The sequence below is a fragment of the Hemiscyllium ocellatum genome, chromosome 15 (genome assembly GCF_020745735.1).
Source record: "Hemiscyllium ocellatum isolate sHemOce1 chromosome 15, sHemOce1.pat.X.cur, whole genome shotgun sequence".
NCBI classification, from domain to species: Eukaryota; Metazoa; Chordata; class Chondrichthyes; order Orectolobiformes; family Hemiscylliidae; genus Hemiscyllium; species Hemiscyllium ocellatum.
Genome location: NC_083415.1, coordinates 29,645,137 through 30,798,569, shown reverse-complemented (window position 1 = coordinate 30,798,569; position 1,153,433 = coordinate 29,645,137). Strand labels below are relative to the sequence as shown.

Genomic DNA, 1,153,433 nt, shown 5'->3' with positions numbered 1-1,153,433 from the left:
GGAGGTTCCTTTGCCATCAATGGATCATTTTCAGAAGATTAGGAAAATAAATACTCACTCACTTTGTAAATGTTTCATCCATTTCAATAGCAAACCGAGTATCTCAACCAGTCAGGGCAATGCAGAACAAGTTGATATTTTATTTTAGTTTTGTGTTATAATGTTGTTTAGCTTAAAAAGTTTAAGTTGAAATACTCAAGAAATAAATTAACATGTATTTTGATTTGACAATGGTCCAAGGTCCTTAGTGCAAGACACCAGGCAAATTGAAATAATAATAATTCATTTTTGTGTATGTCTTTTTTTACTGTAATAAGTTTATAACATGATTACACATTGGTTCCAATGGAAAATTGGTGCCAGACTCTATTGACAGGGTTGGAAGGCTTCCTGGTAGACCAAGCAACTCTAAGAGCATGTATATCACCCTCTTCCTGGATGCCATTTCTTTCCAGCTTTTATCTGTATTGTATGTAGCAGAACTCAGGTGCAAACTCACCACCCAAAACCTGACCCTTCTACTATCCATTTCCCTGATCCAGGAGATGGGTCACTTGTTCATGGAAGTTTATCATATGCAGATTCTAAACTGCCCTCTGAAGTACGCACAATATCTGAACTGATGTCTGTGAGACTGAGTAATACTGTTACTTTTTCATTTTGTTTATCTTGGACCATAGACCAGGTTGTAGCACTTGAATCAGAAAGGTAGAGTTGCCATGAAAAGAGGCTTGAAGGAAAGTAAGAGGCAGAGATTTCTTTTTATGTAGCTTCTAATTCAGAAAAGATAATTAGCTGAGAGGCAAGTAAATCATGAGAAAAAGAAGTATGAACACAGCAGTTGTAGTTTCAGCTGCACAATTGGTCACATTTTCAATTGTGGCTACTCCGAAGATAGCAAGTACTGGAGGTGTTGACATGTAGCAGTGCCTGGCCTCCCTCATTTTTGCTGCTGCTGCCTCTTTGTGTCATCTTGCTTTATCAGATGTTGATTTTAGGGGTTTCATGATCACAGTTACCTGATACAAGCAGACACAATATCACAATATTGAGAAGTAACAGTTTCACTATGGTACATTAGTTAATTAGGTAAAGAAAAGAAATACATGACCATTGACAGGTGAGAGTGCTTTATTGGTCCCAGTGTGTTTTCTCAAATGAAGAAAAAGAGGCAGCACACTTCCACATCCATGTGGTCTTGTTCTGTTTTGTGCTGGTGTCTGGTAGTCTTTGTGGTCTTGGTAACTGCAAGCTTTGCTCTTCCCTCAAGCTGAAGTAGGGGAGCTCCTGGTCTTGCCCCAAGGAGATGATGTGGCTCATTTCCCTGAATTATCTTGCCTCTTCTTCCCTTCTTGTACCTGTTAATATTCCTTATTTTGGGAGTTGACTATTAATGCTATGTCAATCCCCTGACTAACCCTACTTGGCCAACGGTCACAGGACAGATATTCATGAGTCAGATGGCCATTGTCCCGTTGTCCACCTCTATCTGAAGATTAGTTTTAATTACTTTTAAGACCAAAACTTTCTTATTTTTGATACACTACATTAATAATGGAGTACGGCAGTCAATGAGTCAGGACCATGATAATTTTTATAACCTTTCCCTGTTTACATAAAGAGATTTATTTACATTCACAGAAGGCTAGTTACTACAGTGACACAATTAGATGAGGTCTCATGCTACACAGGGTATGCCATAAATGGAATGCTCAGTTAATAGTGGTCGAACGGGGCCCCCAGTTTTCAACACAGAGGGAAGGCAGTTAGTGGGTGAATGGGCATGGAAGTAGATTAGATTACTTACAGAATGGAAACAGGCCCTTCGGCCCAACTAATCCACACCGACCCTCCAAAGAGCAACCTGTCCAGACCCATTCCCCTACATTTACCCCTTCACCTAACACTATGGGCAATTTAGCATGGCCAATTCACCTAACCTGCACATTTTTGGACTATGGGAGGAAACCGGAGCACCTGGAGGAAACCCACGCAGACACATGGAGAATGTGCAAACTCCACACAGACAGTTGCCTGAGGCAGGAATTGAACCTGGGTCTCTGGCGTTGTGAGGTAGCAGTGCTAACCACTGTGTCAACGAAGGACCATGAACATACAAGGAGGATATCATGGTCCATTGGAGGAATGGCTGAGGATCATTGGAGCATGGAAAGGGCATGGTAAAGGAAAGGTAAGACTTCATGAGCTGAAAATGTGTTGCTGGAAAAGCGCAGCAGGTCAGGCAGCATCCAAGGAACAGGAGAGTTGACATTTTGGGCATGAGCCCTTCTTACCTGAAATGTCGACTCTCCTGCTCCTTGGATGCTGCCTGACCTGCTGCGCTTTTCCAGCAACACATTTTCAGCTCTGACCTCCAGCATCTGCAGTCCTCACTTTCTCCTGTAAGACTTCATGCCATAGATCAGGGTCTAGCAAAATCAGTGATTAAACGTAAAGCCAATACCTTGGCCGTGGGGTGCTCGGAAGGTAAACGTGAGCTAAGTGCCTTTATAGCACTTTGTGATTGTCAGACAGGAGGAGCAGGACTCTTTTCCCCAGGTCCAACACATTTACCTCCTTGTGGTCTGATTTTCCTCCACTCTCTTAGGCTATGTAACCTACTGATGTCTGTCCCCCAGCAGCCTGTCAATTTGGCTGGTCTTCAGACAGGAAACCTCTTAATAATGTTTAAAAGTGAACTCTTAAATATACATGAGTGTATGAATTAGGAGATGGAACAGTCATTTTGCCCCTCAAGCCTGCTCTAACATGCGATAAAATTATGTCTGATCTGGTTGTGAGTACAACTCCACTTCCTGTTTACTCCCCATATGCTCTGTCAATCTAGAAAATATTGCTTGGTTTTTTAAAATTTTCAATGATCCAGTTTGCAATGCTCTCTAGGGAAGAGAATTCCACAGATTACTGACCCCCTGAAGGAAAGAAAATTCTCCTTATCTCCATCTAAAATCTTTGAAATGTGAATGCTGATATCCTTCTCTATCGCAATAGGAAATATCCTCTCACCCTTATCTACCTTAAATTCAATAAAGTAACCTCGCAGTTTTCTAAACTCCAACTCATACAGTCCCAGCCTGTTCAATTTTTCCTCATAGGATAATCCCTTCCTCCTAGTTATCGGTTGAATGAATCTCCTGTAAATTACATAGAATGCAATAATATTCTGTCTGAGTAGACCAAAACTGTGTACGAAACTCCAGATGTGTTCTCAGCAATATCCTCTAAACTGAAGCAATACTTCTCTACTTCTATATTCCAATTCCCTTGCAACAAACAATAACAGTCCAGCTGCCTTCCTAAACATTTGCTGCATATCTTTTCTGATTAATACAACATGGACACCCAGATCTCTCTGTGATAGAGTTCTGCAATCTCTGTTCATTTAAGAAGTACACTGCTTTTTTATTCCTCCTGCCAAATTGGACAAATACTCATTTTCTCGCATGATTCTCCACCTTAAACAACCAATATCCCTTTGTGGAATGAATATACCCTTTCCACAAGTTACTCACCTAATTTCGTGTCATCAGCTAATTTAGCAAACATATATTTGGAGCTTTCGCCCAAGTCATTGATATGCAAAGATTGCAAATAGTGGAGGCCCTCATCCTGACCCATGTGTTGTTTCACTAGTTATAGCTTGCTAGCCTGAAAATGACCCATATATCCCTCTAGAGCTGAAAATGTGTTGCTGGAAAAGTGCAGCAGGTCAGGCAGCATCCAAGGAGCAGAAGAATCGACGTTTCGGGCATGAGCCCTTCTTCAGGAGGGCTCCTGAAGAAAGGCTCATGCCCGAAACGTCGATTCTCCTGCTCCTTGGATGCTGCCTAACCTGCTGCGCTTTTCCAGCAACACATTTTCAGCTCTGATCTCCAGCATCTGCAGTCTTAACTTTCTCCTCATACATCCCTCTACTCTGCTTCCCGCTAGCTGACCAGTTATCAGTGACAAGGACTTCCTGCCTGCCAACAACAATGTGATTAGGATGTTGAAAGAAGTCAGAGAGGAAATAGCAGATGTTCTGAGAATTATTTTCAATCTTCGCCAGATACAGATGAAGTGCCGGAGGACTGGAAGAATGCAATGTGGTTCCATCATTTAAAAAGGTTGCAAAGGAAGAGTGAGCAGGAAAGTGACAGGTGGAGTTCCACTCTCATAAGTGTGAGATACTGCATTTAGAAAGGTCAAACAGTAAAAGAGAATACACAATAAATGAGAATATACTGAGAGGGGTTGATGAAGTGAGAGATCTTGGTGGGCAGGTGCACATGTCCCTAAAGTTTGAGTGTGACATGGTAGTACAATGGCTAGCACTGCTGTCTCACATCATCAGATCCTGGATTTGAGCCTTGGGTGACTGTCTGTGTGGAGTTCGTGCATTCTCTCCATGTCTGCATGGGTTTTTTCTGGGTACTCCTGTTTCCTCCTACACTCCAAAGATATGCAGGTAAGGTGGATCTGTCATGCTAAATCACCCGATAGTTTGCAGGCTAGGTGGATTCATCATGGTAAATGTGAGGTTATGGGGATTGGGTCGGGAGCTAGGTCTGGATAGTATATTCTTCAGGGTCAGTGCAGACTCAATTGGCTGAATGGCCTCTTTCTGACTGTGAGTATTCTATGATTCTAAAGGCAGCAGTACAGATAGATAAGGTTGTAAAGAAGACATAGGCAATGCTCTCCTTCAATGGCAAAGGTATAGACTACAATGGTAAGAATATAATGATGAAAATATATAAGACACTGGTGAGGCCACAACTGAAGTATTGTGCTCAGTTTTGGTCACCATATTACAAGGAGGACATCATTGCTCTGGAGAGAGTGCAGAGAGGATTTTTTAGAATTTTGCCAGGGCTGGGGAATTGTAGCTACAAGGAGAGATTAGGGTTGTTGTCCTTGGAACAGACAAGGCTGCAAGGCTGAGCATAATTAAAAACAGATTATCTCATCATTATCATATTGAAGTTTGTGGGAACTTACTCCGCACAATTTAATCCCAGTGTTACCCAAATTAAAACCATTGACTGCAAACAAATTGGGGCATCCAGTGCTCTTGAAAATGTAAATGTACATATATAAATGTAAGTCTTTCTATTCTTTCAAAGGAAGGAATTTAAAAGAGAACTCTCAACTTAATTTGTCTTTAAGTTTGCAAATTGTAAAAAGTCTGCTAAGTACACTAATGGGTCCAGTTGAGGTTTTAATGTATAATTTACATTAAAGAATATAGATGATATTGCCAAGCAATCAGGCAATTGAAATATAAGATTAATATACTATAATATACTGAATGATGGTGCAGGCTTGACAGGTCAGATGGCCTACTCCTGCCCCTAGTTCTTATGTTCTTACAGTTTCAGTTTCATAATGATTGTGCAAGTAACATAACAAAGAAAACTGAGGGGGATGTTTGACCAGTGTGCTGATGATTCATCTTGCTTTGTACAAAATTCATTCAGTGATTGTCATTGTTACATGCCAGGAATTATATTCTGTTTAGAAATTATGTAGAAGCAGCAAAGTCTAGAAAGCAGCTTGACTGCAATTCTGAAAGCAGGACCACAATGGGAAAAGAATCATTGTGTTTTGGTACAGAACTGCCTGTGATACAGACAAAAACTAGGCACATTCCTAAAATCCCAGACATTTCATTATCTGGCACGACCAGTTCTTAACTTGAGAAAAATATTGATGCTTTCTTAGTGCTTGGTCATGATTTCAAAGTTTGTTAGAAAATAACAGTCACTGTCAGGTAATTGCAACAGTTTAGTTTTGCAAACTGAATCCTATAATTTTTGGCTAAGTCTGAAGTGCGTTGAGATAGTTTTTGAGGATTTGTCATTTTGAAGCCTGGCATGTTTTCTCACCTTACCCCATCAAACTCACCTTATTAACCATTTCATCTGCATCCCTTGTGCCTGCGTCAGCTTTAAAAGCTGATTGAACATTTCAACAAGCACTGTCAGTCTAGACCTGACCTGCATTGTTTCTACCATTTGCTCTTGGCACAGCGGACATGGGGAAAATGGGCACCTTGCTTTACGGGCTGGGACCTGAAGGTTCTGCTGGTTGAAGAAGAATGTTCTCTTCCTCAAAATCTCACAGTGGGGGCCACAACATCAGACCGTGCCAATCTCGCTCAAGGTTGCCATTCAGTTTAAAGCAATCTCAACTGTCTGAAAGAATGCTCAGCACTGTAGGAAGTCAGCAGTGTCCTGCTGCACTCGACCAGTGTACATTCTACTCCTCCTCTCTGATAGCTCACACTGACTCTCATCTTTGCTACTGTACCAATCTACCAACAAGTCTCAGGCTATCACTCTCACCATTGCATGCAACATCTTTCAAGCTTGCGCATCCTAACTATTGACACCATTAACATTGCATTCTATTTGTACTGTCTACACACTTGCTCCCCACTTGCATGAAAAATAGTTGTGTTCCCTCTTTCATCTTCTCAATACCTCGTTCTTTCATTCCAGGTCAGAAGCAGTCAAGGCCAGTGGTGGGCTGTCTATTAACCAACTCGCCATCTCTTTGACGAGAGTATCCTAACTCTAACTGACAATTATGATAAACTTTGTAATACTGTGTCTGCGCTAAACAGCAAAGCAAAACAGCAGTGATATGAGCCTGTCTAAGGAGGCAAAGCACAAATAGGCACAGCAATACAAGGCAAGGCATAGATGCTATGAGTATCCTGGTCAGCTCGCAGTGAGTGAGAACTATGACTGCAAGCTAAGAGGCTGGAGATGCAGCATGGTCTCGTCCATAAGATGGTCTGTGCCCCTGAGCACATTGTGTCCTTGCAGCAGCATTTTAATGGCAGTTGCTAGTTTACCTTGCAAAGCAGTGAAGTGTCGAAGCAACCTGTAAGTGAATTGGAGATATACCACGGAAGTTCTTAGAGACTGGTACATGTCCATGGATGAGGATTGCATGTGGCATTGTGCCTGCTCTAAGCAGCAAAGTAAATCAGCAGTGATGTGGCTTGTGAATCACAACCTGAGATGCTGTGTGGTCCTAAGCAATGCAGAGGTCCTTTGGACCAGGGCTGAGCTCAATTCACCCTGTTACCAACTGGGAGTCCATGTCGAGCTTTCTTGATGTTAGGTGTTTGGTAAGATAGGAATTTCAATATGAATGATTTGGGCCACTAACAGGCACTTAACAAGCAATAATTCCCCTTAATTGGCAACTTAATGTTGCCAAATGAAAAATTTACCATGTGCCTATAAAAAGCATAAAAGGTTAATTGAGATGCTCCCGACATCATGGTCAGCCTCACCCGGCTTCATGTCCACAAATGCTGTGGCCCTAGGCATTCTACTAGTTAAGGCGATCTCCCATATGTACCATATGGGTGGAGTTGAAATTAAATAGTAAAACATTCTCCCAGTCATGAAACATTATAAGACTGGGTAAAGAAATTAGAACTCAGAAGACAATGAAATTTACAAAGATTTTTGTTTAAAATATTTGTTTACAATTAATTAGAAGCATATGTTATTTTTAGTAAAATATGCTTTGGTGAATTTGACAGAGAAATTTGGTAAGTAAAATGGCCAATTGCAAGTATCCCATCATTCCTTAAGAAGACTGATGCCATAGAAATTTCTTCAGTAGTGAAGAAATCAATGGGCACTGATGAAGTACTACAGAACTAGATACAAACAGTGTAATAGCTATACTTTAGAGCTAACAAATCTGTTGGACTGTTCTAGTTACATTTGGTATGGTCAATAGCAGAGAAAATAATGGAAACTTTTATTCCATGGCTCATGAGTGATTGTAAAGCAAAATATAAGAAGAAATAATTAGTATTGATTTTGGAACAAATCCTCACAACCCATCTTTATTGATTTATCAGAATTTAAGTAAAGTTCTTTGAGTTACTCACGATGGGAAAAGCTTTGGAATTCTCAGAAAACTTTTTAAAATGTTGCATATCAAAGGATTTTAAAAAGAAAACTATTAAAGCATGGGTGAAATCTGAGACAATTAATAAAGGAAAACAGAGTAATTTTGTTTCATCAAATGGGTGTCAGGGTTAAGAAATTAACAGAATTCAAAAAGTCATATTTAAAGTGCTTTATTTTCTAAGCTACATTTTAATCGATATCTAAATGACTGAAACTAGATGCAAGCATATGAAGTTTACTGGCAAAGTTGAGAAAAATTAGACAGATGAAGATTTGAGAATCATAATGCCATTAGATAGACAAGTGGAAAATTCAATTCATACTGAAAGATCGAAAATTTGAGTGGTGATAATAAAACAAATGGAATTCATTTTGTGTAAAGGGACTGAGCGAAGGACCTTTGTGTGATAGAGGACTTATCGTTTTGATGATTGATACAAAGTTCCAAGACAATTAAAAAAAGCTAATAAAGAGCCAGAATACATATCCAGCAGAAAAGAATGGATGGTGCTCATCGTCTGTTACAATGGTTTGGGCTGAAGTGAAATTGACTCAAGAGAATTATAAGGTGTGTGGATATCTCTCTGGATCATCTCTCATTCAGTCGATATGAACTCAGCAGACGATTAAAAGCCTCTCAGTAAATAGTATGTGTCAGTGCACGTACATTTCTTGTGTTTTTGCCCAAGCAGGAGCTACATGCTGAGTCCATTAGCAGAAAACAGACTATGGGGATATTTTTCTGATAGAAAGCCAAACATCAAAAGGAAAACCTCCCTTGTTTTGAAAGAAATCTACATTTAGTTTGATGTTATTTTCAATAGCAGTTGTTTGTAGGTTACTTCTGAGGTTTATTTTCACGTTTTATCATGACCTATTTTTTACTAGTTGGAAGAAGTGTTTTGAAAATTACAGAACTGCTTTGAGTAATTGATTCTGACCTCTAGTCAACCTTCCACCATGGTAACGTCACTGATTGTGACTGTCAAGGTCATTGAAGCTTCAGTGTCTTGATAATTTCGAGGTACTGCAAGTGAATTTGGCAATTTTTTAAAAAACTGCCATCACAGAAAGTGTCTGATTCATTGTTTATGGGATAAAGAACATCTCAGATGAAAAAGGAATTTTCTGTTAAAATTACATTGCAATTTATTTGAGTGAGAGAGTGGTGATTCTGAAGACATGCTGAATTATGTCAGTGATCCTTTCACCTTCCTTAAGGGATATGTAAAAGACAAATAACAGAGGTGTATTATTGTTAGATCAATTTTAATTATATTAACAGCCACTTCCAAACTCTAATTATGAAATCGTTAGAAATTTGTTGGTTTGTAATGATGTTCATGTTACATTGTTAAGAGCAGAATGAAAGACATTTAACAGGCACAATCAAAATGCTTATTAACAAAAGTAGTTTCTAATGTAAAAATTATTGTATTGAATATGCTTACCTATAATTAACTTGCAGCATAAATAGCAACATGTACGAATGATAAAACATAATCTTTGTCATTAACCTGCACAGAATGATCAGAGTTCCATTTGTCTTAGTGCAGTTTTCTAATGAGGTAAATGTTTCCATAGTGATAGTTTCAAAGATTTCAGGTTTGTATGGAACAATGTACTCTATTTCACAGTCCAGTAAGCACGCAGATTGAATGGTATCGTTCCTTTTCATTGATACACATTATGTATATACACAAAGTTTTTAATAAATCAGTGGTTGATGAGTTGCACCCAGAACATTGGGCTGAATTTGACCAAACATCAGCTGAATGTTAATTTCGTGGAATTTCATGTAGGGTTTCTCTCTGTTAGTTCGAACAAGTGATTTCATTCAATTCCTCACTGCCTCTACAAAGCCATGCTTGCATTATCATGTGCTCATCAGTTGTGGAAATGCTCGCCTCTGCCGAGACCTTCTGAGATTTATGCCATCGGTCCATAGTTAAAGCCCAGCTATGCACCAGTTCAAATATTGTCAACCAGAATTAGCCCTTCATAGTACACATAGCAGGAGAGCATTGAGAAAGAGTATCTTCATAGACATGTATATGGCATGGTTACACTTCATTAAAAATAATAGCCTGAATCTTTCATTTTTTTGGTTATGTGCAAGTTGTATTGACATTTTTGGAAGTTTCTTGTCACAAGGCATAGTGAGATTTATCACCTTGGCTTAGCAAACTCATCTCATTGACTGCATATCCTTCCTTAGCTATCCTTTCCAAAATTTCAGTCTTTCATAGTCACCATTTCTTTGTTCCCAAAACTCACTTAAGACTCAGTTCTTCCCATTCCCTAGTAGAAAATCATTACAAACAGGCAAGCAGTGAGAGAATTCTAAACAAGAACTTTTATTTATTGCCAACAAAAGCAAATACAAATAAAATCAATACATGTTCACCCCATCCAAATGCTAGCACCAGAACCAAAACCTGTTCCAAAGTCTGTTAGTTCTTCTGCGTGTAGCTCTCATCTACTGGAATCAGGTGTCACTCAGTCCTGTCAGACTTCCAGCACCTGATGTAGCTGAGCTCTGTCATCCATCAGAAGAACTTCCTCCAATGGTAAACACCAAAGGTGTTGTGCAAATTGTCTTTCACAGCATTTGAAACCGAAACTCATGTACATTACATACATTGTAAATGTGCAATGAGGCTTCATTCAATGCCTTAGCCTCCAGCAGAAAAAGACGCCAAGCTTTCATCCATCGAATTGACACTGACTCTACTCACTTGGGGCACTCTCTCAACCAAATTGATAGCTAGACACTAGCAAGTGATGGCAGGGAACACAGCTGAATATGAACACTATCAGCGTCAGGGTCTACTGAGTTCCTTGGTACCCCTAGAGAATTTACATCTCCTCTTACCTCACCCTACCAGACTACTCATTTCTCCCACCTACCTACCACATTGAACTTTGTTCCAACTGTCTTCCCTAACCTCGGAATCCCAGACTTAATGGGACACCCTGTTCTTCTTTTGTCTCTGTGTGTAGACCATGGTGATGGTTATTGACAATAAGCTCCCTCCTGTAGCCTAACATGCCCTCCAATACAGTTCCACATACCAAAATATACCTTGAGTTTTCCCATCACCCTTGTTGTTCCCACTTCCACAAAATGCCTCTGCTTTCCCCTCAAACCTTGACTTCCCACGCATTTTTAGAATGCTGTCTCTACTTGCAGTCCCCCAAATGATCAATGCATGGACATCTGGTTCTGTATTCTCACAAACTCAAGTCTTCCTTACCAAGGAGTTCACGACATGTCTGAACGACACTTGGCTACTGTATTTGCAGCTCTACAGCTAACAATATGCAAGTCCTCTGACTGCTGGGATGGGTCCTATAGGACTGAACATTGTCCACTTACAAAAATAGATTTATCATGACACAAACACCCCCACACAGACTGAATAGCAGACCAAGGTAGGGCCCTGTCTCTAGCTGTAAATCCCTGTAAAGACTCTCCTGAGATTACATGAGGTCAAAGAAATCCATGGAGTGCTCAGGACTTCTTTTTGTTCCCACACTATTGCCATACAATAATAGTGCTAATATTCCTGACCATCCATTTTTGTATGTTTGCAAATGAGAATGCCCAGGATTAGGGAAGGGTGGCCAAACTTCCCAGAGTAAGGTGGGTAAGCACGTTGTGGCACTGAGGGATATTAGAGCCAGCTAAACTCTACTGCTTGGATGCTCCCCGCAAGAGTTCAGTAAGTGCAAGGTGCAAGTAACAGTGATTGAAGGAGGATACATGCATATTCCTTTTTACTGGTTTTGTTGCATTGTTGTCTGGGAGATTTTTAATTGCTCACACGAGGCATTGCTCATTTCCTACCTTGAACCATCGAACTTTGTGTAGCATTAAGGATGGCCAGGCTCTGTACTATTGACCTTGTAGTTGTCACTCACACAGCTGATAATGAAAAGTGAACATAGATTAGGTTTTCTAGTGTGCAAACAGGCTCTATAGCCCGACCAGTCCACAATGACCCTCCAACGAGTAATCCACCCAGACCCATTCCCCTCTGACTAATGCACCTAACACTATGGGCAATTTAACATGGTCATGCACATCTTTGGACTGTGGGAAGAAACTGGAGCACCGCAGACACAGGGAGAATGTGCAAACTCCACACAGACAGTCATCAAGGCTGGAATTGAATCAGGGACCCTGATGCTGTGAAGCACCAGTGCTAACCATTGAGCCACCATGCCACCTAAAGCAATTTAAATTCTTTTGAGTATATTGAAAACAACGAAACATTGTGCTGTAGTTTTGATTGTGATTTTTAATGTTTATCTTCAGCTTTAAGTTAGAGAACAATGTAGCTTTTATTATATTATTTCTGTTAAGCATAACTTTAAGAAGAGTTTGAATCTCTTGCCTGAATTGTTTTAGGTCCTGCCTGAATTTTCAAGGGCATTTGTCCAGAGTGTTTTGACATGCTGGCATGAGTGATCCCTTCCAGTTGAATTGAGAAACAACGTTTTGGTACATTTCTGTTAAAATAATGCACACCTTTATAAAATGCTTGATATTTCTCTTTGCATCTTTAGTTCTTACAAGTGCCAAAGCTCAAACTATATACAAATGATAATTAATATTGCCCAGTTAATTGACAAAATTGATTGCTGGTTAGATATTAACAATGTATTTACAATGAACTATCACTGTGCTTCCTATGTCTACAAAAGATTTTTTTTTTACCTTTTCCCCTCACTGTGTCGAGGTGCAGTCACAGGGTTTGCAATTGGGTTGGAATGATGATTCCTTACCGCGGACCCCATTGCCCCTTGTGCTTTGGGCAGGCAACTCCAGAGGAAGGTGCTCACAAATTTGGCAACTCAGGTGGTCTTTTCAGGCCACAATAGCATCAGCTGAAACTTATCATTTTTTTGACTGAGTGTCAAATTCATCAGCTTTCATCAAGCGTTTCTGTCCATTACTCCATTACTTGTGCTATTTTTCCAAAATTGCCTAATTAACTTTCTCCCCTGCCACATGGTGTACATCATGTCTGATGCTAGCCCAATTTGGCCACTCATTGTATCCGAAAGAACTTACCATCAACCGGATATCCCAAAATAGAATCCCTGGCATTTACATTGTCTTGAAAAGGTACTATGCATCTAGACTCTCAGTCTGCAGTTGCCCCTGGATGAGCATGGCAAATAAGTGGAAATCGGTAGCCTGCCTTGTTAACAGGGACCTGGAGATACCAGTGAATGGGGAGTTGCAGGGCAGGGATGCTCTCTTCCTCGTGGACCAGCAGAAGAAGCCACAATAACAGACTATGTCTTGATGAAGGGCTTTTGTCCGAAACTTCGATTCTCTTGCTCCTCGAATGCTGCCTGATCTGCTGTGCTTTTCCAGCACCACTCTAATCTTGTCTCTGGTTTCCAGCATCTGTAGTCCTCACTTTTGCCTAACAGACCATGTCTGCCCAGTCCAAGATTACCACCTAGCTCAGCACAGTCTTAGCCAACTGGGGGAACGCCCAACAGAGTAGGAAGGTTAATCACCATCTCCACCCCACCAGAGTAAGTGCCACCATCTGCTCTCTACTATCTCACACTAGCTGTGTCTCTGGGACAAGAGGATGGTGCTGGAAAAACACAGTAGGTCTGACAGCATCCAAGGAGCAGGGGAACTGTTATTTTGGGCATAAGCCCTTCATTAGGAATGAGGCTTGCAGGCCTGGGGTCTGAGAGATAAATGGGAGCAGCTGGAAATGTGATAGATAGATTAAGTGGAGTGAAAGTGATAGGTCTGTCTTCTCTCCTCCTCTCTTTCCAGCACCACACTCTTGACTCTGATCTCTAGCATCTGCAGTCCTCGCTTTCTCCTCAGTGCATCTCTACCACACTCACCTCCCACCAAGGCTATGCTCTCTCACTGTCACTATTGTATGATTCCCTCATGAGCCCTCTCTTAACCACTGCAACAACTCTCTGTCCTAACCCAGCATGGTCTCTGTGCTGTCTACTTACTTGTTTGTGACACACCATCATTAGCAAAAGCATTAAGACTACTTTTATCTGAGACAATCCTTCCCTTTCTCTCATTAGCCCACAATAGGGCAAATGGAGCTGAAATGCATGGCTGGCTTCTTGACATTCAGCTCCTCACCCCATACAAGGAGAGGGACCTGACCATTCTAAGTGACTGTCTGACTGTGCACAAACCTCTAGACAGATTTTGCAAACTAGCATTGACTCACTATTCCAGGATCTCCTGACTGAGGGGTGTTTCCCTTGACTTGACTGAAAACTATTCCCATTAGACTTTGAGATATGGCCTTTTGTTTGCAGCACTTGCAAAGTATTTGGCATACAAGTGGTTGGCACATGGTACTGGTATGATGCTGATATAGCACAGTGATATATCACATCATTTCCATCCCCTTGCCAGATCACTGCTGTCAAACATAGCAAGCTTTGAGTCTGTACTAAAAGACAAGTCAAGTTAGAAATACTCTCAACCTTTGAGCTCTGGTTGAGGAGGCAAAGCACAAAAGGGCAAGGCAAAGCAAAGCAGGATATTGTGAGTAAGGCGAGTGAGCACTAAGAGGTCAAGGATCTCCACCATGCAGCTTGGTCTGATCCATGAGATGAATCCCTGTTCCTGCTAGCAGAAATCCAATGGAAGGTGATGGCGCACACCAAGGTACAGCATTGAGATGCAGTTAAGTGGATGAGACGTATGCCATGATAATGTTCTGAAGTTGGTGTGGGTTGGGTGCCAAGTTCTGTAGATGGGAGGGGTTCCTGCAGTCACTGTCCATGGACTGTGCCCAGAGATGTTGATGAATAATGTGTAAGATGGGTGGTCAGATGAAGAAATAGTGAACAGGAGTAAGCAGGTAACCACTTTGACTTTCATGTCATGGTTGCTGCCTAATTTAGATTCAGCAGGAGAATAGGAAACTGCTAATTAATAGGGGAGATTAAGTAATAGTGAAATATTAATACATACTGATAACAGGCCTCTTAATACTTACTAGCAAGAATAGTGTCTCTTCATTCATCACTTGGCTGGAAAATCAGACTGTTTGTTCTCAAAGTCAGTCAATCCTCGCTGGCCATTGCCTGTGATTTTCCAATTCTCTCTCTGTGTTCCATATTGTGTGAAAATTCCACCTTATGTTGCTAAATAATAATTTATTGTGAGCCTTCATCATGGTTACTTTATGCACATTAACTGTGTAAATTGACAATTAACTGAAATCCAAAACTTGTGAAATAAGCCCATATTATTGTGAATGAGTCAGGAGAAAAGAATGTTGAAATAATTACAGTATTCACAGTTATTAGAATTTTGTAATATTTTTGTAGTTGGCACTTCATTCGAAAAAGACAAATAATAATATTATTTTGAAGAAGATAATTACACAATACATAATCTAATTGCAGATTTGATGTTGATATACGGAGCACTTTAATGCAATATCTGTATTTGAATGATTATACATACCTGAGGAAATTTATGTTTTACAGTAATTATTTTAATTTTGTTCTCTGGCACATTCACAAGCTTTGTTTGTTTCTTAACTGAAAGCATGGTCTACATCAGTAACTGCAATTTTTATAATCTCACACCTCCTCTTCTATCTTACCAAAATAAAGTTGTTTTAACCTGCATTTCCTATTAATTTGGAATAAAAAGCTAAGCATAACAAAATGTTACAATCATAATTCATTACTTTAAAAGGTGATCCCAATTTCTAATTTTATTTCTAACAATTATTGAATTATTTTTCTTTATTGAATAACTGAATTTCTAGTATAGAAACATTTAAAGCACTCTTCCATCCAACAAGTAAGGAGGGAGACCTTACCAAATCTCACTAGAAAGAGCAGAGACTTAGAGTCATACAGTCATAGATGTACAGCATGTAAACAGACCCTTCGGTCCAACCTGTCCATGCCGACCAGATATCACAACCCAATCTAGTCCCACCTGCCAGAACCCGGCCCATATTCCTCCAAACCCTTCCTATTCATTTACTCATCCAAATTTCTCTTAAATATTGCAATTGTACCAGCCTTCACCACATCCTCTGGCAGCTCATTCCGTACCACCCTCTGCATGAAAATGTTGCCACTTAGGTCTCTTTTATATCTTTCCCCTCTCAGCCAAAACCTATGCCTTCCAGTTCTGGACTCTCCAACCCCAGGGAAAAGACTTTGCCTATTTATCCTATCCATGCCCCTCATAATTTTGTAAACCTCTACAAGGTCACCCCTCAGCCTCCGACGCTCCAGGGAAAACAGCCCCAGCCTGTTCAGCCTCTCCCTGTAGCTCAGACCTTCCAACCCTGGCAACATCCTTGTGAATCTTTTCTGCACCCTTTCAAGTTTCACAACATGGTTCTGATAGGAAGGAGACCAGACTTGCATGCAATATTCCAACAGTGGCCTAACCAATGTCCTGTACAGCTACAACATGACCTCCCAATTTCTGTACTCAATACTCTGACCAATAAAGGAAAGCATACCAAATGCCTTCTTCACTATCCTATCTACCTGCGACTCCACTTTCAAGGAGCTATAAACGTGCACTCCAAGGTCTCTTTGTTCAGCAACACTCCCTAGGACCTTACCATTATGTGTATGAGTCCTGCTAAGATTTGCTTTCCCAAAATGCAGCACCTCCCATTTAGCTGAATTAAACTCCATCTGCCACTTCTCAGTCCATTGGCCCATCTGGTCAAGATCCTGTTGTAATCTGAGGTAACCCTCTTCACTGTCCACTACACCTCCAATTTTGGTGTCATCTGCAAACTTACTAACTGTACCTCTTATGCTCGCATCCAAATCATTTATGTACATGACAAAAAGTAGAGGACCCAGCACCGATCCTTATGGCACTCCACTGGTCACAGGCCTCCAGTCTGAAAAACAACCCTCCACCACCGCCCTCTGTCTTCTACTTTTGAGCCAGTTCTGTATCCAAATGGTTAGTTCTCCCTGTATTCCACGAGATCTAACTTTGCTAATCAGTCTCCCATGGGGAACCTTGTCAAACGCCTTTCTGAAGTCCATATAGATCACATCTAATGTTCTGCCCTCATCAATCTTCTGTGTTACTTCATCAAAAAACTCAATCAAGTTTCTGAGACATGATTTCCCACGCACAAAGTCACGTTGACTATCCCGAATCAGTCCTTGCCTTTTCAGATACATGTACATCCTGTCCCTCAGGATTCCCTCCGACAACTTGCCCACCACTGAAGTCGGGCTCACTGGTTTATAGTTCCCTGGCTTGTCCTTACCACCCTTCTTAAACAGTGGCATCATGTTAGCCCAACCTCCAGTCTTCCGGCACTTCACCTGTGACTATCGATGATACAAATATCTCAGCAAGAGGCCCAGCAATCACTTCTCTAGCTTCCCACAGAGTTCTCGGGTACACCTGATCAGGTCCTGGGGATTTATCTACTTTTAACCTTTTCAAGACATCCAGCACTTCCTCCTCTGTAATCTGGCCATTTTGCAAGATGCCGCCATCTATTTCTCTACAGTCTATATCTTCCATATCCTTTTCCACAGTAAATACTGATGCAAAATATTCATTTAGTATCTCCCCCATTTTCTGTGGCTCCACACAAAGGCCGCCTTGCTGATCTTTGAGGGGCCCTATTCTCTCCCTAGTTACCCTTTTGTCCTTAATATATTTGTAAAAACCCTTTGGATTCTCCTTAATTCTATTGGCCAAAGCTATCTCATGTCCCCGTTTTGTCCTCCTGATTTCCCTCTTAAGTATACTCCTACTTTTAGTAATTCTTTTAGTATGCAGACCAACATTTGTCTCCAAATGAACATGAAAAAAATAATGAGGGAGTGGAAGAAAGCTGGATTGTACCTGTGTTTTGTGTTCAGCAATATCCTTGGTTCAAACCTGGCAGCTGCAGTGTGCATGCAGATTTGCAAAGATATGACAGCAAGTGTAATGATTAGTAAAATGTTTAGTGTACATCAACCTAGAGCATGCATGATGTCACATATTTGCTGCCATTTTGGTGTCCACTGTCCAGCATCTGTCCTCACTCAACCTCGTACATTTAAACATGTCATGAGAAAGGGTTCTATCTGAGTCCCCAAAACTCAGACAACATTGCGGAAACTATCATCTGTTACATTCAGGTTAATTGCAAATTTGTTGCTGTCTGCCTCCCCAATAAACAAAATCATATTGCACATACAGGGAGAATTCAAGAACAGTTTTATAGCTCGTGAACCTGAGTCATCACAAGGGATTAGTAACTTTGTTGTGAGAATGCTAAGCATTATCAAAGACAAGAAACATAAGATTTTTTGGCTGCAGCTTTATAATCACAATACAAAGGCAACTCAAACAACAAATTAATAACTTAGAGAAAAGAAATAATATTCATTTACTAGTTAAGAGCACTTTGTGGTCTACTTGTTGATAACCCTCACTGTCAAATCTCTATTTCCAAGTAAAATGGTCCTGTTCAGTGCAGAACTGTGCAGATATAGATCCTTGGTTCAACTCTGGACCTGTGCTAAGCTACTTGATTTCAAGTGGGCTGCAACTGAATCACTAAAATAGGCTTCAGGTTCCCTAGGAAGAGAAAAGGAAATAAAAAAATTAGCCAGGTTTTATGTATCTTATGAAATTGTTTCATCATTGCATGGTATCCTGCTAGTATGTTTATGAAGACTGGTGAGTCTTAAACTCACATGGATGAGATATCAAATGTTATTTCTATTTGCAAACAGCAGGCGAGCTGAAACTAGAGGGAAACATAACTAAACCATAATCTATGTGATATTTGTTTGCACATTATGCCAGAAGAGATTGTAAAGCTAGGTGAAACTCTTAGGATCACGCTTCCAAATTAAGGAAAAGTATGATCATGAGAATGTCAGTTTAATTATAGATTCCACAATTGATAAAATATTGAATTTGAATGCATAATTAATTTAGTTAGAAACATACAAAGTAGGAGCAATAGTAGGTCATTTTGCCCTTTGAACCTGCTCTGTTATTTAATATGATTGGCTGATCATCCAACTCAGTATTATGTTCCTGCTTTCTCCCCATACCCTAGTTCCAGAAATTGACAAAAGATTATTAGGTTTACAGGAGTATTATTAACATTAAACTCCAGCTGGTAGCATAAAAATATCAAGAGAACTTCTCAGTAATATTAATTGAAAGGCCAGGATTTGGTGCTTGAAGCTGCAGGCTTACATTGACTATGTCTTTTACATTAACTGCAAATTGAAACTTGACATTTGAAACTACATTTCCAAATAGAAAATTCTTAAGCCCACTGCACAACAAATTGAAATGCATGGTACTGAACTGTGATGTGTGATAGGAGAATTTCATGCATTGATATATTCAGTTAGCAAATTCATTGGCGATCTTTGACTGGAATATTAATTTTGTGTAGATGTCACCGATTTCCTCAAGGATTCGATGAACTTCACGCTAAAACTTTATGTTATGTCTCACAGTCAGAGGCCATGCTCATAACATCTTCACTGTATCATAGCATGTGACTCAAGGCTATTGATCAGTTTTTGGAATATGCCTCAGCAAAGGCTATGAGTGAGACTTTTCTGATGAGGAACTATTAGAAAGGCTCATCGTATTAGCAATCTCCTCTGAACCAACTAAAACCTTAAGAAAGGATCTTTTGAGCAGAAGAAAGGGCTATACCATGGACAGGCTATTTGAGGTTGGATGTAAGATTGAAATCAAAATAACAGGTCAACAAAGACCACATGTTTTCAGTGCAGCCAATATGATTGCTACAGTCAGCAAAGTGCACCAAATGAATAAAATGTGTAACAAATGCAGTTTATCACACATACCCCAAAACCTTCCTGCTTTTTGTGATATCATGAATTATGTGGCAGCAAGGGATGGATGTGCAGAAAATATGGAATCCAGAAACTATGCCAGCTCTCAGGCCAAAGCACAGGTGACCAGCAAGATCATACAAAATCACAACACTGGACGCAAGGAGGGGGTTAAGATGGTGCATCAATTCAACATATCAACAAAATTCAAAGTCAACCAAATGCAAGTCACATTTCATATGATTATTACCTTTCCATATTGATAACCCTATGCACCATATCAGCACTATAAGGGGATCAGCAGTTTTTGTGACCATTGATATCATTTTTTATTCATTCACAGAATGATGGTGTAGCTGGCTAGGCAGCATTTATTGCCCACTCCTAAGTGCCCAGAGTGTATTTAAGAGTCAACCACATTATTGTGGGTCTGGAGTCACATGTAGGTCAGACTAGGTAAGGATGGCAGTTTCCTTGCCTAAAGGACATTAGTGAACCAGTTGGGTTTTTCTGACAACCAACAACAGATTCATGGTCTTCATTAATTTCAGTTTTTTTTTGTTGAATTCAAATTCCACCATCTGCTGTGACGCGATTCAAACCTGGGTCCCCAGAACATTACCTGAGTCTCTGGATTAATAGTTCAGCGATGATACCATGAGGTATATTGATGTACACTAAATACTAGATAGAATCCCTACAGTATGGAAGCAGGCCATTCAGCCCACACTGGCCCTCTGAAGAGCATCCCACTCAGCATTTCCTAACCCATCCAGCCTGCACAATGCCGAACACAATCTAGCATGACCAATCTACCTAACCTGTACATTTTTGGACTGTTGGAGGAATCCAGACCACTTGGAGTAAACCCACACAGACCACAGGGAAAACGTGCAAACTCTACACAGACAGTCACCTGACGGTGGAATTGAACCCATATCTCTGGCATGTGAAGCAGCAGTTCTAACCATTGAGCCACCATACTGCGAGTACTGTGGAGCTAGTGCCAATATCTAATCACAATTCATCCTAAAAGATATGTAGACACCATTGAGTAAACTTTCATGGTGCAACCTGAGAGAGGCCATCTCACGGTGTACATTGGCAGAATGATAATGTACTGCACAAGCTCTCATCTTAGCTTCTGAGCATTTCCCACCCAGAAGACAGTATCTGCATGCACAAGTCTCATGATAGTCACAATTCATTCACAAGTCACAAATTATTCCCAATATGATGAAATAGGATGCATACAAAGCAATTGAAGCAGTTAATGATTTGCAAGAATATGACTTTGAAGTGAGATGTAAGCCAACTTCCAAGATGAGCACGTCTGACATATTGCATAGATTACCAAACCCTATAAAATCAAAGCTCAGTTTGGCAATCTACACTTTGGTGCTTTAGGCTATGAAGTTGAAGACATTCTCAAAATTGAGGAGTCAGAGGTGACAATTGTCAGCTGAAGATGAGCAAATATAAGAGTTCTAAATAACTATTGTACAGGGATTACCTGCCAATACTAACGTAGTACCTGAGCAAATTTGTTTGTTGCACACACACACCACCCTCTGTGTGAAAAGGTTGCCCCTTAGGTCCCTTTTAAACTTTCCCTTCTCACTTTAAACCTTGGCTCTTTAGCTTTGGACTGCCCTACCCTGGAGAAACAACTTTGGCTATTCATCTTATCTATGATTTTATGAAGTTCTATAAGGTCACCTCCACTTCAGGGAAAAAGATTCCAGCCTATCCAGCTTCTCCTTAGAACTCAAATATTAATGACAAGTTATTTTGCACTGCTGAAAGCATTGTGCTAATATATTATGTGAATGTTACACCACAGACACACGGACATTAAATGCATGAAACTGTTAGCACATGAAACTACCTACTGGCCAGGGACAAATCAGGATATTCAAAAACTCATAAATGCGTGTGAGGCATGTCAAATGTATCAACCCCAACGGTGAAAGATGTCTTTACACCCACACAAGATTCCATGCAATCTTTGGATGAAAGTAGCAACAACGCTATTCACAATGCATAGGAAAAAATAACTCATTGTGATGAATTACCTGGCCAAATTTCTCATTGTTTGCCAACTTAGCAACATAACAATGGCAGCCATTACTAACACGATAACCACTACTTTCAACTTATTAGGAAAGTGTCGGATGACAGATTGCAGATCATTGGAGAACCATTTCAAGATGTCCACTAAGTGTGGACTGACCCGTGTCACCTTGTCACCCCACTATTCATGCTCAACAGTTTTATCAAGCATTTGCTACATACTACCAAAACACTGACCATTAATTTTTCAGCATCAAAACAAACTTTCTGCACTACACTGATGCAATGTCATGCAATATCAAGGAAAAGTGATCGCCATCTTCTGCACAACTCAAGCTCAGGTGCAAATGTGAGCAAATGTTCCAAGCAACTAACTGTCTGACCATTTCAAGGCAAAGGACATTCTTCTTTAAAGATAGAGAAGAATGAAAGATATATAATGAGCAAGTAGTCAGAGAACTACCAAAACTGTACACTGGGTAGATAGCGTGAGTTAGAAATAGAAGCACAAATTCTTGGATACCAGCAATGATTTCTGGAATATGCAACCTTTAAATCATATGAAGTCATTTCTAATCACATGTTCATTGTGAAAGGATAGAAGCCAGCTCTGACAATGATGGTTTTGCAGTTATATTTAATGAGAACAACCAACAGCAGAGAACAATGAATACTTCTCCAGAGGGACCAACTATCAGATCAGGCTGAGTAGTCAAATCCCCTATTTGTTACATTGAAATTTGAAATTTGAACTGTCTTATCTGTTTGCATAATGATTGAATTGACAACACACATTTATGTACAAATATGTATATCCGTTTGGGGTCATATTTAAGGTTCAGATAAAGATGTTATGTTTCATAGTCAGAATGCAGAGCACCTTTAAGGGGCATGCCTTATATCATTACTAAATCATAACATATGACCAGTCTCATTTGCCATCTTATTTGGGATTACTTGAAGCATGGCATGCTTTGAAAACATGCTTCTCTTTGTATTCAAATAGCTTAATGTGAGTCTAACTACTGATGCATGCACATATGTACTGTTTGAATATAATAGTTAGCTGTAGTAAATATCTTTTGGATTCTTCAATATTATGTTATCCAAATCTAGTTTCTTACATTACAAAGGATAACATAAGCTTTGCTACATTAGGTAAAATATACTCTGACAGCAAAATCTAAATTACCTTGGTCACAGTTTAGTAGAAACTCTACTTCAGTGCTTAAAGAGAGTTTATACTAAAATTATAGGAAAAGAGAGGCCTCACTGAAATTTCTGTTAATAATTTATGTTTTTTTATTCAAGACAAGATTGTGACATTATCCACTGAAATAATTTTCAAGTCTTATTTTGTTTGAGTAATTTGAGGAAATTTAGGTCACCTTGGATGTCAGAGCTGTACTAAACTTTGCTTAATGCAATGAGCTACAGAATTCACAAATTGTCAGTGTGTTTTGTTTCTTCAATGAGTAGTCACGATGAAGAACAAAACAGTTCAATATTAACATTTTGTTTATCAGTTGATTCCACAATGTATTGCGAGCAATCAGAAAGGAATAAAGCTCTAACAGCAGAGAGGAAGGAATTCTGAGAACAATTTGACAGTAATGGTTGGAGGGGGATGTGTGTGTGTGTGTGTGTGAGAGAGAGAGAGACACACACACACATTGGATGTATACCAAGTAAACAAATACTGGCAAATGACCAGAACTTTGTCCATGTTTGGAGTAAGATTAATGCATTTTCCGGGAGTTCTTTCTGTGGGATGGGTTTGGCTGAAAGACCCTATTATCGAATAGAATATGGATATTTCAAAGAACAAAGTCTCATCTTCTGCTTGGAGTCAAGAATTACAAATTAACATACAGCTTTTTATTATGTGGTTATTGTTTTCTTATGCTTAGCTGTCAGCATATACCTTTGAATCTCTTCTAAATGAGAATGTTGTGCAATTGATATGGGACAGATTTTTTTCTGTTCAGAAAACATGGATTTCCGTTCATTTATAAAATAGAACTTTGTTGGAAAAATCAAGATATCACAACTTCACATTTACAAAGTGTTCATTAATGAGAACTTGTTATTTATAGCTTGTTTTTAATTTTAGGTGTTTTGCATTTAAAGTTCAGCTGTCCTTGCCTGATATACAGCAAATGACACTGCATTGCTCAGACTAAAGTCATAATAATAAAAAAAGTTCCATAATAGTAAAAAAATGTTCCACTGCTTGTTGAAGGTCTTACTTGTGTACACAGTTAAATCTCTTTCTCTGTGGTTACTAGTTTATGAATAATGCTATATACATTGATCCTTTCATCTCCCACTTCTTCAAGGCTATGATCCCTTTCAACTCTGGCCCTGCATGACACAACAGTTCTATCTTTTTGATGCTGCTGACTCAATCTTAAGCCCTTCTTCATAAACCTGTTTCAGTTTTTCATGTTCCCATCTACTGTTGAATGTAAAAATGTTTGATGTTGAGTGAAGTCATTAACTTAAAGGTGTTTGCTCCCTACTCCACCTGCTAATTTAACACCAAGATCTGACTCACACAAAACTTCTAGGAGAAGGTGAGGACTGCAGATGCTGGAGATCAGAGTCAAGAGTGTGGTGCTGAAAAAGCACAGCAGGTCAGGCAACATCTGAGGAACAGAAGAATCAATGTTTCAGGCATTAGCCCTTCATCAGAAATGAAAGGCTTATGCCCGAAATGTCAATTCTCCTACTCTTCAGACCTACCTGACCTGCTGCGCTTTTCCAGCACCACATTCTCGACTCATGCAAAACTTCAAGCTGGTATGAATAAAATTGAAGTCATTAGAATGGAAACTACAGGCAGTTCACCCCTGCTTCCAGCAAGAAAGTTCATGGCCATTCAGGTGGCTAGCTAGAAGACTGGCACACATATATAGGAGGAGGTCGTAACCTCTAGAGCTGGTAGCCGATCTCAGTCCTGGAAGTGCCACAGATCAGCATTATGCAGAGCCAAGACTGAACCAAATCAGGATAGAGGACAATAAGTCAAGAAGCTCAGAGGATAGAGGATATGGATTTTGGTACCACAGGATGGGGAGCAAGGATGATTGATTTTGTATTATGGATACTAACTTCTCAAAGAGTGCTTCTGCTGAACAAAAGGCTGCCCTTCAATATCAATCTTCCTACCATATTAATCACATTAAATTAAACCACATTTATGGCTCTTAATACCCTCCCACCTACCAACTTGGGCACACAATACTGGCATCAAGTGAGCTTTTAACAGGTACAATTGATCTATAATTATTTATTTACACACTGTGAACATGGTGCCAATTAGAGCAGCTGTTTTATGGGAGTGAGCTGGAGGTGGGTGAGAAGATGGTCTCTGCACCCTCCCTATATGATATGTTGCCCATCCAAAAATGCACCTGGCAGGGGAACATAATATCATGGCGATTATGTTTTATTCCTATCAGCACTTATATTCCTCTCAACTGGAACCCATCAACCTCGCAACATGTTGTATGAAACAAGAAAACATTATCACAGTGAGCTCCTTAAGCTCTTCTTCTGATATGTTATCCATTATTTATTTGAAACCAATTTGAAACCATGTTATTTCCATATCATGCCGCTCTTCCCCATTGCAAATTATATGCTGTAACTGTGGGTAATATTTTCTGGCCCCACTTAGAGCTTGTGAAGGATGGGCAGGGGATCTTCTTTGGCTAGAAGACAATCAGCTTCCGGATGGTGGGATAAAGTGTTGACCTTAAGTTCTCCAAAGCTTTCAGAGGGATTGCATTTCCTCAGTCATTAACATCCATGCTGAAATTATGTTCACAAGTGTAATTTTCTTTAAAAAAATATGAAATGTATGTTTACACAAACCTGACTATATAACTATTAGATGTGTACTTGGAAGGTGGAACTTTCTCCCAAGCTCCAACAAAAAACAGTGATAGGGACAAGGCAGGTAAGGTACTGTGCAGTTGCATGTTTAAGATGGGAACATAATGTTGTAATTAGGTGTGTTGTAAGAGGGAGGAAGAGCTGGTGTATTGAATAAGGGGCTGTAGAAGACTAAAGCTGGGCATGAAAATCTAGATTGGAATGGGATTAGGGGAAGAGAAGAAATATTGAGGAGTTAGGGAAAAGTTGAATAGTCACAGAAAAAAATGAGAAGGGCAGAGGGACAAGAGATTTATTTAACTCTAAGGATTAGTTAGCCTGATTGGCTTAATTTGCTAAGCGAAGTGACACCAACAACATTCAATTCCTGCACCAACTGAGATTACCATATAGGCCTTGCCTTCTCAGCCTTACCCCTGCTTGAGGTATGGTGACCCCTCAGCTTAAATTTGCCACCTATTGGCTCTTTTCAATGAGAGAGCAGCCTTTGGGACTCTGATGACATTCACTTTTCAAGAAAAAGAGCACCTAAGATTCACCAACAATGGTGCTGTGTTGGGGTCAGAGGGTGGTAGTATTCCATATGCAGCCATGCAGAAGCATTCCCAGGGCTTTGTATCTGAATGTTATGAATATGAGATGAAACTGTTGTGCAGAATGTAGATTCTAAGGTTAGAGGGCTGTATCCCAGGAATGATAAAGACCACTAAAAGTCAGATTGATTTTATTGACATCTACGCGGAAAGCAATGTAAATGTCAAAGCCAAAGGGATCCAGGCTGTGGGGCACGCTTTCACTCAATACCTGATATGGGCTCAAAGAGTGGCTTGCCAATGCCAAAATCTCAAAAGATAACAAACTTCTCATGCCTGTTATTACTTCACAGACCAGATGTTTGATTAACTTAACTTAGCAGTTGTGCTAGCATTGCTGAGACTTAAGAAGGAGGAGGAAAAGAAGAGCAAATGTCCAAATCAGACAGATCTAGAGACGTGACACTAAAGCATGGTATATTTTCCTGGCCTTTGACGTCTCCAGGGATAGGCCTTTTCAAAGTGAGATGCTCACTTGATGCCTTTTGAATTGTACCTCTACAGCCTTCATGTGCTTTTATAATGAAGCACCAATGGATTCCCAAGACTGCCTTTAATCCATAAGGTTTTGCAACTGTTGCATTCAAGTAGATTTCAGATCTGGGGAATATATGTTTCTCTGCATGTGTGGGAGGTGTAATTGGAGGCAACTATATATTCATCGTGTGTTGCTGTGCGTGATTTCTCGATCGCTATTCTTCATGGCTAGAACCTAATGAGAGGTGCCCAGCAGCATCATATTTGGATGGTCTAGCTCAACTAGGTTATTTCCTACTGAGGCTGGTATGTTTTTGTATGCATTTGCTCACACATGTATGTTTCTCAGCTGTTTTATTCTGGTTGAATCCATAAACAACAATGTGATAAATGACAAGGTATTGAATCCATAAACGGCGATGTGTAAATTATAGGGTAGTGTGGATTAAATCAGTTAATTCCCCCACACAGGCAAGGAAATCATGGTATACAATGACCCTGTACACAGAATGTAGGTAGAAAGCCAACTTGATGCTACCTGCTCAGTATTAGTAAGTTTTGAGAAGATTTGTAGCTCAGGTTGAGGTTCTGGATGTAGGTTTGCTCGCTGAGCTGGGAGGTTCATTTCCAGCTGTTTCATCACCCTACTAGGTAACACCTTCAGTGGGCCTCAGGTGAAGCAGTGTACATGATCCCTGCTTTCTATTTATGTGTTTGTGTTTCTTTGGGTTGGTGATGTCATTTCCAGTGGTGATGCCATTTCCTGTGGTAATGCCATTTTCTTTTCTTTTTCTCAGGGGATGGTAGATGGGGTCTAACTCAATGTGTTTGTTGATACAGTTGGAGTTGGAATACAATGTTTCTAGAAATTCTCATGCATGTCTCTGTTTGGCTTGTCCTAAGATGGATGTGTTGTCCCAGTCGAAGTGGTGTCTTTCCTTATCTGTATGTAAGGATACTAGTGAGAGAGCATCATGTCGTTTTGTGGCTAGTTGGTATTCATGTGTCCTGGTGGCTAGTTTTCTGCCTGTTGTCCAAGGCAGTGTTTGTTACAGTTCTTGCACAGTATTTTTGTACATAAGATCCTAGGATAAGTCAAACAGAGACATGCATGAGAATTCCTAGAAGCATGGCATTCCAACTGGAACTCTATCAACAAACACATCGAGTTAGACCCCATCCACCACCCCCGAGAAAAAGACAAGGAAATGACATCACCACAGGAAATGACATTACCAACCCAAAGAAACCCAAACATATAAATAGAAAGCAGGAATTATGTATGCTGCTTTGCCTGAGGCCCACTGAAAATGTTACCGAGTAGAGTGATGAAATGTCTGGAAATAAACTTCCCAGCTCAGCAAACCAACCTACATCTTGTTCAGTATAGTGCCCACTGGATACACTCCCTGCATTCTTCTTTGGTTCTATGCATGGAGAGGACTTCAAAAGTCACTAGCAGCTGACACTACTTACAACTGATCAGCATCTCTTAGAGGAGAGGTGCGTTGTGGCTGGAATACGTGCTCATATTGTTCTGGAAACTGTGATATCCCACAAGCAATGATAGCTGGCCACATGAGAGACACGTCGTTGGCTTTGCAGGCTACACTGGAGTTCTAGTAAACATAAAAGGTATGAGTGATATCCTGTATATCCTGATTTCCTGAGATTTCTGCAGAAATCTTTTCACACACTGGCTCTAAAAGAAGTGTGTGGGGATAGCTCTGAATGTCATTGCTAGAAGAAGCAGTCCCCAGACAGTATGGTTCAGTACAGGGAAAAAGTTTAATGATCTCACACAAGTTGTCAAGGTCAAAAAGTCCCAGCCTCTCCTTGTAACTCAAACCTTCCAGTCCTGGTGACATCCTGATCAATCTTTTCTGTACCCTCTTCAATTTAACAATGTCTGTCCTCTAGAAAGGCGACCATAACTATCCGCAGTAGTCCAAATGTGGCCTCACCAACGTCCTGTACAATTGCAACACGATGTTCCATTCTTATATTCAACATTGAAGGAAATCCAGCATCCTGGCTTACAATACCTGGCCCATGAGTTTAGACCCACAGCAATATGGTTAATACTTAATTGCTGTTCTTGGGCAATTAGGAATGGACAGTCAAGGCTGACAAAGCCACAATTGCTATAACTCATGAACAAATAAAAAAAAATGTCAACAGGGCTGTTGCAAGCTACAATTTTCCTAAAATGAGTTATTTTGTGCAAATTAATCCTACATTACAAACAGGGAGATTGAACAAATTTAGTATTGTCAGAAATCATATTTCCTGTGCCAGCGAAAAATTATAAGGAATGCTGGAGTGAAGATCCACAAAGAGTCAACATCGAAAGTGCTTTCAGAATAAGGATGTCGCTCTCAATGAAAATCTTTTCTATACAAAACACAGATCTTTTAATGATTAAGGTAATCCTCCCACCACTGCTGAGATAAAAGACATCTGTGGGAGAGAACAGAAAAAACCTCATTCAAACATTTTAAGAGTGAAAAACATTATCACAAATGGCCAGAAACATAGCATAAAATATTTAATATTTCATTTGCTGATTTCCTGTAGTGCATTGAAGTAAAAATTGTGGAGTAACAAAAAGCTTTACTTTGTTCTCAAGAATGTGATGACAGAAAATCTCATGACAGTGGGCAGAAGCTGTGATGAAGGTTTACAAAATGGAGATTTTAACCTTACACTAACAAAGATATTGATACTGCATAAAAAGAAAGGTGGATTTTGAGGTGATCAATTGAACAGATTAACTGATCAATGACCCAAGGCAAATGTGAGGACTGCAGATATTGGAAATCAGAGTTTAGAGTTGAAAAATGTGGTGCTGGAAAAACACAGCAGGCCAGGCAGCATCTGAGGAGCAGGAGAATTGACGTTTTGGGCATAAGCCCTTCATCAGGAATGAGGCTGGTGTGCCAAGCAGGCTGAGATAAAGGGTAGGTGGGAGGTAATTTGGGGGAGGGGCACTGGGAATACGATAGGTGGAAGGAGGTGAGGATGAGGGAGATAGACTGGAGAGGGGATGGGAGTGGAGAGGTCAGGAAGAAGATTGCAGGTCAAGAGGGTGGTGCTGAATCCGGGGGTTGGGACTGAGATAAGGTGGTGGGAGGGGAAATGAGGAAGCTGGAGAAATCTACATTCATCTCATGTGGTTGGAGGGTTCCTAGGCGGAAGACGAGGCGCTCTTCCTCCAGGCGTCGCATGGTCAGGGTCTAGCAATGGAGGAGGTCAAGGACCTGCATGTTAAACCAGTTCCACCACAGAACACACCAGATGGCCTCTTTCTTTAGAGATCGCAATTTCCCTTCCGTGATTAAAGATGCCCTCCAACGCAAGTCATCCACATCCCACATCTCTGCCCTCAAATCCCACCTGTCCAACCAGAACAAGGACAGAACCAGCCCACCCCGATCCTCACTTTCCACCCTACCAACCTTTGAGTTAACCACATCATCTGTTGATATTTCTGCCACCTCCAAATGGACCCCACCACCAGAGATATATTTCCCTCCCCACCCCTTTCCGCAAAGACCATTCCCTCTGTGACTACCTAGTCAGGTCCATGCCCCCAACAACCCACCCTCCATTCCTGGCACTCTCCGCTGCCACCATAGGAATTGCAAAACCTGCGCCCACACCTCCTCCCTCACCTCCATCCAAGGCCCCAAAGGAGCCTTCCACATCCATCAAAGTTTCACCTGCACATTTCCCAATGTCATTTATTATATCTGTTGCTCCCGATGCGGTCTCCTTTACACTGGGGAGACTGGACACCTTCTCGCAGAGTGCTTCAGGGAACATCTCCGGGAAACCTGGACCAATCAACTCCACTGCCCTGTGGCCCAACATTTCAACACCCCCTTTCACTCTGCTGAGGACATGCAGGTCCTGGGCCTCCTCTACTGCCGCTCCCTCACCACCCGACACCTGGAGGAAGAACGCCTCATCTTCTGCCTCGGAACACTTCAACCCCAGGGCATCAATGTGGACTTTACCAGTTTCCACATTTATCCTCCCCCCATCTTACCCCAGTTTCAACCTTCCAGCTCAGTACTGTCCTCATGACCTGTCCTACCTGCCAATCTCCCTTCCCACCTATCCGCCCCACCCTTCCCTCTGACCTATCACCATCCCTACCCCCATTCACCTATTGTACTCTTTGCTCCCTTCCCCCATCCTCCTCTCTGACCTATCACCTCCATCCCCACACCCATTCACCGAATGTACTCTTTTCTACCTTCTCCCCAGCTCCCCACCCCATTTATCTCTCCACCCTAAAGGCTCCCTGCCTCCATTCCTGATTTTGCCCGAAATGTTGATTTTCCTGCTCCTTGGATGCTGTTCTTTTTCTGCACTACTCTGATCTAAATTCTGGCCAATGACCCTGCAGAAAACACTGACCATAAAGAACCACAAAGGGCTTTCCCCTTTCCCAAAGGCACTTTCACACTGCTGCCAAATTAGGGGTATTTTAGACGTTCAGCAATACTGTCAGGAATTATGCTGAGTGGCCAATCAGATTGAAATATATTTAACATCCACACAGAGCACAGACTCCCTTTCCTTTTAATGAGAACTTCGGCCAGTAATGTAAATAATAATGTTTGGATTAAGATTTAATTCAAACTATTGTGAATATATTTTAAAGCATTATTTTAAAATCCTGCCAGCTTTTCATTATTTTTGGACAAATTTGGCATGGTATAATAGCAAAATTATCCTTTCAGGATAAATGAACATGTTTAACAGCCATGATGGCTCTTCAAAAGCAAGTTACACCCCATTCAATGAGGACTAATAGTTTTCAAGGGTGCTTTCTCTAAGAAAATAAATGTGGAAATTTTTGTAAATTTATGTTTAGACTCAACAGCTCACCTTTTGGGGTAATCTTGAATCACTGACAGAAACCTCTGTACTATTTTGTTATTTGATAGAGAAACAAATTCAAAAAAATCAATTTGTTTGACACTGTAATGGAATTGTAAACCACTCAAACTGTTTATAACAAAAAACAGAAATTGCTGCAAAAACTCAGCAGGTCTGGCAGCATCTGTGGAGATAAGACAGAGTTAACATTAGGGGTCCAGTGATCCTTCCTCAGAACTGATTATATTTCTTACATTGTGGAAACAGGCCCTTTAGCCCAACCAGTTCACACTGATCCTCTAAAGTTTAACCCATCCAGACCTGTTTCCCTTTGATTAATGCACCTAACACCATGGGCAATTTAGAATGGCCAATTCACCTGACCTGCATATCTTTGGAATGTAGGAAGAAACCCACACAGACACAGGGAGAATCTGCAAACTCCACACAGACAGTCACCCAAGACTGGAATCAAACAGGGGATCATGATGCTGTGAGGCAGCAATGCTAACCACTGAGCCACCGTGCGTCATAGACCTGAAACATTAACTTCGATTACTCTCTAAAGATGCTGTCAGACATGCTGAGCTTTTCCAACAAATTTCTGTTTTGCTTCTGATTTCCAGCATCCACAGTCTCTTCAGTTTTTACAAACTATTATTAAGGTTGACCGTGAGCTTGCAGATAAGCATTGCATCATGCTTACGACTGAATCAATAAATTACTGGGTCAGTGGACAAACCAGCCAATTTATTAACTGTCAAGTTCTGTTTAAAATAAAGCTAACAAATATTAACATTTGAGCCACAAAATCTTTTGTACTATTAGACAAAATGCACTGGGAGAGAGTTCCACTTTGATTTTATCGCAGTGTAAAATGTATCATGGCAAATCAACAGCACATTTTACATTTCTATTGATTTTTATTTCCATTGAGGTCCCTGCATTACAGCCATTTTTTGACACAAAATATGATTGTGGCACAACTGGAGTGTCAAACATTACGAATGCAGCACTGCTGAGCCAAAAGAAAGAAAATCAGTCTTGAATTTATCTCATAATTTTCACAACCTTAGAATATTCCACTATCAGTGAGGTATATAATCAATTAGGAAGCTTGATTGGTCTATAGCTGAGATAATTGTAGATGTAGGTAGAATAGAGGCACTAATGAGTTGATAGGACAGGGAAAAAAATATGTTTAATTATGTTATGTCTTTGCAACCAATGAGTTGCTTTTGAACCATTCAGTGTTGTAACATAAACAAACAAAGTCATCAAATGGCACAAAGCAATGTTCCACAAACGTGATAACATACTGCTTTAGTGATGCTGGTTGAAGGATCAACATTAGCCTGAACACAATGGAAAACTCCCTCAGTCCTCTGTCATTCATTCCTTAATGTCTTTTACATTCACTTAAGACCACATGCAGAATTTCAGTTTAAAGTCTCATTTGAAAGATGATAACTAATGCGATGAAGAATCAAGATATAATTACAAAATCCCTAAATTAAATTAAAACAATTAATTAATTCTTAATGGAATTAAAAAGTCAAAATTATCACGACAGTGTAATTTCAAACAAAATGCTTTGTGAAGCCATGTGGCAGGGACATCTGGTGGCCAGTATACTGCAACACATCAAATAAATGAAAAATTTATATTGTCATAGAGATGAACAGCACGGAGACATGCCGATCAGATATCCTAAACTATTCCAATCCAATTTGCCAGTACCTGACCTATATCCCTTTAAATCCTTCCTATTCATATACCCATCCAGATGCCTTTTTAATGTTGCAATTGTACCAGCCTCCACCACTTCCTCTGGCACCTCATTCCATACACATACCACCCTTTATGTGAAACGGTTATCCCTTAGGTCCCTTTTAAATCTTTCCCCTCTCACCCTAAACTTATGCCCTAGAGCTCTGGACTCTACCAACCCAGGGAAAAGATCTTATCTATTTACCCTATCCATGACCCTCATGATTTTATAAACCTCTGTATGGTCACCCCTCAGCCTCTGACTCTCCAGGTAAAATAGCCCTAGCCTATTCAGCCTCTCCTTATAGCTCAAAGCCTCCAAACCTGGCAACATCCTTGTAAATCTTGTCCTATTAAAAAAAAAGGACAGGCATCACCAGTTGCAGATGTGATTAACATAGAAAATCTCATTAACATTACTGATAACAATTTTGGATACAAAAGACCTGCTGATTTTAGTAATATCTAGAATCATACTGTTTACTAATTCAATGGTGGTTCATCCGCTGTAATGCAAGTAATCATTTAGTAAAATGCTGTCAGGGGAAAAAAAAGAGGTTCCAATAGGGGAGACCAGAACTAGAGGGCATAGGTTTAGGGTGAGAGGGGAAAGATATAAAAGAGACTTAAGGGGCAACTATTTCACACAGAAAGTGGTACAGATATGGAATGAGCTGCCAGAGGAAGTGGTGGAGGCTGGTACAATTGCAACATTTAAGAGGCATTTGGATGGGTATATGAATAGGAAGGGTTTGGAGGAATATGGGCCGGATTCTGGCAGGTGGGACTAGATTGGGTTGGGATATCTGGTTGGCATGGACAGGTTGGACCGAAGGGTCTGTTTCCATGCTGCACATCTCTATGACTCTGTAAGTAGAGAGAATGGGAGTGGGCTTATGGGTTCAAGGATCAGATGGAGAAAAGAGACTGAAGTTTGCTTTGTGGGGACAGTGAGAGAAATAAGATGATCAGAAAGTTAGCAGAGATTTGACAAGGTGGAGTTCTGAAGCCCATAATCAGGCACTAATAAGTGGACTGTATGGTGAGGCACTAAAATGAACAACGGGTCCTAAGTGTCTCATTCATTGGATGGAAAATTCATTTTTGGGCATACAAAAATATGGAAAACAATGCCACAAAACTGCTTGAGGTAAAATAGTAAATGTTTGCAACTGTGTCATAGCAGATTGCCATCTCTATGGCAGATCTGCAACTACACAGCATTAGGAAGTCAGGCTTTTCATCTTTTCAAAATGCTGGTTTTGCCATTATGAAATACTGACATAAAATTTGATATAATAATTAAAGGAAATTAGCTTCTGTAGACTGGAAGAATACACCTTTTGCAGGACTACACAACATACAAATGAATATTGTTAATAGTTTCAGAAACCTTTTGTTTTTCTGAAAGCTATGTACAGTAGTATTATATGCACCATCATACAGTGCAGCTTTTAATTAGTGAGCAAAAAGGAAAGATGATATATCGGTATTACGTACAAAAGAGATGATGAAGTTAAACCATTTTTCTCATTTAATGGTTAGTATTTGGATTGCCTTATCCATGTTTGTGAGCTGTAACTGGCCCAAAACCTCGATGTTATAATTTTTAAATTTAAATATAAAATGCTGCTTCTGTTATGCTGTCTTGTTAATGTTAATAATGGAAAAGATACTCTTCTTGCACATTCTGTGATCCATGAGTATTCAAATTTCAATACAAGGGACAGAATATCCTAGAAATACTTAAATCTACTTTCAAAATGCCATGTTCCTTGAATACAATTAGTCTATGTTCAGGAAACTATGATATTAATGCAAAGGGACATTGATGTAATTTGCTGTTGACAGAATGTGTGTGCTTGCCTCTTTTTTACTCTTTGTGAACCACTTTTCCTTCCTTGCATTATGAATTCCTCTCAATCATGATGTTATATGGAGATGAGTATTATTGGCTGAGATGTATTTGTGACTAGATGGAGAGCATTCAACACAAAGTATCACAGTGAACTGATATCACAGTAGATCCAGAGATCAAAAGCTTTGATTTATTCATAAATAAATAGATAGCGTGAAAAAACTTACTTTGCATTTGAGTAGGTGTTCTTCCGAAAGACCATGACTGGATAATTTTGTGGTTCACTGTAGCAATATTTGTACACTGATAATCACTTACACAATGTAATGCAAAATTTACAGAATAAATGACCTTTCCATAATGCATTAAGAATGGTTTGAATTTAAATGATGTCTCATTATGTCTGTAAAAAAAAGGACTCAGTGCTCTTATATGAAATACATTACATATGAATTACAGTGATTGCTAAAGATAAACACAAAAGCTATGTTGTGCCAGTTAGTTAACGAATTGTACTATGTGATTTGCTTGCTGGACTTTTTTTGCTGATTATGTTTGAAAGAGGAGTATTGGTTAGATGTCAGGATAACACCCTATCCTATTCCAAATAATGTCTGTTTAGTTGGATAGACACATTCTCAATTTAATATTTCATCCAATGAACAGCATGTCCATCAGCACAACAGTTGATCAGTATTGCACTGAAGAGTAAAAAGTAGATTATGTGCTCAACATGCATTGAATTCTCGTCCTTTAAACCACAAAACAGAATATCGCTAATTTAAAAAAGTTGACATAGATTGTCCTCAATTAAATTTTTATGAGAAGCTCATCTACATTGGGCTGATACTGGGAACCTATAACATGCACTGACAACTACCAGCTTTTCAAACCTACCTCTTAGACCAAGCTTTTGGCTATATGTCCTAATCTTGCCTTCTGTGATTAGTAACTTTAGGCAAAGTTTCCTTTGTTTTGCCTTTGTCAAACATCTTGGAATTTATTCTCATGTTGAGGATGCTATTTAATACAAATTGGTGATGTTTTTGAAGGGTATATGGAAAACTGTATGATAGACAATTGTTAGAATTCTATGTAGATGGCAGCTTAAGCATAAGTAGCTATATTCAAATAATTTGCTTTCACTTTTCCAAAGGAGACTGATAAATTTGAAGTCTCAATAGTTCAAAGGTGGATTTATATTAGCAAAGTTATAATTATATTTAGGTATAAATGAAAACAAATATGTTGCCATCTTCTATCTAAGAAATAGTTTACAAAGAAGAATTAAGAATTATGGTAGAACACCCGTATCCATGGATTTGGTTTCCACAGTTTTAGTTATCTGCAGTTTACTGTGGCCCAAAGACATTACATGGAACATTCTAGAAATAATTCCAGGGGTCTGCTGTGGAGGTAGCTTTCCTATTTCAATGATAGGATTCTCTACTATCTGCGGTTTTGGGCATCCACAGTACATCTAATATCACCCGCAAGTACGAGGGTGGGGGGACACCTATACTTTACACTATTGACCATCTACTCACATATACTCACATAACTCTCTGGAGTGCCTTTTCCACCATTCTGAACTGAGAATGACCCAAACTTCCCAGAATATATCACAAAAACTGGAACTTCAGAAAAACAAACCTTTCTAGTCAGATTCAACAAATGAATTCAACATCCAGCCATAGTCCTTTGGTTTCCCTTGAACTGTTTTTAGCTTTATAAAATTTTTTCTATTTGTAGGTGATGGCACAATCCATGATCTTTGATTACAACAGACATTTGAAATATGCTTAAAACTTGCATTTGGATGCTAACTGTTTCCTGATTTTAATAAAAGAGAAATAAAACTAAAATAACTGCATCATAGATTGGCAATCTTAATATTTAAACTGCAATCTAGCAATATTTAATATTGATTTATGGTAAAATATTTTCAAAAAAGGTTTACAGTAGTTTCACTAACAATAGAAATAAGAGACATTTCTTTCTAGTCTCATGATATTTTTTCTCCCCCGGCAATAATAATTAATTTTTGTATTAACAATGATGCTTCTGATACTGCACCAGCCAGTCCAAAAGGAATGTAATTTATGGAATAAATGTTTCAGCAAAATGTTTAGGGACATGTAACTCTTGCAATTCCTAGTCACACTAAATTCCCTTAGGAACCCATATTTTTATAAGCTCTGAACATGCCTACATGTGTGACTGCCATTATGTAAAGGACATATTCACTGACAATGACAGTGCTGCTCTGTTGGGTGAGTCCTGCCTGCCTACAGGGAAGAACATAAAGGATTCCATGGCATGAATCGAGAAAAAACAGATTATTTGGTGATTCATGCCTTTGATGTTCATGGATCCTTGCTGTGCACAAATTAGCTGTAGTGTTTGTCTGCAGAACAACACTGATTGCATTTCAAAAGCCATTCATTAGTTATGAAACTCTTTGAACCACCCTGAGGGTGTGAAATGTGTTGATATAAGTGCAAGTTGTCTCTTTTATTTTTGCTTTGGACATTGAATGATCTCAATGATATCAAATTAATTATGAGAATACATCATGTATTCCCATTTGCAGAACACTTTGTGGAGGAGACATAAAGACCAATTGCATTTTTAATTGTTATATGGTTTTTCAATCATACTCAGGCATTTATCAATGTAAGGCCATTAAAACAAAATAGTGACACTTGTTTAAAAATGTCATTTCCTCCTGGCTCTAAAAAAAAGCTTCATTTTGCACTCAATTTGAGAAATATTAATGTGAGGAAATAGAACCAGCCTTATATCAGGGATATAAGAGTGGTATCAGGAATTCCCAAATTGACTCCAACCACCAATACATCAGATTTTCATGGAACTGAAAAAATTCTATAATGCAGAAAGAGGTCAGTTGACCCATCAAGTCTGCATTAGATCTTTAAAACAGCCACTCAGCTATTGAAATCCCTCCACCATCCCATTTTCACTTAAATTACTAATTTCCTTAAATTTATGCCCTCGTGTTCTCAATGCTTTCATGTGTGGGAACAAATTCTCCCTATTTGTCTAGATCAATTGTGAGCTTGAATACCTCTATCAAATGTCATCTCAGTTTTGCTTTGTTTAAAACCTTCTTAACTCTCCTATCTATCTTCATGACTGACATTCCTCATTCTTTGAACCATTCTTATGAATATTTTCTACACTCTTTCTGATGCCTCCTGAGGTTGAAGTAAGACTTACATCAGCTCAATGAAACCTCCTTACTCTTGTGCTCTGCAGCCTCATTCATAAGCCCAAGGATATTGTATGCGTTGTTGATTCTTTCTGGATCTGTGTTGCTGCTTTCAATTACTCTTGCATGGTCTGTTTGCTCCTATACCTTCTCTAAAATTATAATCTTCATTTTATACCATCTCTTTATATTCTTCCAATCAAAATGAATCACTTCATATTTCTCTGCAATGAAATTCACCTGCCTCCTACCTGGCCATTCTATCAACTTGTGTATGGCCTTTTGAAGTTTTACGTTATCCTCCTCAGTTCATAATGCTGCCACCGATTTGTAGAACTCCCAATGCTTCCAAGTTTTGTGTCATCCAGAACTTGCTTTCTGGGTGTAAATCTTACATTGTGCAACAGTTACACATTATATATACTGACTGATTTCAGTTTCCATTGATTTATATTGTCATGGACCAGACTAAGCCCCTTCAAAATATAGTAAGAAGAGAGCCTAAACCCTAAGTTTTTATTATTTTAATGGTAAGTGTAAAGCGTTGTGTTCCAGATGCCATTCAATTTGTCAAACTACTCGACTTTAAGCAAAACAAACTTTATTTTTACACTACAACTGTAAAACAGACAAAATGAAAATACAAGAAAAAACATTGGCTTGATAGTAACTCTTTGATAGTAACTCAATTGAAACGCTTAACAAAATAATAGATATAGTAACTACTATTACCAATTAATGATTCTAATGTAATAACATCCAATAACCACTCCCTAGCAAAGGCAAATTCAATAAAACAGATCTTTTTCACATGCAAGTCTAGCATCAGGAAGAGAACCCAGCTTTTAGCTGTAACAGAGAGGGAAAAAGAACTTCTACATTCAGCTTCAAGGCCCTAGCAATGTCAGAAAGCTAAAACTGTTAAAAACTAGTTACCCTTCTATTGGGCTGCTTCAATTGTTCCAACTATAAAAAAAACAAGATCTCATGACCTGTTTACTGGCTTTGAACAGACAGATCAATACCTCTGTCTCAACCTTTCTTAATAAAAAAAAGGACAAAATATGCCTTTTAAAGCCATTGTAGTGTCACAATATTTTAAATGAAAATTGAATGTGACCGTAATGGGTGGCTTATTTGCAGTGCCTATGTTCCCCATTGATAATAATTTAAACTGAACCCCACTCCACCATGAATTATGGGCTAACTGCAGAAGAAACAATATCCCAATTTGTGATGACACAAATGTTCCAATTGGACAATCTATCTCTTTGTAAGTTTGCTGTTGATTGTTAAATTAAGACCAGATTTATGATCAAGATTTATGCTTATCAGGAACTACATTCAGAACATCAAAGTCATTTCATAGCCAACAGGCAACATGGAAGCTTTCTACAAGATAGGAGCAGATTTAAAGCCATATTCCAATGATGAAAGGTCAAATCTAATCTGTGGCAGCACCCAGTTCCTCTAAGATCATTTTGAAATTAATGGAAGATAGGCATTAAAGCAAAATGTACACCAACTACTTTAACCAACTCTTAATTTGAGAAAATGAGATTAATAGATAAAGAGAAAGGAAGCACTTAACTGCAAGTTAATATTTTTAAAATAGTTGGTGCTGTTTTGATCTGATACTTGTTACTCACTTGCACTAGGAAAATGATAGTTCTCCACATACCAAAGAATACATGTTCTGTGTCTTCAATTACAAGGAGGATACACTTTCAACTGGCTGCATATGCATGTTGTACAGTTAGATTAGATTAGATTACTTACAGTGTGGAAACAGGCCCTTCAGCCCAACAAGTCCACACCGACCCACCGAAGCACAACCCACCCATACCCCTACATTACCCCTTACCTAACACTACAGGCAATTTAGCATAGCCAATTCACCTGACCCGCACATCTTTGGACTGTGGGAGGAAACCGGAGCACCCGGAGGTTTATGAGCACAAAGCAAGCAATTTCACATCCTTTGCTTTGGAGGTACTGATAATTTTCTGATAGAATTGGTAAGTGTGTCAGAACTAATTTTCAAACATTTACCTTGATTACTGACTTTTGCCACCAATCTGATTCATATTATTTATTTGGTAGATTATGGTAACAAATGGCTATATAAATGATATATAAATGCTGGTTCCCTTTTTTGCTTCATCACCAACCTTGGTTATGTCTTCCCTCTCTGTTTGGATATGTCTGTCACAGATGGCAGTACAATGGTATACAATCAGGAAGAAATTACCATGGAAGACCATTGGCTCTTGACCGCGAGAGGTCTTATGGCATCAGGTCAAACATAAACAAAGACTTATGTTTCTGATTATATCTATTGCTTTCCCTTAGCTGATGAAGGTGAGCTCGGTGGCTCAGTGGTTGCACTGCTGCCTCACAGCACCAGGGAACCAAGTTCAATTCCCCCTCAAGCAACTGTCTGTGTGGAGTTTGCATGTTTGATGAGATTACTTACAGTGTGAAAAAGGCCAGTTGGCCCAACAAGTCCACACCAACCCTCTGAAGAGTAAGTCACCCAGATCCATTCCCTTACCCTACATTTACCTCTGACTAATGCACCTACCACTGTGGGCAATTTAGCACAGCCAATTTACCTAACCTGTACATCTTTGGATTGTGGGAGGAAAGCAGAGCACCCAAAGGAAACCCACACAGACACAGGGAGAATGTGCAAACCTCATAGAGACAGTCACCCGAGGAGGGAGTCAAACCCAGGTCCCTGGTGCTGTGAGGCAACTGTGCTATCCACTGAGTCACTGTGCAACCCTTATGTTCTCCCTGTGTTCTGTGTGGATTTCCACTGGGTGCTCCGGTTTCCTCCCACAGTCCAAAGATGTGTAAGTTAGGTGGATTGGCCATGCTAAATTGTCCATAGTGTCCAGGGATATATAAGTTAGGTGTGTTAGCCATAGGAGTTGTAGGGTTACAGGGAAAAGGCAGGAGAATGTGTCTGGGTGGGATGCCCTTTGGAGGGGCGCTGTGGACTTGTTATGCTGAAATGCCTGTTTTGACACTATATAGATTCTATTCCATGGAATCAGTGCATACAGAATAGAAACTATATGGAAGAAGCACTGAAGACCTGAAGCACACAGAATGTAATCTTGAAGGCGGAGGAGTCAGTATTTAATGACAAGTGTAATAGTGACACTAGTGATCTTGTTTTAAGAGGCTAAAGCTGCCAGGCTGAAGCTGTGGCAGATGGTTAGAGAATTGACATAAGGAAAAGTCCTATTTGACCTGGAGCTCAATATTATATCTGTAGTAGATGAATCTGTCCAAGGCTGTATTGGTAAGTAAAAGCACCACTTAACCCCTATAGAGACAAAGTCCTGTATTCAGATAAAGGACACCATTGTTGTGCACCACGACAACTAGGTTAAATTGGACAGGGTTAGGACAATTTCACCAGATCATATGTAATCTGTAAGCATGTGGCTTCATATACCCATCCCTCAACAATTATCATTGAATCAGTGGATCGAGATAGGTTCACTAGGAAATGTAGAGTAAGAAGCACAGGGCATTCCTGTGAGGTGCCAGTCTAAATAAGCTACAACAGTGAACTGTTAAACAATGGAAGCTGCATGCTATTGGCAAGGGTAACTAATTCCACAGCCAATGGCTCGTATCAAAACTTTGCAGTTTATTGCTTCACATTATAGCGAAAATATATAATTTTAACCAAGTGAAAAGATAAATAAGATTGCTTCATAAACATTTACATCCTCAGTGATGATCTCAGTGTGATGGTGTAAGAAACTGTCTGCAGCATTTCCAATCATCTTCATTAAACACAGAACAGCGATGCTGGTGATCTAAAACAAAATGAAACAAACAAAACAATGGTAAATTGAAACTGGGGCTAAGGAAGGAGTGAAAAATGAGGTCTGCAGATGCTGGAGATCACAGCTGAAAATGTGTTGCTGGTCAAAGCACAGCAGGCCAGGCAGCATCTCAGGAATAGGGAATTCGACGTTTCGAGCATAAGCCCTTCATCAGGAACTAAGGAAGGAGTGGATGAGTGGATAGGTGGAGATGGAGCCCAGAGAGAGAGTTCTGAAAGGAGAATGTAAGCAAAGAGATTATGGATATCAGGCTCGGTTAGATGAAAGGATAAATAAGTGATAATAACTGCTAAGAATAGGAGAAGGCCTGATGCAGTGAGCCTCAGCACAAGTTTGAACATCAATATCTCATTTTCAGCTTGCAAATCCTGCAGCCTCTAATAGTAAACACTGAGTTTGATAAATTTAGAGTCTGATTCCATCCTTCCAGGATTTTTACTCACCCCACACCTGGTCCGGTTATGACATGGGTTGCTTTTAGCACAGTCACCCATTCTCACATACGCCTAGGCCCATTATCACATGTGTGTTGAATTCTATACAGCGCACCCCTTTTCTCCTCTTTTTGTCACTTATTCAGCTGTTCTTCAATTCTAACCTGCTATCCATAGTCCCCTTGTTTACCTACCCTTTCATATTTCTCTCTAACTCTTCAGGCTGCGTCTCCAAATATCTGCTCACCTCTTCCCTTACCCTGCCATTCTCTCCCCCCTCCAACTCAAACTTTGGCTTCAGCATAAATATCACTTTTTCTTAGCTGCTGCAGTTCTGAAATTTGAAACACTAACTTTGCTTTCTTCCTACAGAGGCTGTGTTTCTCCAGCAACTTCTATCTTTGCTGCAATCATTTTCAACTATTGTTCACATAGATCTGCTGTCTTGTCCTGTTAGGTAGCAAAGGTCACAGTTTTTGTGAATGTTGGCAGTGGAGACTTGGTAAGATTCTTCCATACTTTTCAAATATGGAAACAAGTGCTGACACTATGCATCTTTAATGGAGGGACTTCATTTGTAAGGGTGTTTGTGGTCGCTTTTTCATGGATTGTACTGAGCTCCTTGATTGTTGTTGGGGCCATGTTCATCCATGTGAATGGAGAATATTCCATCACACTCCTGACTTGTACATTGTGGATAATGGTTAGGCTTTATGGAGTTAGAGGTAAGTTATTTACTGCAAATTACCAGCCTTTGATCTGCTTTTGTAGATTCAGGTTTATATGGCTTACCAGTTGTCAAAAATAACAACAGTAGCAAATATTTTCACAATTTTTTAAATTCTTATTTTTAAAAATGTCAAACAGTAACTATGTTTAAAGGACTGTGACTCAACATCTATCAATATAAGTTTTCAACATTGATGCGGCTAATTGGCAGATTAAAAGACAATACTCTGATCATGGGATATTTACATTGGACTTTACATAGCACACCTAGTTCATACTTTAGAGTTAAGAAACAGAACTAATATCATTTGATGTATTTTAATGGGCAGCAAGGTAGGTTTATAGAACATCTTTAAGAGGAGCAGGTCATTGTGGCATAAACTTCTGATATTTACTTCCAACAGTGCAAGTTAGATTGCTGAAAGCTGATCTCAGATTTTCACAATAAAGTCTTACCAACTTACATACTTCAACATTTGTGTATTTGTTTCAGTAACAGACTCCTAGATATAAGAGACAAATAGATTAATTTGAAATTCCTGTTATTATCAACAAATCATGAGGGAGGAAAATGGTTCATTGTGTTATTGGCACTTAACAAGTCTGAGCTTCTAAGAATGAACACTGCTGGCTGAGGCAAACTAATAGAAATAGCAGGCTAATAAAATATTCATAGAATGTTATTGAGGTTAAAAGTGGTTACACTGTGTTTGAAAATATTGATATGGCTGAGAGGGGAAGATCTTAAAGAGTATTTGATTTAATTTTTGAACTGAAGAAATACAGACGATATAGCAACACAATGTCCTGATTACCTTTCAGCTCCTTTTAAAATAAGCGTAATAAGTGTGAAAGCTTTTGACGTGTGCATTCATTTTGAAGTGTAATCAAGAAAAAAGTATCAAGTAAATATTCTGTTATTTTAACTGAGCCCTACGTTTTGTATTTATGCAGGATTTTATTAGATTTGCTGCTGTAATTTGATGTGGTCTGCTGACAAGTTACAGCTTGATAGTCCTTATTCTAAAAGATGCTCAAACTGTTCATTACACTTACCTTTCCTGCAAGAGTGATACATCGTGTCTGCAAAATCTTTTGAAGTAACCAATTAAATCAAATAAATCGAGCATTCTGCATTCAGTAATCATGTTATAAGGTGCAAATTTAATTGAGTTCAATCCAAAATGAGTTAGAAAAGAAAGAAAATGCATTTATTTCCTGATTTATTACATGAAAGTTTTCATGACCATTGGATGTCCCAAAGAACTTTACAGCCAATGATGTTTTTGTGAAGCGTAGGTGGTATTTATTCTAGGAGTAATTAATCATGTTAGTCTTTAATACTCTGTACTATATTACAAGAGCCATCTCTGTACCACTGACAGTTACTTTAAGAATATGTTTCCTGTGTTTGTTCCTTCAACTAATTAAACCTTGATTATGCACATAAATGAGAACTCACTTTTGCTTTGGGTAATATCTGCAAAAATTAAGCATAGTTATACTATAACAGAAAGCATGATATACTATGTAGTGGATATGTTAAGGTTAAGCTCCTTGACAAATCTACTATGAAGCTAATACCCATGACAGTGTACTAACTGATAAAATAATATTAATTTGTAATCTATTCGGCAGTACATTTAATGACATCTACTGTTAGTTTGTTTTGCACCCTGAAAGCTCAAATAATGTTTTTGGATGACAAGTCTCTGAAATTACAAGATGGTAATGATGCAGCAAGAGAAACGGGGCATCTGGGACCTGAGTGAAGAGAGCAGCTTCTTAATTGATGATAATTAAGAATGAAGATCTAGACAGCAGAAGAGGGAAGGTGAATTAAAGTAGGATAAATCAAATGTCAAATCAAGTACAAAAAGAGAAAGGAAAGACATCACAATTAACTCTCTCAAATATAATAAATAAGCTTATTTCACTTGATAAAATAAGACAAACATGTTTTGCAATCTACAGGCATTTTCTCAGTTGAAGCCAATTGTGTGACACTTGGAGGAAAGAACTAATCAATTGTTCTTGCTCCTGTCTTCTTGGTAGTTCTGTAGCATTACATAGACCATACAGCACAGCAACATACCATTCAGCCCATATGCTCCATACAAGCCTCTTCCTAAATGATTATACCTAATGCTACCAACATCATATTCTATTCCTACCTCAGAGCCTGCAATTTGTTAAGACTTTGTTTAAGCTAGGCAGAGGCCAAAAAAAAAGCAAGAGACAAAAGTCGCTACGGGAGTAGTGTACAGACCTCAAAATGGTAACCATGAAATGGGAAAGATTATAAATCAACAAATAACAGAAGCATGTGAAGTGATGAGCAATAGTCATGGGTGATTTTAATCTTCATATTGATTGGTAAATCAAATTCAAATTGATAGCTGCGACAAAGAATTCTTAGATGGCATTAGAGATAGTTTTCTCGGGCAATATGTCATGGTATCAACCAGGGTGCAGGTTATCTTGGATCTGGTAATGGGTAATGAAGCAGGTTTAATAAATAACCTCTGAGTAAAAGACTCCCAGGAAGTAGTGATCATAACATGATAGCATTTAATACTCAGTTTGAGAGTGTGAAATTAAGGTCAGAAATGAGAATAGAGCTAATTAAGGTAGACTGGGTAGATTAGCAGGATTGACATTAAGCAAGAAATGGGAGCCATTTAAGGAGGAAATTCATGACTCTTAGCAAAAATACATCCCAGTAATACACCTAAGGAATAAATCAACCACGGCCGACCAAGAAAATTAAGGAGAATATTGAGTTGAAAGGAAAAGTATATAAGGAGGCAAAATTCAGCGATAGCCCTGAAGATTGGGATAAATTCAGAATCTAGCAAAGGAGGACTAAAAAGATAATAAAGAGAGAGAAAATAATTTACAAGGGCAATCTAGGAAGGGATATAAAAACTGACAATAAGAGATTCATTAAATATATAAAAACGAAGAGAGAGGTCAAAGTGAACATAGGCCCCTTTGAATTTGCATCTGGGAGATGGTTTTGGGGAACAAGGCAGAGGAGTTAAACAGATACTTTGAATTAGTCTTTATGGTGGAATATACTTTGAACATACCACTATACTAAAGAATATGGGAGAGGAATTAAGTACCATCACCTTACTTGCTAAAGAAGTAGTATTGGACAAATTAATAGGGCTAAAGGTAAATAAGTCTAGAGGCCCTGATGGCTTGCATCCTAGGCACCCAAAAGAGGTAGCTGCAAAATAGTAGATACATTTGCTATAATTTTCCAAAATTCATTAGATTCTAGAGAAGTATCAGAGGATTTGAAAACACCCCTATTCAAAAAGTGAATGAGGCAAAAGGCAGGTAATTATAGGCTGATTGGTCTAACATCTAGTATTGGAATCAGTTATCATGGTACAGATAATTTGAAAATCATAATCTAAATCAAACAGAGTCAGCATGACTCCATGAAAGGAATTATTTCTGACTAACTTATTAGAATTTTGGCAAAAGTCTCAAAAAGAGTGATGGTGTGGAGGTGCCGGTGTTGGACTGGGGTGGACAAAGTTGAAAGTCACACAACGCCAGGTTATAGTTCAACAGGTTTATTTGGAAGTACAAGCTTTTGGAGCACTGCTCCTTTGTCAGATAGCTAGTGTGTCCTATAATCTTGCCCCATCAGCTACCTGATGTGGGAGCAGTGCTTTGAAAGCTTGAACTTCCAAATAAACCTGTTGGACTACAACCCGATGTAGTGTGAGTTTTAACTTCAATAGGAATGGATGGAGGGGAACCAGTAAATGTGTTATATTTGGACTTCCAGAAGGTGTTCAACAAATTACTTTACAAGAAGTAAAGTCATAAACTAAGAGCCTATGGTGTTGCAAGTAATATATTAGCATGGATAGACAATTGGATCATGGACAGGAAACAATAGTGGAACAAGTGGTCCTTTTTCTTGTTGGCCACCCATGACAGTGGGGCTCCGCAGGGATCATTGCTGGGGCAATAATATATAGAATAATATTTAATATTTTTAATTCATACATTATATATTGTTAAATTTCATTATACATATTAAAGACTGGGAAGAATGAAGTGAATGGACTGTCACTAAATTTGCAGATGACACAAAAATATGTGGAAAGGCAGATTGTGAAAGGGATACAAACAGTTTACAGAAAGATATTATCTGGTTAATTAGGTGGGCAGGAATTTGGCAAATAGGATATAACATGAGAAAATGTGAAGTTGGTCATTTTTTGAGGTGGGGACTAAAGTACAGAATATTATTTAAATGGAGAGCAACTGCAAAAAGCTGCAACACAAAGGGACTTGGAGGTATCTGTACAGGAAACACAAAACTTGTACAGAAGTGCAGCAGATAATTTGGAAAACAAATGAAATTTCAGCCTTTATTTCAAAGCAGTTGGAGTACAAGAATAGGGAATGATTTGGAGGTTCTGGTGTTGGACTTGGGTGTACAAAATTAAAAATCACACAACACCAGGTTATAGTCCAACACATTTATTTGGAAACACTAGTTTTTGGAGCACTGCTCCATCACCACCTGATGAAAGAGCAGCACTCAGAAAGCTAGTGCTTCCAAATAAACCTATTGGACTATAACCTGGTGTTGTGAGATTTTTAAAAGAATAGGCAAGTTTTTACTGTAACTTACATGGTGTTGGCATGACCATATCTGGAGTACTGTGAACAGCTTTGGTCTCTTTATTTAATGAAAGATATTATTTCACTGGAGGCAATTCAGAGAAGGTTTAACGGAATGATCACTGTAATGGATAGAATAACTTACGAGTAAAGGCTAAACAGGTTGGGACTCTATTTATTAGAATTTAGAATAATGAGTGACCTCATTAAAACATATAGGATTCTTAAAGTCCTTGACAAGGTAAGTTCTCAGAGAATGTTTCCCCTCATGGAAGAGTCTAGAGCCAGAGGTCAAAGTCTCAGAGTCAAGGGGTGCCAATTTAAAACTGAGTTGAAACAAAAATTCTGCTGTCAGAGAGTTGAGTGTCTTTGGAGCTCCTTGCCATGGATAGCTGTGTGACAGAGTCCTTGAGGATTTTTAAAGGTGAGGTAGATAGATTCCTGATCTGTAATGGAATCAAGCATTAATGGAAAGGGACAGGAAAGTATATTGGGGAATGTTAGATCCACATGATCCTTTTGAATGATAGAGTAGGCTAAAGGGGCAAAATAGCTTACTCCTGTTCTTATTTTTATTAGTCTTATGGCCTTACTAATCGTTTGAAGATCCATGTTTTTGACCTTGACAACTTGCATGAGATCATAGAAAACATAGAACATAGAAAAATACAGCGCAGTACAGGCCCTTCGGCCCTCAATGTTGCGCCGTCCGAATCCTACCTAACCTACACTAGCCCAATAACTTCCATATGCCTATCCAATGCCCGCTTAAATGACCATAAAGAGGGAGAGTTCACCACTGCTACTGGCAGGGCATTCCATGAACTCACAACCCGCTGTGTAAAGAATCTACCCCTAACATCTGTCCTATACCTTCCACCCCTTAATTTAAAGCTGTGTCCCCTTGTAACAGCTGACTCCATTAGCGGTAAAAGGTTCTCAGTGTCTACCCTATCTAAACCCCTAATCATCTTGTACACCTCTATCAAATCTCCCCAAACCTTCTTTTCTCCAATGAGAACAGCCCCAAGTGCCTCAGTCTTTCCTCATACGATTTTCCTACCATACCAGGCAACATCCTGGTAAACCTCCTCTGCACTCGTTCCAATGCCTCCACATCCTTCCTATAGTATGGCGACCAAAACTGCACACAATACTCCAGATGAGGCCGCACCAGAGTCTTATACAACTGCAACATGACCTCAGGACTCCGGAACTCAATTCCTCTGCCAATAAAGCCCAGTACACCATATGCCTTCCTCACAGCACTATTTACCTGGGTGGCAACTTTCAGAGATCTGTGTACATGGACACCAAGATCCCTCTGCTCATCCACACTACCAAGTAGCCTACCATTAGCCCAGTAATCCATCTTCTTGTTAAATGATCATTAAATGTTTTCCCTGTACTGAATCATACTGTCTGAGGACTGCTTCTTCTGGCATTGACATTCAGAGTTATCCCTTCCCACTTCTATTAGAGCCAGTGTGTGAAGAGATTTCTGCAGGAATCTCAGGATATCAAGATGTACAGGATATCACTCATATTTTTCATGTTTACTAGAACTCCAGTGTAGCCTGCAAAGCCAATGACATGTCTCTCACGTGGCCAGCTATTGTTTTTTTTGGGATAGTAGTTTTCAGAACAGTATGAGCACGTATTCCAGCCACAACACACCTCTCCTGTAAGAGGTGCTAGCCAGCTATAAGTAGTGCCAGCTGTTAGTGATATGAGGATCTTTTTTTCCTGCATACAGCCAAAGAAGAATGCAAGGAGTTTCATCACATGAAAAAGTGCTAGAAGTTCACCCCAGACTTAATTTCCATAGAGTAAAAAAACCCGTTCAAGGTTTTTTCATACTTATAACTGTTCTGGTATCACCCCTGTAAAAGTTTGCCATCTTCTCTACCATTTCAAAATCCTTTTTGCAATAAAGAGGCCTGAACTATACAAAACATACCATGCAGTTTGACCAAGGATTTACACATATTTAGCAAAAGTTCTCAGCTTTCAACTTTATAGCATTAAAAATTAACACCAATGCTTTGCCTTTTCATGACTTTATGGGCCTGCATTCCTGCAGTTCCTCTGTCATATTTAAAATATTAGTTTCAAGAAATATGTGTCCTCCCTTTTCTTCCCACTGTTACAGCCAAGGTTTAAAGGTTGCCGTAATCCCTCCACTTCATAGATCCCAATAGAAAATAGAAATGGTTTTTCCAGTTACCAAGAAGACCAATTAAACACTTTATTTAAAACCTGAAATAGACAAACAATGAGATATATCAACCAGGTTTCTTAACAAACTCAATTATTGGTTTATCATCAAAATAAAACTTAATCAACATACAATAACTGGTTAGCATAAACAGGCAATAATGTTGATGTATAAATGCTTAGTGCTCTAAATATACTTAAAATACGTATACAAAGTTCACAAGTTTCTCGACAAAATTTGGCTTTCTGAAAAGAAAACTTTAGCCAATAGGTTATTTTTGAAGACAAAAGGATAAAATGTAGGATATTTTGGGGTCTCTTGTTTTAATGTTCTGTCACATTCATTAAATCATTAATCATGTATGGTTGTCTTATTAGACTAGCAGACTCAGCTTGGTCAAGAAATATAATCTTGAGAAAACTGAGGTAACAATCACTTCAAACACTCTTTCAAAAGAACAAATAGATGTCACCCTGAACTCATCCAGAAGGAAAAGCAGGTAAAATTTGTAAATGATAAATTTTGATTCACTCTCCTTGTATATTTCAAAATGGAACTGCAGTGTGAGCAATATGTTAATTCCAAGCATGACTTCCTTTGGTTGCAGGTGTTCCCTCTGCACAACAAAAGTGTTTTCTTTTCAGAAATGGGAGAAATCAGCTGGACAGCTTGTTCTTACATATTTCTCTTTGACGAAACCAAACAAAAAGGAGGACCTTTTCCAAACCAGCCACCTCAGCAGTGGTCCACAGCAAGACAAGTAGCTATCATCAGTCATCTGACTTACAGGAAGAACCGTCACAAAAAATCTTTTGTCTGCAGTGAACTTTGAAGAACCTTTTTTTAAAGAAGCCATTCCCAATATTTTTATAAAACTTGAAGTAATTACATTTTCCATGATCAAAATACAAGTCCTCCAAGAAATATTAAATATAAAGGACTTTTGTAACACCAATAAAGTGTTTTTCTTCATTTGTTTTTGTTGAAAATTTTTGGCAAATTCATATCTGTTCTTTATGTTTATTAATAATGGTTTTTTAGTTACTGTTAATTATATACTTTAATGTGGTATCGTCACAAATTCAGAAATTGTATTTCTGATTCCAGTAGATTAATTGATTATACATTTAATATTAGTGGTCCCAGCATTGATTCTTATGGAACATCACTTCCTATGTTTTGTTAGTCTGAGTAACTGCCTGTAACCTCGACTTTTTGTCTCTTTCACAGTCAGCTTCTTTTCCATCCTGCTATTTGTGCCCTGATTCCACATGCACTTAATCAAAGTATGAATCTTTAATGCTATGTCTTATCATGATCTTTTGAAACATCCAGATACATCCATCCCTTGAAAAACCTTTTTGTATTCTTTCTGATACTGCTTCAAAGGATTCATAAGGTTAGTAAAACAAGCCTTCCAATTTGAAATCTGTGCTAACCACTTTTCATGATATTTTTTGTTTCTAGCTTGTTTTACTATGCCCTTATTAAAGGTTCCATTATCCTCTTGACCACCAACGTTAAGCTAATTGTTCAAGACCCTTAGATTTGTCCTTTCTTCCTTTATAAAGATAGAAATTGCATTAGCTATCTGTCACTCATCTAGCTAGCACTGTGATAATTTAAAATCAGTTTTTGTGAGCATTGTGTCACTGTTATTTCTTCTCTAGTTCCTCGTAATATGCACAGTGAACTAGAGAGCATTATCTTTACATAACTAGAGACCATTGTGTCCAGCTATTATGTGTGACTAATCTTCATTTATTTGCGCATTGTTCACACTTTGAGCATTTATACTGTGGGTTTTTCAGTGATAGGTCTAATTTTCTAAAGCTGTTGCTTCAGCATACCAAATATGAAGACTGTTAGTATTCTTGTACACATATAGATGACTGTTATTGTTCAATGATACTTGCAGGGAGTGTGTAGTCATGGCATCAATTATTATTGAAGTGCATGGTCCATATCCCTGAGAGGCAATCTCTCATCTTTTACTCATTTTCAGAAGCTAGGTTCTCACTTCACGATATAAGGAATGTGAGCTCCCCTGGAGGCAATGATTCATTTGTAATCTATAAACATTACACATTATTCCCTTGCCTGTTCATTGTCATCATTGCCTGAGTTGGGCTTTTGGCATTGAGTTGCTTTTTCTCCGGCTTTCTTCAAACCTCCTTCAGTCTGTGACTCAATGTTATCCACCCACCTGATTTCTCTTCATTTTCTTCAACTTGTTCTCAATTGAAACATTGATGGAATAATATCCCTGATTTCTGGATGCCAATATACATTTGCACACAATGGTGGCTATGCACTGTAATTGATTTTAGTCGGGGCAAAATTCAGATTCCTTTGCTGTTGTTCTTTCAGTCGAGCTGAAATGATATAGTTTGCTGAATAATAATAGTGCTTCAATGAAACAATGTTCAGAACAGTGGGTGACTTCTGAGTTGTAGTGTGGGATTGTCTAAAATCAAACTATTGCATAGAAAGTGGGTTTAATTGTAAACATGAACTGCTGATTGTTTCATGAGATCTTCTGCTATCAAATTGCATACAACGATAAAGGTGCCCTGACCAAAAATGTACCAAGACTGTTGACTTTATTACTCTACATGGCATACCCATGGAAAGGCAGTGTCCCTGATGTTGATGATTAGTCTCCTATACCCTCCATGCTCACTGGGCTTCTCTCTGACATTCTCCAGTGCCTATACTGTATTCCATAAACACATACTTCCCCCACAATTCCCATAGTATGAGCAAACAAATAGAGTTCTGCAATTCTGAGGAAATAAATGTAGTTGGTTCTGATACAATGCAATAGTTCCATTCTCATGTGATCTCACATTATAAGAAAATCATGCAATATCCGCACCATTTAAACTAATGGGGCCAGAATCATGTTATTGTCAATACAGGTAAGGAAAGTTTGTCTTTTACAAATAACGGTCTAAATTTTTCAATCATGTTAAAGCCAATTCATGTTGATGAAACACGTGTTATAGCAGAAACCACTTTACTGAAGCTTAAATCTTGTCTTGAGTGACAGGTCTCAACTGCAGGTACACCTCATGTATTGCTTCACTCAAGGTCATATGTATATGTTGACTATATCCTTGTACCTTTAACACTCTAATTTCTATAATAATTAGAGTCTTAGGATCATAGAGATGTACAGAACAGAAACAGACCCCTCGGTCCAAATCGTCAACCAGATATCCAAACTTATTCTAGTCCCATTTGCCAGCACTTGGCCTATATCCCTTGAAACCTTTCCTATTCATATATCCATCTAAGTGCCTCTTGTATGTTGTAATTGTACCAGCCACCATCACATACTCTGGCAGCTCATTCTATATGTGCACCACCCTTTATGTTGCCTCTTAGTCTCTTTTAAATTTTTCCCCTCGCCAACTAAACCTATGCCCTCTAGTCCTGGACTCCCCCAACCCAGGGAAGAGACCTTGTCTATTTACCCTATGCTGCTTACGATTTTATGAACGTTGATAAGGTCACCCCCTCAGCCTCCGATGCTCCAGGGACAAAAGCCCCAGCCTATTCAGTCTATTCCTATAGTTCAAATCCTCCAACCCTGATAACATCCTTGTAAATCTTCTCTTAACCCTTTCAAGTATCACAACATCCTTCCGATAAGAAGGAAATCAGAATTATATCCTGTACAATACACTGTACAGCCGCAACATGACCTCCCAACTCTTATAATCATTGCATTGACCAATAAAGGAAAACATACCAAACACTTTCTTCACTATCCTATCCACCTGCGACTCTACTTTAAAGGAACTATGAACCTGCACTCCAAGGTCTCTTTGTTCAGCAACACATCAAAGGACCTTACCATTAAGTGCTTAAGTCCCGTTTTCTGAAATCCCTTTCCAAAATGCAGCACCTCACATTTATCTAAATTAAACTCCATCTGCCATTCCACAGCCCATTGGCTGATCTGACCAAGGTCCCGTTCTTGAGGAAACCTTCTTAGTTGTCCACTACAACTCAAATTTTGGTATCATTTCCAAACCTACTAACTATACCTTTTATGTTCACATCCAAATCATTTGTATAATGATGAAAATTAGTGGACCCAGCACCAATCCTTGCGGTACTCCACTGGTCACAGACCTCCAGTCTGAAAAACAACCCTTCACCATCACCGTCTGTCTTCTAACTTTGAGCCAGTTCTGTATCCAAATGGCTAGTTCTCCCTGTATTTCATAGGATCTCAATTTGCTAAGCTGTCTCCCAGGGGGAACTTTGTCAAAAGCTTTACAGAAGTCCATATAGATCACCTCCACTGCTCAGCCCTCAATCATTTTTGTTATTTTCACAAAACATTCAATCAAGTTTGTGAGACATGATTTCTCACGCACAAAGCCTGTTGACTATCCCTAATCTGTCTTTACCTATCCAAATACATATACATCCTGTTCCTCAGGATTTCCTCCAACAATTTGTCCACCAGTGACATCAGGCTCACTGGTCTATAGTTCCCTGACTCACCCTTACCACATTTCTTAAATAGTGGCACCACATTAGCCAACCTCCAGTCTTCTGGCACCTCACCTATGACTATCAATGATACAAATATCTCAGCAAGGGGCCCAGCAATCACTTCCTTAGCTTCCCACAGAGTTCTAGGGTGTACCTGATCAGATCCTGGTGAGTTATCCACCTTTATGCATTTTAAGACATCCAGCACCTCCTCCTCTGTAATATGGATATTTTTCAACATCTATTTCCCCACACTCTAGATCTTCCATGTCCTTCTCTACAGTAAACAAAGGTGCAAAATACTTGTTTAGTATCTCCCCCATCATCTGCAGTTCCTCATATAGGCCACCTTGCTGATTTTTGAGAGGTCCTATTCTCTCCTTGGTTACCATTATGTCCTTAACGTATTTATAGAATTCCTTTGGATTATCTTTAACCCTATTTGCCAAAGCTATCTCATGTCCCCTTTATGCCCTCCTGATTTACCTCTTAAGTATATTCCTACTGCCCTTATACTCTTAGGATTCACTTGATCTATCCTGTTTATACCTGACATATGCTTCCTTCTTTTTCTTAACCAAAACCTTAATTTCTTCAGTCATCCAACATTCCCTACACCTACCAGCCTTGCCTTTCACCCTGGATGCTTGTTACCTCGTTGTTGATGGCTTCTCATTTTCTAGCCGTACCTTTAGCTGTGAACATCTGTTCCCAATCAGCTTTGGAAGTTCTTGCCTATTACTGTCAGAATTGACCTTTTTCCAATTTTGAACTTTAGCCTTTATATTTGGTCTATCACTATTCTAAAACTAATTATGGTTACTGGCCCCAAAATGCTCCCCCATTGACACCTCAGTCACTTTCCCTGCCTTAGTTTCCAAGAGTAGGCCAGATTTTGCACCTTCTCTAGTAGGCATCTCCACATACTGAATCAGAAAAGCTTCTTGTACACACTTAACAAATTCCTCTCCGTCTAAACCCTTAACACTATGGCAGTCCCAGTCCATGTTTGGAAAGTTACAATCCCCTACCATAACCACCCTATTATTCTTACAGATAACAGGTCTCCTTACAAATTTGTTTCTCAATTTCTCACTGACTATTGGGGAGTCTATAATACACTCCCAATAAGATGATCATCCCTTTCTTACCACCCAAATAACTTCCCTGGATGTATTCCCAGGAATATCCCCCCAAGTATAGCTGTAATACTATCCCTGATCAAAAATGCCACTCCCACACCACTCTTGCCCTCCTTTCTATCCTTTCCATTGCACTTGCATCCTGTAACATTACGCTGCCAGTCCTATCCATCCCTGAGTCATGTTTCTGTATCTGCTATGAACTCCCAGTCCCATGTTCCTAACCATGCCCTGAGTTCATCTGCCTTCTCTGTTAGGCCCTTTGCATTGAAATAAATGCTGTTTAATTTATCACTCCTACTCGTTCTCTCCTTTGTTCCTGCCTGCCCTGACTGTTTGACTTGCTCCTTTTCCCAACTGTTCAAGTCTTAGATTAATCTCATTCCTCACTATCTCGCTGGGTCCCACTCCCCTCCCTTACTGGTTTAAATCCTCCCAAGCAGCTCTAGCAAATCTCCCTGCCAGTATATTATTTTCCTTCCAATTCAGGTACATTCTGTTCTTCTTGTACAGATCACTTCTACTCCAGAAGAGATTCCAATGATCCGAAAACATGAACCCATCTCCCCTGCACCAGCTCCTCAGCCACACATTCATTTGCTCCATCCTTCTATTTCTATCTTCACTAGCTAATAGTGTTGGGGGTAATCCCAAAATTACTAATCTTGAGGACATCATTTTCAAATTCCTGCCTAAGTTTCCATATTGTCCCTTCAGAACCTCATCCTTTTCCCTTCCTATGCTGTTAGTTCCAATGTGTACAATGACCTCGTGCTGGCCCCTCTCCTCTTTGAGAACATTCTGCACCCTGAGATATCCTTGATCCTGGCACCATGGAGGCAACACTCACAAACTTGATTGAGTTTTTTGAAGAAGTAACAAAGAGGATTGATGAGGGCAGAGCGGTGGATGTGATCTATATGGACTGCAGTAAGCTGAGTTTTGAGAAGTTTGTAGCTCAGGTTGAGGTTCTGGATATAGGCTTGCTTGCTGAGGTGGGAAGTTCGTTTTCAGATGTTTCATCACGATACAAGGTAACACTTTCAGTGAGCCTCCAGATGAAGCACTGGTGGTGTAGCCCACTTTCTATTTCTATGTTTGGGTTTCTTTGGGTTGGTGATGTCATTTCCAGTGGTGACCTTATTTCTTATGGTGATGTCATTTTCTGTTCTTTTTCTCAGGTGCAGTAAATGGGATCCAAGTCAATGTGTTTGTTCATAGAGTTCCAGTTGGAATGCCATGCTTCTAGGAATTCTCATGCATGTCCCTGTTGGCTTGTCCTAGAATAGATGTGTTGTCCCAATTGAAGTGATGTCCTTCCTCATCCGTATATAAAGATACTAGTGAGAGTCTGCCATGTCTTTTTGTAGCTAATTGATGTTCATGTATCCTGGTGGTTAGTTTTCTGCCTGTTTGTCCAAAGTAGTGCTTTTTTTACAGGTCTTGCAAGGTATTTTATAGATGATATTATATTTGATTGTTGTCTGTATAGGGTCTTTCAAGTTCATTAACTGCTGTTTTAGTGTGTTGGTGGGCTTGTTGTCTACCATGATGCCAAGAGGTCTGAGTAGTCTGGCAGTCTTTTCCAAGATGTCTCTGATGTAGGGCAGAGTGACTAGGGTTTCTGGATAATAGACAATAGACAATAGGTGCAGGAGTAGGCCATTCTGCCCTTCGAGCCTGCACCACCACTCAGTATGATCATGGCTGATCATCCTTAATCAGTATCCTGTTCCTGCCTTATCTCCATAACCCTTGATTCCACTATCCTTGAGAGCTCTATCCAACTCTTTCTTAAATGAATCCAGAGACTGGGCTTCCACCGCCCTCTGGGGCAGAGCATTCCACACAGCCACCACTCTCTGGGTGAAGAAGTTTCTCCTCATCTCTGTCCTGAATGGTCTACCCCGTATTTTTAAGCTGTGTCACCCATCAGTTGAAACATGTTTCCTGTCTCCAGAGTGTCCAATCCTTTAATAATCTTATATGTCTCAATCAGATCCCCTCTCAGTGTTCTAAACTCAAGGGTTTACAAGCCCAGTTGCTCCAGTCTTTCAGTGTAAGGCAATCCCACCATTCCAAGAATTGACCTCGTGAACCTACGCTGCACTCCCTCAATAGCCAGAATGTCTTTCCTCAAATTTGGAGACCAGAACTGCACACAGTACCCCAGGTGTGGTCTCACCAGGGCCCTGTACAGCTGCAGAAGAACCTCTTTGCTTTTATACTCAATCCCTCTTGTTATGAAGGCCAGCATACTATTAGCCTTCTTCATGCCTGCTGTACCTGCATGCTTACCTTCATTGACTAGTGTACAAGAACACTCAGATCTCTTTGTACTGCCCATTTACCTAAATTGATTCCCTTTAGGTAGTAATCTGCCTTCCTGTTCTTGCCACCAAAGTGGATAACCATACATTTATCCACATTAAACTGCATCTGCCATGCATCTGACCACTCACCTAACCTGTATATGTCACCCTGTAATCTCCTAATATCCTCCTCACATTTCACCCTGGCACCCAGCTTAGTATCATCAGCAAATTTGCTAATGTCATTACTAATACCATCTTCTATATCATTAACATATATTGTAAAAAGCTGCGGTCCCAGCACTGATCCCTGCGGTACCCCACTGGTCACTGCCTGCCATTCTGAAATGGAGCTGTTTATGACTATTCTTTGTTTCCTATCAGCCAACCATCTTTCAATCCAAGGTAGTACTTTGCCCCCAATACCATGCGCCCGAATTTTGCTCACTAACCTCCTATGTGGAACGTTATCAAAAGCTTTCTGAAAGTCCAGATATACTACATCTACTGATCTCCCTTGCCCATCTTCAGAGTTACATCCTCAAAAAATTCCAGAAGATTAGTCAAACATGATTTCCCCTTCATAAATCCATGCTGACTCTGACCTATCCTGTTACGACTATCCAGATGTGTCGTAATTTCATCCTTTATGATAGACTCCAGCATCTTTCCCACCACTGAGGTCAGACTAACTGGTCTATAATTTCCTGCTTTCTCTCTTCCCATCTTTCTTAAAAAGTGTTCTAACACTAGCCACCCTTGGATGTAGACCATCAGGCCCCAGGGACTTATCAACTTTCAGACCTAACAGTCTCTCCAACACCAATTCCTGGCAAATATAAATTCCCATACGTTCAGGTCCTTCAGCCACTGTTACCTTAGGGAGATTGCTTGTGTCTTCCCCAGTTAACACAAATATGAAGTACCAATTCAATTCTTCTGCCATTTCTTTGTTCCCCATAATATATTCCCCTGTTTCTGTCTTCAAAGGCCCAATTTTAGCCTTAACCATTTTTTTGCCTTTCACGTACCTAAAAAAGCTTTTACTATCCTCCTTTATATTTTTGGCCAGTTTACCTTTGTTCCTCATTTTTTTCTCCGCGTATTTCCTTCATCGTAATCCTCTGTTGTTCTTTAAAAGCTTCCCAGTTCTCCGTTTTCCCACTTATCTTTGCTATGTTGCACTTTTTCTCTTTTAAATTTATATGTTTCTTAACTTCCCTCATCAGCCACAGCTACCCATGCCTCCTCCTTGGATCTTTCTTCCTTTTTGGAATGAACAGATCCTGCATCTTCCGCATTATACACAGAAATATCTGCCATTGTTCCTCCACTGTCATCTCTGCTAAGGTATTGCACCATTGAAATTTGGCCAGCTCCTCCCTCATAGCTCCATAGTTCCCTCTATTCAACAGGAATATTGTCACTTCCGATTGTACCCTCTCCCTCTCAAATTGCAGATTGAAGCTTATTGTATTATGGTCACTACTTCCCAATGGCTCCTTCACTTCGAAGTCCCTGATCGATTCTGGTTCATTGCACAATATCAGATCCAGAATTGCCTTCTCCCTGGTAGGCTCCAGCACCAACTGTTCTAAGAATCCGTCTTGGAGACACTCCACAAAGTCTCTTTCTTGAGGTCCATCCTGATTTTCCCAGTCTACCTGCATGTTGAAATCTCCCATAACAACTGTAGTAACATCCTTGCGACAGGCCAATTTCAGCTCCTGATTCAACTTACATCCGACATCCAAATTACTGTTTGGGGGCCTGTAGATAACTCCCAAGAGGGTCTTTCTACTCTTAGAATTTCTCAGCTCTATCCACAATGTTTCTACATCCCCTGATTCTAGGTCTCCCTGCGCAAGAGACTGAATGTCATCCCTTACTAACATGGCCACCCCACCCCCTCTGCCCATCAGTCTGTTCTTACGACAGCACTTGTAGCCTAGAATATTCATTTCCCAGGTCCTGTCCACTTGAAGCCAAGTCTCAGTTATCCCCACAATATCGTATCTGCCAATTTCCAAAAGAGCCTCAAGCTCATCCATCTTATTTCTAATGCTTTGTGCATTCATGTATAGTATTTTTAATTTGTTACTGCCCTTACCCTTCCCATCAACTCCTATTTCACTCAACCTTACAGCATGATCCCTTTTTGAGTTTTCTAATGTGTTTTATCTGCTGGTTTGGATTTGTTGCTCAGAAATTGGTGAACTGTGTTCATTAGATTCCCATTATTTTTGAATAGAAAGCAAGCTACACCACCAGTGCCTCATTCAGAGACTCACTGAAGATGTTACCTAATATGGTGACGAAACATCAGAAAATGAGCCTTCCAGCTCAGTGAGCAAACCTACATCCAGAACTTTAGTAAGGTGTTCAACAAGGTTCCCCATGGGAGACTGGTTAGCAAGGTTAGATCTCACTGAATACAGGGAGAACTAGCCTTTTGGATACAGAACTGGCTCAAAGATAGAAGACTGAGAGTGTGGTGGAGGGTTGTTTTTCAGACTGGAGGCCTGTGACCAGTGGAGTGCCACAAAGATTGGTGCTGTGTCCACTACTTTTCATCATTTATATAAATGATTTGGATGTGAGGATAAGAGGTATAGTTAGTAAGTTTACCGATAACACCAAAATTGGAGTTATAGTGGACAACAAAGAAGGATACCTCAGATTACAATGGGATATTGATCGGATGAGCCAATGAGCTGAGAAGTGGCCGATGGAGTTTGATTTAGATTAGTGTGAGGTGCTGCATTTTGGGAAAGCAAATCTTAGCAGAACTTATACACTTGATGGTAAGGTCCTGGAGAATGTTGTTGAACAAAGGGACCTTGGAGTGCAGTTTCATAGCTCCTGGAAAGTAGTCGTAGATAGATAGGATGGTGAAGAAGGTGTTTGGTATGCTTTCCTTTATTGGTCAGAGTATTGAGTATAGGAGTTGGGAGGTCATGTTGTGACTGTACAAGTCATTGGTTAAGCCACTGTTGGAATATTGCATGCAATTCTGGTCTCCTCCAGGGTTCAGAAAAGATTTACAAGGACGTTGTCAAGGTTGGCAGATTTAAGCTATAGGAAGAGGTTAAATAGGCTAGGGCTGTTTTCCCTGGAGTGTCGGAGGCTGAGGGGTGGCCTTATAAAGATTTATAAAATCATGAGGGGCATAGCAAGGATAAATAGATGAAGTCTTTTCCCTGGGGTGAGGGGAATGCAGAACTGGAGGACATAGGCTTAGGGTGAGAGGGGAAGAATATAAAAGAGACCTGAGGGGCAACTTTTTCACGCAACGGGTGGTACGTGTATGGAATGTGCTGCCAAAGGAAGTGGTGGAGGCTTGTGCAATTGCAACATTTAAAAGGCATCTGGATGGATATATGAATGGGAAGGGTTTAGAGGGATATGGGCCAGGTGCTGACATGTGGGACTGGATTAGTTTGGGTTATCTGGTCAGCATGAATGAATTGAACTGAAGGGTCTGTTTCCATGCTGTACATCTCTATGACGCCATTCTGATTTTTCGTTGCTGGACACAGAAACGCCTGCCTGCGCCTATGACTCAGTCCGCTATCACAATTGATCACTTGGAACCTGATGTAACCCTCATTATGTTAGAGCCATTCTCAGTGTCAGAAACTTGGCTATTCATTCTACATTCCCTGAGAATCCACCACTCCCTACGTTTTCCAAAACAGCATATTTGTTTGAGACTCCTGCATTACCTGCCTCCCTCTGTTATCTTTCCTGGAGTTAATCCATCTACTTGACTGTATCTGCAGCTTTTCTCCCTTCCTATAACTGCCATCCATCACACCCCCTAGATCTTGTAAATTCCTCATTGCCTCAAAGTGCTGCTCCAACCGATCCATGTGATTTAATAGGATTTGCAACCAAATACACTTCCTGCAGACATAATCATCAGTAACATGGAAACTCTCCCTAAACTCTCACATTCAACAGAAAGAGAACATCATGCTACTAAAGCCCATCTTTACCCCATCACAATCTATGGAGCTAGAAAATAGCACAATCTTTTTGCTCTAAAAACAACTGTCCCAGGCTAACTTAGTACTTACAGTTTATATGTTAAAACGTTAATCAAGAGACAGATCTCAATACAATATATAATCAAAAAAGAACCCATTCTACTCACTATTGTAGATTTACAGCAAGGCTACATGTTAAAAACTATGCACTCTCTGTTATTGTGCTTTGAGCTCACCACACCGATTCCTCCAAGGTCAGCTGTGAATTTAATTGTTTGTTAATTTTTCCCAGACACATGATGAACTCAAACAGCAAAATGCAGTAACTGTGCATAATCACTGCTGTGTCAGACAGCAGTGTAGGTTTCTTTCTCTGACCATGTGTTCGCTGCCTTTGTCTGTCTTCTTTTTTAAAGTGCCGTTGTTTTGATCTTATTTCCCCAAAGTTCCAAAACAACGTAATAGCACATAAAACAGTTATGGCTGCTCGTAGAATTCGAGAAAATCCCTCCAGCACCTAAAATACCTCAAAAAAGAGTAACTCTTACGGCCACAATTTTTCCTGTTCTCCACCCTTGGATATTTCAAAAATATGGAGCAAATCCAGATTCCAGGATTGAGCATTTTTATCCCAGGACTTGCACCTAGATCATTTCATTTTCTGAATTCTGGAATTTTCTATGACAACATGACTCATGACTTATCACAGGGGCAAATAGTTTTTAGCTTTACAGGATGGCAGGTCAAAAAGGCCAGTTGGATTGTATTTCTGTGAAGGCATGGACCTACAATATGTCCCAGATAAACATGTCAACAGGATGTGTTATCGACTGAACAAGCTTGAGTTCCTGAGTTTGGATCTTGAGCCATAGCTGGAGTCAATGTTCTGCATCCACCAGACAAAGAACATCATGTATATCAGGTGTAGGCAGTGGTCACACTACATAGTAGATCCACAGGTTGAGAGGGATTGGGTGGCTACCAGTCAGTCTAAGAAAACTGGGCAGGAAACAGAGGAGGTCCTGTGCTTGCTTATCAGTACTCCATTTGGAAACAGAGAAATACAGCCAAAGACAATGGATGAACAATAATTATAGGTTATTCCACAATCAAAGAACAAATAGACATTTTTGTGGCAGTTTACATGACTCCAGGATGGAATGTTTGCTTCCCTGGTGCAAGGGTAAAGACAGTCATGGAGGAGCTGCAGGACTTCCTGCTGGAGGAGAAGGTCTTCCAGAAGTTTTGATCAAATTGGGACCAATGACATAGTTAAGAAGAGGGTTGAGATTCGAAAGGAAAATTCAGGGAGTAAGGAAGGAAATTTAAAATGCAGGACACCGAGAGCAGTAATCATAGGATTACTCTCAGTGTCACATGATAACAGGTATATAAACAGGAGGATTGATCAATTGAATACATCACTGGAGAACTGGTGCAGAATGTGGGGCACCAAATTTCTGATGAATTGGGAATAGTTCTGGAGCAAGTGGGACTGTACAAGGTGGACAGGTTAGATCTTAATGGGACTGGAACTGATATTCTCCCAGGGAGATTTGTTAGTGCCATTGGGGTGGGTTTAGACTAGCTTGTTAGTAGGGGTTGGGGTGGGGGGGTGTAACCTGAGTGGTATTGCAAAATAAAAGGAAGTAATGTTGGTAACCAGAAGTTAAAAAGGGTAAACAAAGTTGAACATAGAGTATGTTTCAAAGGGTGGATGGACGCCAAAAAGACAAAGTTAAGGGTGCTCTAACTGAATATATGCGGCTTTCTCAACAAGATAGACAATCAAAAGGCTCAAATGAAGATACATGGGCATGATTTAGTTGCCATTGTAGAAAAAGGACTGCATAATGGTCTGGATTGGGAGCTGAATATTCAAGGTTATTCGCCATTTGGGAAGGATGGTCAAGGAGAAAAAAAGAGGTGAAGTTGTGTAGATAAAAACAGATGAGATCAGTATATTTCTAAAGTAGAACTCAGATTGGAAAACAACATGAGGAATCTAAATAAAACAAAGAATTGTGGATGCTGAAGATTTGAAACAAAAGTAGAAATTGTTAGTGAAACTTGGCAGGTCTGACAGTGTCTATGGGAATAGAGCAGGGTTAACATTTCAAGTCTTCAAGCGAACAGAATCTGTTTGTGTCAACGTAAGAAACTACAAAGGACAGAAAACATTGGTTCAATTTATTTGTAGGCCACCAAACAGTATTGCTAATGTGGAGTATGGTATTTAATCAGGAAATGGGAGAAGCTTATAGCATGGCAATATAGTTATCATGGGTGACTTCAATGTGCATATAGATCGAGTAAACTACTGGAGCACTAAAGCTGTGGAGGATAAGTTTTGGAGTATGTTAGGGCTGGTTTTCTAAGGAGATATAATGAGGAGCCACCAGACAATTTTCTATTTTAGATCTGGTATTACGGTAATGTAAAGAGGGCTAATTCACAATCTTGCTGTAAAACTTTCTTCAGGGATGAATGATCGCCAGATGATAAAATTTTTCATACTGTTTAATAGTGAGGCAGTACATACTGAAGTAAAGGTGTTTAATTTGATTAAGGGAAGCTATAAAATTATGAGCCACAAATTGACTGAGGTGGACTGGAAAATTCATTAAAAGGCATTAATACAGAGGCAATGGATAGTTTTAAAATAATGAATACATTACTCACGGCAACAATACATTTATTCAAGGTGTGACAGTTCATAAAAGTCATAGAGTCAAAGAGATGTACAGCATAGAAATTGACCCTTTGGTCTAACCCGTCCATGCCGACCAGATATCCCAACCCAATCTAGTCCCACCTGCTAGCACCCGGCCCATATCCCTCCAAACCCTTCCTATTCATATACCCATCCAAATGCCTCTTAAATGTTGCAATTGTACAAGCCTCCACCACTTCTTCTAGCAACTCATTCCATACACGTACCACTCTCTATGTGGAAAAGTTGCCCCTTTTATATCTTTTATACCTCTTTTATATCTTTCCCCTCTCACCCTAAACCTATGCCCTCTAGTTCTGGACTCCACCATCTCAGGGAAAAGACTTCCTATTTATCCTATTCATGTCCCTCATGATTTTCTAAACCTCTATAAGGTCACCCCTTAGTCTCTGACGCTCCAGGGAAAACAGCCCCAGACTGTTCAGCCTCTCCTTATAGCTCAAATCCTCCAAACCTGGCACCATCCTTGTAAATCTTCTGTGAGCCCTTTCAAGTTTCACAACATCTTTCTGATAGGAAGGAGATCAGATTTGCATGAAGTAGTCCAACAGTGGCCTAACCAATGACTTGTACAGCTGCAACATGACCTCCCAACTCCTGCACTCAATACTCAGACCAATAAAGGAAAGCATACCAAATGCCTTCTTCACTATCCTATCTTCCTGCGACTCCACTTTCCAGGAGCTATGAACCTGCAATCCAAGGTCTCTTTGTTCAGCAACACTCCTGAGAACCTTACCATTAAGTATATAAGTCCGGCTAAGATTTGCTTTCCCAAAATGCAGCACCTCACATTTATCTAAATTAAACTTAATCTGCCACTTCTCAGTCCATTGGCACCTCTAGTCCAGATCCTGTTGTAATCCGAGGTAACCGTCTTTGTTGTCCACTACACCTCCAATTTTACACTTCCAACACGCCAGAGCAACATCGGACACTGATTAACAGTAACTCGTTACTGGTGATAAGAATTGGTTGCAACTTTAATTAGTGGAGTACCCTTTCTGTATGGAATCAATTAAATGACAATTGATTTAATCTGCGGTCTGTAGCGTGTAATTTTTTTTCTAAACTTGATCACTTAAAAACACTGTCCCACAGACAGATGGCCCATCTTGCTGGTCCTGGTTTCCCTGACCTACAATTGCCATTATGTACTTCTGCCTATGGTTCATTTAAAATGCACAATTGATTTGGACTGCTGAGAAATTGTTAAAGCAAGCAATAGGAAGTAGGGTGGACACAAAATCTACCAAGCCAACTTGATGAAGGTATTAGCCCAAGCAGAGAGTCTGGCACATCAGTGTTAAAGAAGCTATTAATTCGGCAACAATTCGCACTGCTTGAAAAATCAACAAATTGCCAAAGAAATCTTTTCTCATTACAGCTTATCTAATATAGGAAGAAGTAATGCATTGGAACCTCCTGTTAATCTCAGTTTTTCCTGAAACTAAAGTAAGATCTCGTCGCCTACTCTCATTTGTAGAGAAATACTTTTAAAATTCATGTCAACTTTTAGAACAGATCTTTCTAAGAATTTAATCCTGGTGGTTTCAGAGCTATCAAGCATAAAGACATTTGAATCAGCATACTTTAGCAGAGTGAAGGTATTTTTCCATTTCTTCATTTTTATAATCAAGAGATTTATTGAGCTGTTTAATAAGTAAGTGAATTGTAATGAAACAAAAAGTATAAACCTATGAACTATTAAACATTGCAACTGCCAACTGATTTGATTGTAATGTTTAATAGTTCATAGATTTATTCTTTCAAACATTTGAACACTTGCAGATAACTTTACTATCCTCCATAATTTCTGCCACCTACAAACAGACCCCACTATATTTCCATCTCCACCCCTTTCAGCATTCTGCAGAGACCAATCCCTCTGTGACTCCCTTGTTAGGTCCATGCCTCCCACCAACCCACCCTCACATCCGAATCCTTCCCTTGCCACTGCAAGAGGTGTAAAACCTGTGCCCATACCTTCCCCTTCACCTCTGTCCAAAACCCAGAAGAATGGTTCAAAACTGGCAGAGATTTTCCTGCACATCTAAACACCTCATGTACTATGTCCATTGCTCTCGGTGTGGTCTCCTTTACATCAGGGAGACAGGACTGCAACCGTGGAACACTTCATGGAACATCTCTGGGAGACACACACCAAACAACCCCACCATCCTGTGACCACCAATTCAACTCTCCCTCCCACTCCACCAATGACATGCAAGTCCTGGGCCTCCTCTACTGCGAAATCCTAGCTACCTGACACCTGGAGGAAGAACGCTTCATGTTCCACCTTTGGACCCTCCAACTACACAGCATCAATTTCGATTTCACCAGCTACCTCATCTCCCCTGCCCCCACCTCATCCCAGATCCAACTCTCCAACTCGGCACTGCCCTCTTGAACTGTCCTACCTGTCCATCGTCATTCCCACCTATCTGGTCCATCCTCCCCTCTGACCTATCACCATCACACCCCAACTGCATCTACCTATTACCTTCCCAGCTACCTCCCGACCCACCATCTCCTATTTATCTCTCAGCCCCTTCCCCCTGCCCACATTCCTGATAAAAACATTATGCTTGAAACTTCAATTCTCCTGCTCCTCAGATGCTGCCTGAACTGCTGTGCTTTTTCAGAGCCATACTGGAGCCATTTTGACTATAGATTTACATAAACAATTGTACTTTGCTAAAACCAGGCCCAGTCATGCTAAGTTGGCAAAACATATGGCCTATCTATTGAGCATCATCAATGTTCTATGTAAAGTTATATGCAAGTGTTTTTGATATGTATTTCAGTAAAGCAATTCACTTCTCATTACTGATTGTATGCAGAAACAATCCAATCACAGCATTTTTTCTTTCAGTTTTGTTGACAGCAAACACTTCATTACTCACACATTTCATGCTTTCTTCACATTGTGCATTATTCATAAATACCTCAATTAAAATTCAAATCTGATTCCTTCACCCATCCTTTAACAGCACAATTTGATTTTATATAGTGTATGGACAATATCAAGAAAAATAAGTTTTAAGGAGAGCCATAGGAAATGAAGAGGATGGTCGAGAAGTGGAAGGGTTTCAGGAGGACATCCATAATGTTGAGCCACAGTGAGTAATTAAATGGCGCGGGGAGTGGGAGGGGAATGTCAAAAAGGCCAAAGCTGGAGCAATGGAAAGTTTTGATGATGGCATAAGGGCAATGTAGACCTGGATGACATTCTAAAGATTCCAAAGAGGAACAAGCACAGAAGATGAGAAATTAAAGTGAGAGATTTTTAAGTTGAGCTTTTCGGGAACTAATTTACAGTTCCTACGTTACATCTAATATTGCTTAATTGGCTGTAAAACCTTCAGAGTGTCTAGAGAATACAGAACATAGAACAGTATAGCACAGTGCAGACCCTTTTTGCCCTTGATATTATGCGAATCTTTTATCCTACTCTAAGATCAAACTAACGTACATACCCTTCATTTTACTTTCATCCACATGCTTATCCAAGAGTGGCTTAAATGACCCTAATGTATCTGATTTTACTACCACTGCTGGCAGTGCATTCCACTCACCTACCACTAAAAAATCTCTGACATCTCCCCTCGTCCTTCCTCCAATCACCTTAAAATTATGCCCCATGTGATAGCCATTTCCACCCTGGGAAAAAGTCTCTACCATCCACTCTACCTATGCCTTTCATCATCTTGTACACTTCTATCAAGTCACCTCTCATCCTTCTTCACTCTAATGAAAAAAGCCCTAGCTCCCTCAATCTTTCTTCAACAGATATGCTCTCCAACTTAGGCAGCATCCTAGTAAACTCCTCTGCATCCTCTCTAAAGCTTCCACATCTTTCCTATAATGAGGCAACCAAAACTGAACACAATATTCAAAGTGTGGTCTAACCAAGGTTTTTATAGAGCTGCAACATAACTTTGTGACTCTTAAATTCAATCCCCCTGCTAATGAAAGCCAACATATCATATGCCTTGTGAATACCCTATCAACTGGGGCGGCAACTTTAAGGTATCTATGGACATGAACCCCAAAATTCTTCTATTCCTCCGCACTGTCAAGAATCCTGCCTTTAATCCTGTAATCTGCATTCAAATTTGACCTTCGACAAATGAATCACTTCACATTTTTCCAGGTTGAACTCCATCTGCCACTTTTCAGCCAGTTCTGCATCCTGCCAATGTCCCATTGCAACCTACAACAGCCCTCCACACTACCCACAACTCCAACAACCTTCGTGCCATTGGCAAATTTACTAACCCACCCTTCTATTTCCTCATCCAAATCATTTACAAAAATCACAAAGAGCAGAGGTCCCAGAACTGATCCCAGCAGAACACCACTGGTCACCATGATCCAGGCTGACTACTTGCCATCTACTACCACCCGATGTCTTTTATGGGCCAGCCAATTCGGTATCCAAATTTCCCTGTATCCCATGCCTCCTTAATTTCTGAATGAGCCTACCATGGGGAACCTTAGCAAATGCCTTGTTAAAATGCATATACATCGCATCCACTGCTCTACCTTCAATGTCGGTGGTGGACAAATTATTGGAAAGGATTCTGACAGACAGAGTTTATGATTATTTGGAAAAGCATAGTTTCATTAGAGATAGTCAGCATGGCCTTGTGAGGGGCAGGTCACCCCTCACAATAATTTGTCCACCACCGACATTGAAGGTAGAGCAGTGAATGCGATGTATCTGCATTTTGCCACATCCTAAAGAATTCAATAAGACTTGTGAGGCATGATCTGCCCCTCACAAAGCCATGCTGACTATCTCTAATGAAACTATTTTATATTCAAATGTACCTTCCTGGCTGAAATTGGGGCTGCTGATTCATGAGGTAAGTATTTCATATTCAAATTTACCTTCCCAGTTGCCCCCTGACTCGCACTCTCTTGACTCCCAGGATGCAGTGAGAAATATTATACAAATGCAAGCCTTATTTTATCAGGTAGGAATCTGTGTGAGTCTGCAAAGAAAAAGGGGCTTTTGATGAGTGGGAGATGGTTCGTGATATAATAATGACAAAGACTTTTTAAAAGAACTGCTGTTTCTAAAGAATCAAAGACGGGCAGTGTAAGGTTTGGAATATTCATGTCCTAAGATGAATAAGGGAGATGGGTGAAGTAGGTAATGAAACTTTCATAGTCAAAATGTGTTCAGAAATCACAGAAATTGGAGACAGATACAGGATCAGGACGAGGATAGAAAGGGATTCTTGTGAAATATTTAGCTTTAAGGGCAAAGGTAGAAGAGGAGACAGCAAAAACAACTGAATAGACAGTGACAAGTAAATGACAAGGAAGCCAATGAAATTCTGATAGACATTTTGGACTCAAAGATGAAGGAGTGAGGATTTAAAAAGTTGTAAGTTAATAGAGAAATTCTGTGAGCTTTTATCATTTATTTACATCTGACACTTGCAACTGTAACCAATCTGATTTAAAAATCCAAGAGGTATATACCTTTCAGAGTATACCTGATTGCTTCAGTTACCTGCCTGCTACTCAAACATGTTCTTAAAAGTTTGCTAGGTATAATCTATAGCCCAAAAAACATTTTGACTAATCTTTCCTGATGCTGTTCTATTCAGATGAACACTGACAGCCGCCTGCTAAATGAATTCATAAATACTAACACATATTTCTGGAAGTCATACTACACATTGGCAGAGGTCACGTAGCTGCTATGTTTGCTTAAAAGACCATTTAGCAAAATTTCATCTAACCTACCATTGATGGTTTAATTTAAAATTGGTGAAAATCTGCCAGGCAAGAATACAGATGATATTGTACCTTCAGAGCAATAATAAATGTTTGCTTTGGAAGTAAAATAATTTTCAAAAGTGCTTCATCATCTAATAAAGCACAATTTTAACCAAAACAATAGAAACATACACTCTACATCGAAAAATGTGTCCATATTTTAACCTTTCAAATTTAACACTGCTGAAACTATGAGGATTTTAGTTTAAAATAAACCAATCTGGTACTTGGCATGTACATTCAGGAGAATGTACAAAATCCCATTATAGAAGAAAGAGCATTTGACAGGGTCTAATTTGCTTTTGAAAGCTGACAGATAACATATTTTTACATCAATCTCTGTATTGATGTGCTTGACAATAAACCCACTCAGTGGTGTGATGCACTTTTCAATCATTCGATCAAGTATCTGCAACAACAATGCATCCAACTGCCACACACATTATTCTAAAAGCCAAAGTTAATGATTTATATAACAGAGCATCAATATTAAACACCCACTCTCTAGAACATCTTTTATAAAAAAGTGAACAAAGCATGTACAACAGCAGTAGCTAAGATTGACTATTTCATTTGTTTAATTGTGGTTACAGGTGAGAGTGCTTTTAAACCATCAAATTCTATGTACTTGTTAGGAGCTCAGAAATTTAAATGGTATTGTCTTATCCAGTGATTTTGTAAATTTTTTTGGAAGTGTGCCATCTATGTTCAGGATACAGGGGAATTTTAACTATCACAAACACCATTCCCTCATCAAACCAATCCCTACCATGATTCTATAATGGAAAGTAGAAATACTCCAATTATCTGATCTATATTAGACTTCAACAGCGAATTTTTGTCAGTAACATAATATTCAATAACAAAATATGTTTAGTTAAAGGACTTAGAAGGCACTTAAGATTCACACTGGAAGATTTTTCACAACATGGTGCTCTCCCAGTAACAGCGTGGTAATGCCTCATTGCCTTTCTTCCACTAAGAGCGTCAAGTCTTTAAAATACATGCGACCAATGGGGTCAGTCAACTGAAGCCCAGTTTAATGTCGCATCCATGTAAGTGTACTTCTGAATACATAACATGCAATCACAATGTGTTGTCTAAATGAATTACCCAAAGATATTGACACTTTGGGGAATGGTTGTACCTGTTAATATAGTAGGTAGTTAAACAGGTGACAGTGAGTGATTGATTGATTAAGCATTTGACTGGGTAAGGACCCTTCTGGTAGAGTAGTAGCATTCCTACTGAAGCGGGAGGCATGGGTTCAAGTCCATCTGCTCCAGAGGTGTGTCACAACATCTTTGAACAGGTTAATTAAAAAAGAATTAACTGGGTAGATATAAAAGGAGAATTAGTGGGACTAAGATATAGATGCAGCTGTAAAACTGTGTAGTTAACAAACTCTATCCACAAACAAAGGTGAATTCATTTCAAATTGATATGGACAACAATGAATTGGTACTTAAAGATGAAGAATGGAAACTAAGGGTTGAATTTGCTCATTGTTTGACAAAGTGTTTTCTTCAAAGATATCCAAGCAGGTGGTCCACCATGTTAAGTGCTCTACGAACTAACAGGTTTCCTGCTCATCCAATTTTCTAAACAACAATGCAAATCAGAAAGATTGGCTATCTGTAACGTATGGTCCAAAAGGCATTGCAAACCAGATAGGCTGCCAGCCTCCAGTACGTGCAAAGTATGTGAGAGCTAGGAAAGTGAGCTAAGAGCTATAAGATGCATTATGTATTGATGCATGAGATGTGTGTCTGTCCCTACAGCCAAAGCATCCTGGAGTAACAAGCAAGGTTTAAGTAGCTTTGAGTTTGCAAGTTTTCCTGAATTAAGAGTGGAGGAGCATGCTGTTCATGGAGCATGCAGACAAATGTCAATGTTCTGAAATCACTAAAAAGACTGGTGATACCCTGTGAAATAGCTGGATAAACTACTTCATCAGCACAGATGTAGATTCAAGGTAAAATACTCTTACTAATGAGCTTGAAAATGACTCAAGTTAAATTAGGCATGGGACAAGACAATTTTTTTTTAGGGAAGTCATTGGAACTATAGTTTCTCAAGGCATAATTGTATACCTTTAACAAGATCTCACATCTCTATTCACAATATTAAGAAGATGTTATTGAAATCAGGAGATAAGAGTTTTAAAGGTAAAAAAAATTAATAATCTTAAAACTACTTCAGTATTTTGCCCATCCATCTTCTCACAGATTAAAAATCCTACTAAAGGGTGGAGGAATAAGGAACAAAGAGTACTCTGAATTAATAGCAGAAGTCTGCGATAACTGTGACATCATCACAGCGTGGTGTGAGTCTTCCATAAATGAGACTTTCATTAAATTGTAGCAATGGAATTGAAGGTATAGAATTAAAAATAAACATTTACTTGCTATACCTTGTAACTAAATTTAGTTGGTTTAAAAACAATAGTCAAAATAAAAGAATGATAATGGGCAAGGTATAATGAGAAATGGGATAGCAATCAAATCAGTGTAAATTGGGTAAGTTCCAAACTGACAAAAGAGGATGGGGGAGGGAGATGTGAGTTTGTGGAATTTATGATTATGTGCGAAAATATGAGCATTGTGGTAATGAGCACAACAGCAGAAGATCCATTTATTAATGGAGTGTGTGAATGAAATTAGGTGGTAATAGATGACATGCTTCATAAAATCCTAACGGCTCACAAAGTTGCTAGTTAATATTTGCTCTGACACGAGCAGTCCAAGTGGAGAACTATTGGCAAATATTTAAAAGCTACAGTTCATATCAATTACCTTTTGGGAGAATTCTGAAAGTTCCTTTGTAGTCACCACCTGGCTTTGGAATGAGCTATAATTAGCTCAATTTTTTGAGTCATGGAATCAAACAGTTTGTAACACAGAAAGAGAAACCCTCAGCCAGTTGTGTCTGCACTGGTTTCAAGCATCACCTACCCTCACCCATTTTCCAGCACTTGGCCTGTAGCTATGACACTTCAAGTGATCATCAAAATACTTCTAAAATATTGTGATGGCTCCTGCTTCTGTCACCCTTTCCACTAGTGAGTTCCCAAAACCCACCACCTTCTGAGTGAAAACACCTTCCTTAAATCTCTTCTGAATGCCTTGCCTTTTACCTTATATTTATGTCCCCTGGTTTTTTATTCTTCTACTAATGTGAGAGGTTTCTTCCTATCTATCGTATCTATGATCCTCCTTTTCTGAGTTCTTGTGTATCCTGCATGCAGGGAAAAGGATATTTGTTAAAGTTGAAAACTCAGTGAGCCTTGTAACATCATAAAACACAACCTGGCTTATCGCATCAGAGAAGGGCAGAAAATGTGGAAATGTCCAGGTTAGGCTATAGGTAGTGACAAAAAAGCACTAATTTTCTAGCATGACTACCAAACTGTTAGGATGCATTTGTCAAGGTTAATTGGAGCTAATTACACATTTACAGAATCTGAACATGTTATGGAAAGGCATGGGGCACTATATCCTTTACATACACTTATGTTGGACAATTTGAGAATCAGACGGTAACAGATGAAGTTCTAATTGAATATGAATAAAATGATACAGAGATGCAGGACAAAGCCATTTGCACCAGAGGACAACATTGGACGCAAAGTAACATATTTGCCAGGTACGGCTGATAATGGAAGAGTGTCACCATGATAGGAAAAGCTGGGAAAACCACCAAAAACAACTTTTCAATCTGTACTCTTCAATCTGTATCTTAATTTTTATTTCCTTTTTCTTACATTAGTCAAAATGGTGCCATTTCATTGAGACAAATAAAAGCTTTTCACCGTATTTTACTGCATTCTTATTGTAAAATACACGTGACAATAAAATCAGAATCAAAAATGAAAAATCAAATATGAGCATTTACTAAATGTGCAAGATGAGGACTAGCAGCTAAGAGCCATGGATTAGTAAAATGAGGTAAGGCCAGAAAATGCAGTTCAAATTCTTAAGGTAGATTTGAAAGTGAACATGGTCTTGGGAAAAGACTGCAAGCATATAAAAGGATTCAGATTACAAGTAGAGCAGATCTTGCAGTAGTAGTCCAGAGTGAGATTGAAAGATGAGTCGAATCAAAGCTTGACAAGAACAACGATGATGGAACAAGGTGAGAATACCACGAGAAATAGAATATTGTGATCAGGAAGTTTTAATGGCTACAAATAATTTAGAAAATAAAATATCTGAAGATGCAAAAGGTAAGATATTGGAGTGCTAGAAAAAATTTGAAGCTTATGTTGAGTAATCAGATAGGGACAGACAGTTTTACCATACAGATACATGTACAGGAAAAAGTGCTCACTGGTGGGACATGTAAGGCTACAGGCAAGCAAATGGCCCTGATGATTTGAAAGGTATGTGGTGATCAAGAAATTAGACTGGAGGAAAGTGATTTTGGGCATCTTCTTAGGTCTTTTAGCAACACAATCCTGGGAATATAAAGCAATTTATTTTAAAGCTGAATTTTACAAGGTGAACATTTTTAAAGGGCAGCACTTTTGAAACCACCTAAAGAGGCAGGTGACATTGAAAAGAAACTATGAAAATTAAGCAAGTGCATCTATGAGGTGAATGATGCAGTGAGGGTATGGTATTTCTCAGTTAGGTCTGTAGCACTGAAAGTAGATGGCATTCAGCTTTAAGCAGGCCCAGCAATGTTCTACTGGTGTCATAAAAGGAAACTGTCTGGAACCTTTATGATGCATATCAAAGGTTTTCTGTGGGGATGTGTTTTGCAATTTGATCAATATGTGATAGATAAAGTAAAAAGGGAGTTTAAGACTAGAAGGTGGGCTTTGGAGCCCATTTAGTATATTGCCTTAGATATTAAGCAGTTTAAGAGTAACTTTGGATCAATAATCTTGTTGAAATGAAGTAATCTGGTTAGGTCCTCATAGAAATATGATTTTGCATCCAGGGAATAAACAGACCAGTTAACGAATTTGATTAGACAATTAAACTGGTTGTCCACTGAGACTAGGCCTGATGTCAGTTGTGACATACTGAAACTAAGTACGAAGATGAAACATGCTATTATTGAATAAAACTTCACAGCAAATAAAACATTAAAGAAATTATGTTCAGAAAGATGTATGCTCAAGTTTCCAGCCTTAGGTAACGCTGAAGATATGAAGCAAGTCCTTAATGATACTTCACAAAAGAATCTTCCAGATGTCTATTCAAATACAGCAGGGTTTATCATATTATTATTGAGAAAGTATAATAAATACTGCCCATTGGCCCAGGAAGTCAGGTAAATTAATAAGGTAGTTAGAAGGACCTTAGATGCTCAAACAGTTGTACACATAGATGCTATAGATATGGGAGCCTATTTATCCCATGATGACCCTAGCTGATGGTAGTATTGGATTAGTCGGGTTCCAGAGTGAGACCTGGATTGATAAACCATAAGTTTATTTCTTTCCCCTGTTTACCATGGAAATCAGTCACTGACTAAATTAACTAGAAACTGTCACTGTACCTTCAGCAAAAGAACATTAAAGATTGGCATGACCCAAATGACAAACCACATGCTACACGAGAACTAGTGCAATGAACTCTTTGCAAATATCATAAGGAAAGATCAAACACTTTTACCTTAACAATAATATCAATCCTCTTTAAAGGACTAGTATAATTTCCATGTTAAAACTTCTTGTTCAGCTGCAATGGTTGTAATCATTTACCTTGTTGACAAATTTTGTGCAATCACTTGATGACATGAAAATTAATTTATGACTAATCAATTCTATTCTGAAAATGTGTTGCTGATTAAAGCGCAGCAGGTCAGGCAGCATCCAAGGAACAGGAAATTCGACATTTCGGGCATAAGCTGATGAAGGGCTTATGCCCAAAATGTCGAATTTCCTGTTCCTTGGATGCTGCCTGACCTGCTGCGCTTTAACCAGGAACACATTTTCAGCTCTGATCTCCAGCGTCTGCAGACCTCACTTTTTACTCTAATCAATTCTATTGTAAAAAAAGGTGTAGAATGTGATAAAAAGACTTAATGTTCATTCAATTTCTTTAAGACTTGTTTGTATATCTTCAAATACTTTTTTTTAAGAGAGGAGGGATTAGGAGAGTCTAGGACCAGTGGGCATAATCTCAGGATAAGGGATCACACATTTAAGACAGAGATTAAGAGGAATTTATTTTCCCAGAGGGTAGTGAATCTGTGGAATTCTTTCACGCAGAGGGCTGTAGAGACTGGGTTGTTAATATATTCAAGTTTGAGATTGGCAACTGTTTTTAATCAATCAGAGAATCAAGGGTTATCAGGGGAAAGGCAGGAAAGTGGAGTTGAGGATTATCAAAGTAGCCATGATCTCATTGAATGGCAGAGCAGACTCAATAGATTGAATGGTCTTCTTCTGCTCCTATGTCTTATGGTCTTAATCGTTGGGCCTTTACCGAAAGGAATTTAGAAGACTGAAAGATGATCTTGCAATGATTCTAAGGAGACTTGTTAAAGTGAATATTGATAATGCCTCTTATCTTTGGAACCATTCTTTCAAATCTGTTCTTCATGGTCTCTAAAATATTCATATCTTTCCTAAATTGCCCAGACTTTAACACAAGGATACAGTTAACTAGCTAAACAAGTATAAAAGGTTCATCAAAACTTAATTGCTTTCATGCTTTATATCTTGACTATAAAGTCTAGGATTCAACACATCTTTTTAACTGCTTTCTCAAATTTTTCTAACATGTCAACATAGGCATACTCTTAAGGTGTCCTGGCTCCTATAGCCCCTTTAGAATTGTTTCCCATACTTTGTACTGCCTGTCCTCCTTTTTCCTTCTCAAAATGCATCAGTTCACACTTCTCTGCATTAAATTTCATGTCACATGTCTACATTTTTCAGCAAATTATGTCCTCTTGAATTTTGTCATATACTCCTCATAATTCACAATACTGCCATGATTAATGATTGACAAATTTCATATTGTGCCCTTTGCACCCAAATCTAGGTCATTACTAAAGATCAAGGAAGACATTGATCTGATCCCGACACCTGGAAATCCCACTGTATAGATTAATTCCCTCGGTCCAGAAACCAATTATTTACCACTGTTTTGTTTCCTGTCTCTCAGCTATCTTTGCACCAAGTTGCCATTATCCCTTTTATTCTATGAGCCTCAACTTAGCAGGCATGACTATTTTAAACACTTTTTAAAATTCAATGAGACCGCAACAACCACATTGCCACAGTTAACCCTTTAACAAATCTGTGCTGGCTTTCTTTTATTATTCCACACTTTTCTGACTGAATGCTAATTTTATCCTGAATTATCATTTCCAAATGCAGTCACAGATTGACTGCCTGGTAGTTGCTGGAGTCATCAGCACACACTTCTTCAAACAATGCTGTAAAGTGAATTTGGAATTGCATTTAGTGATAGCACAATCAGTAGTGTGGCTCATGGTCCACTCAGCCAAAAAAGGGGGTTGTGTTGATGACCATCTCCTTCCATTGCCATCATCTCTTCCTTCTCCTCTTCCCACTTAGCCATGAATATTCTGAGTGTAAGCATTATCCCTTCCACTAAAAGAGCCACATCAGAAATGTAGACACCGCAAGTGCCATTTGGAGCCAAAAACACTTGTAGCAGTAAAATTACAGATGCTTAAGAATTAAAGTGTGCAGTCATAATATCACAGCAGACATCCTCTTCAATTAGCATATGTTCAGAATGCTCCCCATATAATGCAGAAGATTTATACAATGACTCAACATTGTTGTTTTGATGCTCGCCTTCATTTCTTTCCATATTGACTGCAAAGACCATCACTATACATTTGCAAGTGCCAGTCAGCTTCTTTTACATAAAGCTAAATAAACTGCACTTTTTCCAGGCCAACTTCTTTTATATTGTTGACCTATCACCCCTGAAATTTAACAAGATAACTGAACATTCATAATAACTTTAAACTGACTCATTGATTCAGTTTCACAGTCTACAGTCTGCAAGATATTCTTTTGACTTGTAAGTACATGGACCATGCAGATTGGAATTTTTAACAGTCAATTTCTTACAATGTTATGATCTGTGCTAGGGGCACTTTCAGTAATAAAAAGTGAATTAGCTGTGGATGGTTTCTCTTTGTAACAGGCTTTGCCAATGTATAATATTCAGAATGATACATCTCTTTTGTCTGCCAAGTTAAGGAAAGAAAATACATTTTGGTGGGTTACAAAAACATTTAGAGAAAGGTGTTTTTCTTACAGAGGAAAACAGACATACGTATTTTAATATAATGTCAAAACCTGATTCAAGTTGCCAAATTGCAAAGTGAAGTGACAGTCAATCATTTAAAATCAAACCAATTTTCTGCTTTACAAGTTTAAACATTGAGAAAGACATGAGAAGCACTAGCATTGGAACATTACATACAATTTTCTCTGCAAGTCACTGTTAGGATTTCAGCTGTTGGTACTATTGGACAAGGAGGAAATCTGGTTTGATAGATCATTTCATTTTTGAGGTAGTCAACATGGTGCTCAGTCACTTAAATATTGTCATGTGAAGATACAGATTTCCTTGAGCAGCAGAACAGTGGCTTAGTACACAAAAATACACGCTATTTAAATGTAGAAGACAGTTAGAAAAGTCTTGAAATACACTGCAAATTAACATTTCAACTTAATTCCCAACATCAACAATTATTGACATTTAAATCTAGACAATTTATTCACAACCCCTCAACTCCTTAAGTTGTAATTAAATAACTAATGAAAGCGTCCTTGTTGTGGACTGTAGTGATAATTTAATGAATTTTTTTTTATCAGTTTGCCAACAGGAATTTTCCCAATGTTTGGAGAGACTAAGCTTTGTCAATTCTAATAATCTGAGATTTCTAACAAAACTTGCCTGATTTTGGAAGTTTCACAAGTTACCCTTCTGCTGAGGTGACTGTGTTTTCTTTGAACTTTCTTTATATACTGGTTTCAAACAGAAAACTACTTTTGCCTCTGACAGCAGTTAGGTCCCTGCTCAACTGCCCAACATATTGCCCAACTAAAAACAATCTTTGTAAAAATGTTAATCCATTTGTTGTAAACCACCAAAGTATAAACAATTTTCCATGAAAACTACCAGATTGTACAATCACTCGCTTCCTGAGCAATGTTGGATTAGATCATTGCTGTGGAAGTAAAATAACATCATAAGATGTAAATGCAGAAGTAGACCACTTAGCTCATTGTGTTTGCTTTGCCATTCAATGAGATCATGATAATCTGATCTGATAATCCTCAACTCCATTTTCTGGACTTTTTCCCATAACCCTTGAGTCCTGTATTGATTAAAAATCTGTCAATCTCAATATACTTAATGATGCAAACTCAAAATCCTCTGCATTAAAAAAACTCCATGGATACATTACTCTCTGAGAGAGAAAAAAAATACTCCTCATGGCTGCCCTTTGTGGGTGACACCTTACCCTGACCACTGACTCCCCAACAAGGAAAAATAACCATTTCACATTTACTCTGTCAAGTCCTAGAAGGATTTTGTCCTGCTCAACCATTCCTCACCAGAGTTCCTTCATAGCAGGTATCAGCCTCCTCAATCTACTCTGAATTGCCTGTTATTCCAGTATATCTTCCTGTAGATATAGGGTCCAAAACTGTTCACAGTATTCCAGCTGATTAGTGCTTTGTGCAGGTTTAACAAAACCTCTCTACCTTCACAGTCCATTCTCTTTGAAATATTGGCCAACATTCCATTTGCCTTCCCCATTACCTGCTTAACTTATGTGATAGGTTTTTGTGATTCATGAACAGGGATTCCTAAATCTCACTGGCTGATAGCTTTCTGCAGTCTTTCAATTGTTAAATAATATTCAGCTCTTCCATTCTTTGTGCCAAACGACTAAACTTCACATTACATTCCATTTGCCACGTTTTTGACCACTCACATAACTTCTCTACATCCCTATGCAGACTTTGAGTGCCATCTTCACCGCTTGTCTTCTCACCTATTTTTGTGTCATCCACAAACTTGGCAACAACACATTCACTTTCCCTATCTAAATCTGTAATGTATATTGTAAATAATTGTGGCACCGGCATTGATCCCTGTGGCACTTCACTGGTTATAGGTTGCCTCCTGGAAATGCTCCCCTTATCCTAACTCTCTATCTTGTATTCATTAGCCAAGTCTCCTTCCATGCTTCTATACTATCTTCAACACAATGGACTCTTGTCTTATCAAGTAGCACAATGCATGGTACCTTATTAAACAAGTTCTGAAAAGACAAATATCTGAGATCCACTACTTTCCTTTCTTTATCTTGTCTGTTGCCTTCTCAGAGATTTCAATAAATTTGTCAGGTATGATTTCCTTTCCATGAAGCTATGCTGATTCTGTTTGATCATATCATATATTTCAAAATGTTCTGTTTTTACATTCTTTATGATAGACTTTAACATTTTCCCAGTAACACACATTAAGCAACTGGTCTATTGCTGTCTGTTCCTGACTCCTTCCAGTTGTAAGTAGTCATGTTATAATGACTGTTTTCCAATCCTCTGCAACTTTTCCAGAATCTAAGGATTCTTGGATGATTACTATCTGTGCATTCACTATCCCTGGACCTATTCCTTTTAATAGAATCATAAAGTGCAGAAACAGACACCTCCATGCTTAACATAATCACAAAATAAACTAGTTCCACCTGCCTAATCCTGGCCCAACCTTTCCTATTCATGTTCTTATCTAAATGTCTTTTAAACATTGTAATTTTACTCACACCCACCTCAGGAAGTTCATTTGCCAAATGAACCACCATCTGTGTAAAAAAATTGCCCCTTTTTTAAATCTCTCCCCTCTCACCTTAAAAATGTCCACCCTAGTCTTGAAATCCCCATCCTATACATACTCCTCATGATTTTATAAACTCCTGTCAGTCACTTCTCAACCTCCTATGCTCCATTGAAAAAAAGTCCCAGCCCTTTTTTATAACTCAAAACTTCCATACCCAGCAACATCCGAGTAAATTACTTCTAAACCCTCTCCAGCTTGATAATATCTTTCTGGATGACCAGAACTAGACACAGTACTCTAGAAGAGGCCTCACAAACATTCTTGTATAATCTCAACATGATTTCCCAACCAGGACTTATACACTTAATGATAAGGTCCTAGGGAGTGCTGCTGAACAAAGAGACCTTGGAGTGCAGGTTCATAGTTCCTTGAAAGTGGAGCTGCAGGTAGATAGAATATGAAGAAGGCTTTTGATATGCTTTCCTTTATTGGTCAGAGCATTGAGTATAGGAGTTGGGATGCCATGTTGCAGCTTTACAGGACATTGGTTAGACCACTTTTGGAATATTGTGTGCAATTCTCGTATCCCTCCTATTGGAAGGTGGTTATGTAACTTGAAAGGGTTCAGAAGAGATTTACAAGCATGTTGCCAGGGTTGGAGGATTTGAGCTTTAGGGAGAGGCTGAATAGGCTGGAGCTATTTTCCCTGGAGCTTTAGCTGCTGAAGGGTGACATTATAGAGGTTTCCAAAATCATGAGGGACATGGATAGGGTGAAAAGACAAGGTCTTTTCCCTAGGGTTGGAGCAGTCTAGAAGTAGAGAGCATAGCTTTAGTGTGAGAGGCGAAAGATTTAAAATGGACTAAGGGGCAACTTTACAGTATTTAGAAGGTATCTGGATGGGTATATGAATAGGAAGGGTTTAGAGACATATGGGTCAAGTGCTGTCAAATGTGACGAGAATAGTTTAGGCTACCTGGTCGGCATGGATGAATTGGACCAACGGGTCTGTTTCCATGCTGTACATATCTATGACTCTCTCCATGACTCTATGACTGAGCAATTAAGGCAAGCATGCTCAGTGTCTTTTTAAGCACCCTGTCAACATGTGACACAAACCTCAAAGAACTTTGTACCTGAACCCCTGGGTCCTTCTGTTCTACAATGCTATCCAAAGCCCTATCATTAATTGTATAAGTCCTACCCTTATTTGTTGTACCAAAACATAATACCTCTCATTTGTCCAGATTGAACTCCATATGCCATTTTCCAACCCATTGACCCATTTGATCAAGATCCCTCTGTAATCTTAGAAACTTCTTCACTAACAACTGTGGCATCAATTTTGATATCATTTGCAAACTTACTAACTATGATAACTAAGATAAATAGACAAAGTCTCTTCCCTGGGGTGGGGGAGTCCAGAAATAGAGGGCATAGATTTAGGGTGAGACAGGAAAGATATAAAAGAGACCTAAAGGACAACCTTTTCACTCAGAGGGTGGTAAGTGTATGGAATGAGCTGTCAGAGGAAGTGGTGGAGGCTCGTACGATTGCAACATTTAAAAGGCATCTGGATTGCTATATGAATAGGAAAGGCTTAGAGGAATATAGGCCGGGTGCTGGCAGGTGGGACTAGATTGGGTTGGGATATCTGGCCAGCATGGATGAGTTGGACGGTAAGGTCTGTTCCTGTGCTGTACATCTCTGACTCTATATTCTCATCCAAATAATTTATTTAAATGACTGACAGAAGAGGACCCAGAACCGATCCCTGCTGGTGACAGGCCTCCGGTCAGAAAAGCAACCCTTCACCACCACTCTCTGTCTCCTGTGGTTAAGCCAATTATGTATCCAATTGGAAAGCTCACTCTGTGACCTTACTTAACTAATTAGTCTACGAAGCAAAACCTTATTGAAGGCTTCACTAAAATCCAAGTAAAAAATAATTACCACTCTGCCCTCAATCTTTTTAGTAACTTCCTCAAAAACTCAATCAAATTTGTGAGATACGATTATCCTCACAAAACCATGCTGACTATCCCAAATCAATTTTTACCTCTCTAAATGTCCATAATTCTTATCTTTTAAAGCGACCTCCAACAATTTACCCACAAATGAAGTCTCACTCACAGATCGAGAGTTCCCTGATTTCTCCATACAATTCTTCTTAAACAAAGATATAACATTAGTCAGCCTCCAGTCATCAGGCACCACACCTGTAGTTATAGGTCATGCAAATATTTTTGCAAAGGGTCTTTCAATTTCCTCCTTTACTTCCGACAACATTCTGGGACTCATTAGAACAGGTCCTAGAGATTTATCTATCTTCATATTATCTAAGAACTCCAGAACTTTTTCTTCTGTAATATGAACTGTTTTTAAAACATCAACATTTTTCCCTGCATTCCCTAGCTTCCATTTCTTTCTCCACAACAAAAACTGACATCAGTATTTATTTGGTATTGTCCCCATCTCCTGTGGTTCAACACAAAGACAATTAGCTTGGTCTTTAAGGGGGCACACCTTCTCTCTAGTTACCCACTTACTCTGAATGTACTTGTAAAATCTCTTTGGATGATCCTTAACTTTATCTGCCAATTCTATCTCATAACCCCTCTTTGCCTTCCTGACTTCCTTCTTAAGAATGCACCTACATTCTTTATATTGATTAAGAGATTCAATTGAACCAAATCGTCTGTATCTAAAATAAGATTCTCTTCTGCTCTTGACTAGAACCTCAATATCTCTATTCAACCATTATTCCTTGATCTTACCAGCCTTACCCTTCACTCTAACAGGAACATAATGTCTCTGAACACTTGTCATCATACCCTTGAAAGCCTCCCACTTAAAGTCCTTTTACCTGAGAACAATCTACTCCAATCAATCTTTGAAAATTCTTGTTTCATATCATTAAATTTTGCCTTACTCCAATTAAAACCTTTAACTTTATGGAAAACTTACCTTTTTCCATGACCATTTTTAAAGTAATTGAATTATGATTGCTAGATCCAAAGTGTTCCCCCATTTTTACTTCAGCCCCCTTCCCCATCTTATTGTCTAAAAGAAGATCAGGTTTTGTTCCTTCTCTAGTAGGAGTATCCACATATGGATAAAGAAAATTTTCTTGAACACATTTGACAAATTCTTCACCATTCCACCTTTAATGATGACCCCAGTCAATGTTTGGAAAATTAAAATCCCCCATCATTACAACCTTATTATAGTTACACATAGCTCAGATCTCCCTACATATTTGTTTCTCAATTTCCCTCTGACTACTGGGGGACCTTTGCTGCAATCCCATCAAGGTGAATTTGCCTTTCGTATTTCAAATTTCTACCATATATTCTCACTGGATGATTTTTCAGAAATATCTTCTTTAGTCACAGCAGTAATGTATTCTTTCTTCAAAAATGCAATTCCTGCTTAGATGTGTTTCCTCAGAAATGGCGAAGGGTCACAGGACTCGAAATATTAGCTCTGATTTCTCTCCACAGATGTTGCCAGACCTGCTGAGCTTTTCCACTAATTTCTGTTTTTGTTTCTGATTTACAGCATCCACGGTTCTTTCGATTCTCATGAAGAGCCATAATTTTCTGCAGTAACAGTGTCCATTGTTCGACTGATCACTTTGGTGTGCTTACAACTTGAAAGATATCAAAATGTTGCCCCCTTCTTTCTCATCAAATGTAGGGATTAAACTAGTGAACTTGTATACTTTGCCCTTAAGCCTGAGTTAGATATAGTCCTCTAGCTGCCTTCATTGGTATACTCTCTTCTCAGCTCTTCTCAGATGAGCTCTTTTCTTCTTGCCTGGAATTCTCTCTATTCCTTCTTGCTCTGCCCTCACTCTCTTTTTCAAGCTTCTCTAATCTTTTTGGACTGAGTTGGCTGAGGGTTGAGTGGCCAATTTTCTTAAACTTTCTGTGATCATCACAAAGCCCCCCATCATTCAGCACTCGTAGCTTCATAGTGATGGTTAACTGAGGGCCAATCACCAAACATCACTCAAAAACAGACAGCAACAGCCTTGATTAATCAGCACCTAAAAGACATCTGTTCTTTGGTGACTGCTGCCTTTCAAGTTGCTTCTTCTGCCACTAATCTCTTCATGATTAAAACTCTATTTATTATGAAACAGTTACAATTACTGTATTGTTTCCAACTCTGAACCAACATGGTATATCGGTCCGACTGAATAGTACTTCTCTTATAACTTAGTCTTCTCTTAGTAAAACTGTCACTTTATAGTAATGCCTTTTATTAAAAAAAAGTGAAAGACTGACAAATTATTTGATAAGCATGTTCCACTGAGATGGAATTCATCAATAATACTTGTGCTCAGAGTTGAAAGAAATAAATATGGCTCAACATTCATTGAGATAAAGGAATGTGTAATACTAAAAAATATGGTATTGCCATGTGACTGAACTAGTATTTGAATAACATTTCTGATTCCACTCCATTTATAACAACGTATTTTTCAACTCAACTATTTTTATTTCTGAGTAAACAAATAATGCAAAGCTGGAATTTCTGGCAATGCAAGGTCTCTTGCTTTATTTTCATTGATAGTTCATAGGTACGCTTAATTTTTTTTAACAAAGAATTTTGGATAGTTCGTGGGGTTAAAAAGCTTAAATTATGGGAGGATAAGTTATATAAACTTGGCTTGTGTTTCTATGAGTTCATAAAATTGAGGTTGTATAAGGGAATAATCAAATGAAGGCAGTAATGATGATAAAACGATTATGTTCGGGGAGACACAGAGAAGCCATTTCTTCTGGTGGGAAGCCAAGAACCAGAGATTTGTCTTCAAACTAGACCTTGTCACCAGGAGTGAAATTCATGAAGACTTGCTCCATACAAAACGTTCATGAAAGTATGAAACTTGCCATCCCAAAGACTGTGGACGCTAGTTTAGTTAATGTTCTCAAGACTGTGATTGATATATTATGGAAGGACATCAGGGATGTGAGCAAGGCTCCATTGTTTTTATCATGGCAATGCACCTATAATTACCCACATTTTCTTTCTTTTACATTGACAGTTTCTTAGCCTCTGTTCACAAATCTGTTTCCGCACTTCCACCACTTCTTCCTGTGGCTATTCCATCATACATCGCTCAGTATTCACAAAACAAAACATAGAGTTGTGAATACTGGAATTCAGAAACAAAATCAGAAATTGCTGGAAAAAACTTCAGGTCTGGCAGCATCTGTGGAGATAAAGCAGAAATAATGTTTCAGGTTCAGTGACCCTTCTTCAAAAAAATACCCACTATTTATCCAACTAATCAGATCAGAGAGTGACTCTATTTAATCTCAGGTATACAGGAAGGAAGTGAGAGTTGATCTGGACATCTTTCAGTCACGGATGTTATAATTCCAAGGATAGGATCTATTTCTCCTGCTTCAGATTGTTTCAGGTTTTAGTGAAAGTAAAGAGTCAAAAAAAAGGCAATACGTTTCCTGTTATATGTTTCCTTTTCCATTGTTTATTTTACTAACACAAAGTTTGCCTCAGAGTATAAAGGCTAGGAAACCAAAATCTTTTATCTTTGTACGTTAACACTTGTTAAGCTCAAACCTTCTGTAGGTTGTAGGAGCCCCCCCACGAACTCCCTCCTCTATTGCTTTGCTGAATGCAATTGCACTGTCTCTCCTTCCTGCTGGGTTAATACACACATGGCTGCTGTTCCTCCCCCAGTAACATGTAATTCACAGGAATTATGCAATCGTTCCCCCCTAGCACCAGAGAACAAATTGCTTATTTCTTGAAGACAGACTGGTTTATTTGACAGCTACTGGAAGTCCCATAGAGAAAATTATTCTTGCATTGCAGGATTCAGCAGCTGTATCATTTAAATGTTTCACTTGAAAGAAGCTCAACACATCGTTTTGTTCCTGCAACTATACCCTTCTTGTTGTTAGTTCATTTTTAAGGTGAATATCAGCCTGTAGTCTGAAACTTTGTGATAAACAGAAGATGTATGAATTTAAATTGCTGACTCATCTTTACGGGCAATGACTGTGCAAGATACTAATGGTGTCAGTGTTAGGATTCAGGCTTTTTTTTGAAGATTCTTTAATTCAACAAAATATGATATAAATATATTTAATTCTGCACATAAAGCAAAAGGCCACCTGTGCTTTTCCTGGTTTGTAGCATTAAGAGTATGCTGATTGTAAAGGCTCAAAACATTTAACTAGTGCAGAGGCAAGCCTAAGTGACTAAGACAATGCCATTAAGACCCCAGAGGTCAGTCAGTGCTCCAGATTGTTGAAAATCATAATTGTATGTTGTATACTTGTTTGATGAGCATGGAGAATATGCTTTCTAGTTTCAAAATCTAGGATTAGTTAAATCACTGAGCAACAAGCACAAAAACATATGTAGGGTGTGCAAGTGAAACAAATATAATGACACAATTCCAATCAAAGCTCGATTTAGTGGTAGTCTACACAGTGGTGCCATTTAATCCTGTATCAGAAATGATGCATTATTGCCACAATAGTTCCTTGGGCACCAATCATTGAACAGATTTATGAGTATATGAGCTGTTGCACCAGACTCATAATTGTGTAAATACTCTGGACCACAGCCAAGATTAGTTGCAGAAGCTCTATGTGATAACTGTATTTTATTTCACTCAAACCTTCTACTAGTGAATGGAATTCTACAAGATCAAGCAAACACTGAGAGAAAACAATATTCAGTCATGGACCATCCAACTTCATATCCATGTAGAAGACACCATGATCCTTCATGTAACCCTTTCATACTAAGTGCTTCCTTCCAGCCATTATTGTGTGATCAGTCTCCTTCCCATTCTAATCGCCACAGCTACAGTATAACCAAGAGCTCTGACAAGTTATGAGCAACAGAAAACCACATGCCAATATAATATTCATGAGCTGTGTTTTTAACATTATGATGTGGAGTTGCTGGTGTTGGACTGGGGTGGTCAAAATCTGAAGTCTCATGACACCAGCTTACAGTCTAACAGGTTAATTTGAAACCACAAGCTTTCAGAGCACTGCTCCTTCATCACCTGAGGAAGGAGCAGCACTCTGAAAGCTTGCAATTTCAAATAAACCCGTTGGACTATAACCTGGTGTAATGTGACTCTGACTTCTTAAATGATCTAATCTCTTCTGAACTTGCTTCCAAGACATTGGTCTAACTAGTATTAGGAACTTTGACACTTGAGGATTAATTTAGGCACCATTACTGTCATGTTATATTACAAAGAATCCATAGACTGAGAGTAAGATGTATTCCCTTGACTTGCCCCTTTACACAAACTTTGTGGACTGCACTATTTTTAACTCAATGTTGGTTCAGTAGTTTCTGAGCTATTTGAGAAATATTGAAGAAAAATTACTGCGGGGGCATTATTTGTTTGCTTTTTTTTGTTATTCTGCTCATGAAAATATGTTTTGTCAGATTAAATGCTTTAACCTGTAATCCTGAAAGTTTTGCAATAGTTTGCAAGTTCATTTGAAATTGGCCTCCTTTCATGTTTGACTTAAACAGAGGCAAATGTGAGCAGTTTGGATCCCACAAGGGTCACCTCATTGTGATCTCATTACAGCCAGAGTGCAAACATAAACTCAAGTGCTGAATTCCAGAGGTGAGATGAGACTGATCAAATATGACATCAAGGAGTTCTAGCAAAACTGGAATAAATGGGCATCAGCAAAAACTCTCAATAGGTTAGAGGCATACCATGTGCCCCATGGTAGTCTTCAACTACTTCTTCAATGGCATCCCTCCATCATACGGTCAGAGGTGGTGATATTCACTGATGATTATGTTATCTTATTACTAGACAAGTCAGATCCAAGACTGAGGTCTTGCTTGATAGATTATTTTTGATTTTATTTTAGTTTTAACAAGGTAGTATTTCACTGAAACATAAGCATGCAATGCTGCAAGTTCAATTTTAGTAATGAAACAGAGTTTGTTACACAAAATAAATGAAGATAAATTGAATAAACCAAGCTATTTATACATGATACAAATTTCTCCCAAAATGTCTCCCAAAGTAAACAAATTCCCATAAGATTCCAAAACAATTTCTCTCAGCCCTGTTTTTAAAAGAATAAATCACCATGGTGACAGAAATACCTATAAGTTAATCATCAAACCCTTTCATGAATAGTGATAAATCCAAATGCCACAAGCTCAAATCCAAACTCTAAAATAAATGGTATTAGAATATATAAAAATTAGACTCCTTATATATCAATTCACCACTCCTCAGATACTGAACCATATGTACTAAGATCCATACAGCATCAAAGCAGAATCCAATAATTGGCCAATAACTTCATATCACATAAGTGTCAGGTAATTACTATCTCCAACAATGAAAGTTTCTAATAATTTGCTTTTGACATTAATGGTAGTCTATAACTAAATTATATACATTAATATCCTGCATTTATTAGCATCAGAAACTAAATTGGACCAGCTATGGATTTAAAATATATAGTGCTGATAACAGTATGTCTTAGACTGAGAATTTTGTGACAAGCAATTCATCTCTTGTCTCCCCAGGGCCTGTCCACCACAGGTCAGGAGCATGATGGAATACTGTTCACTTGTCTGGCAGTTCCAAAAACACTACCAAGCCTTGATACCATCCAAGACCAAGAATCCCACTCAAATAGCATCTCATCCATCACCCTCAATATTCAGTCCCTTCACCACCAAGGCACAATGGCAACAGTGTGTATATATAACATGCACTGCAATGACTCACCAAGTATCTTCCTACAACACCTTCCAAACCTACAACTTCTACCAACCAGAAAAACAAGGGCAGTGGGTGGATGAATATCACCAATTGCAAATTCCTCTCCAAGCTATGTGCCATTCTGACTTGGAACAAAATCACAGTTCCTTCACTGTCACTGGATCAAAATCCTGCAACTCTCCTCTTGACAGCATTGGTGTCTCTACATCCAATGGACTGTAGCAGCTCAAAAGGTAACTCATGACCATCATTTCATGGGAAGTTGGGGAGGAGCAAATAATAAATCACTTGGTGTTCATGACAGCAAAGATTCAGGGCAAAGGCGGGGGAGTGATCTGAATGATTCCTCTTCGTTTGTCTGTTGCTTTGATTTCTGCTTCTGTTTTTAATCCTGTCTTTTGTATCCTAAGATGTTGCCATTGAATGGCAACTTTGTAAACTTTTCAGTGAACTCCTGTATTCTGGTACCCGAGTACACATGACAGTAAAAAAAATTAAATCTAAATCAAAATCTAATTCCAGGTTAGTCAATAATGATCACATCTATTAACAAATATTTAAAAACCCTCCCAAAAGATCCAGTGAAAATTTCTTATACTTGAATAACATGGATCTCATTCCTCTCCAAGCCACGTGCCATTCTGACTTGGAACAATATCACAGTTGGGAAACTGAGGTTCAAATTAATTTTTCATATATTGCAAATAGGCACAAGCCTATACTCACAAATCTTATGTAAATGTAAACAAATGCATGATAGAATACTGTAAGGATGCCAGTTTGCCTTAGAAACACACAACTGGAGAACATAGCTAATGCAAAAGGGAAATATCTATTCTAATTTCCACGATTCTGAAGGAATTGAAAAAGCAAAGAAATTTTCTAGTTTACATTATTCATCCTGTTGTGTATCACATGTAGTGTTTTTGTGATTTCAAAAGCATTATTACCATTGGTTTTTGTTCATCTTGCTCATTCTCTTGGTGCCATTTTAAACATTTGTCACCCGAAAATACAAGCCATCATAAAAAATGAGCTTTCACAATTATGTCAAAAGCACTACACTCGATTTCTCCTGTCGATAGGTTCCTCCCTCAAAATTTGCTATGCTTCACAACTGTCATTCCAACATTATGACTGGATACAAGGTCATGTTTCTTCCAGGTTAAAATTGGCAAAGGCAAAGCTATTTATATCCAATTTCCACCAGCACCCAATTTCACCAAGTTCTACAAGCGTTAAGTCAGATTAAGTACATACCTTGATGCACAATCAAGATTTGGATCCTTAATTGTTGCATAGCATGCTATGAATTAATTAGCTCAATTTATTTGTAATAATTTTCAATCTACAACAAACCCCTCGTTCTTCCTCTGCTACTGAGGGTGGCACAGTGGTTAGCACTGCTGCCTCACAGCGCCAGAGACCTGGGTTCAATTCCTGCCTCAGGCAACTGTCTGTGTGGAGCTTTCTCCGGGTACTCTGGTTTCCTCCCACATCACAAAGATGTGCAGGTTAGGTGAATTGGCCACACTAAATTGCTTGTAGTGTTAGGTGTAGGAGAATGGGTCTGGATGGGTTGCTCTTCAGAGGGTCGGTGTGGATTAGTTGGGCCGAAGGGCCTGATTCCACACTGTAAGTAGTCTAATCTAAATACTCTCACACAAAGTCATTGGAATAGAAATAAGATAAAATAACGAATGAGTGCTGTAATTGGAGAGGTGTAGTTTTAAACATTAAAGTGATGGAAACAACCTGCCATTCTGTTCATTTCATTCAAGACTGATGCATTTCCTGTTCATAACATTGTTCCTTTGTAAATGAAAGTATTTTAAAATGTTGGCTTATAGTGTTACCTACAGTAGGAACAAAGAGTGAAGTCAAACACAAAATATAAATCTAATTTTGAATCCAGGTTTGTATTATGTTGAATATTCTGTTTTCCTAGTAAATGAAATCACAGAATGCTGCTAATCTTCATTTTATCTCTGCTCTTTGCTACAACTCAACTCCTGTGTTATAAATTGGCAGTGAGATGTATCAGTGAACATATTTTATGTTTTACACTTCACTGCATTATATAAAGGTTAACCTCACTGCTCCTGAGGGAACAGCTTGGGGGCTTAAATCAAATTCTAGATCTTGCGCATATAAACTTGTCTGGCAGTTGTGGAAGTATAGATCTACAGAGACATTAAACATGGGCTTTGATTTGATGGTTCAAGGAGGAATAAACAGTCTATGAAGGTAAAAAAGGGGCTTTTCCAGTATCCCAGTCAACTTTCTTCCTTCATCAATGCTAACAAAAAAGAAAGTAACTGGTCTCATTTAATTTGTGTTTATGGGATAATGCTCTGCTCTAAATGGGTTTTACAATAGTAATACATGAAATTACATGTTTTAGAAGTTCAGAAAACATATATCTTTCAGAGTAAAAGATGTTGCAATTATGTCTTATGCACAATATTGCATAAGACATAATTGGTGGCAATGTATTCAGACTATATATATAAGGTTTTATGTGGGTGAATGTTAATAATAAAACCCAAATGTTAAATTGTATCCATGAGTGAGGCAGCACAACCTGTACAACTCTGCCTGTATTTGCTTGCATCTGAACCATGCTACACAAAACTTGTATCAGTGCTTTTGTTAACTCAAGGTTTGAGTTCTCAAACTTTATCTTTGTTAATTCATTATGTATAAATGACAATTACACAATGAAAGCTATTGGCTTTCTCTTTTTGTTATAAGTGAAATAAGTGAAAATAATATTTTCATATTATTTCTGTTATAGTTCAGATTTGGGGTCCACCTTTTTAACCACAGCAATAATTTACTTCTGTCGTATTCTAAGCCAATCTTAGAATATTGCCAATCAATGTTTTGTAAAGCAATTGTTTTGTTTTGCTGCATTTTTATGTATCTTCTACAACAAAAGCAATTTAATTTATTTTCATGTCATCTGCAGGAATCTTTGCAATCCACTGCTTTATAAAAATATTTCATTGATTTTCTAAGTTCAACACATCTATAGATAACATTAATAAATTAGAAATGTTATCTGGTGTTTAAAATGTTTTCTTCATTTTATTTAATTTGAGACATTTACTTAAAAACAAAAAAAAGGAGGATGAGAGTCCATTCTCCTTTTGACTTCAAGAGAAAAGACAATTGCTATGGATCTTTTCTCATGACATTTCTTCTATTATATTTTGAATTAATAAAATGAAAAATAAAATCTAATATTAAAGATTATTAGTACAGAACAGTTCCTACATGACAAAAATATTCAAAAAGATTTTCCAGCTTTGCAGCTTCCTTAACAACATTGTGCAGAGTGATAATAAGTAGCTTGGTCTTAAAATGAATGAGATTAATGGATATGTAATAGCTATCTGACAATATCTTTGTAGGTTTGGCAATTTGTTGGAGTCAGACAGAAGAGATATAATAGCAATATGCAGCAAATAACATCTTAGTGTGAAGACAATATAACTGGTTCTGTCAGACAAAGTGCACTTGTTTCAGTTGAATAGCAAGAACAGTCATTAGAATCATCTCGAGGAATCAAAAGATTAAAGTATAATGAGCCGAGATAGATTTTGTACAATCACAGAGATGTTTAATGTTCCCTTACCTTTAATAACCAGATATAATTTTAATTTTCTACTCTGATATTCCAGATAAAATAATTTTCATGTTGGAAGCTGTTGAAATTAGGCATTAATATTTTTGTACATCAAATCGGGTCTACAACAGATGGGATTGTTAGAAATATTATGCCAAGCAGAGTAGATATTTGGTGCCAACAGTACAGTTCCCTCTGAGCACAGAACATTGAGCAAAATCAGTAGTATCAACTATTTTCAGCTGAATATGATCAGTATAATGCTTCAATATACAGAGCGTACACAGAACAAAATTGATGAGAATCATGATGTCAAAGATCTGGCTTATAGTTTCTTTTATGGTAGCATATTTAAAAATCAATTCCTAGTAGCCTTTAAACAATGTGAGACAGTTTAGCTTAATTTAATGGTTGAAGTAGAATTCCCTGAAAATACTGCATTCTTCACAGAATCAAGAATTATTATAAAGCAGAAGCTGGCCATTTGTCCCATCATGCACTATCTAATGCCAGTCTCTTGCCTTTTCCCCCAAATCCCTACATATAATATGATCTAAAGAAACATCCTATGTCCTCTTGAGCACGTGTTAGGTGGCAAATTTAACTTTTGTGTTGATTTTTAGTATTGTTTAAAGATTTATTTTAATGACTGCATCACAGTATGGACAAGTCTGAGGTTCTGAAGCTCAAAAAATATGAATAATGTAACTATATCCTTTATGCTTGTTGCCAGTTGCTGCATGTTTCATTAAGTTAAATATACAACAGTTCAAAACCTAAATCCACACTTATAACTTAGTTGGCAGCACTGTGGTAGTTATTCTCCTTTTTTTTAGATTAGATTCCTTAGTGTGGAAACAGGCTATTTGTCCCAACTAACCCTCCGAAGAATAACCCACCCAGACCCATTTCCCTCTGACTAATGCACCTAAAACTATGGGCAATTTAGCATGGCCAATCCACCTGACCAGCACATCTTTGGACTGTGAGAGGATACCAGATCACTCAGAGGAAACCCATGTAGATACAGAGAGAATGTGCAAACTCCACACAGACAATCATCTGAGGCTAGAATTGAAGCCGGGTCCCTGTCACTGTGAGGTAGCAGTGCTAACCACTGAGGCACCGTGTCACCTATATTATAAGTATTATTCTCTTCCTGTCAAGAGTTTGAGATCTGAATAAGTATGTTCAACAATATCATCAAGCATATGCATCCTCAGTGATTAAGATTTTAGAATCCCTACAGTGTGGAAACAGGCCCTTTACCAAACAATTCCACACTGAACCTCCGAAGAGTATACCACCCAGACCCATTCCCCTGCCGAATTACTCTACATTTCCCCACCTAATGCACACAGCCTACACATCCATGAACACTGTGGGCAATTTAGTATGGCCAATTCACCTAATCTGTACATCTTTGGATCATGGGAAGAAGTCAGAGCACCCAGAGGAAACCCACGCAAACATGGGGAGAATATGCAAAATCCACACAGTCACTCAAAGCTGGGATCGAACCAAGGTTCCTCCGCTGTGAGGCAGCAGTACTAACCACTGAGTCACTGTGCCACCCCATCATTACCATTGATGAATTACAGTATGATTACAGGGATATGAGAATTGACATTCCCATGAGTATTTGAAAGGATCACAACATTTTTATCATTTCTTAACAAACTTGAAATGTTGACTGTTTTTCACTCCACAGATGATGCCAGACCAGCTGAGTTTCTCCAACACTTACTTTTTGATTCAGATCTCCAGCATCTGCATTTCTTTGTTTTATATTATTGTGATATTGAGCCTCCTTGGTCTGTGTGGTAAAGATTGTCTCTCAGGAGTTTGAGGATGAAATATCCATGGACATGATCCAACTACAATCATTTCCATAATAGAATGGTGTGAGAGGAGATGATGGAGGTGGTGAGTATCTATCTGCTTTGTTGCCCCAGGGAAAGAGATTAGGGATTTGGAAATTGCTGCTGAAGAGGATTTGGTGAGTTGCAACAATGTTTCATGAACATATTGTGATTGAGTGAGTGAATGTTTATGGTGGGACATGGGGTATTGATCAAGTGTGATGCCTTACTCTAGATTGTGTCAAGCTTATTGAGTGTTGTTGAAGCTGCACTTATCTGGAACCTGATTTGTGTCTTTTAATTGGAGAGTCAGGAGGTCACTTACTGCAGAATATCAGCCTCTGACCTATTCCTGTAGCCACCCACTGGGCATGGCTGGTCCAGTAGTTTACAAACAATGGTACCTGCCCCGATATTGAAGGAGGGAGATGTTATTAAATACCAAGGGGAGAGGGTTAAATCCTCCCCTTGGAGCATGGAAAGAAAAAGGTACAGAAAGACACCATTCAGTCCATCATGCCTGTGATGGTCAGAAAAGAACTATTCTAACCCTTGGCTCCAAAACCCATGAGTTACAGTAACTTGGCACATGGCAAAGTGTTTATTTTTAAATGGGATGAGGATTTCTGCAGCTATCAATCTTTCTGGATACCCACCAACCTCTGGCTGAAAGGATTACTCCTTAATTCTTCCCTAAACCTTGTATTAAGCACTTTAGGCCTATGTCTCCCCCCAGCTTTAATGACCTTTGCGCTAAGAGAATTTGATCCTTCCTTTCCATTTCATTGAGGCCCATCATAATCTTACTGAGCTCAATTATATCATGTCTGAATCTCCTGCATTCCAAAGACAATAACCCTAGCCTTCTATATGTTCTCTATTATGATTACATTCTTCATATCGTGTAGTGACAGGAATTGTATGAAGTACTCTACCTGCTGTCTAATGAATATCTTATATGTTTTTTGCACAACGTTCATGCTCTTCAATGAAGAACACACATCTGTTGAACTACTCACTTTCAAGAACCCTAAACATGTAAATTTTTTCTCCTTGCCCTGCTACATCCAGGGATCTATAAAAGTGTATTGTTATATCACTCTCTTTCTCTACATCATTCAGAATAAAACCATTCACTGTATATTTCAAGTCATAGAGTCATAAAGATGTACAGCATGGAAACAGATCCTTTGGTCCAACTCATCCATGCTGACCAGATATCCTAAATTAATCTAGTCCCATTTGCCAGCATTTGGCGCATATCCCTCTATTCATATACCCATCCAGATGCCTTTTAAATTTTGTCATTTCTTTCCATTGTTTGTCTCAAATGCATTACCTCACATTTCTGCAAGTTGACTTACTTTTGCCACTTTTCTGGCAATCTCTTCAGTCCATTGATATTTGTCTGCAGTCTACAGCTCTTCTTCCTCATTATCATGCATATAGTCAGTTTTATATGATTTGCAAATTTCTCACTCATATCCTCTTCATCTAAGTCTAAAATGTGGATAAATACCACATGCAATAAACCATTGAGAACTCACTTCTGTCAGCAGTCAAATGGAACTGAACTAATCAAATTATCATCAAAGATACCACTTCTGATTTTAGGATGGAGGGAAGGTAACTGACAAACAGCTGAATCTGGTTTGACTTAGAACACTGCTCTAAACCAATTTAGTAATATTGTTTGGGCTGAACTAATTAGCCTGCAACAATCATAACCATTTTGGGCAGCATGCTGGCACAGTGGTTTACACCGCTGCCCCACAGCACCAGAGACCTGGGTTCAATTCCAACCTCTGGTGACTGTGTGGAGTATTCATGTTCTCCTCCAAGTGCTCTGGTTCCCTCCCACAGTCCAAATGCGTGCTAGTTAGATGGAAAGGCCATGCTAAATAACTCCTTAGTGTTTAGTGATGCCCAAGCTAGGTGGCTTAGCCATGGTAAATGTGAGATTATGGGGAAAGGGTAAACGAGGTTCAATATGGGCTTGATGGGCCAAATAGCCTCTTTCCACACTGTAGAGATTCTGTGATTTGCCCTGTGAACTCTTACACTCCCTCAAGATACATATCTGATCTCCTTGGCTGCACCATTACACTGCATGCTTTGTCACCTGATGGGTCTCCAGCATGTCAGTCAGGCAGTCTCTGAGCATTAATCCATCAAAATAAAGGGTCCTTCAATTGAAAATTATCGTTCATTTGGGAGACCAGGTCTTCTCAGTTTCCCACCTGCAACAGAATGCTGCCATATGGACTAACCTGCAGGTTAAAATCTAGGGCACAATTCCTCGTTCATGCCTGAAAAATTGCATTCAGTTTTGGCATGGAAGTCCAGGAAGGATGTATTGGCCCTGGAGAGGATGCAGTGCATACTTACATTTATAGCATGAGACAGGGCTTCAGGAGATTGAATTAAATGTGAATGAACATGGCCTGTATTATCTTGGTTATGATGAAACTGTTCAAAATAATAAAAGATCTTGATCAAGCAGGTGCGGAGAAAATACAAGGGGAAATCAAAAACAAGGGGACATAACACTGCAGTCTCAATTTTTAACTTCACCACTCTGTTATTTAATGTGGAGAAAGTGAGGACTGCAGATGCTGGAGATCAGAGTGGAGAGGGTAGTGCTTAAAAAACACAGAGGGTCAGGCAGCATCCGAGGAGCAAGAAAATCGACCTTTCAGGCATAAGCCCTTCATCAGGGCTGTTATTTAATGCTCATTCCTGATGAAGGGCTTATTCCCGAAATGGTGACAGTCCATCTCTTCAGATGCTGCCTGACCGGCTGTGCTTTTCCAGCACTGCAATCTTTGACTCTGTTATTTAACGTGGTAAATCAAAAATCCCTGGTACTGATTCATGAAAATAAATACATTTCCAGAAACAAACGCTTGGCCTGCTCATGATTCCAAGTGGCTAAAGCTCATATGACATCAAAACTGAAAATTAACAGAAGCAGTTCTTGAAATATTTTCTCAACTTTTTTGAAGAGTCCCCAAACAATTGCAACATAAGGATTATCAATCACCTTTGATGAATTTTACAATATTTTAATAAATAAACCAGGCAGAATGATGGTGAAAATTCTACGAGTTAGCTAAATCTCAGTGTGTGGGGGTGGCTACCAGGGTGGGAGGCCCTGGAGCCTTGGTCCTGACCCCCAGCCAGGTGCCTATCTGTGAGGGCAGGAGGTTAGGTCCTTTCTGAGGAAAGGACACTTGACCCAAAATGTTAACCCTGCTTTCTCTCCACAAATGCTGAAAGACCAAAAATACGAATTTGTCAATAACTATTGCTAGAGAAAGAAATATTAAGAAAACTATTGGGGTAAAAGTCAAATATATCACCTGGGCCTGAATGGTTGTCCTGGGATATTAAGGGAAGTAGCTACAGAGATTTGATTTAATTTATTTGCTTATTGTCACATGTAATTTGTTATAAAATCCAGTGAAGAGAGTGTTGCATAGTGTAATTGCTCTCCAGTGTCATTTTAAATCACAGACAAATGAGCCAAAACATACAATATAAAGGCAGAAAAATAAAGAAAATGTGTCAAACTTTACAGTCCTTTTGTTAAGTGTTCTGCCATAGGCCAGGGGTTTGGTGGCCAGACACAAGTGGGCACAGTAGCTCAGTGGTTAGCCCTGCTGCCTCACAGCACCAAGGATCCAGGTTCCACTCCAACCTTGGGCAACTGTCCGGGTGGAATTTGCATATTTTGCTCATGACTGCATAGATTTCCTTCTGGGTGGTCTGGTTTCTCATACCATCCAAAGGCATGCAGGTTAGGTGGATTAGCCATGGGAAATACCGGGTTACAGGGATAGGGTACTGAGGTGGGGTCTGGGTTGGATGCTGGTTGGGGGATCGTTGTTGACTCAATGGGCCAAAATGTCATAACAGCCAGAATAAACAGGAAGAATGGTGACAGTCACTCTACCCAAATCATTAGCTGGTGCTGGTTTGTTCCACAGCACATACAACAGGGTTTGCAGGAAAAGAGGTGGCTGGCAACTGTATGGAGGGACTTCCACTGAGTAAGGCCTAGGCTGCAACCAAGGGTGAAAAAAAGGGGAAGGGATTGTGAAACCAAAGTGAATGAAGCATTGAGTTGTGGGGAGGTGGCACTGTAGTATTGGAGGACGTTATAGAATTAGCATGAGGGTGACTTCATGGTGAATGTAAACAGCTGATAAGAATTTTAAGTTGAGTTCAGAGATTTGTGCCCTACTATCTTGATACAGTTTGCTTGTAACTTTCATTCTTCCTCCAGCCTCATTTCTCACTTTTTTTTTGAAGGTCAATTCTATCTGTCTTCATAAATTCACCTTTATATCTTGCTTTTAAATTCTGAATTCTGAGTTCCTAACTCTGACTACTTTAAAATATAGCTAAAACCTTCTCCCTTCCCATGGTCTAGGTGCTAATTATATGCAAAAACTAATGATATGTCTTAATCATTGGAAAAGTTTACATAAAAACAAAAAAACTTTGGAGGTGTCTTCGTCTGTTCCAGGTAAACTCAGTAAGACAGAACATGGCAATAAACATGAAGGGCTCATCATTAAAAATAGAGGCATGAAAATGCTTTATCTGAAGGTACAAGATAATGCTACAATGTTTGTAACCAGTTATGATTGAAATCTTTGTACAATGTTGAGGAAATAAGTGCCAGAATTCATGGAAGATTGGCCCATTGCAAAGGAGGCAGTGGATATCACTCTGATTGATGAGCATAACTAAAAGAAGACATTGGTTAATAATTCAGGTTGCATGTCGGTTTAAAATTCAGTTCTCAGCATCATTTGCACACAGCCACCATGATATTCATGCAAAAATATTATTGGCAGGAATTTATGTTGTTAAAAATTGTGTTTTATGATTAGCTGTTTAATGTATGTCACAATGCGAGGAATCAAATCATAAGTACAAAACATCCAACATTTTTACAATCCAGATTCTGATGATGTCTGGTCAATACTTGAACTTTTTAATAGAGCTAAGTCTTCTCATATCCTCCTCTGGAAAACCCAAACTCTTACATATGTATTTATGTATGCATATGTATTTATTATCTCCATCGCATCTTCAATCTCCTTAGCCACACTTTTATTTTCTTTGCAGACTCTAACTTTTGCTATTATTTCATTTTGTACTTGTTTTTGAGAAAACCTATTTCCTTTCATATTACCTTTTCTCCTTACTTCTTTGTTCATCTTTTTATTTCTCTTTATGCTTTGCTGCACTTTCTCTGTTCATTATGCTATTCTTCATACATCACCCTTTTACAATTTTGTCCAGCCTCCAGCCACCATAAATGCCAGGATGTCTGATTTGCTAGTTCTCTTAATCATTACCTGCTGACTTCTCCTTGCCTTACTGAGCTGTTGGCCTTAACGCTCTCCTGCATGAGCCAGAAGATTATAAGTTCAAGCCTCACACCAGAGGTAGCATGGATGAATATTGCACAATCAAAAGAATGCTACGTTGTCAGACACGCAACTTTTCTAAGAACATGTTAAACAATGTCCCATCCAAACCCTCAGGTGCATGTAAAAGATTATATGGTCCAACTAGTCATTGGATTTTCCTACTAATCAAGTGTGTCAACATTATAAAAGTATTTCATTGTTGTGAAGCCCTTTGGAAAATTATGCACCACACTGTATGAATGTAATCTATTTAATTTAAAAAAAGTACCTTACTGTGAGTTATGTTGAGCTTTGCCCCAACGATAATTTGCAAAAAGGATGATTACTGTTATTTTAGGGCCTGGCTAGCAGGTGGTTACAAAATGATACAAGAAGGTGCTAAGTGGTGTGCCTGTCATTATTTTGTCGCCACGAGGAGTTTCCAGCAGAAAGAGTTATGTGTGTGCTTACCACCCCCTCAAACTGCCTGGAACTGAATGAATAAAATAGTCATGCATAGTAAGGGTCTCTTCCTAGCTCTGCTGGCATTTGACAATTGATGGTTGTGTGGGAAGGGGATGGGGCTTGGCACCATATAGAGTGAAAGGTTAATAAACCCAGTCCCTGAAGCCTTTGGATTGCAGACAATCATTGGACCACAGAGGGGACACCAGCAGTAATGGCTTCTCCATTGGCAACAGCACCATATGTCCTTGATAATTCCTCTGCCAGCTTGGTGGGTCCTTACCCAAAGCCTACTCAGATGAGGGCATGCAAGGACATTATTATGCCCTCATCTTCCAGGCACAAGTCTAGCTGAGGCCATCAGCACTGGTGTTGCTGATTGGCTAGCAGCTGTCTCAGACTAAATGCAGGTCCTGAGTCTCTCTGACTGCCAGTGTGTTTCGCCTCAACTCACAGGCCTAACAAGGGACCTTTGCTGCCTCAGGAAAAAAAGGTGAAGGAATTAGTTTTAAAAATCAAAATGTTTTTTCCAAATCCATGTTCTTATCGTTTCACTACAAAACAACCAAATGACTAAAAGCTTTGTATTAAAATTATAAAATATAAAGAGGCTTGTCTTCAAATTTTACTTGCAAGATTGTCTTGGTCATTGTTCTAAAATGTCATTGTTTTAATAATTTTACTGAGACATGCATATGAAAATTTGTTTGTGAGACAATGCATGAAATAGTTGGATAGCATGCTTAATGAAGCCCATTGAAAACAATAGTAACACACAGACTTTGATTGATAATATAATATGTATACTCCATGACCAATGGGTGATGAGTATTGATACTTTGCAGCCGTGATCAAGATAAAGGGCAATAATAGCCTTCCAAAATAGTAAATAGACATAGAACTAAGTGGATGAAAGTGAGGACTGCAGATGCTGGGGATCAGAGTCAAGATTAGAATGGTGCTGGAAATGCACAGCAGCATCTGAGGAGCAGGAAAATTGATGTTTCGGGTAAAAGCCCTTTATCAGCAATAGGACTAAGTGGAGGCATGGGTATTAAATAAGCACAATATCCTTCATTGCAGATAACGGATTAGGCAAACTAAAGGTGGACAAGTTCCCTCAACCTGTTGGATTGCATTCTAGGATATTAAAGGAAATAGCTGCAGCACTGGTGGATTCATTGGTAGGTATCGTCCAAGAATCATTAGATTCTGGAAAAAGCCCCCAGAGGATTTGCAAACTACCATTGTAATGCCTTTACTTAAAGGGGGAAGGAGACAAGAAAATCTATAGGGCAGTTGGATAAACATCTATCATTAAAGATCTTAGAGTCAGTTATGAGAAACGTAATTGCAGAACTTGGAGAAATATATAATATAAACAGAGACAATGCGTCTTAATGCCTGACAAATTTATTATAGTTCCTTGCGGAGGTTATAAACAGATGAAATACAGGGGCAAAAATGGACGTAATTTGTTTGGATTTCAAAAATATGTCCGAGAAGAAATCACACATGAAGCTATTTAGTAAGATAAAAACTCGTGATGTTGAAGGTAATACAATGGCATGGATTTTCAAACTGCAACCTTTAACAAGAGAAATGCCACAGGGACTAGCGCTACAATTATTTACGATATGAATGATTTGGATGAGTAAAGTGAATGCACACGTACTACAGATAAGTTTGCACATGACACAAAAATTGGTGAGAAGACAAGTTGTGAAAATGATACAAAGAGTCTACATAGGGACAGAGGCAGGTTATGTAAGTGGGCAAAACCTGGTCCATGAAATATAATGTGAGAAAATATGAAAGAAGAGTATAATTTTATTTAAATGGAAAGAAACTAGAGAAAGCTGAAGCAATAAAGGATTTGAGGGTCTTGTACACGAATCACAAAAACCCAGCATCCAATATCAGTGGTTAATAGGAAAGGAAAATGGACAACTGATTTTATTTCAATTGGAATGGAGTATTAAAATAGAGAGGTTTTGCTAGAACCATATGGGACACTAGTCACAGTCGGACTACTGTTAACAATTGTGGTCTCCTTATTTCAAAGAAAGATCTACTGCTTTTGGAGGCAGTCCGAAAATAGTTCCCTAAACTGATCCTGGGTCATATGAGGAGAGGTTAATATTGTTCTCACTGGAGTTTAGAAGAATGAAAGGAGAGCTTATTGAAATATTTAAGATGGTGGCACTTATGTTGGACTTATGTAGGTGCAATAACCTCTTCCATCAGGACCAGCAGAACAAGCCACAATACCAGACCATGCCAGACAAGTTAGTCAGGTCTCAGCCATCTGGAGCAATGCACATATGAAAATTAAAGTCCTGCTTCCCTCTGTCAGTGTACGTGCCACCATCTTCTCTTTGATACATCACACTCAATTCTATCTCTGCTACTGTACCCACCTGTCACCAAGGCTTATGCTCTGCCATTCTCATTATTGACTGCAATATCTTCCCTCACTTGTTCTCACCAATCCTGAACCATTAAGCCCACATGTACTTCGCTGTCCTTACTGACTCACTCTGGACACCTCCTCACTTGCACCAATGGAAACTGCTGTGCCACCACTTCCATCTTCTTTTGATATTTGCCTCTTTCTCATTCCAGACATGAAACAACTTCAGTCGGGCAAATAGTCAGGATGGGTGGCGGATTGGCTGTTGTTTTTCTCCTCACCCCTTATTAAGAAAGAATCCTGCCACTCACCACTCCAAGCAGCTAACTGATCGTGTCCAAGTCCTTGCACTCAAATTGATGGCCGCCCTCGAATGTGTCAGGACGTTCCACCTGAATGTCTACTGTTTGACTTGATTGAGGACTGATGACAACCCTGACAAGTTTCCTACCTTTGTGTTTGTACTAAATAGCACAGCAATACTGTAGTAATGTAAACATGGTATCCCTGGCTGAGGGGTCAAAGTGTAAATTGGGAAAGCATGGCAGAGATTCTGAGAGGATCCAGGTAGGCTCAGGGTCAATTAGTTCTATAACAGAGAGCAAAGAGCCTGGAGATGCAGCTTGGTCCAGTCCGTGGGCTGGGAGTGTGTCCCTGAGTGCACAACGTTCTTGTAGTAGTATTACAATGATTGCTGCTAGTGCAGCCTGGGATCTAGCACTGAAGTTCAGAAGCGGACTGTAAGTGGATTGAAGATGTGTCATGAGGGCTATTAGAAGCCAATGCATGTTGGATGATAATGTCTCTGCCCTACAGACCATGGACTGTTGTCTGAAAAGGAGTACTCAAGCCTTTTATCCAGTTATTCATCTCTTATGTGACAGACAAAAGGCAGGGAATCAACTCAGAACTTAATTAAGCAAACCCTTATCTATGTTAACTTCTTAAGTACCAATATTTATTATAAAACATACATTCAATGCAACATTTACTTTTCACTTCAACTAACTTAACTTCAACTTTAACTTACTTCATTTAACTTCACTTTACTTTAACCTAATCTACATTGAACTGTAAGTCTTCCTTTAACAAGTTGGCTTAAATCAAATACTAACCTAATTTGGGTGAAGTGACCAATTTTGTTCTCTGTGCAGGTCTCGCCTGATGGCTCTTTGTCTTCTGTGACAAGGCATGTGCTCATATGTGATCTCGAAGACTTCTTCTCCTTTGAAACAATTCCTTTGTTCTGATAACACTGAAAATGTACTCCTTTTGAGAAAGATCTCTGGCATTCAGCCAAAAAATTGATCAAAGCCTGATCACATCATTTGACCCCAGCCAATGGAGTTTACTGGTAAACAACTCCCAAATGTTTAGATTAAGTGGTAAACAGTGACATTTCATGCTCCACATAAAGTAGTATGGTGCCAGTATGTTGCGAGACAAAATGACACTTGCCTTATATGGTCAACATTGTAAACTGCAGGGCACATCAGTTTTAACCAAAGTCAGATTTTTAAACCAGTTTGACCAAAATTCCCAACATGCTTGATTTTAGCTCATAGCCTTTTATGCTGCTGGCCACCTGACCACGGGACCATACTTTGAGATGCAGGTACCTAGTGTCCAATATTGTGGTCCTTTGAATTAAGTGATGACCTGAAGTCACCAGCTACCCATTCTGACTTTCATGTCATGAATCCCTGAAGTTTATCTTGTTTGGTTCTTTCAGTAAGGTAGGCAGCTGTATATTAATGAGGTGAATTGTGATGTTAATAAAACACTTAACAAGAAATAAAATCACATGAGCTTGCTGCATCATTTAGCAGATCTATTAAAGAGGAAGGGACTTGCTCTTGATGTCAAGATAGACCTCACCAAACACCTTGTACGATTCTGCCACAAATCTTATCATTGCCACGTCATTCAGACCCCAATTAGATTCCATCCTGAGAATTTATACCATCATTGGAAGTATTAAATCCTAATTTGTACATACTTTAATTGCTCTTCTAGTACACAAAAATAATTTAGAGGATTATTTTGATCAAACCTATCACTTAATAATTGATTGGCAATTGATCTCCCAAGACATTACAGAAATTAATATTGTAATTTCACAGCTTATTGAAATAACACAGGAATGTAACTTATTGCCAAATTAATTATTTTACATTTCCAAATTTGCTTAAAAAACTGCTAACTAAAATATAAAGCAACAAATCTCAGAGCAAAACAACTTGCAGAATGAAATAGTCAAGATAAATAGAAGTGCAAGAACCTGGAAATAACAATCCAAATCATACTTCATTAATACTACAGAATACATCTCACATTATATAGTCCCTTTGGCCCAATAAAATAGCAAAGCAATATAGATTCATGCTGGTCACTTGAGACTGTAACCAGGTTCACTGTGGAATGTGGGATAATAGTGATATATTCCAAACATTCTGAACATGGTTCTACAGCTTGCAGCTTATCCTTTCTTTATGATTGGGCCATGAATTGGAGCCTGACATTCTTGTTTCTCAATGTTATTGAAAGAGATATTTAGAAAGAAAATTACTGCATGTTTTTGATGTTGATGAATGCTGTTGCAAATTTCATGAAATGCTATGGTTTTACATCTTCTTGATATAATGGAGTTCAATTACTATTCATACAAAATGCTGAAGGAAGCAAAGTTAATTTTTGTAATAAACAGTGTTTCATTGCTGCCATCTTTTGTTGAAAAGATGTTATTACTCTTTACTACAGGACAAACTTTTAAGCTGTTTTTCTTTTTTTCCAAAGGTCCTTTGCAATTGTTCACCAAACCACAGAGAAGTATGTTGATATATTATTATGGGTGGGCTGGGGAGGCAATTGTTGAAACTGTCCACCTGAAAATGAGAATTTCACATCATGGGGTTAACATTAATCTGATCCACAAGCAAACATTTGAGCTAACTAACCCTTCCTTTCAAGCTGAAGCATTATTTTCCCACTACAAAACTCTAACGTAAATTTGTAATTGGCAATGAAGCAATGACACTCACTGCTGACCTCAAAGAAAGTGGCCTATACAGTCCTAGCAAACACTTTGTATTTCCATGTTTCTGTCATTAATTTGATTTTGTCATCAACAGAGGAGGACTCAGCAGCCTATCATATTGAAGAATTTCCAAAGGCAACAAATCAGGAAGTAAAAGCCACTGAACTTTCTTCATTTTTACAGGCAGCAGAATAATAAGCTGAGACATACACATATCATAATCAAGAATCATATACTTGTGGAACTTTATATAATGATAACAAGATTTGACATTCCTCAAATATAAAATTTGTTTTGTGGAGGGTTTTCAGCAATACTGTGAAATTAATACACTAGAAGCCCAATTATGCCTCACTTTGTAAGGCATAACATTTTAAAGGATTTTACAGCGAATTTAATAGCATAAGTAGAGTTCACGTCAAATCAAACATCCTAAGAATGTATCTATCTCTGGGGATTTCACTACAAAATTCAATAGAAGAGCAGGAAACCAGTGACCACAACCTCCAGATTTATTTGGTGTTTACCAAGGAAGAGAACTTTGATAAAGCTATGTTAAATGCTGTGGTTGCTGGGAGACTGGTTAATATACAACTATATGAAAAGAAAGGACTAGAGAGGTTGGCAATATTTCAATTCACCAAGTGCAGGGTGGATGATCCCAATTTGTTGAAGAAAATGAGAGTAGAAATTGTGGAGTTGCTGGCCACTACCCGCCAAATGTTTAGAACGTGATTGTTGTCATAGGATCAGAAGATTGCAAATGTTGCCACTCTGTTTAAAAAAACCGAGAAGTTTAAACCTGGTATTGACAAATCTATGTTAACATTGGTGATGGTGCAATTTTTACAAATGATACTCAGGAGAAAATTAACAGTGACGGGAAAAAATATAGACTAGTAACGGGAGACAACATATAATTGCTAAGGGCATATCAAGTTTTCTAAATTGATGTAATCTTATGGATGATATAACAAACTGCGTAAATGAGGGCAGTGCAACTTCCATTAACTTTGAAAAGATGTGATAAAGCATCATCCATTGGGCTTGTTAGCATGCTCAAAGCCCGTGAAAAAAAAGAGGCAGTAAAAACATGGAACCAGATAGGCTAAGGCATAGAAAACAGATTTACATGGTAATCAGCCATTTTTCACATGGGAGGGAAGTTTACAATGACATTCCTGAGAGTCAGAACTAGGATCATTATGATTTTGATATAAAATGTAGACTTGGACGTGGAGGCAGAATGTAAAATTTTGAAAAGTAAGACGATACAGGTATAAATTATGAATATGTTATCTCATTGACGTAATGAGACACATCACAGGATTAAAATGCAAAGTATGATACCAAGTGACATAAGGGGATATTAGGTCAGATGACCATCAGTTTAGTTAAAGAGGAAAGGGAGATGAGTACATGGAAAGTGATTTTCAGAACCTGGGGTTTAGACAACGGAACATGTGAATACCATTGGTGGAGTGATAGAATTTGGAATGCAGAAGAGGCCAGAATTAGAATAATGCAGATATCTCAGAATGTTCTGGAGGTGGAGGCAATTACACAGTAGGAAGGGATTTGAAAATAAGATGGAAAACTTTAAAGTCAAAGCATTGCTTCATTCGGAGCCAGTGAAGGTCAACAATGGGAATGGGACTTGAGGTTATTTATACTTGTAGGAGACACTAGGACTGCAAGGGACTAAGTTTAAAAATAAGCGAATTCCTTTTAAAAGGGTGGAAGGTATTTGTGAAGTTAATGAACTGTTCAACCTCCTCGTGGGAGGAGGACACCAACTTGTGGAATGTTTCCGAGAACATCTTTTTAAATATTTCTCTATTTATGCTTTTTTGATCAATTTCCACAAACAATTAACCCAAATTAACCCAGATTGAACCAAACTAAACAGGTGGTAGCTCCTTTAAGGGGATCAGTAATTGTTATCAAATCCCAAATTAAACTTATACAATTTACATCATACTTTGTTATGGGGCCAGATTATAGTCCAACCACTATTGAAATGGCCCTGACCTAATATCCACTACTATATGTGCACCCTTTGTAATTCTTTACAAGAGTTCTAAGTATTTAGTTATACAAGATCCCTCATTTATGTGTCTTAATAATGTTGTTAAGATAAACTTTATGTTTAATTTATATTTTTAGAACAGGAATGTTTTATCTTCATTACTGCAGCACTATTTTGTGAGATTGTGAGTGTGCTGCAGGGGTGCCTGAAGGCTTGTTTTGTTTACATGCATTGATGTGATGCCTAATAAACTTGAAGCAGAACTAAGGGATAACAGTTAAAAGGATGGGGGTGGGGGTGGGATGGGGGAAGGAAGCAAACTGGCTGTTACATAATGGAAGTGCTTCAGGGACAGTCAGAATGTCATTCAGTCAGCTTGCTGTGTGTGAAGGAATGACATCAGTGTCATGATGGAATTAGTCCTAGTCTTCTCCGGTTAGCTTGATGATCATTTTCTCAAAGGAAGTGAAAGGCCTGATGTCTGTCATCCCCTTACCATTCATGGCACATTTACCCCTGTTATGGGTCAGCTTTCCCTGGAGTGGAACAAAGAAGCTTGAGTATGATAGGACTGGCTGCAGGAATAGTCTATGATCATGGGAAATCATGCAAGGTGCTGAGCCACCTCCAATCGGTGACTAGCAAGTACAGTTGGAAGGAAGGATTAATAGTTTGCGAGGGTGAGGAGTTTGTGAACTCCTAAGTTAACATGATGAATTCAACACTTAGACTTGCAATCTATCGGTCTTTTTGAGATGTATTTGCAGTGGCAGGGTTAGACTGAGTGATGGCACTGTCAGTGTGAGGTAGCAGAGAGAAGATAGTGCAATTTACCCTCAACAATTGTAGCAGATCACTGACTTCCTTGCAGTGCTGCTTGCTATGTCTTTATTTAGCACATGTGGTACTCACTAATGCTGTTATCTCTGACCATGGGGACAAGTCTGATGGGATGGCCTTCTGATCTAACCAGCCTGGAAGAGGATCGACTACCACTTTCTTGTCCTATCCAAAAGTATTTGGAAGGCAATTATGCTGAACCTGAGAGGCAATTTTGCCCTCTTAGGACCTAGGTCTTCAGTTGTTGGGGGTGACCGCCACACACTAGTCTCAGTAAGTGAAGTGGTGTCCAGTTGGCCTTTAAGTATGATGCCAGAAGTTTTAACTTCTGAAGGTCCTGCCAGTGGTGAGAAAGTCTGGCTTGCTCATCACATAATTTATTGAGTAACTCCTGCAACATCTTGCCAGTATTGATAATAAGCTGAGAAGCACATGACTGGGTGATAATACACACCACAGGCAATGGCAAATATGATGCGATCCAACATGATCACAGTCATGCTTTAAATTCAAACACAAAAATTCTGTGCATAGTTTTATCAAACATAGAAATCTTAATATGTATCATTCAAAGACAGTACAGCTGAATGTGAAAGTTTGATGTAATTTAGGACACTAGCTGATCAAAATAATTGAATCAAATACCCTTTGAGAAAATTTAGTGGTGTAGGCAAAGATCACTGAGAAAATTATTTTTTGACTTCAGCTGACACCTTAGTTAGCAATGCTTCCTTTAACATAATGAACATTTACTATTCCTTAATATTAATTAGAATGTGTAGTCTTGTGTTATAAAAAAAGAGGCAGAAATCTGATGTGCAAGGCCACCAATTTGTGGTTTTCACTTAAAAGTTAACAAAATCACAGAAAGATAATTGCCAAAAAACATTAATAAAAACATCAAAAATTCTATAATTACGTGCAACTCACATACAATTGACTTATTCAATCACCACAAACTAGTAGCCTGTGGATAAATGCATTTCCAATAATTTCCTTCCCTATAGTGCTTAGTCCCTTTGCTGATTGTCATGGCTTTAATTCTTAATTTTAATTCAGTTAATGGTGATGATCAGCAGCCATGAGTACAGTGTACAATATCTCAGTTTATAATATAATAGCTACATAATGATGGTGCTAGCACTCGAAATGAAAAATAAATGATGCAATCCGCTTAATCAAATGTTACTTTTGTTCTAACCCAGCTGCAAATGTGTTGCTGGTCAAAGCACAGCAGGTTAGGCAGCATCTCAGGAATAGAGAATTCGACGTTTCGAGCATAAGCCCTTCATCAGGAATAAGAGAGAGAGAGCCAAGCCGGCTGAGATAAAAGGTAGGGAGGGACTAGGGGGAGGGGCGATGGAGGTGGGATAGGTGGAAGGAGGTCAAGGTGAGGGTGATAGGCCGGAGTGGGGTGGGGGCGGAGAGGTCAGGAAGAGGATTGCAGGTTAGGAGGGCGCTTCAGAGAACACCTCTGGGCCGCCCGAACCAACCAACCCAATCACCCCGTGGCTCAACACTTTAACTCCCCCTCCCACTCCACCGAGGACATGCAGGTCCTTGGACTCCTCCACCGGCAGAACACAACTACACGACGGCTGGAGGAGGAGCGCCTCATCTTCCGCCTGGGAACCCTCCAACCACAAGGTATGAATTCAGATTTCTCCAGCTTCCTCATTTCCCCTCCCCCCACCTTGTCTCAGTCGGTTCCCTCAACTCAGCACCGCCCTCCTAACCTGCAATCCTCTTCCTGACCTCTCCGCCCCCACCCCACTCCGGCCTATCACCCTCACCTTGACCTCCTTCCACCTATCCCACCTCCATCGCCCCTCCCCCTAGTCCCTCCTCCCTACCTTTTATCTCAGCCGGCTTGGCTCTCTCTCTCTTATTCCTGATGAAGGGCTTATGCTCGAAACGTCGAATTCTCTATTCCTGAGATGCTGCCTAACCTGCTGTGCTTTGACCAGCAACACATTTGCAGCTGTGATCTCCAGCATCTGCAGACCTCATTTTTTACTTTGTTCTAACCCACTACATTTGAAAACAATACAACATATACCTCTCTATTATACTGGCTGCCATTTTATTTTGTTCTGGCTGAGTTCCATGCACTACTCTAATGAACATTTAACACTGCTATCATCAGTATCCAGCCAATACATCCTGTTACCTATATGTGGTATACGTTTTGCAATATGCACACGCTGGTGTGCCTTAATGCTACTAAAATTACAAAGTTAGGGGCTGAGCTGAGAGGCAAGTGGAGGAATGGATGGCAAATAAGGTAAAATGGATGTCAGTGAAGAGAGGAAAGAGGGTAATTATGTGCACATTGTGGAAGCATATATTTGCTATTGCTTTATCTGTCAGTCCAGACTACAGTCTGCATCTAAATGTCAAGGGCACTGCCTCTACATGTCCAGGCAACAGACAGTCTGCCACCTCACAAAGATTAGAATACTTACTATTCTGATTCACAATGGTTACCAAGAGTAGTACTTGGGGGGAAAAAAAGAGAACACAAATGATATAGCAAGAGCTTTAATTGGATAGAAAGCTCTTCAAACTGCATTCAAATAAATTTGTTTAAAAAAAAGAGACACCTGCAGTAAGTTAAATTAATTATGATTTAAAGTATGTTCCCATATGAGGGAAATTATGCAAATTTAATGGAATTGACATTGCACGGTAAGGAGCACATTTTTTATTTTCTAGTCATATCCATCTTTTTACAAACTAGATATTATTAGCTTTAATATTAAGTATTGGTGTACAAATTTGATGGCACAATGATTAAGAACAGATCAGATCCAAAATGAGGAGATTCAAATGTGTTATTTTATCAAGTAAATAAAATTTTAATAAAACTTCATTCTTCTGAGACTCTACTAAACATAAAGTCAAATTCACTGCTGTGGCACCCAAGTCTTCCTGAATTGTCTTATCCCTTATACTGGGATTCTATGCAGTGGAGTCTTTTTCTACATAACTTACAGGAGACATTGCTTACGTTTAGTTTCCGGAATCTACTTTGTTAATTACGATTTTTCTTTCAATTTTATTGCTTCCTTGCCCTTCCCCCAACCTTTTTCACTTTGTGCTATTTCTATCTTCAACTACTTAGTTTTCCTTCCAGAAATGGGTCAATATTGGCTTGTCTTAATTTACAACATTTGTGTGTCACAGCCTTTACAATGGCTCATTACAAACAGAACCCCTAATGTAATACTCAAGGAGTGTTACATGGTCAGAAATGCTATCTTTCCATTTGGGAATTCAAGCTGAGATATTGTTCAACTCTCACATAGATGAAAAAGACCCCATAGCAACATTTAAAGAAGAAAAAAAAATTGTTCTTCTGGTGACCTGACCAAGGTTTGTCCTCAAAAATTGCTACCAGAAACAATTATTGACAATTTCGTTCATTTAATGTTTGTATAACGATACTGACATTCAATACCTATATAGCAGACTGCACTTAAAAAAATTATTTTGATTTTGAAGTACTTTGGAAGATCGTGAGAACATAAGGCATGACATAAATGCAAAAGGTTTCTGTTCTGGTTCCTTCTGGCTGAATTGGGCAGATATCAAATGGTGAACTTCATCAGGATACCAAATTAGCACCCAATTTTGGTAAAGTGATAAGACCTAATAAAACGAGTTTAGGATTATCCTCAGGCCTTTGCATTCTGAAGGGCACTAATGAAATCCGGTCTCAGTATTTTACTTGGGTTCCTCATGTTCTTCAATATGAACACTTGGGTAAAGGAATTATTCAGAATATTAACTTTTTTTTTTTATCCAGCTTTCATTCTTTTCTGCTCATCTCAGTAAATCCATTTTCCTTTCTCCCAGCATGAATTGTATAAATCAGTTTTGTAGTTATACTCTCCTTCTGATTCATTTGCAAATTAATTTAGGGCTAAACTTTTTTAGCTGCTGAAGCTTATTGATCCTAGCAACGTACTTATCGTACTCAGTTTCTAAGGATTCTCTGTTTATTGGCTGTTTAAAGATTCAACTCTCTGCATCTATTCTTTGTTCTATGAGGCCACCATGTCTAAATTACATTACTGTAGCTACTTGTGTCCACTGGCTTGATGCAAATTGGTTAAATTTGCAGGCAAGAGGAAACAGTAATCAGCTGAATTTAGAAAATGGATAGGTAACTGGGCAAGACAATGGCAGATGAAACTCATTATGTATAAGCATAAATTATTGCACATTTGCTAACTAAAAATGGATGACTCACATGGTCTGTGAGTAATGTTGAAACAACGAGAGTGAGAATGAAAGAGATTCATGTATGGCTGTTGATTCTCTACTTAACTCATCATACCGTGATTGCAAAATAGCAGTCAAAAAGACACAGATGGTCAAAGGCTATAAGAAAATTATTGAGGTCTTGCGACACAGTGGTAGTGTTCCTACCTCTCGGTCAGAAGGTGTGGGTTCAAGCCCCCCCTGCTCCAGACATGTGTCATAACTTGAGTGAATAGAGCGATTAGAAATCTCAGCAAGAAAATGAACTGGAGATGGCCTGCATGCTTCCCAAATACAGTTTTTGTTCAAAAGTCCTGCTACAAAGTAAGTATTCATGCAATGAAGACAAAGAAGATGGGAGCATCGAAACTGATTCTCAGTATCAGAAGTGTGAGCTATGAGAGAAGAATAGAGATAGTTAGGCTTTTCAGAGTTGAAAGGAGCTGTTTAAGAGCTGACCTCATGAAACATTATTAAAGCAATATATCGACCAAGGCCATAATAAGGTCAGGAGCTGAATGGCCCTCGCAGAACCAAATCAATCTATTCTCACTCACAAGCAAAGTGAAGGAAGGGGCCATTATAAGTAGCACTTGTTCAGCAGTAACTTGCTCACTGATGCTGGGAATAGGATGGAAATTCACCAGTTTGCATTTTACAGGGCAAAAAGACTGGGTTTACCTTTGTTGACCCTGCTGCTGAGGTCACGACGTAATACACGGCATTACTTTGCTTGCTCTTTGTAACTATTTGACATGACCAAATGGTCATTTGAGAGTCAACCACATTGCTGTGCAATTGCATTTAAAAAAGGATTACTGATTTCATTCCATAAAAATCCTCAGCTAACCAGATAGGTTTTTACAACAACAATGGGTTCATTATTGAATCGAGAGGCTGGTCATGGCCCACATCAACTCCAATCTTCCAGCCTGCCTCGGTCTCCTACAATTTGCCTAGTGACGTAACAGGTCCACAGTGGATGCCATATCCCCAGCTCTGCATTCATCCCTGGAACACCTAGACAACAAGGACACCGATGTCAGACTCCTGTTCATTGACCACAGCTTTGTCTTCAACACCATTATCCCCTCCAGACTAATATCAAAACTCTGTGACCTAGGTCCCTCTGCAAATGGATCCTCAGCTTCCTGACTCACAGACCACAATCAGTGAAGATAGACAATTGCATCTCCTCCACAATAACACACAACACTGGAGCCCCCAAGTCCTCAGCCCCATACTGTACTCCCTGGACATCCATGACTGTGTTGCTAAATCCCAAATGAACGGCATCTACAAGATCACTGATGACACCACCAAAGACGAGTCAAAATACAGAAGGGAGATAGAGGGCTTGGTGACGTGGTGCAGTGAGAACAGCCTCTCTCTCAATCTCGTCAAAAGTATAGAACTGATCATTGACTTCAGAGAGAAAGGAGAAGAACGCGGCCCATCTACATCAATGGAACTGAAGTTGCGAGAGTGGAGAGCATTATGTTCCTCTGTGTGACAAAAACTGACAATCTCTCCTGGACTTCCCATGAGGATACAATAGTCAAGAAATCATGAAAATGCCTCTTCTTCCTCAGACAGCTCAGGAAATTTGTCATGTCCATAAGGACCCTCACCAACTCTTACAAATGCACCATTGAAAGCATACTGTTAGGGTATGGCAACTGTTCTGCCCAGTACCAAAAGGAAAACTACAGAAGGTAGTGTGCACAACCCAGACCATCACAGAAGCCAAATCTTCCATCCATGGACTCACTGCCACAGAAGGGCTGTCAATATCAAAGTTCCTTCACACCCTGGTAATGATATCCTACAACCTCTTCTGTCAGGGAGAAGATATAGATGCCTGAATGTACACACCAGCAGGTTCAGGAACAGCTTTTCCCAGCCATTATTAGATTGATGAATGAACTCTCTCATCTCAAATAACGCTGATGTTGCTAACGTTGATCTCATCAAACGTACATCCTTTGAAATATAACCTGTATGCCTCTAACTCTTTTTGATCTGTACATCCATGCTTTCTACGATCTGCCTGTACTGCTCATAAACAAAGATTTTCCCTGTACTTCGGTACACATGGCAATAAATAAATCAGTCATGGTCACTGACTTCCAGATTTATTAATGGAATTCAACTGGCTCAAAGGTAGAAGACAGAGGGTGGTGGTGGAGGCCTGTGACCAGTGGAGTGCCACAAGGATCAGTGCTTGGTCCTCTACTTTTTGTCATTTACATAAATGATTTGGATGCGAGCATAAGAGGTACAGTTAATAAGTTTGCAGATGACACCAAAATTGGAGGTGTAGTGGACAGCGAAGGGGGTTACCTCAGATTACAATAGGATCTTGACCAAATAGGCCAATGGGCTGAGAAGTGGCAGATGGAATTTAATTCAGATAAATGGGAGGTGCTGCATTTTGGGAAAGCAAATCTAAGGAGAACTTACACATTTAATGGTAAGGTCCGAGGGAGTGTTGCTGAACAAAGAGACCTTGGAGTGCAGGTTCATAGCTTCTTGAAAGTGGAGTCACAGGTAGATAGGATAGTGAAGAAGGCGTTTGGTATGCTTTCCTTTATTGGTCAGAGTATTGAGCACAGAAGTTGAGAGGTCATGTTATGGCTGTACAGGACATTGGTTAGACCGCTATTGGAATATTGCGTGCAATTCTGGTCACCTTCCTATCGGAAAGATGTTGTGAAACTTGACAGAGTACAGAAAGGATTGACAAGGATGTTGCCAGGGTTGGAGGATTTGAGCTACAGGGAGAGGCTGAACAGGCTGGGACCGTTTTACCTGGAGCCTCGGAGGCTGAGGGGTGACCTTATAGAGGTTTACAAAATTATGAGGGCATGGATAGGGTAAATAGGCAAAGTCTTTTCCCTGGGTTCGGGGAGTCCAGAACTAGAGGGCATAGGTTTAGGGTGAGAGGGGAAAGATATAAAAGAGACCTACAGAGCACCATTTTCACGCAGAGGGTGGTACGTGTACGGAATGAGCTGCCAGAGGACGTGGTGGAGGCTGGTACAATTGCAAGATTTAATAGGCATTTGGATGGGTATATGAATAGGAAGGGTTTGGAGGGATATGGGCCGGGCGGGACTAGATTGGGTTGGGATAGCTGGTCAGCATGGATGGGTTGGACCAAAGGGTCTGTTTCCATGCTGTACATCTCTCTGACTCTATGACTCTATCACCTTCTGCGATGGTGGGATTCAAATCTCTACCGTGAGATTATTGGCCAAGGGAGCTTCTGCCATTACTGCTGTGCCACTTATTCGGCCTCACTGTGGTTGTAGGATCATTCATATATTAATAATAAACATTGCTTTTACTGAGATTTTGTCCCTGCTTATCATCTTTTATTGTATACGCTTTGCATTTTAATAAAACCATATCTCATACTTCCAAAGATTTCATTGAATTTGAGATTATGCTATATAATAATTATACATGCTTACAAAATTACAAATTCAAGGAGTAATTTCCCCACACATTCTCTTCAATGAATTAATTATTTCAGTCCTGCATCCTCAAGAGGGAGCTAGAAGCAATCATTCAATTGAAGGACATTGAAGAGCATAATTTGCCACACGTAAAATGTCCCCAGGCATCTCCCGTTCCATATCTAAAGCATTTAATTTTATTACAGACATTTCATTTCAATCTTAGTTCATTCATTTTTCTCAAAAAAAATCAGTTAATCAATTCTGAATTTAACAAATGGTCTTTTACAAAATAACTCAATAGGCAATTAAGAAACCTAGCACCGGTTTTCAAGTAACTTATTTTCAGATTAATAAAACAGAAGAAAGTAGGATAGTACATATATATTTTAAAGTTGAGCACATTCTTGTGTCTTCTATAGCACAAGACAGTCCAACTCCAAAATATCTCACCTGATATGCATGACATTCAGTTTGACATCATTTATCTTGTGGCATCATTGACGAGTTTATTATAGACATGCTAGGACAACTCCGGGAGATACTGTGTCTATCTATTCAATCTTCAAACTCACTAGTGTTAGTGACCAAAAGCATACCAATCACTCAGTTCAAATGATTACAGACACAGCCGATTTCATTGACTAATTGACTTACCAATTTATCTTGCGTGGAGAGATTGCTGCAATCACATTACAAGTTATATGTAATGATTTTGTTCTTCTGAGCAGTAATGATACATCAATAAGTTACACATGCATTCTCCTTGGAAGCTGCAAATTGATTGAACTCATTCTCAACAAAATACAGTAATCTAGTCCTATAAGAGCAGAAGCAAACTCCCAGTAAGAATGGATTCATGGTGAAAAAGACTTTTGTAAGTGAATTGGCACCTCATGTTCTTGATGTGGTCAGTTGGTCGGTCTTGCATGAGGCCCAACATTTTAAATCCATTGAGCCACAGATAATGAACCAAATTCTGAACTCAGCATAGGATGAGTAGAAACCTGCATTTGACAACTGTGTGTCAAAAATATATTAAGATAGGCACTAATAAAACAATAGGAAATTATGGAGAATTCCAAAAGAGTAGATAGAAAGTTGAACTTAGCTGAGGTAAATGTCATAGATTTGTTTAAGGAGATGGTAGAAAAGTACATGAAAGGCAAGGTAATAGTAAGAAGTAACAATAGAGATTGTGTAGGGAAGTTCTCCTCCTCTATCTACAAGAATCTCAGTGAGTCTCTCTCTCTCACTGCAACCCCCAGGTCATCTCCTCTGCCCTGAAGCTCTCACTTCATGCTACTTTCTCCCCACCCCCAACCCCCTTTCACTTATCTGTCCACCCTGAAGTTTCCTGCCTCTATTGCTGATGAAGGGCTTTTGCCCAAAATGTCAATTTTCCTGCTCCTTGAATGCTGCCTGACCTGCTGTGCTTTTCCAGCACCACTCTAATTTAAGCTCGGGTGTCCTTGTTCTTACCTCGTTGATTTTAACCTTACTGCGAATCCTCTTGCAAGGATACCTGCCTGAAGAAGTTCTCCTCCTCTCTCTACAAGAACCTCAGTGAGTTTCTCTCTCACTGCAACCCCCAGGTCACCTCCTCTGCTCTGAAGTGCTTACTCTATGCTACTTTCTCCCCACCCTCACCCCCACCTCATTTATTTCTCCACCCCGCAGGCTTCCTGCCTCTATGAAGGGCTTTTGCCCGAAATGTCGATTTTCCTGCTCCTTGGATGCTGTCTGACCTGCTGTGTTTTTCCAGCACCACTCTTATCCAAACTCTGGTTTCCAGCATCTGCAGTCCTCATTTTTACCCATTGTGTAGGTGATGTTCATTTGGAGTAGAAACATTAGAATAGACCAGTAGGTAGAAGCCTCTGTTTCGGTAATGCAGATTCTGTCTCATCAGTTACTGCACCATTTTCATCTTCAATGCACCGAGAAACATAACATTCCCCAGTAGGGTTGAGTTGGATCTGACTGTTCATATCTTCACTAATAACTCCTCCATTAAGTTACACTGCTAGCATGTATAATTCTAGAATTTGTTATATGCAATACTGATGTTACTCATTATATAATAATGACAAGGAGGAAAGATCGTAAGTTAGAGACACAAACAGCTATTATGGGGATAGCAGAATCATCCCTAGAAGCTTCTGTGCAAAATATTGTGGGTAGCAGTTATAATCTAAAATTGCATGTTGAATTCAATGTTGAGTCTCAAATGCTGCAGTGCTGATCAAAAGAGGAGATGCTGTTCCTTGAGTTGCATTTATTTAGAACTGTATAAGAGCATGAAGTGAGAGGTAAGAAAGAGAGCAGGGCTATGTCTTGAAATTGGCCAACATTCAGCCCTCAAGCCCAAATTCTGGCTCACTAAGCCTCACTGTTCAAAAAACAAATAAGTGGAAGTGGCAAATCTGCAGGGAGCTGCTGCTCCAGTCACAGCACATTTCTCTCTTTTGTTGGCCTCTGAGAGACTTTCCAGTGAGGCAACAATGCCGAATGCAGGAAAGAAACAGACTATACTTGGGCTAGCAGCAGGCAGTGGGATTCTATGGGATGTAGGCTGTGTTCAGCCTTAGCTGCCTACTCTCTTGCTTCACCACCAAAACCACCCCCACCCCAAAAAAATCACCCACTTGACCATTGTCTCTCACTTGACCACTGTCTCTCACTTTCCCATGCAAGCACTGGCAACCTATTGGTGCATAAGGTTCAAACTGACAGAACACATTGCAAAGGCTACAGGACACAGAGCCACAGCAGTAGTGTCAGCCGCTAGGGACAGGTGAAGTCTCAGGCAAGGTGTATTGAGGTAGTGTATCCTGTTGCCTTCATAGCCATCCTGAACCACTCCTCAGCAACAGAATGTCAAAACGCTGTGGCCCTATTTGAGGAGTGAGTGAATCTTTTTGTGCGAGTGTGAGAGTCTGTATGTACTGACTATGTGTATGTAAAAGTGAATAAGTGTTTGGGATGGAGGATGGGAGTCTGTGAGAGTGTGTACCATGAGCACATGTGCATCATTTGAGAACGGCAAAACTGGGAGAAAGCCAGATATACAAACATCCTCTCAGCCACCAACCGGATTCATTCCTGCCCATTGACCAAGCAGGTCGCACCCTCTACTTGTCTTCACCTATTCTCGCTTCACCACCCTGCTCTTGCCACCCCTTTTATCTGCAGCTCCCCCTATACCCAAACCCAGTCCTGAGGAAGGGTTACATCTGAAACATTGACTTCTCCACCTCTTGATGTTGCCTGATTTACTGTGTCCTTCCAGCCTCCTCCCTGTCTACTCTGGTTCCTCTGCCTGGCACATTTTATTGATTACTCTTTTAAAAAATGATCAAATCATTTCCTTTGACACTGATTTTTAAATCAATTCATATTTGACATTGTGCTGAACCTTATCAATCCAAAATCTCCTCAATGGCCCCTTGAATGAGAAAATAAAAGTAATAGGATCCCTCATTCAAAATGGTTGGACAACCCTGTACTAAGAGGACAACCATCTGGGAACTCAGAGTTATGCTGGCAGGCTGAGTGGAGGTGATTCACAATGCAGCAGCTCATTCTGTGTTTCCTGCATTGGAAGAGACTGTGCTATAAGTGGCAAGCAAAATATTCTAAACTAAAAGAAAAACCATTTAATGTCTTTTCACTGGGAAATAGCTTTTCAGTTTCTGGACAGCTGAAAGGGAGAAGCAAAAGGGATATTGCTGCATCCTGTCTCTTTTCAAGAAAAGGTTCTGTGTAAAGGCAAGGGATGTTAAGAGTGGTTGTGGGAGTGCAGCGGGCTCTTGTGGAGGAAATTATTCTTTTAAAAGGCTGAAAAATGTGTTTGGTGGTGGCATCATACTGGAGGTCATGAAAATGGAGAGGATGATTCATCACTAATGGAGGCTCAAGAGGTTAAAAGTAAAAACAAGGGGAACCTTATCATTAAACACCCAAAATGGTTGCAGATGCTGGAAATCAGAAGCAAAATAGAAGTTGCTAGAAAAGCTCAACAGGTTTGACAGCATCTGTGTGGAACCTCATCATCATTCTGTGAGAGAAAGGAAGGGTTGAGAGCAGAGGTGTGGGATATAGAACGTGCATGGTCAAGGGCACTATCAATCACAGAGAGGAGGATGTGAAACTAGGAAGGGGTGGATTCACACACTAACACATATATTTGGACAAATCATCATTGCTGACTGGATCACTGACTATAGTAAATACAAATTGGAACTGCTAGTGAATTGAAATAAATGTTAGGCTGCTGGTTATATTTTCAGTATTTATATTGTTGATATTTTGTCTTACTATTCAGTGATGTAGAAGAACAGACTAATGGCTTTGCACAGCGATCAATCCATGGTGAAGAAAGAGACTGTACGAATTCATGAATGTGGGATCCTTGGAGATGCCTGGAGGAAATACGTAGACAGAAAAAATATAGTTCTGCAGTTTCTTGGAAACAACTTAAACACGGACATCTTGAAGCACTACGAAACAAGACTGGAACTATTGAAAAAATGTTCTTATTATGTAGATATAATGCCAAAGCACTTGACATTAGGAGATCAGAACCTATTTCAACCTAATGTACTATATCAGTTAATTGATCCATGTAAATTTCTAAGGATGAAAAAAATCGGGACAACTCAGGTCAAAATCCAGCTTCTGCTGCTCAGAGAATATCTTAGTGAGCTGAAATATGGACGTGAAGAGTTGAAAGTCATTGCTAAGATATCAGATGTGACATTGTTTCTTTTACATTGGAACACTACTTGTTCGAGACTTGGACAGCTCTTCAATACGTTAAAAAATTTCATATCAGTTCTTGTACCCGGCAAACTTTATGTAAAGCATCACTTAATGAGTGATGCAAAGTCGAACAAAATTCCTCAACTCAGAGTGGTTCTGCGAACCAAGATGCCTGTATTGTTTGATCGGAAAGAATCAACTGTTTATCACAATTCAGTGGAGTTGAAATGGTTGGTTCTTGGGGAAGAGGCAGATCATGAGCAATACGAACTCAAATACAAACTCTTGGAGCCCCATTATTGCACTGAGAAGAATCATTTTGGAGTGATTTCTGTCGAATCGGACAGTGTTGAGATTGGAAATCTGTTGCCTGACAGTTCATATGAATTTACAATCAGCCGAGTGGAGAATTACACACTTGTTTACTCAGCATGGTGTGACATCATGATCCTAAAAACAAAAGCATCAAATCACCTGCAATATGCGTGCAATAAAACACACAGTTTCACGTAGATTTTTCAATAATTACAAAAAGCATTTTTGGTCTACACATATTGAAGTATTTTAACAATTTCAGCTCTGCATGATCTTCCTTTCATGAATATGGTATACAATATTAAATGAAGATATACAAGTTTAGAAATGAAATAGCAAAGGACAGGAGCAACAGTAAGAAAGTGATTCAAACCATCATCAGTATATTTAGTTTTGCAGAAATTTTCCTTGCATTCAACATCTGCACAAAGCACATATAATCACACTGATATCAGAAAAAGATTTTAACGTACCCAGTACTGGAGTTTATCACTTTGAAAATACTAACCATGCCTCAAAATTCGCAAGACAACAGTGATGGCATTCTTCATTTTAGTTACACATATAACAAACTGTTCTCTTCATTAAGAAGCAATTCAAAAACACTGAGCTATATTAAATGCAATTGGCACCAATTTTCATTAAAAAAAAACTTGCTTTATAAATTGTAAGTTTTTACAAGAGAAATGCCTCTGCAAAACTAAAAGTATCATCTTAACTGGTTTACATATTTTGCATTTATTTATTTATTTGCTTCCTTTAAACTAGGCTTCTCTGTATTACAGCTTATTCTCAGACCAAGTGTAATATTTCCATCTGCCCCAAGGCATTTGGCAATTCTGTCCTTGAAAGGATTCTCAGGTGGAGGACAAATGATGCCTGCTCTAACTCACTTGATCACTTTCTGTGAGCCTGCTGTGGAGATCCATTTAAATCCAGTTTACCACCTCCTTTGTAGTGTGTGTCAGAAAGAAATGTTGGCACATAGGGGATTATGGGTGCGACCCGACATCTCACCACCTGTGATAATGTACACTGGAGAACTGCTTCATCACAGTGTGCTTTTAAAACTGGTCAAGAATTCGGTGCCAATTTCAAGCCTTTGAGAACGGAAAGATTAATGTTAATTATGGTTTAATCTCAAAGCTGGATCCCATGTCAGCAACAGTGATGCTTTCACAAGACCAAGTGTATTTCACACATGATCTGTATCAGTAGAATGCTCACTAAAAAATAAACTATACAATTTATTTTCAAAAGCCTCTTCTTGTATAATTTGCTGCACAACTTTCTGTAGATTAGAAGAATAACTTTACTTCCGAGGATTGAGATATTATCTGATGTGTTACACTCCTCCTGAACTTCAGGAAGACTAATCAACTCTTGCTGAGACTCAGCTTGAAGAGCATCAGTTGAACTCTAACACTGTACTTTCCCATGTGGCAGTCCTTCTTGTGACCTATTGCTTTGACATAATTGAGTCATTTAAAAAAAATTATGGTATGCGTGCATTGCCAGCCAAGTGAGCAGTTATTGCACACCTCTAATTGTCCCAAAGAATGTCACTCTTCTATTTTTAAATGCCCACTGGGAGACCAAGGAATTGGGTGGGACAGTCTTGAGGTTTATTGTGATCTCCTTCTGATGGCTTTCAGGAAAGAAGGAAAGCAATAAACATGAGATATCAGGAAAGAAAAAAGCAAAAAGGGGCTTTAATTTATAGAACAGTTTCTTTTTCTTTACGAATTTAACTTATCAAATGCTTATCACAATTCACTGGAGTTGAAGTGGTTGGTTCTTGAGGAAAAGGCACACAATGAGCAATACAAACTCAAATACAAACTCGCGGCACTCTATTATTGCCCCAAGTGCTAGCTGAGACAAAAGATCAAGGGCCGTCATGCTGCATGCTAGTTGTAATCAGATAGTTGTATCTGGTGATTGCATGATACAATGATAATGGAACTGGTAATTAATCTCAATAATTAATCTGACTCAGTCTACAAATAACAAATGGAACAGAACAATATGGGGAACCATAAATGCCAAAGTCACTTCTTTCCTCCCAAGCACATTGCTCTTACAAGCTACATCTCAAATTACATCTCTCTTGTCTCAAATATTTCTGGAAAATAAGTTTATCTAGTATTCATTTGATTGACTTAAAATTAACTGCTCCCACTATCGTCCTGTTCAGTACATATTTCGCAATAGTTTTGAATTTATCTTGCTCAAAGAGTACTTTGTGTCCTCTGATCCAGCACTTCACTGACTAATCACTTCAGTTTTCTAGGCAATCTAGGCAGCCAATCTGCATAATACAAGGTTCCACAATGAAATAAATGACAAAGATTGGTGATGTTGATAGATGAAGGAGAGTTAATTGTCTTGGATACAAAGGGGACTGCGTGTCTTACTGTGAAAAGTAACAGGAACTTTTACATCTACCCAAAAAGACAGGACAAGGGATTTGACATCTTACCTGAAAGGCAGCTGCTTGCTGATACTTTACTTCCTTCATACCATACCGAGGTACCAGCTGAAATTAATGCATTATCGTGTTCCAGGAAGCTTTATTTTACAAGAAAAATCTTTGAAGAATAAGTACTGGTGTGTAAAGGTCTTTTTTAAGAAGAGTGAAAAGTGAGGACTGCAGATGCTAGAGATCAGAGCTGAAAATTTGTTCCTGATGAAGGGCTCTGGCCCGAAACGTCGAATTTCCTGTTCCTTGGATGCTGCCTGACCTGCTGTGCTTTAACCAGCACCACATTTTCAGCTCTTTTTTTAGAAGGCCCTGAATAAAAGTCAGTTAAAATATCGGCTTCTAGGATGTCAGACAAACTGACTTGAGGCTATAGCTTGTGAAGTGCCATTGCTCTTCAAGCATGACTTACTGGGAGGCTCTCCTGACCTTACTAACTACTGGGATGTGTTGGACGGATTGGTTGGTTGATAATTGTAGTATTTAGAACCAGGGCCAGATGGATCTAATTGATTATGAGATCCTTGATTGGTGTTGTCCAGCAATTGATTACTGGACCATTGATACTAACATGACAGGGACAGCCTCTTCAAGATGGTAGAACATAGGAAAATAGAAAAATAGAAACAGGATTAGGCCTTTCAACCCTTCAATTTGAAATGGCTGTTCTTAACTCCACCTAACGCTGTCTGGGTCTGTATCCTTACCTAACAAATCCATTAATCTCAGTTTTGTCATTTTCAGTTGACACAAGTTCAACAGCTTTTGTGAAGGAGAATTAGATTTCTACTGCCCTTGGAAAAAGAAAAAAATAAACAGGAGATTAGAGCCCGGGTGTCCTTGGAGAAGGAGCATGTGGTCTCCACCAACACCCTGGAGTTTTTCAGGGAGAGGTGGGTGCCACAGGGAGTGGAGTGCATTATTTCCCCCTCCAACTCTATTTTGATTTAATCCCTGCCCTCCCCTTCACTGGTTGATCACACAGCATTGCCCTTTTGTGAAGGGCAGTCCTTGTCACTGGCCACTCATGTGTTTTCCTATCTTCCTGGTGGTGGAAATTGAATAATGATTTGTGCACCTTGTGTCTCTCACTGTGTCTCACACCTGCACACACACACACACCATGGGTGCTGGGGAAAAGATAAGCACTACCTCAGTTAGGCGGTAGTGTGGAGAAAAAAAAAAGAAAAAAAGAACATGAAAGAAAATAAAAAAACAGGAGATTAGAGTCCGGGTGTCCTTGGAGAAGGAGCATGCGGTCTCCACCAACACCCTGGAGTTTTTCAGGGCGAGGTGTTTGCCGCAGGGAGTAGAGTGCATTATTTTCCCCTCCAACTCTATTTTGATTTAATCCCTGCCCTCCCCTTCACTGTTTGATCACACAACATTGCCCTTTGATGTGAAGGGCACTGCTTGTCACTGGCCACTCGGGTGTTTCCTTTCTTCCTTATGGTGGAAATTTGAATAAAGATACGTGCATCTTGTGTCTTTCACTGTGTCTCACATGTGCACACACACATGGTACTGGGGAAATAATAAGCACTACCGCAGTTAGGCGGAAGTGTGGGGGTTAAATAATAAAAAAAAGAACAGGAGTGTCAGTTAGACGGTAGTGTGGGAAAAGGAAAAAATGAAAGAAAAAAAAGCAGGAGATTATATAAAAAAAGGAGATTAGACCCTGGGTGTCCTTGGAGAAGGAGCACGTGGTGTCCACTAACACCCTGGAGTTTTTCAGGGAGAGGTGGGCTCCGCAGGGAGTGGAGTGCTTTACTTCCCCCTCCAACTCTATTTTGATTTAGTCCCTGCCCTCCCCTTCACTGTTTGATCACACAACGATGCCCTTTGATGTGAAGGGCACTGCTTGTCACTGGCCACTAAAGTGTTTTCCTTTCTTCCTGGTGGTGGAAATTTGAATAAAGATTCATGCATCTTGTGTCTTTCACTGTGTCTCACACCTGCACACACACAAATTGGGTGCTGGGAAAAAAATAAGCACTACTGCAGTTAGGCGGTAATGTGGGAGTTAAATAATTAAAAAGTATATATAAACAGGAGTGTCAGAGATTCTGCTCACTCTGAGAGCTGGCTCTGAGGGAGCTGGGTCAGTGTGCGAAAAAAAAGAAAAAAATAACCGGAGATTAGAGCCCGGGTGTCCTTGAGAAGGAGCATGTGGTCTCCACCAACACCCTGGAGTTTTTCAGGGGGAGGTGGGTGCCGCAGGGAGTGGAGTGCATTATTTCCCCCTCCAACTCTATTTTGATTTAATCCCTGCCCTCCCCTTCACTGGTTGATCACACAGCATTGCCCTTTTGTGAAGGGCACTGCTTGTCACTGGCCACTCGTGTGTTTTCCTATCTTCCTGGTGGTGGAAATTGAATGAAGATTTCTGCACCTTGTGTCTCTCACTGTGTCTCACACCTGTGCACACACAACATGGGTGCTGGGAAAAATAAAATAAGCACTACCGTAGTTAGGTGGTAGTGTGGGGGGGAAAAGAAAAGAACAGGAGTGTCAGACATCCTGTTCACTCTGAAAGCTGGCTCTTGAGGGAGCTGGACCAGTGTGGGAAGAACTCTCCTCTTGAAAAAAATAAACAGGAGATTCACCTGCAAACACACAACATGGGTGCTGGGGAAAAATAAGCACTACCGCAGTTAGGCGGTTGTGTGGGGGGAATAGAAAAATTTGAAAAAGACAAAAAAGACGAAGAAAAATAAAAGAGAAACTAAACAGGAGATTCAGAGGTCTTCTCAGTTTAGGGGACTGACTCTGTGCTGGCTTGTATTACAGTCAATATGTTACTGTTAGTTTTGTTTTCCTTTTTTTGGAGGGGGAATCTGATTCCTGAACTGGCTGAATTATTTAGCCAGTTTGTTAACTAGCATTCCTTTTAGTGAGCATCCAAGGAGTAGGAGAATTGATGTTTCGGGCATGAGTCCTTCTTCAGGAATGAGGGGAATTCCTGAAGAAGGGCTCATGCCCGAAACGTCGATTCTCCTGCTCCTTGGATGCTGCCTGACCTGCTGGCGCTTTTCCAGCAACACATTTTCAGCTCTGATCTCCAGCATCTGCAGTCCTCACTTTCTCCTAGAAGATTCCTTTTAGTGAGGACTGATTGCTAAACTCCTGATGCACATAATGTGTTTCAGATGTAGCCCAGTTCTCATTAGGAGAGTGTTGTTTCACTGGCTGGTTACAGCCTGCGTGTTACTCTTTTTGAGAAATGGACAATGTGGATTTTATGGTTGGGCTTAGCCCTTGGACTCTAGTTTTCTTTGTTTTTTTGTATGTATTCTCCCTGTTTTTGGTGTTTGGACTGAGCCCTTGTGGAAGACATACATTTTATCAGAGAAGCTGTTCCTGTGGGGAGGCCTTGCCCTGGGACTGGACCTCTGAAGATTGAACACCTGTGTGTGTGTGTGTGTGCTGGGAGATGAGCACTTGCTGTAGCCTGGAGTTTTGGAGAAGATCATGCCTTCAGGAGTGGACTAAACCCCTGTGAGTTAACTGCACTTGTGCTATGTTCCTGGGAGTGGGCCTGGTTTTCCAAGACTGGGCCAGGACTCAATGGAGACTGAATGCCTGTGTTCTGTGGGGTGTGCATTTGCTGCGTTCAGGAGTGGACTCTGCCCTTGGTTGTGGATTCTAATTTTAGCAATGGACTCTGCAGTTTGGAAAGGACTCTATTTCTGACAATGCACGTTGTATACTGGAGTGGACTCTTCCTGGAAATGGATTCTATATCTTGAAGACTGTATAGATTTGGACTGTGTACTAGAAAGGACTGTGGTTTTTTGGTAATTAACTATATTGTGGTGTTTCCTGGGTCTATCACCTGTACTGTCTTGTGTGTCCCTGGGTCTGGGAGGCCTTAATGCGAGCTGGGAGGCTCATGGGTCGTCCTGAAAGCTGTTACCCCGAGACCCGAAGGGTGGGTAGGCTATCCTGTGAACCTGAAGGTTGATAGGCTGTCCCGATGCCATTCACCCTGAGAGCCAGATGGTGGGTAGGTTGTTCTGAATGCTGCTGTCCCGAGAAGGGGTGATCGGGACGGGCTGTCCTAGAGGTGGTCAGAAGATGTGTCAGAGCAGCCAAGAGCCAGAAGGTGCGTAGAGGCAGACTGAGATCTGGAAGGCTTGTGGGCTACCCTGCATGCTGTCGTTCCTGGGGAAGGGGACGGGCTGTTCTAGAGGTGGCTGGAAGGTGTGTCAGGGTAGCCCACTGGCCGGACGGCGCATTGAGGTGGGTGAGAGCTCAATGGTACGTAGGGGCAGACCGAGACCACTGTCCTCAGTGCTGTCACCCCGGGCGGGTGACAACAACTCACTAGAACAAAGGACCCAATAGCCAGCACGAGCCAAACTAACGTAGTTTACAAAATACCATGCAAGGACTGCACAAAACACTATATAGGACAAACAGGAAGACAGCTAACAATCCGCATCCATGAACATCAGCTAGCCACAAAACGACACGACTAGCTATCCCTAGTAGCCATACACTCAGACAACCAGGAACATGAATTTGACTGGGAAAACACTACCATCATAGGACAAGCGAGACAGAGAACAGCCAGGGAATTCCTAGAGGCATGGCATTCATCCACAAACTCCATTAACAGACACGTGGACCTGGACCCCATATACAAACCACTGCAGCTGAAACTGACACCCGGAAGCGGCAAGAACAAACCACTATAAATACCGGGAGAAACATCAAAGCAGCGCTTCACAGGAGGCTCCAATAGCACTGATGATGTTCCCTAGTCAGGGAACGAAACGTTTGCAGCAAAAACTTCCAGCTCGGCGAACAGAACCACATCATTGTTGATGTCTTTTCATGTTTGAAACTGGGATTTGAGGTTTGTCCTCATTTCCCGGTAAACTGGTTGAACGGTAGGGTTTGGGGCCTGGTTTTGCTGCTCCTCTCCCTTGTAAAATTGCTGTTGTATACAGCTGTAAATGTTAACTGTTTTTTGTAATCTGTGTTTTGTAATTGCTTAATAAAATTTTTAAAAATAGGATATTATTTAATCCCTGCCCATTTCTTCACTTTTTTGATCACGCAGAATTGCCCTTTGATGAGAAGGGCACTGCTTGTCATTGACCACTCTGTTGTTTCCTTTCTTCCTGGTGGTGGAAACTGAATAAAGATTTGTACGCCTGTTGTCTTTTACTGTGTCTCACACCTGCACACACACATGGGTAATAAAAAAATAAACAGAAAGTGAGGACTGCAGATGCTGGAGATCAGAGTCAAAAAGTCTGGTGCTGGAAAATCACAGCCTGTCAGGCAGCATCCGAGGAGCAGGAAAGTCGACGTTTCCAGCTTAAGATCTTCATCAGAAATGTGGGGACCAACAAATGAATGCGGGCGGGGGGGGGGGGCGTGGGTCTGGGGGATGAAGGTTGCTGGGAATGCGAACAGTAGATGAAGGTGGGGGATGATGCTGATGGGTCAGAGCAGAGGGTAGAGCAGATAGGTGGGAAGGAAGATGTACAGATAGGACAGTTCAAGAGAGTGGTGCTGAGTTGGAGGGTTGGAACTAGGATAAGATCAGGGGAGGGAAGATGAGGAAACTGGTGAAATCAACATCGATCTTGTTTGGCTGGAAGGTCCCAATGCAGAAGACCTTCCTTCGGGTGTCAGGTGACTAGAATTTGGCAGTGGAGGAGGCCCAGGACCTGCATGCCCTTGGCTAAGTGGGAGGGGGAGTTGAAGTGTTTGGCCACAGGGTGGTGGTGTGTCCCAGAGATGTTCTCGGAAACATTCCACAAGTTGGTGTCCTCCTCCCACGAGGAGGTCGAACAGTTCATTAATTTCACAAACACCTTCCACCCTGACCTCAAGTTCACCTGGACCATGTCAGACATCTCCCTCCCCTTCCAAGACCTCTCCATCACCATTTCCAGCGACCCACTCAACTTCTACTTCAAATCCGACTCCCACAGCTACCTGGACTACATTTCCTCCCACCCTGCCTCCTGTAAAAACGCTATCCCTCTGCCTCAGCTGTATCTGCTCCCAGGAGGACCAATTCCATCATAGAACATCCCAGATGGCCTCCTTCTTCAAGGACTGCAATTTCCCTTACCATGTGGCTAACGATGCCCTCCAGCTATCTCCTCCACTTCCCCCACCTCTGTCTTTGAACCGCACTGCTCTAATTGCAACAAGGGCAGAACCGCTCTGGTCCTCACCTTCTACCCAATCAACCTCCAGATACAACACATCATTCTTCACCATTTCAGCCACCTATAAATATACCTCACCACCAGAGACATATTTCCCATCCCATACCTATCTGTGTTCCACAGAGACTATTCCCTCCGTGACTCCTTAGGTCTGCACTCGCCACCAACACACTTTCCCCTCCTAGTACCTTCTCCTGCCACAGCAAGAGGTGTAAAACCTGTGCCCACACCTTCCTCCACCCCGACCTCCATCCAAGGCCCAAAAGGACCCTTCCACATCCTGCAGAGAATTTCCTGCACCTCCACACACATCATCTACTGTTTCCATTGCTCTCGATGTGGTCTCCTCTACACTGGGGATACAGGATGCCAACTTGTGGAATGTTTCAGAGAACATCTCTGGGACACACACACTAAACAACCCCACTGCCCTGTAGCTGAACACTTCAACTCCCCTCCCATTCCGCCAAGGACATGCAAGTCCTGGGCCTCCTCCACCACCAAACTCTAGTCAGTGAAGCTTGGAGGAAGAAGGTCTCATCTTCTGCCTTGGGACCTTCCAAATGCATGTGATCAAAGTCGATTTCATCAGTTTCCTCAACTCCCCTCTACAGACCTTATCCCAGATCCAATTCTCCAACCCGGCACCGCCCTCTTGAACTGTCCTACTTGTCCATCTCCCTTCCCATCTATACGTTTCACCCTCTGTTCTGACTGATCACCTTCATCCCCCAACTTCATCTACCTATTGCATTCCCAGCTGCCTTCCCCAAGGTTCCCCCCCACCCCACTCCATTCATCTGCCAGACCCCTTAGGACCCCCCCCCCCCACTAACATTCCTTATGCTTGAAACATCGATTCTCCTGCTCCTTGGATGCTGCCTGACTGGCTATGCTTTCCCACTATAAACAAACACATTCCCTGCCTGGACTTTCCTCTTGGGAAAAACTTAGATCTTTTTTTTTGTAGTCGCACTCCACTTTGCAATTGTGCTGTACTGGGGGAAAAGCAATAAACAGGAGGTTCAGAAGGTCTCCTCAGTCTAGGGACTGGCTTTGCGCTTGCTGACCAGATCCCATGTACTATGCACACGTAATAAAGGATGACTTGGTGGATGGGATGTTATCTTCTGTACAGTTATTTCAATGAGTAATCTATTTGACTATTGTATAAATGCTCCTTTTATGGTCATCCAATTCTGCAGTGGGACTTGAAATTGGAGCTCAGATGCGCCCCATGGACAGGATCACTATGTCAAGTTTGTGGTGCTGGAAAATGATGAAGGGCTTATGCCCAAAACATTGATTCTCCTGCTCCTCAGTTGCTGCCTGACCTGCTGTGCTTTCCCAGCACCACACTCTTGATTCTGATCTCCAGCATCTGCCGTCCTCATTTTCTCCCAGTACCACTTTGTCACACAGCCTCTCAAACTCTGTTCACTTGCTGTAAAATAAAGCATTACATTTTACCTGACCTCATGTGCTGACTAAATAATATTTTTTTCTCCTTCAAAGAGATTGAAGGTGCACATACAAAGTATCAGTTTGGTTCTCAGAATGTAGTGAGTTAGGTTAGGGTTCTAACCCTGTGTATCAATACAAAAGTTCTGATTCTCAAATACTATTTCAATAACAGTAACAGTGCATCTTGCAGAAGCTACACATTGCATCCACTGTGCACTGGTCATGGAGGGGTTGTTAAGGTGTGGGTGGGGTGCCATTGCTTCCACTGTGCACTGGTCATGGAGGGGTTGTTAAGGTGTGGGTGGGGTGCCACTTAGGGAAACTGATGGAACTGCATTGTCTTAGATGGTATTAAATATCTTGGTGTCATTTAGACAAGTGGGGAGTATTCCTCATTCTTGTGCCTTCAGATGGATGACAGGCTTCAGAAGTCAGGAAGTGATATATTTGCATTCCCAGCCTCTGAGCTGCACTTGTAGCCACTGCCACTATATTTACTTAGCTGGGACAACTGATATTCTGGTTAAGTTTTCAGATGACATCAAACCACACTAGTTGGGGAAAGGTGATGAGGTTGGGAGGGGTGGGGTGTCAGTCAATGTTGAGGATTATTACAACGAATTACAGGAAAGCATTGATAAATTAGCACAATGGAAAAAGATTTGACAAGTGAAGTTCAACACAGATAAGTATGAGGTTGCACATTTTGGTATAAAGAAGAGGAAGATAACTTGTATCTCAGAGAGTGCAAGTCTGGGTAGGGGAACTAAGCAACTCTGGACTACAAATGCACTAATCATTACAGGTTACAACTAGTAAAAAGGACAAGCTGAGAACTAAACTTTATTTTTAGAGGTATACAACTGAAAATCAAGAATGTTATATGAAACCTGTTTAAAACTTTGTTAAGACCATGTTTCAAGTATTGCATGCATTTCTGGTCACCACATTATATTTTTAAAAAAAGAATCTAGAGGACAGTATGGGCACAGTAGAAAAGATTTACAAGTATTATACCAGAAATAGATATATTGTACCATCATGTGAGGATTTACAGCCTGGGTTCTCTTGCCCTGGAAAAGAATGAAGGATGACCTGTTAGAGGTCTTTAAATTGACAGAATGCATATAGAGAGAATATCTTCAGTTGTGAATAAAGAATAATTAGAGGCTATCAACATAAGACATTGAAATCTAATTGAAAATTCAGAAGAAAGTTCTTTACCCAATGGATGGTGAGAGTATGGAATTTGCTGCCACAGGGAATGTATGAAGTCAATAGTACACATGCATTTAAGGTGAAGCTAAACATACATGAAGGAAAAGGGAATAGAGGATTACATTGTTGGATTGAGGATGATGAAGGACAAGAGTAAGTTTAAATAGAGCATAAACACTGACCTAGATGGGTTCGTTGAAAGGTCTATTTCTGTGTCACACATAATGATAATGTCCAAGCAGTTGATTTTGAGGCATTCAAAGATATGGTTATGATTCAATGTCACGTGGAGATGGTTAGGTTCTCTCTTGCTGGAGATAGCACTTGAGTGGTTTAAATGTTATTACCACTTAGCAGCTCAAAAATGCATATTATCCAAGTTTTGTTGCTTGTAAGCACAGCAGTTTTGGGATCTAAGGAGCTGAGAATAGTACTAAATTTGTGATCATCAGTGAAATCCCCACTTCTGACCTATGATGGGAGAGAGGCCAATGATGAAGAAACTAAAGATGGTTTGACTTGGAACACTACCTTGAGGAACATCTGCAGTGATGTCATACAACTTTGATGGTTGGCTTCCAATAACAACAATAATGATCTTCTTAGTGTCTGGTATAGTGGCTGAACCACCGAATGTATTGAGGTCCTCGGTGTGAAGGTGAGACTTCACCTCCATAAAACTATTCACAAGGTCATCTATCAATACTCTTAACAGACAGATGCATCTGCAACAGGTAGACTGATGAGGACAAAGTCAAGTAGGTGACTGCCTTTTGTTGGTTCTCACATGTAAGAAATGGGATGCATTGCCTGAGAGTATGGTAGAGGCAGATGCAATTAATGTAAGAGGGAAATGGATTATGATCTGAAAAGGTACAAGATACATGACTACAGGGAAATGGCCCTATGTACATTTCTCCTTCAAGGAGTCAATGCATGTACGATAGGCAAAATGATCTCTCTCCATGCACTAGTCATTCTGGAGTACAGACTATAAAATCCACTGGCTTGCTCAACCATTAATATGATCATGGCTAACCTCCAGCTTCAATTTCCCTTTCATGCCCATTCTCCATATCACTCTAATCCCTGAGGAACCAGAAATATGACCATCTTGGTCTTCAATATATTCAACAATAGAACAGCTACAGATAGCAGATGAGAGAATTCCAATGATTCACAACCTTGATGAAAAATAAAAATCTTCTAACAACATTGAGGGAGGAATGTAGATGGCAATCAGCAGGCACCCTCTTTGTCCATATTTTACCTGATGCCATGCAACTTCATGTGGTCCACAGTCAAAGCCTACCCTGAGTGAGTGACATGTTCCTGCCATTAGAACAGGATATCCAGAGATACTGATGGGGAACTGGCTGTAAGGTAGAATGGAACAAGAATGTCTTATCCAAGATATTAGGTAAAAACGATGACTGCAGATGCTGGAAACCAGATTCTGGATTAGTGGTGCTGGAAGAGCACAGCAGTTCAGGCAGCATCCGAGGAGCAGTTAAATCAACGTTTCGGGCATCAGGAATAAAGTCAGAGAGCCTGAAGCATGGACAAACAGGTAGAGGAGGGTGGAGGTGGGGAGAAAGTAGCATAGAGTATAATAGGTGAGTGGGGGAGGGGATGAAGGTGATAGGTCGGGGTGGGGGGAGGGTGGAGTGGATAGGTGGAAAAGAAGATAAGCAGATAGGACAAGTCATGGAGACAGTGCTGAGCTGGAAGCTTGGAACTAGGGTGAGGTGGGGGAAGGGGAAATGAAGAAACTGTTGAAGTCTACATTGATGCCCTGGGGTTGAAGTGTTCTGATGCAGAAGATAAGGCGTTCTTCCTCCAGGCGTTTGGTGATGAGGGAGCAGCGGTGAAGGAGGCCCAGGACCTCCATATCCTCGGCAGAATGGAAGGGGGAGTTGAAATGTTGGGACACAGGGCGGTGTGGTTGATTGGTGTGGGTGTGCCGGAGATGTTCCCTAAAGCGCTCTGCTAGCAGGCATCCAGTCTCCCCAATGTAGAGGAGACCGCATCGGGAGCAACGGATACAATAAATGATATTAGTGGATGTGCAGGTAAAACTTTGATGTATATGGACGGCTCCTTTAGGGCCTTTGATGGAGGTGAGGGAGGAGGTGTGTGCGCAGGTTTTGCAGTTCCTGCGGTGGCAGGAGAAGGCGCCAGGATGGGAGAGTGGGTTGTAGGAGGGCGTGGACCTGACCTTAACCAAGATATTGTTGAGTAGCCATAGCACAGCTCTCCAAACTTTGGCACAATATCCCGAATGATAGTAAGGAAAGCCAGGCTAGGGTTGATTGGGTGAGGTGTGCCCTTGTTATTTCCAGTACTTAGATCAATACCTGGTGAACAATCCAATTTTATTCTTATTTTAATTTTTTTGTAGACTTTTGATATAAGCGAGTGTCTTGCTCCGTAATCTCAGAGGTAACAACATTCCAATGGTCTGGGTAAAGGTGGCAGAGTTCTTATCTGAAGGGCATTGGGGAATTAGATAGGCTTTCCCAACAAAGAGTTCTCAGATTAGTATTAATATGACCACCACTTTATTTTCCACATATTAACTAATTGAATGTAAATTCCTCCATCTCCTCCAATTTAAATGCCCAGATAGCATTTTGATTGATGTCTTTGAAGTCTGGGTATCTGGGCTGTTAGACTTGTAACACTACTGCTACAATACTGTCAATTCTTTTTCCTTTGCATCAGCATACACAAGAAATAAAATCAAACACTGGATTTTTTTTTGTCATTATTTATTTTTACATAATTAACAAATAACCCAGTCTCTAAAATAAATGTTAATAGTGCAATTCCAACAATCAAACATACAAAGTTAAATAATATAACTGGCTGAACTTTTTTTCCTATAATCATTTAAAAATCAGGAATCCAGTTCAGTAATGCTCAATTATGGAATTCTCTTAAAATTGATCATTCTCCAATAGTAGACACTTACTGATATTTAATTAAATATGTGGAAGGATGATTTGTACTATGCTGTGCATGCATTCTCAAAGATGAAGACTTACATTAGTTTTACACAGCAATACACTGGGCGAAGCTGTCAACCTCAGTTAAAGGAATGCAATCAATCAATAACAAAAAAGAAACATGACTGAATCAAGGTCAAATAATAAAATAAGGCATTCTTCGGGCTTTCAGAGTTAATACGGGCTTTTGTAGTGCTTTATGAATTGTGCTGCAACCTGGTGTTCATCACATGCTCATCCTGGAAAAAAGCAGGGACCCAGCTTGTAATATTGCCAATTAATTTTCATAAATAGAAAATCACTTGCTAAATAGTGGTGATTTTCTAAGATGAGCTCTTTGGGAACACTGGATCATGGAATCACACATAAAGTTACTCAGAAAGAAACAGATTTAAGTACAGTTTTGCTTTGGAAAACATGCACAGCATCCAGAACTCTTCTTTGATCTCAAAATTAAAAAAAAGTCAAATGTAAATCTACAAAGGTATTGAAGTTACCCTTAATTGCTCTAATCCCTATACAGTTTTTAACAACATACTTAAAAAACCCACTATCTTTCACCTTCAAGAAAAAATGTTGGAAAGTTTGATTCAAAATAGAATTTCAATTTTCATGTTCTCTTTTAGATAGCAAGGGTGATTTTAATTTTTGAAAATCTACAATTTGACTTAGAGGACCATATTAATGATCTCATCAGCTGTCCTATCCACATTTCTGAGGTTATCAAGCTGAGAAATTATCACGGAAAATAACAATTGGCTATAGCTTAAAGGAAGCTTCCATTCACCATGTGGCAGTTTTAACTGAATTGAAAATGTGTGGCTGGAAAAGCGCAGCATCCAAGGAGCAGGAGAATTGATGTTTCAGGCATGAGCCCTCCTTCAGGAATGAGGAGAGTGTGCCAAGCAGGCTAGGATAAAAGGTAGGGAGCAGGGACTTGGGGCAGGGGCGTTGGAAATGCGATAGGTCGAAGGAGGTTAAGGTGAGGGTGATAGGCCCTGGAGTGGGCGTGGGGGTGGAGAGGTCAGGAAGAAGATTGCAGGTTAGGAAGGTGGTACTGAGTTCGAGGGTTTGACTGAGACAAGGTGGGAGGGAGGGGAAATGAGGAAACTGGAGAAATCTGAGTTCATCCCTTGTGGTTGGAGGGTTCCTAGGCGGAAGATGAGGTGCTCTTCCTCCAACCGTCGTGTTGCTATGGTCTGGCGATGGAGGAGTCCAAGGACCTGCATGTCCTTGGTGAAGTGGGAGGGGGAGTTGAAGTGTTGAGCCACGGGGTGGTTGGGTTAGTTGGTCCGGGTGTCCCAGCGGTGTTCTCTGAAACGTTCTGCAGGTAGGCGGCCTGTCTCCCCAATACAGAGGAGGCCACATTGGGTGCAGCGGATGCAGTAAATGATGTGTGTGGATATCCGCTACAAATTCACCTGCACCTCCACACACATCACTTACTGCATCTGCTACACCCAATGTGGCCTCCTCTATATTGGGGAGACAGGCCGCCTACCTGCAGAACGTTTCAGAGAACACCGCTGGGACACCCGGACCAACTAACCCAACCACCCCGTGGCTCAACACTTCAACTCCCCCTCCCACTTCACCAAGGACATGCAGGTCCTTGGACTCCTCCATCGCCAGACCATAGCAACACGACGGCTGAAGGAAGACCGCCTCATCTTCTGCCTGGGAACCCTCCAACCACAAGGGATGAACTCAGATTTCTCCAGTTTCCTCATTTCCCCTCCCCCCATCTTGTCTCAGTCCCAACCCTCGAACTCAGCACAACCTTCCTAACCTGCAATCTTCTTCCTGACCTCTCCGCCCCCACCCCCACTCCAGCCTATCACCCTCACCTTAACCTCCTTCCACCTATTGCATTTCCAACGCCCCTCCCGCAAGTCCCTCCTCCCTACCTTTTATCTTAGCCTGCTTGGCACACTCTCCTCATTCCTGAAGAAGGGCTCATGCCCGAAACGTCGGTTCTCCTGCTCCTTGGATGCTGCCTGACCTGCTGCGCTTTTCCAGCAACACATTTTCAGCTCTGATCTCCAGCATCTGCAGTCCTCACTTTCTCCTAGAAGTTTTAACTGAATATCTAGTTTCACAAAATAGACTGCTATGGGAAAATTGTATTTAAATTTAATGTAGCTGCAAGATACGTTGTCTATGATCATGATATTGCTCTTCAGCAGAGACCAATGTATAGGGCTGGTACAGAATTTAATCTGGCATGAATAATTTTTTTTGGAAAGCAGCAAATTAAATTTCAAGTATCTCCGCAACAGTTACCAGTGTTGAATATTGTGGAGCTTTCCCATTCTTTGGTGAATAGATACCTCATCCCTCCAAGACACTATATGCTACACATCAATTGCCAGCTAACATTGGACAGGTGATATATTTTGCTCCTTAACTAAATTCTAAGATATGCGTGACATAGTTTCTGACCAGTTTTCTACCAATTATATTCCTTTTCACCCCATTTCCAGTCAAGTCTCCATGTCTCATCTGCCCAGATAACCCAGATGATATAAGCTCACTACATGGAGAATTATTCTGTCACAGTGAATTCGTGTTCCAATACAATAAAGAAAATGGCAACTGAACATTAACTATTCGGGTTAAGCATTCAGCTGTAAATAGCTTACCCCACGATGTAGACTTACAATTTTAAATATCACAGTGAAAGGTTCATTTAAATAACAATTCCATACGTAAAAAGAATGCTCAAAGTGGTGTGGGCCTGTCATTTAAACAAGATGCTATGTTTATGGAAATAGAGTTGAAGTTAGAATTTGTAATCATCTGAACAATAAGAATGGCTTCAGGAGACCTTGGAATTGATTAGGTTTCCTAGTCAATGCTGAACAAATCCATCGACATTAGATGTGAAATATTGTGCAGGATATGCTGATTTTCACTACAATGAGCAAAACAGCAAGAAGACTTTTTTTCTCAGTTTCTCTAAGGTCTACATTTTGGAAGCAAGATTTTTAAGGTCAGGTAATCGTTTAAGCAAAGCATGGTGATCTATCCCAATGGTTGCTACAAGTCCACCAGAATTGGAAGGAGAGTCACTGTAATCAATGTTGTCTCCTTCAATTGTTGTCATATGACCCCCTAGAGCTTTCAGGATGGCATTACCGGCACAAATGTCCCACTTCTTAATGAAGGTGACGTGGATGTACAAATCTGCACTGTCAGGTTGTATGTCTTCTCTAGTATCCAAAAGTGAAAGAACTTTGTATCCTGTTGTGTATTGGAGCAAAACAAAATACAGTGTTAAAATAAGATTTCCAATGTTACAGAAATATACAGATGGCCATTCAGCCTTTAAAACCTGCCTCGCCATTTAATATGATCATGGCTTAATATTTCACCTGATGAATAAATATAAAACAGTTTTAAAACAGTGTAACATTGCTGGTCAGTATCACAAAATGCCAAACAAACTCATGCTTGAACTAGTATCAATGTGGCAAGCAAATAAAAGATTAAAATTCATGAGCATTAGAATTCAAGAGCCTCAATGAAGCCTAATATAAAGTTAATATGTATCCAGAAACTACAGAAGTAAATAAATGTATTAATTTCTGCTGTTGTTCAAGAATCATCCATTGCTCCAACTGGAATAGTGCCGAGTGTGAAATATCAAGTTACTACACAAATGCAGACCCCAGGTAGGCAGCACTTAAACATAAGCTTAGCCTCTTTTGGTGCAGATGCAGCATTACACCAGATGATAACACTGACATTGGAATTAGTCCTGGTAACAGGGAGATGCAGAAGAGGGCATCCTTCATTTGCAGTTGGTCGAAGCGATTTCCAACACATCCTTTGTACAGGTGAGCATTTTCATATCCATGGCAGTATACAGTTCTCACCCCAATCATCACTCCAAGTTGCTGTCCGTGACTTCATTCCAATCAGCTTCAGGGACAAACCATATTAAAATAAGGCCTTGGAGTTTTAATAGCCTAGATCTTAGATCGAGAGTTCACCCATTCTGCCATAAACCCCCTGCAGGTTAAAACTGGGCTTGAATTCCTGTCATAATCAAATTGTCTCAATGCGTAAATAATAACAATCACAGTAGTTATAGAATCATACAGCATAGAAACAGAAACCTTTGGTCTAACTTGTCTATGCTGACCAGATATCCCAACCCAATCTCGTCCCACCTGCCAGCACTCAGCCCATATCCCTCCAAACCCTTCCTATTTAATCTTCCCTTTCTGCAAAAAGAGTTATAAAAGTCATCACTATTCAATTAGAAATTAAGTTAGAAATTCAAAACAATCAAATCAAAGTGACCATCACTTCTTGCCCTGGACAGATTCTGTCCCTCCCTGGGTTCACTTCCTTTCTCTTTCAGTTGCTGCAAATAGATAATTTCACCACAGAACTTTAAAAAGAAGAAATCCGCAGAAAAGGTTGGCTGACAGATGTAGGAGAGAGGAGGAAGTGTCAGTCTGGGTGATATTTTTATTTTAATCTAATCAACTGCAAAATCATGATACATCATTTAACTTGAGTTAAAGGATGTGGGCATTCCACACTAATTCACCATTCCTAAGTGTGTTTAAGAAGACCATGCTGAATTGTTCTCTGTAATTGCCACAGTACGCTTGACATCAATACAGTCTCATAGATATTAAGAATGAAGTTCCAGGATTTTGACCCAGCAGCAGTGAAGGAGTTCGGGGTTGTGAGAGACTTGCAGGAGAGGTTTTAGTTAGCCCCTTTGCAGTAACACTTCTAGGTGAGAGAGATCATGGGTATGGAAGGTAATTTCAGAGAAGTCTTGGTGAGTTTCAGTAGTGCACTTTGATGCTAAATTGACATGGTCAGCCACAGCCAGATAGTACAGTGGCTCAGCAGTTAACATTGCTGCCTCACAACACCAAGGACCTGGGCTCGATTCCATTGGGTGACTGTCTTTGTGAAGTTTGCACGTTCTCCTCACGTTTATGTGGGCTTTCTCCGGCTGTTCCAGTTTCCCACAATTCAAAGATGTGCAGATTGGGTGGGTTAGCTGTGGGATGCTCTTCAGAGGGTCAGTGCAGTCTCGGACTGAATGGCCTCTTTTTGCACTGTAGGGATTCTCTGATTCTAGATATTGCAGTTGTTGAGGTTAAATAGAATCAAAAACAAAACATTATTATAAATACGGCTGACATAAGTGGTGACACAGTGCAGTGAGCAGGTATGACACAGGTGTGGGGCTGTAATTACACAGAGGAGTGCTCAATCCTATATGGGCGATGGAAAGCACAGGCCAAATGTAGCAATTTCCCACAGGGAATGTGTCAAATCAGAATGTCAACCAGCCTGACATGCACAGTTCCAACCAATGATGTCCAGAATCCCTTTGGGAGAATTTTGGAAAAGGACAATCTACTAGATCTTTCTGTTGACAAAGAGCAATGCTGGAAAATCTAGCATCATGAGAATATTTCAATTTCCATGTAGTTGCATTTGTTTATCTGCAACTGCTGTTCTATTTATGATTTTGGTGCAACCTAATACCATAATAATATATAACAATAATTTCCATTGTCCAGTAGATTATACTTCACTTGATTTTCAAATATTTGCAAGGAACTAGCCAAACATTAGTAACTGACCTGTTAATAAGCAACAGTAAAGAAATAATTTCTTATGCCAAGTACTACACTTTATTAATAACTATGCAGCAGGCAGCTCATAATCAAAAAACGATAATTGAACTGGACCAGGCAAGTATATACTGCACACGAATTCTCACCCAGATTTTTGATGAAACGTTAATTGATAGTCTTTTACCCTGCTGTTGGATTCTATCTGGAATTATCAAGGACACAATTACAACTGAGTTACTAATCAAGGCAATATGAACTAATTCAGGTGCTGGGAACAACGTGCTCAAGATGGCAGTATAATAGATCACTCCAGCCAGAGGTCCTCTGCTTTACCACCAGTTCCTTTTCTTTCTACTTTTCTGCAGTTCTTCTTCCTAACTCCACACTCGCTCCTCCCCAAACTTTTAACTTCATAAACTTGCCCAGAGGGAGCGGAGAATTAAAGCGACTCTGCGTGCAGCCCAGCACACAAGCTGAGTTAGCAACCATGCTGCGCAGGTGGTGTGTTGTGGGCCAAAGCCCGGAGTGGGAGGCAGTCCGAGCCCGGTCTGACCTGTGAGTTGATTCCTGGAGGTGAGTCCTGAATGGTGACCAGGGAAGGGGACAGCGAGTCTTTGTGTACTGAGACCCAGCAGGCATGGACTATCTGAAAAGGACTATAATTTGAGTACTTTTTAAAAGATTTTTTTTCTTATTTTGGGCTCTGAGTAAGTTAAGTACTGTTTTGAAACTCTGTATTCTTATGCTAAACTTGCTTTTAGGTACCCAATACCTAAGATGGCACCAAAGCAGCGACATTATTAATTTTTCACTGCACTAATTTGAGTGCACATGACAATAAAGATCATTCTGTTCCATTCAAGAGACCAATGATTGAGGATGCTCAGACTCAGGGAAGAAGTGGCTAACTTATGACATTTAACTGAAAACATTCTACAGGGAAAGTCTACCATCACATCGCAAGTAAATCACGATTACCCTTGACTTTTACACTGCAGGGTTCTTTACGCAGTCTCTCAAGCACTGTCTTGTAGGAGGTCATGGGTATTTTTGCAGAGCCTCGTGTTGCGCTGCGCTGCTGATTCTCAAAATAACACATAGATAAAGAAAATTGGAGGTTGGAGCCTTTTAGCAGAGTGGTCATTACCAGTAATTTCACTTGAGCCACTTACAATCTGACACGCTGGGGTGAGCATCAGAATCAGGGTTGTAACATTGGGAAACAGAGGTCAAAATATATTTATTTTTCATTCCCTCCAGGGCTCTTGAGATATTCTCAAACATTATACTTTAAGTAGTTTCTTCACCATTCTTACTAACTCATTTATTAGATAATGCAATTGTGTAGTAACAATACCTTCAGTATTTATTTTGATAAATGAGTACTTGGACTGGCACAGTCAGATTTAAGAGAATTCAACAATATCCTCAGTAAACATCACATTGCCATTAAACTTAAAGGCAAACACACACAAGCAAAGCATTAACTTCTCACAATACAGGTACGTTAGCAACAAAGATTTTTTTCCCCCAAAATAATTGATACACACTTACGTATAATTAGCCATCAGGCCAATTACAGATTCTACACCTGGGTGAGCTCATAGCTAATCCTTTTCCTGTTCCATAAGCACAAAGGGGAAGATTTTAATAACGCTGTTACTGCACCTTAGATTTCAATCTTAGACTGAAATTTAATTAATGCCATAATGTTCATTCGAACAGTAACCACTGCATTTTCCACTCGCTTCTTCTACAGCCTTAAGTTACTGATTCCACAGACATTTGCAAGAAATTTCTTATCACAGTGGCTTTCAGGTTTTTTAGTTACTTACATAGTTGACTATTCCTTTGATGGGTTTGAAATGGTTCTCACCTTTCCCAGACATTCCCCACCCTACCCCTCCCTCAGGCTGCATCCACCCTGTGGTGGTCCCTCACTTTCTCACTGATCTTCCAATCAGAGGGTGATTCTCTCTTGTGTTTGCTGCTGACAAACTCAGTAGCAAGTGAAGTGTTCTGCTAATTGATTTTAGATGATAAATGGATTATTAAAGATGGTGCTTAAAAATGTGTTGCTGGAAAAGCGCAGCAGGTCTGGCAGCATCAAAGGAGCAAAGGATTCCTGAAGAAGGGCTTATGCCCGAAACGTCGATTCTCCTGCTCCTTCTTGCTGCCTGACCTGCTGCGCTTTTCCAGCAACGCATTTTTAAGCTCTGATCTCCAGCATCTGCAGTCCCCACTTTCTCCTTATTAAAGATGGTGTCCATTTCATTCCATTGAACAGATTTTGCATTGTGCAGTTGGATTTTTAAGGATGCACGAAGCAGCCACTCATACTCACAGGGGCATTAATTTCCTTAGCTCAATGTGTACGTTTTCTTTATACTTTCATAGAATGTAGGTACTGCTGGCAAGGCCAGAATCTGTTGTCCTCTCTCTCTGTCCTTGAACTGAGTGCCTTGCTTGGCCATTTCTTAAGGGAGATAAGTGTCAACCCCATTAGTGTGGAGTCACATGTAACTCTGGCCAAATAAGGCTGACAGAGATATTCACAAATCAGATGACTTTTGCAACAAATTAGTGCTAGCATCACTGTTTTCTATTCATTGATGGAACAGAGGAAAATATAAAAGGAATAACAGAATTTGATAGTGATAGCATATGGAACACAATGAATAACAGAATTCAAGGAGTCCTTAGAGATAAGTAAGTCTGGGACAGGGCTGAAGGATTATAACCAGTAATTTTTGGAATATGAATTAAGAGGATGCATAGAAAGATCTCAAAACCTGGTGATTACAATGTCTGTTAAAACACCATGGGAACCATGATATCATGGGAACCTGGGGCTGTCCATAGGAATGCCCATCATTCATGAGGTGCTTCACAGATTAGGTGCATGGAATAAGGGGAAGGACACTGGGACCATGTTGTATATGATTATTGTAACACAGAAGGTATAAAAATGCTGTACTTTACTGTAAAAATCAGAGTATGTCATTGATATCTCTTCTGATCTGAACTGTAGAACAACTGGGTTCTCATGTCGAGGCCAGATTCAGGGAAGATCTTTAGCCCTCTCTCTGCATTAAGTCATTGTAGTTTCAATAAAAGTCTGCATATGCCCGAAACCTGTCTGCTTCCTGAGTCTTTATCCCCGTGGGGAGGTACACTCCTATAATTGTTTGCAAATTTCAACATCTGCCACGGTGGGATTTGAAACTACATTCCCCAAAGCACTAGCCTGCATCTACAGAATGCCTGCCCATCATCTTTATGCCATGATCTCCCCTCAGCTGCATGTTTATGGAGTAAGACTCACCTGGTGTCACAGCAGTGCCAGGTTCAACTGGTGGCCACTGCTGGGACTAGAGGCAGTCCCCAAGGAAGAGGAGGCTATGGAGGTCCATCCTTAGGTAGCCATCGGGAGTGTCAGCAGATCCTGTTTGGCTGAATGAAATGAGGGAGTGGAAGAGGCTAGACAAGTGGGGGGGAAATATTAAGGCAGGTCAGAGTCCAATAGGGACAGGGACCTCTAGAGGAGAATTCCCTTTGCCCAACAGCACACTGTGCATCTGTTTGTGTGGATCAATCCTTGCAGCGGGTAAAATAACAACAGTCATAGGAAGAGATACTTAGGTGGTCATTAACTAGCCTGACATTTCCACTATCTCCTGTAAGGAGGGAGACAGGTTGATGTTGAATGGAAGACTGGCTGCACACTGCATTTTACAGGCCCCTCTGCCTGCAAACACACTGACAGGGAGATATTAAATCTTATAAATTCAGTCCATGCAGATGATTGTTTTACTTGCATATTTATTGCATAGACTCATATGTTCTTTATTTGTAAGACAACTAATTTTGAGTATTGCTAAGAAGGTTACATTTTGTCAAAGGGCACAAGACATTTCTCAACAATATAAATTCAACAGGAAAACCAGTAATGGCACTACGTGAGAAGAGAATGCTGATTGACTGGTAGGTGGATTCTGTTTGCTGGAAGCATTGTCATTGAGAGTGCACTGACTAATGCTGATTGACTGTTAAAAGCCAGAAATTGTTCACAATATAAACCAAGTTTGGACAGAGAATTGCCCTGTGAAATGAGCCATGAAATGAATGGATGGCTGTCACCTGTTTTGTTGAGTTGAACCAAGCATATTCTGATTGTATATATTATTTTCATCTGCAATTAACCCTTTGTATGAATACATATACTTTCTAGTACAGGCAAATGTGGCAAACAAGGGGTCAAAATGACAATCCTAAATTAGTTGTCTACATATTTCTTTACACATTCAGAATTATCCAGCAAATGTTGTCCAATTGCAGAAATTCATTCAACACTAGACACTGTGTCTCAAGTCTTGTGAGTGTGGGCCAACTGGGTATGGTCAGTAGGTTGCTGTTGCAATAGCTGAAGGGATATACTGTCTGATATAACCTGCTGGTCTTTGGAAAAATGGCCTACATTCCTGACACGACACTGACACTGCAATTCTTATACCATATTACTCATCTGTCAGATATGCAGAATGTCGTTTTGGCTTGACAGCAACATTTTGTTAGTACCACCCAATCAGCACTCTTCTCTCATGCAGTATACAATAAATGGTGGCCTTATCCTTGAATTTGGATTTTTGTGAAAGGTCCTGATGGGTGTAAGATGAAACGCTTCAACAAAACATGTTGTTTATTTAATCAGCAATATTCAAGTTATCTACTTGAGTATTGCTGATAGATATCAAATGTTCATCACTTTTGAGTCATGAAAATAAAAAGAAACTGCCAAATGTAAAAACTATTTCATGTGGCAAACTATATGGTCAACTATATTCTTTTTGAGTTATACAAAAACATAGAAGTTAGGAGCAGGATATGGAGGCCATTTTCAACTCTTCAAGCCTGCTCCACCATTCAATAAGATCATGGCTGATCATCGAGCTAAATACCCTCATCTCCACACCCCACACCCCCATATCCCTTTACGTACAAGAGCTATATCTACCTCCTTCTTGAAAACACTAAGTTTTGGCCTCATCCATTTTCTGTGTTTGTGAATTCCATTGGCTTGCCACTCTCTGGTTGAAGATATTTCTCCTCATGCCAGTCCTAAAAGATTTACCCCTATTTTTAAACTATGAGCCATAGTTCTGGATTTCCCAGCATTGGAGCCATCCTTCCTGCATCTAACTATCTTGTTCCATTAGAATTTTGAGTTTCTATGAGATCTGCCCCATCATTCTTCTAAACTCCAGTGAATACAATCCTAATTGAGTCAATCTCTCCTCATATGTCAATCTTGACAGTCAACTTGATAAACATTCACAGTACTCCCTTTGTAGCAAAAACATCCATCCTCAGATAAAGAGAGTTAATCTGCACACGTTACTCCAGATGTGGCTTTACCAATCCCCTATATCATTGCAGCAAGGCATTCTTGCCCCTGTACTCAAATCCTCTTGCTATGAAGGCCAACTTTAATTACTGCCTAATGCACCTGTGCACTTACTTTCAGTGACTGGTTCATGAGGACAGAGTCGAGAGTGTGGTGCTGGATAAGCACAGCAGGTCAGGCAGCAGAAATCTGATTCCTGATGAAGGGCTTTTGCCCAAAACATCTATTCTCCTGCTCCTCGGATGCTGCCTGACCTGCTGTGCTTTTCCAGCACCACACTCTCGACTCTGATCTTCAGCATCTGCAGTCCTCACTTTTTCCTGGTTCACAAGGACATCCAAGTTTCGCTGAACATTACCTCTCAATTTACAACCATTCAAGTAATAATCTGCCTTCCTAATTTTGCTACCAAATAGCTGAAGGGATATACCGTCTGATATAACCTGCTGGTCTTTGGAAAAATGGCCTACATCCCTGACACGACACTGACACTGCAATTCTTATACCATATTACTCATCTGTCAGATACGCAGAATATCGTTTTGGCTTGACAGCAATATTTTGTTAGTACCACCCAATCAGCACTCTTTTGTTAGTACCACCCAATAACCTCACATTTATCCACTTTATACTACATCTTCTATACATTTGTCCACTCACTCAGCCTGTCCAAATCACATTGCAACCTCATTCTCATTACTTTCAAAAAACACTTGTTAAAACTCTTGTTTTTAGAAAGGAAATAAATGCCATAATTCAACGACTTTACTAAAAAAAAAAGATTGCTAATTCTTTATTATTTGCAGCAATTCAGTGATAAATACATGTTCAGGAAGTATTAAAAGGTTATTGTTACAGATGTCTTCTGGTTGACCTACCATCTTACATGCCTGCCAATTTGACAAACAAAGTAGTACATTCTTAAAATGCTCTTTGACACTGTGTCATTTGCAGATTGGAAAGCACACAACTAAAAGGTATTTAGTCTATTCCTTGACAGAAGATGCAAATATGCCCCCATGTGGCTAGAAATGGATATGTCTTCATGTTTATCACATACTGTGCAGTTATGATATTATGAGCATTCAGTGGCTGCAGCGACACCACTGTTCAACATTTCACAAAGACAGCATCAGGTTTTAGTGTTATATTAACAGGCTTCCAAGCCTGGCTATAACCAAAGAACAGCTTCTTTTACAAACGTGATCGACGATGCCCTCCACCGCATCTCCTCCACTTCCCGCTCCTCCGCCCTTGAGCCCCACCCCTCCAACCGCCAACAGGACAGAACCCCACTGGTTCTCACCTACCATCCCACCAACCTCCATATACAGCGTATCATCCGCCGTCATTTCCGCCACCTCCAAATGGACCCCACCACCAGGGATATATTTCCCTCCCCTCCCCTATCAGCGTTCCGAAAAGACCACTCCCTCCGTGACTCCCTCGTCAGGTCCACACCCCCCCACCAACCCAACCTCCACTCCCGGCACCTTCCACTGCAACCGCAAGAAATGCAAAACTTGCGCCCACACCTCCTCCTTACTTCTCTCCAAGACCCCAAGGGATCCTTCCATATCCGCCACAAATTCACCTGCACCTCCACACACATCATCTATTGCATTCACTGCACTCGATGTGGCCTCCTCTATATTGGGGAGACAGGCCAGCTACTTGTGGAATGTTTCAGAGAACACCTCCTGGGACACCCGGACCAACCAACCCAACCATCCCGTGGCTCAACACTTTAACTCCCCCTCCCACTCCACCAAGGACATGCAGGTCCTTGGACTCCTCCATTGCCAGAACATAACAACACGATGGTGGAGGAAGAGCGCCTCATCTTCCGCCTGGGAACCCTCCAACCACAAGGGATGAACTCAGATTTCTCCAGTTTTCTCATTTCCCCTCCCCCCACCTTGGCTCAGTCGAATCCCTCGAACTCAGCATCGCCTTCCTAACCTGCAATCTTCTTTCTGACTTCTCCGCCCCCACCCCACTCCAGCCCATCACCCTCACCTTGACCTCCTTCCACCTATCACATCTTCATCGCCCCTCCCCGAGGTCCCTCCTCCCTACCTTTTATCTTAGCCTGCTGGACACACTTTCCTCATTCCTGATGAAGGGCTTCTGCCTGAAACGTCGAATTTCCTGTTCCTTGGATGCTGCCTGACCTGCTGCGCTTTTCCAGCAACATATTTTCAGCTTTCTTTTACAAACACCAACCAAACTTAAAAGTATAGTGATGGAAAATCAGGTGCTGACATTTCTATCTGGACTTCACTTCCTCCTAGCCATCATTAACTTTCTCTTTGCCACTCAATACATGTACATGACACTGGTGAAACAAACTCTGTTGATATACCTAATTGCTCATTGCTTTCTCTGTCTTCCCTAGAAACTACCAGAAGGATGGCAAGTAGTGCCTCAGATGATGGAGGAATGTAGCCTATTAATGAAGGCCTATTATTGGGACCACTCCTGAATGCATCCATCAAGCCAAAGGTCTACAGTTAAAGTGGTAATTCAGTCTCTGTGATGTTTCTGTCCATTCCCTTTGTTGTAGTGATTGCTTTGCAGCTCCTCTGCAGTAGGTTTCATTTTGGTCAAAGAGCTCCCAACAGGACCCAATGGTAAAGTGGCCTGGGATCACAGTGACAGATGTTCTACCTTAACCATATGTGGGCATATTTTGGACACCCAACTACAATGCAATCTATCAAATTGTTTGCCTTGTTATCTGGATTAATTTTGTTTTTTAAAAGAGGGTCAGTTCTTGGTTTCACCTACATGAGTGATATTATTATCAATAAGATTACTGAACTGATCCATGAAGGCAAGGATAGAAAATGTATCAAGCTAGACTTGCTAAATGGGATTACTCACCTGCTCCACCAGCAGGGATAACAGTAGTGTTACTTCCAAAAGCTCCTTTGCTGAAATACTGCACTGCTCCTGCATGGGATCTGGAGACAATCACTGTAGGTGTCTTCTCATTGTACATTTTCCGTGGATGAATGTTTGATGCACCATCAACCATAGCCCAAGCTACAAAACCGAAAGTAAAAGAAATGCATCATTTTGGATGCCAGGCAAGGAATACTAAAACACAGCAGCTCTTAACCATACTCTGTTTTTATATATTTTCTAATCAACTTCTTCAGAACTATTAAAGTGGGACTTGAATTTGTGTCTCCTGGTCCAGTGATAGACCATTGCACTACAAGTGCCCCAAAAAGTGTTTTTATTTTGTAACACATATCTGTTCACTTTCAACATTAACTGCCAGTTATTAATCGTTGATTATTTGTGTTAAATTGCATACAAATGGCGGCCGTTAATTTGCATCCTAATGAATACACTCCCTCTCTCCCTCAACCCATGCCCCCTCATTGTGTTTTTTGCTAGCATTGCCCTTCACAGACTTTGCTGGTCAATACACAATTAGTCATATGGGTGTTTTCCTGGTGGTAGAAAAAACATACATAATAAATTCCATTCACAATGGCATCTTTTCTTTGTCTCAATTTTTTTTTAATAACTTTGTAACCATGAATGATTTGGAGGGAAAGAATGAATACACACATGCCTGCCTAAGCACCCTGTCCCATGCCCTCACTTCTTGTTGCTCGTACTTAATAGGCTTTGCTTGTAAATATTCAATGCGGGTGTTTTCCTGCTGGTGGGGGAAAAAAAATATATAAAGTCGATTCACACATACTTTCATTTTTCTTTCTCATTGTAACAAAAAAAAACACGGCTGATTTGGGGGAAAATACAGCCAAACAAAAAAAAAACATGACTGCTGGGCCCTCTTGTGATGTGGTGTCCCTAGCCAAAGTAGAAAAAATGTGAATACAGGCAGGGATGAACTGAATTAGTTATCTAGAATCCTGGTTAATGTTCTGAGGACATGGGTTCAAATCCCACAGTGACAGGTGGTGAAATTTGAATTCAATAAAGACCACATGGTGACCACAGAACCATTGCCATTAAAAAAAAGGCAAAGTGGTAGTACCCCTAACTCTGGATGAAGAAGTAAGGTTCAAGACTTATCCTGTTCCAGAGGTGTGCAAACGTTTCTCTGAATAGGCTCATTAGAAAGTAAGAATGAGGACACTTAAACGGGTCTCTTGTGGTGTTGCTTCCTCTGGACAAGGACGCCTGGGTTCAAGTCCCATCTGTTCCAGGGTTATGACATAATCTGTTATCTCTGAACAGGATGATATAAAATATCTAATGAACGTACAGAAGCTAAAACTGCTTGTTGATTAATTTATCTGGTCGGGACTTGGGACCAAGCCCTTGTGGCCAAGAGGCAGGGACACTACCATAGCACCACAAGAATGTATAAATTATTTTTAATTAATTTGTATTGACATGTTATGGCACAGCTCTTGAGCAGCTAGGACTTGGACCAAGACCTTCTGACCCTAAGATGAGTTCAGAGGTATGTGTATATAATATGTAACGCTAAACAAATGCACAAGTGTGCAATGATTGACTCTAGATCTATAATTCGCCAGTTGGCTTTCTGGAATAGAATACAATGTTAGTATCCATAATGGTTGACCAAACCATTAGAGGTCAAATTTTATGAATACTCTATGAGTATGTGGTTTGGCTGTTAACCATTAAAACTCCCATCCAGAGATTGTTGACAGATTCTGCAAATGTTATATCATTCATGCCATTACTTTTGCCAAAATGTTCTGCATTTCTAATCTGAAAATAGGCTGCAGTGAACATAGATCAAAATCAGAAGTAGCACAAAGATCATTGCCCTTTTTGTTGTTTCAAAGACAATGCCTGGTAATTTCATTTAGGGCTAATACTTTAACAGTAATAGTTTATAATTCCTCATAAGAGTAACTTTAACTTGGTCATTTTTTATTAACTGTGTGCAATTATTTGGGTTCATTCATGCTTTCCCATAGTTATGGATAAAAGATTAAGGCACTACCTAAAAGAAATGGTGACTAAAAAAGTTATTTCATTTATTTCTTAAAAGGAAGAAACTCAGAATTGCTCCCTACTATGCAATGCTTTGAATTTTTTGAACCAAATACTAATAAGTACAAAAAAAATTGCTAAACCAAGTTGCGACAAAGCTCTCCTAACTTAGACTCTTTGTTCAACTCCACCTGCAAAACACCACTGAAGTATCTAATAATTCTGGATTCCTGACTCAGCTATCGAGCCTATTGTAATTACTTCAATAAAATATCTGACATCAATTTATTACTCCTTCCAATTTTTATCAGAAATTACAAAGGGGCAAGATTATTTCTGCTCTTATTGATTCACTCCTGCACTTTAAAATCCATACAATTTTTTTTTTCAATGAGATCCTAACCTTTTCACTTACCCAACAAACTATTTTCTGGATTTTATTTAGTTCAAACCATCCTTGTCTGTGACATTGAAAAATTACGATTCCATCTTTACAGGTGGAGACATCAGATGAATGAAATAACGACAGCAATTTGTCACACATTGTTATTTTCACAATCGATGATTGAGGGAAAACATTTTGAAGTGAAATAGGCTGGAGAGCTATTAGTTCCAGGGCATTTCTAAATTTGAGCAAAAATTAAACAAATTTTATTACATTACCAGATCTTTAAAACAGGCCTTCCATATAGATTCACAACGGGGGCAGATTTTGCAGCAGTCAGACAGTGGATATGTCATTGCAGATTGAAGTTGCACATGGAGCCCCTGTGGAATCTCTACCATAGCACTCTTCGAAGGAACCGTCCAGGAAATTGAACTGTCCACTGAGCAATTCCTTTATGTTGCAATCTCTCTGAACGTTTCCATTTAAATTGGAGACTTTGGATGGTTTTGATGAAATTAAGTAAAATAGTCACTGAGGGACAGTTAAATCCATAGCATAACTCCTGCGTAACTATCAAACAGAGCCCATACTTATCTCACACAGCACCAACTGCACATCTCCCAGAGCCCTTACACACATTTAGAACCTGACCAAGACTCCCTGATAACCCCACCCCTTTCTTTCACTCCCACCAGATCCAACCCAACTATTCACCTCCACAGTTGGACTTGATCCCCCAAATGACCTGACACTCTCTCACTCCTCCCCAGTTAGATATGACCTGATCCAAACCCTGATGCCTCTCTCCCCGCCAACCCAACTTGACCCCTTCACCATCCCTACTCTGCAGCTGTCCAATCCCCGTCCTTGCCGAGCTCGAACTGACCCAACCAGTTTTCCCCTGTCCCTCGCTGAATCCTGACACCATAAGGCTCTCTGTACCCACCTGACCTAACTGAATTAGACCACCCTTACACACAAACTTGCTGCATCTAATTCAGCACTCCTGCCCAAATCCACCTTCCCATTTCCCTCTGCTCATTGGGACTGAGCTGAAAATGTGTTGCTGGTTAAAGCACAGCAGGTTAGGCAGCATCCAGGAACAGGAAATTCGACGTTTCGGGCATAAGCCCTTCATCAGGAAGGGCTTATGCTCAAAATGTCGAATTTCCTGTTCCTTGGATGCTGCCTAACCTGCTATGCTTTAACCAGCAACACATTTTCAGCTGTGATCTCCAGCATCTGCAGACCTCATTTTTTACTCATTGGGACTGAGGCCAAGCACACTCCCTCTGTGACCTACCACTGGATCCAAACCTCCCAAACACCTAACCTCATCATCCCACTCCTCAATGGATCAGATTTCTTCCAACCTACCCTAAACAACACATCATTTATCTGCTCCCCTTGCCACTATGCATCCTGCCATGCTATTCCTTTCCCACTGCTGGCAACCTACCCAGTTGGTCCTCTACTTACCAAACACCTTACCATCTGGCACACTCCCTCTCTCAGTATCCTAATATCACACTTATCGGATGTGCTGAATCCTTTAACAGCAGCAGAACCTTTCAATTTGAGAAAACAGTAGCTAACTGCAGTGAAAAGGGGGCATGGTTTGCCTTCCTCTTACAGTTCTGCGCTTTGAAGGACCTGTCAGAATGGAAGTATGACTCCGCATTTCAGAGGGAATGGGAGAAAATGAGCATTGCAGGTGCTGGAGATCAGAGTCGAAGAGTGTGGTGTGGGGCATTTCCCCTCCCCCACCATATCCCAGATCCAACCTTCCAACTCAGCACTGCCCTCTTGACCTGTCCTACCTGTCCATCTTCCTTCTCACCTATCTGCCTCACCCTCCTCTCCAACCTATCACCTTCACCCCCAACTTCACCTACCTAACACATTCTGAACTATCTCCCCCCCCCCCCCCCCCAGCTGCATCACCCTCCCACTTATCTTGGGCCACCCTGTCATTCCTGATGATTTTCTTATGCTTGAAACATCAATTCTCCTGCTCCTTGGATCCTGCCTGACCGGCTGTGCTTTCCCAGCAATACACTTTGATTTTGGAGGGAATCTTGAGCAGAATCTCCTCTCAGCAATGAAGACTTCCCTCCTTTCATGAAAAAGCACCAGAGTGGCAATCCTCATGAAATCATCACTCCGAGAAAACATGTTTCAAGATTTGAGTCAAAATATGAGGGAAAGGCGAAAGTGCACATCATCTTTAGATCTTTAAGGATAGACTTTGCTTGTAACATATTTTATTACTACTTCCAGTCCAGTTTATTTGCACAATTGTCTCACCCACTGTCCCAACAATGATTCAATTTGCTGGTCTTTCTGTCAGAAAACTACAGGATGACCTTATATAGATCTCCTGGTCCCTATTTTAACAGCAGGCTAGTTTTCTCTAATGATCTTGACCAATGATTTTCTCTTAACCAATTTCATTAAAAAAGTTATCTGGTCATGATCATATTGCTGTTTGTGGAAGCGAGCTGTGTGCAAATTGACAGCCGTGTAACCTCAATTAAAATTAGATTTCTTCAATGACAACCTGAGGCCAGGAAGAGTGATGCATATAAAAATGAAACTATGCACCTTAATGGAATTTATTTACAAACAGAATTGACAGCTTTAAACCAATACAAAGGTGGGGGGGGGGAATGGTAATTTCAGTGTGTGTGTGTGTGTGTGTGTGTGTGTGTGTGTATATAGAGAGAGAGAGAGAGAAAGAGAAACATAGTGGTTCAATAAGACTGTGGTTTATTTTTGGATAACCTTTGAAAGAAATGTGAGGTTCAAAGTTCAGCTCACCATTTCCATCTGTGTTCATTTGAACACTAGGGGTATGGCAATTCAACAACTGCATTTGTTGCCATGGAGACTACTTCCAATCTCTCACCATTACTTCAAGGATCATAACAATCTTGTCTGCAATTATCCAGCAAAAAAGGGTTTCCAACATTCATCAGATAGTTCAGTTAGCTGTTTTACAGCCTACTTTGGCACACAAATATCCTGCATGCTGTGCCTGTCAAGAGTATTTAGAGATGTTCATTTTTTTCCCCATCTATCAGGTAGGTTCGGTCCTCACCATTCATTGCTTTCTGCAACATTATTTACACAAATATCAATATGCATTTGTTGCTTTGACACTTATGGTATTTATTTATTTCCAAAGGATGTTTTAGCCAAACAAACTTGAGAAGTAGCATATTAATAACAACGGTGTTGATGAGTAAACACAGTTGAAAATGAAGGTAACTTATTAATAATTGGTCAGAGCCTGCAGTGGGCAGCAAGTGCACAAGTCATTGAGAGGGCTTGTGTTTGTCCATTGTCTTGAAGAGTAATTATGAACATCACAGGGTCTAAACCAGGAAGTGTTCGTTAGAATTGTGAATTCAATATCAAATCTAGTACAAGAAGTGAAATAATGAGAGGGAAAAAATTGACTGGATCACAACAAGTAAAAATGATAATATAAAAATGTTTAAAAAAGGTTTTCTTAAAATTAACAATTCAATAGTAATTGAGATGAAGGAAGGAATCACTACATGTCTAAATATTAAGTTTCAGTGACAGATAGGTTGTATGGCTTGGATTAACATTGATCATGCTGTTAAAATGATACTTGCATAGCAATTGATCAGCCCTAACCTTCTGCAGTGAGTTTAGTCTACGTCTATGATGTCAGTACAGAAGTCTCACAGTACTCAAGACATTTGGAGGGTGACCTTTGAACGCTGTTTTTCAGAGGATTATGGGGAGGCAAAGCATCTTGGACACTAATTTTAAATTACACATTTACATTCAGGAGAACTTGTTATCTGATCCCCTCATTAATAAGAGAGAGGGTCCTGTAGCTTTTCTGTTATTTTTATAAAATTGTCTTTTTCCTTTAACTTGACTTGAAAACTGAATATTTAAGAGCCTGTCTTTCTTTCTCCAAATCATGATGCATTAACACATCTTTCAAATGCATTCACTGAGTTCATTTCATGTCAGAAAGGATGGAAAAACTAAAGGGCAGAGAGTGAGACTTATGATTCTGACAGAATGGTTCATGGGAGCAGGGGATGACATAGAAAATAAGAGTAGGAGTAAGCCATCTGGCCTCTCAATTCTATCACAGCTAATCATCGAACTCAGTAAACTGTTCCCACTTTCTCCCTGAAAGCTTTGATCCCTTTAGCCCTAAGAACTATGTTTAACTTCCTTCTGGAACACATTCAATGTTCTGACTTCAACCACTTACTGTGGCAAAGATGTCCACAGGCTCACCACTCTCTGGGTCAAGAAACGTCTCTCATTCTCAGTCCTAAATGGCCCATGTATCCTTTACTGTGACCCTTGGTTCTGCGCTCCTCAGTCATTCCTGCATTAACCTTGTCCAATTCTGTTACAATTTGATCAGATATTACCCCTCATTCTTCAAAACACCAGTAAATGTTACAAAAACAGAAACTGCGAGACAGAGTCAGCAGGTCTGTCAGGGCAAACAGAGTTACTGTTTCCAGCCCAGTGATCCTTTTTCAGAACTGACTGTAGCCTGGAAAAGGTTGGCATATATGCTGAAGGTGAGGAGGGGGTGGGGAAAGGAGTAAATGATAGGCGGTGGTAGAGCCTGGAGAGACAGGACAATTGGGCAGAGAAAGGAATGGGTAAAGATTAGCCTGGGAGAATCAATGGGTGCTTAGAGCCTAAAATTATTGAACTCTGCATTGAGTCCTGGAGGCTGTAGGGTTCCCATGTGGAAATGAGGAGCCATTCTTCCAGCTTGCCCTGAGTTTTGCTGCAGCACTGTAGCAAGCCTGAGACAGCGACGTTGTCCAGGGAAAAGGGTGGTGTGTTTCAGTGGCGGGCAACAAGCAGCTCAGGGTCATTTTTGTAGACAGAACGCCGGTGTTCTGTAAAGCAGTCACCCAGTCCGTGCTTCGTCTCCCCGCGGGACCATATTGTGAGCAGCGAATACAGGAGATTAGATCAACTGAAATGCAGGTAAATTGATGCTTCATCTGGTAGGTGTGTCTGGGGCCTTGGATGGTGAAGAGGAAAGAAGTGTTTCACCTTCTGCGATTGCATGGGAAAGTGCCGTTGGGGGGATGGGGGTGTGTGGGAAGGCATTGGGAATGAAGGAGGAATAAACCTATATATCCTGGAGGGAACAGTCCCTGAAGAAGGCTGATGATGGATGGGAGGGGAATATGGGTTTGGTGGCAGCATCCCATCAGAGGTGGCCGAAATGGCAGCTAAAAATCCTTTGGATGTGGAGGCTGACGGAGTGCAAAATGAGGACAAAGGGGGACCCGATCAGTGTTGTAGGAGTGAAGACAAAGGACTGCGAGAGAAGACAGCTTAGGGCCATGTCAACCATGGCGGTGTGAATCCTCCAGTTGAGGAAGAAAGTGGACATTTCTGAGGCTCCCTTGGCAAATATGGCATCATACCGGGGAGATGGAGGTACTGGGAGAATGGAATAGAGTCTTTAAAGGAAACAGGGTGTGAGGACACATAGCCAAGGTAACTGTGGGAGTTGGTAGATTTGTAGTGGATATTGGTGATTAGCTTATTCCCAGAAATGGAAACACAGATGTCAAGGCAGGGAAAGTAGTAGTAATCAGAAATGTACCAGGTGAAGGTGAGAGCAGGATGGAAATTGGAAGCAAAACTGATCAATATTTCCAATTACATTTGAAAGAGGGAAGCAGCACTGATGATATCAATGTACCAGAGAAAGTGTTGTGGGGAGGTACTTAAATAGGACTGGAACAAAGAATATTTCACATATCCTACAAAGAGGCATGAATAACTAGGGCCCATGCAGGTACCCATAGCCCCAACCTTGATCCAAAGAATGTGGGAAGAGTTAAAGGAGAAGTTGTTCATAGTGAGGACTCTGTTCAGCTTGAAGAAGGATCACTGAACCAGAAATGATAACACTGCTTTCTCTCCAAAGATGCTGTCAGACCTGAGTTTCTCCAGCAATTTCTGCTTTTGTTTCTGATCTCTTGCATCCATTGTGCTCTTTGTTTAACTCTGTCACATCTTTTCCAGGTACTCCGACCTTGAAGAAGTCCTGCTCCTCTCTAATGACACGATTTCCGGTCTAATCGGTTTTCTTGTTAACCATCATTACTTTTGTTGCTGTTCCCAGTGTTTGACAAGGTATTTGGCAAAATGTACTTCTACAGTCACAGCTCAGATTCACCCAACATGGATTCTTTAACCTCTGGCATTTTTATCTAGTGAACATAATCCTAACTAATCCAGTCTCTCATCATATATCAGTCCTGCCGTCCCTGGAATCATGCTGGCAAACTTTCAATATACTCCTTCCACGTTCAAAAAAACTTTCCTCAGATAAGGAGACTAGAACTGCACACAATACTCCAGGTGTGCTCTCACTATTGTCCTGTATAATTGCAGCAAGATATCGTTGCTCCTTTACTTGAATCCTCTGGCTATGAAGACCTACATACCATTTGCCTTCTTCACAGCCTCTTCAAATGTAAGTTCCATGTTGGGATGAAAGAAACGGTAACACAATCTTCTTGGTTTGCTGTTTCCCAATATTTTGATTTCCAGGCAGTATGGTGCACACCAGAACTTCTTTAAAATTGCTCAATAATTTTAAATGGCAGAGTTGTTGAATCAGGTACCCTTAATAGAAATCTCTCAATCTTCATTAGTAAGAAGTTAAAAGTGGGTAGATTCTGTGATAGAAACCTAATCCATTATGGCAGAATCAGGCTTAGACAACTGGTTGAAAATTGACTTCTTTCACCTTACAGAGCTCTGGAAATGCACACAGACTGTCATGAAACAGAATCCAGATGGTTTTGTGAAAGATGATTTAGATGTTTAATTTTTTTTAAGCACTTGTTGAATACCTTTAAAGTATCATAAGCATATTTTGAGTCTCTTTGGTGGACTGTTCATTCAAACAAGAGAAGCTACCTCATTAAATCCAAAAAAAAACTATCAAACCAGATTTCACTCTTGGATCTGACTGTCGTCTTAAAATCAGTCTGGATCATAACAATCATCTCCTCCTTCCTGGTCCCACAACAATGTCAACTCAAAATTCTTTTTTAATGTGTTTAATTTGGATTAGATTACTTACAGTGTGGAAACAGGCCCTTTGGCCCAACTAGTGCACACCGACCCTCCAAAGAGTAACCCACCCAGAATCATTCCCCTACACTTAACACTATGGTTGATTTAGCATGGCCAATTCACATAACCTGTACATCTTTGGACTGTGGAAGGAAACTGGAGCACCCGGAGGAAACCCACGCAGACATGGGGAGAATGTGCAAACTCCACATAGACAGTTGCCTGAGGCAGGAATTGAACCCGGGTCTCTGGTGTTGTGAGACAGCAGTGCTAACCACTGTGCCACCGTGCCACCCTGATCATTTTAAAACCTCACCTTTCCCTATCTCTGCAAATTCTTTTAGCCCTACATCTCTCCCACAAAATCTCAAAAGTCCTCAGACATTTTGCATTTCCATTTTGTTTGTTTCAACTCTTAATTCTTCAATGCGAACAAGCAAAATACTATGCATTTGGTAAACAGAAAAATCTCTTCATAAAGTATGAACTTAGCATAGACTGTTAGACTACACAAGGCTGGCATTGATTCAGTGCTGTAATGAATGTCCTCTTTGTTCCCACCTCAGAGAAAAGTGTGGTTCTGTCAGTCTTTCACTCAGGATAAGTAATGCTAAAAGCAAATGGAAAGCCGAAGGAAACAGTTCAATGGAAAGCATTCATTTAAGCTCTAAAATGAATTTCTCCACCCAACACTGAAAACACCTGATAAAAAAAGACCATTTTGTCAATTAAGATAAAATTAATTTCATAGCTAAACATTGATGCTAAAATCATTCTTTGTGTTAAGTAAATCAGGTTTTGTATTCAATGTTGAATTAGATACAATGATGAAAAGAATAGTTTCTCTAATTTAAGCAATATTTTAATAACATTCTCTCCCTAAATGCTAAGCTATGTTCACCTCCTACAAAAGAAAATCTACCATCACCCCTTGACATTCAATGTTGCTAAATCCCCTACTATCACCATCCTGGAATTTACCTCTGACCAGAAATTGAACTAGACTTGTCTTATAAATAGTGTGGTTACAAGAGAAGGGCAGAGGCTAGGAATCCTGTGACAATTAACTCATCTCCTGAATCCCCAAAGCCTGTCCACCATCTACAAGGCAGAGGTCAGGTATGTGATGGAATACACTCCACTTGCCTGGATGAATACAACTCCAACAAAACTGAAAACAAAACCCTGATGCTATACAGGACAAAGGAAAATAGCTGAAAATGTGTTGCTGGAAAAGCGCAGCAGGTCAGGCAGAATCCAAGGAACAGGAGATTCAACGTTTCGGGAATAAGCCCTTAACTTGATTGTTTGAAGATGTAGCAAAAATCATACACATTAGTAGCAATGTTTCATCTATAAGAAATGCTGCAGAAGTTTACCAAGGCTCCTTTAGACAGCACCTTCCAAAACCACAACCTCTACCACGAGAAGGACAAGAGCAGCATATTCGTAGGAATATCACCACCTGCAATTTCTCTTTGAAGCCAATCACCATTTCGCCTCAGAAATATATCACCTTCTATCTACGGTTGCTGGAAAAAAAACTTGGAACTCCTTTCTTAACAGCACAATGGGTGTAATTATAGCAAATGGACAGCGAGGGGGGTGGGGGGGGGGGGGGGGGAAGGACAACTAGGAATGGGCAATAAACGATGGCCCAGCCACCAAAGCTCACATCCCTGATTGAGTAATAAACAAAATTACACTGCATACATCCTGTTCTTCACTTCGACAGAAGGGTGCTCAATAGAAAGTAGTCTGGTGCTTATTGGGAGTCCAGTGGCCCTCAACTGACTAGTCACTCCTTACAATTATTGGCTTTCAGTCACAGCGCAGTAGCCCTGGATCGTGAGGGAAAGAGAAGAAGCGTGTGTTTGGACAAAAACAAGTCTCATGGTCAGCCTTTAAGAATACACCTAAAGTAGATTTCTAGTCAAGATTAAGGCACTTGGGCAAAAATAAAATGGATATTCCTTTAACAGGACTTTTATGTTTTCTTACATGTTCATATACTTTTGATGAAATAATCATTGTTGCTTTCAGGGAGGGTGTAGAGGAATGAACATGGGAGAACTCCCTCTAATTACATCAACTCTTTAACTTTAATTATTCCAAATTCCAGAATTGGCAGGGGTGGGCCCCACTTCCACCATCACTTAAATTCATGGCAAGAATTACTGCGTAGGCAGAAAGACTCTCCACTTCAGTGAAAATTATGCTCTGCTCCCCCACCATCGCCCCTGAAACATTTTTACAATGAGGAAACTGGAAGGTGGTTTCTAATTTCAGATCTGCGGTTGGTGGAGGTAATTGCACATGTTAAAGGTACAGCTGTCTCAGTCAGATATATTTTCATGAGGGGAAGGTCTTAACAAAACCTCTTTACAATAAAAGCGGAGGAGGAGGTTAAAGCCACCAGAGTTGCCTAGAGAGACAATGGTCTGTTCGAAAGATCTGTTCCTTTAGACAGATTAGGTATTCAGTGAGAATATGGCACATTGACCTCTACCTCACCGAAGCCAGCGCCAACTCATTGATACCACCCCCTCGACCACAACCTTACTTCCCATCACCAAACCATCATCTCCCACACCATTCACAACCTCATCACCTCAGGGGATCTCACATCCCCAGGCTTCAACCTCATAGTTCTCCAACCCCACACCGCCCAGTTCTACATCTTACTCAAAATCCATAAACCTAACTGCCCCTGTCGTCCTATTGTCTCCCCCTGCTCTTGCCCCACTGAACGCATCTCCTCACATCTGAACATGCCCCACATACATCCGGGAGACTACCCACGCCCTCCACTGCCTCCATGACTTTCGATTGCTGCTCCCCAATACCTCATCTTCACCATGGACATCCAGTCCCTGCATACGTCCATCCCCCACGGCGAAGACCTACCAGCCCTCCATTTTTACCTCTCCTGCTGATCTAACTAGTCCCCCTCCACCGACATGATCATTCAATTGGTGGAACTGGTTCTCACCCTTAACAACTTCTCCAACTCGCAGACCATTTCAGGGAATATATCTGGGACATACGCACCAAACAACCCCACCCGAAGGAAACCCACACAGACATGGGGAGAATGTGCACACTCCACACAGACAGTTGCCCCGAGGCTGGAATCAAACCCGGGTCCCTGGCACTGTGAGGCTGCAGTGCTAACCACTAAGCCACCGTGCTGCACCTACGGTACTGCTTGACCTGCTGTACTTTCCTAGCGCCACCCTTTTGACTCTGATTCTCCAGCGTCTGCAGTCCTCACTTTCTCCTCAACACTGAATTCTTTGCAGGTGGGCCACCATGACTCCCATAAAACCCAGTCCTGAAAATCTGAAGTTCTAGGTCTTTGGATTTGCAGGGCTGGGTATTGTCCCAAATCTGTGCTCCTGACTCAGGAGAGAACGTTAGACTAATGTGTTTTACGGTGAAATGTACATTGATTTTAATCTCTAGCATCTGTTTTGACTTTAGCAATGGTAAATTCTAGGCTCCATAGTTATACAATATGAGTCTCAGCTTTCCTTGGTTTTCTAATTGAATTCTGAGGAGAAAACCAAGGAAAGCTACTGAAGTGCATAATCACATATATCAGAATAAAAACATAACAATTCAAATGGTATTTTTCTTAGCAACTTTCTTTCTATCACATGAACTAATTTCTTTTATTTCCATAACTTACCTGTGTATTTTGAAAAGGGTTTATGTATAACTCCAATGATTGGCTTTCCGTGTACAGCTATACACACCATAGTGGTTACATAATTTTTCAGATCCTCTGTGAAATACAAAAGACGCAGAGCTGTAAACTGAAAAATCAACAGTACTTTAAAAAAGAAGACAAATGCATTCACTGTTCAATGTGGATTTTATCTTAATGTATCAAAACATTATCAATGGCTAATAAATTGTACAACATCACAGATTTATTTAAAAGTACAATTATTCATGTTTATCAAAGCAACTTGCCGAATTAATTCCTTCATATATTGAAATGACACCCATTAGAGCATCTCTAAAATAAAAGATAATTAGTCAAAGAAAAAAAGAGATGAAGGAGATTTTATAATATTCCACCATGTTTTGCAAATTGATCACGGAACATCTCTGGAACACCAATCAGGGACTATTTTATTATGCATTTTGTTCAATAATTGTGGTGGTGGTGGCTCATAACATATTGTTATTTGGGAACAATATGTGGAGGAGAAATTGGCATTAGTTTTCAGTTCAGAGCACTTTTTTTTTGAAGTTCTGTCTTTTAAAAATAAGGACAGAAAGTCATTTTGAACAGTGAGTTCAAAACTATGTTCACAAAAGGTTATGTGACTTTACCTAAAGTAAAAGCATGTTACATAGGGAGATAATTGTTCAGGTGTTTGCTGAACTGGGTTTTGTGACCCACAGAAAAAGAGAAGAGGCAAGAAACAGATTCATGCAGAGAGCAGAGTTCATTAAAGCAGAGTTGCTGTTGTTAGCAGCCTCCAGGCAGTCAGGGCTGGGGATGAGGTCTTGATAAGGGCAGCATGGTGGCTTAATCGTTAGCAATGCTGCCTCACAGTGCCAGGAGGCTGGTTTGATTCCAGCCTCAGTTGACTATCCGTGTGAAGTTTGCACGGTCTTCTTGTGTCTGCTGGGGTTTCCTCCAGGTGGTCTGGTTTCCTCCCATAGTCCAAAGATGTGCAGAATCTGTGGACTGGCCATGTTCAACTACATAATGTCCACGGATATGCAGGTTAGTTGGATTAGCCAACAAACTGTAGGGTTACAGGGACAGAGTAGGCTGGGCGGGTTTAGGTGGGATGTTTTTTGGCGAAAGTGAGGACTGCAGATGCTGGAGACTAGAGCTGAGTGTGGTGTTGGAAATGCACAGCAAATCAGGCAGCATCCAAGGAGCAGGAAAATCAACATTTCGGGCAAAAGCCCTTAATCAGGAAAGAGGCTGGGAGCCTCGGGAGCGGAGAGATAAATGGGAGGGGAGTTGGGTTAGGGGGAAGGTATTTGAGAGTGCGATAGGTGGATGGAGGTGGGGGTAAAGGTGATAGGTCAGAGGGGAGGGTGGAGTGGAGAGGTGGGAAGGAAGATGGACAGGTGGGGCAGGTCATGAGGGCAGTATTGAGCTGGAAGGTTGGATCTAGAATAAGGTGGGGGGAGGGAAATAACAAAACTGGTGAAATCCACATTGATGCCAGGGAGTTGGAGGGTCCCAAGGTGGAAGATAAGGCGTTCTTCCTCCAGGCATCGGGTGGTGAGGGACTGGTGATGGAGGAGGCCCAAGACCTGCATGCCCGCAGCAAAGTGGGAGGGGGAGTAGAAGTGTTCAGCCATGGGGTTAGTTGGTGCAGTTGTCTCGGAAATGTTCTCTAGAGCGCTCTGCGAGCAGGCATCCTGTCTCCCAGTGTAGAGGAGACCCCATTGGGAGCAACAGATACAGTAAATGACACGTATGGAAGTGCAGGTAAAACTTGGATTAACATGGAAGGCTCCTTTGGGGCCTTTGGATGGAGGTGAGGAGGGAGGTGTGGACGTAGGATTTGCAATTCCTGCAGTGGCAGGGGACAGTGCCGGGAGGGGAGGGTGGATTGTTAGGGGGCGTGGAACGAACGGAGGGAATGTTCTTTACAGAAAGCGGATGGGGTGAGGAGGGAAATATATCTCTGGCGGTGGGGTCCGTTTGTAGGTGGCAGGAATGGTGGAGGATGATGCAATGTACATAGAGGATGGTGGGGTGGAAGGTGAAGGCCGGGGTGGGGGGGGGGGGGTCTATCCATGTTGCAGTTGGAAGGGTGGTATTCGAGGGCGGAGGTGTGGGATGTGAATGAGATGCACTGGGGAGCATCATCAACCACGTGGGAGGGGAAACTGTGGTCTTTAAAGAAGGCAGCCATCTGGTATGTTCTGTAGTGGAACTGGTCCTTCTGGGAGCAGATGTGGCAGAGGCGGAAGAATTGGGAATAAGGGATAGCATTTTTACAAGAGGCAGGGTGGGAGGAGGTGTAATCCAGGTAGCTGTGGGAGTTGGTGGGTTTGTAGAAAATGTCATTGTTGAGTCGGCACTGTTGATGGAGATGGAGAGGGGAGGGAGGTGTCAGAGATGGTCCAAGTGATTTTAAGTCAGGGTGGAATGTGTTGGTAAAGTTGATGAACTGTTCAACCTCCTCATGGGAGCACGAGGTGGCACTGATACAGTCATCAATGTAGCGGAGGAAAAGATGTAACTGTGGAAGATAGACTATTCCGTGTAGCTGACAAAAATACAGGCATAGCTGGGGCCCATGTGGGAGCCCATGGCTACCCCTTTTGTCTGGAGGATATGGGAGGATTTGAAAGAAAAATTATTAAGGGTGAGGACAGTTCAACCAAATGAATGAGAGTGTCAGTGGAAAGGTACTGGTGGGGACGTCGGGAGAGGAGGAGATGGAGGGCTTGGAGGCCCTGGTCGTGGCAGATGGAGGTGTAGAGGGACTGGATTTCCATGGTGAAGATGAGGTGTTGAAGGCCAGGGAAACTGAAGTCTAGGAGGAGGTGGAGGGGGTGGGTGGTATCCCAAACTTATGTGGGGAGTTCCAGGACTGAGGGGGGAATAGGAAAAAAAATCAAGGTATATGGAGATGAATTCGGTGGGGCAGGAGGAGGCTGAGACGATAGGTTTGCCGGGGTAGTCAGGCTTGTGGATCTCGAGTAGGAGTTCTTTGGAAGATCAGTGTGGACTCAATGAGCTGAATGGCCTGCTTCCACAGTGTAGAGATTCTATGAATTTATCAGAAAGTTGTAGAAACAGAAAGCAACATAAGTGTCAGAGAGGAAGACATCCTATAAAGTTGCTGAAGGTATGAGATTAGGGAATTCACGTTAAATAATAAGTGAGCTGGGTTAGCAGTTAAAAGTCTCAGGAGAAACATAACCAAAGAAAACAGCTACAAGTAAATGCGCAGAATCTTGCCTAAAGGAAACTGTTTACACCCGTTAGACAAGTAAGAAGCTTTCACACATATTAGGGGTTACATTTCAATGGAATTTGAGCGTCTGCAGCACACTGCTGAGATAAAAGGGATGGACCTTTCCTTCTGATTTTTGTAATGAGATCATTTCAATAATTCTTGTATGGAGTAATATAGTTTGTGGTTTTCTTTTGTATAATCAACTTTTATGTTCTGTCCTTAACAGTATGTTAATAGTATTTTGAGTGTACGTTCAGAGACTGACCCCATGGTAAACAAGAAAAAGCTTAATATTTATCTAGCAGGTTTCATTCTGGGATTTAATTTGTCCAGTATTACCATCAGCTGGCATCATAACAAAAGGATAGTTTGTGAAACTTTAGGGGAGCAACACCAAAGTAGTTCACCAAAGTAGTTCACCAAAGTACAAGGTCATTCGAGCTAAGCAATGAATGCAGGTGACACTTGTTATGGATTAGGCCAGACCCCCTCACAATATTTCAAGAAAGTAGCCCGGACTCTAGTTTACTAGCTGTTTTAAGCAGGTGTGCAGTGGATATCCCAGGAGAGATGCAGCTGGTCAAAGCACTTAGCTTTAAACAAAACAGAATTTATATACAAGGTTACCGAATGAAACTAAGAAAAGAGAACAGAATACAGAGTAACTGAACCTATCCAACAGATTATCCCAACTTAATGATGCTGTTCTAAATACTTGGAGCAATCCCCATAAACACCCTTTGGCACAAAAAGGTAAAATCAAACACAGGCTGTCACAAGAGAGAGAGAGAGAGATGGCAGCATGGAACACCCTCTTCCACGCAGCTGTTTCTGAGATCAGCAGCCTCAAACTAACAGACTGCTTTCAGTGAAAAGCCAGACAGCCAAAACCTAACCAGAGAAAAGCTGAACTGGGAGAAGTGGCCACTCCTCTTTCATTGTATAAGTGCTTTTTTTAACCTTGAAAGTGTTTTGCCTGAGGCAGTATCTGTTAGCTACAACCAAACTGGCCCTAAAATCCATCCAAACCAGACTTTTCAGAATCACTGTTTTTATGACCTCCCTGAAAAAAGCGACAAGGACAGTATAGCCTTGTTAAAGGAGCAGAATCATCACACACTCAGCCCAAGAATGAATTTAGAAAGAAACAAAGGCACTCAAATAAAGAGGCTATTTTTGATCAGTATAACTTAATACATAGCCATCAATACTGGAATCATTGAGTTTTTTAAGGCATAAAGTAATAAATTGGATCATTCTAATTTAACTTCTACAGATAACTTTCAAGTCTTTTTGATGGGTTTTGCTTTATTTTAAACTCCATTTAAATACACCTGAGTGAATTTCACATGTTGTTTCTGCCACATGACAACATCTAGAGTGTTTATGGAAACAAATCACATTCTACATAAACTTTCTATTCTGTTGGGAACTGGGATATTATGTTTTTAAAGCATAACAGTGAACAGCCCTTTGTCTATGAAAGACTACTGTTGACTCAGGCCACCCTGGTGGTACTTACTGTAACCACAGCATCAGAACTTTACAAAATCAGATCACACAGCAATCAAATAATAGATATATTTAAAGGAAATAATCTCCGTACTGACTAGTTCCATTTGAATTAAACCCCAACAGTGTAGCCACTCTCTTCATTATTTCAATGAGTCATTTCTCTATTTGACTGATTTACAGCACTGTTAATCTGCTGATGAGAGTGCTTGTTTTACATTGAAACCATACGCTGGAGAGAGGCCAAAGAACAAATATTACTAATAAACTACAAGTGAAGAAGCATGTTAGTAAAGTTAGGTCATGTCGGATTCAAGGTGAACATGCCAATTGGATACATAATTGGCATAACAACAGGAGACAGAGTGTGGTGGTGGAGGGTTGCTTTTTGGACTGGAGGCCTATGACTAGCGGTATTCCACAGGGATCGGTTCTGGGTCGGCTTCTGATTGTCATTTATATAAATGACTTGGATGAGAATATAGAAGGCATGGTTAGTAAGTTGCGGACGACACCAAATTTGGTGGCATAGTAGACAGTGAAGAAGGTTTCTAAGACTACAAAGGGAACTTGATCAAATAGGGCAATGGGCTGAAAAATGGCAGATGGAATTCAATCTGGCTAAATGCAAGGTATTGCATTTTGCTACAACAAACAAGGATAGGGCTTACACAATTAATGGTAGGGCTTTGTGTTGTGTTTTAGAACAGAGGGACCTAGGGGCTTGGGTTCATAATTCTTTGAAGTTTGTGACACATATAAACAGGGTGATTGAAAAGGTATTTTGCCTTCATTGCTCAGTCTTTTGAGTATAGGAGTTGGGAAGTCATGTTAAGGTTGTACAGGACATTGGTGAGGCCTCTTCTGGAATACTGTGTCCAGTAGTGGTTGCCCAGTTATAGGAAGGATATTATTCAGCTGGACAGGGTTCAGAAGAGATGTACCAGAATGCTATCAGATATGGAATGTTTGAGTTATAAAGAAAGGTGGAGAGACTGGGATATTTTTCCACAAGAGAAGAAGAGATTAAAAGGCCACCTTATGTAAGTTTCTAAAATAATGAGGGGTACAAATAGAGTTAATGCTAATTGTTTATTCCCCAGAATGGGGGATTTCAAGACTAGGGGGCAACTTTTTAAGGTGAGAGAAGAAAGATTTAAAAAAGACATGACAGCCAGTTTGTTTACACAGAGGGTGGTTCATGTGTGGAATGAATTTCCTGAGGAAGTGACGTATGTGGGCACAATTACAACATTCAAAAGACATTTGGATAAGTACATGGATAGAAAAGGTTTGGAGGGCTATGGGCCAGGAGCAGGCAGATGGGATTAATTTAGTTTGGGATTATATTCAGCATGGACAGGTTAAACTGAAGGGTCTGTCTCCATGCCATTTGAGTCTATAAGTATTATCAATATGTTTGCCTTACATATACACAAAAGGGGCTTTTTTGGAAATATAGTACAGGGAGAAATACAACAATATTCCATTTCACCTATATCATTTGGAAATTGAAATCTGAATAAAACAGAGCCATACCTCTGAGAAAAGAACATCAAAACAGCTTATCCCCCATTTTCCATTCAACTGACATCTATGATGAGTTTAATGAATAAAAAGCTGCATCAAGTAGAAATTAGCATCTTTCAATTTCTATCAGTTTTCAATGCTTTCTTTTTCTGTCTTTTTCGCACTTGTACTCTCCTGGCTTTAAAGCAATGACTACCAGTCATCTTCCAGTCCTGCATCTTCACAACAGGAAACACCCTTTCAGCATCCACCCTGTCAAGTCCTCTCAGGATCTTCCACATTCCAATAAGATCATTCCCTTTTATTTTAAACCACGGTAGATGTATTCCGGCCTGTCAAACCTTTCCTCATGAGAAGACACCCTAGTGGAATAACACCGTGGTGCTAGAGAATGATGAAAAGGCAGGGTTGCATGCCAATTAAAATGGAAAGGGTACGAGAAGGTGTTGGAACAAATTTTGAAATATTCTGAAATAACTCCACAAAGGCTGGTATCCTGTCACCAAATCATCCATTATTTATATGCGTATAGTACATAACACTGACCTAGCTAGCTCAGAAACGGCTCCTAGAGTGAGCAGAACCCCTGACACTCTTGTTTATATCTGTCAGCCAGGGGTCTCTGATTGGCGCTGTTATCCTAGTCCAATCAAGGAACTCATATACTATAAAGGTCCATCTGCCTGACCTCGTTCCAATCACTACATTCCGCCCCATCTAAGCTCTGGGATGTAGACCCGTTTGTTTTCCGATAGCTACTGCTGGTGTGTTTCAGCACCAGGTTCGGTTTCTCCGACCCTGCCTTGGATACTGGCGGGCATGTATCGGACCATTGCCTGCCGTTTGTGCCCAGAGCTCCTGGGAAGAAATTCATCTCCTTCAGGTGGTTAACGGTGTCAAGGCTGCAACATCTGCCATGTCCATCATGTCCTCATGTCCAGGGTTTACCTGCCATTCCCACAAATGTGGGGGAACTGCTGGGAGTCCTTGTTGGCTCTCTGAGCACTGTCCCATCAATGTAGCTATGTTGGCATCCAATCCTGGGCACCAGAATTAACTTCCCACCAACATCTTCATTTGGAAGCTCCTGGATGACTCCTGGTGGAGTTCATCCTAAACCTGCAGGCAACCTTTGCTCAGGACAATCACTCTTGCTCTCCATAATAAAATGTTATCCCCCACGGTGATCTGATCTTGCCAGGTCCAGAAAGGTTTCAATTCTGGTTGTGATGCTCCTTTTGTTTCCACCATCACCACCAACTGTTTTAGTTTCACCATGATGGATATTTGTGTTTCCATTGTCTGATATTGTCAGCAGTGACTGAAGGGTATCGAGAAAGATCAAAACCAGAACAGACTCTTCTCGTGGCGCCACCATTGATGGTGTATCCACCAATAGGAGGTAGCTCAGGGGGCCCATATTTGTCACTTGGCCTCCTAGACAATGTTCCAACTTGTAATTGTATGCATTCAGAATAAAAGCCCACTATCTAATTCGACCAAAAGCTATGGGCAGCAATGCCCTGTCCTCCTTGAGTAGCCCTAGCAGGGGTTTGTGGTCTGTCACAATTACAAATTTGCATCCATGAAGGTATTAGTCAAACGTTCTCACACTAAAGATGGTGACCAAACTTTCCTTCTGTATTTTCGTTTGGTGCAAGCCAAAGACCAGGAAGCATATGATATAGGGTGTTCCTCTCCACCCAGCCACCAGTAAACCAACACTATCTCAATACTGTACAGGGAGGCATTGCGTAACAGTACATCTCACTTGCGATTACAGTGTGCCATCACCATCGACAATGATAGCTGCTTCTTCACTTCCCTAAAGGTTACATCTTGGCCACGAGACCATTTCCAAGGCTGACTCTTTTTCAATAGCAGGTGTAAGGGTGCCAGAATGGAGGCAAGGTTACGTTTGAACTTTCTGTAGTAATTCACCAGCCCAAGGAAAGACTGAAAACTCAGGCACAGACATGGGAACCAGGATACCTTTGATCAACCTCACTTTAACTTGCAACAGGTATAACCTGATTCTGCAGCCCAAGTAGAATACTTAGGGTGCCTCGACTGCATATGTTTCCTTAATAGAACATGCACCTGCCTTAGAGGAATGTATAAGGAATGTGTCCAAATTCTTATTGTATTCTGTATTGGTCTTCCCAGTGAATAGCACGTCATCCAGATAAATAGCGGCCCGGGTAGACCTTGTAAAATGTTTGTCATTGTCTTTTGGGGTATCATCAGCCTGTGCTATTTTCCAGTGGACATTCTCATATATTGGTACAAACCTTTGTGGGTATTAATTGTAACATATCTCTCAGCGTCCTCATCTAATCGCAATTGCAGGTACTAATGGCTCTTGTCCAGTTTTGTGAAGAACAGCGCCCCCTGCTAGTTTTGTGTGTAAGTCCCCATGCAAAGGAATGTGTTTTTATCCAGCTCTGAGAAGCAGTTTATCGTTTGTTCAAAATGCCCATAATGGTTAACCAATCCTTTAGGCTTCACAATCGGTATAACCAGTGCTGCCCATTCCGCAGACTGGACTGGTTTGAGGATGGTGGTAGAATTAGAATCATTGTCACATATACTCAATGAGTACCGTGAAAAGTTTATACATTACCACTTATAGCGTTGACTTCGGGACAAAAGGAACTAGATACAGCTTCTCTAGTTACAAGATCTTAGACAATTGAGCTATAAAATGTCTAGCATCACAGAAATAAAACTTCAGAACAACAGACCATGCTGGCACCTAGCTTCTAGACCGCACTGCAGCCTGGGTCCACACTGCTCCAGGCTTCACCCTGAGGATCAGGACACAGAGATCACGTCAAACTGCCATACCGGACTGAGAAGATGCCGTGCCGGGAAGGCCAGCACGCCAGACTGGTTGGCTACCATGCCATAACAAAAGTTCGCCATGCCATGCCAGCCGATCTTAGTGAGAGGCCAGGAGGCTGTTACAATAGGTGGGGAGGCCGCCACACCAGGACGCTGCTACTGGAGGAGACTGTTGTGCCAGGCCAGGCGTGGAGGTCGCTGCACCACACTAAGAGTCATTGCTGGAGACTGGGAGTGAAGAAGAAAGAAAAGGGCACTAAGAGGAAGAAAAAGAAGAAAAGAAGAATGGGCTGAGCTGATAAGCTCCAGCTAGAGTGTCCTACTCCACTGCCATCTTGGCTTACACCAAAGTTAGTGGTGGTCCTTGTAGAATCACGAAATTGCTTTCTGATCAACATGTAAGGTAGCCTTGGCTCCTTTGATAGCCCCTATACCGTCCTGAAAAACATCTGATATTTAATTAGGACTTCACTCAGGCAGCCATTTACTAAAAGATAAATGTTCAGCCAAACAAGTTGAATCTTTCTCAACCAATTTCACCTCATCAGCCTTGGGCCTGAGCTTTTTACTATAATCAGTGGGAACTGAACCAGCTGCTTTTCTTTATAGACCGGAAATGAAGTTGTACCCTTAATCTGTAAAGATTCTCCAGTATAAGCTCCCAATCTAGCCAAGGTCTTATGCAAACTCAAGGTTTGAGTCCAGAGCGAATTTTGGTAAAGACTGTTTTGCAATCACTGATACAATCGCACCAGTATCAACCTCCATTAGAACTGGGTAACTATTTAACCAGATGTTTATTTTGATTGGTTCTGATTTAGATGTTGTGAAGCAATTTAACTGTTAAAAACCAGTTGTAGGGTGACATTCCAGGGTCTGCACTCTCCTGGCTAACGGCCAATGACGCATTTTACTCAGTTTAGGTCCAGTGGGATTCTTTTGCCTTCTCAAGTTCACATACCATCAGCAACAACAATGGCCTGCTGCTATAGATCCCTACAGCGGGATTGAATGAGTCAAGTGTTGCCACACGTGCCATTGTGTGGGAGGCACGGTGACACAGTGATTAGCATGCTGTCTCACTGCCAGAGACCCGGGTTCAATTCCCGTCTCAGGCAACTGTCTGTGTGGTGCCTGCGCATTCTCCCCGTGTCTGTGTGGGTTTCCTCCAGGTGCTCCGGTTTCCTCCCACAGTCCAAAAATATGCAGGTCAGGTGAATTGGCCATGCTAAATCGCCCATAGTGTTACGTGCATTAATCAGAGGGAGATGGTCCGGGTGGGTTGCTCTTCAGAAGGTCGGTGTGGACTTGTTGGGCCTAAGGGCCTGTTTCCACACTGTAAGTAATCTAAAAAAAGTGTTCCAAATAGTGGCATGATGCCAGAAATGCTTACCCCAACTCAAAGATGATTGTTGCAGGTGAATTTCTTCGGGGTGTGCTATTCTCTCATTATTGCTGAAATAACACCATGAAGGCTGGTATCCCATCTGCAAGTCATCCTTTATTCACACATGCATTGTACACAACACTGGTCCAGCTAGCTCAGAGCTGGTACCTAGAGTGCGCAGAACCCCTGGCAATGCTGTTAATATCCATCAGCTAGGACTTCCTGATTGGATCAGGTTACCAGCCCCAAATAGGGAACTCATCTTCTATAAAGTCCATCTGGCTGACCTCATTCCAATCACTACATACTCCATAAAAAGATTTGCTTATTTGGACATTTGATGCCTATATGCCTGTACACACATTTAACATGCTGTGATTACTGTTGAATGCTCTTGAGAGTTTCCACAAATTTAACAAGCTGAGATCACTTTTGAATGCTTGACTTCTAGAGCATAATCATCTACAATCAGGAATCACTCCAAATTACACCATTTAATGTCCATTGACGTCTGCTAATGTTTTAAGCATTTTACAACGTGATCAAATGCTCAGTTTCTTTCTGAGATTAGGGTAAATCTGATTTTCTTTCTAATAATTATTTTAAAATAAACTTGCAGGTTTAATTCTAACAGCTATTAATAATTTCATATTAAATGTGCAAGTTGACATAATAATACCAATAATAATAATGTATGAGCATTGCATATACCAAACAATGATGACTAATACTCACCTGTATATTCCTGAGTTGCATCCAATGGATCAATCCATATTGTTACTGCTTTTGTCGGTACCATTCTGGCATCGCCAATGCTTTCTTGGATTAAAGTAGGGATTTCATAATTCCATGTAAGGCTTTTGTCTACTTCAGAGTTGTCATGTTCCTCTGAAATCAGCTGACAAAACAGAATTGATAAAATGGAATTAAAACTTAGCTCAAGGAATTTGGAGAAGACTTGTAGCTCAAGTTGTACATTTGTTGGTAAATTTGTTCTCAGATATTACGTCACCATGCTTGGTAACATCATCAGTGAGCCTCTGGTGAAGTGCTGGTGTTCTGTCCCACTTGCTAATTATCTGACTTGGTTTGTTGTGATGGGTGATATCACTTCCGGTTCTTTTTCTGAAAGGTTGGTAAATGGGGTCCAAATCGATATGTTTGTTAATGGAGTTTCAGTTTGAATGCCAGTCCTCTAGGAATTCCTGTGTATGAGACTTTGTTTAGCCTGTGCCAGGATGGATGTATTGTCCCAGTCAAACTGGATGACACCTTTGTCATCACAAAACACAACAAATTAGAAGAAACCCACAAACACATAAACAACATCCTCACCAATATAAAGTTCACCAAAGAGGAAGAGACAACAACAGACCCCCATTCTCAGAACACAAAGCCAATGGAGAGTTATAGACCAATGTCTACAGGAAAGCTACACACATTGACCAGATACTCAACTACAGGAACAATCATCCCAACACCTACAACAGAGCTGCATGAGGATATTATTTAAATGAGCCACAACACACTGCTGCAACCAGGAACTAAGAGATGCCGAGAAAAAACACCTGTACAATGTATTCAGGAGTAATGGGTACCCAATAAACGCAGTCCACCGATTCCTACATCACAAACCTAAATAAGAAGTCATGATTTGGAGATGCCGGTGTTGGAATGGGGTGTACAAAGTTAAAAATCACACAACACCAGGTTATAGTCCAACAGGTTTAATTGGAAGCACACTAGCTTTCGGAACGACGCAAGTGACAATCACCTGATGAAGGAGCATCGCTCCGAAAGCAAGTGTGCTTCCAAGTAAACCTGTTGGACTATAACCTGGTGTTGTGTGATTTTTAACTAAATAAGAAGACACAACATGCCCAGAAACTCTCACCACCCTGCCATACATTAAAGATATCTCGGAAGTGACGATCAGACTACACCGGCCCCTTAGCATCATGGTAGCCCACAAACCTACAACCACATTGAAACATGATGAATTTAAAGGACCCTATACCAACAACCAGCAGAACGAACATCATATACAAAATACCTTGCAAGGACTGCAACAAACATTACACTGGACAGACAGGCAGGAAACTTCTCGCCACCAGGATTCATAAACACCAACTGGCCACCAAAAGACATGACCAGCGATCACTAACATCCATACACTTGATGAAGAGGGACACCAGTTTGCCTGGGACAATACATCCATCCTGGGACAGGCTAAACAAAGACATGCACAGGAATTCCTGGAGGCCTGGCATTCAAACCGAATCTCCATTAACAAACCAAAACTCCATCATCAATTTCGACACCATTTACCAACCTTTCAGAAAAAGAAAGGGAAGTGACATCACCCACCACAACAGATCAAGCTACATAAATAGCAAGTGGGACAGAACACCAGCATTCACCGGAGGCGCACTGAAACATGGTGACAAAATGTCTGAGAACAAATCTTCTAGCTCAGCAAGCAAATTTACAACCTGATCAGCTTAAGGAACAAAATAATTACAGAACTGAAGTTAAGTATTTTAGAGAACATCTTTTCAAAGTCTATTGCAGGATGAATTCCTTTCTGGCAACAGCCGACAACAGTAAACAGAATAAAGATTCAGAATTTGTGGGCGGCACGGTGGCAGTGGGCGGCACGGTGGCACAGTGGTTAGCACTGCTGCCTCACAGCGCCTGAAGACCCGGGTTCAATTCCCGACTCAGGCGACTGACTGTGTGGAGTTTGCACGTTCTCCCCGTGTCTGCGTGGGTTTCCTCCGGGTGCTCCGGTTTCCTCCCACAGTCCAAAGATGTGCGGGTCAGGTGAATTGGCCATGCTAAATTGCCCGTAGTGTTGGGTAGGGGGTAATGTAGGGGTATGGGTGGGTTTCGCTTCGGCGGGTCGGTGTGGACTTGTTGGGCCGAAGGGCCTGTTTCCACACTGTAAGTCTAATCTAATCTAATCAGCTTTCACAGTACCATACAATGACCATCTCCAACCACAAAGAAGCTAACCATTTCCCCCTGATATCCAATGGCATTTATGATCACTTAATTGTCCACTAGCATTATGCCAGAGGTCATTATTGACCAGAAATTTATCCAGAGCAGCCACATCAATGCTTTGTCAACAAGAGGAGGGGGAAGTGGTGACATAGTGGTGATGTCACTGGACTAATAATAGGACTTAGTCTTGCAGTGAGTAACTTAGCTCCTGACTCTTGAAAGTCTGTCCACCATCCGCAAAGCAAAAGTCAGAAGTATGAAGTAGTACTCTCTGGTTGCCTGGACGAGTACAGACATGACAATAGTCAAAAAGCCTAATGCATTCAGGACAATACATGCCATTTAACTGGCACCCTATCCACAATCTTAAACCTTCTTAAGATCTTAAACATACACTCCTTCCTTGACAAGTGTATTGTGTGCCATCTACAAAGTACATTGTGATCTCTGCTACCAAGAAGGAAAAAGACAGCAGATGAGAGAATGGTTGTGGTTGTTGGGTGAGAGAGGGACAAACTGGATGGGAACAGGCTAGGAGCTTGCAATGCAGAATTCCGATTCCTCCTGACTCCTCATTCTTGTAAGTATACTGTTCAAAACACATTTGTCTGATGACTCTACCTTTGAAGACAACCGGTCCAATCACATGTAAACCACAGTACAGCTTTAGTCTCCTCTTTAGCATTTCAATAACACCTGTTCCATACATGATCCCCAAAAGTCTCACTGATGCCTATATCTACAACATTCTCCAAGTTCAAAAGGTGTTCATGCATGCTAACCATCATCTATGGTTTTCATTCACACATTTCATTCGTTTTCTAATAGCATTGTGGGTATACAGAACACCACCAGGAATGCAGCGGTTTAGTAATAAGACAGTTCATCATCACCTTCATAAAGAAAACCAGAAATGGGCAACAAATTCTGGTCCAGTTGATGATGCCCACATCCAAAGAATAATAATTTTTAGAAAGTGGTGCAACAACATCAGGTTTTTGCAGATCAAAGCATCACCAGACGGCACCAAGAAAATACTCAGAAATGCAACATTTGTTCCCACCCCTCTAGTAATGAGAGAGAAGATTCACACTATGTGAAAAAAGCAAACAATGGTCGGAGAAGCAGAACTAATGTCCAATGAATAAAATCCATAGTTACCCTGTCGGGATGGTTTTCTGCAAACCTATTTGATATATAAACTCCTACCCTTTTTATATTATTATGAAGCAGATTTTAAAACCATTCCCACTTTGCAATATTTCATGCCTCTCTTGATTAACTTTCTTTCTTCTAATAAAAAAACTGCCTTGAGGCAAAGACGACTTGAGAATGTCTTGCTGATTAAAATTGCCAGCAGCAGTTTATTGCTGCTAAATTAACAGATTTGAAATTTAGAATGCTCCCACAGTGCCTGATTGGATGGCACACCCAGTGAATGAAATATGAGGCCTTTATGTTAACTGACTACTGACAACATGCTGCCGCAAGCAAGTTCAGTCAATGAGCCTCCTGTTATTACCTTTGTTTCACTCAAGACAGGTTTGTGCTAAAATGTGCCAGGAGCAGCTTGCTTTGCCACTGAGCAGCCAATTAAATAGGTGACTTCACTGCAGTCTACAACATGTTTTCAAATCAAATAAATTTTGAAATTTCCATCACTTTTGGGACTTGCAGTGACTAAGTAACCCAGCTTCCAGTGAGGAAAAGACAATTATCTCGAACTCCATGTGAATCATGAAGGTTGAAGGATTAGATCATAAAGCAGATAATGAAGATGACCACTTATCCAATCCTAATTCATTTGCCCACAACAAACAAAACAGGCTTCTTATCATTTTAGTTGCAAGCTTTTGCTTCCCAGAAACACATTCCATCTATTGAGCAACTGTTTTGAAGACTTTTTGTTATGAATCACAAGAATTGCTTCTATGAGGTTGAACCTTTGTGTCTTGTCCTGCAGTTATTATTTAACACGTTGCAGTGATTTGAATGTACATCTTTTAGATTGTGTTTGCTGACAGCAGCACACATACATTATGCCCTGCTTTATATTGCGCATGTGTATGTAAGCAGGTTGGGGGTTGCAATCTGGGGAAAGGGGGTGACTGGGACCAGTGGAAGAGTGGAGATAGGCAACCAGGAAGGGGGAGAGAGGGAGACTGGGAGGTGGGTAGAGGGAGAGATTGAGACTCAGGAAGATAGGGGAAGATGGGGACCAGGGCACTACATCTGACCTCAGAAAAAACAGGAGGGACGAATGATGGGCAGTTAGAGGGAGCAGGCAAGTGTGAGGGAAGTGTCACAAAAGTGTGAAAGAAGGCAAACAGAGGGCCTTAAAACTCCTAGGCCTCCTTATACCCCCTACTCCACCGCCACCAATCACACCCTCATTAACAGTATATACTATCTGAAACCATTTCTGGTTGCTAGAAAGTCAATTAATTCAGTCTTTCTTCCAAATTTCATGTTAACATTAAGAATCAGCCTTACAGCTCCTCTCTGAGCTATCTCTTGGAGTGCAATCTTTTCTTTATATCTCATAACCAAATAGATCCAAATGTAGTGTGAAAGTTGCACTTTGCACTTCAAACATAATGTCCTTGATTCTGAAGTTTTCTGATACAGCTACATGGTGGCATTTTCAGATTGTCTTATTAGCAGTTGATCTGCACTGTGTGGATATGTTCAGAATTGAATGTACTACCCCAAGGTCTTTGAATTCTCCAAATTTGTCCCACATCATTCAGGGTGAGAATAAATTGGGAATGGAGAATGGTCGAACATGATTATTAGAACAAAATAAACAGCAGTATTATTAGGAAGTGTCCCAGAGAAAACGGATTTTAAAGATAGAAGGATAGGTTAAATTAAAATGAAAAACTGTTTTAGCATCATATTTCAGAGGGTTTGTTCACACAAGAGTAACACTTTATGATGAGGCTTCTCAAATAATTAGACAAAGAAATGGACAGAGAACGCAACAAACTTCATCTAATTAGCAAAATACTCCCAATATTCATTAAATTTCAATGTTGAGGGAATGTGGCATCCTAACTCTGGTATATGAACAATGGTTGTAAACTCTTCTCAGAGGGCTTTCACACATTTGATTGTTTTACGCTGCAACATTAAACTACTTTTTTAAACATATTAACCACTGTAGCAACCTAAATGGAGCCCTTTAATGGCATTTCAAGAAAGCCACCTGTCCCTCTGGAACTCTGAAACATAAAAAGGTCACCAGCAGACAGCCATCATCAAACATGCTCAAAGCACTCTCCTCAGAACCAGTGTGTTCAATAACTAGGCAAAGTAAAAAGGTTTTGCTAGTCCCCAACAGCAAATAGCACCTCCTGGAAATGAAAACACTTGTAAAACAGCCACTTTGTGAGCACTTTCTACATTAATGTTAAGCTAACACAACGTTACAATTTCCCAAATCACAGGAGACTCCAAAGAACTTTGGGACAGAGAATCCATCGCTTACAGTTATAACCTTGTAAAAGAAACATTCCTTACTGCTTTTCTCTGCAAACTAGATCTGAAGAGATGTGACAGTACAAGGGTATTGTATTTAATGACCTACTCCTGCTCCTACTTTCTATGTTACCATTTCCTGACATCCATTAAAACACAAAACAAGGAACAGCAGTGGGCAATTCTGTCCCTTGAGCCTACTCTGCCATTTGATACAATGATGACTGATCTCATCTCAGCCTCAGCTTCACTTTCCTGCCCACTCTCCATAACCTTTCAATCCATGACTAATTAAAATTCTCTTTCACTCCTCCTTAAATTTACTCAATATCTCAGTATTCACTGCACTCTAGGGTAGTAAATTCCAGTTTCACGACCCTTTGACAGAAATGCTTCCGTCTTACCTGTTTTAAATCTGCTACCCCTTATCCTAAAATTATGACCTCAACTGCCCAACAAGGAAATTCTTTGCTAAATTGACCTTTAGCATCTTAAACACTTCAATTAGATTGCCTCTTATTCTTCTAACTCCAGACTGTAAAGACCTAAACTACCCAATCTCTCATCATAAGACAATTCCCTCATCTGTGGAATCCATCTACTGAACCTTGTCTGAACCACCTTCAATAAAACTACATCCCTCCTCAAGTAAGGGAACCAAAATTGTACACAATACCCTAGGTGGGGTCTCACTAATGGCCATAGACAGATGCAACAACACTTCCTTAATTTTATACACTATTCATTTAGCAATAAGCGTTCAAATTCCATTTCTCTTTCTTATTAACTGCTGTACCTGCATACTAGCTTTCTGCTGATTCATGCATATGGTCACCCAGATGCCTCTGCACCAAAGCACTCTGAAATTTCTCTCAATTTAGATAAGAAGTTGCTTTTCTATTCCTCTGATCAAAATGGAAAACCTCACACTTATCCACGTTAAAATTCATCTTACAAATTTTGGCTCACTCACCTAATCTATACATATCCGTTTGTCAATTTCTGGTTTCTTCATTCCAACTTACTCTGCCAACTATTTATTGTCATCAGCTACTATGTTTTCTATCCCAGCATACAAGGCGTTAATATGGATTGTAAATAGCTAGGGCCCAAGGACTGAACCTTATTGCACTAGTTACATCTTGCTAACCAGAAAAAGACCTATTTATCCTGACTTTCTGTTGGTTAGCAAATCTTCTATCCAAGCTAATATATTACCCCAAATCCAGGTGATCTTAGCTTGTGTATTAACCTTTTATGCAACACCTTATAGAACATAGAACAATGCAGCGCAGAACAGGCCCTTCGGCCCTCGATGTTGTGCCGACCTGTGAACTATTCTCATCTCGTCCCCCTACACTATCGCATTATCATCCATGAGCTTATCTCAGGATTGCTTAAGTCTCCCTAATGTGGCTGAGTTGACTACATTAGCAGGTAGGGCATTCCATGCCCATACCACTCTCTGCGTAAAGAACCTGCCTCGGATGTCTGTCTTAAATCTATCACCCCTCAATTTGTAATTATGCCCCCCTCGTACAAGCTGACATCATCATCCTAGGAAAAAGACTTTCACACTCTATCCTATCTATTCCTTTGATCACCTTGTATGGCTCTATCAAATCCCCTTTTAGCCGCCTTGGGTCTGTCCAATGAGGACAGACCCAAGTCTCTCAGCCTTTCCTCATAAGACCTTCAATCTAGACCAGAAAACATCCTGGTAAATCTCCTCTGCCATCCTTCCTGAAATATGGCGACCAGACTGTACACAATATTCCAAGTGTGGCCACATCAGCATTTTTTTTCAGTTGCAGCATGATATTGCGGCTCTAGAACTCAATCGCTCTATGAATGAAACCTAACACACCATATGCCTTCTTAACACCACTATCCACCTGGTGGCAACTTTCAGGGATCAATGTGCATGGACCCCAAGATCCCTCTGTACATCCACACTACCAAGGATCTTTCCATTGACCCAGTACTCTGCCTTCCTGTTATTCTTCCTAAAGTGCATCACCTCACATTTAGCTGCAGTGAACTCCATTTGCCAACTCTCAGCCCAATTCTGCAACTGGACTCCAGACTGAATATTTTCCATCAACCACCACTTGCTGCCTTCTTTCAGAAAGCCTGTTTCTAATCCAAACTACTAAATCACCCTCAATTCCATGCCTCTGCATTTTCTCCAACAGCCTATCATGTGGAACCTTTTCAAAGGCTTTGCTGAAGTCCATGTATCCACGTCAACTGTCCTACCCTCATCTACATGCTTGATCACCTTCTCAAAGAACTCAACGAGGTTTGTGAGATTCAACCTGCCCTTGACAAAAGCATGTTGACTAATTGAAATCAAATTGTTGCTTGTGAGATGATTATAAATCTTATCTCTTATAATCCTTTCCAAAACCTTTCCGACAATAGAAGTAAGGCTCACTGGTCTGTAATTACCTGGGTCATCTCTACTGCCCTTCTTGAACAAGGACACAGCATTTGCAATCCTCCAATCCTCTGGTACTAAACCTGTAGACAATGATGACTCAATATCAAAGGCTCTGCTATCTCCTCCCTAGTTTCCCAGAGAATCCTCGGATAAAACCCATCCAGCCCAGGGGACTTGTCGACTTTCACTCCTTCTGGAATTGATAACACCTGTGCATAACTAACCTCGATCCTTTCTAGTCTAATGTCTCGTACTTCATTCTTCTCCTCTACAATACCCTCCTTTTCCTGAGTGAGCACCAATGAGAAGTGTTCGTTTAGCACCTCTCCGATCTCCACAGGGTCCACACTCAACTTCCCACTTCTGGCCCTATTCCTACCCCAGTCATCCTTTTATTCTTCACACATCTATAGAAAGCTGATCTGCAACTCTCCATTGCCTCAGCCAAACCATCTTGCCTCATCAACACATAAACCTCCTTCTTCTGCTTAACAAGGGATTCAATTTCTGTAGTAGACTATGGTTCCCTTACCTTATCACTTCCTCCTTGCCTGACAGGCACATACCAATCAAGGACACGTGATATCTGTTCCTTAAACCAGCTCCACATTTCCATTGTCTGCATCCCCTGCATTTTGCTATTCATTGTATGCATCCTAATTCTTGTCTAATCGCATTATAATTGCCCTTGCCCCATCGATAACTCTTGATCTGTGGCATGTTCCTATCCCTTTCCATCACTCAACTAAACGTAACTGAATTATGGTCACTCTCTCCAAAGTGCTCACCTACAATTAAACCAAATACCTGGTCTGGATCATTACCAAGCACAAGATCCAGTGTGGCCTCCCCTCTTGTCGGCCCTTCAACATATTGTGTCAGGTACACATTGGACAAAAATTGATCCATCTGACATCCTGGAGTTAGAGCATTTCCAGTCAATGTTGGGGAGGTTAAAGTCCCCCATAATGACCACCTTGTTCCTTTCAATCCTACCCAGAATAATTTTGCCAATCCTCTCCTCCACGTCCCTGGAACTCTGTGGAGGCCTATAAAAAAAACTCCAAGCAGTGTGACCTCTCCTCTCCTGTTTCTAACCTCAGCTCACACTACCTCAGTAGATGAGTCCTCGTCAAAAGTTCTCTCAGCCACCGTTATGGGATCCTTGACTAACAGGGCCACACCTCCCCCTCTTTTACTGCCTTGCCTCTTCTTAATGAAAGATCTAAACCCTGGAACCTGCAACATCCATTCCTCACCCGGCTCTATCCATGTCTCCGAAATGGCCACAACGTCGAAGTTGCAGATACCTATCCATGCTGCAAACTCACCTACCTTATTTTGGATATTTCTGGCGTTGAAGTAGACACACTTCAAACCAGTTTGCTGTCTGCCAGCACATTCCTGTATCCCCGAAATCTTGTCCCTGTTCTCCCTACTCTCATCCTCCTGTGCACTGCAATTATCCCCTGCTAAGCTAGTTAAAACCCACCTGAATAGCACCAGAAAATTCCCACCCAGGATATTGGTACCTCTCTGGTTCAAGTGAAGACCATCCTGTTGTACAGGTCCCATCTTCCCCAGAATGAGCCCCAATTATCCAAAAACCTGAAACCCTCCCGCTTGCACCATCCCTGCAGCCACGTGTTCAGCTGATATCTCTCCCTATTCCTTGCATCGCTATCACATGACACGGATAACAAACCAGAGATAACAACTTTGTTTGTTCTAGCTCTCAGCATCCACCCTAGCTCTCTGAAATCCTGCCTTACATCCCTATGGCTTTGTGAAATGTCTTCTGAAAGTCCAGATATACTACATCAATAAGATCACCATTATCCATACTGCTCGTTGGATCTTCAAAAATCTCCAGCAAATTAGTCAAACATGACTTACCTTGCATAAAACCATGCTGGCTCAAATGGGCTATGTTTTGACTTTGCAAATGCTCTATTATCATTCCCTAATAATGGTTTCCTTTATGCCTAATTACAGCAGTCACATCTCGAGTGAACTGGTGCATACTCATAGCACCTAACTGCAATTCTGAAGTTAAAAATGCATTGTTTTGAAGAGTATGGGCAGGAGCAATCATGCTATCATGTTATGCTAAACAATAAAAACTAAACACTAAAACAAATTGAAGGAGTTAGACAACTTCTTTTTTACACAATAATGAGGCTGCCAGCGCAAATCATCACAAGAGGTTCAACATTCAATTGCCTCACACAGTCAGTGTTCCCAGTCCCCCACATCTTTATTGTTTTATAACTAAAGACAAGAATGTTAAAAAAAAGAACAAAAATGCCTTGCAAGGCTTTTCGCCAAGTAGTCATTGCAGCAACATTCGGGAGATTTAACTCCAACTCTTGGGAGACACCATCATAATAGTGAGGTAGCAAAGAAATTTATGTAGTGCTTTTCACGATCTCAAGAATGTTTCAAAGCACTTTACTGTCAATTGAATCCCTTTTGAAGTACAAAATGTAGATGATACAGCTGCCAATTTTCAGACTCAAGCTTCCACAAACAATGATATGATAATGACCTGACAAACCGTGGGAAATCATGTCTCACAAACTTGATTGAGTTTTTTGAAGAAGTAACAAAGAAGATTGATGACGGCAGAGCAGTAGGTGTAATCCATATGGATTTCAGTAAGGTATTCGACAAGGTTCCCCATGGGAGACTGATTAGCAAGGTTAGATCTCATGGAATAAAGGGAGAACTAGCCATTTGGATACAGAACTGGCTCAAAGGTAGAAGACAGAGGGTGGTGGTGGAGGGTTGTTTTTTAGACTGGAGCCTGTGACCAGTAGAGTGCCATAAGGATCAGTGCTGGGACCTCTACTTTTTATCATTTACATAAATGATTTGGAAGCGAGCATAAGAGGTACAGTTAGGAAATTTGCAGATGACACCAAAATTGGAGGTGTGGTGGACAGCGAAGAGGGTTACCTCAGATTACAACAGGATCTACATCAGATGGGCTAATGGGTTGAGAAGTGACAGTTGGAGTTTAATTCAGATAATTGAGAGGTGCTGCATTTTGGGAAAGCAAATCTTAGCAGGACTTATACACTTAATGGTAAGGTCCTAGGGAGTGTTGCTGAACAAAGAGACCTTGGAGTGCAGATGCACAGCTCCTTGAAAGTGGAGTCACAGGTAGATAGGATAGTGAAGAAGGCATTTGGTCTGCTTTCCTTTATTGGTCAGAGTATTGAGTACAGGATTTGGGAGGTCATGTTGCGGTTGTACAGGCTATTGATTAGGCCACTGTTGGAATATTGTGTGCAATTCTGGTCTCCTTCCCATCAGAAAGATGTTGTGAAACTTGAAAGGGTTCAGAAAAGATTTATAAGGATGTTGCCAGGGTTGGAGGATTTGAGCTATAAGAAGAGGCTGAACAGGCTGGGGCTGTTTTCCCTGGAGTGTTGGAGGCTGAGGGGTGACCTTACAGAGGTTTACAAAATTATGAGGGGCATGGATAGGATAAATAGACAAAGTCTTTCCCTGGGATCAGGGAGTCCATAACTACACGGCATAAGTTTAGGGTGAGAGGTGAAATATATAAAAGAGACCTAAGGGGCAACTTTTTCACGCAGAGAGTGGTCTGTGTGTAGAATGAGCTGCCACAGAATATGGTGGAGACTGGTACATTTCCAACATTTAAGAGGTACTTGGATGGGTATATGATTGGGAAGAGTTTGGAGGGATATGGGCCGGGTGCTGGCAGGTGGGACTAGATTGGTTGGGATATCTGGTAGGCGTGCACAGGGTTCGGACTGAAGGGTCTGTGTCCATGCTGTACATCTCTATGACTCTATGACAATCAATATTGACCAGGATACCAAAGATAATACCCATCGTTCTTACAAGTAGTGCCATGGAATCTTTTATATTCACCTGAGAGATTAGTCAGGGCTTGGTCTAACAACTCATTTATGGGACTGCAATACTGAAAGTTCAGCACTCTGTCACTATTGTCCCTTATTAAATTTACCATGCCCTGAGTACTGGTTATCACACAGTGCAGAATTCCCTCAATGCTGACACTCTGACAGTGCAACACTCCTGCAGTACTGACCCTCCAACTTACAGCCAACATTGCAGCACTTTTCAGTACTGACCTTTCAACAGTGCAGGATTCCCTGACTATTGACCCTTCAACAATGCAGCATTTCCTTAATGGTGACCCTCTGACAGTGCAGTATCCCCTCAGAACTGATTCTCTGACAGAGCTGCATTTCCTCAGTAATGACTCTCTGACAGCAGCATTTCCTCCGTGCAACAATCCCTCGGTACTGTCTGTCCGACACTGCAGCATTTCCTCGTTGCTGACTGTCCAGCAGCGTAGCATTTCCTCAGTACTGACCCAACAGCAGCGTAGCATTTCCTCAGTACTGCCCCAACAGGAGGGCAGCATTTCCTCAGTACTGCCCCAACAGGAGGACAGCATTTCCTCAGTACTGCCCCAACAGGAGGACAGCATTTCCTCAGTACTGACCCAACAGCAGAGCAGTATTTCCTCAGTACTGATCCAACAGCACAGCAGCATTTTCCAGTACTGATCCAACAGCAGAGCAGCAATTCCTCAGTACTGATCCAACAGCAGAGCAGCAATTCCTCAGTACTGACCCAATAGTAGAACAGCATTTCCTCAGTACTGACCCAACAGCAGAGCAGCAATTCGTCAGTACTGACCCTCCAACAGACAGCAATTCCTCAGTACTGATCCAACAGCAGAGCAGCATTTCCTCAGTACTGACCCTCCAACAGAGTGGCGTATCCTCAATACTGAGCCAACAGCAGAGCAGCATATCCTCAGTACTGACCCTCCACTTGAGTAGCATTTCCTTAGTACTGACCCTTCAAGAATTCAGACATTTGTAATGACCTGGGGACTCAATGTCAAATCCTGCCACGGTATGATGTTCAAAGATTAAATTGTACTATCTCTCTGAACATTAATGTAATGTTAAAGGGTTAAACTGTAATGTCTTTCTCCAGAAGCTGAACATTCTGGAAGTGGGTGGAGATGACATTCAGGCAGGAATGTGGATGACTCCCACTTCATTTGGTCAGCCATTTACTACTATTCTCCTGCTCTTATCAAATTAAACTCTCATTCAGTCCCTTCCATTCAGAAATGCTTTCATAGCCATTCCCTGAGTCGAGGACATATCATACCTACGTTGTCTTGGGGAATCATTTTGTTAGGAAATTTTTTGCATAATGATTCCCCAGGATGAGGGCATTTACATTTACATTATCTCTGAGGATGGCCTCATTTTATCATTGTACCTAGAGTAAAATGTGTGTAATGGAAAATTAACATTTATTGTGAAATCTATGAAAGCATGGGTGAAATAAAGAAGTATGAGTTTGACTCTGCAAAGCCTTGCAGAATAAAAATACCGACAGTGAGGAATTACAAGGACAGTAAACTATCATATCAACAGTTAAGGAATGAGAAAAACAACTTCATATGTGAAAAGGAACTCGAATGTACCAGGCTCCTGGCCTTGAGATGTTGATAAGGAAAAGCAAACTATAGTATAAACGGAATATGTGAAAGTCATCAGGCGCCCCTTACATGAGGGTCTTGCCAATGTATCGGGTTGACTCTGCAGAGTCATTGAGTCATAGAGATGTACAGCATGGAAACAGATCCTTTGGTCCAAACCGTCCATGCCAACCAGATATCCCAACCCAATCTAGTCCCACCTGCCAGCACCTGGCCCATATCCCTCTAAACCCTTCCTGTTCATATACCCATCCAAATGCCTCTTAAATGCTACATTGTACCAGCCTCCACTACATCCTCTGGCAGCTCATTCCACACACACACCACCCTCTGTGTGAAAATGTTGCCCCTTAGGTCTCTTTTATATCTTACTCCTCTCGCCCTAAACCCAAGCCCTCTAGTTCTGGACTCCCCCTCTCCAGGGAAAGGACTTTGTCTATTTATCCTATCCATGCCCCTCATAATTTTGTAAACCTCTATAAGGTCATCCCTCAGTCTCCAATGCTCCAGGGGAAACAGCCACAGCCTGTTCAGCCTCTCCCTATAGCTCAAATCCTCCAACCCTGGCAACATCCTTGTAAATCTCTTCTGAACCCTTTCAAGTTTCTCAACATTTTTGCGATAAGAAGGAGATCAGAAGTGTTCGCAATATTCCAACAGTGACCTAACCAATGTCTTGTACAGCCGCAACATGACCTCCCAACTCACGTACTCAATACTCTGGCCAATAAAAGAAAGCATACCAAATGTCTTTTTCACTATCCTATCTGTGACTCCACTTTCAAGGAGATATGGACCTGCACTCCAAGGTCTCTTTGTTCAGCAACATTCCCTAGGACCTTACCACTAAGTGTATAAGTCCTGTTAAGATTTGCTTTCCCAAAATGCAGCGCCTCGCATTTATCTGAATTAAACTCCATGTCCAAAAAAGAAACTTTTTCTTTGCTCTTGCTAGCATTTGAGTCGAGTCGATTTAATTTCCATAACAATGTGGTCATTGGAGGGGGGGGGGGGGGGGGGGCGGGGCAGAGTACCTGTGAGAGTACCAACTGACCTGTACAAAGGGGATGTGTTTTTTTTGTTGGGGGTCTCTTTTGACTGGACTTACATGCCTGTGAGGAGGGTGAAAGAGGGTCACCTAGCTTGTACAGGCTTTAATAAACTTTAATTGCAGAAGTTGGTGTGCGCGAATTGCATCTCATGTATGAAATCCCGGGAAAAGAACCTATCAACAGCAGATGGTGGAATTTGAATTCAATACAAATCTGGAATTAAGACTCTAATGATGGTCATGGATCTCCTGTTGATTGTTGGGAAAAACCCATCTGGTTCACTAATGTGCTCCAGGGAAGGAAACTGCCATCCTTACCTGGTCTGGCCGACATGTGACTCCAGACCCACAGCAATGCGGTTGGGTCTTATCTGCTCAGTGGGGCAATTGGGGATGGGCAATAAATGCTGGCCCATCCAGTGACACCCTCATCCCATAAGTGAATAAATAAACAAAAGCATGGTAACAAGTTGTCCCCCTGATTGTGGAGCGTTCTTGCATTACAGATCTACCACAGTTAGATTTGCCAGGTTCTTAGGATTATATTTGAAACTGTACCTTGAATTTTAAAGTAAAATGAAGGGGTTACGTGGTTTGTTGTGCTTTACCTAACTATTAATCTTTAAGGATCAAAGAAAGGCTATGTTTGGAAACAAAGGCAGCAGCCTGTTTATTCGTAGTGATGATGATGGGCTGTGAGGAGGACAATGCAGAACTCCAGAAGGACATAGACAAGTTGGTGGTGTGGGCAGGTAGGTGGCAGATCAGTTTCAATTCCTTTTACTTAGGAAGCCTACAACGTACTGCATTCATTTGAATCTGATGGGGAAGAACGGGATATATAATATAAACATCTTCGGAGGGTCCGTGTGCACTGGTTGGGCTGAAGGGCCTGTTTCCACACTGTAGGGAATCTAATAAAAGGTGCACTTCTGCCAGCACTCACACAACATGAATTTAATGTGTACATATTCAGGGAGTCGCACAGGAATTGTGAGACACATGCTTCATTTCCTCTGGTTTGTAAGGAGCACAATGTGTGTGGGATTGCAGCAAAGTAGGACAAAGGTAGTCTGAGTTCTGACTGACTACAGCTGGTATATCATTTCCAAGTTTGCTTTGTGGAGGTAAAATCAGCTTAGGTAAGTATGTAAAACAGCCGAGGTATGTAGCTGCCTGATTCCGGCTGTTAGAATTCAAGGACTTGAATTCCTTTGTCTAAACAAGATGTTGATGAGAGTAGCTAAACTGGTTCTCTGAACAGAGCTTCATAAGAAGCAGAGGACACTGACTGTATGGCTCAAAAGGAATCTGGTAGTCTGGGACCTCAGCAGAGCAAGACGATGGCTGAGTGTGTCCTGATCGAATGAAATTTCCAGTAGTAGTTAAAGTAGAAATTCAAACCAAAGTGGAGCGAAAGTGCACTAACGAGGGCTTCCAGAGCAAGAGTTGAGTGAGAGAGGATAATAGGTGTGGATTGAGAGGCTGAACTTCAGTGAGACTAGTGGCTGAGTGACACCTTTTTTTTTAATGACTTGGAGGTGCACAAAGTTAAAAATCACACAACACCAGGTTATAGTCCAACAGGTTTAATTGGAAGCACTAGCTTTCGGAGCACTGCTGTTCCGTCAGGTGGTTGTTGTCTCTCTACCTGATGAAGGAACAACGCTCCAAAAGCTGGTGCTTCCAAATAAACCTATTGAACTCTTTTCTTTAAATAGGGGAAGGAGACAAAACATACATATCTATATTCCAGTTAGCTTAATGTCTGTTTTTGGGAAAATAAAGTCATAGAGACGTACAAGCATGGAAACAGATCCTTCAGTCCCACGCGCCCATGCAAACCAGATATCTGAACCTAATCTAGTCCCAACTGTCAACACTTGGCCCATATCCGTCCAAAGCCATCCTATTCATATACCCATCCAGATGCCTTTTAAATGTAGTAATTATACCAGTTCCCCCCACCCCCCCACTTCCTCTAGTAGCTCATTCCATAAATGCACCACCCTCTGCATGAAAGAAATTTCCCCTTAAGTACCTTTTATATCTTTTCCCTCTCACCCTAAACCTATGTCCTCTAGTTCTGCACTTCTCCGCCACAGGGAAAAACCTTGTCTATTTTTCCTATCCATGACCCTCACGATTTTATAAACCTCTATAAGGTCACCCGTTAGCCTCTGACGCTCCACGGAAATATAAACATCCATTGTAAAAGATTTGGAGGTGCCTGGACTGGTGTTGGACTAGCGTGGACAAAGTTAAAAATAACAACACCAGGTAATAGTCCAACAGGTTTATTTGGAAGCACTAGCCTTCGAGGCACTGCCTCTTCATCTGGCCTCGAAAGCTAGTGCTGACAAATAAACCTGTTGGACTATTACCTGGTGTTGTGTTATTATGAAAGATGTAATAGTGAACCATTTCGAAACGCATGACATGATCAAGTAGAATCAGCATGGTTTCATGAAGAGGAAATCTTGCCTGACAACTTTATTAGAATTCTTTGAGGAAGTAGTAAGCAAGATAGATAAAAGAAAGCAATGGATGTAATATATTTGGATTTTCAGATGGTATTTGATAAGGTGCCACAAATTAGCTGCGTAATAAAATGAGAACCCGTTGTATTGGAGGTAGGTTATTAGCATGGATAGGGGATTGGCTAACTAATAGAACGCAAAGATTTGGAATAACAGGAGCATTTTCAGGATGCCAACCTGTAACTCGTGCAGTGCCATAGAAATCAGTGCTGGGCTAAAATAATTTAAAACATATATTAATGACTTGTATGTTGAAAGTGGATGTACTATAGCTAGATTTGCAGTTGACACAAAAATAAGTAAGAAAGGAAAGCGGTGAGGATGACACAAAGAGTCTGCAGAGCAACAGAGGCAGGTTGGATGAATCAGTAAAACCTTGCTCGATGTAATATAACGTAGGGAATGTGAGGTTTGCACTTTGGCAGAAAGAATGAATATTATTTAATTTGAAAAATATTGCAGAACAGAGAGATTTGTGAGTCTTCATCCAGGAATCACAGGAAACTGGCATCCAAATTCAATGGAAAATAGGGAATGCAAATAGATTTTTGTTCATTTCATCAAAGGGAATACAGAATAAAAGTAGGGAGGTTTTGGTAAAATTATACAAGGCACTAGTCAGACCACAGCTGAAATACTGTGAACAGCTCTGTGCCCTGAACCAAGTAAACACTGTGACTAGTGGAGTGCCTCAGGGATTGGTGCTGGGCCCATTGCTGTTTGGTATCTATATCAATGATTTGGACGAGAATGAATAAGGCATGATTCACAAGTTTGCTGCGGACACTAAAATAGGTGTTATCGTGGACAATGAAGGAGGTTATCAGAAATTGCAGCAGGTCCTTGATCAGCTGGGGAAGTGGGCCGAGAAATGGCAAATGGAGTTTAATATAGATAAGTGTGAGGTCTTTCATTTTGGAAAGTCGAATCAAGGTCAAAGTTTCATGGTGAATGGTAGGGCCTTAAGGAGTGTGGTGGAACAGATGGATCTTGGAGCTCAGGTGCAGGTTGTCTGAAAGTGGAGTCACAGGTAGATAGGGCAGTGAAGAAGGCTTTTGGCACACTAGCCTTTCTCAGCCAGGGCATTGAGTATAAAAGTTGGGAAGTCCTGTTGCAGTTATGCAGGCCGTACTTGGAGTATTGTGTTCAATTTTAGTCAGCTTGCTATAGAAAGGATGTAATTAAACTGGACAGTGTAGAAGAAATTTACAAGGATGTTGCCTGGACTCAATGGTCTAAGTTATAAGGAGAGGTTGGACAAGCTAGGACTTTTTCTTTACAGCGTAGGAGACTGAGGAGGGATCTTAGAGAAGTGTATAAGATCATGAGAGGCATGGATAGGGTGAATACACTCAGTCTTTTTCCCTGGTTTGGGGACTCGAGGGCATCATTTAAGGTTAGAGGGAAAAGAATAAAAGGGAGTCTGAGGGGCAACGTTCTTACATAAATGCTGGTACGCACAAGAGCTGCCAGTGGAAGTGGTTGAAGTGGGTACATTACCAATATTTAAAAGGCATTTGGACAAATACATTGGTAGGAAAAAATGAGTAGAATATGGCCCAGCTGCAGGGAAATGGGGTCAGTGTGGATGGACATTTTGGTTGGCATGGACTTGCTTGGGCCTGTCTCTATGCTTAGAACTCTATGACTCTATATACTGGCATTGGAGGCAGTCCAGAGAATATTCATTAGGCTGATATCATGTATGTAGGTATTGTCTTATGAGGAGAGGTTGATCAGAATGAACATGTACTCAGTGCAATATAGAAGAATGAGGAGCAACCTTATTGAATTATAAAAGATTTTTATAGGACCAGATAAGGTAGATATGAAAAGGGTGATTTCCCTTGTGGGAGTGTTTTGGATCAGACGATATAATTGCAGAATAAGGAGTGCAAATTTAAACAGTGATGAGGAGTAGTTTTTCTTTCTCTCTGAGGGTGGTAAATCTGTGGAAATATTGACCGAGAGGACAGCTGAGGCTGGGTCATTAACTGTATTCAAGGTTGCAGTAGCCAAAGTTTTAATCAGTAAGGAATCAAGGCTATGGAGAAAAGGCAGGAAAGTGGAGCTAAGGATCATCAGATCAGCCATGGTTCCCCTGAATGGTGCAACAGATTTGATTGACGAATGGCCAACTAATGATCCTAAGTCCTATGGTTCTTATAATGCAGAGAAGTGAGATCTGATACATTTAGGTACAAAGAGCATTGAAAACTATATAAAATATGGGTAAAACTCTAAAATGGGCATGGGGCAGAGGCACAAATCATTGAATGCAAGTAAAGTGTACAATGTCCTTGGCTTTATTAATAGAGTATAGAAAACAAGAGCAAGGAAGTGAAGTTGAACTTGTTGGGCCTCAGCTGGAGTACTGTGTACAGCTGTGGGTGCCACATTAGAGGAAGGATGTCAACACATTGGAGAGAGTGCAGAAGTGGTTTACAAGAATGAGAAGCTTCAGTTAGGAGGACTGATTGTAGAATTTGGTACTGTACTCCCTGGTGAGAAGAAAGTTAAGAGGAGATTGAATAGTTTGTCAAAAACACGAGCAGGCTGGAAAGAGGAGATCGTGATAAATTGTTCATGTTCACAGAAAAAAACAAGCACAAGAATGAATAGATTTAAAGTGATCTGAAAGGAAGCACAGGTGAAATGAGGAGAAACTTCTGACTCAGCAAAAAAAAAGTGAGAATATGAGATGTGCAGCCTTAGAAGCGTATTGCAGGCAGTTTCAATTGAATCATTCAAGAGGGCAGTGAATGATTATTTGAACAAAAATAACGTATAAGATATGGGGAAAAAAATAGAAGATTGGCATGAGGTAATGATGCTCGTTTAAGTGCTGGTGCAAGCATAATGGGCGGAGAGGCATTCTTTGGAGCTATTATAGTTCTGTGGTTTTGTGAATGCTCCCTCAGTGCTGACCCCGGACAGTGCGGTGCTCCCTCAGTGCTGACCCCGGACAGTGCAGCATTCCCTCTGTGCTGACCCCGGACAGAGCGGCGCACCCTCAGTGCTGACCCCGGACAGAGCAGTGCTCCCTCAGGGCTGACCTTGGATAGTGCGGCACTCCCTCAGTGCTCACTCTGGACAGAGTGGCACATCCTCGGTGCTGGTCCCTGATTTGTGGTGCTCCCTCGGTACTGACCCAGGGCAGCGCACAGCTGCCCCGTGTGCGGACCCAGGGCAGCGCACAGCTGCCCCGTGTGCGGACCCAGGGCAGCGCACAGCTGCCCCGTGTGCGGACCCAGGGCAGCGCACAGCTGCCCCGTGTGCGGACCCAGGGCAGCGCACAGCTGCCCCGTGTGCGGACCCAGGGCAGCGCACAGCTGCCCCGTGTGCGGACCCAGGGCAGCGCACAGCTGCCCCGTGTGCGGACCCAGGGCAGCGCACAGCTGCCCCGTGTGCGGACCCAGGGCAGCGCACAGCTGCCCCGTGTGCGGACCCAGGGCAGCGCACAGCTGCCCCGTGTGCAGACCCAGGGCAGCGCACAGCTGCCCCGTGTGCGGACCCAGGGCAGCGCACAGCTGCCCCGTGTGCGGACCCAGGGCAGCGCACAGCTGCCCCGTGTGCGGACCCAGGGCAGTGCACAGCTGCCCCGTGTGCGGACCCAGGGCAGTGCACAGCTGCCCCGTGTGCGGACCCAGGACAGTGCACAGCTGCCCCTGTGCGGACCCAGGACAGTGCACAGCTGCCACGCTGCTGACCCAGGACAGTGCACAGCTGCCCCTGTGCGGACCCAGGACAGTGCACAGCTGCCCCGTGTGCGGACCCAGGACAGTGCACAGCTGCCCCGTGTGCGGACCCAGGGCAGCGCACAGCTGCCCCTGTGCGGACCCAGGACAGTGCACAGCTGCCCCTGTGCGGACCCAGGACAGTGCACAGCTGCCCCGCTGCTGACCCAGGACAGTGCACTGCTGCCCCGCTGCTGACCCAGGACAGTGCACTGCTGCCCCGCTGCTGACCCAGGACAGTGCACTGCTGCCCCGCTGCTGACCCAGGACAGTGCACTGCTGCCTCTGTGCGGACCCAGGACAGTGCACAGCTGCCCCGTGTGCGGACCCAGGACAGTGCACAGCTGCCCCGTGTGCGGACCCAGGACAGTGCACAGCTGCCCCTGTGCGGACCCAGGACAGTCCACAGCTGCCCCTGTGCGGACCCAGGACAGTGCACAGCTGCCCCGCTGCTGACCCAGGACAGTGCACTGCTGCCCCGCTGCTGACCCAGGACAGTGCACTGCTGCCCCGCTGCTGACCCAGGACAGTGCACAGCTGCCCCGCTGCTGACCCAGGACAGTGCACAGCTGCCCCGCTGCTGACCCAGGACAGTGCACTGCTGCCCCGCTGCTGACCCAGGACAGTGCACTGCTGCCCGGCTGCTGACCCAGGACAGTGCACTGCTGCCCCGCTGCTGACCCAGGACAGTGCACTGCTGCCTCTGTGCGGACCCAGGACAGTGCACAGCTGCCCCTGTGCGGACCCAGGACAGTGCACAGCTGCCTCTGTGCGGACCCAGGACAGTGCACAGCTGCCCCGCTGCTGACCCAGGACAGTGCACTGCTGCCCCGCTGCTGACCCAGGACAGTGCACTGCTGCCCCGCTGCTGACCCAGGACAGTGCACTGCTGCCTCTGTGCGGACCCAGGACAGTGCACTGCTGCCCTGCTGCTGACCCAGGACAGTGCACAGCTGCCCCTGTGCGGACCCAGGACAGTGCACAGCTGCCACGCTGCTGACCCAGGACAGTGCACTGCTGCCTCTGTGCGGACCCAGGACAGTGCACTGCTGCCCCGCTGCTGACCCAGGACAGTGCACTGCTGCCTCTGTGCGGACCCAGGACAGTGCACTGCTGCCCCTGTGCGGACCCAGGACAGTGCACAGCTGCCCTGCTGCTGACCCAGGACAGTGCACAGCTGCCCCTGTGCGGACCCAGGACAGTGCACAGCTGCCACGCTGCTGACCCAGGACAGTGCACAGCTGCCACGCTGCTGACCCAGGACAGTGCACAGCTGCCTCTGTGCGGACCCAGGACAGTGCACAGCTGCCCCGCTGCTGACCCAGGACAGTGCACTGCTCCCTGAGTGCTGACCCAGGACAGTGCACAGCTGCCCCGTGTGCGGACCCAGGACAGTGCACAGCTGCCCCGTGTGCTGACCCAGGACAGTGCACAGCTGCCCCGTGTGCGGACCCAGGACAGTGCACAGCTGCCCCGTGTGCGGACCCAGGACAGTGCACAGCTGCCCCGTGTGCGGACCCAGGACAGTGCACAGCTGCCCCGTGTGCGGACCCAGGACAGTGCACAGCTGCCCCGCTGCTGACCCAGGACAGTGCACAGCTCCCTGGGTGCTGACCCAGGACAGTGCACAGCTGCCCCGTGTGCGGACCCAGGACAGTGCACAGCTGCCCCGTGTGTGGACCCAGGACAGTGCACAGCTGCCCCGTGTGCGGACCCAGGACAGTGCACAGCTGCCCCGTGTGCGGACCCAGGACAGTGCACAGCTGCCCCGTGTGCGGACCCAGGACAGTGCACAGCTGCCCCGTGTGCGGACCCAGGACAGTGCACAGCTGCCCCGTGTGCGGACCCAGGACAGTGCACAGCTGCCCCGCTGCTGACCCAGGACAGTGCACAGCTCCCTGGGTGCTGACCCAGGACAGTGCACCGCTCCCTGGGTGCTGACCCAGGACAGTGCACCGCTCCCTGGGTGCTGACCCAGGACAGTGCACCGCTCCCTGGGTGCTGACCCAGGACAGTGCACCGCTCCCTGGGTGCTGACCCAGGACAGTGCACCGCTCCCTGGGTGCTGACCCAGGACAGTGCACTGCTCCCCCGGTGCTGACCCAGGACAGTGCACTGCTCCCCCGGTGCTGACCCAGGACAGTGCACCGCTCCCCCGGTAGTGACCCAGGACTGTGTGCAGCACACTGAGTCCAAGCGCCTATTTGCTCACCTTGATGTCTGGGAATGTGTTACTGAACAAACTGGTCATCCTGCGGTGCGAGAGCAAATCGCCGCTGGTCACCATCTCGTCCGCGCCCTCTTTGGTTTTCCCTTTGGACCTCTGGTGGAGGGAGTCGGACTCCTTGACTTCCCGCACGGCTCTGCCTCCTTCCTCGGCCGCCCGGATGGCCACGGACAGGAGCTGGCGGAGATCCACCTTCCTCTGGGCGCTCTCCGGCGCCGTGCTGCCGAACCTGGAGTACAGGTAATAGATCATACCGGTGCACAGCAGGATGCAGAGCAACAGCCGGCCCCGGGACACACTCACCCCCATTGGAGCCATCAAACCTACCCCAGCACTGTCTCCCTGCCCCTCACTGTGAACAAGCCGCTTCAACACACCCGAACAGGCTCACTCCCCTTCCCCAGCCGACAGCGAATCGAACGAGTTTCCTTAGAAAACGTATGCGGAAGTAAAGCAGGAAACAGTGTGTCAAAGCAGTGTGTGTGTATGTGCATCGGAGAGATCCATCCCTCAGTAAAAACACACTCTGCCCTAACCATGTGCATCACTGATGTTTATCCCCTTTATACACTCGGTGTGGTATATTAATGTCGCATTTTGGCTTCCCTGAGTCCATCTAAAGTCAAGAGGACAATAAATCAAAAGAAAAACCCTGTAAAACTTGTGAAAATTGCACTCTGGTTGGACTTGTATTGAGTACCACACAACAGCGCTCCAGTGCGACCAACACGTTACTAGCGACGTATTCCTGTTTTTCAGACGTTCACTACGCTGATTCCAGAGATGGGAGGGTTTGCCTCACACAGAGAGATTGAGAAGTTGAGGTCCATACTGGCTAGAGTTTAGAAAAAAAATGAAATGAGATCGAATCGAGGTATATTAAGATGATAAAGGGGATTGGCAAATGGGATGGAGAAATTACATCTGAAATAACCCCAAAGAATTGCACATGCCGTAAATCGGACACAAAAAAATTGCTGGGTGGGGATAAATCACAACAGGTTTGGCAAGATCTGTGAAGAGAAAGCAGAGTTAATGTTTCGGGTCCTTCTTCAGAACTGATGGTAGCAAGGAAAAGGTTGGTATATATATATGCTGAAGGTGGGGAGGGAGCAGGAGTCACTTATATGTGGAGATGAAGCCCAAAGAAAGGGAACAGTAGTTGTACAGACAAGGGAATGGGTAAAAGGCAGCCTTGGGGAATGAATAGCTGCAGTGTGGACCATTCGGGAGATGATGGACAGATAGGTCTGAGACAGGAAGTCGAGAGGATTTTGTTTTATTATTCATTCATGGGTTGGGCCAGCATTTGTTGCCCATCTTTAATTTGCTCAGAGAATGGTTGAGAGCTGTTTTCTTGAACAGCTCTAGTAGTTGGGGCATAGATACATATAGAAGAAACAGTGATATTATTACACGCCAGGATGATATGTGGCTTGGAGGGAACTTGGAAGTGTTTCCATGTATCTGTTGCCCTTGTCCTACTTGATGGTAGTGGTTGTGGGTTTGGCAGGTGCACTCACAAGAGCCTTTCTGAGTGACTGCGGTGCAGGATCTGACCCATCCAATCACCGATGGTAGGACTGACGGAGAATGGGATTCTGCAAGACAGCAGGACCAAAGAAAATGGTAGTTTGAGCAGTCTAATGGGAGTGAAGGAGTTTGTAGAGGTAGGTAAAATTAAATGTACAAGTTTTAGAAGCAGGGTTGAACCATAGAGCTGCCTGAAGTCTCTGAATCTAGCTCAGAACAATTCCCTCCAACTTTCTCCAATGTGTGAAACTTGCAAGGATCTAAGATGCAAGGGATTTTCACTCTCTGTGTTCAATCTCACACCCAATTTTCTTTGTCTATGCTGACACTTTTGCTTTAATCCAATGAGTATTTGATTTGTTAGCAAAATTATTTTGTGACACTTTATCAAATTGCTTTCAAAAGTTTGCACACACATCAACCACACTAATCTCATTAGCCTTCTGTCTTGCTTCACCAAAGAATTCAATCAAGTTAGTCAGACACAACTTACTTTTAACAATTCTGTTCTGATCTTCAATTATTAATCCACATTTTTCTATTTGAAAATAATTTTATCCTGATGGCTGCTTCTAACTGTCAACATTTGGTTGATTGGTCTGTTGTTGCATGTATCATTCTCCCCCATTGTAAAACGGTATGCAACATTTACAATTCTTCAGTCCTATCCCTTCACTCACATTTCCAAGAGTGATTAGTGAAACGTAGACACATGCTCCACAACCTTCGCACATACTTCCCTCCTATCAGGACTTGATGACTTGTCTACATTTAATAGTGCCATCCTTTAAGTGCCTCATCTTTATCTATTTTATCATATGAAATATTGCTACTGCCTTCTCTATTATTGCTATTGGCAGCACCAACTTCCCTAGTGGAAATATATCCAAACTACTCATTCAGTACCTCAGCCACGCTCTCTGATTTGAAACAAGATCTCATTACGAGTCCCTAATAAGTCTCACTCTTTGGTTATCGTTTTAGCATTTATATATTTGTAACAGACACTTGGGTTCTCTTTTATGTTAATTGCTGATCAATCCACATTATCCATGTTCCTCTTATTCCTTTGAACTTGCAATACATGTCTTGCTTCTTTACTATTTTAAAAAACCTTACATGTGTTATAAGACTCCAATTTCCTACACATTAGATTCCCTACAGTATGGAAACAGACCCTTCAGTCCAACAAGTCCACACTGACCCTCCAAAGAGTAATCCACCTACACCCATTCCCCTACACTGTATTAACCCCTGACTAATGCACCTAATGGGCAATTTTGCATGGCCAATTCACTTAATCTGCACATCTTTGGACTGAGGGAGGAAACTGGAGCACCCAGAGGAAACTCACACAGACACGGGGAGAATGTGCAAACTCCACACAGGCAGTTACCTGAGGCAGGATTTGTACCCGGATCCCTAGCACTGTGAGGCAGCAGGGCTAACCGCTGAGCCACTGTGCCGCCCCATTATAATCTTAAACGTTATAATTTTAGCCTTCCAGGAACCTCCAGCCTTGGATGCCCTTCCTTTACCCTCTCATGGGAACGTGTCTATGTTCTGCCTAAACCATCTTCTTTTTGAAGGCCTTGCATTGTCCATTGGTCATTTTGTCTTTCAAATGTTAACTCCAATCCACTTAAATCGATCCCTACTTAAATTAAAGTTAGCCTTTCTTTAGTTAACTATTTTCATGCTTGAAGATTTGATGTCCTTTTCCAAAAATGTTCTAAACCTGAAAATATCATTGTCATTCTTCCTCAACTGAAACATATTTGTCCAACTTCTTTCCCCAGAGCTATGCTCAATACTGCTTCCTTCCTCATTAGGCAGAACAGGGAAATTTTTTAGTATCTTTGCCTCTTTTCACTTTCAAAGTTAAGCCTATATTAGTATTGTTACAGTCCTGAAGAAGGGCTTATGCCCGAAACGTCGATTCTCCTGCTCCTTGGATGCTGCCTAACCTGCTGCGCTTTTCCAGCAACACATTTTTCAGTCCTGTTCAGCCTATATTAGTATTGTTACAATCCTGTTATCACTGTCCTGCCATTCTGACATTTTTTGTCCTTTGTCTGCAAATATGCTTTATGAACCCCTTCTCCCATTGCCCTACACAATACACCTAGTAACATAACAGCTCCTCAACTGTTTGTTCGTTCAAACCAAACAGATTTTGTCTTCAATTCCCCAATGACAACATCCCTCTCCAAGTGCTATAATTGTTTGTTTTGTCATTATTGCTAACTACCCTGCAAATTTTTTCCTTCACAAAATTTATTGAATACATATAGCACTAATATGAAATTCCTAATCCTCTTCTTTAAAGCAGATCCTTCTATTGCCCTTACACAATATTTCCATGCAGTGATTTGTACCTGAAGCTCACCACCTATATATATCACACTGCATGCATTTACTGCATTGCAAGCATTCTGAAGTCAGCACAGATTGACTCACATTTGGCCCTCGTCTTACTCCACTGATTCTGAATTATCTTTTACCTTAATGATATTTGTTGCTCCCAGATTTCAGTGTACCTTTTCCCTCCTTTTTAATATTTCATCCTGTTCTTCTTCATCATCCGGAGAAGTTTGTTTAAATTTATGATGTTTCAGTTGGTGACAGGCTGAGGTGAAGAGTGGAGGTGATCACTAGTCATATATAGAAGCAGGTGATATTTGTAATGAGAGAAAGAATTGAGGTTGGAAACTCATCAGATCTACCCGCATGCTGAGATTATGTGCTGACGTTCAATTTGAGACACTGACTGAAATGAAGATGGTATTAGTGCTGATTGTGAGAAACTTGTAGCAAAAGAACTTCAGTCGATAGGCCAAATTTTATTTTTATTCTAATCAAGTGTCAGTTTCGTCAGGTTTTAGAAGGAGTTTCTCTCCATCAGGTGCAGCGAGATCACTCACTACGTCTACAAAGCTCATCTCGTTAACTACCTACCCCTTCAATGACCCTGTCACCCAATTCTACATCTTGTCATTCCTGGAGCAATTTGCTACTTGGCAGATATCTGCCAAAAGACCAGCATCCTTGGTGCCCATGCCATCGTTAAAATGTTGCCATGAACTCGCAGAAGCTTTGGCAATCTGCCTTGCCTCTCATTAGCAATATCAGCATCAGGTGCAAAGCTACACTGTCCATGACTCTTAAATGATCCAGCTAACACTCCCTTGCACACACAGTCTAACTCTCATTTTCTCAGCCTAGTCGCAGTTTACAGACAGGATATGCTGTTTAGCCGTCCTTCACTACATCCCATCTAAACAGCCTTTCTAAGTTACTGCTACTTTGCCTCCAAGCTCACTATAGGCCAGCATCTTGTCATTGTGCAGGACAAAATCACAGCCAGGCAAGTGATCAGACAAATACAAACATGAGTTTTTATTTGCTGTCAACTATTGCAGACACAAACAAAATGAATGTGGCTGATGTTTGTCCTGTCAATACAAACCAAATGCTGGCAAGTTGACCAACAGCTAATTAATATCTAGTTTACAGGAGTATAAGTTCAAAGAATTACCCTGGTCAGACCCAATTTGGAGTACTGTGAGCAGATCAGGGCACCACATCCTGGGTTGGATATATTGGTCTTGGAGAGAGTACAACATAGACATAAAAAAATGATACCTGGACTTCAGGGGTTAAGTTATGAGGAGTTATTATATGAACTGGGCCTGTTTTCTCTAGAATTAAGAAGGTTAGTAGGTGATCTGATTGAAGTCTTCAAGATATTTACAGGAAAAGGCAGGATAAATAAAGATAGACTATCACCACTGGTTGGAGACTCAAGAACTGGGCAGCACGGTGGCACAGTGGTTAGCACTGCTGCCTTACAGCGCCAGGGACCTGGGTTCAATTCCCGCCTCAGGCGACTGACTGTGTGGAGTTTGCACATTCTCCCCGTGTCTGCGTGGGTTTCCTCCGGGTGCTCCGGTTTCCTCCCACAGTCCAAAGATGTGCGGGTCAGGTGAATTGGCCATGCTAAATTGCCTGTAGTGTTAGGTAAGGGGTATATGTAGGGGTATGGGTGGGTTGCGCTTCGGCGGGTCGGTGTGGACTTGTTGGGCCGAAGGGCCTGTTTCCACACTGTAAGTCTAATCTAATCTAATCTAAACTAGTGGCCATAATCTAAAAATTAGGGCTAGATCAGGAGAAATTTTAAAAAGCATTTTTATACACAATGGGGTGTAGATGTTTGAAACTTTGATCCACAAATGGCAATGGAAGCTAAATTAGTTGCTAGTTTTAAATCTGAGATAGATACATTTTATTAAGCAAAGGTGTTAAGCAATATGGGCCAAAGGCAGATAATTGGAGTTAGGCCACAGATCACCCATGATCTCATTGAATGGCAGAACAGGCTTGAGGAGCTGAATGGCCTACTCCTGTTCCACATTCCTATGTTCCCATTACATGACTGTCTGTTGCATTGGCCTGTTACTTATTGGAGCTGGATATTATTCAGATCCTGTCTGATTTTCAGCACTTGACACAGCTAAACACTAGCACAGAAAAAGAGTTTCCTCCTCCCTCATATCCTCATCTTTGTCCTCCTTGGAAGACAGCTGCCATTCCCCCCAGTTCCTCAGCATTTATCACATTGCTTTGTCACCTGCTACAATTTTGCAGAGCCACAGCATGCCAGGATGATGCTGCAACGTCTGTCCAGAGAGATTTCCCAGAATAGTCCAAGCCAGGGCCCCTTTCCTCTGCCCCACCATGGCCCTAATTGAAGCATGGCCAGCATTGAACCTGTGCTCTATATTGGTTTGGGACTGTATGCAATAATTTTATGTGTCATGGTTGCAATAGAGAGTGCCTGACCTCCCTTAACCAGCCTTGTAAGGCACCTGGACGGTCAAACACAACATGCATATGAGAGTGCTCCAAGATAAAGGAATTCTGGCACTTACCAGGGTAGCAGGCACACACTTCCAGGAAATGGTAACTCTGATAACAATGCAATGAAATCCCTTCCTACTGATGAATTCTCCAGCATTGTGATATGACCCCCACAATGCCACATGAGTAGAGGAAATGGTACCCTGCAGCTATGAAATGCCAGCGATGGTCTAAACCCTTCTGTCTGGGCTATAGCACCAATCTTGTTATGGGAGATTGAAATGAACCAATGTGATCTTACTCACATGGTATCAGTCACTATCCTGATGTTTTAGTGGGTGTGTGACTAAGAAATCTGATATAGATCACCCATCACTCCCTAAAAGGTTCAATGCAACTGTCACCATCAAAACTACCAAGAGAGGATGACCTCCCACAGCTCTCAGATTCCACTCTAGCACCCAGAATAGTTTTTTAGATTAGATTACTTACATTGTGGAAACAGGCCCTTCAGCCCAACAAGTCCACACTGACCCACCGAAGCGCAATCCACCCATACACGTACATTTACTCCTTACCTAACACTACGGGCAATTTTGCATGGCCAATTCACCTGACCCGCACATCTTTGGACTGTGGGAGGAAACCGGAGCACCCGGAGGAAACCCACGCAGACACGGGGAGAATGTGCAAACTCCACACAGTCGCCTGAGTCGGGAATTGAACCCGGGTCTCTGGCGCTGTGAGGCAGCAGTGCTAACCACTGTGCCACCCATTGTTCTATCACAGTGAAAAGGCCTGGACTTGCACTGCGCCTCCGCAGAAAGTGAAGGTAAAAGGGAAAGATTCTGGTCCTTCCTCAGACCTGACACATCCTGAAGAACCCTGTAGCTGTGGCCTCTCACTGAACTGGGTACTCCTCAGTGTCTGCTGTGGCCTACTGCTGCGCCTGAGCTCAACATCAGCATGGTCCTCCTGCCTTGGCCCTTTAATGAAAGCAGGCACCACGACCAACATCCAAACGTCGGCTGTGCACAAGATTTTTACCCACAATGGTCTATGTTGGAAACACAGGTAGTGAAACAAGTTCTTACCTCTGAGAACAATCAATGGTCATATTACATGCAGATGAGGGCTGCACACACTCCTCCACGCAATGAGAAATGCATGCCACTACTGAGGACCGTGTCTCCAACAGTCACTCAGCTTCAGCCTCAGTGTGTGCACTAATTTAATGAATGTGTCTCATTGGCTGTGTAACATTACATCAAAAGAGAGTGTCTGCTGGTGTCTGATGCCCTTTCCGATATTGCGATATCATCAGACTTTGATCCTTGGTTCACTGTGTCTGGTCTTGTTAGAATCTTATAGGATGCTATGAGAAATTAAATGAATGAACATTTGAAATTTGATCACTTGTTTTTCTTCAAGTAACTTTGAATTGAATAACCAACTGGTTACTGTTAGACTCTGCAGAGAACAATTTTGCCATTCAATCTGGTAAAGCAGTATTGCTGCATCCTGGGAAGTTGTGCATACTGTTTGCTCTCAGATTGCAGAGTCTACACTCAGCTAATCAAGTCATAGCTTTAAGCAGAAACATTAAACCTGAGGCTGAAGTTTTCTGAGAGACTTCATGCACACATATGATTTTAAAGCTGAATAATGTATGTGCAGTTACCACTGTAGCACTGTTATTTAGATGCAAGTCACTCAGAACTTTTAGCAGTGGAGTTTCTGAAATAATCCAGCCTGTTTGATTCCAACATACAACAAATCAGATTCTGGCTAACCTCCTTGTATTCCCAAGAGGATGCAGCAGCAGCTTGAAAACACGGTTTCATAATGCTAACCTGACACGAACTGCCAGCTCATTAGACAGCATGCAAAAGCAGCCTGAAAAAGAAAGTTGGCAGTGAAGCGATACCAGTGTATCACCATTTGTTTGGAATGAGGGGCAATGTACAACATTTTTACGACCATCACAGACTGGATGAACTAACAAAGTGGATTGGATCCAACTCACAATGTGGAGATCCATGATACAGTGTGAAAGTATGTGTAATTGTAGAAGACTTGTTTATTCCATGGCAGGTGTTCAACTGCAATATTCCATTTTCCCTTGCAAGTTTAATAAACAAGAGTTTTCAATAATATCCAGACAATGTTTTGTATGAATAATTTCATTATATTTCAGTGGACAATCAAAAAGAAACACATGATTTTTTTTGTTTGGTCCAGTTTAGTTTGCTATTTCTGAACAATAAAACTCAGAAATGTTTAAGGACCAAGTCACAGGAGGAATTATAAGTCACTGGCCTTTGAAAAGGAAGGAAAGAGCAAAAGCTTGTGCATATATGTACTACCTACTAAAATGCTATCTTAGAAATTGCACAGAATGGAGGTAATTGTTTGATTATTTTCCATCTAGGCCTCAGTGCAGTTTGTGTTGGCTCCTTTTTTTAAAAAAAAAGTGGTTATATAACATCATGGAGTAGTTCTTTTGTGTGAATTGTGTTTCTCAGTGCTTCTGGGCAGTGACGAGTGATGTTGCTAGGTTACAGCTGGCTCTCACAGCTGTAAAACATTTACTATGCTATCTGTTCACAGAAAAATGTTTGATCAGTTTTTATCTGTCATGTACATTGAAGTAGTCACCTGTGTGAGGTACCTGGGATATCAAGCATCTACCACATGTTGCTTTATATCTTCTATGCCACGTAAACCCATTTTAAAATATTCTAATGACACACCATTACTTAGGCAGTGCTGCATCTCGAGGTTCACTCACTTCCTAATATAGAAGTGCGGTCTCCTCTACACTGGGGAGACTAGACACTTTCTCGCAGAGCGCTTTAGGGAACATCTCTGGGGCGCCCGCCCCAATCAACCCCACCACCCCACATTTCAATTCCCCCTCCCACTCTGCTGAGGACATGCAGGTCACGGGCCTCCTCCATCGCCACTCCCTCACCACACGACACCTGGAGGAAGAACGCCTCATCTTCCGCCTCAGAATACTTCAACGCCAGGGCATCAATGTGGACTTCACCAGTTTCTTCATTTCCCCTTCCCCCACCTTATCCCAAATCCAACCTCAGCACCATCCTCATGACCTGTCCCACCTGCCAGTCTTCCTTCCCATCTATCCGCTCCAGCCTCCTCTCTGACCTATCACCTTCATCCCCACCCCCATCCACCTGTTGTACTCTTTGCTACCTTCTCCCCAGCCCCACTCCTCTCCCATTTATCCTTCTACCCTTCATTCCAGCTGAAGGGCTTTTGCCCGAAACGTCAATTTTCCTGCTCCTCGTATGCTGCCTGGCCTGCTGTTCTTTTCCAGCACCACTCTAATCTAGCCTGTACTAGATGCCAATTTCCAATGTTCCTTATGAAACTGACATGTTCATCAGTGCTGTCAGTGGGCCAGCATCCTGATATGGGTAGAGGTGAGGTTAGGCATGATTTATGCTTACATGATGTGGGGGTAAAAGTCTAAACCAAGAAGGAATAGTTATTTTGGACAGCTCCAAGCTAAATATTGTTTGTACACTGTGCCACAGGGTGCCATTCCATTGTGGGGAGAGAAGAGAAATGCTGTTGTAATTTGTTGTGGAGATACTATAGAGGTATAGATACTGTTCTCTGTGACCAGGAATGAGAGTCCCGAAGTTCTGCTACTTGCCTGGTGCTCAGGTTCAGGATATCTCATCTGGGCTGCAGAGGAACTTGGAATGGGAGGGAAAGGATCCAGTGGTGATGGTCCACCTAGGCACCGACAACATAGATAAAACTAGGGCAGAAGTTCGACTAATGGAGTAAAAACAACTAGGAGCTAAATTTCAAAGCAGAACCAAAAAAGTAATAATTTCTGGATTACTACCTGAGTCACAGGCTAATTGACACAGGGTCAATAAGATTAAACAGATAAAGCGTGGCTTAAAAATGGGTGTGAGAGAAATGGGTTTGAATTCATGGGACATTGACACCAGTACTGGGGAAGAAGGTTCCTGTTCCAATGGAATGGTCTTCATTGGAACTGTGCTGGGACCAGAGTCTTAGTGAATCACATAACTAGGGCTGTAGACATGACCTTAAATGAAATGGAGGGGAGGGGGGATTCAGTTACTGTTGGGGTGTGGGGTGTGAGTGGTGCTCAGTTATAGGGGAAATTAGAACACCTGAACTAAAGGAGGAGGTAACACTGTAGAACTCAGGAGAGGTAATTAAACTCTCCAAACAGACACAAGTAGGACAGAATGCATCATTCATACAGGACTGAAGATGTTATGTCTGAATGCATGACTATAAGCAAAAGGTAAATGAGCTTGTGGCACACATCAAAATTGGCAGGTATGATGTGGTGGACATCACGGAGATGTGGCTGCAAGGGAATCAGGATTGGGAGCTGAATATTCAAGGATATGTATCCTATTGAAAAGATAGTCAGGTGGGTAGAGGGAGTAGTAAGAAATGAAATTAAATCAACAGTAAGAAACGCAGTAGGGTCAGATGGTGTAGAATCTGTGTGGATAGAATTGAGGAACCTCAAAGGTAAAAAAAGCCATAGTTGCAGTTATATACAGGCCTCCAAACAATAGTTAGGAGCTGGGGTGCAAAATACACAGGAGACAAAAAAAGATGTGTAGGAAAGGCAAAGTTAGTGATTATGGGGGATTTCAATATGCAGGTGGACTGGAAAAATTAGGTTGATAGTGGAATGTAAGAAAAGGAATTTGTGGAATTTCTACTAGATGGCTTTTGGAGCAGCTTGGGAACAGGCAATACTGGGTTTGGTGTTGTGCAATGATACAGACTTAAGGTGCTTAAGGTGAAGGAACCCTCTGGAAACAGTACTCATAATAGAATTTACTCGGCAGCTTGAGAAGGATAAGATAGAATCAGAGATAATGGTAGTACAGCTGGAATAAAGACAACTACAGAGGCATGAGCTGGGTAGAATTGACTGGGAGAGGAGCAAAGCAGCAAAGATAGTGAAACAACTATGGCAGGAGTTTCTGGGAGTAATTCAGGAGTCACAGCAGAGATTCATCCCAAGGAAAAGGAAGCATGATACAGGGAGGATGAGGCAACCATGGCTGATGAAAGAAGTCAGGGGTAACATAAAAGCAAAAGAGAAGGCATATAATGTGGTAAGTAAGTTTGTAGTTAGTAAGTTTGCAAATGACACTAAAATTGGAGGTATAGTGGACAGCGAAGAAGATTATGTCGGATTACAATGGGATCTTGATCAGATGGGCCAATGGGCTGAGAAGTGGCAGATGGAGTTTAATTCAGATAAATGCGAGGTGCTGCATTTTGGGAAAGCAAATCTTAGCAGGATTTATACACTTAATGGTAAGGTCTGAGGGAGTGTTGTTGAACAAAGAGACCTTGGAGTGCACGTTCATAGCCTCTTGTAAGTAGAGTCACAGGTAGATAGGATAGTGAAGAAGGTGTTTGGTATGCTTTTCTTTATTGGTCAGAGTATTGACTACAGGAGTTGGGAAGTCATGTTGCAGCTGTTCAGGACATTGGTTAGGCCACTGTTGAAATATTGCATGCAATTCTTCCGGTCGGAAGGATGTTGTGAAACTTGAAAGAAAAGATTTACAAGGATGTTGCCAGGGTTGCAGAATTTGAGCTATAGGGAGAGGTTGAATAGGCTAGGGCTGTTTTCCCTGGAGCGTCAGGGGCTGAGGGGTGACCTTATAGAGGTTTATAAAATTATGAGGGGCATGGATAGGGTAAATAGACAAGGTATTTTCGCTGGGGTGGGTGAGTTCAGAACTGGAGGGCATAGGTTTAAGGTGAGAGGGGAAAGATATAGAAGAGATTTAAGGGGAAACTTTTTCACACAGAGGGTGGTGCATGTGTGGAATGAGCTACAACATGAAGTGATGAAGGCTAATAAAATTGCAACATTGAAAAGGCATTTGGATGGGTATGTGAATAGGAAGAATTTGGAGGGTTATGGGCCAGGTGCTGGCAGGTGGGACTAGATTGGGTTGGGATATCTGGTTGGCATGGATGGGTTGGACTGAATGGTCTGTTTCCACGCAGTATATCTCTATGACTCTAATTAATGAGCAAATTAGACCAAAGAAAGCCAACGGATGTTATCTATCTGGACTTCAAGAAGTCATTTGACAAGGTGCTGCACAGGAGTCTACTGAGTAAGATAATGTGCAGAAGAAGTTGGACAGATTAGGAGAGTGGACAAAGAAGTGGCAGATGGAGTACAACGTGGGAAAGTGTGAGGTCATGCACTTTGGTAGGAAGAATAGAGATATGGACTATGTCCTAAATGGGGAGAAAATTCACAAGTCTGAAGTCCAAAAAGACTTGAGAGTTATAGTCCAGGATTCCCTCAAGATAAACATGCAGCTTGAGTCAGTAATTCAAAAGACAAATGCAAAATCGGCATTTATTTTGAGAGGACTTGAATATAAAAGCAAGGATGTACTTCTTAGGCTCTATAATGACCTGGCTAGACCATGTTTGGAATATTGCGTGCAGTTTTGGGTCTCATATATCAGGAAGGATGTTCTAGCCCTCAAGCATATTCAGAGGAGGTTGACAAGAATGGTCCTAGGAATGAAAAGCTTGACATATGTGGATTGTTTGAGGATTCTGGGTCTATACTCAATGGAGTTGAGAAGGACGAGGTGGGATCCAATTGAAACATACAGAATACTGAATGTCCTAGACACAGTAGATGTTGGGAAGGTGTTTGCATGAATAAGAGAGACTAGGACTCGAGGGCATAGCCTTAGAGGAAAGGGAAGACCTTTTAGAACAGAGATAAGAACAAACATCTTCAACCAGAGAGTAGTGAATATTTGGAATTCATTGCCACAGAAAGCTGTGGAGGCGTCATGTAACTGCTGAAATGGTTAAAAGTAGACTTGAATGTCTATAAAAAGCATATAAGCTTATTGAAACTGTCAGAGAGCTGTCTAAAGAAACTGTCAATAGTAACTATCAAGCTGTCAAGGCATTTACAAGCTCTTCCTAGGCAATGGTGAGAGATGAACGCCAGAGGGAAGGGGGAAGAAACCATGACAGTCAAGATAAAAGGGAAGAGACAAATGATAGCAACAAATGGGAGCGTAAAGACAAGAGAGGCTGAGACCAGCCTTTTGGAATTAAGAAAGAAGGGTGTAGTGTAAAATTTCAGCCTGAATTTGGCAGCAGGAGGAAGCAAAGGGATAGAATATTATCTGGGGGGTGATAGGGAGGTGAGGTCAACAGAGAAGGAGCTGGAAGGTCCAAAGAGTAATTTGTTGATTTCATGTGGGAGAAGAAGGTGGACAGGGCTGGGAGCAACACAATTAATAAGTTGAATGTGTTGGAAGACAGGTATTAGCTTTGAACTGGATTCCATGAGTAAGGACAATTTGTGGAAGAGGATGAGAGTGCCTTGATAATTTGAGGAGAAAACGGATTTGGCTGCAATTGAGAATTATCCCCGTGATTTGTGGTGATGGAGTGCAATGTTCTTGTGTAAAGGAAAATTTTAGTTTAGCAATAATCTGGACAATTTTTCTTTTACCTTTCTCTTTGATTAATATCAGACAATTGTGAAGCACAACAGAATTCATCACCTAAAAGTTAAATTTCAAAAAATTCCACAGACCCTCCAAGAAAATCATGACCAATATTGTGCTTTCAACAGTCTCTCCCACCCACGTTAATCGTTCCTCTACTTACAGTATTTATTTTATCTTCAACATAGCTGGCCATACATCTACAATAACAACTTGCATTGATACAGTACCTTTTAGAGAAGTCCCAAGATGCTTTATGACCATGATCAAATAAAAATTTGACACTGAACCACAGAAGGATGTTTTAGGGCCAGATGATAAAAATCCTGATTAGCAACTCAGTTTTAAGAAGTATTTTAAAAGGAGAAAAGGAAGCAGAGGGGGTGGGTGGAGTTTTGGTGTGAATTCTGGAAAAGTGATACTTTTTGATTTTAATCACAAGGCTAGAACTGGTAACCTGCAAAGATCTCAAGGTGCGAGAGGGGTAGGCTTTACGAGGCTGAAGGAGACCATTGAGTCAGGAAACAGGGTTTTGGGCAACAGATAGGATCAGCCAGTTGGCATAGCTGTCGGGCTTATAAGAGACAGCCCAATACAAAAGGCAGGGTACCTGTTGTTTCAACAAAGATAGAAGATCACTCAAATTTTACGCCACTTTCTCAGCAATTTCTAAAACACTGAAATCCAAAAGAAAATAGGCTGTGGCTGCAATTGTGATGAGATGGGGGTCAGCTGAAAATCCTGCCTGAAGCACTGATGCCCCAGTCTGCAAGCTGCTGGTTTGCTCCTGAAGTCACAGGGACCTGCGCATCAACTGGAAATAACAAGTCATCTTGGCTAATTGGTCTTAATTGGCCATTAATTTGCCTGACTTGCATGCCCACCCTTCACCCTGCCTCGGGGAAAATTGTCCAGGGAGCTAGGATAATTCTGGCAAGTTGGCAAAGCAATCTGAAGCACAAATTAATATAATGGCCCTGCTCTGTTAAGAGTGAAAATTCTGCAATGTAAGAGATTAGGATGTTTTGGAAACAAATATCAAAGTTTTAAAAAGAATTCACTGAGAGCCAATGTGTATCAGCGAGTGCAGGGGAGATGCTTGAGGGCTATTGATATGAGTTAGGATATGAAAAGCAGTATTTTGTATGATGTAAAATTTGCAGAGGTAAGAATAAGAGAATCCAGTCACAAGTGTATAGAAACAATGTTCTGGTTCAACCTGAGAGCATTGTCAGTGAGAAGAATCATTGGAGTTAGTGACAAAGCAACAAAGTTTGTGATGGAAACCAAAAACAGTGACTTCTGTCTAACTGATTTTGGTTGGAGGAATTTTTGCTTATTGAATACTGGATGTCAAACAAGTAGTAGAGACAACTGAAGGGTTGAAAGAAGTGCTGATGTGATATTGCTAGGTGTTGTCAGCATATATTTGTGAACTGATACTCTGCTTCTGAATGATATTATAAAGGGGTAGCATCTAGGTAAGAAATAGGAAGGGCCAAGATAGGTCCTGAGGAGAACTTCATCAGGATGAAAAACCATTCAGGTGATTATGACTATGTTTAGATCATTAAGAATGGAACCAGGCAAGTGGAGTCCTATCCAGCTTGATGATGATGAAAGATTTTGTCGGAAAGGGTTATAATTAGCCGTATCAAAGACCACAGAAAAGGAGAAGGAGGATGAGGAAGGATGGTTAAGCTTTGTCGCAGTGATCTAACATCCATTGGACTTTGGTGAAGAGCCGTTTCATGACAAGGGTGCAAACCTGATTGGAGGAAGTCAAGCACAAGGTTCTGAGAAGGATTTGCACAAATGATACATTTGAAGAGTATGTAGAAGAAAGGTGGATTGAAGCAGAGGGTCAAACAGCCCGAGGAGATGGGAGAGACATAGACAAAGTTTACCCTAATGCATTTGGGGAACAGAAGTGATGCAATAGAAGAGAACTAATGAGGAGGTTTTAAAGTATCTTAGCATTATGTTGGAAAAGGAAATAATATCAATGAGAAACACCAAGATGCACAGATATTAGAAGGGATTGATAAAACAAGAATAAGGAATAATAGTTTAATAGGTGAAATCAAAGTAAGGGAGAAAGTTATAAAGTCTAAAGTTAGTGATACTGTCCATGTATATGAATTTATGGAGTATGATGAATAGATTGGCAAGTTATAAACTTAGACTGTATTGTGGAAATGTCATTAAGACCATATATTTTGTTTTTATGTATTTTCAAATGGCATTAGGACTGTTTTAAAACAAAGGATTGTGCAAGGGATTACTGCCTTTTAAAATGAAAGTTACAAACCTCTTTTTAAGTGATGTTTACATCGCTGCTTTGTTCAACCAGTAGGGGAAGCTGATTGGCTGGTAGCATTGTGGGCAGGTTGGGAGGGGGGCAGGTAGTGTGGACAAAGTGAGGTTAGCTGGCAACAAGTTGCTGTTTGGTTTGTGGAGATGTGACCAGCTGTGGATGACAAATGTCACCTGCCTGTTAGCAACTATGTGGTTGGCTCTTGGGTAGTTGAATGGCTTGTGGGTACAAACAATATTGCCAAAAACCTTTGGACTTCTGGAATGGGCGATGGTGTGTCTCTCTGCAATAGAAGATAAATGAAGCCTGAAGAAAGTCAGTTTATCTTCCCTCATCATTGCTGTAAGCCATTGCTTTTAATCAATAAGCCAGATACTTCATAATTTATGAACCAGTTGCTGTGTGTATCCTGCAGGGAAGTAAAAAGAACATGGAAAAGAAATATTAAAAAAACCCAGCAAGTTCTGGTAAGCAAAAGAATCACCTCTGTGAATCTTGAGGACAGGGGTCATTGAACTGTCTTCCCAATTTTATTTTCCCTCCATACATCCACCAATTTTACTTTGTCTGTGTCTGTCTGCACTGTGGGTGTGTGTTAAGGGGGTTTGAGAAGGAGCTTAGAGTTTTAATGAGTAGATATATGTGGTGATGGTTTGTAGTTGTTTATCTTTAATTAGAATTTATTTCTCTGTAAGAAAAAAATTAATAGTTGCATGCACAAATTCAGGTTAATTAAAGAGAATTAGTGTGGATTTATTCAGGGAAAATTTAGTTTAATTAATATGAAGTTGTTTGAAGAGGCAACATAAAGAGTTGATGAAAGCAATGCAGCTAATGTGGTGTACATGTGTAGGCAGCTTTTAGCTGAGGGAATAAAAGATGGTAACAAGCTGAAAGTGGAATCGACATTTCAGGTATAAGTCCTTCATCAGGACATTCCTGATGAAGAGCTTATGCCCGAAACATTAACTCTCCTGCTCCTCGGATGCTGCCTGACCTGATGTGCTTTTCCAGTGCCACACTTTGTGACTCTGATTTCCAGCATCTGCAGACCTCACTTTCTCCTGATCTAGAGAAAGCTTAGAGCAGTGGTTAATAGATGCATTTATGTCTGGAAGAAAATGTGCAGCAGGTTTCCTCAGAGATCAGTGTTGGGTCCCTTGTTTTTCCTGAGACATATTAGTAATCTCAACCTTACTGCACAGAGCTCAGTTTTAAAGTTTGTGGAAGACACAGAGCATTGTGAACTATGAGGAAGGTAGTCTAGAACATCAAATGGACAAAGACAATGGACAGATGTGTGGCAATTGAAGTTCACTGCAGAGAAATGTGAAGTGATTTATTTGGGGAGAAACAGTATGAAACACTCAAGTAATACAGTGGAGGGAACTTGGTGTTAGTGTGCAAAATCATGAAAAGTGACAGGACATGCAACGAGTGCAGTTAATTAAGCATACAGCATCTTCGGCTTTATTAATAGGACATAGCGTACAAGAGCAAGGAAGTTATGTTGAACCTCTACGAAATACAGGTTGCGCCTCGACCAGAATATTTTGTTCAGTTCTGGGCACCACTTCAGGAGAGACATGAAGGCACTGGAGAGAGAAAGTGATGTTTCCAGGGCTGAGAAACACCAGTTATGAAGATGGAAAGGAGAATATAGGATTCTACCTGCAGAAAGGAAAGTCAAGAGGAGATTTAATGGAGGTAATTAAAATCATGAGGGGTCTTTATGGAATAGATAGAGCAAAACTGTTCTCTCTCATGAAGGGATGGACAACTAAAAGTTACAGATTTAAAATAATTGATTAAAGAAGCAAAAGCAACACAAGAAGAAACCTTTCCATGAAATAAATGATTAGTTTGTAGTGACGGAGGCAGGTTTAGTTGAAGCCCTTGAAAGGGTGTTATCAGAAAAAAGAGGGTTCTGTGGGCTGTGGGGAGCATGAGATTACATGAATTGCTTATTTGGAAAGCCAATATAGACACAATGGACCAAAGAGCCTCCTTCTGTAGCCTCCTTCTCTCTATCAGCCCATTTAATGTTCAGCTTGCTACTATCTTTTATTCCTTGAGCTAAAAGCTACCTATAAATGTACACCGCATTAGCTACATTGCTTTCATCAACTCTCTATGCTGCCTCTTCTGTGGCTGTAACAATTCTGTGATTCTGTGAACATGAGAGGGGAAGTTGACATGTCACATACAGTACACAAATCTCCAAATAATGCTCCTACCTGACTCTACAATCACCACCTGCCATTCATGTAACAGAATCTACCAATCATGTATGGCAGTTGTCAGAACCCATTGGACCCAGGTGGTATCAAGCCATCCTCAGAGCCGAGAAGCTGTGTTGAAAAAAGATCTTTGAACAATGAGTTGCATTAACAGTGAAAAACAAAGTTAGATAATGCTTTCTATGATCAAGTACGACCTGACAATGGATAATCAAACCAATTTTCCACCAAAGATGCTCAATCCTTAGACTTGAGGGAAAGCAACTGGGAAGGGGGTATACCAAGGAATAGACTAGAGTGTGAAAGTGAAATTGATTTAATGGGAGTACAACATCAAAAAGGTGGACAGAATTGGATTTAGCAAACCAGTAACTTCAAAAATTTCAAGACAAATCATAGGCCACAGGCTAGATGTTTGAGACGCCCAAAACCTAAGTTGCAAAGCAAGTGTAATTTCATTTTTTAACATGATAAGCTTTTACTCAGGGTAGAGTTTAAGTTGTTAATTTTTTGAAGCAGTTATTTAGCATTTTGTAATATTTTCAGTTAATATAGCTGTTATTAAATTCATCTCAAATCCTGGAGACCCTATGGGAAAAATAATTGTTACCTTTATCTATAACATTTCTTATGGGATTACTCTTTTCCCCAATAGCTGCCATTCTAATAAGGACCATGCAAAATACCTTTTAGACAAACAGAATTTTTCACTTTAAGTAGTTAAACAATTTTTCTAGCAAAAGGAATTATTTATTTTGATGGTGACACCAGGAATTTTCCATCCATTTCTCAGTGCTCTGTTTCCCAACATATCCAAGTTGATGGAAATTCATTCACAGGATCTGGGCATCATTGGTCAGGCCAGCATTCATTGCCCATTCCTAATTGCTCAAATGGCAGCTGAAAGTCAACCATATTGCTGTGGGTCTGGTGTCACATGTAGGCCAGATGAGGTAAGGATGGCAGTGTCCTTTCCTAAAGGACATAAATGAATGATGGGTTTTTCCCAACAATTGACAATGGTTTCATGGTCATCAGCAGACTTTTAATTCCAGTTTTTTATTGCATTCAAATTCTACCATCTGCTGTGATGGGATTCAAACCCAGGTCCCCAGAATATTACCTGGGTCTCCACATGACTAGCCTAGTGATAATACATTCGGCCATTGCTCCTACAAAGACTAAGTTCATTGTCAGGGACAGTTCTAGTAAAAATAATGGAACAACATGAATCATAATACATTTAAAGCACAAAAGGAGACCATTAAGCCTATTGCCTTCATACCCGTTGTCGGTAAGAGCAGTACATCAAAATCTTGCATGCTTTCTCGGTAGCAACACAAATTTCTGTCCAGAAAATTGACATCTCAGACTTGCCAACACCTCATTGGTTCTGTAAATGGCAGATAGAGGAAGAGTGGGTGTAGAGGATTCATGGGGAGCATGAAAGGAGCTGATATGAGGATGGATGGGAGATATAGCATAGAGATGACATGGCGTGCACCGAAGTGGATGGATAGGTGAGGACTTGAGACCCTGACGTTCATGATTACAACTGGACTGATCTCTTAGGAAATTGAGAAACTTTCCAGCCTGACAGCATTGTCATCCATCTGCCTTTGTTGACATGTCATGCCTACCTATGCATTCTCAATTACCTTGCCCCCAGCTTCTCCCCCTCCCATTTATCTCACCACCCCCGAGGCTCCCAGCCTCATTTCTGATGAAAGGCTTCTGCCCAAAACGTCAATTTTCCTGCTCTCAGATGCTGCCTGACCTGCTGCGCTTTTCCAACATTACTCTAATCTTGACTCTACCTATGGTGGTAGTGGAAAAACTTCATCACACCCCCACATTGTCATAACAAAGGTAGGGCAGTCAGAATGAATGTTGGAACTTTTCCCATCTCTCAGTCTCTATCTCCTTTACAAAATTCTAGCCCAGTGACCTATACATTTGTTAAGCAAGATCAAGTCAGGAGGCCTTTAAAAAGGTCAGGCAATATTTCCAGGATTTTGACCTCCATTTGCATTTCTGGTCATTGTACTAGTTAAGGAAAATGATGCAGATAACCAGCCCATCTGCAGTCTTCCTAGCCTTGTTGGCTCCATTTTAATTTCCCACTAATTTTAATGGAGTTGGATCTATTCTGTTCTTCAAAGCCTCTTAACCTCTGAGGGAAGTTAAAAATCACAGGGAATATTCATCTTGAGTCAGCAATGAAAACAAAAAAAAGGTAATTTACCATGCTACTTAAAATATATTGACCCTTCTGATAAAGTTGTTAATCAATCACAGTCGTTCAAAATAGCAAATTCAAAAAAGTTTTAAAGTACTTCAGACCTCATAATCCTTCATAAGTAAACAAGCGGATACATTGATATACCACAAAGAAAGATCTGTTTATTACAACGTCAGAGTAATGTAAATCAAACAAAGCTTGTATACCCTTTCAAGCTGTGCAAACATTACCTGATGAGCTAAGTTGGTTGGTAATTCTTGGAACTAAGCTAGGTATTCACAATGAGGCCCTTTGTTCCAGATCAGGCCTGATACTCATTGTTATAACTAGGTTAATGTCCCAGCAAATGGAGACAAACTTTTTAACCCATACGCCTGGCATCTGCATGCCTTAATTGGCACCTCAGGAGTGACTCTGGTGCTGTTGGGCCAAATCCATCACCCCACACCTCCTCAATATGATAATAGGATGACTGGGTCTCCTTTTGGAGACAGGTTTATAGGGTTTGGATTTTTCCCTTCTCCTGATACCTATTTCCTTGAAAATCCTGCCCAATACCTCAGGCTGAACCAATATTTTATAAAGGTTCATGGTTAATTCTTTGCTTAGAATAATAGAAATACAGGAACAGGAGTAGTTCATTCAGCTTCTTGAGCCTACTCAGTCATTTTAAATTATGGCTGATCATCCACCTCAACTCCATTTTGTACACTTTCCCCATAATCTTTGATGGTATTAGAATCTTGAAACTTATCAATTTTTTTTGGGGGGCATACTTAATGACTGAGCTTCCACATGACTCAGGGTAAAGAATTTTAAAAATTCACTACACCGAATGAAGAAATTCTCTGTCCTAAATGGCTTGCTCCTTATTTTAGTCTTCCCCCAAACAAGGGGAATCATTATTTCTGCATCAGCAATTTTTTGTAATTTTGTTTGTACTCTCTATGCATCCATTCACAAAGTTCAGGATCCCTTTTACCTTTTAAACTAATTTCACAATTTGCCTTCCTATCTTCAATGGTTGCATATACCTATCCCCAGATGTCTCTGTCCTGCAGCCCTTTGTAATTTAAGTCTTGATTTTACATTTTCTCTCCTCATTCTTCACATAAAATGCAACACATTTTACCACATGTCCACCCATTCTACTAGCTACTTTCGGTCTGTTCCTTGACATCACAAGTATCCTCAAAGGTCACAATTTCTCACGGTTTTAGTTAAGGGAGAATTTTGAATCTGTACACAAAACGTGTCACACAAGTCCAACACAACAAAAAATAAATTAGGGAAAGTGGCGATCTAGTATCAAACCCCACTCTATCTTTCTTCTAGTTTGAAAAGCAACCATTCATCAGTATTCTACATTTGTTGTCACTCAGCCACCTTTGCATTCATATTGTAACGATCCTTTTATATAGTGGGGTTAAGGTTTGGTAGCAAGTATATTAAATGGCTCTTTATTGAGGTCCATATAAACCTCATCAGCCGCATTATCCTCATCTGTTCTTTTTGTTATCTCATCCAAGCATTCAATCAGTTAAACGTGATTTATTTTTAAGAAACTCTTGCTGACTCTCCTTTATTAATCCACGTTTATCTAAATGACTTGTCCCGGATTATCATTTCTAAAAGCTTTCCCCATGTCAGAGATCAAACTGATTGGTCTTTAATTGCTGGCTTTATCCTCACACCCTTTTTGAATAGGTTCAACAGTTCTTTAGTCCTTGGGCACCACTAATGTCTCTCAGCAAGTCTGAAAGATTACTCTAGTAATTATGGTTAAGTAATGGCTAATACCTCAGCAGTTCCCATCTTTCAGTCAGTATCTTTAGATGCTGGAGAAAATTTTCAACTTCAAATACAATCAGTGAAATAACTCCACAGAGCCTGGTATCCTGTCACCCTTTATTTACATATGCATAGTGCTTGATACTGGTTCAGCTTCCTTACAGCCAGCTCTCAAAGTAAACAGAACCACTGAGACTCCTGTTTATATCTGTCAGCCAGGACTTCCTGATTGGACCATATTTACAGCCCCAATCAGGCAACTCATATTCTATAAGGTCTGACACCTGGCTGACATTGTTACAATCACTACCTCCCACCTGCTCTATGCCCTAGGACACAGACCTGTTCATTGTTTTGGGGCATTTCTGCACTGGGTCTGGTTCTTCCAGCTCCGACTCAGATATGGATGACATGTACAGGATTGTAGCTCACCTCTTGGACTCAGAGCATCTCATAAGAAAGTCATCCCTTTCTTCAGGCAGTAAAGGTGTCGAGACTGCACATCCACTGTATTCATCTCAGACTCTGAAGATCCTGCAAAGCTAGATTGAAGGGAACAACACAGGGGTTATGACATCCTTTCCAGCCATTCTGAGGGAGAGGGTATGTTTTGCACCTGCCCTGTTTGCAAGGCCACAGCTTGCATGAGGTCCAAGTGCTTGTTCAGGGCTGCCTCGGCTTCCTGAACTTTGTACATCACAGGACCCAACCTTGCATCGACCTCGCCTCAGATTTATGCAGGGACATTTCCGTGGTTTCGACATTGAACATTTCTCCCTGAAGAAAGTTGTCTCATTTAGAGGAGTCTTGTTTCTGGATCGGCTTTCCTGATGTTATTTCACCATACTCCCCTTAGGTTCCGGGAAGATTAGATTGAACCTGATGTGGAGTCCTCTCTGGATTAGCATCTCTGCTGGAGCCAACCTTGTAGTTGCATGAAGGATGATCCGATAATCAAATAGGAACTGGAACATTGAACATCAAGTGAAGTGGTAGGCTATTTATTTAAGCCTGCCTTCAATGTTTGGGCTGCCCTTTCTATCAGACCATTGAATGATGAATGGCATGGAGCTTTCCTTGTATACCAAATGCCATTTCACTTTGGAAAATACTCAAATTCCCTGCTGGTAAATGATGGCCCATTGTCTGTGATCAATACTTCTGTGAGCCCATGAATTGCAAAAGGTGCTCAAAGCTTTTTTATCATCATTCCTGTGTTTGTTGAATGAACTCTATGCATGTCTAACCACTTTAAGTGGGTATCCACAATAACTAAGAACATTGATCCCATGAAAGGGCAACATAGTCAATTTGTAACATTCCCAAAAATGGCCGGGTAAACTTTGTGCTTCTGGCAACAATTTTCATTCCTGTTAGTCCTCTGGACACTGCCCCTATAATGCAGCTATGTTCTCATCTAATCCTGGCCACTCGACATAACGTGTCATTAACATCTTCATTTTGGATACCTCTGGATGACCCTGGTGGATTTCAATCAGTACCTGGCAGTGACCTTTCCTTGGGACAATCACTCTTCCTCCCCATAATAAAATGCCATCCTCTGCAGTGATCTGGTCTTGCCAGTTCCAGAAAGGTTTCAATTCTGGTTATGATGGCTGATTTGTGTTTTAGTATTGCCAGGACAGATCTTTTTTTGTTCACAGTCTGATATTGAAATGTTTTAGTATTTGGTGCCTCAGGAAATATTAAGGACCTAATTACCAACAAAGCTGTGGGTCCACAATCTGTCAGGAGAATTGCTTGTTGCTTTTCGTCTGCCCTAATGTCTTTTGCCCAGAGAAAAAAAAATCTTCTTTCCATATACTGGGCCCAGTTTTCGATGGCAAGATCAAGCATGGCCAGCTTCACAAATGATGCCAGAAATGCTTACCCCAATTCAAAGATGATTGTTGCAAATGAATCTCCTCAGGACCACCATTGAAATAACTATACAGAGCCTGGAATTCTGTCATCAAGACATCCTTTATTTATGTGTGCATGGTGCTCAACACTGGTCCAGCAAACTCAGAGCCAGCACTCAGCATGAGCAGAACCTCTGACACATCGGTTTAGATATGTCAGCCAGGGCTCCCTGAATGGACCAGGTTAACAGCCCCAATCAGGGAACTCATATTCTATGAGGTCCACCTGGCTGAACTCATTGCAGTCACAATAGTCAGCCTTTCCAATCACTCCCTTTCTCAGTGCAGCATTGGTGCTGGTACAGCACTGCTACAGTTACTGCTACAGATGCTATAATCAACAAACAGAGTGATGTACCATGTTAATATTTTTTCTGTGTTTACCAGTGCTGACCCAATCCAGCCCAGCCCAAAAGGTCAGATAAATGTTCATCGATAAAACACAAGGATTTTATATAAAACTAAAAATAACCCAAATGATTCACAGTATTGTTTCTGCAATACTCCTCTATTCAGCAACGTTAGTATAACTATAATTGAACCATAATTCCTTTCAATTTATGGTCTTGCTTGTCTGTTAATTAACAATTTTCTGTTGAACGTAAGTATGAATTTCTTTTGAAATAGTTGCTATAGGAATATTGTTCAAATCTAAATGCATATCCTGGCAATGGAGATCTGTGTAGCAAAAAAAAAACAATATCATGACACATGCTCTTAATGTTTGCTTGACTCAATTTTGATGCACACAGCTGTTAGTAGACTTGAAAGCAACCAATTGTGCAAAATGCTAAATTAGATTATTGCACTAATGTTTTAATTACTTTTCCTAATTTTGCTCCAGCTTGGTTAATCAATTGAACAAAACAAATTGCAAACGTTTTGAATTTCACAGACTTCATTTAATATTTCATGTTCTGTTTTAAGAACAATTTGGTTCCCTTCAGGATGATAGATGTGATACAGTGGAGGAGGTTAACAGTACTATAATGCACTGTGCTAAAGGCAGCTGAAACCATTTACTGTTGCTAGATAACATCCAGAAGTAATTAGATGGTGCTGGAAGCAGCCATAAGACAGACAGTCGATTTAACATAACAATGTTTTAATCACTCAGTTTGTTTCTATCTTTTACCTGGCATATGAATACAAAATTACAGTAAATCCCAAATTACCGATGCAACAGTATATTCAGCTATTTACAGCAACTACTTTAAAGAAAAATTAAATTTCATCCAAAGTGAGGAAGAAAGGCAGAGAAGAGGGATTTGTGGAAGCAAAACGATGACTGGCTGGCGCTTCCTGCAAAATAGTATTGAGGCTTAATCCTGAGAATTTACTGAGGCTGTGCTCAAGGGAGGGCAAGGTTGTAGAAGTAATTAGGGCCATGTAAGGATTTTTGAAGATCTTGAAATCAATGAATCAGAAATGAACAAGTAAGATAAGAGATTGGCAATCTATCAGGAATAGAGTATGTCTACCAGATTTCTGGGAGAAATTCAGGACTGTGGATGCTGGAGAGTCAGAGTCAAAAAGCGTGGCGCTGGAAAAAGCACAACAGGTCAGGCAGAATCTGAGAAGTAGGAGAGTCGATGTTTCAGGCAGAACCCCTTCATCAGGAATGGATTTGTTGGAAGTGTAAATAGTGAAGCTGATTAGGCCTGTGGGGAAAGTATTGAAGAACCTGACATATGCCTGGAAATGATCAAATATAGACATGCACGCAACTTCAAATACATTGCATCTTGTTAATGTTGATCTTGCCTAACTCACATTCTGTCCATGTAAAGTGTATGCCTTACTTTGTCCGAGTTTTCTTTCACCCTATGATCTCTATGTCCTTGGTTACTATGATCTACCTGTACTGCTCACAAATAAAGCTTTTCACTGTACTTAGGTACACATGACAATAAATCAAATCAATAAATCAATCAACATGGGAGAATAGAAGCAGACAAAGGGTAGGTAGTTTTGATGTGGATTGGATATGGGGGTTTGAAGCTCAGCATGGAGTCAAACAGGACACCAAAACAGTAGTACTGCAGTTTGGATTGATTACTTAAACTGGTTGAAATACATATTTCAGTCTGAAACAGTTCATCTAGTTATAATGGGTATATACTGATTGGGAAGTACTTTAAAATAAAATGGTCATTCATTCATTCCTTTAGAATTTATTCATGCTTTGACTTCAGACCTTCTGCACTGCAAGAGTTTGAGTGCATATTGCCATCATACACTCCATCGCACACTCAATCACACAGGACTCTTATTCACCTTCACTCATGCAATTACAATTTTTTAAATTGCATCATTATACAGTGTAAAGCCACAGCTCTTAGACTAGTGAAGCAATATTGATCACATTGTAGATCACAGTAATGTGTAAATCATACCCTGGGTTTGCAGGTCATAAGAACCTTCAGAAAAGAATGACTTGGATATCCAACATATTTTCTGATTGCATTTCATCTTCATTCCCCTGAAATTCCTACAACTAACTTCCTTTGCAACTAATGATTAATATTAGCTTAATAATATGAGATTAACATTTTGAATATCATCGTTAAGCAGGGTGCAGCTACTTGTAAGTAAGTCTATATTTGGAAAGTGGAATTCTTTTAAAAGTAATACAGTAAAAGTTCAGGGCCAGCGTGTTCCTCTAAGAGTGAAAGCAAGGGGCAACAAGTCCAGGGAACTGTGGATGTCAAGGGAAAAGCACAGTAGGTCAGGCAGTATTCAAGGAGCACGAGATTCGACATTTCGGGCACAAGGCCTTCATTAGGAATGTAATACTTCTCCTGCTCCTTGGATGCTATCTGACCCACTGTGCTTTCCCAGCACCACACTTTTCACTTTGATACTCCAACAGTCCTTACTTTCTCCAAGGGATATCAAGAGTTTGATAAAGAAGAAGAAGGAGCCATATGTTAGGTACAGAACATTAAAAACATGGAACGCTCTTCAGAAGTATGGAGAGTATAGGGAAGTGCTTCAAAAAGAAATTAGGTTGACAATGAGGGGCCATGAATTATCTTTGGCAGGTAGATTTAAGGAAAACCCTAAGCCTTTCTATAAGTATATTAGAGCAAGAGGATTACCAGAAAAAGAATGTGGCCTATTACAGACCAAAGGGACGATTTGTATTTCAGCCCAAACATGTGAATGAGGTCTTAAATGAACAATTATTTTCTGTATTCACAAATGAGAAAGACATTGTAGCTGGAAATTTCAGTTTACAGAACGTGTTAAGAATAATAAGGAGGAGGTATAAGATGTTTTTGCAGCCAAAAAGTTGCATAAATCCCCATGGCCTGATGAGATGTATCCCAGGTTAGTATGCAAGGCAAGGGAGGAGATTGCTGGGTCCCTAGCAGAATTATTTAATACTTCACTGGCCGCAGGTGAAGTGCCTGATGACTAGAGGATAGCTAATTATAGGTTCCCTACAGTGTGGAAACAGACCATTTGGCCCAAAAAGTCCACACCAACCCTCTGAAAAGTAACCTCCCCAGACCTATTCCCCACTCTATTACCCTACATTTGCCCCTGACTAATGCACCTAACCTACATATCCCTGAACATCCTGAACACTATGAGCCATTTCGCATGGCCAGTTCTACTAACCTGCACATCTTGGGACTGGGGGGAGGCACCCGGAGGAAACCCTCACAGACAAGGGAGAACATGCAAACTCCACACAGACAGTTGTCCGAAGAATCGAACCTGGGTCCCTCGAGTTGTGAGGCAGTAGTGCTAATCACTGAGTCACTGTGCCATCCAAAGGAATGTGGTTCCTTTGTTCAGGAAAGGTAACAAGGATAGGCCAGGTAATTACAGACTAGTTCGTCTGACATCGGTGATGTGGAAAACTATTGAAAACAAATCCAAGGTATAGAATTAATCAATACTTGAAAAGGCAGGCAATGATCAGAAATAGTCCGCATGGATTTGTTGGAGGGAGATCCTGTTGGACTAATTTAATTGTATTTTTTGAAAAGGTGACCAAACATTTTAATGAGGTTAGTGCTGTTGATATGGTTTACATGGACTTCAATAAAGGTTTTGACAAGATTCCTCATGGAAGGTTGATCCAAAAGGTAAGAGCCCATGGGATCCCAGCAAGTTGGAAAACTGGATTCAAAATTAGCTTGTAGACAGGAGGCAAAAGGTGATAGTGGAGGGTTGTTTTCATAAATGGAAGCTTTTTATTATTCATTCAAGGGGATGAGGGCATCGCTGGCAATGCTGGCATTTATTGTCCATCCCAAGGGCAGTTAAGAGTTAATCACATTGCTGCATGTGAGTCTGGAGTCACATGTAGGTCTGAGAGTTTCCTTTGCCAATGGACATTAGTGAACAAATTGGGTATTTCCAACAATCAGTAATGGGTTCATGGTCATTATCAGACTCTTATTTGCAGATTTTTATTGAATTCAAATTCCGTGATTTCCCATGGCAGGCTTCAATCCCAAGTGCCCCCCCCCCCACCCCCCACCCCCATCATCCACCCCCCAGAACATTACTTGTGTCTCTGGATTAACACTATAATAATACCAGTAGAATCTTGCTTTCCTGATGAGCTTGTGACCAATAGTGTACCACAGGGATCAGTTCTGGGACCCTTGCTGCTTTTTATGTATAGTAACTACTTAAATTTGAATGTAGAAGGTATAATTAATAAGTTTGCAGATGAAATGAAAATAGATGGTATTGTACTTAGTGAGGAGGATGGTCTTAAGCTACATCTGATACTGAACAGCTGGTAAAGTAGGCAGAGCAACGACAGGTGGAATTTAATCTTGATATGTGCAAGGTAGAGTCATAGAGTCTTAGGGATGTACAGCATGGAAACAGACCCCTCGGTCCAACCTGTCCATGCCAACCAGATATCCCAACCCAATCTAGTCCCATCTGCCAGCAGCCAGCCCATCTCCCCCCAAACCGTTCCTATTCATATACCATCCAAATGCCTTTTAAATGTTGCCATTCTACCAGCTTCCACCACTTCCTTTGGCAGCCCATTCCACGTACTACCCTCTGTGTTAAAAATTTGCCCCTTAGGTCTCTTTAATATCTTATCCCTCTCACTCTAAATCTATGCCCTCTAGTTCTGGACTCCCCCACCCCAGGGAAAAGACTTTGTCTATGCATCCTATCCATGCCCCTCATAATTTTGTAAATCTCTATAAGGTCACCCCTCAGCCTCCGAAGCTCCAGGAAAAACAGCCCCAGCCTATTCAGTCTATTTCTATAGCTCAAATCCTCCAACCCTGGCAATATCCTTGTAAATCTTTTTTGAACCCTTTCATGTTTCACAACATCTTTGCGATAGGAAGGAGACAGAATTGCACGCAATATTCCAACACTGGCCTATCCGATGTCCTGTACAGCCGCAACATGACCTCCCAACTCCTGTACTCAATACTCTGACCAATAAAAGAAAGCATACCAAAATCCTTCTGCACTATTGTATCTATCTGCGACTCCACTTTCAAGGAGCTATGAACCTGCACTCCAAGGTCTCTTTGTTCAGCAATACTCCCTATATCATTAAATGTATAAGTCCTGCAAAGATTTGCTTTCCCAAAATGCAGCACCTCGCACTTATCTGAATTAAACTCCATATGCCACTTCTCAGCCCATTGGCCCATCTTATCAAGATCCTGTTGTAATCTGAGGTAACTTTTTTCGCTGTCCGCTATACCTCCAATTTTGGTGTCATCTGCAAACTTACTAACTGTACCTCTTATGCTCGCATCCAAATAATTTTTAATGTGCTTGGGAGGTGTAGTAAGGAAAGCACATACACAATGAATGGAAGGTCCTGAGGGAATACTGAGGAACAAAGAGACCTTGGTGTACAAGTCCATAGATCACTGTAGGTGTCAGTACAGTTAGACAGGATGGTGAAGAAGGCGTGGGGAATACTTGCCTTTATTAGCCAGGTTGTAGAATATAGCAGCAATTTATGTCTTGTTACTTACCTTATAAAACATTAGTTAGGTTATAGATGAAATACTGTGTGCAGTTTTGGTCATCACATTATTGGAAGGACGTCATTGCTCTGGAGAGAGTGCAGAGGAGATTCATCAGAGTGTTGCCTGGGGTGGAAATCCTCAGTTATGAGGAGAGACCGGATAGGCTGGGTTTGTTTTCCTTGGAGAAGAGAAGACTGAGTGGGAATCTGATTGAGGTATACTAAATTATGAGAGGCATAGATAGGGTATGATTTGGAGATGCCGGTGTTGGACTGGGGTGTACAAAGTTAAAAATCACACAACACCAGGTTATAGTCTAACAGGTTTAATTGGAAGCACACTAACTTTCGGAGTGACGCTCCTTCATCAGGTGATAGTGGAGGGCTCGATCGTAACACAGAATTTATAGCAAAAATTTACAGTGTGATGTAACTGAAATTATACTTTGAAAAATTGATTGCTAAGCCTTTCATCTGTTAGAATACAGTGATAGTTTCACTTCTTTCATGTGTAAATCACAAAACCTTTTTTTAAAAAGTTTCATTCTCGGGTTAGCTGTTAACAATGGTGATAGCTAGACAGTATGTTGAAGGTGTTGGCCCCCTGTGTTCTCTGTCTATGCCATGATGTTTAGATTGATTCTAATCTAAAAAGTGAGATAACAGAGTTTTACATAAATCCATGCAGTTTTTGAGCTCAGAGTTCTACATGAATGCATGCAGTTTTTGAGGAAAGTACAATGTACAAATTCACCCCACAAAATATATGTGTGCATGTGAGTCTTTGTCTGTCTGTGTGTGTGTCTGTCTGAGGTGGGGGTTGTGAGTGTGAGAAAGTGTGTGTGTGTGTGTGTGTGTGTGTGTGTGTGTGTGTAGGAATATCTGTGTGTGTGTGTAGTGCAATGGTGATCACCTGTAATGTGACATGAACCCAAGGTCCTGGTTGAGGCCCTCCCTATGGGTACCGAGCTCAGCTATCAGCATCTGCTTGGCCACTTTTCTCTACTGCCTGTCCCGAAGTCCATCTTGGAGGATGGTCACCCAAAGGTCTGAGGCTGAATGTCCTGGACCACTGAAATGTTCCCAAACTGGGAGGGAACCTTCCTGTCTGTTGATTGTTATGCAGTGCCCATTCATCTGTTGTCGTAGCCTTTGCTCGGTTTCCCCAATGTACCATGCCTCTGGGCATCCTTGCCTGCGACGTATAAGACAGACAACGTTGGCTGAGTCACATGAGTACCTGCCATGTACAAGGTGGGAGGTGTTCCCACGCATAATAGTGGTATCTATGTCCACAATCTGACACGTCTTGCAGCGTCCACCGTGACAGGGTTGTATGGAGTTGTCCTGAGAGCCGGGCAGTTTGCTACGAACAATGATCTGTTTGAGATTTTGCGGTTGTTTAAAGATAAGTAGTGGAGGTGTGGGGAAGGGGGAAGGTCTTGGTGAGGTGCTCATCCTCATTGATAATGAGTTGCAGGTCACGAAGAATATGGTGTAATTTTTCAGCTCCTGGGAAGTACTGAACAATGAAGGGTACCCTGTCAGTTGCAGCACGTGTCTGTCTCCTGAGGAGGTCATTATGGTTCCTTGCTGTGGCACTTCGGAACTGGCAGTCGATGAGTTGAGCATCGTACCCCGTTCTTGTGAGGGCATCCTCGAGTACTTCCAGGTGTCCATCACGTTCCTCCTCATCTGAGCAGATCCGGTGTATGCGTAGGGCTTGTCCATAGGGAATGGCTGTTTTAATATGTTTTGGGTGGAAGCTGGAGAAGTGTAGCATTGTAAGGTTATCTGTGGGTTTGCGATAGAATGTGGTGCTGAGGTGTCCATCTTTGATGGAGACGCACGTGTTCAAGAATGAGACAGATAGTCGAGAGAAGTCCATGGTGAGTTTGATGGTGGGATGAAACTTGTTGATGTCACTGTGTAGTTTTATCAGTGACTCCTCGCCATGGGTCCAGAGGAAGAAAATGTTGTCAATGTACCTGGTGTACAATGTTGGTTGGAGATCCTGCATAGAGAAGAAGTCTTGTTTGAACCTGTGCATATTGGGGTGCAAATATTGGGATATAAAAATGTTGGGATATTGGGGTGCAAATTTGGTCCCCATGGCTGTTCCATGTGTCTGGATGAAGAATTGGTTGTCAAAGGTGAAGACGTTGTGATCCAGGATAAAGCGGATGAGTTGTAGGATGGTGTTTGGAGACTGGCAGTTGTTGGTGTTGAGTACTGAGGCTGTTGCCGCGATGCCATCATTGTGGGGGATGCTGGTGTAGAGTGCGGAAAAGTCCATTGTGATGAGGAATGTTCCCGGTTCGACTGGTCCGTGGGTGCTGAATTTCTGTAAGAAATCCGTAGTGTCGCGACAGAAGCTGGGTTCATGTCACATTATAGGTGATCACCATTGCACTACACACACACACAGATATTCCTGCACACACACACTCTCAAATACACACGGATACAGGCACACACAGACGCGCACACAGACACCCACACACACCCTTAAAGACACACACACTCCCACACTCACACATGCACCCCCTCACAGACCTAAGACACCCTGCATTCCTACACACACACACACACACACACTTTCTCACACTCACAATCCTCATCCCAGACAGACACGCACACACAGACAGACAAAGACCCACATGCACACATATATTTTGTGGGGTGAATTTGTACTTGCAGAGTTACATTGTACTTTGCTCAAAAACTGCATGCATTCATGTAGAACTCTGAGCTCAAAAACTGCATGAATTTATGTAAAACTCTGTTATCTCACTTTTTAGATTAGAATCAGTCTAAACATCATGGCATAGACAGAGAACACAGGAGGCTAACACCTTCAACATACTGTCTAGCTATCACCATTGTTAACAGCTAACCCGAGAATGAAACTTTTTAAAAAAAGGTTTTGTGATTTACACATGAAGAAGTGAAACTATCACTATATTCTAACAGATGAAAGGCTTAACAATCAGTTTTTCAAAGTATAATTTCAGTTACATCACACTGTAAATTTTTGCTATAAATTCTGTGTTACGATCGAGCCCTCCACTATCACCTAATGAAGGAGCATCACTCTGAAAGCTAGTGTGCTTCCAATTAAACCTGTTGGACTATAACCTGGTGTTATGTGATTTTTAACATAGATAGGGTAGATCATGACAAACTTTCTCCCCGGCAGACGTGCTTAAGACCAAAGGGCATCAATTTAAAATGAGGAGTATGTGGATTAGAGGAGATCTGAGGAAAGCCTTTTCAACCAGAGGGGGTGGAAACAGAATGTGCTGCCGGAGAGGGTGGTGGAGACAGGGAACATTTAAGGAACATCAGGACAAGCACTTAAAATGTCATGGCCTAGTAGGCTACTGGCTAAGTGCAGGCATATTGGACCACAACACCTGTTTCTATGCTCTATGACTCTGCAACACTTTGACTATTATAGAGACTAGTGATACTGATTTAAGGATACTTTCTTTTGAACAATTCAGCTAGTTTTGTTTTGCTGAAAGTGAAGTAATCTTCAAATCAACTTGAAAACAATCAATCTAACTGTAATGATAGTCATTATGCAAATCACTTCACAGAAATGGAAACGTCTATTGAATATTTCCAAATATTATATCGTTGTCAAAGTTTTGCAGAAAACATCTGTGCATTTGTGGCTGGTAATCTATTGTATAATTTGGTGTTTTCGGTGACAAATAGTTCCAGTTCACTTCGTGTGTCAGGTTATTTGTAAAATTAATTTTGAAGTTTTGCTAGAAAGATTATCCTTTGAAAAAGTTCTGTTCCAATAAAATAAATCAAACAATTTTTGTATATATGCCAATAGTTCTGTTGTTTGGACTTTAAATGGCAAGTTACAACCTTGTCCTTAAACTTCACTCAGAAAGTATAAACTCCACTATTTTTTAGAACAATAAATGTGAATTACAACACCGACCAATATCACATGCTCTTTGGAATTTCTTTTAAAGTAGGATGAATGACATTCTGAACACTTGCAACAACAAATCAATTTAGCTATTGCTCACCAACTTTGATGAATTTTAATTTTCAGTGGACACACAAACAATATTTTGACAGTAGATAAGCTTTATGACCTTCCAGATGTGAGACAAAAAGTAGTCTAAGCTATAATTATCCAGAGCAGTGGAATGCTGGTTTAATTTCCATGCACTACTGATCATTTCACCTCAGGCTATTTGATGTGCATCAGCCCAAAATGGTCAGACTCTACACTACAAGAAACTGTTAGAGATTTACTCTTGAGGCACCTCTGTATGTCATTTAGCAATTAATTCAAAATAGCAGCCTAATCATTATTTCAGTCTTCATTTTTTTTGTGCCTTACGAATGTTAGGGCAATAAATAAAATTGTGTGAGACTTCATTTTCTTCAGGGCAAGCATAAAATAGGCAATGCCTTTTGATACAAATCTAATTCTACATGAGATAGTATGAGCTGAATTATTTTTAGTCCATTCTTTAGTGATTGTGGAAGTTGTAATAACTGTGCTTCCTGGATCTAAGCCCATAATAATGCTACTGATGGGTTGGTCCAGTCATTGTACAGCTAGACTGCATGTTAATATTGAAATGTTTACAACAAATGACATAAAATATTGATGGAATCTAAATTCTTCATATATAATTAATTGAATGTAATCAATGTTAAATAAACAACATTGTAGATCAGTTGTCACAGATGCATAATAGCACAGAAGAAGACCATCTAAACTCATTGAGTCCATGCCAGTTCGCTGTACAGCAATTCTCTCTCCACTCATTCCAAGCAGTTCTGCAAGTTTATTTTCTTCAAGTATCCACCAATGTCCTTTGGAATCATTGATTGTTTTCCTTTCCACCACTCTTCTGGCCGTGAATACCAGGTCATTCCCACTTTCTGCATAAGAAATGTTCTATCTAATATTCCTCTCCCTATCTCTTGGACAAAACTTTAAGTCTGTGGTGACTAGTCACATCTGCTAATGATGAAAGTTTTTCTTTGTTTACCTTACTAACCCTTATTTACCATTCCGATAGTACATCTTTATATCTTATTCCAAATTTTTACATTTTTTTCTAAAGTGCAGTGACTATTGTGTTTTATGCCTCAGAGATGTACAGTGACATCTCTGTCCATGCTCAGTATGTGAACAGGACTTTGCGATGACAAGCTCTTAAAAATGTCTTCAACCAGATGGTTCCAGTTTAATTCATCTACTTCTATCTCTCTGTGTCCACAATCACAGACTTGATTAAAAGCAATCAGAAAACACATACAATGAAACATCAAATAACTGATCAATTCAATACAATATCCTTATCTCCCTTCTAAAACTGAGAATTAATATTCAGTTAAACCATCCTAGATAACAAACTACAAGCATCAACTTTTTTCTCAGAGTCCAGTCTGTCTATTTTCTCCAAATACCAAAGCAGTCTTAGAGATATGAACAACATTGATGACAGCACTGAGATTTATTGACAAGTGGTTACAGTTCTGCATGACCACCTTACTGAGTAACTTTGAGTTAACTTACATAGCAGTTATTCAACAGAAAATTAAATGTTTCCTCAAAATATCCTGGTCTGCTCTTGATCAAGTGTCTTGTGTTCCACTTTGTGTTGTCACCAGTAGATAAGCATTGGTACCAAACTACTACTTATCTGCTTTGATCCAGGTACAGATTCTGTGAACATGTGGTTACAATTTAGCTATTTGATGCAAACCCAGTCACTAACTTCAAATCATGGTTTCCAAATGTGTACTGGCTTAATGAAGCACATTTTTGCTTTACTTCATATCTTTACAATCTCTTCTGCTTTCCGTTTGATAATCTCTCCAGACAGCAGTGATGACTTAAGAATAGTCAATAAAATTAAAAGATATAATTAGTCATAAGCTTGAACAATGACTTCTTGGCAGATTTGGGATGTGGGATGGATTGAAGTATGATATCAATGCATTGTTCAAACAATTTCCCCTTTGCTATGCCAGATCTCAAACTGTCATTTCATCAGCCTGTTGAATTGTTCAATGTCACCATTCAGTTGTGGGTTGTGAAATGATCTTCAATGATAATGAATTCCATATCTAGCCACGGATTCTATGAGTTGTCTGGAAACAAACCATATCCCTTTATCTACCCTTTCCAGTATTTTCTCCCTTTCAATTTACATGGTATCTATTTCTTCCTCTATCTTCTTCTGGACTGATATTTTGTCAGATTCCTCTTCAGGACTAAAAGCAGATACAAATAACTCTATGTATTCTGACCTTGTTCTATGTCTCAAAGCACATATCACCTTTGTTGGTTCTATTGAATCATTCGATTTCCTGACTGCTTGTTTATTCTGTTAAATGACTTTTGAGTTCGATTTATATTGACTACCAATCTGCAACTGATACTCTTTCTTTGGCAGTCTTATTTTCTTCCTCACCTCCCCTTTCAACCATTCTGATAAAGGGTGATTGGACTTGAAACATTACTTTTGTTTTCCTCTCAGTGGACGCTGCCAGACCTGCTGGGTTTCTACAGCACTTTCTCTTCTTGTTCCTCTGTGAGCTTGCAGGTCGTTCCACTACCACGCGCACTTCGTTAAAGCAGATTCGCTATTAAACGATTGACAATTTGGGGACACTGTTTCTGAAGTGCAAACTTTTAAAGCATGTATTGATTATAATGTGATTCTGGCCTCATTTGTTTAAATGGTGCTGCAATTACACAATTTTCTTCTAACAAGGGGTAGCATGAGAATGGAGCTATTGTGTTATAGCAGAACTGACTGTATTGTGTTTGAACTGAATCTTACATAAATAAATCATCTGACATGTATCAAAAATGCTCCTTTTTTATTTATTCATAATCTTTATCTCTCACATCATCCATTCTTTCCTAGATTTTGGGTCCTTTACCTTTTTTCCCTGATTGCAATGTAACTAGGACTGAAGGTCTGTTTCTGTGCTGTGCATCTCTATGACTCTACCTGAAATAATCTCTTCCTCAAAGAATTGGTTCATCAGAATTCTTCCTGTCATTCTCTGGTTTCATGTTACTCTGACTAAATCCCTATTCAACACAATGAAGTTAGTCTTTTTCAAATTCAGATGTTCTATATTAGATTGTTCTTTGCACTTTTCTGTTACTTCCAGTTTATGAGATGATGACCACTCTTACCACATTTTCCCTGGGACAGTTCTGAAGAAGGGTCTCTGGATTCGAAACATTAACTTGATTTGTTTCTCAACATGCTGTAGACTACTGAGTTTGTCCAGTCATATCTGTTTTTAAATGCTTTAAATCTCCAGAATTCACAATTCGTTGCTTTATTTCACTTTTTCCCAATTCAATCCCCTCTCTTTGAATCAACAGAGTGCAGCAGCTATGACTTGATACTTCAGCTTGTCATACTATATATTGTAACAACCATAGGAACAACTTTTGCCTTTTCCTGTAGTAAAATGTTCCAAAATGAATACAAACACTTACATTGAATGTAAAATGGGGAGAATTCATAACATAACATGAGAATGAGGACACTAAATAGTCATTTGGATACAGAGCTGGCTCAAAGATAGAAGACAGAGAGTGGTGGTGGAGGGTTGTTTTCCGAACTGGAGGCCTGTGACCAGTGGAGTGCCACAAGAATTGGTGCTGGCTCCTCTACTTTTCGCCTTTCATAGAAATGATTTGGATGCGAGCATGAGGTACAGTTAGTAAGTTTGCAGATGACACCAAAATTAGAGGTGTAGTGGATAGCGAAGAAGGTTACCTCAGATTACAACTGGATCTTGATCAGATGGGCCAATGGGCTGAGAGGTGGCAGATGGAGATTAATTCAGATAAATGTGAGGTGCTGCATTTTGGGAAAGCAAATCTTTGCTGGACTTATACACTTAATTGTAAGGTACTAGAGAGTATTGCTGAAGAAAGAGACCTTGGAGCAGGTTCATAGCTCCTTGAAAGTGGAGTCACAGGTAGATAGGATAGTGAAGAAGGTGTTTGGTATGACTTTCTTTATTGGTCAGAGTATTGCGTACAGGAGTTGAGAGTCATGTTGTGGTTGTACAGGACATTGGTTAGGCCACTGTTGGAATATTGTGTTCAATTCTGGTCTCCTTCCTATCGCAAAGATGTTGTGAAACTTGAAAGGGTTCAGAAAAGATGTACAAGGATATTGCCAGGGTTGGAGGATTTGAGCTATAGGGAGAGGCTGAACAGGCTGGGGCTTTTTTCTCTGGAGTGTCGGAGGCTGAGGGGTGACCTTACAGAGGTTTACAAAATTAATAGGGACATGGATATTATTAATAGATGAAGTATTTTCCCTGGCACCAGAGAGTCCAGATCTAGAGGCATAGGTTTAGTGTGAGAGGAAAGAGATATAAAAGAGACCCAAGGGGCAGCTTTTTCATGCAGAGGGTGGTACATGTATGGACTGAGCTCCCAGAGGAAGTGGTGGAAGCTGGTACAATTGCAACATTTAAAAGGCATTTGGATGGGTATATGAATAGGAAGGGTTTGGAGGGATATGGGCAGGTGGGACTAGATTGATTTGGGATATCTGGTTGACATGGATGGGTTGGACCGAAGGGTCTGTTTCCATGCTGTACATCTCTATGACTCTATGACTCTAAATAACTATGAACTGGACACAATTTGCAGGTTCATAACTTGATTCAACTTACTTAATCTTTAAAGTACATAAATAGCCAAAGATAAAATCTTCAAGAGAAATTCCATTTTAACTCTCTGATGTAAATGTAAAAACAATTCCATTCTAATAATTAATATTCAACTCTGATCAGTTGACTGCACATAAAATTCCCAGTCCCAGTACAGCTGGAACCATTTTGGACAGAACATTTGCTCACCTCAACAAATGGATTAATTTTAACAATCTGTGCCCTTGACTGTCTGCAAGGGTGGTCTCCTATCACACCACTATTCATACCACTACTGGAATAGTTCACGCAGCAGGAGAAGCCCATTCCAAATATTAATGCTCCTAGTGATTTGGTGGCCGGGTTGAGGCATTATGTCCTGACTGGTTAGCCTAAATGCATCAGAGAAACCAGGCCCCCACTCCTCATTCTTCCACTCTACCCCTGCCTTGCCCACTCCATCTTTCCCCTGTCTTGAGTTCCACTCACCCAACTCTGGTGAGACCCTTGACCCTCCTTGTTTTGAGAACCTAGCTTCTTATTTCCAGGAGACTGATTGTAAACCCAGATGTGGCCACCACTCTCAGTGACCTTGCTTAGGTAAGAGAGCTACCAGCCATTTGAATGGCCAGCAAGACTCAGATTAAATGAAATGGGTGTGGGCGAACACAGTTAGGCCTTTATTCAATATTTATACTGTAGGACAGGGATCAATCCCTCTCTCAGAAAGTTTAGTCCCATGATCCATTCTACCTTGTAAACCTGTCTTTTTTGTGGTAGAAATCAAACCTATGATTAACACTAAACAAGCACAGTTTATATATTTAAAATGCTTGCAGTTCCATCACAGCTCTAGTAGTTGCTGGTATACCTTGTAATTGTGGAGAAGGAAAAGATTTAACCTTGCATGTCTTCAGGCAGTTTGAAAATGTATATCCAGCTGTTCCATGTGGTATCTATTAATCACGAGGCATGCATTGCACAGAAATGCTAGAGTCAGAATTTTTAGTTCTATAAATGGTTTGCTCATATTTTATCCTTTTGGTTATATATAGCTTCTTGTTGATACAGTATAGTACAGTACAATAAATGATACAGTGAAATGAGTAAAGTGCAAACAGATATATTTTCTTAATATTTAAAATTTAACAAAGGTTTATGCAGTTAATAAGTTGATATTTACAATTACTGCATACTGGTAAAGAGCCTCAGATACTCGTCCCAACCATTAAATATCCCTGAGAATCTATTGGGTTCAGAGCTAATTTGTGCACAATAAGAAGACGAATAGGGCAAACATAAGCAAACATAAGAAACCAACAGGGTTTCTCATATAAGTCGCCTTCAAGCCTAATTTGTTTTCCTTCTGGAATTCAGATCAAAGTCTTAACTCATTCAAATATCACTCAGAGATGTTTTCAAAACCTTTTAGTGCCAGATTTTCATCAGAATAATATATATCAATGATCTTGTAAGGCAAATTATTGAAACAAAAACATTTCCACTGATGGACCCATGGTTCCTTCTGCTATCATTGTCATATAACTCTACCACAACATGATATTTCTGTTTTAAGTGAACTGAAAGTTAACTAAAAAAAACTAACAAACTCTCATAACAGAAACGTGTTAGAAAAACTCAGAAATTTCTCCAGCACTTCCAGGTTTTTTGCCAGATCTCTCATAATATTGCTCTTAGTTCTTAGCTTGGATGTTGTTAGTCTTTTGGCAGTGTTCCCTCTAAACTTCATGGCTGCATTCCAAACATCCACGGTTGATGTCAGTACCAGAAATGTTCCAGAAATCACTACCACTCATGGAACCCAGAGGCATGGAGAGTTGGAAAACATTTGGGGCCAATGCTGCCTTTTTGGTTTTAAGAATGGACAGAATCTTTTCTTCCTTTGTCAAATAAAATGTGTCCAACATTAAAATTAAAATAAATAGAAATTATACAAATACATATAAATATGCCTCTTCACTATATTCATTGCATAACTACTTACAGAAAATATAGATTTACCATAGACAATATTATGTTTCTGCGTTTGATTTTGGTTTAACTGGAAATTGTAACTTTGCCCAATTGCCTTGTCTTAGTATCATTTTCTCATGAGATGTTGCTGTGGTGGTCAACTCTTTGATAAAGAGCTCAGGAGCCTAAGTCTGGCATTGCAGCATCTGCAACAATTGGTAAACTGAGAGAGTACAGAATTTGCTGATCTTTCTTTTAGCTGGGCTCATTTTTAGGCCAAGTAGTTTTCTGTTTCTAATCTGCTTGCCGTATATATAATAGAGCACTGAATGAATTTAATTTACTCAGTTAACATACATTTTATCAGGTCAGAAAATACGCGTGATCAGGTCACAATCATGTCACTAAAGTTATTTGACCATTGGTGACATTTTTCTGTTCCACTATTCCATCCTCGTTAGATATTCCCAGTGTGGCTCAGTTGATAATAATGTCACCTGTCAATCATGAAGTTGTAGGTTCAAGTTCTACTCCAGAGAACTGAGTATAAAAATCTAGGCTGACAACTCCAGTGGAGTACTATGGTAATGCTACACTACTGGAAATGCTGGCCTTCAACAAATCTCTGCTTTCTGCAGATCTCACAGTGCTAGTGTGGAAGAAATGGGTTTGAATTCATGGGGCATTGGCACCAGTACTGGGGAAAAGGGGACCTGTTCTCATGGGACAAGCTTCATCTGAGCCATGCTGAGACTAGAGTGATAGTGAATCACATAACTAGGGCTGTAGACAAGGCTTTAAGCTAAATAGCTGAGGGTTTGGGGGCGGGGTGGGGGGGGTGGATGTTCAGTTATATGGGACATTAGAAAACCCAAATTAAAAGAAGAGGTAAGAGTGCAGAACTCAGGAGAGTTTCTTAAAATCTCCAGCATAAACACAAATAGGACAGGGTGTATGGAAAGGGTTAGCAGTCAAACTTCAAGCACACTGGGCAAACAAATGATAATGAGAAGCGGAACGGTTAATACAGGACTGTAGGTATTATATCTGAATGCACACAGTATAAGAAATAAAGTAAATGAGCTTGTGGCGCAGATCAAAATTGGCAGGTATGATGTGGAGGGCACCACGGAGATGTGGCTGCAAGGAGATCAGGATTGGGAGCTGAATATTCAAGAATATACATCCTACCAAAAAGATAGGCAGGTGGGCAGACGGGGTGGGGTTGCCTTATTTGTAAGAAATGAAATTAAATCAACAGTAAAAAACGTAGTAGGGTCAGATGGGGTGGAATCAGTGTGCATAGAATTGAGGAACCGCAAAGGTAAAAAAGCCACAGTTGGAGTTATATACAGGCCTCCAAGCAGTCAGGAACTGGGGTGGAAGATACACCAGGAGATAGAAAAGATATGCAGGAAAGGCAAAGTTACAGTGATTGCTTTTGGGAGATTTACTAGTGCTCTTTCGGGGGGTTTAAACTAACTCTGCAGGGGCATGGGAACCTAGATTGTAGCTTTAGGGTACAGGACCTGGAGTGTAGGGAGGTTAGAAACATGGCATCAATCTCGAAGGAGGGTGCCTGTAAACAAGAAGGTGGCTTCAAGTGTGTATACTTCAATGCGGGAAGTATACGAAATAAGGTAGGTGAACTTGCAGCGTGGGTTGGTACCTGGGATTTCGATGTTGTGGCTATTACGGAGACATGGGTAGAACAGGGACAGGATTGGCTGTTGCAGGTTCCAGGGTTTAAATGTTTTAGTAGGGTCAGAGGTGGGGGTAAAAGAAGGGGAGGTGTGGCATTGCTTGTCAAAGATAGTATTACAGCAGTGGAAAGGACGAAGGGTGAAGACTCGCCATCTGAGGTAGTTTGGGCTGAGCTTAGAAATAGGAAAGGTGAGGTCACCCTGTTAGGAGTTTTCTACAAGCCTCCTAATAGTCCTAGAGATGTAGAAGAAAGGATTGCGAGGATGATTCAGGAGAAGACTGAAAGTAATAGGGTGGGTGTTATGGGGGACTTTAACTTTCCAGATATTGACTGGGAAAGCTATAGCTCGAGTATGTTGGATGGGTCGGTGTTTGTCCAATGTGTGCAGGAGGGTTTCCTGACACAATATGTAGACAGGCCAACAAGAGATGAGGCTATACTGGATTTGGTTCTGGGTAACGAACCAGGCCAGGTGTTAGAATTGGAGGTAAGTGAGCACTTTGGAGACAGTGACCACAATTCGGTGACTTTTACTCTAGTGATGGCGAGGGATAAGTGTGCACTACAGGGCAAGAGTTATAGCTGGGGGCAGGGAAATTATGATGCGGCGAGGCAGGATTAGGATGCATGGCTTGGAAAAGTAGGCTTCAAGGGAAGGGTGCAATCGATATGTGGAGCTTGATCAAGGAGCAACTATTGAGTGTCCTTGATAAGTATGTACCTGTCAGGCAGGGAGGAAAGGGTTGTGTGAGGGAGCCATGGTTTAGTAAGGAATTGGAATCCCTTGTTAAAGGGAAGAGGGCGGCCTATGTAAAGATGAGGCGTGAAGGTTCAATTGGGGCAATTGAGAGTTATAAGGTAGCCAGCTGCAAATGTGTTGCTGGTCAAAGCACAGCAGGTTAGGCAGCATCTCAGGAATAGAGAATTCGACGTTTCGAGCATAAGCCCTTCATCAGGAATAAGAGAGAGAGAGCCAAGCCGGCTGAGATAAAAGGTAGGGAGGAGGGACTAGGGGGAGGGGCGATGGAGGTGGGATAGGTGGAAGGAGGTCAAGGTGAGGGTGATAGGCCGGAGTGGGGTGGGGGCGGAGAGGTCAGGAAGAGGATTGCAGGTTAGGAGGGCGGTGCTGAGTTGAGGGAACCGACTGAGACAAGGTGGGGGGAGGGGAAATGAGGAAGCTGGAGAAATCTGAATTCATACCTTGTGGTTGGAGGGTTCCCAGGCGGAAGATGAGGCGCTCCTCCTCCAGCCGTCGTGTAGTTGTGTTCTGCCGGTGGAGGAGTCCAAGGACCTGCATGTCCTCGCACAGACATCTATTATAAACCGACTGACTCCCACAGCTACCTGGACTACACCTCCTCCCACCCTGCCCCCTGTAAAAACGCCATCCCATATTCCCAATTCCTTCGTCTCCGCCGCATCTGCTCCCAGGAGGACCAATTCCAACACCGCACAACCCAGATGGCCTCCTTCTTCAAGGACCGCAGATTCCCCCCAGACGTGATCGACGATGCCCTCCACCGCATCTCCTCCACTTCCCGCTCCTCCGCCCTTGAGCCCCGCTCCTCCAACCGCCACCAAGACAGAACCCCACTGGTTCTCACCTACCACCCCACCAACCTGCGCATACAACGTATTATCCGCCGCCATTTCCGCCACCTCCAAACGGACCCCACCACCAAGGATATATTTCCCTCCCCTCCCCTATCAGCGTTCCGCAAGGACCACTCCCTTCGTGACTCCCTTGTCAGATCCACACCCCCCACCAACCCAACCTCCACCCCCGGCACCTTCCCCTGCAACCGCAGGAAATGTAAAACTTGCGCCCACACCTCCACACTCACTTCCCTCCAAGGCCCCAAGGGATCCTTCCATATCCGCCACAAGTTCACCTGTACCTCCACACACATCATCTATTGCATCCGCTGCACCCGATGTGGCCTCCTCTATATTGGTGAGACAGGCCGCTTACTTGCGGAACGCTTCAGAGAACACCTCTGGGCCGCCCGAACCAACCAACCCAATCACCCCGTGGCTCAACACTTTAACTCCCCCTCCCACTCCACCGAGGACATGCAGGTCCTTGGACTCCTCCACCGGCAGAACACAACTACACGACGGCTGGAGGAGGAGCGCCTCATCTTCCGCCTGGGAACCCTCCAACCACAAGGTATGAATTCAGATTTCTCCAGCTTCCTCATTTCCCCTCCCCCCACCTTGTCTCAGTCGGTTCCCTCAACTCAGCACCGCCCTCCTAACCTGCAATCCTCTTCCTGACCTCTCCGCCCCCACCCCACTCCGGCCTATCACCCTCACCTTGACTTCCTTCCACCTATCCCACCTCCATCGCCCCTCCCCCTAGTCCCTCCTCCCTACCTTTTATCTCAGCCGGCTTGGCTCTCTCTCTCTTATTCCTGATGAAGGGCTTATGCTCGAAACGTCGAATTCTCTATTCCTGAGATGCTGCCTAACCTGCTGTGCTTTGACCAGCAACACATTTGCAGCTGTGATCTCCAGCATCTGCAGACCTCATTTTTTACTCGAAGATTTTACTTATAAGGTAGCCAGGAAGGATCTGAAGAGAGAGCTAAGAGCAGCAAGGAGGGGACATGAAAAGTCCTTGGTTGGTAGGATTAGGGAAAACCCAAAGGCTTTCTATAGGTATGTCAGGAATAAAAGAATGACTCAGGTAGGAATAGGTCCAGTCAAGGATAGTAGTGGGAAGTTGCGTGTGGAGGCTGAAGAAATTGGGGAGACACTGAATGAATACTTTTCGTCAGTATTCACTCAGGAACAGGACATTGTTGCCGATGTGAATATTGATTCACAATTAATTAGAATGGATGGCTTTGAGGTATGTAGGGAAGAGGTGTTGGAAATTCTGGAAAGGGTGAAAATAGATAAGTCCCTTGGGCCTGATGGCATTTATCTTAGGATTCTCTGGGAAGCAAGGGAAGAGATTGCAGAGCCATTGGCCTTGATTTTTATGTCCTCGTTGTCTACAGGAATAGTGCCAGAAGACTGGAGGATAGCAAATGTGATTCCCCTGTTCAAGAAGGGGAGTAGGGATAACCCTAGTAACTATAGGCCGATGAGTCTTATCTCTGTTGTGGGCAAAGTCTTAGAGAGAATTGTAAGGGATAGGATTTATGAACATCTGGATAGGAATAATGTGATCAAGGATAGTCAGCATGGTTTTGTGAAGGGTAGGTCGTGCCTCACAAACCTTATTGAATTCTTTGAGAAGTTGACTAAGGAGGTGGATGAGGGTAAAGTGGTAGATGAGGTGTATGTGGATTTTAGTAAGGCGGTTGATAAGGTTCCCCATGGTAGGCTACTGCAAAAAATATGGAAGTATGGCATTGAGGGTGAGTTGGAGGTTTGGATTAGGAATTGGCTGGCTGGAAGAAGACAGAGGGTAGTAGTTGATGATAAAGGTTCATCTTGGAGTGCAGTTACCAGTGGTGTTCCACAAGGATCTGTTTTGGGACCATTGCTATTTGTCATTTTTTATAAATGACCTGGAGGAGGGGCTAGAAGGTTGGGTGAGCAAGTTTGCGGATGATACGAAAGTCGGTGGAGTTTTTGACAGTGAGGAAGGATGTGGCAGGTTACAGCAGGATATAAATAAGCTGCAGAGCTCGGCAGAAAGGTGGCAAATGGAGTTCAATGTAGCTAAGTGTGAAGTGATTCACTTTGGTAAGAGTAACAAGAAGATGGAGTACTGGGCTAATGGTCGGATACTTGGTAGTGTGGATGAGCAGAGGGATCTTGGTGTCCATGTACACAGATCTCTGAAAGTTGCCACCCAGGTAAATAGTGCTGTGAAGAAGGCATATGGCATACTGGCTTTTATTGGTAGAGGAACTGAGTTCCGGAGTCCTGAGGTCATGTTGCAGTTGTATAAGACTCTGGTGCGGCTGCATCTGGAGTATTGTGTGCAGTTTTGGTCACCATACTTTAGGAAGGATGTGGAGGCACTGGAACGGGTGCAGAGGAGGTTTACCAGGATGTTGCCTGGTATGGTAGGAAGATCATATGAGGAAAGGCTGAGGCACTTGGGGCTGTTTTCATTGGAGAAAAGAAGGTTTAGGGGTGATGATAGAGGTGTACAAGATGATTAGGGGTTTAGATAGGGTTGACCATGAGAACCTTTTTCCACGTATGGAGTCAGATATTACGAGGGGGCATAGCTTTAAATTAAGGGGTGGTAGGTATAGGACAGATGTTAGGGGTAGATTCTTTACTCAGCGAGTCGTGAGTTCATGGAATGCCCTACCAGTAACAGTGGTGGACTCTCCCTCTTTATGGGCATTTAAACGGGCATTAGATAGGCATATGGAGGATAGTGGGCTAGTGTAGGTTAGGTCGGCTTGGATCGGCGCAATATCGAGAGCCGAAGGGCCTGTACTGCGCTGTATCTTTCTATGTTCTATGTTCTATGATTATGGGGGATTTCAATATGAAGTGGATGGGAAAATCAGGTTGGTAGTGGATTGCAAGAAAAGGAATTCGTGGAATTTCTACAAGATGGCTTTTTGGAGCAGCTTATGGTGGAGCCATTAGGGAACAGGCACTACTGTATTTAGTGTTGAGCAATGAGGCAGACTTGATAAGGGAGCTTAGGATGAAGGAACCCTTAGGAGGCAGTGATCATAATATGATTGAATTTACTCTGCAATTTGAGAGGGAGAAAATAGAATCAAGGGTAACGGTATTACAGCTAAATAAAGGCAATAACAGAGGCATGAGGGAGGAGCTGGGGAGAATTCACTGGGAGAGGTGACAAGCAGGAAAGATAGTGGAACAGCAATGGCAGAAGTTTTTGGGAGTAATTCAGGAGACACAGCAGAGATTCATCCCAAGGTAAAAGAAGCATGGTACAGGGAAGATGAGGCAACTATAGCTGACCAGGGAAGTCAGGGATAGCATAAAAGCAAAACAGAGAATAAAGTGGTGAAAGGCAGTGGGAAACCAGAGGATTGTGAAGTTTACAAAGACCAACAGAGAGCAACAAAAGAAGAAGTAAGAAGATTAAATATGAGGGTAAGCTAGTCAGTAATATAAAGGAAGATTGGAAGAGTTTATTTCTAAAATAAACAGCAAAAGAGAAGCAGAAGTGGACATTGGGCCACTGGAAAATGATGCTGGAGAGATGGTAGTGGGAGACAGTGAAATGGCTGAAGAACTGAATAATTTCTTCATGTCAGTCTTCACGGTGGAAGACATGAGTAATTTCCCAAAACTTCAAGAGAGTGAGGGGGCAAGCTGACTATGGTGACCATTGCAAAGGAGATGCTAGAAAAACAGAATAACCTAATAGTGGATAAATCACCTGAATGAGATGGATTACACCCAAAAGTTTTCAGGGAGATAGCTGAAGAGATAGTGGAGGTGTTAGCAGTGATCTTTCAGGGAATGCTAGAATCAGGGAGGGTCCCAGAGGACTGGAAAATCATTAATGTGACACCCCTGTTTAAAAAGGGTGTCAAGCAAAAGATGGTATATTACAAATTCATTAGCCTAACCTCGGTCGGGGGTACGATCCTGGAATCCAATGTGACGGATAAGATTTTTGAATACCTGGAAGTGTATGGTAAAATAGGACAAAGTCACCATGGTTTTATCAAGGGGAGGCCATGCGTGTCAAATCTGCTAGAATTCTTTGAGGAAGTAATGAGCAGGTTAGACCAGGAGAGCCAATGGATGTTACCTACCTGGACGTAAAGAAAGCCTTTGATGAGGTACTGCACAAGAGGCTACTCTGTAAGATACAGGGCCATGGTGTCAGAGGCGAGGTGCTAGCATGGATGGAAGCTTGGCTGTCTGACAGAAAGCAGAGAGTGGGGTAAAAAAGGTCCTTCTCAGGATGATTTGGAGGAGCTGGTGTTGAACTGAGGTGGTCAAAGTTAAAAAACCACACAACACCAGGTTATAGACCAACAGGTTTATTTGGAGACACTAGCTTTTGGAGCGCAGCTCCTTCATCAGGTTCTTGATGAAAAAGCAGTGCTTCAAAAGCTAGTGCCTATTGGCACTATAACCTGGTGCTGTGTGAATGTTAACCGGTGACCAGCGTTGGGACCACAACTTTTCACTTTTTGCACTAACTAGATGAAGGAACTGAGGGCATTTTGGTTGTGTTTGCTGATGATACAAAGATAGGCAGAGGGACAGGTAGCATTGAGGAGGTAGGGAGGCTGCAGAAGAATTTGAACAGGTTAGGAGAGTGGGCAGAGATGTGGCAGATGGAGTACAATATGAAAAAATGTGCGGGTCATGCACTTTGGTAGGAAGAATGGAGGCGTAGACTATTTTCTAAATGGGGAGAAAATTCAGAAGTCTGAAATGGAAAGAGACCTGTTAGTTCTTGTCCAGGATTCTCTCAAGGTAAACTTGCAGACTGAGTCAGTGGTTAAGGCAAATGCAAAGATGACATTTATTTTGAGAGGACTTGAATATAAAAGCAGGGATTACTTCTGAGGCTTTATAAGGCCCTGGTCGGACTACATTTGGAGTATTGTGTGCAGTTTTGGGCCCATGTCTCAGGAAGGATACACTGGCTCTGAAACATGTTCAAAGGAGGTTCACAAGAATGGTTGAAAATGTGTTGCTGGTTAAAGCACAGCAGGTCAGGCAGCATCCAAGGAATAGGAAATTCGATGTTTCGGGCATATGAAGGGCTTATGCCCGAAACGTCGAATTGCCTATTTCTTGGATGCTGCCTGACCTGCTGTGCTTTAACCAGCAACACATTTTCAACTGTGATCTCCAGCATCTGCAGACCTCATTTTTTTCACAAGAATGGTCCCAAGAATAAAAAGTTTAACATATGAGGAATGTTTGAGGACTCTGGGTCTATACTCAATGGAGTTTAGAAGGATGAGGGGGGATCTAATTGAAACTTACAGAATACTGAATGGCCTGGACAGATTGGATGTTGGGAAGATGTTACAGTTGGTAGGAGAGACTAGGACCCCAGAGCATAGCCTTAGAGTAATGGGAAAGCTTTTCAGAACAGAAATAAAGAGAAACTTCTTCATCCAAAGAATGGTGAACCTATGGAATTCATTGTCACTGAAGGCTGTGTATCCCAGGTCATTAAGTATATTTAATACCGAGATAGAAAGGTTCTTGAGTATCAGGGGGATTAAAGGTTATGGGGAGAAAGCAGGACAACAGGGTTGTGAAATTTATCAGCCATAATAGAATGGCGGAGCAGACTCAATAGGCTGAGTGGCCTAATTTCTGCTCCTATATCTTATATTCTTATGATGCTTCAAAGAAGAGAAGTTATTCTCATGTCCTGATCTATGTCAATCCCTAATTCAACATTACAAAAGCAAGTTTGCTGGTCATTATCACAGTATTTTTATGAGTTTGCAAGGTACAGATTAACTGCCACATATTCTACATTACAAATATGATGCTGCATTGAAAAATATTAAATTGATTGCAAAGCATTTTGAAATATCCTGAGTTTGTAAAATGTACAAAATAAATGGCAGCCATTTTTTTTGACAAATGAAGAACCAACTTAATTTTTTTCATGTATCCTTTGGTGCTGAGCCACTAGAGGGCATATGTGACCTTTATTATACTGCAGAAACCAAAATTAGTCAATTTGACAAATCCCTGTAGTTCTTTAGCCTGGAGTCAAAATAAACTAATATTGTCAGTGACTGAACCAATACTTGCAACTTCAACTTTATGCCAAAACAAAATCTATACATTTACATGTACTTCATTTCATGTTTAAAAATATATTATTGTTAGAAATCACAACTTCAAACTAGAGGGAATAATTGATGAAAATATCCCAAATAGATCATTACATGATAGAAAATTGTTGTTAATGTACAAATTAAATATGACAGAGGGTTTTATAGTGAAATGACAGTGTTCCTACCTCTATATTAGAAGGCCAATGTTCAAATCCTACATCAGAATGTGATGGCCACAATATTTGTCTTAACATGTCCAAATAGGTTGCTAAAAATAACTTTAATAATGAAGGCCTAGTGACGAGTATAGCTGCCTCTAAAGAGTTGACTTAATTTTGATTTTCAGCTATTAAAGATGATCATATGGTACAAAGGTAGTGATCCTTCCAATGAACCAGAGATCCAGACATGTTTTGTAACATTTTCAAGTTGATTGATTGTAATTATATAAATATAAAGTGGTGGAAATATTGTATATATGAAATTAAATTTGTCTAGTAAAGTTACTAAAACTAAAATGTTAAGTGACAATTTCAACATCATTCAATTATTCAATTTTGAGATGGAATTTGAAAAAATGACAAAATTTTAGTTTCTACTGCATTGTATTTTAGCTCTCTCCCACAATTGGGCAGCCCAGATAAAACTATATTTAATGTCAATTTCTAGTTACCTTGAGAAATTAATGCAAAACCTTTGCCTTGAACAGAAGTCCTTACGCTGATAGTTCTCTCACAATTGTATAATATAGAAAATTCCAAAATTTTGCTGCATTGACATTGAAGGAACAATGATATATTTCCAAGTCAGGATAATGTATGATTTGGAGCAGAATGTGAGTGTGACTTTGCTGCTTTTGTCCTTTTGGTTTTAGTGATTGCAAGGCTGAAAGATCTGCAGAAGTAATCTCTTTATTTTGACGTGAGAATAAATTTCATATCATGAGAATTTGTAAATAGAAATATGTGAAGAGCTGGGTCAGGACAAGTGAATTCAACAGTAGTAATGCAATCAAGTGGTTTCTATGATATCATAAATCAGAAGAATGAACTGCACACAATCTGAGAATCATTGTATCTTCCTCACAATGATCCACCATTCTAACATTGCTGGTATGTTACATATTCATATGTGTAAATTACCAAATTCTGGCTGTCCAAAAGCCAGAACTGTGCAAACATTGGACATTTTCCTCGTAGAGGATATTAATGTTTGAACCATTGTGTACTGATTTTTGTCTGCTTGAAAAATTTTTGCCCAGACTTGAACATGAGCAGTCATGCTAATAGGTTGATAATCGACATACTGTCATACATACAGTTATCTGGATGGTGTATTCAACCATGACTGTCCACAATGAAAACAATAAATCAATGTGAATAACCAGACACATTTGAAAAGGCATACTGGGAAGGCACTGTAAAGGTTGGGCTCCTCTCCAGATTGGTTCTTGTGTCAAACATGAAGAGCTTATCATTTATTTACATGCGTTATCTGACTGTGATTGGCAACCTGCCTTCAAAATGTAAACTGTTGGGTAGTATTGAACAGCTAATTGAAGATATTACATGAGAATTGGATGTAAATCTGTCATATGGAACTCTCCATGACTGAACCTATTATATGATAATAAAATGTGTTTAATTTGAATGACATGCCAGCTTCATATTAAAAAATCAAGAAAATCTGAAATTTGGTATAGTCTCATCCTGAGGGCACTGGATTTTGAGCACATGCCTCCACAAATTGACATGTTTAAATAACAAAGGTCCAAAAATTATTTTTCTGTTCTTTTGAGTGAATCAATACCAAGCAGTGCTTTACAGATTGTAAGTTCCTTCAGACAGTGAATCATATGGTAATGATTATCCTTCATATAACATACAATTAATTCTCAATGGAACGTGCTTTGAATTTTAGCATTGCATCCAATCAATTAATTAATCCTACAGAATGCACTTGAGAAGGATTGGAAAACATCAGTAAGTCCCAAAATAAGCTGGATGTGTTTATTGTGTTCATTACAATAAAATCCAAGTTAAATAACTGCTACTTTCACAACACAGCGCAAAAACTATTGCAGAAGTGTTGAAATGTAGAAATCTTTGCCACACTGACAAATGCTTACAAATCAATGGGTTGAATCTTATTGTGTCATTTTTGGTGGGTCTCATGGAGAGGTTCTCTCTGCAAGACTTAGTGGGTTGGTTTGAGCAATCATCCTAAATTTCCCTCATTAACTGTACACCATGACCCAGTGGTGCCCAATCATCATATTCATCGTGTTATGGATTGGAGGAGAAATATCATCATGATGTGATGAGGCTTGTATGTGTCAGATGCCAACATCCAAGGATGAGGGGTGCATGGGACTGATGCCTAAAAAAAACATGTCCTGAGATGGTGGTGTCAGGTGTCCAAGATGACGGCCCAGAGGAACAAGCAGTGTGTTGAAGTCGCCAAGTAACCACCCTGACTTCCATTTTGGGAGTTGTCATCATCCAATTTCCATCTAGCAAGTGGGAGAATAGAAAACTACATATTACTGAGGCAAGATGAACTACCAATAGGATGGAACTGCATGCAAATTGGTATCTCACTACTCACTTGTGAGAATTTCCTCTTGCCATTCATCAGGTGTTTGGAAATCTAGGACTTTCTGTTGTTGATGTTGAGAAGCTCCTAGTTCGGTCATCTCATGTGCTTTTCCTAATGTTTTTGCTACAGCCCACAGTATTTAGGAGCTGTGAAGATTCTGCCTCATAAAATTATTCATGATGTGGCCAGTGGTTCAGCCAATGCACTTTAGAGCCACAGTGATGGGATGGTCCCATCGTCAATCTTCATCCTATAATTAGCTAGAAAATCTCAGGGAGATTGGCAGATCTGTTGTAAATGAGCCTGAGAGAATCCTTGGGTGTGAAGAGGCAAAATGAGGTCTAATTTCCACCAATGGAATATGCAAGTGGGTTGAAGTCAGAAAAGGTATCAAGTCAGGCTTTAGATTCTTGACATTGTAGAAAGTAATGATTCTGAAGAGGTTATGATTCATGTTACATTGAGCACCAGTCAACCTGATGATATCACACCAACTTTGGATGAAGGGGGTTGAGTTCCACAGTATTCTGTAAAGTTTCCAAGATTCTTCAGTAATTTTGGCTCACAAGTTGATATAATCTGTACCTGTTGCTACCATACAATTGACCACCATGTTATGTAAGACAAGTGTCTCTTCTATTTAGATTCAGCAATGTTCTATCCTTTAATAAAAACAGCCCAATACTCAGCATAAGGACTGGTGACAATGAACAATCCAAAAGAGAAAACCACATGTTGTCAATGGTGACACCTGGAAAAAACAACAGCTGAAACAGTGGAACTATTTGTTTCTGGGAGAGGTGGGATCTATACAGGTCTGATCACATACTGATAGAGAATCAGTAGGATTATAGGACAGTTCACTAACAATGTGACAGAGGTTTTAAATTAACTTGACAAGGAGAGGGGAAGTAGGATGTTGCATTAAAAATTAGAAACAAGGTGATAAAAGGATTGGAAGAGATAGATAACTGTCACCCTAAGAAAGGTTACAAAATGTCTGTAGGTATTTGTTTAGGCTTACAGTTATATGTTTTTGAACACAAAGTAGCATTTAAAATAATGAGAAGTAACCTTAATGAAATATCTAACCCTCTGAAGGGACTTGCTTGGGAAAACAGTCTCTGAATATCAACCCCCTGTATGGACTGCAGGAAGGGTGAGCACTGACTCAGGATAAACGACTGATTATTTAGGATTGAGATGATAAGAAAATTCTTTGCAAACAGGGTTTGAATCTTTGGAATTCTCTATTTCAGAGGGCGATGAATGTTCCACAATTGAATGTATTCAAGACTGAGATAGATTTTGGTGTTTAGAGTTGTCAAATATAGTCATTATGGCAAACTCCAGGGTCACTGGGACAGATTTCTAATATGTGGCAGTTATGGTCAGAAAAAATACCTGTGCACTGTCACAGAGTCAAAGAAATGTACAGTGTGGAAACAGACCCTTCAGTCCAACCCATCCATGCCGACCACATATCCCAACCCAATCTAGCCCCACCTGCCAGCACCCGGCCCATATCCCTCCAAACTCTTCCTATTTGTATACCCATCCAAATGCCTTTTAATTGTTGCAATTGTACCAGCCTCCATCAATTCCTCTGGTAGCTCATTCCATACGTGTACCACCCTGTGTGAAAAGGTTGCCCTTTAGGTCTCTTTTATATCTTTCCCCTCTCACCCTAAACCTATGCCCTCTATTTCTGGACTCCCCGACTCCAGGGAAAAGACTTTGTCTATTTATCCTATCCATGCTCCTCATAATTTTGTAAATCTCTACAAATCTCACCCCTCAGCCTCCAACGCACTAGGGAAAACAGCCCCAGCCTGTTTAGCCTCTCCCTATAGCTCAAATCCTCCAACCCTGGCAATATCCTTGTAAATCTTTTCTGAACTCTTTCAAGTTTCACACCATCTTTGCAATAGGAGGGAGACCAGAATTGCATGCAATATTCCAATAGTGGCCTAACTAATGTCCTGTACAGCTGCAACATGACCTCCCAACTCCTGTACTCAATACTCTGACCAATAAAGGAAAGCATACCAAACGCCTTCCTCATTATCCTATCTACCTGTGAGTCCACTTTCAAGGAGCTATGAACCTGTACTCCAAGGTCTCTTTATTCAGCAACACTCCCTAGGACCTTACCATTAAGTGCATAAATCCTACTAAGATTGATGGAAAGAAATACTTTTCCTGTTGATGAAGTCATCCACGATATGATGTGATATACTCAAAGCAACATGTGTATGGTCTATCGCACCCTGCACCCAGGGGAAAGACAGCTATTTGATAGAAACTATAGTCTGGACTACAGCGCTGGCCTTGTCATGGGGAGAAGGAGATGAAACAGTGTGATCTGTCATAACTTGTATCTCCAACCGCCTTATTATGTGTGTGGGTCAAGGATGGAGAGAAACCACGGAGGTCACCAGTGGTTCCTTGGATGCAGCAAGTTGCATTAAAAAACTACTGTTGCTGTTATCTTGATGTCCATCCTCTTTTCTGAAAACTACTGAAAGTTATGAAAAACTGTTTAGCTTTGGATTTGTGCAACACAAAGTAGAAATATTGTGAGCCTGCGCAAATTCTGAATTCGGAAGCAAAATATAAAAAAGGGAAAACAAGGCAAAGCAGAGATACTGTTAACATCCAAGTAATCACTAAGAAAATAAGCAAAGGATTCTGAGATATGTGCATCCAATGCACTGTATTCTAAATAAGTCAGAAGTATGCATGATGATGTGGGGAGGTTGTTGTATGTCCGATGCCAATCTCCCTGAATGAGTTGGAGGCAGTTGTCACCAATGGGATGCGCCCTGAGATAACAAGGTGGGGACTTGGAGAAGCAAGCTGTGAGGCGGTACCATCAGGTACCCGCTTTGACTTTCATGTCAAGCATTGCCATCATTTAGTTTCTGTTTGTTGATTGGCCTCCCATCCACCATCTCAAACTTTCAATCCAACCAAAATCAATGCACAATGACAAAAAAGTATACCATCTACAAGATAAAACATAACAATGTGCCATGACTCCTTTGACAACATCTTCCCAATCCTCAGCCTTTAACCACCATAAGAACAAAAGCAGCAGACACATTGTAATGCCACCAGCTACCAGTTTTGCTTGTAAGTTTCAACATTATCCAGATTGAAATTATATTGTGAGTTTTTCACTGTCACTGGATCAAAATTCTGGAACTTCCCGCCCAGCAGCACTGTTGGTGTACTGCAACAGTCCAAAAAGCTATCTTACCATTATCTGTTCGAGAACAACTAAGACTGGGCAATAAATTTTGACTTTGTCAGCAATTGCCTCCTCTCATAAATAAAGAAACAATGCTTAGTAATGCTAGTGAGAGCCAGGCTGAAAATAGGGAGTTTTGGTTGGGACGTGAGAATGGATGTCAGAAGTATGCATGAAAATGTATGAGAAAAGGCAAGTAACTAAAATATAAGGGAACTGAAAAATCTTCTAGAAGCATATAAATATAAAAATATGATAACAGGACAGATAAGGATGATTAGAAACCAAAAGATAGATTTATGCAGAGGCAGAAGGCAAGGCTCTGGCACTATTGAGTACTTAATATCAATCTCAAAAGAAGAAGATGCTATCAAAATCATAGTGAAGAAGGAGGAACTAAGATACTGGATGTGCTTAATATTGATAAAGAAAAGTTACTACAAAAGCTAGCTGCAATTCAATGTGAGATGTCTCCAGGACCAGGTGACATTCATCCAAGGATACTGAGAGAAGTAAGAATGGAAATTGTGGACATATTGGTCCTAATCTTTAAACACTGCTTAGTTATGGGTTATGCCAGATGACAGGAGAATTGCATGATTGTGCCTTGTTCAATAAAGGGCAAAATGATAAAGCCAGCAATCACAAGTCAAACAGTTTAACTGTGGTAGTGGAGAAGCATTTAAAAATAAAACACTGGAACAAAATTCATATCAACTGTTAACTTTGGGTTCAATGTGGAAAGCCAACTGTGTTCTTTATTAATAGTTAGAGTCATAGAGTCATAGAGATGTACAGCACAGAAACAGACTATTCAGTCCAACTCGTCCATGACGACCAGATATCCCAACACAATCTAGTCCCACCTGCCAGCACCCAGTCCATATTGCCTCCAAATTCTTCCTAATCATATACCTATCCAGATGCCATTTATCTGTTACAATTATACTAGCCTCTACCACTTCCTCTGGCATCTCATTCCATACACGTATCACTCACTGCATGAAAAAGTTAGGTACCTTTTATATCTTTCCCCTCTCACCCTAAATTTATGCTCTCTAATTCTGGAATCCCCCACCCCAGGGAAAAGGCTTTGTCTATTTATACTATCCATGCCCCTCATGATTTTATAAACCTCTATTAGGTCACCCCTCAGCCTCTGACACTCCAGGGAAAACAGCCCCAGTCTATTCAACCTCTCCCTATAGCTCAAATTCTCCAACCCTGGAAACATCCTTGTCAATCTTTTCTGAAACCTTTCAAGTTTCACAACATCCTTCTAATAGGAAGGAGACCAGAATTGCACACAATACTCTAAAAGTGGCCTAACCAATGTCCTATACAGCCGTAACATGATCTCCCAACTCCTGTACTCAATACACTGACCAATAAAGGAAAGCATACCAAACACTTTCTTCATATCATATTCACCTGCATCTCTACTTTCAAGGAGCTATAAACCTGCACTCCACGATCTCTTTGTTCAACAACTCTCCCTAGGACCTTACCATTAAGTGTATACATCCTGCTGAGATTTGTTTTCCCAAAATGCAGCACCTCGCATTTATCTAAATTAAACTTCCATCTGCCACTCCTCAGCCAATTGGCCCATCTGATAGAGATTCCATTGTAATCTTCTCTGCTGTTCACTGCACCTCCAATTTTGGTGTCACCTGCAAATCTATTAACTATACCTCCTATACTCACATACAAATAATTAAATAAAAGACAAAAAGTAGTGGACCCAGCACTGATCCTTGTGGCATCCACTGGTAACAAGACTCCAGTCTGAAAAACAAACCTCCACCACCACCCACTGTCTTCTACCTTTGAGCCAGTTCTGTGTCCAAATGGTTAGTTCTCCCTGTATTCCATGAGATCTATCCTTGCTAACCAGACTCCCATGAGGAACATTGTCGAACGCCATACTGAAGTCTAGATAGATCATGTCTACCACTCTGCCCTCATCAGTCCTCTTTATTTCTTCTTCAAAAAACTCAATCAGGTTTGTGACACATGATTTCCCACACACAAACCCACGTTGACTAACCTTAATCAATCCTTGCTTTTCCAAATAAATGTACATCCTGTCCCTCAGGATTCCCTTCAACAACTTACCCGCCTCCAACATCAGGCTCACTGGTCAATAGTTCCCTGGCTTGTCCTACCATCTTCCTTAAATAGTGGCACCACATTAGCCAATCTCCAGTATTCCGGCACCTCATCTGTGACTATCGATGATACAAATATCTCAGTGAGAGGCCCAGGAATCACTTCTCCAGCTTCCTAAAGAGTTCTAAGGTACACCAGATCAGATCTTGGGGATTTATCCACTTTTTTGTGTATCAGGACATCCAGCACTTCCTCCTCTGTAATATGGACATTTTTCAAGATGTCACCATCTATTTCCCTACTTTCTATATCTTCCATGTCCTTTTGCAAAGTAAACGCTGATGCAAGATATTTGTTTAGTGTCTCCTCCATCTCCTGTGGCTCCACACAAAGGCAGCATTGCTATTCTTTGAGGGGCCCTATTCTCTCCCTAGTTACCCTTTTGTCCTTAATGCATTTGTAAAAACTCTTGGATTCTCTTTAACTCCATTTGCTAAAGCTATCTCATATGTGTGGGCGGCACGGTGGCACAGTAGTTAGCACTGCTGCCTCACAGTGCCAGAGATCCGGGTTCAATTCCTGCCACAGGCAACCGTCTGTGTGGAGTTTGCACATTGTCTGCGAGCGTTTCCTCCAGGTGCTCCAGTTTCCTCCCACAATCCAAAAAGAAATATGGGCAGGTTAGGTGAATTGGCCATGTTAAGCTGCCCATAATGTTGGGTGAATGGGGTAAACGCAGGGGACTGGGTCTAGATGGGTTGCTCTTTGGAGGGTCAGTGTGGACTTGTTGGGTCGAAGGGCCTGTTTCCACACTGTAAGAAAACTAATTCCCTTTTTTTCCATCCTGATTTCCCTCTTAAGTATACTCCTACTGCCTTTATACTCTTCTAAGGATTCACTCGATCTATCCTGTGTATACTGGACAAATGCTTCCTTCTTTTTCTTAACCAAACCCTCAATTTCTTTAGTCATCCAGCATCCTCTGTGCCTTCCAACCTTTCGTTTCACCCTAACAGGAATATACTGTCTCTGCATTCTCGTTATCTCATTTCTGCAGGCCTCCCTTTTTCCAGCTGTCCCTTTATCTGCGAACATCTGCCCCCAATCAGCTTTTGAAAGTTCTTGACTAATACCGTCAAAATTAGCCTTTCTCCAATTTAGAACTACAACTTTTAGATCTGGTCTATCCTTTTCCGTCACAACTTTAAAATTAATAGAATTGTGGTCGCTGGCCCCAAAGTTCTCACCCATTGTCACCTCAGTCACCTGCCCTCTGCCTTATTTCCCAAGAGTAGGTTTTGCACTTTCTCTGATAAGTACAATCCACATACTGAATCAGAAAATTTTCTTGTACACACTTAACATATTCCTCTCCATCTAAACCTTCACAGAATGGCATTTCCAGTCTATGTTTGTATAGTTAAAATCCGCTACCATAACCACCCTATTACTTTCGTGGATAATTGAGATCTCATTACAAATTTGTTTCTCAATTTCCTGCTGACTATTAGGGGGTCTGTAACACAATCACAATAAGGTGATCTTCCCTTTCTTATTTCTCAGTTTCACCCAAATAACCTCCCTTGATGTACTTCCAGGATTATCCTCCCTCAGTACAGATGTAATGTTATCCATTATCAAAAATGCCACTCCTCCTCCTCTCTTGCTTCCTTTTCTATCTTTTCTATAGCATTTGTATTCTGGAAGTTTAAGCTGCCAGTCCTGTCCATCCCTGAGCCACATTTCTGTAATTGCTATGATATCCTAGTCCCACGTTGGACAACGTGATGTGGGCTTTTGCTCCATGAGATCATGCATTTGATGTGGACTTCTGAGTGGCATTTGATGAAGTGCCACATAATGGCCTTGACAGCAAAACTGAAGACCATCAGACAAAAGGGACAATGATAGCATTGATCTGGAGTTGGCTTCGTACCAGGAAACCGGAGTGGTGAAAGATTGTTTTGTCGAGTTCGGATGGGGAGGTCAGGAATAGTACACCTAGGTAGACTAGGTAGGGAACGATTTAAGAATTAGAAGTTGATACAAAACTTGAAAGTATAGTTAACTGTGAGGAGAATAGTGATGAATTTCAACAGTATATAAACAGGCAGACAGAATTGGTGGACAGTTGGTTGATGAAATTTAATGCAGAGATGTTTAACATGATACATTGTGGAAAAGATTAAAGACAGACAATTTTGAAAACAGTGGACTAAAACGTGCTGGGAAGCATATGCAATTTTGACCTGGGCTCCAGTGGTGAAGAGAGAGAGGATACTGGACATGGGGGTGAGGGATATCCCCCAGAGTGAGGAGGGAAGAAGGCTGAGAAGCCAAGACGGTTAGGATGTGACAAGGATAGCCCAGGACCAGAGAGTCCCTCTTCCCTTCTTGTCTCCCTCCACACTTACCTTAATTCTCTTCAAGAGGTCTCCTGATCTCTTATCCCTTCACCCATTCAATTTCATTCTCCTCCCCCCATCACCATCCTGATCTCTTTCCCCTACTCCAGTTGCATGCTCCCCAGAATCTGCATGTGAGATATAAAGCAGCACATAGAGTGCATGCATTGGTGTCATGAAGCACAGCCTTTGTTAAGTACCTGGAAAGATAAAGTTTGCTTAATTCCTGGGAAAAAGTACAGGACTGAGATTGAGTTGCTCTTGCAAGGAGCTGGCATGATCAAGTTAGATCAAATGGACTCCTTCTGTGCTATAACCTTCTATGATTCTATAATTTTGAGTAATTATTTCTGAAACATGCAGCTAGCATTGATTTTCCATTTCATAGCATGGTGCCATATTACAAATAAATTTCAGAATTAAGCTTCTCCTGCATCAGGAGTCTTGTTAAAACCCTGGTTAAGCTGCCAACTACAGAATTTAAACTGTAGTTTTTAATTTAATGCCAACTAAAAACTAATTAGGTTTGTACAAAATAAAAATGTAGAATTTCAGATCCAACAACCGAATGCACTCATTCCTAGCTGTGTTGAATCAAAGTGTCAACTCAAGGTCAAAGAGAAAATGCTTATTATGGAAAATGATAAAAATACCATAGGTGGAAGGGATAGTATAAGTCTGAGAGTCAACCGATAGATGATACCAGAATTTACATGACAGTAAAAGAATAAATCTGAATGTTCATGTAGCATTCAAAACAAGGTAAATGATTTGAGAGTGCCAACAGAAATGAGTAAATGCAATCTGATAGCCATCTTTGAGACATGGCTTCATGATGACATGCTAGATTAGAGTGGTGCTGGAAAAGCACAGCAGGCCAGGCAACATCCAAGGAGCAGAAAAATGAAGGCTTTTGCCTGAAATGTCGATTTTCCTGCTCCTCGGATGCTGCCTGACCGGCTGTGCTTTTCCAGCAACACTTTAATCTAGACTTTGTTTTCCAGCATCTGCAGTCCTCACTTTTGCCTTCATGATGACATGCATCAGGACTTGAAACTTGAAGGATACAGGACATTTAACAATGTCAAGAAGTTGGAAAAGGTGAAGAAGTCACTATTAGTTAATGATCATATTGGCACAATAGCTAGGGATGAACCAAGTTCAAGGAGCCAAGATGTAGAAACAGTTTGGGAAGAGATAAATTATAAATTAAAATAATTGCTTGTGGAAGTGTGCACAAGTTCACTAACAGTTACCACATGGTAAGATGGTACATAGAGGAAGACATAATGGAAGTTTGTCAAGAATGTGTGCCAGTAATCAAGGGAGATTTTAATCTATGTATAGACTAAAAAAGTCAAATCCATTAAGTTGGTTCAGCTAAAATGTTCATAGAATATTGTTGCGATCGTGTCTGAGAATAACATGCTCTTGAGTTAATCAGTGAGCAGGTTATACTAGACCTGTACTGTGCAATGAAACAGGATTAATTAAAGATCTCATAGTGAAGGTGTCCCTAGATAGCAATGATCATAATGAGATGGAATTTTATATTTGGTTTGAGGGAGAGAGGAAAGGGTCTAAAACTTTTATAAAATTTAAATAAGACAAAAGCAGAGTTGGCTCAAATGAAATGTAAGGAGCATGGTTATTGTGGGACTGCTGTAGTGTGGGACCTCAGCAGAATGAAACAAAGTCTGAGTGAGTATTGACTGACTATTATTGGAAATTTGATTCAAAGTGGAAATTAAGCCCAAAGTGGGGCAGTGATACTTTAATTCGGATTTACTTCAAGAAGTAAACTTTCCAGAGCATGATGTGAGTGGGAGAGGATAGAAGTTGTGGATTGAGAGGCTGAACTGCAGTGACGAAATGATATTTCTTTTTAAAAAAAGGAATGAGACAAAACACAGGCAGTTATGGGCCAGTCAGCGTAATGTCTGTTATTGGAAAAATAAGTCGATTAGAAAGGATGTAATAGCAGAGCAATTAGAAATGTATAAAATGATCGAGTAAATTAAGCATATCTTCATGAAGGGGAAATTATGCCTGACATATTCACTTGAATTCTTTTAAGGATGTAGCAAGTAGGACAGACAAAATAAAGCAGTGGTTGTAATGTTTTTAGATTTTCAGAAGGTGTTTGATGAGTTGCCACACATTAGGCTGCTTAAACACCAGTGGTGGTGAAGTTAGTATATTTCATGGCTAGAGAATTGCCTAACTGATAAAAGACTGCGTGTGAGGATAAGGGGGACATTTTCAGAATGGTAAACTGTAACAAGTGGACTATCACAGAAATCAGTGCTGGGGCATCATTATTTAAAACATTTTTAAATTTCAGATCAGGAAAGTGAATATACTGTAGTTTGGCTTGTAGATGACACAGAAGTAGCTGAGAAAGCAAATAATCAGGATGACACAAAGATAATGCAGACAGGTGAAATGAATAGGCAAAACCATGACAGATGGAATATAATGTGGGGAAATATGAGGTGGCAGGAAGCAGGAACTTTGGCAGGAAGCAGAGAGAATCTGAATATTTTTTAAATGGAGGGAAAAATATGCATGAAGTAACAGAACAGAGTCCCTGTCCATGAGTCCCAAAAAGGTAGCATCCAAATTCAATGGATAATAGGGAAGGTAAAAGGACTTTTGTGTCAAAGGGAATGGAATATAAAAGTAGGGAAGTTTTGCTAAAACTATACAAGGCACTAGTCAGACCGCAGCTGGAATGCTATGAACAGTTTTGGTCCCCTTATCTAAGGAAAGGTATACTGGCACTGGAAGCAGTCCAGAGAAGTTTGCATGGTTTGATACCAGGTATTGAGAGAAAATCCAGGGCCAGAGGGCATATACTCAAAACAAGGTGTTGCCTATTTAAATGGAGATGAGGAGTAGTTTTATCTTTGAGTGTAATGTGTCTATGGAATTCTTTACCATAAAGGACTGTTGAGGGTTGGTCATTAAGTAAATCCAAGGCAATGATAAACAGATTTTTAATCAATAAGAGAATGAAGTTATAGGGAAAAGGCGGGAAAGTGGAGTTCAGGATTATCAGATCAGCCATGAACTCATTGAATAGCAAATGGATGGACTGAATGGGCAAATTCTGCACTTATGTCTTATAGTCTTCTGGGAAATTAGGTTAAAGGATAGGTCAATGGAGATGCTGTGGCAGACATTTGAGAAGATATTTTCAAGAAAAGTTGTAAGAGATTGACCTAATATCCATGTTTATCAGATAGCTTCAGGTTTAAAGAAAATGCAAAAAATTGTACAAAGACCAGTGACAGGACAGAAGACTGACAGAATACAAAAAAAGCCAGCTACGAATGACCAAAAATTAATAAGGAGGAAAAAATTAGAACATGAGAAAGAGCTAGCCAGTATAAAAATAAATAATAAGAGCTTCTGTAACTATTTAAAGAAGAAATAAATTAGCAAAGTGAATGCTGACCCTGCAGAAAATGAAACTGGAGGAGTATTAATGGAACAAAAACAGAAGTTGCTGGAGAATCTCAGCAGGTCTGGCAGCATCTGTGGGGGGAAAGCAGAATTAACATTTTGAGTCTGGTGACTCTTCATCAGAATTATAAGCATGAGGAAAATGTGATATTTATGCTGAAACTGAAATTGGGAAGAGGGAAGAGGGAGAGGTAAGTGGATGCATGGAGATGGAGCCCAGACAGAAACAAATATGCAAGGGGTAGGTAAACAAGAAGATGATGGATGGAAGCAAGGATGGAAGAAAAGCTGCATAAGTGATAATAAGAACAAAGCATTCGAGAAAATGGGTGAGCTGTACTGAAAGCAACCCATTTAACGTGATAATGGACCACCGAATAGTGAGGATGGTGACTGTGCTAAAAGCAACCCAAGTCATAACAGGATTGGTGGTGAGTTGGGTAAAAGTCATGGAAGGATGGAATCAGACTGTGAAGTTATTGAACTCAATGCTGAGTTTTAGAGGCTGCAGTGTCCCCAGGTTGAAATTGAGATGTTGTTATTCAAACTCGATAGATGCAATTTTTAATTTTGTAAAACTCCCTTTATTTAGAATGGTGTCACTAGATTGGAATTAATTCAAAAAAGGAGGGAGGACAGAAAGCAGAAAACTATAGGCTTGATAGTTTGACAAAAATCATAGTAAAAAAAGAAAAAACTATTTTTAAAGTAGCAATAGTAGTGTACTTCCATAAGTTCAAAGCAGAGTTATAGAGTCATTGAAATGTACAGCATGGAAACAGACCCTTCGGGTCCAACTTGTCCATGCCAACCAGATATCCCAACCCAATCTAGTCCCATCTGCCAGCATCCAGCCCATATCCCTCCAAACCCTTCCTATTCATATACTCATCCAGATACCTTTTAAATATTGCAATTGTACTTGTCTCCACCACTTCCTCTGGCAGCTCATTCCATAAACATATGACTCTCTGCATGAAAAAGTTGCCCCTCTCACCCTAAATCTATGCCCTCTAGATCTGGACTCCTAAACCCCAGGGAAAAGGCTTTGTTTATTTATCTATCCATACCCCTCATGATTTTATAAACCTCTATAAGGTCACCTTCAGCCTCCGACACTCGAGGGAAAAAAGCCCTAGTCTATTCAACCTCTCCCTGTAGCTCAAATCCTCCAACCCTGGCAACATCATTGTAAATCTTTTTTGAACCCTCTCAAGTTTCACAACATCTTTCCGAATGGAAGGAGACCAGAGTTGCACTCAATATTCCAACAGTGGCCTAACCAATGTCCTGTACAGCCGCAACATGACCTCCCAACTCCTGTACTCAGTACTCTGACCAATAAAGGAAAGCATACCTAACACCTTCTTCACTATCCTATCTACCTGCGACTCCACTTTTAAGGAGCTATAAACGTGCACTCCAAGGTCTCTTTGTTCAGCAACACTCCCTAGGACCTTACCATTAAGTGTCAATGTACTTTGTGAAAGGAAAATCATATTTGAAGTTCTTGTGGAGGGCACAAGAGTTGTAAATGAAGAAATACTAGTGAATGTACTGAAGAAGGGTCACTGGACCCGAAGTGTTAACTCCGATTTCTCTCCACACGTGCTGCTTGACTTGCTGAGTTTTGCCAGCAATTTCCATTTGTGTTTCTGATTTCCAACATCTGTGGTTCTTTACATTTCTATTTAATGAATGTATGTACTGAGATTTCAAGAAGCTATTTGATTGAGTGCCACTTCTAAAGATTATGTTGAAAAGTAAAAGCAAATAGTGAGAAAGTAACACATTGACATGGATAGGAGAATCGCTGGCTAATTGGAAGCAGAGAATAGCAGTAAATAGGTCTTTCCAGATTGGCAAGATGCATTGAGTGGTGTGCCATGGAGATCAGTGCTTTGACCTCAACTGTTTACAATTTATATAAATGACTTAGATGCAGGGATGAAAGATATGATTGTCAGATGTATTGACAACACAAACAAGGGTAGGAAATTAAGTTGTGAGAGGACATAAAGAAGCTACAAAAAGATATGGATATGCTGAGTGAGTTTGCAGAGATGTGGCAAATGCAGTATAATGTGAGGAAATGTGAACTTTCACATTTGGAACGAAACATTAAAAAGAAGCATAATATTTAGATGGTGAAATATTGCAGAACAATGAGGTGCAGAGGGTAAACTTTTGCATGATTTGCAAACATTTGTCTGCAGGTACAGCAAGTATTTAGATAAACCAATAAAATGTTATCATTTTCATAAAGGGAATTGAACATCAAGGTAGGCAGGTTATACCCCACCTCTACAAGGTACTTGTGAGGCGACAACTGGAATATTGTGCGGAGTATTGTTTAAAGAAGAAGGTAAATGTGTTCAAGGCAGTTCAGAGAGGGTTTGTCAGACAAATAGCTGGAATGAGAGAGTTGTCTTTTGAGGAAACATTGGAGGCTAGATTTATTTGGGCTGGTGTTTGGAAATGTAAGTGTCTTGTTTAAAACGTATTAAAATCCTGAAGGGTCTTGATAGGATGTTTCCTTTAGTGTGAGAATTTAGAACAGGAGTTCATTAAAAAACAGGGGGTTGTCCATTTAAATCAAAGGTTAGCTTTTTTTTCCCTCTGACGGTCATGAATCTTTGGAACTCCTTTCTTGAAAAAGTAGTGGAGGTATCATCTTTAAATACGTTTAAGAGAAAGGTAGATGGATTGTTGTTAAGCAAGGGAACAAAAGTGATCAGGAGTAATCAGAAGCAGATCTGAGATCACCATTTGCCCAGACAGAAACCCACTGAATGACAGAGAAATCTGGAAGGGCTGAATGGCCTGCTCCTCCTCATTTGTATGTTTGTAGAGGTGTTCATATTTTAGAGATCTGATGTGGCCTATTTTGCATTAGAATATTTTTGTGATAGGGTGAACATTATCTAAATTTCTATCAGTTTTGTCAAGAATTCTAAAATGTTTTCTCCAATCCAGCATTTAGTATAACATGGTATTCCAACTCCATTTGAGAGCTAGTTTGGTAATTGACTTCTGTGTAAAAGAAAAGTTTCATCTTCTCAAGAGGGGTAGATAAACTATTTTAAACAATGAAACCTGAGAATAAGTGTGGCTGACTGACATCATCAACTGGAAATCTATTTTTATCGTATTTGAACTTTATGACATTCAACTGAAAATCATTTCCCCTCAGGTTGTAGCCTGGTAGGCAGACAGTCATCCTTAGCTGCATGATCTGTGCCTGAATGTTGCTTTTAAATCAATAGACATTTATTAATAATCTTTTGAAGTGACCAATAATGTAGAAAAATTCAACTAAAAATATTTCTGTTTAGTTAATTAGTCATTGAAGTTTATTATAGCATCGTTGCCAGGACAACATTAACATCTTACTATTCACAGGGCAGCGTAATCATCATTACAAAGAATATAATGGTTTCATGTTTCAGAAATAAAAATGTTCTCGGCTACAATGCAGCTATCATATTTTAGATAAAGCAACAAATCTGTATGTCAACGTTATTTTCAAATATCTCCTATTTGCTTCAGAATAACTATTGATAATTTGAATAGACAGCTGCTTAATACTTAATTTTTATAGTACTTCCTGCTGCTACTTTAACACAATGTTCACCAAATTTTATTAAATAAGGAAGCATCTACTTAAAATACAAGCAATCTTGTATCAATGCATTTAGCATTTATCTGAAATCAGCAGGATGGAAATCAGGCAGATTCTACATGGCTGGGCAATCTGCTTTGTCAGATGAGGAAAAATTACATTATTTTGATTTCATTGACTTTACGTTTAACATTTATTCAAGTCAGAATTCTGACAATAGTTTGAGAAAAGCCAATGCTGGGTTTTCAGAAAAGACTCTGCTGAGATTCTGAACTATGTCCTAATGAAAAAAAAATCCATTACTTCCACTCTGCTGTTTCTGCAGAATGCCAGATGCTTAGATATTATTAAATGCTGATCAATGTCTAACTAGTCCACCAGGATATTCTATACTTAGAACAAAGAGGTCAATTTTAACCTTGAGTGGTTTTTACTTGGACGTGGGACTAGAGCATGAGGAACATACTTACTGAAGCTAAGTTTCAGGCCAGAGGTATTTTAACTCCCAGGCCTCATTATTTGTCACAGTTGGACTTTCCACTTGGAACAAGCAGGAAGAGTTTGCAGATTGGCTGCTGGCAGGGAATAATTGGACATAAATTTTAACCACTACTGATACTGAGCAATAAAAGACACATAAATGCAAAGGCGAAAACTTGATTTCATATAACTTTTGGATCAGAAATATAAGACTGTTAAATACTTTCGATTCAGTCACCCACAGGGGAAATATAAAATGTAACATTGTTAAAATGATCCGACCAGCCCATACAGCACACCTGAAAATGATTTTGACGGTGGCAGCAAATCTATTCATTTCTGTTACCCACATGCAATGAAACAAATGACCAAAAAAAAGACAAGATTTCTCTTTGTTACACTACAGTTTTGTGCTGCTACCTAATGAAATATATTATTATAGTTCCCATTTTTTAAGCAACTCAACCCTGTATAAATGCAGCTAAACAGTGTTCAACATGGTTGCTTCTGATCTTGTAACAACACAATTACTGTCCCTCATTATATTGTCAAAACAGATTCAAAAAAGGAAAATCACCCAGAATATGCAAATAGAAGTAAGCCGAAGGTCTAAAAGTACAAGAAACAGACAAATAAACAATAATGTACATACATTTCTTGCCATGCATCATATTTGTTGTTATTTTCAACAATGTCTTGAGTTATTTTTGAGGTCATACTATAAAGTGGGAATTTACCTTTAGCAGACATTTCCACTTAATTTGACTTTGCTGACATAATGTTGCAAAATATAATTTTAACTCAACCTGTCGATGGCAATGGGGTAAGCATGCAGCAAACGTAGGCTGTGAGCATCCCTATTCCAACTGAATTGCCACACAGCATCATGGTCAGTGTGTTAACCAATTCTGGGGAACATCCCAAGGATACAAGTAATTTCAGCCTTCTGAGATCACTCACAACCCTGATGAATATTGAACATCAAAGAGCAGAAGTCCTGTCCATTGTTAAAAATGCTAAGTACCACAAATATAAATTTGATTTGGAGAGATATTGGTCAGTATTTAAAGGGACACTTGAATACAGGCAGTCAATCAGCTCTACTTTTGTTCTTTTTGAATTTCCAAGGATTCTTGAGCTGATCTGTTGCTTGTTCTACTCAATTTTATTTTGTTTTTCTTATTTGAATAGTTACTATTTTTCATTCATTATCCTTCAAGGGTGAGAAGTTTGGATGTGTTGGACCAGGGTGTCCTAGTTCATGAGTCATTGAAGGCTAACATACAGGTGAAGAAAGAAATAGCAAGGCAAATTCAAAGGATATGAATACAGAAGTAAAGAAGACTTTGTTTCATTCATTATCCTTCAAGGGTGAGAAGTTTGGATGTGTTGGACCAGGGTGTCCTGGTTCATGAGTCATTGAAGGCTAACGTACAAGTGAAGAAAGCAATAGCAAGGCAAATTCGAAGGATTTGAATACAGGAGTAAAGAAGACTTTCTGTAATTGCATGCAGTCTTGGTGAGATTGCACCTGGAATATTGTGTATAATGTTGGTCTTTCCACCGAAAGAAGCGTATTCTTGTCTGAGAGAGAATGCACCAAATGATCACCAGACTGATCCCTGGAAAGGCAGCAGTATCCCATGAGGAGAGTTACAGGAAATTGGCTGCAAATGTGTTGCTGGTCAAAGCACAGCAGGCCAGGCAGCATCTCAGGAATAGAGAATTCGACGTTTCGAGCATAAGCCCTTCATCAGGAAAGGGCTTATGCTCGAAACGTCGAATTCTCTATTCCTGAGATGCTGCCTGGCCTGCTGTGCTTTGACCAGCAACACATTTGCAGCTGTGATCTCCAGCATCTGCAGACCTCATTTTTTACTTACAGGAAATTGGACCTATATTCTCTAGTGTTTAGAAGATGAAAGATGATGGTATTGAAGCAATTAAAATTCTCATAAGACATTACAGGTGTAAGATGCCACTTTTCTTTGTTCTGTGACAATAAACTTTGTGAACTGGAAATTGGTCTTCTTTAAAAGTCATCAAAGCCTTACCAGACCACAGGGCAACTCTCCCATTACTGGGATAGATATTACTATTGGTGGTTTAACCTGAGGGCCACCATGTCTTGGGTGAGAAGAGAGATTGAGATGGTGAGGCCTTCATTGTAACCTCAGCCAGTGGAGGTATTGAGCCAACATTGTTGGCGTCACTCTGTATAACAAATCAACATCCAGTTAACTGAGCTAACCAACCTCTAAAAGCATTACAACTTCAAAATCAAGTATTGCATGTCTTGAGCTATACAATACAATGTTGCTTTTTGAAGCAGGAGAGGGGAGAATTCAAGACTAAGCAGCACTGAATTTTTTTTTTGAGTTAAGGAATCTTTGCTTGACAACAGTTCTTTGGTTGACTTGCAGAGTGTGTAAAAGCTGTAAGTGCCAAGATTAGCAAGGGATAAGAAATATTCAGAACTGAAAACAGAAAGTAACCACCTCTCCCTCACTCTTATTCCCACAATGTGAGAAAAAGATGAGAACTTAAAAGAAATTATTCATGTTACAAAAGATCTGCATCCACCTGATCAACCATCGTTGTACAGAGAACAGTTTGTCATCAGTGCAAAGATGAAAACCTGGAAGAAAATAACTTTCCACTTTATGATCCAGGTTTTAGATTGTTGGAAATTTGTTTATATTGTCTACATTCACTTTCCACCCATAGTGTATATGTCTTTTATCTGTCTTATTTGTGGTTGAGTGTGTGAGTATATTCTGATTTTTGAAGAGGATAGTTTAAGTTGCATGAATTAGAAATCCTTTCATTTCACTGTTATTGTTGAAGTTAACTGTGTTACAATAAATTGAGCTTCTTTGCTGTACTGATAAAACCTGGTATCTACTTTTGTTCTGAGCTGCAATGAGTCAGGCAAGTTGGTCATTTTGATGGTCTGATTGGGATTTAAACAGTTATATATTATGGAATGGCCTGTGGAACTGTGGGACATAATGAACAGTACACTCTTCCCTGTCTTAACGTAGGGCAAATGTGGGGAAAATATTTCCCCTGCCTGAGGTAGTGGTGGTGGTGAGGGCACGGGGGTAGTGGGATGGGAGGGCAAGTGGAGTTGCAGTCTAGAAGTAGAGGGCATAGTCTCAGAGTATGAGAGAGGTCATTTAGGACTGAGATGAGGAGTTTATTTTCACTCAGAAGGTGGTGAGTCTTTGGACTTCTCTACCTTCAATGACTGTGTAATTATTTACATTTAAGACAGAGTGAAACAAACTGAAAGATATCAAAGGACATGTGGAGATTTCAGGAAAATGTTGTTGAGATTAGAAAAAAAAATCAACCATTATCTATTTGAATGGCGGAACAAGCTTGAAATGTTGAATGATTACTTCTGCTCCTATTTCCTCTGATCATTCTTTATTGTGAATGTAATTATTGGCTAACATTTAAGATAGAGTACAGGAATGGGGAGAAAACATCAGGCATGTCAACAACAGCAGGAACAGGTTGAACAATCAGGAAATATAGCATATAGGTTGTTAGAAGATAATAACTGTTCTGTCTTGAACCAGCCTGCAAAGTTTATAGGTTAAATTGCTTTGCAAACAAAACTGAAATAACATACATTTTATTAACTAAGATATAGGAACAGAAATAGGCCATTGAGTCTGCTCTGCCATTCGATAAGATGATGGCTGATTTGATAATCCTCAACTCCACTTTCTTGCCTTTTCTTCATAACTTTCGATTCCCTTTCTGGTTAAGAATCAATGTAACTCAGCCATAAATATACTTTAAGACCCAACCTTTTCAGCTGTATACAGTCTGTATTCTATTTAAATAGTTAATTGAAAATGTTAAAAAATGCAGTGCACAAAGTTAAACTGAATATCTTAACTCCACTTTCCTTCTAAGTCCCATCTGACTGAAAACCCAAACCCAAAATCAGGTACTCATCAGTCCGAATGCTATTTTGAAGATTTTTAAAAGGAATTTGATTTCTTGGGTCTACTGTTTCTGTCCGGCAAGGCTATCCTTTGAAATCTCCAGTTAGCACATACACCCCTAACATCTTAGATGTGCTTGCACAGAGTGAGAACACTCTTGATTCTAATATCCTTAATTCCGAAATTTTGTCTCTAAAGCTGTCTCTCTCTCTCTCTGTACTGCTGAGTTTGGCTATGCCAGAAGTTTAACTCACTGTTAGGATTCCTTCAGTTAACAAGTGTTTTAAAGACCTTTAGCCAATGCTCAAAATTTCAACTGAACTTAGAGTGATGTTTTCTCTTCTACAACAGATTTGTATTAAAATATCAAAACGAAACTGTTTGAACAGAATCACACCCTTACTCAACCTTGTAATTAACTTTTGCTAATTTCTCTATTATTTATTGCCCAGGCAACCAGATAATGTGGTCATTTCCTGGATACCAGATGCTCTTAATTCATATATTTCTATGTAAAACAGCCTTTATTCCACATAAAACATACCTTTTCCTTCCTCCTAAAAGCACATGAGACATCACACAATGCCCGATGGGATTTGGAATATTTTTTGGCAAAGAGGCTAGTGCAATTAGAAGGTATGCGATGCATAAATTTATCAAGCATAGAGCCATTTCCCTATTTGTCAGAGCCAACTAATATTCTGTAGACACCGTAAGTCAAATGATGAAGCAATGGTTGGCTTCCTTCAACAGAGGATATTAGACTGCATGCATGTAACAATCCAAGCATCAAAAGACCAACCACTAGTTTTTATCAATAGGAAGAATTCTCACTCCATTAATGTCCAGCTGGTCTGTAATCATTGCACCAGGATCATGCAGATCTGTGCCAGTTTCACAGGCAACTGGCATAATGCTATATTCTATAACAGCCATCTCTCAACATTTCTACCCTTTCTGGGATGTTTGCTGGTGGTTATTTGGGGAAAAAATCATTTACCCCTTCACACATGGCTGATGGCAACCCATTAAAACTCTATCATTCCTGACCAATTCTGGTGAAACCAGAGTTTTGGGATCAGATTGATGCTACAGAATGCTTGAAGCATTAAGTCTAAGGCTCATAAACATTATCCAAAATGCTGTAATTCATTGCAGAGTGCTGCATGTTGCACAATATGGTCATCCAGAGAGGAAACGATTACTGACTATAGCAAAAAATGGATTAATTTAACACCAAAGTACTAATGGCGGGAATGGAAATGAGGATTGGAGCTGATAAACTAAAGGGAACACCAAGCATGGAAAGTAATCTTTGTAGATCTTATGGTTCCCCAAACCTTCCCCACGCCCCCTCAACCCCTTGAGGGATTTAATCTCCTACTCTCGTCTCTCTGAATTTCTTTTTGATTTGTTGACAGGAAGGTGTCCTGAAGTCTCTGTTCTACCTCAGCAGTGCCCACCTCTGCCAAAGGCCCTGCTGATGCCTCCGAGCTGGCTGACTGGTAGAATCAGGAACATAGGCAAAAGTGAGGACTGCAGATGCTGGAAATCAGAGTTTAGATCAGAGTGGTGCTGGAAAAGCACAGCTGATCAGGCAGCATCTGAGGAGCAGGAAAATCGATATTTCGGTCAAAAGCCCTTCATCTGGACTGAAGGCAGGGAGCCTCCAGAGTGGAGAGATTAATGGGAGGGGGGTGGGGCTGGGGAGAAGATAGCAAAGAGTACAATGGGTGGATGGGGGTGGGGGTGAAGGTGATAGGTCAGAGAGGAGGGTGGAATGGATAGGTGGAAAGGAAGATTGGCAGGTAGGACAGGTCATGAGGATGCTGCTGAGCTGGAAGGTTGGAGGGTGAGTGGGCTGGTGGGGGGCGTGGACCTGACCAGGTAGTCACGGAGGGAACAGTCTTTGCAGAAAGCGAAAAGAGGTGGGGAGGGGAATACATTCCTGGTCATAGCGTCTGTTTGGAGGTAGTGGAAATGTCTCCAGATGATACGATTTATGCGAAGGTTGGTGGGGTGGAAGGTGAAGACCAGGGGGTTTATGTCCTTGTTGTGGTTGGAAGGGTAGGGTTTGAGGACGGAGGTGCGGGATGTGGATGAGATACGTTGGACGGCATCTTCAACCACGTGGGAAGGGAAATTGTGATTTCTAAAGAAGGAGGCCATCTGGTGTGTTCTGTGGTGGAACTGGTCCTCCTGGGAGCAGATACGGCAGAGGCGGAGGAATTGGGAACACGGGATAGAATCAGCAACCTGCCTCTCTTCCTATAGGCAGCAAAGTATGAATCTGCCTGTAGTAAAATGGACAAGCCAGTCCTGTTGGCAGCAAGGTCGGCCTTAGAATCTGTTTTCACTCTTTTATGCCAAAGCCCTGAAGCCCAGTCTGTAAAACCAATAATGGCTTCAACTTCTCTTGTCTATTGATCTATGAGTTTTCAGTGCTATTCTTAAAAGATGGTTTCCTAACTCAGCTGCTCAAACTAGGTCTCTGTCCATTACCCCAGTGGTAACATTGTTGTTGCCCATGTTATGATTTCTGAGGTGCCTGAGATGATCGTGATCAAGCTCAGACTTGACAAGATTCCACTCTAGATGACAGCATTTCAACTGCTCTGCAACAACCTGGCCCAGATGATGTTTAATATTGATTAATTGCACTAAAGCTGAAACATAAAAACAAATTGTAGATTCACAGATTTCACTATTACACACCCCCATCCTGCGTGCGCAGATACACACACACGTCAAACACGAGAGGCAATTCTCCTCCAGTTGATTGAATTTAAATTAAACCAGCCACATGGATCTTCATAAGTTGGACATGGACATAATGACTTACAACTTGGCCTTGCCTATCCAGATTAGAGTGGGAAATATGTAAAATGTGTTTATCCATTTCATATGAAAGACTGTGGCAGCAGCTAAAGCAAAACTCTATCCGGTCCTGGACACCGTCAATGACCTTAATGCATAGCTAGAAGACCTGGCAGCTTTGTTGGAAGGCCACATGATATAGCCAAATTCACTCTTCTTAAACATAGGCTGAATTATCAAGAAAAGCTGCACTCAATGTTATTGCTGCAATGTAAATGATTGCAAAGTAAACATCAGAGCAGACAGAGGAATCCATAGAAAAGGATATTGCACTGGAGGCATTAAAGTGGCCATGGGTCTCTGGGAGAGGATCAGGAGGCCCTCAGAGCAGATGGCCAGTAATGTCAAGTTTCAAATAGAGTCATGGTGTCATAGAGGTGTACAGCATGGAAACAGACCAGATATCCTAACTTGATCTAGCTCCATTTTCCTGCACTTGACCAGATCTTTCTCAACACTTTCTATTCATATACCCATAGAGATGCCTTTTAAATCTTGTAATTGTATAAGCCTCCAAGACTTCCTCTGGCATCTCATTCCATAAATGCACTACCCACTCCGTGAAAAGGTTGACCCTTATATCCCTTTTAAGACTTTTCCCTCACACCCTAAACCTATGCCCTCTAGTTTTGGACTCCTCCAACCCAGGGAAAATACCTTGTCTATTTCTTTATCTGTGCCCTTCATGACCTTTATAAGGTCACCCCTTAGCTTCCGACTCTCCAAGGAAAACAGCCCAGCCTATTCAGCCTCTCCCTATTGTTCAAATCTTCTAACCCTGGCAACATCTTTGTAAATCTTTTCTGAACACTCTCAAGTTTCACAGCATCTTTCCGACAGGAAGGAGACCAGAATTGCAAACAATATTCAAAATATGGACTAACCGATATCCTGTACAGCAGCAACATGACCTTTCAACTCCTATACTCGATGCTCTGACAAATAAAGACAAGCATACCAAATGCCTTCTTCACCATCCAATCCACCTGATGGACACAAGGAACTGGCTTCAAGTGTTACAAGAAGTCTAAACACTTTACATGATTGATCAATGTCAGCAAATCTCCAAAGTTTTTTGCGAAATCTTCAACCCCTCAGAATGCTAGCCTCTATCACTGTTCAATTCACACCATATCCCGTCAGTTATTCGTTAGCATTCTTTGGCACTCAGAACTCACATCTGCGGTCCATTACTGCACAACAACAAGGAAAACCAGCCTGAGATGATCTTATTTAGAAACAGTTCAACAAAACCACTTACATTTCCTACTCTTTTGCAAGACAGGGCAACACATGTTATGGAAGGGGACAGTGTAGAACTGAGATAGGTTTTTGCATTTCCCGAGCCTGATGGAGGGGACTCATTTTCTGCATCATGGAATTGACTATGATAGGTCCTATGGCATCCAATGTTGCTGAGAAAATTAAGGAAAATATAATTTCCTGCCATCTGCTCATTCTCATCTAATGGCACTACAAGGGGAAGCCTCCCACCTCCAATTCTTTGCTAAACTTATTTGTAAGTTTGTTGCTAACTGATGTTAGATTTTCTGGCCTGCCTCCATCATTCTTTCAGACTTGGTGCAGCACCTCAAAATGTCTTACAGATGAGTCAATAAACAAGAGATTTTAAAATCTCTGCAAAGTGGGTTAGTAAGAAGTGGCTATGGATTTAAAGTTGTTAAGTAGGTTTGGGCGGGAGCTGGGGGTATTTTTTTTCCACTCAGATAGATATCAATATTTGAAATGCTCAAAGAGAAATCGTGATGAATGTTGACTCCATTGATAATTTCAAAATTACGTTTGGACAGGTATGTGAGGATGCGGAATTTAGTATTACAGACAAAAGCTGGGCTAAATTCAATATGACTGCTCTCTTAAAGAGCCAGTATAGATACAGTGAATCAATTAACCTTCCTCCTTACTGCAAGTTTCTGAAATTCAATGATGATAACCAGAAAGTTCACCTCAAACATATTTTTTCCATTAAGTACTGGAATAGATGATTTCCTTCCAAACTCCATGCCTGATTCATCAAAATACTGACTATAAATAACTATTTCTTTCAGAAATTGTCCCTGAAAATTACCTTAAGTGAATCTAAGAAGAAGGAAAGAGAAAATGCCTACTAAACAGCCAGACATCTAATTTGTTTAAAACTACAGAACACAGATTTGACAGCCACTTATGTGTCTGACAGATTACTTTTAAAAAATGGCGGTTACATAGCTGGGCAAGGATAATTTTAAAAGGTGAGAATAATTTTCCCTTAGTAAATACACAGTTAACATCAAGATGCAAAGTATAGATCAAAACCACACACACGTTTTCTGATTTGTAAAATGTATTCCTTTTCTTTGGAGAAGCTTGACAGTCGAGTGTGTAATTTTCCAAGGAGAACAATTACATTTTAAATCTTGAACCCATAGTTGGCATTAACCTTTTTGAATGGAGTGCATGTATCATGGCAACAAATTCCAATCTGCTGATTGTCTGTAAGCAGGTTGTGCAGGAACAAAGCAATCCTGTTTATTGCATCATTGCACAGTACAATAGGAAAAGAGGCATCTATCAGAATTGCTTCACGTTCCTCTTTACATAGACTTTTTGAATTAAAAGTTAGTTATACTGGTATCATCCTGAAATAAAGCTAAGAAATTCTATACATTTAAATAGCATCCCAATGTAACATACTAAAGATGCTAGCAGTAATAGGGGTGGCAAGGTGGCTCAGTGGTTAGTACTGCTGCCTCACAGCACGAGGGACCCGGGTTCGATTTCTGCCCCGGGTGACTGTCTGTGTTGAGTTTGTATGTTATCCCTGTGTCTGCGTGGGTTTCTTCCCATGTTCCAAAAGATGAGCAGCTTAGGTAAATTGGCCATGCTCAACTGCCCATAGTGTTAGGTTGCAAAATGTAAGGAAAATGAGTGTGGGTGGGTTACTCTTCAAAGAGCCAATGTGGATTTGTTGGGCCAAAGGGTCTGTTTCCACACTGTAGGGAATCTAATCTAACTCAATCAGTAGGGCAGTGCTCTCAATGGCAGAGACAAAAGTGACCATAAGACATAGGAGTGGAAATAAGGCCATTCGGCCCATTGAGTCTGCTCTGCCATTCAAATATGTCTGTTTGGCATTTCAACACACCTACCTGCACTCTCCCTGTATTCTTTAATTCCTTGTGAGATTAAGAATTTAATGAATGAAGTGGGTGACGCTGCAGCTTTTGTGTTAGAGTTTTGTTCACACAATATGTATGAAACCTTAAGGAGTCAGCATCAGGCTTGTGAAACTGTAAATAGCTGGCAGTGGGGAGTTATCCATTGGAAGACACCATATCAGGTGACAGTTCAGCAAGCTCATGCCTGGACAAATAGAGAACTCTGCATTAATGCTGTGGTTCCAAATTCACCACCATTCTTTCTGCAGTTTGGTCAATTTGCATAACACTCAGTGCCTTCAAACCGACCACCCCACCCCCCAACACCAACACCCCCAATAACAACCCCCACTCCATTAAAGGCTATTGCTTTGAGATCATAGCCCCCATGCATTGAAGATCATTGCATGTTTAATTCAGGATGCTACAGCAAAGATATAGACTGGCTCCAGAACTCAGTGATGCCTCTCGATACATTCTTCGCCAGGCCATTAAGGAATGGAGGGAGGTGTGCTTCCCAAGTGATGACAACAGAAGGCACAGTGCCTGACCAAAACAGCGTGGACAAAGATTACTGGCCAACCAGGTTAGTAACTATAAGGTCCATCCAAGATTGTGTGTTCAATGCTGGAAAAGGGTCAATAACCTCCTTTGTTTCATCCAGGGAAATGTCCCAATGGCTTTGGATTGTCTGTCATGTGGGCTTCAGGCTGTGTATTTGAGCAGGATTACAGCTAGAAACATAGAAAATAGGAGCAGCAGTAGACCATTTGACTCTCCTAGCCTGTTCCACCATCATGATAACGGTGGCTGATCAGATGGATGAAGGTGTTATCAATCTTAGCACTGCATGCCACCAGAGGCTACTAAATTTACACATTTTCCTGTAAGACCATCAGACCCTTAAATAAAATTAAAGATAGATGGTATGGTATCTGTTGTCAAAGTTGTCCACCTTTCTGCATCTGCCAAACTGGTGAAGATGAGGTCAAGTATGTTTTTCCCTTTTATTGATTCCCTCACTAAGTACTGCAGAGCTAGTCTAGCAGTTAACTACTTTAAGACTTGGACAGCTTGTAGCCATCCACCAAAGGTATGATCTTCACCATTGTTACTCTGAGTGCTTCCTCCAAGTGGTGTTCAACATGGAGGACTATTGATTCATCATTTGAGAGGTGAGGCAATACATAGTAATCAGTAGGAGGTTTCTTGAGGTTATGTTTGATAAAATGCCATTAGTCATCTTGGGGTCCAGAGTCAATGTTAAGGATTTCCTTCAAGTCTATACACTGTGTTATCACTTCTACTTTGTCCACCATGCTGGTGGTTCCGGCCATACCCAGGGACAGTGATGGTGTTGTTTGCAACATTGTTTGTAAGGTATGAATTCCTCAGAATGACTATGTCAAGCTGTTGACTCGTACAATGACTGTTCTCCCAACGATGGCATTAGTCTCCAGATGTCAGGAGGTAGAACTTCACAGGGTCAACCAGGATGAGTTTTCCATTCTTGCTTCCAATACCTTAGTCGATGCCAAATGGTCCATTCTATTTTCTTCCCTTGTCGAGGCATTTTGGTAGTTGATACAGCTGAATGGGTTGTTAGGCCATTTCAGGTGGCAGGTCAGAATCAACCATTACTATTGAATTCAAATTGAATTCAAATTTTACCGTCTGCTGTCGTGGGATTCATAATCAATTCCAGAACGTATCAGCCTTTTTCTCTGGATTACTAATTCAGTGAAGCCATCGTTACATTATTACCTATCCTGTGCTCATTGTTTCTGTGGAGCCTTAATAACTTTCATTTTGTTCTCCTTTAGAGCTGCTCATAATCCAGGTTCCAGTCCTCAGCCACTGCTGACTGAAGACTCCACTTTTCAGAACAATGATTCCAATGACCCAAAGGCTGCACTGATCCCTGTCCTATCCTGCACCCTCTGCTGGCTAGGCTACATACATCCAGGTCTTGATGGGGTCAAATTTAGAATTAAGGTAACATTTTGGAGATACTTTCTGGAAGTGATTATGAATCCCACCACAGAAAATGGTGACATTTGAATTCAACTTACCAATCTGCTCAAAATGTAACAGAGGTTCAGGTAACCCATGGAAGAAATGACAGAAGGATAAGTCTAGTTTTGAAGGAGTCCACACACCATGACCTCGACCTTGACTCAGGCTAGTGCGCTTCATCTAGAGATTGCCCCTGCTATGGGCAACCTGGTTGAACTACCAATCCATTTGTGCTCTGGCCTCCACTCCATCACTCTAACTATTGAATTAGTTTCCAGATGTTGGTAGGTAGAACTTTGCCCAACCAATTTTTCCTTTCACTGGCAGTTAAGCAAAACAAATGAGGCCCCTTCTCTTCAGAGAGCTGTATTGCACACCCAGATGGAGGAGAAATGTGTTTTGCTGCCCTGGGGCCTTCCTCTCATGAATGTGGAGTGACCTCTCATGTTTTACTCTTTCATTGATCCCATTGCCTTCTGCAGTAGTGCTGGCCCTGCACCTCAATTTTATGTAGCCTTCAAAGCCCCAGAACCACAAATGACATAAACCAAAGTCATTGCCAAAATGGGACATCGCGATCACCAGCCAACCTCCATTTACATTGCCTTATGAAGACTGTTTCATGATGGGCTACAGCAAAAACAAAATTTATGAGAACACAAAAATGAATTAGTGCATTTACACAATTCACTTTGCCTTCCCTCAGAATCCTCTTCCATTCTTCCATTGCACTGCACTAAATACACGGTCCACAAATCCAACCCACAGCCTCCACCACTCCTGACCTGCCTTTCCGGTTGCTCCTCCATGTAAGCTACTATTCTCTTGCTCCCCTCTCTTATGCTGGAGAGTTCAACAAGTCAACTGCTCACTTTGGATACAACTGCATGAATTCACCTGGTACGTACCACCTTTGAATGAGTGTGAACTGTGTGTGACAAGGTTTCTGTAGCCGAGTGACTTAATTTTGAAGATAGCACTTAATTTTCAAGAAGTTCTAATGTCATGAGGGTATGTAACACGCAAACGTAATACAAATAGGAATATACCATGGGTTCCCACCACAGCCATAGTGCACTGCACTTAATTTTTCATTCTGAAACCACTGTCATGATGCAGTCTTCATAAAGTAGTGTAAGTGGAGGCTGGGTGGTGATTGTGCTGCCCCATTTCTGCAATGATTTTCCCTTATGTCATTTGTGATTCCAGGGCTTTGAGGGTGACATCAATTGTGATTTCAACATTTCAACTCCAGCCTGATTAACTCACTCTGCCTGCCATCTTTCCCTTTCCAGTGCCGTTGATGAATTCCACTCATTGATTGTGAGATACCATGACGGATCCCAGCTTCGAGGTGTTTGTAAGGAAAGCAAGAAATGTTTATGCCACTCAGCACATAATTAACAAGAAAAGCTTAATGATATTATTTTAATTCATATCTCATTAAGTTCACATTGAGCTTGTTTCTAATGAAGGGAATTGAACAAAGGCACAAATGCCATGTTCCTGATTCAGCATGGAACTCAATGTACAATATTGAAGTATTGATCCATGACCAGTTACTTTATTGACTGTAGTGTACTACACAATAATGTCATTCATCACTGTTATTAACATCTGCTGATTCTTTTTGGTCTCAATCCACTGTGGGACAAGATCTAAAGAAACCCATTTAAACAGATATTATACTTTCAATGCACAACAGCAATTGTCCAAATGGATGCTCTAAAATGAAAATTATAAGACAAACAAATGAAATTCAGAGATACTCTTTTTAAGTACCTTCTGGTTCTTGATAGATTCTTATGTATCACATAAGAGTCTGTTAAAACTATCATGCAAAACACTTAAGACATTTCTTGTTACAATATTCAACCATTTTTCACAACCATTTGATGCCTATAGCTGCACAGCTATAAAATTGCATTATTGCAGTTAAAGGTTTTTAGGCAGTATGGTGAACCAAAAATGATGCAATAATATTGTTAGGAGTGATTTTCTATCATGATCCATAGGGTAAGCAAGATAGTGGACTAGATTTTCTGCCCATTGACTAGAAAATCAGACCATATCTGAATCATTCATCTCCACTGTAAGAAATTTGATCTTTTTCAGCCAGATTACGTGGGATGCCCTTGGTTATTGCAGTATTCTATCCACATGGAGACAGAAGCAAAGAACAGAGAAATAATTACAGGAATCCTTTTAACACTTGACAGTTGTTGTGAGAAGTAAATTTGTTCTAAGATAAGAAGAAAATGCCATGTTGGAGTTGAGATAAGGAAAAAGACAGGCATCTCATTTTACTTGAAAACAAAAAAGTGCTGGAGATCACAACGGGTCAGGCAGCATCCATAGAGAGAGAGCAAGCAAATGTATCAATTCTAGACGACTCTTGATCAAAGCTGAAGTGAAGAATGGAGGGGGTAGCAATATGCAACTGTGGGTTGGGGGATGCAGGGTTGGGGGAAAATGGATGTTGATAGTTCAGATAGTGCGCAACAATGGTGTGTCGAACTGTCAGACTGAAAAGGACAGACAGTCCCACTGGAGTAGGGGAGAGAGAGAGGACATGGTGACAGGAAATGTAATAAGCAAAGCTAAAAAATAGAGAAGAAATGGGTTCACAATCTGAAGGTGTTGAATTCAATATTGAGCCCAGAGTGTTATAACATGCCTAGCTTGAAGATGAGATGTTGCTCCCCCAATTTTCACTGTGATTTGCTGGAACATCGCAGTATGCCAAGGACAGACAAGTGGGCATGTCAGCAGGACCTGTATTAAAATGACTGGCTATGGGAAGGTCAGGGCATCTTTCTTGACCAGAGCCCTGTACAATTCCCAAAGACTACCAATCACCTTCGCTTGGTGAAACGTGTTTTCTCACTGAATAATTTCTCTCTTAATTCATCTTACATCTACCATGTCAAAGGAATGGCATGAGCCCCCACGAGGGTCCTAGTTATGCCCTGTTGCTTTATTACATATATGGAACAATCCGTGTTCCAGTCCTACACTGGCCCCCTCCCACAACCCTTTTTTAGGTACATCAGTAACTGTTTCAGTGCTGCTTCATGCTCCCAAATGGCCCTTGAAAAATATGCTAATTTTGCCTCCAATTTCCACCCCTGTATAACTTTTACATTTTCCATTTCCAACACTTCCCTTTCTTTCCTCTACTAAACAGTCCACTGTCAGCCACTACAAAGCCACTGACTCCCATAGCTACCTTCACTACAGTTCTTCCCAACCCTGTCCTGCAAGGATTCCATTCCATTCTCCCAGTTCCTTCATCTACACTGTACCAGTTTGGATGATGCCACCTTCTAAAACAGTGCTGCTGATGTGGTTTGATTCTTCCATATCTGTGGCTTCCCACCCGTTATGGTTGACAGGGCCCTCAACTGCATCCAGCCTATCCACCATGCTTCCACCCTTGCTCCTTCCATTACTCACAACAGTGTGATCGGGGCCCCCTTGTTCTCACCTTTCATCCCACCAACTTCCACATTCAAAGAAACATTCTCTGCCATTTCAGACAACTCCAGCAGAATACCACCAAACACATCTTCCTTTCAATCCCCCGTCTGCATTTCACAGGGATCGTTCCATCTGGAACACCCTAGTCCATTCCTCGACCACCAACACCAAACTCCTTCCCCACAGCATCTTGCCATGTAACTGCAGAAGGTGCAAAGCCTACTCCTTCACCTCCTCCCTGCCCACCATCCAAGGGCCTAACCAGTCTTTCCAGGTGAAGCAGCATTTCAAATGTACTTCCTCCAATCTTGTGTATTGTATTCACTGCATCCAATGTGGCCTATTCTACATTGGAGAGAACAAATGTAGATTGGGTGACCACTTAACAGAACACCTCTGGTTCGTGCGCAAGCATGACCCCGACCTTCCTGTCTCTGGTCATTTTACACAGGTCCTGCTCGCATATCCATGTATCATGCTGCAATGCTGCAGTCAATTAGAGCATAAACTGGAGAGCATCATCTCATCTTCAAATTAGGCAGTTTACAACCCTCTGAGATCAATACTGAATTCAACACCTTCGAATTGTAAACACAGATCTTCCCTTTCTTTTAGTTTGCTTATTGCATTCTCTGTGACAATATCCCCTCTCCCCTCCTCCCATTCTAGTGGGACTGTCTGTTTTTCCCAGCCTGGCAGTTAGACACAACATTGTTCTGCCATTCTCACATTTTGATCACCTAATCTGAATTATCAGCATCCTTTCTCCCACAACACTCCAACCACAATGTCCTACCACACCTCCTCCCCCAACTAATGCTGCTCCCTATACAAATCACTTCAGCTCTGAAAAAGAGTCATCTAGACTTGAAATGTTAGCTTACTTTCTCTTCATGAATGCTGCCTGACCTGCTGTGATTCCCAGAATTTTTTTTTGTTTTCAGTACAGACTCCAGCATCTACAGTCATTTGCTCCTACCTCATCCTACTTGTTTTGCAGAAGATCTTGGTGAATCTCACATTGGATACATTTTCAAAAGATTTATTTTGCAAAATAATTAAAAATTTACAGGGCATTACTATTGGGAACGGGTGAGGGTAAGTGATACCACTTAGATGCACTTATCAAAAGGAATAACACTCCTGCAAGCTTCCTCCAATTTAAAGGTCAAAATGTTTCCATCGACATGCCTTCATCCTCTGTGCAACAATATCCTCAACATTCGAGCATCAGCAGGAGATAGCATAATGATGTGCTTCTGTTGCCATGGTAAATTTTAGAATATGAGGAACATTAAAAGAAATATAATTAGTGTGCAAGCAGACATTCATGCATAAAGACAAATAGTACAATAAAAACAAACACATGAAAGGTGCTTTATGGACATTCATAGGATAGAACAGTCCTACAATTAACCAATTTGAAATCCAGCCATGACTACTGTAGGGCATGTCAATTAACCTTCAAAGCTTTGAAAAATCTTTCCAAAAACAGGGGCAGATTTTTAAGCCACTGAATATAAAATGTGAATAGATGACATTCATATATGTCGTAATTATGAAATCTGTGGGTGTATTTTGCATTCTCTTGGCAACATGGACCACATCATCTGCTTGATCTCTTGCACTGACTCATAAGGAGAGTATGATCCTAAATATGCATTTCTGAGTTCAAAAATTGTAGCTGAACCTTAAAGAAAGTATAGTCTTAAATGAGCATTTTTTTTTAGCTGAAAAATTGAAGGGGATTGATTTATAAGCTAAGTTTAAGTCTAAATATGCAGTTAGCACCAAGAAAGCAGGGTTATCTTTCATGCCAAGTTGATTTATACACTGTGAACCACAGTAATTGCATTTTTCATTAGTAAATAAAAAATAAGTGATTTGACATTATCTTCAGTCATGTGATTCCACTACTGATACCTCCATGTTTACACTTCATGTATTTTAACTTTTTAGTTAATCTGCTGGTGAAATGTGAACTCAAAACTCAAGTGTACAAGTCCTTTTATTGATTATGCGTGTTTCAATCCTCGTTCACAGCTTACTGATTATCTGATAATATGTTTGCAGCACAGGTGAAGACATATGAACATTGCTCAGAAATGAGAATTGTCAGACTGGTCAACTCAACTAGTCTAGGGCAGCAGAAGAGGCAAGCACAACAGTAATGACAGGCTCCAAAGAAACAAATCAGTAACCAGCTAAGCAAACTCAGATGTGAAAGGCAAGTTGTAAAAGAGGTTGCAGGTGTCTATAGTAAAAACAAGGACTGCAGTGCTGGAAACCAGAGTCTAGATTAGAGTGGTGCTGATAAAGCACAGCAGGTCAGGCAGCATCCGAGGAACAGGAAAATTGATGTTTCGGGCAAAAGCCCTTCATCAGGAATAGGGGCAGGGTGCTGCAGAGTGGAGAGATGAATGAGAAGGGTGTGGAGGTAGGGAGAAAGTTGTGTAGAGTGCAATAGGTGAATGGGGGTGGGGATGGAAGTGATAGGTCAGAGAGGAGGGTGGGGGAAGGTAGCAAAGAGTACAATGAGTGAATGGGGTGGGGATGAAGGTAATTGGTCAGAGAGTAGGGTAGAGTGGATAGGTGGAAAGAAAGATTGGCAGGTAGAACAGGTCATGAGTGCAGTGCTGAGTTGGAAGGCTGGAGCTGGGATGAGGTGGGGGAAGAGGAAATGAGGAAACTGGTGAAATCCACATTGATGCCCTGGGGTTGAAGTTCCGAGGTGGAAGATGAGGCGTTCTTCCTCCAGGTGTTGGGTGGTAAGACAGCAACGGTGGAAGAGGCCCAGGACTGGCATGTCCTCGGCAGAGTGGGAGGGGGAGTTGAAATGTTGGGCCACAGGGCGGTGGGGTTGATTGGTGCTGGTGTCCCAAAGATGTTCCCTAAAGCGCTCTGCTAGGAGGCGCCCAGTCTCCCCAATGTAGAGGAGACCGCATCGGGAGCAACAGATACAATAAATGATATTGGTAGATGTGGAGATAAAACTTTGATGGATGTGGAAGGCTCCTTTGGGGCCTTGGATGGAGGTGAGGGAGGAGGTGTGGGCGCAATTTCTGCAGTGGGGGGGGCAGGGGCGGGTGCCAGGAGGGGAGGGTGGGTTGTTGGGGGACGTGAACCTGACCAGGTAGTCACGGAGTGAGTGGTCTTTGCGGAAAGTGGAAAAGGGTGGGGAGGGAAATATATTCCTGGTGGTGAGGTCCATCCGAATGTTGTCGGATGATGTGGTTTATGAGAAGGTTGGTGGGGGGAATGTGAGCACTACAGGTTCTGTCTTTGTTACGGTTGGAGGGGTGGGGCTTGAGGGCAGTGGAGCGGGATGTGGATGGAGGGCATCTTCAACCACGTGGGAAGGGAAATTGTGGTCTCTAAAGAAGGAGGCCATCTGGTGTGTTCTGTGGTAGAACTGGTCCTCTTGGGAGCAGATATGGCAGAGATGGAGGAATTGGGAATACGGGATGGCATTTTGCAGGAGGTAGGGGGGAAGAGCAGGTGTCTATGTTGGATGGCCTTCATCCTTTTCACTCAAAGAAAGGAAAGCATCTGATATAAGGGAGTGGAGATTTCATCCAGGTCTGCCTGACTATCCATTTTCACCTTTGCTTTTTTTTTAGTTAATTCTTGCTGGCAATGCCAGTATATATTGTCCAAAGCTGAAAATGTGTTGCTGGTTAAAGCACAGCAGGTCAGGCAGCATCCAAGGAACAGGAAATTCGACATTTCGGGCCAGAGCCCTTCATCAGGAATGAGGAGAGGGTCCAAACCCAATTACCTGCAAGAAACTGGTGAAGTGTGAAAGTACTTCCATTAATTGTTAGTCACTGAATTTCAAAATTTTAACTGAGAGGTGGTGTAGGAGCAGCAATATATTTCTAAATCGGTTGCTTTTTTGAGTTGGTCAGGAAGTGGTAGTTGGTTGTATTCTCATGTACTGTATCTGCTTCTCTTGTCCTTCCAGATGGTAGAGTCCCAGATTTTGAAGTGTTATAACAAGTTTGGGAGAGTGGATTGCAATGTATATTGCAGATGAAATACCCTATAGGCAGGTTGAGCCAGGCTAAAGGAATTGAACATTTAATTGGTCATGGGGTGCTCAGCAAGTGAAAGTTTCATGTCAATAATTGCCCTTGAACTGAATGTTTTGCTCAATCATTTCAGAGGCCAGTTACAAGTCAATCACATTCCTGTAGGTCTGAAGTCACATGTAGACCAGACTATGTTAAGGTGGCAGATTTTCTTTTCTAATGGATGTTAGTGTATTAGGTATATTTTTAATAATACATGACTCAGTTAAGTCACAGGTTTTTTGGGAATTGTATGGAGGATTTATTAATGAGGTTGAGGGAATGATATTTAGAGTATAGGCAGGAAGACACAAAGAAGTAATTAGTTAGGGTGAGGTGCCCCGACTCCCACTACAGTATCCCCTAACACAATTGATCTCTTGGAAGACAACATACCCCTCATTGCATTAGAGCCAGTCTCAATACCAGAAACTTGTCTGTTTGTGCTATTTTCCCCTGAGAATCCATCACCCTCTACATTTTCTAAAACAGCATACCTGTTTGAAATGGGTATATCCACAAAAGACTCCTGCACTAGCTGCCTACTTCTCTTAGGAGAAAGTGAGGACTGCAGATGCTGGAGATCAGAGTTGAAAATGTGTTGCTGGAAAAGCGCAGCAGGTCAGGCAGCATCCAAAGAGCAGGAGAATCGACGTTTCGGGCATGAGCCCTTCTTCTACCTCTCTTACCCTTCCTGGAGTTAACCCATCTATGTGACTGTATCTGAGACATCCCCCCCCCCCCCCCCTTCCTATAACTGCCATCCATTACATACTTTTGCTGTTGCAAATTCCTCATTGCTTCTGTCTCTCCAACTGATCCACTCGATCTGATAAGATTTGCATCCAACAGCATTTTTGGCAGATATAATCCGCAGTAACCCTTAAACTCCCACATCTGACAAGAAGTACATATCACTGCAAAGGTCTTTTTTGCTTCTTCACAATCTACAGACCCAGAAAATAACACCGTCTTATTCCTCTACAAACATTGCCCCAGGTTAAAATATAAGCCATAGCTATTAATTTTAAGTTTAATCAAGAGACTTATCTCCAAAAACATATAATCAAGAAAGAACCCACTGTACTCACTAATACAGCCTTTCTCTTGGACAGACTTAAAACACCAATTAACTTATCTGATTCTGTGCTGTGAACTTCGCCCAACAGTTCCTCCAAGATTAGTCGTGAATATCACTGTTTGTTAATTTTCCCAGATGCACTCCGATGTCCAGTGAATTCCGATCCATGAATTCAAAAACAGCAAAGGCAGTAACTGTGTAGGTTTTCTCTCTTTCTCTCTCTCTCTCTCTCTCTCTCTCTCTCCTGCACTGTCCTCACCATGTGCTTCCTTTGTCTGCTCTTCTCCCTTTTAAAACTGCTGTTGTTCATAGAATCATGCAGTATGGAAACAGACCCTTCAATACAACTCGTCCAGGTTTCTGAAACCAAACTAGTTGCATTTGCCTGTGTTTGACCTATTTCCCTCTAAACCTTTCCTATTCATGTACCTCTACAAATCTCTTTTAAATGTTGTAACTGTTCCTGCACCTACCACTTACTCCAGCAGCTCATTTCACATATGCATCGCCCTCTATGTGAAAAGATTGCCCCACAGGTCCCTTTTAAATCTTTCTCCTCTTACCTTAAGACTATATCCTCTAGTTTTGAATTCCCCTACCCTAGAGAAAAGACCTTTGATATTTACTTTATCTATGTCCCTCATGATTTAATAAACCTCTATAAGGTCATTCCTCAATCTCCTACGCTCCAATGAAAAAAGTCCCGGTTAATCCAGCCTCTTCTTATAACATACTTATAAATCTTCTCTGTACCCTTTCCGAATTAATAATATCCTTCCTATAGCAGGGTGACCAGAACTGTACACAGTACTCCAAAAGTGGCCTCACCAATGCCCTGTACAACTGCAACATAATGTCCCAACTCTTATACTCAATGCTCTGGCCAATCATTGCAAGTGTGCTAAATGCAAACTTCACCACCCTGTCATGTGATGCCACTTTCAAGGAACTATGTACCTGAATTCCTAAACCTCCCTGGTTGACAACACTCCTCAGTTCTGTACTCTCCTGCAAAAATACAGCATCTCACACTTATCACGATTAAACACCATCTGGTACTCCCTGGTCCATTGGCCCAGCTGATCTAGATGGCTTTGGCAATTTTAGATAACCTTCTTTAGTGTCCATTTTGCTGCCAATGTTGGTGTCATCCACAGACTTGCTCTCTCAGTCAGAGTGGCCAGAAAGGTGTTACGCTGCCCACTGAAATTTGACTTGCTGTCTCTACTGGCTGGGAGCTATAAAAATCAGCTCTTTGTACTAATGAGTGTGCAGTTACACCTTCTAAAGTTACAACCAAATCCAATCAATAAAGCTTTTCAACATGTGCAGGAACAGTAAGTGAATGCTGACATTATACAACAAATTGCTTACTTTTTAAAAGACAAATGCAGCAGACACCTGTTATTCATTCTTAAATTATTCCTACAGATGTTTTGCACAATGCGAGGAGAAAAACCTCTGATTCAACAGTACTACTGAGAGAGAAAAAAAATCAGTTCCCAACAAAATGCCTGGCAAACAATTGATTTGGTCATTTCAGTTGAATAGTAGGCATGACCGCATCTGAAAATAACAATAACTTGCTGTTGCAGGTTTTGTAATGCTTACAATTGTTTGAAGTGACAATGGCCACTTGAAGGCAGAACAGGTAAGTGGTGTTTGCTTTTGCATTAATCTGATATTTGTTTTCTACATTCTTTCTGTGCATGTTGCATTCTCTCTTATTTCTTTTGACATTGCATGTGCATACTCTTTGTCCAACACTCTGTAAGGCCATTTCTTTTTCACTAGACCCAATCTTCTGGCATAATGACATAAACTAACCTCCTCCTGAAAAAGAAATTAAAAGTTTAGCTGAAAAATATATTGTTGAAAAATGTAGATCATCACAGAAACATAAAAGAAAAATAGCCTTTTGTCGAAGGGTGGCTTTTTTATTCAGCACTTTGGAAGTCACAGGATCATCCTGCATTTTTCTGAAGTTCTTCAGGGTGCTGTATTTGTCAAAAGTCCTCTACCTTGGACTCAAATCTTTCAGGAGAAAGTAAGAACTGCAGATGCTCGGAGATCAGAGTCGAAAAGTGTGGTACTGGAAAAACAAGTATGTCAGGCAGCATCCAAGCAGGAGGAGAGTTGATGTTTCAGGCACAAACACTTTATCATTCGATTTGCCTGCTCCTCGGATGCTGCCTGACCTGGTGTGCACCACACATTTTGACACAAATCTTTCAATCAAACATGAGTTATATTTTTACAAAAACAATTCATATTTCTGCAGATTCTGTGTATGACTCACATTGTTCTTCATCTTGAATATCAAGTCTATTAACGCTGTTGCAAAAATAGCTTGAGATATTGTTCCTTTATTTCAAACTGAGAATAGGTGTGTTTCTTATAGGGCTAAATGGAAGATTGTTTCCTTTCAGCATTCAGTAAAATGATTGAACTCCTTAAATTCATAGCTGAAGGATTTTAGGAAGCAGTGTACACTATCCACAAGATACACTGCAGAAATCCACCAAAGATCCTCAGACAGCACCTTCCAAACTCAAAACTATTTCCCTCTAGAAGAACAAGGGCAGCAGTTATATGGGAACATCACCACCTTCAAGTTCCCCTCCAAGTCATTCACCATCCTGACTTGGAAATATATTGCCATTCCTCCACTGTCGCTGGGTTAAAATCCAGGAATTCCCTCCATAATGGCATTGTGGGTCAACCCACAGCATTGGACTGCAGCAGTTCAAGGAGGCAGCTCACCACCACCTTGTGAAGGGCAACTGGGATGGGCAATAAATGCTGGCCAGCTAGTGATGCCCACATCCCATAATATGAATAACTTTTTAAAAATCATCTCTGGGCTTAAATTTGTAGCCACATGCATATGACTCATAAATGGCTCTGTCTCCGAACTGCTGCCAGTCAAGGTTTTCCATGCCCTAATCATATGACAGTGATTCACATTGATCATTTTATCTAAGAACCTAATGTCCATCCCATAACTTAATGTCCAATAACTAAAGGACTGTGCTTTAAAAAGCAAATTATATGAAGTTCCATTGTCTCTTGTTGAGATCTTGCCAGCAGCAGATACAAACTGGGAATTTGTAGGCCAGCTGGCTGTAACGGTCCAGACCATTGGTTTGAGCAATTCTCTGCTGGTAGCAAAGGGGTCCAAAGATTTATCTTTAAAACATTTTGAGACTGTAACAATTTCTTCCAATATTTAAGAAAATTGTGAATATATTTATACGCAATGCATTTGTGATTCCATTTCAAATTTTGATAAGAACATCAGAAGACATGCAAACTTACATTCATTGACTTCAGCTTAGATTTAGCTCTGTGTATTTTAGAGGCTGGGATAGTTGGGAAATCTGAATATGGTGAGACATCAGGCACAGTTGGACAGGAGCCAGGGGAGGGGGAAGTGTGACTCAGAACCAGTATGCTAAAGAGTGAGATTTCAGAGGAATCAGATGTGGACATTGATAAGTTGGGTTATAGATGAAGGCTGATGGGTTTACATAACCAAATATTTGGTGCATTAACAAAAACTTTTACTAATGTCAAGGAATCTAGCACCAACTTGGTACAGAGTGTGGAGGCTATCCTTTCCATGATCAGCAGATTTCTAAACCCCACAATAATGCAACATCTGATGGCTGCTATCACAATTTCCATGGTAGCAAACAAATCTTCCATCAGAGCTTAGAGTGCTGTCATGGAAGCTCAGACTGCCACCACTTTGGCTCAGATCCTGCTGTATCTCCAAGGTATCATAGCCATACATCCATCTGCTCTAAAAAAAATTATGCGATTGTTGAGGTGCCAGCATGGGAGAGTGGCAATGACTTCATGGAATCCAAACCTGCTACCTCCTTCAGAATGTCAGTACCCCTGCTCTGATTCTTGCTACTCTAACATTCAGTGCTGGATGGACAAAAATGATCTCAAGTTAATTACTGAGAATATAGAATTCCATTCTCTAACCATTCTCTTCATTGTTCTATCTGGCAGCTATCTGGGACTGGACAAAACCATTTGGAACCAATGTACTGTATTTACACCTAGATAAGTTTCACACCACCAAATATTGCTAAAATGGCCCACTTCCATAACATTACCTTTCCCCTCTCTCAGCTCATCTGCTGATGGAACCCTCTGCGATGCATTTGCTATCTCTACATTTGATTATTTCTATGTGTTGTGGTTTAGGCTCATAGAACTTACCATCTACCTCCTATCTTAGATCACATCCTTATGCTTCAGGTACTTCTGAACCCACTGACCTACCCGGGGCTCCTCATTAAACAACACTTCAAATTGAAAGTTTTCAAACTTGTTTTTGGATCCTTCTATGGCCCAAATCTGCCAGTGTCCATAACATACTCTGATTGAAATATTTTTGTTCTGCCAATATTTGCTTCTTACACATCCACAATTTTATGAACTTTAAAATTGGTGGCTGTCTTTAGTTACTAAGGTCCCAACTTATGGAATTCCCTCACAAGACAATTAGCCTTTCTTTCCACCTTTTAGATATTCATTAACACACAGTCGCTTCAACTATAACGCATGCTTCTTCAACACGAATTGGCTATAACACGATTGAAGAATTTAGGCCATTATTTGTAGAACGTGAACTTTTCTTACCTGTATTGGCTGAAACACAATTCTGGTCCCATTGGTTTAAATGGTGCTGCTATTACGCCATTTTCTTATGATGTGGAATTGCATGGGAACAGAACTATTGTATTATTTCAGAACAGACTGTATCACAATTTGACCAAGCTTTTAGTCACTTGCCTTAACATTCCCTGAGTGACTCGGTATCATTCTTTGTCTGACATTACTGTGAAACAATTTGGGATATTTCAAGCTAGTTAAAGGCATTATATGGATGCAAGTTCCTTTTCTTGACAGCTCCTACTCACAAATTAGTGTTGTGCCTCTACTAATCCCATAAGATTTGGGGGTTCATCACTTTTGTTTTCCATCAAGTGATGCATTATTTTTCTGCTAGGGACAATTAGTGACAATATCCTTGAAGAAGGTTTGCTATTTCCCTGGTGAATACACTAACTAAAATCAATTGTATAGGTGTACTTTAACAAGAGCTATAAGAAATCTGAAGCAAGGTCACTGATTTCGTGGTATATATCTACTTCGCCATTATCCAGTAAACAACTACATCTTTCCACTTCTATGATAAACTGATCTGAAAAAGACATCACAAATCTAATCTGTATGAGTGTCATGTTAGTACAATAGGCTGAGTTTCTTCTATCAACAATTTTTTCATTGAGGTTATTGTTGTCAACAGCAATTTAAGTGACGACTGTTACTGAATGCTGACTGTAATTACAACATCACTCCCAATTGCAATTGACTGCTGATCTCATTTTAATGCATAGGAGCTGGACATAAAATAAGCTGTGATCAAATTGTTTCGGAATTGTGATGAGCTCTTTGTTATGTGTCAACTACTGGATGCCATTAGGCAATCCCCAATGGTTGGTTGTCAAATTGCAATCCTTTTACATTGGGAAATGTCAAATTATGGCCGCGCATTGATGTGTACAACTTTCAAGAGTAATAGAAAAGTCCTCATTTATATTGTTTCACAATAGTGGTGCTAACTGCAGTAAGCTCAAGAATTCTGAGAAGCAATTTCTGATTTTTGAATCAATTTTACCATCATTCAGGGCATTCATAGCTAGTGGCCAGCTGTGAGCCATTGGTAATTCCTTGATATCATTATACAAGAACTGCATGAAAAAGTATTGTGCAGTCATTGATGAGCATAAATTATAAAGTCCAGCCAGCAACCATAGTTATTTTAATTTTATTTCTATTCACGTTATATTTGCATCGCAATTTACTCTTCATTCTATTAGATGACAGAGCACGATAGAATTGGTGATGTTGCAATCTAACTCAACTTGTGACCATGCCCTGCTACCTTTGTTTAGAATATAGCAGCATACCACCATCTAGCTCTATTGCTGCTAAGTGCAAACCTTTTGTATGTCGATGAAAGACTTTTACTAAATAGAAAACAGTGGGCGATAAAAAGAAACATAAACACACAGCATATGCTGGTGATCTGAAAGGCAACTCATGGCAAATGCTGGAAATACTCAGCAGGTCAGTCTGTGACTGTAAACAGAAGAGACAAGCAAATGGTTTGCTTAGAATGACATGGATACTTTGGAGTTTGCTTCTCAATTTTATCTCTTTCTCATTATCAGAACAATTTCTCCTTATTAATAGATTGAACTTCTGTTCTCCACTAGTAACAACATAAGTAATCATATAATGAAACAGAAAATGCTGGAAATACTCAGCATCTGTTGAGAGAGAAAGACACTTTCAGGTACATGACATTGCACCGGTGAGGTCCTAATGATAGACCTGAAACTGTGGGCTCAATTTTGTGGCAGGGTTTAGGAACCTGACACCAGGATGTGATGGGGATCCTGAGCCCACATGTGCTGAGAGTGAGACCTGTGAAGACATCTGCCTGGAGACAGCCTTCTCATTAGCTGTCATCAACCCTCCACCAATGGATGGGCACCTGGTGGTGGCCTAATGAGAAGGCTAACAGCTCTGGAGCCACAGCAGCCTCACCAAGAGAAATGGGTGCACCTAAGGCAGATTGAGGACCACGAGAGTCCTTCAAAATGGAAGCAACCTCAAGGGGTTGTGCAGTATTCAAGACAAAACCAAATCTAGTTGGTAAGTCATGCAGCTGACTTACCATATTATTCAAAATTCGAGGCTTATTGACGTTAAGTGGATGATCGACATTTTAGATTGGCAACTGTTGCACATGCCAGGGCAGCCCTAAGGAAAGATCCCACTTCCCCTCTTCCTCACCTTTGACGAGTTGCACTGCCTGAAAACTGGGCATGGTATGTAAATTAATCAATTGGAAAATATGGCTGGTTAATAGGTGGAAAATAAAAACATGGATGATTTTGTGATGAGAAAAAGTACAGTTGGACGTAAGAGCATTTTTGGATATTAAAAAAACAAGGAAAACTCCTTGGTTAAAAAAGGAAAGAAAAACCAAAGGGTGAAAAAAAAGGAAAAGTTTCTTGGCGATGGGTGGTCAGGAAGTCTGACCTAACACTCCTTGCTTTTCCAGCCTCCACAACTGCAAACCCATCATCACAGATCAAGGAAAGTTCAAACCATTAACTCTGTTTCTCTCTCCATACACATGGCATGACGTGATGAGATTTTCCAACATTTTCTGTTTTTATTTTAGGTTTCTGGCATCTTGCTTTTGAATACATAGTCAAGTGTTATGTCTAAAAAAGCAGTCCTGTGCTATTTCAGTAATTCATCCATTTTAATGAACGTTTGAAGTGAAATAACAATCAATGGGAAATGTACTGAACAGTACATTTAACAGAATAATGGGGTTTCATACTGACCATGATCTCTTCAGTTGTCAGTTTTCACCATTCATTTCCAGATACTTGACAACATTGTCCTTTTGAATAACTGTTCTGGAAATGTGTGAGGGAAATAATGTAGTAAGTAATTGAGTCCAAGCACTCAATATTGTTGATGTTTAGCTGTCATTGCTGTACTTTTTTTTGGGTTGGTGGGGTGCTGGGAGTTGACGGGAATAATCAATTGTATTAAATGAAACAGTTGCAATGAAGAATTATAGCTTGTCTGTAAATAAAATATTACTTTATCCTGATAAATCTTTGTGTTGTTGTAGAAATGTGGGTGTTAATAGTTTTTATCTTAGAAAGATGCACTGGAGATATTCATGTAGGAAGCATAATAAATGGCAGTGATACTTTTTGGAGTGTAAATCAATGTTGCAGTGAAAATATCAATGCAATTGTGTGAATGTTATGGAAATTTCAATGATGAAGAAAACGTTTACTCTTAACGGGAAAGGTAAATGTTTGCAGATTTGCTCATTCTATTAATACTACAGCATAGTCCCCTTTGCACATCCAAAATTGATGTGGCACTACTTCCGAAATGTACCATATAATGCATCCCAACGTGTTTTCAATTTGCATATCATTGTTAAAAACTGTCGTTGTTATGGTGGATAGATGGTTATAATTGGTAAATGTTGGAGTTCTGTGATCTTGAACCTATTAAATTGGTTGAAATTCACCTCATTATCTGCATTTGTCTCTTGTCTGCTTTGCTAAATAAAGTCATCTATAATCACTGAGTAAATATAGGCAGGAGCTGAAAATGTGTTGCTGGAAAAGCGCAGAAGGTCAGGCAGCATCCAAGGAGCAGGAGAATCAACATTTCGGGCATGAGCCCTTCTTCAGGAATGAGGAAACTGTGCCAAGCAGACTAGGATAAAAGGTAGGGAGGAGGAACTTGGGGGAGGGACGTTGGAAATGCGTTTGGTGGAAGGAGGTTTAGGTGAGTGTGATAGGCCAGAGTGGGGGTGAGGGCGGAGAGGTCAGGAAGAAGATTGTAGGTTAGGAAGGTGGTGCTGAGTTCGAGGGTTGGGATTGAGACAAGGGGAGGGGAGGGGAAATGAGGAAACTGGAGAAATCTAGGTTCATCCCTTGTGGTTAGAGGTTTCCTAGGCAGAAGATGAGGTGCTCTTCCTCCAGCCGTCGTGTTGCTATGGTCTGGCGATGGAGGAGTCCAAGGACCTGCATGTACTTGGTGGAGTGGGAGGGAGAGTTGAAGTGTTGAGCCACGGGGTGGTTGGGTTGGTTGGTCCGGGTGTCCCAGAGGTGTTCTCTGAAACGTTCCGCTAGTAGGCGGCCTGTCTCCCCAATATAGAGGAGGCCACATCGGATCCAGCGGATGCAGTAAATGACGTGTGTGGAGGTGCAGGTGAATTTGTGGTGGATATGGAAGGATCCCTTGGGGTCTTGGAGGGAAGTAAGGGGAGGGAAGTGTGGGCACAAGTTTTGCATTTCTTGCGGTTGCAGAGAAAGGTGCCGGGAAGAGGAGGTTGGGTTGGTGGGGGGTGTGGACCTGACAAGGCCAAACCTATGATGTGAACATGTGGAGGGGTAGTCATAGTCAAGCTCACATATTTCAAACAGGGCAACTCATTTTTGTGTCATAATACAACATAAATAAAATGTCCTTTCTCACATTGGTGGATTGTCCCTTTCCAATTGGCTCGCTCATATTTTGATCTCTCTCACCCAACAGAAACCCTTTTAACTTCCACTTTAAATATATGATTGCCAGAATATTGCACTGTTTGCTGTTGCCTCAGTCATTATCCTATATCACACTGTAAAAAGGTCAAAAATGTTCCAACATTATGGCTGAGAGGCGTTTTTGGTTGCAGAGATAGAATAATGAATTGCCTCTTTAAAATCTATGAGGGAACGTCAAACCAAGCTTATTCATTGCTTATTCATTACACTCATCAATTCAACCTTTGCAGTAACTTACATTGAAACCTTTGCAGTAACTTACATTGAAAGGAAGTATAGAAAATAACTTTTTTTCCCCGAATATTATTGGTGGAAGAAATCATCAGATATCTCAAACACAAGATGGTTCTTGATATCTTTGGGCCAGAAACATAGCAGAGAACTCCTACAATGTGGAGAAAGTGAGGACTGCTGATGCTGGAGATTAGAGGTAAGAGTGTGCTGCTGGAAAAACACAGCAGGTCAGGCAGCATCCGAGGAGCAGGAAAGTTGGGCAAAAGCCCTTCATCACTCTCGACTTCATCGATGTGGAAGCAGGCCATTCATCCCATTAAGTCTACACCGACCTTCCAAAGAGCAATCTATCCTATCCCTGAAACCCTACAGTTCCTTTGGCTAATCCCCCTAATCTACACATCCCTGGACACCGGGGGCAAATTAGACTGGACTATCCACCCAACCTGCAAATCATGGGAGGAAACTGGAGCACCTGGAGGAATTCCACAGAGACACAAGGAGAATGTGCAAACTCCAGGCAGTCACCCAAGGCTGGAATCAAACCCAGGTCCCTGGTGCTATGAGGCACTGGTACTAACCACTGAGCCATCATGGACGATGGAAAGCAGTGAGAAGTGTCTGTTTGAAATCATGCTATTCCCATAAAATGTTATCTTTCATTGCTATCTTTCCTCTCTCTTATTTAGAAGTTAGTTCCTTCAGTAACTGATTCCATTACTGAGGAGCAGGATAAAATGAAAAGGATAAAGGATAAATGGTGGAGTTTTTTATGCACACAGGAAGGGACTGCACAAAAGCTTCTATGAACAATCTTTAAAGTACTGAAAACATAAAAGTTCAACTCACTCAACCTTACCTTTGCATTGTGGATTTGTCCAAGAGAAATTAAAAAAGGATATATATATATATATATATATATATATATATATATATATATCAATTGCTCTTTACTCCTTCCTTGTTTTTTTATCTGAGTAAAAGGATTTTCAATGAAGGCACCATGAATAATCTTGGGGCATATTTTTCTCTGTTCATTACTTTTTAACATCAAAACAAAAAATGCAAATATAAAATTATGCTCATCATCCTTATGAAAAATTACAGACAGAAAAAAGTATATTCCTGGTTTTCTTTAATTCTAAGTGCATGTGGATAATCATTTCAGTGCACTACATTTTCTTTCGAAAACCGAAGTTCACACAATCATTGCTTTTTTCAGTTATGAAAGAAAACTCTACAGGAAAGAAACAAATTGTTCTCTGACAGAATTAAGGTCCTTTTCACAAATCAGCCTCCATGTTAAAAATAGATCCAAATCATTTAAGAAGTCAAGATCTAACAGTTGCTATGCTCTATTCCTCTGACTGCAAAGGAGATGATGGGCCTCAACATCGTTCATTACAGTCGAATAACCTCAGACCGATTACTCTGATTGTAGTTCACCAATCTGTGTGTATAATGGATTTTCTTCCAATTTTCTCCCCTCTCCTGAAGGTACTGACCATTGCTAAAGCAATGTCAGCTTCTGGTATTTCATACAAATGGCTATGAATCATGGTTAAGCATAGATAACAATGGTTGACAAGGTATTCAACTTTGGAAGCTTCATATCTGAGCCTGATTTCCACCATAAATAATGCTCACACACAGACACTTTACAGGGGCAGTACTTGGAGAACAAACAACTGCAGGAATACTGAGTAAAAGGAAAAAAGGGTTTACAGAGTGAAAACCTGTAAACAAAGTTTCATTCTGAGAATGGCAAGATGATCATTTTTCAAAAAAGCTCACAAATGTTCTTATGTTTTGACGCCTAAGCAAATACATGACTAAACATTTTAGCTTCTGGCGTCAATTATGCTTACTGGAGTGATGATTACTTTGCCTTTTTAGGAGAAGGGGGAGGGCCTGATCTGGTGAGGATAGGTGCAGCTATGCACTCAGCTGCCAGAGATGCCCAAACTGGGCTCATTCAGGCATGCAGCCCATGTCTGAGGCTGTGCAACAATGTGGCATACCCAACTCTGCTGTGTCACTTGCTGGACCTGAAGGTTCCTGCTACTGATAATATCATCCCATCAATGCAAGACATTATTGAAACGTACATGATTGTGAGGAGCTTGAGAGGGTAGATGTACAGAGGATGCACATGGGCAAATTTTGAATTAGGGGACATAGTTCAGGTACAGGCAGTGTCCAATTCAAGATTGAGATGAAGAGTTTCTTTTGTCAGAGGATCATTAGTCTTTGGAATTCTTATCCACAGAGAGAGGTGTAAGTTGGTTCATTGAACACATTCGAGGCTGACGCAGGCAGATTTCTGATTGACAAGAAGCTTGCTGAAGATTTAAAACATCTTACACTCAAACAAATAGTGCTCTTACATATGTGACACAACACAGAGAGATGTGGGTGTAGAAAAATACACCTATGTTGCAGAAGTATTCAGAATTCCAGATCACTATGAGCAATTTTCTGATAAAATGTCCTGCCACAATTAATGAGCGATGGCTTAACCTTTCAAAAAGAAAACCTACAGTGTGAGAACATGAACCTTTCTTTCTTTATTAATGACAGAGATCATACGCAGAATGAAGCTGACATTGCAAATGGATCTGCTGATAGAGTAAAACACATGAATTGTTCACTGATCTTGCCTCATTTTTGTCTGTTGTCCATGATGGTAGTCCTATTTTCGTGTAGAGTTTCTGAGATTTCTTTGCCTGCATCTCAGCAGCATCACACTGCAGCAAGTGTCATAGTATACCACAACCTATAGAAAGAGAAATTCCTATCATTGAAGTAGTGAGGAAGTTCTCATTTCCTCATCGCAAACATTGCCTTCAGAAAGCCCTTCATTCTTCTTTATGTCGATTACATTCCTCCTGAGATCAGAGAGTAAAAAGGAGGGTGAGAATTTCAATTTGTTGCCTTCCTTCTCAAGAGGGTATAATCATTTATATCCTGAGGTCTTCTTCAGATAACCAGATTTTCCTTAATTGGTTTTTTCTGTAGTTACATGCAAGGCCTTGTGAGTGTCACAGACCAAACTAGCTGGCATCAGCAGCTGCCATTCCACTCCACCATAGTGTTAGTCCTCCCAGAAAGTGACAAAAAGAACATACATTCTACCCATCCTCTAAAAATAATGAAGAACTATGTTGGAGTTTAGGCCCTCAAACAAAAAGGTGTGTGTGCGTGTGTTTCTGTGTGTGTGTTGTGGGAGTGGGGCAGTGATGGTGGGGGGAGTTAAATGTTCATGGCTGAATGTTAATGATAAAGCATCAAGTCACTTGGATGTAGAATAAAGAGAATTATATCTTTATTATATAGCTACTGAGCATATGCAAAAAGAGAAATGTCATAGTGATATCAGATCACCTGGAAGTGCTACATGAGTCTGTAGGGGTCTGAGTAAGATGGTTTCTCTTACCATGGTTATATTAGGTGAAACTTGTTAATGTTCACTGAGATGAGTGCAAACCAAATTTTACCACAATAACCATCTTCTGGAAACTGACCCAGAAAACCCAAACCCTCCCTCTGCTGTGCAGTGACTATAGCCACCCTTCAATCTCAAAAGTCTTGAGTTTAAGTTGAAGCAACAGGAGACACTTTCTGACATGGTCCTCCAAGACACATTAATTATCCTGATGGTCCCACTGAGCATACAAATTACAAGGAAATTACATCATAATATGAAAAGCTTTTTATTCCCAGTTAGTGTCACATTTAATACATTAATTTTATTGAATACAACAAGATGTACTTGCCTCTATATATTTATTAATTCATAATAATTGCTTTTCAACTAACAGTCTAAAAGCAGAAATTGTACAGTAACTTCGGGCAACTGGCAGATGCATGGTTAAATGCCAATAGATTATAGTCATTGAAGGAATTGCACTAATGTCTAACAATAGTATCTCACTGTTTATCTCAGCATAACTTGGATAGAATCTTGTGAGGTTGCTGTACTTGCATGTCAGACATGAGCTAAAATAATTAGAGACAAATTACCAAATGGGATAGAGATCTTAGATGGAGGCTCTCCCATTCTCTTACACTTATTAGGAGATCCTAATGTGGAACCTAAGGCACTGAAATGTGATGATATGTGCCAAAGCTAGGAGAAAGATGTCAGCCTTACAAAGCAAGGATGGAAGTGGTGGAGAAAGTGAACAGCTGGAATGTGGTTCCTCGAATCTTGAGACAGTGCATCATAAGATTTGGGGACCTTCCAGAAGGCAGGAAATATGAGCTGTAAATGCCCATACTCTAGCAACAATCACCTTGACACTCACTGCCAATGCAAATCCACCTATTCAGTGGCAAGGCAGGAGGCTATAGATGTCAGTCGTGACCTGTGAATGACTGATCCTCTCTTGGTTGTACATCCACAACCAATGGGTCAGATGTAAGTTGTGCATTGCTGCTGCACTCAGTCATGAATGGTAATGGACAATTAAATAACTTACTGGAGGAGGAGGCTCCACAGATGTTCCCAACATCAATAATGGGAGAGTCCAGCACATGAGTGCACAAGTTAAGGCTGAAAGATTTGCAACAATCTTCAGCCTGAAGTGCAAATTGATTCAGATCCTCACCATAACAGCTGTCAGTCTACAGTCAATTTTATTCACTCCATGTGATACCAAGAAATGCTTGGAGGCACTGGATACAAGAAAGGCTATTGACCCTCACAGCATTCTGGCAATGCTACTGAAAATGTTTGCTTCAGAACTTCCTGCTCCCATAGCAAAACTGTTCTGGTGCAGCAACGATTTTTACACATATTCAACAATGTGGAAAATTGTCCAGATGTGTCCTGTATACAAGTCAAACCTGGCAAATTACCATACCATCATTTGACTTTCAATTGTTAGTAAAATGAAGGAAGTGATCATCAACATTGCTATCAAGCATCACTTGCTCAATAATAACCTGTTCACTGGTGCTGAGTTTTGGATTCTCTAAAGCAGTGACAGTGTTCTGAGGGAATGCTGGAGTTCTTCACTTTCAGTGCTCCAAGATTTCCTTGACTGGAAATCACTGAAGAACCGCTTCCTATTGTGGACTTGCATGGTTAACTTGCAAGTTGCAGACATATGGGAAATACATAAGCTGGTAGGTAAAGCCAGAAAGCTGGGTTAACATAGGAGTTAATGGCCTATTTGTATATTTTAAATGCTAAGTGACAGCTTGTCTGCAAACTCACCTGGGTAGGATGATGCCAGAATTCGAATTTATCATCATTTTTATGGAATTTAACAGCCGGCATGTCCCAAACTTCCTCTTGATATTTAGCATTCTTCCCATAATATGCAAATTGGCTTCATTCCCAATGGAAATTCTTATCTACTACCAGAACAAATTAAAGCCAAAGTGATCTAAATCATACTTATAATAAGAATCACAGTATTTATATTTGAGCTAAGAAAAACAGGCCGGCAAACAGCATATGACTGTTTCACTATGGCTCAGTTGGTAGCACATAAGTCCCTGATTCAGACATTAGTGAATTCAATTCCCACTTCAGCATTTACACAGATAATTCACACTTGACTGTCCATGGCATTACTGAGGGCGCACTGCTCAGTTAGTTGTGCTGTACCTCCAATCAGAAATTAAATAATGGCATTGTTTGCCCTTTCAGGCAGATGTCAATGACCTCATTGTTTTTGAAGCAGAACAGATGAGTTTTACTCCCACTGACCTGCCCAATGCATATCCTTCAATCAACTCCACAAAACTAGATGATGCAGTTTTGGTCACATTTCTGTTTATGAGAACATGCTTTGTACTAATTGTTTGCATTATACCAGTGACTATGTTTCAAAACTAGTTCATTGTCTGTAAAGTGCTTGGGACACGCTTATTGTAGAAAATGATACTTCCTTTAGTGGACGGTATTTTGACTTCCACCCAAAGCCAATACAAGAAAACTTTGGATCTCATTTGAATGCAGCCAATGAGCCGCAAGCTCCAAGCAGGCACTCAATCATAGTTTACCAGTGTGGGAAGTGAACATAATGAAATGCACATGTTAATGAGATTATCATATATTTGATAATGCAACTGACTTCAAAAGGCACATGCTATCGAGACTGAGGAGAGAATGGAAGAAATACGCTGGAGAGCAGGAATACAAAGGTCTGTATTCTGTACATTAGCATATCAACAAAACAGTTTGTTGGAACTCTTGAGAGTCAGGCAACAGTCACTTTTACATAAGGCAAAGAGAGAAATACAGCAGACTTGGACTGGGTCAGGCTAATGTAGGTGACCAGCCTATAATGCACAGACTGAACTCAAGCACCCAGACCTCATGTGAAGAATGACACTGCAATGGTTTTATGGAATCAACGCAAGTCAGGAAGAAAGGAAATCATCGAGTTCACGTATGGAAGTGGTTGACAAGTTTGCCACTTGAAAGAAAGTAAATTTCCTGATTCTCCTGGTCACCCAAAATTTCAATCAAAACTTTCAGCTCCTTTTGCCAGGTACATTTGTATCTAAGATTTATATAGAATCTTTCAACCAGCATAGGGACTCCAATGTAAGGACACAATTTTCTTGCTGAATCAGTGGTTCTTCTCTATTCACAGGCCTGTCTGAAAGTTACACAGGGTATGCATTGGGCATTCATGGGCAACAAGGATCAAGCTGCCAGTTGGGAATTTATGAGGGACGAAATGGTCAGGAAGTCTATGCAGTCTGTCAACAGAATTTAAAGCTGATACCTGCCATGCAAACTAAACATTTCTTTGTTCACCACAGAATGAGTGGAATACTTAGCTTGTTAAACCCCGCATTCCACCGACAGAGCCCACTGTTGCAATAGAGTGGAAGTTAAAAAGAAAGCAAAGGCAACACAATCTATTTTTAAAAAATTGCGTTACAGATGTCATTATTAAACAAGGAATGAAAAAGGAAAGATTTTGATAAGTGACTTTCATTGAAATTGGAATCTGAAATGACGTTGCATACCAGTTTGGGAATTGACTGCAGCATTACGTGTCGGTTGAAGCTGAAGCACAGGAAGTAAGCCTTTAGGAATTCTACTCTTGCAAAATGACCTATGGTGTGAAAAAACAGAGTTTTCCAATGGGGAGGTGAAAAGTTGACATAGTCTGCACTGCTATGACGAAACCTGGAATTACATTAGCATAGGAAGTTGGAGAGGACCACAAGCTAATCACCCAGCCTTCCAGCTGAAGACATTAACATACAGATGAAAGCTTTCAAGAGAAAAGAAAGGCTAAAGGTACAAGAACAAAAAGGATTTAGGAATAATTTGCAGATATAATCTTAAAACAAAAATACTATTATTGGTTAGGGTTGAGCAAATGACTTGCTCAGTATCAGAGCCAGAGCTGAAAGTTGCAGATTGCATTTACACAACATTTGAAACATTGTTATAAATTTATACTGATTCATTCATGGAAATGGATAGCATTCAATCAAGCATCCAGATTTCATTCACTTGGTTTAACACTCTGCATGCATCCCAACAACTGCCTCCCCTTGGCATTTAGTATTCTTCCTTTTTGTGCCTGTGGACTGATGTCAATAAACAGCCTGAATCTCCAAATCCGAACTGGGATTACAACATAGATAACTGTGATTGCTTACAAGAGGGAGTCTCATTGCTAAAACTCGGAGAAGTATATTGCCAAGATGAGGCAGAAACTAGGCATTGTGGGTAAAAAAAAACTTGGTCATCAGGTGTGAGGTGCTCTCAGTGTTGCTGCATGAGCTGCAAGTCTGGCCTATACCTTGAGCCTGTGCCATTGCAGTCATTTGAGTTATTTTTAATTTCATCTGGAGGTCAAAGATGGATCATGTTGAATGGATCCCATGTATAAATCCCTGGATGGAGAGGGCAAGAATTGACCATTTGTTACCCTCATCCTGATGGCGCCTTTTGTGCAGCTACATCAAACTGTCCATAGACAGTCAAAATGCAAACACCATATATCATTATATGCTGATATTCTACTTGACACTGGTGTTGCAAAGGAGACTCTAGTCATGTTGCTATGGAATGCTCCAAGAAGTTTAGATTCCCTACAGTGTGGAAACAGGCCTAACCAGTCCACACTGACCCTCTGAAGATTAACCTACCCAGATCCATTTCCTTCTGACTAATGCACCTAACATGTATTTCTCATGACTAATCCACCTAGCCTGCACATCCCTGGACACTATGGGCAATTTAGCATGGTCAATCCACTGAATCTGCACATCTTTGGACTGTGGGAGGAAACCGAGCACCCATAGGAAACCACGCAGACACAGGGAGAATGTGCAACTCCACACAGACAGTCACCCAGGGCTGGAATCGAACCTGGGACCCTGGTGCTGTGAGGTAGCAGTGCTAGCCATTGAGCCACCATGCAGCTGTTAGACTATACTGATCCATCTGTCCTTCATAGAATAGTTAACCAGGAAAATACTTTTGACCACAAGTCCATCAGACAGTGGTCAGCAATTGACAGCCCTATAAAGAAAGGAGAAGGTTAATCCTAACAGCTGATTCCCTGAGGAGACTGTCAAAGTCATTCGGCAGATTGTTTCATCACCAAAAATTTCCAACAAGACTTGGTTCGTGAGAAGGGCCCTCACCATCAGATCTTTTTTGTATGCCCAGTCTTTCTGTGCCTCAAGGTGGTTGCAGTGGTGAAGAGAGAGACAGACATCTCCTTCTGGAATGTGCCTTTGCAAACCAAGTCTGTAGAACAATGCAATGGGTTTCATCAAAGTCCATCCAGAGCAGCTCTGTGATGCAGAACTGTGTAATCTACAGCTGTTCTATGTGATGGACATGAAAACAACATCAACAATATCTGAAGGACCATTTACTCAGTGAGATGTGGTCTTTGATCTGCCTGAAACCTGTTTATCTTCCAGAGCAAAGACTTGATCTTAGTTGAATGTTGCAGACTGACACATTTCAAGGTCCAGGACTACATGAAGGAGATGCACAAAGTTTGGGGCAGCCATTGCCAAAGCACAGTGGAAGGATAATCCAGAAGTACAAACATTCACTTAAATATTCCTAGAAACTGAGTGCAGGTAGATAAAGCCATAAAAGACCAATAGTTTCTTGGAACTTATAAACCAAGTGATAAACCGAGTGTAACAGTAATGTTGAGTTTCAACAAAATATTGGCTCGAACACAGCTAAAGTGCTAAGTCAGTTTTGGATTAGGAACCATGGAGAGTGGAGGGGGATGCTGATGGAGTTTAACCAGCTAAAGTTATACTGCTTAACAGAACTGTTAGCACAGATGCAAGCTCCCCAACCACATGTCCAATTAAGGTTGATTTATACTTGCCTGGCACCCTTGCCTGTAACTGAGTGCCATCAATGAGCCAGGCAGGTTGACATTTATCAGCAATGTGATGGAATACTGCAGACCTGCTGGGCTGCAAAAAGCAGAATCAAATCTGCTACAGGCTTGATTCCAATTGCTGCTTGTCAAGTGTGTGATCTTGGAAAGAACTCAGCCCTAAACCTCTTCCGTCTCCCTAAAAGGCAATCATTAGCTGCTTATTAGATAACAAGCAATGGGTTTAAGTGCTTGTTAGGAAAAACTAAGTATCAGTGCTCCCCATACCCCCCAATAGTACTCTCTACCCATTGAAACAACACAACTCAAACATATGTTTGCGAGCGTTTTAGCACTACATGATCACAGCATGGCCACTTACCTCAGGCCATTAAATGATGTATATGTCAGTCCAGAGATTGGCGATTCAATTGCAACTCCACATCTCTGCAACTGTATCATGGTAACCCCAGCATTGAAGCATAGGCACACAAATTAATTTTTCACACTGTGTCTACTGTTAATTACCTACAGCTTCAAAATTTAAAAAAACATATATAAGACAGATACATGTCTTCAGTAACAATCAAGTGATGAGCAGAAGATAGCTTCCAAAGTATCAACTCCTTGATGTTTTAAGCATTTAAGGAGAATCCCATGTGAAATTAGGCTTACACATCAACATTACTTCATCCAAATTTGAATGTGAACATAAGAGAAAGAGAAAGCTGCATCAAGATCTGGATAATATCTAAGGAGGTATAACCATGTACTTCACACTCATTATTCTTCACTTCCTACTGACAATCCACTTACAAGAGGCAGGCATGAGGGAAGGATCAGATTTCAGTTACTTAAAATGCATTCCACTAAAACATGGCTCTGCATGGAAGAGGATTACAGGGTTGTACTGAATGTAACAATGGCACAGCCTAGTTCTTTTTTACTGTAAAGGTTTTGTGAAAAATTACTACTTGAAACATAAAATTCAAATGCAGTTTTAGCATTTTTTCCTTCTCTTGCCTTACATTGAGTGACTTGTCAAAACTCTAACAATAGAGAGACTTAAATCTAGCTATGTACACAGTGAAAGTTCAAATGTGTTCAATCTGAGGTAAAGTATGTTGAATCTGAGGCAGTACCAAACAATGATGTGGAGGTGCCAGTTTTGGGTGGGGTGGACAAAGTCAGAATTGACACGACAACAGATTATAGTCCAACAGGCTCATTTAAAATCACTAGCTTCCGGATCGCTGCTCTTTCATTAGGTGAAGGAGAGGGAACTTGTGCCTGTGCGTTTCCCTCCACTTCACCTGAAAAAAAGGAGCTGTGCTCTCAATACCTAACAAGGCATATATCAACTGAACAAAATATGATTGAAGGAGGGATGTGGTGGTAAATGGAAATACCACTGGACTAGTAATCTCGAATCTTAGTCCGATGTTCTGGGATATATATTCACATTTCACCATGATGGTGAAATTTGAATTCAATAAAATAATCTGGAATTTTTTAAAAAGCCACTTGGTGGGAACTATATTTTATCACTCTTATAAATATCCATCTGGTTCACTCATGTTCTTTAGAGAAGAAAGTCTGCCATCCTCACCACATGTAGTCACATGAGCCCACATGTGATTCCAGACTCACAGCAATGTGGTTGACTCTTAACTGCCCTCTGAAATGACCATAGCAAGTCACCCAATTCAATAGCAATTAGAGATGGGAAATAAATGGTCAGTGCCCATTTGCTGACATCCCATGAATAACCAATAATTTAAAAATCCTTGTTAAAATTGAGAATAAATAAATTCTGCACTATCTAGGCTGAAACAATTTTGAATAAATCATAACAGTGACAAATAAAGATATTTATTTTCAAATTCCAGCATCTGATTTGATACTTGGGGACGTTATTGGACTGAAATTGCCAAAGAAATCAGCTGACATCACTAGTTCACCAGGTTTCATGAAGCCAATATGGAATAAAGAAATCATCTAAACTTCATTTTTCTTTTACAAAAGACATTAAAACCAAATTACCCATTCAGTTGTAAGAAGTCCATAATCTCCATTTTGATTTGTATCAGAATGTTAAATTTCATAGAGTGGAGATTAAAGACATTGCCTGTAATTATCAAGCTTGGAAGCAATGAATCTAGAATACAGAAAACCAACTTGTATTTCAAGGAACTGCAATTTGGCAGAGCAGGGAGATAGAATTTTGACTGTAGAATTTGAATTCAGTTGGAAGAAATGCTCATTTGGCCTCTCAGGAAGGAGACTCACTTGATGAAATGATCAATTGAAATTAGAATTTTGAAGATTCAAAAAAAACAATTGCAATATTTGTTACAGCTGTCAGTTAAACAAATGTGACCCCAAGCTGAAACCCTAAGCCTCAAGGACACCTGAAGGACTGTAAACTGTCTATACCTCTCAACATCCTATTTTATTCAATAGCGTATATGCTTTATGTTGCAATTTCATTTTTTTCTTATGATTAGTAGATAATAAAATTGCATTTGTTTCACTCAAGAAAACCTTTTAATTGGCTTCTTATTGATATGGTAGATATTGGAGATAGCTATATGTTTTATCAGAAAGTGGAAATGCTTTGTGTAACATTAACATAAATCGTTATTGCCGCCAACCATGAAAGTTGTAAAAAGGGCAACTCTTTCACGCCTCCTCACCTGGTCATAGCAGTTACTTTCAAACACCAAAATAATTAATTACTTAAACAGCAAAAAAGGTTTAGATTTTAATCCTAAACTACGACTCTGAAGTCCCATTGTGCTTCAGCTTTCTGAAGCATTTCCCCGTCTGGAAAATTGTCTATGCTTCTATTTTTCTGACCAAAGTGCATAACCTCACACATTCCCATAATATGCTCCATCTGCCATTTCTTTGCCAAACTCTCCAAGCCCGTCCAAGTCCTTTTGCAGCTTACCTGCTTCTTTAGCACAGCTGTCCCTTCTGCTACCTTGGTGTCATCTGCAAAATTAGCAACAATGCCCTCAGTTCCTTCATCCAGATTGTTAATATATAATGTGAATAGTTATGGTCCCAACGCTGATTCCTGCAGAACTCCACCATTCACCCATTGCCATTCTGAAAAAGCTGTCTTTAACCCCACTCCCTGCTTTCTGTCAGTCAGCTAATCTTTTGCCCATGCCAGTACCTTGCTCCTAACACCATGAGCTCTGATCTTATTTAGCAGTCTCCTCTGTGATGCTTTGTCAAAGGCCGGCTGGAAATCCAAATAGATCATACACACTGGCTCTTGTTTGTCTAACTTAGTCATTACCTCCTCAAAGAATTCTAACAGATTTGTTAGGCCTGATCACCCTTTGATGAAGCTGTGCAGAGATCTGGGTGTTCTTGTACACCAGTCAATGAAGGTAAGCATGCAGGTACAGCAGGTAGTGAAGAAGGCTAATAGCATGCTGGCCTTCATAACAAGAGGGATTGAGTGTAGAAGCAAAGAGGTTCTTCTGCAGCTGTACAGGGCCCTGGTGAGACCACACCTGGAGTACTGTGTGCAGTTCTGGTCTCCAAATTTGAGGAAAGACATTCTGGCTATTGAGGGAGTGCAGCGTAGGTTCACAAGGTCAATTCCTGGAATGGCGGAACTACCTTACACTGAAAGACTGGAGCGACTGGGCTTGTATACCCTGAGTTTAGAAGACTGAGAGGGGATCTGATTGAGACATGTAAGATTTTTAAAGGATTGGACACTCTGGCAGCAGGAAACATGTTTCCGCTGATGGGTGAGTGCTGAACCAGAGGACATAGCTTAAAAATAAGGGGTAGACCATTTAGGATAGAGATGAGGACAAACTTTTTCACCCAGAGAGTGGTGGCTGTGTGGAATGCTCTGCCCCAGAGGGCAGTGGAGGCCCAGTCTCTGGATTCATTTCAGAAAGAGTTGGATAGAACTCTCAAGGATAGTGCAATCAAGGGTTATGGAGATAAGGCAGGAACAGGATACCGATTAAGGATGATCAGCCATGATCATATTGAATGGTGATGCAGGCTCGAAGGGCAGAATGGCCTACTCCTGCACCTATTGTCCACTGTCTATTGTCTATTTAACCATTCACTTCCAAGTACTCAGCAACCTTGTCCTTAGTAATGGATTCTGAAATCTTATTAACAATTGAGGTCAGGCTAACTGTGTTCTGCCTCATGCTGTTCTTAAACAGAGGTGATTTCTGAAAGCTCACCATAAATGCCTCCACAGTCTCCTCAGTTATTTCCTTCAGAACTCTCAGATGTAGTCCATCTAGTCTGAGTGATTCATTCACCTTCAGACCTTTCAGGTTCCTAATTATGGCCTTAGTATGGCCATTACACCCACTTCTTCCCCCTGACTCTCTTGAAGTTCTGGTATGCTACTGGTGTCTTCTACTCTGTTATCTGATGATGAAGTTCCTCTGCCATTTCTTTGCTCCCTGTTATAATTTCTCCAGCCTTATTTCTCAGCTGTCCAATGTGCATTCTTGTCTCTCTCTTACCTTTTAATATGGAACAAAGAATAATATGGCACAAGTCCTTTGTTCCTCTTGTCTGTGCTGGCTATGATGCCATTCTAAGCAAATTCCATCTGCCTGCACATGGTCTATTCTCTGCCTGTTCATATTTCTGTCTAAATGTCTCTTAACCATTGCTATCGTATCTGCCTCCAACACCTCTCCTGGCTGTGCATTCTAGCACCTATTGTTCACTCCTGCCCCCTCTATCCTCCTCATCTTCAGCATATATGTGAAACTTGAAAGCGTTCAGAAAAGATTTGCAAGGATGTTGCAAAGGTTGGAGGATTTGAGCAATAGGGACAGGCTGAACAGGCTAGGGCTGTTTTCCCTGGACTGTCGGTGTCTGAGGGGTGACCTCATAGAGGTTTACAAAATCATGAGGGGAATGGATAGGATAAATGGATAAAGTCTTTTTCCTGGAGTTGGGGAGTCCAGAACTAGAGGTTTAGAGTGAGAGGGGAAAGATATAAAAGAGACCTAAGGGTCAACTTTTTCACGCAGGTGGTACATGTATGGAATGAGCTGCCACAGGAAGTGGTGGAGGCTGGTACAATTGCAACATTTAAAAGGCATTTGGATTGGCATATGAATAGGAGAGGTTTGGAGGGCTATGGGCTGGATGGGTGGCAGGTGGGCTAGATTGGGTTGGGATACCTGTTCATGGACGGGTTGGACTGAAGGGTCCATTTCCGTGCTGTACATCTCTATGACTCTACGTATCTATATATACCAACCTTTACCAAGTTATAATCAGTTCTGAATAAGGATCACTGGATCCAATTTTCAAACAGAGCATGGTGCATGTATGGAATGAGCTTCCAGAGGAACTGGTAGAGAGGGGTACAATTTCAGCACTTAAAAGATATTTGGACAAGTACATGAATCGGAAGATTTTAGAGTGATATGGGTCAAATGCAAGCAAATGGGATGAGTTCAGGTTAGGATATCTGGTTGGCATGGATGAGTTGGACTGTTTCTGTGCAATATGACTCTATGACTTTACCACCCTCTGTGTTAAAAAAAAACTTGCCGTACACATCTCCTTTAAAATTTCCACCTCTCAGCTTAAACCTGTGCCCCTAATATTTGACATTTCCACTCTGGGCAAAAGATCTCAGCTATCCAGCTTTCCATTAATCTTTATAATTCTATCAGTCTCAGCCTCCGACACTCTAGTGAAAACACCCAAGTTTGTCCAACATTTCCTTGTAGCCAGTGCACTCTAATCTAGGCAACATCCTAATGAACTGCTTTTGCATCCTCTCCAAAACCTCCACATCCCTCTGATATTGTGGGGACCAGGTAAAAACAATGACTGCAGATGCTGGAAACCAGATTCTGGATTAGATTGGTGCTGGAAAAGCACAGCATTTCAAGCAGCATTCGAGGAGCAGGAAAATCGATGTTTCGGGCAAAAGCTCTTCATCAGGAATTTAGGCAGAGTGCCTGAGGGATGGAGAGATAAATGAGAGGAGGGTGGGGATGGGGAGAAAGTAGCATAGAGTACAATAGGTGAGTGGGGATGGGGGTGGGGGGTGGAGGTAATAGGTCATGGAGGATGTTTGGGGAAGGTAGCAAAGAGTACAATGGGTGGATGGGGGTGGGATAAAAGGTGATAGGTCAGAGGGGAGGGTGAAGTGGATAGGTGGAAAAGAAGATAGGCAAGTAGGACAAGTCCTGGGGACAGTGCTAAGCGGGAAATTTGGAACTGGGCTGAGGTGGGGGAAGGGGAAATGAGGAAACTGGTGAAGTCCACATTGATGCCCTGGAGTTGAAGTGTTCTGAGGCGGAAGATGAGGTGTTCTGCCTCCAGGCGTTAGGTGGTGAGGGAGCGGTGGTGAAGGAGGCCCAGGACCTCCATGTCCTCGGCAGAGTGGGAGGGGGAGTAGAAATGTTGAGCCACAGGTTGGTGTGGTTGATTGGTGCGGGTGTCCCAGAGATGTTCCCTGAAGTGCTCTGCAAGGAGGCATCCAGTCTCCCCAATGTAGAGGAGACCGCATTGGGAGCAATGGATACAATAAATGATATTGATGGATGTGCAGGTTCCACATCCATCATTTCCCTCCCCACCCCTTTCCGCCTTCCACAAAGACCGTTCCCTCTGTGACTACCTGGTCAGGTACACGCTCCCCTACAACCCACCATCCTGTCCTGGCATCTTCCCTGCCACTGCAGGAAATGCAAAACCTGTGCCCACACCTCCTCCCTCACCCTCTATCCAAGGCCCTAAAGGAGCCTTCCACATCCATCAAAGTTTTACCTGCACATCACTAATATCATTTATTGTATCCGTTGCTCCCGATGTGGTCTCCTCTACATTGGGGAGACTGGACGCCTCCTTGCAGAGCAGCACTTTAGGGAACATCTCTGGGACACCCGCACCAATCAACCACACCACCCTGTGGCCCAACATTTCAACTCCCCCTCCCACTCTGCCAAGGACATGGAGGTCCTGGGCCTCCTTCACCGCCACTCCCTTACCACCAGACGCCTGGAGGAAGAATGCCTCATCTTCTGCCTTGGAACATTTCAACCCTAGGGTATCAATGTGGACTTCAACAGTCTTTTCATTCCCCATTCCCCCACCTCACCCCAGTTCCAAACTTCCAGCTCAGCACTGTCCTACCTGCCTATCTTCTTTTCCACCTGTCCCGTCCACCTTCCTTTCTGACCTATCACCTTCGTCCCACCCCCATCCACCTAGTGTACTCTATGCTACTTTCTCCCCACTCCCACCCTCCTCTAGCTTATTTCTCCACCCTTCAGGCACTCTGCCTATATTCCTGATGAAGGGCTTTTGCCTGAAATGTCGTTTTTCCTGCTCCTTGGATGCTGCCTGAACTGCTGTGCTTTTCCAGCAGCAATCTAATTCAGAATATTGTGGGGACCAGAACTGCACACAATACTCCAAATTTTTACTTAACTAAAGTCTTATACAGCTGCAACATGACTTGCTCCTTGGTGTCCTGCCATAAACTGTACACTTTTGACTTGTATTTGATCTCCCAAAATGCATCACCTCACATTTGTCTGAATTAAAGTCCATATGCCATTTCTCTGCCCAACTTTCCAACTGATCAGTATCTTGCTGTATCCTTTGACAACCTTCCTCACTCTCTGCAACTCCACCTACTTTCATGTCATCTACAAACTTACTACTAATCAAACCACTTACATTTTCATCTAAGTCATTTAAATACATATTTAATACAAACAATAGAGATCCCAGCAGTGACCCTTGTGGAACACTTTTAGTCCCAGATGTCTTGTTTGCCTCATTCTCCCATTAGCATGTTTCTTTTTCCTTAAGATGAATATCTGCTGTGCCTCCCAAATTGCCTGCTTAAATTCCTGACACTGCTGCTTTTTCTGTTTTCCCTGCTCGGCTCCCTTCCCCAATCAACTATGGCCAGCTCCTCCCTCATGTGTTTGTAGTTACTTTTACTCAACTGCAATACCATGACATTTGATTCCAGCTTCTCCTCTGAACTGCATGGTGATCTATATCATTTTATGGTTTCTGCCTCATAGGGGTTTCTTCACTTAAAATTCTCTAATCAAGTCTGCCTCATTACACATCACCAAATACCAAATTACCTATTCTCTCATGAATTCTACCACAAGTTGCTCCAAAAAACTTACAATAGAAATTCCACAAATTCACTTTCTTTGAATCCAATACCAGCCTAATTTTCCCAGTCCACTTGCATGTCGAACTCCCTCATGATTATTGTAATAATGCCTTTCTTTCTTATTTCCCCTGACTGTTATCAAACCAAGTGTCAATAATGCATGATTTTTGGGCTGGATATCCTCATAGAGATGGGAAACAGGATTAAGCCTGATTCTGGTTGAACCTCACCTCCCTGAATTGGGAACAGCAGGTTGGACCCTTAACTACAGGAGAGATACGTCTACCAGTTAATTAGGTAGACCTGAGGTAGGAAAGTAGACAGATCTACTGTGGCACAGGCAGGATAAAAGGGCTGGATTAGTGGTGCTGGAAGAGCATAGGAGTTCAGGCAGCATCCAAAGTGCAGCGAAATCGACGTTTCGGGCAAAAGCCCTTCATCAGGAATAATAAGGGCCTTTGCCCAAAATGTCGATTTTGCTGCACTTCGGATGCTGCCTGAACTGCTGTGCTCTTCCAGCACCATTAATCCAGAATCTAGTTTCCAGCATCTGCAGTCATTGTTTTTACCAGGATAAAAGGGCTGCCTCAACTACTACTGTTATGCCTGAATTATTCCATTCATTTTTAAAACTGTAAGTAAAGGGAGTTCATGCATTAGATCAGGTTGATCATCTCAGAGCTTCAAGTCCATGGCAAACTAACTACATGGAGAACCAAATGTGGCAACATCTGGATGCATACAGGAACAATGTACTTTTCTGAACAGAATTCATGCTGCTTGATGTAATTTGGATCAAACAGTTCAGTAGTGAAGCATTAATGTCCCGGGAACGTACGAGTGAACCTATGCATTTAAAGCTCTCTGTTTTCGAGGAAGATATTACCAAAATTAGAAACAGAGCTAAAAATGGAAACTGTAAGGAAAGCAGAAAAATAAACAAAAATGAAACTGACCTTCCCAGTCTGAGGAAATCTGTAGCAACTTTCATTTGGGAAGTCAAACATCAAAAATAAAGACCACATATCAGCCAGGCAGCAATAGCAGTTTTTGAGATTATGGATGCAGGACAAGCAAATTGAAGAAGACTGAAGAAGATTGTTTAGATACAAAGTTGAGTACACGTTGTTGTAGCTGTCCCGGTCATGGAAAAATAACATTGTTAGGTTAAGCTTCATCCATACGATCCTGCATATGTCTGCCATTTGTGGTAAATACACTAACCATGTTTGTCCCCCACTGATGTTTGCTGGGGATTAGACTAGTTCTCAGAGGGAAATAAACTAAACTTCCTTATAAATAAGTCAAAGTTTGGAACACTTTGTGATTATTGAAATCAGAATGGATTGTTGAGTCAATTCGTAAGATCTGTCTTTGTGTAGCTGCCACTTAATATGCAATTTATAGTATATATTTGGTGATGATTTACCTTTAAATTCATGTTTAACTTATTAATTCTGAATGATTGAGTATAGGATAGATATTATTTAGTATTTCATTTGTCGACTCTTCTATGGTAACAATTCTTACACTTTAAACTATGGAATCTTGTAACTTCATTCTCTTAATAAATAACTGTTACTTTGCATTTCACCTACAGTTTACAGTAAAAGTTTCTGATCTCTAATGAGACATTAACAAATATGCTAAGTGCTTTGTGGGCTGAGCAGGTCAGTCACATAGTGACTCAAGAGGGGAGGCCAGCTTTGCTCTAATAATAGTTGAGAATTTGCTGTTGGAAAAACATAGCAGGTCAGACAGCATCTGAGGATCAGGAGAATCGATGCTTTAGGCATAAGCCCTTGACAGGTCACTGCTGTGCTTTTCCAGCATCAAACTCTCAACTCTGATCTCCAACATCTGCAGCCCTCACTTCTTCCTTGCCCTAATAACAGCCTCTTTCAAGCTGGCAGAAATGCCAACCAAGTTTGGTGGATGTGTCATAGGATGAGGATGGCACAACCTTTGCACTTCCCTTGTTATCCCTAACCTTCTGAGGCGCATGCTCTGGTGATGAAGGCTGCCCTTGCAAAGGCATTGACACACCAGTTGCAGGGTGGGCCCCAGCAGGTTCCTCCGAGATGAGATGATAACCATAGAATCATCAAATTAGACAGTGAAGACAGCGAATTGATCAGTTTTCTTCCACCTCCTCAGAGAACAAGACAATAATTCAGGAGTGTCTGAGTGCAAAGTGCACCATGTCAGTCTGAGCACTGAATGGGTCACTGTGGTGATATGCATTTCCTTTTTCCACATATTAATCTGTCTTTCTCAGTATTGCTCTCGCTGTATGGTTTTAGTACTAATCTAAATTTTATGACCCTTGTTAATGCTAAACTGGCCAATAGAACTAATCTCCACTATTTATCATCTTAAACTCCTTTAAGACTTCAGCCTGGAATTTGTTATTCAGATAATACTGAGTTTAATGTATATACTTTTATTTAGTCTATAAAGAACCTATCAATTTGCGATAAGGAAGAAGTCAACCATAAACTAGAAGTTGCCATGAATTGTTCTTTGATTGGTACTTCTCTACTATAGCCTCATGATAATAGATGTTTACCAACAATTTTTTCATGATTTTCTGCATTTGAAAATCTTAAAAGGAAATATGCTCACCACAGAAAGTTACACAGATACCCAAAGATGCATAAACCTTTTTGATGATAAGGTTTATGATCTTGCAATGCCACTTAAACTCTTCAATTCAGCAAGGGAACAGTTAACATGTTGAAGTCTCACTCCTACAGGTGGTGAATTGTTCTTAGAGGTTTTTAAAATCCACAGAAGATAAGACTAACTACAAGATTCTTTGGCAGGAATCTTCAAAACAACACCATTGGCACTGTGAAAGACCAGAGACTAAAACGATATTGTGGTCCTTAAGATAGCTATGAGATTCTACAAACATTTCCAAATTCACTCAGTGTCAGGAAGGGGTTTAGCAGCGTACTATCAGCTTGCAATTCCTGTAACTTATGGTGCAAGAAAATATTCAAGCTGAAGGGTGAGGATAAAAAGTAACAAAAGATTTTCTGCTCCAACAGGTTCTGAGACTTTAACTTTTTCTGCTCCAGTGAATGCAATCCTGGTTTGTCAATTCTCTCCTCTTAACTATATCCACTCATCCTTGGTATTTATGTTGCCAAGATTGCGTGAGAGTCAAACTGGTAATTATACTGCCAGAACACAAATGTCGGCAACATAAACTCTGCCAGGATGTATGTTTATATCTCACTCTGCAGGAGAGTATCTTCCTTTAGGAATTCCTTTCATGTCTGCATGATTTCAGATAGACTGTATTTTTAGCCTAAAGCAGGATCAAAGTAATTGCTTGTTACCCGTCAATCCCAGTGTGAGCTATCTCCAAAAAAGTGGTAACTTCATGAACTTTTCATCCTATCAATATGAAATGACACAGGTTGAAATAATTAGAGGTGAACTTTTATGTTGCATTTATGGAGAGCAGCAACCAGCAATGCAGCAGCATAAAGAATACAGAACTGATGAGAAAAATGCCAGATAAACTTAAAGCGACATATAAGAATGTCCACAGTAATCTGTTGAACAGAGATACAACAGACTTCTATTGTACCTGTGACATGGTGCCTCACACACCAGAGACGTGGGTTTGATTCCACCCTCGGGCGACTGTGTGGAGTTTGCACATTGTCATCATATCTGTGTGGGTTTCCTCCCACAATCCAAAGATATGCAGATTAAGTGGATTGGCCGTGCTAAATTGACCTAGTGTCCAGGAATGTGTAGGTTAGGTGGATTAGTCAGAGAAAGTGGATGGGTCTGGTTGGGATGCCTTTCAGAAGGTTGGTGTGGACTTGATGGGCTGAATGGCCTGCTTCCACAATGTAGGAATTCCATAATATCTGCATTCCTGCAATGATTTACGAATAAGGCACCAGCTGCTATTTGTAGGAAAAGCTAAAGAAGACTGCCAAAGGGAACATGTGATTAATAATTGAATGGCCCCAGGCTATCTCACAGCTTACTGCAGACTCAAAAATACATTGTGATTAGAATTACAACAATGTCACTTTATTGTAAGCAGTTGTGTGAAGCAAAATTTTAATAAGTCATAAACACATTTCTATACCTCTATGCATTCTATTAAATGCTTGAATGATACTTTGTAAAACAAATAATAAGTTCAAATTCCATTATATTTCTCATTATGGTAGCTGGTCACATAGGAGTTAACTTCTTTATGTTTAGATGAGAGGGGTTGGGAAAAGCACAGCAGGTCAGGCAGTATCCGAGGAGCACGAAAGTCGATGTTTCGGGCAAAAGCCCTTCTTATGTCTATAAGCGTTGATAACTCCTGATGACATTGCAGCATTCATGTGATTTAAAGGCCAGGGCAAACTTCATTTTTTTTGTGCAAAATACCACAAAGCTCTGCCTAGAGACATCCTGTGCTTCACTAGTTTTCAGAGAGTGGGAATTCCACCAAAATTCACCTGCCAAGCTGACCAGCAGGATGCTTGACAAGTTGGGGAGGGCAGATTCCAGGGAGGGATAACCTCAAGTGGCAGGACGCTGTAGTATTTCAGTGTAACCTGGAGAAAATCAGGGCCTGCAAATCTGGAAATCACTTGGGAATAATTTATTTTTGGGTCGACTATAAGATCTTTTTACTATATCGTTGTGAATAAAATCCCTTTTTCACTTCATAGAAGTCATTTCATTTTTTGTTTTGTTCTTTTTTTTAAACCCCCACACTATCGCCTAACTGTGGTCGTGCTTATATTTTTCCCCAGCACCTATGTTGTTTGTGTGCAGGTGTGAGCCACAGTGAAAAACAATAGGTATACAAATGTTTATTCAATTTCCACCACCAGGAAGAAAGGAAACACCTGAATGGCCAGTGACAAGCAGTGCCCTTCTCATCAAAGGGCAATGCTGTGTGATCACAAAGGTGATGGGAAGGGCAGGGATTAAGTCAAAATAGAGTTGGAGGAGGAAATAAGACACTCCACTCCCTGCAGGGCCCACCTTTCCCTGAAAATTAGAAGTCATTTCATTTGTTTGCAGTGATTAAGATGGGTAAAATCTGATTGAAGATTTGTAGCTCGGGTACCCGTTGTTGTGGTTCTGCTCGCCGAGCTGGAAGTTTTTGCTGCAAACGTTTCGTTCCCTGGCTAGGGAACATCATCAGTGCTGTTGGAGCCTCGTGTGAAGCGCTGCTTTGATGTTTCTTCCGGTATTTATATTGGTTTGTTCTTGCCGCTTCTGGGTGTCAGTTTCAGCTGCAGTGATTTGTATGTGGGGTCCAGGTCGATGTGTCTGTTGATGGATGTTCTTGCCGTTTCCGGGTGTCAGTTTCAGCTGTAGTGGTTTGTATATGGTGTCCAGGTCAATGTGTCTGTTGATGGAGTTTGGGGATGAATGCCATGCTTCTAGGAATTCTCTGGCTGTTCTCTGTCTGGCTTGTCCTATGATAGTGGTGTTTTCCCAGTCAAATTCATGTTGCTGGTTGTCTGAGTGTATGGCTACTAGAGATAGCTGGTCGTGTCGTTTTGTGGCTAGCTGATGTTCATGGATGCGGATTGTTAGCTGTCTTCCTATATAGTGTTCTTTTCTATATAGTGTTTTGTGCAGTCCTTGCATGGTATTTTGTAAACTATGTTAGTTTGGCTCATGCTGGGTATTGGGTCCTTTGTTCTAGTGAGTTGTTGTCTGAGCGTGGATGTTGGCTTGTGTGCTGTTATGAGTCCTAAGGGTCGCAGTAGTCTGGCTGTCAGTTCTGAGACGCTCCTGACGTATGGTAGAGTGGCTAGTTCTTTTGGTTGTGGCATGTCCTCATTCCTCGGTCTATCTCTTAGGCATCTGGTGATAAAGTTGCGTGGGTATCCGTTTTTGGCGAATACCTTGTATAGATGTTCCTCTTCCTCTTTTCGCAGTTCTGATGTACTGCAGTGTGTTGTGGCCCTTTTGAATAGTGTCCTGATGCAGCTTCGTTTGTGTGTGTTGGGGTGGTTACTTTCATAGTTTAAGACTTGGTCTGTGTGTGTTGGTTTCCTGTGTACCCTTGTGGTGAATTCTCCGTTGGGTCTTCTCTCTACTAACACGTCTAGGAATGGAAGTTGGCTATCCTTTTCCTCTTCTCGTGTGAATCGGATTCCTATGAGTGTGGCGTTGATGATTCGGTGTGTTTTTTTGCTATATCTGTGTTTTTGATGATTACAAAGGTGTCATCAACATATCTGATCCAGAGTTTGGGTTGGATTTGTGGTATGGCTGTATGTTCTAACCTTTGCATAACTGCCTCTGCTATGAGTCCCGAGATTGGTGATCCCATGGGTGTTCCGTTGATTTGTTCGTATATCTGATTGTTGAATGTAAAGTGTGTGGTGAGGCACAGGTCCAGTAGTTTAAGTATGCCGTCCTTGTTGATGGGTTCGGCCTCCTGTGTTCTGTTATGTATGTCCAGTAGGTTGGCTATTGTGTCTCTGGCTAGGGTTTTGTCAATTGAAGTGAACAGTGCCGTCACGTCGAATGATACCATGGTTTCTTCTTTGTCTATGTGTGTATTCCTGATGACATCCAAGAATTCCTGTGTTGATTGTATGGAGTGTTTGGATCCGCTGACTAGGTGTTTCAGTTTTTGTTGTAGTTCTTAAGAACTACAACAAAAACAAAAAACTGAAACACCTAGTCAGCGGATCCAAACACTCCATACAATCAACACAGGAATTCTTGGATGTCATCAGGAATACACACATAGACAAAGAAGAAACCATGGTATCATTCGACGTGACGGCACTGTTCACTTCAATTGACAAAACCCTAGCCAGAGACACAATAGCCAACCTACTGGACATACATAACAGAACACAGGAGGCCGAACCCATCAACAAGGACGGCATACTTAAACTACTGGACCTGTGCCTCACCACACACTTTACATTCAACAATCAGATATACGAACAAATCAACGGAACACCCATGGGATCACCAATCTCGGGACTCATAGCAGAGGCAGTTATGCAAAGGTTAGAACATACAGCCATACCACAAATCCAACCCAAACTCTGGATCAGATATGTTGATGACACCTTTATAATCATCAAAAACACAGATATAGAAAAAACACACCAAATCATCAACGCCACACTCACAGGAATCCGATTCACACGAGAAGAGGAAAAGGATAGCCAACTCCCATTCCTAGACGTGTTAGTAGAGAGAAGACCCAACGGAGAATTCACCACAAGGGTACACAGGAAACCTACACACACAGACCAAGTCTTAAACTATGAAAGTAACCACCCCAACACACACAAACGAAGCTGCATCAGGACACTATTCAAAAGGGCCACAACACACTGCAGTACACCAGAACTACAAAAAGAGGAAGAGGAACATCTATACAAGGTATTCGCCAAAAACGGATACCCACGCAACTTTATCACCAGATGCCTAAGAGATAGACCGAGGAATGAGGACATGCCACAACCAAAAGGACTAGCCACTCTACCATACGTCAGGAGCGTCTCAGAACTGACAGCCAGACTACTGCGACCCTTAGGACTCATAACAGCACACAAGCCAACATCCACGCTCAGACAACAACTCACTAGAACAAAGGACCCAATACCCAGCATGAGCCAAACTAACATAGTTTACAAAATACCATGCAAGGACTGCACAAAACATTATATAGAAAAGAACACTATATAGGAAGACAGCTAACAATCCGCATCCATGAACATCAGCTAGCCACAAAACGACACGACCAGCTATCTCTAGTAGCCATACACTCAGACAACCAGCAACATGAATTTGACTGGGAAAACACCACTATCATAGGACAAGCCAGACAGAGAACAGCCAGAGAATTCCTAGAAGCATGGCATTCATCCCCAAACTCCATCAACAGACACATTGACCTGGACACCATATACAAACCACTACAGCTGAAACTGACACCCGGAAACGGCAAGAACATCCATCAACAGACACATCGACCTGGACCCCACATACAAATCACTGCAGCTGAAACTGACACCCGGAAGCGGCAAGAACAAACCAATATAAATACCGGAAGAAACATCAAAGCAGCGCTTCACACGAGGCTCCAACAGCACTGATGATGTTCCCTAGCCAGGGAACGAAACGTTTGCAGCAAAAACTTCCAGCTCGGTGAGCAGAACCACAACATTAAGATGGGTATTTGGAAGCCACTTATTTCTTAATACATCGTTATTGGAGAGTGGATGATTTCTTTTAAAGTTGCATATGGGAAATTTACATTATTGATGGATTATTCTGAGGTATTAAACTGTTTTTATTATCTTGCTATTTGTACTTTGTCAGGAATGAGCAAATCAACCATAGTTCTAGTTTTAAAATGCAACTGGAATTTGCTGCTTAAGGGAGTACCATATTGCAGACATCTATCAAGTCTTCAATTCAACATTATCAATCAAAATAAAATTGGAAAGAACTTAAAGATTTTTGATCAACAAGATACATTTAATATAAGGACAAAATCTTTCCAATCAGTACAATGTGGACAATGATGATTCTGTTTGGAAAATGTGGCAAAATTGGAAAAAAGAGACATTTTGATGTTGAAAAAAAAAGGAGAATCTGAATCTCCAACCAGATCTGCAATGGTCAAATGAGAATCACACCAATGATCAGCAAGGGGCTTATTGGCATGATGTTAGTACCAAATCTCCCCCTACTGTTCTGAATTGTCCTATTTTCTCATATACTGGAGGAAAACTAAACATGATAGTTCCCAATATCGAAGTTAGAACAGGTCCTGGGGGCTCCAGCTTGCTCTTGTTAGTCCAAGCTTTTATCTTGGTCAGTAGCTCCCAATATCTCACTGTATGCTCCATGGATAGTGATCTCCTGAATCATTGTTCACGGAGTTTGGCTTTGGACACACACCAGCCTTTCTGCATCCTCATCGAGCATTCCTGATCCATTAACAATACAATTCTGCACTTCAACTCTGACTTTTGGAATACACAGGTACCTTTCATTGCAATTTTGCTGCCAGCTCATTTTGCATGTAGGGAAAGGCACCCATCTCATTGTACCAGGGTACATATTGGGACTGAAAATGTGTTGCTGGAAAAGCGCAGCAGGTCAGGCAGCATCCAAGAAACAGGAAATTCGACATTTCGGGCATAAGCCCTTCATCAGGAAGGGCTTGTGCCTGAAACGTTGAATTTCCTGTTCCTTGGATGCTGCCTGACCTGCTGCGCTTTTCCAGCAACACATTATCAGCTCTGATACTCCAGCATCTGCAGACCTCACTTTCTCCTACATATTGGGACTCCTCATACTCACTCTTAGCACTTATCCACTTTGCACCTGCTGAGATGGTCACACCATCTCTGCTTGACTTGCCTAACCTTGCCAACTCATAATTTGTTGCCATAAGGAGAGCTTAAAGATTCACAGTGCTTCTGTCTTTTCTCACTGTTTAGTGCAGGTATAAAGCCAAGCAGTTTTTCATGGCCGTCAGCAGTGATCTGTCAAAGGAGTAAAAAGGTCACTTTATGGCAACATTCTACATCAATTTCACACCTGCACCATGTGCAACAGCAATGTGTGCTGCAAAAATACTGAATGTCCTTCAACCTCAAGTGGTCACATTTCAACTTCTATGCAGAGTATTACTCAGCCAGGCTACAGAAGACACCCTTCAGCCAGTGGCTCCATGTGCAGTAAGTGATAGTCATCATTCTACATCAGTATCAGGCCTTTGTCACAATCAGGTGACTGGAGGCAGCATGCTGAGATGTAGAGATGACAATAATTGCCCACTGCCTCTGCAGTCAAGAGGATGCCCCGGAAGAAAATCCCTCCTCCCTCTCTGAGGAAGAAAACGCCAATCCCTCAAAGAAAGTACCAACAATGCTGCCACCTAAAAGCCCCATTCCAATCCTCTGACCAGCTCTGGCATTGACATCTCGCAGGATATTTAATCTAGATTAGACCCAGAAGCACTTTCTGGTGAGCGCTTTTTAAAAAATATTTGATCGTGGGATGTGGGTATCACTGACAGGGTATCAATTCCTAATCCAACAGGGCAATTAAGCGTCAAACCTATTACGCTATGTCTGGCATCACAGGTAGGTCAGCAGTGTCCTTCCATAAAGGGCATTAGTGAACCAGAGGACTTTTGCCCAACAATGAATTTATGGTCACCATCAGACTCTGACTTCCAGATTTTTAATGAATTCAAATTCCACCATCTGTCATGATAGGATTTGAACCTACCATTTTGATTTTTGTTTTTGTTTTTGTCCACAGAACATTATCTGAGACTCTGAATTAACAGTATGGCAATCACACCACTAGTCCACTGCCTCCCCACTACTTCAGGACCACGTATTGTAGGTCCTAAGGGGCAAAATACCTCGATTCGCTGGCACTCAGAGGAATGCTGGAAACCAAGCAATGGTTCAGCACAGGCAGGTTTGTCAGGTTGCTGGACAATCTGATGTAAAAGTTGCAGCAATGCACTTGGGACATTTGCCTCATCTATTTAATACAGTTGGTTGCCATCATACACAGGTTGGTGGTTGCCATGGAGATCTAAGAACCAACACTCTCAGTTTTTGCTGGATTTGCATACAGGCCAACACTCTATCACTCTAGCTATCATTGCGCATTGCTAATGACAAGGCGATAGAGGGATGAAGGAACTTGACCTCACTCCAGGTGTCCGTTCCTCACAAAGAGGAAGCGTCTATAGACACTCAGTCTGAAAAATAAATGCATATAGGCCCCTAGAAGTTTCCAGACTGGACAGTCCAGTGGTGGCTAAGCCTTCCACCTGCCTCTGCCTGCCACCCTCAGCTCTATGGGAAGTCAAGCCAAGGAGGTTTAACCGTCTGTCACCAGGACAGACTCAGTATGTCTAGATTCACAAGACACAAGAGCCCTTGGACCAGTCGACAAAACCTCAGGCCAATAGCCACTGAAGGACAGACTCCCTCCAGTCCAGCTGAGAATCAATACTGCATTGAGACATAGTGGGAAGGAAACAAATAAGAAGATCTCGTAAAAGCACACAGGGAGCATATCATGGGAAAATAAGTTTTCACCTTCGTGAACATATACCCACCAGCTTATTCTAGAAGTCTCTGTTGAGCCACAATTACAATACTGAAGGTAAAGAACCCATCCACCCTTAATGCTACACAATGTTCAATGCTCAGCTTGTGTACTGGGTGGAGGGTATAGGTAAAATGCAGGTTAGTATGATTTTTCACAACAGCTGCCTAACTTTCAAAACATCTCCATTGCATCACAGGCATTAGTAAGATTAATACATGGTCATTTAAAACAGGTCAGTTTTGTGAAACAAAAAAATCCTTAAAATAAATTATGCTTCTTTATTATAATCATAATAAGATTGAAGCATATGTCATGTATAGACGCCAGGTATCAAGTGACTCCCGAGAAGAGTATAAAGGCAGCAAGAGCAGAAAAAAGGGATGTGAGATAATTTTGGTAAATAGTGTTAAGGAAAATTCAAAGGGATTATATAAATACACTAAGGACAAAATGGTAACTAGGGAGAGAATATGGCCCCTTAAAGATTAGCAAGGCTGACTATGTGTGGAACCATAGATATGGGAGATACTAAAGAAGTATTTTGCATCAGTATTTACTGTGGAGAAGGATATGGAAATTTTTTAAAAATCCATGTTACAGAGGAAGAGGTGCTGGATGTTTTAAAACATATAAAGATACATAAACCCCTGGGACCTGATCAAGTGTACCCTAAGCTTCTTGGGAAGCTAGGGAAGTGATTGTTGGGTCCCTTGCTGAGATATTTGTATCATTGATAGTCACAAGTGAGGTGCTAGAAGACTGGAGGTAGGTGAATGTAGTGCCACTATTTAAATAATGTGGTCAGGAAAAGTGAGAGAACTAATGACCGGTGAGCCTGACATCAGTGGTGGGCAAGTTATTGGAAGGGATCCTGAGCAATAGGATTTACATGTATTTAGAAGGTCATGGACTAATTGGGAATAGTCAACATAACGTTGTATATATGAAATCATGTCTTACTAACTTTGTTGAACTTTTTTGAAGAAGTAACAAAGAAGATTGATGAAGATAGAACAATGGATGCGATCTGTATAGACTTCAGTAAGGCGCTCAACAAGATTCCCCACGGGAGACTGGTTAGCAACGTTAGACCACATGAAATACAGGGGGAACTAGCCATTGGATGAACTGACTCGAAAATAAGAGAGGTGGTGGAGGATTGCTTTTCAGACTGGAGACCTTTAACCAGCGGTGTGCCACAAGGATCGGTGCTGGATCCACTACTTTTTTCATTTATATATATGATTAGTATATGAACATATAAAGTATAGTAAGTAAAGTATAGCACCAAAATTAGAGGTGTTGTGGATAGTGAAGAAAGTTACATCAGAGTACAGCAGGACCTTGATAAGATGGACCAATGGGCTGAGGAGTGGCAGATGGAGTTTAATTTAGATAAATGTGAGGTGCTGTGTTTTGGAAAAGTAAATCAGGGCAGGACTTATGCAATTAATGGTAAAGTCTTGGAGTGTTGTTGAACAAAAACTCCTTGGAGTGTAGGTCCATTGTTCCTTGAAAATGCAGGTAGATAAGATAGTGAAGGCAGCATTTGGTATACTTTTCTTTATTGGTCAGAGTATTGAGTACAGGAGTCGGGAGGTCTAGCTGCAGCTGCACAGGACATTGGTTAGGCCACTTTTGGAATACTGTGTTCAATTATGGTCTCCCTTCTCTATGAAGGATATTGTGAAATTTGAAATGGTTCAGAAAAGAATTACAAGCATATTGCCAGGTTGGACGGTTTGAGCTACAGGGAGAAGCTGAATAAGCTGGGACTGTTTTCCCAGGAGCATCAGAGGCTGAGGAGTGACCTTATAGAGATTTATAAAATCATGACAGACATGGATAAAATAAATTGACATGGTCTTTTCCCTAGGGTAATGGAGTCCAAAAGGTTCTGGGAAAGATTTAAAAGGGACTGAAGAGGCTACCTTTTCATGCAGAGGTGGTGCGTGTATGGAATGAACTGCGAGAGGAAGTGATGGAGGCTGGTAGAATTACAACATTTAAAAGGCAGCTGGATGGGAATATGAGTAGGAAGGGTTTAGAGGGATATGGACCAAACGCTGGCAAATGGAACTAGATTAATGTAGGATATCTGGTCGGTATGGATGAATTGGACTGGTTTTTGTGCTGTACATCTCTGACTCCATAATATGCTAGACACTCTCCGCCTAATTTTGAGTCATAACGATGTATAACATGGAAACAGACACTTCAATACAACACACCCGTGCTGACTGGATATCCTAAATTAATCTAGTCCAATTTTCCAGCACTTGGCCCATATCCCTCTAATCCCTTCTTATTCAAGTATCCATCCAGACACCTTTTAAATGTAATTGTACCAGCCTCCACCACTTCCTCTGACAGCTCATTCCATATATACACTACTGTTTGTATGCAAAAGTTGCCCCTTAGTTCCATTTTAAATCTTTCCCATCTTACATTAAACCTACACCCTCTGGTTTTGACTCCCCCAGAACCTTGTATATTTACTCTATTCATTACCCGCATGATTTTACAAATCTCTATAAAGTTAGCCCTCGGCCTCCAACACTCCAAGGAAAAATTGCCCACCCTATTCAATATCCTTGGCAACATCCTTGGAAATCTTTTCTGAACCCTTGCAAGTATCATGATATCCTTCCTATGGCATGTAATTTCTTCTGTGTAATGAATTTTTAAAAATTTCCTCATGAAATATTATTTGGTCATAGTATTTTACTCAACTCGTGCAATCTCATAATGTAAGTAGGAAATAACTGATTACACAAAACTGAACAACGCTGTCATAGAAAAGGTGGAATAAAGCCCAGCTGTCAGAAATCACAGACAGTATTTCAAGAACCAAGAGATACAGCTGTTCAATAAAGCCTGCAAACATGTATTGTTCATTCAAGGAATAGTCCCATCACCTACAGTGATGAACATAGCCTAGAGGAGATTCCATGTAACATCAATGTCAAAAATGGAGAAGGAACTGCAGGAAGCATTGTAACGCTATATGCAGTCAAATCAGAAGGAAGAAGCTAACTATCAATTGCTCCATGCAGACCCCTTGAGGAGAGAAGGAGATTACTAATAGTGAATAATAATTTATCTTTTAGGGGACAAAATCCAACGACTTCATGATCTGAAGCCTTTTTCAGGAACAAAAGGAAGCAATTTAGAATAAGATTGAAGAAACAATAATTACCTTCTCTGGTTCTGTTGTTCCACACTGTTTCTGTCTTTTATTCACCCTTCTTGGTAAAACCTATTGATATGTATTTTGAGTACATGTTATAGGGCATGCTATAGGGGCCTAAACAACGTAGCTGATGGTGATATTTGTGACAAATCGTGAAGATAAGTCCGGTGAGGCTATTTCAACATCAGGAGCGTCTTGCTCCATTTTTAAGGCTTTCCATAAGTGGGGTGGTAAGTAACTCACTAGGCACTGATTAGTTTCCAGCTGAGGTTTTTTTTTGCTTGTTAAGCACCTTGTTGATGACTTAACTCACCTCATTAAATTCAGCCTTCTCCCCTATAATACTCACCAAATGAGATGTTGAGGAAGTTCAACATGCAAGTTAATGTATGTACCGAGTGAATTCAGCTTGCTGTGTGGTCCAAATGAGTTCCATGTCAGATATTGGGCATTAATATCTCAGGGTCACATACATGAAAAATTCCAATAGACTTGTCAAGCATGATTTCCCTTTCATAAATCCAGACTGTCTCTGTCCAACCCTGTCACTGTTTTCCAAGTACTCTGTTATTAAACCTTTTAAAATGGACTCTGGTACTCTTACTGCTATAAATCTCAGGCTAACCTTCCTACAATTCCCTGTTTTCTCTTTACCTTTCTTTTTTTTAATGGCAAAGTTACATTAGCTACCCTCCAAAACATAAGGACTATTCCAGGGTTTATAGATTCTTGAAAGATGACGACCAATGCATCCATTATTTCTGAGACCATTGTTTGCTGCTGATGATTATCTTTACTGCATCTCAGTAGTGTCTTCAATTTTCTTCAAAATAATCGACATATGTATCTATTCACACATTTCTTTTACAGAACATGAGAACAAGAAAGTCATTCACTTCTGATTACAGTCACAAACACCCACAACAGCAAATCTTCTCAAGTGTACATGCATTCAAAATCTTATAAAAACACCACCTGCAGTCAATATTTAACTGTTTTATATGGTCAAAAGAAGAAGTTATTAAAGCTATCCCACAGCTGCAATCTCACCAGTTCTGTTTATATTTACCAAGTACGAAACTACTGAAAATGTGCAAATAATTTTATAAAGCAAAACCGTCTTGCAAATGGATGATTGAAGTGTATAGTTTATCCCTGTTATTTTATGTTCGCACTTGGGAATGCTTATTTTGTTATAATGCAAGCAATTTATCCACAACATGGAAAAGATTATAAAGCATCATATGGAATTTTGAAATATGGCTGTTTAATTGAACAATGACCATACTTAATTCAGTCCACAATTGTTCCAGACATTGAGCATAAAAGCTAAACTTTACTTCAGGAAATTTGCCAAGCATCATATATTTATGAAGCAGGATGGTTAGGACTAAGTGCTAACTCCTCCAATCCACCAAATCACACACAAGTAAACTCATGTAGCCAAGCTATGTGGTGACATTTATTAATGAACCTGAACTCCCAGCTGAGCATCGTACAAAATAAAATATCACAGAAACTGCATTAACAGGATACAAAGAAATCTCAGGATTTAGGTATTAATGTACAACTGCTGAAGGTTTGCTCCATTACCTTGTGACATGGTGACCAAAAATCTGGGTCCGCTACGTAGATGACACCTTTGTCATCACAAAACGAAACAAGATAGAAGAGACATTTAACATCATCAACAACACCCTCACAGACATAAAGGAGGAAGAAACCGACAACAAACTCGCATTCCTGGACGTCACAGTTGAAAGAAAGGACAATGGAGAACTACAAACGTATGTATACAGAAAACCGACAAACACAGACCAAATACTTAACTACACCAGCAACCATCCCAACACACACAAACAAAGCTGTATCAGAACACTATTCCAATGAGTCACCACACACTGCAGCACAGATGAAATTCGGAAAACAGAGGAGAACTACCTATACAACATATTCAAGAAGAATGGATACTCAAAAAATACAGTCCGCAGATTCCTCAAGAACAAACCATGATAAGCAGACCAAACACAGCCAGAAACCCTAATCACCTTACCATACATCAAAGAAGTTTCAGAAATGACAGCCAGACTACTAAGACCCCTCGGAATCCTAGTAGCACACAAACTCACCAACACTCTCAAACAAAAACTAACAAACTTAAAAGACCCAGTACAACCCATGGACAAAACCAAAGTCATCTACAAAATTCCATTCAAGGGCTGGCACAAACACTACATAGGACAAACAGGAAGAAAGTTAGCCACCAGGATACACGAACACCAGCTGGCTACAAAAAGACACGACCCTCTCTCCCTCGTAGCCCTACACACGGATGGAAAAAAACCCACCATTTCGACTGGGGCAACACATCTATCCTGGGACAGGCTAAGCAAAAACATGTCAGAGAATTCCTAGAGGCCTGGGACTCCAACAACAATGTCATAAACAAACACATAGATCTAGATACCATCTATCAACCCTCAGAAAATGAACAGGAAATGACATCACCACAAACCCCAGGAACCCCATCCAGGAGAAAGATATAAATAGAAAGCAGGAGACAACAGCTTCGCTTCACTTAATAGTTGCCACTGATGATGTTACCTAGCCAGGTAATGAAACATCTGGATATCAAACCTACAGCTCAGCGAACAAACCTACACCCTAAACAATTAATTATTATGCAACACTTTTACCAAGGCAACTGCTATCTTCACAAAAGCTGTCTTCATTAGGCTCATCCTAATTCTCTTATTGATTCAGAAACAGTTGGTGGAATTTTATAGAGGGTAAATCTATAATGACTTGATGAGGGAGCTTAAAGTGCCCCTAGGGAGCAGTGACCACAGTATAATAGAATTCACCCTGTAGTTAGAGAGGGAGAAGCTGGAATCAAATGTAAATATATATAATTGAGTAAAGGCAATTACCAAAACTTGAAGGAGAAGCTGACCAGCGTTGATTGGAAGAGGAGTCCAGCAGGGAAGATTGGGGAGTAGCAATGGCAGGGGTTTCTGGGAGTAATTTAGGAGTCACAGTAGAAATTCATTTCAAGGAAGAAGAAATATACTAAGTGGAGGGTGAGGCAACCATAGCTGATGAGGGAAGTCGGGGACAGCATAAAAGCAAAAGAAATAACAGACAATGTGATGAAGATTAATAGGAAGCCAGATGATTGGGAAGCTTTTAAAGCCAGTAGAGGATAACTAAAAAATTAAAATGAGATGAAATGAGATGAGAATATAAGGTGAAATATTAAGGTAAGATAGCAAATAATATAAAAGAAGATTGCAAAAGGTTTTTTTTATTTATAAAGGTAAGAGTACATTGGACTGCTGGAAATTGAGGCTGGAGAAGTAGTAATAGAGAACATAGAAATGGTGGAGGAACTGAATGAGTACTATCAGTATTCAACGTGGAACACACCAATAGCATGCCAGAACTTCAAGAGAATCAGGAGGCAGAGGTGAATATCATGGCTAAGGAGAAGGTATGGGGAAGTTGCAAGGTCTAAAGGTGGATAGGTTATCCAGACCGGATGGACTACACCCAGAGTTCTGAAGGTAATAGCTGAGGAGATAGTAGAGGCATTAGTGGTAATCTTTCAGGAATCATTGAAGTCTGGGAGGGACCCAAATGACTGGAAAATGGTGAATGTCAATATCACTGTTTAAGAAGGGAGGGAGGCAGAAGACAGGAAACTGTGAGCCAGTTGGCCTGATCTCAGTTATTAGTATGTTTTTAGAGTCCAGTATTAAGGATAACATTACTGAGTTCTTTGAAGGCCATGATGAAATAGGACTGACTCAATCCAGCTTTGTTAGTGGAAGGTCATGCTTGACAAATCTATCAGAATTAATTGAGGAAGTAATGAGCAAATTAGACAAAGGAGAGCGAGTGGATATGATCTATCTGGATTTCCAGAAGGCCTTTGACAAGGTGTCACACAGGATGCTGCTAAATAAGAGCCCAAGGTGTTAGCATGGATAGATGATTGGCTGTTTGGCATAAAGCAAAGAGTGGGGATAAAGTGGTCTTTTCAGAATGGCAACTGATGACCAGTGAAGTTCCATAGGGTCAGTGTTGGGACCACAACTATTCATGATGTACATTGATGAGGTGGACAAAGGAATTGAGGACATTGTTGCTACATTTGTAGTTGATACAAAGATAGCTGGAAGGACAGGTAACATTGAGGAGATTGCAGAAGAACTTGGACAAGCTAGAAGAATTAGCAAAGAAGCAATATATGGAATACAATATAGGAAAGTCTGAGGTTATGCACTTTGGTGGGAAGAATGGCGATGTAGACAATGAAGGGCTTTTGCCCGGGGGGTCGATTTTCCTGCTCCTCGGATGCTGCCTGACCTTCCGTGCTTTTCCAGCACCACTCTGATTTAAACTCTGGTTTCCAGCATCTGCAGTTCTCACTTTTGCCTATTTTATAAATGGGGAAAGGTTTCAGAAAGCTGCAGCACGAAAGGACTTAGGAGTCCTTGTTCGGGATTCTTTTAAGGTTAGCATACAGTTTCAGTTGGCAGTTAGGAAGGCAAATGCAATGTTAGGATTCCTTTTGAGAGGGCCAGTATCGAAGGAAAGATGTGCTCGCATTAGAGGGGGTCCAGAGGAGGTTTATGAGAATGATCCTCAGGGTGAAGGACTTGTCATGAGAAACAGTTCAAGATTTTGGGTCTGTACTTGATGGAGCCCCCTGGCTATGAGGGCCATTGCATACCATAGACCTGCCTGCTGTTCATGAAACTTGTTGTGCACTTGGACAAATATCTGATTGTCGATAACACTGGGTCCTCTCCTGCCTGGAGCTGAGTAGGTATTGGTCTCCTCCAGATCTCTGAGTGTTGGACACCCGGCCATTAATTTCTCAGCCAGCCACAGAGCTGTCACAGTGAGATGCTCTCCAATTTCTGCTTCCAAATTCTCTAAACTGATATGTCAGTATCTGAGCTGGCAGGGTTGCAAAACACAAACTTGCTATGTTTTCTCTGAGGCCTCTCATTTTTTTGGCTATGTGTCAGTTTCTTAAAGTGTTTTGGAGAGGTTTTTGCTATGAAGCCTACTGAGAGTAATCATAATATCTTACCAGACATGCCCATTTGTTCATCTACTCCAACCCTACAGTGTCCCTCTGATTTGATTCTAGCCCAGCTAACCATGTGCCATTCCTAAAACATCTTGCCACTCTAGTAATTGACTAGCATCCCTGGCATTGACACCAACTTGAAAAGCTCATTGTACATTTGAACAAGCACTGGCTGTCTGGAGCTGGTGACGTGATTCATGACATTTGCCCTGGACATTGCAAACAAGTGGAAGTTGATACCCACTTTGTCTCTGAATTATTCATGAAGACTGGATTACTGAACAGCGTGGTTATTGTAATGGAGGCTACCAGTAGCATTCTTACTGAGGTTGAACAGTCAACTGTCTGATCCTTAGTTTTGCAGATTGGTTGAGATTTTGTAATTCCAATTCCTTTTGACTGTGATTGAATTCAAGCATTGATTTCTTTTATTGTCTTATTTTGTTTTCACATTGGTTTTCTGCACTCAGAGTGAGGGAAGATTTTTAGCCACAACACAGCAATATCTTGGGAATCGTTCTTTGGCAATGTCATTACAAAATGCTAGCACTCAAACACAGGATGGTACACATGAGACTATTTCCCATTTTACTAGTAACCTCCAGTGGAGTTGAAACTGGCTTTTTAACCATTGTCTTTGTGTATTCTTTAAAAGGGAAAAACACAAAATGAGTTTGGGATGTAACCCAAAGGGAGTGGCTTGCACTTGAACAGGAAGTTATCAGCCCATTGTTACTTGTGTAGTCACAAGATATAAGAGTCTTGTTTTGATTTGCCTCTTCCTTTTTAAGTGCTATTGGTTGAAGTTCTCTTCGTACTCATAGGTCTGAAATTCCATGGGTCTCTCTCTCTCTCTCTCTCTCTCTCTGGAGAGACACTTAATTTACATCCACAGCTATTTTTTGTCATATCAGCCCTCTTTTCAAATTTTTAACTTTGAAATACAAGGTTCTCACCCATTATCATGACATTTTGGAAATTAGCCCATTGTTCATGCATTTTTTGCCATTAACCTTTTGTTCCAGTCTATCTGGCTCAGCTCCATTCTTCTTTCATTGAAGTTGGCTCTCCCCCAGTTAATTATTTTTATTTTGGAATACTCATTGTCCTTTTTTTATTTTTCTAAACTTAAACTCCTCAATATTCCTTCATTGACCTACTTACCATCTCATTTCCAACAACCAGGTCCAAAAATGCATCCTTTCTCGTGGACTGGACAAATAATATTGTCAGAATTTTTTTTGAACATACTCTAGGAATATTTGCTCCTCTCCATTGTTATTGCTACCACTGCCCTAAGTCTATATTCAGGTGGTTAACGTACCCATTCTATAATGATAGGATATTTTCATATTTTCCCTATAGATTTGTTTGTTTACATCCTTCCCAACAGTTCAGAGTCTATAGAATACATGAAGAAATGCAGTTGTATGCTTTTTGTTTCTTAGCTCTAGCCTGATTGAATCTTCCTCTTGAACTCTCTGCGATGTCCTCTTTCTCCAACAGTACTCTCCTGTCACCCTTCCTCCTTTCCTATCTTTTGTAAGCACCTTATGCACAGGAACATTTGCCACGCAGTCCTGCTGTTCCTTGAAGCAAGTCACTATTATCATCACAATATCATTGTTCCACATGGCAATTTGCACTTCTAAATCCAAAATCCTCTTTAATATACTCTCTGCATTTACGTACATATACAGTAACCCTGATTTAGACTTCATTATTTTCTTCACTCCAACTTCATGTATTGACTTACTATTCTCAATACTGCTGTGATGGTTGCCCCTCAGTCATATATTTGCAGAATCTGCTAACCTGTTTCATTAGCTTAAAAAAATTGGCATCATTTTTCTAGGAGACTGTCAATTACACATTCTTTGGTTTGTCCACAAGCATTTTTCTGATAGATTTGATTGATATAAAAACAATGACTAGTTCCATAAGGCTTTCATCTAAGATAGCTTCAGCGAGATCATATTAACTAGCTTTGCCTGCAACTGTGTTGATTGCCTCACCTGACTAATGATGGCATGGCTATACATCCTGAAATTGTCTCATTTTAAATTGATAATCTTTGATAGATTGACACAATGTGTCATGTTTTTGGTGGCATCATCAGATTTACCAGTGGATTTTATGTTTTCTAAACCCTTCAATGCCCAAAGTTTGAAAAGGTTTGACATGGCTGTCAGCTATCTGTTACCTTAAAGAGGAAATTACTCATTTCGATGAATAGTTGAAGGTCTGATAGAATGTCAATAGAATGCCACTCCATTATTATATATGTGCTTTTCCATTTTTACTGAGCTCTTTATGCTTTTTAAAGTATCAGAATAAAGACATACCTTGCGGTACAGTGCTTTCTCTTTGCTATTTCTTGGTTTGAAAAATTGTTAGCTTTAAAAGTACTTCTCTTCACTTTTGTTTGATGTTGTAACTTTAGAAATATCAGTTAACTTCACTTTAATTTGAACCTGTAGCTTTAAAATTTGCAGATGGTTTATAGCTTTCTTCTTTTGCTGTACCTTTTGCAGGCTTTTAATAACAGGTTTTTGTCTGTAGGTAGATTTCACACCTAAAAACGAATGTTGGCATCATGCAGGCAATAACTTACACCATTTCAGCAAAAAGAAAATGGCAGAAAGGATCTCTTTCATGGTCAAACAGTTTTTTTTTTAATCAACAGTATATTTTTTTTAGAACTGCTTCTATATCAGAGCTGTCTATCAGCACTTTTGTACCAGGAGATATGAAGGGTTCCCGACCCGAAAAGTCAACTCTCCTGCTGCTCCAATGCTGTCTGACCTGCTGTGCCTTTCCAGGTCCACTAGCTATCAGCACTTTATACTGACGTTTTTGTTTTTTAATTAGAATTTTCCTGGAGCTCTTGGAAACTAATTTTTAATTTGAACGAGAGAAAGAAATACAATACTTGTCACGCTTTAATACAGATTTGTATCATTTAATTTGGTTGTAATTGTAACTCCAGCTCTGAACTCAGACTGTTTCATGAGGACAATTTAAAAATGGGCTTTTCACAACTGTCACAGTGCTGTCAGCTTTTCAGCCTTTGGAATCCTGATACTGCTCCTAACCAGCAATCGCAATTATAATTTATTACTTACTTGTTGCTACGATGTTGCAATTTGTGGTTAACTACATGTTAGCCTGTGTAACATATATCACAAAGAATCAGGTTCTTATGAGACGGGAATTTATTACAGCACTAAGCATTTACAAGCCTATGATATCACAGACTTGCACATGTTATAGTCATAGAGATGTACAGTATGGAAACAGATCCTTCAATCCAGTTTACCCATGCCAACCAGATATCCTAATTAATCTAGTCTCATTTGTCAGCACTTGGCCCATATCCCTCTAAACCATTCCTAATCATTTATCCAACCAGATGCCTTTTAAATGTTGTAATTCTACCATCTTCCACCACTTCCACTGGCAGCTCATTCCATACACACATAATTGTCTGCATGAAAAAGTTGCACCTTAGGTCCCTTTTATATCTTTTCCCCTCTCACCTTAAACCTACGCTCTCTAATTTTCGGTTTCTGCATTTACTAAAGCCACTGTCCATTACATATTCATAACTAACTGAGTACGTTGACCCCATGACACTAAAAGAGTGACTGAAGTTACAGTGGGTATTCGTATTCTGAAAAGTCACAATATGACATCATGTAACTGTCCTAAAACCCTGCAGTGCCTATGCAGGCTAGAATCAATGCCATACTTCAATATTTTCTTTCCTGAAAAAAAATTGATCTTTCTTTTGCAAATTCTTATGAGATTTGAATAGATATTCCCTGCATTATTAGTCCAGGAACATGTTATTTCTGAGGTTAGGATTATAACATTATCTGTACTTGTGGTCCTGATTTTATCCCACGTTAATATAGGTTTTTTTTGTATGTATTGCCAATTAGTAGTGAGGCTCCTGCTCACTATCCAGTTAAGGTGCCAAGTAGGCTGTAGGGCTGGTGGATATCTAGGAGGTCCTTCATCCACGACACAACACTGGAGAGATGTGACCTGCTGATTCATGGAAGATAAAGAGTGAGGCCACCTCACAATGAAAGCACAGTCAGAAATTTAAATCAAACTTCTATTAAATAGACCATAGCTGTCAGTCTATTATTGTTGAGAGCAACTCTTCCCCGAGGTGGCCAATGGCCAGAGTGATGGGCTGACAGGTATGGCATGTGTGAGTGGAGGAGGGAGATTGTCTGCAACTTGGAGGCTGCCACTTGCAGGCAAGAGGCCACCACCACCCATTTCATCCTGCATTGAAAATGACCCAGTAGCACAAATATGCCTGCAAACTGGCAGGATGCTTTTGGCGCCAGTTTTTGAACCTTGCTATCTCTGATCCCATCTGGTGTGAATCCAATGTCTAGTCTCAGATGTTTTAAGTTGCCTGTATGTCCAGTATCACCACCACTACACCAGCAAAGCATCTCAGGGTGTAATTCACGGAAGGTTCACAATGCCAGATTGGATGTCATCCTTCGGTACATTCTCACTTTGCATTCCTGAAGTTGTCATTTATTTAGCTGCCTGGATCCCACACACTGTAATTTATTCTCTTCCCACCTAACCACTGTACCATCAAGCCATCCCTTGTTCCTCTAAGATATCCTTAAAAGTTAATTAAAAGGCACCACTACTCCCAGGTTCGGATGGATATGGTTGTGTTGATTATGTGATTTGGTGGGAGGGCCGGGGAGCAGGGGGAGGGGAAGCAGGAAGCAGGCAGTTGGTTGGGTGTGAAAGAGTTTGCTCTGCAGTGTGGTTAGGATGTTCAGTTCTACTTCACTAAAAGTTACAGCAGGTTTTAATTCTCTATATTTCCCAGCTAACTATTTAAAGTAATTAAACTGGAACACTCCAAAATCTTTGACCTTCATTGAAAGTTGTGACTTTTTGAGAGTGTTGCAGATGTTAAGCTTCAAGAGAAATGAAAATGTAGTCAGTGCATCAGGTCATTGGAGGGGTTCTAACATATCTTTCAGGGTGCATCCAATCTCTGGCTATCCAGAAACTGGAAAATCTACACCAATGTTCCTATGAAACATCTTGGACACTTTTCTACGTTAAAGTAGCCATGTAAAAACAAGTTGGTTCTGTGTCGTATAGCTAAGCTGTGTAAATACTACAGATGGTGATAATTTTGACACACTTGTTGAGATACACAACAGGAGCCCTTCGCTGCATCACAGTTCACATTTGGTATACAATTGAAATGCTCAACTCCAATTCTGGTTGAGATATTGAGTAATTGCAACAAGAGATATTGCTGCTGCAATTAACATTACGAGAAAGAGGAATAATTAAATGTATTATATGGTAAGCAGCAAGATTTGTACAGAAATAGAAAATAACACAACAATAGAAATGCATTTAAATAGATTCAAATATGACAACACAAAAAAAAATCAATGCTTGTAGCGGCACTAAAGCTGCCATATACCTTGATGAGGCTAACTTCTGCCAGCCAGGTTAGCCAACTTGTTGTGTTTAGATTAGATTTCCTACAGTGTGGAAACAGGCCCTTCAGCCCAACCAGTCCACACTGACCCTCTGAAGAGGAACCCTCCAGACCCATTTCCCTCTGACTAATGCACCTAACACTGTGGGCAATTCAGCATGGCCAACTCACCTGACCTGCACATCTTTGGACTGTGGGAGGAAACTGGACCACCCGGAGGAAACCCACACAGACACAGGGAGAGTGTGCAAATTCCACACAGTTTGTATAAGTAAATGTACAAGAGGTTTGGCATGGGGCACATTTGTATAAGATGCAAAACTTAAATGAGATTCCTAATTGCTGGCTGTGTTGCCAGAGATTAAAGAAATAAGTTGATTTGTTGTGAACTGCTGCAAGTCAGGCACATGGTTTTGGCAGCTGACCCTTCAGCATACAGCAGTCAGACCTACAAAATATATCCTATGTTGTAATCCAAGCCAGGCGTTTTCATAGGAATCTTGTTGAGGCATTTGTTGTTACTTTCAAATTATTTAATTACTGCTGTTGTTGCTCCTTGCAGAGTTTCAGAGTATAATTATTTTAAAAGGCATTGTAGTTAGTTTAGTAATAGGTTAAATTGCACCAGAATTAAAATCTAGCATATGTTGTAAAACCTGGGAATAGAATTACATTTATTTAGATGTTTCATAATGGCACTCATGAAATGGGAATGTGGGAGTAATGAAATAAAAGGCATACTTTTGACAGAAGGGAAATACCTACCACATAAGGAACAGTTGCAATTTCCATTTGAATATAATTTTAATATCATAAATTTTTCTTTATTTTGATAAAGGAGCTTTGGAAGAAAAGCAGTTGAATTGGCGGGGAAGTTATAGACTGGATGGGGATGGTAAATTTGTACCATAAGGGACCTGATGTGAAAATATTGAAGTGAAGTTTGCCATAGGGTAAAGAATGAGATTGGGTGCAAATACCCAAAACATGACAATGACTGAATAAGTTCCAACTCACCACCTTTAGTGTTTACTCAGGTAGGATGGCCCAAGAGATGGTTTACTGTTCCAAACATGTCATGCTGAGCAGCAATTTGGGATTTAGCTGCTTATTTGATAGCTGGCCAGAATTCTTGGATTTCTGGAAACTCGAGCCCCTCATAGAGGCAAAGGCAGCCTTGAAGAGTATCCCTTGTGGGTCTGGAGGACCAGGAAGGCTTTTGTCCTTCAAGCTCGCTCCCATCCCTCAGACTGGACCCTCCCTCCACCCTTGAGATCAAACTAGCTCTATTGAGTTTAGGATTGGACACCCTGTCCTGGAGGTCAGATGACCTCCTCCATCCAATCCCCCACCTCCCTGGACAAGGGGCTTTGCAGTCTCTGTCCCAGTGTTGCCTGACCCATTAGAAGTTAAGTCTGTCAATCAGCATCACATCCAGAAGGGAACCTATCAATGATGTTACGCACAGCAAATCTGCACAGTGTGTGGAGAAATGCAGAATTCCTGGTTTACAGAGTCCCTTTGGGTCCACTCCTTCAATTGCTTCCTGGTTTCCAGCAAATCCTCCCTCCCTCCACTGAGTCAGTAAAACAACATGTGGTCATATTTTGATTCATTCATACTTATCACACCACCTTCTGTGCCATCATTGTGTCCAATGCAGGAACCCTTAACCCGCTTGAGCAGCCCACAATGTAAAATTAAAGTCTTTCCGTAACAAATGTATCATAAGAAATTCTGTACCTGTAATTGAATATGTAATTCTCAAAATTGTTTGTCATTCTTTCTCACATATGGTTATTATAGCCTTGGATGGAAATTGTGGTTAGTTGAAGAGCTGTCATATATAGGTTTTTACTGTTTTATATTAATTGACAGCAAAGGGCAATCATTTTTAGTGAGTGACATCAACAGGCAACAGAACAAAAGAAATATAGCAAAAATAGATGCCTACTGACTGCACAAAGAACTCGTTATAGTTTGCAAAGAGACAGTCTAAGTGATTCCTGTGGTATTTTAACAAAGCAAACCCTGTCAGTCATTGTTCTACACTGGCATTTTTGAAATTATGTGAGCCCAATGAGAGAATAATGCTAACGGTTATCATTATATAAAGTAAATCGCTCCTCCTTATTCTAATGCAGGCTGTGCTTGTTCATAGCCAGACGGTTTGATAAACTTGACTCTTTTTAGTAGTACCATTCTTCAAACATACTCATTAGCAATGCTCACAGTTGATAACAACAACCCCTGAATACCTTCCCATATTTTATATTAATTTGTGCTTGTAAGGTATACTCCATGCCTCCTTATGCATGATCAAATACTGACACTAGCTTATGATGCAGGGATGCAATTATCTTTTAAAGAGCCAACTACAATCAAATACCACATATTTTAAAGTCACCTTGTAAGATAATTACTATTTACTGATGAATTCTTGAGAAAACTGTTATATGGTATCTTTACTCTGAATGGTTACTGACCTTGTTAGCACTTGAGATAAATGTGAGAATTTTACGAAGAACAATTAGGTCACAACAGGAACAGTGGAATAAACTGAAGACACTTCAAGTTTGGAGAGAAAATTTCTACTTTCACAATATGTCCTTCTTTCTTTCACAAAACTATAAAACAAATTATTCTGAAGCCAAACTGCAGCAAGTGCAGGAGCAGAACAAATTCCCTTTTTTCAGGAGTTAAAAACATTGTTTTATTTTTAATGCTGTTTTTGAAATGCTGGTCCTCAGAGGATACATGGTGAATCAATAATGCAGTGAGACAAGGAAGTCAAACTGTGTTCTGCAATAAACTACATAGTGTTGTTCATGATCATTATATTGCAGAAACACACAACAGTGGCACATCTCTGATAAGAAATAATGTGACCTGCAAGTCGTCATAACATGCTGGGGTAAGCTGAACAATAAAGAATACTGATAACAAATGGCTTTCGGCTGGACTTTGTACAAAGGTGTGGTATGGAGTTCTTCACTCTGTTCTTGTGTACACAGTTTAGGCAATATCTTCTTAGCTTTCAAATATTTATAAGTTTTTGTGTATTACAAGTTGATTATTTTCTACTGTTACTTTATTTATATAATAGTTAGATAAAAATCTATAATTAGACTAGATATCTTCTTTCCCAAGGCTATGTACTGATCAAGTCATGTTTGGAGAAAAGAAACTCAATTATTTCAAATTTTGAGGCCGTCTGCCCATTTTTTTTAGATTCTGTAACTGGTTTCTACATGTGAGAATTCAATTGATTGGTTCATAGCAGAAAACATTTAATATGTTCAATTATTAACAAAATATGGATGACCAGAGATTCTGTAAAACACCTCACTCATAGAACATCGATCACAGAACAGTACTGGAACTGATCCTTTAGCCCAAATAGTCTATGCTGACCATGTTATTCTAAACTAATCCCATCTGCCACACATGGTCCATAACCTTCTGTTCCCTGTGTCTGTCTAGATGCCTCTTAAACTCCAGCCCAAATGGTTGCTGTACTGAGTGCAGGTGCTATAGGTACTTGCCAGGTTATCCTGTTGGGAAGATGTTATATCACTTCTTTGCAAGGTGATGGCTTAGCATTTCCTGTTGCATTGAGGGTTTTGTGGCCTGATGGAAAAACCAGGCACAACCAATGCATTCTGGCTCTAATGATGCTTTTAATGCCACTTATAGAGCAAAACTAAAAGCAATTCAGAGTTATTCATAGAGATGATGCATGGGGACATAGTATATCTGGATTTTGGTCTAAATTTCGGACCTTTAGGCACACTGAAGATTTGTTAAAAAATAACTGCAAGATGCATGGTCAGACAAAATGTCTTATATTTCTATTCCCGAGACCTTCCAATCTGCAATCCTGAAATCTGATGGATTATGTTTAATATAAATTAAAATTGAGCTGTAAAATGATAAATGTTAGAATGATGAATCAGAATTCTTCTTAAGGTGTGAAAAATTCCATCTCCTTCCCAATAACAATACACTGCAAAGAACCTCTCTGTTGCAGGTAAAGACTCTCTTATACTCCGAGTGCTGTAAACCAGCTTGGAGAAGGAATTAGGCCAAAGTAGCTTCCATCAGCTTATAAGACCAAAACTCTTCAATATTGACTGTCCAACTATCAATGTCAATGCTACCCATAACCTCCATTATAGCAGCTGCAACATTCAACCATTTGCCTTTTGCAAACTGTTCAGAGGTTGATCTGTAAATTGATCATTTGGAGAGTGATCATTTGCGTCTGGTAGAAAGGTTTGTACAAGAAAAGGGATTCTTTTTCAGTTGCCCTTATTGCAAGCAGCTGAGGTGGTTGTGGTAGAGGGTATGGAGATGGGAGATGTGGAATAACGACAATGGAAGAAAGTCATCCTTGTCTGCAAAAACCCCAAATAATTGGGTTGGCAAGGAATTCAAGTGGGGAGACATTTCAATGAATCTGCATACCTTGTTGCAACTCCCAACATTTTCTTATACAAATTATGTCAGCGAAATAATATATGCATCTAAATATGGATAATTATTATTATAAAATCCAAACAATAGGAATATGTCAAATGACATATCTATTATTTGTTTCAATCTTTTCCATCATCTATGCTTCTCTGGCATTCAGCATTGTAAAGGGCCTAAAGTAAGTGTGATGTTTAACCAGAAATTTCATCAACATTACTGAGTCAGCTAATGGAGCAGAACTTCAGGCAGGATTTTCAGCAAATGGTGTATTTTACAGTAAAATCTGCTTGCTCACTTCCTGGACTGGAGCTGAGTGGGAGCAAATGGAGAGCAGCCTGGAAAGGTAAGGTATAAAAACTTACTTTGTGGTTTTGGGGCCTGCACATCAGGACCAGAGCTGAGCAGAGAGTAGCCTGAAAGGTTAGTATTTCTAATTCAAAATGGTTTTGACTGAGGAAAAACTGAAAAGTGATGCCACAGGAGGGTTGTGATTTGCTTGGCTAATAAGGGGTCTGTTAAAATTGAATCTGTGTTAAATTAAATCTTGTTAATTTATTGATTACAACTTATTTATTGGCTACAACTTGCATAACAAAAACAGTAATTTTTTTTTAACAAAACTAAATTCGAAATTAATTAACTAAAATAAGGATGGAGGGTCAGATACTGTGTTGTTTCTGATGATGTGGGAGCTGGTGTACCCTACTGTTGTTCCCAGTGACCATGTCTGTAGTAAATGTCGGTTGCTGGAGGATCTCTGGCTCAGAGTCAATGAGCTGGAGTCTGAGCTTCAAACATTGTGATACATCAGGGAGGGGAAGAGTTATCTGGATGTTGTCTTTCAGGAGACAGTCCCACCCCTCGGACTAACTAGCTTGAATATGGCCAGTGGTCAGGGAGCTGTGGCTGTGAGTGAGGGAGGTAGAGGGATCCAGGAGGTAGAGTCGCAGGAGACTCAGCCCCTGCCCTTGTCCACCAGGTTCAAGAGTTTTGCTTCCTGTGTGGACAAGTCTGGGGAGGATAAGCTGACTGACCACACACCGTGGTGCAGGGAACCATTCATGTGAGGGGAGGTAAGAGAGATGTTGTTGTAATTGGGGATACAATAGTTAGGGGCATAGACTTTGTTCTCTGTGACTAGGATCGAGAGTCCTGATGGTTGTGTTGCCTGCTTGGTGATCGGGTTCAGGATATCTCATCTGAGGAACTTGGAGTGGAGGGAAAAGATCCAGTGGTCATAGTCCATGTGGGTGCCAACAACATAGATAAAACTAGGGCAGAGGTTCTGCTATGGAAGTATGAACAGCTAAGAGCTAAAGTAAAAAGCAGAACCAAAAGGCAATAATCTCTGGATTACGACTGATCCACAAGCTCATTGGCACAGGGTCAATAAGATTAAGCAGGTAAATGCGAGGCTCAAAGAGTGGTGTGGGAGAAATGAGTTTGAATTCATGGGACACTGGTACCAGTGCTGGGGAAGAAGGAATGTGTTCCCATGGGACACTCTTCATCTGAACCATGCTGAGACCAGAGCCCTGGTGAATTGCTTCACTAGGACTGTATACAGGACGTTAAACTAAATGGCTGAGGGGGGTGGGGCGCGGGGGTGGGGGTGGGGGGTGGTGTTGGTGGGGTTTCAGTTCTACGGGAAGTTAGAAAATCCAAATTAAAGGAGGAGGTAATACTGCAGACCTCAGGAAAGTTTATTAAAATCTCCAGCACAGACGCAAATAGGACAGAGTGTATGGAAAGTGTTAGCAATCAAACTTCAAGTACACTGGACAAACAAAAGACAATGAGAAGCGGAATGGTTAATACAGAACTGTAGGTGTTATATTTGAATGCACACAGTACAAGGAATAAAATAAATGAGCTTGTGGCGCAGATTGAATTTGGCAGATATGACAGGCTGGGCATCACGAAGACGTGGCTGCAAGGGGATCAGGACTGGGAGGTGAATTCTCAAGAATATACATCCTATTGAAAAGATAGGCAGGTGGGTAGAGGGGTGGGGTTGCCTTACTAATAAGAAATGAAATTAAATCAATAGTAAGAAATGAAATAGGATCAGATGAGTTCGAATCTGTGTAGATAGAATTGAGGAACTGCAATGGTAAAAAAACCCATATTTGGGGTTATGTACAGGCCTCCAAACAGTCCGGAGCTGGGCACAAGGTGCACCAGGGGATAGAAAAGATGTACAGGAAAGGCAAAGTTACAGAAGCATTGGGGGATTTCAATAAGAAGTGGCCTGGAAAAATCAGGTTGGTAATGTATCTCAAGAAAAGAAATTTGTGTAATTTCTACAAGATAGCTTTTTAGAGCAGGTTGTGGTGGAACTTGTGTAGGGAACAGGAAATATTGGATTTAGTGTTGTGTAATGAAGCAGACTTGATAAAGGAGCTTAAGGTGAAGGAACCCTTAGGAAGCAGTGATCATAATATGATTGAATTTACTCTGCAATTTGAGAGGGAGAAGATAGAATCAGAGGTAAAGGTATTTCAGCTGGATAAAGGCAACTACAGAGGCATGGGGGGGGGGAGCTGGGTAGAATTGACTGGGAGAGGAGCCGAGCAGGAAAGACAGTGGAACAGCCATGGCAGGAGGATTCTGGGATTAATTCAGGAGACACAGCAGAGATTCAGCGTGAGGAAAATGAAGCTTGGTAGAGAGTAGATGAGGTAACCATAGCTGACTAGGAAAGTCAGGGATAGCATAACAGCAAAAGAGAAATCAGAAAATGTGGCGAAGAGCAGTGGGAAACGAGAGGATTTGGAAGTTTACAAAGAATAATAGAAGTTGACAAAAAATGAAATAAGGATGGAGAAGATTAAATATGAGGGTAAGCTAGCCAGTAATATTAAAGAAGACTGTAAGAGTTTCTTTAGATATATAAAGGGTAAAAGACAGGTAAAAAGTGGATACTGGGTCCCTGGAAAAAATGGTTGGAGAGATAGTAGTGGGGAGCATGGTGGCTCAGTGGTTAGCACTGTTACCCCACAGCATCAGGGTCCCAGATTCGATTCCAGCCTCGGGCGACTGTCTGAGTGAGGTTTGCATATTCTCTCCGTGCCTGCGTGGGTTTTCTCCGGGTGCTCCAGTTTCCTCCCACAGTCCAACGATGTGCATGTCAGGTGAATTGGCCATGCTAAATTGTCCATAAGTTATAAGTGCATTAGTCAGAGGGAAATGGGTCTGGGTGGATTACTCTTCAGAGGGTAGGTGTAGACTGGTTGGGCCGAATGGCCTGTTTCTACACTGTAGGGAATCTAATCTAAAAAACAATGAAATGACTGAGGAACTCTATAATTACTTTCCAATAGTCTTCAATGTGGAAGGAATGAGTCATATCCCAAAATTCAAGAGAGTGGGAGGGCAGAGCTGAGTATGGTGGCCTTCTCTAGCAAACAGAAGGTGCTAGAAAAAATGAATGGCCTGAGGGTGGATAAATCACCTGGACCAGATGGACTACACCCCAGAGTTCTAAGAAAATTAGCTGAAGAGATACTGGAGGCCTTAGTATCTCTTCAGGAGAAAAATGAGGAATCGCGAGAATCAAGAAGAGTCCCAGATGACTGCAAAATCACTAACGTGACATTCCTGTTTAAAAAGGGAGTATAGCAAAAGAGAGAAAACCAAAGTCCAATTAGCCTAACCTTGGTTGTGAGTAAGGTCCTGGAATCCATTGAGAAGGATGAGATTTCTCAATACTTGGAAGTGTATGGTAAAATAGGGCAAAGTCAACATGGATACATCAAGGGGGAGGTCATGCCTGACAAATCTTCTGGAATTCTTTGAGGAAGTAATGAGCAGATTAGACCAAGGAGAACCAATAGATGTTATCCACCCAGACTTCAAGAAGTCCTTTGACAAGGTGCTGCACAGGAGGCTATTGAATAAGATAAGATGCCATGGTGTCGGAGGCAAGGTGCTAGCATTAATAGAAGCTTGGCTGTCTGGCAGAAAGCAAAGAGTGTGGATAAAAGGGTTCTTCTCATGATGGCAGCCGGCGACAAGTGGTGTTCCGCAGGCTCAGTGTTGGAACCACAACTTTTCACTTTACACATGAACGATCTAGATGAAGGAACTGAGGGAATTCTGGCTAAGTTTGAAGATGATACAAAGATTAGGTAGAGGGACAGGCAGCATTGAAGAGGTAGGGAGGCTGCAGAAGGATTTGTGCAGGTTTGGAGAGTGGGTAAAGAAGTGGCAGATGGAGTACAATGTGGGAAAATGTGAGGTCATGCACTTTGGTCGGAAGAATAGAAAGATGGACTATTTTCTAAATGTGGAGAAAATTCAGAAGAGACTTGGGAGTTCTAGTCCAGGATTCTCTCAAGGTAAACTTGCAGATTGAGTCAGTAGTTAAGAAGACAAATGCATTTCTTTTGAGAGGACTTGAATATATAAGCAGAGATGAGACTCTAGAAGGCTCTGGTCAGACCACATTTGGAGTATTGTGCGCAGTTTTGGGCCACATGTCTCAGGCAGGATGTTCTGGTTCTGAAGTGGGTTCAGAGGAGGTTCACGAGAATGGTCCCAGGAATGAAAAGCTTAACATACAAGGAACGTTTGAGGACTCTGGGACTATACTCAATGGAGTTTAGAAGGATGAGAGGGAATCTAATTGAAACATAAAGAATACTGAATGACCTGGTCAGAGTGGATGTTGGGAAGATGTTTCCATTGGTAGGTGAGACTCAGACCCGAGGCCACAGCCTTAGCATAAACAGAATGCCTTTTAGAAAGGAAACTTCTTCAACCCGAGAGTGGTGAACCCGTGGAATTGATTGAAACAGAAGGCTGTGGATGCCAGATCATTGAGTATATTTAAGATGGAGATAGATAGGTTATTGAGTATCAAGGGGATCAAGGTTTATGGGGAGAATGCGGGAGAATGAAGTTGAGAAACATATCAACTATGATTGAAGGTGGAGCAGACTCGATGGGCTGAATGGCCTAATTTCTGCACTTATGTGTTGTGGTTTGTGATCTCATGGTCTCATCAGGCTGGAAAGCAAAATTTATTTTGAGATCATATTTGAAAAGAGATTGTAAGAACTAAAGTAAAATAACTCATGGTTGGAATTTCAGTAACTTTTTCCAAAATAAAGTAATGTTTTATCCAGCAAATTTAAAAAAAATTATTTCCCCTCTTCGGCAATTTAGAGTGGCGGGGAATGGAAGCTAGGGCAGTTGCATGCTCCTCTTGCAGGATGTGGAAGGTAAGGGCCACCACTAGTGTCCCTGCTCACTTCACTGATGAGAAGATCGCTCAAGCCTAGCTTCTCACAGACTAAATTGGGGAACTGGAGCTGGCGCTAGAAGAACTTCAGATGATTTGGGAGGCTGAGGAGGTGATAGAGAGGGGTTATAGAGTGACAGTCACACCTAGGTGACAGGATAAAGGTAGCTGGGTGTTGGTCAGAAGGGGGGAAAGGAATAGGCTGACAGTGCAGAGACCCCCTGTGGCCATCCATCTCAACAATAAGTACATTGTACTGGATACTGTTGGGGTGAGGTGGGGGGGAAATGATCCTACCAGGGGAAAGCCTCAGCAGCCAGGTCTCTGGCACTGAACCTGCCTGTATAACTCAGAAGGGAAGGGGGTAGAATGGGAGAGCAATACTGATAGGAGATCCAATGGTGAGAGAAATAGACAGGAGATTCTGTGATTATGAATGGGACTTATGGATGGTATATTGCTTCTAGGGTGCCAGGGTCCGGGATGTCTCAGATCGAGTCTATAGGATTCTTAAGAAGGAGGGTGAGCAGCCAGAAGTTGTGGTAAACATGGTATCAATGACATATCTAGGGTAAGGGATGAGAACATGAAAGGTGAATACTGTATAGGGAGTTAGGTTGGAAGCTAAAGGCAGGACAAGCAGAGAAATGATCTCAGGATTGCTACTGGTGCCATGGGCTATTGAGGCTGGAAATAGAGGGTGAGTGCAGATGAACACATGACTGTAGGGCTGGTGTAGGAAGGATAGCTTCAGATCTGTGGATTATTGGAGAAGGTGGGAGCTGTAAAAGAAGGCTGGGTTGCACTTGAACTGGATAGGCACCAATATCTTGGGTGGGAGGTTTGCTACAGCTCTTTGGGAGGGTTGATAATACTTTGGCAGTGGAGTGGGAAATGGAGTTATGGATCTGAGGAGAGAGTAGCTAGTGAACAGGCAGACAGTCTGTGAGGAAAGATAGACAGTTGCTGGGCAAAGTTGCAGTCAGTGTGATGGGTTGAAGTGTGTATTTTAAAGCCAGAAAAAGGGTGATGAACTTAGAGCATGGATCAGTTCTTGGAATTATGATGTCGTGATCATTATGGAGACTTGCATATCAAAGGGGCAGGAATGGTTTCAGATTTTCTGGGGTTTAGATGTTTCAAAAGTAATGGGGGGGAGTTAAAGAGTTGGGGAGTGGGATTGCTAATCAGGGATAGTATCACAGCTACAGAGGAGGAGGGTTTGTCTACAAAGTCAATGTGGGTGGAAGTCAGAAACAGAAAAGGAGCAGTCACTTGGTTAGGAGTTTTCTACAAACCCACCAATAGCAACACAGATGTATAGGGGTATATTGGAAGACAGAGTTTGGAAAGGTAACACGGTTGTCGTCATGGGTGACTTTAACTTCCCTAATATTGACTGGAACCTCTTTAGTTCAAATAGTTTAGGTGGAGCGGTTTTTGTCAGGTGTACCCAGGAAGGATTCCTGACTCAATATATAGATAGGCTGACTAGAGGGGAAGCCATATTGGATTTGGTGCTTGGCAACAAACCAGGCCAGGTGTCAGATCTCCCCATGGGAGAGCATTTCACTGATAGTGATTAGATTAGATTACTTATAGTGTGAAATAGGCCCTTCAGTCCAACAAGTCCACACAGACCCTCCGAAGAGCAACCCATCCCCTTACATTTACCCCTTCACCTAATACTATGGGCAATTTAGCATGGCCAATTCACCTAACCTGCACATTTTTGGACTGTGGGAGGAAACCAGAGCACCTGGAGGAAACCCACACAGACACGGGGAGAATGTGCAAACTCCACACAGACAGTCAGAGGCGGGAATTGAACCTGGGTCTCTGGCGCTGTGAGGCAACAGTGCTAACCACTGTGCCACCCATGTGATTGCGACTCTGAACCTTAGTATACTCATGGAGAGGGATTGGAGTAGATGGTATGGATAAGAATTTAATTGGGGAAGGGGGAATTACGCTGCTATTAGGCAGGAACTGGGATGCCTAAATTGGGAACAGGTGTTCTCAAGGAAATACATGATAAAAATGTAGAGTTTGTTAAGGGACCACTTGCTGATAGTGCTGGATAGGTTTGTCCCCTGAGGCGAGGAAGGGTGAAGGAACCTTGGGTGACAAGGGATGTAGAACATCTAGTCAAGAGAAAGAAGGAAGCTTACTTAAGGTTGATGAGGCAAGGATCAGACAGGACTTTAGAGGGTTACAAGGTAGCCAGGAAGGAACTGAAGAATGGGCTTAGGAGAGCTAGAAGGGGGCATGATAAAACTTTAGTGGATGGGATTAAGGAAAAGCCTAAGGCATTCTACACTTATCTGAGGAACAAGAGAATGGCCAGAGTAAGGGTAGGGCGGAACATGGGATAGTGGAGGGAACTTGTGCCTTGAGCTGAAGAAGGTAGGGGAGGTCCTTAATGAATACTTTGCTTCAGTGTCCACCACTCAGACGGACCTTGATGTTTGTGAGGAAGCATGAAATAATCTTATATGCTGTAACAGGTTGATGTTAGGAAGGAGGATGTGCTGAAAGTTTTGAAAAACATAAGGCTAAATAAGTCTCCTGGGCCAGACCAAATATACCCAAGGTTACTTTAGGAAGTGAGGGAAGAGATTGCTGTGCCTTTGGTGATCTTTGTGTCCTCACTGTCCATTAGAGTAGTGCCAGATAATTGGAGGGTGGCAAATATTTTTCCCTTGTTCAAGAAAGGGAATAGGGATAATCTTGGTAATTACAGACCTCTCAGTCTTATGTATTTGGTAGGCAAATTATTGAAGAGAATTCTGAGAGACAGGATTTATGATTATTGGAAAAGCATAGTTTGATTAGAGATAGTCAGTATGGCTTTATGAGGGGCGGGTCAAGTCTTTTTGAATTCTTTGAGGATGTGACAAAACACATTGATGAAGGTAGAACAGTGGATGTGATATACATGGATTTTAGCAAGATATTGATTAAGTTCCCCATGGTAGGCTCATTCAGAAAGTAAAGAGGTATGGGATACAGGGAAATTCAGCCATCTGGCTACAGAATTGGCTGGCCCATTGACCGAGAGTGGTAGTAGATGGAAAGTATTCAGCCTGGAGCTTGTGACCAGTGGTGTACCCCAGGAATCTGTTCTGAGACCTCTGCTTTTTGTGATTTTTAAAAATGACATGGATGAAGAAGTGGAAGGGTGGGTTAGTAAGTTGGCCAATGATATGATGGTTGGTGGAGTAGTGGATAGTGTGTAAGTTGAAACAAGACATTGCTAGGATGCAGAGTTGGGCTAATAAGTGGCAATGGAGCTCAACCTGGAAAAGTATGAAGTCATTCACTTTGGAATATCGAATTTGAATGCAGAATACAGGGTTAAAGCTAGAATTCTGGTCAGTGTGGGAAGAACAGAGCGATCTTGCAGTGTATGTCCATAGATCTCTCAAAAGTTTCAAATTCAAACCCCTACTGTGTGGAAACAGTCACTTCAGCCCAACAAGTCCACACCGACCCTCTGAAGAGTATCCCACCCAGATGCATTCCCCAACATTTACTCCTGACTCATGCATCTAACCTATACATTCCTGAACACTATGGGCAATTTAGCATGGCCAATTCACCTAATCTACATATCTTTGGATTGTGGGAGGAAACCAGAGCACCGAGGTTGGAATTAAATGCAGTTCCCTGGCGCTGTGATGCAGCAGTGCCGCCATGCCAACCCAGTTGATAGGGTTGTTGAGAAGGCATATGTATCTTAGCTTCCATTAGATGGGGGATTGAGTTTAGGAGCTGTGAGATCATGCTGCAGCTCTATAGAGCCCTGTTAAGACCACACTTGGAATATTATGTTCGGTTCTGGTCACCTCATTTTAAGAAGGATGTGGAAAGTTTTGAGAGGGTGTAGAGGAGATTTACCAGGATGCTGCCTAGACTGGAGGAAGGTTGAGAGAGTTAAGGTTTTTCTCATTGGAGCTAAGAAGGGTGGGAGGCAACTTGATAGAGGTGTACAAGATGATGAGAGGCATAGATAGAGTGATATAGCTATCACAAGGGGCATAATTTTAGGGTGATTTGAGGAAGGTTTAGGAGAGATGTCAGAGGTATGTTCTTTACACGGAGTGATCGGTGCATGGAATGCACTGACAACAGTGGTAGAAGAGTCAGATTTAAATGACTCTTGGATAGGCACATGGATGATAGGAAAATGAAGAGTACGAAGGTTAGATCTTAGAATAGGATAAAGGTTGGCGCAACATCAAGGGCCAAAGGGCCTGTACTGTTCTATGGTCTATGTTCTAAAATGAGTGGTGGATAATTGTACAGTATGAAATGTGTGCATTGAATTCATCCCAGTCCCTTGCATCAGTGCAATCTCCAGGTGAGATTAATGGTCGATTATCCCTCTAGAGGGCACCATGTCCTTTCCCTTTTGCACTCAGAAACCTTGGTGAAAAAATATGGTTCAAGGTAAGTCCAAGTAATGGCCAATATCATTGTTGTCCTGTTTCAATAAATCCTACACCCTTAATCTGAAGACTCAGAAACTATCCTAAGAACAGCAGTATAGAAACATAAGAAAAACCGACAAGACGAAAGGTGAATACACAAATCAAGTCCACTACTCTATGTTGAATAAATGTTTTGGAGAGAACCTAAGAAATGCAATTGTAATTTTGGTTTCTTCACAGATATTACCTGTCATGTGTATCCAGCTTTTCCTGATTCAGTTTTTAGATTTTTACACATTTTCAGCATCTTCGGTATATTTATTTTTGCAAAGGACTGATGAAAGAAGCAACAGAGGTGGTTCACACCATTGACTTCAAAAGCAGTTTGGGACAAGTATTTTGTGGGAAAGTCAATTGAGGGACATACTTATCAGCATATTTGTTTCCTTAAATCTGACATCAATAAAATGCTCCAAAGTGATCTGTACATTTCATGATTATAATCACTCTGTTAAAGAGTGCAAATTTGTAGATTTATCTCCCTTTGATGTTTCTTTACCATTATTCAGCACCGGTCTGGCTGTATCTTTCAATTGTTTCCTAATTTTACACGTGTGGACAGTAATGAATGCTTGTTTCTGCATTAAGTTTAAGAAAACTCTGTACTCAAGAATAACATTTATAGAATATAGAATATAGAAAAATACAGCGCAGTACAGGCCCTTCGGCCCTCGATGTTGCGCCGACCGAAGCCTACCTAACCTACACTAGCCCAATAACCTCCATATGCTTATCCAATGCCTGCTTGAATGACCATAAAGAGGGAGAGTCCACCACTGATACTGGCAGGGCATTCCATGAACTCACAACTCGCTGAGTAAAGAATCTACCCCTAACATCTGTTCTATACCAACCTCCCCTTAATTTAAAGCTGTGTCCCCTAGTAACAGCTGACTCCATACGCGGAAAAAGGTTCTCACTGTCAACCCTATCTAAACCCCTAATCATCTTGTACACCTCTATCAAATCTCCCCTAAACCAAATTTATATAGCTCCTTTCAAGCTAGAATAAAACCCATCCCAAGATGGTTCTCAGAAAGTATAATCTGACAAACATGGATATGAGGTTAGCAGAGATATAAGGTGGGGTGACCAAATGATTGATCAAAGATAATTGTTTTTTCAAGGACAGTCTTAAGGAATGACAGGGAAGTAAAAATAAAAACTTCAGGTTTCATTCCTTCAGGTTTAGTTCACACAGTAAAGGAATGATACTCCAAGGAAGCTACTGAGCATATGCGGATGCAGTAATTTGAGATCTACAGTGAATAGCAACACACCTACTTGAATATAGCTCTCTAGTTTTAATGATAAGAAAGGTATGCCATGTGGAACACAATGAACCAAGCTCCAATTCCATGTGATCTGACATCAGCATGAAATAGATCCTTTCACATATGCTCAGTAGCTTCCCTTTACTGTGCAAGCTAAATCTGAAGGAGTGAAAGCTGAAGTTTTTTTCTAAATTTCTTTGTCATTCCTTAAGATTGTTCTTGAAAAACAATTATCTTTGATCAATCATTTGGTCACCCCACCTAATATCTCTGCTAGCCTCACATCCATGTTTGTCAGATTATACTTTCTGAGAACCATCTTGGGATGGGCTTTATTTTATTTTGTAAGGAGGCCTTTAGATCAGGGGACCCACTCAAATATAAGGACCCCAAGCATGACCTTCACAGATCTATTAAAATAGCCAAGGACAAATACCGATCCAAACTAGAGATCCAGACAGACACCCGGCAACTATGGTAAGGGCTGAATGAGATTATAGGTTCTAAAAAGAAACAGTGCAAGATAGCAGATGATGATACATCCCTCCAAGATTGTCTCATTGCCTTCTTTGCCCGCTTTGAGCAGAATTTCAGCGGAGAGGTAACATCTATTCCAACAAATCCTGATGAACCTATCCCAACAGCCACTGCATCAGAGGTCAGATCAGTTTTCCTTCGTGTGAATCCAAAGAAAGTGATGGGACCAGACAGAGTACCAAGCTGTACACTTAAAGCATGCGCGGATCAACTGACAGAGGTCTTCTTGGACACCTTCAACCTCTCCCTGCAGCAGGCCACTGTCCCTGCCTGTTTCAAGAGGGCCACCATCATCCCTGTGCCTAAGAAGGCTCATGCAGTATGTCTCAATGACTACCACTCAGTGGCCCTAACTTCAGTGGTCATGAAGTACTTTGAAAGGCTGGTCATGGCATTAATCAACTCCAGCCTCCTTACTACTCTTGACCCACTCCAATTTGCCTATCAGACCAACAGATCCATGTCAGTTGCATTATCACTTGTCCTTCACTCCTCCCTAGAATATCTTGACACCAAGAACAGCTACATCAGAATCCTACTCATTAACTACAGTTCAGCCTTCAATACTATTATCCCTGTGAGACTGATTGCTAAACTTAGTGATCTCGGACTAAGCCCTACTCTCTGCAACTGGATCCCCAGTTTCCTGACCCATAGGCCACAATCAGTGAAGACTGGGTACAATATTTCATCCTCACTAACACTCAATACTGGACCTCCCCAGGGATGTGTACTCAGCCCCCAACTGTACTCACTATATCCCCATGACTGCGTTGCCAAATACCAGACTAATGCCATTTACAAGTTTGCTGATGACACCATCGTAGTCAGTCAAATCTCAGACAATGACGAAACAGCTTATAGATGGGAGGTGGAAGACCTGGGAAAATGGTGCACTGAGAACAACTTAGCTCTCAATATCTGCAAAACCAAGGAACTCATGATTGACTTTTGTCAGATGTTACTCATGCCCCTTATACATTAACAGCACAGAATTGGAACAAGTAGAGAGTGTCAAGCTCCTGGGAGTGGTCATCCACAACAAACTTTCTTGGACTCTTCTTGTGGACGTACTGGTTACAAAGGCCCAACAACATCTCTTCTTCCTCAAGCAACTGAGGAAATTTGGCATGATGGCAAATCCCCTTGCCAACTTTCATAGGTGCGTCATTGAGAGCATTTTGTCTGGATGTATCACTACCTGGTATGGCAAATGTACCATTCAAGATCAGAGACGGTTACAGAAAGTGGTGAACTCGGCCCAGACGAACACAAAGACCAATTTTCCATTTATAGAATCCATCGACCAGGCCCGCTATCAAGGAAAGGCTGCCAGCATTCTCAAAGTTCCATCCCACCCTGGCAATGTTTTTCTACCACCTACCATTGGGGAGAATCCTGGACACATGCACCAGCTGGTTTTGAAACAGTTTCCACCCTACTGTTATTAGAATACTGAATGGACACTACAAACTCTGAACATTTGCCTGTATCTATGTTTTTGTTTTTGCTGCTGTTTACCTGTTATTTACTTATCTATGCTGCTTAACTGTGATCTGCCTGTATTGCTCGCAAGACAAAGCTTTTCACTGTGCTTTGGTACATGTGACAATAAATTCAATTCAATTCAATTCAATAAGAGACGAGCATGTAAAATTAAATCTGATAGGATTGGGGTGGTGTATAGATGTGGATAGAGAGCTGGCTTGCAGATTGGGAACAAAGAATGGGAATAAACAGGTCATTTTCTGAGTGGCAGCCAGTGACCAATGTGGTATCACAAGGATGAGTGCCCGGATCCTCACTCTTTACTATATATCAATGATTTAGATGAGGGAGCTAAATGTAAAATGTAATTGCAGATGAACCAAAGATGGGTGAGCTGTCAGGAGAATACAAAAATGCTTCAGTATGATTTGGATAAGTTAAATGAATGAGAAAATACATGGCAGAAGAAATATATTGTGGATAAATGAGGTTATCTCCCTAGGTAGCAAAAACAGAAAGGCAGATTATTATCTGAATGGCAATAGATTGGGAAAGAAGGTAGTGCAACAGGACCTGAAAGTCCTTGCACACAAATAGCTGAACGTAAGCATTCAGGTGCAGCAGGTAGTCAAGAAGGCAAATGGTACATTGGCCTTCATGGAGAGAAGATTCGAGTTCCCGTATCTTCCATCGGCCTCCGGAACTGCTCAGGCGCCATTACTCACGCGGCCGCTGCAGCAACTGCTGCTGCGAACCATGACATCACTTCCACCCCCACTGACCATGCAGCCTCCGCATTCGCCGTCCAGACAACCGACTCCATGATTGCCAAGAAGCCTATCGCCGACAGATTCGCGGCCACCACGGGGTCCACACCCACCGGGAACAACACCATTTCTGCCGTCGCCGTAACCACTTCCACTCCCGGAGTTGCTGTTGCTGCATCTACTTCCGTCCCCAGTGATGTCACTCACCTGCACAATGACAATGCTGCATGCGTCTCCGCCTCCACGCCGATCTCCATCCCCATGCTGATCTCCGCCCCCACGTCGATCTCTGCCACCACACCTAACCCCGCCCCCACACCCACTCCACCCCATGCCTAATTCAACCCACACACCTAACTCCGCCCCCACGACTAACTTCTCCCCAACTCCCAGCTCCAGCCCCAAACCAGGTCCCAGGTCCTACCTCCCAGCCCTGCCGGATTTTCACCATCCCTCCCGACTTCCCTCTTTCTGAGGATGAAACATCAGCCCTCAGCAGAGGCCTCACCTTCATTCCACTACGCTCCCAGATTAATGAGTTCAACACGTGGCGAGACATCGAACAATTCTTCCGCCGCATTTGCCTCCGCGCCTACTTCTTCAACCAGGATTCTCGTCCACCCTCTGACGACCCCTTCTCCCGCCTCCATCCCATCCACCTGGACACCCTGTGCTGGCCTCTTACCCGCCCTTGATCTCTTCATAGCCAACTGCCGCCGTGACATTAACCACCTCAACCTGTCTCCCCTCTTACCCACTCCAACCTCTCACCCTCACAATGTGCAGCACTCCACTCCCTCCACTCCCTCCACTTCAACCCCAACCACACTATCAAACTGGCAGACAAGGGAGGCACGATGGTAGTTTGGCGCCCTAATCTTTACACAGATGAGTCTAAACGCCATCTCGCGGACAACTCCTCCTAATGCCCCCTTGACCATGACCCCACCACCAAACCATCATCTCCCAGACCATCCATAGACTCATCACCTCAGGGGATGTCCACTGCCTCCAACCTCATTGTCCCACAACCCCGCACCACCAGTTTCTACCTCCTGCCCAAAATGCACAAAGCTGACCGCCTCAGCCGACCCATTGTCTCAGCCTGCTCCTGCCTGACAGAACTCATCTCTGCATACCTCGACACAGTCCTGTCCCCTTTAGTCCAAGAACTCCCCACTACATTTGGGACACCATCCACACCCTCCAACTCCTCCATGATTTTCGCTTCCCCGGTCCCCAACGCCTTATCTTCACCATGGATATCCAGTCCCTGTACACCTCCATACTCCACCACGAAGGCCTCAAAGCCCTCCATTTCTTCCTTTCCTGCCAACCCAACCAGTACTCTTCCACTGACACCCTCCTTCGACTGACTGAACTGCTCATCACTCTGAACAACTTCTCTTTCCAATCCTCCCACTTCCTCCAAACCAAAGGAGTAGCCATTCGCACCCACATGGGCCCCAGCTATGCCTGCCTCTTTGTAGGATATGTGGAACAGTCCATCTTCCACAGCTACACTGGCACCACCTCCCACCTTTTCCTCCGCTACATTAATGACTGTATCAGCGTTACCTCATGCTCCTACGCGGAGGTTGAACAGTTCATCCACTTTACTAACACCTTCCACCCCGACCTCAAATTTACCTGGACTGTCTCAAACTCGTCCCTCCTGTTCCTAGACCTCTCCATTTCCATCTCAGGCGACCAACTCGACACAGACATTTACTATAAACCGACCGATACCCACAGCTACATAGATTACACGTCCTCCCACCCTGGCCCCTGTAAAAACGCCATCCCATATTCCCAATTCCTTCGCTTGTGCCGCATCTGCTCCCAGGAGGACCAATTCTAATACCGAACAACCCAGATGGCCTCCTTCTTCAAAGACCGCAATTTCCTCTCAGACATGGTTGACGATGCTCTCCACCGCATCTCCTCTACATCCCGCTCCTCCGCCCTTGAACCCCGCCCCTCCAATCGCCACCAGGACAGAACCCCACTGGTCCTCACCTACCACCCCACCAACCTCCAGATACATCGTTTCATCCTTCGTCATTTCCGCCACCTCCAAACAGACTCCACCACCAATGACATATTTCCCTCCCCTCCCCTATCAGCATTTCAGAAAGACCACTCCCTCCGCGACTCCCTCGTCAGGTCCACACCCCCCACCAGATCAACCTCAACTCCCGGCACCTTCCCCTGCAACCGCAAGAAATGCAAACCTTGAGCCCACACCTCCCCCCTCACTTCCCTCCAAGGCCCCAAGGGATCCTTCCATACCCATCACAAGTTCACCTGCACCTCCACACACATCATTTACTGCATCCTCTGCACCCGATGTGGCCTCCTCTACATTGGAGAGACAGGCCGCCTCCTTGCGGAACGTTTCAGAGAACACCTCTGGGACATGCGCACCAATCAACCCAACCGCCCCATGGCTGAACACTTTAACTCCCCTCCCACTTCGCCAAGGACATGCAGGTCCTTGGACTCCTCCATCGCCAGACCATGGCAACATGATGCCTGGAGGAAGAGTGCCTCATCTTCTGCCTGGGAACCCTCCAACCACAAGGGATGAATGCAGATTTCTTCAGCTTCCTCATTTCCCCTCCCCCCACTTTATCTCAGTCCCAACTCTTGGACTCAGCCTTCTTGACCTGCAATCTTCTTCCCGACCTCTTCGCCCCCACCCCCACTCCAGCCTATCACCCTCACCTTAACCTCCTTCCACCTATCACATTTCCAACGTCCCTCCTCCCTACCTTTTATCTTAGCCTGCTTGGCTCACTTTTCTCGTTCCTGAAGAAGGGCTTATGCCCGAAACGTCGATTCTCCTGCTCCTTGGATGCTGCCTGACCGGCTGCGCTTTTCCAGCAACACATTTTTCAGCTCTGATCTCCAGCATCTGCAGTCCTTACTTTCTCCTAATAACAAGTTACCCACAATTAAAGAGACCCCAAAGCTGAACTGAATCAACTAATGTTTAACAGGTCGAAATTATTGAGTTGCATAAATGGCAGACACAGACTGCATTGGAAAACTATTAGCAAGTCATGGAAATGTCAGAGGTTTTTTTGAGCAGAAACTTTCAGACAGAAAATATTACATTTCTAAGTATGCTTGGTGCCTTGGCAAAATGTAAAGCTAAGTTTTAGAGTGACCTCGATCAGTTAAAACTTCAAGCAAGCATCCTAACTATCTAACTATTGAAATGAGACTACAGAAACTGAGATCCAGCAGCTAGAAGTCAACCAATGCAATCAAATTATGCAGACTGAAAATTAAAAGCTTACCGAAGATTATCAATAAAAACACCTAACTAAAGGTAATGAATGTTTTCATACAATTACTACATTGGAGAGATATATTTATAGAGAAAAAAGCCTCCCTGTTGCAGAAAAGCCAAAAAATGTACAACCACATGAACAATAAGCTGAAGCAAACTTTCATCTGCAGTTAATGAATGATAATTCATCTTCCAAACAGAAAGCTTGGAGAGAGAGAACAAACATTTTCATTCCCTTGTTAGAGACAGACATCACATGCAGAACAAGGTTTGCCATTGAAATAAGTCAGAATATTAAACAAGAATGTCCTGTAGTCTCTGGTCCAGCATTGTCATTGATGGTGCAGTTATAATGTCTCACTGAGTCCTTGAGATGTCATTATCTGCACCTCAGCAGCCTACCAACACATTAGGTTTTCATTTCTTCACCTCCAAAATTGCTTTCAGGGTGTCATTTATTCTTCCTTTCATCTATTAAATTCATCCCCAGATCAAGGAGCAAGGAGAGTGAGAATTTCTGTCTTCCTTCACAGAGTTGTGATCAATTTAGCACTGGAGTGTTCTCCTTTGAATTTGTTTTCTCTTGATTGAGCTTGATTGTTTCAACATTCAAATTTTCCTGAGTGTCACAGCCCAAAGACAACCATGGCTAACAGAATAAGTTAAAGATCAGATTAGTTCAAAGGACATGGTTTATAAAGATGTCAGAAGAAGTGATAAACCAGTGAGGTGGTACAAATTACAAACCAGTAAAGGATGACAAGAAATTGATAAAGGAGGGGAATGTGAATGCAAGCTGGTGGAATCCAAATGGTCTGATCCTGACAGTACTAAGGGGTAGAGTAACAATATTGAGTGGCAATGCAGACTTAAGGAAATTGTACCTTTACTCTAAGGTTAACCACTGAACATGTGCAAAATGATCTAGGTCATGGTGATCTCAGAACACACGGAACTGGAGCCTGAGTCTGTAATGTTCCAAGTTGACTGTTCTCTCTTACTATCCACTACAACTGGTTGTATTCAATAAAGCCCATTGCTGTACACTGACAAGAATATAGCTCTCACTAATAGTAGAGGAAAAAGAGGAGCCAATATAAAAGAAGACAGTTTTGGAAAGCTTGGGAGAGACCTCAAAAGTGCTAAGGAAGTTGAAAATGGTAGGGGTGGTTGAGGTCATGGAGAATGCAAATGTGAGGATGAGAATTTTAAGTTTGAGTTTTTGGAAGTCAAGAACAATTATGAATCAATGGTCATAGATGACTAGGACAAAATATAGTTTTGTAGTGGTGTTTACTGAGCATTCATTACTGCCTTTTAAGTGATACAACAAACACTCTCCATTAGTTCATTGCTTAGCTGAATCTTGTATCTATGATAGTAGTCTCTGAAACAGAAAATTTAAAAAAAATGTTTTCACCAAATGTAGGCATCACTAATTGACCTTGTGGAAGTGGTGGTGAGCTACCATTGTGAATCACTGCAGCATTGGTTTTTAGTATAAGCACATCTTCATTGGTGCAAAGGAGGGAGTTCCAGGAATGTTGACCCTGTGATGGTGAAGGAACGGTGATATAAATTCACATCAAGATGATGTGTGGCATGGAAGGACATTTGCAACTGATGATATTTGCATGCATTGTTGCACTTTATCTTCTCGATGGTAGAGGTCATGGATTTTGAAGATGCTGTTGACGTGCATTTTGCAAATTACACATATTGCTGTCACTTTGTGTAGTTTGGTAAGTGAATGTTTAAACTGGTAAAGAGATAATTATCAAATCAGCTGTTTTGTCTGGAGGGTGTCAAGATTCTAGGGTTGCTGGAGCTGCATTTATCCAGGTAAGTGGAATACTATATCTCTGTGTACATACATTTTAAAACGGAAGTTCTTGCGTTCTTCACATGATCTGTTGTCAAGTTATTGAACTGACTTCATAAGCATAAATAATACCCATTCCCAATTGAACAATGCACAGACAGCTGGTTGTAAAGCTGGTGTCATAAATAACATTTAGAGAATTTCAGATTGAGGAGATAAAGCATGACATCTGCAGGAAAGTTATGGACATTTTGATCGAAATGTACCAATTTATTCGCATATGTTCATTCAATCCTTTGGAGGACAGAGATACTGTTGCTTAGCAGTGCTTTTTAGAAACAGTTGTACTGTGTTTCTCCAGCAATTAGTAAATAGTGACTGGGTCCCCTGAAGATACTGGTGAAATATTATTTAGAAGATAATAAGTATAGCTTTCTTCCAAATGAAATCTGCACTATAATTCTCAGTGGTATCAGAACTATACTTCTGACTACAAAAATCCGTTCCGTGCAATTGAATTACCAATGGTGCCAATATTTAAATAATCTTGAACAATGCCAACACAGCAGAACTTTGGAAGGTGTTAAATGTTAAGGAAACACTTCCAGGTTTATTAAATCTTAGCAATGACAATGGTTTTATGTTCTTCAGAGAGTTAGAAAGTAAAAATGGTAATTGTAGGCTGAGTTTTACCAAAGGTTGTCTCAGCCCTGTGGAGTTTCATGGATGGCTCCACACCATGAACACTAATAATTTTTACCACACAATGCTGACATGTAAGAACAGTCCTTGGAAGAACAGATGAGTGAACAGAATCCTGACTGACATCTGGGCAACTCCCTGATTGACTTCCCACTAATCCCTGAACTAGTTGTAGTGGACCTGCAGGACTGACCATGACTCCCCAGAGAATGATGATACAAAATACAGACTCTGAATGGTGCATATCCCTGACTGACTGTGGCCTGGGCTGATATCAGACAAGCCCTCATGACTGACTGTGCCAGTTCCCCTGACTGACAACAGTCTCCCATTACTTAACTGAGGATTAGTCACCTTATACTTTGAGACATGGCCAATTGCTTGAAGCACATACAGTGTGATTGCTGCACAAGCTACTGGTATATGCTGCAGGTGTGACATTGATGTAGCATCATGCCACACAGCGACATGTTTACCACCTTAACTGATCACTGCTGACAAACTGCCTAGCTTTGTGTGTGCGCTAAAAGGCAAACCAAGTCAAAAGTACTGTGAGCCTGTAGGTTTTGATTGAGGCCATAAAACGCAAAAAGACAAGGCAAGACAAGACAGAGATGCTGTGAACATCCACGTAGCCACAAGCTAAGTGAGTGCGAAAAAAGTTAGATAAGAGCCCTTGTGATGCATCCTGCTCCAATCCATGAGATGGCTACCTGTACCTGTACACAAATGGCTTTGCAGGAGAATTGCAATACAAGGTATCAGTATGTTCCAGGTGCAGTATTGAAGTGGAAAACTGTATTCTAAGTGAGTCAAAAATGAGTTGCAATGATACGATGAGGCTGGTGCATGTCTGATGCCAACCTCTATAGATTGGTAGAGGGTGTGTACAGTCAGTCCCCATCGAGTGTGCCCTGTGGAGTTACAGCAAAGTCAGAGGTGCAGAGGAACAAACAATGAGCTAGAGTAGCCACATAACCACTTTGATTTTCATGTTAGGAATTGCTTCCAGTTTCTCTCCACCATGTTGAGGAAAAGCAAAATGCATATAAATGAAGTGAGAATAGGTAACAATGAAATGGTAAAACACGCACATAGGTATTTCACTGCTAACCAGTGAGACTCCCTTCGTGCTGTACAAATCTTGGATGGAAAATCGCATATTTTCTTCTCAACAATGAGAAACCCATTTTTCCAGTGTCAATATATATTACCAGCTGACTTGTGTTATGGACTAGGCTAGACCACTCAAAACATTCTTAATCAGGCAACCCAGACCATAACTTTGCAATTCATTTTGATAAGTGTACAGTGAAAATTACCCGGATTAAGTTAACGAGGTTCACTACCAGGTTTTAAAACAGTCAAAATTTCATTCACAAAATTATATAATGAAACACAAAGAACAGAATAAAGAACCTCTACAGAACTCAGTCTATCCAAACTAGACTTAATTATGCTGTTCCGAATATACACAACAGTCCCAATAAGCAACCGCTCCCCTTTAAAAACCAGTATAAATGGAACAGATGTTTACAGGTAAAGTTGGAAGAGCAGAAGGAGAGAGAAGGTTTTCACACAGCTCACTCCTGGACTGAACTGCTCAGCCAGAGAGCTGACCACACCACCTTCCATTATACAGGTCACTTCTAAACCATGACACTTTGGCCTGAAGTCTCATCTGTTTACATATAAACAAAAAGGCCTCTCAATCTCTGTACCAAACCAGTCTAATTGACACTGGGAGTGGTTTATGACCCCTCTGAAAAAAAAACAAGGGCATATTATCCTTGAGGAAAGGAACAGCTCTTAGAAAAAAGGAACCAGCTTTCTGTCACCTCCCCCCTTAAAAATAAACCATCTATAATAAAAGATGGCTTAATTTTTAAAACCCTTCAAAAATCCAGTTAGTAGTCTAAACACCCATATACTTTGTACTGACCATAAACATTCATACATGCTTGACCACATGCAAATTCAGGCCATGGCACACCCACCACCATTTGAGTCATGATAAAGCATTGGTAATCACGTTTTTGCAACCTGGCACATGCACAATTGTCAAATGGAGTGGCTGCAACAATAAGCTCCATCTAAACAGTCTGGCATTTTTATCCTTAAATTTTTCCACAAATGTCAATGGGTTGCGATCAGTGTATACGATCACTCAGATGCATTGTTGTTAATATAAACACTGAAATGTTGTAATGTCAACACCAAGCTTAACGTATCTTTCTCCAATGTTGAATATTTCTGTTGATGAACCTTCAACTTCCTGGAAAAATACGCAATTAGTCTTTCTATTCCCTCGTCATCCTACTGCAGGAACACCGCACTAACACCCATATCACTGGCATCGATAGCCACCTTGAAAGGCTTTCTGTAATCCAGTGTGGCAGCAGTTAACACAGTCTTTCGGCTGTCAAATGCCTTTTGAAAGCCCACTATCCACCAAAACTTCTTGCCCTTTTTTTAATAATTCAGTGAGTGGATCAGCCACATTGCTAAAGTTTGGCACAAACATACAGTAAAATCCATTCAACCCCAGGAATGGTAGCACTGCTTTTTTCTCTGATAGTGTGTGAAATTCCCCAAATACTTTTGTCTTTGCATCCCATGGGGCCATTTGTCCATGTCCAATAACATGGCCCAGGAAGGTGACTTGGGCTTTGGCAAATTCACTTTTAGTTAAGTTTACCACCAACCCTGCCTTCCGAAGCCTATTGAACAAGTCCAATAAATGCTGTAAATGTTCCTTCCATGAGGGACTAAAAATCACCAGGTCATCAATGTACACCACATGGTTGGGCAATCCGGCAATGAACTTATTAGTCAGTCTCTGAAATGTGGCTGGAGCGGTTTTCATACCAATGACATGACTTTGAACTGATATAGTCCATTTGACGTTATGAAAACTGAAATTGCCTTTGCTCTCCCTGACAGAGATACTTGCCAGTAGCCTCTGAGCAAGTCCAACTTAGAAATGTAAGTTGCTTATCCCACTTTTTCAATACAGTCTTTCACCCATGGAATTGGATGTGCATCAGTCTTTGTAACAGCGTTGACTTTGCGATAATTCACACATAACCATTGGGTACCATCTGGTTTTGGTACCATAACTATGGTTGAGCTGCAGTCACTGTAACTCACTTCGATTATGCTATCTTGGAGCATGTGGTCTATCTCCTTCTGAACCTGTGCCAACTTTAGAGGGTTATGCCTATAAGGATGTTGCTTAATCAGAACAACATCTCCTATATCTACATCATGCACAATTAGGTTAGTACTTCCCAGTTTATTTCCGCATATCTCCCCATGTGATAATAATAACTCTTTCAGGTCATTTTGATTTTCTTGTGGAAGGTAACTCAATAATTTGTCCCAATTTTTGACAACTTCCTTATTGTCCAATTTGATTTGAGGAATGTCCAAATCAGAATCCTCTGAATTTGGTTCCTCCCTCTGTGCTGTAATCATTAACACCTTCTCCTCTTGCTTTCCTTCCCTATCAAAATACCTTTTGAGCTTATTCACATGACACACTCTATGAGATTGCTTCCTGTCTGGAGTCCTTATCAAATAGTTCACCTCATGCAATTTCTTCTCAACTTGATAAGATTCACTAAACCTTTCTTTTAAAGACTCATCAGTTACTGGAAGTAACACCAATACCTTATCCCCAATTGCAAAATTGCGAATTTGTGATTTCTTGTCTACTTCGTGTTTCATTGTGTGCTGTCATACTTCTAATTGCTGTCTAGCCAACTCTCCAGCTCTATTTAATCACTCTCTAAAGTTTGACACATAGTCCAAATGTGTGATCTCTAAATTTTGACATATTAGTTTCTCCTTAATCAATTTTAACGGTTCTTTTACTTCATGCCCCAAAATTTATTCAAATGGACTGAACTTGGTTGATTCATTTAGTGCAGTTCTAATCGCAAAAAAGTACAAACAGAACTCTCTTATCCCATTCATCTGGATAATCCTGACCATAAACCCTTAACATGGTCTTTAGTATTTGATGCCATCTCTCTAGCGCTCCCTGCAATTCTGAATGATAGGCAGTAGACTTGAATTGCTTTATTGCCAAGTTATCCATAACCTCCTTGAGCAGTTTGGATGTGAAGTTTGACCCTTGATTTGATGGATCTCCATTGATGGTCCGCATCTAGTAAAATAAATTAACCAATTCTTCTACAACCCTTTTAGCTGTGATGTTGCGTAATGGGATTGTCTCTGGAAATCGAGAGGAAACATCCATTATTGTTCATAAATACATATTCCAACTTTTTTTTGAGGTAGGGGTCCTACGTAATCAATCAAGACTCTTGTGAACGGTTCCTCAAATGCTGGAATAGATATTAAAGGTGCAGGATTTATTACTGCCTGTGGTTTTCTGATTAGCTGACATCTATGACACATCTGGCAAAATGCAACCACATCCTTATGTAGTCCAGGCCAGTAAAAATGCCTTTGCACCTTAGCCTGTGTTTGCCTCACCTTTAAATGACCTCCAAGTGGTAGCTCATGCATCACATGCAGCACCTCCTTTCTGTACCCTACTGGCAAAACAATTTGATGAATCTCTGCCTATTTTTCATCTGCTTGAATGTGTAATGGTCTCCATTTCCTCATTAAGACATAATTTATTAAGTAATAACACATAGGGATACATTCACTCTCCTTCTCTTAGATGCCTTTTAATACAACTGTTTTGAGTTCTTATCTTTCTGCTTTAATTCAATTAGCTAAGCAGAGCTAAAGATACTTGCATGTTTACCTATTTGCCTCTGTTCAGTCCCACTTATCTGATTAAAAGGTCTTGGATAAAGCTATGTCAGCTTCCTTATCTGTGCCTTTTGATCTCTCCTGCTTCAACTTGTACGTCTGTGATCACGTAAACTAGGAAAATTCTTGGAAAACATCCTGGATTTCTTCAGTTGCCTGCACCTCCACTGGCTTTTCAACTAGAGTAGATAGCGTGCCTACCGGTGAATCAGCTATATCACTTGCAAGGATGAATTGTATTCCTGGAGCTGAGGGTTTATCCAGTACTCCTACCACAAATTCTTCACTCTTCTCTTGACTCTCTAGCCTCACTTTACATAATTTTCAACTATTTGTCTCACCAGGAATTCCTGTTACCAGTATCTTTTCTGGCAATAATCCCTCTGGAGTACATGTCTCCTCATCCTTCAGCATTACAGACTGTGTCCCTTAGTATTTTAACCTCTTTATATGCTACTTCTGGCCTAGATGAATAAACTTTACCCTTGCATGTATATCTTTAAGCAGACCTGCCACTTCGTCCTTAATCAGCCTGTGATCATCTTGTACACCCCAATGCAGTTGTCTAACTTCCCTTGTGTTTTTGTTATTAGACAAACAAAACTACATCTGGCTTTTTCCTAGCCCATCAACACTGTGATTTTGTGTGGCCTACTTTATTACAATGAAGACACTGGTGCTTTTTAACTTCTTTGTCCCCCTCAAGGGTTTCTTTTTTACCCTGTGATAAATAATCTTTATGCTCTTCACTGAAATCTACTTTTCCTTTCCTACGTGAGGATTTCTGTTTGCCCCAGTTTCTATCCCTCATGGATTGAAATTAATTCTGGAAGCCAAACTGTGTTTTATGGACCAGCTCATAATCATTAGCCACTTCAGCTGCTAACCTTGCTGTTTTAACTCTCTGCTCTTCCACATGAGTTTCCACTACTTCCTCACTAAGGTTACCTTCAGCCTTTATCTCCAGTCTTGGAAGCTGACTATCCTTTTTAAATGTCAGTTTTTGAAGTTCAAAAGCATCTCTTTTTCTCTCTCTGCTCTCTGGTTTTTCCTCTCTTCTGCTGCTCTCTCTTTTTCCCTGTCTTCTGCTTTCAACTGTAATTCAAACTGTTTCATTTCTGCTGCGCTTCCCTTATCTCTCACCACTAACTCAAGCTGCTTCATTTGCAATTGAATTCTTGTCATCTCTGCAGATTCTGATGGTTTCTCCAGCAAGTGGAAATGCTGAGCTATTGCTGTAATTATCTCTCCTGGTCTGCTCATTCCTGCAGCTTTGGCTTATTCACCTTTTGCAAAGCTTCTAAAGTCACCGCATCCACTTCTAGAAAACTTTTGGTGACTAAAAGAGCCATTACTATCCCAAGCTTTGTTTACGCAACCAAACCAAAACCCAAATCAAAGACACTAGCGCCTACCATTCTCTGTTTAAAGTCCAGCAAAGAGCCCCTAGTCTGTCATGGACTAGGCCAGACCACTCAAAACATTCTTAAGCAGGCAGCCCAGACCATAACTTTGCAATTTGGTTTGGTAAGTGTACAGTGAAAATTACCCAGATTAAGTTAGCTGGGTTGACTACCAGATTTTAAAACAGACAAAAATTTATTCACAAAATTACAAAATGAAACACAAAGGACAGAATAAAGAACCGCCACAGAGCTCAGTCTATCCAAGCTTTATTTAATTATGCTGTTCCAAATATACACAACAGTTCCAATAAGCAAACCCCGCCCCTCCCTTAAAAACTACTATACATGGAACAGATACTTACAGGTTGAAGTAGAAGGACAGAAACAAAGAGAGAGTTTCCACACAGCCCACTGTTAAACTCCTAACTAGTTCTGGACTGAACTGCTCAGCTAGAGAGCTGACCAATCCCCTTCTAAAACATGACCACTTTGGTCTGAAGTCTCATCTGTTTACATATCAACAAGAAGGCTTCTCAATATCTTTTAATCTCTGTACCAAACTAGTCATCTTGGAACCAGGAGTGGTTTACGACCTCTCTGAAAAAGGCCAAAGACATATTATCCTTGAGAAAAGGAACAGTTCTTGGAAGAAAAATAATCAGGTTTAGTGACACTTGACTTCGCTAATATTATTCAGCACTGGGAAGATACAGCCCTGTACCTTTGGCCTGCATTAGAACATTGAGGTCAGGGAGCTCTCTCTCTGGCAATTTCCATTCAAATCAGTCCACTATTCAAAAACACTCTGTCATTATTTGACATTTTTTCCTCAGGAAAAGGAAATCGAAGTAATAATAATCACTATTCATCGAATAACATCAGATTGCAATAGGACAGATTAGGAAAGGGGAGGTGCAATGAGGTCTGGGTACAGTTCCAAATAAAATTTAGTGAGCATGCCTACAATAAATAAAGAACTTTAATTGTTGTGTCTAATTAAAGGAATCTCCAAAATCTTGATTTATAACCAACATCTGTTTTGTTTTTTGGCTTGTAAACAGTTTTGGAACAAGAAAACAGATTAATGCTTCTGTTTTGAGTTCCAGGCCTGAGGATATTCTCTTGGATTCAATGGTAGTAGACACTGTTGTAAGGATCTGAGCATCTCATGTTCGCAGTATGTAAACAATCCACATTATTCAGTTGTAAGCCCCATAGGTCAGGAGCATAATCATAGGATTGCCCAGTCTGCACTCCATCAGTGTTACTTCATTCGGTCTGATCTACTGTATTCAGTGGTCACACTGTAGTCGCTTCTTCATTGAGGAAACAAATGCAGATGGGATGTTTACTTTGCAGAACTCATATGTTCTGTCTGGAGAAGTGACCCTGAGCTTCTGGTTGCCTGCCTCTTCAACTTACCACTGTGTCCCCTGGCCAACACCTCTGGGCTTGCTACAGTGCTTGAGTGAAGCAAGCTGGAATAACAGCACCTCATTTTCTGTTTGGGCCTTCTGGACTCAATATTGAGTTCAATAATTTTAGGGGTTGAGCATCTTCTCGCTTGTCATTACCCTAACTTCCATGCACCAGGCCTTGTCATCACTTGACTTGTTAATACAAGTAACTCTTTGCCAGCCACTGGTCATCCCCATTGGCAGCTATTCATCCCCCAGCCGAATGTTTAATCATTCCTTTGTTTGCCCGACTGTCTCTCTCTCTCTCTCTCTCTCTCTCTCCCTCTCACTCCCTCTCTCTCCCTCTCTCTCTCTCTCTCTCCCTCTATCTATCTCTCTCTCCCTCTATCTATCTCTCTCTGGGTTCCATCTCCACCAATCATTTACTACCCTCATCCCATATTTATCATACAGCGTCATTATAATTAGTTCTGAAAGAAGGGTCACTGTATCTGAAGCAGTAACTCTGTCTTCTCTCCACAAATTCCAGCAATTTCTACTTTTGCTTCTGACTGCCAGTATCTGCAGTTTGTAATTTTGTTTTATTTGATAGAATATTTTATTTCCATGAATTTTCTTTATATCTGTGACTGTCTGAAAGGTAGAGAGACCTGACATTTTAGATGTGTCTTCACAAACCATGGCATTGTTGAAAGCTATTTATATTGTGAATGGTTGGTAAGCATCTCATACATGAATTATACTCATAAGCCACTGAGAATATACAATGACATTCTTACAATGCTAAAATCCTTTTTGTAAGTTTTGACAAAGACATAATAATTCATTTACTGGCCAGAGTTTTTAAGATAATTAGTTTCTATGTTCAATGTTCTTGGAATATTTCTCTTGTTTATTTGAATAGAAAAAAAAGTAGCATGTCAGATTTGTATGACAAAAATTCAGTTACATTTTGCAGTCAATTAACAGTGAAGTAGCATCATCTGTGCTATTCATGTAAAAAATGGTACAGTAACATTAAGAGAGGGACAGATACACAGTTAAAAAGGAATTCTCAGAAGTGACTGAGCAGTTGCATTATTCTGCCATTGACTTTGCCACTGGCATGGATTGAATATTATGAAGTTGTCCAATGTGTGTGGTATGGATGAAACTCATATCTAAAGTCAAAACTGATAAAATGAATAGATAATCAGGTATATTAATTTCCTTTAATAGGAGCTACAAATAGAAAAATCACAAGAACAGAGCGTTTATAACATGTTTGTCTCCAAATTCGTCAAATAATTTCACTGACCCAATAGAACAAAGTGAAAGCTATCTTTTCTGGAGAATGTAAATGGAAAATATTCTAAGCTTAAAATTAAGCATTTATTCAGACCTAAGCAGTACAGTGCATAAATCAAGTATGAAATCTGGCCTACTTGATTATACAATCTCACCCAAGATGCACTTTTAAATATTCAGAAGGGTAAACTTACTCCATGGCTCCCAAAATGATTAAAATATGAATTATTAAATTACCCAAGATTGAGAATCTCTCATTTTATCAACATTTAATCTTTGCATAATTGGAATTTAATCAAAGTTCTGACTAATTATAAACAGCTAAATTAATCTTGTCCCTTTCCCACATGAAGGTGTCTGTCTCCAATTGTACTTCCTCTCCATCTAATTTACTGATCTAAGATGATTTCACCTTTGCTGGCCTCAGGTCACTATTTGCTTCCCACTTCATGTGTGGAATCTCTCATTTCTGCTCTTCACATTCACAAAATCCCTGATTTAAAGAAGACACTGAAGTAAAATGGAAGTAATCACCTTTTATTTTAATTATATTTCTTTCCACTTGCCCTGTTTCAAGTACACTTTCTCACTTTACTTTCAATGGTTGTTCATTTCCTCCCCTTTCTCCATCACTTTATTGATCTTGGCTTTCTCTGAAATTCCTTCTCTTCCCTGATCCAATGCATATTCTCATTCCAAAGCCCAGCTTCACCCTTGGAAACCTAACCCTCTTCCCATTCAGTTCCACAGCTGTTTCACCCTCCTCATTTCACCAAATTACTGCATTCTGTTTTCAAACTCATAATGTCCAGCTCACACCTCCTGTTGTCCCTCTTCCTCACATAACTGTAACTCTGCATTCCACTCTCTCCAGTCAAAGTTGTTCTATCCATTTCCTATGATCATATCTTTCAAGTTGTACACTAACTCTGACCCACTTGATTAAACAATACCACACAAGATGCACTTTAAACATACAAAAGGGCAAACTCAGTATTTTGCCCTGTGAATGATTAAAACATTAAATTATTAAACTGATTTCTTTTAAAGCCATCCCACATTTGCATCAACCTTTTCTGTTGACCCCATTTTCATGTTAATTTAATTTTTAATTCGTTGCCCCAATTAAAATAGTACCCTTTTAGGGACTTTAGGGATGTGTTTTAGATTCAACTCAGAGAAAGTGAGGACTGCAGATGCTGGAGATCAGAGTTGTGAGTGTGGTGCTGGAAAAGCACAGCAGGTCAGGCAGCATCCGAGAGGCAGGAGAATCGATGTTTTGGGCAAAAGCCTTCATCTCTGGAATGCACTACCTGGGAGGGTTGTTGAGGCAGGAAACCTCACAACACACAACCAAAAAGTAGGAATTCTTTGTTTTATTTATTTTAACGTCTTTTCCCTGAGTTGCAGGAGTCCAGAACTAGAGGGCATAGGTTGAGGATGAGAGGGGAAAGATATAAAAGGGATCTAAGGGACAATTTTTTTCACGCAGAGGGTGGTGCATATATGGAATGAGCTGCCAGAGGAAGTGGTGGAGGGTAGTATTATTGCAACATTTAAAAGGCATCTGGCTGGGTATATGAATAGGAAGGGTTCAGAGGGATATGGGCTGGCATAGGTTGGGATATCTGGTCGGCATGGACAGGTTGGACTGGAGGGTCTGTTTTCATGCTGTACATCTCTATGACTTTATGACTCTTACATTTTGTGATGCTTGCCTGTCCTGTTCAGATTTGCTCAAGTGAGCCAATATGGCTGTCTCAATTGGGCATGCTATTTGACCTGTTGAGCCTTCACCCCTAATGCTGTAACCTATTCAGTTGTGGAAAGCTGAATTCCTCTTTTTTTGATAATCTATTCAACATAGTGAGTCTTCACACATAATAAAATGAATCAGGATTAGTATGGTTTCACACCTGACAAATGTGTTTGCATTCTTTGAAGAGATTAAACACAGGAGAGATAAAGGGGAAGCAGTTGATGTGATATATTTGGATTTCCAGATGATGTTTGATGAGGTACTGCACATAAAGTAGGAGTCCATGTTGTTAAGGTAGTATATCAGCATGGATAGAGGACTGGTAAACTAAAGAAGAGAGAAAGTTGGGATAAGAGGGGTATTTTCAGATTGGCAACCTGTAGCAAGAGAAGTGCCACAGGAATCGTGCTAGGGCTGCAATTATTTGAAATATATATTAAAGACTTACATGTGGGAAGTTAACGTGCTATTTTCAAGATTATGGATGATGCAACAATAGATGGGTAGGCAAATGGTGAGCATGATACAGAGAATCTGCAGAAGGTTGGAGACAATTAAGCGAGTGGGCAAAAACTTGTCAGGTGGAATATAATACGAGAAAATGTGGAATTATGCTCTCTCGCAGAAGGAATAGAAGATCTGGACATTATTTCCTGGAGAAAAACTGGAGAATGTTATAATACAGTGAGATTGGAGAGTTTTTGTACATAAAATCATAAAAAGCTCAGAACATAATAGGGAAAATAAATGGAATATTGGCTGTTCTGAAAGGAAATGTGGTATCAAAATAGGGAAGTCTTGTTAAAACTACACTAGTTAAACAACTCCTGGAATATTGTGAACAACTTTTGTCCATTTATCGGCGGAATGATATACTTGCATATAAGAGACTGGACAGAATAGATGCAGAGACGTTGTTTCTCCTTGTGCAAGAGGCTAGGACCAGAGGGATCTTCTCAAAGCAAGAGGTACCCCAGATTTGACAGAAATAAAGATTTTCTTTTCTCTCTGAGAGGGTAATAAATCTTTGGAATTCTTTATCATAGCGGACTAAAGAGATCAGGTCATTAGGTAGCTTCATGGGTGAGATAGACTGATGTTTAATCATTAAGGGAACTAAAGGATATGGGAAAAAGGCAGGCAAGTGGAGCTGAGGATTATCAGATGAACCATGGATCTCATTTAATGGCAGAAAACACTTGATGGGCTGAATGGCCTACTTATGCTCCTGTGTCTCACGGTCTCATGTTTATACAAATATCTGCTTGTTTTTGTAGGAAACAAAGATTATACTCACCCGAGCTTGGAGAAAGTAATCTACTTTACCAGGTACATGTCAAATATATATTGCCAAGTTTGATACAACAACATTGTGTCAAGAATCTAATTCCAGCAGTTTGGGGTTTTACCAAGTATTCATTACATTTTAATGAATGCAAAAGATGTTCTGGTTGGAAAACTTGGGCCTCCCCTGAAAGTTTTGAAAAACTCATTACCAAATATTAACCTTGCATCGGGAAAACTGACTTCTTGATCCAATACATGTCCCCAGCCTCACCCTTGAACACAACCCCTCTTCCCCATTCAGTTCCACTGCTGTTTTGCCATCCCCACCTCACCAAGTTATGGCATTGCGATTCAAACCCATAATATCCATCTCACACATCTTGTCCTTTGGCATTTTGCCTCCTGCCCAACTAAATTACTCTGCCCACCTTTCTAAAAACTCCAAGTGTGCCCAAAATTGCTGCCCGAACTTTGCAACCCTTATTTCTAAATCTGAGAGCTCATTCCTTATTAGCAAATATCCTGAGTTAAATATTTCCATTGCCTCAATGTGAGGGATATCTTATGTCTCTCTATCTCTGTAGCAAGAGTCATGTTGGTTAAGGCAAATGTTCTCTTCTATTTCCTGAGCCCCAGCCCCATTGTGTGAACAAAGGACATATTCTTTGAAAGACAAAACAATTGACAAAAAATGTTGCATCTTATTGCTCATCAGTAATACTGCAGCAAACATATTAATACAATTATTCAGCAAAATAATTAGAACATAAGAACATAAGAGCGAGGAGCAGGTGTTGGCCATCTGGCCCTTCAAGCCTGCTCCACCATTCAATAAAATCATGACTGATCTTTCTGTGGCCTCAGCTCCACTTACCCGCCCTCTTATCATATCACTTAATTCCCTTACTGTTCAAAAAATTATCTATCTTAGCTTTAAAGACATTTACTGAGGAAGTATCAACCACTTCGCTGGGCAGGGAATTCCACAGATTCACAACCCTCTGGTTGAAGACATTCCCTCTCAATTCAATCCTAAATCTGCACCCCCTTATTTTGAGACTATGCCCTCTTGTTTAGTTTCACCCACCAGTGGAAACATCTCTACTTCTATCTTCTCTATTCCCTTCACAATTTTATATGTTTCTGGAAGATCCCTCCTCATTATTTTAAATGCCAATAAATATAATCCTAGTCTACTCAGTCTCCCCTCATAAACTAATCCCCTCAACTCTGGAGTCAACCTAATGAACCTTCCTCTACACCTTCTCTCGTGCCAGTACATCCTTTATCAAGTAGGGAGATATGGCCTCACTAGCACCCTGTATAGCTGCAACATAACATCTCTGCTTTTAAATTCAATCTCTTTAGCGATGAAGGACAAAATTCAATTTATCTTCTTAACTACCTGTTGCACCTGCAGACCAATCTTCTGTAATTTATGCACAAGGACACCCAGGTCCCTCTGCACAGCAGCATGCTGCAATTTCTTATCCATTCAGGTAGTAGCCATTTCCTTATATCCCGTTACTAAATTCCCCTCCTCATCCTCGAAAGGACCAATGTTTACTTTCACCACTCTTTTTTGTTTTGTATATTTACAGAAACTTTTGTCATCTGTCTTTATATTCTGAGCTAGTTTTTTTCTTATAGTCTAGCTTACTTTTCTTTGTAGCTCTTTTTGTGGCTTTCAGTTGACCTTTTAAGCTTTCCCAATCTTTCAGTTTCACACTGATCTTGGCTGCTTTGTATGCCTTCTCTTTCAGTTTGATAGCCTCCCTTATTTCTTTATACACCCATGGCAGATTACCCCTTTTCCTAGAGTCCTTCCTTTTCACTGGTATATACATTTGCTGAGCACTTTGAAAAATTGTTTTGAAAGTCCCCCACTGTTCGTCAACTGTCCCACCATAAAGTCTTTGCTTCCAGTCTACTTTAGCCAACTTCTCCCTCATCCTATTGCAGTCTCCTTTGTTTAAGCACAGGACCCTGGTATTGGATTTTATCTTCGTATGAACAAATGTTTCTCGCAGAATATCAGGATGACCTTTTAAAATATAACTGTTTTTTATTCTATGGATACAATTGATTGGCCAAAGCAACTAAAGAATGAAAATAATAATAACTGGTTGAAGACAAGGCATAATACTCAGATCAAGCTACTGGTTTCAATATTTTGCTTATTTAGATGAAGCTGATGAGAAGGCCAGGAATGCATCCAATGTAATTAAAACAGATATAATTGCTTAATCCCAGACTTTTCAGTACCTTTAAATGACCACCAAATAATCAAGATCAATTTTTTACAAGTGGTTGGCCTAACTGTTAATGGTCACTTGCAGAAATTCAAAAACAATTGTTTAAAAAAAAGTAAGACAGAATGTTACCTGAAACCTAAAATATAACCATCAAAATCTTACACTTGCCTCAAAGTGCATTGATCTATCAAGACATCCACAGAATGGATTACATTAAAGAATTCTCACAAGTAGCTAGGCAAAAAATGGCAACTTCTACAATTAGGCCTCTTGGCCCTGCCTGACTATCTCCATGCTTGGTTTGGCTGTCTCCCAGTGACCCAGCGTGGCAGTCTCTAAACAGCCCAGTCCAGCAGTTTCTTGATGGCCTGGCACAGCGGTCTCACAGTTTTTATGGACCAGGCCAGACCACCTTTTCTTGTTGTTTTAAGCAAGTGTATTCCAGAGGAGATGCCATTGGTCAAACCACGTAGTTTTAAACAAAACAGAATTTATTTGCAAGATTACCAAATAAAACACAAACAAAAGAGAACAGAATATAGAATAATAGAACCTATCCGAAAACCCAACAGATCATCCCAGCTTAATGATGCTGTTCCAAATATTTGCAACAATTCCCATACACTCCTTGGCACAAAAGGTAAAAACCAAAACAGGGTCTTACAGGAGAGAAGTCATGCAGGAGGAGGATCAGCCTGGACCTGTTTCTTTAGGTCCAGCAACTTCACAACTGACTGCCTGTTTTCAGTAAATAGCCAGACTGCTAAAACCAACCCAAACCAGTATCAAGCTGAGCTGGGAACACTGGCCACGCCCCTTTCATTGTACAAGTATTTTGTTTTAAGACTTGGAAGCTCTTTGCCTTAGCTATAATCAAGTTGACCCTAAAACCCTTCAAATTAGACCTTTCAGAGTCTGTCTTTTACAACCTCTCTGAAAGGAAAAAAAACAAGGACAACATCACCTTGTTAAACAAGCAGCTTCGTCACACGGCAGCCTGACGTAGCAGTCTTTCAACGTGACATGGCCTCAACATGGATCTGTGGCCTTGAGATGATTCCAGAAGTGGTTTTGCAGCCTTAAGAACCTCAAGATGAAGCCTCGTGCAGTCTGGAGTCAAGGCCTGGCTCACTGCCCGCAAGGATTGGCTCGGAAGGTCTGTTATTCTGAACTTCTTATTTTTTTATTTTTTGAATTTATTCTTACAATCTATAATGCTAGTTTTTTTATTTCTTTATTTTTCCCCAAGAATTTGTAAAGACTCTATACCTAAAGACGACTCCATAAGTGACGACTTGTAAATTTTTCACTGTACTCATTTGCGTGCATGTGACAATAAAGCTAATTCTAATTTTACAAAATTTCACACAGAGCAAAGTAAAAATTGGTACATTTATAGAACTGAGATTGAAAGAGTTTCACTATCTGACAGGTTTTAACTTAAAAAAAATTTCTTCCGAAGCTATCTGATTGAATATCTTATCCATATCAGCTTATAAACAGCAAGAACTATCAAACAGCTTTTATAATAATACTCATTCAATAAAGATTCAATAATTGGTTAAAATACACAGGCAGTAATATAAAAACTATAAATACCAATTCCTTTAAATATCCCCATAGGCGCACGCACGCACGCACACACACACATTAACTTTCTGAGAAACAAACACTTTGGTTAATGGCTACTCTGAAGTACAAAATTATAGAAATGTCTAGAATCGTGTGCTTAGATGTTCTGGCTGCTGTGGTCAAGATACTAATAACTCTCAGTTATCTCTGAAATCTTGCTGAGATAGCTTTCCAAGGAAGTATAAATCTTCGAGTAAAAAATGAGGTCTGCAGATGCTGGAGATCACAGCTGCAAATGTGTTGCTGGTCAAAGCACAGCAGGTTAGGCAGCATCTCAGGAATTGAGATGGCTTTTCAATCCCTTTCTTAAAATTACAATTAGGTTACACCCCAAATGTTTTGTTTTCAGAATGAGACAGACCAGCAGGGCAGTTTGTTCTGAGCAGGTCTCCTTCCAACTGAACCCAATATAACAAGCCCGCAATTATAGCCTCTCAAAGCCAGTCACTGAAACAGCACCAGTGGGAATCTAGAATAAAGCAAGCAGCTATCATTAGTCATGCAATTTAGTGTTGAAAGAAAGTTCCAATGTCCACAGTAAATCTTTGATGACCATTTTTAAAGAAACCAATCCAGGTATTTTCACAAAACTTGAAATAAATCAATTTTTACCAGTCTTTCATAATTCCAGTCCTCCAAATAATATTAAACATAAAGCATAATTATAACAATAGACACATGGAATGAAAATACGTGTTGAAATATCCCCATAGAATTAAAAATTGTTTGTAAACTAGCATCAGTGTTTGCTGTGGAAAACCACATAGAAGATATAAACTGTAGGGAAATAAATGGTGACGTCTTGAAAAATGTCCATATTACAGAGGAGGAAGTGCTGGATGTCTTGAAATGCATAAAAGTGGATAAATCCCCAGGATCTGATCAGGTGTACCCACAAACTCTGTGGGAAGCTAGGGAAGTGATTGCTGGGCCTCTTTGCTGAGATATTTGCAAAATTGACAGTCATAGGTGAGGTGCTGGAAGACTGGAGGTTAGCTAACATGGTGCCACTATTTAAGAAGGGTGGTAAGGACAAGCCAGGGAACTATAGACCAGTGAGCCTGATGTCAGTGGTGGGCAAGTTGTTGGAGGGAATCCTGAGGGACAGGATGTACATGTATTTGGAAAGGAAAGGACTGATTAGGGACAGTCAACATAGCTTTCTGCATGGGAAATCATGTTTCATGAACTTGATTGAGTTTTTTGTAGAAGTAACAAAGAGGATTGATGAGGGCAGAGCAGTAGACATGATCTATATGGATTTCAGTAAGGTGTTCAACAAGGTTCCCCATGGGAGACTGGTTAGCAAGGTTAGATCTCACTGAATACAGGGAGAACTAGCCATTTGGATGCAGAATTGGCTCAAAGGTAGAAGACAGAGGTTGGTGGTGGAAAGTTGTTTTTCAGACTGGAGGCCTGTAACCCATGGAGTGCCACAAGAATCAGTGCAGGGTCCACTACTTTTTGTCATTTGTATGAATGATTTGGATGTGAGCATAAGAGGAATGGTTAGTAGGTTTGTAGATGACACCAAAATTGGAGGTTTAGTGGTCAGTGAAGAAGATTACCTCAGACCACAATGGGATCTTGATCAGATGGGCCAATGAGTTGAGGAAAGGCAGATGGATTTTAATTTAGATAAAAGTGAGGTGCTGCATTTTGGGAAAGCAAATCTTAGCAGGACTTATACACTTAATGGTAAGGTCCTAAGGAGTGTTGTTGAACAAAGAGACCTTGGAGTGCAGGTTCATACTTCCTTGAAAGTAGAATCATATGTAGATAGGATAGCGAAGAAGTTGTTTGGTTGCTTTCGTTTATTGGTCAGAGTATTGATTACAGGAGCTGGGAAGTCATGTTGTGGCTGTACAGGACATTGGTTAGACATTTTTTGGAATATTGCATGCAAGTCTGGTCTCCTTTGTATTGGAAGGATGTTGTGAAACTTGAAAGGGTTCAGAAAAGATTTACAAGTTTTTTGCCAGGGTTGGAGGATTTGAGCTATAGGAAGACGTTGAATAGGCTGGACTGTTTTCTCTTGAGATTCAGAGGTTGAGGGGTGACCTTACATAGGTTTATAAAATCATGAAGGGCATGGATAGGATACATAGACAAAGTCTTTTCCCTGAGGTGGGAAGTCCAGAACTAGAGGGCGTAGGTTTAGGGTGAACAGGGAAAGATATAAAAGAGATCTAAGCGCCAACTTTTTCACTCAGAGTGTCGTACATGTATAGAATGAGCTGCCTGAGGAAGTGGTGGATGTTAATAAATTGCACCATTTAAAAGGCATCCGAATGGGTATATGAATAGGAAGGGTTTGGAGGGATATGGGCCGGGTAAGTAATCTAATCTAAAAACTAGAGGGCATAGGTTTAGGGTGAGAAGGGAAAGATATAAAAGAGATGGTGGGTGGCACAGTGGCACAGTGGTTAGCACTTTTGCCTCACAGCGCCATAGACCCAGGTTCAATTCCCGCCTCAGGTGACTGACTGTGTGGAGTTTGCACGTTCTCCCTGTGTCTGCGTGGGTTTCCTCCGGGTGCTCCGGTTTCCTCCCACAGTCCAAAGATGTGCGGGTCAGGTGAATTGGCCATGCTAAATTGCCCGTAGTGTTAGGTAGGGGGTAAATGTAGGGGTGTGTGTGGGTTGCACTTCGGCGGGTTGGTGTGGACTTGTTGGGCCAAAGGGCCTGTTTCCTCATTGTAAGTAATCTAATCTACATTGTCTGAAGTGAGATCTAAGGATCAACTTTTTCACTCAGAGGATGGTACATGTATAGAATGAGCTGCTAGAGGATGTGGTGGAGGGATATGGGCTGGGTGGTGGCAGATGGGACTAGATTAGGTTGGGATAACTGGTCAGCATGGACCTGTTTCCATGTTGTACATCTCTATGACTCTATGACTTGAGGTAAAGATCCCACAATTAATCAAGATGGAGACAGTTAACTACTGAACACATATTAAATTAGTCTTTAGGAATAGTTCAATAATATTTATTAATCAGATTTATTACTCAAACCTAGTTACAGTTGTGAAAACAACATACAATTATGGTATTTAGAATTAATTTAAGAGTGGAAAATAAAAAAGTTCTCATTACTTCAGGCACTTTCATGATTTCTATCTCTAGGGGAGTGGAATTAGAATTGAGGAATTTGTATGGCATAGCCTATGGGGAGTAGTGAGTGCCAGACTGCAACTATAAGATATCAGTAGATAGGTTACGTACTAAGAGCAAAAGGTCGGTGCCCGGATCCTGAATAGATGAGTGCTGTAGCAACAATGTGGCAACCAACAGATGTGTTTGGGAAAATTCCTGCCAATTTGTTAATGGACTGTGAGTCATTATGCTAACTCACTGCCAAGGGCTTTCAGTGATATTAGGCAGAGAACAACAAAACGTGTTCACTAACATCAAGCAATCAATGATGGCAATGCCAGTGCGGAAAACTTAAAATGTGAAGTCACCCTGCAGTGAAATGCCAGTGAGACTGGACTTGGAACACCATAAAGTAACAAAGATAATTACTTACATTTGTTATCTGGATGTTAATGCAAATAGAACAATGTTATTCCTGGGTTAAGTAAGATAGTATGGCCATTGTCTTTGCTTGTAAATATTTTTTATCAACATAAATGTTAATTTGCTCATACTACGCTAAATCCTGAGGTGGCAGTCAGTTTCAGAGTTTGTGATGAGAAGTTTATTACAGCTGGAGTGCAGAGTTTTTGATTTGTACACACATTTTCATTTGAAGGTTTTAACTTCTTCAATTGTTGATGGATGAGAAATTTCAGCAGCACCTTCGAAGAAATATCAGATGCCTGAAGAGCATTTATGTACGTATTTGCTCATACACGAGGATGCACAACGTATTGACAATTGTTGTTAAGGTTTGTTTTCCACTACAGTGCAAAATCGGCCTAAATCACAGTTGAGATGAGGAAAGGCTGAGGGACTTGAGGTTAATTTTGTTAGAGAGAAGAAGGTTGAGAGGTGATTTAATTGAGACATATAAAATAATCAGAGGGTTAGATAGGGTGGACAGCGAGAGCCTTTTTCCTCAGATGTTAATGTCTCGCACGAGGAGACATAGCTTTATTGAGGGGTGATAGATACAGGACAGATGTCAGAGGTAGTTTCTTTACTCAAAGAATTATAGAGGTATGGAACACTACCTGCAAGTAGTAGACTTGCCAACTTTAAGGCCATTTAAATGGTTGTTGGATAGACATATGGATTAAATTGGAATAGTGTAAGTTAGATGGGCTTCAGATTGGTTTCACAGGTTAGGGTAACATCAAGGGTTGAAGGGCCTGTACTGCACTGTAACATTCTATGTTCTATGTTCTATGACCAATTAGTTCAATGGACACTGATAGGTGAAATTGCTGGCATTTTACATTGAGATAAATAGAAAGGAAAATTGACTGCTAATTTCCTTTCTTCCTTAGGCTCGCAGACCCACATATACACACAATTATTCACTTCGACATTTGCAATTGCCTATCCTTGTTAACACTCAATACTTTAAGATGCCTCAGCATGGAAATAAAGTTGTTACAATCAATCTAATTTCAATGACACCACTCATTAGATGGGGGTAAAACAGAAACCAATTCCATCCAAAAAATGCCACTATATGTTTCCAACTATCAATTCCAACTATCTGCTTCTATTCTCTCAATTTCTGTCCTTTTTAATTGCCTGTATTTTTCTATTATTTTAGGTTTGGTGTCTTCATTTCATTTCATTATTTTCTTTGCTTTGGTCATTACTATTTTACTGTCAGAAGGACTATTTGGAGCCATTGGCAAGGGAAGAGAACCCGCTGTGTGCCATCTGATATCAGAGTGTGATAAGATATTCCAATGGACCCAGTCCAGTGCTGGAGGATAAGGATGATCCAATACTGGCAGCCGATGAGAGAATCCAGCCATGGGCAATGACAAGCAGTGAGTTAAATCACTTTGTTGAATTATTTTGCTCTTTAGACTCATTTATTTGAAAATAGTTCTTTAAAGAAAATCAGACCTTGGAATGCTTATTTCATATAGTTGTTTGGCACTGCTCAAGTGAATGAATTAAAAAAGAAAGGACTCATTTTGATCATGAATATATTAACTGAAGCTATTTGTGTTATTCTGACAGAACATGAGCATCATACTGTAATTTTACATGGTATATTCTAGATTTCAGTATTGGGGTCAACAAAAAACTTACTAAATGGATGAATGATGACTGCATAGCATAAACGTTCTAGTCATAATAGAAGACTGGAGATATTCCTTTACATAGGCCTGGATTTTGCTGTAAAAACAATGGTGAATATAATAACACCCATTGTTATTGAAGTGTAACAGAAAGCTCTGATGACTGCAAATACACAGTTTGAAGTGAAGTTGTTGTACTTAAGTTACCAATCCGATTAAAAATGTAAGTTAAGATTTTACTCTTTCTGGTCCAAGTGAGTTTTTAGATGGCATGATAAGTCTTAGTTGGTACCACTTATCCTTGCGGGAACCAACAACTTGTATTTATCTGTGAGGAAGCTTAGTGACGGTAGTGGTGAGACAGTAGCCAAGACCTCGAAGACCATTACAGAGACCCAGCTGATGCCAAGCAATGAATGGAGTAATGGACAGTAACAAGAAAAAGAGCCATGGGCAATGACAAGCAGTGAGATAAATCACTTTCCTGAATTGCATTGCGTTTTAGACTCATTTATATGTCATGGAGTATGGCGACACTTTGCGTTTATTATACCAGAAAATACGTTTTTCCTGTATGTTTACATACATGTGACAATAAAACTAAATTTAAATCTCAGCAATAACCAAAATTTTCAGTTAAAGATCACAAAATACCAGGTTCAAAGTTATAGTCCAACAGGTTTATTTGGAAGCACTAGCTTTCGGAGCGCTGCTCCTTCATCAGGTGGTTGTGGGGCTCCAAAAGCTAGTGCATCCAAATAAACCTGTTGGACTATAACCAGGTGTTGTAAAATTTTTAACTTTGTCCACCCAGTCCAACACCAGCACTTCCAAATCAAAATGTTGATAACTGCAATCTATTCATCTGTCTGATATGACACTTTAATGACAGTCGTCACGTGAGGCAGGGATAGAAATATGGATAGGGATAGCTGTGATCCTCTTAGTGAATTAAAGAGTCTATAGTGATGTCCAGGAGTTTTGTCTCAAATTTGTCTCAATGATATTGTTGGAAGCAATAGATAAGCACTGCAATAATTTGCAACTCATGTCAACGCAAGATATAGCTGGTGGAGAGTGCCACATTCGCAGTAATCCAGTATAAAGATGCTACACTGCTCATACTTACAGCAGGATCATAGTGAAATAAAGATTTCACTGTCTGGCCCAGTCCAGTAGGGCTTCCAGTAAAGTATAATATAAATGGTATCCAGCATCATTGCAGCATACTGTGCCCTTCTGGAACTAATAAAGGGTTTTATTTTGGAGAGGGAAGGCTTGATGATTGTCCTGGATTCAGACAAAATGTGGATCAACATTAATCTTCTGAAGATGAAGTTGAGGCTTAGATTAAGGACCAGATGGACCATCCAAGACAGTAGGACAGAGCATTGCATTGCCACTCCTGAGAGGCCAGAGAAAATCTAATTGCACCAAATTTCTCGGATGACTAAGCTGGGTTTAATTTTTTTCATATTCCGGTGTTGATCTGGCGTGCAGCTCTCCTTTGGTACAAAGGAATTGTGAAGCTTGTTATTTTTGTGGACATTCTGCACCAATATCCATAAGATTGTTTGATATCTTTAGGTGATTCTACTTTAAAGTATATACATATAACATGCCATACATGACTCTGAAAAGGAAGCATTCAGAAACATTAACATCAGGTGGCTGTAACATAAGGAGGTCCTTTTAGCATCTTAGATCATGAAGTCCAAATGTTGTGTAACCACCAGCTTGATGGGAATCCTAAGCAAACACCTTTTGGCCTTTTCATCATCAATAACTGTTTAATGTTTTAGACTGTGTGTCGACTATTAAATTGCCTTGAAATACTTAAACATCCCATGATTGAACCTGTGAAAGGCAGCGCTGTGTACAGTTTTTCTTGGCAGATACCTGTGCAATGAGGAAGAGCGGACTTGTGATCTTCCCATTATACATCTCTCAGCCTTGAATGACAGTGTGTTTCCTTGAAAAGCTGATACAAAGAATGGGCTATTTCCTGCAGAGATGTGTGAAAGCATTACTGATTCCATACTCTGACCTAAAGGTCTGGGGGTGTAAGTGTGGAATGATGTGTGCAGGCCTAGCACATTCCCTGCAAGTAGTGTTTAGTTTCAGTACAGTCCACATTAAAATTAATTGGCCTGGTGTGGTCTTCAGAGTTATGGTTCAAGGATCTCTGATTTCTGAGGCTGCTTGCAGTCGAGGAGCCAGTTGCTTGTGAGATATGAGCAACATTTGCCATTGCAACTTCATATGTCCATGGGATTTTTGAAGAAACTCCTCAGTTTTCATATAGGTGCAAATAGCCAGGTCTGATAACGTACATTATACTACACCAGATATTTTAATAGTGAAAGTAAGCATATATTTACAAAATTGAAAGATCATTGTAATGATGTTGTATCCATACCAACTATGAGCCCCTCATTATGTTTTCTTCTTCCTTTGCCTCCCCCTTTGTCAAAGTGGAGTCCCAACATCTGTGGCTTAGATGGAGAGAGCCTGCTCCATTGAGTTGCAAGTTCCTGCTACCTTTCGACCTAGAGGGCTCAGATCTGACAGTCTCCTGGCTGAATCTGATGTTGAGGCCTCTTTTAGCTGTCAGCAAAGGAAAAAGGCTACCTTTCCTTTCTCCACCCTGTCCACCAGTGCCTCCAGATGCCTGTATATAAAAATAACTTGTCTTTCTTCTGTGATATTTCTTTGGTGGGATGGGTTGAGTACAGTTGGTTCTGCTATAACGCGTGTTTTTTCAATGCAAATTAGCTTTAATGCGATTGAAGAATTTAGACTGTTTTTGTAGAACACAAACTTTCCTTACCTGTATTGGCTATAACACGATTCTTTAAATGGCGCAGCTATTGTGCAATTTTCTTATAACGCGAGATTGCACAAGAACAGAACTGTCATGTTTCATCAGAACTGACTGTACCACAGTGTCATCCCTGGCTTGCATTGTCCGAATTCCTTGTAGCTGAGCTTTAAATTTAGCATATAAGTCAGAAGATCCTGGCAGTAATGATCATCTCTGCCTATCCAGCCATGTGAATCCCTGAGAATTGTGCCCAACAGATCAATTGCATGAACTGAGAGATGAAAAATGAAAGATGGCACAACAACATTCACTTTGACCCATGACATATTGAATGCTGGTTTATGCTCAAAATCTAATGCAAATGTGAGACAGAACTCACCAGATGAACCTAAAATAACTAAAGATATTGCAATAAGTAGATAGGCCCTGTACTAAGAGCAAAATGCCAATGACTGGATCCTGAAAAGGTGAGTGCTATAGTAGCAATGTGGAAACCAACATATGTGTTCAGAAAATTCATGCCAATTTGTTAATGGAGTGTGAGTCATTATGCTAACTCACTGCCAATGACTTACAGTGATGTTTGGGCATAGAACAAGAGGAGGTGTTCACTAAAATCAAGCAACCAGTAATGGCAATGTAGTGCTGAAAACATAAAATATCAAATCTCACTGCAGTGAAATGCCAGTGAGACGGGACCTAGAGCACTAGAAAGTAACATAGACAACTACTTCCATTTGTATCTAGGAGACTAACACAAATGGTATTCTTGGGTAAGTAAGATAGTATGGTCTTTGTCTTTGAGTGCAAATATTTTTAACAATATGCACTTTGAATAGAAAATTGATTCTGATCACAAACGATATCAAAACATTTTCATCAAGATCCCACCATCTGTTTCCCAAAATGTCTGCAAAGAATATTATGTGAATAGAGAAGGTTTCAGAGATATCATTTGGCCATGATATATCAGAAAGGGAAGCAGATGTACATCACTGACATGCTTTTGACAGAAGTACACCAGATGGAAAATCAAGAATGCTACATCAAACTGTGAAATCTTCCAGACCCAGCATAAAACAATAACCCAACATGTTCTGGAATTTATCTGGAATCTAACAGACAAGTGCTTTGCTCAAATCAAGTGAACTACCCAACATAAAGCAATGCTGTAAATGTTGTTTTTTATTCATGCATGGAATGTGGGTATCACTGACTAGGCACTATTTATTGTCCATTGTTAATAAGGCCAAATAGGTTGGTGGGTATACTCTCTTCTTGAACTCTGCATTTGGGGTGTTTTTTGGGAGGGAATTGCAAGATTTTAACCCAGTGGCAGTGAAGGTATAGTGATATAATTCCAAAACAAAATATTATGCGATTTGGATAGAAACTCAGAAATGTAAGCATTCACACACGTCTATTGCCTTTGTCTGTCAAAGCTGTCGAGGTCATAAGTTTGAAAGTTGCTGTCTAATTTGCCTCGATGACTTACCCCTGTGATCTTGTGGACGATACACGTCATTTCCACTGTACTCCAATGGTGAAGGGAGTGAAAGTTGATGGGGAATGGGGTGCTTTGTCCTGGAAGCTGTTGTTGGATCTACATCAACCTAGGCATATGGCAAGAATGCCATCACATTCCTGACATCTGTCTTGTCAATGGTAGATAGGCACTGGGGAAATCTGAGGTGGATTGATTAACACAGAATTTCACGCTGAAATAAAACAAAGAATTGCAAATGCTGGAAATCTGAAACAGAAGCAGAAATTGCTGGAGAAACACAGCATCTGTGAAGAGAAAACATAGTTAATGTTTCAAATCCAGTAACCCTTTCATTTTATCTTTCTGATTTGTTCTTGTAGCCACAATATGCATGTGGCCAGATTAGGTGTTGCAAGAAGTAATGATGAAAGAACGGCCTGACACCATCAGGGACAGTCCTGTGGTCACAGAGCATATTTGGCATTCAGAGATGGAATTATTCTCCCTGAGCAGTTGAAAGCATAGATGTTGAAAGCAGCCATCAAGGGAAACAGTAGTGTGCATGATTGTTACTTAGGTAGCTCAGTGTAAATGATAATACATGCATTTTCTTGTTTTGTTTTGGATGAAAAGGGAAATGTTTTGTATAAAATATAACACTGCACTAATGTACCTTTTGGCTTTCAAGAGTCATGCAGCCTCTATGATGAGGCATACATTTCAGGCATCCATTTTGTAGCCAGTTCAATAAAGACATATTGTAGGCCTGACTTGTCTTCCAAGCTTATACTCAGGACATATTCTCTTTTCTGATGAGCAATAGAGAACCAGTGAGGTTTTTATATCAACCAATTTTCATTCTGGCACTAAGCCACTTGTTTAATTCCACTTCACAACTTACTGTTACAAGATGTTAACTCATACTTTCTGGCCACTATATCACCGTGCTTACAATTCAGATTAAACCATCATTTAATCTCTGGCACCTTTGTTCAAATTCAACAATAAAGACCTAAAATGTGTACCTGAGTCACATTAACCTTCATTGGCATTTGCCATGTCCTAGAAAAAGAGGTCAGAGATGGGGTATGTTCTTATTTGACAAGAAAGGAGAGTTGTAACAGAAAACATTTCTCATATTTTCTGTATTTTTGAAAATGCATCTGCGTGAAAATTTTGCAGGGAGATATCTAAAGTACAGCATTAATAGTACTTACCTCTTCTAAAACATGCATTGGATGACCCAATGTCCACAGGGCAAACTATGATATATTAATATTATACATTACTAATGCAATTTTCATAACTCATGAACAATAGAAACAGATCAGCTTTAACTATTTTTTAATGGATTGAAAACAATTACACACTAATGAATTAAAATTGAAAGCAATACCATCCTCATGAAAATTATCAGCACACTTTTCTTCATATATAAAATACCCAGACTGGATGGTTACACACTCATTAACTGCTCAATTACTTTAAGAAAAACATTACCATGTTGGTGAAATGTGGTCTCCAATGACAAGTGTGAAATGTGGCCCTTCAGATTTTCTCCCAGTCAAATAAAATTCTTTACAATTGGCTTACAAAATGAAAGCCAAAGTAATACCATTGAAATTATTGCACCAGCATAAGAAATGTACATTTTTCCTTTATGGAGATCTAACTTGGAATGGGAAATAGGTAACATAATGAGTAATACGATAACTTACAATTTTGTTGTGTCCATCACATTGCAGGGGATTGCCACTCAGCTGTTGGAATAAGAAGATATAAAGTGAACTTGCAGAAAGGAGTACAGATCAATAAGGATAGGATGGAAAATGGAAGGCTCAATCAAAGAAGAATAGTTTGTGGAAGTTGATGCAAATGTAGGGAGGTGTCAAGGCAGAGGAAATAAGGTAAAAGATTCCAAACAGCAGTGTAGAAGTTGATGTTGCAGCTGGGGTAATGAAAAGTGAGGAAAAAGACTCAGATCAGAGATTTCTATGTATCTACTTAAGATGTAATTTTGATAGATAATCATGTGGAAGAACTAAACACTCTTTCTCGAGGTTAGAGAGTAAAGTCTGGAATGCCCCCGAAGCCTGCAAGCAAAGTGTGTAACTGAATGCTCAGGACATGGTTTCAGAATTATATGGACACAGTATTAAAACAGCCAGTAGAAGATTCAAAACTGGATTTATCCTTCAAGTTCTTCCAAAATTCAAAGCAAAGCAATTTCACAAAAAAAATTGGAAAATAAGGAAACTGTGGACTTACAGTTAACAATATATGAAGTTACTGAAGAGATACAAGTGTGATATTCAGGGATTTCCTGTTCTGCAAAAATGGTGCCAGCTGAAACATTAATGATGATTCCAAAAAAAAGGCTAAATTGTTGATTGCAGTTAGAAATCACTCAGTTTTCAGAAAAGAATGACAGACAGAGGGAATCCATATTGAAAAAGAATAACATGAGTAGATTAAAGACATAGCATGCATCAACAGAGCAAATCCATTCCAGCTCCATATTGATGAATTTTGAAATTCAACTTTACTTATTAAAATTCAGTTCATATCCTGAATAGATTGCTTTCTAATGATGGAGGGAGAGTGATCCCTTGCAACGTGTCATTTACTGGACAATGTAGCCAGAGACAAATTGCATTTATTTACTGAATGTAAAGGACAGATGCTAAAAGCAAATTAATAAAGAAAAAATTATGTCATTAGTCATCAACATCAAAGCTATTCTGTTGAAAATATGATCTTATTATGCACATGTATTGGAGAATTACCACATTGATTGGATTTCTTTTTCACCCTAAAACAATGCCAAGAAATGGGAATCAAGAAAGAAAATAATCTTGCAAGCTGCTTTTTATTGAAAATTATTTGGTCTGAGTGACAATGAAAGCAAAACTTGGACTTCAAAATTCATTTATAGTATCTAAATCATTGGAAGTGACAAAAACCCATAGACCTCTGAAAGAAGAGTACATCACCATGGTGACATATTTTTGAAATTGATTCCAACAAAGCAGTGATGTATGTAAGTTAGTCATTTTGTTATGAGAAGAAAAATGCTTTATGTCTTGCTTTGTCATAAATTAAATTTTTAGAAGTGTATCATTGGCTCAATAAGAAACAAAGATGGCTAAAACATTTACTATCATGCATTGATAGTTTTGCTCCCTGCATTACGTTATCACAAGGAGTCTGTGGCACTATTAAACTAATTTGTCCAGGCATTTTATTTCATGTGATCAGTACTTTTTCACATATATTACATATTTGAGATTGGAATGTGGGCTGCACGGTGGCACAGTGGTTAGCACTACTGCCTCACAGTGCCAGAGACCCAGGTTCAATTCCTGCCTCAGGCAACTGATTATGTGGAGTTTGCACGTTCTCCCTGTGTCTGCGTGGGTTTCCTTGTGGTGCTCCAGTTTCCTCCCACAATCACAAAGATGTACAGGTTAGGTTAATTGGCCTTGCTAAATTGCCAGTAGTATTAGGGGCAGGGGTAAATGTAGGGGAATGGGTCTGGGTGGGTTGCGCTTCAGCAGGTCGGTGTGGACTTGTTGGGCAGAAGGACCTGTTTCCACTCTGTAAGTAACCTAATATAGTCTATGTGGACAAACAGAATGAAAGTGTGACAGTTTGAGGTATGAAACTTTCTCAGCGTGTTCTTGTGTAACACGTGCGTATGAGATGCAAAAGGTCTAATTATAAAGCCAGATACCAGTGAGCACATTGAGGGGAAAATCCAATCTCAGAATTCAAATAATTGTCATTAATCACTCAGGTTTTATTCTTGTAAGCCATAGTATTATCTGAAAGTGCCAATTATATTCAAACCTTGTAACTTAGTTGTAGGTCTCCATAAAATATGGGAATGAGGGAGCACTGGCAAACATAGGCAACCAATGTAGCATTCTTTAAACACTTAGGATTGTGCAGCTATTCTAATAAATAAGTTTCTTCTTTAATTAGGATAAAGGTCATTAGTTTTTCAGTTCATGATTTGGGCTTTATTCTTCTTTTCATGGACTGAAGAGCTAATTAGAGAACGAACTGTAGCCAAGTACTTTGACAAGCTCAAAGATTCCTGTTCCAGCATGAAATATGATCAACCTTTATTACCACCATAGTATCTGGTTTTACACAGTACAACTTAGAGTCATTGAGTCATAGAGATGTACAGCACAGAAACAGATCCTTCAGTCCAACCCATCCATGCCGATCAGATATCCTAACCCAATCTAGTCCCATCTGTCAGCACCGGGCCCATATCCCTCCAAACCCTTCCTATTCATATACCCATCCAAATGCCCCTTAAATATTGCCATTGTACCAGCCTCCACCACTTCCTCTGGCAGCTCATTCCATACATGTACCACCCTCTGTGTGAAAACGTTGTCCTGTAGGTCTCTTTTATATCTTTCCCCTCTCACCCTAAACCTATGCCCTCGGGTTCTGGACTCCCCAACCCCAGGGAAAAGACTTTGCCTATTTATCCTATCCATGCCCCTCATAATTTTGTAAACCTCTATAAGGTCACCCCTCAGCCTCCCAAGCTTCAGGGAAAACCGCCCCAGCCTGTTCAGCCTCTCCCTTTAGCTCAAATCCTCCAACTCTGGCATCAGCCTTGAAAATCTTTTCTGAACCCTTACAAGTTTCACAACATCTTTCCAATAGGAAGGAGACCAGAATTGCAAGCAATATTCCAACAGTGGCCTAACCAATGTCCTGCACAGCCGCAACATGACCTCCCAAATCCTGTACTCAATACTCTGACCAATAAAAGAAAGCATACCAAACACCTTCTTCACTATCCTATCTACCTGCAACTCCACTTTCAAGGAGCTATGAACCTGCACTCCAAGGTCTCTTTGTTCAGCAACATTCCCTAGAACCTTACCATTAAGTGTATAAGTACCGCTAAAATTTGCTTTCCCAAAATGCAGCACCTCGCATTTATCTGAATTAAACTCCATCTGCCACTTCTCAGCCCATTGGTCAAGATTCTGTTGCAATCCGAGGTAACCCTCTTCGCTGTCCACTACACCTCCAATTTTGGTGTCATCTGCAAACTTACTAACTATACCTCTTAAGCTCGCATCCAAATCATTTATGTAAATGACAAAGCACAATGTTGATCAGACCTGCTCCCATTCCACTGCTGTAACTTAGTCAGAAACAGAGAGCATGAAAAAAGTAACAAAAACAGAGTTTGTTGGAAAATCTCAGCAAGTCTGGCAGCATCTATGGAGAGAAATCAGAGTTAATATTTCAGGTCTCTGGATCCAAAATATTAACTCTGATTTCTGTCCAGAATGCTTCCAGACCTACTGAGATTTTTTGACAAAGTTTTGTTTTTTGTTTCTGATTTCCAATATCTGCAGTTCTTTTGTTTTTTTTTATTTAGATATAAGAATGGTTATGGTTGCACTTGTTATGGGATAATGATGTAGCAGGAGCGCATTGCACAAAATCCCTGGCTGATAATGGAGAGAAGTATAGCAGAGCAGTATCATACTTTTTGAATACTGTACTGTGCCAGTGATATGCAGTTTATTGTTTTAATCTATGTTTGTTTATTTCTTTTATTAATGCAGAAAAAGTTGAGACCTTTTCCAGCAGGAAGAGCAGGAGACAACATCTATCCAATGTTTGGGGATAACAGAAGTTATGGTGGTCATGAAACCACTTCCAGAGTGTTGAGCTTGGAGTTAGTTTGGCTGGTAAACTGCCAGGGACCCATGTGTAGGTATCTCCCCCATGGAGTCAGGCCACCATAGTGATTGGAACCAAGTTAACCTCATTGACTACAAGCTTGTTGACTTGGGTTGTTAACCTGGGCCAATCAAGAAAGCCCTGGTTAAAAAATTATAACCAGGAGATGGGCCTTCTTGTTGTACAGTACTAGTGTCCCTGCCCTGAACCAGGGAGGCCTGGGTTCAAGTCCCATCTGCTCCAGAGGTGTATAATAAGATCTCTGAACAGATTGATTAGAAAACAAAGTGTGCCCCAGACAGTGGAAACCTGAGTCCCAAAGACTCATGACCCTTTGACAGAAAAACCATTTTATAACCAGGAGATTAGAATCTCCTCAGTGCAGGTGGCTGACCCGGAGCTGGCTGTGCACAAGTAAATAAAGAGTGATTGGTGATGGGATACCAACATCTGTGCAGTTCATTCAGCCCCAAAGATGTTTCTCAGCAATAGAAATGGCAGTGGCTTGGATGTCTGACCAGCAATAGCTGACCAATTTAAATAATTAAATACCCCCTTAAAGCCCATAATCCCAAGCCGCTGATATTTTACTAACTGCGTAAAGGTAGTCTCTTAGCAATATCCTGGGAGTGGTGGATGGGGCATTAAAACCCAAGGTAGTGAGTAGCAGTGTCTCTCTGACCCTGATGCCATTGAAGGGATTTCTCCTTTGAGCTCCAAGGACTGTAAGAACAGGCTTTTGTTTACAGTCACTGCTTCAGCTCAAGGGTCAGAGTATTAAAATTTCCATTTTACTCATTGGTTCTCAGTTCAGTGTTTCCTTATCAAAAGCATTTTAATTGTTCATTACCATCGAATACTGATGTGGACTGTTGTGGCATCATCTTGATGAAGCTTTGTGATAGATACACATGCAGGGAAAGGTACTTTGGAAATGCAAAAAGAAGCATAGAGTCATAGAGATGTACAGCACAGAAACAGACCCTTCGGTCCAACTCATCTAAGCCAACCAGATATTCTAAATTAATCTCGTCCCATTTGTCAGCAATTGGCTCATATCCCTCTAAACCCATCCTATTCATAAACCCATCCAGATGCCTTTTAATTGCTGTAATTGTACCAGCCTCCACCACTTCCTCTGGCAACTCATATCCATACACGCACCACTCTTTGCGTGAAAAGGTTGCCCCTTAAGTCCCTTTAAATATTTCCTTCCTCACCTTAAACCTGTGCCCTCTAGTTCTGGACCCCACCCCCATCCCAGGGAAAATACCTTGTCTATTTGCCCTACTCATGCCCCTCATGATTTTATAAACTTCTATAAGGTCACCACTCAGCCGCTGATGCTCCAGGGAAAACAGCTCCAGCCTATTCAGTCCCTCCCAATAGCTCAAACCCTCCAACCCTGGCAACATCCTCATAAATCTTTTCTGAGTCTTTTCAAGTTTCACAATATCCTTCCTCTCGGAGGATTTATTGACATCAGAACAATAGCTTGAAAAACCAAGTCACAGAGGTTATACGTCATTAGCAACACTCCATCTTATAATCCTGTCTAAAGGAGTGCTATATTCTTTCTCAAATGCCCATCACAGCATAACATCTTCTTATTTTTCAATGTAAGGGCATCAAATGAAATAGTATAATGTCAGAAATTGCATTGGAAAGCCTTCAAGTGGTTGTGTTATGGATCAGGTCAGACCCCCTCAAAATATTTTACGACAATAGCCCAGACAATAACTTTTCTATTTGTTTGGGCAGATGTAAAGTGGGTATTCCAGGAGGAATTATATTTTCAAAAATTCAAGTATTCATTGATATAAAATCTTTGTTACACTACCTGGGTCTCACAGTTATTGGGACTGTGGCAGGAAAAGGGATTTGAATTTTGCTGTAATTGGCTCAAATATTCCATCAGCTAGACCATTGTTGGGATGGTGTATGGAGACTCATCAAAATCCCCAGCATGGTAGACTCTGAAGGAATTACACAGGAAAAGGAACTTTCTGCTATATCTGGAACCCTCCAAAAGTCTCTACTTAAAGCCAGGAATTCAGAGGGTTATGCTGTATTTAAGTTAATAAATACTCAGGAAAAATTAGATTATTAAACAAATATTAACTCCTAAGTAATTATTGAACAAGCCCCATATGTACCTCACACACCCCTAACCATACCATCTCCAAATCCCTTGCATCCCACAGCCTGACCTGACACCACAATGTGATATAACTCCCCTTTCCTGACATGCACCCCCTCTTTCTCCATTCAATCCCCTTTTTCCCTTGCCTCTCCCCCTTCCCATCACTTCCAATCCTTTCCCGTTACTGGACCAAACCTGACATGCTCCCCCTTTCCCACTCTCTGCATCAGACACACATTCCACCCACTGCTCCTCTCGGATCAGTTCGTCTCTCCCCATTGGATTCACTTGACCTGAACACCCTTTTCCCCTATTGCTGGGTTGGAGCCGAGCCTCTGAAAAACTACCCCTCTGCTGTCAGATCCAATCACCAACAGATTTTCTCATTGTCAGACTCAACGTGACATGTCTGCCACCAGAGCCAAACTAACTTGATGTCCCCACAAGCCTCCTGCATGACTGGAACTGACCCAAATTGCTCAGCCACTGGAAAAGAAACCTCCAGATTGAAAACCCACCCTCCCTGACCCCACAGGATCCCGTTTCTCCCATCCACCTTGACCTACTTTAAACACTGCATCTCTTAGCTGACCCCTTGCCCATCTTGCATCCTGCCACCTTAGCCACTTGGCACCATGCCCATTTCCACAAGATATTCTATTCCTCTGACACCTCTCTGCACAGCTGGCAGCCTACCTCGCTAACAACTTACTTACCTGGCATCTCTCTTTGTATTAATTTGGCACCTTAACCTGGCTCTCTCCACCTTCCCCATCTGGAACCTTACTTACATGAAACCCTGACATTCTAACCACTTGGCGTCTACCCATCTGACCTCCTGCCCCTGGCACCCTAACCACCTAGCACGATAATATTCTCCCCAGCTAGCATCCTATTTACCTGGTCCTACCACCATTCCCCTACAGGGCTCGTACCTGCATAATGCTCTAACACTATACTTATCTTGTGTACATACCATTTGACAGCAGCTGCCAAAGTGGCTGTCAGGACTGTTACAGAATATGGCAATTGGGAAAAAAGAGACATGGTTTGTCTTCCACTGACAGTTCTGCACTATGAAAGAACCATCAGAACGGAAGTACCATTCTGAATTTTGAAAGGATGCCTGACATCTTTCCTAAGGATAGTGCCTGTGTGAGACTACCAGTCCTGAGAAAACCTGGCCTATTGAATGAGAGGGCTGAATCTTACCAGAAATCAGCTCAATGGCAACTTTGGCCATTTTATGGAGGGTTTCCCTTTTCAGATTGCCAGGTAACTTCTTTGACATTCCTATCAGGAATTGACAATAACTAGTCAATATCCAGCAGGTTGGAGAATGAGAAACAACAGAATAATGAGTGCGATGTAATAATGAGATGTTAATTCATTATAACACATGCAATTGATTGTTTGGCATGTCAAAGAATGAATAAGAAATCAATAATTCACCAAGGTTCCTCTTGCAGCATTTTCCAAATCCACAAACTCTACCACACTGAAAGACAAGGGCAGCAGATGCATGATGGGAGCACCACCATCTGCAATTTCCCCTCCAAGCCACACACCATCCAGATGTGAAACTACATTGCTGCTTCTTTGTAGTTGCTGGGGCAAAATCCTGAAACCTCCTACCAAACAACGCTTTAGGTGTTTCTGCCCAAAGGCCACAGTCACCCCAGAAAGCACCTCACTACCAATTTTTTGAGGGAATTAGAATGGGCAGAAAATATTGGCTTGGCCAATGATGTCCACACCCTATAAATAAATATATAAGAGAATAGAAAGTGATATTAATAAAATCACAGTTACTTTGAAAGTAGATTTTAAAGTAGTAAAGTACAATCAGAAAATATGTGGACACAAACTGTTCAATCTAAGAATGATAGTGTAGTGTTCATGCACTAATTAGTGAAGTAAGCATTCAAGGTGTCTCTGATCATTATGATTCCTGTTGATGTTACTTACTGGCCAATCAGATCTGAGTATAAAATCTGGCTTTATAGATCTTTTCTGTTTTGTTTTGCTTAATGCAGTGGTTTTTACTGAAATATAATTACAAACTAAAACAGATGTTCATTACCCGAAATAAATAATGATAAAATAAACAGAACAAAGCTAACAAAATATAACATGGTTTGAAAGATTTCAAAACAGAAAAACAAAGTTCCACCTACTCCCCAATACCAACACTTCACAGTAATTAAAATCCAGAGAAATTTTCCTTCCCAGTCCAATCTGTAGCTTTGACTTCACTGCTTGTTTTAATTTCCTATGCTCCTAGCTGTGAAGCCTTTTCCTTTGAAAACGCACAGAACTGAGAGCTTGGAGTTTTTCAGTCTTTTAATAATCTGCAGAGTTCTAACCAAAGACTCCTGATCTAGAAGTTTCACAGATTAATCTCCTTCACTAAACAACATAGTCCCCAAATTATTCTAAACAATCCCCTTTTAAAGCGAGATTATACTTACTTCTGACCCCAGTCATGACTCTTTTGAAATGAACCCAAAAGCTCTTGAACTAATTCATTCTCAAAATTCTTGCTCAATCTAGATTCTTCTCTAGCTAAATGTTTAATGTTTTCTTGCTAGCACTGTAAACCCACTCAGAAACAATGACATCCTTTAAAAAAACTGAAAGCATTGCAGTTGGAAATCAGTTACAAAAACAGAAATTGCTGGAAAAGCTCAGCAGGTCTGGCAGCATCTGTGGAGACAATACAGAGTTAACGCTCCAGGTCCAGTGGCCCTTGCTCAGAACTTCCTATAGAACTCCAGGAGGCTTTCAGTCACCAGTTCTGTAATACATAGTGGGGGGTTTAAAATCATGGTTGTTTTGAAGGAAAGATGGATGTATAGGACTGTTCATACCCAACAGGTCTCAAAATTAAGTATTTTTCATTCATCCAAGTTCCAATGAAGTCATGAAGAAAATCAACCCTTAATTGGATGAAATGCTAAAATGAGTTCTTGAACCCAATCCTATATTAGTTTAATCATTGTTTTTAACTATCAGTTAACTAGTACACTGTATACTGTCCAACAACATCAAATGTGGTTGCAGATTCTTTTACTATTTTAGCTTTGATTTGAGCTCACAAATTTAGAATATAAATGAACATGTCTCCTGCAGTTATCTTTATACAACTCATATTCAATTTTGATGGGTTTTGCTCGTATTATAATTTTCATCTATAAATTTTGACTGTGCTTTGGCGGTAATCAAGATGTCTGTTTCCAGTAGAAAATGGATCATGCAGCAATAGAAATATTTTAAAAAACACCTCTTGCTTACGTTAACTTATATAAGTTGAATAACTTATTTTTGTGGCCTGCTGTAAATGAAATAGCAAGATAACCATCAGCTTCAGTAAATGGGATGCAAATCTCATTCCATTTTACACTCTTCAACCCACATCTCAGCAGCATTGCAAAAGAGAAAACGAATGAGTGTATCCCTTGAATTTCTTTATTGAAATCAGGCACTGTTTTGTCATAAAAGATTTGATGTTTCTATAGGATATGTGTGCAAAGTGAAAGCATAGTTTTTACAATGCTAGCAGTTTTTATAAGATTGAGAGCTGATTAACTTTCCATTTGTGCGTTTGGATGACTTATATATGTAGCCAGGATTTTCCAACATACATTGCATAAAAATTTGAATTCAAATCATAGAATATGTGGCAAGCCTTGTACTTTAGAGATTACATTTAGATGAATCTTAAAAGAAGAGACAGCTGTTGAATGATTTGATAAAAGCATTATAGAGAACGGGGATGAAGGATCTAAAGACAGGGTCATCTTTGGTGGTCTAATTGGAGGGGGTTTCACAACAGATCAATACTGGCTGTTAGGTCATGGGTTGTAGGGCTGAAGATGATTATAGATAAGAAAGAGATCAAGATCCTTAAAGCACAAATAGGAGAATGAGATTCTAAATTGGAGATTCTGTAGCATAGATGACAATAAAGGTTTAGATGAACTTGAGCTGAGATAGGGTACAGAAAGCAGAGTTTTGAATGAACCACAGTTAATGGAGATTGGAGAATCGGTGGCTATCTAGGAGAATATTAGAAGGAAAAGTTCCAGTGGTGGTAAAAGCATGGATAAGGTTTTTACTTTGGTTGAGCTGAGACTTGAGTAACTGTATGTTATAGAGGTAAGTGGGCAGTCTTTAAAAGAGAGAAGTAGTACTTAAATAGGTTGCCAAGTTTATGAATGGACAGAATTTGTTCTGATACAGTAACAAGAGAGGAAGTTAATGTGAGGCATCAGAATTTGTGCTGGGAACCAATGATGAGAAATATGTGTTTCCAGTTTTGTAAAGTATTCAATATTGGATAACAGAGAAACTAGTCTCAAAGTATGGAGGCAGTGGATTGGATTTAGAGATTTATTTTAAAGGTAACTTCAACCAAAGTGCATTTTGAAGCAAATCCCATGTCTACTGATAATGTCATTAGCTGGAAACATCTAGATGAAAAGAAAGGAGGGAGAAATTTAGAGTCTAAGTGAACTGACTAAGGCACCATCATGAAAATCATTAGAAGTCCTGATACACCATGTTATAGTCCAATAGGTGTGTTTGAAATTACAAGCTTTTGGAGCGCTGTCCATTTATCAAGTGAAGTGAAGAGAGGACATCGGCACAGAATTTATAATCAGAGAGATCGAAAGATCATACAAATGGTGTGAATGGAGTGTCAACAGGCTGAGTAATAGGTGTCAACAGGTGATCAAGAGTGTCAGATAGTGTGCACAAAGTGTCAACAGCTGAACAACAAGTGAAGGAATGATTTATAATCTGATTAATTGAGGCAGAGAGATAATTACAAAAAAAAACTAAGGTCATGCTGGAGACAATCCAAATTATTGAAATAACATGATTGGTATAAGAACTGAGGGTCTAACCAAAGTAACAAATAACCCAAACCTGTACAAATTAATACAGGTAGAGAAATCATAACAAGTTATCAAGGTGATGATGTCAAAACAAAACAGTCAGGAAGGTTTTATTGATATAGAACCGTATGGTGTGGTTATATGTAATTCAAAATGAATCCAAGATCATGGCTGAGGCTGTCTTCATGGGTGCAGAATGACCTCCTCAGAAGACAGACGCAGGATATGCCCAAAAGTGTATCCTTTGTCATCCAGTACTTCTCTGGAGCAGAGAAACTTCATGTGCTAGCGCGGTGGCTCAGTGGTTAGCACTGCTGCCTCATAGCACCAGGGTCCCAGGTTCAATTCTAGCCTCAGGTGACTGTCTGTGTGGAGTTTGCATGTTTTCCCTGTGTTTGTGTGGGTTTCCTCCCACAGTCCAAAGGTAGACAGGTCAGGTAAATTGTCCATAGGTTAGGTGCATTAGTCAGAGGGAAATGGATCTGGGTGGGTTTTTGAGGCTTTGGAGGGTCGGTGTGGACTTGTTAGGCTGAAGGGCCTGTTTCCACACTGTAGGGAATCTAATGACAATAAACATCTTACTAAGATCATCCAAACAACTGCCAAACCTTAAACAGATTATTTTTCACAGTAAAGTGCCCATCCTTCAGGGCAACATTGACCATGACACCATACAACACTGTAAAATCTTCTTTATTGTCATGCATTGACCCAATCACCTGGATAACTTCTTATGATCTCCATACCTTAATTAACTTATACAGTTTTGGATTACTTGTTACTTTGATTAGATACTTGGCATGTGAGTCTAATACTTGTCATGTTATTTCAGTCATTTGATTTGTCTCCAGCAGCATTCATTTTTTGAATTATCTCTCTCCCTCAATTAATCGGATAGCTGATCATCCTTTTGCTTATTGTTCAGCTGTTGACACTTTACTCATACTATCTGACACTCTTATCACCTGAAGAGACTTATTATTCAGCCTATCAACACTCCACTCACACCACTTGTATGATCTTTTGATCTCTCTGATTATAAATTCTGTGCCTGTATGCCTCTCCTTACTTCACCTGATGAAGGGGCAGCGCTCCAAAAGCTTGTGATTTCAAATAAACCTGTTGGACTATAATCTGGTGTTGTGTGACTTCTGACCATATCCAGTCCAGTCCAGCCCCTGCTCCTCCACATCACGGAAAGAAGAATTTAATTAACCAGAAGTATAATCTGATTCCCCTTTTCAGAAACGTAATCCAGCAACATTCAAATTTTGCATATATCTTGATTCTATTCAAATTTATAATAAATAACTTCAAATCTTGGCTAATGTGTATGAGTTTAGCTAACTCAGGACACTGTGGCTTCATAAATCTATGCTCACCTTTTTTTTAAATCTAGGTTAGAATCTTTGCAGTCATGGCATTGAAATGGCTCGAGGCAAAGTCACAAATGACATACCATGTGACTGTGGTGCATTTCTTATCTCGTCATCCATGAGCTCTCTCTGCAGCCTTTAACATGACCAACTGTACTAGCTTTCTCAGTTGTAGCACTCACTTTAGTTATCTTTCTGATTATCGTCACAGCATTTCTAGTCACGGTGTTATTTTTTTCTCGCTGCATCTTTACCTCTAATATTTCTCAAAATCTAATCTTTCCATCATTTCTCTCCATCTGCAGGGCGTCCCGGATTAACAAATATCCGACTTGTGAGCGATTCCATACAGAGAGGTCATTTTAAAGATCCGACATATAAACATTTCTGTATATACAAACAGCTGCTTTCCATTGTTTGGCATTGTGTTCCCACTTGCAAACAAATTGATTTGTGAACAGGTTCCAGAATGGAATCCATTTGTAACTCAGGCACTGTTGTATATGTTTCCACTGGTGACATCGACAGCAGGTATCGACAGATTTACTTCCATATAGCCATTGATTGAGTCTGCTTGGCTACCAACCGACATGTTTTTTGCTTGGACTATAAATTATGATAATTTGAAATTTGACATTCTTGTGTTTGTTCTGTGCAAGAAGAGAAGTTCAGTGATGTTGGAGTGTTACATAAATTCTAAAGCAGGCAGACTATGTCACTTTAAGACATTATGACATGTGACATCCACTTCAGTCTGAGCAGTCAGTAATGTAAGTGCCAATCATCACAACAAGTACAATAATAACAGCTTACTTGCAGTTCCTGTATCCATACTCTATATACTAAGATCAGAACAACAGCATGTGCAAGTCTGATATCTTACAGCTCTGTAAATCGTTGGTGTTTTTAAATTGCAAGATATCTGTTTTAACAAGAACTTAGCATTTGTGGTATATGTTACAACAGTTCACATATAGGACCACTCAGACCTTATCGTATCAGCAATGATGTTATACTCAAGTAACCACATCAAACAATTTACTTTTCAGCAATACTGTATCTTGCTTTCTATTCTCTGTGATGCTACAGCAATTTAGAAACTCTTCAACAATACTCTGCAAATTGTTCACTTTGCTTAGTTCTGAGCATATTACCGTGATGGATAAGTGCATGAGCATTTTGTAGTAAGCTCAAACAAATCCCAATGCTATATACTGAGTTCAACACTCAAATCAATCTCAGATTAATTGAACACGGCTTCTGCAGTGCCTCATATCCATTGGTACATAATTATTCTGACAACAGTGCTGATGCATAAGTTACTTTTTGCTTTGTTTAATAATACAGAAAAGGAGAGCAAGCAATAGACAGTAAGTCAAAGGAATAGATGGAATCATTAATCTGGTGACTGCTTAGATTGCATTGCCTCCAAATAACTCTCAGAATAATTAACCTCAGCTGGACTGATTCAGCACTCATGTCATGGTGTTTATATTGACAATTCGATTAGTTCTAAGCACATTTTGGAACTGATCTGACCTCTAACTAACAGCACAAATGGAGCTGCAATGATAGTATGCAAAAACAGGTTTTGCAGTTTTTTTCTGAAATAGTACTACACCCAACTTGCAGCACTATTTTGTTAAAACCAAAAACAATCATGTTTCTCCTAAGAAGCTATAACATGGTAAATAAATTGTGTGGAGTTTAACTACTGATTTATTTTTATCTTGACTAAATTACAGGGGGTTGGAATGTGAAGTCTATTTTTTACAGGACTAAAAAATTGATGGAAATGTTTTGAAAACTTTTCATAGGTCTAAGAAAAATATTCATGGACTTAAATCAGGCAGAATGTATAGGAAGCAATCAATTTATCACTGCCTATTTTGTCACTCTACCAAAGCTGATGTTTTATGTTGTGGATAATAGGATGAACAATTAAGAGCAATATGATGTTTATAGTGCTCTGTCATACCACTTTCTGGTCTGACATTTACATAGCTTTACTCATTAACATCCAAAATACCAGTTGTAGCTTTGATGCTGGTGAAGAGTTGGTAAGAAATACAGCTCCTTGCTAATATGAAGTAGTCAAAATCTCACCAGGGAGTGTCTTGGCCCTTAATAAATTTTAATTAGTCATAAAAATGGAAAGTCCTGTCATAATGTAACAGGTCTGGCAGCATCATCAGTGGAGAGCACAACTAAACTAGCTTCTCAAATCCATAATGACACTTCCTTGGAACTCAGGGATCATATTGAACTCAAAACATTGACTCTCACTTAGTTGCTGCCAGATTTATTGGGTTTCTCCTATATCGCCTGTTATTATCTCAGATTTTCACATCCACAGTACTGTGTTTTTATTTAGTTCAAAGCCGAACTAAAATTGATGAGACCAATCCAAGCTCAGGTACCATGCTCTGCACCAACCTTTACTAGCATCAAGAATTAAATTCTCTTTCCTTTTTGGATTCATAGAATTTGAACGTGCTTCTCCAGGAAGAAAATCAATTAAAATTAAATGATATTAAAGAATACAGGCTGTTCTAGGCACTGTCCAAGATGTCTAACTATAATGTGAAAGCTGTTTCCCATTATGGCTGGCTATGTTCCTTTCTTCCCAGGATTGCAGAAATACATTCATTACCCCAATTTTCAATAACTTTTCAAATAAATTCAGATCAGTGAATGAAATAAACCAGACTAACACATGCTGTAAAATTTTCAATATACTGTACAGCTGGGTATCCAACTTTCACATATCTGTAAAGTACTAACACAGGAGGATAATAAATAATGCTCATGAGAAAGGAATTTGCAAAAGGATGTTAATAAAATGCTGCAACAACACCTCCGATCAGTGCTCATTTTGCCTATACAGATGAATTTCTGCTCAGCTGTATTGACCCAGTGATATACCAAGTGCCTCCCTAAAGCAGCCCATGTATATTTGTGTCACCTGCCCAGAATGTATGTACTTCAGGTGTCAATGGCCAATTTGAAAGTGAACAGTTGCCACCATATTGTCTGTGATTAGGTACATAAGTGGTGCTTAAAACATTTTTTGGATCACAAAATTAGATTTCCTCCCTATATTTACACAGGAAGCCAAGTGGAAAGGAACATTGCTGTTGAACATGAAAATAGAGCCACTACTTGTGCAGAGGCTTGTCCCAGCCAGGGATAGACAACGAGTTCCGCAGACTCATCCCTGTGTCAGCTTTTTTTTAGCATAAATATCCAAATGGTACTCCTACCACCAAATCACCATGATCTTTTTTTTGAAACAAGTAGATCATGTGGACGGCATGGTGGCTCAATGGATGGGATGCATGGAGACTTAGTGGGTGGGTGGCACGGTAGCTCAGTGGCTAACACCGCTACCTTACGGTGCCAGGGACCCAGGTTCGATTCTGCTCTCGGGTGACTGTCTGTGTGGAGTTTGCACATTCTCCCTGTGTCTGCATGGGTTCCCTCTGGTTACTTCCCATAGTTCAAGGATATGCATGTTAGGTAAATTGGCCGTGCTAAATTTTCTGGAGTATTCAGGGTTAAGTGCATCAGTCAGAGGTAAATATAGGACGATAGGGTGGGGGTGATGGGGGTGGGTCTGGGTGGCTTACTCTTCGGAGGGTCAATGTGGACTTGTTGGGCTGAAAAGCTTGTTTCCACACTGTAGGGATTCTATCATTCTACAATTCACACATGTCGGCAACCACCAGAAAGTAAGGGGGAAGTAGGGAAAATAAGTCTGCTTTTTAAGATTTTTTTCAAACTATTTTAGAACATAAAACATAGGAAAGGCACTTTGGCCCACGATGTTATGCCGAGGTTTAATCCTAATGTAAAATGTAATAACTTAACCTATGCACCCCTCAACTCACTGCTATCCATGTGCAAAATCAACCATTTCCTAATCATCATTCCCAATGATATCATTGCATACCTCTGGAGCAGGTGGGACTTGAACTTGGGCCTTCCAGCTAAAAGATTGTGATTCTACCTCTGTACCACAAGAACCCTATGGCTCTGCTCTATTTTCCTTAATCAACCTATTTAGAGATGCCCCAGAAGCACACAGAGACACAGGGAGAACATGCCAACTACAGAACCCAAACATTCCTGTTTCCAAAACCAGCATGCTATGCACTTGAGCCATGGTGGCTCTTAAATTTTCCAATCAACTAGTTCAAGAAAGCTGTTATATACCTCTGGAGCAGATGGATTTGAACCTGAGCCTCCTGGTCCAAAGGTATGGACACTAAACTGAACCATAAGCAGACCCACCAACCATTGGGCCATAGCTTTCTTTTAATAAAACTGAAGCAATTTTCCTATCAACCTGTCCAGAGATGTTACGATACAACTCTGGGATAGATAGGTGGGAATTGAACCCAGGCTTTCTCCAACTCAAAGGTAAGGACACTATCACTACACCACAAGAACTCACTATCATGGCTCATGTAAAGTTCTCAGTCATGAGTTCCAGCTGGACTGGTCATTACATGTTACCAAGGGAGCTCATACTCATCAAGCTTCACAGGGAGATTAATTAGTGATTCCCCATAAGCCTTAAAAAGGTTATCACACTATTTTCTTTGGCATTGTGGAGTTTGAAACGAGAGGCAGTTTTGTGAGCTCCTGAAGTAGAAAACCTACCCAGAATTCTGCAACATACTAAAAGGCAAGTGTAAAGTGTTTACACACCTTTAAATGTCACTATTAGGTGTATATTGTAAAGTATTTTTAATGCTGTAGTTCATTATTGGGATCTATCCTTTAAAAGTAAGTGACTTTTATGTTTGTTATGATGAGATATACGTATCTTTACAGGGGTGAAACTTAAAGTGCTGCCAATCATTGTGCACCTTGTAATCAGACGTGATGTGGAACCCCATGATTGAAACACCGAACACAGCAGCAGTCATAGAAGTCAGACATGTCCATAGGCTTGAAGTAACATTGTATGCATACAGATTTAGCTTCAAATAAAGAATCTGCATTATTGCTTTACCAATCCTTGTCATATGATATATGATTGGTACAGTTATGACACATAGAGAAATACAACACAAATGATCAATCTGTCTGTTTGTTCACTTGCATTTCCAATGGTGGAAGCAGAATTATGCAATGAAAACTGTTACAAAATGTGCTGTCAGCCTATAGTTTAATCTTTTCTATTATGATTGAAATAGCTCTGGTTAGAGGGAAGAAAACTCTTTTTGACATTTTGAAAGAAATTTACACTTGAAAAAGATCTAACTCTCTTACATTGATTGAGAGGCTTTCTGCTTTGAAATTGAAATGAGGATCTGATATTCTTTCCTGCTCAGAACAATCTATTGTTTTGTCAGCTATAGCCATCATTAATGCTTGAGTGAGTTACAGGTGTTAATGGGTTTTGGTACAGAAGGTACTCCATTCCACTGAGAATGAATGACACTTAAGATATTTTAATAGCTGATTGTGGTTTTTGATTTGCAGACACCAGCTAATAGGATTACAGGCATTTTGAGCTATTATTTATTGGAACATATCTTTTTCTCATGATCAAGCTACTGCTTCCAAATAAACCCGTTGGACCTGCTGTTGTGTGATTTTTAACTTTGTCCACCCCAGTCCAACACCGGCATCTCCAAGTCTTATTAGATAATATGTGGTTAGAAGGGTATCAAATATTTTCCATTGATATTTCATGCAATCTGAATGTTGTGCACAGTGGATCATGAGTAAGTGACAATGGATAGTATGGACGCATCAAGGTGGGATGAGCTGTCATAGAGAACCTAAAGGTGCATGGTCTGGCATTGGGATGGGTCAGTGACTGGGGAAGGTGAAGGATGAGGTCTCAGGGGCTCTTAACTACTGTTGGGAGCTGGAATTTCCATGTTGCAGAACAGAGGCAGGCCTTCTAACCACGCTACTTCCACGTTTACTCTGCTCACTTGCTAATCAACCTGTTAAGAGATGTACTGTATACCTTGTTCACTGCACTGCAAACATGCTCAAGTGTGAAAAGACAAATATAGTATGTAAAGTCACACATGTGTCAGATATGCAATTTGTGAATTGCAGAAGGGCACAGATTGAGTTTTTTTTGCAAGCCCAGAGGAAACCTTGGTCTATTATTCATAAGCAGCACCAGAATGAATGGAAACTTTTTTGGTAAAAATACAAAATTTTACTTTTCCATTCCATTTGACCATTTCAATTTCTCTAAATCAATTTCTTCCCTCATGCAATTACATAAAATCCATAGAGTATAATTAAAACAAGACACATACAATCCTCAGCTGTTTTAATTTGTCTCCCTTTCACTCCATGTCCCTCTCCCATGTGCACACGCTCAAATCCCTGACAGGTAGGGAGCAGCTTGCTTAGATTTTCTCTAGAGTCCAATTTAAAAACCATTGCAAACTTCTGAATGTAACAGGAAGATTTAATGAAACTTCAGTCTGACTTTGCCAAGCAGAGAGTCATCCTTGTGGAACTGCCTTCCTGTTACTTGGCAGCCTGCTTAAAATTTATGTGGATTCTTTTTCATAACAATGAATGTTTGAATATGTTTGGAGTGCAGCCTGTATCTATGGGGAGACAATGTGTCAATTCCCAAGATAGAAATGAGTTTCAAAAAATGCTATTTGTAAGTGGCAAATATTCAACCTCCACCCTGGTAAAAGCTGGCCATATCTAGACAAGACCACATGGCTTTTGTATTTCCTTTGGTTACTTCATGAAACTTTGCAGTATCTGCGAATTCATAAAAGGATGAAAGATCATGGCATTGATCTTTCTGCTTCTGAGATGTTTTTTGTCCATGACCATCAAATCTTGACAGTAGACTCTGTGGGAATATCAGAAATTGTATAATTTGAGTCATTCTCTATGCATAACAAAACTGGATGAGCTCAACAAACAGATGGAAGTCTGAAAATCATTTCTTTACTCCCATCCATGGTCATTCGCTGTGATTTACTATATCTAACTACTCTGGGGAAAAAAATCTTTTTTTCATACCCATATGTTCTCAGACGTTTGTGAAAGGAAATTCTAAGGGAGGATTTCACTCTGATGAAAAGATTGGAAATGCTAGAAGACTACTTGTTTAAGATGATCTACTGATGTGGAGAAATGTGTTATGTTCTTAATTTTGTATAATTAAGCAACATGATTAAACTAAGTGAATCTGATCAGAACTGCTGTTCTGGATGTTCACTGACTGTGAAACAACACAGAGTAGTAATTCATTGCAAGCTTTGTTTCACTGAATGTTACTTGATCTGTCTTTAGAGAAATTAAAGGAATATACACAAAAGACACCGATATTCGGTTTCTGTCACAATGCAACATGAATGGTATACGTTGGCATAACATATTGTGTAACACTGTCATATAAATAAAGGATGACAACCACAAACAAGAAGGACCACCAAAAACATAATATTTTTTGAATTTATGATAATTGGATACAGAATAAACTGTGCATAATGGGAAATGGTGCAAGTTGATGTTTTACAGGACGAACCTTACGATGGAGATCCACATGTAAAGATGAACAGTCCATTTGGACTGCAGCAGTTCAAGAAGGCAGCTCATCATCACCTTCTCAACAGCAACTATGGATGGGCAAATATTTCTCTTATGGTTAAAATAAGAGGCCTTGACAATAGATTGATTGAATGCAATGTTTGAAAGTTTAGCTCACATTGCAACAGCACATGAGTTAGTGCACTTTGTGCTCTAGAATGGGTGGAATTGGCATAATTTCTATGTTGAATTGTAATTTCCATGAGGTGGATATGGGGGAATGGATTCAAATGGGAGGTGTACCCTTTGCCTTTCCAAGTAGCTTAAAACACCACACGTGTTGTGAAAGATTCTGGAATAGCCAAACTTTCCTCTAATTTCTTGTCTATCACCACTCCCAACCTCCCCAACCACCCCCCAAATCCCTATGGATTTTTTTCTTGATCTCCCTAACTGGGAAAACACAGGTTATTATATTAAGCAAAAACAAAACATGATGGATTTAATCTAACAGTGTTTAGCTGTACTACTGCCTTGGTCCTCCAGCTAGTCATATGATCTTCTGAAAAAGTTAAAAATGAGAAAGCATCAACATGCTAGGTAAATTTAAATGAATCAATTTTAGGAAATTGCCATTAAAAAAAAACAAAATACAAGTGAGATGAATAAATATCCTCCAATGAAGGGTGAAACAGACTTACAATAATATACCACTTTTCATATCCACAGCATGTGCCAACGTACATTACAGTCATTGATTTTTTGAATTGTAATCACAGTCATAACGTACGAAATGTGGTTGATCTTTGGGATTTTCCATAGTATCAGTAATACGTTGATTGGCAACTAATTAGCAAGTTTTGATTAGATTTAAACAAAGCAAATTAATTCTGATCAGTTGAGTATAATTCATTTCTCTCATTCACAGATATGTTCTGTCAGTCAGATGCTGAACATGCCCAATCAGCCTATGCTTACATAAGGTTAAACATAGTGCCCAACATTATGTCACATGACAAGAATTAGGCTGACAACTAATTTTAAGATTGTCATTTGAACTTCCAGTATGGCATGCTTACACATAAAGGAAGCTTCATATGTTAATATCGTGAACCCTGTTCTTTGCAGACAGAACATATACTGTACACAGATTGTGTGCGACTGTTTCAACTGAATAAAACAGGCAACGGCCATTCTCTGGTTCATTCCTCAGGTCAATGCCTTGACTGATCAGAGTCAGAAATCACACGATACCAGGTTAGAGTCCAACAGGTTTATTTGAAATTATAAGCTTTCGGAGCGTAGGCCCTTCGTCAGGTGCAGTGAGAGTGAAGCACACACTGATTTTATGGGCAGAGGGATCAAGGGCCAAGAGATCAAAAGATCATACAAATGGTGCAACTGAAGTGTCAAATAATAAGTCTCTGCAGGTGACTGAGAGTGTTAGACAGTGTGAGTAAAGTGTGAATAGCTGAATAACAGCTGAAGGGATGATCTATAATCTTAGTAAATGAGGCACATTATGTCCGAACAAAAAGTTAAAAGTAAGGTGTGCTGGAGACAAACCAAATGACTGGAATAACATGGGATGAGAAAAGAAGCTGCTGGAAAAACCAAACAGGTCTGGCAGCATCTGTGATGAAAAATTGGAGTTAACATTTCGGATCCAGTGACCCTTCCTCTGGTTTTTCGTCAGACCTGTTTGGCTTTTCAAGCAGCTTCTTTTCTCATTCCATGTTATTCCACTCAAGCGGTTTGTCTCCGGCACCACTTTATTTTTAATTTTGTAATTATCTCTCCGCCTCATTTAATTGGACTATAGGTCACCCCTTCAGTTGTTGTTCAGCTATTGACACTTTACTCACACTATCAATATCCTAGTTCACCGACAGAGACATATTATTTGACACTCCACTCACACCATTTGTATAATCTTTTGATCTCTCTGCCCATAAATTCTGTGCCTATGTGCTTCCCTGCACCTGGTGAAAGAGCTACATGCTGAAGGCTTATGATCTCAAATAAACCTGTTGGAATTTAACCTGCTGTTGTGTGATTTCTGACTTTGTCCAACACCGGCACCTCTAATCTTGACCAATCAGAGTCAAGATTTCTGGTGTATATTTAAATAAAATTTTGAGGTTAATGGTCAGTCATCCATGAACTCTTTCATTCTCCATCGCAATGCCACTACCAATCAGAATCCTAACTGGCAGAAAATATGCTCTGCTCATATAGCATTAGGAGGTTGTTCACTTTAACAATGGTATTTTATGAATAATCCAGTTGATTATAGGATGTAAAACTTCTATAATATATGGTTTTTATATTAGTTACATTTTCCAGGACGAATATAGATAAGGAGGTCAAAACTAAACTGTATTCTTGACCAGTTTAACAAGGAAGGGTAATGATTTTTGCTTAGCAGTGAGAGTAGGTAGCAGTAAGATAGATGTTGGCATTAAAAAGAGAATTAGAGATGTATGCAATAATCGGAAACTTTAAACTACATATAGACTGTTTACAAACAAAATGAGCAATAATTTTGGATTCTTATTGTTGTTAGGCTTCAGAGTTATGAGGATAGGATGAAAAAACTATTCTGTCATCCCTGATCATGTTAAATGGTAACGCAGGCTTCATAATCTAAATGGCCTACTCGTGGACCCATTTTCCTATTGCGGTGGATAAATTTCCAGAATATATACAAGATGTGTTTTTTTTTAAGGTTAATACACTTAATGAACCCATTAAGGAATAGACAATCCTAAATTTGGTTTTGTGCAATAAGAAGGGGTTAATTAATTATCTCCATGAGAGGTCCTTTAGGAAAATGTGCCAAAGAATGATAGAATCCTTCAGTGGTACTGAAATTTAAATAATCCAACCTGAAACTAGGGTCTAAATTGAAACAAAAATGATGAAGGCTTGAAGGGTGCATTGACTATGATAGCCTGGGTAACTTGATCAAAAGAGGAGAAAGTGAGGACTGCAGATGCTGGAGATCAGAGCTGAAAATATGCTGCTGGAAAAGCGCAGCAGGTCAGGCTGCATCCAAGGAACAGGAGATTCGATGTTTCGGGCATAAGCCCTTCTTCAGGCATGACTGTGGATATGCAATGGCAAATGTTTCAGGATGAAGTGCATCCATTACAACAGTCAAAGAACCTTTTTGTGGAAAATAACACAACAAGTAATGTATATAATCGTCGTTAGAAAAAAAGCTAAAAATGTGTTGCTGGAAAAGCGCAGCAGGTCAGGCAGCATCCAAGGAGCAGGAGAATCGACATTTTGGGCTTGAGCCCATCTTCAGGAATGAGGAAAGTGTGCCAAGCAGGCTAAGATAAAAGGTAGGGAGGAGGGACTTGGGGGAGGGGCGTTGGAAATGTGATAGGTGGAAGGAGGTTAAGGTGAGGGTGATAGGCTGGAGTGGGGGGTGGGGCGGAGAGGTCAGGAAGAAGATTGCAGGTTAGGAAAGTGGTGCTGAGTTCGAGGGTTGGGACTGAGACAAGCTGGGGGGAGGGGAAATAAGGAAACTGGAGAAATCTGAGTTCATTCCTTGTGGTTGGAGGATTCCTAGGTGGAAGATGAGGCGCTCTTCCTCCAGCTGTCGTGTTGCTATGGTCTGGCGATGGAGGAGTCCAAGGACCTGCATGTCCTTGGCGAAGTGGGAGGGGGAGTTGAAGTGTTGAGCCACGGGGAGGTTGGGTTGGTCGGTCCGGGTGTCCCAGAGGTGTTCCCTGAAACATTCTGCGAGTAGGCTGCCAGTCTCCCCAATATAGAGGAGGCCACATTGGGTGCAGCAGATGCAGTAAATGATGTGTGTGGAGGTGCAGGTGAATTTGTGGCAGATATGGAAGAATCCCTTGGGGCCTTGGAGGGAAGTAAGGGGGGAGGTGTGGGCGCAAGTTTTGTATTTCGTGCGGTTGCAGGGGAAGGTGCCGGTGTGGAGGTTGGTTGGTGGGGGGTGTGGACCTGACGAGGGAGTCACGGAGGGAGTTCTCTTTTTGGAACGCTGGTAGGGGAGGGGAGGGAAATATATCCCTGGTGGTGGGGTCCGTTTGGAGGTGGCTGAAATGAGGATGGATGATACGATATATATGGAGGTTGGTGGGGTGGTAGGTGAGGACCAGTGGGGTTCTGTCCTGGTGGCAATTGGAGGGGTGGAGATCAAGGGCAGAGGAGCGGGAAGTGGAGGAGATGCGGTGGAGAGCATCGTTGATCATGTCTGGGGGGAAATTGCGGTCTTTGAAGAAGGAGGTCATCTGAGTTGCTCGGTATTGGAACTGGTTCTCCAGGGAGCAGATGCGCCTGAGATGAAGGAATTGGGAATATGGGATGGTGTTTTTACAGGGGACAGGGTGGGAGGAGGTGTAGTCTAGGTTGCTGTGGGAGTTGGTCAGTTTATAGTAAATGTCCGTGTTGATTCAGTCGCCCGAGATAGAAATGGAGAGGTCTAGAAAGGGGAGGGAGGAGTCTGAGATGGTCCAGGTAAGTTTGAGATCAGGGTGGAAGGTGTTGGTAAAGTGGATGAACTATTCAACCTCTTCGTGGGGCACGAAGCAGCGCCAATACAGTCATCGATGTAGCGGAGGAAAAGGTGGGGGGTGGTGCCAGTGTAGCTGTGGAAGATGGACTGTTCCACATATCCTACGAAGAGACAGGCATAGCTGGGGCCCATCCACATATCCTACAATGAGAATTTTCTGTCAAGCCCAATTTCTCTGTCTGCAGGGCAATTTAGTTTGTCCAATTTTGAGCTTGTGTTCATGACTCCAGAAAATAAAGTAAACTGTAAGAGCTTCTCTAAGTAAAATGAAAAAATAGTGGAAATAAAAATTTGGAAAGTTGGGGAGAGCATGAACTAAGCCTAAGAGAGGTCCTTTCCATGAAACTCTTCAGAATTGATACTTAGCTGATTTCCAATAAAATTCAGCCATTTTAATTCATCTGACAGGAAGAAGACACAAATACCTTCCCAGAAGTGTTGGGGAAATAGGGGTATACTATAAGGAAAGAATTGTCTTCATAAAACTATAGTGCTGGAGAAATTAATGGAACTGAAAACTGATAAAACCCAATAGGATCTGCACTGAAGTAGGTGGCCATGGATATAGTGGACATATTGGTTGCCATCTTCCAAAATTTAGTAGATTCTGATATTATCTTGGCAAATCGGAGGATGGCAAATAGAACATCATCATTTTTAAAAATGCTGGAAGGAAGAAAACAGAATTACAGACCAGTTAGACTAACAGCAGTAGTCAAGATAACGCTGGTACCTTTTAATGGAGGTGATAACAGGGCACTTGAATGAATGGTTTTATTGTCACATATAGTTTACATGAAGAAAAGCAAGAAAATACAGTGAAAAGCATTTTCATTCCATGATCTGGCACCATTTTGAATAGTTTTAAGAATAAGAAAAAAAGAAAGCTATAGCTTAGAGAATCTATCAGTCCTGAGCCAGTGCATTGTTGACTCCACCACCACCTTACCACCCTCTACACTGGACCCAACCAAAGTTGAAATCGTCCCTCGTCAGATGCCATCTTTTTTGCTAGGCCGATTCTCCTTTGCCACTGGCTCACTGTTCCTGTGCTAGACCCACCAACATTAGAGTCAGAACTCTCACCACTGGGCCCACCTCGCTGATCTTGCTATGATGCCCTTCCGCCACCACTTTGCTGTCACTAGCACCGGACCCGAACCAATGGCAAAGTTGTCGATCCTCAGGTGCCATTTTTTTATTGCTGGGTTGACCTTGCCGATGTCCCCTCTGCTGATTCCAATGACAGGTCCTGTGCTTGCCCTTGAAAGGTCAGGGCCCCCTGCCACTGCCAGCTGAGCTCAGGACAAGAGGTAAGTAAAAGGAAAAAGGGAAAAAAGAAAAAAAGAAGAGAAAAGCGGTCGGAACAGAGGTGCTCTGGCTCAGGAGCCCTATTTGTTGCCATCTTGAATATATAATTGGGAATACACAACATTAGCATGAAATTATCAAACTCAAAACAGGAGAATGAGTGGGTGAAGCAGAGGCAGTAGATATGTTGCACTTCACCTTTCAGAGTTTTGATGATGTCCCACTTTAGATGTTTGTGTGCAAAATCAAAGCACATGGATTGATGCTAATATTCTGGCTTGCATTGATTGGCACTTGGGGAACATTAAGTGGGAATAAATAGATCTATTTTAGAATTTCGTTCATGATAAATAACTGGATGGAATTATAAATGGTGAGGAGGATATAAAGTGCCCTCAGGGTGATTTAGGTAAGTTGAATGAGCTTGCAAACGTGGGAAGTGGGAAGTTGTCCACTTTGGGTAGCAAACAGAATGGCAGAGTATTTTTGAATTATTAGATCACGAAACAGACCATTCGGTGCAACCAGTTCTTGCCAAACATAATTCCCAAACTAAACTAATCCCACCTGCCTGCTCCTGGCCCATATCCCTCCAAGTCTTTCCAATGCATGTATCTATCCAAATGTCCTTTACATGTTGTAATTGCACCATTTCCTCTGGATGTATATTCCACATATGAACAACCCTCTGTGTAAAATAAAAATTGCCCTTCATGTCTTTTTTAAATCTCTTCCTTCACCTTAATGTGCCTCATAGTGTTGAAATTCCCTATCTTACAATTACCATCAACTCTATCTGTACCTCTCATTATTTTACACAGTACTCCAGAAGAAGCCTCACCAATGTCCTGCATAACCTCAACATGACTTCCCAACTCTTATACTCAAAGGGCTGAGCAATGAAGGCAAGCATGCCAAATGCCTTTTCAACCACTCTGTCCATATTCACCCACAGAGATGTACTGCTCGGAAACAGACCCTTCGGTCTAACTCGTCCATATCGATCATTTGCCAGCACTTGGACCATACCCTCTAAACCCTTCCTATTCATATACCTATCCAGATGCTTTTTAAATGTTGTAATTCTACCAGCTTCCACCACTTTGTCTGGTAGTTCATTCCATACAGACACCACCCTCTGCCTGAAAACATTGCCCCTTATATCCCTTTTTAAATCTTTCCTTACTCACCTTAAACCTATGCCCTTTAGTTTTGGACTATCTCACCCCAGGGAAAATACCTTGCCTATTTACCCTATCCATGCCCCTCATGATTTTATAAGATTTCCCCTCAGGCTCTGACACTCCAGAGAAAACAGCCCTATTCTAATCAGTCTCTTTCCATTGCTGAAACCCTGCAACCCTGGCAACATGCTCCTGAATCTTTTCTGAACCCTTTCAAGTTTCACAACATGCTTCTGAAAGGAGCGAGGTCAGAATTGCATGTAATATTCCAAAAGTGGGCCTAACCAATATTCTGTACAGCCGCAACAAGAACTCTCAACTCCTATACTCAATGTTCTGACCAATAAATGTAAGTATACCAAACGCCTTCTTCACTATCCTATTTACCTGTGACTCCACTTTCAAGGAACTATGAACCTGCACTCCAAAGTCAGAGTTTCAAATACAGGAACATTGTAAGTGGATGATTTTGCAAGGAGGTATTCCATTGACCTGAGGCCATTTCCCTCCAGTGTGTGCTGTTACAGGTTTATTGGTGAGCCTAACAGCAGTAAATGCAGACAGAACCAATCTGTGATTGGAGAGCATCGAGGCTGGGTCTGAGAATAGTGGCTTTGAGGTAGACTATTCGGGAAGGAGATGGGAGTTGCATTATCAAGAAGGCAATGAGAGTTGGATGATGAAGGGGTTCTGCAAGTCAGGATGTGATTGCGAGAGAGATGCTGATAGTTGTTCTTGCACATTCTTTTTCATATATTTTTTTAAAAATCACCTTTTTACCAAACTGTATTAAAATCGGTCAGGAACAAAAAATCTTGACCAGTTTCAATTCATTAGAAATGCTCACTGGTGAGGTAATAGTGCTGGTGGAAATGTTGGGAGGGCAAAGCCCATGGAAGAGGTGAGAAAAGAAAACATTAAGGAAGAAAGAGATGAAAAGGATAAGTGAGGGAAAGGAAGAGAGGGAAAGCAGATTTAGGGGAAGAAACCCCAGATTCTGTGCCAACTCAATTCTGACTCTCCATTTTGTGAGAGTTCTTCTGAAGCCAGCTTGGTGCTTGCCCAGCAGATGTGACTCAAGGTATGATTTAAATCCAACTCCTCAGTCATCAACCCCATCCCTTACTGATAATCAATTGGGAATAATTTCTGTCCCTCTTCCTAGTTTTGCTTCTTAATAGTCAAGCCAATTTGGCTTTTTAAATTAAGTTTTTCTGCATGAAATGCTTTACTGATCACTTTTATTTACTTCATTGGATGTTTAATTTTTTGCTTTGAAATTCTTTTGAACAAGTTAATGCTTATTCTGTCAAAACTCATTTTTTGGAATCTTGGTCACCCCCAAGGTACAGGATCAGTTATGATCAAGTTGAATGTTGGAACTGGCTTGATGAGCTAACTTGGGCAGCACGGTGGCACAGTGGTTAGCACTGCTGCCTCACAGCATCAGAGACCCGGGTTCAATTCCCGCCTCAGGCGACCGACTGTGTGGAGTTTGCACGTTCTCCCCGTGTCTGTGTGGGTTTCCTCCGGGTGCTCCGGCTTCCTCCCACAGTCCAAAGATGTGCGGGTTAGGTGAATTGGCCATGCTAAATTGCCCGTAGTGTTAGATAAGGGGTAAATGTAGGGGTGTGGGTGGGTTGCGCTTCGGCGGGTCGGTGTGGACTTGTTGGGCCAAAGGGCCTGTTTCCACACTAAGTAATCTAATCTAAACTGCTTACTCCTGCTCGTGTTTCCATGTTTCAATTTTAATTATCATGGCAATACATCCTAGTGTTCTGTTTAATTTTCTAGTAACTTTCCAGCATTTGCCATGAGCCTTCGATGATTCATGTACTGACATCTTCATCTTTCTCAATAGTTTTAAGTTCTCAATCCAGCATATTGTACATTTAGCACTGGCTATGCCTCATGCATAACATTATGTTTACCTATAGTGAGAGCTATCTGTCAGATGCACATCCATTCATCATACCTGGATTAACTTGGAATCTATTTTTCACAACTGTGATCCTAACACCCACACACATCTCCAGAATCATCTGTAAATTTACAAACAGACATCTTCATAATGATCGTTAACCTGAGACAGTCAGAGTTGTGAAGTTAAGATAAGATGGTGCCTAACCTACATTTGGATGGCACAAAAATCAATAGAACAATGCCAATAGCTTCACAGCAAGTGGGCACATCCATTATGAACTGCACAGAAAGCATGATTGCCACTGTATTAACTGTACAGTGCTTGTTACTCTTACTCTAAGATTTTTAAAAAAGCATCAGTCATCACTGTATTGCAGAATTAAGTATATCTTTGCAATAAAAAAATGTTTATTGTATTCTTCCCCCTCCAAGTCCTGCTGAGTATGTCCAGTACTTCCTGCCTTTACACCATATTTCTGGAATTTGCGATGTTTTATTTGTTATTGCAAACTCTTTTGTTTTGGCTGTCACTCCAGCAAACCTATCCTAATGTTCTACCTGGCTTTCTGGCATTAAACTAGAAATTGCTGATATACCCCTGATATCACTGAGAAAGTTAGACTAGCAGAGAGACAAAAATGAATCTGACTGAGTTGTTCAATACTACGTTAAGTTTGCCAGGATGATTATTCACTAATAGACTGAACGACTGCAAAACTAGTTCACATCTTAATTACTTGTCTCCCCATCTCTCCTGAGCATCAGTTATAAAGAAAGGCCACTGTTAAAGTGTGTCCCCAAAATTAATGTACCTTTGCATGTTTGTGATACTGAACAAATTGGATGTTGTTCTGAGTAGGAAGGTTTGGCATATGGGACCTCTCATTTTAATAGTTTCATTTTTTGCACTGGAATTGTAACAAGGTGAAGGTAAATGTCTCGTGACCTTCCAGAGGATAAAGGGTGGCAATGGTTCATAATCCTGCTGCTGCACTGCAACAAGAAGAACAAATCCTCATTAACAACCACTATCCATGCCATAGTAAGTACTCCCATATGCAGCCACCCATACTATAAGGACTGACCTATCCCTATATCTTGCTAACAATGCCCAATCTATTGAGGTGCATTTGTTTTGAATAAGCCATAAAATTGTTCCTTTTTGAAATATGAAGTCCAACTATGATAGCTGTTGACGGTAGTACAGTGAAATCAAACAGCCTTGTAATTAGCCCAAGCATAAAATGTGAAGCAGTGGGAAGTAATGTGTGTTGACCCATGAGATTTTGGATTACAGAAAAGGGTGAAAGCAAGCACAAGAAAGGAAAACCACTTCACAATAAAAGCAGTTTTCCATTAGCAAGGGAAATTATGTTGAGGGTTACCACAGGAGGTTGGAATTTAACAGCCAGTGGGTAACTGACAGGAAATTGTGCTGGTGAGCTTATTTTCCACAGCCAGAGAGTGACCAGGTGGGTTACATTGAAACCTAGACCACTTCAATTCATAGAAAACAAACAATTGATTTTTAAACATGACTACATTATAATCATTTTTATTCTCTCAATAAGTTTTTAGACCAAAATTAAACAGGTTGGAGATTCCTCATTTGCATTTGGCTTCAGATGTGAAGTTCTTGCAACCTGTGTGGACATAGAATCCTTACAATTCAAAAAGGCCTGCATTGACCCTCTGAAGAGAATCCCAGCCAAGAAGAAAAACATTTAAACTTCAATTTCTTCCTGGGAAATTCAGAAGTGCAAGAGAGCTCACACTTGAAATAGTTAATTTTTGATGCTGGAAAGGTTGATTGGCAATGAAAACCTATTTTTCATTAAATGAGTGTTCTTGCTTAATTTGAGAAGTATAATTTGTGATGGGTTGAATGGGTGGTTTCTGGATAAATACAGCAAACTTTCATCAAAAATAGGAGTTTAAGAGCAATATATTTTTGCCAAGTTTAAAGGCATTGTTGTAAACTCAGACAAGAATTTTTGGATATCTTTTGCTTGCTTGAATTTAAGAAAGTTGTGACCTGTAAAATCCCACAAATAATTATTTTAAAATGAGAATGAACTGAAAGGTCAGCAATTATCATCTCAACTTTCTAAATTAGTACTATCCCTGTGCAAACCCTTATTTTTTCCATCAGTTGCAAGTTACTCAAAATGAAAATTTCATGCAGCCTTGTTTGAATAAAAGCACTCCTCAGAATGAGTCAGCTTTGAGACTGTGTCAGAAAATGCTCCCATGGCATCAATAGCTGTTCCATTTCAAGCAGGCTTCGTTTGAGCTATGTTGGGACGAGTTCCTGGTGAATTATAGGATTGGGGTTTTAGTACCACTTTGAACCAATCCATGGAGTAGGAAATCTTAAAAAATCAAAAAGAAATGAAAAAGTAGAAGACATTTGATTACAGCGAAGAGGAAAGTGCAACAGGAATTGGTAAACATATACATAGACGAGGACAGAAATAAATTAATATGACTGAATAGCTATTACGGAGATGTGATTGTAGGGAAACCAAGGCTGAGGACTCAATATTTAAGGATATTCAATGTTCTGGAAGAATAAGCAAAATGAAAAGAAGGTGGAATCACTTTGGTAATAATGGAAGGTATCACGACATTAGTGAATGGTGATATAGGTGTAATAGATCATGATGAGGAATCAGTTTGGGTGGAAATAAAGCATAGCAAGGGAAAGGGAGACATCTATAGGTCCCTGAAGAGTTGCTTCATTATAGGACAGAGTATAATTTAAAAAATATTGGAGATGTGGATGAGGGCATTACAATTGTCATTGGTGAATTTACTCTGAATTTGACTGGACAAATCAGTTGAGCAAGGTAATATGAAGTCAAATTTGGACATTGTATCAGGGATTGTTTCTTAAAGTAGATCATTGCAGAGGAAAAGGATATTTTAAATATAGTAATGTTTCATGAGGTAGGATTAATAAAAGTTCTCATAAGTAACCATCCTCTGGAGGGTAGCAATCTCCAAATTCATTTTCAGGGAGAGGAACTCTGTCTCAAACCAGTGTACTCAACTTAAACAAGGACAAAGTTAAAAATCACACAATACCAGGTTATAGTCGAACAGGTTTAATTGGAAGCACACTAGCTTTCGGAGTGCTGCTCCTTCATCTCCAAACCATAAACAAGGATAATTATAGATTTGTGAAGATAGGTTTGCCCAGTGAGCTGGGAAGATAAAAGTAAAGGGAAAGTTTGATATGAGGCGTGGTAAATATTTAACTGATACCGTAAAAAGCTCAGCAAAATATTATTTAGGTCTCACAGAATGATGGACCACCCATGGTTAACTAAAGTGTTCAAGAGTCAAAAAACTAAAGCATACAAAATAGGCCAAAGGATTAGGAATTATTTTGCAATCAAATGACTTAAAAGCTGATAAAGTAGAAAAAACATGATTGCCAAAGTAAATTGACAAGAAATATTAAAATAACAAATGAGAGCATTTATGGCTATATAGAAAGAGAGCAGCTGAATATGTATGGGATCATAGACTCATACAGCACAGAAACTTTGCAGACATGTCTGATAATGCAAACCAATATTTTCCTTCATCATAGTGGAGTATATCATATACAGCCCAAAGATAACAGATGAATATGTGCAAAGGGAAGGAACAACCTCTATCAAGGGGGTGTAAGTACTTGATAAAATACTGGAACTAAAGGCAGACAGTGGCTTTCATCTGATGGTTTTAAAGAAAGTGGCTACAGAGATTGCAGAGGTATTGGTAAAAATATTCCAGAATTTCCTAGATTCCAGCTTTCACTAGAATGGAAAAAACGCTAATGTGACATCCCTTTTCAAAAACCGAGGGAGGCAGAAACCAGAGAATTATGGACCATATAACCTACGTTTGTTGTTGGGAAATTGTTAGAGTCCTTTATTGAGGAAGAAATAGCAGAACATTTAGAAAAGCCTAACAGTGACAACATGGTTTTGTGAAAGGAAAATTATGTTTGGCAAATTTGTTAGTATTCTTTGATGCAATACCTGAGATTAATGGAAGATAACATTTTTGTTTACAATTAGCTCCATGGAATAGTTTTATAGTAATCTGACGTCTGGAAACGACCTTAGCTTACATTCCCTTTGATCTTCACATTTCGATTTGGATCCTTGTGCCTCATTGTTCTGCAGTGCAGAATTTGTCTTAATGAAAATTAATAGTTTGGAGGCCAGAGAATGACACTTTCATCAACTAATTTATGAAGGATCAGCCTGTAAAATTTCTTCACATTACATGAGCACTGGTTTTATAAAAAAAAACAACAATACAGTTTGATTTGAAAGTAACTTATACATCCTTTGTATTCAATTTTCATCCAATTTTGTACAACCAGCTCAGTCAACACCATGGAAATAGCTAACTAAGAAATTTGCAAAAGACACACAATTTCTGTTGAATACCCTGTTGTATTATAAACAACAAAGTTGAAACCATAATTTTTCAATATATCATGCAGTGAACATGCCATATTTAGTGTATGGACACATTTCAATTAACCTTTGAAACATATTTCTTCGCTTCGAAAACAGCTTTCAAATTACAAAACAACAAAGCATTAAAGAAAATGCTTGTGTAACATTGGGGTGTCAGGGGATGGTCCGGGCAATGGGGTGTCAGGAGGTGGTCGAGGCAATGGGGTGTCAGAGGGTGGTCTAGGCAATGTAGTGTCAGTGAGTGGTCTAGGCAATGGAGCAGAGCTGAGGAGAGGAAATAGGTTGAGAGAGTGGTGCTGGAAAAGCACAGCAGGTCAGGCAGCATCCCTTCATCAGGAAAGGCTTATGCCCAAAACGTCGATTCTCCTGCTCCTCGCATGCTGCCTGACCTGCGGTGCTTTTCCAACACCACACTCTCAACTCTGATTTCCAGCATCTGCAGTCCTCACTTTCTACTGAGAAGAGGAAATGTCAATAAAGAATCCTGAGTTAGGCCATAGGGCTCAAGCTAGCTTGGATTTGAACACATCATGTAAGCAAGCATTTATATATAACATTGATTGTGCTGGATTCAGATGAGATGTCATTCTGTTTTACAGTTTAAATGAACATAATAGAGCCTGATATACATTTTGAAAGGCCAATATTGGTGCCTCCTCCATCACCAATGAGAATAGAAAGTCCTTCTTTCATTGCACATCAATTTGTGGAATCTTGCGGTATCTATATTAGTTACTGCAATTGTTTTCATACAAGATGGTCACTATATTTCAAAACAATTCATTATACATGAAACTCAAGATATTTCTCAGTAATGATAAGACATTTGATAAATGCAATTTCACAGGCAATTTCTTCTCTCAAGGCAAGTATTTTTTTCCATATTTCTTCAGATATAGCAGAATTGCAAACTAACAATATTTCTTAGCTTTCCTCTGTGGTACTTTTGAGTTATCAAATCAATTGGTGTGTGATATAAATCATATTTGACAGTTCATCATTTCTTTGTAAAGCTCTTCAGTAATAGTTGATGCTTCATAATATTTATACAAAAATAAATCCTACATAGTCCAAAACTAACTAGAGTTCCTTTGATAGTAATTTTTATGTTAATAAATTTGATAAAGGATGAATATAGTTTTTCCTACAATAATAAACCATCAGTTTACTTGATGTAAAACAGACTGACATGGAATTCAATTAACGTTTTGATTTGGCTTGTTATGAATACAAAGTTTATCACATTATGTTTTTGGACAGTTTCTGTACATGTAGGTATATTGGAGGAATGAATAGGTTGTATTGACTTTCTTCAAATTCTGCCTATCAACAATAATATTCATGTCCTGGTTGCTATGGGGATGGTGGCTGAGATTGTATTACTGGGAAGCGTATGCAATATGTTCACACCTGCAAACAATGGTAAGCAAAACTGTGCTGATTGTGAGTAAGCTTAGAAGCGTAAGGTTTCGAGCAAAAAAGAGAGAGAAAGGGAGAGAGATTCTTGCAGGAAAGCAAAAAAAAATGCAGTTAATGTGTGGTCACCAGAAATGAAACTCTATTATTTGAATTAATGGAGTAGTTTACAGGATGGTATAAGTTTTGGTTAAAAAAGATTCATCTTGTGGCTCCATATGGAATTTGTAAGATTTGCCCTCATGGATCTGGACAGGAAATAATTGCTTGAACAGGCTTACAATTGTTGGTCAATTTTGAATTCTACATAAACTAAGAGAAGTGCCTTGTAATGGTCACTCAGCTACAGATTGTTGAAACGGGGAGAAGTGAATCCATGGGAATTTGGGAGCTGTGCTAGACTGGCTCTTGTGACAATGGTAATTCAATAAAGTGGAAATGTAGAGTCAGGTGTTTGGTCATGCAAGAATGAATATCATTTCCAAAATTTAGGGTATAGTTGTTTACTGCATGATATTTAGTTAATTTTGCTTTTAGTTGGTTGTTACAGCTTGAGTTCTGAAACTTAAAATATCTCAAGTTATTATTTCCTAGTTACTGTTCAGTGACATCACTCTGACTTGTCCATACAAACAATTCTTACTCATTTTTGTATCAATTTAAGCATTAGTGTTATGATAAAGCTAGAATTGAAACATACTGTTAGAAATGCTTGAAGCTCAGCACTGCTTCTGGTTCCAATACAGCTCACTTGGAATTATTTGGATTTGAATATTACATGATCACATTGTGTTCTGCTATAATTTAAAGTAAAAATTAGGAGTGTAGTATCATTAAATAATAGCTTGCTACAAGATGCCAGTTTGGCTGTATGCCTTTAAGACAATTTGACAAGAGGTTACAAAATCAGGCACAAAGCTAGCTATTTGTAAGAGAAAAAACAGGCATGTGGACAGTGCTACAATTCATTAGGGACAGAAAACCTATTTTTAAGAAAAGACATTCAAACTTAAAGTTAACAGCAGAAAGGATAATACAAGATTTCACATTTTAGGATATTTCCTCTTATGAAAAATTAAATGCACTATTAATTAAACACTTTCTTTATAGCCAACATTTACTTCAAAACTACCTAACAGAACTTCTCCATTTTTTACTTTAAGTACAACAGAAATAAAAACACTTAGATATACCTGACACTGTCCTTTCTATAAACGCTCATTTCTCACTGGAACTGTTGGTTCCCAAGGTTTTACTCCTATTTGTTTCCTTCTCTGCCTTATAATTTCTAACGTCAGAATAATTTTCCACTGTAAGGATTTATTCCTCCCAACCACCAGCGTAGATAAATACATGTGAAGCAAATCCCTTCGTCACATTAAAACTGCTCACATATTTGGTATTTCCAATCAGAGTGTGACTTCTGTCCTGTACATTTGTGGTGAGCCATTGACATTTTTTTTGGTTTCTAGCTGCTTACTTAGTTTTATGGACTTGGCAGACTAACTTAATCTGAGATTTTTTTCCAGAGATATCTGACCCCTCCCTCTACATTCAATACTTCCCAATCTAATGGAACGTTCCTTGAATTTGGGAAATTTTGGAAATTTAAACCAAGTTATCAATTTTTTAGGAACAGGGGACTTGTCAGTACATAGCTCAACAAGTTGCTCCGTACCACTTGCCTGGTGGTTATAATTTTCTTGAGTTTCTTCCACCTTTTTCATTTCTTGACTTACAGCTATTTTTAGCATATTTCTGCTATCTTTTAAGGTGAAGATCAACACAAAATATCTTTCCAATTTATTTACTACGTCTTTATTTACTCTCTATAGGACCAAAACAACCTTTGAAAGGCATTTATTGAAACTCTTACTATATGTTTTTATATTATCAGCTATTTTCTCTTGAGCTCCAATTTTCCACTCATTAATCTTTCAGTCATTCTTTACTGTTTTATACTCTATCCAACCTTCTTAACTGCAATGATATGCATCTTTGTTAAAGGTTGACAATCTTTAACTGATTTTAGTTAACTGCAGATAGTGAGTTCTCCCCTTGGAATGTTCTGTTTCATTGTACTAGAAACTCAGTTTACATCACCTCAATCAGTTTTCTTAATTCAATCATCAATATCAGTATTACTTTCACAGAGCATTATTTATAGAGATGAATCTGCCTGAAATATCATGTTATGTCCATTATCTGCACAAGGATAACTACAATGTTACCTGACAACCTTTATTTGAAGAATTCAGATGAAAATCCTGTTGTTCAAAACTATTAAAGGCACAATACAGCTTTTAGACATGCACACAAAATAGACAGAATCAGCTCAGAAGATGAATCATTGAAAGAAGGCCACATATGCAGTTGAATGATCACTGTAAATGTAGTATTTAATGGTTTCCAAAAATAGCAAATGTTGAAAGGAATTGAAAACAAAGCACTGTTTTAAAAGGGGAACTTTATTTATAACACTGAGGGGCCAGGAGCAAATGCACTGATTCAGCTCTGGTACACAATAAATTTGCAAAGCTGTTACTCAGTTTAACCAATACTGCAGTGGCACTAGAAACACGCATTCAAAACTTTTACTACCTTCCCTTTTTTTTGGTACAAAATGGTACAAACAACGATACAAAATATTTGTGCTGTTGACCATTACAAAAAAAGTTTCCTCTAACTGTGCAATGATTTGTGTTGAAATGTGAACACACAACACGAGAAGAAATCGTTCTTTGAAACAACCACAGCCATGCGAGCATCTACGCTTTCAATATTAAAAAAAAAGACATGCATAAAAGGAAAAGAAAGCTCCAATTATACATATAACATTAACTAGATGATGTTTGCTTCAAGCTGTGTAACATTATGTACACTCTACAGAATGAAATCAAGTGGGTAACAATGCTTTTTTTAAAAAAAATTAAGTTACTTTAATCAGATGTTTGTTCTACTTTCGATTTTAAAAGGAAATGGCCTTAATGCTAATGAAATCTAACCAGTTCCTTCAGAAAGTCCTTTCCTGTCTTTTTTTTACACTGCTTGACAATTAGATTTTCAATGTTAAGCTCTATACAACATATACAATGTGATTAGCCACCCACCTGCTCAGTTTTAAACATGGCTGTTAATACACGTGTTTCTATACAGTTCATTTTTTTAATGTATCTTACACACCAATAGTTTAAAAGGCAAAAAAGGAAAATTTGTCCATTCACCAGTGTGGAAACAAACTGATTTGTTCATTTTCTCTTCGTGGTCAATACTGGACCAGGGATCAATAGATGGTTGAATTTTAATCGCTCCTGAGATTGAGGGAATCCGATAAAATGTACCAAAAAGGCACTTTAAAAACAGTGTTTCTGTACTAAGAAATTCAAGTTAATAAAGAGCGCCTTTCCTCTTTAGTTGTAAAGCAAAGTTGAGCGATATTCCTGCTGACTGACCAAAAATATGCATAAAAAGACAACAAGCATTCATGCTAACAGCTCATGTTCTAAAATAAAAAAAAACTAACACACCACTAAAATATTATGGTCAGCAGGGAATATTAATGAAAAAAGATGCCTCTTTTTTTGTACAGTTCCTTCATTTCTAATATACTATTAGTCATCTTCTCCGCCACCATACATGTCTGCTAACTTCTTGAATCGAGGTCCCCAATCATTAAGATAATCATAATCATGGTCACCAGAGCTGGATGAGTTCAGGGAGCTGACTGAACCTGCAGTTGAACCACTTCCTTCATAATCAAAAACCAGGAGGGAATCGTAGGGTGGGGCTGTCGGGTCATTGTCCGCTGCTCTGAGACCCTGCAACAATATTTCGGAAAATCATGAAATCTTCAAACCATTTTAAGACAGATCTTTTTTTTAAATTAACATTTAAATCTGATCAGTTTTCACGTCAAAAGTTTGCAAAATCCTGGACACAACGTTTTACTTGGTAACTAGTTTAGGATACCATGATAACAGATACTTCAGAAAATATGGGATACTTTCCCAATGAGATGCAGTCCAAGGGTGTATTAAGAAATTTGGAGTAGATGCAATATTAAATAATTCCAATTACTGTGACTGATCATTTCAAATAGTAGAGGAATTTCTTTAAATCTTGTTACTTTTCTTAAATCTTTCAAAATTCTGTTTAGGAATATATTTTGTACTTCTGGCAAGATGTGGGATGATCTGGAATGTGATCTGTGTCCATCACATGTAAGGAATGCTGGATATTAGATTTCCATTTCTGTTTTCTAAAGGACGGAACAGTGAATGTCATGCAGCATTCTGTTGAAGAATGATAAAACTAAACCACGTAAGATAAGAGTTAGATTGGCAGGCAGCGTTGAAAGTCCACCTGAAAATTTCTGCAAGCAAGCTGTGCTCAAATTCTTCAGCTAAAGGGCTACTGAAGTAATCACAAATTATTCATCTAACTCTGGTATGAAATGAATTGGTATGACAACAATCTTTCATATCTTGTGGACCTACACATGGGCGCATACTTTTCTGCTTGCAAACCTATCATTTAAGTATACAATTTAGCTGAATCCTAATCTCTGAATCTCAACTGAAAATAAACACCTACACTGAAAAATGATAGAATAATCGAACAACTTTGTCAAAAATACAGAACTAACAGATTTAGTGTTGTCACAAGTACTGGTTACAAAATACACCTTTTTTTTTAAAGTCTTTGCTATTGTTGCTTGTTTGAGGCAATAAACATCAGCCTAGTATTTTTCATTCGTACCTCATTAATGAAGTCTCCGATATCTCCAGGATGAGGAATAGTTGGGCGCAGTGGATATTGTGGTTCAGCACCAATAGGTCGCTCATCAACCCTCCTGATCCCAGGAGCTTTTGTTAATCCAGGATCCAGTGAGTCTGGCTGCTGAAGCTGGCTCAAGTCATAATCCTGCAGAACAGAATGGCCTTGCCTTTAAACCGGGTTTCTTCAGAATCATGAATTTTAATAAAAAAATTTCTGACATTCCAGAATTGCTAGCAACTCAGAACACTTACTGAGCAAAGAACTTGCACTTCAGCAAATACTGTACAATCCCCATTCAACAACAATTCACAGGCAGAATTTTCCTGCACTTTGAGAGACATTGTTTGTGACAATTGGAATGATAACTATAATAGGAGAACATTAGGTTAAAATAAAGTGTTAGAAATACAGTGCTGGGTAATTTAACACCAGAAATTTCATAGATTTCTGTGAAGTGACACAATATGACAATCCAAAAATGATGCTCTCAAAAGGAACGTTGGGTCCATTTGAAGATATCACTCTTGTGCTGAAAGTACGGAATGCATGAATGGAGATCTCGAGGATCAGATCTCACCAAGAGCAAGCACAAAAATTTGGACGATTAACCTTTAACATTCCAAAAGAAATTTGCCATGTATCACTGCACACTGAACAAATTCCAGAGAGTGCAAAGACTTGTTTTAAAGGTTTAGGATGTTTTCCTGGAGAATATCATTTTGCAGTAATTGTAAATATAAAGTCAATTCAGCACTGTTGAGGAAAGCTCCAGCTGCCCTCAAGACCCGTCTGAAAGAGATGACAGAAGAGCTGGAAAACAAAAGGAGTAATCAAGGAAGCGATTCCTACAGAATGCTTTTATCCTACTAATCCAAAGAAAGAACCTGGAAAGCTGAGAGCATGCATGAACCAAAAGTTCTAAACAATACATTGAAGACTACTCCATGTTCAACCATCTGAGGAATTTTGCTGCAACTTGATCTTCATGACCCTAGGTGTGAAGGGTAGTACTGGAAGTGAAGCTGAATAAAAGAAGCAGCTTTTTAATTAGATGAGGGATAATATGGGAGAGAGAGATGCTTGTGTATGCTTTTTGTGTATCCATGAGTCTGACCAAAAGCTACTTCAAAGCATTTCCTTCAAGTCACTACCATTTGCTGAAAAATATTTTCCAAGAATGTTATGACAGTTACAGAGAAATCATCTGGAACGTGAGACAGAAGTAAGGAGAGCAGATGTAAATTGCAGGTATGCTGTTAAGTGCATCACTCTTGATGTAGAAATTACAGATGCTGTGACTGTGTAAAATCTTTCAGATCCAACAATGAAGCATCAACTCAGTACACTCTGGAAGCCATTAACCTAGTAGTGACATTGAAACTCCACGTCAAGTATCTTGCTCCAATCAAGCAAATGACACTGCAAAATGCAACTCCCCATGTGTTGCAAAAATTGTGTTGAAGGAATGGTCCAAAAGCAAGGACAACTGTAATTCAAATAGAATTCTGGACTCTCAGAAGTGAATCAATAACCTAAAACAGCACACTGAACAAAGGAAACAGGATCATTGGCCCACATTTTCCACTGGCCAGATAGCAGGTTTTGCACATAGTTTGACACTGTGGAATCTCATCGTAACACTTGCTCCAGAAGAATTGCACAGGAAATTTGAAATTTCCATTGAGCAATTCCATTACGCCTGGAATTCCCTGAAAGCCTCCATTTAAATCAAAGACTTTGGAGGATTCTAATAAAATGAAATTTTAAAAAACCTACTCAAGAAAAAATAGGCTGTTACATACATTTATCTAAAACCTGAGTAGCTATTCAACCGACTGCAAACTTACCTCACACACCCATAACCTCACTTTTCCCAACCATGCCTTTTCCCATAAAATCAAACCTGACATTTTCCCATTCTCCCGCATGCAGACATGAACCCTGACAAGCTCCACACCTCGCCAGATCAAATCTGACCCAACCTGTCCTCCCCTTGTCAGATCACAGTTAACCTGGCCCTATCCTTTCCCTACCCATCCCCACAGATGTGATACCACCCAACCCCTCATCATCACTGGACATAATCAGTGCTCTACCAACATACTTAAACAGTGACTAATGAACATAAAGGATCCGATTGGTACCACCATCAAAACTAACATCATTTACAAAATATCATGCAAGAACTGTAAAAAAAACTACATCAGACAAACTAGTAGGAAACCTGCCACCAGAATGCATGAACACCAATTGGCCACCAAAAGCCATGACCCACTATCACTAGCTTCTATACACACAGACAAAAAAGGACACCACTTTGACTGGGACAACACACACATCCTAGGACAGGCGAAACAAAGACACACACGAGAATTCTTCAAGGCATGGTATTCTAACCAGAACTCCATCAATAAACACATCAACTTAGAACCTATCAACCTTCCCTTGAAAAAAAAAGAATTGGAGATGACATCAGCCACCTTAGGAAACTAAGACCTATAAACAGAAAGGTGGGACTACCACTAAGTGCTTCACCAGAGATTCGCACTGATGATGCTACCTAGTATGGCAACAAAACGTCTGGGAACAAACCTTCAAGCTCAGCAAGCTACATACGCATCATCAACCTGAGCTACAAATCTTCTCAAAAATCGATCATCAGACTCCACTCACAAACTGCTCTCCCTCCTCCTCAACTTGACTGATGTGAAAGATCCCCCCTTCCCCACAATGCAGCCTGTCTGATGTTGCCCAGATATGGACAAGTAGGGAAGCTCTGCCTCACCTGCAGATGGGTGAGCAGGAAGATGTGAACTTTGCACCTGCACTGTCCACAGATCAATCAGGAGATCCAGAGGTCCCTAGCGATTCGACAAGAGAAGTGGCACAACTTGGTGCCATGGCAACAAAAAAAAACCTCGTGAATGTTGTTTCCCTGGTAGGGAACATTGCCCGGATGGACAGCCAGCATACGATTAATAAACCAACATGATTTAAAGAATGTATGCAATGTTTATGTGGAGACTGATGACATTACTGAACTGCTGATGCCTGAAAACAGTCATGTGTGTATATTGGTTATCTGGGGTAACTCAAATGTGCATGATAATGCATACATATTTCTTTGCATGAAAATTCTGGGGTTAGAAATGCAAGCTTTGCCTTGTGCTATACTAGTCATGGACATGACTACATTAGATTAGATTAGATTCCCTACAGTGTGGAAACAGGCCCTTCGACCCAACAAGTCCACACTGATCCTCCGAAGATTAACTCACCCTACCTACTTCCCTCTGACGAATGCACCTAACACTATGGGCAATTTAACATGGCCAGTTCACCTGACCTGCACATCTTTGGACTGTGGGAGGAAACCAGAGCACCCGAAGGAAACCCATGCAGACACAGGAAGAATGTGCAAACTCCACACAGGCAGTTGCCCAAGGCTGGAATCGAACCCAAGTCACTGGCGCTGTGAGGCAGCAGTGCTAACCACTGAGCCACCATGACACCCTTATTACATTACATGCAACCACCATACAAATACTTCATAAAGACTGTTCAAATCAAACTGCTAACCAGTGAGCACAACAGAAAGGCATTTCACACAGCCCTCTCATAAGAATTGCTGCTGGATCCCCGGGAAAAAAATGTTGTGTGCAGCCAGATAAAGTCATAACATGACTATTAAGTAGACACTTAAGGACTTCAACTGATGCCCAGCTGGCAAGGCAGTCCTGCACATTAGACATGCATCATGCTTGATCGGGGATGGGGAATGTGGTAGAAGATCTGCACCCTGCACCATCCTACTCAAGGAAATAGCACTGCTACTTCAACCTGCTTCTGGGTGCTGGAGGAAAATATTAAATTCTGTTGAAAAAGTGAGACTTCTGACCTGCATTTAAGCCTGATAGTGGGGTAGAGAAGACCATTAGAAAAATCACATTCTGGTTTTGTTCAATGCTGAAGTCAGTTTCAGAAAATATAAAATTTTATCATTTTGTCTAAACACAACTGCATATTTTTAGGGGGTAACATTCACTCACTTTTGCCAAGCCAGTCTGTCGCCTGAATGTATGCCACAATTCCTTCAACAAACTGGAAGAAATACTTGTTTTCAACATATAATTCAGACAAAAGTAGGTAATGCACAATAATTCAATGCATGCTTTACAACAATGTTATTTCATTAATGATAATGGGAAAAGAGATGCATCAATAATGATGATTGTTGAACCAGTCACAAACATTTAATAAGCTACTTCAATAGTCTAACAATCAGAAAATTCTAAAATCTAATTGTGAAAATCCTGTTCTATCCATTAGAAGCAGGATATACTAGCATGTTTAATTACAGAAAACGTGTGTAGAATTCGAAGTCCAGAATATGTTAAGGAGGAAAAAGTTTGAATGTGTTTGTCCTGATTTTAATGTGAAGAGAGCAGAGAGGTTAAGTGGAAAGCTTGAAATGCCTAAGCTTCATTTTAACGTGAGAGGCACGTCTTTCTACCACAATTATAAAACAAAACAAATGCCGATGCTGGAGACCTGAAATAAAAACAGAAATTGGTGGAGAAACACAGCATCTGTGGAAAGAAAGCAATGATTCTTCTTCAGAAGTGTTAGCAGCTGGGAAAAATAGGTATTTATGCTAAAGCCGACATTGGGGATGGGGCTGAAAATGGGGAAGTGAGCGGATAGGTGGAGCCAGAGGCCACAGAGAAATATTAAAAGGGGAGGTAAACAAGAAGCTTGTGGATAGAAAAAAAAGCTGAGTAAGTGATAACAAGAGCTAAGAGAGAGAAAATGGGCTAGCTGTGCTAAATGCAAAGCATACAATATGATAATGGGACAAGGAACATATGGGAATGGGTGACTGTGCTAAAAGCACCCCATGACAAAGGACGAGGAATCAGGTGAGTTTAAAAAAAATGGACAGGAAAAATCAGGTGCTACAGTAATTGAACTCAGACTTGATGTTGAGTCTGAGAGGTTGCAAGGTCCCCAAGCAGGAAATGAGGTGTTGTTTTTTGAGCTTGTGCTTAGACTTGTGCCAGAGACGTTGGCCAGGGAACACGGTGGGCTGTTGAAGTGGTAGGCAACTGGAAACTCAGTCTTTTTTGTGGACAATGCATAGGTGTTCTGTGAAACAGTCACCAAACCTATATCTCGTCTCCCCAATGTAGAGGAGACCCCTACCTTGTAAATTACAAAGACAATAGATTAGTTTGCATGAAGTACAGGTAAATCGTTGTTTCACCTGGAAGGTATGTCTGAAATCTTGGACAGTGAGGGAGGAGGCAAATGGGCAGGTGTTGCACCTTCTGCAATTTGCATGGGAAGGTGCAGAGGAGGTATAAGGAGATGTTGAGAATGGAAGAGGAGAGGACCAGGGTGTCCCTGATGGAATGGTCCCCACGGAATGCTGACAAGGGAGAGGAGGGGAATATATGTCTGGTGGTGGCATCCTGTTCGTGGTGAAAGAAATGGCAGCTTACAACCCTTTGGATGCAGAGAATGGTGGGGTGGTAAGTGAATACTAAGGGAGACTCTATCATTGCTGTGGGAAGGCAGAAGTGAGAACAGGAGTGTGGGACATGGGTTGAACACGACTAAGAGCTTGTTAATCAGGATGATCGGGAATCTTTGGTTGAGGAAAAAGGTAGGTACTTCTGAAGTCCCCTTGGGGGAGGTGTCATTATCAAATCCGGTAGGATGGAGACAGATAAATTGGAAAACTGGAATGGAGTCCTTACAGTAAACAGAGTGTGAGGATATATAGTCAAAGTAACTGTGGGATTTTATTTTTAGTTTGTAGCGGATATTGGTGGCCAGCTTATCATCAAAAATGGAAGCAGATGTCAAGGAAGGGAGGAGTCGGAGATGGAACGGGTGAAGCATAAACTAGAAGCAAAATTGATGAATTTTTCCAATTGCAAAGGAGAGAGGGAAGCCACAGTGATGATGTCATCGATGTACTGAAGCAAGTGTTAAGAGGAAGGATCAGATTCGGATTGGAATAAGTAATATTCCATATATCCACAAATACCCATGGCCAGCTCTTTCAGCTGAAGAAAAAGGGAGGAGTTGTTCCAAGTGATGACACAAACTCAGCCAGGTGGTGAAGGCTGATGGCGGACAAAGTCAGTTCAGGCCTTTTTTCCAGGAAAAAGCAGTGAACCCTGAGACTATTCTGATGGGAAAATGGACATGTAGAGGGATTGCATGTCCATAGCAAAGAGGAGGTGGCTGGAGCCCACGAATTGGAAATTCTGAAACAGGTGTAAAGCATCAGAAGAATCGCAGATATAAGTTGGGAAGGACTGGATGGGGGAAAAAAATCAAGCTGAGGTAAGAGGTGATGAGTCCTTTGGTCTTTTGGGCATGACATGATGTTGAACTCTTCTTCCATCTGCTTCCTCTTCATTTTCTCTTCAAATTTGCACCTGTTTATCAAATACTATTTGGGAACAGAATAAAGGAAGATCTATCCTGAGAAATGTTGCAGGATGGAATGTTTCTGGAGGAGGTTCTTTTGCCTTAACTTGATTTGTATGGGGTGGAATGTCATCGAGCAACAGTTAACAATTGGAGGCAAATCTGGACTTGAAATTCAGAAAAGGAGAATATGGAATAATACTGGTAGTATCCTGGATCTGGAAATATGTGGGGATGGTTGCAGAGAAAAAAAAAATTCTATACACTGTATCTACATTAATGGAAAATACATCAGCATTTCATTCCTTAATTGTGGCACCATTTCAAGTAATGAAATATATTTTAAATAGCTGAATGTAATTGCCACTTAGCCAGTCCACCAACCCACATTACTGGCACCTTCCACATAACAAATATATTTATTAGAGGATAATACAATCAATGTTTTGAATAGGGAACTGATTAAGAATCTTGTACTGCAAGTGCCTAATGAGGCTTGAAAAATTATAATTTTATGCTCAAATAAATACCCACTGCAACATTATCAAGCCAGAAATCAAAATTTGATGCTAACAAATCCCACTGAGTACATAATGGGAAATTTCCTTAATTCTCAAATTCATCTGGATTCCTTTTATCACAACAATATACACTCACCAAAACCCATAGCAATAACAATGTCCATCCCACAAGTATTATTATGCAACTACTCCTCCATCATTGCAATATAAAAGCGTTAAAAAATTAACAACTGTCCACTGCAGTCCAACACTTGCACCTCCATGCCATTAAGTAGGCCAAAGCAAAAAGGAGAATTAATTTCATTTCTAAGTTTTACTAAATTCTAAAGGACGGATAGAAAGGGAGACAAGAGAGGAGTGGGAGTGACATTTTTGGTAATGGATAGATTACAGCTGTACTGAGGGAGGATATTCCCGGAAATACATCCAGGAAAGTTATTTGGGTGGAACTGAGAAATAAGAAAGGGACGATCACCTTATTGGGATTGTATTATAGACCCCCTAATAGTCAGAGTGAAATTGAGAAACAAACTTGTGAGAAGATCTCAGCTATCTGTAAGACTAATAGGGTAGTTATGGTAGGGAATTTTAACTTTTCAAACATCGACTGGGACTGCCATAGTGTGAAAGTTTTAGATGGAGAGGAATTTCTCAAATGTGTACAAGACAACTTTCTGATTCAGCATGTGGATGTACCCACTAGAGAAGGTGCAAAACTTGACCTGCTCTTGGGAAATAAAGCAGGGCAGGTGACTGAGGTGTTAGTGGGAGAGCACTTTGGGGCCAGCGACCATAATTCTATTCGTTTTAAAATAGTGGTGGAAAAGGATAGACCAGATCTAAAAGTTGATGTCCTCAATTGGAGAAAGGCCAATTTTGAGTGTATTAGGCAAGAACTTTCAAAAGGTGATTTGGAGGCAATTGTTCGCAGGTAAAGGGACAGATGGAAAATGGGAAGCCTTCAGAAATGAGATAACAAGAATCCAGAGAAAGTATTTTCCTGTCAGGGTGAAGGGGAAGGCTGGTATGTATAGGGAATGCTGGATGACTAAAGAAATTGAGGGTTTGATTAAGAAAAAGAAGGAGGCATATGTCAGGTACAGACAGGATAGATCGAGAGAATCCTTAGAAGAGGGAAATCAGGAGGGCAAAACGGGGACATGAGATACCTTTGGCAAATAGAATTAAGGAGAATCCAAAAGGTTTTTACAAATATATTAAGGACAAAAGGGTAACTAGGGAGAGAATAGGGCCCCACAAAGATCAGCAAGACAGCCTTTGTGTGGAGCCACAGAAAATGGGGGAGATAATAAATGAATATTTTGCATCAGTATTTACTGTGGAAAAGGATATGGAAGATATAGATTATAGGGAAATAGATGGTGACATCTTGCAAAATGTCCAGATTACAGAGGCGGATGTGCTGGATATCTTGAAACGGTTAAAGGTGGATAAATCCCCAGGATCTGATCAGATGTACCCGAGGACTCTGTGGGAAGCTAGAGAAATGATTGCTGAGCCTCTTGCTGAGATATTTGTATCATCGATAGTCACAGGTGAGGTGCCGGAAGACTAGAGGTTGGCAAACGTGGTGCCACTGTTTAAGAAGGGTGATAAAGACAAGCCAGGGAACTATGGACTGGTGAGCCTGACCTCGGTGGTGGGCAAGTTGTTGGAGGGAATCCTGAGGGACAGGATGTACATGTATTTGGAAAGACAAAGACTGATTAGGGATAGTCACCATGGCTTTGTGCATGGGAAGTCATGTCTCACAAACTTGATTGAGTTTTTTGATGAAGTAACAAAGAGGATTAATGAGGTCAGAGCGGTAAATGTGATCTATATGGACTTCAGTAAGGCATTCGACAAGGTTCCCCATGGGAGACTGATTAGCAAGGTTAGATCTCATGGAATACAGGGAGAACTAGCCATTTGGATACAGAGCTGGCTCAAAGGTAAAAGACAGAGGATGATGGTGGAGGGTTGTTTTTCAGACTGGAAGCCTGTGACAAGTGGAGTGCCACAAGGATCAGTGCTGGGTCCTCTACTTTTTGTCATTTACATAAATGATTTGGATGCGAGCATAAGAGGTACAGTTCGTTAAATTTGCAGATGACACCAAAATTGGAGGTGTAGTGGACAGCGAAGAGGGTTACCTCAGATTACAACAGGATCTGGACCAGATAGGCCAATGGGCTGAGAAGTGGCAGATTGAGTTTAATTCAGATAAATGCGAGGTGCTGCATTTTGGGAAAGCAAATCTTAGCAGTACTTATACACTTAATGATAAGATCCTAGGGAGTGTTGCTGAACAAAGACACCATGGAGTGCAGGTTCATAGCTCCTTGAAAGTGGAGTCGCAGGTAGATAGGATAGTGAAGAAGGCATTTGGTATGCTTTCCTTTATTGGTCAGAGTATTGAGTACAGGAGTTGGGATGTCATGTTGCGGCTGTACAGGACATTGGTTAGGCCTCTGTTGGAATATCATGTACAATTTTGTTCTCCTTCGTATCAGAAAAATGTTGTGAAACTTGAAAGGGTTCAGAACAGATTTACAAGGATGTTGCCAGGGTTGGAGGATTTGAGCTATAAGGAGAGGCTGAACAGGCTGTGGCTGTTTTCCCTGGAGTGTCGGAGGCTGAGGGATGACCCTATAGAGGTTTACAAAATCATGAGGGGCATGGACAGGATAAATAGACAAAGTCTTTTCCCTGGGGTCAGGGAATCCAGAACTAGAGGGCATAGGTTTAGGGTGAGAGGGGAAAGATATAAAAGAGACCTAACGGGCAACATTTTCACACAGAGGGGTGGTACGTGTATGGAATGAGCTGCCAGAAGACGTGGTGGAGGCTGGTACAATTGCAACATTTAAGAGGCATTTGGATGGGTACATGAATAGGAAGGGTTTGGAAGGATAAGTGCTGGCAGATGGGACTAGATTGGGTTGGGATATCTGGTCGGCATGGACAGGTTGGACCAAAGGGTCTGTTTCCATGCTGTGCATCTCTATGACTCTATAATCACTTGTCATGAGTGCAAGCCCAAAAACATAGCATCAGATAACATCGGGCAGTTAAGAGAGAGGACAAAGACCCAGTATTATGTCTGAAAAACATTGGGAAGGTTGTAATGAAAAGATGACTAATTTTGGCTCTAAGAAGAATACCACATCCACCTGTACCAAATGAACATGACACCAACATTTCAAGCAGTAAATTGAATGTGCAGAGTGCTACCTATCATGAGAGAAAGATCAGGGAAAGAAGAATGGTTGTTGAAATTGAGCTAATCTTAATTTGCAGTCAGTGTGCGTCAATGATTTGGTTTCTATTTTCGTATGTGTATTGGATGTTTTTTAAACATAAGTTAAGGGGCTTAAAAGGTGGTGTGAGGAATATAGGAATCTGTAAAATAAAAATTTTAAACTTTATTAGTTGTTAGTGGTTGACAGTTATTCATTAGTACTATTTTTACTGAAAGCAAATTTTCACAAACATAACGAAGAAATAGGATCATAAGAAATAAGAGCAGGAGTAGACCATTAAACTCTGAGGCAAACATGAGGACTGCAGATGCTGGACATCAGAGTCAAGATTAGAATGGTGCTGGAAAAACACAGCAGGTCAGGCAGCATCCAAGGAGCAGGAAAATCAACGTTTTGGGCAAAATCCCTTCATCAGAAACTCTGTGAACCAATTCTAAAATTCACTGAGAATGCAGCTGGTGTATATCTTAACTTCATCTGCCCATTTCAATTCCAATCCCTTAAAACTGTACATGACCGCACATTTGTCACTTTTGAACTATTAACTGAAATATAAGTCAGACGCTACTAATATAATACCAGGAAAGTTCAGCAAATTTTATTATGGACCAGGTCAGATCCCCTCAAAACATTTCAAGAAAGTAACCCAGACCCTCACTTTGCTGGTCGTTTTAAGCAGGTGTAACACAGTTATTTTGGGAGGGATGCAGTTGGTCAAACCACACAGTTTTAAACAAAGCAGAATATATTTACAAGATTACTGAATGAAACACAGAGAACAGAATACTGAATAACTTAACTTATCGGAAAACCTGACACATCATCCCAACTTAACAATGCTGTTCCAAATACCTGTAACAACTCGCATAAACACCCCTTGGCATAAAGGTAAAATCAAACACAAGCTGTCACAGGAGAGACGTCAGAGAGACAGGAGGATCAGCCTGTATCTGTTCCTTTGGGTCCAGCAGCTTTTACAACTGTCTGACTGCCAAAACCAAATCAAACCACAAAAAAAGCTAAGCTGGGAGAATTGGCCAATCCCCTTTCATTGTACAAGTATTTTTTTCCCCAAAATTCGAAAGACTTTTGCCTGAGGCAGTATCTGTTAGCTATAATCAAATTGGCCCTAAAACCCATCCAAACCCAGACTTCATGGAATCTGGGTTCTTATGACTTCAAGAAAAAGAAAATGACAACATAACTTTATTAAAGGAGCAGCATCATCGCAGTTTGAAAAATCAAACGGTGCACATTTTTTTTCCATACAAGACAATGTTGCTTTTGAAGATCTGTAACTTTTACATTCTAGAGTCAGAGCAGCATCAGAGGTTTGAGTTCAGGAAAACAGCCTGATTCTAGCCCTGCAATTAGTTGAATTGCAGTTTGCTACACACTGTTAGGAGCAATGCAAGCACAACTATCCAAAGCCATCAAGTAAAAAGACAGAAAAATAAGATACTAATAAAAAAAATCCTTCTTATACAAGAAAAAAACATTCCACCAGATCATCTATCAAATCAAAAAAACAACCATTACTCTGCACTCAACAGCCAGTTATCATTGCTGAAAGAACTGAGAGAGATGACACAACTCATCTTAACGATATGGACATTTGACCTTCAGAATTTTGTTTTCCCTGTTTATACTTTGTCACCCATAATGGGTCACATTCTTTCTCACTTTTGAATGAGTATGCACTCACACTTAGAGTTTAGAGGGCTATAAAATAAATTGTGAAGTAATATGTTAGCAATCCTTTCTCTGTTCTCTACCATTTGTTAAGGAATGTGTATTGGTAATAGTTTTTTTGGCTAATAATGAAACCTGGTGTGAATTTCTTTTGTCCTGAATAGTCATGTATATTGATCATCTTGGAGGCTTAATTGGGTATCAGAGACAGCTTGTGAAACAGTGAGTGATTATCAGCAAGCTTTTCCAGTTAAGTCATGGTATAGTGACCTAACTAAAGGCACGAGAATAGAACTGAGTCACAAAGCTCATTTCGAGACCCAGTATAGATATAATGTGCTGGCTGGATAACCTCTGTGCCATAAGATTTCTATGATTCTGTGATCTGAGTTTTGAAATTTTCAATTGATTTAGTCTCTGAAGGCTTTTAGGGAAAATTTTTCCAGATTTCCCTACCTATTGTTTGAAGAGTTGCCCAGGACGATATCCTGATGAAAGGCTTTTGCCCGAAACGTTGATTCTCCTGCTCCTCAGATGCTGCCTGACCTGCTGTGCTTTTCCAGCACCACACTCTCAACTCTTATGTCCAGCATCTGCAGTCCTCATTTTCACCAGGGGCAATGTCAGTAAGTTTTATGACTATCAGAAACAGAAATTGCTGGAACAGCTTAGCTGGTCTGGCAGCATCTGTGAAGGAAATCAGAGTTCACATTTTGGGTCTGGTGACCCTCAGAAGGGTCATTGAACCCAAAGTGCTAACTCTGATTTCTCTCCACAGATGCTGCCAGACCAGCTGAGTTTTTCCAGCAATTTCTGATTTTGTTTCTGATTTACAGCATCCACAGTTCTTTTGGGATTTTTGTGACTACACCTTGTTCCCCACCAGAAGAATTGATTTCCATCTTCCTATTAATTCCCACAACTACCTGAGACACTTCAATTAGATCACTGTTTCATTTTCTATACTCAAAGAAAGCCAAGGCTATGAAAACTGCTCTCATGATTTAACCTATTTTGGCCAAGTATTATTCTTGTGAATGTGTGTTGCCTGCAAGACTAATAAATCCTTCTGGAGGTTCAGTTTGCTGACCTGAATACTGTAGTCTAAATGGGGTCATCGAATCATAAAGGGCTTTTTAGCCTATTTTGCAAATGCTGATGACGTTACTAATTAATTTCAAACCTCTGATCGTTTCCCATAGTTCCATGATTTTTTTCTTTTCCTTTTAAGGTAGAAGACCACTGCCTTTTTGCTGTTAAATCTATTTGTTTACACCACTGTTTCAGGCAATGTATTCCAGACCGGGTCAAACTTGAGTTTTATATCATTATTTATACAGCTTTCACCCTTTATATTCCATGTCTGTCAAGATAACGGCCAATAATTCATTAAATGTATTTTTTTTGCACCTGCTCCTTAGCTTTTGGTGATGCTTGTATTATGAGTCTCTCTCTCTCTCACACTCTCCATATTTTCTAGCTTACTGCCATTTAAAATAAATACGATTTAAATTTTATGTGGATGCTTCACAGTGAACTCAATCTTTTTTTTAAAAACCTTGACTCAGTTAATCAATCAATGCCCATTTGCACCCATCATCACTGTGTTCCCTGCCACCTGGTATAACCTTTGCTGCATTAACTGCAATTGCTTGATGGGTATTTTAAATGTTGGCCTGATTATTATCTCCACTGATGCTGCCAATTCTTCTTACCCTTTCTTATTTTAGGGAATTAGGTGGAATCCCCGAACCAATTCACCTGCCTATACTGCCTTCAGGTGTGACCTAGCATTTCAGAGATGTGCTAACCCACTCTGACTGAGCACAACTAAAGCAGCTAAATTTCACCCTCTTAGGAACAGGCTTAAGTATGAATGTCAGTGGAGTATTCGAGATCAGAACTCCTATGTCAGAAAATTAATTAAAGTTGAAGCTGCTATGTTGCCTGTTGTTGTAATGTCTATAAGCAAATAAAACAGCACCAAATAATGTCCTGCATTCAAAACAATGTATGGTCTTTGGATTAAGATGGTATGAATGAATCCCAAGTAACAGATACATCAGGAGCATAAGTGGGCCATTCAGCCCCTTGTGTTTGTTCCACCATTTACTAAGACATGTTTGATCAAACTGTAAACTCACATCCACATTCCTGCTGACCATGACAGCACGAAAACCTCACAAACAGCAAACCACTTGTCCCACACCAGTTTTTAAACCATGCGTTGATCTCTCAAATCTATTTAGCCTTATGCCCATTTATAGAGTCATAGAGGTGTACAGCATGGAAGCAGACGCTTCGGTCCAACTCGTCATGCTGATCAGATATCCGAAATTAATTTAGTCCCATTTGCCAGCACATGGTACATATCCCTCTATTCATAAACCCACCCAGATGCCTTTTAAATGCTGTAATTGTACCAGCCTCCACTACTTCCTCTGGCAGCTCATTCTATACACACACCACCCTCTGCCCCTTAGGTCCCTTTTAAACTTTTCCCCTCTCACTCTAATCTGATGCCCTCTAGTTCTGGACTCCCCCACCCCAGGGAAAAGACCTTGTCTATTTACTCTATCCATGCCGCTCATGATTTTATAAACCTCTATAAGGTCACCCCTCAACTTCTGCATGTGGCTCAGGTAATATGCAGAGATGATTACCTTTGAAATTCTTCTTCATAATTTGGTACCTAGTTCCTCATACTAACTGTGTAGAACCTCTTTCTTTGTGCTGCTATGTCATTTATACCTACATGGGCCACAATGATTGTATCCTCTTCCTCCTATGCCAAGTTCCTGTCTTGCCCAGAGCAGATGTCCCAAGTCCTGGCAGCAGGTAGGCAAAATTGCTTAATCACATAAGTTTCCAGAGATTGGCTTTACATGTACCAATTAAAAACCAGGTCATCTTGCAATCATATTTGGCTATTATCCTTCAGGTGAGATGCTTCAGTGCATTTTCTGGCATACCATGAGCAATATTATGGGAGATGTGTTCATAGACATAACATTTTGTGCATTCCTTCTGTCAGATCTTTTCATGTAACATTTATTTATTTAACAGTACAGTATTTCACCTATTCAGTTAATACTTATCTTTGGCCTAGTTAGTCATACATTTAAACACAGCTGGAGATTTAGTGATATATAGTGATTTGAATTTAGCTTTTATTTATAAAATACAAAAAAAATTATTCACCCAAATAAGACACTTCAGGAATTTCGCCAAGCATGCCTCAAATGAAATCCACTTAATTGAACAAAAAAATTGCACTGACAAATTAAATACACTGACTTCCAAGCCAAATTCCAAATACGTGCTTCAGTCACACAAAGTTCTGTACCAGGAGCACAAAAGTGTAAAATGTATTGCCAAATGCTGCATGAAGAAGGTTGACCTTCCTTTTACAATTTGACAGAATCTCCTCTTACTGTCACATTGCAGGTTTTTCCTCTCCAATCTCTCCATTTTCACATTGGTCCAAATATTGTCAATTCTGGAGAAGTGAAAGGATCTACAAGGTCAAGATGTGAAAGCCTGCTGGATCTTTCGGCACTCAGGCACCCGATTGGCAGTCAATGGGGCTTACAGCTGGTGTTAAGACCCAGAAAGACGACAAGCTGGTCAGCAAGAACTGCAAGCCAATCTGCCTTCGCAGTTCCAGAACAGTTACATTTGAATTGTCCATTCACTTCCAATGTAAAAGAGAATTAGGATCTCAAGGTTATCTAATTACGTTGCTACTGGTATGGTCTAGTCGTATTATCTCAAGACTATATTCCCAGAGACTCCAGGTAATATTCTGAGGACTTGGGTTCGAGTCCCTCCATGGCAGATGTGGAATTTGGAGTCAATAATAAAAAAAAATGAATTAAGAGTCTAATGGTGACCATGAGCCATTGATAGTTGTCATGAAAATCTATCTGATTCACTAATGGCGGTTAGGGAAAGAAATTGCTGTCTTTTCCAGGCTTGGCCTACATGAAACTCCCCACTAACAGCAGTGTAATTGATTCTTAACTGTCCTCGAGGCAATTAGGCACAGGCAGTAATGCTGGATTAGCCAATGGCATCTACATCCTGTGAATGAATTTTTAAAAAACCTATATGATTCATATTGCTATGGAGATGAGCTAAAAGAGGGGAAAGATTTCTAAAATTTCTATGAAACTCTCAGACATTGACAACTAGGGCAGGATCTGAGAGTGAGTAAGAAGCTAAAAGCATCCCTGGTTGATTCTGCAGACTTATTGAGGGGAATTGTGCTCAGGTTAAAAAGATCAAAGTCATGAGTATTTCAAATGTAAAATTCACCTACTTTTCAGCAGAGTATACCTTGAAAGACAGTTCCAGGGCTAACAGTTACCAGGCTAGGAAAAGAAAGGAATGCAGTAAAGGAGAAGAACATAGAAACACTCTAGATTGATTTTGGAAAAAAAAACTTTTACTTACTAAATAAACCTGAGACGTGAGATTATCAGATGTATTAACAGTAAAATCTTTGGCTCAAACTCTGATATTAACAAAATACTGCAAAGAGGTCATTGAACAAAAGTGAAAAATACAGGAATTTATGAAATTATCTACCTGTTCCATTGCATAAAGTGAATTTAAGCCACCCATTAGTCAATAGGTCTGTTACTTTGGGAATGCTTTTCAAATTATCCATTGATTATGCTGGTCTTATCTTAAATAACCTGGAGGAGAGTGTATGCTGCCTCTGAACAATGCCACAAGATCTATTGAAATGATGAAAGATTAAAGTGAACTGGCAAGCTCATTGGACTTTGGAAAACATAGGCTTTTGTTAAAATCTGCTGGGGAGGATGATAAAAATTTGTTTGACTCCGCAGAGTTGTTATCTATTGCATCTGTTGCATCCGGTATGGTCTCCTGTACATCGGGGAGGTAGGATGTCTTCTTGCGGATTGTTTCAGAGAACATCTCTGGGACACCCACACCCACCAACCCAACCACCCCAGGGCTGAACACTTCAACCCACCCTCCAACTTCATCAAAGACATGCAAATACCCGGGCTGCATCCACCACCAAACCGTTACCACCCGATGCCCCATATTCTGCCTTGGAACCCTGCAACCACATGGGATAAACGTGGATTTCAACAGCTTCCTCATTCCCGTTCCACTACATTATCCCAATTCCAAGCCTCCAACTCAGCAGCACCCTCCAGACTGGTCCATCACTGCCCCCTCTGACCTATCACCTTCTCCCTTCCTTCAACCACCTACTGCTTTCTCAGCATAACACATAAATAGAGAGTGGGACATAACAGCAGCGCTTCACTGGAGGCTCACTAATGTTACCTAGCATGGTGACAAAATGTCTGAAAACAAACCTTATAGCTCAGCAAGCAAACTTACAACCTGAACCTCAACCTGAGCTACAAATCTTCTCAAAAATCACACATGAAAGACAATGTTAAACCTACTTCTGTGAAAACATATGAAGCATAAAGTTTAAACAAATTTAAAAATAAAAATGAAAATGAAAAGACTCCAACATTTAAGTAGAAAGAAGAATGAACAATTATTTGTCTATAGTCCAACAGGTTTGTTTGAAATCACATGTTTTCTGAGCACTGCCCTTCGTCAGGTGAAGTGAGGAAAAACACACAGGCCCAGAAATTGTTGACAGAGAGATCAATAGGCAGAGAGATCAAAAGATTGTACAAATGGTGGGAGTGGAGTGTTGATAGTCTGAATAATAAATTCTCTGCAGGTGATCAAAACTGTCATAAGGTGTGAGTAAAGTGTCAACAGCTGAATAGTACATGAAGGGGATGACCTATAATGCAATTAACTGAGGCAGAGAGATAATTGCAAAATAATTAAAAATAAGGTGGTGCTGGAGACAAACCAAATGGCTAGAATGATATAATAGGTAAAAGAGGTACATGCTGAGTGTCTAATTAAATTAACAAATAATCCAAAACTGCACAAACTTATTAAAGTCGAGAGATCATAACAAGGCATCAAGGTGATGGTACCAAAATAGGACAGTAATGATAATGTTACAAATACTGAGCAGTATTTGGTAACTAGTTTAAATGTGACATTGAGAGCTGGACGAGGAAATATAAAATCATGTGTGAGCAGGCTGCTTCTCTAAGGTGATGGATATCGACATTAGATATAGGGACATAGACTCTTAAAAGTAAGTGGTCACATATCGCTGTTAAATGATTTTACAGTGGCTGATATTTATAATGTTTAATAAAGTTTTTGCAGCAGTGTGTAAGTACCAAAAATGTCTGGCAATATCCAATATCGCTGGTGCAATAAATGTGGAGGCAGTAACATTTTCTGTAGCAAAACGATTAAACATCACAATACTACAAACCCAAATGACAACTGGCAATGTGGAAGAGATCAAGAATGAGAGCATCAAAAGGTGGCACAACTGGTCATTTTCTGTGTCTGTTCAGGACAGTGCTGCAATGTGGCTGCATCAAGGGTATTAGCAGTTGGATGAAATCTGCTCCTGAGTTTTCCCACACATTTGACATCTCTTCATTGCTATCTGTGTTTGAAACACTGTTCAAGTTTGTTCTTGTGGAAAGAAGTGAAAATAACAAGGTTGTTGTGGCAGGTGATTTTAACTGACCCCCATATAGATTGGGACTCCCTTAGTGCCAGGGGTTTGGATGGGGAGCATTTGTTAGGTGTGCACAGGAGGGTTACTTGAAACAGTGTGGGGATATGAGGGAGGGGACCTTACTAGACCTGGTATTGGGAAATAAGCCCGGGTAGGTGATCAAAGTTTCAGTCAAGGAAGCATTTTGGGAGGTGCAGACGTTAAAATGACCCTCTTAAATTCACTTTATTCCTGCTAATAGCATATAAATGATTGAAAATGGTGTTACAGTCACCTATTAATAAACATAAACTGGACAAAATGTAACAAATTTTCTTGGTTTGAAGTTTAAGAGTGGAAGACTGATGCAACAAATTCTTCTCACAACATTAATTAGGACAATCCAACAGTACCGTCTCTCTCAATTTTGACTTGTTGAGAAAGGCTGTTAATTGGAAATTAATTAGGTATGATGACCTAGAGGTTTAAGTTAAATAAGTACATTGACTGAAAAGAATGATGTAAGTTGGAGTTGTTAACTAGATACTACTGAAATCCACAGCTAATTGCTGATATCACTCCAAGTGTAGAAGCACAGGGAAGCAAAAGCCTTGTAATCCAAGTTACACTAATTGGATGTATTATTCCTGGGGAAGTACACATCATCCAGGTTTCAGTCTGGAGCTGTGAAAATACTCTAATTGGACCTTCTTTCCAAAGACACAGGCAGTCAATTGGAGAAAGAAAAATTAGCTTCAGACAGAGGCAGTTTTCAGGAACATGTGGGAGAAATAATGTTAGTAATGTTGCCAATATAAATCGTGGAAATTCCAATTATCCTCCTTCATTGCTTCTCTATTTTTCAGTCCAGTAAGACTGTCCTAATTTGATTCCCCTTATGCAAATTCAGTTGTAGCTAAGACTTGGAGGAGTCAGTGTTGGACTGGGGTGGACAAAGTAAAAAAAATCACACAAGACCAGGTTATAGTACAACCGGTTTCTTTGGAAGCACTAGCTTTCAAACTGCCACTCCTTTATCAGCTGTTGGTCAACCACCTGATGAAGGAGTAGCTCTCCAAAAGCTGGTTCTTCCAAAGAAATCTGTTGTACTATAACCTGGTATTGAGTGATTTTTAACTTAAACATAGCTAAAACATCTGTAATGGTGTCTTTACTTTCAACCCACATGCTGTTACCTTTGAAAGTCCACTGAAGGTTTATCTCTGGTTATCTCCTCTTCCCTATTTGCATCCTGACTCTCTGTGATGTTAGCCACTTGACCAGCTTTCATACAATGACACCTAGTTCTACCTATCTACTATTGTTTTTAACTTCCCCACTGCCTCAGTGCTGCTAGATTAAGTGAATAACATCCAGCCTCAGATGAATCATCCAACTGAATACTGAATTCAAAAGATGCCTTCTCTGCCAAGGCTCTTGATGGATTGAACTTGAATCTGAGTTGAGCTCTGACACTGTATCCTCTCCATCACTGATAACAGCTAAGCCTATAGATTGCCCAGTTGCTGATGAAATGCTCATTAATTTTTTGTTACCTCCAAACAGACTTTTGCAGCCAGCCTTTCAATTAACCTCACCTCACCAAAACTTTTGTTCAAAATTCTGCTACTGCTATCTTGTTTACATTGCCACTGGCTCATCACAGCTCTCTCCTTACTGACTTATAATAGTTCTTTGTCACCTTCTCAATAGCTCAAACATTAAACATTCATGCTGGTCTTTCAATCCCTCCATCATACCAGTATTTGCTTTCTCTGTACCACCTCCAATGTTTCAAACTTCTTGTTCTCTAAGCATTGTCCCTCCTTTACAACTCACCCCCTTATTTACCCCAGCAAAGAAGTTGGTAATTTCAGCTTAAAGGTCACACTCCTAACTCTCCGCTCAACACTTCCTGAATCCACCTCATCCTTTGTTAAAGAGTCTTTTCTAAAATCCGCCTTGGACAAAATATTTGGTAAAACTTTCAAATATTATGTTTGGCTCAGTTCAGTGTTTTTTTTAAACCTGAGGGAAGTGCCTTAAGATGTTTTTTTTCTCTAAGTTAAAGCTGCTACATAAATACAACCTGTTGCTGAATAGAGAATAAACAAAATAGTGGTTGGTTCAGCAACATTGGGTTCTTTAAACCTCACTGAACAAACTCATTAATTACTGAAGCATCCAGAAGAGAAATGAATGGACTTTGCTTTTTAAATTACGTTTATCTAGCCTGCTGCTGAAACAATCTAATTAGCTAAGAGCTTTCTTGTAGCATTTGGATCAGGATGGCTTAATTAGTATGCACTCAAGCCATAAAGAATTCTTCTAAGTACTCACTCCACTTACAAGCACTTGTAAGATATTACTGTTTAGCTTTCTCCAGTTCTCAAGTATTTGTAAACAGTAAATGGAAATAACATATTCACAACCATGTCTTCTGAATTTTGAAACTACAATTTCAGAAATCAAGACAGACTTTTTAAAATAAGGATAAAAAATAACAGTCATCTGTATATTTCGATCGGGAAAGATCATAACAGTGAATGTGAGCTTCTAATGAATTTCCAGATCACACCATGCAACATATTAAATATTCAATGTTAAACTCAAAGGAGTTAACTTTCCACAAATATCCCTCCAATTATTCTTTGAAATATTTCTCGCAGATCTGCAGAAACTGCAGAGAAAAGATAGATATTCTATTTATGAGAGGTTGATGAAGGTCTTCTGTGAACTTGTGACAAATATTTTAAGAGAACCACCAAAAAGTCAACCACATTTAATAAAACAGTAAGCAAATGAATGTGTGATAAATCAAATTGGACTTTTGCATCTTTCGGATTACAGAAGCATAGAATAGAAAAGAGGCCCATCGAGTCTGCACTGAGAAAAACTACTCTATATCTACAATCACCCCACTACCAGGAACTTGGCCACAGCTGTGAATGCTATGACATTTCAAGTGCTCATCCAAGTACTTTGTAAAGTTTGTGAGGTTTCTCACCTCGAGTAAAAAATGAGGTCTGCAGATGCTGGAGATCACAGCTGCAAATGTGTTGCTGGTCAAAGCACAGCAGGCCAGGCAGCATCTCAGGAATAGAGAATTCGACGTTTCGAGCATAAGCCCTTCATCAGGAATAAGAGAGAGAGCCAAGCAGGCTGAGATAAAAGGTAGGGAGGAGGGACTAGGGGGAGGGGCGATGGAGGTGGGATAGGTGGAAGGAGGTCAAGGTGAGGGTGATAGGCCGGAGTGGGGTGGGGGCGGAGAGGTCAGGAAGAGGATTGCAGGTTAGGAGGGCGGTGCTGAGTTGAGGGAACCGACTGAGACAAGGTGGGGGGAGGGGAAATGAGGAAACTGGAGAAATCTGAATTCATACCTTGTGGTTGGAGGGTTCCCAGGCGGAAGATGAGGCGCTCCTTCTCCAGCCGTCGTGTTGTTGTGTTCTGCCGGTGGAGGAGTCCAAGGACCTGCATGTCCTCGGTGGAGTGGGAGGGAGAGTTAAAGTGTTGAGCCACGGGGTGATTGGGTTGGTTGGTTCGGGTGGCCCGGAGGTGTTCTCTGAAGCGTTCCGCAAGTAAGCGGCCTGTCTCACCAATATAGAGGAGGCCACATCGGGTGCAGCGGATGCAATAGATGATGTGTGTGGAGGTACGCCCACACCTCCACACTCACTTCCCTCCAAGGCCCCAAGGGATCCTTCCATATCCGCCACAAGTTCACCTGTACCTCCACACACATCATCTATTGCATCGAAACGTCGAATTCTCTATTCCTGAGATGCTGCCTGGCCTGCTGTGCTTTGACCAGCAACACATTTGCAGCAGGTTTCTCACCTCAACTACCCTCCCAGGCAGCACATTACAGATTCCCACCATCTGGGTGAAAACATCTTTCATTATGACCCCCCCCACCCTTCAACTAACCTTGTATTGACCGTCTGACTAAGGGGAACCGCTGCTTTCTATCCATCTTTCTGGGCCCCTCATAGACTCATACACCTCGCCCAAGTCCTCTCTCAACCTTCTCTACTCCAAAGAAAACAACCTGAGCTGATCCACGGAGCTGAAATGCTCTGTCCCAGACAACATCCTGGTGAACCTCCTCTATACCCCCACCAATGCAATCACATTCTTTATATAGTGCAGTGATCAGAACTGCACACAGTACTCCAGCTGTGGCTGAACCTAGGTTTTGTACAGCTTCAACATAACCTTCCTGCTCTTATAATCCACACCATGACTGATAAAGTCAAGTATCCCACGTAACTTCTTAACTACCTGTTTGACATACACTGTCGCCTTCAGGGATCTGTGGACAAGCACCTCAAGATCCCTCTGTTCCTCTGAGCTTCCAAGTATTCTATTATTATCTACTTCATTGATATATTTATGGCGCAGAGCTATTAATATCTATTCCAATTGTGCTACTTACATTAACATATGGTTTCTATTAGGAATTGCTCATCAATACTTAAAAAAAACACATTATTTTAACCTCTCAACAGTTAGTGAATTCATCCAGTGAATCATCCACATCAAGAATATTACAAAGAATTACACAGTGTTCAATACATAAATATAACAATGGATCAATGGCAATATTTATGTTCCATAAGCCTACCCCCAGCACTCTTCAGCTCACCTGATCAGCTTACACTTCCATTTCTTTTTTCTTTGTGTTTATCCAGCTTATCTTTCAAAAAACATTTATACTATTTCCTTCAATTATTACTGGATAGCAATTTCAATATTATAATCATACTCTAGGTGGAGAAATAGCTCTTAAATTTTCAATGAAAATTTTTTTGGCAATCTATGTAATTTCCCCAGTTTCGTCTCCCTCACAAGTGGAACCATTCTCTCTGTCTAACCTAACAAAAGCTTTCACAAACGCATAAGTCCTCTATCAAGTAACACCATACTAGTTTTTTTCTAGAGAATCAGTTTGGTCTTTCGTGAAAGTTACAATCACTTATTTCTGGTATCATCCTTGTAAATCTATTTTTGCAGTTTCTCCTGTGCACCTTTATCCTTTTCATGATTAAAAGACATGAACTCTTCATAATAGAAATGTGATCCAACCTTGCTTCTACAGATGTTGAAATAGCTTCATTGCCTTTCAATCTGTCCCTCCAGAAAACAACTCCAGTATCATATTGCAATCTTAATAACCTCTAAATCCTCCAGCCTTTTTGTCCCATGTAGATCTTCATTTTCCAATAAAACATGTTTCTCTAATCATTCTGCCAACATGCTCAACCTCAAATGTATTTATATTTAAATTAATTGTGGCAAGCATGCATCTACTCAATATGTTTACTGTTCCAGAATCAAGAACTTCTTTGAATCTCTACTTTTATGAACATACCCCTCCCCCTGCTTCCCTGGTATTAGGTAACTGCATTTGTCTTTATTGAGCCGGAGAGAACTGCATATCAAGACAAGCTGTAATGTGGACTGATTCCTCACTCTTTGTCACATAGCCTACTGTGACTTATAGAAATGAGCAATTGTGGCCACTCAAATGAGAGGTTGGAAGAAAGGCGCGGCACGGTGGTTAGCACTGCTGCCTCACAGCACCAGGAACCCGGGTTCAATTCCTACCTCAGGCAAAATGTCTGTCTGGAGTTTGCACATTCTCCCCGTGTCTGTGTGGGTTTCCTCCAGGTGCTCCAGTTTCCTCCCACAGTCCAAAAGTGTGCAAGTTAGATGAATTGGCCATGCTGAAGTGCCTGTAGTGTTAGGTGAAGGCGTCTGGATGGGTTGCTCTTCGGAGGGTGAGTGTGAACTTGTTGGGCCATAGAACTTAGTTGGGCGGCACGGTGGCATAGTGGTTAGCACTGCTGCCTCACAGCGCCAGGGACCTGGGTTCAATTCCCGCCTCAGGCGACTGACTGTGTGGAGTTTGCACGTTCTCCCCGTGTCTGCGTGGGTTTCCTCCGGGTGCTCCGGTTTCCTCCCAACAGTCCAAAGATGTGCGGGTCAGGTGAATTGGCCATGCTAAATTGCCCGTAGTGTTAGGTAAGGGGTATATGTATGGGTGGGTTGCGCTTCGGCGGGTCGGTGTGGACTTGTTGGGCCGAAGGGCCTGTTTCCACATTGTAAGTAATCTAAAAAAAAGAACTTGTTTCCACGCTGTAAGTAATCTAATCTAATCTAAAATCCAACAGGGGGAATCTCAATTTTTGGGAATGTGGCGAAAGCATGTCACATCAGTGATACTGAAGCCTCTTCTCAATTTTCTTATTGAAGTTAAGGAGTAATAAAAGATAAAGTCATTGTAAGGCTATTATTTTCATAAGAGAGAATGCTGATGATTGAACCTGAGGGTTAGCACACCTCAGGTGAGGGAAAAGGTTGAGAAGGAAAGTTCTTCATGAAAACCTCAGCCGTTGCAGGAATTGAATCCTATACATTGCAAACCAGCTGTCTAGCCAACTGAGCTGACCAACTGCCAATCATTGAAGACCTTCTCTTCAATAGGCAACAATTGCTGAAAGCATTAAAAAAGGACAGCAAAATGTTACAAAATTCAAGTTTTAAAAATTAATGACTGTTGCTCTAAAGTTTTGTAGTATTGTAAAGCTTGAGTTAAGACCATAAAACTGTAAGAGATAGGAACAAGAGCCTGTGCCACTATTCAGTAGGATTATGGCTGATCCAACAATCCTTCTATTCATTTTCTTGCCATTTCCCCCTAACCCTTGATTCCCCAAATGATCAAGAATCTATCTATTTCAGCTTTAGATATACACAAGGTCCGTTCCCCCATAGTTTCTGTGACAAGGAATTCCAAAGACACTCAACTTTAGGAGAGAAGGAATTCCTCCTCATTTCAGTTTTAGTGCATCCCTTTATTCTGAGACTAAGCCCTCTAGTCTGAGACACTTTCATCAGGGAAAACATCCTCTCAGGGTTTACCTTATCAAGCCCCTTAACAATTCTATATGTTACAATGAGATCGCCTCTCATCTTTTAAACTCCAAAGAGTAGCGTCCCAACTGTTTAGCCTTTGGACATAAGACACTCGCTCCAAATTAGACACTAGACAATAGACAATAGGTGCAGGAGTAGTCATTTTGCCCTTCGAGCCTGCATCACCATTCAATATGATCATGGCTGATCATCCTTAATCAGTATCCTGTTCCTGCCTTATCTCTATAACCCTTGATTCCACAATCCTTGAGAGCTCTATCCAACTCTTTCTTAAATGAATCCAGAGACTGGGCCTTCACTGCCCTCTGGGGCAGAGCATTCAACACAGCCACCACTCTCTGGGTGAAGAAGTTTCTCCTCATCTCTGTCCTAAAGGGTCCACCCCGTATTTAAGGATCATCTGAGTGAACCTTGTTTGAACTTTCTCCAATGAAGTGATATATTTTCTTAAATAAGGGGACCAAAACTGATCTCACTATTCCAGATGCGGTCTCATCAGCACCTTGTACAGTTGCAATAAGAGTTCCTACTTTTATACTCCAACCACTTTAAAATAAAGGTAAGCATTCTATTACTCTTCTTGAATACCAACTCCAACTCTGTGCTGGCTTTCTGTATTTCTTGGAAAGGTACCCCCAAGACCCTTTGTGTTGCAGCTTTCTGCAGTTTTTCTCTATTTAAATAATACTGTCTATTGTTTGCCCATCAAAAATTTACAACACATTTTCCTACATTATACTTCATTTGCCAACATTTTGCCCACTTACTTACCCTTTTCTTTCATTCACTCATGGGACTTGGGAATCACTGGCTAGCCAGCGTTTATTGCTCTCCTGAATTCACGTTAACAAGGTCGTAATGAACTGCCTTGAACTGCTGCAGTCAATGTGCTTTAGATTGACACAAAATGCAATTTTGATCCAAATACACTGAAGGAAAGATGATATATTTCCAAGTCAGGATGGGTAACTTGGAGGAGAGGTTGCAGGTGGTAGTGTTCCCATGTACCTGTTGTCCTAGTCCATCTAGATGGAAGTGCTCATGGCATTGGAAAGTGGTGTCTAAGGGTCTTTGACAAATTCTGCAGTGATCTTGTAGATAGTGCACACTGCTGTGACTGAGTGTCAGTGATGGAGGGAATGAGATCTTTCTGAATGTGGTGTCAATCAAACTGATTACTTTGTCCTGGATGGTGTCAAGCCTCAAGCCTGCATTCATCTGGCCAAGTGAGATGTAGTCATTACAATTTGGCTTGTGCCCTGTAGATGATGTATGGAATTTGGGGAGTTAGGAGGTGAGCTACTCACTTCACTCTGAACTGTCTTTGTTGTGATTGTATTTATATGGTGAGTCCACTTGAGTTTCTGGCCAATGCTAATCCCCAGGATGTTGATAGTGGGGAAATTAACATCATTGAATGTCAAGGAGGAGTGGTTAGATTGTCCCTTATTGTATTAGGTTATTGTCTAACATTTATGAGTCACAAATGTTATTTGCCTCTTGTAAACTGAAGCTTGGATATTATTCAGGTCTTGCTGCATTTGAACAAGGATTGCTTCAGTATCTTAGGATTCATGAATGGTGCTAAAAGTCATGTGATCAGCGGTGACCATCCTAACTCTGACCTTTTGATTGAGGGAAGGTCATTAATAAAGCAGCTGAAGATGGTTAGTCCTGAGGAACTTCTGTACAGAGTTCATTATCAATATCTCTCTGCAAACTTTTTGTATATCTCGGACAAATTGTCTTTCTGCCTAATTTTGTCCACAAATGTAGTTACAGAACATTTGTAACCAATTAGAAACAAATGTCCTGTAACCACATTTGCTTCTAAGCAATTAATGTGTACTGTATATTATGTTGTAGTCCCAGCATTGATCCCTGTAGAACCCCACTGGTTACAAGTTGCCAACCTGAAAAAGAGCCCCATATCCCACCTGCTATTTCCTGCTAATTCTCTATTCATGCCAAAATAATATCTCAAACACTGTGGGCTGTTATATTATGACTTAACCTTTTGTGATATACCTTACTGAATGCTTTCTGGACGTCCAAATATAACATATCCACTGGTTCCTCTCTATCCATGCTGGTTGAGGATTTTTCAAAAAACTCGATTAAATGTTTTCCCTTTTGTAAAACTATGCTGACAGTGCTTGATTAGATTATGATTTTCCAAATGTTCTGGTATTATTTCCTTAACAATTGATTCCAATAATAAATGTTAGGCTAATTGGCACTTTTGCCTCTTTCTCTTTTTGAATTAAATTAGAAGATTGGATTTCATGGAGGAGAAAGAGCACTTTAAACTGCCATAAGAGAAAGGATCATTTTCAAATTAATCTTGTTCTGACCAACCAAGGCGAGATGTGAAAAAAGAAGGGGAGCCTGGTAATATCTCCTCCTCCTGGGAGCTTGTCAGTTTAGGGTATCCCATCGAGATTCATAATATATGAAGGAACCTCACCCTGGGACTGCTGTAACATTGAGGTAAGTTACTTGCCTCAAAATCCTTGACCTCTGACCTGCTTTTATTTCTACTGTAGCTATATGCTTGGTCCCATTCAACCTCTGGTCAATGGTAACACCAATGATGTTGATAGATAGATATCCACTCCCTTTTCTGTCACATTCTTGCAGACAGACAGAAGCATCATAGTTGATGTTGTATATAGAGATATATATAAAATATATGGATTTCCAAGAACCTTTGATAAAGAACCTCTTAACAAATTTGTGAGCAAAACTGATGCCTGTAAAATAAAATGAATGATTGATAATTTCAGGAAGCAGCTAGGATAATTATATTTTTGTTGTGAACCATGGAGTAGTGAGACTGGAGAAAGACAGCACATTCTCATCTCAGTCACAACACTACACAGTTCTCTCAGCTACTATCCATATTCATCTGGAGCTAACAATTTTACCTCTCTGAGATCATGTTCTTCCCAAGAGACAGCAGAGACCTGCAGCTGAGGGTATTGGGCACAGCTCCAGACAATGCACATGTAAAAACCCATGGAGATCGGTGTCCTTCAAGGATGGCTATAATGGAAGTAGACACAATCTGAAGCCTTAGCAGATAAAATCATACCAGAATAATATAGAACAAAATACTGGAATGCTCTTCAGGGATTTCAATCTTCAACTTTCATTCATCTTTCCTATCTAGCCACTGTACTTAGCTTGAGGAACTCTGCTGACTGTTATTGCAATTCACCTCAGATGACATTGGTGGATGTCTTCTGGCTGTGCAAGATGTTGACAGCTCTTGCCCCTACCCAAGTTCTCCTGCAGATGCAGGTACAAGCCCCTTGACTGAACCTGATAGAGGCAAAGGGGAAACTAGATGACTGGATATTGAGAAACAGGGCAGCTCTGGAGTGAACTGATACGACAATCCCTAGGGTCTCTATGGCAGCTGTCATTGACTTTTATATTTTCTATTTTTGCATCTTCATAATTCCATAAAACTTTTCATGGAGGCAGTCACATACTGACAAGCCAGAGACAGAACGTCAAAGTAAACTTTTACTCCAGACTGGATTATTTGTGGCAGGTGTACCAGACAGCTCACTGCCTGCCCATGCATCTCCCATCAGCTCAGACACACCAGATACCATATGCCTGGTGCTGCTCCTGGCTCTCTCTACATTAGACTTAAAATAAAATGATCAAGCAACTAAAATGATCAATGATCCTGTTACAAAAAAATTATTGACTTTTATGAAAAACACTCAAAAAAGATGCTAAACCACTTAACTCATACGGTTTATAACACGAAAATATAAATGTTCACATCCTCTACATAACCCAAAATACTCAGACAAATGGACACATACACACAGGCTAAAGGTAAAATATGGATTTCTATCTGCAGAGATTTGTTTTGTGAGGCAAACACTTTTGGGCAGTAAGACTTTGTTCTTAAGGGTGAAGAATTTGAGGTTCTCAATGGCAGTTGGTCTGACATGCTGGTCATGAAACACAGGCAAAGGTCTCTGAGATGTAGTTTTCTCGGGAAAATCAGTATTGAGGATTTTATTCCAGACATCTCTTCTGATCAATGAAGGTTCATTAAGACTTGGGCCCAGGCATCACACCAAACCCACAACAAAGGGTGTTTCAGAAAGAGGACAGCTGGGCTAGGAAGTTCTTTTCCTTCCTCAGGCTAGTAACCAACTGAAAAACCCAAACAATTCCCAAAATAAAAGCTACAATTTGATAATCATAAGCCAAGACATTTGCAGTAATGGGCAGTTTTCACAAGACACGTGGCCCTCAATAAATGCCCTGTTAAAAGAAAAGTTTCACTGTGCTGTCACTATCACTTAAAAAAAAGGTATCCACAATCCCTCAAATTCCAGTGCACAAAAATTATTGGATTTTAACCAAACCGTCAATTTCTCTTGTCATCCAGTATTCCCTACACCCACCAGCCTTTCCTTTCAGCCTAACAGGAATATACTTTCTCTGGATTCTCATTATCTCATTTCTGAAGGCTTCTGATTTTCCAGCCGTCCCTTTACCTGTGAACAGCTGCACCCAATCAGCTTCTGAAAGTTTTTTGCCTGATACCATCAAAATTAGCCTTCCTCCAATTTAGAACTTCAACTTTTAGATCTGGACTATCCTTTTCCATCACCGTTTTAAAACGAATAGAATTATGGTCGCTGGTCCCAAAGTGCTCCCCCACTGACACTTCAGTGATCTGCCCGGCCTTATTTCCCAGGAGGAGGTCAAGTTTTGCACCTTCTCTAGTAGGTATATCCACATACTGAATCAGAACATTTTCTTGTACACTCTTAATAAATTCCTCTCCATCTAAACCCTTAACACTATGGTAGTCCCAGTCTGTGTTTGGAAAGTTAAAATCACCTACCATAACCACCCTATTATACTTACAGAAAACCGAAATCTCCTTTCAAATTTGTTTCTCAATTTCCTGCTGTCTATTATGGAGTCTTAATACAATCCATTTCTATAATTGCTATGATATCCCAGTCCCATGTTCCTAACCATGTCCTGAGTTCATCTACCTTCCCTGTTAGGCCTCTTGCATTGAAATAAATGCAGTTTAATTTATCAGTCCTACCTTGTTCTTTGCATTGTCCCTGCGACTGTTTAACTCGCTTCTTTTCTCAACTGTACCAGTCTCTTTCCTCAGTATCTCCCTGGGTCCCACACACTCTCCTTACTGGTTTAAAAGTCCCCTTCCAATTTAGGTGCAATCTATCCTTCTTATACAGATCACTTCTACCCCAGAAGAGATTCCAATGATCCAAAAATGCAAATCCTTCTCTCAACATTTTAGGTACCTCCTCTTGATCGATTTTTATCCCATATAATGTCATTTGGTAGCAATTTTTATTTTCATCTTGTATCTTTACTTACCATTGGCAACTGATCTCATCATTATATTCCTTGGAAACCAACTTTTATTCACAATCTCAGAAAGCATATGAGAAAAAAATCATGAGAAAATTGAAGAGAATGTAAAATGGCCTTTATTTCATTCTCTCCTATTTATGCTTTTTTCCAAACTTAAATTCAGCACTGTAGTTTCAAGCTGTTCCCCAAATGATGCACCTTACTTTTCATCTTAGCAAAATTTAATAACAATTTTGGATATTTTCAAACTGAATCATAAAGGAACTATTGAATGGTGGCATCCAAATTCAACAAGAAAATGAGGCATACAGCATATCTGGGAAATGAATGTGTTTTCACACTTTTTTTTCAGCAACGATCAGCAATGTTAAAATTGTCTTGGCGGAGTAGTTGTATTTGCTTTGGAAGCAAATGGTGTCCGTGCCAAGCTTTTTAAACTAAATATTGACAACACTGAAACTTTGGCAAAGGAAATTATCTGCAGGCTTTTTTTATACACAGTGTGTCAGATTGCTTTTAGATGCAATTGTCAGTAAATTTGTGTTTCTGATGGAAAGAAAATGAAAACAAGAATGCATTCCTTTATTATAATGCTGCTAATCAAGTTTACTACCATGGTTAATGCAAATAATTGGAACTGGAGTGTTGATTGTCAACCAGTATCAACATCACAGTCTTATTTGTGCATGTTAGTAAATCCTTAGTGTACAAAAGCTGCATAATTGTGCAATCTAATCCCTAGTGTTGTTTTAAAAATTATTTCTGATCAACCTGTTCAGAGATGTTATCTCTGGAGCAGATAGGATTTGGACACTATCATTCTGGTCCAGAGCTAGGGACAATACCACTGCACCACAGGAGCCCAGTTATCAGTTTTTATGTTTTTAAAATCCTATTTTTCTAATCAACCTGTTCAGATATCAGTTTTTATAACTACTGTTTAAATTGGTTTAATAATATTCACATGGAAATTTCTCTAAGATTGTTTGATTGCCTACAACAGATTGACCATGTGGTTACATTATTAGTTCTAGTATGATAAGCTTCTTGGAGAGTAAATGGTCCTTCAGCACTTTTTAACCAGTTTTTCCCATGGGGTTTTGGGTATTTTCCCTCACCTACCTACTCAAAGACATTATTATAAACCTCTGGAACAGATAGGATTTGAATCCAAGTCTCTTGGCCCATGGGTAGGCAAACTACCACTGTTCCAAAAGAAGGTCTTCAGTTTTCAAAACTCTCTTTTCGATTGGTCTAATAATAGTTGCACAGAAATATCTCTAAAGTTGTTTAATTGCTTACTACAGGGTGATCATCTGGGTAGTTTATTCGTTCTAGTATAATAAGCCTGTTCTCCAGATTGATGTTTGCATGGACCTCAATCAAGTGTTCATTATCTCTGACAGGAAATCACATCAGTTCATTCATTAAAAAGCCCAAAAAAGAGATGAGCACTCTACAGCTTTACAAATTAGTCAGTGCTGATGTTTCGCAGTTTGACTCAATGGTCTCCACACAAAGCTGCTGGAAAAAATACTTCCTCAAAGCATAAGCTTTTGACGTATCAAAAAAGAAATCACAATTATAATATACTTCAACAGATTTTGCTACCTTCCAATCTAAGTTTAATTGCTATTCTTGATCTGCAGATCCAACAATCCTGAGAGCACTATAAATTATAACTCTTCATGCAAAGTAACTACATTGTGTTAAAACGTTTTTGCAAAAATAATTTTTCCATTGCAAATAAATTATGTAGAGCAGAAGTTGATTGGTATTGACTTATTTGTTTCCCTTCTCAAGCATGTTAGGGCAAATTTAATTAGCTACCATTATCAATGCAACTTTTAAAGAAGGAATATGAACATGTTGAGCAAGTTAAGATATTTTAAAGAATGAAATTCCCATGGTTTTCAATGATGCACACAATTCCAAGGAACTGTTACAACTCAGAGCCTCAATCCATAACATCATTTCATGGCAGATTAGAAAAATAAAATGCAGAGTTTATTACAATTCCTGAAGTTTGCTGTATTGCTTTAATGGGGTTGAAGAACTTTCCAGAGGTTATCATTGATTAGCCACAGACCTTTTGCTTCTCTGAGCTTGGAAGAAAATAGCATTATGTCTGGAAGGACTGGACTTGATGGGCTGGTTATACTTTTCAGTTTTATTTGCAAGGGGCCTTCTTTTGCAATTATCTATTCCAAAACGTTTCAATCTGGATGATTTTTCCACACTGCTCACCACCTCTCATTTATATTTCTATCACTTAATCTTGAAGTGAGCTCTACCCATTCTGTTGCCATTTGAGTACTTTTCGAATACAACCAATCCAAGATATGTCATCAAGTAGCACTACATCAATGAGGAAGAAAACAATTAACCTTATGTTTACTGCAAATTACTTCATTTCATCTGTAAAAAGTCAGTAAATTACCAACCTATCTTTTATCTCCCAAGTGTCCATCAAAATTCAGCAACCATTAGGCCATTTATTTACTAAAACAAGAGCATAGTCAGCTATCTAAGCATATACTGTCAGTGTTTAAAAAAAAACAGTGCTGTTTACATGAAGCTATTGTTGCATTATTCTTCATCACACATTCTGAATTTTCTTATAATTGTTGAAAAAATGCTGTATTATTTTAGAGGCAATAGCAGTCAATAAATTCAAATTTAATCCTAATATTTTTTCAGATATAATGATTCATTGCTGCAATAAACCACAGTATAACATGCTAGTCACACAGCCCTTTCAGAAATGCAATAGTTCACTGCTTTAGTTGGATAATAAAATCAGTTTAAAACTACAGCACATATGCTTCAGTAAAAGTATTGCCAAGGTCAAATGTAGGTGTTTCTCTGAATGCAGCATAATTATTTTGCTCCAATAAACTTTTATTTCAGTGGATCTTTAAACAAATGCAATGAACTAGAAATATCAAAATTACAATTTTATGTTAGACAATGATATACTCAACAAATGTTGTTAACCCTTTTCATTTCCTATGCGAGACTGAGTTTAAACAGTTTTCTTTTAAGTTTTTCTGAACAATGGTCTTTTTGTTTGAGAAGCCCCGAGAGTCTTGTCCTTACTGTATATACAACGGATGCTTCCCTGAGGGTGAAGCTGATAGTATGTGGAGGATACAATCAATGTATCTGAGAATGAATAAGGCACATCAAATTATACTCTCACCTGATCCTCTTCACCGCCACCCTCTTCATCATATTTCAGAATATTGTCCCTGACATCGTCCTCTGGGTCAATCAGAAGTTGCTTTGTCTGTCGCTCCTTATCTCTGCGTTTCATCCACACCACAAACAGCAAGACCAGGACTGAAAAAAGTTACAAGTATGTCATTATGTTATCAGCATGATACAGATAGCAATTTAGTCATTTCGTTCTCACTGTAATACTTACTTAACAAAATGATGATGCATATAAGGATTGCAATAATGGCTCCTGTGCCCAATCCAGCAGCTGCAATAGCACCAATAGCTGTACAATCTCCATGTTCATCACAAGGGCAGACTTTCACTTTAATGACAGAGGTGCTAGATAATGGAGGATTACCAGAATCTGTAATTATGATTGGAACATCGTATACACCAGCGACCAGGAAACCGATCCTCAAACTGAGCTGAGCAGAGTCCCCTGAAGAATACAGAGAGAGAGAGAAAGCAAAAGGAATTCAATACTCTGTGAACAATTCAATGAGCTTTTCCTCAATTAAAAAAAAGAGATCATTTCAGCAGTGATTGTAAATCATAAGCAGGACAGATTTACAATTCACACAAACTAGATATAAGGAGAGATCATTCTTCATACAAATGGAAGAAATGACTATAGTCCATGATTACCCACAAGATACTCAATATACTCCAGCTGAGGAACCAATTGTCAGGATCTCAGTACATCAGTTAATTAGCTCAGGAGTGCTGTGACTGTTATTATTAATGTTGGCCCAGATTCTGGTCTCCAGACAACACTGACTGCATGGTAATTGTCCAGGAAGTTTAAACTCCTGATGGGCAATTACCCTGCTTTTGAAACCCTGCAAAAAAGTCCCCAAATATATGTTAGAGTTGGAGACTTTGGAAAGTTCCAACTTAGTCAATTGAACAGTGACTCAGAGGTTAAAGCCTGCTCTCACTCTTGGATGACTATATAACAGAACTCACATACCCTCACCAATTACTCATAACGTGTTAGGCCTAAAACCACCTGGACTGATGCCCAACACAAGACTGTACCTGCTCAATTTAACCTCCTGACATGTGATCCGTTCTACTATCTCATCCACAACTGGCACCCATAACACCTCCTTACCCAGTGACATGCACACACATGACCCACATCTGCTATCCTACTCCCTTATCCACTTAACCCGTCATTATACCTTTGCAACTACCTGCCATGAATTCTACTCTCTCAACTGTTTGTGACCCTACCCCATGCTCCCTACCTGCTACCCCAGCATTTCACCCAATTATGAGCTACCTTGCCTCCTCTCACCCACTTGCTAACTTACCAACTTACTCTGTTGACAGCCTTGCCCACTTAGCTTACATACTTACCTTCCACGGGAATTTGGTAAACAGGGTTTGGACCTTTAAACCCCAGAATTTAGCAGTTACCACTGCGTAAAAGGGGTGTATAGTTAGGCCTTCAATATTGATCCTGCTACACTCGAAGACTCCAGGGTGAGGTATACTTCATGTTTTTCAAGAAGCCTGCATCAGAGCAGGGTAAGTGAAAGGAAGCAAAGTGACAATCGAACTGTGATTGCCACTTCTCGGAAGATTCAGCTCAATATTTCAAACTCAAACACATTATCATTCCACAGGGCAAAGATGTGCGGGTCAGGTGAATTGGCCATGGTAAATTGCCCGTAGTGTTAGGTAGGGTAAATGTAGGGGTACGGGTGGGTTGTGCTTCGGCGGGTCGGTGTGGACTTGTTGGGCCGAAGGGCCTGTTTCCACACTGTAAGTCTAATCTAATCTAATTTGTACAGAATATCTGATTATTTATTAAATCTATTACCAACATTTATTCTGCAATAATAATTTTATGTATTAATGTATGCACATTTCATTACTTATGTAATGGATTTTCCTTGTACCACAAAACACACATCCTATGACATTGCATTGAGGGGAAATATGCATTTTGTATAAAAATATCACAATGCCAAATTAACAAATGTTTAACATATAGATAAGCAAGTTTAATTTCATGTCTATCAAATTGTGTCATATTTAAATGGACATTTATATATTCTATTAGCATACAACATTAAGGCTGTCTTTCTGAGTACTTGGACACTCAAACTCATTTAAAAATTAAGCTTTATCAAGTCATATTTGCAAAAATAATTCAAGCACATGCTACTTTCAGAGTATTCTATCTAAATAGAATGAAATGATTAGAAAACGTTCAAGTTACCTAAACTAGTGTGGACAATGTCTTCTCTTATTCCCACTATACATCCTTGAAGATTTTAAAGTATCTTTCAAAATGTATATTTACATAGAATACTCTGAAAAGAACATCTGATGAATTAATTTTGTAAATATTACTTGATAAAGCTTAGTTTTCAAGAGTTTGAGTGTTCAAGTGGGCTTGTACTCAGAAAGACAGCCTTAATGTTGTATGCTAATAGAATATATAAATGCCCATTTCATTATGTGTACAAAGGATTTTCTCTGTATCACAAAACACATGTCCAATGACTTTACATTAAGGGGAAGTATTTCTATTGTTTAAAAACATGATTAACAAATGTTTAACATACAGATGAGCAGAATGTTAGCACCAAAGTTAGTACCAAAAAAGTAATCAAGAATTCAGTTTTTAAACTTACAATATTTGCATTTTGAACTCCTCAGGTGGTTTAAGGGTATATTTGGGCAAAAAGAAATCTTTATTTAATAGGTTATTATTAGTACAGCCAATTTGTTAATGTTATCTTGATTGCGATGCTAAAGGTTTGTTACATTCCTCCCAAACCAGTCAGCAAAACAAAATAAAGTGCAAGTGAAACTGTAAAAATGGATCAGCTGATTTTATAAACAGAGGACCTGTTGTGCAGAACCCAAAATGACATGTCTATGGTCATCGAGTAATGAACTGCAAGCTGTGGCAGTTACCTTGCTTATTTGATCATGCTGGAATATTGAGCCTGATATTAGTATTCTAAAGAGTAGTAACTTACAAGAATGATAAGATCTCTTCATGTTTCTCAGACTTTGTCGGACATCTTATCTCGACAGTTATTAACACATTCATAACATTTGAGATTGCATCAGAAACTAGTATTCCAGACACTTTATAATAATAATGTTTAACCTATGGCTTATTGATGCAAATGAACTTGTGTTAAACACTCTTACATTTTGGGAATACTTACTTCAAATTTAATTATAACCACATACAACATCATTGATTTCCTTCTGTCTTTCTGAATAATTTTAAAAATGTAATACAAGCAGATATTGTTTATTCAAATCAATAAGTATATATAACATAAAGAACATTACTTTGTTCTTTATCTGTGAAATAAAATGTAAACAATTTAACTCAACAGTAAAATAACACCAAGAATATGAAGATATATGTGTATTAGGATCATTTGGAACAGAAGAAAAAAAAAACTCACCACAAGCAGTCTTTCTTTGGCAAAGAAAAACATCCTACAGAATCATTACAGACACTTGATACATACAGCTCATTACAGTTACAGAACCAAATTAAATAATTACTGTGGACAAAATTTCAATCTTGATTATGGCTTTTCAAACACTGAAACCTCAGATTTTGACTCTAGACTCTTTCTTATTGTCTCCGACCTGTTCTTTGTTTGTCACCAAGATTGTGTCATCCAAACTTTGACATGTCCATGCAAACTGAAATCTCTCTGTTTCCAATCATTCACATAATTAGCAGTCAGTCCCATCTCAAACCTACTATGCTCCTGTCCTTCCTTCTCATTCACCTCTACTTCAAGCCACCCATTTAAGGGACTCCTTGAAATAAAGTCAGTTATCTCTCTCTGTTCTGCAATGCGTCTGTCAAGGTAAACAATGCTGCCTTCAGTCAAGAAGACACTAGCTTAACCATTCTGTTCTCTCCCTTCATCCAACAGCCTTTTATATGATCATGGTGTTGAGAAATTAATGAATAAATCAACTCTCACCCTTCTCTTTAAAGCAGTATACTTTAATTCACCCCAGTCTCCCCACCTGTATTTGAGAATGCCCATTTCCTATTGTCTCCCCAAGCCCTACCCAGGACATTGGTTGAGATCCTGTCTTCTCATTCCCCTTGTTTGTTGCACTAAAAAATTCAACAATAATTATTTCATGTAGTTCATCATCTGTCCTCTTGAGTCTATTTGCCACACAGATAGTTTAATCATTTCTCAGTAGGCCTGCTCCAGTATACATGAGCACTAAAATAAAACAAATAACTGTGGATGATGGAAATCTGAAACAAAAACAGAAATTGCTGGAGAAACTTAATAGATCGGCAACATCTATGGAGAGAAAATTGAGTTAATGTTTCAAGACAGATAAGTGAAGTTCTGAAGAGGGGTCACTGGACTTGAAATATTAATGTTGTCTTTCTCTCTACAGATGTTGCTGAGACTTGCTGTGTTTCTCCAGAAATTTCCGCTTGTATTACACTCGATCACTAGTGGGTCTGACTGTCAAAGATATTCACTACATTATGTCCTTGTAAGCAACAATAATACCAGTTTTGTTTCTCCATTACTTGTGCCTCCTTAAACTTCCCTTCCCTTCCTGCTGCCACACTGATTGTGAACAGTTAGTGAAGTTCTTTCACACACTATGGTTGACATCATCCATTCAGCCGTCATTGCTGCATCACTTCTTTCCCTTAATCACCAAGTCACAATTCCGTATCCGCTCACCCTGAACTTGTCTCACTCTCTAGATTCTTACTCATCTCTTCAAATATCTTCTCATCTTGTCCAGGAAACCTATTCTTTGGACCTCATTCTCACTAAACTATTGACATCCAACTTTCCTTTTTAGCTTCTCTGATTACTAATATTTTGAAGATTTTGACTGACTCATACTGTTACATTTGCCTTATGTAATTTTCCATATATTTTAGAGGTACAGCTTTTTAGTTTTAGAAATGTAGCTTTAAATCTAAGTTCAGTGGGATAAGCAAGACACAGGTCAGCCCATCAGATGATAAATTCTCAACTTGTCTGGACAGGTGCAACTCCAACAACTCAATCATCAAGGCCTCTTACAAAAAACTTACAAATCCATGACCTTTACCTCCTAGAAGGGCAATGACAATATATTCATGGGAGAACCCAACTTGCAAGTTCTCCTCCAAGTGTCATTGCCATGGATCATGACCCCAGATCACCTATGGATATATAAAACTTTAATTACCATAAGTGTTTTTATTTTATAATGAGGCACTTGGCTAAATGTTGACTGCAGTGGTTGGCTGGAGAGAGAAGGGCTCTGGGAACTCAGATCTGGCAAGGTGTCAACGAAGCTTCTAAGAGAGAACCCATATTACAAACTGAATTTATAGTCTCCTGTGATTATCTCAGAAAGTGAACATAGTGGTAAAACAAACAACAGCAATGTTGGCAAGAGACATACATGTATTTACCACCTTTCAGTAAAACACAGGTACAGGGACCAAAAACAGCTTCAACCCTAGTTTCTGTGTGTTACAGGGACTGACATCCCCACGTGTGGACCATTGTGATCCAGTTTGAGGACAGTAATTTCAATCCTCCAGACTGATGGTGAAGTAAAGGGAACAGACTCTCCCTCACTCAGCTTGCTGTCAGTCAGCAGGTGCAGAAAGGAGAAAGTGAGGACTGCAGATGCTGGAGATCAGACTCAGAGAGAGAGGTGCTGGAAAAGCACAGCCAGTCAGGCAGCATCCAAGGAGCAGGAGAATCAACGTTTTGGGCATAAGCCCTTCATCAGGAATGGCTGAAAGGAATCAGGACCAAAGTGTTTCAAACAGTTCACAAAGCCAAGAATTTAGAAAAGCGACTGTAGAACTACCAATGAATATGTTACTGGTAACATCCACTGCAAAAGCAGAAACATTCAATGATCTGCTCTTCACAAACAGTTCCATAAAGCTTATTTTAAAGAAAAGTCAGTTTTTTAGTCTCACCTCTTATTTCTAATCAATGTGTATTTGTGTTCCCTTGCTATTTCTTCTTGCATTTAGTAATCAATAAATTCACTCTTTTTGTTAAATCAAGAAAGCCTGGTTCAACTGGCTCCTTTTAAACCTTAAATTAATTGGACCATGGGGGAAAGGTATCCACAAGGAAACAATCATTCTAAAATTAATCTTGTTGTGGGCTGGGTAAGTAACCAAGGGGAGCTAGTTCTTCCATCCTCAATTAAAAGCTTAACAGTTTGAGGTCTCTTCTAAGGAACAGTACAACATTGGGTAATCTCATCTGGGCACTAGTCATACCAATATGCCATTGAAATACATTTCTATTCCCTCCTGTTGCTGTTCTGGAACTCCCTCCCTAACAGCACTGTGTGCACACATATATTTTATGGACTGCAGCTGCTGAAGATGGCAGCTCAAGGGCAATTAGGAATGAACAATAAATTCTATCTTAGCCAGCGACTCTGACATATGAATGAATATAAAAACAAGTCTAGCAAGTCACACAGGCTTAACATAATTACAATTCAAAAGGCAACTTGTGTAAAACGGTGACAGCCATAAATACTATATAAGCTGACTTAGTTAAGGAGTTATAACATGACATCTACATTTACTCCAGTAAATTTTATGTTATTTATGTAGTTTCCCAGCATTACAAGAAACTTAAAAATTAAAGGTTGTAAATTCCTAATACTCCAACAGACCATGTGTGTCACGTTGTCATGGAAATGTGTGAAGATGGGCAAGTTTCTTTGCTTTGAGTTTATCTCTGTGGCTTCAGTTAGAGCATAGCCAGCAGGCAGGACTGTTTGATGGTTGGAAAGCAGGTAAGTGACTGTGTCAGCTTTTGGTCTTTTGTAGTGGGTTTACAGAACTCAAGAGATGAAGTCAGAACTGAGTTAAGTGCTAAAACAAACACGTGGAGAAACACAAGAGTTCTGGCAGTACTTGCTGAGTTAATATTTTGAGTCTAGTACTCATACTAGACTTGACTAGGCTGTTTTCATGTGTGATATTTTGTATCCTGATGAACCTCTGATTCCGGATCCCCTCCAGCTCAAAAGACATCCATTTTCACTTCCTTGACCCTAACCACATCTGCTGAAACGCGCAACCCTGCTCTTACTACCTTCAGACTCAAGTATTCAATTGATCTCCACCTGGCCCTTTATTAACCACAATCCATGTACTTCAGCTACACTAAAGCTCTGCTGACACTCTTTCATTCCACAGAAAGTCTTGCCTCATCTCTAACCCTTTGCGTCACTGTGATTGGCTCCAGGTGCCTCAATGTCTAACATTTTAAATTTTCATTGATGCACTTAATTATTTTTGTACTTTTGCTTCTGCATGACTTTAAAATCAGAGCTGTATTTGCCCAAATTCTGTACTTCATCAAAGGATTCTTAATCCCAGAAGTTCCCATCAGATTTGGAGATGTTACGTCTGAGTGGGTCAGTGATCAAGAGGAGTCAATAGTAACTCAAAGGTTCCTTTAATAGTTCCCCTCCGCACAAGTTAGAGTAGATTTTTAATCAATTCCTGGGTAATGTCAAACTCAAGGGCCCTCCAAATTCTCAAAAAGTTCCAGAAGCATGGAACTTGGCCATTGAAATTTCAATTTCGTGGCTATTTTCCTCAGAGTTAGCTGTGTCAGGATTTCTGCATGACAACAATGCATAGCTCCATCGATGCTGCAGAAATAACTATCCAGACATCAGAATATCTGTACCTTTATGTGATTTTTTTTCATACTGTAGGTAATCTCACAGTGGATCAGTATATACAAATAAAATGATGTACACTCTCGGGTGAAAAATCATTCTGATAAAAAATCTACACTGTTTATAGAACTAAACACATTTCCTCTTTTTTTCCCTCAAACTCATAAAGCATATTAAGCAAAAAAGAAACACAGTTTCTTTAATGGTTTGGCACCTCCAAATTTAAAACCCATGAGATGGATCAGGCCAAAGTGTAGGCCATTGAGAAACTGGAAGACAACATATTTACATATCTTCATCTCTAATCTGGGTTCACATTATAAACAAGATGAAAGTCTATTTTTTTCAAGTGTAGGCGAGTTGTTGAGATGAATATCAGCCTGTTAAATTTCAGTAAATAATCCACATGGAAATTATGTCCAAGTTCAGAAAGGTCAAAGCTCATTCAAGTGGCACGTCACGGGTAAAAGACAGCAATAGACAATAGGTGCATGAGTAGGCCATTCTGCCCTTTGAGCCTGCACCACCATTCAATATGATCATGGCCGATCATCCTTAATCAGTATCCTGTTCCTGCCTTATCTCCATAACCCTTGATTCCACCAACCTTGAGAGCTCTATCCAACTCTTTCTTAAATGAATTCAGAGACTGGGCCTCCACTGCCCTCTGGAGCAGAACATTCCACACAGCCACCACTCTCTGGGTGAAGAAGTTTGTCCTCATCTCTGTTCTAAATGGTCTACCCTGTATTTTTAAGCTGTGTCCTCTGGTTTGGCACTCACCCATCAGCGGAAACATGTTTCCTGCCTCCAGAGTGTCCAATCCTTTAATAATCTTATATGTCTCAATCAGATCCCCTCTCAGTCTTCTAAACTCAAGGGTATACAAGCCCAGTCGCTCCAGTATTTCAGCGTAAGGTAGTTCCGCCATTCCAGGAATTGACCTCGTGAACCTACGCTGCACTCCCTCAATAGCCAGAATGTCTTTCCTCAAATTTGGAGACTAAAACTGCACACCATACTCCAGGTGTGGTCTCACCAGGGCTCTGTACAGCTGCAGAAGAACCTCTCTGCTTCTATACTCAATCCGTCTTGTTATGAAGGCCCGCATGCTATTAGCCTTCTTCACTATCTGCTGTACTTGCATGCTTACCTTCATTGACTGGTGTACAAGAACACCCAGATCTCTTTGTTCTGCCCCTTTACCTAAATTGATTCCATTTAGGTAGTAATCTGCCTTCCTGTTCTTGCCACTAAAATGGATAACCATACATTTATCCAGATTAAACTACATCTGCCATGCATCTGACCACTACCTAACCTGTCCAGGTCACCCTGTAATCTCCTAACATCCTCCTCACATTTCACCCTGCCACCCAGCTTAGTATCATCAGCAAATTTGCTAATGATATTACTAATACTATCTTCTATGTCGTTAATATATATTGTAAAAAGCTGTGGTCCCAGCACTGATCCCTGCGGTACCCCACTGGTCACTGCCTGCCATTCCGAAATGGAGCCATTTATCACTACTCTACACAGCGTGAAAGAGAAGAAGTTATGCTTGTTCACAGCAGACATAAAGTCAGAAACCTGGTATGGTATTTCTAATCCATTCATGGGATGTGGATATCACAACAAGGGAAAAGTATTTTATGCATCTCTAGTTTCTCTTCAGTGACTTACAGGCTATTTGAGAGCAGTTAAGAGTCAAGCACATTGCTTTAGATATGGAGTGACATTGAGAAGAAGGCTATTTAACCCATCCTTCCATGCTGGATCGGGCAGACACATTGTTGACAGCAGATGTCTTTCCCAAAATGACACTTAAGCAGACAAATGTTTTTCTACAATAATCTGGCAGCCATAATTCCTGATACAAGGTTCTATTGAAGATTTATTTGCTAATTCAATTTGTATTCCCCAGCTGCGGTGGTGGGATGTATATTCATGTTTGTGGATCTGAAATGCTCGTCTCATGACAAAACATACAAGCAATTGTTGCCTTACGCCGTAATGCACATGGAACATTGCTGTTAGCTTCAGAATATTAAACCCGAGACTCATTGATACATTCCGCAGGTAGGAAACGGAAAAAAATTACTTTTCCAGCACTGCTGTGCTGCACATCAAAAGAAATATCCACATAAGGCCTCCAATAAAAAAATGTATATTGTGTATGCATGAAAACACAAATTTAAACGATTACTATCTTAAATTATCATTGAAAGATGGCAGCTCTCTTTGAATCAGTGAGCTATGTGGACTATATGATCAGAAGTTTAAATAAGAGGTCCCAAACCCTGTTCTGAATTTCACCAGTCCTTTGGAAAGAAGGGGCTACTCCCCAGTACTTCTGGCCTCAATTGTGCATCTTGACCTGACTCTGGAAAATCGAGGAATTTAAATTGACGCTGTTTCAAAAAATAGCAGGTACTATTCTCAATGTCTTGATTAATATATATCAGTCCATCACATCACTAAAATAGATTATCTGGTCATTATTCTATTGTTGTTTGAGGGAGTTGACTGTGCAAACATTGGCTATTTTATTTCTTATGTTACAACAGTGTCTGCAGTTTTAAGAAGTACTTCATAGACCATACAGCTCTTTGAAATGTCTGGTGCATAGGAAAAATGCTATTTAAATTAAGACATTTCTTTTCCCCTGGATACTTTCAGGGACATTGTATCAGAATCGATCTTTTAACAACCATTCTAAATCTAAAGGAGCTGATTATGATAAATATTAGAAAAAAAGTATGCCCATATTGCCATTTTATGGCATGTGAGAGACAACACATTATCAAGGATTTGCTGTGTTCCATTTTTATGTCCTGAAATATGATATAAATAGAATCATTTAACTGAGAACCATGGCTTCACTTCAAAAAGAAATCAGAATAATTGTGTTTTTTTGTAGCTTATAATGCAGACATTCTGACTCCTGATAACTATGACTAGGATCCACAGTGGTTTAGAAGCATCTGAAAGAAATGTGCTGTAATATATTATGACAGCAAATCTTGTGGAAGGAGTAACTACAAGCAGGATAGGAACACAGACTCAATATCCACTTTCTATAGCTATCATACAAACTACCCTGCATCCCTTTGATAAAGTTCCTGTCTGTCTAAACTTTAATAGGATAATGACTCTTAAATCCCATAATTGCATGACTTGATCCACAAAGTCAGTTCCACATGTAAAATACTCCAACAATTTCTCATCATCATCCCTTAAGGCCAGCTATTCTGCCACTAGGGAAAATATTACCTTAATTGAACCAAATGTGATGGGAAGCATTTGGTAGTCAGTTAACAAAGTGAATCTTAGCAGCAGAGACTGGCAATAAAATTGAAGACCAGAAATACAATATTAAATGAATAGATCATGCAAAAGCAGGTGTTCTTTTGAGATTTCCATTCATTTCAAGCCATTGAATCACCTGTGAACTGCTTACAGACACAAATGACGCAGTGATTTCTGCCAGAGGAAATCATGAAGATGCTCATAACTACATGTTGACCAGTAAAGCACTTAATAATGTAATGAATGGCTGGCCTAAGGGGATGATGCAGGAAAATTGCAAGTGTTCCACAACAATATTTGTGGGATTTAGTAGCCCATAAGTTATTGGTAATACCCCTTTCTCAATTTGTGAGCAATTTTGCTCTGACATTGTTAAATTACATGAAACTTATGCTTGAGGCTTCTTCTCTCATCTTCCATTAAGTGAGATATCATACCTGAATCCTGTTCAAACAAGCTGTTTCTCAGGATCGTAGAGGGTCAACACAACATCACTAGTCAGCACTTCTTTCACTTCTTCAAATGTTTTCTGATGCTCTATTGTCTCACACTCTAAAAATCTATTCCATCTTTGATGCGTTGATACAGTGGGACAAATGTTATAGTTAAGTCAGCAATGAATTTAGAATAAGACACAACAATCCTAAGAATGTTTTACTTCTTTGTTCTTGACTTGGAGGTGACAGTGTTGGACTGGGGTGGACAATGTTAAAAATCAAACAATACCAGGTTAGAGTCAAACAGGTTTATTTGGAAGCACTAGTGACAATTCTTGTTTGTTTATATGCCATTCTTTTGAATTTAGGACTTTGTTAAATCATACAGTGTGCTCTGTCTCTTCCTTACTGCTAAAGAGAAAACTATCTGAGTAGCAGCGCACTCCTTACATTCCATACGGCACTTAATCAACAACACTACAGAACACTGCATGAGAAGTAGACATCATTAAGGGTAATCTTTTGTACTGCTTACAACCCTTTTTACATATGAATGGTAAGCAGTTCCTTGCTTTAGTGCATTATTTCTAATTGCAAATATGCATCTGACAAATCTACTTTGAACTTATAGAAGTTTATAAAATCACGAGAGTTATAGGTAGGGTTAATGGAATTGATTTTTCCCTAGGATGGGGGATTTCAAACTAGGAGGCACATTTTTAAGTTGAGAGGAGAGAGATTTAAAAAGACATGAGGGACAACTGTTTTTAAATGGGTGGTTCATTTGTGGAATGAACTTCCTGAGGAAGTGGTGGGTATGGGAATAATTAAAAGACATTTGTACATGAAAGCAAGTACATGGAATAGGAAAGGTTTGGAGGGATTATGGGCCAGGAGCAGGTAATGGAGACTGCGTAGGTGCTCTGATGTGTAACTCCCAGCTATGGGAGTACCTTAGTTTGGAACTGTGTTCGGCATGGACTGGTTAGACTAAAGGCTCTGTTTCTATGCTGCATGATTCTATTACCCTAAGAGTATCATTGCTTGAAGTCGAAAATATATTTGAACACCTAGACAGTGGGTAAGTATCATTCTCAAGTATTGTTGAAAATATCCACAAATCTGAATGAATCTGTCTGCTTCTGAATTACCACTACTCTTCTCCTTCTTTGTCCCTATTCTTTCCAACCATCCAGCTTTTTATTTAATGCTTCCAATGTGCATAAAATCCTGGAATTTAGGCTGGTATTTATTGGCTAGATGGTAGATAAGAGTCAATTGGATTGTTGTGGATCTGGAGTCACAGATTGGCCAGGCTGGGTAAGGAAGGCAGATTTTTTTCCCTAAAAGGCATTAGAGAACCAGATGGGTTTTTGCATCAATTGACATTAGGCTATTTAATTTCAGATTTTTATTAAATTCAAATTTTAGCATCTGTCATGATGAGCTTCAAATCCATATCCCAAGACCATTAGCTTGGCATGACTAGTCCATGACTAGTCCAGTGACATTGTGACTATGGCACCACCTCTCCAATACCACCTCACTTCACCACTATCTCCTCCAGCTTTGCAAAATGTCAGCTGTAATCGTCTATAGCCTTGGTTTTGTCTTGCGATGCCTACTTTTACCATTTTCTCCTTGTTGGTCAACAAACACTTTCTCCATATCTGATGTATTCTTTCAGATTCCTATTGGAAATAATGTGGCATGGATTAATTATATCTTCTTAAATCAAATCCTTCCCATCAGGCAGATGATGGCCCAGATTTTGCACTGAACAGACAGTTGTTATCCCAGCATAGCTGGGAGTTACACATCAGACTGCCTGTGCAGTCTCCATTGTAGCACACAGTGATGGAATTTCCTGGGAAATTACAGATTCTACTGGGTGATGTCTGGTACTCTCTGAAAGGTTCCATTTATATCAGAGAACTCAGAAGGTTCTGTTGAAATTAAGTGAAATAGTTACTCAGGAAATGTTAGGCTATTAAAAACAAAGTCTAACTTCTGAGTAACTATCCAACTGACTTCATACTCATCTCATACCTCCTTTACCATTCCTAGGACCTGACCCTCTTCCATTGCTTCAGTCCAGACAGCCCTTCTCCCACTTCCGATCCAACCCACTCTCTTCACCCACATTCCCTGTTCCATACACGATTCTCCATTTCCTTGCTTGAAGCTGACCACCTTCAACTCCAGGAACCGATCCCTCTTCATGTGCTTCTGACCCACTCCTCACTTCCCACATGCACCACACTGCTCTTTGGCCCACTGCAGGCTCAAGGTGCATATCACACATAGCCCCCAGATCTGGCATCGATCTCCTGCACTGTCAGATCTGACACCACCTCCCACCCTTGACCTGACATCCACCTGCCTCCTCCTCCCCCATTGGACCATTGGCTCCCAGCTGCTCTGACCTATGTTAAACAATGCATGCGAGAACTCTACTTACCTGGCACCCTACCTCCTACTCTCCTGTCTCCCTAACCTCACAATTACATTAAGGCCTTATCATTTGACAGCAGCTGTTAAAATAACTGCCTATGATTCTGGATTTTTAAATGTCAGAATACTCCAATGGGCTGGTGTGAAAATAAGGTTAAGTTTTGCATTCACCTGCCAGGTTTGCACTATGACAGGACTGTCAGGAAGGATGTGCCACCCTGCATTTCTGAAGGAGCTCTGATTAGAATCTTTGCTCAGAAATGCAGAGCTCTCTCCTCATTAACATAAAAGGGATGGAGTGACAATTTGCCATACCTTGGAAAATCAGGCATTTTCTTTCCTCCACTTACCAATATCAAGTATGGGAATATGATCATAGTCATCCCTGACATGAAGTCTGTATGTCCACAGGTCTCTGAATGTGGTAGGACAGGTAGATAGGGTAGTGAAGAAGGCAAATAGGATGTTTCATTTCATTGGTTGAGGTGCTGAATACTGGAAATATATAGCCCAGTTAAGCCATAGTTGCAGTTTTGTAAACAGTTCTGGACACCACATTACAGAAAGGATAACATTGTACTAGAGGAGATTTAGAAGATTTTACAGGGTATGAAAATTGCAGTTATGAGCATAGATCAGATATGGCAGGGTTGTTCACCTTCCAACAGAGGAGGCTGAGAGGCTAATTAGTTGAGGAGTAAAAGGAGAAAAGGAAGAGTGGACTTGTACATCTAAATTCCTCTGTATGTTGATGCTACTAAGGGTTCTGCTATTTAATGTATACTTCCCTCCTCCGTTAGATCTTCTAACATGCACAATTTCATATTTGCCTGTTTTAAATTCCATCTGCTGTTTTACCACCTGTCCCTAGCCTATCTATATCTTGCTGTAGCCTCTAAAAATCCTCCTCTCTCACCACCGTACCTCAATCTTTGTGTCTTCTGCAAACTTACTAATCAGACCACCTACATTCTCCTTCAAATCATTGCAAAAAACAGGGGTGCCAATTCTGATCCCCCTGGAACAGCACTGGTTACAGATCTCCAGTTACTCTCTGTCTTCTATGACTAAGCTAGTTCTGTATCTCTTTTTGCAGCTCACTGGATCCATGTGACTTCACCTTTTGTATCAGCTGGCCATGGGAGATTTTGACTTTGTGGACTTTAGCAAGGCCTTTGGGTAAAAAATGAGGTCTGCAGATGCTGGAGATCACAGCTGAAAACGTGTTGCTGGTTAAAGCACAGCAGGTCAGGTAGCATCCAAGGAATAGGATTCCTTGGATGCTGCCTGACCTGCTGTGCTTCAACCAGCAACACATTTTCAGCTTTAGCAAGGCCTTTGACAACATCCACCACCCTGTCCTCATCAAATCATTTTTGTCACTGTCTTAAAAAAACTCAATCAAGTTGTGAGACACAACCTTCCCCACACAAATCCATGCTGTCTATTACTAATAAGTGCGTATTTTTCCAAATGTGAATAAATCCTCTCCCTAGGAACTTTCTCCAATAATTTTCCAACCACTGACATAAGGCTCACCGATCTGTAATTTCATGGATTATTCCTGTTGCCTTCTTAAGCAAATGAACAATGTTGGCTATTTTCCAGTCCTTTGGGATCTCTCCTGTGACTAAAGAGATTATAAAGATTTCATACAAGGCTCCAACAATTTCTTCATCCCCACATTCTGGGATAGATCCCATCAGGTCCTGGGGATTTGTTTTTCAAATTACCATATTTTTCATATTAACATGTCCTAGAATATCAATATACCCCTCTACAGACATATCATCCAACATGTTCCTCCTCCTTTGTCAATATTGATGCAAAGTATTCATGAAGGACCTTGTCCATTTCCTGCGGGTCCGTGCATAAATTCCCTTCGTTGTACTTTTTCCCTGGATCCCCTCTTGTTCTTTTTATTTATATAAAAGCCTTGGATTTACCTTAATCCTGCTTGTCAAAGACATTTTGTGGCCCCTTTTAATCCTTCTAATTCCTTTCTTTGAGTTTTTTTCCTGTAATCTTTGTATTCTTCAAGAGCTCTCTTTGTCTTCAGTTTCCTAAATTTCACATATGCTTCTTTTCTCTCTTTAATTTAGCGCTCAATTTCTCGTCAATCCGGGTCCCACAATCTTACCATCCTTAGCCTTCATTTTTCCAGAAACATGCTGGACATGAATTCTAATCAACTGGTCTTTAGAAGATTCCCACATAAGATATGGATGCACCCTCAAACAGCTATCCCCAATTTACATTCCCCAGTTCCTGCCTAATATTGTTGTAGCTAACGTTCTCCCATCTGAGGGCTACTGTTATCCATAGCTAACATAAAATTTACAGAATTATTGTCTCTGTTCCTGAAATGCTCCCCCATTGAAACTTCAATCACCTGCCTGGGCTCATTCCCCAATACCAGGTCTAGTATGGCCACTTCTGCAGTTGGACGATTCACAAATTGTTTCAATAAACCGTCTTTGACACACCTAACAAATTCCACTTTCATCTAAGCCCTTAGCACTAAGCAAGTCCTGGTCAATATATTCCCGTCTTTTGAATCTTTGCCTCCTACTCCTCTAATTCTTCTACCTATCACATTAAATATATGTGCCCTGGGAATTTACCTGTCCACTAGGGGAATTAGATCTTCCCTGCCAATTCTTTCAGTGGAAAAAGGGTTTCCTCCCACAATCCAAGTATGTGCACGTCAGGAGAATTGGCCATGCTAAGTTGCCAATAGTGATAAGTGCATTAGTCAAGGGTAAATATAGGGTAGGGGAATGGGTCTGGGTGGGTTACCCTTCAGAAGGACAGTGTGGGCTTGTTGGCCCAAAGGACCTGTTTCCATACTGTAGGGAATCTAATCTAATTTAATTGGCAAGTCATGTTGCAGCTGTATAGAACTTTAATCAGGCCACAATTGGAACCCTGTGTACAGTTCTGGTCAACTGACCACAAGGAGGATATGGAGAATTTGAAGAAAATACAGAAACGATTTACCAGAATATTTCCTGGTTTGGAGGGTATTAGCTATGAATAGATATTAGACAATTTTGGTTTGGTTTCACTTGAACATCAAAGGACGTATGACAACCTGAAAGAAGAAGCTTACCAGAGGCATGGAAAGTCGGAGTTTTTCTCCCAGGGTATAGGTAGCAATTATAAGGGATTACAGGGGATGGTAACCTGAGGCATAGTTCCAATGCACAGGAAAATGAGAGTAGGGAGGGCATGGACAGGATTTTATGGTCACAGGAATGTGTTGGCAGACAGCAAGCTGGTGTGAAGTGTTTCGACTTCAACGCCAGAAGTATCCCAAATAAGGTAAGTGAGCTTACAGCACGGATGGATACATGGGCCTTTGATGTTATGGCCATTTTGGAGATATGGATAGAGGAGGTCTGGAATGAAAACTGAAGGTTCCAAGATTTAGATCTTTCATTAAGAACAATAAAAGAAGGGGTGGTGTGGCCTTGTTAGTCAAGGACAGTATAATGGTGGCTGAAAGAACTTTTGACAAAGACTCGTCTACTGAGGTGGTATGGGCTGAGGTTAGACACAGGAGAGGAGAGGTCATACTGCTGGGAGTCTTTTTATAGGCCTTCAGAGAGTTCCAGGGATGTGGAGGAAAGGATTGGCAAAACGATTCTGGGTAGGAGTGAAAGGAACAGGATGGGCATTAAGGGGTCTTTAACTTCCCCAATATTGACTGGAAATGCTATATCTCTAGTACGTTGGATGGATCAGTTTTTGTCCAATGTGTACAAGAGGGTTTTCTGACACAGTATGTCGAAGGGCTGATGAAAGGGGAGGCTGCGCTGGATCTGGTGCTTGGTAATGAACCAGGCCAGGTGTTTGATTTAATGGTAGGTGAGCACTTTGGAGAGAGTGGCCATAATTCAGTTAGGTTTAGTTTAGCGATGGAAAGGGACAGGTACATGCCACAGGACAAGAGTTATAGATGGTGGAAGGACAATTATAATGCGATTATACAAGAATTAGGATGCATAGAATAGGGTAGCAAAATGCAAAGGGATGGGGACAATTGAAAAGTGGAGCTGGTTTAAGGAACAGATATTGCATATCCTTAATAGGTATGTCCCTGTCAGGCAGGGAGGAAGTGATAAGGTAAGGGAACTGAGGTTTACTACAGAAATTGCATCTCCTGTTAAGTGGAAGAAGAAGGCTTATGCGACATTGAGACAAGACAGTTCAGATGAGGTGGTAGAGAGTCACAGATTAGCTAGGAAGGATTTAAAGAGAGAGTTAAGAAGTGAAAGGAGGGGACATGAGCAATCTTTAGCAGGTAGAATAAAGGAGAACCCTAAAGCTTTTTGTAGGCATGTGAGAAATAAAAGGATGACTAAAGTAGGAATAGGGCCAGTCAAAGACAGAAGTGGGAAATTGTGCATGGACCCTGTGGAGATCAAAGAGGTGCTAAACAAATATTTCTCATCGGTTTTCACTCAGGAAAAGGAGAATATTGTAGAGGAGAAGAATGATATATGAGGTATTAGACTAGAAAGGATTGAGGTTAATAAGAAAGAGGTCTAATCAATTCTAGAAGGTGTGAAAGTAGACAAGTCACCTGGGCCAGATGGGATTTATCCAAGGATTCTCCAGGAAGCCAGGGAGGAGATAGCAGAGCCTTTGGCTTTGACATTTGAGTCATCATTTTCTACAGATTTAGTTCCAGAGGACTTGAGGATTACAAATGTTGTGCAAGAAGAGATGACCAGATAACTATAGACCAGTGAGACTTGCGTTCTATTGTAGGAAAGGTTTTGGAAAGGATTATAAGAGATAGGATTATAATCATCGAGCAAGCAACAATTTGATTGCAGATAGTCAACATGGTTTTTTCAAGGGCAGATCATATCTCACAAACTTCATTGAGTTTTTTGAGAAGGTGACCAAGCATGTGGATGAGGGTAGGGCAGTTGACATGGTGTACATGAACTTCAGTAAAGCCTTTGATAAAGTTCCACATGGTAGGCTGTTGGAGAAAATGCAGAGGTATGGAATTGAGGGTGATTTAGCAGCTTGGATTAGGAACTGGCTTTCTGTAAGAAGGCAGTGAGTGGTGGTTGATGGAAAATATTCAGCCTGGAGTCCAGTTACTAGTGGTGTGCCACAAGGATCTGCTTTGGGACCATTACTGTTTGTCATTTTTATAAATGACTTGGACACAGGCATAGGTGGATGGATTAGTAAGCTTGCAGGTGACACTAAAGTCAGTGGAATAGTGGAAGAATGTTACAAGTTGCAGGGGGACTTGGATAAGAGATGGCAAATGGAGTTCAATGCAGATAAATGTGTGGTGATTCACTTTGGTAAGAATAACAATGAGGCAGAATACTGGGTTAATGGAAAGATTCTTGGTAGTGTGGATATGCAGGGGGATCTTGGAGTCCATGTACATAGATCATTGAAAGTTGCCACCCAGGTTAATAGTGCTGTTGAGAAGGCATACGGTGTGTTAGATTTCATTGGTCAAGGGATTATGTTCCAGAGCTGTAATGTCATGCTGCAACTATACAAAACGCTAGAGCAGACACACTTGGAATATTGTGTACAGTTCTGGTCGCGCAATTACAGGAAGGATGTGGAAGCATTAGAAAAGGTGCAGAGGAAATTTACCAGGATGTTGTTGGGTTTGGAGGGAAGGTCTTATGAGGAAAGGCTGAGAGACTTGGGTCTGTTCTCATTGGAAAGAAGAAGGTTAAGAGGGGATATGAGACATGCAAGATAATCAGAGCATTTAGGTAGGGTAGACAGTGAAAGTCTTTCTCCTAGGATAATGACGTCAGTTTGTACGAGGGGGCATAGCTGTAAATTGAGGAGTGATAGATTTAAGACATATGTCAGAGGCAGGTTCTTTACTCAGAGAGTGGTGTGGGCGTGGAATGCCCTACCTGTCAATGTAATTAACTCAGCCACATTTGGGAGATTTAAACAATCCTTGGATAAGCACATGGATGATGATGGGATAGTGTAGGGGGATAGGCTTAGATCAGTTCACAGATCGGCGCAACATCGAGGGCCGAAAGGCCTGTTCTGCCGTGTATTGTTCTATGTTCTATTACTAGGGGCATGGGTTTAATGTAGAAGGGGTAACTTTAAAGGAAATGTGAGGGGCAAGTTTTTGTTTTACACCGATGGTGGTAAATACCTGGAATGTGCTACGAGAGAATGTAGTGGTAGAATTGTTTTAGAGGTATCTTGACAGATATATAATCGGTAGGGAATAGAGGAATGCAGAGATAAAAGGTTTTTAATTTAGAAACGTATCATGCGTCAGCACAGTTTTGGTAGGCTGAAAAGCCTGTTCCGTGCTGTACTGTTCTTTGTTCAATATAAATTGATGAAGGTAAATTGTGAATTGAAATTTTTCATTTACACTGGGGAGGTGATTTACACTTCAACCCTCTTACCCACAAAATTCCATGTATTATTTTTGTTGCTCTCAGACTGGGTATAACTTTCAATCTTCCTGCTCAACAACATCAACCTTTGCTTCCATGTCTATCGTACGCATATTCAAGGGTTTCCAGAAACAAGAACTAGCCGTAGATCTGCCATACTCTCTCGGCCAGTGAAGTATCACTGTTCCCCCTACACCTATATGCCATCTGGATATGACCAACGTCCACAGGTATAGCACTTTGACTATAATTGTGGGCATTTAAGTGGTTCATGGCTAGGATGGCAACATTATCATTCACATTTCTGAGTTTGGCTGCTGTTGCCAGAAGTCCACTGAAGTTTTGTACATCTCCACTGTTATTTTTGCAAAACTGTAGTTTATTCATAAGTTATCTGCAAGTAAATACAACAAGTCACAAACAATTCCATACAGCCATTGTGGAAAATTAGTGAAATTCTGACTTCCTCATTAGAGCTTCAATCCATTTGCAGCATAAAAAACCATGTTCTAAACATGGAAATATTTACATTCCCACTAAGGCTATGAGCATATCTTGAAACTTAAAAGATCCACATTATATTTTGGCAGAAAGACTGTGCCCTTTCTCCATTGCAGCTTTGTGGCACTTACCGAAGCTTTAGTGTGCTCCGTAAAACACAGTGCTCACCTGTTGGTTCTCAGGAAAAGAACCTCCTTGCAATTAACAGCATTATCTTCTTCGTCGCAGACCTCCTTTCACATCAGTTAAGAAAATTTGACCTGGATTTTACTGTTCTTCTGACAGAAGATTCTCTAAGGTTGATTTCTAAATTCATGCCATACTGCAGTAGAGAGTGAGTTTTTACTGTATGGGAAAATATACCACCGTCATACAGCCATATGCAGAGGTTATTGAGGAGGGACATGGAATTCAATGTATTATAAGGCCTTATCACAAGTAACATCGTGTTACATTTCAACCTTTGGGGATTTTTATTTCAATCAAAGGAGTTGAAATATATGTTGTTCTATTAGTATGCCAGTTACCATCAGAACTTAATAGCATATCACCAAACTTGGAAGTGCTGTGCAAGGTTTCATCTTACCAGTTAAACGGGTGATCGTCCAATTTCTCTTGACGTTGGATGGCTTATTTGTCAGCTCAAACACAAAGGGGCCTGTATTTGGATCTCTGTCAGCATCACCTGCTGTGATGTTGATTGCATTTGGATTAGGTTTTTCACAAATCTGAGCATCTTTAGGAATCAGTTCAGGTGCATTATCATTAACATCAATGAGGTAAATTTGAATGGTACCAGTGCCACTTGATGCAGGATTGCCTGTAGAAAGACAATACACAGTTGGTTCATGGTGAAGCATCTAATTAGGCACTTACATCTCTATTTGGGGATAATGCAGCAATGCCATACATAATGTTTAATACAAAATGTGTTATTTCATAATGTCCTTAAATTGCTATACATTCTGTAAAATATATCAATGTTGTTAAACTTGCATCGTCCACACCAAGGGAATTTTCAAATCAAAACTCTATTACAACTGTGAAAAAAAATCAACTCCACAAGGCTTCAGTAACTGTAAATGAAGTGAAATGCAACACAGCAGGGCTACTTGGAGTAGGAATTTCCTTCTGTACTGCTTCAGTTCAGCTGGGCTTTGACACCCTAGTTGCATCCCAAATTTGGTTTTGACTTTACACCAACAATAAGTGTGTAATCATAATTTCTATGAAAGTTCACTTAATTTCCCGATTCTTTGCATCAATGATAAAGTTGCAGCATAAACAAACACTGATTTTGATGAAAGGCCTTCAGTTCTAGTAATGGTAATGCTGGGCTGAAAGAACATAGAACCCCTCGAGAAACAGCATAAATTCATATCTCTTCCTGAATGGTATGGTGAGGAGGTTTGGTTATTTATTTAGATTTTATTAGTTTACAGTCGTTGCTTGTGGGCTTTTTGCCTTCTTGCTGCTTTTTGGCAAAAATATACATTTTTGGATGAGGCTTAAATTATGTCAAAATAAATCTGAGGTTATTAGTTCCTTCAGATCAGTTACATTGTTGCTTAGTGCTTAAATTACAGTGAAGCAGCATTTTTGCCAAACTCTTATATCAAATTAGCAAAAGCAAAGAGCAGCTAAATAAATTGCTCGATTTTCTCCAATTATTCAAAGTCAAAACTGATGGACACTCAAAACAAAGCTTTTCAATGATAATAGCTCCAAGTAGATCTGTCAAATATATTAATTTAACTGTTATTGGTGAAACTGGTTTAAAAGCAAATGTCAAGTATGACAAGTTTGGATGAATGAGCAACAGAGTATCAAATCAAATCAGATCACATCACATCATGGGCCAAACCAGGCTCAAGAAACGATGGTTCAGGATCTGTAAATCCAAATGTGCAGACTTTATTAGATAGATTGGTTGCTCAAAACATGAGAATGTCCTATTTCAGACAACCCAAATGATGCATGTCTGTTGTAAGATGAGGGAAACATGGTCAAAAGGATCTGAATGGGGTAACTTTAGATGATTCTTTTTTTAAATTGCAAGGAGCCTCATTATCAGAGTTTCCATATGTTTAGCAAAAATAAAACATTCAGTAACCTGTAAATGTGGTGCAATAAGAGTAAGAGACTACCATGCTCTGGGATTGTTATACTAATCCATCAGCCAAATCCAGTGGAACAAAATATAATGAAATGTGAACCAACTGCACTTGGTGTGCTTATAAAAATGTGTTTATAAAAGCTGCTTGGCACAATTTTGAGAAGACCAATCGTAAGAACTGAAGGAACAAAGATAAACAAAGATCATTATAAGATTCTTATGATTGGCAAGGGCAGTTTCTTCTTGTTTCAATGAAATATCTTGGTTGCTTCCCAGGTTTTTAACTAACTATACTGGTATAGTTCTTCCCAGCAATATTTACCAACTTTGCAAAAGAGCCTACAAACAAGTTTTCGAAAGTGAACAGGGAGGAAATCATTTCCTCACTATTGCCTTGAAAGTCAAGCGACATATTTGGACATAAAGTTTCTTTACTAAGAGCGACCTGATAAATTTTCGATAGGAAGTTGAAATTTTAACCATGAAATTCAAACCTACAATCGCAGTCTGCATAAAGTACAGTAGAAGCTATGACAGGGAATTAATGGTCTACAAATTAAATGGTAAATACAAGGAAAAGTGAGAATGAAAATAACCTTGCATCTTTTCCTTGGCTCCCCAAACTCCTGGCTCCAGTGCACACAATATCTAATTCAGGGGTAGCTTTCTGCTTTTAGGGTAGTTAGTTAGCAAGATATTTTACAACATTATTCTGCTTTTGAGGCAATTGAAAGAAACAAAGATTTTTGACTCAAAAAATGCAAAATGACAGGTTACCATCAGATTGATATATTATTTCACAGTCTTTCACAGGAATGAACAGCATGAAACCAAGACCTACCATTGTCAGCTGCCAGGAACATTGCTTCATATACATTATCTTTAACAAAGGTTGACTCTCTATCCAGGACTGCTGTGGTTGTGATCTGACCAGTTGTGGCATTAATATTCAGCCAGTTTGCAGGATCTGACAGTTCAGAGTATCTTAAAAAGGTAACAAATATTAATAGAAAATTTAACTACTTAGTCAGGCAGCCAATTATAGAGTAAGTTAAATACATATGAAAGCAACAAATTTATAAGCAATAGTTAACACTGTAAAGCATTTGAACCTATTAGTAAAGATGGAACATCAGATACTTCTAACTGGAATAGTATGGCAACATCTGTACCACCATGCTCTTTAGTTCACTTGTTTTTCATTGACTTTGGGGAGACCTATTTCCAAGAGATAAGAATTCTATGTAAATAGTTAGTTTGATGTAAGTTATATCCTGCGTGCCATAACCTTGTTTTGGACATTTTTGAAGATCACCTCTCTAAAATGGAAGTTTAGAGTCACTAAGCAATGGTGGATAATTTTCTTAACAGTTTTTCATTTCTTTATTTACTTATTAGTGCCTGTTAGGTTTCCATGTGGCACCATTCTAATTTATTTTGCCCTTGGTAGCATTAGGAGGACTAAAGGGGTTCCTAAATAAATACACACTTACTTCCTAATGAAAGAGACCAAAGAATAGAAACCTAGTTGGATAAGAGGTGTTCTGCATTTACTTCATACCCCTCTATACAGGCTGTACCTGTATAGGTGAACATACCTCACCTTGGCTGTTTCTTCAGTGATGCAAAACTTCCAAGTCCTACGGGAAGCACCACTGAAACAAGTGAATGTCTGAATTATTGTTACATTGGACCTATTTTCAGCAACATCCAAATCAAACTAAGGGCAATTTTTATATTTGTCAGATGTCCATTACACACCCTGCCTGATTTAATTTTATAATCTCCTTATCGGTTACTGTCTGTGTTGCATTCTCACCAGTGATTATTTCTAGAACGTAATGTTAAATTAAAAATGTGTGAAAGAATACTTAACAGAGCAATCATTAAACAACTGGATGAGAACCCCATTGTTAGACTCTCAGTACCTGCCTTCTGCATCTCGGAGTTAGTCCCTCTTCATTTTAACTTGTTACATCTTAACTCAGAAGGGCAAAAGATGAGTTGGCTATAGCAAAATCTTGAGGCAAAGTGATCATCTATGGTTGGAAAGAGTCACTGGGAAGTGAGAACTACAGTATCATGCAACCCATGGTGCTTTTACATGAGCTTGGGTTTCCCTCTTGCTCTGATCAAATCTTTGAGTCCCAGGGGATGGGTTCAAACCCTGAAAGTTAGAGGTTTTCAATTCAGTGAAGTATTAAATGTAAATTTCAAATTCCAACCAAACCATCCTATGTCTGGTTTTAATGAACGTTGGATGAAAGTTGCTGACTGATTCACTTGATATAAACAAATCGGCCATTTTTTAAGGAGGCTGTATTTAATGGTTCCTATTGTTCCTGCTTCTCCTTTATCCTGTCCTAAAATCTGTCACATTGGTGGATTTCTTCACTTCTGATGAAAGATTATTTTCCTGAAATATTAACTCTGTTTTTCTCCACAGATGCTTCCTGACCTCCTGACATTTCTTGCAGCACTTATGTTTATATTTCTGGGGAAAATGGAGATGGGGTGGGCTGGATCCATATGGTTAATGCCTTTACAGCACTGCTTGTGGGTTTGAAGGAGCAAGAGTGTTTCATCCCAGCAAACATGCTTACTTCCCAAACTGAATGGACACCACCTGAACCAGCAACAGCTTCACATCACGATCTATCCACAATACCAAGACTTAATCCAGACCATAATCTTCCGAGTAAGAGCTCCTTCTACTGAAACAAAACCACACATCTTTCCATCAGCTACAATCTCTCTAAGTTTCCCGATTGCCTTGATGGATTCTTATGCTGCAAATTTCCCCATCCTTCGGATACATAGCCTGTCAACCAGTTGGCTGCCAAGCAGATGAAACCTGTCTTTGCAGGTTTTCCATTCTTAATTCTTTATCATTCACTCCTCACTCTCAAGCAAGCAATTCCAAGAAGGTTGGAACCATTGTGTCTGTGCATCCTTCATATTTGAAAATTGATATTGATACTGAGAATCAAGCTTTCAGCCTGTGGCTGAGGTCAATTATTAGTTAAGTATCATGAATTGTTTAAAATTTAGATTGAAAGAATCATTTTTTAAATGGTGTGGCTTTACAAAAATTATTAGATCTCAGTTAGACCACAAGATGTGTTATGTATGGCAACCAGACCAAAGAAAATTGAGAGACAATTCTAACCGTCCCATCAATTCCTTCCTCCCTTTCTCCCCACCCAGCAGAAAGCTGGAGGAACACAAGTTAAAATCCAAACAACATATACACAGCATGTGTTTCCTCTCCAATTAGTTTTATAAAATTGTTTCTTCAGAGACTGAGGAGCAAATTAAAGGTGCAATATTATATATGCTACTTTAACTTCCCATTGAGGGCAGAACCTATTTCAGTCCTGTCACCAGCAGAGACACTGTAAGATGCATGTAAAGTTATTTTTGCAGCACTTAGTGGAGCAGGTCCCACAAAGACAGCTTGTGAAAATACTGTCATGCACACAAGTCACCACCGACCCCCAATCTCTCACTGTGAAACCCATCAAATCTGTCACAATTTACCTTAGACTTAACATTTCACCTCAACCTTAAAAGTTCCTAAAACTGGGAGCTGCTTCTGGATGTCTAGTACAGGTAGTCAGCTGGCCAGTGCAAGGTTAGTAAGGGCAGAACTTTAAAACATGGAGCAAGTCTTTCAGCAGTCAACAGGTGAATAGTCTCATACATCCCAACGGCTTTCCTCCCATCTGTGAGTAATAAAATTCCCGAAGTGTGGCCAAATTCTATCTGCTAAAACGGGCCATAAAGGAGCAATAACTATAGGTATTCAGAAATTGATATCTGAGGAAAGTGGAGGTACTGGCAAGTGAGACCATGGACTGTATGAGTTTAGACAGTAATTAATTTTCACTGATATAACCTTTGGAAGAAACACATTCAGGGCCATTAAATATTAAAAGCAATCATATAAAATAAATACACATAAAATCGTGGTATGTTGCACATAGAGGATATTATCAGACAGGCTCATCCAGGTCTCAAACTGACATTGCACATATTGATGTTCCAAAGTCTTATTGCTTTCAAGATGGAGTAATTTACTGGTCACTCTGAACAGACTTTCCAACACACCTGGCTTTAAAACAAATGCAACTTCTGATGATGTGGAGGTTTTTCACTATAAACAGTGTTACTCGTAAGGGGACAGAAAGACAAGTGCATAAATTATACATGTTCTAAAAGTGATTTACACAGAAAATCTGTGTAAACATCCTCTTTGCCATTATCTAATGTTTTACACAAGCATAATATGGAAGTTGAAAAAACATGCACCAAGATTCCTGCGCAACCTTTTTTTTTGTCAGCTCATATCAGTACAATCAGAACAGTGCAAATAAACCTGCTAGCTTTATTGTAGATCAACCTAGACTTGATAAAGGATAACAATCACCAAGGCAGTATTTTAAAAACATTATTAAAGCAGCACATGCTGGAAATGCATATCAGGACCAATTAAGCCCTACGCAAAAAGCTGCCCTTTGTCTTGACAGATGTTGATGGACCTGCTTTAAATGTTTCTATAAATTTCAGTTACTGCATTTAAGACTTCTAACATATTGTTTAATTTTATCATCGCAGTCAAAATTATGCTTTAAATAAATACCTCAATTGATTAAGTGTAGATCTTAAACAAAAAGCAATAATGTACAGGTCTTGTATAATATGAGAGATGAGCAGCACAACGTAATTTTGAGCTGATGCATTAATTCCCTAGTGTGAAATTGGCAAAGTTTCTTTATCACATCCTTAAAAAAAAATGCTTTTATTAGACAGACATTCATCTACATGCATTTTGCCTAGCTTAACATAATAAACTGCATTTTATAACTTTGCAGTTAAGATATTATTGAGTTACTGAGTATGGTGAACCAACCTCAACCTACAAAGCATTTCATTTAGGGCAGTAGGTGTTTAAAAAATGCTGTTTCGAAGTTCAGAGAGTGATTCAGGTGCATTTTTTTTAAAAAAGTGGGTGCAACTTTATTCTAGAAATAAAAAAACACAAGATGACTAATTTGCATATTTAAGCAGAAAAATACTGCAAAGAGACACAAAATTAAAGTCAGTTAGAAGCTGAATAATTTCAGCAACCAAAATGTATTGAGAGTTGGCATAAATGAAGTTTTAGTGAAGCAGAAACTTCAATTAACAAATTGATTTCAAGATCCTTATCGTTGTTTAAGTCCTTCTGTGCCCTTACTGAACTATATTTAGCTAATCTCCTTCAACCATGCATCCTAACTCTCACCTTCCATTTCCTGACTTTGGACTACTGCTGGTTCCACTTTAAAGCACCATCAGAGCCCAGCCTTTCATGAATTGTACACGTAGATGCTGGAATTTGTTTCCTAAATCGTTCCATCTTAATATCTCTCTTTAACTTACAGATGCCTATGAAATTCCTACCACCCAAAACATGCCTTAATATTATCTTACTCCTTATTTTGAAGAAAAAATTCTCCGTTCTTACTCAATGTCTACCACCATGTAAAGCATTCAGATCCATCTTCATGCATGACTGTTGGAACAAAATATCCCAATATGTAACAAAGGCCAATAGAATAGAATTTTCCATGACTGGAGAAGCAAACAGTGGCAAATATTAACTGCCAGTGTTAATAACATTCCAAAAGCTACCGATTGGCAGAGAAGTAGCACCGTCCATGAAATGTCAATGGCATGTAATGGTACCGTGCAAGTTAAACCATGTGGTCCAACGTAACAATTCCAGACTCTGCTGGGAGTGACTTTGGAATGGCAAAAACAAAAAAATTGTATTTGCATGGATAAAATGGGCCTCAATTTAAAACAAGCTTCATGCTCCCACTTGTTGATCAAATGATATGATTACCAGAAGATGAATGAACATTACTCCGGTTGGTCAGCAATCAGTTAGCAAGGTTTTACAGGAGAGGAGCAGTGTAAGACTTTAAATTTGGGAAAATATGAATCCTTGAGTGTTGCTGAACAAGGAAGTTATGTGAAGAAGTTAAAATGCAAAAAAAGTTATTCAAATTTCACAGTAAGCTAAAAGATTTCCGTAATTAAAATTAAGTAAGCGCATGAACGCTGCTTTATTTGAATGTTACCCTTTATTGTTAATATACGGAATATTATTTTACCCAATTCTTCTGCCTAATTCTCTACACTTTTGAGCTATCTTGAAGAGACAGTTCCTGTGACACTGGGCATACCAGATGGTCAGTGTCAAATCTGCCCATTGTCAATGGGAGGTAAATGTCCAACAAAGGTGAACCAAATAGTCATAGCTACCATCATGTGAAGCTTCAAGATCTATCTTTAGATTATTTTCATTGCACAATTTTCAGTATCAGGACTACCGCTGCAGCAGATCATACGTAGTTTAATTAATACTACATGTATAAATATTATTGGAATATGGCTATTAGTCTGTGATGATAACATAACTAAAGCAGAAGCAGGGGAATGATAATTTGACTTATCAAAGGATTGGTAATGTTTTGTTATGTTGCTGATTTCTGGTCTTCAGTGACAGTCAGATTGCACTTGCTCTTTGCACAGGATGTGGCCAGCTTTAGTGTGCCATTTTGTGGCAAATCAGTGAGCCATAGAAACAACAAAAATTTGGCAGAGCTGTAAACTGGGCTGCTCCTTTGTTATCACCCATTTACACTCTGGGACAAAATCAAAACCAACACCAATATTTTTGGGCTTGGGGTGGAAAAGAACGGCCAAGTTCTTTTTTCTTCTGTAGTTGATCATCTTACCGTACAGCTTGCTGCATAAAGCGATCAGGATCTTGAGCTGCAAATGTTGTCAGCAGTGTGCCCACAGGCATCTCTTCCTCTTGCCTGATCAGTTTGGGATTTGGAATGAAAAATGGAGCTTCATTGACATCTGTGACAGAGATAGCAACCGTTGCTGTGGACTGGAGTGAAGACTGAATTCCAGCTGCTAGGGGTGCTTGATTCATCACCACTACTGTCAGCACAAAGGCCCTGTTTATTTCATAATCCACTGGCTGAAAAACAGAAAAGCCAATATTTTGGATTAACTACCTAAAGCCAACAGATACAATGACAAAAAGGGAAAACAAATCATGTTAAATTCACCCTGGCAGTAAAAACATTGGAAACATTAACAGTGCACTTATGTAGATGAAGCATTCTATTGGGAGTTCAATTATTTTTCAAAACAAAAGCCATTTTCTCTCAATTTTGGTATTATGCAACACAAATATTATTTATAGCTCTCAAAATGAGAAAAACAAATTTCAGAATTCAAACCCTGGTCTCTTCTTTTTTTTACTACTTGGGCAAAGGTGGATACATTAAAATTTAGATTACAACTTTATGTTACATCAGAATTCAGATTACAGAAATTATGCTTTTCAGAAAGCATTATGGGTGACAAAAATAATTAAATCTCCAGACTGGCTTTTCACAGAGTTCCAAAGGCCTTTAAAAATTGTGGGCTAAATCCGGATCAGAAGCTGCATTATTGTATCTGCATTATTGTTATATTCCATGTTTACTGACTGGTAGAAGGGAAATGACATGATCCATATACAGGAAAATCAAATTTAACATGGCAATCTGATGTAGTTTAGGAAAACTAAACAGTCACCCAATACTTTAGTTTTAACATTTTCCAGCTGAGTCCATTATGACTATTTGACCGAGTTTCAAAAGATCCAACAGGTCACTTACCTCAGCAGGGGCACAGATGTATATTTTTGTTTAAAATTTTCATTAACAAATTCAAACATTATAACTCCCCCAAATTGTCATTATATTGTAAAAACAAGCTTCCATAGATATTGATTATAATTAGTGAATGGAAGCTTGTTTTTACAATATAATGACAATTTGGGGGAGTTATAATGTTTAAATTTGTTAATGAAATACAATTTTCTGTATCAATAATGTATGAGAGACAGCTCACTTCACCTTTTTGCATCTTCACATGGCACCTGTGATGAGCTCAGAGTGGAGACTTGTGTATGCATGGAGGTGAGAGTGAGTGAGCATGCGAATGAGTGACCACATGCATGTGGTCATTTCCATGGAGAAGGTCTGCCAAGTAGGGACGTTTCTCAAAACTTATTTCCTGCTTGATGGTGAAAATTCAGTCCTTTACTTCATAAATTACTGTTTCTTGTAACTGGCCATGAAATCCTGGAAGTAGCGTGAATGAATGGCCTGGTTACCAATAATGGCTACTGTTGTTACAATATTCTTTGCAACGGTCATCGACAAGGGTTCTTAACAGAAAGATGAAAGGGTCTCAGTTGCCATCATGTTTCTGAGCAAGCCGATTTGAGCTCAATTTGTGACATTGCATATTCAATGCTGCTCAGCAAACTGCACCAGTTCTTCAAAGAACTTTATCTGTAGTCAAACTGCTGCGTACACACTGTGGTCCTTTATTGAAGTCAACGTTAGCAACTCAACTACAATCAGTCCAATTCTGAGCTTATGCGGAGATCATCAACTATAGATACATCTTCATCTACACTAGGGAACCAAAAAAAAGTTTCAACTGAGAAACAATGATTGGAGCAAGTTTTAGTGAGGATTATTTGGTGTTGGCTTTAATAAGGCAGTTGTGGCTAGTTACCTGGATTTTGTGCAGTATTTCTAAAGTAAGACGTTGTGTCTGTCAGCTAAATTCAGCAAAATAAGCCAACTTTATAAAATGCTCAGAAGTTTTAATCAGTGCATGCAACATTTGAGTTTAGGGGAAAAAAACACTTCATAGATCAATTTTATGTACCTATTTATTTGTAAAACCTGACTGATTTTATAGTCTTCGGTAGACCTGATCTGAGTTTCTATTTCTTTTTTAAATCAAAGTTTGCTTATCAACTCTTTAAACACCTTCACGCACCTTTAAATTAAATAATTGTGATGTTGCTTTAAAATAACACCATTCAAAAAAGAACTCTTTTCCCAAACTCTCGTGAAAGATTCTCAGCAAAGAATCACAAACCATGACAGGGGCTGAGATACTGCCAACAAGTAAATAATCATCTATGGATCACTGCAGCAACTCAATTTCCAAGATTTATAGATCTCATCATGCACAAAAGTGTTGAATTATTTAACATTCCGGCTAAAAAAGGATATGGAACATTCACCATGAAGATGGTGAATCAGGATTTATATCCCACAAGTGTTCAGGCCTGATGATATCTGATCAAAAACAGTATGGGTGAACCAGGGCAACAAGATGAATGAAGCATCAATTATAACCCTCGGGGGTTTCATGAGACGTGATGTATATATAAAAAGAGCAGAATTATCTGTTAATAAGTTAAGGTGGTTAAAAAAAAGACAGTTCAATGGTATATTATGGGATGAATTTCTCAGCTTGTGAATGCTGAGTCAGTTGGAAATGTAAGAGAAAGGAAATTTTCAAAGTTGAGGCAAAAAAAAGCCTGATCCTCCCCCAGTTTGAAAAGTGACATGGGAGTCTCACTAGTAAGTGGCAAGAGATCCATTTTCAAGCATTAACAACTCATTATTATCTATCTTACCTCACTGCTATGCAATTTGCTATTTTTGCTGGCAGCAGAGAGAAACTAGGTGGGTACCAAATCAAAACATGAAAGTCTGCGTGTGTGCTTGTTGCAGCTCACCAGGGTCCCCTCAAGGTTTTCAGCTTGGTCGACATTTCTCAACATCTCTGGGCATGCTACATGGACAGCAATCGCCTTTATCCATAGAGACTGGCATCAGCAAAGCATCAGCCTCACAACATCATCATTGCACATTTGGAACTGACATAATAAAGTTCAGTAATTCAATTTGCACTTTGGAACTCACCACCATCTTACATTGCAACACCTTTGGCAGACTGCTTTGCAGCAGGAACCGGCATCCATCACATGCACCAAAACAAGGGCTCTTAGCAGGCTCTCTCAGTGTACATTCACTTTGTGTTTACTTGACTGTTCACTGCATCTCTCTGCCTTGCCTTGCCTAGCCTAGCCAGGCAACTTGTCATGTTTGGCAGCAATGAACAGTCAATGAGTAGTCTGGTTATTTCAGGGTCTGATCTGTTGTCAGTCAGGAAACATGGTGAGGTGTCCTGGTTAGGTGAGCAGGAAGTGCAGAGAAGAGAAAGTGTTAGTGATTTTGAGAGGTTGTGAGGGTGAGAGCTATTGATGAAAGATGCTGCCTGCAATATTGAGAGTGGCAGATGATGAGCCTTGGTGGGAGGTGGGTGGAATGTCTGAGTTTGAGAGAGTGTGAAGTAGCAAAGTGAAGGTAATGGTACTTACTCTTTCAAAGTGTCGAAGATGATTCCTTTCATGTGCCATAGCCATACATTCCTCCAGACTGTGGACAATGCCTTGACCACAGAAAATAGGAACAGGAAAAGGCCATTCAGCCATTCAAGCCTGCTCTGCCATTCAACATGATTACAGCTGATCATCAACCTCAGTGTCCTATTTCTACTTTCACCTCCTACTTTTGATCCCTTTAGCCCTAAGAGCTATTATATATAACTCTGTCTTGAAAACAATCAATGGTATGCTGTCAAATGCTTTTTGTGGTAAAGAAATCTATGGCTGAAGAAATTTCTCCTCATCTGAGTCCTTAAATAACATACCCTGTATCCTTAGTCTGTGACCGCCGCTTTTGGACACCCCAATCATTGGTAGCACCCTTCCTGCATTTACCTAGTCTAGCTCTGTTAGAATTTTATAGCTTTTGAGGAGATCCCCCTTAGTCTTCTTCTAAGCTCCAGTGAACATTGTCTTAACCGACCCACTGCCTTGGTTCATATATAGACAAGAGAGTTGAATTACAAAGGAGAGATGTGATTGACAGCCCCTTACATCGAAGGTGCATATGGCATTGAGAAATGTAGCAAAACTTGAATTACTGGCTATCGGGGCAAACTCTCCATTGGTTGGAGTCATACCTGGCACATAGGGAGATGGTTGTAGATGTAGGAGATCAGTCATTTCAGTTCTAGAACATCTCTGCTAGAGTTCCTCAGGGTAGTTCCTCAGCCCAAACCATCTTTAGTTGTTTTACCAATGATCTTTCCTCCATCATAAGGTCAAAAGTGGAGATGTTCACCAATGATTACACAATGTTCAGCACCATTCGCAACTCATCAAATACTGAAGCAGTCCAAGTTCAAATACGACAAGATCTGGACAATATCCATGCTCAAACTGACAAGTGACAAGTAATATTCATGCAATTCACACAAATGACAGGCAATGACCAGCAAGAGACAATCTAACTACCATGCCTTGACTTTCAAAGGTCTTACCATCATTGAATCTGCATTATCAACATCCTTAGGATTATCATTGATCAGAACTCAACTGGACTTGCCACACACACACAGTAGTTGCAAGAGCAGGTCAAAGGCTAGAAATACTGCAGTGAATAATTCACCTCCTGACTTCCCAAAATGTCCATCACCTACAAATACTCCCCATTTGATTGGCGCCACATTCACAAGTATCCATTCCCTTCATCACTGACACTCAGTAGTGGCAGTTTATACTATCTACAAGCTGTACTGCAGAAATTCACCAAAGATCCTGAGACAATATCTTCAACTCCACAACATGTCCATCTGGAAGGATAAGGATAACAGATATATGGGAATACCACCAACTGCAAGATCTCCTCCAAGCCACTCACCAGCCTGATGAGGAAATATATCACGGTTCCTTCACTGTCACTGGGCCAAAGTCCTGGAATTTCCTCCTTAGGGTGATTGTGGGTCTAACCATGCCACATGGTCTGCAGCGGTTCAAGGCGGCAGCTCACCACCATCTTCTCAAGGGCAACTAGGATGGGCAATGAATGCTGGCCAGCCAGCAAAGCCCATGCTCCACAAATAATGAAGAAGGAATCTGCTATGGATTTCTTCACTTACTCAACTTGGTAAATCACATTGAAGCATCTCTGCATCCTCTTCACATCTCACCCTCCCACCCAGCTTTGTGCCATTTGAAAACTTGGAGATATTACATTTAGTTCCATCATCTAAATCATTAAGACATATTGTGAATATATCTTTTATATTCTGTATCTTATATCTGTTCCAAGCACAGATCCCTGCAGTACACTCCTGGCCACTGCCACCCAGAAAATGACCCATTCACTCCAACTCTTTTATCACTGTCTGTCTGCCAGCCAGCTCTCTATCCATGTCAGTACACAACACCTAATCCCATGAGCTTTAATTTTACTTGCTAATCTCTTATGTGGGACTTTAGTGAATGTAATCTAAAAATCCAAATAAACTGTATCCAATGATTCCCTTTTATTAACTCTACTAGTTACGTCTTTGAAAAAAATCCAAGGGATTTGTCAAGCATGATTTGTCTTTCATAAATCTGTGTTCAATCTATCTGAACATTTTTCCAAACACTCTGCTATGGAATCACTTATGATGGCCCTGTACATTCTCCTTACTACTGAAACCAGGCTAACCAGTCTATAGTTCTCTGTTTTCTCTCTACCTCCTTTCTTTCAATAGTGGGGTTATAGTTGGAGCTGACCTTCAACCCATAGAATCTGTTCCAAAGTCTGCATGATCTTAAAAGATGACCACCAATGCATTCACTTTTCCTAGGGTCATTTCCTTAAGTATTCTGGGATGTGGAATATCAAGCTCTAGGGTCTTGTTGGTCTTTAAACTCTTTAACCAGGGTGGCTACATCAGAATGTTCTGGCAACGCTAGACAGAGTCTGCAGCTGGGGGTTAAATATAATATTCAGAGTGTGAACACTGCAAGGTCCTGGTACCGGCTAGTAATTCACCTCTGTCAGTGCAAAATCATGCAAGAACAATGTTGTGGTGCATATTTAATGGGGCGAGCACCATAAAATTGAGCAAGTCACTACAGCTCATGAGGGAACTCCTCCATGAAATTGAAACAGTCAAATTTTGGAAAAAATTCATCCCTACATTTCTTTGGTTGCATGCAAGTATAAACCAAATCAAACGAAAATAAATACAGTGAAAGGTTGTAACCACTGTTTGAGGCAGACTCATACCGGACATCAAACATCAACGCTTTCTTTTTCTTTCCTCAAATGCTGCCAGATCTGATGACATTTTCCAGCCCGTGTTTGTTAACAGAGTTAATGTCTGTTATTGTTGTAGGATATCTGCACAATATAAACAAAATTGAAAAGATCCACTATCTATACTCTAGGGTAAATTCAGCCCATGTCAAATGTGATAGGGGTATAGTTAAAGGATAGAGTTACAATGCAGTAACATGAATTCTCCAAATGATCACCCAAAGCTCACTGTCAAAGCATGAGCTAATATCTTCACAAAATCTGAATTTAATAAATAATTTGTTAATACATGTAAGTCCTACTATTAGATAGGACATACCTGACTAGTGATCTGAAAGTGATAAGGAAGAGTTATTAATGAACATCACAACTGTAAATCATACAACACCAGGTTATAGTCTAATAGGTTTATTTGGAAGCACTAGCTTTTGGAGTGCTGCTCCTTCATCAGGTAGTTGTGGAGCAGGATCATAGGACACAGAATTTATAGCAAAAGACATGCAACTGAAATGATATTTTGAATAAACCGAGATTGCTGTTAAGTCTTTCATCTTTTAGAATGGGTTGCAGGTTTTGGTTCATTAATATGTAAATCCCAGAACTTCTTTAAAGCCACATTCTCAAGACATCTCAGCTCAGACAATGCAATAAAGGTGTAAGGTTAGAGTCTGTCAGTATCTCAATCTTGAGTCAGACTCGTTCTATTTCCAAAGTAGAATTTACAAAATATTACATGGATTGACTGCCTGCAGATTGTGTATTTTTTGAGCAAAATAGAATCTTTCTGCAAAAATAATTCTGCAAATTCAAATTCACCCCAGAGACTTATATGTGTGTGCACATGCATATGAGTGTGTGTGAGAGAGAGAGAGAAAGAGAGAGTTTGTACGTATGAGTGCATATGAGCCCATGTGTGTAAGCTTGGGTGTGTGTGTGTGTGTGTGTGTGTGTGTGTGTGTGTGTGTGTGTGTGTGTGTGTGTGTGTGTGTGTGTGTGTGTGTGTGTGTGTGAGAGAGAGAGAGAGAGAGAGAGAGATGGACTATAAACCTGTGAGATGGTGTGTGTGTATGAGAGAGAGCCTGTGTCTGCGTGAGTGTGTAAGTATGTAAGAGCGTGTGGGTGTGCTGTGCGTGTAGTGTGGGGTGTGGTGCGCGTATGTGGGTTGTGTATGTGTGTGTTTGGCGGGGGGGGGGGGCGGGGTTGGGTGTGTGTGTATATATAGTGTAGTCGGGTCTCCTGTAGTGACATGAACCCAAGGTCTTGAGGCCACCTCCATGGGTACCAAACTTGACTATCAGCCTTTGTTCGGCCACTTTGCGTTGTTGCCTATCCCTGCACACAACTACCTTTGATGAAGGAGCAGTGCTCCGGAAGCTAATGCTTCCAAATAAATCTGTTGGCCTATAACCTGGTGTTGTGTGATTTTTAATTTTGTCCACCCTAGTCCAATACCAGCTCTTTCACATCATCACAACTTTGTTGCAGATCCAAGGCTTCCTCTGAGCAATGCCATTGAAGATTCACTAGAACGATAATGTTGGCTGTGGCATTCAATATGCATATCTATGATTCTTTCAAAATTAATTATGAATAGTTTAAAAATCTCAAAAAGGAACAGAAAAAGTAGTCAGTACCTTCACCACTGTAACGATGCCATCATTGGTAACAGGATCAGTTTTAACGATGAAATGACCAGCAGGGTCTCCGCTGACAATCCGGTACACTGCATTCCAGTTGGAAGTATGTGGCTGGTCGCGATCTGTGACTGTCAAATTAGCAACAATTGCATCTATTTTGTTCTCTTGAACTTCTCCATAAAACTAGGAATAAAAACATGAATCTTTAAAGATGGGCACATTGTTTTGCACTTTTCACAGAATCTCATATGTTTACAACATCTGACAGGTCAAACATATTCATCTTTAGCAATTTGACATCAGGAATTAAATAAAACCAACCAATCCCTTTACAATATGGGCAGTTTACTTATTTCAAATTAACAGGTGAATGTACCTCCATATGTATACAAGGATCAGAATAACCCAATGCAACTTCCAAATGAAATGATGGTTAAAAGCCTATATTAAATGTAGCTAATTTGGGGAGATTGTGGCATTATTACATCATCAATAGATTTGTAACCCAGAGCCCAGGCTAATGTTCTGAGGGCATGCATTCAAATCCCACAATGGTAGTTACTGAAATACAAGTTAAATTAATAAATCAGGAATGAATCTAGCGACTGTGAAACTAGCATCAATTGTAGTAAAAAAAACCATCTCATTCAAGAATGCCTTTTAAGGAAGAAAAGCTTGACACAATTACCCGATCTGGTCTGCATGTGATTCAGTAACAGTAATGTTGTTGGCTCTGAAAAGGTATGGCAAGCCACTGATTTTCAGTGGTATTTGGGATGGGCAATAAATGTTGGCCTTACCAGCGATGGTCACATTCCATGAAAGAATTTTAAAAATTATAATGCAATTTATGGAAGAAATGCCATTACCAAAAAAAGAGGAATGCAGTTAGAACATACTAATTAATATTCTTAATAATTTAAAGAGCATGTCGAGATACTATAAAACTTAAATGAACATAGTGCATATATGTTCATCCAGTGACATGCAGAACAGTATATTAACAGCAATCTTGTTACAACCAGATGAGTGGTGAATTGAACCCCGTCTTTTAAACCCCCTCAGCTGACACTTCAAACCATTCCAAAGTTTCCTTGAGTGAAATAAAAGACTTTAAAAACACGCTATTCCTTACTATCCACTAGAAAAATAATAAAACATGACATTATATTTATGGTTGTCTCCTTTTGTTAAAAAGGAAAGAGTATCAAATACAAAAAGTAAAATAAAAAATCGGCAGTTCAAATGTCTTAAGAGTCTTTATCGTGTGAAGTTTCAAGCTGAGACCACAGTTGTTTAATGATGCCTTATATCCTGAACAGTGGTGAAGTGTGGGTATACTTGCGTTCTCAGTTAATGGATGTTTCATAGATTTGCTTTATCACTCGACACTGTTTTTGAAAGACAAAGGGAAATAGGTGCAGAGAAAGAGAGCAAGCCTTCAAATTCTATGATAACAAATTTATCTCTTCTTTATTTCTCCTCAAAAGCTGTTGACAGAAAGACAGTTCCTTTGTGTATTCCATTGTTTGGCTTTGTTGTTCCCTCCAAGCTTAAAAATCTGACGTCACTTTCAACTGAATTTGTGAAACTTCCAGAAAGGTGTAAATCAAACTGGAGATATGGATTAGAGTGCTTGCTTTTGATTAATTTAATGAATTGTTCATTTAACTTTCTTATGGGACTATCTTACGCTGAAAGATTGGAACGACTGGGCTTGTATACACTTGAGTTTAGAAGACTGAGAGGGGATCTGATTGAGACGTCTAACATTATTAAAGGCTTAGACACTCTGGAGGCAGGAAGCAGATTTCTGCTGATGGGTGATTCCTGAATTAGAGGACACAGTTTAAAAATAAGGGGTAGGCCACTTAGAACAGAGTTGAAGAGAAACTTCTTCACCCAGAGAGTGGTGGGTGTATGGAATGCTCTGCCCCAGAAGGCTGTGGAGGCCAAGTCTCTGGATACTTTCAAGAAAGAGTTGGGTAGAGCTCTTAAGGATAGTGGAATCAAGGGTTATGAGGATAAGGCAGGAACAGGATACTGATTGAGGATGATCAGCCATGATCATAATGAATGGTGGTGCTGGCTCAATGGGCAGAATGGCCTACTTCTGCACCTATTGTCTATTGTCTATTAAGTTCAGACTGTGTGTTGTTTCTTGGTGGTTTTATGAACTAGTTCAACCAGGTCCGGTGATCACTCCAGCCATCTAACATCAATATTCTTCTTTTTCGTTAACCTTTTTAGTCCATGAAAGGCATTAAAAATCAAATGATGGAAGTTGAAAATTAATATTCTACTTTGCCAGTATCAAAACAGATCTCCTCAACTATACTTATAAGTTTACTACTTCTTTAGCAGTGCAGAACCTGTAATTGTTCTTATTTGCTACATTCCCATTAAAGATCATTGGAGTACATTTTACAAAGCTGGAATTCAATCCATTCTTAAGTTCAGAATTCATTGGGAAGTCAGGCCCAGCAGCCCAGCATGTGAAGAAATCCTCTCTGGATTTGATCTTGCTTTAGGTGTTATCTTGGTTCTGGTATTAAACTTCTTTCAAATTGGCACATTTCAGATCTTTTGCTCAAATCTGACATCATTGGATAGTTGAATTTACATTATATGTTTTAAAACTTGATTGCAAATATTTTTAAGAAAAATGATACGTACATTGCTCCCTACATTAGTATTTATTGCTGGATAATGCAATGTTTTTGCTTTGTTTATATCTTCTGTTGGCAATAATACCTATACTACGCTGTTTGCCATTTCAATTCAACACAACAAAGCAATGGCTCTCTGGGGATTCAGCAAGTGCTTCCTGATCTCAATGATAAAGATAATCTCACATTGAGAGAGTGAAATCAGTCTAAGAGTGAACAGAGTGAACTAGGCATGTAGCAAATTATCAGGTTGTGATACATGGCTGTGATTTTTATTTTCCATTAATGAGGTGAATAGTCCCAAGGCTTCTAATTTCAAAAATTGCAAAAGTGACCAAGGGAAGTGACTAGGAAATAAATCTTCAGAAACAAATTGAAAAATGTTTTTATGATCTTCTGTGGAAAGAAGATCAGGCATGATGTTGAATTATCTGCCAATTCACCACAAGTCCGTTTGCACTGCCAGCAGGACCAAATTTCACTTTTATACAGAACAAAATCAGAAAAGGCAAAGGGTCCAATTGTTTATAAGCAACCATGAACTAACTATGAAGTAACAGATACTATTAAGTAAAACTTCTAAAAGAATAAAAAGCAATTGAAAATGAGTTAACTGAGAGTTTAGAAAGTCAAACAGAGATGCAAAGATAGTAGTATGGGGCAGATTCTTCCCATCCCTTAACAATAAAAGCAATAGTGCAATCTTCCATCCAAGGTTCTAATGGTGAGATGGGAATCTTGCTGGTCAGCACAAATTTGCATACAAGAAAGAATTGAATAGCCTTTATTTCACTAGACTCAAGCAGTACATGTTTATACATTGCCAATTACAGATCAAACTTAGACACAAAACTACCTCGGCACAGCATTTTTATTACAAAATTTGGTACAGAAATAAAATGTCCAGCAATACAGAAAACAGTTCTGGCACTGAGCTTCCAGTCCTCACTGGGGCCTGGCTACACACTGTCCCTGTGACATGCCAAACCTAGGACGCCCCTGCAGGTGGAGGCTGCTACCCCAGGCCAGGGCATTGCCACCTAACCCCGGGAGGCCCCTACAGGAGGAGACTGATACGTCAGGCCGGGAGGTTGCCACGCCAACGCTGGAAGGCTGCTGTGCCAGGCTGGGAGGTACCATGCCAGCATCTGGAGACCAAAAGTGCCAGGCTGGGAGGACACCATGCCATGACGGGAGGTCGCTGTGCAGGCTGGGAATTGTCGTCAAAGATCAGAAGTCAAAAGGAAAAAAAGGAGAAGATGAAGACAAAATAAAACACTAGGAGGAAGAAAAAGAGAAGAGAAAGAAGAAAAGAAGAAGAATGGGCAGAGCAGATGAGCTCCGGCTGGAGCATCCTACTCTGCCACCATCTTGCAACCATTTTCTGTATGCCATTAATCCTTGACTTCACCTCATTTATATGCAATTTCCTATTCACTAACACCATGGTGAGAAAACCTGCATGCTTCTTTGGGCCTCCACCTTGGCCAGTATTTTCCAACATCTGAGGACACATTATATGGACAACGACTGCCTACAGTCTTTGTCTGAGTTTGGCATCAGACATGTACCAGCCTCACTACGTCCTCATGGCACATCTCCAACTCACTAATTATAATGCTCTCCACTTCAATACCACCCTTAGGAGCACACCAACATGTTTCATTACAATGTAGCCACCAAAACACTGTGCATCAAAGGACAGATACCAATGTCCTGTATCAGAATCTCAGGATTCTTTGCTGCACACTAGTCCTCATTCAATTTGTGCTTACTTGGACACTTGCTGCATCACTACCTCAACTTGCCTTACTTTTATTTGCATTGACATCTCATTAAGAACATATGGCCTCAAAGTGCTTGTCTTGCCTTTCCTTTTAGTGCTGACACAAAGCCAGGCAGTTCATCGTGGTTATCAGCAGTGAACAGTCAAGGGGCTGAACATCTTACCGCAGCAGTATGCGACGTCAATGTCAGATGTACATGATACATCAGCATGGAACAAACACGCTGCATGTGCTTCAGCCCAATGGTTATTTATCCAAGTCTAAGGGAACCAGCCCTGTCTAGAAGACTGTTATCAATCAGGATGTCTCACCATATTCAATCAAGGGGCTTAGACACAACATTCGTCATTTCAGGCGGTCAGGGCTAGGGATTCCACATAATTAGAGGCCAGGGTGTGGGCCATGTTCAGTCCTGCAGATCTAATGCAACCATTCCAAGATTGGCAGTAAGTTATTTGGGGAACTAACAGAGATCAATCCTGGGCATTAAAAGTCAAGACAGGTCATCAAGAGTCACTACTGTGGTGGGTAGGTTGGAGAAGTCAATTGTGGAGATTGGAAGTAGGATTCTGGGAAATAATAATTATGACAGCGGGTAAGGCAACATATAAGAATGGGTGATGATAGTGCAATTGAGGACATGATTAGATTAGATTACTTACAGTGTGGAAACAGGCCCTTCGGCTCAGCAAGTCCACACCGACCCTCCGAACAGCAACCCACCCAAACCCATTCCCCTACATTTACCCCTTCACCTAACATTACGGGCAATTTACCATGGCCAATTCACCTAACCTGCACGTTTTTGGACTGTGGGAGGAAACCAGAGCACCCGGAGGAAACCCACATGGATGGAATGTGCAAACTCCACACAGACAGTTGCCTGAGGCGGGAATTGAACAGCGGTCTCTAGAGCTGTGAGACAGCAGTGCTAACCACTGTGCCATCGTGCCGCCCAGTATATGTTACTGCAAGGAGGGCAGGGTAGGGGATGTGACAAACACCCTGGCTTTGATGTTTCTTGGGGTTGGGGGAGTGATGTGCATCCTGATGGTTGCCATAATTAAGCTGCAGGCCAGGGTTCGTGATAATATTGGAAGATAAATACTCCAATGAAAGTGTTGGATGGGAACATGCCAAAGCAACCATAATTGAGGGGTCCTTTAGGCAACCCTGACTGAGGCCTAGTGCAGATACAATGCAGCTGTTCTTCCACTGGGACCAAAGGAGATCCAATGATAGGCCCCAGAAGATGGGTTCTGAAGCCTGGATCAGTCTCATGGAGCCTTGCAGTGCATCTCAGATAGAGTGACCTACATAATCCCAGCATGTGATGCTGGACTAGCTAATGAGGGGATGTATTGGAGACTGGAGAGATAGAAGAGCAGTAGCAGTCTTTCAAGGAGGAAGATAAAAAGACTGAGCATAAGGACCATCACTTGTAGCATGGCAGAGTGCTGGGCACAACAAGCCAGGCAGGATTCACTGACACCCACATCCAATAGATATGGTTGGTTGAGATTATCATTTATTGGGTGTAACATTATTTGTTTGAAAGGCAACTAACCTCTGTTTATTCCCAGAAAGAAAGTGTTTTTGTTTCTTTCTCCGCCCTTAAAAGTGAATGTTATCACCAATTTGAAGGCATTCTAACATTTTCCATATTGAACAGTGACAAGATATTATGATTTGCTGGTCATTGAGGAAAGAGTACTTCTGCCACTGGTGAGCGCATGAGCATGATGCTGCTGTGGTGTGATATACACAGAGTGAGGTTAGTAGTGGAGATAACTCATTAAAGTTCATGGAATCCACAAAATTGGCAAGTAGTCTTGTTTGGTAAAATCAGCTTCAGTGAGCAAAAGCAAAATTCTAAATTAAACCAAGGGCCAAAGCTGTAGCATTGTCAATATCTGAATTCAACTGTAGTGGTTTCATATTGCAGCTCACCAACGCTTCACAAGGGCAATTATGGATTCACAATAAATGCTGACTCTGTCAATGAGATCCACACGTCCCACCCCCCAAAACAAAAATAATGCATGTCGTGTTAACTTATGGTTGCCAAAAGAGGAACACCAGTAGGTGGAGCTGTAAGAAGAAAAGACAGAAATTATGGAGTGATTGTTTAACAAAGTATTCATATTGCTCGCTCCAGCAATTGGAAACCTGTTTCTAGCTATTTCTAAACTGCAATCACCTCACACTTAATCAAGAACCTCACATTTATGGTAATGATGATGATGATGATGATGATGCAAAAAGGTATGAATCCTTTGGAAGAGTTTTGCTTACCTTTCAAAAGAAAACCTGAAGAGACATGTGGACAGGCATAATCAGGGTGAATCCACAGGTACACAAGTTGTTCAGAGTTAACAAGGAGGACAATTTTATAGGGAGTTTCATCATAATTACTGATGACTATGTATATGTCTATGCTAATCTGCCTCCTTTTACATCTGGAGTCATTCCTTATATGCTGGAAAAAAGAAGGTTAAGAGATTTGCAAGAGAGATGATAGGCTTTGCCATTATAGACAAACTGAAAAAAAAATTACTTGTTCACTAACACTGAAAAAGAATTAGAAGTCATTTTCAACATTCTTACACGTGAAAGAAATTACAAAGACACTGATATCTAATTTCAAGTCAGAAGAAAATACAAAATAAATTGACCATTATCAGATGCTCAAAGCAATAAGCCAATGAGATAATCCATCAGTACTGAACACCTAACTGCTACCACCTCAATGGAATTCTGGTGAAGCTAAGAAGTTGGAAAGTGAAATAAAAACAAAAATAATTGAAGGAAATCTCATCAGCTAACAACATTAGAGAATGATGGAATGCCATCAGTCATTCTTGCTCCCCAAAGTCCAGAGCTATTGATAGTAAGCTATGTTCTAAGTTCAACACCTATAGATACAGGTCTCAGCTCATGTGCCAGGAAACTAAAGCAACATCTATCACTGAAATGGAATGGCAATTTGTTCAAACAATGTTTCTACTATGTGCTGATCACCCATACCACACAGTGTTCCTGCCAGTGAGCTACGCAAAGTCTTTGCAAAAACTTATAATTTACTTTCTTTTGTTGCTCATCAGGAAAATTTACTACTGAGGCAACTACCAACAGGAGGATACGCCATAGCCATCCTGCAGGATAACAATCAGACCATTTATCACTGTACATCACCAAAAGGCCCGAAGGTGATCACTCTTGGTCCTGAAGTGTGCCCAGCCTACCTCAAATTATCTTTGAGGGGCAAGGTACCTCAAACAGGTAATGTTGAACACATGTAAAGATAGCAATGAGTGGTATTTGCCCCAAACAAGATGCTGCTGTCAAACCAAAAAGATATTCTGCCTGTCACACCATGACAGTGTTTTCATGTTAACACAATCACAATCCTTGTGATCCTCTCGAAATGTTTGAACTACCTCGAAGACCATGGACTGAAGTTAATTTTAATTTTGAAAATTTGTATGCTGAAGAATGGGTGTGTATTGTCACTAACCACTGTGGCAGATTCCTATTATGGAAACAAAAGTGAACTTAGTCATTGCATAGTTTGGACATCTTCACCCTTTTTGGAATTACTCAAAATGGTAAGAAGTGTCAATGGATCCCAATTCAATTTATGAATTGTCTAGGATTTTCTAAAAAGTAATAGTCCATTATGAAAGAGGTAATGGAGAATAGAAAAATGTATGTGTAATTGAAAAATGGTAATATGTAGCAGACAGCAAGTAATGGAAGCAAGAATAGTATCATTCTCTTCACAATTATAATGATTTCTCAGTCAACTATTGGAACATCTGCAGCCACACCAACATCTGTGCATTTTATAAACTATCCAACAGAATTAATCATCAACACATGCGGCAATGCTGTTTAGAACATAAAGATTGAGAGAGAGTAAATGCAGAATAAAAGATTAAATTCAGAGCTACATGATGAAAATCAGGAGGTAAAGTATTTGTGTAACATGATGTTCATGTTGGGGAAGAAGTAAACCTCTTTTGATATCCAACACTATGTTGCGACTGATACAAAAGGATCAATGATCACTACTAACTGTGATTCACAAATCATTACATGGCACAAATCATTCTTCAAAGCCCCGAAAACATCATTGGTAAGCATTGAATCAGATTCCAATGTGATATCTCTGATGAAGATCATGAGTCAGATGAGACCACGTCTGATGTTAGATGTTTATCTATTTGTGACAGAATAGATCCATTGTACATAAGTGACAATGTGAAGAACTGAACAAATTTAGCTGGTGAACAAGGCTCATCATATTATAAATAATTGATCACATCAATATACTAATACAAGATATAATGCAATACTTTGAACTGCCAAATGATTCTTACGTTTATTGCCTACACTATAGAGATGAATCATTAAAATGTGTTCCATCTTGTTAACTGAGAAGGGGAGGGATGAAATAGCACATTGTTATAGTGTTCACTTTTTCCTGCTAAACAGAACAACACCAATAGGCAGAAGCAGCAGCTGGAGTGAATGTTTAATCAAAAGTCCATGTTGTTTGTTCTGTTTTGCTTCAGGTCTATAGCTGTTTGTTATCTGGTACTTGGTGAATCCATTAAAGCAACAAAATAGACGAGATAGATATTCAAACACACTCAGAGGATGCTGCCATATCTGTGCCATTCCCTGCTATGCCCAAGTGCTGCACCTTTCTGTGAAGTCTGCACTAATGCTGACAGTGGAGCTTCACACTGGGAAATCCAGCCATCAGCATGGGTGCCTCAGTCCCGTAAACTCTACAATCTGAATATGACTGACTCATTTATGTGGGAAACCAAGGGTCTTCCTCTTCCATCCTGTTACAAAACAGACAATCCAAAACAAAACAGTGGAAATGGTTAAAATAAAATGAAGTGTTGAGTTAAGTCACACCTTCTTCCCTTAATTCCACCTACTCTCTTTTTTCCTAGGTACTCAAGGTTACAGGTTTAGAAGGAGTTGTTGATATAGTTTTGTAAGTTTCAGCACAGCATCTTGTAGACAGTACTTGCTGCAGCAATTGTGTCCCAATGGTAGAGGGAATGAACATGTAACACTGTAGATGGAGTGTCAATTAAGCAGGATACTTTACATTTGTTTTGCATGGTGTCAGCTTTCCTGACTATTCTTGGAGTGGTACGAATCCAAGCTAGTTGGTGAGTATTCCATCACACTCCTGGTTTGTGCATTGTAAATAGTGAAGAGGCTTTTCGGGTGTCAAAAACATGTCATGTGCCAAAACATTTCTAGCCTTTGAACTGCTCTTATAGCCATAGCATTTATTTCAATGGTCCATTTTAGCTTTTGATCCATGATAATTGCTAGAATGTTAATGTCAGATAGATTTTGAATGTTGTAGGTACACCAGAATCATTTGGTTTCGAGGTTTTCTTGGTTCTAGAGTACAATTTTTCAGGATGGCAACTAGGGTGATGTCATAATCATAGCTTTTGCTGCATCCAGTGCACTCAGTAGTTTCTAGACATCATGTACAATGAGTCAAGTTGTCTGAAAAATATTTCTTTGAGCAATCCTCACCACTGACAATCACATTTAATGAGGCAATCTGCACAATTGCTCACTTGATGCTGCGTTTATTGCCACATTCTCTTTTATGGAGGAACTACAGAGCCCAACAGATCGAGATTAGAAGAAGAAAGCCACTTGCTCATCTAATGAGAAGAGGAACTTATCTTAAACAAGATGTAAGTTTATTGTATGTTAGCAATATGTACAGATTATAATGATGACAGACTTTATTGCAGAGATTATAGGGAGGACACAGAGAGCAAGTCTTATTCTTCAAGATTCTGCGCTGTTCTCTCATGAAGTCTGTATGACATCACCATAATCAGAGGTGCTTAATGAACTACTCAGTATTCACATTTGCAGGTCCACACATCCTCATGCAAGAGAGATTAGCTTCTGTGAAAGCAGGGAAATGAGATGCGCAAGATGAATCATTCACTTACACTTCCAGCTGAAGATGGTTGAAAAGTTTCAGTTTTGTCATTTGCATTCAACAGCTTGATCATGCAAATGACCCTGGAATCTCCATCTCTCATAAGCTCCCATTGATTTGTTTGGCATGCATTACAAAATGTGGCAGGACGGTGAAACATTGTCTTGATCCACTAGCTGAGAGATCAATTAGCTCTGACTAAAACCATATTGCTACCACTGCTTTTCATGCATATATGTTGCAGATTCATCAGGGTAGCACCCGATGTGTAGACACAGCTGATGTTACTTCTGACATAACGACTAACTCTTGAATTATGTGCTGATTTCTGCCTACATGCATTTAATATATCAGTATACGTTTTCTTGGACAGCAAAACTCTTTTGTGAGATGTCTGTTGTTGGGAGTTCAGCATAAGTCAGGCTGATATTATGCAGCCTGAAAGAGCTAAGCCGTAAAAAATTTAAGAGGACTAACATTTGAGATTCTCTATGATTGTGTTGCCAGTTGAAACTGGTCACAAGATGCAATGAGTACTCTTCATCCAACTTGCTCAATGGGTTCAATGTACAATCAAAGGTCCTGATTAAAATTTAAATGCACCTGCTCTTACATATCAGTGGTTCCACCAGCTATTTATAGCAGGGTGACTATTATTGCTACCACTCCTGGTGACTTTGATGATTGGCCAGGATTTCTGTGAAAATGCCACCCCATTTTTCCTGAATGTGAAGGCGGAATATTCTAACCACAATCTTCTCCTTTAATCTCTCTAACTTGCCATTTCACTTAGTGTTTGACTGTAACTCAATGGTATCGTTTGAATATGGTGTATCAGAAGCTACTGGAAATGTTGCCTCAAGCTTCAAAGTCTAATACCATGATGGTCACTGACGTGATTTCATATCGTTACAATAGAATCCATCAATGTATACCTAGAGAAAATTATTCATCTCAAGGTAAGAACATTGTTGCCATTAGGCAGCTCATTAAAATACAGCACTGTACTTTCAGGATATCTTAATTTTTAGTTTTACTTAATTACATTACTGCAGTTGAGCTAGGGTGACAACTTTTACATTTTTACCAACCTTATTCAAATCTTCTCCAAAATGCTGACTGTGTACAAGAGTATTATATTATTTTAGTTCTCCAACTTAACTGTCAAGTTATTTTGGAAACTTTGAATCATTTGAAAGATCTTTTTCTTTCTATACCAAAAATTCTTAAGGTTTTGAATTTTCTGTAGAATAAGAATCTATTTTTACACTTTGCCAACTACAAGAACATTATGCAAAAATTGAAATGAATAACTAACAAGTGACAAAGGAATATTTCATGTGACTAATCAATATCAGCATTGTTGTGCACGGATCAATATTGAATATGATAGATGGTATGGTCAATCTTCTACAATTACACAAGGAAGCTAGGAATGGGATACCATTCTTGTCTGTAAATACTCCCAAATGTGATAAAATATCAAAAAAGTAAATATACACCACAAATATCAGTATAAACCCATGGAGCCTGGTAAAGTGGCTCCAATGAGAGGCTCTACAGACCATGAAAGGGATTCAATTGAAACTGAGATAATAACTGGTTGTAACAAGATGCTGCTGTCTTTCACATTTTAAAGTGTTATGTCTCTAGAGCCTTATCATTTCTGCACCAGTAGCCATTTTGCTGGTGTTAACATGCTGCCACAGAGCATTCTTCATTTAACATCAAAGGCAACAGTTAAATATCCATAACCATCGCAGTCTAGTCTTTTTCCAAGGAGGGAAAGACAATTTATAACTGTGCTTCATTTACTCAAAGAAAATACCTTTAGTTGGTAATTGCTTTCTTTTTCCATGTTAAAATTACATTAGATTGAATTTTAAAATCAGTGGTCACTGTTTCTTTGCAATTCCTTCTGTGTTTCTTGAAATACATCATATTAAATATTCAATCAAGTTGCGTTTAATACTCACACAATCTTTTAATGCTCTATTGCTATTTTAATTGCTCTTCAGTGTTAATTTCTTCTAATGAAGAAATGCATGTGAAATAAGTGGGTTTATAGCCTTCCTAAATTGCAATCAATCTTGCTCATCTCTATTAATTGGAGACAGACATTGCAAACTGGGCAAGGTCATAATTGAAACGTACTTCTCAAACTCAGCATTAGTTCTTCTCTCTTTCTCTCCCTTTTACAACATTTAGAATCAAATCATTTTGAATGGTTGCATCTATTGGACCAGCTGGACACTAAAATCCTTGCCTGTGGCAACTGGAGTCCAATTTGGGATCTTTATAAAGGGGGTTCAGTACACAGACCTCATTTGTCTCTGATTGCTTGCAAGTATGGATATTTCTTTTTGCTTAGCAAGCATTTAAAAAAAAACTCCTTATGGCTCTTTGTTTATCTCTTTTCCTCCCAGGAAAGAACAAATCACAGACTCCAGTAGCACTATAAGATCTAATGATATGGAAAAATACAATGATATTAACTGCCCAATAAATGAGTTAGACGTTAAGTGGACTGAATGTTTAATCTTATTCAACATGTAAAAATGAAGCCTGGCCTTACAATTGGTAAATATGTGCAACTAGGTGAAATAAGAAAAAAAAGACCTGTTCAGTAATATACCTTGTAATAGAAACATTTTGCAACTTTCATGAATTCCCAAGCCACCCCTCTCAAGTTTAAATTCACTTTCTGTATTCACTCAACTGGACATGATCAATTCATCCATAAATCCTTATTTCATCAGGTTTAGATCTTGAACTTGCAAAATTAACTTTGAAATTATTTTTCCAATGCTTATTTTGGGGAACTTACTTACCATCCCTCTCAAAAGGAAAGGAAGCATGCGCAAGGCTTCCCTCCTTTCCCTATTCTTATCCCTCCTATACTATTCCAATAATTTCAAACATTATCTGTTGGGCCATGTGAGAAAATAATTTGCTTGTATTCAGTCATCAGACATAGATGGGTGTCCAATATCTTCTTATTTGTCCTCACTGTTGAGAAGCAGTACATTTAATTTTAAATGACTCACGAGGATCAAAATTTCAAACCAAATGGAAAAATGGTTATGCAAACTTCTGTCCTATCATTCACTCATATCACATACTGGGCTACAAATACTATAGCATTAAAAATTATATATTCAAGTGGATTCATTTTCATGAAATTAAGAACTTCTTTTGGAATGTGAAATGGATTATTTTTATATTTAGGATTTCAAAATAAAAGCTACAAAGTTAATAAATATTTTCTTTGCCTTAAAATTTTAAATCCCTCGCATTTTTCTTTGTTGTTGGGAAATGTAGGTCTGAAATATCAGAATATTTAAAGAGTACCCATTGTATATTTAATTTCCAAGCTCCAAAACCTTCAACAATGTAAATCAATGGTGCATGTCAGTACTTTGCAGACTGTGGTAGGTTATAGCCTTGTACATAAAAGTTAGGTAGGAAATGCTAAAACTTACTGTGGCAGCAGTAAATTCTGGAGCATTGTCATTCACATCGGTCACAATAATAAGTGCAGTTGCTGTATTGGAAAGACCATAGTTCAGGTTCCCATCCATATCTGTGGCTTGTATGATGACTGTGTATCGTGCGACTTTCTGAAAAGTAAAGGATATAGCCGACAATAAATATGCAGAACTGATTGAATCTGTACACTGTTGGGAACAGAAATTATGACAATTGAAGTAAACTTGTACTGGAATCAAAATACAAACTCCTGCATAATTGATTCCCTCTCTACAACTTAGTATCAATTCGAGAGGTTCAATTTTTCTGATAATTAACCTCTAAATTTTGTAATTAAGAAACAAAATCAAATGAACAGGCCTTAGTAATGAACAAAGCTCAAACAAGGTAGGCAAGATATATTCTGTAGATTTAATGATTATTTGTTGCTTACAATGCTTAAATTCATGTAGAAACGTTGACTCTACCATATAATACTTAATTAGACCAGTGTGCCTTTAAGAACATTTACATGTTAGGATTGTTGTATAAGATGCTTCAGGCGAAATGCCTCTCACTAGCAGCAGATTACAGATTAAAATCTGAGGGTAGTCAAGCATGAAAACATCTGATGAAAAGTCATCAATCTCAAAAGTGAGCTTCCAAACAGAGCAGCCAATTGGAACAGATTTTACCACAGGGTCAAAAAACAACTGATTTTTAAAATCAGAATTTACAATACAATACAGCATAGGATCAAGCCCTATAGCTCCCCAAATCTGTATCAATTCCTTATCCTTATTTAGACCCACTACTTATTGCCAATATGTGGTTTCTACCCCTCTGTCAACCTCCATTCATGTGCCTACCAAGATATGCCTTAAAAGTTACTAACGTGCCTGCTTCCACCACCTCCACTGGCATTGCGTCCCAGACACCGACCACCCTCTGAATGAAAAATTTCACCTCTCCCCTAAACTTTCCCCCTCTCACCTTGAACCTGTATCCTCTTGTAATTGACATTTCCACCCTGGTAAACAAAACCTTTAACTATGGACCCTATTTATGCCTCTCATAATTTTGTAGACCTCTATCAGATCACCCCGCAGGCCTCATCTTTCTTTGTAGAATGTTCTACAGGAGTCCAATGTGCTTTACATTAATGTAAAGATGCTTGATCTGGAAAGTGACTACTCAATTGAAATCAGTAAGAAATTTCCCTGGAGGTATAACCACAAAGTAGGATTGAAGAAAGTGTGGTTTATTAGGAGACAGAGTATGTGCATTAATTACTAAATGAGCTCATTACCTCAGACTTTGCAAAATGCAAAGAATATTGCCAGTCACACTGAAGGAAGAGGTAAGAAAGGAGCTGGGCCGAACAAAAACAAAAAGGAAGCACTTAAATGAAAAAAAGCCACACAGTTCAGATGGGGTGCTGGGATCCTAGTTTGCTGAGACAATTAAGTGTGGCGATGGTATGCTCCAAGTTTTCTGTTTCTTCGATGATAGTGAAACAATGTCAGAGGACAGAAGGATTGCAACTACAATTTCACCATTCAAAAAAGACAAGAACATTAAACCTAATATAATTAGTTGCACAGGCTGGGGACCTTTGTTAACAAATAAATTGGGGTCAGTTCCAAGTGTCCAGCAGCTTCCAGCGAGATGTTTGCTGTAAGAATATTCATTCAGCAAAGAGCAATTTGTGCTCTGCAAGGATCAGTGTTAGATCCATAACTATTTACAGTTTATGTTCATGAAGGGACAAGAGTAATGTATCTACATTTGCAAATCTTGTTGTAGGCTGCGAGGAGGATGCAAAGAGATAAATAAGAGAAAGAGACAGATTAGGTAATAAGGTGAAGACAGCATACAATATATGACATATTTTCACTTTGCTTAACCAAAGTATAAGAACAGAACCATTTTTTTTAAAAAAGTGTTGTGCTTTAAAATGTTGATGTGCAGAGAAACTTAGGTATAATCATGCAAGGAACAGCAACATTGGTAAGATCGCAGAGGCAGCAGCGTTGGTAGCGTTTGGGCTCCCAGCCTGTTCGCTCCCTCTTGCGTGACTGATCATATCCTTTTTAAAATGTTTTTCTTCATTTAACTTTTGGATCAAATTCAACTTTCCTTTTTTCTGCAGCTGTGGTGGAGGGGAGAGGTTGCGAGGAGCTGTCAAGCAGTGGATCCAGTCCATTCCTCGTGGTCATGGCAGTCACAGCTTGAGCAACTGTTTCAGCATCAGTGAGATGGGATCCATTCTTTTCCTCTGATGTTTTGGTGGCACCTGCAAAGGTGACAGAGTGAATGATCTCTCGGCCCTCAGGAGTTAATTTGGATGGTCATTTAGTCCTCAGAAGTTGAGACAGGCCCCGGTCTTTGAGAGTTGAGACAATCTCCTTGCTATGCCAGCTGTTGGAGTATTGGTGCTGATGAGAGGTGGCTTTGGCAGAGGTGACATTCTGGGTCTAGTCAGTGGCAGTGAGAGCTGCTTCCTCCTTGGTGTTGTGGTCTCAGGAACTGCTTTAGCAGCTGCAGAGTGCAGCAACTTCCCAGAGCCACTTAGGAAATCAAGAAGTCATGGATGAAACAGAAAATAAAATTTGTCCCAACTTTGTGTAATTTATTTCTTTTTATAATTTATGTAATTAAAATGGCACTGGCTTATACACCGTATTTTCATAAATACACACAACAATAAATTATGACTACAAACATTGTTAAACTCAATGTTAGACCATGAACTCTAATCCCTATATTGATTCTGTTTTACTGCAGCCTGTTGATCTGAATCTTACTTTTCAGACTGGTTCTTTTTCTTCTATTCACACACTCTCTTTAAAAAATTTTGCTTCTTTATAATCATAACACTCCCTTGTGTTCCATGACATCTTCGTCATTCATCCGTCCTATTATCTGCCCCATCGAAGACTTTTGTGCTTTTACCTCCTCCTTGCCTTCAAAAGCATAAAACCCATTATATATTTTCACCTCCTTTCCATATTTCAAGGTGTCAAGTAGGTACGGTGCAAGGTGGCAAGGGAGCCAGGTGAATAATGCAATGTTGAGGGTAAGTTTTAACTGGCTGGGTGATATTGGATGCAGCAGGGGAAGGAGAGGGGATGGGCGGATGGGGTCGGGTTGAATCAGGTCTGGTGCAGGAAGGGGGGGTTTGCAAACTGTATCTAGCCATGTCCAGTAGGAGGGGCTGTAGTGGGCAAGGGATGATTGGGTCAGTTCCAGTCTGTTAGGACTGAAGGTGGAACTGGCAGGAGGTGGCGTCAGGCTAAGAAGGATTGGGTGTGGAATCGTGAAAGGGAGTTCAAAGTGGGGAAAAGAATGGGCTGGGTGTCAAAATGGGTAAGGGTCGAAGTGTATCAGGAGTTGGAGAAGGGGTTTGAGTCAGTTCCATTGGCAGGAAAGTAGACTGGGGGGCTATGTCCTGGTAATGTAAGAATTAAGTATGGGGTTTGTATTTTAACTGAAAGGTAACAATTAAGCATGTTTTGCAACCAACTGATTTACATCTGGAACATAGCACGTTACTCTTGCCCTTAGATAAGATAAAGTTAGAGTCTAGGCTATCTCCTTGATATACTTGAAGAGGGTTTGGTCTGGTTCTTAACAGTTACCCACTGCATTATTCCTAGTCTCTAACCTGCTCTTGTCACCATTGCATTTATATGATGAATTCTGTTGTGTTTCTTATGAATGTTAACCTCAGAACATTGATAGTGATGGATTATCATCTGCACATGAAAAATTACTGCCTATCCAGTGGAAAATCCATTGATTTGGTTTGTCTCTCTATGGATACTACCAGGTCTATTGAGTACTTCCAGAACTTTATTAACTATAATGTTTATTTTAAGGCAGTGCAATTACCTCCTAAAAGCTGGAATGACAGTTTGATGCTTAGTGAGGATAACTGAGTGGCCACATCCAAAATTCTAATATATCTGCACACTCTGAACTATCTCGTAGATATCACTGAATCTGAAGCAATGTTGCAGAGCCCATTCTTCTGTTGAAAGCATGCCTGTATCTAATAAGCATTATAGAACTGGCAATGTGAAAATGAGAACTCTTTGTTGTAATCTTCAACCTGTCACTGTCTTCATTCTATTGGGATGATCAAGCAGTGGCAACATTATATTTTCCATGATACCACCTGATGGCACATGATCTTCTCCAGACATGAAACTGGGAAGAGTGGGCAGTTTGGTGGCAGGGGATGAAGGAAAGTAGTTGTGATTTTTTTTGTTGTCATGGCACTGCATTCAGTTGTCTTTAACGCTCGTTGTAATGGCCCTTATCCTTCTCCTCGTTCAATTGGATAAAAGGAACCTAACTGACTGAAAAGCTTCTTGACCTTTTCTAGGCATTTTTATTGTCTGCCTCACAATGACAGCCCATTTCAACAGAAAGCAATGACCACAGTAACGGGTCGAAGTTGCTGCCTGTACTTTGTAACCACTGTATTCAATCAGCTCAAGTACATGTTTAATCAAGTTATTCACTTGTAGATCCAACTTTACAACTATTCCTAACAACTGTTGAACAATGAAAGTCGTTGGAATTAGCATAAGTTTCCCCATTACTTTCAATGTGTCTTGAATGTAAAAAGGATAGGCTTTTCTAAATGCTGTAGTCAAATACAGAATGGCCTATGAGGGAAACCTTAAACATTTAAATTAAGCAAATTCTGTACTTTATGGACATAACCATTGGCAAATAGTAGCCCATTTGATCTCTGCATTAATGGAACCAATCAGGCAATTAGACCATTTAAAACAAAATGCAATGTGGGTTTAAGAGGCATTCAAAATACAGCTTAGTTTGGAAGATTTCCTGCTACTCAGTAGCACATTGCACTGGGTCAGTAGATGGTGAGTGGAGGGCTACAACATTCAAAGGTGATAACAGGTCCTTCAAAAAGCGCAAGAGTAAATGTGAAGAGGTTATTTTTCCCTTCAAACATTCCCAATGTGTTCATTCTGTCAATTTTTCTATATTATTATATGTGACAGGCAGAATCCTTCAAACTTTACTGGAGGATTCAAAGATCAATTCGTGCCTAAAGAGTAGATGTTACTAAAGATATTGTACCTACTTTTTATTTGCTTATAGTCAGTTTGAAGTCACTCAATGCATTCATCTAAGGTCTGTAAACCAAGAAAAGAACCCGTGAAGAGATGATTACCTGGCCAAGGTGGATTGAGCAGGCAATTCTTAGAAGAACAATGTTTAAATGTTGCTATGGTGAGAATTGTACTGCATGACAATCATGGTAATTTTATGCAACAGACCAAATCTATTCCTGATTCTTAGAGCATTATAGACCACATTGCTATGTGGAAATTTATAGCTGCCAGTAAATTAAGTCGTCTAATACAAGAAGTGTTTCAGTAATTGTTTAAAGCAGCTTAATAAGCCTGAAATGAGACTCCAGGCCCCTATAAATTACTACATTGTAATACTGTCATATTACAAATTGCAGGTGGTGGATCTTTGTCTGGATAATAATGCTAGTCATCCTAGATACAAGTAGGTGTCAGCCTTGGCTCACAAGTTGAGCTCAAGGTGGTTTCAATTCCCAAACAGAAACTTTGGATGGAATCTTTGGGACTTAGACCTGTTGGAATAATATAGTTCAACCAGACTTACTAATGGGTGAAGCAAATCCATGACACTTTCACACAACCAGACTGCATTGATACGCTGCTTTAGAGATCAACCTTACCATTGGGGAAAGTTATTTGGGATGGCACTTCCATTGTGTCAAAGGATGGCCTTCTAATTAAAAGGCATTTGGAATAGATGACAAAGACTCACCATCATGTGGATTTTTGAGGATGCAGCAACCACAGAAAAGGAAGGCTGCTCCCTGGGTCGCTTGCCTGGAGATCTTGTTTTGGGATTTCAGGGATTGCACTGAACTGAGCTTTTCCCAAGTTGAGAGGATAAGGATTACCTTTCCAATCAAGCAGCTGTAGATGGATGTGGCCAAGACAGTCAACAACAGAAGTGTGCCCCTTCAAACTTGGAGAAAGCGCATTGAGGAACCAGGTACTCAGACGGCAAGATGGTAGAGTGGCAGAACACATTCAGGACCAAGCCACACACAACTTCCTGGCATTATTCTGCACAGAACGCCTGAGATCAGCATACCTTGCAGCTCCACCCATTCATCTCTCTCCAGCAGCTTTCATCCCCACTAGAGCACTCACCCTCATCCTATTTCCCTTTCACGTCCATCCCTGCCCTCCACACAAGTGATTATGAACTCACACTTCTTAGTCCCCTTTGAAGAGGACAGAGAATACAAGTTGGTGAGAGACAATAGTCTTGTAGCTGGGTGTGGCCAGTGACAGTCATCTTGCTGGACATTGGAAATGCAGGTCCATCTGCTCCATTGGGAAGGAGATCTTTCTCCAGGAGACTCCAGTGGCAATGTTCTGTGAGAACCCGAGCCTGCAAAGGCACTGGTGATCAGACATGCTGAGAGAGCTCATGGTCTGACCATAGACCCTTGTTGGGGGTCTTGCTTCCTTCCAGTTGGATAATGGAATTCATTCTATCTATCCTTTAAAAGACAAGTAGCAGGAACATGCAAACACTCACAACATTAACCCATAAAAGCTAACAAAAGAACCTCTAACAATTTGCTCAGCACTTATTATATCCACTCTAGATGCATTACAATAATATTGAGCACTCTGGTCAGGTTTGGACTGTGTGAGGCAATTTTGCTGGGCTAAGGACCTTAGACTGCGATTTTGGTGAAAAGGGAGGATGGTAGTGTGGACACATTGAGCAGAAATCTACCTGGGGAAGGTGGCAGGGTGGGACTGAATGACTATTTTCCTGGAAGGAAAATTGATAGTTATCCATCAAACTCAAAATAAGTTTCTTCTGCAGCCATAATACACTGTGGGTGGACTAAAGTAGTGGAAACTGCAACTATAAGTGTAATCAAAACCTACCATCAGAAGGCGCTGGCCCATCTCATTGACCAAAACCTCCATCAGTACCAGCAGCTTCAGGTCTCTGTATTGGATACAGCCAGGAATGCAGCATTAAAAGGTGAAGGCCAGAATCATGGAAGTGAGAGTGATGAGGCAATTATTTGGCTATCTTGTGGTTTTTGTTCAAAGAAGGTTGATGCTACCAATCCTCCTTAATTTGGCTAGGTAGAAGGACCTCATAGCTTCACAGTGGTATAGATTAGATTCCCTACAGTATGGAAACAGGCCCTTCAGCCCAACAAGTCCACACCAACCCTCCAAAGAGTAACCCACCCAGACCCATTTCCCGCTGACTAATGCACCTAACACTATGGGCAATTTAGCATCTTTGTACATCTTTGGACTGTGGGAGGAAACCAGACCACTCAGAGGAAACCCACGTAGACACGGGGAGAATGTGCAAACTCAAAGCAGACCATCGCCTGAGGCTGGAATTGAACCTGGGACCCTGGTGCTGTGAAGCAGCAGTGCCAACCACTGAGCCACTGTGCCACCCCAGGATCACCACTATTTAGTCTTAATAAGAAAATACTCTCAGCTGAGCAAGGGATTGCTTATTCCAAGAGAGCAATTATGTACTAGTTATAGTAAGCTACTAGGCTTCAAGAGATCTCAGGCTTTTCTGTCTTATCTCCACCAATATCAGTATGGCATAACCTGACTGGGTGGAGTTTGATGCAGTCTCCCTTAGCATATAGAGTAGACATGGCTGGGGTGTGAAGGTTGAATTTCATGTAGGATAGAAGGGAGAGGAAAGTACAATATTCTGTTGTTGGCCCCATCCAAAGACAGTACCCACTCTTCCTTTCTACTCTTTTAAATATTTCTTAAAACAAAGTCTACCTGCTCCTACTCTCCTGTCCACGCTAACTAAATAATCGCAGAGGCAGGTAATATTAAGGGTTAGCTGAGGTTTAAACTCAGGTGACCCCCCATTATTTACCTACATATATTGGGAAGACTGCTGATACTATAAAGGGCTGGTGAGCTTGGAGACGAACCCTAAACCATTTTACGTGCCCTGCATACCAGCTGAAAAGACACCTGGCAAGTACATGTAATACCACCCAGTCCATAGTTGCTGCCCAAAGAAATTAACTTAAGCTACAGCATTCTCACGATGAGCCCTAATATCAAACACTTGGTGAGCTGCAAAGGTAAGACACATTACCAAGAGAAAACCATTACATCCATGGCATTAGACAATAACATTTATGAGCCAGAGACACTGAAGAAATAGCAATGGATCTCCAAGTCAAGATGGTTTGCAACTTGGAGAAAACTTTCTTGTAGTGGTGCTCAAAATAGTCCACTGTCCTTTCTTGATTGCAAAGGTTGAGTGCTTGGAAGTTGCTGTCAAAGAAACCTTGGCAAGTTCAATCACATGGTAGTCAACCATTAACTGTGTAAATTCACATTATAATAGTTTGGTTATTACATCCTCAATTCAAGGCCATTGCTTCATATATCTCTCAATCTGCATTTATAGTTTACATAATCTGCATTCTAGAAACGCACAATTTGCATTTTGTTTTTCTGGAGCCAGGCATATTCTGAAGGCCTTTAAAAATAAATGGTGGGCAGGACACAATTTTAACCCCCAGTCCTGGTCCTGGCAATTTTTACCAGCACAGTATATGTTATGAGGCTATATTTTGCATGCTTGACCGGCACAGTTCCATTGTGGAGTAGGGATTTTATACTCCTCATGCCCCTCCGTTGTCATGGAATGAGCTAGCTTTTCACGAATATATGATTCCTTACTCCTCTCGGGACTGTGAACTGAATTTTTGATTTGTGAACCTTCGGGAAGTTATGTTTATGAGACCCTTTCATGACCTTGAACAGCCCCTGCAGCTGCCACACTCTCTGAAGAAACAGAGGACTATCCATATGTTCTGTTGATGTTGTTCATTGATAGCCTCATTATGAATGCTTGGTGAAGCTCTAAGACAATCAAATGGCTTAGCTCAATGTGAGACTGTTTTCAAATTGGCTATAGATGTTGAATTTCATTGATTACTATCTTTATGAGTTTAAAATAAATATTCTTTCTTTGAACTTTTTGCTGAATGTTTATATATTTATTTGGACAAGATTAAGAGGTGTAAAGGGAGCTATGCTTCTATTATTGTTGCTACAATGTCTTTGAACTATGTTGCTGTGAGTATAGAGCCACAGGAAGTGCAAAGCAGGTAAGGATGGCAGATTTGCTTCTCTACAAGAAATTAGTGAAAAAGATAGATTTTTATAACAATTAGTAATGGTTTGTCATCACCGATGTGTGCTCCCCATTTTAGAACTTGAATTCATGGTTTCATAGTAATAGAAGCAGGAGTATGCCATTTGGCCTGTTGAGCCTGCTCTACCACTCATTAAGATCATGGCTGATCTAGCCATCGTCTCTGCTCCTCCTACCTTCAAGTTCCATTGGTTGTGAGGTTTGGACCAATGTCTCCAATCCATTAACCCATGTTGCTAGATTACTAGTGCAGTGACATTACCACTATCACAGATCATAAACTAAGATCATCAATATACTGGATGTACTGAACATTTTAATGGCAACATGTGGAATTTTTAAAAAAAGGGACATCTAGCCAAAAGATAACTGTGAATAGAAATTCAGAAAGCTTAAAAAGAAAGACACAACAAGACGCTGACAAGCCAAACCCTTCTAAACAGGGAGGACAATTCCCTCAGACCATGATTGTGTTTTACCCTCCCAGGGATATACCAAAACAAAAGTATTTGAAACTGACTTCAACCCTAACATCCCCATGTTTAGTGGTCTCACATCCTAATGTTTGGCCTAATGTATTACAAATTTGAGGACAGCCATTAAACAACTCTGCAGTGCCTGCAATGAATCAAATTGCAAGGCTAAGACTTCTAAGAATTCCAAAATTTCCAATGTCACTGCTCTGAAAGCTAGTGCTTCCAAATAAACCTGCTGGTCTATCACCTGGTGCTATGTGAATTTTAACTCCAACAGCAACTCCTCCACATCAATGCAGCCAGTAACATTCACTGCAATGGCCACATTCTATTATCCAACCTTCACAAATGATTCTTTTTCTTAAACATTCGTCTTTTTTGTACTCACTTCTTATTCCTAATTTATGTATCTGTATGGTGCATTATTACTTTGTCTGGTGTATTGTACCTAATAAATTCATTCTTTTGTTTGCTCAAACAAGCCTGGTTATACTGGCTTATTTAAAATGTAATTTCATTTGGTTTGGGAAGAAGGAAAAGGAAAGGATTCTTTTCAAAATTAACTTTGTTTTGACCAACTGAAGGGGCAGTTGAAGAAGAAAGGGGAACCTGTTCGCCCCTCTTCATCCAGCAGCTTAATTATTTGGGATACCATGTCTGGAATTGTAATGAATTGGAGAACTTTGCCTGAGGATGGTTGTAATAGTTTGCATTGCCCATAAATAGTTATTACAGCAGCCCCTTTCAGTTTGATATTCCAGAAATTGCCAACAATAAGCCTTTGCTCTTGAGCAATACTCCCTCTAACTTGTGTGCATGGCCAACTTGTTACCCTGCAAAATCCCTTGAAGGTTGACAATGGTGCTTATGAATTCTTTTTAAAGGATCTTTGTCTGTGTAGCCTGAATGTTCGCTGTGTGGCATATTCCTGATTTCTCAATGACTGAGCACAACACAGCTTAGATGAATCATGACTCATAAGCCCTTGCCTACATGTCAAACAAAATAGCCTTTTATCTTCTGTACTGGAGGAACACATTGCAGAAACAGTGGAATAAGAAAGAGATCACTTAAGGCTGGCATGACGGGCCCACATTATGGTGGTAATTAGTGTGTTGTATTTCTGTGAGCCAATCAAGTCATAATGCTTGTTAAATCTCTGTGTACGGTGTATGTTCCTACTGTAGTGGGTGACCCTGCAATGTTAATTGACATGAATATTAATGTTGGTATTTGGGCAGATGCTGCTTATTGGAAGTCAGAATGACTGTGACACATGTAGTACATGACTTAAAACAGAGAAGCAGGGATTATTCAGCTAATAGCATCTTGATAAATGTGGCTGTAAACATCTAGTTGAACACTTCTCTGTTTCTTATATCCTGTATTTCCTCAGTATCCTCAGTAACATCTAAAGTCTTCCTACAGTTGTAACATCAAGAATTTATTGTATTGCAGAGCTTACAGCAAACTAACATGAGGGACTTTCTTTGGGTTCGATTCCAAGATGACAGGAGACTTGTCTTTCTCACTCATGAGCTGTGCATCAGGGTTACCATTGGAGCCAGGGATGAGAGTCTATTGTAATTCATTTGCTGAGCATATCATCTCAGTGCAACCATGAACGAAGTGGGCAGGAGAAAGTTTTTGTCCCCATGCAGTCATTTCCCACTTGCTCTATACCAGTAAGGGATGTGGAGATGCAAGATTTGCACAACACAAAAGGTCAGCCTGGGTTCAAGTCCTGTCTGTTCCGTCTTTGTGTCATAATACATCTGAATAGGGTGATTAAAAATATCTGAAAGCCCTTATTGGCTGTCAGATAAATGAACACAGATCTTTATGAGCAGTTCAGATTCATCATGCCTCAATTAAATATGCATAAGGATTCAAAACGTGTGCAATTCATTAAGTTATGCTTGCTTGAAAGACGCTCATATTTATAGAGCGCATGTATTTTTTAGTGGTTGATGTCATGGAAGTCAAGGGTGGGTGGCAGGCCAGCACGGGGTGTCCAGGTGGATGGGGTGTGTTGGAGGCGGGAGAAGAGGTCCTCGGTAGGAGGACGAGTGTCTTGGTCATAAAATCTTTTTTACTGCTCCTCGTCATTTTGCCTGCTCCTCGGCTGCTGCCTGACCTGCTGTGCTTTTCCAGCAACATACACTCAACTCATATTTACAGCACAGAAAGAGACCATTTGGTCTATTCTAATTAACAAAGGTCTGGCTACACAAATCCCATTTTCCAGCTTTTGGCTCATAGCCTTGCAGAATATGGCAATATAAATGTACATCTATGTACTGCTTAAATGCTATAAGTGTTTCTGACTGAATAATGCTTTCTGGCTAAGTTCCAGCCTCCCACCACTGTCCAGTTGAAAACATTTCTCCCCACCTCCCTCTTAGCCTGCTACTATTTATCTTAAATTCACGTCCCCTAGTCACAGATCAAGAAATAATGGAAAATGCCTTTGCATCCATCCCTCATAATTGTAGGCTTTCGTATCAGACCCCTCTCAATTTTCACTGCTCCAAAGAAATCAGCCACAGCCTATCAAATCTCTCCTGAGTGCAGAGCCTCTAGCCCAGGGAGCATTGTGATAAATCTCCTCTATACCTTCTCTGGTCCAATCACATCCTTTCTATAATGTGGTGATCAGACGTGAATGCAGTACTCTAGTTGTAGCCGAATCGTCATTCTGTACAATTCTAGCAAAACCTCCCTGTTCATGTATTCTGCACCTCAGCCAGTAAAGGCAAGTATCCCAAATGTTTTCTTAGCCACCTTATCAACTCCACAGGACAACATGGATGCTGTCAATGAAGAAAGAATTTGGAGGGGAAAAATGCAATCTGTGAGTTAGAGTACTGTCTGAAAACATCCATCTGTCACTCTGGATTCTGGATGGGACAAGCGGCCAAAGGTTTCATGGCAAAGGAAGCAGCAGCGATAATTCAAATGGTAGCCTAGGAGGAGATGCAGATGAAGAAGCTCAGTGTTGCAACAACTTTAACTGTCCTTACTGTAACTGTCGGTTGTCAATCTTGTTGGTGATGTCCCACAACTTCTGTCAAATACTTCCTTGAGAAGCCAAACTTCCATATCCATAGCTCCTCAGAACTGTAAAACCTCAAACTAATGGTTCCAAATCTTGGAGCATCAGGAGCTTTGGATTTTGCGAACATGCATCCTCTTCATTTGGTATTCCTATAGCTCCAATTGATTTCTCTTGCTTCTGGTGCTTTTCTTGCCATAGCTGAATTGCCAGTGGGATTTCCGTGCAGAAATAACTCCTACACCAGAATCAGCTTGATCAGTTCAGAACATTCTATTGTAACTGCAAGTACACTGGAAGAAAATGGAACAAAAACAGCCACCACAACTTCCTACATATTTTGCTGAAGGGAGTCCAGGGTCCTTTTGATTATCACAGCTCATGCCTGTCTCATGATTTATGCTCATGATCAAATTTCAGAAGCAGGAATTGAAACAGTTGAGTAGACAGAAACAAAATGGACATCGATGGTCCTACCTACATGCATGGATTTGAATTAGGAAGTTTTAAGAATGCTGCAATTGTGTTGCTGGGTGTTCTGGCCAACAAGGCTGAGTTCTGCTGTAAAATAGAGATGGGTTGGTATTCCTCTATAAATTGATTCTTCTATTCTTTGCACTATATTGACATAATTTCAAAGCAAAAACTGATGGAGGGACTTGAAAATTGTCACTTGTTATCATTTTTATGTTTACAGTAACACATTAATTTACTTTAAGTCACAGTGAAATACCTTAGCGCTTTCTCCTTAATTTATGCTTTCTATCACACAATTTGGGAATTTTCACATGGATTTTTTGCTGAAATATCTTTTCTCAATTTCCATCTAAATTTGCAGAATGACAATCTCTGCTGAAACAAAATGTGACTCCAGGTAAGTGTGATTACACCTTTTTCAATGACGTATTTGAAGATTTTGACCATTATTGGATGCTTAAAATTTGCAGGTATCTATTAATGAAATATTTCCTCCCCTCAGTGAGCACTGAATTTCTCCCCTGGATATACACATATCTAATTCCCTAGCATGCTTTGTTTATGCTGCTGTATAAAACCCTTTTTCAATTACTTACAATATGCCTATTAACGGGAACAATAGTCAAAACAACCTAGAAATATTTACTCAGTTCTTCATATTGACTAATCAGACCCATTATATCCAAGTTAGGAGCTCAAACTTCAATGCAGCTTTTTCTAAGTCACAGCTTCAGATTATAACAACTGTTCCAGGCAAAGGATCAGAGTCAATTTATCTTCACACTCAGAAAGCTTTGACTTGGGGAGTTTAACAGTAATTTTGTAAATGACATTTCAAACTGTATACACATTGCAGAGAAGCCATTTTTTGTTACCGATATTGGTGACAGAATTGTTGCTCAGTGCCCTTTATTTGAAACCCCTGGCATACTGTAGATTTAGCAAAATTGTAAGGGAGTTATATTGGACTAGAAACAGGGTAGAAGACTTTGTGAACACTTGCCCAATCACATATTTGATTCTCTGGACTTTTAATGTCCAGTGATTTGTTGCCTTTTTTATCCCCATATCCTCGCAATAAGTGCCTTAGCTTTCCTTGACCAAGAACTTCTACATACAGTACATGATTTTAGTCCACTTTGTAAGGTTGACTCAAAGATCTATTATTGCATTGTATTCCACGTAGTCATAAATTATAGGACAAAATCCTACTGTAGATTGTAAAGTACTGTTTAATAATTGCATAATTTTTATCCTCATTTCAAAACCTTTTATTTGCATAGATGAAACTGGTAATGTTTGATGTTTAATTGAAATGATGGAACTGCATTTTATCCAAATAAAAAGTCTGAATGATTTGAATGTCTTAATTCTTAAACCAAAGTGCACTATTCGGCAAAAGATTACTTTGGAATGATGCATTTGGATGAATGGCTTAGTACTCACAACTGATTTCTGGTAACCAGTTGTGAAGGGCCAAAATATTATCACATGGATTTATAGCCTCATGCATTTTTTCAATGCTTATTATCCATTTCAAAGTCCATTTACTTCTTAAAATACTAAGTTCATTTTGAATAAGTGTGGATGGCAGTCTCAATCTAATTTCACCCCTTTTAATGCCAACAAGTGTGAGGAAGTGACAGCCATGACGGCTGATCAGATTTTTAGTTCAGTTTCAGCCCACACACTATGAAGCAAATATTATTATGTTAAATCACCTCAAAACCACTTATGTCTGAATTGGTTTATTTAATAAAAAACAGTGGAGCTACACTATTCTGTGCAGATTAATATCAAAAAATTAACTATCCTATATGAAATGCTTTATTTGATTATTACTTACATCAAGATATCTGGATCTTCATGCTGTAATAGGAAGATAAAATAGGAAACACAAAGAAAGCCTTAAGCACATAGCATTGCTGTTTTATCGATTGGAATTTGGTATTCTGTCACCAAGTCACCTTTATTTACATGTGTGGAGAGCCCTTGACACTGATCCAGCTCCCTCAGAGCCAGGTCTCAGAGTGAACAGAACCTCTGACACTCCTGTTTATATCTGTCAGCCAGGGGTCCCTTATTGGTCCAGGTATGAGGTCCACCTGGCTGGTCTCATTACAACCATGACATCCTTCCCCATCTAATTGAGGGGAGATAGGCCAGTTCTTTTCCTTGTAGCTTCTCCCAGGGTATTTTCACACCGGGTCCAGTTTCTTCCATATCAGCCTCAGAAATGGGTAGCATGTACCGGACTGTAGCCCACCTCTTAAGCCCAGAGCATCTTGGAAGAAAGTTATCTTCTTCTTCAGGCAATAAAGACATCAAGGCTGCGACATCTACTGTGTCCATCTCAGACTCTGAGGTTCCTTCAACTCTAGATGAAGTGGGGGAAACCCATGGGCTCTGACACCCTTTCCAGCTGTTATGAGGGGCCGGTGTATGCTTTGCTCCTGCTCTGTTTGTGAGTTCACAGCAATCATTTAGTGCACGTGCTTGTTCAGGACCACCTCACCCACACAAACTTTGGATATCATGGGACCTGACCTTGTCTCTTAGTCATACAAGGCACAGTTCCTACACCAAACTTCATTCCCTGAAGTAAAATGTTCCTCTTATTTTGCAGAGTCTTGTGTCTGGCATTAGCGTTCCTGATGCCATTTCACCTTCCAAATCTGGGAAGATCAGATTTAACCTGGTGCAGAGACTTCTCCCTATTAGTAACTCTGCTAGAGCAATCCCTGGAGTTCCATTAGGGGTGGTCCTATCATCAAATAGGATCCAGGACAATTTGTTATTTAGTGAAACTATAGGTCATTTCTTTAAGCCTGCCTTCAAACATTGGACTGCTCTTTTTGCAAGACCACTGGAGGGATGGATGGTATGGAGCAGCCCTTATATGATGAATATCATTCAACTTCAGAAGAAACTCAAATTCTCTATTGGTGAACGACGGTCCATTATCTGTGACCAACACTTTCACGAGTCTGTGCATTGTAAAAAATGTGTAACTGAGTCCCATGTTCATCCACCACTCCCACGAATGTGGAGAAGTTAGTGACAGTAATTTTTCTCTTTATTGGCACTCTGGGCACTACCCCACCAATTCAGCTATATCTGCATCCAATCCTGACCACCAGACATAACTTAGCATTAACATATGTATTTTGAAAATGCTTGTATGATCAGGTGGAGTTCAGCAAGTATTTGGCAGTGACCTTTGCTCAGCCAATCCCTCCTGTTCCCCATAAGAACATGCTATCCTCTATGATGATCTGGTTTCTCAGAGTCCAAAAAGGTTTCAATTTAGGTTGGGCTGCCTCTTTGGATTCCCCCCACACCATCAGCTGTTTCAGTTTTGCCAAGTCTGGATACTTCTGCATCCAAAGTCTGATAGTAAACTGTGATTTGAAATGTGTTCAGAATATTTAAAACCATTATGGACTCTTCCAGTGGTAATAACACCAGCCGTGCATCTGCCAGTGGGAGGCAGCTCAATGCATCCATATTTGCCAAAGATAATGCCAGTCCAGTTAGGCTTTATCCAGTAGGCGCTTTTGCATGGTTACATCATTAATTCCATACACCAAATGGTCTATTGACATCTCATTAAAGGTTAAACCAAAGTCACATGCCTCTGCCAGTCATCTTAACCTCATCAAAAATCCCATTACGGATTCCCCTAGTTTTTGAATAGCATCTCAGAATTAGAGAAGGCTTGGAGTGATAGTATCCCTTGAAAAAATCCATCAACTCTTGAAAGGCTTTTGTATCAGGTGCCTCAGGGAACGTTAGGGTCTTAATAACAGAAAAAGCTGTGGGTCCAAAAGCTGTCAGGAGAATTACCTGTTGTCAGGAAAATATAACACATTCTTTCCAAATACTGGGCCCAGTCTTTGATGGCAGGATCGAATGGGTCAAGCTTCCCAAACAATGACATAATTGTGTGTTGGAGAGACTGATAGGTCTGAAGGTTGATAAATCCCCGGGGCAAGATGGTCTACATCCCAGGGTACTGAAGGAGGTGGCTCGAGAAATCGTGGATGCATTGGTGATTATTTTCCAGAGTTTGATAGATTCAGGATCAGTTCCTGCGGATTGGAGAGTGGCTAATGTTGTACCACTTTTTTAAAAAGGTGGGAGACAGAAAACAGGAAATTATAGACCAGTTAGTCTGACCTCTGTGGTGGGAAAGATGCTGGAGTCTATTATAAAGGGTGATATTACGACACATCTGGATAGTAGTAACAGGATAGGTCAGAGTCAGCATGGATTTATGAAGGAGAAATCATGCTTGACTAATCTTCTGGAATTTTTTGAGGATGTAACTCTGAAGATGGACGAGAGAGATCCAGTAGAAGTAGTGTACCCGGACTTTCAGAAAGCTTATGATAAAGTCCCACATAGGTGGTTAGTGAGCAAAATTAGGGCGCATGGTATTGGGGGCAAAGTACTACCTTGGATTGAAAGTTGGTTGACGGATAGGAAACAAAGAGTAGTGATAAATGGCTCCATTTCGGAATGGCAGGCAGTGACCAGTGGGGTACCGCAGGGATCAGTGCTGGGACTGCAGCCTTTTACAATATATGTTAATGATATAGAAGATAGTATTAGTAATAACATTAACAAATTTGCTGATGATACTAAGCTGGGTGGCAGGGTGAAATGTGATGAGAATGTTAGGAGATTACAGGGTGACCTGGACAGGTTAGGTGAGTAGTCAGATGCATGGCAGATACAGTTTAATGTGGATAAATGTATGGTTATCCACTTTGCTGGTAAGAACAGGAAGGCAGATTACTACCTAAATGGAATCAAATTAGGTAAAGGGGCAGTACAGAGAGATCTGGGTGTTCTTGTACACCGGTCAATAAAGGCAAGCATGCAAGTACAGCAGGTAGTGAAGAAGGCTAATAGCATGCTGGCCTTCATAACAGGAGGGATTGAGTATAGAAGCAAAGAGATTCTTCTGCAGCTGTACAGGGCCCTGGTGAGACCACACCTGGAGTACTGTGTGCAGTCCTGGTCTCCAAATTTGAGGTAAGACATTCTGGCTATTGAGGGAGTGCAGCGTAGGTTCACGAGGTCAATTCCTGGAATGGTGGGAATACCTTACACTGAAAGACTGGAGCGACTGGGCTTTTATATCCTTGAGTTTAGAAGACTGAGAGGGGATCTGATTGAGACATATAAGATTATTAAAGGATTGGACACTGCGGAGGCAGGAAACATGTTTCCGCTGATGGGTGAGTGCCGAACCAGAGGACACAGCTTAAAAATACGGGGTAGACCATTTAGGACAGAGATGAGGACAAACTTCTTCACCCAGAGAATGGTGGCTGTGTGGAATGCTCTGCCCCAGAGGGCAATGGAGGCCCAGTCTCTGGATTCATTTAAGAAAGAGTTGGATAGAGCTCTCAAGGATTGTGGAATCAAGAGTTATGGAGATAAGGCAGGAACAGGATACTGATTAAGGATGATCGGCCATGATCATACTGAATGGTGGTGCAGGCTCAAGGGGCAGAATGGCCTACTCCTGTACCTATTGTCTATTGTCTATTGTCTAATCCAGAAATCTTACCACAACTCAAATACAACTGCTGTGAGTGAATTTCTTCAGGATCCCGCTTTTCTCTCATTGCCACTGAAATAACTCCACAATGGCTTGTTCCTATCACTAACATACCCTTTATTTATACATGGAGAATCCTTGACACTGATCCAGCTCTCAGAATGAACAGAACCTCTGACATTTTTTTTTCTATCTGTCCACCAGGGCTCCCTGATTGGACCAGATTAACAGCCCCAATCAAGGAACTCATATTCTATGAGGCTGACCTTGTTACGATCGTTACAGAATTGTACTTTTCTTTTCAGCTATGGCCATGTTCTGAGAAACAGCAGATGGTACCATCAATCTACATATTTCCGGATTCGACTGGGCTTCACCTATTCCGCAGAATGACTGAATCAGAAAACCGGAAATGTCTTGAAATGGTAAAAGGTGGATAAATCCCCAGGACCTGATCAGGTGTCCCAAGAGCTCTGTGGGAAGCTAGAGAAGTGATTGCTGGACCTCTTGCTGAGATATTTGTATCACCGATAGTCACAGGTGAGGTGCTGGAAGACTGGAGGTTGGCAAATGTGGTGCCACTGTTTAAGAAGGGTGGTAAAGACAAGCCTGGGAACTATAGACCAGTGAGCCTGACCTCAGTGGTGGGCAAAAAATGAGGTCTGCAGATGCTGGAGATCACAGCTGCAAATGTGTTGCTGGTCAAAGCACAGCAGGTTAGGCAGCATCTCAGGAATAGAGAATTCGACGTTTCGAGCATAAGCCCTTCATCAGGAATAAGAGAGAGAGCCAAGCAGGCTGAGATAAAAGGTAGGGAGGAGGGACTAGGGGGAGGGGCGATGGAGGTGGGATAGGTGGAAGGAAGTCAAGGTGAGGGTGATAGGCCGGAGTGGGGTGGGGGCGGAGAGGTCAGGAAGAGGATTGCAGGTTAGGAGGGCGGTGCTGAGTTGAGGGAACCGACTGAGACAAGGTGGGGGGCGGGGAAATGAGGAAGCTGGAGAAATCTGAATTCATACCTTGTGGTTGGAGGGTTCCCAGGCGGAAGATGAGGCGCTCCTCCTCCAGCCGTCGTGTAGTTGTGTTCTGCCGGTGGAGGAGTCCAAGGACCTCTGGGCCGCCCGAACCAACCAACCCAATCACCCCGTGGCTCAACACTTTAACTCCCCCTCCCACTCCACCGAGGACATGCAGGTCCTTGGACTCCTCCACCGGCAGAACACAACTACACGACGGCTGGAGGAGGAGCGCCTCATCTTCCGCCTGGGAACCCTCCAACCACAAGGTATGAATTCAGATTTCTCCAGCTTCCTCATTTCCCCTCCCCCCACCTTGTCTCAGTCGGTTCCCTCAACTCAGCACCGCCCTCCTAACCTGCAATCCTCTTCCTGACCTCTCCGCCCCCACCCCACTCCGGCCTATCACCCTCACCTTGACCTCCTTCCACCTATCCCACCTCCATCGCCCCTCCCCCTAGTCCCTCCTCCCTACCTTTTATCTCAGCCTGCTTGGCTCTCTCTCTTATTCCTGATGAAGGGCTTATGCTCGAAACGTCGAATTCTCTATTCCTGAGATGCTGCCTAACCTGCTGTGCTTTGACCAGCAACACATTTGCCTCAGTGGTGGGCAAGTTGTTGGACGGAATCCTGAGGGACAGGATGTACATGTATTTGGAAAGGCAAGGACTGATTCGGAATAGTCAACATGGCTTTATGCGTGGGAAATCATGTCTCACAAACTTGATTGAGTTTTTTGAAGAAGTAACAAAGAAGATTGATGAGGGCAGAGCAGTAGACGTGATCTACACGGACTTCAGTAAGGCGTTCGACAAGATTCCCCATGGGAGACTGATTAGCAAGGTTAGATCTCATGGAATACAGGGAGAACTAGCCATTTAGCTACAGAACTGGCTCAAAGGTAGAAGACAGAGGGTGGCGGTGGAGGGTTGTTTTTCCGACGGGAGGCCTGTGACCAGTGGTGTGCCACAAGGATCGGTGCAGGGTCCTCTACTTTTTGTCATTTACATAAATGATTTGGATGCGAGATAAGAGGTACAGTTAGTAAGTTTGCAGATGACACCAAAATTGAAGGTGGAGTGCACAGCGAAGAGGGTGACCTCCGATTAAAACAGGATCTGAATCAGATGGGCCAATGGGCTGAGAAGTGGCAGATGGAGTTTAATTCAGATAAATGCGAGATGCTGCATTTTGGTAAAGCAGATCTTAGCAGGACTTATACACTTAATGGTAAGGTCCTAGGGAGTGTTGCTGAACAAAGAGACCTTGGAGTGGAGTCGCAGGTTAATAGGATAGTGAAGAAGGCGTTTGGTATACTTTGCTTTATTGGTCAGAGTAGTGAGTACAGGAGTTGGGAGGTCATGTTGCGGCTGTACAGGACATTGGTTAGGCCACTGTTGGAATATTGCGTGCACTTCTGGTCTCCTTCCTATCGGAAAGACGTTGTGAAACTTGAAAGGGTTCAGAAAAGATTAACAAGGATGTTGCCATGGTTGGAGGATCTGAGCTACAGGGAGAGGCTGAACAGGCTGTGGCTGTTTTCCTTGACTGTCGGAGGCTGAGGGGTGACCTTATAGAAGTTCACAAAATTATGAGGGGCATAGATAGGATAAATAGACAAAGTCTTTTCCCTGGGGTTGGGGAGTCCAGAATTAGAGGGCATAGGTTTAAGGTGAGAAGGGAAAGATACAAGAGACCTAAGAGGCAACTTTTTCATGCAGAGGGTGGTATGATTGCAACATTTAAGAGGCATTTGGATGGGTATATGAATAGGAAGGGTTTGGAGGGATATGGGCTGGGTGCTAGCAGATGGGACTGGATTGGGTTGGGATATCTGGTCAGCATGGACGAGTTGGACCGAAGGGTCTGTTTCCATGCTTTCCATCTCTTTGACTCTAAGTGAAAGCAAGAAATCATCTATAAATCCTCACCAGTAAGTTATTTTCTCTTGTAAAAAGCCACATTTGTGACAAAATAAATTTCTCAAGTGACTGATATACAATGAAAAGGAGACACAATTAGATAGGAATGGTAAATGGTTGATTTGTCTCACTGACATTAACAGAAATGTTTGTCAGCAATGTTCCATTTAAATAGTTTTTTTGGAATGTACAGGTGATTTTACTAAGTTCTTTTATGTGTGTGGTAATGCATGCATGGTAATTTAAAGGGGCTCTGATCTATGTGACCTGCATACAATCTTGCAGGTTGTCATACAACTAAGGGTGAATATTGATTCAAATATAACATAATGGTCAGATCCTACACTAGACTGATCTGGTCCCCTGAGTTCAGAAGATTGAGTTAAAACATTAAAGGATATTCTATCAGGCAATTTCAATTTAAGTCAATAGGACTGTAATTATCTTGCACAGCTACTTCATGCAAAGGGTAATCTGTTACTCTAATGACAATCCTAAAGTGTGAAAATAAACACTTTTAAGAATTTGTGAAGGCATTTCAAATGCTTGCATTTTATTTGTGTTCTTTACCACTAGTTCCCATTCCATTCTATTGTCTTTTTAAAAGGAAAGTGATGTTTACATGAATCAGTTTTAAGTGGCTTTTAATATAGATATGACAGTTTTGCAAAATGAGCTCACAAGATTAGTATAGCACAAATGAGGCCATTTGACCCCTCATGTCTATATCCACTCTTTGAGTGAGCTGTTCACCTTGGATCATTCCTCTACCTTAGCTATGTGCATTCTTCCTTTTAAAATAACAATCCATGTCCCACTTAAATCCCTTGATTGACTTCCTGCATGACAATCTCAGACCGTGCATTCCACATCCTGACCACTTGCTGCATGACAAAGATTTTCCCTGCTACCAGTCTCTTCTGCAAACTGCATGAAATCAAAGCCTTCTTGCTCTTAATCCTTCCACCAGTAGGATTTTTATGTTTCCTTTATCTGCTCTGTCCAGACTCCTCATGGGTTTAAAAACCTCCAAAAATCTTCTCTTAAACTTCTCTTCTAAAAAGGAAAACTTTCAACTTTTTCAATTCATTCAGGTGACTGATGATGCCCATCTCTAGGACCATTTTCATGCAATTTCTGCACATTTTTAATGCCTGTACGTTTTTGCTAATTTATGAAGCCAAGATCTGAGTGCAATACTCGAATTGAGGCTGAGTCAGTATTCTTTGCAATTCAAACTGATTTCTTTGCTTTTGTGCTCTGTGTATTAATAAAGCCAACGGTACCATATAACTTATTAACGTTACTTTCAATGTGGCTTTCTTACCTTTAATAATTTATGATATTAAATAATCATGCCTTATATTGAAAAGGATGTTATTTCATGTGAGGTTGACACCATTGTTAGATTTTTAAATGACTTAACATCAGCATTTCAGTGACGTTAACATCAACTTTTGAGATGACAGACCGTTTGCTTAACTGTGCCTTACAAACTTCAAAGTCATGAAAAAGAGAGTCAAGTTGTCTAGCAGAATCAATGAAAGACAACCGCCTTAGAGAAACCGAGAATTACATCATCTTCTGAACCATTTAGAAAACATCTAACCAATCACTTATGCATTCAATTGGGATTGGAATAAGCAAATGTGCAAACACCAGGCAATGGTTTGGCTGAAAAGGGAATACTGCTTGTCATAATCTAATTGTGTCTAAACTACAGACTTGGAATCAACATGTCATGACTATATTTGGGTAACTAGTCAGTTAATGAGAGGATATTATGTGATGAGCCAACTAATGCTAATGTATGTTTTAAGAAATTGCTTTTGTCCCAGGTCAGAGATCAGAAGACGAGGTTTTGTGGAAGGGCGAAGAACCAGAATGGGGCTAATCTTTCTCTCACTGTATCCATCCTGCAAGTGTGAGCCTTCCCTATTGATTAACCAACATGTCATAATGTTATAGACGTTTACAGCATGGAAACAGACCCTTCAGCCCAACTTGTTCATGCCGTCCAGTTTTCACAACTGGTCTAGTCCCATTTGCCTGTGTTTGATCCGTATCCCTCAATACCTATCCCATTCATGTACCTGCCCAAATGTTTCTTCAATGACAGGATTATTTTCACCTCCATTACCACCTCTGGTAGCCCATTCCAGATATTCACCACCGTCTGTGTGAAAGAAATTGCCCCTGTGGACCCTTTTGCATCTCTTGCCTTCCACCTTAAACTTCTAGTTAGACTCCTCTATATGGGGAAAAGCTATTGGATATCTACCTTATCTGTAGTTAGAGTTAAAAAAAAACTGCAGGCATTGGAATCCAAGAAAAACAAGCAGGCGACTGGAAGAACACAACAAGCCAGGCAAGATCAGGAGGTGGAGAAGCCAATGCTTCAGGTATTATCCATCTTCAGGATTGAGGGTGGGTGAAGGGGAGTTGCAGATAAAAGGGACAGGTGGGGGGTTGGGGGAGGGGGAGGGATTGGTGAATGCAGGTTTGCCTTTATCTGCAGCTCCTTTTACACCCACCCCCAGTCCTGAAGAAAGGTTACACCCAAAATGTTGACTTCTCCACCTCCTGATGCTGCAAATATGTTGCTGGAAAAGCTCAGCAGGTCTGGCAGCATCCAAGGAGCAGGTGAATCGAAGTTTCGGGCATGAGCCCATCTTCAGGAATGAGGAAAGTGTGCCAAGCGGGCTAAGATAAAAGGTAGGGAGGAGGGACGTTGGAAATGCGAGAGATGGAAGGAGGTTAAGGTGAGGGTGATAGGCCGGAGTGGGGGTGGGGGCGGAGAGCCAGGTAATGAAAAGTCTGGATATCAAACCTACAGCTCAGTGAGCAAACCTACACCGTAAACCTTATTGAGTTCTTTGAGAAGGTGACCAAACAGGTAGATGAGAGTAAACCAGTTAATATGGTGAATACGGATTTCAGCAAGGCGTTCGATAAGGTTCCCCACAGTAGGCTATTGTACAAAATGCGGAGGAATGGGATTGTGAGAGATATAGCAGTTTGAATCAGTAATTGGTTTGCTGAAAGGACAGAGGTTGGTGGTTGATGGGAAATGTTCTTCCTGGAGTCCAGTTACTAGTGGTGTACTGCAAGGGTCAGTGTTGGATCCACTGCTGTTCGTCATTTTTATAAATGACCTGGATGAGGGCGTAGAAGGGTGGGTTAGTAAATTTGCAAACGACACGAAGGTCGGTGGAGTTGTGGATAGTGACGAAGGAGGTTGTAGGTTACAGAGAGACATAGATAAGCTGTAGAGCTGGGGTGAGAGGTGGCAAATGGAGTTTAATGCGGACAAGTGTGAGGTGATTCACTTTGGCCAGAGTAACCGGAATGAAAAGTACTGGGCTAATAATAAGATTCTTGGTAGTGTAGATGAGCAGAGAGATCTCAGTGTTCAGGTACACAGATCCTTCAAAGTTGCTAGCCAGTCAGGTTGACAGGGTTGTTAAGAAGGCATACAGTATTTTAGCTTTTATTAATAGAGGGATCGAGTTCCGGAACCATGAGGTTATGCTACAGCTGTATAAAACGCTGGTGCGGCCGCACTTGGAGTATTGTATACAGTTCTGGTCACCGCATTATAAGAAGGATGTGGAAGTTTTGGAGAGGGTATAGAGGAGATTTACTAGGATGTTGCCTGGTATGAAGGGAAGGACTTACGAGGAAAGGCTGAGGGACTTGAGGCTGTTTTCGTTAGAGAGAAGAAGGTTGACAGGTGACTTACTAGAGACATACAAGATAATCAGAGGGTTAGATAGGGTGGACAGGGAGAGCCTCGTGATGGCGAGCACGAGGGGGCATATCTTTAAATTGAGTGGTGATAGATGTAGGACAGATGTCAGAGGTAGTTTCTTTACTTAGAAAGTAGTAAGGGTATAGAATGCTTTACCTGCAACGGTAGTAGATTCGCCAACTTTAAGTACGTTTAAGTCGTCATTGGACAAGCATATGGACATACATGGAATAGTGTAGGTTAGATGGGCTTCAGATTGGTATGACAGGTCAGTGCAATATCGAGGGCCAAAGGGCCTGTACTGCACTGTAATGTTCTATAACTCCATAAGGAAAGCTAAATCATCATTGACATCTTCAAACCATCTGATGCAGAATCCAGGAATAACCACAAGCTGAGTCTGAAACTATCCAAGGGTTCAATCAATGAAACCCACATATAACTGACTTTTTTGAATGTTAAAAATTACTTGATCTATGCTCCCACTTGTAATTTACTTTTATGTGTATGTGTGAAATGCTGAGTGCATGTTTGTGAGAGAGTTGCAGCAGATGAACATTTTTTTATTTAGATCACATGTCAAGTACAATTCACATTACTCTCATTTCTTTTAAAGAGACTTACATGAATTCCTACCTGTGCATGTCTTTATACAGACAGAACACTGAATTGGCAAGGTTATTTAAATTAAACGCTGTTGTGGACAAAACAGGACTGGAGAAGAGGTGAACCATTCTACTCTTTCTCAGCTGATAATAAAACGTGTACATAATCATTCAGGTCACTTTGCTTCTTCACCCCCTTTCGAATTGTACCATTTGTTATATACTACTTTACCATGTTCCTCTGACAAAATGGATGACTTCACTGCTCTGCATTAAATTTCATCTGCCACTTGTCCCGCCTTTCCACCAAGCTTTCTCCTTTTGAAATTATATACCATCTACCTTCTAAACAGTTTACAATGCTTTCAGGTTTTGAATCTTTCACAATATCTGAAATTGGGCTTTGTGCACTCCACTGTCAGGAGTATATTTCAAGGAAGAGTAAGCGTCTGAACACTGATTGCTGGGGAACTCTTTGCAAACCTCCTTATGGTCTAAAAAAACATCTATCAGCCATTACACTGTTTCCTGACACTCAATCAATTTTGTATCCATGCTGCTACTATCACTTTGACTGCATGAGCTTTAACTTTGTCCAAACAATGCAATGTGAAAGTTTATTAGATGTGTTTGGAAGTCTGTATGCGCTGCATAGGACTGATCAGCTGTGATCTTATTGAATAACAGGGCAGGCTTGAGGAGACAAATAGCCTACTACTGCTCTTAAACCTTATATTCCAACATCAACATTACTGTCAACAAAAAAATTGGCAAGTTAGTTCAACATGAATTTCTCTTAAATTCCAACTGGTTTTCCTTAATAAATCCACATTTGCCCAAATTATTATTAATTTTATCTTCGGTCCAACCCATCCATGCCGACCAGTTATCCCAAACCAATCTATTCCCACCTGGCAGCACCCAGCCCATATCCCTCCAAACCTTTCCTATTCATATACCCATCCAGATGCCTTTTAAATGTTGCGATTGTACCAGCCTCCACCACGTCCTCTAGCAGCTCATTCCATACATGTACCACCCTCTGCGTGAAAAGTTGCCCCTTAGGTCTCTTTTATATCTTTCTCTCTCACCCTAACCCTATGCCCTCTAGTTCTGGACTCTCCCACCCCAGGGAAAAGAATTTGTCTATTTATCCTATCCATGCCCCTCATGATTTTATCAACCTCTTTAAGGTCACCCCTCAGCCTCCGATGCTCCAGGGAAAACAGCCCAGCCTGTTCAGCCTCTCCCTATAGCTCAAATCCTCCAACCCTGACAACAATCTTGTAAGTCATTTCTGAACCCTTTCAAGTTTCACAACATCTTTCCGATAGGAAGGAGATCAGTAGTGCATGCAATATTCCAACAGTGGCCTAACCAATGTCCTGTACAGCTACAACATGACTTCCCAACTCCTGTACTCAATACTATGACCAATGAAGAAAGCATTTAAAAATGCCTTCTTCACTGTCCTATCTATCTGCGACTCCACTTTCAAGGAGCTATGAACTTGCACTCCAAGGTGTACTTCTTCATCAACACTCCACAGGACCGTACCATAAAGTGTACAAGTCCTGCTAAAATTTGCTTTCCCAAAATGCAGCACCTCACATTTATCTAAATTAAACTCCACCTGCCACTTCTCAGCCCATTTGCCCATCTGATCAAGATCATGTTGTAATCTGAAGTAACCTCTTTGCTGTCCACTACACCTCCAATTTTGATGTCATCTGCAAACTCACTAACTGTACCTCTTACGCTTGCTTCCAAATCATTTATATAAATGATGAAAAATAGTGGACCCAGCACTGATCCTTGTGGCACTCCATTGGTCACAGGCCTCCAGTCTGAAAAACAACCCTCCACCACCACCCTCTGTCTTCTGCCTTTGAGCCAGCTCTGTATCCAAATGGCTAGTTTTCTCTATATTCCATGAGATCTAATCTTGCTGACCAGTCTCCCATGGGGAACCTTGTTGAACGCCTTACTAAGTCCATATAGATCACGTCCACCACTCTGCCCTCATCAATGTTCTTTGTTACTTCTTCAAAAACTCAATCAAGTTTGTGAGACATGATTTCCCACGCATAAAGCCATGTTGACTGTCCCTAATCAGTCCTTGCCTTTCCAAATACATGTACACCCTGTCCGTCAGGATTCCCTCCAACAACTTGCCCACCACCGACATCAGGCTCACTATTCTATAGTTCCCTGGCTTGTCCTTATCACCTTTCTTAAAGAGTAACACCAGGTTAGCCAACCTCCAGTATTCTGGTACCTTACCTGTGACTATCGATGATACAAATATCACAGTAAGAGGCCCAGCATTCACTTCCTTGTCTTCCCACAGAGTTCTCGGGTACACCTGCTCAGGACCTGGGGAATTTTTCACCTTTATCTGTTTCATGACATCCAGCACTTCCTCCTCTGTAATCTGTACATTTTACAAGATGTCACCATCTATTTCCCTACATTCTATATCTTCTATGTCCTTTTCCACGGTAAATACTGATGCAGAATACCGTTTAGTATCTACCCCATCTCCTGTGGCTCCACACAAAAGCCGCCTTGCTAATCTTTGAGGGGACTTTTCACTCCCTAGTTACCCTTTTGTCCTTAATGTATTTGTAAAAACCCTTTGGATTCTCCTTAACTCTATTTGCCAAAGTTATCTCATGTCCCCTTTTTTCCCTCCTGTTTCTCTCTTAAGTATACTCCTACTTCCTTTATACCCTTCTAAGAATTCACTTGATCTATCCTGTCTGTACCTGACATATGCTTCCTTCTTTTACTTAACCAAAACCTCAATTTCTTTAGTCATCCAGCAATCCCCATACCTACCAGCCTTTCCTTTCACCCTGACAGGAATATACTTTCTCTGGACTCTCGTTATCTTCATTTCTGAAGGCTTCCTACTTTTCAGCTACTCTCACTTCCGTCCATTTTCTTGGATGTGTCACATCTGGTATTGGCAATCAGACAGCCTATCCAAAACTCCATCTTGCTCAGTTTTAAACCCTTCAAGTATCTGAACTACCTTCTCTTTCACGATGACCTCCCCAGCATCTTTTCCCTTGTTACCATAAGACCATTTGTAACATTTGCTCCATTTGTAACTCCCCTTTTTTGTCCTTAATCTGTTCCACGCTTCCTTTTACTGTTTATATTATATTCATTTACCTTCTTTATTAGCTGTCAGTCTATATTCAAGTTCTCTCTTTGCTTCCATTCAATGTATTGCACTTCCCTTTTGGACCTTCTATAGTCAGTATACTTCTCTGTTATATTATCTGTGTGACAGCTGAATTAAGCACACTCTCTCTTTTCAAAGTTAAAAATCACACAATACCAGGTTATAGTCCAACAGGTTTAATTGGAAGTACACTAGCTTTCATCAGGTGAAGGAGCGGTGCTCCGAAAGCTTCCCATTAAACATGTTGGACTATAACCTGGTGTTGTGCGATTTTTAACTTTATACACCCCAATCCAACATTGGCATCTCCAAAACCATCTCTCTTTTCATCTTTGTCTCTTTTGTTATTCAAGAAGTTCTGGGTTAATTCATTGTGCCTTTTCACTTGATAGGGTAATACTTTGTCTGTTCCTGAAATATTTGTGCTAATCTTTAGATCTAGCCCAGGTTCATTCTGACTGTAATGAAACTGGCTTTCCCTCATTTATTTATTCTTAGTCTGAATAGTTCTTTGTCCTTTTACATAACCAAACTAAACCATATTGGATATTGATCACTGTCCCCTAAAAGTTCTCCTACCGACACTTGATCCACTTGACCCATCTCATTCCTAAGAATCAGGTCTAGTAGTGTATTCTCTCTGAATAATATGGAGATGCTAGTGTTGGACTGGGGTGTACAAAGTTAAAAATCATACAACACCAGGTTATAGTCCAACAGGTTTAATTAGAAGCACTAGCTTTCGGAGTGCTGTTCCTTCATCAGGTGATTGTGGAGGACACAATTGTAAGACACAGAATTTATAGCAAAAGTTGACAGTGTGATGGAACTGAAATTATACATTGAAAAATACCTTGATTGTTTGCTAAGTCTCTCATCTGTTTGAATGACCATGAGCGTTTTACTTCTTTCATATGGAAATCACAAAACATTCTCAGGTTACTGAGAAGTTACATTCTCAGGTTAACTGTAACAATTGGTGTCAGCACAGATAAGATGTTGAAGGTGTTAGCCCCCTGTGTTCCCTGTCTGTGCCATAATGTTTAGACTGATTCTAACCTAAAAAATGAGTTAACAGACTCTTACATGGATTCATGCAGCTTTTGAGCAAAGTACAATGTAACTCTGCAAGTACACATTGTGTGTGTGTGTGTGTGTGTCTGTCTGTCTGTGGTGGGGAATTGTGAGTGTCTGTGACAGACAGTGTATGTGTGTGTTTGTGTGAGTGTGTGTGTATATATGTGTCCGTGTGTGCAAAGGGGTCTAGGTCTGTGAGAGGGTGCATGTATGAGTGCCAAAGAACACAGGGGCTAACACCTTCAACACCTTGGTAAAAAACAATGACTGCAGATGCTGAAAACCAGATTCTGGATTAGTGGTGCTGGAAGAGCACAGCAGTTCAGGCAGCATCCGAGGAGCAGTAAAATTGACGTTTCGGGCAAAAGCCCTTCATCAGGAATAAAAGCAGAGAGCCTGAAGCATGGAGAGATAAGCTAGAGGAGGGTGGGGTTGGAGAAAGTAGCATAGAGTACAATAGGTGAGTGGGGGAGGGGATGAAGGTGATAGGTTGGGGGCGGGGGGAGGGTGGAGTGGATAGGTGGAAAAGAAGATAGGCAGGTAGGACAAGTCATGGGGACAGTGCTGAGCTGCAAGTTTGGAACTAGGGTGAGGTGGAGGAAGGGGAAATGAGAAAACTGGTGAAGTCCACATTGATGCCCTAGGGTTGAAGTATTCCAAGGCGGAAGTTGACACGATCTTCCTCCAGGCGTCTGGTCGTGAGGGAATGGTGGTGAAGGAGGCCCAGGACCTCCATGTCCTCGGCAGAGTGGGAGGGGGAGTTGAAATGTTGGGCCAGAGGGCAGTGTGGTTGATTGGTGCAGGTCTGGGCTAACACTAATTGTTACAGTTAACCTGAGAATGTAACTTTTAAAAAAAGTTTTGTGATTTACATATGAAAGAAGTGAAACTCTCATGGCCAATCAAAAGAGACTTAGCAAACAATCAAGGTATTTTTCAATGTATAGTTTCAGTTATATCACACTGTCAACTTTTGCTATAAATTCTGTGTCTTACAATTGTGTCCTCCACAACCACCTGATGAAGGAGCGGTGCTCCGAAAGCTAGTGCTTCCAATTAAACCTATTGGACTATAACCTGGTGTTGTGTGATTCTTAACTCCTCTCTGAATGGACTGCAGATAAACTGCTGTAGAGAAGTTTTCTGAACACACTCTAGAAACCCGTGCCCCTCTTTATCCTTTACTCTATTTTGACTCTGATCTATATTTGGATAATCCAAGTCTCCCATGATAATCCCTGATTCCACAATAGTTCCAAATACAACAAACTCTTGATCATCCTCTGTTAATCCTCCTGAAGTGCCTCAGTTACCTTGTCACACCTCCCAATCATATCTAACACAGAGGAAATTGTTTAAGGTTGTTAGAGATTAGTCATTTCAGTCACAGAACATTGCTGTGGGAGCTTATCACGTAGGTCTCCCATCTCAACAGTGTTTTGGCTATTTGATCATGATCTTTCCCTCATCATTGTATCAAATGATTATTGATAATTGCACATTGCTCACTTTACTATTTATAACTCATCAGATAATGAATAACTCATGTTCACATATAACAGGATTGCAGCTACATCAGACTTAGGTTGATAAGGGACAAGTATCAAGCAATGACCATTTCCAAGAGAAAATAACTATCTTTCCTTGACATTCAATTGCTTAACTAATTTCTACATCAACAAACCCTAGAGATTACTCCTGACCAGAAACTTAACTGTATCAGCAATATAAATCCTGTGGCTACAAGAGCAAGTCAGAGGCTGGGAATTTTGCAGTAACTCGCCTCCTGACTCTCCAAAGCTTGTTCACCGTCTACAAGGTACAAGAAACAAGAATGTGATTGAGTTGTCTCCATTTTTTTGGATGAGTGCAACTCTAACATCATTCAAGAAGTTCAACACCATTTGGGACAAAGCTGCTTATTTGATTAGCACTCCATCCAATACCTTAAATATTCACTCCCTGTGCCATTATGCATTATGTCTGCAGTGCATGCCACTTTCAAAGTGCATTGCAGTAACTCACCAAAGATCCTTCAACTGCACCTTCCAAACTTTCAACCTTTACTGCCAAACAGAATAAAGACAAATACTCAGGGAATACAACCATCAGCTATTTCCCCCAAGCAAAACACTATCCTGTCTTGGAATTATATCAGCATTACCTCAGTAACACAGCTTGCTTTATATTAACACTATGATTGTACCTAATGCACTATGGGCTGTAGTGAATGATTTTAAAAAGCCATCATTGTCAAACTTTCTTCCAATTGGCATAATCCAATCACTTTTCCATCCTCCAAATCATGTAATGCACTCCTAAACAATACTCTCCCAATCACTTCTCTCCATCACTACTCCCAGCCACCACTATATCACTTTCCCCTCTCCTGATCTCCCCCACCTTGCATACATTGTCATTATGGAAATCCTAATCTTCTCTTAAGTAAAGTCACTTAAGGCAACTTAAAACCAATGTCTTCTGGTTATTGATCCATTCTGTGACTTGGAAAGGCTTGGCCAGGATTCAAAAATTATCATTCAATGTATGTCCCAAAATGGGAAATGACCCCTGGAACAAATTCATTTTGATCTGTTCTGGCAGGCTAACAGTACTCCTTGCTTTTCTTTCAGTCCAGTTAACTGACTCCTGCAGTTGGTGTTGAAAACTGTAAATCGCATTAAAGGATCATACATGGTGCAAAAAGTAAGTTTTTTACTGATGGTCACAAGGAAAATTATTGCTCATGCTATATTCAAATTATATTTTCAAAATCATAACAATTGAAGCTTATGGTGCAATAGTTTGGTCTTTTCAGAGGATTTTCTTGAATCATTCTGTTTAAAGTTTCTTTTTTAAAAAATGATCTGATGAAGATTTGTGTAATTTTGTCTGAACCAAAGGCTGAAAACATAGCCTTTATGAAAGTATTCATAAAAGTATTTGCCCTGACATGACTTCATTCTTCATTCATGTTTTGCCAACATGCTATGACAGTTAAATGCTACTCTGGAGAGAAAAGAAACCCCTTTTTTAAAGGAATATTTTTCTTGTTGCATTTCTTTAATTAAAACAAATCCAGGAGTGTCAAAATCTTTGGAATATCCAGAGCAATGGGAGATATTGTTTGAAATCAAATATACACTTTAAGAAAAATGTATTTAAACAAATAAAGTAATTGATTTGCATTAGTGGAATATTATAGCATATCATGCTGGTATTACTTGGAACTTTGAGCTTTCATATTATTTGTTGATTATACTATTATTCACACCCCACTCAGTTCCAACTCTCTGGTGTTTTAATGGTAAACTGAATCTTGGTTACAGGATAGTTTTGTTGCATGTATTTATTTCAAGAGAAATGAGATACTGTAAAACTAATGGAATAAATATATTTTCATTCTGTCACTCTGGAATAAATACAATTTCTAGTCATCAAAGTCAAAGGCAGAATAACAAGAGTACCAAGAATATCTAATCTAAAAGAATAACCAAACCAGATTGTTAAAATGTTTTAATGTTGAAAGAAATAAAACCAAAGATCTCACCTCTCGGTCAAGTCCAGCAGCTACAGTAACAATATCCCCATTCTCACTGTTGATGGTGAACATATTTGGTGATGGGCTGATTGGAGACTGGGACAAGATTCGATATCTCACCATACCATTGGCTGTAGTTGGGTCATCAGCATCATTGGCAGTTACTGTCATGACGTACGAACCTAACAATAAAGAGTACATGAGTGCCTGTAATATTTTCCCATATTCATTACAAATTAAAATTTTTAATCAACTGCATTAATCATGAAGCATTTAAAATTTTACAAGATCCCAGAAAATGCGTGCTAAATTGTTGATTACATTATTTAATTTAGCCATGTTCTCGGTGAATTTTGCACTGTATAAAATCTACAGATTAATTTTATTTGTTGCTAACTGCGATATCAGACCTGAGGTTTCAACCTACTCTGCTACGAAATCAGTTAAAACAAACAATAATTTCAAAAGATTAATGGGTAGTAACTGCACAAAACTAGTTGGAGGATAAATACTCCCTTCTGTATTACAGGAAGTCTCCAGGTGGCATTGACCACAGATTTGATCTAAAAATTCATCTCTCTCCAATGTGCTTTATACAGCCACTAAAATCACAATGGAAGTCACATTTATGAAATGTTTCAGGTCTATAGTCAAATAGAAAAACATTCTAATCACGTGTTACGTAGAGTAGAATCTAAGGAAAGCTGTGCAGTGCATTTGTTTCATATACCAGTATCGAAAACCTAGAAGCTGCTTATACCTGTTTTAAGCTCACAATGCTATTGTCTGAGGGCAAATAGATTACTGTGTGAATCACTTTCTTTGGGTGTGCAACAAAAGCAGTATCCAGTAACCTCCATGATGGAATGGGGACAGAGAACAGATTAAAGTCAAGGTTTGAGACTGTACCACAACCATTTATACTGATATCATTCAGGCACATTTTTAAAAATCCAAACAGCATTCTCATCGTACAGGATTCAATTGAGGATTAGTGGCCACTGGTCAAATCCCTAATAGAGTTCCATCCTGAAGAAGCTTAATTTGATTAAGGAAAGTATTAGTGGATGTCATCCGCGACTCAGTTGACCACCCATAAATGGAACAGCATTGTGCACAATACTGACTACACTTCAAAAATAATACATGGATTTTAAATCACTTCTGGACATCCTGAAGCCATGAAAGATGCTATTTAAAACCATGGTTGGGATTTTCTCAGTTTTTTGCAGATCAAGTCTAAGCTGGTTATTGAGATAAGAAAGCCTACCGGATTTTCTAGCAATCAGCAGGTAATTGGCTACTGGTGGGCTTTTTTGCCAGAATTCCAGACCATGGAGCTGGAAGTCCTATCAAGGTGGAGTGACTGGCAAATCGAAGGTCAGCAGCTCCAGAACTCTGCAATGACAGAGCAGAGGACCTGGCTGTTGCAGTTCTACCTCGTGGTCTCCCAGATGGTGAATCACTGACAAGAAAGGCAGGTCCTGTTTAGGAGACATTCTGAGGTTGCAGCTGATGGGTTAGGATGGCATACGGGTCAAAAATGAGAGCCAGGCTGTGGTTGTTGGCAGCTATCCCCTGACCTTAGTCTTCAACAAGCTGGTAAAAGATTGAAGGAAACTCAACATCCCTGCCCAAATCACTCATACTGATATCCCTTCCACATTGTTTTACCAGTTGGCTATGTCAACATTTTCTTGTTTCCCTTGGAGTTGAAATCATTCAACAATAGGAGGATGAGGACATTAAGTGGTCATCACATGAATATTTTAGGCTCATAAATGGTGACAGTGCAGGAAAGCCAAGCTTTGGTTCCTGTCTAGAAATTAATACCTGTTGTGATGGGAAGATAGCAGGAACCTCACTGATGCTAACATGCCAATTGGCTTCTCAACCTTACACCTTGCTCACCCACTCCTTTTTATCAAGATTTCAACTCTTTTTTTATATACAGTATGTTAAAAACAACTAATCTGGACTTTATCAAGCCCTAGCCTAATTGAATTACAAAACTATAATGCATTCCATGTTTGCTTCACTAATCTATCATTAGTTCTGCACACCACAATTTGAACACAAGATTAAATGAGACAAGATGACTAAATAAAGACTATTGACTGAATCAACGGAATAAAATAAAAGACAATTGCATCAAATAATCACAGTATTTTATTTCTTCCAATACAATAATATGAAATCATTTGATCCATATTCCCCATTGCTCACATATATACACTGCTTCAGCAGTGCAAGTGGATGTCAGAGTTTGAATTGGTCTACAAAATTATTACTAATGTTTATTAAAAACCTGAACTTCAACCCTGTTACTTCATATAAATCAGTACAAAAATACAACTCTATGCCCTAAAGTATTAATTTCACAGCCCTTTAAATCACTATTCAATTATGAAACTAATTCAAGTTATAATTGGCTTTCCACTCAAATCAGTGAGGCCAAAAATTTAAACCTTTTAATTTTCAAATGAATTTTAAGTACCAAGTTGCATCAGTGCATTAGCCCATGTTATTATTTCCTTGGGAGGATATGTTATAGATACCACACTAGTTATTCACTATTTGAGTAATGGAATAGGGTGGTGATAAACTACTAAAAAGAAATGTCCTGGTTAATCTCCAGCTAATATGTCTTCAAAATATAAGCTCTCCTGGCAAAGTATTCATCAATCCACAGAAATAAGTAACATTAAACTGACAAATTCTTATTTCTGATCATAATATCACAGCCATTCTCCTTTTCTTTGACTTTGCCAGTTGTTTGTCTGTAATTGTGAAGACACATGAACTGGGATTACATCTATCCCAATCAAAGATATTGGTTAGCTTTTCTGTGTGTGAATTAGATTGAACAGCAAGAAAGAGGAAACACTGAAAAATGAAAATATTTTTGCACAAATTTGTGCAGCACTCTTCGAGGCATTGTTACACTGTTTCCATATCATATTAGTTCCTAAAAGTCCCAAATATGTTTCACAGGAAAGAAAATTACATTATTTTAATTAGTATAGAGATTTGTCAAGTTCTTATCTTGCACTGAGATAATTTATTAATTAGATTGAGTTTTACAATATGATTTAATATTTCAAATAACTCTGTAATGCTGAAAGACACATACTTTAATGGAAACTGATGTTTTCCTTAAAAAAAATAAACAATTTGCTTTCAAATATTTGCTTTTGTCTCCCAGGTCTAACAACCAGCTCTCAGACCTCTGCTGTTGTTTCTCAGCACACAATTATTAATAGGTGAACAGGATGTAACAAAGGTGAACTTTCCATTGTCTTGCCTCTGTCCCAGTTGAATACATTCCACTGAGTACCTTCCATTGATGACACAATTGAAAGTGGGAGCTCTCTTTGCTGCACAGCAAGGATATGATATATTCAAAATGTATTGCTAATATCGTGTTGCTGATTTTTAAAAAATAATTTTTGTTCAATATCTAGATTTTAAGGAAACAAATTTAAAGCTTAAGCCTTAAGTTTTTTTTTGTGTACATATAAATCAGGACCAGGAGCTGGCCATTCAGCCCTTTGAATCTGTTCCACCATTACATAAGATAATGGCTGATCTGATTGTGGGTTAAATTTCACTATTTTTGCTACTCCCAATATACTGTTTCTATTGTCATTCAAGAATCTGCTCGTTTATGGTTTTAAAATATGCAGTGATCCTGCCTAATAAAGATAGTTACTAAGTCACATGGTACAATGCAATTATAAGCATCAAAATAAGTCTTTTATACTTTTAAAATAAGTGATTACTTTAAAATTAGGTGAACAAAGTGATTCTATTTTAAAAAAGACTTAAAAATAATAGATCAAAGTAACCCATGTTATTTGGATAATGGTTTCATTTCATAAATTGCAGAATTATATGCTATTCACTGTACTGTTAAGATTCCGTTATACTATATTTCCAATGACACTACTAGATTGCTATGTCAGTGACAGTGTCACTCTCAGATATACATTATTATCAAGGTATCAAGATTTAAAACTGCTCTCTTGAAGATGAGCAAGTCTTCTGGATGTTAAGTTACATATTATTTAACATGGGAACAATATTCCTTTAGAAAAAGCAAATAGCACAGCTAAAAAATATAGAAGATATTTGATAAGGCTTAGTGATTTACCAAAACATAAACTGACTTAATTTTGTACATGATGTGGAGGTCCGGTGTTGGACTGGGGTGGACAAAGTAAAAAAATCACATAACACCGGGTTATAGTGTTTTATTTACTTAATTCTGTACAATTTAAGGAGCAAATGGACACTGGCTGGTGCTCACAAATTCAAGACATGATTTTTCACAAGGTTTTAGCTCAAGTTGTTTCTATGACTTTATTGAAAATAAAACATAATTAACTCAAAGGAAAGGTTAGACACGGCAGTGTGAAGATTGGCACATTGCGAAGTTTGTTACATTTGTTACCAGGCTTCATATCTGTCTACCTTATCTTTGAGAAGCCAGTTCAGAAAAACAGAAGGTAAGGAGGAAAAAGGGAGTTGGGGAACACAGTTATTAGTTATTCAGTTTATTAGATGAGATCATGTAAGATCAAACCAGAAATGACGACCAAACTGAGAGAAATGCAAGTGAAAATAAGAGAGAAAATAAGTGGTCAGAATTAGAGCAAATGTAAAGTTTTCTTCTGAAGTTGTCTTTCATATGCATCTTGAATGACAATATGTTCAGCATTTTATCACTTTAGGAAGCACCAATAAATCTGTACAAAAAGAAAATCTTCACTCGTCCTTTCCTTGATGTCAATTTCTCAACAGTTGAGGCCAAAAGGAGTCCCTTTTGTTTATAACAAATCACTCATGAATATTTAAGAAGAAATTTCAGTAATAGCAGGAAATAATCTGCAATTAAAACAAGCATCTTTCACATCTGTACCTATTTTTTTCTACAAAATTCAAATTATTTCTAGCAAGGGAAGAGATAATCTTTGCCATATACCAGAAAACATTCCAAAATAAAGAAGAACACCACTTGGTTGTAAATTTTTTTAAAAATCATAAAATACTTCAGTTCATTATACAATTTTTACAAGTTTGAAACTCTGCACAGTGTTAAAAGGATGTCACAGCAAAATGTGCCAAATTAATGATATTCATGCCCGTGAGATCATGTTGTTGGAGAACAAGACTTATAATTTGTAAACTTATTCCACTAGCAAGCTTTTAACCCTTAAAGCATTAATTGTACTAAATAAATAAATCCTTTTAACCAGAAAATGAGCAATTACTAATGTAAGATCCCAATCTTTTGAAATTCATTTATTTCCTTGGTGGACTCAAAGTCCAATCAAATATCTGAACAGTAAAAATAAAGTTCATATTATTAAGACAAATAAAATGACTGTTCAATTTCAACATTGGAATACCTTTAATTCAAATGAAAAGATGCTTCAGTGCAATTTTAACACTCAAATTAACTTTTATCAGACTACAAAAGGTACATTTCAAACAATTAAAAACACATTTGCTTCTATTAGCTAATTTATCCTTTTTTTCTCTAACTACACAAGCTGTTCCGTAAATAAAACAAATAGAAAAAAGGAGACTGCTCTTGGCAAATCCAGACATTGATTTGCCTAATGTGATACCATGATTTATGGCTCTTGATGAGGCTTGTTTAGGATTTGGATCAGAGCTATAATTAGTCCTTCAATGTAAGTTAACCCTGTACCCAAAATAAGATGCAAATGTTTTCATACAGATCATTAATACCAACATTTCTAACAAAATTAAATCTACAATATTTTAATCACTGTTCAAAAGTGCCTCAAATCCTTAGCTTATATTGTTTATTATACCCACATTAAGTGTATATCTGGTTATTTGGAAAGGAATTGGTGGCAGTTCCAAAGTCGCAGAAGACAGCAACAAGGAAAATGTTTAGGTCTAAGAGTTGATCAAATTATGTTTGGAGGTTGGACAAAAATTAGAAAAGGTCAAGGAAAATCATTAGCAATAATTTTATGAATCACTAAAGTTCTACAGTGATAGACAACAATAGAAGACTAAGGAGAGAATTAATAGAGATCTTTAAAGATTATGAAAGGGTTTGATAAGATAGACATGGAAAAGATATTTCTACTTATGAATGGGACAGATATATGGAATACTAAGCACCAGGTCCTCGGAGACCAATGGTTCAGGGTCCAGGGCTCTACAGAGCCACATGTGCTCGTCTTAGAATGGGGCTGCTGGGTTAGGATTGGGTGCATTTTTTTGTGCATTGGAGGAGCCAGGGTGCTGGTTTAGGATGAGATTGCTGTGCCTAGCTCACGAATGGGACTACTGTACTCGGGCCAACACAGGCTGGTCAGGAGCCAAGGGTGGGGACTTGGATCCAGTCAGTAGTGGAACTTGAGCCCCTCTTCCTGCTTGGCACAAAGGGAATATCACTGTGACTGTCAGAACTGAATCACCTCAACTCCAGGACAGGAGTTCTCCAGGTCAAACCATCTCCAGGCAATGCCCTTCCCTCCATTGTAAGGCTAGAAGTGGAGACATTCATTGATGATTGAGCAATGTTCAACACCATTCATGACACCTCACACATACTGAAGCAGTATATTGAAACAATCCATACCGCATGCATCAAGACCTGGACAATAGCCAGTTTTGGGCTGATAAGTGACAAGTATCATTTCGTAGAATCATAGAATCCTTTGAAGCAGGCCATCAAGTCCACACTGATCCTCCGCTGAGTATTCCACCCAGATCCAGCTCCTATTATCCCTGTAATTCTGCATTTTCCATGGCTAATCCACCTAACCGACACATCATTAGACAATGGGAGGAACCTGGAGGACCCGCAAGAAACCCACACAGACTTGCAAAGAATTTGTAAACTCCACACAGACAGTCGTCCAAGGAGGGGAATCAAGCACAGGTCCCTGGCGCTATGAGCCATCATGCCGCCCCATCACTGAGCCACTATGTCAACACTCAAGTCCTGGGGAATAACAATCTTAAACAAGAGAAAATTCAAATCATCCCTTCATATTCAATGTTGATCACTCATGATCAACATTCTGGAGGTTACTACTGGCCAGAAACTGAACTGGATTAGCCCGAGAAATATAATGGCTACAAGAGCAAATCAGAGGCTAAATGCAGTGATTTAGTCACATCCTAGATATCCAATAACCGTCCAAGGCATAATTGTAGGACTGTGACAGAATATTCTCCATCTGTCAGAATGGGTGCAGCTCCAAGTAAATGCATGAATCAAGGCAATACAACTCACTTGATTAGTACTTCATTCACCACCTTCAACATTCACTCCCTCCACCATCAATGCAGGGACAGTAGGGTATATCATTTACAAGTAACTCATCAAGGATCATCAAATAACATCTTCCAAACCTGTTGCCTCTACCATCTCGAAGGACAAGGGAACATAGGTACATCCCCACCCACAGGTTCCCCTCCAAGCCACACATGATCACAACTTGGAACTATTACACTGTTCCTTCAGTATTGCTAGGTCAAAATCCTGGAACTCTCTAAATGTATCATCCATGTCCCTGCACATGGATGACTGTGGTAGTTCAAGAAGTTAGGTCACGACACCTTCTTCAGGGCAATAAGGGTGGACAATAAATGCTGTTCTCATCAGAGATGCCCACATCCTATGAAAAATATGTAAAAATCTAATCGGGGTTTCAGGAGATACTTATTTCCCCAAAAATAGAAATCATGATCACAGGGAGTAATTGAGATGAATAATACATGAGATGAATAATATACTTGCAATTGAGGGAAGCTAGGCAAGCATATGTTAGAAAAGTAAATGCAAGGATATGTTGATGGAATTTGCAGAAAAGAAGCTGGAGAAAGTTCATGTGGAGCAGAAATATTGGCATGCACTGTTGGATCAAATAACTTGTTTTTGTATTATAAATACTTTGAAATATAACAGCACACCATGAAATCATGTGCAACAAAGTCAAAAATGTTTTAGAAAGTCTGTGAATAATACCTTTGAAATGTATTGCTTACAACAATATAAAATAGAAATAATATGAATCAAAGTGCCATGGAATGTATAAACAGAGCATCAGTTTTACTCTTTTCTCACATATTTCATGCCTTAAGGAAGGTCTCCTGTGCCATATGTTCAAATCCAGTGAAGACATAACTGGCTATTTTAAAGTTTTGTCAAAGTTGATCTGTAATCACCATTTCGCACAAATGTATGCACATTTACTGATATTCTTTATCCTAAGGTTCGGGTAAAGAACTTAGGTTGGTACTGTCACCTGTGACCGTGAAGTCTAATATTCTGTGATGTTTAGAAAAACATTATATTGTTAAGTTACACAAATGGATTTTAAAACTTTTAAATCAAAAGCCACTGATCATACAAATGGCAGTGACTTTTTTTTAGGTTAATCATTTCACAATTTACCTGGCTTTGATCCTTCAGCCACACTCCCGTTGTACACATGGTTCACAAACTCTGGTCTGTTATCATTCATATCAATAACATTGATGTAAAGGTCAATTGGGTTTTCCACCTTGTTTCCATTCATGTCAACTGCATGTGCTCTCAGCTGTAAACACAGAAGCCAAGATATGGTCAAAGCTATTTATGTAACTTATACAGTCCAGCAAATCCCAAAAGACCATTTCACACAAGAAGTATCAAACATCAAGAATCAGTGATGGGTGTTATTATCAATCATATGCCTCACAGGAAAGTGAAACCACATTTGGCAAAATGCTAGTTAGAATCACAAGGGTCCATTTGAGTTTGTACAATATTACAGATTTGGACTAAATTTCCATTGTATAGTGCACTAGATCTTAGGTTAATTATGATGAAAGAAACATTTTTTTTCTGTCTGAATTATTTTCATCCAGGAATATTTTAGTCTCTTCACTGTAACATCCAATTGATTCTTAAATGATACCAAGATTTTCAATTCTACTGTTCTATCTATTAGTCTTTTCCATGCATTGGTCACTTTTATGTAATTAGATTATCTTGTGTAAGTCCTAAATGAATTTGTTAAAACTCAGAACTGTTCTATTTGATGTCCTCAAAAAAAACTTAGCTCAAGTTACAATACCATTATTTTAATGAGACTAATCTGCAAGAGGAAGCTGTATTTCAGAGATCTGAACTGAAGGCATGGATTCTTTTAGGAATGTACTAAATGGTGCTACAGATACCTTTCAGAATTAGCATCCAGAATTCTATTCTGTTGGACTCTCTGTGCTGGGGAATTGGCCAGATATCCTCTGACAAAAGCAAATGGCTTGCCTTGCATGCTGAATAATAAAAGTTATAATTATCTGAGACTAACAATTGACAATAGGATATTATAAAATGCAACGTAAGTATTAGCTGCATCATTCTGCTTCCTCATCGTCATCTGGAGTTTCTTTCAGTCACCAATTCACTGAAGGCAAAAGGGTTTTTGAGAATACGACACATTAAAACACTGCAATATTACTCAAAAAGCTTCTAAGTTATGAGAAAAATTAACAGAAAATCAAAGATGCCTTAAGTTAAGTGACATAATGTAACAAGCTGGAAATGTCCAAAATTATGAAAATCAGCACAGCAATTCTTTAGAACAGAGGGACATTGCAGCATTAGGAATGAGTTTGGCTGTGGCTAGCATTTAAGATTTGGACAGAAACATTCACATTTCTTTTGCAAATGTTCAAAAAAATTGCAACTCTTCCAATTTGCATAATCTTGGCACACTAAATGAGGTGTGGGTTCTCAGCAGAATTACCAGTCTCCAAAGATACTCAGCAACAAAATATCAGCTGTTTGGAGCTGGCACCTTGGCCATGGCTTTCCTCAGAGCTATTCCTGTTCACTGTCTTAATCATTAAAATTGTGGCAGAACTTTTGTTCACATGTGTGAATGGGATTTCCAACAAAGCTACATTGGTAATGCTGCAACAGCTCAGAGAAAACCCATAGCCAGGTCCTATTTCTGTAAATGTATGAGGCTAGACATGCATGTGTAAGAAACGTATATTCTTTCCTAAAGCTTAAGAACAGAGCAAATCAGGCAGCATCAGGAGGTGGAGAAGTCACCGCTTCGGGTAAAATCTTTCTTCGGAACTAGGCGTGGGGGTAGGAGGAGCTACAGTAAAGAAGGGGACGCAGGAGTGGGGTGGGAAGAGTGGCTGAATGGTGAGGTAGTGATAGGTGGACACAGTAGTGGGTATGCCCTAGTTGATCGATGAGAAGGGTGAATCCAGTTGATAGTTGGAAGAAAGGGTCGGTAGATGGAACGGAAGTGGGGAGACGGATATGGAAAGGGCATCAGAGGATGGGTGAGAAAGTTATTTAAAATTGGAGAACTCAATGTTAAGTCCTCCAGGCTGTAGGCTGCCCAGGCAGAAGATGCGGAGTTGTTCCTTTAATTTGCAGTCTGATTCACTGCAGCAATGGAGGAGGCTGAGGGTGGACATGGCGGAGAGGGAGTGGGAGGGGACAGGGGAATCAAAATGGGCAGTGACTGGGAGGTCGGGGGCTGCTTTGGGCTAGGCGAAGATGCTCGGCAAAATGGTCACCTAGTCTACGTTTGGTCTCACTGATGTAGAGAAGACCACATTGGGAGCACTGGATGTACTAGGCTAGGTTGGAAGAGATGTCCAACTAGACTAGGTTCCAAGAGATGACACTCTGTCTCATCTGAAAAGATTGTTTGGGACTGAACCAAGGACTATTGGATGGAACAGTCCTTGTAGAAAGCAGAAAGGAGAGAGATGGGGAAGGTGTTCTGGGTGGTGGGGTCTAATTGGAGTTGGTGCAAATGTTTGAGGATGATGCATTGGATGCAGAGGTGGGGGAGTGAAAAGTGAGGACAAGGGGTACACTATTGTTATTATTGGGGGGCATTTAGAGCAGTGGAGTGGGGAATGGAGGAAGTGTGGTGGAAGGCTGTCTGGATGACGGGGGAGAAAGAATGTTCTTTGAAATAGGAGGATGTGTGGGAGTGGATCATCTCCTCGTCAGAGCAATAAAGACGGAGAAATTGGGAAAACAGGATGGAATTTTTACAGGAATTTTAATGGGGTGGGTGGAGGTGTAGTCCAGGTAGTTATGGGAGTCTGTGGGTTTATAATAAATGTCAGTCTGTAACTGTCTCAAGAGATGGAAACGGAGAGGTCTAGAAAAGGAAGGAAGGTGTCTGAGATAAACCATATGAATTTGAGGGCGGGGTAGAAGTCGTGGGTGAAGTTGATGAACTGCTCTACTTCAACGTGGGTGCAGGATTCAGCACCGATATAGCCATTGATGTAACGGCAGAAGAATTGGGGCACATTGCATGTGAAGACACTGAACAGAGACTGTTCGACATGGTCGACAAGGAGGCAGGCATTGCTTGGCACCATGCAAGTGTCCATGGCCACCCCTGGATTTGGAAAAAGTGGAAAGAGTTGAAGGAAAGATTATTGACAGTGAGGAAAATTCCACGAGGTAGAGGGTGTTATTGGCTGGTGGGATGGGGGGGAAGTGGATTGGATGGGTTTGTTGCAAAGGGAAAAAACTGAGGGCCTGCAGGCCATCATTGTGTGGTATGGACGTACATAAGGACTGCACATCTACAGTAAGGATGAAATGCGGGGGATCCAAGATGGCGGCGACCCAGCCAGTCTGAGTCTACAGTGCTCCTCCCAAGACTTGGGCAAAGTGGGTCACCCACTCCCACCACATTCACCAAATCATTTAAAATAGCTGTTTAATTTAATTAGTTGCTTAGTATGAAATTTAAACAATCTAATCTTCAGTAAAAATGACTAAAGGGAAGGGAGCCCACAGTTCTCAGCAAGCAGGAACCCCTCCCTCACCTTCTCCAGCTGCAGCAGAGGTGTCCGCAGCCACCCTGGGGGACTTACCTATAGTTGTGAGCCTTGTGGAAATCATCTCCAAACTGGATGCGAAGATCGACACTTTTATTGAAGAGTCCTGAAGCCGATGGGACTCACTCTCGGCCGCGCTGCAAAAGCACGACCGAGACATTAAAGAAATCAAGCGCCGAGTCGGGGGGGCGGAGCTAAAGGCTGCGACCTCCAAAACTACAGCGCAATCGGTCGTGGATCGGATCGAGGTCGTCGAAAAAATATTCGTTTGCTGGGCCTTCCTGAACGGGAAGAGGAAGGCCAACTTACAGCGTTCCTTGAACAGTGGCTTCCACAACTTTTAAATCTGGAGGCTGGATCAGGCCAGGTAAGGGTGGAATGGGCCTACCGGGTTGCAATACGTGGGCCCGGCACGAACCAGTGCCCCCGCCCAGTCCTGTTCTGGCTGCAGAGCTATAAGGAGAGGCAGATACTCCTAGAACCCTCTAGAAATCTTGGAAAAGATTCCCAAGCCATGATCTATAAAGGATCCAAGATCACGTTATTCGAGGACTTTTCCCCAGCTCTGGTCAGAAAGAGGAAGGCAATCAATGAGGCGAATAAGTGTTTAAGGGACTTAAATATTCAGTACTCCTTACGCTACCCAGAAAAGGCTAAGGAATTTTTAGACTCTCTTAGATAAATTGTAAGAGATAATGGATGTTGGTTTGCCTTCCCCCCACTCCAGTTTACACCACCTCCCTTTCTTTTTTTTAACCTTACTGTTTAATATTATCTTGGGGGGGTGGGGAGAGGGATTTATTTATTTGTTCTCTACTTAACGCTTTTCTCCCCCCACCTTGGGGTGTTTTTTTCATTATTCTACATACATATACATACATATAAGCCGTGGGGGGGTCTAGTTAATGTTGGTGGGGGGAGTGGTTACCTTATTCTATTTTACCTCTGTCTCTAGGAGCGGGGTTGTTTTCCCTTGTTATTTTGTGTTATTATATTTAATTATTACTTGTTGAGGTTGTAATTTTATAGTTATATATGTTTATACATGGTATTAACATTACCAAATATATCCAGGTGTTGGTGTGGGTGGGGGCTGAGGGGTGCATAGAGTGCTCACTGTTAACTCTAGCTCTGTAGTATATTTGAATTCTCCTCATTCTATTGAGGAGCGCCTTGGTCAAGGGTGGGACACTGGTTGGGAGATGATACGATAGACCTTTGAAAAGGAAGTGATACCCCCTAGGAACAAGGGGGAAAATCTCCATTTAAATACGTTTTTTTTATTATTATTTAGAAATAGTTTTTATTATACTGTTGTGAGTGTATTAGAAAGCCTTTATTTTTGTGAATTTTATATGCTCTATGCTCGGGATGTTCTGGATAGGGTTTCCCCTCCCGAGGGGTCTCAGATTTGCCTGGACGATTATGGTTGATCAGTCGGTTAAGTGGTGCACCTGGAATGTCAAGGGGAGTAATTTGCCAGACAAACGGAAGCAAATATTATCAAATCTCAAGAAAGAAAGAGTTGATGTAGCTCTCCTAAAGGAGACACACCTGTTGGATAAAGAACACTTGAAATTACAACAGGGTGGATTTGATCAGGCCTTTTTTTCTTCTTTTAGCTCAAAAAGCAGGGGAGTTGTTATTCTTATTCTGAAGAATTTCCCTTTCAAAATCCTAGATCAGATAAAAGACGAATCTGGACAATATATTCTGATTAAAGCCCTTGTAAATGGAGAGGAATATGGGATTTTAAATTTACTGCCCCCCGGCACACCCCTTTACATTTATAACGGAAGCCTTCTCAAAATTGATGGCTCTCGGTGCTCGTCATACAATTATAGGGGGAGACTTTAACTGTATTATGGATCCGGAAATAGATAGGATTCCCAAGAGTACTGCAGGAGTATCCCCCAGATCTAGACATTTGGTGGATCTGAACAAAGAATTAGGATTAGTAGATGTATGGAAATGTCTCCATCCACAGAGCAGAAATTTTTCTTTTTACTCCAATCCACACAAATGTCATACCAGAATTGATATATTTTTTGTCCCCTCGATTTTTTAAAATTCCATATCATCCTGTAAAATAGGTAGTGTAGCAATTTCCGATCATGCTGCTGTATATATGGAAATCAAGGCGAGGAACAATGGGACATCCCCTCGGCATGGACCCTTTCCTGATGAAAGATAGTAAATTTGTAAAGTACTTCTCTCAAGAATTTAAAACTTTTTTAGAAATTAATTTAGGTATGGCTAGAACCCATCAATGATGTGGGAGACCATCAAAGCTTACGCGCAAGGTTTGATCATCTCCTACTCAGTGACCCAGAAAAAATTAAAGGGAGAACAATAGCATCTGCTCGAAGCTCACTGAAAAGCGACTGAAACAGCATACGCTGATAGACCTTCTATTATCAAATTGCAAAGGATTACGGCCCTTAGGACAGCTCTAAACACCACGCTTACCCAAACGGCTAAGAGGGAAATATTATTTTGCAAAACAAAAGTTATATGAATTTGGCGACAAACCAGGTAGATACTTAGCATTTCTTGCAAAGAGAAAAAAGGCCCCTTCAAACTATCACGTCTATCAAAGGAAAGTACGGGTATTTTGATTCATGATCATAAAAGGATTAATGCAATCTTTAGAAAATTTTATTCTGATTTATATAAATCGCAGGATTGTGAAGACAGGACTAGGAGGATGCAATCATTTTTTAAAAATTTGACCTTTCTGGACCTAACTCCAGAACAGGTATCGGTCTTGAATGCTCCCCTAACAGTCCAAGAAATATTTGACGCAATCAGGCAACTTCAGAGCGGTAAGGCGCCTGACCCAGATGGCTTTCAAGCTGAATTCTATAAAGAATTTACAGGAATATTGGCTGGTCCACTTATGGACATGTTAACTACGCATACAGTCAGGACTGTCTCCCGCCTTTGTTGAAAGAGGCAAATATCTCTCTTATCCTTGAAAAAGGAAAGGATCCAGAAGATGGTGCATCATACAGACTAATATCCTTGCTAAATGTAGATTTTAAAATCCTTTCTAAAACGTTAGCATTGAGATGAGAAAGGGTATTGTCACATATCATAAAGGAGGATCAGATGGTGTTTATTAAGTGCCGTAGATCATCCAATAATATTAGAAGGGTTTTGAATATGATTCAAGCCTACCATCAGGGAAAGATACCAGGAGTAGTAGTCTCATTAGACATGTAAAAGGCATTCGTCAGTACTATTTATCATTTACTACATGATGAAGTATCGGGAGATATGGACAATCTGCTTAAAACATGGGGTCAGGATTTGGGACTAGAAATCTCCATAGAAACATGGAATGACATTTGGGAAAACGCCAGAAGAATCACCATCTGCAACAGAACTCAGGCTACCCAGCTGAAGATACTTCATAAGGCCCATATAGCACCGGATCAATTGGCAAAATTTAAGGCAGGAGCATCTCCAATGTGTCCCAAATGTAAAATAGAGGTGGGCACTCTTGTACATTGCCTATGGACCTGTCATAAGATCCGTAGATATTGAACTAAAGTAGCAAGTACCCTGACAGAAATTTGAGGAATGGAAATTAAAGTGGATCCTGTATCTCTCCTTTTGGGCTTTTCGAACTTACCCTCCCTGGATATGCACGGGAAGAGATTATTTTCTATTGTCTCTTTCTGTGCAAGGAAAAATATTTTGGTAAACTGGGTGGTTGAGGGCCCCCCTGGACTTTCAAATTGGCACAGATTAATTATGGAATGTATTCCCCTTGACTTACAAATATGGTGCACTGAAAGACCGAATTATTTAATAAAATATGGCAGCCCTTCTTGAATTATATAAATACAGATATTTCGGCTATCCTACCAAGGGCTTTTATTTAATTGAGATTTCAAACCCGGCTGGTCCAGGGCCCCTTGGGAGAGGAATCCCGCATGAATACGGGTTTTGTTACATTTGATGTTAACATATTCCGAGCATGTATCTCACCACCCAATTTTTGTGTTATCCGTTGGTTTTTTTCTTTCTCTTATTTGAATAATGTAAGAGACTCAATTATACACTCTGGTTAGTTGTAGGTTAGATTAGTAGTTAGTTGAGTTTTTTTTTCTTTCTCGGTATTTTTCTTTTGTTAAATTTTGGTTATTATTTATTTAAGATTTAATTGTATGTCAATGTTTGTACTTGAGAGTTTTGTTTATTTTTTAAAATTTGTAAAAATGTTAAATTTCTAATAAAAATATCTATAAAAAAAGGATGAAATGCTGGGGCCAGGAAATTGGAAATTTCCAAAGAAGTGGGTGGCATGGTTTGTGTCGCAGACGTAGGTGGGAAGTGCCTGGACCAAGGGGGTCCAGATGGAGGGACTTGTGTCTATCACCCCCTTCCCCCTTTCTGGCTTCTTACCCTCCCGATCTCTTTACTGCTGACTGTGTAGTTCCCCCTACTCCCACCCCCAAGTCCGAAGAAAGGTTACACCTGAAACGTTGACCTCTGCACCTCCTGATGCTGCCTGGCTTGCTGTGTTCTTCAAGCCTTCTGCTCATCTACTTTAGATTCCAGCATCTGCAGCTTTTTGTCTCTTTCCCAAAGTTTCCTTTTCTCTTTCCAGAAAGAGACTTTATAGTCGATAACCTTTCCAGAGTCTTTCCTGCTTGACTGCTGGTGATGCAGCATAAACCCCACTTCCACAGGCAGCATAGGAAATGTCAGACATCTGCTTTTCTTTTAAAAGTGAATAAAGTTAATGCTCAGTCATTACCCATCCATGATATAAGTACATGCATCAACTTTGACAGACACCAAGGTGACAATGCTCAGTGACTCCACCACACAAATGAATGGCAGTGGCCTAGTGGCATTATCACTGGAGCGTTAATCCAGAAACCTAGGTAGATTACAATGTAGATTTTATTGTCATGTGTACTCGAGTACAGGAGCACAGTGAAAATTGTACAAAGTCATCATTCTCCGGCGCAAACTTTGGGTATAAAAGACAAGATTAAAAACAGAAGCTGAAGTAAAAGAAACAGCCAAAAGAAAAAGAAACGTCCAGATCACTCCCCCGCCTCTGCCATGAGGCCTTGCCACCAGAAAAACACCACAAAGACCATCCCTTGGCCTATAAGCACTCAGGTGCCCCCAAGACCTTGCACACTGCCCCAGTGGAAATGCCACCTCCTCCGCTGTCAGGTACCTGGGCCCACCATCGCCGCTGGAACCTTGTTGTCATTCTTCGACAGCATCCTGTCTCCACTACCATTGCCATCGCTACTATGAGTCCTCTGATGCTGCCGGGCCCGGAAATGGGCTCAATGTTGGACCCACCACACCAAAGCAGCCGTTGCCTTGTTCTGTTTACATAGCTGCCTCCTGGGACCATCATTTCAGAAAAGAAACTCACTGCCACCGACATTCTGGGAAGGAACTGTCCCCACTGCAACCAACATTCTGGGAACTAATTGGCCCCCTCATCATTCTGGGAAGGAACCACTCAAATCATTATCGACATTCCGGAAAGGGACTATCCCCACTGCTGCCGACATTCCGGGAAGATACTGTCTCCACTGCTGCCAACATTTCGGAAAGGAAGCACCCCCACCACTACCAACATTCAGGGAAGCAACCCACCGACATTCCGGGAAGAAATCGCTGCTGACATTCCAGGAAGGAACCAACCCCACCACAACCAACATTCTGGGAAGGAACTGGCCCCACTGACATTCCAGGAAGGAACTGCCTCTGCATTCCCCCATCCCCCAACATTCCAGAAAGGAACTGCTTCCACCACCACTGGCATTCCGGGGAGGAACTGCTCTCCCGCCAACATTCCAGGAAGGAACTTCCCCCACCAACATTCTGGGAAGGAACTGCCCCCACTGCTACTGACAAAGGGGAAAAACAAAGAGCAGAAGTAAAAGAAAGAGAGCGAAGAAAAGAAAGGCAGATGGAAGCTGGGTTTGGATCCTGCCAGGGCAGATGGTAGAATTTGAATTCAATAAAATTTACCCTCCATCTGCATCTTCTTACAATGATCTGTATCTGGGCAATCTGAGAAATTAAATCTGGAAAATATTCATTCTGTGGCATCACAGGTACCTACTATCTGCCAGTACTGAAAATTAAAAGCAACACTTGCCTTGTGTTACACGTTGTAGCAAGACAATTGTACAGCAAGATAAGTTTAGGAGAGTTCAAGATCATGCAAGAATTCCAACTTGACAGGTGTGCTACACTTCAGAATTCTAATGCTCTGCATCACAGGACTCTTTATGTATTTCTGCCTATCTCAGCCATGCCATATAACATGAAGCAGAAAATACATTTCTCTGTTGGAAATTGAGGAGCTGGGAAATAAATCAAGGCCAAGTCACTCCATCAGAAATCTTGTACACCTTCTCAGCTCCTGATCAATATCCATCTAGGCACAGGCCTGTTCAATAAGCAATGGTGCAGAGTGAACTTGGAACTGGGATATTGGAAAACAGATTTTAAGGTGAAAAAATGTACATTAATGGGACAAGGAGGCACTGCATCAAACTTTGTAAATTCTCATTGAGCTTCCCTAACTTATTTAGAGGACATCTGCTTATACCTGGCTACCAGCAAGCCTTTTTTATAAGAAATGTAGATGACAGAAAGTCTCATAACTTTAAGTTATTGAAAGACATGTCGGTATTTGTTGATGCATAGACAGTTTTTCAAGTGTCCTGTTTGAAATATAACAGCCTGAGGTAGAGAAAGTTGTTCATTGAGTTTGGTGAAAACTCAGTAAAGCATTAAATTACTGAACTGACAAATTAATCATTGGGGTGGATGGAAATCACAGAATGCCTACAGTGTAAAGAGAGGCCACTTGGCCCATCGTGTCTGCGCTGATCATCCAAAGAGCATCCCACCCTATCCCTGTAACCCCACATTTACCATGGCTCATCTATCGAGCCTGCAAATTCCTCAACACTATAGGGTGAGTTACGATGGCCAATCCACCTAATCTGCATTGAATTGTGGGGGGGGGGGGGGGAACTGAAGCACTGAGAGGAAACCAACACAGACATGGGGAAAATGTGCAAACTCCACATAGTTACCCAAGTCTGAAATTGAACCCGGGTTGCTGGCACTCTGAGGCAGCAGTGCTAACCACTGAGCCCTCCGAATATGCAGGGATGTATATGATGATGTACAAGTTAATATAAGACTGACCCTGCACATTCATTTGGTCAACCAAGTTGCTCATCCTCATTTATATTCTACAGAATTAATAATAAATTTATAACTACATCGTCAGAAGAATGCATGTTTACATTTGTTCATGGTACACTGATAGCGTTTGAGATAACATTCTAAAATGGCAGCTTAAGTGTGGCTTATTAACAGTAATGAACATTTTAAAAGCATATCATTAAAATAGAGAAACTTAAAACTATTGGATAAAAAAGCAGCAAATTCATCATTCCCTTGTCACTAGCATGCTTTCTATCTGGTAATGAACAAGGACACTTTCAGTTCATGATTATCTATCAGAAGCCAAGAAATTTATATTCAGTCACAACGTACAAAAAACCCTTAAAAACAAGAACTCAATCAATAACTTGTCTTCAAAGATTTGACCAATTCAATAACCAGAAGCAAAGTCTTTGTTACAGAACACATCCCACTCACTACGCCACCTCCATAATATGCAATTATTAAAGAAATGGCTCATCTTAGGTGGTTTACATTTTGAAATAACATAATATCTTCTGATTTCATACATTTTACACAACCTATTATTGTTAAATTATTTTAGTGATGTCTGCAGCAAGGAAAATATATCTGGTCTTATTCCAGATTCAGATAAAATAAATTGATTTTCAATCTAATAATGGAGAGCATTGTCATTCATTTTATTTGAGGTTTTCTCCTAAATCATTCCCATCATCATTCTTCACTTCAGAAAGTAAAGTGTTACTTTAATTACAATTGGACTGCAACAAATATGTAAATATATGCAAAGCAATTCTGAAAATACTTCCTTTTCGATATCATTTCCTCACAGAACACCTAACTTCATTAGGTTTTTCCACCTGTGCACACATTTTGGAAGATTAATATTTTCACAGTCCAAACACATTTTCTATTGTTAGTCAGGTGAGAAAAGATTAAACACACCTGCCACTTTGGATTCTTTCACATTTCAAAGATTCTGCAATATCAAACTACTGGGAGAAGGCATTAGAATGCAAGTAACTTGGTGCCATTAATAAATCAGCAGATTTTCCAAAGGTTAAAACAACTCAACAAATCTGTGGCTAGACTTGCTTTTACATTGTTGAAGTACAATGTATAAAGGGGAATCGTGCAGGAGGGATCAAGGGTCAGAAGCAGTGGCCTGATCTTCCTGACATTGTTGAAAGGATCATCAACCAATTTGCACAACTTACCTTCCATTTACTGAAATGAAGTAGAACCTCAGTTCTCATTTCATTTCAACAAATGGAAGCTCACTTGTGCAAAATATTTGATGCAATGTAAGGAAAATCAGGCCACTGCTTTATTCTCTCGAGTATGACCCTTGATCCCACTTGGCCAGATGTCTTGAGAGATTACAAACTGATAAATGTAGCTTTCTCCTTTTGAAATTTGCGTCTGCAAAGTAAAAACTTTCTTTTCCAATCTTATTTTTACCTGCTTGCTTCAGCTAGCAACCATTTTGGATGTGGAAGGAGCTTTTATTATGGAATTGCTCATTGAATAAGCACCTTTACTAAGATTCCAGGTTGCAAGTAAAAGGAGAGAATGTGAAAATTGATTTGGTTGTATCATAGACTCGATTGGCTCAATCTCTGATGTGTAAAACGGTGTCAAAGAGGGAGATTCACAGCTCAATGAACATGTTCACAATCTGCCCCTAAAGACATGCCCAGACCGGCAAACTCATTCACAGTATTTTCAGATCCTAGAGTGCTTTTTAATGCAATTTTCTTCATATGACTCTATTTATAAGATTTTTGAATGGAAATATGATGTTTTCTTTAAAATGTGGCCATTTTGATGAAATATTTCCAAGACCTTGATGTGCAAATCTAATTTATTTAAAACATTTCAATAGCTTTCTTGTGATTTGATCCCATCAATGCTCCAGTCTGTGTGTTTACAAACCAAAAGCACAGCATTTAATAGGATTTCACACTTATTCAATATTTACAGCTCACAAATTAGGATTTTACTTTAGATTAGATTAGATTCCCTTCAGTGTGGAAAGTGGCCCTTCAACCCAAAAAGTTCACACTGACTCTCCGAAGACTAACCCACTCAGACCCATTGCCTGACATTTACCCCCGACTAATGCACCTAACACTATGGGCAATTTAGCATGGCCAATTCACCTAACCTGCACATCTTTAGACTGTGGGAGGAAACCGGAGCATCCAGAGGAGACCCACGCAGACACGGGGAGAATGTGCAAACTCCACAATTCCCTGAGGTGGGAATTGAACCTGGGTCCCTGGTGCTGTGAGGCAGCAGTGCAAACCACTGAGCCACTGTGCTGCCCCACAGTGTACTTGTTCTTGTACTCTTCTGTTCCTATTGTATGTGCTCTGTTTTTACCACCATATAGTTTGTAAATTTACCTCGCACAAGTTTCCAAGTTGGACATCTAGTCACTGACGGGTTTTCTTTGTGTACAGGTACACCTCACATTTATTTGGCCCAGGGTCCTGCGTGAAAGGAAGCCGGCCCGCTGCAGACCCAAATCGGACATCAATCCCACTTTCTGATCAGGACCTGATGAATTTCAGATGGTTTGCTCCCTGGCAGACAAACATTGCTGTGGGAAGTGGGATGTAGGTGTCAGAGTTTCAGTGAACCTCAGTATGTTGGAATTAGCTTTGTGGCTATTTCTGGAGTTACCTCCAATGATCCCTCTAATCATTACTGGTTAGACTATTCAGGAGCTGGCATGATACTGATTGTAATTGGCCCAGATTCCATTTACTTGGAGGTAAATTTTGCAACTGAGTCTTACAGCTGCTATTCAAATATAAATTTGCACATGTAACTTCACACCATAAGGCAGAATAGGCATCACAATGATATCATAGCTGATCTGATTAGCCTCAACTCCACTTTCTTGCATTCACCCTATCACTATTATCACTCCCATTCGATTATTTTCCTGATTAAAAATATGTCTATCTTAGCTTTGAAAATACAACCTTGACAGCCTTCTGTGGCAAAGAATTTCACAGCTTCATTGCCTTCAGAGGGGATATTCCATCTTATGCCTGTCTTAACTGAGCAATTCTTACTCTGAGATTATACCCTCAGGTCCTTGGCTCTTCCAGAGGGGAAACAACCTCTCAGAACTACCCTCCTAAGTATCTTAGAAGTTTCAGGAAGTCACTTCATTCTTTTAAACTCCAATATGTACAGATCCAACCTACTCAACCTCTCCTCATAAGAAAATCCCTCCTTACACAGGATCAACCCAGTGATTTACTTTAGATTAGATCAGATTCCCTATAGTGTGGAAAGTGACCCTTCAACCCAAAAAGTTCACACTGACTCTCCGAAGACTAACCCACTCAGACCCATTGCCCTACATTTACACCCGACTAATGCACCTAACACTATGGGCAATTTAGTATGGCCAATTCACAGAACCTGCACATCTTTAGACTGTGGGAGGAAACCGGAGCCAGGACTGCCTCCAATTCTAGCTTATTTTCCTCAGATAAAAAGACCAAAACTGTTCACAACATTTTAGCTGTTGTCTAAATAGTATCTCACTTAGTTTTAGCATGACTTACTTACTTTTATACTCCATTCTCTTTGAAATAAAGGTCGAACATTCTATTGCCCTCTCTTTTATCTGAACCTTGATGCTACCTCTTTGAAATTTATAAACAAATACTACCAAGCCACTCTATGCTGCACCTTTTCCAGCTTTTCTTCACTTAAATAAGTATTCAGCTTCACTATGTTTTCTGCTGAAATGCATAATCCCATGTTTTCATACATTATTATTCCATCTGCCAGGTTTTTGCCCACACACTCACACTGTCTACATCCTTCTGTGAATTCTTCATGTCATCCTCACTCCTTGTGTTCCCACATAGATTTGCATAATCTGCAAACTTTTTTTTAATTAGATTTTTTATATTAGATTACTTACAGTGTGGAAACAGGCTCTTTGGCCCACACTGACCCATCGAAGATCAATCCACCCAGACCCATTCTCCTACATTTACCCCTTACCTAACACTACAGGCAATTTAGCATGGCCAATTCACCTAACCTGCACATCTTTGGACTGTGGGAGGAAACCGGAGCACCCGGAAGAAACCCCGCAGACACAGGGAGAATGTGCAAACTCCACACAGACAGCTGCCCGAGGCGGGAATTGAACCCGGGTCTCTGGCATTGTGAGGCAGCAGTGCTAAGCACTGTGCCACCATATATTTGGCGATAGTATATTTACTTCTTTCATGCAAGTAAACTTTATAGGTTGTCAGTAATTGTGGATGAAACATGTGCTGCTGGAAAAGCACAGCAGGTCAGGCAGCATCCATGGAGCAAGAGAATTGATGTTTTGGGCATTAGCCCTTCATCAGGAATGTTCATCAGTAATGTAGTGCCAGCACCGTATCCTGTGGGACTTCACATGGATATGCAATTCCTCTACATGTGCTTTTCCCATCAGATTTGTCTGAAAGCTCTGTGCTTCTTGCTGTACTGTAACCACCCGCCATCATTCTCCTTCCCATGGCCAGGCTTGGTCTCACTGCAAACAACTTCACCTCATTTCACTTTCTTTAATTCCTTTCTGAATGGCATTGTGGGTCAACCCACTCAGGTGGACTGCAGCTCACTACCACTTTCTCAAGGGCAACTAGGGACGGCAATAAATGCTGACCAGCCAATGACACCCACAAAAGTTAACTGTGTGGCCATGGGTAACAATATGAGCCCCAATTATATCTGTGTCTTTGTGGGTCTTGTGAGACACTGCTAGTTCAAGTCCATCTACCCCAATTCGTTCTCCAGTACATCGATGATGTCTTTGATGTTACTTCCTGCTTTCATCCAGAATTGGAATCATTCATCAATTTTATTTCCAATTTCCATCCTTCTCTGACCTTCAGCTAGTCCTTTTCTGATTCTTCCTTTTCCTTCTTTAACTTCACTGTTTCCATTTCTGAGGACAAATTGTCCATCGATATCCATGATAAATCCAAACGTTCTACACTATCACGACTACACCTCTTCACACCTTACTTCCTGCAAGGATTTTATTTTATTTCCCAATGTCTCTGTCTCTGTCACACCTGTTCTGATAATGCCCGTGTCCTCCCCTTATTGTGGTTGACAGGGCTTTTGGTCATGTCCAACCCACCTCCCATGTTTCTGCCCCACCCTACTTCCCAACAAAAAGGTTGTTCTTGTCCTTACTTGCCATACCACTAGTCTCTGCTTTCAATATTCAACCCAGTCATTCATTTTTTTCAAATAGTCGCAAAAAAAAGCATTGCCACATCAACCTGAATTTTTTCACCTTAAAGATGTTGTACGTTGTTTACTCACTCCACCCCATTCAAACTGAACATGTTCTTTTCAATGAAAAGACACAAACAACACAAAGACATCAACATTTTAAAAAGTCATTCTCCACACATCACATACTCTCAATTTTGCAAGAAAGGAAGAATAGGGTTGTAAGACCATAAAAAGCAGGAACAAGAGTTGGCCAGTTGGAGCCTTGAGCCTGCTCTGCCATTCAATGGGATCATGAGTGATCTGATATTCCTCACCTCCATTTTCCCTATGATTCTTGATTCCATTATGAAAATGAATCTGTCCACTTCAACCTTAAACATACATCAGGGGTCTCTGGCCCCACAGGTCTGTGTGCAAAAGAGTTCCAAAGACACTCTGTCCTCAGAGAAGAACTTCCCCTTTACCCCAGTCTTAAATTGGCATCTCTTTACTCTGAGACTATGCCCGCTGGTCTGGATCTCTTCAGGAATAGAAATGACCTGTATAAGAGGGACAGGTTCCACCTGAATTGGAAGGGGAACATTATATTTGCAGGGTGTTTGCTAGTGCTACTTGGAAGGATATAAACTAGTAAAGGTGTGGGGGTGAGTTGTGGTGGTGGAAACCAAAACTATATTGAGAGAAAAGAGAAAATATTGAGGCGGGTACAGTAGATAAGGAGAACTACTTGAATAGTGAAGGCAGACAAGAGCTTGGCAGAGAACGAGGTAAGACTGACAAATTAAACTGCATTTACTTCAAGACAAGAGGCCTGACAGGTAAGGCAGGTAAACGTCGGGCATGGTTGGGAACATGGGACTGGGATATCATAGCTATTACAGAAACATGGTTCATGGACTGGCAGGATTTAATATTCTGGGGTGTAAATGCTATAGGAAAGGTAGGAAGGGCAGAGAGAGAGGAAGAGGAGTGCCTTTTTTGGTTAGTGGTAACATTACAGTACAGTTGTACTTAGAGAGGATATTCCAGGTAGTATGTCCAGTGATGTTATATGGGTCAAACTGAGAAATAAGAAAGGGATGAACACCTTGTTGGGATTGTATTATAGGACCCCAATAGTCAGCAGGAAATTGAGAAGCAAATATGTAAGGAAATATTCACCCTCTCTAAGAATAACAGAGTAATAATAGTAGGGAGGTTTAACTTTCCAAAATTAGACTGAGACTGTCATGGCATGAAAGGGTTATGTGGAGGAATTTGTTCAATGTGTACAAGAAAACTTCCTTATTCAATATGTGGATATACCTACTAAAGGAGCAATATTTGACCTTCTGTTGGGAAAAAGGCAGAACAAGTGGCTGAGGTGTCAGTGGGAGACCACTTTGGGGGAAGCGATTATAGTTCTATTAATGTTAAAAATACTTATGGCAAAGGATAGAATTGATCAAAAGTTGGAGCTCCAACTTGGACTAAGTCCACTTTTGATGGTATTAGGCAGGAACTTTCAAAGGATCACCAGGGGAGGCTACTTGCAAGTAAAGGGAAGTGGCAAGCCTTCAAAGGTAAGACAATGAGAGTTCAGAGGTGATATATTCTTGTTATTGTGAAGGGCAAGGCTGGAAGGTGTAGAAAATGTTGGATGACTAGAAAAATTGAGGCTCTGAACAAGATAAAGGAAGCATATGCCAGTTATAATCAAGTGAATATTGAGAAGATTACAAGGGCATTTAAAGTATACTCAAGAGGGGAATCAGGAGGGCAAAAAGGGGCCATGAGACAACTTTGGCAAACAGAGTTAAGGAGAATCTAAAAAGTTTCTATAAGTACTTTAAGTGCAAAAGAGAAACTAGGGAGAGAATAGAGCCCCTTAACGATCAATGTGGCTGTCTCATGTGTGGAACCACAGGAGATGGGTGTGGTACTAAACAAATGTCTCACATAAGTATTTACTGTGGAGAAGGATATATAAACTGAGAGTTCAGGGAAACAAATAGTGATATCCTGAAAAGAGTTCATATCATAAAAGAGGTGGTGCCAGAGGTCTTAAAATACATAAAGGTGGATACATTTCCAGGACCTGATCAGGAGTTTCCCAGAACTTGGTGGGAAGCTAGGGAAGAGATTGCTGGGTCCATTGCTGAGATATTTATATATTAGCAGCCATGGTGAGGTGCCAGAAGACTGGAGGTTCGCTAATGTGGTGTTCTTATTGAAGGAAGGGAGTGAGGAAAAGCCAGGGACATGTGGACCAGTGAGCCTGATGTCAGTGGTGGCTAAGTTGCTGGAGAGGATTCTGAGGGACAAGATTTACATGCATTTGGAAAGGCAAGGACTGATTAGGGTTAATCAGCATTGCTTTGTGTGTGGGAATTATGTCTCACTGGTTTGACTGAGTTTTCTGAAGAGGTGACAACGAAGATTGATGATATCAGAATGGTAAATGTTGTCTCTGTGGGCTTCAGCAAAGTGTTCGACAAGGGTCTACATAGTAGACTGGTCAGTAAGGTGAAAGCACAGGGGTTGGATATAAAATTGGCTTGAAAGAAACAGAGGGTGGTGGTAGAGGGTTGTTTTTCAGATTGGAGGCCTGTGGCCAGCAGTGTGCCACAAGGATTAGTCCACTGCTTTTCATCATTTTATATAAATGATTTGGATGTGAACACATAGGATGCACGATTAATAAGTTTGCATATGACACTAAAATAGGTGATGTAGAGGACAGCGAAGATGATTATCTTAGGGTACAACAGAATCTTGATCATGTGAGCCAATGGGCCAAGGAGTTGTAGATGGAGTTTAATTGCAAACAGTTGTTGTCCCAGCAATGATCCCCGTGGAACCCTACACGTTACAGATGACCAACCTGAAAAAAGTATTCCTTATTCCCACTGTGTTTTCTGTCCCATTTGTCAATTCTCTATGTAAGCCAAAATAGCACCACCAACACCATGACCTCTTCTGGAGTTGTGTCTGCCCATTCAACCAGTCCTGACATGATCATTTCTGCATGTAAGTTGAGTAGGTGACTTGCCTGCAAAATGACCTGAGAATTTAAGCTGGATCATACTTAGTTAGATGTTAGAATGTCTAGTGGGGGAGAAGCTGTTCAAAAGATGTAGATCAATATTAAAGGGCAAAGTGATGACCAAAATGTGGATTAACAATTCATACATGCACAGTAAAAAAAAAATGCGGGCTACATCCTTCCTATTTCTAAAGGATTGGAATTGGTAATAAGCTGTATGTATTGAGAATGTTGGGCTTTAATGATTATGAAGGAAAAAGTGAGGTCTGCAGATGCTGGAGATCAGAGCTGAAAATGGGTTGCTGGAAAAGCGCAACAGGTCAGGCAGCATCCAAGGAACAGGAGATTTGACGTTTCGGGCATAAGCCCTTCTTCAGGAATTCCTGAAGAAGGGCTTATGCCCGAAACGTCAAATTTCCTGTTCCTTGGATGCTGCCTGACCTGCTGCGCTTTTCCAGCAACACATTTTCAGCTTTAATGATTATGATCAGCCTAATTAGTGGCACATGGATGTACAAATGAAGAACATTTCATAGAAACACACAAAACTTGGAGATGGGAGCTGGAGGAGGCCATATGGCCCTGTGAGTTTGCTCCGCCATTCATCACGATTATGGCTGATCAGCCAACTTAATAGCTTAATCCTGCTTTCTCCCCACAATCGTTCAACTGAGTTCTTCCAGCCATCCTATTCCTTCTTACTTAAATACATGTGAAGAAGCTCTTTGCTAATACTGGGACTAAGGCAATGTGCATGAGTTGCTCATTTTTAGTCCACTTTATTTGTGCCCATAACCTCCGGTTTAAATGTTAGTTAGGAACTACTTCATCCTCTGGGAAGAAAGGTAAAGTTAAAGTCACCATATTCCCAGTGGACAATAGGGCTGCTCTCTCATTAGAGATGAGTGGTGGTGATTTAACCTGAGGGTCACCATGTCCCAAGTGAGGAGTGAGGTTGAGAAGGCAGGATCTTCAAGGGAATCTCAGCTAACTCTCACTGTTGCTGTTATTCTGCATCATAAACTAGCCATCCAGTCAAGTGAGCTAACCAACTCCTATGGGAAGTAGCATCTAAAGCTTTGTAAACAATGCTTATCCTTCTGTACACATACTTTATTATGTAATAGTTGATGGCAAATGTTCACTGAATTACATGGAAACTGTAACATGGAAACTGGCCAATTGGCCAAATCAGTTCATATTCAGATTTATCCTCCACACAAGCTGCAGTAATCCCTGCCTAATACTCCAAATCCCTTCCTTCCCCTTTCCTTCTATTATCTAACAAATACTCAAATGTAGCTAAATCTGGTCGTGCGTTCCATAGTCTCTCACCACAATGTGGAAAAAAAACCTTGATCTGCTCTTGTCCCGATTCTCCTATATTTAATTTTATTTCTATTTCCTCTTTTTTGGTGTATCAATAATTTGAAACAATTTTAAAAATCTACCCTTGCCTAATCCTTTCATGTTAAGTACTGATGCCACATCATTTTAATCTCCCGTTTTGTTGAATAGAGCCGCAATTTTCCAAGACTTTCTTTTATTTTTGTTTCCATAATACAAAACAGGAATCTTACTTCAATTTATGGTCTAGCCTCTCTGTACGCCAAGATGACACATCATGCCAGCTGTGACCTTATTAACGTTTGGTTCAAGTTCACCATTATATGTTGAATCTTCATACACTACCTCTTACCCTAAAATTAATATTCCATTTCTTTTCCATCTGATCCACTCAGAGTCAGAGAGATGTACAGCCAGGAAACAAACCCTTCGGTCCAACTCATCCATACTGATCAGATATCCAAACCTAATCCAGCCCCATTTACCAGCATTTAGCCCATATCCCTCTAAACCTTTCCTATTCATATACCCATCCAGATGTCTTTTAAATGCTGTAATTGTACCAGCCTCCACCACTTCTTCTGGGAGCTCATTCCATACATGCACCACTCTCTGGGCGAAAAGGTTGTCCCTTAGGTCTCTTTTATATCCTTTTCATCTCACCCTAAACCTAGGTAAGAACTGATTCAGGATAGTCAACATGGCTTTAGGCGTGGGAAATCATGTCTCACAAACTTGGTGGAATATTTTAAGGAAGTAACAAAGAGGATTGATGAGGGGAGAACAGTGGATGTGATCTATATGGACTTCGGTAAGGCAGTCAACAATGTTCCCCATGGGAGACTGATTAGCAAAGTTAGATCTCACGGAACATAGGGAGAACTAGCCATTTGGATACAGGACTGGCTCAAAGGTAGAAGACAGAGGGTGGTGGTGGAGAGTTGTTTTTCAGACTGGAGGCCTGTGACCAGTGGAGTGCCACAAGGATCAGTGCAGGGTCCTCTACTTTTTGTCATTTACATAAATGATTTGGATGCGAGCATAAGAGGTACAAGTTAGTAGGTTTGCAGATGACACCAAAATTGAAGGTGTAATGGACAGCAAAGAGGGTTACATCAGACTACAACAGGATCTGAACCAGATGGGCCAATGGGCTGGGAAGTGGCAGATGGAGTTTAATTCAGATAAATGTGAGGTGCTGCATTTTGGAAAAGCAAACATTAGCAGGACTTATACACTTAATGGTAAGGTCCTAGGGAGTGTTGCTGAACAAAGAGACCTTGGAGTGCAGGTTCATAGCTCCTTGAAAGTGGAGTCACACGTAGATAGGATAGTGAAGAAGGCGTTTGGTATGCTTTCTTTTATTGGTCAGAGTATTGAGTACAGGAGTTGGTAGGTCATGTTGCAGCTGTACAGGACATTGGTTAGGCCACTGGTGGAATATCACATACAATTCTGGTCTCCTTCCTATCAGAAAGATGTTGTGAAACCTGAAAGGGTTCAGAAAAGATTTACAAGGATGTTGCCAGGGTTGGAGGATTTGAGCTATAGGGGAGGCTTAACAGGCTGGGGCTGTTTTCCCTGGAGCGTTGGAGGCTGAGGGATGACCTTATAGAGGTTTACAAAATTATGAGGGGCACAGATAGGGTAAATATTCAAAGTTATTTCCCTTGGGTCAGGGAGTCCAGAACTAGAGGGCATAGGTTTAGGGTGAGAGGGGAAAGATATAAAAGAGACCTATGGGGCAATGTTTTCACACAGAGAGTGGTATGTGTATGGAATGAGAGGCTGGTACAATTGCAACATTTAAGAGGCATTTGGATGGGTATATGAATAGAAAGGGTTTGGAGGGATACGGGCCATGTGCTGTTAGGTGGGACCAGATTGGGTTGGGATATCTGGTCGGCACGGACAGGTTAGACCAAAGGGTCTGTTTCCATGCTTCTCTGTGATTCTATGCCCTCTAGTTTTGGACTCACTCACCCCACGAAAAAGACCTTGTCTACTTAACCTATCCATGCCCCTCATGATTTTATAAACTTCTATAAGGTCACCCCTCAGCCTCTGACGTTCCAGGGAAAACAGCCCCAGTCTATTCAGCCTCTCCCTATAGCTCAAATCCTTCAACCCTGGCAATATCCTTTGAGATCTTGCTTTTAATGTATTATGAACTTGAACTCCTAAATCCCTGTGTTACTTCTTTCAGCCTTTCTCATTTTAAATATAATAGATTTTTGATCAAGAAATGTATCACCTCACGCTTGTTAAGATTGAATATCATCCTACTCATCTGTTTTGTCCAAATGATGAATATTGCATTGGAGCTTCCTTTTGTCCTCAGAATTGTTTTTAATGCTATTTCCTGCACAAACTGGACACTACTGCCTTTAGCTGTAAATCAGAATCACTAACAAACACCAATAATCCCTCTAAATTTTCTTTGTTCTGTATAGCACGTTTATTTCTGAGTGGTATCTTTAAATGATTTTTTCACAATGGCCACAGCTGCACATTATCTTAAAGGTGACAGCTCGTGTGAGGCCCATCTGGTACCTTTATGATCGCTGCAAGTCATGCACACATGCAGCTTAGAGAGAATACTGTTATACACAGTGAGGAAACATCCCCTGGGACACTGTTACCTATTTCTATCCAGTTTGATAAACTGTCTTAATTTCAATCCCAGTTTCCTTAGAATTTAATTTGCAACCTTTTCCCTAATTTGGCACACTTAATTTCTGTAATAGCTCCAGAGAATCAGAGAATCATTATAGCACACAAGGCTATTTGACCCACACTATCCATGTTGGCCCTCCGAAGAAGAAATTCGCATAAGCTACATTCCTGCATATTCCTTCTTTTTGGGTATTTTGAATATTCAGCAAATATTTTTTTTTTAAATTTCTGATGCAGAAGGAGGTCATTGCTTCCACAGTGCTTGTGCATACCAACAAATGAACACAAATCATTATCCCATTTTCCAGCATTTTGTTCATAACCCTTGAGAATTTCAGTTGCAGTTTCAGACACTTATAAATGAGATGAAAGTTTTTACTTCAATTCTTCTTTCAGGAAGTGAGTTTCAGACGACTATCACCATCTGGCGAAAGGATTTGTCTCCTTTCCCAACTGATCTTTCTGCTAATGAATGAACATTGCTAACTGTTTTGTGTATGTATTATGCCTGTGCTTGAGTGCATAGGTCTGAATGTGAATGCATGTGCATGTCGGTCTGTGTGTGCTCGGACTAACATAGTCAGTGATATCAACCAGGGTTCTCATCACTTCTTCTCCAGGCCTAATTGGTTAGATCACTCAAACAGGTAGCTACAGTCACTTGATTCGGCCCATTCAGAGAAACTAAGGGAAAACAAAGTGGTTGGGCATGGGGAGAGGCTCATGGGGGATTGAAGGGTGACGAGGAAAGCTGGATTGAGTGTGTGTTGCTGGAAAAGCACAGCAGGTCAGGCAGCATCCGAGGAGCAGGAAAATCGATGTTTTGGGCTGGAGCCCAAGGGCTCCGGCCTGAAACATGCATTTTCCTCCTCCTCGGATGCTTCATGACCTGCTGTGATTTTCCAGCAACACACTCTCAACCCTGATCTCCAGCATCTGCCGACCTCACTGTCTCCTTGAGGAAAGCTGGATGACAATTGAGAAAGAGGGTAAAGGTATTTGTAACAAGAGATATGATAGAGCATGGATGAGAAGGGATTCATGGAGTGGGGTGTGTGGTTTATCCACTGTCAGGAGCATCCTGACTTTAAGTTGTGGACCGTGTATGACCACACTTGCATAATCACTTCATAAGTCAAGGTCTGAGGAGTAAAGGTGGATAGGTGCAGACTCACGTAGACAGAAGGGTTGGGGGGACCTGGGTGGTGAAGCCTGTGAGGCTCATGGGAAAAGCTATAAGGAAGGATATCTGATACATTAGTGTCAACATCGAGGCAAAGGCTGCAACTGCTGGCTGAAGAGTGTTCGCTGGAAGGCGGAACTGCGCAATGTGAAAGAAAATGACTGTGACCTGTTGTGGACTGGCTTCTCCTGGAATGAGAGAAAGGGAAGGATTGAGTAAGATGAAAGCGGGCCGTACAGATGTTAGTGCTGGTGCACAGAATCCAAAGATGGTGAGGTGTGCAGGGGTTGAGTAAGTAGGCAGCACTGAAGCCATAGACAGTTAGTTGTGTCGGAGGTTGAGAGGGAATGCGAATGAGTGAAGGAAGATATGGAAAAAAGTAGCAAATGTGACAGAGCATGAGCCATGGGTGTTTGCAGCTGTAGAGATAGAATGATTGAGAGTTAGCAGAGAGTAGGTTCTGGTACTGACCCTGACAGAGCAGAGATTGACAATGATCACTCTGCAGTACTGCTGGCTATTCCTCCTGACTGTGGAAGCTGCACTAATCCAGGTGTTGTCCAGTGACCAGACTGCCAGGGTCTAGCATTATGGTCTTCTTTGCCAGTCTACCATGAGGAGGATAAGCCTCCTCTCAACCATTGGGGTCTCTAGTTCACTTGCAGTGAATCTCAGTGCTATGATCCACTTCTCCAATGTATTTTGGCTGCAAATCTGCCACCAACCAAGCTAGCTTTGGAATACCAGTGCTCCTCCAGGTGCACAGGAGTCTCTTAAATAATAGCTCACTCGCAAGGATTGTTGGTGTTTCTGCGGATATCCAGTGAGTAATGAGCCCTTTTGAGGGCCACACCTGTTAAGATGGGGCTAGAATCAAGCAAGAGGGGCACCGTAGAAAACTTAAGAAAACAAAGAGTATTTGGGCAGGAATAGGACATTTGACCTTTCTGACCATGGTGCTGGGTAGGGAGTTAACGTGATGGATTTGGCAAGATAGGGCATGAGATCTTACTGGGCCTTCTAGGAACAAACCCTCCAAGGGTCCCACAAGACTGACACTCTGCCAAAAAAAAAACACACTTAGTCTTTGATCTCTAACCAAAATGATTCTGTCTCAATAGCTATTATACATATCAATCCTCCCTACTATGCTACCATACTTATTCAAAGACAATTAGCAAAGTCAGTTGTTGTAGAACATGTTAGGCTCTTGAAGTAATAATGTGTAGTGCATTAAGCACCGCACAATATTATGAGGTCATATGGACTTGGTGGAAGAATATTTCTGGAACTCAAAGAAGACAAATATCCAGATACCTAAGTCTCCCTCATCGAGCTGTGATAATGTCTATTGCATCAATGTAACTGAGTTACTACTGACTAATAAACAATATCTTGTTTAAGACAAGAGTCTCTTCTCATTAGAATGCCTCTATCAAACTAGACCAAACTAAAATGCAGCAAATCTATCTTATGGTGACCAATTGTATAGATAATTCAAAAACCGTGGAGAGCACACAATTGCATTCGACACAGTATATCATGAAAGAACGTTTATGTCAGGAGGTTCCAGCAACAATATGATCAACATTATTTTGCAAATTCCTTGAGGATTTCAACTAAAGAGAGAGATTGCATACATTATAGGATTAATTAGAGTGCTTGATTATTATCAGGGTTTCCTGAAAGACAATTGGGAGGACAACATGAGGTTAAAACAGTGGAAACAACTGTAGGAGAAAGGGACTGAAGGCTAAAGAGAGCAAAGGGGGCAATCCACAGAGCTGTCTCTGAAAACTTCTATATCCTCTAAACTGGTTCTCGAGCCAACCTTAAGCAAGGTGTGCGTAGCTGGACTAATCCACACATGCAGTTTCAGTGAGCCTATATACTGTATGTACTGCTCCATACTTGTTTCTAATCAATGCTTGAGTGGTAACCTTCCAGGTTTTAGACCCTCCTGCTAACATGCAGGCTACATTTCGAAATCCACATCCCATTAAAGCCCTCTTGTACCTATACAAACTGGAGTTATAAAGAAAGTTGTGTTTTCTATGTGGAGTTCTAACCTTCTTTTAATAAATCAATCTTGCTATCAAATAAGAACCTTTCCCCTTAAGTGTATTTTGACAACAGATACTGCCTGAACGCCACAGACCTTTACCATGCAGGCAGTGAGCAGCTCTAACGGACATTAATCATAGATTTATGCAGCATAGGAACAGGCCCTTTCGCCCATGATGTCTAAGCCAACCAACAAATACTAAACTGCACTAATCCCACTTACCTGTAATTTGTCAAGAGTCTCTTATACCCCAGCATTTTAAATGCTCATCCAGATGTTTCTTAAATGTTGTTAGAACTGCCTCCACCGTCCTCTCAGGCATTTTATATATGTAGCACACTCTTTGTGTTCTTTTCTCTCAGATTTCCTCTAAACCACTTAACTCACCTTAAACTTTTCCCCTCTGATCTTAGACATACATGCCATGGGGAAAAGATTCACATGATCTACTTTAAATCTCTCATAATTTTGTTAACCTTAACATATTTCCCCCCACCCCCTCAATCTCCTCTGCTCCAGGAAAAAAAATCAATCCCAGCCAATCAGGTCTCTCCTCATAACAAAGACTTTTTATCCCAGGCAACATCACGGTGAATCTCCTTTACTCCCTCTCCAGAGCAATCACATCCTTCTGATGGTATGGTGACCAGAATTGCAAACAGTTTTCCGTCAGTGGTCTAATCAATGTTTGGTAAGTTGTTAACTAGTTTTTCTTGCTCCTCAATTCTTCATGCTGGTTAGTGAAGGTAAGAATCCCATATGTCTTCATCACCACCCTTCAACTTGTGCTGATATCTTCAGGAATCTATAGGCTTGTATACCAAGTACTCAGTACTTGTTCCGCTATACTCCCAAGGGTCCTACCATCTGTTATGTATAGCCTATCCTCTGATCATTACACCAATAATTTTCATGTCATCTGCATACTTACTAACTATACCTTCTACATACGCATGCAAGTTATTAATGTACATGCAAACAGTAAGGGTACTAGAACTGATCCCTGTGGTACACCACTGGTCACAGCCTTCGAATAAAAAAAATCAAAACATCAACCCCCCACCCCGCTCCCCAATCATCTATTGCCTCCTATCTATAAGCCAATTTTGGATCCAGTTTGCCAACTTGTCTTGGATCCCATGGGTTCTTACATCTTCGACCAGCCTTCCATGTGGGACCTTGTCAAAGGCATTACTAAAGTCCTTATAAACTATATTCAACACACGACCTTCTTCAATATATTTAGTTACCTTTACAAAAAACTCAATTAGATTTGTCAGACAGGATCTCCTTTTCAGAATCCCTGATTGACTCCTGCCTTTTCAAGTGCTGATTAATCCTGTCAGAATTTATTCCAATAATTTCATTGATGTCAGATTAACTGGTCTGTAATTACCAGGCATATACCTGCTGCCCTTCTCGAACAAAGGAACCACGCCATCTATCCTCTATCTGCCAGTTCACCAGTGATTAGCAAAGTATTAAATATCTGCACTAGGGCCCCAGCAATCTCCTGCCTAGCTTCCCATAGCAGCCTGGGACGTATCTCATCACATCCTGAGGAGTTATGTACCTTTATGTCTGCTAAAATACCTAATACCTCCTCATTACTAATCTTCACATGATCTGGAACCTCACCATCCCAAATGAAATTTCCAGCTGTGATGTTTTTAAATACAAGTGAGAAGTATTCATTTAAGACTTAATCAATGTCCTCAGGCTCCATGTACAGGTTGCCCCTTTAGTCTTGAATTGGTCTCACTCTTTCCCAGAAATCCTCTTCCACTTAAAGTCATAGAGTCATACAGCACAGAAACAGACCCTTCGGTCCAACTCGTCCGTGCCGACCAGATATCCCAACTCAATCTAGTCCCACCTGCCAGCACCTGGCCCATATCTCTCCAAACCCTTCCTATTCATATACCCATCCAGTTAATATACTTATAATGGTTAACCATGATCCAATCTACCAAAGATAGTTCATGCCTCATCAGTGCCCTCCTAATTTACTTTTTAATCAACCCCAGATGTTTTAAATGCCTTTGAAGGGCCTCTCTTGTTTTTAATGCACTGTACCTGACATATGTTTCCCTCAAGAATTCGGAAGAAGAGTCACTAGACCCAAAACATTAACTCTGATTTCTCTCCACAGATGTTGCAAGACCTGCTGAGGTTTTCCAGCAATTTCTGGGTTTTTTTTCTAATTTTCAGCATCTGCAGTTCCTTCATTTGTTTTAATGCTTCCTTCTTTTTCTTTATCAAACTCACGATATCCCTTGACATCCAGGGTTCCCTGAATCAGCTGCTCTTGCCCTTCACTCATTGGGGAATACACTGGCCCTGAATTTTTACTATACCGCTTCTAAAGACTTCCACTTTCCAAATGTAGACTTACCACTTCCAGTCTTCGTCAAATCTTATCTAATGACGTTGTAACAGGCTGTCCCTCAATTTGGACACAACTTTGGAACTATTCTTATCCCTTTCCATAATGATTTTGAAACTTGCAGAGTTATGGCCATGAAGCCTAATATAAACTAATGTTAATGTACCCTAAAAGTAAAAGATATGGGAACTCGGCTTGAGAACTGGAATTAGGAAAATAAGGTAAATGTAATGCAAAATGAAGTAAATAAAAGATTGACTATTCAGTTGATGAACTCATCACCATTAGGTATTTTGAGACATGTTAGACCTGTTGAGATATATTTGACCTGTTCGGAGATGTTATGACACACCTCTGGAGTAAGTGGGACTTGAATGCAGGCCTTCTGGTTGAGAAATAGGGACATTATCAGTACCACAAGAACCCTACTCTCCACATGTATGATGAGATTTTCCACCATGTTTGCAACATAGTATTTAAGAGCAACATTTCCTCTAATAATTTCTAAACTGAAGACTACACCTAGAAGACTCATTTCTTGCACTGATGCGATGACATCTCCTTTCAGAAGCTTAATATCCATTATAGGAATGAGGTCTGTCAGGTGGATGTAAAAGGTCTCACAACAGTTTTGAAGAAGAATTGGGAATCCTCCTAACGGCCTGGACAATATATATTTCTTTATGGTGCCACTAAAACAGATAATCTGGCCATTTATCTTACTACTGTTTTGATCTGCACCTATTAACTATAATATTTCTAGGTGTCAAAAACAATGATAAGCTACATCTTTTAGTTATACCCAATTGAAGAAAGTGACAAGTCCTAACTTTGAAAAGATAAAGGACACAAAACTGACAGTAAGAGATATTAACATTTTGATTTTCATCAGTAGAATTGAGATGTTAAACATTATTAAAGAAAACCGGTCAATAGATGCTAATTAACAATTTTTTAAGACTGTTTATGGTCGTATGCATTAAAAATGTTACATTGGTTGACATGAAACCTTAAGTGACCATTATGAAAAATTAAATTGACCTCCTATATCAGCATTATTTTAAGAATAAAATTTCCTAAAACTTGCATTTTCTTGAAAGAATTACTAATTTTATGCAAATAATGTATACCCTTTAAATACATTATGTAAAATTTTCTGTGCTGGCTTAAGAGGTAGCCCGAAATGGAATAAGCAACAATTAAATTCAGGGATTGGCACTTACGTGAAAAGATGCAATATCCTCACGATCCAGGGGTCTTGTGACATGCATTTTACCAGCAACTTGATCAATACTAAAAACCTCCATGGGTGGTTGATCAGCTCCAGGTCCAGTGATACTGTATCGGATCTGTATCTCCCTGTCTTTATCTGACCGAATCTGAAATGAAAACACATTGGGAGAGTTTAGTGTTTTTTAAAAGTACTGTTAGGTGAAGTAATTATCAGATGAGGTGGCTATAGTTAGGTGTCAAATAAGTTTTTTAAGCACACACCATCCTTGACACAATAAATTACAAAATAAGAGACAAGCAAAAAAAAGTTTGGAAATAATGTCATAATAATAAATTCCCATTGAATTGACTTTTCAATTTACTCAATTCTGTGGATACGTTGACCAAAACTTTAATTGGAATACTCCACTCTAAAATCTGCAAGGAGTTACAATTTACTTTGAATTATGCTCCAAACTTAAAAGGCAGGTAAACAATGTCGAAGTGTTTATAAACGTTATTATTTTCAACAGTATTGTAAGTAGCTCGATTAAAAGTTGCATTATATAAACAGAAGAACCCTGCTTGCATCATAGCTAAGTAACAAATTTAGAAACATGAATCAAAGAAAATATTTCAAATAGCTAACTATTAACTAATCATGTTTCAATATGAACTGGAGTTAAACATTGCATCTTTCTCTTCAAACATCAGCGTTAACTGGTTCTTGATATTAATAAAATGGAAGGCTTTAAGGCTGTGAAATGTATAATATGAAAATGCTTTTGTATTTTTCTATTTAGGTTGGATAAATATAGCAGAATCATGTGCAGATATAGGGGGGGGTCTTGGCCACAGCTGGAGAGCTGGCGAATGCCACATGACACCTCTTCATGTGATGGCCCAACACATTTTGCTTCACTCAAGGATTTACAGGTCAGCAGTGGGCCTTTGCTAAGGAGCAAGGACCCTGTGGCAGAGGTCTTGCCTGGCAAGAGTCACTGGCCAATCGGGAGTCAGGTGGTTTGATTGAACAGCAGCATCACCAAAGGAGGCAGTGGTGACTGTATATATGGTCTATGCAAGGCTTAAGATCATTCTTGGATACAACACCAGAGTTGAGTGTTAGGAGAAGAGGGTTAACAGGCTGTAGGTGAGGAGAGACACCAGCAATGGGACGTACTTTGAGGGCACCACCTACCTGACTTTTGGTCTCTTGACCGGGCACAAAGTGCTTTTGAAGGATGGATCCTGATTCACACCCTATCCTGGATCTGCAAACAGCCTTGCAAAGGGTGGCTTTATCATGCCCCCACATGGAAAGACCCCTGCACACCACAGGGTTAAAAACAGAGGCAGGAGATGAACTGCTTATGAGTTTCAATTGGAGGTAGGTCAGAAAAGTTAGTCCATAGTCCTTCCCACCGTGGACTTGATCATGGTTGAGCTGAGACACGGTGCAATCCCAAATCATTAACTTTTTGCCTGTTTTAATACAGCTCACCCGCCATCATACACACCATAAGGCAATCCAAGATTCCAGCCACAGACTTCTAAAAAAAGCAGGATGTTGATAAAGAAATAAAGATTCTTTGGCACACAATCATGGGAAAAGTGGGTCTCTTTTAATGATCCTACTCCACTAGCTACCTGACGAAGGAGCAGCTCTCTGAAAGCTGGTACTTCCAAATAAACCTGTTGGACCATAACCTGGTGTTGTGTGATTTTTAACTCTTAAAATTGTAAGCAACTAAAGTAAACTAAGCAGGTCAGCCATCCACTCCCTCCAATGTACAAGTTTACAGCACATAACTTCCTAAGCCATAAATATGAACAACTTCTGATATATAAAAATTGGAAATGGCAATGTACTTCTGAGGTTGAGTTCCAAACATGGTCCCTTGAAACATTTCTGCTAAAAAGAAATTGCATCTACAATTCTCATTTCTTGCATTGAGACAATGACACCTCTTTTGAGCAGCATAACATCTATTATGGAAATGAGGCCAATTAAATGGATATAAAAGATTCCATAGTAGCCCTATAACTTGTCACGCAATTTGTCAAGCATAAAGCTAAATACAAACTGTACAAAATCTTTGACTTTTCCCAAGATAAATATCTCACATATTGATAAGCCAAAATATTTCACTCAAACATTTTAAATAACTATGACATGTTAAGTATAGTTTTCAAGATTACAAGTTCATACAAACATTATATATTGTCCAGTAAGATATGAGAACTTGCAATTAGTCTATAAAATCATATTAATACTAAAGACTGCAATTATTTACAACAGTTTTTGCATATCTATGTTAATGTTTCTTTTACTTTGTGGCACTTAAAATCTATTTGATTATTTGTCTCTTAAGTGAGAGGTTGCCACAAAAAATTTCCCCAAAATCATTCTTGTGACTACATTTTCATAGTTGGATTGCAGAATTACAGGTATATGATCTGTCAGATAAGTACGTACGCCCATTTGCTCATCAATGATTTTGATTTGGATGGAATTAAGGTAATTTTATTTTCAAAAAACCCCCTGTCACTACTGCTTGTTTTGGACATATTTTGAAAACAAGTTTTCAAAAATAACTATGGGGAAGGACTGCCATTTTCACCTTACTTTGTGCTAATATGGATACAGTTTGTAACACATTCATAGCTTCTATTACCATTTAAATGACACAGCATCGCTGTTTGGTTCTCTTTGTTACCGCACCAAGTTGATGTAAATTTCTTAAACAATGGCTCACATTTGGTTGAAAAGTGAGAGTCTTTGAATGATGCATTACTTTATTCATGTGTAAATTGGTCAGAAGCATGTACTGAGGAAGAGTTACCCCGTGATTTACAAATCACACAAGTTTTGAATCTTTTATGCCACACCACCATTAATCTCAGGAAAATAACATTTCTCCCTTCACCTCAGTGCGATTTTCTGGGATTGTTACATTTGTAAATGAATTGCTCATTAAACATGCCACAAAGTCGATAACTAGCTTAATATCTTGAATGATGTGATAATTGTTAATGATGCCAATCAGCCTCTCCAGAAATTATCAGCCTGCACTTCCAGAAATGTTGCCTGGAAAAAATTGTAACCATTGGATCAATTAGCAGAACACAGTGCAAAATGCCTCATTCCAGCAACATCAGCGCAATATTGTTTATTTGTTTTACGCAAGAACAATAGATGCTTATTTTAGTTTTAACTAAATTGATTGACTATGCATTACCAGCAAGTCCATTCAAAACACTGTGATTTAAGTTTCCCAACTATAATCAAGAAAATGCAGCAGACATTTCGCTTACAGAAACATAGATGATCAGAGCAGGAGTAGGCCACTCAAGCCCTTGATCCTTTTCCACCATTCAATACAATCATGAATGATCATTCAGCTCAATAGCTTAATCCCACCATCTCCCCATATCCCCGATCCCTTTAGCCACAAGAGCTGAATATACCTCCTTCTTTAAAACACAAAATGTTGTGGTCTTAATCACTTCCTGTGATAGTGAATTCTACAGATTCACACATGTGTGGGTCAAGACATTTCTCATCTCAGTCTGAAAAGACATACTCCCCTTATCTTTACACTATGACACTTGATTCTGGACTCCCCACATCTGAAACATCCTTCCTGCATCTAATTTGTCTAGTCCTGTTAGAATTTTAGAGATTTTTAATGAGATCCTCCATCATTTTTGTTTCAAAAGAGGCCTAACCAATGTCGTAGAATCATAGAGACATACAGCCCGGAAACAGATCCTTCTGTCCAATTCATCCATGCCAACTATATATTCAAAATTAGTCTAGTCCCATTTGCCAGTATTTGGCCCATATCTCACTAAATCCTTCCTATTCATATACCCATCCAGATGCCCTTTGAATGTTATAATTGTACCAGCCTCCACCACTTTTTCGGGCAGTTCATTCCATACATGCACCACCTTCTGCATGAAAAATCTGCCCCTTAAATCCCTTTAAAATTTTTCCTGTCTCATCTTAAACCCATGCCCTCTCATTTTGGACTCTCTAACCCTGGGAAAAAAGACAAGACATTCACCCCATCCATGTACAGCTACAACATTATTCTAAACTCTAGTGAAGACAATCCTAAATGACTCAAAATCTTCTCGTATGTTAGTTGTGCCATCCCAGAAATCAGTCTAGTAAACTTTTGCTTCACTCCTTCTATAGCAAGAACATTCTTCCTCGTGTAAGGTGCCATCAATAGATGACAGTCTTCTGCTCTTTGACAATGACATTTCTTCCATGATAAAGTCAAGGAGTGAGGTTGATGGCTGATGATCAAGTGTTCAGCTCCATTCTCAGCACTTTGGACAATGAAGGAACTCATGTTGGCCTGCATTAGAGCCTGAACAATATGAAGGCAAATGGCAGCTATTGAAATATATAAATGCCAGGTAATGACCATCACAAACATGCAATAGTCTACCCTTGGCTACATCATTACCAAATTCTTCACCATCAATAGCCTAACACATATTTTAGAGGAATCAGAAAATCAGGAGTTATTGCCTACATTCTGCAAAATACTCAACTGGCAGGACCCAATCATATTGTTGCCACTCTACCAAAAGTGGTAAGACATAACAATATGGTCAAATAAAAGCTATACTAAGAATGTTATTGTATTTGTGAAAATACCCTGAGGCAACGTTTATATCAATAGATTGCACTCTGTGAATAAAAAATGAGGTCTGCAGATGCTGGAGATCACAGTCGAAAATGTGTTGCTGGTTAAAGCACAGCAGGTTAGGCAGCATCCAAGGAACAGGAAATTCGACGTTTCGGGCATAAGCCCTTCATCAGGAATGAGGAGAGGGTGCCAGGCAGGCTAAGGCTTTTATCTTAGCCTGCTTGGCACCCTCTCCACATTCCTGATGAAGGGCTTATGCCCGAAACGTCGAATTTCCTGTTCCTTGGATGCTGCCTAACCTGCTGTGCTTTAACCAGCAACACATTTTCAACTGCACTCTGTGAAACCTGGTATGACAATTGACAATGATGTATACCCAGGATGTTTTGAAGAAACTTAATAAATAAATCAACGGCAATCATTATTCTTCACTCAAATAGTTGCCTGATAGTTGTATTCAGGCAATATGTTGCTGAGCAAAGATTGCTGACTTACTTATGGTAGGCAAGCATCTACAGTTACCTGCAAGTTGCTGACCAATCTCCCTCTACATTTTTACCATGAAATGCTAAGCTGTCTGATACTCCAAATATTTTATTTTAGTAAGAAGTGCCAAACTAAGGCTGCACAAAACTGGTTTTCAATGTGACTGTCACGCTAGTGGAAAATGATTTGCCTTCACTGCTATTACTGAAAATTATTTTCATCACAAAAAACATTACCTGATGAAGGAGCAGTGCTCTGAAAGCTAGTGTTGCAAATAAACCTGTTGGTCTATAAACCTGGTGTTGTGTGTTTTTTTTTAACTTTGTCCAGCCCAGTCCAACACTGGCATCTCCATGTCAGAAAAAAAATCTTGCACTTCTTGACTTAACAACAACCAGTAACACTGTGTGATCTTCAGACCAAAGAATCAAGATTCCTGCCCCCATAGGTGACTCATTTGGTCCAATTACTGCCATTTCAGGGGCATATGTAGTAGACTGCACAAGCTTGTGGAGATACCAAATCAATTTATGGGCGGCACGGTGGAACAGTGGTTAGCCTCAGGCAACTGTCTGTTGGAGTTTACAAATTCTCCCTGCGTCTGTGTGGGTTTCCTCTGGGTGCTCCGGTTTCCTCCCATAGTCCAAAAATGTGCAGGTTAGGTGAATTGGCCATACTAAATTGCCCGTAGCGTTAGGTGAAGGGGTAAATGTAGGGGAATGGGTTTGGGTGGATTGCTCTTCAGAGGGTCGGTGTGGACTTGTTGGGCCAAAGGGCCTGTTTCCACACTGTAAGTAATCTAATCTAAAAAAATGGTTTCCCTTAGGAATCAGTCGAGAACCATTTTATTTTAATACATACATGAATGACTTAAGAACATAAAGGCCTTTTTACCAGGACAGGAAAGTTCAAAACTAGGTGAGAGGAGAAAAATTTAAAAGGGTTATAAGGGGGGACTTATTTATGCAAAGGGTGGTGCATGCCAAAAGAAGTGGTGGAGGTGGGTGCAATTATAACATTTAAAAGGCATCTGGATGTGTGCATGAATAGGAAAGATTCGGAGGAATGTGGGTCAAACACTGGCAAACGGGACTAGGTCAGTTTAGGCTATCTGGTTGGCATGGACGAGGTGGACAGGAGGGTCTGTTTCAGTGCCAAAGCAAAGATCCATCCCTGTTGACAATGCTTTAGCCATTCAGGTTTGTGGAGAAAGTGAGGATTGCAGATGCTGGAAATCATAGTCGAGAGGGTGGTGCTGGATAAGCAGGACCAGTCAGGAAGCATCCGAGGAGCAGCATGCTGGCTGATCTGCTGTGCTTATCCAGCACCACACTCTCGACCCCACTCAGGCTTGTGACTTTTCCATCCTGAGAACCAGGCCCACTGCCATAGGTTTCAGAAGACAAAAGTATTGCCCAAAATGGCAACTTCAACCACAAAGGTTTTTTTTTCCATATGTACAACATTAGTGCCTTGTGAACTTATCATTATCTTAAAGAGACAGCTTCTTAAACAATGATACTCACTTGGTTTATCATCGACCATGCACCAGCCTTCTGAAACTATCTGCTGAAAATTGCTGAGTCAAAACTCAACATAATCTGATAACTGGACCTATCAGCAATGTCAAAGTATGAAATCCTCCACTTTACATTAATCTACTCTCCCTCTCCTATCCAAAAAACTGAACATTCACTTCTTATTTGTATTTGTTCCATGTACATTAAGTTGGCAGAAACTCAACTGTATGCTTGCATCAGATGCAATACACCCTACTCACCTTCCACAATCATGAGACCTGTCCAAAGTGACTGCTGTTTGCCTTCATAATGATGCAACATCAAAAATGGTAAATTGACTTTCTGATAAAAACAAGTTAGCAATTCACTCTGATCTACTCTTTCCATCAATATAATTCAACTTCTTAGATTCCTTTGAACTTCTCTGGGAGTATTCAATACAGAACGCTGCTCAATAACAAAGTTTCATTTGATTCTGATTCTGAAGCCCACATCCCATGAATAAATAGAAAAAAAACCTCAGAGTAAGTGCTAAAGTGCTTGAATGGGAGGAAAGCAGACAATGAGACATAGACCATTTTGATGGCGATGCATGAGATGTGAGTCTGTCCCGTGCATTAAATGCTTAAAAACGTGTTGCTGAAAAAGCGCAGCAGGTCAGGCAGCATCAAAGGAACAGGAGAATCGACGTTTCGGGTATAAGCCCTTCTTCAGGAATGAGGAGGGCTTATGCCCAAAACGTCAATTCTCCTGTTCCTTTGATACTGCCTGACCTGCTGCGCTTTTCCAGCAGCACATTTTTAAGCTCTGATCTCCAGCATCTGCAGTCCTCACTTTCTCCGTGCGCTAAATGGCCTGGCATAGGCAGCCCTGACCTCCAAGTTAAAATGTTGAAGGACTGAAATGGTCTTCGAGTTGTGCTGAAAGAAGGTAGTGTTGCTAGTGATTTGCTGTTGTTGACTTCTGTGAGAAGAGTCACAGAGGGTGGAGTCCACGCATACACATTATTCAGAAGAAGCAGTTGCAAGAAGATAGGGACATGCATTCATTCATCTGCCGCCACTAGGTGCCCGCTGTGATTTGCCTGTTAGGTACTTCCACAGATCAGTTTCTCCAAGGAGGGGGTGGGGGAAGAATTGGAAGTGGCACACATAAATGGCACGAGTTGGAACTTTAATGAGAGGCAGTACAGTGGCTCAGTGGTTAACACTGTTGCTTCATAGCACCAGGGACCTGAGTTTGATTCCAGCCTTGGGTGACCGTGTGGAGTTTGCACATTCTCCCCATGCCTGTGTGGGTTTCCTCTGGGCGCTCTAGTTTCCTCCCACAGTCCAAAGATGTGTAGGTTAGGTGAATTAGCCATGCTAGATTGCCCATTGAGTTCAGGGATGTATAAGTTAGGTGCAATAGCTGGGCAAATGTAGAGTAATAGGTTAGGGGAATGGGTCTGGGTGAGTTACTCTTTGGAGGATTGGTGTGGACTTGTTTAGCCAAATGGCCTACTTCCACTCTATAGGGATTCAAAGAATTTCAAACACATGAAAAAAGGATTGTTATTGTGCAATGAAAAGTTTCTGAACTGACTTGTAAAGGTGTGAGGGGAAAAAGAAATCAGAAATACTTCACTTGCCATCAAGAATCTGAGATTTCCAATCTCACCACATTTTCCCTCCTTTCTCATCAATGTTCACACCAGGAGGGAAATACTCCAGCCCAATGGAGTGTAGTTGAATATAAAGGGTTTTAGATTACTTACAGTGTGGAAACAGGTCCTTCGGCCCAACAAGTCCACGCTGACCCGCTGAAGCGCAACCCACCCAGACCCATTCCCCTACATTTACCCCTTCACCTAACACTACGGGAAATTTAGCATGGCCAATTTACCTGACCTGCACATTTTTGGACTGTGGGAGGAAACTGGAGCACCCAAAGGAAACCCACGCAGACACGGAGAGAATGTGCAAAGTCCACACAGACAGTTGCCTGAGGCAGGAATTGAACCGGGGTCTCTGGTGCTGTGAGGCAGCAGTGCTAACCATTGTGCCACCATGCCAACCACTGTGCCACTATGCTGCCCAAAATGGGTCTGAGAGACTGACTAAATTGAATGATCTTCTTTGTATCATTTAAAGTTAGAATATATTTGTTCTGCTTTCTGACCCAAGATATTTAAACATCAAACATAAATAACAAACTTTCAATGCCAAACTATCCTGCCTGTGTTGGCATTGATTTGTAGATTCTGGCCTGCCTTACACACTGCCTGAAGCATGCCAATGATGCCATTATACTGCCAGCTTGCTATGATTTATAGCATTCTATTTCACATTGAAACAAACATTTTTGTCCAGCTGTTATCAAGCTCTAGTGATTTTATGCAATTTTCAATAAATTCAAATCATTTTTAAAGAATGCATTAAAATAAATCACAAGAAGACTCTCGTCAGCTTCTGTGAGGTCTGATGGTAAAACAACGTCACCAGTAGCTAGAGACCAAAGCGACGCCATAAAGGAGCACCTCTTTCAAGTAACAGGGGTAGAACTTCATTTTAAATGGCTGTTAATAGGAAGATACTAAGTTAATTAAATTCACCATTTTCCTCATTTCCTCTCCCCATACCTTACCCCAGTTCCATAGGAAGATAATTAAATTGATTTGAACTAAAATTCAAGAATGTTCTGCAAGTAAACCAACAAATAAGGTTAATTCACACAGCATGATTAAAGGACTCACCAAGCACCATTAGTTTCAAAGGTTTAAAGCCAGTCTGGAATATAACCAGACCAGATTGGCATCATGCTCCAATCTAAATACCTGCTGTTTTTTGACTCCAGCATCACACTCGGTTGTACAGCGCAGTTTGTTCCTGCTCGGGTTGCCCATTGCAGCAATATTGACGAGTATACAAGACAAAGTGTGGCCCAAAAAGTCATTAACAGCAGAACAGGTAAAGAAAGACAGTGGAGCTCACCAGCTGCAAGTCAAAAGGAAGGTTCCAGTGGCAAAGATGTTCTGGCCATTGTGATTTGAGACTTTGCTGAAATCTAACCAGCAACCGGGCAAGATCATATGGACAATAACGTTCTAAAATCCCCATATTAAGTAAAGCCACATGTGCATTTCTTCCAGGGCCAATTTGCTAAGTGCTGTAATGTTGAAAAATGGGTAACTGACACTGGACTGTCAACTCAGGACAATCTTCACAAATATGACGGATGCATGACGGTGATTTGGATGTCTGTGTTGGGATAGATGTGGCTTTAGGCGATGGCAGCTTTGACTGAACAGCCGTCTACAGAATGCACTCTGCACACCCCAGCATAATCTGTCAACATTGGAAAGAATATTTTCAACAACTCTTCAACCCAAGAAATCACAATGGCAACTGACATTCTCCAGGTTATCGCTCAATAGCCTGTGATGAATTGATGGGTGAAGTGCCATCAATGGAAGACATGAACGGATGAAAACCAACACGGCATGTGGCTCTGCTAGTATTTCAGCTGAGAACTTCAGAACTGGTGGGATTAAGCTCTCACAAAAACTCTGGGCATTAATATTACAGATTTGGGAAAATGATGAGCCAGGCTCCCCCTACCCTAGGTCCTGGGCCTCCTCCACCACCCAACACCTGGAGGAAAAACACCTCATCTTCTGCCTTGGAACACTTCAACCCCAGGGCATCAACGTGGACTTCACCAGTTTCCTCATTTCCTCTCCCCACACCTTACCCCAGTTCCATCCTTCCAGCTCAGTACTGTCCTCATGACCTGTCCCACCTGCCAATCTCCCTTCCCACTTATCAGCTCCACCCTCCTCTCTGACCTATCACCTTCATCCCCACCCCCATTCACCTATTGTACTCTTTGCTACCTTCTCCCTGGTCCCACCCACCCCCTCCCTGCATCTATTCCTGATGAAGGGCTTTTGCCTGAAATGTTGATTAATGCTGCTCCTTGATGCTGCCTGACCTGCTGTGTTTTTCCAGCACCACTCTAATCTAAACTCTGGTTTCCAGCATTTGCAGTCCTCACTTTTGCCTACATCTTTCCCCCTACCCCATCACCACTCCAACTCACTCAACTGCACAGGTCTGAATTGCAGAAAGCAGCAATTGTAACCGTCTTCAAAACCAGAGATAACATTGTACCATGGAAACCATTCAGCTATTTCTCTCAAGTCTTTTGCAAGGAGAATCTCAACATAAATACTTCAAATCACGTAGTTCAAGAGTGTGGTGCTGGAAAAGCACAGCAGGTCAGGCTGCATCTGAGGAGCAGGAGAATTGACGTTTCGGGCATAAGCCCTTTATCAGGAATACTTAGTTCCTATGGCTGAGAAAATCCTTCTAGAGAGAAACCTTATTTTAATTGAGCGAAAACTTTGATATAACCCTTGTTGTAAATAAATCTACGAAAAATATCAAGAACAAAACCAGGAAAGCTTCAGTACATTGACTGACCTGACGAAAACATTTAAATAAATGCAAAATACTGTGGAAGCTGGAAATCCAAAGTAAAATGGAAAGTGATGGAAATTCAGATCTCACTGTATCTGTGGAAAGAGAAACAAAGTTAATGTTTCAAATTCACTATAAGTACCCATGTCAGTCCCAGCTAAGCCTGTGTATTTGTGAGATTATTATTTTTTATTATTTATTTGATTCCCTACAGTATGGAAACAGGCCCTTCGGCCCAACAAGCCCATACCGACCCTCCAAAGAGTAACCCACCCAGACCCATTTCCCGCTAACGCACCTAACCTATAGGCAATTTAGCATGGCCAATTCACCTCCTGCACATCTTTGGACTGTGGGAGGAAATCGGAGCACCCAGAGGAAACCCACGCAGACATGGGGAGAATATGCAAACTCCACACAGACAGTTGCCCGATGGTGGAATCGAACCTGGGACCATGAGGCAGCAGTGGTACCACTGAGCCACCGTGCCGTCTCACAGTTTTTGTTGAAATCATTATCACTTTCCTGTACTGTAGTGAGATCTGGATAACGTACAAGAGATACACATAAGAGCACTAAAAGCATTCCATCAGCAATGCCTCAGTTACAGCCTTCAGATTCAACAGACAGTTGAACAATATTAGTGTCCTTCATAAAGTCACCTACACAAACATTCAAGCAAAATTCCTGCAAAGTCAACTTTGATAGACTGGAGGTTGTTTCCAGATGGTCAAAAAGCCACATTCTATTTTATCAACTCTCAAATGGTCCACACGCCAGAGAAGGTCAAAGAAGTGTTTCAAAGGTACTCTGATGCTCTGTTTGAAGCACATCAAAGTTGACATCAATGACTGAGAACAGCTTGACACTTGTTGTTCCAAATGGCCACATGCTCCATCAGGTTTTGATGACACAGGTGACACAAAGACAAGAGAACGAACAAATGCTGCACCCAGCATTCCTGCCTCCTTGTGGAAAACCAACCCTCAAGCATCTTCCTGTGAAGTCATATGAAACCCATGTTCACTGTGTGAAGACACCATCCTTGAATTGAGGGACACTGATGACAATGGCACTGTCTGGCTTGGCCACATTTTGAGGAGTTGCTGACATATAAAATACAGTGTAACACTGGAACTTTCTCCAAATAAATACAATGATGCTGAACAAAAAAACCAAAGAACTGTGGAAACCAGATACAAAAACAGAAATTGCTAGAAAAACTCAGCAGGTCTGGCAGTATCTGTGGATAGAAAGTTTAAAGATGAAAAGAACTTAGTTCTGGAGAAGGGACATTGGACCTGGAATGTTTTCTCTACATAGACGCTGTCAAATCGTCTTATTTTTCCCAGCAATTTCTGTTTTTGCTTTTGACAATGACACGGAGTTAAGTCCGTCCATAAGAAAGGCACATTACAACTTTGGAGGAAGTGTATTTATGGGGCATGGTATCACTAGGGGCATTGAAGGGGGTAAATTAAATCTTTTAGAGAATGAATCAAGATTTATATTTCACATGCAAGCAACAAACTGCTCCTCAATCAGGGAATTTTGGAGAGAGTGAAGAAGGGGAAGAAGAAAGAATAACATCTATATCTAAAAATCATAACAGGTTTCTATTTTTAGATGAACCCTTTTTCAGCTTATAATTGTCAGCCAGCCTACAGCAAGTAATTGGAAGACCTTTCCCTTTCACAAATCAGATTCTTTTATACTCTGAAACAAAAGACAAAACTTTGCTGTTTAGTACATTTAATGCTTTCAAAAAGTATTCAGAAGCCCATTTTCACACTTTTAGAAGTACATAATTGACTACAATTAGGTATTTTAAGTGCTCCCACAAAAGAGGTAATGCATTCATTTTCAGACTGATTGTGCACATGAATTGCCACCAAGGGGCCATTTACTGTTCACTTTCAAGTCTGTTTTTAAAGTTGATTTTATTTTAATGTTGGTGAAGGGAAAAAATAATATAACATCAAAGCAAAGTTGTCATGTGGGTCAGATTACAGACACAGCAGTGACAACTACTTTGTGACTTATGTTCAAAGTTACCAGGAATTTTACTTTCCAAGCTGCTAAAAATTGTTTTGCAAAGTGTTCAAAAATATGGATAAAAATAGCCTTTTTCCACCAATATTTTTCTCCCTTCTTCTTGCGAAGGTATTGATTTCTCTCTGTACAGTAGCATAAATAGAGAGATAAACCGTTAATACCTTCAGGCCTGTGACCTTTCATCAAAAGGTGATACATTGAGTTGGATTTCATCACGTCATTGGCTGGAGAGTTAGTGGCAACCACATTGTAGCCTTGACTAAAAACAGCGAATGCTGGAGATCACAGCAGATCAGAAGCAACCATGGAGAGAGAGTGGCTAACACAGAGAGTCTAGATTACTCTTCATCAGAGCTGAAGTGAAGTGTGGAGGGGACAGTACCCATTTTGTAGTTTGGGAGGGGGTGGTTAATGAGAGTAAGGTGCTGGTGGCGAAAAGATGTTGATAGTTCAGATTAAATGATCAGAATGTGAGGACCGAAGAACAATGGTGTGTCTCCTGCCAGACTTGAAAAGACAGACAGTCCCACTAGGATTGGTAGAGGAGAGAGAGGACATGTGCACTCTCTCTCCATGAATGCTGTCTGACCCATTGTGGTCACCAGCATTTGATGTTTTCAGTACAGATTTCAGCATCTGCAGTAATTTGTTCCAACCAATTGTAGCTTTTCCTGGTTACCCCCTGTAATTAAAAGCAATTACAATTTAAAGGAACAACTCTTTTCATGCAAAATGCTGCAAATCTTTGGACTCCTTTACTTGGGAGGGTTGTCAATGCCCCATTATTTAAGGTTGAGTTAAAGAGATTTTTGGTGTCTCAAGGGGCATATGGGAAATAGGGTGGTGTTCAGAGATTAGCCAGTGGTGTATTAAAAGCACAACAGGTCATATGGTCAATTCCTGTTTATGTCAATTGCCTGAACTGGACATCACAGAATAACAGAGAAATCACAAGAGTGTCATGTGTAGAAGGAAACTATTCAGTCCATTGTGTGGCATACTGTGCTTTTTAAATTTAGATAACTACCTCAATTGAACCTACCTCTCCCAAAATTCCCGGCAAACCATTCCATTTTCCAGTACTTGTCCTGTAGCCATGTGTGCCATGGGGCCTCAAGCTCTTCAGAGGGTCTATGTGGGCTTGTTAGGCCAAACGGCCTGATTCCACACTGTAGGGGTTCTATGTTTCTAAGTGTTTACCAAAATGCTTTGAAGTTGATGGATGCCACCTCTACAACCAGCATTCCCTTCAATTTTCTCACTGATTGCTCATCTCTCCAAAGCTTGTGTGCAGCAGAGATTTCTTGAACCAGAAGTCAATGCCATAATCAGCATACTGATGCCAATCACCATGTGTGGAATTTTGGAGCATCTGCACGAGTGTGCAGCTTAGAAAAAACACTGTCTAAACATTTTCAGGCAGTGAGTTCCAAATACCCATCACCTTCTAGGTGAGCAAAAAGGTTCTTTTAATTCCTTCTCAATCAGCCTCTTAAAGTGTTAAGTCTATGATGCGTGGTTATTAACCTCTCTACACAAGGAGAAAAAATTCTTTCTTTCTACCCTCTCTAAGCACCTCATAATTCTGCACACCTCAAACAGGCACCCCCGCAGTTTGATCTGAGCAAAATAACCCCAGCCTCTCCAATCTCTCTTCATAGCTGAAATGCTGCAGAGCAGGATTCCTGGGGAGGTAAAAACAATGACTGCAGATGCTGGAAACCAGATTCTGGATCAATGGTGCTGGAAGAGCACAGCAGTTCAGGCAGCATCCAAAGTGCAGCGAAATTGACGTTTCAGGCAAAAGCCCTTATTCCTGGGGAATCTCCTCTGCACCTTCTCTAGGGCAGTCATATCCTTCCTACAGGGTGACAACCAGAACTGCACATAGTACAAGTTGCAGCTTAAATAATTCCTTATACAGTTTTATCGTAACCACTCTTCACTTGTATTCAATGCCTCAACTAATAAAATGAAGTATTGATATGTCTTTTTAACCACTTTGTCTACCTATCCAATTGCCTTGAAGGACTCGTGGACACACATCCAACTGATCATCGACACTTCCTCGTGGCTTATCATTCATCACATAGTTCCTTGCTTTATACTCCTCACAAAATGCATCACCTTACACTTGTCAGGATTAAATTCCATTTGCCACTGTTTTGCCCATGTGACCAGCCAGTCTATATTGTTGCGCAGTCTAAGGCCTTCCCTGTCATGAGTTCCCATACACCAATGAGTGGAACAGTTTCTCCCTATTTATTCTATCCAGGCCCCTCTTAGCCTTCTCCTTTCCAAGGTAAGCAATCCCAACTTCTCCAATCTTTCCTCATAACTGAAGTGTCTCATCCATGGAACCATTCTCTCATCTGCATGCTTTCTAATCTGTGCATATCCCTCCTATAATGTTAAAAATCACACAACACCAGGTTATAGTCCAACAGGTTTATTTGGAAGCACTAGCTTCATCAGGAAGAGGCAGCACCCTGAAATTCTCTGCTTCCAATTAAACCTGTTGGACTATAACCTGGTGTTGGGTAATTTTTAACTTTGTACACCGCAGTCCAACACTGGCACCTCCAAATCATTTCTATAATATGGCATTTAAAACTGTAAACAATACTTGAGCTGAGGTCTAACCATGGTTTTATATAAGTTTATCATAGCCTTCGTGCTCTTGCATTCTATGCTCTCATTGATGATGCCTTGAATACTATAAGCTTTATTAACAGCTCTCCATACCTGTCCTACCATATTTAAAAACTTGTATACACGGAGATCCTTTAGAATAGTGCCCAATATTTCATGTTGTCTCTCCCTGTTCCTTGTATCAGACTGCATCACCTCACACTTCTCTGCTTTGAACTTCATTGACCACTTATCTGCCCACTTCCCAAAGTTTTACATGGTCATGTCAATTGTAAACGTTGAAATTGTCCCTCTACACCAAGATCAGAAAAAGCAATGATCCCAATACAACCTTTGGGCACCTCCACTACAAACCTTCTTCTCGTCTGAAAAAAATCAATTTATGATTATGCTCTGTCTCCAATCGCTCATTCCTACGTTCCCCTTTATTCCACAAATGTAACTTTACACACAAATCTGATGTTTGGCATGGTATTAAACATCTTTTGGAAGTTCATGTACACCTCATTACCCTCTTTGTTACTTCTTCATATAAAAACTCCATCAAGTTTATTAGACACAATTTTCTCTTTAAAAATCCATGCTGACTCTTCCAGATTCATTCACATTTTTTCCAATGTGACCATTCTATGTCAAAGAATTGTCTCCAGAAGTTTCCTTTCCACCAAAGTTAAATTGTCTGGTTTGTAATTGCCGGGGCATTCTTATAGTCTTTTTAAATCAAGGGAGCAATGTTTGCAATTCTCTCAACCTCCTGCACCACTCCAGTACCCGGGGAAGATGGAAAGATAATTGGCATGGCCTCTGCTATTTCCATAGTCATTTTCTTCAACATCTTTGGATTGTGCCAGTCACAGTGCCTTATCAACTTTAAGAATTGACAGATTGTCCAAGTCTTCCTCCTTATCAGTTTTAAACATTTTCATGACTTAATTTCCTCCATGGCCTGGATAGCATCTGCATCTCTATCTATGATGCAAAGTATTCATTTAATGCCTCAGGCCATGCCTCTTGCCTAGAAGTATAAATCCCCAAATTGACCCTGCATCACTTTACCATGCTTTTATTATTGATGTCCTCACAGAAGACTTTAATCACAATCTTTCTTTGTTTTACATAACATTTGTTCATCTCCCTTCTGTAACTTGTGTATTCAGCATAGTTCTCAACTGCCATTATCTATCGGTACCTACGTTTCCCTTTGGAGAGAATATACCTTAACTTGTCCAACCATCTGCTCTTTGAAGGTATCCATTGCTCCACTATTGTTCTTCTGTCACCCTTTTATCAACAGCTGTTCTTGTCCCATTGATGTCCACTTTCTGTCAGTCGCTTATTCTTACTATGGATTGACCAATATTGTTTTCCGTCATCGTAAGCCTTACGATACAATGATCACTCTACCCTCAAATGTTCCCCCTCTATCTACTTGGCTCAGCTTATTTCCAAGCATCAGACAGGACTCTGACAAGGAGAGATGGGGTAGACAGGAAGGTGAGATTCCTAATGAAGGGCTTTTGCTTGAAACATCGATTTTTCTGCTCCTCAGATGCTGCCTGACCTGATGTGCTTTCCCAGCACCACTTTAATCTTGTAGAAGCCAGAGTCATACAGAGACACACAGAGCCAGAGTCATACAGCATGGAAACAGACCCTTCGGTCAAACCAGCCCATGCTGATCATAATTCCAAATTAAACTAGCCCCACCTGCCTGCACTTGGCCCATGTCCCTCTAAATCTTTCTTATGTAATTATCTAAATGCCTTTTAAAATTGTAAGTACACGCACATCCACCATTTCCTCTGGACGTTTATTTCACATACAAACCATTCTCTGCGTAAAAAAGCTGCCTGATATGTCCTTTTAAATCTTTCTCCTTTTCCTTTAAAAATATGCCTCCTCATCTAGAAATCCTCCACCATAGGGAAAAGACACCTAACATTCACCTTATCAAAATCGCTCATAATTTTAAAAACCTCAATAAGGTCACCCTTAAACCTCCTACACCCGAGTGAAAGAAGTCCAGCCTATCCATATAGCTCAAACCTTCTATTCCTCACAACATCCTGGCAAATATCTTTGGAACCCTCTCCATCTTAATAATATTCTTTCTATGGCAGGGCAACCATGATCTGTGGGGTAGGGTCAAGTATGGCAGCGGAGGGGTGGAAATCAGCACCCATGTGGATAGTAACCCCCCTTATTCAGCATTGCTGCCAAAGTGCATGTAAAAAAGGAAAAACAGGACATCAAAAATAGCCCTTAGCAGTGCACTAGGAGAAATGTAATAACAATGGTAACAGAAGCCATTGTTGCAGACAGTCTGACTGCAAATCAATGGTGAAGCCAGTGCAAAAGAGCCATTATTCATAAGAAAAATCATTTTTGGATAAGAATATTAGAAAAGTCCTTTTTGCAGATTTGTGCTTAAAATTACTTCTAATCTGTTAAGTGTAGATTTCATTTTTATAACATTTAACCACAGTAGAACAATTTCCCAATCTTCAGTTTGTAGTTAACAAATTTCTCTTCTTCTGAGAGTGCATTCTCATGATTAATGCTCTCGTAGTTGCAAGGTAATATTATGCATTCCCCTTAAGCACAACTTATTTTTCTACTTTGTCGTACATACAACCTGAAAATACTCATTCAGCTGTTTCTGCCCATCTGTCACTGAGTCTGTGTTACTGTCCTGCAAGTGATTCATTCAGGATATCAACTGTAAAATGATCAGAATGCAAGTGTTAAAGTATAAGGGCCTATTTAGCTTTGATATTTCCCAGCATTTTCTGAACAGTTAACTTAAAGAGCAAGTCATTAGTTCTGTTGAAAGCAGTTGCATAATAGCAGCGAGACCAGCAAAAAGTGCAATCTTAATGGTCAAGTTGGAAGCGCCTGGGCTGTGCCTCATAATCCTAAGCATTGAGGAATCTATCCTATATGTTATACAGAAGGACTATTTCAAAGAAGAGTCCAGGGAAGGGAAGAAAATGGATATGGCAGTGTTTTGACCAATATTTACTCATCAGTTAAAAGACTGATGGTCTAGTCATAATCACAGTGTTGTTTGTGGAGGGGGTTGCTGAGCATGATTAAGTTGCCAAATTTCCTACATTACACCAGTGACTGAAGTATTTAATAAGCACTTTGAGATATTCAATGGCAGTGAAAAGTACTTTGTAAATGTAAGTTGTCATCTCATTGTTAAAAATACAGTGCAAGTTAGATATCTGAAAAACATAAAATGTTAGCATTGCATCTGTGGAGAGAGAAAGGGTTAACGTTTCAGGATGATGTCTCTTCATCAGAAATGGAAAGGGTAGAGACTGACAGGTGACCCAGTGCACAAGAGCAGGGAAGAGATGCAAGGGGTATCAAACAAAAGTCTTTGATAGGGTGGAAGACATGAGAGACAGAATTGAGAAATATTTAAAGTGCAAGTTTTAACATTAAAAATTCATCCACTTGTACACAGATAAAACAAGACTGTCAAGCTCTCCTGCCTTCCACCTTTCCATAGATCGTTTCTGTCGATCTTCCCTCAGTGTTGCTCCACCAACTTCTGTTGTTTGCCTCTGTGTTTGTTTAAAGCTTGATAAATCACTAATTTTCCCAGCTCTCTTTTTTTTAATGCAAGAAGGCAGCTATGGCAGGAGAACAGTTACTCCGAAAAATGGTAACATTGGTGCAAACTTGGCAGGCTCACTTCTGTTGCAGCAGTTTGTATACTCATTCATGTATACACTGTCTTTTCCAAAACAATGGCAGAGTAGGTGGGCTAAGAACCTAGGCGAGATTCATCCAATCCTGCCAGCTTTCTTCCTCTTTCTTTTATTAATTTCTCTTTAGCATTTTTCCTTTTCTCTTTTTTTTTCATTGTTTTCTTTTAAGTCTGGTCAGTGACAGTGAAGGAGGTAGCATCTGGTGGCAACAGAAGCCATGTCAGGATGAGCCCAGGGTCTCCCAGCGAGCAAGGAGCAGGGCCCAGGCTGACTTCCCAGCCCAGACCTGTTGATTAGACCAAGGATCCAGGTCCACAGCCAGGCCCAGGTGCCTGGAGGAGGAGAAGTGGCTATCTCGGCATAGCGTCGCAGTGTCCCAATGTTGTGGATTAGTCTTGTACTGACATGGAGATCCTCTTTATCTTTGGCTTACAGGTATTCCAATGGCCTGGCTGGCAGTTTCAAACAGAAGTGACAGTCTCAGGCCAACATGGCAGTCTTCTTCGGTGGAGGCTTCCGGCCTAGTATTTTAGCCGCACAGCATGGCAGTCTTGTCCTGTTGCATCTTTAGGGTTTGCTGTTGTTCTTTATTTGGCTTCCCCAAGCTCAGAAGCCATTAACTGAACTGTGCGAGCTTAATTCTACATTCTTCTTATTATTATGTCTGACTTCTATCATTGATATCGGTGCTGTGAAGGGGCAACTTATGCAACTTTTTACTGAAGTTTTCATTCAAAGAACACGTGACAATAAATTTTTATTCTATTCTATTCCCAATGACTGAAGGTGCAGAGTGAACAAGAAACTATTGGCAATATAAAACATAGTTGTTATGTTTATATTGTCATTAGTAGTTTTATTGCCTCTGGAGAAATGATCAGAAGTCACCTGATGAAGGGCAGCACTTCAAACGCTTGGCATTTCAAATAAACCTGTTGGATTATAACCTAGTGTCATGTGACTTCTGATCTTGCCTCCTCCAGTTCAACAGCAGCATTTCCACATTTGGAGAAGTAAAATCACCTCTTCAGTGGAACCTCGAATCTTACAGAGAGACTACAATTTTATGTCCTTTACTGGCACTGTTGCCCTGTGAAACTTTCAACAGCAATGTGTACAGTATCTGAAACATTGTAATAACAGAAGCTGTAGCCAGAAGTATGACACACACAATCACCAAGCTCTGGTCGATGCCAAATAATGAGATGTTTAACTAACCTTTCAATGAACAATCACCAGCTTAGTGGTTGCAAAGGCGTTAATGGGTCATTAATTCAGTCAAGTGATCATTGTCTATTGTTTGTGCTCCAAATGCACAATCAAAACTGAGTCTCATTATACAGAATAAATGCCTCAGAAATGAACTGGACATTTTATTTGGAAATGAGAGTAATTGTCAAACATGTTCACTGTGCATTTCATCATGTAGGGGCAAAAATTAGTGCAGATGCTAGAACCTGTACTGAAAATCTAGTCTGATGAAGGATTATCTAGACTTGGAATATTGGCTTGCTTTCTTCCCAAGGATGCTGCCGGACCTGCTGTGATCTCCAGCAAATTTTGTTTTCAATACATTTCATTACGGGAGCATTTAGAATTATTTTTCAGAATATGGAACAGAATGTGTTTTCTCCGATATTTGAAAACTTGATATTTTTTAAAAAGGTGTTCCATCTGTATTTTAATATGAGCACATAGTCTTAAATCACATGACTGCAGTCAAAAATCAGACAGACTGCTTTGCTATCTGAGCATCAATCATAAAGGAAGACATTTAGAATTCAATTAACCCTTGGAATACACAATGGGTCTTTCTGAAGGTGTGAGAATTCAATTTTTTTTGCAAGAACACCAGACTGCAAGTACACTGTGCGAATTTCAACACAATTAACCTTTTTGCCTGCCGAAATTATCTAGCAACCACTTTGCTTCAGTCATGACATGACAACTTGACCCTGAACAATGTCTCCTTCCAATCCTCCCACTTCCTCCAAACCAAAGGGGTAGTCATGGACACCCGCATGGGCCCCAGTTATATCTGCGTCGGGTCCATGGAACTATCCATTGACCACAGCTACATTGGAACCATTCCGCACCTTTTCCTCCACTACATCAATAATTATATGGGTGCAACCTCGTGCTCCCAAGAGGAGGTGGAAGAATTCATCAACACCTTCCACCCCAACCTCAAATTCACCCGGACAATCTCAGACACCTTCTTCCTCATCCTGGACCTCTCCAACACATTTCCAGTGACTGACTCAACACAGATAACCAGTACAAACCCACCGACTCCCACAGTTATCTAGACTACATCGCCTCCCACTCTGCCTCCTGTAAAAATACTATCCCTTATTCCCAATTCCTCTGTCTCTGCTGCATCTGCTTCCAGGAGGACAAATTCCACCACAGAACATCCCAGATGGCCTCCTTCTTCAATTACTGCAATTTCCCCTCATACGCGGTTGACGATGCCCTCCAGCACATCTCCTCCACTTCCTGCACTTCTGCCCTTGAACCCCAGCTCTCCAATCGCAACAAGGAGAGACCACCCCGTCCCCCACCCCAACCACCTCCCCCTGTCCCCCCTCCCCTCAGTCCTCACCTTCCATCCCACCAACCTCCAGATACATAGCATCACCCTCTACCATTCCGCCATCTACAAATGGACCCCACCACCAGGTAAATATTTCCCTCCCCATCCCTATCTGCATTTCAGAGAGACCTCATTCCCTCCGTGTCAGGTCCTTGCCCCCCCGCCAACCCACCCTCCCTTCCTGGCACCTTCCACTGCCATCACAAGAAGTGCAAAACCTGCGCCCACACCTCCCCCTTCATCCCTATCCAAGGCCCCAAAGGATCCTCACACATCTGACAGAAATTTAACTGTACTTCCACACATGTCATCTCATGCATCCATTCCACCCAATTTGGTCTCCTCTACATTGGGGAGACAGGACGCCAACTTGCGGTTTGTTTCAGAGATCATCTGTGGGACACCCGCACTGACCAACACCACTTCCCTGTGGCTGAACACTTTAACTCCCCCTCCCATTCTGCTGTGGACATTCAGGTCCTGTGCCTCCTCCATCGCCAAACCCTAACCACCCAACGTCTGAAGGAAGAGCACCTCATCTTCCACCTTGGGACCCTCCAACCACACGGAATCAATGTGGATTTCACCAGTTTCCCCATTTCCCCCTCCCCCCACCTTATCCCAAGCTTAAACTTCCAAATTGGTATTGCCCTCTTGATCAGTCCTACCGTCCATTTTCCTTCCCACTTATCTGTTCCACTTTCCTCTCCAACCAATCACTTTCACCCCCCCCACCTCATCCACCTATCGCATTCCCAGCTACCTTCCCCCCAGCCCCACTCCTCTCTTATTTATTGCTCAGCCCCCTTGGCCCACAAGTCTCATTCCGGATGAAGGGCTTATGCCTGAAACATTGATTCTCCTGCTCCTTGGATGCTGCCTGACTGGCTGTGCTTTGCCAACACTGCACTCTTCAACTCATGACATAACAGGCTAAGAGTCATCACTTTTAGCAAAAGACCAAGAGGAACTGTGAAAGGCACCATCACAGACAGCACATATTCAACAGTGAGATGAAACAAGACAAACCAGCAAGCGGATTGAAGCAGCCTACCAAAGGCCATAATTTGTATTCATGTGGAAAACAAAGTGAGAAACCATCCCAGAGCCTATTCTCATAGTCCATCCATGGAACCAGCCTCTCAATATTGACTTCAAGCATTGAGCTCTTCACTTTGGAAAGACTCTCTTAAAAAACATAAGAGGCCTATAATGGTAATGGACTACTCATACATTCATGTTTTGCAAGTATTCTTTATCAGCCTGTACTTGTAGTATTTGTTTGAATTTGAGCTGATAACTATACCAATTTTTACTGAGTAACTTGCAGCTAAAGTTTTGCAATAAATTCACCTTAGTCTATTTTTCTGACACATGATCTTTTGGTGACATCCTATATCATTTTGACTAGTTTATCGCAGTTTACTGTTGGATTGTGTTACTTGGCCATTAATTAAAACAAAGATTTACTTTATTAATAAAACCTAAAGTTATGACAGGCAGGAAGCATTTTGGGAAAAAAAAATTTGATTAACAGCAGCGAATTGACTTCCTAAGTTGAGAGTTACAAGTTCTTGCGGAGGGAACAATAGGGGCTGGGTCACTGAAAATTTCAAGGTTTTTGATTGACAAAGGGATTAAGGGTTCTGGAGAACAGGTAGGACTATGGAGTTAAGGCCAAAATCAGATCAGCCATTATTTTATCAAATGGCAAAGCAGACTTAAGGGACTGAATGGACGAAAAATGCTTCTAGTTCTTATGATTTTATTATGATTATTGTGAATAAGAGCTGGATATACCATCCATCAGCTGATTCGTACTCATTCCAGGTCATCTTCTGAGTAAAAGGAGGTCTGCAGCTCAATACTGGGGGCACCACCTACAGATGTTGAGGATCGGAGTCACACAGAACACAAGGGGGAGTGGGTGAAAGGTGCCAATTAGATTTACATTGAGGGAGCAAAGAGTGCCAGCATGATCAGAGGGTGGGTAGATGAAGATTGCTATCCATGTCATTCTCACCACTCTATCAGTAATTTTAAAACAATTTAACAATCTGGCTGAGAGTATCAATTTATAAGCACAATAGCCTGCAATTTCTGTACAATAAGGGGAATCTTGAATTTCTTTGTCACAATCTTTCAATATATAGCTTAGAAAAGAGTTCTGTACCCAACACATTTATAAATGAAAACAGAAAAAAAGGTGGAAATACATAGAAGGCCTGGCAGAATCTGCAGAGAGACAAACAGCATTTTTGTTCCAAGTCAATGACATTGCCAGTGATCTTGGGCTTACACAGCCCACAGAAACTTTGAATTATACAGCACAGAAACAGACCCTTCAGTACAACTTGTCTGCACCAACTAGGCATCCCAATCTGACCTGGTCACATTTGCCAGCATTTGACCCATATCCCTCTAAGCTCTTCCTATTCATGTACCAGCTTGTTCTACATATGCACCACCCTGTGTGTGAAAAGGTTCCCCCTCAGGTCCTTTTTAAATCTTTCCCCTCTCACCTTAAACTATGTCCTTTAGTTGTGGATTCCCCCAGTTTAGGAAAATGACCTTGGCTTTTCACACTATCCATGCTTCTCAAGATTTTATAAACCTCCATAAGGTCATCCCTCAGCCTCTGATGCCAGAGGAAAAAAAGCCCCAGCTTGTTCAGCCTTTCCCTATAACTCAAACCCTCCAGTCCTAGCAAGATTTTTGTCAATCTGTTCGGCACCCTCTCAAGTTTAACAGTATCCTTCCCATAGAAGGGTAACTAGTATTCTAAAAATAGCCTCATCAATGTTCTGTACAAATGCAAGATGACATCCCAACTCTTATAGTCAACATTCTGAACAATGACGGCATGCGTGTCTTTTTCACCATCCTGTCTCCCTGTGATTCTAGTTTCAAGGAACTATGCGCCTACAAGCCTCGGTCTCTTTGTTCAGCACAAATGAAAGGTAAAGGTATGCCCAATTCAAAGGTTAATTTATTCCCTCACTCATAAAGCAAGTGACATTTTAAAGCAGAAAGTCATTTTGGCAACAGCTTAAAGCATTTGATGGTGTTTGCAATTTTATGGCATTGTGTTCAAGGGAACCTGGATCTCTTAAGAAAGGGATGCAGTCACAGGCAGAACACTGGCTGGTTTACAACAGAACATACACTAGCTGGACACAAAACAACAGCATATTCTTTCAAAACTAAACTGACTTTACAATAAGAAAACAAGCAATTAAAGAACAAAACTGGGAGTAGAAGAAAAAGCCCTTCAAAAGATATTGTTTTGAATTAATTCACTCTTTGCTTTGACTTTCCACTTGCACAATTCTGGGACCAGATATCTTGATTTGCAAATACAGCACAAAGACATGATATGCAATCAAAATAGAAACAGGTTTTTTTTAAAAAAAAGTCAATTAATTTTGATCTTTCTCTCCCCCCTCCCAAAAACAAAACCCCTCTCTTCTGCATCTTACAATGTAAATACACTGCATGTAATTATTTTAATATATAGCAGCTAAAAGGCACACAACAGTTTCGGTTCTTGGTGTTTTCCATGCTCTACATAAATCTTCTTCCATTGCTTTCGGTAGTCATGATTTGGAAGTGCCGGTGATGGACTGGGGTGCACAAAGTTAAAAATCACACAACACCAGGTTATAGTAAAACAGGTTTATTTGGAAACATTACCTTTCAGAGAGCTGTCCCTTCATCACCCACTCCCTCCCCTTCCACTGCCACCCTTGGTGTTGGCTGTTTCCATTGCATGACAAGACCCACAGTTGCCCAAACAAATCAATATCAAGTCAACCTATCAAACAAAACCTGCTTTTACCTTATCTAAATCCACTGTCTGTAAACCACATGTGCAAACAGCAAAGGAAACACCCCTCCAATCCCAGCAACACCTTGTAGACTCTCTCACTCACTATGTTTCACTTCTGCTGAGAGCTAGTTTTTTGCAAGAACTTTTGAGGAATCAGGCATTTTCAATTCTTCCTATTGGAGAAATTTTAGGTATTCATAGAGTCATAGAGATGTACAGCATGGAAACCGACCCTTCGGTCCAACTCATGCATGCCAAATAGATATCCCAACCCAATCTAGTCCCACCTACCAGCACCTGGCCCATATCCCTCCAAATTCTTCCTATTCATATACCCATCCAGTTGCCTTTCAAATGTTGCAATTGTACCAGTCTCCACCACTTCCTCTGGCAGCCCATTCTACACACGTACCATGCTCTTTGATTAAAAAGTTGCCCCTTAGGTTTCTTTTATATCTTTCCCCTCTCACCCTAAACCTATGCCCTCTACTCTTGAACTCCCCCAATCCAGGAAAAAGACCTTCCTGATGAAGGGCTCCTGCCTGAAATGTCGATTCTTCTGCTCCTTGGATGCTGTCTGATCTTCTCTGCTTTTCCAGCACCACACATAGCTCCTGCAAACCTCATTGAACCGGGATTGTGCCCTGGTTTTGTGCTAATAGTGAGGCATTTGCTGGGCTTTAAGGTTACAGAACTATGCACAGCACTCTAAGGGAGTTGGAGTATATGTAAAAGTGAAATCAGGAGGGCAAAAAGGGGACATGAGACCGCTTTGGCAAATCGGGTTAATGAGAATCCAGAGGACTTTTTACAAATACCTTTTTGTCCTTAATGTAACTAGGGAGAGAATAGGGCCCCTCAAAGATCAGCAAGGCAGCCTATGTGTGGAGCTGCAGGAGATGGGGGAGATACTAAATGAGTATTTTGCATCAGTGTTTACTGTGGAAAAGGACATGGAAGATAGAGAATATAGGAAAACAGATAGTGTCACCTTGCAAAATGCCCATACTACAAAAGAGGAAGTGCTGGATGTCTTAAAAAGTGGACAAATCCTCAGGGACTGATCAGGTGTACCTTAGACCTCTGTGGGAAGCGAGGGAAGTGATTGCTGAGCCACTTGCTGAGATATTTGTATCATCAATAATACCCTTACCGGCATAAAATTCACTAAAAAGGAGAAAAACAATGACAAACTGTCATTCCTAGATGTCACAGTCAAGCAAACAGCCAACGGGCAACTTCAAACTAGTGTCTACAGGAAAACAACAAATACGGACCAAATATTGAACTGCAGAAGCAATCATCCCAACACCCACAAACGAAGCTGCATCAGAATATTATTTCAATGAGCCACCACACACTGCAGCACAGAGGAACTACGCAGAGCAGTGGAAAATCATCTGTACCATGTATTCAAAAAGGATGCGTACCCAATGAACACAGTTCGCCGATTTCTCAGCAACAAACCCAAACAAGCAGACAAAACACATCTAGAAACCCGAGCCCTCTCCCCTACATCAAAGACATCTCAGAAATGACTGCCAGGCTAGTAAGGCCCCTTGGCATCATGGTAGCCCACAAACCCACCAACACACTAAAAAAGCAGCTCATGAACTTGAAAGACCCTATACAGGATTGTCTGTCTGACAGAAGGCAGAGAGTTGGGATAAAAGGTTCTTTTTCGGAATGGCAGCCAGTGACAAGCGGTGTCCCGCAGGGTTCACTGTTGGGGCCACAGCTGTTCACATTATATATTAATGATCTGGATGAAGGAACTGTGGGCATTCTAGCGAAGTTTGCCAATGATACGAAGTTAGGTGGACAGGCAGGTAGTACTGAGGAAGTGAGGAGGCTGCAGAAGGATCTAGACAGTTTGGGAGAGTGGTCCAGGAAATGGCTGATGGAATTCAATGTGAGCAAATGTGAGGTCTTGCACTTTGGAAAAAAGAATAAAAGCATAGACTACTTTCTAAACGGTGAGAAAATTCATAAAGCCAAAGTAGAAAGGGATCTGGGAGTGCTAGTCAAGGATTCTCTAAAGGTAAACATGCAGGTTGAGTCGGTGATTAAGAAAACGAATGCAATGTTGTCATTTATCTCAAGAGGGTTGGAATATTAAAGCACTGTAGTGCTACTGAGACTTTATAAAGCTCTGGTTAGGCCCCATTTGGAGTACTGTGTCCAGTTTTGGTTCCCACACCTCAGGAAGGACATACTGGCACTGGAGCGTGTCCAGCGGAGATTCACACGGATGATCCCTGGAATGGTAGGTCTAACATATGAGGAACGGCTGAGGATCCTGGGATGGTATTCAATGGAGTTTAGAAGATTAAGGGGAGATTTAATAGAAACTTACAAGATAATACATGGCTTGGAAAGGGTGGACGCTAGGAAATTGTTTCCGTTAGGCGAGGAGACTAGGACCCGTGGACACAGCCTTAGAATTAGAGGGGGTCAATTCAGAACAGAAATGCGGAGACATTTCTTCAGCCAGAGAGTGGTGGGCTTGTGGAATTCATTGCCTCAGAGTGTAGCGGAGGCAGGGACGCTAAATGTCTTCAAGGCAGAGATTGATAAATTCTCGATGTCACAAGGAATTAAGGGCTACGGGGAGAATGCTGGTAAGTGGAGTTTAAATGCCCATCAGCCATGATTGAATGGCAGAGTGGACTCGATGGGCCAAATGGCCTTACTTCCACTCCTATGTCTTATGGTCTTACAGACACCGAGCAAAACTAATGTCATTTACAAAATACCTTGCAAGGACTGTACCAAACACTACATTGGACAAACAGGCAGAAAACTAGCCACTAGGATACATGAACATCAACTAGCCACAAAAAGACATGACCCTCTCTCACTAGTAAATGCACATACAGATGAGGAAGGGCACCACTTTGACTGGGACAACAATCCATCCGAGACAAGCCAAACAAAGACATCCACGAGAATTTCTAGAAGCATGGCATTCCAACCAGAACTGTATCAACAAACACATCGAGTTAGACCCCATCTACCACCCCCTGAGAAAAGGAACAGGAAGTGACTCCACCACAGGAAAAACATCACCAACTCAAAGAAACCCAAACATATAAACAGAAAGCAGGAATTCTCAGCATTCCTGAGGCCCACTGAAGATGTTACCTAGTAGGGTAATGAAATGTCTGGAAATGAAAAGTGCAGCTCAGCAAGCAAACCTACATCCAAAATATCTATTGACTATCAACGGTGAGGTGACTATCACAGGTGAGGTGATGGAAGACTGGAGGTTGGCTAACATGATACCATGATTTAAGAAAGGTGGTAAGGACAAGCCAGGGAACTACAGACCAGTGAGCCTGATGTTGACGGTGGGCAAGTTGTTGCTGAGAATCTTGTGGGACAGGATGTACATGTATATCTATATGGACTTCAATAAGGTGTTCGATAAGATTTCCCTTGGGAGACTGGTTAGCAAGGTGGATCTCATGAAATACAGGGATAACTAGACACTTGGATACAGAACTGGCTCAAAGGTAGAAGACGGAGGGTGGTGGTGGAGGGTTGTTTTTCAAACTAAAGGCCTATGACCAGTGGAGTGCCACAAGGATCGGTGCTGGGTCCACTACTTTTCATCATTCATATAAATGATTTGGATGTGAGCATTAGAGGCATAGTTAATAAGTTTGCAGTTGACACCAAAATTGGAGGTGTGCTCAGCAAAGAAGGTTACCTCAGATTGCAACTGGATGTTGATCAGATGGGTTCAATGGGCTGAGGAATAGCAGATGGAGTTGAATTCAGATAAATGTGAGCAGAACGTACACACTTAATGGTAAAGTCCTCGGGAGTGTTGCTGAACAAAGAGACCTTGGAGTGCAGATTTATAGCTCCTTGAAAGTGGAGTCACAGGTAGATAGCATAGTGAAGGTGGCGTTTGGTATGCTTTCCTTTATTGGTCAGAGAATTGAATACAGGAGTTGGAAGGTCATATTGTGGCTGTACAGGACATTGCTTAGTAAACTTTTGGAATATTGCGTGCAATTCTGGTCTCCTTCCTATTGGAAGGATGTTGTGAAAGGGTTCAGAAGGATGTTACCAGGGTTGGAGGATTTGAGGAGAAAGTGAGGACTGCAGATGCTTAAGACCAGAGTTGAAAAATGTGGTGCTGAAAAAGCCTTCTTTTTCCAGCATCACATTTTTCAACTTTGGAGGATTTGAGCTATTGGGAAAGGTTGACCAGGCTGGGGCTGTTTTCCCTGGAGAGTCAGAGGCTGAGGGGTTTAGAGGTTTGTAAAATCATGAGGGGCATGGATAGGATAAATTGAAGGGCTCCTTCCCAAAACATCTATTCTCCTGCTCCTTGGATGCTGCCTGACTGGCTGTGCTTTTCCAGTACCACAGACTCTCAACTCTGATCTCCAGCATCTGCAGTCCTCACTTTCCCCTTTGCAGGAGATATGCCAGTAGCAGGACCAAAATGATCAGGTGCCAAGTTGGTGAAACTACAGTGGAAGAATTAAGTTGTAGTCAGAGGAAAGCCATCCCACCATATCAGATCAAAGCTCTGGAGTCCTCCTACAAGCTATCACAAATAATGATGAGCAATTAAAGAAGTAATCAGGGAACGGGGATTTACATACACCCACCAACTAATTGATGGCGGAGCTTAGCACAAATGTACCAAGATAAGTCAGAATCATTTGAAATGGACAATGCGTCTCAGCCTCATTGAGTTCTTCAGCATTATAAAACAATTCTTCAACCAATTCTATTCACTCCACATGATGTAAAGACATGTCCCAGGACAGGAACCAATAACAATGCTGACTACATCCCAACTGCAGTGCTGAATTTGCCAGTATTAATCAAGTAGATTATATAAACAGTATAACATAGAACATAGAAAAGTACAGCACAGAACAGGCCCTTAGGCCCATGATGTTGTGCTGAGATTTAATCCTAATGTCAAATATAGTAACTTAACCTATGCACCCCTCAACTCACTGCTATCCATGTGCATGTCCAGCAGTCACTTAAATGTCCCCAATGACTTTGCTTCCACTACCACAGCTGGCAACGCATTCCATGCACTCACAACTCTCTGCATAAAGAATCTACCTCTGATGTATCCTTTATACCTTCCTCCTAATATCGTCAAACTATGACTTCTCGTACCAGTCAATCCTGCCTGGGGAAAAGTCTCTGGCTATTGCCTTGAACTATTCCTCTCATTATCTTGTACACCTCGATCAGATCTCCTCTCTTCCTCCTTCTCTTCAAAGAGAAAAGTCTGAGCTTAGTCAACCCTTCTTCATAAGGCAAGCCCTCCAGTCCAGGCAGCATCCTGGTAAACCTTCTTTGCACCCTCTCCAAAGCCTCTGTATCTTTCCTATAGTTGGGCGACAAGAACTGGACACAATATTCCAAGTGTGGTCTCACTAGGGACTTGTAGAGCTGCAGCAAAACCTCACAGCTCTTAAACTCGATCCCCCTGTTGATGAAAGCCAAAACACCATATGCTTTCTTAACAACCTTATCCACTTGGGTGGCAACTTTGAGGGATCTATGTACTTGCACACCCTCTGTTCCTTCACACTGCCAAGAATCCAGTCTTTAATTCTATATTCAGCATTTGAATTTGACCTTCCAAAATGCATCACTTTGCATTTATCCAGGTTGAACTCCATCTGCCATTTCTCAGCCCAGCTCTGCATCCTGTCTATATCACACTGCAGCCTGCAGTAGCCCTCTGTACTATCGACGACACCATCAACCTTTGTGTCATCTGCAAATTTACTAACCCACCCCTCAATCTCCTCATCCAAGTCATTTATAGAAACTACAAAGAGCAGAGGCCCAAGAACAGAGCCCTGCGGTACCCCACTGAACACTGTTCTCCAGGCAGAATGCTTTCCACCGACAATCACTCTCTGCCTTCCGTCAGCCAGCCAATTCTAAATCCAGTATGACAAACATAATTTTGCTTGGAGAAAGTGAGGACTGCAGATGCTGGAGACCAGAATCGAAGAGTGGCATAAGCTCCTCATCAGGAATGAGCCTCATTCCTGATGGAGGGCTGATGCGTGAAATGTCGATTCTCCTGTTCCTCAGATGCTGCCTGACTGGCTGTGCTTTTCCAGCACTACACTCTTCAAAACATAATCTTGCCAATTACTGCCCTATCAGCCGACTCTTGATCATCAGCAAATAATGGAAGGGATAACTGACAGTGCTATCAATTCACACTTAATCACCGATGCTCACTTTTCCTTTAACAAAGAACATTCAGTTCTAGCCTTCACTACAGCATTTGTCTCAAATTTGACAAAACGTGATTAACTCTAGAGGTGAGGTGACAGCGGCTGCCCTAGACATCAAAGCAACATTTGTCTGTATGTGGCATGGAGGAGATAAAGAAAAATATGAACTCAATGGCAATCAGAGGTGAAATTCTCCACTAGCTGGAGTCATTCCTGGCCCAAAAGAAGCTAACTGTGATCTTTGGAGTCCAACCATCTGATAAGGATATATTTGGATGATTTTTTTGGATAGTATCCTAGGCCCAAAAACTTTTAACTGCATGATCAGTGGGCTTCATTCCATCATAAAATCATATATTGAGATATTCAGAGATGATTGTTTAATTCTGCAAGTGATTCTTCAAAAAATGAAACAGTTTTTCCCACATGTAGTAAAACCTGGACAATTTTGAGGCTTGGATTGCTAAGTGGGAAGAGGTGCACAGCGAAGAGGGTTACCTCCGATTACAACAGACTCTTGATCAGATGGGCCAATGGACTGAGAAGTGGCAAATGGAGTTTACTTCAGATAAATGCGAGGTACTGCATTTTGGGAAAGCAAATCTTAGCAGGACTTAGACACTCAATGGTAAGGTCCTACAGAGTGTTGCTGAACAAAGAGATCTTGGAGTGCAGGTTCATAGCTCCTTGAAAATGGAGTCGCAGGATAGTAAAGGTGGTGTTTGGTCAGAGTATTGAGTGCAGGATTTGGGAGGTCATGTTGCAGCTGTACAGGCCACTGTTGGAATATTGTGTGCAATTCTGGTCTCCTTCCTATCGGAAAGATGTTGTGAAACTTGAAACACTTCAGAAGATTTGCAAGGATGTTGCCAGGGTTGGAGAGTTTGAGCTATAAGGAGAGGCTAAACAGGCTGGGGCCGTTTTTCCTGGAACATCAAAGGCTATAGGGTGACCTTATAGAGACTTACAAAATTATGAGGGGCACAATTAGGATAAATAGACAAAGTATTTTCCCTGGGGTCAGGGAGTCCAGAACTAGGGGGCACAGGTTTAGGGTGAAAGGGGAAAGATATAAAAGAGACCTAAAAGGCAAACATTTCACACAGAGGGTGGTATATGTATGGAATGAGCTGCCAAGGAAGTGGTGGGGGCTGGTACAATTGCAACATTTAAAAGGCATTTGATGGGTATATGAATAGGAAGGTTTTGAAAGAATATGGGCCAGGTGTTGGCAAGTGGGACTAGATTGGGGTTGGGATATTTGGTCAGCACGGATGGGTTGGACCGAAGGGTCTGTTTCCATGCATGTACATCTCTATGACTCTAAGTATTCCCACCACGTAAATTCCCTGGAAAGGCCAGCTCCAACACAAGAAAGTTTGACCACCTCATATATCTGCTGTCCTTGTATTTATAAGCAAGAAAAGTTGCAGGTTTTGAAGATACTATAGAAAAGCAGAGTATTGAGTGCAGGATTTGGGAGGTCATGTTGCAGCTGTACAGGCCACTGTTGGAATATTGTGTGCAATTCTGGTCTAGAGTCCTGCTTTTCTATAGTATCTTCAAAACCTGCAACTTCCAAAAGAAAGTTTGACATTCAATTACCCTACCTTTATCTCATAGCCCGCCAGGATGTGGGGCTTACCACTGACCAGAAAACAGTGGTTACAAAAGCAGGTCAGATGCTGGGAATTTTGTAGAAAGTGATTCATGCCTCCTGATTTCCTGAAGTCTTTCCACAATCTACAAGGCACATGTTAGGTGTGTGGCATAAATAGTCCAATTCCTTCAATGTGTGCAGCTCCAACAATGATCAGGTTTGACAATATCCAAACAAAGCTGCCCACTCGGTTCACATCCCATACATCCAAATCCCATTCATTTCTTCCGTTGCCAGTGTACTGTGGCAGCACTGTGTACCATCTACAAGTATCATCAAGGCTCCTATAAGACAACACAATGCAGCACAGGAACAGGCCCGTTGGCCCACCAAGCCTGCGCCGATTCCTCATCCTTATTTAGACATGCTACTTATTGCCCATACACAGTTTCTAACCCTCTGTTCATGTGCTTGCTTACCATTACTTCCACTGGCAGTGTGTTCCAGACACCCACCATTCCCAGAACTTCTCCCCTAAACTGTCTCTCTTTCACCTTGAACCTGTGGTCTCTTGTAGTTGACCTTTCCACCCTGGGAAAAAGTCTCTGACTATCCACCCTATCTATGCCTCTCATAATTTTGTAAGTGTGGCCTAAGTAGAGTTTATACAGCTAGAACACAGCTTGCGAACTTTTATATTCGATGCTTCGGCCAATGAAGATTAGCATGCTGTATACCTTCTTGACTACTTTATCCATCTGTGTTGCCACTTTCAGGGGCCTGTGGACCTGTAGACCCAGAGCGCCCTGTATGTCAATGCTCCTAAGGGTTCTGCCATTTATTGTATAATTTACACCTTTATTTGATCTTCCAAAATGCATCACCTTGCATTTGTCCGGATTAAACACCACCTGTCATTTCCCTACCCAACTCTGCAATCCATCTATATCCTGCTGTTTCCTTTGACAATCCTCCTCACCATCTACAACTCTGCCAATTTTGGTGTTATTCACAAACTTACTAATCAGACCAACATTTTCCTCCAGATAACCTGTATATATTACAAACAACAAAAGCATTGATCCCTGTGGAACATCCTGAGTTACTAATCTACATTCTGAAAAGTACCCTTCCATGGTACTCTGCCTACTATGACTAAGCCAGTTTTATATCCATCTAGCCAGCTCACCCAGGATCCCATCACACTCTATCTTTTGTCCCAACCTGCCATGAAATACTGAAGAAATGCCTTACTAAAGCCTGTGTAGATACCATCTGTTGCCCTTTCCTCAATCATTCTTGTCACATCCTTAAAAAACTTAATCAAATTGGTGAGACATGACTTTTCTGACACAAACCCATGCTAACTATCACTAACACATCCATTCACTTCCAAATGTGAATACATCCTGTCTCTCAGTATCTTTCCTAATTGGTGCCCCTCCAGTTTAGGTGCAACCCATCATCTTGTACAGCTTCCACCTTCCCTGGAAGACATTCCAATGATCCACATTTATAAAGCTTTCCCCTCAACACCACCTCTTTAGCCATGTGTTCAACGGTGCTACGTCTCAGCTCCTAGCCTCCGTACCACATGGCAGGGGAATTAATCCTGAGATTACTACCATAGAGGTCCTGCTTTTCTATAGTATATTCAAAACCTGCAACTTTTCTTGCTTATAAATACAAGGACAGCAGATATATGGGGAGAGCACCTCTCCCCTCCTTGCTACACACTATCCTGACTTGGAACTACAGTGCCATTTCTTCCTTTTCATTTGATCAAAACACTAGACCCTCCAAGTGAAGAGCAATGTGGGTACACTACAGCACACGAATTGCTTCAAAAAGCTGGCTCACCAGCATTTTCTTAAGGGCAATTTGGAATGAACACTAAACGCTGGCCAATCTATTGTTAATGTTTTAGGGAGCGTACATAACAAAGTTGCACTCAAACCTAATTTTTGTGAACAAAACAAAGCATAATGCCTGCATGCAGAATATTGGATTAAGGTTTCATTGATTGTGCGAATCATTCGCCTCCTCAAGTCACAGCTGAAACAGCCAAGATAATTTGCAATAAAGACACATTTGTTTTGGCATGATAAGATTGGCAATCTGTGATAGCCTCAAACTGTTTACTATCATCTAGTTCTAACACAGCATTCAAAGAGATGAGCTAGAGTTTAAAAAAAAACACAGACCAGATCATTTTGCTTGATATTTTGTACCTACTGTCACATGTTATTTAACAAATGGAGATTTTATTCCTAATTGGTCTAAAAATGGCATGCTGTGTACACAGCAGAGCCCAGATTGCATCGTTCTAACTTGTACTAATTAGGGCGAAGAAAAACATCAAGAAGGTACTGCACAACAGTACCCAGCACGTGGGAACTCTTGGGAGTCCTAATTGTGACCCCTGACACCTAAACTGTGTATAAGACCAGCTGGCAATCCAGATGTTCTTTGTCAGATAAAAGTGACTGGTACTTAGGTTAATCTTTCATTGTATTTTTGTATGCATTTTTTCCTGTTGTCTGCCTTAGGTATGATTATGGTAACTCGAATCTTGTTTTAATTGGAAACCTAAGGCATAAGTCTCATATTCTGGGAAGTGAATAGCTATGGAATGCAAACATTTCACTCACATTTTGACGACTATAGAGCCCTCAGCTGCTAAAACACTCAAATGTGTTCCACGTTCTTAATTAACAACAGCTTTCGTGAGCTTACTTCCTCGAAAAGAGGTTTCGATCCAATGCACCCGGGTGTTATAAACCGTAGGATGTTGGTTTTGGGCTTTAACAAGACAAACCGGAACATAATTAAAATTCATGATGCCCCACACAGGGGCCATTGAAGATTGTGCTGGATATCTATCATGACTCTGAAATATTTTCATCAAATGTCATCATCCTCGCCATGTCGCAAGGCAGAACTCTGGAAGCATCTCCTTATGCAGACCATATCATTGCAGAGTTTGTATCATGAAAATATTATTCTGCTGCTTGTTATGCTGTGACAGCTAACAATGCAAAATAACACTTATCCCATGGAAATTTTAAATGCAGTTCCATTTTGTGTTCACATTCACATGCACCCAAAGCCCACTGTATATTTGTACAAAATTAGAAGTGCAATTTGTGTATCTGGTCTCAGGCTGAATAGAAATGTTGCAACTTTGCTGTGCTATTCAACATGAAGCTGAGCTTCCAACTATTTATCAGTTCAATCACAAATACTGTGCACTTCTACCTCTGTGTCATAATTCAAATCTGCTCCTTAACTCATCTGCCACTGAAGTCCAACTACACTGAAGGCCAATAGTACATGACCTTGTCTGGAAGGTGCTTCACATAACTTGGGCTTGACAGCAGTAAGTTATCATTTCATTATAGTTTATAGGCATTTCAGTCTGATGCAAAGCCACATTATAACAGTTCTGAAGCAATCTGTTAGAACTGCTAAAATCTTTTGACCCTCTAATGGAACAGTTGAATGTCAGGAGAAAGAAAATGCATCTTCTCATGTTTGCCTAACATTATAATTGAACAACCTTTATTTACATGTTGCTTTTAACAAGAAAAACATCCCCCAATGTGACATACAGCATTTGTAATCAAGGGTCTGATGTTTTAACTGACAAAGCCTTGGAGTATCCATTTTAATGGAAACCATTCTTCTAGTTTAGAGAATGCACAATCAGAAATGAACAGTAACATCATTACCCTGTGTTGCTGAATGGTGCGATGCCAGCTGAGAATGTTTCCAAATTCATGGCTAACTATGTTCAGTTGATAAAACTAAACTTAAGTTACAAATGGCTACAATCAAATAAGGTCTCATGCAGAGTACCCATTGTTTTCAGCAATCTTGTCTTCAAATCTGCCCTTCAAAATTCCCAAATTAAAACTCTACTGTTGGCAGTTCTTACAGTTTCTGACACAAATTAAAAGCTTTTTTTTTGAATTACTTCCACATCAGATAATGATCACAACTTCCATCACAATGGAACACTTATCAGTGACATCCTCATTTTCTGATTCAGGATATATTTGTTAAACAGGCAAAGCTCCCCTGGAATTTGTTGTTAGAGTGACCCCACTCAAAATTGCTATCTGACATAGCATAGCTTCACAATCTCCAGTTAGCACCATCTAGTGGGAATTCAACATCTTATTGTACATTCTGTTGAGTTGGGAGATCAAATACAGTGTAAATGGTTTCCTGGCTGGCATTCTATCAGATAATCATTCTAAGCACAGGTACTTAGCAAGGCCTCCCAAATGACAGTGATCATGATTTGGATTTATAAAGCAAAACTAAAAAATAATTTGTCACAGCTGATTACTGCAATGATTTTTAAGAGACGTAAGCTCCGAGTAAGTTTGAAGGAAATCAAGGAAATCAAATTAAGATCTATTCCTTCTTTCACCAGAGATTCCATATTACATCTCCAGAAGGATTTGATTAATCATAGTCTTTAGATCAAAATGCCCTGTACCCAATTATCTCATTTCATATAACAGAACTATTTTCTTTAGTGGAATTTGAACATATTTTGTAATTATTGCTATGCTTCCAAGATCATATCAAACCCCAAATCAGAACTGAAAACAGCAGGAGAGAAATATCATGTGGTGTGTTGCACCACTTATAAGCAATGGAAATAATGTCGTACACCTGCTGATATTCTAGAGGAGTGTTCACAAGAATGTTCTCTGGTACAGTTCATTTGCATATTCATGGTGATTATCACTAGTTACTAATCCAGTATAAAACAAGCAAAAATAGTATGCAGTCTTTGAAAAGAAAATTCCCTCTGCAGACCACAGAGAGCGGTTGGGAGAGCGGCTAGTAAGAGAGGAAATGTGTTCAGGTCATTCATTTGATTGTCAGCAAATTTGGCTACATGACTCCCAAACCTTTTGGTGCCACCCTTCTACAATGTACTACATATGAGCAGCTGGCAGAAGCAGTCAAAAAGGTGAGGTGGATTAGGTAAAAACAATGACTGCAGATGCTGGAAACCTTTTCTCCCTGACCTATCACCTTCCTCTCCTCCCCCACTCACCCATTGTACTCTATCTACTCTCTCCCCACCCCCAACCTAGCCAAGCTTATCTCTCCATGCTTCAGTCTCTCTGCCTTTATTCCTGATGAAGGGCTTTTGCCCGAAACGTCGATTTCGCTACTTGTTGGATGCTGCCTGAACTGCTGTGCTCTTCCAGCACCACTGATCCAGGTGAGGTGGATTAGCCATGCTAAATTGCCCATAGTGCCAAGGCATCTCAGGTTAGATGGGTTAGCCATGGAAAATGTGGGGATTCAGAGGTGGGTTTGGGTGGGATGCTCTTCAGAGGATCAGTGTGGACTCAATGGGCCGAATCACTCTGAAGTGTGTAGTGTGTAGTGTGTAGAATCACTATGATTCTAGAAAGAGAGGATGCCACTATCTCATAGTCATCTACAGCTTTTCCTGAGGCAAACTGAGCCCTGAATCTGCCAGAAATGCCACATGGTGGAGGTAGAAGTAGTGCTGATTATCAACTTTTTCATTCCCAGGAGAGCAAATTAAATTGTTCTGAGATAATTGAGCAATATCTTAAAAAGTTGTGTGCAAATCATCAGTAGATGTAACTTGAATTATCTTGTGCACATCATCTGAAGCAATATTCTGGATTTGTCTTTGAACTGGAGGTCATCCTGTAACCTTCAAAACAATAAAAAAGGAGTGTATCGACATGTCTTATGACTGGATTAGATAAGGTAATCCATATAACGGGATCAGCAACAGTTGCTAGAAGATTGACACATAAGGGACGGCGACTCAGCAAGTGAGGTGACCAGACAAACTACAAGCATTGGCTCAAACCCTCCAGTAACCCAATTGTCAGCGATTGGATGTAAATTAGGAGAGGACCACTGAACGCCATGAAAATACCCGACACTTATGTCAGGCACACATAACTTCCTTGAATTCTTATCCAAAAAAAACCTGGCCTAGACCAGTGATTATCCACTGTCATTGAACTGGGCACCACAAGTTTCCACTGCCCCGATTGTATCCCTGACCCACCACCCTCTGACTTGATCTCCATCCCACCCAACCAACCCTGACCTGATCATTCCACCTGCTTGAATGTATTCCTTTAATTTGCAGACAAGGACTCCTTGCATATGAACATGTCACTTTTAGAAAGCATAATTTAGCTTAAATCAGCTTGATGGATCGTAAGTTGGTTAGATAGCCATTAATACATTCAGGATTTTTCAGCAAATCTTTGCCAATTGCAGAATCACATCCAACAGTAAATGATTTGTTTTGAGTTTTGCAAATGTCACTCATGTCTTTTTGAACTACTTTGAGGTTTGGAGAGTCCACAGTTCCTCGCCTCCTCCTCCATGGTAATGTTTCGGACAATCAGAATCAACTTGTCAATAAATCAGTACTCTGTTTTTCTTGGAGTATATATTGTTGTGATCATTTGAAATTTGGCATTCTTGTGTTTGTCCTGATGGGCACAAGATATAAACCTTCAGCAACATGCCTCTGCTTTCAGCAATGTTAAAGCTCAGTAGTACCAAGAGAAATGCACCTGAAAAGTTTCACACTGTGAATAAGTCTTTTCCAAGTAACAATTGGTCCTCTTTCACCAACAGAATATCTGGAAAATTATAACATTGTCATTATCGCATAGGCTTTCCCTATGAAGTACCATATTCCAACCTGAAATCTGCCTGTTTAATCCCAAAAGAATCACGCTGATCCATTTGTCCATCCATCACAGCATCGAATGAACTGGAGGAAAGAGATGATCGTGATGATAAAGAGATCACTGTGGACCACACAAGGTGTGGGCTGAACAAAATATTGCAGATATTTGTAAGACTGTGAATATGAATGGTTTTTGGTCGCCCCAGAACATAGTTACAAGTCTCTAGGGGCCTGCCCAATCTTGCCATGTGACTGCTTCTCCTGCAACCTATTACAGCCATATTGGCTCAACAGTAAGCAAGCTCTCTTATCTACTACTGCAACTTTCTCCCATAAAAAGAAACAAATGTCCCTGTCTTTGACATAGCGCAGATCTCTTATTCAAGACATTGAACAATCCATGCAATTGCACTGCCTGTCCAATGTCCATGTAAAGAATAAACCACCCTCAGCCATCTCCACTGTGCAATGAACAACAATAGAAAATAATGTGTTCCCTTCTCCACAGTGAATCATGTGATGGTCATGTAGCAGAAGTTTTACAAGCATTTCCAGATTCATCAAGGTTTCATCTCTCTTTCTCTCCATAAGATGAGAAGAAACATCATAAGATGAGAAGAAACTTCTTCAGCCAGAGAGTGGTAAATCTATGGAATTCATTGCCACAGAAGGCTGTGGAGCCAGGTCAATGAGTGTACTTAAGACTGAGATAGATAGGTTTTTGAGTATCAAGGGGATCAAGAGTTATGGGGAGAAAGTGGGAGAATGGTGTTGAGAAGCTTATCAGCCATCAGACTCAATGGGCTGAATGGCCTAATTTCTGCTGCTATGTTTTATGTCTTAAAATCTTGATTTCTTGCTTTTCAAAAGTAAGCAGTTTTTTTTTGTATTGCACTCCATCTTCAAAATATGTTTCAGCAGCTTCATGGATTATCACGGTTCAGCCAGAGGACATTTCCTTTATTCTTAAAGGAATTCATCCAATCACACTTCTTATTTGATTCTGTTCAACAGCACTGTAGCCAAATTGCCTCAGTTCCTTTATACCCTGTAGTGTCTGTTGGCAAGGGTGAATGCATGACAGAAAGTGATCCAGTTTTATATTTCTGTATTAACACATGCAGAGGGATCATTGCCTTGACTCAGAAACCTTACAGCCTGAGCTGAAAGTCAGCTTCAGGAAAGAAGTTGAACTCTCATGGAAGGCACCATGAGAAATAAAATATATTTGGAAGAGATGGTTGTTAGATTGAGATGTTAACTCGAATCTGCTAGTTATCCTAGCAACTTTTGAAATTATACTCACCTTTCCGACAAGTGTGATCCAATGAATTCACACATTCTTGCCTGTCTGAAAGCTCACTCAGTAAAGTCGTCTCTCAGAATTGCATGTGTCTAATCACAGAATGGTTACAAGAGATAGCCATGAGGTCCATATGTTTGCCCTCCTCAAGGGTAATTCAGACTATCCCATACCCTGCCTTGTAAATGTTCTCCTGTCAGTGAGTTAACCAATTTACTTGTGAAAGCCATGACTGAATCAATGGTCACCTTACTTTTAGAGAGTTCATTCCAGATCCTAACCACTCAGTGCATAAAAGCACTTTACTCAAGTCTCCATTGCTTCTTTTGTTAATCATATGAAAGTCAGTATCTTCTGGTTCTTAACACTGTCAATGGGAACAGTTTCTATCTTCTTGGTCCAGACCCTTCACAGTTTTCAACATGTCCAAGTAGAAAGGATAGTGAAGAAAGCGCTTGATAGCCTTTCCTTTACTGGTCAGAGCACTGAGAATTGGAATTGGGAGATCATGTTGTGGCTGTATAGGACATTGGTTAGGCCTGTTTTGAAATATTATGCGCAATTCTGATCTCCTTCCTATCAGAAAGATGTTGTGAAGCTGGAAAGTGTTCAGAACGATTTACAAGGATATTGCCAGGGTTGGAGGGTTTGAGCTATAGGGAGAGGCTGACTAGGCTGGGACTATTTTCCCTGGAGTATCAGAAGCTAATGGGTGACCTTATAGAGGTTTATAAAATCATGAGGAGCCTGGATAGGGTTAATAAACAAAGTTGTTTCCCTGAGGCAAGGGAGTTTAAAAGTTGAGGGCATAGGTTTAGGGTGAGATGGGAAAAATTTAAAAAGGACCTAAGGGGCAATTTTTTCACGCAGAGGGTGGTGCGTGTATGGAATGAGCTGCCAGAGGAGGCAGTGAATGCTGGTACAAAAACACCATTTAAAAGGCATCTGGATGGGTATATGAATAGGAAGGGTTTAGACAGAAATGGGTCAAGTGCTGGCAAATGGGACGAGATTAGATTAGGATATCTGGTCGGCATGGACATGTTAAATCAAAAAGTCTGTTTCTGTGCTGCACATTTCTATGACTCTATGTCCATTTCTTCTATTTGCTAAGGTGAACCCCCAGCTTCTCTCATCTATCTATTTAAATTAAACCCCTCATTTCTGAAATTATTTTGTAATTCTTTTCAGAACATTTTCTCAAAAGAATTCACATCCTTTCCAAAATGTGATGCCTGGAACTAGATAAAATATTACAGGTGAGGCTGAACATGTTTTATGAAGTTCCCTCACTTCTTAATTGCTTTTGTACTCTATGCATCTATTTGTATGAGATTAGTGTAGTGCTGGAAAAGCATAGCAGGTCAGGCAGCATCTGAGGAGCAGGAAAAATCGACCCTGATGAAGGGCTTTTGCTTGAACATTGGTTTTCCTGCTCCTTGGATGCTGCCTGAGCTGCTGTGCTTTTCCAGCACTACTCTAATCTTGACTCTAATCTCCAGCATCTGCAGTACCCACTTTCACCTGTCTATTTGTATAAATCCAGGTCTCCTCATGCCTTTTTAATTACTTTCACGGCTTATCTTGCCGCTTTTTATAATTTGTAAAAATATACGAGAAGATCTCTGTTCCTGCACTGTCTATCCTCATTCTTCTCCCAAATGTATCACTTCATACTTTGCTGAGTGAAACTTCATCTGCCAAACGTATGTACATTCCACCAGTGTGTCAGTTCTTTTTTAAAATTCAATCACTGCCCTCCTCACATATTGTAATATTTCAAAGTATTGCATCATCTGCAAATTTTGAAATGATGCCCTGATCTAGGTCATTAAGATGCATCAAGAAAAGCAATGGTCCTGCCATCGCTAGAGTGCTCTGCTCTATCGTAAAGAATAAACCTTCGTCTCCACACTATCACCTGTCACTCATTCTGTCATTGGCTCTATTCCTTTTATTCCTTCAGCCTCAAATTTGCTGACAAACCTATTGTGCATCACTTTATCAAATGCCTTCTGGAAGTCCACATCACATTAGCTGCATTACCATATCAAATCTTTCTATTATGTCATCAAAAACTCAATTAAGTCAATTAGTCATGATTAGTTAATGCCAACTAACTTACTAATACTGGTATTCAACAGATCTCACAGAGTTACCTTGCACATTCAAATCTACTATTGGGTGATTTGACCTGGCAGGGAAGCCATCTCTACTCCAGCTGTGACCTTGGGTTAAAATAGCAGGTTGGGCCCTGATGAAGCCATCTGATCCCAACTGACATTTTTACCCAGAACCCCGTCAGCTTGGGATGGCACCTGTAACTTAAAATCATAGTTTTAAGTTTAAAAAAAATGTGTAAGTCTCACTCCACTTTAAAAGCCCAATTTCTGAGGCTGCAGACAGTTTAATATAGACCATCAGATTGAACTGTAGATGGAAAAAATGAAACACGTATCAAGTGCAAATCATTGACTGTTAACTTGATCTGAATTGCAACACATTTGAGATGTTGCTCAAAACAACAACTCACAAAAAAAAATCACTTTCTGGAATGTTCTGCAATTGTTGTGGGTTTTTTTTAAAAAATGAATTAAATATGGTAGAACAAAGTTTAGTAAATCAACAATTATCCACAGATAATTAATGTTATGACAATCATGTATTTTAAAGTGCCATTCTCCAATTGCTTCACATTTCCATGGTTTAAACATTTGGTAATTTAGATTAAATTCCCTGCAGTGTGGAAATAGGCCCTTCGGCCCAACTAGTCCACACCAACCCTCCGAAGAGTAGCCCACCCTCCAAAGAGTAGACACCCATTTCCCTCTGACTAATGCACCTACCACTATGGCCAATTCACCTGACCTACACATCTTTGGACTGTGGGAGGAAACTCACGCAAATACAGGGAGAACGTGCAAATTCCACACAAACAGTCATCCTAGGCTGGAATCGAACCTGGGATCCTGGTGCTATGAGGCTGTAGTGTTAACCACTAAGCCACTGTGCCGCATGACAAAAAAATCAATTAACAAAATATCTGTTGTGTGGCATCAGGTTTCCAAATCAAACATTGAACTGATCAGTTAAACTTTAGCAGCAGAATAAACCTATTATTTTCAATTATATGTTGGAGTTTATAAAGAAAACAGACTAGGAAGCAACAGGATGTATAAAACAATAATCCCTTATTGGTTGTTCATAAAAAAACATTGAATGTTTAATATAACTCTTGCTTTGTATATCTTCTCAATCTGTGGGACATAAATTGCCTTCGGTCTACACATTTCTCATTGTGCTTTTAATCTGCAGAATGCTCCCAGACTATAAAGTCCACCCGTAAGTCATCCTGTCCATCTATGTTGAAGTGTAGAAGCAGTATCTACTGGGAGGGAGGATAATGATCAAATGCCCAGTTGAATTTAGATGCTGGTGACAATTTCAACCTAATCTATCAGATGGGAAATGAGATCCAATGCTCATTTTGCATTCAATCTAACTTCATATTTCATATTCAATGAGGTGTAAAACCGATGTTCCACCCAATCCATGGGTTTCATAACCAATAAATTAAATTACAACATTCCCCCACTCAGCACCAACACCATCACCACTCCACATAAACTTAACGTATCCATTTAGCAAAGGCATCAATCATGACAGTATATAAGACAGTTTCTGACTGATTAAGAACTGTAGAAAAATGGTTGCAAGATTCACATTCAAACACAGGAAATGCCAGATACTAAGATATGACTCAGGTATGAGTTGAAAACCTTCTCTTTAGCATGCTTTCAGCACATTCCTTTTTATAAACAACAGACTAACACAGTAATAACAAACTACAGCTTGTTTTACATATTGAAATGCCACTATTGTTCCAAAATCAGACTTCCCTCATGGAGTAATATGCAAACTTTTACATAAACACTAATCTTCCCCAGCCTTAAACCACTATTTGTTGTCTATTGTCAGCAAGAATTTAAGAGAGCTGCTGACAATTAAAAGACTGACTACATGTTTTGCTCTAAAAATCTTTTTTTTTTAATTCTGTGACACATCCAGCTTAATTTCTCACAGCAGAATGACCTCTGTTGAAAAACTGAGATCAGCTCTTAACGGTTACTCTGCAGAGCTTAATTTCACTTTTACTGAATGGTAGCAATCCTGGCAAAAAGATAAAGGCCTTGCATCTAAGTCAGAAGGTAATGCAATCAAGGCTCTGCACATATTTTGGGATGACACACTAATGCAGTACCAAGGGAGTGCTGTACTGTTGGAAATTTGTCCTTTTAATATAATGTTGGATGCACATGTGCCTCCTCAAAGGGGAAAAGTCTTCCATTCCTAGCCAACATCTATTCTTTAAGCAAAAGGCCTAAAATATCTAAAGCAGAATATTATGTTATTTACCTCATTGATTTTTGTTAGACTTTGGTGTGTATAACTTTGATTCTCCAATTATTTACATTTAAAGTGACTATACTTCAAAAATTTCATTAGCTGACAAATGTTGTGTGACATCCTGAAGCCATGGTAGTTGCCTGACAAATATAAAGTCTTCCTTTGGCTATTTAGTTGTTGCAGCTTTCAATACATTTCTAAGAAACTGAAGTTCCTATCAAATTCCAGTCTTAGATGTAGCTGCCAGGGTAGAAATTACAGTTCAAAAAAAAATTTTTAACTGGTCTCTATTTACTTCCATTGTGTATCACAATTGTATTTTATCCCAGATTAATAACATTTTAGAGCTTCTTCCTGCTCGGCTATGTACTTTTAAATTTTAAAAGAAACAGCCTGTCTCTCTCTCTCTCTACCAAGAGCAGAATGATTTCAATTCTGAGCTTCAGCAGCCTTAGTCATGTTCAGGCCTTGAGCAAATAATCCAATTTGACACTTGAATGCAGCACTGAATGAGTGCTGCATTATCACAGGCACCGCATTTCTGTTGAGACTTTAAACTACAGTCCCATCTCCCTGCAAAAGAAAGGTTAGCCAAGGGGTTAGCCAAGGGAAATACAGTTTTATAATATACTGGTCAAATTCCCCTCAGTCATGACAGTTTAATAAAAGCAAAATGTCACCATTGCTGGGGATCTGAAATAAAAACTGATAGTTTTGGAAAACTCTGTAGATCAGGCAGCATCAATGCAGAGAGAGGAGCAGAATTCATGTTTCAAGTCTAATTTAACTTACCTTTGGAAAACTGACTGGTTGGGCGGGGTTCCTCAGGGTGTTTGGTTTCCTCCCACAGTCAAAAGATGTGAAGGTTAGGTGGATTGGTCAAACTAAACTGCTCATAGTGTCCAGGGATATGTAGACTAAGTGGATGAACCATGGGAAATGCAGAGTTACAAGATTAGGGTAGGGGTGGGTCTGGGTGCAATGCTCTTCAGAGGGGAAGTGTGGATTCTAGGGTTTCTATGATTCTATAATCATTCCTTGACTACTGAGGCTAGAAACACCATCACAATGTTGGGAGGAAGGAGGAGAAGTGGGAGCACAATTGTGAGAAATAGATCAGACACAGTTATGAGGCTTATCAATGGCAATATGGGAGAATTCTCAGTTGATGAAACAAGGAAATATGTTGGAAGTGCTATGTTGGTAGGTAGCATCATCAAAACCAGTATGATGCTCAGAGAATGGAACAGAATCTTTCCAGAAAACAGGGTGTGAGGAAGTGTGGTCAAGATCGTGGAGAGAATTGGTATGAATGTTATGAATGCTAGTAGACAGGCTATCCTAGAAATGAAGACATAAAAGTCAAGAAGGGAAATACAAGAGTCATGGGTGGACAAGGTGAAGGTGAGATAAAGGTGGAAACTGGAAACAAAATTGATCATTTTTACAGGTCTGGACGAAAGGAGGAACTGACACTAATACAGCTATTGGTGTACCAGAGAGGGGTGTGGGATGGCAATCAAGGCTGGAACAAGATAGGTCCACAAAAGTTAAGTTTCATCTTAAAGCAGTAGATGACACAACAATGAAATAGAACGGGAGGCAAGGATACTAAACCAGTTTTGCGTATTTGTTTAATTTATTGTTAGTGGGACCTGGTTAAGTACAATTTGTCTTTGAAGTAAGGATATCAAAAATACAATTAATTGGCTGTAAAGCACTTTAGGACAGTCTAAGGATATGAAAGGTGTTATATATAATTGATATGATATTGATCTAAGCAACTACGAGGTAGTAGAGGATGTGATAATTTAAAAGTGGACAAATCTCCAGGTCCAGAGTTGCAGTATCCCAGGCTTCTGTAGGAGTTGATAAAGGAAATTACAGGGGCATTGAACCAGATTTTTAAATCAACTCTGGCAACAGGGGAGATGCCAGAGCCTTGGTGCCAGATAATGTGGTTCCGCTATACAAAAAGGATGGGAGAGATAGACTAGAGAACTACAGACCAATGAGTCTAACATCAGTAGTAGGGAAACTATTGAAGAAAACAGTGAAGGAGAAAATTAATCTCCATTTAGAGAATCAAGATTTGATCAGGGATAATCAGTATGGTTTTCTCAGAGGGAGGTCATGTCTAAAATCTGGTGGAATTTTTCAAAGAAGTAACCAAGTGTTTGGAATAGAGCAGGGCAGTTGATTTGGTTATATGAATTTCAGCAGTGTTTGACAAGGTCCCACATGGGAACTGACAAAGAAGGTATACAGAGTAACTTGGCTAATTGGATCCAAAAGTTACTTAGTGATGGGGACAGAAGGTAGTGGTAGAAGATTGCTACTGTTACTAGAGCCCAGCATGCAGCTGTCTATCATGAAGATCAGAACTGGGTCCCTTATTCTTTGCAAGATTCATAAACTGGTAGATGAGAATGCTGGAGGGAATTAGAAGTAAAGGTGAAGAAGACACAAAGTCTGGACAGGTCATTGACAGAGAGGAGGAAGGTACTAGGTTACAGGAGGAATAGAAATGATGGTCAGATGGACAGATCAATAGCAAATGGAATTTAACCTGATAAATGTGAGGTGTTGTACTTTGGAGGAATGAACAAATCAAGGTGGTACTCATTGAACGGCAAGACATTGAGAAACTCAGAGGGATCTTGGGATGCTTGTCCACAGATCCCTGAATGTGGCAGGACAGGTTAATGGGACTGTTAAGGTGGCATATAGTATGCTTGCCTTTATAAGTCATTGGTAGATTTTAACAGCAGAGAGGTCATGTTGGAGATGTACAGGACCACAGCTGGGTACTGGGTACTGTCCTGGTCACCACACTACAGGAAGGATGTGAATAGAATAGAATAGAATAGTAATTTATTATTATTTACAAAAAAATACAGTGAAAAGTGTTTAAGTTGCTGTACTCTGGTTTCATTTTAATAATATAAATATAGAAATTTATATATAAGAAATTAAGACAAAGTCCATCTTAGTTCAATTTGCAGTTCAAAGGCTCCTGGGCTGAAGGAATTCCACTGCCAAAGGCGTCACAAAGAATCCCATTCTGGTCCTGACCCACCAGGCTGTCAAAGCTGCTGCTGAAACAGTCCACCATGCCACAGGACCCAGTGGGATGCAGCTGCAAAGGCCTCGAGGAACAGCCAGATCCACCCACCCTACACCCTCCACTGCAACAGCCCCTCAAAACCTCCCCCAAAAGCCAGCAAATTAAGGTAAGATAAACTTTGATGTTAAATACTAAAAAAGAGAGAAGGGTGCTACAGGCCTGGTGATCCAAAACAGGTGGGCCAGGACCCTATAGATTTCCTACCCTTCCACTCCCACCTTGAATACCAATGATTGGACTGAAGGGGGGTATACAAAGGAGATTCACCAGGTTGTTTTCTGGGATGAACAGTTTAATTATGAAGTGAAGTTGGATAAACTTGGGTTGTTTTCTTTGGAGAAAGTGAGGACTGCAGATGCTGGAGATCAGAGCTGAAAAATGTGTTGCTGGAAAAGCGCAACAGGTCAGGCAGCATCCAAGGAGCAGGAGAATCGACATTTCAGGCATAAGCCTTTCCTGAAGAAGGGCTTATGCCCGAAACCTCGGTTCTCCTGCACCTTGGACGCTGCCTGACCTGCTGCATTTTTCTAGCAACACATTTTTCAGCTTTGTTTTCTTTGGAGCCAAGAAGGTGGACTGGGCACCTAAAGGTTGAGGGATGTGAGAAGGGTGATTACTAAAGAGCTATTTCCCTTTGTCAAAGGGTTAAATAACATGGGGGCATGATTTTAAAGTGAAAGGCAGAAGGAATAGATGAGATTTAGAGGAAAAATCTTTTCACCCAGAATGTATTGGGCACCTGGAATGCACTACCTGGAAAGATAGTTGAGGCAGTAAATCTCACAACCAAAAAAAACTTGAATGAGCACTTGAAGTGTCATAACATTCAAGCCTATGGGCCGAGTGCAACAAGTGGGATATTTTTAGCAGGACAGAATTAAAGGGCCAATTAGTTTCTTCTGTAATATATCATTTTATGATTCTGAGTCTATTCTTCTTTTGCAGATGACCCATGATATGCCACAGACCGATTTCTTTATTCTCTAACTCTAAACTAAGACAAGACAATTAACAACTTTTTATTTGATTGTAGTAAAGTTCACATAGTACAAACAGTATGCAATGCGTAGTGTAAGACAGTTATTCCACAACAAAGTCATTGAAAAAAATTAGTAATTCTACTGCAGCTACCTGTCCTCTGTTCTTTGCAAGTAAGTTACAAATAAAATCTCACAAATAAATGGGAACTTTGGAGAAAACACAAAATTGGATAATTATGTGAATCAGCTGGTTAGCTTTAATTAAGTAGTATCCTACTGGAAGCCATATAAATGACTTATCATCATCAAATAAATCTACACTTAATTAGGATCTGTCCCAATAGTAAGAATTGTGCTCTATATAGATTCAGTGCAGCAATGCATTTGTGCATCCATCATTTATTTCTTGCACTTCACTCCTAGACTTCTGAAATGGTCATAAACTTAGTACATTCTGATATTTTGGAGGTTGTGTCACAGCCATCATGTATTGAAAATTGATTCCCAACAGAATGTCCATACTCATAGTAGGTCTTGGCAGGAAGACTACTTTACCATCTGTCCAGAGATCAAATTTATGTGAGTGGGCCAGGCTTTTCTGTGCATAATAATCAAATTGTAATTGGTCTAACCCTTAAATGGGCCACTCAAAGTCACCACTGAAAATGGGGACACTGTTACACAGTACCTGCTTAAATGTGGAACCAGGAGGAGGCTCCACAACAATCTGGAAGACCTCCATCAGCCCATGCTCATTACTCCACTGAACTTACACAGAACATACTTGAGGACTTCTGCCCAGCACAGACTTCTGCCAGGAAACCAGAAATTATTCAGCTTATCAAAATAATTTAAAGCAGCGTTTCAACAGGAACACTGCTTAGCTTGCTGATTACAAACCATCTACATTCACTTTCAAAAATTCCAGCTGTGACAGCATGGAACTAACCCACAGAAAGCAAATTGCTTCAAAGCTGAAAGCCTTCTGTCTGATTGAATGGGCAATTATTGTATGAAATTCAGGGGTTTGTTTTAATAACAATCACATTTTTCTTCGCTAAAGCTCCAACGAGGACGTAAGAGCACAACTGGTAAAATGCAGCGCTGATGGAAACAAATCCCATTAAAGCAATCAAAAACATTGTTTATGTGCAGCTTGTTTACAGAGCATTGCCCTTCAGCCAGCAAGAAGCCATCAACCTCGATTTATAAACACAGCACGGGATTCAACTTGCACTTTTCCTCCATGGAGAGCCTGATAATGGGATACTTCCATTGGCCACTAAAATAAGGACAACTTATTTCGACTTTAGGGATTTCTCCTTCATCATGTCCAAATTAAACCGAGGAGAGATTCAAAATATTCTTTTACTTCTCTAAGCTTGATGAATTAATACCAATGATTATCGCGTGTTAAGAACAGTCCAATTTACAACCAGTTGCATTTCAGAAGTGTTCAGCACTGTTCCACCTAAGCTGGGAGACTGTTCTTGGGAACAGATACCATGACTATTCCTTTTTTCAGCCTCCAGAATGTAAACTCCAATTTTGCACAGCAGAAAGAATAGATAAATCTGTAACTGGTACTTTAGATACTACAGGTCTTATCAACTTTGTAATAGTATTGTGTATTTTCATCAAAATTGTAAAAATTACAGAAATGCTAAATAATGTTTGGAAGAGTAGACTGTGCTAATTATAAATCACTAATTAGCTAATAAATATTAGTGATGAGAGGGCAGGTGATAAGCTGCAATTGTAGTATGTGGGAGCTTCTGGGATACTGGAGTTCTTCAGGGCAAACAAGTCTGCAGTAAGTGCTTGCAGCTGCAGGAACATTGATTCAGAGTTATTAAGCCAGAGGCCAAGTTGCAGACACTGTGGCACATTGGGCCTGGGGAAGATGGTTGCATTTTTTTCCCAGGAGGTGGTCATGCCTCTCAGGCTAAGGTCTTTTGAGTTTGGTCAGGGATAAGGGTGTGTCACTCCCTTTTCAACTGTCCAGCAGGTTTGTGATTTTTCTCAATTATAACTAAAAGAACTGCGGATGCTGTAAATCAGAAATTTTAAAAAAAACAGAAATTGCTGGCAAAGCTCAGCAGGTCTGGCAGCATCTGTGAAGAGAAATCAGAGTTAACGTTTTAGGTCTCGTTCTGAGGAAGGGTCAGTGGAACCGAAACGTTAACGCTGATTTCTCTCTTTACAGATGCTGCCGGACCTGCTGATCTTTTCCAACAATATCTGTTTTTGTTGGGATTTTCTTAACTTGTTTGGATGAAAGTGAGGCCTACAGGCTGGATAAAATTTGAACATGACACCATGGTGTATGAAGCCATTCAAGAGGAGGGATTAAGGAGGAATGTGATGGGCACACAGGATGGTATAATTAGAAGGGCAGTGGTTCTCTACAGCAAGCAGCACAAGTATAGACAGTTGTCTGGATCCAGGGGTCTGCGTACCTGCTCTGAACTGAAGAGAAACTTGAAGGCAGAAGGAGAGGATCCACTGATTGTGATCTATATCCTATGAATGACATAGATACAACGAGGAAAGAGGTTCTGCTGTGGGAGTATGAGAAATTCAGAAGCAGAACTTAAAAAGTTATAATCCCTGGATTGAATCTAAGACACATGCAAATTGGCATGGAATAAGATTGAAGAAGTGAATGTGCAGTTCAAAAACTAATGGGGAAAAGTGGATTCCACTTTGGGGCGGCACGGTGGCACAGTGGTTAGCACTGCTGCCTCACAGCACCTGAGACCCGGGTTCAATTCCCGACTCAGGTGACTGACTGTGTGGAGTTTGCACGTTCTCCCCGTGTCTGCGTGGGTTTCCTCCGGGTGCTCCGGTTTCCTCCCACAGTCCAAAGATGTGCGGGTCAGGTGAATTGGCCATGCTAAATTGCCCGTAGTGTTAGGTAAGGGGTAAATGTAGGGGTATGGGTGGGTTTCGCTTCGGCGGGTCGGTGTGGACTTGTTGGGCCGAAGGGCCTGTTTCCACACTGTAAGTCTAATCTAAAAAACCAAGTTCATGGGCACTGGCACCAGCACTGGGGAAAATGTGATCTGCACCATTCAGACAGACTATTCCTTTATCGCAAAGGGACTAGTGTCCATGCGAGCTGTGTGATAGTGGGGGCCAGAATAGAGAGAGCTTTAAGTTAAACAAGGTGAGTAAAGGATCAAGCTTCAGTAAGTGTAACAAATAAAAAGGATATAGTCAAGACAGAAGAGCAAGGTACTAACATGGATGAAGAAGGTAAAGCAAATGACAAGAAATGAATGAGAGAAAATTCCTATAATATACCAGCATCAAAACGAAATGCTGCAAGATACCAAAAAAATTCCCAAAAGGCTCTTATCTAAATGCATGTAGAATTCATCTCAAGGCAAATTAACAGATGGTTCATATTGAAGTCAGTATAATTTGATATCCATTCCAGAGAGTGAACTATGACAAGGATTTTGAATATTGATGGGTACATGACATTGGAGGAGGTTAGGAAGCTCGCTAAAGACTGAAGGATAGCACTCCTAATCAAAGAGTCTTGTTGCAATAGTTAGAGATGACCTTGGTTCAGGAAATCAAGATAGAGAATGGTTTTGGTGGAGTCGAGGAACAGTAGAGGAAAATATTCACTTATGGGAATGATTTCAGTCTCCTGAACAGAAACCACGATGCAGGATGAAGTAAACAATAAGAAATATTGAGTGCTTGTGATAAGGGGACTGCAGTAATTATGTATGATGTTAATTTACATATAAACTAAAAAAGTATGGACCTCCATAATCATGAAGTGCATCGAGCGCTGGTCATGGACTACATCAACTCCAGTTTCCCATTCTGCACTGATCCCCTGCAATTTGCCTACTGATGTAACAGGTCCACAGTGGACACCATATCCCCAGCCCTGCACTCATCCCTGGAACATCTGGAAAACAAGGACACCTGCATCAGACTCCTGCTCATTGACTAGAACTCTGGCTTCAACATCATTATCCTCGAGACTGATCTCAAAATTCTTAGATGTAGGTCTCGGTTCTGCCCTCTGCAACTGGAACCTCAGCTTTCTGACCCAATCAATAAAGATAAACAACTGCACATCCTCCACAATAACCCTCAACACTGTGGCTCCCCAAGGATGTGTTCTCAGTGCCCTACTGTACTCCCTGTACACCCACGATAGTGGAGCCAAATTCCGAGCATATGCTATCAACAAGTTTGTTGACCATAAGACATAGGAGTGGAAGTATGGCCATTTGGCCCATCCAGTCAACTCCGCCATTCAATCATGGCTGATGGGCATTTCAACTCCATTTAACCTCTTTCTCCCCGTAGTCCTTAATTCCTCAAGACATCAAGAATTTATCAATCTCTGCCTTGAAGACATTTAACGTCCCGGCCTCCACTGCACTCTGCGGCAATGAATTCCACAGGCCCACTACTCTCTGGCTGAAGAAATGTCTCCGCATTTCTGTTCTGAATTGACTCCCTCTAATTTTAAGGCTGTGTCCACGGGTCTTAATCTCCTCGCCTAACGGAAAAACTTTCCTAGCGTCCACCCTTTCCAGGACATGTATTATCTTGTAAGTTTCTATTAAGTCTCCCCTTAATCTTCTAAACTCCAATGAATACAATCCCAGGATCCTCAGCCGTTCCTCGTATGTTAGACCAACCATTCCAGGGATCATCCGTGTGAATCTCCGCTGGACATGTTCCAGTGCCAGTATGTCCTTCCTGAGGTGTGGAGACCAAAACTGGACACAGTACTCCAAATGAGGCCTAACCAGAGCTTTATAAAGTCTCACCACTAAAGACAACACCACTGTGGTAGGACAGATAACAAAAAAAGAATGAATCAGAATACAGGAAGGAGGTAGACATGGTGCAATGATAATAACCTCTCTCTCTCTCAATGTCAGCAAAAAAAAACTGATCATTGACCTCAGAAAGGAAGGAGGAGAACATGCTCCAATCTACATCAATGGAGCAGAGATTGAGAGGGTTGAGAGCATCAAGTCCCTAGGGAGACAATAACAGGGCAAATTATATCAGAACAATTACGTGGAAATGAGAGCAGAATTGGCTGCAGTAGACTGGGAAAGGAGCTTAGCAGAAATGACGGTTGACAGACAGTGTCAGCCATTTAAGAAAACAGGCCATACTTACAGCAAAGTGAGGAAGAAAGATTGCAGTAAGGGGATATACTGTCTGTGCTTAACAGGAGAAGTTAGAATAGTAACAAACTGAAAGGAAAAACACAAAGTGTAAGAAGTAGTGGCGAATCAGAGGCTTGAGAAAGTATTTAAGGTCAATAAAATATGACCAAAAAATGGTGAAAATAAGAGGGCAAATTAAAAAGTAACATTAAAATAGACAAGTGCTTCTTTAGGCATATGAGAAGAAAGAGAGAAATCACAGTGAAGGCTGAGGAAATAAGAATAGATAGCTAGAAACTGACAGAAGAGTTGAATAATTACTTTGGATCAGTCTTTACAATTGATGACACTAATTGTATTTCAAAAATATTAAACAATCAATGGGCTAAAGGGAGGAAAAATATAAACACAACCACATTGATTAGAAATAAAATAGTAGGGAAATTATTAGAATAAAGGATGCTAAATGTCCTAGATCTGATGTGTTGCATCTTGGGATATTAAAGGCAGTAGCTCCAGAGACAATGAATGCACTGGTAGTAATCTTTCAGGAATCCTTTGATTCTGGAAAAACTTTGGAAAACTGCTAATGTAACACCCTCATTCATAAAAGGGAGGGAGACAAAAAAGGAGGGAGACAAAAAACAGGAACAATAAAGAAAATGTCAGTGCATATTATAAAGGATGTAACAGTGGAATATTTAGAAGTGCAAAATATAATCAAGGAAAATCAGCACAGCATGTAGGGGAAATCATGTCTGACACATTATTCATTGAGATTAGATAAAGGGGAACTAGTAGATGTTGTACATTTGGATTGACCATCATAGAATCCTTGTTGTTTACCCTACAGTGGAAGAGATTGAGTGAGGTATTGATAAGGTAGACAAGAAGGGACTTATCTCTTTGCTGGAGGGAATCAATGACTAAAGGGGATTTAAGGTAGGGGCTGAAGGTTTAGAGGAGATGTGAGGTAAAATATTTTTACCCAAAGGATGGATAGAATCTGGAACTCACTGCCTGTAAGGGTGATAGAGACTGAAATCCTCATAACAGTTAAGACGTAGTTAGTTGTGCACTTGCAACGACAAGTATACAAGTATATGGAAAGCTGGAAAATGGGATTGGAATTTGTGGTTGTTTTTGATCAGTGTGGATGCAATGGGTGAAAGGACTTTTTCCTGTGGTGTAGATCTCCATGACTCCAAAGTTGTATCTTCATACTGAAGTAACCTCCGTCATGCTGTGTGACGTTACCATTGTGCCAATTGGGATTGATTTCAAACAATCTCAACAACTTAATATCCATGATGCACTGTGGACCATTGTAGTAGCAGAATTGTATTCCAAACCAGATACATGAGAATATCATAATCTGCACCCCTCCAGCCACTCACCAAACTGACTTGGACACAGAGCATCACTCCTTTGCTGTTGGAATACAAAATTCTGGAACTCCGTGTCTAATGACATTGTGGGTGTACATGAACTAAATGGATTGCAGCCATTCAATAAGCCAGCTCATCAGCCCTTCCCAACGACAACTGAGGACAGACAATAAATACTGTCCCAACCAGTAAAGACCACATCCCCTGAATCGATATAAAAGTAGAATTGTTAATTGCACCAAAATTAGTGGAACACAGAGTACTCAAAAGTTGCAAGATTGAAGGAGATTATGGAGTTAGGGAGGGAGGACATGAGTGGGAAATGACTGTCAACATTTTAAAATCAAGCCATTGCTTGAGCAATAAAGGTAAATGAAAACAGAGACTTAGTACATATTTGAATCACAGGCAGCTAAGTCTTTGATGAGCTCAAGTTGATGGAAGGTACAGATAGGAGACAGTTAGGAGAATATTGGAATAGCCAAGCCTGAAGATAGTAAAAGCATAGCTAAGATTTCAGAAGCATTTATGCTTAGATGGGATCTGGCCAGGTCAGACCGAGAAAATAAAACAAAGCAGGAAAGAAGGACTAAACGAATAGTAAGGAGGGGAGAAAAGTACAAAAGTTTTCTAGAAGTATAAAAAGATCGCCAGAATGTCCAAAGATATTTAAAAAGGAAACAAGTTAACTAAGTAAGGTTTGAGAAGAAATTATTCTGGGGAATTAATAATGAAAATAAAGAAGATGCCAGATAAATTGAAGAGGTATTTTGCATCAGTCTTCACCATGGACAATATGAGTTACGTTCCATAAATAATTGCATATCAGGAAATGCAAGGGAGGGAGAAAATCAATAAAATTACAATCCCCAGAGAAATGATATGGAGCCAACAGTTGAATCTATGAATTGACAATTCCCCTGATCCTAATGGCCTTCAATCTAGGATCTGAAAGAGGTGGCTAGTAAGATAGTCAATGTAATTGTTTTAACTGTCCAAATTTCCCCAAATTCACAGAAGGTTCCATTAGGTCAAAAAAAAAAATGGACGTAACCCATTTATACAAAAAAGGAGGGAGACTGAAAGGAGGAATTACAGGTGACTCAGCTTAACATTTGTCCTAGGGAAAATAGTTGTAGCTATTATTAAAGACTCTATAGGAGAGCATAGAAACATTTAAAGTAATCAGGCAAAGTCAACATGGTTTTATGAAAGGGAAATTGCGTTTAATCAGTTTATTGTCTTTGAAAATATATTTATTTAAATTAAAAGGTTCAGTCCTGTGCACTGATCATGGCACCAGTGGAGAGATTTCACTGGAGTATATGAAGTTTATATTTTCACAAAATAATTCATGAAGCTTTGCACTCATTATTGGATTTTTCTTTGTATAGTCACGATCATAAGAGTATTTCAATTTCGACTCTTTTGCCCAATTATTTCACTGCAACTCTGACAATGATTGTGTTTAGAACTGAAGCAAGTCAATTCAAAGCATTGTTTTTAGGATTCTGATATATTTCTATAAGGCATGACAAACATTTTCATCTGGCAGCATTCTGCTACATTTGGTGTCTGTGATTGAAATGAATCCCTTTAATTTATTTGGAAGACTGTACACAGATGCAAACCATTCCTAGCACAAAGTACACAACAGAATATTGCTCATCCTGTGCACAATATAGCACATGGTCTAGCAGGTTAAAGATACACATTCTCCATTCAAATTCTCAGAGTCAGCAGCTTGCCCACACAGCCTAGCCCTGGGCTGCATCTACTGTCATTATTTTTGTTTTAATCTTGTTCACCACACAGAGAAAAGAAACATTTCAACATTTATACTTCACGTCCTCCTCTATCTTCTACCAAATGTTGCTCGAGGTAAAAACATTACTTTCTTTGAAGTACTTATGAATCAGATGTTAGTGACCATTGGTTTCACTGAATCACTGTTCAATTCTACATCATTTCACTTGCATACTCAGCGTCATTGTTGCTCCAGCAACCTTCAGAATTTTCATAGATCTTAAGGGATAAAAGAACCAACAAAGGAATTACCACCTGCTGGGCTAAAAAGTGGAGCAAGGCACATTTATGAAGTAAACATTATACTTCCAATTATAAACACATTACAGATAGACAAACACTTTTTTGACTCAATTATCTTGATTGATGAATCAAAATAATTGAGAACAAAAACAAAAGGTAGAAAAAAATTACAACTGAGTGCCATCTAAACTACAGATAGAATTACTGCAGAAGAACATCTGGAACAGAAAAATAAACTTACCTTTCACATGAACATACTCCAGTTTCTTTTCTTCCAGACATGGCTCATCCTGTATTTCTTCTGCAGTATTGTGCATAATCTTTCTCAATTATGCCTTTGCTTAACCATGCAGTCCACAAGTAACAATTACTAGAGAACCATTTGCTTGATGAAAGGTGTTCTTTGGTCTGCCCAAAATGTACTGGTGTTCCAGTTCAAAGAGTTGCCTATGGCGCTGTGCTGTAGATGAGGATATTGCAAGATCCAGGAGTACAGTTATTTGAATCATCATCCTCAGGCATAGTGGAACACACCTCTGGAGCAGGTGGGACTCGATAACAGACCTTCTTGCTCAGTGATAAGGAGACTGCCATTATGCTACAAGAGCCCTTAAGGCCAGGACTATATTATGGGGGGGGGGGGGGGGGGGGGACACATGCCTGATGCTTGGGGCAGCTAATTTAAAGACACATTGAGGAACAGTCAAAGGCCCTTCAGTCACATCACACCCAGGTAACGGTGAAAAATTGCTTGGACTGTATGTTCCCATTTAATGAGTATGATAAATATTAGCTGTAATTAGAAAGGTGGTGAGGAAGAAACTGACTTGCTTTGCACTTTTTGAAATGTTGACTTTGAGTGGTCACATGATATTCTCTGATACATTTTGACTAGATTAGACTAGATTCCCTACAGTATGGAAACAGGCCCTTCGGGCCAACAAGTCCATACTGACCCTTTGAAGAGCATCACACCCAGACCCAGTCCCCTACCCTTTTTAACCCCTGACTAATGCACCTAACACTCCGGGCAATTTAGCATGGCTAATTCACCTGACCTGCACATCTCTGACTGTGGGAGGAAACCCACACAGACACGGGGAGAATGTGCAAACTCCACACAGACAGTTGCCCAAGGTGGGAATTGAAACCGGGTCCCTGGTGCTGTGAGACAACAGTTCTAACCACTGAGCTACCGTGCCGCCTGTTTTATGTGAAGTATATTTTTGAGAAAAGACTGCTGGCTAGTCTGCTGTGCAATTCCAGTATTGAATGTTCCTTTCAAATATTTATTTCTACAGATAAAAATATATATTTAATTTTCCAAACTCAATGAACAAGACATAGCCATCCAAGCCAACTGCATCAGCCAACAAACATGTGAAACATAGTTAAAAGGTAATTATGAATTTATATATCACTTTATTATATGCCACAGTATTGAATATACATTAGTTTTAAACCATCACTGTGCAGGCAACAATGGTTGCAATTTCATCACCAAACACAATTAGTCATGAGATGAATTACTGATTAATTTGATTTTGATGCTGCCTGTTCACAGAAATTGGAAATTAGTTTTGAATAGTACTATGGGAACTTAATTGTCCACATTAGTAGATAATCTGATCAATGCGTTTGGTCACTCAGTCAGAACTGTATTAAAATGGTGGCTTTGATTATGTGCTTAAACCTTCGGGCTACAGCTTGAAAGTAGGAGCCTTCTAACTTAGAGATAACTGCAGAGATTGTAACAAGGTCAGCCAGATTAATTTCATAGAATGAGTGCCTGATTGGGGCTCTTAACCTAGTCCAATCAAGGAGCGCTAGCTGACAAATATAAACAGGAGTGTTAGGCAGTAGTGTGGGGTTATAAAAAAAAATAAAAAAAAAAAATAAAAAAAAAAAAATAAACAGGAGCCTTCACACAGCAAAAAAAAAATTATAACCAGAGGGAAAAAAAATAACCACGAGAAGGAGCACTCAGTGTCTACTAATTCCCTTAAGCTGCTCAGAGAGAGGTGGGCACTTTGGGGTGTGTAGAGAAAAAAAAACAAAAAAAAACAAAAAAAAAATAAACAGGAGTGTTCATTAGGGCCGACTGCCTGCCCCTCTTCCACGGCTACGCTAGAGCCTGGGTGTCCTTGGAGAAAGAGCACGCGGTGTCCACCAACACCCTGAAGTTGTTCAGGGAGAGGTGGGTGCCGCAGGGAGTGGAGTGCATCATTTCCCCCTCCAACTCTATTTTGATTTAGTCCCTGCCCTCCCCTTCACTGTTTTGATCACACAGCATTGCCCTTTGATGTGAAGGGCACTGCTTGTCACAGGCCACTCGGGTGTTTTTCCTACTTTTCCTGGTGGTGGAAATTGAATAAAGATTTGTACACCTTGTCTCTCACTGTGTCTCACAGCTGCACACACACACCATGGGTGCTGGGGATAAAAATAATAAGCACTACCGCAGTTAGGCGGTAGTGTGGGGGAAATAATTTTTTAAAAAACTACAAAAAAAACAGGAGTGTTCATTAGGGCCGACTGCCTGCCCCTCTTCCACGGCTACGCTAGAGCCTGGGTGTCCTTGGAGAAAGAGCATGTGGTGTCCACCAACACCCTGAAGTTGTTCAGGGAGAGGTGGGTGCCGCAGGGAGTGGAGTGCATCATTTCCCCCTCCAACTCTATTTTGATTTAGTCCCTGCCCTCCCCTTCACTGTTTTGATCACACAGCATTGCCCTTTGATGTGAAGGGCACTGCTTGTCACAGGCCACTCGGGTGTTTTCCTATTTTCCTGGTGGTGGAAATTGAATAAAGATTTGTACACTTTGTCTTTCACTGTGTCTCATACCTGCACACACACACATAACATGGGTGCTGGGGGAAAATATAAGCACTACCGCAGTTAGGCGAAAAAAAAATAAACAGGAGTGTTCGTTAGGGCCAACTGCCTGCCCCTCTTCCGCAGTTACATTAGAGCCTGGGTGTCCTTGGAGAAAGAGCACGCGGTGTCCACCAACACCCTGGAGTTGTTCAGGGAGAGGTGGGTGCCGCAGGGAGTGGAGTGCATCATTTCCCCCTCCAACTCTATTTTGATTTAGTCCCTGCCCTCCCCTTCACAAAAAAACTAAAATAAACAGGAGTGTCTTCACACAGCATTGTCCTTTGAGATGAAGGGCACTGCTTGTCACTGGCCACCCGGGTGTTTTCCTTTCTTCCTGGTGGTGGAAATTGAATAAAGATTCGTGCACTTTGTGTCTCTCACTGTGTCTCACACCTACACACACCATGGGTGCTGGGGAAAAAATAAGCACTTCCGCAGTTAGGGGGTAGTGTGGGGGGAAGAAAAAAAGGCCAGGAAAAAATTTTTAAAAAAAGTGTCTGGAGGGGGTCATTAGGGCCAACTACCTGCCCCTCTTCCGTGGTTTTGTTAGAGCCTGGTTTTCCTTGGAGAAGGAGCACACGGTTTCCACCAACACCCTGGAGTTGTTCAGGGAGAGGTGGGTGCCACAGGGAGTGGAGTGCATTATTTCCCCCTCTGACTCTATTTTGATTTAATCCCTGCCCTCCCCTTCACTGTTCGATCATTGCCCTTTGATGTAAAGGGCACTGCTTGTCACTGGCCACTCGTGTGTTTTCCTATCTTCCTGGTGGTGGACATTTGAATAAAGATTCGTGCACCTTGTGTCTTTCACTGTGTCTCACGCCTGCACACACGCACAACATGGAAAAAAAGAGAAAAAATATAAACAGGAGTGTCTCCCCTGTAAATTGCTGTTTCTTGTAAACTGCTGTTCATTGTTAACTGTTTGTTTGTAATTTGTACTGGTTAATAAAATAAATAAAAAATAAACAGGAATGTCAGAGGTTTTGTTCACTCTGGGAGCTGGGTTTGAGGGAGCTGGATCAATGTCAAGGACTCTCAACATCTAAATAAAGGGTGACATAGCGACATGATACTGGTAACTTAATGAAAGCACATTAATCTGTACGATAGATGAAAATCACACTTGTTTATCACAAAGATTCACAGCTTTGTCTAATGGGTCTCTGATGATTAAAATCAAAAGCCTTAAGACATTTTGAGATCCAGCAGTGACATTTTCAGTTATAAAAGTTCTTCATACTGTATCCTAAGGTTAAGATTTCAAGTAATGCTGCATTTGGTCACAAAAATCTTACTTTGTGGCCTTCAGTTGTGCCTCACTGATTATTAATGATCACAGATTTGGCAGTGCCAGTCTGAACAGAATACTGGGAGAGAACAGCCTAATGTTAAGGAATGGTAGGTGCAAAAGAAAATAAAGATTGCTCATGATCATTAGCTCTACATATTATTTACTCAAACTCCATGTGTTGACAGTGAGTCAATAAAGAAAAAGGCTCATTCATGTAATTGCCTATCTCATGGCTAAACAACCTGTCAAGACTCACTATCCAGGCTCACACAAAATAAATCAGCAAAAAATCTGATGGGAGCTGAGACCTCACATTTTACAAAGTATGACATGAAGAAATGCTAATGCTAATGCACTCAATTTGAAATATGGGAAATCCTCGTTACAGGCAGGAATCATATCTATCATTAGTGAGGATAGTTATGGTTGTTCGACGTCAATCATCTGCAGGATGCTCTATGCCAGTCTGTGAAGGACAGGGCTGGAGCCAATCTTTACCCACATTTATTTACAAAGTTATGTGCTACAAGCATATTCCTTATAACTTAACAACCATGGGTCAATCTATGTTCCAGTGAATGCCCACTACATATGTTGTTTTTATTCACTCATGGCACATGGGCAAAGCTGAGATTAGAGTGGTGCTCAAAAAGCACAGCAGGTCAGGCAGCAGTCAAGGAGCAGGAAAATCGATGTTTCAGGCAAAAGCCCTTCAACAGGAATTCTGGTTCCTGATGAAGGACTTTTGTCCGAAATGTTGATTTTCCTGCTTCTCAGATGCTGCCTGACCTGCTGTGCTTTTCCAGCACCACTCTAACCTTGACTCTAATCTCCAGCATCTGCAGTACCCACATCCACCTACCTGGGCAAAGCTGGCTGGCCAGCATTTATTGCCCATCACGAGTTGATCCACAATGCCCTTAGGGAGGAAATTCCAGAATTTTACCCAGCGACAGTGAGGAAATAGTGATATATTTCTGTGTCAGGCTGGTGAGTGGCTTGGAGGGAAACATGCAGGTGGTGGTGTTCCCATGTATCTGCTGCCTTCGTCCATACAGATGGGAGTGGCTGAGAGTTTGGAAGGTACTGTCTAAGCATCTTTGGTGAAATTCTGCAGTGTATCTTATCGACAGTATACACTGTTGTGACTGAATGTCAGTGGTAGAGGAGTGGATGGGGTGCCAATCAAGCGGGCTGCTTCAACTTAAATGGTGTCAAGCTTCTTGAGTGTTGTTGGGGTTGCACTCATCCAGGCAAGTGGGGAGTATTCCATCACTCTCCTGATTTGTCCCTTATAGATGGTTGACAGGCTTTGTAGAGTCAGATGATGATTAAAGCGTCAGTTATTCCTAGCCCTTAATCTGCTGTTGTAGCCATTGTATTTATGTGGCAAGTCCAGCTGAGTTTCTGGTAAATGCTAACCTCAAGAATTTTGATATTGGGATGTTTCTGTGATGGTAACACCATTGAATGTCAAGTGGTTAGATTGTCTCTTATTGGAGTTGGCCTTTGGCTGACATTTGTGGCGCATGAATGTTACATGTCAGCCCAAGACTAGATATTGTCCAAATCCTGAACACAGACAGCTTCAGGATCTGAGAAGTTACAAATGTTCCAGAACATTGTGCAATCATTGGTGAACATCACCACTTCTGACCTGATAACAGAGTAAAGGTGATTGTTGAAGCAGCTGAAGATTGTTGGGCCTAGGATATTACCCTGATGATCTCCTACAGAGATGTCCTGGAACTGAGGTGACTGATTTCCAATAACTACAACCATCTTTCCATGTACTAGGGATGAGTCCAACCAGCAGGGTGTCTGCCTTTAATACCTGTTGATTCCATTTTTGCTAGTGTTTCTTGATGCAACACTCATTTGATGTCGAGGGCTGTCACTCTCATCTCACATCACCTCTGGGATTAAGCAGTATATAGTAAAACATGAGTTCCTCAGGCCAGTGCTCGAGGCCCAATGATCTTCAACTGCTTCATCAATGAGCCTCCTCATTAGAAGTGGGAATATTTGCTCATGATTGCAAAGCGGCCCATTCCATTCCCAACTTCTAACAAAATTAAGAATATACTCCTGCATGCAACAAGACTGACACGACATTTAACCTTGGATTGATTAGTTGTAAATGATAAGTTCACTATACAAGTGCCAAGTAATAATTATCTTTAAAAAGAAAGATATAACCACTTCCCTTTGACATTTAACAGCATCACTGTGTTGAATCTCCAACAATTAATTCTTGGAGGTCACCACTGAGAAGAAACTTAATTGGAACAGCAGGATGAATATTATAGTGTCAAGAAGAACTCAAATGTTGGGAATGCTGCAATGAGTAACTTAGCACTTTACTCCTTACAGCCTGTCCACCAACCTCATGGCATAAATCAGGACTGTGATGGAATACTCCCCATTCTCCTGGATGACTGCACTGTAATAACACTCAAGAAGCTTTACATCATCCAGAACAAAGCTGGCTGCTTCACTGAACCCTATCTAACACCTTCAGCATTTATTATTTCCACTATCCATGCACAGTGCGGTAATGTGTACTAGCTACAAGATGCACCGTCACCACAGACATTTTCAACAGTACATTCCAAACCGAGGCGTTTTCCTTGTCAGCAGGACAAAGCAACAATGGCATGGGAAGATCATCAACTACAAATTCACCCCAAAGTCACACATCACTCCAGCTGGAAATACAGCACTAATCCTTCATTGTTGTTAAATCACAATCCTGGAACTCCCTCCGAAACAACACTTATACTTCTTCATATACAAATTTCAGCAGTTGAGGATGACAAATCATGATTGCCACCTTCTTGAAAGCAATTAGTGATAGCCAATAAATGCTGGCTCTATAGATAAATAATAATGAAATAATGCTTTAGAACAATGAACCATCTTTAGGACCAGAGATTAGGAAAAAAACAAAAATTTACAAACACATTATCTCACAACACACATTTTCTTGTTACTGTGCATCTGTTTTTCTGTCATTCAGCATATGAATGTGCTTGCTTCTTAGTGTGCCTCTGAGCTCAGCTATTAAGTTGAACCAAAGCATCTGTGCATTAGTTTTCCATCTCATGACACAACCAGACACAGATGAGTGCCTATTTATCTCTGACAGATTTTACATTTTAAGCTAGTCTCCCAATTATCTTTTGTTTTGACTCAACTCACGCTCTCCCTGATAGATGTTCAGATCCCTCATTCTCATCATTTTTACATCAACACTCACAGGCATTCCTTTAACTGCACTAATTACAGTTAAGTTAGTTAATTCCTTGATCTAAATGAATTTGAACTCCACTTCTCTCACAGAAAGTCTGTAAACATCTGCAAAGGAAATGGGACAACATGAGTGAAAATTCCCTTGCTTTGCCTAATTCTCAACAGTTTCAAGGAAATGTCTGTGATTTTGGTTAGCTAATTGGGATAATGTGGCACATATTTTAAAGATGGGTGAAGGATTTTAAACTGTATCTTTTTTTTGTAAATGAAAGTTTACACATCATTCAGGTGAACCAGATTATCCTATCATCATACTTTTAAAACATAAGTGAGATGAAACTGTGTCCAGTCTCACAATCGAGTTCTTTTGTGATAATCCTTGTACTTTTAGACAGTATAACTACAAACTCCTGATCAGGGATGCAATTTCTGCCGTCAATTGGAATTTGCTGGATGCAAGGAAATATCTACTGCTGACCTTAAATTTGTGATAATATATTGTCTACCTTTCTCTTCCATCATATTTCAAATTCTGTTTTTAAAAGCATGACAGAATTCTTGACAGAAATACATGAAATTTCTTTCTCCCAGCTTCAAGCAGTTAAACATGTGCAGAGTTGGTACAGGAGGGACTGTTTTAGAAGGTTAAGGGGGGATCTGATTGAAGTCATAGAGATGTACAGCACAGAAACAGACCCTTCAGTCCAACTTCCCATACTGACTAGACATCCTCAATTAATCTAATTAAAAATCACACAATACCAGGTTATAGTCCAACAGGTTATTTGGATGTGCTGCTTTTTCATCAGGTGCTTGTGGAGCAGAATCGTAAGACACAGAATTTACAGAAACAGGATTGCAGTGTCATGGAATGTAATATTAAACAAATTTAGCTTCAGTCTTTCATCTTTTAGATGATCATGTTAATTTCAGTTCCTTCATACGTAAACTACAGAACATTTTTAGAGTTACAGTCTCAAGATAGCTTTAACAATAGGTGCCATCTCAGCTCAGATAATGCATTGAAGGGGTGAGGTTAAAGTCTGTCTTGTCCCAATGTTAGGTCAGACTGATTCTATTTCTAAAGTGGGATTTACAGAATCTTACATGGATTTATGCAGTTTTTGAGCAAAATTAAATGTAATTCTGCAATTACAAATTTACGCCACAAAATTATATGTGCATTTATGCTGGGGAGACTGAGTGAATGTGTGCAAATGGGTGTGTGTGGGGGGCGGTGAGAGTGTCTGTGAGAAAGTGTGTGTGTGTGTGTGTGTGTGTGTGTGTGTGTGTGTGTGTGTGTGTGTGTGTGTGTTGAGGCCATCCCAAAGGGTACTGAACTTGACTATCAGCCTCAGCTCGGCCACTTTGCATAATTGCCTGTCCTGAAGTTTGCCTTGGAGAATGGTCACCCGAAAGTCCGAAGTTGAATGCCCCAGACTGCTGAAGTGTTCTCTGACTGGGAGATTGTTGTGTGGTGTCCATTCATCCAGTGTCGTACCCTCTGCTCGGTCTTGCCAATGTACCAAGCCTCAGGGCATCCTTGCCTGCAGTGTATGAGATAGGAAATGTTGGCAGAGTCACATGAGTACCTGCCACGCACATGTTGGGTGATGCCCCAACGTGTAATGGTGGTATCGATGCCGATATTCTGACACATCTTGCATTCCTGGTGAAGAGCTTATGCTTGAAATGTTAACTCTCCTGCGCCTTGAATGCTGGCTGACCAGTTGTGTTTTTCTAGCACCATGCTTTTCGACAGTGAGCAGAGAAAATAAAGCTGTTTGTAGTTTTGCTTTTTTATGTTATGTGTTGGAAATGAGAAATTCAGGTCCTATATGCATCAGTGGACCACACAAACAAATCTAAAGAATGAGCTCATATTGCTGCCTTATGATGATCTTCCACCCTCTCAATCATTTAGATGTTTTCAAGTGGAATTCACAGCAAGATATGTGGAACAAGGTTTCTTACTACAACTGTTTTAGACAATAAGACTTCCAAGTCCCCATTTAAACAAAAATAAAATCACCTCACCCAATACCCTTGAGATCATAGAAGAGAAAAGTAATTTAGCATGTCTGAACACCTGGGCCACTGTTGAATTATCAAGTAGACCACTTAGCAGCTACAAGCAGAGTCAGTTAAATAAAAGAGACACTTCAATTTATTGTTAGCAACATATAACCAAATAAAATATTTTTTTTTAATCCCAAAGCACTCTGATTTTAAGGTAGACATGATCAAGCAGTATTTATATGCATTCAGTTCCAAAATAATTACAACCATACTGTGTAGAAGCAGAAGCAGGCCATTCACTGAGTCAGCTTTGCCATTCAATGAGACCATGACTGATCTGGGAATCCTCAGCTCCACTTTTCTGCTTTTTCCCCATAACCCTCAGATTAGATTAAATTTTGTCTATCTCAGTTTTGAATATTCTTAGCAACCCAGCCACGACCACAGTAAAGAATTCAACAGATTCACAACTATCAGAGAACAATTTACTCCTCATCCCTGTCAGTAATGTGTAACTGGTTATTCTGAGATTATGCCCTTTGTTCTCTCATAAAGGGAAGTACCTTTCCCTGCCTACCCTTGCAAGTCCCCTAAGAATCTTATATATTTCAGTAAGGTTGTCTTTCAGTCTTCTATACTTTAATGAGTGCAATCCCAATGTATTCAACTTCTCCTCATAAGACAGTCTCTCCATACCTGGTGTTAGCCTTTTCTTGGTTAAGAGCCAGAAACTTCAGTGTTCCAGCTGTGGTCTGACTAGTGCCTTGTGTAGCTTTAGCAAAGACCTTATTAATTTTGTACACCAATTCTTTTATTTCAAAGGCAAACATTACTTTAGCATTCCATGTTGCCTGCTGAACTTGGATGCTAGCCTTTTGTGATTCTTGGAGAAGGATTCCCAAATCCTTCTGTCCATTAGCTTTCTGCAGTGTTTCTCCACTTAAATAACATTCAGCATTTTTATTCTTCCTGCCAATTTGCATAACTTCACATTTCCCCATATTATATTCAATCTGCCAAATTTTTGTCCATTGGCTTAACTTGTCTATATCTCACTGTAGATCTTTATGTCATCTGTCACTACTTCCTTTTCCACCTATATTTTTATCATCTACAACTTGTCCATAATACATTCACTTTCCTCATCCAAGTCATTAATATATATTGTATGTGTAAAGTTGATGGTATAATTCAGCAACAAAAGGTTCACAAATAGTAGTGCCATATTTCATATACTCACATGGTCATTCAAATGTAAGACAACTGCCTTAATTTCCAGACGAGTAGCTTGTTATTTTGCTCCATATCTTTTAACACCCAAAATAGCAGGAGATTCACATTTATATGTTCAATGTCACTACTCAACTAGTCATCATTCAGTGTAGCAAAACGTTCAATTTAATTTCATGAAATACAAAGAATGGAGCAGAGGGTCAGCACTGGAATAAAATAAACTTTCACACAGATAGATGAAGACGTATTTAGTGCTGAAAATATTCCATTAGGCAAAACATTACTTTCCATTAAGTGACTTTATATAGAAAGGAAATACATAAGAGGATCTTTATTCAACTTCAGATCAGGATATATTATATGGACCACTGATATACGAATTACATTGACCAATTGTAATATCTAGGACTTCCGTTTTAATAGTTTAAAAAAAAGAGAGACCTAATACATTGTTTTAAAATGGCCATAGGCATCCCATTAATCGACCTAGTTGGTTTAGTTTAATGAGGTCATGGATAAAGAAAACGGACAGTGGGAGGTGTGAAAAAGTCATCATCTCCCATTTTACAACATTATGAGAATACTCACATGTTAGGGATGAAACCTCACCAAGGAGAAAGTGGATAATAAACATCCAAATTTGGACACAGAGGAAGAGATGGATTTTAGAATCAAACAAAGACTGAAAATGCTCACCCTCTCTCTCTCTCTCTTTCTCTCTCTACAGCCCAGAGGACTCAACATTGATTTTTCCGATTAAAAATAACCTTCCCACCCATCCACCAACTCCCTTTCCAGCCTCACCTCCTTCCTTCCATTCCACCTACCAACTTTTCCTTCCTTCCAGCTACCAACTGGATTCATTCCTCCCATTGACCGACCAGGTCGTACTCACCATCTGTGTTCACCTATCACTACCTCACCATCCACCCCTCTCTCCACCCAAACCACCCCCCAAGATCTTTTTTTGCAACTACCCCCATCTCCATTCCTGAAGGAGGTTATACCCTAAAACGTTGATTTCTCCACCTCCTAATGCTGCCTGGCTTGCTGTGTTCTTTTGGCCTCCTGCTCGTCTACTGTAGAAAAGATGTTGTTAAATTTGAAAGCATGCAGAAAAAATTTAGAAGGATCTTACCTGGGTTTGAGGGTTTAAGCTTCAGGGAGAGAATGAATAGACCAAATTTTCTCTGGACCATAAGTTGAGGGGTGACGTTGTAGAGTTTTGTAAAATCAAGAAGGGCATGGATAGGGTGAATAGCTAAGGCCTTTTCCCCAGGGTAGGAGAGTCCAAAACTAGAGGGCATAGGTTTAAGGTGAGAGGGAAAAGATATAAATGGGACCTAAGGGGCATCATTTTCATGCAGAGGGTGGTATGTGTATGGAATGAGCTGCCAGAGGAAGTGGTAGAGGCATTACAACACTTAAAGAGGCATTTGGAGGGTGGATGAATAGGAAGAGTTTAACAGGATATGGATCAAATTTTGACAAGTGGGACTAGGTTAATTTAAGATATCTGGTCAGTGTGGACAAGCTGGACTGAAGGTGCTGTTTCTGTGCTGTACAATTCTAAGACTGTATGGTGAGAGAGTGAGAAGGTGCAAAATTGTGAGAGACTGACTGAGGGTGTGATTGAGTGATGGGTGGGTGGTAAGTATTCTTTATGTCATGCCTTTATTATTTTCTTTGTGGATAACAGGAATTCATTTGCTCTTCACTAAACTCAAGAAAACATTGTGCTTGACTCCTTACTCCTACAGTAAGAATTAGTTAATTGTTTGGAGAAAAATAAAGCTTTGTCTTAAAATAATAAACTTTAGTTGTGGCCAACCAAGAGAGGAACTGGTTTAACTCTTTTTTTTTGGTTTTCAAATCAACCCCTTGGTAATGTTAATACACACCTCTGGAGCAGGTGGGACTTGAACCCAGGACACCTGGTCTCGAAATAGGGACACTATCACAAGAGCACACCTCACGTCTACAGTTCACTTTTTTCTTGTTTTCTTGTGTTCAGCAATGTTACCTCTGCCCCAAAAGAGCGCGCTCTCTTCACCCCTTTCTGATACCCTGCAGACATTGTTCACCTCATGTTTTTTAATCCAGGAGTGAACTCTCACAAACTTGAACATTTTCTCTCCATCACCAAAATACCAGTAGTTTTATTTTCCATCTATTAACCACACCAGTAAATCGCCCAAGCTCTCCAATTGATTAATTTATGAGCAAAGCCCAATCAAAGTATAAACAAAGGTGAGGGAAAGTTAGGGAGTGAGAAGTGGGCTAAATTGAAATGGCCACCTTCCTCTAAAGGCATTGAAAGCATTGATAGACTCTGTGCGCTCCTTCTCCAAGGAAAGCTGGGCACAAACGCAACTGCAGAAGAGGGGTAGACAATTGAAAGAGATGACCTCCTTCGCAGCCCACTGCCTGGACCTGCAAATAGCCAGCCTGAGCAAGCACAGGAGCAGAACAACGAGGAGGTCCTCCAATCGGCCCACAACCCTCTGCACTTGTTACCCAAAGATCAGCAATGTGGGACTGAAGTGCAATGAAAGGCACAACCAAAGATTTCTTAAACAGATGGAAAAGGGAATGCAATAACCCACAACCAGTATATACATGATCTACAGTGTATAAAATAAACAGTTGGACGAGGAGCTGCAAACTCCTGAATGAAACAGCTGCATGAAACACCTTCCGCCCCAGGTCCCTGATGGAAAATGAGAGGAGGCCTACATATAAAGCTCAGCAATGAAGAGACCTACCACCTTGCAGTAGATAATCACACCAAGGGGTATCCACGCAGACACTGGAGTCAAGATTAAAAGTTTACCTTTTGTTACCTGGTTGTAATGCATTGCCTCTGCAAAGGGCACTTGTATTAAGGCTATATTTGATTTATGCTAGATGACAACAGATGGAATAATTGGGTGGGAAGCTGTAAAGGTGCAACCCTATCATCTTTCTGACTTCTAGAAATTGGTCAGCGGTTTGGAGGGGAAGAGATATAGTTCACTTGGACAGTCCCGGACCAACAGAAACACATGCCAAGCACTCAGAGTTGAAGACGTCTGTTTGTCCTAAATGATAAAGCCCCTGCAACACCCCCATTCTTGTCTGGGGCCACCCTACCCGGCTTCAGTGAGCCTTCACCCCATATCTTACACTTGGGTTTCCATCCTGATCCTCTTCTGGCTGTCCTGGAATAGTAGCAGCAGAGACAGCCACAAGCATTTATTTGGTCTGTGTTTCTTAGGGTAGGAACTCCTTTTGAAGATAACAAGCACCCGAAGTTAGACCAGGTAAGTGTCAGAGTGAATCCAGTTGGGTATGCAGAATACTATCAGTGGAATTGCCAATGGTCCTATACAAGTGGACAGACTCACTACTGAAAAACGTTAAATTCTGCCCAATTAATGTGATGTTTAACACAGAGCAAATGTTAACATATGAAAAAGGGGATTTCTAATATTATAATATATTATATTTATATCTTTAGAGTTTTGAAACAACTGTAACATGAAAATACAAGGCTACCAGGAAGCATTCTTTCTGTACTAAGTCATTTCTCTCCTAGCAAGCTTTAACGGTTTTCAGACAAAATAACAGTATGACCTTTTCCCATTTTAGCATAAATCCTCTGTCATATAATGAGCAGATTCTGTGCTTCCAATTATTCTCAATTTGTGTGAGATGTAATGTATTTTAAGCAGGACGAAAGTTGTTTTTACTGAGCTCGCTGGGAGATTACTTCAGATCTGTTCTTTAATTTCTATTGATCCATATCTGGTTAAAAGGAGCCACAACATATTGTCTGCATTTATGCTGGTTGTATGTCATGATAGAAATTAACTGTCCATTGCCATTTCACAACGCTGGTTGCCTGAAGCAGATGAATGAGAGGTGATCTTAATGAAACATACAGGGCCCTGAGGAAACAAGATAAATGCTGAAAGGATGTTTCCCTTATAAGATAGGCTGGAAATGGGGTACAAAAGTTAAAATAAGGGTTTTCCCACTTAAGATGGAAGTCAGGAGAAGCTTTTTTCCTCGCTGAGCATCATTAGCTTGTGGAATTCTTTGGCCCTGAGAGCAGTGGAGGCTGGGTCATTGAATATGTTTATTGATTCTTGGCTGACATGGGAATGAACAAGAGGGTAGACAGGAAAACAGAAGGCAATATCAGGGCAAGTACAATGTCATCCAACAGCAGAGGAGATTTGAGGGGGATCAAATGCCGTCCTCCTATTATAATTGATATGTTCATATATTCAAAGCATGATTTGTAGTGCTGGCATTTCCCCAACATACAGCAAAGGTTTCTAACAGGAAGACAACTTGACAGCAGTCTAGTGAACCATGAAGAGGCAAAGGCTTGAAAAAGTACACTCATTTACAATGTGGAAACTGCACTTAAATTGAAAAGACTGAAAAATGAAAAAAGACAAGCTGATTTGGAAGGGTTTGTTTCAGTTTAATTGGCACTTTTCGTGCCAACACAGTGAAGCTTCTCCCATGGAATCACAGATCACCCGTTGGAATTCTTAGCAGTTTGCATGATAATGTCATGACTGGCATGCATCATAATCTTATTGGTTAGTATGCCAGTCTAGTCCTAAGTCTATATTCTTAATGCAGGAAAAACATGATGTCGTCAATTTTCTGAAATTGGACTAGATGGGAGGCATATGCTACTGAATAACATAATTCAAATTTGGAGAATACTCAGAGGAATTATAATGAATGCCTTCTGTATAATGATGAGACTCAGCATACTCAGCATAAATACTGTATTTGAAGACTGCTTCCTATGTGACAGTAAGCTCCAAAAGAAGCAATATATTTTCCTTCAAGATCTAGGGTTTTTAATGTTGGCTTACATTGATCTATTTGCAATTCTAGGCTAAATATTACAGCAACACAAGCAAAATTACCATTTGTTTACACATTAAATGATATTTTAAAGTGAGTAGGGACAGTGATCTCAGTTTTCAGATAAATGGGTCAGTGAAAGTGAACAGTGCAAGTAGATAAGGCCAAAAAAAGGCAAATGGCAAAACACTGAATTAACACAGAATATAAAAATTAAGACGTAAAACTGACAGGTATAATACATTGGAAGATAGGTATAGAAGGAAGCATTTAGCACTTCAAGCCTGTTCCACAAGTCAGTGACATTATGACTAAACTATGCCTGAAACCTCTGTACCCAACTTTGCATCCTCCTCTATATCTTCATAGTCATAGAGATGTACAGCATGGAAACAGACTCTTCGGTCCAACTCGTCCATATCCCAACCCAATCTAGTCCTACCTGCCAGCACACGGCCCGTATCCCTCCAAACCCTTCCTATTCATATACCCATCCAAATGCCTCATTCCATACCCGTACCACCCTCTGCGTGAAAAAGTTGCCCCTTAGGTCTCTTTTATATCTTTTCCCTCTCACCCTAAACCTATGCCCTCTAGTTCTGGGCTCCCTGACCCCAGAGAAAAGACTTTGCCTATTTATCCTATCCATGCACCTTATCATTTTGTAAACCTCTATAAGGTCACCCCTCCGCCTCCGACACTTCAGGGTAAACAGCCACAGCCTGTTCAGCCTCTCCCTATAGCTCAAATCCTTCAACCCTGGCAACATCCTTGTAAATCTTTTCTGAACCCTTTCAAGTTTCACAAGATCTTTCTGATAGGAAGAAGACCAGAACTGTACGTGATATTCCACCAGCGGCCTAACCAATGTCCTGTACAGCCGCAACATGACCTCCCAACTCTTGTACTCAATACTCTGACCAATAAAGGAAAGCATACCAAACGCCTTCTTCACTATCCTATCTACCTGCGACTCCACTTTCAAGGAGTTATGAACCTGCACTCCAAGGTCTCTTGGTTCAGCAACACTCCCTAGGACCTTACCATTAAGTGTATACGTCCTACTAAGATTTGCTTTCCCAAAATGCAGCACCTCACATTTATCTGAATTAAATTCCATCTGCCACTTCTCAGCCCATTGGCCCATCTGGTCAAGATCCTGTTGTAATCTGAGGTAAACTTTTTCGCTGTCCACTACACCTCCAATTTTGGTGTCATCTGCAAACTTACTAACTGTATCTCTTATGCTCGCATCCAAACTCAAATGAAATTGATTCTGTCTTTGATCTCTTTTCTCTCTTTCCAGCAAAGCAAAATATTCTTGAATCAGTATTGCCACTTCTCCTGCCTTTTTTTGTTCTCTATCTTTTCTGTGCATTTTACATCCTTGTATGCTAAACACCCAGTCTTCACTAATTTTGAAACCACTATATTACATTCCCACAGTGGGATTTGTATTTTTAGCTCATCAAACCTGCTTAGCACAATTTACATCTTTATAGACATGACTGGTAACCTTGTCCTTGCTTCTCATTTAGAACTTCTTAATCCTATCTAAGTTGGAACTATTCTTCTCAAATCTTATCCAGCACTCTACATTTTATGCATCTTATTCTTATTTTCTACTTCTTTTTGCCAGTGACCAACCCCCTCTGAATTTAGTTTAAACTCACTCCCACTGAAGAGTGTTTCTTGTTTGATGACATTGAGCCTAGTCCTGTTGAGATGCAGTCTTTTGAATAGATCTCTTCTTCCCCAGAACTGTCCCAATGTCCGAACACTCTGAAGTCCTTCATTCTGCACCTTGGTTGAAGTCACACATCGACTGGGTGTAATCCAGACATAGTCACCTTTGAGTTCTTACTTACTAAACTTTCTCTGTAACTTCTGAAACTCTGACTATAGAGCCTTAATTCCTGGCTTCCCTATGTTATTTCCAAACACATGAACCAGAACCTCCAGCATCTTCATCCTGCAGAATATTCTGCACCCCGTAGGGCAGCATGCTGGCTCAGTGGTTAGCACTGCTGCCTCACAGCACCAGGACCCCAGGTTCGATTCTAGCATGAGGCTATGTGTGGAGTTTGCCCATTCTCCCCATGTCTGCATGGGTTTCCTCCGGGTGCTCTGGTTTCCTCCCACAGTCCAAAGATGTGCAAGTCAGGTGAATTGGCCATGCTAAATTGTCCATAGTGTTAGGTGCATTAGTCAGAGGGGAACTGGATCTGGGTCCGTTACTCTTCGCAGGGTTGGTGCGGACTGGTTGGGCCGAAGGGCCTGTTTCCACACTGTAGGGAATCTAATCTAATCTATCCATGATGTCCTTAACCTATATAATTGGCTTGGGGTGGGGAAGGTGGGAACACCATGCATGGCTCATATTGACAGTTACAGAATTGCCTGTCTGACTTTGGAATCTCCTATAACAACAGATTTCTACACTTTTCTGTTCCCCATTATACCCTCAGATCTCCTCTGCTGTTGGGTGGCATTGTACCTGTCCTGATATTGGCTTCTAGTTTTCAGTCTACCCTCTTTACGTTTTCATCTTGTCCACTGACACCATAATCTGGATTACAGTCCTTCAGGGTATGACCATTATCAGCAACTTCTAAAATTAAGACAATTTATATTTCATTGCTGAATTTTACAGTGTTTTGTATTAAAATACAGTTATAAAGTTATAGAGATGTACAGCACAGAAACAGACTCTTCGACCTAACTCGTCCATGTCGACAACCTATCCTAACCTAATCTTTGCCAGCACTTGGCTCATATTCATCTAAACACTGCCTTTTAAATATTGTAATTGTACCAGGCTCCACCATTTCCTCTGGCAGCTCATTCCTGACATGCACCAACCTCTGCGTGAAACATTTGCTCCTTAGGTCCATTTTATATCTTTCCCCTCTCACCCTAAATCTATGCCCTCCACTTTGAGACCCCTACCCCAGGGAAAAGACCTTGTCTATTTAGGTAAAAACAATGACTGCAGATGCTGGAAACCAGGTTCTGGATCAGTGGTGCTGGAAGAGCACAGCAGTTCAGGCAGCATCCAAAGTGCAGAGAAATCGACGTTTCGGGCAAAAGCCCTTCATCAGGAAGGGCTTTTGCCTGAAACGTCGATTTCGCTGCACTTTGGATGCTGCCTGAACTGCTGTGCTCTTCCAGCACCATTGATCCAGAACCTTGTCTATTTAGCCTATCCATGCTCATTTTATAAACCTCTATAAGGTCACCCCTCAGCCTCTGACGCTCCAGGGAAAACAGCCCCAGCCAATTCAGCCTTTCCCTATAGCTCAAAACCTCCAACCCTGGCAACATCCTTGCAAATCTTGTCTGAATCTTTTCAAATTTCACATCTTTCTGATAGGAAGGAGACCAGAAATGGACACAATATTCCAAAATATTGAAATATTTGCCTATTTCACAACATCCTTCTGATAGGAAGGAGACCAGAAATGCATGCAATATTCCAAAATTTTAAAATATTGGCCTAACCAATGTCCTGTACAGCTGCAACATGACCTCTCAACTCCTAAATTCAATGCTCTGACTAATAAAGGAAAGCATACGAAATGTCTTCTGCACTATCCTATCTACCTGCGACTCAAATTTAAAGGAACTATGAACCTGCACTCCAAAGTCTCTTTGTTCCACAACACTCCCTAGGACCTTACCATTAAATGTATAAGTCCTGTTAAGATTTGCTTTCCCAAAATGCAGCACCTTGCAGTTATCGAAATTAAACACCATCTGCCACTTCTTAGCCCATTGGCCCATCTGAGCAAAATCCCATTGTAATCTGAGGTAAACTTCTTCACTATCCACTACACCTCTAATTTTGGTGTAATCTGCAAACTTACTAACTGTACCTCTTATGCTCACATCCAATCATGTATATAAATGATGAAAAGTAGTGGACCCTGCACTGATAAGTGTGGCACTCCACTGATCACAGACCTCCAGTCTGAAAAACAACCCTCCACAACTGCTCTCTGTCTTCAACCTTTGAGCCAGTTCTGTACCTAATGATGACTTCTCCGTTTATTCCATGAGATCTAACCTTGCTAACCAATCTCCCATGGGGAATCTTATCAAATGCCGTACGGAAGTCCATATAGATCACATCCACCACTCTGCCCTCGTCAATCCTCTTTGTTTCTTCGTCAAAATACTCAATCAAATTTGTGAGAGATGATTTCCCATGCACAAAGCCATGTTGACTATCCCTTATCAGTCCTTGCCTTTCCAAACACATGTACCCCCTGTCCCTCAAGCTTTCTTCTCATAACTTGCTCACCACTGATGTCAGGCTCACTGCTCTATAGTTCCCTGGCTTGTCCTTACCACCCTTCTAAAACAATGGCACTACGTTAGCCAACCTCCAGTCTTCAGACACCTCACCTGTGACTATAGATGATACAAATATCTCTGTGAGGTGCCCAACAACCACTTCCCCAGCTTCCCACAGAGTTCTAGAGTACACCTGATCAGATCCTGGGGATCTATCTGCTTTTATGCATTTCAAGACATTTTTTTAGATTAGACTTACAGTGTGGAAACAGGCCCTTCGGCCCAACAAGTCCACACCGACCCGCCGAAGCGCAACCCACCCATACCCTTACCTAACACTACGGGCAATTTAGCATGGCCAATTCACCTGACCCGCACATCTTTGTGACTGTGGGAGGAAACCGGAGCACCCGGAGGAAACCCACGCAGACACGGGGAGAAAGTGCAAACTCCACACAGTCAGTCGCCTGAGTCGGGAATTGAACCCGGGTCTCTGGTGCTGTGAGGCAGCAGTGCTAACCACTGTGCCACCGTGCCGCCCTAACATCTAGCACTTCCTCTTGTGCAATATGGACCTTTTCCATGATGTCACCATCTATTTCCCTATATTCTATATCTTCCATGTTCTTCCATGTTTAGTGTCTCCCCCATCTCCTGCAGCTCCACACACAGGCTGCCTTGCTTTTCTTTGAGGGGCTTTATTCTCTTTGTAGTTACCTTTTTGTCTTTAAAGTATTTATAAAATCCCTTTGGCTTGTCCTTAACCCTATGCCTTTGGTTAACCTATTTCCATGCGAAGCTCTGAGGTCAGTTTCATAAAATTTTATTGGTTTCTGTTTCTGTGTTTTAGGTGTTAGTTTATAGTTAAGTTTTTTCTATTACCATGGTTTCAGAGAAATAAATGCCCTTGGATTGGCAATCATTCTGAGTAAACTCTGGACTGTTACATGTGCATCCTGTTCCAAGGTAGGGAGAACTCCAGGACAATTCACATATCCTGGATAACCCTTTGAGGAGAGAGTGCTGAGAGAGCTCTGGGCTTTGCAACTCAAAGAGAAGCTAGCAAGAGTGCCAGTGGGAGTCTGCAAGTTGCAATTAACATTTGTTCCGGAATAAGCAGTAAATAAGGGATTGGGTGAGCATTAGGCAAATTAAGAGAGAAAATCATTATTATGAAATATATTGAAAGGACTTCAAAAGTAATGATGTCAGGATTATTCTTAGTGCCTTCTGTTCGTGAATATAGAATCAGGAAGGTACAGGATGTTGGTAAAGGAGGGAGGGCATTGGAACCAATTCTCAGAGCAACTACATCTACATAAAAAGGCAGGTTAAACGTGACCAGAGCACAGACTAATGTTCTCACTGACAGGTTAATTAATGGTGGGTTTCATTAATTTGCTATTTGGAAAGGAAGGAAAAGTAGCAAGAGAAGAGCAGGAATGAGAACAAGACAGAGGGACACATAAACCATGGCAAAATTTTTTAAAATCCCAAAAGTTGTAGGCATCAGGTTGAAGAAAATAATATTAATAACACCTCCTTCGTTAATTCGTACTTACATCAATAACATTTCAGGCTCAAATTGTGACATTGGATTATGATGTATTCGCATTAATGGAGTGTAAAGACTACATGTTTAACTTTCTTTATTTCAGGCTGTGTACTAAAAAAAGGCAGATATTGCTTTCAATCAAAGAGATTATGCCAAGAGATGCTGCAGTTTTAAAATCCATATTTATTAGAGCTCATTGTGTTGTAATTTTCTTGGAAATATGAGAGCAAAGCAGACACAATGGAACCAATGGGTCAGAACCTTCTAAAAGCAACCATTAAAATAAAACAAGTTGGGAGATGATGATGAAATTAAGGAAATAATTACTCTGGAAAATTTAGATCGTTAAATACATTGTCTAACATGGAAATAACTATTCAACAGATTGATGCTTACCTCATACTCTCAATTACATCTTCCCCAGATCAGGAACACCTCCAGACCCTGACCTAAATCTCCTCTGCCAATCCGATAGCCCTGTGCTCCAGACCTGCCAACACCCTGCCTTTCCTACCCTGGACCCAATCTGTTTCAGGTTGCCTCTCCCAAGACATGTCCACACCCGTATTCTAATCTGGTGGTTGAACCTCCTCTGTCACGCTCAACCTGATCTGCCTCTGCCACCTCAGGACTCAGCCACCCTTCTTCCCCCATTCCAGACAAAACCTACATCCCTTCTCCATGCCTATATTTCCACCCACCCCAGCTTTCCTTCCCTCACTCCAGACCCAATCTGTCTGTGTCCAGTTCCAACCCTTCTACCCAACATATCATTACCTGGCACCAGAACTGACCACCATTCCCTCCCCCAAAGGACCCAACACCCACTTTCTCCCTGTGCTGCTCCTGATATCTCGCACCTACCCTGACCGACTGAAAAACTGCCTCACATACCTTAAATGCTGCCACTGCGCACCTACCTCTCGACACTTGATATGCTCTATCATGGTACCCTGCACCTTAGTAACCTACCCTCTACTCATTTGTCATCCTACCCACCTGACTCCTTTATCTACCCATTCGGAAGCTATCATACCTGGTCTTCTGAGCCCTTACCCATTTGGCACCCTAACCTCATACTTACCTTCTGTACTTAGCAATTGTAAGCAGTTGTCCAAATCGCTCACTGTGATTCTGGACCTTTCAATTTCAGAATATACCAGCTGAATGCTGGTTTTCCTTCTTCTGATAGTTTTGTGGTTAAAGAAAAGGACTGTCAGAATGGAAGCAATCCACTGCATTTCTGAAAGAGCTCTAATGAGAAACTACAGACATCTCTCATTTTGTTAAAAAAAGTTTCCCACTCTTCAAAAAATCCAGCCCTTTGTGTCAACAGCAGAGAACCAAAAAGGAATTGAAAGGAAGACAAAAAAAAACAAATTCTGTGCTTAGACTTGTGGTATCAAACAATGTGTTCCTGACTGTTTATTTTGCCTTTTTCCATTTTTAATATCTATGACCTGTATATGTATCTTTGTGTGTCTGTCTGTTTCTATGGAGAGAATTTAAAAAGGGTAGAGTTATACAGAGTTATAAGTTAGCAAATTATGTTTCCTAAATGCCATAGGTTAAAGTCAGTCTCTCAGCAAAAAGTAGTTATTTTCTTGTTTAGTACAGAACTCTGTTAAATGCTTTCTTTTCACCTGAGATCATCAGTCAGGTAAGCTAGGGTCTTTGCATAGTTTGATTAAATAGTTTCACATTTGTGATGACTCTGGAAATAAAGGGGTTTGAATTCTAGTGCATCACCCCAGTGAGTTGTGACAAGAGACAAAGCTCAAACAAGTTCTTGAATGAAACATTCCTGGTTACCAAGTATTCAGGAATGGTAAGAGAAGGAATGGTGAAGAGGGCCCGTAGCAGTATCAATGAAGTCTGATACTGCAGTTTTGAATAGAAGGGATCCACTGGATCATTCTAAGACTATCTATCTGGCTGGAATCAAGGAACAGAACACAAGCTTTTACATTGTTGGGAATTTTATTTTACAGAGCTCAGAACTGTTGGGAGGGGATAGATGAGCAAATTTGTCAGCAAATTTCAAAGAGTGTAAACAAAAATAGTGCGATTAAGAGTCTTACAATACTCTAATAAATTTATTTGCAGAATGCAACATCACACATATCTCTCTACCAACCCCAGAAATCCTCCTTTATGTGTTTTCAAGTACTTAATCAACCAATGCTCTTCACCTCTGTAGGTTTTACCATGGTAATGCAACAAACATTCCACTAATATTGTAGACTGAGAAATAAAAGAATAATATGAAAGGTAGGGCGAAAGAAATGTTTCCAGTACAGAAGAACACTTTCAATCAGTGTTGTCATCACAATCCAGTAGGGGAGGAAGCAGTTTGAATCTGGATTTGGGAAACAAATTAAGTGGAGTGAGTTACAGGAGAGAACATCTAGCTAACCATGTCCACAACATAATACAGTTTAAGATAATTACAAAAAGAGATCAAAAATTTCCAAGGTGAAACTACTCAACTGGTGTAGAGTTAAATGTGTTATTTAATAAGGAATTTAGCACAGAGAAGTTGGAAAAGGCAATCACAGGGTAAAGAAGTAACAGACAATGGAGGGCCCCTAGATGAGATATAAAAGATACACCATCAGCATTGTCCTTTCAAGGGAAAACGCAGCTAACTTGGACTACAAAGGATGCAAAAGTTAAAACAAACTAGAAAATTTATGCTCATGACAAGTATTAGAACTAAGTTTTAGTTTCTAACCAACAAGGTAGGAATTTAAAACACTCTTGAGGTAGACAAAAAGAGAGTACAAGAAAAAATTAACAGGCATCTTTAAACTGAATTGTAAAGCATTTTATAAATATCTAAACTTAAGCAGTCTACATGTGAAAAGGTTGATTCCAGTTAGGTCCCAAAGGGAAATCCTCATAGAATCATACAGCATGGAAACAGATCATCAGTCCAACCAGTCCACACTGACAATGTCCCCAAACTAAACTAGTTTCACCTGCTCATATTTTGCCTGTAAACCTCCAAACCTTTCCTATTTATGAGCTTATCCAAATGTCTTTTAAACATTGTAACTGAACCTGCACATAGTACTTTCTCTGGCAGTTCATTCCAATACGAAACACCTGCTGTGTCCCTTCATATCCTTTTTAAAATATTAAAATATAAAATTTTAAAACATTAAAAATATGCCCCCTGGTTTCGAACTCCCCCACCCTTGCATTCACTCTACCTATTCCTCTCATGATTTTATAAACCTCAATAAGGTCACCCCCTCAACCTCCTATGTTCCAGTTAAATAGCCTTAGTCTTTCCAATCAATTTTTATATCACAAACTCTCTATTCCCAGCAGCTTCCCAGTAAATTTGTCTGAACCCACTTTAGTTTAATAATAATCCTTCCTGTAATAGGGCAACCTGAATTGTACACAATACTCCAAAACAGAGCTCACCAACCTCAACTAGATGTCCCAATTCCAATACTGAAAGGTTTGAGCAATGAAGGCAAGCATGCTAAACACCTGAACAAACCTGTCTACCTGTGATGCAAATTTCAAAGAATTATGTTCTGAACCTCTAGATCCTTCTGTATTACACCACTACCCAGGGCCCTGTCACTAATTTTATAAGCCCGGTGTTTACCATTTTCTTTTAGCCAATTCATAGGATGAAGGCATCACTGGCTAGGTGATTTATTGCCCATCCTCAATGGCCCTGAAGGCAGTTAAGAGTCAATTAAATTGAGTCACATGTAGGTCAGCCTAGGTAAGAATGGTAGCTTCCCTTCCCTAAAAAAGTATTCATGAACCACAATCAACAATCGATTCATGGTCATCACTAGACTCTTAATTCCAGGTGTAGAAGGAGGAAGCACTGCAGAAATATTATTAGATTAGGAAAACAGGGAAACAGGTCTTTCAACCCAACAAGTCCATACCGACCCTCCGAAGAGTAACTCACCCAGACCCATTCCCCTGTCCTACCCTATATTTATCCCAAACTGATGCACCTAATACTCTGGGCAATTTTAGCATGGCCAATTCATCTTACCTGCCCATCTTTAGATAAAATGAGTACTTTGCATCTATCTTCACTTTGGAAACGAATAATGTGAAGGATACAATAGAAAAGGAGAGAGATGATATGCACTAGGTAATGATAGGTGGAGAAGACCTTTTAAAAATCATTATTGAAAAGTGGTGAACCACTTGGTCCAGATCGAATATATCCAAGGTTACTGAAAGAAACAGTAACATTGATCACAATTTTTCAATTCTTACTCAATTAAAGAGAAGTGTTGGAGAACTAGAAATTTGTTTTTACTTCAGCACTATTCAAGAAAAAAGGAGAGTCAAATCTGCAGGCCAATCAACCTAATACTGACGGTGAAGATTATTGGAAATCATCAGTGACAAAATAAACTTCCATTTGGAAAGGAGAGCATGCATGCATTTGTTAAATGTAAACAGTGTCTGATTTACTTGATTGATTTCTTTAAGAAACAGGGAAGTTCATGCTGTTGTTGTAAATGTCGTAAATATGGACACTTTGAAAGGCATTCAAAAAACTGCCACACATGGCCTTATTGAGAGGCTGGAGCACATGGAATTAATAGGAGAATGATAATTTAAATACAAGGTTGACTCAATAAAGAATGCAGACAGATATATCTTTCTCAGGCTGGACTTCGTTTTGTCATGGTATTCTCCAAGATGAGCTTTGAGCCCATGACCCTTCCAGTTTTTTTCTAAATAACTTAAAGTTGGCTGTAAGTGTTGTGCTCAATTGTTCATGGTTTAGTTGTCTGTGTCTATTGATTGTTCATTGTGCTGTTAGTCAAGACAGTGGGTGTAGCTTCATAAAAAAGCTTCCTTCAGTGCTTGAGGTTTCTGTGATTCAAAACACATTCAACAACAATCTTCACTTGGATGATCTTGCCTGGTGAGTTCTCCTGATCTTGGATTTACATGATTCATTACATCAATTAATTTTAGTCATACTCCTCACATTCAGCTCTTCCCTTCAGCTTAGTCATTGCAGCAGTTAGGATTAGGGTAAGCATTAAAATGACGCATTCTCCCTACACAGCCCCCTTTTAGTTTCTCACTTTGATTAGTCATATTAACATAGAAAATATAAAAATTCAATTCAAATTGAATTTATACAGAACCTAATTAGGGACCTTTTAGAAATCAATCTTAAGAAAAGTGTAAGTAAAATACTGTGGATGCTGGAAATCTGAAATAAAATCAGAAGTGTTACAAATACGCAGGTCTGGTAGCACCGGGCAACTGATTGTGTGGAGTTGCACATTCTCCGGGTGCTCCAGTTTCCTCACACAATCCAAAGATGTGCAGGTTAGATGAATTGGCCAAGCTAAATTGCCAATAGTATTAGGTGCCTTAGTCAGCGGGAAAAAAAGGGTAGGGGATTGGGTCTGGGTGGACCTACTCCTTCAGAGGGTTAGTTTGGACTTGTTGGGCTGAAGGGCCTGTTTCCATACTGTAGCTAACTTTAAATAAAAGCTTTCAGCAGGCAGTTGTTTGAAGTCAAAACATTTTCTCCATATCAATTTCCTCCAAACAGGAGGAATGTAGTTGTTGCTTATCGTAATGATCTGATTGGATAATATTAAATAATGAAAGTCATACTTAGTTTTGAAGGATTGCCAAAGACTGAGCAATTGTTTGTTCAACCATTTTAATTTAGCTAGTTTCTTCAAATCAACCTACTTTTGGGATTGTTTTTCACCATAATCCATGCCCATGTCCTTAAAAATTTTCTTGAATCATAAATTAAACAAAGTTCACTTTTGAATGATTCAACTGATGAATACATGACTGAGGCTTGCTGTAGGATTCCTAATGGAGGCAGAATTAAATGAGAAAAAGCTGTCTGGCCCATTGAGCAGGATTCTCCCAAGAGACCATACACAATGTGTGTTGTAGCTTGCAATGGGCATCAGGCTGATCCACAAATCAGCAAAGAAATTACTCTTCATTCATTTATTCTTCTGATGGACATGAACAGCTTTAGGTAAGTATGTGAAATTTGCACAAATCCTGGCAAGTAATTGAGTACAACCCTCTAATGCCATAAAGTTGTACATCAATCTCCTCCTTCATTAGATTTTTTTCTATGTATGCACAAATGCTAATACAATAAAAACATCTCACCCCGTCACCTCCATTGACCCCAGGTAGAACAAAAGAACAACAGCTTTTCAGAGGAGAGGGAGAAAGGTGAAGAAAAGAAATCTGACTAGTTCTTGTCTGGTTGCTTTGTTTTAATGTATATTTTTCAATCCACCTGTTTGGAGATAATGGTACACACTTTTGGAGCACGTGGGACTTGAACCTGGGTCTTCTGGTTCACAGAGGGGGACACAACCACTACACAACACCACTTTGGTACACTTGGGCCTATTGTCTGATGTAACAATGGATGAGATTAGCAGTGATCATAAGGTTAGCTGGAGATACTCACTGAGTGAGCATATATCATAGGAATAATGATTTTCTTGAGCAAAGTAATATAGTGAGTGGCTTATGTCTATGGAGCTGGTTCTAATATACATCAGCATCCTCAAGGCCAAAGTAATAAACTTAACATAATGGTTAAGATAAAAGGGAAATAATTCAATAAGTTAATTCAGGGAAACAAAGCATTTTCTACTTTTGGCATAGTGTCAGAATTAACATACATAACTTCCTCATATACTCATATTCCACTTTTTCATCGCTACTTTCTTTTTCTTGTGTTCTTTTTTAAACTTTCAACACCTTATTATTTACCTCCTTCGTTTCCTTTTCAATTATCTAATTCGTTAGGTGACTGAAGCTCCAATTTGTTTCTTCCCTACTTTTCCTATTCAAGGTAGAAATGGGTATTGCTAAAATATTTCATCAGGCAAAAGGCTATCAGAGAGGTAGTTCCAATGAAAAGAAGCTCTATAAAGTTACTACTGGTTCAGAGGAAAATTATATCTGAAAGGTTAACCTGTTATTCTGCTTCCAATGTAAAACAAACCTATTATGCAACTCCTATTTTGTTTCTTATAGTCAGTGCGTTTGCTGCTTCGTGTAGAGCTAATACAGCCATCACACTTTAACTGATACATGTATGCTATACTAAAACAATTGCTAAAATTGGCATAGAAAATGCACAACTTAGATTAGAAGGGAAACAGACACCTTGTGTACATTTAGTATTTTTAAACCAAATGATGCCCAGAAAATATGTCAAAGTCTCAACCATATGTCACAGTTTCAACAGAAAATAGGAGTTAAATTTTCTACATGTGATCTGTATAGACCACACAGTCAACAGCCTTCTCCAATGGAAAACTGCTCAGAAATGGATAGCAGGCTAATGAAAGAGGATTCTGAAAACATTATCAAGAATGATAGACTTAATTGAGGTTTTTAAAAGAGAAGAGATACCAAAAGATGGAGGATAAGGAAGGTGATCCAGGCAACGCATTAAGGTGGCTGGAGACTTTTCCAGCAGAAGTAGAGTGGAAGAAACATTGAGGTATAAGGATGGGGGTGTAGGGTCTGAGTGGTCTGTGAAGACCATCACACTAACAGATAAAAAGACATGGCTGGATTTAAATTTTGAAAGACTTGACAGGTAACAGAGATAAGATGCAAAATCATGAGAATGAGGATTTTAAATTCAATATGTTGGGAAGAAACCAAATGAAAAGATGACAAGGTTAGGAAAAGCATGACTAGGACTTGGTGACAGAGATTTGTATGGGTGCAAATTTGTGAAGAATGGAATTCAAAATGCCTAAAAAAGTCTGTAATTTATTATGAAAGGAGTGGATGAGGGTTTTTACAGCAGTGACAGGACAGATGCCACTGCAAAAGTAGGCAGCAGCTCAAAGTAATCTGATTACAGAGAGGGTGTGGAGCTTGAAATTCATTGCGGGATTGCATAGGACACAGATTGCACATTGTTTGGTTCAACTTGAACAAGTGACAGGAGAAGGGCATGTTAAAGATCGAGAGATTTTCACAGGAGCTGAATTCACTTCATTTTTCCTAATGGACAATTAGTGGAAACTTGGGTTCAGGAGAGACAGAGGGAGAGAGAGTTGGTCGTTGCTACTTGTTACAAATACAAGAATCTGTCAGATTATTATATTTTTCAACGTTTCCTTTATGTTGAGATATCACAGTCTCTTGAGGAGGAATATGGTGATAATTCCAAACTCTGCCAAGCAACAGTCCCATGTGATTAGTTGTCATGGAAAAAGAGGTCCAGGTTAACATTTACAGAAAATCCCGGTTTTACATCTTGACATAAAAGAGGGTCCGGCTGTTCTTTCTGGATGCAAACTCATTTAGACTCAGAGACTTGAAGAGGGATGGTGCTGGAGGATGCAGCAGCATAGTTAAAACTGTGAGAGACTTGTAAAATTTTAGATTATTTATTGTGTGGAAACAAGTCCACACCGACCCGCCGAAGCGTATACCACCCAGACCCATACTCCTACATTTATCCCTTCACCTAACACTACGGGCAATTTAGCATGGCCAATTCACCTAACCTGCACATTTTTGGAGTGTGGGAGGAAACCGGAGCATCCGGAGGAAATCCACGCAGACACGGGGAGAATGTGTAAACTCCACACAGAGTAGCAGAACATTGGATGACCATATGCAGAGACAGAAAAAGCTATTTTGTTGGGATTTGCTGGTTGTATTGAAATGGAATCAAGTACAAGTAGTGTTGCAGAGTGAACGGTCAAGCCAAACACTGTAGATGTCAGGGTTGAATAGAATCGACTGATTGTGGTCACAAAGAATGACACTGGTAACCTTGACCAGAGCAATCTTAATTTTGTGGGGCAGGATAAACACTGAATTAGGACATTCAAATGGATTTCATAATCTATATCAAAAAGACATACTTATTTTGACAGATTTTCCCATTTGCTTTTTCATCACATTCTAGGTGTGCAACTGAACGACATTGCAAACCTTGAATCGCAGAAACTACCAAGCACACTAAGAAGTGCTACTAAAATAGTTCTTTAAAAAAAAAGGCAAAAGAGACACATGCCACAAATAGCAAGTGGTTGAGGTAATTTCTTTTATCTCTAGAATCTTGTGCCATTGACCAGTTCGGTGTTGGCTCATATCAGCAATTCTCCACAAAGGAACCCTTTGCATCAAAATCAAGCCATGACAGGAGGTGGTGACTAGAGATTATGTGCTTCTGAACAGGTTGGGAAACAATCAGATGCGAAGGCAAGGAAGTCATCTTCATTGAGACTCTCCGGAACACGTTTCAAATGGAAACATTTCAGCAGATATTGAAAAATGGACATTGTTGGATTAGCCTCTTGGTCCTGTAAATTGTTAATTCTTTATAAATAAGATACTTATCCTCAAAGCAAACAAGCTTCGCTATATTTTTTTCACAAAGTTGTAATTTTCCTCTCAGAATAATTTTAAATAAAGAAAGCAAACGTACTATTCTCTTCACCATTTATTTTACACAGAAGCCTCAGTATCAGTCTCTGTCAACTTTGATCATTCTTCTCTCCTTTCCATAATTGAAGACACAATGTAATTTTATTATATGACTGTAGCCATATTAAATTAATAAACATAATTTAAAGTCTGGTTGAAGATTTGTAGCTCGGGTGTCCGTTGTTGTGGTTCTGTTCGCCGAGCTGGAAGTTTTTGCTGCAAACGTTTCGTTCCCTGGCTAGGGAACATCATCAGTGCTATTGGAGCCTCCTGTGAAGCGCTGCTTTGATGTTTCTTCTGGTAGCTTCACAGGAGGCTCCAATAGCACTGATGATGTTCCCTAGCCAGGATTCGAAACGTTTGCAGCAAAAACTTCCAGCTCGGCGAACAGAACCACAATAATAAACATAATTGCAGCATAATGCTGGAAAATGCTGGAAAAAGGATGCTTGCCTGGTGGCATCTGTGGAGAGAGTAGAGTTAACATTTCAGGCTCCAATTCATGATTTCTGATGAAAGATCACTGACTTGAAATGTTACCCATGTCTCTCTCTCCAGATGATTTCAGCAGTGCTGAGTATTTCTCGTATTTACCGTTTTTAGTTCAGATTTCCAGTATCTGCAGAATACTGTTTCTGTATAAATAAAATGCATTTGAATAGTTATGAACCATGAAGCAAGCACAAGGAGCTAATATAGATTTGCCTTGATTCAAAAACAGTTAATATTTCCTGATTATAAGTTGTGGCAAACAAACATTAATGTAACAGAATATAATAAATAGATTCAACTTCAGGTAGCTAGCAGAGACATCTAAAGCACTTGCCAAAAAATATCAAACCTACAATACAGATGATACTTTACATGCGTATGCAATTAAGACGTCTCAAACAAAATACAATATTTATGTAAAGCAGTCCTCTTCTCTAAGACACTTCATTTATCCAAGATTTATTGACTTTTGTTGTTTGAGTTTAGAATTTTTTTTCTCCACATTTAGTGTACGTCATGTGCATACATACAAATACTTCAATCTCATTCTTCCAATGCTTACCCGAACCAGCTGGAGGGGGAAAGGCCCTCTGGAATTTTCTGGCACATTAATTGGAGGAATGACCCAATCTCTCTTCTGTCGTTTCAGCCCATTGGAGCTTTGCTGTTGGCGCCATGGAAACAGTGTATCATCAAGATGCTGTTCAGACTCAGGAGGCATATTCTTCCTTCCATTCTGCACATGAAATAAAAGACAAACTCTTCAGAAATCCCTTCAGGAAATCGCTTGCTGAAACAGCCTCTGAAATAGTCAGTCTAACCCAAGGAAATCCATGCACATGAACATAAATCAAAGTGTTCCAGTTCAACAACTTGAGACAATTCATTTGCAATTGTTTAACTAAAACACAAAGATTATCATATATAAATCACGTTGGATTTTGGAATAACTGTATTCACCCAATAACTACTATTGAAAATATGATATCCACACCAATAAAAAATGCAGCTTTTCTTTAAAATCTTGTGAAACCTTTACATGATCTGATCCAATTTGGTACTCAAAATAGAGTAACAAGAACACAGTTTATTTCCATGCAGTAGCAAATTCAAAATTGATTTATTTTTCATCTATTCATATCAAGACTCAAAATATTGCAACAGCTGTGCATTTCAGTGCTTAATAAAGCATTATTTGGACCAAGCTAATCTTCACTGCCTGAGTTTAGTGAACTGCCTCTCCAAGATATAACCTTCATTCCCATGTAATTTGCTTATTGTGATTATATCTGTCATCCTTTTATATGGGATACACTTACTTTGAGGTAATTAATCTTCTCCAAGTTTCTAACATGAGACAAATAACTGTAGTTCAGGGAAATCTATATTTCAAACAGTTAGAAAAGTTTGGATTATACTCAAGGCCTCTGATTCTTCAAAAGTTTTCTTCAATATGTCTGAAGGTAGGATTTTAGTCCATCAAAGCAAAGTCATGACCTCCACATATTGTCAAAAAGATACGTTAATTTCTAATGACCTGACTGAAAGAATCTCACAAATTTTCAAGTCTGTAGCCATGTACGTTAACAAACTAACTAAATGCAATATTGTCTAAATACTATTTTTTATGTAATTCATACCATGGACTGCATTTGTCTTTTACCATAATCAAAAGATCTCCTGCTGTGGTTATATGTTATACTGTCCTTTAAGTAGACACCTCATTTGCCCTCACTAGGTCCAAAGCAATTCTCCTTTCCTGATGGCCTGCTTCTTTTCTTCCTGCCCAGCATGGGAACTTTTAATACTAGACCGGACTTTCATAGCGAGTGTCACACTCAAATTTCCTTCCCTCTAGCCCAAGCTAGGTGAATTTACAAATCTCCTTCAAATCCTTTCAAACTCAAAATCTTCAATTTGAACACAAGCTCTCAGCTGCATTCTGTACATTGAATAATAACATCAGTAATTTCTCTGCTTCGGGTGAAGGACTAGTTATCTCTATCTCCTGTTCTCTGCTTCTCAAATGGCTGAAAACTGACTTGCATTTCAAAGGATCATTGGTACCTTAGAAATTCGTACCATAGTGACCTGATATGGACCATGTATCCAGGTAGAAATGTTAATAACTTCCTGGATTATCAGATACAATTTATGTTAGAACCATGTAGACAGATTAAACTTCTATTAATTTCTAAAACTTAACATTTCTAACATGTTGCTATGGGATTAGAAAGCAGAATCATCTGGCCAGGACCTGAGCAAGACAACATTTTGGGCAAAGGAATTGCATGAGAGACCAAAGTTCAGAATCCTGGTGGAAGGATGAATTTTTGGAAATTAAGTTCTTGGAATTTTAAAAGTGGCTCAAGATTTCCAACAGTAAGCACTGGGGAGCCCTATCTCCCTCCACCACATGGACTGTGGAATTCAAGAAAGCAACTCAATCCCACTTCTCAAAGACAACTAGGGCTGGGCAATAACTACTGGCATAGCCAGTGAGGCCCACATTCCATTAGTGAAGAAAAGAAAAATGCATATGCATCTCATCCATTCTCATTAAAAGGCAAGATTGCCAGAATTAAGCTTCCCCTTTCAATACATGCCTCAGATTCACGAGTGCGAAGCAGAGAGCAGGTATGATAGTCATCTTGTCTGACATTTGAATGAGTCACCATTGCTTTGTACTCTTTGGGAAGCATTCATCCATGCTAGGCAATAATTGAGATTCAGTAGTCTATGTTGCACAGGGGAAAGAGATTCATCGAGGGTGGAGGAGCTAATGTGGATGGTGCAACTGTGTGAGAAAGATTTCACAGACAAGGTTGGTCATATCAACAATGGGGTTCTGGAAATAAAATTCAGGGTATTCGGAAGCTGCTTGGATAATGACAGAAATAAGGACAGTGGGATATATTGGGTAGGAATTCCAGGATCATAGATGGGAAGTAGATGCACTCATGGGGAACAAGAGTGGTCTTTAGCTAAAGGAGCAGGTGGGTGGCTTTGATTACGGGAGGGCTATGGGTCAGGTTGGGTATATGGATAGATCTGGACTGTTTTGGTTCCTAGTATGTGGATGACTATGTACAGGATTCTAGCATAACAGCAAGGTTCTCAATGTTTGAGTTTGAGATTGAGATTTGTTGTCACATGTACTAAGATACAGTGAAAAGTGTTGTTTTGCATGCTCTACAGTCAGATTGTGCTGTACAAAGTGCACCAGGGTACCAGAATAGAGTGTAGAATACAATGTTACAGATGCAGAGAGCGAGAGATCGACATTAACATTTGAGAGGTCTGTTTGAAAGTATAATAACAGTGTGGAAAATGCTGTTCTTGAATCTGTTGGAGCATGCTTTAAAATTTGTATATCGTCTGCTGTTTGTAAGTAGGTGAAAAAGAGCATAACATTGGTGGGAAGGGCTTTTGATTATATTGCTTTCCCAAGGCAGCAGGGCGTACAGATGGAGTCAATGGATGGAAGGCTGGTTTGCATGATGGATGGGCTACTTTCACAACTCTCTGTACTTTCTTGCAGTCTTGAGAAGAGCAGTTGCTATATTATGTTGTGATGCATCCAGATAGGATGCTTTCTATGGTGCATCTATGAAAATTGGTAAGAGTGTTTGTGGACGTGCTGTATTTTCTTAGCCTCCTCAAGAAGTAAAAGCATTGTTGTGCTAATTGATCATCATGTCAACATGGATCGACCAGGACAAATTGTTGGTGAGCACCATTCCTAGGAATTTGGCGCTCACTCATTTCCACCTCAGCACTGTTGATACAGACAGGACTGTGACCTCCACTCCTTTTCTTGAAGTCAATGATCAGCTCCTTCATTTTGCTGACATTGGTGGAGAGACTGATGCCTTTATAGTGTGCAGCTAAGCACTCAACCATTTTCCTGTATTGTGTCTCATTGTTGTTAGGATTGACCTACAATGTTGGTGTCATCAGCAAACTCATTAAGAGAGGTTGGGATGGAATTTGGCCACACTGTCATGAATGTGTAAGGAGTATAGTAGGGGGTTGAGTATGCAACCTTGTGGGGCACCTGTATTGTGGATTATGGTGGAGGTGATGTTGTCACCTATTCTTACTGACTGCAGCCTATGGGTCAAGAAGTCAAGGATCCAGTTACCATGGGGGGAGTTGAGACCTAGTTTTTCGAGTTTAGAGATGAATTTCTTGGAATTATTGTGTTGAAGGCTGAACTGTAGTCAATAAGTGGGAGCTTGATGTTCCAGATGTTCCAGATGTTTAGATGTTCCAGTGAGGAGTGTAGGACAAGATAGACAGCAGCTGCCATTGACCTGTTGCATGAGTAGACAAATTGCAACAAGTCAACACAATTTGATAGGCTAGAGCTGATGTGACCAATGACTGACCTCTCAAAGCTCTTCATAATTAAGGAGGTCAGAGCCACTGAGCGGTAGTCATCGAGGCATGATACATAACATTTATTTGGTGGCCTTCTTGAAGCAGGTATGGACTGCATATCGTACATGTCTGTCTACTGGTCCACACAGGATCTGAGTACACAGCCAGGGGACTCCATCTGGTCCAGTTACTTTCCATGGATTCACTCTCAAGAAGGCTGATCTAACTTCTGTGGCAGTGACCACGGGTACAGTTGTCTTTGAGATTGTTAGGATAGGTGACATAATTTCACTGACCTCTTCTTCAAAGCCAGTGTAGAATGCATTGAGTTCATTTGGTAGTGATGTACCATTACCCATGATTCTGGTCAACTTCGCTTTGTAGCATGTTATGTTGGGTAAGCGTTGCCTCAACTGACAGGTATCAGTGTGGTTAGTCTGGATCTGAAACTTAGTTTCGTACTGTTTCTTGCTTTCTCTGATGGCCTTATGAAGATCATACCTGGATTGCCTGTATAGGTCAGGGTTGCCCAACTTGACTGCCTTAGACCTGGATTTCAGTAAGGAGTGGGTTTCCCAGTACGTGCATGGTTTCTGTTCAGGGAACATTCAGATTAACAATGTTGACACAGGTGTCATGATCATAAATTGGGGATAGTCAAGCACAATTTGGGGTGGGTTCGGGTGCATTGGCAAGAGTTGATGAATGTCAGGGAGGGGACAGAAGGTGGTGGATCTTCTGAAACTTATGTCACCATTTTACCCTTTTCCAGTGTAGAATGCAACTCCTCACTCACAGTAAACATTCAAATTGAAGAGAGGGTCTTTGTAGATGGGAGGGGTCATTGTGATGTTCCTGTGGCAAAGTAAAAGCAATGGTTGTAATAATAACTCAACTGCTTGTGGACTATCCTTAAGTGCGTTCTGTTCTCTATGAAGAAGGTCACTGGGCCTCACCTTTACTCCATGACTCAGGAGTCTCATAACATGAGGCTTCAAATAAAGTCAGGAGCTGCAGTGGAGCTTGAGATGAAGTCATTTACAGTTGTCTGAACCAGGATGAGAGAAATCCAACAAATAAATTCTGAACAGATCAATCCCTTCCCTTTGTTCACATATATCACATCATGGAGTTTAATTTAGATAAATGAGAGGTGCTGCATTTTGGAAAATCAAATCAGAGCCGGACTTATAAACTTAATGGTAAGGTCCGTGGGAGTGTTGCTGTACAAAGAGACCTTGGAATGCAAGTTCATAGATCCTTGAAAGTAGAGTCTCAGGTATATAGGATATTGAAGGTGGTGGTTGGTATGCTTTTCTTTATTGGGTAGAGCATTGAGTACAGGAGTTGGGAGGTCATATTGTGGGTGTACAGGACATTGGTTAGGCCACTTTTGGAATATTGCATGCAATTCTGGTCTCCTTCCTATTGGAAGCATGTTATGAAACTTGAAAGGATTCAGAAATGATGTAACCTAGTTGGAGATTTGAGCTATTGGGAGATGTTGAAGAGGCTGGAACAGCTTTTTCTGGAGTGTTGGAGGCTGAGGAGTCGCCTTATAAAGTTTATGAAATCATGAGGGGCATGGTTGGGATAAATATACAAGAACTTTTCCCTGGAATGTGGGAGTCCAGAGATAGCTGCCATAGGTTTAGGATGAGAGGGGAAAAATTTAAAAGGGATTTAAGGGGTAACTTTTTCACACAGTGGGTGGTACGTGGATGGAATGAGCTGCCAGAGGAAGTGGAGGAGGCTGGTACAATTACAGCATTTAAAAGGCATGTGAACAGGAAGGGTTTAGAGGGATATGGGCCGGGTGCTAGTTAATGGGACTAGATTAGGTTAGGATATCTGGTCAGCATGGACGGGCTGGACTGAAGAATCTGTTTCCATGCTGTACATCTCCCTGACTCTATTACTCTATGAACCCGAAGCTTGGGACAGCCGAACCCCAGACATCGATTTGCATTAGGCTTTGGTGAACTGTGAGGCCTCTTTCTTTCCTTGAGTGATTAACAGTCAATCCATAATCAGTCTATTTTTCAGTGTCCATTAATCTAATCATCTAGCACCTTCTTTTCATTAAGACATCTTGGTCTTCTCTGTAACTTTCAGCAATACAGCCAGTAAAGTCACCAAAGACCGAATGGTCTCCTTCTGTACTATAACAATTATGTGATTCTGTAAATAAAACTACCCAGCTTTGTTATCAGACGGCATACTAGAATAGGTTACACGATGCTCTTCATTTCTCCATTTGTAACCATAGATTCAAGAGACTGTGCCTAAACAGAACAATTTTGTTAGTTTTGTATTTATTACAACTAATGTTATATTATTATGAAAATTAGTGCTTTTCATGAGTTATTTTTGTTTTCATCGATGGAATTGTTTAAATCTTCAGAAATGGCCATTTTCTATTCTTTTGCAGTTCCTTTGACTCAAAGGGTTTTTACAAAGACATTAAGGACAAAAGTGTAACTAGGGAGAGAACAGGGCTCCTCAAAGATGTGCAAGGCGGCCTTTGTGTGGAGCCGCAGGAGATGAGGGAGATACTAAATGAGTATTTTGCATCAGTGCTTCCTGTGGAAAAAGACATGAAAGATATAGAATGTAGGGAAATAGATGGTGACATCTTGAAAAATGTCCATATTACAGAGGAGGAAGTGCTGGATGTCTTGAAACGCATAAAAGTGGATAAATCCCCAGGACCTGATCTGGTGCACCCTAGAACTTTGTGGGGAGCTAGGGAAGTGATTGCTGGGCCTCTTGCTGAGATATTTGGATTATCGACAGTCACAGGTGAGGTGCTGGAAGATTAGATATTGGCTAACATGGTTCCACTTTTTAAGAAAGAGGATAAGGACAAGCCAGGAAACTAAAGACCAGTGAGCCTGATGTCGGTGGTGGGCAAGTTGTTGGAGGGACTCCTGAGGGACAGGATGTCCATGTATTTATAAAGGCAAGGACTGATTAGGGATAGTCAACATGGTTTTGTGTGTGGGAAATCATGTCTCACAAATTTGATTGAGTTTTTTGATGAAGTAACAAAGAAGATTGATGAGAGCTGAGTGGTGGATGTGATCTATATGGATTTCAGTAAGGCATTCAACAAGGTTCCCCATGGGAGACTGGTGAGCAAGGTTAAATCTCATGGAATACAGGGAGAACTAGCCACTTGGATACAGAACTGGCTGAAAGGCAGAAGACAGAGGGTGGTGGTGGAGGGTCGTTTTACAAACTGGAGGCCTGTGCCCAGTGGAATGCCACAAGGATTGGTGCTGGGTCCAATACTTTTCATCATTTATATAAATGATTTGGATGTGAGCATAAGAGGTGTGGTTAGTAAGTTTGCAGATGACACCAAAATTGGTGGTGTACTGAACAGCAAAGAAGGGTACATCAGATTACAACATGACCTTGATCAGGTGGGCCAATGGGCTGAGAAGTGGCAGATGGAGTTTAATTTAGATAAATGTGAGGTGCTGCATTTTGGGAAAGCAAGTCTTAGCAGGACTTATACACTTAATTGGAAGGTTCAGAGTGTTGCTGAACAAAGAGACCTTGGAGTGTAGGTTCATAGATCCTTGAAAGTGGAGTCACAGGTAGACAGAATAGTGAAGAAGGTTTTTGCTATGCTTTCCTTTATTGGTCAGAATATTGAGTACAAGAGTTGGGAGATCATGTTGTGGCTGTACAGGACATTGGTTCGGCCACTTTTGGAATACTGTGTGCAATTCTGGTCTCCTTCCTATCGGAAAAATGTTGTGAAACTTGGAAGGGTTCAGAATAGGTTTACAAGGAATTTGCCAGGATTGGAGGATTTGAGCTATCGGGAGAGGTTGAATAAGCGGGAGTTGTTTTCCCTGGAGCGTCGGAGGCTGAGGAGTGACCTTACAGAGGTTTATAAAATCATGAGGGGCATGGATAGGATAAATAGACAAAGTCTTTTCACTGTGGTTGGGGAGTCCAGAACTAGACAGAATAAGTTTAGGGTGAGAAGGGAAAGATATAAAAGAGACGTATGGGGCAACTTTTTCACGCAGAGGATGGTGCGTGTATGGAATGAGCTGCCAGAGGAAGTGGTGGAGGCTGGTACAATTGCAACATTTAAAAGGCATCTGGATGGGTATATGAATAGGAAAGGTTTGGAGGGATATGGGCCAGGTGCTAGCAGGTAGGACTAGATTAGGTTGAGATATCTGATTGGCATGGACAAGTTGGACCAAAGGGTCTGTTTCCATGCTGTGCATCTTTATGACTCTATAACTATCTGCTGTATGTGTTAAAGCTCCTTGGAATGTAATGTTTGGTTACTGATTCTTGCTATTATCTTTGAGCAAAATACAAAATAATTAGTTCATAATTTATCAGACAGATATTGTTATGCCACAAAAAAGATATCTGGATGACCAAATAAAGCAACGCTCTTCAATATGCACAGTGTTTCTGAAACAAAAATCCTTTCAATCAGTCATCACTTTATGCCCTGCCACAAATAATGCTTCAGGACTCATTTTTATTACCAAGTCAACATTGACTCCATAACAGAAGTGATACCAAAAACAACTAATAGCCACAACTTTAATGTGTTGAGACACAGAACCAAAAAACTCTATTTGAAATCAAGTCTTAATGGGCACTCAGCCCTGGGGTAAGGACCAAAGTAATTTTAAGTGACATAAGGAATATTCTCCCTTTACAAGCCCTCAAATACACTGTCAGCTCAGTTGACCAAGAAATGACCACGAGACCCTATGAAATAGTTCGAGTCGAGCTATTTCAGTTCCTGGGTTATAATTTGCAACTGATGGTGGGAACAAGAAAAATATTCCAGAGCAAACATTGTATCATCTCATTTAATATCACTCAACTGTAATATTATGATGATTTTATTGGAACCTGCTAACTCGCTCTCATTCACTACCACTGTTTAATCGTTAATATCACGATGAACACAAACCAAAAAGATTTAAACATTAAACATTCCTGGCAGCATCTGCGGAGAGAAAAACTACTGGTGCTGCCAGACCTCATGAGTTTCTCCAGCATTCTGTATGTTTATTTCAAATTTCCAGCATCCATAGTAAAATTTGCCTTTAAATATTAAACAAGGTCCATTTAAATCTATTTGACCTAATCTATTTTATGTATCACCTGCAAATCTAAATTTGGACAAAAAATGCTTAAAATTACCAGCAAAACCAAAATAGCATTAAATATTTGAACATGGGCTGATTTTCCCCAGAGTCTATTGAAGTGACTTAGACTTAGACTTAGACTTACAGTGTGGAAACAAGTTAGGGAAGTTGCCCAACAAGTCCACAGCGACCCGCCGAAGCGCCACCCACCCATACCCCTACATTTACCCCTTACCTAACACTACGGGCAATTTAGCATGGCCAATTCACCTGACCCGCACATCTTTGGACTGTGGGAGGAAACCGGAGCACCCGGAGGAAACCCACACAGACACGGGGAGAACGTGCAAACTCCACACAGTCAGTCGCCTGAGTCGGGAATTGAACCCGGGTCTCAGGCACTGTGAGGCAGCAGTGCTAACCACTGTGCCACCGTGCCACCCATGACATGGTGCTGTTTTAAGTTGTGATTACAGAGGGTTAGTCTCTGCAATACTTAATTAATCTTAGACTTAGACTTAGACTTACAGTGTGGAAACAGGCCCTTCAGCCCAACAAGTCCACACCGACCCGCCGAAGCGCAACCCACCCATACCCCTACATTTACCTCTTACCTAACACTACGGGCAATTTAGCTTGGCCAATTCACCTGACCAATTCACCAATCTTCTCATGTGATCATCCCAAACTGGCCTCATCAACTACCTACCCTGCCCCTATGGTGTCCTTCTTATTGGATTCTAGCCCAATTGCCTTACTGGAAGTAAATGGCACTGTTAGGGTGTATATACCAGCATCTCTGGTATCGGCACCAAGTGCTTGCAGTCTGAGTTACCCTGCATGGTTGCAGATATTCATTCTGGGCATGGTGGAGAAGGGGCAACTGGCACACTATTTTGTGGAGGGAACTTGAAGATGCTGGTGGATGGGATGCTCCAGAAGAGGGTTGTCTGCTTCCGACAGGACCGGCAGAGGAACTCACAACATCAGACCCCGTCAGCCTAGTGTGAGGTTGGCACCCAGGCTAGTGCAATGTCCATGGTCTGGAGGAATGCCCAGAAATGCAAGAAAGAATGTCAATCTTTCTATTCTTCCTGGCTATGTGCCACCATCTTCTCTCTGCTACTTGCCACACACTCAATCTCTTGCTACTGTACCTAACTCCCAAAGCTTGTGCTCTACCACTCAACACTATCACTTGCATCATCTTTCTATTGGCTTTCAACCATCCAATTCCCCCACTACCACTTACCCCTGCATGCACTCTGCATTGCCTGCTCATTCACTTGTCATCAATTACCCCCACCACTATATCAGTGCTAACAGCTGTGCTACCAGGCTTTGCTATACTCAATTCCTCCTTTTCTTTCATTATAGGAGAATAGGTGTTGAAAAGGGCCAAATGAGCCCATGAAAAGTGGTGGGATGCCAGATATTTGTCTCGTCAATCCTGAAGAGGAGAAGACTTTGGCCCTAGCTGGTGAAGACCAGTACCATTCCTATGGGAAACCAGAAATCACCATATCCCAACAACAAAGGAAATAGTATTGCTGATTGTTGTGCCACTCTCCCATGATCCCCATTGTGCATATATATTGTTAGCATGTCACAACTTTTACACCTTGGTCACAACGCATTCTCTCTTTGTTTACTGCAGGGATCAACAGGATATCCTTGGTCTCCTCAGTCTTGAGTGTTTTCCTCCACATCTGAGGGACAGCGGACAGATCTTCAGCAGAAACATTAGTAAGGCTGCCTCCTGCACCTCCCGACTGCTCAGGTACTGAGACCAAAATGGATATTTTATCAAAAGGGTTGGGATCCTTCTGCATCAGGCAGGAGTGTGTCTGGTTGCCCTTTTGGTTGGTTGATGCCATGCAGAGCCAGATTTAGCAGGCTCAGGGCCTGCTGGATATGCAGACAGATCTATGCTCCATCACTCTTGCCATTGTTGCTCATGACGACAAATTTAACTTGCTCCAGTTGTTCCTTCCTCACAAGGAGATAAGAAGGCACTAATAAGCAAGATCACTGGCATTCAGAGAACTGCTGGAGACCAGGCAGTTGCTCAACTCCAGGCAAATACTGCTGGCAATCAGGGACTTCAGGTACAAGAGCAGCAGACACTGGACAACCTGACACAAAAGGACTGCATCAATACAGTTGGCACCTGCTGCCTTTGGTATAGAAGCACCTTGGTGCCCCTATGGATAGGTGGGAGGCTGCCATGGAGAGCCAGGTCTCGCAGTTTCAGAGTCAGCTGGATATATACACAAACTAGCACTCCATCCACTAACCACTGGTGCTCAGGGCAATGACGGTAGTCGCCCAGAGGAGCAGAATCCACACAGGGACCACTTAACAGTCTCCTCTCAAGTCCCTCCAGTGATGGTCTCACCTTCCGCCTCTACCCTGCCTGTCTGCCTCTGCCCTGTGCGAGGTCAAACCCAGGAAGACACATCTCAGGCAGGGCACACTCAGCATGTCACAAACACACCCAGCTTGCCCAACAAAGCCTTCAATGTCAACAGGTTCCACTGTAGGTCCAGCTCCCTCCATCTTGGCTACATGGCCTGGAACTACACAAGACACAGTGGGAGGGTAAGAATGAAGATAACCTTTTGAGGGCACATGGGTTATACCTAAATGTAAACAAGTTTTCACCTTTGTAAATATATGTTCAGTTTTCACCAATGCATATGAGATTTTTATGTAGTCATTATTGAAACATTGAAAGTACACAGCCCATCCATCCTAAGCGCTATACAATATTCCATGCCCACATTGTAAGCGAGTTGCTTCTGCACAATGTTTTTGGAATGGGTAAATAGCAGATGGCTGTTACTTTCAACTGGGTCCATCTCTCTAGGCTTAAAAGCATTGCGATTGTAAAACAGATATCAATAGAATTCAGTTATTAACTTGTACAATATGGCCAGGGTTGTTGGGTCGAGGTTTTGAAGAAATACACTTGGATAATAAGAAATATGCAGCATGCGGTGCTTGGAGACATCTTTGAGTTCCATTGTGTGAGTGCCTGTTGAATGGCGTTGCATTTTGAGGAGTCTAACATCACTCAAAGTTAAGACCCTCCCTTACAGAATGAAACATTTACATCACCCATTCTGCCAAGGGTCACAGCCATTTTCATCTCTATTGTGCACTTGTTTATTTTAAGAGCGCAATGGAAGACAACAGCAGTCACTCTTTGAACAGTCTCCGACTCAACCTCTTCATCCTTGTCAATCTGCATCCTAGTAATCCCACTGGCTTCCTCAGGTGCCCATTCTATCAGTATATCTAAGTCTTCATCTCCCCACGTTACCTCCCCCCAACCCCCTTCACCCCTTCGAGCCAGATCAAGTAAGGATTGCCAGGTCTGGAAGTGCACTGTCCCCCATGGAGGCCAGGGTGCTGCTTACCATCAATGAACTAGGTCAAAATCTTGGAATTCCCTCCTTCATGGCATTGTGAGTCAACTCTCAGTAGGTGGACTGCAGTTGCTCAAGAAGGCAGCTCACCACCACCTTCTCAAGGGCAACTAGGGATGAGCAATAACTGCTAGCCAGCCAGCGATGCCCAGATCTCACAAATGAATAAAAACATCACACCAACTCCCACATTACCGCTTTCCCTCCCAGGCTCCATCATCTCCCACACGTTTATATTGAGTTGCCCCCTTTCAATGTTATCATCTCCTCTGCATTCCAGCATTCCGACTCCAGTTTCCAACATTAACTTCCCTAGCTTGCTTCCGACAGCAGCAGCCCTGGAAACACATTCTTGACTTTTTGTGGATGGACCCCTCCCAGGGCTATATCTTATTGAACCCCTTGAATGACTTAGCTGGACAGCCCTGAAAAATGAGACATTAACACCCTGACTGACATTTGTACAGGTCCTCAACTATCTTCAAACATGCCCCCAGACTGGTAGCACTGGAGACCCTACTGGACTACAGAGGTATGAACCATCTGCTCCTGACCTGCCCCAGATTGAACTCAAGCTGCTGGACATCTATGTAAACTGTCTATTACTTACTGTGCCTGAATTGCTTGGGCTACCTCCCTGGACTTCACTGAGCATGACTCCCCTTAGACTTTGACACTTGACAGTCTGCTTGCAGCACTCACAGTGCATTTATTGTGTATGCAGCTGACACATAGTGCAGATGTCAGATTGATTTATTGTTATGCCACACAGCAACATACCCACCTCTTTGACTGATGATAGCCGACCAGCATGACTGACTGCCTGGCTTTACTTCTGCACTGAATGGCAAGGCATGACAGAAGTACAGTGGGTCTTTAAAGTATGGCTAAGGGGGCAAAGGGTTTAAATACAAGGCAAGGCAGGGATGCTGTAAGCATGCAGATCAGTGCAAACTGAAGGATGGCTAAGACAGCGATGAAGCAGCCCTGAGCTGCAACCTGATCCAATCTGTGAGCTGGATGTCTGTCCCTCCTCTTACAATGTGAATGTTAGATGCACCGTGGCAGTGCAGAGTAGATTGTAAATGGATTGGAGATGAGCCATCAAGAGTCTGACATGGATGTGGTGTATGTGGTTGCTGCCCATGCGACATGTCCTGAGATTGGGTGGCCTGTGCTCAAGATGGAGGCATGAAGGAAAAACAGCTACCTGAATTCGAAGCATCTGGCTTCTATCCTGTGGGCAGCAGAATTGCAGAATGCAGACCAATGAGTGAAATAGCGAGTGATAATTTTGGTGAATAGACCTCCCACCATGCATTAGCAAGAATCTCATTCGACATCCAAAACTTAGTTAGAAAATGCGCTTTGTCAGTGTCAATGTTAAAGAAGACTTTACTTGACTTCTCACATGATTCTCCAAACTTTCTAACCACAGCTCGCATTGTTCAGAGTTTGCAATGTTTTTAAAGGTGATCTTTTAAGATGGCAAAACTACTCAATGAAAGTGAATACTATTTATTTTCAAAAAGGAGAATAAAATATGTAAATGTGCATAAGGTTAAGGTAATTTGCCTCTGAATGCAACAATTTCTTTAGACTTTTGTGACCAAGGAACAATTGCAATGCCATGTACAACCCATTTCAGAAGGAACTTAAACAATATGGTGTCTTCTGGTGTTATGATCGCAGCTAAATGTTAAAACCAAACCAGTCAGATCCCAGATAATGGATAGGAGACAGTAATGACTGCAGATGCTGGGAATCAGAGGCATGGTGGCACAGTGGTTAGCACTGCTACCTTACTGCGCCAGAGACCCAGGTTCAATTCCCACCTTGGGCAACTGTCTGTGTGGAGTTTGCACATTCTCCCCATGTCTGCGTGGGTTTCCTTCGAGTGCTCTGGTTTCTTGCCACAGTCACAAAGATGTGCAGGTTAGGTGAATTGGCAAATGCTAAATTGTCCGTGAAGGGGTAAATGTAGGGAATGGGTCTGGTTGGGTTGCTCTTCGGAAGGTCAGTGTGGACTTGTTGGGCCGAAGGGCCTGTTTCCACACTATAAGTAATCTAATCTAATCAAAGTGAAGCTGGAAGAGCACTGCAGGTCAGACAGCACCCGAGGATCAGGAGAGTCAATGTTTTAAGCCGAAATCCCAGACAGTACCTGACTCGATAGATCACACTTGGATTTGCTTTAGTTTAATCAAAGTGATCTCTTATTGAACATAATCATGCAATATCACAAATTTTGCTCGAGCAGTAAAACAGAAGTTTATCAACAAAAAAAAAGAAGATAAAATAAAATAAATCTCAACATTTACTTATAACTCGACTTCAAAGATGTTTTTAAATACATAGTAAAAGTACAATCTCATTAAACACAAAATACACATTCATAAATTGTTAGGAAAAAGAAACAGAACTTTGTATACCACTTAAAACATCATTCATACAATATTCATACTCGAGTCCCTATATCTAACATCCTGGTAGATTTAAGACACTTGTGACTTCAATGTTGAGACTGGAACTGCTGATAGCTTCTTCCTTGATAGCTTATATGACTGAGTATAAAATTTATTCTGCTTCTTTAGGGTTTTATACCAACATTTCTCGTTTGAGGCTAACACTAACTCTTCACTCTAGGGCAACATAATTCACTGTGTATTCCTCACTTCTCAGGAACACTGAACTGTATAGTCATCTTATTTCTAAGAGCTCCACAGACAGCACAAATCTCAAAGTAGAACTGAAAACAAAGCTGCTCCTCTCAAGGTTATGGGTGTTTTCCTTAAGCTTAAAATGTCAAATTTCAGAAGTTTCTAACAAATCTGAAGGCCCCATTATTTACCTTGCTGGGTCACGAAACTATCTAAAATAAACAAATCCATTAGTCACATGCATACATGCCCATTTAATCTCAAGCCAGACTTCAAAGGCAGTTTTCAAAGAAATCACCACGGCAACAGAATTACTTACAAGTTAATAATTAACTTCAGGTACAGATAATACCAACAGGTTACTAACCCCAAAAAACAAGAAACCCAAACATCACAATGAATTATATAAGGATCTCACAGTGTGCATCACTCTTGAGAATGTAGATGAACTCAATCAACACGTGTCAAATTCTGGGCATTATAATGTGCTAGGGAAGAGATATAAAAGCTGAGATATCACTAGTAGTTTTTGCCCTGAGTGTCTGCTTTGAAGGTAGTTTTTTTTAACCACAGTATCCTTCTTTTGATTTCATCAGAAGTTGACATCTGCTTTTGTCAGCACAGACCTTGCAAAGATTCTGCAATCGTCCAAATGTCTTTAATGTGCACAAAAGGTTCCTGTTGACAAGCACTCTTTAAATAGGAGTTTGTACTCCATGTATTGTTTTCAACTAATTCCTGGGAAACTATTGTACAATTTACCAACACAAAACCCACTTCAAATAGAGAAAGAGAACAAAATCCTGTTTACCTTTTAGACATAAAAGGTCTACACAATTCTCAATTCCTTCATGTTTTCCAACAGTAGGCTTATTCTGTTTCTGAGAGTTTTCAAGATTCCATTTGATCGATTCTGTCTGAATTTTTCACAGCAATGCTGGATGCTTACTGTAAGTAAATTTCAAGCTATTTGTTTTTGTAGCTACATGTATATCTGCTTTCTACCTGATGTTAGGAGCACATGAATGTGGTGGATAGAATTAGGAAATTGAATATCAAAATATGATTGTTTTAAAGCAGCTGAGGCAAACCCCTTGCACACTGGTCGTTACAATTTAAGTAATTTGTACTGGACAGTGGAAGCCAGCCTGCAGTCGATTTTCAAGATGATCAGGTTTCATTTACAAATGCCACCACAAAAGCAAAGCATTGCCCCTCTGAAGGTCCTTGGTCAGCTTACTGAATTCAGTGTATAAACATACAACATACAGAACATTTAATGCTTTGAATTCCAACCACAAAACAAAAAAAGGAACCATGTAATACAAATATGAAACGGAAGAGCTCAAAGCTCAAAACTTGCTTTAGCTAACCATCATCTTTCAGCATTTTAAGGACAAACAAATGTGACATATCACAATATTAAATTAATTGAGTATTGCCTTTTTAAATAATTTACTCAACTGGAAAACCAATGTGCACAAAATACCACCTAGCATTCACCTTCCACTACACTCAGCAAAAACACAGCTCTGCCAGCTGGTAAAGATCTCCTAACAGCTAACCTGCCTTTAATATCAGTCAGCCTCTAGCCGAACTGACATCTGGAAGGTATTATTCAACAGACCATATCAAAAATCATTTACATAATATAACATTGAAGTATTTTAACAGGTTCTTTGAAAATTGTCTTCAGAACAGATGGTGTTAATACCTTTTGCACATTGTGCATCGAGTTTCCCTGTGCTTTTACAAGCAGCTTGACCACTGTTTCCCATTTCTCCTGGGCCCTGGCATCCTGAGCAGTCACTGCAAACTTTACTTGCTTTGAGGGGATCTGCATTGAGTGGGCTGCATACAAGGTGCCATCTGTCCCCACCTTGAAGTCAGGGTCACTGCTTTCGAGCTGAATTCCCTGATTCCCAGCACAGTCATCAAATTTCACTGGAAAAGAGATGGAAAGAAAAAAGAACAGATAAATGTGATGTGATGGGCGCCCAACAAGACAGACAATCAAACAGAACTTGGACACATTTAATTTCAAGCAGTATGTTTTCAATCTTCAAATCTGATCTGACAGCCTTTAGTGAAGTACATTCAATCTTTCAGGAAAACTGTTGCATTTTATCTCTGTCCCAAAAGAACTTGGGCTAGGAGTTTCCTTAAAAGAATACATTCATTACGAGTGTCATCAATTTGTGGAAATAGCCATTCCTCATGTTTCACCTGCAAAGAATGCCGAATGTGTTTTTTAGTTCCCAGTTCCTTTCGTCTTCACATTCTTATTTAAGTGTGTGAACTACATGAAAGAAATCTCCCAGTCAATGCTTCCATTTGCTGGTTAAAAGTTCTATTGCAAAAGATGAATGAGTGCGACAAGGGATGCATCACTATCCTGAAATTAATTAAACCTGATATGTTAAATACACTTAGGAAGGAGAGTAACAAATCCATTTTTAATCAGGCATATAGCTACAGACACCACACATTGTACCTTCAATGTAAAGTAACATCAGAGTTACCAGGGCTCTCATCTTCAATTGACTCTTTTGGATTAACATTACAATAGCTTTACTTATCGTGTGATTGAAGGAGAATCTTAAATGCAGCCTTATCTCTGAAATAGTTCGGTTTTAACCATTTTCTACTGATTTGGTAGACAAAGCCATAGGAAACAACCGAATAAGAAACATAAGACGTAGCCTCTGAACAATGAAATAAAGTGACCTCCAGTCACTGTTGTTGTAGTGAAGGGCTATTGCTTTCTGAACATTGACAGATTTACATCACTGAAACAGTCACTGATATAGGGAGATTACAGTCAGCGCTGTGCCAGCAAAGAGTAAAGATTGGCTGAAGTTTAACATTATGCATTCAGGTTGCCAATTTTGGAATGTTGTGGAACAAAAACAGAAATTACAGGAGAAGCTCAGCAGTTCTAGCAGCATCTCTGGAAAGAAAGCAAAATTAACATTTTGAATCCAGTGGCCTTTCTTCTGAAGACAAATCATTGGACTTGAAATGTTAATCTGCTTTCTCCCCACAGATGCTGCCAGACCTGCTGAGTTTCTCCAGCAACTTTGGTTTGATTCAGATTTCCAGGCATCCACAGTTATTTGCTTTGTTCTGTCATTTTGTGGTTCACACTTTGATCACTTTTGTAAACTTGTGACCAACATTTCTGAGAATTGATCACATAATATTGGAGTGTTTCATATCGAGCTAAAGGTTATGATGTGTAGCCTCATGGTCAATTTAAAGTTTTCTCCCTCCCAAATCTGTTCAGCCTTTTGCTATTTACAGAACAACCTCAATTATCTGAACAAGACAGGCAGGGAATATTTTGTTTGGATAACTGATTGCTCCGATAACGGATAACATTTTTATGAGACCTTGAGATTTTGTTCTGATACTCCGAAATTCAGATGATTGACATTCGGACAACCGAGGTTGTTCTGTACACATATACTATCTATCCTTACCTGGTTCCCCATGGGAGACTGGTTAGCAAAGTTAGATCTTATGGAATACATGGAGAATTAACCATTTGAATACAGAACTGGCACAAAGGTAGAAGACAGAGGGTGGTGGTGGAGGGTTGTTTTTCAGACTAGAGGCCCATGACCAGTAGAGTGCCACAAGGATCGATGCTGGGTCCACTACTTTGCATCATTTATATAAATGATTTGCATGTGAGCATAAGAGGTATAGTTAGTAAGATTGCAGATGACACCAAAATGGAGGTGTAGTATACAGCGAAGAAGGTTACTTCAGATTACAACAGGATCTTGATTAGATGGGTCAATGGGCTGAGAAGTGGCTGATGGAGTTTAATTCAGATAAATGTGAGGTGCTGAATTTTGGAAAATTAAATCAGAGCCGGGCTTATACACTTAATGGTACTGCCCTAGGAAGTGTTGCTGAATCAACAGACCTTGGAGTGCAGGTTCATAGCTCCTTGAAAGTAGAGTCTCAGGTTGCTAGGATAGTGAAGAAGGTGTCTGGTATGCTTTCCTTTATTGGATACAGTATTGAGTATTGGAGTTGGGAAGTCATGTTGTTGTACAGAATATTGGTTTGGTCACTTTTGGAATATGGTATGTAATTCTGGTCTCTTTCCGACTGGCAGGATGTTGTGAAAGTTGAGAAGGTTCAGAAAAGATTTACAAGGATGTTGTCAGGGTTGGAGGATTTGAATTACAGAGAGAAGTTGAATAGGCTAGGGCTGTTTTCCCTGGAGCGTCGGAGGCTGACCTTATAGAGATCTATAAAACCATGGGGAGCATGGATAGGATAAATAGATACTCTTCCCTGGGGTCGGGGGAGTCCAGAACTAGAGGACATAGGTTTAGGGTGAGAGGGGAAAGATATAAAAGAGACCGAAGGGGCAACCTTTTCATGCAGAGTGGGGTATGCACATGGAATTAGCTGCCAGAGGAAGTGGTGGAGGTTAGTCCAATTGCAACATTAAAAAGACATCGGAGATGGGTGTTTGAATAGGAAGGGTTTGATGGGATATGGGCCCGATGCTGGCAGGTGTGACTAGATTGGATTGGGATATCTGGTTGGCATGGACAAGTTGGACCAAAGGGTCTGTTTCTGTGCTATACATCCCTATGGCTCTATGTGTCCCAAACGTTTCTTTCAAACTCTGTTCATCCTAATTCACTTCCTTTCAACATGACAACAGCCACTCTGATGATAAAGTTCTGACCCTGCATGCTCACCTCCGAATTTTTTTTAAAATGCGCATCCAAAGGTACAGTTTATAGCCAATTTTAACACTTTTTCTGAAAACGCTGCCTTCATCATTCACTATTATAATGTTTGTTTTCTGAGATTTTGCTGCAACTATGCATGCTCCTGGGTGCCAGTAAATCTTGAACATAGAACATAGAACAATGGGTGTAGGTTTGCTTGCTGAGCTGTAGGTTTGACACCCAGACGTTTCATTACCTGGCTAGGTAATATCATCAGTGGCAACCTCCAAGTGAAGTGAAGCTGTCGTCTCCTGCTTTCTATTTATATGTTTGTCCTGGATGGGATTCCTGGGGTTTGTGGTGATATCATTTCCTGTTTGTTTTCTGAGGAGTTGTTAGATGGTATCTAGATCTACGTGTTTGTTTACGGCGTTGTGGTTGGAGTGCCAGGCCTCTAGGAATTCTCTGGTATGTCTTTGCTTAGCCTATGCCAGGATAGATGTGTTGTCCCACTCGAAATGGTGGTTTTGTTTTCTCCGTGAGTAGGGCTATGAGGGAGAGAGGGTTGTGGCTAGCTGATGTTCATGTATCCTGTTTGTCCTACGTAGTGTTTGTGGCAGTCCTTGCACGGAATTTTGAAGACGATGTTGGTTTTGTCCATGGGATGTACTAGGTCTTTTAAGTTTGTTAGCATTCATTGAATGTGTTGGTGGGTTCGTGTGCTACTAGGATTTCGAGGGGTCTTAGTAGTCTGGTTGTCATTTCTGAAACTTCTTTGATGTATGGTAAGGTGGTTAGGGTTTCTGGCTGTGTTTGGGCTGCTTGTCGTGGTTTGTTCTTGAGGAATCTGCGGACTGTATTTTTTGAATATCCGTTCTTCTTGAATACGTTGTATAGGTGGTTCTCCTCTGTTTTCTGAAGTTCATCTGCAGTGTGATGTGGCTCGTTGGAATAGTGTTCTGAAACAGCTTCGTTTGTGTGTGTTGGGACGGTTGCTGGTGTAGTTAAGTGTTTCGTCAGTGTTTGTCGGTTTTCTGTATACGCAGGTTTGTAGTTCTCGTTGTCTGTTCTTTCGACTGTGATGCCCAGGAATGCGAGTTTGTTGTCAGTTTCTTCCTCCTTAGTGAACTTTATGCCTGTGAGGGTGTTGTTGATGATGTTAAATGTCTCTTCTATCTTGTTTCGTTTTGTGATGACAAAGGGGTGTCATCTACGTAGAACAATGCAGCGCAGTACAGGCCCTTCGACCCTCGATGTTGCGCCGACCTGTGAACTATTCTCAGCTCGTCCTCCTACACTATCCCAAAATCATCCATGTGCTTTTCTAAGGATTGTTGAAATCTCCCTAAAGTGGCTGTGTTAACTACATTGGCAGGTAGGGCATTCCATACCCTTACCACTCTCTGCGTAAAGAACTTTCCTCTGGCATCTGTCTTAAATCTATCACCCCTCAATTTGTAGTTGTACCCTCTCATACAAGCTGACATCATCATCCTAGGAAAAAGTATTTCACTGTCTACCCTATCTAATCCTCTGATCATCTTGTATGTCTCTATCAAATCCCCCCCTTAGCCTCCTTCTTTCCAATTAGAAAAGACCCAAGTCTCTTGGGCTTTCCCTATAAGATCTTCCCTCCAGACCAGGCAACATCGATTAAATCTCCTCTGCACCTTTTCCAAAGCTTCCACACCCTTCCTGTAATGGGGCGACCAGGACTATATACAATATTCCAAGTGCAGCCGTACCAGCATTTTGTAGAGTTGCAGCATGATATTGCAGTTCCGGAACTCAATCCCTCTACCAATGAAACCTAACACACCATATGCCTTCTTCACAGCACTATCCACCTGGGTGGCAACTTTCAGGGATCTATGCACATAGACTCCAAGATCCCTCTGCACATCCACATTACTAAGAATCTTTCCATTGAGCCAGTACTCTGCCTTCCTGTTGTTCTTCCCAAAGTGCATCACCTCACATTTAGCTGCATTGAACTCCATTTGCCACCTCTCAGCCCAATTCTGTAGTTTATCCAAGTAATATATCTAGCTACCTCCTAATATCCAATTCATGTTGGGAAGATCAGGATAGAAGTGGGCAAGCAGTAGACTCCGATAAAATCTTCCCTCCAGGCCAGGCAACATCCTGGTAAATCTCCTCTGCATCTTTTCCAATGCTTCCACATCCTTCCTGTAAAGGGGCGACCAGAACTGTACACAATATTCTATACATCCACTTAATGGCGACTGAAGTGGACAAGGGGAGTGTGAGCAGTGAGGACCAGGACAGCCTCTACATTTTCAGAATCATTGCTGTGGGTCATGCTGGAAGTTGTTCCAGCTTATCGTTGTATTTCTCACCCCTGACAGTGGTCACAGGTGGCCCACACTGCTGACCAGGAGCAGCACGATTGGAAATGGCCAAAAATGTCAGCAGCAGAGCAATGGGTGCAGTGTTCAAAATGCTTCACTGAACTCATTTGGTCTCATAGGGTGATTGATGACAGTGACATAGATGGTGTGCCTCATTGACAGCAGGGTGTCCCTTCAAATGGAAAAGGTCTCCATCTGCAGCAAAGTGAAAATGAGGTTTTCTTCAGGACAAGGTGAAAAAAGACTCAAACTCTTCTGGGTCAAGGGATTCATGACTGCTGATTTGCAGGCCTGTCATCCCATTATTTCACTTAACAGAAATGCTCCAAGTAATTTCCCTTTTCTCTGTTCTCTCATGTCTTGAACAGAGGACCAGCAGTTGCTAACAAAAGCAGAAGTTGTTGGAAAAGCTCAGTAGGTGTGGCAGCATTTGTGGAGAGAAATCAGAGTTACCTTTCGGGTCTGGTGACCTTCCTCAGAATGGGCCCCAGAGTTCTGAGGAAGGGTTAATTGACCTGAATTGTTAACTTTTATTAGATTGGATTACTTACAGTATGGAAACAGGCCCTTCGGCCCAACTCTGCATTCTCTCCATAGATGCTGCCAGATCTGCTGAGCTTTTTCAGCAATTTCTGTTTTTGTTTCTGATTTACAGCATCTGCAGTTCCTTCAGCTTTTACCAGCAGCTGCTATATGGGGAACAAATAGCTGACGAATCCAAGGATAAAAACACCTCAGAAGCTCCATTTTGATAAATTACATGTGTGGAAGCTTGCATCTCAGTAGATTTGAACATCCATTGCTTCCGCTTCCAACGTCAAGCCTTTCATTTTAGTTTAACATCCCTCTATAAAGTTCAAACCTTTCACCTGCTAAATATTGCTCTGATACCTGGAAAGTTTGCTCAAAATAAAACTCTTGCAATTTGATGGGATTGAGGGAAAGTTTATCATTTGAAGGGCAGTCTTGCTTTCTCCCCTTCAGCCTGCAAGTTTTCCATCTCAAGGTCTCAATTGATACTACTGTGGCTATTATGCCCCTGAACGTTCTCTAGTATTTTATCTAAACTCCAAATGTATCAACCAATACTGACTTGGTCATCCTTACACTTGTTTTGAAATCAGGAATAGTTGCATCATCTCCTACTCCTTTCTTTTTCTTTCCTAGAACTTCCAAACCTGAGAACTATTTATTATTTCCAGCTTTTCTTTGCTCCTAAAAAAATTCAGACTTTTAAAATGTAAAACTTCATACTGTACAATCACAATTAGTGAAACACTGTCTCAACATGAATGCCCCTATTCCAGCCATCATGTCTAACCTTACACTCAATGGTCATTTCTGGGTTCAGAACGGTGTCTCAAAGTATAAGCCTTATTATTAAAGTACTAACATTATTGCACCAACTGAATTCACCCATATCAATGCCTCTGACATGATTCCTTGGGGAAGTGCACAAAATAATGGCATCATTTCATTATGTCATCTTGCCGAATTTAATTTAAGGATTGATCCATCGGATAAAGGACAGGAAAAGGTCACCTATTCCAGAGGCAGGCCTATTCAGATTTACCACAGTGCTGTACTTTCACAAGGTCAACATTATTACAAGCCGATCCAGAAATTAGTAGAAAAGTTATAAGCGTTTCAGCATACTGTAATGGCAGTACAAATTCGCAGCCTGAGACAGCTATTTAGAGCAATTTAAGGTTAGTGTAGGTATGATACATGCAACTCTTTTACACACTAATGGATCACCCTGAGTCAGTCCAGTTTTTCCCTTGAACTCTGTATTTCTTCTCTCTTTCTCCTGATATTTTTCATTACTTCCAATGCCTTGTCTTCCCTGCTGCCTGAATCTCCCTTTTCATGAGAACTGAATGAACTCTTTACAGAGGAAACATTATTTGTGTCTCTGTCCCTGCTTTTTCTGCTCTCTATCCCACTTGAGGGGTAGGGTTGAATTAAAATGTGTCTCAGCCTTTGTGGCATTCCATTACATAATTGTAACATCAATAGTTTTGTGATAGGGTTCTGCTAGAACATTGAAATTACTACAGTTCAGAGTTTGGGCCATCACGTATATGCTCCCAATAAATGTTGTTTAAAATAAATATGGAAGTCAAGTTTGAGCTTGTATGAAAAACAGAAAAACCCATACTAAATCATCCTCCATCCCCTATACCTTTCTCCAACATCTACCATGAACTTGTCTGGATTTGACGAATCTTTGATCTCTCAACTTTTTCTAACCTCTCTCCCCCTCACCAATATCGCCAACAATTCTCAGCACTACTACATGCTGGTTGTCCTCCCTCAGATGTTATAGCAGCACAGATAAATTGCTGTCACCAGCAGTTCTCAAAAAATCCATGCAATTGTTTTGCTCACAGTCACTTGGTTTTGGTGCATTTCTTTATTCTGAAATTAAAGAAGGAGTTAAAAAAAACTTCACTTCTGCATCAGTTCCCTCATTGTACTGCTTAACAATGGCACATGTTTGACACTTTCTATCCATCACCAAACTAAAGCTAAATTTGAAGTAACAGTGGAGGCATTGGTCAGAATGAAAGGAGAGTGGAGCTAAGCCATAACATATCAGCATTTCCCTTGAGTAAAACTTTCATAGGATAGAATCCCCAAGGTGTGGAAACAAGCAATTCGGCCTAACAAGTGCACACTAATTCTCCAAACAGCATTCCACCTAGACTCATGCCTCTATCCTATCCCTGTAACCCTGCATTTCCAATGTCTAATTCACCTAATGTACACTCCCCTGAACACTGTGGGCAATTTCGTATTGGCAATCCAACTAACCTGCACATCTTTGGACTGTGGGAGAAAACCAGAGCACCCACAGAAAACCCACAGGGAGGATATGCAAATGCCACACAGACAGTCACCCGAGGGTGGAATCAAACCCAGGTCACTGGTGCTGACAGTCAGCAGTGTTAACTACTGAGCTAATGTATTCCTCTCTTCTCAAACTATTCCATAATATTAATAATTTGGTGTTTTACCACTTTACAACCGCAAATGTACTTAGAAAGGCATATGGATACTTGCCTTAACCAGCCGAGGCACAGAATTTAAAAGCAGGTTTTGTAAGAACCATATAAAAGGTTGGTTAGCCCACAACTAGAGTATTATACAGTTCTGGAATCCACATTATAGGAAGGATGTGATTGCATTAGAAAGGATGCAGAGCGGATTTCTATGATGTTATTTGGGCTGGAGAGTATTAGTTATGAAGAGCCATTGGATAGACTGGGATTGTTTTCCTTGAGCAGAGGAGACTGCCTGGGGACATGATCAGGAGGTATAAAACTATGAGGAGCATAGATAGGAAGAAATCTTTCCTCTCGATTGATTTATTTATTGTCATGTGCATTTTGTTTCAAAATAGTGAGAAAATGTTGTATAGTGTCACTACTCTCTGGCACAATCTTAAAATACAGAAAAATAAATCAAAACATAGTATATAAAGGCAGAAGCATAAATAAATAAACAAACAAAGTGTTCAGTGGGGTGAAAGGACCAAGAGGCTGTGGCATAGATTAAAGTTAAGGAGGCTGAGAGGGGTTGCAAGGAAAAAAAGTGTTGTCACTATGGACCAAGTGTTTGAAAATGGGATTAAAAGAGTTGGGTATTGTTTTTGACCAGTACTGACTCGATGGGCCAAACAGCCTTTTTCTGTGCTGTGCATTTCTATGAATCTATGATGTTTCAAAGTAATCAGCTAAATATAATGCATATTGAGACATTTCTGAGTGATGCAATAATGCACTCTCACTTTCTCACTGGCAATAGCTGCAGGTATCCACACATTATAACATCAGAGATATAGACAGGGTAGAGTTCCTATCAATATCTTTGACCATCAGCAATTGAGTACAGATTGCATTTTGCCAAACCTCTATTGAAGTGTTTCTTTTTGCTTGTGGCACAGAACACACTCCAAAATAATTCTAATATGCATATTCATTAGGATGTACTGAACGTTTAAATTTAAATAAGCTTGCCTTCTCTTTTCAGTCTACCGGTTTTCCTGAAGATTGTCCTCAAACTTAATGTTTAATATTGGATTGATCCTGCAGAACGCATTTTGGTATTGACTCTCAGCATTCTGAAAATGGATAAAACATGTTGGCCACCAAACTGCAAATGCAGAGATTTTATTTATTGGCAATGAAATAGTATTTGTGTGAAAAAGGCTTTAAAATTAAACACTACTGTTTTGTTAATTTAACATGTCAACAAAGAGACTACCAGCCTTGCTATTTTGGCTGACTGCTTCTTTCAAAACCGACCCAATGACCTTGGACTGCTGTGTACTGACTTCCAATTACCTTCCTGTGAGCACTGCAGCGCCCTTGATGCATGTGCAAAGGAAGAAGAATTTAGAGAAGAAAAGTAACATTTTTATGTGATAAAGACAGGCCATGTAGCAGGAGAAGAAAAGCCCTTTATATAATCTATTCTAGCCTTGGTGATGCTGAGGAATTTATTTTGAAAAATAGCTTTTCACAAAGTTGATATCAATGGCTGAAAAGGAAATGTCCTTGTCCAATATTGATTAAGTTTAGACCATAATTTATCCATCTCACAATGGTAAAACGTCATTTATCTTGCCTACAATCAGCTTTCCATCAGTGTTATTTTGGCATTTAGGCATTAAAAAAAATGCCCGCTGCTATATCTAATTCAGAAATCACACGTATAAAAATCACTCCGATCTCAAGTTTTCCTATGGTTCATGTTTACTGCTGATTTCATCCTTTAAAGAATGTGAAAAGCATTTCCCACAAGGGATTTCCAAATTTTAAACTTCATTTTTTAAAAGCTAAATTGTACAATTTGTTTTTCTTCTGTCTGCCTGTAAAGATCTTCCCTACTGCAGGAAACCACACACTATACATCAGAAAATGCTTTATTGTTCACTTGAAAAACAAGCCTTTCTTTCAAACAGTATTTGAATATTCAGATAATCGCCTACACATCATTTTAATGTATTCCAAATCTGGTCCAGAACAAGAAGGCAAGCAAAAAGATATGTGGTGACCATGTTGAATGCACTGCACAAACTAGGTGATTCAATCGGAAAAGGAATGTTTCTGTCAATTTACATATACCTTCTTTTTGATGGAATTTTACCCCCATTTTGAGCTTCTATGTATGATTGGTTACTTCAACGATGTGGACTTCCCCACCTCAATATTTTGGTCTGCTTTCTACCAGGGTGATCTTGACTAGAAACAGGGACATCTGATTTATTTTGGGATGAAGGTAACTTTTCTTTGCCCAAAATTATAGATAGATCCTGCAGACAAGACTTGACTTACAAGAAACCGGCATGCCAACTGATTCATAGAATTGTGCATGAATATGATATACTACTGAGCTGACCTTGATTCTGAAAAACAAGGATACTCTTATGTCATTGACAGCAATAGTGCTCAATTAAAATATCCACATGTTCTGATTTCATGCTGGAGTTAAAGGGCAATTACATAAAGATCATGATGCTTAGCAAACTTTGAGGATACTGAACAAAAGGAATATAGTGAAAAGAATCCCTGAAATTATTCCTAACAGGGGTCATCATCTTCAAGGGAATTTAATAAAATAGAAAAATGGCTAATCTTATAGCATTATGATTTAACATAACTCATTTTAATAAACATAACATGGGAAAGAAGATAATCAAAATTGCTGATAAAACTCAGATCTGACAGCATCTGTGGAAAGAAAGCAGAGTTAACGTTAAGGTCCACTAACCCCTCCTCAGCTAAAAGAAAGGTTTGGTGTATATACAAAAGTTAGGATGGAAGGAGGGTACTGAGCACATTGTGGGAGAGGAAGGACAAATTATTTCTTCTCATAATGCATAGGTTTTGTGACTGACTTTTCATTGGACTTAAAACCGTACCTGCCTGCGTTCATCGTTGTTTAAGTACTGAGTCATTATTTATTTGTCCGTAACCATATCCCATTTGACATCCCTCTCTTAAGTCACAGCTATTCTTTTTCTCATGTCCATTAGGTAGCCCAGCATCTTATCATTGTTTAATGTGAGATCATCACGCAGAACAATACGTTTAAACACTTCAAACTAGTTCATTTTATTTAACAGCAGCAAAAAGCAACAGGAAACAAACTAAAAGAAGCTACACTTGTCTTTGTGGAACATACAGGGTCACGTCCCTCTTTGTCTGCTCCAGTTCTGCAGAGCATATATGGTGCATTGTCTGGAGTGTACTGCAAGACACCCCAAAACTGATCCTGAGTCTCAGCATCAGGATGTCTATTGTCTGCGTGCGACATCATGGCTTTAGTTGAAAAATAGCATTGTATTCATATTCTGCAAAGACAGAGATTTATGGAATTAAGTCACCAGCCATGATTGCAGAGTGTAGCCCTACACTTCCAGTAAAGGATTTGTTTCCTCAAAGACAGCAGGAACATCAGAGCTCTCAAGGATATAGGCATCATGACAACTCTCAAGGTACCTGGCACAGGCGAAGATGTGTGATTGATGAGCTCACATCATTTACATATTGATGGAAGAAAACACTTTTATATTATTGGACCCAACTGCACTATGATATATAGCACTCTTTAGGTGGTGTGGATCTAGACTATATTGCCAAAGTCCACTGCCTGAGCTGCAGCACTGACTTCATCATGGGCAAACGAGATGAAGCTCTGTGATCTTGCACAAAAGGCATTGGTAACAGCCTCGATATATTCACAAGAGGTAGATGGAGAGATTCCATATCCAGTCCGTGTAGATATTTGGAAGGAACCAATTGCATCAAAGTTCAATTCAACTGTCATCTTGATGGCCACTGACATAGGATGGCCAACAACTCCTTATGTTTCAGACTCCACTCCAGCAGCTGGTATAGCTCAATGTGGCTTCCCGGGATATAAACAATCAAGCACCAACACTGTATCCCTCACATCTAGACAAATAACATCAAGTACAGACTCCGGGCCTCTGGTACCTCTTGCACATCCAGAGGGAAAATTTAGTTACAATCTCTTCATGTGGAGGCAGTTTGGCTACAAGTGGAGATTATTTCTTATCCTGGGTTCGCTTCATCCTGCAGTATCACGTTAGCTCATTATTGCTAGCAATGGTAGCTAACCAATGAAGAACAGACACAGCTATCTTACCTAACCCTATGATACTGTTCCTCATTTTTGGACCAGCCATTGGATGGAGGTGGCGGACAATGATGATGGTAAGATCTTTCCTAATCTCCTGTCATACTTCTGATTCTCCTTCAATCAACAATCTTTTCTGATTTACAAACTTCAGATGATTGAGGGACAAACTATTCAGCCATCTTTTTATGGAAGGAAGGCCATATATCTTACTGTGCTAATGACACAGAGAGAGGCAGCACTGTAAATAGTGCAGATGGAAGCACAAAAATTTAGAGATTTTTCTGGATTAATGGAATGGGCAAAAACTACAACAACAGAATTTTCATCAAGTCAAACATGTGGTCATCTACTATGGATTTTAGAAAAAATGGCCAACAATGCCTTTTAAATATTCAAATATTAGAAACAGCAAAGGTCTGAAAACATTGGTGGTCCCCTCACATGGATCATTGAAGTATCAAGAAGACAGAAAGAAAATAATAATGTAGGCTGCATTTTTATCATTAGAGCGCAAAAGTGTTTTATTAGAACGCTTTGGGGAATAAGAAACTTCAGCTATGAGGGTAGCTTGAAGAAATTGGGATTGTTCTCCATGGAGAGAAGGTGGATGAGGAGGAAGGTTTACAAAATCATAAATGGGTTAGACAGAGAAGATAGGTTAAAGCTGTACCTACCTGTAAATGAAACAAGAACATGAGGGCATACTTTGAAAGTGATGTTTAAATGAAGCAAGGGTGAATGGGAGAAAAATACCTTTTCACTCAATAAGTTGTTAGAGTATGAACTGCACTGCCTAGAAATATGGTGTAGGTAGGTTCAGTTGAGGCATAGGGTGATTATTTCGGTAATAATGCTGTACAGGAATATGGAGAAAAAGCAAGAGATTGCTACGAGGTAATAGAGCCAGTGCAGACACGATGGGTCAAATGGCCTCCTTCTGTATCATAATGATTCTGTGATTTGGGTTTAGTGTGACAGTTCAACTACTGATGGTAACTGTTGTTACAGAACAAAGACAATGCCATTGCTCACAGGATACTGGATTCAAACCTGTATGCCCACATACCAGGTGTATGCTCAGGGAATAGAATCCCTTCCAAGTGAGATATAATTTAGAATTTACATTTAGGACAGGAGCTATTTGTAGTCTGTGGTTCCATGCACTGTGGAGAAGTCTGCAATCCTTGCAATTCTACATGTTCACCGTGTCTGGCCTTGACCAGCAGAAGAAAATGAAATGTTGTCAGAAACCTCAGTGATCTCACTGTGGGCAGTGAATTGGGAGACATTGGACATATCACTTTCTATTGCCTAAAAGAATCTGGTGTACACAAATTCAAGGCTACAGTCACCTTTTCTACTACTGACATACCATTCTCGCCCTGTTCTTTCGTCGCAGTCTGGGCTGCAGTACATATATACATTGTATCCAGTATGTCATTGGTAAGGTGGAGAGGTTTGATACACTGTATCTCTTTGCCTCTGAAGTAATTGTTGCTTTGAAACTCTGACTCAACATAATCAGCTGCAGAGGATTTTGCTACCCTCCTTCCCTGTGTAACATTCACTCATTCACCTTCTATGTTTAGGACATGGTGTTACAAACTACAGCACACTTGCTTGGGAAAGTGGCTTGAAATCAGAACTGAAATTTCAGCATGTGCTACACTACTAAACATGGACTTCAGCAACTTCAAACAGCAATAGAAATCATCATAACCTTCTACATAAATAAAAACAAAATCAAGCAATAACTAACCTGAAAGTAAAGTTAAAAATCACACAACACCAGGGTATAGTCCAACACGTTTAATTGGATGCACTAGCTTTCAGAGCGCTGTTCTTTCATCAAGTGGTTGTGGAGCTGAGAATCTTAGACAGTCATAGAGACATACAGCACGGATCAAACTCTTTGGTCCAACTCATCCATGCCAACAACCACCTGATGAAGGAGCAGAACTCCAAAAGCTAGTGCTTCCAAATCAACCTGTTGGACTATAACCTGGCGTTGTGTGATTTTTAACTTTGTACACCCCAGTCCAACACCAGCACATCCAAATCATAACCTGAAAGCAGTTGATGATCCCATTAAAAAGCACTGATTGGGGTGGACAGAGTACATCTTGAAAATATGTGGTTCAGAGGACATTAACTGATCAGAAATGGCATTGGTGGTACCAAATTAGCTTTGCATGCTGGCTTCCAACAAAATCTGCTGACTCTGCAAATGTTGACACATAGAGTCATAGAGATGTACAGCATGGAAACAGACCTTTCGGTCCAACCTGTCCATGTGGACCAGATATCCCAAACTAATCTAGTCCCACCTGCCAGCACACGGCCCATATCCCTACAAACCCTTCCTATTCATATACCCATCCAAATGCCTCTTAAATGTTGCAATTGTACCAGCCTCCACCACACCTCTGGCAGCTCATTCCATACACATACCACCCTCTGCGTGAAGAAGTTGCCCCTTAGGTCTCTTTTATATCTTTCCCCTCTCATTCTAAACCTATACCCTCTAATTCTGGACTCCCCCACTCAAGGGAAAAGACTTTGCCTATTTACTCTATCCATGCACCTTATAATTTTGTAAACCTCTGTAAGGTCACTCCCCAGCCTCCGACGCTCCAGGAAAAACGGCCCCAGCTCAAATCCTCCAACCCTGGCAACATCCTTGTAAATCTTTTCTGAACCCTTTCAAGTTTCACAACATCTTTTCGATAGGAAGGAGACCAGAATTGCACGCAATATTCCAACAGTGGCCTAACCAATGTCCTGCACAGCCGAAACATGACCTCCCAACTCCTGTACTCAATACTCTGACCAATAAAGGAAAGCATAGCAAACACATTCTTCATTATCCTATCTACGTGTGACTCCACTTTCAAGGAGCTATGAACCTGCACTCCAAGGTCTCTGTTCAGCAACACACCCTAGGACCTTACTATTAAGTGTATAAGTCCTGCTAAGATTTGATTTCCCAAAATGCAGCACCTCGCATTTATCTGAATTAAACTCCAACTGCCACTTCTCAGCCCATTGGCCCATCTGGTCAAGATCCTGTTGTAATCTGAGGTAACCTTCTTCACTCTCCACTACATCTCCAATTTTGGTGTCATCTGCAAACTTACTAAGTATACCTCTTATGCTGTCATCCAAATCATGTATGTAAATGACAAAAAGTAGTGGACCCAGCACCAATCTTTGTGGCACTTCACTGGGCACAGGCCTCCAGTCTGAAAAACAGCCCTCCACTACCACCCTCTGTCTTCAACTTTGAGCCAGTTCTGTATCCAAATGGCCAGTTCTCCCTTTATTCCACGAGATCTAACCTTGATAATTAGTGTCCCATGGGGAACCTTGTTGAATGCCTTACTGAAGTCCATATAAATCACACCTATCACTCTGCTCTCATCAATCCTCTTTGTTACTTCCTTGAAAAACTCAATCAAGTTTGTGAGACACGATTCCCATGCACAAAGCCATGTTGACTATATTAATCAGTCCTTGCCTTTCCAAATACATGTACATCCTATCCCTCAGAATTCTCTCCAACAACTTGCCCACCACCAACGTCAGGCTCACTGGTCTATAATTCTCTGGCTTATCCTTACCACCCTTCTTAAACAGTAGCACCACGTTAGCCAACCTCCAGTCTTCCAGCACCTCACCTGTGACTATCGATGATACAAATATCACAGCAAGAGGCTCAGCAATCACTTCTCTATACATTGTTTCCGTGCCAATATCCTGACCAAAATGGTTTCAAGCACCAAAAGTGTTTGCATTACTTATAAAAAAAAGACAAAGCAAGATTTTGGCAAAATAAAGAGAAAAAAAGATTGTGAGCATCACAAAATCACTTCCAGTAACTGCAGAAATGGTTTGGTGAAAGCTGCAATCATGGAGGTGTGGGAAAGGTCAGGGCAGGAGAGACCTTAGACTTCATGGTCCAGAAAAGCACTCGTTCAACTTCTGCCTACAAGGAGACATAGCTGCTTTTTTAAAAAAATGATCTTTTTTACCCGCTTCTCCTTGTACCCGAGTTTCTCAGGCAATGTCTGTTTTTAGCAACAAAATTGCAACTGCCAGTTAACTTTGCATCAGGGTCAGAATGATATCATTGGACCAACTATTGAATATTTATGAGGCCCTCACCCACCTGCAGAGAGGGGTTCACATGATGCCCAAATGTGCGTCTAAAGATGGTGGTGCAAAGGAAATTATTTCTATTTCAACTCCCACAGACATTCTATTTTCATTAGACACAAGACTTTATAAACCAAGCCTCCAAATGGAAGAGAGAAACAAAAGAATACAGTATTGAGAACAGTCAGCTCCAAATGCAGCTGGAACAGAGAGACCCTTCTGCTCTGATGAGAGCTGCAGGCTGGGAGTGAGAAGAAAGGCAAGAAAAATGAAAGACACCAGAAGCCACCCACAGACTAATATTCAGTATGCCAAGGGAGTGTTTAACTGAAATACTGCCTTTTCATAAATACCATTAATAAAGAAAGCAATGAAAATATTTCTACTCCTATTAAGGTGACCTTTTGGATATTTAAATAATGATCCAAAACCATTTGCACAAAATTTCTTTTATGTTCCTTATAGCACATTAGTTACTGTCAATTCACACGCAATGCATGGTGCATCCTTTCAAGTTACACAAATACCATAACATAATACTAAGCATAAAGCAAAGAAATCCACATGCTATGGTCTTTTAGCATATTCTATCTGCATCGCAATGATAAATGAAATATGAATTATATCACAGAACAAAATCAGCATCATGTACATACAGTGCAATAATTTACTGCGAATAACAGTACGTGAAATAAACTTTAAGAGAAATCAATTCAAACACTGGAGCATTAAGACTTTGTGAATTTTAATAAGACATTGTGAAATTTATTGTATGAAATTTATTTTAACATTGAGAGTTTTATAGATTTCAAAATAATATTTGTACACAAGGCTAACATTCTCTATAAAATAACATTACATTTTTTTCTAAATGGCTCAGCCAGCAAAGTCCAAGACAGTTCCAGACGTGATCCCTCACTTTTGGTCTCAATGCTTCTGTTTACAAAACCAAGGATCCCAAGTCACATTACCAAGTTGCTCTGCTTGCAAAGATTTGTATTTGTGAACCTCCTGCTCTCTCTGTAGGAAAATGGAGTTAGATTTTCAAGGATAACAAATATACTTAGAACCATGTGTCAACAAGGGGTCGATGGCTAAAGAAAAGGTAAAAAGATGGGGGTAACTCAGAGGTTAGATTTAATGCTGCGCTTTCTTAATTTTAAATGCACCAACATCACTTTGTTTGTCATTAGTTAGATAAGCCAGTTTTTTTAAGAAAAACTTGCCATATATTTGACAGTGCAATTTACAGAAACTTGTGAACTGATAATTTTACAATGCATGAGGACAGGCATTTGGGACCACAGTGATCAAACAACCATGTATCTTCCCAAACTAAGCAAATTAAAGGTGCACAAAATTAAAAGGACATGCAAGTTTCAAAGGGGTGAATGCATCATCATACCAAGTACGAAGAAGAAGGTGAGTGAACTTGCAGCATTGGTTGGTACCTGGGATTTCGATGTTGGGGCCATTTCAGAGACACGGCTGGATCAGGGACAGGAATGGTTGTTGCAGATTCCAGGATTTAGAACAGAGAAGATGGTAAAAGAGGTGGGGGTGTGGCATTGTTAATCAAAGGTAGTATTACAGCAGCTGAAATAATATTTGAGAACTCATCCACTGAGGTAGTTTGGGTTGAGGTTAGAAACAGCAAAAGCAAAACACCCTGTTGGGCATTTTCTATAAGTCTCCAAATTGTTCCAGGGATGTAGAGGAAAGGATAGTAAAGATTATTCTTGATCGGAGCAAGAGTGACAGGGTTGTTGTTATAGGGTCATGAACTTTCCCAATGTTGACTGGGAATACTATAGTTCAAGTAGTTTAGATGGGTCAGTTTTTGTTCAATGTGTGCAGGAGGGTTTTCTGACACAGTGTGTAGACAGGCCAACAAGGGACAGTGCCATATGGGATTTGGTACTGGGGAATGAACCTGATTTGGAGGTAGGTGAGCACTTTGGCGATAGTAACCATTATTTGGTTATTTTTACAATAGCAATGGGCAGGGATAGGTATATACCGCAGGGAAAGAGGTATAATTGGTGTTATGGATGAAGCCAGATCACTCAAAACATTCTTAAGCAGGCAGCCCCAGATTATAACTTTGCAATTTGTTACGGTAAGTGTATAGTGAAAATGACCCAGAGTAAGTCAGCTCGGTTGACTTCGAGATTTTAAAACAGATAAAAATATATCTACAAAATTACATATTGGAACACAAAGAATAGAATAAAGAACCCCTACAGAACTCAACCTATCCAACAAGACTTAATTATGCTGTTCCGAATACACTCAACAGTCCCAATAAGCAAACCACCTTTAAAAAAAACAGTAAAAATGGAACATACACTTACAGGTTGAAGTTGAAGGGCAGAAAAGGGAGAGAGTTTCCACACAGCTCCCCATTGAACTTTCCAGTTCAAGACTGAACTAAAACTGCTCAGCCCAGCTAAACAGCCAATCACTCCCCTTTCATTATACAGGTCACTTCTAAAACATGACCACTTTGGCCTGAAGTCTCATCTGTTAATGTATAAACAAAAGGCCTCTCAAAATCCTTTTCATCTCTGTACCAAACCAGACTGATCAGAGCCTGGCCTGGTTTATTGCCCCTCTGAAAAAAGCCAAGGATGTAGTCTTCTTGAACCAAGGAACAGATTTTAGAAAAAAGGGACTAGCTTTGTGACACCTCCCCCCTTAAGAAAAATGAACCATCAATATCAAAAGATGGCTTCATTTTTAACCCTTCAAAACCTGGTTTGTACTCTAAATACACACAAACACTATACTAACTATAAACATGCAAACATGCACAACCACATGCAAATTCAGGCCAGGGTATCGCCACCAATGAATGCCTCTGTATCTCTTTTGAATCTTGATAACGCCATTGGCAATCACGTTTTCCCCACCCGCCACATGCACAATTGTCAAATACAATGGCTGCAACAACAAGCTCCATTGAAAGAGACTCTCATTTTTTCCCTTAAATCTTACCACAAATGTCAATGGGCTGTGATCACCTTGAAAGGCATCCTGTCAACTGGTATGGCTAATATTAGGGCTGTGGTTAACATAGTATTTAGGCTGTCAAATGCCTTTTGACAGTCTGCTGTCCACTGAAACTTCTTGCCCTTTTTAACAATGTGGTGAGTGGAGCAGCCACACTGCTGAAGTTCAGCACAACTTACAGAAAAATCCATTGCGGATCCCCACACCCCCCATAGAAGGTGTGTGAAATTCCCCAATTACTTACATTTTCGCATCCCATGGGGCCATTTGTCCATGTCCAAGGAAGATGACTTCGGCTTTGGCAAATTCACATTCATCCAGGCTTACCACCAAGCCTTCCTTGCAAAGTTGATCAAACAAGTCTGATAAATGCTGTAAATGTTCCTTCCATGAGTGGTAAAAATCACCAGGTCATCAATATACACCACATAGTTGGGTAATCCAGCAATGACCTTACTAGTCAGTCTCTGAAATGTGGCTGGAGCATTTTTCATACTAACTGGCAAGACTTTGAACTGATATAGTCCATTTGGTGTTACAAAAGCCAAAATTTCCTTTGATCTCTCTGACAGATGTACTTGCCAGTAGCCTCTGAACAAGTACAATTTAGCAATGTAAGTTACTTATCCCACTTTTGAACACAGTCCTCCAACCGTGGAATTCGATATGTATCAGTCTTTGTAACGGCGTTGACTTTGCGATAGTCCACACATAACCGTTGGGTACCATCTGGCTTTGGCACCATGATGATAGGTGAGCTCCAGTCACTGTAAGTCACTTTGGTTATCCATCTTGGAGCGTGCATCCACACTCCTTCTGAACCTGTGCCAACATTAGAGAGCTATGCCAATAAGGATGTTGCTTAATCGGAACAGCATCTCCAATATCTACATCATGCACAAGTAGGTTAGTACTTCCCAGTTTATTTCTGTATATCTTCCCATGTGATAGTAATAACTCTTGCAGGTCATTTTGATTTACTTGCGGAAGGTAACTCAATAATTTATCCCAATGTTTTGACAACTTCCTCATTGTCCAATCTGATTTGAAGAATGTCCAAATCAGAATCCTCTGAACTTGGTTCTTCCTTCTGTGCTGTAATCATTGACACCTTCTCATCTCGCTTTCCTTCCCTATCAAAACACCTTTTGAGCTTATTCCCATGACACACTCTGTGAGATTTCTTTCTGTCTGAAGTCCTTATCAAGTAGTTCACTTCACTCAATTTCTTCTCGATTTGATATGCTCCACTAAACCTTGCTTTTAAAGACTCACCTGTTACTGGAAGTAACACCAATTGCTTATCCTCAATTACAAAATTGCGAATTTGTGATTTCTTATCCCCTTCCTGTTTCATTGTATGCTGTGATACTTTTAAATGTTGTCTCGCCAACTCTCCAGCTCTATTTAATCACTCTCTAAAATTTGACACACAGTTCAAATGGGCGGTCTCTAAATTCTGACTTATTAATTTCTCCTTAATCAATTTTAAAGGTCCTCTTACTTCATGCCCAAAACTTAATTCAAAAGGATTGAATTTGGTTGACTCATTTGGTGCATCTCAGATCACAAAAAATACAAATAGAACTCCCTTATCCCAATCATCTGGAAACTCCTGACCATAAGCCCTCAACATGATCTTTAGTGTTTGATGACATCACTGTAGCACTCCCTGCGATTCTGAATGGTACAGAGTAGATTTGAATTGTTTTATTCCAAAATTATCCATAACCTCCTTGAATATTTTAGATGTGAAGTTTGATCCTTGATCTGATTGCATCTCCACTGGCAATCTGTATCGAGTAAAACATTTAATTAATTCTTTGACAACTCTTTTAGCTGTGATGTTGCATGATAGGATTGTCTCTGGAAATCTAGTCAATATATCCATTTTTGTTAATAAATACTTACTCCCACTTTTTGTTTGAGGTAGGGAACCTATACAATCAATCAAGACTCTTGTGAAAGGTTCCTCAAATGCTAGAATAGGTATTAAAGGTGCAGTTTTTATTACTGCATGTGGTTTTCCAATTAGCTAACATGTCTGGCAAAATTCAACTACATCTTCGTATAGTCCAGGCCAGTAAAAATGTCTTTGTATATTAGCCTGTGTTTTCCTCACTCCTTAAATGAACTCCAAATGGTAGCTCATGTGCCACTCGAAGCACCTCTTTTCTGTACCCAAATGGCAAAACTATTTGATGAATCTCTGCCCATTTCTCATTTTTTGAATGTGTGATAGTCTCCATTTCCTCATTAAGACATCATTTGTTAAGTAATAACACATAAGAATGCATTCACTTTCTTTTTTTGTAAATGCCTTTTGATATAACTGCTTTAACTCCTCATCTTTCTGCTGTAATTCAATCAGCTTAACAGAGCTAAAAATACTGGCATTTTTACCATTTGCTCCTTCTCTGTCCCACTTACCTGCCCAGAGAAAGTGTTGGACAACTCTATCTCAACTTCCTTGTCTGTGCCTTTTGATCTCTCCTGCTACCGCTTGTGCCCCTGTAATGTTGTGATCACACAATCAGGCAAAATTTCTGGGTAAAGTTCCTTCATTTCATCAGTTGCCTGTATCTCCACTGGCTTTTCAACTAGAGTAGGCAGCACGCCTGCTGGTGAATCAGCTATATCATTTACAAGGACAAATTGTATTCCTGGAGTTGAGAGTTTGTCCAGTACTCCTACCACAAATTCTTCACTCTTCTCTGGACCCTCTAGCCTCCCTACATAACTGAGCACTTGTCTGTCCATGAATTCCTGTTACCAGTACCTTCTCTAGCAATAGTCTCTCAGGAGTGCATATCTCCTCATCCTTCAGCATTACAGATTAAGAGGATCCTGTGACCCTTAATATTGTAACCTCCTTACCTATTACTCCTGGCCAATGTGAATAAACTTTACCCTTACTCATATATATTTTTTAAGCAGATCTGGCACTTGCTTCTTAATCAACCTCTGATCATCTTGTGCAGCCTGAGGCAGTTGCCTAACTTCTCTTGTGCTTTTTGTTACTACTCCAACAAAACTCCCAGGCTTGTCTGGATTTCCTACATCTGGCTTTCTCCTCGCCCACCAACACCAATTTTGTACGGCCCACTTTATTACAATGAAAACACCAGAGCTTTTTAACTTCTTTTTCCCCTCAAGGGTTCTTTTTTACCCTGTGGTAAGTTATCCTGATGATCTTCACTGAGATCTACCTTTCTGCTTCCATGTGAGGATTTCCCTTTGCCCAATTTCTATCCCTCATGGACTGAAATTGGTTCTGGAAGACAAACTGTGTTTTGCGAACCAGCTCATAATCATCAACCACTTCAGCTGCTAACCTTGTCATTTTTAACACTCTGCTCTTCCACATTAATTTGCACTACTTCAGGCAATGAATTTTTGAATTCCTCCAAAATAATTACCTCTCTAAAGACATCGTAGGTTTGCTCGATTTTAAAGCTCTTATCGGTCTATCAAAATTACTTTGTTTGATCCTTTCAAACTCAACATAGATTTGATGCGGGTCCTTCCTTAAATTCCTGAAATATTGTCTATAGGCTTCTGGTACGAGCTCAAATGCACTTAAAATGGCTGCTTTTACCTCCTCATATTCCTCAGATACTTCCTCTGATAGTAAAGCAAATACCTCACGAGCCCTACCTACATGTTTCATTTGGATCACAAAACCCACAATGCCACTGGCCAAAGTTTGTTTAGCCACCTTTTCAAATGAGATGAAAAAGGCCCTCACATCCTTTTCAGAAAATTTCAGCAATGCTTGAACATACTTAAACAGTTTCTCACTCGACTTCTAACTACCAGGGGCTCGCTCATCCTCACTCCCTTCCTCACTAAACCTACCCTCAGCCTTTATCTCCAGCCATTTACACTGACCTTCCTTTTTGAGTCTCACTTTTTGAAGTTGTAAAGCTCTCTCTTTTTCTTTCGTCTCTGCTGTTCTCTTTTTTCCCCTCTGTTCTGTTTCTAATCATAACTCAAACGGTTTCATTTCTGCTGCACTTTCCTTATCTCTTGCCTTGAACTCAAGCTGTTTCATTTGCCATCTCTATACATTCTGATGGTTTCTCCAGCAAATTTAAATGCTGAGCTACTACTGTAATTATTTCTCCTTTCCTCACAGTAGCAGGCAGTTCCAATTCCAGCTTCTCTGTTAATTCTTGCAACTTGTTCTTACTCACTTTTTGCAAAACTTCCAAAGTCACCACATCCACTTCCAGAAAACGTTTGGTGACTGAAAGAGCCATTACTATCCCAAGCTTTGTCTCCCCAACCAAACCAACACCCGAAATAAAGACACTAGCACCTACCACCCGATGTTTGGAATCCCACAAAGAGTCCCAAACCTGTTATGGACTAAGCCAGACCACTTAAAACATTCTTTAACAGGCAGCTCCAGACCATAACTTAGCAATTTGTTTCGGTAAGTGTACAGTGAAAATTACGTGGAGTAAGTTAGCTAGGTTAACTACCAGGTTTTAAAACAGACAAAAATTTATTCACCACATTACACAATAAAACACAAAGAACAGTATAAAGAACCCCCACAGAATTCAACTAATCCAACTGGACTTAATTATGCTGTTCCAAATACATACAGCAGTCCCAAAAAGCAAACTCCCTTTAAAATCCAATATAAATGGAACACATGCTTACAGGTTGAAGTTGAAGGACAGGAAAGAGACAGAGTTTCCACACAACTCCCTGTTGAACTTCCCAGTCCGAGACTAAACTAAAACAGCTCAGCCCAGCTAAAGAGCTGACCACTCCCCTTTCATTATATAGGTCACTTCTAAAACATGACCACTTTAGCCTGAAGTCTCATCTGCTTACATATAAACAAAAGGTTCTTTAAAATCCTTTTCGTCTCTGTACTAAAACAGACTGATTGGAGACTGGCCCGGTTTATTTCCCCACTTAAAAAAAATCAAGGAACAGCTTTTACGAAAAAAAGGACTAGATTTGTGACAGTGGGGTAAAGGCAATTATGATGCGATTAGGTAAGATTTAGGATGCATAGGATAGGGAAGGAAACTGCAGGGGACGGACACTCTTGAAATGTGGAGCTTATTCAAGCAACAGTTATTGCGCATCCTTGATAAGTATATACCTATCAGGCAGGGAGGTAGTTGTTATGAGACGAAGCCATGGTTCACAAAGATGTTGAAGCTCTTGTCAAGAGGAAGGGGAAGGCTTATGTGAAGATGAGGCTTGAAGGCTCAGATAGGGGGATTGAGAGTTATAAGTTAGCCAGAAAAGATCTAAAGAGAAAACTAAGAAGACCCAGGAGGGGACCGCAGAATCTGTTGGCAAATAAGATCAAGGAAAGCCCTAAGGCCTTTTGTAGGTATTTCAGGAATAAAAGAATGACTAGAATAAGGTTAAGGCCAATCAAAGATTGCAGTGGAAATTTGTGTGTGGAATCTGAGGACATAGGGGAGCACTTAATGAAAACTTTTTGTCAGTATTCACATTGGAAAAAGACAATGTTAGTGAGAATACTGAGATATAAGCTACAAGATTAGATGGGATTGAGGTTGACAAAGAGCAGGTTTTAGCAATTTTGGAAGAACTGAAAATAGATAAGACCCCATGGCCGGATGGGATTTATCCTCTGGTTTTCTGGGAAGCCAGGGAAGAGATTGCAGAGCCTTTGGCTTTGATCCTTATGTCTTCATTGTCAACAGGAGTAGTGCCAGAAGACTGGAGGGTAGCAAATGTTGTTCCCTTGTTTAAGAAGGGGAATCCGGACTACTCTGTTAATTATAGGCCAGTGAGCCTTACTTTGGTTGTGGGTCAGGTGTTGGAAAAGGTTATAAGAGATAGGATTTATAATCATCTAGAAAGGAATAATTCGATTAAGGATAGTCAGCACAGTTTTGTGAAGGGTAGGTTGTGCCTCACGAACCTTATTGAGTTCTTTGAGAAACTGACAAAACAGGTGGATGAAGGTAAGGCAGTTGATGTGGTGGGTATGGATTTCAGTAAGGCATTCGATAAGGTTCCACATGGTAGGCTATTGCACAAAATAAGGAGTTTCAGGATTGAAGGTGATTTCGTGATTTGGATCAGAAATTGGCTAGCTGAAAGAAAATGGAAGGTGGTGGTTGATGGGAAATATTCATCCTGGAGCTCAGTTACCAGTGGTGTGCCACAAAGATTTGTTTTGGGACCACTGCTGTTTGTCATTTTTATAAATGATCTGGAGGTGGGCGTAGAAGGATGCGTTAGTAAATTTGTAGATAGCACTAAGGTAGGCAGAGTTGTGGATAGTGCCAAACAATGTTGTGGGTTACAGAAGGACATAGATAAGATGCAGAGCTGGCCTGAGAAGTGGCAAATACAGTTTGATGTGGAAAAGTGTGAGGTAGTTCACTTCAGAAGTAGTAATAGGATTGCAAAGTATTGGGCTAGTGGTAAAATTATTGGCAATGTAGATGAACAGAGAGATCTCAGTGTCCAGGTGCATAAATCCTTGAAAGTTGCCACCCTGGTTGATAGGGTTGTTAAGGCGGCATATGGTTTGAGTTTTGGAACCATGAGGTCCTGATGCAGTTGTACAAAACACTGGTGCAGTCCCACTTGGAGTACTGCGTACAATTCTGGTCACTGCATCGTAGGAAGGATGTGAAAGCTTTGGAGAGGGTTAAGAGTAGATTTACTTCATGTTGCCTGGTATGGAGGGAAGGTCTTACGAGGAAAGGCTGAGGGACTTGAGGCTGTTTTCACTGGAGAGAAGGAGGTTGAGAGGTGACTTAATTGAGACATATAAGATAATCAGAGTGTTAGATAAAGTGGACAGTGAGAGCCTTTTTCCTTGATGATGATGGCTAACATGAGGGAGTATAGCTTTAACTCGAGGGATGACAGATGTTAGAGAGGTAGTTTCTTTACTCAGAGAGTCGTAGGAATGCACTGCCTGGGACAGTAGTAGACTCACCTACTTTAAGGGCATTTACATGGCAATTAGATAGACATATGGACAAAACTGGAATAGTGTAGGTTAAATGGGCTTCAGATTGGTTTTACAGGGCGGCACAACTTCGAGGGCCGAAAGGCCAACACTCTGCTATAATGTTCTTTGTTCTAAACCTGCTCTCTACCTCTTGCTTTTAACTTTAAAATTATGCCTCATTGTTGCTGACCCTTCTGTCCACCCTGCCTATACCCTAATAATCTTATACACCTAAATCAAAATCCTCCTTAGCCTTCTCTGCTCTAAACAAAACAACCTGAACTTATCCTGGCTCTCTTCGTAGTCAAAATGCTTGATCCCAGGCAACATCCTGCTAACCCTCTTCTCCATCCCCTCCAATAGAATCACATCCTTCCTCTAGATATTTTTAATCAACCCACTCAAAATTGTTAACTTATACATCTCTAGAACAGGTTAGACTTGAACCTGGGCTTTTTTTAAAAAAGAGGTCGAGATGCTACAACTATGCCACAAGAGCCCTATATCTATCTGACAGTGTGGTGACAGAACAGCGCACAGCTGTGGCCTATTTAAAGTTTTAACTAGCTCCAACAAAACCTCCCTTTTCTTATAAACTATACCATGACTGATAAAAGTACCCCTTATGCCTTTTTACTACACAGCACTGCATCATTGGAGTAAATTCCAAATCCATTTGAGTCGGAGATTAACAGTCCACAGAGATATTATACTTCAACCAAAAAACCTGATTCTACATTAAATCAACTTCTGGAGAGTGATCAAAAAGAAAAGTTTAAAGAAGTCACATATAATAGGCCAGGGATATTTAAACATTAAATCTATTTCTATTTAATCCTGCCAATCATTTTAAATTTATGAACTTGATGGAATGCCAGTGGGAAATGGCAGAGCATCTCCCTGTCTTCTGTAACAACATTCATGACTACATTGGTTTTCAGTGTTAACTTATATCAGGCTCAAAGCAGGGGAAGAAATCTGTGGATGTGGAGGCCTAACCTTTCCATGTGAGATATAGAGAACACAGAACATAGCCCAAGATAATTTTTTAAAAAATTCTTTTAAAAAAACAGAAACAACTGTCCTTTGACACACCAGCAAGGAAGAAAAATCACGGAGGTTTCTCCCTCAGTTTGCTCAATTAAGTTTGCAGTCGGGTCCTGGTCTTGTATTCAGAAACCAATAGGTGCCAAAAGGCTCCTCAGTGAGTTCCCTGCAGTTGCTTTTACTGCCAGACTCTGACGTCAAACCTTCGAGTTGGTGTCCTTACCACCTGCTCAGTTATGATATAGAGGTGCTGGTGTTGGATTGGGGTGCACCAAGTTTTTAAAAAATCACACAACACCACGTTCTTCTCCAACAGGTTTATTTGGAAGTTAAAAAAACCCTATTCGACTACAGCCTGGTGTTGTGTGATTTTTAGCCTGCTCAGTTGACCAAAACTACTAGCTCTCAGCACCTCCAGAGCACACCATTATTCCAAGTGCTCATCTGCTGATGTTTTTTATTAGACAAGCAAAGTTAAAGTTAAAGTTAAAGTTGTCCATATAATTACAGTTGGGGGTGATTTAACAAGATTTCCCATTGAGCAATCTAGCCATGCTAATCAGCAACACTCAGGATTCAGGTTCTAAAGCAAACAGAGTAGATTAGTCTCTTTAGTTCAGTCAGTAGCAGTCAGAGGTTTCTGGTCTCTGATGCTACTCCAGGAATCAAAGACATAATCCAGACTGACACATCAATACAGCACTGAGGGAATGCTCCTGATTGCAATCCAATGACCTTTGCTGGAAGTGAATGACAAGACCAGGATCAGTTTTCTGCAGCTAAAATGTGACTGACACTCACACATGAATAACAGTTATTTTGATAGGATCAATGGGAAACTAGTAACACTACCACAGACCAATCCTTTGTTTGGACAACAGAGGATATCCTTTCCAGTAATTTTCACCTAGAATAGTTATTTGAAACTTCACTTTGTATTCTTTATCTGGAATAGTATTGCAATAGAAATTGTGAAAATTTGTGACTAAAATATAACCAAAGTATGATACTTTTTGTTGCTGTAATCACAGTGCAACAGCACAAATATTTATTACATCTTGAGAGGCTGTTTTATTTATATAAAACAAATACATCTGACCTTGCATGTCCATAGCCACATGATATCAATGTGGAAGAGAAAAATTAGAAGTACAAGTGATGATACTGTAGAAAAAGAATTCCTGAAGGACCTGACCAATCTGTAATTGCTGAGAGAAGCATTTTTTCCTGAATGTGCAATTCTGTCTGAGTAAGAGAAAACTACAGCGCAGGATGCACTGTTCTCATTTAAGCACTTCTGAGGACTTTGGAGTAATTATTCATGTTTAAAATTGACCTGTGGGATAACATTTTTTTTTACTTAGTTCAGATGGAAGCTTAGTGGAGGATACAAGGAATAAGATTGTTATTAATCATTTCTGCTTCTTCCTTATGAAGCAAAGAATTGAGTGGTACAGTGTCATTGCTAGGTCCTAAGAAATACAATAAGGTGCTGTGCAGCCTATTGATTAAAAAGCAACAGTGACACCTCCTCTCCAGGGACATTAGATACGCGGGTGGATTACACACTCAAAGAGCATAGTTAGAATTTGGTGCTTAGATCCTTCTATTGGAATTAGTGTTACACCTTCTAGGAGCATGACCAAACTAAGACAACAGGACATCACCATACCATTCACTGGATAACTCTGAAAAGACTGGTGATCCTGCCATCACAGACAACATCCACACAGCTCACCAGTCACTCGCTGGAAGGGGCCAGGCCCATGACTGACTTAACAGACAGACTGAGGAAAAGACTGACCAGATCCTTGAAGCTCCCCGACTGGCAGTATACTATTCTAGTGTCTGCTTGTGATGGCTTTAGAGCACTGAATGTGGCCCACTTCCTGGACTGGACTGCACTGCAATGTATCATTTGACCATGCCTGACCCAAGTGGATGACTGACTGTGGCCCAGCGCTTCAACTGTGTGCAACTCCTTCCTTGACACAGGGAACCTCTGAAAATGAGCAATGCACACCCACCACCAATTTGATGGTGGACTACACCGACAGCCTTTGATTCCACCCCCACCCACTTTCAAACCAACTATGTGCATTAAGACAGGATAGCATGGTTGAGAAATCATGCAGTCACAGGCAGCTGGCACATGTTGTAGGTCACACTGTGCCATAAAGCAATCTGTCCACTCCTGGATACAAAACCAGAAGCTGCTGGAGAAACTCAGCAGGTCTGGCACCATCCTGGGATAGAAAGTAGAGTCTATGTTTTAAGTCCAGCTTTGCAAACCTCTTATACTATCAATTTGCCCAGTAAATCCGGTTTCCTCCTTGGCTTAATTTGCTGGCGGTAATGTCTACTTGTTTTTGCTTGGAGAACAGTATTTTGGAACGAGGTTAACTGCACTCTCACTAAGACATGACTCTGGGTTCTGTCAAGTTTGTAAAGGCCAGCAGTTATTACAAGAGGCCTCCATCAGCCATTCACATGACAATGGGAAATTATACCAGAGTTGATCCTCTACTGACTTCGCCTCCACATGTATATCATTTTACTACATCACATTTAAAGTGAGAATTTAGCCTTTTCATCTGTTCTTTCCTACTTACGCCATTTTTGGCCATATGGGATTGGCTAGTTCAACATAGATCAAGGAGCTGACTTACCTGAACTGTTCCATTTAACAGAGATTGACAGTGAATAGTTCCTGCTGCATCAATGTACAAACCATGTTCGACAGCCTCTTTCATTACGAATCCATTTGTGTTTCCTTTCCAAGTGTAGCTTCTTGCATGGCACTCCTTGATGAGTGCCAAACAAGAAGTTTAAATTTCATCTTTCTTTTTTTTAATTAATGGTTAAGATCAAAAGCTACACACAAGCTCTTTATTACAACACTAGATGTGCATAGTAATTGTGGACCGAGGAGGTGACTTCATCATAATATTTCTGATTTTTTTAAGAAAAGGTTATAATATGCATTATCATATTCCTCCGTTTGGGAAGTTCAACAATATACTTTGCATGTAGCCTTAAGAACCTGACAATTTCATGAGATTCAATTATATTTTCCGAACATACTGTAGATCAAAGATTTCATTTTCACAACTAAGAAAGTAAGTCAAGATTTATTTTCAGTGGATCAGATGGAAACAAGTTATCCTAAGTATAAAAATAACAATAATATTTATCACTACCTTCAGACATTAGTAGAAATGACCAGAAGAGTTGACTATGCTGCATCTTTGATCAGCGATGCTACACTCTACAGTATAGGCACTTCAAGTTCAATAGAAACAAGGCTTCCAATTAATACAGCCATTCCTGTACACTATATTCCAATTCTCAAAGTTAGGGCCTTTTTACATTCTTTGGGAATTACGTTTCTGGGGTGTTTTCAGAAATGTAAATGCAGCTGGTAATTGTTATTGAAAGTTTTGCAACAGTACTTTTACTTTTCATGTATAAAGTTTCCCTCTTGGATGGCCAGAATTATTTCATGAATGTCTCAAAGATGCATCTTATACATACTTAGCCAAGCATATCAAGGTCTCTGCATTGAGCCACACTTCATGAAACAGATTCAGTAATAAGGGAGTTGCACTGTTGTTATTTTCCCAAGCTGCAGTCTTTTCTAATTCAAAGATTCGTAATAAGATCTCCCAACTGGAAAAAGTGCAGTGAGCGAGGGTACTAAACATGCATACAGTGCACAGGTCCATGCGACTTAATTGCAATCACTGGAGCTAGACAGATGAATTGGACTCAAGTGGCTACTTGGAATAATAAACAAGAACATTTTCCTGCCCATGAATACAGCACAAGTATCAGTGCAGCTGGTATTTCTGCATTTTCCTTTGTCAGTGCATTTTGCATCAAGTGCATAAGCAAGTAAAAGGAATCTGGACTGCATTCAGTTCACATTAAGGACAAGTTAAATTTTCTAAAAAATTTCCTTGGGTTTGAAAATGGCATCCACTTGTTTAAATAAATAATTTCACTATGTATTTTTCCAAAATGTTGGTATGAAACCAAAATCCAACTGCATACACATATAGAAGGGAGAATTCCTTATACCATTACAAGTGTTTAGAAATAAGATTGCTCAAGTAAAGTTAGAAGAGTACTGTTTTATAAATCCAAGTTTCAGTCTGCTGCTTCCAAGTGGACTTGCCAGAACAATTCTCTTTTCTCGCTAATCTTTGCCGCCTTTGTCAAATCATCTTTCCCCTTTACACACAATCTATTCCATCAACTGGATGGGATTGCCAAATTTAGCGATAAAACTAGCATTGTTGATTGCCCATTCATTATGAAATTGCCAGATTTTCATTTTCAATCCCAAATGCCAGGGGACAAGTTAATTATGAACTCATATCTCTTTCCCATTGGTCTGTATGGTTGGTCCCTCTCCCCTCAAGATCAAATAAGTCTTCTCTGTGTTGCTATCTCTTCCTGTAATTCTGAAATTGCTTTAATTAATTGTTTTCCTGTTATTCTGCACTGTTACAGCATAAATCTATTTAATTAAATGTTCAGAAAATTGAAGTCATTGTTTCAGTTTGCAAACTTTGTGCAACATTTGATTCTGAAACTTCAAATTAATGTTGTCAAGAAGCTCATATATACCCACCTCTGTAACTGGGTTCTCTTTCACCTGCGTCAACTCGTCTGCTGCTGAAACACCCATCTGTGCCATCGAGGTTTGGCCATTCCATATCTAACTCACCGGTCTCCCACATTCTATTCTCAGTAAACTTGAGTCCATCCAGTACTCTACTGCCCATGGCTTAATTTACTGCACTTCACCCATTTGCTCATAGACCAACACTGGCTGTCAGTCAAGAACATTCTTGATTTAAAATTTCTCATTCTTGCTTGTAAATCCCTTCATGGGCTTGTTTTCCCTTTAAATTAATAAATTTGTTACTAATAATAAATAATTATTTCTATAATCTCTTCCATGTGGAGAACCCTCAGATACCTGCACTCCTCTAATCTTGGCCGTCTGGTGTTATGACCAGCCCTCAGGTAAGGGTCCCCAGTTTGCTATTATTCTGGAGAAGCACCTTCCCCAAATCAGTATCCTCCTGAGAGACGGAGGAGGAACTGGGCTTCCCTCCTTTACTAAACAGCCCCTCACATTGGTTGGTTGTGTCAAGGTTAACTTATCACAAGGGGTCCCTTCTCTCATGGAATCCTGATCCAGTTCCAACGCATTTATGTTTTAAAGGAGCCAAACTAACCAGTTTTTTTGGGTTTTAAAAACCAAAGTTTTTTTTCGTTGCTAAAATGCAAGGAAGAATAATAAATTACACATATGTACAAATTTAAAATGAGAAGTGAGGAAACTTATAAAAGTTATTTTTAAAAATGTATCTGTCTTTGGCTTGTCTGTGATAAGTTGCTAGTGAAACACAGTGGCCAATAGTGTTGACTTTGCCAATTGATGAGAGAAGAGGAATAGAGACAGAAATGGAGAGCATTTTCTTTAACCTGCAAGCGTGGGAGACCTAGTGGGTATTCTGCAGCTGTGACCTTTGTAGCACTTACCAGTCCTGTCAAACTGGAACACCAGAGATCCGGATTGCAGTTGTTTTAATTAACTCCCTTCTCTTGTGTATTCCTGAATTGGGAAAACACAAACGTGTCTTTTGCCCAGAATGGTTTTCTTTTACTTCACATATCCACAGTTGGGGATACAAGTCACAGGAGATGGTTGCTACTAAAGTGGACAAAATCAGATGTTACACAACACCAGGTTATAGTCCAACTGGTTTTTTAGTCCACAATCCATTAATCCACTCTAGCTCCTACTACTCATTCCTTAACTTAAGCATGAATCACTTTGTTTGAAACCACAAGCTTTTGGAGCACTGAGCCTTTGTCAGATGAAGACGAGGTGCTCCGAAAGCTTGTGTTTTCAAATAAAGCTGTTGGACTATAACCTGATGTTGCCTGCTAAATGATTTTTTTTTCCGAGTTGCAAACATTTGTGTGACAAGCTCCTCTACAGTATTTTCACCATCATACAGTTATGTCTGAAAAAAAAAGCTTTTATTTCTTCTTTCTTTATTATTTCACTGCTTGCTATCTCTGACTTTATGTGCTTATCTTTCTGCAAAACAACCTGGCTACATCAAAAATTAATTATTCACTGCCTGGCAATTGCCATAGGATTTCCTGAACTCTCAAAAAGCAAGGAAGAATTCAAGATTCCTTTTTTCTTTAATCTTAAATTTCTTTGTTCATCTTTCATTTTCACTTTTTTTATTTCCTTCACCTTTCTCTAGAAATCACTCTCTGCCATCATCCCCCTCACTCTTCGTTATTGCTGAAATTTAGTTGATTGGCAGGCAAGGAAAGCAGAGGCAATGTTTTCTGTTAGTAACTTGTCAGAAACCCCTACCTACCAAGACAGTTAATCATTTTAGCAAGCGACAGAATTGATCCTTTTACGACCATAGATATCAGGGAGGATTTTTCACTACTGTTGGGGCCAGGAATGGAGGAAGGTAGGCATGAAAAGTAGTTTGTCAATCAAAATGTAAGCTCTCCAGCTCTAACCCACACCTTTGTTATTTTTCCAGAGGCAGTATGGGGTGTGACAAGACTGCGCATTCACAACTGGAAGATATTAATGTTCGCCTCTGGTTTCCCACAGGTGGGTGGATCAATTTAGCAGTTTGGAAGAGGTATCCCAGAGGGAAGCAAGAAGACCAGATCTCAGGCAGGTCTGACCTGCCATCCTGGATTCAGCGGTGATATTCACTGTAGTCACGTACATGGGAACTGTCTGAGATGTTTTCGTTCGATTCATGGCTACTAATGCTTCTCAAAAGCTTTGAGCCTAAGACATTGATTATCAATCACCTTTGCAGGCAAGGCGAGGATAGCCTCAGGAAGATGATGAATGCCTTTACTGCACTCTACAAAGATCAGAAATCTTTGGCCTTCCCAAATTTTATCACCATCAGACTAATCGCACCCCCTATATCATAATACAATTATGTCAAGGAGCATATTCTCTGGGGTGGAGGAGAACAGACTCGTCTTTGGAATTGACGTCATCTCCATAGGATTAAGGGCTGAACCCTACCTTCAGGATTGGTGCCTCATCCTCTGGGTGTTCAGTCCTCCACCCTCCTCTGAAATCCTGTCTGCCCACCTGAGGGCCAACCCAGACAGTCAGGCTGACTTCTGGGTTGCACAGCTTTTGCAGACAATGAGAGCAGTTCGGTATTTGAAATTGCTTGTCATGGTGGGAAAAATCCAAATTTCTTCATTTCCCACATTCTACTCAATGCTCCTCCCAGAAGAGTGCAGTAAAATGTCACTCCAGAGCAGATTCATTGATTCATTTACCAGAAACAACTTCTGTGTCAGTACACACACTATGGATAGGCAGGGGAACCACAGGTTTCTGTTCATTTATGTCAGAAATAGCAGGAAAGAAAGCAAACACTGGAATTCTGAAAGCAAAACTTAAAATTCTGCAATTGCATAACAGATCCAATGGTTCGATATTTTGGATGGCATCCCTCTTCACAAGTTTCTTCAGATATTAGAATATGTTCTCTCTGTTCTCTCCCCTCCACTTACATTGAGCAGTTCCCTGTACAATGTCATTTCACTTCAGCATTGAGACATGGAATGTGGGAAATCAGCTAGTCACATGACTATTGTGATAAATGGTTATTGAAGGAGCTAACAGGATGCTTTGCAGTGTCTGTGGAAATATGGGAATTTTGAGACCACTGAGCTAAAGTTGATGGTGAACTTGATTATTTTATGCATGAGCACTATTTCAGGGTGTAAAATTTGGAGGAGTAAGAGCAATTTTCTTGCTGATTGCACAGAAATTTATTTTTGTTTGAACACAAGTAGAGAAAAGGTTGAGCAGCAATTGAAGAAAATCTGAAAGTAAAAATAAAGCGTTGTGCCATCACTAAACATGGAAATCTTTTTAAAAAGGGGATCATATCAAAATTTAAGATTAAAACTTAACCGAAGGACTTAACAATTGATTCACAGGTTTAATTTAATCAGGCTTGAAATACACAAGGTATACTGTAACAGTGGCCAGTTCCACACAAGACATACCTAATAGATTCTAGCATTGCAAAAGAAAATATAATGATTTTTATCTTTGCATTCAGGCAGAACAGTTTATTGTCACTTGTTCATTATCTATTGGCTTTAATTACTTTTTAAAAAATGGAATCCAATTTGAATTCTGTGCCCATTTCAGCTAACACTTCTAAAACAGCTGGCATGTCACTGAAAATAACCCAACTGCCCCGTTGGCTCATAAAATTGTGACACATCTGCCATTCATCTCACCGCTGCAATCAATACTATAGCCCCTGCTGACGTTGGCTCAGTATCTAGAGCCATCTGTCAATTAGCACAACATGTACTTGAGAAAATTTAGCCATTTGTGTAGGTAGGCAAAAAAAAATCATCAAATCCCAAATGCCTGGATTAACACCTCCATTGGAAATTGAAAAAGATAAAATATTCATGAAGTATGAAAGATGCATCAATTTTGCAGATACCATTTAGATTTCCACTGACCTCATCCATAACTGCATATTAATCTTTTTAAGAGGACCTTAATCATATACTTTAAAGACTTCAACCACATGATTATTGGTTATTTATGTACAGGCATGCAGTAGGTTACAGAAAAGTGTCGTCGCTTTTGAGAATAGATTTTTTCTTCATTTGTGCATGAGATTTTGGTGTCACTGATTAAGACCAATGTTTATTGCTTTTGAGCAGGTAGAATTTGATCGGAATATCTGAATTTTGACTAGTGGCAATGAAGGAATGACAATATACTTCCAATGTCATGTGACTTGGACTGGAACTTGCAACTGATGGTATTCTCATGTATCTGCTGCTCTTGCTTTTCTGGGTGGTAGATATCAAAGATTTTAAAGGTTCTGTCAATGAAGCCTTGATGAATTTCTGTATTGCATCTTGTAGAAAGCATTCACTGTTGTCATAGTGCACCATTAGGGAAAGAGGCTTGTCAACCACATAGACTGTTTTGTCCTGTATAGTATTGAGCTTGAGTATTGTTGGAGCTGCACTTATCCAGGCAGGCATCTATGACACTTCTGACTTGCAAATCATAGACAGACCTTATGGAATCAAGTGAGGGTTGTCTGCAATAGAATACCCTGCCTGTTACCGATTCTCATAGCAAGTATTTTTGTGTTTTGTCTCATTACATTTCTAATCAATGGCAACCCTGCATGATATTGCTGATGCAGGATTCAACAGTAATAATGGTGGTGAACTCTTCAAAAATGCGTGTTTGTTTTCTCTTCTGGAAGCTGTTTTTGCTTGATACCTCTGTGACATAAACTTTACTTGGCACTTATCAGCCAAAGCCTGAACATTACCCATGTCTTGCTGCATGCAGGTACATACTTCAGTACCTGAGCAGTTGTGAATGAAACAGACCATTGAAAAATCATAGCAAACATCCCCATTTCAAAACTTTGCTTGGATTGAATGTTTTTGTTGATGCAACTGTAAAATAATTACATTACTACTCTGAGGAAATTCTGCTGCAATGTCCAGAAGCATCAGGAGTTTATCAGATTGGCCTTCAATAATCATAGGTACCTTTCTCTGCGCTGGGTATGACTCAGTAAAGCATTTTCATCTAATTTCCATAGATGTCAACTCTATTTCGGGCTTCTTGATGCCACACTTGGCAGGTTTACTGTCAAGGCATCTCACCTCTAGAATTCTGCTGCTTTTTTCTCTATGCTTGGAAGAAGGCAGGAATGAAGTTTGGAGCTAAGTGGTCTAAGAGGAACTCAAACTGAACATTAGTCAGCTGGTTATTGATGAGTAAGATTTGTCTGATCGTACTGTCAATGACACCTTGCATCATTTTGCTGTTTACTGAGAGGAGGCTGATGCACTGGTAATTGCCCAGACCCAATTTCCCCTGTTATATTTAAACCGACAGGATGTGCTTGGGCAATTTTTCACTTTGTTAGGTAGATGCCAGTGCGCTAGCTCTCCTGGAAACATTTAGGCTAGAGGCATGGCTGATTCAGAGCACAAGTTTTCATCATGACAGCTGAGATATACAACATAAACATTTGTTTATAAATCAAGCAGATTACTACCATTAGAATATAATGATAAAAAAAAGTAGATGTGAAGAATTAAAATCTGATCTTTAGGAACAGTGGTGCAAAATTTCCAATTGGACATCAAGAAACATTTAAACGTTAGTTTAATCAAGTTTTAAATGAGATTTTCATAGGATACAGGATGATGATCAAGGATATTAATCTGACAATGTGAGTAATTGACATCCAAGCTCATTTCACCAACAATGACACGTTATCCATCACATTACTCAGCATAATCACTTTTGTGATTATACACATGCAATATATAAATTTTAGCATGGATTTCATTTATCGTGTGGTAAAACAGACTTTATTCCTTCATCACTAATATTTTGCATGGGGTGCATGCATGAATAAGAGAAATCTTGAACTGAAGGTTACAAGTAACATTGCACAATGCTGCTCAAACTCAGATCGAACATTTAGTGGAACAGGTGTTGTATCTGGGTACAGAGAAGGGTCAAACTTGACTGAGTGCAGTATACACACCCACAATGAATGATATCCTGGGGATTTGGTCAGAGTAAAGAAATGCTTACTAGGCAACAAACCTGTGATAAGTGTGATCCTTGTTGTCTCTGCAACATGTAGTTCCTAATTGATTAATAGTTGCAGTAACACAATAAACTTCCTGTTGGTTACTTAACAAAACTCCTCTAGTTAGACCAGAATTCTCAACTACTCTTTACCACTTCAGGCTTGAAGGAACCCACACAGACCATGGGTAAACAAATGGATGGTCAGCAGTGGTTGGGTGATAAAGATCGTGCCCATAATCTAGATAACCGCAGTGAGCACTATTTTAAAATGGTGTTAACTAAGAGAAGTTAGACTTAAGGCCTGCAGGGAGATAAATCAATGAATGAGCATGCTGGTGACTCAGTAGACTTTAAAACAAACAGATACTGCTGATGGGTGATGACTGATGATCACAAATCTCAGAATTTCTGACAATACTCAACACAGATGATTCCGGATAATAAAGCAGAAGGCATTTCAGATCTGATGGAAAGCAGGCAGGAACAGAAGAAATCTGCAACTCCAAGAGGTACTGACTGCATCACAAGGTGGTGATCTTGGAAACAGTCCTGAGCCCGAGTTAAACTACTGAGCTTACCCAACAGAGGATTGAGCGTGCTTAGGCTAAAAACAAAATCCCTTGTACCAAGGGGGAATATTTAGTTGGCACAGTAATTCAGGCTAAAACACCAATAATTTTAAAAACAATTTACAGTTCTGTTTGGGCAGCACCACTATCGCATTTGGATTTCACATGGCTGAGCTGATAAAATGAAACTGTGTGGAGTTTGCACATTCTCCCCATGTCTGCGTGGGTTTCCTCTGGGTGCTCCAGGTTCGTCCCACAATCCAAAGACGTGCAGAGTAGGTGAATTGGCTGTGCTAAATTGCCCATAGCATTCAGGGATATGAAGGCCGCGTGCAATAGTCAGCGGTCTGGGTGGGATATTCTTCGAATGGTCAGTGTGAACTTGTTTGATTGAAGGGCCTGTTTCCACAATATGTGTGATTCTACCAAAGTTCCAAAGCATGGGAATACCTCCAATACAACCAAAGAATACAAGAAAATCTCTGTTGCAACCAGATAGAATCAAGGTACCTTTATTACATCCAGTGTGAGAAACATTCCAGTTTGGCAGCCAAGCATAGAATAAATAGCATAGGCTTTGATCAGTTTTGTTCTAGGCCCACTGTTTGACACAAGAGATTCTCCAGAAGTGTTAATGAAGTAACATGGCTATCCATCCATTTTGAAGTTGTTAACTGACCTGGACACAAAAGTGGCAGGTGTGAAAATTGACACTATCCATTTAATATGGGTAGATTGTTTCTCTTGTGTAAGGTATCTTTAAATATGCCTGGGTTAGTATTAACATATTGAAACTGTGCCCCTACCTTAACTTGCTGCAAATGTGTTGCTGGTCAAAGCACAGCAGGTTAGGCAGCATCTCAGGAATAGAGAATTCGACGTTTCGAGCATAAGCCCTTCATCAGGAATAAGAGAGAGAGAGCCAAGCAGGCTGAGATAAAAGGTAGGGAGGAGGGACTAGGGGGAGGGGCGATGGAGGTGGGATAGGTGGAAGGAGGTCAAGGTGAGGGTGATAGGCCGGAGTGGGGTGGGGGCGGAGAGGTCAGGAAGAGGATTGCAGGTTAGGAGGGCGGTGCTGAGTTGAGGGAACCAACTGAGACAAGGTGGGGGGAGGGGAAATGAGGAAGCTGGAGAAATCTGAATTCATACCTTGTGGTTGGAGGGTTCCCAGGCGGAAGATGAGGCGCTCCTCCTCCAGCCGTCGTGTAGTTGTGTTCTGCCGGTGGAGGAGTCCAAGCACCTGCATGTCCTCGGTGGAGTGGGAGGGGTAGTTAAAGTGTTGAGCCACGGGGTGATTGGGTTGGTTGGTTCGGGCGGCCCAGAGGTGTTCTCTGAAGCGTTCCGCAAGTAAGCGGCCTGTCTCACCAATATAGAGGAGGCCACATCGGGTGCAGCGGATGCAATAGATGATGTGTGTGGAGGTACAGGTGAACTTGTGGCGGATATGGAAGGATCCCTTGGGGCCTTGGAGGGAAGTGAGTGTGGAGGTGTGGGCGCAAGTTTTACATTTCCTGCGGTTGCAGGGGAAGGTGCCGAGGGTGGAGGTTGGGTTGGTGGGGGGTGTGGATCTGACAAGGGAGTCACGAAGGGAGTGGTCCTTGCGGAACGCTGATAGGGGAGGGGAGGGAAATATATCCTTGGTGGTGGGGTCCGTTTGGAGGTGGCGGAAATGGCGGCGGATGATACGTTGTATGCGCAGGTTGGTGGGGTGGTAGGTGAGAACCAGTGGGGTTCTGTCTTGGTGGCGGTTGGAGGAGCGGGGCTCAAGGGCGGAGGAGCGGGAAGTGGAGGAGATGCGGTGGAGGGCATCGTCGATCACGTCTGGGGGGAATCTGCGGTCCTTGAAGAAGGAGGCCATCTGGGCTGTGCGGTGTTGGAATTGGTCCTCCTGGGAGCAGATGCGGCGGAGACGAAGGAATTGGGAATATGGGATGGCATTTTTACAGGGGGCAGGGTGGGAGGAGGTGTAATCCAGGTAGCTGTGGGAGTCAGTCGGTTTATAATAGATGTCTGTGTTGAGTCGGTCGCCCGAGATAGAAATGGAAAGGTCTAGGAAGGGGAGGGAGGAGTCTGAGACAGTCCAGGTGAATTTCAGGTCGGGATGGAAGGTGTTAGTAAAGTTGATGAACTGTTCAACCTCCTCGTGGGAGCACGAGGCAGCGCCGATACAGTCATCGATGTAGCGGAGGAAAAGGTGGGGGGTGGTGCCAGTGTAGTTGCGGAAGATGGACTGTTCCACATATCCTACGAAGAGGCAGGCATAGCTGGGGCCCATGCGGGTGCCCATGGCAACTCCTTTAGTTTGGAGGAAGTGGGAGGATTGAAAAGAGAAGTTATTTAGGGTGAGGACCAATTCAGTCAGTCGAAGGAGGGTGTCAGTGGAAGGGTACTGGTTGGTGCGGCGGGAAAGGAAGAAGCGGAGGGCTTTGAGTCCTTCGTGATGGGGGATGGAGGTGTACAGGGACTGGATGTCCATAGTGAAAATAAGGCGTTGGGGACCGGGTAAGCGAAAATCCTGGAGGAGGTGGAGGGCGTGGGTGGTGTCCCGAACGTAGGTGGGGAGTTCTTGGACTAAAGGGGACAGGACCGTGTCGAGGTATTGGGAGATGAGTTCGGTGGGGCAGGAGCAGGCTGAGACAATGGGTCGGCCGGGGCAGGCAGGTTTGTGGATTTTGGGCAGGAGGTAGAAACGGGCGGTGCAGGGTTGTGGGACTATGAGGTTGGAGGCGGTGGATGGGAGATCCCCTGAGGTGATGAGGTCCTGGATGGTCTGGGAGATGATGGTTTGGTGGTGGGAGGTGGGGTCGTGGTCAAGGGGGCGATAAGAGGAGGCGTCCGCGAGCTGGCGTTTGGCTTCAGCGGTGTACAGGTCAGTGCGCCAAACTACCACCGCGCCTCCCTTGTCTGCGGGTTTGATGGTGAGGTTGGGATTGGAGCGGAGGGAGTGGAGGGCTGCACGTTCTGAGGGTGAGAGGTTGGAGTGGGTGAGAGGGGTGGACAGGTTGAGTCGGTTGATGTCACGGCGGCAGTTGGCTATAAAGAGGTCGAGGGCGGGTAGGAGGCCAGCACGGGGTGTCCAGGTGGATGGGGTGTGTTGGAGGCGGGAGAAGGGGTCGTCAGAGGGTGGACGGGAGTCTTGGTTGTGAAAGTAGGCACGGTACCCTACCTTAACTTGTCAGGTGTTCCAAATTAAATTGCTTCAGAGCCAATAAAAATTGCTTAAGAAATATGGGGCTCACAATCTTTTTATTTTGAAGTCAGCACTGCCACACATTTTACTGATTTATAGTGTCAAATAATTGATATTACCTATAAATGTTATTGTACCTCTTGGAACATTATATTATTGGTTTCATCTCATTTAAACAGTAATCTTGGTCAAAATTAAACTGTTAAATCATTTAATTTATTTGTAATACAGTGTGCACGGGATAGAATAAAAAGAGAAAATGAATGAAAGATTAATGTGTCTCACAAATGGGAAGTAATTTGCAAGTCTTTTGTTGATAAAGAATATTAAATAAGCATGAAATTAAAAGCAAAATCAGACTTTGAATAAGTCGAACAATGGAAGAAGAAACACTGGCTTTATACTTTGTTTTTAAAATTCTAATTGCTAGTTCAAAGCTGGTTGATTATTAGCTCTGTTTGAATAAAACTCTATCAGGAAGACACAATACAATAATGATGCATATACTTAAATGCTTGTAAATTCTATTAATTTCTACCAGGCCTCAACTAATTGATTGATTAGTGCTTTCATAAAGAAAAAAATTAGTCAAATTAAACAAAATTAATACACTTTTAAAACCAATGCTGATACAGATAGAGTTTCTGTGCTACCACCGACAAGGCAATACAAATAAGCAAAAGGAAATGAATATTTAGGGAAGTTCTAAATGACTGGCATCAACTTTCTGAACAAATCAAAGTTACCGAAGTAACTGATTGCTGAACTTCACTGAAATTACATTCAAATGCAGCATTTTTATGTTATGGTGTCTTCTTGACAATACACCTTTAAATATAACCTCAGAGATGTTAGGAAGCACTTCGATGCATAAGGGGTAGTAGACGTTTGCGACTCTCTTCCACAAATGGCCATTTCATTTTAAATCTGAGGGAGATAATTTTTTTGTTAAGCGAAAGACAGGCATATAGAGTTGGGTGAAAGACAGGCATATAGAGTTAGGGCATGGATCAGCCATGATTTCATTGAATGGAAAAACAATCTTGAGAGGTTGATTCACCTACTCCTGTTGTTACGTTCTTGATTAAATATTACAAACTAGAAACCTGTCTTGCTGGAATTTAGACAAGGAAAAAAATCAAAACGGTGCATGGATGACCTTACATCAGGTCATGAATCACAAGGGCAGGAGGGTAAATTTCACGTTAGCACATGATGAAGTAAATTTTAGCTTCCAAGAATTCATTACTATTTCAGCAACAACCTCTTTCCAAATTGCACTAGGAATCAGGTAGCCCTCCTATATATTTATGTAATTCCTGTGTAATTCCTGAGGTCTCTTTAGGGTGGCTTGAAACGAGATGCTTGCAATTTTTCAAGGTGGGAATTCCTATTTCTCTCTCAAGAAGGGAAGTGCTGTACCCTATTAGCCACAAAAGCATTGTTAAACCAGTATCTAGGCAAGGATCCCAAGTTATTAAATTTCCAAATAATCTAATTCCCAAGTGAGATGAGATGAACTGGTTTCCCTTCTTTATTCACCTCCACTCCAACTCAACTACATCTCAGTTTGGAACAATAGGATAAATTTACAAATGACGCCTTCACATGGATAAAATTCTTGTAGACAAAATGAATTGAAGTTTTAAAAGGAGCCAACTTAACAAGGACTTTTTGAATTAGTGAAAGAATGTGTTTATTCTTTATTAAGTGAGAGAATAAATCATAATGAAGCAAAATGAAGGCCGTCCAAATAAAGATAAAGGTTAAAATAAGAGGTATGGATCAGCTTCCAAGTGCTGTGAAGGGTGTAAAGGTAACACTGATGTTGCTAGCTAATCAGTTGATTTTAAGGTGATTGGCTTTGCAAGTTAATTGAAAAGACTTTGTTCTATTTCCTTTCAACTAAGACTTTACATGCTTTTTGACCTCCAGGAAAGAGAGAAAGAGTTAGGAGTCATACAGCATGGGAGCAAAGCCTTTAGGCCAACTTGGCCACACCGACCAGACATCTCAATCTGACCTAGTCCCATTTGCCAGTATTTGGCCCATATCCCTCTCAACCCTTCCTATTCAAGTATCCATCCAAATGCCTTTTAAAGGTTGCAATTGTACCAGCCTACACCACTTCCTCTGATTGTTACATGTGCGTAACTCTCTCTGGATGAAAAGGTTACCCCTCAAATGCTTTTTAAATCCTTCCCCTCTCACCTTAAACCTATGCCCTCTGGTTTTGGACTCGCCCAGCCGATGAAAAAGATTTTGGCTCCTCACCTTAATTCTAGCAGTTCTCAATGTCATCTTCACACATTGTGCACACCTTCACTTACTCGCGCACACAGATCAAAGTTAAAATTGGCTTTTGGCCTCTTATGTATTATTGAAAAGGGTAAACACAAACATTCACTTGCCTAGACTGTTCTCTTCTCTATCATCAAGTTCACAGTTTGTAATCTTGTTTTTAAACTTGCTTGGCTTCAGTCAAGTTTGACATTGTACAGTCCCCACTAGGGTTAGAAATAATCCACATAGATCTTCCAGACAGTCACTGAATTACATTGCTTAGAACTTATATTCACAGTCAACTTTTTAGCTGTTGGCCTCTTCTTGGAAAACATACTTTGTAGTTAAATGGTCACCATGCCCCTACGTGATCCATAGTTGCAATCTGTGATCATGACAGCATATAAAGCCATTGTACAACAAGTCTGAATAAAAGCAGCAGAAACACCAATGTGTCTAGAAATTCCTCACACATCACATACCACTTAATGCCTTTGTATTTACTTGCATCCTCTCTCTCTGCAGGACAATTCAATGCAAATCCAATTCTACACAGAACTATCAGAATTTTAATACATTTCAATAAGAATGACAGGGGATCTTAATAACTCCAAAAGACATAGGCTTATTCTACTCAATTTATCCTCAAAAGACAGCCTAGTTATATCAGACAGCAAACTAGGAGCCTATTGTTGTTTTTCAATTTCTTAGGTAAGGAGACTAAAACCGTACATCTTTTCCAAGTCATCTCATCTAAGTGCTATATAACAACTGCAACAAGAGTTCTTCACTCCCATTCTGAAAATTTCTTCCGAGGAAAATGAACACGTTTTTCTTTTTAATTGCTATCTGTATTTAGGTAAGTTTTAATTCATGTCTAAAGGCACACAAATTCCACTGAATCCCATAATTTACTAGTCTCTTACCTTTAAAATATTGTATTTTTACATTCTTCCAACCAAAGTGGATATTTTCACACTCCATTGAAGTGGCTATTTAAAGGCTCATTTCCAAATGCAGCAATTCACAATCAACTGGAGTGTTGGATATATTCCACTATTTAGGGCTCTTCAATAGAAAATTATGGATCATTTGAAAATATTATTATTACTTCAATATTATATTAAAAGTGTAAATACAGAACCTGGTTTGGCATCAATGTCTCATTTAAAAAAAAACCTTCCAAGCTTTTTGTAGAGATATTTGTATCATCGACAGCCACAGGTGAGGTGCTATAGATTGGAGAGGGGCTAATGTTGGGCCATTATTTTAGAAAAAGGATTGCAAGGAAAAGCCAAGGAACTACAAACCAATCAGCCTAATGTCAGTTGTTATATGGGATATTGAAAGACAGGATCTACATGCATTTGGAAAGGCAAGGATTAATTCGGGACAGTCAGCATGGCTTTGTGTGTGGGAAATTGTGTCCCATAAAAGTCGTTGAGTTTTTTGAAGAGGTGACCAAGAAGATAGATGAAGGCAGATGGTCAGTATTGTCTACATGGACTTTAACAAGATATTCAACAAGGTTCCACATGGCAAATTGAAGAGTAAGATAGATCATGTGGAATATATCACCAGGATGTGCCTACAAGCGAGGCACTATTCTTGGAAAACAAGGACACTTGTTAGAAAAGCATCATAGTGAGTACAGACATGGTGAGTCAAAGGGTCATTCCTGTGCTCTACTGTTCTGTATACTATGTTTATTATTTGACAACAACAACCGGTATAATTACTAGGACCTTAGGAAGCTGGTATCGAAACATCTGTTCTTACTGAAAGCTAGAGTTGAACTTATTTGTATCCATCAACTGACTCTGTATATACATTAGTAGGATGGGTAGAGCAAATATAGTATGAATTACATTATACATCAGTGTGAATCATAAAGGTTAGTTGAGTGAATGAGCCCTTTCCATTCTGTAGGCTTGATACTGGCTCATGTGGCAGGATTTATTTTTGTTAATGTCTTTCACTGTCCTCTGAGGGTCTCCATTACCTTGAAAATTGCTTCTACGATGAATTCAGAGCTGGGCACCAAATGTATAGCTATATTAAAGTTGTATAGTATGATAATTTACCTCCCAGGTTGCACAAAATTTCTTATTAAATAGTCTCTGGCAATCTTAACAAGTGTCAGGTCTCAATTCTTCCCTACAAGGTTGCAGGGAAGAAAATCTCAAAATAATTAGTAGGAATTTTGCAGTTCTGATTCTTTATATAGCAAATATATTGCCCCTCCTTGAGCTGAGTGAAATCATTGCCTTAAATAAATTGCTTGGTTAGAGACAAAAAAAACTGCAGATGCAGAAATCCACAACAGCCAGGCAGGAGGCTGGACGAACACAGGAGGTGGAGAGATCACCGTTTCGGGTATAACCATCTTCAGGACTTTCCACATCTTCTCTCAAATGAGGAAATATATGCAACAGACCTACCAGGTTCTGTCATTGTCCCATGAACAAACTGCAGCCTCTCAGTATCCTTCATTTGCTCTCACTAGCCTCAATCAATTATCTAACTTTAAACTTGACTAGATAGAAGTATGACATAGATGCAAAATGTTCTTGATGATTAATATTGGTGAGGCGACCACATCCAATGCTCAATGAAGACTTCTTTAAAAGGCATCATCTTAATCAGAAGTTTTCTAGGAATGCCGATGCTGAAATCACATGACAATGGCGTGAAGTGGCATTTCATGTTCCACATTTGCAAATGTCTGGCATTGTCCTTCTGAGTTAGCCTGTCCATCTTGTGTACTACATTTTTCTCCATTAAAATTATGCCAAAGTCAAATGTAGGATATAATACACAACTGAACCAATCAATTGTTTTGCTAGAAAGCAAAACATGTACCAAATATTAAAAACAATAGAGTTCAATTGATGTAAAACTAAAAAAAATTGTTATAAAAATGAGCATTTCAGATTTATTAAGTGCTTTTTACTGGTAATATAGAATTTACTTTCATGTTGAAAGGGAACAAACTGTTGATAGGTTTTTGTACCTCATTCTAGTGGGTGGGGACAGTAATTAGTCAACAGTTAGCTCAGCTAATTACAACCTCCACCCACATACAGCAGGTTCACAGTTTCTCATCGCTGTACATCTACCAAAGGCAATTTCATTTTTTTCAAAATGATATCATGCTGTAAAAAGCCTGTAGTCTCTTAATTTACATTTTTTTAATTATCAGTTATTAGAGTTTCAGCTTGCCTATTGCCCTGTGATATGACAGTTATGACAGCATTGGGAAATTACCAACACCCTTGTCTTAAAAAAAACCCAGCAAGAATTATGGGCAGAGAATACAAAACAAGACAATACATCTCATTGCCTTTCTTTCTTGAGGTGGGTAGAGAAGAGGGGTTGAAAATATTTATTTTCTGAAATCTATGATTGATACACAAAGAGTAAAATAGCCTGATAAAAGCCTCAATGATAAAATACCTTTTCAGAGTAAGATTTTTAGCCTTATATTTAAACAAACAGAAATCTCAAAGGATTATACTCTATTGACAGATAATGCGTCAATGAAGTCGATTTGAAGCAGCTCCCTGCGTGCTTTCCTCCTGTTACTACCTTCTCATGTCTACAGTATTTATCTTATGGGCTGCCTGTTATGTGCCAAGAAGCAGTTTATACTGCACGGGGTTGTGCATTTTGAAATCAATAATATATAGCAGCTCACTTACACTGAGAGGGTAGAATCTTCCTTTGGAGACTATGGGCTGAATGTAATGGGTGTGATATTGGTGGGTAGGTATGTAATGTAGATCAGATGATGAGCTCAATGCCTTTATCCCCACTCACTCACGTAACACAAGATTGGGAATTGGGTACAATATTCAGCAGCTTGCCCACTGTAAGTATTTTTAATCAACCTGTACAGATATGCTGTGACACACCTCTGGAGCTGGTGGACCTCAAATCTAGACCTTCAAGGCTCAGAGCTACCACTGCACCATAGAACCTTCAGCCTGCTGACCATATGTAAATAAATAACCAAAGGCTACTTTAACTTGTTGAAAGCTGAGATGACCCCAGTATTACTCTTCCCAAACCAAATTACAATTGGCTTGAGCACATTTAAAAAAAAATAAAGTTCTTAAATGGCCAAGAGGAGGAGGAGCAAATTTTCAGAGAAAGCCTTTTGCCCGTGGCAGCTCTCACTTGCTTCCCTACCCATACATACATCAAAACCTAACCTTCCCCATGATTTGGAGATGCCGGTGTTGGACTGGGGTGTACAAAGTTAAAAATCACACAACACCAGGTTATGGTCCAACAGGTTTAATTGGGAGCACACCAGCTTTCGGAGTGACGCTCCTTCATCAGGTGATTGTAGAGGGCTCGATTGTAACACAGAATTTATAGCAAAAATTTGCAGTGTGATGTAACTGTAATTATACATTGAAAAATTGATTGTCTGTTAAGCCTTTCATCTGCTAGAATACAGTGATAGTTTCACTTCTTTCATGTGTAAATCACAAAACCTTTTTTTTAAAAGTTGCATTCTCTGGTTAGCTGTTAACAATGGTCAACATATTGTCTAGCTATCACCATTGTTAACAGCTAACCTGAGAATGCAACTTTTAAAAAAGGTTTTGTGATTTACACATGAAAGAAATGAAACTATCACTGTATTCTAACAGATGAAAGGCTTAACAGACAATCAATTTTTCAATGTATAATTGCAGTTACATCACACTGCAAATTTTTGCTATAAATTCTGTGTTACGATCGAGCCCTCCACTATCACCTGATGATGGAGCGTCGCTCCGAAAGCTAGTGTGCTTCCAATTAAACCTGTTGGACTATAACCTGGTGTTGTGTGGTTTTTAACTTTGTAACCTTCCCCAACGCACTTCAAACCTATTTCCTCAAGTTCCCAACTCCCACCCATCCCCTCAAGAAAGTTGGATCGAGGAAACATGGCACCTCCTCTGTTGACTGAGTTTCAGTCCAAGTCGTACCCATTATTACGCTCTGGCATTCCTGAGACTGTTGCCAACAAATCAGATTGGCAGCAGAAACAGAAGGCCCTACTTCCTGCCACTGAGGGGTGGAAGTCCTACTTGACATTAATCTTCCATAGGGATAGGCCACAAGAGACCACCCCGACTTACAAAGAGAGCTTGGACAGGAGGGACAGTGATGGTCAGCACCTGTAGGCTCCTCAAGAAAACCTGGCTTCACTGTGGCAAGAGATGAATGGCCAGCTGTGCACTATCTACTTAGTTCATCATTCATCTATGCGTCAGTACAGTAAGCTTACTATTGCACAGGACCACTACCGTGACAGCATGGTACCATGTACAAGACTCAAGAAAAATTTACCAAGGTTCTTTAAGCAATACCTTTCAAACCCATGGCTACTATTATTTAGAAGGATAAGGGCAGAAGATACACAGGAAAACCACCACCTGCAAATTCCCCTTCATGCTATTCGTCATCTTGACTTGGAAATATATCACCATTCCTTCAGTGTCACTGAGTTAAAATCCCAAAACTCCCTCTCTTCACACTATTGTGGGTTGCCCTACAGCACATGGACTGCAGCAGTTCAAGAATGCAGCTCACCACCACCTTCTCAAGTGCAATTCAGGATGGGCAATAAATGCTGGCCCAGCCAGCAACACCCACCTTCTGCAAGTGAATCAAAAAACCACCCATTGCAGGGTAGCAGAGGGCATGTTATCACAGGCATCTCACACCATCTGAGGATGAGACTGCAGGAGAACAAGGGGAAGGTTCCTGTGTTGAGGGGGAAATTGGATACACACAGCCATCAAGTGAAACGCCAGTGGGCTTGAAAATTTAACTCTGCTTTCTCTCCACAGATGCTTCCAGATCTGCTCAGTTTTTCCAACAATTACTGTTTTTGTAACAGCTTAATGAAATCCTGAATAATGGTGATAGCTCAGAACATGACTAAATCTTCATGGCTTTCTATGCAATCTCTGGATCCCACTACCAAGACAGTTTAAATGCATAGGAAACTACCAAACCCAGGCCTGTTTCTATCAACATTCTGAGCCATACCTCTGAGGAGGAACAGTCTTCAGCCTCAACTGAATCCTTAAAGCCTTCCACCTCACACTCAAGCAATACAGACATTCACCTTGGTGAGTAACATAATGAGAAAAGACTGTCACATTCTGGTAAGTACAGCACTGGCAGGGGCCTATAGTTTGAGAAGGAAGAAACATTTAAGGTCTTTGACATTGGAAGGACTGCTGGTGATTGGACACCTCCTGAGTCTAGTATAGATGATAACTATCTCTACTTAGTCCTTGCTGAGCGAATGGAGATGCATGGGCAAGCTGAGTAATATCTGGAAGAGTTTACAAAGATTATGCACAGACTCAAAAGGCAGAGAAGTCTACCCATGTTCTATCTAATGCTGGCACTCTGGGATACACATAGCTGCTTCGATGGAGCACATGTCTGCTGGTGTTGAGCAGAACAATCAGTATGTGCCAAATATAAATGGAATTCTTCACACCACCACTTGAGGTATGAATGCATTCACTCACTGACTAGGTGACAGGAGGCCAAGGCACCTTCATCTCCATGCAGATGCGCTCATCAGGTCAGGTTATGAGAGGTTACCCTGCATTGTGACAGTAATTTGGAGCAACAAACAGGGATAATCACCCAAGTACACAACAGAAGACCTGTGCTGCATTTCTCTGCTGCCGGGGACCTAAATCCCTCTATCAGATTAGACCAAGGAGGTTGCAACAATATCCATGAAGGAAATCTCCAGCAGACTGAAACCCTCGAGGTTTCAGATCACCACGGATGCCCACAATAAATATCTGATGCAATTCTATGGTGTAATGAGTAGGAATCTTCAATCAGACCTGTGTCTGTCAAGGTGACACCAACATGCAACAGTTGGATAATAAAGATTAAAGAATATTGAAATCACTTTGGGTGCATGCATGTCACTTTTCTGTGCACAATTAGCCTTGGCACAGATATAGCACATTTGTATGACAGTCCCGTGATCTCTCTTAATGTGTTCAGGCTTATGGAGAACATAACCTCTGCTAAGCAGGAACTTAAGCTGGAAGGTTGGTTTTGGAGTCAATGTAGCCTGTCGAAAGCTCAGTGATAAAATGAATGATCCTTGCACATAAAGGTCTGAGCCATCTAATCAGAGCCACCAGGAACATGAGGAGAAAGCGAGGTCTGCAGATGCTGGAGATCAGAGTTGAGAGTGTGTTGCTGAAAAAGCACAGCAGGTCAGGCAGCATCCAAAGAGCAGGAGAATCGACATTTCAAGCCAGAGCCCTTCATCAGGAATGAGGTCATATTTCTGATTAAGGGCTCTGGCCCAAAATGTTGATTCTTCTGCTCCTCGGATGCTGCCTGACCTGCTGTGCTTTTCTAGCAACACACTCTCACCAGGAATATTGCAATTAGTGGGCGGCACGGTGGCACAGTGGTTAGCACTGCTGCCTCACAGTGCTTGAGACCCGGATTCAATTCCCGACTCAGGCGACTGACTGTGTGGAGTTTGCACGTTCTCCCCGTGTCTGCGTGGGTTTCCTCCGGGTGCTCCGGTTTCCTCCCACAGTCCAAAGATGTGTGGGTCAGGTGAATTGGCCATGCTAAATTGCCCATAGTGTTAGGTAAGGGGTAAATGTAGAGGTCTGGGTGGGTTGCGCTTCGGCGGGTCGGTGTGGACTTGTTGGGCCGAAGGGCCTGTTTCCACACTGTAAGTAATCTAATCTAAAAAAAAATAACTCCAGACAGAGGCTCTGGTCAGAAAACTGCCTAGGAGGTTATTCATGCAAAGGAAACACATAGCTTAATGTTCTAAGTTTGCTTTGTTAGCATGTGCTAAGTTGTAAGCTAAGCACAACTGGCTCATAGTTCTGACAGTCCACATTTGTTAAGACAAAATGTTGGGAAATTTATAAATTGCTTTAATTTAAACAAAAACATAGAAAAGAAAACACTAGGGTTTTGGGCAAATCCAGAATTTCAGAATGAGACAACACAAATGGGGCATTCAACCCATCCAGTCCATGTCAATCTTTTCAAAAAGCAATGCAGTTAGTCTTGCTCCCTGGTCCTTTCCCAATGTTGCTGCAATTATTACCTTCTTCAGCTATTAATCCAATTCCTTTTTGAAAGATACAACTGAATCAGTTTCAACCACTTGACCAGTCAGCATATTTCAAATCCTGATCATTTGCTGCATTAAAATGTTTTTCCTTCTATTACCTTGTTTTCTCACTAATTATCTCAAATTTGGTTTGCAATCTTGCAAGCCTTGGCTAGAGCTTATTGTTATCTTCGTTTCATGACATTTTGCACATCTATTAGTTTTCCTCTTAACCTCCTCTGCCACAATGGGAGAAATCTCACCTTTTCTAGTCTTTCCACATAATTTCAATCCCTGATCTCTGGAATCATTAGAGAGAAGACAGAGATTGACTAAAGTCTAAACATCCATTCTAAACACAGATGCCAGAACTGGATAAACCAGGTCAGTTGTGATAAAACTATTTGACTCTAAAATATAATCAAAACAATGACTCTGTTTCTCTCTCCACAGATGCTGTTGAGAATCTGCAGCAATTTCTGTGCTTGTACATGATAAAATTAGTGTTTTACATTGGTTTATCATTACTTCCTGTCTTTTGTAATTTACACCTCAAAGCTTTCTGTCATTGTAAAATGCAGGCCTTCTCTCTACAAATGTTGCCTAGACCTGCTGAGTATTTCCAACATTTTCTTTCTTATTTCATTTTTTAAAATTGTTCCAATGGATAATTCATTACATATTTGCAAGCAGATGTTAATTTGTGTAGTGCTGCTTATAGCTCCAATGATCACTGAAGAACAGCTCACAGGTAGCATATGTGCCAGTCCGCACCACTGCCTACCTCCAATGAATTGAGATAAGTCTGCAGAGAGCCACATCAATTAACTCAGCTCCCTAAATGTTTACTCTGACATACACATGCAGCAGGATACAAACAATTGCTATCGACCCTTTCTCCCATCCCGCAAAATCTAATATTAATACATTGATCAGTATCATGCATAATAATATAGGAGGATTACAAATGCCCCACAACCATCCATTTTATTATATTTCACAATGGAAATTAATGATTCAATCAAAGAAAGTGTTGCATTGTAATTTCTTCTCATTAAAACAAAGAATATTTATTCTACCAAGAATGTGAACTTATTCTGAGTGAGGGCACATGCCTGCTGAGATCTCTGTGAACTTCTTATTCAACCATAGAAACACAGCCCAATTGCTGAGTTAAATGAAGAAAATGCTTTGTCCCACGATTATTTTAAATTATACCATTGGAGCAGGGAAAACTCTGCTGAAAAAACTATTGCAATTTTTATTTGACCTACAAGACAACTTTAGTTGGAATATTTGAATATATATTTTGAAGACATGGCAGATTCAATTCCATTTGAAACATATTTGAAATATTTTTAACAGTGTTTGAGAGATTGTAACAGTCTGTATCACTATTTTCATACACTCCACAATTATTCACAAATCTATACGGAAATCTTTATTATACGAAAGCTTACATTTGAATGCACTTTTCTCTTGATTCATGATCTTCCACCATATTATTTTGTACACCACCTATCCATGATAAATTCCTACATCCTCAATTATCACGAAAATCCACCTAAGCTCGATATAGTGATTGAGTAATCGAATGACAAGTTTGGCTTTCTTTTCACTCTCCAGCTAATGTACAATATTAACCAAATAAAGTGCAGAAGAATTCCATGCTTCACAATAACTGGTGTAGATTTCTTCTCTGCGTCTCTTTGAATTTTTTTAAGAGAAATGCTTTTGTTGTTAGTATTTTGCTGGTTTGTCATAGTTACATGACCTACCTCTGCTCAAGCGCTTTCACTTTAGTTTGTAACAACTATTCAACATATTATCAAATCATGGTGGCAAAGTAGTGAAGCTGAGATTGAGCTTTTCTTTTTAAGAGCCGCAAGAAAGCCAGTTATTGTAAAAGAAAATCAGCAAAGAATAATTAAAACAGCAGCATGCAACTTTGAAGTGATGGATGAGTCAGAATGATTGAATATCTAATTCTTTGCTGTTATGGAAATGAAGCAGGATTAGAATTTGTTCAACTCAGTGGCAAAACTATGAAATAGTATCAAATCAAATAAAACAAAGACTGAGCAAATAAGAGTAGAAACCTTTTAATAAATAGTGGGGAGAGAGTGCAACAAGCTGTATTGCAGCTTAGGATTTCACAAAGGAGCAGAAAATCCAGACAGGAGAAGCTTTGTGGACTTTGAAGCTCATATTAATATTACTTATGAATGGCATATGTTCAACATTTGAGTTCAGGGAATCAGGGACACTATTGATCAGTATGTGATAGCAATTATACTTCTCACTGAATACTGGATTTGGACAACTGAAAGTCGCTCATTTCAGAGATAGACTGGCATGATAAAGGATGTAAACACTGTTAAGGATACATTATAAAACGAAAGGAATCATGGGGAAAAAGTAGTTGAAACTGCAAGTAGTTAAAACACTTTATGTAAGTGTTTAGCTACAAAGTGAGGCAAATCTCTAAATATGGTTGCTGGAGAGATGTGAGGCAATGGTTCGAACAAATCACTCTATACCAGACAAGAGGTTGGTGATGTCAGGTCTAAAGTTGATAAATTTTTTGTGACTTTTAGAATGAAGGGGAGCATGTAGTCCATATGAAATGCCAGGTAGACATCAGTGCTTCGTACAACATTATGTCCTTTGCAGACCTCTGCAAAGTTGCTCAAGCTGGTGACTGACTAGTAAAGCCCTTGAAAGTATGGCTAAAGCAATATGGTTGAACCAAATACTCATCATATGGCGATAATTAAAGTTGAGAGCCCAATGCCATGAAAGTATTATAATCTGGAATTCCAGACATTAGATATTAAATTCACTCATCTCAGTTAAATCAAATCTAAAGTTTGGATTGGTAGCTCTTCAAAAGAAATGTCTTATTGTTTTGTCGGTAATTATGCCATTTATTGCCAAACAGATGCTAGAAGGTTACAAAACTATCTTAAGAGGTTTTGGATGTCTTCCTGGTCATTATTACCTCAAAATGGATGAGACTGAGAGAGACCAACTTAGCCTCCACCAATTAGAATTCCTGGTGCCTTCAAGTCCATGAAAAGACATGTCAAAGAAGTGGAAAAAGGAGTCAAGCAAGAGAGTGACAATTCCTGCAGACTAGATTAGTAGTATGACAGTAAAAACTAAGTGGAAAGCTAAAATGTGCATGTGTCCAAAGCATCTCAACAAAGTTTTAAAGACATCTCATAACCTCAAGGCAAACTAACTACATTGTGAAGGATGGTTACTGGCAAATTAAGCTGGATGACACCAATTTTCTCAAAACATTCTGGACACCATTTGGGGTGTACAGTTGTTTGTGCAGATTGTTTGGCATTTCCATTCATTGATAAGAATATCAACACAGGCAGCACAAAACGGTTAGTGATCCTCCAAAGCTATTGTGGATGACTTGCTAGTCAGTGGGGAATAGATTTGGGGATATAATGGTAGGAGCTATTACAGACCACAATCATAATTGTGTGAATTTGCTAGAGACTTTGCCAAGCTGAACAAGAAAAAGATGCCTGAAGTTAAGTATATAGCTAATTGTATTGACAGCAAAATAACTTTGTTTAGACTCTGACAAGGTAAAAACGGTAGTCATCCAGTGACCAACAGGTAGAAAAGTGGTACAATGACTTAGTTCACAAATCCAGCATCTAAAAAAACTCTTGTTTAATTCATCATCAGAGTGTGAGCTTCTACACAAGCTTCCAGTTATTGATGTGCATTGGTATTAAGACACAAAAACAAGTGGCAGCATTCACTAGAGTCAAACAACTAGTGAGCATGATAGCAGTGCTGAAGTACTATGACATCGATAAATAAGTCACCTTGCAGTGTAACATCAGCAACACAGAACCTGAAGCAAACCTTATGCAGCACAAACAAGTTGCACCCAGACTGTTCATGCAAACTAAACAATACTATGTTCAGATAGGGAAAGTGTGCCTGGCTACTATTTTTGTTGGTAAGTATTTTAATCAACAACTTACTTGCGAGAAAACAAGTGATAATGGAGTCTAACCACAAACCAGTACAAAACATCCTCTGCAAACCATTTCTGATTGCTCCAATTGTCTATACAAAATGTTCTTTTCTTGCATAGATATCAGCAGATGTTACATATTAGCCAGGGAAACAGATGTACATTGCTGATATGCTGCTGAGAGTAGTACTCCCTATGAAGGAATTTGAGATTGGTAAGACAGTGTGAAACAAAATTCAACAAGAAGCCATTGAACATGCTATGGAAGTCATGAAGCTGCAGAGACAGTGAATCTGAAAAGCAAGCATTTTGCTCAAATTTTAAAAAAAGCTCTGTAATTGTTGAAGTTCTGTGAGAAATAATGATGAATGGATGACCTGAGTGCATCAGGAATGCACAAGCTGCTTAAAAAAAATTGGAAATTGAAAGAGGAGGTGATAGCCTAAATTGGTAAACAGTATAATGGAAATTTGGGTCATTCCGAAGGAGATGAAAAAGAATGCTAAGCACATCCATACAAGCATTCATGGAATTGAGTCCAGGTTGAAGGAGGCAAGATAAGTGCTCTACCTGCTGTAAGCGAGCAACAAGATTGAGGACCAAAAAAGCCTTAAAGGAATAATAGTAATGAATACCAAGCTAAGCAAGCTGAAGAGTCATTTATGATGCATGGCATATCATGAATGAAGCATATAGTGGGCCTTTTCACTCTCATAGGAACTGATTATCTTGTCATCATTGACTACAATTCTGACTACTGAGGGTTCAATCATCTGATGTTAATGACTACCAGTGAGATTTAGAATGCCTAAAAGAACAATTCCATACGTGGTGGCAGTAGCCCTCACTTCACAACTGAAGAATTCAGATGTTTCATAAATAATTGGGAAATTTAACATCATACATCATCTCTGCAATATCCCAGTCAAATGGAAAGGTTAATGTGGAATAAAGCTACAAAAGGATCATAAAGAAAACCAGCACAGACTTTTACAAGGCATTCTTTGAGTGGAGAAGTACACCTTCTGCATGAAAAGTTATCCAGTCCACAGAGAATTGCCATGCTATACCCAAACTAATCTTGCAATAGTGAGAAAACTACTGATGCTGACTGAAACAACAAGCATGAGTGGCAAGATGAAATGATAAAAAGCTAGATTTCACTTTGATAATACCGGCAAATTCAATGCATCAGCTAGCACTGGGGAGAGACAACCAGAGTACAAATGCATAAAGCTCTCAAACAGGAGTCAGACCAAATTGGTACATCATGATCTGGGTTGAGTATTTGGCACCTGTATCCTATATGGTGAATGTGAATGGTCAGATATATCATCGTAACTATAGACATACAAGTACAACGAGTGAAACTGTTTCTTCATTCCAGGCAGCTGATCAGGAAGATGTGACCTCACCATTTACACAGAGGCCAGAACACCATAAAGCTTTTAGGTTCACTTCTCTCTAACAATGGAAACGTATGGGCAACAGTATTCGTGATATTCCCTGAAGAAAGAACATCAAGCTAGGATGAGCAGATACCAGTTGAACAATTAACAACAATGCCGATGCCTATCATTCGAAGACCTGCAAGATTTAAAAGTTATTTATGCAACGCACGTGCGGAGGCTGTTGAAAGTGGTACTAAATGGAATTGTTGCAGTTTTACAGATGTATGATAATTTTCTTTGTTGATCAAGGATATAGTGTATTTTGGATAACTTGGAATGGAATTGGTACTGCATGCAATTTATTTTAAATCAAAAAGGGAGATATTTAGATAAATATATTTGTATATAGTGTACGGACTGGTCTTCTACAATCATTTGACTTCAAGGTCTCATATAGATCATAAAGTCTTAACTTTGGCTTGAGACAGCCATGAAACAGATTATTGAAACCAATCTTCAGGTTAAAGCTATAACCTGTACCAAAAACCTTGGGCTTGGAGTGGATATTTATGCGTACAATTATGGTGTGCTGAATTTGAACATGTGTGTGTACTGTTCTTAAATATGCAGGAGACATCAGCTCCATGCAGTCAAAATACACTATACTTTCTTTTTGTTTTATTCTGTTTGAGAAGTGATGTCTTTCAGCCTGAGATCACTCTCACACTGACCCAACTAAAGGGTATGGTGCATTATTATGAGTGGATCAAGAATCAATTGAAAAAAGAGTCACATAAAATTCTCAATAGCTCCAAAAGTGGTTCCATAACTTCTTTGAACATCTTACCATAAAAATAATTGAAATATTAACAGATTTATATGCTGTAAAACATACATAGACACTACTCACAAAATCTTATCTCACAAAATCTGACCCCAACCATGCATTATACAAGTGGGGATGATAAAAAGATTCAAGAAAGATTAGGGTTTATGCAGTAGCACAAGGGGTGAGGGACAAACAGAGGGCAAGAAATTTAAAGAAGCAATTCCATAGCTTCGAGCTGAGAGCTGCAGATAACCAATATGATCTGGAATGCATTAGAGACCAGAATTGGAGGAATGCAAAATGTTGGAGGACTTGTAAAGTTGGAGTAGGTTTCACTTACTGAGAGGGGTGAAATCAGAGGAATTTGAACACAAAGATAAGATTGGAAATGTGATTTGCTCCAATTAACAATGGGCAAGGTCACAAAAGATTCACTGATGAATTTAAATACATCAAAGCAATAACCTATTTAAACTAAAAGTCAGATCTTCAACTTTGACCATTGAAAAGATGTGACTGTGTTGAAAGGAATACACATGCCACGGAAAGTTTACCATTAATTTTAACAACCTAAACTATGATGTAGAAATTTGACTGTTATTTTGTTATGTTAGCATTTTACAATGTTAGCATCAGACATAACCTGATTAAAAATCCAAACGCTAGTGAGTTTTGAGAAGATTTGTTCCTCAGGTTGAGATTCTGGATGTAGGTTTGCTCACTGAGCTGGAAGGTTCATTTTCAGATGTTTCATCATCACACTAGGCAACACCTTTGGTGAGGCTCCAGAGACTTCATCTGGAGGCTCCCTGACGATGTTACCTTCCAGCTCAGCAAGCAAACCTTCATCCAAATTTAAATGCTTTCTAAATAGTTTTCACTTTAGTCTTTTCCCTTTCCCTTGTAATATTCAGAACTCAGTTAATATAAAACTATTATATAGAAAATAGGAGCAGGATTAGGCCATTTAATTCATCAAGACCACTAAGCTGTTCAATATGACCATAGCAGATCTCAAAGTCATACTCTTGCTCTCTCTCCACATCCCTTGACACCATTGGCCTCTAGAAACCTATCAGTTTCCTTCTAAATATAATCAGCAAAATCACCCCCACAGCCTTTTATGGTATAGAATTCCAAAGATTCACCACCCTCTGAATGAAGAAATTTCTCATCACATTTCAAAATAACTACTGTGTATCCTGTGACTGTGACCCATTGCATTGGATCCCTAGGCAGAGGAAACATCATCCCTGCATCTAGTCTGCCTGGCCCTGTCAGAATTCCACATGTTCCAATGAAATCCCCTCTTATTCTGCTAAACTCCAGAGAATACAGGCCTAATTGACCCAATTCCTATTCATAAGTCAGTTTGCCGCAGGGGGAGTGCAGGAAGGATTCCTTAGTTTGACTTCAAGGATGGCAACTGTACCTTCCCTTAGACAAGCAGGCCAAAATTGTGCACACTAATTCAGGTGTGGTCTCATCAATGCTATGTACAATTATAGTTACATCCTGCTTCTGCACTCAAACCCTCTTGCAAGAAAGACAAATACACCATTTCTCTGGCTAATAGTGACCAGAGTACAAGAGCAACAAGGTGCCCTTATCCACTAACCTTTCCCATCTATCACCATTTAAATAAGAAGCTGCCATTCTGTTTGTCTTACCGATTGGACAACCTCACATTTATCCATCGCATCTGCCACACATTTGCCCACTCACTCAACTTAGCTAAATCAATCTAAAGCTTTTTTACATTCTCTTCACTATTCACAATGCAAACTTAATTTTGTGTCACCAATAAACTTGGAAATATTACATTTCTGAATAACTGGGGTCCAAGCACTGACTCCCACTCATCACTGCCTTCTAATCCAGAAACATCCCATTTATTACAACTCTGTGTCCCTCAACTGCAACTAATTTGCAATCAATGCCAGTACATGACCATCATTTGGAATATTTTTCAGCACAAGACATATTCCATCAGTTTGTTTCTTAATCTGTTTATGCTGTGTAGCTGGCTGTTGTACAGAATCTGTTTTTAATGCTCAGATCAGAAGAAATACATTTCCTCGAGGAACTTAGCAGCAAGACTTACATAATTGGCCTTGCATTGATTAGACTATTTCACGAATTACCCAGGAGCAAATATTTCCCACAGGATACAAAGTTTTTGGAAAAGTTAATCATAGCTGTTGTAAAAGACGAGGAAAAATTCTCTGTTGTTGCAAAATAGAATGCCTCTTCAAAACATTAACACCAGCTTTCCTTGGCAGTTCCAGAAAAATGAACCAACAAATTTTGAGCATTTCATTATCCTTATTCAGTAATCCTGAACAAAAGTCCTAGCTCTTCTCAAAAGCAGTTTTGCAATGCATTCTAATTCAACATTTATTTCAAATAATGTTATAAGAAAATTGAACCATGCATTCAAAGCCTTTAAAATCTCTTAATCCTGTCAGGATGATTGTAGCATTACTGAAGTGAAATAAACAGAAGCTTACAATTTATTCATATATTGTGTATGTGAAATATAGAAAACATAGAAAATAGGTGCAAAGTAGGCCATTCAGTCTTTCGAGCCTGCACCACAATACAATATGATCATGGCTAATCATGCCATTTCAGTATCCCACTCCCTCATTCCCTCCATACCTCTTGATCCCTTTAGCCACAAGGGCCCTGTCCAGCTCCCTGTTGTATATAGCTAATGAACTGGCCCCAACAGCTTTCTGTAGTCAAGAATTCCACAGGTTTACAATTCTCAAGAGAAGAAATTCTTCTTCATCTCAGTTCTGAATAGCACCCTTTATTCTTAGACATTGACGTTGACGTTGACGTTGATGTTGATCCCCTAGTTCTGGACTTCCACAACATCGGGAACATTCTTCCCACACCCAGCCTGTCCAATCCCATCAGGTTTTTATATTATTCTATGAGACTACTTCCAACTCATTCTTCTGAATTCCAGTGAATACAAGCCCAGTTGAGCCAGTTTTTCTTCATATGACGGTCTTACCATCCTGGGAATCAGTCTGGTGAACCTTTGCTGGATTCCCTCAATGTCAAGAATGTCCTTCCTCAAAATAAAAACCCAAATCTGCACACAATACTGCAAATGTGGCCTCACCAATGCCCTGCATAACAACAGCAAGTGTGCTTTCAATAAAAAAAAATTTAGTCTCTCACTCTTCTTCTCTTTTCACATTCCTCCCTTCTTAGTGCATCAGTCCATGTGTATTACAGAAGGGGTATCACAACCAAACCGGATTACGTTTGTTTAAAAAAAACAGAAACTGCTGGAGAAACTCAGCAGGTTTGGCAGGACCGCTGGAGAGAAAACAGAGTTAATAGTGCACTGGACCTGAAATGTTACTGTACTTTGTCTCTAAAGATACTGCCAGACCGGAGTTTCTCCAGCAATTCCAGACTTCCAGTACCTGCGGTTCTTTGTTTTATTTCAGATTATGTTGATTTGATGTTTTCGCTTCTAATGGCATTTAATGGATTGTGATCAGCATGCAATTGCTAGCTGGTCATTTTACTTTCACTGACCAAGGAGTTGCGTGTCCAATTGGCCTACAGTCATTCCAGTGTTGGCAACTGATTTATTGCAACTTGTGATTTTCTGATCTGGATGGCATAGCTATTCACAGTGCAAACTCATTGTACTTCAGGAGAGTCCACTTTAATAGTCAGTCAGGAACTGGAGACAACTTAATTCATAAACATAAGGGAAAATATATATATTTGAAAGAAATCAGGTTTTCGGTTTTCATTATTTTGTTGTTAAACTACATTAAAACTTCATCTAAAGTGTACAAAAATTGAAAGAAGTTCAGGTGCTGTTCTGAGGAAAGGCCACTGATTTTTCCCCACCGATGCTGTCAAACCTGCTGAGGTTTTCCACCACTTTCTATTTTGGTTACATCTAAACTGAGCTGGTTTCACTATCACTGACTTTGTGCTGCTTAAACTGCAACATGACTTTCAACACAGTACAATTGTGAGACCAGTTGCTTGAAAATCTAAAAGTACACAGTTGGTTGTAATATTGGTGATTAGAATCAACTTGTTCCTCAATGCAACAGCCAATAGTTTGTTGTCTTTTGCACATGTTTTAAATGGGTACAATCAGACTGCCCAATTGATTTCACAGAAGAGCCTGATTGGTAATTAAAAACTTCTCTTCTATGTCTGGCTTAGATTTGATACCAGGCACTGTAAGTGAAAGGACAGTGCAATGACACATACTGTTAATCTGTTCTTCCCACTGATACATCGCTTTTTGTTCTACACTGCAATTATTTCTGTTGCACAGAACTGATGATAAGAATAAGACAGGAACACAATTCTTCCAGCACAAAGGTACACAATGGGATAATTTTCACCTTCAATCTTTGAGTAGTAAAATAGTGGAACAGATCACCCGATCATTATAGAATCTTATAGAATCAATCTAATTATTATTTCTTTGGAAATAAAAATTAAGTACGTTATGTAATAGATAGGTCAATCATCAACCAGTTTCCCATCCCACACTGTGAAGTTTTAGAGAGTTGAGAAGACCTGGTAAAGCTTTAGAGAGGGCAAGCAGACTCAAATATGGAATTTCTGCCTCTGTTTCCAGCAGATAAAATGTTTGCCAGTCGGGGTAAGGGGAAATGGTATGAATCACAAGGGGATGAAAACAGCAATCAGGGCACTCAGTGCTAAGTTTGAATAGACTTCATTTTGGCTGGTTCCAAGGACCTCAATCTACAGTGCTAGAATTATAAATTGGAGTAGTTGTAAACATTCTTGAAGAACTGATCAGATATGCACAACTGGCGTGACATGAAGCTCTTTAAATTTCCTACTTTGCAAACTTTAAAATAGAAACAGGCTGCCATTCTTGGAAAGAATTAAGCAGCCCTCTGCTGGATTGTTTAATTGACAGATAAAGGGGAGCTCATCTGGTCGTAGTTTCAATACAGCTCTTTATTGACATTTCACCAAGTGCTAAAATGAAATGATGAATGTTTGACTGAGTTACAAAAACTTTAATTGTCTCTGAAGGTTATTTTGAATATACAGTTTGTTTGATGACTTAAAAGGCTATTAAATCAGTTGCTTTTCTTGATATAGGTCTGAGTAGATGCCTGTACATTTTATAAGAGATTCATCACATGGGATTTAAAATCATTGAATGGATTCTATGAATGGGGAGTTTATTTCACTGCCAAGTGTGTAGGAGAGCAGTATTAGATTGCTCGACATTTATTTTTACATTCGTCTCCATTAGACTCTTGAGATTTGTTGATAGTGCACAGTTAGTGCGTGTGATGGGCCAAGAAGGTCATTTGAAGTATCTAAGAATCCAAGAAGGGTGGATGGGGAGCATGAATTTGTAAAGCATTGTTATGGAAAATATTAGGGGCAGGAGGTGGATACAGAGGATGTTGGCTCGATGGCCTAGCAATTTCTCAAACTACTGGGGCAAAGTCCGAGAGAACCAAGGCAAGCCTTCTAACCAGACCACCCCAGCACTCCCCTGCCTCTGAGGCTGTCCACATTCAGCTTCTGAGGTAGATGGGTTCAACTTTTATCCTGTTCTTGCTTCCCTGAGTAAAGGTCGTGTGGTTTGGGATATTTTTTAACCAAGATGGGAGCAGCAACTCGGGAAACGTTCCACCTTGAATAACACATTTTAATTGCCAAAAGGTCATAATATAAAATGATAAAACATTTCCAAAGCAACATCTAACATCGAAATGATTACTTCAAGAACTACATGATTTTACTTCCCCATAATTTATACGGTATCATAAATTATAACACTCTCACTCTGTGATATCACCTTCAAAAGATCTTCAAAGTGCTTTTCCTTTTTATCAATAAAACATTGTCACACCTTTTACAATCAAATCATCTTAACATGTAATCACAGAAAGGAAGAGAAATCCATTTTCTAAAACAAATGAAACAGTCTGCTACTGCTAGTTCTCTTTCCTCACAGCTGTCAAGATAGGCAACAAGTGTGACACCTTCGATTAACCAGAAAGACAGTGATGTTTCTTGAAAGTGACGGCAACAAGACAACGTCTGGCTTTGGAGACTGTAAACTCAAGGACTTGAGAACTAAGTGTGTCAGAGAAGAAGGAAAGTGCATTTTTTAAAATTCAGACTAGATAATGCTTCTGGTCACAACTCCAGTCTCAGGTACACATCATATTTTTTGATCAAACTCTGAGAAGGAAATTTTCTCTTTTTAAAAGGTGACTGAGTTTTTTTTTAAGTTTTGGAATTTGCAGCCTCCATTTCAACTGCTAAATATTTGTGTAACAAATTTTGATTTTCTCTGTCATTAGACTCGGTTTGAGAGCAAACAGTTTTGAAATATTCCATCTCGATGCAGCAATAGGAAATTTAAGAAAAAGTCTGGATATTTGTGTGGGACAGATTGTCATAGTTCTCAAGGTGCTGTACAATGCTGGCATAAATGGATGGTCGAAAAAATTGCTGTCATTTATACAATTTGGTTGATATTCTTTTTCATTGACTTCAGTGAAAAGGAGGATCAGGTGAGATATATGATGTATGCCCAGCATGATACTTCTTTCTTGGTTCCACTGCTGAAGTTAAATTTCATTGCATAGAATTACTTTCAAATGCAATGACAGGGTCATGTAGGGACTGGGTCAGAAATTTTGATTTCACCAAGGTTCGAAAGGCAACAGTAACTGTTTAGCCTGATTTTGGGAGGATGCATGATGTGATCTTGAAAGTTTATCTAAGTCACACGAATAGGATGAGAAAATCTACAGTTTGAACATATGTATAGTTGCACCTTTTCAGTGACAGCCAAGACTATATTTACAACAGTGCTGTAGACCAAGTTGTGAAAAAAAACTATGAATTGATCATCCTGTGAGCTAAATATTACATTTTGTTGGCTAAGTATCACTTTTATCCAGTCTCATGGAGGATATCCACCACAAGGTCTTGAGTCATCTTGCTGCACTTTATTAATCTCATCACATGAGTTACATACCCAGCCTCTATGATGCCCCCCTCGTTCAATTCCAATCACATTCTACTAGGCCCCATATCCAAATCAATTGGCCAGTGCTGGAATATCCCAGAATGCACTGGCATCCCTAAGGTCACACCATCTTTAAAAGGCCACTGTGCAACTGCACTGTTTCTCTGGAAGTACTGAATGACTCCTCACGATTGCTCCAGACATCACATCTCAAAGGTGGGGTCTCACTTTGCAAGTAGAAACTTGGATGCCCTGCTGGACTGGGTGCTGCAGGGATATAACACTCTCTTCCTTGAAGATGAGCAGGATATGCCACAATACTAGACAGTACCAGCCTGGTTTGAGACTGCCACCTGGGTCAGTGCAGTCTCAGTCATTTGGAAGAAAGCAAAATAATGTGGGATGATACTCAATCTTTTCTCCACTTTGCCAGCATAAGTACCACCATCTTCTCTCTGGTACTTCACATTCATTCTCTTTGGAACCATAATCCATCTCCCACCAAGTCTCATGTTCTACCACTTGCAATAACTTTTGCAACATCTTCCTTCCCTTGTTCTCAACTCCTGACCACTAACCCTGCATTCCCTTTGTGCTGTCTACTCACTCACTCATGACATCTCTCTACCTGAGACAACAGCATCAGCTGTGCCATCCAATTTGGACTGCCCAACAATTAGCTCTTTGCCCCGTATGAAAAGAGGATCCTAGCTCTGACTGCCCAAAGCAGCCGACTGATCACATCCAAGCCCTTTCACTGATATTGGAAGCTGCCCTTAACTTACTATTCTGGAACTCCACAACCACAGGCAAATCAAGGGAGGTAGCCTGAGGCCAGCTGGCAACAATGACAAGTATCCTTGCATTGCGCCTGCATTAAACGATAAGGCAATACAAACGACTGAGAGACTTGTAGCTCTGGCTGTGGAACAAAGTGCAACAGGGCAAGGCAAGGCAATGCAGTGATGTGATGAGCATCCAAGAAAGTTCAAAATGAGTGAGTAGTACAAGAGCAAATAAAGGGCTTAGAGTTGCAGTGTGGTCCAGTCCATGAGCTGGGTGTATATTCCTGAGTGCGCATTATAACGATCGTGCCAGTGTGCCAGGAGGCGCAGTATTGAAGTACAGAAGTGTCCTGGAAATGGATCAGAGATGTACCATGGAGGTTCTTCGAGATTGGCACATCAGATGCCAATGTCTATGAATATTAGGGGTATGTGGCTTGCGCACATGGATTGTGTGCTGAGATGTTGTTGCATGGCGATGAACATGTAGACTCTTTTCAGCCAATGGTGAGCTGAAATTGCTGCATTTATTTTAAGGATACAAATAATAGGCTTGAAAATCCAAATTATTTAGCTTCTGGGACTACTAGTTTATATTTACTTATTTACCAGTGTAGACAGACCACATTTACTCTCGGCCGAATAATCATTAGTGAACTTTGGCACAGAACATTGACAATCATGTTTAAGGCATCCCTTGGATTAATGCTTTGTAAAAAACGACAAAGGTTTCCATAAATCCACATCTAGCACAGGGCTGTGTCTTGACCAATTGTTACTACATCTGTGTTTAAGCATGACGTGGTCAGATTTCACCAAGGTCTTTGAATTAGACTTAGTTGTTTCGTAAACAGAAATATTTAGCTGAAGTTCTGAAGAAGTTCTCTTCTCTGAGGACAAGGGTATGCCATAACACTAGACCATGCCAACCTGGTTCGAGACTGCCACCTGGGTCAGTGAATCTCAGCTATCTGCAAGAATACAAAATAATGGACTCACAATGTTGACTCTGTCTTCTCTCCACAAATACTGCCAGACCTGCTGAGTTTGTCCAGAAATTCACGTTTTTATTTGTGATAAAAATTTTGCTCTGAGGAAGAGAACAATTCATCAAACACACCAAGAATAGTTGGGCTCAGTAGTTTTGGAATTACTAAATGATTTTTGCAGAGCTTTTACCAATAGGCCATGCACTTCACATTTTTAATATGGTTTAAAAAAATTCAAAATAAAACTCAAATTGGGAACTACTCATGCTGTGAAAAAGCTGCTAAAGCCAATTAGAGGTACAGGTTTGGCATTGAATCTTCGTTTTAAAGAGAAAATAATCTGATTGACTAATCACACATAGCGGCAGTAATTAGTGGTAGTGGTTTCTTCAGTGATAATGGCAATGTGATCAAAACATGCCTGTAAAGTAGGCCTCAAAAAGCCTCAAAGGTGACTCTTGAATTTCAGCCATCTAAATAATGAGTGAACTGCCAGTCCCTGTCCCACATTACAAGTTATTCACTATGTGTTCGTTTTGGCATGGGGGAGGGGCAACTAGACAGTAGGAAAACTGTGGATTCAAGATGAACACTCTTGGTTCCTACTAGCTCAACATAAATTGTATATCTTAGGCCCCATCCATAGTAGGTCAGGCGAAGAGAAGCACCTCTATAAGATGGTCAAATAAGTCCTTCCCTTACAAATATATCACAACTAACAATTGATTTCGAATGCCACCAGAATACTAGGAAAAAGACACAAGTCAATTCTGGCTGGATCATCTTTCATCTCTTCTTGAGGCACAGAATTCTCATCTCAGATATTGGGTTTATTTGTCCCTGCTTTATGCCATTAAATTAAAATCGATGATTTTTTTCTCCTTCATAACAATTCAGCATTCCTCCAATATGAAGATCGCTCCACAAACTTACATTTTAAAGATTTAGTCTTTAAAAAATTCTTTGATGGGATGAGGACTTTGCTGACTAAGCCTGCATTCCTTGCCCAATTCGAGGGCAGTTAAGTGACAACCACATTGCTGTGGAAGTGATGTCAAATGTAGTCCAGGCCAAGTAAGGACAGCAGTTCCCTTCCCTGAAGGACATTAGAGCACCACATGGGTTTTTCCTGACAATCGACAATGAATTCATGGTCAGCATTAGACTCTTAATTCCAGATATTTTTAAACATAAATTTTAAAGCTGGAAATTTTCCATTTAGCATAATCGTTATAGTTAAGGGACAAATAATCCAGAGATATAAGTTAAATTCCCACCACAACAGCAGGGGAATTTAGCTTCAATTATAAATTAATCTGGAATGAAAAGCTGCTATCAGTAATAGTGACCATGAAAATGCCAGATTGTCATAAAAACCCATCTGGTTCACAAATGCAGTTTAAGTATCTGTTCCAAATGAGTCTGGGTTACATGAGACACAACTAAAGTATTTTACTTAACTGCCCTCTGAAATAGTCCTGCAAACTAAGATGTCAAGAATACAGTCAACAGCACCTTCTCAAGGGCAATTAGGGTTGAAGGTTAAGTGTTGAATTTGTTAGCAATGTCCAAATCACAGAAATGAAAGGTTTGCTATGGGAAAATTATTCGTGGTCTTATATTAACAAACTGTCTAAAATTTTAAAGAAATTTAACATTTACACATATTTAAAGTAATTTTTTAGCTTAAATACAAAATTACATTTGCGTAAATATAACGCAAACTTTCATTATTAGGCAAAACTAGTGACTGAGAAGTCCCAATTAAACTTACATGTGTGTACACAAAATCAAAAATTGCTACATAATGTTAATTGATTCAGAAACAGGTGCACAGCTTACATATCTCATCTTCAAACTATTCACCTTTCTAAAAAATGGCTATATCTTTTAAAAATTTGATTCAAATGCTATTTTCTCTTGTCAATGATTATTCAGCCTGGAACAACAGTCAACTTTTAAATACTCAACAAAGTGTTTATTCCTGAGCATTGAGGGAAGCTCAATTGTGACAACCAAGTTTGTGCTTGTAGGCTATGTTGCATTCCAGCCAATTCAAGTTTTGGGAGATCTCGATTAAAATCAGGGTGCATGATCTGAGCACAATGCTGTATGTCTGCCTCAGTAGAGGTGTTGGACTAGTTAACATCGAGCTGCTATCTTCTCCGATGTAGGTGATCATTGAGCTTACTTTCCGATTGCAATTAAAATCAAACATGTAAGAGATGGGCATCCATGTCCTCAAAACCATAAGGTAAGTGCAAGTAACTATGTAACTGTGTGATGCAAAGGGACCTTATTCGCAACCTGTCCAAGCATCAAGTCCAGTTAGTTCACTTTTTATTAGCTAATGGGTACTGAAGATATTACTTTGCCTTCTGCATCTCTGATCCATTAAGTTGTTATTTATGGTTTCCTTCTCGCATGCATAGTCATCACCAAGTGTCAAAGTTTATCTAGTCTCCGATCAAATGAATCAATGATCTCAATATTTCCTAAGCATCACTGTTTGTATGCCATAATTTTTACTGTTACAGTACTATATTATGGGGACCAAATAGTAAGTATGTTTGTCAAATAAACTCAACAATTTCCTTTAAAGAAGGTGTGAAAAGGTACTGATGCTACCACCACACAAGCTGTATTTACTTTCAGACTGACATGTACACAGGACCATAATACCAACAGTGGGATGAAAATATCAAACAATAATGCAGTCAAATACAATAAGACAAGATGTTACATCCACAAGGAGGCAGGGCCATATATCAGACTGGCTTTGGTCCTTCCCTCAATAGCTACTGAAAGCGACTCTGATCCTTCCCCCACGGTAAAATCACATGTATGTTTTACAGCTAATGCCACTACTCATCAATGTGAAGCAGCAACTGTGGTGTTTTCATTTTTTTTACTTTTTAGGGTCATTAGGGTTCTTGTAATGCTCATTCCACTACTCCATAGAGAAGTTACTTACCAAGGATTGAATCTGATGGCTTCTTAGTCAGTCAGTACACTTCTGCTGCATTTTATCACTAAGACATTGGGCAAGTCATGGTATATTATTCATACAGAAACAATTTCTTGCAAAATGTTTCCCATCTCTGAAAGTCTCTTTCATAGATTAACCACTCATTGCATGAAGGATTTCCCAATTTCCATCCTAAATTTCACTTTGACTGATTTGAATCTGTATCCTCTTCCTCATTTTCTTCAAATATTCTGTACATGCTAGATATAGTACTTAGGGCTAAAGGGATTGAAGGATAGAGTGAGGAAGGAGAAATAGGACGCTGCTTGGTTGATTATTTCAGATGAAACTGAATGGAGAATTGAAGTACTGAATTCAGGCTTAAACAGCTGAATGACCTACTCCTGATCCAATATCTAAGACTTTGGTATTCCTTTAAAAAAGTAACTTTTATGTGAGTTAGGAGATTCCCAAAGACCAAATTGCTTTCAGGTGAAACATTAGGACAATGGGACAATGAGACAGTTGGAGGATTATCGAAGTGAACAATTCAATCATCTAGACAATAAGTAAGCTACAGTCTGGTTCACAGAAACAGGCCAGTAAGATAGTCTGAGCACAGTTCCAAAACAGGATGCTTAGAAAGCAAAAGAAAAATGGATCATGTTTAAAAAGACAATGAGCACAAGCAGGAGAAGTTAATTGGCCTGCTTCTGGCTAGATGCTGACACGTGAACAAGAAAGTTTAGATCCTTTGATTAAACAAGGCTCGCATGAACCATACATATTAGAGTGATAGGTAGAACAAGATTACAAGTGTTTCATTCAGAGAAAAAGAAGTAATTCACAATGATCAAGTGCAATGTATATACAAAAGTATACACTAGGAAGCTCAGGGGAGAGCATTATATTAATCCTTTATAAATGTCATCTGCCCACTTTATTAACCCAAGGACAATACCTTGAGGATTTTCTATTTAGGATTAATGTAGATGTAAATGAGAGAATAAGTCTGTGTGAAGAAATTTGGGATATCTATTGACAGATGAAGCTAACTGAGATTTAAGAGAACACAAGGCCAATTGACATTATTTTTAGGTATGCAATTCAATTTTAAAGGCCAGTTGGAGCTGCAACATAAAACAATCTTTACTCACAACATTTTATGAAACCATCATTGCAATGCTGAACACATTCGTTAATGGGAACTTTGTGAATAGGACAATTTATTAAAGGGAACATTCACTCTGTATAATCTAGACTGAAAAAAATCAGCTCAGATTAGATTCCTTCTATGTGGCACCTTTCTGAGCCAGGACTGAAACTGGCACAAAACTGAATTAGAAGAGAAGGCTGCTTTAAAGAAGAAACCCTGAATAATTCTATTTGCATGCATATTATAGTGAATGTGGCAAAATAGCAGTCTTAACCTACTGAGTCAATGACATCACTAGGGATTTAATATGCATCCCAATTGAATAAATACGCTGGCATTCCTAAAGGAGTAGTCTCACCTAAAACATAAGGATTATATATATTGAATTTTCTCTCGTCTTTCCTACCCGGGAAGTTAGCTCTGTGCATCATTCCACCAATTTATTTATAACTGATTGTTGGTGATGCTGGTCTTCACTGCAGAACTGCTGAATCAGTGAAAATGCAGTGGACCAGCCAGCTTCCTACATTTGCTTTCATAAAACAGCTCTCTTATCTGACAGCACATTTACTGAAGAATATTTTTGTGGATCTGCAATGCGGTCAGCATTCTCGAGAGTGAATTCTTCGATACTGTGGATAACAGCCAAAAGAGAGAGACGTGTAAGACTCTCAGCAGCTGCACTTAGAAAGTATAAAGTTGAGAAAAATACCAGGCTATTACCACCAGTAGGGACCCGGTCAAAATATATCTGATTATAAAAGTGCAAACTTTAAAGGATGAGGGATGAATTAAAACAGGAAGAGATCACTGAAGATATTTCAGTAAAGGATCAATAAAACACAAAACTGGATATTGATTGGCAGCCAAGGTGTGTGCTCATGAAAAATATAAAGAAGCTGAGCAGTCTTATCAATGGATGAAATGTGCAATTACAATTGGAAGGAAACAGAAAAACAAATGAGCAAATAAGAAAATAGAGAATAAAAAAAAACCAGAATTCCTTTTGTTCATTTGTTCATAGGATCTAGGGAAGCATCAGCTATATCAGCATTTATTGTTCATCTCTAGTTGGTGGTGGTGAGATGTTGAGGTATAGGCACACCCTTGGTGCTTTTAGGAAATGACTTCCTGCATTTTGAACCTGTGACAAATATTGCTATTGCTTTATTCATATTCAAAGAAGGGAGAAAGGCAAAAAGCTGGTAACTACAGGCTGATTAGCCTAAGTTTTGGAAAAATATTGGAATCATTTATTCAGGCAGTAGCAGCAGAACATTTAGAAAATCAATCTAATAAAGCAGATCAAGGCTACACAAAAGGAAAATTATGTCTGACTAATTTATTAGAGGTTTTCGAGAAGATTGCAACCAGAGTGGATGTGGATCAGTAGATGTGTTGTATTTGAATTTCCAGGAGTTCAACAAGGTAGCTCATAAAAGACCAGGTCTGGTATGGACAGAGAATTGGCTCATGGGCAGGAAACAGTGATAAGGGGTTCTTTTTCAAGTTGGCAACCCACCACCAATGGGTTTCCAAAGGGATCAGTGCTGGACCACAACTGTTTACAATGTATATATTAGTGACTTGGAGGAAGGAAACAAATGTACTGTAGCCAAAGTTGCAGACAACACAAAAGTAGGCAGTAAGGCAGGTTGAGAAGGGTATATAAACAGGTTACAAAGAGATACTGATAGTTCAAGTAAATTGGCAAAAGGAATATGATATGGGAAAATGTGAAGTTGTTCATTTGGAAGGGAGAACAAGAGAACAAAATACAATTTAAATGGAAAAGAAACTACAGAAAGCTGCAACACAAAGTGACTTGGAGGGACTTGTCCAAGCACAGAGGCACAGCAGATAATCAGGATGGCTAATGGAATAAAGGCCCTATTTCAAAACAGATGGAGTACAATAGTAGGCAAAGGAAGTCATACTGAAACTGTACAAGGTGCAGTACAAGATCACATCTGGAATGCTGTGAACTGTTTTTGATTCCTTACTCAAGGAGAAATATCATTTCACTGGAGGTAGTTCAGAGAAGTTTCACTAAGATGATTCCTAGTATACAGAGATCATCTTATTAACAAATGCTAAACAGGGGGGACTGTACTCACTGGAGTTTAGAAGAATGATAGGTGATTTTATTAAAACATTTGGGATTCTTTCAGAGTTTTACATGTGAATGCTGAGAGGATGTTTCCCTTCATGAGAGAATGTCAGACCAGAGGGCAGAATCTCAGAATTACGGGAAGAAAATATAAGACTGAGATGAGGAGGACTTTCTTCTCTCAGAGGATTGTGTGTCTTTGGAATTCCTTGCCTCAGAGAACTGTGGGGCAGATTCTTCTGTACTGAGATCGGGCTGAGATAGATAGATTCTTCAAGGATCGGTGCAGACTCAATGGGCTGAATGGCCTCTATCTGCATTGAAGGGATTCTGTGATTCTATGGCACTACCCTTGGGAATACCATTAAAAATCACACAACACCAGGTTATAGTCCAACAGAATTTAATTAAACCTGTTGGACTATAACCTGGTGTTGTGTGATTTTTAGCTTTGTATACCCCATTCCAACACTGGCATCTCCAAATCTTGGGAACACCGACAGTCACGTCCTGTGCCAGGAAGGATTGTCCATAATGACCGCAACCATCAACCAATGGAAAGATTTACATCCATTGCCCAATGGTTATTTTGCTTGATGTCAAGTACAGTCATTTGGACTTCATCTCTGGAGATCAACTCTTTTGTCCATGTTTGGACCATATGCTGGTACTTCAGGAAGCATATACAGAAACTTGCTAATGCAGGTTAAAAAGCAAACTTAAAGATACCAATTGGTGAAAAAATGATAACTCTGGAATTTAAAAGTAACAGTGAAAGTAAATGTAACACACCAATTCAGTATCTTAGCTCATACGAGGAAAAGATTTCAGGGAATGGAAAGTTTACACAAATGAACAAAAATTTAAAATCCCATGAATCATTCTGCCGACATGCTGTTAATTATATAGATATCACTTTTTTAATCAACTTGTTGAAGTGTGTTATGACACATCTCTGGAGCAGATGGGACTTTGAACCCATGCTTTCTAGCTCATAGCTAGAGACACTCCCACAGAATAACAAGAGCTCCACTGATAATTTTATATAAAAGTGTGTTTTACGTGCATGCATGTGGTAAGCAGTATACTGTGTTCCAGTAAACAGAAACTGTCTCGAAAATATAAGCATGCAAAGATTTGGACCAATTCTAGCCTTCACCATTGTCCACTCTGGAACAGAGAATGGTAGAAAAAAATGGTGTCTCAAGCTAAGGTTTAGAAATGGAGTTAAAAAAATAGATAAGTAAAATCCTAGTGGACAGTGTGGAAAAAGGTAGAAAGCAAATGCAAACTCTTTGAGTATGTTTATCCTCCAATGTTTTGAAGTCTGAACTATATGACAATGGAAAAATAAAGTACATATATTGTTACTGGGCCTCACATCATTGCTACAAAATGTAAAGTGAGAAGTACTTTGAGAGAGAAGCCATTAACCAAATAGCGATGAAGGTTTGAATAGATTTTACAAAAACGTTTGTTTGTAAAATAGCTATGTGGTATAATGATTGTGTCTTTTTAATTTTTCTGTTTCTTTGATTTTGGATTGAAAAGGAAAGAAAGTTGTTTTAAAACCAAGGATTGCAGAATGAGAACTTCTAAAAAAATCAAGCTACCAACATTTATTCATATTCAAGTAACGGGGGAAGGTTACTGCAGACAAACTGGCATCAGAGAATGTGCATAAGGTGTGATTCAGCCAATAAATAGCTGATTGATCAATGGAGCAGTGGTAAGTTACCAATGAAGAAGTCCATCTGCCTGCCAATAACTACGTGACTGGCTGCCAGGTACGTGTACAGCTTGTTGGTTTGAGCCATATATCCAAAAGGTGGTAGGGTGGGAGGTCATGCAGGCAAGAGCAAGAGAAGAGACAGAACGAGACAAGGGAAAAAGCTAACATCTATGGTAAAATTTAAGTGCCAATTCAAGGTGGAAGTCATAGCAAACAACTGTGTTACCCTGGGCTGATTTAAAATCCCTTGAACTATGTTACTTCAGCATCAATCAAAAAGAGAGACATTTAGAATGTAATTAATCTTTGGATAACTCAATGGGTTCTTCTAACAGTTGTCGGAATTCAGAACTTTGGTGAAATAATAGACAGAAAATGACCGCAATATATTTAACTTAGTTGCCTAGTGGAACAATGGCTCTTTTGGAATTGACATAGCTATATTTTTAACTTGGTTATGATAAAGAGAGTCTGGAAAATCAATTTTTGTGCAGACCTTGTTTTAAATGCACAATACAATGTGTTCAACACAATGCCTTTATTGAAGTGAACTCAAGATACCTGTCAACAGTGTGCTTGCAGCATGGTTGAGGCTAGGTGACAGCAGCAAATTAGAAAGGACATTTATACGTGACTACTTTGATCCAAAAATCCTCTTTTTAGTCAAAAAACTGCATACATTATTATGAACCTTCACTCAAGCTATCAAAATACATACATGGCTGTTCTTGTGTCTTAACAGGCTTGGTATTCCAGCTAGTTGAACATTTGTGTGTCTCACATTAGTCTCAATTATATGCAAGAGCTGAAAATGTGTTGCTGGAAAAGCGCAGCAGGTCAGGCAGGATCCAAGGAGCAGGCGAATCGAAATTTCGGGCATGAGCCCTTTTTCAGGCCCATGCCCGAAATGTCGATTCTCCTACTCCTTGGATGCTGCCTGACCCGCTGTGCTTTTCCAGCAAAGCATTTTCAGCTCTGATCTCCAGCATCTGCAGTCCTCACTTTCTCCTCAATTACATGCAAGGCCTATATGTGTGTGCATTGCAGTCGTATACATGTGATGATGGATTGTCAGCTGTATAATCAGCATCTGCTGGAATGATCTGTGCTCAAGCTTGCTTTCTAAATCTTCTCATCTGACTCTGCTAACTCACGTTGTTGCCTTAGCTATCTCTTTCATTGCCTGTGTGGTATGCGGTAAGACAATCTTCTCATTTTGGGACTTCAACTTCAAGATTCTTTCATGTTCCTGCAATTAGACAAAAAGCACAGTGCAGAGAGGATGTATCAGTCATCAGTTTGTGCTGCCTGAAAAATACCAGAAATCTTTTCTGCAGTGTTTAGGGTTATTAGTCTGAGGTTTTGACTTCTCTCTGCTGAGATAGTGCCTTTAGCATAATGTCTAATGACAGAAACTCCAGATCTTCAGACTTGTCATTGCACCGGACTCTGAGTAATTCGCTCGCTTGATGTGAGCATTGTTCCATCATAGAATTTTCAGTTTACCTTCCAGCATTTTCCTTCTGGACTGCCATCTGGTACAACTTTACACAGATCTACAAAGCTCAATGTCCCAGAAAGAACCAGCATCAATCTGGCACTCCATATTCATTGGATACTTTCATACTGCTATTTTCATTACAATCAGAAGAAATTATTTTATCCTTAAGATATGACATTGCCAATCTGCTCTACAGTGTAGATTGGATTTCTACCTGAGTCTTTATCCACCATCTTTCTAGTTCCTAGGTTTGATTTTTCCAAATTGTTCTCTCACATCTTGCAGTCCTCTTCTTTTTAGGTTCATTTGTCTGCCTTGTATCTAAACATTTGTCTGTAGATTGTTTCACTTCTGCAATTAAACTTTTTCGATGCTAGTCATTTTTTTTGTTTTATTTAATAATCTCAGCAATATTTACAATTTGTCCTTCAAGCCAATTTTTCTATTGGCTATTCTGTGGATTCTGTTGCTGTTCTCCACAATGTTGACCCAGAAAGGTCAATGCTACTTTTCAGCATACCAGACAGGGCTCAGCTACTGATCAACATAGTGCATTGGTCTGGACTGCTTCTCCACATTACAGGCAAATGCACCTGTTCCCCTATGTATCCACAGCAGCAACCGACTCTGGAAATAAAACCTGCAACCAACCAGGCCTGGGTGTAAAATAGTAGAGGAAAAAAAAGAGAGAACGAGACAGCAAACAGAGAGAGAGAGAGTGAGAGTGAGTTTGTGTGCGTACGTGTGTGAAGGAGAAAGAGAGAGTGTGAGTGTGTGTGTGTGTGCGCGTGCGTGTGTGTGTGAGAGAGAGAGAGAGAGAGTGTGTGTCAGCGTGGAAACAGACACCTGTCAATTCAGTCATTAATATTCTAAATTAATCTAGTCCCATTTATTAGTATTTGGCCCATTTCCCTCTAAACTCTTCCTTTTCATGTATCCATCCAGATGGCTTTTAAATGTTAGTATTGTACAAGCTTCTACCACTTCCTCTATCAGCTCATTCCATTCAGAGGCACAGACTGAGAGCAAGCCAGAGATTGAGAGAAAGACATTTAAAAAAGGATCTGGCCCAGATAATGTAGAATTGAAGGATATTACATTGGATGTGAACACTGGCGTGCCTTTAAAAAAGAGACAGCACAAGTACTACCAAATATATATTCCTAGGAAAGGGAAATTTAGGGAGAACATCCCCCAGCTTCCTAAATGACAAAAGATTAATATTAGGACAAAGAAAAGTGTGCTTTTGACAGTTGTCAGGTGATTATACAAGATAGAACCAGACAGATAATGAAAGAATTCAATGGGGAATGAAGAAAGCATACGAGGGGCAAAGAAAGAGTATGAAGGGAAATTGACAACTAATATAAAAGGGAAATCTAAAATCTTCAATTGTCATTAAAAAAAACAAAAGTTAGTAAAAGGAGTGGGAGGTGGGTCAAAGAGGCATTGCTGAAGTATTAAATTTAAAAAATTCTATCTGCCTTTTCAATTAGAAGCAGTCATGTTGAAAGAGGAGATACTTCAGACGTGAAGGGCCTAAAACTGATAAAGAGGAAAAACTGGGACACATTGTCCATACTTTAAGTTAGCAAGGACTGGATGAGATACTTCCAAGTTTGAGAATAGAAAGTATAGTGGCATAGGCCATAATTTTACAATCTTCCTTCAACTCAAAAGATAGTGTTAGTCAATTTAACCTTGATGGTGGGAAGCTTTTGGAAATGTTAATTTGGGGAAAAAAGATCCTCACTTGAACAAATCTGTTGAGTAAGGAAAGCTAACATGGATTTATAATGTTATTTCCCATTTTAAAAATTTGCTTGAGGGTTTGATGAGGTAACAGAAATAACTAATGACGGTAATGCTGTTGTGTTGCATGTGGACTTCCAAAAACCATTTAGCAATATATTGCACACAGATTTGTTAGCTACGTTGGGCCTCATTGAATAAAAAGAACAGTAGTAATTTGGATTGGGTTTTGGCTGAGTGGCAGGAAACATCGCAATGGTTAGTGGATGTTTTTCAGGCTGGAGGAATGTTTTATAGTGAAGGATTACAGTGGACGGCATTAGAATACAGTGTCCTAGATTTTATTAACAGGGATAGAAACTATAAAAGTTCTGTTTCACCATATATAACATTGGCTTGAGTACAGTTGGAGTATAGCATCCTGTTTTGGGTGCCACAAGTGTTATGAAGATATTAGAGAAGGTGCAAAACTGATTCACAGGAATGGTTACAGAGATGAACAACTTTAATTGTAATTATTTGCTTTGAAGAAGAAAATAGAGAGGGAACTTGAAGCAGGCATTAAAAATCATCTTTTGTCTGGACAGAGTAAAAAGTGATAGGAAATGTTTCTTATTCTTGAAAGTAACAAGAAAAACAGACACAGATTGAAGGTGACTGGCTGGCAACATGAAGAACAAGTTTCACACAGTGAGTGATTACGATCTGGGATGCACTGCCTATGCATAGTGGAAGCAGGTCTATCAAGGCATTCAAGAGGAGTTGAATTAATTAAAAAGGAAGAATGTGCATTGTTACAAGGGGAAAGATATGGTGAATTGTTCCTCCAGAGACACAACTGGATGAATGGCCGCTTATCGTGTAAACATTTTAAGGTTGTGATTAATGGCTTCAGGTAATAAGAACCGGAGAAATTAGAAACAATTGGTTTAAAGATTTGTGAACCACTTAAATAATTCTACCTTATCAAACATTTAAAAACTCTCAAAAGGTGCAGGTTTGGTTGATGAAAGATAAACAAGGCTGACAGATGACAGTAGTGGGAATCGTGAAATATATTTTTAAAAGTACCGAAAATGTCACCAAGTTATTATAATTATAAGCCTTACATTTCCCCATGACATTATCATGGTAATTGTTATGGAACAATGACAAATATTTCATCTTATATCTTATAGTAGCACCCAGGTTTAGACTTTATGCAGTGTTACAGAAAGGAGAAGCTTTTAAATGTATTTTGGATATTGAGCAATGTAGCTTTGGAATAAACTGAAATTAGCAATACTACTTAGCCAATGGACTATAAGGCCAAAGGAAGGAGAGATATGGGCAACTGTGAAGCTCAATTGGTTAGTTGAATGGTTATGTTTAATTGTTTGCACATGGTGGTTATAGTGTCAAAATTCACTTGTACTCCTTTGGAAAAAAAGACTAATACTGGGGTTATTGGATTAGGAATTCAATTTTGTGTTTTATTTGTTTTATAATGTTTGTCTAAGTAAATAAAAGCTCAAAAATGTGTACGGATTGGTTCCAGTTTTATCCCTCACTGCTCACTTTTTTGCAATACAACACATGCTGTGTACTGTTCCTTAATTGGGTCATTTGCAAAATATTCTATCACAACTATGAAACAGTTCCAAAGTAGTTAAAATGCATGTTATAGAAAAAAAGTAATAACGTGATATTTTGCATTACAACTACTAACCTTGAGAGGATTTTGAAGCCAGTTTGGCACAAGTACATAATACCTTAGAGGGATGAGGTCCAAACTGCAAACCAACTTTGTTAGGTGACAGATATCTTATAGTGTAGGAGACAAAGAGGGAGTGTGTATGGTGCCTTGTATCATCATGAAGAAATCAAAGTCCCAGGACAGGAAGCAGACAATCAGTGTTTTTAATTTTAAAAGTCCTATGTATCCAATGGAGGAAATAACATTTCATTAGTTCAATACCATTCACAGATAAAATAATGGGAACAGTTCTGAAGGATCAGCAGCAACAGGTTTTGTTTGAAAAATTTGTCAGAATGAAGTTAGAAGATTATTCTGTGACAGACATTCCTTGATGTGTTTGAGAGGATTACAGATTAAATAGTCATTAAGAGAATGTCTTAGGGAGAAATGGCTCTTCAGAAATATTTTCTCACTATGTTCCCAATTAAATTAGTTAAATTAAAAATGCACAAAGGTCCAGGGTTCAAGATTGGACAAGATAAGAAGCTGGGTAAAAAAGTAATTGCACAGTCCAATTGTCAGAGATCAAAGATTTTTTAAAAATCTGTACTCATTTAGGAGCTTCATCTGTGATGAGCACATCTAAATATTTGAGCAGGTACAGTATAGGATTTCATAACATTTGAAAAAGTGATTGGAAAATCATGTGTGGCTCATTATAAAACTGTTATGTTCTTGATAGATGAGGTCATAAAAATTACCCTTTATATCTGATTAGTGGAGGTCATAGATGGCCAAATTTGTTGACTCCAACATTACAAAAACAATAGAAGTTTAGAATGCAGTTAACGTGGATATGTTTAGTTTTGTAAAGCAGCTAATTTCTAACATTGATCTAGACAAACAATATGAAACATCACTATCAAATGAATAGAATCAAATAAATATCGGGAAATTGGGTCCTTAAACAACCGCAACATTTCACAAGCAACATCAGTTATTAAAGAAATATTTACGAAAGCTAATAAGTGTCAAAATATGAGAAAAGACAATAAATGTAATAACTAGGTTTTGTTAAATATAAAAGAGACAACAGTTCTGTTGCAGTTGTCACAGCTCAGCAGTTTTCATTCTCTCAGATCATAAACAAATATTAATGTACGGTTCTAGCTAAACTTCATTAAAAGTGACAGTTTCTCCAGACATCACTAAGTGGTGCAAATGTTGACAGTTGTGAGGTAGTTAAACTGTGGGAAACAGTGGGGCTGCACTGATTCCAAAAATTAATTACTTAACAAGGCCTCGGCATTCTGCAAGCCAACTAGCACTTTGGAGTTGATAACGAGGATTATGAGGGGGTAGTAGGGGAGGAGATGGGGGAATCTTGTGCCCTGGTAGAACAAACCCCATCCATTTTAACATGATGTCGCGTCTTCAATGAAATGATCCTATTTATATTTGTTCTTTTCATCTATTTATTATTGTTCATAAACAGCCACTAAAAATGGGAGGCTTCTTTAAAAAATAACTGGAGAAGAAAGTGCAAGGCAATGGGGAAATGAACAGGGAATTTATCTTGGGCAGATTATTACTATTGAATAGATGCTCAAGTGTCTCATACTTAAAGAGTCTGGTTTTCATATAGCAATGGTAGTGGGAACAGAATCAGAAAAGACAAACTCAATTTAACAAAACTATTTCCATTCTCTAGTACCTTCCTGATGCACGAAATATTCCGAGGCTCAAACATCTTCAGTTGCTTAATCAATGACCTTCCCTTCATCATCAGGTCAGAAATGGGAATGTTCGCCAATGATTGCATAATGTTCAGCACCACTTGTGACTCTTCAGATTTTGAAGTAGTCTATGTTCAAATACAGAAAAACCTGGACAAATGTTACTTGCCACCTCCCAAGCTTGGACAGTGCTACACAAGTTCTAGGTACTGACTATCTCACCACTATCCCTTGACTTTCAATGGAACTACCATCACTGAATCTTCCAGTATCAAAGTCATGAGGGCTTACTATTGGTCAGAAGCTTAATTGCACTAGCCATACAAATACAGTTGCTACAGGAACAGGTCAGAAGCTAGAATTACTGCATTGAGTAATTCACAACCTAACTCCTCAAAAGTCACAATATCTACAAGACACAAGTTAGGAGTGTGATGGAAAACTCTCTACGTGTCTGGATGAGTACAGCTCCAACAACACTGAAAAAGTTTGACACCATCTAGAACAAAGCAGACCACTTGATTGGCATCACATCCACAAGCATCCATTCTTTCCCCCACCTATACTATATAGCAGCAGTCTCACTAATGTTCCTTCGACAGCACTTTCCAAACCCCCAATCATTACCATTTTGAAGGACAAGGGCAGCAGATATATGGGAATGCTACCACCTGCAAGTTCCCTTCCAAGCCACTCACTGTTGTTATTTGGAAATGTTTCACTATTCTCTCATGGTCATTGAGGCAAAAATTCTGGAACTCCCTCCCTAATGACCTGCACAAATGGACTGCAGAGATTCACAAAGGGAGTTCACCACCACCTTTTCAACAGAACTCAGGCCTATGAATGAATTTTCATGAAATATGTGTGGCAATTTTAGTGTCCAGGAAAACTTTAATTCACAACCCTGCAACACGTCTTTGAAAACTGGAATTGCTATTGGTCGTCCATTATCATATTTAAATTTCCTTCTCGCATCCCCTCCTCCCCCCCAAAAATGTATGGTGGATGCTAGTACAATTGCAACATTTAAAAGGCATCTGGATGGGTATATGAATAGGAAGGGTTTGGAGGGATATGGGCCGGGTGCTGGCAGGTGGGACTAGATTGGGTTGGGATATCTGGTCAGCATGGACGGGTTGGACTGAAGGGTCTGTTTCCATGCTTACATCTCTATGACACTGTGACTCTATGGTTGGAAACCCTGAATCAAAACCACCTTGTTGGAGAGTTGATGGCTGCTGAGGGAAGGCTGTTCAGGAATCAAAAACATTCTGATAGAAACAAATCAAATATTTTGGCAACTTCAAATGTCACTATTCGATGTAATATAGTCACATATATGTGATTTATCTTCATTCATTCATCACAGAACTCCATCCTTTAAATATAAATTGATTGGACATTGACCAACATTATCAAAAGTACTGAGGTGCATTCAAGTAATTTTCCCATTGGCCATAATGAATTCAAAATGTTGGAATAATATTCTGGGAAAACATCTGTAATATTTTGAACTGTTATTTAAATTTCAGATGATCTTTAAATTTGAAAGAAATTACCCTTCTATTGAAAGTTTAAAAAAAAATCTAAACACCTGTTCTGCCAAGTATCTACTTTGAAATCAATAAAATCATAACCTTTCAGTTCTCCTGTCTGTGACCACTATGAATGCCTTCCTGCCTGGATTTCAAAAAACTACAGAACCATCAAGTATTTTGTGTTTTGAGCAACAGCGTGAAGAGATTAAGAGGTCATTAAAGGATTATGTGCCTTTGATGTGGGACATGTATGTGTTGCTTTTGTTTTCTTACAAAAGATTATCCACTTGAGGGATTATACATTTTTGAACAGCTTTTATGATTGATAGCTTTTGGTACACTCCTGTATCGAATATCAATTTTAAAATATAAAGAAGTCTCGTTTTTTAAACTAAGAAGGGGCAGGGGTGAGATGGTCAGTACTTAGCAGTTGTATAGCACAGATGTTACTTGCCATTTCAAAGATAGCCTAAGGTTTGCCCATGTGGAAACTGGTTCAGTAGCTACTCAGGATAGTTGAGAAGCATGGGGAGTACAGGGTACCATGGATACCTGAATTGACAGGATAGATTAATGCAGAAGATTTTGGAGTGAGGATTGGGAACATAAAAAAAAACAAGTTGGAAGGTGACACGCTGTCACCATGAACTATGACTGGTCTTCTAAGCAATCTGTTTTCATATCCTCAACTTGCAAAACACAAGAGCTCTCTCGGTGAAGAAAATATGGCAATAATGGAACACAGAGGCAGATTTGAATCTTGATACTCTGTCACCAAGTTTGCCCACTCAAGGTCAGTGTTTTACATGTTTTGCCCAATGAATAAAAATACCTAGCGTATAAATCGTCTCTTGTCTCACTCAGTATTGAAGTTGAATTGTAGTATCTGAGAAAAGACAGGTATGTAAAAAGTGAGAAATTCAATCCAAACCAGAAGGCAGTTTTGTTGCTATGCTCCCAAATCTGCTCCACTAAAGTAGGTACAACTTCCAGCACCACTAATCCAGAAACAAGACAGCAGGGTCAATCTTTCTAAGATGACTGCTAAAAGTATTGATGACACACCAAAAATTAAGCATTTATATAATCCATAACAATGCAAGTTATATTTAAGCTTTAAAAGGTAGTGAATAGACAACACTTCAGTTGCAATTAAATGCCAATTATAGTAATGCATTACAGCTGGCAATATTTGAACAGGTATCTCCGCAGCTGGTTTGTTAACACAGATGCACAGAACTACTCAATGTAAACCGTTTTCAGAGTTCAAGTGCCTTCTGAAAGCACTGAACTAAGTTTTGCATTTGTGTGCAAAATTAGTTGAAGTCCAATAACCCCTCTGAGAACTTCTCATATTCAGCTTTGCACAATACAGTTATCAGTCATTGCTCTGGTGTAGCAATCTCATCTCCAAGGTAATAGATTATTAGTTCAACTCTCATTTCAAAATACTTGACAGTACCATCTAAACTAAAATTCCAGTCCAGTACAGTTGACTTTGCATTTTCTTGGGGCTAAAATATAACACCAAATAGATTATTTTGAATAATAACAGAGGATTTCTTCCCAAGCAATATTGATTCCTCAACTAATATAAATAAAAGAGATTACTTGAACATTAACAGGTTGTTGCTTCTGGCCCTTACTGTGTTACATTAGCTGCTATATTCCCTGCTACATCAGTAAGTGACTATACATCAAAGATAGTTAATTGATGATAAAGGCTTTGGGATATCCTAAGGAAAGGTGCTATTTCAATGAAGTCTATCGTTTTACTATTGTTACACAGTCCCTTGTCCATTGCAATCGTGAAGCTAAATAACATTTTTGAATTAATACTCCTTGAAGTACAGGAAAGAGCTTATTGTTCCTTCATAACCAGCCACAGAACCAATTTAGCAGTCAACTTCTTTAGGAGGAGTACTGATTCACTTATGGTTGGGTGTGATTATACAGTAATCAGCAACAGGTTCCCTTGTCCACTTCTGACCTGATGCCATGATATTTCATATGTCTGGAGCTAATATTGATACCCCCTAGGGCGACTCCATCCAAACTCTATATCACTGTGCTGCCACCTCTGCAAGGCCTTTCCTGCTAGTGGGACAGGACATACCCAAGGATGGGGTTTGCATTGTTTGGGACATTGTCTGTAAGATGTGATTCTGTGAGCATGAATATATCAGGTGGTTACTTGACTTGTTAGTAAGACAGCTCTCTCAATTTTGGCACTAGTGCCCAAATTTTAGTAAGGAGGACATAGCAGAGCTGATAGGGCTGTGTTTATATCATTATTTCCAGTGTCAAGATCAATATGAGGTGGTGTCTGATTTCATTCATTTTTGAGAATTTTCAGCAGTTTGATGCAACTGAATAAAATACAAGCTGAAAATGAGTTGCTGGAAAAGCGCAGCAGGTCAGGCAGCGTCGAAAGAGCAGGAGAATCGATGTTTCGGGCATGAGCCCTTCTTCAGGATTCCTGAAGAAGGGCTCATGCCCGAAACGTCGATTCTCCTGCTCTTTGGATGCTGCCTGACCTGCTGCGCTTTTCCAGCAATACATTTTCAGCTCTGATCTCCAGCATCTGCAGTCCTCACTTTCTCCTTGAATAAAATACAAGGCCATTTCAGACAGCAGTTAAGAATCAAATTCAATGCTTTGCATCTGGAGTCACATGCAGACCAGACCATGTAAGGACAATAGATTTCCTTCCCTATTTGACATTAGTTACCATCAGTAATGGTTCATACCCATTATTATATTTTTGGATAATTCACCACTCACTTAGATAGGTGAGGGTGCAACAACATCGAGAAGATTTATAGCATTCAAACAGACCCTTTGGTCAACTCAAATGGCGATCATCCAACGATGGATGTTTTCCTTGATTGGTATTCCTGCCACCTGATGCAACATCCGTCCCCTTCAGCACTAGTTCACTGTGGCCACAGCATACAGTGTACATGGGATGCAGTGAACAAATTCACCAGGGTTATATAGCAATCTCCAGCCCTTCGACATCCCTCCTCAAAGAATAAGAGCAATGTTGTAGGACTGCAATCACTTCAAGGTTACACATAATCCTCTCATGGATACATATTCATTATCATGGATGTGGCATTTGGGAGCACCACCCAAACATCAACGTGGAGGATCTTTCCAACAAGGATGGCAGTGCTCTGAAAAGAAAGCCCACTACCACCACGTGGGTTACACATATTTCAAGTACAAAACAGAAAAGAGCTTCTGTTAGGATTGTGTGCAGTTTACCAGATAAAACAATTCAATTTCTTTTGATTTGGCACTCAGAGCAACACAATACATTAATTATATTTTTTTCCACTGCATTATAGGTGTACAAATGCCTTGTACTGTGACAAATTGAAATTTCAAAGTTGTAAGAGCACTGGTATTAACATCACTGTCTCTAACAAATAGGAAGAGGCTGCACTATAAATTCTCATCACAGCAACCGGCTTTGATGAAAATCTTTTCTTCACTCAATAAATTATGATTTCTTTGTTATCTGGGCAAATAAATAAATGGATGCAATCACCATACACGATGGAAATCTCAGGCTACCTATTAGTGTTCAAGACATACAGAATTCATATACATAAATCCACTAGGAGCAGTCTGGATTTTCACTTTTGATTCCAACTATTGACCATTCAGTCATTGTTTCTGTAATTATGACACTAAGAACACTTCAAAAGTACTTAATTGGCTCCTAGGCATTGTGAGAAATGTTATAAAAAGACAAGTATTTCTCTTGTTACACATTCACAGTTGTAATTTGGACATGGACACTGGCAGCTCAGCTTGGAAAGGTCCATTTCCCACTCAGATACCATCAGTCCTGTTGACTTTACTATAGTTGTTATCTCAGTAATATTGAGAAACTGCTGTTGTTAATTGCAATGTTAGACTGGCCACAAAATGCAATCCTTACAAATAAATAAAATTGCCTTTTCTCTGGCAATTGTAATTTGAATATTGTCCAAATCCAGCTAATACAACAATATTTTGATATCCCGAAACTAGTTGCAAGAGTCTTACAGAACATCTTTTTTAATTGGAATTCATGAGCTTGAGAGGTGTTTGTACTGTAAATGCTTAAATAATCTTCAAGTCATCTAAATTTAATTTTGGCCCCTGTGGCCAGCTTTCATATTTGTTCCACATTCTGTTTCATCATTATACCTGGAACCACTCCAAGCAAGGAACATGTTCAGTATCTGATACATTTCCTGGCTTCTGCTGTCATTCTTACAAATCCTCAATCTCCTAATGATTCATTTAAAGAAGTGAGTTGCAGTCAGTCAGCATGTTAGACAATTTAGTAACTAACTCAGAATCCATTTGAAATGGAACATGAATGGTGCTGAACATTGCACAACACCAGTGAAAATTCCCACATCTGACCTTATGATGGAGGGAAGGTCGCTGACGAGACAGCTAAAGATGGTTCGGGCCTAGGATACTACCGTGAGGAACTTCTGCAGCTGAGATTACAGACTTCCAATAATCACAGCCATCTTTCTATATGCCAGGTCCGACTGCAACCAGCAGCGAAATCCGCGCCCCCCCCCCAATTCAGATTGATTCCAGTCTTTGGTCCTCCTTTATAACACACTCATGTAAATGCAGCCTTGATGTCAATATGACCATTTTTCAGAAGTATCTGAGAGAAGAAACGTTGCCAGCACTAAGTGTTAGCCATTGCTGCTGGTCTCAGCTGTTTCCTATATTAAAGAAGGATGGTTTTTGATTTTGGAGTCACTAAACAAGAAAAATGAAACTAATGCTTCAGCTGGTGTGTTCACAATTATTAGGTGCTAAAGAATGTTACCTGATCAAATGTTAGCAGAAGTCGATAAATCTCATAACACAGAGAACAGTAGGAACACTAGGAATAAAACAGTTAAATGTAACTAGAACAGGGAGTAACCCATTGATATTTTTGAGTTTGAACAATAAGGGTCAATGAAATTGAACATTAGGTTAGCGTTATTAGTTCATATTTATACAAATTGTTTAAAAAGTGAAACTTTGTGGCATTGTTCTTTTAGGTAATAACTGGGATATCAAATTTCTTTTTAAACAGCTATTTGTTTCAAGCTTTTAACAGTGACACATTGAATGCTATTATATGTTGCTTTCACATAAGTATAGCATAAGGTATCATAGAATGACTGCAGCACAGGAAGAGGTAATTTAGTACATTGTGTCCTTACTGACTTTCGGGAAACGTAATTTGCCAGGTCCCACTTTCCCACATTTTCACTGTATTTTTTGGCACATAAAGAACAGCCCCCGAAGACCACAAGACCCAGATAATGCAAACTTTTATCTGCTGGCTGCAGCCTATCTTGACAACCTTGTCTATAAGAACATGGAGTGTATAGAAGAAACTGGAATAAATCTTGCAAAACTTACAGGAAGTACTGACATATTTGTATGACTTAGACAAACTCAAAGTGTGTCAGAAATTCTGTTTGTGTTCAATGGAATTTCCACTCAACCTCTGGTGAAGCCACAGCGGTCAAAAAGATAACTGCACATAGAAATATCCTCATTTGATAACTTAAAAAAAGTCTCAAGATAGCATTCTAAGATTGTCCTCTTTCTTTCAGGGGTTGCAATGTAACAAACAATTAGAATAAACAACTCATGTATTCCTCTTGCCAATAATTTCAAGACCCACCCCAATTGCAAACAAGACAGAAACTGCAGTCACTGAATTGTGGGGGTGGAAACAGGTGGAGTTTAGAATGAGGAGGTGCTAATTGAGTAAACTGTTTTATACTTGATATAACTGATTCTCATCTATACATTTGTGGTCATTTAATAGTTAAAATAGCCACAAACTGAAAAAAAAAGTCTTTTGGGTGAAGCTACTATTTTAATTCATTAAAAATGCTTTGCTCCATTTAGAGCCAGTTTTGCACAACCAAAGGTTTTAATAAGTTCAATTCATAATGTAATGTGATATTAAAGAAATCTTTAATGAGTAAAAGAATTCTTTTCCCTATACACAGGGTTATTAGAAATGCAATGCTTTATTAAAAGTAACTACTTAGGCTTAAACCTTGTTAGCCAATAAGGGAATCAAAACAATTTTGAACGGGAAACGATTTAAGACAGGGAAATGGGATGATTGCAGTTGACTGCAGATAGAGCGCTAAAAGTAAACAAGGTCTTGCATTTGTGTTGTGTTTATGGTGGTTCTGTTTTTGCTTACACAAGCTTATATCACTGCAGAACTGGTACACTGAATGTAGGCTCTAGTTATTTGAAGAAATGTTGCAGATTTAGTAAGATAGGTTCATTAGAGGGTCAGCAATTTTGCAGGAAAGCATGGTAGCGTGCTGAAAACTTGCCTGTGCAATGGCTGCTCGTCACATTTTCCCCATCCTGGTTAATTGCTGATTGCCTGTTTCCTCTTAAAGTAATGTCACAACATTCTCCTTTCCCTGAAGGTGACATTACACAGTTTAAGAATGAAAAAGCATGCACATTTGGACAGTTAAGAAAAGTATTTAAACAAGTATTGGTCTCTTTTTAAGAGTTTAAAAATTAAAGGACTTAAGAGTTTAAGGAACTGTGTAATGATTTGGTGATGTCACAAACCTTAGGATCTTGTGATGTTAAAGTTTCCCTACCTCTAGATTTGTCACTCAAATGTTCCTTACTTTTAGGTGTGTTGGTATCTCATGTTTTATTAGAGGGCTGATTGTGTCATGGTGGTTTGCATGATCATAGTGAAAATACATTCTTGATATTCAGCTTTCCTCACTTGACTTTAATACTGGAGACTTTCATAAACTGCCAAGAGTTTTTAAAAGGATGCTAGTTACCTATAATGGCTTTTGTGGTCACCTAAGCCATCTCAGCAGAACTTCACCGAATACTCAAAAAGCAGCTGCATTCCAATAAAAAAAAGCATTAAAAAAAATCAAACTTCAAAAAATTCAAATCTCTTATATACTTATTCTCAGAGTCCTTGAGTCATAGATATCTTTAGCATAGAAAAGACCCTTCTGCCCATCACATCCATGCCAGTCAAAAACAATCACCTATTTTAATCCCTGTTTGCAGCACTTGGCCAAAAGCTTTGGATCTGCGTCTACACCCTTACAGGCTGCGAGTTTCAGGTTCCCACCACCCTCTGGGTGAAATTTGAATGGCCAGTTCACAGATTGAAGCAGCAGGTTACGTGCACAGTGTTCAGTTTGAAAAAGACTACAAAGTTGTAGGTTACGGATTGAATCACCAAGATTACACTTTGCATCTTCTGCTGAAACTGCAATATTAGTATCTTGTTAATGGTCATAATATAGAGGACCATATACACTGGTAACCCTGTTATTCCTGGTCCCCTCATATTCACCAGGTAAAATACATGGGAGTCAGTGGCAGTTGCCGAATCCATTTTTTTTGGATAATTCAAGATTCGTCAACATTTTTGAGGAGGGTGGGGGGGCGGTGTTCACTGTGAGCCTGAGAGTTTTCTTGCCATATCTATCAACCTCATCTCATTAAGATTTTTCACACCACTATGGTTCACCTCATTTTCATTTCATTAGATTTCATTCCCTACAGTGTGGAAACAGACCCTTCAGCCCAGCAAGTCCAACCAACCCTCTGAAGAGTTAGCCCCAGACCCATTTCCCCTAACTAATGCACCTAACTCTATACGAAATTTAGCATAGCCAATTCACCTAAACTGCACATCTTTGGACTGTGGGAGGAAACCAGAACACTCAGAGGAAACTCACGCAGACACGGGGAGAATGTGCAAACTCCACACAGACAGTTGCCCGAGGCTGGAATCGAACCTGGGTCCCTGGTGCTGTGAGGCAGCAGTGCTAACCACTGAGCCACCATGCCATCCCAACTAGCAACATGACCCAATTTCAGGCTCATGTTACTATCCGCTATTCTCAGAACTCCTCACCATTCATTAGATATCTGAAAGTCTGGCATCTCTTGTGTCCATGCCAACTTTAGGAGGTTGTCATGCACCTGGATGAGCATTGGCATTCTGAAGCCAGCCTGCTCACTGATGGACAGTATGTGAAGATGTCAGAGAAGGGGAAGATGGCACTGAAATTTTCAGACTGGGACGTGACGAGGGGTCCTTTTCATAGAGGACTGGCACAGAAGGCCACGACTCAAGACTCTGATACTTAGTCTAAGGTCACCACCTGGATCAGAGTTGTCTCCCCAGTCCAGAAGAATGTACAGCCATACCCCATTGTGAAAATAATCAGGAAATCAGGTAGAGATGACTGGTTCAGGAACTCAGGGTGTAGAATTTAGCTTGGTTGAAGATGAGGGATAATAGGGAAAAGAAGCCACTCATGGGATTAGACAAACACCCCTTAATCATAAAAACAAATTACAGCAAAGTATAGGAAAGAAAATATTTTGTGTTGATGATAAAAGAACATTATTATCCCATGAGTGACTTAAACATACACACTGAAAGAAAATGTCTGTGGTGGTCAGAATGACGAGTTCATAGAATGCTCTTGAAAGAATTTCTTAAAGGAGAACATTCTGAAAACAACAAGCATGTAAGTTATATTATACTTGGTATTGTGTAATATGGCAGCATTGCTTAATGACCTAACAATAAAGGTCCCTTGTTAGTAGTGTCCAAACAATTTGGAAAGGAAAAGATTGGATCATAGAACCAGAATTATAGAATCCTCCAGCGTAGAAAGAGACTATTTGGCCCATTGACTCTGCATCAACCCTCCTAAAAGCATCCCACACAGACCCATCCCATCCTTGTAATCCAGCATAGGATTGTTACAATGGCTAACCCACCAAATCTGCCCATCCCTGAACACTATGAGGCATTTTTTTTTAGTATGGCTAATTCACCTAACCTGCATTTGTTTGGGTCTAAGACTAAAAGTTTAAACTCAAATAAGGGCACCTATGTGGGCATGAAGGTTGAGCTTGACATACCATGCTAACAAGAGATCGATAAAAAGGCAACAGCAGACATTTAAAATGAAATTTCAGAACACAGTACTCTGAATAAGTGCATTCTGCTTTAAGAAATATTCTAAAAGAGGACCCACACCTTGGTTAACTGAGGAAATTAGGAAATGCACCAAACATGAGGAAAAAGCATCTAACTGTGGATATTTGCATTAGCAGTCCAAAACAAAATATGTAGAGTTAAAAAGTAAACAGTGCAAGCTTACATAAAACCCTTTTTAGAATTTGTGCTATATGACTGACAATGGGGTACCTATCAAGGGAACATACAGAATGCTCTCCTCTAAAAATCTCTTTCAAAAGCATTCTATGAACTCCTCATTCTGACCACCACACAATTTCTTTTCAGTGTACGTATATTTAAGTCACTCATGCATAATAATGTTCTTTTATCATAAACTCCAAATACTTTCTCTTCTATCTTTTCCTGTAATTTCTTATTATGATTTGGGGGCGTTTGTCTAATTCCATGAGTGGCTTCTTTTCCCTGTTATCCCTCATCTTCAACCAAGCCAAATTCTATGTCCTGAGCTCCTGAACCAAAGTCATCTCTATCTAACGCAATGATAACTTTGATTAACAATACTACCCCATTCACCTTTTGCTAATTACATATTTTTGAATAAGACCATAAGACATAGAGTGGAAGTAAGGCCATTCAGCCCATCGAGCCCACTCCGCCGTTCAATCATGGCTGATGGGCATTTCAACTCCACTTACCCACATTCTCCCTGTAGCCCTTAATTCCTCAAGACAACAAGAATCTATCAATCTCTGCCTTGAAGACATTTAGCGTCTCGACCTCCACTGCACTCTGCGGCAATGAATTCCACAGGCCCACCACTCTCTGGCTGAAGAAATGTCTCCGCATTTCTGTTCTGAATTGACCCCCTCTATTTTTAAGGCTGTATCCATGGGTCCTAGTTTCCTCGCGTAACGGAAAACATTTCCTAGTGTCCACCCTTTCCAAACCATGTATTATCTTGTAAGTTTCTATTAAGTCTCTCCTTAATCTTCTAAACTCCAATGAATACAATCCCAGGATCCTCAGCCGTTCCTCATATGTTAGACCAACCATTCCAGGGATCATCCGTGTGAATCTCTGCTGGACACGTTCCAGTGCCAGTATGTCCTTCCTGAGGTGTGGGGACCAAAACTGGACACAGTACTCCAAATGGGGCCTAACCAGAGCTGTATAAAGTCTCAGTAGCACAACGGTCCTTATATATTCCAACCCTTTTGAGATAAGTGACAACATTGCATTTGCTTTCTTAATCACGGACTCAACCTGCATGTTTACCTTTAGAGAATCCTCGACCAGCACTCCAAGATCCCTTTGTACTTTGGCTTTACGAATTTTCTCACCGTTTAGAAAGTAGTCTATGCTTTTTTTTTTCCAAAGTGACCAAAGACCTCGCATTTGCTCACGTTGAATTCCATCAGCCATTTCCTGGACCACTCTCCCAAACTGTCTAGATCCTTCTGCAGCCTCCCCACTTTCTCAGTACTACCTGCCTGTTCACCTAACTTCGTATCATCGGCAAACTTCGCTAGAATGCCCCCAGTCCCTTCATCCATATCATTAATATATAATGTGAACAGCTGCGGCCCCAACACTGAACCCTGCGGGACACCGCTCATCACCGGCTGCCATTCCGAAAAAGAACCTTTTATCCCAACTCTCTGCCTTCTGTCAGACAGAGAATCCTCAATCTATACCAGCCCACCTTGAACACCATGGGCCCTCACCTTGCTCAGCAGCCTCCCGTGTGGCACCTTATCAAAGGCCTTTTGGAAGTCTAGATCAACCACATCCACTGGGTTTCCCTGGTCTAACCTACTTGCCATCTCTTCAAAGAATTCCAACAGGTTTGTCAGGCACGACCTCCCCTTACTAAATCCATGTTGATTTGTTCTAATCAGACTCTGCTCTTCCAAGAATTTAGAAACCTCATCCTTAATGATGGATTCTAGAATTTTACCAACAACCGAGGTAGGCTAATTGGCCTATAATTTTTCATCTTTTGTCTTGATCCTTTCTTGAACAACGGGGTTACAACAGCGATCTTCCAATCATCCGGGACTTTCCCTGACTCCAGTGACTCTTGAAAGATCTCAACCAATGCCTCCACTATTTCCTCAGCCACCTGTCTCAGAACTCTAGGATGTAGCCCATCGGGGCCAGGAGATTTATCAATTTTAAGAGCTGTTAGCCTTTCTAGCACTTTCTCTTTTGAAACGGCAACCATACTCAACTCAGCCCCCTGGCTCCCTTTAATTGTTGGAATATTACTCATGTCTTCCACTGTGAAGACTGACACAAAGTACTTGTTAAGTTCTCCTATTTCCCTATCTCCCATCACTAGGCTTCCAGCATCAGTTTGAAGTGGCCCAATGTCTACTTTTGTTTCTTATGTATTGAAAGAAACTTTTACTATCATTTCTAATATTACTGGCTAGCCTACCTTCATATTTGATCCTCTCCTTCCTTATTTCTCTCTTTGTTATCCTCTGTTTGTTTTTGTAGCCTTCCCAATCTTCTGATTTCCCACTGCTCTTGGCCACTTTATAGGATCTCTCTTTTTCTTTAATACATTTCCTGACTTCCTTTGTCAGCCATGGCTGTCTAATCCCTCCCCAGATAATCTTTCTTTTCTTGGGAATGAACCTCTGTACAGTGTCCTCAATTATACCTACAAACTCCTGCCATTTTTGCTCTACTGTCTTCCCCGCTAGCCTCTGCTTCCAGTCTATTTTTGTCAGTTCCTCTCTCATGCCCTCATAATTACCTTTATTTAACTGTAACACCATTACATCCAATTTTGCCTTCTCTCTTTCAAACTGCAGACTGAACTCTGCCATATTATGATCGCTGCTTCCTAAGGGTTCCCTTACTTTAAGATCTTTTATAAAGTCTGATTCATTACAAAGCACTAAGTCCAGAATAGCCTGTACCCTTGTGAGCTCCATGACAAGCTGTTCCAAAAAGCCATCCTGTAAACATTCCATGAATTCCCTTTCTTTGGATCCACTGGCAACATTATTTACCCAGTCCACCTGCATATTGAAGTCTCCCATGATCACTGTGACCTTGCCTTTCTGACATGCCTTCTCTATTTCCCGGTACATGTTGCGTCCCTGGTCCTGACTACTGTTAGGAGGTCTGTACACAACTCCAATTATGGGTTTTTTTGCCTTTGTGGTTCCTCAATTCCACCCAGACAGACTCCACATCATCCGACGCTATGTCATTCAGTGCCATAGATTTAATTTTGTTCTTAACTAACAAGGCAACCCCACCCCCTCTGCCAACCTCCCTGTCTTTTCGATAAGTTGAAAATCTTTGGAGTTTTAACTGCCAGTCCTGACCCCCCTGCAACCACATCTCCGTGATGCCCACCACATCATAATCATTCACTATGATCTGTGCCATTAGTTCATCTGCTTTGTTATGAATGCTACGAGCATTCAGGTAAAGTGCCTTAATGCTAACTTTATCATTAGAATGTCTTATATCCATCAGTATTCAGGACTCAATCCATGTCATTTTGCAGCCATATCTCCATAACAGCTATTTAATCATTACCAATTTATTTCACAGTGTGCTTTCAATTTGTTTACATTGTTATTAATGCTATGCACATGCAGCTAGAGTCTTCAGCTTTGTCTTATCTTTGTGACATCTCATCCTGATGTTTGGAATTCGAGTTTTTTTTTTCTGTTCTGTCCCTTCCTGTCATTCTACTTTCCTCTGTTAAGTTGTCTCAATGTTCTGATATACAATATTATCCACATTTAATCCCTTGATCCATTATTTAATTTAAAATCTTCTCTATTCCCTAATTATTTATTATGCAAGGATACTGGCCCCAATGAGGTTCAGATATAGAAAATCCAAACAGTACACAGCCCACATTTTGCCCAGTGCTAGTGCCAGTGGCCCATAAACCAGAAACCATTTCTCTCTTGCCAGGTATTTGAGGAACATATTCACCTCTCAAATGTTATGTACCCAATGCCAATTTTTACACTGCCCAAGTACTAACCTGGAATTATAATCTTTGATGTTCTGTTTCATAATTTATAATTTATAATTCATTCTTTCTCTACACATACTAGTTCCTAGTTCTATTTGTGTCATTGGTATGGTCCATGACCTCTGGATCCTCCCCCTCCCAATGGCAGCTCCTTTCCAGACTTGAGCATGTATCCTGTTTGTTGCAAAGAATGGTGTCAATCTTCCTCACTATACTACCTTCTACTACCATCACATCTTTGTTGCTCCCTTCACTTGAATGGCTTCCAGTAACATGGTGTCATGGTTAGCTGACTTATCTGGCCTGCATCCTTTGCTTTCATCCAAATAAGTTAAGAGAACCTCAAATCTATGAGACAATTGCAGAGTCTTCCACTGTTGCTCTCTGGGTCCTCTTACCATCTCACACACTGTCACGTTATTGACCACTTCAAAATCAGAAGACTGTATCTTAAGTAGGTGTCTGCATCCTGGTATAAAGAATATAAGTTATACTCCCCATTCCTATTCAGTGTTTTGCTCATAATCCCGAAACCAAAGCTGTTTGAATTTCAAACATTTAATATTGAAGTGTTTGTCCCGCCTCACATTGACATATGGGATTTCGCACATGTTAAAACTAATAAAAAAATCATTAAATCACAAACCAAAGACTCACTAAACAGTTTACTCCTTTCTCTGAGATACAGCAAGAAGCACTTCCAATCAGATCCAATGAACTAATGTATTGTTGACAGATAAATTTGTTAGTGCCACTGATTTTATGCACATTTTACACACAAGCAAGCCTTCTCACCTTCCCAAAGGCAGCATTACCTCCATCCAATGTGTCCCAGGACCCGAGCCAAAAAAGTACCTTGCCTCTTCAAAAGATGGTAAGTATGAAACATTCTCTTCAACTTCCCTTCACTCACCTTCAGTTCCAACCATGCCAGCCCATGTAATACAATGCCTTCTACCCTTACCCCACACAAACCCTAATGACAATTCATCCTGTTTGTCATTTTTCCTTATATCTGCCATACTAATTGATTTACTATCCACAAGTATCCACAAGAATAAAGAAAGTTCTATTACGTAAGGTCCAATATTATATTTTACTCATGGTGTTGAGAGATACACCCATTTACTAAAACATATTTTGACACTTGCTGACAGGTCAACATTTGATGACTGGCATATTCACATTTCTTGACAGGTTTCAACTAACTGGACGGTTCAAATGTGTTTATGTACCTGTTGAGCACAGTCATCTCCACAGTTTAAAATCTGAAAAGTGACCTGAATCTGCCCTGCAGAAAGGATCCCTGCTCTCCACCTTCAAACATCACCTGATGACTCTCCTCCTGCAAAAAGGATCGCAGATCTCTACTCTGAAGACATCCTGCAACAATATCGAGTAACACAACTCTTGAACTGCTGGTATCTCAGCTTTCCAAAAGAAATTTGCAGTGAATTGACTTGTGCATACATAGTCTAATCTTCACAGTCTCAAGTTTCAGACATCAGGAATTCCTAAATTTGATTTCAGGGAAGACTATCAATCATTAAATTGCCTGCTACCTCTGTGAATAGTGCATACCATCCCAAATTCCCTCCCCATGAAAATCAGAAATGCCAGATTTGGCTGCAAGATTTAGGATCCAGATTTTTTTCCCCCAGCAATTTCCCTCTTGGTGAAAGTTAGAGCCCAAGAATCCAGCTAATTGAAGCAGTATGGTGCTAGCAATGGTCATCTGAATATCTAAAGTAGCTGCACCGTTACAACATACACTCAGGTGGTCTCCTACATGCTACCATCTGTACCTCTGTCTTAACTGGTATCAAGTCCCATTCCCCCATTGCCTGATTGCTTTTTGACAGACATCATTTTCTAGTCGAGCAATACCTTGATTTTAAAATTCTCATCCGTGTTTTCAAATTCCTCGATGGCCTCTTTTTGTAAACCTTGCTGGGTCTCCCACGCTATTGTAGCATGTTGCAAAAAAAAAATCCACCCCACTGTTTACAAATTTAACAAGTCAGAGAACATTTTAGCTCAGTGTTTTTAACATAACTCTAAAATGCACAGAATTAATATACTATCCCATACAGCACAGTAGGTAACCCAGGCTTTCCTTGGGAGAAATCATCTGCCAGCTCTACTTTGCGCTGTGGGATATCACCAATGACATATTGTTTTAAGACAATGGTGGATCATTGTCTCTTCAAAGCTCTCAATGTGTAGGACATACTAAATCAAACTAATGATCTGCACAGTGTACTACCCAACCTAATCTAAAGCAGTGCTTTAAATGGGAAAAAAAATGGCTATTAGATAAAAAGGATTCATCTCAGGAATGAGAAATACATTTAGAGGAATGGTTTCTCATACATATTGAAAAAAATCAAGTGCTTCTCATCTCAATAAAAAATTAACGGCAAAAGAAAAATATTTATTCTGACATTTCATGCAAAGTGAAAATTATAGAGAATTGCTCCAGTGTGAAAAATGGCAAGGAGAGAACTGAACTGTCTGTTACTGATGAAATCTGTACTGTTTAAAAAGGTTACCATTTGCACATAATCACAAAAATTATTAAAAACATTCAGAGAAATATGTTAACGCTCGCACATCTCATAGGCAATCACGACGATCACATACAGACATGATGGCCATTTCATTTCAATCTTTTCATCTTCAGACAGTGAATCAACACAAAGTTAATGCCAGATTAATTTTATTCAGAACATTCGTATCTGCTAATGCCTTGAATTTATCAGAAACTGCATACGAGAAAGGTCACTTACTGCACATATTAGACTCTTCATCAAGGTCAGGATAATATGAATATTTGAGTGGACTCATCTGATGGGAAGGTTGTCCATTTAAGAGAAAATGGTATAATGTACCAGAACTTAAGTGTCTGTCACAGTTTAAAGCATCAGATTTCATCATTGATGAGGCTAGGGTACTCTGAGAGTAGACTTGTGTGTACGTAGTATCTCTGTGGTAAATGTATTAGCTATGGATCAGTTGATGGCATGACCAAGTCAAAACTTTGTTGATTCAACAACTTCCCAAGGACTTGAACGCAACATTTTAGGCTGACCCTACAGTCAAACATTGAATCAAGGCACCATTGATGGATGGAAAATAATCCCATGCAGCTATTTTGGTAATTACCCCTATTGTCCAGGCCAGTATCTATTCCTCAATCAATATCAAGAAAACAGATCACCTTGTCTTTATCACACTGCTGTTTATGGGAGCTGGCTCTCAGTAAATTAACTGCCTCATGCCCTGCAACAAAGACTCCACTTCAAAAGAAAGACTTTATTATGTGTAAAGTGTAGGGGCTTGTTGGCCTTAAAATGTTCCATAAAATACAAATCTTGATTTTTTTCCTCTAATAAGACAACCCAGTGCCGCAAGACATATAGTGTCTTAATCAGGTTCGGCACAGCAGAAAGAAAAATCAGTAAAACTGTAGAATTAGATGCACTGGTCTGACTAGTCAAGTATACTTCAAAATGAAAGTTCAGTGTAAGCAGTATGTTCATTTCCAAGTATTACTGCAATTTAAAACAAAAATTGTTTTGCTTTCTTCTGTCGGAGGAATCAGCCATCTCATTCATTTATATCGCTCAGATAATTCTTACTAATGTTCAGCAGCAGCTTGTGAACCATCTACAAGACATGCAGAAATTTACTAAAGCACTTGAGACAGCAACCACTCTCAAGTTCTCAAACACCGCCACCTAAAAGGACATGGGCAACAGATACATAGGAATATTACACCCTGCATGATCCCCTCCAAACCATGCACCAATAGACTTGGAAATATGCCACTGTTTCTTCAGTGTTGTTGAGTGAAAATCCTGTTACTCCTTCCCTTAAGCATACACTAAGTAGACTGCTGCAGTTCAAAAGGTACTTTCTCATGGTTAACTAGAAATGGGTAAGAAATGGCCAAGACAACAATGACAGCATCCCATGAATGAATAAATTTAAGAAAAAACCTCTTCCCTGATCCATTGAGGACCATCTATTGGTTTGCTTACTAAGGATAACTCACCTGTTTTTCCTTAGCACTGTACTTTGTTATGTTTTGAATCCCACACAAGAGTATTGATAATCCAGTGGTTAGCACTGCTGCGTCACAGCACCAGGTTCCCAAGTTCGATTCCAGCCTCAGGCAACTGTCAGTGTGGAGTTTGCACACTCTCTCTGTCTGTCTGTGTGGGTTTCCTCCGGGTGCTCTGGTTTCCTCCCACGTGTGCAGGTCAGGTGAATTGGCCATGTTAAATTGCCCATTGCGTTAGTCAGAGGGAAATAGGTGTGGGTGGGTTACTCTTCGGAGGGTCAGTGTGGACTAGTTGGGCCGAAGGGCCTATTTCCACACTGTAGGGAATCTAATCTAAATATCTCATTTGAAAGAAGGCTGTTCTGTGAGCAGCACACTGCAGCATCAGCCTAGATTTTTCGGCAATTTACAGATTGCGACTTAAATGAGCAGCCTTCTAATCTCCCTGACTGTATTTTTCTGATAATGGTACTATTCGACCATCTTCAATGAAACATGATGGGATCTAAATTCCTTGGAGGCTACCTTTAGTAGCACCCCAGCAGAATTCCAAAGCAGGGAAAAAAAATCTGTTTTGGTGGATTTCCATTATTTCTGAGAATGAACGAGATTTAATAAGTAGGAGAACCCTCATCTTACAGTACTTCTCTAGAAATTAATAATATAAAGAACATTCCTGCACCGTGGGTTCCATCCAACATTTTTATACCCACTCTACATTGGGAATTACATTGGGCAAAAAAGGGATTAGAGGATGGAATCCCACTCACCATTCCAAGCCATGTTTCTGAATTCATGCCATTATCTTAGGCAGCCAGCAGTGGAGAATATAAGTACTACCTTTAGAATTGATCAGAAATCACTGAAATAGCAGTAAGTCATGCACAAGGTTGAATACATTCGTTTTAAAAGGCAAATCCTATTAAAAAGCATTTTAACATTTAAAGCATGTTCATTACATAGACTTCATCTAATTTGTTCAAATATGATCAGTCTTTTACATTGGAACACAGAAAAATCGCAATGACAATTAAGTTCTGGACATTTCAAAGTTGCAGTATTTCACAGCTATTAGAATTCAAGAATTTATGAGAACATGCTACCCATAAGCAATTAAAAATAATTGATTGTTCAGATATATCGAATTATACTAGCTGATATGAAACACAGATATTTTAATCAAAAGATATGTAAGGCCAGGCAGCAGCACTTAGTCTCCCTTCTCTATTCATAGCTATGGATTTGAAATTATACTTAGTCCAGCTTCAGGTCAGTTCCCTTTGATTGAAGGTCTTAGTTTTTCTAAATGGTGGCACTAATATGAATATTTTGCAAAAGCCATTCACAAAGCTACTGAGAAAAATGAAAAAAAGAGCCACATTGAGTGAAGCAAGTATTGGTTTGATTTAATGGCCAAGGTACAGCCCTGAGGCAGGTGACAGTGTGCTGTAAAATACTCAAATGCATTCATTTTATCTGACCCATTGACTAATTATTTTGATCACAGATAGGAAAGCTTCCAAACAGCAATAAACAGTCATTACAGTTGAAATTACATAAATTAGTCATTTTTTTTCTAAATCCAATAATAGAAACCACCAATTACAAAATTAGTCACATTACTCAACAATTCACACTATTTTCATCCATCAATTTGCTTCTTCATCCAAGTCATATATTCAGCTACAGCTAACACAGAGACAACACAGAATTCCCAAAATACTCACGTTACTCCAAATAAGATTAGTCAACATTAAGAATATCTGCAAAAAGTTTACGCTGCATTAGTTTGTGCCATTGCCGAGCTATAGGGTTAAATTGGAAATTGTACATTATCCTTGAGTGCTTTGGATATGTAGCAGGTCTAATTTAGTTGATGTGTAAATGGTAAAACAAAGAAAGAGGAAACATCAAAGGGAAAAAGGGGAAGAAAAGAGAAAGCAAGGGAATAAGAAAGAAAAAGGACAAGTGAAGAGTAAAAGATAGAAACATGCAAACGGAGGGAAATGTAAAATCTAAAGTGGTCAGGGAAAGGAGGGCATGATTGGGAAGGAGGCTGGTAAACAGGTTCAGAGGATTGAGTTGCTGGAGCCTTGGCCTTTGCAAATGTCCAACATTTGTGGTTCCTTTTGCTTGTTTGGATGAGAGTGAGGGCTACAGGGAAATAAGCTGTAACCATGGCACAGTCGTACAGGAGATCCATTGAAGTCCAGGGAAATGTGGTTAAGAGCAGGCAGGAGGGAGAGCAAAAAGGAACGTAATGGCAGCCTTAGACATACTGTGCATGGATTTCCAAAAGGTATTTGACAAGGTGCCACGCAAAAGGTCTTTGCACATTATGCCCTCATAGTTTACGTGGTAACATGTTATAACTGATTTCAGATTGCTTGTCTGGCAGAAAATAGTAATTATGCATAATCTGTTTCTGTTTTTGTGATGGCAGGATGTGACAAGTGGAATTCCACTTTGATGTGGCCTCAACATTTTATGGGTGATGTTAATGACTAAGAGGAGGAGCGTGAAGGGTACGGTGCCCAAATTTGCATCTGACACAAAGATAGGTACATGTGTTGTATAGAAGACACAATGAGATTGCAGACTGCAGATGTAGTAAAATGTGGGAAAACGTGATATTGTTCACTTTGATAAAGGAACAAAAGAACAAGATATTACCTAAAAGGTGAATGACTGGAGAAGCCCAAACTTCAGAGCGATTTAGGTGTTCTTGGACATGTCACAAAAAGATAGCATATAGTACAGCAAATAAGGTGGTGAATGAAATGCTATCCTTTATTATGAGAAGAATTGGTGCTAAAAGAATCTAAGTTATCCAGGACATTGGTGAGATCATGTCTTGAATACTGTGTGCAGTGTTGGTCTTCTTATTTAAAGAGTTGAAGGTGACTCGTCGGAGACCTTTTTGATCGTTATCTGAAATGAGTGGTTGTCTTCCAAAAATTTGACAGAGTAGGCTTATTTACACTGGAATTTAGAAAGCAAGAGGTAATTTGATTAAAAGTTATAGTGTGCCAAACGGTCTTCACCAGGTGGACGTGGAAGGGATGTTTCTTCTTGTGGATGAGTCCAGAATTAGGAGGCTTCATTTAAAGGATTATGGATCATCCATATTATTAGGAAAGGAGATGACAAGACCTTTGCATTTCTTGTGTTATTCTCTCTTTTATGATAACTTCACATGTTGGAGATCAAAAGTGACAGAGTTTTCTGTTCGAAAAAAAATAATGAAGTTGGAATTTACAAATGAACCATTTTTCAATAGTCTGATTCAATGAACAAAACAGAGGGCAAAAGTATCATGGACTGATAACAGCACAAATATTAGAAGCTCTTTCTCTCACATACATTTTTTTTCTCAAGCTCAAACATTAGCCAATTAAAAGCAACTTAGAAAATAACAACAAGTTACTATTCCAGAGGAAACAAGATATCGGCTAAACTGTTGGAATCTTGTTTCACTCTGGCAACACAAAAGTACAAATTTGTAAACAGCAACTGCTTCATTTTCTTTTGTGGTCGATGTCCTTCCTCCTATCTCCCTATTTGTATAAGATAACCCTATAGTTAAACATTCTTTGTAAGCTCATTACCTTTGTATTGTGAGTGTGCTGAAGTCCTGTATTAATTCTTTTTGGATAGTAGCTAACAACCCTCCAATCTCAAATAATTTACTTCTGTGAAAGTCCAAGTAATCATAAGTAGTAACACCAAAAGTAATCAGTGCATCCAAATGTTTATTCGATGGAATACCAGAAAATACTATTTTAATATTTTCCAGAGGCATGTCCAGACATTAGATATTTCTGTTCTTTCATGGGATGTGGTTGTTGCTGATTAGTCTCACATTTATTGTCCATCCGTAACTGTATAGTGAAGAGTCAATCTCATTGCTGTGGATCTGAAGTCACATGTGGGTCAGACCAGGTCAGAAAAGTAGATTTTCTAAAGGACATTAGTGCATCCAATTTTTTTTTAAAAAATGTGGTTAGATATTCACCAATAGGCCATCTTTTTATTGTAGAGTTTTTATTGAATTCTAAACACCAGAATTGAGTTTAAAATCAGATTTAGTTTCTCTGTGAGGAAACTCAGAGCAATTCAGAAAAAGTCCCATCAGCAAAAGATTTTGGCTTACGAAACTTTCAACCCAGGAGAAATAGATTAGAAAATTCGAAGTTTATTAGAACGAAGTTTACTGTCACAGGCCACAGGAAAATTTAACTGTAAGGACGAGGGACAATGAATGATGAAATATAGGTATAACTTCCCTGGACTTGAATCTCTGTCATGGATAGTGTTGGGAAATTAAAAATTTGCATGTTGTGTGTTTTGAGATCCTAACTGTCTTTGATATTTAGACAGCTTGGTTTCTTTCTTTATTATTTTGGCAACAAACTTTTTTTCTGTTTTTATGGCCACTTTTGGAATAGTGTGTGCAATTCTGGTCTCTCTCCTTTTGGGACAATTTTCTGAAACTTGAAAGGATTCAGAAAAGATTTATAAGGATGTAGCCAGGGTTGGAGACTATGAGCTATAGGGAGAGGCTGAATAGACTGGGCCTGTTTTCCCTGGATCATCAGAAGCTGAGGGGTAACCTTATAGAAGTTTATAATATCATGAGAGGCATGGTTAGGGTGAAAAGGCAAGGTTGTTTTCCCATAGTAGGGGAGTCCAAAACAAGAGGGCATAAGTTTAAGGTGAAAGGGGAAAAATTTAAAAGACACCAAAGGGGCAACTTTTTCATGCAGAGCGTGGTGTGTGTATGGAATGAGCTGCCAGTGGAAGTAGTGGAAGTACAACATTTAAAAGGCATCTGGATGGGTATATGAATAGGAAGGATTTGGAGGGATATGGGCTGGGTGCTGGCAAATGGGACTAGATTAGTTTAGAATATCTAGTCATCATGGACAAGTTGGACCAAAGGGTTTGTTTCCATGCTGTACAGCTCTATGACCTATAAGAAATCATGCAGCTTCATGCAACTATGTTTCAGAGACTGACCACTACATGGCAAACTAAATGTGTGGGGAACTTGATGACCTAGTGGTATTATAACTAGGCTATTATTCCAGAAAATCAGCTCATGTTCTGAGGTTCAAATCCCACCACAGATGATATTGGAATTTTAATTCAACAAATCACATCTGGAATTAAAAATTGATTGATCATCATAAAAGCAGTGCTGATGTTCAGAAAAGCCCATCTGGCTCATTAATATCCTTCAGGGAATGAAATCTGCCATCCTTATCTGGTCTGGCCTACACATGACTCCAGAGCAACAGCAATGTGGTTGACTCTCGACTGCTCTCTGAAATGGCTCAGCAAGAAGACCAAATGTTGGTCATCCATGAGGCAATTTGGGCCATTGTACTCAAGCACAATTTGGAACCTCATGGCTCAGCATATCCTCCACTCAACCATTACTCTCAAACTAGGAGATCAACCCTGGTTCAATGGAGAGTGCAGGAAGGTATGCCAGGAGCAGCACCAAGCAAACCAAAAAATAGATGTCATTTAGTGACACAGAACTGCTTGCACAGCAAACAGCATAAACAGAAGTGTATGATCCATCTTGGCCTCCTTCAGTGGTCTTCAGCCAATTTGATTCACTCCACTTGGTACCAAGATATGGTTAGAGGCAATAGATGCTGCAAAGGCTATGGAGCCTGACAACTTTCCATCAATAGTACTGAAGACTTGTGCTCCAGAATTTGCCATTCCCATAGGCAAGCTCTTCCAGTACAGTTAAAACATTGGTATCTATCTGACAATGTGGAAAATTGCCCAGGTATCTCCTCTACATAAAAAAGCAGGGCAAAACCAACCCAGCCAATTACCTTCTCATCAGTCTACTCTTGATCAACAGTAAATTGATGGAAGGTGTCATCAATAGTTCAATCAAGCAGCACCTGCTCAGCATTAACCTGCTCAGTTTGGGTTCTGTCAGGGCAACTCACCTCTTGACCTCATTACAGCCTTGGTTCAAACAGGGGCAAAAGCGCTGAATTCCAGCAGTGAGGTGAGAGTGACAACTCTTGACAGCAAGGCTGCATTCAACTGAGTGTGGCATCAGGAAACTCTAGCAAAACTCACTGCTGGTTGAGTTATATATGATACATAGGAAGATGGCAGTGGTTGTTGGAGGTCAGCCATCACAACTCCAGATCATCTTTGCAGGAGTTCCTCAGGGTAGTGTCCTAGGCTCAAACATCTTCACCTGCTTCATCAGTGACCTTCCCTCCATCATAGGGTCAGAAGTGAGGATGTTCACTGATGATTGTACAATGTTCAGCAACATTTACGATTCCTTCAAGATAAACTTCATGTTGAAATGCAAAAAGATCTGGATAATATCCAGGCTAGGACCAACAAGTGGCAAGTAACATTTGCAATGTACAAATACAGAGGAACCTAGATTATCTGAACGAGATGGGCGGGCACTTACGTTCGGATAATTGATTATTCGGTTAACTGATTCAACACTTTTCCTCTGGGGCTCGATGTTTTCTTTTGTCTGCTCCCTGTTTAGGAGACAAGGCAGCAACACAACACCCGTGAGCCCCTGTCAACCCCCAGCTACACCCAGTCCAATCCCGCCCGCCTGCACTCAACACAGTCCAACCCCATCCCAACACCCCCCCAACCCAGACCAACCACCCCCCCAACTAACATCCACCCCCAACCCCCATGCAACACCCGTTCTCCAGGGAAGCCAGAGGCCAGACTGGACAGCTGCTGTCTTTGGGGCAGGATAGGGGTGGGGGAGTCTCCAAATAGTGCACATGCGCGCACACGCACATACACAATGTTTGACTGCAACTTTTTGACAGGTTCTACCTTTGCTTTGCCCTGTACTGGACAATGTTAGATTATCTGGGGGATTGGGGGGTGGGGGGGGGTGGCAAGGGGGAGTTCATCAGGGTTTTTCCACTAAGGGACAATCTAACCACTGCCCCTTGACATTTAATGGGATCACTGTCACTGAATCCTGCATTAACAACATTCTGGGGGGTTACCATTGGCCAGAAATTCAACTAGACTCACCACAAAATACAATGGCTACAAGAACAGATCACAGGATAGGAATATTGCAACGACTAACTTACTCCTCACTACCCAAAGCCTGTCCACCATCTGCAAAGCAAAAGTAAGGCATGTGATGGAATGCTCCATACTTGTCTGAATGGGTGCAGCTCCAACAACACTTAAGAAACTTGATGCCATCCAGAACAAAGCAGCTTGCTTGATTGGTACCACATCAAACATGCATTCCTCTACCACTGAAGTTCAGTAGCTGCAATGTGTACTATCTACAAGATGCACTGAAGAAATTCACCGAAGGTCCTTAAGCAGTACCTTCCAAATACACAACCACTTTCCATCTCAAAGGAAAGGGCAGTAGGTATGTGGGAACACTACTACCTGCAAGTTCCCCTCCAAATCACTCACCATCCTGACTTGGAAATATGCCACCATTCCTTCATCTTATCTGGGTCAATGTCCTGGAGTTCCCTCCTAATGCCATTGTGAATCAACCTACAGCAGTTCAAGAAAGCAGCTCTCCCCTACCTTTGCAAAGGGAATGAGAGACAGGCTATAAACGCTGACCAGCCAGACATTCCCTACAAGTGAATAATAATCAAAGAAAACTACCTCATTCATAAAACTCTGCCAGGTCTCATTCAGGGATCTGGCTTGTCCAGTTGTACCAACACCTATAATCATAACACAAAAATCACCGGATCACTTTACTAGAACTATGAAACATGAGAAATGGAGACCTCCATTCTGGGAAAATTATCATATTTATTCGGTGAGCTAAAAACGACATGACATACATACAGAAATAATACGGTGTTCCTAAATTTATTTTGATCAGTTTATTGATGACTGCAATGTATATCTAAAAGCCAATTATAGAATTTTAAGAACAAAATTATGAAAGCAGTAACATTTGATAAGAATTTCTTACAATTTAACAAATGGCTTGCAGCTTTAAGGAACACATTTTGAACAAAAATCAAGGCGCATATGCTAAAGCTGCCTTCATTCTCTTCAGAAACAGAAAGGATACAGCAAACTACTTCAGGTCAGCCTAACTGGTGTAAATAATTCATGAGCTTCTGCCTGGATTTCCTTAGGAATGTAGCAAGAAGCCTTGATGTCGTCTCCTTTTTCTCTTCGATTCAGTTTGATTTGGCCAAAGCCTTTCATCGCTAATTCTTTCTGCACCATGCAGAGTCAGGTTTCATAGAATTTTAGTTCAAGATGTTGCATAATTAAACTCGCACTTGCGGAATTTCAGCTATTTAATACTGCCTGCTGAAAGACTGCAAAATCAAAGTCAGCTGGAGATGAGAATGTTACCTTTTTAGTCTAAAGCCAATGTTAATACATTTGGACCAAAACAAGTTGAATGCAGAAGTTAGAATTCTTTAGTAAATAATGAGGTAATGATGCGGCAGCATGCATTAATTAATTAAATTTCTCACACTGGGGAAGCCTGACAATTTCCTCCTGGTAAGGAGCAATAATATCGAAAGCATTTCAAAATATATTACAGTAAATAAGTCCAGTTAAAACATTAAAAAATACTTTAAATCCTTCTATTCATCTAGTAAATCAATAGGCTGAATGTAGACATGGAAAAGATTCAATGGATTTCTTTCTTACAGATGCTGCCTCACTTGTGGAGTGCTTCCAGCATGTACAATTTTTACTTCAGCTTTTTAACAGGCACAACACTTTACTTTCGCTTCAGTATGCTATCTGTAACCAAATTAAACTGGTCACTGAATCTTAGTTGATTGACAGAAGTGAGGAGCAGGTAAGAAGGAGAATAATGTGAAAGTTTCTGAGATAAAATGTCCTCAAAGAGTCACAAGACCTTAAAGTGTGGGATATGAATCACATTCATTTTAAGTTTCATGCCAACTTCATGCTGGGGATGCAAATTGAGCAACATGTATCTATGCAAATCCAGTAGCACAGTGGCTCAGTGGTTAAAGCTGTTGCCTCACAGTGCCAGGAATCATGTGTCTCCCTGTGTCTGCGTGGGCTTCCTCTGGATGGTTCAGTTTCCTCCCACAGTCCAAGGATGTGCAAGTTAGTTGGATTGGTCATGCAGAATTGTCCACAGTGTCCAGGGATGTGCAGCCTAGGTGGGTTAGCCATGGGAAATGCACGTTTACCAGGATTGGGTCTGGCTGGGATGCTGTTCAGAGGGTATGTGTGGACTCAATGGGTGGAATGGCCTACTTACATACTTTAGTTATGATTTGGAGGTGCCGGTGTTGGGACTGGGGTGTACAAAATTTTAAAAAATCATACAATACCAGTTTATAGTCCAACAGGTTTATTCGGAAGGACTAGCTTTTGGAGCGCTGCTCCTTCATCAGGTCCACAATGCAGGGATTCTATGATTCCATGAAATACATTATTTGATACTGCAGATGAATTCATATTTTTGCAATGAAATGCTTAAGAGACATATTGAAAACTTAGATCTTTGTAATCTTATCATTGTATTTTAACCTTGAGCTGAGCTACCAACCACATACCTTCCTTACCACAAATATTGCCTGCATCCACCACCATGACAGTGATCTGTGCCGACCCCAAATCACATGATGTGCAGATTGAATTCTCACTCATGCATTAACTCCAGAATTGTTTTTTCCCCTTTGACTGCTTGATCAAATTTGCAATCTCTGCTAGAAACATTGCCTGGATGATTCATCTGGTCCTTCTCCAGACACCCCCAGTGTGTCAAACGCCCATCTTCAGTCAATATGATTCAATCCATGTGATAACAAAACTGCTGTGCAATTGACACCAAGGCAGCATTTGATCAAAAGTAGTATTAAGGAGACCTAGCAAAGTTAAGTCAGTAGGGTCAGAAGGAAAGCTCTCCCCTGGTTGGAGTCATACTTGTACAAAGGAAGAGTGTTATACTTCCTCCAGGTCAATTTTCTCAACGTCAGGATATTGGAGTGGAAATTCCATGTGGTTGTAAACTAATCCCAACATTTCCAGCTTCTTCAAAATTCTCACTTCCCTTAGTTTTTGCAGAATGTTCAGTCTTGTTCACAACTCCACGGAGAGTGAAGCTATCATGCTTATATAGAGCAAAACCTGGACCAACATGCAAGCTTTGATAGCTAAGTGGTAAATAACATTCACATCAGTCTTTGACAGCACTGGCTATCTCAAGGAAGGGTGGATCTAAATATCTCTTTTATGCATTCAATTTCACTACTATTACAGAATCCCTCATCATTAACAACCTAGAGTCACCACTGACTACATCATTTTCTTGCATTTGTTTATTTTTTATGGCCCAGATGTCAATGAACCCTTTTTGATTGAAACACTGAAGCTGGTTTTCATTGCATGTTGCTCTATTTCTCAGTGTGATTGAAGTGATGAAGTAAATTGAGGCAAAAAAACTTTAATTCTGAGTTCTGCATATTGCGATTTTCAAATGGATCAAAGCAGGTAACATTCTTGTTGGAAACAGACAACAGTGGAACTGAACTTCACGTGGCAAACCCAGTAATCTTTAAAAAGAACCACATCAGGTGTCTTGAAATAGTAATCTTTTTGTGTTTGTACAAACCAACTTTTGTTAGGTCAGGAGGATGACACTCACTATTTCCTACACCAATGTCTCCAAATCCCCTAGTCTCTCTACAAGCAGGCTTGCCAGAGCAGCTGCTGAATGTCCTACCTTTGCTATATTTTCTCTTCCTTATTCCTGGCTATGCTGCTTTCCAGAATGAAAGATCACAACGGCTGGAGCAAAACGGTACTCAAGTAGCAAGGAAGGAATAAATTGTCATTAACAAATTAAACCTGAACAGCATTATTGCATCCCCATTCCTCTCCAGCTATCAGTAAATTGTTGAAGGCCATTTAGTCTGCAGGTTAAAGGAAAGTAGTCCTGTGGTCTAACGTTATGTTGAATCAGAATAAGATATGGGAAATGACATGACCTTACTTAAACATTTTATATGAAACAGGATACCAAGAAACATCATTTTTAAGAAAATCTTTCAACAACATTATTCTAATCATCCATTCTAAGTCACAATGCAAGAAATGAAATTTAACAGGTGTTTTATGTTATTCAATTGAGACATTAAACTGAAGTCCCCTTTGACCTCTCACATACTACCCCTGCTTTTCTGGCCTATATTTATCCCATAACCAACAGCATAAAAACAGATTAGCTGGAAGCACAAAGAACATTACAGTGCAGTACAAGCCTTCAGGCCTCAGTGTTGCGCTGACCTGTGGAATCAATCTGAAGCCCATCTATTCTACACTATTCCATTTTGATCGAAATCTTTATCCAATGACCATTTAAACACCCTTAAAGTTGACGAGTCTACTGCAGTCCGTTCTACATCCTGCCTACTCTCTGAGTAAAGAAACTACCTCTAACATCTACCATAAATCTATCACCCCTCAATTTAAAGCTATGTCTTCTCGTGCCATCAATCACCACCTCAGGAAAAAGGCTCTCACTGTCCACCCTATCTAACCCTCTGATGATCTAGTGTGTTTCAATTAAGTTACCTCTCAACCTTCTTCTTCTAACGAATTATGGCATTACTGCTTGCAGGAGCTTGCTGTGAGAGAATTGGTTTTCAATTTTCCCACATTACAACACTTCAAAAAGTACCGAATTGGCTATAAAGCACTTTAGCATAACTGTGCCCAATTCTAAAAGCCTTCAGTTTTAGCTGCAGTCTGAGGTATAGAATATTTCTATCATGTGATTCATGAGATCATCAATTAATGCAAATTAATTTTCTGGTGCTAGAAGTTAGATTACCATAGTGGAGCACAATCCACAGTACTTTATGGGATACTTGCATTCAAAGTTTCAGTATAAAGTCTATCACCGATGAAAAGCTTGTCAACTGTATATTTATTGTGTGTAATTGTAAGCAGATGGTGGGAATTAACTCAGGATTTACTTGTACTCCTATAAACAGGAACAGATTGAAGATGTTTTGGATGGGTTAGGATGTGCATCTTTGTAGCATTCATCTCTGTAAGTATGTTTATGCGATGTGCAAAGTTTGGCAGTAGTTCCTCCTTTCACCTGGCTTTCTGAGGTGTCATTTTCAATATTTATCTGTATGTGAAATTTTGAGAAGTTACCAAAAAAGATTTTTTTTCTCTCAGATAATCACTGCAGGGAGTACACTAGGAATATATATTGGGAAAATTTACATCGCTTCATTCACTCAAAATTTCATAAACAAATTGTAGACAGCTGCATGCAATATATTAAGATCAGTTTTGTTAAGTCTTCTGAGTAAATCTGCTTGCTTGTAGATGATACAAATAAACGCTTGGCTGGGAGAAACTCAAATTTAAAAGAAAAATTGTCAGTGCTATTGTATGTCAGAGAGGAACATACATCTGCCAGATGTCCATCAATACCATTAAACATGGCATGATTCTTTTAGGCGGTTTCACCTCCTATCACAGATACTGAACAAAAGAACTTGGGGAGGTTAGTCTGCCCATAATCAACACCATGAGGTTGTAGGTACCTGGATGCACCAAGAAGAGAAGAAAAATAAAAAGCAGGAACCACTTTAGTCAGATCATCTAGAATGCAATTTTTGATTATAGCCCCTTCAATATCATGGAAGGATAGGAAACACTGAAGTCATTCACAGAACAATATTTTTGCAAGAAAATATATGTAACAGACATTCATTGTTATGCACTGACATTAAATATGGAATCATCACACATGAATGCAGCATTATATTTTTATTTGCACTGTAAGAATCTTTTATTGGTAGAATCTAAAATTTGTTCTCAGTGAAATGGAGAATATTGTTCTGACAACTACTGTTTCAGAACGTTCACCCCTTCCTCTAGGCTAATCAGTTTTTGGATAATTTAAACACTTGACCACTTCACAGTCCTCTGATCTTCACCCCAGACAGAGAGTACAGAACCCCAAGCTGATCACTAAAAAGTCCAATATAAATGCCATTTCAATGCTATCAGTTGAATCTTAACAGATATTGTGTGATTCATGCTTGCTTTCTCCTCTGATATCAGACATTAATTAATATTAGGATTTGCTGAAAATGTGTTGCTGGAAAAGCGCAGCAGGTCAGGCAGCATCCAAGGAGCAGGAGAATCGACGTTTCGGGCATGAGCCCTTCTTCAGGAATGAGGAAAGTGTGCCAAGCAGGCTAAGATAAGGGAGGAGGGACTTGGGGAAGGGGCGTTGGAAATGCAGTAGGTGGAAGGAGGTTAAGGTGAGGGTGATAAGGTGAGGGTGATAGGCCAGAGTGGGAGTGGGGGCAGAGAGGTCAGGAAGAAGATTGCAGGTTAGGAAGGTGGTGCTGGGTTCGAGGGTTGGGACTGAGACAAGGTGGGGGGAGGGGAAATGAGGAAACTGGAGAAATCTGAGTTCATCCCTTGTGGTTGGAGATTTACTAGGCAGAAGATGAGGCGCTGTTCCTCCAGCCGTTGTGTTGCTATGGTCTGGCAATGGAGGAGCCCAAGGACCTGCATGTCCTTGGTGGAGTGGGAGGGGGAGTTGAAGTGTTGAGCCATGGGGTGGTTGGGCTGGTTGGTCCAGGTGTCCTAGAGGAGTTCTCTAAAACGTTCCGCAAATAGGCGGCCTCTCTCCCCAGTATAGAGGCTACATTGGGTGCAGCGGATGCAGTAAATGATGTGTGTGTAGGTGCAGGTGAATTTGTGGTGGATATGGAAGGATCCCTTGGGGCACACAATGGCTGGAGGAAGAGCGCCTCATCTTCCGCCTAAGAACCCTCCTACCACAAGGGATGAACTCAGATTTCTCCAGTTTCCTCAGTTCCCCTCCCCCCACCTTGTCTCAGTCCCAACCCTCAAATTCAACACCACCTTCCTAACCTGCAATCTTCTTCCTGACCTCTCCGCTACCCATCCCCTTCCCCCCACTCTGGCCTATCAACCTCACCTTAACCTTTTTCCACCTATCGCATTTCCAATGCCCCTGCCCCAAGTCCCTCCTCCTTACCTTTTATCTTAGCCTGCTTGGCACACTTTCCTCATTCCTGAAGAAGGGCTCATGCCCGAAACGTTGATTCTCCTGCTCCTTGGATGCTGCCTGACCTGCTGCGCTTTTCCAGCAACACATTTTCGGCTCTGATCTCCAACATCTGCTGTCCTCACTTTCTCCTAATATGAGGATGTGGCCCTGCATGTGATCGGAAAATTTAAGCATAATTTGACCTTCTTTACAATGTATTTTTTAAAAGGGAGTGTTCACTTACTGGTAACATCCAGAGCCTTAAGCAAATGCTTTGGGGACATCGGGTCAAATCACACCATGGCAGCTGGAGAATTTAAATTCATATAATAAAGCTGGGATTAAAAAAAAACAAATCCCAGTCATGGGTAACCACAAACTATCAATTTCCATAAAAAAGCCCATCTGGTTCACTAATGTGCTTTAGTGAAAGGAACCAACTCTCATTGTATGTGACTCTGGACCCATGGTAATGTAATCGATTCTTAAATCCATTCTGAAGTGGCTAAGCAAAGCACTCAGTTATACCAAAGTGCTACCGAAAAGGTAAAAATAATTCAGTTGAACAGGTAACCTAACATTGACCAAAACACCAGAAATGACACCAAAGACTCATTAATCCTGAAAACTGATATTTCCTAACACCTGTGCCAATGCTTTTCCATAAACGAGTACAGCTGCAACAAGACCTCCCAACACCAGTACTCAATACTCTGACCAATAAAATAAAGTATATCAAACACCTTCTTCACTATCCTATCTACTTGCAACTCCACTTTCAAGGATCTATGAATCTGTACTCCAAGGTCTCTTTAGTCAGCAACATTCCCTAGGACCTTACCATTAAGTGAATAAATCCTGCTAAGATTTGCTTTCCCAAAATGCAGCACCTCGCATTTACCTAAATTAAACTCCACCTTCCATTCCTCAGCCCATTGGCTCATCTGATGAAGATCTCGTTGTAATCCGAGGTAACCTTCTTTGCTGTCCACTACACCTCCAATAATGCTGTCTTCGGCAAACTAATGAACTATACCTCTTAACTATACATCCAAATCATTTATATAAATGATGAAAAATAGCGGACCCAGCACCAATCCTTGTGGCACACCACTGGTCACAGGTCTTCAATCTAGAAGATAACATGGAAGAAGTTCAAAGGGTGGCAAGGGAAAACAAAATGTGCTCTGGGTGAAGTGTTCAATGCCCATCACCAGGACAGATTTGATAGCATCACTATTAACCATGTTGGCAGAGTTTAGAAGGATATAGTTGTTATACAGGACATGGCAGGTGGTGAGAGAAGAACAAGAGGGAAAAACCTATCTGACTTGGTCCTCTTCTATAACCGATCACATTGTCTCTGCACAGTCCTTCACACTGAAGATTATGATCTTGATAGTGTCACAATTTGGTCATTCCATGAGTGATCGAGAGACTCAAGCTAATGTTCTGGGGACATAGGTTTGAATTCAATAAAATCTGAAACTTTTAGAAAACCTAGTCTAATGTTGACAATGCAATCATTGTTGATTGTCATAAAAACCCTATCTGGTTCACTAATACTATTTATTGAAGGAGCTCTGCCTTCTTTAACTAGCCTGACCCACATGTGATTCCAGGCCCACAGAAATGTGGCTAACCTTTAGTTGCACTTCAGAGCCATCCAGCTTCAGGGCAATGTGGGATTGGCCACAAATGCTTGCCCTTGGCACGTACATCCTAACAAAGACAGAAAGGACCCTCTATCATGAATGGCACTGCCAGGTGCCATTGATAAATTTTAAACAAATCTAGCAACTGGGCATCCCTGAGGCCCTGTGGGTTAGCAGTAGAATTGTACTTGAACACAATCTGTAGCCTCATGGCCTAGTGTATCCCCCATTCTATCATTATCATTATGATGGGAGAATCCTGGTTCAATGAAAGAGTGCAAGGGGGCAGGGCAGGAGAAACTCCAGCCATGCTTGCAAATGAGTTGTCGACTTGAAGTTACAACACAAGGTTACTTATACGACAAACAACAGAAGCAGCAAGTGATAGAGCTAAGTGATCCCAAAACCAATGGATCCAATCTAATCTCTGCAGTCCTGCCACAACTAGTCATGAATAGTGCTGCATAATTAAACAACTAACCAATGGTTGAGAAGATTCTTTCAATGATGGGGAGCCCAACCTCAGTTCAAAACAAGTATGAAGCATTTGCAACCATGTTCAGCCAGAAATGCCTAACATGTGCTTATTCTCTTCCAGAGGCTCCCAGCATCACAGATACCAATCCTTACCCTGTTTGATGTACTCCATTTGATATCAAGAATAAACTGAAGGCTTCGGAGCTTGACAACATTCCAACAGTAATGCTAAAGACTTGTGCTTCAGAAGTAGCCACACCACAAACCAAGCTGTTCCAACATAGCTATATTTCTGCCATCTATCCTTTAATGTGGAAAATTGCCTAGTGATGTTCCATCTCAAAAGGCAGGACAACCCAACCCAGTCAATTACCACACTGTCAGTTTACTCTCAATCTGCAACAAAGTAATAAAAGGTATGGTCAACTGTGCCATCAAATGGCCCTTACACACCAATACCTTGCTCACACATGCACAGCTTGGGGTCTGTCAGGGCCTAAATGACATGCTGAACACCCTTGGTTAAAACGCGGATAAAAGCGCTGAATTCTAGAGGTGGAGTTGAAATTGACTGTCCTTGACATCAAAGCAGCATTTGATTGAGTGTGACATTAAGGAATCATAAACTGGAATTAATGAGAATAAAGAAGGAAATATCTTGCTGGTTGGAGTCATACCTCGTACAAAGGAAGGTGGTTGTGCATGCAGGTCATTCAGCTCAGTCTGAAAATACTGATGGAGGTATTTTCAGGGTAGTGTCCATTGCCTCACCACCATCAGCTGTCACTATGGACAGTAAAAAAAAATGATGTTTTTCCCTCTTATCTGACTACCATATAGATAAGTTCTTTTAGAAAGAAGTATATTTTAACCCTTTGAGTGTTGTGATCCTTAAAACAAAAGCAGAAAAAAGATATGTTTCAATCACAAAACGGTATGGAAAAAGTATGTGTAATTGTGTACACACGTGTGAACTGTTTGTGTTCACATGTGTGAGAAGCAGGCGTGGGGGCTAGTGGTGAGTGAGTGACTGAGAAAGAGACAGTGAGAGTGAATGTGTGAGTGAGTGAGTGAGTGAGTGAGTGAGTGTGTGTGAGTGAGAGAGAGAGGTATATGTACATATACATCAAGTTTGTGAGGAAGTCAGCATTTTCATTACTTTTGATAGTCCAGGTTAAGTACAATAAGCGCATGCAACATTGTTATCATCTTAAAAATCTAAGACACAGCACATAGCAGTTAAACTTGAACTGACAATCTTACAAAATGAACAAAAAAATCTGTTATGGTCAAGCAGAGAAGGAAGAGTGTACAGTCATCCCATCAGTCTTCACTGCTGGTTATAACCTGGAACCTTCTACCTCATTCACATGTTGCCTCTGCTCCCTCAACCATAATGGAACTTATTTTTCTTGCTGGTTTTGTTTCTGCTCAGTAACTTCCCTTTCCATGTATTTTCATTCACTGTTGTTGCTACTCATGCCCACTGTCAGGCTCTGCAGCATTTAAGTTGTCACATGTAGATGTCAGAAACAAAGCAGAAATAGGAGAACAACTTGTGGTTGTTGAATAATGTCTGCACAGGAAGGAAAGTATATCTCAAAGCTGTTCTCTCTCCTATGTAATATTCTAAGAGGGAAGCAGCAGCAGTATTAAATTAGAGCTGCACACAAATAGGCACAGGTTCTGTAAAAGAGAGTATGGGCATTGTGAAGGAGCCAGACAGTGAAAACACATCAGAAAGCAAACCATCTGAAGATGAAGAAAATCATCAGTGGAAATGTAAAATGCAATCTAGTATGATTGACATGGACTCCTGACAGTCAGAAGAAACCACTGCAATAATATCATCCGGGTTAATATTGATTCTAGAACTCCAGATCGCTAGTTGTAAAATATTAGTTAGGCATTTGAAATATCTTGAGAGCATGAATGGAACAATGCATTACTTTCTGAATAAATACAATAGGAAAAAATGTGATTATCAATTCTACATAACTATATCTCCAAGCAGTTACGTACTATTCACTCTGAATCGCTAGGAGTGTAAATGACTTTCACTGACCAAGCAAACAGACTCATATCACGTCAACAGCAGAGAGTTTTTAAATCCCAAAGCCTGTTTCCCCTCATGCGTAATATTTAGTTAACATGTGAAATGCACAGTTAGATTTTAACATCATGCTGGGTTTAGTCTTCTTGTGCATCTGGCCCTTCTTGTACAACAGCAAGGGAGCATTGTAGCCTGGTACACAATGTGAAACGTAGCATGAAAGGCAAAGCTCATCTCTCTGTGAGATAAAGCCTCCCTGTTATCTTCAGCATTCCTGTTGCCTCTGGTTGGAGTCACATGCATTACCAGCAGCTTACTAACATTTTGCAATGCTCTGACTTTGATGTTTTTACTCCTGTTTCTTAAATAAATCTGAAAGTTATTTAATTTATAATGAACATCTTAAACATTCCTCTTGGCATTATGCTGCATTTTAAAGATACGGCACCAAATGCATGGTGAAAGTGATCAAGCATTTACAGTCAGAAGATTTTGGCCAATTTCAGGGTCAGTATAACACTAAGATATGCACTGTTACTGAACAAAAATCCCTCGGGATATCACATTCAAATTACCACATTAGGCAGATTTAAAAATGCAGCTCCATCCATTTCAATTAGTTTCTGATTTCTGTCACTCTTATCAAAACCTGCAGTCCTAGAATTTCAAATTTCCCCAAAGTTGATGGCTGTGCACAACAGATTAACTGTGCAATAATATAAAACCTGGCTGTTACCCACACTATTGTGCTGACATCAGATCTTGAGTAAGCAATCAAGCTTTGAACCTATTTTCTTCATATAAATAGTCAAGGCTGATTTAATGAAGTGCCCAAATTATGGATTATGTTGGGAAAAAGAAGAGGCACTCAAACACGGATGGCAGCACACATATCACCTCTGGGTCAGAATTTCAAGAGTTCAAGTTCCACTCTAAAAGAATTGAGTGTATAATGAAGGAGTACTATACTGCTGGAAGTATTGACTTTTGGATGATAAGTTAAACAGAGGTTAAATTGAAGTACTCAAAGAACAGCAGGGATATTCTCCCAGACTTTCATCCAATACACATTCCTAAACCAATCTCAAAAACAGATGGTCTGGTGATTTGTTTCATTGATGTCGTGGGACCTAACTATATGCATATTGGTTGCGAGCTTTCCAAATCTACCACAATAACCAATGTTAAAAAGTATTATAACGTGCTTATGACATCCTAAAATCAATCATTTTCACCTGAAGATGGAGGGGTGGATCTTTCTGGGGCTGGATTTTCCCAAGCCCATACTAGCTAGCAATAAACCTGACCCTGCAATATTCTGGGAGGTTGTTCTCACAATTGCTTGCCTCTGTAAGAATGGCAGACAAGCTCATGATATTCCAAGCCCAGTTGTGGAGTTCTGGAAGTGCTGGTGAAGAGATGGACAGGTGAACTGATGAAGAGGTGAAGAATGACAGCATGATGGCTCAGTGGTTAGCACTGCTGCGTCACAGCGCCAAAGATCCAGGTTTGATTCCTGCCTAGGCCAACTGTCTGTGTGGAGTTTGTGCATTCTCCCAGAGTCTGCATGGGTTTCCACCAGGTGCTCCGGTTTCCTCCCACAATTAAAAGAGGTGTTGATCAGCTGAATTGCCCATGCTAAATTGCCCATAGCGTTAGGTGCATTAGTCAGGGGTAAATATAAGGTAGGGAATGGGTCTGGATGGGTTACTCTTTGGAGAATCGGTGTGGACTTGTTGGACCGAAGGACCTGTTTCCATACTATAGGGAATCTAATCAAATCCAATTGAAACACTGCAAAACTAGAGTGATTCACCTGGAAGTGCCCCAACATGCAGATACCTTTGATGGTTAATCCAGAAGAGGTGAATTTCAGCCTCTTGAAGCCAGTAGATATTGCATGCTGCTGTTACATCAACTCCAAATGAACTTGTGTCCTCTCTTCATAGTACGATGATGCGCTGATGGTGGAAAAGTTCACAGAACATCGTAAGTTCATCCCTACCTACGTGGCAGCCCAGCACCAATGCCAATCCTAGGCAGCCTGACCCTGCATGGGAAAATTCCTCAATAGGAATGCATCAGGGGATTCTTTCAACAAAGATCCCCTTTGTTTTTAAAACCCATCTCCCTCGGGCCAAGATAATCCTGTTCAATGATTCAGTTAAGACTCTATCCCATTTCAGCTAACCATTAAATTCTGTTGCACTGGTGAGTATGATCAGATCGTGGGGCAGTATCAAAAGATCATTAAAGGTAAGAACAGGAGAAGGCCATTCGGCCCCTTGAGCCTGCTCCACCATTCAATAGGATCATTCCTTTCATCCACTTTCCTGCCCTTTCCCAGTAACCCTTGATTCACTTCCTAATCAGGAATCTAACTATCTCAGCCAAAATATACACAAGGACTCTGCTCCCATTGTTCTCTGTGGCAAGGGGTTCCAAAGACTCTCAGCAATCAGAGAGAAGAAATTCCTTTACATCTCAGTCTCAAACTGGTGCCCCTAAATTCCAAGACTCTGCCCTCTGTCCTAGACTCTGCCACAAGGGGTAATATCCTCTCAGGATTTACCTTGACAAGCCCCTTAAGAATGTTACACATATCAATGAAACCACCTCTCATTCTTCTCAATTCCAGTGAGTCCCAACCTGTTTTAACTTTCACTTGTAAGACAATCCCTCCATGTCAGGGATCTTCCTAGTGAACCAGAAGTACAACAACATTCCTCAAATCTTGAAACCACATAAATTTAAAGAGATAAAACAATTTTATTGAAAAAGTAGCAGTAGCTCGGGCCAAATTTGCATTATTCACAAATTATCCAGGATTCCCACCTTCAGCGTCAGAGTCACATAGCATGGAAATAAATCTTTTCGTCCAACCAGTCCATACTGAACATAATTCCAAACTTAACTAGTCCCACTGCCTGCTCCTTGCCCATATCACTCTGAATCTTTCCTATTCATGTATTTTTATGTAAGCGTCTTTTAAACATTATAACTGTGCCCACATCCATCACTTCCTCAGGAAGTTCATTCCACCTGTGAACCACCCACTCTGTAAAAAATCTGCTTATGTCTTTAAATTTCTTTCCTCTCACCTTTAAAAATAGTCCTGAAATTCCCTCGTCCTGGGGAAAAGACACCTGCCATTCACCTTATCTGTACCCCTCATGCTTTCACAAACTTCTATAAAGGTCACCTCTCAACCTCCTACGCTCCAGTGAAAAAAGTCCCAGCCAGTCCAGCTTTTTTAAAAAATTCAAACTCTCCATACCTGGAAAACATCTCTTCTGAACCCTCTCTAGCTTAATAATACCCATCTCATAACAGCCTTGATGACTAATGTGAATGAAAATGTTTCTATCAATGCCATTTATCAAGTTGCAGTCTGCAACCTGTTGATTTAATTTTATGCTGCGATCGTGAGCTGATCTTTAAGAAACGTTATGTCCAGTACACTATGAATGACAATTCTGATTGCAAATCTATGGGTGTTATTTGTTTTAATACCACTCCCTACCACCACTTCCCCCGCCCCCTACAGTACCACCACCTTCCATGATTCTGCACAGATTTCTAATGGCTGACCTTAAGCAAGACCTTGGGTAATGGCTCACATTACAATTAATGGTCAATAAACCCAGGCAAGAGAAACATAGTTCTTCAATATGTGCTCCCAAAATGAACCAGCAACGCCAAGGTAGAAAACCCCAGCCTTATAGTCCTTAGCCAGAAAATCTCTGTCTCGCTAATTACTGTTAGCTCTTGTTAGATTGGGAGCAGGACTTTCGAGTAGTGATAATAAGATAATGTCCATTTTGCTTCCTATTACTTAGAATTATATTTTCATTAACACATAGAGAAGCATTGTCATAAAAGTTAATGGAAGCAAATAAGATTTTCCTGAATCTAATCACTGACTTCTGCTTTTTCCACATTGATCTTTGGCTCAAATCCACATCTTGCAGACAACCCTATTAACTGACAGCTTGTGTCATATCTAATGTTGAAGCCTTCATGAGTGGCCCTTTTCCTCCCTCTCTTTCTCTTGACCGTATTACCCTTGTGAAAAGCTGTCAATCAACGTCAAAATCCAAGTAAACCTCAGGAGCAGATCATATGATTTTTAGCAGTGCATGAAAGAAATGTTCCTGCATAATATTTTTAAACGTCTGTCAATAATTTAAGCATTAAACCATTGTCGCAGACATTTTGTCCCCTTTCTGAGCTCTAATTTCCCTTGGTGTTGTAAGAAGAAAGTGGAAATCTCAGAATGAACTACATGCATGTAATAGCAGTTACAAATGTTGAGTTGTTCCTGGTAAAAATCATGTCTCAAAAATATTTCTTCAGGTACAATATTACACAAAAAGGATTAAATTTTAATCCTTTTTCCTCTTTTGCAATCTTCTTATTTCAGTCTACTAAGGGCTATAAGCCAATTTTTTTGAGCACAGAGTTCTTGTCCCATGATCTCAAGAGCACAAGTATTTATTTCCTGTTAACATCAGGATCACACATTGTGAATATTGATATAAGTATCAATCTTTTGGAAAATCTCTAATGGCCAGAAAGATTGCCCGGATTATGGCAAATATGGAGTATATGCACTGTGGAGAAAATTTAACGATATAGATGTATGTTCATGTTCTATTTGTGCTGAACATTGTTTCTAAACTTCAGGTACTGTCAGGCTCCGCAAAATGAATGTAATCTCCTTCTCAATATAGCATAATTGTTTTTGTGTGATATTCTCTCTCTCTTTAGTCTCATAACTTTACTTCTTAATTTATTAATCTATTAATTTACAAACTCAATTGCTACTGAAAAAGAGTGTGTTAAAATATAAGATGGAGCTGAGTAAAAGATATAGAAACTGAAAAGGACATGGCTTACTAAAGCCATAAATGAAATCATTCTTGCCAATTTTCAGAATATACACCATCAAATTGTACATTAGGGAGATCATGATTGTTTAGCTTTCAATTACAACTTAATGAACTAGGTGAGAAAATCATAGCAGGATGTATTAAAAGGATAATACAAGAGAGTCTTAAGTTCTGTAAAGAATGCTTTAAAATTGTTCTCTTCCTACTTGAGACTTTCTGAGAATAGTGATTAAAGAGGTGAATTGAGACTATTGAAGTTAATGGCACAGCATTGAATGTGATGAGCAGATTGTCGACCTCCCACTGCTGCTCTAATCAAAACTTGGTGGATGCTGCTAGTATCAAAGTTGACCAGCAGGTAGCCCCCACAGAAATACAAAATAGAGCCACAGAAGCTGTGGAGCAACAGCAAGGAGGGAAAGAGAGGAAGAAAGAAAGATCAAGGGAGGAAAAGTCCAGGGAAAGGAATGGGTCCAGAAAGCAAACAGGAAATCAGCAAGTGGAAGCAAGAGACAACTATCAGGGGAAAAGGCTGATGGGATATGAACAACAGAAACAATTTTCAAATATTATTGTGTTTTTGAATGGATGGTGATTAGCAGCCTCTATCTTCAGAGATTATAAAGGAGTGAATGACATGCATTTATATAACACCTGCATAATAATGTGTATCATTATCATTTGTTGTGCAGAATTGTTATGTTAACTCTGGTGACATGAACACTGAGGCTGGGTTCATACTGAGAACATGAATCAAATGATTTATTCATAGAGCAATTAACATATTACCAAGAGAAAGTGAGGACTGCAGGTGCTGGAGATCAGAATCAAGAGTGTGATATTGGAAAAACACAGCAGGCCAGGCAGCATCCGAGGAGCAGAAAAATCGACGTTTCAGGGATAAGCTTTTCATCAGGAACATATTACCAGTCCATCGTAAATATTGGTATGGTTTGGACACAAGTCGGTTGATGGACTGACTTTCCTGAGATATTACAATGTGCAGTTGTAGTTTTTCAAGACAAATATGATATACAAGAATATCACATAACATGATGTCATACTGATATCACCACTTAACTCTCCAAGATACATGCCTACCTGATAATAGACACTTGCAATATCATACCATTCATGACCTCAGCTCGCACCAAAGGAATTACAATCAATTGCATAGTCTCTGTGAAATGCAGAAAGGAATAGATGGATGCTTGGGTGAAATGGAGGATCATTGCAATATTACACATTTTCACATTGTCAGGAGAGAATATAGCAATTAAAATTTCCTTACAGGTAACTGGAGGAGGAAAAGTCAATTATCCAAACTTGAGCTCACAAGAAAAAGCTTTGGAGCTCATTGGAAGGTACGTTGGAAGGAGACATTGTGGGAGACAGAGAATTTAAATGTTAAGTGTTAAAAACAAGTTGGGGAAAGCCAGGCAAAAGGCAGCACAGTTTGCTTCAGCTTCATGGAGAATATCAAAATTTCTTTGACTGAATTATAATATTTTTCTGTATCATGTGATTATTAACAGTGTTGCACTTAAAAAACAAAACATCGAAATGGATAGCATGGAGGATGTTAAGTTTGACATTTCAAAATTTTCAATTGCTGCCCTAATGCCACCAATTTCTTTCTTGTTATAACACTAGCCCAGAGATACCTGAAGCGAGTCTGGATGGCTTACACAGATTGAAGCACTAAGTATGGACAAACACAAGGACTGGAAATGCAATGTTGACAAGGGTAATGATTCAATTACTCCAGCAATGTACTCCAACCTCAATATCTTCGGGGTAGGAAAAAGACTTTGCATACTCTCCATCCTAAACCTGCTGCTTTTAATCTTGTGTTAATCTGCTTTTAACAATTCTGTCCCATCCCTTTATAATGTTAAGCACTTACATTATCATGCAATTCCTCTGTTAGAGAAAAAAAGCTCCAGTTCTCTAAAGCAAAATACTGTAAACCCTCAAGATTTCAAATAACAACAAGAAGCTGGACAAATTCAGCATGTTTATGTAGTATCTATAGAAAACAACACAAAGAATTAAGTCCAATATGAGTCACCTTCAGAACAGTTCACAAATGTTACTTCATCTTCATGGTTACAGAAGTATACAAATGAGGAAGTCATTTGGGCTATCAAGCCTGCACCATTACTTGAGAAGGTAATAACTGATTGGATTGTGACTTCCACTCCACTTTTCCAACACCCTTTGATTCTTCAGTGAATCAAACATCTAACAGTCTGAAAAATATTCAATGATCCTGTCACACTGCACTTTGGCGAAGACAATGTCACTGGCTAACACTGTCAGAGGAAGAAAATTCTCATCATCTTAGTCTTAAATGGGAAGCCCCTTATTTACAATAAAAACTTCCTTGTAAGGGAAAACATCCTCTTAGCACCCACTGCATCAGGTCCCCTCAAAAATATATCTATTTCAATAAGATCACCTCTCATTCTTCTAACCTCCTTTGTACACAGATCTAACATGATTTTTTAGGACAACCTCTTTACCCTAGATATTACTTCCTCTTGCTCAACAGCATATTAAGGGAGCTGCTTCTTTTACTTTGACATCCTTCTTTGTAATGGTCTTATTGAAGCGTCATATCAATTTATTTCTATTACATTTATATTCTCTAAACTTTGTGAAAATATTGTGTTCCATTAGCTTTAGATTTTTAAAGTGACCATAGCCAATTGAGGTAGGTTATTCAGTTTTGAGGAAGAGTCACTCGACCTAAAAAGTTAACTCTGATTTCTCTCCACAGATGCTACCAAGCCCTGCCGAGCTTTTCCAGCACTTTCTGTTGTTGTTTCTGATCTACCTTATTGCTCTCTTACGAGCTTGAAATCCAAATTATTCTAGTTTTTCACAACCATCAGCTTTTTCCCATTCAAAGTATTAATTAGTTAATAGTGAAAGAAAGTAAGGCTCTTGCGGCACAGTGGTAGTGTCCCTACCTTTGGGCCAGGCAATGCAGGTTCAAGTCCCACCAGGTCCATAGTGTAACAACATCTCTGAATGGTTTGATCAGAAAATTGCAAATACTAAAAGAATTACATAGTATAATAGGAAAGATATCATTAAATCATACACTTTGGTCCCCAAAGCCAGTACTACTAAAATATTCTGCTATCTGCACAAGTCTAATTTTCCTGCACTAGGTCCTTAGCCTTGAATGTAATGACATTTCAATTTCTCATGCAAGTACCTTTTAAAGATGGACGTTTCATGCCTCATCTACCCTCCTAGGCAATGTATTCCAGACTTCGATCATCCTCCAGGTGAAAAGCTTTTCCGCAATTATTTTATTATAAAGTTACGCCCCCTTATTATTGACTCTTCAACTAAGAGAAATAGCTGCTTTCTACTCACAATGTCCATGTCCCTCATAATCTTATAAACCTCTGAAAGGTCCCCTCTCAGCCTGCTCTGCTTATCCAACTTCACCTTCCACCTAAACTGTTGCATCCCAGGTGACATCCAGGTGAATCTCCTTTGTATTCCCTTCAATGTAACCACATCTTTTTCATGGTGTGGTGACCAGAACTGCACATGGTCCTGCACCTGTGACATTAATCTTTTAATGACAATGATCAACAGTATCATCAACAGTTACAAGAATGGAAGAATTGTACTCAAATGCTGTAACCAGTATTCTATTTATTACAAAGTAAATAAAGAGAGGTTTACAGGGCTATTGCAATGTTCCAAGGAAGCACCAGCACCAGCATCTCATTTTCCACTTAGGAACTTTACAGCCTTGAGGTCTCAATTTTGAACTCCATAACTTCAGAACTGACTGCATGATATCTGTTCTCCATTTTTCTTCTCAGATGTAGAGCAGTCGCAATCTAGATGAATGAAGCAGCCTCAAATGCAGTACAAATAGGACCCTACTGCAGGCAAACTCCATGAAGGTAGAATAATGCAAGCTTGAGTCCAGGGACACAGAAGCCAGAACACACATCAATGTACATCAAACCACTTAAAGCCAAACTTAATCAGCCATCAATTGTTATCCTACCACCACATCAGTACCATAGATCCTTTAAACCCTCAGAATTATGGCTTTCATTTTGGCATCTTCTCCATATCTGACTGTGTATATCTACTGAATTTAAATTTTTTTATTTGATTCTAAACATTTATTTATATCGACTTTCCTGTTCTTTTGTGATGTCTTTGCTGCTGCCCTTTAAATGGGGGATGTTCAGAATTAAGCTTTGGTTAGAATAGACTTTGTATCAATTAGAAGGCCACACTGTAAAACAGAACCAATCCATAAGAGAGAAGGTGAGCAAATGAGAGGATTTACAATAATTAACTGGAATTAGGTAAATGCATTTAGTCTACCCAAAAGGGAGAAATCTAACTACAAGTTTAGAATTCGGATGAATAAAATGTAAATTTACACTTGAAAACAATTGTAAAATTCAATATGACAGCGTGCAGTGAAAATGGAGCTAGTATCCAGAATACTGTCAATGAGTCCATCACCTGGGAATGCTCCAAGGTTGGTTCCTCCACAAAACAGCATTGCTGGGTAGTGAACTGTAAATAAATGTTCCAAATGGATCTTTTGAATTCAGTTGCTATCCCTTCAGATGAATATTCATGAATGTCAATAAAATTTCAAACAGAAAAACAAAAATATATGAACAAAATCGGTCTTATTAAAATTTTAGAAAATATAACAGATTTTATCTGTACTTCTCAGGGCACTTCTTAGGCAATGCAACGAATTGTCAAATGCTCTGTGTTGCATTTTTTTCGCCAATGTCCCCAAGGGGGTTAAAGATTTTGTTTCTGCTATTAAAACACCTACTCATTCATTATGATTTAATAATTCAATGTTGTTTAATGTACTGCTTGTCACAACTTAATGACTTTGACAGCATATCCTGCTTTCATCTCCGAAATGCAAACAATACTGATTTTGAATTCAGTTTCCTCCTGCCACTTTTTTTTTTAAGTTGCTGCTCACTCTCCAATTCAAAACTTTTGTCTTGTTGACTGTGCTCAAGTTAATATTCATAAATTCTATGTTTTGACAATCCTAGCATTCAATTACTGGCACAGAGTTACAATTGAGATTTTCCAGTTATCTATACTGTCAAATCACTGTCCTGCAACCGTCACAGGGCGTCAAAAATGTTAGCATGAGTCACAATGATATCTTAATAACTGCACTTTACATTCCATAGATCCTTATGCTGAGTGCGATACCAGCTTGACTATGTGCAGTATTGCTGTGTACTCCTACCAATTTATATTTTATTACAAAATGGATTGAGGGTGAATACGGTAACTATTTTAGGACATTGAGAACTTGATTAGTTGATCTCCTTGAACATTGCAGACTACCCACTCTTTCATCTGGTCCACGATTAATTTCTCCACCATTTTGCATCAGCAAATTCAAGCAACCGTCACAATTCATCATTGTAAACAGCCAAAGTTGTGAGGTATTTTTCAGAACTATATGTGATTGTAGTCCCTGCCTTTCAAGTCAAAGCCCAAAGTCCACCAACTGTTCATATTCTTCCTCTGTCCCCATCTTTAGGTGAGAAACAAATTATACTGCAGAGCTAAAATTGAAGCAAATTGTCTAATTGATAAACAACTAAAACACCACATTTTGCAATACAAATTACTGTGTGAGACTTTCCTGGGGAGATTTTATTCCTGTAACAGTAAGAAGTACAACTTGGACATTACCACTACCCCACCATCTCCACCATAGGTGTAATGTCACTGGACAGGTCATCCAGTGCCCTGGGCTAATGCTCCATGGATATGGATTCAAATCCCACAATGGGCGGCACGGTGGCACAGTGGTTAGCACTGCTGCCTCACAGCGCCTGTAGACCCGGGTTCAATTCCCGACTCAGGCGACTGACTGTGTGGAGTTTGCACGTTCTCCCCGTGTCTGCGTGGGTTTCCTCCGGGTGCTCCGGTTTCCTCCCACAGTCCAAAGATGTGCGGGTCAGGCGAATTGGCCAAGCTAAATTGCCCGTAGTGTCAGGTAAGGGGTAAATGTAGGGGTATGGGTGGGTTCCGCTTCGGCGGGTCGGTGTGGACTTGTTGGGCCGAAGGGCCTGTTTCCACACTGTAAGTCTAATCTAAAAAAAAATGGTAGCTGGGGAATTTAAATTAAACAATAAAATAGTCCAAAATATAAAGCTGGTCTCAATAATGGAATCATTGATAGTTTTAAAGTTCTCTCTGGTTCATCAATGCTCCTTCATCAGTGAAGAAAATTTGCAGTTTGAAAAACCCTCGCAAGCTATTTGGTTCTAGGACAATAATACGATTAGTGTTTGGAACAAAATATAAATGGAAAAAAAAAGATATTTTCAATTTTTCAAACCAGCTTTGTCTCTGCTTACAGACTGTGTTGAATTTGCAGATTTTAGGAAGTTGGTAATGGAATTACTACACTGTCCTAGTTTGTCATCTGATCCTTCAGGTAGGAAGGCCGATTGTCATGGTATCATTGGCGTCCTCACAAATTTAGCTAATTTAGAATGGAGCAAGGATCAAATCTGTTTCAGCAGCACGTCATTGTGTGTTTACTGCTCAGCCATCAGGAATGCTTACAGAAGTTTTAAATGATTTGATTGCCAGTCAGGTTTGTAACCCGCTCTGTTCCTGGCCGGTCATATTTACATCTGACATATGGGTGTTTCCTTCTACTACAAAAAACAGAAATTGCTGCAGAAACTCAGCAGGTCTGGCAGTACCTGTTGAGAGAAAGCAGCGTTAATGTTTCAAGTCCAGTGACCCTTCTTCAGAACAGATAATAGCTCGGAAATCAAAGTGTATAAATGTTGATAAATGCAGGCAGAGATGAGCAGATTGGTTGAGATGAGGCCAGGGGAAGAGAACAAAATCTAGTCAGACAAAGTGATGGTCGACAGTAAGTCAAGGAAGGAGAAAAGATGGTAATAAGGACCACAAATAGAGTCATTGACTCACAACAGGTAAAAATGATAGGTGAAAAAGTAAGTGAAACTGTGCTGAAAGCAGCCTGTGTCATGACAAGGTGCAGTGCAGAGCTGGGTAAAACACAGATTGACATGTTCAGGCTCTACAGTTATTGAGCTCACCTGAAGGCTGCAGGTGGAAAATAAGATGCTGTTCTTCCAGCTTGTGCTGAGCTTTGCTAAGCTAGAGTTAGAAATGTTGACCAGGGAACATAGTGGGCAACTGGAAGCTCAGGGTCATTTGTACAGACAGAATGTGGATGTTCTGCAATACACTCATCCAGTCTATGTTGTCTCCCTTGTACAGTAGACCACATTATGAATACAGAAAATACAGCAGACTAGATTGAGTGAAGTGATTGATTGGTAAATTACTTCTTTACCTGGAAGGTGTGTCTGGAAGATTGGAGATTGAAAAGGGAGGATGCAAACAGGCAAATGTTGCACCTTCTGGATTGCATTCTTCTGATGTTATTATGTAAAGTTATCAAAATGTCTGGGAGACAACCATTATTGTTCAACCTGAATACAGCTAAATGGACACATAGGGTGGAATTTTCCACTCCTTTATGGATGACTCTAAGGTCAGTAGAGTAATGGATAGTGACGAAGGATGTTGTAGGTTACAGAAAGACAAGGATAAGCTGCAGAGTTGGGCTGTGAGGTGTTAAATGGAGCTTAATGCAGAAAAGTGTGATGTGATTCACTTTGGAAGGAGTAACAGGAATGCAGAGTACTGAGCTAATGGTAAGACTCTTGATAGTGTAGGTGAGCAGAGAGACCTTAGTGTCCAGGTGCATAGATCCTTGAAAGTTGTCAACCAGGTTGATAGGTTTGTTAAGAAGGCATATGGTGTGTTAGCTTTTATTGGTAGAGGGATTAAGTTTGGAACCATGAGATCATGCTGCAGCTGTACAAAACTTTGGTGTGGCCACATTTGGAGTATTGCATATAGTTCTGGTCACCGCATTATAGGAATGATGTAGAAGCTTTGGAAAGGGTTCAGAGGAGATTTACTAAGATGTTGCCTGGTATGGAGTGAAGGTCTTACAAGGAAAGGCTGAGGAACTTGAGGCTGTTTTCATTAGAGAGAAGAAGGTTGAGAGGTGACCTAATTGAGACAGAAGATAATCAGAAGGTTAGATAGGTTGGACAGCGAGAGCCTTTTTTCCTCAGAAGGCGATGACTAGCATGAGGGAATATAGCTTTAATAGATATAGGACAGATGTCAGAGGTAGTTTCTTTACTCAGAGAGTAGTAGGGGCATGGAACGCACTGCCTATGATAGTAGTAGACTCACCATAATTTAGGGCATTTAAGTAGTTATTGGATAGGCATATGGACAAGAATGGAATAGTGTAGGTTAGATGGATTTCAGATTAGTTCCACAGGTCGGCGCAACATCAAGGGCTGAAGGACCTGTATTGCACTGTAATGTTCCATGTTCTATATTCTTTATGTGGTGTGGACAATGGCAAGAACATTGGGAAACACAGCAAACATGGAAAAAAACATATGCTTGATATGGAGAAAACTATTCCCAATTTTCCCTTTTTGGCTGAAAAGGTAAATTCAGAGTGTCATTTATGATGTTGACTAACTTAGTTCCATGCACATATATCTCATCATTAGGTAAACTCATCTTATTTCTATTCAGCTCTCAATTCATCTCTTGTTCTTCAAGAAGTGTGATAGCACTAATGTTAGCTATTAACCTGCAGCACCAGCTCACTCCAAGCTTCTACCAGGGGTACAGTGCAATAGACCATAGGCCTCCTTAAGATGATATTTCAAGACCTGGTCATTCTTGCAGGACCTTGCTGTATAGCTCAGAAAGGATGTACTGCATGAGTGTAGCATACAGTGCCCTTCATAACTGGTGTGACAAAGCTGGGAAGCATGTTTTAGGTGTAGAGGAAATGGCAGATCAACAATAATCTTCAGAAGATAATGAGGACATCCAAGAAAGCTTGACAGAGTGATGTATCACTGATCGTGAGAAGCCAGATATAGCTTAATTGAAACCCGATTCCAGGATGCTAGAGTTGCTTTTTGACTTTCCTTCTTTGTGTCACTTCATTGCTTATATTGCAAATGAATACTGGTCAATCCAAAGTACATGTCGACATGCTTACTTTTAAATTCCTTGAACTTTTCTATTGCTAATTTAATATTTTCTTATCCATATGATGGCACGTTTGTTTATCTTTGGATGATCCCACTTTCAAATATCTTCATAGATCCTCCTTGCCACTGGGGAGAAAGCAGCAGTCAATGAGACACTAACATTAGATGATTCTGAGTTCAGGTCTCTTTTAAGTCTTCAGACAGCATATGATATCAGAGTGTTGTGAAGTGAAGTCTCTCATGATATGTAGCAGCTTGGGAGCAATCCTGATACACCCTCCTTTTACTCTTTGATCACTGATTAATTTTCAATGCTTCACAGTTTTTATAGACTGTGCTAACCTGCGAGAGGTTGTGCAGTTTTCTCAGCAGGCCAATGCTCCATGAAGGAGACTGGGCAGGTGAACATCCCATTGTATGTCTCCCTGTCTTGAATAAAAGTGCACACCTTTGTAAAGCTGTTCGAAAGAATGAACCTTCAGAGATGCATGAAACCACTGATTGCACACACACTCTCACAAGGTGGGTTAAGTATGTCATGATTTGTGCAGAGCAAAACCTGCCATAATCCCTGCACATTACTTCCAGCCTCAGTGTTGTGCACCTTAAAGTCTAATGCCTATGCTGCAGCCATCAGTATCACAGTTCAAGGATTCAGGACATTGAAGGCAATCTGCAGTCAAGGAATTAGATACTTGTGAGAGATAAGCAATATTTGTATCTATTACAATTTCTTTCTTGCTCATGTCTTAAAGGGTACAACCTCACCAGGTCTAACAGCAACAAAGACAATAGAGCAGATAGCTTAAGAATGCAGTGAATATCCATTTATAGAAGTGCAAGAAACTATACAATGATGTGTCACCCACACCACCTATATCTTTCATTTCCATTAGTACATCAAGTGCAGTCCCACCTTTACCGTTGGAGTTGAGGAAGCCTGTTTTGTAGTTGGGCCTTTGATTTGGAAGGCTTGTCTGGTCCTCACTGGAGATATTTGAATCTTGAGAGTCCAGGTCTGCTGATATTGTTCCCTTCGGAGAAAGTGAGGACTGCAGATGCAGGAGACCAGAGTTGAAAAGTGTGGTGCTGGAAAAGCGCAGCAGGCCAGGCAGCATCCGAGCAGCAGGAGAATCTTGGATGCTGCCTGGCCTGCTGCACTTTTCCAGCACCACACTTTTCAACTCTGATATTGTTCCCTGCCCTGATGCAGGCTCACCTCAGTTTAGACTTTTGCAGGCTTTGAGATCTCAGGCAGAGGAGAGGAGGGGGCTTCAGGTACCTCAGAGACTTGAGAAATCCTGTGGGCCTCTTTCTCTCTGTGGAAGCCTGCAGGCCCACCCTGTCTCTCCAAAAAGATGGGGTAACTGGGGTAAGGTTGAGATTTCTCATCTCCATATCACCTTGCCATTGTTGTTGAGCACAATAGATCCGTGCATGTATCCAGCAGACACCAGATACTGGACCGAGGTCACAATGGTAGCCAACATGTCCATGTAGGCAGTCAGATATGCAGATGCTGGAATCAACACAATACAGATCACATTGGTTGTCTCTTCCATCCTTCAATTCAACATATGAACTACCTCTAACAAACCTGTCTGATCTTCTTCTGACAGCCTATGGGAGTTGAAGAAATCTTCAATGGCTGAGACCATGGGATCATTTTTTGCCTGGAGTTGAGTAGATGCCTGATATCTGGCAGTCCTCTGACTGCAAGTGACCAGTGTTTATTTCTCAAATCAGCTATGGGAATTTATCAATGATGTGCTCACCCAATCTACCCTCATATGAGGTGAAGAATTTTTAAACACAATCACATCTACCCAAAAATAAAACAAAAATACAAAGTTGCAATGAAAGACAACTTTGAAGTTAATACTAATTAAAATGAAGAATAGTTATCTGGAATCAGTCGACATAAGTGCCTGCCTGTTTTCGTGATGGATGTTTTAAGCAGTGGGGACTGCAACAATCATGATAAAGCTGTATAGATAGTCAATAAAGCTACCACTGATTACTCCCCTCCACAGCCAATACCCCATGACAATTTATAGGATAGATCACAGTCATTCAGCAAGTGTACAGCACGGCAAGTGTAGTGGGCGGCACGGTGGCAAAGTGGTTAGCACTGCTGCCTCACAGCGCCTGAGACCCGGGTTCAATTCCCGACTCAGGCGACTGACTGTATGGAGTTTGCATGTTCTCCCCGTGTCTGCGTGGGTTTCCTCCGGGTGCTCCGGTTTCCTCCCACAGTCCAAAGATGTGCGAGTCAGGTGAATTGGCATGCTAAAATTGCCCATAGTGTTAGGTAAGGGGTGAATGCAGGGGTATGGGTGGGTTGAGCTTCGGCGGGTCGGTGTGGACTTGTTGGGCTGAAGGGCCTGTTTCCACACTAAGTAATGTGATGTAATGTACTTCAACAGCTGCCAGCTCCACGAAAACAGATCAAATGCGGCAATGTCATAAGAACAATGTTAAATCAGATGCTGTTTCTCAAACAGTTTTGGAGAAGCATTTGCTATGTCCTCAAATGCCCGCCCTTTGGTAAAATGGAGTTTGGAATCTTTCTTGCTGCCAACATCCTTCATAAGCATACAACATTCATTAGCAGAGGGAACTATCAAGTCCATCCCTGTACTAATCCAGGGTTCCTCTTATCAGAAGTGTAGAAATGGGGAAAGATCGCATAAGTAGTTGCTTGTAAATTAAGGTCTTTAATCAGCTGCTTCACTGTTGCCCCTCATTTTGACCACATTGTTTCTGTTCTCTTGCACTCTGGCTCTGCCTTGACCTACCTATCCTGGTCAAAATAGTGCTTCAACTCTATTCTATAGATTTAAAATCCAAAACATGGCCCTCTAACAAGCTAACACCAAACCTGTTAATGGATTTAAATGCCCACCTGTAAAGTGTGAGTAGGTTGCATCTTGCTCCATCCTCTGATGCTGCCTTTTAAACTGGAGCATGCCAATTTGTGGGAGGTTTAAACAGCCATGCATTCCCTTTCTCACCCTCAGGAACAACTTAAAACCCCATCCTATGTTTCAATGGTAGCCTTAAACTTAAAATGTGGTCCTTCTTTTTTAAACTTTTTGAAAAATTTAACCTTTTTTCTAATCGACCTTTTCAGAGAAGTTATTGCACACCCCTGGAGCAAGTGGGACTTGAACCTAGGCATCTTAGTCCAGGGACAGGGACACCACCACTGCACTATAAGAGCCCCCATAATGTGGGGTCCTTGTTTTTTTTTTAATTTAACCTATTTTTCTAATCAACCAGTTCAGAGATGTCATTCACGCACCTCTGAAGCAGCTGGGACTTGAACCTGAACCTCCCAGGCCAAGGGTAAGGACTCTACCTTTGTGACATAAGCTTGGTAAGTTTACCACAGATGCATATTTATGATTAATATGAGCTTTTTTTCCCCAAAGAATCAGGTTTAGTAGGAAGGAACCATCATCAATTACTTTTATATTGTGAAGGAAAAGCAAGATTCAGGCAAAAGGTTCGCCAAGCTCCACAGTGCAAATCTTCTGAATGAATTTAACCATTAGACACTCTCCATTAGCTTATTTCTGATATATTGACATCCCTCAAGCCTAGTTAATACCTTAGATATCCCAGGCGATGGATTTGTAGCAAGAGGTTCAGGCCTATTAAAAATATGTTTTAATAAAACATACTCTCCTGGCAGTATTCTTAATTATATGAATAAGTCTAAAAGGTAAATAAGAACAGCGAGCAATTATGTGAATCAACTACCGCCAGACAATTCTATTCAGCAAAATAGACAACTATCAATCAATTGAGGGAATCCTACTTTAGTTTTCAGTTAAACTGCCTTTTACTCCTACTGTGCCTAACATCATCCACCCCAAAGTAATTGCATCTAGGTTTCTGTTGTCAAAGCACTGAATTTATGAATTTTAAATGGTTTTGGACAACAAGAGAACATCCATTAAAAAACAGTGTGACAGACTTCAAACGAAAGCAGAAATGCAAGGATATGAAAAAATTTAAAGTAAGTCAACCCGTGTTTCTACACCAAATATTAAGGCAGTGCTCAGTAACCTGTCACTGGCCACCTCTGAAGTGCACAACTGAACAAAGTGCCATTCCAAATAATCTGGATTGTATGTCCTGCAGAGAGTAGCATCTAAAATTGCCAGTTACACTCCATGATGTTATTTAACATGACCATTGCTGACAGATGCGTTTGAAAATACACAAGTCTTTTAACAAATTCTGTGTTGTAGGTAAAGAAAAACATGCAATAAAATGGGAGAAAGAAGAAAGAGCTGTGTCCTTTCAAGTGATGATAGTTTAACATGTAAATCTTCAAAATTACCCTGTAATGGGCCTAATGTGTAAATTCTTTTGATCAGGAATGCCATTTTAGCTCAAAGATTTTCTTTTGTCAATGCCTAATCTATGATTTAGTTGTATTTGTTACATAACTCAACCTAAATATAAATATTCTTATGCTTTGAAAGTGGTGCAACCAGAGAGAAAAAAAAATTCCAATAAATGGAAGGAAAACATCATTAGAAATATTCCCTTGAATTATTAAGTAATAACGAGTTGGTGTCTTGATGCAGCCAATGTATTATGAAGCATATCTTCAGCACTAGTCTGCTCAAGGCAGCGCAGAGATCGAGCTAATACAATAAAATGTGACCACAAAAACATAACAAGAACATAGGGCATGGTATGCAATCAGTATCTAGTGATATTGAAAATATGCTCTTAATTCTTTGCAAAATGGCACCTTATAAAAGACAATATCCTGTACAATTCACTAATTTCTTTGGTAGAGAATAGGGAGTGATTGATTATTCCATAAAATGGTAAAATGAATATGTGATGATTTACTAATTTACAAACTACTGAATATATTTTCTGAAATCAGAGAATGACAGTCATTTCTTCGACTGTGCAGATATGGGCTTCAAAATCCTAATATGAAAAGACACATTTTTCAGGTCAATAATAACTGGTCTCAAAATTACTCATTTTATGAACTATGTATTCTTCAAGATGATGGGAATAGAAAGAGAAATCTTCATTGATACCATTCCCAGATTATAAATTACATGACTACATTTGGAGGTCTGTTTCAGTATCAGTAAATAACACCATGTTTTGAATCAAATATTTTTGCAATTCTTGACATCAACCATCATTGGCTCATAAGCAATACAGATCGTGCTCCTACAACGTCATTTTTGCATTCTCTGTGATGCCATGTTATAGAAAATTGTTCAATAGAAATAATGGGGCCTATGGGAAAAACAGGGTTGGGGTGAACCACCAAAAAGACAAGTAAAAATCAAAACAAAAATAGTAGTTAGCCTAACATAAAAGATAGCTAAATTTTGACCTGTCATAACTAACCTGTTGTCTGGTACTGTATAGAGCAATTTATCAGTAGCTTCAACGGAGTACTCTCGATCAGCATCGAGAGCTGCTGGCTACACTATTTTGTCTTTTGATCCTATCCAATGGTAACACTGTACAAGTCAGATCCCAGAATGAAACTTGCCTTGATAGATCACGGGCTGAATCTTAAAACTGACACTTAGCAAAGGAAACTAGGTTTATTAAAGGGTTTCATGTCATCATGCGTCTATCACCTTATTTTAAAAATCCCACCTGATTTATTATCTACCCGACACTTTGATGCCCCTCTCACACATTCTAGCACCATCATACCATGTGTTATTTTCAAAACAACTCACCACTTCCTGGATATCCCAGGATTGACCAACATCCATGGTGCAGTACCATCTTTAAAATGATATCGTTTACCCAGACAAGAGCTGTCAGTCTGGAGCTGCCCTGTCATTGGCTCTGCATGAGGCAGACAACAGAAAATTGGGGCCTTTCTTTTTGGGCAGGGACATGGACATGCTGCTGTTGGGGATGGGGTGATGCAGAGGCTGAACATCCTTTTCTCCCAGGCCAACAGAGGACACATTCTAATGGAACCAAGCCAACCTGGACCAGGGTTACCATCCAGGCCAATGCAGTCTCAACCATCTGAAGGAACGCACTGAATGGAGGGAGAAGATCAATGACCTTCTCCGGTCTGTCAGTGAAAGTGCCACCATCTTCTCAGAGTGTGAGGTATCAATCTCTGCCACTGTACCCACCATTTCCTACAACATCTTCCCCATTCACTCTCATTCTCACTAAGATCTGACCCGATTAATCCTGAATCTCTTCTACACAGTCCACTCATCCCCTCAGGACATCTCCACACATGCACCAAATGTAACAGTGTACCACCCACCTTTCTCTCCCTCACCCGCTATGTGCAGAATTTCCTGATTCTGACCAGCCTGAGCAGCTGACTGACCATCTTCAAGCCCATGCACTGGTACTTTTTTTGCAATTGGTTACTAAAGTGATTAGTCACTGTAACGGATTCACATGAGTCTACAGGTACTCTTCAAAGTTTAAACATATTTTTTAAAACAAAAATGTAAAACAAAAGCTCTTAATACAAACAACAAAGCCAAATTTCAAACTGCTCCTCAACACTGTCCTTTTACTGTTAGTCAGTTCCAATGAAATTTCACTCTTATCTTAACTATTTGAAGGTTGTCTTCTTGTCCTCATGCAGTAGAGAAATTTTGCATGATGCTTTAACAAGTTCACTAATACAAACATTTCACCATTCCTTTCACAAAAGCTCTTCATGAGAAAGCACACGAGCCAACTGATCGTGTGACGCTGACATGGAGCCCAGTCCTCTGCACACCCAGAGAACTTGTGCCAGGGATGAGAATTGCATTACAGGGAATGGGAGTTCACTTTTGGCAATTCACAAATTGCATTATAGATAAATCGTGTTTACTAAACACATGTTAGAGGAGAACTACCTGTAGAAAAAGGAGTAGACTATTAGGCCCCTCAAGCCTGCTCTACCATTCAATAGAATCATGGCTGATCCAGGTCTCTGACCAAGGTTATAATTTTTGTGTCAGTTATTATCAAATTAAGACCATTTTACTGATTAAGATAAGAAGAGCAGTTACTCGATCTATTCTTTCCAAATACGCTGTCTTTTGAGACATGGGGTGGCTTGTTTCCAAAAAGCATAGACTTCTGGATTTGGAGATGCAGGTGTTGGACTGGGGTGTACAAAGTTAAAAATCACACAACGCCAGATTATAGTCTAACAGGTTTATTTGGAAGCACTAGCTTTCGGAGCGGTGCTCCTTCATCAACCACCCCAGTGTCATACATGTGACTGAACGTGAACTATGAACATAACATGTATATCATTGTCTTATAGAACCCCAGAAATTCAGAAAGAAAGAATGCCCTCTCATGAATTTTTGTTTGCTAATTCTTGCATTGGCTCTGATTCGTTATTGAATATCCTTATTCAATATTGTTTCCAAGATTGTCTTTCCACTCCATTCAAACACTTTACTCATTCCCAAATCTACCCCTCAACTTTAAATAATTAATTAAAAATGCATCTATTCCTGCTTCTTTAAAATGCTATCAAGTTTCTGGTTCAATACCTATTCCAATCTATGATTAGCAAGGATTGTAAAATTGCAAAATAGTAGTTTTGTAAATGGATAAATAAGATGGTTTCAGAATGCAGAACTGCTCTAATATACCTTAAGTCATTTTGTTTTAGAAAACAATAAGCAGGACTTTTTCAGGGGAAATGCCAAAGACAACCCAGAGTACTGTACAACATTCGATTGCCTATGTGGTGATGTTTTAAATCTACCATGAATTTTAAGAACTGACTACTAATCAGGCTTCAAATGGCAATAACATAATGGACACCTTAATCTAAACATTATAGAAATGTAGAGCTTTCCAGCATGGAAACAGACCCTTTAGTCCAACTTATCCATGCCGATCAGATATCCCAAAATAAATCTATTCCAATTTGCCAATATTCAGCCAGTGTTGCTCTCAACCCTTCCTATTTATATACCCATCCAGATACCTTTTAAATGTTGCAATTGAACAAGCCTCCACTATTTCCTCTGGCAACTCATTCCATGCACACACCACCCTCTGCATGAAAAAACATGCCCCTTAAGTCCCTTTTAAATCTTTCCCTTCTCACCCGAACCTATGCCCTCTAGTTCTGGACTCCCCAACCCAAGTGAAAGACCTTGGCTATTTGCCCAATCCATGCCCCTCATGATTTTACGAACCTGTATAATGTCATCTCTCAGCCTCTCATGCTCCACGGGAAACAGCCCGAGCCTATTCAGCCTCTCCCTGTAGCTCAAACCCACCAAATCTGGCAACGTTCTTATAAATCTTTTCTGAACTTTTCAATGCTTTCAAGGGACAGTACAGTGGCTCAATGGTTAGCGTTGTTGTCTGATAGCAACCCGGGATCAATTCCAGCCTTGGGCGAATGTATATGTGGAGCTTGTATGTTCACCGCCTGTCTGCATGGATTTCCTCCAGGTGCTCCGGTTTCCTCCCACAGTCCAAAGATGTGAAGGTCAGGTGGATTGGTCATGGTAAATTTCCTGTAATGTCCAGGAATGTGCAGGCTAAGTGGATTAGCTACAGGAAATGCAGGATTATTGGGATGGGTTTGGGTGAGATTCTGTTTGGAGAGTTGGTGTGAGGAACTGCAACAACTCTCAACACTATCCACAACATCACCAACGTTTGTGTCATCGGCAAATTTACTAACGCATCCTTCCACTTCTTCATCCAAGTCATTTATAAATACTACAAAGACCAGAGGTACAGGAACAGACCCCTGCGGGATACCACTGGTCACCGATCTCCAGGTGGAATACTTTCCATCCACTACAACTCGCTGTCTTCCTTCAGCCTCCCAGTTTCGTATCCAAACAGCCAAATTACCCTGTATGCCATACCTCCTAACTTTCTGAATGAGCCTATTGTGAGGAACCTTCTTAAATGCCTTACTGAAATCCATATACATGACATATACACTACAGGGTGGCATGGTGACTCAGTCGTTAGCACTTCTGCCTCACAGTACCAAGATCCCAGGTTCGATTCCAGCCTCGGGCGACTGTCTGTGTGGAGTTTGCACATTCTCCCCGTGTCTGCGTGGGTTTTCTCTGGGTGCTCCGGTTTCTTCCCACAATCCAAAGATGTGCAGATCAAGTGAATTGGCCATACTAAATTGCCCGTAGTGTTAGGTGCATTAGTCAGAGTGAAATGGGTCTGGGTGGGTTGGTCTTTGGAGGGTCGGTGTGGACTGGTTGGGCCGAAGCACCTGTTTCCACATTGTAGAGAACCTAATCTACTGTCAACTTTTCTCGTTACATTCTCAAAGAACTCAATAATACTTGTAAGGCATGACCTCTCCCTCACAAAGACATGTTGACTATCTTTAAACAAACTATGTTTTTCCATGTAGTCATAAATCCTATCTCTCTGAATCTTTTCCAATACCTTGCTTACCACAGATGTAAGACTGATTGTCTGTAATTCCCAATGATTTCCCTAATCCCTTTCTTGAACAGAGGAACAACATTCACCTCTCTCCAATCAGCTGCTTCTACTCCCGTGGAGAGTGAGGATGCAAAGATCATTGCCAGAGATAATCTCATTCCTTGCTTCCTGTAGTAACCTTGGATGTATCTGGTCTGGCCTGTGGACTTATCTTTTTGATGCTTCCCAGAATTTCTAGCATATCCATTTCCTTAATATCAATCTGTTCAAGCCATTAACCTGGTCTACGGTGTTCTCACTATCAAAAGGCCCCCCTCTCTAGTGAATTTATTTCTAAAGATCATAAGATCTGGTAGAAATTTAGCAAAAATAACATGCTGTCAGGTTAGGAGATTGATGTGTTGGGTGGGGAGCAGGTGACATGATTGGCATTATAATATTTTTCATATTCCTGAAATTAATTTGGTTTGAATGAGTTATGGACAATGTATCTTCTGATTTTACTTCAAGGTAATGAAAAAAAACTTGAAGCTCTTGAAAACATCACCAAGGATAACACAATCAGTTCCTTAGAGAGGGATCAGCAGTTACCATGGGGACTTAATGAATCCATGCAGCAGTCTATCAGCTTTGGCCAAACATCAGGGATTTCATAACAGATGGATTCAGAGATCTAACTACCACTGTCAGTCTCACAGACATTTAAAATAGTACTTCAGTAATTTAAATTTGTACAAGTCATAACTTAATCAGAAATTAACTTAAAAGAATGAATAATTTTAAGTGATAATGGTTAAGCTTTCTTCAGTTGAGAGACACTGGATTCTTATACAAATTCTCATTAAGGGAGTTTGAAACAAATCTATTGCTTGGCTCAATGTCTGTAGAATTTCAAAACAATAGAAGATTTAAATTAATTTCTTAATTCTTTCTCCAAATTGACTGTCGAGTTTTTTTTGAGAATTTGTTAAACTGATGAAAAGAAGTGTGCTGCAAATACACATTTGGAATGTTTTCACATTAACTTGATGTCCCTTTCTTATTTGGCCAAAGAAAGTAAGTGTATTTAGTTTGTACTTTGAGATTTTGATTCATATTAAAGCTTTGCCAATCCCCAAAATGTAGTGAATTTAAGAGATTGCTGTAATCATCATGTTTGATGTAAAAAGTGCTGCTAACAGGGAATACACTTGTAAATTTGAAGAAAATAGTACCAGTGTATTAAGTTACTGTATGGCTTTTAATTGTGGAGAGTACACAAATGTGTTTTTTTTATGCATGTACTTTAAAATACAAAGTTCAAATTTGAAAGTAAACAGACAATATTTCTCAACAAATGGTTTACAGCAGTTTCTGCTTTGAATATTATAAATACTTTGGAATTTGTTAGGATTGCAGCAACATTGTGTTATTTACTTTGCTTCTTTTTTATTTATGTCCATTCTGTCAACTGGTCGAGTTCACTATGTCAAAAGCTTGATAATGAACAGAAACACCATTATCGGAAAATCTAATGATCAGCATTTATTTAATTACTCCTTTCTAATCATGAAGTAGGCACACTGTCATTCAAGATAATGTCGAAAAAACCCAACCAACTGTTTCCTAGTCAATGTAGAACACCTACACACGCTCATTTGTAACCCTCAGTGCAAAAGCACTTTATTGAACAAGCTGTTGGTTGACCAGCAACATCATCACCATTCCTCTGGTCTCATTCGAAAGCTGCTGCTACATCATAGCAACACATTTACAAGATGCTTGCTTAGCAATCTATCTCATTTCAATGTTCTTTCGTGTGGGGTGTCGAATAATCAAGGGAATAGAATTAAAAATGGATTTAACTTTTACAGCATTGTGCTTAATTCACTAACATGGCCAAAATAAGAATCTGACAAAGTTCAATTTTTTCACCAAACTGCTCACTAGATTCAGTCAACAAAATTAATCCACACTGAACAATTCAGCAGAGTACAATAGCTACAAGCTAGTTACACAGACAGAGATGGTAGCTGAATACCAATGAGCTGCTAGTACTGCATTCTTACAAAACTCTACATTATTAAAAAAAATCTGCTCACTGTTGTTGCACAAAAAAAACAGTGTAGAATTACTGAAAGCACAAGATATTATTGCTTTCTTTGATTCTTCTGAAGTACTGTCAAGAATAAGCTGTTCAAAATATGTTGTTTATAAAATAGTTTTTTGCAAAAACTTGCTGGCATGGAACACTACAATTTCTTAATTGAGTTGTTCTTAAGCCAACAATAATTACTTTAATTTCTATTACATAGACATAGATAAAATATTTGCAACAATTAGAAGCTGCAATGATCATTCTATGAATGATTATCTGACAATGAGTTCAGATGGTCTATGCCACTGGGGGCGGGGAGAGAAGTAGTACAACATGTGACCATCCCACATTGTTCCGTGACCCATGAGTAGAATCAAACTGCTTAGACGTCATTTTCCCTCATCAAGAGAAAGCATTCAGTCCAAGTTTGCGCGCTATCATCATTAGTCAGTTTTATTAGCTATGACTACTAGTAATAATGATTGTTGACTCATTATGAAACTGATAAGGGCATTTTAACAAGCAAAAGATACCAAATGTATTTCATTTCACAATTTAATTTAGTCTGTACAGTTTTATATGTTATAGAAAATACATTAGACTCATTACATTATAGTAAACCCTCCTACATTGTAACCATGTGAGGGAATAATATAGCAGATGATTGAAAAACCTGGTTGTCAAAGCCAGCTGGTTTGCACCCTTTATTTAGGTAGTCCTTTGATTGTAATGGATATTTATGTTACCTTCTAAGGATGTCGTATACTGATGATGACTCAGTATCCGTGCATTAAGAGGGTGTGGGTTCAATCCAACGTAGGGCTTGAATGCAAGATCTAAGTTGGCAGTTCATTCTAATCATTTTGTCTCATGTTAAGCAGAAGCATGGTTTGCTAGTTCAGATGGAAACAAAAGTATTTCATGGCAAAATTTCAAATGATAGGGAATAGTCCTGACATCCTAGCAAATAATCATTTTTCATTGACACTGATAGAACAACTAAATTAGTCATTCAATTCACCACCCTTCTTCTGGGATAAAAATACACAGTCACATTTGCCTTCAATAACAATAGTTATTACATTTCAACACGATTGTATCTGAATGGGATATCTAAGGTTATAAGAAGATACTATATGAATGCTCAGTCCTCAATAAATGCTAACATTGCTGAGGAAATCATGCCAGAAGTCAGTAGTAAGAGAGGGATGGATACACAGGGAACAGCTGGTGGGTGTGTTTTGTTGGTGGATAAGAATGCTTTCTTGATTACACAAGGATTTGGTTTTTGGTTTTAGATATACAGCTCAGGAGATCTATGCTCAATCCTTTGTCCAAATGTAATTCTGTCAATACTTTCAGTAATGTACGTGTAGTTTTAACATTAGACTACTTAAATGGTAAGAGAAACAAGAAAATAGTTTGTTTATTCTCAGTAAACAATAAAGCCAGAAGAAGTGAAAGTTTCAGTTAAATGCCTAATAACCATTTAACTCCAGCGTTGAAGAATTAATGCAAGACGCAGGATAGTTTTCAATTTTTTGAATCCTTTTGTCCAAAGGTATAGGCTTTAGAATCTATTGTTACTTGAATGAGATACAAGTTCAAATTCTGCTGAAATTAACATCAAAAGGTATTTAAATATCAAGATAATGTTTCATTTGGTGGATGCCAGTGTAAGACTCCATCACAGAAATTGCTTTTTTCACACTGAGTAAACTTAACTACAAATGTTACAGATGTTTGTCATTATATTTCTTTGATGTTGAAAGAAAACCTTTTAGTCATTGAGCATAAACAGCAGAAAACCAACATTATTTTTAATAAGACTGAAAGACTATAAGGTATAGGAGCAGAATTAGACCATTGAGCTCATCCAGTCTGCTCCACCATGCGGTCATGTCTGATATGTTTTTCAACCCCATTCTTCTGCCCTCTCCCTCTAACCTTTGATCCCGTTATTCAATGAAGCCTATCACAGACTTCTGGTTTTGAGGAAGCCCAATGCAAACTCTCGTTCCTGGAGGTGAAGCCCAGTGTGGACTCACTGCTTTAGAACATTTGGACAGTAATGATCAACTTTTATCTTTATTTCTTCACTTTTTCTAATTTATACCTAAGACTTTTTTTTAACCAAGGTACCTTTGTACCGAAGATTGTGCCAGAAATAGTGATCTTGTATACTTTTTGCTATACTCATGTACCCTGTGCTTGAGTACAATAGATCTAATTCAAAGCAAGAACCTATTCATCTTTGTCATAAATATATTCAACGAGTTCACCTCTGTAGCCTTCTGCGGCAATGAATTCCACAGATTCACCACCCTCCAGCAGAAAAAATTCTCCTCCTCTCAGTTATAATATGTCCCATCAGGTTGAGGCTGTGAGGCCTTTGGGTCCCGGTCTGTCCTACTTGTGGAAACAGCGTCTCCATACCCACTCCAACCTGACCTCTCAGTAAGTTTCACTGCGATCTCCCTCAATCTTCTAAACGCCATTGAGTTCAGACACAATGTCCTCAAACCCTGCTCATATGACAAGCCCCTCATCTCCGGGATCATTCATGTACACCTCCTCTCTGGACCCCCTTCAACATCCTTCCTGAGATACGGGGCCCAAAACTGCTCACATTATCCAAATGCCCTCTGAACAGAATCTTATACAGCCTCAGCAATTCATCCTGGCTTTTGCATTATAGCCCTCTTGAAATGAATGCGAGCATTGTTTTTGCTTTCCTAACTGCCAACTGATGTTATCCTTAAAAGAATTCTGCATTAGGACTCCCAAATCCCTTTGTGCTTCAGATTTCTGAAGTCTTTCCTCATTTAGAAAATAATCTATGTATCTATTCTTCCTAAAGTGCATGCATAACCTCACACATTCCTACATTATATTCTTTGCCTATTCTCCAAGCCTGTCCAAATCCTTCTGCAATCTCCCTGCTCTGTCAACACTGACTGTCCCTCCACCTGTGTGTCATCTGCAAACTTGGCAACAATGCTCTCACTTCCTTTGTCCAGATTGTTAATGTGTAACATGTATCTGGTTATGGTGCCAACACTAGTCACTGGCCTACATTTAGAAAAAGATCCCCTCATTCCCACTCTCTACCTTCTGCTAGCCAGCCAATCCTCTGTCCAAGTCAGTTCCTTTCCCCTAACAATATAGCTTCTTATATTATTTAGCAGCCTCCTGTGCGGCACTTGTCAAAGGCCTTCTGAAAATCCGAATAGGTCATGTTTGTTGACTCTTTTTCTAAGTTGCTTGTTTATAATTTTAGAATTCTAAAAGATATGTCAGGCATGACCTTCCCTAGATGAAATCCGTGCTGCCTCAGCCCTATTTTACCACACACTTCCAAGTATCCACAATCTGTTCCTAAAAAATGGACACTAAAATCTTACTGAGGTCAGGCTAATTGGTCTATAATTTTCTATAATTTTCTGTCTTTTGCCTCACTCCCTTCTCAAATAGAGGTGTGATGTTAACCATTTTGCAATTCCCCAGGAGACTCCTGGACTCAGTGATTCCTAAAACATCACCACAACTGCCTTCATAACCTCCTCAGGTATGTCCTTTAGATCCCTGGGGTGTAGTCCATCTGGTCATGGTGACTTATCGACCTTCAGACTTTTCAGCTTCCCCAGCACTTTTTTCTTAGTGATGGCTGCTACCCTCACCTCTGCCCCATGACTATTGAAGTTCTAGTATGCTACGGGTGTCTTCCCCCATGATGGCAGATGACGGTGGATGTAGTTTCTCTACCGTTTCTTTGTTCTCCATTATGACTTCTCCACCTCATTTACCAGTGACCTAATGTCCACTCTTGCCTATCTCTTATCTTTTATATATATAAAGAAACTCTTGCAATTTTTTTCGAATAGTACTAGCTCACTTACCCTCCTATTTCACCTTCCCCGCTCTTACTGATGTTTTTAGTTTCCCTTTGCTGCTTTTTAAAGGCTTTCCAATCCACTGTCTTCCCACTAATCTCCAAAACATTGTTTGCCTTTTCTTTTACTTTTATGTTGTCCCTGACTTGCCTTGTCAGCTATGGTTGCCTTGTCCCCCATTAAGTATGTTTCTTTTTCCTTGGAATGAATTTCTGTTGTGTCTCCTGAATTACCTACAGAAACTCCTCCCATTGCTGTTCCACCATCTGTCCTGCTACACTGCCCTTCCAGTCAATTCTGGCTGGTTCCTCCCTCATATCTTTGTAATTACCTTCAATCAATTGTAATACCGCTACATCGGATTCAAGCTTCCCCACTTCAAACTGCATAGTGATTTCTAACATATCACAATCACTGCCTGCTTGGCGTTTCTTCACCTTAACCTCCCTAATCAAATGTGCCTCATTACATATCACCAAATCCAGAATTGCCTGTGGGGTCAACCACAAGCTGCTCTACAAAATATTTGTAGACCTTCTGTGAATTTCTCGTCTTGGGATCTGCTCCAACTTGATTCTCCCAGTGCACCTGCACTTTGAAGTTCTCCGTGGTCATTGTAATAGTGCCTGTCTTACATGCCTTTTCTATCTGCTGATATATTTTCTCTCCCTCATCCTGGCTACTGCTAGGAGGCCTATATGTATTTCCTAACAGGTCTTTATTTCCTTTGCAGTTCCTCAACTCTCTCACATAGAATCTACATCTTCCATCTCCGTATTAGTTCTTGCTATTGATTTTATTTTATTTCTTCAACAAGGCAATCCCAACCCTTTGCCTGTCCTTTCGATTAGATATGCATCCATTGATATTTAGTCCCCAGACCTGATACCCATAACATCATATCTGCCAAATTCCATCTGGGCTGCAAATGCATTTATCTTGGTTTGTATACTGTGTTCATTTAAGTACCATACCCTCAGCCATTGATTGACTGAGCCCCTTCTCATAGTTGTCCCTTACCTGCTGTGCCTGAAGTTAGATTCCTGATCCCTTGCATGTTCTATGAACTTTAACAACCTCAGCTGAGCCGGCCCCATCTAAGTTTTTTCATGCAACTGAATAGTTCCCTCCACTCAATAAATGTGGCCCTAGCCACAGTCCGCGTTGTGTGATTCACAGAGACACTCTTTATAGCTCAGGTGGAGTCTGCCCCATTGGAACACCACCTTCCTAGTCAGTTTTTTCTTCTTCTGAATCAGGATGGTTTTCCACAGTACCAACTTGAACCAGGCCAGTTTGGCAGTATTTTCACCTGTTGTTTGAATTATGTGGCTTCATCTGTGAACTCACAATTTCAGTTTCCGTTACTAGCCCAAGATCGATAAAATGTTTGACTAACCTGCGTTAGGACTGTGGACAGAAAACCATTCCATCTTCACTCACTAATTTCCAAAGACAGCCCGAAGTAGTATGTTACTGAATATATTCCAAATTGAGAAGGACTTTTACCTTGTTATTTTGTTTTCTCTGTGCTGCCAGCGTTAGAATGTGTCTCACCAAGCTTGCATTTCATTTTGTACGTTCAACAAGGTGAGGGAATGGAGACACACAGAAACAGTGGGGGAAAAAAATAGCTGCAGTGATGTATTTTTCTCTTCAGTTTTCAACTTCAAGACAGACCTACTCTCATGTCTAACTGAAGGTGCTAAAACTTTGAAATCTCTCCATCTTTTGAAAGTGACAAATAATGCAGACTGTCAGCACATGGTTAAATGGAAGACACTGAGCAGTGCCATTCCCAGTATATCTAAGGCTTCTCTCACCCAGCGTAGTTTTCTATGTGCCTTCCAATATGAAAAATCTGAACTTTTCTAAATGACAGACTGACTACTGATGCTGACAGGAAGAGATACATCTGAGTAAGCATCAAAGATCTGCCAGCAACACTATACATGAGACAAGGAAATTAAGGTGTGGAGAAGATTCCACAATTTCAGATAAATATGAGGTGTTACCCGTAGGTCTACTCTTACTGTATAAATTTACAGACGTTGTGATCCCATGGGGTAGGGAATATAGAATTTTTGCAATTTAGCTGCTAAGTTGCTGTCCATAAAGGTTTAACAAGGAAATTATTCATCCATGATCCTCTTGCTACTGGTTATGGATGCAGCTTGCTTTATTCCGTTACTTATCTCACCTACTGAGCTAAATACCGTGGACTGCAAACCGAACTTTGTTCTCTCATTAGACCAGGAATTCCCCAGCACAACATGACATTTGTTGCCTCAGTGAAGCAGTGTTGACACTTTAAACCATTGTCAAAATCAATAAGAAATAAAGCATCAGGAAGTGAAATGTGGAACTGAACATACTCAGAGGTTAGAGGGGACAATGATTCCAGAAAATTAGCAGCTTAATAATACAAGAAATTGGGTTTTAAAACTTACCAGAAAATATATTGTTTTAAACAAGGAGATAATACAATTACTTGCAAACCACTCTTCAGTCTGGAAAACTAACCTTTATACCTGTGAAGTCTTATTTCTTCAAATTTTAAAATAATGCAAGGATGTGCAGGTTAGGTGAATTGGCCATGCTAAATTGCTCATAGTGTTTAGGGATGTATAGGTTAGGTGCATTAGTTGGGGTAAATGTGGAATTTTAGGTTTGGGGAATAGGTCTGGGTGGATTACTGTTCAAAAGGTCGGTGTGTGCTTGTTGGGCCAAAGGGCCTATTTCCACACTTGACAGATTCTGTGATTGTATGATAAATATCCATTGGGGATAAGAGAACAAAAACAAAACCTAATTAAACAAATAAATTTCATGTTTTAATCCTACCGTTTTTCTCTTTTTTTAAATATATTCTAATCAACACTGTTTCATATTCTGCATGCCTCATTGACAGTTCCTCAGTCTGATTATATTTCCTTAACAAACCATTCTGCTCAGATAGATCCCTCATCCCCTGTAGAGGACACTGTGCCAAACTGGTTTTCTAAACATAGCAAGCTCTGTGGCAATTTCCCAGAAAGTCTGTTGATAAGAGGAAGAGATGCCGTAAAAGTAAAAAAAAAATTGGCCCAATATTGAGCTTGCTTCATGAAAATAGCAATACAGGACTTGAGCAATGTAAGCATATTGTTCAGTCTGTTACTTACTCAAATGCATATTTGTGCTTGTGGACCATGACTGCATGCTCATTATTATTTGTAGAGTTAAAATAAAATGTTCCAGAGCACAGTCTAATTTCTTTCAGAATAAATAGTTGAATTTGCTTGCATTCTTTCAACATCAATAAGGGAGTAGAGTTAAATCAGTATTCAGTTGCATACAGTGCATTTTATATACCAAACTGCACTGTTCAAAGAATTAATAAATAACCTTGGGCTGACACACGCACATACACACACTTGACAGCAACATGTAGGTTGTAACTGATTGATAGATAATACAATGGGCTGAGTTTTACCTTTTTTGGCTGTTGTGGTTTGCATTGCATTTTATGGAAGCATTTTCACTGTGAGGGCCAATGCGATTTCTTATAGTATCCTACCCAACCTGTTTAATTAACTATCAAACTCACTCTGCTGCTACATTGACCTCATCTCTAATTCTATCCTCTTCTTATCATGTATGCCCTCCAACAACTCACCACATACTGGATATTCTCCAAAAGGTCTGTTGTACACCTGGGTAGCAACCATCATTCTGGAACTGCACTATACGGTCACTTAGATTTGTCACAGACATGCCATGCTTTGCAGGCAGGAACATGGAGATCCTGGGTCTTCCTCTTCCCCCAGAAACAGCAGTGGGGGCCATGACACCAGACCAATGCCAGTAGGTCCAAGGTTGCCACATGGATCAGAAACATCTCAGTAATCTGGAGGCATGCCCAACAATGTAGGTTTACATCAATGATTTTTGCCATTCCACCAGTATAAGTATCACTATCTTCTCTCTTCTAACTCACTCTCATTCTGCTATTGTACTCACCTCCTACTCTATACCTCTTACACAATTTCCCCTCACTCGGTCTCATCCACCTCGAGTCCCAACACCACTAACCCTCTGAGATGTCAATTTACTTACTTGGGAGGCCTGTCAACTGCACCAACAGAAACAACTGTGCCATCTATTTTTATTTTCCTTAATACTTGCTTCTCTCTTACTCTAGGGGCAAAACAGCTCATAATAAGGCAGAAAAAGTCGAGACAGATGGTGGGTCGGTCAACGTTCAGCTCCTTATGCCTCATTTGAGCAATAATCTGTTTCTGACCACCTTGAGACTGAATGACAATGTCCAGGCCCTTGAATCAGTATCAGAGGTTGCCCTGGAGTTATTATGACAGAAACTCTTAACAAAGGCCAGTGCATTTGAATTGACTGAGGCTTAACTTACAAGCATGACAACCTTCCTGGTTTTGTGTCTGCATTGAACAGCAGAACAAGATAGAAGTAACATGAGCCTGGTTGCTCTGACTGATGGGACTGAACAGATAAGGGCAAGGCAGGAATGCAGTGAACATCTAGGTGGGCTCAGAGTGAGTGAGTACTATGACATCAAACAGAGTGCCTGATTATGCAGCCTGGCCCAATCCATAAGCTAGGTAGCTAGGCACATATCTTCAACCACAGTGCCATTGCTGTAGCAATACAATGATAGTTGCTGGTGTAGCCTGAGGTGTGGCATTGAAATGTTGTGTAAGTGGATCGGAGTTGTACCTTGACTGCTCTTATAGGCTGGTACACATGGGATGCCAATGCCTGTGGATGTGGGCTATTTATGGCCAGTGCCCATAGAATATGCCCTAAGATGTTGATTAAAATCAACCAGGAGAAAGTGAGGACTGCAGGTGCTGGAGATCAGAGTTGAGAGTATGGGGCTGGAAAAGTACAGCAGGTCAGGCAGCATCCGAGGAGCAGGAGAATCAACATTTCAGGCAAGAGCTCTTCATCAGGAATGAAGCCTTTCAGTTGGTTACTATGAGGATGAAGGACTCTTGCCTGAAACATTGATTCTCCTGCTCCTTGGATGTTGCCTGACCTGCTGTGGTTTATCAGCACCACACTCTCACCTAAAATATTTGTGCCTGGTGCCCAACATGGAGGCGCCTTATAGCCACTGGTGATCTGAAATTGTCATGTACATGCTCTAACTTCAATGTCGAGAATTCTTAAAGTCTACTTTGTTTCCTGATAAAATGTTGTTACTGAGTCTTGTATCAAGCTATAATGTACCTTAATTGGCAACTCACTGCTGATTAGTGTGAAACTAACCTCTCTGCTTGCCAAAAACATAAAAGATGCAATCATATGCAATCCCAATATCAATATAGAAATACTGACATTTCATTCAATTCTGCTACAAATTTTGCCATAGCATAAATTGCGATGCTCCCTTTAAGATTCCCCTTCTGTGTATATTTTTAAATGGAGATTCATGAAATTATAATTCAGTAGCCAGCTCTTATTGGTGAGAGACATAAGTCATGTGTGCTACCTTTACAGTTCAATGTTGTGAGAAAATTCTGATAACTGCTAAAACATGAGCAAATTATAACAGATGCTGGAAATCTTAAATTAAAACAGGGAAAAAAAGGCAATCTGGATAAGATGCTAGAATAGATACAAACTACAAAAAAAAATCCAAGAGGAGGATCCACCCCCAGTGGTTACCTGAAAGAATTAAGAATAGCATGAAGCATGAAGAAAAAGAAGCATTGTACAAGGTACATTTGAAGATTTGCACAAGTATAAACAGTGAACAAATAAGGACTAAATAGGTTATAAGGGAGAAAAAAAAGAGTATGAGAGAAAAGCTAGTTAGAAATATAAAAACATATATGAGCTTCTATAGATATTTTTTAAAAAAGGAATTAACACTATCATGATCCCATTTGACGGTGTTACCAAACAGGTCAGGTCCTTGAATGGAATCTGGCACCAAAAACAATACTTTAAGTTTGTAACTTGGTTACTATGGTGATCAGTCACTGAACATGTTCACAATGGCTGCTCATGTAATTTCAATAAAATGATGTAAGTTTACATAAAACGAAAGAAACAAAACACTATGAGATAATTTGAAAAGATCTCACATTGAAGATCTTGACGGGGTGGCTATTAAGAGGAAGTTTTCTCTTGTGGTAGAATTTAGAATTAGTAGCCATTGTTTAAAAGTAAGGCATCATTCATTTATGACAATGTTTTTCCTCAGAGGGTCATGAATCTTTGGAACGGTCATCAAAAACAGGTAGTAGCAGAGAGTTTGGGTATTTAAAGGCAAAGGTGGATATGTTTTTTTTGATAAGGAAGGGAGTAAACGGTAGGTGGGAATGTAGAGTAATTAAATCAGTTATGGTTTTATTGAACAATGGAGCAGGGTTGAGGAGCGAGGTGGCCATATGTGCACATGCCGACTGGCAAAATATTGGACAGGTCAAGCAGCATATGTGGACAGAGAAACAGTTAGCACTTCAGGTCGTAAGCTTTCATCAGACTGGAAATTCAGAGGAAAGTCTTAATAATTGCAATTGTAGACAGTTTTCAAATTTGATGCAGCTTAGGATGTCAGAGTACCTGAAGAGAAATTGCTTATTCTGTATCCAAAATTGCCAAATTACTATAAATTTAATGCGTAGTGGTATAGCAGTGAGTAACTTAGTTGAAGGAAAATCATAGTTATTGTGTACATGTGGAAAACGCTACAGCAATTGTACTCAAACAACACACCTGATTTTAACCAGGCGAAAGAATCAAGTGGATACCAGTGAACAACCCCAACATCTGTACTTTAGTACCTGAGTAACTTTAACTTCTGGGGCTCAACTGGATTGCCTCAGTCAGTCAATGAAGGAGCAGTTCTCCAAAAGCTTATGCTTCTATTGTTGGACTATAACCTGGTGTTGTGTGATTTTTAATTTTGTCCACCCCAGTCCAACACCGGCACCTCCAAATCATTTCAAAAGAATGATCACCAGGAACAAAGTCGGTCATAAAGTGTTTGTTTTGGAAGGTGTCATGGTCATCTTACTAACTCTGGTTTCACTTCTACTTCATCGGTTGATTAGGGTTGATTTAATCACATGGCATTTGATCACATGATGCCACAGTTATGACGCTTAATCATGAAATAGTGTTTGGCACCATGCGGATCTGTTTTTGCACATACATTAGTCAAATGCATCAGTGCCACTCAAATCTGAATAAAACATTTTATTCTATTTTGTTGTAACATGAATAACATAATTTAGAAATCAAAAAAAAGAAAAAACATTTTTAGGAATGAGAAGTTTGAAGTGTCTGAGGGATCAACCGTGAAACAAAACAAGGAATAAATTCTGTTGATTCAGCAAAACCACCCATAATTAACTTCTGACGTTTCAATTCAATTTCACAATAGACAGCAAATTATAAAGATAAACAAACCTAAAATAAAGGATCATTTTAATTCATTGACTTCCACACCTCAGTGTACAAGCCTAGCTTTAGGATGTGAAGCTCAGTCCACTAGAGCTGTCTCACTACAATAATAAAAGACTTTGGAATAGTAAAAACACACAACACAGGTTTGCAATATACTGAGAACTGCACTATGTGTGCACTTTTTCCAGTGATGCTTACCATCCTCGTATATTCTGCAGAGTAAATAAATACATTCTAAGGTTTGCAAATCAACATGCGCAAAATGAGCTATGCCATAGTGAGAAGTCACAGTGAGAGTGCAAAGTGAAATTTGTGGGGAACCCTCAAAAAAAGGAGATAGGATGGTGCCCAGCTGGATGAAGAACCATCCAAAGGCCCCCTACATTTTCAACTCACAACACAACCTCCACATTCCCTGCCAGTTGCAAATTTACACCAAGGATGGTCAACTTGCATATCAGGCCTGTGGAGGTACAAATCCACTGTCCAAACCTCCAAGACAAACAGCTTCCACCAATGACAACATTGATCGTTCTACGCAGCTGTGGAAACAGGGAGTGCACAGAATGAGGATGGAAAAAACATTGAGGGCATTTTGACAATGCAGTGAACATTACTTGGTATGTTTCTATAAACTGCATTGTTTTGACTTTACATCTGGTTGTTTGACTTTCTGTGCAGCCCTCAGTTTAACTCTTAGAGCATGATGCATAACTTCATGGCCACACAGGATGCCCCTTGGTGAGAGCCTGCTGAATGGCCTTGCCCTACAATATCCTTATTCTTTATCTGGCTCTTTGTCCAATGTGGGATGAATGAGTTGATCAACAGTTTCTGGAATAGGGAGTCAATGCATTAGGATGGCCAGACATATGTCCTCTACCGTGCAAGGGACTGTGTACAAGGTTCTTTTCCTTTAAAAGCCATAACACTGGTGCTGCCTCCTCTCTCACAAGTGTAGTCACTTAACCCTGCTCACTCCAACTATGGTCAAAGCCACTTTCTTTTCCCTTGTGCACTTTTGATATCCAGGATGACAGAAGGCCTTAAACCCTCCAACCTTCAGTCAAGCTTTCAGGAGCAAGAGCAATTACAATGTCAAATGTAAGCTATTCTTCACTTCAAGGGGAGAAGTAAAGTTTCTCTGTTGAGGGAATGTTCAAAACTCTAAGATCACATGATGCGATACACTGAGGACAGGTATTTGATACAGACAAGGAATGCTGACCTCATGGTACAAAAGGAAAATTGGACAGAGAGAACAAAGTCTTCCAATGTTGTAGCTCTTGTTATGAACAGAGATCACCCGCAGAATGGAGTTGACCACAAAAAAAAATCAAATCCGCAGACTACGGCACTGCACAGGAACATCCTGGTCCAGCAACTCATCCATCGTCAATGTCATTGTAATTTGTCCCAAGCAATCCCTGAGAAGCCACGTCTGTACCTTCTGCAGCCTGAAGATGCAGCAAGAGCTAATATGGTAACAGTACCTTTAGAAAGAACAACAACTATTCTAGAAATAGGAATTGCCACATCTCAAAAAATGTTTTCAGAATACCTTAGTTATTCTTTTCATTCACTAGATTCCTCTCTAGCTCAGAGGCCAATGCAGAAGGGAGGGAGAGTGGAAATTTCAGTTCTTCTTTTTTTTGTAGACTGACCATTCAAATCCTGAAGTGATCTTCTTTAAATGTTTCCCTCTGATTGGTGTTCATGGTTATTAAATTCAAGTCATTGTTATTATCACATCCTAAGAACTAGCTGTAGTCAAGTGTTGCCATTCCGTTCCAAGAAAATGATGAGCATGCACAAACGTTCTACATGTCTTCCATGAGAGCCTAGAATGCTGTGGGAGATTAAAGCCTCAAATGAGACAGGTTTGTGGAGGAGCTCACAAGTTAAACATTCATGGTTAAATGTTAATGGGAAAAAAAAGTGGGTTTGTAAAAGATTTAAGGGAAGGAGTACAGAGTAAAGGGAATTATTTTGCTTGAAGGACAGCTAGCAACCACATGCAAAAGGAACTATGTCACATTGATGTCAGATCGTATGGAACTGAAGCTTGGGTCTATAGTGTTATGGGTAAGAAATGCTTTATCATCATCCTCAACATCCAATTATTTTTAATAAATCTTTTTTTTTCCCTTACTAGAAAGTAGACCTCACATTATGACACATACTACAGAAGGGAAAGCTGGGAAGAGAATAAAGGCTTCCTTTGTTTTGAAAATACATGCAGTAAATATCCTTCTGACTGATTCTTAATGTTTCCCAACCGTGAACTTTGCACTGGCAATGTGTATTAAGAAAACATGAATCATTGTTTCTATGCATGAAACTTTTGGAAGGTGTTTGTCTTCTTTCTGGTGACAGAATTTTAAGTTGGGGTTTGGGGAACATGCTGCAGCTGTAGGCGGCTGTTAGTCACACAACACAAAGCATTTTGGCAATGAATTAATAACAAGGAGGGATCACACTCTTTCTCTGCACTGCTAATCAAAACAGTGTTGACAAAGCCATGTCCTTACTGAGCACTCAATGCCGTTATCTTCATTCTGATGAAGGTAAAGGTCATTTCAAAGGTGAACTAAAAGGTGTTGCAGTCACAGATGACAAGAAGAAAAGGTCATTTCTTCTTCAGCTTGAAAAATTTGGAAGATCTCTTTCCTCTTTATTTGTTCATTGAATGTAGGCATCACTGTCCAGGCCATCACTCATTACTGTCCCCAGTTACCCTTGAAAGGTTGGTGGTACTCTGCCTTCTTGATTCACTGCCTTCATTGCGTCATAGAGATGTACAGCATGGAACCAGTACGTCGGCCCAACTTGTCCATGCTGACCAGATATCCTAACCTAATCTAGTCCCATTTGGCAGCACTTGTGCCATATCTAAACCCTTCCTAATCATATACCCATCCAGATGCCTTTTAAATGCCACAATTGTACCAGCCTCCACCACTTCTTCTGGCATCTCATTCCATACACGCACCACCTTCTGTATGAAAACGTTGCCTCTTAGGTCCCTTTTATATCTTTCCTCTCTCACTCTAAACCTATGCCTTCTAGTTCTGGACTCCCCTACCGCAGGGAAAAGACTTTGTCTGTTTATCCTATCCATGCCCCTCATGATTTTATAAAATTCTTTCAGGTCACCCCTCAGCCTCTGATGCTTCAGAGAAAACAGCCCCAGCCTATTCAGCCCTTTCCTATAACTCAAATCCTCCAAGCCTGGCAACATCCTTGTAAATCATTTCTGAACCCTTTCAAGTTTCACACGTCCATCTTGTATGCAATAATCCAAAAGTGGCCTAACCAATGTCCTAAACAGCTGCAACATGACCTCCCAACACCTATAATCCATGCTCTGACCAATAAAGGAAAGCAAACCAAATGCCTTCTTCACTATCCTATTTACCTGAGACTCCACTTTCAAGGAACTATGAACCTGCACTCCAAGGTCTCTTTGTTCAGCAACACTCTCTAGGACCTTACCATCAAGTGTATAGATCCTACTTTGATTTTCTTTTCCAAAATGTAGCACTTTGCATTTATCTAAATTAAACTCCATCTGCCGCTCCTCAGCCCATTGGCCCATCTGATCAAGAGCTCATAGTACTCTGAGGTAACCTTTGTCGCTGTCCATTACACTCATTGGGATTTTAGATATAACAAATATACCTGTCTCTGTGCAGTTATTTCACCACATAACAGCAATATTTGAGACATCTGTGCCAGATAGTTTTTAGATACGTTTGCCTGCAGAATAATCATTCTAACGAAAAGTGTGAACAGACAAAAGAAAGTTTTCTTCAGAGTACTTCAAGGTCAAAGCAAGTGGATCCACCCAATACAAGACTTCACTGCATTTCTGAAATTTATTGCTTAATATTTATGATCAGAGGTGGTCTGAACCTATTCCGGTTAATGTTGATGTTGTGTTGTGTTCGCTGCCAACATTAACAAAATGTTGATTAAATCTGGTGGTTCAACAGTCTCAGAAGAGGAAAAAAGAATTTGTTGATTATAAGATCAGCATTTTTTGTTTAATTTAAAACATCATTCAACTAAATGAAACTTAAACATTTAGTAAAACCAAAAGAGCTTTAAAGAATCTTAGGTTTTTTTTAAATAATTAGGTCAGGGTAAGTTCAGATAGTACTATTTAAAATGACCTATTTTGTTCTCTCCTAGAGTGTACCACAAAAATAAGCAAAAACACATTATTCTTCAACCTTAGTCATCATTTTTGGTTTGACCAAATCCCTCATTTGATATTGTATTCCACATTCATTGTTTCTCCATAGCCACAATGATGTGGTTTTTAGCTCTATAAGATGTTTCTTCACTAACTTGGCCCAATTTATGCAACCAGGACATTTTTTCCTCTCCAGCAATTGTCAAATTGCTACTCTGATGTGGTTTACACATGCCTCAGCTTTTTCTTCACTAGTAGCCTCAAGCATAGATTCAGCTGCTATCAAACACTTCACCTTTCTCACTATTGCAACTAGCACATGGAAGAGTTCTCTTAAATAAAATACACTATACCACAAGGTATCAGGATGTTGGCAAGCACGCAGAGAGTAAAACATATAAGTCTTGGCATGAATTATATAACAAAGTCCTTTCAGCAGTGGGACAGGATAAGAAATGACTATGACAGAAAAAAAAGGTTCTGAGTGTATTGTATCAAACATCTATAGTAATTAATACACACTCTGGGTCACTAAAGCTTTAAAGAACAGGTGAACTTACATTTCATTTCATGTTAAGCGTTCTTTCCCCATATTTGCCAGAATTAGTCGGCCAAGATTGGTGAGATGCTTTTTTTAAAACCAAATCTATTTATCAAGCATATACCATGTAGTTGTCATGCATATGGATGTCTGCAATTTGAATAATTCAAATTCCTTTTATTCCAGAAACAATTAACTCACAATCAGTTCAATCTTGTCATAATGTAAACTCTCTTATTAAGCATAATGCATTAATTCAGTTAGATCCATCACAGTCCAGATTTCCTAGATGCAAACATTTTACATTTTGTGAACTTAGACTACATATTTTAATCTGTAATGATTCCATGTTAAATTCAGATATCTCACTCAGCCCTGCACTCGTTAATAGCTTAAAGAATGGGAATCATTATTGGAAGATGCCATAATATATGAAATATTTCTTACCTAACCATTATTAAATTCTATTCTCACCACTGTCTGCAAGGTATTGGCATTCTGGACTTGATTCCAGCAGATTTGAATTACTGCTAGGTTTAGTAATCCAATGTATGAATATTAGCACATCAGATCAAAACCCTCGTTAAAATAGCAAACACTAGAATTTTACACAAATGCATTAAACATTCATCAGCTAATATTCACACAGCATAATTTCATCACCCTTGAGTACAGCAAATTCCTTAATAGATTGATGTCAAATCACTGATACTCTCATATCGGATCTCATATGGAGCTTTGCAGTTGATTTGACCATGCCTTTAGAGGAAGAATTGGGAAAAGTTGCTTACGTGTTGTGGTTTTAAAATAATATGTAATTACACACTTGTTTATATAAAAAAGTGGTTAAAACAGTTGGTAGCTTAGTACTTCCCAAAAGACTTAACATAAGCTGTTCAGTAGATTGTCTCAATAATCAATAAACACCTCAAACACAAGACATGGAGAGCACTTACGGGAGTGACAAGTACAATATGTGACTCATTCTCATAAATATGAAGCAGGTCATTTCCACACTGTACTGAGCTGTATAAAAACTTGCTGAAGCTGAAGATAAGTTATGCTGACCTATCAGAGAGTAATGATGATGCTACTTGCATGCAATCCATCTTTAATCTTGGCATTTTTTTCTCTTTCATCTCTTTGTTATCTTATGAAGACAAATTGTCATCCTGAGCTCCATTCTTTAGTAACGGTTTTTGCAAAATTAAATCCCAAACTTTTGGAAACACAATAATGTCTTGGGGTCAGAAGATTAGATTAGATTAGATTACTTACAGTGTGGAAACAGGCCCTTCGGCCCAACAAGTCCACACCGACCCGCCGAAGAGCAACCCACCCATACCCCTACATTTACCCCTTACCTAACACTACGGGCAATTTAGCATGGCCAATTCACCTAACCCGCACATCTTCGGACTGTGTGAGGAAACCGGAGCACCCGGAGGAAACCCACGCAGACACGGGGAGAATGTGCAAACTTCACACAGTCAGTCGCCTGAGTCGGGAATTGAACCCGAGTCTCAGGCGCTGTGAGGCAGCAGTGCTAACCACTGTGCCACCGTGCCGCCCACTGCGGCAAATAAAACTGGAGAAGGGAGATCTTATAAACAAAACACTACATTTCATAGTTACAGTGTTCCATTAAACGTTGAACCAGCATCATCTAGTCAATGGTCCTCGTTCCGAATTGCAGCAATTTATTTAATATGATATGGTTGGAGGGAATACTTACGATAGTCACTGTTCAGAATTTATAGTTGTAGAAAAAAAGAAAAATGTTATAAGTATATTCTTATCTCGTATAATCACAACACTACGAGAGGTCTGAAGTTAAGCTGAAAGCTCAGAATCACAGACTTATTACGTGTACTGGCTTTATTATCTAATGTCAATCTCCTGCCTTTTCTCCATGTATCTCTGTACACTATTAGTATTCAAGCAAATATCTAATGCTGTCTTGAATGCCTCCATTTAATCCATGTCCACCATATTTCAAGGCAGTGCATTTGTACTATGTCCTAACAACTGTGTGAAAATGTATGAACAATTTTTTCTCACCACCCTCGCTTCACCTGCACATCACCTTAAATCCATGCCCACTGAATTTTTATTTCTTTTACATGTGGAATCAGCTTCACCCTATCTACCTAATTCAGCCCACTCATGAATTTTGAAAAACCTCAATCAGATCTCTTCTCGGCTATCTAGTCTCCAGGGACAACAGTCTTAATTTCTTCAATCTATCCTAATAGCTTTAGTTCCTCATTCCTGGAACCATTCAAGTAAATTTCTTTTGCTCTCTCTACAATGCATCACATCTTTCCTATAATGTGGCGCCCACAACCGTACACAATACTGCAACTGAAGTTCAAAATCATCTCCCTGTTGTTCTGCTCTATGCTCCTATTAATAAAGCCAAGAACACTTTACTTACTCTTCTGTAACTATCCTGCCACCTTCAAAAAGCTGTGTTAAATACTTCCAGGTCCTTTTGCTTCCAAACCCCCTTTAGAATTGTAATCTCCACTTTTTATTGGCTGTCAATGTTCTTCCAATAAAATGCATTACCTCACCCTTATCTGCATTGAACCTCATCAGCCACATATCTGTCCACTCCACCAGCAATGTCCTTTCAGTATTCCACACTGTTCTCTTCACACTTTGTAATTCTTCCAAGTTTAGTACATCTGAAAACCTGGAAGTTATTCTCTGCAGACCAAGATCCAGATCATTAATAAATATCAGGAAAAGCAAGGATCCCAATATTGACACCTGGAGCACTCCTCACCAAACTTTCCTATGTGACCCACAACCTTCCTCACAAGTCTGTTGTGAGACATTGTATTAAATATCTTCTGGAATTCTGGGTACACTACATCAAAAGCATTACGCTCATCAACCCTTTCTGATTCCCCTGCAAAAAAAAACCTCCAGCAAGTTACTTGTACACGACTTCTCCTTTAGAAATCCATGCTGGCTCTTCCTAATCAATACAATGTTTTCAATGTGACTACTGATTGTACCCCAAATAATGGCTTTCACAATTTTCCCTACAACTGAAATTAAACTAACACACCCTGTAATTGCTGGGATTATCCCAGCAACGCTTTTTTGAACAAGTTCATAATGGTGGCAATTCTCAGGACTACCGGTACCTCCTTGGAATACTGTGAAGACTGAAATATTCGGGCTACTACATTCACAATTTTGACTCTCATCTCCTTTAAAATCCTTGGATGCGTCTTGTGTAGCCCTGGTGCCTTGTTAACTTTTAAATGCCTAGGATCCATCCAAGACTGCTTCCTTATTAATTTTGAGTTTTTTCCTCTGTCACAATGGCCTGAGCAGAATCTGCCATTTTTGTAAATTGGGGTACAAAGTATCATTTAATACCTCAGCCATAACCCCTGCCTCCATCTTTAAATCTCCTCTTTGATCTCTGATTGGCCCTACTCCTTCACTAACCACTCTCTTATTGATTAAACAACTAAAGATGACTTTGGAATTTGCCTTTATATTAGCTGCTAGTCCTGAAACTTTAGTACAACCACCTAATTTCACATATTTGAGAACACGTTGTTCTTCACAAATCAATCTTGCTTGCAGAGCATAGAGGGCTTATTTATTAGGACTGATCATTCTTGTTTTATTTGACAGTCTTCTTAAAGTCTGAATAGTCTTTCTTTGCTGACAAAAAAGACCGTGCGCACAAAAAAACTATGCATAGCCCAAATAAAATAAGGTTTTGGCATATATTTATGTGATAGCACCCTAAAAACCTGGATAGTTGACGTCAGTATTAGTTCCTCACCCAACGTTTCATAAAACAAGTTAAACATAGGTCACAATATTCCATATCTCTCTACTTAGGCAGTGTAGCAGCAGCTATCTTCAATCAACAGGCCGTGTAGTCCCATGAGCTCAGCTAAGAAATCACCAAGCACTTTTTCTACCAAAGTTTGTATGCCAGTGTCTCGGAGGCCCTTCATGCTACCAAGAGCATCCATGCAAAAACGAATAATTAACACAATGATAATTAATGGGCCAGAAATTCCAATAAGTGTTCGGTGCAATGGCAGATGTTGCTTCACATGACTTGTGAATCTTCTTCCTAGCCAATGGAAAAAGTCCAGGATAAAACTTGCAAAATTAACCTATTTGTTCCAGGTTTGCTTGAGAATTTGTTAACAAACAATGTCAGCTTTTTGATCAGCACATTTTGTTTTTAGTTTTGCAACCAGATTTTCCTCTTGGGCCCACTTATCTAGATGCTATAGTATAGTTGTGTGAGCAGCTTTTCAAACTCAGGCTTACAATTTACAGATGAGTCTATCCACCACTGAGTGAAGGTTCAACATCTGCAAAGGTTTCTGATGAAGAGCTTATGCTCAAAACAATGATTCTCCTGCTCTTTGGATGCTGCCTGACTTGCTGTCCTTTTCCTGCACCACACTGTCCAACTCTGTTCTCCAGCATTTGTGGTCCTCACTTTCTCCCAATGGTTTCAGTATGATAGACATAATTTTAAAAAAAAACTTAATTAATAAATAGCAGGCCTAAAACAACATCAGAGCACTGTGATAAACAAACTAATTTGAAATAACAAATTGAGGCCTAGAGATAGGGCATAAGTACCTGACACAAATGAAATATATTTTTACACTGTTTAAATTACACAGGATTTTAAGAGGTACTGCTGCCCTTCTAGACAATGAATTTAGATGAAATAATATGGTCTGGAAGGTCCAGGTTAGCAGGACTTACCTGGGAGGCAGGCTGGGGCGATGCCAAAATGAGAGCAGAGGCTGCTGGCTCTGGATGTTGGCTGGGCCTGCTTCAATGCCTTAGCTTTATGCTAGAGTTTAACTTTTAAAAGATGAATCAAAGGAGGCCCTTACCCCTCACAATCCCTACTATCCACACAATCTCTATTCTTCCTCCATGCCAACCCTGTGCCATTTCAACCTCCATGCCACACTGTTCCTTTCCCCACACACATGGTCCTTCATATTTCCAATTGGCCCTCTTCCCATAACCTTCATCCTCTCAAACCCCATCCAACTCTCAAAGTCTCGATTCCACCCAAAGCCAAATGGAAAGGGTAGTTGAAGGGAATATGCTTGAATATATATCATACAGTGTGGAAGCAGGCCATTTGGCCCATCAAACTCTATCAACCCTCCGAACAGCATCTCACCTAGAACCACCCCATTAACATCCCTGTGAGCCTGCATTTCCCATGGGCAATTTAGCGTGGCCAATCCACCTAACCTGCACATCTTTTGACTGTGGGAGGAAACCGGAGCACCCGGAGGAAACCCACACAAACACGGGGAGAATGTGCAAACACCGTACAGTGATATTTGGAGTTCCAAAGGAATTTGATGAAGTGGCATGTAACAGGATTGATAAAGTTAAATCAATGGAATAAAAGGGACAGTGGCTGCACTAACATTAGTTTAAAAATCACATAACACCAGGCTATTGTCCAACAGTTTTATTTGGAAGCAGCAGCACTTCGAAAGCTAGTGCTTCCAAATCAACCTGTTGGATTATAACCTGGTGTTGTGCGATTTTTAACTCTGTCCACACCAGTCCATCACAAGCACCTCTGAATCATGGCATTAGGTTGATTGATTAACAAGGAACAGAGTGGAGTGATGAATATTTATTTGTTGGGCTGAAAGGAGTTAAATTATACATTTACTCAAGGGCTGGTATTCAGAACTAAGGTTTATCTTAAACTTTAATGGCCTAGACACAGATGTCCAAGATACAATTTCAAACATAACAAACTTGTAAAGTATTGTGAACTGTGAGGAATATAGTAGTAGACTTCAAGAGAACAGGCTAATAGAGTGAACGATATATGTCAGACAGAATTTAACACAGAAATGTGTGAAGTTATTTATTTTGGTAGGAAAACAAAGAGAGGTAATACAAAATAAGGGACATAATTCTAAATAGGATACTAGTGGAGAGGGATCTTTATATGTGCACAAATCATTGAAGGTGGCAAAATAGATTGGGAATGTAATTAAGAAGGCAGAATGGATTTTGGGCTTTATAAATAGACACAGAGTTTATAAACAAGCAAGTTGTCATGAATCTGTGTAAAACATTGGTTCAGCCTCAAAAGAAGAACTGTGGTCACTCCAATGTTGCACTTCGGAAAAATGTGGCAGATATAATGTAATGTGGAAAAATGTGAGGTTATGCATTTCGACCAGAAGAATAGAGTGTTATTTAAATTGAGAAAGACAGCAGGGATTTTGGAGTCCTTGTGCATAAGTTACAAAAAAGCTAGCGCACAAGTAAAGCGGAAATAGCAAAGGCAAGTGAAACGTTCGTCTTTATTTCAAAGGCAATGGAATATAAAGGTAGAGAGGTCTTGCTAAAACTGCATGAGGCATGCGTCAGACCATAGATGGAATGCTGTGAACAGTCTTACTCTCTATTAACGTAGAGATATGACATTGGAGGCAATCCAGAGAACGTTCATTAGGCCAATCCGCGGTACAGATGGATTGTCTTATGAGGTGAGGTTGAATAAGTTGGACCTGTAATCATTGAAGTTTAAAAGTATTAGAAATGCCCTTATTGAAACATACAAGATTCTTTGGGGACATGACAGAGTAGATGTGGAAAGATATTTCACCTTGTGGGAGAGTCTAGGACCAGAAGGCAAAATCTCAGAATATGTGTTGTCCATTTAACAGAGAGACTAGGAGGAAATTCTTCCATCAATGATTGAACCTGTGGATTTCTTTACTCCAGAGAACTGTAGAGGCTGGGTCATTAAAAGCTTAGTTAGATTTTTAATAAATAATCAATGAAGGGTTATGGGGAAAAAGCAGGAAAGTGGTATTGAGGATTAACAGATCAGCCATGATCTCATCAAATGGCAGACCAGACTTGATGGGCTGAATGGTCTAATGCTGCTCCTACATCTTATGGTCTTATAGAAAGATGTAAATGCCTTTAAGAGGATGCTGAAAACATTTAGAAGAATGATTTTAAGGACTTCAGTTTTGCGTGTAAATTGGAGGAAGTGGAATTGTCCTCCTAAGTGAAGAAATTACTGACAAGAGCTTTGAAGTTTTCAAAACCATGAGCAATCTGAATCGAGTAGACAAGAGAATTGAGAACCAGAAAACTTTTACTAGAATTGATGCCAATGACTCAAGAACCAAAAGCAAAAAGAGGGATGTCTTTTTGACAGGGTCTGTGGGTAGGATGCAGAGTAGATTGCCTGAAAATGTAATGGAGACACATCCAGTCATTACTTTCCAAAAGGAATTGGATAATTATTAGAACAGAAAATAAATTGCAGAGCTGAAAGGAAAATGTAGGCAAATGAGACCAGGGGAGCTGTTTCTTTACAGAGATAAGCATAGATATGATGAACCAAATGACATTTTAATATACAGTTTTCATTATAAAGTTATATAATTCTAGATATTTGTTAAACAAAACTATTTAACTTCTTCAGTATTATGTTGCTGAAACATTCTTTGTTGTTTAATAGGCGTAGAAATGAAAAGCTTACTATGCCTAATACCGGTCTTGTGAATTTTTGAGGTCCAGAGGCTTACAATCCTGTTTCAATGCACAAGGGGGTTTAAATTAAAAAAAGAGAGAATGTGTTTCTACTGCATCACAGAATGTCACGAAATCAAGTTGCATATCCATTTAAATAAGACACTCCCAAGCTGTGGTCAATCTCCATCAGCATGAATGACCCAGGCATATAGACCAACTATTTGTGGAATCTAAGTCTTTGGGTGGGTGATATTTTGCCAATATCATAGACACAGGAACACATTAATAATTTGGTTAGTGCCAAAAAAGATAATCTTAGACCAAGTATGCTTGAGAAAATATTTTCATTGCAGCAGATTGTTTGGACTACAAACTGTAAACTGAGACCATTCTTTAGTGTTTGTCTTTTCCCACAAATGGACAGTTTAAAATGATTAGTAGTGGAAAGATAAAAGAAACCGTTGCTGTTCTCTATTTAGGAAGGAATATTGGGATTATGGGAAGATTTTGCAGCCAGTCTCAGAAACATCAGCTAAAAGGAAGGCAAAATATTCCATTTGCTGATAATTTGAAATAAAATCATTCAGCAGGTTTGGTGTCATCCACTGAAAAAGCAAGGGTTAATGGTATGGACTTTTATTTAACTTACCATCCTGGAGCTGATGGGTTAGAAATTTGTTGGGAATCGTGAAATTGGGATATCTTCACACGTTGTGGAATGTAACTGATTGGATCTCTATATCGAACTGGCCTAAAGGTCAGGCTTTGCTCTTAGGTAGGTTTCTGTACTCAACAAGAATTATTATATGTTATAAGTAAATAGATTCTAATTACAGAATAAATAATTATGAACCATCAACATGTTATTCTATCAGTTAAAACTCAAACTCTTATAAATTCCCTCTCTAGAAGCAGATAGACACAGACAGATGCATAAAAAGGGTGTTATGGGCAGAAAGACGAGGAAGTCAGTTCAGTAGATCATGTCAAGAGGGTTATCAAGGGTGATCCTTTTGCTGATCAGAACACTGCTCCTCAATCTTCCTTTGCCAGATATTCTCACTTCTCGGCAGCTGGGCACTGGGTTACAAGTTCACGTTTATAAAGGTCTCCAACATATTAAACTCAGAGTTTACAGCAACTGATGAGGGGAAACACAATAGCTATTTTAGATTTGAGATGATTTTTACTGTGGAGAGAAAAAAAAAAGTTCCTTCTCATCCAAAACGTTTAATTGCTTCTCTCCAAACATTCACACCTCAAGCTCTTCAGTTACCTGGGAGCCAATCACATAGACATTGGTAGCAGGAGACCTTTCTCACCAGAGACCAGTTATTTTTTACTGTATATATTCTTTTAAATATAGTGTTGGTGTCAAGAGTCCTGAGATGCCCCAGTAGTAGCAAATATTTCCTCATATGGCAAGTGGGAGAATACATCGAGCTGGACACTATAAATATGGTGCATAGGTAATAAGGTGAACTCAGCAAGGTAACATAACAAACCTTCCCTGAGAGAAACCCTACGTCAAATGTGTCTCAATTGACACTAAGCCAATTTCTGGAAAAATTTAGCCCAATATTTAAATTTGTGGGTTGAACATAACTAGATGCTTTCAATATAAAGATAGCCACAAAAAGTCAAGTCAGGAAGTCTTTATACAGTGTGTTCAGAATGGTGACTCGCTACAAGAACAAGTGGTTCAAATGACTTGTATACATGCACTTTCTTGGGAGGGATTTAAAAATGAGAAAAAATGAGGAGAGAGATTATTTTGATCAAGTTAAAGGAAGACGATTGGAATGAGGCACAAGTCACACAAAAAATAACTTCGATTGGTTGGACTGAATGACCAGTGTCTGTATTACCTAGAATCCCAAAATACCTTCCTCACTTGCTACTTGAGTGCCATTTTCAAGTACAGAAAGATAACAGTTCCCCCTTGTAATCATTGTGGTGGGTTTTCTATGGTGAAACTCCAAATATCAGAAATAAAATTGGAGCAGCTGTCCTTAGTTCCATCCGAGTTGGCATCAACTTTTACTATTAAAACAGTTGTGTCTTCATAAATTGAACAAATCTCAACAAAATAAAAATAGAACATAGAATATAGAAAAATACAGCGCAGTACAGGCCCTTCGGCCCTCGATGTTGCGCCGACCGAAGCCTACCTAACCTACACTAGCCCAATAACCTCCATATGCTTATCCAATGCCCGCTTGAATGACCATAAAGAGGAAGAGTCCACCACTGATACTGGCAGGGCATTCCATGAACTCACAACTCGCTGAGTAAAGAATCTACCCCTAACATCTGTCCTATGCCAACCTCCCCTTAATTTAAAGCTGTGTCCCCTAGTAACAGCTGACTCCATACGCGGAAAAAGGTTCTCACCGTCAACCCTATCTAAACCCCTAATCATCTTGTACACCTCTATCAAATCTTCCCTAAACCTTCTTTTCTCCAATGAGAACAGTCCCAATTGCCTCAGCCTTTCCTCATACGATCTTCCTACCATGCCAGCCAACATCCTGGTAAACTTCCTCTGCACCCGTTCCAATGCCTCCACATCCTTCCTATAGTATGGCGACCAAAACTGCACACAATACTCCAGATGAGGCCGCACCAGAGTCTTATACAACTGCAACATAACTTCAGAACTCCGGAACTCAATTCCTCTACCAATAAAGCCCAGTACGCCATATGCCTTCTTCACAGCACAATTTACCTGGGTGGCAACTTTCAAAGATCTGTGTACATGGACACCAAGATCCCTCTGCTCATCCACACTACCAAGTAGCCTACCATTAGCCCAGTAATCCATCTTCTTGTTACTCCTACCAAAGTGAATGACTTCACACTTAGCTACATTAAACTCCATTTGCCACCTTTCTGCCCAGCTCTGCAGCCTATCTATATCCCGCTGTAACCTGCCACATCCTTCTTCACTGTCCACAACTCCACCGACTTTCGTATCGTCCGCAAACTTGCTCACCCAGCCTTCAAGCCCCTCCTCCAGGTCATTTATAAAAATGACAAACAGCAATGGTCCCAAAACAGATCCTTGTGGAACACCGCTAGTAACTGCACTCCAAGATGACCCTTTACCATCAACTACTACCCTCTGTCTCCTTCCAGCCAGCCAATTCCTAATCCAAACCTCAAATGCACCCTCAATGCCATACCTCCGTAATTTTTGCAGTAGCCTACCATGGGGTACCTTATCGAACGCCTTGCTAAAATCCATATACACCACATCTACTGCTTTACCTTCATCCACTTCCTTGGTCACCTTCTCAAAGAACTCAATAAGGTTTGTGAGGCACGACCTGCCCTTCACAAATCCATGCTGACTATCCTTGATCACATTATTCCTATCCAGATGTTCATAAATCCTATCCCTTACAATTCTCTCTAAGACTTTGCCCATAACAGAAGTGAGACTCACTAGCCTATAGTTACTAGGGCTGTCCCTGCTCCCCTTCTTGAACAAGGGGACCACATTCGCTATCCTCCAGTCTTCTGGCACTATTCCTGTAGACAACGACGACATAAAAATCAAGGCCAATGGCTCCGCTATCTCCTCCCTAGCTTCCCAGAGGATCCTAGGATAAATGCCATCAGGCCCAGGGGACTTATCTGTTTTCACCCATTCCAGTATTCCCCGGACCTCTTCCCTACATACCTCAAAGCCATCCATTCTAATCACTTGTGACTCAATATTCACATCAGCAACAATGTCCTGTTCCTGAGTGAATACTGACGAAAAGTATTGATTTAGTGTCTCTCCAATCTCCTCTGCCTCCACGCACAACTTCCCACTACTATCCTTGACTGGACCGATACCTACCCTAGTCATCCTTTTATTCCTGACATATCTATAGAAAGTCTTTGGGTTTTCCCTAATCCTGCCAACCAAGGACTTTACATGTCCCCTTCTCAATGTGCAGAGTGTGATTGTTTGTATCAAAAATATCATGTTTATTATACTTTTGAAAGCAATATCTAACTGTTTCTAAAGATAAATTGTTGCAGATGCTGAACGACTGCAACAAAAGCAAAACCCTGTTCTGACGAAGGATCATTGGTCTGAAATATGAGCTGCCTGACCTGCTGAGGTATTTCCAACATTTTCTGTTTTCATTTTGTTTTGGAAAGGGTTTATAAGACATGCTTCAAACCTGGTTTGCAGAAGATATTTTAGCTATCTTGTCAAATGAGACAAACCTGATGACTGAAACTATTGTTTGTAATCTTGCTTACCTATCGTTAATGGAAAATGCTGTGGTCAATCACATTTTCACTATCCTTCAATATCCCTTCAACAAAATCACTCTCCTAACAAAGAAGCATTAAAAAAACATTGGAAACTTTTTTGACATTTTTAAATTTTAGCAAACTATTAATGTTGGTCCAAAATATAATGACCTATTCTTTGTCTATTTGAAGACATAACAAATGATCAAAACTTAAAGTGCTGAGAAATCATCTCAGTAAATTCATCTTATTAGGAGTGCACTCCCGAAAAGCAATCAATTAAATCTCTAGTACTCAAACTACAAGGTTCTTTCTTGCCAGTAGAATACTCAGGTACAGTTGGTTTACATGAAAGCCATACATCAAGCGTGAATGTTAGTCTAAACACAGTGTGTGTCATAATGACCCCACTTTCCAATGAGTCACAAAACACAGCAGAATGAAAAGAGTCTTTACCTTAGAAAGCATGGCAACATGTCAAGACCCACCATAGAACATAGAACAATACAGTGCAGAACAGCCGTTCGGCCGTCGATGTTGCGCCGACCTGTGAACTATTCTCAGCTCGTCCTCCTACACTATCCCAAAATCATCCACATGCTTACCTAAGGATATGAAGGACTGGTTGTGGTCATGTTGTATGCCCAAGACATTATCTGAACATATGGAGAGAATATATATGATAGCAAGAATATACTGATACTCCAAACAAAATCTTTTTATATCTTGTATATGTCATCAATAAAGGGCTCCTTTTTTAAAGTGAAAAATGGGGATGTTGTATTATGGCACAAATCCCAAAGCACACAGACATTATACTTTGAGACAGTAACATGGCACCATGATATGTGACATTCTGCTATTGAGGTACTTGTCTTGCCTTCAGTTTGTCAATCTGTATATGCGGTTTTTTGGTTATGTGTGATTAATATCAAGTTGCAACAGTAAACTTAGAACCAGAGTATGTGCATAACTTTACGAATATCACAGTGTTATAAATAGTTAGTTTTATAAATAAACCTCAGGATGTGTGATTCGACAAGGACTCCATAATCTGTGCTTTATACCAAATGGGCTAGCATATTACAAGTGAGTGGGGCCCATTCCCAAATCAACATAAAAACACAAAAACTACACAATTGTATAAAATGGAAGCAAATTTCAGGAAATACCACCATCAGAAAGAAACAATTCACAATTTAGGTTCTTGCTGCTGCACCTTTAAAACATGATGGTAGATATTTTCAGAATTCAACAGCAACCAGAAAAGCCAACATCCTTGGCACTGATGGCAATGCTTTTCATTGGAGACCCTTCTCTCGAGACACTGGGACAATCTCAGTTGCCCAAGAGGCTGCAGTGCCATCTCATTTACCTTCCAGCACAGCATTTGGAATTGAAGTTGCTGTTGGCAACAGCATCGCAAAGTAAAAGCAGTATCCAATTACATTAATCACAATGATAAGGAGACACCAGGACAACTACAGGGCATAAGAAAAGTCGACTCATTCTGAATAAAAGGCATTTTTATGAGACTTCATAAAAAAAATCCACACTTTTTATTGGTTGGAAACGCATGACAATGGTGATAAACATCAAGTTGAATGTAGCATGTATGCATGAGAACATAATTTGCCAAATGTTTGTGTTTGAAGAGAGACAAATGGATTTGTGAAAATAAAATTCTTTAAATTGACATCAAGAAACAGGAATTTCTCCCCGACTTAAGATTCACACCATTTATATCATGCGCCTTAATTTAGAATTTATAGCCCCAATGGAAATGAGACTATGAAACCATTCAAACTGTATTCAACCTAAATAGTGTTGAATATAAAGCTATGCAAAGCCAGCATTTTCATTCTCTCTCAAAGACCACATCCTGCATTCTTGCCAAGTAATGTCTTTCTTTGATCATAAAAGAATGCTGAAACCTTGAAATGGGTTAGGCATGTGGAAGTGATTGAAAATTTATTATTTAATTGACATAGATAATAGAATTTAGACAGAGAAAACCCATTTAACTATTGTCCAAGATTGTCAATTCTCTATTAGAATATTGGTCTGTATAATAATACCACATCTTCATACTCAAATTACAGCTTGGTTTACCAGTCTATTTAAAGCCTGCCAAGAGCACAAGCCAAACTCATACAATCGCCACAGCGCTCAGAGAATAAATGTAGTTTAACATTGCTCATTTCATTCAACATAACCACAGGTTCCGTTTATATTCATGCATGCCAGATGCTTCAACATTTTTGCCTAAACTACAGCACATTAAGATTAAGTTAAGAGCAAGGTACTTTTGACTCTTGGGAAGTCATTACTTTGTTGCACAATTCTGGGATAAAATGCTTCTGCCAATCACATGCCATTTCTCACGGGACATTATTCATTTCACATGCATTGTAGCATTGGTTTTAGATTTTTGTTCAATTAGGAAAGAAACGTCCCTTGAACAAATATCTCAAACAAAACCAGCTGCATCTGAGAAAGAATGTCAAGCTACTGTGCTGACATCAGCTGTATTAAATGCTTCTATTATTTCCTGAAACACTGATTACTGAAAACCTGTGGTATTACGTAGGGGAAAAAAAACCTGGGATTTCACTAGAAGCCCAGCAAATTATATCAGTTCAACTCCCGTTTATAGTTTACTTCTAACCTAACATTTTAATTACTTACCTGAAGTGTTGTGCAAATAGATGAGGAGATTAGAGACAATTTTTCTCTCACTCAGGCCCCATTATAAGTCAACATTTTGCCATAGATCAGTGGCAGGTACCTTACAGGACCTCATCTTGTTTTCTCTGTTAATCTATGATTAAAGACACAACATATTCACGAACAGAGATTTATACAATGAATGATGCCAGGTTATTTCACTTAAAGTGCAAGGCTCATTTATGCATGGGTTTGACTTTTGCTGAAGCCACCAGTTTGTCAAGAGTAGCTTTTACAATTCTATTATTCACTGTTACTCAGGCAAATGTGTTAAACTTACAGCACTACATTCTGAATATAAGAGTATTTATACAAATTACAAAGCTCTATGCATCACTTATTAGCAAAACAGATAATAAGAACTAAAACCACATCGTCATACTTCACTTCAGTTAAAATTAAATGCAGAGTATGCTCAAAACTGTTTGCAGTGATCTTCAAGCCTTTTATATTGGCTCAGTGCAAAGCAGGGAGGGCCATTACATTGCTGATCAATTAGCATTGCTTTAGAAAGGGAAGGTTGAAGTTCATGGATTCACTGCGGTCTCTGAGCAAATAAATAATTGTGTAAGCATATGCGTGGGATGTATTTCCCTGGATTCTCAACGCGCTTTGAGAAGGTTCCTCATGTGAGACTAGCTGAGGAGGTTAAGGTTCATGGAATTATTGACAAATGGAGCAGATGCATTGAGAATTGGCAGAGCAACAAAGTACAGAAGGAAATGATAAATACAAAACTATTCTGCTTGGAAATGGTAGCCAGTGGTGTCTCACAGAAAACAGTTTTGGGACTTCTGCTGCTCACGATATTTATGATTGATACAAGGATTTTTAGTGCCGTATTATTTTGCCAATGGCATGAAGTCATGTGCCAGATAATAAACTGTCAAGAAACTATTTCAGACAGATAGACTGTTTATGTAGATGTGGCAGATGGAGTTTTATGTGGATATTTAAGGCAATGCTGATTGAACTTGGAATAACAAACTATTTACAACACCAAATGCAGTCTTATTTTTAGGTTGGCGCTTATCAGCAGCGGAAAGGGATCTGGGAGTGATCAATGATATTACTCTGAAAAAAAGTTAATCTATATGGAGCAATGATTAATAAGGTAAACCAGACAATAGGATATATCTAGAAGGCATTGGATTAATGTTGATAATTAGATTGATAATTTACAGGCCAATAGCGATGCCTGTTCCAGAGTATTCATTTTTAGTCACACACCTGAAAAAGGTAATAAAGCCATTACAGGGAGTGCAAGAAACAAGACAGGGACACTTTTCTGTGGGCAAATTAAGAAGAAAGGCTAAAATATTGAAACTACCTTTGCTGTCATAAAGCCTAAGCAAGGACATGGATCAGAACATTCATTACTTGATATAGAAGGGCCAGAAGGCCTTGAACATCCTGCAAGTCTTGGCTCCTCTAATCACTTCACAGTGTTTCCGTGATATCACAGACAGGTTTCTTGCCTGGTGTCCCTGTCTGTGTAATATGGTAAGCCTCTGGTACAGGTGAAAGTCAATTAATGACAAGTCTGGGGATGCGGGAAGTTGGGGGATTCTCTTTGATTGGATGTTGGTAGAATTGAGTGTCAAAGTGGTGATTTGCTGATATTGGAGGGTTTGTTGGTGACACGAGACAACTAGAGCTGTCGGCCTTCAAGAAGGGATGGAAGCTAGGGGGCAGGGAAAGAATCCTTTGGAGACAGCGATAGAGATCAAAGGCTAGATTTTTGCTGAGTTGGGGAGACTCTTCCACCCAGCATATATTCTTCACTGAATCAGTGAACATTAGAGCAGTAGTGTGGATAAATATTAAGACATGATCTATTCATAACTTTTTACTTCCTTCCAAAAATATTATAGCTCAGTAGAAGTATCAATTATCCAGCACTTTAAAGTATCATCAGGAAAAACTATGAGCATTTGCCACCTATTTATTTCACACAAGTAAATATTGTGCTATTGACAGAACAGATTATAGAGAAAAAAGCTGTTGATCAAACAATGATTTCCCTTGTGTACCGCTGTTTGAACAGACTAGTGGATGTCTGGGCTTTCAACCAAGAATACACAATGAAGCTTTTTTTTAAATTTAACCTAATTTCCTAATCAATCTGTTCAGACATGTTATTTCACACATCTAGAGCAAGTGGGACTTAAACCTGGAGTGGGTGGGACTTCAACCTCTCAGTTCAGAGGAAGGGACTCTACCTCTGAGCCACAAGAATTTATTTTTTACCGCTTTGTTTTCCTGAGCAAAACACCATTCAGATTTATGCATATTGACCATGAGTAAACATGACAGCTATCACCACAAACCCCAGATTACTACAGAAATAGAGTATTGATTTATTACTGAGTCAGGAACATGTGGTTACTCAGAGCAAATATAATAGTAGAAATCTAATATTACAGAAGAGATTATAACCTAATTATTTTGCATTAGCGTTGAGTGGGAATTGCTTTTTGTGTGAAAATGTTTTATCTTCACCAGGAGTTGATCTTAGAAGATTAAACATATACCTGTCGAGCAAATTATCAGCACTGGAAATAATATACATTTCTCTGCCTAACTTCTTTAATCCTTAACCTGCTACACCATTTCCTCAGTCAAGATGTTGGGTTGATGACATAGTTCAATACCACTACCAATGCATGTAAAGTAACAACTCTCCAAACCTGGCCTTTGTAACATGGCCAAGATTAGAAATTCGTGAAATAAAGATGTTACATTAGAAATTTCATTGTACCACTTCATTGTGCAGTCAGAAATTCAGGCAAAATAACTTAAAACAATCAGAATGAGAGGAAAAAAAAAGTTTCCTGCTTTATATTCCTGATTTTGCTTTACCATAGTAGAATTAGTAGCATGACATGCTTTCAATATTTTGCTGAATAAAGGGACAGCAATGAGTTTTATTCATTGGTGGGGTTTCAGCTCCATTGGCAAAGCCAGTATTTATTGGCCATCCTGGGAATAATGGCCCTTGAGTAAGTAGTGGTGAACTGCCTTCTGGAACTGCTGTAGTCCTACATCTTTACATGGCAGACAGAATGATTTGTTCAGTCATATCAGAGGGGTTTAAAGATTCAGCCATATTACAATGGGCCGCAAGTCACAAGTAAGCCAGACTCAGTCAAGATGGAAGGTTTCCTTTCCCGAAGGATATTAGTGAATCAACTGTGATTTTACAATAATCTGGTAGTTACATGGTCATAGTTAGCTATTTAATTCCAGATCTATTTTAGGCACATTGTTACATTACTTAATTTAAAACAAGGAAAATAATTTGAATTAATATAGTCTCTTCTGAAACAGCTCTCAACAAATAAATTATATTGATGTGCAATTGTTGATGTTATCTATGTAATATGGCAACCAATTAGTGCACAGCAAGTTCTTATGAAAGGCAAATGGCCTGAGGGTATTATTGCTTGATCTTTCAATTAGTACAGAGGCTGGTGAGGCTGAAAACTGATAAATTCTATTTTTAAAGAAAATGGTAATGTTGATTCTACATACACTAAATAAATAACTTATTTTAACCTGTTAAAAATAAGTTGTAAAGGATGGCCCCTGAGTGAGATAAAGCTTGGGCAATATTCAATAAAATAAGACAACGCTTACATTTCTTTTGTTCTTTCACTTTTATGCATATATTGACTTTATTTTTGCTTCTGCTTTAATCATATCAGTATTACAGACTTGTATATCTATTCCTCAAATGTTTATACTAGCACTAGTCAAACCTGCTCACCTGATATTCCCAATCATGAAAAGTTTGAAATTATCCAAAAATGGGCATTGAAGATTTCAAGTGATGGGGCTGTGACCATTTCCTTTGGCAGTTTGTTCCACCGTGGGATTTTCCTTGGGGAACAATATTATTGACACAATGTCTTGGAACTAAAAAGGCCTTAGCAGTTAGTCTGGATGGTTACCTGGTGCTTGGTTGTTGTTCAAGAGTATCAAGTACTTATTGTTGTCCATTCCAGAAGATGGTCAGTCAATTTCAGTTATCCATTCCTCTCAGGATTCCCATTCCAAATCTTTGAATTAAGCTGTGACACTGGTGTATTTCACATACTGATTTTTGTACAATTGTACAACATATCTTTGAATTAGATCAAGCTTATTTATGTCTCATGTCAGATAATGATCCTAGATTCAACTTGCATAATCCATAATTAGTTGAACAAATGTTTGGGAAGACAAAACTGATATTTTTGTTGTAATAGCAAAGATACATCCTCATAAACTCTCGAACTCTGTTTGCTTTGAATGTTATTGATTGAATAAGCAATTCCCATTGAGGATGTTATAACAGGAAGCCCCAGATGTAGTTGCATATCAATTTGCTGATTAATTTGATTACAGAGTTTAAAGCAATCTGTTGCCATGTCCTGAAATAACTTCACAGAGTATCCCATCACCCTTGATTTACATTTCAAGAGTCCTTCACACTGATCCACCTTCCTCAGAGCCAGCTGTGAGTAAACTGGATATCTGACATTCCTGTTTACATCTGTCAGCAGGGCTCCCGATTGGATCAAATTAACAGCCCCAATCAGGGAACTCATTTTTGAGGTCCACCTGGCTGATTTTATTGCAATCACTACACACCCTTTTTGTTAATAATGCACTTGATACACCATCGTTGTCACTGAATGGCACCTCTTTTGTTGTTGTTGTCTTGCAATTCTAGAAGATAATTTTCATTCACTGAATTGATGTGATCTTGGGGTTTCCCTGATGTGTACTTTCCCAGAAAGTAGCTACACCCTGTTTCTCTATTTGTTACAAAGATTGTTTCTGTCTATTAAGAAATGTAAAGGTCTCAACAAGTGCTTTGGACCATCTTTGGAAAAATCATCTCTCTGAGAATATGGTACCACATCTCATACAAATGCATATCTGTGAAACGGAAATGCAAATAGGCAAATTGACATTAATTTGCAGAGTTTCCACAACTACTCTAGTTTCTTCAAAATCTTTTGAACTCTGAGTCATGATCAAATTAAAGCAACCAACAAAAAGACCAAATTTCAGTTGTCCTGAAGTCTTTGTTTGAAGATACGTAGACTAAGCATTTCAATTATTTTCTCACAGGGAGGAAGGAATGTCCACCATCACAGGACAGAACAGGGATTTGGAGGTTTGACACTCAAATGCATTGCTTCTCAGCAAACATTTGACATAAAAACCACAAGCCGTAACAATGCATTTACCAATTGTGAGAGTGAGATCCTTGGGACAAAATAAAACTTGTAAATTTAAACAAACCTAATTACAAAGACCTCAGGGAGAACTGGCAAAGGTTGGTAGGGCAAATAAGAAGAAGAGGCATTCAGGTTGACAAATTTATTAATACAACTTTTTTTGCGCGTGTAAACAGTAGATAAAAGAACTTGTAGATATAATGCATTTGGATTTCCAAAAAAGTATTTGTTAGGGAGCCACACGGAAGCTTAATACACAATGTAAGGGCTCGTGGAGAGGAGGACGACAATATATTAACATACATGGAAGATTAACAGACAGGAAACAAAAAGTAGAAGTAAACAAGGCATTTCAGTTAGCAGGCTATGAGGTTCTGCAAGGTTCAGTGGTGAAGCCTCAACTATTTATAATCAACAGTTTACAATTTTATATCAAGAATCAGGTATCCATGTTTACTGATAATATAAAGCTAGATGTAAAATGTAAGCTTAGATAAGAACATAAACAAATAGGATTCAAAGAAATATCGCCAGATTCAGTCATGGGAAACAAGGTGGCAGATAGAATATAATGTGAAGTGTAAGGTCATTCTCTTTGATAGGAACAGTAGAAAGGTCTTTTGTTAAATAAAGGACCGAATTTGTTAATGTTGATGTTCAGTAAGACTTAGGTATAAACATACAAGAAACAGGAAGTTAGCACGTAAACAATGAGGAAGGCAAATATTAAGTTGGCTGGTATCTTAAGGGGACCGAAATGTACATGAGAAAGGAAACCATGTTGCAATTTCTTTGGTGGGTTTACACCTGGAGTTGTGCGCGCAGTTCTGGCCTTGATATGTAGAAAACAATATCTACCTTGGAAGCGGGTGAAGCTTCATTGGATTGACTTATGGGATTCAAGAATTGATCTATAATAAGAGGTTGAATTGGGCTTACACACTCTGGACTATGAAAAAAATGTGAGGTCACCTCAATAAAATATCAAAGTTGCTGAAGTGCCTTAGTGGGGCAGCACAGAGTTTGCTTGATGCATAGCCAGTGATGGTCACAGCAACAGTAGGTGTGCAAGGTTAGAGATTTCTAGAGACAGAAGTCAGGGTGGCAGGGAAAGAGATGGTGTCAAATGTCTTTGGGCATGTATTAGAAAATGGAGGGCATGGTAGTTTTTGGGGGTGCAGGGTGGATATGGGTATGGAGATTATGGTGAGAGTGGAGAATTCAGGAGAAGGTCTGTGGTGATGATGGAACACTTGATTGTGGATGTTCCACTGGCAAGTTGCTGGATCTAAGAAAGATTTGAAGGAATGGTCTTACACTTTAGGAATCCACAGTAGAAGGGATATGATAGCAGTGGAGTGGGTGCAAAGGAAATTTACCAGCATGTTGCCTGGGGTGGAGAGTTTCAGTTATGCAGAGAGATTGGATAGATTGGATTGTTTCCCTTGGAGCAGAAGGATTGAGAGGGGACATGATTCAGATGTATAAAATTATAAGGAGCATTGATATGGTAGACAGAAAGAAATCATTCCCTTAAATTGGGGAGGGGGTAATCAATGACTGGGGCATAGATCTAAGGTAAAGGGCAGTAGGTTTAGAGAAAAGGATGAAAAATGTGCTCACCTGGAATGTGATGGAAATCTGAAACTCACTATCAGTAAGGGTGGTATCACTATCAGTAAGGGTGGTATCACTATCAGTAAGGTGGTAGAGGCAGAAACCTTCTAACATTTAAGAATTATTCAGGTGTACATTTTCATTGCCAAGCATACAGGACTATGGACCAAGTACTAGAAAATGGGATTAGAATAGGTATATGGCTGTTTTTGACAAGATGGGCCTGAGGGCTTTTTTCTGTGCTGTATACCTCTGTGAATCTATGATACTCTTGAAACCCATTTCTCAGATTTAAAATTAAAAATCCAAATGAAAATTAGGCACATGTTCTCATTACTAAATTTAAAGTTTCAACCCACCATTCCAGAGAGGTTTAAGTGGGCAAGCTGAAAATGGATTGGATTCGGAAACAGAGATCTTAGATTTAACCACCCCTCCCATCTGATGTAAACCCATCCATTTTCTTTTAGGCTTACAACTCATTACATATGTGCCCTTTTTAAGTCTAGATTTTAAAGTTTCAACTCAGTTAGCCATTATGTTTGCTTATTAGACACAACAGGTGTCACAAATTTAATAAACAAATTGCAGTCATATATACGGTCCTGGAACTTGAATGAAATTATTTTTGAGGGAAATGTGTCCAAGTGGCAGGATTCATGGAGAACTGTATAATATCAAGGAGATTTAGATCCAATGTATTTCTGGATGTGTGCATATGCTGTGCAGCCCAATTCAGCATATCTCTAATCAGAAAATCAATATAGTGAATTTCATTTTAGTGAAGTACCAAGTTTTACATCCTGTTTCAGTTTGGATATGTCTGGATTTAAGAGCTGGATTTCCAATGATCCTGAGCACACAATCCATTCCCAGTATCAAAGCACTTTAGTTATTTGAATCAACAGAGCATTAAGTAACTCTGATTAAGTATGTGAATTGCAGATAGATTTGCTTTAACGCAGCAAGTGGTAAAGTGGAAGGACATGCAATAGCCAAAGCCATTGGGAATAATAATTCCATATTTTCTCCAAAACTTATTCCAGTGGCAAGTCTTTTCTGTTTGACACCAAAAGGTTCATAGGCAGATTGGGATCATAGAAATTTACAGTACAAATAAGCCCATTGGTTCTGTCCTGGTTGAAAAACAGCATCTCAGTTAAAGCCACTTTCCAAACTTTGCTCTGCAGCTTTGTAAGTTACACCCCTTCAGATGCATGCCCAAGTTCTTTCTAAACTAAATAAGGGACTTTGTATATACCACCATTAGTACCAGTAGGTTCCAAACCTCTACCGTTCTAGAGGTGAAAGCATTTCTCTTCAAATCCTTTCTAGCTTCTTGACTGATCCCAGTCCTTTAAATCAATGCTCCTTTGTACTGATCTCTTTACTCAGAAGTAGCTCCTTTCTTTCCACTCCAGCTGGGTTTCTCATAGCTTTACACATGTCAATCAAATGTATCTTCAATTTCCTCTGTTTCCAAAAAAATATCCAAATATCAAATCTTCCCTCATCGTGAAAATTCTCCAAGCTTGGAGAATATCCTCATAAATTTCTATCTTTTCCCACACAAACTTTTGTCTAATTCCATAATTCATGTTTATTATGTTCAAAATGATGAATTCATGATGGCAGAGCCCATGATACACAGATTTATATTTCTAATCATACACTGTTTAAGCGTCTAATTTGAGCTACATGAACAAATGTACATTTGAGAAATTAACCTTTTGTACTGTTTAGTCAAAACCATTTGCACTTGCTTTTCCATTAGGTTGGTTGATTATAGTCACCTTGCATCTTTAGTGACAATAGTTCCTGGTTGCTAAGCAATGACCTAGCAACCTTCAGTAGCTTCCAGAGTGGTGCTAACGACATCAATATATCACTTGGTGCTTCTGTTGTCTGACAACTAAGTAATCTTGGATGACAGTAAATCTGTTAAGAACTGTTCAAGCTACAGCAGTCTAACTGTACAGCAGCCTAGGGACAACTATTACAGCCACAGAATTTGAGATTTAAAAAAAATAAGGACAATGTGAGTGCTCTTTTTAAAAAAAAATTCTGTTGTGTTAGCTGGATCCTGAAAGAACAGTCAGTTTGCATTTTCTATAGTATTCTTCATGAAGGATGACATCTCAGAGCACATCAGTAACATTTTTGCCTAAAACAAAATGCAAAACATCACACAGTAAGACGGTAATGGAATAAATTATTTGGTAACAACGACAATTTAGCTATAGCTGTTTTGCTGACCTTTGCCTTGTGAGAGATACAAAGCCATGGGCAGCACAATGACTTTTTCACTGACCCACCAGCAATCAATTCAAGTTAGGCATTATGCAAACTGCAAAACAGTCAGGAATGATGCTGGACCAGTGTAGAACAGGCACCACATAATGCGTGACAGTAATAATTGGTCCTAAGACTTCAAAAAGTTGAAACCATCTTTTCCTGGATGAGGCAGTTTATCCACTAGAAAAAAAAACTATTTCACTATGAGTTCATTCTCTTGTTAGACAGAGGGTTAAAACCCTGAAATGCCAACTTTAAGCACTATCTCAGTTCCATATTTCTAGCTGAAATTACTTCCACTCCACCATCAATCTCACTGTATATGCTGTTTGAAATGTTCTGCTAACTTCATGTCGTATTAGATGCTAGAACCAGACTTGCTGTTTCACTGACCTTTTTGTCATGACCTTTAAGACTTACCATCTTTCAATATAGTGTTCAAAACAAGCTCTGTAGCTTCATCACTATGGTGGTAACTGGAATAAAAATCTTGCACTAAGACCACTAATGGATTTCTATTTTCAAAGGAAGAGGTGTCATTTAAAGAAGTGAAGGTTTTTTAAAATTTCTAATTCTTTCTTTATACATGATTTGGAGATGCCCGTGTTGGACCGGGGTGGTCAAAGTTAAAAATCAGACAACACCATGTTATAGTCCAACAGGTTTACTTGGAGGCACTTGCTTTTGAAGTGCTGCGCCTTCATCAGGTGGTTGTGAAGGAGGATCGTAAGACACAGAATTTATAGCAAAAGATTACAGTGTCATGCAGCTGAAATGAAATTTTGAACAAACCTAGATTAAGTCTTTCATGTTTTAGAATGGGTTTGTTAGTTTCAATTCTTTCATATGTAAATCCCAGAACTTCTTTTAAGTCACATTCTCAAGATAGCTTGAGGTTTTATAACAAAAGATGCCATCCCAGCTCAAAAAATGCATTAAAGGTGTAAGGTTAAAGTCTGTCTGTAGCCCAATCTTGAGACAGACTGTTTCTATTTCTAAAGTGGAATTTACATGATATTACATGGATTGACTGTTTGTAGGTTATTGACTATTTGAGCAAGAGAATGTATATGCAAACATAATTTTGCAACTATAAATTTATGGGGTGAACTTATGTGTGTGTACAGGTGCAGGAGAGAGAGAAGAGAGAGAGAGACACACACAGAGAGACACTCAGTGAGGTCACCTGTAGTGTGACATGAACCCAAGGTCCCAGTTGAGACCATCCTCACATGTACTGAACTTAGCAATGCATTTATTGACTGAGCAGAAGCTGATAGCCAAGTTTGGTACCTATGAGGATGGCCTCAACTGGGACCTTGGGTGCATGTCACTGACAGGTGACCCCACTGCACTATACTCACTCTCTCTCACGCACACACGCACATACACACGCAGATTCTCTCTCATACACATACATATACACCTCCCCATACTCACACCCACACATGCACCCTCTCACAGGCTTGTACCCCATCTCACACACACACACATACTTTACCAAGCTTGCACACATGCAGGCACACACTCTCTCACATGCACTCACACTCATACACTCTCTCTCTCCTGCATGCACACACACATATGTTTATTAGGTGAATTTCTATTTGCAGAATTATATTTGCAAATACATTCTATTTTACTTAAAAATACAAATCCTACAAACAGTCAATCTATGCACTGTCATGTAAATTCCACTTGAGAAACAGAAACAGTCTGACTCAAGATTGGGCTACAAACTTTATCCTCACAATCTTTGAATGCATTCTCTGAGCTGAGATGGCACTTTTGTTATAAAGCCTTAAGCTAACTTGAGAACGTGACTTATAAGTAGTTCTGGAATTTAAATATTAAAGAACTGAAACTAACAAACCCATTCTACAAAATGAAAGACTTAATCTACATTTGTCCAATGTATCATTTCAGCGGCATGACACTAATCTTTTGCTATAAATTCTGTATCTTATGGTCCTGCTCCACAACCACCTGACGAAGAAGTAGCACTTTGAAGTAGTGCCTCCAAATAAACCTGTTGTTGAGATTTTTAAACTTTCTTTATACAGTCCATGATTTCTAGATTAGAAGTGATTAAAGAGAATGACTTGCTCACCATAGGGTATTGCCACGATGAGGCATTTTTGCTGAAGACCTGATTGTAAGAATGATTTGGAGATGCCGGTGTTGGACTGATTGTAACAATAACCGATATGCTTATTATCCCACAAGTACACATATTGTTTCAGTTGTTGTGCAACTCGGAGAAAAGGCCATCATCTGGTATCCGCAACATCACTTTTCACTACTTCTAGTCTCCTTCAGAAAACATTCATTAATTAAGTGCACTTACAAGAATGTTATGTAAGATGTTCATCAACTTGCCCTATAATAAGATTTGTAAAAATCAGTTCAATTCATATCTTTAAGACCCTTTATGCAAATATTGTTGACATTAGCACAAGATGTTTGCAAATCCACCATCCATTTAGTTCGACCATCTTAAAAGTGGTCCATAATGAAAAAATAACCTTCTCAACTTTAAGGTTCTGTTCTAAATAAAAGATCTGGGATTAGCATCTTTTCTGAACCTGGCATCACATTAAATAATTACTAATTGCTTATTAGCAAATACAAATCCCTGAAGCTAAGAGATAGCATTTTCTGTTAAGATGATTAGTCTGTCACTTAGTGTTAGACAGAGGACTCCCCAGTCATGTGTAGCAGTGTTTATGTTTTTTCCCATTGTGTCATACATGGATCTGAAAGGGTGACTATTCATTTGAGTACAGTAAACACCATCCACTCTGATGATAAGGATGAGTTTTTGCAGTAATCAAGGTCATAGTCACATGACCTATAAATAGTTGCAGTAATACAATAAACTTCACATCATTTACTCAAGATTCTCCTAGTAAGTCCAACAAAGGAGATATCCTCATCCATCCTCGACCAATTTTGGGCTTGAAGGAACACATGCAACATGGTGTGGAAATCACCGACCCCTGCTATAACTTTGTGAACAGAGGTGATCAGTATTATTTCAAAATACATCTAACCAAGCAAAATTAGAAGGTGGGCTTTCAAATAAAGAGGAAAGGCATGTTAATAATCCAGAAGACTCAAGGGGAAAAACAAAGATGCTGCTGACTGCAAAAAAATGTCAAACCCAGAAATTTCATGGTTACAGCTATCAAAGAAAAATAATTCAAAGAACAATTCCGAAAATATTTCAGACCTCACAGAAGATGCACATGAACAACATCCACACATCCAAGGCAGAGATGCCAGCTACATCATGAGGTGATGGTCTGTGGGAGATTATGAGCTGCATTGGTTAGCCAGGCATTGAGTATTGAATGAGTTAAAGCCAAAAAATCATGTACAGAAGAGGAAACCTTAAAGAGCACTGTAGTTCAGGCTAAAAGAGCCTTTTTTCTAAAATGCCATTGCTGTAGTGCAATGATTCCAGGAAGCAGAGGTGAGCCAGAAACCTTAAAATGAAAGGGGGTTACTGAGGTGTCAGTGGGGGAGCACTTTGGGACCAGCGACCATAATTCTGTTAGTTTTAAAATAGTGATGGAAAAGGATAGACCAGATTTAAAAGTTGAAGTTCTACATTGGAGGAAGGCCAATTTTGATGGTATTAGGCAAGAACTTTCAAAAGTTGATTGAGCACAGATGTTCACAGGTAAAGAGACGGCTGAAAATTGATAAGCCTTCAGAACTGAGATAACGAGAATTCAAAGAAAGTATATTCCTGTTAGGTGAAAGGAAATGCTGAAAGGTATAGAGAATGCTGGATGCTAAAGAAATTGAGGGTTTGGTTAAGAAAATGAAGGAAGCATATGTCAGATATGGACAGGGTAGAACAAATGAATCCTGAGAAGACTATAAAGAAAGTAGGAGTATACTTAAGAGGGAAATCAGGAGGGCAAAAAGGGGACATGAGATAACTTTGGCAAATAGAGTTAAAGAGAATCCAAAGGATTTTACAAATACATTAAGGAGAGAAGGGTAACTAGGGAGAGAATAGGACCCCTCAAAGATCAGCAAGGTGGCCTTTGTGTGGAGCTGTAGAAAATGGAGCAGGGCAAATCTTAGCAGGACTTATACACTTAATGGTAAAGTTCCTAGGGAGTGTTGCTGAACAAAGAGACCTTGGAGTGCAGGTTCATAGCTCCTTGTAGGTAGTTGTAGGTAGATAGGACAGTGAAGAAGGCATTAGGTATGCTTTCCTTTTCTGGTCAGAGTATTGAGTACAAGAGTTGTGAGGTCATGTTGCGGCTGTACAGGATATTGGTTAGGCCACTGTTGGAATATTGCGTGCAATTCTGGTCTCCTTCCTATTGGAAGGATGTTGTGAAACTTGAAAAGGTTCAGAAAAGATTTACAAGGATGTTGCCAGGTTTGGAGGAGGCTGAACAGGCTAAGGCTATTTTCCATGGAGTGTCGGAGGCTGAGGGGTTACCTAATAGAGGTTTATAAAATTATGAGGGGCATGGATAGGATAAATAGACAAAGTCTTTTCCCTGGGGTCAGGGAGTCCAGAACTAGAGGGCATAAGTTTAGGGTGAGGGGGAAAAGATATAAAAGAGACCTAAGGGGCAACCTTTTCACACAGAGGGTGGTATGTGTTTGGAATGAGGTGCTAGAGGAAGTGGTGGAGGCTTACAATTGCAACATTTAAGAGGCATTTGGATAGGTATATGAATAGGAAGGGTTTGGAGGGATATGGGCCAAGTGCTGGCAGATGGGATTAGCTTGGGATGGGGTATCTGGTCAGCATGGATTGGTTGGACCGAAGGGTCTGTTTCCATGCTGTAAATCTCTATGACTCAATGAATATTTTGCATCAGTATTTATGGTGGAAAAGCACATGGAAGATAAAGAATGCAGGTAAATAGATGGTGACATCTTGAAAAATGTCCATTGTCCATATTACAGAGGAGGCAGTCCTGGGTATCTTGAAATGCATAAAAGTATATAAATCCCCAGGACCTGATCAGGTGTACCCTAGAATCTGTGGGAAGTTGGAGAAGTGTTTGCTGGGCCTCTTACTGAGTTATTTGTATCATCGATAGTCACAAGTAAGGTGCTGGAAGACTAGAGGTTGGCTAACGTGGTGTCACTGTTTAAGCAAGGTGGTAAGGACAAGCCAGAGAACAATAGACCAGTAAGCCTGTTGTCAGTGATGAGCAAGTTATTGGAGGGAATCCTGATGGACAGGATGTACATGTATTTGGAAAGGCAAGGATTGATTAGGGATAGTCAACATGGCTTTGTGTGTGGGAAATCATGACTCACAAACTTGATTGAATTTTTTGAAGAAGTAACAAAAAGAGGATTGATGAGAATAGAGAGTTGGATGTGATCTGTTTGGACTTCAGTAAGGTGTTCGACAAGGTTCCCCATGGGAGACTGGTGAGCAAGGTTAGACCTCATGGAATATAGGGAGAACTAGCCATTTGGATACAGAACTGGCTCAAAAGTAGAAGATAGAGGGTGGTGGTGAAGGGTTGTTTTTCAGACTGAAGGCCTGTGACCAGGGGAGTGCCACAAGGATTGGTGCTGAGTCCACTACTTTTCGTCACTTATATAAATGATTTGGATGTGAGCATGTGAGGTATAGCTAGTAAGTTTGCAGATGACACCAAAATTGGAGGTCAGCAAAGCAGGTTACCTCAGATTACAACGGTATCAGGCATTTCCTAGAACCTTGTAGGAAGCTAGACAAAAAAAATTGCTGACCACCACCCCCTCCCTTGCTGAGATATTTGTCTAATTGATAGCTACTGGTTAGGTGCCAGAGGGCTGGAAGTTTGCTCATGTTTGCCATTATTTAAAAATGCCTGTGAGGAAAAGCCAGGGAACTACAGATATTGAGCCTTACATCAATTGTTGGAGAGGATTCTGATGGACAGGATTTACATGCATTTGGAAAGGCAAGGACCAACTAGGGATAGTCAGTAAGGCTCTGTGCATGGGAAATAGTGTCTCATTAATTTGATTGAGTTTTTTTTTGAAGTGACAAAAAAGATTGATGAAGGCAGAGTGGTAAACATTGTCTATATGGACTTCAGCAAAGTTTTGACATATGGTAGACTGGTTATCAAGGTTAGATCCCATGGGATCTGAATGAGCTAGCCAATTGGATACAAAATTGGATTGGAGGCCTGAGACCAGTGGTGTGTCACAGAGATTAGTGCTGGGTCCACTGCTTTTCGTCATTTATATAAATGATTTAAATGTGAATCCAGAAGGCTTGGTTAATAAGTTTGCTGATAACTCCAAAATAGGTGGTGTAGTAGACAGTGAAGAAAACTATCTCAGAGTACATCAGGACATTGATCAGATCAGCCATAGGGCAGAAGAGTGGCAGATGGAATTTAATTTAGATAAATTGGAGATGTTGCATTTTGGTAAGGTAAATCAGGGCAGGACTTTTACCGTTAATGGTAGGGCCTGGGGAAGTGTTGCCAATAGAACAGGCCTAGGGGTGCAGATGCATTGTTCCTTGGAAGTAGTGTCACAGATAGAGAGCATGGTGAAGGCAGTATTTGGTACACTTGCCTTCATTGGTTAGAACATTGAGTATAGGAGTTGGGATGTTATGTTGTGGTTGTACAAGACATTGGTGAGGCCACTTTTGGAATATTGTGTATAATTCTGGTCACCCTTCTTTTGGAAAACTGTAGAACTGTTCAACATGAGAGGGTGTAGAAAAGATTTAAGAAGACATTGCCAGGGTTGGATGGTTTGAGCTATAGAGGCTGAATAGACTGGGGTTATTTTCCCTGGAGCATCAAAGGCTGAGGTGTGCCTTACAGAAGTTTATAAAATTACGAGGGCCATGGATAGGGTGAATAGCCAAGGACTTTCTCCTAGGATAGGGGGAGTCCAAAACTAGAGAGCATAGGTTTAAGGTGAGAGGGAAAAGATTTAAAAAGGACCTGATTGGTAACTATTTCATAGAGGGTGGTGCGTATATAAAACGAGCTGCCAAAGGAAGTGATGGAGGCAGGTACAATTATAACATTTAAAAGGCATCTGTATGGGTGTAAGAATAGAAAGGGTTTAGTGGCATGTGGGCCAAGTTCTGATACGAGTCTAGATCACATTGGAATGTCTGGTCAACATGGATGAATTGGACCAAAGGGTCTGTTTCTGTGCTGTACAACATTGACTCTAACTATGTAGCCCAGGAGACATTGCACTTAATGTTCAAATTACATTATAACTCTCCAACATAGAAAGCACCAAATACTCTCGCCTGGATAGAAGAACATATTTTGTCCTCAACCTTATTTAATGCTCAAGAAAATTTTGGTGCACTCGATAATAACTTGGTGGAACTGAAACAAAACTAATCTCAGGAGATTCTGCTTTATGTTACGATTTGTTTCATTCCACAAGAGAGATGGAAAGCTGTGACTATGATAGTTGGATGAATGTCTTACATTTCCATCAAAATGGATGGAAGTTAAGATTCCAAATGATAACAAAGTTTGACAAGTTGTGTAATCAAAAAGGTTGCCCATCTACACCACTCAAGAGAATGTATAGACAAACAATGGAAGAATCAGTTTTTGAAATGAGTCAGATTGCCACATTATAAAGATCAACTCCAAAGCCAAGTCTGCTATTAGATGTGAAGTGATTCAGAAGGAATACATTGATGAAAAATGTCCAACCTCCCTATTTTCCAAAGAACAGCAGTGAGAGGTTGCAGACAAAGAAAGAATGAACCTACACATAACACAATCAAGGCAGTGAATAAGCTAGTTCTACCAATAGTTCAACTACTAAGAGGAAGAAGAGAACAAAATATTTAATTAGTTATTGTAATAAGTTCACCTACATCAGTACTTAACTACAGGCAGAATGAGAACCAAACTGTACTGACATAAATTAAAGATGTACAGTATAAAACCCATCGAAGACATGGTTGAGGATAGACAAAAACGTGTGCAAAAATCGAAGATCCTGAAGAAAATGTATTGCCTGCCATTAAAGGATCCACAATGATATCAATAAAGAAAAAAAAATACCCACCAAAGTTCTTTATGAAGGGTATGCAACAGATTAAATACTCCTCAGTGCAAGCCAGAACTATGGACCTAAGATCATCTGAAAAACAGTTCAATTAAACTACCTTCTAACTAACAAGCCATCATTCTTCCATAGCTGAAAAGAATGTACTTTAGGCAAATAGTGAAATCTCCAAATTGCCTGAATTTGTAAAATCAAAGATGGTGTGGATGGATTTTACAGAACTCAGGTAGTGATAAACTTTTGTATATAAACAAATGTATGATTACATTAACATGAGGAGAAATGTTTTCAAGATTAACACTTGATTGAGTTCAGTAAACATAAACAATTGTTGTGCTAATCTCTCAGGAACTTGGGCAGAGTAAAGAAGTGGCCAACAGTGTTGGTATTAATCTAGGTCATGTTCATGTAATATGTAAATAGTTTAAGTAATGCATTAATGTCATATTGTTTACCCAACAAGAATCTTTTTGGTGGATTAGAAATGTAGCTATTCTCATCCATACTGGGCCATATCAGGCTTGAAGGAACTCACCCACATCATACATGAAAGGTTTATACCATGGTCCCAGCAGTGAAAGTTGGGCTATACACTGGCCCTAACCTGGCCTGAATCTGTTTACAAGAACCATTCCTTGTGGTAGTTCAAAGCTCATTAGACAGACAGGGTTTCTTGCAACACACTTGTTGGTGACTCACTGTATTTTGCATTTCTTGATCCAAAGTATTTCAGCTGGGAATCATGTTCAGAATGGTTGTTTCAATTGAGATGCTGGAGATGGAAGCTGGCTGATAGTTGGATTGAATATCAGGGAGTGGTGTGCATCATAGATGGTTTCAACCTGCCTATGGGCTTTCATCAGTTGACGGTTTTTAGGAAAGTGATGTTTGCAAGGAGAGGAAGATGGGGAAAAGATATGGATTGGCAAGTTCCAGTTATGACCTACACATTGTTACATTCACTGAAATATCTAGAAGGTGTATATGTGTGTGAGGGAGAGTGAGTGAGAGAGAGAGATGACCTTTGCCATATGGGCTCACAGTCCTTTACTGCAGACTACAATAGGGCCAGTGCGACCATCTGGAGTGTTGAGGCATTAGAGTCCCACATAGATCCAGCAAATTCCTCAGTGGATTTGCAAGTTTGTGCTATTTACTTCAGATATTCTTGGATAAATTCTATCTGGAATCATAGATCATGCTTGAGTCTCTGTTTATCCATGTAAATATGCAAGTCTTTTTTGGCACTGGCATTATGGAGGTAGAATACACTGGCGATCCTTTTAGAGAGATCTAAATGTTGCCCGGGACTGAAGGACCCTGCTGGAGGCAGAAAGTCCCACGCAAAGACTTGTCAGTCAATTACTGGATAGGCACTAGCACCGGCAAATACGACATCCATTTGAGTTATAGGATGGTGGCTGGATCCCTGGCTGGAGCTGTGCATGTAGGATGGGATAATGAGGGATCAGCAGCAGGAGCAGTGGGGTATCTCTCAGAGGGTTCCACCACCATCCCTTCCGGAAATGAAATCCCTTTGAATGAGGGAATGAGCAAGAAATCACCCCATTTTTACAGGTGAAGCTGTGAGGGGAAGATTAATTAAAGGTCTCAATTGTTAACTGGGTTCGGAAGGCTGACTATCGGTCTTCCCAAAAGGGAATTAGTCAGGACAGAGGCAGGAAGACAGCTGGTTCCTGCTAGTGATTAAATGCCTCCTACCTACAAACTTGCCATAAGAAAGGGGATTAAGATTCCTTTAAGTTTGTACAAGAATGGCTTCCTGGGCACTAAAATGAGAGAGAAGATCCAGATGATGAAAGTATCTTTCTGGGAAAATAGAATATACAGGTCAGTTTAACATTGTGGACTGAGGAGCAGTACATGGATGTTACATCTAATTCAAAACTGAACTGAATGACTAAGCTGGAGTACTTGGTCCTGGAATGCAGTGAAAGAAAAACAGTATTCAAATCATCTGATAACCTAAGTACTGTACTTTAAGCACACCACACTTTTCACTGTTTCCTAACTCTGAATTATACATTACATGTATAGAAGCTCACCTGGCATCTAGCACAGCAGTGAAAAAGTGCAGTCCCAATGGTGACCATTATAGACAGAGTTCATTATAGTTTATTTTGCTGCCAAGTAACCTTGGACCCAATGCTAATCTCTTATCAGCAACCATCTGTTCAGCAGAACTTCAAAGCATAAACAGTTTGGTGTCTTGGAAGTGACCCAATGGATAAATGCACTGTAAACTGCTAGTTTTGGAATACGGATGGTCATTAGTTCTGGCAACACTGTGAATGAATTTCAATTAAAATGCATCCTTCAGAACTCCCTGTTCTAGGTAAAACCACAAAATGCTTTGTCTTGTATCTGTACTGACTTTGACCTTGGGAGATTGATATTACTCATTGTTGTATTTGTTTCTCTCAAGTAGCATTATCTGATGAAAAAGTATTGAAAGGAATGCCTCCTATCTGTAGTTGCCCTTTCAACACAATGAATGTAAAACAAAGTAGCAGTATTTTTGGTTGCATTTATGCCAGTTGCAAACACTTTGAAGCATCTCTTGAACAAAGATTAGTCAAAGATTTATTATTTGCTTTCATTCATATATGCTGAAGCTAAAGCGATGGTGCAGATACTGAGACAATCAGGAAGAGTTTTTGCAGATGCAGAATAAATATGAAGTGACAAAAAGGATGTGCAGATGCTTTAACTCTTTGCCCTCATTAGTTGTAGTGCCCTCTCGTGGCTTGTTTGTACTAGTCTAGCTAATTTCTGAAGGTTTTAATTATAATGATTAAGTTGCTTAAGTAATTACAGTACATTGAAAGTGATTGAGAAGGGAGTTCATAGATTCAGCTTTTTCCTCCACGTCTAAAGAGAGCAATGTAAATTAAGCACTTGGTATTTGTATTTGTAGCACTAATCATATACTGCCTTAAAACCTCAACATTGATGTTAACCTAAGTCTACAAAATCATTACTGTCCTACAAAGATATGAAAAATAGTACTGGCAATAAGATAATCAGAATGTAGTACACGCAAAACAAGCTTTACTGAATGGCATGAATCACCACACATCACTGAGTAAAAGTGGACCATATATAAATGCTCAGACACATTTGTGTAAAATTCCAGTAAACTGGCAAAATGTTGATAAACAGACTGGACAAAAACTGACAATGCCCTTCAATATCCCAAATGCAGGCCTAATGAATGCTGCTGCACTAGATGTGTAGCAGATTACAGGGTGTTTTGCTATTAAGCATGTTTCGTCAATGTGAATTCACTGTAATGTGATTGACAAATTGGGGACACTTTTTAAAGCTCGAACTTTTAAAATGTGTGTTGGTGTAATGCAATTACATTACCAACACTTTAGACGCGGTTTCTAAAGCATGATTTTTCTATAATGCAGGGCTGCACAAGAAGGCAACCATCACATTATACAAAACTGACTGTATAGGCTTGCCAGAATTTGAACTGTAAACATACCCAACATTCCACGAAGTGTACAGCTCCAGATTTTGATCACAATAGATTTACTTATTTGGGAAGTTGAACTATTGCTTTTTCCTAAGATCGCCTCAGTGAAACAGGTTGTCCCATTGTCACCCACCTCCTGATCTTCCTTGACCAATCCCCTCTTATCCCTCTCCGGTCATACTGGAACTTTTTGTCCTTTTTTCCCCCTTGACATCATCATGGATTGACATAGCACTGTTCATGGATAAACATATTCTTGGAGATTTCACAGGAAGTTATGAAATAAATTTGATATTAAATCATATAAGGATTTGAGAAAGGTGACTAAGAGATTGATCGAAGAGGGAGGGTTGAAAAAATGGCTGATTGCAAGATAAAGAGACAAAAGGTCTAAAGAGTGAATTCCAGAGCTCAGGGCCTTGGTAGCTAAAGGCAGGATTGTCAATGGCACAGTACTTCAAATCAAAACAACACAAAAGTACAGAATTACAAAACTGCACAGATTACTGACATTGATAGGGTTGATGGAGACTATGGAGATGGGGATGGGACCAATGAGGGGTACTAACACAGGATGCAAATTTTAGAATCAAGATGTCGACTGGAGATACTCTAGTTGTTATGCACCTGGGCAATAGATGAACAGGACTTAATTAAAGTTAGGACATAGGCAACCGAGTTTTGGATGAACTTTGGTTAGTGGGATATAGTAGGGTATCAGAATGATGCAGATGCAAATGGACTGATGTAGAGGCAGAGGTGGCTGATGTTATCGAGTTGTAAGTAGGAAGGAGGAGATCTGGAATTAGGAGCTTAGCTTAAGATTGAAGACGTTTTCAAGATTGCTAGTGTCTGGCTCAGCATCAGGGAGTGGCCAGGGAGAAGAATTGAGTCAGTGGCGAAGGCATAGAATAGCAGCCCAAGACAGTGGCTTCAGCCCATCCATTATTCAACTTCTACTGAATGTAGCTAAGCTGTGAGACAAATTAGAGGCTGTGGAGAGGTTAAAAGTGATGGTTCATACAGCTTGTCTACTTTCCACTGTGCTCCCCTGCTTCATGAGAAGAACACTTTATTCCTCTCCTCTATTCCACACAAACCTCATAATCAAGCTAACATTCTTCTCTTCATTTTTTTTCCTCTCCCTCTTGCCTCAGTCCTGTGCTTAGTTCATGCTCCTTGTCCAATGCTTCCAATTTGCCTTTTACAGCTGGAAAGTTACTGTTTAGGGACACTGGATGCTGTGGAAACCTACTCCTTATTTTGAACCATTGCATAATTGAAAATTCCTATCTGACATGCTACATGCCTTTAGGTGGTCAATAAAGCTCATTTTACAATTTAATAAAGATATACTAGGCTGGAACTTCTTTCACAGGAGCATTGGAGGCTGAGCGGCGACCTTATAGAGTTTTATAAAATCATGAGGGGTAGAGCAGGGTGAATGGCAGGTGTGTTTTCCTTAGCGTGGGGATTTCAAGACTAAGGGGCATATTTTTAATGTGAGAAGAGAAAGATTTAAAAAGGGCGTTTTAAAAAGAAAATACAGAGTACATGGAATGAACTTCGAGAGGAAGTGGTGTATGTGGGTTTATTTACAATGTCTAAAAGACATTTGGATAAGTTAATGAATAAGAAATATTTGGAGGGATATGAGCCAAGTACAGGCAGGTGGGACTAGTTTAGTTTGGGATTATGGTCAGCATGGACTGGTGAGACTGAAGGGTCTGTTCTCATGCTGTATGACCATAACTCTGCAAGCCATATTCATTCTACATCACTGGGCACCTTCTCTCCAGCAGAAGTATCAGGTAGGAAATGGGAGTAGGGTCGAAACATTGCACGTGATGCTCAGAAGTTCATGTTATACCTTCATTGCAGTAGTACGTTTGACATCTCAGTGATTTTCACCTTGAAGGATAGTGTCTACAAAACTGAACATCCACAAATAAATGTGCTCACACATCTTGACCCCATTTCGTGTGAAGACCTAACTGACAAAATATACTGAAAGCACACAGTAATTCATTTTATTTCCTTTGATATGTTTTAAGTATATTGTGGAAAAAAGCCAGGACACTGATCCTCAGTTCCAGAACAATGTAATGCTGGAAGATTGGCAGGGCAGGCATGATAGAAAAGCAAAGCAGGTCAGGCAGCATCCGAGGAGCAGGAAAATCAACGTTTTGACTCAGAGCCCTTCATTAGGTTCCTGATCCCTGATAAAGGGCTTCGGCCTGAAACATCGATTTTCCTGCTCCTCAGATGCTGCCTGACCTGCTCTGCTTTTCCAGCAACACACTCTCAACTCTGATCTCCAGCATCTGCAGACCTCACGGTCTCCTAGGGCGGGTATGATCTCTGGGCAGTCCAAATGACTGGGAAGGAACAGTACAGAGCTACACAGAGCAGTAGTAAATAAAACAAAAAAAACACGTAAGATCAGAAAACAATAATTAAAAGTTAAGCTGTGGCAATGGCAGAAGAGGTCACAGATTCACACCTTTGCAGTAAAATTCAAGATTATGTTAAAAAATAAGTCATATAAAGTGATCAAAATGAAATAGACTTCTGGACAGGGTAATGGAGAAAAATGCCCAAAGCTATTCAAAACAGCTGTAATAAGAGGACTGACAAGTTCATTCTGGAGAGATATTGGGATGGTAAATTTGGCTTCTCTTGTCCATATTGCTTGTGATCTTTGAGCAGGCTCATAACATTTTCCACATGACATCCAAGGAAACTGATTGAATTATACAGTGACAATAAGATCCTTCCTTTAATAATAAACACAGAAACTGCTGGAGATACTCAGCATGTCTGGCAGCATCTGTGGAGAGAGGAACAGAGTTAAAGGTTTTAATTCTGTCTGACTCTTATGAATTTCATTGTTTCAAAAGAAGATATTGAATTCAAAACTGTAACTACTTCTCTCTCTCCACAGACACTATCAAACTTGCTGCATTATTTCAGTACTTTTCATTTCCATTTCAATTTTCCAGCACCCACAGTATTTTGCTTTTATTTATGGTTCTTCCTATGCTTTCTGATATCTAAGCTTTCTTTTCAAATATTTATCCACCATCTAGTTATATAGGAATGAGGGTTGGGTTAACTCAATGGCAGGATGGCTGCTATGTGATACAGAGTGATGCCAGTAGCATGGATTCAATTCCCATACTGGTTGAGGTTACCACAAAGATCCCAAATTCTCCAGCAGAAGCATCAGGTAGGATGCTCACCCCTCACCTGATGCATGGTGAACCTCAGGTTAAACCATCACTGACCAATTCTCTTAAATGAGAATGTGGGACTATAGTGAATATATATGGGAATGGCAAAGGATCTATAGCTGGTTTAAAAATTTAAAATTGCAGGATTTCCATTACATTTTTGAGCCTGTTTTTTGTCAATGTTGTTGGGACTTTGATTTATTCAAACATGCATTGTTAGAAAACAGACACTGAATCTGTCAAAGTTGATAAAGTAATATGACATCCCTTTTAATAAATTAAAAAGGTAACAGACAGCTACCAGAACAGAAATGAGGAATATTTTATTAACATTCTCCTTGTACACCATGGGTAATATTAGACTCTCAATTTCTTGTTAGAGCTGAACATTCATCATAAATTAATTCCAATCATGGCAGTAACAGTTAAAACACTGTAATGAAACACTTTTTTTTATATGTAATGATATGAAAAATATATTCTATTCAGTAGCTCTGGAGTCAAAGCTCAAGCAAAAAAATAAGAAACCATATTGATTAATCATTGCGTCTTTTTTCTCATCATGGGTAACTACTTTTTATAAATTGCAAGCTTAAATCAGAGAAATGCATTTACTCATGAAGACACTGTACTTGGTCTCAGTTCTTCCTGGGGAGCCCATCAGTACATTGGAATTGTTGACAACATTATGCAGATGCGGACACAGCATCTATTTTGAAGATTAAAGATAATTTGGTGATTATCTAAGATGTTCATATGGGGCGAGGAAGAATAACAGTAATCCTGCTACATGTTTTAAGAAATTGTTTGACATTCTTTGAGAAATCAAAGTGAAGGACCAAGCCCCATAAAACAAGATGCCATCTCGAATGCAAACAATAAAAGGTAAGATGCATTAAAGTGTAGCATTTAGCCTGACATTGAACCTGAGTTTCAAAAACAAAAGCAGTGAGTCCTGAGAAAGAATGATTGCATGGAATAAAATTCTTGTATGGCATCTTTAAGTATATCGCACATCTACTGCATGAGTCATGCTCATGATGTCATCGCTGTCATGACACAGAGATAAACCCCTCTATTAATTAAACCAAGCACCCATAAAAGCTTGCCTCACCTCATAATCTGTTAAAATATGAGTGACAGAGAGCTCCCAAATCCATTATTTAAAGAAAATAATATAAATTCATTTTTTAACTCTAAAAGTGAACATTAAACAGCAATTATTCATAACTCCACGCGCCCCTTTCTCTCAACTGCTTACTACTTGCCTCCAACTCGAGAACAATATTTGTGGCAATAAGACATTTATTAAAATTACATCAACTTAATTTCAAAACCACACAAGCCATTGTCATCTTCTGTGTCTTCACACTTCTGGCTGAAGATCTCCCTGGGTTGTCTTTTTTTCTTTTTACTGTGAATATATTTCATGTGAAAAGGTACCTTTGGCAGAGAATGTTTTCTAATGTGTCTGAGAGCAAGATGTTAGATGGGCAATTAGCTCTCCAGAAGTTTTTCTATGGCCGTTCCTCTCTGACCAATTTTCAAAATGTCTGTATTTTATACACCCCAATATTGGATCGTCTCACTGGTTCAATGTTGGCTAATGAATAAATTCAAACTCAATTGGGTGTTAGTATCCTGGGGCATAATTTAAACTGATTGTTGTTTTGACAACAGTTCAAATTCAGCCAACCAAAACTCAGGTATCCGGTTCACAGCCAAATGTTACAAATTTTCAATTTTTCAGTACACTCTGGGACTGCCATCAAGTCATATACATTGGTGCTTGTAACCTCTCAGTTCAGAACTGCATCTTCTCTCAAAAGGCAGAGCACCCACATTCAACTTCATAACAATCACCATATCATGGCATGTGACTTAATGGTCTCAAAGGTGTCAGTCTCCATGTCACTGAGTCTTCATCAGCAAGGCACAATTGAAGGGAGTTTGCGACAAGACAATGATGGGTACTTGTGATTGCATTATACGTATGTAGATTGCTGTAATAAAGGTTCATTAAATACTCCAGTACTACAAGACCAACGGCACATTTATGTCATAGCAGCTAACAGTATTACATCACACCACTGAAGATCATTAACCACTACGTCGTTCTCGTCAAGAAAATTCAAAGGAACTGGATTTTCATGATGGAAAATGCACAGGTAACATGTTGGACAGGATCCAGTTTGAGGATTTCTAAATCAATTCCCATTGTTGGCCTTTTGTTTTAGTGCCAAGGAATAAAGGGGTGGGTAGCAAGCCTGTGTGCTGCAGCATCATTTTGCCAGCAGTATTGCCAGGGTGGGTATTTGCCGTAATTCTGGGGGAGTAGGGTTGGATTCTGACGGTGGCATGGTTCTTTTTAGCACCGAAGTGCTATGAATCATGGTGGGAGGGGGAGAGCATGAACGTGTAATTAGCAACCATTTGCTCAGTCCAAATTACATTGCCAATTTCAAGTCATACTAAAATATCATATGGCATTTTGATACACTTATTGATGATCAGGCTTCGCTCTTAAAAAGGATGTGATCATTACATTAATCTGCATCATGAAAATGAAAATGAAAGTGAAAATGTAATCAGATGCATTTGTTACATTACAGTCATCTGTTTCTCTGCTACAAAGCTTCAGTGAGTGACAAACCCCAAGAAACGCAACACAGTCTGACCTTTATGAGCACTACCTGAGATAACCATTCATGTAAGAGATTTTCAAAAACAATTTTGGGATCCAAGATGGCGGTGACCCAGTAAGTCTGAGTCTACAGTGCTCCTCCCAAGACTTGGGCAAAGTGGGTCACCCATCCCCTCCGCACTCACCAAATCATTTAAAATAGCTTTTACTTAATGTAATTAATTGTTTAGTATTGAATTTAAGCAATTTAATCTTCAGTAAAAATGACTAAAGGGAAGGGAGCCTGCAGCTCTCAGCAAGCAGGAACCCCTCCCCCACCTTCTGCAGCTGCAGCAGAGGCGTCTGCAGCTGCCCCAGGGGACTTATCTACGGTGGCGAGCCTTGTGGGCATCATCTCCAAACTGGATGCGAAGATCGACGCTTTTATCGAAGAATCCCGAAGTTGATGGGACTCACTCTCAGCCGCGCTGCAAAAGCATGACCGAGACATTAAGGAAATCGAGCGCCGAGTCGGAGGAGCAGAGCTAAAGGCTGCGACCTCCGAAACTACAGTACAATCAGCCGTAGATCATGAACAGCGAGTCTGGATCTTAGAGAACCACATTGACCTCAATCCTCGAGGTCATCATCGAAAAAATATTCGTTTGCTGGGCCTTCCCGAATGAGAAGAGGAAGTCCAGCTTACAGCGTTTCTCGAACATTGGCTTCCACAGCTGTTAAATCTGGAGGCTGGATCAGGCCAGGTAAGGGTGGAATGGGCCCACCGGGTTGCAATTCGCAGGCCCGGCTCAAAACAGCACCCCCGCCCGGTCCTGTTCCGGCTGCAGAGCTATAAGGAGAGGCAGATACTCCGAGAAGCCTCTAGAAATCTTGGAAAAGATCCCCAAGCCATGATCTATAAAGGATCCAAGATCATGTTATTCCAGGGTGTTTCCCCAGCTCTGGTCCAAAAGAGGAAGGCATTCGATGAGGCGAAGAAGTGTTTAAGGGACTTAAATATTCAGTATCCTTACACTACCCAGCGACATTATGCTTTAACCTTGAAGGATCCGTGTATAACTTCGGATCGCCAGAAAAGGCTAAGGAATTTTTGGACTCTCTTAGATAAATTCCCCCCACTCCGGTTTATATCCCCCCATTTTTTTTACCTGACTGTTTACTATTGTCTTGGGGAGGGATGGGGAGAGGGATTTATTTATTTGTTCTCTTGTTGGTGTGGGGAGGTGGTTACCTTATTCTATTTTACCTCTGTCTCTAGGAGCGGGGTTGTTTTCCCTTGTTATTTTGTATTATAATAGTTAATTATTACTTGCTGAGGTTGTAATTTTACAGTTATATATGTTTACACACTGTATTAATATTACCAAATATACAGCACAGTTGGTGTGGGTGGGGGTAGGGTGTTCACTGTTAACTCTAGCACTGTAGTATATTTGAATTTTCCTCATCCTATTGAGGAGCGCCTGGGTCAAGGGTGGGGCACTGGTTGGGAAAGGATACAATGGACCTTTGGAAAGGAATTGATACCCCCTGGTCACAAGGGGGAAAATATCCATTTAAATACGTTTTATATTTCTTTTATTTAGAAATAGTTTTTTTATTATACTGTTGAGAGTGTAATAGAGAGCCTTTTTTTGTGAATTTTATATGCTCTATGCTCAGGTTGATCTGGATAGGGTTTCCCCTCCCGAGGGGTCTCGGATTTGCCCGGACAATTATGGTTGATCAGTCGGTTAAGTGGTGCACCTGGAATGTCAAGGGGAGTAATTCGCCAGTCAAAAGGAAGAAAATATTATCAAACCTCAAGAAAGAAAGGGTTGATATAGCTCTCCTACAGCAGACACACTTGTTGGATAAAGAACACTTGAAATTACGACAGGGTGGATTTGATCAGGCCTTTTTTTCTTCTTTTACTCAAAAAGCAGGGGAGTTGTTATTCCTATTCAGAAGAATTTCCCTTTCAAAACTCTAAATCAGATAAAAGATTAATCTGGACGAAATATTCTGATTAAAGCTCTTATAAATGGAGAGGAATATGGGATTTTAAATTTGTATTGCCCCCCCCCCGCCCCAGCACATCCTTTTAAATTTAAAACGGAAGCCTTCTCAAAATTGATGGCTCTTGGTGCCCGTCGCACAATTATAGGGGGAGACTTTAACTGTATTATGGATCCAGAAATAGATAGGATTCCCAAGAGTACTGCAGGAGTATCTCCCAGATCTAGACAATTGGCAGATCTGAATAAAGAATTAGGATTAGTAGATGTATGGAGATGTCTTCATCCACAGGGCAGAGATTTTTCTTTTTACTCCAATCCACATAAATGTCATACCAGAATTGATATGTTTTACGCCCCCTCAATTTTTTAAAATTCCATATCATCCTGTAAAATAGGTGTAGCAATTTCTGATCACACTGCTGTATATATGGAAATCAAGGCGAGGAACAATGGGACATCCCCTCGGCATTGGCATATGGACACCTTCCTGATGAAAGATAGTAAATTTATAAAGTACTTCTCTCAAGAATTTAAAACTTTTTTAGAAATTAATTTAGATACGGATAGCAACCCATCAATGATGTGGGAGACCATCAAAGCTGAGGAGCGAGGTTTGATCATCACCTACTCAGAGACCCAGAAAAAATTAAAGGGAGAACAACAGCATCTGCTTGAAGCTCGGTAAAAGCAGCTGTAAGAGCATACGCTGACAGACCTTCTATTATCAAATTGCAAAGGATTACGGCCCTTAGGACAGCTCTAAATACCACGCTTACCCAAATGACTAAGAGGGAAATATTATTTGCAAAACAAAGGTTATATGAATTTGGCGACAAACTGGGTAGATACTTAGCATTTTGTGCAAAGAAAAAAAAGGTCCTTCAAACTATCACATCTATCAAGGAAAATACGGGTATTTTGATTCATGATCATAAAAGTATTAACGCAATCTTTAGAAAATTTTATTCTGATTCAAATAAATCGCAGGATTGTGAAGACAGGACTAGGAGGATGCAATCATTTTTTAAAAATTTGACCTTTCCGGACCTAACTCCGGAACAGGTATCGGTCTTGAATGCTCCCCTAACTGTCCAAGAAATACTTGATGCAATCAGGCAACTTCAGAGTGGTAAGGCACCTGACCCAGATGGCTTTCAAGCTGATTTCTATAAACACTTATGGACATGTATAACTACGCATACAGTCAGGGCTGTCTCCCGCCTTCGTTGAAAGAGACAAATATCTCTCTTATCCTTAAAAAAGGAAAGGACCCAGAAGATTGTGCGTCATACAGACCAATATCCTTGCTAAATGTAGATTTTAAAATCCTTTCTAAAATGTTAGCATTGAGGCTAGAAAGGGTATTACCACATATCATAAAGGAGGATCGGAAGGAGTTTATTAAGGGCCGTAGATCATCCAATAATATTAGAAGGGTTTTGAATATGATTCAAGCCTGCCATCAGGGAAAGATACCAGGAGTAGTAGTCTCATTAGACGTGGAAAAGGCATTCAATAGTGTTGAATGGTCATATTTGTTTTACACATTGGAAAGGTTTGGCGTTGGAAAGGTGTTTACCAAATGGGTCTCAACATTGTATAGTGATCCCAAAGCAGTTGTAGTTACCAATGGATTAGGCTCGGATAGCTTCAGTGTGGAAAGGGGGCTGCCGTCAGGGATGTCCTCTCTCGCCATTGTTATTTACGCTAATAATTGAACCACTAGCAGAAGCTATACGGGCTGATCCTAATATAACGGCCCCGAGGATTGGTACATGTAAACATAAAATTACCCTTTATGCAGATGATGTTCTTCTATTCCGCAGTCATCCTCTGATGTCCGTGCCTCACTTAATCCAAGTTATTAATACATTTAGTGCATTCTCAGGCTATAAAATTAATTTCTCAAAATCGGAGGCTATGCCAATGGGTGGCCTTGCTATGATACCCCACTTAATGGACGAATCCCACTTTCCCTTTCGGTGGTCCCTGGAGGGTTTCTTATAATTAGGCATTTTTATTACCCCAGTATTTGGTCAGTTATACAAGGCTAACTTTGTGCATTTACTGGAAAGGATAAGGCAGGACCTCCAGCAATGGGGAGACCTTCCAATTTCCTGGCTGGGTAGAATAGCATTAACTAAAATGAATGTCCTGCCCCATCTCCGATACCCTATGAGAATGCTTCCGGTGAGGCTGCCGAGGTTAGCACTATGTAAATTATATAGGTAGTTGGGTTCCTTTATCTGGAATCATAGACAGCCCCTCATTAAGCTGAAGAAGCTACAGCTTCCATAGACAAGGGGAGGATTGGGCTTCCCAGATTTTAGGAAATGTCAGTTAAGTTCCCAATTAAGTTACATAGCTGATTGTGGGTCACTTAAGGCCCAATCAATCTGGCTGGACATCGAGGCTTCTCAAGTAAAATGCCCACTTATTAACCTTTTATTTCTAGACAAGGGGAAAATCGTTACGGATCACTGTAAAAACCCTCTAATACTAAACACAATTAAAGCTTGGAATATAATGTGGCAAAATGAGGGCAACTCACATAAAACATCTCCCTATGCTCTGATAGTGGGAGCATGGGGATTTCAACTAGGGTTTACAGATGCCACTTCCAAACTCTGGAGATCCAGGGGTATCTCATGTCTAGGGGACCTATTTAAAGAAGGGGTCCTGATGTCTTTTGAACAGCTGCGTCAGAAATTCGGATTACCTAACGGAGATCTTTTTGATACTTCCAAATTTGAGAAGAAGACTACGTTATTAGGTAGTCTTTATAAATCAGATAGAGAATGTAGAGTGCTACGGCCAATGGGGGTATCTTCCGTCAGTACTATTTATCATTTACTACATGATGAAGTATCGGGAGATATGGACAACCTGCTTAAAACATGGGGTCAGGATTTGGGACTAGAAATCTCTTTAGAAACATGGAATGACATTTGGGAAAACGCCAAAAGAATCACCATCTGCAACAGAACTCAGGCTACCCAGCTGAAGGTACTTCACAGGGCCCATATAGCACCGGATCGATTGGCAAAATTTAAGGCAGGAGCATCTCCAAATGTGTCCCAAACGTAAAATAGAGGTGGGCACTCTTGTTCATTGCTATGGACCTGTCATAAGATCCGTAGATATTGGAATAAAGTAGCAAGTACTCTGACAGAAATCTTAGGAACGGAAATTAAAGTGGACCCTATATCTCTCCTTTTGGGCTTTTCGAACTTACCCTCCCTGGATATGCACGGGAAGAGATTATTTTCTATTCTCTTTCTGTGCAAGGAAAAATATTTTGGTAAACTGGGTGGCTGAGGACCCCTCTGGACTTTCAAATTGGCACAGATTAATTATGGAATGTATTTCCCTTGACCTCCTTACAAATATGGTGCACCGAAAGACCGAATTATTTCATAAAATATGCCAGCCCTTCTTGAATTATATAAATACAGATATTTCGGCTATCCTAACAAGGGCGTTTATTTAATTAAGATTGCAAACCTGGCTGGTCAGGGGGCCCTTGGGAGAGGAATCCCGCACGAATACGGGTTTTGTTACAGTTGATGTTAACACATTCCGAGCATGTAACTCACTACCCAATTTCTATGTTATCCGTTGTTTTTTTTCTTTCTCTTACTTGAAAAATGTAAGAGACTTAATTATACACTCTGGTTAGTTGTAGGTTAGATTAGTAGTTAGCTGAAAATTTGTTGCTGGAAAAGCGCAGCAGGTCAGGCAGCATCCAAGGAACAGGAGATTCGATGTTTCGGGCATAAGCCCTTCTTCAGGAATGAGGAAAATGTTTAGTAGTTAGTTGAGTTTTTTGTTTCTCTCTGTATTTTTCTTTGGTTAAATTTTGGTTATTATTTATTTAAGATTTAATCGTATATCAATGTTTGTATTTGAGATTTTTTTTATTTTTGCAAACTTGTAAAAATGTTAAATTTCCAACAAAAATATCTATTAAAAAAAGCAATTTTGGTGGAAAATTGACAGAATACAAGATTTTCAATATTTAATGAAACACATGAAGTTAAAATGATTAAGCCACTGAATGCTATGCTGCGAGCACAAAGTGGGTAATTGGAACAATGTTAATAAATGTAAAATGCAAATATCAACAAAGAAATGAATTGTATTCACTGATGAATGGAGGTCATTGATACGAAGAAGGGACATGATGGGAATCTAATAATCCTTCAGTGAATATAAATGAAGTCAAAAGGGGCATGAACAACTTCAGGAGACCTTCAACAATGTAACAGGTAATTGGATAATGGTTGATTTTAAAAGATTTTAGTAATGGCTCATAGATTCATAGCACAGAAGGAGGCATTCAGCCAATCATCACCATGTCTTTCAATGACGATCTGACTATACAAATCCCATTTTCATACTTTGGGCTGATAATTAGAGTCATAGAGATGTATAGCATGGAAAAACACCCTTCGGTCCAACCCGTCCATCCCAACCCAAACTAGTCCCACCTGCCAGCACCCAGCCCATATCCCTCCAAACCCTTCCTATTCATATACCCATCCAAATGCCTCTTAAATGCTGCAATTGTACCAGGCTCCACCACTTCCTCTGGCAGCTCATTCCATACACGTGCCACCCTCTGCATGAAAAAGCTGTCTCTTAGGTCTCTTTTATATCTTTCCCCTCTCACCCTAAACCTATGCCCTCTAGTTCTGGTCTGCCCAACCCCAGGGAAAAGACTTTGTCTATTTATCTTATCCATGCCCCTCATAATTTTGTAAACCTCTAAGGTCACCCCCAGCCTCCGACGCTCCAGGGAAAACAGTCCCAGCCTGTTCAGCCTCTCCCTGTAGCTCAGATCCTCCAACCCCGGCAACATCCTTGTAAGTCATTTCTGAACCCTTTCAAGTTTCACAACATCTTTCCGATAGGAAGGAGACCAGAATTGTATGCAATATTCCAACCACGGCCTGACCAATGTCCTGTACAGCCGCAACATGACCTCACAACTCCTGTACTCAATACTCTGACCAATAAAGGAAAGCACACCAAATGCCTTCTTCACTATCCTATTTACCTGCAACTCCACTTACAAGGAGCTATGAACCTGCACTCCAAGGTCTCTTTATTCAGCAACACTCCCTAGGACCTTACCATTAAGTGTATAAGTCCTGCTAAGATTTGCTTTCCCAAAATGCAGCACCTCCCATTTATCTGAATTAAACTCCATCTGCCACTTCTCAGCCCATTGGCCCATCTGGTCCAGATCCTGTTGTAATCTGAGGTAACCCTCTTCGCTGTCCACTACACCTCCAATTTTGGTGTCATCTGCAAACTTACTAACTGTACCTCTTATGCTTGCATCCAAATCATTTATGTAAATGACAAAAAGTAGATGTCCCAGCACAGATCCACTTGTCGCAGGCCTCCAGTCTGAAAAACAACCCTCCACCACCACCCTCTGTCTTCTACCTTTGAGCCAGTTCTGTATCCAAATGACTAGTCCTCCCTGTATTCCATGAGATCTAACCTTGCTAATCAGTCTCCCATGGGGAACCTTGTCGAATGCATTACTGAAATCTATATAGATCGCATGTATATACTTCTGAATAGTTAAGAAGATACAAATGAATACCTAATTATTGCTTGAATATTATGCAAGTTTTTGAATCCAGCGCCTTTTCAGGTGGAGTGTTTCAGACTTCCATCATCCTCTGACTGGAAAACAAGTTCCCTGAACTCTCTTAACTTTCTACCTTTTAACTTAAATCTTTGCTTTCTGGTGATAGAGTCTTCGACAAATGGAAAAGTGTCTTCATATGTACATTCTACCATTTCCCCTCCCAATTTTCACTACCTGACGGAAAATAATGCCAGCCAATCCAATTTTCCCTCAGATTTCAGACCCTCCAGCCCAGGCAGGAAGTTAGGTAATTTTCTCTTCACTCTCCAGTGAAATCTCATGGGGTAATCAGAACTGCATGCAGTACTCCAGTTATAACTTAATTTTTTTTAAAATCCAGTCTCTGCATAACTTCTCTCCTCTTAAATTGTATGGCTTGACCAATAAAGACAGGCATTCCAATAGAACAAAACAGAAAATACTGGAGAAACACAGCAGATCTGGCAGTATCTGTGGAGAGGGAAACAGAGTTAACATTGAGTACAGTATGACTCTTCTTCAGTGTCCTTATGGCATGAGTAATGAATTATGAAGGTAAAATTCAGGCATGAGGAGCCTTGCATTGCTTCACTGTTTTCCAGTGCGAGAGTGTGGCGAGATGATAGTGTCACTGGACGAGTAATCCAAAATTGCAAGCTCATGTTCACAATCCCAAAATAGCCAATGGCAAAACTTGAATTCAATGATCTAAAATAAATTCTAACAATTTATAATTTTAACAAATGAGTTTAATAGTGCCCAGTATTGCTCGTTTAAAAACTAATCTGGTTCACTAATGTCCTAAGAACACCTAAGTTTCCATACAGCAGACATGATTAAATGTGCCCACCTCCTCCTCCATGGTTTGATACTTAGGCTAAATAGGTAGTTTCCTTTCTTTTATTAAACCCAGTAAGAGAATCCTAAAATATTTTTTTAAATGGAGCAGGAACAGGCCAATCGGTTCCTCCAACCTGTTCCACTATTCAATAAAATCATGGCTGATCTGGTAGTGGCATATTTTCACTGTCTTGTCCCCATTCTCCCATAGCCCTTGACTCAATTGCCCATTAAAAATCTGAATAATGTAACTTTGAATATATTCAACAACTTATCCTCGATTGTTGTCTGTGGAAGGTAATACCAAAAACTAACAACCTCTTGAGAGAAGGAGGATGAAGAGATGACAAAATTAAGTACCAGAAGATGACAATAAAGTGTTTGCAGCTCAATTACATCTAGAAAGATTAGTCAATCATTGCGAGAGATCTTATTTAACTGAATAACACAGCTCTTTGAACAGTTTTCCTGCTCTGGTGATTCAGTTCCAGTTCATGCTGAATTTCAATCTAACTTGAGCTTTGGGAGAGGTTGAATAGGCTAGGGCTGTTTCCCCTGGAGTGTCAGAGGCTGAGGGATGACCTTTTCAAGGTTCATAAAATCATGAAGGGCTTGGATAGGATAAGTAGACAGTGTTTTTTTTCCCCTGGGGTGGGAGAGTCCAGAACTAGAGGGCATAGGTTCAGGGTGAGAGGGGAAAGATATAAGAGATCGAAGGTGCAACATTTTCATGCAGAGGGTGGTACATGTCTGGAATGAGCTGCCAGAGGAAGTGGTGGAGGCTGGTACAATTGCAACATTTAAAAGGCATCTGGATGGGTATATGAATAGGAAAGGTTTGAGGGATATGGGATATCTGGTCGTCATGGAGAATTTGGCCCGAAAGGTCTTTTTCCGTGCTATACATCTCTATGACTCTACAAATGATGATATGTACCCACCTGCACGTTTATTCCATCTTTGATATAGCAGTAGCCAATAGCTTTCCCTTACAGTAGAATAAAGTCCAATAAATGAAAAGCAAATGTCAAATAAACTGAATTTTTTTTCATACAAAAGCTGTGGGTTTGTGCTCTCACTCAAGAATGTAAACATATTATCTGGCCTAATATTCAATGCAGTACCATGGAATACTATGCTGGAGATGCTAACTTTCAAATGAGACATTGAACTGGCTGCCTGTTCAACTCGACACTAAAAATCCCATAGTATCTGTTCCAAAGAACAGTAGAAATTTACTCATCTTAGTTAATATGAACTATTAAGAGAGCAAGATCAAAACTGATTAAGTGGTCATTCACCTTACACATGTTTGTGGAATGTTGCAATGGGCAAATTGGTTGCTGCATTTCCTTACATCACCAAATGAGCTTTACTTCACAAGCAAACCGCTGTTAAGTACTTTAAGATATCCTACAGTGGTAAATGTTCTCTGACCAGACCTGCACCTGTATTAGTGTGGCCGCAGAGGTAAAACTGGAAAGGGTCATAAAGCCCTCAGTGTGATCTCTGCTCCCATTGCAATCTTGAATTGTCAGACTGCAGGAACATCAGCAAATGTTCATGTGAGGCCAGGATTGGAGCTGGCTATTGCTTTGTTCCCTGATGCAGAAGCTGCTGCTGACAGCACTCAAGCCCTTGGAGTCATGCCCAACAGAAAACCTGCAATGGGATGGTGGCCCTGACAAATCTAATGCATCAATCCTTTGTGGGAACCACCCCTCATGTGTCTAAAAGAACCCTGTCTTCAGTCTGAAACCAACTTCTGCTTCAGACCTAAGAAGAACCTCCACCGTCTCAGACAAGCAGCTGCCACTAGTTCAGCTAACCAGAACACCTGTGGAACTTGTTAGTGAGCATAATGGAAAGTAGAACTCAGCAGTTAATGATGACACCCCCTGCATGTCCCCCCTCAGGCTGCTCAGGCAAGGCCAGAGGCTCTCTTTTCAAGCAATTGGAGGAGCGCATTCTAGCGTCCTCAAGCAAGCAGACGTTGCAATGTTTGGAGAAGAGGAGAGATGTTGGATTATAAAACTGGATTCTCTCCACAGATGCTTTAAAACTTGTTGAATTTCTCCAACATTCTTGGTTTTCACTTCAGCTTTCCATCATCTGTTCTTGGCTTTAATTTAATTTTTAAGGTGCTTACTTTCAGCTAAGACGTACCCATTCATGAAATTTTCCCACAGCTCTCAAAAGAAACCAAAAGCTAATGGGAGACGTGATACTCATGCCACCTATTTAATTTCTCTCTCTGGATTTTATTAAGGATCCTGCCACAGCCCTAAGAACAGAGGCAGCAACTTTGATGAGACCTGCAGTTTCAATGCTACTTGGTGCCAGGGCAAGCAAAAGAAAGGGCATTGGTAAGCTGTTGGACAGAGTTACATTGACAGCTCTCAGCCCGCAACCTCTCCCTTAATGCAAACGTGCATTGGATTGACAGTTGCCCAGGCTGGACTGACAGGGTGCAAATCTTCCTTTCTTCTTCAGAAAGGCAAGGATGCTGATTATGACCACAGGGCAGTGGGTCCCTTTATTTAAATTCACTCCGACTGAAGTGTTCAAAATCATGAGGGAGCATTAATAGGATGAATGCAGATTAATTTTCGATTCTCCATCCCTGGGAAAAAAAACTGAGGGCATAGGTTTGAGGTGAGAAGGGAATGATTTGACCGGAGGGGCAACTTCTTCATGTAGAGAATGGTGCGTGTATAGAATGGGCTGCTAGAGAAAGTGGTTGAGGCAAGTAAAATAGCAATATTTAAAAAACATTTGGATGGGAAGGATTTACAGGGACATGGACCACTTTGGGCTGAAGGGCCTGTTTCTATGCTGTATTACTCTATGACCCCATGACTGATGGTCCCTGTTTCCATGTGTTTTATTATTCCTCTCCTTCTCCCTCTAATGCTGCAGAGCTGTGGTGGCAATCCTTGTAATCCTGAAAAGATGCAGCATTCCAGAACAGCCACTCCATTGCTGATGGGGAGGAGAGATTTTAAACAGAGATAGTTGAGTTGCCTTAGAAACCGGTATGGGGGTAGCAATCAGGCAAGCTTAAGGGAAGGCCCTGACTCCCAAGAGCAGACAACTGTTTGAGCAGCAGCCAATTCCATGGGCTCTTCTCTTGAGGGTCAGGTGGGGCTAATCAATCTCACACAAGTGAATCCAGGACCACACAGCTGCCATCTCTGGGGCACAGTTACTTGTCTCTGAGGAGGAGAAGGGGACCTTAGATGGTGCTATGTAACTTTCTTGGCTGGTTTCATCCACCAGAACAGGTACGTTCCCCTTAGTCAGCATACTCTCAAGTGGTATCAGGGTCTTTGAAGTTTGGAATTCTGAAGATTCACAACCTTTTCTGTGAAGAAATTTATTTCCTTAGCATGAAATGGCTGACCCTTTATTCTGATTGTATTATTGATTGCCCTAAGTTCCAGACAGGGGAAACGTCCCCTCAGCATTGACCCTAACAAGCCACCTAAGAACTTTATACAATTCGATTATTACTTTGACATTTCAGGATTTATTTTATAGATCAGGCAGCCATCATTGCAAGTAATCTTCCAACAAGTTGAATAGATAGGGTTAAAATCCTATTGTATTATACATTATATACCAACGGATGATCCAAATGACCTTTTTTCATTCTCTATGTAGTTCTTGTCTACTTAGTGAATAGAAAAATATGCTACTACTGGTATCGAGGACATTTACTCCAATACCACAGTCATGTAGCAATAAGAATATAAACACAGCTCCACCAAATAACCTCTAACCCACTGAAGACTGCTACAATATTCAATATTTGTGTTCAAAAACGCAATCAAGGTCACAAATCTGTCGTGTTTTTTTGATTTGCACTGCAAAAAGAAAATCCACATTCTCCTCATTTTTGCAATATTGTCAGTTTCTTTGTTCAAGAGGATCAAGAAAGAAAAATCAGTACAAAGTAATTCAATCCATAGCTTAAAACAAGTATTATCTTTCGGTCATCAGCTGAATCATATTGCATCACAGAGTAAAAATACCTAATACTAGATTATTTTGGAAGGATGAAAATTGTTTTTTTTTAAAGTCTTACTCTGGATGAAATAATTCTGACAGTATCATTTTTGTGTTTTTATACACCCATGTATGAAGTATCGGGTAGCCACATTTATTGGAACCAGAATAAGTTAAAATAGGCAATATACATTTTATGAGGAAGAGTCAGAGTCAATGACAGCAAACATTTCTTGCCAAATTCCCCTTTGTCTTCCATTCACACTCTGCTGGGATGTTCATCGAGACACTTATAAATCAACTAGCCACACAATGGAGCCACAGTGGTATAAGAAGGAAAATGGCTTTTCCAGCAAAATCATCATGCAGATCAGGCATGCAGGGTCATCATTTCTGCAAACTTGCTAAGTCACACATGATGTGTGTGACATTCATTTACAAAGAGAAATTACCAATTTTCAACTCTATCATATGCTCAGTGAACAGAAACATACAGCAGGCCTTCCTGTTGTCAGTAGATTTTATTTATTTTTTAATCTTGTGACTGACTTGAAAATGCTTTTCTTGCCATTTTTTTGGAAAGCAAAAGAAGAAATTAAGTTATTTCATTATGAAATGATGATTAAACATCCTCAGATCAAAGTAAATGGGAAAACTTCACACAACCTCTCAGGATGGTTGGCATGCATCAGTGTTCATCCAAGCGACAGTTATTAGGAAATTTTCCAGCTGAAATACAAAATCAAATCTGCAAAGGAAAATGGAAAAAGCACTGAAAGGAAAGCATAGATAAAAGCTTAAATTCAAGTGCATGACAACTGGTGATAAACAACTGTCAATGGCAGAATTAAGACATTGTCTTTGATGCTGGTCTAGGATACCCAGCCCTTTCAGGAAGAAGAGACAGAAAAAGAAAGTCCTTCCTCATACTGGGAGAGAAATTGGGTTCTAGCTAAGAACCCTCTGATATGAAAACAGTGGCCTATGATTTGCAGCAAATCGAATCTAGAATCCTAGCTCAATAATAATAATGATTTGTAAGTGGCATTGGGTAATTTGATGTAGCCTGTTGAACCCAGCTTTTCCCAAGTTGACAGTTTTACACAAAACCACCTCATAAGTAGCTTAGGGGTATGGGAGGTGAATTGTGAAAGGCGGTAAGCAGAGGCTAGCACCAGTTTTCGTATTACTGTGAAGTTATAAAGGAGAAGCACTCTAACTTGCTGGCTCGACATAAAGATAAATAAGAACTGAAAACCTTTAGAAAGGAGATTCTGCACTTGTCCCAGTCCTATTGGAGGTGTTTGCCTGGTACAAAAATGAACAAAGATTTGGTATTGTAGCAGCCTGTTTTTCTTTTTAACTGCTATATACCATGAATTGGAGTTGCAAAGAACTTGCTACTTTAGTGATACAGTAATTGCTGTGAAACATGAAGCATGACGTGTTATCAAAGCCTCATGGTCGAAATTATTGAATACTCAATGGAATATCTTCACACACAACTGCGTGCCCATACTTAAATTTGGTCCACAAGTTTGCTACGTTTGTACATTAATTGCCTGCCAAACTTGCTGTAGAAAGGTATGGCTAATAATCAGCAGTGTAAGTATCCTTTCAATAGAGCAATTTACATTTGGCAATTTTAATTAACCACACCAATCCAGAAAGGGAACATTTTAAACTGTGGAGTCTCACGCCTATAGATAATAAATTGCTGTATTTCACCTTCCTTTTGGCTTTCTGTATTCTCTGTCTGTCTAATCTTACTTTCCTTTTCTACATCTCATTTATATCTGATTTGTCACAAAATCACTTTGCTTTTTTGGCATGACTGTTCTCTTTTCTCAATTTCTAAATCTCAGTGATTGCAGAGATGAGAGAGTTGGATCTTTTGTTCATAATGTCTCCTACCTGTCCTGATGCCCTTAACATGGTATTTTCTATTTGTGCTTTTAGTAACTTGCAGGGCAATAATTTCAAGGTGAAGAGTGAGGGAAAACGTGTGACTAATGAGGCCAGTCACAAGATACCCTAATCCAGCAAAAACTGTGCCAGTATTTTTGCAGCATATTATTCTAGGCTCTATTGATAAAAGTAACTTCCAGTTTCCTGCTTTATCAAAATCCTAACCTTACCTTCACCTTTCCAAATATGAATTGGCTAATCTCCACTACCTCTTGGAATCAAGTAAATCTATATGTGAAAGAATTTGATAGCTGCATTTCATTGTTTACATAGAATCATAAAATGGTTACAACACAAAAGACCATTCAGCCCATTGAGTCTGCATCAACTCTTTAAAAGAGCAGTCCAGTTAGTTCCAACATCTCCCCTTTCCCCATAGCATGCAGCTTATTTCTTCTACATTGGTTCTACCTCTACCACTCTTGCTATTTAGTTCCTAAATACTAGTTCCTAAATTTAGTTCCTCAATATCTCTTGTGCAAAGTTTCAGTGAGCAATGCCATTGTTAGAAAGGGGGTCAGTTAGCTCAGTTGATTGGACAGCTAACTTGTGATGCAGAGTGATGCTAACAGCACAAGCTCAATTCCCATACCTATTGAGGTTACCATGAAGGCCCCACCTTCTTCTTAACCTCATCCCTCGCAAGAGGCATGGTGACTTTCAGCTTCATCTCTGCAATGAAAGAACAGCCCTCTGGCCTTATGGCAAATTTACTTTTACTGGAAAGACTTCAATATTTAATAGCTTCACATCTACTTGTTAATAGGCTGGGATAACAATGGTTTCAGTTTGGCAGAGAAAGCTAATTATTTTTTAATGAAAATTCAAAAATACAGATATCAAGTTGTGGAGAATATATCCTGTTATCATGTAGATGCATTTAGAAATATTGCTTTAACCAGTGAAGCTTGCCTCAAGAAATTTACTCCTATCTTAGACATGGCATCCAACTTAGTTTGAACTTTACCACTAATTGGGAAAATAAAATCGCGTCATTTGAACTCGGTTGTCATTTCCCTTCCTACCAGTAAAGTCTACTGCTCAGTTCACCTGAAGTATATTCGGAGTGCAATGAGGATTGCAACCTCTCATTTTTCAAAGTCTCTATTTTAACAGTAAACCAGTAGTTTCATTGTATTGGGTCCTCACAATGCTTTCTGGACTCTGTATTCAAAGTCATGGGGACATTAAGCAATCACATGCTCAGATTTTTAGAAAAATCTAATACAGCTAACCAACTTTAAAGAAAGGAAGCATGGGTGGACCAAGTCAATTGCCACTTTGCACCAATTACCAATCTAAAGATGAAAGCTGAACCAATATACACTATAATTCTGAAGTGTAGAATTCACCACATTTATAGACTGAAAAGAATAGCTTTCATGAAGAACCCTGCTTCCTTTTGCCTTTATGAATAAGACACAAGGCTGGATGAAAAGAAAAATGGAATCATGTTGTGGACTCCACTTCACTCATGAAGATTGTTCTGCTGTCCGTGTGAGACTTTCAAACAATACACAAAACAAATGGCCAGATATCAAAATACAAAGAAAGATTGTACAACACACACTGTTGTTTGTGACTTGTTTAGAGAAACCATTAAAAAAAGCACACTCAGTCCAACAGGCCTCCCAAAGGGAAACAACTTCAATACTCGTGTTTGCCACAAATTGTTTAAGCTATAAATTCCTTTGATGGCTTGGATTTTCTAAATTTGATGAAGATAGTTTGTTTAAATGTGGAAAATTATAACTCTGTTACTTGCCATTTTTGGCACAAAATTAATGTTGATTTTGTCTATTGTTTTGAAAAATATTAAAAATATGCATTAGATTTTATTGATAACTGAACACAAAAAAAATAGCATGCAAAAATGCATTTCAGCATCCAAACATTCTTTGTGAATTAACTTAGTGATATAAGGATTAGAATAGTATAAAAATATTTTTTGATTCATGCTTGTGTTTCAAATGTACTTTGATTTCACTCTAGGGAATACTGTTTCCTGCCCATTCAGACAAACTGAATGATGGAATATTATGGACTAAACATTTACCTGCCAAAAGGCTTTTTAGACCTTTGTAGACTGATAGCTTTAATAGAGGATTTTGTTTCTGTTCATGCTAACAGCAACAGAAAACCTTGGGAGGTGAAAAAAAGTGGTTGGGTCTGTCTTCCACAATCAGTATAACCTGAACGATTCTTTTCCTACAGGACAAATGGGTCATCTTGTCACACAACACTAGAAGGCACAGAAATCTCTGATGACTTGTCAAACTCTGATGCAGCTGTCAATGGTCCCTCTATCCAGACAATGAGCAATGCCATGTCAAATGAATTTCAATAGCAGTCATGAAAGGAAAACCCTTCTAGTCTTGACCAGCAACACAGCCATCACTGTGACAACATGTCCCAACAAAACACAAAGGCTGAATCTGTGCATCCCTCCTCCCTTTTACAGGCCTAACTATGCTAATACTATCGATCATACAGGTTTTAGCTAAAGAAAACAGTCAGTCAGGGGGCTAAGGCACAAGGCTCCACAATATTGTTTTTCTGAATGAATTAAGAAAAAATGAGGAACATTGGAAATAGTGATTGTATCATTAGTGGCAACTAATTCGTGAGGAATTTTCACGTATTTTGAACAAGATATTCTGGTCTTGAACTGAAAACACTCAACAAATTAATAGGGTAATGTTGAGCAGTAATGATGTAAGTGAAAGCCCCAAATTAGTGTTAATGATGGTTTAGAATGTCAGTACTTGCTGAAAAGGTTATATTCACAAGTTACTGAAAATGAAAAAAAAACAGGTAAAGTATCTTAGTGCTTCATCAGTGCAATTACTTGCCAGTTTGGAGATGTCTCTCTCTGACAGGCCACCTGTAAACATGTAACTGGAACTAAAATAGCTGCTTTAAATAACTTCAATTGTCACACTCTGATTAAAAGCAACAATGAGTCCTTGATGGGTCAATTAATAACAGAAGATGATGTCAACTCTTATGCCATCTGCATCATTCTGGAAAAAACATTCAGTTTCTAACATATCCTCTCTCTTATCTGCCCTCCTGACCCACAATCCCATTCTTTGTTGGATGGCCAATGTTAGTCGGTTGAATGACCAATACTCAATAGGGATTATTACTGTACCAGCTGAGGTCACCACAAAGGACCTGCCTTTTTAACATCATCCTTCACTTGAGGTGCAGTAGCCCCAAGATTAAACCCACTACCATTCATCTCTTTCACATGAGAAAGTAGCCTATGATCTTCTGGGCCTACAGTGATTTTCTTTTCAACATCATGTACAATGATATTCAGTCAGATATATTTACTAGGACCTTAGGGAGCTGGCAACAGATATATATGCTCCCTCTGAAAGCAAGCATAGACCTCCTTATCTGAGATCAGAAGAATGAGTGGAGCCAATGTATCAAGAACACATATCCCTTTGAGAACCATTGTCTTATACCACCTTTACAAGACCTAACTTCTCTGCTATCGCACTTTTGAATGAAAAACTTCCTTTCCTTACAACTTGATAGTGTTGCTTTGCATTTATCATCAGTGCTTTTTAGTGAATTGCTTTTTAGCAATTCAGAACGAAATAGGACTATGCCATTGGGCTGGTTCTGAAGAAGGATCAGAAGAGATGCCATCAGGTATTCACACATTTGGATGCATGATGATGTATATTTATGCTATTACATACATCAGTTATTAAATCCAACATGGTTAATTCTTATAGTATGTAATGAGATTAGATTAGATTCCCTACAGTGTGGAAACAGGCCCTTCGGTCCAACAAGTCCACACCGACCCTCTGAAAAGTAACCCACCCAGACCCATTTCCCTCTGACTAATGCACTTAACACTACAAGCAATTTAGCATGGTCAATTCACCTGCCCTGCACATCTTTGGACTGTGGGTGGATACCGGAATACACTGAGGAAACCCACACAGACACAGGGAGAATGTGCAAACTCCATACAGACAGTCACCAAAGGCTGGAACTGAACCTTGTACCCTGGTGCTGTGAGGCAGTAGTGCTAACTACTGAGCCACCATGATATAATATGTAACTATATCATGATTCAACACAAATTTCGGGCTTTTTCTCCTCAGAATCATAGAGATGGAAACAGACCCTTTGGTCCAACCCGTCCATGCCGATCAGATATCCCAACCCAATCTAGTCCCACCTGCCAGCACCCAGCCCATATCCCTGCAAACCCTTCCTATTCGCATACCCATCCAAATGCATCTTAAATGTTGGAATTGTACCAGCCTCCACCACCTCCTCTGGCAGCTCATTCCAAACACGTACCACCCTCTGCATGAAAAAGTTGCCCCTTAGGTCTCTTTTATATCTTTCCCCTCTTACCTTAAACCTATGCCCTCTAGTTCTGAACTCCCCGATCCCAGGGAAAAGACTTTGTCTATTTATCCTATCCATGCCCCTCATAATTTTGTAAACCTCTATAAGGTCACACCTCAGCCTCCGACGCTCCAGGTAAAACAGCCCCAGCCTGTTCAGCCTCTCCCTGTAGCTCAGATCCTCCAACCCTGGCAACGTCCTTGTAAATCTTTTCTGAACTCTTTCAAGTTTCACAACATCTTTCCGATAGGAAGGAGACCAAAATTGTACGCAATATTCCAACAGTGGCCTGACCTGTTTTCCCATGCACATGATTTCCCATGCACAAAGCCATGTTGACTATCCCAAATCCTATTTTCTTTTTAGCACATATTTTAAATTAGTTTAGGATTGGAATGAATAGATAGATAATTTATGTCTGCTGTGGACATGATGGGCCAATGGGTCTCTTCCCATGTTGTACACACTTTATACCTTTATACTGTACCTGTCCTGTACAGCCGCAACTTCTATACTCAATACTCTGACCAATAAAGAAAAGCATACCAAATGCCTTCTTCACTATCCTATTTACCTGCAACTCCACTTTCAAGGAGCTATGAACCTGCACTCCAAGGTCTCTTTGTTCAGTAACACTCCCTAGGACCTTACCATTAAGTGTATAAGTCCCGTTAAGATTTGCTTTCCCAAAATGCAGCATCTCACATTTATCTGAATTAAACTCCATCTGCCACTTCTCAGCCCATTGGCCCATCTGGTCCAGATCCTGTTGTAATCTGAGGTAACCCTCTTCGCTGTCCACTACACCTCCAATTTTGGTGTCATCTGCAAACTTATTAACTGTACCTCTTATACTCGCATCCAAATCATTTATGTAAATGACAAAAAGTAGAGAGCCCAGCACTGATCTTTGTGGCACTCAACTGGTCACAGGCCTGCAGTCTGAAAAACAGCCCTCCACCACCACCCTCTGTCTTCTACCTTTGAGCCAGTTCTGTATCCAAATGGTTAGTTTTCCCTGTATTCCATGAGATCTAACCTTGCTAATCAGTCTCCCATGGGGCACCTTGTCGAACACCTTACTGAAGTCCATATAGATCACATCTATTGCTCTGCCCTCATCAATCTTCTTTGTTACTTCTTCAAAAAACTCAATCAAGTTTGTGAGACATGATTTCCCATGCACAAAGCCATGTTGACTATCCCAAATCCTATTTTCTTTTTAGCACATATTTTAAATTAGTTTAGGATTGGAATGAATAGATAGATAATTTATGTCTGCTGTGGACATGATGGGCCAATGGGTCTCTTCCCATGTTGTACACACTTTATAACTTCCTACTCTCCCTGTGGAAGGGAGAAATAAAGTGGATTAATGATGGATAGTCTATGATTCGCCAAAGGTTTTCATGCAAATAAAGTGTTGATTAGACCTGAGAAGAAAGAACATTAGTAAAACAGGCTGGATGGCTTCATAACGATTAGTGCCAACAAGGAATGCTGGACTCTTGAAGGTACAACCATCATTCTTAAAGTCAATGATTGTGAAGCATGGACATGATACTACCCTGAAAATCATCATCTATGCCAGCTCCTGTCATCCTCCTGCTGGTATCTCTCCAGCATGACTGGTGATCCATGTGATGAAAATCATTGGACAGCAATGAGGTTGTGAGGGCCTGTGTTAATGATTTTCCTACAGGGTAAATATAAACTCAAGTAATGACTGCACACCATAGTCATAGTACTCAGGTTGAAGCCTAGTCTGAGTTTGTGATCTTGATCAAACGGAACTCTGCTGTACACTGCAATAGTCACATTCGCCATCCTAGGCTGCACCTGATTGAGCAAATATGCAGCTTTTGCATCTTTCATAGGCATCCAAATTATTTCATTTAATTAAATGATACCAGATCATACTTGAAATCAAGGATATACAATGTCATTACTGTATTGTTAATTTAGTAAACAAGTAACCCTTGAATTGAATGTACATTTCAGGAGTTTGGTATGAAACAGTTCATTAAGGAAAATGGCAACAAAGGTCAATATTTAAAATCAATTCTGAGCTTTTATAAATTAATTCATGGGCCATGTAATTGCAGACTAGGCCTCAGTTATTGTCCATCCCTCACCACCTATTGGCTAGATTTTAACAATTGTAATGCACATGGGACGTCTAATAAAATTTTTTTAACATCTCTCAATGTGCTCAATCTTTTTTGACCATCACTATATAAGCCTTTCATAGCTGAAAAAAAAACACAAGAAAAGCTGCGTAAATTTATTGTGGTACAACACATCAACATAATGATGTAAGCTCAGCTTCCAGGTAAAAAGCCCTCAACATCAATTATGTACAGTAATGTGGATTGTTAAACTGTCAACGTAAAGCAAATCTTGTGCAGTGAAGATACATTTATCTCGCGTCAACATATCTTGCATTCTGAAATGCCTCTAAGACAAATGCTTGCAGTGAAACTTAAAACTCCTTTCCTTATCACTAATGTCAGGGCACAGAGATTCTTTTAAGTTGATTGAGAATTGCTAACTTAGTACCTGAAAATACAATGTGATCTGGCATTCCAAGTTATCTATACAAGCCTGGAGATCAGGAGCAATGCTTGGAGGTAGTTTATCCATAAATGAACACTTTTTCCTTCTAAATCTCATTTTCGTTTGAACTTCCTATTGAGTTAATTGTTAAGGAGAACCTTATTTACATATTAAAGTCCACTTGTAATGGCAGTATAAAATGTTTAGCTTGTGTGTTACTCGAGCCCGTTTTATTAATGTTCTTTCTTCTCAGGTCTAATCAACACTTCTCAACACTAATTTTCCTATCATATCCGTAAATTATATGCACAATAAGAGATTTCATCCCCAAAATATATGACTGTGTTTATATGTCAGAGATGAACTAGAAACAGGAAGGCCCTTTTGTTAGATAATCTTACCTTGGCACTAGAGTTGGAAAATGTGGTGCTAGAAAAACACAGCAGGCCAGGCAGCATCCGAGTAGCAGGAGAATCAACGTTTCAGGCATAAGCCTTTCCTGAAGAAGGGCTTATGCCCGAAACATCGATCTTCCTGCTTCTCGGATGCTGCCTGGTCTGCTGTGTTTTTCCAGCACCACATTTTCAACTCTGGTCTCCAGCATCTGCGGTCCTCACTTTCTCCTAGTTTACCTTGGCATTACAACTACATCCAGACCTCATTGAAGAACCCGAGAGAAACAAATTGACCAGTGCTCCTGCTCACGTGTTAGTCAACCTCCCAAGTGGACGTGGTGGCATGTAGAAATTGATTAATTGCAAAATCAGCCTGTGTTTCCATATCTGATTGTGAGACAAAAGCCTGGCAACACTCTCAATACCCAAGGACAAATAGTGCCCATGGAACCATATCCCAGAAAATGACTGGAACCCAGATTGGAGTGGGCAGAGCAGCATTAAATTAGTCGAAGAATAAAAAAAGTCAAAATGTAAGGTGGTATGCAGAAAAAAAAATCAGTACTTTGAGCAATAACCATGATCAAAGTATACTGAGCAATAATAGATACTGCTACAGTATTTTCCAATATTCCCAAATAATCAATTAGCAAAACCATGATACAGAAAGTCTTCAGGCCGTCATTTCATAGAAAGCAACAATGTTCAAAGTTTTATTTCTGTTCAATATTGTGCAGCTTTTAGTAATAATTTACAGCCACATGATGAGGCAGAAGTATCCTCAATGGGATCTCCAACATTGTCAGAATTTGGAGATGCCCTTGTTGGACTGGGGTGTACAAAGTTAAAAATCACAACACCAGGTTATAATCCAACAGGTTTATTTGGAAGCACTAGCTTTCGGAGCTCTGCTCTTTTATCAAGTGGCTATGGAGTATAAGATCATAAGACATAAAACTTTTGCTATAAATTCTGTGTCTTATGACCTTATACTCCACAACCACCTGTTGAAGGAGCAGCGCTCTGAAAGCTAGTGCTTCCAAATACACCTGTTGGGCTATAACTTGGTGTTGTATGATTTTTAACTTGGATCTCTAACAGGAGTGTTAGAAAACAATTTAAAAGTCCATTTCTCACTTCTCAAATGTCAATTGCTAATTGTACCTCAGGTGGAACTTAATTGTATTCAGTTGGTACGGATTCAATGGGATTCAATTTGATTGCTGAAGGTGCAAATTTTGCAAAATGAGTATTGTTAAATAAGAGGGTAAAAAATGAGCTCTGCAGATGCTGGAGATCACAGTTGAAAATGTGTTGCTGGTTAAAGCACAGCAGGTTAGGCAGCATCCAAGGAATAGGAAATTCGACGTTTTGGGCATAAGCCCTTCATCAGGATTCCTGATGAAGGGCTTATGCCCAAAACATCGAATTTCCTATTCCTTGGATGCTGCCTAACCTGCTGTGCTTTAACCAGCAACACATTTTCAACTATTGTTAAATAAGAGTTCAGTGAAACAAGATTCGGTCCAGTTACATCCTTCACCATCTATTTAAATTCCATCAATGCCACCTATTCAATTTATGTAGGAAGAAAAACACTTTTTAAAATATTTTTCCCTGCAGCAGGTCATGCATGGATGGAAACCACAGCAAAAAAGTTAAATTGATAGACATACATTAATGATCAATTAGTATCTTAAATGACTATGATGACCAGGTGTTAATTCAATTCTTATTGACCATGATTCAACACAAATCCATTGTTCATTAATTCATTAGTGACACAAAGGGAAAAAAGATAGCATCAACGTACTTGTCAGTAATTTGCCTAATGACTATTTACATTTCACCATGGCGAGCTGTGTTGATCGCTTCAATTTCAAAGTCAATCCAATTTTGAAGAGGAGGTGTTCCTGTATTTACAAAATAAAAGTAAGCACACTTTCTGAAATAAGTGGAATCTGCAACCTTAGGTGAATGCTGGGAATTTCCATTCATGAAAAGACCACAAGTAATGTCTTCTCCACTAATCTGAGCCTAAACTCAGACCGGATTTCTTTTTGAGCATCTTAAAATAAATTGATCCTTGATTTAGAAAACAAAGGCAGATTTAAAATTGATCTCCTGAAATATTAAAAACATTCTTTATAGTATATTTAGTAAATAAATCCAAATTCTGCTAAATTTAAAAAGGATTATGAAATCTGATAACTGGAACAGAGATCACATGTCATTGTTCCAACACTAAGATGTAAGCATATATGAGTACTGGCATTACAAGCCCATTTAAAGCCACATTGAAATTAATTTTTAAGAGTTTGGAGAAGAATGTATGTCAATGGCAAGGTTAGATATGTACGAGTTGAACTGCTGCAGAGAAAAATCAATGGTAACTCCCAGTTTCTACATCATGGCAGAAAACATATGCTACCAAAGCATTGAAGGAAAGTGGTTGATATTACCAATAAGTTTATAATATTAAGCCCACTTCGATAATTTATATAAATAGTGAAGCTGTACAAAACCAATACATTACTTGTTGTAATTCCAGGCCATATTACAACCCATGAGATAAGAGGCTTTTGATCTGTTCTTGATTCAACCGTGCTTAATGGAATACTGAGGTGCCGGAAAGGAGATGAATTAGTAGAAATGTTTGGCAAATTCTTTTTGTTATGCTGGGGGACAAATGCAGAAGGCTTGCACATTCAACATGATCTGTACAACATCATACCTTTGATAATTTTTGATTACATCAGATAGATAGTTAGATAGATAGCTTACAGTGTGGAAACAGGCCCTTTGGGCCAACCAGTCCACACCAACCCCCTGAAGAGTAACCCACCCACACCCATTTTCCTCTGACAAATGCACCTAAGACTATGGGCAATTTAGCATGGCCAATTTACCTGGCCTGCACATGGAATCGAACCCAGGTCCCTGGTACTGTGAGGCTGCAGTACTAACCACTGAGCCACTGTGCCGCCCAGAGGAGGTTCACCAGGATGTTGCCTGGGATTTCATAGGATTTCCATAGAAACCCTACAGTGTGGAAACAGGTCCTTCCCAACAAGTTCACACTGACCCTCCAAAGAGTAACCCACCCAAGACCCATTCCCATAATTTATCCTAGCTAATGTATCTAACCCATATATCCCTAAACACTATGGGAACTTTGTGAATGATTAAAAATCAAAATTTCCAGGATGCTCCCATGTTGATCAAGCAAAATTGACTTATTTCAATATTTTAACATGATTTCAGAATTTATTCAAAAAACAAATACAGAAATTGCTGGAAAAGCTCAAGTGAAGAGAAATCAGTTATCATTTCGGGTCTAGTGATGTTTCCTCAGAACTGATGGTAGCTAGGAAAATGTTGGTTTATATGCAGAAGGTGAGGTGGGGGGAATGGGGTAAGGAGTAAACAATAGGTGGGGATGGAGCCCAAAGAGAGAGAGGTATGTGGTGAAAGTTCAGTTTAATAAAATCATCTTCATCAGAAGTGGTGGAGGCTAGTACAATTGCAACCTTTAAAAGGCATCTGAATGGGTATATGAATAGGAAAAGTTTGGTGGTATATGGACCAGGTGCTGGCGGGTGGGACTAGATTGGGTTGGGATATCTGGTTGGCATGGACAAGTTGGACCGAAGGGTCTGTTTCCGTGCTGTACATCTCTATGACTCTATGACTCTACAGTTGGACAGACTCTATGACTCTACAGTGGATAATGATTTGGTTGGAAGGATGAATAGCTGTTATTGGGAACTATTAATGGTTAACAATAGGTTGCGTGTAACAGCAGACTGTGAAATCAAGGTTGGGTGTGTGGAGGTTGGAGTAAGGACATGGGACAACTCAAGCCCTTAAGTTATTGAAATTGACATGGAGTTCAGAGGGTTGCAAGGTCCCCCAAGTGAAAAATGAGGTGCTGTACACAGATGCTGCCAGACCTGCTGAGCATTTCCAGCAACTCCTGTTTTTGTTTCTGATTTGCAGCATCTGCAGTTCTTTGGGTTTTCAATACTGATTGTAGTCAGGCAGATTGTCATGAGTCAGTAATTCTCACATCAGTTATACTTCTGACTCCATTGCAGACGTCAGCAACATATCCTTGAAGGAACAGTTGCACAAAACATTTTGAAAGGAACTGCATAATTACACAAACTGTTGCACATCACAGAACATATTAGATGGAACACTGTCAGCTAATCACAGTTACAAAAATTAAATAATGGATAGTGTTGATCTAATTTTTTCTACCAGATCAACAACTGATAGATAGATGATGATGTTTAATGTGTCTTCTTCCACTGGTTAGGCCTATTTATTTTTAGAAAGCTTCAAAAATGGTTCTCCAATATTGCCTGAACATCAAGAGTTCCATTTCAACATAGCAGCAGAAACTGCATTCCAGAGTACAGTTCTGACTGTTGAGTTTACAGCACAAGACCATTTTATATTCTTCACATAATGACAGCAGTAATAAGGAGGGAATTTTAATATACCATGACATTCTCAGAAGAGAAGAGTTAGAATCTTGAAAATTCTCTTGCTAGCAATGAATAATTCACAGGCCTGTCATGCCCCAAAATAGATCTCATTGCATCATTGATTTATGAAGCTAGGAAGAAGCCTGAAATAACAAGACAAAAATGTCAAATACTTCCTAATATCAGAGTTTGGTCACCTGCCTGTTAAATTCAAATTGGCAAAGAATTCTATGCAGCAGTCAAATTAATTTACAGTGGTTGTACCGAACGACAGGGCAGAAAGCTTTTCTTAGCCTTGTGACTAAGTGTTGTAATAAGATCCATTCGAAGGCAGTATGGTCCTGTGAATTTAGTTAAATGGATTTCTACTCTCAAGTCCTCACCCAAGGGAACATATTCGTACTGGCAGCTGCACTTTGGCACTTCTGCCAAGAAATTAGTTTATGTGTCTGCAAGATGTCACCACGCGACTTCAATTGGCATATGCAAACACCCACATCCAATAGGAGTAAACAGAGGCCTAGGTAGAGACATTCATTTGGTGAATTTTCACTGCTCCTCCTGGTGAGCCACATCGTCTCAATCCACTTGCTGGATGTGGAACCTTCCTAGCCTTCATACCTTAGTGATTCACTATGTACTACATTTACCAGATGAGACAGCAGGTCGACTAAATACAAGAATTAATAGAATACCTCATGTTACTTAGCGCTTAATGTCATAGTGAGAACACAATGATAAAGTGGAATGGAAATTCATAAAAAAAATGGATACCCCAGATGCACACTAAACACAATTTCACAATTTAAATTTTTAGAGTATATATAAATATTAATAAGACTGCAGAGAAGGAGCAAAAATGATGTACTGGAATGCTTACAGGGATGTGCATGCATCACCATAGGCCTCATGATGAGAATGCATAATTCTACACTTCATTAAGAGTGGCATAGAGTAGTAGAGAAGGAAATTTGAATGAGTTTAGCTGGGAGACTAGTTAAACCTCAGTTATTGTACCCAGCTATGAGCACTACACTATAGAAAGGAAATGAATGCATTGGAGAAAATGCAGAAGTTTACAAGAATGGCTCCAGAGATGAGACAAAGCACTCATGAAGATAGATCACAGATGTTGTGACTGTTTTCCTAGGAGAGAAGAAGGGATTTGATTTAGATTTTTGAAATGAAGAGGAATCTGGACAGACAAAAATAAAGAGACTTCTGTTCTGTAAAACCAAATGACATAGCTTGAAAGTATTTTGCAAAAAAAAAGCAAGATGAAAAAAAAACACATTTTCACACAGGGTATGAAATGCACTGCTAGGAAGTGTGGTGGTGGTGGCACATTTATCTGGAAGCATTCAAGAGGGCATTTGATGATGATTTAAATAGAACAATTGTGCAAGGTTAGAGGGAAAAGGAAAGAGATTGGCACAAAATCCAAATGCTCAGAGAGTTGGTACATAAGTGATGGGTTGAATGGTATCATTCTGCACTCTATCTATATTGTGATAAAGGGATTGAGCTACATTGTAGATTAGAGCAGATGTGCTCATCTTTCATGCAGAAAGAAGCTGGAGAGGATATTTGATAGAAGACCTCAAATCATAAGGGATCATAGACAAATTAGATAGAAACTGTTCCCATTGGCAGAATAGTCAAGATCCAAAGGGCACAGACTGAGAAATGATTAGCAAAGTAACTAAATGCAACATAAGAAATATTCAGCAGTAAGTAGTTAGTGTCTGAAAAGCAACGCCAGAGAATGTGGTGGAAACAGATCCAAGTTGGTGATTACAAAACAGCATTGATAAGAAACTGAATGGAAAATAAGTATCACTACAGAGAAAAGATGGGGGAGTGTGCCAAGCAATAGTGCTTGACCAAAGTGCTGCCACAGACTTTACACACTGAATGGCCTCTTTGTGTTGTCACCATCTATGGCTGCAATTTTCCATTTTTGAGACTGAGTGGGGAGGTGGACACATTAGGTCTTACTAACTCATCTACCTCTCCACCAAAAAAAATGACCAATCACACACTCAGCTGACTGGTGAACTTCAGCAAGCCTCTCAGACAATTGCAGATCTCAATGGTGGTGTCTTAACAATTGTCAGACCCAGTCCTACTCCTCTGGCAATCAGACAGCGAGGAGATCTTTATTTTTCCTTCCTTCTCACTGTGTGTGTGTGTGTCTGTGTGGCAAGGGTAAGATCAAAAGGGTCAGAACTGAGCTTTCAGAGGACCTACCCATTGCCTCTATCTGTGCCTCCGACTGCCTCCAGATTTTGGCAATCCTTCTAAACTGGCTGACATCACCCTAGCTATGCAGGGTAGAAACTTTTCTCCCCTGGCAGGAAGGCAGTTAACCGGGAGGCATTGAGACGAGGTTGTTAAGTGGCCATTAATTGACTACTTAAGGGTCTTAGCTAGTGGTTTCAGAAACTCATGAATGAATATTCTCACCTAAAACTTATTTGGGGATATGGTGTGAATGAGCCCTTCTTCAGGAAGATTCCTGAAGAAGGGCTCATGTCCGAAACATCGATTCTCCTGCTCCTTGGATGCTGCCTGACCTGCTGCGCTTTTCCAGCAACACATTTTCAGCTCTGATCTCCAGCATCTGCAGTCCTCACTTTCTCCTATGGTGAGAATGGCCAAGTCTCTCCGCAGGGTCAACTTGCCCAAATATTTTTCCTTTTTGTCACCTCCAGCAAGGAAAAGGTCCTATCAATGACTTTATTCTTCATTTTGACAGGCAAGAAGAGTCAGTAAATTGTTTAAGCAGGGTCAGATATTTTTGAAGGAAAGATAAGCTTATATCATAGACAAGCTGCAGCACAGATCTGGGGAGATTTAAATGCAGGACAGAATCAGAGTGCAGAAGTTAAAAGAATGAATTTTATTTGTCCATGTATTTTACTTCAAATAATTGATTTTTCAACTAATATTGAAACACAAAGTGTTCAAACTCTGATAGCTGTAATATTTTGAGAGATCCTTATTTCCTGTATTAGCAATGATGTAACCTGAGTATACAATATTTTATAGTCACGGGTAAATACAAGATATTGTGTTACATCTCACCACTGATAAACATATAGAAATTTTCAATCAATTGTCAGAGATATCATTACACATGTTTGGAACAGGTGTCTCTTAACCGCGATCTCCTGGCTCAGAGGGAGTGACATTCCTACTGCATCACAACAGTTTTCCACTGGTAAATATACATGATGGCACATTGCATACAAATTGCCAATTGATTAAGGCACTTAAAATGCATTGCTTTAGTTCGTGTCTCAGTGCAGAGGCAATTTTACAGAAAGGGGAGGATATGCAAAGGCTCAAGCTATTACATTTTTACAAGTAACTGAATATAAATTGTATTCTACTGGGCAGAACCTTTCAGACCCATCTGAAGCTTTCCAAAGGGTGGGCAGGGGAACTTAGTTTGATAGGAGGCAAATTAGTTTCTCAATAGTTGGGCAAAGTTTTAAAATACATTCTTAGAACTTTTTTAGGCAGGACTGAGGATCCAAAGGGGACAGTGGCCAGTGATGGAGGAAAGGAGGACCAGGAAGTGTAGTAACTGCATATTTATGGTGGGGAACACACTGGGATAGTTAAGTGTACTTGGAAGAAAGAGCAGATGACTGGAATAAGGGGTGGTGTAAGTTAATGGGAATCTAGAAGCGAGTAGAATCTGGAGAAAGAGCAAGAACATTGAAAGAGCAAAGGAGAGGGCCAATCATCATAGGGTAAGATTGAAAGAGTGTGGGGTTGGGGGGGTGAATGGCAGAGGAAAGGAAACGGTTATCAGCAGTTATGGAGGGAAAGTGATTTCTGGGCTACATCATTAGAGGAATGACTCAACAAGAGAAGCTTACAATCACTAACTTTTTCTAAATCAGTTTTCAAGGAAGAGAGCACAGTGCAAACTTAAGGGTCCAGAGATGTGCTTGCATCTATTCCTGTACAGCACAAAAACACACACAACTGAAGGAATTAAAATGGAAGCTGAAAAATTCTATTGCACAGGCTCTCAGTTAAGGTCACTGTGCTGCAAGGAAGCACTCACTCTCGAATAAGGTAAGTAAGCTCTTACCATTGCAACCATGTCCCATTATTGTGATGATGTTGCTCCTTTAACAAGATTATGTTGACCTTGGTTTTCTTTTCAGGAGGTCATAAAAGCAGCGATTCTGAGAGGTCTGATTTGGATGGGTTTTAGAGCCAATTTGATTATCGCAAACAGATTCTTCCTCAGACAAAGGACTTTCAAGTTAAAAGTAAAACACTAAACACTTGTATAATGAAAAGGTAGTGACCAGTTCTCCCAGCTCAGCTTTCCTCTGGTCTGGTTTTGTTTTTGGCAGTCTGGCTGTTTACTGAAAGCAGGCAGTTTTGAGGCTGCTGATCCAAGAAACAGCAACATGGAAGAGGGTGTTCCATGCTTCCACCTCTCTCTCTCTCTCTCCTGTGATAGCCTGTGTTTGATTTTACCTTTTTGTACCAAGGGGTGTTTATGGGGATTGTTACAAGCATTTGGAACAGCATCATTAAATTGGGATAATCTGTTGGGTTTTTGGATAGGTTAAATTATTCTGTATTCTGTTCTCTTTTGTTTGCGTTTCATTCGGTAATCTTGTAAATAAATTCTGTTTTGTTTAAAACTAAGTTGTTTGACCATCTGCACCACTCCTGGAATATCCACTGTACATCTGCGTAAAACAACCAGCAAAGTTAGGGTCCGAGCTACTTTCTTGAAATGTTTTGAGGGGGTCTGACCTGGTCATGAACATTATTCATTAAACTTTGATAAGGGCACCCAAGAAAAATCAACAATGATGATATCGTGGGGGTCTAATCCATATTTAACCATGCAGGAGCAATAACAGGCCCATGTCCTTATGTTTGAAATACATGGGGCTGAAAGTGCTATGCAGGCAGTAGAGCTGTATCACCAGAATAGTGAAGTACTGAGAGTCAGATTATGCTTATTGCTTCTTGCATGGAGTGGAATGTTGAGTTCAAGACGGCAAATATTATGCATATGGTACATCAGGAAGATACATTTCACCATGTTGTCAGAGGCTATGGGACGAGCTTTCACCCAAGAGGTGAACAATTTGTTGAAGTCTTAAAGGTAATCTTATAATGTTACAATCTAAACTGATAAAAACATACATTTCATTTCCGATATTTCTTCACAGATCAGTACTGCTATGCTATATATTTGGCCAACTGAACCCAGAAGTTGCATTAGCTTTATTAAGGTCAAGAAGGAGCAAGATGAGGCAAAGAGGGCTGAACGTTGGAATCTTAGAACCAAAAGACCAAGGTTCACCAGGTTTCAGTTGTGGGTGACCAAGCAGCCGAGTGAAGTGAAATCAGTACTTCAGTGTTGTTTACCAGCTGACCAAGAAAGGGTGAACAGAAAGCACTCCATATACCTGTAGATGAGTAAACAGTTGTGTTGGAGGCATTATTGCATGACCAGGGCAGCAGTCCCTACATCTACCACTTCCTGCAGGCAGATATACAGTCACATGGCTTGGAAGGAAGTGCTATTTCCTGAAGGTCACAGTGACATTGAACTTGCTGCCACCTGCTCCTTCCGAAGCTCAGCTCCCTGTTAGCAGCTCACAAATGCACTTGAGAGTTTACTAATGCCCTTTACAAGCAAGAAATATAATTAATCTAATTCACTGTGAATGCAGGGAGCCACATTGCCTGAGCTATGAGATTTTCAACTATTGCTGGGTCATTGACTTCACACGTGCTGATCAGAGTCCCCTGGCATCATGCAGCCAGGGTCCCAAACAGCAAGGGATTTCACTCCCTAAAGGCCCAGATTGTTTGTGACTACAATGAAAAGAATTCCTGATCATGTGCACCCATTATCCAGGCATCTGACACAACACTCACATTCTATATAACACACAGTTTCTTCCCACAGTACCTCCAGAGATGGCTAATAGTCCCAGAAGACATGGTCAGTGACCCCAACACACAAAACCTCAGACTGATGCTTAGCATTGCATCAATGCTGCTTAGGTGTCTATCAGAGCTGCCTTTGAGCAGACTATTGATCTTCTGAGGATGTGCTTCCAGAGACTGGACTGATCAGGAACAGCACTCTAGTATTCACTGGATAGGAGCTGCAGAATAGTGATTGCTCATCGTGCTCAGCTCACTGAAGAAGTGTGAACCTAGAAGAGAAGGATATGGATCAGTCACTTGTCTCTTCAGATGAGGAAGAGGAGGAAATCAGAGAAATGCCGAAGGAGACAGCACTGATTAGGACGACATGAAAAAGTCAGGGCAGTAGTGAGACAAGGCAGACAGAATGGAAAGAAACAGACAATCGTGAGATTTGAGAATAATTTACTTTATATTAAAGCAGGTGCACAGTCAGAACTGTGAGTCAAGAGTTGTTCTTGCCCTCAAGGAAATGCTTAGTTTTTAAACGTAGAAAAAAAAAGCTTCTTTGTTTGGTTGCTATGTTCTCATTGCACCAATAACCTCCTATCAGTTTCCTGGCCAGAGCTGAAGAAAGGAGATATTCATTACTAAAATGAGACTGTAATTATAATCACTCAAACTTTTGTTTGCAAGGGACATTCACCTGTCACTGTAACATAGATGGGCTAAACCATACTAATTCACTCCCAAAGCCCAAACATACAGTTTAAGTTCCAGCTTTGTAGAGAAAATGTTCCTCCCAAAAGACTACAGTAAATGACAGTTCAAGGAATATTACCAATTGCTTTGACATCTTTCCTAAAATGACTGTACCAGGCATTCTCTGACAGTCCAAGACCTAGAAGGCTTCAGTCTTTGGTGGGTCTCTGCCCACTGGTGAATATAGGTATCACATCCTCAGCCTGACATGAAAAAATGTTAGAGTCCCTGCAGGGTGGAGAAGTCATGAAGATGATCACCTGTAGAGTGTCCGGAGATAACAATTCCTGGGTGCCTAGCTGCCATTTCTACTTGCTCTCAATATGCAATGGCAACTCAGTTACAACTTCAGCTCCCTTTCTCCAAGCCAGTGGATGGATGCATCAATGGTTCACCTCCGATTGTTCTGTCGGATATGACTCTCCATGGCAGCCACTTCCTGGTCCATGGAGACAGCTGTGTATTTGGATACTTGAACCACAAGATCAGACAGAATTGGGCAAACTCCTGTGCCTTTCACGTTAGTCTGGGCATGGTCTCTGACTCCTCTGCCAGATGTTCCCTTCCTTGTCAATACATCTCCATTAACTCAATAAAAGCCAAGTCCAGAGGCTTATTATTTGTTCTGGATTCTTCAATGGTTTGTTCTCCAACAATTCTGTGTCAGAGGCCATTTCTTTCACAAGCTGCCTGTGTCAGTAGTGCCAAGCCTACAGTAGATGGGTTATCACCAAGGTAAATGTCAGCACTGGTTTGCTTTTCTCCTGGAGAGCCTTGAGGAGAACTTCTCGGGAGGTGTTACTATAACATGATCCTGACTTTTACTGGAGGTTCAGAGATGCACCTGCATTACAAAAACCAAAGTGCTGTTTGCATGCCTTTAGTGGCATTCAGAAAGTCCTGTCCACCTGCCAATTTGATTTGGCATTTTAGCCACATGTAATCTGCAGTGAGCTAAGAACCTCACTACACCAAAGCCAAATCTGCTCTGGAGTGCAAGTAGCTCTCACTTTCTGGCCCACCGCCACACAGCCTCAATAAAGCTAGATTCCACCCACCAACTCTGAAAGTGTTATGAAATGATTTCCTTTCCAAAGTATCCTGAAATCTACAGAAGAACATTTCAAATCTATAAAGATTGTGCTGAAGTATAGAGTCAAATTGAAACATGAGAGACAAAACAAAATACATTTGAAAGTTTTAATCATTGCTTGAAGGATATGTTATGAGTCACTGGGGGAAGTAATCCATAACTCGAATCACACTATTCTCAGAATTGTATCAAATATGAAAGATTTGATTTTGAAAACTACACACTGTATCCAATTTACCTAACTTTCAGACTGAGGTTGGTAGGAAAACATGAACCAAGTATCTGTATTGAACAAGAATTATTATTTATTATAGTTCAAGTAATTAGACGATAGCTAGAGGTAAACAGATATAAACCATTGGCACATACTTCTAATGAAGCACTAAACCCTTTTCAACTCTCCTCTACATACATGGACAAATAAATAGGGAAAGAGAATATTGGCAGAGTTAGAAAAACTCAAGTCTTTGCTTCCTGGATTGATGTGGAGATGATCCTCCTTGACCATCCAGAACCTTTGTTCCAATGCCTTTCTTCCATTTTGTAAGTAGTTTGTAAGTAGTACAGAGAAACACATTCACTTGGACAATGTCTTTGATTTATCTCTTTAAAAAGTGATCAATTGCAACTGCTGCAGAAAGGAAACTGGTTTTCTTCAGATTTAACCCTATTCTTTGACTGCAGAGAACAGGCAGCTTCTGTGCTGAAAGAGGATCTGTACATTGATTTTCCCCTCCTCCTCTCTCTGTAATGTGTTTCCAGCTCCAAGCTGCTCAGCCAACCAAGAGCCAATCACTTAGCTGCTGGCAAGGTCTTGGACAAGTCACCACCATGTTGCCAACAGGAGCAACATCAGTACACACCCTTAGGTCTAGTAGTCTACAATTTGAAATCCGGTTACTGCTTATTCAAACAGTTCACGATGCCCGCCAAGGATGTCAGCTTACTTGCTTTCAAAACATTCAAACATTGTTGCAAAACCAATCATTTCAGTTTACAGCTTTAAACAAAAACACAGACATGACCCTTACAGATTTTTTTTATAATTTTGCTATTGATTTCTACATCAGATATGTATTATTAGTTTGATCCATGTTTTCATAAAGTGCTTTTTTCCCTTAATTGAAAATACTTGGAGCTTTATTTTCCCCCCAAGGACTGAAACAGCTCATTTAACCCTCTTGTAGCCCTTACTTTCTGATGCAAATATGCAGCATAATTATTTCAAAATTCCAATCATGTTTATGTTATGTATTACCACCCCTATTTTGCTGAGTGCCTGAAGGCTATATTGACAAAAGATCGTTTATTCTTCCTAACCCTAAATGGTCTCTTTCACTCAACTTATTCCTTTGTACACAATTACTGTTAGTTCAGGACAAAGTAGTAAAGAGAGACCTTCATGCAACACAAAACCCCCCGAAAGATCCAGTACCCCATCCCTAGCTGAAATAGCACATTCGGGCAGAAGTTACTGTAATATCAAAGTCTATCTTTGCACATCGTTTATCATCACAACCAATGACGTTCACGACAAAAGGAGAAAACTTAAGGTTTTCCCAGTTTGAAAGGTACAGATTTTTGAAAAATAGATTACCTAGAAAGACAAATTGCAGCTCCACCACCTACAATATTTCCCAAATGCCAGCTCCAAAACTGTAGCGTAAGGTTGCCAACAGGATAAACTAGACAAGGATATGCTCAATAGAAATACCTAGATTCATATTCAAAGATAATGAGTCAAACAAATTAGACTTAACACAACATTTATTCACTCCCAAAGTATTCGGCCTCTGTTTCAATAATAGCAGTCACTGACCCATGATTGGTGGATCAATTTAGCTACATAGTTTCATGAATCAGTTGTGTTCTGAGTTTCAACATCAACAAAAAAGGAAGCTAATTTCTGAACTTAAACTTATGCCCAGTTTCTTTATTTGTGTACACAATCTAGTGTTACTAATAAAATTACAATACAGTTACCTTTAAATTAGTGCTTGCAATTCCTCATATTCAAGATGTGAATCACAACAAGACACTTGAGGTGTAATTAGTGCTTTGCTTTCTGCCAATAGGCTTTGGATATCACAAAGCTTCAGATGCCTGTACGATTTGGACCTGAGGGAGTGCCATTACAGACAGACCACCATCAGAGAACAGAAATCACGGTCTGGAGGGGTATTGTTTAGGCTAATTAAGTCAAGTGCATTACATCAATTGGAGACTGTAGCTTTGATTCTTTCCCACAGTATCACAGATGGGATTAGGGTTCAAATTGTTGAGGATTGCAAACAGGACCCGGTTGAGCCAGATGTTTAGGCTCCAACATACTGAATTGTCCTTCGGAAGCATCCTTTGATAATAAGAATAGACAGTATAGTCAGACCACATTTACTCAAAAGAAGTACATTCACTATATTTTTGCAGGCTTCAGATATCATTTTTCACTGTTCTTCAATCTGTCAAAAGTTTGCACATATGTTTTTACATGGTCTGACATGAAAGATTGCATAGATATTAATAACAAATTCCTTACAAGGGAGTGAACTGATGGTTTATTCTTCACTCAATGTGGCTTAATATGATTTATCTGGCACTACATTTCTACTCTGTTATTGTATTCTAATTGCTACACAACTGATTTTAGTTTTTAAAAAATCAGTAGAGTGGAGTTTTCACCTATTCAAATAGTGCACTGAAAAAGAATTTTCCGATCCTCAAAAATAAATAATTCTCAAATATTGTCTTAAAAGGTCATCAAATGAACAGATCTGTGCCAATTAATTCGGGTGGGTTCTCTTCGGAGGGTCGGTGTGGACTTGTTGGGTCAAAGGGCGTGTTTCCACACTGTAGGGAATCTAACCTAATCTAATATAATCTAATCTTATTGATTGACTTCATTCACAGAACACGACCCTATAATGACCATTTTTATTGAAAATACTCATTAAAAACCAAAACTTGCATTGTGTTTAGGTACATCTTAGATATGTTTAGTTGGTGTCTCCAAACAGTATGATTGTTGTTTGAACTTCTATCCATCTGTGTTTTAAGACTGTAATCCAGAGTATCAAAAATACCATATGGTTACATTAAAGTGCAAAAAAATGCGAAATGCTTCAATCATTCCAAACCTTACAACCAGATTGTGGTGTTGTGAAAACAAGATTAATAAGGTGCAATTTAGCATATAGTTTTGCTCAAAACTTGCATTGCAATGACTTTAAACACTACTATGAGTTAACATAGTAAATGGCTTAACAAAATTACAGAACAATTTTAACCCTCCTCACCAAGGGCATATTTCCTCAGATGATATCATAAAACTGCAATACAGTGCAATTTAACAAAAAGACAATGCATTAATTGTCAAAGCAGGAATTTTTAAAAAATAAAAGAACAAGTCATTGATCATTAATTAGCAATAATCATGAATGAAAAAAATATAACCAACATTTTTAGCCATCTTTTCAGCCATGGACATGGCTTCTTCACTAAGGTAAGTACTTGCTACTGGAAATAAAATTTAGGATTAATAGAAATCAAAATTATAAAGTTGACAAAAATGATTACATTTAATGCACAACATCTTGTGTTAGAAATGCTTTTAATAATGCTTTCCATCATAGGGTTATCCCTATAATGAGAAGCCTTTGCCTAGAGTTAATGAGCGGTCCTGGAGCCATCACTCTTAGCTGAAGAGACACAACAGGTTGCATGTTACAGCTCCCAGGAAGCACTGTGACAACTCACAATTGATTAGCAGCTAGACTGGCCATTAATAGACCGCGACAACACTTGCTATTTAAAAGCAACAGTCCCTTTTGCATATGCATGGCTGTGACTGCAGACGAAAATCCCCAAGGAATTTCATTATTATAAGCAGTTAAGATTGGAAAAAAATGTATGAAACATCAAAACTAAGATGAAACACAGACTCCAACATTTTGAATTAACTTTAAAAGTTACATAAATGCTTTACGTGTTTGCTCCTATTTTGGTATATTTGGTGAAAACAGTAAACACAGATACAGACAAGAAAATGTGCAAATTGAGAAGAACAGCAGAAAATATTCAGAGCAGTCTTGATATTTTGTAATCTTTTCTAAATTGTTACTTCAGCTGATTTTTTTCTTGTGTTTATTTATCTTCGAGCTCAAGCATTCACATAAACTGTAAGAAACACCATGTTTAGAAGAGCAATCCTGATCTAAACATATAGATTTAATCAGACTCTTTTAGGAACACCATTTGCGATTAGCTAGCTTTCCTAAAGATACAGCTATAGAAGCTTATAGAATGAATGGTCTCTTTAATTTTATGCATTTCCTGATATTCTCCATAAAAGCTCACATTCTAATAAATGCAAAGAAGAGTTATGCATATTACAAGTAAAGATTTATGTAACTGATATATAATTATTTATAAATTCAGAAGTAATAAGAATAAATTATATGGTAAATTTTATTTCTGGCCATAGAATCCTGGCAAAATGGCAACCAGGTCCTCAGTGACAAATCCATGACAAGCTGGTAGTCTGCAGCCAGGTGAGGGAGGTCTGGAACGGCATTGACCCACAATAAATATTCTATAGCAAGAATGCAGCCGGTCAGCCAAAAGTACATGTACTTACATTTTATAGTCAGTTCTTCACCACATAGATGAACTGTATAGACCATGCATCAACAGAAAAGGGTACCCAGGATTTTAATTGTTTTATCTGATTAACTTTTGATGAACTAAGTTAATTCACATTTCATTTTGCCTGAAATGATGGTTTTCCTGCTCCTCGGATGCTGCCTGACTTGCTCTGCTTTTCTAGTACCACACTCTCAACTCTAATTTCCAGCATCTGCAGTCCTCACTTTCACATAAGTTAATTCACAGTTTATTTTCCAGGAATCAATATCTCATTCTCAGAACGCATGTTCTAAGCAAAATCTTTCTCTCTCAATTGAAATATGCATCCTTCTATCTCCCTCTCTCTTGAGTGAGAAAGCAGTCTCCCATTGACTGTAAGCAAAGCTGTGGGAAGTTTCCTAGCATTTGGAAGACAAAGACTAGTTTTCTCTTTGACTGAAGAAAACAATAGTGTGGGCATTCCTGCATTTTTTTTCCCTGTGATCGACTGCAAGGAACAAGGTGACAAATAGAATTGAATGACATGATCAAAGTGAAACGTGAACATATAAATTAGGAGCAGAAATAGGTAATTCCGCTTCTTGAACCTGCTCCCTCAAAATCAACAAAACTGATGTAATTCTTCCACATTTCTGCCTACCTTTAGCCTTTCACTACCGTGCTCATCAAGAATCTATGTATGTCATGATAATATTGAAATTCTCTACTTAATGTCTCTTAAAAGGAAGAGAGTGCCAAACGCCCAAGAGAAAACATTTTTTTCTGTCATAAATGAATGACTTCTGATTTTAATACAGTGACCCTTACTAACAGATGCTTCCCCAAGAGGCAGCACCCTTTCAACATCTGAAAGTTTTAATGATGCCACCTCTTACACTTCAGCTGATACAAATCCAGCCAATCTTTTCTCATAAAACAATTTTCCAAAGAAAATTCATTGGGCATGGCACTAGCTGGCTCAACCAGCACTTATTGCCGATCTCTCGTGGCTGTCGAGAAGGTAGTGCAAAGATGATGTCTTGAACTGCTGAGGATTTGCAAACGGTCCTGAACATTGTGCAGTCATCACTGGATATCCCGACTTCTGTCCTTTTGATGGAGGGAAGGTCATTCATGAGTAACTGAAAATGGTTGGACCTAGAGCACTTCCTTGCAGAAGTTTAGCAGAGATGAGATGATTGACCTCCAACAACCAAAACCATTTTTCCTTTATGCTAGGTGGGACTCCAACCAGTGAGTATAGCTCTTCCACCGCCACAATTCCAATTGACTCTAATTTTGTTAGAGCTCATTCATGTCACCCTCAGTCAAATGCAGTCTTGACATCAAAATATATCGCTCAGCTTGTCATCAGCTCTCGTTATTAGTCTACTGAACATTCCAATAACTACTTCCAAAACATTTACAGCCTTTCTTAAATAAAAGAGACTTATACTGGACTAAATATAATATTTCAGTTCAAAATCAAAATTTAAAATTCTCATGACATACCATAGGATAATTGATACATTGACATGTTTTTTTTTACCTTCATTCCTTAACTTTCTTCTTTATTTTCCAAATTATTTCATTCTAACCACGTCACATTCTAATTATTGGTTGAAGGGCTGTTTTACTGATTCATTCTTAAGTCTCAACTCTAGAACCAACCAAAGATAGTTTCGCAACATGCTGACCAGTGACTTGGCTTCCAAATAGTATCATGTTTTGCTTGATATTTTGCAATTTGCTCATTTCAAAACCTTGAAACCTCCACTATTAAGCCAATAACGAAAATTGTAAACTCGAAACTTGTGCACCAGAAAACCTGTTTCTACCTCAAAGATGACTCTGAAGTGGCATACAGCTCAGTGTTCTGACAGTATCCAGAAGTTTTAATCATGAGTCAATATTTTGCCAAAATTCTTCTTCCCAATTTTGTAGTTCCAAAATAGAAAGATGTAAAAGCTGGTAAAGTGGTGATTGTATATGACAGAGCAAAGAGCATGCTAACTTCAATCAGATTGCTACACTTTTATTAGGACTATTGGTCTCTTATCATAGGCTTCTTGAAATTTAATGTTGACATAGAGACTGGAGACATTGGCCTCTTGGTTGCAAGAGTAATATGTTTTAGTTACATGGAATGGTTTTTAGTAGTAGATACTCACCATGTAGTAAGGCCAAAAGTATTATATCTATTCACACATATTTTCTTCATAGCAACGAAGTGTGCTGACTATTTATAAACTCAAGTTGTTTGATGGAAATATTGTCAAGTAAACCTAAAGAAACCATGTAATGTGGAACAGATCTTCAAATGTTTGCACATCGACCACTTTATATAACCAAGGCTAGCTCTACAATGATCAAATTTTCACAATTCCTTGCATTAACAATCATTTCCAATTTTAAAAACTCATTCAAGGGGTACATTAGCTTTTATGATAATTTAACAGTTTTCTGTGCTCATAGATTGATTTATTTTAAAAAAACAATTCAATTTAAACCTCACCATGACTTTTCGGTTTTAACTCTCATTCTTGGGATTTTTATCTAGTGACATCACCATTACATTAGCTCACCTTCTTTGTGACACAGCTAAATAATCCACTTGATAACCTTCCCTTCTCCAAAGACATGCTCTTTTTGTTAAATACTGGCATCATTGAAGATGTGCAATGACGAGTTGCATTTGGGTTGCAGTTTGAGAACTGCAAATACTTCACTAGAAACCACTGGGGACCAATTAGTTTATTGTTCAGAAAGGAATTTTAGAAACTTCTGAGATTATGCTATTTTAAAGCATGAGAATATTCACTAAACATAAATACCACTTGAATAATGATGGCTACTCTAAATATTTGAAAGCTGCACTTGCCTCCCACCTCCATACTGTCCCACCCCCAAACCAAGTTAGTCAAAACGCTACACAGTATTCACCATATAAAATGCACCTCTTCCTTCACAGCTGCTACCTATAATGCTTACATATATAAATTACAGCAGGGCCAAAGGTTTTAAGAAAAGAACTGATGTTTATTTCCCAGCTTTGTGAATAAACACAGCATCTTCCACATTACGTGGACAGCACGTATGTATTGGTATATTATTAGAAAAGACAAAACTCTACTTAATATCTACACTTCATTGAACATGGACTTTCAGGCGCAAATCATGCAAAATGAAATGTAATACTAAAGAGTTTCAGATTCTCAGCAGGGAGGTGAGCAATTTTTCTTCCTCTCATTAATCACTCTCTTCTTCCTAATGTTCTTACTCATCTTTGGTTTATTGCATCAAAGTGTTGTTACATGAGTTGTTTTAGCAATTCTACACCAAACATTCCATTTAACTGTGTGCACTCTTTTGGCCATATGCAGAGCCCTTTGGGTTGCATTGTAGATTCGGACTATTGGAGAGTGAGAAAAGAAGCAGCATTGCTGGTTAAATATCATCATCCAGGATATTGAGCTCAGATACAAACAGTTGTTTAAAGATTTATGCCAAATGTCAATCAACCTGATGCGTTGGACTCAATTTAATGCAACTTGATACGAAGGGGATGATGACAGCACAACCCACTTAATCACAGGAGTGCCCTGTGTCGGCTTTATGACAGTGGAAATTCAACACCCCACATTGATTCTGGGAGCAACTGACAGGATTCCTGGCTACCAGCAGTAGGGCAATGAATTGTTAATGAAACAATTTACATTTATTATCCCGGAGGGCACCATTATTTAGTGATGCTCTAATGGAATAACAAGAGGCACACGAGCTTATCAGTGTCCTCAAAAGGCCACCCAGAAAATCCTTTTGGGTTTACCATCAGCCTCCTGGTGAGGGGGCTTGACCCTCATTGTCAGGCCTCTGTGCTCCAATCAAGTGAGTAGACACCCAGAAAGGGTCAGGGCCATCCAACCTTCCCATTCTTCAACAAAACCTTACACTCACCTTTATTCTGGGGTACCACGATTTTCAAGGGCTCTAATAGATACAATATCATCAGCAGGCCTTAGTTCTGCTGGCAGGATTAACCAGCAGGAATTTGAACATAGGGGATCCCAGAGAAGGCAGCTAAATATTAACAGGGATCTTGTGGTAGAAATTGTATTGAAACTTTCAACATTCCCTGACTTTATTCCTTTGAAACTGACAGTATCAACAGTCCTACCTTTATAGACAAATGCAGAACACCAGGTTTATCATGAATTCTATACATCTCTAAAGAGTGCAGAATAGAACTCCCTGCAATCATCATCTCCACTGACTAAAATCAACCAGAAATCACAGATAAAGACTTGGCCTATTACATTCAACCTTGCTATGAAAAGCTTTGAAGTTGTATGCTGTTGAACAAGGTGCAAATGATTTTGAATGATGTACTAAGTCCCTAATTATTACTAAATAGTTCAAAGCTTGGAAAAGTAATTTAGAAATGATTGTTTAAGACACTTAAATTTCTACCTTCATTGGATTTGTATGTTACAAGCATGTATTTCACTTGTTAGAAAATACAATTAAAAGTGAAAAAGAAAATCAGTGCATTTTACTTCCTGACATGCTGTTTGAGATATTACTTTAATTACTTTAGGCTGTTTACCTAGCTTGATAACATCACTGCTGCTGAATTCAGGAAAGACAAAATCCATGCCACACAGATTCACTAGATCTTTGTGGGCAATTTTGAGCACAACAGCAAGCACTGTTGCTTCAGCACTGACTGTGAAACCCTGGCCTTCAATGTGAACTCCAATTTTAACACAACTTCAATAGATTATTACTAAAAAAGAAAGTCCATTTGATGGGGCATGGATGGAGTGTGATAAAAGCTTTTATGCATTAAATCTGAATACTGTGATGTATTTTCTCTTACTCATGTTTCAACTCCTAAACTCAACACTTGAGAGCTGGTTTATTATTGAGACTTGTTAGAAATGTAGTCTCAACAATTAAATATTTAAAGACGTCAAAAGTTAATGGAAAAAACGGAAGGCCATCAAGGTTATTTTGAAACAGGTAATTTTGTCAAATTAATTTTAAATTGCATGTAAATTCTTGAACTCAAATGAACAGACTTTCTGAAAATATAAATCTCTGGTATAATGACTGGCACTGTAACAAAAAGGAAAAGTGTGTCATGTTGTAGTAGGTGTAAACACAAAATTGAAAATGTGTTGCTGGTTAAAGCACAGCAGGTTAGGCAGCATCTCAGGAATAGGGAATTCGACGTTTGGGGCTTATGCTCGAAACGTCGAATTCCCTATTCCTGAGATGCTGCCTAACCTGCTGTGCTTTAACCAGCAACACATTTTCAGCTGTGATCTCCAGCATCTGCAGACCTCATTTTTTACTCGTAAACACAAAATTAACTAGTTGCAATGAAGGACATGGTGCAAGAAAAAGAGACTTTGATTTCAAAACTGCAGTATGTCCCAAAGTGCTTTATTGCTAACCTTTGAAGTTGCAGTCGCTGCAGTAATTTTGGGAATGAGCAGCCAAGCTGGAATCAGAAATGTCCCATAAGCAGCAATGGGCCGATAATCTATTTTAATGATGTTGGTTAAAGGATAAAAATTGGCAAGGATACCAGTTTGGATTCTCCTGCTTTTCTTTGACCAATACTCTTTCATATAAAGTCACGCAACCCTGAAACAGACACGTCAGTATTACCAGTACATGCTGACTATAATCCCAAACAAAACTGGTCCCACCTGCTCACACTCCTCCAAACATTTCTTATTCATGTACTTATCCAAATGTCTTTTAACATAACTACACTGCATCCACCACTTCCTCTGGACGTTCATTTCACACAAAAACCACCCTTTATGTAAAAAGGTTGCCCCTCAGCTTCCCACCTCAGGCGACTGACTGTGTGGAGTTTGCACATTCTCCCAGTGTCTGCGTGGGTTTCCTCCGGGTGCTCCAGTTTCCTCCCACAGTCCAAAGATGTGCAGGTGAGGTGAATAGGCCATGCTTAATTGCCCGTAGTGTTAGGTAAAGGGGTAAATGTAGAGGAATGGGTGGATTGTGCTTCGATGGGTCATTGTGGACTTGTTGGGCTGAAGGGCCTGTTTCCACATTGTAAGTAATCTAATTTAATCTCACGCCTTTCTCCTCTCACCTTAAAAATATGCTCTGAAGTCTTGAAATCGCCCACCTGAGAGAAAAGACATCTATTATTCACCTTATCTATACCCTACATGCTATAAACACACTATAAACCTCCATAATGGTCACCCAACAACCTCCTACACTCCTTTTCCCACTGGAGTCCCTGCGTATTCCACCTCTCCTCATAGCTCAAATACTCCATTCCCAGCAACAAACCAGTCTACCCTCTCCAGCTTAATGATATCCTTTCTATAATGGGTCATTATGTGTTTTATATCCAACTAAGGGGGAAGTAGGGACTTGGTTTAATCTCTTATTTCAAAGATTAAAACTATGACACAACATTGTGCTCTTTAATTACCATGCCATAAGTGTTACCCTAGATTATGTAGTCAAGCCTCTAAAGTGGATCTATTACAGAGTCACCGCTGTCTCCAGACTAGCTATAAGATAAGATAGGCATGAGATAACATTGGCAGTTCTTCAGGAAGTTTTGAGTTTCCTCATTTCTTTCCAAAAGATCATTTGCATTAAACATGTCAGTGTAAGTTTAACATTTATTGCTGAGCTGCAAGGAAGTCAAGACCAACTTGTAGAGATGTTGTCAAAGAGATTATTTAACCTTGTTGATAGTCCCAATTAAAAGATTCTGCAGTGAATTAAGAATGAAGGAGTTAAACAACAATGTAAAATTGTTGCCCGCCATGGAAAAATGGTTGAAGCCTACACAATAGAAGCAAGAACAGAAAAGGAAAAATATTGCAAATGTAGCACTAAATTCCTCCACATCTCAATTTGCCAACAATATAGTCATTGGCGTAACCAGGTCTTTCAGCGGTACCCTGCTGGTCCTCATTTCATAACAACCTCCACTATTAAACTGAAACTATTAGGACTTTTATTAAACTCTGTCTGCTTCCTCAGATCAAAGATGTTGCTATGGGAACTTGCATGAGTTCCAGTTATACCTGTCTTTTAGTAGCATGCTCCCATGTTTCAAAATAAAATTACAAAGGCCTTTTCCTGATTGATTCTCCAGTTACATTAATGAGAATGTCGGTGTTTACTTTTAGCTAAAGAATTTAAACAAATTTGTTTCCTGTTACTAGCTACCTCTCATTTTAAGTGATTTATCTGTGACTTTTTGACTCAACTGCAAACATTGGCCTGTCAGTGATTATACATTAAAAACCCACATGCACCAAGACTCAGTTTCACTATTATATCTACTCTACTGACTCCATTTCCTGCACATCAGATTTTCCCCAAGAGTTTTTACTCTTCTAATAGCTGAAGAAATGCTAGATTGAGTGTGCTTTATTATTTAAAATTCATTCATGGGACGTGGGTGTCATTGGCTAGGCCAGCATTTACTGCCTAGTTGGAAATTGCCCAGATGGCAGTTAAGAGACAACCATCTTGCTGGACACCTGGAGAAACATGTAGGCCAGACTAGGTATAAATGACAGATTTTCTTCCCTAAAATACTCCATGAACCAGATGGATTTTTACACAATGGTTGCAGAATCATGATTAGACCAGCTTTTAAGTCTAGATTTCAACTGAATTCATGGTTATGGTGGGATTCAGAATACTCATCCAGCAACATTGCCACCATATCAAAATCTTCCTTTTTACCTCAACTATAAGTCTTGTGGCTTCCTTCTGCAATGATAGCAAGGCTATACTCCTCACTTTCCATTTCACTGGCCTTTGCAACAAATTATTTCTGCCAACTGCAATCTGATTCAGTTTCAAGTAAATTTTCATATTCTCTGTACTTACTAGGAAGACTGCCTCTTCCAATTACCTTATTCTCTGTCCCATCAGCTACTGCCCCCCTGACAATCTCCATGATGCTTCAGCTGTTGGAACTGTTTTCCACTGGCTCTCCTACAGCATTGTCAAGAACTTCAACTACTTCCATGAGACAAATTCAGAAGAATATTCTCCAAACTATTCTGTGGCCTTCTCAGTTCGTAACATGACTCCCGATATAGCGGGTTGTCCAACTGGTTGATCAGTTTGCCACATATATCCTTAAGTATGATGCCGTCTCTTCTGACTCACTCCAACACCTTTCAATTCCATTCTTACTTTTAAGTCTATAGCTTCCAAAGACTCCAAATTAAGTCCCTTGAAACATTGCTGAACAACATTCAATATTTGTCCTGAGAAATCTGTAGACTGAATTTTTTGTTGAAACTTCATATTTGAAGTTTTCTCCATTTTTGTCTGTTCTGATTCAGCTTGCATTTAAAAAAAAACTATTTATAACCATTTATGTATTTTTCATTTATTTTCTTAATGCTTTTTCACTGCTGAGGTGATCTTTGTAATGTATCCACATTTTGACCTCTTTAAAATACCTATTTAAAATACCTTCTTTAAAATACCTATTCACAAATCACTAACCACATCTTTTTCAGAGATGTTAATGTACTTGACTTTCAAACTTCTTTATCCAGGTTTGATTCAAACCTTATTGACCAGTTTCCACCTCAAATAATGCATTTGTGGGGTTTCCTTTTTAAGTTTTATTTTAAAAGGCATCAACATCTTCAGTTTTATTGTTCTTGAAAGTTATTTTTAAGACATTTTAAAAATACCTGGACCTGCATTCAAAGAACCTAGGAATTATGGATTTCTTCTGATTATTCATCAGAACTTGAATAGAAGAGACACATAACCCCAGTGTAACTATTAATACAAAGACCAGCAATCTCTGTGAAAAGGCCTTCGTTTTTGTTTTCACTACATCCTAACAGTTCCCTCACATTTGAGCTCACATTCTAATTCTATTGGAATGATATCAAAAAAGAACTAAAATCTAAGATTTGGCCGACATCGGATCAGTTGGATTAGCTCCAGATTGTAATGAGGCTGTCAAAAACAATAGTTTGCACTGTGAATTATGGATGGAATTTGATGCTTTCTACCTCCAGGAGCAAGCTGAGGTGTGAAGGGCAAGCGTATAACAGGGCAGTTAAAGTGTGCAGTGGAAATCCCATTGATTTCCCAATGACCTCTGTTTAAGACAAGAGTGGGAAGTGTCTAAAATGGTCTTGATGTCAAGAGGCTAGTATTTAACCAGCAACAGGAGGGGTCTGATAAATCTGTCAAGTATTCCCATTTAGCTGGCATAACTGGTCATCCTGTATTTGTATGGGGTACAAATGGAACACCAACTGTTGTTGGTGTTCAGCAAAGTATTCATACACAGAGTGATAATTTCAGATCCAACAATTGACATGTTCCAAAATTGTAACAGGTATCTGACTTCTAGGCATTGTCTTTTCACTCCTGATACATAAGTACATCTGCTGTAAACTCAAAATTACAGTGAAGGGACATTCATATTCCCAATGGCTAGGAATGAGAACGATTCCACTTTTCACTACAATTTGAGATTGGTCTATTGTTTGTATAAATTGTTGCCTGGCTTCATACGATTCAAACAGCGTGGACGATCAAGTCAATGATTAGGAGATGTCCAGAATGCAGGAAAATTGGACATGGAATGAAGTACAATGATACTAGAAATGAACTTGCATCAAGTTTCACTTGCTTGTGGTTTTGAACCACAAGCAATGTGCAGATCAGAGAAAGAAAGCATGAGACGTTTAACTTTGAAAAAGAAGATATCATTGCAATGTTTTCTTAGTGTTCTTGAACTGGAGTATGTCTAAAGAGTAGAGCAAAGATTTGAGTGATATTCACATTAAATATCATAGCCTTCTACAAGCAATCTGCTAAAACATATTCAACTGGATTATAATAATAAACATAAATATTAGACATTTTTTATTCAAATGGTTGCTTTCTGACAACGGAAATTTATATAAGGCAACATTTAATGGTGGCATGAGTTGGCCTGTCTGATCACTGAATTGCTGGCAACAACCCAACCAACAACAAGACCAGTCAGGATTAATTTCTACTCAGGCAGCTTGTTGCTTTCACTGGCACTCTTGGCTCTGCACTTCAAAATTAAATTGGCAATTTAATGAGGACATCCTGTCCTCATTAATATGGTCCCTCAGTGGCCAGAGGATTTCTAGTATGAGCAGCATTATAAGTGGCCATTGCTGGTGCTAGAGAGGCCTTATTTAAAGGATTGTCAATAGGACTGTGGAATCAGGGTGAGAGGTAAGATCAGTGGGGCCAGCCAATGGGTCCCATAAGAGGACAGGGAGGGTTTTATTGTCAAGTTGAAGGGTGAGGTTTCCCAAGTGTACCTCTATTTCCCTTGATGTGTTCCTCAGTAGGATGCCAGAGTGGAAGGGACTCCCCCACAGTGGGTCACAAACCAACCACCAGGGTTCACCTAACAATTTACTGACTCATTACGGTATTCTCCTGCCACTGGTCGATTACAGACAAAGGCATGAAGGACATCCACGCCACTCAATGGGAAGGCAATAAAGGTGGCCTCGTGCACTTTATTTTCTGTTATATACCCTCAGCTTTCTAATGCCCAAAGATAAAGGAATGGTGCTCATTGTTCATCATGTCTACAACTTTTCAGTGGTCTATTTGGGATTCTGCATTGAGGTGAGGGCATTTGGAGACCTTGCTCAGTACAACACCCTCAACAGAGAATCAGGGAGAGCAATCAACAGCCAACTAGATTGAAGAGCTCACACAGGAAAAACACATCTCTAGAAAAGCAAGGGCAGTTCCAACCCAACAACCCCTGCGATGAACTGCAATACTTAGGCTGTGTGAATGCAACTATCCCACACCTCCCCAGAGGCAGGGAATGGCAATTTTGATATAAATCACAGAAATATTGTGGTTCTCATGTAGCTATTGCAAGGGGGTGATATGAGGTGGAGATGGAAGGAGTCAAAGAACTTCACTCACAGATCATATCCAGAACACCGAAGAATAAGCTCTCTCACAATCACCAGTGTCTCAGGTCATATAGGGACCACATCAAATGGTGGCTGACATTTCTAACTCTCTAGAACATGACTCAACTAGATCTGGTGACCATGCTTTCCCAATGTTTGTTGTTGCTCCTGCCACAGTGCTTAACTCTTATAAAAAGCAAAGCAACTGCTAGTCAACTGCTAATTAATAATAATAACAACAATATTTATTTATTTAACACTAACAAAATACACTATAAACTAATTTACAATTTCAATCTAATCAACTATGTTGTGCTTTTACTTCACTCTGGATGATCAGACACCACATTAGATCTAGGCCTTGATCCACGTGGCAATAATAGTCTGCTCGCCCTCTGTCAGTGGTCCCACAGGTGTCTTCTCTTCCACTAGTTGATCTCAAGTTACTGCTCCTGTGGATGATGTTGCAGCAATTTTTATACTTAGTAGTTGTTCCAGCCCTATTGGGAGGGTCTTTAGTGTCCACCAATAGATTGATCAGGGTTTGATCGGACCCAACCAGGTGGTGACATGTCGATGGCAGGTGGTCCTTGGGCATCCATTCCTAGAGGTGTTAGGTGCACATGGGTCAGGTCGCCCTCGCCAAACAAAGGGTGTGAGGTACCAGTGTCTGACAAAAAACTCAAGGTTCCGATTGTCCTGGAGATGGCATTCAGGTTAATTCTATTCAATTCCAAACTCAAGTATACCTTGCATTGTCTGCAGCTGTTGGGTCAATTACATAGCTGCAGCCTGTCTGGATTCTGCAGCATGTTCATTAGCACAGTCATTTTAATAAAGGCTTGTCTCAATTTTCCCAGCATGCTTCATTTATTGTCCATTTTCATGAATTCATCATTTTAGGCAGCCCGTCCGGCCACACTGTCAAAGTCACTACTGTCCTTAATGTCTTTGCCTTGGGATTATCCTACAGCTCACTTTGGAACTCCTGCTGAATCTCACAGCTGAAGGCAGGTTAGAGATGTTTCCTTTCATCAGGGCCCTGTACACCACATTCTGTGGCAATCCCATTCAGAATGAGCAGGTGCGTGGCTCAGAACAGAGTCCTAGCCATGCAGGGCATCATCAATGTAGAAATGAAGACAAAAAAAAAATCACTTGGAAGGGGTTCATCGAGGGGAAGATTTGATCTGCTGCCGGTATGTTTTCCTCTAGTTCTCAGAAGTTCAAAATAATCATGTTTCGAGTCAACGTAATGGAGTTTCATCTAGTGTGCTTCTTGTAGCCCTGTATGTGGATGGTAGACTGACACATTGTTGTTCAGCCCCTGACAACAGTGCAGCAGTAAATCTGGCACCCTAGATGGATCTTCTTTAGAGTTCCAAACTCTTCATGAATAAGAGAACAATATAACAGTGTGCAATGGCAACAAGATATTTATATGAGTGTTACAATATTCCTGGGAGGCTGCAATTATGCTTTTTATCCTCTGGCAGAGCATTTTCCTTGATCTGTTTGCATCTCAGAGGGATGGCCACTGAAAAGGTAGCTGAGAATATCTCTTAAAAATCTGAAAAATGAGACCAAGGGATGACAAGGCCTTTGTGACCATTGTAGTAATGCACAAACTATCACCATGCTGAAGGTGTGTGCAAGCTGTCTGCACTGATTGGGAAGTGCCCAAGTTCTGCAAAATCATAATGATGTACAGTGAGGCTTGGACCAGCTGGAAGCAGGTACACAGCTCAGTCTCTTTCATCATCTGAACTAGAGGAAACGCAAGGAGGAGAAAGTGATATGGGAAGTACAAGTATTGAAACATTTCACTGGCTGAAGTGCCTTCACTTTTGCAAGGTTCATTTTGGTTCCACCAAGATACCAATGTGTGATACCCAGCAAAAAAGAAAATCTCTGCTCAATGCCACAAACCCAAACCTGTCCTCCAAAATTGTTGACCGTCCTTTCGGAGGCCCCAATTTTTCACCATGAATTTAGTTTGTGCCTTTCCATTCATCACAACAGACCTGAGGAGGTCATTTTCCAGCCAGAAACTGAAATAGCAAGATGTGGAAGCGATGCAAAATAATAAAATTATGGTTCAAATAGAAAATAAAAACTGAAACCTTAATCTGCAACAAACTCAGCAACCTAGGTTCATAGGACCCCGAGAATGTGGAAGCAGGCCATTCGGCACATCAAGTCCACACCGACCCTCCGACAAGCAACCCACCCAGACACACCCCCTAACTATCCTACCCCTGCATCTCCCATGGTTAACCCATCTTAACTTTCACACCCCTGGGGCATAAGGGCAACTTACCATGGCTAATCCATCTAAACTGCATATCTTTGGACTTTAGTCTTATAAAATTATAAATATTTTGTTTCCTGGTACTTTTATATAAACAACATCCTATGTGTTGAGGGACTTCAGAAGATGGAATGATCCCTGTTCTGATGATTTGTCGATTTCATTCAGCTTAATTTAAGATGCCATTCAGAGTATATAAATCATTTGGTGAAACCATAAACATTATAAATCTTCTTGATTTCTCTAGCCAGGTTTTTCCTATTAATACAAAGAATATATATCCATCTCTATCTTCACAATCTCCAGCAGAATAATTTAGGCATTATTCCCGAAACAAGCACCACCTTCATGTTTCTACATTCCATGATGTCATGGCAAATGATCAAAACCCAAGTTTTAAGTCCAATGTGCATTTTGTGTTTTAAAAAAAGGAAGATAGCTGAAAATACAAACACAATGGCTGTCTTAAAATTGTAGGTGGATTACATGAAGTCCAAAAAGAAATCATGGAATGTTGCACCCAAAGAGTCTCAAGGGAATGTCAGATGGCATTACTTCAAAAGGATGAGATGCTATTCAAACAACTGAACTAGGATCTCTTTTGGGTGATATCTGAGACTGTTAGGAGTTGAAAGGCAGTTCTAGATGAAAGTCATGTTTGCAATTTATCCTTGAGCAATACACAGAAAAAAAGTAAGTTAAAAACCAACAGCAAATCTTGGCCCTGATGTGCTCGAGGGCTAGTGTGCTAGCTTGTGATTCAATTTTAACTATGCCGAAGTATGTTGTGAAGGAGCGCAGCTGAGAGCTTCCATGAGATACCTTTGCATATGCAGGTAGAAAGAAGAAATATTATTTTGCTGATTACTGAAAGGAGTTCAGCACAGCTCCTGTCAAAGAAAGGACTACAAAAAACCACTACTCAACTACCAAAGTCAGCTAAATCATCCAAATCTTTTGGCCACAAATCAATTTATCATGGGCAGGGCAAAAACTCATTCGATATTTCATTTTAACATTTTGGGCTCACCTCTCATTTCTAATCTGTGTGTACACGTGTCACATTTAATTATCTTTTCTTACTTGTTAGTATCCAATAAACCCAGTTTTTTTTGAATTTGAAAAAAGCCTTGTTAAACTGGGAACCCTGAAAAACATAAATCAATTTAGAGGGAAGAGGTATCCAAAAGTGATGGGGGATCCTTTGGAGATTAACCTTGGTGTAACCAAAGGAGGGGATCATAAGTAATTGGGTCCCTTACCTGGGTAGAGATTATAACTTTGACAACACTCATTTCCCTTTCCCAGCCACTTTTATTTACGTGACCTGTAAATTTGGAGGTCCATTTAAATTTGAGTTCAGATTATACAAGTGGGGTGATCATCACACCCCCTGATGTTAATTCGATGGGAATCTTGAAAATTAGACATTGATTAAGTGGCTGTGCTAAAAGGCAATAAGTTTCACATTTTTCCTGTGCTCCCAGAGTTGGCAACCCCACCTCCACCACCTCTCGCCCATCTTATGCAGATAAATAAAGCTCAGCTTCAAAACCAGGAAATGTAAATTAAAGAATTCAATTCAATGTTAACACACATTCAGAAAACAGAAAGATGGGATTGAGAGAGTCAACACACAAGATAAAATATTTTATTTTTTAGTAAACCTTCGTCAATACTTAAGTTCCAAACTAATGAGTTTCCATGTTAATAAAGCCATTTTCAGGCTCAGAAAGTTGTTTATCATTAATTAAGACTTAACTTGCCTTCAAGAATTCACCAGCACTTGAAAGAACCAGAACTAAGATTTTCTGCACTGTTTAGTGAATATCTAATGTATATTTAGTGTTTCTTCACATCCTTGATGTGGTTCAATTACAGATGTATCAGTGACATAGCTAATTGAAGAGCAGGACAATTAGGAGACAATAAACTTCCTGATTTTCATATTTAGCTGCACATATCACTTCATAATGGTGGCAGATGCTGATAGCCCCGTTGCTACTCCATCATAAAATTTATGGCAATTGAAGGGGAGACAATGTCCTACTAGTATTATTGATAGACTATTAATTCAGAGACCCGGGTAATGTTCTGGGGACCTGGATTTGAATTCCACCATGGCAAATAGTGGAATTTGAATTCAATTTTTTAAAAAATCTGGAATTCAGAGTACAATGTTGAAAAATCATCAGGTTCATTAATGTCCTTTAGAGAGACAATCTGCCATCCTTACCTGGTCTGGCTTACATGTGACTCCAGCCCCACCGCAGTATGTTGACTCTTAACGTCTTTGGAGGAAATTATAGATCGACAAAAAATCCTGGTCTAGCCAATGATGCCCACATACCCGTGGATGAATGAATTCCTAACAAATTCATTCTGAACATGGACAAATTGAGAAAACTAAGCATCTTATGAGCTCATTCTGCAGTTCTAACATCAGCAACTAACAAATTTGCTTTGATTTGCTGCACCTTGGCACTGAAGCATTTAACTTAAATGCATTTAATATCTTCAGATTGCTTCAACACACATTACAATGCAATGTGTGTTTTACGTACATTAGATTCAGAGTGGTATAGGTCGTTCTGCTATAAAGTGCATTTTGTCAACATGAATTTGCTGTAATGCGATCGACGAATTGGTGGTGCTATTTGTAAAGCACGAACTTTTAAAACATGTGTTGGCTGCAACACAATTACATCGCCAACACTAAGCGCTGTTTCTAAAGCGTGATTTTTCTGTAACACAGGGTTATACAAGAATGCAACCGTCATGTTATAGAAGAACTGACTGCAGTAATATTTTTTCAACCACTTCTTTTGATACTTCGGTGTCCCAAATGACTATTTTTCATCTTTCTGCTGATGTTCCCTCTACAGTCAAATTTGTTGCTTATGTCCTATTATGGTTCAATTCACTCACGGTACAGTAAATGTTGTATCACATAGAAGCTGTTAATTTTCATGATTACACCCTTCTGAAAATGGCTGGTATTCAAAATTTAGACAGAAAATAATAGTGAAAAATTAACTGATCCTAATGATATATTTGGGAGGAATGTGTGATGGCTGTAACAAATGGGGCTACAAAGCATCATTGATCACCAATATCATGAATAGATAAAGGCACAAAAGAATAAACTTAAAGTCCTGCATAAATCCAAGCACTAAAAACAAATTTGAAATCAAGAATCAAACAAGTGGGCACTGAGTTTCAAAACATGGGATGAAACAAATCTTCTTTCTGTGGATGTAACGATCTTAAGTGATAAGACTTGGACCACCTCAAATTGGTGATGCAACATCAACAAAATTAACACCTTGACACTTTGGTACAAAGTTCATAGTCCAGTGCAAAAGGGCTCTAAAAAGGTGCTGGCCTGTTCATGTCACGCAGGTGCACTTGTGGCTAAAGCAGGTACAAGGTACATAGAGATTGTATTTAATCAGTGATATACCATAAATCAAAATGGCTAATGTGGACACCTGCTGTAAAAACTCCACAATGATGATACCCTAAAAATAATATTGCTCTAATTGAGCAGAAGTATAACAGACAGTCATACGAAAAAGAAACAGCAATCTTCTACCTGGATTGGGTAGATTCACTACTCTGAAGAGTTTACAAATCAGTTTCCACATTATTCAACATTCAATAAATTGCAATACTGTTTGAACAATAACAGATTAACAATTTCCTTAATATTAAAAAAAATCTATATTTATGAAGTAATTAAAATTTACAAGAACAGCACAAAAGAAATTACAGAATAACTTATTTCTCGTCTCCAGTGGCAAGTAATTATTGCTTCTCTTTTTTTTGTCCTTGTATTAATCTGATGCACAAGAGTTTAGCCTCAGGTTGTATTTCTTAAAACAAACTCCACCATGAGTGGAAGCTCTGATATGAAATGTTGTAATCAAAAAAGAACGAGTTTCTTTAGATTTGCAGTGTTGCTTTGTCATTTCATCTTTTTCCATTAAAACAGACATTTCTGTTAAAGTGAACCCTTGGGGAAAACCAAATAAAAATGATGAGGCTGCATTCCCTGAATATGAAGTACTGCAGCTTCTGAAATCTTGACTTTTGAGTTGAAAGCATCTGTCAGCTTTTATAGCCTTCCAGTGAGGAACCAATTCAATTATATTTGTGTTATTTAATCAGGTTATGTCTTTCTAACACCTAATTTGTAGCAACTTGTAATTACCATTTAAGTCCATTAAATAGCTTGATTTATAACTTTAGAATAAAATACCTACCTTGTTTTAACGAAGTGACTTCACATTTAAAACTGAAATTGCTTGTTATTTAGCTTATAATCAATGAATTTAAAACACTTTTTGTTAAATATCAATATTGCAGGTGGCGGGCAAACAACAGAAAAAACAGTGTAACTCCATATTTGAAGAAAATTTAAATAGGAGTTTATTCTATCTCCTGACAACAAGAAAACTTGTCTTCACCAAGACAACCAAATTCTGACTGAATTAGTCCTGGATTTCAAGTTAAGTTCTGTTCCTTCACTGTCAGCAGCAGAATATGGTAGCTATCAAGTCTTTCATTGACTCGACATGTACGAACTTACAAACTTTATATGCATCACAATGACCTATAGTGTGTAGGAACCAGTCCTGTACCATCTTTGCCCCAGAAAAAGCTGGGCATTTCACGCAAACAGAAATCACTGACAATATAAATTTGTACTCAAAAGAATTGTTTGCCTGTTTTACATTTAAAAAGCTAAATCGTAAGCACTTGCTTCCTTAGTTTTAAACATCACAATGTAGAGCCAGTTTAGGTTGATTTATAGGAAAAGGTAAGACGACACTTATAGAAGTATATTGAAGGATCCCGAACAGTACCATTGAACGATGGAGTGTAGAGAAAGAAATAATGGAGGCTTGTGAGAAATGGCACAAGATAAGAGTGATCATAACATGATTGAATTACACATGTAGTCTTAAGGTAGAGAAAAGAGCAGATCAAAGACTGGAGTTTTAAACTTAATTATGTGCAGTATGAGAGAACAAGGAGAGAGTGAACTGGAAAATTACGTTAAGGGTTGAGTCCACAGAGATCAGTGACAGACATTTAAGGAAATATTTAATAGGATCAGCAAAAATTTATCCCCCGAGAGGAAAAAAAAAGTCTGTAGGAAGTCACATAATCCAAGGCTAAATAAGGGTATTTTTAAATAGAAAGAAGCAGCATTAAATTCTGTGTGAATAGATAACCAGTTGGAAATTGGGACAGATAATTTAAACAATTTTAAAAAGAAGCAACAAAATTAAAGTATGACAGAAAAACTAGGTAGAAATATTAAAACAAAAAGTCAGAATTGCTTTAGGTACTTAAAAAGGAAAGGAGTAAGTGAGTTGAGCACTTATTCGCCGAAGAACAAGTCTAGGGAATTAATAATGAAAATAAGGAAGTGGCAGATGAACTGAAAAAGATGTCTCCACTCTAAAGGATACAAATAACATCCTAGAAATAATTGCAAAGCAATAGGTGAAAGGGAGAAAGTTATGACAATGATAGAGTCAAGGGAACTGAGAAAATTAAAGCCATTATTATCCACTCTCAATGTTTAGTTCACAAAGACCTACATGGCCTACCCCCCTGACTGACATGGAATGACAGCCCCAGTCGATGACTGACAGGATGACTGATTTATGTCTGTGGGGTTCCCTGACTGATTTACCACTACTCCCTGGACGGTTGAATCCAAAAGGGCAGAACTAAACATAGCCCATTCCCTGGACTGGAATGACACAGATCCCTAGGTTCTGATCATACCAAGTGGCCAACTTACCCTGGCCAATCCCATTTGATTGAAATCAGATGATGCCTTTAATGACTAGCTGATGCCTCTGACTGAATAGATTCCCTCCTGACTTATCTAAGGACTATTTCCCTTTGACATTCAGACATCACTATTTGGTTGAAGCACAAGCAATGTGTTTGTCACGTAATCTGACGGTATTTGCAGTAGATGCGACACTAACATAGCATAATGCATTACAGCAACCTTCCTACCCCCTTGACTGATTACTGCGTGCAAAAAGTACAAGCTGCCTGGCTTTCTGTCTGTGCAAAACGTTAAGGTAGGACAGAACTCCTGTGTGGCTGTAAGGTTTTAATCAACTTGCAGTGCACATCAAAGGGAAGGCAGGCCAAGACAGAGATGCTGTGAGCATCTAAGTAAATATTAAGTGAGTGAGCATTAAGAAAGCAAACCAAGTGCCCTGAAATGCAGTTGCTCTCCATGGATAAGGTGGGGGCCTACCTCTGCAAAACTGTCCATTGCAATGCAACTACAAGAATGTGTCAATGAGTTCCAAGTGCAGAATTGAAATATTCAACTCGGTGAAACAAGAGTTTGAGACGTAATACTAGATTTGATGACCCCTAGCCCAGTTCTGGTGAAATTTCTGTCTTGCTGATGTCAATGTTCATGCAGAGTGTCACTGCCCATGGATTTTACGCTGAACTGTTGGGGAATATTGATCTAGATGGAGGGCCAGAGAAGAGGTGCAGTTACCAAGTAACCACTCTGGCTTTCAAATTGGGAATCAGTGCCATCTGGTTTCCCTCCAGTACCTGGCAAAATAAGAAACTGGAATATGAGGTGTCAATGTATATAGGTTGGGCCCTTGGAATATTCACTAGCAATATTCTTATCTAGCCATTAAAACGAGTGAGAAAATTTGACTTTTTTTGCTTGATGTCAGCAGTTGCTGACTGAGAAAATAGGAATATCGGCTACGATCTGCAGTTATTGAGATTAAAGATGTTGAATCCAAAATGTCATAAACCTTGATCGATCAGGTAGGAATGCTGAGAATGAAGAGGAATGGAAGGTAACCGGAGAAGGAATGAGAAGAGCAGCAGGTTAGACTGGGGGGGTCATCAAAGCTAGTATTACATTTCTTTCAGAGATACCTCCAAAGTGAGGTAGGATTACAAGATGCTGTGAGTAAACATCTTATTTGACCAAAACTGGATATTCCAAACAGAAACACAGCTTTAAAGGTGCAATATTTATTACTGATGAAAGCTGGTAAACTGGAAGTATAAGGAAACTAAAACTATAATGTCAAAAAAAAGCTTATTACCTTTAAAAGCAGAAACTTCAAGAAAACATATACCATATTGGAAGTTATGACAGTATTTTACATGTCTGTACCACGGCATATTTACCTTTCAAGCAAATTCATGCATACAGAATACCTGATACACGTAAAAACTAAACTTTGTGATTCTTACATCAGAAGCATAAAGGACCAGCAGCAAAATTTTAGTCTTCCAAGTATGTGGGAAGGAGCAAGACAACAGTTCAAAATAAAGCAGCTCCTACAGGAACCTCTAATCAAAAATTGAGGCTGCAGTGATTGTAATGAGGTCAGCCAGATAGACGTCATAGAATACTGGGCTATTGACCGGAGATACCGACACTCTGGTACATGACTCTGAATGAGGCAATATTAAAGTAAACGTCCGCTCATGTTTAAATATAGGGTAAGTTCATGACAGGTGTGGATAACAGCCACTGTGGAGTTATTTGAGAAGGGAAAGATTAGATTAGATTACTTACAGTATGGAAACAGGCCCTTCGGCCCAACAAGTCCACACCGACCCGCCGAAGCGCAACCCACCCAGACCCACTCGCCTACACCTAACACTACGGGCAATGTAGCATGGCCAATTCACCTAACCCGCACATCTTTGGATTGTGGGAGGAAACCAGAGCACCCGGAGGAAACCCACACAGACACGGGGAGGATGTGCAAACTCCACACAGTCAGTCACCTGGGGCGGGAATTGAACCCAGGTCCCTGGCGCTATGAGGCAGCAGTGCTAACCACTGTGCCACCGTGCCGCCCAATGGTCTAAGATGTGCATGGCACCCCCCGTGAAACCTAACTCCCCTGGGCTCAGCAATCAGAGCAGATAAACCTGCGAGGACATATATAGAGGACCTTGAAGTTTGAAATTAAACTTTACGTACATGGTCGAATAGCAGCAGGAGGCCGAACATGGAGTATCCATGCAGGTCTCTTACTTTGATCTCTTTCCACAACTTGGCATTAAAAGTTTCATCACCAGCATTCTACCTTCTGCCTTGATGCCCAGTTTCTTTTACTTCGTGTTAATGAGCAACCTCTGTCCACAGCCTTCAAAAGAAACAATTAAGATCTGCCAGACCTTCTAGGAGGACTCTGATGCTGGACTGTCACCCACTGTCACAAGAGTATAAACTGGTTCTTCAAACTCTCAGATCCAATGAAGGATCTATTTGCGTGTGTAGATATCTGTTCAGATATGCATGACAGACCTTGAGCAGGTGGAACATACCAGGGACTTCTGGTCCAGAGGTAAGGTATGGATTCAATGTAGATCTATCACAGTCCAGAACTCGGAAATTCTGTCTGACCTGGCATAATGTCTGGTGTTGAAGGACAAGTCAAGAGTGTTATTTCATAAAAACGGATTGTGCTTCTATAGTCATGCAGTAATAATTCATTGCCATGAACACAAAATGGTACATTCATTGCAGTGTAAGGTCTCATCACTCTCAAAGTGGAGACATAAGAACCTGCAGCAGCATAAACACCATTACATCAAAGTGCTCTGTCAAAAAGCCACAATTTGGCAAAAATTCCAATTGCACCAATATATTAAAATAATAAATTTAATCAAAACATAATTTCCCATGAGATAAATCAAACAATGACTGAACAGTTTAGCTACACCCTTTGTATTCATTGAAAGTGAATACCCATTTGAGTTTCAAGATAATAGTTGTCTTTAAGTCAGTTTTGTATTTAACCTTAGTTTACATACAAGCTGTTAACTAACACTGTATATAAATAACAAGCTAAATTGCACATTGCACAGACAGGACAAATTTGGGGAAAATACAAAATGCATCTAGGAGTAGTACTGAATTAGTGTTGCATTTGAAAGCATAAAAATATAAGAATTGCTTCAAGAAATCTTGCAGACAAACTTCAATCCATAAGGCGCACAGTGTGTATGTTACCGTACTACTGGGAAGATATTTTTTAGAAAGGGAACATCTGTCTTGTTGCTGGATCACAACATGGCTAGTGTTATGAAACTACAAAGCTGTAACCTGTGTTATTAATAGTTTTTCTGTCTGCAGTTCATAATAGAGAAGAATGCCTGTGTGGGTGTTGTAGGCAATATTGACTGTGCAAGGCTTGAGCTGCCAATGTTGCTTCATTTCTTAACTGCTGGAGATGAAAGGAGATTGGTGGCTCAGAAGCTTCACTGCGAAAAAACAAGTTAACTGAGCAGCCTTTCACACATCACCATATGTATCCGACATGAAGTTGACATTGGTGTTACAGATTTCCACAAATAGATGCTAGGCTTTATTTCTGTCATGTGGTACATGCACATACATTATGGAGTGCCATGCAAAAGAGAATTCACAGTTATAGATAACCTTCAAATGCTTCATCTCATTTGGCAATTGTCCCTAGAGCAGTTCTCCTTTGCAAAAGGAGAGAAGATCATCTTGAGAATTTCTCTTTGCATTCGCCAAAATATGGAAGTCAGTTGTGGAGTTTTGATGCAAACAGAACCACATCACATTTTATTTAATGAAGAAAATATTACTTTTTTTTGCACCTGGGATTATTAGACTGTCTGGATAAAGCAACAAAAATAATACAAGGTGAAGTACATGGAGGGCTTTGGGAAATCTATTTATTTTCTGTTCCCAGACCCAAGCACATGAATAGAATATGCCTCCAAAACAAAAAAGCTGCTGGAGAAACTCAGCAGTCTGGCACCAATTGTGGAGAGAAAAACAGAGTTAACATTGAGTCTGATATCACCGCACTTGCTCTTAGCCATAGAATTTCTTCAATATGTTCAGATTTCCAGCATTTTGGGTAGATTTTCTAAAATAAAAAAAAAGTCTTCTTCACTTCTTGTTGCAGTACTGTGTGAACAAACAAAATAGGGAGAAGTGGACCATGGGGGCTTATTCTAGCATTCAATAAGGTCATGGCCAATCTGTTTGGATTCTGAATTCCCTGATGACCTTTGAATCCCTTGAAATAAAAGTCTGCTTCTGTCTTAACGATGCCCACCTTCACCACCTTCTGAAGCAAAATGCTCCAAAGTTGCACACACTTGGAGAGAGAAAAGAATGTCTCAATTCAGTCCTAAAAGACTAGCCATTAATTTAAAACAGTGTCCCTGACTTCTGAACTGAGCCACAAAAGGAAACATCCTGTGTCCACCCTGTCAAAATCATTCTGTGTCTTACACACTTTGATCAAGTCAGACCAACTCTTCTATACTCCAGTGGAAATAAGCCCAACCTGTTCAACTTAGCCTTATAAGACAATCTGCCTATTCCAGGTGTCAATCTACAAAAATACCCAATTTACTTCAATGCATTTCCATCATTTCTTAATTGAGATGACCAAAACTGTGCACAATATTTGAAATGTGGTCTCAATGTCCTGTATAACTGAAATATAACATCCTTAATGCTCAATTTCTCTTGTAATAAAGTGTGGGCGGCATGGTGGCTAGCACTGCTGTCTCTCAGTGCCAGAGACCCGGGTTCAATTCCCGCCTCGGGCAACTGTCAGGAGTTTGCACATTCTCCCTGTGTCCGTGTGGGTTTCCTCCAAAAATGTGCAGGTTAGGTGAACCGGCCACGCTAAATTGCCCGTAGTGTTAGGTAAAGGGGTAAATGTAGGGAAATGGGTCTGGGTGGGTTGCTCTTTGGAGGGTCGGTGTGGACTTGTTGGGCCCAAGGGCCTATTTCCACACTAAGTAATCATAGTATTTCATTGTTCTATATCTATTGCAATTAATAATAGTATCTCATTCCATGTTTCTGTGCTATATCTGCAGGCCAAATTGTTGAGACTCATGCACTAGAACATCTGGATCCCTCTGCACCTCAGAACTCCACTCTTCTCCGTTTAAGTCTGCTCTTTCATTCTTCTTGCCAAAGTTAACAATTTCCTATTTTCCCACATTACACACTATGAACCTCCTTTTGCCACATGCACAACATATTTTCCTATACATCTGGATATTGTCTGTAAAATTAGCCACCATATCTTTGCTCCCTGAATCAAAGTCATTAATCTAAGTTATAAAATGTTAAGAGTCTAGCACAGATCCCTGCAGATCTCCACTTATTACATCCAACCAATTAGACAAAGACACATTTATACATAGTGCATTTTCTGCCAGTCAAATGTCTGTTCATGATAAAAGGCTACCCCACTACATCATCAACTTTTCTTTCCCACTGTATCCTTTGATATGGCACCTTCCAAAAATCCAGTTACAGTATTTCTATACTCTTTGCCCCTATTTCATATCCCTCTTTGCTTTGTTAATTGTTTGAATTGCAGCAACGTTGGTTCCAGCATGGTTCATGTATAGAACATTTCGATGGTTTAGCCTTATCTTTCCTAGTACTGGTGTCAATGGCACACTAACTGGAACCCATTAGACACACATATTCATCTCTCTAATTTTATATACCTTATTCTAATTTGCACACAGCTCAGCAAATAATCTGAATATTATAACCTTTTGTTTTTTAATGGAGTGCTAAGCTCCTTATATTGTCTATGAAGAATCTGTTTCCAAGTTTATCCATGTCATTGGTACCAAGTGGGCTGTGACCACTGGATCCTTTCCCCCTCACTGCTAATTCCTTTCCAGTCCTGAGTAGATGGCCTGAATACTGGCACTTTGAAGAGAATGATGTAAATTCCCCTCACAATACTACTCCCTCTGACTAATACATTCTCTGTTGAACTACACATTTTCAATTACTTCCTGGAACACAATGCCTTGGTCAGTTTGTTCATCCACCCAACAGCCCCAGTAGATGGAAATAGTAGTAGGCCATCCAGCCCAGTGAGTCTGCATCACTATTCACCGAGATCCTGGCTGGTCAAATAATTCTCAATTCCACTTTCTAGCCTTTTCTCCATAACACTTGAATCCCTGATTAAAGATCAAGTCTTAGGCTTGAATATTACAATGATTCCATCTCTTCAAATCTCTGCAGTAAAAAGAAAAATTCACAGATTCACCACACTCAGAAAAAATTCATTCTCATCTACTGTCATATCGTGTGATCCCTTACTCCAGGATTATGCCTTCCAGTTCTAGACTGCCCCACAAAGGGAAACAATTCAGCATCTACCCTCTCAAGTCTCCTAAGAATCTTAGATGTTTCATAAAGGTGTCTTCTTATTCTTTGAAACTCCAATGAGTATGGGTACAGCTCCTCAACCTTCCCTCTTACGAAAATCCCTCCATACCCAGGATAAACCTAGTCAGCCTTCTCAGGATTACTTCCAATACCAGTATAGAGGGGCCAATTTGAGATGGGGGACCAAATGTTCACAGTCTTGAGAGTACAGTTTAACCAGTGCCTTGGAAAGTTTAAGAAAGATTTTCCTATTTTTGTTTTCAATTCCTTTGGTATAAAGTGCGAACTTTTCATTTGCCTTCCCTATTACATCTAAACGCTTATGTGAGGTTTTTGTGATTAATGCATAAGAAGCCTCCAAATCCCTATTTGCTGCAACTTTCTGTAATCTTTTTCCTTTTAAATAATATTCAGCTCCTCTATCTTCTTGCTACAATCCATGACCTCACATCTCCTGATGTTATATCACATCAACCAAGTGCATACCTACTCACTGAATGTCTATGCATCTGTTGACTTTCGCTGTCAACCTCTCCAATTGCTGTCCCATCTATTTTAGTGTCATTCACAAAGTTGGTAATCATATGTTTACTTCCATCATCCAAGTCATTAATATGTTAGAAATAATTGTGGCTCAATCATCGACTCCTGGGGCACTTCATTAGTTACAGATTTCCATCTTAAAAATGCTCCCCTTATCGCAAATGTCTTTTAATAGTTATTCAATTATTTATCCAGGCTCATATTACTGTTAACGCAATGGACCATTATCTTATTAGATAGCCTATGGGAATACCTTTTGAATGTCTTTTGAAAATCCAAATAAATTACATCTACTAGTTTCCCTTAATCTTTCCTGATTATTACCACTTCAAAGAATTCTGATAAATTTGTCAGACATGATTTCATGATATCAGGCTAAATTACATCTTTCTAAATACTCTGTTATATCTTTATAATAGACTCTAACAATATCGTTTGGCTGAACTGGTCTTTACCCTTAACAATTTCTCCTTTGAATCCTCCCACTTCCTCCAGATAAAAGGGGTAGCCATGGGTGCCTGCTATGCCTGTCTCTTTGTTGGTTACACAGAACAATCCATCTTCCGTAGTTACACTGGCACCACTCCCCTCTTCCTCCGCTACATTGATGACTGCATCGGCGCCACCTTGTGCTCCCATGAGGAGGTTGAGCAGTTCATCAACTTCACCACCCAACCCTAAATTCACCTGGACTATCTCTGACACCTCCCTCCCCTTCCTAGACCTCTCCATCTTCATCTACGAGGACCGACTCAACACTGCCTTTTGTTTTTACAAATACACTGACTCCCACAGCTACCTGGATTACACCTCTACCCTCTCTACCTCCTGCAAAAATGCTATACTGTATTCCCAATTCCTCCGCTTCTGCTGTATCTGCTCTCAGGAGGACCAGTTCTACCACAGAACACACCAGATGGCCTCCTTCTTTCAAGACCATAATATTCCCTTCCCACATGGTTGAAGATACCCTCCAACACATCTCATCCACATCCCACATCTTCGTCCTCAACTCCATCCCTCCAACAGTAACAAGGACAGAAGCCCCTGGTCCTCACCTTCCACTCTACCAATCTTCACATAAACTGCATCATCTGCTGACATTTCCGTCACCTCCAAATGGACCCCACCACCAGGGATATATTTCCCTCCCTACCCCTATCTGCTTTCTGCAAAGATCATTCCCTCCATGACTACCTGGCCAGGTCCATGACCCCCAACAACCCACCCTCCCCTCCTGGCACCTTCCCCTGCCACCGCAGGAATTGCAAACCTGCGTCCACACCTCTCCCTTCACCTCCATCCAAGGCCCAAAGGAGTCTTCCACATCCATCAAAGTTTCACCTGCACTTCCACAAATAATCATTTATTATATCTGCTGCTCCTGATGTGGTCTCCTCTACATTGGGGAGACTGGATGCCTTCTCGCATAGCGCTTTAGGGAACATCTTCAGAACACCTGCACCAATCAACTCCACTGCCCTGTGGTCGAACATTTCAGCTCGCCCTCCCAATCTTTCGAGGACATGCAGGTCCTGGGCCTCCTCCATCGCCACTCCCTCACCATCCGATGCCTGGAGGACGAACTCCTCATCTTCCGCCTCGGGGCATCAATTTGGACTTCACCAGTTTCTTCATTTCCCCTTCTCCCACCTTACCCCAGTTCCAACCTTCCAGCTCAGCACCGTCCTCATGACCTATCCTGCCTGCCAATCTTCTTTCCCACCTATCCGCACCACCCTCCTCTCCGACCTATCACTTTTATTCTCACCTCCATCCACCTATTGCACTCTTAGCTACCTTCGCCCCAACCCCATCCCATTTAGCTCTCCACTCCGGAGGCTCCCAGCCTCATTCCTGATCAAGGGTTCTTGCCCGAAATGTTGATTTTCCTGCTCCTCGGATGCTGCCTGACTTGCTGTGCTTTTCCAGCACTACTCTAATTTTGATTCTAACAATATCCCAATGACAGATGTTAAGCTAACTGACATATTTCCTTTCTTTTGTCTCTTTCCCTTTTTTTGGAAAAAGGGTGGCATATTAGCAGTTTTCTATTTCTTTGGGATTTTTCCAGAGTCTAAAGTCGTTTGGAATATTATTACTAATGCATTTACCTCTGTCACTACTTCTTTTACTATGCCAGGATGCAACGGAGCAGGTCCAAAAGACTTACTGACCTATTAGTTTCCTTGGTATTTTTCCTCTAGTGATCAGGATTGTACTTATTTCTTCTACCACTTTTGACCCTCCCTGCACAAAATAAATCATGCGACTCAATTGTTTTTCATATTGTTTGGCATCTATGCCAAAGAAATTATGAGGTTGGAGTGCTCAAAAAGATAATGCATCAACCAGAATCTTCAATAAGTAGAGAACAACAAATATCTGTGGAGACCAATTGTCAATTTCAATGTGTTCTTGGGACAATGGTTATGACTGAAGAAAATTCTTTGCTATCCTTCCCAATGCCAAATTTAAATACATTAACTATGAAGGCAAAGCTTCCCCGATTTTAATATGTTAGTCAGACAATATTCTCCAGGTGTTTGGTCTATTATGAAAGTAGATTCATAGCAGGTGTGTTGCACACAAACTAACCATCTATTTATCATAGAGGATGTTAACATCCCTGTGCTACTGGTGCCAAGCCCAATGCACAGTTACATCCCAATGTGTCTCAAAATACTCACCAACAGAAACATTAGATTAACTACTATGAGTATTATCCTCCCTAACCTTCACCTTTCAGTTCACATAAAACTTCCATTGGCTCACAAGAGAATAGAGGTGGGGCAGTTATCTGGGGAACCCACGGAAAGGTTTCTGCCAAGCACAACAACTTGATCATGCAACCTTCATTCTGCTGCATGCAAGGTCACATGCTGTTCCTTTATTCAAAAGATGAGGCCCCAAGAAACTATGGTAATAAAAACTACAGCTCTGAGCAACACCCAGCGAAAATGAGAAATGAGGATGGTGTAGTACAGAATGATGTGTGAAATATGGAAGAGTGGGGAAGATCACATCATGATAGATCTACATTATTCAAAGTTATTAAAATAATGGTGTAATTCAATTCATCCCTTACTTTCATCATATATCCCAATGGGATCCGCCACAAATTAGAGACGGAAGTTGAATGAATGAAATTATGCATTAGATGAGATATTTTCTAATTAACACCAGCAACATTATCTGCTACTGCTACAGCAAGACTGATCTTTGTTCTAGATGCGAGCTAAGAGTTCCTTTCTCTTTTTGCTGCTTCTGCAGGTACAAGCACCTTGGTTAGTGGAAGCATTAGTAATTTGACTCTGCCACTTACAAAACGGTCTTCCAAACAAATCCGTCAAACAAAAGTGTATTGGAGCTCAACCTGGGTCCTCGATAACAATACTGGACAGACACAGCAACAGATCTAATAGTGAATCTCTCTCCATAGTTGCTATATTGATTCAGTGATGCAGTACAATGATTCAGGGAAGACAAATACAGTTAATTTTATCTGTCTATACTCTGGGGGGCTAGGTTCATACATACTCACAAAAATATGAGAATTCTTCTTTGCCCCGAATAGATTAAAGTAACTTCCAGTAATGAAAGGTAGCTTTTTAAAAAATGCCATTAAAGTTCATATTACTTTACCAGTTCAAAATTATTCTGACTTTATCAATTTTAGACCTTTTTTTAAGATTGCAAATAGCACTTTTTGTCTGAATAAATTGAGTTCATTTCTAAATGCTTCATTGGAAACCTCTGACCCGGATTCCTATGAACATACTTTGTCGACAGACAGTTCACTCAATGGCTGTGGTCTCTTGAGATATGCAATAACTGTACCACAGTCACTGAACTATTTTCAAGGTTCTTAAACAAGTGGCTACATCCTGGGATTAGAAGTTCACTTTTGATGAATCATTCATAAAATAGCTGTATGCATTTAAACATGTAAAAATATTGTACAAGTACAGCTCAGCTCCTGGCAAAATCTCAACTTGAGAGTGTCAGGCATGTTGTGCTTGTAACATATTCATTGATGTGGTATACAGTTAAGACCATTCAAAGGCTCTTATGTCAGAAAAATCCAGGTCAGAGATTCAAGCAAAAGCACTCTGTAAAAGCTACACGTCAGTTATTCTACTGCCACTTGCTTTTAACATTTCAAAGAACATCATAGATTGACAGCAAATTGAACAATTTGCTGTGAAGATTAAATGATTTGTTGACAATCCATTATTTGGCTGACTACTATAATCAAAAACATACCAGAAAATCGTAATCTATTCAGCCTCAGAGGTGCAGCTTGAAATTTATTGCAATAATTTAATTGCAGAAACCAGTTTCATAAAAGTATAATATTAAAAATTGCTTGCAATCCTGGGACACTTACCCTGGTGTGAAAAGCAAAAAGCTTTCAGATGGCCAAGATCTTTTCTGCTAATTGTATTAGAATACTAGCCAAGGCGTGTTAATTCCTGGATTTTTGTACCAGCGTTATTAGGGAAAATAAAATCTGAGCACCACAAAGCCAGTTAATAAATGTCTTGGTACATGACAATTTGAGCTTCTGGACCAAATTTTAATTAAACAACTTTAATCCTTTGCATAGAGTTCCATTAGAATTATCAGAGAGTGTTAACAATAGAATTAACTATCCTAACCATTTTAATCCTTCTGGTCCAACCTGCTGAATAGTCCCTCACACAATGCACAAGTCATGGTACTCACTTGCACAAATGCCATTGAAATTACTTATTTAAACTGGATGTATTTTTGTTCAGTATTAAGTCTTTGTTCATTTAATAAACAACACGGTATTGCCATCATGAGGAAGAGGTCAAGTCAATTACATTACTACAGCATATAATCCATCATTTGCACCTCCAGAGAAGATGGCTTCAATACATCCCAACCTGATTTCGGAGAAATGTGAAAGAAAGAGGAAATACAGCACCAGCAAAAAGAAGTTATGTTCAGCATGGAGCAAAACATCTACACTGTTCTTTTTTCCCTCCAATTAGTAGCAGATCCAGTCAGAGACAACAGTCTAGGAATCAGTGCTATAGAATTCATTTTCGAAAAATGGTGCTTGGTGAAGCATTTTAAATTGCCTAGTTATATGCATCCATTACAGAAACAGCAGCACATAGGTAAACAACATGGGCAATGGTTTAGTATCATAAAATACATTGCAACTAATAACAGGGACTAATACAGAACTCAATTTTTTCCAGTGGATGGTATTGATGCTCCTAATTTTTTCAAGCGTTTATTTGGCAGAACTCTTCTGCACTGGATAAGCACAATGATTTGGAGATGCCTATAATATTAGAAACGTGATGTCTGTGTCGATATGTGCAATCTTCTTGGAGATCCTCTCCACTTCAAGCGGGTGGTTAGTGCTGTCGATAGTAGTCATGATTTGGTGATGCACATACACACGGACACAGGTACACACAGACGCGCAAACAGACACCCACACACAGACTTAAGACACTGCACTCACCACACACACACACACACACACACACACACACACACACACACAGAGACCCACATGCACACATATTTTGTGGGGTGAATTTGTACTTGCAGAGTTACATTGCACTTTGCTCAAAAACTGCATACATTCATGTAGAACTCTGAGCTCAAAAACTGCATGAATTTATGTAAACTCTGTTATCTCACTTTTTAGATTAGAATCAATCTAAACATCATGGCATAGACAGAGAACACAGGGGGCTAACACCTTCAACATATTGTCTAGCTATCACCATTGTTAACAGCTAATCCGAGAATGCAACTTTAAAAAATAAGGTTTTGTGATTTACACATGAAAGAAGAAGTGAAACTATCACTATTAAAAATCACACAACACCAGGTTATAGTCCAACGGATTTAATTGGAAGCATTAGCTCTTGGAGCGACGCTCCTTCATCAGGTGATTGCTCTGAAAGCTAGTGTGCTTCTATAACCTGGTGTTGTGTGATTTTTAACTTTGTACACCCCAGTCCAACATCAGCATCTCCAAATTATCACTGTATTCTGACAGATGAAAGGCTTAACAGACAATCAATTTTTCAATGTATAATTTCAGTTACATCACACTGCAAATTTTTGCTATAAATTCTGCGTTACGATCGAGCCCTCCACTATCACCTGATGAAGGAGTGTCGCTCCAAAAGCTATTGTGCTTCCAATTAAACCTGTTGGACTATAACCTGGTGTTGTGTGATTTTTAACTTTGGATAAGCACAAGATAGTGACTTACTTGACAAAAGGCTCCAATATCACAACACCGCACATCTAACTAATTCCTAAACTATTAGTGCTGATTCCACACCACTAGCACAAAGAAGCAGTCAGAGAAAAAACTCTCAGATGCACAGCCCTCGGTCTTCAGTTCATTAATTTTAAAGAGCGAAATTCATAGGCTGTGTGCCCACAATGTTTCAAAGATGTGCTCCCTGTGAGTGGTGTTCCACTCAAGAGGCATGAAATTGGCCGTGTTATTTCATCTCTGTATTACTGGAGTTTTGTTTCAGTAAACATTTGAATTTACAGCATTGCTGGAGGGCTAAAAGGAGGCAGTGAAGAAGCTGGTAGGGCAGGGGGTGGGGGTGAGGAGTAAAGGTTGCCTGATGTTTGCCTGGATTTATGCCCAATTTACATCCAAGTATCTTCTAATGAAATTTGCAGGCAATTTAACAAAAGTAACATTGGCACAAAAACAGGTACATTTTTGTCTTCAACGTTTGGATTGTATCTACATGGGAAATTTAATAAAAGATGCAGGTTAGGATTGCAGTATGTTTTCTAATGTTCCAGAAAAGGGCAATGGTGAAAGAATTTTTGAATATCTAAGTTAGATAACCCTGTAACATCACCTCTAGTAGTTCTAATCATTGACTATTTGAACGTAACAGCACAAAGATAACCTTTTAGCATGTTGCATGTGATAGACCTCTAAACGAATTATCAGTTAATGTCACTTCTCTGTCCAATCCCCATATCATTGAATTAAAAAAACATACATACTTACAGTTTCTATTTCCATTACTGTTTCTGATAGTAGATTTCTTACACTGTCAATCCTTTGCATAATTAAAACAAATTCCCCATTTCCTCTACCCTTGTCCTTTCCATTAAAATGTTAGTATTGTTAGAGGATGAAGATTATGTCTTTAAGTCAAGGAAAGCATCGGGGAAATCTAAGAGACAAACACAACTTTCATCAAAATCAAAAAAAAATTGTCCCTTTGGTTTCAGCTCTGCTTTCACAGAATCCCTACGGTGCAGAAAGAAGCCATTATGTCCACCGACCTTTAGAAGCGCATTCCACCCAGGAAGATGCAGTGACAGATGGGTCAAGAGATAGGTGGAGTGGCAGGGTAATTGGTAGATAGCATGGTAAGAGGTTAGGTGGGTACATTGGCAGGTGGGTGAAGAGGGGTTAGGGTGGGTGAATCAGTACAGGTCAGGGACAATGCCAGGTCCCAATAGATAAACGTCCTTGGGAGGTAATCAGGGTATATTACTGGGTGTCTGTGGAGAAGGGATGGGTTTCAGTGTGAACAGAGGAGTCATTAGTTGTCCACTCACTCATAAGTTAGAGCAGGTATTAATCCCTTTAATATTTGGCAGGCCTGTGCCTGAGAGGCAGTGAAAGTGGTGTTAAAATGGGGAAGGGCAGGGGATTGTGGAAGAGAAAGGTTTGACTTAAGGGAAAGATGTCTCTCACGTGTACAATATACTGCCCCAAAGAGTTTTCCCTCATCTATTACACATATTCCCTGAAACAAGCTCACCCAGGAAAAGCTGACAGTCCTCCTGCTAGGTCTGAGTCTCCCCTTGCTATGGGTAAAGTAGCAGCATGGGAAGGATAGGGGTACGGTCTAGGACCAACTTAATTGACTATTATTGTCCACTTAAAGTCTCCAATAGGTCCAAGAGCAAGTGGTAAAGGTGGGTTAAATAGAGTCCTTTACATCCATGAACATTGAAATGGCTGAATCCATTCCAGACTATATATTTCTTTTGGGTCTGGCTGCAGAGACATTTCAAATGCACGAATAGCCATGCTAAGGCCTCTAATGGAAGAAATGTGATGTCCCTCCAAATTCTTCACTGTACACAATTTTCTTCTGGCTATTACACAGCAAGAGTGACAATTATGCAAAACACACAAGCACCTCAACTCGAGGTCAGTTTCCACATTTCAAAAATTGTATCATCTCCATCCACTATTTTCACCTGGTGGTGCGGGGTTTTGGAAGAATGTCAGGAATGGAGAGTGCATGAAGATATTTGAAAGCAGACTGATGAGTTGAAGATATTCTGAAAGGTCAGTGTAAAATGTTTTCACATCCCCAAACATCACGATTATGTGAATCATTGCAATATAGATGTGTTTTTATTGCAGTGATTCATCATAAAAGGATCTGGACCTTCCTGACAAGTTGACCATTGCATTGTCCAGCATTGTAGAATTATTCGTGCATATTATTATGCCTCTCCAAAAGAAGGAGAAACTTAAATTGTAACAAAACATCCCATCAGTCTGTGCTGACATCTGTTCTACTGTGTTTTTAACTCTTAAAAAGTTTTATTTTGAAAAAAAACCTGTTCCTTTCCGTTGATTGACAGGTAGTCTGGAGATGGAAATAAACATCTACTGTACCCTCCTTCTAAGAATGAAGTCTATTGTTGCAGTTGTGGCTATTATGAATGCTTTTCTAAGGTTCAAATGCTATCATGTTTCAGAATAATAGTTGTTCCATTCATTGAGAATGGATGACAATTCAGAGTTGTTGCAATAACAGGTTGTGTCTTTGATGGTTTGTGGTTTGACACAAGCTAACAGGCTTACAAACTTTTTTTTGAAAACGTGGCAGAGCGCATTTCGCTCCTCTGACTCAGTTGTATTTTATGGAGATTGTTATTAGATAGTGAGAGATTAATTTCTTTCCAAAATAATTCCCATTGCTATTGGTTGGCTTCTGAGGAATGCACATAGTGTATCTGGGTGAGTGGCTATGGGGGGTACCTATGTGCAAGTGATAATCTGAATGAGCACGGACAGATATGTCAAGTGAAATGTGAGAAGGGAAATGGGAGGGGTGAGGTTTAGGTGCCCATTAGTCAATGTTGGGAACCTGGTTGCAGTGTTGAAGAATCAAGGGTGGGTGTTAACTCGTATGCCACCACATCCACACTCCTCAAATTCCAACATGTGTCATGAAACACATTGTCAACCTTTGCACTGATTGAAAACACAAAAATTGTTTATGGAGTCACACATGGTTCAGAATAAGCCTCAAAAGTGCACAGGTTGCATATCCTTAGGCCTGAACAAGAAAATCAATCCTACCTATCCAAATGCGAATAAATTAATTAGTGTTCGTTAGTGTCATTGAGCTGGAATAGAGATTTGATCTTTTGATATTACATGGTTCATGGAATAAAAGGATGACTAGGGTAGGAATAGGACCAAAGACAGAAGTGGGAAGTTGAGTGTGGACCCCGTGGAGATCGGAGAGGTGCTAAACAAACATTTCCCATCAGTTTTCACTCAGGAAAAGGAAAATATTGTAGAGGAGAAGAATGAGGTATGAGATATTAGACTAGAAGGGCTCGAGGTTAGTTACGAACAGATGTTATCAATTCTAGAAGGAGTGAAAGAAGACAAGTCCCCTGCACCGGATGGGATTTATCCGTGGATTCTTTGGGAAGCTAGGAAGGAGATATCGGAGCCTTTGGCTTTGATATTGGAGTCGTCATTGTCTACAGGTTTAGTACCAGAGGACTGGAGGATTGCAAATGTTGTGCCCTTGTTCAAGAAGGGCAGCAGAGATGACCTAGGTAATCATAGACCATGAGCCTTACTTCTGTTATCGGAAAGATTTTGGAAAGGATTATGAGAGCTAAGATTTATAATCATCTCGCAAGCAACAATTTGATTTCAGGTCATCAACATAGTTTTGTCAAGGGCAGGTTGTGTTTCACAAACCTCACTTATCTTTTTGAGAAAATGACCAAGCATGTAGATGAGGGAGGGCAGTTGACATGGTATATACGGACTTCAATAAAGCTTTTGATGAGGTTCCACATGGTAGGCTATTGGAAAAAATGCAGAGGCATGGGATTGAGGGTGATTTTGCAGTTTGGATTAGAAACTGGCTTTCTGAAAGAAGGCAGCAAGTGGTGGTTGATGAACAATATTCAGCCTGGAGTCCGGTTACTAGTGGTATGCCACAAGGATCTGTTTTGGGACCACTATTGTTTGTCATTTTTATAAATGCTTAGATGCAGGCATAGGTGGATGGATTAGTAAATTTGCAGATGACACTAAAGTCGGTGGAGTAGTGGACAGTTTGGAAGAATGTTACAGGTTGCAGGGGGACTTGGATAAGCTGCAGAATTGGGCTGACAGGTGGCAAATGGAGTTCAATGCAGCTAAATGGGAGGTGATGCACTTTGGGAAGAATAACAGGAAGACAGAGTCCTGGGTCAATGGAACGATTCTTGGTAATGTGGATGTGCGGAGGGATCTTGGAGTCCATGTACATAGATCCCTGAAAGTTGTCACCTAGGTTGAGAGTGCTGTTTAGAAGGCATATGGTGTGTTAGGTTTCACATATAGAGGGATTGAGTTCCAGAGCCGCAAGATCATGCTGCAACTCTACAAAATGCTGGTGCGGCCACACTTGGAATATTGTGTACAGTTCTGGTTGCCATATTTCGCGAAGGATGTGGAAGTATTGGAAAAGGTGCAGAGGAGATTTACCAGGATGTTGCCTGGTCTGTAGGGAAGGTCTAATGAGGAAAGGCTGAGAGACTTGGGTCTGTTCTCATTAAAAAGAAGACGGCTAAGTGGGGATTTTATAGACACATACAAGATGATCAGAGGATTAAATAGGATAGACAGTGAAAGTATTTTTTCCTAGGATGATGACGTCAACTTGCACGAGAGGGGCATAATTACAAATGGAGTGGTGATAGATTTAAGACCGATGTCAGAGGCAGGTTCTTTACTCAGAGTGGTAAGGGCGTGGAATGCCCTACCTGCCAATATAGTTAACTCAGCCACATTAGGGAGATTTAAACAATTCTTAGATAAGCACATGGATGATGATGGGATACTGTAGGAGGACGAGCTGAAGATAGCTCATGGTTTGGCGCAACATCGAAGGCCAAAGGGCCTGTTCTGTGCCGTATTGTTATATGTTCTATGTTCTATGACATGTATTTATATTGAGTAAACCAAAGAAAAGCAAATTCTACCTTCATATTTAGAAGATGGCTACAAATCAAATGTGTATTACACCTCAAAGAAGTGACCTTCAGTGAACAATAATGTCCTCAGCCTTTGGCTTTGGGCAGTTTAAACTATAACTCACTTTGTCATTACTTCAACCTTTTGGGAAATATTTTAACAGTAGACCTTTCAGTTTCCAGTCAATATTTTGTGCACAGTGATAACCTATCCCTCCAGGAAATAATATATATATATATATTTGATAACAATATAGTTAGTACCTGCAAGCAAGGCTATATGTTCTTTTCCAAATGCATCAGTGAACTGATTACTCTTGCCCTCAATATTTGTTTAAACTGTATATGGCATAAATTGATCTCCTGGGTCAGGATTTAGGCAGACCACTTACAGTTCAGAGTTCCTACAGCTATACCAATGAAATGAAAATGGAACATGGATTTAAATCCATTTTCCCCATAAATGTGCTAAAGAGAAAACAGCAATAAAAAAAAAACTCATTCAATCTGATCCTAGCTCAAAAATCACAAGACATTTGGTCTGTCTTCAATACTTCATGGTAGTGTGTACATTCCAGGTCACTGCACAAGTTAAGTGAACAACCTCACAAATGCAGAAATAATACAAACTGAGATAGGTCCAATTTCCTTGTAACCACATTCTAAAGTGAAATATAATCATAAACTACCCTCTGTTCCTTACACATGTGCCCTATCCGTGACAAAGAATTTAGGACTAGCAGTCATCCAGTACTTTCATTCATTACAGCACAGCTGTGCTTGCTATTGAAGTCCAGGTTTGCACCTTCTAAGTTTAAGTGACTGTACTTCACATTTAGATTAGAATGTGTTTTCATACATCATGCGCAAATGGCTAGGGAAAGGTCATTTTATAAATGGGCTTTGAAAGCAAGACATTGTATCCCTTTAATTACATTTTGGAAGTAACTAAAGGTTTTCAGCATTAAAAAAAAAACATTTTTTATACTTAAACTTGGTCAGACCTTTATGTAATATTATTGAACAAATTATTTTTCAAAATGCATACTTGCCCTGATATCCTCTTCCCTTAGTTCAAGGCCTAAACACAGCTATGTTCACTGGAGAAGAAATGATCTATTAGAAATGTTCTAAATTATGAAAGGGTTTGGTTGAGTAAGTAGTGAAACATTATTTCAAATCTGTTAATGTAAATCAGTAGCTAGAACAACATAAATTCACAATTAGTACTAGAGGCAGAGAGGGGAGATTAGACTTTATTTCATAAAAGGCTTAATAGAATTGAAAATGTTTTACCACGGGCTATCAAATTGAATTAATTCAGGAAATTGGATAAAATAAACACTTCAGATATCAAAAAGTACAGGGGAAATGGGATTTGATATAGTTCTGATGGCAGAACTACAGCTGCTACAGGCACAATGGCTTCCTTCTGTGGTGACATTTCGGTTTTGATTCAGGAAAACATTATCATTCAAATTTTAAAATCCCTCCTCAAATCAGGAATTATCAGCTTTAACTTATTCTGTTTTATACAGTATATTATCCATCAAAACTGTAAAGCAATGATTTACACTGGTATTATGCAGAGAAATGGGGCCTACACTTAAATTCCAATGGCTAAATTCCCCATTTGACCAGATTGATTGAGAGAGGAACTAAACAAATGGCAAGCTCCTCAATCAGGGTGGGTAGTGAGACTGGCATTCCTTCTGGCTGTGGGGACCTAGGGAGGTGATGATGGACAAAGGAAGGTTTGGAACATGTGCAAATGGTGGAAGAGAGTTATTACTGGATCAATTCAGTCCGATGATTCAGAAGTAAGATACTCGCCTGCAGGAATATACAGTCCAAAATAAAAAAGGAGCTACGGTAATGTATTAACTTCAACTCATAAATGTTGTAATAAAATTGAATGCAGGAAAGTGCTGCAAAACCATTGCAAATCGTATAATTTTTATCTTGCAGTGCCAATCCTGTCCTTTATAAGAACAGAAGCAGTTAAGGTCTTTGATAGCATTTTTGGAGCAGTTAAATTAGGGTAAATACTATACAAAAATAAAACTAAGAGAGATAAACATATTAAATATAGATTTAAGTGATATACATAGAAAATATTAATCAAGTTAAAAGTTGCCAATATACTCTGCAACATGTAAGCACATGTATTTGATCAGTACAGCTTTGGTTTGAAAGGTGTTACTCTCTTGCTGTACAGCAGTCAGCTAATGAGGGAAGGAGATTTTTTTTTCCCTTGAAACAATTCTGTTTGAAATTTCACAGAGTGATCCATTTTGAGAGCCATTACTTTCACTTAAACTGTAAAGTGCAGTTGCAGCCCCATAGGACTCCACTTTGCTCCCAAGTGTTTGACGTTTGTCAACAGTCACAGGCCCTCTTAAGCAGCTGTGACAGGCAAGGCATGGTTCAGCACCCAGTGTTCAAAAAGGAACAAAATAGCAGTCCCATTGCACACTAACATTCCCCACAAAAGAAATTCACAAAATGCAGCATTTTGTTCACACTTAGAGAGATAAAAATGACACTCGCTCATTATAAAATCTTAAACAAAAATTGGAAATGGAACCCTTCTTGCTGCACTAGCATTATCTCCAGGCTTGAAATGACTTCAACACATTTTTATTCTTCTTTGCCAAAACGTTTTTGGGGTTTTACTCCTGTATTAGCTGATAGCTGTGCTTGACAAAACAATATTTAACGTACTGCTTAATGTGAAAGCTCTTCAAAATACTCATGGAAATTAGATATTAGGAACAGATTTGGTGATACTCAATGGAGCACTATCACCATGTAAAGGGGGCAAGGCCTATTCGAACAAGGATAGAATCAAACATTCAGAAAATAAAGACAATTGATGAAACTCGCAATGTGCCAAATCTTCTGCCTGTTGGGATTCTTTTAATTGTCATTGCACAACAGACAATAAGTTACAAACTTTCAGCCCTGGTATAGGATTCATCAAATGAGGCACAGCACAGAAATCCCCACAGGGAGCAGCATGAAGAATCTTTGAAGACATAGCCCCCTTTTATTACACTAGCTGCTGTATTCTGCTAAGCAAAAGGTTTAAAAGATCTGAACATGTCTTTGAGAAGTTTGAGAGAGGAGGTATGCCAATAAGTGGATGAGTACAAATTCTGGGTCAGATTGTACATCAGGATTCAATATCAGGGACATGCGGCTCTCAGGGGTCCCATTGTACTCAGGTTAGGGGTGGGGGGGGGGGGGGGTGGTGGCTGTGGAGGGAGTGCGGGGATTGCAATATTCGTCTCAGGGACACGCTGCTGTGTTTCGGTCAGGGTCCAGGGGTGGGGCTGGGGCAGGTCTGGGACCACTAATTTCTATTCCTGCCCTTGGATAAGTGGACAGAGTGGCATGTGGGTGGTTGAGGGTAGTTTGGGAGTTCTGAGGGGGCTTGGGGCAGGTGGGTGGGTGAGGTAGGTAGCAGCTAAATAAAGAGATAGGGAGTTCATGTCTCAGATGAAATGAAGTGAGGGGTGGTGCGTCGTTGGGGGTAGTCAATTCAGGGATTGGGGGATAGCTTGGTTTAAAGGATGGGGATTAGATCAGAGGGTGTAGTCAGAGGAAGTCGGCAAGGTCATTTGTAGATTTAGAACTAGTTTTATACTTACTTTTATTCCTAGGTAAGTCAGAATCCTTCAAAGCTGACTACTCTTGTCCAACTCAAAAGGTTCTGAGCAATTCATCATAATCAATGTATCAGGCCTTCTAAGGAAGTTAAATATACATTATTCATTCATAGGATGTGGGTGTTGCTGGCTGGGCCAGTAGTTATTGCCTATTCCTAATTGCTTTTAAGAGTCATTGTAAAACTACAGCTAAGAAAACACATCCTTATGTGCATCTTCAATGCCTTTAATTACAATGAAATACCAATTCCTTTCAACTGAAAATTCATTATATATAGTTTTATTTAGAGCACAGTTGCAACTTTGGAGACCTGCTGCTAAGAAAGGATATTGTTCTATTAGAAGGTGAATGTAAGATTAATAAAGGCGATTTCACAAATCCAAACTCCAATTAGGAGGATAGACAGACATAGCAGAACGTATTCTTCTTCATGAACAAATTGAAGGACAGGTCCTTAAGACTCTGAATGACAGAAGTAATGGGAACATAAGCAGGTTATTCAATTTAAAAAGCAATTACAGGGCTAGGAGGACATGAGCACAAGTCTGGCACAACTCCAGCAAGAAACAAAAGCAAGATACAAAAGAAAAGCTGCAAATTCTAAACCAAAACAAAAGGAATATTCAAACGTAAATCAGGAAAATAAACAGCTGAAAGAGATTCGTGTAGAAATCACTCAAGGGGAAAGAAAGGAAGACAATCCTACTTTCCTCTTTCAGACATTGTTTGGTCTGATTTATTTAAAAATCAGATTTTAAAAAGCAAACTACCTTCTGCACACCAAACACATGGAGTACTTTCTCAGAGTCAACTAATAAAAGTGCAAGAGGCTGAAGCACCTGTGTCTTTCTCCATATGGAAGTGTGATTTAAATGCAACTTGTTGCTGTTGCAGGGAAATTAGAGGAGGAGCAGACAGACATTCAATAAGTAATGATGCTTCTAGAACGATCTTAACCAAAAAAAATTATGGCTTGAGTTTTGCAGATAATTGTGTTCCTGTCTACAGAGTACAACATCAAGCCTGCCTTGGTTGTGTTTGTGACCCCTCCCACTAACATTTATAACCTAATTAATTAATTAACTGCCTAGAATCAGGATACTCACTCCTTTACAAGTGGCTATCCCAACTTCAGTAGCTGCTAGCCAATTGGAGGGTTAGCAGCTCTTCAGTCCCAGCACTGCCACTGCAAAAGTGAACTTCAGTTGGTTCTCTTCATCAAGGGTGTGTGATGACAGGGGTCCTGGAGTTTACCTCTTGAACTAGTTTTCCCTCTATTAGACTTCACTGCCTCTGCATCCAGGTGAGGGCTCTTCTGGTACAATGGTAGTGTCCAGACCTCTGTACCAGGTGGTGTTTGTTTTGGTCCCACCTGCTCCACAGTAGTGTCATAGTATCTCTGAGCAGGTTGATTAGAAAATTACAATCCAAGTTCCCAGTGATGTGACAAGCTGTTATCTCACTCCACTAGTGTCTTTGCCTTCCAAAATCAGGGAGCATGTACATCTTGCACATTCTTTAAGAGAACCAAATACTATGTTGGAGATTGTGAGTACGAGGTAAATATAACTTTACAACAAACTTATAGATAGTTCTTGAGATTAACAGTTTACAAAAAGCAAATTTGGAGGAGGAGATGATGTAGTATAAGGATTAACTGCACCAACACTTTAACAACAGCAACAAAGTATGTTGGTAAGGAGCTAGGTTGTGAAGATATCCGTTCAAATGGAGTTGAACTCCCCTAGAAGGCATTAACATTACCATGTTTATGTACATAGGTTATAAAGAAGAAATATTAAGTTTAATCTAGCCTTGTGATCAGCCCTCAAATATCCGAGATGGATAATTTTATTCTATGGACTCATGCCAGCTGAAATTGGAAATAAACTGTACAAACTAATTTTAGTCGGACAAGAAATGACAATTTTTTTTTCATTCTATTGGGCTAAACTTGAACACAAAGCACAAAAGGTGAAAAGAAAGATATTTAAACTCAAAGCAATAAACTGTGCAACTCTTTGTCCTTTGCGTTCTATAAAGCAGACTCCTAAATTTGACAATTACACCAGCCATTCTTCTCACCCCAAATATGATCTAAAAATAGTAGTGATGACTATATTTGCTTCAGGAGTTCTGCAACTTAAACAAACACAGAATTATACAGTACAGAAGAAGCTCTTCAACTCCAGTCTGCACCGACATGTGAGAAACACCTGACCTTCAACCTAATCCCGTCAACTTGCACTTGACCCATAGCCTTGAATATTTTTACTTTCCAAGAGCTCATCGAGGCGCTTTTTAAAAAGGATGTAAGACTATTTGCCTCTACCACACTTCCAGGCACTGCATTCCAGACCATCACCACCCTCTGGAGAAAACAAAGTGCTGCCTTACAGACCCCTTAAATCTTCTGTCCCTCACCTTGAGCCTGTGCCCCATTGTGACGAAGGGATACAGCTACTCCTTATCCACTCTGTACACTCTCGTCAATCTTGTACACCTCAGTCAGATCACCTCTCAGTCTTCTCTGCTCCAATGAAAACAAGTTGCTGGAAAAGCACAGCAGGTCAGGCAGCATCCAAAGAGCAGGAGAATCGACGTTTCGGGCATGAGCCCTTCTTCAGGAATGAGGAGAGTGTGCCAAGCAGGCTAAGATAAAAGGTAGGGAGGAGGGACTTGGGGGAGGGGAGTTAGAAATGCGGTAGGTGGAAGGAGGTCAAGATGGGGGTGCGGGCAGAGAAGTCAGGATGAAGATTGCAGGTTAGGAAGGCGGTGCTGAGTTCGAGGGGTTTGACTGAGATAAGGTGGGGGGAGGGGAAATCTGAGGATGAACTCGAAAGATGAGGCACTCTTTCTGTATCCCCAATAAAGAGGAGGCCACATCGGATGCAAAGGATGCAGTAAATGATGTATGTGGAGGTGAATTTGTGGTGGATATGGAAGGATCCCTTGGGGCACACGATGGCTGGAGGAAGAGTGCCTCATCTTCCGCCTAGGAACCCTCCAACCACAAGGGATGAACTCAGATTTCTCCAGTTTCCTCATTTCCCCTCCCCCCACCTTGTCTCAGTCAAATCCCTCAAACTCAGCACCGCCCTCCTAACCTGCAATCTTCTTCCTGACCTCTCCGCCTGCACCCCCACTCCGGCCTATCACCCTCACCTTGATCTCCTTCCACCTATCGCATTTCCAACGCCCCTCCCCCAAGTCCCTCCTCTCTATCTTTTATCTTAGCCTGCTTGGCATACTCTCCTCATTCCTGAAGAAGGGCTCTTGCCCGAAACGTCGATTCTCCTGCTTTTTGGATGCTGCCTGACCTGCTGCGCTTTTCCAGCAACACATTTTCAGCTCTGACCTCCAGCATCTGCAGTCCTCACTTTCTCCAATGAAAACAACCCAAGCATATCCAACCTTTCCTTATAACTTAAATCTTCCATACCAGGCAGCATCCTGGTGAATTGACTCTGCACCCTCTCTTGTGCAATCACATCCCTCCTGTAATGTGGTGAACAAAACTGCATACAGTACACCAGCAGTGGTCTCAAAACTCTATAGAATTCCAACACGTCTTTCCTGCTTTTGTAATCTATGCCTCAATTGATAAAGGCAAGTGTCCCATGTACTGTTCTCATTAGCCTGCTAACAATGTCCTTTCACTTTCGGAGATGTCCCTTTGATCTCCAGAATGTCTTCATGTCACGCTGTTCACTGGATACTTCCTTGTCAAATTACTCCTTCCAAAATGTATACCGCCTTGAACTTTTCAGTGTTCAAATCCACCTGCCACTTATCTATCCATTTGACCATCCTGTTTATACATTAGTGTAATCCAAGACATTCAGGCTCACTGTTAACCACCCAACCATTCTTTTGTCATCTACAAACAACAATCCAATACCCCAGGGTAGTCATTTAGATAAATGACAAATAATTGGACACCAGCACAGATTCCTGCGCTTTGCTGCTAGGCACGAGCTTCTGGTCACTAAAGTAGCCTTCTGTCTTCACCCTCTGCCTCCTACAACTCAGCCAATTTTGAATCCATTTTATCAAATTACTCTGTACCGTATGTACATTTGCCTTTTTGATAAGTCTTCTGTGTGGAACCTTGATTTCAGTAAAGCCTCACCTCCTCAAAAAATTCAATCGCATTTGTTAGACACGGCCTCCCTTTGATGAAGCCATGCTGACTATCCCTGATCAATCCTTGCCTCTACAAATGAAGATTGATGCATTTGTTCAGAATTTTCTCCAAGTTTCCCTCCTACTGACGGGCAACTCACTAGTCTGTTGATCTTTGACTTATCTCGACAACCTTCTTAAATATCAAAACCATATTATGTGTTCACTAGTCCTCTGGCACCTTCATATCGGTGTCCAAAATACCTGAACAAGGTCAAATTAACTGTTCATTTAAAGTAGTCTGTCAGTTAATTTAATTTTACCCAATATTGAACATCATCATTTTTATTGAGTAATCAAATGGAGTCAAAGACCATACATGTAGGTAGTAAAAATCAGGAGAAAAAGTTAGTTATTAGGAAATGTCTCATCTTTAATTTTAATAGTCTGTAAACTACAGGATAAAGGAATTCCTAAGTGTAGAAAATTGAGTCTTTGTACATAAACAAGATTGCAGGAAAGGAAGTATAAACTTGTACTAAGTGTAGTGTCGTCTAAAAATGTCTACTTATGTACAAACATATGCTGTTCCCTGGCTATCATCCAAGGAACTGGGACCTACACAAGGCTAATTACGACCTCAATTTGTAACATTTTCAACACCTCCCTTGCTTCAATACAACCCCTGTGTGTGGTCAAACTGCTGACTTTATCCCAACCAGCTGCCAGTAGGTAGTTTGACTTTTGAAATATTATAATGCAGCTGGTTGGCTCATTTTGATTCACATTTTCAAACTTAACCCCAGACAGCCAAATTTCCCCAGTGGGAAATATTAAAGAGGCAGTTCTAAATGTTTAACCAGAGTATATGCTAGTTTAAAAAAAACACACAAGAACTTAGCAAGAGAGACCCACCTGTCATTTACTCAAGAGTGAAGGCTGGTGTTTGTTGCAAAGAAAAGGTGTACAACCTTCCAAGTAATCACCAGTAAGTCTGAGGACTAGAATGAATTTTAGAACAGAACAGAAAAATGGCATCATAATGCTGATAAAATGGGTGAAGACACAATAAGAGTAAACTTGTCAGGAATATAAAAAGAATTAAGTTCTTTCACAAGTAGTAATGAGGAAATAGCAGCAATATTGAATACATATTCCACATCTTTCTTCACAGTTGATAAATCCTGGGCATCACATGGACAGGCAACAACACTAAAGAAATGTTAAGAACAACTGTTCAGAGATGCCTGCACAACATTATCACTCAGAGACAACTGGGACTGAAGGACACACATCCCTGCCAAATATATACTCTGCCAATACGGTGTTAGAATAGATGCCAGTAGATGGAAAAAAAATGCAGATAGCAAAACTTGATCTGAAGAAGTCTATTCAAGGAGAACTTTCAGAACCGGACACTAGCTTGGCTGAAACAGAGGTTGCGATGGATTACTTGAGATTCTTGAAGCTCAATGAAGCATTCAGAACATCAGTACTTGGGAAGACAGATCTTTGACCATCTGTCTCTATTGGTACAGTTCTCTCATTGTACCAGAGAACAGAGGCAGGCCTTTCCTCACTTTTTTCTAGGCCTTCTAACCAGACTGGCTTGGCACTTGTCTGTTTCTGTGACCACTTCAGGTCTGGTTCTGTGGTCAGTGGGACCAACTTGATCCCATCCCCAAATTACCCACGGCCAAAGCTGTGTGATGGGGCCCTATGTACTGACAATGGCCTACCAAGTTTGGAAATTTCTCAACTCAGGTCACCCATCTCAGTTACACAAACCCAACCCAGAAAGTTAGCATTTAAGTACAGCAACAAATTAAGAAGATAAATAGCATGTTAGCCTTTCTTGTATGCTATTTAGAGCACAAGAATAAGGAAGTCTTGCTACAATTGCAGAGTTTTGGTAAGATCACATCTGGAATACAGTGTACAGTTTTGGTCACCACAATTAAGGAAAAATATCCTTGCTTTGGAGACAGTACAGCTCAGGGTCATTAATTTGGTCCATGGTGAGAGGATTTTTCTATGATGAGTAAATCAGGTCCATATTTTTAAGAGCTTAGTAAAACAAAAAAGTGAGAGGTGATCACACTGAAACAGTCACACAGTGATGAAGAGGTTGGATAGGCTAAATATTCATATGGTTTTTCCTCTTGCTGAAGAATCTAGAGCAAGGGGGCATAATTTTAGGATAAGGGGCCAATCGCTTAGGACTAAAACAAGGAGAAATTGCTTCATTTATAGGGTTGACTCTCTTTGGATTTCTCTACCTGAGGGTGTTATGGACACTCCATAGTTGAATATGTTTGTGGTTAGAAGAGAGAGATTGTTGGTTTCTCAGAATTACAGAGAATCTGTGGAAAAGTTGGGATAGACTACCTGAAGACAATGATCAGCCATGATCACTCCAGTCCTGTATTCTCATGATTCCTCTCCTTCCCACAATTCCTGTGGCCTCTTTCTTCCTGGTTTCCTTGCCTAATGCAAGCATCTTCCAACATATCACCATACCTCTCCTCCACCACTCTTTCCCATTTCTGAGTAAAATTCCTGTTGGTCTTCAATCCATTTCTTTCAAAATTGATCAAGATGGATGTTATCTTTAGCCACCACCACAAATTCAAATTCTCTGCCACGAAGTTCAAACCCTTCCCAAACGACGTTGGAAGCTAGACTGGATATTTCACAACCTTAATATTTTACTTATTTCTGAACAAAGCTTCCAGCATTAAATGTTCTCCATCACAAATACTGTCTATTTAAACCTTTGTGACACTAGCCCCTTCTTGCCTGTTTAATCGGTCTGTCATTGAAACTCTCATCGAAACATCTCCCAATGTGCCCATTCCAATGCTTTTCTAAGCAGCCACATGAAATGTCTGGGCATCCAAACCTTTCAGTCTTACTCATTCATCACCTCTGTTCAGTGATCTATAGTTGGCCCCAAGTTCCTTATTCCTTTTGATTTAAATTTTTTATCCTTGTATTAAAAAAAAAGTTCCCTCCTAGGTTTTGTCTTTCCATCTGTGTCACCTGCTCCAACCCTATAACACTTCCGAGAACCCTACTCTCCCCATTTCCATTTGCCCACGGTTGACAGTCATGTCTTCAGCCATCTGAGCCCAGTGTTTGGAAGTGAGTAGAATCAAAGTAAGCAATTTAATTGATAATCTGTAGGTCATGACCGCCTTATAAAGCAGTGTACTAAAAAAGATAGCAGTTGAATCAGAAAAGACAAAAGCTGGAATTAAATTTTGGCAACAGGATTCTCACCCAACGTTAGAGATCTGACAGCAGTCCATGTTACCTCCATTGGGAAGGCTCTATGGAATCAAGTACAAGTCAGGGAAGAGTAGGATATTCTATGGGATTGAGGACCCCAGGAATGTAAACTCACGCACTGAGAGCTGTTAGGTGCCAACAGCTTTTATGTGATGGCTGTACTAGTGAGAAGGATGGCTTGAAGCACACAGGGAGAGCGCTAGGGTCACCAAGGAGGGCAAGGTAGGGTGTTACAAGGAGGGAGTAATTAGCTAGTAGAATGAGGAGTTGGAAGAAAGGATGGGTGGCTGGGTGACTTTCAGTGTGCCACACTTCATGTCAGGCCCAGATTGCCTTTGAATAAGGGACTTCCCCAGAAGGCTGCACACTCCTCACACAGTGACTGCAATATTGACTGAAGCAGTGACAGGATGCCTTTAACTGGGGATTAACTGGGTGGAATCAGGAACATGCTGTGGTGCTGACTCCTCCCCAAGTTCTTGGAGGAACATTAAATTCAGCAAAAAGTAATATCATTTTTAAAAAATCAAATGCTCACAAATACTGAAAAACACAACTATCAAATTTCAATAATTCTGGTTTCTTAAATTGATTGAAAAGCTGTACAATGTTTTGAACAACATCTCACAGATCATTCTGCAGAATGTAACATCCCTATGCTCAAAACACTCCCTATGCTCAAAATGTATACATATTGGGGAAATTCAAATAAAATGCACTTTAAATTATAGTAACAGAACCACACACTCAGGCATCTATTGTTCTGCATATTGTAGAACACACCAGGTGCTCGAGCATGAGGAATGACTGGAAAACAAATCTGACAAATGCAGCCTTTGATTGTTCACCCCACTTTGTTCTAATCACACGGCAGCAGCATTGATTCAGAGCACAACGGCCCATGAAAGATGTCACCGTTTTTGTTGATGTCACTGGATCCACTGGCAATTTCATCTCTTGCTGGATGCACACAGAAAGGGTGATAAGGCACTACATCCTGCCATGCTCAGCAGGTTTTTCATTTCCTCTTGCAATTACACATCAAACTGTTTTAGCTTCACAAGCTTCTCCACTTTAAAATGGCCTCAAGGCTCAGTCACTTCCTTGCACATTGATCACATTTCTCCTGAGCACGTTTCAAAATTAAGTCGAAAAACTTCTGAAGTTGCAGTTTGAGATTTTTTTCTAAGGCAGTGCACAGATAGATTAGAAAAAATATCCTCTTACTGACTTCTGAAACTAACCCGACAAAGTCTGTTTGTTTCCTCAAATAAAATAATGAATCCAAATTAATGGTAAGTTTTTCCACAAACAGTTGATTTGTAGGATGTGGGCAAGTGACGGTGAGGGTAAAGAACCCGGTTATTTGATTTCATATCAAGGTTTTGGTGTTTCAGTACCATGGATAACATTTCCACTTTAACAAAGTTTCTGTAACATAAAACAGGTCTGTAGATGAATTTGCACACTATCATGTGATACTCCATTGGTAATGATCAATTCAGAACATGAATTTTAATTTGTACAAATTAATGATTATAAATCTTTAGGCAATGGAATGGGAACAGGACATTTTCTTTCAAAAAAGAAAAATCAAACATTCATAGGACATGTACATCACCTACTGGGCCACCTTTTATTGTTCACTCCTACTTCCCCTTGTGATGATTGTAGTGTGCAGCCTTTTGGAATGGCTGCAGTCCATTTGGTGTAGATAAATCCACAATGCCATTAAGGAGGGGGTTTCATGATTTCCTCATATTATTGCTTTTTTAATTAAGCTTTTCCAACTATCTAACAGAAAATAGTTCTGAAATGCATCTTTATTATTTCAAGCTGAAAAGAAAATGCCAATTGAGAATGCGGCCAATAAAAGTGTCTGCCAAAGTGGAAAAGGAATATGTTGATATAAAAATGTGGCTCAGTGGTTAGCACTGCTGCCTCACAGCACCAGGGTCCCAGGTTTGATTCCAGCCTCGGATGACCGTCTGTGTGGAGTTTGCACATTCTCCACGTGACTGCGTAGGTTTCCTCTGGGTGCTCGGCTTCCTCCCACAGAGTCCAAAGATGTGCAAGCCAGGTGAATTGGCCATGTTAAATTGCCAATAGTGTTAGGTGCATTAGTCAGAGGAAAATGGGACTGGGTGGGTTACTCTTTGGAGGGTCGGTGTGGACTGGTTGGGCTGAAGGGCCTGTTTCCACGCTGCAGGGGTCTTAATCTAATCTAAAAACTTCACCACCAGAGAAGAATTGGGAAGATTTGAGAAAGATAGGGACCAAATTGAGATAAGATACAAAGAGAAATTGTGACCTGTGGCCTAGGTCAACAGTGGGGTAAATTTTAAAAATGGAGATTTGAAAAAAGAGAGGGATGAATATTTCCAGTTGAAAAGACTACAAGTTTCAGCTCCCTTCAGTTTCAGTAATTAATGACGTCAACAGTCCTTCAAATTTGTAGGGTCCTATGTGTGTGATTAAATAAAGTATACCAGAATATAAGGGAAGAATTTGAGAATGAACGAGAAAGAGGAACGAGCCTCAAAAATATTAAAAAGAACATGTAAATACAGGTAGTCTTTATTTGGAGAACGTAGTGGGGAGAAACTGTTTCAAATGATTTGAAGGTCAGAAGTCACAGATTTATGACATTTGGGAAAATAACCAGAGAGAAAACAGAATTTTTTTTTCCTCCTCCAACACACAGAGTCATTATGATCTGGAATGCAATGGATGAAAGAATGGATTTAGCGAATTCAATAGCAACTTTCGAGAGGAAGTTAGATAAGTACTTGATAGAAAAGAATTCCACGGTTTTTATAGGAAGAGCTGGGGATACGGGACTTAGAGAGGGTTTTCAAGGAGAGCTAATACAAGCACAACGGGCAAACAACTTCCTTGTGCACTGAGGTTCTACAAAACATATGTCTCAAGCACAAATTTGAAATGTTTATGATATTAGCAGGAACAATGTTATGAAGATAGATCAAACCCTAAATACTTTAGACATATTTTATGCTTTACTTCCAATTGTAAAGGTGGTTTACAATAGAAAAACTGCATTTAAATTAATTGACTGGCAATGTCCTGTGTGAAGCCCACAGAATGCCTAATTGTTTGCATATGTGACAAACTTCAAACTGGGAGAAACCAAGCGAAAACAATGCCATCTAGACACTTCTGTTTTACTCTGTAGGAATATACAGATACAAGAATTGAAATGGTTTCATCTTTATTGGAGCAGACCAGTGGGACTGAATGCTCTTATATGTACCACCCAGAATTTGAACATTTTTACAACTGTGACTATCATAGCAAGTTCTTTCTATTTACCAGTGTTGCAGGTAAAGGCTCTCTCACTTACCATAAGCCACTTCATTCATTTTACACTCGTCTTTTATTTATAATCCGAGTTGCCCCAATATTCCTTCTAACTTGGAGTAACTAAAAAGCTAACATTTTCCTAATTCAAGAAATTTTTACTAAATGAGTTCCTATTAAAACAAATTCATTTGACTCTGCGAGAAAGGTATTCACAAAGGAAAGAACCCTTTTTACTTTAAATTCCTTGTCAGGAAACCTAACAGATTCAGAGATATGACCCTGGATCTGGTCATAACAACAGATACAGGAGAAAGAGCAAATTAGTTCTGATTGACTCTATGACTCTATAGTTACAGTGTCTACGATTAGGAGCAGGAACTAGATTTTTGAGTCAGACCTTTCAACAGCGTAGTCAAAAAAAAAGCCCAAAACAAGGTATAGAACAGTTCATAACTATTTTTCATAGGCAATTAACATTAGATTTTTGACTATTGTTAGATTAAATTTTAAATACTACTAACACATCTGTTATCCAATATTAAGGAACATGTGACAAAAGGAGTTACACGTGACAGATCAGCCACACTCTCGCTGAAATGACAAAACAGGATAAATGATCTAAGTTTTTATACAAATCATTGCCAGGCTAATAGCTAAACTCATTAATATGAATTCCATCCCCTCCGCACTTTGTCAAGCCAATCAAAGGGCGTGTATTTAATAATTTATTGGTGTTGCATGGTTGTTTATGACGTTGTGAGTATTGATAACCACATGAATCTAAAATAAGAGGCTTGTTTCCCAATTACTTTAAGGGAGCCCTCATCTCATCTAAAATAAGTGCTGATAGTGATCTCACTAACTATTCACTTATCCCAACTATTGGATGAATATTGAGCTATTAATGTGTACAAGAAAGCAAATAGCAATCAGCATTGGCTTTAGATGAGGAAGATCTTGTCTGATTAACCTTTTATTTCATCAAGGAAGTGAAAACCCAAGCCAACTTTGGACCAACAAGGCAATGATTCCACCAAACTTTGTTTTATAACATACTAATACGCAGAAATGGGGAACAGAAAAGAAATTTCAGAGATGTAAGATTAAGGCATTTGAAGCAAGAGTGATTAGGAGTGAACGATAGTTGAAGTCAGAACACTGCATAGGTTAGTTACCATTTTTAAAACTTTGCAACGTTAACTTTTTCCACTCAAAATACATTAAAACAGTGAGAGAACTGGCAGTTTATCAATATCAATGTAGTTTCCAATTGAGAATCACATCACTTTCTCTCAATAGAAAGATGATTTACATCCCTGGTTGCTACCAGCTTTCTGGCAATGCCTCTGACACAATGCTTAGCAAGAATGCATTTGTAAACAGCATATTGGTGTTGGAATAGATTTTCTTGATTACTGTGGAAGTAATTAAAATGATCAGATACTTTAAAAAATTGAATTTGTCATTTTTAAATGTATAATAACATTCTAGTCATAGCATAATTGTTAATTTGACTATTTATAGGAGTACATTTTCAGTGTGCCAAATAAATTCTGCACAATTACAGCAAATTAAATAATTCTGTACTGGCAGAAGCATCCCAGTTATCCACAACATAAACATTTTCTCATGATGTAAGCAGAATTGATTTTATAAGTGACAGTCATATTCCAGCCACTACTTTGCTTCAAAGAAAATGTTACTTCTACTTGAGTTAACAAATTAATATAAGACAACTTAAGCTTTAAACATTTCAAATCAGTGGTCAAGCACCCAAACAACCAAAAAAAGGATGTGAGGCTTTAAGTATTGATGATAAATTATCAGGTGCAATAGATGCTTCACCTAAGCTAGAAAATAGCACTGGGATCCTATGTATGCCAAATGGGTCAAGCAATGAGCTTATAATTTTCATTTGAACTCCCGTCATGCACAGGTACCAGTACGTAGGTAGGAATGGCAGTTGGGTAATGGATATTAAACTTTCCCTTCAGTGTCTGAACATGACTTGCATTTTTCTTTTCTCTTTACCAAAAATCTAACATTGGTAAAAGGAAGGCTATGACTGCCAATAACATATGCTCAACTAATGAAGTCTAAATCTGCCATTAGTGTGAAATTATAGAGAAAAGGCACGCCGACCCTTATTCAAAACTCATAAAATTCTTCCAATTGTGAAACACAAATGACAGCTACTGGAACACTCCATTAATTCTGTGTCCCCTTGTTGTCACATTTTGATTTGGTTAATTCTTCACACCCTTCATCATTTGACTACTGTTAAGCGATATTACGCAAAGGCATTGGACAAATTTCATGCTTTAAAATGTTCCTAGAAAGAAAGGTCACTGGCACTAAAATAGCTTCCTGAAAAAAACTTTGCATCATTGATAGGATTTTTGTAGCCTGCTGTAATAAATACTTTGAACAATTGAATTATAACACAGCACTGTTTTGTACCCAGTGTTGATGTTAAAGGTAGCCTGTCTTTATCAGAGGAGGCAAAATAGTTCAAGACAAGGCAATATATTATTTTTGTTGTGATGACATCGTGCTCAAGTGACAACAACCTTCAGTTCCACAATGCTGTGTTTAGGTGGCATTTAAAGTAGTGTACTGAATATTGGCAAAACAGATTGGAAAACTGCAGTTTAAAAAAAAGAGTACTACATACAATTGTCACAGTTACTACAGACATCACAGTTTCTTTAGTGATTTTATTTTTGATTTTAAATATCCTTAAAAAGGAGAATGATCACCAAATTAATTCACAAATTGTGTCAGGTCTATGACTGTTTCATGGTTGAATCTATCAAATATGCATGAATGTATGAATGTAGTTACTTGTTTAAACTGTTTTACTCAGGTACGTTTCTAAAAACAGGTGGTTACAATGCAAATAAGGCAAGTAATTCATGCAAATAGTTGTTTTTGTTCTTTCCAATCAACTAAAAGATTTATCTCCTGCTGGGTAGTTTCAGCATTTGATTGACTGTCCCTTTGTCTATCATTTGGCACATTTTAATGCTTCTGACCCCCTTTCTGATCAATTTCCTTTTTAAAAAAAATTCTGTCTGACTCAATGTAAATGGATTACATTTAACAGACTTGTCTTTTCCTTCCTAAGGAAACCTACGGGCTCATCTTATTTTGGCTAAGTGGCATTTCCATTCAGTTTCACTACAAGGCCTAGGGCTTTTTCAGGCTTTTATCTTTAATTTGCCTGATTAACCAAACACCCTGTCCCTATGGCACCACTCTTGTCTGATGCTGGTTCGATCCTCCTGCATGTCATTGCTGGGACATCCCAAAGTATACAGATATCCATGGCGTTGGTATAATATTAGAACTCCAGCCATATATCCCATCAAGCATTGGCTGTCTGAAGTTGACCTTCACTGTTATTGCACTGGCACAGTAGCAATAAACCAAAGCTTGACAGGCTACATCAGTAGCACAGCTGATATGTCCTTACATATAAATTTGCACACGCCTACATCAAATCAAGATGAAATGGTATGATCTGGAATAAAGGTCATCAGTTACGGTCTTCATACATTTGTGGGTGAACAACTGAGAGATCCCACGGAGGTCCCCAGTGGCTGTCTGGAATGAGTCAAATGCACACAAGTTCAACGCAGCTGTCAGTTTGACAGCTACTAGGATAGGATGTGCACCGACTCCTTCAGGAGCCACTCTAGCTGTTGGCATGAGTTGGTCACAATGTCCCAGGACGTCCTCAGCCTGCACTGACAGTGTTTGCTCATCCAAAGGAAATGGCCCTCCAGTGCCTCTGATGTACCCAGAGAAGCCCTTCAGCTCTGTTCTTCTTGTGGAGACCATTCGGGTTCTGCTAGAGGTCCGGGCTCACTAGCACATCGGTTCTTTCTCCACTTCTCTGCTTCACCACAGCCACAGTGATGGTCATAACTGCTGTGGCTGGATCCATCAGTCATGCTTGCAATGACCCTGTGTGGGGAGCAGAAGAAACAGAACAGCTCCTTAGCAAGGACTGAGTCAACATTCACACCCCTTACAAATGAAGTCTTAATATACTCCTCCATAGAGCAGAATGTGGAGTATTCTATTAAGGAGGATTATGCATTGACTCATCTTGACATTTTAACTTTAGACCTTATTTTGTTGAGTACATCACCAGTCAGAGAGGGAAAAGCATGGAGACTAAGTGCTACCTAAGCACTATACCCAGACCCTCATCAATCATGGATGGCATCGATTCTTATAGTTCTAAATAAGAAGGTAACAGATCCATTCCCCTGGGTATTCCTCGAGGTCACAACTTAACGGTGTACATTGTGATCTCAGGTGTTTCTTTTAAAATCACTGACTGGTTTTGTTGCATAGAGATGTCTGTCTGTAAAGACCACAGATGTGGTTGACATTGCTTGTGACCAACATTTCCATCCCTTCACACAAAATACACTGTGTTCAGTTCACATATACCATGATAAGATTGCAACTCGCTTCAACCTGCTCTCTACTGCTGAGATATTGAAGCCAAAGGGCCTTGACTCATATAGAAGTGAAGCCTACATTTTTGGTCATCAAGCTGAGAATGACTCCACCTACTCTGGGCGAGAATACCACACTGCTTAGTTAATAGGTCCCCATCCTGAATCTCCATATTCCTTTTGCCTAGCACTGTCTGGACAGCCAGACAATCTCTAATGAATCCCAATGTATTGCAACCCACCATCTTAAACTGAGGCTCCAACTATCTTCTGTCCTGAGCCCCATCACTGTAGCACAACGGTTGACATGACCAAACTTCAAACAAACAGTCACCCACCGCTAGAGGCCACAAGGTGGTGACCACTTAGCACTACACACTCAGCATATCATATCCTCCCGTATCTTCCCGTATCCCACATTCTCCTTCTCATCTCCCCGCACCACCCCTTGTACATTGAATTTTCCCACTTCATCATGCTTATACCCTTGGCATTCCAGCTGCTGCCTACAATCCCCACTATGGAGTTCCCTAATTCCCCATTGCAATAGCATCCCCTGATACCTACATAAAAAATGTATTCCCCAGAACCTACTGTGCTCTGCACCTTTCCTAACCTGAACACACAGCCCTGACCAGTCCCTGATCTCTTGTTGCAATGCTCTTCAACTGGCAATTCATGAATCTCAACTATTTGCTCTGAAACAGTAGGTCTGACTGTGATCCAATCCGCTTACACCAATCAGACATCACATTAGAGACTGGCCTGACCACCCTAAATGGCTAGCTAAGGCCCTGACTGATCACAGATGCTGCCATTAACTGATTGAGCTGGCACTCTTGACCAACAGCACTCCCCCTGACTCAAATGAGGGTTTTCTCACCTTCAACTCTGGGACATGGCCATTTGGTTGACGCAGGTACCCATATGACTTTCACATCAGGAATTCTTGGCATCTGATTTTAATCCGAGATAGTGCGAGAATTTGAATGTTACTAAAGTGAGGTTAGGAAGTAATGAGGATCAGGAGTGGTAATCCCCATTGATAGGACTTGCACGCCTCGTTAGCGAGAATCGTGTCTCGACATCTAAAACAGAGTTGAAAAGTGTGATTGGTCGCTCCCAACTAGAAAAGGTCTTATTCAACCTCTTGTGTAATACTCTCAAATTTCTCACCACAGTCCACACCATTCAGGAACTGTGATGATTCTGTCCCATGCCAAGTTCATCCCTGGTTAAAATGCACCTTGTTCTTAATCACAATCAAAAAAAAGGTATGCATAAATCAGACACCAAGATATTTTCCAAATTTAGAGTTTGAATAGAGATTCATCAGCTACACTGAAAAAATTATTCCTAACTGTTGTTATTGTGCCAGAGAAATTTAAAAAAGTTATCATTCTAATTATTATTCTATCCCAGATGGCATGCTTAAAAAGAGTGAACACTCTCACTTGTATCTATTTGTCATTAGTTGGCTGCATAACCGTTTCAAAAAATTCCGGTTATTTTACAATTGTCTCAATTGTATGACATTGCTGGCCTCATAACCAAGTACAGTCGGGTTGAACTTCGATTTGACCCTGATGGGGTAAAAAGCATCTGCTGAGTCCACAACTGTCGGCAGCAAGATTGACTCAGCAATTTTACCACAGACAGCTTCCTGTAGGATGGTAGGTGGATTTATGATGCTGCCATTCCAAGCAAAGGGCCAGGAGGACAAATGGGCATTGCTGAGCCAAGTTGGAGACCTTGAGACCTTCAAATTGAAGGTATCCACAAATAATTGGATGAACATTAAACTTCAGTGTGGTTGACGTTGGCCTATCATCCTGATCGAAGTGCACACCTCCTCAGGAGGATCATTGGGATAGTAGACACTGACCTCAAAGCTGGCCCGTGGAGATCAAGCACTGCCGGCCCCCTCAGCTGTTGTAGGGTAGCTACTTCCAAGAAGCTACCAGCAATACATCCTAACCCCTGCCTCACCAGCAAGGAGCAAGAAACCAATCCACTTCACAGGAAGTCACTGGAAAACATCTTCAGCAATGGTTTAGTGATGCCGAGCCTTGATCCTACCACTAAATTTAGTCCTGTGTTTCAGGCTGGATTCACACACAGTCATACAGCATGGCAATGTAACTAGTCTGTGGCAAACATAATCCCAAATTCAACCTGCCTGCTCCAGGCTCATATCCCTCCAAATCTTTCCTCTTCAAGTACTTATCCAAATGCCTTTTAAATGCTGTAGTTGCACCCACATCCATAAGAAACAAAAGAAACTAAAATAAAAGTTTTGTATCTCTTTTGCATGTCTCATAACACAAGGAGATCATGAAGTGCTTTCCAGCTGAATGAGTACTACTTGCACTGGGGGAAGAATGTGACAAATAGCAGAAACAACAAAAACCTCAGAAAAGAAGCTATGAAACATACATTATCAACTCCATATTGATTAAGAGCTAAGAATCTAGCAAATCAGGACTCTGGAAGATTGGCCCTCCTCTTTTCCAAAACAATGCCATGGACTCTTTTACCTTGACCTGAAATGGTGGATGAGCTCTTAGCTTATTCATTCCAGTGCAGTCCCAGCTGAGATTTTGTGAAGTTCTTGGAATTGGGACCCTAACCTTTTTGCTCATACTGGAGAATATTACTAGTGAGTCCAAGTCAACTGCTCAAAATGACAACACGTATGTACACATATGTTCAAAGCAAATGATCCACACTGATTATCTGGTTGTAGAACTTCACTCCCACCATCCAGGAGGGAGAGAATCTAAGCTTGTAAACCATGAAAACATCAGTCAACACTTTGGGAATTGAACTGTTAAGCGTTCACGCTAACTTTTTTTCCCAGTGAATCCAGTGGCAACAAAATGCTTGTTCAGTGTAATCTTCACCTTTCCGAGGCAACTGACACTGCTTAAAAGATGTGGCAATGATAGAAATGTCACTGGATAAATGTTGAGGGGTTCTCGGAGAGCGTTTCTGAATTTAATCAATTGTCATTGTGCATTTAAGCCTAATTTTATTTCAGGGTACACACAAATGATTTTGGGGTTCCAATCAATGAAATATCTGAACTTCCAATTAAATTAATGGGAGTATTTTTTGTATTTCTATCAGCTTTGCTCTTTTTTGTGAACTTCTGCCTGCAGGTATACAGTACTCCGCCTCCTGAAATGCACTTTTACAGCTGAATACTTATCAGTTGCCACAGCAGCTTGGTAAAACAGAAATTGGATAAATGGAGGACTAATGCACTTGACATTTTCTAAGAACCATGGTGTGCAAGTGCTTTCTGTTTTGGAAATTAATATGAAGTAGCAAGGAGGGAATCAGATGAGAAACATCCTGGGTTTCTTACAAAATGTCAAATTTAATAGCAGAAGAAAAATGTCCTTAAAATCTGTAAATCAAAGAGTGAGGAAGGGGAAATTAAAAATTCTTCAATAACAAAACATTGGGTCAGGTAATGGGAAATGGATTTTTTTGCTGCAACCTTGTCTAATCGGTTTCTAATATAGAATTAGAGTTGCCCTGCTGCTGAGGAGACAGGCTGCATCTCACAACTGTTACTGCAAAATAAGGCCTTCCATCTCTTTGAATGGATAGTTCAGATTCCCTCGGAGTTATTTAGCACAAAGACGACTTATCATTTAAGTCCAGTGCAGGGAGTAGCAGGAATGCTATACTTAATGAGTTGCCAATGAGAACAGTCATGCATCCTGGCAGGATTCTGTCAACATACCAGTGAAACTGCTGCCTCACATGTGTGTTTCTTATCAACTTCAGTTGTCACATTTAATACATTCTGCAGTTACTACAACTAACCACCAATTGTTCCCATTTTTCTGCAATAAAAGAAATAAAAAGCACACCACATTATCTAAATAACATTGTCACATTTTATTGCAAAGAACCAGTGTTTAGTGTCTCACGGTGGCAGAGAGCAAAGAAACCATTTCTCTCAAGTAAAACACTGAAAACACCATTACTAATGTGTATAAGAGTGAGCCTTATCAGCTTTTGAGACATGGTTAGCTTTCCCATTTTGTCCTATACCATCGCTCCCCTGCTTGGGTTTGTGTTTTTTTCACCCCTGAGGTCAGTCAATTATGTATGAGAAATAACTATACCAGAAGAGCCACAGAAATATGTTAATAGAATCTTTAGAGCGTGGAAATAGGCCATTTGCCCCAACAAGTCCACACTGACCCTTTGAAGACTATCCCACCCAGACCCATTCCCCTACCCTATTACTTTACATTTCTACTGACACATGCACCTAACTTATACAGTATATCCCTGGGCACTATCGGAACGGCCAATTCACCTAACCTGCACATCTTTGGACTGTGAGAGGAAGCCCACACAGATATGGGGAGAATGTGCAAACCCCACACAGTCACCTGAAGCTGGGATTAAACCTAGTGCTGTGAGGCAGCAGTGCTAACCATGCGACTCTGTGTCGCATCCCAGGATGTTCTTATAAGGAGTTCTTATTTTGTGCTACTGCATTGCAAATTTCAATGATATTTTAAGAAGTTTATTTGCTAATCAATGCTACAATTTCAGAGTAGAACTGCTATAAAAATAATGTAATTGTGAAATATAGATTTTCACTAATCCCTATTAAATTTTCAGTGTCTGCTATTTAGTTCTTCAATATTACAATGTTTAACCAGACACTGATCATCATTGGTGAGCCACAAAATTATGGGCAGAATTTCAAAGACGGAAGTGGGAAATATGAGCCGGTGCGTTTGTGAGATTCTGAATTAACTTCATGTGGAAAACTGGTTAAAGTTTTCAGTTGAAACTTTGAATAGGATGGAGTGGAGGCAAGGAAAGATGAGGGTAAGGCAAAATGTGTGACTCACCTAGACTCCCTGCAGCAGCTACCATTGAGGCTGCTCAAGGTTCAGAGGCAGAAATCTGCTATTCGTGCCACTTTACCAGAGCAGGACGTGATAGATTGCAGCTGAGTGGGAGGACTGACAAGTCTGCTTGCTGATGGATCTCACTCACGAGTAACTCAGTTCTTCAATGGGCACATGGTAGAATCAACGCAACTGGGTGATTTCAGCAACAGAGATGAAATTCAAAATGCTCTCTGTCCCTGCATGTTCATGTCCACCTTGAAAATGAATGTTCTAGCTCTGGGAAGAAGGGTATCAATTATTAGCAAGATACAGGGGCATGCAACAGGCTACTGATCCCTGGAAGGAGGCAGATGGAAGTAAATTAAAGCACAAAGTGACTCAGCAATCACTCACAGGGAAAGACAATGCTGCAAGATGACAGCTTTTCAGCAATGAGGGTATAGATGTCTATCAACTGGTTGGAAACTAGTTGCAATTTGTGACACTGGCCTTAAGTTGCCCCAGGTTACACTGTTTTTTGGTGAACTGTTTTCAATGCCTTCCTGCACATTTTTCCTCTGCTTTGTTTTCCTGATGCCTAGCATTCTGCCCTTCATGTGAAGTGTTTCTTATCAGGTCAACAGAAGCCAAAGTCAGATATTCATACCTATCACAGCAAACTAGAACTTTCCTCCTAATCAGTTTTCAGTCCAATTGTCCTTGGCATCCTTGTTCTTCTGATGTCAGAGATGGTATCCTAATCCCAATTAAATTTTGGACTTTGAGTGCCCTGGCTCTCGGCAACACGTACAATATCAAGGGTGTCAGCTTACCAATTCCCAGTCCCTCTTCATTCTGGGGAATCTCAGGGGTAGCTGGAGTGATATCCTTGGGCAACCAGGACTGACTCCCATTGTGTGCTCGTCTCCCTACAACTTTTCTGAAACTCAAATTCTCAGCCTCTTTGACACTTTAAATACTCTACCCTACACCTTCAAAGCTCTAAAATGAACATTTTTTTTCAAATCTAACAGCCCCTAATGCTGAGAGCAGAATTCCTACCACCCCATTCATGGCCAGTATCAAAACTGGCATTTTGAAATTGGCAAACTGCTCAGTGTTGGCATTTTCATGCCCTCCCCATCTCCAAGGGAGCTCCAGAAATGTCCAGCTATGTCTGACTGTTGCAGATAGAGAACTGAAGGAGGAGATATTTTCAAATACTTTTTCTCCTAAAGTTGCTGACTGCCTCCTTGACACTTATCAGTGGCCCAGTCCTGTTCTCAGTGGGAGTCTCCTCTTCCACTGCAACCTAAAACTTAGATCTGAAAATGCATCTGAAATGGCGTTCACTTGGCTGATGTATTTTTACCTAAATAAATCCCAACCATGTTATAATTGCTCAAACAGAAACGGAGTGAAGATCAGCACAGACAACTGTAGCACACCAGACTGTTATCACTCAAACCTTCTGGTCTCTGGGTCACCCTGACTCAAGATGCTCTTTAGGACTCCATGGAAGTCTCAGTGTGCTGACCTTCCTGGGAATCACCTGAAAAACAGGAACTGCTGATGGGAAATTGTCCCTGCTCCCCAAGATCCTCTGCAAATGTTTTGACACTCAGCTACAGTGAGTCACAGAATCAGATAGCATGGAAAAAGACCCTACAGTCCAAGCAAGTCTTTGGATAGTTCCAAATTATTTATCTCAACAGTTACCCAGGAACTGTTAGACAGGAGAATTCCTAGTCTATCTCCTGAATGGAGAGCTGCACGCCACCCCCTGCCTCACTGATAAACTATGATCTCACTAACCTATACAACTGCTACACTCCCCGCAGTGGCACTTGTCACCCTACCCCCTGAAGTACACTTTTACTTTTTTCAGTCTCCCTCCCCACTCTCCCAACCCCACAGGAACCTACACTCGTCCATTTCCTCATCCACTAACACACCAAAAAACTACATCAAGTGTCCCAAAACCGTAGGTATTTAGTGAACACCGACCAGAAAGGAACAATATCTTAATGAGAAAACATGGGATATGCTTGAAGTATGCAACATTTTGAGCACAGAGGAGAGATATTAAATATTTTGTCTGTATAGCCTTACTTTGCTTTCAGAATAGAAGTCTCTGCTACTATTTTGCTTAAAGAAAACAAACATTTTGCAGGAATAATCCTGGACATAAGAAGTGGTTCAGATGCACTTCCAGCTTCCCCAGCTTTGGAATCCATTTACAGCAACTAGCCCAACTTCAAGCACTTTTCACTTTTGCCAGAATAGGATGGCCTGTACTGTAAAAAAAAAAGGAGCATGATTTGCCTTCTCCCTGCAAGGTAGAGCTTGGTTTAAAGATACATTCTGCATTTCTGAGGAAGTCCGGGTTCACCAACCTGCCAGAAATGTGGAGTTTGGTCACAATACAGAAAATTAAGAGTGGAGTGGCATTCTGACAATGCTTGCCAGTCATTCGAAGTTCAAAACAAGTACCGGTCTTAAAATCGATTTCAACTAACCATCATGGATATCAAGCACAGCATGCTCAGGGCCGATAAATCAGAACATTATTCATGTTTAACTTGATTTTGAAATGTATTAAAAGATACAAAACATACATGTCTCAGAAGGGAGAAATTAAAACTTAGTTCTCTTAGTTGAAAACTTAGTGCACATGAAAATCACTTCAATTTCAATCAGGGTTGGAGTAGATGTGAAGGGGTTGTGTGGACTGAAACAGGGAGACAATGGTGGGTGCCATTGTGGGAGGGCTTTTAATGGAGTGCCAATTGAGAACATAGGACTATATCAGGCTCAGAGATGAAGGGCTTGTGCCCAAAACACCTATTCTCCTGCTCCATGGATGCTGCCTGACCTGCTGTTTTTCCAGTGCCACTTTTTTCAAAGGACAAAGAAAATTACAACACAAGAACAGGCCCTTCGGCCATCCAAGCCTGCACCAATCCAGATCCTCTATCTAAACCTGTTGCCTGTTTTCCAAGGATCCCTGCCCATTCATGTATATGTTTATCTAAATGAAGCTTTTGTGCCTGCCTCTACCACCTTTGCTGGCAATGCATTCCAGGTGCTCACCACCCTCTGCATAAAGAACTTTCCACGCATATTTCCCTTAAACTTTTCCCCTTTCACACATTCCGCTTTCGATTCTAACTCTTCAGCATCTGCAGTCCTCACTTTCTTCTCCTTGATACTCAGCATGTACTGGAGACAGGGTTTAGCGCATGAAAAGCAGCAAGTGCAAATGAGAGTCAGAGATCGAACACAGGAGTACAATTAACAGCATGTGAGGGACCTAAAGAGACATGGGAATGAGTAGAATTCAATACTTGTAGAGGAATTAAGTACTGACACTATAGTAGTATTACACAAACTAATTGACCTTACAGCAGATAAGTCTCCTGGCCCTGATGCATCCTAGGATGCTAAAAGAGGTAACTACAGAGATAGTGAATGCATCGATTGTAATTTTCCAAAAATCTTTAGATTCTACAGAAGTGCCAGGAGGATTGGAAAACTGCCAATATGACAACCCTATTCAAAAGGGAGACAAAAATTAGATAACTGGAGGCAATTTAGCCTAATATCTACTATCAGAAAAGTATTAGAATCAATTAAGGAAATAATAGCAGAACTTTGGAAAATCATAATCAAGCAGAGTGAGAATGGCTTTCATGAAAGGGGAGTCATATCTGACGAATCAATTAAGAGGAATTTTTGAGGAAATCTCAACCAGAGCGGACAAAGGGAAACCAGTAGCTATGTGCATTTAGACTTCCAGAAGGCATTCAACAAGATACCTCAGAAACGGTTAAATCATAAGTTAAGAGCCCATGGTGTTGAAGGTAGTACATTTGCAGATAGAGAATTCGGAGAAAGTGAGGACTGCGGATGCTGGAGATCAGTCAAGAGTGCGGTGCTGGAAAAGCACAGCCTTTCTGGCAGCATCCGAGGAGCAGGAGAATCGACGTGTCAGGCATAAGCCCTGGATCAGGAATAGAGAATTGGCTCATGGACAGGAAACTGTGAGTGGAGTTAAGGACCCATAATCTGTGGGGATAAGGTGTTCAACAGGGATCAGTCCTGGGATTATAACTGGTTTACAATAATATGCTAGTGACTTGGAGGAAGAAAACTGTATCAAAATTGGCAGGAGACAAAAATAGGTGTGAAGGCAGTTCTGAGAAGGATACAGTTTACAGAGAGATATCAATAGTTTAAATAAGTGGACAAAAATGTTGGCAAATGGAGAATAATATTGGAAAAATGCAAAGTTGTTAATCTTAGAAGGGAGAATGTGACAACAAAATGTTATTTAAATGGAGAAAATTGGTGGTACTTATACATGAAACACTAGTAATCAGAAAGGTTAATTGGAATGTTGGCCCTTTTTTCAAGGGTTTTTTTTGTTTCATTTTAAAATTCATTCACAGGATGAGGATGTCACTGGCTCAGCCAGCAATCATTGCCCATCCTATACAGAAGTTCAGAATCAACCATGTTGCTGTGTCTGGAGTAACATATACTCCAAATTAGGTAAAGATGGCAGTTTCCTTCCCAAAAGGATATTAGTGAATCAGATATTTTTTCTCTGACAACTGACAATGATTTCGTGGTTATCATTAGACTCAGTGTCAGATTTTTATTAAAATCAAATTTGACCAAGTGCCATGGTGGGATTTGAACTCAGCTCCCCAGAACATTGCCTGGGTCTCCGGATTAACAGTCCACGAGGCCATCATCTCCCCTTAAGTGAGGATTAAGGGAGTCAATATAATACTGAGATTAGGTTATATTTCTTCTCTCAGAGATTGAGTGTCTTTGGAATTCCTTACCATAAACAGTTGTGGGAGCAGAGTCCTTGTGTACAATTAAGAGTCAGATAGTCAGATTCTTGATCAGTACTGGAATTAAGGGTCACAGGGAAAGGGCAGGAAAGTGATTGTGAGAAATGTCAGATCAACCATGATACTATAGAATAATAGACCAGGCTTGAGGGGCCAAATACAAATAGGACCTGGAGGAGGAGGGTAAGTTATGCAAATGGAGCAATTATTAGAGACCCATGCCACATGCATTCACCCTAGTCTCCAATCCAAGGATAGGAGCATATTGCTCCTGGAAAGACTAATATTTGATTGACAGGGAGCACCATTTCCATATAAGTGTTACTGTTCACTGCAATAGATGGACAGAGCTGACTATATGAACCCTTTCAGTAATAGCTAAAGGTACAATACACTGAATGGTCATTTCAGGCAGCCACCTTTGCAAATTCACCAACTGAATGGTCAATTTTAAATGGAAGTAAATATTTTAAAACCAGTCCTTAGTTGCACATTTCTTTCCCTTTAATTCCTTCTTGCCAATGTGGCATTGTTAGCGAGTTCAGCATTAATGTCCAAACCTGGGGATTGTTCTGTCTTGCTGCATTTGGACATGAACTGCTTCAGTGTCCAAGGAGTCAAATATGGCAGAAGTGGGCACTGTAGATGCTGGAGATTAGAGTCAACATTAGAATGGAAAAGCACTGCAGCTTCCGAGGAGCAGGAAAATTGACGTTTCAGGCAAAAGCCTTTCATCAGGAATGAGGACTGTTGAAGGGCTTTTGCCTGAAACATCTATTTTCCTGCCCCTCGGATGCTGCCGGACCTGCTGTGCTTTTCCAGCTCCACTCTAATGAGGAGTCAAATATGTCAAAGCTAAAGTAGAATTTACATGCTTCACTGTTTCTTCATCTTGTTTAAATTGCAGTCATTTCTAAATTTCTAACAAATTGTTTTTTTGTAATGTTACAACATTCACCGTAATCATTTTATTATTGGTTTAAAATTATTTTTTGACAGCAGCTGGCTTCATCTTAGATGCTGATGGCAAATCTGCTTATTGCAGTTGATGCTATGAATGCTGGTTGAAGGACTAATGATCATGTGGTATTTATCCCACATTTATTGAGCAGTCATCACAGTTGATTGCAGTGGAACCTCAATTATCTGTTTTCTTACTATATGCCATTTTTTTTGCTTGGTAAAACATTGTGGGAAACACAGGCTCAAAAAAATAACAGCTTTACATGTTACAGTTGTTTTATCTAATTTTCTTGGAACATAGAAATGAATTTTGTGTTTTGTAATTGTTTTATTGTTACTTTTTGAATACTTCTAAATACAGAACAAACTTGGTTATCTGAACACCAATTATCCGAATTTCAGATTATCCGAACAAGCTCTCAAGGTCCTGTAAAAATGTTATCCAAACAAAATACTCCCCCTCCGTCTTGTTCGGATAAAAGTGGATGCCATTTTACACTTGGTAGAGAGAGATCCTTCTTTGCGATATATCCTGGACTCTCTGGTTAACCAACAATGGAGTCTGAATAAAACAAAACATAATCTCCTTGCTCTGACCATCTTGGTACATTTGTTAGTATCTAAAGCTAAAATAAAAACATTAATATGAATGCAAATTTAAGTGTGTACCTTTGGTTTAAGATCTCAGAAGATACTAAATGACGTTGCAGATTTCAAAACTCCAAAATAATTCTCTTACCAATTTTTAGCCTTTTAAGCCTCATCAGTTGGATGAGCTGTAAACTTCATTAAAGGAATGTTATAAACAAGTTGCTGGGTTATAATTACATTCATCATTGGCAGTACACTAACAAAATGTCAAAGTTTTAATGTATGTAAATGTGATGAGACCTGAACAACAGATATTTGATAGCTGCAGATGCGTGTTGCGTTTGGGCATCTAAAGCACAAGGTTACAATGTCTTTATAAAGCAATATTACATTGTAGCACTGTGTACAGTGGACAAAGGTGACAAGAATGATTAATGCTCAAACACAGTGTCCACTCAAGCAGCAGAACAGCAATAAAAAGGTATTAATTTGCCTGCAAACATTAAAGCACGTAGAGTGAACAGGTTTTGAACTACTATGGGAGCACTGTAGCTAAACACACTACATTAAATTCATTTAATACAATGAATAACTAATTTAATGAGATCTGGAACATATAACAGTTTCAAAGCACGTGGAAAGATGAGGTTTTGATGAATACAATTATTGTAGAGCAAAGGTTATGCGTATTTAGTACACTATGGAAACAGGCCTTTCAGACGAATTGGTCCATGCCAACCTTGATGCATCACACAAGCCTCTTCATTTTATCCTACAAAACATCCTTTTCTCCTTCACCTGTTTATCTATCTTTCCATTAAAAAAATCATAATTTGTCTTAACTACCTACTGACATCAAGTTCCAAATGCTTGCCATTCTTTACCTAAAGAAGTTTCTCTTGAATTCCCTCCTAAATGTGAAATAGTCACTCAAATTTATGTTCTCTGGTTCTGATTCCCTCTCACATGAAGACATTTTCTCGACATTTATCCACAAACCTTTTTAGTTTAAAGCGATCAATTCTCGTTTAGCTTTCTTTTCTCAAGAAAGAGGGACTCCATGTTGTCAGTCTTTCCTTATAGAAATAAAATAATAACTTCTGGCATCATCTTTAGTAATCCTTCTTGTACCTTCCTCAATGTTCCAATTTCAGATTTATATTGATGGAGATTAGAACTGTGCTCTGTACTCCAAGGATGGACCCAATCAAATATTATATGCATCTCGCATGCCTTCTTCTCTAACAAATGACCCCCAGCACATGGTTTCCTTTTACAAATTGCATTAACCAGTATGCCTACTTTTAACAATTTATGTATCTGGATCTCTATTTCTCTACCCCATCTAGACTTAATATCCAAGAAATATATTGTCTCATTCTTCCAAACAAAAACACAATCTCTCATTCTATATTGAAATTAGTTTCCCAAATAAATACATATTCTGCAAATTTCATCAAGTCTTGCTGCATTGTGTCACAATTTTGTCTTTGCCACATCATCCAATTTGGTATTGTCCACAAATTTTTAAGTAGCACTTCTGATTTTCAAATTCAGATTTTTAGTGTACTCTGTTAAGACCAAGTGAAAAGGAGTGAATCTCTTGTCTTTTAAAGCTTTCAGATGGCTTCAAAGGCTTTTGTTCATTTCTGAGGAGTTTGGTCAGCTCAATTGGCTGAATGACTGCTTTATGATGCAAAGTGATGCCAATAGCATGGTTCAATTCCTACACCAGTTGAGGTCATCATGAGAGATTCTCCTTTTCAATCTCTCCCTTCCCTAGTAACCCTCAGGGTAAATGACCACTAGTTGCCTTTCTCTCCACTGAAAAGAACAAATCCCATCGTCTAATTTTATCCTTACTGTTATCAGATTTCAGATAAAATGCATCATTAGTTAACATTATGGCAATTAGAAGTGACTCAAGAAACTTATGACTCTCTACCTTCAAACAAAAGTGACATTAAACACACACACACACACACACACACAAATACATAAGGTTTTTAAAAAGGAAGGTCTCATAATTTGTAGAAATATGGTTAATATCGGAGTTTGGCTCCATTGTCTTTCAAAATTAGTTGTAGACAACTGTCTGATGCTCAATATGTCTTTTAGAAGTGCAAATTCATTTTTAGAGTCTGTTGATGTCTGACTCCATTGCCTGATTTCAATGTCCTCGGGGAAAATAGTAATTTTAGTTCTGATTTTTGTTTATTTAACATTGCTTTTCTGAGCTTCTCCTATACGGTGATCAGATCATTACTGCAGTCATTTTAGGTCCATGTTTCTTCCTTTTAAAGAAATAATTTCAGTTTAAGAGTTCTCAGGTACTAAAATCAGATGATGGAAATTGAAAATTGATAGTCTACATTTTATCAGAATCATATAGATTGAAGAGTGATGTCAGTACTGATCTCTCTGGAGCACCACTTACCACGTTGTCAATCTGAGCAAGTACCCTCAGCAGTCTTGTGCTTTGTAATCAGTTTGCAATCCACTCCATTTCCTGTCCTTTGACTCTACATGCTCTTACTTATGAGTCTTATGATTTGGTATTATATTGAAGGCTTTCTGAACAACCAAAAAGCTGTATCAGTTACATTGAAGATGTAACATTGTAGAATAAGAAAGAATTTAATAACATTGGTCAAGCATGACCTTACCCTTTGAAATAAACATGGACTTTTTGTTGTTTCCTGATGTTTTTTCTAATACATCTTTAATTTCATATGATTTCAATTTTACACTTTATTCATCTGCAGCCTTTCATGATTTACTATTTCAACCATGGGCTGAATCTCTTTTTTTTAAATATAGAAAAGTGTCAGGTTTGTTGAATTTCATGGAGTGTTTCTCCTTACCAGGACTAGCAAGTTTGCTTGCCAAACCTTGCCAAAGATTGCCTCATTAGCCATCTAACTCACCTTGATGCCACCTCCCTGATCTGATTCTAACCCCATTCTGTCACTCATCACTTTCAGGATATCTCTGAATGTACAGCCATCCCTACCACATGTATCTTCTTTAAAATACCATATTGCACCCAGACAAGCATTGTTGGATTCTCTGGCTGATAGGTGAGGCTCATGAAGATAAGGCCATTCCAGGCAGTGATGGTATGAGCGTTTAGGCAGGCTCAAAGTGAATGACTACTGACAGAGGAAGAAACTCTCCCAGAGATGCAGCCTGATCCATTCATGAGCTAGATCAATGTCCTTGAGTGCAAAGCATCTTTGTTGAAATATTACAATTCTAGTTTTTAAGGTGCAGGAGGAAAGGAAGCGGATTAAAGTTGTGCCAGAAGGGCCCAAGACACTGCTACATGTCAGATGCCAATCTCCAATAATGCATCTTTTGGAGAAGCATTGAACCACTGACAATAGCTGCTGATTATTTCATTTATCTGTTCATGTCTCAAGTCCAAAAAGGTAGCTGTCATTTCCAGAGGAGATTTCAATAGCACATATAAAGATCCTGAGGAGAACTGATCAGGTGGGCATGGAAAAAAAAAGTTTCCTATTATGGGAGAATCGAGAAATAAGGATCACAGTTGAAAAATAAGGGGTTGCCATTCAAGATAATAAGGAGGAAAAACTAAGAAGACAGTGTCTTTGAAATTCTATTCCTTTATGGCCAACATATGCAGAATTTTTAAATATTTAAAGGCAGAGGAAGATAGATTCTTGATTACCCAGGGGACGAAATATTATTGGCAGTATGCAAGAATGTGAAGTTGAGGTTAAAATCAGATCAGCCATGAAAAGTGGAGAAGGCTCTAAGGGCCAAGTGGCCTACTCTTGTTGCTTGATCGTATGTTTGTAACACCATCATTATCACTGCAAATGCCAGCCAAAGGGAACAATATTACCCTATGATATAATCACTGTTTATATCCCACATGTCTGTAATCACACCTTTTAACGACTTTGTGCTCATGCTGAATTGCCCATAGCATCCATAGCACTAGGTGGATTAGTCATGGAAAATGCAGAGTTACAGGGATAGGGTAGCATGGTGGATCTGGATGGAATGACCTTCAGAGGGTTGGTGTTGACTTGATGGGCCAAATGATCTGCTTCCATACTGCAAGGATTCTATAATAACTCTCAGATTACCACAATCTTATTGCATTTTTAAAAAATGCTACTTAATAAACATTCTTTGAAAATGCTGTAAACACAAAATCCATTGCACTTTGTCTCATATTTTTGTTTTAAGGATGCTTCAAAGAAATATTGGTTTGTTTACTAAATAACCATAGGCTACTGAAAAAGGCTAAATAAAAAAGGTTAGTAACTTAAATAATTCTAGTGCTTTTCTAATCTTTGGAATCATGTATGCTACATGATCAATTTGTTGCAGGGATGCAAGCACCTTCATTAATCATCTTACTTGAAAATAATAATTTAAATGACATTGAACACACAAATGAATTGCCATGGAAACGCAATGCTTTCTCGTTGGAAGTACATATTTATATATCTGCAAGCAAATGGGTTGACAGCTGCAGTGTATGATGTATTTGTAATATGAGTGATTTAAACTTTCTTAGGATGTCAAATACAAATATTCATAGCAATGCAAGCTTTAAGGCTGGGAAGAGAGGAGGTAATAAATCTTCCAATCCTCATTTACTTAACAAATCTAAGAACATTTCACTTTCCACAAAATGCTTTATTATTGTAAATCCAAAAGGGAAAGACAATACTAGCGCTACCATTAATTGATTGACAAAAGTAACAGGACTAAATTAACATTTTTGTACATCAAGCCAAACATGCCAGAGACAATGATCATCAAAAAAGAGTTTCAAGTTAGCCAGCATGTAAAGAGATATAAAAGTATCATCTTACTGAGGGATAAAGCTATACTGATTCTTATTATTTGAATAGATTGTTACCTCAAAGATTTTGTCAGGAAAAAGTTTGAGATCAACTCTACTACAAGATGAATGCTAATAAAAAAATGTACCACACTCATTCTGACCTGTTCAATTATTTTACACCGTTTTCCATTTAACTTTTCAAATGAAAACATAATTTAGCAATTTCACCAGTAGCCACTGTCATCTTGAATGTCTCTGCAGCATATCTGGTGTGTTATATAAAATCTACTGCCACATAACTTTCCTATTATTTGTAGTGCAGTCAAATCAATAAAGAGATGACCTCTGGATTTTACATGTTTTCCAAAAGCCATGCAGCGATAGCTATTTAAATCAAATTTTCAATCAGTTTAGTTTTACATTTTTGTACTGTCAAGGTTAGTTCCACATGTTCCAGCTAAATTGTTTCTTTACCAAGCTGTACGGTTTGATCAATTTTAATAGTGAAGGGATCAGATTGCATTTCCATTCATATTGCTTCAAATAAAAGAAATGCAGAGATAGGAAGTAAGTAAATAAGAGGAAAAAAGGATTTCATTATTTTATCAATTTAGTTATTTTCAGCAACATGAAGGTACAGTATCGCCAATAATGATCAGTGACAGACCTGCAATATTTGTTTCTCACAGCAGGGTCATCAGCTATATTGTGATCATGTATAAATGGTGTTCATCAGCATCATAAACGTGACTACACAATTGTCAGTAAAGTTGCCAATAAGCTCCAACAGAATAAAGTTTCTTAAGAGAGCTTTGTTCAAGCCTCAATTCTATTTGCTGCTGGCAACACGTTTTGAATGCTAACGATGCAATTAAGTTTGCTTGGATAGCTAACTACAAACTTTCCCACATCAGATTTACTGTGCCATAAACTAATTGTGTGAAATACAAAAGACACCAAAGCAGGAGACAACTCAGATTGGAACAAAGTAGGGGACATGACAAGCTTCAGTACTGAATTCTCCATTAATCCAAAAATATTTTACTTGTCCCATTATGTTCTCCTTTCATTATTACATTGAAGCTCAATAATTTGATATAACCCTGCCAGGGTCAGATAGCATTATTTACCAGTGAACAAAGCTGACCGTAGGCTCCAAACAGCTAGAGATGACACGGATGTTTGAGATTCTTCTCAAATCTACTCCAGAGAATCCTGCAAGCCAATATCCTAAAGGTTAGTGTAGCCCTGATTAAATAAGAGTCAGAAGATTTACTGATATTCTGTGCCAATTAGTTTCACGGTCTTAGCTGGTGAAGTATCATGTGCACAATTGTAATTCATCGAGATATGGCTCTTGTCAAACACCAGCTCTCTCAGACATGTGATGTCAACAGCTTTTCTACATATGGTGGTCACCCAGCTAACCAAAAAGATTAAATTATATTTTAATTCTAATATTAACCTCAGAGTGACTCATTCTACCTCAACTGAAAGCTATGGATTTGTGAATTTCCATTTTTACAACAAATCAGCAGCAAACATGGAAAGTAGTATGCCATTTCAGCCTTTCCAGTCTGCTCAACCATTCAATATGATCATGGCTGATCGTCCAACTCAGTACCCTGGTCCTGTTTTCTCCCCATAATGTTTCATCCTTTAGTTCCAAGAACAATATCAATTTTCTTTCTTGACAACATTCAATGTTTTGGCCTCAACCATTTGTGGCAGAGAAATTCACTGAGTAAAAAATGAGGTCTGCAGATGCTGGAGATCACAGCTGCAAATGTGTTGCTGGTCAAAGCACAGCAGGTTAGGCAGCATCTCAGGAATAGAGAATTCGACGTTTCGAGCATAAGCCCTTCATCAGGAATAAGAGAGAGAGAGCCAAGCAGGCTGAGATAAAAGGTAGGGAGGAGGGACTAGGGGGAGGGGCGATGGAGGTGGGATAGGTGGAAGGAGGTCAAGGTGAGGGTGATAGGCCGGAGTGGGGTGGGGGCGGAGAGGTCAGGAAGAGGATTGCAGGTTAGGAGGGCGGTGCTGAGTTGAGGGAACCGACTGAGACAAGGTGGGGGGAGGGGAAATGAGGAAGCTGGAGAAATCTGAATTCATACCTTGTGGTTGGAGGGTTCCCAGGCGGAAGATGAGGCGCTCCTCCTCCAGCCGTTGTGTAGTTGTGTTCTGCCGGTGGAGGAGTCCAAGGACCTGCATGTCCTCGGTGGAGTGGGAGGGGGAGTTAAAGTGTTGAGCCACGGGGTGATTGGGTTGGTTGGTTCGGGCGGCCCAGAGGTGTTCTCTGAAGCGTTCCGCAAGTAAGCGGCCTGTCTCACCAATATAGAGGAGGCCACATCGGGTGCAGCGGATGCAATAGATGATGTGTGTGGAGGTACAGGTGAACTTGTGGCGGATATGGAAGGATCCCTAGGGGCCTTGGAGGGAAGTGAGTGTGGAGGTGTGGGCGCAAGTTTTACATTTCCTGCGGTTGCAGGGGAAGGTGCCGGGGGTGGAGGTTGGGTTGGTGGGGGGTGTGGATCTGACAAGGGAGTCACGAAGGGAGTGGTCCTTGCGGAACGCTGATAGGGGAGGGGAGGGAAATATATCCTTGGTGGTGGGGTCCGTTTGGAGGTGGCGGAAATGGCGGCGGATGATACGTTGTATGCGCAGGTTGGTGGGGTGGTAGGTGAGAACCAGTGGGGTTCTGTCTTGGTGGCGGTTGGAGGAGCGGGGCTCAAGGGCGGAGGAGCGGGAAGTGGAGGAGATGCGGTGGAGGGCATCGTCGATCACGTCTGGGGGGTTGCGGAACGCTGATAGGGGAGGGGAGGGAAATATATCCTTGGTGGTGGGGTCCGTTTGGAGGTGGCGGAAATGGCGGCGGATAAATTGCGGAACGCTGATAGGGGAGGGGAGGGAAATATATCCTTGTTGCGGAACGCTGATAGGGGAGGTTCCACTTCCCGCTCCTCCGCCCTTGAGCCCCGCTCCTCCAACCGCCACCAAGACAGAACCCCACTGGTTCTCACCTAACACCCCACCAACCTGCGCATACAACGTATTATCCGCCGCCATTTCCGCCACCTCCAAACGGACCCCACCACCAAGGATATATTTCCCTCCCCTCCCCTATCAGCGTTCCGCAAGGACCACTCCCTTCGTGACTCCCTTGTCAGATCCACACCCCCCACCAACCCAACCTCCACCCCCGGCACCTTCCCCTGCAACCGCAGGAAATGTAAAACTTGCGCCCACACCTCCACACTCACTTCCCTCCAAGGCCCCTAGGGATCCTTCCATATCCGCCACAAGTTCACCTGTACCTCCACACACATCATCTATTGCATCCGCTGCAGGTCCTTGGACTCCTCCACCGGCAGAACACAACTACACGACGGCTGGAGGAGGAGCGCCTCATCTTCCGCCTGGGAACCCTCCAACCACAAGGTATGAATTCAGATTTCTCCAGCTTCCTCATTTCCCCTCCCCCCACCTTGTCTCAGTCGGTTCCCTCAACTCAGCACCGCCCTCCTAACCTGCAATCCTCTTCCTGACCTCTCCGCCCCCACCCCACTCCGGCCTATCACCCTCACCTTGACCTCCTTCCACCTATCCCACCTCCATCGCCCCTCCCCCTAGTCCCTCCTCCCTACCTTTCATCTCAGCCTGCTTGGCTCTCTCTCTCTTATTCCTGATGAAGGGCTTATGCTCGAAACGTCGAATTCTCTATTCCTGAGATGCTGCCTAACCTGCTGTGCTTTGACCAGCAACACATTTGCAGCAGAGAAATTCACTGGCTCACCACTCAGCTGAGGGGAAATATCAACACTCTCAATCTAAATGGCTTTCCAGGTACCCTTAGAACTGTGATGCCTGGTTCTGGCTTTCTGGGTCATCAGGAACAGCCTTCCTCTATTTACCCTGCTGTGGGAGATGAGGGAGGAAATTATAGACAGACAGACCCATATTTTTAATTCCTCTCTGGCCATACAGCAGGTGCCAGAAGACTGGAGAAAGGTAGTGCAGGTGATAAATGGATTTCAGCAAAGCCTCTAACACGGTCTCACAAGGCAGACTTAAAGAAGCCGAAAGCATATGGGATACATGGTAACTTGGCAGGTTAAATCCAAAATTGGTTTATTGGTAGGGGGACAGAAGGTAGTGATGGAAGAAAGCTGTTTGTGAGACTGGAGATTGGTGTCCAATAGGACAAGGACTAGTGCTGAGTTCCTTATTTTTCGTGACATATTTATATAAATGAAATAGAAGAGAATATGGGGCAGGGGAACAGTAAGTTTATAGATGACATGAAGCCTGGTTGGATGATTGACGGTAGGGAAGGTCTTAGGTTACAGAAAGGTACAGATGAATTGATCAGATACAGATCAGCGACACAACCCTGACAAAAATGTTAAATGTTGCACTTTGGAAAAAGATAATAAACAAGTACGAAATGAATGGCAGAAGACTAAACCCAAGGAACAGAGGGATCTTGACATGCTTGTCCACAGACCCGTGAAGGTGGTCGGACAAGTTAATAGGTTAGTTGAGGAAGATCAAGGGATACTTGCTTTTGAGTTGTGGCATAGATTGGCTCCAACAACCTCACTGCTTGTCCAAACAAAAAACTTTAATTAGGTCACAGTGGTGTCTGCAATTCTGATTATCCTACAATGAAATCATAGAATCCCTACAATGCATAAAGAGGCCATTTAACCCAATGAGTCTGCACTGACCTTCCAAAGAGACTCCCATCCAGATCTCCACCCTAATCCATAACCTGACATATTACCAAGGCTAATCCACCTAACCAACAGATTTCTGGACACTAGGAGACAATTTAGCTTGGCCAATCCACCTAACTTGCACACTTTTGGACTGAGAATGTGCAAACTCCACACAGACAGACAGCCGCCCGAGGGTGGAATTGAACCCAGTTCCTGGTACTGAGAGACAGCAGTGCTAACAATTGAGCCACTCCAAAGGAAGAATGTGATTGCATTGTAGGGGTTGCAGAGGAGATTCACCTGGATGTTGCTGAGTGTAGAGCACTTTAATTACAAAGTGAGACTGGATAAACTCAGTTCCTTTTCTTTGGAGCACCCAACACAGAGGGGAGACCTGATTAATATGCATGATTATGAGATTTTAGTTTTAGACAGGGTGGTGAAGAAACAGCTATTCCCCAGTCAAAGGGTCAATAACAACAGGGCATAATTTTCAGCTGAAAGACATGAGGTACAGAGGTGATGTGATGAAACTTTCTTTCTGCCACAGAGTATTGGGAATCTGGAATGCACTGCTTGGGAGGTTAGTTGAGATGGGAAACCTCAATCTTGATACATACTTGGATGAGCGTTTGAAATGAGCTGAAAAATGTGTTGCTGGAAAAGCACAGCAGGTCAGGAAGCATCCAAGGAGCAGGAGAATTGACGTTTCGGGCATAAGCCCTTCTTTAGAAATGAGGAAGGTGTGCCAAGCAGGCTAAGGTAAAAGGTAGGGAGGAGGAACTTGGGGGAGGGACGTTGGAAATGCAATAAGTGGAAGGAGGTTAAGGTGAGGGTGATAGGCCGGAGTGGGGGTGGGGGCGGAGTGGTCAGGTAGAAGATTGCAGGTCAAGAAGGTGGTGCTGAGTCCGAGGGTTGGAACTGAGATAAGGTGGGAGGGAAAATGAGGAAGCTGGAGAAATCTGAGTTCATCCCTTGTGGTTGGAGGGTTCCTAGGCAGAAGATGAGGCACTCTTCCTCTAGGCATCGTGTAGCCATGGTCTGACGATGGACGAGGCCAAGGACCTGCAGAGTGGGAGGGGGAGCTAAAGTGTTCAGCCACGGGGCGGTTGGGTTGGTTGGTGCGGGTGTCTCAGAGGTGTTCACTGAAACGTTCTGCAAGTAGGTGGCCTGTCTCCTCAATGTAGAGGAGGCCACATCGGGTGCAGCGGATACAGCAAATGGTGTGTGTGGAGGTGCAGGTGAATTTTTGACAGATATGGAACGATCCCTTGGGGCCTTGGAGGGAAGTGAGGGGGGAGGTGTAGGCGCAAGTTTTGCATTTCTTGCAGTTGCAGGGGAAGGTGCCAGGAGTGGATGTTGGTTTGGTGGGGGGTGTGGACCTGACGAGGGAGTCAAGGAGGGAGTGGTCTTTCCGGAACGCTGATAGGGGAGGGGAGGGGAATATATCCTTGGTGGTGGGGTCTGTTTGGAGGTGGCGGAAATGACGATGTATGATACGATGTATCTGGAGGTTGGAGGGGTGGTAGGTGAGGACCAGTGGGGTTCTGTATGGTGGTGATTGGAGGGGCGGGGCTCAAGGGTGGAGGAGCGGGAAGTGGAGGAGATGCAGTGGAGAGCATCGTCAACCACATCCAAGGGGAAATTGCGGTCTTTGAAGGAGGAGGCCATCTGGGTTGTTCGGTATTGGAATTGGTCCTCCTGGGAGCAGATGCAGCAGAGGTGAAGGAATTGGGAATATGGGGTGGCATTTTTACAGAGGGCAGGGTGGGAGGAAGTGTAATCTAGGTAGCTGTGGGAGTTGCTCGGTTTATAGTAAATGTCTGTGTTGAGTCGGTCGCCTTAGATAGAAATGGAGAGATCTAGGAAGGGGAGGAAGGAGTCTGAGACAGTCCAGGTAAATTTGAGGTCAGGGTGGAAGGTGTTAGTAAAGTGGATGAACTGTTCAACTTCCTCATGGGAGCACGAGGTAGCGCCGATACAGTTATCGATGTAGCAGAGGAAGAGGTGGGGTTGGTGCCAGTGTAGCTGCAGAAGATGGACTGTTCCACGTATCCGACGAAGAGGCAGGCATTGCTGGGGCCCATGTGGGTGCCCATGGCTACTCCTTTAGTTTGGAGGACGAGGGAGGATTGGAAGGAGAAGTTGTTCAGAGCGAGGACCAGTTCAGTCAGTCGAAGGAGGGTGTCAGTGGAAGGGTACTGGTTGGGTCAGCAGGAGAGGAAGAAGTGGAAGGCTTTGAGGCCTTCGTGATGAGGGATGGAGGTGTACAGGGATGGGATGTCCATGGTGAAAATAAGGCATTGGGGGCCGGGGAAGTGAAAATCTTGGAGGAGGTGGAGGGCATGGGTGGTAGGGAATTCTTGGACTAAGCGGGATAGGACCGTGTCAAGGTATGCAGAGATGAGTTCGGCACGGACATTTACTATAAACCGACTGACTCCCACAGCTACCCAGATTACACCTCTTCCCACCCTGCCCCCTGTAAAAACGCCAGCCCATATTCCCAATTCCTACGCCTCCGCCGCACCTGCTCCCAGGAGGACCAGTTCCAATACCGAACAAGATGGCCTCCTTCTTCAAAGACTGCAATTTCCCCTCAGACTTGGTTGACAATGCTCTCCACCGCATCTCCTCCACTTCCCTCTCCTCTGCCCTTGAGCCCCCCCCCCCCCCCAATCGCCACCAGGAGAGAACCCCACTGGTCCTCACCAAACCAACCTCCACTCCCGGCACCTTCCCCTGCAACCGCAAGGAATGTAAACTTGCGCCTACAACTCCCCCCTCCAAGGCCCCAAGGGATCCTTCCATATCCATCACAAATTCACCTGCATCTCCATACACATCATTTACTGCATCTGCTGCACCCGATGTGGCCTCCTCTCCATTGGGGAGACAGGCCGCCTACTTGCGAAATGTTTCAGAGAATACCTTTGAGACACCCGCACCAACCAACCAACCCAACCGCCCCGTGGCTGAACATTTTAACTCCCCCTCCCACTCCGCCAAGGACATGCAGGTCCTTGGCCTCCTCCATCGCCAGACCATGGCAACATGATGCCTGGAGGAAGAGTGCCTCATCTTCTGCCTAGGAACCCTCCAATCACAAGGGATGAATGCAGATTTCTCCAGCTTCCTCTTTTCCCCTCCCCCCACCTTGCCTCAGTCCCAACCTTCGGACTCAGCACCGCCTTCTTGACCTGCAATCTTCTTCCTGACCTCTTCGCCCCCACCCCCTCTCCGCCCCATCATCCTCACCTTAACCTCCTTCCACCTATCGCATTCCCAATGCCCCTCCCCCAAGTCCCTCCTCCCTACTTTTTATCTTAGCCTGTTTGGCACACCTTCCTCATTCCTGGAGAAGGGCTCATGCCTGAAACATCAATTCTCCTACTCCTTGGATGCTGCCTGACCTGCTGCGCTTTTCCAGCAACACATTTTTGAGCTCTGATCTCCAGTCCTCACTTTCTCCTGAGGATTTGAAATGTCATTGCATTCGAGGTTATAGACCTAGTGCAGGAAACTGAGACTAATGTAGATTTAGAGTAATTTTGTATGTTTACACTCAATGGGCTGAAGAGGTTCTTCTACACTGCATGATTCTAGTCCCATTAGAATTTTATAGATTTCTATAGGATCCTGCCTCATTCTTCTGAACTCTAGTAAAGATAATCCTGACTGAACCAATCTCTTCATACAATCAGAAGCAAGGATTACGATGCCTAAAACAAAAACATTAAAACAGAATATTTCTATGGAGCAAAATTATGATCAGAATGATAGAAAATGCTTTTGCATATTTATTTTGAATAAATTGTAAGTGCACTATGATCTACAGTATCTTAAATACCTCGGTTTTTGTCCAACAGGTTTATTTGAAATCACAAGCTTTCAGAGCGTAGCCCTTTTATCAGGTGAAGGAACAGTGTGAAAAGCTTACGATCTCAAATAAGCTCATTGGACTATAACCTGGAGTCATGACTTTGTCCATCCCAGTCCAACATCAGCTCTTCCACATTATGTAAAACAGCTATGTGAGAATCAGCTGCTCAGTTAACCCTAAAATTTCTCTTCCAGTGACTTCAACGGAAATAAAAATTTTAAGAGGTGTAACATAGGCTGTCAATTCACTATTCTTTCGATTTACACCATTAAGCAAAGTTGAAGTCTACATTCAGCTTTCACTCCTCCATGTAACCAGCGAGTGCACTGACTTTGATCATATTAGTATTCAACTGAGGCTTTTTGTACATAAAAAGCATTTGAACAAGTTCTAGAAGGTCAGGACTAGTTCCAATTCAATTCCTGACCAGTACTGAAAGTTCTAAGTTGTGCTGAAACACCTGAACACCATTCAGAAGTGGGATGGATATCAGTTCTTATTCTGATCAGAAAAAGATTTACTAACTGCAGCTGGCTTCTACAATCTGCTTTATAAGGCATCGTCTTTATAACCTAACTCTCACCAACTGGAGCATCGAGGAAGATGGAATCTTCACACTTATGATAGCAAACAATTTTACTTAATGAAAGGAAGCTATTTGCTTTATTGTGCACCAGCTGTCAGAAGGAAAGCTCCATTTGATCCTGTTCACTTTTTCCTGATGGCCTTTTAAGATATTTCAAATATTAATTTTTTAAAAAGTGATGGATTCATTTCTCCTCCATTTTGACTTGAAGGGCATTCTCTGTCCTAGCAATCCTATTTATAAAATAATTGGTAACCTCTCCTTTCATCATTTTGATATATGATCTTCAAGTAACATCCTCTAGTTACAGACTCACCAGCAAGGAGAAATAGTCTCTTTTCCCCTAATTAACCTCATTAAAATTGTTCAAAATTTTCCATGCTGCTATCAGTCTCCTCTAGACCCTCTTTGCTGATGAAAAATGCCCCAGTTCCTTTGCTGGCAAAGGCTGTGTGTTGTGTTAGCGAATCTCTTCTTTACTCATGTGTTGAATTCTTTATCGTGTCAAGCCCCGCTCTATAGTCTCCCAAAACAATCCATAGTATTAAACTGCATCAACTAATGATTTGTATGGGTTTAAGAGTACACCTTTTGTTTGACAGTCAATAGACTCCGTTTAAATTTTAAATCCTTCTTTATTCACACAGATTTATGAACTTGTCCTCCCTTTTCCAAAGAGATGCATTTGAACTATGAGGTTGCTGTGCTTTGCATACATTTCTTTCACTCAAGGTATATATCATTTCATGCTTCTTCCCAAATTAGGTCGCTTATTCTTTCTCTACAAAGAATTTCATCTGGCACCCATTTGCTGGATTCACTAACTTGCAACATCTCCTGAAATCTCACACAGTTAAATGACTCTGCAGAGTTCTAGTGATGCATGCTATTTCAAATACATTGGTCAACTCTAATTACATTGCCCACTTCCCTCAATACTACGTTCATCTTAATTTTACCAGCAAGTCTTGGGCAACCAAACTCTTCAGTAAATTATCTACACCAAATGCATTTACTTTGCACTGCTTTGCTTCAGCAGAAAACAGATATGGTTATTTGTGTGAATAAATGGTTTGCATTTAGTCATAGCATAATTACTTACACTTTTAAAGTTCCTGATTAAAAGTGTATCAGATGGAGGCATTTAATGGGCAATGTTATATTAGAATAAAATAACTTAATATACATCTAATTTATAGATTAACAAAAACAGAATTAAACCATAAAATCTTAATAGCACTAATCATTCTACCATCACCCGATTCCCACGAAAGACTCTTGCTTTGGTCAAATCCCACCTGATGTACTGTGTTCAGTTTGGAGTTTTGCACGTTCACAAGGTTATATTGACTTTATTAGCTGGGCACAGTAGATTCACCAAAATTGTTAAAGGACCTTAAAAGATTGAATTATTCACAAACTCAGCTTTGATTTCTTCAGATATTGAAGAGTGATTTGATCAAACTGTTTAACATGCGAAAAAGATATTTTATTGGTTAAATACTGAGGAACCACCTGGTGCAGGCTCCAAGAACAAGGACTGAATCTTGTGCTTTCTTCCCTAGTGAGCTTGGGAGCATTTAATCAAGGAAGTGATAAGTGGGTCTTAGTCACCTTCACACCTTAAACTTGAGGACATTCTGTAATTCAAACCACTTGGTGCCTAATCAAGGGATTTGGCTTGGGGAAAGGCAGCCAATTATCCTTTGTGCCAATGTACTCCTCTGCCATCCCCATCCTGACATTATTCACCTCTGGTCTGGGATGCAGAACTGATCCCAGGCTACTGGTGGGTGCCTCAGCGATGCTGCCATTCAAAGTCGTGACTCTCAAAGTGGATGCAGCTCTCGACAGGTGAGCTTTCCACACCTGGGGCCTGTGCTGATAGAGGAATGTTCACCACTGGTCTGTTAAGGGACTGAGTGAAAGCAGGTAAAAAGAGTGCCTTGCAGCAAACAAGTGATGTGGGGAACTCGAGCTGTCAGTTGAGAAACCCTTCATCTGCACAAAATATCCATAAAATTAGAAGAAGAAAATTTTGGCAGGAAATCAAGAAATACTTTTTTCACAAAGTGACAAAAATCTAGTCTTTTTCCCTCATTTTCTCTCCCTCTGCAGTATCAATGGGATCTCTATTTAATTTCTTCCATTTGATGAATGTTAGCTGAAATGAAGAAGTGCTCACCAGACACTCAACTCGCCAGTGTAAGCCTTCCCAGGAGTTAGGGCCTTGCACGTGAAAATCCCAACCTGCAAGAGGATGACAGCACTCCAGGTCACTCTGTATTGCAAGGAAGGGCGATAGCCACTGATAAAGCTACTTGCTATGGGCTCAGAATTGCTGATAGCCCTAAGGTACCGATGGAATGAGACAAAGTTGGAAATTGCTGGCTGGAAGGTGGGAAATAAAAAGAGCCAGAGTCGTGGTTCACTGCAGGACCCCACCCCTTCACAATATCATATTCTTCATAACAGCATTTACTTTCCAATGACTCCTCCATGACTACTTTCCTGCTGACCACTAGTTAAAAACCTGCAGTAGTGGGATGCAGCTCTTGAGTGGACAATAACTCTAACATGCAACTTCAGAGTGAGAAACCCACTCAAGTTTTCCTGCTCCAGACCTAATCAGACAGAGGTAGAATGGGGGTCATGTTCCATTCCTACCCAATTAAAATGTTCCCTATCTACAAGTTCCATCCTAGCATATGGTGTGAGTGAATTCTTGAAAAGGAGGAAGGTCAAAAAGCTGTCATAAATTAAGAGCCTGATTTTCCCTGCCATAGGTGGGAAGTGGGATTTGACCCATTGCCAGGTCTGTAAACTTCAGCCACGTGGAAAATTGGAAGACATACTGAAGGTGGGACTTAAAGTGAACCTACAACAATATAAATTGCTTCATTAATAGAACGGGTGAGTTCCAAAGTCCACTTCCTCCCCCCACCTTCAAGAGGATAGCAGAGGGAAGAAATGAAGGTAGGAGTTCCAGTAGCACCATAATTGCAGCCAGGCCTTTTGTTTTTGAGTTCCTGGCCCAAATCAGGATGGGAAATCAGCTCATCTTAAAAGGAAAGCCAGAGGCTTACCTTATAGGACCACTTTGGTGATTGGACTATGGTTTTGCTGTGGCAGCAACTGTTCTGGGCTCATGCAGACATTTTCCTACGTTGGAAAAATCAGACACAATGAAATTATAAAGCATGAATTACCACTCCATTTTAACTGCCATTTCATTTGTTTTGCAATGGTGGTAAATATGAAAAGTCCCTCATATTCCAAAAACACTTCACATCAATCACACATTAAAATGGCTTTAACAATTATCTACACAGATAGCTGGATTTATTCCAGAAAACTCTACTCCACTGCTTAACACCATGCCAGCTTTTCAACTAGCATTTTGTCAAAGCAAGAGTGACAGAAGGCAGTGAAGAAAATCTGCCTGTATAACCTTAAATTTGAAGTTAAAAACTGCAGTGAATAAACAGACTGTTTCCTATTAATTAAAGTGCTTTCCTAAAACTAAAGTACAAGCAAACAGGCTTCCCTCCATATGCTCCAATTCTTTTACTTGGAATGGGTCAAACATTTATTTCAAAGTTTGCTTTGCATTTTGCATATTTTCTATCAGTATGCTTTACCATCAATCTGTAACCAATTTAATGGTACCCACCAACTTTGTTCAAAATGGCACAATCAATATTTGAGCAATGGACAGCAAACTAATTATTGTGAATCTCATTTTTCCAATGCTTATTTATTTTCTCCACAAATCCACCCCCCTCCACTTCAATATGCTTCTCCTTACAGCAGGGTGAAAGACATGACTTTCATCATGAGTATGTTCACAGCACAACTGATGCCTTTCAGTCACTCGTGAAAGTTAAATGTCGGAACTTTGTTTTCTACCCATCAACATTGCACATGGTCAGAGAGACAGGCACTGACAAGAGTTAGCAGCTGGCTAGCTTATCAAATTGCAGCCCTTGCCACAGAGAGAAGCAGTCAACTAGTACTGGAGCTCCATTCCTCCTATCAACGGAGATCTAAATTCAGTCAATATAGTCTTCAGGAGAAGAATGAAGAATACACACTCTCCATTTGTATAATGAGTTGTGCTGCTCACCATAATATTGGCAAGGAATTTTGGTAGCCTGCTATTTGTTTAGTGGACACATATTTTATTGGGCAAAGTGGAGATGATAAAAAGAGGTCCCACCTATTCTTTCTAATGGTTCAAGCAAATATTAATTATCCTGTTGCAGTGTATTTTTTTTCATATCTTAACAAACACTTTTTCCTAAAATAGCATCAAAACGTAACCTAACTGGTCATTTGACTCAAAACGATTTGTTGGATAGGACTGACATAAAATCTACCCTTGCCACAATAACAATCTCAGTGCACTACAAAATTAATTAAATTGCCTGAAACATTGGAACACTTGAAGATAATGAACAGATATGCTAACAAAGTGTACAATTATAAAAGAACCTACAAAATCACGTTACAAGACAGTTTGGAAATACTGGATAAAATTTAAAGAAAAAAAAGGTTCAGTAAAAAATACTCAACATACATTCAAATCTTGTTGATTATTATCCCATCTAGTTGCCATTAAAACTTTAATGAGCATTTTAAATCATATTTCATTTGTTGGGGCAGTTCATAACTGAACAATGAGGAGATTAAAGACAGCAATATTTCAATATTCTGAACCTCAAAAGCTCGAGGAATTGTTTTTCACTTACATTCCATGTTGAACTTAATCATAAATATATTTCAAGAGTTACATGTCTATCTATTTTACTGTAAAACTGTGGTAACCTTTTAAACAAAGTGGAACAGCTGTTCTCTGGCTAGCTGACAGACTTCAGGTATTTTCCGTGGTACAAGATCAGTTTGGTGGTAATGGGACCTTGAATCTCCTCTGTCCACTGGTTGCTTGCCTGGGACATCTCAAATTCCATTTACCACTCCACATACTCTCTGGAAAGCTCAGATTTTTGACTTGATTCAAACTTTCTTCACCTCAACAATCACCAGCTGTGGATGGTTCTGCCCTGGATCCAAAACAAATAGGAACCTTTGGTCTGCAGCTTGAAGTGATCACAGTAGTTAAAGAGGCAAACTGCCAAACTATGGATAATATCCCATCTATTGACATACTTGGAAAAGCAATTTGTATTATCCAGCCGGTTACACTTCCTACAGAAAAATATTTGCAATTTTCCAAGGTCAGAGAAATATATTTTCCAGCTAACCTGTTCAGAGATGTCATTACACAAGTTTGGAACAGGTGGGACTGGAACCCAGGCCTTCTGGTTCAGAGAGAGGGAAACTACCACTGCACCACAAGAGCCCAAGGTCAGAGGAAACAGATTTAGAAAAAAAAACCGCATCTATGTATCCAAATTGACAGCTCCCTTCGGAGTAAACCGATTTCAATAAACTGCTTTTAAGTTAGATTTCCTTCTGCACTCAAATGATAAAATCTCAAATATTGATTATATTCTGCACTCAAAAAAAGTTTAAAATTTGATTTTATTTATACCTGACACTAACAGCATCCATTTAAATACAATTTTATGAAAATGTAATGCTAATATTTTTAATCATACTGCATTCTTAAGCTTTGCAACTAAATGATAGATTATTCTTTTATGCCCAGCTCTGGAGTGATCATTTGGTATGATAGGGGTAAAGCAATCACCAGAGTAGAATAAATTAGATCTGGAGTTTGCATTTTTAGATTTCGACATTAGGAGAGTTCAGCTGTGAGTGCACAAAACTAGCATCTAGCACAAACTTGACATTACAACGATAGAGGGGATTTTGTTTTAATAAAGAAAAACAGTGGATTTGGGTTTTTTTCTTGATATGGTCACATCGGGGGCAAAATAATCTTATGTCAAAGTATCTTTACCTCTGGATCATTGATATGTGGCAGTTCTACTCAGAGGAGAGTCTGGGCATGTGCAGTCAGCCCTTCTGATAAATAGAGGCAAAAGCCCCAGTTGTGTGTGACAAAGACAGTCAGGAAGTCACTGCCTCTGCCATTACTTCATGCAGTCAAGGATCCAGATACTACATTTAACCAGCACTCAGACAAGCTTCCATTCCTTGCCATCCAGCAGCAATTTGGCTATTTGATGGGCTATAATCCCTGGAACTACTGCAATTACTGTCCATCCAACCATCCTTCAAAACTGATCATGCCCAACAGTTCAGCTTTGCTCATCTACATTACCACTCCTAGGCTGGCCAGGAGTGTCAGGAGGGTCTGTTTCATAGTGCTTGCAAATGGAAGTCCTCAGATTCTATTTACATGGCAGCATAAATATAGGTGGCAACTGAGGCTAGCAGTCATAGGATATAGAAGGGTGAAGAACTTTGCACTTTACACAAGTGCACAATGTAGCACTGCAAAGTGGTACTGAAGGGTAATGGAGTGTAAAAACAATATAGAGTAGAATTATGCCAGGGCAGGCTGGTGATTTGGTTTCTCGATCTCAGCACCAGAGGAAATATATGGAAAGAATGTGGGAGCCAGTTTATGCTGTGAATACAGTGTTTGTTGCAAGAGAACATGTGCAGGTCTTCTAATTGAGGAGTATATAGAGGCTGCCACAGGTCAGCATGCTTATTAAAAATAAAAAGGGAAAAGACACCAATTGGGAAGATTGCACAATTTGTCTACAAAAAAAACAAAAACTTGCACATATCATGAGGGATTACTCTACAGCAGACTGGGGCGCACCTGACAACTGCATATTGATGCTTCCTGAAGAGGAGATGGGGAGGGGGGAGCTGGACACAGAGGCCAGAGTCTTGACACATCAGAACAAGGATGCCTCTAGCCAGTTGAAAACAGCTGGGCACACAGGAAATGGAAGGTGCGTGTGTGTAATAAGTGGATCGGAAAAGTAATTATGCATAACAGTGAATTAACTTTGCATTCTTCACTGCAGGTCCTTGGAACAAGGAGAATTGTCTCAGTTACTCAACAGCAGGTCTGAGCCCCACCTCAGACCATGGCAAACTGACCATTCATAAGATATACCGCCACACCAGACCCGTGCACCTTCCACCAACCTTGAGACAGTTACCCAAGAAGTAGTGCATTCCCAATTAGGCTAAGAGTCACAGTCTGAAGAGACATCACAGATATATTGCCACAGCTCATAGGGTCTGAGGCAGCTGAGGTTCCTGTCAGTTGGAGTGTGTTGGAGACCAGGCCTATTTGGTTGGGGGGTTGGGGGGGGGGGGGTTGGGGGTGTGTCTGTGTTAATGGCACAACTGTAAAACCCTGACGGTGGAGGAATTACAAAAAAAAACAAACAAAAAAAAAGAGATTCTCTTTGCAATTTGGAACTGTGCATGCATTTGAGCTTGCTCATGCCAACAGCCTGCAGCACATTTTTCTTCTAGATCAAAAAAGAGATTGTGTAGGAAGAGACTGAAGGAGGGTGCCAGATCTGCATGCACTTAAAATGATGTTTTATGAGCATATCAAAAGATCTTGCATGGGCCTCATTCTGGCCTGGATTGAAATGTAATGAGGGTGCCAAAGGTCCATCTGATATTTCAGTCATTGGATCTGCACTATCCACTTTCTCAGGAACATCAGCTTCTCCTTTGTCTGAGCTGGCACCCAGTTCCTCTATCTTCTGATTGCTGGCTACTTTTATAACAGATTTTGCACAGTGCAACAGACCAAAATCACCCTCGAGATACTCTCTGGTGTTTACATCAGTACTGCACCCATGTGGACCAGATAAGAGAAATCACAGCTTCAGCAATCTGTTGGTCTGTTCTATTGCTGCTCCTCTTTTGGCATGGGCACCATTATAGCTCTCCTCCACTGGGCTTGGTAAATTGCACTCAAATGTCAGGAGCCAGATCTTCTGTGGACAGCTCTTGTCACTATTACTGATGCGTGGAGGGGGTGGTGGGCAGTTGTGGCATGAAAGTGAGGCTAAGGATGAAAGAATCATGACTGGCCCCTTGGTAGCAGTTACACACCTGAAGGGTTTGTATGCAGTGATCACAGACCAACCACACTGTGTGCAGACTGAAAGTTGTCTGGGTTTATAAATGTTGATGGCTGTTCCCAGGAGTTCTCAGCACGTGTACAGCTAATTATTCCCTTTGCCTGTGGCAATCCAATGATGGGAGGAAAACCCACAATTCTCACTGTAGGACTCTGCATGCCACTGTTTTTTTTACAATTGGGATTGGTGACTTCTCTGATGCCTTAGTGAACAGTGAACCCAGAGAGGTCACACTATCCAGTCAAGCCCTGGAAGGACCAGTTGACAGAAACTCAATAGCATGTGACTTTTAAAGTGATTGGCATTGATTTCCTCCCAATTCTGAAGGGACATAATTCTTCCTTAAGTTGAAAAAAAACAGAGATAGAAGCTAATGACATTCACAGTTGTCTCTAACATTGTTTCTTGGACATCTGCAGCTAGTTATACTGCATCCAGCACTTTATAATACCGTAGTCTACATCATTTGAATTGAAGCATCGCCGACAGTCAATATTACTGTTTGCTCATGTTCCCTAACCACACAAACATTGATCTTCCACTTTCAGAAGCCACACGGCTAAAGTAAGTGCATGCCAAAAAACAGTCCTTGCCAACTGTGGCATCATGTTTCAGGTGGACCGCCATTAGAAGCTTTATATTGGCAATGAAAACAAAAATCTACTAGGAAGCCCAATATGTTACTGTACTAGAAAGACAATATCCATGTAATTCTTTGCAAAGGCAGCTTGCCGAGTCCCATCCTGTGCTTGTTCTCTGAACAAATATACTCTTTCTCTTGAGCTGCTTATTTAATAGGTTGAGGAGGAAGAGAAAATTTTCTGAGAACTCTGCTGCATTCTACATCCAATATCTGAGCAGCACAAGCAGACCAGGGACCAGGAAACAAATTGTGACCACACAAGTGATCGCCTGTGTCTCCAAAGCTGAAAGTAGCCAGTGACACTCCGGATGCTTCAGAGATGTGGATCCAGCGACAGCCCTGAAGTGTGACCTGCAGCAACATAGTGACATCATAAACCACAAGGTGAAGCAATGATAAGGAGGGATGGATGTGGACCATCTAAAAAGAAAACAACTTATCTACACAATTCTATTCATAACTGTAAAAGATAAAAGCTTTTGCCTTGTGTCTCCTAAGTATATTGGTAAGTAAAAACACCACACAACAATCAACAGTAACTCATGGATAGCTTTCCCTTGAACATCATACTCTGGACAAAGTCAGTTGGTGAGTTGAAGGCCATTTTGAAAGTTCAGTCATATTCTTCTAAACCAGTAAAAAGGTAATGCCTGCACTGAATCATTTCACATTTGTCATCTTCTGGCAAAACACAAGAAATCATTTGCAGATGGTGAAGTAATTAAAGAAGCAGTGACAGTGGCCATTGACTCTTTATTCAAAGGCTTGAAGAACAAAGGAGAAATAATAGTAATAATCCAGAATATATCAATTTGGGCTTCCACAGCAGTGAGATAAGTGGAATCTTTGTCCAAAGATCATCAGTAACTCCAGCAGGGCTTCAAGGACTGAAAGCTGCTCATTGCAGTGGATGAATTCATCACCATGACCAACAGCTGACTGCTTTTGCATGCATGGCAGTTAAGGACATAGCAACCACAGAACTACAGAAGATCTTCATATACTTTTATTTCTGAGAGAGAACAAGGGCAAGGATAACTGCAACAAATTGAAAAGATATGTACTTAAAAACATTCACAATCAAGAAACTGGCTTTTATCACATACCAGTATGGTATACCAGTGGAAATGCAAGCAGTGTTGCCCTTTACAGAAGTCATCTGGATTTTCCCTCATTTGTCAACTACCAGTGTACAATCCACCAGAATAAAACAACAAGGTCTAGATATTTCTCCTGTAAGGAAAGTTAAGATTCTAAACTCAATTTGAGGAAGAGCCCTTCAGCACTGCTTGTTTAAATTCTTATTCAATGAATGTGATGCTGCCCATGGTGAACTAATCTTCTTTGCTGATGTGAGGCAGTGAAGGGAAGAATTTATGAATGTGATGCTTGAAAAATTGTCACTTTTCTTAAATCAAGGAATGAAGTGCACAGTTAGCTATCAGATTGTCTGTAAGAAACCCAAAGTCAAACAAACGCACAATGTCGAAACTGAACAAGTTCAGTTGTGACTGCACGGTAAGGACAGAGATTAAACATATATGATCATTGTTGTGAATGCATTCTAATTGAAATTGGGTCTCTGGTCCCCTCAATTACAAAATAAAGTGCTAAGTTTGGAGAAAATGCTAAAAAAAAAGAGAAAGGCTTCCAACCATTGAAAATTTCTATGCATAGCTGATATAGTTAAGAGGAATTCAAACAGTTTCAAGAATTAAAGGTGTTGGAGCAAATCATCATGTCGGTCTCAATTTCAATTCTCCAAGTAGACATTGCTAGGTTGATTAGGTGGAAGTGGGTACTGCAGATGTTGGAGATTAGAGTCAAGATTAGAATGGTGCTGGAAAAGCACAGCAAGACCCATTTCTCTTTCCCACCTCCCTCCCTCACTCTTTGTTGGCTCAGCAAAGCTCCCCAGACAAGAAAAGAAGCTCCTGCTCAGTCCATATCCACTAGAAAGACAACCTTAATCTATTACACCTAACCTTTAACTAATTGGGGATCTGAAGGCAGGTGTTCTCTTTTGCTGCATACCTGATTGCAAAAACTAATTTAGTTTAGCAAAGTTGATTTTTGATGAGCATTTATTACATGTCAATATATTAATAATAGGTTCCTGTCAGCAAGCAACAGAAAACACAATCCGCCCTTATTTCCCCTCTAAATACCAACTTAACACCAAGCTCATGATCCTGCTCAATTCAGATCCCCTATCTGACTAGCTTTACAAGATGCTGCTGAATGTTTTTAACCATCACGGTAGTTCAAGTCTTGGTAATATATATTTTATGTATGATTTGTTAACCTTTTCAATACAGTACAATCTAAAAATGGTCAAGTTACCAAGTAAAGGGAAAAAAAGAGAGTTTTAAAAGAATTAGAAACAATTACCATTCAGATAGAACGTAGGAAAATAAAAGCTGTCAAATAACCTGAAGTGGTTCAGCACATTGAACCGCATGCTGATGTATCAAAAGATAAAACAGCAAGCTCTTTCATACATTCTTGGGAAGAAAGCATCGCTGGCTAGGCTAGAATTTTGGCCCATCCCTAATTGCCCTAGGGCAGTTAAGTGTCAATCTCATTGCTATGGGTCTGGAGTCAGAACAGGTAACGTTGGCATTTTCCTTCCTAAGGACATTCACGAATCAGATGAGTTTTTCTATTCCGAAATGCTTGTTTGTGGGGAACCAGATGGGCTTTTCCAACAATTGACACTGCGATTCATGGTCATTAGACTCTTAATTTAAATTCCACCATCTTCCATTGCAGGATTTGAAGACGGGTCCCCAGATTATCTGGGTCTTCAGATTAAAGGTTTAGCAACAATACTACTGGGTCATCAACTCCCCAAAGCTTGATGCAGGACTCTAATCTTAAACATATCATGTTGGTTCCAAAAATTAATTTGCTTTTATTCTGAGTTCCTAACCACCAGAAAACAACAATTAAAACTCCAGGTGCTGGAAATAAAGAAAAACTCAAATCGTTCTAAAACGCAGCAGATGGTGCAACATATCAAAAGTGGAAAGGACAGATTATTGACATCTGGTGTGTGAAATCCTTTATCAGATCCTATGCATTTCCAGTATGTCAATGCTTGCTTCATGCTCAGATCACACTATGCCCTCTGCTTCCAATTGTGATCCACTTGATGAAATGTCAGCCAGCTGATCATTACAGGAATGTTTCTAACTTACATAAATGTACATAGAATAATGTTTGTGCTGTAGGACCACAATATTCTTTTAGGTTGTGCAGTGTATTTCTATTCTGAAATGTTTGTTTGTGGGGAAAGCAGCAGGTCAAGGTTTCATAAAGTGGTGTTTATTTCAACTGAGTAAATGTTGAAATGGTTTTGGTATTATGGCTTATCTAGGGCATATGATCACATCGGATCTGCACATCAACTTAAAAGTAGTCCAGGCGGCTTCTGAAAATTAATTTAAGAGTAATTAAGTAGACCTCCAGCACAAATTTTTTTCAAATCAATTTTTGATTGAAAGAAAGGAAAAAAACCAAACAGGCATCAAAATCAATGAAAATAGTCACAGTCAAGGAAATTTTTTGAAGCACTCTTGACTGCGGGATCAGTAGAGGTGGAAATTCTCCTCTGGAATTGAAAAGGTTTTACTGGGCAGAAACCAGATAAAACTCGGATCGGACTCTATTTTCAGGTCTTATCCAGCTCTGAAATGTTGAAGTTTGTGTCTCCAGAAAGTGGTTATTTCAAATGAATGTTACTGCTTGCAAAAACATGGACATGGTCCAGCTTTAATGGAACTTCAGATGGCTAACTACAACTGATATTGCCTTTTTAAACAGAAGCCAAAGAATGGCTTTGCATTCAGGCAACAAAGGGCATAAAGCTTCATATACAGTTTAAACGTACCATTGATAAATGAGTGGAGTCTTGTGGAATCTTAATATTCTGGTCTCTGCTGGAGAACTAAATAAATTACTCACACAATAGATAGATCAGTATGTCTCACAAAGGGCACTCTGGGAATAGCTTTAATTATGGTGCTGACATTACTGTTATTGGAGCACTATTTGAGTAGGTTCCAACTTCTGGAGGGCTTACAGAGGATTGTGAATTGGACTGGCTTCTATAGCCATAGAGTCTTTGCTATTCCCATTTCCTTGCTGTAGGATAATACATGCTTCATTACTTCGCTCTGCACAAGCACAAAGGGACACAGAGGTCAGCCATGGAACTTTAACTGAATTCTTTGTGATATCTAGGGATTTGTGTCAGAATCTTAACTGGACCAGTCATGTAAATAGTGTGATTCAAAATATGGGTCAGAGGCTGAGTATTCTATGGCAAGTGACAAACCTTCTAATTCCCCAAAGCCTTGCCATCGCTTACAGGGCCACAAGTCAGGAATGTAGTAGAGAGTACTTACCAATTGCATGAGTGAGCATTTCTCAAGATAACTCTAAGACCCAGCTCCATAAGGAATACATTCTGTGCATGTCTAACCTTTGTCTTTCATTGCCATCTGTGTCCTTTCTCCTCCATCTTCTTTCTTCTACTATTAATTCTCTCCTGATAACTATTAGCTAAAAATGTGAGGAAACTGAGCAAAAAGGATAATGCTCAAAAGGTGACATGGCTTTGGCAATGGGAATGAGGCTAGGTGTGGGGGTTGGGGCAGAGGGGATCTCTCTACTGGTTGGAGTCATATCTGGCACTGAAGATGACAGTTGTGTTATTACTCCTCAATCCAGCTCAGTCCCAGGACATTACTATCGCCTGAGAAACTCCTATCTTCAGCTACCTCAGCAATAACCATCATTCTATCATCAGGTCAGAAGTGAGTGTGTTCACTGATGATTGGCATTAAGTGTTGCACAGATATGAAAGCAAAGTCAGTTAAAATATGCAGCAATACTGTTATGAAGATGTGGGTGTACTGTAGCTTTGAGAGTTAAAAGCAACAGAGCTACCTGACAGAACCAAGTGTTCGGAAAAGAAATATAATTTAACATTTGGTCGAACAACTCGATAACCTGGTTGTTTGGAAATGACAAAACAGATTTGAATTAGGCCAATCTGTTTAAAATTGTACGCCCCCCCCCCCCAAAAAAAGTACCAAACTCCAATCCAGTTTGAATTGAATATACTGACAATCTTAAAGGCCAATGACACGATCCAATGCTTTGAGAGTATAAAACTGGGGGGAAATTGAACAGTTGAGAGGAGAACTGCCAATCCCCAGCATGTAAAAGGACTGTCTGATAAATAGTCTCTCAAAAAGGTACCTTTATCGATCAGTAACCTGTGAAGCAGAAATCCCCAAGAAGAAAAAAAGACAATTGGAATTCAGAGAAAACAAAAGCTGCCCGGTTTTGAGTTAAGAAGTTTTATTTTGTAAATCTTAATTGGAAGTTTTATCAGACTAGTATTGTAGAAGGGAAGGTAACAGATAGGTTAGAGTAAGGAATTGTAAATAGTTGTTAGTTCATTATTCTTGATTTTACTTTAAGAAATAAAGTTAATTTTTACTTTAAATAGTTCTTGGCTTATCGAATTTTCACAGATTACTGCACGGGAAAAATCTTTTGGGTTGCTGGCTTTAAATTAAGGAGAGCTTACGTAGCATCTTAACAATACCTTGAGAATACCTGACCTCAAGTAACACTTACAATACAATTGACAATCATCTCCAGCAAGAGAGAATCCAAACATCTTCCACTGACACTTAATGATATAACCATAACTATATCCTTTAATATCAACATCATGATTCTTCAGTGAGAAACTCTCCTTCCATGTCCCCAGAGCCTGTCTACAATGCATAATAAGGAGGCAGGGGTTTAAATAGCACACTCTTCACTTGCCTGGCTGACTGCAATTCCAACAAAACAAGCAGCTTAATACAGTCTCAGACAAAAGCCTGAGATTGACAATTTGTTTATCAATTTAAACATTTATTATCACCACCTCCTGACACAGTGGTTGTAGCATATACAATATACAAAACGCATTCCAGCACCTACCAATGATCCTTTGACAGCACCTTCCAAACTTGCAACTGTTATCTTAGGACAAGAACAACAGATGCATGGGGAACATGACAACTGCAAGCTCCCCTTCAAATCACACACCATCCAGACTGGAAAGTATATTATTGTTCCCTCACTTCACAAAAGCAAAATCCCTAAACTCTCTCCCTAACACAACACTGTCTTCACCAGATGGAATCCCATGGTTCACCACAGGCTTCTGAAGGCAATTTGGGATTAGCAAAAGATTCTGTTTTTATCAGCTAAGCCTGCATCCCACAAAATTCAAAAAAGGCAGCTTCAAGTGGTAGACTTGCTGACTTTAAGGGCACTTAAATGGTCATTGGATAGACACATGGACAAGAATGGAATAGTGTAGGTTAGATGGGCTTCAGATTAGTTCCACAGGTCAGCGCAACATTGAGGGGCCTGTACTGTGCTGTAATGCTCTATGTTCTATGTTCTATGTAGTTTAAATGGTGCATTTGGGCGAGTTTAACACTACATCCTCCAATTTTGGCAAACTGCTGCTTATGAACTTCATGTAAAGACCTGTATCCAAATATTTTCTGATCTCTAACTCCCATACCACTCCAAGATATCATTAGTCATCCAACCCTGAGCTCTTCACAGTATCTTTCTGATGACATGTTAAACTGAAGCCCCACCTAACCTCTCAGATGGGCTCAAAATCAGAGGGTACTATTTCAGAGAAGACATGAATGCTAGAATTTTCTAGTAGGAATTTCCTGTACACAAATTGGCTGCTGAAGTTCTAACATTGACCAAAAATTTTAAAGAAAGTCTTAATTGGCTATAAAGTATATGGAAAATCTGATAGTTGGTAAAGACTTATCTTGAAGATAACCTTAACATTAACTGTTTGACTAATCTTTTGGCATATGTGAATGGTGTCAGTTATTGCTTTATGATGCTCCTAAAAAGCAACTAGGATATCTTGTTAGATCATAAGATACTTCACAAACAAAAGATAAGATAAGATTTTATTGTCATGTGTACCTGAGTGCGAGAGTACAGTGAAAAGTGTTTGAAAGTGCCTGTTAGATATGATTCCAACAACATTGAAGACTTTTGAAACCATCTAGGACAAGGCAGATCACTGACTAGCACCTCACCAATTGAAAGCATTTAGTCTGTTCGTTATTGTGTGATGATGCTGCAGTAAATACAATCCACAACTTAGAATCTTGATCACATACAAAGACATATGCTGCAGATCTACTGGAACACCACTGCCAAGTTCCAAGTCATAGTGTATGCTAGCTAGGAAATTGATGATTCTGTTACTGGTTCCTTACATAACTGCACTATGGGAGAACCTTCTCCATATGGACCAGAGGTTCAACCAAGAAATAGATTCATTGCCACCACCATAAGTGCAACAAACACTAGCTAACCTTGCTCCTAGAAAGAACCATTTCCTTGGAATAAATATATATTCGCAAAACCAACATAAAGTAGTAAATGATGTGCAGCATATACTTGACTTGACCTTTCCTTCAAAGTGAAAATGATAATGCAGGAAACAAATCTAGGTTTTTCCTTCATTAGCGTTTCTACTTTTCAAAACAACATACATTGATTTATCACATTTGCAAATAATTGCTCCCTTGATTTCTATCCTTTACCTAATGTCAGATAAAAAAAAACACACATACACACCAATTTATTGCAGGAGAGAGGTGTGTAAGCAGCCATGTTGAGGAAATAGTGGAGTTTATGGAAACAGCTAGGTTGAACTTTTATTGATTGCAGTCAGTTACTAATATGGATTTCAATTTCTTTGGAAAATAAGTTGCCACTGATTAACTGTAGTCTGAATGTTACTATCATGGTCTGGTACTTAAATGGTGTTAAAACGCAAACATTTCATCTGATTTTTTTTCCTGATCCCCGTGCATCATAAATAAAAACTCTGATAAAAAAGTGGTAAATTTTGAAATCATGTACTTGCAATAATGTTCCAAAAGAAAAGTGTGTGTTATTGGAAGAAAAACATTAATTCTCTCTCCACAAATGCTGCAAGACCTGCTGAGTTTCTCCAACATTTTTAACATTTCAATGAACTATCACATGTCGAGCTGATGTTGTTTTATTTTATGTCTGTTATAAGACTTCAAGAAAATATTTTCTTGAAAGTTTTGTAGCCCTCAGAAATCTCTTCACAGAAACGTCAATGCAACTGTAGTAGTTAACTTGTAAATCCATGGCACAGGCTTCCCAAACCCCAACAAATAGATGGCTTTAGTCATGCTAAAGTCCACTAAAAGTGTATCGAACTGATCCACTATGGCTATCAAAGTGACAAGAAGCTCATTTAGAGTGCAGTTATGTTTCATGCAGCTGTGCAGAGGTAAAACCATTGAGCTCAAGAGAATTTCTACTTTCAACAAGTGATTTTCACGTGTGTGTAGAACGAGGGGGGAAAATAAACCATATGTGCACCAGAAGCAGTCACAATACCCATGCTAAACTGAGCAAAGCATAGCGTAGCCACCTACCACTTGATCAAGTTATCTATGGTTTTCATGACTCAAATTAAAGCAGATTCTTCCAATTCTTTTCAGTCTTCCAAATGGTCACTGTTTTCATTCATTTCCCACAGACAGCCATGGTGAATGTGTGCATAGATTAAAACCACATCAGTTTACTTCAGATGTTCTGTTTTTAAATGAAATCCCACAAATTAGTTGCTGATCACCCGCTCTAAAAACATGAAAACTAAACAGTTACATCTTTAAGTTAGTTTCTCACAACCTTAAAACCAACCAACCTTATAATCACTCTCGGGAATAACAAGTTCTGATCGAGATAACCGCAATTTTGAATTCTGAGCGATAAAGCAAGGGTTAATTAGGGTCTCACAGGTCATAATGTAGACAAAAATAAAGTGTTCTGCAGAAAACCTGTATGTATATACAAGGCACAGATTTTAATTTTCGACAATTTCTCTAAACTTGGAACAAAGGTCACAGCCTCTTATTGCTATTGGATTGCTTTGACTAACACGAATATGATCAATATTAATCAGTTACAGTATTCTTGCCTCAAAATCAGAGAACTGTGGGTTTAAAACTTTATAAAAAGGATTTGAGTGTATTAATGTTCAGTCCTTTTGTACTCATGATGTAACATTTCCTTACATCAGTTGAGATGTTAGATTGAAACTCTGTTCTGGGAATCCATTAGATATTAAAAGATTCCACACTGAAAACAGGCATGGAATCTGGCTAAGATCCAACTTCAACTAATACCACTTAAGAAATACATGGGTTTTTCATCCATTCCTGTTCATAAGATGTGCATTGATGTAACTATAGGCACTAAACTCCAAGCTAATTTATTAACATTTGCAAATCTAAATATTACCAATTATTGCTCAATGATTATACACAATACACTACATTGAGATGCAATATAATCAAGCATATTTACAATATACAATTAGAACAGGAAAATATTGCACTGTGTACAGAACATGGTTGTACATATCACTGGTGTTATTTGATACCAAAGTCTCTTGTTTGGGTGCTATTCTTGCTCCAGTAGTTAAAGTTAAATGCAAAAAATTGTGGGATGAGTTTTAACTTTCCCACTCACTCTTCAGCATCTCATGTGTGTGACTTTTTAAACTTACCCCCAGCAGATTTTTTTTTTAAATGACATGTGAGGCTTCCCAAACAGCTAGAACAAGTGGGTACAATGATCACACCCCTGCAGTCCATTCCAGCCTCACTAAAGGAATCCTAGGACGGTCAGTTAATCATAAAAACTGAGCCAGAAACTTGGGGATCCAACTTATGCTGACAATCTGAGGACTCTCTCAGTTTGACTGGCCTCATGAGTGGTAAAAATGTAAACAAGTAACTGCAAATTATCACCCCAGATACACTTATTAGCACCAGATTGTGAAATTCAACAAATATCTCCTGCAGACCCCTGGAAAGGATTGGAAGGGAAGAAACCTGAGGCTGTGCTGAACTTGATGGTCACTGGCAATGTGTTCACATGGCCCAGTTGGCAGGAAGTCTTTTTTCCCCAGAAGGCTACAACATGTTAGCAGCAATCTGACATGAAAGTCTTGAGCCTCCTGAGGCAATAATGCTCAGTCATGTCTGATACTTAATCTTCTGTATGTAGACCATGTGCTCAGCAGTATCATCTGCTGTGAGCTAATGCTGCCTGTCCTCTCTGCCCACTAGAGTAGCAGATGGTTAAGGAGAAGGAAACTGCTGCTCCTGCATTTCATTAGACGCCGAAAGTTCCACAAACAACTCCAGTATTCTAGTGAGGACTAGAAGCAGGGACAAAAACCAAAATTAAGAGCGTAAATGTTAACCCCTCAAAAATACCTCCTTCCCCACACTCTACCATTTAGCATTGGAATTCTCCTTCCAATCAGTGAAAGCACAAGCTCAGAACAAGTCCTAAGAACAAAAAAACCTTTCACTTGGGTAAGGAGGTGCTGCCATTTCTCAGTATTTAACAGCTTTATCATCAACTTCTCTGTCTTGTTAATTCTAATTGTCTATTCACCTTTTTCAACCTGGTCAGTTTCAAGGAGCCAGGAAATTGCTGTGATATTTTCTCAGATGACCACTAAGTAAGTGTTGGTTGAAGTGGTCAACTACCATTAAATTTCCTGTCTTCTGTCTTGGGCCTATCTAGTGATTACGGGTAGGGAATATACCACAGTACAGTATCTACAGAAAATATTTTGTTCTTAGATAACCGGAAATTCATTGCATGACTGCAATAAGTATAACAATAATTGGTCAAGCATAATTACTAGGACCAGAGGGAGCTGATACAGATACATCAGCTCCCTCCAATAGCTAGAGTAGAACTCCTTATCTCCACACACACTGTATATGACATCAGAACAGATGGAGCCAATATAACATGAACATTGACTCTTTCAAAATCCTTCACTACAACTATTTTACTCAGATGTGAAGATGGAATACAATTACCTTGCAACATACATAAACGTCAGACCCACCTGTTTCACATAGACCTCCTGTACACTAAAGAAAGCTTTTGAATCAAAGACACAATTTGACAGATTTCTAACATACCAGAAATTGTTTTTTAAAAGCCTGCCACCTGCATTTCAAACCCACTTGGCGTGTGAAGTTAGAATTCAGCCATGTTGTGGTAACAACTACTTTCAAAATTCAGACAGCTCAAAAGAATTTCAAAAGCTTGTACACCTTAACTACTAACCCAACTTATAACAGAAAACTATTTACTGTAAAAGCTTACACAGAAAGTTTTTACATACTGCCAATCAATTATAAATTAAATTTCTCCCTGCTTGAGGTCAGTTTTATATGAACCATTTCCTGAATTAATTAGTGTAAATAAAAAAAATTACAAAAGTTTCCATATAAGTTGCAAAAGCTGCAGTGATGCATAATCTTTATTCTGGATATTTGAAGGAATTGAATTTGACATTTTGGAATGTTGGTCAGTCACAGCAAGTTTTCTGATATGAACTCAAAATTCAATTCAAAACAATGTAATTGACTCCTATCTGTTCATTACTTCCTATTTCAGAATCAGAGTTGCCATCCTCAAACTGTGCAGAAGGTCTTAATATTTCTATTCAATGAGCCTTTGAATGAAGCAACGGTGGTGTAGCCCGCTTTCTATTTATATGTTTGAGTTTTCTAGGGTTGGTGATGTCATTTCCTGTTCTTTTTTCTCAGGGGGTGGTAAATGGGATCCAAGTCAGTATGTTTGTTGACTGAGTTTCGGTTGGAGTGCCATGCTTCTCGGAATTCTCATGCATGTCTTTGTTTGGCTTATCCTAAGATGGATGTGTTGTCCCAATTGAAGTGACGTCCTTCCTCATCTGTAACTAAGGGATATTAGTAAGAGTAGGTCATGTCTTTTTGTGGCAAGTTGATGTTCATGTATCCTGGTGGCTAGTTTTCTGTCTGTTTGTCACAGTTCTTGCAAGGTATTTTGTAAATGTCATTAGTTTTGTTTGTTGTCTGTATAGGATCTTTCAAGTTCATTAGCTGCTGTTTTAGTGTGTTGGTGGGTTTGTGGGCTACCATGATGCCAAGGGGTCTGAGTCGTTTGGCAGTCATTTCCAAGCTGTCTTTGTTGTAGTGGAGAGTGGCTAGGGTTTCTGGACAGGTTTTGTCCTCGTTTGAGTTTGTTGCTCAGAAATCAGTGGATTGCGTTCATTGGGTACCCATGCTTTTTGAATACAATGTATAGGTGATTTTCCTCTGCGCTGCAGTGTGTGGTGACTCATCAAAATAATGTTCTAATGCAGCTTCATTGTGGGTGTTGGGATGATTGCTTCTGTAGTTCAAGATTTAGTCCGTATGTGTTATTTTCCTGTAGACACTGGTTTGAATTGCCCATTGGCTGTTCTCTCTACTGTGACATCTAGGAATGGTAGTTTGTTGTTGTTTTCCTCCTCTTTAGTGAATTTTATGCTGATAAGGGTATTATTGATGGTCTTGAAGGTTTGCTCTAATTTGTTTTGTTTAGTGACGACAAAGGTATCATCCACATAATGGACCAAAAGTTTGGGATGGATGGTTGACAGAGCTGTTTGTTCAAGTCTCTGCATTACTGCCTCTGCTAAGAGCCCTGATATCCGAGATCCCAAGGTGTTCCATTAGTGTGGATGTAGATTTTGTTGATGAAGGGGAAGTGGGAGGCAAGGCATAGGTCCACTAGCTTGCCGATATTGTCCTTGCTGATTAAGTTGGTGGTGTTTGGTGTATGTGTCATTGGTTTTTCTAATAATGTAGTCAGTATTTCTTTGGCCAGGATGATGTCGATGGATGTGGACAGGGCTGCTACATCAAAAGAGACCATTATTTCATCCTCTTCTATCTTGGTGTCTTTGATGGTCTTCAGGAATTCTTGGTTACCTCGTATGGTGATGAAATGTCTGAAAACAAACCTTTCAGCTCAGTGAGCTAACCTACATCCAGAACCTCAAAACTAGCTACAAACCTTCTCAAAACTTGCTCGTTGAACAAGTATTACAGGCTATGGTAAATAGTATCATTTTAAAATGGAGTTTCAGCTTCACTCAGCTGGTAGCATTGTTATCTAACCCAGAGGCTGTAGGTTCAAATCAAAGACTTCAATTCATAATTTATTGTTATACTTCAGTTTAAAAAAAAAAGGAAGTTACAAACATATGGATAGATGAACTGGATGATAAAAATCTGGCAGATATGGTATAATAAGAACGCTCAAGATTAGAAGAACGCAGCAGGCCATGCAGCATCAGCAGGTGGAGAAGTTGACATTTCAGGTATGATCCTTCTTCAGGTGTTTTTGGATTCCAGAATCTGCAGTCATGTTTTGTGTCTAACTAAGATGTAGTATAATGACAAAAAATATGAAGTGCCCCCTTTGGCACAAAGAACGAAAAAAAGTTATTAAAATGGAGGATGACTGCAGAATTCTGATGAAGGGCAAGGCAGATTTTCTGGTGGATAAGTCACAAGGAAGTGAATGTGCAGGTACAGCCATAATCAAGGTGGCTAATGAGATGCTGTTCCTAAGAGAGGAATTGAACATTAAAGTAGGATCTTGTGCTTTCGCACACAGGCCATTGATGATACCACATCTTAAATATTATGTGCAGTTTTGGTCTCTTTTTTAAGGAAGCATGTAAATGTCTCGGAAGTGGATCAGAGGTAGTTTACTAAATTGATATTTGAAGTAGGCAGATTGTCTGAGGATAGGCAAGACAGGCTGGGCTTGCTTCCACCAAAATTTGCAAGTGTGACAAGTAGCGTGCTTGAATTGCTTTGGATTCTAAAATGTTTTGACAAGTGGTCGTAAGGAGAAAACTTCCTCTTGTGAATCAGTCTATAACCAAGGAGCAGAGTTTTAAAATTAGGGATTGCCCTCTGAGGACTCAGCTGAGGAGAATTTTTCTTCATCTGTAAGGGTTGTGTGAATTTGCAACATTCTGCCTTGAATACTTTTAAAACAGAGGAGGATAGATTCAGGTTAGATGGGGCTCTCAAAGTTAAAATGAGGGAGAGACTGGGATGTGCAATGCAAGAACACATCAGCCATGGGAATATTGAACAGCATCACAAGCTCAAGGGGCTAGTTGGGGCATTTCTGCTTCAGTTTTGTACGCTTGCATATTCCAAGTACTGTTTTATCCAAGGGATATATTCAGTTAGGTCTCTAAATCAAGGCTCTGTCTCCCTGCTCATAAACACTTTCAAATACGACTAAAGACTGCATGATATTCTGGTCACCATTCCACCTACAGTGAGCCTAGAAATGGATTACCTTGTCATTAGTTTGCTGATAGTACAAAAAAAATGTTACTTGCCAGCATATTATAGAATTCTTATAGAATTAGTAGGCACAATGAAGCCATCTGACAGAGAGATCTGAAAAACACTAGCAATCTGTACAATCTGAAGCTGAGGTAAAACAAATAGCCAAGGAAAATGCTGCTGTTATTGTTATGGTCACAAAAACAAATTGCTGGAAAAGCTCATCAGCTCTGGCAACATCTGTGAAGAGAAATCAAAGTTAGCATTTCAGGTCCAGTGACCGGAAATGTTAACTCTGATTCCTCTTCACAGACGCTGCCAGACCTGCTGAGCTTTTCCAGCAATTTGTTTTTGTTTCTAATTTATAGTATTCATGGTTCTCATGGTTATGGCGCCTGGGTATCCTCTATCGATAGAGGAGTGAGAGGCAACAGTTGACAAACGGCACAGCTCGAGACAAGTTATAAGATGACCTCAGTCTAAGCGGTAGACAGAGGGGAGATAACACCTCAAGTCCTCCCTTTGGTCATTGCTCAGAGCTATTCCAGCAAATGATTGTCATATTGAAAATAACTGACACGCAGAAATAAAGAAAGAATGTTATTGGAGGCTTGGAGGTTGAGGAAGCAGTCCTCATCTCGTAGACACTGAGTGTAAAATAGATTTTAATGCCTCTGTCTACTCCTCCTGACAAGGATCATAAAGACAAAAAGCTGCTGCCAACAGACAAACAAAAGATGGCCATCTTCAGTGAAACTGGATACATCTATCCCTCCAAATTCCAGGATTGAGAAGTTGCTTTCACCTTTGATGGGCTATATGTGTTATTTCTCATCCAATTAGTTATACCTCCCATCTAAACTGATTTTATTCTTCATAAACTTCTGAATAAATCATTTTAAATTCACTTCCAACTCCTTTTTGGATAATCCATGACTTTTGACTAAAAAACATGTACTGATGTAATTTTAATATAGTTTATTGCTTTGCAATGTCCTGATGATGCTTAAATATTGATGGCAAAGGTACTGTCAAACTCCACATTGCATTCCTTGTACCTTTCAGGTGAATATTGGCAGCATTTCTTGGATAAGGCATCTCTTAAGATACATAGTCCTATTGTCAACTGGCATATTAGTTTTACAAATGATTTTTCCTTGCAGATATAGCAATTTTCTGACAAATATTATCAATTGGTTGATGTGAACAGATATTCAGTATGTTGAACTAGATTGGACCATTACACTTTGTCAGTAACAAATCCATTGATATTTTAAGCAATCCCACAAAAAGAAGAGATCAAAAGGCAGAAAGTTGTATGAAATACTGAGTGAAACAGCAAAGTGAGAGCAAAAACTCAAAGTTAAATTATGTTCATCAGTGTGTGGCGAGGACAGGACAAGTTAGCATATTCACTTGCAAAGGCAGTATAAGAAATATTGACTAATGTGCCCCTCAAGTCAGCTCCATCATTCAATAAGATGATAGATCCGCCCCTGGCTTCAATTCTTATTTTGTAAGAGTTCCTCAGAGCACTCAACTCCTCGATATTTCAAAGTAAAAGCAAAAAATTCTACCGGAGAATTCCAGTCACACGGCACTCTCTGGGAGAAGTAGCAGTTGCTTCCCAGCTCAGCTTTAAATGAGCTTTCCCATTATTCGGTAAGCAAGCCTTATTTCAAAATTCTCTCCCGAGTAGAATCATCATCTTAACACCCACCCTGTTAAGTACCCTCAAAGTTTTGGGTTTAACTAAGATTGCCCCATCCTTCTCCTTAAACCTTAATGAATAAAAGCTTAACTTGTTAGCCATTCTTGATAAATCAGCCCCTTCATCCCAGGAATCAGCTGAACTGCCTCCTCCAATGCCAATATATCCTTTTTAAATATGGGGACAAAAATGGCACACACTACTCAAGGTGCAGACTCATCAATACCCCATTGTAACGAGACATTTCTCTTTTTAAAATTCCAATCTCCGAACAGTAATCATCAAAATTCAATTTGCTTTATTCATTACTTGCTGCACTTGAAAACCACTTCTGTGTTTTTCATGTATACGGAAACCCAGATGCCACTGTGCTGCACATTTCTGAACTTTCCATTTAAATAAGAGGGTGACTTCCAACTCTTCCTACCAAAGTCAAACATAGATCTAGCATTAACTAATTCAGTATTCCAGAGTCTTAAAAATGGAAATAATAGTGGCGTTTGCCATAAGCAATTCAAAATCTACATCTTCAATGCATCAAAGATGGTATTTTTTAAATGACAGATTTTTCAACCAAAGAAAATCTAAGCCCATGATGATAGCAGAATAGGAAGGAAGTATCAATAACTTGTTCCAGTCAGCAAAGTTGTGTCATTTAGCATTTTATAGTTGCATTCACTTATTTGAAAAAAAAAGCCAATTGGTTAGTTGCTAAAATATTTTCAATTATGCCACAATTTAAAAAACAACTACAGATGAAACAGTGGATTAACAATGCAATTTTCTAACAAAAGCAGAAAAAGACACTACATATGTGTACATCAAAACAATTAATATTTTAAAAACCACCAGTATATTTGAAGATGTTAATTTTCATGTTTTGAAAGAAAGATCATATCTGTTAAAATATCAACCTGGGACCAGTGTGAAAGAACACTTGGCAGTTCATTAGTGCAAGCATTTGATGTGCTACAATACAGAACAGCTGGTTTTCTTCCTCTGATTTACCTCATCAGTGGGTTTAACTCCCATTGCAATATGAACTCTCTGATACTGATCCAATACAATGGAGGCTTGGGGAGGGTGAAGCAGACAGAGTAAAATCAAAATAAAAGACTTACTAAATTAGTCATATTGCAACAATATTGTGACTCCTATTGTATTATTTCTACTGTACCGACCATCATTTTAAGAGTTAGAGCACCATTTGAATATATAAGTACATTAGAAAACATATGACTGGAGGACAGTAGAACATTTGATTCAACAGCTCAAGAATAGGCAAATGCATGCATGATTCAGATGAGAAACTTGATTGCAAGTAGAGAATTACAACAGATTATTTCCATTCACATCCATCAAATGGAAATCTTGATGCAAACAGAAACATTGAAGAAATTTGTTTGATTAATATACAAAAAAACAAATTCTGCTGCTTCAAAACGTAACATCTTGTTAAATAATAAGAAACTCAAAAGAGAATTTGTAACATCCATCCCCCTAAACATACAACCAGCAGTTTTTGTGAATTAATTTAACTTTGATAATAATTTGAAAGCCTCAAGGTTTTGTATTTATTTGCTACAATAACATCAGGTTGAAAACAGAACATTGTTGTGCTTTAGGCATCTATTCTATTCTAGGCACTTTCAAAAATAAATTAGCAACACAAAAGTAAAATTTACATTTCACCTACCCTTTCCCAATCACATTCCTCAATTCCAAGCCCAGAAGAATAACTTCCCTAACCTTAGTGTGAATTTTCTCCTCTGCAAAGCTTCATCATAGCCTTTTATAACAGTGAGAAAGATACTCATTCATTAGTCTGCATTGACTCAGTCTAGGTGTCCAAGACGACATGATGGACAAACCGTGCCTCATTAACTATTAATAAAAAGGTGATAACTATGGATTTCCATTAAAAAAAACAAATTAATCTCTGTTTGGATCAGAGGTTGGAAGAATAATGCATGTCCTAGAGAGAGATATCATTGTCCTCTCTGTTCTCCAACTTAATTCAATTGAGATGTTGAAAACAGTGCCATCTAGGTATGCATACTGCAACTCTCAAATAGCACTGCCCTAACCCTCAAAAATCAGCTTTGGATAGAGCAAAAGGGGGGACATAAAAGGAGCATGGCAGTATTAATTGAGGATCCCATACACCAGGAACCTGAAGAATACTACCGAAAGTCTAGTATTTTAGGGTAAATAAAGGGACTGGTTAATCAGCAAAAGGTATTTATTTTATAAATTATTGCAGAGGAAGTGACATGGTAGAAGGGGAGTGTGGACACAGTGAGAAAATTTTACAGAAATAATAGATCATTCAATTATCCAAAGTTAAACAGGGGTAAAATTCAGAGGTGGTGCTTAATCTAATTTCAATACTGCTCTTTAATTCAAATAAAGAAGGTACTGTTAGAAACTAAAGATGACGTGTAATGGTATGGGAAAATCTAGAAAACAATGATAACATAAAATATGAAAAGCAGGGATCAAACTAGATGTCTGACATGAAGGATGCAAAGTTGGTAGGGCAAATGGATGGGTTATAGTGTTTCTGTTTCAATGCAAGGTGTGTCAGGAATAAGAGTGATGAATTTAGAGCATCAGTACTTGAAACTACGATGTTGTGACCATAACGGAGACATGATTTTACAGGGACAGGAATGGTTGCTAGATTTCCTGACTGGAAATGACATGCAATAAGATTTTTAAAAAGGCAAATAAACACAAAGAACTCCATTTTTGCGGCAGCAGCAGACTAGTTAGAGCAAGGACTGGGGGACTGCCGGGAAGGTAAATCAATCCTTTAATAGCTTGTCTCGAGAATAGGTGGAGTGCATGCTGAGCAGGAGCTGACACAGGTCTGCTGAGTATGTGAGGTAATATGTTTGAGTGGTTGTTTTACCCGAAACACTACTTAGATAGTTTCTCCACATCCTCCTTCTCTAACCAAAGAGAAAGGTTTGGTCAGGTTATTAGTTTTTCAACAGTCTCTTTGGGAATTTGGAACAGTGGGAATGGACATTGTTAGGGCAGTTGCATGGTCTTCCTGTAGAATGTGAGAGGTAAGGATCACCACTAGTGTCCCCACTGATTCATCTGTGGGAAGTGTACCCAACTCCAGCTCCTTGGAGACCATATTAGGGAACTGGAGCTGGATGAACTTTGGATCATTTGGGAGGTTGAGGAGGTAATTAAGAAGAGTTACAGGGAGGTGGTCAACTTCAGGTACAGGAAAAAAGTAGGTGGGTTACAGTCAGCGAACAGGCAGTCAGTGCAGGGATCCTTTGTGGCCGGTCCCCTCAATAACACTGTTTGGATACTGTTGGGGGGGGGGGGGGGGGGGGGGTGTTGAATGACCTACTGGAGAAAGCCACAGTGACCAGGTAGGTATGTTGCCTCCCAGGTGCCAGGGTCTGGGATGTTTCTGATCAATGAGATTCTCAAGGGGGAGGGTGAGCAGCCAGAAGTTGTGGTGCACATTGACACCAATGACATAGCCAGGAAAAGGGATGAAGATCTAAAAAGTGATTTCAGGGAGTTAAATTAGAAGTTAAAAAGGCAGTAGGAGCAGAGTAGTAACCTGAGGAATACTGCTGGTGCCACATGCTGGTGAGATACGTAGATCATTGGGGTACCTTCTGGGGAAGGTGGGACCTGTACATGAAGGACGGGTCGCACTTGAACTGGAAGGGCACCAATGTCCTGGGTGGGAGATTTATTGGAGCACTTCAGGAGGGTTTAAATTAGTTTGGCAGCAGGATGGGAACCAGAGCTACAGATCAGAGGAGAGAGTAGTTATTGAACAGGCAGAAATAGAATGCAGAAAGTCTATCAGGAAGGATACACAGTTGATAGGGCAATGGGATGGGTTAAAGTGTGTCTGTTTCAAAGGTGTGTCAGGAATAAGAGTGACGAACTTAGAGCATGGATCAGTACTTGCAGTACTTGGAACTATGGTGTTGTGACCATACAGAGACATGGATTTCAGAAACAGGAATGGTTGCTGGATGTTCCAGGGTTTAGATTATTTAAAAAGAACAGGAAGTGGGGGGAATAAAAGAGGAGGGAGAGTAGCATTGTTAATCAGAGATGCATCACAGCTGTATAAAAGGTTGATGAGGAGAGTTTGTCTACTTAGTGTGGGTGGAGGTCAGTAACTGGAAAGGAGTAGTGACTTTATTAGGTGTTTTCTAAAGACCCAAATAATGGCAAAGAGATGGAAGAACAGATTGGACAGCAGATCTTGGAAAGGTGCAGATGTAATAGAGTTGCTGCAATGGGTGACTTCAGCTTCCCCAATATTGATTGGAACCTCCTTAGTGCAGATGGTCTGGATGGAACAGAATTTGTTAGGTGTGTCCAGGAGGTAGATAGGTTGACTAGGGAGGAGGCTATATTGGATTTGGTGCGAGGCAATGAACCAGGTCAGCTGTCAAATCTCTCAGTGGAAGAGCATTTTGGTGACAGTGACCACAACTGCCTCACCTTTACCATAGCCATAGAGAGAGATAGCAGCAGACAGTATGGAAAGTTATTTAATTGGGGGAGAGGAAATTATATTGCTACTAGACAGGAGCTGCGGAGTATTAATTGGGAACAATTGTTCTAGAGAAAAGGGACAACAAATTTGGAGGCTGTTTAATGTCCACTTGTAGCGAGTGGTGGATAAATTTGTCTCATTCAGAGACAGGCAAGGAATGGCAAGGTGAAGGAACCTTGAGCAGAGAAGCTTCTCTTCAAAAGGAAGGAGGAAGCTTACTTAAAGGTTGAGAAAGCAAAGATCTAGCAAGGCTTTAAAGCATTATAGGGTAGCTAGGAAAGAGCTCAAAAATGGACTGAGGTGAGCTAGAGGGAGCACAAAAAAACCTTTGTGGGAAGGATTAGGGAGAATCCAAAAGCATTCTACACATATGTGAGGAATAACAGAATGATCAGAGAGGGTAGGGTCGATCAGGGATAGTGGAGAGAACTCGTGTCTGGAGTCTAAAGAGGTAGAGGCAGCCTTAAATGAGTTTTTTGCTTCAGTATTAACTAGAGACAGGGATCTTTTGATAGTGAGAATACTGTGGACCAGGTTAATAGGCTTGAACAGATTGATATCAAGGAAGTGGATATGCTGGAAATTCTGAGAAGCATCAAGACAGATAAGTCCCCAGGGCCGGACCAGATATATCCAAGGTTACTACAGGAAATGAGAAATGAGACTGCTGCGCCTCTGGCGATGATCTTTTCATTCTCATTCTCCACGAGAGTAGTACTGGCTGATTGAGAAAGGCAAATGTTGCTTCTCTGTTCAGGAAAATGAATAGAAAAATCCCTGGGAATTACAGACCAGTCAGTCTTACATCTGGAAGGTACTGGAAAGGATTCTGAGAAATATGATTTATGACTATTTGGAAAAACATAGTTTGATTTTAAAAAAAGTCAGCATGGCTTTGGGAGGGGTAGGTCATGCCTCACAAGGCTTACTGAGTTCTTTGAAGATGTGACGAGTCAAGTTGATGAAGGTCAAGCAGTGGATGTTGTGAAAGAAAACAAGGAGTGGCAGTGGATGGAAAGTATTCTGCCTGGAGGCCAGTGACCAGTGGTATCCTGCAGCGATCTGTTCTTGGGCCTCTGCTCTTTAGTTTTTAATGAGTGACTTGGATGAAGAAGTGGAAGGGTGGGTTAGTAAGTTTGCTGATAATATAAAGGTCAGTGGTATTGTAGATAGTGTCAACGGCTGTTGCAGGCTACAACACGACATTGACAGGATGCAGACCTGGGATGAGAAGTGGCAGATGGAGTTCAACCTGGATAAATGCAAAGTGATTCATTTTGGAAGGTTGAATTTGAATGCTGAAGACAGGGTTAAAGACAGTATTCTTGGCAGTGTGGAGGAACAGCGGGATCTTGGGGTTCATGGACATAGATCCCTCAAAAGTTACCACCCAAGCTGATAGGGTTCTTAAGGCATATCGTGTTTTGGCTTTCATTAACAGGGGGATTGAGTTTGAGCCGTGAGGTTTTGCTGCAGCTCTATAAAACCCTAGTTAGGCCACACTTGGAATATAGTGTCTGGTTCTGATTGCTCCATTATAAGAAGGATAAGATAGGGATAAGAGAGGATTTATAGAGGGTACAGAGGAGATTTACAAGGAAGCTGCCTGGATTGGAGGGCTTATCTTACAAAGAAATGTCGAGTGAGCTCAGACTTTTTACTCTGGAGAGAAGAAAGAGAGGTGACTTGATAGAGGTGAACAAGTTAATGAGAGGCATAGATAGGAGTAGATAGCCAGGGACTTTTCCACAGGGCAGAAGTGGCTGTCACAAGGGGTCATAATTTTAAGGTGATTAGAGGAAGGTACAGAGGAGATGTCAGAGGTAGGTTCTTTACATAGAGAGTGGAATGCACTGCCAGCAGTGGTAATTGATTCTGAGACATGAGGAACATTTAAGCGACTGCTCGACAAGCACGTGGCTGGCAGTAAGTTGAGGGGTGTTTAGGTTAGGTTGATCTGAGCTTAAGAAAAATGCTTGATGCAACATCATGGGCTGTTTTATCTTCTAACTGCTGATGTTGGAAATCTGAAACAAAAACTAAATGCACTGATGTAACTCAGGTTTGGCATCAGCTGTGGAGAGAAAACGCAGAGTTAAATATTGAGAGTCTAGTGACCCTTTGTCAGATACAAAGGTAATAAATCAGAGTAAGTTGGAAAGAAAAAAAAGCAGAAATACAGGAGTAGCACATAAACAAGAGATAATTAGGGTGCAAACTAGACAGTCCCCAAGAAACTATGATTATTATGGCAGTAAAAATGAGAGATTCCAGTAGGAGTACAGATAATTAAAATTAAAAACACTGCAAGGTGACATATGAAAAAGCTTGTACTATGCAAAAAAATAGCATAAAAATATATAGAAAAACACAAGACTGCTAAGTCAGAGGGAAAATAGTGAATAATTTTGTAAATACAAGTTGTAATACTAGTTAAAAAGGCAACAGCAATTTAACTTGGAAAAGAAATTTGTTCAGAAAGAATTGCAGAAATTCCAAATTATAATCTTGGCTTAATTTTCACAGAAGTGTAAAAGTCTGAAGACATAGATTCCAAAAAGGAGGAAATGCAGCAATTAGATGGCATTAACAGAAGCAGAGCATTAGAACTGTAGTATCAGTGAAGTCAGAGTAGAAGCACCAGGTTCTGATCGTATTCATCTTGGACTTTTTACAGAAGTCTAAGGAAGCAGTTAATGCTTGCTCTTCTTTCCTCTTTTCCTGACGAGTGTGTATGTGTTACTGCATGTGAGCTTTCATTTATTTAGAGGAATAAACATTTATGCTTCCATATTATTTACAGTTTATGTACACCAGTTATTGTGTCATTGAATAGTTTTTTTGTTTTTCTTATTGATGATAACCCACTAATTGTGTTTAAAAACATCTAGCAAATAAGTTTCACATTTAAAGTATAGTTGATTTTTTAAAACTTAAAACTTGAGATAGATAAGGTATTTACTTGGTCATTTTAGTAACTGGGAATTTTATTAATCCACATCGTAAAGTAATAATGGGATGAGCGCAACAATGCATTTTCCAACTTCATTTGTAAGAGTATCCCTTGCAATTCAGCTCGACTTTGGAATCTGTAGCCTGCCTAGTGGTTTATTCCCCATAGTCTTCATCTCCATATACATGGGCATGTGACTGCTGTTGCCTGGTTGCATATGTGATAAAACACCCTCCAAAGCCAAAGTAAATCCCCTCCCCACTGCCTCAGCACTACAATTGAGGGGCATTTGTCCCTTTTGGCAGAATTATACAAACCACATTACATGGCTGGACGTTGATATTGGGAGCGGATAGAGCTTATTCACTTTACTTCTGAAGTGAGTACTTGCCTTCATTGCTAACATATTGACAGAGTGTACACACAACAATATGTTCCAGTTTCCATTTCAATTTCCTCAGTTAAGTGTGCTTGTAATGTGTAGTACCACATGTAAACAGATATTAGACCTCTCCCATTCATAATGTGAAAGTTCTATGCAGCATTCTTTTGCAAGACAATTATAGAGAGTTAAAAATGAGAACACCAGGTTATGGTCCAACAGGTTTAATTGGAAACACGAACTTTCGGAATGCTGCTCCTTCACTTTCTACACCCCAGTCCAATACCGGAATCTCGAAATCAATTGTAGACAGGTAGTCATATATATTTCCATTTGATTCATTTGTCCTCTACCCATCCCCCAGACAAAAGTTTCATCCCCATCATAGTAGGCAGCCTTCTTCTTCCTTTGAAATTCTGTTTCCTTCTCCAATCTATTCCCGTGACGATAATCTCTTCCATTTTCTCCACTGATACTCTTACTCTTCCCAGTGATCCCACTCCCATCCAAGTTGCAATCCCCAGCCTTATTCTTACACTGCCCCTTATTCAATTCACATGCTCTTTCTCCCTCCTCAAATGTACCTTAAATGTATTCTCTACCTTAAATATGCAGCTCCTTTATAGGTCTGCTTTGTTGCTACCCCAACGGATGGGGCTTTTTTTAAAAAAAAAAGCCAAGACCAAGTTGCACCAGTATTTTTGGGAGGGATATTTGCCAGAAGACCCAGCAAATTCTTGTCACAAAACTGGCCTCATTAACAACCTACCCCACTCCCAAAGGGTATGTCACATACTACTCAAGTCTTAATGTATCACACACCATTCTGAGAACAATTCACTATTCAGTGGATATCTCAGCACGAGTACAAGGGAGGTTGGTGAATTCTATCTCTAAACGCTTGATAGCCACGCAGACAAACACAATTCGGAGCTGTCCTGCACAGCTCATGACATTGCCCTGCACAAGGCAAAATCATGCCTTGCTTTGTGGGCACTCCATGCAGGAGTGAGTGTTGCAGAGCTGGGTTGTCTTCTTCCCACAGGGTCAGCATTAGAGGCCTCAACAGCTAATTGCATCAGCTTGATCTGAGATTGCCAAGTGGGTTCGAACAATCGCAGCTGTCTGGAGGAAGATGGTCAATAATATTTGCCACTCCACCAGTGTAAGGGCTGATCTTGTCTATGAAACCTCAGACGCACTCTCCGGCTGAGGGGGAAATGTGCGAAATATCAATGCAAGGCAGGGATAATGAGCTCACCAGGCATGGTCAAAGATGACTGAGCAAGTACAATGAAAATAAGCTAAGAGTCCAAAACATGCAGCCTGCTCCAGTCCAATGCTGGGTGCACGTCCTTAAGCACTTAGTGTCCATTTTGCAGCAGGAGAACAACAGTTGCCAGTGTAGGCTCAGGGACATTATGGAAGTGCATAAGCTTCCACTAACTAGATCAATGTGTGAATGTGGGTTCTCGGAGGATGGCACACATCTGATACCAATGTCTGTGGACACGGAATGCCTGTGGCTGGTTTACAATGGAAAATATCTTGAAATATTGGTGCCCAGTGTCCTAAAGCAATTGGTCAGATACCCACTCCAATTTCCATGTTAAGATTTGTGGATGGCTGACAAGTTTGGCAAGAGTATTTAATAAGGCAAGTTGGGCTGTTACCAAGATGTTCAAGAAGCTTTAACAATCTTCCCTAATTGACAATTTACTACATCCTAGCAAGAAACCACACACTCATCTGAAGCTTAAAAAGGATGGAGGGAGCTGATCTTGATGTGAAGATCAGCCTCGTCAGATTGTGCCACAAATTTTACGAGAGGCAAGATCACTCAGAACCTGATAAGAATCTGCCTTGGGATTCTCCCCTCTGCAAATCAGTTCTTCTCTGCATTCCCCAAGAGCAATTCAATTTACCCAACAACCAAATCCTACCCATCCTTTATTCCTTGCTATCTTTTATTCTCAACCCACCTTTTTGTTTTTTGAAGCTTTTGAGTTAAGCCTGGCTTCAATCAGGTTCACAGACGTAAGTCACCATGCTTGCCTTGCCAGCCTAAGCTTGTTGAGCCAAGCATCCTTCAATTTCTACATTGCAAATATTTCAGAGCCACAAACAAAACTGTGTATGACCGAGACATCTCATGAGCTAGTTGAGCCAATCAGGCTTCTTGCCTACTTTAAAGGGCTTGTGCAAAAAAAAGGGTTTGTTTATGAAGGAACTAAGTCTGTGAAAAAGACTGCACTCCCCAGATTTTGGAGGATGTCATCTTACCCTACAAGTGTTTGCCTCACATAGTCTGGTTATGAACACATATTTGCAATTTTTGACTAGCACGTTTGAGCCTGTGATTGTAATCCCAAGAGGCTAGGGTGTTAACAAGTATTCATAATATACAAATAAATGCAAACAAGGTTAGAGGTCAGGTAAGCCATTCTGTCTGAACAGTTCCATAAGATTACTAGCAAAACATTAGCCAGCCATTGGGAAACTATTTTTTCTTATCCACCATTCTAAAACTCAGGGGCCTGGAAGATACTGCCTTGCTAACTACATTTTTTATGAAAGACTGGTATAGCCACGTGAAAAAAAACCCTAAATCTTCATTGTAGCTAACCGAGGAGACTGAAAAGAGGGAAGCTGAGTCATCCTTCCTCACCTGGTCATAATGATGTGGATAGCAAATGTTTAGAAGATACATTCCCTGATTACAATATCATTTATACCACTTGATGTGAATATGACTCTTTTCAACAGCCAATTAATATGCACAAAAACCTACAAAGTTAGGACCAGACAAAGCTACATGTAAATGGAACTAATCCAGATATTACACTGTGCAGTACAAAACCATTTTAATAAATTGTAATGCAACCAGTGAGGGATGAAGCCAACCAAAGGCAAAGCATAACAAAATAGCTGTGCAATCTTAAAACTGTGCAATAGCTGTGTGTCTGATTGGGCAGTGTCAATATCTGATCTATTCTAAACAAAAGTAAATAAAAAGATATTTGGATTAGAGAGAGAGGTTGAAAATATGGTATTTTGATTCTGAAGATTTAGCTGCAGATCATTATAGATTACCAAATAAAATGACTCCCATTACATCCAACATTCCTCAATGATTAAGTGGTAATCTCTCAAGCACACCTTTACCATCTGGTTTTCATTGTCTCTTATGGGCTACTGGTGCCACATTAAGGAATAAATTCTATTTTGCACAGGCCTTTTTTTAAAAAAAGGATCAATGTCAGTTTTTATGAGATTGTGTTCTACCTTGGCAAAGAACATCCTCAGTGCGAGCATTTACTGTTACTCGTGTTCCAGTCTTTCTTTTCAGTATGCAGCTATATCTAATTTCAATTAAAACATTGCAATCATCAAAATTAAGAAGCCAATTTGAGTGTTGCCCTCCATGAAAACAGGAGGAATGTCAGTACTTAAAAAACCAAAGAAAGAAAGATGAGGCATGACATAAGACAAAAACACAAATTGAAAGGAGAGAGAGTATCTAGGCCACACAGACTCAAAGTGATAGCTTTTAACCAGAGACCGGGATTACTTATTGATAACTTGTGCATACTGGTGTGTTTTGAGGGGCAGGGGGAAATCAGGGAGAGAGAGCAAGACTGAGCACGTGAGTATGACAGAACGAGAAAACACACCTTCCACTTCTGCTGTTATCATAACATTTCCTTCTCCCTCCGACTGTAACAGATGAATAGGAAAGTATAAACACAGTGGTGAAAGACTCTGTCCTAGGAACACAAACTTTGAGAAGCATATGAAGAGCCTATCAAGACTATAATAGAAGCATCCTCTCGACAGAATCTCTGCTTTTATGCAGAGCTTTCCATCTTTGTAACCTCTGCTCCATTTCATTGTGCTGGTGTAAACCCAGGGGCACTGTAGCTGCTGCCCCCATACCTCTTGGGGTTTCTCTGTGGACAGGTTACCAAATCCTTTCTCCTGCATATTAAATCCAGCAATCGCAGTATCTCAAAAACCACTCCTTGGTACTGCAATGATAGGTTAGTCTGAACCAACTTACCTGCAACTTTGATGACCAGTCTTTAAATAACAAACACTAGAATTCATGATTATTTTTAAAGAAATGGATAACATAACTATTCAAAGGACTTGTGCAGTCCAAGTTTCAAACCTATTCACCAAATCAGCCATAATAGGTGTTTTTAACAATCTGGTATTTGTGTTGTATTTAGTGCATGCACAGCTAGCTCTTACCAACACCTTTAACAAAGCAGGATACCATGTGGACTGCACAGAAACAATGCACAAGATCATTCCAAAGGCCGTAGGCTTCTGGAAACACCTGCTGCAATAGCATTGGAGGGCAAAAAAACTCCAGCCTGGAAATGTTCTGTTAAGTGGCTCAAAATAATCGTTTCCTCACCCAACAGCTTCCTATAATATTCTGTCCCATTGTACTTTAAAAGAATACCTACACAGAGTTTGCCAAGGAAAGGAAAGCATTAACTTTAAAGAACCATTTTATTGTGATTTAATCCTATCTCAAGGCCATAAGAGAGAGCATCATATGATCATCTCGCTCTTCCTGTGGTGATACATACTGTCTCATTAGCACATTAGAGAGCCTTAACCCCGGACTTCCATCAATTTGAAAGCTCATGGCATAATATTTAACTTTTCAATTTACCTTTTAAATTTGGACACTACTTTTCATACCCAAGCAGTCTATTCACACAAAGAAATACTACTTTTCTGTTTGCTAATGGAAGTACTAAATACTTCCTTTTAGATCTTTTCAAAACCATGCAACACCCTGTAGCTCCTCTGACAATATATGCTATATTTCAGATAGACTATTGTTATTGCTAATCTCTATCTTAAGTGTCTACTTTTAAGTTTCAGTTTAGTTTGTGCTTCTGTTTATCCCTGGAACTCTATTCTACCATATCACTGCATATTTGTATTCTTATCCACCTCACATTTGAAGATTTCTCAGTGCTGATCCATTGACCTGTTTGCTAAAAAGTCAATCCTAACACAGTCCACCACCAGAAACTGGCCAGCTTGGCAATTAAACCAAACTGGGAGAGTCATCCACTGATATTCCTCCCTTTCTACGGTCTTCCATTTTAATCTGCTCTTGCAAACAGGCTCTCATTTCACCAATATCTTAATTTTAAGGGTCTCATCCCTGTTTTCAAATCTCTCCATGCAGCCACCCCTCACTAGTTCCATAACTGCCAACAACTATGCAATTCTCCACCATGTCTTTAAGCTCCCAAATGCCTCAAGATCTGGAAGTCACTCTCTAAACCCTGTTGCCTCTCTTCCCTTTATTCCTCAATTGACAGGTATTTCTTTACTGACCTTGTTGGCTAAGCAATCTGTCATCTGCTATATTATCTCTTTATCAAACAAAATTGATACTGAGCCAAATTAATGTTCCTGTGAAGTGTCTTGGGGACAATGACCATCATTAAAGATGAAATACCAGTAATTATCTTGAAGATATTAGACATTATTAAACAAGTACTCCTCTCACACCACATCATCAGAACAAAATCACTTTGCAAGCAGAGACTGTCACTGAAATACTGGCCAAAACCCTCAGGAACAGAGATCCAAGTGAGCCTAAACAATAATAATTTTGATGATACGTCAGGACCAAATTTTGCTGGAATACGGAAAGAAAAAAAACACGAGTACATTCTCTCTTTGTCAGGCCCTGAATGAGAACTTAATTATATCATGTGAAAATCTAAAAGATTACCATTAAATAGCAATGTCAATCTTGTTTGATCAAGCATGTTTTAAGCTTGATTTACTACACCGGGGATGGGGTCATACTGGAAATAAAAACAAGCTGTGAGCAATGTCTTTAGCCTCCTTTTCAAAGTCCATTCTTAAATTTGCACAGACAAACAAGCAACTCATTAAGATAAACCCTATTTATATCATTAATAAATCAACACAAACACCATTAAAATGCATTTATACTGATGTACCTTAAATGTGCATGTCAATCACAATTACACATACTTAATAAAAAGACAGTTTTCCAATGCTGCAATCTAAAATGCAGCTAAAATTTCACACATAATGTTGAAAATAGTTAATATATTTAACAAAATGACTACTATTTGAGTAGCAGTGAAACAAGAAGTCAATTGTGTTTGAGTAATTAAACAGAAAACTTCAGACACACTTTGCCACAGTCCACCAAGAATTTCTGGGCTCTGAAAACAGAATCTGGCCTGCTGTTGTCTCAAAATCCAAAGTGGTAGATGCTGTGAATAAAATAGAGCAACTTTCTAGATTCAAGAATCCTATCATGTTTCTCGGAGAGAGGGGAATGAGTGAGAGTACATGCACAAATTGGGACAAATAATTTGAGTGCTTGGTCAACCAAATTCAAAAGAAAGACATATCAGATGTGCTAGTATTAGAGAGTAGTGATAGCTGAGCAACCCAGCAGTGATAAGCATAACTGATCAAATAGAATGGAGTCCTTATAGAAAGCTGCAGAACTCAGTGGGCTAACACTGAAGATTGGGTGATAGTCCATCTTAGACTTACTTTTGTGACTTATGTGAAGGGAAGAAAGGACAGAAACTGAAAGTAAAGTTGAGACATTTTCAAGTGCAGGGCAAGCAGGGAATGACATCAATATTGTTAATATACCAGGAAGAGAGTTGAGGATAGGGGCCTGAGAAAGACTGGAACAAGGAATATGCATGAATGCCACTAAGATACAGAAATAGCTAGAATCCATACAGAAAACTGTAGCATCACCTTTTTATTTGAAGAGAGTGCAATGAGATGTTTCATGAGAGGATAATCAGCCAAGGTAGAGGAAGTTGCTGGAAACTAATTGGGTCCCCCATTCAAGAAAGTACCAAAGAGCATTCATACTTGCCAGTGGGAGTTGGAGGTGCAGGAAATTTGGAACTCCATGGTGATAAGGCAACAATTAGGACCAGGAAATTGTAAAGTGATGAAGAACAAGGATGTCAAATGAAGTAAGTGGGAACAGTCTGAATTCACAGAAAAGAGACAAGAAAGAGCTCGCAGCACAAGAATGTAGGAACTGAGCAGAGTTGAGCAATGTGTCCACCAGGACAGTCCTCCTGTTTATGAATATTGGGAAAGGAGTAAAGTCAATTATCTGAAGTTGTGGGACAATGAGTTTCAAAGTCAGGGAGGAAAAATCTTGAGAAATTAGGTAAGATCAGTGAAGGACTTTGAGGATCCATCTTGAAGTTTATTGGTGGGATGGTGGCCCAGAGAAGACAAGATGAAGAGGAGAGATTTATTTGGCTCTTGGAAGATAGCAACAGCAGGTCAGCTCCAGATGGTCCAGAATTTCAGTGCCTATTTTTGGGCCCCACACCTCAGGAAGGACATACTGGTACTGGATTTAAACGGAGGACCTCTGGATTGGTAGGCCTGACATACGATGAATGGCTGAGGATCCTGGGATTGTATTCATTACAGTTTAGAAGGTTGAGGGGAGATCTAAAAGAAACTTATTAGATAATGCATAGCTTAGAAAGGGTAGAAGCTGAGGATTTGTTTCCATCAGACAGGAATACTAGGATCCATGGGCACAGCTTTAGAATTAGAGAGGGTCAATTTAAAATGGAAATGAGGAGACATTTCTTCAACCAGAGAGTGGTGGGCCTGTGGAATTCACTGTCCTGGAGCGCAATGGAGGCCAAGTTATTAAATGTCTTCAAGACAGAGATGGATAAATTCTTGATCTCGCAAGGAGTTCAGGGCTATGGGGAGAATGCGAGTAAGTGGCGTTGAAATGCCCATCAGCTATGATTGAATGGCAAAGTGGACTCGATGGGCAAAAAGACCTTACTTACACTGCAATGTCTTATGGTCTTAACGTTCACACTCAGAGGACTAGATGCTCAATATGAGGGAAGAACTCATGTTGGTTTTCCTGCATTTCAGTCAGAGTACAAGACAAAAAGTTTTAATATCATGTCTCTGCAGTAAAATTAAGTTCTTTACTGCCATGAAATTATTTGTATACAAAAGACTAAAGCACAACAGAAGATGGCATGGAAGATATCCAAAGGAATATCAGGGTAGCGGGAAATCCCTCCATAAAAGTTTGAACATGTCATGATTTTAGTCTTGCATTCATACAGCCGTCTCTGAGCATAGAGCGTCAGAGCTTTGCAGGAAGTTTGCCTCCAATGAGTTATCTGCCTCCGTACACAGTGCGGATGATAGGCACATCATTGGGAAAGTTCCAACAATGCCACAAAATTACCCCTCAGTGCAACATTAACCAACCTTACTGGCTTTCCACTCTGGTGCAAAATGTAGACAATCCTATTACCAGCCTAACCTGGAATGCTCACTGGATGTGTGTGCGCGCACTAGGAAGCCAATTCAATTGGACTCCCAGGAAAATCTAACCCACTGTAATTGCAATGAGAATGTGTTGGTAAAAACTTAATTCCCAGATATACATCTGATATTAACCTTCTCTAATATAAAACTAGAGGCAGCAACTAACCTTGCACATAAAGTTTACCTTAGCATTGAGTTGTTACCAGTTGTGTGGGGTGTCACCATTAATTATGTGAAAGTCTAGAGACTCATCCTAACTTTGTTCTTGCTGAATAATACTTTGAGTCTGTTATCATTGCAGGGAAAATGATGATGAAAGTAAAAATGTGACAACATGGAGACAATTATCCCAATAAGTGTACATTTCCTTGTGGAAAATAAAACACTTTGTAAACTTCCACTCTTCTGTTTCCTCCCCATATCTCTCTCACATTTCTCCCCCCACCCCACAAAGTAATTGGTTAGATATAAATGATCTTCAAGTTAATACTGATTTTTTTCTAATGTTTCTTTAAATTGTTCTACTTTAGTGCATGTCACCACCTCAAACTCACAAAAATAATTGCTCATGGTCATGACAACAATTATTCAAAAAGATATTGCTCATATTCTTCATAATCAAAATGACCAGGTATCCTTTACCACCCCAACTCCAGGAAAAAAGTTCCTAACTTTCCAAATCTCCCTTCATAACTAAAGGATCATAAACATTGTAATAACTCACTAATGTGTTCAAAAAAAAACTTTCCCTATTGTTTTATTCCCTTTAGAGTGACCAAAACTTCACATAACACCTCAAACAAAGTTAAGACAAGTTCAACGTTACCTGCAATATGTACATAAAATGTTAGTTTTCTATGATGGCTGACTTTCTATCTTGAAACAATTGAATACAGAGTTCTACGCACACATGCCCAGGTCCAAGGGATGTAGAATCCGAGGACACTCAAAACAGCCAAGATCTTTTGATGGACCTCCTACGTTTGCTAACTCCAATCTGAAAACCCACAACCTAACAATATGTCAAATGTTATTTTTGATCTCGTTCTAAATGTTCAGAAAAGCAAATGTTTTTCTGAAGAATTAATCTGTACTTACATCCCTGATCTAAAATAATGATGTGTAACTATAAATTAAGTGATCGGAAACTGTATAAAACCAATATTTTCACCAAATCGGTGTTCATTCAAAAATGGAGATGTATATAGTAACATCTCTTGGGCCGAAGGTCAGGGAAATGATGTCACCCGACCCGACAGCCTGGAGGGTTCCTGTACTCTCAGTCACCACCACAGGCATGAATCAGCCTTCTGGAGAGTGAACGGACAAACTGAATGGCCTGGATGGAGTCCCCAGCTATACACTCAGATCCTGCACTGACCAGCTGGCAGGACAATTTGCAACATCTTTAACCTCTCCCTTGTTACAATGCAAAGTTCCCACCTACTTAAAAAAGGATGACCACCACCATCCTAGTACCAAAGAAAAATCAGACAACATGCCTTAATGACTACCACCCAGTGACATCCATCATTTTGATGTGCTTTGAGAGATTTGTAATGGAATGCATCAACTCCCAGATTGCCTTGATCTGTTACAATTCACCTACTGTCACAATAGGTCCAAGGGATCAAGGACACCATCTTCCTGGCTCAACATTCATCCCTGGAAGATATGGATAACAAGGACACCCACGTCACACTCTTACTTACTGACTTTAGCTCCACTATCAGCACCATAACTCTGACCAAATTCATTGCCAAACTCCTAGACCTTGAACTCCACTCCCTTTTTACAACTGGATCCTTGACTTCCTGACCCACAGACCACAATCAGTGAGGATAGGCAACACCACCGCCTCCACATTAATCCTCAATACTGGTGCCCAGCAAGGCTGCTTACACAGCACCTTACTGCGCCTCCTTATATACTCACATCTGTGTGGCCAAATTCAGGTCTAACTCCATGTACAAATTTGTTAATATATTAGATCTCAAACAACAACACTACAGGAAGGAGATCAACAACTTAGTGGCATGATGTAAAGACAACAACCTCTCTCTCAATACCATGAAAACAAAGAAGTTTCCATTGACTTTAGGAAGCGGAGTAGAGGACACGAACCTGCCTGTAACAATGGTGCTGAGGTGGAGGTGATCAAAAGCTTCAAGTTCCTAGGAGTAAATATCACCAACAATCTATCCTGATCCATCCACATTGATGGTTCATTCAAAAAAGCACACCAATGCCTCAACTTCCTCAGAAGCTTACGAAAATTTGGCATGTCCATAAGGACTCAATTTTTATAGATGCACAATAGAAAGCATCCTATCCGATTGCATCACAGCTTGGTATGGCAACTGTTCTGTCCAAGACTACAAGAAATTAAAGTTGTAGACACAGGCCAGTCCTTCACAAAAAACAGCCTCCCATTAGCTCCATCTACCCTTCATGCTGCGTCGGGAAAGCAGCCAACATAATCAAAGATCCCATCCACCCTGGTGACAATCTCTTCCACCCTCTTCTAATGGGCAGAAGATACAAAAACTAAAAAAAAGCATGTACCAACAGATTAAAGGACAGCTTCTTCCCTGCAGTTATCAAACTTATGAACAGACCTCCCATATTAGAGTTGAGCTTTCTCTACACCTTTGTAGCTGTTGTTACGTCACAGAGTAAATCTTCCTGCTTAATTCAAACCAGCAATACAAAAGATTTATCCTGTGCAGTAATCTGTGAACATTCAAGAGACCAACTATTTAAAGTAAAAAATAACTTTATTTCTTAAAGTGTAACACAGAATAATTAACTAACAACTATTCACAACTCCTTCCTCTAACCTATCTTTTACTTTCCCTTCTGTAATACTAGTCTGATAAAACCCCTGATGAATTTTTCAGTAAATTTTAAAATTTCAAAAACAGCTAGCTGTTGAATCTTCTCTTTATATCTTCATCTGTAGATTTGCTCGAGGCTAGTCTTGATATTTTTCTCTGTGCAAACTCAGTCTCTAGACAGGCACCTGTTGGAGGATTCTGACTAGCAGCCTACATCTGCTACTCTTTTGGTAGTTCTCCCTCAAAATGTTCAATTTTTCCCAGTTTTATACCCCAAAAACATCAGATGGTGTTATTGGCTTTTAACATTGTCAATATACTAAATTCAAACTTTGTTTTTGTTTGGGCGGGGGGGGGGGATATAATTTAAACTGATTGGCCTAATTCAAATTTGTTTTTGTCTCCAGACAACCAGCTACACAAGCTGCTGGACCAAAAGGTTAAATTATATCTTGTATAGGACACTTGGTGCGGTCAGATAATTCTGCTAGCTTTTAACTCTCAAAAGGTACAGTCCACTCTTCTGCATAACACTGTAATACTACATTCTATTCTATTACTCTGATATATTTATGTAAGTTAAGCATTAGTCTCTGTAATGAGGGGTGACCTTACAGGAGGTTTATAAAATCATGATGGGCATGAACAGGGTAAACAGACAAGGTCTTTTCCCTGGGGTGGGGGAGTCCAGACCTAGAGGGCACAGGTTTGGGGTGAGAGGGGAAAGATATAAAAGAGACCTGCGGAGCAACTTTTTCATGCAGAGGATGGTGCATGTGTGGAATGAGCTGCCAGAGGAAGTGGCAGAGGCTGGTACATTTGCAACATTTAAAAAAGGGACCTGGATGTGTATATGAATAGGAAGAGTATGGAGGGATATGAGCGGAGTGCTGGCAGGTAGGACTAGGTTGGGTTGGGATATCTGGTTGGCATGGATGAGTTGGACTGAAGGGTCTGTTTCTGTGCTGTTCATCCCCAAGACTCTAAGACAGTCCTTGCCTTTGACTCCATTCCTCCCCACCACATTTTGTCCCCTCAACTTCCCACAATCCCCACCCCACATTAAGAATCTGATAAGTGCTCACTTTCTCAGTGCTGGATCCTTCAAGGAGTGGGCTTGGTCTTAGTGGTCTTTAGAAACTGGACAATAGCTTTTAGCAACCTGAGCTACTAGTATTAAAGGTCCATAATTTAGAGGTTGTCCAGCTGTAACTGTCGTTTCGTCAGTGCAAATTGGCAGTAATGCTATTGACAAGTTGCAACATTATCCAAACAATGTGAACTTTCTACTGAATGGGTACAGCGATTTTCTATTAGCAATCTTCTAAAGCACAATTTTTTATCATGGTTTTCCAAAGCACAAATTTGCAGAGGTACACAACTATTGCATTATAGCAGAATGACCTGGTACCAAAGAACATATCCACACTCACCTGCCTGTTGTGAAGAGAAGATTGGCAGGATATTTGAAGAATGTACTCAGTGATTTGGGTGTTTTGGTAGTCAACACCTAAAACACGGTCACTCCGCATAAGTGGGAAAATTCAGTCCATAGTTAAAATAGAGAAAACTTGAATATAGTAGATTACAGTATCCATGATTGGATCCAGTGATCTTTTAGAATGTTGTATACATAAACCACACACAGTTATTCCTATATGACAAGCTAAATGAACTGCTCCTGTACATGCAGTGAGGATTTAGATCTTCATTGCACAGACAGGGACTATATAATAGAATGCATTTATTGCAAATGGGTCAGCGATTAGCCTTTGGCATGGAACAATCACCTGTGATTTGCATGAAGACAATAAGTATCCAACAGTGTGTACATAAACTTTAATACTCTGAATAGATTGCAGTGATCTTTACAAGAATTGCACTTCCTCAAAACCTTGTTACTGAGCAGGTGTAAATCTACAGTACAGAAAATAATCTACGGGAGAAGCACGGGTGAAATATTTCGAGATATCATTTGAGTCTCATTGTTATTTTACATTTAATCCCCATCATCCGTAATAATGGAAGGGACTATTTCCTCCTTCATGAACAATACAAAAACCAACCATCTTCCTAATTTAAAAAAGAAATCAAAAATATTAGAAATTGTCAACAGGTCAGGAACCATCTGTGGAGAGAGTAGTGAATGTTTCAGCTCAAAGATGGTCTGCAATTTTAATCTTTAATTGATTGCTCTAAATGCCCAAATGCAAACTGCTCACTGAAGAGGAGTTAGTGAAGGACTTGTTTCTTCACACCAAAACATTGATTCGTTCTTGCATTCTTACATTAATAAATATGCAAGTCCAAAATAGAAAAAAAGTGAATGTTACAGAGCTTCCAATAAATATTTAAAGATGAATTTTCCTCGAGTTTCCGCCAAGATCCATGAAGGATTGGAAGCTTTCAGATAATGAAAGCACATCTAAACCTGCCTTTGAAAATGAAGCTCCATCAGAGCAGGGCTACCATCTTTCCCCCAAAGTCTAATGATTGTAATGCAGGAACTGTGGCTAACCTCATTGTTGAATGCTGATGGCAAATTTGAGAGCAAAAAAGCAGCAAGTTAATCTCCTTAAATATTGCAGATGGAGTCTGAAGAATATGCATAGATTCCAAGAGATACAGGATCAGATAGAAAGAGAAATAATTCTAACAGAACCGACAATTCTATGAACTCAGTCCCTCATTTTGTCCTTATTTTCACGGAATATGGCAAAAGTTGCAGCAATTTGTGATATCAAGTAACAGCACTGGTTGCAGTATAGGAGGTAAAAGTTGAAATGAAGTGTTATTACACAAATGCTAGATTAAAACAAATGATTATAGCTATCATTTACAATAAAAATCTATAATAATTTCAGCCAATGAATGTTATTAAGACAAGGTTTATGAAGTGCAGGAGGAATTACTGCTAATGCAGCTTTATGGGTCCTACAGGATCAATTTGCAGCACAGTTTTCGATTGTTAGAGCCAAATGTAACATTAATATACCGGAGTGAGTTTTACATCCATGCTCCCAGACATTTGCCCAAAAAAAGCCTAAATGCCCCTCGTCCCAAAGATGCAGCGGTTCAAGAACACAGTTCTAATGGATTAGAATCATTAATCTCTCCAGAATAATTAGAGATATGCAATAATTGGTGGCTCAGCCAGTGACACCCACCTGCTATGAATGAAATAAACTATCTTGGAAGAATTTAAAGACAATTTTCAGTTCTATTTGCTGTTTGGCTTCAAGGGGAAAAAAAGAACATGTTTTGTTGAAAAGGAAGCTTTCTTGCCTTGATGCAGACCGTTATTTTTGGGGCACCTGATTCAAATAATCAAAAAATGCCAAGTTGAACAGTTTATAATATAGATCATCACTTTCATAGAAGAAAATCTTGTAACTTGACTTTTTTTTTGTGGATCATAACATTCCAAAATATTTCACCTACTATTAATGCTCCTTGAAACTAACTAGATGTTTTTGAGTAAATAAATATAGTAGTATTTGCTCAGTAAGATCCCACAAATAGCTCATGGAGGGAGAAAGTCACCCAATAAATTTATTTTGAAGTAGAGTTACTGTTGCTGTACAGCATGTCTGTCATGTTTGCTGAGATCATGTACAGCAGTCAGACACATGATCAGTTAATGTGAACATGTGAATTATGAGCTAAGGCTGGCCATTCTGCCCTTCAAACCTGTTCTACCATCCAAAATCATGGCTAATCTGGTGTTTAGAATTCAAAATTCCAAACCTTCCCTGGTTACCTTGCCTAATGAGAATTGACATACTTTTAAGTGTATGTAGATAATTGGTATGACACAGGGTCTGCTAATTTAAACCAGAAACACAGAAAAGCTTCACCCAGTGCAGTAATCTATTAAAATTTGAGGGGCAAAGAACCACCCCAGAGGTCACTATTCAAAGTAAAAATTAACAACTTTAAATTCAGAGAATATTAAAACCAACTATTTACAACTCCTTTCTCTTAAGCCTACAGTTGACTTCCCACTCTACAATACTAATCCGATAAAAAAAATCCCAATTAAGATTTGCCAAAAACAAAAACAAGTTTCAAAACCAGTCAGCTTTGTTGACTCTCCTTTGTAGATTTTCCTCTGTAAATTCTCCCCAGGTCTGTTTCAAATGTTCTGCTGTGCAAACTCCTTCCACAGACAGGTAGTTTTCAAAGAGCTCTTGAGCTAGCAGCCTACATTTGTTGGTCTTTTGGCAATTCTCTCTAGCTGTTCAAAATGCCCACTTTTATACCCCAAAACATCAGACTGTTTCATTTGTTTTATTATCATCCAAATACTAAATTCAAATTTGATTGGATTCTGGTATCTTGGGGCATAATTTGATTGGCTGAATTTGATTTCTTTTTTGGTTTCATGGCAACCCAAATGTTGCTGTCTGTTTCGACCAAATGTTACATTGTTACCTTGATTTGGAATCTGTGCTCTGTCCTTGCTCACTTTTCAACTCTCTTAAAAACATACAGTACCTCTACACCTTCATAACATAATGGCCTTGCCTCCATCACTTTTTTAGAAAAAAAAGGTTAAATGTTCAAAGTTGCACAACCAGAGAAAAACAAAATAAAACATTTGCCTCCTATTTGCCCTTAAAAGGGCAATCCCTAATTTTGGACCGACCAACCAACAAGAGGAAACACTCTTTGCACCTCGTCCAGACAGACCATTCAAGATCTTATAAACTTCAATCAAATCACACCTTGTTCTGCTGAACTCTACTGAAAACAAAAGCTGTATGTTCAATTTGTTCAAAAAAGACAAACTATTCATTTTAGTATCAGCCTAGTACACCTCTTCTAAACTACCTCTCAGAGTATTTAAAAAATCCTTCCTTAAATAAGGGAAGCAAAACTGCATGCAGCTTTGACTTGTGGTTCCACTGATCAACAACCTTAGTGTTTGTTGAGGGAAGAATGTTCTGTAGACATTGTTCCCCAAATAGTGTCATATAAATCAGCTAGAGGAAGAAATTTTTTTCCCCCCAAACACGCTAATCATCTCATTTATACAACATCCTTCCCTTCACTATTAAAATGTTGAGAATAGATCTAAAAGTTCAATCTTCCCTGAAGTTGCTTATTAGCAAGTGTTTGTCTTCAGCAAAATTATGGAGTTGCACAGCATTATCGCCAAAACCAGAAAACAGATGAAAAATTGTAGACAGGCAGGTCACATCATTGCAAACAACACCACTGTTCATCATGCTTTCTACACAGAAACTAATAATGGTTTGCCAATGACTTCCTGGTCCAGAATCAGTCGCATTTGTTCAATGCCAATTTTTAAACTGGACTGTTTCCAGAGACGCTGTCAGTGTTAGTGTAATTCCCTGTTGTTACCACATAGTCCTTTTGCAATGGAAGTTTTAATTACAACTTAGGTTGGCCCCAGACATTTGAGAAATTCTAATATGCATAATTAACCATCACAATAATTAAAGATGGAATTACAAAATACTGCTCCATCATCCCCCGCCTGTCAGTTCTCTAATATTCCAATATACATTGAATAGGATTCAAATTAAAACATGAACCTACATCAAAGATGGAGGAAAAGAAGATAGAGGCCCAAATTTTTAAAAAATATACAATCCCTTAAATTCTCAGGATGAAATAATGATTGCACCAGACAACTGATCAATAGAACTCATGTATTCTAATCTAATTTTTATAGCATATGCACACTCGCCTCAATTGATCTACTCATTGAAACTGTCTGGGTGCCAAACTGTCTACCCAAAGCTATCCACCAAAGAAAGACATAATAATTCTAGCCTACAACTGAGAAATAATAGTAACAGTGATTGTTTGTAATCATAACATCAATGCTGACATGCAAAAAACAGCACTAAATTACTGCTTTGCCTTTATAACACTAGTGGTAAATATTACACTGTTGACTTTTTCTCACTTATTATTAAACACATTTTTGTCTTTCACTGAGCTGTGAGCGCTCTCATTTTCAATTCAGTACACCAGATGCTATGGATTGAACATATTTTCAGGAGCTTACATAGGAAATTAAACTTTGCCTTCTGAACCTTGAGCCTGAACAAGGCTAAGCTAAGGAGAAGAGGCTGAACTGAATAGAAAAAAACAGTTGGATTAAACTTGTTGGCATATGCATATCCCAAGGAATACTTGTTGTGTTCAATATTTGCCTCCACAGATTTAAAAAAGTGCATTACTATAATCCTGAAAAAGATAGCTGCGACCTCAGAATTCCATCCTTCTGCACAGTTTTCAGATCATCGCCCTACATTCAGCTTTTCCAAAGTGTCAGCAAGACTCCTCTTTCCATTTATTCAAATAACCTAAAATATCCTCTTGGCAATTTTATAATACAGCCAGCACACCCAACTAGATCTCCTTCCAGGTATTTATTTTTAAAGTTTGGCCCTTCACTGTAAAATATGGTTGTAACTTTAGAACACAAGTTGACATCTCATAACATTAAACACTCATCAATTTCTAGTTTTAATATCAGATTGTAATTGCTTTTAAATCTTAGAAAACATTGTGCTCCGCAACAGGAATTGACGAGGTTTTTTTGATAATTGAAATCTGAGCTTGGTGTGTTAAGGTCTCGTTGGCAGCAGAATGGGAGCAGATGGGGTACGTAGCAATGTTAGTCACTAGGCTACTACGCCCATGGGTGGATCACTTAATTCCTATTATCTAATTAATTCATATAAAGGATGACAGGTGGAATGGACAAGGTTAGCCAGGTCAGTAAACTTGAAAAGGATTCAGCCTTCCATGTAGCAGTCTGATCTAAGTCTTTTAATCAATAATAGTCAGTGGTGGAGACAAACTGACCTCTTACTTGTGGGGAGTTGGTCAATTTATATAACAAGTCAATTGTAGGACTCGCAGAAGGATACTATTGGAATAATTGCGCAAAAATAATTTATACATAAGGAGTGCCACACCTTCAGGTGTGTCCAGGAAGGTTCCAGGAATTAGAGAGCAATAACCCAGACACATAGGAGTGTGAAAACAGGGATCGAAAGGGCTATCTTAAGTGCCTACTTGCTCCCACCATTCTTTGAAAGGGAGTTTTGTTTGTAAAATATCCTAAAGCAGGTTGATTGGTGCACGAACGGCTGTCTGCACCAGAATGGTTGCGGGGATGGATCAGATGTTGTGGCCTCCAGGGATGCACTTGGGATTTAGCAGCATTAATTTGCTATAACCTTATTCAATTTTCTCAGTCACCAAAAAAGAATGGCCTCATGACTACTGTCGCCCTGCCCAAATACAGTGACTTACATATGACAAATGTGTTTCAGGAAGAGGAATGGAGTAGAGTGGAGACTGAGCAAATTGTGTTTAGAAAATGGGACAAGTACAGGAGGTTTATAGACTGAAAAGGTCTTAATCTTGTATTTATAGCTCTATGAAACCAATACCCTGTATTATTCTTTCCTTGCACATAGCCATGATATATTCATCTGGTTTGCTAGAAATACAAACTCCAAAACAAAATCAGTCTGTGATCTCTGTACTTCTCCCTCAATTTTCCCCCACATGGAAAGGGTAAACCGAATGAAATAATCTTGCTGTTTACCTTTGGTGTGGTATATAACAAATGAAGTAACTAAATATAAAAAGATGGGAGTATAACTGTGCCAGACCAATTCGCAATAGTATTGACCTGCCAGTGAAAGTGAGATTCCATAACTATCTTAACTTGGATTCTAATATAACCTTCATATATAAAGCGTAGCAAAGGTTATTTGTGGGTCCCTACCCACTCACTGCCTCCATCATTTCTTAGGCACTGCATCATTTTGCACCCATCTGCTACTTGCAAAATCCCTCAGGATTTTATTTAATTAAAAGTGAAAAGACACTATGATAAAGTGGAAAAAAAAGTTTAAAAATATGTTCATATTAAACACAAAAAGCAAGCATTCCACTACATCAATTTTCTGTTCTTATTTCTACTTGACAGCTTCCAACCTTTTAGCATTAAATTTAAAGGCACTGCTACCATTATAGCAATTACAAAAACTTAACATCCATGCAGGCTTTGAATTTTACTGAACTAAGGTAATCAAAGTTAAAATCACACACCACTAAGTTATAGTCCAACAGGTTTATTTGGAAGCATTAGTTTTCGGAGTGCTGCTCCTTCATCAAGTGGTTATGGAGTACTCCACATCCACCTGATGAAGGAAAAATGCTCTGAAAGCTAGTGCTTCCAAATAAACCCATTGGACTATAACCTGGCATTGCAATTTTTAAACTTTGTACACCCCAGTCCAACATCTGCACCTGCAAATCATAGGGTAATTAATTCACGACAGTGAACACATTGCAAAGAAAGTTTTTGAAAATTAATCTGCAATATTTGTTTGCTCAACTATGGTTTTGATGGTAGCAGTCACAATACTTGCCTCAGAGGTGAACGTACATATTTTTGCTCATTGGATTTGCTTCATTTGATCTATAAAGGACTTCAAAAGACTAGACTTATGATACTATCATTTGCTGTATATTGCACAATTTAATTTTGCCTTATCTAACCATAAATTATGAGGGCATGGTGTTCTTTTCATCTGAAAAACAAAGGCAGCAGTGGTCCAAATCCCAAACTATACCAACATAGGACAAAAAAAGATATAGAATGCCAAACTTAATCACAGTAGGACTCATTAATTAGAGTTTAAGCCATTCGACCAGTTTTCCTGCAGCTTCATCTTGCTCATGATATTTCAATACTGTCACATTAACTGGCCAATTACTGCAGAAATCTATTGAAAGTGCTGCCTGAGGTGTCTGACATAGGCCATCAATTGAAAGGAATTACCCCATCACAACAAAGCAGAAGTAAAATCAACTGCAAAAAGCTGATTCATTATTCATGATGGATGCACACAAAAATAAAAACTAAAGCGAGGACTGAGAGATGAGAAAAATGGTTACACAAATAACAGAATTATTCCAATCCAGAAAAGCAAGTCTCAGGTTTAAAATGCATTTTAAAATGTTAAGATAAATAGCTTTTCTCTTCATTAGATCACCAGTCAGGAATTCTTTAAAACAAGTTCAATAACAGTAGACTGGTGAACTTGGGCATGGTTCAATATTTAACTAACAGCAAGTGAATGGGGATGCTGGTTTTGCTTTCAGCAACCTCAGTGAAGGCTCAACAGACCATAACAAGTGAAAGAGTTTTACACTTTTTTTAAGTAATGATTTATCAATTGATTCTTCTTAAAATGCATAGCAAATACTAAAAACAAATGCTGCAGTACCTCACAGCAAAACATTGACTTCGTAAATGAAGTAATCCCTGAAAAATAATGGACTATTAATTGAGCTTTTCCAGTTAGAAACATGGCCCTAGGGTCAGACTTCACGAAAAGCCAACCTGCACATACCACATTATCAAACAAATTTAGTTTTTTTTTAAAAAAGCCTCAACTGTTTATTTCTTCTCTAATTGAAGCAGATGCACAAACAGATGGGGCAAGAATGTTGTGATGGGTCAAATTGCATAGTTGCAGCAGTTAATTTCCTCTTCCCATTTATCATATTCACTTTGTTCATTAAAAGGCTGTTAAAGTATTTTGTTGAAAACCTATTATGTCCAGCAAATGTTGTGTCCCCATATCATGAAATTATTCATTATGAACAACATCTAAGCACATGATCCAACAATGACTGGCCAGGAGAATATCTGCATAAATTAAAATACATTTTTTACCCGATCAATATGAGAATAACATGTAATCCCTAGGTTTATGATCAACACTGGATCATTGAAAGAACTTCAAATGTGGATTCATCTGCACTAACCTCAATGATAACATTTTGCTAAACTATTTTTATTCAGAGAATTATCACTATTAGACCTTCCCTGTTGGAGCTGTAGATAGCTTTTAATAAGTGATTCAATAATAAATGATTCATTGACATTTAGATTATACACTGTTCCAATTGTTTAATCTCTCTTCCTAAACAGAATGAATGAATGAATGAATGAAGCAGACAGCACCACAATGCATAAACAGTCAATTTGGTCTAGTTGTGTTAAGGTGCACTGGTGAAAGTCGTCTTACATCAACAGTAATAATGTATAAGAGTGCTGCTTCCTGATATAACTACCTCAAACTGACAAGACAATATTAGCAGTGGCTAGCTCTCTGCTGCCATAAGCCAATAATCACTATTCAGCATGAAAACATAAGCACTGTCATTTAAGAGCTTTAGATCGACATCATATCTAGGTACAGTACAACATAAACATTAAAACCCCAGAAAATTAATTTGGATAAATTTATGAGTTAATTACAAATATATACCCAGCAATAAGGTACTACCAATTTGTTTCACCTAACGTTTGTTCTTTTTAAACCTTGGTGCTCTTGAATTGATCGTAAAGTTACAATTCTAAAAATAGAAAAGTAAAAACAAAAGATGACCTAAAAGTGCCCTGAACCTAACAGATTAGCAATAGCCTGATTAGTCCGATCAAACAAAGATCTCCAAAACCAAATTTCAGTCCCCTCTTTGAAAGTGATGCTTTTAAAACTTTATTGTTAATTTTGTGGCAGCATTCTTTGTGCAGTTTAAGACTGGCAATCCATTCCCTTTCCTCAGTTCAAGCCAGAATTCAAATCTTGCTATAGGCCTTGCAACTACTGCTCCTACCTTTTTCCCTCTTCAGCAATACTCTGATCTCTGCTTTATTCTGGTGGTATTCACTAATATTTAGAATTGTTTTAATACACTCCAATCAGAACACTGCAGGAAAATATGTTTTGGCTGGATGTGCGTTAGGCTATAACTCACTATTCTTCATAAAGTTTGTGCGTAACATAGAATTACCAGAAGCAACCTTCAGCAAAAGGCAGCTACAACAGGTTATTTGAATGCTGGCATGGCAAGACTTTTGTTACCAAATGCTGCCAATTAACCAATACAGAACACTTGACAACTTAGCACATAGGCAATGATGAAATTCTTTTTAAACTTGGAATACATCATCACAATTGCCAATAAAAAGCATTAGCTTTTTTTTTAATTAGACTGACCAAACTGAAAAGAACAAAGGATTAGGAAAAGAAATTAGCCGGAAGCGAACTCTGAAGATTACACAAGACAAAATCAATACAGTACAAGCAAATGCACAAATGAGAAAGGGCACACATTAAAACCTACTGCACTGAATTGCATAAAGTGGAGACTGACTGTAAATCTGCAGTTGTTGTAAAGCTGCAGCAACACTACATAGATAGGGCTTGACAATAACTAATCAAATCCCAAAAGACAATATTACTAGTATAGTGCTTACAAAGCTGTTTCAGAATAGAATCACATAATCATCATTTTGCCAAAGTATTTATATCAATGCCTCTTTCCTTCCTCCTCCAATAAATTTCGAAGGAATTACATACACAAATTGTTCTAAATCATCCATTCCAAACCACATTTGATGTTTACGTATTAAGCTGTCTCCAAGCACACAGACAAACAAGTACAATCCTTGGCATTTCAAAACATGACTGTCTATTGTCCTGTCCAAACATACAAGAAAAGCCCCAGAGCTTTAGGACTCAAGCTTCATCATGTTTACCCACCGTTTCAAAGGAGATAGGCTAACTGAAATGGCGACATTTAGTATTTGCATATATTCAATGTGTTGATGCTGTTCTTTAGCTTCTCATACAATTGCAGGATTGTCATGAATTCTGAAACTTGCTGTCATGGTTGAGGTGTTAGAACAGTGATTCTGGTTAGATTGATTTGGCATTGCTTTCATACTTCAGTTTCATTCACAATGTTAGACATGAAGTTTCATTGATTTCCTCCAAAAAATGACACGAAATGTAGTCCAGGACAAAGGCAGACGTCTTTCAGACAATACGGCTGTCAAACTCAATACCATGTAGGCTTCTGTGGGGGTGACAGGACAACAATTTTCAAGATAGATAGCAAGCTACAGTGCACCATAAATGAGACATTTAAAGGGTAGACCTGTTTTCTCTGAAAGAATATTGAATACTTCTATTCTGCTAAGTCTAAAAAATGTTTCATGTAGCCACTGATTTTTGTATAACTGAGCATGTAATTCACATCATCACTCGATAAGACTGCAAGCAAGTATCAGTCTTCCAGTTGTCTGTCATAGCAATGTTCACAATGTACTAATGTCAGGGTGAAACAGTTCTAGATCATTTGCCCAGAAACTAGCAATGATACCAAGTGATAAAACAGCTTCAATTTTATACGTCTTTTTTTTAAAAGAAAAAACATTAACAAAGATGAACTGATATACTTAGCGCAAGATTGAAAAGGTTTGACATACGTTTAAATGACAACTAAAGTATGCTTTAAAAACGTACTCAAAGCATTCAGATCTATACCACAATACTCGAATGGTAAGCTAAAGCATTAAAACAACTAGCAAAGCTGTCTTTGGGTCACATTTCACTTTCTAAAAGCAAAATTTATATTAAATTACATTTGTAGAAAAGTGTACTGCCTCAAAATTACAAGAATCAAAGCATTTAGGATAAATAAGAACGTGAATGCTTCTTCAACCTCCTACAAGTACAATTCATTCTTAAAATTTAATTTCAGTTAAAATTTCAGCTATGGCTTTAAAATACCAGAGAAAGATTATTTACACATTTTTAATTTATGTTTTATGCATTCGGGACTAGAATAAATTAAATATTTTGCATCTAGAATTATTCCTAAGTTAATTTTAACAAAAGTTAGCATATTCCTTCAATATCAAACACCAGTGGACAAAACAAAATGGCTTGAATATACTTTTACATAACCACGAAAAACAAGTCTCGACTTAGGTTATCTGCTAAAACAAAAGAAAAGCGACAATTTTAGACAATTGATAGACACCCAGAGCAAACATTAGATCATTTGAAGAAAAATCACAAAGCATAAAAGAGTTGGTCACTTATTTGCCAGAAGTATGTGAGAAACCATCTTTCTGTAGTGCTTTATTCCAAGGTACTGGGACACGAAGATAAACAGGAATATTAATCTTTTCACGGAGAGTGATGGCACTTGAGTTAAAAATCTAGAAATAAGTCATTTTGGGGTTTAGCTTTAACCTTGTGTGTTGGCCAGGAGCTTCCTAGAATTGAGGTAATAAACAAATCAGATCAAAGTGGCTTCGACCTTGGTATACTCATCCAAATTTTGCTCTGCATTGACTTTAACCAAGGAGTAAAATTGAATGGAATATAAAAACATGCATTGCACTCAGTTTCCTGTTAAGCGGAATAGGTTAAAAATCACCCGATTATAAGTAAAAGGTCAACGTATTCAGCTATAAACAATATTTTACTCATTCGAGAATATTTTGAGCTGTTTACTGGTATTGTAGACATAAATCTTTTCTCCCCCTTTGACAGCTCTGGAGAAAGATGTGCAGTAAAGGTAATTTGAAGTTAATATTCATGAGATTATTCAAAGCACCCAATCAAATCATGAAAAGTCAAAACAATCTGCTGGTTTGAAGCATGGCTCTTAAGGTAATACATGATCTCTTGAATTATGTAAGTAAGCTTTTCATCACCTAAAAAAGGCTTAAAAAGATTAAAGACGATTATGAGCATTGACCATAGCGATGAGCAAACTGATAGCACGGAAGCTAGCTCCTGCAATTGATATCGGAAACTGGTCATCTTCAACAAGAAATGGAAATAGTACATACCCTATAAATGTGTTGCCAAAGGATATAGATGAGAAGAACAAACCTCAAATATATCCAAAACAGTTGCTACTAATGTGATTGCACAAACTAAGAATTTTTATTCCTCATTTCTTTCCAGTTTATTAAAGTAGACATGTTGTTAAAGATTCTTTTAATGCAATTACACATTTCCCTCAAGTAGCAACGGCATCACTTTTTTTTTAACTTCAGCAGTTGCTAAGAGCTCATTCTCAATCTTGCAATCCATAATTCAGAATGACCACAAGTATCCAATCTGCTCACAAAAACAAAATACATAAATGGAAGCCCAGAAAATACACTTACTTCATTCATTTACACTATTTTGGCTTTGAGTTACCAATTAGATACTGAAATAAGATCAACCAATATAATCATTGAGTGAGCAAATGAACAGCATAATTTGTCTAAGTTGGAGATTCCAATCTCCAAAATAATATCCTTAGCTATGTTATAATTTAAAATTTTTAAATTATGCTGTTCTATCACTTTTACCATGTAATTTCTAAAACTTGGAAGAATTTCAAAAAGCTTTTTCTTCAAAACGCTAGCTTTAGAAGTCAATTTATCATAAATCTTCAATATGATTGAAACATCTAACCAATCTAGTTTACAATACCCAAGGAAGGAGATTATCGAGGAGAGTTCAATTGATCAGAACCATGCTGACAATCTTGGGTGCACTTTCAGGGAGAGATTTTTTTTAAACAAACAAAAACCTTTACAAAACAGCTCTTTTACTAAGGAAAGAAAAAAATGCTCAAGGAAAGTGCTTGTTAAAGCTACCAGAATGAGACAGAGGTAACTCTTCTGAGCTGACCACTGACGTTCAACTACACTGCAATCACACCCCAAAGATGCTACTCAAAAACTGTACAAAACTAATGGCGGATGTAATGTATTGTTTAAAATGTATTACTTTTTATGGTAAGAGTAAGTTGGAATTTTACTTAAATCCCCCAAGTGCTGACTCCAACCCATATGAACTTGAGCGGATAGATATTTGACTGATCTTAAGTCATTCAAGAGGCTATTGAAGTGTAGCAGACAGGAAGATTCATCCAATCACAAATTGTGAAAATATTTTAAAAAAGGAATGTTGGATCTGAAGGTGATGGTACAGGTAACAACTATGAAATAAACAAGATTTCAATCTGTTCTTATTGCAACAGGAATGACTTCACTTTGCCACTTCACATCTTTTGTGTATCCCAGATTTCAAGTCTTTGTCCAAAGGCACTTTTGCCCTCAACTTCCCAGGGCTGACACTTGAGTATTCCCTCCCTAACTTCTCCACCATTGATCTTTAAAAACATATTTTTTTAACCCCTGAATCCAATCTATTTATTTGATGATCTTTATGATCATTTGCCTTCATCAAATTTTGTTCAAAAAGCACCTTAGAACATTTTGCTACATCCAAAAATCATCTCTAATAAGAGATTACCTAACCACTGCTCCATGACAATGGTGTTGCCATCACTGAATCCCCCAATGTCAACATCCTGGGGGCTTGCCACTGACCAGAAACTCCACTGGACTTGCCACATCCATAGTGGCTAACAGAGCCACCCTCAAAGGCACAAGTCAAGCATGTGACGGAATACTCCCTACTTGTCTGGATGTGTGCAGCTCAGCAACGCTCATGGAGGTTGAGACCACACAGGAAAAAGCAGCATGCCTGATTGGAAAATATACACTTCCTCACTCCACCACTCAAGCAGTGTGTAGCATCTACAAGATACACTACAGAATCCCCCCAAAGATCCTCAGACAGCACCTTCAAACACACAATCACTTCCTTCTAAAAAGGACAAGGGCAGCAGATGCATGGAAACACCGCTACCTTCAAGTTCACCTCCAAGCCTCTCACCATCCTGATTCATCTGATTCAGAAATACAATAGTCAAATGGTCACAGTCACTGGGTCAAAATTCTGGAATTCCGTAAGGGCATTGTGGGACAACCCACAGCAGGTGGACTGCAGCGGTTCAAGAAGACAGCTCACAATTCAATTCACCTTCTCAAGGGCAACTAAGAACAGGCAATAAATGTGGACCAGCCAACCACACCCACATCCCACAAATTAATATAACAAAACTGTGCAAGTCATTGGGAAAAAAAAATCACAGAATTTGAGGCAGTCAACGTTTGACTTTAAAATCCAAGAAAATCAAAGGCAAGAAATGTCCCCACCCTGCCATGGGAAAACTGCTCCTAGCTGCCAATCCCCTGCCCTCTCCGGTCACACCAGGCTCAAATTAATCTTCTGCATGTCAAATTTCTGACAATGGCTGCCGGTTAGGTTTGCATGTGGGACAAGTCACCACTATTAAGGTGTAACGAATGAATATTGTATGGCGCCTGCAATATTGGAATTCGGTCCCCGCCTTCCTGCAGAGGGAGCACCGGACAGCTTCAGAAATCAGCCCGGGGAGGAAAACGGAGCGATTGCCGTCCCCTCAGTTACAGTGTGCGTCTACACGCGACAGAGAGTTTTCTCCTGGCGGCGAATCAACAAATTGAAGTTCCCCATCAGTTTTCAAATCGGTTCATTTGGCAAAGTAGTTAACTGCAGAAACACTGCAAGAGAGCAATCTGTGATTAAACATGGGACCACTGAACAATATCACCCTGCTTCGAGGTGTTGCTCCTTTCGGCAGAGTGTAATATCTACTCATGTATCTTTAAGGTAGTACAAAAATTGATTTTTCTGGGACAAATTAAACATTAGTTCTGCATAGTTAACTCTTAGCATTAAGCAGTCCAACAGCGCACAGAATGAAGATTTAGATTTTACCAAGAATGGTGCAATAACATGAAATTTGATTTCCCTCCCACCAGGTTTTTTTTATAAAAACATATCAGTACATTTCCACTGAAAATGCAACAGAAATTGAACTGTAACCAATGATAAGCGGATGTTCAGTCATGCTATCCTTGAACTTTGTAATTGTTGAAATAGCTGAGATAAAAACACAATCTAATGAATTACAACCACAGTTCATTTCATAAGTGAATGAACTGTGAACATTCCACGTTCTGGTCAGTTGAGTGATGAGAATAAAACATGTATTATTTGGCATGCAGGTCTTTTAGCCTATTGTATAGTTTAAGATAATATTAAAATTTTCCCATGAATCAAAAATATTTCACAATTTCCTTCAATTCATTTGCATTATCTTTCACTTAACTCCACAGTTGGACCCAGTTCAGTCAGAGAAACATAGCACAGAAACAGGCAGTTAGGCCCAACTCGTCCATGCCGACTGGGTCTCCGAAGTTGATCTACATTTGGCCCAAATCCCTTTAAACCTTTTCTATCCTTGGACCTGTCCAAATGACTTTTAAAATGTTGTAATTGTACCCACCTCTCCCACTTCCTCTGATAGTTCATTCCATATATGCATCACCCTCAGGTCCCTTTTAAATTTTTCCCCTTTCACCTTAAATCTATGCCTCCAGTTTTGGAATCTCCTACCCTAGAGAAAAGACCTTGGCTATTCACCTTTTCTATGTCCCTCAAGATTTTGTAAATCCCTAAGTCATCCATCACCCTCCTACACTCGAGGGAGGGAAGTTCCCAGCAGAACCACTCCCTATTTATAATAAACTTTACATCTTGGTAGCATTCTTGAACGTCTTTTTTGCACCCTTTCCAGTTTAATAACTTCTTTTCCATAGCAGGACAATCATAATTATATGTGCTGTAGTACTTAACATGTGGCCTTCCCAATGTCTTGTACAGCAGGAATATGACATCCCAACTCCTGTATTCAATGCTCTTTCTGTGTGGGATATCAGGTCTCACAATCTTGATTGAGTTTTTTGAAGTAGCAAAGGGGATTGATGAGGGCAGAGCAGTAGACATGATCTATGTGGACTTCAGTAAGGCGTTCAACAAGGCTCCTCATTGGAGACTGGTTAGCAAGGTTACATCTCATGAAATATAGGGAGAACTAGCCATTTGGATACAGAACAGGCTCAAAAAAGGTAGAAGACAGGGTGGTGTTGGAGGGATGTTTTTCAGACTGGAGGCCTGTGACCAGTGGAGTGCCATAAAGGAACCCACCCTGACCCATTCCCCTACATTTACCTCTGACTAATGTATCTATCACTATGGGCAATTTAGCATTACCAATGCACCTGACCTGCACATCTTTGGTTTGTGAGAGGAAACCCATGCAGATACGGAGAGAATGTGCAAACTCCACACAGACAGACAGAGTCACCTGAGGTGTGAATCGAACCTGGGTGACTGGTGCTGTGAGGCAGCAGTGCTAACCACCGAACCAGCATGCCGATCGGTACTGGGTCCACTACTTTTCATCATTCATATAAATGATTTGGAATGTGAGCATGAGAGCTATAGTTAGTAAGTTTGCTGGTGACACCAAAATTGGAGCAAAGAGGGTTACCTCAGATTACAATAGGATCTTGATCAGATGAGCCAATGAGCTAACAAGTGGCAGATGGAGATTAATTCAGATAAATGCGAGGTGCTGCATTTTAGGAAAGCAAATTTTAGCAGGACTTATACACTTAATGGTAAGGTCCCAGGGAGTGTTGCTGAACAAAGAGACCTTGAAGTGCAGGTTCATAGCTCCTTGAAAGTGGAATCGCAGGTCGATAGGATAGTGAAGACGACGTTTGGTACGCTTTCTTTCATTGGTCAGAGTATTGAGTACAGGTGTTGTGAGGTCATGTTGCGGCTGTACAGGGCAGTGGTTAGGCTACTGTTGGAATATTGCATGCAATTCTGGTCTCCTTCCTATCAGAAAGATGTTGTGAAACTTGAAAGGGTTCAGAAAGAATTTACAAGGATGTTGCCAGGATTAGAGGATTTGAGCTATAAAGGAGAAATTGAATGGGCTGAGGCTGTTTCTGGAGCATCGGAGGCTGAGAGGTGTAGAGGTTTGTAGAATCATGAATGGCTGGATAGGATAAATAGACAGTCTTTTCCCTGGGGTGAGGGAGTCCAGAACTGGAGGGCACAGGTTTGGGGTGAGAGGGGAAAGATATAGAAGAGAACTAAGAGGCAACTTTTTCACACAGAGGGAGGTATGTGTATGGAATGAACTGCCAGAGGAAGTGGTGGAGTCTAGTACAATTGTATATTTAAATAGCATCTGGATGGGTATATGAATAGGAAGTATTAAGGGATATGGAGGAGCCAGATCCTGGCAGGTGGGACTAGATTGGGTTGAAATATCTGGTCAGCATGGACAGGTTGGACCGAAGGGATGTATAGCACAGAAACAGACTCTATGACTCTAAAATAAAATAACCTAACCTATGCTCCCCACATTTCACTGCTGTCCATGTGCATGTTCAGCAGTCACTTAAATGTCCCTAATGACTCTGCTTCCTCCACCACGACTGGCAACGCATTCAGTGTACTCACAACACTCTGTGTAGGAACCTACCTCTGACGTCTCCTCTATACCTTCCTCTTAACACCTTAAAACTATGACTCCTCGTGTTCCTGATGAAGGGTTTTTGCCCGAAACGTCAATTTTCCTGCTCCTCGGATGCTGGCTGAACTGCTGTGCTTTTCCAACACCACTGTATTCCAGAATCTGGTTACCAGCATCTGCAGTCATTGTTTTTACCCCTTGTGGCAGTCAATCCTGCTTTGGGGAAAAGTCTCTGGCTACCAACCCTGTCCATGCCTCTCATTACTTTTTACACCTTGGATCAGGTCACCTCTCGTCCTCCTTCTCTCTAGAGAGAAAAGTCCGAGCTTAGTCAACCTCTCTTCCTCAGGCAAGCCCTCCAGTCCAGGCAGCATTTGGTAAACCTTCTTTGCACCTTCTCCAAAGCCTCTACATCTTTCCTAAATAAGGTGACCAGAACGGACACAATATTCCAAGTGTGGTCCCATCAGGGTTTTGTCGAGCTGCAGCAAAACGTTGTAGCTCTTAAACTCGATCCCCATTCATGAAAGCCAAAACGCCATATGCTTTAACAACCCCATCTACTTGGATGGCAACTTTGAAAGATCTATGTACTTGAACACCAAGATCCTTCTGTTCCTCCTCACTGCCAAGAATCTGATCTTTAACCCAACATTCAGCATTCAAGTTGGTCTTTCCAAAATGCATGACTTTGCATGAATCCGGGTTGAACTCCATCTGCTATTTCTCAGCCCAGCTCTGCATACTGTCAATGTCATGCTGCAGCATGCAACAGCCCTCCGTACCATTAATGGCACCTCTAACCTTTGTGTCATTGGCAGATTTACTAACCCACCCCTCAACCTCCTCATCCAAGTCATTTATGAAAGCTACAAAAAGCAGAGAACAGAGCCCTGCGGAACACCACTCACCACTGACCTCCAGGCAGAATAGTTTCCATCTACAACCACTCTCTGCCTTCTGTCAGCCAAGCAATTCTGAATCCAGATAGCCAAATCTCCCCATATCCCCTACCTCCTGACTTTATGAATGAACCTATCATGGGGAACCTTATCAAATGCCTTGCTGAAGTCCATATATACCACATCCACTGCCCGACCTTCATCAACTTGTCTTGTCACCTCCTCAAAGAACTCAATAAGATTTGTGAGGCATGACCTATCCCTCACTAAACCATGCTGACTGCTTTTAATCACGCTATGCTTTTTCCAAATAGTCATAAATCCTATCCCTCAATTCTTTCCAAAACCTTGCTGACCACAGATGCAAGACTGACTGGTCTGAAATTGCCAGGGATTTCCCTATTCCCCTTCTTAAAAAAGAGGAACATTCATCTCCCTCTAATCCCTAGTATGACTCCCACGGTGGGAGGTAGAGAGAGAGGGAGAGGGAGCAAGAGCGAGTTTGCCAAAATTTCCAGCACATCAACTCCCTCAATCTCGATCTGTTCAAGCCATTTCCTGGTTCCTCCAAGTTCTCATTCACAACAAGGTCCCTTTCCTTAGTGAATACTGACGCAGTGTGGTGGACAGCAAAGAAGATTACCTCAGGTTACAACGGGATCTTGCTTAGCTGGGCCAAATGGGCTGAGGAGTGGCAGATGGAATTTAATTTAGATCAATTTGAGGTGCTGAATTTTGGAAAAGCAAAATCAGAGCAGGACTTATACACTTAATGGTAAGGTCCTAAGGGGCGTTGCTGAACAAAGGGACCTCGGAGTGCAAGTTCATAGTGCCTTGAAAGTGGAGTGACAGGTAGATAGGATAGTGAAGGAGGTGTTTGGTATGCTTGTCTTTATTAGTCAGTCAGAGTATTGAGTACAGGAGTTGGAAGGTCATGTTGCGGCTGTACAGGACATTGGTTAAGCTACTTATGGAATATTGCGTGCAATTCTGGTCTCCTTCCCATCAGAAAGATGTTGTGAAACTGGAGCGGGTTCAGAAAAGATTTGCAAGAATGTTGCCAGGATTGGAGGGTTTGAGCCATAGGGAGAGGTTGAATAGGCTGGGGCTCTTTTACCTGGAGTGCTGGAGGCTAAGGGGTAACCTCATAGAGGTTTATAAGATAATGATCGGCACGGATAAGATAAATGGACAAGGTCTTTTCCCTTGGATAGGGGAGCTGAGAACTAGACAGCATAGTTTTAGGGTGAGAAGGGAAAGATATAAAAAGGGACCTAATGGGCAACATTTCCCCACAGAAGGTAGCGAGTGCATGGAATGAGCTGCCAGAGGAAGTGGGGAAGGCTAGTACAATTACAGCATTTGAAAAAAAAGCATCTGGATGGGTTTAGAGGGTTATGGGCTAAGTGCTGGCAAATGGGATTAGATTAGGTTGGGATGTCTGGCTTGGCATAGACAAGTTCGACCAAAGGGTCTGTTTCTGTGCTGTACATCTCTATGACTCTGATCTATGACACCAAGCTTGCCAAACTTCATCACTGTCTACCAGTGACTTCAAAAGGAAGTATGTATCGCATCTTGTAGGTTTCCCTGTTAGACAGCATTTCCATTAACTGTGCAAGTCCTGCCCTGGTTTGTTTTACCAAAATGAAATGCCCAATTACCAAATGGAATTAAACTCTTCCTGCAATTCCTTGACACCTTGACCCAATTGCTCAAGATTCCTTTCAAGTCTTTAGATAACTTTTGTCTCACTGTCCACTATACCACCAATTCTGTTGTCATCCACAAACTTAGTAACTATGTCCTCCTATACTCTCAAGTCATTTATATAAAAATTGGACCGAGCACTGATCCTTGCAGCATACCATGGGTCACAGGCTTCCAGTCTAAACAATAACCTTCTATCACCACACTGTAGCCTACAGTCAAGCCAATTTTGCATCCATTTTACTAGTTTTCCCTGGATCCCACTTTCTAACTATAGTAACTTTACTAACCAGTCTACCATGCAAAACCTTATCAAAAGGCCCTGCTAAAGTCCATGTGGACAATATCTACCATTCTGCCTCCATCTATCTTCTTTGCCACCTCCTCAAAAAAACCTCAAGTTTGCAACACAAGTTCCCATGCACAAAGCTATGATGACTCTATTAAATCAGTCACTGCCTTTCCAAATGCAATTTGATCCTCTTTCTCAGAATCCCATCAACAATTTATCCACAAATGACAGACACAAGGCTCAGCCTAGCTTTTCCTTGCTGCCATTCTTAAATAATGGCACATTAACCACCCTTCAGACTTTGGTTCGCTGATAGACATAGCTCTCAAAGATAGGTCTCTGTTAGGGATCCTGAAGTTTCTTCCCCAGTTTCTTACAATGTCCTCAGATACACTTGATCAAGTCCTGGGGATTTACCTACCTTTTTGCATTTTAAGGCCTCCAGTACTTATTTTCTGTAATGTGGACTCTTTTCAAGATATCACTATTTCCCAGAGTTCCATTGCTTCCATGTCTTTCTCTACATTATATGCAGTTGAGAAATATTCATTTAAGTTCACACCCATCTCCTGTGGTTCAGCAAATGAGATGGCCATGTTTAAAAGGGGCTCTATTCTCTCCCTAGTTACTCTTTTGCCCTTAAAATACTTAGGGTTAAGGAGAATCCAAAAGATTCCCTTTCACCCTATCTGCCAAAAGCTATATCATCTTTTTGCCCTCCTGATCTTCCTCTTAAGTGTACACCTACGGTCCCTCTACTCATGGGATTCATTTGATCCCAGCTGTCTATACCTGACATATGCCTCTTCCATTTTCTTGGCAAGAGCTGCAATATCTTGTTATCTAGTGTTCCCTACTCCTGTCCCTTCCTCAGTCATGTCTCTTATTAGCTTTAAATCCTAATCCCATGCCCAGAGTTCATCTGCCTTACCTGTCTAGCCTCTTGTATTGAAATAAATAAATTCAGTTTAATTCATCGGTCTTTCCTCATTCCCTGCCGTACCCGTCTGCTTTATTTAACTTGCTCTAACTTCTGTTAGAGGCTCAATCTTGTGTCTCACTGCTGTTTAAGCTCCTACTGATGGCTACTTTTATTTCGTCAACCAATTGATATAGTGTAATCCACCACATTAGCCACAAGCAATGAAGTTTGAAACTCCTCATTAGATAGAAAAAAAATTAAAAAGTTAGACATCTGAATTGTCACTGAACCAGTTCATTTCAGTCTGACCCCTCAAATTATGCCATAATCTAACGAATTATGAAAAAATAATGATTTAAATAGTCCATTCCACATTGTAAAATCAAAGAGTCCCTTGGCATTCTTCATCAAATTTTCCTAATTAATCATCACAGATGTGTTGACACGTTCTTTTCATAATGTCAATTTAAAGTTTTCCTTTCAGCAGATTATCAGCAGTGCTGATTAAATACGCAATAGGCATATATTTACTCTGCATCTTCAGATAAGGTGACATAACATGAACTGAAGACTTTACAGACCCATAAACAGAACATGTAATAATAAATTAACCAGTTATCAACTTCACTTACCCCTTTTTATTCCTGCTTCAATTGGTTTTACTAGTAATGTACGTCAAATAATTGCCAGACAAGGAATGTTTTCTATCCTACCTGCTAACCTTTAATACGGAAGTTATTTGTTCAAGTCCTGCTCCACTTCTGTGGACATCAAGGGTCACACTTTAGCTCCTTGTTGATAGAGCATTATATAGGGTTCATGTAACTGTTCAGATGAATGCAAACAATCCACAGAACTATTTGATGGAGACTGTGCGGAACAATCTTGCATCAAGCAACACAATCAAATTTAAACCTTACAGTGTAGGGTGCTGCATTTGCCTAAAATAGTGCCAACACTTCAGAAAGCTCATTTAACATTATCGACTGCTTCAACACAAATCAAATCTGTGATGAAGTGATAAAATACAACTGTTCTATTTAAACAGATGTTAATTTCATAAAATTTTCATTTGGTAATTAAACTCAATACAGTGAGCAGTGTGGGGAGTGGGTCAGTGGGAACTGCCTAGGTATCTCCAATTTAGCCCCAGATGGTTACAATGTCTTGAAGTTTTTTTTTGTCAGTCTTATTCATTTACCTTGATTATGAATTTTTGCTAACAAAAACAACCTTACACATTCTGCAATATGAGACAAAAGGAGTGAAAGTCATGTTTTCTTCTTTTTTCGATTTGCAGATTTCCCTAAAATGACACGGAGATAGCTCCATAGGAGGCTGGCGTACTGTCACCAAATCACTTTACTCATATCCTCATAGTACTTGAGGCTGGTCCAGCTTCCTCAGAGCCAGTTCTCAGTGAACAGATGCTCTGACACTCCTGTTTATATCTGTCAGCCAGGGCTCCCTAATTTGGCCAGATTGACAGCCCCCATCAGGGAACTCATAAGGTCCACCTGGCTGACCTCGTTACAATCACTACATTCCTCCTCCTTCAATTCCAGAGATGCAAGCCTGTTGTTATTTGTCTTCTAGCCACTCCTGGGGAGTTTGCAAACCAGTTCTTCTGACTCAGCCTCCGATAAGAGCAGCACGTACCAGACAGTAACCCGCTCCTTGTGCCCAGGATGTCTTGGGAGAATTAAGTTTCTTCCCTTCAGCTGGTAAAGGCTTTGAGACAGAGATATCCATCTTGTCTATCTCAGATCCCAGAAGTTTCTTCAATGCTAGATGGAGAGGGAGTACCCACTGCCTCAGACAGCCTTTCTAGTTGTTATGAGGGATGGGTATGTTTTGCTCCTTCCCCTTGAGTTTGCAGCTTTCATGTGATCTGTGTGCTTGTTCAGGGCAGCCTTACCTATCTGAACTTTGTGAGGTCAGGTCCCATAACATACATCAACCATTCCTCTTACCCATGCATGGGGAGGTGGGGGTTTGGTGGGGAATATCCAAGAATTAAAATAGGAACTGGAATAGTTCGGTATTAAATGAAGCTGTAGGCTCTTTCTTTAAGCCTGCCTTCAAAGTTTGGACTGCCCTTTCTGCCAGACCATTTGATGGTAGAGAGCTGTCATTACATGCTTAATACCATTTATTTTGAGGAAATACTCAAAATCCCTGTTAAATGGTGGCTTGTTGTCTGTTACCAGCACTTCTGGGAGACCATGTATTGCAAAAGATGCTCACAGTTTTTCTATTGTCGCCCATGTTTGATGAGTGAACACTATGCAGGTCCAACCATTTCTGTTCTTGATCAAGACCATCCAGCCCATGAAAGGACCTGCATAGGTTGACATCTAACTGCGTCCAGGGTTTACTCAGTCATTCCCCCAAATAAAGGGGAAGCTGCTGCCAATAGTGTTTGACCTTGTTGGCATTCTGAGCAATACCCCACCATTGCAGCTAAAAAGCATCCATACATCTTCATTTGAAACCCATGGATGACCCTGGTCGAGTTCAGCCAGTATCTGACAGCAACCTTTGCTTGGGACAATCTTTCTTCTCATAAAGAAATGCCAACCTCTGCAGTGATCTGGTCTCACCAGGTCCAGAAAGGTTTCAGTTCTGGTTGCAATGACCCTTTTGTTTGCTCCATTGTCACCAGTTGTTTTAGTTCTGCCAGGACCAGATCTTTTTGTATCCACTGTCTGATGTTGTCAGTGGTGATCGAAATGGTGACCAGCAAGTTTCCAAGCAGAATAGACTCTTCCAGTGGTAGAACACCTGTGGTGTATCTGGCAGTGGAAGATGGCTCAAGGCACCTACCCTCCCTTCCAGCTGGTGTTCCACCTTGCAATTGAGAGCCTACCACTGAATTCGACCTGAAGTTATGGCTGGCATAGTTATGTCCTCTTTGACTACACTTGGCCGGGGTTTGTCGTCTGTTACTGTTACAAACTTACATCCTTGAAAAAACATTGGCGGAACTTTCTCACAACAAAGATAACTACCACAGCTTCCTTCTATATCTGGCTAATGCAACTAATAAATACACTCTTGGATGTTTCTCTCCATTGGGCCATCTGTGAGTTGACAGTACCCCAATACCGTGCAGGGAGGCGTCGCATGTCAGTGCCACATCTCACTTGGGATAGTGATATCCCTCACGTTTAATGACGATAGCTACTTCTTCACTTCTCCAAGGGCCAGGTTTTGCTTAGGAGTCTATTTCTAAGGATGACCATTTTTTAATAGCAGATGGAAAGGTACCAGGATAGAGTCCAGGTTACATATGAACTTTCCATAATAATTAACCATTCTAAGCAAAGACCTAAACTCTGGTACAGATGTGGGAGCTAGAACACCTTCAATCGCCCTCACTTTATCTTCCAATGGATGTAATCCAGTCTTGTCAAATTTGTAGCCCAAGTCTTTTGGGGTGCCTGCCATGCACATTTCTCTCCTTCTAAAAAGGTGTATGCTTGCCTGAGAGAAATGCACGAGGACTAATGTCCAAGTCTAAGAGCTCTTTATTAGGCTTCCCAGTCATTAACAGGTCATCTAGATAATAGCAATCCGGGGTCAGCCACATAAAATGTTCATCATCTGCTGAAAAATGGTATAGGCTGATGATAACCCAAAACAGGGTTCTAAATTGGTACAAGCTCTCATGGATATTAACTGTAGCATACTTCTGAGAATCCTCATCTAACTGAAAAAGCATGTACACACGGCTCATGTCTAGCTTTGTGAAGGACAGTTCCCTATCCCGGCCGGCTTTGCATCAATGTGAGGGTTTGGGTATTTATCCAGCTGCAAAATAGCAGTTTACCATTTGTTTAAAATCCCCAGAAAAGCAAACAAACAGACTTGTCAGGCTTCACAATTGGTATGACCAGTTGTCCTTTCCACAAAATGTACTGGTTTGATGATTCCTTCGCTTTCTATCTCTATTTTTGCATGCAAGGCAAATGGCCTTGGGCAGGCCCTGAATCATGGAATTGCCTCCAGGTCAATATGCAAAATGACCTTGGCTCCTTTGTTAGTCCCCCAATCTTCTTGAAGAACCTTCACTCAAGGCAGTCATTTTCTATTTGCAAAATGTTGAGTCATTCTCGGTCAATCTCTCAATTTTGCCCCATCAAGCTCGAGTTCGAACCTTTTACTATAATCAGTGGGAACTGAACCAGTTCCTTTGCACGAGTCCGGAATCGAAGAGATTGTAGTATTAATCTTTAAAAGGTTCCCCAGTATAGATTCTCAGTTTGGCTGAAGTCTTGCACAAACTTAAAGGATGGAATCCAGAGCAAATTTTATTAAAAGACTGGTTCTGCCATCACTGATACAGCCATGTTGGTATCAACCTCCATTAGAACCAGATCCCTATTTAACCAAGTGTTTATTGTGATTGCTTAGCAATATCCAAATCAGAACCAATCTTATTGTAAGTGGACTTTCCAGGATGTACACTCTACAGATACCGGCTTACAAGTTCTCTTGCTCGATTCAGGCCTAGTGGGACTCTCACTACCCCAAGTCTGCATACCAGCAGCAAATACAGTGACTTGCCAGCCCAGATCCTGAAGAAAATGTTAACCGTTTGGCTGAGGCTTAGCTTTGTTTTGGAGTTTGCTGTGGGCTGACCGAGAGTCTCTCTGTTCAGGATATGTCCCAAATGAGACTATGCAATTCTCCAATCAAATGGTGTTCCCCCAGGCTCAGTCAGACTGGTGAGGGTGTCCACTTCCATTGGAATACCCTGTTATTCATATGCTCCACTTTGCCACATTTTCTAATAAAACCAGTTGTCGTGCCTGTTTTCAGGTCCAGTTGGGATTCAGTTAGCAAGTGTTTTTGTGTGGTCACATCATTAATCCCACATACCAGATGGGATCTCAGCACCTCATTAAAGGTTAAATGAAAGTCACATGTTTCTGCTAATTGTCTTAACCTCATCAAAAATCCCAACATAGACTCTCCTAGTTCTTGAACTGCCGAGTAAAGCTGATATTTTTAGAATTAGAGTCAGCTTGGGTCATAATATCGCTTAACTAAATCAGGGCATTCTTGAAAGGTTTTCATATTTGTTGCCTCAAGAAACATTAAGCTCCTAAAAACTGAAAAAGCTGTGGGTCCACAAGCTGTCAGGAGAATTATCACTTGCATCCACCCCAATTTCATTTGCTAGGCAAAAGAAAACACACTCTTTCCAAATATTGGGCCCAGTCTTCATTAGCAGGATCAAACAAGTCACGCTTCTCAAATAATGGCATGATGGCAGAAATGCTTACCCCAAATCAAATACTACTGTTGCAAGCAAATTTCTTAACAAGCATATTTCTTTTCTCTCATCACCACTGAAATAACTCCACAGTGAGGCTAGCTTCCCATCACCAAGTCACCCTTTATTTACATGTGCATTGTACTTGACACTGGTCCAGCTTCCTGACAGCCACTTCTCAGATTGAATAGGCTGACACTCCGGTGTGTCAGCCATGGCTCCCTGATTGGACCAGGTTAACAGCCTCAATCAAAAGGAACTCATTATGAAAAGTCTACCTGGTTGACCACGTTACAATCACTACAGACTCTTAGGCCAGGCGTAGCATACTTCCACATACAAACTCTGCTCACTTGGACAATATTTCTGCATTGCAAAAGGAAAGCTCCTCCAATTTTCAGAATGAATTTCTTTCGACTCAGATAAGGTTGGTGAGTTTATTAATATCAAACACGACAGTCTGATGCCAATGACTTATCCAAATGGAACTAGGGTTGATACACCAACTGATTTTATTTGAACTTAGAATATGACATTTGCTATTTTCTAAAACTAAAAATACACCATTAAATCAAAATTAGACAGTTTTAAATCATAACTGTGTAATGGACAGTATTTGCATATTCCTTTTTATTGTCCTTGATCAACATGTATTTGTTCACCAGTGCGATTGTCCCAGTTAAAACTTCAAGCAGCAGGTTTTGTGTCTAACAAACACTTTATCCTGCCTGTTTAAAATGCAATGTCTCATTCACCTGTATTACCTATTACCCACACATACAAAAAGGTTAGATACTGATGAAGGTAAAGCCAGAAAAAAATAGTTTACGATTGTCTCAATCTCTTTCGTTGTAGGCCACTGGTTTCTTAGATAAGTTGATGTTTCAATTGAAGTCAAGATTTTGTGAAGCAGAGGATTCTCAGTTAGCTGTAACGCTTCTTGCAGTCAGAGATTTTCTGGTGTCTGGTGTCTGGTGTCCCAGAGATTTTCTCTGAATTGATCCACAAGCTGGCATCCTGTCTTCCCAATGTAGAGGAGATTGGGTGCACTGATGCAGTAAACGACGTGTACAGAAGTACAGGTAAATTTGTGTCAGATGTGGAAGGATCGTTTTGGGCCTTGGATGGAGGCGAGGGGAGAGGTGCGAGTGCAGGCTTTGCACTTTTTGCAGTGGCAGGGGAAGGTGCCAGGAGGGAAGGGTGGGTTTGGGGTGCGGGCAGGGGTTGTGGACCTGACAACGGAATCACGGAGGGAACGGTCTCTCCGAAACACAGATAGGGGTGGGGAAGGAAGTATATCTCGGATGGTGAGGTCGGTTTGTATGTGGCGGAAATGGTGGAGAATGATGTGATGTATCCAGACGTTGGTGGGGTAGAAGGTGGTTGAACACTAACTCCTCCTCCCATTCCACCAAGGACCTGAAAGTCCTGGGCCTCCCCCATCACCAAACCCTCACCGTCTGATGCCTGGAGGAAGAACGCCTCACCTTCCATCTTCAATCCCATGTGGTTTCAGGATCCTATGTGAATTTCACCAGTTTTGCCATTTCTCCTCCACCACCATATCCCAGTCCCAATCTTCCAACTTGGCACTGCCCTCTTGACCCGTCCATCTTCCTTCCCACCTATCCGTTCCACCTTCTTCTCCGACCTATCGCCTTCACCTCCCTATTGCACTCCCGGCTGCTCTTCCTGCAGGCCCCATCCTTTTATTTCTCAGCCCCCTTACCCCACAAGCTTCATTCCTGATGAAGAGCTTATGCCCAAAACGTCGATTTCCCTGCTCCTCGGATGCTGCCTGACCAGCTGTGCTGTTCCAGCACCACACGTTTTGGTCCTATGATACAGTGTTCACACATTGACAGTTTGCAACATTCAGTGCCTTTGTATCTGAACCAGCAACATTTCTTGAACCAAGTGAACCTCAATAAATGTTCCTTCCCCCCCCCCACCCCCCACCCCCACTTGTGCAGGGAAGCTTTTCCAATGAAAGAACAACTCAGACAATCATTAGATTTTTTTGCAGCTTTTCATAATCAGTTTTCAATGTATGGAAGTCGGTTTCAAGTTCAGAACATACTGGGGCATAACAACTGCTCAAATATCCCTTGAATGGATAACAGAACTTTTAATTGTTAAATCAAGCTAGACCATTCCACATGGTAAGAATTGTTTTAATTGTTTTTGGGTTGATGGTGTTTCTAAATGCAGGCACAATTTAAAACATACAGAGGATAGTTCTAAGATTTGAGTATCTAATTCTAAGTGCCTCGAACTTGGATTCAACTTCATAATTCTTTCAATACGTAAAAACATTCCAAACCGTTTCACAACGCAAGTTGGAGTGCGGGGGTAACCAAATGAGATTGCATAATTTACATCAAATTAATGGATTTGGTATAAGACAGGATACAGGCAGTGGCTCTGTCGAGTTGAATTTATATGGTTTGGATGATTTGAGAGGAAAAGGCACAGGAAAAGTCCTGAGCCTGGATTTGACAGATGCACATTAAAATTTCATTAGAAGTGACAATGAAGATAGATTATGTGACAGAAGTGAACAATACTGGGAAGAAACTGATATCTAATTTAAAATCAATTTAAGGTCAAACAAAAAAAAACAATATTACACACCATCAAGATCAAACAGAGAAAGCAAAGTGTATAGAATTAAATAAAGAATTTTAGTTTAACCTTTTTTCTTAAAGAAGAAGAGTTAACAGGACTTTTCTGCTCCTGTGCAATCAATTTAATTCTGGCCTCTTGAGTAATTTTAAGTTGTACCACCATTTAGCTGCTGAGACACCAAGATCTTAACCTCTTTTTCTCGCTTTCTGATATCCCTTAAAACCCGTTTGGCCAAGCTTTTTAGCAATTTGCCTTAACATCTCCCAACAATAGTAACAAATCTTGATTAAAAGTTGTTTCTGCGGATCACCTTGGAGAATTTAATTATATTAATTGTGCTGTAGAAATTGAAGTTGCCATCATCACTTCTGACTTATCTACCAAAACAAAAGGAGACTGACAGCACCCGCAAATGATGCTGCAGCCAGGTAGATTGGGCATTTCCAGTTTTTTTCTTAAAATGCTGTCAGTTTTAGCATCATGTTGATGAGGAGGAATGTATTGAGCTTACCATTTTTGGATACATATGGGCACAGAAGTACAAACCATTGGAAAAGGCAAGCGGAAACATATAGGAAAATGAAAATGCAGGACAGACAGAATTGCAAAGGAAAGGCAGTTTATGGTATAATGTTGACCATTTTGAGTAGTAAAATAACAGAGTCAAGAAAAATAACTTCCTACAATGATTGTATTTGGCATCTTTTTTTTCCAACGATTTAAGAATTTAAACAGACCCTGTGCACAATCGAGCAGAAATTTATGTTCATCTTGACCTGATTTGAATGTTGGACCTTGCATTTCTCCATAAGGAAACAAAGTACAAATTGTGCCAGTTCAAGACTTCTGTCAAACGCAATACAGTCTTCCCACTGAAGGCAACATTTGCAAGTTACCATAATTCCTATTTACAACATTTTAATTGATGATCCAGCACAAACTGTACAACACAATGTTTGTCAAATCATGGATCTCTTCCCAGCCATAACAATTGTTTCAGTTTTAAAACATTTTGGCCTTTCATTTGGGGGAAAAGAAAGAAATGAAATGGTAAATTCTAAAGCATGTATTTAAATGCTTCCGATAAAAAATAAATCCACATCACTTCAGAAATAGTGTAGGATTTACTGAACTTTATATTCAATAGTTTAAAATGAATCAATTGAATTCCAATTAAAACACATATGGATAGATTCCACACAGCAAGTGATCAGCTGGTTTTGCATTCTACTGCTGCTCACTAAACTGGGATGAGCCAGAAACCCTCTTGGCCTGTAGCCCTACAGGCCTGAGGGGAGCAGAGACCCCAGTGATATCAATTGTCCTCATTATTCTCATAGACCACGGCAGCAACTTATGCTGCTTCTTGCTTCACAATATTACTTTTCATATATCCAACTGTCTGTTCTCTCTACTGCCCTATGTTTTACTGAGTAAAACCTCTATGATGCACCATCTGACCAACAGGACATTATAAAGGCATAGTTATCTTGTGTCTATGCTCATTCCCTGAAAAAAATAAAGCAAAAGGATGTCCCCTGTCTGATTCAGGTAGGCATATCAGTAGCCTAGCAAAGTGGGAGGATAAATAGCAGTGTAATAGGAATATTACACATCACCCACCTTAAATTTTAACACTGCTGTTAACTCAGTCACACATGGAGAATTTAAGATCGATCCCATTGTTTGTGAAATATAAATAACAACATCTGCACACAAAAAAACAGTTTTCATGATTCCAAGTAAATCTCTATTCCATGGATCTCAGTATATCTTTCTGTCGCCGATACATTTGAGTACACTACTGGAATTAGGCAAATGATTGAATGCATGTGTTTAAAAACTAACTTCAGCTCTCAAGAGTTGCAAGACTTCCACATATGAAAAGTATTAAGTACAGATTGTTAGGGACTGAACAGGGAATTTTCTGGAAATCTGAGAGAAAATTTAAATCCCATTTGTACAACCTTCCTTTTTCATTAAAATGTAAAAACCCGCCTAGATGCAGCAATGAGAACTTCCACCTGGAGATGCATTGTCACTGACCAGAACCAATTTATGCAAATCAGCAATATTTTAAATGCTATTCCATCGATTTTAATTTTCCAATTCAATTGAACGTAAATTATAAACAGATAACATTCAAGCACCAGTTTATTTTAATCAAACTAAATTAGTGGCTTTACTTGAACAAAATTAAGTACTAAAGTGGTTCTATTATATATGTCAGCACAGTCCCTTCAGTGCTATTTGGAGAGGTAGGTATTATAATGAAAAACAGGAATCAAGATCCTGCTGTATTAATCCTTGTATTAGCCTGGGAAAATCAGATAACTCCCTGGAACATTGTGAACAGCTCTGCTGGTGGGAAAGATGACGTGGATTAAAGGGACAATATGTTGCAGAGTAAACAGATAACCCTTTGGACAGCATAAGGTGCAGAAAAAAATAATAAAAAAGAGTGAACAGATGAAAACTGAATCACACAGGTGAAAGCTACTGACCAAATAATCTTCACTTTTTTTCTTAAATCTACATCGAGAAGTAAAGCCTGTACCTGAAGTGAGTTCAGGAAATTGTGCCTAAATGCACTGGAATTTGAGCTATTTAGGCCATAGTTTGTGAAAAAAAATTTACATAAATCACAAAAGTAAAATCTTCAATGAACCAGTGCTAATCAGGCATAATGTAAGAATTCATTTTTCATTACAGTTGTGACTTAGCGTTTTATTAACTACTTGAAAATAGGTTTCATCACCACAACACTTTTTTATAATAAGGTGGAGCAATAATCTTCTTTATGAGGAACCAAATTTAACACTGAACATTTCTTTAAGTAACATTTCATTAAGTAACATGAATCATTTAATACTTTAAAGTTGGTGTACACTAGTCAGTCTCAGTAAATTAAGTAAATACGTGAAAAAAAAAACTTGTCAGTGTCTACTCGTACCTACATATCTTAGAAAAAGTATAATTTGAAGAGTCTTCATGGATTAGATGAATTTTCCAATTTCAACTTGAGTTGTGGCCAATTTAAAGAATATAACTGGATGTGGGTATTGTTGACTAAACCAGCATGTTACCATTCCTCACCGCCCTTAACTAGGTGGTGTTAAGTGTCTTGACGCACTGCAGTCCTTGGTCCATAGGAATCCCCACACTGTTGTTAGGAAGGGTATTCCAAGATTTTGACCTAGCGGCAGTGAAGAATCAGCAATACCTTTACAAATCAGAATCATGAGTGGCTCAGAGGGGACCTTGTGAGCAGTGGTGTTTCCATGCATCAGCTGCCCTCATCATTTTGGTTAGTAGAGATCATGGTTTTGGAGGGAAGTTTCAAGTAACCTTGGTGAGTTACTGCAGTGTAACTATGTGCAACCATGTGTAGCATTTATGGCAGTAATGAAGACAGTGAAGAGTGAAGGTAGTGGATGGGGTGGCAACTCAATGGACTGCTTGGTCCTGGATAGTATCATGCTTCGAGTGTTGCTGGAGCTACCCTCATCAAGGCAAATGGAGAGTATTCCATCAAACTCTGGATTTTTGCCTATGGCATGCAAGGGTTGAGAAGAAACAGCTGAGTCACTCACCTCTGGATTCCTAGTTTTTGACATATTACTCATGTCTCTCTTCTCATTCAAATTCTGGGCAATAGATGTCTGCTAGTGAAGCAGCGATGGTAAGGCCATTGAACATTGAACATTAAATGATCATAGTTGGATTCTCTTGTGTTGGACATGGTAAATATGGGCAGGATCTAATAATCAAACTATATTTTAAACCAGAAAAACGTTGTTCCATACTTATATTTCTCAATATTTATTGTTGTGGGATCTAATTTACTTATGAAGTTCCTGATGTTTTACATAGGCTATAGCAATTGTACTGGAGTCTGGGTGAAAAGCTAACCAGGAACAAAAAGAAACTGCCTCCTTGGATGACCGTTCTTGTCTGGAATATATTTTGAAATTTAAAAACCACTTACGTATTCATCAGTTTAAAAAGAATTGGCCATACGTAGGATCAGTTGGCCTTTGTTACCCAAAACAGACATCAGTGACAAAACCAATGGGTCTGATTTCCATAGGGATTAATAAGGTGGTATATTGATGACTTTATTCACGTATAATAGTAACAATATTTAATGCCATTTAGCTTTTGAATTAAAATACCTGTAATGATTTAAGTGATGAATTTATGTTCAAAAAAATTGATGTTTAAATTGCCTGGTCTGGATGGACAACTAATGTCACATAAACATGCAAGCTCACACACAGACCATCTTCAATCATTATAGCATTAAGCAATGCATAAAATATAAATTCTTCATGAAACTACGGTTTACAAGATTGACGTTGTTACAGTTTTGACCTTAAAAATGACAAGTATGCTGTTGATTAAAAATTATTTTCAAATTAAACTGCCCAAATATTTACATCTAACACCTGTCTGGCTCCAGAATCAATAACATGCATACTTTTACTCTGTTGATGCCAGAGCAGGAGTACTCTAAACTTCCTGGCTTCCAAATACTTTGATTTTAACATCCTGATCTTATTAATGTCGCATTGGTCCCTGCTTGGTACAGTGCAATCTTCCTCGGAACCTTCAATATCCAATTGAGAACTCAAGACAAGTCAGCGCTGGATAGTTAGGGATGGTATGCCATTAGGAATATATGTAAGCACTACCAAACACAATAAACGAGGGCTGAAAAACCTCACTTATTTCAGAACCAAGTGTTAAATCACCAAACTTGGGGTTAAAATTGGTGTCTAGCCAATAAACATAATTCTTTCTGCATAATTGGCATAAGCAGCCAATTAGTATCGACTTCTCAGGTAATGCAAAGTCAAGTGCCTGAAGAAAGAATGAGATTTTTAAAAGGAAGAAATACTGTAGACTCAGAAAATTAAAAAGTGTCGATAATATGAATACGTCATATTCAATTAGCCTGACTAACATTTTAAAAATGCATAAGGGAATGCAAAGAAATATCTAAAAAAGATAAGCAGAAGTTTGTTCAATCATTTTTACACAAATTATAACAATAGGGCTTTCAGTTTAAGTAACAGTATTGTAATATTACTTTTACTCAGAACACAAGAATGGTTCTGGTATCGTAACATTATGATGTATAATATAATGTTATGTCAACATCAGTCTATGAATTGATAATTGCAAAATTGACTAACCCTGAACTGGTTAGCAATCTCAGGGTTGAACCTGATTTACCTAGGTGTAAAGAATTTTCTGTACAAAAACAGAAGTAAGTAACAACAGGCCTGTAATGTCCATAGTCATACCTCAAAATTGGCCCTTTATCTTTGAAGAGGATGTCAATGAAGTTGAAAATATCTAATTTGATACCAGACAGACAGGTTAGATACTGTGATCATGCTCGAACAAACACAAATCAGCTAAAGGTAACTCCACATTTCAACTTGTGTGCCTATGGGAGGTGGTAAGAATCATAGTTTCCTGGTCAGGTATGCTTGCTGCAGACTGGGGCACCCACAAATTCTGTTGCCTCTGGCAACAGGATAGTGACTAGTTCCAAGGAAAAAAACTAGCAATGGAAACAGATGTAAACATGTAGCTTGTCTGTGTCATACATCTCTGGGTGCAGAGACAGAATTTAAAAATCTTCCAATTCTAAATTCTGGATTTCACTATTATTCAGAAATTTCCCCTGCCACTTGGGTATGATGTGTAATTTTGGTGTTCCATATCAAACTTGGGCTCAACGTAAACCGTTGTAGACAATTTTCAAATCATCGGATCAAATAAAATTTACAATTTAGTCATTCAGAACAAACAATTCATTCATTTCTTGCACTGCTGGAGCTTTTGAAGCATCTGTCATTATTCAAATCTCACAGCTTTGGTTTCTTCAAATTGTACAAGTTTTAGTATATAAGCTTATCTGCAGTTGGAAGGAAAACCCTTACATTTTCTGGCACAGTGTGAAAGGCTAAATATTTTGAGTAGTGAAATTAACTTCATAAACGACTGGTTAGTTGATCACTGATGAAAATAATATTTTGACATGATACTGGAAATATTAGGAATCACCAATAATTCACAATGCAGAAAAATTGTAACTTTCACTAAATCACCTCAGTTTCCAGCAAATGAAGATGTTAGCTTTTCAATTAATGGGAACTCTTTGTACATCCAAATCTTGGTTTATTATTACTTTTTTAAAAAAAAAGACCATAATGTCACTTCAGTGTTTACCTTTCAATTTTTTCATACATTTTCCACTTTTCAAGGAAATAAAACTGGATGTCACCTTATCACAATGATGCGCACTTCAGCACAAACAAACAAACAATCGAAAAGAATAAAGTATGCCCAGACTCAACAAGATGGATATTCAAATGAATACCCATGTTTGTTGAGGTCAATACTATCACACTTAGGAGATCGCTAGTCCCATCAGTTCAAGACAATCAAATTTGGTCCATGATTTTGTTGAGTAAAAATCCATAAGAAGCAGCCACCTTAAGTAAAAAGGCACAAAATATGGATTCATGGATTGATCTGAAACGCAACTGAGAGAGAGCAAGGATAACAGCTTGCCATACCCTTTTCACTCCTAATTTCTGGATACCAATGACTTCACTTGGCAAACTCAATGAGAGCGAATGTATCTAACTGCTATATGTTTAAAACGCGGGCAATAAACACCACAATGCGTTCCCCTTATTCGAAAAGTCACTGATTCATTTTATCCTGCTCCCATTCGCCAGTGTTTAAATCCCAATAAAATAAAACCGAGAAACCCTGCCAAGGGAATTGGGATCAATGAAACTCGCAGATTGGTTTACACATAGAACAATGGTACAAATCCAGCTCTCAACAATTGGTGTTCCCTCCCCCATCCCCGCGTGAAAATTGCTTTTAAAAACAGACATATCTCACGCATCGATGCACAAATACTTGACAGATACAAAGTTTGCAAGGTTCAAACTCAAACTACATTCATGTCAAGAAACAGGCGGAGAGTGAAATGAAATTTACACCGTTTCTCTAAACAATGAAGGTCTCTATTCAATTGGACAGCTTTCAAACACAGTTAAGGCACAATTTTTTTTGTTAACACAACGAGTGAAATATAGTGGAGCTATACATCAACACAGCTTGAAGAAATAGCTAGTGGTTGCATTAGGCAGAAACAGGTTCCGCAGCCACCGGGCCAGCATTAGAGGAAGCAAACATTTCCATCGGTTCAACGACAAACAAAATTAAAAGCCTGGGCATCTCGCCTTCCGATAGAACTCGGCAATGAAAGTTTTATCAAAGCTGCCGAGTCGCGTCGGGGGTGGGTGAGGAGAGGTTTTCTTACACATTTCCACTATCTGGCGATTTGCCACTTGCACTACGGATCTCTCAAGCCTCCCTTGCGAAATAACGGTACTGGGCACAGCCTGTCTGAAGAGGATCGCATTTAAACATCTCATTGCCCTTACCTTTAAGAAAACTCTGGCCTTCTAAAACACTCCTTGAAACAAACGCGGCATACACATCTTCAGAAAATCCAGTCCGACACGAGGGTAGTCTCCCTTCAGCATCCGCTGCCAATGCCTGAGATGATCAAGCAGAAAATTCCCCATTTAAAACTTATTGCGGGTTAAAACTACTGGAAGCAGGGCAGTTTTGGATATAAAAAAAATTAAAAATTTGAAGCATTTGGGAAATAACACAGCACTAAACCCACACAAATATCAGAAATGAAACATAAAGACAAGCGACCAAACCGTGCTTTCGCGATAACTGCGGCTCGCAAAGGCACCGTGTAAGAAAATGCATTTATCACTAGCAATTAACAAGAATTATCCCCTCACCCGAACTGAGCAAATAAGCAGTGCGATCGGAAGGATGGCAGCGGAGGTTAGCATCCTGCTAACTGCAAACCTCCCCCCTCCACCACCACCCCACCGGGAAGAGAGAGAGAAAAAAAGAAAGTCGGGCAAAGTTGAGGTGAAAATGAAGCCCCTGTCTAGCGGCGTTTCGGTGCTGTTCATGCAGTGGGAGAGTGGAGCGGATCTCAGCTGCCTGCTGCTCTCTCTGCACTAGGCTCTCCTCTTGCCTCTGTCTCTCTGTGTGTCAATTTCACGCTGCAGGTGCGCGGCGCTTCACCACCCCCTCCTCCTCCCCACCCCCCAAAGACCGTCAACACGTCACTGTAACCCCGCCCACCCAGAGGCGGGGCCGCAGCGCAAAGCCAGAGCTCCGCCCCCTCCCCATCCGAAGGATTTACATGACAATACAGGTACCAAGCACTGACAACATGTCAGGGCCCCTTCTCTCCTCTATGCTGGAGAATCCCTTGTGAGAGACAAGCATTCCAAAACAAATGCATGGGCTCCCATTCAAAGTGAAACAACAAAAGCATCTTTATTTTCCAATGGTGGCTCATGGTATGTGTGCATAAAATGACCAGGAGTGGCAAAGGTAATTGATTTCTGAACCCAAGGCCTCTCTATGCATGAGATCCAAGACCTCCACATCATCCATTGAGTTCTTTGCAAAAGTCAACAGGAGAGGAGGCACGATTTCATACAGATGCAACACAAGCACCAATTTTCCTTTTAAAAAATGTTAATGTAAACTAATGAAGTTTTCTGCAGTTAAAACATGAATTCAGAATTTCTTTCACAGGATTTTCTAATATTTTGTAATCTTATAGAGCGATTTTTGTTTTGAAATTCAAGTAAGTACCAATATCTGAATATTGCAACTGATTTGAATATATATAGAAGTGATGCTGAGCATAAAGCACATAGCATCACTAGATATCTGAAACCATTCCATCATATGCATTTTCTGAAAGACTTTTTTTTTCCTAATTACATGTTCAGAAATACTATTTTACACATTCTGGCAGAGATGGGACTTGAACCCAAGCCTACCACAAGAGCACAGGTATTTTTTTTAATCTTCTGGCTTGTGTTGGGAGCAAGGCATTAATTACTCCAAGATTATGACATGGACTAGATGTACAGTAGGTTGCTCTGTCTGAACAAATTGCCTTCAAATTAATTGCAACCATCACAGAATGCTTCTTATGCACGTTTTCCCAGTTCTCATGCCACCCATTACTTCTTTGGGAATGGTTAAATCAGTTAAGCCCTTTTCTGGCAAACTACAATGGGTTTTGTACATTGGACTTGTACACATTTGGAACAAAACTGCTTAACGTCATGATATATGTAATTCTCACAGGTCATCATAGATTAGATTCCTTACAGTGAGGAAACAGGCCCTTTGGCCCAACAAGTCCACACCAACCCACCGAAGCGTTACCCACCCAGACCCATTCCTCTACATTTACCCCTGCCCCTAACACTATGGGCAATTTAGCATGGTCAATTCACCTGGCCTGCACATTTTTGGAGTGTGGAAGGAAATCGGAGCAAACCCATGCAGACACGGGGAGAATGTGCAAACTCCACATAATCAGTAGCCTGAGGTGGGAATTGAACCCAAGTCTCTGGCACTATGAGGTAGCACTGCTAACCACTGTGCCACCGTGCCGCCCACTTGCAAATGAGATTTTCATCCCAATACCAGAATAAAACTTGGACTTGAGAAGTTATTATCATATTGTATCAATAGTTACACAGTAAAACTTATGAAAAATAAAACACGAGAGTGTCTTACGATGGGAGGAAATGGATGCCAGGAAGAATTTAAAAGCTATCTGGAATGTAGCTGATGAACAGAAAGTAAAAATTCACTGTGATTTTGCAAGCAAATTCCAGAGGGCAGTACTGTACTGGGTGGAAGTTAATCCTCTGATAGTGGTGAAAAGGAATACACAGGCAGGAGGCTGGAAGAACACAACAAGCCAGGCAGCATCTGGAGGTGACACCCAAATCATTGACTTCTCCACCTCCTGAAGCTGTCTGGCTTGCTGTGTTCTTTCAGTTCCCTGCCTGTCTACTCTGGATTCCAGCATTTGTAGTTTTGTTTTGTCTCTAACCCAGTGGTAGAAGGGAGCAGTAAACAAATACCAAACCAGGACTATAGGAACTTAGACAAACAAAAAGGCCAAATCTATCTAATCTAAAATGTCTGTGAGATTGAGAACATGTTTACAATTGTTTTTCCTTGCCCCATTAATTTTGCTGTGCACCATCTTCCCTTTCATCTTTTAATCACTGTTTTCCTTTTCATGTTGTATTCCCCACCAGTTGTCGTGGTCCTGGTTCCATACCTGTTTAAAAACTGTTAAATCTCTAACTACAGCTGTAACTAAACATCAATGATCTGAAAGGTTGACTCTGTTTCTGTCTTCACAGGTAGTGCCTGATCTGCAGAGTATTTACAGCATTCATACATACATGTTTTAGTATTAAAGGACTAGAGGTATAGTTATGTGGTCACAAAAGTTTTCTTAAGTATTTGAAATTCCAAAAGAAGGATGGGACCCTGAGAATTGATTAACTTTGTACAGGCAGCTGATAGAACTGGACATAGATTGTATTAGGTCATTTGGGGCTTTGATTGGAAAAAAAATCCAAATCACAAAATTTCATGAATTTTGGAGGCTGCTGGGGATAGTATTTGAAAAATTGTGCCCAAGGTGATGGAAAGATTGCTAACGGTATCAATAGCAGAGGAGCTAAGGAGAACACAAATAGACAACTCTGGAGATGAATAAAGACACTTCCAGTGATTGACAAGTTGTGGTTTGAAAATTCAGCACAAGTCTGATGAAAATACCAAGGTTATTCACCACTATATTTGAACTCAGTTAACAGTCAGTATGGAATTTATTATTACAAAATAATCCTGAAGGGTTGACTCGTGACTGAAACTAAGTGAGAGGATATTACCTTGTACAGTTGGTTTGGTTTCCAACCCATTCTTTTGTGAAACATGCTGGGACATTTTTTTTTCAATTTAAGGATGTTACAGAAATAGAAGTCTTTGTGGCTAAATACCAAACACAGCTATTGATATTTTAAAACATTTTAAATCTATTTCCTACAGAATCATTAACTGCACTCTTAAGATTTCAACCTGTGCTTTTTGAGGCCTTATGTGTAAATAAAGGTCTACTCTAATTCACACAGTTGTGGCTAGCTGCTCTGCACCAACTGGAGGGTAGTTTTGACTTGTTGAAGGGATTATTCTACAGAGAGGGTTAACACAAGAGGGTATGGATAAAAATATTACATCAAAATTACCAGGCAAAGCTTTTTGCTTGAAAAGAGTAATATGAAGTCTTGAAATGCTATGTTAGAAGTAGTAATTAAAGAACTATGTCACAAGTAAAAAATTGGTTAAGTTATTCACTTATAAAGATTTAGTTGCTCTCATGTCTGAAGATGCATATAGCAATCAAAGAGCTTCATTCTCTTCCATTCATAGCCAATCCTGTCACATCACCCTACAGCACTAGTTGACCAGCTGAAAGGTTCTACGATCTGTCCAGTGCCATGAGTCACCTTTTTTGACTATGTCTCACAGGAGTCCAGTGCATAAGGTAATGTCAAGTTCTAGTGACAGAAGTCAAGTGACATTGTCAAACTATGTTTGAGCCGTGGGGTATTGTAAACCAAACTGATCAAGTTTACCAAATGACCCCAAAATAAAGAAATCAGCAATTGAATTTTGCTTCTTGTAACTATTACTTTAATATAAAACAAAACCAATATACTTATGAGTAAAAAGGCTGTTTATCATTTAAACATACAGGCAATTTTTACTCTACACGTTGGTACTACAAAGATATGTCTAATACAACCACAAACAAAAGCATCACTCCCTACAGACATGGAACACCACGTTCCAAAATTCTCTAAATTGATTAGATTCCCTACAGTGCGGAAACAGGCCCTTTGGCCCAACAAGTCCACACCGACCCTCTGAAGAGTAACCCACCCAGACCCATTCCCCTACTCCCCACTAATGCACCTATCACTGTGGGTAATTTAGCATGGCCAATTCACCTGACCTGCACATCTTTGGATTGTGGGAGGAAACTGGAGCACCTGGAGGAAACCCACACAGACATGGGGAGAATGTGCAAACTCCATACAGACAATCACCCAAGGCTGGAATTGAACCCAGGTCCCTGGCACTGAGCCACCATGCCACCCCAAATTGATATCTACTATGTAAGGTTTCTCATCATACACTCAATTGCTACGGCCCTCGAGTTACATCCTCTGACAGCTGTATTCCCGGTCAGAAGTCAGATGCCACCAGGTTATAGTCCAACAGGTTTATTTGAAATCACAAGCTTTTGGAGCCTTCCTCCTTGGTCAGGTGGATTGAGGCAAAACACACAGGCACAGAATTTATAGGCGGAGAAATCAAAAGATCATACGATTGGTGTGAGTGGAGTGTCAACAGTCTGAATAACAAGTCTCTGCAGGTGATCAAAAGTGTCAGACAGTGTGAGTAAAGTGTCAACAGTAGAATAGCAAGTGAAAGAATCAATTATGATCTGATTAATTGAGGTAGAATGATAATTACAAAAAATTAAAAATAAGATGGTGCTGGAGCCAAACCAAATGGCTGGAATGACATGATAAGCTTAACAGCCGCATGCTGAGAGTCTAACCAAATTAACAAGTAATCCAAAACATTACAAACTAATTAAGATAAAGATTATCAAGGTAATGGTGTCAAAACAGCACAGTAAGGAAGGTTTTACAAATACAGAATAGTGTGGTGGCATTACATATAGCACAACATCAACTCAACATCATGGTTGAGGCTGCCTTCATGGGTACGGAACTTGACTGCTTGGTGCTTCTGCATTGTTGTGTATCTCGAAGGTTGCCTTCAACGATACTTACCTGAAGGTTGGAGGTTGAACGTCCTTGAGCATTGAAGTATTTCCCCTACTGGGAGGGAACATCCTTGTCTGATGATTGTTGCACAGTGTCCATTCATCTGTTGTCATTGCAGCTGCATGGTCTCACCAATCTTGTGTTACTAAGAGACAATTGTTATCTCAATGGCATGATGGTCTATTTAAGGTTTGGCAGTTGAAGATGAGAAATGGAGGCGTAGGGATGATCTTGGTGAGATACTCATCATCATTGATAACAGGTTGAAGGCTACAAAGAACATGGCGTACTATCTCCAGTTTGGGAAAGTACTGGATGATAAAGGATACTCTACTGGTTGTGTCCTGTGTCTGTCTTCTGAGGACATCATTGCAGTTTTTCACTGTGGCATGTTGGAACTGGTGATTGATGAGTTGAACATTATATCCCGTTATTATGAGGGTGTCTTTCAGCACCTTTAGGTGTCCATCACATTCTTCATCATCTGAACAGATCCTCACGGTCCTGAGAGACAATAGTTATCTCAATGGCACAAGCCTGCATTGTAGCTAGCTTTATGACAGATTCCCGAGAGACACCTTCATCTGACTACCCCCTAATAAATCTTGTTAAACCGATCTGTTTAGATACAGCAAAAAAGCAAAAGCAAAACAGCTCTCTCTTCTTCTTTATAATGGTAGCTTTTTAGACTGCTTTTTCTTTGTCTGGCCATATGGATTGTTGAGTTAACATCCTTCCTGTTGAGATCACCGTGGGCCAGTATTATTTACTGTCCAAGAAAGTTATAATTGATTTCTTTCCAACTGATACCAATGCTTGAGAGTTCTTTTTAAACATTTCAAAAAACAATTATGGATTCCCCACGTACATTTCAAAGAAATCATGAAACGTTTATTGCTTATGAGTCAAAGGTAATTTCAGGTGGCTGAAGGAAGGGTGTTTAAGGGAATATGGAAACAATATTGGTTTCTGAAATGAAATGAAGAAGGGGATTTAAGGGGTATGAAGAGGGCATGCAATATGTCTGAGGTATTGAAGAAGCAAGGATAGGTCATGGGGTATGAGGGAGCATCAAAAGGTTGTGGAAGATAAGATGACCATGGAGCATGCATGTGCAGGGTAGGGGTTAAGGATTTAAGCTGTTGACAATCATCATTACAACCACTACATGGAGGCAAGTATTCCAGCAATTCAGCCTTGACATCCAAAACTCTCCCCCAGCTCCATTAGTGCCTTTGGCCATCCTCCAACAAACAGTGAGCCTGACTCCAGCCCATTCCTGTGTCCCTGGAACAAGCAATTACATGTGTGGACATACTGATGGAGATGGCTTTGCAGAGTCTGGAAGGTATCTCCCTACTGATACCCTTCTCTTTCATAAAAATTGAATCCCAAACGTCTTTCATAGAGGTGGTAGACCTGGCTGCAGGATTGAAACTACCAGATGGTGCTTAATTCCCTATCAGGTGATCAAGTCACTAGTTTTGATGGTGGACCTCAGGTCCCACCATTTCCATGTAATTCTGTGCATTGTATGTCCATAAGTATCTGGCCTTTTTAAAACTAGCCCTCAGGTACCTCTGTTCATAATTCTTTGGAGATAATTGCTCTGTTGCCTTTTTTTGTCTACTTGTTCTGATGTAATTCTGCATACTCTTTAGATATAGTGTCCCGAAATGTTCTTGCTGATTTATCAAGGTTCTGTCTTAAAATAGTCATACTGTCACTTCTCAAGGTGGATTGTGAGGTGTGTCCTGTTTCTTCTGGATTTCAGTTCTTTATTCACAGTGCTGTGCTAAATGCATGATCTGGGATCCTCCATTTGCTTGTGTGCTTGGCAATGCTGCTGAGAGCTCATTACCATGAACTGTAATAAGGAGGAACTGTGTTCAGGTCCCCAGATCCCATGACTTGCACTCCCATTACAACAAGAGTAATTTAGAAGGTAATAAAAGCAGAGTACCTGTTCCTGGTATCAGCTGATACTGGCAGAATTGCTTTAATTTGGAACATTGTGTCTGAAGAAGCTTTCAAGAGATATTGCTGGAAATACTGAAGAGCTTTTGAAGCTTTTTTTTAGTCTTCCCTGCATTATTCTGGACCAGTTTTTGGTGGTCTGAAACCATGGGTTTTCCTTGTGCTTCCTCTCACTGCAAGATGATAAAATTACCAGGTATGTCTTGCACAATAAGTGTTTCCTTTTCAGCAATGAGTGAGGAGGGTGAGGTGGAGAGCTGCAGGATGGAGGAAGAAATGCAGTATCTGGGAAGAAAATGCCCTACAAGAAATTACCCACATCCTCCAAAACTGGTTTACAGGGCAGGCAGATATGTAGATGACGTTAGTGATAAGCTCTGTCTGCTTTACTGAACAGAAAAAAAAACACTATGCACTTCTACCTTCTACGTAAAAACTTGCATAAAGATCATTTGCCTGGCAGCTGTGCCTGTGGCTATGAAATTGATGACCGCACTCAACCTTTATGCCACAGGCTCATTTCAAGCAGCACAGCAGTTCTGTGCAATACCAACCAGGGTGCTGTCCAAGCATATATTTATCAGGTAAGTGACACATTTAAGAGATCTAGAGAATTCATCCAGTCTAACATGACAGCAAGGCAGCAGCGTGATAAGGGCCATCTATTTTTATCATTTTTGGGATTCTCCAAAGTACCAAGTGCTTTAGATGACACGATTGGGAGGTCCTGCTATTAACCCTGTCAACTTTTTTTATTGTAACGAATGCCTCAAAAGACTGAATACTCCAATTGTGTTTTATTTGATGTAAAACATTCCTTAAGATGAATGTCAGAGTTGCTGAAAGTTTAGCATGATGCAATACATTTCCAGAGCTTTTCAGGAGTACAGTTCAGCGAGCAAATGAATTGTGGGTAGGAAAGCATAACCCTTGCAAACAGTTTGGGGGTTGGTGGGTCAGTTAGCTAGTTGGCTAGTTTATGACGAAATGGGTTCAATTCCTGTGTCACCACGAAGGCCCAGCCGTTTGAACCTCAGCAGGTGCCTGAGGTGTGGTGATCTTTAGGTTAAACCAATCACCAGTCGTCTCTCAAATGACAAATTAACCTATAAGGTGACTTTCACACTTGCCGCTCTAATGATAATGTGTTGAGAGGACCAATTATATCTTGAGACATTTTTACTTCCTTTATGGATAAGGAACAGCTCTGCAATATTTTATAGCTTGTTGTGCTCTACATAATTGAACTATTCAAAAGGGGTTGGACACTGAGATTCCAGAGGGCAGTGACCCTCTCTACTTTGGACAGAGAACAAGATGGGATAGAGGATAAAAAGTAATTTCACTCAGATGATTTCTCATTAATAACTGCAGTGTTCTTAATTCAGCTATCAATTAACTGTTCCCATGTGGTTAACACCAATAACCTTGTCACCACTATTTTAATTGTTCTCCCTGAAATGTAAACAAGTAACAATTCCTTCAATCCAGAACTTTTCCCAGAAAATGACATCACATCCTTTGCGATTAAGCAACCATGCAGGTCTTAATCATCAGCTTTAATTTAATAGATAAAATAAGAACAACATCTATTATGCGACAATAAATTCTGAATAGCAAAGCACAAAATATCTAACACACACAGTAGTTGCATAGAATTTTCATCTCAAAAATGAGCTGTTCAGCCCAAATCATTCATACTGGTGCTTAAATACCCAGTTTGCACCCTCCAAATCTGCTTAATGAAATTTGATCTACAAATTCCTGAACTTTTTACATGGCATCCTCGTAAAGATATCGATGCTACTTGCTTCAACTATTTCTTATGTTAACACTTCCATTCTAATCATCTGAGGAGATTGTTTCAATTGAAGTTTCGACTGTGTTTTTAGTGGCAGTCCTGTTTCAATGATTTCTAGTTATGGAATCCCCAAAGTGAAAACATCTCCTCCATGTCAACTCTTACAAAAACCCTTCATAATTTGAAGGTGATCTTTTATAATGTTTAACAGATGAACATAGTTTACTGATAAACTGAGTTCAGGAACACTGTAGTTATTCCTAAGCAGTCCTGTAAGTGATGGTTCTGATATTTGTAACCATATAAATGCTACCTGCTTTGTCAGTTAGGTATTGCTTTTAGCAGAGATCAGAGCACATTGATTTCTGCACCTTTTAATTTTTAGATCCCAATTGATTTTACAAAGTATAAATAACAAGAAATATCATTGACTGTACTACTATGAGATCTTTATCACACCGCCAGTTTCAGAAATGTTGCTGCTTATGCAGGATTTATATGTAAGTTAAGATTCATTCTCAATACAAGGAACTCAAAAGCATGCATAAGCCACTCCATTCTTTTCTCAGTCTGTAATTCCACCGGCTATACAAGAATGCATTTTACTCTCCATCTAGTCCTTTTCTGAAGTACAAACTGAACAGTTATCATGATTGTCCTGGATGTAGGTTTGCTTGCTGAGCTGGGTGGTTCATTTCCAGACATTCATCACCCTACTATGTAAAATCTTCAGTGGGTCTCAGGCAAAGCAGTGTACATGATTCCTGCTTTCTATTTATATGCTTGGGTTTCTTTGGGTTGGTGATGTCATTTCCTGTGGTGATGTTATTTCCTGTTCTTTTTCTCAGGGAATGGTAGATGAGGTCTAACTTGATGTGTTTGTTGATAGAGTTCTGGTTGGAATGCCATGCTTTTAGGAATTCTCGTGTGTGTCTCTGTTTGGCTTGTTCTAAGATGGATGTGTTGTCCCAGTCGAAGTGCTGTCCTTCCTTATTTGTATGTAAGGATCTAGTGAGAGCCGGTCATGTTGTTTTGTGGCTAATTGGTGTTCATGTATCCTGGTGGCTAGTTTTCTGCCTCTGTCCAATGTAGTGTTTGTTACAGTTCTTGCATCGTATTTTGTAAATGGCATTTACAAATAATTTCTATTTATTATATATTATATAATATATTTATTATATTTATAAATAGAAAGGAGGAATCATGTACACTTCTTCGTCTGAGGCCCACTGAAAATGTTACCTAATAAGGTGACAAAACATCTGGAAATGAACCTTTCAGCTCAGCAAGCAAACCTACATCCAGAACCTCAACCTAAGCTACAAATCTTCTGAAAACTCTAAGATCATGATTGCTCTTTGCAAAATGCTCAATGGATATACGTGCTCCTCCACACATGGGAGTTCATTCCTGGAACTCAGGTACTGTTAGCTTCATCTGTACATCTTGGGTCTGAGATATGTAGCACCACTTTGATTGCATAGCGTGTTGAGTAGAAAAGCAGAACATTCTGAGAATGGTTCTTCATGTAAGTAAATTTAGGATTGTTATAAGTTCTCAAGTTACTTGTGGTACTTTGTACTGTGCATTGTACAAATAGTGTGAAGGGTTACTTGTGTCAACTATCTTGGGCATCAAGGCCACTGACCTTTTAGAAGGGAAAATCAACATTCATTGGAGGAGATACTACCTTACATGCAGTAACAGAAATGCCTGAAGAAATTCACTACCTTCATTTTGCTTAAACTGATCAAGAGCAGTGAGATTCTCTGGTGCATCAACATCAAAGTATATGGGTCTTTTAGTCACTTTTCACAATTTTAAAAGTAAGTTAATCCTTATCAAACATGATTGCTGTGTCATATGGCATTTGTCAAATACTCAACAGTTAATAAAAATAATATGCTGACTCATTATATTCCTATGAAGCTGCACTTTGGTTTCACCCTTAACATATAACTGAATAATTCATGCTCATGTAATCGTACCCAATGTTATTTGTAAAATGGTCACTATTCATTATCTTCATGGCAATGTGAAGGTCCTACTTTTGCTTTGGATTTTTCTGGACAATCTGGCACATAATCACTGAGAACAAAACTGTGTAGAACAGAATTGTGACTATGGTGCCCTTTCTATCCTCATCCATATGCTGTTCTGCAACTTTTGAGGTTGTCAACCACACTATCTATTCGAGTACCTTACTTCGATACTCCAGCTATGTGGAACTACTCAAAGTTGCTTTCTCTCTTACCTAGCTTACTTATGGCATCACCAGAAATTGAATCCCTTCCCTTCTCCCTCTGTTAACTCTGATTTGTCGAATCCTTGACAGCCTCTTCATCTATTTGCAGCCATTAGACATTCAAAGCCTATAGGTTGTGTTTTCTATGTACCCAGATGATACTGCTTCGCTACTTCTCTATTGTCAGCCTGCATGTTGAATAACACAGCCTAATTGAGCTGCAATTTCCATGAATTCTATGTCGAAAAGCTCCCACCTTCTGATCTCACACAAATCCATTCCTAATCCAGCGATTCCATCAGCCACCAACAACAGCTTCTATGGTTAATCCAAACTATTTCCAACCTTGTTGAGAGTGTGCTGCTGGAAAGACACTGCACCACCTGATACATCGATTCTCCTGCTCCTTGGATGCTGCCTGACCTGCTGTGCTTTTCCAGCACCACACTCTCGAATCTGATCTCCAGCATCTGCAGTCATCACTTTCTCCCTGTTTCAAACCTTGCTTTCCTATTCACCCTGGACTAGAAGCTAGCCCTATATTTTGGCTATCTTAAAGACTGCTTACATCATCCATCTGTAATATCACCCATTTCCTCTTCTGCCTCAGCCATTTTTGCCAATTACCATCTTCTATTCACTTTCCCACCCAGACTTGATTATACCAGGCTTTCACGGCCAGCCTACTATCTACTCAACTCATCCACACGTATGGCACCCACATTCTGCTCAGAAACAGGTTTTGCTTATGTATCACCAAGGATTAGATCCAGACCCTGGTGTATCAAATTTGAAATTCTAATACTTGTATTCCAACCCTTCACAACTCTAATCCTTCCTTACCTTTTTCTGCCTTACAATTCCTTAAGAATACTGTATCCTTCCAAGTCTAACTACTTGTGCATTTCGTATGTCCTGATTCCTCCACTGCTTGCTGTCCTGGCCCTAAGTTATGGAATTATAAAGTCAATTCATAGTGTATGGTTCATGCTGTTGGACTATTTATTTGATAAATTCATTTGATAAATCTGGACTGTAACACTAGGCTTAGAAATGTGTCTGATTCATTCATATCCTTTTGGGAATGAAATCTATCTTTTCTAGTCTGTCCTACTTATAACCACAGACTCCCAACAGTGTAATTGCCTTTTAACTGCCCTTTGAAATGCCCTATTAAACCATTCAGTTCAAGTTAGGGATAAATGACAAAGTGTTGGCCTGACCAGTGACACCCATATCCCACAAAAGATTTAAGAAAAAGCCTCTTCATAAACCCCACTGCTTTACTACTTCCCTCTTAAAGTCCTCATTCAGTCTTATATCCTTGATGACTCATTCTTCCTGATATCTCATTTGGCTTAGTGCTTATCCATTTCATTACCCATGATCATGCCTTGGGATTTTTTTTTAATGTTAGAGGGGTTATAAGATATGAATTATTGCTATCAGAATGATCCCGGACATAAAAAAAACCCAGCAAGACTTGAGTCCAGAGTTCAAGAAAGTGAATATGCAGAAAGATTAGAGAAAGTTCCGTTTAATATAGAAAATAGATTGTTGAAGGAGAAAGAAACACATGAATAAAAGTAACTCCTTCAAGCTTGATGTGATGTGGTAGCTGATGGACTGATGATCTGACCCTACCATGCTGTGAAACTTATGTTAACTCCCATAACATAAATATAAGACATGGGTCACCCAGTACTGGAGAATTCAATGAATTTTTATTATAATTTCTGGTATCTACATATGTTCATTTTAATCAGAGGTATTTACATCTCTGGGGTGAAGCTAAGTAATTTGGATGCGCTGCAGCAGATTTCCCTTAGTGTGTCAACAGAGCTCAGTCGGATGGAGACGATGAGCTTTATATGATTAGGCCATGAACCATGAAACGATGATGACACGATGAGCATGTCATTTAAATTTATATCATTTGCTGCAAGGCAATAACACATTACATTTTTCACTGGACTGATCTGAACCCCTTTTCCTTTATCAGTAGTTTTCCACTTCTCCCATTAACAAATCAAAAATGTTCCATTTCAGTCAATTTGGAGGAGTTATGTAATTTTATCTGAAAAGACTGATTAACGTAACTTGTGTTAGAAACAACTGCTGTTTCTAACCTACATGTAGGATATAACCCAGAAAGTAATGTCAATTAAAACCCAATTGAAAACTACAACTGTGTGCAACCTGCTTCTAAATGGAATCACCCCCATAGGTACTCGGAACAACCAAAATAATCTAAGGATTCAGTGACTCAAAATTTGGAGAACAATACCAAACTAGTCAGTGGGAAATGGTAGCTCAGAAACTAAAGGAATTGAAAGAACTAAAAAGGAAGATGGAAGAGATATAGGAGTGTTAGTGGATTCTAAAAACATGCAGAGCAGCTGATGAGGAAGAGGTCAATGAGGAAGAGCTGTATGGCCTGAAAGTCTAGAATAGAAGTCAGAGCAGGTAATGATCATTCTCTTTGGTTATCATTAAGGCTACACACCAGTATTGCATTCAGCACTGGTCACCAAGCAAAGGGAAATGCGGAAGGAGAGCATGTATCAATAGTCTGGATTATGAGAAAAAACTCATGATACTTGGGAATTTTCAGCCAAGAAAGTAGACACTGGAGGACTGATTTGTAAAGCTACATAACTTGTTAATTTGTGGAAAAATATCAAGCCCTAACACAACCTTAGATTAAACTGTTATCACGGAATTTAAACTAGTCAAAATGCAATGTAGAGGTTGGGATTTTCCATGCTCTGAGCAGGTGACTGAGGAGGTAGAAAGGAGGAAATTGAGAATAAGACCAACCCATTCCCACCTCAAAGCAATCTTGTCAGAGGCAGAGTCAACACAGGAATTAAGCTCATTAAGGGATCTATGGGAGCTTGCTTATGTTGCAGCCCAACAGAACTGGAGAATATATGAAGGAATAAGAGCAGGAGTAGGCCACTTGATCCCTGAAATCTGCTCCACTACTCAATCAGTTCATGACTGACTGCACAGCAGATGTATTTTCTGATAAGGGTGTCTCCTGGACTTTGCTTCAGCTTCAAGATGCTGTGATGATAGGGTCCTAGCTGCAGCAACAAACTACACTGCGCAGAAACTTGACAAAAGTGACCCTGGCTTTTTGAAATGCTGCCAAAATCACCTCCATGATGAGACTCTTGCCTGCTTAAGCAATACCCACCTCAGCTGATGGGTCTGCAGTCTGTTGGACCTTCAAGCCCTCTGGTTGGGATTTCCCCCTTGAAAACCCGTCAGCCATCCTTCGTGTTTTTTATACATACAGGGGATGTGAGCAGAATTTATTGCTTATCCCTAATTGTACAGAGGGGAAATAAGAGTCATTAAAACATCAAAACTAGGAGCAGCAGTAGGCCATTCAGCCCTTCAAGCCTGCTCCACTATTCAATATGATTTCAATGCCCTATTTCCACCTTCTCACTTTTTCCTTCGCGATGTCTTTAATGTTAAAAAGAAACCTATTTCTTTGTTGAATATATTTAGTTATATGGCCTGTACACATTGATGTGGGTTTGGAGTCAAATGTTGGTGAGATCATGTCAGCGACATTAGTTTCGGGTGGCATGATGGCTCAGTGGTTAACAATACTGCCTCACAGTACCAAGGATCTGGGTTCAATTCTAGTTTTGAGTGATTGTCTGTGTGAAATTTTCACATTCTCCACCTATCAGTGTGGGTTTCTGTCATGTGTTCCCTCCACAGTCCAAATATGTACAGTTAGGTGGATTGACGATGGCAAATTGCTTACAGTGTCCAGGGATGAGCAGGCTATGTGGATTAGCCATGGTATATGTAGGGATAAGATGGGAGTCTGGGTGGAGTACTCTTCAGAGAGTTGGTGTAGACTTGATGGACTAAATGGCTTTTTTCGCACTGTAGGGATTCTATCTATGATTCCTTCCCGAAAGAACATTAGTGTACCAGATGGATTGTTAGAACAATTGGCGATGGTCATAGAATTTTAATTCCAGATTTCTATTGATTGCAAATTCCACCATGTGCCGAGGTGGGATTCAAATCCAGGTCATCAGGACATTATCCACTTCTCTGGATTACTAGTCTAATGACAATAACACGAGGTAACATCACCCCTGGAGGATAAATGTGGGTTTAACCATCTCCCATATAATTGTGATGCTGTATGACCAACTGATGCTTATAGGGATTGGAACCTGTCTTTATTCCAACCGCTTAAAATTTTCAAAAGGGGTAAATTTTTGCTTTAAGACAGATATCATGAAATATTTCACTCAAAAGCATGGACAATGTGAATCAATTTCCATACTGAGTATATGAGATAAAACCTGGAATTACTATAGATGCAGAAAATAATATAATGAGGAGATGTGAGGGATTCTAGATGGATTATCATGCAGCCTTATAAAAAAATCCCAGTTTTGCAATATTTTGACATATTTAACAGGAGTCCAGCAGACCTGAAGTCAATTGGAATCAGAGAGAAATCTCTTCACTGGCTGGAGTCATGCCTAGTATAAAGCCAGATGGTTGTAATTGTTGGTTTTCAGTCATCTAACTCCCATGATATCACACAGTTCATCAGGATAGTGTCCAAAGCACAACCATCTTCAACTATTTCATCAATAACCTTTCTGACCCCTATAAGGTCAGATGTATGGATATTTGCTGATGATTGTACAATGTTCACGATTGTTCATGACACCTTATGAAGAATTCTATACACAAAAAGAAATAGACAACATTCAGACTTGGATTGACAAGTGGCCAGCAAAAATGATGTCACTTCATGCCAGCAATGACCATCTTTAACAAGAATGAATCTAACCATCACCCCTTGACATTCAATTATATCACTATCACAGAAACCCCTACTTTCACGGTGGCACAGTGGTTAGCACTGCTGCCTCACAGCGCCAGAGACCTGGGTTCAATTCTCTCCTCAGGTGACTCTATGTGTGGAGTTTACACATGCTCCCCATGTCTGCGTGGTTTTCTCCGGGTGCTCCAGTTTCCTCCCACAATCCAAAAATGTGCAGGTTAGGTGAACTGGCCATGCTAAATTGCCTGTAGTGTTAGGTGAAGGAATAAATGTAGGGGAATGGGTCTGGGTGGGTTACACTTCGGCAGGTCAGTGTGGACTTGTTGGGTCGAAGGGCCTATTTCCACACTGTAAGTAATCTAATCTAACCTTTCAATATCCTGGGGGTTACCACTGAATAGAAACTGAACTGGAAAAACCATATAAATACTATGGCTACAAAGCAGGGTAGAGGCTGGGTATTCTGCAGTGAGTGACTCATTTCCTATCTTCTTAAAACTTACAAATCTCCATGATACACTGCAGTACTTCAATAACCCTGTCTAAACCCCTCACCTTTACTAATTAGAACAAGAGCGGTAGATATGTGAGATCAAGATCCCCTTGAAGTGACACACCAAAGGTGTGAGCAATATTATCATTTCTCACTGTTGTTGGGTTAAAATCTGAAACTAATGCACAGTGGTGTACTTGCATCCCATGGATTGCAGCAGGTCAAGAAAACAGCACACAACCCACTTCTTAAAGACAATTAGAAACAGACAATAAATGTTGACCTTTCCAAAACACCTACATTTGTGAATGAATAAATTTAGAAAATTCATTTTATAAATGCAAACTTTTTTTTTCATTCCTGTATGGAAGGACAAGAACCATAGGTCTACATTTTCTACGGGATGTATATTGGAAATATATATGAGTAACTGGTTAGAAACCCTTAACAACCCTACAAGCAATCATGGATAAGCACAAAAGCCATTAACGGTGTATGCTATGTACTGCTATTAGTGTTAGAGGGCGTAAAGGCAACTAATGGAAAGTAAAAGTTTGGAGGGAAAAAAAAGCTAAGTGCTTCTTGAAGGCTTGTAAACATGCCTTGCTAAAGGCTCATAAATGTATTATAATTTCCACAGGGCACAATGTGAGGGAACACACATTGAGGAGTCAAATGTGCTCAAAGTGGAAGTATCTCTGAAAAACTATTTGCATTCAATAGCAAACTGTGGAAGGATGACTGGATGGGGAAGGGGAGACATGATGGAAATACCATTGCCAACTAAATCAGATCCCACCACTTTGCTCCATCCGACCTACCTACCTTAGCATTCCAAGCCATCAGCAACCTGACTGCCTCTGAATATGAAGTGCAGCAGATGCAGTGGAGTGTGCAATTATCATGGCAGTCCAAATATGCTCCCTCAGCACCAGAAAGCCTGTAATTTTGAAAGTACTTCAGTGAGTGCTCATGCTGCAAATAAAGTGAGGACAAATGTTGCAATGTTACTGGCTTCAAAAGTATACATTGAAAATATAATATCAATCAAATTTTATAGTGCACTAATTTTCATGCAGTGTAATTACTATTGATGCCTGAACTATGACCTTGTCATTTATTTATGTAATGGGAACACTTCATTCATAAGTGTAAGGAGCTGACGACCTTCTTGTTGGAACCTGTACATTGTCATCAAATCAAGAATGACTGCATAACATTATGGGTTAACCATTCAAAGTTATGAATGAATTTACCAGAGTGAATTGAATTAATCTGTCATGATTACGTTCATAACTTGTTACTGATAACTTTAGGGCAGAAAGTCTTCATTTTGCCAAGATATATACAATGGCAGATGAATTGGTACATGCCTTACACTTACAGATGAAATTAATAAAATGATTCCCACAAGGTGAATAAAGGACAAAACCACAGGTTGGATCTATGTAGCAATTAAATTGCTTGAGATTAATTAGAACACTGTAACTTTTCATTTAAATTCCATTTTCCAAGTCATATACTTGGAGCTAAAATTAAATATTTCCTCCTGCACTTTATTATATTTACTTGAATATAGGCTGCACTTTTAAAGTTAGTGTGAAGACTACATGGTAAATCTAATACAGTTATGTTGTCAGTGCTATACTTGTTTGATGGAAGTGGGGTTTGCAAAATTGAATATGATGGGGAGTATTTAGTCCACAATGCTTCCAGTTGACACTTCTGTGATGCTGGTAATGCAGCTTAACTGCTTGCCCTTTGGGGTTAGGCCTTGAATTTGTGGTGGCCGATTTGAAGGATACATTGGTATATGTAAAAATATATATCAGTGCTGGTTCTCACTGTCAGTATTTGGGTAGCCTTCAAGATTTTGATCGTGAGGGGTGGGTGTAATTCAGCTATGGTGATGCCATTGATTTATTGGTGGTGAGGGGAGTAGTTAGATATTCTTTTGTTGATGTTGGTCATTAGCTGGCACTTGAGTGGCGTGAATGTTACTTGACTCTTGTCTGTCCAAACTTGGATATTATCCTGGACTTGTTGCATTTGAACATGGATTATTTCAGTGTCAGGGGAGTCACTAATGGTTCTGAACATTGTGCAATCATCAGTGAACACTTCTGACCTTTTGATGAAGGGAAAGTCATTGATGAAGCAGCTGAAGATGATTGAGGCTAGGACATGACCCTGTGCAACTCCTGCAGAGATGTCCTGGAGTTGAAAGGACTGGCCTCCAACAACCACAGCCATCTTCTTATGTTCCAGGTACGCCACCAATCAACAGAGAGTTTTCCTGGAATTGACTTCAGTTATACCAGGGTCCTTGATGCCATACTCAGTCAAAAGCAGCCTGGGTTTCAAGGATAGTCACTTGTACTTCACCATTGAAACTCAACTCTTTTGACCATGTTTTAGGTCAGTATCAGTGAAAACCCACACTAAGTATCAGTGAGCAGATTATTACAATAAAAGTACAGTTTGATATTACTGATGATGTCATTTACTTTACGATGATTGAGAATAGATAGATAGAGTGATATAAAAGCAAAATAATGCAGATGCTGAAAATCTGAGACAATATTAGAGAATGCTGGAGAAACTCAGCAGGTTTGAGAGAAACAGAGTTGACATTTCAAGTCAGGTATGAGTCTTCTTCAGAATGACAATGACAAAGTGGATGTTCAGACCTTTAAGTTTCAGAATATGGCTGTTAACTGCTGTGAAGAGGGGGCAAAGTATACCTTCCTCTAGTATTAATGCTACAAAGCTCGGTGGGAAATTGAGCTCTAAAGAGGATTCAAGAAAGCTGCAGACGGATATAAATAGATAACCTGAATGAACAAGAAGGTAGCAGGTGATGTATAACATGAAGTTATGCCAAGTCTTTGTTTGGCAGGAAGAATAGAAATCAGAATATTTTTATAAAGTGAGAAGGGATAAAATGTTGGTACCCAGCACGATTTGGTTGAACTTTGCACATATTAACACACAGGTAAAGCAACCAACAAGAAGGCAAATAAAAGAAATATAAAAGAAAGGAAGTCTTGCTGCAATTGTCTAGGGCTTCACTGAACTCACAGCTGGTATATCGTGTACAATGTTGTTTTCTAAACCTAAGGAAGTTTTACTCTCCTTTGAGGGTGAAGGGAAGATTCAACAGGTTTATTATTGGGTTCATTAGAGGGTTTCATAGTATCTCAAGCTATCAAGTGGAATGGGCCAATGGTCTCTAAAGTTTAGCAGAAGAAGATGCATAAGTTGCAAGAGGCTTGAGAAGCATACTCATGGAGAGATTGTTTCTTTTTGATCAAGAATCTAGAAGTCAGGATCAAACTGGCTGGGGTCTCATAGTAATGTAATGATGAGAAATGTCTTTATTTGGAGGATCATGAACCTGGAATTCTCTATCTCAATGGACTCTACATGCTCAGCTATTGAGTATATTCAAGACTGAGATTGATAGATTTTTGAATTCTAATGGAATTGAAGAATATGAAGATTGAGTAGGCAATGGAGTTGAGATCAAAGAATAGCCATGAATCTCGTGATCATGGTTCTCTGCCAAAGACAATTGAAAACAACATAACAATAGGTGTCTTTTAGGTGATCAGATTCTACCATGTGAAGGTAAGTAATATACTGTACAAAATTGCTAAAAGAAAATCAATGTATTACCAACAGTTTCAGTTCTCAGTGATAAGACATTCCAAAAAAATCTTATCATTTGTATGTTAATGAATCCATATCTGCCATTTGGAACTAGTATTTATCTTTCGGTTAGAGCAGTTGTAGGTTCTGCTGTCTCTCACTTGAACTGACAGATTAGGTCCATTACAATTTTAGCCACTCAAAACATACATGCCAAAGGTGTAAGTGATTTGATGAGTGAGGTGTTCAAATGTAGAATTTCTTGAAAGGCTTATAGAAGTGGTTGAAAAAGGAAAATTTTAAAAAACATATAATAGCAACATTAGAAAATGAGGCTAAAAGATTACAAACATTTAGTACAAAACTACAAGTTCATTCAAAGCAAGCTAGGCAAAAATAGATCTTTAAATTACCAAGCATGATTGACCATGCAAAAAAAAATGTAAAGGCGCTATGCACTGAAAAAAATTGTTCACCCCTAGAATTAAAGGTAAAGGGAACGCTGCAAGGCAATGATTAGGCTACAATTAAATCATATTTTTGAGCTTCTTGTTATCTAAAGGACATTAAAGCTTAGAACATACACATCATTATTTTATCAGAATGATACATTTGATTTAAAACTTTGAACTTTAACCAGGAAGAATTACAGGAATGAAAATTTGTAATTTCTTACAAGATCCACAGAACCTATGATTGTTTTAAAAACAAAAGCATAAATTCAATGTCTTCATTAAACCTAAAAAACTAGTCAATAATCAGAAAGAAAATAATAAACTTCAGAAGAACAAAGACAGACTGAAAGAGATTCTGTCAGTATTTCTGATCTGACAAAATAAATTGAAGGATTATTCTACCAATCAGAAGGTTAGTGTTGGTTTGCTTGGGGAACTGCAGGTATTTTATTTTTGCTTGAGATTCAATATTCACATGCAAAATTTCATGGCCTTTTCTGAAAGGATTATAGCTTCAGGAATGAAATCATCTGTGGAGGAGAATATACAAGGAGGAATCATATATGGAGATTGAAACAATTGTGTTCATATATTGAACTTCTCTGGCTCTTGAAATGTAGGTAAATGCAATATGAGAATCATTTTTACAGATTAAAAGCAGCCGTGGAGACAAAATTTCACTCATTTAAATTAATTATTTTACAACTTAATTTAGCAGATAGAATTAGATGAATGTGTCAATGTTTCTTTCAAACTATTTTTGCTGTAAATAGAATTGCCTAAACACAGTTGCTGGGACTCCGATGAAATGTATTCTTGCCTGCAGAATAGATGGACTCTCGAACGATAATTTCAAGTCTATTTTCAAGCATTTAGGTTTCTGACTCTGTGCTTTGAATGTTTTTTTCATAATCAATTTTTCTTTCCCAAATTTTTGCAACTATTAATTTATATGAAGGTGATGCAAGATGAGAAGATTGCTGATCTCAAAAGGATGTTGGATAGGTCTGGAGGGAAACATTCTTGCAGGATTATATAAATAAGAGAAGTCGGATCAATTAGACTTGGATATAGAGGTGTTGGTGGATGAGGTAATGGAGAGGTGAAAACAAGGACTGCAGATGCTGGAAACCAGAGTTTAGATCAGGTGGCGGAGGGGGAAATGAGGAAACTGATGAAGTCCACATTGATGCCCTGGGGTTGAAGTGTTCCGAGGTGGAAGGTGAGGCGTTCTTGCTCCAGGTGTTGGGTGATGAGGGAGCGGGGGTGGAGGAGGCCAAGGACATCCATGTCCTGAGCAGAGTGGGAAGGGGAGTTGAAATGTTGGGCCACAGGATGATGTGGTTGATTGGTGCAGGTGTCCCAGAGATGTTCCCTAAAGCACTCTGCTAGGAGGTGTCCTCCAGTGAGCCCAATGTAGAGGAGACTGCATCGGGAGCAACGGATACAATAAATGATATCGGTGGATGTGCAGGTAAAACTTAGAAGGATGTGGAAGGCTCCTTTAGGGCCTTGGATGGACGTGAGGCAGGTGGTGTGCGCGCAGGTTTTGCAATTCCTGCGGTGGCAGGGGAAGGTGCCAGGATGGGAGGGTGGGTTGTAGGGGGACGTGGACCTGACCAGGTAGTCACGGAGGGAACGGTCTTTATGGAAAGCGGAAAGGGGTGGGGAGGGAAATATATCCCTGGTGGTGGGGTCCATTTGGAGGTGGTGGAAATGTCCACCCTTCCAACTGTAACAAGGACAGAACCCCTCCCCCGGTGCTCACCTTCTACCCTACCAACCTTCACATGACTCAAATTATCTGACAATATTTCCGCCACCTCCAAACATTTCCCCTCCCCCCACCTCACCCCAGTTCCAACCTTTCAGCTCAGCACTATCCCCATGACCTGTCCTACCTGTCTATCTTCCTTTTCACCTATCCACTCCACCCTCCTCTCCGACCTATTACCTTCATCCCCAACCCCACTCACCCATTGTACTCTATGCTACTTTCTCCCCAGCCCCACCCATCTCTCCACTCTGCAGGCACCCTGCCTCTGTTCCTGATAAAGGGCTTTTGCCTGAAGCGTCGATTTTCCTGCTCCTTGGATGCTGCCTGACCTCCTGTGCTTTTCCAGCATCACTCTCATCTTGACTAATGGAGAGGGGGAGGGGGGGGCTGTTATTTTTACACCTGACTGCCAAGGAAGGCCATATCACCAGATTTGACAGCCTGGACCAAAGTATCAATACCAGGCCAGTGCTCTGTCCCATGAAGTGATGGAGCCTGGTAATGTAGTGAGAAAGTTTTTGATCTTCTGTATCCCATAGGCTAAGTTCCACATTTTCTCTCTGTTACCTCAGAATTACAAGTGGAGTACTCAGTCTAACTCTCGCATTACACATGCATCTTACCCAGGATCATAGTCTTTCAGTATTGTATGCATCATGTATGAGGCCTTTCAACTACCTCATCTACCTAATCTGCAAACCCTTTCTGCCCTCTGCACTTCTTTCTCACTCACTGGGGATACCACAGCACCTCTCCAGCTCATGTATGACCATTAACTGCTCTTGCTTCCACTTCCTTCAGAATCAATCCCTCCCTTTCTTTCATTTCAGGAATAATTGACCCATAATTGGTCTGAGAGGTCCAAGACTGATTGGGCAAGATAGACATCAAGCTCCTCTCTCTCTACACAGAGTGAGTATTAGATTTGGAGGAGAGGAGCACAAATGCTCGAGTGGGGATGCAGAGACAACAAAGAACAACAAACCCTGTCATCTTTATTGTGCTGTACTGCTGTCCTATCACCACTTGTGGTAACTCAGCCTTAACATGCCCATGCTTTTATCCATCTTGTACAACAAAAAGCTCTTCTCTTATGCAAGTTCGAGCAGCTTTCACTCAGAGGTACTCAGCTCCACCGGCACCTTTGAAGAGGAGGCCAGTGAAGTCTTTGAGAATGCACCAGAAATGCACCCCCACCCCACTCCCATCTCCCATCAGATCAGCTACTTTCACTTCTCTGGATTTAGACTCAGGTCCACAATCTGGTGAACATGTCACTGACATGTTTCTGCAGCTAGTAATGAAGAAAAGCCTTGGTCTCTGATACTGAGACCAGGTACCCTCTCAAATTCATGCAGTAAACACTCCCCTGCTCTCAACTATTAATTACTTCGTCAAAATTCAAAAGCTGGCACAATAACATCAAGCAGTTTTTCCAGAGGCCCTTGGTAAACTGGATTAAAGGATAAAATGATCACCAACGTTCTACATCGTCTGCCGGTTCCAGAATGCTCACGCTTGGTTACCTACTTGGACAAGTGAGTGACCGCTATGGATGTCCATATGCAGCATCTTCACTACCTGCAGGATTTGGACATAGGCCCACACTTCATCATTCTAACCAATGGTGCGCAGCATCAGAAGGGGAATGAGGGACATCAATTTCATCCGAGTTCCCCTTCCACTCAGGAAAATAGGATGACACCAACATCATCCATGGAGAAAATGACATGCTGACTTCCTAGATATTTTTCTACACACTCTAGAGGTACCCTGCCCTTCTGCTCCCTCGACTTTCATCCCAAAGCCTGTAGCTGAAAAGAATAGGCCTGCAGCTGGACAGGAGTCGCTGAGAAGATCTGTGCCTTCTCAGTCCAAAAGGTACCAGGAGACATTTGTACATGTTTTCCATGTCAACAGGACCAGCCACAAGCAGGCATCCTATGTTCCAAAGCAGAAATTGGTCCTGTATGTAGATACATTGGGAAGGAGAGGAAGAAGGAACTGTACTGTGGGCATTTCTATTAATAAGTTTTCACTTGCACTGTCAAACTGTTTGCTGGGTTTTTTTTAATGTTGGACCTGATTAAATTACACCTATCTGAGAGCTGAACAGCCTCTTCAAACATCCCAATGACAAAAGAAGTTGTACTGGACAAGCATTACTCATTTTTCACAACCAGACAACTCCTTGTCTACAGGTAGCCTCAGGTATCAGGAATCATTGAACTGTAAGGTTCAGGACTGCTTCTAAGGTACTTCAATATGGGTAACATTGAGGCCAAATGCAATGTCCATCATTTCACTCTCACAGTCTCACACACTCATGCTCACTTTGTGACGAATCACATCTTAAATGGGAAAGGTTCACTATTCTTTACAAGAGAGTGCATGTTCATTCAAGGTAAAGTGATGTACAATGGACAGGTCACACCTCAACTCTCCCTCATAGCTCACAGGTCTGTGAAGAGTGCTGCCACTCACAGGTTAGACACTTCCGGGAGGATGCTGAAGCATTTCAAGGCAACTTAATACAGAGGAACCTCGATTATCCAAATGAGATAGGCGGGCAGTATTTTGTTCGGATAATTGATTATTCAGATAACTGATTCAATGCCTTTCCTCTGGGACTTGGAGTTTTCTAAAGTTTCCTTTTTCTGCACTCTGCCTGCCTTGCTCCCTTTCTCTGTCTCAATTTGTTTCTGAGCAGAGACACACACTTGTGTGTAAGGGAGCTGCAGCATTGCTGAAGCCTCTCCCAATGCTGCTTCTCTTCAATCGGATTGACAGAGTGAGCACTTTCTATGTCCCTCCCCTAGGAGACTAGGCAGCAGCACACAGCGCACCCCCCACTGTGTGCTTTCAACTCTCCAAGTTTCTAGCCAGCAGATGGAGTGAAGTAGCCAGCTGCTTCTTATCTCTTCTCCCTAATGAGACTCCAGAACAAAATTAAGTAACAGAATGGAGGCGGCAGCTGGGCTGAACACCAACAGGAAGGCTGCTACTGCCTTTCGGGTGTGAGTCTCAAAATAGCAAATGCACACACATGCACACAGCCACACGCAACCTTTGACAAGTTCTCACTTTGCCCTGTACAGGACAATGTTGGCAAGATTATCTGGGGAAGGGGGTGGGGGTTAGGGTACACCTCTGTGTAGAACTCCAAGGAAAGTGTGGAGAGAGATGGGGCGGGAGGTCAGTCATTTAGAGACGGTGCCTGCGCTCCCATCGATGTCCAGGACTGTTCTTGGCAGCATTTCAGTAAGCAGGTTATTTTTAATCATTGTAAACAAAAAATGCAATCAGTGTTGGAAATACTTCTTTGATGTTTTTATCAGGACTTTGAGATCTTCTTCAGATAAACCAAAATTCGGATAATTGATATTCAGATAATTGAGGTTTCTCTGTAATCTGCATGTTCTGAATCATTGAAGGATTACTCATGATGGAAGGATCAAAAGGAGCTTTGTCTGGATTCTTGTCAATCGGTGACTCTCGTGAGAGACCTCGCTACACAGCTATTACTCAGATATTATATCCTGATGGATGCCTTAAAAGCCACCTAATGTTTGTGCCATGCGATGATAGTGCATTATCTCACTGCTGCTTTTTTTCCCTTCATGTTCATGTAGGTCACCTCATGTGCAGATACTTTAAATTGGAATCACCTGAAGTATTATACATAAAATCACATGGATAACAAGGCACTTATTCAGCAACACAAAAGGTCAAGGACAGTAAAAATAACAAGGTATGCAAAAATAACAATGTGTTCAACTGCTTTGTACTAAGCAGGGACTGCTAGCCACAATAGGTACAGAATTGCAAACAGTTAAACAAAGTCCAATTCCTGCTCATCCATCTTAAAATCAAGTGGCTGTCATTTTATGTCAATTTTATTACGTTATGGTCTCTTGGTTGGCCCAACTAATTTTTAAAAAATCATTTATCAGTCTGGGCATTACTGGGAAAGCATTTATTGCCCATCTCTAGTTGTCCATGAGACAAGAGACATGGATTGAAATCCCAAGATAACAGGAACAATTTAAATTTAATTAATAAAACCTGAAATTGAAGGTTGGTTCAGCACTGGCACCCACGTGTCTATCAGCGATTGTCATGAACAAAAACGTCTGGTTCACTCATGTCCATTACTCTCCATGAGACCCTAGACCCTAGTGATGTGGTTGGCTTAATTTCCCTCTGAAGGGACCAAGCAAACCATTCCCTTCATGGGGAATTAGGGTTGGGCAACAAAACCTGACCTTGCCAGTGAGATCACATCCCATGAAAGAGTAGGAAAAACAAATAACATAATCAACTACCACATCAAATATTTTATTGAACAACCCCCACTGATTTTCTAACATTTTACCTTTGAAAAAATTTGCTCAGTTTATTGTGGACAGTCTTGGCTGAATGTTAACCCAAAAGGAAAGGAGAGTTTACTTGGATTGGCAGGGTATAGGAGAGGGGAAGGGGTTAGACTAAATTCTGAAAAACTCTGTTTCCTGACCAAAACTCACCTCTAATCCATAAATTTCTTACTTTATCTGTATCTAGAAGGTGAGAAAGTGACCAACATCTTCAATTTGGAACTTTAAATTTGATAACGAGACTGTAAGCCTCATTCAATGTTCCAACTTTGGCTCTGGCAATTTCCAGACCATCTTCCTGTCAAGTCTCATTAATGACTGATATGTCATATCCTTCAAGTTGAACTTGTGCCTGATGATTAATTCAATCTGTTCCTTGTACTCCATGTGTTTTTTAAAAAAAAATACTTATTTTGGGCCATACTCAACCTGTCATTTTGATCAGTTGTTTAAATCTTATGCTTCGTATTTCTCACTCCTGCTTTAAATATGTGCATTTGTACATTTCCCTTTCCTGCCTAAAATACAATTCTGAACTTACTGAATAATGTCACTGAGCCATTGGTGGAAAATTTATGATAACTTTCATTACAATTTGGGACAAAATAGCTAGAACCCTTAATCATCTCAAAGACATCAAACTTTGTTTTTGATCAAGTGGTCCAAAATATTGCAGTGAACTCATAAACATTTATCCTGTACCAATTTTAGCATTTTAATTGACTAACATACAAAATCAGAGGTTGTCCTAACAATGCTCCTAAGTCCAACACACTTCTTGTTCTGGTTCCCATACCTGAACAATATACTTCAGAAATCAATTGGTATGTTCAAGATGTTTCCTACATTGTTAATCTAAGAAAAGATTCTCCCAAGATGTTACCAAGAACTGATCCTAGTTTACTTACCAAGTATAAATATCCTTCTTCTGGTTGATGTGCTTGATTTTCTATCATTTATAAACATTCATGGGCTCAGTGGGTGCTAAAAAGAGATGAATATTTAGATCTTTTTCAACGATCAGTCATTTGTTTAATTAACTCCTTCAAAAAGTCACTGTGAGCAGAAGGTGAGAGTCAGCAAGTGACCTGTTTCACTGCTGTTGAACTTTACCATTGCTGACTAAATTGCTTCCACAACCAACCCCTCTCACATTTTAGGCAATTTTAGGAAAGCCACCTGCTCTCCACTTTTGATGAAAGTCAAGCTTAAATGTTTAAGCAATATTATATTTGTCCTAGAGACTCTTAGTAAGACTTTCTGTCCCATAACTAAGACTTGCTGGAAGTACATGAACAGACCCTGATTCTTTCACATAAAATTGGATTGATAGAGAGGGATTCAGTAAATGGAATTCTGGTAATATATATGAAATATGGCTAGAATCGATCCCCGATCTGTGTGGAGACAGCAGATTTACATCCAATGTGAGTCTTTGGAGCAGAAGACTGTTGCAGCTGAGGAATAATTGATCACACTGTAGTACATTCAAGAAAATCAGAAATTTCTGGATCAAACCCTGGCTATGCAGGAAGTAGAGTTTGATAGTTTCAGACACAAATTGGTAGAATTGGGAGGTCTCTCACACACAGAGCTCACAAATATAAGGATCCATGAAACTCCTTGAACTATTGAGGAAAAATCTAGCAGTGAATTATAGCTCTTTGAAAAGGGGTCAGGGAGAACTTAAAATAGACTAATTCAGATCAATTCAATTTCCACCAATTCTGCATTTCAATATAGCTGGTTATTTATCTGTTTGACTCTGGTGGGATCCTCATTATTAAATGCAAACTGTGGTTCCATAGGCCCTTATGGTGTTTTAACCTGCCTGAATGCGAGGCCCAATGTCAAGCTGCTAGAAACCCGACAAGCCTGTCCAAGTTTGAAATAAAAGCTCCATAAGGAAGTTTAAATGAAATGCTTTCCATGCTCAGCAGCTTTTTTAATTTCAGATTTCCAGCATCCACTTTATTTTTAGAACATAAGAGATAAAGGCCAGAAGTTAGCAATACACTGGAGGCCCTTCGAACCTAGATCACAACTCCCCACCATTCAATAATCCGTCTATCTCAGCCTTGAATGTACTCCATGTCCTGCCAATTGTATAAGGTACCACGTTATTCCATTGTAACTCTCAAATTAAACAGGCAGTCAGTCATTGAACACCAGTGGCTGCATTGTCTTTGTGCAACAGGTATGCAGGATATCTTATTCTCTTGCCGTCCTGCAATATGTGTGTTGCTCTCAGAGTAACTCTGTGTGTTTCACCTGGTACAATGACTGCTAGGCAACTTATTGAGAGCTATACCCCATACATATAGCTTCGCGAACAGTATAGAATGTTGAATGGGGAGCATCTAAAATGACAGGGTGACCTAATTTCATGTACATACATATATGCTGATATGTTAGGCTAATGTATTATGCACACAGCACACACTCCCTCCCTTTGTAACTCGTTAGTATCCATGAAGTGATGCTGGGACGACAAAGTGCCTGTGTCCTACACGGGCACAAACAGCCACACAATACATGAAAAACAAAAATTTATAATGCATTTGTGAAATATTTAGTGTCACCTGGGCCACTGATCATGTCCTCAGTACACATTCCTCTTCCTCTCACTTCCGTTGTATCTTAGTAAGTACCACTGTTCTGCAGATAGGGTAGCCTGTATGGTCTTGGGGTTTATTGGCCCTGGAAGTTTGATGGGATAATGCTGGGGCATTTTCATCTGGACAGCTTAGAGTGCTGAGGATCTTGCTGAAGAAACTCTGGTGAAGGGCATTCAACTTGAAACATTAACTTTGCCTTAGTCTCTACAGATGCTGTCAGACCTACTGAGTTCGTCCTGCATTTTCTGTTTTTGTTTCTGATTTCTAGCAATCTGCACTTCTTTGTTTTATTATATTCTCAGGGATCTGCATGACAGAGGCAGGTTGATGCAAGATCAGTCCTCGGGCTGGACGTCCAAGGATTGGAATGGGGCAGGCAGGGTGGAGTTGGAGGGTCTTATTACTTCTGCAGTTTCCTGAGTAGAAAATGCAGAGGGCCTGTGTTTGGCTGCACCTAGGGTTGGGTGCTGCCTGGCACCAGTCTGACTCTTGGTGAGGAAGAGCACTTGAATTGGGTCAAAGTTCTCCACAATAACCACTTCTTTGGTCCTGAGGACTATGGACTAGACTGCAGGTCTGAATTGCTCTCCTGAGGTAACTGAACCTGTCTGTCCATAGCAAAGCTTCAAACTGCGTATGGGGACAGACAGACAGTTGTATAATTCACAGCACTGCTGCAGCTCTTTGGTAATGAAGGCCATTGCATCCCACATGCCCGTCTGCTGCTCCTGTTCCTCCCTGTGCACTTAGACAGAGTCCTTATCACTAAGAAAATGGAGTCACTTCCTGCTGGGGCCTGAATAGATGTCTGGTCTCCAACGGTTCTTTGACTGCCAACAATCTGAGGCGCTTCCCCCTTGGCTATCCATGAAGCTATTAAGTGGTTCGCAACAGCCTGCAATCCCACACTCTGTATGAGTATTGATGTCACTGAGGTATCATCATCTGAGCTGCAGAGGGAAGGGGTGCAAAGGACAGTCTTACTGATGCTTGCTCCTCTGCCTCAGTACTGTTACCTGAAGAGTTTGAGGATGTGATTTTTGAGAGAGATGGTCTAGTCACTGCAGATATCTTTGGGAGGTTGGGGGCACATGGAAGACACAAGAAACAGAAGGTAGGTTGCAGCGACTGGCCACTACTGATATTCAATGCTATGTTTTATTGTCGGAATACTTCCCCATTTCTATGCTCCAATGTCCTTGCTATAAAGACCAAAATTTCAATTGCCTTCCTGATTACATGTTCTCGTATGCTATACATATATTTTTTGTTTCATGTACAATGGACCCAGATAATGCTACACAGCAGCACCTTCTGCACTTTTATTCTTTTTATCAAAGTGCATACTGAACCTCTCAAATTCCCGCATTATACTCTGCCAGTCAGATTTTTCCCACTCATCCAATAAAATTGCCTTTTGTCAATTCTTTGAGTTGGAGTTTATTACAGGCTTTTTACCCCAATGGATGTTTGATGAAAAATGGGTTTTGAGACAATGTTTGCCAGCAGAGGGAGTGGCTCACTTATCTTAACCCACATAGCCACCCAATTGGTTCCCTGTGAATATGTGATGGTGGTCAGCTTCCTGATGCTGCTGGGCCAATCAGAGGGATGACAGGCTTGATGGCTCAATGATCCCAGCAGGAAGGATGGGATCTACAGACACAGGTCAAAGAGCTTGGGGGTGGCTCAGAACAGAGGAGTTGCTGCAGAGATAACTTATTGCAGATGCAACTTCAAATTAAAATTTAGGATTGATGAGAGGTTGGGGGGAGGCTTGCAGAGCACATTCCTCCCTCAGTGGGCTGTGGGATCTCAGGCTTCGTTGTTCTCATGGACTTCTGAAGGGGTCCCGCCTCCTTGAAGATGACAGCTCCCTGAGGTAGTGAGTGAACCACAGTGGTACTGGTGAAATGGCCATAAAATGGCCATTGATAGGACCAATCAAAAGTCAAAAGCTCTAATGAATGGCAATGCAACTGTGAGGCAATGGGCACTTTCAGTATCTCACTCAAGTTTGTTGCTGATTTTCAGAGCCTGAGTTGTGATTGTGGGAAGGGGGTCACAGAAGAGGAAAGCTGCAAGACTGGAGAGTGACCTAAGTAGTTCGCCTTCTTTGTGATGTTGTTTAGCCACCAGTGCCTTTCAATGAGGGTCTCCCGTCCCCAGGAAGGGCTCATTTCCAACCTTGTTAGCTGAGGTGCTTAAGTGTCCAGTTATTGGTTGTTTATGTGTCTTAACCTGCTGTTGCTGAGATTAACCCAACTTCAAATGGGCCAGCTACCATGCCATCATCAGCTTGGAGTGTATCAGAAGCACCCTGACTGATGATACACGATTCCCCTGACTGCTTCCGCTGGGCTCTATAGGACCAGTGTGCAGGTTGTGCCCCAGATTGATGGCACAGGGACCCTCTAAATGGCAGTGGCTCTCCCCTCTTTGATCGGACTACAGATCAGCCCCATCCGGTTTCCAATGCGACCGTTTGGTTGGTTATATATGCAGTGTGTTTGCTGTGCAGACAACTGGCACAGGCTATTGGTGTTATATTGATGTGTTTGTGTGCCATCGAGTATCACATTCCCCCACTCCAGACAAATCCCTACTGAAAAGCAAGTGGTCTGCGTGCCTACACAAAAGACCACATCAATGCGATGGTGGACTTCGGCTCTGATATAAGTGCCAATATGATAACAGACATGGCATGTCAAGTCAAGGCAAGGAACGGAGGCTACTGGCATACAGGTGGGCACTAATGAGTGAACATTAAGAAATTTTGCAAGCAGCCCTGAGATGCTAGTCCATTCCATGAATTGGGTGTCTATGCTTGCAGGCAAATTGTCCCAACTGCAGTCTTTCCATGACAGTTGCTGGTGCACCCTTCAATGCAGGTCTACGCTTCCTAGGAAACCTGCAAGTGGATTGGAGATCATTGTGAACAGTTGGCAAGTGGCAGATGCCAATGTTCATGGAAGAGGGGTGAATTGTTCCCTGATACGTTGTTTGGCACTGAGGAACATTGAGTCAGTGGTAGGCTGAATTTTTCAAGTACCCGCTTTGACTTTCATGTCGAGAAATCTTGGCCCCTAACATGTTTAGTGAGATACTAAGCTGAATACCTGTGAGGTGAGTTGTGATGTTAACAAAGTATTTAACAAGCTGTAATGTCCCTTAAATGACACCTTGCTGCTGGCCAGTGAGAAACTCACCTCAGTGTTCGGCAAAAGCATCAAAGGTGCAATGAATTACTCCTGACATCAAGACAAAGCTCATTGGATTTCTCACCTGATTCTTTCACAAAGTTCCTTATGTCACTCAGACCATACAAGATTCTGCTCAGCAGTTCTATTGTTTCTTATCACTAACCAAATAGATTCTGTCCTCAATTCCTTCTGGACATATCTTTTCAGCACCGAAATATTATCCTCAATCAACACCTGTATCCAAAGAATTTTTAATATTGAGTTCTGTCCTATTATGAGTCAGATCTCCCAGCCTGTTACATTGTATTCCTACATGACGAATTTTGCTTGCATCCCAAAAGGATTTGATGCCTTGCATTTATGCAATGTCAGCTTAATTTAAAGCTTATTACATACCTCCTTTTTCTAATTTCACCTCACCTTCATTTATAAAACTACAAGTAAAAGAATTCTTTGTACGACAGCCTCTAAGATTGATATCCACATATACCTTTCAGAAGATGAAAGACAGGAGTTCTGACAACTGTTGGCTACATGTCTATCAATATCTGGGTAAATATATGTCTGACATTCTTGTGAATTGATTTGGCAGACAGGTATTCTTAGAAATATCTTTGCTACACAAACTTATTGGAATTGATAGTGCAACATGAAGCAAGTGAGGAGTCCTTTGGTCTGCTCTGAGTTAGCATATATTTTCTCACAATTTAAACAATGTAGAGCCTGGGCACATCAACTAAACCTCTATTCCACAATAACATGAAATTACATCGTGCCATTAATGTAAGTGAATGGTCTAAGATGCTTAGTAATAGCAACACTAATAGAAATCAGAAAACACATATAGTCATAAAATGACAGATAATTAAAATCTTAATTAAAAAGGTAGGTTTTAAGAATCAATTTAAAAGACAAGGGAGAAGTAGAGAGCTGGAGTATTTTTCAGCAGAAATTTCACAGCTTAGGGCCAAGCAACTGAAAGCCCAGCTGGTACAGCAATTAGATCAGAAATGTAAACAAAACCAGAATTAGTGGAGGGATCTTAAAGAATTTAAGATGTTTACTGCAATAAGGAACAGTGAAACCATGGATAGACTTGAAAATAGGGTTGAAAATTTTAGAACTGTGGCACTGTTCGATGTGGAGCTAAATGCAAGTGGATAATTAAAGAACAAAAGTTGGAGTGAGTTAAGATGGATATCTATGTTTTAGATAAACACAAACCTTATGTGATATGGAAACCGTCAGGCTGGCCAAGGTTGCATTGGACTCGGCAAGTCTAGAGCTAACAAAGTCCCAAATGAAAGTTTCAGCAGTTGATGTATTACTATAAGGTTAGATTGAAGTGATGTTATGGAAGTGGAAGTAAGCAGTCCAAATGATGTAGTGGTTAAGATGACTGATATAGGAATCACACACAGCACTGAGATTGTGAACAATCTTATTCAACTTCAGATAATTTCCAGAGATAGAAATAAAGACTAGAGTCTAGAATTTGTAAAAATGACTGCAGTCTTCCCAATATTTAGTTGGAGGATGTTTCAGGCCATCCAAAATTTGTCAGTCAGAAGTTTGACAAATGAGAGACAATGTAGGACTTTAGAGATGAGATAATAAGAAAAAAAGATTAGTATTGTCAGTGTACATGTGAAATTCGATGTTGTGCTTTCCATGACATTATTGAGAGGTAGTATGTAAATGAGAAACCTAAGGTAGATATTTCAAGTTTCCAAAGATAGCAGTGTGAGATTGGGAAGACAATCCATTGCAATTGATTTTCTGGCTATAATGAAACAGACAAAAATGGAACCAAGCAAGGACATTATCATGGTTCTACCTAATTAGAAATCAGAGGAGAGTCAATGGAAGAGGGAGCCGTGTGATCAGCTGTGTCAAATGCTGCAGAGAGATTGAGAAGAATGAGGAGGGATAGTTTATCCTGTTAGAATCACAAAACATGTTGCTTATGAATTTGAGAAGGACTGATTGGGAAATTGCAAGTCTAGAAACTTAATTGGAACATTTGAAACATGGAAATAAGGGAAAGATAGGCATGGTTTTAGGAGAAGACAAAATATTCAAGAACTTTGAAAAAGAAAGGCAGGTTGAGGAAGCAATGGCCTAGTTGTATTATTATTGTACTGTAAATCCAGAGACCCCAGTAATGTTCTGGGTACTCAGGTTCAAATCCCACCATGGTAGATAGCGGAATTTGAAGTCAATAAAAATGTGAAATTAAGGGGTAATGATAACTGTGAATCCATTGTTGATTGTTGGAAAAACCCATCTGGCTCATTAGTGTCCTTTAAGGAGGGAAACTACTATCCTAACCTGGTTTGGCCTACATGTGATTCCAGATCCACAGCAATGTGGTTTACATTTAACTGCACTCTGGGCAATTAGGGATGGACAATAAATGTTGGCCTAGCCAGTGACATCCCAATTCTATGAATGAATTTTAAAAAAAACAATGTTTGGAGTTAAGATGGTAGTTTACAAACACCAAATGGTCAAAAATGTTTCCTTTCCAAGCAGAGAGTTAATGGCAGATTTCAAGGGTGGGAATGGAAAATAGTACCTGACAAGAAGGAACTGTTAACAATATTAGCTAACGTGGAACCCAGGAAAGAAATTAGGTTATCAACAGATTAGTCAGAATAGGATCAAGGTATCAGGACATGAGTCACGTGCTCAACTTGGAGAAGGCTTGTCAGGATGAAAACTAATGGAAACTATGAGTTTAGGGCTAAGGTATCAGGAAATTTGAGTGGAAGTTTCACCTAATGTGGTCAGAGTAGTTACGGAAAAAGCAAAGGCAATTACATGAATCATGCTGAATCTTTGTGATGAAAGAAACCCAATACCAATACCATTAACTACAATACAATGCACATTTTCATTCCACCATGGTAATTGTAACACCTGCTAATCCACACTGCAATGTCTTCCAAAAAAATGTATGTTCTAAATTGAATTAAAATTACTTACTTTCATCTATTTGCACAGCCTTCCTGTGGTCTCCATATTGCTGTTCTTCAATCTTCTTGACAGCAGGCATGGGAATTCAAACTTTGCACACATGATTGTCAGTGACATCACTGCAGATGTCCCAGTTCTCATGCATACAGTTAAAATGCTGTCAAGTGTAAAAACAATCATTAAAGAACATGGAGGAAGATGAAAGTCATGGAAATGCAGAGAAAAATAACAGAATCAATGGTTATGTTGCAATTATTCAACTATACAATAACAGATAATTACTTTTGTGGAATGGCAGCTGACTGGTTAATTGTTTTTGAAAGATAATATTCATAATAATTACTCAATTAGCTTTAAAGATATAGATTCATAACGATTAAGAATGTTACAGCCCAACCTTTCTATTATTGGATGAATTCTGCTGAAAGTTGCATTGATCCACTAGGTGTATTGCTAAAATACCTTGAGGGCATGTTTCATTGTCAATCATAATTTTTAATTTAGTACCAAAATTTATATCTAGCTCATTACAGCTTGTTAAAATCAATCTTATTTAGTTGAAAAACTCTTCTAATGTCAAGTCATTTCAAATATTTTCCAGTTTTATGTGGTCTGAAATTGCTATTATTATATTCAATGGAACAATGTCTTAAGCTTCATGTTAATAGTGTTTCTGTCTTAAGGAGGCTCTGAAGTGATTGTATTTTTACTTGGTTTGGTTTTAGATTTCATAACTTATTGAAGACAGTAACATCAACTTTATCTTTTCAATAAATTCCAGTTGTTTTTGTGCTATTGGAACTGTAGTCAGAATTTGCTATTTATGATTATATATGAATGGAATATAATATGCCTTTAAGAACTATAATAATTTTCATAATTGTAGAACTGGTTTTGGGCATTAGTCTGACTTGGTCAAAAAACCTGAAGCAAAGAGTGAAGGTTAAAAACAAAGATTTCAGGAAACAAATTGCACTCTTGAAATTGTCATTAAATATTTTCTAAAAAAATGATATTGTTTACATTAGATGATATCTGGAGAAATAATGTCTGACAGTCAAAGTTTACTGGCAGTGTAAGGGCTGTTTATTCTATTTTCTCTGTATTTTTGATTGTTGATTGAAATGGGGAAAAGAAACTGTTTTAAAAACAAGGATTGTAAAAAGATGATTGCACTTTTTGGAAAGAAATCCAGCAACCTAGCACTCATTATAAGTGCAGTTTACATAGCTGTTGATTTAAGCAATAATGGGATGTTTGTGGATAAGGTAGAATCAAGGGCATGAATAAAGGATCAGCTAGCATCAAGTAGCTGATTACTGTGTGAATTATTGACCAGTTAACATTAACACAGACCCTCTGCCTGCTGACAAGCATATGATTGGTTCTCAGAGAGCTGACCAATTTGATGCTCTGAGAAAAAAACCATTAGGTCACTTTAAGCCTGAAAAAAGCCAGCTTAGTTTTCTTTCAACAACTGCTGTATCTTGTGCCTTTTTATTAGCAAGTCTGTTAGAGACCTTTATTAGGGAAACATGTCACCCTATGCCCTATGTAAACCAGTGAAAGTATCTGGAAAAGGAAGACCAAGAAATAGCATTCTGATCAGTAGAAGAACTATCTCGACCATAGCCTGTGAAATGCATTCCAAGTCATCTCATTTACCCATGACACCTCTATTTCTTTTTTGTCTATGCCTATCAGTGTTTGTAAAGAGGGTGTGGTTTATGAGGGGATTCCAATTTAATTTAACTGCTGATGGTTCACAATTGTTTATGTGTAGCTCGAGTTATTGATATATCTGGCTGCAATCTTAACTTGAAGAAGCATTCTTGAGAGGGAAATCAGGAGGGCAAAAGGGGGATATGAGATAAACTTAGTAGATCAAGTTAAGGATGATCCAAAGCGATTCTATAAGTACATTGAGAGCAAAAGAGCAACTAGCGGAGAATAGGGCCCCTTAAAGATCACTGACGCCATCTGTATATGAAACCACAGGAGATGGAAGAGTTACTAAATGAATATTTTGTGTCAGTTTTATAGCGGAGAAAGAAATGGAGGCTCAGGAAGTCAGGGAAATAAAAATTGATGTCTTGAAAACAGTCTACATTATAGAAGAGGAAGTACTGGAGGTCTTATAAAACATAAAGGTGAATAGATTGCTGGGACCTGATCAAGTATATTCCAGGACATTTTGGGAAGTTAGGGCAGAAATTGTGGAGCCCCTAGCAGAGTTATTTTAATCATCTGCAACCACACGTGAGATGCCGAAGGACTAGAGGGTGGCTAATGTTATGCCTTTAAATAAGGAAGGCTGTAAGGAGAAGCCTGGGAACTATAGACCTGTGAAACTATAGACCCCAGATATACTAAACCCAGATATCTGACTTATGTTCCTCCAACATCAGATATCTAAGTTACTTCCTTAATCTCCCACCAAGTCTGACACGCACAACCCTGCACCTCCATACTTTATGGTGCAAAACCACACATCATTTCAGGCTCCCTGAATCCTGATATAACCCAATATCCATTACCTCAGTGTGTTCCCTATTGGAATTCATGTTTAACAACCAGTCAGACTCTCAGCCTGATGGGCTTTTGCCAGCTATTCTCTGCAAACTATTTATTCCAAGTCATGCAGTTAAATTCAAAAGAATTTCTGGAAAGCCTACCCCCATTACCTTCACATATTGCAATTATAGTAGGAGCCATTTGTAGAGATCAGCAAATCCATCATTCAGAGCCACTTCTTTCTTACTTCACCTTCCACGTCAATGTTTTAAATATAAAATGTATTCAAGAAGAATAAGCCAACTTTGGAGAACTAACAGATTATTGAGAAGGATTAGCAATGCAGCTTAATCCTCCAACTCTACAAGTATTAAATATTTAGTATGTTGGAATGTAGGCAACATCATGATATTTTCACATTTCAATTACATTTGCATCAATTACACAAAACAGAAGGGAGAAAATTAAAGCTAATTAAAAACAAAAACCTAAAAACAACATCATAATTATTGCTTACACTTTGACTAAGACAGCAGTTTTGAAAGACTGAATATGTACTCGGAACAGACTCATGTGGGAATAGATGTCAAATGATCCAGAAGAAAACATGTCACAGTGCATTTCAAAAGCATTCCCAAGAAGCCATAAAAAATGCATTCTGGTCTGTTTACAAGCTTTTATCTGACATATCCTATATTACTTCCATATGAGTTTTAAAAAAAAATACAGATCCAAATTAAACAATCTCAAATTGTGTTATGTTTCTATAATAACACCAATACTGATGACAAGCACAGATTGAATCAAATTTGCTGATGTACATGTACCACACCTGTATCTTTGACTCCTTGAGGTGCAGTTTTAGGAAAGTAACATAAATGCAGTCTTCTCACATTAATCACCATTTATGCAACTTTATAAGTTTTGATTCAAAATGACACTTGCATCAAATATTTATGGAATCCTTTCAAAATGTACATGCTTGTATCTGTGCATACAATACTCAGTTTAGATTTTGTTTGAGTGATATAAGTATAAATGCAACTGCATAAATATTTTATATCATTTAATTTGACTTTAGAACTTAATGATATTCTACAAAACTAAAATAAAACTATGTTTTGTGAATGGATATGGAGCAATACAGAAAAAGAAGTGCATCAATCATACAAACTAAAGTCTTACAACATGCTCTATCTTTTTGATATTAAGCATAACATATGAACATATGGATGTTGCATAATAACCTGCATGTATTTGGCTGCAGGATTTAAACAATTTCAAAAATTGATACAGCCACATCTGATACTAGATAAATTAAATTGTCTTCTTTATAACCAATTTAACTGCTTTGAAATATTGGTTCCTATTCTTCTCCGGAATATGACTTTTCCAATTCACTGTACACAGGTATCGAACTGCAAGGGATAAACGGATCCCCCAAATCCAGTTGAGTGGGAGTTGTCAGCTTTTACTCACTGTGTAGTGCATAAAACCCATTAGAGCTGTGACAGCCATCAGTCAAAACTTATCCAGAGATGTTACAGTCTGGTCTGCAAATGGTTTTGGAATATAAAGTAATGCCCAATTTATACTTGTTGTGTTTCAATTTATTCAATAAGACAACTTCACCCTAATTATATTTGTGGATCAGATGAAGTATGACTTGTCATTATTAATGATGTTATGTTTCACTCCAACTGGGGGAAGCTGTTCGTGTCAGAATCTGCAGGCGGCTTACTCAGTGCCACAGTACTGGTTTGTCATTTACCATCAGAACTGTGTTGAGGAAATATCTTTGCAATACTTGCATTTTTGAATAAAAATGCAAAGCTGTTCATCCTTTGTTCATTGGAAATTCATGTTTGAATTGAATGCATAATGAAATAGTATTGGAAAGAATGAATGTATCAAAACATAACCACCAGGAAAGACAGCACACGGAACAAGATGAAATATTCCATGTATTTTCTCCTTCTGTGCCTTTACTATTCAGTTACTTTTAATCAACTGGTTCAGCAATATTACAACACACCTCGGAAGTATGTGGTACTTGAACCAGGGCATTTTTGCTACAAGGTAGGGAAACTACCATTCTGCCAAAACATCCTTATCACATATTGCATTTAGATGTTTCTAATCAACTTAATTTGAATAGATAGGACATAAACCTAGGCCTCCTAGCCCAGACTGGTGACACAGCCATTACACCACCAGAGCTCCCTTACATGTTGTGTTTTTTTTCCCTTTTGTTCAGAGATGCTATAACATACCTCTGGACTTTTTTTTACAACAACCAAGTCACCTGTTTTATTATTGAAAATAAAATTTAACAAGAACTGCCCAGCTGGGGCTGTGTAACAATAACAAATAAAGGGGATGGTGGGGAAAGAGGGAGAGAACTTATTTAAAATGGAATTGGAAATGATACACTCCAATTGAAGAAGAGGGTGAAGCCTTCTTCCCTATTGTGTATGTTATGTTTAGACATTCCAAATCAATTGGTTAATATATGTTACGACATCCATTCAGAACAGGTAGGATTTGAACCCAGATCTCCTGCTCCAGAAGTAGGGACGCTACCACTATATTACGAGGCCCTCTCCCCCACATGTTATTTTATATTTTCTAATCAAACTGTTCAGCCATGTTAATACACATTTCTGGAGTAGGTGGGGCCTGAATATGGGCCTCCTGGTTCAGAGGTAGGGATACTACGACTGAATCATAGGAGCCATTCAGATGTTGTGTTTAAAACTCTGTGTAAGTTACATAACAGCTGTGCTCAATTGGATAGCAAAATAAATTCCTTTTAATGGTCTTTCAACACATCCATAATTATAATTAGTGGACTTGCCCTTTCAGGCAAGTTTATGATTTAGATTCATTAAAAAGTCAAAGGCATAATTAGATGCAACTGAAAACATTAAAAATAAATTTTATATAAGTAACAATTTTTATCAACTTTAACAAACCTTTTTCTTGTAAAATCTAGCTTCTACATGTTAAGAAAGTTTGACGAAGTATAAAGATTATAGGTTGGAAAATCAAATAGAGGTTTAGGAACTAATAGCTCAGTTACATTCCAAATGTTGCTTTCATGCAAACAAGGTCAGCTTCACGTTGAAGTGCAACATGCTGTCTAACTTGTGAGGGAATCTATCAGCATTGTATCAGGCAAATAATATAAGGCCATCTCAAGGAGACCATCTAGCAAAAATGCTTCAAGACAGTTCAATTCTTAAATTTTTTAAAAACCATTTGTTAATTTTTTTCAAGTGAAAAGTTTCAACTGTCTCACCAGCTTTGTGATAATGTTAAAAATATATTTCTCAATATTATTGAGTGGAAACCTTTGCACATGTGGGAACACACATGGCTAGATTTCTGTTTTGACTGGCCACATAATGATGTGGAGCCAGCGATATAATTTAGGTCTACCAGCTGGATATCATTCTCAGCAGTTAGGAGACTTGAATCAATACCAGTGGCATGACATTCCACATTAAAAAAAACTTAATGTATTGTAAGCTATTTTAATGTTTCATTTTTATTATTACTGGTTAAATACCAAATTATTTATGTTTTGCAAACAATTATTTGAGTCATCATTCAAATTAGGCACAATTTATGAAAAGTGTTTATGTTCATGGAAATGTTGTTACCATATGAAAATAATTTTAAAGTCTGAATGTGCACATTATCTAGATAAGAAAACATGCAATCATTTGTTCTTTACTTTAAACTTCAGTCATGTCATTAGGAGCAAATGATGCAAATTGTTACACACGATGATCTAAAAGATCTAAACATAGAAATCCTGAATCTGCTAAAAGAATATAAAGGCTTCAGAAATAATTTACAATACGACAACACCTTTTACTTAGGCAGAACAAATCATTGAATAATTAATAAAGCAGCAAGTTTAAAGGGTTTTCCTCCGTACCATAAAGCATTAATGAGCACTTTGCAACTCTGGGTGTGAGCCAGGTGATATTTGTTCAGATTTTATAATACTTGTGAGAGTAGCTACAATAGCAGATATAACAGGAACGGACTTTAAATTTGTTCCATCCCGATGAATGATGGAGAAGAAAAAAGACAAAACAAATACCATTTTACTTTAATTTGCTCACAGTAACACTGAATTATACCATTCAGAAGATTCATTCCTAATCTGAGCCAGGTTAGTTGAACTCAGCTCACCCTCGGCTATGCAGAAGAGTATCTATGCAGGGTATAACCTCCCGACCACTATTCTGTGAGTTGCATAGTAACCCAATGCAAGTAATTTACCAGCTCTCAGGACCTTACTAAATCAGGGGTCCTATTAGATTGTCAGCATAACTCGACTGGCATCTGGCAGAAGCCAATTGAAAATGACACAAATGCAGTTAAGCCACTTCTTTACTATTTGGATTTTTTGAATGGAGTTGGTAAGTTACAGATCCTCCAGCTGCTCTAAACAAAATCCTGGGATGGATTTGGGTTTAAGAATGATTTGCAACTCACTGTGGAGACTCCTATTGGGATTTGCTACTTTTCCATCTCCCTGGCTCATGAGCAAAAGGGGATGGGTTGGAGTGATATAGCAATTACAAAGGGCATAGTGATATTATAACCATGCCTGTCAATTAGCTGGTGCCTCTTAGTTCCTTAAAAAATAATGCATCTGCCCATATGTGCCCTAAATGTTGTATGGAACAGTAACAGTCAAAGTGGCTAGCAACATTTGGGAGCAACAATGGGAACAGATAGACTGAAAAGAGAAGGAGTGAAACATTTCAATATGTCCCAATGCTTGAGAAGAGTTAGTTGGGACTGAGTTAAAATAATTTTTGAATCAAAATTCCAAGCAAATAAGAAAAAAAAATCAAAGTATGACATATGACGGGAAAATAGGTGAGATTTTCTTTCCCTCTCTAAACTTGAAAATTTATTTAACTTTGAAGATGGGAAATTAAAAGTTTTAATCAAGTAAAACAATAGGCATTTTCTTCTCAGTTGATACAGCTTCCCACTCCACCACCTGGAGAGGTGATGAGGAATGCATGTTCATTGATTGCAGCTCTTCTGCAGTGACTGCACATTCAGCAGGGCACTAAGTAGCACATAGTGAAATTTCTGTCTCCATTGGAGAGAGTTGTGTCTTAAAAATCTGCTAAGTAATGATATTTCTGGTTTTCTGTTAGGCCATGTAGCATATACCATAGAGAGTCAGATTCTGTTGAGCTGGATATCTTCAAGTTTATGTACAATGCTAATTAGTATTGTCAATATCACAAACTTACCCATATAATCTGGATTCAATACTTACTGATGTTATTGTAAATTGACTACACTGACTCCATCACACATTATGATGTCATGTAACTGTCTTATCAGTACAGTCTGGAATCTGTGCCACAATTCAAAAGTAGCTAATTGGACGGTCAGTTGTCATAGCAATGCTGGATTCAGCTGTTGGCCACTGTTGGGACTGTAGGAATTACCCAAAAAAGAGGAGCTAATTGAGGTCAGACTGAATACAAAACAGAGTTACCATCAGGGCCTGACCAGCAGGCCCTCGTGGTATGAATGGGTTGGGGGCGGAGAGAGTTTGAGAGGATGGGCGTCAGGAGGAGTGTTAAAGGCAGTATAACCTTGGGACAGGTGCCTCATACAGGCACAGAGGACCCCTGAAAGAGGTACCTCTCCTTGTTCAACATCAGCCCAGCCCTGAGGACAGTAAGAAGGAATGTATTAGTGATCAGGGACTATATTGTGCAAGCAAAAAGATGCAGAACAACTTTAGATGCAGATAATAAATAGTAAGGCAAAGAGCTTACTGGTGCAAATAATCTTTAGACTCCACATAGTAACAAAATAGTATGGCAGAGTTTAATCAAGAACGGTACGCATTGGAGCTAACAACATAGGAAGGGGAAAAGATGAGATTCCAAAGGGAGAACATGGAAAGTTAGGCAGAAATTTTTAAAGGAGGTCTTCGATCCTGTTGCTATGAGCTAGTGAGGGCAGGACTAAGAGGTTAGAGCAGATGAAAGCATAGCTGAGGACATGGTGCAGGGGAGAAGGTATTACTTTCTTGGATCATTGCAATCTCATCTGGGATAGAAGTGACCTATATAAGACGGATTGCACCTGAATTGGACATGATTCTGAGATGCCGGTGTTGGATTGGGGTGTACAAAGGTAAAAGTCACACAACACCAGGTTATAGTCCAACAGGTTTAATTGGAGCCACTCGCTGCTCCGAAAGCTAGTGCTTCCAGTTGTGTGATTTTTAACCTGAATTGGAAGGGGACTAATATACTGGCAGAGAGATTTGCTAGAGCTGCTTGGGAGGATTTAAACTATGAAGGTGGTGGGGGAGGGGTGGGACACAGAGAAATAGTATTATGACACAAGGTTTTAAAAGATCTGCTAATTTAAACCAGGCACACAGAAAAGCTCACCTCACCTCGTAATCTGTTAAACTATGAGTGACAAAAACTAACAAATTTAAAGAAAACATTAACAATTTATTCTTTAAATCCAAGTAAAAAAAGAACATTAAACAACAGCTATCCACACTGTAAACCTCCTTTGTCAGATCAATTTATCTACCTCCTGCTCTACAACAATATATTGATCCGATAAACACCCCCAGTCCCCCATTAAGTTTAACAGAAAATTCAAATTTCAAAACCAGTCAGCTTTCGGTCTTTCCTAGTATTTTCCTCTGTAGATTTTCCTGGGTCTTTTCTTCACTCTACGGTTGCGCAGATATCATATCAACAGGTATCTTTCAGAGAGTGATTCTGCAGGTGCAATCTGTCGGTGCTCTTTGCTACTCTGACTAACTGTTCAAAATGCCTGATTTTATATACCCCAAAACATCGGACTGTCTCATTGCTTTGATGTCATCAAAACATTAAAATTCAAATTCAGTTGAATTTTGGTATCTTGAGGCATAATTTAAACTGATTGGGTGAATTTGAATTTGTTGTGTACCATGGTAACTCAGCTCCAGCCATTTGTTTCACAGCCAAATGTTACATTTTTAAATTTCTCAGCACACTCTATGCTTTTCTAAGTCCGTGCCAGCTTCCACTCTCTGTTAAAGGTACAGTACACACCTACACCTTCATAACATCTCCCCCCCTTAAGAAAAAAAAAGAACCATCATAATGAAAAGATGACTTCATTTTTTGTCTCTATTCCTTAACAACATTACCATGGCATACATATGACTTTAATCGAAATATATATTTACTTCTTCCCACTTGGATATAACATTGAATAGATACTAATCTCATCTGTACTTTATCAGTTAAATCTGTGATAACAAATCTGCTATTACATTCTTAGGACTCAGAACATTTACGATTTTTTAATTAAAAGTCTGTAACATAAGAGTCCAACAAAATAGTCTCATATTCTGGTCTTTCCAAGAACATCAGAGGATTGTTTTCCATGTACACAACTGTTTCTTACACGTTGTTCATGACATAAACATTGAAATGTTGTAAGGCCAGTACCAAACTCAATAGTTCTTTTTTGATCATGGAATATTTTTTTCTGGTGGGTGTTGAGTTGCTTTGAAAAGTAACCAACTGGCAGTTCAATTTCATCATCAACTTCCTGTAGCAGTACAGCTTCAACACCTATGTCACTAGCATCGATGGCAACTTTGAAAAGTTTCAATAAGTTTGGTGTAGCTAAAACTGGTGTGGTGGCTAATATTGCTTTTAAATTGTTAAATGCCTCCTGGCATGGTTCTGTCTACTGAAATTTTGAGTTCTTCTTCAGCAAATCTGTCAACGGTGTCACTATGCTATGAAGTTTGGAGCAAGCTTCCAACTGAATCCTCTTAGTCTCAAAAATCGAAGCACCTCTTATTCTCGAGGTTGGTCATGGAAGTTCCTCAATGGCCTTCGACTTTGCATTCCTTGGGATCAACCTTCCATGATTGATGTTATGTCCCAAGAATATCGCCTCTGCTTTCGCAAATTCAGTTTTGTTTAAGTTTATTACTTGTTTTGTTTCTCTTAATTGGTCAAAGAGCTCTGCTAACTGTACCTTGTGATATTTCCAGGGCTTATGAAAGATCACTGCATTGTCTAAATAGACTGTGCAGTTTGTTAACCCAGCCACAATTCTGTTCGTGAGTCTTGGAATATGGCGGGTGCGTTCTTCACTCCAATTCACTTTGAAGTAATATAGCCTATGTGGGGTTGCACACAGAGAAATTTCTTTCATCTTCTCTGATAAAAGTACCTGCTAATAACCACACAGTAAGTCCCACTTTGTGATGTAACTGGCTTGTCCAACTTTCTCAATACGGTCCTCCAATCTCGATATTGGGTAGGAGTCTAATTTTGTTATGATGTTGACCTTCCAATAATTCACGCAAAATCATTGAGTCCTGTCAGGTTTGGGAATTAAGACGATTAGCGAACTCCACTGGCTCTGACTCAGTTCGATGATATCTTCATTGAAAATGGCTTCCACTTCTTTCTGGACCTGTCTGGCTTTGAAAGGGTTAAGCAGATAGGGGTGTTGTTTTATTGGAACAGTATTCTGTACATCTACCTCAGGCACAATAGCATTAATCCTCCCCATCTTATTCCTAAATATGTCCTCATACTGCTATAACAAACCTTTCAACTGCGCCTTTTGTTCCTGGGACAGATAGTTTACTGATCTATCCCACTCTTCAAGGACTTCCTCATTGTTTAACATATTGTGAGGCACATCAAATTCCATAACATCTGGATTTGATTTTTCACCCTGTGGGATAGTAACTAACACCTATTTCTCCAGTGCTTTCTCTCTATGATATTAATGCTTCAATATATTCACATAACATACCTGATATAATTTTTTTCCTATCTGGCATCTTTACCAGATAGTTCACCTGACTCAACTTTTTTCTCAATTTGATAGGGACCACTAAACCTGACTTTGAAGGTGGCATCCTATCATTGATAACAGTACAAACACATCCTCCCCATGGGAAAAAGTCCGAGTCTCAGAGCTTTTATTTGCCACCTGCTTCATTCTACACTGTGCTCTCTTTAGGTGCAGTTTAGCTAACTCACCTACTCAATTTAATCTCTCCCTCAACTCTGATACATAATCCAACTGTGAGCTTTTTGACTTTGGTCCTGTCAATTTCTCTTCAATTCATTTCAAAGGCCCTCTCAGTTCATGACCAAATATTAACTCAAAGGGAGAAAACTGAGTAGATTTGTAATGGCAAACAGTACAAATGTGATACCATTATCCCAATCATTTGGGTAATCCTGACAGTATGCTGTCAACATGGTCTTCAGGGGTCTGATGCCATCTTTCTAAAGCTCTGTGGGATTCAGGTTGATATGTACTTGATTTAAAGTGCTGTGTACCTAAGCTATCCATCTCTTCTTTAAATAGCCGAGTAGTAAAAATAGATCCTTGGTCTGACTCAATCTCTCTGGGTAGCCCATACCACGCGAAGAAAGCTATTAACTCCTCTCCAACTACTTTTGCCTTAATACTCCATAATGGAATTGCCTCCAGAAACCTGGTAGACACATCCATTTTGGTTAGCAAGTCCTGGTTCCCACTTTTACTCTCAGGAAGGAACATACACAATCAGTTATAATCCTCATGAAAGATTCTTCGAATGTGGGAGTTGACAACAAATGTGCTGGTTTTATTACTGCCTGTGCCTTACCTACCATTTGGCATGCATGACACATAAGGCAAAAGTTAATCGTATCCTTGTACATTCCAGGCCAATAGAAATGTTTTTATACCTTAGCCTGTGTCTTTTGTACCCCCAGGTGACCTCCTACAGGTAGTTCCATAACACTTCCTACTCATAATACTTCCTGCCGAGATGCTACTGGCAACACAATCTGGTGCACTTCGTCCCATTTCTCCTCTGCATTAACCTGCTGTGGTCTCCAGTTTCATCTTAGGATTCTATCTTTCAGATAATAACCCTCAGGAATATTCTCTCCCTCCTTTTTGGAGTATGCATTAATATAGATTTACTGTCTTGTCTTTCTGTTGCAAGTCCATTAGCCTTTCAGGACTAAACATTTCTGACTGATCCTCTGCCTGTTCTGGTTTTTCCTGCACCATTATGTAAAACAGGGTATCAGCTAATTGAACCTCAACTCCTTCATCTTTCTCTTTAGTTTTTGCTTCATGCTGTGACTTATGATAGTGGGATCTTTCTACTACACAGTCTGGGAAAATACCAGGGTATGTTTCTTTTAACTCCTCAGTTTCCTAGTCTTCCTTGGGCTTCTCCACAACAAGAGGTGTCACTCCCACCTTGGACCCTGCTAACTCATTCCCAAGAACAAACTGTATTCCTGGAACTGACACTCTGTCAATCACTCCCACTGGAACTTCCCCAGTGTTGAGTTGGCACTCCAACCTGATCTTTCATAGGAGAAGGCTAAATTTCTGTCCATCTATCCCACCAATTACCACTCTGTCAGTTAACTAGTCAGAAAGAGCAAAAACATTCATCCTTTACTGTTAGTGACTGGTTAGATCATGAATCACTCAAAAGTATAACTTCTTCAACTTTTTTCCCTGTTCTTTCTGAGTAAACTTTTCCCACAGCAGCAAATTCAGAGATTAAACATTAACTCCATACTCAGCCCCTGCAGCTCCCCAATTTTCCTTGGGGTTTCCTTTACTAATTCCATTAATGCCACTGGTTTAGCTTCTTTTCCCACTTTTCCCACAGTGCCTTCCTTTAACGACCAGCTTTATGTGTCTCACTTTACTATAATGGAAACATCTGAGGTCTTTCACCTCCGTTCCACCCTCTTGGGCTTCTTTGTTAACCTGTGGTAAACATTTACCAGTGTTCTCTACTTTTATTGTAGTGTATGATCTCCCTTTCTCCCAAGATCTATCCCTCACAGGATAAAGTTCTTGCTGGAAACTTGCCTTATGCACCAATGTGTGTTCATCTGTCAACTCTGCTGCGCTTCTCACTTGATGAATTTTTTGTTCATCCACGTGAATTCTTACCACTTCTGGAAGCGAGTTTTTAAAATCCTCCAGCTGAATAATCTCTCTTAGAACCTCATAGGTCTTATCCATTTTTAAGGCCTGCATACATCTGTCAAAATGACTATGTTTAATTCTTTCAAACTCAATGTAAGTCTGACCTGGGTCCTTCTTTATGTTTCTGAACTGCTATCTACACACTTGTGGTCCCAATTCACAAGGACTTAAGATAGCCTGTTGACCTCTTCATAATCTCTTGACCCCTCATCTGAGAGCTCGGTAAATACCTCACTTGCTCTGCCTACCAGTTTAGTCTGAACTAGCATTACCCACAAGTCCTCACATCATTCCATCTGCCTAGCCAATTTTTCAAATTAAATAAAGAAGGCTTCAACATCTTTCTCAAGAAAAATGGCAGAGTTTTGACAGTATTTTGTATATATCATTATCTTCTCTTTTAATCTTCACCCTGTTAACTTGACTCACAACTTCTCAAGTTCAAATTCTCTCTTTTTTTCTCTCTTCATTTCTTTCTCTCTCTCTCTCTTTTCCGTCTCTCGGTCTCTCTTTCTCTCCCTCTTTGTGCAACTAAGTACCTTCTCTCTCTTTTTCCACACTCTCTCTCTTTTTCCTCTCTCTCTCTCCTCCCCCCCCCCCCCCAATATTCTCTCTCTCTTTCTCTCTCTTGCTCTCTCCCTTTGTTTATCTTCTAACCCTATCTTCTTCAATTGTAATTTAAGTTTTTCTAACTACTGCACTTGTCTGTTTCTCTGACACTCCTAAGTGTTTCAGTAATTGCCTTACAATTTCCGCTTTACTTTTGTCCTTGGTTAAACCCAATTCTAACCTCTTTGCTAATTCTAAGAGTATGGTATTTTCCTTTTTTTCTAATCTTGCTTGGCAAATTTGTGAATCATCTTCAAAACCCAAAACATCTTTAGCAATTTTAAGAGCCGTTTCTCTCACTTTGACTTTAACCAACCACAAACAACAAAAATTAAACAAATTGTCTCAACTACATTTTATTTAAAGACCTAAGACACTAACTGGCAAATATTTAAATCTGCTGGACTTCTCTTATAACCCAAATCTATTCAAATCTGTCAAAATCTCAGACTGGATCTGTCTAAACCTGTTCAAATCATGGACATGAGCCCCCAAACTGTTGTGACATAGGGTAAACCCCTTCTGCTAGTTTAAATCAAGCACACAGAAAAGCTTACCTTGCCTTGTAATCAGTTAGACTATGAGTGACAAAGAACTAGCACATTTAAAGAAAAAATTAACAATTTATACTTTAACTCCAAGTAAAATAAAAGAACATTAAACAACAACTACCTACACTGTTAATCTCCTTTGCCTGATCAATTTATCTTCCTCCCACTCTACAACAGCATACCGATTTGATAAACACCCTAACCTCCTATTAAGTTTAACAAAAAAATTAAATTTCAAAACCAGGCAGCTTTCAGTCTTCCCTTGTATTTTCCTCTGTAGATTTTTCCTGGATGTTTTCTTCAGTCTTCTGCTGCACAGATTTCATATCAACAGGTACCTTTCAGAGAGCGATTCTGTGGGCGCAGTGTGTTGGTCCTCTTTGCTGCTCTGGTTAACTGTTAAAAATGCCCAATTTTATATACCCCAAAACATTGGACCATTCTCATTGATGTGATGTCATCAAAACATTAACATTCAAGTTTGATTGGATTTTGGTATCTTGAGGTGTAAATTAAACTGATTGGCCAAATTTGAATTTGTTGTGTACCATGGCAACTCAGCTCCAGCTATTTGTTTCACAGCCAAATATTACATTTTGAAATTTCTCAGCATAATCTGTGCTTTTCTAGGTCTATGCCAGCTTCCACCCTCTGTTAAAGGGACAGTATACACCTACACCTTCACAACAATAGTGAGGAAAGTGATCAATCTGAGGTGGTATAGTTGGGAAATGGAGCAAGTCAATCAGTCAGGGTAGACAAGAACAAAGCAGAGAACAAGGTATGACTGAGAAATTAAACTGCATTTACTTCAAAGCAAGAGGCCTAACAGGGAGGATAGATACACTCAGGCATGGTTAGGAACTTGGCACTGGGGTATTATAGCAATGGCAGAAACATGACTCAAGGAAGGACAAGACTGGCAGCTTAATGTTACAGGATACAAATGCTATCAGAAGGATAGAAAGAGGGGTTATGAGAGGAGGGTGGTGGTGTTTTGATAAGGGATAGCATTACTGTTGCACTTAGGGAGGATATTCCTGGGAATAGATCCAGGGAAGTTATTTGGGTGGAACTGAGAAATCAGAAAGGGATAATCACCTTATTGGGATTGTATTATAGACCCCCTAATCGTCAGCAGGAAATTGAGAAACAAACTTGTAAGGAGATCTCAGCTATCTGTAAGAATAATGGGGTAGTTATGGTAGGGGATTTTAACTTTCCAAACATCGACTGGGACTGCCATAGTGTTAAAGGTTTAGATAGAGTGGAATTTCTTAAGTGTGTACAAGACAATTTTCTGATTCAGTATGTGGATGTACCTACTGGAGAAGGTGCAAAACCTGACCTACTTTTGGGAAATAAGACAGGGCAGGTGACTGAGGTGTCAGTGGGGGAGCACTTTGGGGCCAGTGACCATAATTCTATTAGTTTTAACATAGTGATGGAAAGGTAGACCAGATCTAAAAGTTGAAGTTCTAAATTGGAGGAAGGCTAATTTTGATGGTATTAGGCAACAATTTTCAAAAGCTGATTCGGGGCAGATGTTTGCAGGCAAAGGAAGGTTGGAAAATGGGAAGCCTTCAAAAATGAGATAATGAGAGTCCAGAGACAGTATATTCCTGTTAGTGTGAAAGGAAAGGCTGGTAGGTGTAGGGAATGTTGGATGACCAGTGAAATTGAGATTCTGGTTAAGAAAAAGAAGGAAGTATATGTCAGGTATAGATACGAGAGATCAAGTGAATACATAAAAGAGCATAAGTAGGAGTATACTTAAGAAGGATATCAGGAGGACAAAAAGGGGAACAAGAGATAGCTTTGGCAAATAAGGTGAAGGAGAATTCAAATGGCTTTTACAAATACGTGAAGAATAAGATGGTAACTAAGGAGATAATAGGATCCCTCAAAGATCAGCAATGCAACCTATGTGTCGAGCCGCAGGAGATGGGGGAGGTACCAAAAGTGCATTTTGCATCAGTGTTTACTGTGGAGATGGACATGGAAGATACAGAATGTAGGGAAATGGATGGTGACATCTTGAAAAGTGTCCATATTACAGTGGAGGAGGTACTGGATATCTTGAAATGCATAAAAGTGGATAAATCTCCAGGACCTGATCAGGTGTACCCTAGAACTCTGTGGGAACCTAGAGAAGTTATTGCTGGGCCCCTTGTTTAGATATTTGTATCATCAATAATCACAGGTGAGGTGCCAGAAAACTGAAAGTTGGCTAACGTGGTGCTACTACTGAAGAAAGGTAATAAGGAAA

General features: G+C 40.1%; 3 protein-coding genes and 1 long non-coding RNA gene across 7 annotated transcripts; 2 read left to right on the top strand and 2 right to left on the bottom strand.

Annotated features, from left to right (window-relative positions):
• The first annotated feature begins 122,326 nt into the window (after positions 1–122,326).
• Positions 122,327–123,256, top strand: LOC132822658 (fibronectin type III domain-containing protein 11-like). Its single transcript, XM_060835906.1, has one exon. The coding sequence runs from the start codon at positions 122,327–122,329 to the stop codon at positions 123,254–123,256; it is 930 nt and encodes a 309-aa protein (XP_060691889.1).
• A 16,117-nt stretch (positions 123,257–139,373) lies between these two features.
• On the bottom strand, positions 139,374–199,538 carry bpnt2 (3'(2'), 5'-bisphosphate nucleotidase 2). The gene is made up of 5 exons (XM_060836013.1): positions 199,129–199,538; positions 175,868–176,030; positions 164,601–164,696; positions 151,330–151,491; positions 139,374–140,667 (listed from the first exon to the last, which is right to left on the bottom strand). Exons 1-5 carry the CDS (start codon positions 199,459–199,461, stop codon positions 140,390–140,392), a joined length of 1,032 nt encoding a protein of 343 aa, XP_060691996.1. The 5' UTR covers positions 199,462–199,538; the 3' UTR covers positions 139,374–140,389.
• Positions 199,539–379,266: 179,728 nt separating this feature from the next.
• LOC132822922 (uncharacterized) lies at positions 379,267–408,905 on the top strand. Of its 3 annotated transcripts, none has more exons than XR_009645479.1 (4): positions 379,267–379,545; positions 383,778–383,859; positions 384,813–384,975; positions 408,530–408,905. It is a non-coding gene; the product is annotated as an uncharacterized LOC132822922 (long non-coding RNA). The 3 variants fall into 3 exon arrangements; XR_009645481.1 differs by having other exon boundaries at positions 384,750–384,975; XR_009645480.1 differs by lacking the exon at positions 408,530–408,905 and adding an exon at positions 403,996–404,575.
• Positions 408,906–428,538: 19,633 nt separating this feature from the next.
• LOC132822921 (cadherin-4-like) lies at positions 428,539–1,101,327 on the bottom strand. 2 transcript variants are annotated; one of them, XM_060836327.1, is made up of 16 exons: positions 1,101,056–1,101,327; positions 1,100,681–1,100,795; positions 696,409–696,638; positions 679,642–679,815; positions 588,768–588,923; positions 558,952–559,096; positions 550,512–550,684; positions 516,556–516,693; positions 502,614–502,799; positions 494,680–494,933; positions 488,733–488,875; positions 486,362–486,595; positions 465,145–465,378; positions 464,920–465,059; positions 430,849–431,013; positions 428,539–429,908 (listed from the first exon to the last, which is right to left on the bottom strand). In XM_060836327.1, the coding sequence occupies exons 1-16, from the start codon at positions 1,101,233–1,101,235 to the stop codon at positions 429,702–429,704; spliced, it is 2,874 nt and encodes a 957-aa protein (XP_060692310.1). In that variant the 5' UTR covers positions 1,101,236–1,101,327; the 3' UTR covers positions 428,539–429,701. The 2 variants fall into 2 exon arrangements, with proteins under 2 accessions (XP_060692310.1, XP_060692311.1); XM_060836328.1 differs by lacking the exons at positions 1,100,681–1,100,795; positions 1,101,056–1,101,327 and adding an exon at positions 716,351–716,481.
• Positions 1,101,328–1,153,433: the final 52,106 nt, after the last annotated feature.

Excerpts from the sequence above, each read along its gene's own strand:
- bpnt2 (XM_060836013.1), bottom strand. The coding sequence starts at position 199,461 with ATGGCTCCAATGGGGGTGAGTGTGTCCCGGGGCCGGCTGTTGCTCTGC. Across the intron at positions 176,031-199,128 it reads ACACATTCCCAGACATCAAG|CTGATTTCAGAGGAACATGA; the intron begins GTGAGCAAATAG and ends CTGTTTTGTCAG. Across the intron at positions 164,697-175,867 it reads TGCAACTCAGGAATATACAG|AGGATCTGAAAAATTATGTA; the intron begins GTGAGTATTAGT and ends TGTATTTCACAG.
- LOC132822658 (XM_060835906.1), top strand. The coding sequence starts at position 122,327 with ATGGCTTTGCACAGCGATCAATCCATGGTGAAGAAAGAGACTGTACGA.
- LOC132822921 (XM_060836327.1), bottom strand. The coding sequence starts at position 1,101,235 with ATGAACAGCACCGAAACGCCGCTAGACAGGGGCTTCATTTTCACCTCA. Across the intron at positions 465,379-486,361 it reads GACGATCACCCGTTTAACTG|GGGACTCTGCTCAGCTCAGT; the intron begins GTAAGATGAAAC and ends TGTATTCTTCAG. Across the intron at positions 431,014-464,919 it reads GTGGCGGTGAAGAGGATCAG|GATTATGACTTGAGCCAGCT; the intron begins GTGAGAGTATAA and ends TCTGTTCTGCAG.